Source organism: Amblyomma mixtum, chromosome 2 (assembly GCF_055824585.1).
Source record: "Amblyomma mixtum isolate Tamu chromosome 2, ASM5582458v1, whole genome shotgun sequence".
Taxonomy (NCBI): domain Eukaryota; kingdom Metazoa; phylum Arthropoda; class Arachnida; order Ixodida; family Ixodidae; genus Amblyomma; species Amblyomma mixtum.
The window spans coordinates 39,776,794-40,901,947 of NC_143013.1; the positions used below are offsets into that span (position 1 = coordinate 39,776,794).

General features: G+C 47.1%; 40 protein-coding genes, 1 non-coding gene and 3 pseudogenes across 88 annotated transcripts; 22 read left to right on the forward strand and 22 right to left on the reverse strand.

Annotated features, from left to right (window-relative positions):
• Positions 1-3,838: 3,838 nt before the first annotated feature.
• On the reverse strand, positions 3,839-12,785 carry LOC149359056 (protein Wnt-16-like). The gene is made up of 5 exons (XM_089567608.1): positions 12,688-12,785; positions 10,638-10,855; positions 8,827-9,005; positions 5,544-5,689; positions 3,839-4,214 (listed from the first exon to the last, which is right to left on the reverse strand). The coding sequence occupies exons 1-5, from the start codon at positions 12,783-12,785 to the stop codon at positions 3,839-3,841; spliced, it is 1,017 nt and encodes a 338-aa protein (XP_089423734.1).
• Positions 12,786-14,813: 2,028 nt separating this feature from the next.
• On the forward strand, positions 14,814-96,216 carry LOC149359057 (uncharacterized). Of its 3 annotated transcripts, none has more exons than XM_089571241.1 (4): positions 14,814-15,071; positions 51,337-51,453; positions 52,259-52,371; positions 95,999-96,216. In XM_089571241.1, exons 2-4 carry the CDS (start codon positions 51,366-51,368, stop codon positions 96,077-96,079), a joined length of 282 nt encoding a protein of 93 aa, XP_089427367.1. In that variant the 5' UTR covers positions 14,814-15,071; positions 51,337-51,365; the 3' UTR covers positions 96,080-96,216. The 3 variants fall into 3 exon arrangements, 2 of the variants coding, with proteins under 2 accessions (XP_089427367.1, XP_089427366.1); XM_089571240.1 differs by lacking the exon at positions 14,814-15,071 and adding an exon at positions 21,461-22,142; XR_016288753.1 differs by lacking the exons at positions 51,337-51,453; positions 52,259-52,371; positions 95,999-96,216 and adding an exon at positions 17,691-18,138.
• Positions 74,790-120,271, reverse strand: LOC149359058 (uncharacterized). 2 transcript variants are annotated; one of them, XM_089571238.1, is made up of 4 exons: positions 119,757-120,271; positions 90,654-90,762; positions 89,435-89,545; positions 74,790-75,436 (listed from the first exon to the last, which is right to left on the reverse strand). In XM_089571238.1, exons 2-4 carry the CDS (start codon positions 90,749-90,751, stop codon positions 75,199-75,201), a joined length of 447 nt encoding a protein of 148 aa, XP_089427364.1. In that variant the 5' UTR covers positions 90,752-90,762; positions 119,757-120,271; the 3' UTR covers positions 74,790-75,198. The 2 variants fall into 2 exon arrangements, with proteins under 2 accessions (XP_089427364.1, XP_089427365.1); XM_089571239.1 differs by lacking the exon at positions 119,757-120,271 and having other exon boundaries at positions 90,654-91,022.
• On the forward strand, positions 101,415-122,620 carry LOC149359059 (uncharacterized; annotated as a pseudogene).
• Positions 122,621-143,746: 21,126 nt separating this feature from the next.
• nito (RNA-binding protein spenito) lies at positions 143,747-146,942 on the forward strand. 2 transcript variants are annotated; one of them, XM_089571262.1, is made up of 2 exons: positions 143,747-144,307; positions 144,899-146,942. In XM_089571262.1, exon 2 carries the CDS (start codon positions 144,968-144,970, stop codon positions 146,849-146,851), a length of 1,884 nt encoding a protein of 627 aa, XP_089427388.1. In that variant the 5' UTR covers positions 143,747-144,307; positions 144,899-144,967; the 3' UTR covers positions 146,852-146,942. The 2 variants fall into 2 exon arrangements, with proteins under 2 accessions (XP_089427388.1, XP_089427389.1); XM_089571263.1 differs by having other exon boundaries at positions 143,747-144,304.
• Positions 146,943-147,318: 376 nt separating this feature from the next.
• LOC149359061 (protein DENND6B) lies at positions 147,319-175,513 on the reverse strand. 3 transcript variants are annotated; one of them, XM_089571265.1, is made up of 17 exons: positions 175,380-175,513; positions 174,916-175,094; positions 174,686-174,724; positions 171,601-171,837; positions 171,363-171,468; positions 169,583-169,772; positions 167,525-167,585; positions 164,106-164,263; positions 162,208-162,302; positions 160,527-160,583; positions 158,628-158,692; positions 156,725-156,814; positions 154,577-154,630; positions 154,000-154,109; positions 153,372-153,474; positions 152,070-152,144; positions 147,319-147,484 (listed from the first exon to the last, which is right to left on the reverse strand). In XM_089571265.1, the coding sequence occupies exons 2-17, from the start codon at positions 175,087-175,089 to the stop codon at positions 147,359-147,361; spliced, it is 1,740 nt and encodes a 579-aa protein (XP_089427391.1). In that variant the 5' UTR covers positions 175,090-175,094; positions 175,380-175,513; the 3' UTR covers positions 147,319-147,358. The 3 variants fall into 3 exon arrangements, with proteins under 3 accessions (XP_089427391.1, XP_089427390.1, XP_089427392.1); XM_089571264.1 differs by lacking the exon at positions 175,380-175,513 and adding an exon at positions 175,169-175,355; XM_089571266.1 differs by lacking the exon at positions 174,916-175,094 and having other exon boundaries at positions 175,380-175,497.
• TRNAT-AGU (transfer RNA threonine (anticodon AGU)) lies at positions 152,573-152,646 on the forward strand. Its single transcript has one exon. It is a non-coding gene; the product is annotated as a tRNA-Thr (tRNA).
• Positions 175,514-175,529: 16 nt separating the features above from the next.
• On the reverse strand, positions 175,530-194,622 carry LOC149359063 (splicing factor, proline- and glutamine-rich-like). Of its 8 annotated transcripts, none has more exons than XM_089571271.1 (7): positions 194,128-194,622; positions 191,683-191,984; positions 189,516-189,811; positions 188,481-188,535; positions 186,831-186,946; positions 182,550-182,605; positions 175,530-176,051 (listed from the first exon to the last, which is right to left on the reverse strand). In XM_089571271.1, the coding sequence occupies exons 1-7, from the start codon at positions 194,491-194,493 to the stop codon at positions 175,857-175,859; spliced, it is 1,386 nt and encodes a 461-aa protein (XP_089427397.1). In that variant the 5' UTR covers positions 194,494-194,622; the 3' UTR covers positions 175,530-175,856. The 8 variants fall into 8 exon arrangements, with proteins under 8 accessions (XP_089427397.1, XP_089427396.1, XP_089427394.1 ...); XM_089571270.1 differs by having other exon boundaries at positions 175,530-176,054; XM_089571268.1 differs by having other exon boundaries at positions 175,530-176,054; positions 186,786-186,946; positions 194,128-194,621.
• A 138-nt stretch (positions 194,623-194,760) lies between these two features.
• LOC149359064 (uncharacterized) lies at positions 194,761-211,193 on the reverse strand. The gene is made up of 6 exons (XM_089571287.1): positions 207,937-211,193; positions 206,813-206,906; positions 205,150-205,288; positions 204,615-204,793; positions 203,514-203,602; positions 194,761-201,849 (listed from the first exon to the last, which is right to left on the reverse strand). Exons 1-6 carry the CDS (start codon positions 208,226-208,228, stop codon positions 200,516-200,518), a joined length of 2,127 nt encoding a protein of 708 aa, XP_089427413.1. The 5' UTR covers positions 208,229-211,193; the 3' UTR covers positions 194,761-200,515.
• Positions 211,194-211,269: 76 nt separating this feature from the next.
• Positions 211,270-212,522, reverse strand: LOC149359065 (nuclear receptor 2C2-associated protein). Its single transcript, XM_089571285.1, has 4 exons — positions 212,361-212,522; positions 211,809-211,899; positions 211,556-211,730; positions 211,270-211,485 (listed from the first exon to the last, which is right to left on the reverse strand). The coding sequence occupies exons 1-4, from the start codon at positions 212,393-212,395 to the stop codon at positions 211,373-211,375; spliced, it is 414 nt and encodes a 137-aa protein (XP_089427411.1). The 5' UTR covers positions 212,396-212,522; the 3' UTR covers positions 211,270-211,372.
• Positions 212,523-212,637: 115 nt separating this feature from the next.
• Positions 212,638-218,453, forward strand: Noc3 (Nucleolar complex protein 3). The gene is made up of 2 exons (XM_089571260.1): positions 212,638-213,774; positions 216,098-218,453. Exons 1-2 carry the CDS (start codon positions 212,806-212,808, stop codon positions 217,142-217,144), a joined length of 2,016 nt encoding a protein of 671 aa, XP_089427386.1. The 5' UTR covers positions 212,638-212,805; the 3' UTR covers positions 217,145-218,453.
• Ocrl (Oculocerebrorenal syndrome of Lowe) lies at positions 217,146-246,260 on the reverse strand. Of its 2 annotated transcripts, XM_089571255.1 has the most exons (21): positions 244,993-246,260; positions 244,812-244,906; positions 244,643-244,725; positions 244,420-244,529; positions 242,003-242,023; positions 240,737-240,850; positions 240,436-240,652; positions 238,101-238,327; positions 237,006-237,312; positions 232,412-232,523; positions 230,659-230,814; positions 229,324-229,524; positions 227,648-227,716; positions 227,469-227,565; positions 225,966-226,090; positions 224,771-224,881; positions 224,103-224,204; positions 222,915-222,999; positions 221,926-222,053; positions 220,104-220,218; positions 217,146-217,314 (listed from the first exon to the last, which is right to left on the reverse strand). In XM_089571255.1, the coding sequence occupies exons 2-21, from the start codon at positions 244,872-244,874 to the stop codon at positions 217,166-217,168; spliced, it is 2,592 nt and encodes an 863-aa protein (XP_089427381.1). In that variant the 5' UTR covers positions 244,875-244,906; positions 244,993-246,260; the 3' UTR covers positions 217,146-217,165. The 2 variants fall into 2 exon arrangements, with proteins under 2 accessions (XP_089427381.1, XP_089427382.1); XM_089571256.1 differs by lacking the exons at positions 217,146-217,314; positions 220,104-220,218; positions 221,926-222,053 and having other exon boundaries at positions 224,090-224,204; positions 244,993-246,259.
• Positions 245,645-266,272, forward strand: BckdhB (Branched chain keto acid dehydrogenase E1 subunit beta). Its single transcript, XM_089571277.1, has 7 exons — positions 245,645-245,919; positions 246,022-246,168; positions 246,577-246,893; positions 261,255-261,434; positions 263,243-263,353; positions 264,776-264,862; positions 265,676-266,272. Exons 1-7 carry the CDS (start codon positions 245,760-245,762, stop codon positions 265,814-265,816), a joined length of 1,143 nt encoding a protein of 380 aa, XP_089427403.1. The 5' UTR covers positions 245,645-245,759; the 3' UTR covers positions 265,817-266,272.
• Positions 266,273-267,188: 916 nt separating this feature from the next.
• LOC149359069 (terminal nucleotidyltransferase 5B-like) lies at positions 267,189-268,978 on the reverse strand. The gene is made up of 2 exons (XM_089571278.1): positions 268,787-268,978; positions 267,189-268,709 (listed from the first exon to the last, which is right to left on the reverse strand). Exons 1-2 carry the CDS (start codon positions 268,789-268,791, stop codon positions 267,578-267,580), a joined length of 1,137 nt encoding a protein of 378 aa, XP_089427404.1. The 5' UTR covers positions 268,792-268,978; the 3' UTR covers positions 267,189-267,577.
• A 906-nt stretch (positions 268,979-269,884) lies between these two features.
• LOC149359070 (protein GDAP2 homolog) lies at positions 269,885-284,523 on the reverse strand. The gene is made up of 9 exons (XM_089571267.1): positions 283,925-284,523; positions 283,663-283,805; positions 282,780-283,022; positions 281,483-281,713; positions 279,971-280,130; positions 275,894-276,041; positions 274,960-275,148; positions 271,548-271,691; positions 269,885-270,572 (listed from the first exon to the last, which is right to left on the reverse strand). The coding sequence occupies exons 1-9, from the start codon at positions 284,101-284,103 to the stop codon at positions 270,528-270,530; spliced, it is 1,482 nt and encodes a 493-aa protein (XP_089427393.1). The 5' UTR covers positions 284,104-284,523; the 3' UTR covers positions 269,885-270,527.
• Positions 284,524-284,994: 471 nt separating this feature from the next.
• On the forward strand, positions 284,995-286,540 carry LOC149359071 (putative splicing factor, arginine/serine-rich 7). Its single transcript, XM_089571276.1, has one exon. The coding sequence runs from the start codon at positions 285,105-285,107 to the stop codon at positions 286,512-286,514; it is 1,410 nt and encodes a 469-aa protein (XP_089427402.1). The 5' UTR covers positions 284,995-285,104; the 3' UTR covers positions 286,515-286,540.
• On the reverse strand, positions 286,511-305,533 carry Nup43 (nucleoporin 43). 3 transcript variants are annotated; one of them, XM_089571281.1, is made up of 7 exons: positions 304,644-305,057; positions 304,409-304,522; positions 303,771-303,845; positions 303,242-303,392; positions 296,303-296,438; positions 293,883-294,112; positions 286,511-286,698 (listed from the first exon to the last, which is right to left on the reverse strand). In XM_089571281.1, the coding sequence occupies exons 1-7, from the start codon at positions 304,764-304,766 to the stop codon at positions 286,562-286,564; spliced, it is 966 nt and encodes a 321-aa protein (XP_089427407.1). In that variant the 5' UTR covers positions 304,767-305,057; the 3' UTR covers positions 286,511-286,561. The 3 variants fall into 3 exon arrangements, with proteins under 3 accessions (XP_089427407.1, XP_089427408.1, XP_089427409.1); XM_089571282.1 differs by lacking the exon at positions 304,409-304,522 and having other exon boundaries at positions 304,644-305,342; XM_089571283.1 differs by lacking the exons at positions 303,771-303,845; positions 304,409-304,522 and having other exon boundaries at positions 304,644-305,533.
• Ubc7 (ubiquitin conjugating enzyme 7) lies at positions 305,080-305,945 on the forward strand. Its single transcript, XM_089571284.1, has one exon. It carries the CDS (start codon positions 305,391-305,393, stop codon positions 305,895-305,897), a length of 507 nt encoding a protein of 168 aa, XP_089427410.1. The 5' UTR covers positions 305,080-305,390; the 3' UTR covers positions 305,898-305,945.
• A 1-nt stretch (position 305,946) lies between these two features.
• Ist1 (increased sodium tolerance 1-like protein) lies at positions 305,947-307,300 on the reverse strand. Its single transcript, XM_089571279.1, has one exon. The coding sequence runs from the start codon at positions 307,055-307,057 to the stop codon at positions 306,026-306,028; it is 1,032 nt and encodes a 343-aa protein (XP_089427405.1). The 5' UTR covers positions 307,058-307,300; the 3' UTR covers positions 305,947-306,025.
• Positions 306,088-309,394, forward strand: LOC149359075 (DNA polymerase beta-like). The gene has a single exon (XM_089571280.1). The coding sequence runs from the start codon at positions 307,538-307,540 to the stop codon at positions 308,543-308,545; it is 1,008 nt and encodes a 335-aa protein (XP_089427406.1). The 5' UTR covers positions 306,088-307,537; the 3' UTR covers positions 308,546-309,394.
• On the reverse strand, positions 308,559-456,496 carry LOC149359076 (midasin). Of its 5 annotated transcripts, none has more exons than XM_089571243.1 (75): positions 456,242-456,496; positions 451,257-451,696; positions 449,768-449,875; positions 448,174-448,351; positions 446,227-446,493; positions 443,794-444,018; positions 442,599-442,708; positions 441,680-441,860; positions 440,918-441,188; positions 440,662-440,837; positions 438,386-438,467; positions 435,148-435,263; positions 433,336-433,466; positions 431,921-432,025; positions 427,713-427,968; positions 425,953-426,327; positions 424,946-425,095; positions 424,188-424,304; positions 423,148-423,436; positions 418,519-418,759; positions 416,626-416,989; positions 415,188-415,497; positions 414,487-414,684; positions 411,827-412,038; positions 408,932-409,054; positions 407,674-407,973; positions 405,755-405,931; positions 403,443-403,634; positions 403,205-403,375; positions 389,228-389,456; positions 388,428-388,581; positions 387,943-388,059; positions 387,229-387,313; positions 386,941-387,061; positions 385,226-385,374; positions 381,717-381,904; positions 379,035-379,283; positions 376,713-376,960; positions 374,842-374,956; positions 374,592-374,760; positions 372,861-373,225; positions 369,810-369,949; positions 368,094-368,350; positions 366,834-366,947; positions 365,921-366,084; positions 364,600-364,775; positions 363,052-363,194; positions 362,498-362,677; positions 361,627-361,854; positions 359,408-359,467; positions 359,117-359,326; positions 356,252-356,428; positions 355,653-355,875; positions 352,001-352,266; positions 351,409-351,504; positions 347,098-347,192; positions 346,167-346,266; positions 342,995-343,246; positions 341,507-341,611; positions 340,814-340,942; positions 339,326-339,478; positions 337,610-337,736; positions 336,543-336,748; positions 330,146-330,261; positions 329,019-329,091; positions 328,406-328,592; positions 326,663-327,089; positions 321,364-321,499; positions 317,178-317,369; positions 316,561-316,728; positions 314,956-315,180; positions 313,291-313,525; positions 312,625-312,735; positions 311,223-312,424; positions 308,559-308,797 (listed from the first exon to the last, which is right to left on the reverse strand). In XM_089571243.1, exons 1-75 carry the CDS (start codon positions 456,368-456,370, stop codon positions 308,621-308,623), a joined length of 15,033 nt encoding a protein of 5,010 aa, XP_089427369.1. In that variant the 5' UTR covers positions 456,371-456,496; the 3' UTR covers positions 308,559-308,620. The 5 variants fall into 5 exon arrangements, with proteins under 5 accessions (XP_089427369.1, XP_089427368.1, XP_089427372.1 ...); XM_089571242.1 differs by having other exon boundaries at positions 340,808-340,942; XM_089571246.1 differs by lacking the exon at positions 456,242-456,496 and adding an exon at positions 455,036-455,229 and having other exon boundaries at positions 340,808-340,942.
• On the forward strand, positions 390,423-403,417 carry LOC149359077 (uncharacterized). The gene is made up of 4 exons (XM_089575280.1): positions 390,423-390,471; positions 394,895-395,700; positions 396,529-396,794; positions 403,108-403,417. Exons 1-4 carry the CDS (start codon positions 390,423-390,425, stop codon positions 403,121-403,123), a joined length of 1,137 nt encoding a protein of 378 aa, XP_089431406.1. The 3' UTR covers positions 403,124-403,417.
• CPT2 (Carnitine palmitoyltransferase 2) lies at positions 455,674-476,557 on the forward strand. 3 transcript variants are annotated; one of them, XM_089571258.1, is made up of 12 exons: positions 455,674-455,831; positions 456,903-457,095; positions 457,355-457,566; positions 459,148-459,207; positions 462,275-462,378; positions 463,346-463,479; positions 465,005-465,210; positions 465,865-466,138; positions 467,078-467,271; positions 471,316-471,485; positions 471,712-471,931; positions 475,511-476,557. In XM_089571258.1, exons 2-12 carry the CDS (start codon positions 456,917-456,919, stop codon positions 475,831-475,833), a joined length of 2,076 nt encoding a protein of 691 aa, XP_089427384.1. In that variant the 5' UTR covers positions 455,674-455,831; positions 456,903-456,916; the 3' UTR covers positions 475,834-476,557. The 3 variants fall into 3 exon arrangements, with proteins under 3 accessions (XP_089427384.1, XP_089427385.1, XP_089427383.1); XM_089571259.1 differs by lacking the exon at positions 455,674-455,831 and adding an exon at positions 455,863-456,128; XM_089571257.1 differs by lacking the exon at positions 455,674-455,831 and having other exon boundaries at positions 456,169-457,095.
• On the reverse strand, positions 476,257-554,516 carry Itpr (Inositol 1,4,5,-trisphosphate receptor). Of its 7 annotated transcripts, XM_089571253.1 has the most exons (49): positions 553,936-554,516; positions 553,781-553,851; positions 553,562-553,677; positions 552,501-552,746; positions 550,413-550,511; positions 549,499-549,582; positions 548,548-548,775; positions 547,435-547,812; positions 545,206-545,430; positions 542,374-542,807; positions 540,497-540,664; positions 538,610-538,705; positions 537,223-537,378; positions 535,593-535,743; positions 533,859-533,979; positions 533,762-533,782; positions 531,825-531,991; positions 529,717-529,831; positions 529,013-529,064; positions 527,832-527,955; positions 526,261-526,485; positions 524,555-524,632; positions 522,811-522,951; positions 519,475-519,600; positions 518,543-518,743; positions 518,005-518,225; positions 516,588-516,744; positions 515,939-516,067; positions 515,051-515,171; positions 513,697-513,854; positions 511,193-511,495; positions 507,902-507,949; positions 505,081-505,413; positions 503,049-503,250; positions 499,624-499,749; positions 497,918-498,051; positions 496,787-496,987; positions 494,863-494,973; positions 494,024-494,389; positions 491,319-491,444; positions 491,190-491,256; positions 490,956-491,075; positions 490,134-490,317; positions 487,689-488,038; positions 484,929-485,143; positions 484,210-484,375; positions 482,578-482,738; positions 480,901-481,062; positions 476,257-478,230 (listed from the first exon to the last, which is right to left on the reverse strand). In XM_089571253.1, exons 1-49 carry the CDS (start codon positions 554,031-554,033, stop codon positions 478,138-478,140), a joined length of 8,175 nt encoding a protein of 2,724 aa, XP_089427379.1. In that variant the 5' UTR covers positions 554,034-554,516; the 3' UTR covers positions 476,257-478,137. The 7 variants fall into 7 exon arrangements, with proteins under 7 accessions (XP_089427379.1, XP_089427380.1, XP_089427378.1 ...); XM_089571254.1 differs by lacking the exon at positions 533,762-533,782; XM_089571252.1 differs by lacking the exon at positions 507,902-507,949 and having other exon boundaries at positions 487,689-487,987.
• A 246-nt stretch (positions 554,517-554,762) lies between these two features.
• PQBP1 (poly-glutamine tract binding protein 1) lies at positions 554,763-560,518 on the forward strand. The gene is made up of 7 exons (XM_089571289.1): positions 554,763-554,951; positions 555,879-556,140; positions 557,489-557,589; positions 557,674-557,717; positions 558,720-558,828; positions 559,377-559,440; positions 560,306-560,518. Exons 1-7 carry the CDS (start codon positions 554,873-554,875, stop codon positions 560,472-560,474), a joined length of 828 nt encoding a protein of 275 aa, XP_089427415.1. The 5' UTR covers positions 554,763-554,872; the 3' UTR covers positions 560,475-560,518.
• Positions 560,519-561,063: 545 nt separating this feature from the next.
• LOC149359081 (serine protease 33-like) lies at positions 561,064-562,492 on the forward strand. The gene has a single exon (XM_089571288.1). It carries the CDS (start codon positions 561,437-561,439, stop codon positions 562,433-562,435), a length of 999 nt encoding a protein of 332 aa, XP_089427414.1. The 5' UTR covers positions 561,064-561,436; the 3' UTR covers positions 562,436-562,492.
• Positions 562,493-564,290: 1,798 nt separating this feature from the next.
• On the forward strand, positions 564,291-567,874 carry LOC149359082 (uncharacterized). The gene has a single exon (XM_089571290.1). The coding sequence runs from the start codon at positions 565,065-565,067 to the stop codon at positions 565,833-565,835; it is 771 nt and encodes a 256-aa protein (XP_089427416.1). The 5' UTR covers positions 564,291-565,064; the 3' UTR covers positions 565,836-567,874.
• Positions 567,875-570,627: 2,753 nt separating this feature from the next.
• On the reverse strand, positions 570,628-585,284 carry LOC149359083 (uncharacterized). 2 transcript variants are annotated; one of them, XM_089571311.1, is made up of 2 exons: positions 575,020-585,284; positions 570,628-571,539 (listed from the first exon to the last, which is right to left on the reverse strand). In XM_089571311.1, exons 1-2 carry the CDS (start codon positions 575,116-575,118, stop codon positions 571,108-571,110), a joined length of 531 nt encoding a protein of 176 aa, XP_089427437.1. In that variant the 5' UTR covers positions 575,119-585,284; the 3' UTR covers positions 570,628-571,107. The 2 variants fall into 2 exon arrangements, with proteins under 2 accessions (XP_089427437.1, XP_089427439.1); XM_089571313.1 differs by having other exon boundaries at positions 574,779-576,454.
• On the forward strand, positions 574,719-587,070 carry shop (sulfite oxidase). Of its 2 annotated transcripts, XM_089571297.1 has the most exons (8): positions 574,723-575,530; positions 575,605-575,828; positions 576,730-576,920; positions 577,472-577,661; positions 578,872-579,081; positions 581,188-581,362; positions 582,021-582,298; positions 586,084-587,070. In XM_089571297.1, exons 1-8 carry the CDS (start codon positions 575,293-575,295, stop codon positions 586,252-586,254), a joined length of 1,677 nt encoding a protein of 558 aa, XP_089427423.1. In that variant the 5' UTR covers positions 574,723-575,292; the 3' UTR covers positions 586,255-587,070. The 2 variants fall into 2 exon arrangements, with proteins under 2 accessions (XP_089427425.1, XP_089427423.1); XM_089571299.1 differs by lacking the exon at positions 576,730-576,920 and having other exon boundaries at positions 574,719-575,530; positions 577,467-577,661.
• LOC149359085 (transmembrane protein 135-like) lies at positions 585,348-602,744 on the reverse strand. Of its 3 annotated transcripts, none has more exons than XM_089571305.1 (13): positions 602,128-602,744; positions 597,839-597,966; positions 597,697-597,789; positions 596,331-596,364; positions 596,194-596,259; positions 594,767-594,813; positions 594,461-594,502; positions 592,167-592,269; positions 590,562-590,714; positions 589,098-589,238; positions 588,002-588,100; positions 587,180-587,247; positions 585,349-586,424 (listed from the first exon to the last, which is right to left on the reverse strand). In XM_089571305.1, exons 1-13 carry the CDS (start codon positions 602,278-602,280, stop codon positions 586,289-586,291), a joined length of 1,263 nt encoding a protein of 420 aa, XP_089427431.1. In that variant the 5' UTR covers positions 602,281-602,744; the 3' UTR covers positions 585,349-586,288. The 3 variants fall into 3 exon arrangements, with proteins under 3 accessions (XP_089427432.1, XP_089427431.1, XP_089427433.1); XM_089571307.1 differs by having other exon boundaries at positions 585,350-586,424; positions 601,697-602,269; XM_089571306.1 differs by lacking the exon at positions 587,180-587,247 and having other exon boundaries at positions 585,348-586,424.
• A 151-nt stretch (positions 602,745-602,895) lies between these two features.
• On the reverse strand, positions 602,896-611,076 carry Syp (synaptotagmin binding cytoplasmic RNA interacting protein). 3 transcript variants are annotated; one of them, XM_089571294.1, is made up of 7 exons: positions 610,919-611,076; positions 609,779-610,447; positions 609,547-609,682; positions 604,621-605,122; positions 603,759-603,868; positions 603,520-603,668; positions 602,896-603,296 (listed from the first exon to the last, which is right to left on the reverse strand). In XM_089571294.1, the coding sequence occupies exons 2-7, from the start codon at positions 610,439-610,441 to the stop codon at positions 603,030-603,032; spliced, it is 1,827 nt and encodes a 608-aa protein (XP_089427420.1). In that variant the 5' UTR covers positions 610,442-610,447; positions 610,919-611,076; the 3' UTR covers positions 602,896-603,029. The 3 variants fall into 3 exon arrangements, with proteins under 3 accessions (XP_089427420.1, XP_089427421.1, XP_089427422.1); XM_089571295.1 differs by lacking the exon at positions 610,919-611,076 and adding an exon at positions 610,532-610,682; XM_089571296.1 differs by lacking the exon at positions 603,520-603,668.
• Positions 611,077-617,563: 6,487 nt separating this feature from the next.
• On the reverse strand, positions 617,564-641,990 carry siz (Brefeldin-resistant Arf-GEF family protein schizo). Of its 3 annotated transcripts, none has more exons than XM_089571292.1 (12): positions 641,617-641,990; positions 633,923-634,099; positions 632,328-632,739; positions 631,437-631,676; positions 630,530-630,784; positions 627,096-627,488; positions 623,945-624,070; positions 622,349-622,448; positions 622,104-622,225; positions 620,623-620,830; positions 619,621-619,676; positions 617,564-619,558 (listed from the first exon to the last, which is right to left on the reverse strand). In XM_089571292.1, the coding sequence occupies exons 1-12, from the start codon at positions 641,844-641,846 to the stop codon at positions 619,331-619,333; spliced, it is 2,547 nt and encodes an 848-aa protein (XP_089427418.1). In that variant the 5' UTR covers positions 641,847-641,990; the 3' UTR covers positions 617,564-619,330. The 3 variants fall into 3 exon arrangements, with proteins under 3 accessions (XP_089427418.1, XP_089427417.1, XP_089427419.1); XM_089571291.1 differs by having other exon boundaries at positions 617,564-619,573; XM_089571293.1 differs by lacking the exon at positions 641,617-641,990 and adding an exon at positions 639,831-640,078 and having other exon boundaries at positions 617,564-619,573.
• Positions 641,991-642,154: 164 nt separating this feature from the next.
• LOC149359088 (WASH complex subunit 1-like) lies at positions 642,155-679,285 on the forward strand. 5 transcript variants are annotated; one of them, XM_089571300.1, is made up of 7 exons: positions 642,155-642,268; positions 642,553-642,717; positions 652,553-652,845; positions 655,992-656,230; positions 657,485-657,752; positions 667,538-667,685; positions 678,511-679,285. In XM_089571300.1, exons 1-7 carry the CDS (start codon positions 642,170-642,172, stop codon positions 678,724-678,726), a joined length of 1,428 nt encoding a protein of 475 aa, XP_089427426.1. In that variant the 5' UTR covers positions 642,155-642,169; the 3' UTR covers positions 678,727-679,285. The 5 variants fall into 5 exon arrangements, with proteins under 5 accessions (XP_089427426.1, XP_089427427.1, XP_089427430.1 ...); XM_089571301.1 differs by having other exon boundaries at positions 656,013-656,230; XM_089571304.1 differs by lacking the exon at positions 642,553-642,717.
• Positions 642,767-647,135, forward strand: LOC149359089 (uncharacterized). The gene has a single exon (XM_089571310.1). It carries the CDS (start codon positions 646,263-646,265, stop codon positions 647,025-647,027), a length of 765 nt encoding a protein of 254 aa, XP_089427436.1. The 5' UTR covers positions 642,767-646,262; the 3' UTR covers positions 647,028-647,135.
• Positions 679,286-681,417: 2,132 nt separating the features above from the next.
• On the reverse strand, positions 681,418-685,394 carry LOC149359090 (uncharacterized). Of its 2 annotated transcripts, none has more exons than XM_089571308.1 (6): positions 685,116-685,394; positions 684,943-685,054; positions 684,329-684,430; positions 683,897-683,984; positions 683,646-683,825; positions 681,418-682,794 (listed from the first exon to the last, which is right to left on the reverse strand). In XM_089571308.1, exons 1-6 carry the CDS (start codon positions 685,160-685,162, stop codon positions 682,073-682,075), a joined length of 1,251 nt encoding a protein of 416 aa, XP_089427434.1. In that variant the 5' UTR covers positions 685,163-685,394; the 3' UTR covers positions 681,418-682,072. The 2 variants fall into 2 exon arrangements, with proteins under 2 accessions (XP_089427434.1, XP_089427435.1); XM_089571309.1 differs by having other exon boundaries at positions 684,805-685,054; positions 685,116-685,154.
• Positions 685,395-701,609: 16,215 nt separating this feature from the next.
• LOC149359091 (uncharacterized) lies at positions 701,610-704,197 on the forward strand (the record flags this gene model as incomplete). Its single annotated transcript, XM_089571314.1, has 8 exons — positions 701,610-701,618; positions 701,704-701,826; positions 701,887-702,006; positions 702,070-702,265; positions 702,441-702,539; positions 703,147-703,224; positions 703,315-703,401; positions 703,601-704,197. Coding segments are annotated over 8 exons (1,254 nt in total), but the record flags the coding sequence as incomplete, so codon positions are not given.
• A 10,778-nt stretch (positions 704,198-714,975) lies between these two features.
• Positions 714,976-737,728, reverse strand: Mettl3 (methyltransferase like 3). The gene is given in 9 exon segments (XM_089571315.1): positions 714,976-715,192; positions 717,673-717,932; positions 720,128-720,341; positions 728,232-728,485; positions 731,628-731,810; positions 734,728-734,874; positions 734,876-734,926; positions 736,294-736,545; positions 737,164-737,728. Coding segments are annotated over 9 exon segments (1,821 nt in total). The 5' UTR covers positions 737,431-737,728; the 3' UTR covers positions 714,976-714,999.
• Positions 737,729-757,675: 19,947 nt separating this feature from the next.
• how (protein held out wings) lies at positions 757,676-776,639 on the reverse strand. 5 transcript variants are annotated; one of them, XM_089571317.1, is made up of 9 exons: positions 776,365-776,639; positions 773,829-773,962; positions 772,555-772,671; positions 769,947-770,090; positions 769,773-769,863; positions 766,130-766,180; positions 765,735-766,082; positions 763,298-763,386; positions 757,676-761,255 (listed from the first exon to the last, which is right to left on the reverse strand). In XM_089571317.1, exons 1-8 carry the CDS (start codon positions 776,489-776,491, stop codon positions 763,316-763,318), a joined length of 1,083 nt encoding a protein of 360 aa, XP_089427443.1. In that variant the 5' UTR covers positions 776,492-776,639; the 3' UTR covers positions 757,676-761,255; positions 763,298-763,315. The 5 variants fall into 5 exon arrangements, with proteins under 5 accessions (XP_089427443.1, XP_089427445.1, XP_089427442.1 ...); XM_089571319.1 differs by having other exon boundaries at positions 765,735-766,049; positions 776,365-776,636; XM_089571316.1 differs by lacking the exon at positions 776,365-776,639 and adding an exon at positions 775,870-776,267.
• A 212,268-nt stretch (positions 776,640-988,907) lies between these two features.
• On the reverse strand, positions 988,908-990,080 carry LOC149359094 (uncharacterized; annotated as a pseudogene).
• A 17,398-nt stretch (positions 990,081-1,007,478) lies between these two features.
• On the forward strand, positions 1,007,479-1,013,761 carry LOC149359095 (tetraspanin-33-like). The gene is made up of 4 exons (XM_089567609.1): positions 1,007,479-1,007,826; positions 1,009,235-1,009,559; positions 1,011,510-1,011,666; positions 1,013,416-1,013,761. Exons 1-4 carry the CDS (start codon positions 1,007,479-1,007,481, stop codon positions 1,013,759-1,013,761), a joined length of 1,176 nt encoding a protein of 391 aa, XP_089423735.1.
• A 405-nt stretch (positions 1,013,762-1,014,166) lies between these two features.
• LOC149359096 (tetraspanin-33-like) lies at positions 1,014,167-1,026,306 on the forward strand (annotated as a pseudogene). The gene is made up of 5 exons (XR_016288190.1): positions 1,014,167-1,014,179; positions 1,020,807-1,021,083; positions 1,023,859-1,024,183; positions 1,025,027-1,025,183; positions 1,025,900-1,026,306. The product of XR_016288190.1 is annotated as a tetraspanin-33-like (transcript).
• A 3,418-nt stretch (positions 1,026,307-1,029,724) lies between these two features.
• LOC149359097 (tetraspanin-33-like) lies at positions 1,029,725-1,044,404 on the forward strand. Its single transcript, XM_089568974.1, has 4 exons — positions 1,029,725-1,029,976; positions 1,032,160-1,032,484; positions 1,039,390-1,039,546; positions 1,044,038-1,044,404. The coding sequence occupies exons 1-4, from the start codon at positions 1,029,725-1,029,727 to the stop codon at positions 1,044,402-1,044,404; spliced, it is 1,101 nt and encodes a 366-aa protein (XP_089425100.1).
• Positions 1,044,405-1,080,729: 36,325 nt separating this feature from the next.
• On the reverse strand, positions 1,080,730-1,090,949 carry LOC149359098 (uncharacterized). Of its 2 annotated transcripts, XM_089568975.1 has the most exons (6): positions 1,090,640-1,090,948; positions 1,087,575-1,087,654; positions 1,086,822-1,086,905; positions 1,083,948-1,083,980; positions 1,082,882-1,082,935; positions 1,080,730-1,080,816 (listed from the first exon to the last, which is right to left on the reverse strand). In XM_089568975.1, exons 1-6 carry the CDS (start codon positions 1,090,788-1,090,790, stop codon positions 1,080,787-1,080,789), a joined length of 432 nt encoding a protein of 143 aa, XP_089425101.1. In that variant the 5' UTR covers positions 1,090,791-1,090,948; the 3' UTR covers positions 1,080,730-1,080,786. The 2 variants fall into 2 exon arrangements, with proteins under 2 accessions (XP_089425101.1, XP_089425103.1); XM_089568977.1 differs by lacking the exon at positions 1,086,822-1,086,905 and having other exon boundaries at positions 1,090,640-1,090,949.
• A 4,536-nt stretch (positions 1,090,950-1,095,485) lies between these two features.
• LOC149359099 (uncharacterized) lies at positions 1,095,486-1,105,764 on the forward strand. The gene is made up of 3 exons (XM_089567610.1): positions 1,095,486-1,095,507; positions 1,095,944-1,096,127; positions 1,105,404-1,105,764. The coding sequence occupies exons 1-3, from the start codon at positions 1,095,486-1,095,488 to the stop codon at positions 1,105,762-1,105,764; spliced, it is 567 nt and encodes a 188-aa protein (XP_089423736.1).
• Positions 1,105,765-1,125,154: the final 19,390 nt, after the last annotated feature.

Consider the following 1,125,154-nt stretch of genomic DNA (forward strand, 5'->3'; position numbering starts at 1 on the left):
CACTCGGTGGCGTTTGCGCCTGACACTTGGTCGACTTGACGCGTCGCCGCCCCGCTTCAGTCTGTGCGTGCGTGCATTCGAGGAGCGTCAACCCGGGGTTGCGCTCCATCCGAGCGTGTTCGCCGAGAAACGCGGATGGCTGCGCCCGCCGCATCGCCGCCACCGACGCCCGAAGAAGCCGCGGGGTGGCGGCAGCTGCGAACGCCACGGACCGACGCGCTTCGGCCCCGAGTCGAGCAGACGACAGCTTGCGGCGGCAGGCTCCAAACGTCGTACGTCTCCTCCCGCACGACTGAGACGGATGGCCGCCGGATAATAAGCGCTCTCTCTCTCTCTCGTCGCCCTCCTCTTGCATTACCTCTATTTCTTTTTTCCATCTCTCGACTCTTTGTTCCACCCTACGGCTACATGCCGCTCCTGTTGTGACGCGCGCGGCATCGTTTGGTAACGCAGACGGGAAAATTAGTTTCTCAGGTGTGTGTGTGCGTGTGTTGGGTAGGTGGCGGGGTGTGGCCCCCACCCTCTCTCTCCTCTTCCCTGCAGCTCCTTTTCCTTGTTGTTCCTGACGCGTAGAGTCTGCGCTTGACGCCCCGGGGCGGCAACGCCTCGAAGCGGATGCAACGAAGCGCACTCGAGAGATTAAAACAACGTGGAAGACTTGTTTCGGGCGGGGCGCGTCAGGTGCGGTGAAGACAGCGCGAGCCGGGAGACAAGTGAAGGAGAGGAAGAGAGGCAGGTTCTCCTTCGTTGGACGACTGTTCGTTCGGGGAATATGAACAGACACATATATATAAACCCGATGCGCTTCACGTCACTTGGACACCATCCTAAGATTGACACGAAGTCTGCCTGAATGTACTACTTGACACCATCTCATGTACTTCAGAGACAAAGCTGCGGCAGAAATTCGCTTCTGGTTTTTTTTTTTCAATTTCTAGCGCTCGTGTGAAAAAGGACGCAAAATCAGATAAAACGACGGTACGATGCTCCGCAGAGGTGGAAATGAAAGCCACGGGTACGATCTCAAATTCTTTTTCTCTCGTCTTTTACTGGGACAGCGGCAGTGGCAGAATATCAGTTACAGGTGTTTACACGATTTGGTGCTGTCGTATTCTTTGCATTGAGCGTAACACGTGGTATCCATGGCAGAGAAATGAACGTCAAAAGAGTGCACGCGCTTTATATGGCATTATCGTGATAGTTTTTGACAGGATTTCCTTCTTTCTTTCTTTCTTTCTTTCTTGAAAAATATGATATAGATATTGTCAAAGAAAGAAAGAAAGAAAGAAGGAAGGAAGGAAGGAAGAAGGAAGGAAGGAAGGAAGGAAAGAAAGAAAGAAAGAAAGAAAGAAAGAAAGAAAGAAAGAAAGAAAGAAAGAAAGAAAGAAAGAAAGAAAGAAAGAAAGAAAGAAAGAAAGAAAGAAAGAAAGAAAGAAAGAAAGAAAGAAAGAAAGAAAGAAAGAAAGGTTTGGTTTATGGGGCTTAACGTCCCAAAGCGACTAAGGCTATGAGAGACGCCGTAGTGGAGGGCTCCGGAAATTTCGCCCACCTGGGGTTCTTTTACGTGCACTGACATCGCACAGTAGAGGGCCCGTGTACTGTGCGATGTCAGTGCACGTAAAAGAACCCCAGGTGGGCGAAATTTCCGGAGCCCTCCACTACGGCGTCTCTCATAGCCTTAGTCGCTTTGGGACGTTAAGCCCCATAAACCAAACCTTTCTTTCTTTCTTTCTTTCTTTCTTTCTTTCTTTCTTTCTTTCTTTCTTTCTTTCTTTCTTTCTTTCTTTCTTTCTTTCTTTCTTTCTTTCTTTCTTTCTTTCTTTCTTTCTTTCTTTCTTTCTTTCTTTCTTTCTTTCTTTCTTTCTTTCTTTCTTTCTTTCTTTCTTTCTTTCTTTCTTTCTTTCTTTCTTTCTTTCTTTCTTTCTTTCTTTCTTTCTTTCTTTCTTTCTTTCTTTCTTTCTTTCTTTCTTTCCTTCCTTCCTTCCTTTCTTTCTTTTCTTCCTTTCTTTCTTTCTTTGACAATATCTATATCATATTTTTCCTTTGAATTTTGACGCCGTGTGTTTTGAAGCACTTTTTTTTCTCTGAGCTTGTATTCTTTATTCTTCATCTCCACTGCGCGGAGGGACAACGGGCTGCGAAGTGAATGAAAAACTCACTGCTACAGGTTATACAGCCATTAAACCAGTGGGCGCTTCTATGAATTTTGTCGCGAAGAAATTTCCTGTAAACAGGCGGCACAAACGCCGTTATAGCAAGCAGGGCAAGTGTGAAAGGCGGAAACTCCATGGGACACCCTGCATAAAATGCATCGCAGTAGTATGCGCATTCTTCTAGCTCGTAACCTCCCCGGGGCCTTTCTGACCACTAGCACGGGACACGCGGCAGAATATCCGTGAGGGGTTCGATCGCCACAACCGGTTATTCAGGAGAGGCTGTTCCATCATAATAAAGTTCAAGATATCAATCGGTATGGGCTGCGTTTCACTTTGCATCTCAATCTGCTCACTGAAAAGGAAAGGTGATGGATTTTAAAATAACACTCATTTACGATGCCATACATTGAATAAACGTCTGATCAAAGTTTCACGCTTCCTTGACTGAAAAGAAGGGTGTCGCTTCATATGTTATGCATGCTAGCCGTCAGGGAGACTGCCACCGTGATAGGAAACAGAAAAGGATATCCACCGTAGTAGACTTCGAGGGGTGCTTTAGGTAGAAGTTTTTAAATTCTTCTTTTAGGCCACGCGCTAAAACTCCTCGCGATGTCATCGTAATGTCAGCTGATATTCCTGATAACTCCAGGTGACTGTATTCACGTTAGCACTGACGAAAGCCAGAGCACGGAATAGCGAATGTTTCGCGAGGAATCTGTATAATGGCTCTTAGTTCGCAATGTTTCTCCAGTCGCACTCATAGCATTAAATGGCACCTGCAGATAGCACTCCGCTCGGCCGCCGAGGTGGCTCAGTGGCTATGGCACTCGGCTGCTAAACCGTACGACGCGGGTTCGATCATCACCGCGGCGGTGGAATTTCGATGGAGGAGAAATCCTGGAGGCCTGTCGATATTTCCGGAGTCCTTCACTACGGCGTCCTTCATAACCTGAGTCGCTTTGAGACCTTAAACCCCTACTACAACCCACGACCCACCCATTTCCGCTTCGTCCCTTATTCTTCAGGGTGCGTTTTTCCCCCCCCTTTTTTAACTTACTTGATTGGACCAATGGGTACAGGGTAACGAAAAAGAGTAATATCCGATTGAAGACATGACAGCGAGCTATGGGAACGCAAGTGATAGCAGAAACTTTGAGAGATAGAAAGTGAGAGAAAGCATCCATAAGTTTCGAGTGTCTTCAACTGGTTGCAAGAAAGGCTGGTAGGCAAAGGCTTTGCACCGGAGGACCAAACAGACCGGAATGATATTCACTCCCGTCACGTAAAAGGTCAATTCAAATCATATATCTATATCTGTGTTATCAGCCCTTTTCTTAAGCACCTAGCACCAAAATCGCGAGATCTCGATCAAATCAGCTGCGAAACTGTGACTTCGTAGTCTTATGGCAGCCTAATCGTAAACCAGCCCCGTGACTGATCCTCGTTCACTTTAGGTGCATCGGTGCTTACATTCGCCAACACCCTACAACGAAAAGCGAGCCTCAGGTAAGGATCGTGAGGCTAGGCTCAGCATCGATCGATCCGGTTTCAACCGCTGCGCGATTCACGTTTAAATGGCAACAGCGAAAGAAAAGAACTCTCTCAAAAGGAGGCATCCAAGCGGCACGTGACAGTAAATAACCCTGTGGCTTCCGCAAAGAGTGACGTCACTCGGCGCCTTTTCATCGGCAGGCGTGCAGCTGCACCCTGGTCTCGCAGGTGTCGCAGGTGACGTAGCAGCACCAGTGGAATCGGCAGCGGCAGCGCTGCAGGCGGCGCAGCGTGCGCGTCTCGAAGCCGCGGCCGCAGCAGAGCCGCCGACACGACGAAGGGTCGGCGCAGGGTCGCCCCTGGCTGCCCGGAACCCCGGGTTCGGGCCGGCAGAAGTCGGGCGAGGGTCGCACGTGCACCAGGTCCGACGGCCGAGGCCGCGGGTCGCCCGGACGCCGCAGCCGCACTGAGCGCCGGTAGCGGCCGCGCAGCAGCCGCCCCACGGATGCCAGCGGAGCAAGCGTGCGCCAGCACGAGCGCAGGCCGCAAGAGCCGGACACGCCGTGGCTGCACGCCGATCATCATCATCATCAGCCTCTCCCATGTCTTTCCAATTAACCCTGTCTTTTGCCAGCTGCAGCCACCGTATCTCGCAAACTTCTTAATCTCATCCGCCCACCTAACTTTTTGGCCCCCCCTGCTACGCTTGCCTTCTTTTGGAATCCACTCTGTTACCCTAAGGACCAGCGGTTATCCTGCATTCACATTACATGCCCTGCCCAAGCCCATCTCTTCCTCTTTATTTCAGCCAGACGTCATTAACCCGCGTTTGTTCCCTCACACACTGTGCCAACTTGCGGTCTCTTAACGTTAGACGTATCATTTTTCTTTCCATAGCTCACTGCGTTGTCCTTAAGCTGAATCTTTGTTAGCTACCACGTTTCTGCCCCGTAGGTGAGTACCGGTAAGATATACTTTTCTCTTGAGGGCATTTGGTAAACTACCATTCATGATCTGAGAGAGCCTGCCATATGCGCTCCACCCCATTCTTAATCTTGTAGTTATTTCCCTCTCATGATCGGGACCATTAGCCACTACCTGCTCTAAGTACACGTATTCCCTTACCACTTAGGGCAGGTAGTGGCTGCTGATTTGGATCATGCAGCGATGGCGATACAGCGATAGCGTACAGATAGATATTGGTAGAGCAGATCGATATTAAGAACCAAGCATGATTTTCCCTCCTCTTAAAATCTCGCCTTGAGAGCTCACGCGTTCCACACTTGGTTTTAGCGAAGTAAGATTTTCTACTAGTGGATGTAAAGAACGAATTTTCTCCGAAGTCAAACATGTAAATAACTGGCAAATGTGGCGCTGCGCGTTCGTGCTTAAAAGCTCTTCGGCAATTCTTTCACATGTATAACCTTGACCCTAAATATTATATCCGAAAAAGTCTAAGCTGCAACTTTTAAAGAGGCACGTGTTCACGATACGTTTACCGTTAATGCCGGATCGTTGGCGCTGTAACACACCAAGCCATATTGGTCATAATAGGGTGACGTCGTACATGACGCCATGACAACGTGCCAAAGTAATTGATCAGATTAGAGTAACGTCATGCTGACTGGTCAGAGAGGCATTCAGTGATTGGTCCGAACGTAATGACGACACTTGTGATGTCACGAGTTCCCCCTTCCTCTTTGCCCACCCCGCTCCTTCGTAGCGTACGTTAGGCCGGACACCCGCCTTATGGGTGGAGAGCAAAGGCGGGGGAGTAGTGGGCGAAGGCCTTCTCGAGTGCGGCGGCATCACAAAACGCCAGACGGACAGGTTTTTCGAAGATGGCAGTATTAATGCTCGCGCATTAAAAAAAAAAAAAAAGAGTGTCCCACTCACCAGCGGCAGCGCAGCCGCACCCTGGAGGAGAGCGCGATCCTCCCGGCGCGTAGGTTGTGCAGGTTGGCTGCCTGCCGCAGGGGCTCGGTGCTGCGCGATGAGCGCTCGGCGGCGCGGCCCAGCTGCCGGGACACTCTCAGGCCCGCCTGCGCAGCAAGGACACAGTAGTCACAGTCATGTAGTCGGTCTCACGCTTTCAACGTTCCGTAAATAATTGCTGCTGGGTGCGGACAGTACCCTGGAATGTCTGTTGCGACTACAGCTGCACTCCGACTTGGCATGGGTGGACACATGGAGAGGGAATTCACATGGGGAAATGAAATCAGTGTCTCAATGTTGGGCACCGTGATTAAAGGAATGAAGGAAGGAGTGAACGAATTTGTTCTAACGAGAGGGGCATGTGAAGAGGGCCTAGGCGAGCTGCGGAAGTCGGTCGCCACAAACCTGCGCAGATGTAGACCCGTCTACATGGTACGGTACGGTACGGTACGGTACGGTATGGCAGGGTATGGTATGGTATGGTATGGTATGGTATGGTATGGTATGGTATGGTATGGTATGGTATGGTATGGTATGGTATGGTATGGTATGGTATGGTATGGTCTCTCTTCACCACCTCCCTATTTCCTTTATCCCCCCATTAGGCAACAAAGAGGCAGCGTTCTGCCATAAACGGTTTTATCGGAATCACTCAATTTCCTATTTCTTGTTTGTGTTTCCTTTCGTATGTTTGGCGCCTTTAACAGCCTCCATGTCATGCCTGTAAAGCATTCTTTCTTACGTAGAGAAACATGCTGCGGTGACAAACGCTTTACAGGGTAACGTGCTCTGTAAAGAAAGCGCTCGGTGATGTCTTGTGAAAAGTCAGTTCGGTGACGCACATTGGAAGGGTAGACAAAGCGCAGTACCGACGCCGCGCTTCTTTTGTGCTCCCTTCCTTCCGCCCTGTGATTATTCTGCGCTTCCCTCCACCGAGATACCAAAGCGCACCTCGAAGGGCTTGTCCTGAGGGAGGATGCAGGTACGCCGCGACTAGGATTTGATTTGGATCAGAAGCCGAAAGCTAGAGCCACCGACCAACTTCGGTAGTTCCCGCATGTAAATCATCGCGTCTTGTACTACGCGTGAGCTATCGCCGTCCATCTTTTTTCGTCGCCCTGGCAAGTAGCATCTTTTCCTGGATTCATTTTTTTTTTTTTAGTGAGCTAGCACTTATAGTGGCCATTCCCCGCACTTAGCCATTGTGTGCGTGCTTGTCTGGAGCATGGTCTCGAGGCAGGTGAGAGCCTGCCCTCCGGGTGGAATATATGTGCTACCCAGGCCGGGTAGGATATGTGCGCTAGCACGTACATATACCTAAGTACTCAAATCGCTGCCATTTTTTTTGCTTTCAGCTACTCTTAAACATTTCGCACGCCTTTATATCACTTTTAATCAATGAATACCCGTCCTTTAATATTCCAGTATCATTGACTTCACTTGTATTATTAGCGTCAAATGAATAGAATGTCTGTAATATGAACTCAAGAACACAAAAATATTTGAAAGAAATCAAGCGCGCCAGTATTCAGTCTGCCTGAAATAAAACATTCTCATTTTGCTGTTCCCGATTAACTTATCTCCCTTTCTTATTATGCCTAATGGGAAACATCTCGAATAATAAAGATTGTCTTCCAGTATCACTGACTTCACTTGTGTTATCAGCGTCAAATGAAATGCGAATAGAATGACTGTAATACGAACTCAAGAACACAAAAATATTTGAAAGAAATCAAGCCCGCCAGTATTCAGTCTCCTTGAAATAAAACATTCTCATTTTGCTGTTCCCGATTCAATTGTCTTGCTCGCGTTTCATAGAATATCATCCTGAGGTGTTAGGGTTCCAACGAGGCGACACGAAGTGCTTGAGAAAGTGGCGACAAGCTGCTGCCTACGAAGGAAAGGAGCATCAATTTTGCGGACAGTTACCAAGTTCCAAGGTTTGAGCAAGCTCATCACAGAGCTCATGACCGACGAGTGCATGGTTTGGGCGTGTTCTTCGTTGGTCGTTCTAGAAGCCCAATCTGAGAAGCAGTTGCTCACTTTTCTTCTTCCGATCAGTAAACAAAAACAGAGGAATTAATTTTAAAAATCTGTGCGTTTACATTTAGCTTCCGGCGATTCAGCGATTCTGAGTATTACAAAAGTACAGGTAGCAACGCGCCCGCCACTGAAACCGACTGAGCACAATGCATGTGAGCTCATAAACAACGCTGCCCTGTCCATACGCCTTTCCCCTAAACCTCTGCCTAGCTGCAAATGCGCCCTCCTTTCTATAGCTGACGTAACTGTCATCAATTACTAAAAAGAACATTAATAAGAAACAAAGTATCAGTCTTTGGAAATTAGCTCCACGCAGATGCGAGGTCTAGTAACATGACATAACTTTCTGTTGCATGCGTTTTATGAAATATGTCCCGGGGTACGTAAGAAGAGTGGTACTGTGCTTGCTGCTTGCACATACGCACAGATTTTGTGTTCGTTGCTGCAAGACTGACTTTGACAATTGTGCTTGTATAGTTTCACCACGCCATAGTCACGGTGGCTGATTTCTAATGTGTCCCGATGGCCACACTCATGCCACTTGGGCGGGATAAGCCCGTAATCTGGGCTGGTCATGCTATGAGCTGGAGGCACTAAACAAAATATCTCGTCCATGCTTCTCCGATATTCGCCAAACACGTTTTGTATGCAGTTACGAGCTAACTCTTGCACTTCTTGTCAAAGCCAAGTGTTGCCTCTACAAAAACGCCCACTTATACCAGTGCCTCCTATGGACGTCGAACGGACCGCCTCTCCAAATCGCATGGACCGATCGTTCTTGTATAGATCAATTTTAAGGCATGCGCTCCGAGTGGGACATTTGCTTTATTTTTTAGCTCGTCTTATTGCTTTTGCTAGGACTGAGACAAATGCTTCCAGAAACCGCCACTCTTTAATGAATGAATGCATAAATTTATTCCAAAGACGACTAATGACCCTTCATTAAGGAAGAGTAAAATGATCTTCGCCTCCGTCTAACACGGCCGCACCACTCATGAACCTGCGGAGTTTTGCTCTAGAGTTCAAGCTCCACTTGAGTGACACAAGGCCTGCTGAGTAGGTTGCATGCTCAAGAACGATATTCCACAACACACTTCTGCCCTCTCACAAAAGACGCGGGATAGATAATGCTAGCTGCCGTTGATGGAAGCCTTTTCCGAGGCGTCAGTGAACACCCTCGGTACGGCAGTGCTGCACCGACCTGTACGTCGTCGGAGCAGCCACCCCAGCGCCACGCTCCGGGCGTGGCTGCCGCTGTGTGTCCCCCCGCGGCCGATCCGCAGGCGCACTCCTTGAGCTGGCCCGTGGCGCAGGCGCGGGCCACCGTGTGCGCCACGCCGGCGCTGTGCAGGGCGTACAGGAACGCCGTCTCGGGGCTGCCTGCGGGTGCGTATGGCGTGGCTTATTATTGCCATTGCATTGTGTGTAAGAATCGTGAAAAGCTTTACAGTGGGAGTAACCCAGATTTTAACCGTACTTCCCGACATTTTGCTGTTATCCCTATTCTCTTCATCTGACGCTATGCGCTGCTACACGAATGCTATGAACGCGGTATAATTTGATACGCTCCTTGATGGGATGAACTTGAGCATGCTCAGGGCGTCCAATGGTGAGCACAATACCTGAATTGCGGTGCTCACAGCTGCTTGTCCTGTGTTGCGTTACAACAGTCTCCTCTTATCCTTTAGACCCCGGTTTGGTGCTCACTGCTCTTTTAACGGTCCACTGCTCAGGCTGAAGCCGCTACTTCCAAATGATTGAATTTGCGCTTGAAGGACCATTCAGTAACAGCCGTTACAGAAAAATATAAGAACCTCTCACAAACTTCCCATCCCTACAAACCAAGGCCGCCAATTGATGAGGAATATGACTTTTTGAAAGAATAATAAACGTCATATTAAAAACAGGAAATTTTCATGGTTTTCGTTTTTTGCGTGCTGCAGTATTAAACGTCTCTGAGCTAGTGATTTACCTTTTCCGTTGGAAGGAGGGGGGTTTCACTGTGTTGACTTGCGAGAAAATGCATTTGTCTGTTAATTTACACGTGGAAATGCAACTGCCTATTAAGCTGAGGCTGAGAGGAAGGGATAAATGCTCGTTTCGAGCACCTATCACTTTCAATACCGAGGGCTTGGCAGGGGAGAGTTTGAGATCTTCATTTTGATAACTACTTAGCCTGGTAGGCTTAATGCGTGATTATTTTCTTACCATAAAAGAAAAAAGAAAGGGCGAGAATGATAAACTTGGATGCTTCTTGGTGTAGTGACTGATTAAACGGTTGACTGGAGAAGAAAGATATCTCTTAGTGAAACCTTATCTTAACGTTTTGGTAGCCCTGCAGCTGTGAACGACCGACAACCGTCTGCGCTGTCGAATCCACTGCTTGCTTCAGCAAAGCTTCCTTCTTGATTAAAGACAGCGAACTCACTGCTTCAGCAGTGAAGCGTGCAGTGAAGCGTGCAGCCCAAAGCAAATTATGTCGGCAGAAATTTGTTAGGCGGAGCAAGTTCATTGTTGTAAAGATTTCCCTCCCTCATTATTTGTTTTCACAGGGGAAGCCCAGAGGACTCTCGGACTGAGCAACCCTTCCGGGAAGGTTTCTCTCTTCATTACCGAAGAGAATTGATCCTCCTGTTCACAATTTTTTCCCCTGCTTTGCGGATTTTTGGGCTTACTAAATCGCTTGATGCTTTCAAGCATTAATCATTGCTTCGAGTTGACTGATGATTTTTCCTCGGGCTTCCAGATGCTGGTCTCCGACTGCCTAGCTGACGATTTGGTCATGGAATTAGCAACGTTTGATTTCGATGCGTCGCGGGCTAGTTTTATTTGATGCCGTCCGGCTACACCATACATGAGGCTGGAAAGCAGACTTTCTTTCTGTACATACGTGACACGTGCGCGTGCATGCCTAAACACAGACACAAAAATGTTCGCCGAAACAAAAATTGACCAAAATGGCAAAACAAGGCGCATTGCAAAGGGAAGGGAAGGGAAGAGGCGTGCGCGCACCCCTCCGCAGCGTGTGTCCGAAGCTGTGCTGCGAGCAGTTCCACGGCTCGTGTCGGAAGAGCCGCTGGCAGTGGGCGAGCGCCAGCCTCGCCCCCGCGGCCACGGCGGCCACGGTGCCCGGCTGCTGCCGACACAGCTGCCGCTGGCCCCGGCCCAGAAGGGGAGAGGAGGACTCGCACACCGTGTCCACCACGCGGCCGCCCAGGGTGCCCAGGTACCTGAAGAGACAGGACAGGACAGGACGAGGGAGGACCTCGGAGATTTCCTTCCGCTGGCTCAAGCATACAAGGTAGAACAAAGTCGTGAGCCACTATATGTTGTAGTTGTTATCCACGGGTTAAAAATCGCACCTGCCCACTCTGCAGAATTGGCTCAAGACAGGGGCGGTTATTTCCTGATGAACAAAAAATATATCGCAATTGAAATTTCCCTTTTAGGGAGATAGATGGCTGAACGCGGAAGGAGGGCTTCACGTGCAGGAAGTAGGAAGGTTAGAATAAAAAGGAATCGCGGGTATAAGCTGAAAAGGTAATAATTATAGAGAAGGCATTTAGCAAGGGAACCGTTTCGATGCTATAGAAGGAAGTCGTGTATGGCAGAGTGCACCTTACTGTTGCCTTGTCCAAGCATAGAAACTACAAGGCAAAGGACAAATGCACATAAAGTTGTTGAAGCGGGATTTCGAGCAAGCAGCGGCAGGACAGCTGAAAGGGATCACTAGTTTTGGGTTCAGCACCAAACTGGCGCAAGGGGGGGATCACCGGACCAGGCCTGGGAAGGCAGAAATTTAATTGCTGAATGCGACCGCGTGAAAGGAACCTGAAGCTTGCGAGGTCGTCTTTATTTACTGCTGCAGGAGAAAGGAAGATGCTGGTATAGTCAGAAGTCAGCGCTGATGTAGCAAGGTACTGCATTATCGCACGCTTGCTAAACTTCGCCGCAGTATGATATGCGCGGGGTGGCAGAACGGTTAATAAAATGCGCCCCGTGCCGCTTTCCTCATCGATCTCATCCTCGTATAGAGAGCTTGCTTCACAGAGCTGTCCACACTCGCGCTCTCTCTCCCGGTTCCGGTACTTCCCGCTGATGAATGTGCTTTTTGACGCCCAGGTACAAGACAAATTGTACGTTCGCTTTTAATACAGGGTGTTCAAATATAAACTTTAAAGATTTCTTAAAATTAGGCACTGCGTGGTACATAAAATCTACCTCTGCACATAAGTTATGCGGCCACGGGGACACAAAGTGAGATGATAATTGACGCCGTCAGGCACCTAATTAACTGAAAGCGATTAATGAACCTTTCAGTGACTACTGTAAGCGTGCACGTTTATATTGAAAACTAAGAGGCAGTGGTATTCCTACACAATTCCATTTCATCGAATTCTCCTAGCACGCGTATATTCCTAGCAATTTCATGACGATTTCACTAAGATAATAACATGGTGTGACCAATGGCAAATGTGCGTTAATTATGATAAAACAGTGTTCATGCGTATAACCCAGAAAAGAAGCCTCTTTTGTTTAACTATACTGCTAAAAACAAAGTTCTCTCTCAAGTGAATACTTACAAATACGTAGGTCTGCGGATCTGCAATAACCTCTGTTGGACAGAGCACGTTGACAACGTTACAGCTAATGCCCTACGCAAACTATTTTTTCTCCGACGTGCTCTGAAGCTCGCCCCCCCCCCCCCCCCCCCCCCCCCAGTGTACGTTCACTTTCGTATAACACTATTATTCGCCCCATGTTAGAATATGCCGTCATAATCTGGGATCCTTTCACTAAATCTAACATTGCTAAATTAGACAGAGTCCGAAAGAAAGCAGCACGGTTTATTTACAATTCATATAACCGCACATCTATCACTGCACTTCTTAATCAAAGTGGTTTGCTTCCAGTCTCTCACAGAAATCGCATCTGTCGTCTAAAATTTTTATTTCAGTTAATCAAAGGTCAGTTATTATATCAGTTATTATATCAGTCAGTTATTATTACACCCTGTAGATTTTACTGGGAGCGCTCCATCGAGCGACCCGGTGTGACTCACATCCAGTTGGCGGGCGCCGGACGGGGCAGGCTGAGCAGTAAGAGGCAAACCAGGGGCAGTGTCCTCGTCACAAGCAGTGGCTGGAGTGGCCGGCTCATGTCGTGTCGGTGCCACGAGGCTCCGGAGACACGGTGCGCGTGCACTGCCCGACTCTTCGCGGTCGGGAAATCTCGCTCTGGCCGCGCGGTTCAAGCCAGAGTCAGTTTCGCGGGCGGGACCAAGGGGGCGGTGTCGCCTTCCAAGGCGTGCCCTCATTGGCTGAGCGCGTCCGTGCCCACTCTTCGTTGCCGCTTTGTTTGTTCATCTCCAGCCTGTCATTCGCAGTGCGTGGAATAATATACGCACTCGGAGCAGATCGACTGTTGGCGATCAGTGGCGGGCAGATGACCGAGCAGGACGCGGGACACGGGATTGTTTTATTTATTTATTTTTTGTTCAGCAGGAGTCATGTCCACTTATGTTGAAACCCGACCGCGGCTGCCGCGTTTCGATGGGGGCGAAACGCAAAAGGCGCCCTTGTGCTGTCAGGTGTCAGTGCAGATTAAAGATCCCCAGGTGATCAAAATTATCTGGAGCCCGCCACTACGGCACCTCTTTCTCCCTTTTCTCTTTCACTCCCTACACCGCTGCGGTGGCTCAGTAGCTATGGAACTCGGTTGCTGACCCGAAAGACGCGGGTTCGATCCCAGCCGCGGCAGTCGAATTTCGATGGTGGCGAAATTCTAGAGGCCCGTGTACTGTGCGATGTCAGTGCACGTTAAAGAACCCCATCATCATCACCACCATCAGCCTGACTAGAGATGTGAAGGCCTGAAAAAAACACTGCAATTTTGAAAAAAAGAACCGTTTTTTTTTCGTTTTTTTCAGACGACAAAAAATGGAAAGAAACATCGAAAATTTCACAATGCAATTTCAAGGTTCTATGATTTCTTGCTTTCAGTCTAGGTTTTTGTTTTTGCTTTGAAAACCATAACAGTTTGCATAGTTGAACGATTGGAGAGCAGTCGTCATCGCCGGTGCCAGGTAGTGCTTTTAAAACGTTCGTGCTGCGAGTACGCGGGTTGGAGGCCAGGTGACATAAGATCCAGGCTTGACTTAAAAACACACTAATACTTGAACTCACGGCTGAAGTAGAACAAAGTGACTGCAAATTCTACAGCGCGACACACACGGCATAAATAACATAGGCTGCTGTGCACGTAAGCGGTTCTAGCCAAATGCAAGCCTAGCTTCTTGATCTCCAACGTAGCAGAGTACAGGACATCCGCAGGAATTTGATCCAGGACAGGGGTCTGGGACTCAGCGAAGCACGTGGCCACATCTGCCTGGTGGCAAGGCCTTCGCACCAACCAGCCGCTAACTCCTTTGGCTTGCCGACTGCTGCAGATACCATAATCAACCGCCAGCTGCGAACCAAACTGGTCACGTTTCGGAAACGTCCATGCAAGGATTCGCAAGAGGCTTTCAGGGGAACGCGTTCTAAAGCTCGTGTGGGTGGTCCTTTACGGTGAAGTGATAGCACTCGACACCCCGCACTTCCGTTTATATACTCGCACAGTCAGATGTTGTCACGAAGGCAAAAAATGCACAGGAACACCTAATTACATTGACTTTTAATTCGATAGCATTAGAAGCTGTTGAGGGCCGCCACGGTGGCTCAGCGGTTATGGTGCTCGGCTGCTGACCCAAGACGCTTGTTCGACTCCGGCCGCGGGGATTGAATTTCGATGGAGGCTAAATACCAGAGGCCCGTGTGCTGTGCGATGTCAGTGCACGTTAAAGAACCCCAGGTGGTCGAAATTTCCGGAGCCCTTCACTACGGCCTCCCTCATAGCCTGAGTTGCTTTGGGACGTTAAACCCCAATAAACCAATAAACCAAACCAAGCTGTTGATATATTTAGGGATGTGACGTCACTTCCGGTCTTGTGATGTCCCTGCCCTCCAGCCAATGGGAATTATCAGGTGTGGTGACGTCACCTTCCTTCAGCCAATGACCCGGTCTGGTCAGGTCTCTTACGACCAGCTAACGAGAATGACCAGGTCTGGTGACGTCATTTCCCCCAGCCAACGGGAATTATTCGCTCTGGTGACGTCGTTTTCCTGCGGCCAGTGGTATAATTTTATGACCGATGGCACAATTTTTTTTTCCCCGATGACACTTTTATTGCCATCGCAATAACACTCCAGGCTTACTCGTGGGGAGCCGGGTAAAATTATCCTTCATGGTGCCGTGAATGACGCAGGCGTGATCGGTGCCCTGGTGGCCACCGCGGTGGACCTGCTGGTGTTCTCGGCGAGCCCGCCCACCCTGCAGGTGTAGATTGAGATCCTCATGACGGTGCCCATCCTCTGGCTTCCTACATACATCGTCACCCGCGGACTGGTAAGCTCCATGTTCTCGATGCGCTGTTAGAGCCCCGCGGGAGTAGGTCAAGAGCAAATTCAAGCCCTCCTTAGAGCAGTGAGATCTTGATACTCGTTGGTGAACACCGGGCAGGGCCGGATTAAGAAAAGTGGGGGCCCTGGGCTAATGCGCATCTAGGCCCCCTCTCCCTTTTCCTCCACTGATCCCCGTGCCCCCTGCTGCACTACTCGAGCCGCCGCGGTGGCTCAGTGGTTATGGCGCGCGGCTGCTGCCCCGAAAGACGCCGGTTCGATCCCGGCCGCGGCGGTTGAATTTCTTTGTGGGAGAAATTCTAGAGACTCGTGTACTGTGCGATGTCAGTGCACGTTAAAGAACCCCGGTGGTCGAAATTTCCGGAGCCCTTCACTACGGCGTCTCTCATAGCCTGAGTCGCTTTGGGACGTTAAACCCCATAAACCAAACCACTACTGGAATGTATCCCATGTTTCATTGTAATTCCACCTAATTAAAATGAACGAAGTGCGATCAATGGGATTCGTGTAACAGTAACGCAGTAGCATTAGTTTTGCGCACAAAACACTACGGGACTCTTGGAACGCGCGACACGTGTCCGTCGGTGCCCGAGCGCCGAACGCCACGGAAGAGCCGCGTGAGCCGACCGACATCATGCGAGGCTGCATTGCAGCTAAATTGCAGCGCGCTGCGTGCGCCGCCTACTCTCCTTTTTCACTGACACCGTGCACAAGCCGACAGACAGGTTTTTGTTCGCAGCACTGTTTTAATCCTAACGCATTAAAGAAAAGCAGGCTGAGCTAGCTTCCTACAGTCGAGCTGGGTGCTTCGGCAGCGACTACGAAATAGAAACACTCGTTAATTAGTGCCCCGAGAGGGTAATATTAAAAGTTGTTAAAATTAATTTGACTACACGATGAACGTTTACTACTGCCCTCACGAGGCGCATTTGAATAGCAGAATTAAAGTCCTGGATGAGTGGTGAGCGTGCTCGGCGCTGAGCCGAGTATCCGGGTTCAAATCCAGCCGCACGGCGGCCGCGTTTTGATGGAGGCGAAATGCAAAAATGCGCCCATATGCTGTGCGATTTCAGAGCACGTTAAAGATCCCCAGGTGGTCGAAATTATTCCCGAGAGCTCCAAAACGGCACCTCTTTTTTTTTTTTTTTTTGCTGCCGCGGTGAATCAGTGGTCATGGCGCTCGGCTGCTGACCCGAAAGATGCGGATTCGATCCCGGCCACGGCGGTCGAATTTCGATGGAGGCGAAATTCTAGAGGCCCATGTACTGTGCAATGTCAGTGCACGTTAAAGAACCCCAGGTGGTCGAAATTTATTGGCAGTCTGCTATCATTTTCTTGTACTAATGAATTATTTTTTGGGGCAAAACGTAATGCTCTTGCTTCACTGTCGGCGACGTCCTTTGCAAATTTGTAGCTTGACACAGTAGAACGAAAGACTGTGCATCTATCAAGGCGTTACAAATGCAAACTGTGGGCTTTGCACCAGATCTCCTTATTTGTTATTCAAAGAAAAGTCGTGGGAAAGTACATAGTACTTGCCAATTAATGCTCCAAAGCTAGACAGAGGACATTGAAGGATGCCCTGCTGCGGGGTCCAGGTTACTTTTGACCACCGGCAGTTTTGTAATGTGTACTGGCATTCATGCATTTTAACAAAATATTGTTAAAATGCATAAATGCTGCTGTCAGTGTAGTCGGCATTAAGAGAAAAAATTCCGGTGGCCCTCCTGTCACTAAGTCACGTGACCTTGTGACGTTATCACAACCTGGATCTCAGAAACCCCACCAGTGGCTGTGTTTGAAACAGCCGCTGTTCCAAACATAGCCACCTTCTGTGGCAGTGGCACATCACTTAACCGCTCCTCCACTGTGCCAGGATCGGTAGGAGGACTTCCTCCGTTCAATAAATGTAAAGTAGGGAATGGCCAATATTGCATACTTGGGCATGTAGGTAGAACCTAGGCGACAGAGAAGGACTACTTGTGCGAGAGGTATCAGTAATGCTATTGCATTGTATCCTTAAGTGTGGGTTAAGCGTTACGTGATGGCGAAGTAATTCTTAAGTTTAGGTTAAGCGTTACATGATGGCGTAGGAATTCTTAAGTGTAGGTTAAGCTTTACATGATGGCGAAGGAACAATTAGTTTCCATGGCTGTGAAGTGATATGCCAAGAAAACCCTAGGCTACTGAAGGGACCATTTACGCTATCACATCATACCCTGAAGGCGGGGCTTAAATGCTCCATCAGGTTTTTGTCCCTAGCTAAATGCATATGAGCATTGAAACCGTGGTGTGGTGCTCGTCAGCTAAGTGCCTAAGCCACTGAGTTTTTGTGTAAACATTGGTTAGGGCGCTTAGCTTGTACTAGCTAAGTATAATAAGCCTCTTAGTAATCAACTTGCCTAACTTTGTTTTCTGGTGGCAAGATGCATTAGGCTGTTTCATTTCGACCAAGTTGTCTATCCACTGGAGAGAGAACTTAGAGCAGTCAGAATAATGAACACAACAGGAAGGGCACTTCTCACTGTACTTCCGGTGGTTGACCCTCTTGTCTGTCCTGGCTTCACTTGTTGCATCAAGTTGCTGATCGTATGGTTCTACACAGGGCGCGTGGCTATTGAATACTTGGATCCAAACCCCGAAGTGCAGAAGAAGTGCGCCTTCAAGTGTCACCGTGCCAAAGACAGCAATGGCATCGAGCTCATCTACCCTGTGAACGCAACTGTGAACGCATTCCACAACTTGTACAACACATTTGCGGCGGGAGACAGTGACGGCCACGTGAACATCTGGGACGGCTTCAAAAAGAAGCGTCTCTGTCAGTTCCACAAGTACCCATCGAGCATTGCATCCCTGGCCTTTAGCCATGATGGCTCGCTGTCGGCTATTCATTCCTCTGCGAACAGGGCGAGATTCATAAAAAACCGCACGACGCCATCTTTGTGCGTCGTGTCACTGATCAGGAGACAAAGCCGAAACAACTCCATTATCACTGACTTGTTTTTGTTTTATTTCTTTATTTTATTCAATAAACATGAATGTTTAACTCTGAACACCTGTACTGTCTCCACTTCAGCACCCCTTTTGAAGTGACCTTGTGAATTGTTCTTTTTCCGTTTTCATTTTGCTGGATGACTTTTGAGCTTATAAGCTTTTAAGCAACAGACATTAGCTGCATATGGAAAGTGTACAGCTTGGTTGATTTCAAGAAGCAAAATTGGTTGTTAGTAAGTGGAGCTCAATGCTCACAGTACTTTCATCCAATATTTTCCTTGTTTGCATTAGCTGAACTCAAATTAGAATATCGAAAATTCGAACTCGCCAGAATCGAGCTTTTGGTTCATTCGAACTGACGAATTGGCCGCGTCTGAATTACGTGTATCTCAGTAAGAAAAAATGCCCACTAATTTGAATGCACGAGCGAGTGCCACTGTTAATTCGCTCAGTCTGAGCTGAGATTTGCCATCGGGCATCCGCAGGCCAGAAGTTGAGTGGTCGCATGTCAGTAACCACGGCGAACGATTGCATAAGCTGCCACGCGCAGTCTGCTGCGCTGAAATTGGCCATGGTTTCTTTGCGGCAACCGAAAGCTCCCGAACATAAACGTAAGCCCAGCTGTGCTGCTGAGAAACGCAGCAAAACATTTTAAAATTCTATGTTTTGGGCATAGGAACGTTTCTTTCCGCTTGGTAAGCGGCTTTGGGCAGAGTTTCGTGAGAATAGTATGGCAACACTGGGATAGCAGACGGCGAGTACGTCTCACGAAACTCTGCCGCGGCTTTTGTGGAAACCCTCGCACATTGACTTACATTAGAGGAGTGAAGACTGTCACCAACGCTGAAATCACATACACAGCCAGTTTAAACCACTAGAGTGGTTTATCACTGAAACAATGTTATTTATTTCTGTCACCAATATCGGCAACTGTTATTTTGCTGGTCCTGGACTAGGGTGACTCGTATCCCCATCGAGGCGCCCAGTTGTGGACGTGATGTCACTGCCGTTGTTACCGTGGTGGCAGTCGTAACTTAAAAAAAATATATATCTAGAAAATCAGAGCTAAATATAACGATTTACTTGTAGTGGCAAACAAAAAAGTCAGTGGTGGGAATGCTGCGGCGATTGCGCAAACTTGCGCCTTTATATTAAATCTGATACATGCTGCTACAAAGTGCCGAGGGGCTGCACATGCGCGGGAAGGCTTAGCGCGGTTTACGTGTCCGCTGTTTGGAACGCCTTTGTCGGTGACTGCTTTGCACCCGCCGCGGTGACTCAATTGTTAGGCGCTCGGCTACTGTGCCGCAGTACCTGGGTGCGAACCCGACCCCGGCGGCCGCGTCTCAATGGAGGCGAAATGCGGAAGGCGCCCGTATTCTGCGATGTTAGTGCATGTTAAAAATCCTCAGGTGGTCGAAATTATTCCGGAGACCTCCAGTGCGGCACCGCGGGTGCACAGTACCATGTAGTAACTGAGCTGACGTCGCATGAACAGAGGCTTCGGACGACGTAGGCGGGACTCGTCTCAGGATATTAGGGACGGAAACTACCTCGACCGGGTAGTTTTGCCGGTAGAAATCCGTCAATGCATTAGAGTTGGAGCGCTCCCTACCCAATGGGCATTGGAAGACCCATGGACGTCCTGCGGATGTTTAGGATGTCTGCAGGACGTCCATGGGAGGTTCAGTGCCCATCGGGTAAGAATGTGCTGGTGGGTCGTCACGATGGACGGAGAGGGCCAAGGCGCAGCTCCTTAGAGAAAAATACTCGGGGGATGGAAGCACCGTGGAGTCTCCGCTGGGAGCATTTCCCGCAAGGTAGTAGCCTCGGCAGTTACGCGAGCAGATTTGGGATGGCTGAAGAGGATACTACAACGCTAGGAATTACTCAGGAAGGCGCCAGCACCATTTTTTGCGATTACAAGACGGTCCTCCGCAACATTGCGCGAGGGCGAATCTCCGCCACCGAGTACCACGATGCCAAAAGGCAGGAAAGTTATTGGCCTGGTTTGGGTCCCGGCTCATGAAGGGGCCGCTCACCAGTACGCTCGAGGTTTTGTCAGCCGTGCTGGTGAGGAAGACTCCGACGCGGGGACCTTGCGAAGTGAGACGCTGGACAGCTGCCAGGCCATTGCGAGTTATTGCAGAGATCTTAGGGGCGAGTCTGCCTCCCCCGAATACGTCGCTGAGCCGAGATCAAGCCACCACGGGGAGGCGACTGCAGACACGGTCGCTGCCAAATTCATGGATCAGTGCGAATATATTTCTGATCTAGTAAATCCTTACTGCCAGCGTTGCGGTGAACTAGCAACGCTGGATCACATAATTTGGGATTGCGCGGAGGATCTGTCTCCAGCAGGCCTGGTTATAGCTCCCTCAAAAGCATGGGAAGCGTACAGTCCAAGGCCGTGGCAAGAGTGCAAGAGGTAGCCAGAAATATTTTTCGAGGGTGTCATTCGCCGCCGGTAGAAAAGTAAAAGAAAGCCTGCGCCCAAACAGTATCGTAGTCCATAGAGTTAAAATACTTTTAATTGCTTTCATAAAGCCGAAGGGTCCGTCGTTTCGTTCACTCTAATCTCTACATAAAATACTTGTGCACACAGGATTGCGTGAACTTGATTCGCAGAGAACATACGTAAAAAACGAAAAGTCGCGGCAGTTTCAACTATTTTCATGTGATTTACAGCAACACAAGAGCTTCTGCTCAATAGCAAAGTCAGCAACTGCGAACGAATGGTATTTGTCAAAATTTATACTTCATGCATGTAAACCTGCGCCCGGCCGCAGAGGCGCTTAAAAAAAGCACTTTTTATTTTCGTAATAGTTTATGATCATTTGAGGACAACGCAAAGGATGAAAAAGTAGGCTGACGTGAAAAGGTATGTTTAATCGGGTGAACTGTGCCTACTGTTAAAAGGAGTGCCATACTTCGTGCGGTAGCGAAGAGGTGTGATTCTTCTCAGCAATAAGTTCCGCTTCCTATTCTAGAGCCACGACAACGTAGTACATACATCAATCTTTTCAGGAATAAACCGACACTCTTCTTATTTTTGTTTTTACATTTTAATATATCGATGCGGTGTGTAAATAGCATCGGCGAAATAAAAAGGCCGAAAGGTGTGAGAGAGAGAGGAGATGCGGCACTCAGAAAATTTCGGGGGGGGGGGGGGGGGAGGGGTGCTCTGGCACTGACCCCGCAATGTGCAATATTCGCAACATTCGCAACATTCGCAATATCCACAATATTCGCAATGTGCTTTCCTTCACTGTTTATGCTCTAGTGATATAATGGTAACGTTCCAAGGCGCCCGTTCAAGTGAGCGTGGTTTCATCGATAACCTGCCTTATTCCGTTGCCGTCTCTCCTATCGGGGTGAATAGGTGACGTTGCACTTGCATGAAGCAGCCTGAAAAAAGTCAGTCGAGCGCGGTAGGGCGAGAGCCTAAAACTTAGGTGAAACAATGCGATCGCCGCCTAAAAAAAAAAGAAACAAAGGTTTTTGCTGTAGCCTCAGATGGAACACGTGCGAAGTAAGGCAAAAGATAAGGTCACACCCGCTTGTTCTCGGCACGGCGGGCGAGAATTCGCGAGATTAGGCCTAAGTCTACCGGGCAGTAGCGATGCGGCGGCAGCATGGCCGCGCCCTTTCAGTGGTGCTCGGGTGTAATTATCTTAATTATTGGTGACGTTGTTGGAAACTGACCTTGACTGAGTGAACTAATGAAACCCTTCCTGCCTCGCTCGTCGAACTGTGATGTCTCCTGAAGCCCTGCATTAATTGGGGCCTTGAAACTATTGTCAAGTTAGAGTCGGACCAGAATTGAAGAACCCAGCTATTACCGCGGCGCCTGACAACGTCGTGTTTGTGCCACCTGTTCGCCTGTCCATCGCTAAACACGGCGGATAGCCTCTTCAATCACGAAACAACGAACTTCTGCAAAGGTGCCACTGCTGCCAGCCAGTCAACGAAGTGCGGTGTTTTCGGCGTCGCCCCTTCAAAGGGGGAACTCGGCTTGCATGGACGATGCCTTCCCAAAGCTTCATCCGCGGCAGCAAGAACGGTAAGTGCGATTACAATCGGTCCGTTCTGCTACTCGCACTGCTGGATTCGCGAGTTTTGCAATACTCGAGCTTCTGTTAGCGTAGAAAATGCGCTGAACGCACTTACGAAGATAGCGTAACAACTTTTATCCGGAGTGATTTCTGGCGCCAGTCGCAGAAGCACAGCTAGCTGTAAGCAGGGATAGGCAACATGCGATCATGTGTAGCTGAGGGGTGATCGCGTGTCTGTTGTTGGTCTAGAAGTTAGGGCACAGCTGCAAGCAACGATAGGCAGCACGCAGTGATGTGTAGCTGAGAGGTGATCGCTGATCTAGAAGTCAAAGGCACGCCCTGAGACGAGCGTCTCTTCTAGAAAGCTGGGAGGGAAGTAAGCACCGAAGTTGTCGCTCAGCGATTACTGCAGATTAAGGAATTAGAAGCACTGTTTTTCCCGGTACCGCAGGGATGGAACTTTCGTACCAGTGGGTTTAAGCATTCTCCTTTAGGAGAGAAAAGAAAATGTGGGGAGGTTAGCTGGAAGAGGACACCGGATCGATACCCTGCACTGGGGGAAATGGATGAGAGGATGTCAAGGTGCACGAGAAACGGTAAAGCGCTGTTCTCTAAAGAATGAAAGAGCCGTTCCACTTCGTAACACCTTAGAAGCCTTCATTTTTTAGGTGATAGAAAGGCACGAGATTGGCTAGCATCGGCCCGAATGCTCCGTCTTTTGCATCGATTGCACTGGCACGCATATATTGACGACGGGGCCCGAAGTTTCGCCGAGACTTCAGCCCACTCAAGTTGCGCTACTATGAACTATGTCGAGGGCATTTTGTTGGCACTGTGTGGAATGGGGTGGGCATTTTGCTGAACTGCGTGGAGGGCATTGTGCTGCCGGCTGCCTGCCTCAGCTTGATGTGCCGCCCTGCGTTCGCACAACAGAGTACGCGGCCCTGTAATTAGCCACAATGTGTACGCAGAAGCAGAAAACCTTCGCAACGTTGTCGCAAAAAAGCCCTTGGCGTGAAATTCCCAACTATTCGGCTCCGGCATACATGATCGTATCGCACAGATCTTCATTAACTCGTCGCGTTCTTTTATTTTTGATACCTTTTGATCGGCCACAACAAGAAGTGGGACCAGATTCATGCCAAGCTGTCGCAGACACGATGCGCTGCCAAGTTCCAATGCTATCGGGATTTGTTCGCCTATCTACGTAGCGGTTTGTTGCGATTATCTTTACAGTCACCATTCAGGTTCATCACCGCCGACGCGCGGCCTTAGCAATCGTCTTTCGCCAGGACTCGCGTATGCGCGCCAGACGTGATTAGAAGGCTGGCGAAATATCGCAGTTTTGAAGCGAAAAGCTTCACTACCCGCACTACAGCCGCGCTTAGCGTGAGCCGTCGGAGCCAAGATTTGGCGCAGCTGCGCATGCGCGAAACCGAGCGACGTCACGCGCGGCGCAGGTGGCCGCAGCCGCCGCCGCGCCGACTCCGCCGCCTGACCGTTCGGCGCAGCCGCGCGCTACTGCGCATGTGCGCCGCCTCCTCACCGCCGCTACTACTGCGCGCTCGCCTCCTCGACACCGTTTGACCTTTCGCTGCAGCCGCGTGCTTACCACAGTTACTACGTATGCGCAAGGAGGGCTATATAACGCGCTTGCCTACACCGTTATCGTGGTGCTCCCAGTGCATTGTGCGCGAACTGCGACAGCCATGACGTCAAGCAAAGCATAACTGCAGCTTTTCGCTTGTATATCCAGGCTTAACCAGAGCTAAGCCACTGCCATTTTTTTTTCACTTATGGTTTCGCAATGTTAGAAACTGTTCGCAGAGAAGTATGTATACGGGCTTTGCCAAAAACACCATATATGTTTCACCTAAGATGTTCAGCAATTTTTTAATATGGGCTTTTTCAGTTAGAAGAGTGCTTTTTACCTGCATAGCATTGTCAGCGGTATAGCTCATCAGAGTACTGCTAAAACATGCTAACTTGTAGGCTGGTTAACTAAACTTTGCAGTTGTTGCTCAGTTTTATTTAGTGAGATGCGTGAAATCCTTCGTGAGTAATATCCATGCCAGTTTTTAGAATTTCGAAAACGCATTTACTTTCACCCCGCCACGGTGGCTCAGTGGTTACGGCGCTCGGCTGCTGACCCGAAAGACGCGGGTTCGATCCCGGCCGCGGAGGCCGAATTTCGATGAAGGCGAAATTCTAGAGGACCGTGTGCTGTGCGATGTCAGTGCACGTTAAAGAACCCCAGGTGGTCGAAATTTCCGGAGCCCTTCACTAAGGCGTCCCTCATAGCCTAAGTTTCTTCGGGACGTTAAACCCCAATAAACCAATAAACCAAACCAAAAGCATTTACTTTCGGTGCTGTGAGCCAACAATTTTGCCTACGTCGCGTCAAAATACACGCGCTCTCGAAAAGCTTGCAGGCGAAGCAACCCCTGCAGTGCTCGTCCAAATAGCCAAAATATGTTTGGCCATAGCGCGGAGAGCAGCTGCGTTTCAATTCTAAAAATTGATATTCATATTATTTGCGCTGGGCCACATGCCTATCAGTAAATAAGGAGACTAACAGTAATAATTAAAAGTTCACTATTTTATATCAGTTACCATCCTACTAGTTAGTAGTTCTTAACTGTATTCTGATGCGCTACACTGCGGACAATGCTGTGCTGAAAAAGCGCTCGTGTAGCTCAAAAAGCCCATTTTCAAAACTCGCAGGTCTTCTTAGGTGAAAAACTCGGTATGTAGTACAGCCTACCTAGTTCGAAACCGGGCCATGCACCGTGGCTCGCTTTGGCGGTCCAAATCTGTCGGCTGTGAGGCGAACTGTTGCTCACCTGTCCGGGACTTCCCAGAGTGCTATAGACAGCCCCAGTACACGACATATAAACAAACTTTTTTTGGCTGTTTTCCTACAGCGGTTGCATAGTCCAGCGCAACATGAAGGTTCACTGTCGCTTAGGCCGAAAGGCACCAACAACTTTTTACTGGTGTAAGGTTCGTTTACTCGCCAGCCAATAATAAAAATGGCGGTTCAGTGTTGAGAAACCTAATGACTAGCTGTGCTGATGTGTGCTGTACTCAGCCTTCTTGAGGTATTGCACAGCGTTAGAGTACTTTATTTTAGGTGAATTAGGCCCGAAGTGATCGCCTGCAAATCGCCAGACTACGTATTATCGTGCTCAGCATGCAGTTCAGCGCCTGCATTCGACGTCGACCATGCAGCGGTATGCGCTACGCGGTCGCAAGGTTAGTTGGTGGAGCGTTGTCTAGGAAAAAGTAAATATAGCTGTAATTTAAACGTACACTGAATAGTAATCTGAACTCGTCTTTTTACCGCGGGAACTCGATCTACACGTTCTAGGAATTCTTAGAAATTTCGAATTATAGTCCTGTGCGACCGATTTCCTCAATTTAAATCGAATTAAACTTCCGTCTCCCGCCTTTTTTTGAACTCGCCGCAGACGGTAGGAGAAGTCAACCGATATTTCAACCAGTTCCGTGGCGGCTTGCCGCTCTGCCATCGGCGGAATGATACGTACCGGTCGGCGAAAGCAAAGAGTCCGCGCGTATTTTTATTTCTGTGGGCCTAATTTGCGGCTATGTAGCCTCTGGCTGGAGACATAGTGAGCGCCATGGTGTCCGTTCATGGCGTCTGTGGCAACAGTGTTCAGAGTTTCGCTTGAACAGCGTGGGATCCCCACGACTGTATGGTACACGAGTCACTGTCGCTGCTATGTCGACTTTCTTTCGATGATCCCAGGCAAAAGTTAATTCACCCAAGAAATGGTTTGCTTTGGAAGTCACATTTACAGACCTGCCTGCATTTTGTAACCGTTACGTAACTCTATGCTGAGCCACGTTGCAAACTTTACTACGTTTTCTGGCGTGCAGGGGCTTGTCAGTTCTGGTGAATGACCGTGACGTTTTCTCTTTACCGCAAAGTCAGTTTTTTTTAGTGCTTCGGCAGTAGACGGATCAGTACCGAGGCACTTGATCGTCATTACCTATGGCGTCTTAAAAACACCCTCAGTTCCCTCTGCCTGCCAGGTAGCACCGAAGCATTAGACCAATGTGACATTTTTCTTTTGGTCAAACGTTAAGTTTTCTTAATGACCTTTTTTAATAATTTCTTTACGTTACAGATGAACATCCTTGTAAACTTTTTCTAACATTAATTAAACATTATAACAACGTAAATGTAATATTGTCGAAAATAATGAAGCAACCCTGCACTAGTATGCAGGCCCACCATTGTGACAATTTAATCAACGCTTTGCAAGGACCAGCAACGAAGGCGACACTTCGTCTCCACAGTAGAGCACAACATGCGACTAGAATGTACTTACCTCCGAAAGCATGCAGTGGAGTCAAGCTTACACGCCCATTACTGAGAGGTGTCTCATGAGTGGTAGTAGCGAAAGGATAATAAGCAGTTTAACAAAATAATCTGCTTGAGCATGTTACCTATGGCGGGCACAATCTAAGAGATTTGGTTGCGCGAAGCACTGCTAGTTGAAAAACATGTTTACTGTAAAATTAGTGGAGAGTGTTCTGGGACTCGGTGCTAGAAATATATCTGCAGTGTTTTATAGTTATGATTCAAATATAATAATGTTTAATAAACAATAAGGAGACATTGCTGACTTGGAACGTTAAATATATGTTTATGCTGCAGCGTTTACCATCATTTGTTCATTTTTAACATTATAACAAGAGTTGAAAGCCAGGATTGGAATAATATTTATGTTCAGTGTTAAACTAATTTTTATGTGTAACATATAAACTTAAATATTAATTTCTAACAGTTAATGCAACGTTTCAATGTAACAATGTCACTGAACTTGCATAAATTTTTCATAAGATTGTTCTAATTTTCCTTGCTACCTGGGCGTGGCCAGCATATCGCCTTTGACACGTGTGGGGATGTGGGAGGGACAGCTTTATTTTAACAAAAAGGATCCTTTGTTCTTGACCAAGAGTCCAGGCGTCTGTGCTTCACTGAGAACTCTGTACACTTACCATGATTGGCTAGCTGGTTGAGCAACTAGCAGAATGTCATTCCATGAGGAGGCGGACCGGTTGGGTATGGGGGACCTGCCATCGGTTGGGGGCATTCCCACACCGTGTACTGTGCGATGTCAGTGCGCGTTAAAGAACCCCAGGTGGTCGACATTTCCGGAGCCCTTCACTACGGCGTCCCTCATAGCCTGAGGCGCTTTGGGACGTTAAACCCCCATAAAACGTCCCACAGGTTGTGTATGAGGGTGCCTTGGCCGCCCCACATGTTGAGCAGAGTAGGAAAGTCAAGGTGGGGTGGCGGCGATGAAGGAGGTGCGATGAATGTCTGCAGTTGCCGCCAGACTGCACTGTATTTTGAATTTCGTGTACGGTGAGGTGGTGGAAGGGTAAGCGCCTGTTTTTGTAATAAGTGGTTTTTCGATGGTATGTGAGAAGAGCCCGAGAGGATTCCTGCGTGGGTTTGGGTGTCCCATCTTCTTGGGGCCTGAAGGATAGTTCTCGAGTCAGCGTATGAACATGCTGGTTACCGGGGATCGAGACTTACCCAGGAACCCACGTGAGGGTTATCTCTTGGGTAAGCGTATGTCCTGATGCGAGAATGCGTCGGGCGATTGACGTGATAATGCTTTGCTGAGTGACGGTACACAGCTTTGGAGACGGTGGAGATATCCGTGATGTTGGGATCTTGTGCATAGTGTATAAGCACCAAGCCCATGGCCGCGCCTTCAGCCTCCGTGGGGAAGGTGGCTGCGGCCCCGATGGTGCCATCCTCGATAGTAGGCGGGGACAGCGGCATAATAGCCCGGTAGGGTGCGTTGTGCCGCGTTTACATACATGTCGGGTCTGCCTCTGTAGTGCTTGTTGTAATACTAGGCTCGTGCCTGGCGTCTGGCCCCGTGTAGCTCGGGGCTCATATTTCTGGGTAGAGGTTTGATGCGCATTGGACCCTGGATGTCAGGTGCAATGATTTGATAGTTGGGGGCAGGTGAGCAGGTAGATTGGAGCCTGGCGAAGATGCCGTAAGAGATGTTGGCCGGTTTCTGTGCGGGTTAGTTGAAGTATCTGGTTGTCTCGTTTGGCTTCGTGGAGTTCCGAGATAGTTTTGTAGGTGCCCGTTGAGAGTAGTGATTTGTGCTAAGCGAGTGTGGTAGGCGGAGCGTTGAGATTATTGCCTTTCTAATAAAAGCATCAGCTTTGTCTTGTGAGAAAGCGGTAAGGAACGTGAAAAGTCGTGTCTGGTGATGAGGGCGTCTGTCATATTAAAGGTTTCCCTCTCCGACAGTCCATGGTTGCATGTGGCTACACTGCGGACAAGACCCTCGATTTGTTTGGTTCACTTCTCTAGGAGTTGTACAGTGAAGGTTGCATCCAAAGCGTCCTGTATGTGCAATCCAAGGACCTATGGAGTCAAGGACGTTGGAGTCCAAGGAGTCTATTGACCAACTCCAGGGGACCAGCGGTACGTGGTCGTCGTACATTCGGAGGTGCATGCGTGGATCCCGGGGAAGTGGTCTGATCATCAGCAGTTCCGATTTGAGCGGGGAGCACATAAGGCCCATATTGGTCAGGTTCGAGGTGATGATATCAACTGCCAATTGTAAGGTGTCTTGCGCCCCTCCTGTGGAGCCTTCAGTCGTTGATGTCGGCGTATATTGCCGAGTGGAGGTCAGGTATGTCGGTCAGTTGTTTGGCCAGCGGGGCTAGAGTTACATTAAATAAGAGGGGGGAGAGAAGAGCTCCTTGTGGAGTGCCCCGGTTGGGGAGGGAGAACGGAGGTGACGGTATAGTGCCGAGTTGGATCTGGGCCGTTGATTGTGTCTTATTAAGAAGGCTTGGATGTAGCGCCACATTTGCGAAGGTTATGTTCGTGGCTAGTATTGTTTCTGGCTACTTTAACTATCTTATCCATATTTTTATTTATTTTATTTACATGATACTGGAGACCTTTTTGGTCCAAGCAGGGAGGCAAAAGCAAATTGTACAAGAAATTGTTACAGAGCATTGAACAAATGCAGCTTACGTACATACGTATGTTTAAAATTCATGCATGCAGCTATAAAAGCACTCCGAGATACATCTTCGTCAGATCTAAAATAGTCACAAATGCAAGTTTCAGAAGGGCATTTTGAGTGGTTAAAAGATATATATTGCTAATGATATTTCCCTCTTTGTCTCTTAGCGCATACATCTAGTATCTACCTATGAGTAGTTTTTTCTTCACTGCTTTTAGGCTACCTCGGTTCCACTCCTACCTTTATCCCTTCCTTTGCGGCGCTTTTCGGGTTGTCCACCGAGATGTGTGATGCAGTTACTGCATCATTTCCTTTCCTTACAACCAATTCTCAAACTAATTTTGTTTTCTTCAGGGCTCGGCTTAAAACCTCGGAAGTCCGTCTCAAATACAGGAAGCATCCAATAGCAGCCGGCCTCAACACGATTGATTCCTTGTTGCGTGCTGCCCCTTTCCATGTTGATCGTATTATTAACTCTTCCTCAAAACACATTAAAAAAAGTAATCAAATCAGTTCCAAAATACGATGCACAGAGCGATCTCCACAAAAGCGATTGGCTCTCCGAAGCGCGCGTCCCGCCCTACAACTTTGATAGGGCACACTACACTCTCTCTTAAAATTAAAAAGAAAACAAACTAAACTGACCCCGGAGTTGAGTTCTACACGGGTCTATCCGGCGCCTTCCTAGAACACATTCAATTATGACCTCCCGAGCGTTTCCCACGCTTAAGACGTTGCCGTAAACCGGAAGGGTCACTGTCGTGCGATCTCCCGTTCGGAGTGGGGGGGGGGGGGGGGGGGGGGGGCGATTTGTAGTTGGCCGTTTGCGATCTGCTGTCGCTTGCCGTTCTGATCTTCTTTCTTAGAACTCTCCTATCTCCTTCTCTCTTCTTGGTTTTTCCTTTTTTCCTGGCGGCGAGGGCTAACATTGTGTGGCTGACGACCCTGTTTCGCGCCATATTAGGTTACAGTGGTGGTGCGCAGTTGGCGTGCGTAGGGCTTTTTAAGGGCTCCTGTCCAGTCCCCATGTTGGGCTCCGCGGTGGGCGGCTGGCGCCTTTGTTGAACACCAAAACTTTTTTATGGCTTCTCATTTTTTAACGCCGATCTCCGCTGCAAAAGAGGGCGCACCGAGACAGCAAAATTCTTCCCAAATAACCAAAACAGCTTAGAACGGTTCCACGAAGTGCACTCTGAACACGCAGAGAAGAACGGCTAGATGCATTACACCATTTCTTGTCACCAGAACTTTCACAGATAGCATAGGCCAGGGCTATAAGATAAAAAACCAGCAAACGGTGACCTCCTACTAGTAATCCTGTACAACCACCAGCACGAAAAGTAAGCAGAAGTCACCTCTTTTGGAGACACACCTGTGACACTCAACCCACCCCGATCCTTGAACACAGTGCGAGGAGTTAACGCAGACGACGGGCTTAGGCATGTAACAGAAGTACTTCTTGAAGGACTAGAGGAACAAAACGTGACTAACGTGTAGATAATAAAAATGAAGAGAGGCGACCAAGAAATAGCCACAAAACACATCATCCTGACTTTCGCATCAAGCATATACTCCCAGAATCCGTAGAAATCGGCTGTATGAAACTTCACTTCGGGCAGTACATACCAAACCCACGACGTTGCTTTCAGTGCCAACGGTATGGCGACAGCTCTCAGAGCTGCCGAAGCCAACTGACTTGCGCGAAGCATGCTTCAAACGAACATGATTCTGATAACTGTACACTTAAACCACATCTGTGCGTAAATCGTGAGGGCAGCCATCCGGCGTACTCATGTGCATGCCTAATAGCGATATGCGAAATACGCAGCGCCAACTCTCGCCGCTCCGAGAACCAAGTCCTCCGTGTTGGTTCCGTACAGAAAACGAAACCGCGGCCCAGCGTTTCGTTAAAACGGCTGCGCTTCGTTTGAAAAGTGAAATGCCGATGGGCTTTTACGCTACGGTGTCCACTATACAAAGAAACTACGATGCGTGCCAGAACCTGGTGTGTTCTAGCTTGTCGCTTTTCTATTTCTTTTACTCTGTCCCCACGTTCTCCAAATGTCATGCGATCGAGGTACAAACTTAGGCTCTAAGCACGAAAACATTCTAAAAAAAAACTAATATCTTCCGCCGCAACCGAGAGCAGGTTAGCAGACGTTCGGATGGCGTTCCCATCATCGTTAAAAATGGAGATGCATTTCGCGAACACAAGCTTAAAACTAGATTAGAAACTGTGGCAGCCATCCTACAAACATTTAAAACATTTACGGTATGCTGCGTGTACCTGGAGCGACATGTTAATCTAAGCAATCATGAATTAGAAGACCTTTTGGAGCAGCACCCAGAGCCATATCTAATATCTGGAGATTTTAACGCGCACTCCAGCTTTCAGGGTACTGACAAAACTGACACTAGAGGACAATTCATTGAGGATGTTATACTGTGTAATGACCTTTATCTATTAAACACTGGAAAACCAACCTGTTGTTCTCCTAGCTCAGGACAAATGAGCTGTATAGATTTATCTTTTAGTTCGCCATCTACTTTTAGATACAAAATGGGATGACCTAGATAACCCACATGGAAGTGATCATCTGCCTATACTAATCAACATCTTCACTAGAAGTCACTCCATCAAAATCATGACGTTGGAAGCTGCATCTCGTCTACAGGGCACTGTTCCGAGAAAAGGCCAGCCTAGAAAAAAATAGTTACCGACAACCTCAGTTTTAGACAACCTTAACGAACTTTTCACGACGTGTACTATTACCGCTGCGCGCCTAGTCATCCCTCAGTCCTCTGGAGTAGTAAAACAGAGTAAAAAAGTATTGCATACAAGAACGTAGGGAAGCTAAAAAGATAGAAAAGAATGCTTGGGGATTTTCCCGTAGGTATGCAACGCAGGATAATTGAACAAACTTTGGTTTGGTTTGGTTTATGGGGTTTAACGTCCCAAAGCGACTGAGGCTATGAGAGACGCCGTAGTGGAGGGCTCCGGAAATTGGGACCACCTGGGGTTCTTTAACGTGCACTGACATCGCACAGTACACGGGTCTGTTAAGAAGGCGAGAGCGAAAGACCGATGTATCCGTCACAGTGCCGCAAAAACTTCTCGGCAAAATTATGTGTCGTCATAAACAGCTCAACAACATTAAAACACATATGGGAGAAAGCTCTAAAGATAAATGGCAGCTATTACCCATTCACAGTTCGCCTTCTGACAGCCCCTGCTGTACAGACAGATATAGAACAGGAAAGCATTTCTGGTGAATACTTTTCTGCAGTTTCCAGTTCGTCACAGTACACAGAAACAGTCCTAAAATACAAAAACACAGCTGAAAAACACACTGACAACAAGTGGCAGCACAAATGAACCTTGAAATAGTTCAATCACGCTTCAAGAAATCCATGAACTAATTTCCACTGATAAAAAGGCTGCACCCGACCCATATGAAGTACTGTCTTTGTCAAAAGTAACCAGGCTGGATGGTTTGCTTCTAGCTCGTGCAGTGGAGCCCTTACGGCTTCCCTGAAGCTGTAATGGTCGTTAAAAGTAAGGACTGGGTGTCTTCTTAACTTATAACATCTTTTGATCTTTAGGAAAGCCCCATGGGCTCCACTATACAAGCTAGAAGCAAACCATGCAGCCTGGTTACTTTTGACAAAGACGGTACATTATCAAATGCTAGCCTATCTCTCCAGATATGTCGTAGATACACTTTGAAGACTTTTTTGTAACAAATTTTGGGCATTGGGTAAAGTACCCGAAGCCTGGAGAAAAACTATTATTGTGCAGTTTCTTAAACCAGGAAAGCCACCAACCTCTCCTAACAATTATAGACCCATAGCCCTTACCGGTTGCCTCTCAAAATACTTTGAAAGTGTCCTGAATATGAGATAAACTTTTGTCCTTCTATCCTCCGAACTTCTTGACATCCGTCAGTGTGGTTTTAAAAAGGGATGCTCCACTCCAGATCACCTAGTTCGTCTTGAAATGCTGTCCGGGAAGCTCTTGTACACAAACAACACTGCAGTCTCTTTTGATTTAGAGAAGGCATACGACACAACCTAGAGGTTCGGAATTATTCAAGACCTTGCCGAGCTTGGCATCCGACGCAGAATGTTGACCTGCCTAAAAGACTTCTTATCTAACCGTTCATTCCATGTACGCCTAGGCTCAACCCTTTCGAGGAATTTCGTTAAGTAAAATGGATTACCACAGGGGCGTATTTTAAGCGTAACACTTTTTGTTGTAAAGGAGAACTCTGTTATTAAAATAATTGCAAGGTGCATTATGTATTCACTCTATGTAGACGTTCTTCAGATGGGCTGCACATCGTCCAATGTGCCAACAAGTGAAATAAACTGACAACATGGACAGACAGAAATGGTTTCCGCTTTTCTTTAGAGAAAACAGTGCCCATTTTTTTTCTCTCTGAAACGAGGCTTAAAGGCAGATTCCACCCTACACCTGAACGAAACTGAGCTACCCGTAAAAGATCAACATAAATTTCTAGGCATAACGTATGACATAAAGCTCCCTTGCCAGCCTCTCATAAACGCGCTGAATAAGAAAGCCTTCCGATCCTTGAGCATACACCAAGTACCTTCACGAAAACACTGGGGGGCAGATAGGACATGTCTTTTAGCAATATACCACTCTGTGGAACGCTCTGTCCTGGTTTATGGAGGTATATTGCATGGTCAGCGAGACCATCGTGTCATAAACGAGTGGATCCATTACATAACTTTCCACTGGTGCCTACAGGTAGTTGCCCATAAATAGTCTTGATGTAGGAACTAACCAACCATCATTTACAGACAGAAGAACCATGCTTACGTGTTCATATATTCTAGAAATTCGTTCACAACCTAAACACGTCTGTCACCAAATAGTTACAATGTGCCCTTCTAGAATACTTTTTAACAATAAACCGCAAACTACCAGGCCACATGCTTTTGCGTTTTGAAGAGATGTGCCAAAACATCTTCGTAGAAGACACGTTACCTGGCATCAGGGTGTCGAACCGGAACTGAACCCGAACCCGAAACCGGAACCGAACCCGAATTTTCGCCCGGAACCGGAACCGAACCGAACCGATATTTTTTTCGCCATCTTGGAACTGAACCCGAACCGGAACGATTCAAAGGAACCGTTCCGAACCGGTTCGGGACCCGATTCAGCCCCACTTTTTTTGCATCCCGGCATACGTATTGTTTTCCGACAAAATGAGATGATCTATCGCATAGATTTACCCACTCGTAGCTGTCTGCGCTGGGAAGTGCGAAAATGGTACCCAGTATATGCGACAGCAAACTTACTGGAGGTCTGGTGCCTGGGAAGAAGCCTAATTGACGCTTCTGTAATGTACTGCCCCAATTCTAAACACTTGTACGTCAGGTTTATGTGAAGTCTTGAGTTATAACTCCTCCCTTTAACATATTTGCGCAAATCTTTCATCAAAATGTTAGGACTGTTCTAACTTAGTAAAGTACTTAGACACCAAACTTTTGCTTGCGTACGTGGTTTCTTCTTTCAAACAATGCGTTTGACGTAGGTGTACATGGACCACCACGTGGTATTCACCAACACATAATAAATAATTTATGTTTGAATTTCTTCTTGACCCCGTTTCGGTTTCACAAACATAACGATGGCTGTGACGTGTAGTGGAAATTAGGTCGCGTGAGGTGCTATAAAACGGCAATTTAACTGCTGATACCTCGTTCGTAGTAATTATAGGTCTTGAAGTTGGCTGATATAAGTGCTACAGTGAGTCGAAACAACGTATCAGCGTTTGTATTAGTTTTCCCGTGCCTCACGTGACCTAATGTTGAGCTCGCGTCAAAGCCATCATTCGGCTGATGAAGCCGAAACAGCATGGGAGAAAAAATTATTTTCTAAATTATTTAGTGGCAGTAGGCGAATACCACATGGTGATCCATGTATTCTAATATCTATGGCGTCATTTGAAAGGAGAAAACACCCAAAAAAAATTGGGTGTCTATAGTCATTTTAGTACCGATTGAGAATGCCTTCCTTTTCTTTGCGTCATTTCCCAAAAATAGACGAAATATTAGCGCGAGGACCCAACAATGTTGTGATGGTGGTTTTTGACGAGAGGAAATGGCGCAGCCTGTCTCACTTCTTGATGGACACCTGAACCGCGCCGTAAGAGAGGGAGGAAGGTGGGAGGGAAAGAAAAAAGAGAAACAGGCGCAGTAGGCATGGGCTCCGGAATAATTTCTACCAGCTGGGGATCTTTAAAGGGCAACTGCATAGGTTTTAGAAAACGACGAGCTTAAAAGGGTCGAATGTGTGAAACTTCCAGGTAAAGTATGCGAAGTCCTGTTGGCCTAGCATTTGAAACGGTGACGTAACCACCAATTAAAATTGCGACGGCCTTCAGCTTCTCCGCAGCGCACAACGCTAAGTAGGGGACGCATGATGACGTCAAAGGAAGTATCCGTACATTTCCAACGCATAAACGCGTGCTTTGAAGGAAAAAAACCAACGGAACCGAAGTCAAAGCCCGCCGAACGTTTTTTGGAACCGTCCAACGAGGCACGGCAGGGCGTGGCTGACGGCAGCAGTAATTTGAAATCATACCTTCCGGGACATCACACTGAACTTCCCCGCACTCCTTGTTTCTTTGAGGAGAAGTGTAAAATATAATCGTAGATTACGCCACTATTTTAAATGGTAGTGCAAAAAACTTAGCATGCTTTACGTACAGCCTATATAGATTTGAATCCTCGACTATCGCGAAATTCCCAAAAAGTGGCGCAGCTGCCCTTTAACGTGCACTGACATCGCGCAGCACACGGCGCCTTTTGCGTTTCGCCTCCATCGAAACGGGCCCTCCGGGGCCGAGTTAGAACCCGGGTACACCGAATAAGTAACCGAGCGCCCTAACCACTGAGCAACCGCAGTGGGCAGTCCAATATTTACTTTTATGGCGCTCTTTGTCTTAGACAGCAAGTTGTAAATAAAACCCCTCACGATGGGCCTGTCGGGCAATAAAAAAAATGGCTCAATGGCTGTGGAGCTCGGCTGCTGATTCCAAAAATACAGAAACCAGCGTGCTCTGTCGCACGTCGAAAATCCCCAGCTGGTCTCCGTTAATCTGGAGCCCTCCACTACACCGTCTGTCATATAGCCCCATGTCTACTCGACATTTAATCCTGAGATATTGCTACCAGTATTACCAAAAGAAGGATGTATAAATTGGTGCAGGTTCTTGTTTTTTTTTAGAATCCGCATATTCTTGTTAGCGCGCGACGGAAATAAGCAACGAAAGGCGGGTTCTCAACGGTGGAGATGTACTAATAAGGAAAAAATTAAATACCGATTACACAAAAGGGCAATGTGGAAATACATGTGCTCGCTGGCATGCGATAGTCATTACGCCCAAAAAGATGCTACTGCGATGCAATGTAACTACGATGAAGTGATATCGTTATGCCGATTCGCTGAAATCGTTCTCCTCCTACCCCGCCGCGGTGGCTCAGCGGTTACGGCGCTCGGCTGCTGACCCGAAAGACGCGGGTTCGATCCCGGCCGTGGCGGCCGAATTTCGATGGAGGCGAAATTCTAGAGGCCCGTGTGCTGTGCGATGTCAGTGCACGTTAAAGAACCCCAGGTGGTCAAAATTTCCGGAGCCCTTCACTACGGCGTCTCTCATAGCCTCAGTTGCTTTGGGACGTTAAACCCCAATAAACCAAACCAAACCGTTCTGCTCCTAAGAATTGCTGCCAGTCGCCAGCGCGCGGCTCCATCCGCTGTCCTCGCACTGCTCGATCTTGTATTCTCTGTCTGGCGACTTATATCTACTTTTCGCAGTCATATTTTCCGTTCTTAGTGTCTGACGCGACAGGCTAATGATTGTTAGTGTTTTTTTTTTCTTAGAACGCTTGGGCGATTGAATACGTTGAGCATTCACAACAATCTGCCTCGGCTATATCGGGTACAGGTGGGTGATTGGGGGGGGGGGGGGGTGAAAGTTTTTGAAGGAGCATTTTTACCAGTGAATGCCCTGATGTGCGCCCACCGGAGTGTGCATCAAGGACGGAGGCTGCACGCACGCAGCGCGGTTATTTTTGGGAAAGCATACTCTTTTACCTCTGACTCCGAGCGAGATTCGTACTAATGGCGGCGCAACAGAAAACTCTGTTTACAGATGCTTTAGGCTATTCGGCTATCTTGTAGGCTTCTTTTTATAGTTGTTGCATGGAATATTTGGAACCTCTCTGACCCTCCTCATGCCTTACTTGACCGCTTCGAATTCAGCGATCTCGGCATAAGACCTCATGCCACCATAACTCCCTGCCTCCGCCAGCACGTGAAAATTCCAGACGGTGCACACGCCATGAAAGGGGAACCAGTCAGGAGGTTGAACTTACGCAGCATATTCCTCCTGCGTTAATGTGCACTGTTGTCTGAACAGTGACCTCGTGGAACGCGGCGGTTCTGCGTCCTATGAACACGAAGAGTTCGCACGGAATTCCAGAGTTTTTCATCGCAGACATAAGTGTTATAATGAAATGTATGATGCCAATGGGTTTTTTAACAGACTGCTTAAGTATGTCCCAAAAGAATACAGCATCATGACAAAAATATCATTTTATTGCTGAAATTGTTTCTCGTTGCTCGCACAGGTAGAAATGAACTGACCACGGCACAAACGCCCCTTTGGCGCGAAGGTACGTCCTAACATGTAAGGTCTATGTCTGAAGGGTGAAAAAGGTTTTTGTGGCCGATTAAAACTAAGTCAAGCCCACTTATAGCGAACCTGACGGTCCCGCAGGTTCTATTCATTATATCTGGTGTTCGTTGCAAGTGAATTCTTCTTACAACAGCCAAAAATACTAAGGCCGCTAAAAGGTCCAGGAGATAGGGGAGTGCCGTGTACTATGGAATATAGTCTTCGAATTTCATTGAAAAAGATGTCATGACTCGACTGCGATGTGCATGCGTAGTATGTTTTTTTAGTTTTAATCTTTGTTCTTCTGTTTTTTGGATTGTTCACTGTGTCCTGCGCCTTCATATACTTTTCCGAGAATGTAATATAACCAGTTGTTAGTCAGCGTCTGTGTCGTCTCGAGACTTCCGTATGTCCTGTTTACAGCGCTGCCTAAGCAAGCGTTACCAACTAGCCCAGTTTTGTGTTCTCGTAAACAAATCTTTGCATTTTTTATTTTGTATAGCGATGTGCAAGAAAAGAGAAAACGCATATCACTGAAACCCATCTGCTTTCTATTTTTTTTTTTGTCCTGAACCCATTTGAACCCGTTTGAACCGGTTCGAGACTGTCCGAACCGGTTCGAACCGGAACGGAATGACCCTCTGGAGCCGAACCCGGAACTGAACCCGAAAGGCGTGAACCCGAACCCGAACCGAACCCGAAAAAATACCGGTTCGACACCCTGCCTGGCATTGATCGAAGACGAGATCCACTGCGGCCCTTGGTACAATTTTCCTGCAATCTGTGATTTCACTCTTGCAGAGTTCCGTAAAAAAACAAACCACAAAGCAACTTGTAATAGAACTTCTTGCGCTCGGGGAAAAGTACAGTACTTTCAGAGCTTTTTGTACAGATGGATCAGAAACAGATGTTTACGTTGGAAGCACAGTGGCACAAGGGAATTTGAATGAAATAGTAAGTCTTCCGCAATGTGCTTCCATCTTCACTGCCGAATGTTACGCCATCTGTGCAGCCACTGAAAGAATACTAAACAAGAACCTCACAAATACATTATTTACACAGACTACATTAGCAGGGGGACGTAATTACGGCAGCTTTTAATACATACAGCCGTTCATTTAACAAAAAAAAAAAGAACGAAAATGAAGAGAATCGCAGGTTTTCAGGTATAATCGGAGTGCTTCCCTTCGAGTCGTGAACAATATTTCCGTGTATTCTCGCTCCATACATATAAATAGTAAATATAAATATAATGAACTCTTATCTCCACCCGCATAACCTAGTAGTAGTAGTAGTAGTACAAGACCTGTATTCGGCCATAATTTACAGGCCGAGCATGTCGACCGCCTGGACGACCAGGAGTCGCTGTTCTGCCTCCCCTTCAGCGCCAAGCCAGTCGAGCCAGGTGGTGATGGATAAAGAAGGTGGGGGGTAGGAACCCGACTGCTGAGCAGCCGGGCAATAGAAGGGCAATGAGCCAGGTCCACATAGATACAGGGGCAGTTGGGACAGGAAGGGTCTGATCGATAGCGATAGAGAAAGAGGCGAGACGGGGTGATAGCTGCATTCATTTGGATGTGCCGAAGAAGGCCAGCCTCCGGCACCGTGAGCTATGGATGAGGGGCCTCTCCCTTGTTCTGGCTCGTAATTCCGGGAAGCTATCTCATGAGACTAAAGATCTGATTAAGAAACGGCAAAGCATGAGGACGTCTAACTCTATAGATAGAATAGAACTAATAGAGCTGTCGAAGTTAATAAATAAGCGCAAGGTAGCCGACATCAGGAAGTTTAACATGGAGAAAATCGAGCATGCTCTGAAGAGCGGAGGTAGCCTAAAAGCAGTGAAGAGAAATTCTAGGCATAGGTAAAAACCAGATTTATGCGATAAGAGACAAAGAGGGCAATGTCATTAGCAATAAGGATAAGATAGTTAAAGTAGCCAAACATTTCTTCACAAATCTATACAGTAGCGATTGCAATCAGAATGTTACTGAGAGAGGCAGTAGAGCACACCAATGGGACATCCCATCAGTAACAAAGGAGGAAGTAGAAAGCCTTAGGAGCAATGCCAAGAGGAAAAGCAGCTGGTGAGGATCAGATAACAACAAAGGATGGAGGAGAGATTGTGCTCGAAAAACTAGCCACCCAGTATACGCAATGCCTTGTGACTTCGAGCGTACCTAGAGCTTGGAAAAACGCTAACATTATCTTAATTAATAAGAAAGGAGACGTCAGGGACTTAAAGAATTACAGACCGATCTGCTTATTGTCGGTTGCCTGCAAGGTATTTACTAAGGTAATCGCTAATAGGGTCAGGACAACCTTAGTCTTCAATCAACAAAATGATCAGGCAGGCTTTCGTAAAGGATACTCGACAATAGACCATATTCACGCAATCAGTCAGGTGATAGATAAATGCGCAGAATATAATCAACCCTATATATAGCCTTCATTGATTAGGAGAAAGTATTCGAGTCAGTAGAAACCTCAGTAATCATGCAGGCATTGCAGAATCAGGGTGTAGAAAAGTGTTGTGTGAAAATATTGGAAGATATTTATAACGATTGCACACCTACCATAGTTCTGCATAAGGTCAGCAATGAAATTCTAATAAGGAAAGGTGTCAGGCAGGGAGATTCGATCTCGCCAATGCTCTTCACTGCCTGCTTACAGGAGGTATTTTTGGGACTGGAATGAGAACAGTTGGGGAGAAGAGTTAATGGAGAATACCTGAGTAATCTGCGCTTCACTGATGACATTGCCTTGCTAAGTCTCTCAAGAGATGGGCTGCAAAGCAGAACGGCAGGTCTTAAAATTAACATGCAGAAAACCAAAGTAATGTTCAACAGTCTGGCAAGGGAACAGCAGTTCGCAATTGGTAGCGAGGTGCTGGAAGTGGTAAGAGAATGGCTCTACTTAGGGCAGGTAGTGGCCGCTGATCCAGATCATGAGAGGGAAATAACTAGAAGAATAAGAATGGGGTGGAGCGCATATGGCACGTTCTCTCAGATCATGAATGGCAGTTTGCCGTTATCCCTCAAGAGAAATGTATATAACAGGTGTATCTTACCGGTACTCACCTATGGGGCAGAAACGTGGAGGCTAACAAAGAGAGTTCAGCTTAAGTTAAGGACAACGCAGCGAGCTAGGGAAAGAGAAATGATAGGTGTGACGTTAAGAGATTGGAAGCGGGCGGAGTGGGTGAAAGAAAAAACGGACGTTAATGATATCCTAGTTGCAATGAAGAGGAAGAAGTGGGCTTGGGAGGGCATGTAATGCGAAGGCAAGATAACCGCTGGTCCTTAAGGGTAACGGAGTGTATTCCAGGAGAAGACAAACGTAGCAGGGGGCGGCATAAAGTTAGGTGGGCGGGCATACGATGGCTGCAGCGGGCAAAGTACAGGGTTAATTGGAGAGACATGGGAGAGGCCTTTTCCCTGCAGTGGGCGCAGTCAGGCTGATGCTGATAGTGATGATAATGTCCCCGTGAATGTGTCCATAAAGTTGATTGTTCATAGAAACGAATATCCGGGAAAAACAAGCCAATTTATTACGAAAAGAAGTTGGTGACGAGAGTTTGCCTCTGTGCATACCGAGGAGAGCATTATTATTCAATGCAGACAAAGCTGAGCTACGTGAAGGGCGTTCTCTCGTTCACCATTGTCCCAACGATACTGAAGCGTTTTCTGTGGAGACCCAAGCCATGGCAGCACTCTTCGATGGCTAGATTTAATCCAAGTGTTTTTTGTTTTCTTCATAAGCGCACTAAATTCGCACGTGTACTCGCCACTCTTGCTCTTCATAGAAGCATTCAGTTCCATTCTTGATGATGACGATGAATTCTTATGGCGCAAGGCCATAAGAGGTCAAAGAGCGACACGGCACAAGGTTTTTTCGTTGCACAAGGTGGGGTCAAAGACCCATTTCCCAAGTATTTCACCCTAAAGAAGCCGAGCACCAGGCCAGGGGAATCTTGTGCCCATTGTATCGCCGGTGGGCATCCGGCGGCACTGGGGACATTCAGTTCCATTCTTCCGAACTTCATGCTGGCCATTGTAAGGCTTTCGACTGGCTTCGCATCGCCTTCACTAGACAGCTTCCAAAGAATTTTCTACATATTCATGAACAGCTTGCTTGGTTGAGATGTAGGATGTTCTGGCTGTTCAGAAAGAGTGGTAGCTAGTGTACTGACACCGTCGATGTGCATCAGTGGGTCGAAGTGCAACATCGCAAGATAAGCTCACAATATTGTAAATAAACAAAAAAAAACGAAGTTGTGCAGCTTGGTCTAGGCGAGTGGTTGCGTTCCTTTTTCCTCCGAGGAATGCCGCAGGTTGTTTTTAGCGTTGGTGGCGTCAGAGTTCACATCCCTGGACGAGTGTTCGCGCCCTGCTCGTTTCCGGTGTCCTCGTATACCTCCCTATACTAGATGTGACCGTGGCCGGGGCACAAACAGGTGCTGAGTTTACGTAGCCGCGAGCTCAGTGCCACGAGATCATCGCCGCGCGCATTCGTACCGCCTTGTTGACTTCAAAAGTGTGCCATCGGCATTCTCAGTTGACCCAAGTAACGAGCCCATCAGCCTGTATTCTGAGGTTTGTTCACCATTGCTGTAAATTTTCTGCGTGGACACGTCGACCTACGGAATGCGCTGTACGCCGCTTTAGCAGGCCACGAGACGACGTAACAGCTTGCTGCCTTTGAATACCCGCGCCTTGTGCATTCTTGCCTGCCCTCCGCTTGTTAGGGCGGTGACTGGAGAACAGAACAGTAGAGGGGCAACCCACAAGTAGGCGCTGAAGTTATCAGCAGATCAGCTCAGGTCTCCTTAACGAGCCGTTAAAGGTTTCAGAGCCGCGGCCGGGCTGCAGCGGGGTGCTTTGAGGGCTCCGGATCCGTGGACCATGCGAGTAACCCGAGAGACGCTTAGACAGCCATGCTGCTCTGTTGATACTTATGACTTGGAGGCAAGTGCTGTCTCGCTTTTCGAAGAAATTACTGAACGCTTCTCCCGAGTTCTGCATGTAGTAGAGGGCAAAGGCACGGTCGTAGTTTACTGCCTAGCCGAAGGCAAGGAAGCTGTAGGCGTTCATTCTCTCCCTTTTGCTTTTGGAAGAACCGCCGCACGGGAGACAGCAGCGAACGGATTGCTCATTTGGTCCAACCACGTGACAGCTATTGTTTTTTTTTCGAATATTTTATATTGGTTGTACGTAAACCTAAGTTCTTGGTCTCCAATACCGTTCTGCCTCTATCTAGCAAGCTCCCTCCCTGGTGAGGAAATTCATCGGCCACAAATCCCGTCAGCCTCCGGAAAATTAAGAGTAGGGGATCGAGAGAAAAAAAAATTTACTCGTGCGCTGCGACAAAGACTAGGTTACTGCTTTGCATTGGTCGAAATGCTTACTGAAACGCAGGAGAGAGAGAGAGAGAGAAACAACTTTATTGCCATAACTTGAGTGGATGCTTGTAGCGCGACAAAAACAGACAAGGGACAGAAGACGAACGGGACAAGCGCTCCCGTTCTTGTCCCGTTAGCGCTTGTCCCATTCGTCTTCTGTCTGGATCAAATCCCCTACTCATTGCCGGTGACTTCAACTGCGCACACGTGGACTGGGGCTATCGGCGCACAAACCACAGAGGCACAGTTCTCTGCAATGAAATGATGGTGCTCCACTTGTCCATCTTTAATGATTTCAGCCTGCCTACGCGGGTTGGTAACAGTGTTACTACAGATACCAGCCCAGATCTCACGCTTGGAAGAAATATGGCCCACCTGCAGTGGGAAAGAACCCAAACCACACTAGGCAGCGACCACCACCTAATTCGCATAACACTAAGCTATCGCCGCCCTCAGCGCAAATTTACCGTTAGACAAACTAATTGGGACCAGCTACGAAAATTTCGCCAGGAACATGTACAGTCAACACAGGTACCCTTCGACCTACACACCTGGACTACCCAGTTACAGGAGGACATTCGCCAACATACCCAAACGCTAGACACTACCCCAGACACCCCCGTAATTGACAGTAAGCTCGCGCACCTCCTTCAAGCTCAAGAACGCATAACAAACAGATGAAAAACTCAAAAACACAATAGGAAACTAAAACTCAAACTGGCACAGCTTCAGACCCAAATAGAACACCACAGTACCACTCTTTGCAAAGCTAACTGGAATCAGATTTGTGACAATCTCCGCGGCAATCTCTCCACAACCCGTGCCTGGCACCTCTTACGCCACATGCTAGACCCCACGAAATCTAAAACCCAGACACGCCTTAGCATTCGCCGCCTTACTCATAACCACAGGCAGGACACGAACGCCTTCCTCGCGCAGGTGAAATCAACATATACCACCCCAGGTCACCCTTGCAAGCACCCCGAGTACACGGGTCCACCTCAACCCCAGCTTGACGCCCCTATTACAGAGGCGGAATTTCGGACAGCCCTTTTAAAATTACGCAATACTGCACCCGGGGAAGATCAAATTACCAATGCTGCCATCCGAAACCTTGACGATGCCTCCATATCTCATCTAGTCACCCACTTTAACGAGTGCTGGAAGTCAGGTACACTCCCTGCCACCTGGAAGCATGGAAAAATCATATTTATTCCTAAACCCCACAAACCCATCAACATATAGAATATCCGACCAATTTCTCTGACATCTTGTCTCGGCAAGGCATTCGAACACATAATTCTTGCCCGACTAACCACGTACATGGAAGACAACCACCTTTTTCCGCACAGCATGGTGGGCTTTCGTGCGCATCTATCAGCACAGGATGCCCTACTACAAATTACACATGATGTGCTTGATGACACGATCCCCCACCTCACTAAAGCTATTCTGGCGGTTGACCTCACAAAGGCATTTGACAGGATTCGACACGATGCCATTTTGCGAGAACTACAGGCACTACAGGTAGGCTCAAATACCTACAACTACGTTCGCGCCTTTCTCTCGGGCCGCACTGCCTCCCTGCACATAGCTGAGCTGAGCACACCACCTTATACACTCGGCGAGCTTGGAACACCCCAAGGCGCGGTCCTCTCCCCCCTTCTATTTAATATTGCTCTCATCCCCCTAGCTCATAAACTCGCTCTCATCCCACACCTAAGGCATACCTTGTACGCTGATGACATTACGGCATGGACCACTCACGGATCTGATGGAGAAATTGAGGAAACTCTTCAATTAGCAGCTAACACCATCTCCGCTCATGCGTGATCTATTGGGCTCGAATGCTCCCCCTCTAAATCCGCGCTTCTCCTCATAAGACCGAAATCTGCAGCTAATTCGCCCATTCAAATCACTTTACAAGGCACCCCTATCCCCGTCACCCCCACCCTCCGTATCCTTGGCCTTTACTTGCAGGATTCCGGACGCAACGATCATACCCTTAAAACACTCAAGGCCTCCACGCAATCCGTGTTGCAACTTCTACGCCGCGTATCCTCCCTGCACAAAGGTTTAGACGAAGCGGATAGCATGAAAGTAGTGCATGCTTTTACACTTAGCCGCATTTTATACGCCACCCCATATCTTAAGCTGAACCGCATAGAAACAGAGCGAGTGAACGCCATGATTCGTCTAGCAACCAAGGCAGCCTTAAACCTACCCCGCAGCACTAGCACAGCCAAGCTTCTTGAATTAGGCATGCATAACACCATTCAGGAACTAGTAGACGCGCACCTTCAGACACAGTATCTAAGACTTGCCGCGAGCGCAACTGGCAGGCATATCCTCGCTTCCCTTCGCATCAACATTCCCGCTAATCAGACATCCCTTATAGCCATTCCTCGACACATTCATACCCCCCTCGTTGTGAAACCTTTTCCCCGGAACATTCATCCCCAGTACCACATCCCTCGCCGCATGGCTCGCGCTAAGGCCCTACACAAGTATTACGGACAAGCCCAGGACGCCATTTACGCCGCGTGCACAACTCATGAAGCTGCAGCTGTTGGTTACAATCCAGCCCTAGCACAGCCCCTTACACACCGCCTTCCCTCGGGCTGTACGCCTGAGGAGGCAGAGGAAACCGCCATCGCCCTAGCCCTTGTACATTCCAATGCAAACTACATCTTTAGCGACTCCAAAACGGCTCTGTTCAACTTCGCGAGAGGCAGGATTCACGCCCCTGCTTGGAAGTTGTTGAACACCCCCTCCAAAAACTTACCACGCAGGGTAGAGCTCCAGTGGGTGCCGGCTCACTCTGGGAATCCAGGAAACGAGGCTGCCGATAAATTGGCCCGAGGTTTGATTTGCCGGGCTCAGGACGGCCTCGGTTCAGGTTTCTCGAGAGAGCGGGCGCACACCTTTGCAGAGCTCACGCAAATGCCCCGCTTGGACCGTCGGACTTACCCTCCTCCACACCCCTCCCTTACCCATTCCCAACAGATCCTCTGGAGACGCCTCCAGACCCGCTCTCTCTCATCCCCTCAGCTGCTATCTCTCTTCTGTGGCACCTCCCCTGCATGCACCCTGTGCGGCGACCCTCACGCCACACTCTCCCACATCCTTTTCGGCTGCCCTGCTGATCCTCCCCCGCAGGGACAGCCCGCGTTATCAAGTTGGGAGGACTGGGAGGTCGTGCTCTCGTCTCCGGACCCGCCATCGCAGCTTGCTGCGGTGCTTCGGGGTGCCGACGTCATGGACAAACACCGCATGAATGTTACGACGTAGAGTGGGACCGTGCGGTGGTCCAGGGACCCAAGGGGGGTCTAAACACACTTGCCATGATAAAGTTTTTCTCTCTCTCTCTCGTCTTCTGTCCCTTGTCTGTTTTTGTCGCGCTACAAGCATCCACTCAAGCAAAATGAACCAACTCGCCCAGCAAAAAGTGTTATTGAACTTTATTGCCATAGAGTGGCGGGATTTAGGGCAGGTGGGCTTGGTGTGGCCCCCAGGTGGGGGCGACTTCCTGGGCCCACGAAATGAGTGCCAGTTGGATGCTCTTGTCTGGCCTTCTGAGGAGTTGGTTCCATCCTTCCTCGGAGGGAGCTGGCAGTAATGTTCTAGGGGGCGGATTTCGAGCGCAACCCCAGAGGATGTGCGCCTGGGTGGCGATTTCTCCCTGGTAACAATTTTGGCAGACGGGGTCGTATTCCCCGTCTGTGATGAGTGAAAGCCTAGAATGGCTAAGGATGGAGTGTGTCTGCAACCTGCGGAGCAAGGTGGCTTGCGCTCGATTCAAGTCGGGGTGTGGAGGCGGGAACTGGCGTCTCATCTCTCTGTGGAGGTTGGTAATTTCGGCAAAGGTCTGGGGAGCCTCGGCAAGAGCGTCTGGGTCCGTGGGGCCGGCCGCCCGGTTGGTTAGTCCTCGGGCTAGTCAGTCGATCCCTTCGTTTCCAGAGTTTCCCGCATGGGCGGGTGCCCAGACCAGGTTGGTCTTATGGTCGGGAGTGCAGCCGCGAAGGATGCGTGCAGCGGGGTGGCAGATAACACCTGCCGAGTAATTTTGTATTGCTCTTTTGGAGTCGCTGAGGACTGTGCGGGTACGTGGGTCAGCGATGGCCAGCGCGATGGCGGTTTCTTCTGCCGCTGTCGGAGAGTGAGCTACTACTGTGGCGGCGGTGACGAGAGAAGACTGTGGCGTGGTTGCACAAGCCACGTATGTGTTTGCACTTTGCCGTGCAGCATCTACGTATATTGCGTGTTCGTCGGCAAGGTATGTGGCATCTAGTGCTTGGGCTTTCAGCTGACGGCGCGTATCATGGCGGCCAGGTAGCATGTTTTTGGGGATTGGTTTTATAACTAGGCGGCTATAGACCCCTATCGGAATGTGCGTCGTGGGGTGGACGTCGCCTATGGGGTTGATGTTGAGACGGTCAAGTATGAGCCGCCCGTGTTTAGTGCGGGAGAGGCGGTGGATTTGGGCGGTCTTGTGTGCCTCTATGAGTGTGAGCGTGTTGTAGATGTCGAGTTGGAGGAGGTGCTGTGTGCTAGCGTACTGAGGTAGCCCCAGTGCCGCTTTGTACGCTGAACGTATAATGCTGTTCACAGCTTCCTCGTCCTTCCGGCGGAGGTGATAGTAGGGGTAGGAGTAGACTATCCTGCTAATGAGGAAAGCTTGCGTGAGCCGACAGAGGTCATCCTCCTTCATACCTCTGCGGCGGGTGCTGATGCGGCGGATAAGTACAGCGTTATGAACGCCGCTGTGAGGTTCTTAGCTTTGTTATTCCATTGCCCAAAGTTTGTTTTCATGCAAAGAAGACGTAAACACACTGAGAAAGTTAGGTCCTTGCGAAAATTCTCCACGTATACATAACGAAGTCCGTACTAGCGAGGTACGACTATATATAATTCCGAACCACGATGAGGGTGAAACGCCGTGCCATGTTTGATGAATACATAGTATAGCGTTGTGCTAAAATAGGCTAGTGGGAAAACAACTCAAATGAATAAAGAAGGAATGAAGGGACGGTCTAGCCAATACCATGCGACTGACATACACGTCGAATGCATAAGCTTTGACTGATTCGGTTGCTTCGTAAGCAGCGTCACTTTTTCTAGGACCATTTGCGTTGGGAACTATTATTTAGACGCTGAACAAATATATTCCAGATGCTACATCACGAATAGTTGACCTACCACGTGTTTTTTTCGCCACATTTTGCATTGGGCTGATCATGGTGAAAAATTCGTGGTCGGTGTCGCACAAATCTATTCACTCAATTTATTCTTTTCATTCACAGTTAGTGAATCGAATCGATTACAAAGAGGCGTTATGGAGTGCATAGGCGCACAGTTGTCCTCTCCTTTTTAATTTCTCCGGCACCAGTTGGCGAGCTGTTTTCGTAAGGATCGGCAGCACACTACACTTTTCTTCAGGCGTTTTGCAGGGGCTTCAGATGCCTTGCAGAGAAGCGAGAGGTTTCGCTCAGGTGGACTTTGACGGGCGAGCCGATGTAAAAAACGCGCATTTCAACCTATGCGCCGTTGTGGCCTACCTGTTTTGACGAGTGTAATTTAAAGAAAGTGGACATTTGTGATAAATAATAAAAAATAACAGCCAAATATACAACGAAGCCGCTTACAAATACATATAAATGAATACAACTTGGTTCTGTCGTGCCTTAATGAGCGTTATTCCTGTCGCGTGTGTCCTGCAAAATTTGTATGTTTGCTCATGATTGTGTTTTTTATCAAACCGGTAATATAACACGTATCATCAAATATCCCTCAAAAGCGACCTTAAAAAGCGGTATTAGTTGCTGTCGACATAGAAGCCATACATAAACGCTCCGAGCTCTCATGCCAGAATACCGGCTTTTCTTCTTGCGTATACTTTGGATAGTGTATGCAATGTCGGGTGCAAAAAGTGGTACGCAACATTAGAGGTTGTATGGCTTGCTGCTTTTGCGGCCATTTTCGGCATTTAGGCCAAGCTGGAGCGCCACTCATCGAAACGAGAAAAATGACTTGCCTCTGGATCAAAACAGTCTCCTTCGATCACAGTACACCACATATCTAAGGTGCCGTAACTAGTTGTTACCAAGCTTCTCACATGATTCTCGGTCGATAGATTTTTATTTGCCTACTCAAATTTGTTCTATTTATTTTTGATTTTTTTGAAGCCGGTATCCGACCTTGAGGTCGCTAATGGAAACCTCAACCTCAGATGCTTAGAAACACTTCTAGAAAAGCTACCAGAGCCATATCTGTTAGTCGGAGAACTCCTCTTTCTGGGGAAGTGGAGAAACTAATCCCAGAGGTCGCATTTTAGAAGATTTTATTCTGTGCAGTAATGTGTGCCTACTGAATTCAGGAAAGCCCATATACTGCTCCCTAAAAACTGCAAAAATTAGCAGTTTAGATTTATCGTTTAATTCACCATCACCTTTTAATGATGTTAAATGAGATCTTCTGGACAACCCACGCGGAATGGATCATTTTCCACCCATTATTATACCTGAAGAGATAACTGTACAGCAGCTGTATCCCACCAGTAGTCACATACGAGGCAGAAACGAGGAGGCTAACGAAAAGGGTTCTGCTTATATTAAGGACGACACAGCGAGCACTCAGGACCAATGCCACTCCGCTAGCCCCGATTACACTGTGGAGGTCGACAGGACCAACCCACCGAGGTATAGCCCGCAGGCAAATCGTTTATTTGGGGTGATTCCAAAATACGATAACCGCCCTCAGTAGCACAGGCAGCAGGAAACGGGCACGGGGAAAGCTCGATGTCACCTGTAAAAGCCGCGTTTGTCTCATGGCTCCGTCCATCCCGTCCATCCCGTCACGCGTTGTCTCATGGCTCCTTCAACTCTCTCCACGTGGTGGGCTGCCCGTGCGGCCACCGAATACACGAGGGGGAAAGGAGGGTCGCCCACGTGACGATGTGGATGCTGCTTCCCAGCTTTCTTCTCTGCCAACCCCGAGAGAGCCGGGAGGGTAAGGGTCGCTGTAGGCCACTTGAGAGAGTTCGGCAGGATATGCGCCGCCTAGGGCGGTCGAAGGGTAGACTGGATGCTCGCAACTGTTATCCCCAACCGTTCCCAATCTAGGTCTCCAAATACCTCCAGCAACTAGGCGGTGAATAGCATTGGAAATATAGTGCCTCCCTGTCTGACATCCTTCCGTACTGCAATTTTATTGCGGTGGTTATGGAGGACACCTGCGATCCTCTAGTCAAGTGCACCCTCGGAGGGCGAAGCCCTCCTCTAAAATAAGCAAATCACGGAACATGTGCTACTCTCGCTTGCACACACTTCCTTCTATCGACCTCATCCCCTCCGTTACTCGCATCCCCATCCCCCGCAAAATTAATTTGGGCCCACTGCTCTCTGGAGTCCCGTTGTAGTTTTTTCGGGCGCGTTCCGACTCGTCCTATAGAAACTGCCCCCTTCCATACGCCGACCTAGGACAATGCCAGTTCCATTGTCTTATCGCCCTCCCAATACCTATACTTCTCTCAAAATCCAACTAGCGTGCCTGGCTGGGATCGGCACAGCTGGCCGACTAAGTAGCCCTGGGCGCTCTCCCAAGGTCGTGCTGCTCTACCCTCCACCATGCTTTTCCATCCGCCACCATGATTTTCATTACAATAATTCAGCAATATGATGGCTTCCAATATTCCCTTCATAAGCTGTTCTAGTGTGAAGACGGTGGCATTCTTCGGCATTGAACCCCAGTCCTCCGGCTCAGTAGCCGAACACCCTTACCACAGGGCTAAGGCAAAATGCAACAGCAGCCATGGGCTGTGCACTGTCCGGGCGCGTTAAAACGTCGGGTGGTCCAGATTATTGTGAAGATCTTCACTGCGGTGTCTTTCATAGCTCATGAGCAGTTTGGGGACGTTAAACTGAACACAGCATGTAGCACTGTCACCTTATAAAAGCTGAAGCTGATCCAGGGGTTGCCTGGATCTTTTCTTATCTTGCCCTTAATTCCCTTACTCCCCCCCCCCCCCCCCCCCCCTGGTAACAAATTTGTGCAGGTCCGTGCTGTACCCGAGCGCGTGGCTGGATGACCGGAGGAACAGGAGAAGTTGTCCACGCCGCTGCGCCTGAAGCCTTGGGCGGCAGAGCTCCCCGTCTCCGAGAACCTGCACACGGTGAGCACATCGCGCAATTCAGCCAAAGCTAAAATGCTGCGGAACCATCTAAATGCATAGTCCGCAGGAGCAGGACTAAGGAAAGCGAACTTTTTTTGGATGTCTAGAGTATATGAACTCCCCTTACTGTCACAGTTGTATTGTGGCCATGATGTTCATGAATTATAAAAGATCAGTTGCGTTTGGTATATTTGAAGGACCGGTCATGCTTGCAGTCTTGCTTTACATGTTGTTTGGCACCTGTGCACTGCTGCAAGCGCGCTATAGTAGAAGATATACGCGCAGTGCAAAAGCAAGGAGGTGACACATCAGGGAAAAAAAAAAGGCGAGGATCCGTGTGCGAAACTACATATACATGAACTACGCGGACGACTGGGTGCTGTGTGAGTATTTGGAACTCCGGGGCCTGCTGAACTAGTTGCAAGTGAAATTAGTGATGACACATTGGAATGATGCGTGAGTCACGGATACGCTGCGAAAATGCTGAGTATGATTGAGTAATTGGGTGCGATGTCAGGCGTCACTGCAATTCAGCAGTGACGCCTTATGGCTGCTATTTAGTAATTACTTCCTTATTATAAATCTACTTCACCGTGGGGGATTTCCCTAAACATCGCACTACTCCTGTCTTCTAAGGTCCCTGTAGTGGCATGCTAATTGATCGCATGTATAAAAAGAGAAAAAATTCCAGAAACAGAAAAGAACAAAGAAAATACCTGAAGAGAACCGTAGCAGGCACCGGGCTAACCGCGACGAAAGTTGACAATGGGCTACAGTTTCAAACCCCCATAACGAATTTGCGCAGGTCACGACTGTAGGCAGACACGTGGTTGGATGACTGGAGGTGCAGGACACGTTTTCTACGTACACGAGAATCTTTGGACGGCAGAGCTCACTGTCTCCGAGGACCGGCACACGGTGAGCACGTCACTTATTGCATTCCGTGCGACAATGCCGCAGCGTCAACGAGATGGTCTGTAGAAGCAGCAGGATTGTGGAAATTGCAAACTTGACTTGGCTGCACAAAGTACCTGTGCTCCCCACACTCCCACAGTTGTGTTGTAGCCAGGGTGTTTATAATATATCTCAAGGCAATGATCACAAAATGAACAAGGGAGGGGAAAACCTCAGTTTGCTAGAGCCAACGTTTCGACAAGGGGACTTGTCTTCGTCTGGGCCCAGACGAAGACAAGTCCCCTTGTCGAAACGTTGGCTCTAGCAAACTGAGGTTTTCCCCTCCCTTGTTCATTTTGTGATCGCCAAGGACCATCTACCGCACCCTCTCTCTACCATAGACTCAAGGCAATGATGTTCGGTATATGAACGGACCAATCATGCTCGTCAGTGGGAATTTCGAACTACATTTTCTATGACTGCTCAACTGTGAGCATTATGGAGTAGTAGTATAAACTTCATTCCGCAAAATGGGACGGGGTTTAGGGGTTGGGGTCTTGAGCAGCAGGTGGTGTTCCTAGGTACAGGGTCCCATTGGTTCTTGCTGCCTCCTCGGCCCGCTCAACCAGCGCAAGCTGATCTTGCGGGTCGGAGCTGGACAGAAGCTCCTCCCGCTGCTCGACTGACGGGTTTGTAATTTTGGGCTCTATCGGACTCACCCGACAGCCCCATGTGGAGTGGTAGAGGGTGGCTATCTCTCCGCACCACACGCATTCTGGAGTGTATTGCGAAACACAAGGCGCCATGATGTGAGGAGAAAGAGGCCTAGCTTCTCTTTCGAGGGTGACAGCGCCCGAGCAGTTACTTTTGTGAGACAGGATGAACATCATAATCAGAGAGAGGGGGGGGGGGGGGGGAAGGAACGCGGATTTCGCGCTGACTGTTGACGACGCGCAGAGACATTGCAGAATCTTTTGGAGATAGCGACGGCCCCACGGAAACGTTTTCCCTTACAATCAGGCTCATCCTTGCATTGATTCCGCGGAAAAAGAATTCCTTGCTGCTGGAGGCTAAAAAAAAATAATGTGGCTTGTAACCGCTTATGAAGTGAATGAACGTAATGGCCTCATTATACGCGGAAAGCTTACAAGAAGGTTAGGCCCTAGCGTCCAATGGTGGCCATCAGGGTGGTTCCTGGTATCGTGTTCTCCCCGCCTTTTCGGTCGGGTTTTGCACGTTGTTCGGCGGCTGCCGGCATGGTTCACTGGAACAAATTATTCGCTTTGTCGCTTTGGGGACCGTAGACGAAGACACGTACAAACTGCGAAAACGAAGTGCCCACAGTAATGGTTAACTGGCTAGCGAAGCAGCACTTACCACCAATTCGTTCTGCACTGTTTAGTTCACACGCTTCTACTGCAAAATTACAAGACATCAACATGACGAAAGCCGGCGCTGTGGCCGCTGGGCCCAAAAGACGCTGGTTCGATCCCGCGGCGATCACGTTTCCACGGAGGCGACATGTTAGAGGCCCATGTGCTGTGCGATGTCAGTGCACGTTAAAGAACCTCAGGCGATTAAAACCTTCGGAGACATTAACTAAGGCATAGCCCATATCGTGAACATGAAGACAGGAGGGACTCCGACTTATAACTTTGTTTAATGAAGGTACAGTCGGGGACAAAAGTCTCCGCACCACGTGTTCCTCTAACGAAGCCGATAGCTTTGCTAATAGGCGGCGGCTGGGGACCACCCTTGTGGAGGCAAAAGTTAAATTTTTGTTCTTTCATCTCCACAAGTGCGGTCTCCAGCTGCTGTCTGATAGTAGAGCTATAAGCTTTGTTTGAGGAACACGTGGTCCGGAGACTTTTGTCCCCGACTGTACCTATATATTTCTATATCGATCGGCACACTGCTGTAGGTACCGAGGAAGGCCACAGCAAGGACACGTGGACAAGACATCCGAAAGATACCACGCACGCTTTTTTTTTTACTGGACGTTTTGTTTCATAAACGTTCATGAAACAAAACGTCCAGTATAAAAAAAAAAGTCTGTGTGGTTGCTGCGGGCTTCTGCGGTACCTGCAGCAGCGTGCACCCTCCTCTTGCGCTTCGCTTTTTTTTTACCCAAACAACTTATATGGTTCCAAAATTTCCTTGGCCCACCTTTAGCTGCGCGATCAGGGGATTACTTTATTTTACTCTGGACGAGGACCTATACAAGCAGTTTCTATCATCGATAAGATTCCCATTTTCGAGGAAGTGGTCAATCCTCGGCCGATGGGCTCCTCGTCTGTCTACCAGGCGGGGAGTCCCGGGACCTTCCTCTGTGTATAAGGGTGAATCAGAGGCGACAAAGTATCAGGAACCCTTAGTTTATACATGCCGTATGGAAAAATCTGCAAAAAAATCTGATCGACCCCCGAAAAGGGGTCGCACCGATGTGAAGAAACTGAGTCCACAGAAGCCAGAAACGTTTGCGAAGTTTTTTATGCTGCACTCAAACACTAATGTACCGGTAGCCAACCTATCTGCATTTGTCATCGCCAACACCCTAAAAAGTTGTGTAGGCAAAGACTACAAAGCAAAAAAGCAACGAACCGGAGACCTCCTTGTAGAAATAAACACAAAAGAACAGAGCACCAAACTGATGTCATTACAGAATCTTGGAGAAATGAGCATACAGGTACCCCCGTACCGCACCCTGAACCACTCAAAGGGCGTCATATCTGAATATGAACTCCTACAGAGTACCGATGCGGAAATGGAAGAACTAGCCGAACAGGGAGTAATAGCAGCCCGACGAATAACCATCCGGAGAAACAATGCTGAAATCAAGACCAAACATATTGTACTAACTTTCAATAGCACAACTCTGCCTGACTCCATCCATGCCGCATACCTCCATTGTAAAGTCCGCCCATACATACTGAATCCGAGACGATGTTTCAAGTGGCAGCGCTTTGGACACAGCATGTTGGCCTGCCGAGGCAAACCCACTTGTGTCACATGCGCAGAAGACCCACATACAGAAGAAAGATGCGAACGCACACCAAAGTGCATCAACTGCAATGGCGCACATGGCGCGTACTCCAGGTCGTGCCCAGTCGGGAAAACAGAAAAACAAATCATAACTTTGAAGACCACAGAAAACCTGTCCTACCTTGAAGCAAAAAAACGCGTCTCTTTCCAACAGAAAGGGACATACTCTGAAGCGGTGACGCGGGGACCGCCGCCGCCTTCAGTTTCTGTCGGCACACAGGTCGATCCGAAGGACCTGGGGACGACAGCCAAGTACCCACCACAGAAGTCGGTGACACAGTCCACAGGGCTGAAAATTTCGCGGGAAGACCACGCGATCCTCGCCGGAGGCCCTCAGGCCCCACTTTCAGCAGCGGCATCCTCGGCGACAGACACCCAGAACAGCTCTGCTGAACTGGACCTGTTGCCCCACCCCTCTAAGAAGGCAACTGCTGACCCAAGAGACTCTGCCCCTGGAGCAGAGCATGATTCACTATTGCCAACAAAAAAGACGAATGCGAAGGCCACGGGCCATCGCAAACAAGAAACATCCTCCACGTCCACCGTGGAGGAGATGGATGTCAGCGAAAGTCCGCTGACATCTAAAACACACGTATCCGCGGATTCTCCGCGGAAATCCGGCGCCACGAAAGTGGCGATGGATACAACTCCTGGTTCGCCACCGCTGCAGCGGCGGCGAGACTCCCTAGAGAAAAAAGGGAAACCACGAATCACTGCCCCTGAGAATAAGTAACTTTCCCCAATCCCCAACTTATCACAATGGCGTATCTAATACAATGAAACTGTAGAGGTCTACACAGAAACTACACAGACATAACCGATATGCTCAAAACAATGGCACCTACAGCTGTGTGCCTGCAAGAAACGAACCTTGGGCCACAGCACACAAACATCTTAAAAAAATATAATATTTTCCGGAAAGACCGAGTACAAGCTAGCCGACTCTCAGGAGGCGTCGCTATCATAACGCAAAGCGATGTCCCTGCAAGAGAGGTAGCATTAAAGACGAACTTAGAAGCGGTCGCAGTAAACATCATTAGCCATAAAACAATAACAATATGCTCTGTGTACATACCATCACACAACACAATAGCCATGCATGACCTAGAAGAACTTCTGGAACAGTTGCCAGAGCCATATGTAATAATAGGGGATTTTAACGCACACTCCTCATTCTGGGGAAGTGAACATACTGATTCCAGGGGTCAGCTCATCGAGGATATAATGCTTTCGAATAACATATGTTTAATGAATACGGGAAAAGCCACGTACTGTTGCCCCAGCTCTGGAAAAATGAGCTGCCTCGATTTAGCATTTGCATCACCATCTGTTTTTAATGATTTTATTTGGGATGTTTTAGATGACCCCCGGGGGAGTGATCACTTACCTACGGTTTTAAAACTAACATCAGCTACATTCATCCTCCCTACGAAGCCACGGCGATGGAAAATTCACCTCGCCGATTGGGCACTTTTCAGAACGAAGGCCACACTAGAAAAAGGATATGCCGAAACCCTTACTATAGAAGAACTAAATGAAAAATTTGTCACATGCTTAATATCTGCAGCAATAGAAGCCATCCCACAAACGTCTGAAATTTCACGAAAAACACATAAAGTTTGGTGGTCAAATGAATGCTCAATGGCTAAAAAGCAGCAAAACAAGGCTTGGGGCAACCTTCGCAGATATCCCACTGCAGGAAACTTGCTCATCTTCAAAAGGGCTAGAGCCAAAGCACGATACATTAGACGCAACGTAGAAAGGGCATCATGGCAAGAGTACATATCCTCCATAAACAGCTCAATATCATCAAAGAAAATGTGGGAGCAGGTGCGGAAATTCACAGGAAATTTTACTCCATTCACATTTCCAATGCTAACAACACCCGGTACTCAAAAAACATTAGAAGAGCAGGCCAACATATTGGGTGAGCATTTTTCCACAGTTTCAAGCGCATCCAACTACACACACACATTTCAAAAGCACAAAACAATAGTAGAAAAACAAAGCCTGCCCTTTGGAACATGCATACATGAAGACTACAATCAGCTTATTACCATGCAGGAACTAAACACAGTACTAACATCCGGTAAAATGACAGCACCAGGCCCAGACAATATACATTATGACATGCTTGCTCACCTCTCTGAGGCTGTCATAGAGGCTCTCCTAAAATTTTTCAATAAAATATGGATGAGTGGAGAAATCCCCCAAGCATGGAAAGAAGCAATCATAGTACCCTTTCTAAAACCTGGCAAACCACAAACTAGTCCCACCAGTTACAGGCCAATAGCACTAACTAGCTGTATAGCAAAATCATTCGAAAGCATTCTAAACATCAGACTAACCTTCATACTTCAGTCCCAGCAACTTTTAGATATACACCAGTGCGATTTTAAAAAGACATGTTCCACAACCGATCACCTTGTACGCTTTGAGAACACAGTCCGGGAAGCGTTCATCCACAGCCAACACTGTATCGGAGTCTTCTTTGATCTGGAGAAGGCTTACGATACCACGTGGAGGTTAGGTATCCTCCGTGACCTAGCGGACCTAGGTATCCGCGGCAGGATGCTGAGCTGTTTGAGCGACTTCCTGACCAATCGAACGTTCAGAGTCCGCCTAGGCGCAACCTTCTCCAAGACTTTTATCCAAGAAACTGGAGTGCCCCAAGGGTGCATCCTCAGCACGACCTTATTTGTCATCAAAATGAACTCCATAGGAAAAGTAATCCCAAAATCGATAACGTACTCAGTTTACGTAGACGACCTCCAAATAGCATGCACGTCTTCCAGCATACCTACCTGTGAGCGGCAAATACAAATAACAATAAATAAACTGGCTACCTGGGCAGATAGAAATGGATTTAGATTTTCCCCTCAGAAAACAGTAGCGGTTCTGTTCTCTTTGAGACGAGGCCTACAGGCCGACCCCACACTATATTTAAACCAAACCCCACTACCTGTCAAACAAGAGCATAAATTCCTAGGGATAAATTTCGATAAAAAGCTCACTTTCTTGCCACATATAAACAGCTTAAAGAAAAAAGCTTCCCTGGCCCTCAATGTGCTGAAAATACTATCAAGAAAACGCTGGGGGTCTGATAGAGCTTCCCTGTTACATATATATCGTTCTCTGGTTCGCTCTAAGTTAGACTATGGGTCCATAGTATATGGCTCAGCAAGACCGTCCTACATAAAACGACTGGATCCTGTCCACAATCTTGGTTTAAGGTTGTCTTCCGGTGCTTACAGAACCTCACCAATAGCAAGTCTGTATGTGGAAACTAATGAACCATCCTTAGAAGATCGAAGAACAGCACTAACTTGTACATACATCCTCAAAATCCTTTCTCAGCCCAAACATCTCTGTTACCCAATTGTCACGAAATGCCCATCCCGAATACTCTTCAACAACAAGCCCCATGCGATTAAGCCGTTGCTCTTGCGCTTCGAAGAAAAATGTCAAACTCTGAACATACTAAACGAAATCAAAAATATTGCCCCAAGACACGAAGCGCTACCACCGTGGTACACTCTCCCCATAGTGTGTGACGTCACACTAACACGCCTCAGGAAAACCTGTACACCACACGACCATATAATACAAGAATATCTAGCACTACAAGAAAAATACAGAAATTACACGTCATTTTATACTGACGGGTCAAAAACTCATGCTCATGTAGGAAGCGCAGTAATACAAGGAGAAAATAAAAATGCAGTACGACTGCCGTCTTGTGCTACAGTTTTCACCGCTGAGTGTTATGCCATTTGTGTTGCGGTACAGAAAATAACAAATGAAAACATCAAAAACAGCATCATTTATACAGATTCACTGAGGGTTCTTACAGCATTAAAATCCAAAAATGCCACGGAGCCACTGACAGGAAGCATCATACACAACATAGTAAAGATCACAACACAAAAACATGTTATAAAATTCTGCTGGGTTCCCAGTCACGTTGGCATTAGGGATAATGAGAGAGCCGACATGTGTGCTGCACAAGCCGGAACCATGGAAATAAAACATGTGAATTTGCCTCCTAGGGATTACATGAAGTTACTACGTAGCAAACTAAGAGCCAAATGGCAAGCCTCTTGGGAAAATGAAGGAAACAACAAGCTGCAAACTGTAAAGCCCATTTTAAAAGAATGGAAATCATGCCGCCATAAAGAGCGTTTTATCGAAGTAATTTTATGTCGTTTACGCATAGGTCACACACACATCACCCATAACTTCTTATTACAAAAAAAGACAGACCTCTGTGTGAAATGTGTGGTGAGGAGCTCACAGTAAATCACATTTTAATTTCTTGTTCGCATCTCGAAGTACTTAGAAAAAATTTTTTTACGGCATTTTACAATGAACACATTCCATTTCATCCCGCATTGCTTTTAGGCGAGCAAACACTTGTCGAGTTTTCACTTGTTTGTAAGTTTCTAAAAAAAGCCAATGTTTTAAATCTATTATAATGTAACCTCTGTACACTTGACATAACATCATCTAACCTTGTGTTTGGCGCATGATAGCCATAGTTGCTTATGCGCCATAAAACCCTATATAACGTAACGTAAGCTTAAAGGGCAGCTGCACCACTTTTTGAGAATTTCGCGATGTTCAAGGATTCAAATCTATATAGGCTGTAGGTAAAGCATGCCAAGTTTTTTTGCACTAGCATTTAAAATGGTCACGTAATCGACGATTGAATTTCGCGCTTCTCCTCAAAGCACCAAAGGAGTGCGGGGAAGTTCAGCGTGACGTCACAGAAGGTATGATTTCAAGTTACCGCTGCCGTCAGCCACACACTAGCGTTCCTTGTTGAATGCTGCCTAACAATGTTCGGAGGGCATTGCCTTTGGCGACGTTGGTTTTTTCCTTCAAATTGGGCGTGTATGCATTGAAAATGTACCGATACCTTCGATGACGTCATCATGCCCCCCCCCCCCCCCCTCCCTTGGCGTTGTGCTCTGCGGAGAAGCCCGAAGGCCGTCGCGATTTTAATCGGCGATTACTTCACCATTTCAAATGCTAGCCCAAAAGGACTACGCATGCTTTACCTGCAAGTTTCACACATCCGACCCATTTAAGCTCATCGATTTCTGAAACCAATGCAGTTGCCCTTTAACGACAACCGGTTATTTTGCTTTCGTATTACATGCCGTGCCGAAGGCCATTTTCTCCTCTTGATTTCGACTGGGATGTCCTTAACCAGCGTTTGTTCTTTCACCCACTCCGCCCGCTTCCGATCTCTTAACGTTACACCTATTATTTTTCTTTCCATAGCTCGATTCGTCGTCCTTAGCTTAAGCTGAACCCTTTTCGTTAGCCTCCATGTTTCTGCCTCATAGGTGAGTACCTGTAATATACATCCGTTGTATACTTTTCTCTTGAGGGATATTGGTAAACTACCATTCATGATATCTGAGAGAGCCTGTCATATGCGGTCCACCCCATTCTTATTCTTTCAGTTAATTCATTTCATTTATTGTTTTCTTAAACGCCTGAAGGCATTACATAAGGGGGACGTATTGTTGAAACGGCGTAAGGCGATGTGAACATGCATAACAAACAGGAAATCAAACGTGCACACTCACATGGCAAAGGCTCCAACCATGACAGGATTCGACAACAGGTGATACACCACTCTTGAAAGACAGATTAAACAATATTTGCTGCAAAGTGCGCTTATGCGACCAGGATCTGTATGAGATGAATTTTTATTTTCTCCCGGAATGTTTTGTGATCAGTGCATGAAACGATGTCGTTAGGCTGTGAATTCGAGTGTTCTCGCGTTGGCAAAGAATGGGTTGTTGTAAGCATTCGTGCGGGCACCCTATGCGTGCTATCGGGTTTCCGTGACTGAGCCGTAAGGACGTTCGTAGTGACGTGGTTAATAGAGTGTGTCGTGTTCTCGTGCTATGACAAATGTATTGAGTAATCATTGGCGGGAAACGACAGGGCGTGACTCGGAGGGACTGCTTGAGGGCGGTGACGCCGGTTTCTCTTGAGTAACATGAAGTAATGAACCGAGCTGCACGATTTTAGATCGATTCCAAATCGACGGTGAGATATGATTGCCATGGGTGCCAGATGGATGATGCACACTGTAATTTTGGCCGTACAAATGTTTCGTACGCCAGCTGTTTTATGTTAGGGGATGCAGATTTCAGATTACTTCTCTGGCAGCCAAGTGTGAGTGTAGTATCGGAGCAAATAGTTGTAATGTGGGTGACCCATGAAAATGATGGTGCGAGATGTACACCTAGGTGATTATAAGATATTGCAGCGGTGATCGGCACTGATGAGATACTGTTAGTGTGCACATGCGATATGGCGGGTTTGTGAGTGAAGGAAAATGATGTGCATTCAGATAGATGTAATGGCGCTCGCCATTTTTCGCACCATGATGCAATAACGTCAAGGTCCTGTTGCAAACCAAGGTTATCAGTCGGGATATTTATTGCATTATAAATGGCGAATCATGCGCGAAGACTCGTAATTTGCATTGAATGTTAGAGGGTAGGTCGTTAATGTATATTAAGAAAAGTAATGGTGATAGGCTGGCCCCTTGAGGGACACGTGATGTTACATCTCGTAAGGGTGACTACAGGTTTTCTTACTGAATTTGATCCTAGTGCCAGTGGAAATAATCTACGCGCTGACTGATATAATCTGCGTGCCATGAATTTAATCTGAGTGCAAAACATTTAATCCACGCGCCAGCGTATTTAATCCAAGCGCCAACTCAAACAATGCGAGCGCCAACCAATTTAATCCCAGTGCCAACGCAAATAATACGTGCGCCAGCTGTTTTAATCCAGGTGCCAACCAATTTATTCCACACTCGAAAAACGAATGCTGTAGAAGACTCCAAAGCATAGAACACGAATACCAGGAATAAAGATTAGATAATTTTTCAAACCATGCGATGCCTAAGCGAAGTGTCCACATATTGCATAGCTTTCATCAATATTATAACCAACACTAATTTGATACAAGTGTTTTAAAGAGCCGTTTAAAGCGCACAATATCAGCATTAAAAAGCTGCACAGGGGCTCAGTTCTATGGCTTACTGGCTCTTTATTACGACCATAGAACGGAGGAGGGCACAAATGCACACATTGTTTATAATGTAACATTGAATCCACTGTCTTCAATAAAAGATGCGATTATTTTGTCAGATAGTCAAAGAAAGTGTTAATAAACCGTACTTTAGATTAGCCCTACGTAGTTTCGTGTGAAAAAAAGGTACACAGCCAATGATGGAAAGTTCCAAAGCAAAAGGCAAGTTTTGCGCCTCCATTTCTTGTGGATTGTCGTCTGCTTTTGCAAAATATGCTAGGACAACAGAAAAAGACATAGATATGTGCACTCGTTATAGAAATCTGTGAACTTTCTTTTTCAAGAAATAAGATTTATTTCTCAGGCACGTAAAAAAGCATTGTTAAAAACACAGAAGAAAAGGAAGTTTCAAAGCAGACGGCTTTGTGTGTGCCGCATTGTGGCTGCATTTGCACAACGGAGTAGAGCCGGACGGTGGTGGTACGCACTCGTATACTATAAGCAGGTGATAGTGTACCACTTTTCTTACATCTCGCATGGACATTAACGCGCAGTATTTTCTTCCATGGAAGCCGATGAGCCGTGCTCTTAGGTCCTAATTGGACACCGAAAACGAGGACCGCCATTCAAGCTCCCAGATGCACCAAGAAGAAAGAACAGCAAAGTCTCTGAACATGACAGGGCCAGAATTCTCGATGTGTCAAGGCGTGGAGGAGATGTGAAAAAAAATGGCAGACACGCTGGGCATCAATTTAAAGACAGCAATATCAATTGCAGCTACCGATAGAGAGGTGTTGAAGAAAGGCGGAACGTCGAAGAAATTCGGAAATGAGGTTGTAGCGGCTCTCAAAATTATTGTGGACAACAACCCTGCTTTCACTCTAAAGCAAATAAAGCAGGCGGCGGAAGAAGAATTGCCCGGAATTGCCATCAGCACAAGTATACTATAGCATCGATCGCCTACTGGATGCGCACGGCTACTCTATGAAGTTGGTGACTCAGAGGCCGATCGACCGCAACAGAGATGACGTGAAACGCACCCGCAAAGCATATGCGCAGTGGCTGCAATGTGAAGGACCCCGCTTGTGCAGGTTTTACGTTGATGAGACCAACTATAACATATGGTGTTCAAGGAGCTTCGGCCGTGCGATTAAGGGGCAACCTGCGGTGCAGACGACGACTGGCACCAGAGGCGCAAACCTTAACATTATCGCCTGTATGTCAGCAAACGGTGTCATACATTGGACGGCTGTCGACAAGGTTCACTGGGTCGTGTTTAAGGAATTTTTGAGCGATATATCAGCCCGTGTCGAAAGTGAAGAGCCTGGTTCAGAAGCCGTTTTTATTTTTGATAATGCTCCCGCTCACAGCCAAGCGGAACAGGCAATCCTGGCCAGTCAGCTGCACTCAATCAAGAGGTTGCCTCCTTACAGCCCATTTTTTAACCCTATAGAGGAAGTGTTTTCGAAGTTCAAGTCTGAAGTCAAAGCTTTCCTCAGCGAGCGGAGAGACTTGGCGCTCACCACTCCGCCCGGACTGACTAAAAGGCAGCATCGGCGCAGTTTATTGCTCGACGCGGCTCCACACTGTATGCAGCAAGTACAGCGAGTAGAATGCGCTGCTTTCGACCGCCATAACTTTTCTTTTATACCAGCAGCTTTGCGTGAAGATGACATGTAAAATGTGAGATCACACTTTGCGCCACCTAATGTCCTACAGAAAATAAAACTGCATTTCAAAGACGGCCCCTTCTGTGCTTGTATAAACCTAGATTGTTAACACCGCTATAAGGCAGCCGCCAGTAGCTATTCTTGACCTAGGCTGTAAGCTCCGGTGTAGCTTCTCTCACTTTCCGTTCTAAAACTAAATAAACCTTGAAGTGAAGAACCGTTCCTCCGGTTCTGTGACTCGTCCCACCTAGAAGAACTCTGCATTACACTGCTACCTTTGTTTCTGCTAGTGGTGTTGAATCTTTATCACAGCCTCCCGAAAAAATTTTGAACCGGTTGCATGAAAACAGTATAAAGGCCGGAATTGTAACTAGCATGCAGATTCAGCGCATAAGACAACCCATAATCAGCAGTGCTTACCCGACTAATTAATACACGACAGTCACAAGCCTCAAGAGTTGCATAAAATACTGAGGTTTAACAGCTGCTAATGGCTCTTTGATGTTGCAAGGTATGCGAAGAAAACGAAATAGTGCATGAGAATGTGACTCACAGGCTTGCATGGTCTCAGAAATTATCTTAACTTCGCTTTATTTATTCTCTGTTCGCATTAATTCGCATGCGGATTAAATTGGTTGGCACCTGGATTAAAACAGCTGGCGCTTGTATTATTTGCGTTGGCACTGGGATTAAATTGGTTGGCGCTGGATTTGTTCGAGTTGGCGCTTGGATTAAATACGCTGGCGCTTAGATTAAGTGCATGACACTGATATTAAATTACATAGCAGGCAGATTATATCTGTCGGCGCTCAGATTATTTCTGCTGGCACTAGGATTAAATTCAGTGGGAAAACCTGTAGATGTCATTTGCGGATTTGAACTTCGAGCGCTCTTTTAAAAAAATGTTCAAGCCAGCATAATTAGATTGGTAGGAATCCCGAGGCACGAAAGTTTCGCAAACAGACGATGATGAGATACGCATTCGAATGCCTTTGAAAAAGTCTAAAAAGATTGCATCTGTCTGGAGGTTATGGTCCATGTCCTTAAGTATGTGTTGGGTGAACACGGCCAGCTGTGTTTCACGTGAAAGCGATTTCCTGAAGCTATACTGATGCGGATAAAAGAGGTTAATTGAATCTAGGTGGGACATTGAGTTTGATGCTATAATGTTCCCTAGAAGTTTAGAATTTATGCTAGTAGGGGATATTATATGATAGCTGGGCATGCGCAATCACCTGTTTTGAAGATGGGAGCAATTTGGGCTATCGTACGATCATCAGGAATACTTCCCGTGTGCAATGATGGGGTAGATATTAAACGTCTAATCTAATCTAATAAATCTAATCGAGCCGATTAGATTTATGTCTATAGGGTAGAGGATACACCAGAATTTGATGGGATTTGTTCTGAGAATAGATGTAACAAGCCAGGAGATAAACATTTGTCTTCCCTTTCATGATCCGAAATAGCGGTCACTACGTGACCTAGGTAGACGTATTGCCTTACCACATTTCTTCCCTCCTTACACATTTCTTCCCTCCTTTATTACTTCTATTTCGGCGAGGTTCGGGTGTCTATCGAGACGTCAGGAAGTTAGAGCGGCATTTCCGTTCCTCAAAAACGAATGTTTTTATGCTGCGGAAAAGGTAACACTGGAAACTAGGCAGTTTTTTCGTGTAAGCTGGCCCTTGAGTCCGTGAAGTGTGCTGGGAAATCCGCGAGCGGCAGAAGGCCGAGTGTGCACTTGAGCACAAATCCGCTAATGCCAATCAGCTTTCGCAGATTAATGCGCTAAGCCGGCAAGCTTAGCGCGAGGAACCTTTCAATCGAAAGCCTTACTACCTCAATTACGATAAAAACGGGCGGCGTATATTTTTTATTCAGTTCCGATACTCCCATGGCCCACAGGGCATTATTGATTGAGCGATACATAGAAACAAAAAATTCATTGGTTACAGGAGGGCATAACGCATACAGCAAAAAAAAAAAAAAACCACTACTGTGACACAATGAAAGATAATCAAGAGGAAGAAATGGGCTTGGGCAGGGCATGTAATGCGAAGGCAAGATAACCGCTGGTTCTTAAGGGTAACGGAGTGGATTCCAACAGAAAGCAAACGTAGCAGGGGACGGCAGGAAGTTAGGTGGGCGGATGAGATTAAGAAGTTTGCGGGGATACAGTGGCGCCAACTGACAAACGACAGGGTTAATTGGAGAGACATGGCAGAGGCCTTTGCCCTGCAGTGGGTGTAGTCAGGCTGATGATGAACTGGCGGAAATATGTCAGTCGATAAACCGAAGCACGAGAATGAATACATGTGCCAAGAGGAAAAAATTCACACAAGGAGGCAAATTGATATGAGAAATATAATAACGCCATTTGTGCAAATGTTGAACACTCAGATGGGCACGTTATAGAATGCTATAATGTAACAGAATGCATGGGTACAACCAAATGAAACGCAGAATAGAAAAATTCAAAAATGACTATGGTAAGCAATCATATACTGACATCTTCCTCTTGAACTCTTCAATCTCATTTCCGAGTACAACTTGTGGTGGAAGGTGGTTCCACGCCGACGACGCATTTGGAATGAAAGAATTAATGCATATTGTTGTACAGCACCGGGGAACGCCAACTTTGCATGATCGATCAATGTGGGATGAACCATATGTGCGTCGTCAGTGCATCTCGAAGAATTCAATTCATCCTGTAAATTTTGAAGAAACAGACACATGAGTGATACTGCCCTGCTAAGGAAAAGAGGGGTTAGGGACAATTATTTTTTTTATTTCATTGACCCTCGACAGCCCGTCATAGTTACGGGTGATAAGACGGGCAGCTCGGCTCTGTACTGCTTCCAGGTCATCAATAACATCATCAGCCTGACTACGGCCACTGCAGGGAAAAGGCCTCTCCCATGTTTCTCCAATTAATTCAAATAATCATAAATTACTTAGGTATTCTCCATTAACTCTTATCCCCAACTGCTCCCACTTCAGGCCCCAGAATACCTCCTGTAAACAGGCAGTGAATAGCATAGGCGAGATCATGTCTCCCTGCCGGACACCCTTCCGTATTGGAATTTTATTGCTGACTTTATGGAGGACTATGGTAGATATGCAATCGTTATAATTATCTTCCAATGTTTTCACATAAAACTCTTCTACACCCTTAATCCGCAATGCCTGAATGACAGCTGAGTTTTCTACCGAGTCGAATGCTTTCTCGTAATCGATGAACGCTATATATAGGGGCTGGTTATATTCTGCGCATTTCTCTATCACCTGATTGAGAGCGTGAATATGGTCTACCGCCCAGTATCCTTTACGAAAGCCTGCCTGATCATTTGGTTGATTGGCCCCGCCGCGGTGGCTCAGTGGTTACGGCGCTCGACTGCTGACCCGAAAGACGCGGGTTCGAATTTCGATGAAGGCGAAATTCTAGAGGCGCGTGTACCGTGCGATGTCACAGCACATTAAAGAACCCCAGGTGATCGAGATCTCCGGAGCCCTTCACTACGGCGTCCCTCATAGCCTGAGTCGCTTTGGGACGTCAAACCCCAATAAACCAAACCAACAATTTGGTTGATGTAAGTCTATGGTTGTCCTGACCCTATTAGCATAACAGAGTTAGCATATTCGAATTTAGCACGGACACGTGACTTGTACACAAGAAGCTTGACAGGTGCCGGTGCTAAATAAAAATTAAATTTCAGATGTCCAAGCATGCGGTTAGAATGACGCCGAGATGTTTGTAAGATGTTAGGGGTGTCAGAATAGAAAAAGAAATAAAATAGGAAACCTAGCATGAATTTCTGCGACGCAAATGTGCATTACATTACACATAGCCGCGTTAAGCGTCATTTGCCATTGCGAACACCAATTAGAGATAGGTATTAGCTTTGCCTGGAGTGATGGAACGTCATTAGTATTGTTTAATTCACTGTAGACCACACAGTCGTCTGCAAAGAGTCCTATTGAAGATGTTACATTTTTAGGGAAGTCGGTAATGTATAGAAATGCACTAGTGTGTGTGCAGTGGCACATGGTACGAAAACTCCCAACAATGGCAAGAAGAATAGGGTAGCGTCAAAACAGAAGCTTGAAAGAACGCGAACATTAATTCATAGAAAAGGAGACGTCAAGGACTTGAAAAATTACAGGCTGGTCATTTTACTGTCCGTTGCCTATAAGGTATTTACTGCAGTAATCGCTAATAGTAGGTATAATTTAGATTTCAGTCAACTGAATGATCAAGCAGGCTTTTGAAAAGAACACTTCACACAGACCATATTCATACTATTGATCAGGTGATAGAGAAATGAGCAGAATGTAACCAAACCCTATATATACCGGGTGTCCCAGCTAAATGTAACCAAACTTTTAAAAAAGGCGAAGTGTCATAGTCTAGTGAAACCAACTGAGAGTTGTTCATAAGTCGCGTGGCCTAGTCTTGAGTATTTCTTCGCCCTTCAAAGTTAATAATTAGATAAGTTTAATTAGCTAACTTTTTAATTATTGACTTCAGGAAGAAAGTGTCAATACAAAAGTTTTAGATCACCTCGAAAAACCGCTAGTAGTGCTGTTTCTGTCAAGTTACGATTTACGTAGATTCATTTATTGGCATTAAAAGAAAGTTGTCACGTGACCAGCTGCTCGCTCACTTCTCTGCCCCAATGTGCACCCAAAGTCTCATCGAGGAGAGGACTTCAGAAAAAATTGATTTTATTCTTTAAGGCGCGTCTTGGGACGTTGAAGTGGCACAGTTGTCATGTGGAAGCTTTTCCTTATTGTGCGGGTTATGGTTAAAGGCTGGTAAAAAAACTGCTTTACGTAAATATTACTTTGCTGCAAATGTCTCAGTAAGCTGTTTCTCAAAGCGATCTACAACTTCTCCATTGACACCGTGTTCCTCAAGTCAATAATTAAAAAGTTAGTTAATTAAGCTTAACTAATTCGTCAACCTTGAAGAACGAAAAAATACTGCAGACTAGGTCACGCGACTATAAACAACCCTCATTTGGTTTCAGACGGCTAGGCCACCGTGTGTTTTTTAAAAGCTTGGTTACATTTAGCTGGGACATCTGGTATATCGCGTTAATTGATTACGAGAAAGCGTTTGACTGAGTGGAAATCTCAGCTGTCGTGCATCAATTGTCGATTAAGGGTGTAGAAGAGTGTTATGTGAAAATATTGGAAGATATCTATAACAACTGCACAGCTACCGCATTCCTCTATAAGGTCAGCAATAAAATTCCAATAAGGAAGTGTGTGAGGCAGGAAGACACGATTCCGCAAATGCTATTCACCGCCTGTTTGCACGAGGTATTCCGATGCCTGATTTGGGAACAGTTGGGGATAAGACAGGGTTAATTTGAGGGACATGGCAGAGGCCTTTGCCTTGCAGTAGGCGTAGTCAGGTTGATGATGAGGATGTATGAGACCAAAAATGGCTCAGAATACGGTTCTGTGAGCAGGACGTTAAAATTCGAGAATCGTAAGTCATTAGCATACATAAATCAGGCGGTCATTCCAGGCGAACTCAGTGTCAAGTAAGGCATCCGAACATTTAAGAGATGAGCCATACGGAACCAGCGAGCGAGTGCAACAGTAGTGGAAGAGTTAAACTTTCTTCAAATGATTGTGGAAAGAGATAAGCTGTTTTAGAGACGTTTACACTAACTGCATTTTGCATTTGGGAGCTTGCGTCTGAGAAGCGGTAACCTTGAGACAAGACAATCGTATCGTCTGCGTAAAACCAAAGTAGTGTTGAACAGTCTAGCAAGCGAACAGCAGTTCACAATTTGTAGCGGTGTGCTGTAAGTGGTAATTGAGTACGTGCACTTAGGGCAGGTAGTAGCTGCTGATGAAAGGGAAAGGAAAATAACTCGAAGAATAAGAATGGGGTGGAGCGCATATGGCAGGTCCTCTGAGATCATCAACGGCAATTCACCATTTGATACCGCAACAAAAAACCGTTCAGCTTAAGTTAAGGACAACGCAGCGAGTCATGGAAAGAAAAATGATAGGTGTGAAGTTAAGACCCTTGAAGCAGGAAGAGTGGGTGAGGGAACAAATGCGGGTTAATAACATCCTAGTTGGAATCACAAGGAACAAATGGGCTTGAGGAGAGCATGTAATTCGAAGGCAGGATAACCGCTGGTCCTTAAGGGTAATAAAATGGATTTCAAGAGGAGGCAAGCGTAGCAGTGGGGGGTGGCCGCAACTGGCAAAGGACAGGGTTAATTGGAGCGACATGAGAAATGCATTTGCCCTGCAGGGGGCGCAGTCAGCCTGGTGATGATGATCAAGCGCCCTTACGACGCACACAGCAAGCCAAGCACCGCGCGTTGATACAATAATATATGTGTCGTAAAGACTGGAAGACGTCTATAGCAGCTGCACAGCTACCATAGTCCTCCATAAAGTCAGCAATAAAATTCTAATAAAGAAGGGCGTCAGGTAGGCAGCCATGATTTCGCCAATGCTATTCACGGCCTGTTTACAGGAGGTATTCCCAGACCTGGTTTGGGAACAGTTGGGGATAACTGTAAATGAAGTGTATGCAAGTAGTATCCGATCCACAGATGTCACTGCCTTCCTAAGTCACCCAGGAGATGAAGTGAAAAGCATGATCAATGAGTTAGACAGTCAGTGTAGAACGGGTCATGAGTGGATAACAACTAGAATAATAAGAATGGGGTGGAGCGCTTATGGCAGGTTTTCTCAGATTATGAATGGCGGTTTACGAATATCCCAATTGGTACAAGGCGCAAGGGTGGACAGGACGAACGAAGAACGAACACGGACAAGGGGGGGGGGGGGGGGATAAATGAAAAAAGAAAAAAACTTTATTGTAAGAGAAATTCGGGGCACGCCCCAGGGTCCCCGCACGACACGACTGCACTCAAGTGTTATGATCCTAAGGTCGATAACACTAGCAGCCCAGCCGGGTCTCCCAGTCCTCCCATGTCTTGAGTTCTCTAGGTCCCGCGGGGGAGGGTCCGCCGGGCAGAGGCGAAGGGAGAGAGTGTGTAGTATGTTATCTAGGGAGGGGGCAGAACTGGCGTGAGGCCCTGTAGGCCTACGTCAGCACGCTGAACGAGTGCATGCGCTTCTCCGATCCGAGACCACCTGAGCCCGGTCTAAATGGTTGGCGGCCTCGTATCCGGGATTCCCGGAGTACGCAGGCACCCATATCAGCTCCATTTGGCGGGGTGGGGATGCATCGGGCGAGTCCAGTATGCCAAAAGCAGGGACTTAGACTCGGTATCGAGCAAAATTTAGAATCGCAGTTTTAGAGTTACTTAAAATGTACCGGGCTTCCGTGCGGGTGATATCAAGCGCAGTGGCGGCTTCCTCTGCAGCCTATGGGGAGGTGTCTGGAGGGAGAGGTAGTGTGAGGAGGCCACCACACCCGCTGTCGCTTCATCATCCGTGCAGGCAGCGTCAACCCATACGGCGTCTGGCTCGGAGCCGTACGCTCGATGGAGTGCCATCGCACGTGTTCTGCGGCGCTGGTCATAGTGGGACGAGTGCATATTCCTCGGAGCTTCTTTCGCTGTTACTTGAGACAATGGGACGGTCGGGACGGTTTGGTTTGTGAATTTTCGAGAGGAGGTAGAACCGTGCGGGGACTGGTCTGGCCGGTGTCATTGCTTTAAACATATCCTGCCTGGGTTTCCTAAGTACTTTCGTTGTTCGAATTTCTTTTCCTTAATTATTTCTGTCGCCGTGAGATCCGGTTAGCGACGGGTATGCTCCAATTCGATTGTTTTTCGTTGACTGTGCCGTATAAGTAGGTCTGCAATGCATACTGAACGGTTGCGTAGAATACCTCTCCACTCAGGCTTCTCGTCGGCATTAAGAGCGGGGTTAGTTGCAACCGCAAACCGTTTGGTACGTTTCCCTCTCATCATCATCATCGCTCAATCTTGTCTTCGGAGGCGTGGCCGCCATTCTTGCAGATTGTGAATAAGGGTATTTCCCCTAAGACTCTGCACAGTTTTTAAGAATATGCTCTAAGCTAGAGGAGGGCTTCTACCCGACAGCACCTCGTGCCGGCAATAATTGGGGGTTGCATAAAAAAAAAGAAATCGTGTCATGCCAGCCGTTTGCCGCGGAATGTTCCGGATGGTGTCATAGGATTCAGCGCGTTGTGCAGCATAAACTCACTATTATTACTATTAGTATTGATCGATTAAGTAGTTGAAACCATTTAAATAAAATGCAAAATTTGTTCAAAGGTGCCAAACTGACCAGAATGGAAAGCCTAACCAACTATACCGGGTGTTTTTTTTAGAAGGCCCAAAATTTAAAAAAAAGGTAAATTGCTTTAGATTTATTTTAGCACTGGGGCTATACTGGAGGCTACGGCGGGCGCCAGGCAAGAGGAAAACTGCTTTAATTAGTTCGCTGATTAACTAAATATGTTAATTAACATTTCTAATTTTTGTTCTAGGGGCTATGTTGTATTCGCAGAATTGGAGATCGTCCTCTAAACAGTCCAACCGAGAAAAAACAATTTCAATTAAAAATTTTACACGCACGTTAAGAGGCGTGAAAAATTCAGCCTGGTAGGCATCTTCACACCGTAACGCAGCGGCGGGAGCGCCTCTGGCGTAGTTCACTGCGCCCTGCGCTATCGCTGCTTATCTCGCTTCGCTCCGCGGCCTCTCGGAATGCCGCGCTGGAACAAAAACGCAAAGTGCAGGGCGGAGCGAGCTACGTCACAGGCGCTGTGTTACAGTGTGAAGCTGCCTACCAGGGTGACTTTTTCTCGCTTCGTTACGCGCGCAAAAAATTTTTGCATGAAAATCTTTTTTCTTGGCTGGACTGTTTGGAAGACGATCTCCAATTCTGCTAATACAACATATCCCCTAAAATAAAAGTTAATTAGCGTATTCAGTTAATCAGCGAACTAAAGTAGCTTGCCTTTTACCTGCTGTCCGCCGTAGCCCTCGGTATAGCCCCAGGGTTAAAATAAATCTAAAGGAATTTACCTTTCTTTAAAAATTTTGAACTTCTAAAAAAAAACACCCGGTATGCTATCGCGCCACCTTCAAGGTGGAGCTCAAGTGTCCTCTGCAATATTTTATTCGGCATCGGAGTGTTAGCTTTCAGTATCAACCAGCATGCTGCTGCAGGTACCGTAGAAGTCCGCAATAGCAACCAAACACTGACAAGAAATCCGAAAGGCACCACGAACACTTTTTTTTTTATTGGACGTTTTGTTTATCATGAACGTTCATGGAACGAAACGTCCAGTAAAAAAAAAGAGCGTGTGTATTTGGTGTCTCTCGGACATCTCATCAGTGTGTGGTTGCTGTGGACTTCTGCGGTGCCTGCAGCAGCGTGCGCACTCCTCCCGCGAATGCGGAATGATGAGAGAAAAAAAAAAGAACCGTCCTCCCCCGAGGAAACCTCGGCAGGAGCAACGGGCATCCGCCCTCTGGATACCCGGGGGACAGCGAGAAGAAGAGCTGTGCTTTTAAGCACAGATCCTCCCCTTGTCCTCCACACACGGCGGCCGAGCTTTGACGCTGGTGGGACCACCAGACACCGTTTTTTTTCTACAGCGATCCGCTGTGCCGGCGCTGGGAATCGAACCAACGTCGGTGGGGATATTCGCCCAAGCATTGCCAACTGGCGCGCTAAGCACTCGGCTACCGTGCGGCTCTGGCTTTTGACGGCGTCGGCGAGTGCTGATAGAAGGGAAGCGAAGCAGGCCGAAACTGAGCATGCGCGGGGGATGCGGTTATCTCGAGATCGGGCGTGCCAGCAGAAACATGCTACGCGTCGAACGTGGAGCGGCCGCACTAGTGTGGAAGTGCGATACCGCGTGGGGCACCAGCCCCGTCATGGTATTTCGTCCGTGCAGATGAAAGAGAGTTGGGAATGTGAAAGCCGCAACCGGAAACTCGATTGGTGCCATGTAAGCGTTGATGCGTTGATGGGACCAACATGGCACGGAGTACATCGCTGTACACATTCAGCCAAAGCGTTGAAGCACTGTGTACTGTTTATTAAATATAATACAGATTTCTGGCCCTTGCAGCCGGACCGAAGAGGAAAAAATATCGCGAGCAATGAACGCTCACACGTAATCGTGTTGCACTAACCCAAAGAGGCAACAAAACAGGAAAACGGCAAATTGGTCGAAAGAGACCAGTTACACTGTCCAGTGTCTGAAATGGAAAGTGAACAGTGTGTACTAAATATATGGGACACATCACATCGTCTAGTGTCTGAAATGGAAAATGAACAGTGTATACTGAATACATGAAACCCATCCCACTGTCTAGTACCTGAAATGGAAAATGAACAGTCTATACCGAATACATGAAACCCATCACACTGTCTAGTACCGGAAATGGAAAATGAACAGTGTGTACCGAATACATGAAACCCATCACACTGTCTAGTACCGGAAATGGAAAATGAACAGTGTGTACCGAATACATGAAACCCATCACACTGTCTAGTACCGGAAATGGAAAATGAACAGTGTGTACCGAATACATGAAACCCATCCCACTGTCTAGTACCTGAAATGGAAACTGAACAGTGTGTACCGAATACATGAAACCCATCCCACTGTCTAGTACCTGAAATGGAAACTGAACAGTGTGTACCGAATACATGAAACCCATCCCACTGTCTAGTACCTGAAATGGAAACTGAACAGTGTGTACCGAATACATGAAACCCATCCCACTGTCTAGTACCTGAAATGCAAAATGAACAGTGTGTACCGAATACATGAAACCCATCCCACTGTCTAGTACCTGAAATGCAAAATGAACAGTGTGTACCGAATACATGAAACCCATCCCACTGTCTAGTACCTGAAATGGACAATGAACAGTGTATACTGAACGAAAGAGACTAGTTACACAGTCTAGTGTCTGAAATGCTAAATAAAGAGTGTATACCGAATACATGATATCCATTACACTGTCTAGTACCTGAAATGGAAAATGAAGAGTGCATACTGAGCGAAAGAGACCAGTTACACAGTCTAGGGTCTCAGATGGAAAGTGAACGGTGTATAATGACTAAATGAAACCCATCACACTCTGTCTAGCACCTGAAATCCTACGAACTCCTGCGAATTTGAAGTGGCCTCGCGCGATGGCACTGCCGTTGCAACCTTGTGTTTCTTGAGGTAACTTATATCCTGCTGTCCTTCGTGCAGGTGTGAAAGAGCACTCCACGCTGGGTAGTGGCCCCACCACGACCAATGTCCACGCACCTCCTTGTCCTCGGCCTGGGACTGAAATCTCCGCTCCTCCCATCCGTGCCACTGCCTGCGAGGGTGGAGATTACATATGGTCGTTACAACTCCGATGACGCGTTCCTCATTCAATGCACGTGACACTGCCATTATTAGTACGGCAGCATCTCTGTGCGGTAGGCCACGCACATGCCAGAAAATGTCTGCCATTCACGAATCATTAATTACCAGGAGGCTACATACGTTTCGCTCACAGAAACAACGCTCCTTTGCGCGCGCTAATTACCGACAGGTCCCTTCCCGACCTGTCAATCTCACCGATATGGGGCACCAGGAATCCCAAATGTAACCACCCTCCACGCTTTTGCGTGCTACTGTATACGTACGCTAAAGCATCCCACAAGTTTTTGGCTTGCGCTTCTACACCTACAACAAAGCCATTCCCGTTCAAGAGGCTCCCGCCCATCTTGCCTCGCCGCGCGGACACCTTCTTCACCGCCGAACAATCGCACCGATCGTGTTTCAAGTTGCGGCTTTGGCATTCCGACCTTTCTTTTATCTGCACGGACGAACCACCATGACGGGGCTGGTGCCCCACGCGCTGTCGCACTTCCGCCCTAGTGCGGCCGCTCCACGCCCGATGGCGAGATAACCGCATCCCCCGCGCATGCTCGCTTTCGCTCTTCTTCGCTTCCCTTCTATCAGCACTCGCGGACGCCGACAAGAACCAGAGCCGCACGGTAGCCGAGTGGTCAGCGCGCCAGTTGGCAATGCTTGGGCGAATATCCCCACCGACCTTGGTTCGATTCCCAGCGCAGGCACAGCGGATCGCTGTCGAAAAAACTGCGCCTGGTGATCCCACCAGCGTCACAACTCGGCCGCCGTGTGTGGAGGACAAGGGGAGGATCTGTGCTTTTTCGCACAGCTCTTCTTCTCGCTGTCCCCCGGGTATCCAGAGGGCGGATGCCCGTTGCTCCTGCGGAGGTTTCCCCGGGGGAGGAAGTTTCTTTTTTTCTTTCCCATCGTTCCGAATTCGAGGGAGGAGTGCGCACGCTGCTGCAGGCACCGCAGAAGTCCGCAGCAACCACACACTGACGAGACGTCCGAGAGACACCACGTACACACGCTCTTTTTTTTTTACTGGACGTTTTGTTCCATGAACGTTCATGAAAAACAAAACGTCCAGCAAACAAAAAAAGAAGGGTACGTGATGCCTTTCGGATGTCTGGCCGGTGTTTGGTTGCTATTGCGGACTTCTACGGTACCTGCAGCAGCATGTTGATACTGAAATGCATCCGAAAACGCTACGTACGGTTTTTTTTTTAGTGCACTCATATCCTGATGTTCCATAAAAAAAAGAGAAAAAGGGCGTGCGCAGTGTGTGCTTGCTGCGGTCTTTCAGGCACCTGCAGCAGCGTGCCCTTTCGTATCATAATATCTAGCACATTCATGAAAGTACGCACAATACAGCGGCTGCACTCCTCATTGTCTCTCTCTGCACTGTCAACATCTTCGTGTCTTGTATTGTTGCTGTATTAGCGCGCGCACTGCACAACGTAAAATTCACTAGCTCTAGTTATTGCTTTGCCAGCTGGTCCATATCGCCTTGCTACAACTGAGCAACGTAAGGTGCAGGCTGCTGACAGTCATTGGAATTTACTCTCTTTCTGCGAATGGCTCACCACTTCCAATTATCACAGTCCGTTGCAACTGCCGAATTGATGGCCACTTGCCACAAAAGTCTGCGAGAATCCGGTAAGTGGAACCGTTAACACTTAGCGAGTCTTCTCTAATTACTGGCCTCAGTCTTGAATGCGCTACGTAGTTCTACATTGTGCAGTTCACGCGGTGCTACAGCAATATTGCATGTCACAAACATGGGGAAAGTGCAGAGAGAGTCGATGAGGACCGCAGCCACTGTAAACAATTTCCTTTTATGATGATCATTTTATATCGTTATACTAATAGGCATGCCGCTGCAAATACCATAATAGACCGCAGCGAGCACACATCAGAAAGACACTAGGCAGACCTTTTTTTTTTCTTACGGGACATCAGGATATGAGAGGATGCTAAAACAATTATCCAGGAACAAAAAACCATACGCGTACGTCGCGTTTCCGGATGTCCGGTCGATGTACGCTCGCAGCTGTCCTCCAGCACCGTGCTAATCAACGTCCTGCGGTCGCAATCAGTAGTTCCTTGCTGAATTTACTCATGCAGCGCAGTCGTCTCGCGTACCCCGTATCTTTCGTTTGGCCCGTGGAAACTCGTTTTTCTCGCGCCGACATTCCGCCGCTTCGATTTTGCAGTTTCTGCATGTTTTACTCTCCATAGCAACTACTTCGCTCTAGAGAAGCCTGCAGGCAGTGGTGCGCAGCTGCCGGGAAACTAGCAAAACGCGACCGCGAAGGATGTATATAGTGAGTGTTCAACTTCAGACTTTACACATCTTTTTTTCTTCTAAACTAGGCTTTCTGTGTTCGAAAAGCACTTTTTTCGCACTGTCGGCGGTGTAGTACATCAGAATGCAGCTACTACGTGCTATCTAGCAAGACGATAAACCAATATTCAATAGCTATCTTCTAAACTGTTACTGTTACAAACCTTGATTATTAAAGGTGCAGTGAAGAAAAATCTGAACACGTTCCGAGCATTGTTAGAAACTGCGACTTATTGTCTTGTGTGGCCGATTTCTCTAATTCAATCGCATTAAAGTCCGGCTCACGCCATTATTTTTTGACTTCTCTCCCGTACGGTGGGCGTAGTCGACCAATGCGTGGAGTGCCTTCAGCCAGTCCCGTGGAAGCTTTGCTTTCGCTTTATTTTGTCTTTTTGGTTTCCGCGAATAAATACTTTCTTTCGCAGATAATATAGTCGCAAAATAGGCCCACAGAAATAAAAATACGCGCGGACTATTTGCTACTATACTCCGTCTCACTACATGTTTGCAGCACTACGAAAGGTACAGCTCTCTCGTCCAATCAGGATGGCGCGCACTACATTAGTGTGTTCCTACGCGCCTGTTGCTCGATCCACCTGGCTGGACATCAGGTGGCTCGTTCCATATAAAAGAAGGAGTACTGCTAATTAGCTTCTTTGTACATCTAGCAGGGGCGCTTGATGTCTGTTTATTTTTGTACAGGCAGACGCCCGTTCCAGACGCACTGGCCCCACTTTTTCTTTTTTTTCTGTCGCCACCTGTTTGTATCATTTCCTCTGTTGTCACGTCACAGTTATTTTCAATGTTCCTGCTATGTGTAAATGAATTTATTTATTCCAGCATGGCCACTACACTATTAAGCAAATGCAAGGGTCAAATGCAGGCCGGGGCAGCCGAATGTCGATGTTGGCGAAATGCAAAACCCCATGCGCTGCGTTGAAGTCAACGCACAAGCGGTCAAAATTAATCCGGAGCCGTCTGCTACGGTGTCTGCAATATCTCATGAGAGACGCTGCGAGGGTACTCCGACTTTCGCGCGTACGTTAGCACATTAATGGGGCTCATCACAACTCCACTCAACTCTGCTGGTTTGTGTCGTCGTCCAGGTTGACAACAATAGATGGTCCTTGGTCAACAGCATCGTCAATGACATGGTCCAGTTTCCTCATCCCATCTTCCTCACTAATAGCATGCTGCACGTAATTCTTCCATTTCTCAGTAGTCACTTGCATGATGCCTTGCCAAACCAGAGGCTCCACGTCTTAGAGCTTAAGCGTCTTGTTTTGACTGGCGACGAAGCCCTTGACATCGCTCCAAACAAACTCTATCGGGTTCGATTGGCAGTGGTAGGGTGGCCAGCAGCTTCGGCGCTGCAATTCACACGGTATCGGTCCCCACCTGCGTTCACGTTGTTGCCAAGCTTCATGAGCTCGGCCTTCACCATGTCGCTACTCCACGCGACCCGTTTTCCAGGCAGCCAAGTCTATGTCTTTTTTTGAGGCTAGTCCTCCGCCGCACTTTATCCTGCTTCACAGAATGATATGGCGCGTTGTCCATCGCTGTAACGCAGCCGGCTTCTTCAGGGACAACATTCGGCCCGCCTTCAACGTCTGCGTTGTCCACTGGTAAAGCGTTCGCTCGCTCACCTGAGTGAGTTTTGCCCTCCTCTTGGTGAGCGCATTCGTACTTGAACTGCCCCCGTTCTCGACACGAAGCACTTCAAGAAGCCAACTGCGATGGTCTGCTTAGAAAAACAGCGCACTGTCGGTGTAGGGCACACTGACGACACAACCGACTCGGCCGGCGCCATGTTGGAAAATGGCGATGCATCACTACCTCGCAGCAAGCCTCCGCAGAGCTGTGTTCGTACGGGCTTTGTCTGTTAATTTCACCAGTGATTGAAGCACTCTATACCACCTAAATCTACCAGTCCACATTATGGTTTGGTTTGGTTTATGGGGTTTAACGTCCCAAAGCGACTAAGGCTATGAGAGACGCCGTAGTGGAGGTTTCCGGAAATTTCGAAAACCTGGGGTTCTTTAACGTGCACTGACATCGCACAGTACACGGGCCTCGAATTTCTCCTCCAAAGAAATTCAGCCGCCGCGGCCGGGATCGAACCCACGTCTTTCGGGCCAGCAGCCGAGCACCATAGCCACTGAGCCACCGCGGCGGCTTAGTCCACATTATGCTTTCAATTGCTGTGCTCATTGTTTGATTAATAGTCCTACACTGCTCAAATATTCGAGGGACTATTTTTTGTGTTCCTGCAGCCCTGATTGGACGAGAGTGCTCTGCCTTCCGTAGTGCTGCAAACATCTTGTGAGACGAAGCATACGTATTACTCCGCCGATGGCACAGCGGCAAGCCGCCACGGCACTGGGTGGCGCGTTGGTCGACTCCGCCCACCGTACGGGGAGAATTCAAAACAAAAAAAAAGGTGGGAGCCGGACGTTAATTTGATTTAATTAGGGAAATCGACCACACAGGGCAATAAATCGCAGTTTCTAAGAATGCGAGAAACGTGTAGATTGAGTTCCCGCGGCAAAAAGACGAGTTCAGATTTCGCTTCACTGCACCTTTAAGAGGCCTGCAGCCCACAGTAGCATCCAAAGTTTTTACAATACTAACGGCTACCCTCAGCGCTGTGGCACAACAAACGTTGTCTGTTTCGACGTCTTACATGCACTAGGGAGTTTGCTGTGCCTCCAAGCTTCTTGAAAGAGCGTGCATTTTGCCTCGATGTAGCCACGTAACTCGTCGAATTAGCCAAGATTTGTTGGCCCACACCGTCGAGGGTAAGCGTATTTTCGAAATTATAAAAACTGATGTAGAAATTACGATAGGCTACAGGGGTCTCAATAACTAAGCAGCCTACTAGTAATAGTTAAAAAGACAGCTAATGAGTATTTGTTAATCAGCCTGCTATTTAGAATGTGTTAGCTGTGTTCTGATGTAATACTCAGCTGACAATTCTAAGCCGAAAAAAAGTGTTCTAACTCATTACTTTTATTTTTAAGAAATCCTGTACTGTCTTCGGGGACACACCCTGATGGCCTAGCCTTCTAAAACATTTTCTGCGTACGGTCGTCCACACACCTGCTGAGAGCACTTGCATCATTTAGCTCGGGCCTAGGACCGGAACCAGACCGGGGGAGGTTTCGCAATACATTCCGGCCTGTATGTCTCCGCAGCAGTCAATGCAAAAACTGTGCTCATTTCTTTTTCTTTTTTTATTACAATTATAACGTTCATCCTGCCTTCGACTTCTAATTGCTCACGCAAGGCATCCCTCGGAATATAACATCAGTCTCTCGTACTTTTCATAACACTCACTCTTCACCGAAAGCACACTTGTGCAGTTTTCGAGAATTCAGTTCGGAGCTGACACTTACACTCACCCGATTATTCGGGCCAGTTGCTATAGCATTTTCGAAATGTAAACGTTACCTTTGACAGAACGAGCACTCGGTTTCCATTACTTATTCTTCAGGCGGGAAAATCATTTGTAGCATGGTGTTAGTAACAACTTTACTTTCAAGCAAAAAATGAAGTGAAATCAGCTCTTTCCCGGTTGTTGGTTGGGTGGACGATTAGGTTTTCCGTGATTTGCTGAGGGTGTTGTCCAGAGGGGGGGGGGGGGGGGGGGGGGGGGGGGGCTTGGATGTATCTGCCTGTGTTTGTGCAGGATAGCCAGCAGTACAACGGGCTTCAGACAGTTCTTGTAGAGTGTTACGGACCCACATGCGGAGGAGCCTGTTGGTTGAAGTCCCTTGAGGCGGATTTAGGCCCGATTTGTCATCAGCATCAGCCTGACTACGCCCACTGCAGGACAAAGGCCGCTCCCATGTCTCTCCAATTTACCCTGTCCTTTCCCAGCTGCGGCCACCGTATTACTACACATTTCTTGATCTCATCCTCCCACTTAACTTTATGCAACCCCCTGCTGAGCTTGCCTTCTCTTAGAATCCACTCCGTTACCCATCAGGGCCAGCGGTTATCTTGCCTTCGCATTACATGCCCATTTCTGCCTCTTGATTTCGACTAGAATGTCATTAACCCGCGTTTGTTCCCTCGCCCGCTTCCGATTTGTTAACGTCACGCCTATTATTTTTCTTTGCATAGCTCGCTGCGTTGTCTTTAAGCTGAACCCTCTTTGTTAGCCGCCGCGGTGGCTCAGTGGCTATGGTGCTCAGCTGCTAGCCCGAAAGACGCGGGTTCGATCCCGGCCGCGGTGGTTCAATTTCTTTGGAGGAGAAATTCGAGGCCCGTGTACTGTGCGATGTCAGTGCACGTTAAAGAACCCCAGGTGGTCGAAATTTCCGGAGCCCTCCACTACGGCGTCTCTCATAGCCTTAGTCGCTTTGGGACGTTAAACACCATAAACCAAACCAAACCTCTTTGTTACCCTCCACGCTGCTGCCCCGTAGGTGAGTACCGGTAAGGGTTGTAGACTTCTCTCTTGACGGGTATTGGTAAACTGCCATATGCGCTTCACCTCATTCTTATTCTTCTAGTTAGTTCCCTCTCATGATCATGATCAGCTGTCACTACCTGCCCTAAACAGCCATATTTTCTTCCTAGACGGTTGAGTATAACTCATTGATCATACTTTGCAGTTCATACCCTGATCGACTTAGCAAGGCAATATCATCAGCGAATCGCAGATTACTAAGGTATTCTCCGCTAAATCTTATCCCCATCTGTTCACATTCCGGGCCCCGGAATACCTCCTGAAAACATGCGGTTAATAGCATAGGCGAGATCGTCTCTCCCTGTCTTATTAGCACGTTTACTCTTTCCTCTTCTATCTTTGTGAGGTGGAATATAGGGCAGTGAGTATACCATTCTGCTAATCACGAATGATTGTTTGGCATTTTTTTGATTAGCCTGATGCTTTGATGTGTCATGACCGTGTGTTTGGACAAACGTTCCCAGATGCGGAGTTTCTGTACCTCCGATACTGGGAGGCCGTCGACCGTCACTTGTATAGACGGTTTTCCCTTTTTGTGACGGCCCGCAGTCGGGTGGAGCAGCAGGATTCGGTCAGCGAGTGTGCAAGGCCTATACAGGCCACGCAGTCCGTACCGCTTCCGCTTGGAGGCTTTCCTCCATTTCGCCGGCATTTTGCCGTGGTCGTCTGCGTAGGAGTGGGATCCGCTCTAATTTTCGGCCCATGGGTATGGGAGTGGTGTCGAAGAGTAGTGGAGATAAAACTCAGCCTTGAGATGTGCCCCTGCTTTCTAGAGCTAACGAGGGGGATTGTGTGGACCCAAACCATATCTCCGCCGTCCTGTTACTCATAAAGGCGGTTAAATACGCGTGTGTTCTAGCCCCTACACCTCAGTAAGATAGTGCGTTTAGTTTGGTTTCCTGCGTCTGCCGTGTCTCAGGTGTAGAATTTCTTCTGAGTAGGGGTGTGCGAATATTCGAAATTTTCGAATATAATTCAAATATTATTTTTTTATTAATCGTGTTCGATTCGAAATCCACATATTCGTGTTGTTTCGATTATTCGACACGACGCGAATATTCGTGTCTAGCCGAATATTCTACTGCGAGCACCGGCGTTCATTTCGGTCCGGAAGTCCTATCGACAGAGACATAACAACATGGCGGCGCCCAGAGCAATGCGTAACGTTGGGTTCTAGGCACTACAGTTGGGCCATGCAGTAGCTGACTGCACTGGTGAACTTTTTTGTGGCTATACCTGCGAAGCTGGTATAGTCAGAGCAGTGCACGAAATACCTCGCAATACGAGCCAGTTCAGTGCCAATTGAGAGGGCATTTTCTGTAGCTGGAGAAGTTGTTTCAGCTAGAAGGAAACTACTTCTGCCTGACCAAGTAGAGCAGCCGACAACCTTTTATGTTCATCCCAGCAACGCGCTTTTGTGCATATGGCAAGCTAGCCTTGATCAATGCTGTGTCCTAGCCACCTTCTCTGATATTTTCACTCTTCTAAGAACAGTGCTCGAGACTGATACTTTTTGTGCAGCCACACGCACCTTTCGTGCTCATTTCATCACTGATAGTTGAACTGTGATGTTCTTGGGTGCTCAAATAAATGTTTTGTAGTGGTTAAATGTGTCTGTCCTTGATTATTCGTATTCGATTCGTATTCGAAAAATTTGATATTCGCACACCTCTACTTCTGAGATTTGAAGCATCACGTCCTGCGTCGTGTACAGTTTGCTTCTAAATCCCAGCCTCGCATGGGGGAAGAGGCGTGTTTTTGCATGTGGGTTTGGAAACGGCCGAGGATAGCGTGTTCGTACAGTTTTCCTAGGCACGAGGTGACCGACATGGAACGGAGGCTTGCCAATTGAACTGGTTTACCTGGTTTTAGAATAAAGGTGACCTTAGCGTAGGTCCATTCCGGGAGGGGGTGCCCCTCTCCAGTGTTCATCGAAAAGCTTGGTTACGGCTTGAACCAAATTTTCGTCCAGGTTTAGTAATGTTTTGTTGGTGATTTTATCCGCGCCCGGCGCCGACATGGTGCGCAGCTTGTGCATACCTACTCTCACTTCCCTTGTCGATATGTCTTCGTCAAACACGGGGTTCAGAGGGCTTCAGTATTTGAGGGGTAGGCTTCTAGCTGTGGTTGTGAGATACCCGTCTTTTAAGTTTTGGATCAAAGCGCTGTCTTCCACATTTAATTTCTTGGCGCTGCGATTTACGTTACGTTGTTGGGAGTCTTTAGTGTTTTATGCTTCTAAGAGGCAACGTAGAAGCTTCCACGTGTTTTTCAGTCCCAGATTTGCAACCGCATGAAAGCAAATCCAGATTTGCTTCCATGCAGTTGCAAATCTGGTCCCACTGTTGACGGGTTAGGTGTACTGCGTGTGCCTCAATCTTTTTCCTAAGGCTGCTATCCTTAGTTTAAGAGGCCGTGTTTGTTTTTCAGCCATCTTTTTTGCATACTGGAGTGTGTTTCCCACATGTGGACAAGTCTGCTGTCCACGATTTTCGTTTCCCGATTACTCGGGATGTGGCACTTCCGACGTCCTATGTGAGTGCATTCACCCAGTTTGCAAGGTTCTCTATCTCAGTAGTGGATTTCTTCCGGAGATTCCTGAATTTATCCCAGTCTCTGATTTTTAGTGTCTCTTTTACAGAGGGAGAGATTGACTTCAGTGCGGAAGTTGTTTGAATGTTGTAGTCGTCGCTGCCTAGGGAGGTCTGCGTGTTGGTTCACAAACACTGTGCGATGTTTTTGGTGATCGTGGGATTGGGTTGGTGTTTAGCTGCGCGCTGTTGTGTGTCGTTAACGGGTTAGGGCCTCATTTTGCATTAATGTCCAGTGTTGCGATTCTTTTCTGCACTTTTGCTTGTAACCCCAGCTTACGTTTCTTGCGTTAAAATCTCCTCGGGTTCTTCGCGCGGTTGTTTAGCACTTTTGTAATAACCGCAAGCGGAGGGGGCGAAGGGGGGGGGACTCCGCTGCTTTTTGGCGCGCTGTACGTGTTGAGGATGAACAAGCTGGGGCTTCTTCTGCTTTGGGACGGAGGGGGAGATGCAACGGTTTGTCTGATGTTGCCATCAGACCTCGGGATGCATCGGGCGGTTGGTGTGTGTGTGTAGTGTTTTATGGCGCACAGGCAACTAAGGCCATCATGCGCCAAGCATATGGTGTTACGAAAATTTTTCCGCTGAATTTTATAGAAAAGTGAAGAATCATCGGTGGTGTAGGGGGCCTAAAACGTTAGTGCGACCTAGTGATCACATAGGAAAGAATTTCTAGAAATGGCTAATAGTAAAACCTTTAAAGGGGGTTGGAAACCTCAGCAGCTATCCTTGTTGTCTTGTTTTGTTAGCAGGAATTGGTCCGTAAGGTGTGTGTGGCCTATTCGGAGATGACAGAGAACCACTTGCTTGAAACGTTCCTGCTGCACACATGACTTCCATTCACCCTAAAGCTATCTTTACCAAGCGCAGTTTGCTATTTACTTCGTTTTTCCAAGGCGAATGCCCTTTTTTTTTCTTAATTTACGTTGTACTAAATTCGTGCAATCATTAAATGGTATACATTGTTTATTTTGTCTTCCCACAAGCTTCAGCAGCGCACAAATCTGCTCTGTCGTTGCCTTTCATTCTGACATGACTGGGGACCCAGCATAATTTTGTCTTTTGCCATGTTGTGAATGGTGTCATCCAGTGACGGAGTGATTGCACTTCTAGAGTGAAGAGATGTCAGTACCATTAGGGGGCCTGTGTAATTAATACTGTTCGTGAGATTCTCGTTTACTATTTTTCCTGCAGCTGCACAAATGTCAGGACAGCGCCCGTCCTGTGTTTTTCGTGTACCTTCTGTCCTTGTTCCGTAGCGCTGTTGTGAATCTATTTGTCAGGTAATGTGTCCTGTATATTGAGATTCTGGCATATCTCTTCGAATCGCAATACCAGTGGCCAGCTAGCTTGCGTTTGTGGGTAAATAATATTCAACAACGACATTTCGCCACAACTGGATAGTATATATGTTTTGGTAGCGATTCTTCTGTATTCAAGGGAGGTTTCATTTATTTCTGCACAGAGGTTGACTATGGGAGTTGTTCTGTATGCGCCACATGAGAGCGCTAGGCCTCAGTTTTGTACTCGATCCAATTTTTACGGCATGACAGACCTGCCCAACCGTACAGTGAACCCATAATCTAATAAGGAACGTACCAAACTGACAGTTGCAGGCGGAGTGCTCAGGCGGTCGCATTTATGATAAGGACATCAGCTTTATCTTGTTTTGTTTTGATGAGCAAGTGGTAGGAAAGGTGATAACTCAATCGGCTGGTGATTCGGGCGTCTGTCATGTTAAGGGTTCCCCTCTTCGACAGGCCGTGATTGCATATAGCAAATCTGCGAATTAAGCCTGCCGTTAATTTCGGTTTCCTTGTCTAGGAGTTCTATATGAGGGTGGCACCCAAAGTGTCTTGTATATATAGAGGCCAAGGATTCCGAGTCTGTTGGCCAGGGGTGTGTCGCAGTGTATGCGTAGAACCCGAGGAAGTTGTCTGATCACGTGGAGTGATCATTTGAATGGAAAACACTTAAGTCCCATAAAGGTCAGTTTCGAAGTGATAATATCAATTGCATATTGTAAAGTATTTTATGCCTCTCCTATGGAGCCTTTTGTCGTCCATGAAGTGGTGTCGTAGGTGTATAGTGCCGCGCGGAGGTCAGGTATGATAGTGGGCTAACGCTATTTTCAGTAGGAGGGAGCAGAGAACTGCACCTTGTGGAGTGTCACCTTTATTAACCCTCCCAATCCAGAACACTCCACAAGGTGCAGTTCCTGGCTAAACAACTCACCAACATACCTGACCTGGATGGGGACGGATGGTATAGTGCTGGCTGGAAAACATGTTCAAACAGTTTTTTCACGCAACTGATGAGGAAGACAGGGCAAAGGTTTCGTAGGATGACTGCCTTGCTGGGTTTGGGAATAAAAGTGATGTGTGCATGTTTCCAGGTGGAGGGCAGCGCTCCATCAGTTCCTAAAGTGAGGTGTCGTCAAGGTTGCGGAGGACCCTGTGTGTCATGTGGTCTGGTCCGGGGGTTGTTGGGCGGCGTATGGTAATCAGTGATCGTTCGACTTCATCGAGGGTGTTGTCCTTGTCGAGGTTCGGATTAGGCCGAGGGGGCCCAGGACAAGTGATTCCGTCCCAATCGATAGAATTGTTTTCGCAGTGCATATGTCTTGTAGAGTTCGGTTGATGTCAGCGCCCTTTTTGTAGATCAAGGCAGCGAGACGGTTCTCGCAATCACAAAGAGAACAAGGAAGAGGAAAGCCTCAGGGTGCTTGCCAGCGTTTCGGCAAGAAGACTTCGTATGGCCCAGGTGAACAGAAGCCCCCTTCCCCTTCCTTGTTCACTTTGTGTCTTTTGTAGATCAAATTGAATAATCTTATTGACTCGTTTGCTGGGGGTGTGTAAAGTTTGCTCAATCCTACTCGCCCAGGGAGCTGGTTCTGGCGCAAGATGAGAGCCAAATTTGTCTCGCTCTCAGAGGAGTTGAGTGCTTTGGGTTATTGGAGTTTAACGTGCCAAAGCGACTCAGGCTATGAGGGACGCCGTAGTGAAGGGCTCCGGAAATTTCGACCACCTGGGGTTCTTTAATGTGCACTGACATATCACGGAAGAGAAGAGTGGGGAAGAAATAGTTTGGTTTTGAATGTATGGGTAGTGATAAAGATGGGGAGGTTGCTGCTGAGATAATCTGCTAAGACACCCTGTGGCTTAACCAAGACGTGCGGGCTTGCATATGTAAGCAAGGTCACCGAGGGCCCGCATGTAACACGTGCCGATTCTTGCGGGTGTGTTTAGGTTTGTGTCGGTGTACTATTGATAACTGGTAAGGTTTAAGGAGTGAGGATGGCTGTGTGATGAGTGGGTGCTGTCACCGAATAACATTTAAATGGGTTATGACTGCGTTTTTCAGACTCATTTTGTTCGCTATGACTCTCGGAACAACTGGGCATGAGGTCATTTGGTGCAACGAGTAATTTGTAATTGAATTTTTAAAACTTGTGCTGTACCGTGTGGTAGTCAGGTGAGACTAACGCGCTCGCGATTCATGACGCCGTGAACCAATGCTCACGTGCTTTCTCTCAACTGAACGAGTGAACTGCGCACTCCTCGTAACGAGCGTAGGGGAGTGGGTGGCTCGCTGTTCGGGATAGGAGTGCTGAGGGTAAAGGGGGGGAGTGACGGCAGGGGGACAAAGGCAACAGAGGTCCGTGTCCTTCCCTTTTCTGTCTACTGCCGATCTCGGCGGCTTAACTGTAATGTGTCAAGGTGATTTTGCATCGGTTTTCCACCAGACGGCGGCGCTGTCGGGGGAGGGGCTTAGAGTCAACTTCAAATTGCACTTTTTAGCTAAAATGCCCACGTAGAGCCCTGCTTCTTTTTTAAGTATGCATAACAACGGTCGTGGCTAGAACGCCACGATTTGTTGGGAGATCATAAATGACCCCTTTAATGTACAGGTTGCTTGTTCCTGCTTAACTGCGTTTGGTGTGGAATTCTTCTGTCTGAATGTATTGTTCGACTCCTTGGTGAGTGGTATATGGTGTACGTGACGGTGGAGATGAGCCTGTTGGTTGTGAATGGCCTCTTGGGGGGGGGGGGGGGGGGGGGGGGGTACGCTTTCTGGACGACGTATACCTTCGTGCGTGTCCTACTGACATGCACTGACGGATGACTATGTGAGCAGCCTATCCGTCAAGCTCACCAAGACAGCACAAGCATAACTGTGTGTGCCCACCCTCCGCCATTCCTAGAAAAGCTTTTCCCGGCAAAAAAATAAAACGGTTGAAAGTAATCGCTCGTTCTGTTTGTCGTCTCTCTGCTTCAGGCCTTCCTGTCAAGGTTATCGCTTCACTTGAAGAATCACACACAAGCATGATTGCTCTCTCAGTATACCAAAAACAGGTTTCCTTGTGATACTGCATAAATATCACGGCTGCAACACCGCTGTCGCTGTATGCATGAGGAGCACATACTATAGACATATAGAAAAACTGCGCTTTCCGCAGTCCTGTTGCTACTCGCCCCACTGTCAGAGTTTGTGCTTCGTCTACAGACCGTTCAGTAAACTGTGCTGCATTCTTGCGCGGCCTGAAATGAATGATGTGCTCACCGTGTGCTTGTCTTCGGTGAGCTCTGCCATCCGAAGCTGCACTTGGAGCTACGTGGAGAACACGTCCAGCACCTCCAGGCATCCAACGCCGCGCTCGTAAACAGTCGTGTCCTGCGCAAATTCGTTACGGGGGCTTCAAACAGCAGCCCTGATGTCACACTTTTCCAGAGCACATGGTTAGCGCGGTGCGAGCAACGGCGAGCCCCTACTGCAGCTGCGTCGGCGCGTCTTTCCAGTAATGCAAGTTTGGATAGCTTCGTGGCTTGTATACTATAAGTAGCACTTGAGAGAAAACGCTCGTTCTGTCGTCGTCTCTCTGCCCCAGGTAGTTTTGTGAAAATTAGTCATTCCATTGCAAAAATCACACTGAAGAGCATGATTGGTCCATCATTAATACACCAAAAATGGTTGCCTTGTGAAAGTTCATAAACATATGGTTACAACACAAGTGTGACAGTACGGGGAGCGCATACTAAACGCATCCAAGAAAAGATGTCAGGGTTTTAACTTGGTTAAACCTACTAGTGCGAAAGCTCTAGTTTTTGCCTATACCAAGTATTCTTTGGTCCCAATAGGCTAAGGTCAAATTTCGGGTGTGACCCGGGTCATACTTTGGAAATGCCTCAATTCAAATTTGGAGGTCGCCATCGTGTTTGGCTTGGTCAATTATGGTTGGACATAGATTTTGGTACAAAGTTGAGTGAAACCGTGGGTAGGGTGTGTGCCTCATGTAGGGCATTTTTGGTCAAAAAGAAATACGCTCTGTTTAGCGTTTGACCTTTCGCCACATCCGTGCGCAGTGCGCATTTGAAAGGAGGGGTACATAAGGCGCGCTTCCCCATAGAACAGGCGCAGACACTCGCCATAGAAGGAGAAGAAAAAGCAACAGTCGGACGGCGCAGAAACACCCTGGCCAATCCCCCGCCATGGGTATGTGCCATTAAGCCTGAGGACATCGTCATCATCATCAACACCGATCCAGAAGTGGTAGCTTGGGAGTTGGCTGAAAAGCAGCGAGAGCTTTTCGCTTTGAGATATCCAGGCTTAACCTTAGCTAAGCCACAGCCAAATTTTTTAGTCGGTGTTTCGCACTAAAATTTCACTCTACGCTGTCCTGCTTTTACTCGTCCGACTGCTGTGCGTGCTCGTGCTTCGTCTACAGACCGTATAGCTGTGGGTGCGGCATTCTCGCGCGGGCTGAAATGAGTGAGCTGCTCACCGTGTGCCTGTCCTCGGCGACGGTGAGCTCTGTGCCGTCCGAAGCCGCACTTGGAGAACGCGTCCAGCACCTTCAGTCATCCAACGCCGCTTTTGCATACAGTCGTGACCTGCGCAAGTTCATTAGGGGGGCTTGACACAGCAGCCTCTTGGCAGCCATGACGTCACACTTTTTCACAGCACGCGGTTAGCCCGGTGTCACCTACGGCGCGCCCCTGCTGCAGCTGCATCGATGCGTCCTTCAAGTAGCGGAAGCACGGATAGCACAGTCACCTGGTGTACTATATGGTAGCTGGCCACTTCAATCTGCTGCATTGCAATATGTAGTTTTGTGACCGGCGAAACAGGACGCAGGGGGTATTTGCTCGGATAAAAATTGTTGCAAAAGTTAATTAGAGTGTGCCTCCACCGTGTAGCACATCGTGTGTGGCGCTGACGAGCTGTGATACCCTTTCGAAAGGATAGCAATCTCTAGAGGGCATGGGTCAGTGCGGCACAGCTATCTCGATCGACATAAGACACTTTCCGAAAACGACTTTCTTTGCTCGGACCATTTCGTTAACGTCGGCTGCAGGACAAGTCTCACACTGTTGAGGACCCTCGGAAAACATCATTGAAACGAGAGCACTTCAAACCTGATGCTGGGCCTTCCAATTTCTCAAGAATATTCGACTAGTTGTACGCTTCGGAAGAACAGAAGTGCATGCTATTTCATCCATTAGTGGGGCACAAGCGAAAGCCCCGTGAACCAGCGTTGATTCCTCTCCCGCAGGGGACACTGCAGTGGCCGATGATTTATCATTGGACACGTCTCGGAATCCTCTCAATGTCCATCACACTTGGCTAGCAGCCTACTTCCTTGATAGGAAATGGTTTGCATACCATGCTAATGAAACTAAATAGGACGACCATTGGTCAGATGACTTCGCAACTCTTTGGCCACCGTGCACGATCACATATGTTCCATTCGCTAAATACGCAACATACCCCGGCTAAATATACATGTATGCTGTGAGGGCCTACTTTTGCGACAGTAATTTTGCGTTGGATGCAGTGCTTTAAATGCCCACAACGTGCTTTCGACGATTGACGCCTCTCGCGGCGATTGTTTTTAGCAGGGTCACCACCTCGAAAAAGCGTTGGCGTATTCTGCTCGAGCTGAGAAAGGTAAATCCCAAATTTTTCTCCGTGTAAGCATGCCATGTGCAAATTCTATTTATTTTAAGCTGGAAGACAGGTTTGGAAGCGGCACCCGGCTTATTTCTCCTGGGCTGGCGGGGTTTGTAATCGCCTCTATGCAGGTGGCGGGAATGAATCGCCATTCGATGTTGCAAGCGTTCTTGAAAGGAAAAAAAAATCACAAGGCGCAAAATCACAAATCAATCTAGCGCTTGCGGGTCGATGGGCATGTCATTATGTATTGAAAAAAAAAAAACAACAGATAGCCCTAGAAAAAATTACTGGCTGTGCTCCAGGAAGAAGGGTGGCAAAGCGCTGAGGGGAAGTCGTGTTAGTTAACTCCTGCGATGCTTGCTCAAAACGAGGCTCAACAAGCGTTGAAAATCAGTGAAGGCGTCAAGGGTACGCGACGGGCAGCGGCAAAAATAGTCACGCAAGCACCATGCCTACGTAAAAATTAATTCTCCGCTCCTCCCCAGTAAAAAAATTTCTGCCCGCGTTCCCAGTTAAGTATTATTAAGGAGAATATTTTTTACCTATTTGAGGACTTAAAAGCGTCGCAGTCCTGCTATCACGGAAATAGTTAGATAACGTGATCACATCAACGGAGCAGGACGCTGCTGATTGGTTTATGATTTGGTTTTATGGGGTTCAACGTCCCAAAGCGACTCAGGCTATGAGGGATGCCGTAGTGAAGGGCTCCGAAAATTGCGACCACCTGGGGTTCTTTAGCGTGCACTGACATCGCACAGCACACAGGCCTCTAGAATTTCGCCTCCATCGAAATTCAGCCGCCGCGGCCGGGATCGAACCCGCGTCATTCGGGCCAGCAGCTGAGCGCCGTAACCACTGAGCCACCGCGGCGGGGCAGGACGCTGCTGAGTACGCTCAGCATTTTGTGTGCAGTAAAATTTGTTCAAAGTGCTTACATTATACTGGTACGATAATTTGGAGAACACTATTGAGTACGCGCTGTATTTGGTCTGCATAGTAATATTTGTTCATTGTGTCTAGAATACATTGCCACTATAATTTGGCTACTACACTCTAATCCCAGTAACCCATAAAGCTACCTATAGGAGTTACACACAATAAATGCGTCTAAAATAAGCGTTACAGGTCGAGTGTTCTTGATGTTTTGATTATTCTTGACCGATGCATAGGTTACAACGACTCAAGAGGTGCGTTTTATAAGTTACTGCTGAAGGAGCTGCCTTGTAACCCATAGAAAAAAATGCCCAAAACCAGTTTTTTTTTTTTTGGTTTTGTAACCGATAAAACGCACCTCTCAGATTACGGTAACCTATAATCGGCGCGGCGATCCCGTTGAAACGAAAAAAAAAAATTGTTTCTTTTTCAAGGCCACTGCGTGCTTTTCCCGCCATGCGACGCCTCCCGACAAGACGGAAGGCGGGGAAGCCGGATCGGCTGTTTTCTCGCTGCCGCCATCTTTTACCACTTGCATTTGCATTGCGGAGCCCGCGAAACGAGTATTCTTTTGTGCGCACCGCTGCAAAGCAAAAAGCGTGTTAGCATGTGCATCGTATATGCGGAATGAAGTAGAAGCTTATCCTGCGCGTCGTGTTATGGCACGTTTTAAATGATAATTCCAGCGACATAAGCTCGGTGCATGATTTTTAGCAAGGAAGCATAAAGTAGTTGTGTTATTCTAAGGTTAAATATCGTCCAATTAGGCCCTTTAACAAGGATTGGAAATGTTGGATTGGACTTCTTGCATGTTACGTCCATAGAATGCGGAGAGGATTGGATCTCAGCTTCTTAAAGAAAGGCCCGAGGTAGCGAAAAGATGCCAGCGGCACGGATGACATCAATTTCGACACCATGCGGGCATCGGAGCTGTCAAGCGCGGGGCTATACCGAGCAGGCACGCGCGCACTCAAGAGTCCACGTGACGGCGCAAGAGTTCGTTCTCACTTCTGTGCGTAGCCTCTTCGTGGGAGCTTCGCTACTCTGTCCGCCTTTCGCTTGCGGCAGCACGGTTGGCGCGGGCCGCGTGCGCAGCTCTCAGAGAGAGGAGGAGAATAACTGCGAAGGCGCTCGCCAAAGATGCGTCATCTCGTTTCACGAGTGGACGGTGGGATAGAAGTCAAGATGGCGGCCAGCAGCACGGACGTGTTTGGCGTCTTGCGGTGCAGTGAAGATAACTGCGAGTGCCCGCAGTGCATGGTTTTGCCGGAATCGAAACTCAAGTGCGAGTACTGCGGACACTGCCCGGCAGCGCACGGGAAGATGAACGAGATCGGTGAGTACCTTTACGTGGATTTTTACCTGGTGGTTATTTATGTTGTTGTAGCAAGCATGTTTGCACATGAACAAAGGGGGAAATTGAGCGCCTTAGTAGAACTGTGTGTAGCGCATCTCTTGCTTTGCTTGCGTGCATTATTGTGCGCTAAGTGCGACTTCGTGAGTAATCCTTTCGGATGAAAGGGAGCTCAGCAGCTCGACAGGGAACGCACGTGCAGGATTCATGTTGTTCTATTTTCACACTTGGCATAGTGACTGCGCCGCCTTTGACTGCGAGTATCGTGTATGTTACGAATGGCGCAATGCTGCCAGCCTCATGTTTCGGTAGCAGAACCTTCTTCTGCAGGTGTCTTTATGATAGGCTGCACTATGGAGCACTAATTTGTGTTGGAGGAACAGTCGGTGAAGGAATATCCGATCCCGTAGGCAATGTAATGTCGGGCGAACACATGGCGCGAGGCGCCGTTACTATGCATTACTTGGTCCAGCGCTTTCCATTCATCATGCCGGCCGGCGTACAATGCGTGTTTCCCGTGTCTGTTCGCTGGTTCGAAGTCGCCGCCGTGATTTCCATTGCCTCAAGGCGTGAGGGTGCGTCAACAGCCTTGCTAAAGTTTAGATTGCTGAATGAGATTTAAAGAAGAATTGTGCAATTGATGTGCACCTTGTGCTTCCAGTCTCCTTTAAAAATCTGCATAACAGCAGAGATGAAGCAGTGAAACGAGTGTACGATAAATCTTTCTCGCCTGTATGCCGCAACCATGACTCTTAGAGCACTATTAAACTGCTTCGTATGGGAGCCGGTAACTCTCTTCTGTGTTAAGTACCTCTTCCTTTTTTTTGTAGGCGGCACTGCCGGCAGGTGAAGTACAAGTGACGGCGCCTCACCTCTACACTTGCATGGACGGAACGTTTGTTTTTGCTGGCAGCCTAAACGAAGTCATCAGAGTCTGCTCAGGTGGCCTGCAGCGTGCATTAATTATTTGTCTTCTCATCTATTACGTGAAGAACTTGGAGTATCCCTCTTCTTTTTCACAAATTCATTTTCTGGTGCAAAAAATAGTGCTGCCGGGGGAAATTATTCCTAGGGGCCTTGTTTCAGCGCTCCTGAGGAAGTTCCTGACTGTTTTGAATAAGATATTGTAAAGCTGTGGAGCTTGCCGCGAAGGTTTGTTAGTAATCTTTACAGAGCCAATGTCTGGCCCGTTCTCACTATGTATATTATTTTCAAGCAGTGTGGTTCAATAAAACAAATTGTGCCTCATACCATTTGTTCCTTTTTACATGTGCACAACAGCGGCTTAACATTGAAGCGCCCATTTTACTACTGCGCCGTACAGTTATCTTCAACTTGGACGGGTCGAAGACTTATTTGTTGAAACATTAACCCGCCATAGTGGTTCGAACCTCCATGGGACCTCGGCTACTGAGCCAGAGGTCTTATGTTCGAACCGAGCCGCGTTTCGGAGGAGAAACGCAAGGGCGGCAGTGTGCATGAATGCATAAATTGAAAGAAGAAAATGAGAGTTGACATGTAACCTGTGAAGTACTAAGACAGGATGAAGGTTGCGACGTAACTTGCAAATATTCACAGCTGACGGTAAGATTGAGGGTTACCGCTTAACCTTTAAATTTCTCAAAAATGAGAGCAACGCTGAGGGTTACAGCGTAACCTGCATCCAGTTCATGGCCGACACCAAATTCAAAGGCACAGTGTAACTGGTAAAACGTATGCGGTACGCTGTAACTCTGAAAATTATCGGTGCACAAATTTGTGAAAGTGTGCACCTATATTAAGGGTTACCGGGATTAGAGTGTAAGATGTGTTGCCACAAAGGCTGCGACAGCAGTTCCAAGAATGTGGAGCTCTCGATCTAGAGTCGGCATATTTACTCTACGCAGGAGTACACTGGCTTCAGGACCCCTACCCCGTCTGCTGCCTCGATCCCGGACAACACGACTGCTGACTATGATCCTCAGTGATGATGATGATGATGTCCTCGGGCTGAATGGCACATACCCACGGCGGGGGATTGGCCAGGGTGCATAGCGGATACAAACGCACTCATGTACAGGGAATGGAGTATAATTAAATCTAAAATTTGGGACACAGAGCTAGAATTTGTGCAATACAAAAAATACGGAGAAAGAAAAGTTGTGAATTCACATTCTAGCAGAGGAATCTACCGGATGAAATTATATAATTGTGAATAGAATCGAACACTGGTTTCAGGGCATATCCCTTGGCGCTTGCCCCGAAGGATAAGAGAATCGGAATAGATAGAGGAAGCCCAAGCCGAGCGAGGGGGATCTCCAAGCAAATTCTACGGAGAGCAGCGAGCCGCCGGCAGGAGAGGAAAAAATGTTCTATAGACTCAATTTCGCCACAAGACTCACAAAGGTTGGATATCGAAAGCCCCGATCGGCATAAATAAAGATTTAGCCGCGGTATCCTGCAGCGCAAAAGGGTCATGGACACCTCACATTGCCTCGAACTGCACATCCGCACACTCCAAGGAAATGCCAGGTGTTGAAAATCCGCTGCAGCGAGGAGAGGCTCATGGCTCAAGGTGTGGAAACGCTGGAATCGCTGAAAGCGTGCTAGAGTCAAGTAAATAGTATTTGGGACGAAAGGGTCAATAGGACCATCAAGGGCAGACTTTGCTAAAAAATCAGCCCTCTCATTAGAAACAATGCCACAGTGCCCAGGGACCCAGTGAAAGCGAACTTCTGAAACATGTGGAGGAATAAAAAATTGAAGGGAACGGCTCATAGGAGTATCACTCGAGGTTTCGAGCGCTGCCAAAACAGAAAGGTTGTCTGAGAGTATAATAACCCGAGTGATACTGCAGGGTATCATTAATAAGGCCAACTCAATGGCCAGAAACTCAGCTACAAAAATAGGGGTATAGTCAGGGGCCCGAAATGAGTAGCTCCAATAAAGAGCCCTTGAGTAAATACCAATAGCGGCCTTTTCATCTTGCTGGGAGGCATCTGTATAGACGGCAATATCGTTAGGAAAATTGTCTAGGTACTCCTCTATGAGCCCATTTAACATATTGGCGGGCAGGTTCTTAGCATTCCTTGGGAGGGTGTTGTCAAAGAAGACCGCCGTGTCAGCCCGCCTGTGGTTGACCAGTACTAAAGATCTCACTGATACAGAAATATTTGACAGCAGGGAGTTAGTGAACACCACCTGAGGGAGCTTATACCGAGGCCAGGGAGTACCAAAGAAGAGAGTTGGGTTCGTTGTAAATATAGGGTTAGCCAATCCAGGAACAGGCTCCAAAGACCTTAAAAATGTCCGCACAGTGATAAGCTCAAACCGGGAATTGAGATCAGGTATCCGCGCCTCCAAGTACAACACAGCATTAGCTACTGATTTAGGCAGACCTAAGCAAAGGCGCAGAGCGCGTCGCTCCATAACAAACAGGGGTTCACGCTTGTACTTTGGGCACCCAGAAAAGAGAACGGAGCCGAATTCAAGGATTGGCCGTACATAGGTCTTATAAAGAAGTAGTAGAGTGTCTCGTCGCATACCGAATTTTTTGTTGCCGATCCTCACCAACCGGCCGAGGGCACGCTCACCCTTAAGCGCAATGCTTCTAATGTGTGGCCGCCAGTCTAAATGCGGGTCATATATTATACCCAAGTATTTTGTTGAATCAACTTGCGGGATGAGGATAGAGTGATACGACAGAGAGATGTAAAGAGGGGTTGCTTGTGGGAAAACAAGGACGGCACAATTGTTCACATTTAAAGTTAACTTTATGCTGTCTAGCCAAACTTCCAGAGCATTTAAATAATCTTGCAGTAATTGGTACAGGATATGAATGTCTTTGGCAGAAGCGAAAAAAGCAATATCATCCGCATACACAAACTTTGACGGCAGGGTGAATAGGGATATCACGCATTAGTATGTTAAACAATAACGGTGAAAGAACGGAGCCTTGTGGGACACCTCTAGACTGGGCGTATGTTGTAGAAGTTAACGTACCCTTAGAACAAAAGAACTCTCCTATCCACGCAAATAGGTACAAAGGAGGTTGTACATTAGCCAGTTTATGAAGCAAAATGCTGTGTTCAACGCTGTCGTAAGCCTTTGCAATATCTAAAGTAACCAGAGCTGATACCTCATTTTGCCTCATAGCAACCTTAATACGGCTCTCCAAGTCTATGTGCGCGGTCCAAATCGAACACCCCCGGCGAAAGCCAATCTGAGCCTCGCTAAAACCTTGAAGACTCAGAATATGGCTCGCGAGGCGGCTGAAGACTACCCGCTCTACAAGCTTAACCAAATTTGATGTGAGAGCAATCGGCCGAATATTGTCGAGATCAAAACCCTTCCCCTGCTCTTTCAGCAGTAAAATAATTTTCGGTTTTCCAATTTTGTGGAATCCAGGCTTTTTCCAAAGACCAGTTCACAATCTGCAAGAGGTACGGGGCAAAATCTTGCATTAGGATTTTAAGCATGCCAACTGTTACTCCGTCAATCCCAGGGGCAGCAGATTGCAGGCAATTAACTACGGACGCTAAATCCGATACAGATACCTTAGTGAAGTCTCCACCCAAATGAAACGGAGTTGATGGAAAGGTAGTGCGAGCTCGAAAACGCACAGCAAGGCCTTGAGCTATGGACTCTAGTATATCTTTTTCGTCCCGAGGGGGCAATACTGTGGACTGAGAGATGTGAGAAGAAGGCAGCACATGAGTACGTTCCATGAATCTATAAAGAGACTTCCGGTTGACAGGATTAGACAGATAGGTGTTCAGGCTGGCATTGTACTCATCCTTAGCCTGAGATATTGTTCTTTTAAAATAGGCTGCAAAGAATTTGTAATTTATCCAGTTCTTTGGGCACTGGTTGTGCGTTAGACTCTTCCATGCAGCTTTCCTTCGACGATAGGCTTTTTCGCAGTCGTCATTCCACCAACTGGAAGGAGTCTTATTTACAACGCCTGACCGGACTGTAAAGACTGCTCGCCGAGAGGCGTCTAACACTGAATTTAATACCAGAGGGCCCCCGTCAGATTTATCGGAGGGGGAAACAGACGAGAGGGCCTCACCTAGGAGGTTCTTGAACAGTGTAGTATTTATAAATTTTTGTGGCGAACCAGTCGCCCTGACTGGACTGCACGCAATAGTGAAAGTGATTGGGGCGTGGTCACTGGACGTACCGCAGTCAACTGTACACCACGAAGATACCGCTGTACCATTAACTGCTAGCGTTAAATCAATAGCTGATCGAGAATTAGCCCTCATGTAAGTTATGGCGCGACTATTGTAACAGCACACGCTGTTTGCTGACATCCAAGACCAAAGTAATTTCCCGCTAAAGTCTGATCTGAAACCCCAAATTACATGATGAGAATTGAAGTCCCCAGCTAGAACTACTCGTCTGCTGATGCGCAGTAACGCATCGAGCTCATCCGTCCTACGGACTCCTGCGGGGAAGTAGATATTTGCCACCGTAACAGGGGCGCACTGCGGAATAATGATTTCAACGGCAAGTATCTCACAATCAGGTCTCATAATTTTGTGAGACACTTTAGCACGATGATACAGTTTCGTTGAAATCAATGTTAGTAAGCCCCCACCCCTGCCGTTTGGGCGATCATTTCTAAAAACGGAGAAATTTTTAATTGCGAATGGGCGATTAGAATTGAGCCACGACTCCTGTATTAAAATAATGTCTGGACTATGTTTTAGTATAAGCTGCTGTAAATCGGGGAAAGAAGATGATATAGAGCGACAATTCCACTGTAGAACCGATATTCCCGCCATGATTATTGCTTTAAAAACGTAGCCGCAACAGCCTCTTTCAACACATCTGTTTTCTTTGAAATTCCAGGCGAACTTTTCTTAGTCTTACCATGATGATGGTCAGATTTCGATGGAGAAGAGGAAGCACGACGCTTCTGAGATGGAGTAGTCATTTCAACATCTGACTCACAAGCGTTAGAGAGGGGGACTTGGTCAAAGTCATTTACATCCACGGACGTGGAGGCAGAAGGGGTGGTGGGCTGAATAGCAGCAGTGGCAGAGGAGGGAGGACAGGTAGACGAGTTGAGGTTACTTAAAGCCGATGAAGCAGCCTGCGCGGAAATGAACTGGGACAAGGCGTCACTGAACGTACTGATCATGCGGTCAAGTACGCCAGCAACAGCCTTCTCCACCGCAGCAACAACGGACTTAGTTAAGGCTGCCTCCACATCAGCAGTGGACGTGCGGGCAATACTTGCGTATGAGCACTGCCGTCTGTCAAGGCGGGCGTATGCATCAGCGCGCGAGCACCTGTCACGCTGAATAATGTCCAAGACGTTCTGCTCATCGGCACGCTTGGGGCAGGTGGGGTCGTCAGCTGTGTGATCAGAGTGGCAAAGACAGCAGCTAAGCGACTCAGAAGTGCAAATATCGTGTGCATGATCACCGCCACAAACGCGACAGCGCGTTGCGGACTTGCAAGATTTGGCACTGTGACCGAACCGCCAGCAATTCTTACACTGTAAAGGACGGGGCTGCAGTGGGTCTACACGGTACACAATAGGCCAAACTTTGATCTCGGACGGACAAGAGTACCCTGCAAATGTTGCAATAACCGACTCCGTTGGTGTTCGAAAGCCTCCAGCCTCTCTGCTGCAGCGGTAAACTGAAAGGATGCCAACACCGGCGTCATGAAAGTCTGCAAGAATTTCCCCTGGTGTAGCGGAAGGATCCACACCGCGTATAATTCCTTTTACGCAGGCTAGCTGCTCTGGAATGAATACCTTCACCGGTAGTGAGGCGAAAGAGGTGCACTGCAGCAAATCAGCAACGCAATCCAAGTGAGCCGATTTGCATAGAATTCCTCTCTTGCCAAATGGTCGCACCTCCGAAATCTCAAGATAGTGGCTGGTGGCTGCCTTCAGCTGCTCCTGGATCAATCGAGAGTTTTTTATTTTAATTACTCCATCTCCTACAGGGACCAGCGCCACAGGGATTAGCTTTACACCGTTTTGACTAAAAGATGGTAACGGCAGATTTTCAGCCGGTAAACTGGCGAACCAGGTTACCGGACCTGAGCCCGGGGAAGACATGTCCATGGCGGAAAACCTACAAATCCTTCGAACCTACATCCAAAGGGGGAAAGACCTGGCCAAATCCCCCACTCGCGGAACGGCCTCACCAAAATTTGAAGACGGCCAGAAGACGCAGAGGCAGTCCGTGGTAGAAGCAGCTCCAACGGGGAGGAGAGGGAACAGCAGGAACAGGCAGTTATGGCGCCCGCGACCCGAGCTGCAGCTAGCAAAGCAGAGCGAAGAACGATCCTCAGTGGAACATGGTTGACGAAGAGAAAGTGGAAAACCTGCTGGAGCATCTGGCGCTGCTGGTCTGAAAGCCCTCGTGGCTGGACGGTTCCGGAGGATATTCCCTACATCGCGGAAATTCCAAGCTGCACAGCATGCGTCAAAGAACTCACTGCACAGCTAACTGACAGGGAAGGTTTGTTTATGTTTACTGAGGACTACCTAACAAATGTCATGGGTATGAACTTAGGGATGGCTCTCAAGGTATGCAATGTGGTGAGGTCACTGATAGAAAACCCGGCATAGGTTTCGCGACTAGTTTAACATCATCTGCATGAAGACATGACCACCGACCTTATGGAGCAGGACATCAGCAATACTTCATTTGTGACCCATGGAGACTGGGATGCAGCAGGACATCAGCATGCCTTCATGTCTAATCTCGGAGATTGGAGGGCTACAAAATTCTCACCATTTGCACTGTGTCAGCGTTGCGCCTTGAGTGAATGTGTCTCATGCAGCGTGTCAGCTCTCGCTCCACCATTTTCGCCAAAATGAACAGGTTTGTTTTGCATTTGTCTCCTTTCTGGCACTGCTCGTCGATATTGGCTAGAATACCCATTCCCAGAGCAACTGGAACTCAGTCACCAGCTGCCATATCTGATAACGAAGCAGTGTTGGGAATAACGCAGGGTTACTGGCAATGGGTGCTTGGTACTAGGTCGCTGGATACTGGGAGGTAAGTGCAGCATTTATGAAACATCGAGGTCTGTGCTCATTAAAGAGACTGTATATGGAAGCAATCATGTATTTGATATGGGGGGGCGGGAACCAGTCAAGCTTTCCAGCTTTTTTCCCCTAACCTCCCCCATCATGTTGATGGAAATAAAGGCTATTATTATTATTATTATTATTATTAAACACGTGTCATGAGATTATATTCGAAAAAAAAGTACCATGATGTAAGAGTGGAGCAGTGCCATATCGGAGGAAACAAAAATATATAATTTTAATTTGGCATTGAAAAACGCCTAAGAGCGATGAAGCCTTTCCATTATTGGTGTACCCACCACGTGACCGTATCTCCGAGATGTGCACTGTTTGGAGCGGTAACCACGGTCTTCTAGAACGTCAGTGTCCACACGACGGACCGGAGCACGGGAGAAAAGGTCACGTGAGTGATGTGCCGAGTGCGACAACACACCGAGGGAAGGAAAATTCTAGGAACTGCTGTCCTCTTCGCTCATCTCGCGCTGCCCTCTATTCGCGAGCAAACTCAGCGTAAGGGGGCACTGTGATGTCTGGCGGCTCACAACAACGTGACAGCCCGTTGAAAAGGGGTGTGAACGTGGACGCGATCATCGTCATCATAAATATATTGCTACACTGGGCAAGATGATGTATTTGCAAAGGTCCGTACGTGGTCTGTGGGTGTGTCCATGCATATAACTGGTCGCTTTGAAAATGTATTGCTGTTCCTGACTTGCGATGAAATTCGCGTTGGTTTGTGGAAAGCGGTCACGTTTTTGACGGTGAGCGCTTAATTCTGACGTGCTCTAGAATCCCCATGGGCACTGAAGCCGAAGTTGTGACATTATTTGCGTGACAGATCCGCATATGAGATAGCGGTCTGACTGAGAGATGCATTTACGGAGTCAAGAGTAGAGTAACCAAGGTGCTCCAGCTGTGTCCCCAAGAGATGGAAGTACGTCAGGACGGTGTTCATTCATTCCCACAGATAAGGACCTCGGTGATTTTGCCATCAATGAGCATGAAAGCCAAGGCGCCGCGCTCGCCAGATGTTCTTTCACTCTTCGCGCTCTCTTATGTGCCGCGTTGTTGACGCTAAATTTTTCGTTGCAATTAGCAGTAGAAAAAATTCTTCGAGTCGAATGCTAATTATGCTCTCAGTAGCGAATATGAAGCTACCTTTGGCGAAAAGGGCAGCAAATAATTCAGGGGCACTTTGACTGTCTAAAGCATAGTGTCGAACCGGAACCGAACCTGAACCCGAAACAGGAACAGAACCCGAATTTTCACCCGAAACCGTAGCTGAACCGAACCCAAAGCCTTGCCATTACTGGTGTACCCACCACGTGATCGTATCTCCATGAAGGTGGGTCCAGACGTGCGGACCGAATCGCGGATGGTACGCGCGCGTCAGCGCGGTTATCGTGACACGTGCATCCGGGAGTCGGTCTGAACGTCGGGCATTCACACGAACGCAGCGGACAATCCGCGCATACTCTCGCCCACAGCGGGCTTGCGCTGTTAGCGTGGCTTCGAAAACTCAGCTGCCGAGAGTTTAAACATGAACGCCGAACGAAAACGTCGTCTCGCCGCACTGGTTGTCGCCATTAAAGCGTCTGAGGGCGAGAAGGAAGCTTTCGCGTCTAAAACGGTTATGTTGGACAAAGTCAAGGTTGGAAAAACAATGTTTGGCCATGCAGGACCTGCTGTACGAGGACCTACTTGAATGCGACCCGGAGAGTACAAACGCTTGCTGCGGCTTAGTCCAGAGCAGTTTTACCAGATACTGGCTCACAGAGCTCCTTCTCTCCATATTCACTCAAATAAGCAGAAACAACAAAGCTAAGCGGGTATTTACGCACAAGCTCAAATACACAGTACGACGCAGTGAGAGAAATACGAAAAGGAGGACACACAATGCTGCACTCGAGCTGCAAATGCGGCGAAAAGCGCGCCAAAACGAAAGGCGCCAGCACGGAGCAAAGCCGACTTCATTCAGGATAGCTAGCCAGACGAGCGCACCTAGAAGCAAAAACAATCCCGGTCCGCCGACAAGCCCTCGGACTGAAAAAGGCGCTGGCCTTTTTCATTCGGTCCGCGGTCCGGGCCCAGAAAAGTGCACGCCGCCGGCTCAAGGTCGCTCAGAGCAGGGACGTTCACGTTACGTGGCACGCGGACAGCGCTGACGCGCCCGGACCATCCGCGATCCGGTCCGCTCGTGTGCGGATGCTGCGGATGCAGATGGAGTTGGAACTGGTCCAGAACGTCAGGGCGATGCAGGAGCAATACGTCTACGCCGATCCCGGAGCTTCGAATGCGGAGCCAGTGGAAAGGATTGTCCGACAGAGCCACCCCACGTTTGCTCTCTATCTGCGGAAGAAGTCACTGCGGCGACTTGAACGAGCTAGCTGTGGCAGCGCGTCGGGTAGAAGCCGAAATCTCGGCAGCCTGCGCCGCCGCTCTACGCGCTCTATCACACCAAAAGAGTCCTAGATTTTTCGTGCAGGACTAACGCATTTAAAAATTCCTTTCCTTTCGCACTATTTGCGATTGGAATTGTTATCCGCCGATACGGTCAACTGTACAACGGTTTCGTGATTCCTCTGCGCCCTTGTGCCTCCCCCCATCAAAATGCATTCATGTTGTAAACAGTATCTTGTGTCTTTGTTCTGATTTATCATTCAACGTCCTGTATCTTATTGTTTGCTGTTTCTGAATTTTTACCAGCACTTCTGACAGATACTCTCGTCTTGTATGCTGACACGCGAGTTTACGGCTACTTTTTCGGTTTGTCAAGCAAGAGAAGCGGTATTTTCCGTAAAATAATATTTATATTGCATTTGAACGACATTTCCGAGATAACTCATTAGCAGTGTTTATACTCGGGTAAGATTTTTGAATGCCTTGGTAGCGTTACCGTCATCGTGGCTTTTGTGAAATTAAGTGATTTAACTAAGTGATCTAACAGTCCTTGAATTTACGGTGCCTCACCATAATTGAAATGTGCTGTAAATGCGAAGCAAAAAAAAAAAGACATGCGTGTAGCCTTTGACAAATTTACAAATATGTGTAATTCTTTAGGTGCTTGGCTCAAATAGTACTTTGCACCTTTCTTTACAGAAGTCTTTTTGCAGCAATGCTGTCAGCTGCTTACTGCTGCATTTCACACCATCCGGTCATGTGGTGATATTGGTGTTTTTTGAGACTGAGATCTTCTAGAAGGGATTGTATATATTAGAGGTGTTTGGCACGTGGTGGCCCCAAAATTAATGTGTACAGTTAATAAATCTCACAGAAGGGTCCAGGGAGCTAAGCAGCTGCAGTTAGTGAAAAAAATGGTTCTAGGAAAAAGCTAAAATACTAATTGACCAAGATGATTGGCCTACAATCAAAGAAACTGCTTGGATTTAACGTGGTGTTAGAGTGAAGGCCTTATGATGGTCAAGGCATTTCCAATTGTTGCTCATGCTTGGCCTTCCTTAGAATGGCCAATGGTTGGCCTGTCACCACATCTAAACACAAACTTTGATTGGTGTCCAGCATTTCGCCAATTATGGAAGCGTTGGCCACTGATGATTTGCCCTGCTGAAAAAAGTTGTACGATGCAATAAACTCATAGAGTTCGTCACACAAATATAGAATTATCATACAAATCATAGAAAATTATCATACAAATGTCATACATTTCTGTAAAGTCGTGCAATCATCAAAAAGATGTCACAGAATATTATACGAATTGTGTAATATTTTATGAGGAAGCCTCTATGAGGTTATTGCATCATAGATTTTTTTCAGCAGGGTGAAACCGCAGTTTCCAGCGCGGTGCACACAGCTACCGTTGCAACATTCCGAGCTGCTTTTCTTCTCTTTTGTCGATTTTCTGACGGGGATCCTGTCTGAGGCAAAGTGTTCGAAGGACTGAAGGGGCAATAAATGAAACGTGCTTTGTCTTGCTGCAACCTATACTTTCATTTCAGTGTCAGAGTTAGGTTTGGGGTTTGGAATAACGGAATAAAGTTTTTTCTTTACAAATTAGGACTTTTTCAAATGTTTATAGTTTCCCTCTTTGCGCGCAATCTGGCGGTCCATTCTTTTTGGTATGCAAGCCCTCGAGCAGCTGCTGGAAGACCCTATGAACCCAGCAACGGAAGAAGCAACAGTGCCTGCATTCGTGTAATAGTGTTTCCCTCTTGGCATGTGCACAAATAAATAAAAGTATGCGCTGCATATTGTCGTTGTCTTGATTAGTATACCAAAGCATTTCCCGCTGCCCAAGGCTGCAGGGCAGTAATACGTCAACTGTAAGTATTCAAGTTCTACTATTTCCCGATTCAGACAGTACAGCTGTAACGGAGGGTGCTTTGTTAAGCACGCATAGCTCGTAGTGACGCTTTGTACTTTCAGTTACTCTTTGTAGCAGGCAACGTCTTTTTCTGCGAGAATGTCTCCGAACCTAGCACCACACTGACACCTGATGATGAAATAAAACTCATTGGTTAATAGACTGCAAACAACAGAAATTGAAAAATGAGAAAAGAACTTCCTACTGCTGGCTGGAGACTGAGAAAGAAACTTCAGTAGCGTTTGTAATTTACTAAGACGACCATGTTCAGGAAATTAATAGAAAATGCCATTCATAGAATTCCTCATCAACGCATGTTGCGCTTACCAATAACAGAGCTCCTGTTGCGCATAAAACGTAGCATATTTTGCATTACGTCCGTGGACATCAGCTGGCTAGTTTCTGACTCCGTGCACTAGTATACGTTGTTTGTGCTTTCTACGTGACGTAGGGTGCCTATTTATATTCCTTTTCGTCGCGATTTAAACATCCACGGTTGTTCTCTGTGCGAACGGAGCGACCAACGAATGCCATGACGCCAATGCCGGAACTTGCTTTCAATTTCCCAATACAAGTTTTAGCGCTCGGTAAGTCCTTTTAATGCGTTATGCTCGCTTTAGCAGTTTTGGTCCAGCACGTCTACGTTGACGCACCTGTAGGGCATCTAGGGTTTTTTTTTTTCAGAAACTCATAGCGCCAAAGGCATTATAGTGGGGCTACAGGAAACAAAAAAAAAGAGTGCAGCTTCACAAGAGTGACAAGAAAGCATTATTTCATGTAACCCACAACACATCTTGAACGCACCTCTGCCATACAAGTTTCTATGCTTTCTGTAACATTGAAAGCCATCTGACTGTACTTAATCAGCAACTTCACTACCTAACCATTATCCCGTGACCAGATTAACGGACGGCCTAACCATATCAACGAATACACCAATTTCATAAACCTTTTTTTTTAATGCATCGGAAATTAATTTTGAGAAAAGAAATCACCGCTGACTTTCACATGACCGGTGCGACCTGGCTTTTATTACCGTGGTACACGTATTTCTTGCCGTTTATGAAGCATCGTGCGTGAGATTGACTTCTTCGACACTGATTTTCGCGAAACTCCCTACACTTTATTTTTCCTTGCGTACCCCTTCCCAAAAATCCTCTTAAATGCTAACTTTGCTTTCTTTTTGTTAATTAGCAATCCTTAAAATCTGCTTTTCAGCGTAGGAAGCGAAAATATTAATCGAAGGACGATCTCTGCAAGATCTGGACTTGTCCAACCTACGAGCACTTTCATTTTTACCGATTCAACACACCTTTGATTTACACGTATAACTGCGACAGATATAACGAACGCTCGGCTATTAAGGCGAAAGCCTTTAATGCCCCATACTGTTGTTAGCAGACGCGTCGGCAGCCGTGTCGACAGACGCGTCGGCAGGAATGTCGACAGACGCGTCGGCAGATTCGTCCGCCTTTCGGCGTCACTGCTTAATAGGCTCAAGGTTCCAGCATTAATAAAGGCGCATCTAGTGAATGCATGGGCTTTATAAATAAAATAAAAGGAGTAAAGTCAAGAAAAGGAAAATAAAAACTAAAAATAAGATTTGAAAATAAAAATAAAAAACAATAAAATTAAGAATAGGAGCAAAAAATAAATAAAAAACAAGATATGAAAAATAAAAAAGTAAATAAAAACAAACAGTGGCCAGGAAACGCTTTCGCCTTGCAGCACTTTAGTGAGCCAAAGTGCCCCCTGATTTTTTCTGCATAATGCACTGAGCTAGAAGTGTTTGCCTAGTGCATCTGCTTGGTGCCGAAATGTACCGCCAGCAGTGATAACAAGAGGTAATGTACGTGCACTATGCCCTCGAAGTGCTTTTAGTGTACAGTACACTTTATGCGTATCTGCGTAAGAATTTACACAGGAGAGAAACGACTGCTAACTTTCCCGCTTGGATACATCGAGTACGCTTGCATTTGCTTTAGCTCGCTTAAAGTTCAAGTTGCCAACCGTAGAATTATAGCGAAACTTTTACAACGAATTATTTTCGTTCTCACGAGCTCTTCTGCAGTGTGCATCCTGCCCTGCTCTACGTTTGCTTTGTATTTCAACTGGTGTCTTTGAGATGGATTTCTGTGCAGCGCCTATAATACGCAGTGCGACCAAGAATTGAAATTCATCTATACCTAGTTATGAAATTGATGAAGATGACAATGGAGCATCTTTCGATCAGCAATCCGTTCTTTAAACTTACTAGGATTATTTACCTTCGGGTTTATATTTTATGTGCATTTTAGAGATATGGGAAAGAGGTCACTTCTATAGAGATTATCTACAACAGCCCTCACAGTAGCTGCCAATAGCAAGGTCTATCGCAGCGCGTTAGCTGTGTGCTGCATTAAAGCATGTTGGTTCTCTTCTGTAGAATATGCATGACCCAGATAACAATATGAATTTTCGACTAGCGCAACTCGAGAATCGGTTCTAATACTTCCCCACAATGGGTGGTGTGCGTGAATATCGCCGACCAACAGGAACGGCTCCGGAAGCTGGTAAATGAGTTTTTCAAGTTAGTCAATGGAAAGTTGATGATGTGGTGGTATGTATAGGCAACATACGGTTTTAGTGCTCGTATTGCCACTGCCTCTAAATCTGAGAGGCAATTGAATTCTGAAAAACAACAGCAACGACACCTGATGAGGAGGTACTTCCTTGCCAGTCCTTCCGGTACACTACATATTTTTCCAGAAAGGCAAACTATGTTTGGTTGATACTGCGCGAGTATTTCGATGCCAACCAGCTTCTTTGTAGCCCTCGGCAGTTCCAGTGCATAATGCTTTCGACAGCCATAGTTGTAAGCGAGGACGCGAATACTAGCCGGAGTTATTCACATATAGCCGCATTTATTATCCTGCTAAATTGACAGATGTCTTCGGTTTGAGACGGTCTTGGAAAATCCGCCTCTATTTGGGGCACTCCTTCAGCGTCTCCGACGCTGAGAAGCCTGGTATTACCTCCACTGGAGACGCGGAAGCAGATGTGGATTCGTCAAGAGGGAGAGACTCTCTCTCGCGTGCCTGTATTTTCTCAGAGCTCTGTGAAAAGTTGACCTCTGGGACAGGGAATGTTGGCGATGGTGTATTGCGTGCCCAGACGGCGCCCGCCCCTGCACGCTGCGTCAGCGTAGGATCTTCCGGAGAGAAGCTAGAGCTTCGTCCGGGCTTCAGAAAACATTCTTTTCTGTAACCTTTATCTGGATTACTTTTTTTTCTCTTTCTGGAACGCCTGACGTGTTCGTGAATGCGCAGCGTGTGTCCTGTGACAGTTGGGACATTCTGCTTGACCGGCACTGCAGTTATCAGTCAGGCGCTCATGGGCACCGCTCTTCGCATTGATGAGATTTCCACGGCATGTTTTGGATCCGTGTCCGTACTCTTCGTAGTTGAAAAATCTTCTCGGGTTTGGGATATAGGGACAGATTTTATAGTGGATGATTCCGATTTCACAGTATCTGGTAGACGGCACCGTTCAAATGTTAAGGCGATATCGGATGCCTCTTCCTCGCTTCGCCTCATAGTGATGCGGCGAAGGGCAATCGCACCTTGATCTCGGAAGCATTTCAGGAGATCAGACCCTGTTTCGCGGGGCAGATGGCATTCTGATATACCACCTTGTACAGTGTTTAGATTCCGTTTGAGGGGTGACTGTCACCAGAAGGTGAGCAAACTGCTTTTGCTTGAGAGGATGTCAGAGTGATCTTCCTGCGAAACTTCAACCAGAAGGTCATCGGATGAAAGTGTTTTTGCTTTGTAATTTTTTCCTATCATTCTCTCAAGGGTTCTAGCAATAACAAAAACAGACACTGCAGGAACTTTGTCGTTATCTACTAGGGAGTGAGAATAACCGCATTTACAATGATTGCACCGGTATTGATAAAAACACTTATCTAAAGCAGCCGTATTACATTTCGGAGAGACTAGACAACACGAAAAAGATGAAGAGTTATCAATGCCGCATTAATGTATTTAAGTATTCGTTTTTCCTACCACAATTCTGGACTGGAATAAGCTTCCGATTGATGTGGTTTGTGCACCTGGTTTCCAAAGTGCTGTTGAAATGATAACCTGATGTATTTCTTCCAAGTCTCGTGCGTTTACCAGCGCTTTGCCGATGTGTTACCATTCATACTACTTGTGAACTCCTTTAGTCTTCTCTTAGTATGCTGTGTTATCCTTGCTGACATGTTTCCCAATATCTTCAGTGCATGTGTTATTGTATGTAGTAATATCCCCCCATAATGCCTCATGGGCGCTGTAGGTACTTGCAATAAATAATTAAAAAATATCAGGAAACGAGGAAAGGAGTCACAGTGCGGTCGATTTCTAGTGGAGCCTTCTACGGTGCAGTTCCTTTTCAGGAATTCATCAGGCTTTTTGGAGGAAGAGGTACTCATGCGATATAGGTATGCTGACGGCTCCTGAAATGTCGCCTGTGTTGCCCATTCTTCTTTACAGAAAGGTCCCGGAGCCCCTGACTCGTAAACAGACGGGGAGCCCGTCGGCGGGAACTTGACCATGGCTCCGACCGCCGCCGTTCATGGTTTCTAACATTCACCTTAAAAACTATCGCCACGGTGCGGATGACAGCTTTCGTATAAGGGGGCTAAGGGTCCGTGGTGGCACCAAGCACCATCACCTTGAGACTCAAGGTGCCGTTGCGGTGATGGGAGCGAGATGCTAAAGCCCCGTGCACGTTAAAGAACAACAAACAAACAAAATAATGTGTGAATGAGGCAAGATGAACAACTAGATGGAAACTTTCACTCGTAAAAGCGATTGGAAGCGGCAGCATAAAATACCGAGGAAGTAATTTGTGAGGGTAATGAAACAGAACGAAGTTACTCAAATTTAACTTGATTATGACCAAATGTTTCGGAGAATCCCCCAAGGTGGAGTAGATTTGTAATAAGGGAGTAGTTACTCATTGAGGTCCAAGCTTGCCGTCCTGGTTAGCTCAATTGGTAGAGCGACTGCTCCGGTGTAGCGGTGGTCCTGGGTTCGTACCCCGGACCAGGACGAATTTTTCTTTAACTACGAAGTTTCTGAGAAAGCTGTATAGCTTTCCTTTGTAGCCGTACGGCTGCGCTCGGGTGGACGTCAATGAGTAATTACTCCCTTTTTAACTTGATTATGTTAGCTTATGTCGATTATATAAGCTGGATGATTGTCCTCTGCCGTTGGCGCATCTTCCTGACTGCCTTCAGGCTCGCCTAGCTCATTTCTGTCTCAAAACCTGCTTTGTACGAACTATTCAAAGCTATCCTCAACTTCCGATTGGGAAGATATAGATTTGGGCACCTCTGTTTTTTTTCCACATCCAGGCCGGTATCCCGAATTGGGTCTAAAAATTACAACGAGAAAACCAAAGGAATGTTCAACACTCTAGCAAGGGAACAGCGGTTTGAAATTGGTGGCGAGGTGCTGGAAGTAGTAAGGGAATACGTCTACTTAGGGCAGGTAGTAACCGCAGATCGGGATCGTGAGAGGGAAATAACTAGAAGAATTAGAATGGGACAGAGCGCATATGGCAGGTTCTCTGTGGTCATGAATGGCAGTTTACAAATATCCCTCAAAAGAAAAGTATACAACACTTGTATCTTACCGGCACTCACCTACGGGGCAGAAACGCGGAGGCTAGCGAAAAGGGTTCAGTTCAAGTTAATGACAACGCAGTGAGCTACGGAAAGAATAATTATAGTGTAACGTTAAGAGGCCGGAAGTGGGCAGAGAGGGTGAGGGGATAAATGCGGGTTGATAACATCCTAGTCGAAATCGAGAGGAAGAAATGGGCTTGGGCAGGGCATGTTACGCAAATGGAAGATAATCGCTGGTCCTTAAAGGTCACGGAGCGGATTCTAAGAGACGGCAAGCGTAGCAGTGGACGCAGTAAGTTAGGTGGGCGGATCAGATAAATAAGTTAGCGGGGATACGGTGGCCGCAGCTGGCAAAGGACAGGGTTAACTGTAGAGACATAGCAGAGGCATTTGTCCTGAAGTGGGCGTAGTCAGGCTGATGATGATGATGATGCCGGTTGCACGCCTGAACGATATTCTTTCTCGTGACGTCTCACTTATCTAACTCGGCCACTCTGAAAACCCAGTGCTTTCTCCTCTGCCTGCACTGCCCCGGAGATCATAGAGCCAACGATCCATAAAAACCATAAGCAGACTGAATGAATCTATATGCAACGCATCAAAATGCGCAACCAGCACCAGACTCCACTTTATTGCAGCACACCCAGCAACGCAACGCCACCCGATTACCATCTAGAATAGCCATCGCAAACAGCGAAGACGCCGCCGTCTCAGAAGCACAGGACAAGCAGCCTAACGCACCACTGTCATAGCCAATGGCATCGGCAAATGCTGCTGACATCCTGCAACGATGTGCCTCGAGTAAAGGCCCTGTGCGCAGCCTAGAAAAACTGACACAGCTACGCCGACTGGTAAGCCAAGCACTCCTTCTTCCATGCTACAACCACACACTACTACTACCATTTACGCAGCTCCACAATATCAACAACATATCCAACACATACCGTCAATGCTAGAATCTGATATGAACAAAACAGAGATCCCGTTAACGTGCTTTGAAAAGACTGAACAGACTTCACCGCCTGACTGACACTGCAAAGAAACTTGACTCAGCCAACGAACGCGACGAAACACGCCAGAGCATGCTTGAACGCCTTCTCCCAAATGAAAACTTTAGCTGCGAAAACATGGCGTACATTTCTCAGTCGCCAAAGAGGCAAGGAGAACACCTAGGAAACACGAAACATTTTCCGCACAAGCTCATACCGCTGTAATGCTGGCACGCAGGACGTATTTCTCATACTACAAAACACGCTTCTGCAGCCAAAGACAGCACAGACACAGGCACTTTTCGCAACAGACATAAATAAGACCCTCTATAATGTTACACATGATCTCATACTCAAGTCCGTTCAAGACACACGATGCGGCCCCAACATGTACAATTACATACGCAGTTTTCTCAAAGGTAGGGTAGCCATTTTCAAGGCAGCGCCGTCTCTCTCTCCTCCCCAGTCAACATTACCCGTGGACCACCTCAAGGATCCATTATATCTCCAACGCTCATTAATATATGCCTGAGAGCTCTATCCACGATCTGAAACCGTCATCCCACATTCTACGCCGTTACCTTGTGGAACGAATCCGGATGTCCAGGGGACGTTGAAACGACCCTCCAGGAAAGCATACACACCATAGTGGATCACTTCCACGTAACCGGATTCAAACCGTCAGCAGAATAGTCGGAATTCCTCCTGATGAATCGAATGCAATACCAAAACAAAACCACCGCCCTGTTACAACTCACCCTACTCGGCAGACAGGTACCAAAGGTGGCAGCGTGTAGAATACTCGGACTCCTAATACACGATTACGACAATACAAACTGCAACCTTGTACAATTTCAAAAAAGTTTTCCTATTCGTACCGCACAGTGCGTGAGCCACATGACTGAAGGAGCACGAAACATTAACAACAACGGTTTATGGGGTTTGAGGTCCCAAAGCGACGAAGGCTATGAGAGACGCCGTAGTGGAGGGCTCCGAAAATTTCGACCACCTGGGGTCACAGAAAACAAACCATACGGTGCGGTTGATGCAGCGCCCAAACGCACTTCTTCGAACTACTTCTTATGAAACGATACTCGAGCAATGAACTTCACAGGATGAGAACGCAAGACATTTGAAGCCAGGGCTACTGCGCTGCGAACGGAAATTCAGTGACCGAGAGTGGCATCATGCCTATGCAGCTCCAGGCTAATGACTGGTTATCAGGAAGTGAAAGCCGCGGTCATTGTCTCACGCCTCGATGGACACCTCAACCACGCCGTAGGGGAAGGTGGGAGTGAAAAAAGTAAATTAGCTGTGGTTTAACTACTGCTCAACCTAGTTAGAGAGTGAAAGCTCTAGTGTATCGAGTAACTAGAAGCGGCTTGGCGTCAGTAACGCTGAGAACGTTCCGGACAACTACCAGCACGCGAGCTCGTCGAAAAGGCTGCGTCTTCGTTCCCGTCCACGTCAGCGCCGTCTGCGGCGAGATCAGTCCCGGTAGGCACCTTTTCAACGCGCAGAGTGACGTTATGCTAGGTCACGTGACTTGCACTCTGTTATAGGGTATATGACGTCATCCATTCACCCATTGTTATTCTTACATTTTGCTAAATTTTTCAGTCAAGCAGAAGGTCACATCGTGTTTAGCACTTGTAGTTATCCACTGCTATAGAAACATATCAACTCATTAATTGTTGCAATTAAATTGTATAATTAATGTTAATTAGGCAAAACTTCATCTTTACAATGATGCATTACATGTGGACATTGTTTACTCCAATGTATTGTCATTACTATACTATGACGTCATCATGGTCAACCACAGTAACTAGTACACGCCTAGATGCAATAAGACTAGCGATCCTGCGGCGCTACTCCGCGGCCAAGCGCGGAGCTCGGCGCTGCGACCACCTGTTTCCAGACGCATATCCGTTGTCTAGGCACGCCGTTGCTAACCGCCTGCTACTCCTCTCGAGGCTCCGGCGCCGTTAAGCTTTTGTTATAAAAGACTGCCGAGATCTCACACACCTTATCCGACGGATCCTTAGCAAGAAAGTGTACGACGCCATAGCGTAGTGTGTTAGGCTTTCCACTCTGAGCAGTTTGACACGTTTAAACGCAGGGCAGTCTCCCATGCCTCTCAGGTGGGTGTGGGGGAAGGTGAGGATTCTGAGCACATGGCCACACCATGTCAAAGCTATCGTATATCTCCCCACAGTGCGGGCAGCGCCCATCTATGTACGGATCAAAGTGTTTGGCGATGGCAGAACAGAGAAGAGTTCCTGTCTGCACTGCAGGTCCCGTGGAGTTCGCTCCTCCGCTTTGCTCAGCCCCTTGGCAGGTGTTGGGTAGAGACGGTGGCTGTCGCAGTAATGAATTAAGATTTCGCGGGACCGCAGAAGCGGTTTATGAGCTACTCAGCCAGGATAGCTAGAATGAGGAGCCCGGTGTGTGATCGCTCGGGCGGCCGCATCAGCGGCCTCAATGCCTCGTAGACCATGGTGGCCAGGAGCCCAGATTACATTTGAACGAGTTGGATCGGCGAGAGCCCGTCTTACAATTTGAGAGGCAAGAGGTGATATTTCCACTGCAAGATAGCGTTCACAGGCCCGGCGAATGTCTGTGCTAACCGTTCTCGATTTTGGATCGGTGGCAGCGAGAGCTACTGCTATTTCCTCCGCTCGCGTTGAATTCGGGGCCCTAAACGATAGGCCATCGACATTCACTCCCCGGGGGACTACGACAGCCGTGCAGAATCCCGCGGCCGACGGCCCTGTGATGTCTGCGTAGTAGACGCCCTGTTTAGATCCATATTGCCTCTCAAGCGTGCGAACCCGGGCTTGTAGTCTGCCTTTATGTGAAGTCATGTCCATGTTACGCGGGAGCGGAGCGACACAGAGCATACGGCGCCACAGCATCGGCCTCCTTTGATGACGTCGACAATGCTGTATCATGCCCGTTAGTGCCAACTTCAATGTGCACACTGTCGAGGCACAAGTGGATACTGTCCTCATTAGGGTCCACGGTAACGTGAAAGTTATCACCCTTAACATTAACCGCTAAGTCGGAATCGCGTAAAGGCCACGGCCACGAGATGCGAGGTGATGAACGCATCCCTGTTAGCGAGGTAATGGACGTTAAATTTTTCCTTTCCGTTCTTTTGAAAAACAAAAAAGTGTATAAAAGTAGACGAGCCATGTGAATGAGCCCGGAATGCAAAAATGAGAAGGTAATGAAATAGCGCTCCGATGATCTGTGCTGCAGCGGCTACGTGGATGTTCACGGCCGCTAGAAATCATTACAGCGCCGGGCAGCATCGCCCTGGCCAGAGCCGAAGGGAATATACGGCTCTGGCCCTGGCCACTGTGTTCACTCGCGCAAAGCGCCGTAGCGCAGCGGCCGCAAGACATGGACGCAGCGGGCAAAGCGAACGCCGCACTAGGTGTTCACCAGTGTTGTAGGCGTTACCAAAAAAAAGTAACTAAATACGTTACTCGTTACACTAACAAAAAAAGAACGCGTTACCGCCCTACGTTACCTACAAAAAAAGGCAACGCATTTCCGTTACCGTTACTGAAAAAAAGTATCGCACGTTACTTTGCCGTTACTCCATGGCCATAAATTTTAATCAGTGGTTCCTTGCTGTAAGAACTCAAGATAACAATTTTATAAAGCTCATACTTCATATAATTCCAACTTCACAAAGAAAACATAGCTGAACTGAACAAATTTACAGTAATTCTGGTGTGCTTCTGCTTACGAAATTACGCGGAAATTGTGTAGCAATAACGAAATGCTTAAATGTCATAGTTCAGAAAAATATATTTGCGCACATAAACAATTTTTTTTTACTTGAACCTGCATAATTATTGCAAAAATGCTTAGTGTTTGCGTCAAGGTGTTCAAGGTCAGCTTCGCTCGCAAAACTTAGCCGCAGTTGCAGATAGAAACAACTGGTTGACTGCAATCCCCTTTTCTGTGCTGTATCATTGTACTCTTTCTATGGCTCTCTTGGGGCCAACTTGAAGTGAACTGGCGACATTCATGAGTTTGCTCACAAGAGGGAACTGCTTCCACCAAGAATGCGAGAGTGTCGCCTGAGAACGATACATTTTGGTTGAAAAACAAGCTTACGCAGAAACTCACTTAAATATTTCTCCAAATGGTTCATTGGTGGCTTGGCATGCGTCCACTCTTTAGAGAGCTGTGTGTGTGGGTGGTTTGGGGGTGAATACAAGTGGGTGACTGCATGTTCGTGCTTTCTTTTTTAGTTGAGTGCGTCGTCAAGGGCAGGTGTTTTCTGGCATGCATGCGAGCCGCAACAAGGGTCGTCGAAAGCACCGGTAGATTTTGTTTATTTGCACCATCATTTTCGACGTTTTTTTTTTTTTAAAAAGAGGCGGAGGGGAAGAATTAAAATAAAAAGTAACTAGTAACGTGACACGTCACGTTACCGAAAAATGTTAACGTAAGTACGTTGCCCGTTACAGGTCCGAAATGGTAACGAGTACGTTACTAAGTTACCGAAAAAAAGTAACGCGTTACCGGTAACGCCGTTACTTGTAACGCGTTACCGTCAACACTGGTGTTCACTGGTTACCGCTGACCACCCGAGGGCGAGCGGCATCGATTTCTCGTCCTCTATCCTCGGCGCAAGCGAGCGGCAGTATCCGCCGGAGCTGCTTGTGGCCCATTCAGAGCGGCCTGAAGCATCCTTAAGTCCGTTCACTTGGACTGCATACGACCCGCATACCTTACGGCACGGTTCGGGTGTCCACCGAGATGTGAGAAAAGCACTGCGCCATTTCCTTTCCCGAAAAGCGAACCAACCAAGCGCATGCCACTGCATGGTCGCGACGCCGAATGCACGCGCCGAACACAATGTTGTACACAGTCCGAAGATGATTGCTCGAGGCCTAATCTAAAGTACTCTAACGCGGTTCAATATCGCAGGAAGACTGACCAATACGCGGGAGCTTAGCTAGACGCTGGACCATCACCCCACGGTCCGCACTATGCTGCAGCGCCATTTTTACTGAAGAGCTTAAGTGAACATGAAAGCAGAAAAAAATTGGTGCAGTTTGGCCTAAACGACAGCGAACGCTATGTTTCGTTATACTGTACAGCCGACGCCGATGAATATCCAGCAGGAAAGGTGCGCTTCTAAGCCGAGTAGTGGACCCCCTGGCATTCCAGGAAAACCAGAAATTCGGGTAGACGAAGGCGAGATTCCTCCTTGCCCAAGAAAGATTTGGATTGCACGAGCGATCCATACTGCGTGGCAAGGAAGCAAACCCGTTGGGGTGTGCATTTTTGACAAAGGCTCTGCACCTTCGCGAACAGTCCCAAGAAAAGCGTAACCACCTGCGAAGAACGGCGACACCTTGCCAGCCTCCTGGTTTCTTCTGGCGGGTGCATGAAAGGCGTGGCAGAATGACAACGCAAAGGCCGCACGTTGGCAGCGATGAATAGGAATGCCGAGGGTGAAGATAAACGCCACTAAGCTTCTCTGTAATCTTATGATTCCCAACAGCGTTGGCAGTCCATCGCATCTACGATAACATGCATGAATGCAGTTCTGCTTCTTGAGGAGACCGAACTCAAAAGGAATAAAAAAAAAATACGAGTCCAAAAATCTTTTCTAACGCGACGATTCAATGCCGCCTTGCGCGACATAGGATACGGTCATGTGTGCAATCGCCAAACTCTTGGAAATTTCACGACAAGGACTTCACTGGGACAATGTCGCGAAGGCTCTCTGCGTGCGCATACTAATTATTGGATGATAATTGCGATGCGTGCTCAGTGGCGTGCACTTAGAATGAAACATCAGATTTAGGCAGGTAGTCAGCAGTAACATCAGTACGCTCAAGTCTCGGCGAAACAAAGACCCTGCTTCTCAACATATGCGCGCTATTGCGAGCGATATGCAAGAGTGAGTAACAGAACGCATGCAGATGCGACTCAAGCGAGCGCCGGTGGTTGAACTTAAAATTGAAGGCTTCTTCGATGTGGATGAAAATGGCTTTCGAAAACACAATCTTTTCTCCCTCAGTACCGGATAACAAAATGACTTCTTCACACAGTTAAAGCCTGTTTCACATGCATGCAAGCGAAAACGCTTGCGATTTCTGTCCCCGAAGCAGAAAAACGTGTTTCGAGCGGCCGCGACAGCTACAGGGGCCAATGTGACGATGTTCCGAGAAGTACGAAAGTTTTCGCGGCGTCGCGCCACTCATTCGCTTGAAACATCCTTAACCTTCCCGGTGTTAACACCGGCAAGAACAGTGCTTCTAAATTGAAAACCTGCAGTACTCGCTGAGTGAAGAACTACGGCGCTTACTTCCATCCGTGCTTTCTAGAAGAGGCGAGCCGTGATCGCGTCAAGGCCTGAGTTTCACTTCTACATCGGCCACAGCCACGCGACCACCATCAGCGGTATATGACTGTATCTGTCACTTTCTTTCACCAGTGCTTCTGCGATTTGGGCAACAAATCTCACGGAGTAAATATAGGTCGTTACGGGTCCTTCGCGTGAGCACTAAAAGCACTTTCTACGCTAATAAAATTCTCGATCGTTGCAAGACTCGCGTATTCAGCAATGCCAATTACAGAACTGACCAGATGCCATCGCACTTACCGCTCTTGCTGCTGAGGTTGAAGCTTTGGGGAAGGCTTAGTTCACGCAAACCGATCGTGTTCACACATTGAAGATATCACGCCAACAACACCGCACTTCGAAGACAAGCCGGCACTGGCACGTTGGCAAGAGTTCTTTCTTCCGCCGCAGAACAGAATATCCACCGTGAATGGCGACGGTCAGGCGAACAGCTCACACGAACACGACGTTGTCAGGCACCGGTGGTAGCTGGAGCTTCAGAATTTTTCAAGCCATAACTTGACAGAAATGACAAACAGGGGCTGGGGTCACATTACGACGAGATGCATAAAGGGCGCATTAGTCCAATAATTAATGCCAGTTTCGAACTACGTCACAAGTAATTAACGAAATGACATCCGAACACCGCTGTAACGGCGAACCGCCGCCTTGTCTCGGCCAGGTAGGCTTAGGCCTAGTCTCGCTAATTCTCGTCCGCCGGGCGGGAACAAGCGGGAGGCCTGATAGCAGAGTTGATAGCGCGTGCTGCAGCTGAGGCCGCAGCGACTCTTTTGTTTTTGTGTTTTTTAGTTTTCAGACTGCACTGTTTTATCTCGGTTTGAAGCTCACGTTCAGTCGCGCTCGACTGCTTTGCTTTTTAGCAGACGGGAGCACACCAGTGCCACGTAACCTTTCCGCCGCGATTGGAAAGACGGCAACAGAGCATGCTTGGCTGTCGCCGAAACTGCTAGTCCGCTTGACTGGGGATTCCGTAGCGTTACCATACTATCACGAGAACAGTGGCAGGAAGGTTGAAAAACATCCATTTCGACCTTTGGCAGACCTCTAGCGGTCGAACTACTATTTTCTAGAGTGAAGATCACTTTCCTTAAACAGTGCAACGAAGGTTAGGGGCCAGCTATGCTCACATATTTTTCCGCTCTTCTTGCGGAAATGAATTGCGGCAGAGCATTTGAATATGTTAACCCCCCCCCCCCCCCCCAAAAAAAAAAAAAAGAGAAAGAACATTACTGCCAGCAGCACCAAACCTTGAGTAAAGCGTGTGTAGACACGTGCGTGGAGGCCGCACTTTTTTTTCGGGATTTTGACGGGGTGCTGTTCTTGCAAGATACCCGCAGGGAGGCGTCTGCAGCATGCAGACGTTGGTGAGTGGCGACACCACGGGGTTAACCCGAGCATCCGCAGGGACATCCCCGCAGGGGGATGATGGTGAACAATGCGTCACCACGGACCCGAGCATCCGCGCTTAGCCGTGCGTGGCATCGCCGTGTCCGGGGAAAAGGGGATCCTGGTGGTTGAGCCGATGCCGAGCGTTTGGACCCTTAAGGCCCCTCGGCGGAGGCAACACACCACTTTGGCCCCAGCTTCCTGTAGACGGCACCTCCGGCCTGACCCGACCGGGGGAAATCGGCAGTCGCCTTTTCCTGTCCTCCCCTCTATCTTTGACTTTCCTATTTCCTTTCTTACAACTTTCCTGTATCCTCCTCTCTTCTTAGTTTTTTCCCTTTTTTCCTGGCGGCGAGGGTTAACCTTGTGTGGCCAACTAACCTGAGTTGCGTCATATTGGGTTATAGTTGAGGTGTACAGCTGGCGTGGGCAGGACTTGCTCGCAAGTTCCTGTCCCGTCCCCTCGTTGGGCTCCATGATGGGTGGCTGGCACCACGGCCGAACAACACAAATTTTTCATGGCTCCCCCCTTTCCCAAACCAGATCGCCCTCATAAAAGAGGGCGGAACGAGGCAACTGCAGAGTTTTTCGAAAAACCGAAACCATTTCCAAAATTTCACGTTCTTCATAGCGAAGAAACTGAAAAAACCGCAAGAACCATGTTCCCATTCTTAGTTGCAAAAAGTCTAACTGAGGCCTTGGGTCCCGGGTACAAACTGTCTAAAATTCCAAGTGGTGACCTGCTCCTTGAACTCAGAGACACTGCCCAATACTCAAAACTTTCCAGCCTAGTGTCCATCGGGAAAATCCCTGTATCAGTTACAGCACACCGATCTCTGAACACCGTCCGTGGTGTGATATCCGAAGCAGATTTCATTCACCTCACCGAGGAAGAGATGCTTGAAGGCCTCAAAGAACAGAATGTTATAAGTGTGTATCGTATCAAAATAAGAAAAGACAACAAAGAGATACCTACAAAGCACCTAGTACTGACTTTCAACTCAAGCACACTCCCCGAATCACTAGAAGCTGGCTACCTCAAAATAAATGTCAGACATTACATCCCAAACCCACGCAGGTGCTTCAAATGTCAAAGGTACGGTCATGGGTCTCAAAGCTGCCGTGGCCGCGAAACTTGCGCTAAATGTGCATCAAAAGAACATGCTTCCGACAACTGTGAAGGAGCAGCACCTCGCTGCGCAAACTGTGAAGGCGATCATCCCGCCTATTCGAGGTCATGTCCATCGTGGAAAAATGAAAAAGAAATTGTTACAATCAAAACAAAACAGAATATCACATTTAAGGAAGCGCGACGACTGTTTTACGCAAAGAACAGCTTCAACTTTTCCACAAAAACAAACTTTGCTGATGTGGTGCGCAGGGGCGGTGCACCACATAGCACTCCGGCATCTGCCCAGGCCACTTCCACCGAGCCTATGGCAGAGCCATCCGCGCCCCAGGCAGGGACAGCGAACGCTGCTCTGCCATCTCCAAAGCAGGGAGCGCCGGCTCACGGGTCGGCACCCCGCAGGACTTCACCCCGTCGGGGGAGGCCCCACACCAACACATCCGCGGCTTCGCGGTCCTCCAGCACCTCTGGTGAGGTGATGGATACAACTCCCACTCCGCCCGCTTTGCAGCGGCGGACCGGCTCTCTCGAGCGACGAAAAGATAGAACCCCGGTAACGGGCCCAGAACAGTAAACTTCTTCCGTTCCATTCCCACCCAAAAAAACAAACATGACATTCGTGGTTCAATGGAACTGTAGAGGAATGTTGAGAAACTACAGTGATATAACACATATTCTAGGATCAGTGATGCCTCTAGCTCTATGTCTCCAGGAGACCAATCTTGGTCCACAACATTCAAATATCTTAAAACATTATACAACTTTTAGGCGTGATCGCGAAAATGCAAATAGACTCTCGGGAGGCGTCGCAATCGTCATCCAAAGCGGCGTCCCGGCTCAAGAAATCAAACTGAAAACAAAACTTGAGGCGGTTGCGGTTAGCGTCATCAGCTACAAAACCATATCAATATGTTCGGTATATCTTCCCCCACACATCACATTAACATGCCAAGATCTAGAAGGCCTGATCGATGAACTGCCGGAGCCATTTCTGGTAGTTGGCGATTTTAACCCTCACTCTCCGTTTTGGGGAAGCGAACGCTGTGACTCTAGAGGCCAAACGATCGAAGATTTTATACTTTCGAATAATGTCTGTCTTTTAAATACGGGAAAAGCCACATATTGCTGCCCAAGCTCAGCAAAAATGAGCTCTCTCGATTTAGCTTTCGCATCACCATTCCTTTTTAACGATTTTAAATGGGATGTTTTAAATGACCCCATGGGCAGCGATCACTTACCTACTGTCATCAGCCTCTCATCGTCTACTCCAATCATCCCCACAAGACCACGGCGCTGGAAAATTCACCTCGCCGACTGGTCACTTTTTACAAAAAGTGCCACACTAGAAAATGAATTTTGTGACCACCTCAGCACAGATGAAATTAATGAGAAGTTTACTGAATGCATAATATCGGCCGCAACACTAGCTATACCACAAACAACAGGACTTGCACAAAAGAAACACAAAGTGTGGTGGACAAAAGAATGCACATTAGCAAAAAAAACAACAAAACAAAGCCTGGAGCGCTCTGCGTCGATATCCCACTGCAGAGAACTTACTTACCTTTAAGAAGGCAAAAGCCAGAGCGCGGTATGTGTGAAGAAATGCTGAGAAAACCTCTTGGCAGAAATATGTCTCCTCAATAAACAGCTCAACAACATCAAAGAAAATGTGGGAAAAACTTCGTAAATTTACTGGTGACCATACCCCTTTTACACTTCCTCTCTTGACAGCACCCGGGACACAAACATCTTTAGAAGAACAGGCCAACATTTTGGGCGAGCATTTTGCTGAGATCTCAAGCTCATCCAACTACACAAACACATTTCAGAAACACAAAGCAATAGCTGAGAAACAAAGATTCCCATCCGGAGCAGGTATACATGAGGATTACAACCAGCCTCTCACACTACAGGAATTAAATAAGGTATTATCTTCTGGAAAAAAGACAGCACCAGGACCAGACAACGTGCATTACGCTATGCTTGCACATCTCTCTGAGGCTGCTGTACAGGCACTGTTAAAATTCTTTAATAAAATCTGGATAACTGGACATATACCTGACGAGTGGAAAAAAGCAGTCATAATACCTTTTCTCAAACCCGGAAAACCACCAACAAGTCCTAGCAGTTACAGACCAATAGCCCTCACCAGCTGCATTGCTAAATCTTTCGAAAGTGTAATAAACATTAGATTAACCTTCATACTTGAATCTCGGCAACTATTAGATACACACCAGTGTGGGTTTAAGAAAGCATGCTCGACCACAGATCACCTTGTCCGCCTAGAAAACACCATCCGGGAAGCATTCATCCACAAGCAGCACTGTATTGGTGTCTTCTTCGACTTCGAGAAGGCCTACGATACCACGTGGAAGTTCGGCATCCTCCGTGACCTAGCAGAGCTAGGTATCCGCGGCAGGATGTTGAACTGCTTGACTGACTTCCTGGCTAACCGCACATTCCGAGTCCGCCTAGGAGCAACTCTCTCCATGACTTTCACCCAAGAGAACGGCGTACCCCAGGGGTGCATTCTAAGCACGACACTCTTCATTGTAAAAATGAATTCTTTAGCTAAAGAAATACCCAAGTCCATAATGTATTCAGTTTATGTAGATGACCTACAAATAGCATGCACATCCTCCAGCATATCAACCTGTGAGAGACAGATACAAATCACACTAAATAAACTAGGTGCTTGGGCAGACAGAAATGGATTTAAATTTTCTCCTCAAAAAACAGTAGCTGTTCTTTTTTCATTGCGACGAGGCCTACAGGTCGATCCCAATCTATACCTGAATCACACTGCGCTACCAATTGAACAAGAACACAAATTTTAAGGCGGAAGCCTTTAATGCCTCATCGTTGTAAGCAGGAGTTGTCGACAGAAAATGTCACGCTTTTCAATTGGTCGAAATGCTCGTGACGTCACAGTGCGCGAATTTCAAATGGGGCCAATTGTACTTTGGCTAGTAACCACGCAACCAATCAAAGGGGTCGTATAGTGATGCTCCAACTAAGTTGTACTGAGTTTAGTTAATTGCTTAATTAATCAATTACCCTAATTAATATAGAGGAGAATGAAGAGGTCAGAAGAAAAGACGCGCGCCGCAGCGACAACAGCGTCCGCGGAAGGAGACGCTGCTGAAAAAAACAGATAAGCACGAAGCCGCGTTCGCTCCACCACCACGCACTTCCCCACTCGGTTCGACGTTGCTCGTTTCATATACGGTGTGTCGAACATCCTAGACAGTTCCAACAATTGACAGGTTAATGACAGAACACGATGGATAGAAATACAATAATATAAATATGAAATAGCCTAATTAACCTTTCTAGTTAGACCGCATAAATCAATAAAACCGAGAACGAAATTGGTCGAGTTGGGGAATCGAACCAGGGTCTCCGGAGTGCGATACGAGCACGCTAGCCACTCCGTAATGCCAGCTGAATGGTTTGGAATGAACAAAGGCGCGTCTAGCTAATACGGCGTCTTCGTTCACTCCCATCTTCCCCCTTTCCCTTACGGCGAGGTGCAGGTGTCCACCCAGATATGCGAGAGAGATACATTTCCTTTCCTCCAAAAATAAATTTACCGTCCAGCAAGGCGTACAGCCGAATTGGCGATGGCGTTCTGTGGACTCCCTGGCAGCGTTGCAAGACGCTGTCGCGTTCCACTCTTACAGGCGAAGCTTAACATGTTAACCACACATCAGTAACACACGCAGACAGCCAATGGACCCCTCATTCGCTGGCAGCACTTGATTCATCATTCACAACCACATTCGTGACAGAATGCTGTACTAAGGCTTTCGCCTTGCACCACTTTAGTCGCCAAAGTGACTCCTAATTTTTTAGGCCTAACTTTCGACAAGAAACTCACATTTCTACCACACATTAACAACCTTAAAAAGAAAGCTTCTCAAGCCCTCAATGTCTTAAAAGTGCTCTCACGGAAACGGTGGGGGTCCGACAGAGCAAGCCTTTTACAAATATATCGCTCTCTGGTGCGCTCCAAGCTGAACTACGGGTGCATAGTATATGGTTCGGCAAGAGCATCCTACTTAAAAAGATTAGACCCCATTCATAATCTTGGCCTGCGCCTATCATCTGGAGCATACAGAACATCACCAGTAGTTAGCCTTTACGTTGAAACTAATGAAGCCGCTCTTGAGGATCGAAGAATCGCCCTTACATGCACATATGTCCTAAAAATCCGTTCTCTTCCGAGACATCTCTGCCATCCAATTGTCACCAAGTGCGCATCTAAAAGATTATTCATCAACAAACCACATTCTATCAGGCCATTACTATTGCGCTTTGAAGATAAATGCGAAGAGCTAGCAGTGCTGGATGCCCTACCGAATATTGCACAAAGGAATGAATATTTGCCACCATGGTACAGCCTGCCTTCAGTATGTGACTTCACAATGACACATTTAGACAAAAAGCAAACGCCAAACGAGTACATATTACAGGAATTATTTGCACTACAAGAAAAGTATGACACCTACATTGAATTTTATACCGATGGCTCAAAAACAGAAAGTCATGTTGGAAGTGCAGCAATCCAAGGAAAAAATAAACAGATAATGCGACTACCAGAATGCGCATCAGTTTTTACTGCTGAGTGTTATGCCATCTTCATAGCTGTAGAAAAAATAGTAAGAGAGAACATCAAAAATAGCATCATTTACACCGATTCCCTCAGTATGCTCAAATCACTGCACTCCAGGAATGCGACTGAACCCATAATAGGAAACATCATACATAACATAGTTAAAATCAGAAAACAAAAGCACAACATTAAATTCTGCTGGGTTCCTAGCCATGTTGGAATTGTAGGTAATGAGAAAGCAGATATATGCGCTGCACAAGCCCGGAATGGCCAAATAAAGCAAGTGAACATACCGCACAGGGATTGCTTGAAATTTATCTACAGTAAACTCAGAAATAAGTGGCAGGTAGCATGGGAAGAGCACGCAAACAACAAATTACATTCTGTTAAGCCCATTTTAGGGGAATGGCAATCGTGTAGGCATCAAGAACGTTTTACCGAAGTCATTTTATGTCGGCTCCGCATTGGACACACCCAACTCACGCACAACTTTCTGCTAACCAAACAAAACAAACCTTTCTGTGACATGTGTGGTGCTGAACTCACAGTGAACCACATTTTAATTTCATGTATAAAGCTAGAACAACTAAGAAAGAAATATTTTACAATATTTTACAGGGAAAGCATCCCATTACACCCCATGTTACTTTTAGGTGATCGAGCACTGGTTGACATCTCATGTATTTTTAGGTTTCTCAAGGAAGCAAGCATTTTAAACAAACTCTAAGTATAGAAAGCTTCACCTTTAACAAAAACTCTAACCTTGTGTTTGGCGCATCATAGCCTCAGTTGCTTTTGCGCCATTAAAATCAATATAACTAACTAACTGTTCTTGCAAGAAAGCGTAATTTTTCTACTCATTTTTAGCGATTACAGTGTAGGCGAGATTATGCATGTGTATACTGTTTGTGCGGCCACCCTCGTTTTAAAACGATTCAGCGTGGGTCTGGGGGACCCTTTACGGAGAGAGCCCATTAAAATTATGGATTATGTGCGACGTCCAGCAAGAACTGCTTCCAATAAATTTACCAGACTGGTAGATCCCTTTATTGCCGAAGGTCGCGTCACCTCAAGTTGTTCTCACTTAGATTAAAGCGAAGGCATATGCGTATAGTGGTGGGATTTGTCGTTGGGCCATAATCACGGTTTGGCTGACGGTTCGAATCGGTGCTTCGCTCGTGGGACCCACGGCCGTAGGTGAGAGGAGGCTCTCATCTGGCCCTGTTTTCCGCTCGCTGACTATGGACTATGGACTATGGCAACTATGGAACGGAAAATGTGCATTCTGATGCAGCTGTGAAGTAGAAATATATTTATTAATACTGCAATCCCAGGAAGGGATTTTCGCAGGGTGAGCATACAGAAAATAGGTAAGTACAAATATTAAGAAAAAAAAAAGTACAAAGGCCACAAATTAATAATAAGCAACAAAAACACAACAACAAAAATGAAAGGCTCAATGACGTAACACAGCAAAAAAGTACAATAAGGTTTGGGGCATATAAATACACTACTATCAAGTCATCAGTGAACATGGTCAACAGGGAATTAATTAAATGAAGAAAGAGCACCAAAACGATCACAATATTAAAGTCAGGTCATAAAAAATTGGAAACGGGAATGCATGACAGAGGACATTATTGTGTACTGAGGTTGCCGATAAATGATGTTACAGATAGCTGTAGGACTTCGTCGTTAGTAAGTTGAAATATCGCCATTTTGTTGCAGTAATACCAGTATTGTGGAGCTCCAACACAAAAAATATTTATTAAAACAACCCCTCACGCTGAGAAGTACTGGTGTGGTTGAAAGTTTTGTTGCTTCTCAACCAACTATCCCATTTACCTCATCCTTCACAGTTTAGATACCTTCCCGACCATGTTGTTAATGGTAGCAACTGTCAGGCTTTTAGGGCTCCGCTCTCTGATTATCGCAGCAAAGTCTTGTCCCGTTGTCTCGAAAAAGTTCTGTGCCGCTTATGGGACGTTTAGTCATGTCTTATGTGATGTGTATACTTGCAGTAATTTTTGACAAATCATCGCTCGAAGTCGCACGAAGAAGGCACAGAGCCCTGTTAGCCGCGACCCGACTTTTCCTTTTCTTGCACGCCAACAAAGGGAGCACGGAGGGCAGCCGCACAGTCAGCCCGCCTTGAACACGCTGGGTGAGAAAAGAAAAAATAAACGCAATACGGCTGGTTTCTTGACACACAGGCTGAGGACACGTGGTTTCCGAAGCTTCCACCAATTACGTGGCCGCAGAAAGGTCTTGCTCCACATGGCAGTGGAACAACAGCGACCTGATGCGATCAAAGTTTTTTTTTTTTTTTTTTTTTACCCGGTGGTGAGGCTTCTTAGTGTGCGCCTAGGTCCGTCTGTATGTCTGGAGTTTTCTTGACCTTAAATAAAATTAACTAAACGAGAGTACCTTACGGACCGAGTGGGTTGCGAATCCGGACGGCGCGATTAGATTAGTTTTGCTGGCCACTGCATCAGACCACTACATCACTGCCTTTTGTTCTATGTACATGAACCGTGTTCAAACCATATGGAAAACAGTAGCAGATCGACATGACACGTAATACGACACACCTCAGCAGCACAGCACTCGCTCTTACATCACCGCAGCCGAACATCCCGTGTCCTAAACTACCCGTCTCTCGCGCTGTGCTTTGGGTATCTTCTTCATCAACTTGCAGCCGTGATCAGTGGATTCGAATATCGAAACCGCAGTGCTAACACACCTAATTCGCATTTGCCGTGGCCACGACAAATGGACCAAAATTTGTTTTTGTGCCACTCTTTGTGCCTTGCACTGCTCTCTTCACAAAGCTGGTGGCAGTCCTGCGTAACCAGGACGTCAGAGAATGCAACTGATTCTCTCCAAAAACTCTGATGGGATTTTTGGGAAATGTTTGACCGCTTCAGTCAGGAGTGGCACATTAGCAGCTGTAAGGGTTTTTTTTTTTTTTTTTTTTTTTACGTGAGCCGGCAAGCATGCGTTCATGCATGAGGCCTTTCAGGACCGGTTTGGCAGACGCGCCAGCTTTGTCGTTCTTCAACGTCGGAAGTAAAAAAAAACAGCGCACTTTAGAAGAAAGCTCGGCCTGCGCTCCACGGCTCAAGGAAAAGTAAAAGGGGAAAAAGAGAAAGGCGCACACAAAGGTACAGCAGGAGACAGCACCCTCTCCCTACTGCCCTTTGCTCTCTCCTCCCCCTCACCCCCGCAACCGGTCACCTACGTACCTCTTGAAAATAACGCCCATTTCTGCCTGTGTTCGTCATCCATTTAATTCTGCAAATCTTGTGTCGCGTTGTCATAGCCTTTCTGAGAGGAACATATTGTCAAAGAGTTGTGTCGGAAGGGTAGCGTGAAATTCAAGCAAGTTTAGGTTGAAAGCGATTCCCAATTCTTCCTTATTTATTTTAAAATCAGCGATAGCAGTGCTTTTAGCATGCGGTTCGCGGGCGGTTCGGTTGTTCGATTCCCAGTGCCCCCCGGGTACCTATCGCTTTCCAATGCATACAAATTTTTTCGTGGTTTCTCTGAGGTGAATTGACTCGAAATATGTCTTTCACCTAACCTTATGTAGAAGAAAACACTGTTCCACGGCGGTCTTTGGTGCAAGGCGGCCCTTGCACCATTAAAACTTGTCAACAAAAGAAAACATCCTTATGGGAAAAAACGCAACGAAAACAATTCTACGCGTAGGCTAAGTACACGCCAGGAGCAAAAACGCGTATGCAATCTGTACGTAAAAGGCGTCAACAAAACCTTGGCCAGCATTCGCGGAAAGGAAGCGGTGGAAACTGGGTACCAGCCGGACATCATTAAAAGGCGCCTCCTCCCCTGTCCCGAAGACCCGTCGTCCTACTGAAAAGATGCAAGGCGTGGTACGCAAAAACCCTGCTCGAGTGCATGGTGTCTAGAGCGGCGTTTACTTGAAGGGGTTTAGTTGAGGAATTCAGTTGAAACCCGGTTACTGGTTTCATGTAAACACCGCACAGTCGGTTCCGGGAGTCGAGGAGGTGAGTCCAGTCAACTACGCTGCAGGGGGGGGGGGGGGGGGGGGGGGTTGACTCTCGCTCAATCCCAACGGAAGATAGCACGTAAACCGGATAGAGACGAAGAGTCGGGTTAGTGGGAGTGGAGAGCATAAATTACGATCCTGTTTTTACGCTTGCGCCATCGCGCCTGCGAGACAGCGGTGCCGTGCCGCAATCTTGGAGGCTGCCACTGCCCTCACCCGCTGCTCGACGCTTGGTGTCGCTGCAGTTGAACCGGTCTCGACTCGCTAAAATCTAGTTCATGTAAACACGCAATCGTCGAGTCGGGCTGAACTTACACAACTTGACCCCCCGATTCGATCTACCGCAGTCCGGTTCATGTAAACGAGGCTTAGGCTGGGGACACCAACAATATGACGGAAAGAGTGAAGCAGCACAAAGCTTATGTCAAGTAAATGAACAGAAGCGCAGTGGCCGTACTTCCCAGCCATGCCACCACAGGGGTGACTTTGACGGCACTATTGTGGTGGAAACCGAACCAAACTGCGCAGAAGCCTTCTACCTGAGTCATGACGGAGGAGAATGTTGAATGTTTTCTGGGAACCACTCCCTTTTCCTACATCCACGGTTTAAGCTCCGTGACCCTGCGGTCGACCTTATGTGGGCTTAAAAAAGGCTCCGCAACGCGCCCGCAGTCGCACCTTCAAGAAGTAGTAGTAATCGTTTACTGACAAAAAAATACAAAAAGGAAGCACGAGAGCTGCAGCCGGTGGAATTCACTGAATTCAGAGCCGGCGGAAGTCACAGGAAGAGGATAGCGAGGAAAAGTACGGAGGAAAGCGACCGGCAGAAAAGACGGGGAAGCTTTGTACACAATTCACAAAATACAAAAAAGTATCAAGTTCGCGCCGCTCGCAAGCTAGTGCCTAAGCATTGTTGTACACATTTACAACGCGCGTAAATTAACTGCATATTCTAGGCCGCGTGCACGTAGCGTCCTGTCGCTAATGGACAGCGCGAGCGGCGCATTGCGCAAGTGGCCCGGATGGAGCGCCCAGCTGCCGCCTTAAAGCAGAAACAGAGCCGGCTTTGAAACGTCGTGTTATCCTACAAGAACTTATTTGGCTGGCGTTTACTTCTCAAATAAATGCAAATTATAGTCATAGAATTTTAATTGGATTTGCCTCTGGGTTGCAGCTTTGGGAAAAGGCGTAGCTTCCTGCACAGCAAATGGCAGATTTGTCAGAATAGCTCACAACATGCCGTTCTATGAACTCTTCGTTATCGCTTAATAGTTTGCACACACTTTTGACATGAATGCGGAAATTAGCAGCGATTACGGCAATGGAAAAGCCCTTAGCTACGGCGAATGATCGAATAACTGGAGGCACTTTAACAACCTAGAAGAAATGCTGTGAATTACCACACTACGAATTGTTACACTGGACAAATTGCCTAATGAGGTAGTGAAACAGGCACGAAACGGAGCACCAGGTTTCTTGCATAGAATCCTGCAGTACTTGCAACGTACAAGCTTATGGGCGTCTATATATGTACAGATGACAGGAGTACAGCAAGAAGCCAAACGAATTCGGCTTGATTGGGCTTGTACCCTTACAGAAATAGCTTTATATTCAATAAAGAGACTACAGAGGTACATTGATTTCAACGCATCCCTGCTGCATTTTGACCGCATCGCCTAAACTTTCGAAGAGCTGAACGCTATTGAGCTTTAAGATGTAGCGATTAATGGGCTAATACCTAAGTTTCGTGGCTTTGTATAGTTAATGCGCACGCATTTCCACTATCACTCATCCTCAAGTAGCCACTGTATGCGTATGCAATAGTAAATATGTCTGTAAAGCTCCGGAGTTTGCTTATAATCCTCTATAATACCCATACATGGCGAGCACTTTCTTGTAGCGGCCCATGTTTGTGTGCCTACATCCGATGGGGACACTTTTAATAAAAGCGCGCATTCACAAGGCGTGACTTGATCTCCTTAAAGCAAGCAAAAAAAGCGTAGACGTGCGCCTAGCCAAACGCACCAAGAGAGGGCGCCACACGTTTCTTGCCGATGCTGAGGATGCATGATGAATAGAAAAATAGCCAGGGAAAAATTCTGCCTCTTTCAAATGTAAAACACTTTACATCTATTAAAAGACGGGACATTCCGCTACCTAAAGCTCCTAGAGCAATCCGATATATTGTAAATCATGGCAGCGGTGAGTGATCAAGTGAGGACAAGTGGGGTTTTTTTCGCGACCTCGTCATAGGCATCATGCGACCATATCTCATCGCGTAGGGTAAACACAATATTTAAGCCACAGTGATGAAACTTTATTAAAAGAAACTTTATGAGATACTTAACCCCTCAGGGTCATAGCTCGCTTGTAACTGTTATGCGTGACGAGATATTGATTTTTTATTTTTCATCGCCATTCAGTTACGCGCCGCCGCGCCGCCGGCTGTCGCGAGATGGCGCGACCGGTTTTCCGAGGCGCATGGGCCGGAATCCTGGGGATGTGCAGTCGAACCTAGCTGTGGACACAACTTCAATCCATGCCGCTGCGCGTAGTGCCGCATCCAGCGGCAGTGAATCTGAATCCGATACGGAGTGACTTATAGATCAGTTTTCATGTTCCCTTTGTCGGTGCAATAGAACAACAAGTTCGTTCCACAAATACGATATATATATCTCCATATTCGCCTGGAGTGCAAATCAATATTTATCTTCTCGGTGCAATAGAACAAGAAGTTCGTCTCACAATATGACATCTATAACTGCATATTCGACTGAACTTCGGAGCATTATTATTGATCGTTGTGCTGTTGCAAATAAATCTTTTTTTAACACGTTTTGCAAAATTTCCAATTTTTCGTAAAAAAAAACCCGAAAAGAATGGTTTTTTTCATGCCATTCAAAATTTCTTGAAATTTTTGACTACACCCACTGCAGGGCAAAGGCCTCTCCCATGTCTCTCCAATTAACCCTGTCCTTCGCCAGCCGTGGCCACCATATTCCCGCAAATTTCTTAATCTCATCCGCCCACCTAATTTTCTGCCGTTCCCTGCTACGTTTGCCTTCTCTTGGAATCCACTCCGTTACCCTTAAGGACCAGCGGTTATCTTGCCTTTGCATTACATGCTCTGCTTAAGCCCACTTCTTTTTCTTGATTTCAACTAGGAAATCATTAACGCGTGTTTGTTCTCTCACCCACTCCGCCCGCTTCCGATCTCTTAACGTTACACCTATCATTTTCCTTTCCATAGCTCGCTGCGTTGTCCTTAACTTAAGCTGAACCCTCTTTGTTAGCCTGCACGTTTCTGCCCCATAGGTGAGAACCGGTAAGATACACCTGTTGCATACTTTTCTCTTGAGGGATATTGGTAAACTGCCATTCATGACCTGAGATAACCTGCCATATGCGCTTCACCCCATTCTTATTCTTCTAGTTATTTCCCGCTCATGATCTGGATCAGCTGTCACTACCTGCCCTAAATAGACATATTCTCCTACTACTTCGAGCACCTGGCTACCAACTGCGAACTGCTGCTCCCTTGCTAGGCTGATGAACATTACTTTGGTTTTATGCATGTTAATTTTTAGCCCCACCGTTCTGCTCTGCCTGTCCAATTCATTGATCATGCTTTGCAGTTCATGTCCTGAATGACTTAGCAAGGCAATGTCATCAGTGAATCGCAAATTACTTAGGTATTCTCCATTAACTCTTATCCCCAACTGTTCCAATTTCAGGCCCCGGAATACCTCCTGCAAACAGGCAGTGAATAGCATAGGCGAGATCGTGTCTCCCTGCCTGACAGGTGGTAGAAATTTCTGGAGCCCTTCACTATGGCGTCCCTCATAGCTTCAGTCGCTAGCTTCAGTGCCTTCTTCGTGCCCCCTTCAGCCGGCCTACCACGGAATACTGCACGGACGCCAACTTTGGTTCCTGCCCGAGTACGGCGCATGCTCCAGTCTACCCGCCCACCCTCCTCCCAACGATAACCAGCATGACTACGTCACCAGAGCGTGCAAGCTACTTAAGGACTGCATCACCGCCCGCGCCGCTTAATGGGCTCGGCAGCACTGCAACGATGCCAACGTACACTCACCTACATCGCCTCTTTGTCGTGCAGATAAGGTATGATCAATCGCTATTTGCGCGGCGTACGCGTTATGCGGCCTTGCTAGTGCTGCCGAGCCCACAGTGTTGTGTCGCAATTACCTTTGAATGTGTTGGCGTCATACGTCAACTGCTGATCTTGTCGGGTGACGTTGAGGTTAACCCGGGTCCCAACACCCGCGGCGCTGCTCCGCAAGATAACTCTGACATAATGGAGGCTTTGCAAGAACTGCGATCTGGCCAAGCATCTTTGTTGTCAGAAATGAAAACAATTCGTTGCACGTTAACTGAAAACGACAAAGCGCTGGGGGAAATAAAAACCTGACTAGCAAAGATTGAAGATGATTGCGCAACATTTGCCGCAATAAAAACCGATATCAGCGATGTTCGGGAACTTGCGGAGCACAATGCCGGTGAAATATCAAACATTATGTCTAAGCTGGTGGATTACGAAGACAGGGCGCGCCGCTCGAATTTATTATTTTTTGGATTAAAAGACACTAACCCTGAAACATGGGCTGAATCTGAAAACTTGATCACGACGGTATGCAAAGAAAAACTAGATATAACAATCAGCCTCACAGACATTGAAAGATGTCACAGATTAGGAAAATTTGATGCCAACAAAAACAGACCAATCATTGTTAACTTTGCTCACTACAAAACAAAAGAGAAAATTCTTTCCTCTGCTAGCAAACTAAAGAACAGTTCCTACAGTATTTCGGAAGATTACTCGAAAACTACCCTCTTTGCCAGGAAACAGCTACTTGCATTTGGTAAATCACAAAGTGAAAAATACAAACTCCGCTACAATAAGTTAATCATCGGCAGCACTACCTACATTTATGACCATATTTCAAACGAAGTTGTTCCCCGCACCCCATAGCTACTACGTAATCCTCCGGAAAAGCCTAAGCTCCGCCCTTTGTCCATTCTTTACACTAATATTCGCAGCCTTGTACCGAAGTTAGATTCCCTCTCAAGTCATACACACTACGGAGATCAACATAATTGTACTAACCGAAACATGGCTAAATTCAACAGTAGCGGACTCCGAAGTAACTTCCATGTTTCCTGATTTCAATATCTTTAGACGGGACAGAATTAATAGGCGAGGAGGAGGTGTACTAATAGGTGTTCATCATTCTTATCCATGTTCCGAGATTAAACTTGATTCGCCTCTCGAACTCCTTTTCATTAAGTGTCATGCCTCGTTCCCTCCTGTTATCATTGGTGTTTGCTATCGGCCCCCTGATCTAACTGATTCCTTTGTTGCCCACTTACACGAAGCACTCCGCGTGATAACTACGTCCTATCAGCACATACCCATTCTTTTTTATGGTGACTTCAATTTTCCTGACATTACCTGGTCCGATCTTCCCACCATTACATCAAAAAATAACATTGTAAGTGACTTTGTTAACACGTGCCTAACCTTTGGCTTGTCTCAAGTCGTATCTGAACCTACTAGGCAAACTGATCATTCCTCCAACATTCTCGATCTCATTCTCACTTCCCACCCTGATAAAGTTTCTACGCCACTTCATTTACCCGGACTTAGCGACCACTCCATTATACTAAGCACATTTTCATTCCAAGTCCCAAGTTTGAAGAAAACCAAAAAAACACTTACATTATACGACAAAGGTAACTACGCTGCCATGAACACAGAACTAACCGATTTTGGGGCGTGGTTCGTCCATGACTTTTCAAGCCGGTCAGTAGAAACTAACTGGTCCCTTTTCATACACAAAATGCATCAACTAATAGATAAGCACATCCCTACTATCACGATCACAGAAAAATCATCGTCACCGTGGTTTAACAACGATCTGAAGCGCCTTAATAACAAGAAGAAACGGCTTTTCCGTACAGCCAGACGTGTGAACACTGACTGCTCATGGAAAAAGTACCATTGTGCTGAAAAAACATTCCAATCTCTGGTAAACCAAACTAAACGTTCCTTTTTTTCATCAGTATTACCTTCTATGCTTCTCACTAATCCTAACAAGTTTTGGAAATCCATTAATCCTTCACGCAACACACCTATTACTTTACATGATGAGGACCATAATCTCATTCCGGAACATGATGTCTGTCGCGTTCTAAATTCTTTTTTCTGTTCAGTTTTTACTAACGAACCGGACGGCGAATTACCGCACTTCCCTGTCTTCGATCATCCAGCTATGCCAGACATTTTGTTCGATAGCAATGGTATTAGGAAACTAATTGAATCATTGAAAGTGTCATCGTCATCTGGCATTGATGGCTTGAACTCTAAAGTGCTAAAAAATACTAAAAACGTGGTTAGTGTCATTTTGTGCCATCTTTTTCAACAGTCATTATCATCAGGCGTGCTTCCGCAAGACTGGAAAATCGGTAAGATCGTTCCAGTCCCCAAGAAAGGTTTATCGTTTTCATGTAAAAACTACCGCCCTATTTCTCTTACGAGCATCTGTTCAAAACTAATGGAACATATTATTTATTCTCACATCGTTAAATTTTTAGTTTCGCTCAAGTTTTTTCATCCTAACCAACACGGCTTTCTAAAAGGACTTTCCTGTGACACCCAACTAGCCCTTTTTGTTAATGATCTTAGCTCTCATCTTGACCTAAACATTCCCGTCGACACGCTCTTCCTTGACTTTGAAAAAGCTTTTGATAAGGACCCCCACAAAATATTACTACTAAAACTTTCACGTCTTAACCTTACCCCCTTGGTGTTAAAATGGCTACAAAATTTTTTGACCAACAGAGAGCAATTTGTCTACGCCAACAAATCATCGTCACATCTTTCCCCCGTTACTTCAGGTGTACCACAAGGCACAGTGCTTGGACCCTTGCTTTTTCTAATCTACATTAACGATCTTCCCTCTAACGTCAACTCGAACATCCGATTATTTGCCGACGACTGTGTAATCTACCGCCCTATTACCAGCAGACCTGACTCTGACACCCTCCAAACTGATCTAACCCAAATCGAAACTTGGTGCAAGCATTGGCTAATGTCCCTTAATATTACTAAAACATGCATGCTTTCCTTTCATCGCAGGCAATCCCATATTCCCTCAAAATATGTTCTTTTCGGTTCTGAAGTATCATCTGTTCTTTCCTGTAAGTATCTTGGCAACACCTTAACTCATACCCTAACATGGTCTTCGCATATCACGAACATCGCTAATGACGCTAACCGCACCCTTGGCTTCCTACGTCGAAATCTTCGTTTTACTACCCCTTCTATCAAATTATTAGCTTATAAAACATTCGTCCGACCTAAACTAGAATTCGCGTCAGCAGTATGGGATCCTCATCAATCTAACCTTTCTATAATCCTTGAAAAAGTTCAAAACCGCGCTATCCGTTTTATTTATTGTGACTACTCTTACTATACTAGCGTGTCCTCTTTAAAATCCAGAGCATCCTTGCCTAACCTTGAAACTAGAAGAAAAATATCTCGACTATGCCTATTCCACAAGTTCTATCATTCACCTTTAGGATCATCTATCATATCAACAGTTCATCGTCCTTCGAGCCGCAACAACCACATCAAAACCGTATACCCACCCGCTGCAAGAACAACATCTCATTTCCGTTCTTTTTTTGTCATATCATCTCGGGACTGGAACGATCTGCCGCCGGAAGCCGTACTCATCGTCAACAGCATCAACTTCAAGAAAAAGATTGAGGCCATCCTTATGTAATCAGTAATCTTTATGTATCCTGTAATCTTTATGTATCCTGATCTTTATGTACTCTGTAATCTTTATATAATCTGCATGTAATCCGCCCATCCCTCATGTAATGCCCCACAACCGGGGCCTTTGAGGTAATAAATAAATAAAATAAATATACTTCTGCAGCTCCACCGCGACATCTTAGATCCTGTCGAATGTCTCCACAACTACAAGGTGGTCCTGGCCTTGGATCTTAAAGGCGCATTCGACAACGTCAAACACGAAGTAATCCTGGACCACTTCAGTCACACAAACTGTGGCCACAAAACATTCCATTTCATAAGACAATTTCTTACAGACAGTAAAACCTATATACGCATACAAGATCCGGAACACGGGCCATACACCATCGGCTCGAGGGGAACACCTCAAGGCGCGGTCCTGTCTCTCCTCCTCTTCAATTTGGCAATGCTTCATCTTCCCTCCAAATTGCCTTCTCTGACCGGGATACATCACGCTCTTTATGCGGATGACATTACAATCTGGGCCATGCAAGGTAATCGGGGCCACATGGAATCCATGCCTGCAAACAGCGGCGACCCTAGTCGACGACTGCGCTGCCTACTGTGGACTCCAGTGCGCCCCAGCTAAATCGGAATTTGTGCACGTACGTCCCTCCCCATGGGACATAACTCCGCTTCGCATCAGTCTCCCCTCGGGACCGATCCGGGAGGCCACGGAGATCCGCGTCCTTGGCCTCTTCATACACCACCAAAGCAGGGCCGACACCACTCTGGGCAAACTTCGCACGATGGGAAACCAGGTGGGCCGCATGGTTCGCCGGGTCTCCAACAAGCGGGGCGGATTACGAAGAAAGGATGCACTGCGGCTTGCCCGTGCTTTCGTAACGAGTAGATTCCTCTACTCAACCCCCTACTTGCACCTGCGCAAACACGATGCTGACCAACTGAAGGTCATCCACCGGAAAGTCATCAAGCGGGCTCTCGGCCTCCCGGTCGCCACGCCCAACAAGATACTTCTGGCCTTGGGCGTGGTGAACACATTCCGGGAGCTTCGAGAAACCCACTTAGTCAACCAATACACCCGTTTTGCACAGACCATGTCCGGTCGCCGCCTCTTGGACCGGCTACGCATCAAACACGACTACCACAATGAGGACAGGGAGAGAGTGCCAGAACCCTGGAACGCGATGCGAAGATCCAACTCCACGTAACCTGACTTGGGCCCTCGGTCGCCAGGGACTCCAGGGAAACGAACAGGCCGATGAGGCCGCCCGCGCACTCTCTCCCCGGGCTATCTCCCTGCCCTTGGAAGCCTACTCCCAATAAGATACAGGGAAGGATTGCGGAAAGCGTGAAGAACGATAGAAGCGAAAGGGCCCGATGTAAAAGAAATGAAACTCAGAAGAGTGGAGAGTTGGGCTTGTTGGTTTACGATCATGTCGCGAACAGCGTTAACACAGTACGGAGCGAGAACACAACACAGGCGCTGACTAGCAACTGGCGTTTATTTCAGAAATACAGGTATATATACCGCAATCCCGCCATGAAGATACACGGAAGGCTTGCGGAGAGCGTGAAAAATGATAAAAGCGAAAGGGCCCGATATGTAGAAGAAATGGGAATAGCTGGGTTGGAGGGGCAGGCCCACACCATGTGATAGGTGTCCGAAGACACCGCTCTACAGTGCGGGCAGCTGCCGCTAAAGGAGGGGTCAAAATGTTTTAGTGCTGCCGGGCACAGCAATGTATTGAAGGCGGACATGGAGCCGCTCATCCGCCTTCTTGAGGCCTTCACATGGACGGGGGTAATGACAATGGCTATCTTGATAATAGGTTGTAATATCTTTGAACGTATAGACCGGATTAAAATCGGGTTCCTGATCGGGTGGGGAGGAGAAAACAGCCCGGTGAGAGAGCGCGCGGGCGGCTGCGTCTGCTGCCTCGTTTCCTGCCAACCCCTGATCAGCAGGGGCCCATATATGGTAACGGTGTTCGGGGTCCGTATCCCGTATGCAATTTTGGTAGATTCGATAGGCTTGGAAGGGAGTGCAGCCTTTTTCGACGTTCCGACAGGCCGCTCGCGAGTCGACGATTATGTAATTTGAATCAGAATGTGACGGGTCCTCTAGCTTACCACGGAAATTTCCACGCGTTCATCGGATTGAACTGAAGGCGATGGACAAAAAAAGGTTTAAGGCGGACAAAGGCGAGATAGAGGGGGAAAAAAGCAGGAAATGTTGCAGGATAAAGATCAGTGGCATGGGTAGACTGCACCATATGCTCAATCATGCAATACACTCACTCAAGCCAGAAGAAAAGAACGGCATAATGTTAATGTTAATGTGTTAAGGTTAACCCCCCCCCCCCCCCTGCATTGATAATGGCATAGCCATACCCATCGCAACAAATGAGCACTTGAATGAAAATTGGTTTTGAGAAAGAGAAAAGGCTCAGTAACTGTCTCAGTTCTCGGTGAACGCCTGAACCGCGCCTTGAGGGAAGAGATGATGGAGAGAGTGAGGGCTGCCTTGAACGTTTTGTCAGTTTCCTTGAGTTTGATGCAGCGCTGTGACCCATGGGACTCCTTTAATTTACTTTATATTTACGCAGTACATGCCAGTCAGTCAGTCATAAAAATCTAATATCGGTACTGGCAGTGATGGGTTCTGTCGACCCCACCAGATGGCCCTCAGTCGGTGCTAAAGGTCACCTCTCGGGCTCTTGCTGTGACCCGGACTTGTACTTCCGGATCAGCAAGGTCTCCCACTTTTGCGAGCCTATGCTTGTGGAGTTTTTCGGGCGGTGGGTCCACGGGGCAGTCCCAAGAGATGGGTTCCATCGTGGCTCTCTGGTCACAATTCGAGCAATCGGGTTCAAATTCATCTAGGTTGATGGGGTGCATTCTTATCGGGTCTGGAAGAGTTCTCTCCATCTATCCTGATGATGATGATGATGGATTTTTATGGCGCAAGGGCCTGTGGCCAAAGAGCACCATGACAAAAGGCATTTTCTTCTCCTCAAGGTGAGGTCAAAGACTCATTTTTCAAGCATTTCACCATAAATAAGCCGAGCACCAGACCAGGGGAAAGCTTGTACCCATTGTATCACAGGTGGCATGTGTTTTTTTTTTCTGCTTTTATTATTCTCCCATTGATCAAAACCACAAATTAAAAAAAGACATCAGCTATGCACCTTGGTTTCGGCGACTGTTGGCTTCCGTCATTATGTTATGTCACTTAACGAACCCTCATAATCTTTTCATCCTGCTCCCACTTCCTGGATTATGGACCTCTGCTGCATCTGGCCCCGGTCTATTCTCACGGTTGCTGGCGCCATGGATTGGTCGTTGTGTGCCGCCGTGTTAGTAGTGCCACCTCTCGAAGTGCTCTCACGCAGGGAACGACTGGGCCAGAAGCCTGAAGCGACTATCAACCAGGCAGAACCACATCCACCACAGCAACGAACACCGACTGCGTTCGCAGAACTTTTCGCGGGGGGGGGGGGGGGGGGGGGGGGCACCCGATGGCCGGGTATGGGGGAGGCGGTAGGTTAGCACCAAAAAGGCACTATTTGTTGTCTAAACTACCAGAATGAAACAAAAATTAGAAACCGCAAATTAGTGCTAGGCTTGGAGAACATACATTGGATTTTATTAATGAACAAATAATTAAACTTAATAAGCAAATTGCAAAAAGTTACCATCACCTGAGCGTGCTAATCAAGCTGTGTAGTTTTTTTCTGCTAGTGTATAAAAAATATCCGAAATTCCAGGGGGGGGGGGGGGGGGGAATTAAGTACTCGTAAGAAAATCGAACAGCCAGAAACCCACTAGACGCACAAACTTCCTGCATAAAGCCCAGTAAAGAGAGGAGCTCAGTAAAATTTGAAGAAACTCAGTTTAGAAACAGGGCCATGAAATTGAAATTAATCTGCAAGAATATGCTCTAATAATTGGATGGGAACAATGACGAAAAAGAAGAAACGGGCAACTAAATGTCTCACATACAGGTGAACTAAGCCGAATCCTCCTGCACAAATAGGCTTGAAAAGATTATCACGTCGCATCGGCTCGAAATTGGATGCCCAAATAAAAGTCCGCAAATATTCGATTAAAACGCTGGATATTAATGCCTAGCGCAGTGCAAGGCCTGGAGTACTCCATAAATTTTTGTTGCCAGAAATGCGTTGCAGGCCAGAGCAGGACCGAAAATTTAAATTTGATGTGAGAGAAAATTCAAAGCACAACGCTCGACGGCCGGAGCCCGCTCCTTCCAATAATGTGCACTAAATGCATGAAGTAGAACGCATTAAGATATTTAGGCGGCACACGCGACCATTCTGTTACGGCATAACGGAGCAGTATGTGTTGATCCCCATGAACCGAACAACAGGCCAGAACTTTCGGAGCGATTCATCTGAGCGCCAGAAACGATGCCAAATAGATCTATTGCCGATACAACTTTGTCAATGCTGTGCTTGTCAATGCAGAAAAAAAGCAAGATCGTCAACACATGCAAGCACTTTGACTTCATTACCCAAAACTGAGAAGCCATTCTTATTATACTGTTACACAGAATACTCACATAAAGCCGTGCCGTCTCTGGCGTTGCTTACATGCACAGGAATTATTCATTTTTAGCCATTAGTTGACACTCAGTCACTTGCAGGATGTAGGATGTGTTGAAGTATTTCAAACCGAAACTAGCTGAAGTTTCCTGCCTCTGACGATGCATCAAAGACTGGAATAACAATGTGTTTCAGTTCTTTCTCTCTTTCCTTACTACATTTCCTGAGGCGTTGCAAAGTGCCTGCCCTATGTTGAAAGGGATTACGACCTCTTACTTAATTACACTTATTTGCACAGAAACCATCCGCGGCAGGCAGCCTGCAGCGGCATTCGCTTCGCTACGGTCCCTCTCACCAACGTCTTGCTCACACGAGATTTTTTCTTGGAGCGTTTTGATAAACTATGGCCCCTAGAAATAATCGACACCTCTACCTTTTTGCGAGCGAAACGTCTTGGTTTTGGTTTCTGAGGAAAGGAAATAGTCTACGTCTGGTTCAAAATATGAAAACATAATGTTTTGTTTCCGGCAAATTCATACCTCCGTATTATTTAACTTTATTTACAAGACACAAAGATATATTTCTTATACACCTAAATAAAATAAGTATATTTATATGTTTGCAAGAAAAAGCCGAAATTATATTTTTCTTGCAGCGTTTTTTTATGATTTTGTCAGCGCCACCTTTCGTAACAGTAAGAACTGTGCTGTTAGGTGGGGGCTAACCGATTCCCACCGTAGCTTGGCTTGTTTCGTTGTGCCAGCGAGCGAGCGAGCTCGTACTGGCCTCGATTTCTCACGTGTAACATCGGTGCGACGTTTTGTATGCGGAAAGGTGTATGAAATTAACTGCTGTGAGTGTCCGTCGTATCCCAGGCATGTAATCTGTGGCTCCTGCCGCCGCCCTGCAATCGACGCGTTCGTCAGCACCTAGGGAAAATTCGGCACAGCGCCAGGGAAATAATATCGAGGGAGCTCTCCAGCAGAGAGCACCAGTCACTGCTGCGCCGCCATTCTGACCTCCACCGTTGCCCCGACGTTTCTCTTGCAGGTTTTGGCGCCCTTAAGCCTAACCGGTGCCATTTAGCTGGTTAGATCGCCTCGACGTTGCGAGCTTTCGTGGAGCCGTCGGCAAGAACAGCGGAGCAAAAATCGAAGGCACCGCACCAACGTGTGCGTCTAGACTGCACGGCGAGCAGCGGCGCAACAGCGGGACGGATCGGCGACAGCGCGCCGACTGAACGACCGGGAAGCTCAGTGGTAGTGTGTATCGTGCTGTTTGTTTCTACTTTGTCTAGTGAGATGCATTTTACATTTTTGTCCTCAGTGCGTTCAGTGATCACTGCTGCTTGTTCTCGTTAAGAATGGTTTTGTGTGTGCGCGCGTGTGGTATGCTTGGGAATTGTGCCTCGCCCTTGGGAAAAAATTGAGGCCGTGGCCGGCATTGTGTGCGCGCGGCTGGAGTGCTTGCGCCAGGGATGACGCACTGGCGACCTTTAATCGTTCGCGATGTGTTGCTCACATGCCGTAATTGGTGAACGTACTGCGCACCGCACAGCCTGTCCCACGATCGTGCAGTTCCGATTCAATGCAGTGATCGTCGCCCCGCATATCAACTGTACTGCTAGGCCTACGAGTCGTCGGCGGCCCCTAAGGCCGTGTCTTCCTCCCGGCATGTGCACGTTACTCGGGATGTGCCGCAGTACTACTAACAGTGCTTCGTGTCCTAGGGCCCGGTGTACCCGGTCTGTGCCGCTGGGTCTTTGGAGTTTTGGTGATGTGGGCCGCAGTGCTCGCCCTATTGAGTCGGTCAACCAAGATGGCGGTGTTTTGTTGTGTGTTGATTTTGTGCAGTGTCTTGCCGCTCCTGCTGAGACTCGGGGGTGAAGTGATCGCTGCGGCCGTGGTGTGTGTGCGTGAGGGATGAAAAAACAAGACAGGGACTCGCCGGGCAGAAGCAGCAAGCGGTCCATGGCTCGCTACGACGACAGCCCTCGGGGGACGCCCGATCGGCGGGACCGGCGCGGCTCCAACAAGTCTCCGCCCGAGCATCGGCGCCGGGGCCGCGACGCCTCGGCGGACCGGATCCCCTCGTTCGACGACTACCGGCTCAAGGTGGACCGGAGCCCGCCCTACAGCGGCTACAAGGTGCTCTGCGCCACCAACCTGAGCCACAAGGTCAACGACCCGGTGATGCGCGACACGCTGCAGGACTTGTTCCGGCGCTACGGCGACGTCTCGGTCAAGGTGTGCCACGAGGGCGGCGAGCGCGTGGCCTACATCTACTTCCAGTCGTACGAGGACGCCAAGGACGCGCGCCACACCAAGCAGCGGGCCGTGGTCTTCGACAAGGCCATCCAGCTGGAGCCCGTGATGCGGGTCCGCCAGCGCAGCCAGAGCCCGCCGCCGGACTACCACCACCACCACCACCACCCGCCGTCGTCACCTGTGCCGCGGCGGATGCGGCTCGAGCACCACCGCTTGCAGCCGCCGCCACCTCCGCCGCCGCCCCCTCCGCCTCCGCCGCCGCCCGCCATGGACATGCGGCCCATCGAGCGGCCTTTCCCACCGCGCTTCCGCCGCGACGAGACCAAGAAGGAAAAGTTCCCCAACTACCTGCACCATGTGCCGCCCGAGGACGACGACAAGGCGACGCGCACGCTCTTCGTGGGCAACCTCGAGGTGCCCATCACCGAGACGGACCTGCGGCGCATCTTCACGCGCTACGGGGTCGTCGAGGACATCGACATCAAGCGCCCGCCGCCGGGTCAGGGCAACGCGTACGCCTTCATCAAGTTTGTGAACCTGGACATGGCACACCGCGCCAAGGTCGAGATGTCGGGGCAGTACATCGGCAAGTTCCAGTGCAAGATTGGCTATGGCAAGGCCACGCCGTCCACACGCATCTGGGTGGGCGGCCTGGGTGGGTGGACCTCCATGTCGATGCTCGAAAGAGAGTTTGACCGGTTCGGCGTCATCCGCAAGATCGAATTCGTTAAGGGCGATTCGCACGCTTACATTCAGTATGACAGTATTGATGCTGCACAGGCAGCGTGTCAGCAAATGCGTGGTGCCCCGCTGGGGGGACCCGACAAGAGGTTGCGGGTAGACTTTGCCCACCCTGACCCCGCGAGTCTGTACACAGCATACCCAGGCACCTCCGAGCCGTTCCGGCCGCCGGCAGAGTTTACAGACCCCAACTGGCCAGGTAGGTACGACGACAGGCGCTGGGAAGCATCGTACGTGTCCATGCCTCCGGCACCCGGGGGACCTGGCTGGCGGCCCCGCAGCCCGCCGAGTCCCTCGAGTTCGGCGTCCGCAAAACGCGAAAACGGGACAGCCCGGGGTGCGACGAGCCTGCAAGAGTTGGGACGTGGATGCACGGTTTGGCAAGGACTGCTGGTACTCAAGAGCAACGCCTTTCCCGCGCGTATGGTTCTTTGCGCCAAGGAGCCTGCTGAAGGCATGCTGGTTGAACAGACTCTCCGGATAACTCAGCGGCTGCGACTAGATGCCACCAAGCTGACAGAGGTCGAGCGGCGGCTGTCGCAAGGCGTGTGCTCCATCCTGGTGGCTCTGGGTCGCGAGACAGGAAGCCAGGAGGCCAGCCACCCCGTGCTCCAGAACCTGGTCAGTTACCTCAAGCAGAAGAAGGCGGCTGGCGTCATATCTGTTCCAGGAGGCATAGTATATGCTTTTCCTCCATGCGACTTTGCCCTGCGGGTATTGCACAGAGCCTGCCCCAACATCCAGAGCTTGGACGAGGACCACATTGTGGTGGTGGTGGCCCCGAACCCAGATAAATAGCTCTCTTCTCACCCCCTTCCTCTCTCCCTCCCGGTCACCTCACCCTGCTTTCTCTGCTGAGTATATAAAATAAACGCTCCCCTCTGGTGAATGTGTGTCCCCTGTTGTCTGTGGTGCGGCCAGTGCACTTGGCCCAGCTGGCTCTTGGGTGTGTGGTGCCTGCCCTGCCACCGCTGAAGATGCTTCGTTCACCACTGCTTCTGTTGTGGCCATGTTTGGTTGCACAATGCCTGCTGCCTTCTGAGCACCCTGCTTGCCCCGAGGTCGTGTGCACTAGTGCAGATAATTCGCCCCGTCATCGACAGACCTGGGGCTCTGCATGTGGTGAGCCCGTGTTAGCAGCGCACGTGGCAATAGTGTGTTCTGTGATGCTCGTGAGACACGTAAGTAGTTCCACCGCTTGGTGCGCAACAGACGACACAGTGGCTGTGAAGAGGTCAGTGCTAGTTTTGTTCTGTGTCAGTTTTTTTTCTTTTCTTTTCTTTTCTTTTTTTTACAAGGATGATGTCACCGGCTTGATGCAAGCACCTGCTGCAAGTCTTCGGGAAGCCCAGAGACGATGGCTTGTACATGCCTTCGTAGCTTGGCCATGGTTTGTGGTGTTACTGGCAAGCTGCCCTTCTCACCAGACACCTGTGAAAAAAAAGCTTGTTTTCAGATTTTTGCAGGTTTGCTCGCGTAAGGGAAGGTGAGGACACGTGCAAAAGAATGCCTCTTGCAAACAAACTTTTTTAAAATTGAGAATTTTGTTAGATATGAAAAAAGAATTAAATAAATGCAGCTACTTGCAAGAGTTGAAATATGATTATGCAAGATCTTAGCTCTGCAATACTGTAACATGAAAGCAAGGAGCAGTCACTGTGTGCGTAACTACAGAAGTATCAGCATAGGAACCTTAGCCACACCAGTTCTTGCCATGCAAGTATAATCACCATCACCATGCTGCCTTTAGCATCATGGCAGTTTGCACTATATACAATGTTCTGTGCTTGGAACATTTTGCTTAGTACTTGTGTGCCATTTTCTTTAACCCATGCTCAGCTTTGGTAGCAGAGAGTAATAACTATGGCTAGTCAGTGGTGAAGCATTCTACTAGGCGTGAAGTGGAGGCAACGTGACTTTGTGTGCTTTCTCTGACTGCCTGCCAATTCCATATTGCCTTACTCATGAATGTTAAAGGCTAGAGAGGACAATCATTGCTGACAAACTGCTGAAAAACTGCATGCCCGGGAAGTTTTTCCCTTCTCATGCAGGACACTGTGTAGCTACTTCTGCACAGCTTCCCTGCTCCAGTACTTTGTGCTCTGCCACCTAGATGCCTCGCGGATCCATGTGGCCAGGGAAGTTGTGAAACTTCCGCATTTTTTTACGCCCGAGGCAGCTGCAGTGTTTTAATACCACCAGGGAAGGTAGTACCAGGTTCATTTGAAAAGTGTTACTGATCATAAGCAGGAAACTTGTACACAGGATGTACACATGTGACATCCCTAGCGGATTCCCACAACTGCTAATGGCAACACAATTGGTTTGTCACTTTTTCATGCCAAGCTATTTCACTGTCATGGGCAAGCACTGGTGAAATACAAGAAAAGCAAAACCAAGAATGAGAAGTCTCGCATGAAACACACAACAAAGAAAGACGCAAACATGAGCGCCACGTCTTTTGCCTCGCATTCTGTGTACTCTGGCCGTGTGTAGCTGTTGTACGCAGCAAGTTCAGAACCGCAAGCTTTCAACAGCATTCAGGCTTGGAACTGGCGGTCTGGCCAGAAAGTTCCAGCAAACATGCATCGCGTAAATTACATAACCTCCTCTGGTTGGGGGCCTGTGAATGCGGGAGGATATGGGGTATTTCATTCACAATTTTCTAAGCAATGCAGCCACCTTTCCACACAGGAAAGACGGTGTATTCCTGAGGAATGATATATTCATCTGCACGTTAAAAGAACCCCAGGTGGTCGAAATTTCCGGAGCCCTCCACTACGGCGTCTCTCATAGCCTTGGTCGCTTTGGGATGTTAAACCCCATAAACTAAACCAATCATCTAGCCTAGTACCTTGCTTGGTTTGATGCATCTTTGTACTGTCCCTGTAAGGAACCGCAAGTAGTGGAAATTAATTCAGAGACCTGCAATACTCTGGCTCTTGTAGCCGATATGCAGCTTAAGGGCTAAGACTCCGTGAACTTCTAAGACAGAAGTTCGGCACTTTATAGTGCTTTAGCACGACTCGTATTGAATGGTGCCGTGGTGCGGTCACACTAAGCGGTGTACAAGGCGCTCTTTCTCCCTCCCCGTAATGTTGCAGGAAAGGATCGAAAGGACCTGGTGGTATCAAAACTGTTTGTGTGGCTTGCTGTTAGTGGACCAAGAAGGAAACTTGTACATAAAAGGGCTTCTATGATGCCCACTGGTAACTGTTGTTAATGGCCTCATTCAGGACTCCCCTACCTCGCAAAGAATCGCATACTCAGGAAGCAGACTTTTTATTACGGCTATGAAACCCGTAATTAATGTGCATAACGAATATGAAATTACAAAGTGCTTTATGAGGTGGAGTGGTGCTTGCAACAGCATGTAATCAGTAACTGTTTTTCATGTCGTGCGCATTAATGCTCAAGCATGTAACTAACAGCACCTTCAAGTCTGTGGGCCACACTATTTTATTTAGTTTATGGGGGTAAAAGCGACTCGGGCTATGAGGAACGTCTTAGTGAAGGGCTCCGGAAATTTTGACCACCTGGGGTTCTTTAACGTGCACTGACATCGCACAATACATGGGCCTCTGGAATTTCGCCTCCATCGAAATTCAACCGCCGCGGCCGGGATCGAACCCGCGCCTTTCGGGTCAGCAGCCAAGCACCATAACCCCTGAGCCACTGCGGCGGCCCCCACACTTTATGGTCTGAAAGTTATGTGGTGAAAACTGCGCATGGAAAATGCCAAAACAGAAGTACCAGGTATACTCCATGACGGCACCAAACTAAAGCAGCGATACAACTGTATGATGATAGGAGCAAGAAAATGGCAAATGGACCAGCCGTTCAAGTGGTCGCTATTGTACAGCAGTAACTTCACAGTAAGATAGTTTTTGTCTGCACATTTTGAGAAAGGCTGTACACACCCCTAATTATGCCACAATGACGTACAAGAACCTATATATGCTCTGCAAATGAGAGAATCTTAAACTGCTTGTTGATCCCTACATTGAAGCTAATACTAAACAACGGCACTGATGCAAAACTGCCAATGCCAGTTGCAAGGACAAAATCAACCACAGTATAAAAAGATAGAAGACTAGACGGATGGCAGTGCTGCATGTGTTGCTCGGAATGGAAGGGAACAGATCCAAAAGAGAACACTGAATGACTGGTGTGAATGCATGGCACCTCCTCTCCTTTATTATAGTAAACGGAACGCTCACTCCCAACGTCCCCGATGAGTGTAGTTGGTGGGGGGCGGTGTTATCTGTGCTTCCTGCACAGGCCAACTCCCTGCACCTTTCATAGAATAGTGCAAGTCTGACGTTCAAACTTTTCTGGCTGTGCTGTAATTCATTTCAAATCCCCCTGCTCTCATGATGTACACAATTCATTTCTTGGCTCCTCTGAACAACGCGCCACGGACCGAAAATCTTAATATGGTTCGTAAGCTTTAAACCTTGGTGTTTGATAAAAGCATGGGGATTCAATCCCTCTTACAAAAGGCTAATTGTTCAAATAGCTCCATACGCTTGCAAGCCTACTCTGCAATTTCCCCCTTACCGTGCAATGTGGCAGGCTGGAGGAATGTGCCTCGGGATGATCTGATAATCTAAGCTATCCATTCCTGTGACTTGTACTGCATGCAGCTGAAGATAATTACTTTATCTTGGCTTGAAAGGCAGTTCAAAATTCTTGCAGCATGACAAATGGGTTCCAGTGGAATGGTCAGCTATAATAACAGGAGCCAGGAACCGGAGCATGCCACAGCATGCCTAATCCACTTTGGCAACACGAGTTGTTCGTCCCAACATAGCATTTTCTTCAGTGGCACTTGCCCTGGAAGACTACCAACCCTACTTGCACACAAAAAATCCTCACAAGTTGCCGAAGGATGCATGTGTGCTAGCATTGCGCAACATGGCACAGAACAAATTGAACAGCTACCAAGTAGTCAAACCACAGCCATCTGCAGACCACACTGATACTTCTCAGAATCCTGCCACAAATGGTGCCAACGGAATAGTTCCCTTCTATGGGTGGTGCCTAAACAGGGCAGTTATGCCTCCACATTTTAGTGGAATTTACCCACACTGTGAGTCTTGCCCTGAATTTTCAAGGAGGAAGCAAAGAGCCAAAGTGCCACCTTTCAAAATTATTGCCTGACACAAACATTTTCTAGTCTCAGAACCACAATTCTCAGCACAAGGGACCAATTGCAGAAAGCCAGACTCAAAAGCTTGCCACGCAACTGGTGCTTTCGCATCTGATGGCACGTTTCGACTCCTTTCATTTCTGTTCCAAATGATGCTGTTAGTAAACTTTGTTACTTTACAGCCTCATAATACTCTCTGAAAGACAAAGCAAACACCACCATTTCTGCTCTACTTTTACACCTGGAAGCTTCACTCACTACACAGCTTGGGTTTCTGCAGCTCTATTCAGAGGTCAGAAGCCACCTTTCAGAATCAACACAATAGTGCAGATGTTTAAGCAGGTCAACAGCCATTGCACATGCCATCAACTTGCCCAACACAGTCAATATTCTGACATATAATAATATCTGATTGTGCAACAAAGTACAGAACTGCACCAGTAAAACACTGACATGATTCAAAATAAGCGAGAGGAAGCGTGCCACGATTTTCTATAAAAAGATTCCAAACCTTTCTGCCCAGAGACGAGTGAACACTGCATCAATTTCTTTCCGTTACAACACTCAACTGGACACTGCACATTTTGTTGTGCAATTAGTTTTGCGCTCAGTTATAGTGGCAATTTCTAGCAGTGTAGGAAGCACACGTCTCATCAGCATATTCTATTTTTGTAAATCTTTTATTATTTCTTCTTTTTGTTGAAACTTGTCTTCATTTAAATTGCACCCCGTATAAATGAGAGGGTGTTGATGCGAAAAACTATTTGTTCTGATGGCACCAGCAGAACTGATGCTCACCCGTGCTTCATGATTTATTACACGGTGATGGCCCAGACAGAAGATATTGTTATGGCATGCACTTACCAGTTTGTCCTTTAGCCTGAGGACCAGGTCAACAACTTCAACCTCCTCCTTATCCCTTGTCCAGAGTAGCAAATCCTGTGCAGAAAAATGTGGGACCTTCTGTGTCTGCATTACAAAAATTTCATACAGCCATTTCAGAGTTCTTAGAACCCGGCATGCTTTTACATATCTGGCCTGCAGATTAATCAAGTCAGTTACCAAGACAGCTAGCTACAGCAGCTTTTGACATGCCCCCTGAAGTAGTCCCGTCTAATTGGCACACTAGCCATATCGGTGCTCTCGACAGGCAGTGGGTGTCTTGCAACACTTGCCCGGCAACCGGAACAAAGGATCAGCTAACAGACCCTATCACGCACAAAAGGCAAGGAACCTTTCTTGCATGGGTCACAGCACACAAACATTGTCCCAATATGCTTACCCCTCAAGCTAGAGTCAATATTTGAAAGGGAACATCCACCTAAGCACAGCTGTATGGATACAGAGGGAAGCTATGCAGCTGAGCATCCTGGTTAGCTCAGTTGGCAGAGCTACTGCCCTAGTATGGCAGTGGTCCCGGGTTCGAGTCCCGGACCAGGACACGTTGACATTCAACCGAGAAGATTCGAGTCGAAAAACTGCACAGCTTGGCTTTGTAGCCTCAATGGCGTGCTCGGGTGGGTGTCGATGTCCCTTATGCAAATTTTATGACCATGAGAGAGAAGTGCTCTGCACATGTTATTGTGGACCATGCTTTTCATCATCTATCAGCTCCAAAAACTGTAATTTGTACAATGGGTTTTTACTGTTCGTACTAAAAAAAATATAGTTCAACAGAATGGAAAGCTGGGCTAGTTGTAGGTTGTTCATGATGAAAATTTGTGGGCGCGAACAAACAAAAGACAGAGAAGAAACCAGAAGGCGCTTGTCCTGTGGTTTCTTCTCTGTCTTTTGTTTGTTCGCGCCCACAAATTTTCATCATAAAAAAATATGTTGCCTCTTATGCATAATTCAAAATCTTTAAAGTCATTTATGCGGCTTAACTTTTTAGCTCTGTAGCTGTTAATGATTACTCTCACAAATGAAATGTCGGCTAGAGTACCTCACTTACAGCAACATACATTTCTAGCGACAGAGTCTGGAGCTCATGCAGTTACAGTTACCGAAATATTAATGATTATGTATGGAAAAGAAAAGCAATGCCACAGGTTGGGAAAGGCATCTACCATGTACAAGGCTACTTCTCACTGTACGCAATACAGCTTTGCTTGCATCTATACAGTGCTAACGTTCATGAGCACAATCAAAGTGATCTGAATCACTTACGGCATCTGAAATGGCTTCGGCGTGCAAAGCTTGCAGTTTCTGAGAGGCTTCTTTCCGCCGTCCCTGGTACCATCCAATGAAGTTGCTGCTCTTGAAAAACCTCCTGCGCAATAACATTAAAACATACTTGTGATCACGAGACCTGTTGCCTATTAGCATGTCAACAGTGGCAAGGAAATAGAATTCGGGATCAAATCTGAAAAACTCTAGAAACGAATGTTGTGTACCTGCTGTGTCGGCTCACACGAAAATGAGTTTCATCTTCAGACAACTGCAGTTGCAAACTAGATTCAGCGACCAGTGGGGCATTCACAGTTCTTTAAACCGAATGCTTCCACTTTGTCCTGTGAACATCTCTATGTGAACATCAACTTTATGATCCTCTCCACTAACAATCTAATAAAGGTCCAATTTCACAGCTTAATAGCTGCATAATGCCACTTTACATTTTGAAGACAGTAGCAACAGTTTCTTCATATGGTCCCCTCTGTCTAACACCAATGATGCTACTGATGTGGTGCAAGTAGATTGCATTATAATGTAAGATAACTAAATGATACTTCTGGGGGAGATGTATGATGTCAGTCATCAAATAGCACTTCAAAAATAAAGTGCACGAGGTTCTTGCCTGTAGAGTGCTGCCCAGTCGCCTTTGATGCCTGTGGTCAACTGGGGACCAGCTGTGTCTAAGCTTCGGAGGAAGTCGTCTTGGTTGAATGGTTTCAATGAAGGTGTGCCCTGGAGACACGGAGGCAGACAAAACTTTTAAATGATCCGCTAGTCTTGGCTCTGCATCTCACAATCGGTGGGGATGAGCACACCACAGTGGGCTTCATGGGTGTACCATGTACGGAAATGAGCATCCGCAGGGCAATCACTGGCTAAAAGACATGACATGGCCCAGACGGAGACAGGTCCTCTTGTCGAAATGTTCGCAAGCACCCCGAGATTTTCCCTCCCTTGTTCACTTTGTGATTATAAAGAACCATCTGAACAACCTCTCTTCACCATGGCTTAAACCATTTAGGTGAAGGGCAATCCACCAATTACCCTGCCTTGGCAATGACCCAACTCAACGATTCCCCCTGTACGCTGAGCAAGAATCGCAAGTGTCAGGTAGTTTCAGTCCTAAATCTTTGCTGCTCTCGTTCAACCACAAAGCCAACTTGTAGGACAATGGGATCACAAAATGCACAATTCTGTACCTTGTATGGAGAGATGTTCCTCTGAAGAGGCATGAGACTGGCCATGTAACGTTCCTGCAGGAGATGAATTTAATTTGCGATCTGTCAGTGTATCATGGCTAACAAGGCACGAAAAAAAAAAAAACAAGAAAACAAGGGCGAAGGGGATGAACAAGAAGGTCAGCACAGCCACGGACTACCAATCGATATATTGCAGCAATGCACCACCCTCTCAGTATGCGACCGTGGTGTCATCAGGCAAGACAAAAAAAGAAAAGGACCATGGCAATGCAAAATAGCGATGTATACAGAGTAAAATAGACTGCACAAAAAGAAAGAAGGGTACAAACATAGCACCAGAAAAAGGAAACGTGGCCATTCAGTGCGCTGCTAAATCTACAAGTGTCCTCCTAACAAACCCAGTAACTTGCCACCAAGTCCTATAGACAATGTACCCATGCAAACTGTACCCAGCTTTCTTTGTGTACTAGGTCTCAATAAATTCCCTTTCCAATCTTTCTGTACCTTTACTGATAAACATGGTTCTTTCTAAGCTGCGTATACAATGAGAATCACATGCCTTGCAATGGTCTGGCAGGTGACCTTTTGAGTTATTCTCCAAGGAGTGCTTGCACCTGTGTGCACTCTCATTAAGACATCGACCAGATTGGCCAAAGTAGACACATCCACATGTAAGAGGGGTGTCATATATCACATCAGATTGGCAGTCGGCAAACCACTTTTCATAATTTGCTCTGCATTTTTGTGGTCACATCATCATCATGGAGCAAATCTCTGCAAGTTTCCATGGCACTGAAAAGATAGCAGTCACACCACAGTGACTGCCAACTTTCTTTATAGTGTGCACCAACATGTGCATGCACAGGATAACTGCAACAGGCCCCGTGTCTTTTTGCTGGCTAGGTACCTCCTCGCTGCAAGTATGTTTCAGCTTCTGAAGCAGGGATTCGTTAACAAAAGTTATCAGGAGGCAAGAATAGCCAGCGCTTGTCAAACACTGCACTTGTTTATCAAAGCTGACCTGCTCACGGTGTTTGCAAGGTTTTGGGAGAGCAGCATGAACTCATCACAGAATGCTCTGCGTGGCTAATTCAGAAAATAGGCATTGCTGAATGGCATGACAATTTTCTTACATCAAGGGTTGGAACCCAACAACCATGTCTGTTATTCGAAAAAACAAACTAAATATCAAGGAATGGGAATTTGCCCACTTGAAGCAAAATCTGCAAGACCTTCTGCAAAATCTGCGTAACCAGGCGAGACCTTCAGAACTGCTTCCAAAAACACTAAGAGCATTAGCCACTGCTTCATTAAAGTTAAAAGCGGTGGTTCTATTAAAAACAACAAAATAATCATAGACAAAAAGGAACACCCTCTTCACAGGACTGTCAGTCAGCTGAGCACTCATGCATTTGTTGATATGGGATAAAAAGATATCAGGTAAAATGGGGGCAACAGAAGAACCAATGTAAATGGCAGCTCTTAAAAGATAAAATTGGTACCTAAAATTAATGGTGGCAGAATGAAGGTAATTTACAGCAGGGATAGAAAATAATTGTTTATTGCAATGATGTTTTGAAATCCTCAATTAGATAAATTCAAAATCCGCTTAATTCAAACCTGTCTAAATTGAACAAATTTTCAGCTCTCTCTGAGTTCGAATTATCCAGAGTCGACTGTATTATTGTGCTGAGTGGCACACCAGAACAGAAATGGCTACCAAAAGTAGCAATTAATAAAGAAACATAGCACCCAGACTGATCTCGTAAGTCTGTACATCAATTATCGCTACCATCACAATGTACAAACCGAGAAAAAATGCACCACGCTCATTATTTTATAAATTAATTTAAAGTGCAGCCAAAGCTAAGACCACTGCCAGCTGTTGCAGCCATTCTTAAAAACAAAAAGAGGTGCACATAGAATTCAAGAAATCAAGCAACAAAACACTTCTCACTCAGCCCTCTGGCATTCCAAACTGAAACAATTCTACAACTGCAAAAAATATCCCTCGTTGCAAAATCAGACCCAACAGCATCAGAGTAGCATAACCAGCTGTTCCTCCAAGCTCGGAACCGACTATGATGAGAGCTGCTACAGCCATAATGTCAGTGCACACAAAGAAAATCTAAAGAAAAGAGCACTAACCAGGGGAATCATGAAGCTCTGAGTGAGTTCCAAGAGGTACCGCTTGAGCAGGGCACTCTGCACTTCACTAGGCCTCCTGGTCTGCACCCCCTGCGGTGGAGCGGGAATCAGCCGCGGTTAATTGCGAAGCCAGCCAGCCCTGGTTTGCACCGATGTTGTGAAGTGGCGAGGAAGGCAAAAACAAGTAGAGTGAAGGAGGGCACATACTCTTGAATTAACTTTCAACGACGAAGAAGGCAAAAAGGATTGTGCCAGCAGCACGACACTTGTCTTTCCAGGCAGCAGAATGACTGATAGTGGACACTTCTCTATTAACATGGAATTACTTTGACTTTCAGTATTTTATTTTGTGCATCCAATGGGAGAAAAGGTGGTTCTCTCTAAGCTGTAGACTAATACTTGGTCTTGTATGCCACCACAGGAATACCCACAGGCGATGGAGTGCGCAAATATCCGTATGCAGCCTTTATATATGTATGTCTATCATAAACGGGCAAAGGCTTAGTCAGAATCAGCTACTCCTCAAACTCTTCCACTTAGAGACAGCAACTCTGGAACAAAGAATGCATTGAGAAGGGGCAGCATTAAATATTCAAGACCAAGGGCTCAGAGTCTGTTTGGCAGCAAGATGGAACCACACCTGGCAAGAATCGCCCACCATCGCTCATAAAAGCTGCCGCAGCAAATAAGAGTGCCATGAGAAGGAACACCACCTTCAAGCAAAAATAGACAGAAAAAGCATCAAATGCCAGTAGAAAGAGTTTTCAGCTGCAATAGCCACGAGTACACTATGAGCCATTCTCCTGCCTTCTTCAGACAAATAGTGAAGACAGCACCGGAAATTCATCTCAATGATATTGAATTAACTTTTTCGATGGATAGTTTGAGGCTGCAGAGGATAGAGGAATGAATGATGACCTCGTCTCTCTCTCCACTGTTATATTACTCTTTTCCAGGTATCATAACCTGCCTTTTCCCAAAGCTCTCATTCTCAAGTTACGACCTTCACTTGCACTGGCATCATTTTTAATCCCCTATGACATTACAGAATTGCCACTACTACATTAATTATGCAGAGATGACAAAAATGTTTGTTTCAGGAGAGCATGCTGCCAAGAATATTTGGTAAAACTCTTGCTTGAGCTAGTTGGTTCAAGATTGCAGATGTAATCAAAACGCACGATGAACAAGGACAAAAGTAGAACACAGAGGCGCTGGTCCTGTCCCGTGTGTTTTACTTTTGTCCTTGTTCGTCACGCAGTTTTCATTACATCTTCAATCGAATAGTTGGTACTGCATGCCGTGAACATGTCAGCAAGAAAACTAGAAGAGGGACAGAACAAAGAAAGAACAGAGAGGGACAGTGCTCGAGAATGCCTTCTCTGTCCCTCTTCTAGTTTTCACGTTGACTTCTTCACAACTTCACAACATGCATGTTCCGAGCCCCTTTTCACAATAACTCATCTATCATTCTGGGTGACAAGAGATTTCTGGCAGCTTGGCAAGAATGAAATGTGGTCACACGTAGAAAGAACCTGACTAAAAAGGAAAATGCACGTTTTAAAAGAGAGCTCAAGCAAGGAACAATTCTTAAATGCAGCAGACAGATTCAGCAGGAGTGAGTCTAATTGTAAATTTTTCCACTGACAAAAGATGAAAACAAGAGGACAGTGGGGATGACACCGGCACTGTCTTTACAGAAAAGGTGTATTGAAGACCTGTCCTTGTGGTTTAGCACTGGAAAAATAAAAATGCATACTAACCTGCTCTGCTGTCAGCTCTTTGGCAGGCATTTTGTCTCTCTCGCTATGACTACTACTTAGCATTTCTAAACGGACAGACTCACGCAAGCACTGTTTTGAGGCCATTTGCACACACTACTTTAGCAACCATGCTAGCCCACCTTTGAAAGTTTCTTGAGGAGCACTTTGTCCTTTTGCAGGAATGGTTTGTACTGGGTGTAGAGGCCTGCGGAGACCACACAAAAGTTCTCTGCAATTTTTTTTCTCTGTACAGTTACTTAACGGAAAAAAAGAAAGAAATCACAGGGACTGACACTAAAAGGGTGCCCACAAGCACAGATGGAATTTCTTTTATTCCCTTTTCCCCTCTTTCCACTCTCTTCCTTCACCCTCATCAAAGTAGCATGCCAGGTTAATTACCAGGCACACCTCTCCTGTATTCATTAAAATCTCTCTCTCTCTTGTGCATTGGCTGAACTAGAAAATATGGCATACAGTGAATGACTGCTGTCCCAGTTAGCTCAATTGGTAGAGCGACTGCTCTGGTGAAGCGGTGGTCCCAGGTTCGAACCCCGGATCAGGACGAATTTTTCTTTAACTGCGAAGTTTCTGAGAAAGCTGTATAGCTCTACTTTGTAGCCGTATGGCTGCGCTCGTGTGGACGTCAATGAGTAATTACTCCCTTATTACAAATCTACTCCACCTTGGGGGATTCCCCTAAAAATTTGGCCAACAGTGAATGATTACGCATGAACTGAAATATGAGAACTGTTCCTGTGCCCCACATGAATTATTATACTATTATGAGAACTATATTCCTTAGTAAAAGCCCCTAACGAAATCTCAAGCACCCTTCACAGATACCAGAACAGTGATTAGCCAATGATTAGGAAAGCAACTTCGGCAGCCAATGCAGTATAAAAAGCCAATGAAAACATTTGCTACAAGAAAAAAAAAAAAAGTTCAAGACTAATAAGGACAGAAGAGCAAGGTTCCGAGCTAGTTGGTAATGCATGTGTGAGTCGTTTGTTCGTGTGTCTGTGTTTCTTTGTGCTGTTTCTTCCTTTTAAACTAATAGGGAACACACAACATGCCAGTAATTCAACACACATTGCTTCTCTTCCCCATCTGTTTCTCACCATGACCTTGGCACCTGTGGAATCTTTTACCAGCAAAGCATCTATTGCATCCCTTGTTTTCCCATTTCATGTTCTCATATGGCCTTCCGCACACTTCAAAGCCTAACGTGTGCAACAAAAGTACTCTACATGGCAATCAAAGTTCTCAAATCATAATCATTTCAAAAACTCCGATCATTATGATGTGCAGATGATATGCGCTGTTATAAAGCCTCCATATACAAAGCCATCTGTTGGAAATGATGCCTAGACAGGTGATCCAGGCAACCTTTTGCCATATTTGCCTAGACCGAATGGTATAAGAATGTTACAAGACAGAATGGTATGTTAAGTTTTACATTCTTTGAGCGGTATGCACTGCGAGCAAGCAGTGAGCAGTGGCGTGTGGCTTGTGCATCGTCAATGTCGTGATCACTAATCATGCGGTATGCACTGTGAGCAGTGAGCAATGGTGCAAGGCCAAAAAAAAACATCAGCCATGAACATATCTGCATGAATGCATGTTTCTGAACATATATTCCGCTCGTGTTTGGATGACACAAATTATTCTTAACCACCCTGTGAGATTTATATTAGGCACACTACTGCATTCTGCTATTCAAATGGGCTGTTTGTACTTTTCCACCTGAAAGCAAAATAATAACAAACATAATAACTAAGAATACAAGGCATTTGGAGTGACCAGTTGCCGGAGGTTACCACATAGAAAAGTGCTGCCCACAGCCTCAGTGGCAGCATTCTGTCAATTTTTAGCAGTCCTCAGCCGTTTATTTTACTATATTACAGGTCATGCAAAGATCAGCAAACCAGCAAAACCCTAAACTAAGCAATGTGCCATTTTTCAAAACATGAGCCCTACAGAGGTTTTACAACTGGCACGATTACTGGAAAAGTCCGCACAACCACAGCAGGGGACCATACCTGGCTTGCTGTCTAAAGTGCGCAGCTGGCCTGCCTTCTTGAGCTTCTGTGGGGAATCTGCAGAAAATTTTGGCTGTTTTCGAAATGCCACCACAAACTTCAAGAAGCTGGTTTAGAACACAATACTTGCATTGTTTTTGTTTTGTTTTGTTTTTTTTTGCATTATTTTTCCAGAGAGGGTGACATACCTGCCGCGCAGGAGGACAAAATGTACTTTACAAATTTTGCATTTACAGACGGTACAAATGTGTATTTACAAAATGTACAAATAGGCTGAGAACCATGCATGAATTCCAACGAACACCATCTCAAAAGAGCCACTTCTTGGCAGATTCTGCATTTCTGTAGCATTAAAATATGATTTCTATTAAATATTGTTTGCTACAGCTCTGAATGCCATGACTGAACACGCCAGTTATATTCATGGATAAATTTTTTGACAACTTCAAATGGAGCCAGTGGTCTCCTGAAGATCCTTAAAAACCAATCACAACAGCATACTAGCAACAGGAGACAAATCAAGAACAAACCAGCATAAAAGCAATAAATGTTCTTGGAATAACAAACAAGCATTCACCAAAAGAATAATTTACAAACGCTGCTCTTATTTACACTAGGTGTCAAAGGATTTAACATTCAAATTGTTTTAGCAGCTTTCAGCTGCACATTACACAAATGTAAAAACAAATGAAAAAATACAGGCGGTGCTAAATATCTCTTCCCGATGGTGGCTAAATATCTCTTTATAAGTTAGGTTTGTCCCAATGTACCTTCAAAGTAAAAAAATGCTAAATCTGCACCAAACATAGAACAGGTAGTATATGTCATCATAGAAGTCAAGCATAGAGATAACCAGGACAGATTACAAATGGCTGCAAGGAATTTTAATGTTACCAAATGCAAGGAGAAGAAAGAAGGCCTGTGTACCACACAGCTTTGTGTCTTGAACATGTTTAAATTTCTGCCTGCAGCTGGCTCTCGTTACTAGCACAGTAAATTCCCAGTTAGACAACACACTACTTGAAGTACACGCTAGTGTTTCACCTTGCCTTCATGTTTGCAACAGTTTGTGCATCAAAACTGCACCACAACGAAAAAACAATCAACTCTACTAAATGTAGGGGTGTGCGAATAGTGTTTTTTTTTGTTCGAAGCAAATAGTAATTTTTTTCTAAAAATTTCAAAGCAAATACTTCGAATACTTCTTGCACACAAAAAAGGGTTGAAAGAGACAATAAGCATTTTCAAAATCAAGCATTTTTCTAACACACAAAGCATGCGCTGATGCGAGACGAAGTCTCGCAATCAAAACTGAAATCCAACCATTCCATGTGGTTGCCTCACTTACCACTACTGCTATAAAAAAAAAAAAAAAAAGACAGCACAAGAACTGACAACAGTGCTCAGTGTAGCCTTTTGCCTGTCAGGTTCAAAACGTAAGTCATATGTGACCAATGGCACACTAAGAAAAGAGATAAGAAGCTGTTGTACAGCTGGGATTAAATGCTGAACCTGAAGTTGATTTGTTCATGCCAAAATATTAAAAGCAATACACTCTGCCACTGCATTTTGAGAAGATTACAGGGTGCACTTTTCGTAGCGCTCTACACTACATGACAGCCACAGGTGTCAGTATATGTTAGATGCCTGGTGATACAAATGAAAAAAAAAAAGAACGCACCAGGCAGGGGGTCATCGCCAAGTCTCAACACATGAGGCCAGTGCTGGAGAGTCTTGGCAAAAAACGGGTTGGTCACGCCCAAAATCACAGCGGGCCTGCACACACGTGTTCACAACTGTCACAAATGTTGACACTGCAAATACCCATGCATACTGCACATTATAAAAAAGTTGAAGGAGACAAAGGAACTCAGTTTAGAGCACGGTATGTAGCGTGTTCCTAGAGACCAGGTTGCTCCTGAAGGCGAACAAATTTCACTGGGGCTAATTCGTCGGCTAGTCAACACGCATGCACTAAGCATAGACAAGGACGTAAGTGAAGAAAATTACAGGGCACGGCAGTTTACTCCGTTATGCACCTTTTTTTCTTTGTCGTCAACATCAGTGCCATGTGGCGTTCATATGCCCACTAGGAAAGTTGCAAGTTTTCTTACTATACCCGGGTAATTCATCGCTAAGGGGCATATTACACTTATCTTCAGTATCAGGTTGACCAACATTGTTCTCATCTTGTGAGTTTCAAACAATGAGCCACATTGGGAACAATGAAGTCATCAGTCACCTCCTGACATAAAGACACAAGAGTCCCCTGAAAGCTCTGTATTTAGAACAAAAGGAGTGTCTTCAAATCAACTTGCTGTACCCTTCAGCAAGGCAAAGGGCAAGCTGTGCCTAAGCACTCCACTACCAAACAGAACAGAATGCTCAAGTTTCACAGACTGAACGGCAGCCATGATCCCTTAAAAGCACCACTGGGCAGAAGAGGAGGAAGCTGGCGTGCCAAGGCAGGATCTGATTGTGGGATTGCTTCAACACTCGGCAAGATGGTGACAAACGTATATTTAAAGTCAACTTTTTTTTGGCCAGCGAGGGGCGCGTGTTGCGGGGTCGACTTACAAGCAGCAATATACCGTATACATTCCGTGTTATGACTTTTATAGAGCTTTTTAGGTCATGTTTGCAAAATTTCCACATAATCTGTGCACCCCTTTTAGAAGCCTTAATGTTAGGAAAGTAAAGAGTGCAAATTACGTGAGTAAATATGGTATTTTACCCAGGTTTCATGCAGTGAGGGTGTAGTGCTCTTTGATATATGCCTATGAGTATGATACATAAGAATGAGGGCTAGGCCAAGCTGCTGCCTGCCAAGTCTACTAGCAAAGCACTGCAATAAGCCCAAGAATATCTTTTTTTCTTTTACAATAACAACTATTAGCACTAGCGCCACTAGAGTCTTTGCGGCCCACAATTACATTTTTAACCCTGACGCTTACAATCTTACTGGAACTGACAGATTGCCATTTTGGTATATCATGAGTAGGCCAAGGGCTGGCTTTTGAGTCCCTTTGAGGAGCACGAGCATGAGTGACAACAGGCCCTCAGATGCAAGTGATGACAGTGAAAAGATATTGCACACAAGCGTGCTAAAGGATGGCAAATAAATACAAATGCTCTACCTTTGTGCCACATATAAGAAGGCTTTTACTTCACTGTACTTCAGAATCAGCGGTCACAAAGCACTGAGCACAATGGCAATGATACAATGGCAAGACTGCAAGATTAATTTTTTTTTTTTCCATGACACCATCAAGCTTTAGTGCAGCGAAACACTGATGCACTGAAGTAAACAGACGATTCCACTAAACACGCTAAGAATATATAACGAACCATATAAAACAGCAGAGGATTTTGTCAGCACATCAAAAGCCATAAACAACCCTGATTATGTTCAAAGCAAAGGCACTTTTTACAATTCCACGTGCTTTGTCTGCAAAGCCTTCATGCATTGCGCTTGCTTCCATCGGCTGCATAGTTGTCAGTCAAAAAGGTTCGTGCGTGGCAAGCAGCAACAGGTAGCAGGAAAAGAGTGCTTGCCAGCAACACCAGCACGTCACTTACAGGCAGGGGGATCCCGTGGTGTACTCCTTGAACTCGCTATCATGAATTGTGAAGAAAGGCCGGTAGTCGGCGCAGTACCGCAGGGGCCACACCAGACCAACCAAGGCGAGGACAGTCTCTGAGCACACGGCAGGCGAGGGTGCCATCACAACTATGGGCTGCAAGAGAACAGCACGTTTCAGCAAAGGCTGAAGATGCAGCACTTCGCTGTGGCACCAAAAATGTGATGCAAAATATCCATCACAAGCCTGGGTGCCATACAAATCAATTCTCACAAAGCTCAACACATGCTAGCCTTCATTACCCAGATGCAGTGATGTCACTGACAGAAGTTATTTTGGAGCAGCATTTGAAGCAGCCGAAAAGTGCGTTTTATTTATTTATTTATTTACAGAATACCTGCGTCGCCTCGAAGGCATTATCGCAGGGGAGACAGTTTCAAAACAACGTGTTCATTTTCACACAAAAAGCAACAAGAACATTAAGTAAAGTTAACATCAAAGTAAAACAAAACAATAAGTGAACATTATTAAAGGTAACAGAAATCTTGAACAATAGTAGGAAAGGATTAGATTGTCAGGAATATAGTCGACAGTAAAAATCGCGATTATCAAAGACTGAAACACACTCTTCCGGCAGCCAGTTCCAGTCTTTCACAGTTTGTGGAAAGAATGATTTAGAAAAACTGTTTGTGTTCGTATTGTATTCGTGCACCTTCTTGGAGTGGTCGTGCCGAGTCGAGACGTAAGTTGGTTCTAAAAGGTAGTTACGGCTATCAATTCCTGTTTGATTATAGAAGATGCGGTGGAAGAATTTAAGTCTCAAATTTTTTTTTCTGATGTTTAACGGTTCCCAGCCCAGCAGTGATTTAATCTCAGTGATACTTTGGAAGGGGTTATAATTATTGGATACGAAGCGTGCAGCCTGATTTTGGAGTTTTTCTATTGCTTCAATCAAGTATGCCTGATATGGGTCCCAAATAATGGAGGCATAATCGAGGATAGATCTGACGTGCAAGAAATAAAGTGTTTCTTTAACATCTTTTGATGCTGATTTGAAATTTCTACGAATAAAGTACAACATTTTACTTGCCTTAGATATTGACTGCTGTATGTGTGTGCTCCATTTAAGAGTCTGCATAAAATAAACACCAAGGTACTTGCACTCTGAGACGCTTTTTATGGTTATGTTTTCAACAATGTACTGTGTAGGAAGTTAGAACTTTTTATTTGAAAAATGGACGTGATTACATTTTCTAATATTCAGATTGCAGAAAAGTGAGCGCAGAAAAGTGAGTGTTTGGTGCAGAGCATAGATATATGAAACCAAAGAAAGCATAAACGTATATATTTTTTTATCACTGATCACTGCAATATTACTAGTTGTAATTACTTTTTTAAAGTGAAAGATAGTTTAACACAAAGTAGCATAAAAGGCAATCAACAACCGCATGCCGTTAGAAAGATCCCAACCCATGACCTTACATCATGCATAACGTGCTCTGCCAAATGAGCTATGACGGCTGCTGCTTCCCCGCATCCCCCCATCTTCCCCCAAACCATATATCTAAAACAACAGGTGTTTCTTTAGCCAAGACACGTTTAAAAAAAAAAAGGAAAAAAAGCTATGAAAGGTGCGTCAGAGTAGGTGGTCTGCACAGGTAGATTGTATAGCAAGATGTGCATTCTGCCTGTGATAGAGTGCAATTAAAAAGAAATTAGATAAAAAGAATTAATCAACATTTTAATTTTTGTCTCACGGTGCGAGATTATATTGCAAAAGTGATGGCCGTCAACACTAAAGGCTAGCCCAGTATCGTGGTTCCATTTATTGAATCTCAAACACACCCTTCTGAAAATTCCTTTAAGTTGGCTTTCCCAAGTTGGTCGTGTGCACACCACATAGGCCCGCCTCTTTTTGACAGGACAAAGAAGCAAACCCCAAATCTAATGCCCACTGGAACTTTGTGGTATTATGCCTCTCCCCAGCTTCGGCTGAGCAAGAATGAGAAAGTCAATGCTGGATCCATTTGTGAATATTTGTGACATGAGCGAATCCGGCGTACGCTCGATCCACATGACACGATGACCAGAGTATATACCTGTGTGCTGCAGGCCTGTTTCGCTTCTCTGTTTTCATTACGTGGGCTGACAACTGGCCTGGTCAGCATGGACCTGCATACCGACCTGCACACCGCCTGCATACCGCCTGCATACCGACCGACTAAAGGATTCTCAGAAAAATTAGGCTTTGCACTTCTGCCACCTAACGCAAACGTAAGATTGCACGTGGCGCCTGAGAATCTTTTTCTTGAGGATATATGGACTTGTGGCGCAGGGCTTAGTGCAGAGTGCTCGTATTTTGCCATTATGTAGCAGCATGTTGCAGGCTTTGTCGTTTGGCGTGGTTTGGCACAATAGGCACAGCAATCACATCACTGTAGATGTAGCTATCAGTGAAATCCCTTTGAACAAACTGAAATATCAGGGCTTTATGTGAATTAGAGAAAGCTATGGCATACGGAATTATGAATGGTCTGCCTAGAAAACTGCCCCCATAAAAAAAAAAGAACAGAAGACAGCAACTACTGTGAAAAATTGCCCAAAAAAGATATTTAAGCTCCCATACACAAAGCTTGTTATAACTTAGACCTGTTGCAAAAAAAAATAAGCGAACAAACCTTCCAAATATAATATTAGGAAGATCAATCAATCGATCAATCAGTCAGTCAATCAATCTTATTTTCGCATACAAAGTGCAGAGAAAATGGGTGTCTGATTTCCGCTTCATTGTGGCTTGACTGGAATCAATTCAAAATCATGTTTGACTGTCACCTTTTAGTTTACCATTAGTGAAGAATAAATCTTGCAATGAACAACACAAACTAGCACAAAAATTAAGAGGTAACTAAAGTTTCTATGCATCCAGTAAGAAAGCTCCATTATTTTTAAGGGTGCCCAGTAAGACGCTCTGCTAAAGGACAGTACCCAGGCTGTTATCAAATGGACTGGCACAGTGAAGTAATCATAAATAAAATTGTCCAAAACCATCACCATGGTGCTCCACAGTGAGCGCACAGCAAATCTCCCCAACAAGGTGCAAGTGTACGTGAATTAAAATACAGAACACTGAACACCGAGCCTCTGTCTGTCACCTCAACACTTTCAGTAGCCTAGTGACACCCTAAGAATAGCTACACCAAACAAATGAGTAATAGCCCTATCACATGGGCAGTTCAATGGACATCGAACTCAATGGAGATCAGCCAGTACCACACGGTGGTTCTCAGTGACCACTGAACTCGATGGGCATTGACTCAATGGGGGGGTTTGCAAGTGGCAGTTGGAATCTCAGGGGCCACTGCAAAAAGCCTCACACTCATTACGCGTACAACGCCCAATGAAGCAGGCAAAACTCACCTCTGACACCAGTACCAGTTCCCACAGGAGTTGCACATGAGACAGCAGGGGCATCAGGCACCTGCACTGACAGAGGGGTCGTTTAACCCTTTGAGGGTCGAATTATTTTGAAGAAGACTTTCCCAGGTGGTCAAATTACTTTATTGCGGATCTTGAATCTACAAAATGTATATAATCGAGAATAAATAGTAAAAAAAAATTAGGAACAGTACTTTGGTGACAGCATCACTCGCAACTGGAAAATGTTCAATAGAATAGAATAGCAACGGTGATAAGCAAGCTAAGAGCAGCACCAATAAAGATAGAAATCAACTTTCGCCGCCTCTGCAAAACAGTGCCCACAAAGAGAAAACACATTTCGCGCGACTCCGTTGCGATCCCGCGGCGGAATCGAAACCGCGTAGGCGCGTTGCCACAGAGGGCAAGAATACCTCGCGAGCAACGGTGATAAGCAAGCTAAGAGCAGCGCCAATCAACTTCGGCAGCCTCTGCAAGATAGTGCTGACAAAAAGAAAACTCAAATTTTGCGCGACTCCGTTGCGATCACGCGGCGAAACCAAAACTACAAAAGGGGTGTTGCCGCAGTCTGTGCCGCCGCGCTAAAGCTAGACATAAGTTCTGCTTATCTCCGTAAGAAGGCAGCACAAAATTCAAACACTTCTTGTAAGTCCTAAGAGGTGGCAGCACCCCCCAGTGAGCACGCATTGTTCTTTTGGCGCAAAATTTCAAACGGAAGATCGAAACCGTATCCGTACGGCAAAGACCTTGCGGGACAGAAAACCGCCGCCGTACATATACGGCAAAAACCTTCAAAGGGTTAATCCTACAGTTTCCTTTGATGACTGACTGCAAATCTTTCAAAGCAGTAGAAAAAACTGGGATGCACAGAGTTGAGTTGCGTTATTTTTTGCTGCATGTATGAAAGTAAATGGCACGTCTTGAACACACTCAGTCTGAAGTGAATGGCATTGGTTTTCTTTATATCTCTGCTTCTCTCGAGTTCTTGGTCTTACTGTTGTTCCAGACCGCAGCTCATAAGAGACCACCAGCTTAGGCAAATGCAAAACAGAAAGCCTAGCCAGCTGGCACTGGTGCATGGGCTTAAATGCAGTTTGACATAACCGATATGGAAATATGGAACATGCAGACAGCACCGACTCACAACTAAAAATTTTTCTCAACCAAATGAACTTCTGCATGTGTGAACTATGCACACAGAAAAAGAGGAAACATACAGAAAGAAAAACTAGAATAACAAAAAAAAAACAAGCCTGCATCGAAGTTTCATATGTGAGCACTAGAAGAGGGTAACAGCGACACAGGCCCCATCCTAACCTGGCCGTTCATGTGCCTCTCTGACAGAACAGAATCATACAGTAACACACTATCTAGCATTCGTAAGCAAGAAGAGCCCAGAAAGCAAACGCAGGTATTACTCCCACTGGTCGCATCCAAAAGCAAGCTGCAATGATGCAAGAGCTTTCCGTTTTGTTTGTATGCAGATCTCTGAGGCTAGGCCGCACTGACAGTCACTCCCAGTCACTGATCACAGAGTCCTTTTGAGTATTCACGTCGTGAATTTGAATCCGCCTTTTTCACAAGATGTGACGCCCTCTGGGGAGTGGGTGAAAACTGGTTGAAAACAAACGAACTCGGCAGAAGCATGCGCAATCCAGTTCCGCGAGGCACGTACTGCCACTGAGAAATGGCTAGTGTGTGCTTGACATCTTGACAGCTGTTGTGATTTACTGCCTGCGCCTGTCGGTACTACAAACTGCGCAAGCCCAGTAGGAGCTGGTGGCTTGCATCAAACCAGTGGAGTTGGAGGAGGAGAGACAGCCGTGTGAAAAACGTGGATTGAAGGGTGCAGGAAAAATGTTCCATTTCGAAATCCAATTTTCTCAGCAGTAAATGTGTTTTTTGCTACTAAATGAACGTTGACATGGCCACAAAGAGTCAACCAATCTGTTTTTACTAGGAACGAGAATTAGGTGGAGCTTTCCTCAGTGTCCCTTTAAAACCAGTGACACATGCAACAAGTGGGTGTGGTGCACCCACCGAAAGAGGTCCAGCTCGTGTACAGAGGGCACGGGGTCCAGGCCCGGCTGGTAGCTAACTGCGGGCATGCCTAGGGTCCGGCCCAGGCCTTGCTGGTGTGGGATTCGAGCCTCCAGAGACACCCCGTGCAGGGGTAGGCTGAGAACACGGCCCGGCACAGGAGCGGGCCAACTCTCCAGGTTCCGCACAGCTGCACAACCATGGCCAGAGCCGACGAGCAAATGAGGCACTGATGAGATGCGAAAATGGGGACGCCTACCATGTGGCAGGAAGGGCACCAATGTTCTAAAGGCATATGTCTTTTCAACAGAACCTGCCCGGAGCACAAAGTGCAATAAAAAAAAAGATACGAAAGAACACACCATAGGTACTGACAGCCAACTGCTTATTCCTGTGAAAGCAAAGTCAATATATGCTGATCACTCCGTTTACTGACTGATAAACAGCTAATAGATACAAATGCAGGAGAAAAGAAATGAACAACAAAGACTAATAATGAAGAAAAGAAAAACTTTTTTGCATGTTTTTTGTCACTAACGGCTACTTTACTATTTGTTTCCTTGTTCGCACATAAAATTTTGCTTGCTGGTCACAATATTTTCTGGATGCTTTGGAATAAATAATTAGTTTAAGTGCAGAGCTTGTGATGTCTCCTTTCTTCACCCTTTCAGGTGCTGCTTGTGATTTCAATAACAAAGCTCCTTCCACATAAATAGTTTATCCAGGCACAAAGAAAGCCTATTCATTAGTTTTACAGCACAAAAAACAAAGCCAATTTCTTACAGGTGTGCAGAAAATTTCTTAGGAAGTGTCTCAGTGGCAAGGCACTCGTCTGCTGAGTGGAGTAATGCTGTGTGTCAGTGCATGTTAAAGGTCCCCAGGTGGTCAATTATTCTCCAGCACCTCTTTCCCTCTTTCTTCTTTCACTCTCACCTCCCTGAGGACCTTCCCTTACAGCCAGATTCAGATGTCCACCAAGGTATATGAGAGAGATACTGCACCATTTCCTTTCCTCAAAAACCAATTTTTTTCACACAATGGTCAGAAATAAACACCAAAGAGATCTTGAACAACTTCCTGTGTCACATATAAACACATCATTAAAATTTCAAAAAAAAAAAAAAATGACGCCATCATTGGTGACAAAATATGTCTGCATGAAAATGGCGGGGAAAGTGGTACCAAGCTCACTGTTCTAAGCTATTAAGATTTGTTTAAATTGAAATGATCCAATATTTGACTAAATATGTTCGAATCAGTCAGCTTCTTCTCTACAGAAAGGCAGGGGTGCCTGCTTGAACCACTTAAAGCAGTCAGATTAAAACTAGAGAAATTTACCAATGTCAATTTAATGAAAGTCACCTCTACGCTCAATGCTTATTAAGTGCTTATCCTTGCACAAAAGGAATAGATAAACATGTGGCCTAGTGGTCTCAGCATCTGGGGTTTGATTTCCAGTGCCACTACACCCATGACACAATGCAAAAGGCACAGTTTCCTGTAACAAACAGGATTAATCAAATGGTTTTGGCATACAATACTGGTGCATGTATAGTTCTCCTGTGAGCATAAGTGACTAAATATTGAAAAGAACACTGAAAGAACCAATGAGCTAGAGTAGTTTATATTGGTGCCAAATCTATGGGTTGCATGCTACTCGTATAGGCAGGACTTGTGGCAGAGTAAATTATTTTTACTTCCACTGCACAGCTGTTGAACACCATGAGAAAGTGCACCAAAAAAGAGGATCACAGAGAACTACCAAAAGAGAAATACACACCAGCCTCAAGGCTAGGCTGACCCGTGCGGAAATACTCCTGTGCTATGAGTGAGAGAACACGGCTGAAGAGGCCCACCAGGGGTAGCCGTGTGAGCACCACGAGGGACTGCACAGCATGAAAGCCCAAGCAAGGTCAGTCACAGTTCAAGCCTCATTCGATCATCAGGGCTAGCCACATGGCACTGAGAGAGAGGTAAAGGTTTGCTTGCAAAGGCCATACTGCAGGTAAACAACTTGCCTTTTGGAAATAACCCCTGCGCACATTAGGGTCTTTGACCTGACGGAAATACACACAGCCATGGAAATAGACAGGGTCGGCCTGCAATGCCGGGGCCACGGCCGCATTGTAGGCCACCAGGGCTGGGCAGAGCGGCCTCTGAGGGAGGGCGCACTGCCGGATACGGAAGTGAAACTGGGTGTCTCCCATGCAGCCCGAGTTGGAGTCCGGGAAGGCCAGGTAGCAGATGCTGCTTTTCTGCAATGATCAAGGCAGCGGGTGGGGCATTCTCTTACTGTCTGCACCACACGTCTTTATACTTCTTTTTACCTCAAGCAAACGAACCCAACAATGTCATTTGTGCGATCAGGAGAAATGAAAAAAAAAGAAGAAGAAAAAAAAGAAACAGTAGCCCCGTGGCTATGACAGCTCACTAATGAACATAAACTTGCTGGTTCAATGTCTGGCCACAGCAGCTGCATTGCCGTGAAACTCAAAATGCAAAGATGCCTGTGTACCGAGATTATGGTGAACAAAACCATACTTACTTTTACTCACATAATGGACATATACACATAATGCAGACAACCTCTACATTAATCATTTAATTAGGAAAAAATTTAAATGACCACAGTGTTTACCCAGCAAAATACATGAACCTCCCAAACCAATCATTTTTTTTTCAGCAAAAAAAAAATGTATTCATTATGAGATTGAATATGGTTACCTAATATGAAAAGTTAATTTGGAGTCCACAATACTCGCCGCAGTGGCTCAGTGGTTAAGGCGCTCGTCTACTGAGCCGGAGTACCCAGGTTCGAACCTGACCTCGGCGGCCACGATTCGGTGCAGGCGAAAAGCAAAAGGCGCCCGTATGCTGTGCGATATCAGTGCACCGATATCAGTGCACGTTAAAGATTTCCAGGTGGTTGAAATTATTCCGCAAACCTGCAATACGCCATCTCTTTCTTCCTTTCTTCTTTCACTCCCACCTTTCTCCCTTCCCTTACAGCCTGCCTCTGGTGTCCACCGCGATATGTGAGCCAGACACTGCATCATTTCCATTCCTCAAAAACCAATTTTCATTTTTTCCACAATGCCAGAAAGTCATGTTAACAAGGTAAATTGAGGGGCAGTTGGTCACACATATTAGTGCCTGTCCTATTCTTGCCACTACTACACATTGTTTTTTAAAGCGACATTTTTCGTTAAAAGAAAGTTATGTCACTGGCATGTCTGAATAGCTGCCAAAAATAATGCCATGTAGCAGGACACAAAGGCTCAATGCCAAGTGGGGCCTAGTCCTACAACGTGCAATCTCTCAAGCATACAACAAGATCAAAATGGAAAAAAAAAAGATAAAAATATTTGGGAAAAACCGAAAAAATTCGAAGAGAAAAGCATGGCTACCAGACAACACCTGTGTGGCATGGCAGCAATACCATTCTACAAAGCATTTCTTTTATTTTTCTCACTAATAATAATGGCGGTGCTAATCTGTTCGGAGGTGAAGGTTCTCGGCTCTACCATAACCTAGATATTGCCTCCAAGGCGGTTTTGCACCCATCCATACTGAGAGATGGAGCAGCTGCTTTTGCTAGCGGATGTCATTTTTTTTAGAGTGGCTTTTTCAGTTAGTGGTGTTCAGTTAGTGATGATCTTAAACCTGCTTTGATGCTCGTTATCCATGGCACAGTTTTATACATAGACATGTTCGAGAAGTATGTCTCAGAAGCAAGCCAGAACACTGGCACGGATGGGATGTTTACTGGCATCATTGTATCGAGCTTTACCCATCAATGTCCTGTTCCAAGGCTGCTGGGCATTTCAAATAGCCACTGAGATGTTGAATATTTTTGCAATGCACAAAGGTTGACAGGTCTAGCAAAGAGGTGTAAGTGATATGCACGAAGATCATAATATATGCGACGGAATAGTTGTAATGACAAAGCAACAAATACTTTACGTGGACAGCACTTTTGCAGACAAGTTGCCATTTCTAGGCAGTTCATGAAAGAAATGGGCTGAAAAATAGACAACGTTATGTCCCAAACAACAATGTGCACTAGCTAGCATTCACTCATTCCTGCTTAAAAAAAAAAAAAAATCAGAATTAAGAAAGTCTTCGTTGAATAGCCCGATTTCTAGCTGAATTTATTAAAAAAGAAAAAAAATACCGCTCGATTATGATCCGCGAGTTCCTAAAAATATAAAACCCGAATACGACAGCCACTCGCAATCGTAACTTCGAAATTGGTACAAATGATTTGATTACATAATCACAATGACTAAAGTAGCAGCCTAGTATATTATCTGTTCACAATAGCGAGGCTGACGCTCGCAAACGTTACGACTGCTAACGACGAATGCGTCACGCCTCCGCGCGATATTATTAGTGTCGTTTCCATCCCTCCCCTCAACAAAACTAGCAGACAAACCAAGATACGGATGAGACATATAATTCGTTCACAATTTCATGTCGCTTTGCATGTGCAACAGACCGAGACTGGAGCACTATGTGAAGGTGAGAATTGTCGGGAATTCAGCTCGATTTATTTACACTACCTCACATTATGTACGCAGTCGCTGGACACCGTAGCCATTAAGAATTTTGATTATGACAGGAGAACCGAGAAACTCACGAGGGATCGTTTCGTATAAATTCGAAATCGGTGTTCGCATCGCAGTAATGGTCAATTAGGTGGGCATGAGCCGTGCATTGTAATCAAGGTCACTTCGAAACCAAATCAAGCAGACAAGCGCAATGCCGATTACAGGAAAATAACATGAAATGCTTCCGCGACTCAACAGTGGTGCCTCGTAGGTCTATGCTCCTGCTTATCTGCATTACAAAATTGGAACAAGGCGTCAGTAACGGTCAGCCCAAGAACAATAGGCGCACAGACAGTAATGACACTTGTTACGCGCAAGACATCCGAAACGAACTACGATTCAATACACTGTTTACCGTATCATTCATAAAGTAATTTGAACATCCACTCTCATGAGATACAGAACATACGCAACAGGTAACTGAAACTGTCTTCAGATTTACCAGCGTGTCCTTTGTTTCGATCGAGTTTAATTGAGATTCCGACTTCCTTACCTCTTTCTCGGAAAGCTGCGCGTCACTCGGTAGCACCATCTGAAATCAAGCACACATCACCACGATCACCACCAGCACCGTCGCACTGAATATGGAGACTGGCAAACGGCTCTGCGTTTTCGTGACTCTCATGCCAAGCAGACAAAAAAGCCTTCCGAAAGCAGGCGCAAGCGCGGCCGTTCCGGTAATCCGGAGCAAGCCGCGAGTCGCAAGCCACGGACAGACGCTACCTCCATCGCCTGGCCCAACTCCAGGTCGAAAGCGACAACACATAAGCAGTGGATCCAGTTCGAGAGATTCTCGCACGCTGCAAGTCGCGGAAGCACCGAACTGTCATCTTGGCTTGACGAGCAGCTCGGAGCTGCTCCCGCTTCCTCAACGTCTTCCGCCATCTTCCCCACCATGGCAACTGCATCAGAGTTGACCGACGCGCCATCAGAGATTGCGCCGAGCTGGTCAAGCTCGATCGCGATAGGTCCTTACCGCTTCTAAAGTTGCCGTACCGTTAGACAGCCTCGACTAATTCAAGCTCATTTGTTTTCATATCCACTACTTTGAACGACGAAAGTAATGTTTGCTAGCATGCCCCGTTCCTTCAGAAAGCAAGATGTAATCACAGAATAAGGAACGTTCTAAAACCAGCACCACTAGTGCCTTGCGGGACTAATGACCAAAGATAACGAGCATGTTTTACCACTTTGCCTTTGAAGCAATCTGCAAAAGGAAAAAAATTAACAGGATAGGAACGACACGCTTAGCTATGGCCACTGATTTGCTCCAGCGGTGCCCTCGACGACATCGAGTGCTTTCATCGCCGAAACACGAAGAAATGAGGACACACAACTGCGCACCCAGTACTATCATTTTATTACATGACCAAAATTATGAGATTACAAAGTGAAATGGATCATGGCAAAATAGTGTGACACAGTTAAGCTCTATTTATTTGGGACACAAATTGACGACTTTTCCTGCTTTCATGTTTACGCGAATAAATGTGTGGATGTTGCGCGGAGGTTGGCGGAGCCTTCATGCTTCGCGCGTCGACGACTCCCATGTGACTGCTCAGACAGCCATGCACCCTGCCTTGTTCACGTAATGCGCGCCACACTGTCCGTGCAGCAGCAACCAGAGCAGGCCAGCGGAGCGTAGACGTGCTGACACCGAGGCTCTAGTACCGGCGTGCGCGCTTGGCCTCCATGTCGTAATCGGCGCGGTCCAAAACGTCCCGGCGCATCATCATGTCTCGCAGGCCTCCCGGGGCGTTGCGGCCGCCGTTCATGACGCCCGTGCCCAGAGACTGCTGCGAAGGCTGCTGGCCAGGGCTTCCTTGGCCACCGATGCCTTGCTCGAACCGGGACTGCCGCTGCTTGACAAACAGAAGCCCAGCGTACTGTTCAGTGCACGCTACTGGCACACTCGCAATCGGGGCTGGTCTGGCCGCGTTCACTCTACACCAGATCCGTGCGCTAACGCACCCCTCGACTTCAGATCTGCGAACAGTACTCGTGCACTGTATTTGCATGCCACGTCTGTGTCGTGCATTTCACAACCACCCAGTATCATCATCATCATCACTACCACCGCCATTATCAAGTCAAGGTTGATATCATTTTAGTAGCAGGATTTATTACCAAATAAATGCTGTGCATTTATCCCCTTCCACCATCCCATGCCCAAGAAAAAATTACCTTGCCCATGAAAAATACAAAAAAATAGACTCAGTCGTAGCTTTAATAGCCTTTGCTGCAGAAAACCTATAGAAGATTTAGCCAGTCAGACCATGAATACAAGCTGCAATTACTTTTTCAAAGAGACAGTGCACAAAGCAGTGCTCTGTAAAGCCACAACTGACTGTTTCCTTCCTCCATTCAGTACTGGGGAACACAGAAAAATGGGCAACTCAAAAAAAGTCAACGCTTATCCGGGAAAGACTATTCTTGAGTATGTTCACTATCCATACCATTATTCAAGCATGCTCTTCTGACAGCACTACACGTGAACACTTTTTGATGTATACATGGCACACTTCCCACAAGGGTCTTCCATGTTACACATTTTGGTTTGTTATGACAGCACTCACAGTTACGTAGGGGATGGACTGGCATTCCAGACAAATTGTGGGAAGGAGGGAGCTACCAGATTACTACAATGAAGCTGTCGTGTGTATATACTACTCTCCCACTCCAAGAGACAAGATGCTTGCAAACTGACAGCAAGGTCCAATGGCTACAAGACCAACGACAACAATGCACGTGCCCAATTAAATGACGGTTTCTACAGTACAAAGCTAAACACATGCTTGCATGATTGTGTAATGGAGACGCCAACAGTAAAACGTGCCCCATCCCGTGGCTATCCTCCGTGGGGAAACAAAAAAGCCCTGCTGCACAATACAATTATAACTGCATGTGTCTCCTCAATATTCTATCTTCAATTAATCTGCCATTACATCTGTGACTTATATGAGTCCCCACTTACTATATCTAAAAAAAATAAATATATATAATAAATGTGTACAACAAACAAAAATATAGAACAAACAATACTGCATTGGATGCTCACAAATGTGCATTCACCTGTGGGGGTTAGGCACTTGAAGGGACTACCTAGCAGCTTTTAACGCAGTGAAAGAACTCCTTATAAAAATAAGGGGTTCCAATCTATCTAGCACTACATGAATAGGTTGTAAAAATGTTAATGCATGATTTCTGACAACATTTGATGCTGCGTACAAAGCCTGCACAACTGCAGCATATACCTTTCCATAATCACACAATACTGCAGCATTTCCCAGTCATGTTGGCGTCTAATTTAAATGTGTTTATATATATATATATCCTTGGCCTTCCCCTCAATGGAGTATAGACCCCACATTTTTGCTTGCGCATTTTCTTTATTCATATGATGTGACAGACATTAGTACATATGGAGCACCCCATAGTATTCGCCTACGACCGCTACTTAAGTTATAAATTTCTTCTTTATGCTGATTCGGTTTCATCAACCGAATGATAGCACAATGCGTAGTTGGTATCTGCGTCACAACGGCGTCTCTCATAGCCTTAGTCGCTTTGGGACGTTAAACCCCATAAACCAACCAACCAACCAACCAAGGCAAGAAAAAAATTGCAGTACAACTGCTGATATGCCGTTTATCATTCCAGCTCTAGTTGTAGGCTGGTCTAAGCGTTGCCTCAAGTGACATGAGCGCCAACTACATGTCACAGCCATTGTTCGGTTGATGAAACCGAAACAGTATCAAGAAGAAATTCATAATGAATTATTTAGCGGTTGTAGGTGAATAACACACGGTGATCGATGTATTCTAATGTCTAACGCATCATTTGAGAGGAGAAAACACGCAACTAAAATTTTATGTCTAGTGTTTAGTGAAGTGAATAAAAATGTTTTTTCTTCCTTGTTGAATTACTTGGCTTGCTAATTCACTGCATTTTCACGGAGCAGTTATCTGGGTGAACATGCAGCACAAGAACCAGCTTACGAATAAGCTAGACAGTCAGTTGCCAAGATCAGCAGTGTCCACAATAATTTTCATATCGGGGAATGAAACCTGCTGTAAATGACAAGGTCCGCTGATGGCTAAAAAAAGAACTCTCTCCTCTGCTATGTTCCAGACAAAAAGAAATACTGTCCATAAATACGATTCGTCTGAAGTTTCTGACTGCATGTAAAATCCGTATTACTTGTACCATATAGAATGGCATGATACATGGCATCTGGTTCATGGTACGTTTTTAAGAATTATAGTTTCAACCTTTCAGCAGTTTCTCTGTTGCAATTACTCTGGCTTGATTTGGCAGTACATCCACGTATTCAGTCAGCTGCAGTGCTGTACATTATTCATAATTCGTGTAACCTTAGAGGTTCCACAGTATCCGGTGACACTGCATCCCAAGGGATCAATATCCACGATTAACGAGCTGAAAAAAAGGCTGCTTTAAATATCTGTTGAATGGCAGTGTGCTAAGCTAAAAAGCAGCTGCTGCCATTTGATAGGAAAAAAGAGTAATTTAACATAGTCAGGCCAGAATGAAACTAGAAAACACATATGCCGTACTTTTATAATTTGCTGAGAGATATTCCTTTACAACCAGACTATGAATAAGTACTTTGGTTAACCTTTTACCAAGAAAACTGAATGAGGTTAGGTGTACACTGCAGCTGCAAGTAGACATAAAATATTTTGTCTTGCTGACATGTACTGTTCACGTTTCTTCAGGCCTGACTGTACAATTGCTATTTTTCGAACTGCACAGTTCAGAACAGCAAGCTTATCCATATATGACTGTGGCCCTCAGTCAAGTGCACACTGCAATGTGGTTTTTTACATGACATCACGAAGTTGAACAATAAAAGGCTGCACCCCTCCCCCTCAATATTATGAAAATTAAGAGGAAAAAAAAAAAAGGTGTGGCTATTGTAGGAATGCAAATAATTACTCTCTGGAACATAAACCACTGTAAGTAACATCAACATACCTTATGAATTTGTCTACATGTGTATTCTGGTTCCTGGAGATGTCAATACTTACACATTGAGATCAAAAGAAAACTTGTGGGCTGCATTGTCCATTTATCATGCTATCATTACAATTAATGACACTATGAAAATGCTCACTATCCTTCTCTTGCTATTTTGATGGCCAAGAAAATAAAGACCAAACAGCCTGTCACACTTTGCACATACTGCTTGGCACAATTGGAGATTATTTTGAAATGATTAGCCACTTGATCCTCAGAATGGAGAAGGAAAAAAACAAAACAGAACAGGATAAATCACATCGCCATTATTTTCATGAAACGAAAGTAAAGTGAATGAAAGTGAATAAGCAATATCTCTGAGCAAATTTCCCTAGAGCAATATTTCTGTACAAAGCCAGATAAATGTGTAGCAAAGCTGTTCTCAGGATTCTTTACGCTGGCAACAACTGGATGCACGCAAGAAAGATTGAAACTCACAAACGCTTTCCGCTTAACAAAAGCGCTTATACAGAAAAAGAAAGAAAAAAAAGGAGGGGAAACTATTTGCACTCTGAGGAGCTTACTACTTGCAATATCAAGCCCAAAGTACCCAAGGGATTAAAATCCACACCCATGTGGCCAGGCGAAGTACTAGACTACAGCCAAACAGCCTACACTGCATCACTTCCCAGAGCTATGAATAGCGTAGTGCTTGCAATTCACATCCAAAATTTGTTTACTGTGAATTTGTCTCTCAGTTTTGCAAGCATATTTTTCCAAGTAAATAAGCCACCAATCCATATTTTTTAATCTTCAGCTGCATTTCATCCCTGCATCACTTTGTGTTGGCACTTTGTTACAAAATCCTTTGTGCAGAAAAACTATTTCCCGCCCCCACCTGCTACGGGATATGCAACTCACACCACAGCTTGCCAACATCCTTGGTCTGCACTATCAGCAATAAATGAAACACGAACAAAACAACAGAAACAGGAATGGCGAAATGATAAGATCATACCCAGGGGAAGCTCAATACTAGCGCAGGGATCTCACATCAAAGACATGAAGGCTGAACTTTAGAAGTGTTAATCAGCTTTTTATGTCCCCTCCAGGAGCTAATACATTTTTAGGGGGATTTTAAGTTCTCTAGTTCGAGTTATATTTCTTGCTGATACATAGTACATCACGGACCAAAACATCAAATGCTACCCTAATTCAAGCTGAAGATGAAGTCAGGAAATGTGACCACAATCCCAGTTCTACAAGGTTCAAAATCCAAGATGAGTAAATGAAAGTGATGGTTCGCTTGCCATGCTGAACACATGCCAATCCACTAAAAGCGATGAGCAATGTAAAATACCAGCAGCATGCCACAATGGGCAAGTGCACATAAGCCAAGAGTGCATCATGCTACACAAGCCAGCAATACAACATGCTACTGTCCCGCTTCATAAGCACTTCCTAAATGCTCCCCTAGATTCCATACAAAAACCCATACAAGAAGTTTAGCAAAGCATTGCGAAGGATCAGACACTTACAATGAGAAAATGCTTAAGTAATAAGTTTTATTTGGCTGCTCAAAGCGTTGTAATGGTCTGGAAAGGGTGCGTTTTCAAAAGCATTCCTTGTCATGTTGCAGTCTTCGTTAGCGCTTTGTACCAAGCCTCAAGATACAGACTGTAGTTAGCACCGTCCGTATTAGTCTGTAAAAGCGAAGCTCTTTTTAGTGCAAATGCAAGTAAAGGTGCGAATCTATTAACCTGAAGCAAAAGACTGTACGCAACTTCACAACATCACAGTTACTACGACATCTGACTGAACATGTCAAAAACTGCATCCCAAACTTTTACAAAACCTTAAGAGTAGCGTGTATTTCTAGGTCACTACCTATAACTGTATTTCCTCTATGCTGATATAAACTCTACAAGTAAAGGCTTGTTCCTCTTGTACTACCTTTCAGTGTACCAGTTTCAGTGACAGTACAAGTGTCCTAAAATGCATACAAATATTAACCCTTCTGTAGTGTTAATTTCTGATCACACTATATTCACTTCTGTTTAGAAGATACAGGAATACAAAAAGGCGCAAAAATATAACTACTACTCAAAGCTAATTTATTTCACAGCTTTGGCACACAAATTCACGGTTGAACTTTTTGGTTTACACCAGGGAACAGCTATAAAAATATGGTAAATTAAATTTTCTAAATTATTCCGGTACTATTAACAGAAAAGGGGCATGGTGAGGCAGTATCAGTGTTGGATTAAATTTCACAGCTGTGCATTTTCAGGCACTACTCTGGTACCTTCCCCGCCTCTGCAGAACCGGAGACAGCGCTTTTCACCAGACGTTGTCTTCTTGCAAGCACAGCTACTAGGTTAGGTACATTTCTGCACTGCGTGCATAAGCGTCACGCATAAGCGTTAAGAAAAAGTGTCGCATTCTGCCTGCCACAGAAATCAGCGCAGACCATACGATCCCCATCCTCTCACTCAACCCTGCCCAAAAACTCTCTGACAACACAACCCGATTTTTAGAAATACACTTCAATCTGCATTTTTGTCGGTCGATTACTGCATTTAACATCGACTGCTTCTTCAAATGGCAATATAGTTTCTTTCAACAAGCTCGGCTGCATGTACAATTACTTTAAATTACTGTAAATTGACTTGTCGTGCTGAGAAAATGGCCACACAGGAATACATTATATCAATGGAGAAAAAAAAAGAGATAATTCATCTGTAGGCAATGATATTTGCCAAAAAACAGAAAGCTCTGTGTCATGAAATAAACACTGAAGAAAGACTGCCGAATCAAAGGTAAAGGCCAAAAAGTCCAACCTCTAACAGTACTGATGATCATTGGCTGACTTCACTATCTGTGGCCCCAAAATTCAATCAAGCATTTGAGAAATAAAATGTGCAACCAATAAGGATAAAAGACTTCACAAGCATCAGTGTACAGTCATAATTCTGCAATGCACACAATAATTGCCAGGTGTAAGAGTCACCTAAGGACCAATGTATTTCTGCCTGCCCTCAGCAAAAAAAGATAACTGACCTAGCACTACAATTTTGTATCAGTGTACAGTAGTGTTACATCCTCTTCAGCTAGCTGCAGCTTTCAGTTTTCTGTGTTCCTTCACAAGAGAAATAGTTAAGCTCAGCTAAATTAGCATGCAGCAAATATCTATGCAGTAAAAATAATGATACATAATAACAACGATGTATGTTCCATGAGACATGAGCAGGGTGGTCAATTCATGCAATCATGCTTGCAGACAATTCCATGGCATGAGAGGAGAGCATTAGACGGAAAGCATGAGCCCGAGGATTACTGACAAAGCAAAGCACGAGTAAAAAAAAGAAAGAAAAGCTCACCGCCGCTCCAGCACCTCCAGGTGGTGCCCCATCACGGTAGCCACTTTCATAGGCAGCTGAAATGGAGCAGAGAGATACACCGCATTCTCACTCTCTCCTACAACAGGAAACGCTATCCAAGTGCAGTGTGACCATGACTGAAATGCAAGCTTCACTTGTGCCAGGGTGGAAGAAGTAAAAATGATTTGATTATATCGGGGGGGGGGGGGGGGGGGGGCGACTTTTCCCTTCTATTATGAGATAAAACAAGGAGGATCACACTGGAATAATGCAGTACAGAAAAGCTTCACACACCAGGCAACATTAAGAATATGTAATGATTAAAAAATTGGTATCTGGGGTTTAATGGGGGACACTGGTCTCTTTGAGACCAAAAAAATGACCAAAAAATCGATTTTCAGAAAATGACATTTGTGGAATCAACAGCTATTGTTTTCCAACTGTACCAATTTTTTTTCTTCAAGAAATCAATATTTTGACTGTAATATTAAATTCACATCATCGTGTGGGCTGAATTTATGCAGGAGCAGACAATTTAATGGCATGAAAATTTTGGACATCTGGCTGTCTTAGTATGTCGATATCTGAACATCTAGGACAGATAGAGATGTCCTATTGTTTGCTAAGAGAAGCTGAAGGCACAGTGTGTGCAATAATCGAAGCAGATTTGTTCAATCGCACTTCAAAAAATTATAATTTTGCAAAGTTTATCGATGCATTACATTCACACCTTGAACATTGATATTCCAAGTGCTGTAAAATTAGTAACGAGGGTAAAATGGAAAAATGGTTTTGACTATTGCACTCTTTACTCACCACACTATATAGCCATGGATTAAAAATGAGTTTTTATTGAGCAATTTTTTTTTTTTGCACAGGGATACTAATGAATGACTAATTAAAATTATCTTCGGAACAGACTGATTTATGGGAAAGGTAATTTCATTGCTGAAATCAGTATAAAAAACTGAGCAAGGTGGTACAGTTTCATTAGGATTGGATAGAAATAAGGTAAGCAGGTCTAAGACCAGTGTCCCCCCTTAAGGACCTGAAACCACACAAGGGCTATGAAGGTGCTGTAGTGGAGGGCTCTACAACAACTTCAACCATGTGGGGCTCTTCAACCAGCACACTGTTTTTTCACTAGGCCCCCACCAAAATCCAGAGACCCTGGGATCAGCAGCCAAATGCCAGCAGCAAGATAAGCCACCACGTCAGGTGTGGCTTATCTGCCTAATTAAGGAGAGCCCTAATTGAACAGAATGCCACACTGCAGAATGATGGCCACTTTGCAGAGAAACAATGCTAGAAATTCTTTAACTTCACACAGCTTTTCTGGCTTCCTGTATGGTCATTTAAGTCACATGGTCACGAGAGCACACACTATCAATATGATCGACTAGGCTTTGACGTGAAACCGGCATGTTCGGAACCCTTTAAGGGGGGGACGCGGCTTTCAATACCAACACTTATTTTCTTATAGGTTTTGTTTTGATTTATTGGGGTTTAACGTCGCAAAGCAACTCAGGCTATGAGGGACGCCGTAGTGAACGGCTCCGGAAATTTCGACCACCTGGGGTTCTTTAATGTGCACTGACATCGCACAGTACACGGGCCTCTAGAATTTCACCTCCATCGAAATAGATTTTGATGAATTTCTATGAAATGTTTTTCGCATGTTAGTAATGCTTTCAAACCTAAGCAAACAAAATTACAGCATTATATTCTAAGAACCTTTTTTTTTACACAAATTCTTACTCTTCTACACCTTGTGGAAAACCTGCGCACTGGAAAAAATGTGGTACCACTTTCCGAATGCATGCGACACGTGACGACAATCAAGATCTTAATATTTTTTTTCCTGCGCACTGGAAAAAATGTGGTACCACTTTCCGAATGTACGCGACACGTGATGACAATCAAGATCTTAATTTTTTTTTTCACCATAAAAAATTTTTGTTTTATATGAAGGAGTTGGCACAGACATGCCCAAGCTGCAAAAAATATGCAACGCCAAAAATCTACAATCTATCAAAACAAAAAACCCAAAATTGTAATTGCATACAGTGGAGTCCTGTGGGTGCAAAAAAACTAACGGGGCAATACAGACAGAACCGTTGTAAAGAAATTTAGTCCACAAGGTGAGCATCTAGTCAGATAACCGCAGGAAAACGTCGATTTTTCGAGAGCTTTCCCAATATGCAGTGCCACTGTGATTCATGCAACAATTCTTTTAGAGTACTTCCTGGTGGATTTTTAACAATGAAACTCATCAACAGAAAGGAAAACAAGGCATATAAGCGGATATAATGATCAAAAAAAAGAAATGTCTTTTTTGGCCACTTTTAACAATTCGAAAGCTGCGTCTCCCCTTAAAGGTATATAAACACCAAATTTTGCTAGCATGGTTCTTTTTCAATGCTGTGTAAGACATTCCTACGCATGGGACACGATGCAGAATTTTCCTATGACCGCTAAATAGCTCACAATTGGATTTCTTCTTTCACCTGTTCTAATTTTGATTTCAACAGCTAAACAATGGATATGACGTCAAAAGTCAGTAAAGGTCATGTGAGGCATGCATAAAAAAACTGCAATATAATCAATACTTCTTCATTCACTGCGATTCCAGCTTACGAAGCAAGTTGGGTTTAGGGTCGCCGTGAATTAAAACGATGAAGCAGCGATTATATTGCACCTTTTTTTCATGCCTCGCATGACCCATGCTTACCTCTGACATTATAGCCACCACTCAGCTGTTGAAACTGAAATCAAAACAGGTAAAGAGAAAAAATTCAATTGCAAATAACCTAGCAGTCGTAGGTGAATATAATGTTGTGATCCATGTCCAGTAATCCCTCGTTATAACGAAATCACTTTACTCGAAATATCGCTTTATTCGAAATTTCTTCCAGTCCCGACCCTAACGCATGCATTTCAAGCCGCATTACTCGAAGCGCACGAAGAGCTTGACCCGCTTAGAGCGAAGTGGCGAGCTGAGGCATCGCCACCGCCGAGCGTAGGCATCGCCGCCGTGGCGGCGAGCGACCCTTTGAGCATGTAGTGCCAAATTAATACCGCCGACGAATTAGACTCATGCAGGCATAGAACAGGCCACAAAAGTACCAAACCCACGATCGATGACCTGCCTAGTAACGGGCACCAAGAGAGTGTAGAGTGTCTTCTGCTAAGCGGGGCCAAATTCCATGGTGCAGCACGCCCGAACAGTTAAATCTCGGTCGAAAGCGCATTCCTGGTGTTCCCCGTGACAGAATCTACACGAAAATAAAGTTTTCCTCGCGCTTTGCGATGCCAGAAAAAAGCGGTGTCTTGCTTGCGGAAAAGTGGCCAGTTATGCTCGATTCGACTAGACAAACGGTCTAAATGCATGGTAGGGTCAGTGAATTTTGTTGTTACGGCGGGGACACATGTGCGAAAAGAGAGCGCGATTCACCGCGGCATCGATGCGAAACCAGCTAGGCTTAGCGGCAACCAGGGCAGTCAGAGAGCAGCGTGCAGTTTGTCATCCGGCATTCCTGCAGGCGGCGTCGTTGCCGAAAGCTCCACTCTTCACAGGCATGCTGTCGTTGCTCGAATCTAGAAGGCAGACTTTATGGTAGCATGGCTGCTTTGTATTTTCCTAGTGCGAACGTGAAGTAAGCCGAAACTGCCGGCCTGCGCCTGGATCCCGTCTGGATCACAAAAATGAGCTAAAGCTTGTTCTTGATATAGATAATAAACTCTGGTATAAGAAATTTGAAAACTGTATCACCTTTGAGGATCGCTGACCAATACTGAGTTGCTGGTAGAAGTAAGAAATGTGATACGAGAAAATTTTGTAGCGAAAACTACATTGGCCACGAACTTGCGATTTCGCTGTGGCAGTGCTCCGAGGAGGCACAGAGACCGACCTTGAGCCGTTGCCTAGCAACCGCCGCAGCTGGCGGACGCCGCGCGGCGTCATCCGCCAGCTTCCTCGCAGTTGTGGCGCAATTAAACCTCGACTGTTGTAGCTTTTTTTTGAGCGGTCGCTTATATCGAATTAACGCTTATAACGAATTTTTTCGCCGTCCCGCTGACTTCGCTATAACAAGGGATTACTGTATACTAATGTCTTACGCACCATTACAAAGAAGGAAAACGTGCAAACGAAAATTTGGTGTCTATACTCCTTTGGCACCTGGCCCTGTTCCTATAAAAGCAGGGGGAGGACTAGGGCCAGGCCATGCCGCTCACCCATGGCCAATAGTCCAGGGGGCGGTGGCGGCGGTGGCACACCACCTCGGAACTCTTCCTCCCGTCGTCGGGAGCGCATCTCTTCCTCTTGCCGCTGCTGCTGGAAGAGCGCCTCCTCACGCCTCCTCCTCTCCTCTTCGCGTCTTCGCTCTTCCTCCCGTCTGCAAGGAGCCACACACACACACACACTGCTTTGCCTCGTTCATTCCTGATCAAGCGCACCATTTGCCCTCCCCAGGAAATTTTAATGGGAGAATGTGCACCACTTATACGCCAGGTTTAACATACTGGATAATTTCTCCTTGAGAACAGAGGGCACCACGACACCATGGTAGAATGCAATGCATCACAGACGGCAAGGCTTTTTCTCACGTACATGACCGCCTATTTGAACTGAGGTAAACATGTGTCCAAGTGAGCCATAAACCTCATTGATATGTAAAAAAAAAAAATGCATTATATAAAAATGCAATAAAAAATAGTATTATCTGGGAGAATGTATGATCCAATTGGCATAAATTTCGCGAACAGAACTGCTGAACGGTGCACAAAGACATTTATTAATAATTTATTGATAACTGCCATTGATACTGGCAGTTCAATACTAACGAACAGCATTAGTACAGTTAAAAATAGAACAATTCAAGCGTAGAATCTTTTTTTTCCCAGTAAGTTGTATCTAGTTTATAAAAGGAAGGCGCATTTTAGCAGATCTTTTCGTTATTTCCTAACAAGAGAAGCTACGCAAATGCATTCTGCCTCAAGTCACACTTGATTTAAACAGTGAATATTTTAAAGTGCAAATTCAAAAAAAAAAATTAGCTTTTGGTCAACTTTGCCTGCCCTCCCCCGCTTAGATCAGGCGGGTTGGGCAACAAGTTTCCCAGATAATACGGTTTTCCCTCGAATTAATAAAAAAAACGTTACCAACACTGTTTGACTCTATTCTCATATATTGACACCCGGGGAAGATGGGAAGAAAGCAAATTAGCAAATGCTCTTCAAAAGGCTTTAGTAAAGCAAAACGAAATGCACATCAACAATGGCAGAACTCAGAACTGCATCACTGCACAGGAGCTTAGAAGAGCAGAAGAAGAGCATGCTTTTCACAATGTAACCTTGTGACCTCAGCGAAAGTATGCTGCAGGAAATGTTTCACATATGCATCAAAATGTCTGTGTTTGGGTGGAGTTGTAATGCTCTCTATTTTAAATTTAATGCTGACTGCTAGCAGCATGCTGACACATGGCGTATGCCCACCTGCATTCACTAACAAAACAAAATCCATAGGCACTAGTGAACTTCTACATGCTCTCACCTACAACAAAATCTGCTCTCAGCTTGGAACAAAGTCACTGTTGCTTTCTGCTTAAATCCGTGTGCTCTTCATTCTTCACTAACGGGACACCACAACCAAATGGGCAGAAATCCATTTCTTTCAAGCACACCCCAACATGGTCCCTTTTTAGTTGAACCAATCTATTGTTCCTCACATATCGCATGCACTACCTGCAAGACAATAGTACACTCAAACACAGTGGTGATGAATCCATATTGTGGAGCAGCAAAGGCGGCCACAGGTAATCTGTGCTTTCAATCTGTGCGCCCACTTTTGGATTTCGGAAATGGAACATGGAACAACTCCCAAGGAACACCGCGTGACATTTTAGCTTGCTCATGCACAACAATACTGACCTCATCTCTCGCTCCCGTGCTATAAGGCTGCTCTGTTCCTCCATTCTTCGGAGCTCTAGAAATAGACAGCACCATAATTTGTCAGTCACAAGTCAAAAAAGAACAGTCATGCCAGCCTGCTTAAGCCCTGCTTAAGCACTGCTTAAGCCCTAAGCCAACAAGTGGGTGACTTAGGGCTGGTGGCAACATGTGACACTTGACGTGCATGATAGTAAGGTCAGGTATCTCAGTGCCGCACACAGGCAGCAGTGAAGGTGCCCTGCTTTTTTCACATCAGCAAGAAAGCTTCTTCACGAAGACATACATTCCTGCAAGACGGCTTTTGGGGTGCGCTTTCTTGCGTGGAAATGTTTGTATGTTTTTCTTTTTGCACGACAGTGCCACGCAGACACCCTGTGAGTGCCACTGAGTAGGGTTGTCGGGGTTCGCGACCGCTGTAAAAGTTCCTGAATTAAGTGTATGGGAAACAGTTTGTCTTAAGCGGATTTTTCTTGCACTGAATCCTTAAGAAACCAACCAAATGGTCTTGCATTGTTTACCTTGTCAGATAATTCCTCTTAACCGAATTTGTCTAAACGGAAGTCTATTGTATATAGCAAGAGACACAGGACTATTGCGAGAAGAGGGGTCACAAACCAATGGGGGGCAAAATGCTGCAGCCAGCTGCAATGTCACAAAAGCAAGCAAAAAAATGGTGAATGCTGTGCTAATGGCCTCTGCAAATGATGTCTAGTGAATCCCTACAATAGGACTGTACCTTTATGTGATTACCTCTAAACCATGTCCCTATGACCAATATTCCTCAACTCCATGCATGCTCCCAATTCAGCAGGATGCGTTGTTGGGCAAGTTGGTTCATACTGCATTAGAAAGATGGGATGGGCACAAGGAAAAATCACAAGAATCACAAGAACAATCACTTGTGATTGTTCCTTGTGCTCATCCCATCTTTCTCCCAATCCCAATCCAGGTACCCTGGCCCACTTTCTTTCATGCACGCACAAACAACCGATCAGTTTTGGAGACAATGCTTACTCTCGCGCAGCATGTTCGCCTCGTGCTCGTAGAGCAGAGCCTCCACCTGGTCCTCAAGGGAGCGGCGGCACGAGAGGATGTCCTGCTCAAGTTGGTCACGGCGTGCCCGCTCGTCCTCGTACAGCTTCTTCCAGCGCATGGCAAACTCATATTCAAACGAGCCCATCTCAGCCAGCCGGGGCCCAGCCTCACGCTCCTTCTGGTACTGCTTATTGTTCGGCTGGAAGTTCATCTCTGGCAGGCCATCATCCTCGTCACGCTGCTCCAGTGGCTCCACAACAACTGGCCGAGGGGTGCTGGCCCCAGAGGGAGAGGGAACACAGGCATTACACATGGAATGCAAAGGGGGCAAACAAGCACAGTATGAACAGCACATGCTGGGGACGTGGAACTTGCACAATCTTTGACTCGAAAGTACTGAGGGGGGCATGGGGCTAACGTGGAGCACACATCGTTAACAGGGGACAATAAATACCAAGGCAGATCCGCCAAAGTCTCCAGCAAAGCGACCAACAGACTCCAGGCAAAAGGGGTTATCGTTCAGAGATCCAGCACACACGTGACAGCCTAAGATGGAAAATGCTGAAGACACACAAGTTTCACAAAGCTGGCAAATCAGAACTTGTCCAGCCAAGAAAAATAGCAGCATAATGAGCTCCTAGTGCTTGATTCAGTAACAGACTTTTGTAGCCTACCTATACAATGCAGCATAAAGGGGACACCAGTGAGCGATATCACGTGAACACTACTGCTTAAGTGTGTAAATGAAAATGCCCCTCTGTGGATAATGCCAAATCCTAATTTAATTAGCAAGGAAATTTGTAAAACTGCTTCTCCTTGATTCTGTAGTAGCTTATTCGCAACAGTACACTACGTTAAAAATAAATTTAGCAGTGAAGACAACACAGACGAAAGCAACTACTCTGCAACTAAAGAAGTTAGCCGTGGTCACATATCAAAGCAGCTTTCAAGGCGTTACATATTCATACAGCAGTAACTCAAGCTGCATGCAGTTTTGAAAGCACCAGAAAGCTTTTCTTGAAGGCAGCTTTATGGAGCGTCCCCGATGATCAAAAACTGAAGACAGCCAGTTCACGCCATTTCCTGCTAAGTATCATACAGTTGTGTGTCTTGCCATCAAAAAGTTAAAAAAAAAAAAGCAGCTTGTTATGAATTTTCACCAAGAGGACAAGAAAGAGAGCACAGAAACTAGTTTTTTTTTTTAAACTGCTGGCTGAAAGTGAAGTTTTATGAAAACCTGCAAGAGGAGAAGCCCCCAACCCAGCCAGAAGATCAGTGGGAAAATATGAAGTCATGGCCATGAAATACTAAACAGCTTCTGCACATATGCACACATCCTTCCTCTCCTCACAACTACCTCCTTTCAAGGCTAAGTGAACCAAGCTCGAGCGCTATCATGCTTTTTCTCTACTTATAACCCTACACTACATTGCTCAATTTGCACTTTGAATTTTTGCTTAGATCAAATAAGATGTCATAGCATTTAACAATACAGCACTAGGCAAACCCCAATCAAAGCCCCAGAGCTGCCACCTGTTTAGCATAAGCCAAACTAGCCAATTAACAGCCCTGCCCAAAAGATGGCATGGTGCACCTTTCTGCAATGTGCAGACAGTGCACAAATGCCCCTTACTATACTTGATCCTCAACTACTTAGCATTGGGGGCCCAATCAGGAGCACACCGATCGCATGCTTGGTTCCTACTGCCGCACGCTATTCATCATTTTACGCGTGTTCTAAGATATCAGTGCTTCGACAGAAATCCACCAGCATGACTGTCGTAGAGCTCTGCTACTGTAGACGTTAAACACACTCCTGCACTGAAAAACTGAATGTCTTTTTGCCATGTCCTAAAGATGTTCTAAATGTGTTTCATTCAAAGGGCATCCATAAACTGGACCTGTGAGGGAAACCGAATATGACAGAGTATTATGGTTTCCTCCCGGAGTGCTATTCTTTGCCACTCGTAGCATGAAGGCTTGTGCACACTAAAGCACGCGACACGGACCCCACTGTAATCGTTTCACATGATACTGCTGCTCTCCCAGGTGACCAAGAAAGTGCTAGGGGTTTGGCCTATAAATGGTAAGCATTTAAAAATAAGAGAAAAGGTCCATTCTTGCCACATAATTAATGCCAACTGACCTTGTCAAGATGAAGCACTCCTCGGAGCATCGCTTCAGTGCTTGCTGGGCAGCCTGCTTGCGGGAAAACTCGACAATGCCTTCACCAACCGAGCGGCCTCGATCATCAACAATGACCACGGCTCTCTCCACATCTCCAAAGACGGAGAAGGCAAGCTCGAGCAGCTCATTGGTCACCCACTGGCTGAAGTTCTTCACCTTGAGGGCTGCGGTGTGGGTGGCAAAGCGCACACGCAGCGGTTTTTGCTGCATTGGCATGAAGTCTAAGGCAGCTTTGGCTGCTTCAGCATTTTGTCGGGTGTCCTGCACAAAGCACAAGTAAATGTGAATGGATTTTGAACACAAACAACCATGCTCTAAAGACCTGGCACTCTAAATGACTTCAGATTAATCACTGTCACAATGGTACTCTCCCATATGCCCATTCTCAACCCAAGACTGCTTTCATTTAGGCCCCACGTAAAAGTAGAGTACACAACAAATGAGCTTATGATGCATTATCTGTAAGCGCACAAGGGATAAATACAAATGTTTTCAGTGAAAACGTGAAAGCACTTATTCTAAGCATTCCCAGTCAGAAACAACTATTTTCTTCATGGGAATATGGTGCTTGTCGCACTGACCAAAGCAAGCTAAGCCCATATGTCCAAGCCTACGAAAGTGAACAAAGCCACTCATGATGACGTGATGGGAATCAATTGACTGAAATTTTGAATAGAATGTTTAGCAGTCCAAGTGACACTGTGGGCTGTGAGGTGGCCCAGAGTTGAGGACCTCTGATTAATTTCTACCATTTTGGGTTCTTTAATGCATATTAAAACCTTACCAAACAGACATTTTCGTATTTTGACTTCAATGAATTGCGGGTGCTACAACTGGGATAGAACCAATGACCTGGGCTCAGCTGCTAAACTTTATAGCCATTAGGTCGACTCAGTCGACAATGATCAGAAACGCGACAGGCTGGTCGCAGAGGAATGACAAATCAAAAAAGTTAACCCAAATATGAAATGCAGTGGTGTCGGGTAAACATGCAGTACAACTTCATTAAACACGTGAACAGTGGAAGGCAAGGAGCCTAATCAAGTGGGTTGTCAAGCCTGCCATAACTTGCTGCTTCAAAGTTGAAGGCTTTAGCAGGCTCATTCATTTTTATTAGCGCGAAAGCATTATTCTGATAGGTGAACCCCCAAGCATGATCTTGCCTTCAACTGTTTGTCAGTTTGTGCCAAGTATCTTGCGATGTTTGTACCAAAAGAAGTAAATAAATAAAAACAACACAAATAAAGATTAGTGCGACAGAGTAGAACCCATGGTGGCGTGAACAGATCAGCTTCGCTAGCCAGTACTCAAGAGCACAAGGCTATCACCGCAGCCAAGCACACCTCGTGTTAAACTGCAACGCTCTTGCACTGTACATTGCACATCGTCATCTTCATCAACTTCTACCTGCGGCGCTGCGGCGAAGACAGAGAATTCTCTGCCTTCGCCGTTACCGTTCATGCAATTCTGCTTTCACATGTTTACAGAATTTAGGCAAAAATTCTGTCATTTTTATTTTTTAAGTAAAAAATTTTCTTAAGAGGGCCTTCTTGCATAACCACTAAAATAAATGAAATGAACTTGAAAAAAAAAAGTCGCCAATTAAGCTGTGGGTAGACACTGTAATTCAGTGCGAAGCTATTATAGGATTTATGGATGTTGGTATGGGTGCCTTGATATCGGCTTTGCCTGTTGGGTTTTTGCGTTAGACAAGCAATGAGCACAATGATAGTAAATACAAGCGGCTTCTCCTCATAAAGGAACTGATTACACTGACTGACTGTTAGCCCAGGTGACGTCCCTTACACATCTTGGTGTAAAACGCATGCTCTCAGAGCAGACATATTGTCGAAGAACAAATTTGAGCGTGCAAGTTAAATAATGTGTATTCTGAACAGCACAACAGTGACCGTAAGGAATCTCACAGCCCATTCTTGTTCACCCCAGTGTGTTGCACATGCACGCTGCAAAATGAGGAACACAACTTTCAAAGGTGAAAGGCACTCAGTGCCTTATTTTTGAGCATTTTGATCAGTGATGATTTATCTAACGAGCGCTTGAGAAATGCATGCCTTCAAACCACACAGGCGACCACAACCACTGTTTTAGCTCTCAGCTACTTTTCTTTTGCGGCCCGCGGCAGCCCGCGCCATTTGAACGCATGTCACCACCCACGACTGTCCTGTCAGTTTCACGCCAAGGCGGTCGGCTTTGCCGCACATCACCCTTCGGTCACACCGATCGGATAGGGCGGATGCATCACATATAAGAATTTCACGGCGCTCAGTGGAACCGGCCTCGTAACTGTAGTTTGCGCACGAATCCGATCAACGCGCACTAAAATCAAGGCCACTCCTGCCGGCACCGAGTCAACCACGCCGCCGGACGCCATTTTTAAACGTACCAGCTTGACGAAGCCGAAGCCCTTGGATGTGTTGAGGAAGATCTCGGCCACTTCGCCGTAGTTTTCAAACAGCTTGCGGAACTGTTCCTCGGTGAAGTTGCTGGGCAGGTTTCCCACGAACAGGCGGCACCGACCGGTGAACTTCTTAGGCTCCACGGTGCGAGTTTCCAGACCGGTCGTCGGGCCGCGCAAGTACGAGAGCTGCTCCAGCACCGAGTCCGCCGCGGCCATCGGTCCGCGTGGACGCTCCCAACGGCCCTTGGGCGGCTGCGGACTATCGCGGGCGGGCAGGCCCCTGGACTCGGCGGCGCCCCAACGATCACCCATCGCCGACTGTGCCGGCGCCATATTCATCCTGTCGTTCATGGAGCGCTGAACCTTCCGCACAAAGGGCGCGATGCGAAGCCTGCTTGCCTCCTTCTGCTCGAGTCAAACCGGCACGGGGGCCAGTGCTGCCAAAGGGTGCTGCTGCGCCGCACGACGCCGGCAACGCAGGCCGAGCATGATTCGACTGCGCCGAGTCACGTGGTCGGCACGCGGCATATCGCGCCTTCCGCGATGCCAAAGAAACTTCCACGAAGACGCATGGGGAAACGTTCTGGGATCGAAGTGTGTGTTCACGACGTACGACAAGCCTGAGCTGTTCATTTTACGCGTCGGTCCGCGGTGCAATTTGCGCGCCGCTCTTTCAAAAAGTTCAGAAAGTTTGAAAATCAGCTCACGGAGTGCAGAGGTTGCGGCTGCCTGCATTAAGTTTTTTTCTTTCTTCCCTTCAGTTATTACCGCACTTTTACAGGTTATTAGTACTGAATCTTAATATGTAAGGAATACAGTAAGGCCGTGAGCTCCATATAAAATAGGCGCGCAAGTTCAAATGGCTACCGTTAATACTGGTTAATGCAGTGTATCGCTAAGGTTGGTTACATGCTAGACACGCGTTCCGTAACAAAGTAACAGCATTTAAAAAAAAAAACGGTATTGAGCTTATTCACAAGAAAGGTTTTCTATCAGCTTCATATAAAATAATTCGTGACGCTGTCACCCTTCTGCGATTTGGAGTTGCGCAGTGTTTAAAAAGATTAGCAGTTTCGAGTGGCGTGGTATAAAGAAAACCCGCGCTCCGACCGCTATGACTGCAGTGGTAGAATTGGACGATTTCGTTCACAGTTGTCGGGAGACAGATTTGCTGAGTACTCAGTGCCTTGGATGCATTACAACTGGCATGTTGCAAAACTGCTGAGCACAGTGATTGTTCAACCAGAGTGGTGTTATCCCTTTTAATGATGACAGCATGAAGGAGACTTCCAGTGGATCGCTGTAAAACACACCTACAGTGATGCCCAAGGCGAATCTTTCAACACAAAAGGCTCTTCCGAGTAGCGATAAAGGCCACCATTTTTTTTTTTTTTGTAACTATTCTAGTTCCACTCGTTCGCCAGCACTCATCAGGGAGGCCGGTTGCATGTTATTCAAGTGTCGCAATCCTCTAGTCTGAGGCAAAGCTGGTCATCCAAAGACACACACATGCAAAGAATCAAGTATGGTTGGTACGTGAATGATGTCGGTTGAGGCGTTAACTTCAATATATTTTAAGGGGCCTACATGAGGACCACCTTTTTGTTTTTGTGATAATATATTACCAACAAAAAACAAGCTTTGTGCAAATTAGCAAAACAGTGAAATATTTTTCTTTTTTGAAAGCCATCGCAGTGGCTCAGTGGTTATGATGCTCGGCTGCTGACCAGAAACACGTGGGTTCGATCCTGGCCACGGATATAGAGGCCTGTGCACTGTGCAGTGTCAGTGCAAAAGAACCCCAGGTGGGTGAAATTATCCGCAGCCCTCCACAGCGGCGTCCCTTGCAGCCCGAGTCGCTCTGGAACGTTAAACCTCATAAAACAATAAACCTTTTTAACATTTTGCACAAGCCATGAAGGCTTATGCAAAATGACAAATTGACAACAGGCATGCGCTCACCCTTTTCCTGCTTCTCATCCAGTCAAGAACATATCTCCGGCAAGGATTTAATTTTAGACTTGGTGTTAAGATGTTTTCAATGCATACGAAATCAGCCTGCATGGTGTTTCTGACCATCTATGAATGTAATCTATGCAACAGCACAGGCACTGTGTGCCATCCTATCACTTGTGTTCTGATGATGATGATGAATTTTCATCACGCAAGGGCATGGGTTGCCAAAGAGCGCCATGGCACAAGGTTTTTTTTTACTCATGGTGGAGTCAAAGACCCATTTCCCAAGCATTTCACTGCAAAGGAGCCGAGCATTAAGCAATGGAATGCTTGTACCCATTGTACCACTGGTGGGTATCCGGCGGCACTGGGGATCGAACCCGCACCTCCCGCATACGAGACGGATGCTCAAATGACTAGGCCACCACTGCGGTCTATGTGCGTGTTTTGACTTGTGTTCTGAGAATGGTTTCAGCAACAGTATCACTGCAAGCAGAAGTGAATCATAAATGTGGAGCAGAACTTTCCAAATGTGCACAATTCCACACAAATGAAAAGTGCAGTGATAGTCACTGTTGCTGGGACACCCTTTCTTGCTACAGTGGCATAGGGTGTATTCATGTGATGTAGCACTCATCTTTTGTATTCCAGGGTGTAAATTCAGCAGTGCAGGTGGAGCAGGAGACAATAATCCCATCAGACACACGTGCAGCCTTTCGTAGTGCTCTACAGACAACAAAATAGCAGCTACAGCGACGTCTGTGAATACTAGATTTTTAGTTCGATAATGTTAATGCACGCATACATGACAGTGCAAAAATAAATAAATTATGCCACAACCACTCTTCAGAGAGAGAATAACTTTGTGATGGGAAAAGCGGAGAGGTAGGATTGATGAAGACTGCCCCAGATTCTATGTTGTAGCTGGAAGGGGTAAAAAAAAAGTTACATGCAGAGAGGATAAACAGAGGGCTTTTTCATTCAACTTTTTATGCAGCATAGGACTTGAATGCTGCTTATGAATAGGCCATTCTATGAGGTGGCACGGAACGCAATGCTGGCTACCAGTCAGTCTTTCATAGGCATGCAGGAAAGCCGATGTCACATGATGGATTGCAATTGTGTTCGGAAAGCCAGGTTTCGGAGACAGCAAAACTTGATAATATCAAAGCAAAATGGTGCCATCTGTTATTGCAGCCCTTCGCTCTTGTTAGGAGCCTTGTCTTCAATAACTGTGCTTCTCAACCAAATGTATTACAAGAAAATAACTTGAAGCATTGTCAAAGTAAGTAAAGGAAAGGCACTGGATGAAAAATACTAAAAATATTGGAGGAATTAAGTATAAAATGACAGTAAGTTATTTGAACCAGCCTTCATCAATTACTAGTACCACTCCGGTGTGCTTGACAGCACATGCTGAATGCTAGTGTGAAGTTTCTCAGTGCCCTTTGTCTAAATCAAGCAGCCAGTTTATGAAACCACCAGCAGAAAAACATCTATATTCTGCCTAGGTACAGCGTTGACTTATTCAATCCACGGATTCCTGAATGCAGAGCGCCTTAAATCCCTAGGCCATGATATAGGTGCCTATTTTTCTGTGATTCTGCGAATAATCGTGGATTTTAGCATTTTTGCACGGAATTGTGGATGCTCGTAGGAACAGTAGAATGATTGGGGACCTGATGAATCCATTCGTCTGAATTCTCTTGAAGGTAGCATCTGGTAATGAAGTTCTGCTGATGCTTTGTCGTGCTTGCTCTGGCCCCCATTCACTTTAGCAGGCAAAAGCGTTGAGTGTATGTGACTCTAGAAGCAACATACAGGGTCTGTTTTGAAAGTAGTAGGACTGGTTTTTTCCTGGGCGAACGGGCGGACAAGAGGTGGTCTGCGCGTGCAGGATCGTTGCAGGGGGATATTGGGAATGCTGGGGAAAATCGGCAGTCGGCTCTCGGCCGTTGAAGAGAGGAGGTCGCTTGTACTGTGAACCCCTGTCGAAACGTCTCGTCACGCAGAATCGTCGAGCGTTTACTGGATCAGCGATATGCGATCAAATTTTGAGTAAATCTTGGTAAAACGGGCAAAGAGGCTCACAACATGATTAAAGAGGCCTACGGTGACGCTTCCATGGGTAGATCAGGTGTTTTTGAGTGGCACAAGCTTTTCCGAGAAGGTAAGGAAAGAGTGGAGGAAGACGACCACTTCAGGCACCCTTCGACCAGCAAGACCAACGAAAATGTGTAGCGAGGGAAATATTTACTTTACAGTGATCGTAGAATAAGTATCAGAATGATTGCTGATGACTTGAGCATTCCTCAAACCCAAGTTTTTGGGATCGGGACAGAAAACTTATCCATGAGGAAAGCGTGCGCGAAGTTGGTGCCGGGAGTGTTGTCAGAGGAGGAAAAGGCCAACCGGTAGGATCTTCTTCATCATCTGAATGAGGACCCCGATTTTTTATCCACACAAGGTGGCAATGCTGCCTCAGCCCCCCTACAGCCTCGACTTGGCCCCGCCAGACTTTTTTCTATTCCCGAGAATAAAATCGACGCTCGAGGGGAAATATCACGGATCGGTAGAGGTGGTTCAACAGGCCGTGACGAGGGAGCTAAACAGCATTCCGGTCTAGGCGTTCCTGGAGGCGTACGAAAACTGTAAAACTCATTGGCAGCAGCGTGTAGGTGCGGAAGGGTGCTACCTTGAAAAATTGTAATCGTTTGTACTATTCTCTTGAATAAATTTTGTTTAAAAAAATGAGTCCTACTACTTTCAGAACAGACCATGTACTTATATGGGATTAGTCACGATGCCGGCATCTGTCAAAAGCGATATTACAATATTTACACGAATATAATGCCAGTTTGTTTTTCGAACCATCTGTTTAAGAAAGAATCTCGCATTATATTTCGAGCCAGTTGCTATGAATACAGGCCGAATTTTTTTCTTGTTCTTAAAGACAACCACAGCGAGCTCGTCCACCAGTCCTGTGAGCTATCAGGAAAAGCCAACTTCTCTAAAACCACAAGTCATCGAGGCAAAGCGCACAGCACGCATTGACGAGAAAAAGTCGCTACAAACATGGAAAGAAGATGGCACAAGTCGTTGACAAAGAAGAGAAGGCAGTGAAATAGTCGTTAGGTATACAGTAAGAGAAAAAGGACGAACGGACACATAACTATGGCCCCTAGAAGCACTTTCTAGGGGCCATGTATAACAACTGTGCAGCAAACAACACAAGGCAGTGAGGCCGCAGCAGCATGGTGGCCGCTGCCACGTGAAAAGCACCCAGCATTAACGCACGGGAGGCTTTCCATGGAGCGTTGCAGGCTCTTTGTTCACAATTCGCGCAATTTTAAATTTTCTGCAGCAGAAAATTGAGGGCTTTAGTCAATGCAGTCTCTCTCATCGTTAAAGAAATCAGTGACCATTTTAATGTGTGCTTTTCTGGTATAAATACTAATATGAAAGGGAATAATTTCCATTTGTGCACTCGGATAAAATGCTGCCTGTGGCAATTTTCTGCCACAACACACTATTAAAAGCAGTACATTAAATTTCACTGGCTGAGCTCACTGAAGTATTGCCTGAAAAAATATTTAAGTGCTCAAAATAGCAATAGAAGAAGAAAGTATGTGCTTGAGAAATATGCCGATTATTAGAAGAGATGCACAAAGAGCATGAACAAGAACACTGCTTTGTAATTATTCTTGCACTTGGATTTGAGCAAACTGTTTTCACTACACTTCTAGTTCAAATGAATAAATAACTTCAAAAACAATTTTATGAAGCATTCAGCAAAGTACATAGTTTTGTGCAGCTCTTAAATGCCACAAATTTGTACTTCACAAAAGAAAAAAACAAACAAACTTAAGCTTGCAATAAATTGAGCAGGCCACCTGCACATTTTTGTGCCAGCATTAATCTCAACTAGTGTTTTAAATTTTGCATACATCAAAAATATGTACATACTAACCGAGTAAACTTATTAATCTCTTCCAAATTTGAGGGTAGCAAATTTTGCTTCAGTTTAAACAGGACTGAAGGTAAGGACAGCAAAATGTAAGCTTAAACATATGCAGAAAGGTGCAGTAGACTCAATAGTAGGCATAGTTGCAGTAGTACGAGGAATAAAGGTATGAGTACTAGGCACAGACTCAATTAAGCTGAGTGTTTGAACTTTGCCTTCAGTCCAACACAGTGGCGGACAAAACCATGGGCACCATTATGTAGCTAATCTAGCATTGTTTACAAGTGCTAATTGTAAGTCATGGCTCACATATTGTGTGTAGGGACTAGCTGTTGGAACTTGCTGCAGGTCGCTGCTGCTGTCAAATTTTACACCAAACAATGGGCTGCGATAACTTGAAATTTGTCACGAATGAGGCTTCTTGTTTTGCTCTTCCCTGGTCCCTGCACTCTCCTAACCAGCCGGCTTTTTCTTATCTTCTGCCTTGTCTTCTCCAGTTGCCTTCTTTCCTTCTTCCTTACTCGAGCTGGGTTTTGCATCCTTGTGCTGCCCAGCTTTGCCGCCAGCACTGTCATGGTCTCCTGCCTTCGCCTTTGCGGCTGGTCTGGGGTCATCTATGAACGAGTCGCCGTCTGTTTCATCAGGGGTCAGCAACTTCTTGATGCCCAGCGGCTTTTGCTTCGGCATGGCTCCATTGTAGAACAGCATGCGTGCCCTGTTATAGCCCAGAGGATGCCGTGGGTAAAATGGTCCCGCATGATAGCTAGGGTAGCTCGGCCCAAACGCGTATGGGCCTGCTGGAGGTTGCCCGGGGAATGGAGCATTGTTAGCAGACCCATAGGTTGAGCTGTAGGGAGAGCTGTGCAAACTGAACAGCGGCTGCACTACTGGTTGGATTATTGGGATGCTGCTGCTTTTGTTAGCCAAGAACGAAGACACTGAGGCTCTGCGCTCCTCGTCGTGAAGCGGCCTTCGTCCACCGTCCTCGTCTCGCTTCGAGAATACGCTGATGTCGTTCCATGAACTCATGCCTGCACCCCTCTCGCTCTTTGCGCCTTGTGAGCCTCTCTTGGAGCTCAGGTGGCTTTCATACGTCCCTTCGTTCTCATCTGGTGTGCCAGTCTTACCATTAATAATACTGTCACTGGCGGATTTGATGGGAGCGTGGGAAGATGGCTCATTCAGCATTGGGACAGCCTGTGCAGTTGTTTCTGAGGGCTGCAACTCATCTTTGGAAGTGGAAGGCAAAGGCTTGCTGACTGGTGTGGCTGTCTTCTTACTGGTGACAGATGCGGAAGACTTTGCTTTACTCGGTGTACCAGTCACTCCTGGCTTTTTGTCTTTTTCTGGGGATGGCGCGGACTGTGCTGTGCTCGGTGGACTTGTCACTCCATGCTTTTTGTCTTTTTCTGGGGAGAAGGAGGACTCTGCTCTGCTCGGTGAACTAATTGCTCCAAGTGCTTTGTCTGACTGTGCTTTGCTCGGTGAACTTACTGCTCCTGGTTTTTTGTCTGACTGTGCTTTGCTCGGTGAACTTACTGCTCCTGGTTTTGTGTCTTTTTCTGGGGATGAGGTGGACTGTGCTATGCTTGGAGAAGTTACTGCTCCTCGCTTTTTGTCTTTTTCTAGGGTGGCATCTCCTGTGACTTTGCCCTTGCCTTTGCTGTCACTGGCAGGAGTTGCTTGACCTTTCTTGGGTGCCATCTTGTCTTTAATTTGCTTCTCAGTCCCAGCTTGGCCTAATGGGATGGCTGAGGTACTCATGGATGTCTTGGCTTTGCTGTCCCCTGAAGAAACAAGCCATTCCTGTCATGCGTCAGGTAAATATTTTGAAAAGCTACAAGAGAAACTTCATGGCTGCTTTCCCATTCGTCAGATTCAATAACGAAAATGAACGTCACTCAGCTAAAGCATTTATTACACTCAACTTCAAGGCAAGCTTTAAATCAGCACCACTCCTCTCTTAGAGCTATAAAATGATGTCATTTTTTGGCACACACTGGACTGGTCAGTGCACAAGCTTTTGAAGAGACACAGAGAACTCACCTAATGCATGTGCAGCCACTTTACAGCAAACTATGCTAACTAAAATATAATTGAAAATAAATAACTACAACAACACTTATTGAATGCCAGCAAGCACACTGTCGCAATAAAAGAAAAAACCCTTAAAAACTGTGTATAAACTGCAATGCACTCCTTTCATATTTCAAAAAAAAAGAAAGAAATATGCACATAAAGTTTTCTAAAGCTGCAAAACACACACTCCAACATTTTTTTATGTCCAAGCACAAACTTGATAAGGCAGAGGTAGTTCTCTGATATGACCACTGACTCAATAATCACTAACTGCTGTTACAAGAAGCTGACAGCATGACAGGCTACTGATTATGGTAACTGTGGAAATGCGTAAGAGAGCAGTGGATTACTCCTTGAACTGTACATTTCACCTTGTGATTAATTTTATTTTTTCGTTACCATTACATTATAGGAAATGGAAAATGCAAAACTATCATGAACACAAGAGAAAGAAATTTGTTGGGTGAAACATTCACTAAACTTCAAACGTTTATTATTAAAATGTCACAATGAAAACATTAAGAAATGAAATCACTACCAATTATGCATTTGCAAGAATATTTCATTTCACACAAAGCAATCTCATGTTCTTACGAAACCTTTTTCACATGATAAGTGTGAAAAAGTCTACACTGTGTAATTTAGTGAAGAACAAATTAATGCTTTCTAATTAAAGAAATCAGAGTGCAAATAAACAGAATCAAGTTCTTTGGTTGATGATTGAGAAAAAAAATGCTTTTTATTTACCTGAAGAATTTACTAGATTATTTACTGGATTTCACTTTATACCTAAGCAGCCGCGGTGGCTCAGTGGTTATGGCACTCGGCTGCTGACCCGAAAGACGCAGGTTCGATTCCGGCTGCGACGGTCGAATTTCGATGGAGGCAAATTCTAGAGCCCATGTACTGTGCGATGTCAGTGTACATTGAAGAACCCCAGGTGGTCGAAATTTCCGGAGCCCTACACTACGGCATTTCTCATAGCCTGAGTAGCTTTGGGGCGTTAAACCCCATAAACCAACCTAAACCATCTTTATACCTACTACAGTGGCTCAGTGGTTAGGGCGCTCGGCTATTCAGCCAGAAGACCCGGGTTCAATCCCGCCCAGCGGCCATGTTTCGAGGGAAGCAATAGAAGCCACAATTCAAGAACCCCAGGTGGTCTAAATTAATCCATAGCCCTCCACTACAGTGCCCCTGAGTTAATGAATTACTTTGGGATGTTAAAACCCCACAATTCACAAATCCTACAATTTGCTCTAAGGGGTCAAGCACATAGAGTGAAGGAGAAGCACCGCCATTAATAATTGTCAACCACAAATAGTAGGGAAAAGTGGGGATAGGTGCCCTGTGTGTGCTGCCAGTTGCTCACCAGCAGGTTTCTTATCAGCAGGTGGTTCTTCGGATGGAGGCCCTGTGCCTTTCCCAGCTTCCCGTCGCTGCTCCTCATCAGACCCCGGCCTACATTGCAAAGACAAGTCCGTCCAGGCATTTGCATCCTTGTTCCGTCTGTTTACCCAGTGTCATTCACTCACTAGCATAGAACTGTAAGTTAACGGGGGATGAAAACAAGACTGCTTTGGACAGTTATTATTCCCTGATCTCATCCATTTCCTGACTGACAAGCTTAGTAGCATGGCAGTTCGGACACATCAGTGACGATATCCACGTGCTATCCCTGACACGCCTGATAAATCTGTCCAGGGCACATGAATAATGAGGGCTCTCTGTACATGCTGGCAGAGTAGCAGGCCCATTAATTATTATACTAATTTACTTCGGTGTACTGCATGGCTATTTTCAAGATCCAGCACAGTAGGGTCTAGATTAAATGCAACATGTATTATATCACATGGCGTGAGTTGTGAACAAGGTAGATTGCACATGAGCAAAAGGTCACTGATAACATGCACATAATTACATTAGTGGCTCTACAACACTAATTCAATGCCATAAACTTAGTTGACAACTGAAAATCATAAGGAGCTTTGACTGAAACAGAAATGGTGCCAAGCTGTAATAATGCCAAAATGGTGGAGTTTGCTTTGTGTTGTCAGTTTGCAGTGTAAGAAGAGACTAAACATTGCAACCATTTTTCTGCCACTGACACATCCCTGTACTAAGGAGTGATGCGTGTACACAAAACAGAGCTCGATTCTTGCCAACATTTGTGAGCAATATATGTCGTGCAACTATCAGGTATGCAGAGCAGAACACAACCGCTCACTGATGTGTGAAGATGCACATGCGATTTTTCACTACTATAAACATGATATGCACATGGTGTGCATTGCAGGAAAATCTGCATGACACAAATAAGAACTACTTGTGACCCAGCCAACGCATGTATTTATGTTTGAAATATTGAAGTCCTGTATACAAACCCCCAATCAGCTTGGGACAAGCAATTTTTTTATCCTACACTGCTTATTTCAAAGCCAGCCAAATAGGTGCACACACACAGCAAACTCACGGTGCCCAAGGGTAGCAGCGTTGCCAAATCCGGTTACAGAGCTCTTGGCCATCTCCAAAATTGGGGACCATTGTGCAGGGGTCGTTTACGCCAAGGAACAATGGATACAGCAGGTGAAAGTAGATGGTGGTGACTCCATTGGTGTTGGTCGGTGCCAAACACCATGTCAGGAACAGCAGCTGCAGGGTTTACCACATTTATTTGATCCGAGTTGATGTCACCTCTCAACAAACAGCAGAAAAAAAATAACAAAATAATAAAACAAGGAAACAGCTAGGAGAAAGAATGGTGCTACAACAAAAACTATTTGTTGTAAACAATAAAAAGACAAACCACAATCTTGTCTAATTAACCAATCAATGAAAGCACTGCACATGCTGACCTGGGCATACCTGTTGAGCTATAAGGGTAGTGGTAATGCCAAAACAAGAACAATAGACTAAAAGGCAAACAAAACGCACCTTTTGGCAAAAGGTTTAGAACTAACTTCACATAGCAGTAGACGCTGCGAAATAATGAAACCCTTTATGCTTGCCTTGAACAGCCAAAACAGTGGGAAGTGCTCCCGAATCTGGTCATTGAAGTGGTCCATCACGCCAAACAAGCCAAAGATGACCCAGAAGACAATCCACCGGCTGTCATCGTTCTTGGTGGAATTTTCTATGTTGTGGAAGCTGTGAACAATAAAATAGAAAGGCTCCATGTACTCTGCAAACAAGAAAGCTTGGATAAGTAGCACAGATGTGCATGTGTGAGCTGCATGACAGTATTGCATGATGATGAGCAAATAACTCCTTGACAGAGTGGTTACTGAACATTTAGTGCCTCGTGGCACTTGTAACAGACTCACATACCACAGACATACTTGAATATTTTGAGCATCAAACATAAAAACAGCATAACCAATGCACATCGTCTCTGCTGATTGCCAATTTCGTCATGCATTACGTACATCACTAATGCATGCGGTATGCATAAAAAAGTGGCTGCCTGAAAATTTTCACCGTAAAAACTTTAATAGGACACCTTTTGAAAATTATTCCACCTGAATTCCAGACTTCAGAAAATATCTGAGTGCTCAATTCACACGTTGACAAGATGAATGTGGATTTACTCATGGCTTCCTGAAATAGTACCCAGCCGGAGGTAACAATACGGCCCTTCTATCATGATTTATTAAAGAAAATGTTTCCTTCAATAGGCCACATAATTGGCTAACTATTCTAAATTCGGCAAAAACTTTCATGCCGTCACTTGATTAATTTTTATGTGGTTTTGGGTGACGCAAACGTTCGTAGCAGTTCAGCACCCGTCTCTTTTGACAGCTGCAGTCATTTCACTTTCTCTGGTGCCCTCAAGTTGCTCTTTATTGAAATAATGAATGTTCTAGCTTTTTTCATAGTTCAAAAACTTCCACTTGATTACATTATCTTGCACAGGAGTGATCAGCCTCATAAACAAAAAAAAAAAAAGATGCCACTAGGACATCACAAAGACCCGGCCACTTTAAGCCACGTTTTCTCTGTCAAAAAGTGTGATGAATCTGTCAATTCATTATTACAAATGTTCTTTTTCTGTAAATATAAACTACTCACTAAGAAAATCAGTGATGCAAAAGCTGGCGATTGGTATTCATCCACAAATAAGTAAAGTGAAAGAAAAAGCCAAAGGGGAAGAAAAAAAACAGGACTATTGCATTGTGTAAAACAGTAGATTTTGTTGACCAGTGGGTGGTAAAATGAGTGTAACAGAAAACTGAAAACCTTTCTAAAAATTAAAAAGGCAAATAGAAATTTTTTTCTGCTGCAAGGGCTTGGTTTCTTCTTCAGTGCTCATGCTAAAATTAGAGCTTACTAGGAGGCCAGCACAACAGCACAATGTCAATATAGCAAGTTGAATGACTAGAAAAAGTTTACAGCCAAAAATTTGAAAGGAACAGTTTGTACGCAAGGTTTAGCCCCCTGAACCTGCTATGAGGGACATAGAAATGGAGGGCTCCAGATTTACTCAGGAGAAATCAGCAAGGTAGTTTAGTATCACCTCATAAAAACTGGCTGCACCTCAGCGGTTTCTATTTGACATTCAAATCTGTAGTATCCTGCCATGACTTTTCAATTCAGCTATATGCTGTCTTGGTGCTACGGCTCAGCAGTTTAGGAATGTACGGCTGAGAGGAGAACAATGAAATTGGGGCTTACGAAGAGTAGGCAGCGATGACATAAACGACGAGGTTGCAGACAAACGGCGCATTCTGGCCCGTGACCATGTAGACGCAGAGCAGTGTGACCATGACTGGTGGTGGTGGCCACAGCGAAAGGTGGAAGACAATGTTTGTCTTCAGGAGGGTACCAGAACAGACAGAAGCTTTAGCTGCCTCCGACTCGCGTAACGAGGCTTCTGGATGCTACACTGAGCAATCCTTACACAACCACCAACCAAGCCTTGACTAGTCAGAATATTAGAATATCGATACACAAAAAAATTCTATCTTCCTGAATCAGCAGATAGGTTGTGAGAAGCAGTGGAGTAGAGAGCTCTGATTTTATTTTTCCATCTGGACGTATTCAGTGAACAGACATTCAAAATTCAGTTTGCAACTTTTGTACCGTTACACAATTAGCTGTCACTGAATCATACATGCCATCAAGCTTGGTTTGAGGATACCTTGACAATTTCAGTAATGGTAACTGCACTGAGATTGGGATGCAAGATTTCAGCAAATGACTGTTGCTAATGGAGGTCCTATTCGCAGGAAAAGTTTATTGGATGCCTGTTCTCGACCTCGTGACCTACTCATCTGGTACTGTTAGGGATGGGGAATGGACGTTGCTTCATACCATCAATCATTTCAGATGACTGGCTTATGTGATGATGCCAAAATAACTTTTTATCGCACACTCGCATTCTGTAAACTTTAATGGTGACAGTACAGCGATTAGCCTCAAAAAACTGATCAACTAGACCAATGTCTAGTGTGCCAAAGGTGCCAAGTGTTGCTAATATTCAATTTTCTACAATTAACCTGCTGTTATACTCACATGTGGATTAGTTTTATCATTTCATAATGCCAAAGAGCAAAACCAATAAAATGTTTGCATCAGTTTTTTTCTGAGGCATTTTCTTGTTAACTGGCTTCAATGAACGCATCATGCCACACATTCTCTGCACAAGTAGTTAGCTTTATGTTTGCTATATTACATAAAGTTTACTAACTAGCCCGATGCCTAGTGTAGCAGCGTAGCTCCAGTGGCAAGCAAAACTGAGAGACTTATAAAAAGGGCAATAATAGTCAAATCCATGTCCGGTTTCTGTAGTTACTCACTGATGAAGAGGGTGGACCTCCTCTGCCCCGTCTGCCACTCGAGCATGCCGAAGATGCTCTGCAGCCGTGGCCCCACCTCATGCAAACCTTGCTCCAGGGCAGCCAGAAGCGAGGCCACATCCTCACTCACGACTGGCCGCTGCATCCTCCTCAGCCTGGGGACCCAGATGGTGCGTGGCTTGTTCATCCGGCCCCTCTCAGGTGACCCAGTCAGCCTCCTCAGGCTGCGCAGGGGCTCGGAGAGCCATGTCCCCTCCGCGCCGCTCTTCATCTTCTTCTTCGTCCACCACATTGAGGCCCCTCTTGGCAATTGCACTTCCTTCTCTTCCTCTGTCACTCAACACAGATTCGATATTTTGCACTTGAAGCTTTTGCCAGATGTCCAACAATGCAAAACGATTTCCGACTGCCTTCCACAATTCGTTCTCTAAATTTCTGCATTCACTGGTGTGGCTGCTTCTTTTCACCTCCCTCCACAAGTATTTCCTACCATTAACAACTGCTTCTAACAGATCCCCAACAGTTTCTAAATTTATTGAGAGCTATCACTACTCATTACGGCATGAGCAATGGGACTGCTATTTACGAACACATCGAGGCTTTTGTAAGGCTAGGCTGTTATGAGTACAACCAATACCGCATTCTTTTTATATAATTTTAAAATTCTTGATACATCCGTTCTGTTTTTCTCCTTTCTTGATTTTGCAGTACTGTACCTTTGTTCCTCTCTTCTCCTTGCTTCTTAAGTGGCCTAATTTCCCTCCCCGAGATCCACAACCTTAGTAGGCATATGCCATTTCTTTGAATGTACAACACCGACAGACCCAGTTGCACCTGCCTTGAGTGCATAAGTCCTATGCTGCAGAACAAAGACTGCATCATTCCACCATAGGCGTTGGATTCTGCAGACAGTACTTATGTAAATGCAGCCACACGAATATAGGGGCCACACATAGACTTAAGAGTCATACCACAAACTGTGCAGCTACTGTCAGATTTAAAGGGACACTGAGGAGAAATTGAAGTTGGCTTGTATCGACAGAATACCAGCTCCTGATTACAAAAACGCCACTCATACTGACAACAAAGCTCTTGTAACGTAGAAAAGAGCAAGAACCAAAATACAGGTATCGCCGCCACAGGCCAAACTCGCAAGTACGAGCGTGATGACGTCATAGGACAAAGCAGTGTTGCTAGAACCAATGGTTCTAGCAACTCTAGGACCCAAGAAACCACAAATCCCTGAGGCGCAGCCAATGCATGCGCAAATGTCCTTGACGTCGCCAGATGGCGCCACGTGCCCGGCAGCTACGCGCGTTCCTGAAGCATCGGGACCAATCAGCGCCTGTTTTTCGGCGGTAGGCGGGCTCCCGGTATTCCGCTAGCGGTAACAAGGTACACGGTATGCTAAAGGTGTCTATTTGCGAGAACTTCATTGACGACTTCGAGAACGAGATCCATCGTAACGCTGGCAAAACGCCAGTGCAAACGTAATCGAAGCGACTGTAGCGACGGCCGCAATAGCCTATAGATGCCTTCAACGTGCGGCCGGCGGTAGCTTTCTTTTCGGCTGCTGCTAGGCCGCACTGCTGGCCGCCAGAAATCACGGAGTCTGCGTTACTTCATGTCACGTCATGTTTCTCGTCACTTAGTCCTGTGTCGTCATAAGAGAATCCGAAGTTTGAATCAGAGCGGCGGGAAAAACGTTTTCAACTTCGAATCCAAATTTCTTAGAAATAAATGCATCTTTCGCTGCCAGCCAAGTGGCAACAAAGCCATGACATGCCGAACTATCGGATTTTACTATAAAAAAAATATTAATAGTGCTCTCCTCAGTGTCCCTTTAAATACTTTTGTTAACATGAAAATTATCCATGCGGCATAACCACAAGGCGAACAGGTTAGGCTAGGTGAGGGTCATAAGAATGTCTTATCAAAGAATGGAAGGATTGTCTCATAGTGGCAGCTCTTGACAGGTAATATTGGGCTTGTAGATCCAAACTGTGCGTATTTACTGCTAAGTTTTATTTGTGGAATGTACTACCCCAATACACCGATAATTATACCAGTGATCAACGGATGATCACAGTGGGGGTCTGGATCAGGCCTAAAAATAGAATTGCACAAAAAGCTGATGAGTTGTTCATCTCTGTTTTGTGCTCGTGCAAGCCAGCTCCACCACAAAAGTCCAAGGCGTTGTTTGGTTCTTTCTACTGCTCTACCAGCATCACTGTGATCATTCGTGGCCAAATGTTGCCAAGAACGAAGAGTTCAGACTTTCTATAAAACCTTGTGTGCATTTATTTCCTATCGCAGCCTTTGCTTTGAGAGGTCAAGAACCATTACCTGAAAATCTTCAAGATACATTGAGAAAAAGCAGTTTAGGGTAGTAAATGCTGATAGCAACACAAATTCAGTGCAACACCACACACATGGTTTGAATCATGTAAGCCAGATACCCCACTATTATCCATTCATGAAATAGTGCTTTGTTTATACAAGTAGTTATTTCATGCTTCTTGCCTTTAGTCGTAATAATGGTAATCCTGAATGTTAATGTACTACACTGCTGATCACCATAAGCTGCAATGGCAATGGCTTCTTGTCTTTAGTCATAATAAGTGCGTGTAATGACTAGAGTGAAATGGTAAAATGCACACTGCGCTACAAGAAGTACAAAATTAATGCACTCAACCTTAAATAATTTGATTCTGTAAGAAATGGGTCTAAAAATTTGCTTTAATAAAGTTTGCAAGTGGCCTGTGAGGGATGTCGTAATGGAAGGATTAATTAAAACTGTCTTGGATTTTTTTAATACGCACCTACAATCAGCAGTACACAGATGTTTTTGCATTTAATGTGGCAACTCTGACAGAGATTCAAAACCGAAACCTCCAGCTCAGCAGGCAAACATAAAAGCCACTCAGCCACTGCAGTCGATAGCACACGATTGCGTATGGCATAACACAGCTACAGCTAACAGCTATAAATACAGTTACAGCTAAAGGCTATAAATCCCTTGGTTTGCATGAAAAGATACATCATACATCAGACTGAATTAGGTCTTTACTCGCCTATATGTTTTTTATAAAAGTTTCTTGAGGATAAATTGTTAGGCAACAGCAACAAAAATGACAAGTTTGCTTCCCAGTGCATACAGCTAATCACAAGTTCAGGTGACTCTTCTGCTGTTGCTAGCATAAATCTTGGGGGCAGTTACTTGAAACAAATAAATTAGTTAATAATGGCAACACACATCATCAGAAGATTATGCTATGTACACTGATTTGTGTACATAAATACCAATCTTTAAGACACCAGGCAAAGAACAGGTCATCCTTACTATACTTTATTAAAACAGATTTTTCAGAATCGGCAAAAAGTACCGACGTGAAGCTTCGATGGCACAAAAAATTCGGTAAAGTGCCACTGTCAATTACTTTCCGATTACAGCAAGATGATACAGCACAATCCGGCCAAACATATCTGTGCTTGTGCGAAATACTATCCGCAGTCTCTTGATAGGTGTGTTGAGCTGCAATGGAAAAGTTTACTCTCGTCAAGGAAGACATTTCAGAAAAGAGGGAAAATATCTGGTGCTTTCTATATAAAAAGGATATTTGCAATGCATTGTTGTCTTCAGGAAAAATGTCAGCACACGTAGTGGTGTCGGAACTGGCATCTACTGCTTCGATTTGCACTTCTTTTCCAGCGAATCCGCCTTGGAACTGAAGGTGCACCTCGGAAGGCGTGACAGGATGAGTGAAATCCAAGGAGACCCACTGAGGCGTTCCCTGCAATAACTTGCGTCAGAAGTGCCCACAACTCAGCAAAGGTTTTGAAATGCCAAGCATGAGGACCCTTATTTGTACCTGGTCCGAGTTCCAGCAAGTACCGCTGTTTCCATCAGTAAGGTACTTTTTTCCAAAGTTTGAAGCATCTCTGTTGAGCACCGAGCTGACCCTGTAATAAAGCATTTTAATGTGTAATGGATCTAAATATCGGCATTTCATGCTGCTCGTGGCTCAATGGGTATTAAAATATTAGTTGCATATGGAAGTAGAAAGGGCTTGCGCAGCATTCCTCCTCCGTAGTTATGAGGGGTGACGAAGTGGAAGGCTTCGGATCAATCTCGACCACCTGGGATACGTGAACTGACATCGCGCGGCACGTGGGCGTTTTCGCATCTCGCGGCCGCCGCAGCCGGGCTGCCGGGATTCGATCCTGCGACCTTAGGCTCAGCAGTCAACTAACCACCGCGCTGCGTCTTTGTTTGAGTTCATTTGCGCTTGTCTTAGATCGATTGTGCATGCGTCACTTCGTAGAATGAGCAGTACGAGATGCCGCTGTCAACATCAACGCGGTAAATATGGGGACATCACTCAGCACGCGCGAACGACAGCACGGTGTCAACGGTGTCTTACCGAATCTTTGTATCTTCAGTAATCAATTTCGCCATACCCACTTATTCACTGCTAGTAAAAGGGAATACAAGCCAACGTTTTTAGATCTTTTTGATACAAGCTACAAGTGCTACAAGTGCTACAGGTACTACTTGTCCGGCGAAACTGCTTCACAAGTTGAGGAGCGCTTGCCGAAGTCTGCTATAAAATACATAAAATTAAGGAACTTTGCGTTGTATAATTTATATCGAAAAAATATCGTATAAAATTATAAAATCGTGAGGTAGGTTCTCGGAAAACCTGCTGCGGTTAAGTGGGTTTTTTTCCTAGAGGTAATTTGCCTTTTTGAGCCAAGCCACGCACCTGACAGATCCAAATCCAGATGCAAGAAACGTGCTCATAGATGCATCTGTGATGGAACTCTGACATACGAGTTTTCTTCAAAACATTCAAATAGTGGTTAACCATGGATGTGCTGCGTAGAAAGCCGTGGCACAAAGGACATCTAGGCAAACGTCGACGAGCTAAGGACAGTGATGAGCAGGCTTATGAGAAAGTTCCCCGCCGGAGCACGGCCGAAGATCACACAAGCGTGCGTATGCTCCTTCCAGTAAAAACGAAGCATGGCATCGTGCAGAAGACCCAAGTCTTCACCAGAAAAGACGACCCTGCCTCAGACGAAGAACAGCAGGACCGATCTGATTCTGAAGGTCTTGAAGATGAGCGGGCAGAGTCGCTGCACGGCGCGAAAACACTACCTGAGGTAAAAGTCCCGCGCACGCCCGTGAAATCGTTGTCCGAGAAATACCGGCAGCTCCAGGATGTCAAGCAGAAGATTGGGTCCCTAGCAAGCGCCATCGTGGAAGATCCGCAGGACAAGGTTGGACATCTCAAAGAGTTGGTAGCTTTACTTCGCGACGGATCTCCCGGCATTTCGCACATCGTGCAGCGACTGGCGGCGCTCACGCTGCTTGAAGTGTTCAAAGACGTCGTTCCAGGTTATGCGATCACGACGCCCACTGCCCAGGGTAGCGGACCCAAGCAGCGCCTCAAAAAGGAGACACGAGCCCTGGTAGGATACGAGGAAGCGTTACTACGTTACTACGGCCAGTACGTGGGATGTCTCCGGAAAATACTGGCACGACATCTGCGGCGTCTCAAGGCCCCGCAAAATGCGCTGCGTCTGCGGCTTTCCACGGCGCTGGCGCAGGTGGCAGCTCGCTGTGTGTGCGGCCTGCTCCTGGCGCACCCCCACTTTAACCTGCACGGCCAGCTGATCGAGCTGGCCGTCCACTGCCTGGGCAGTCCCGATGACAAAATGTCGCTGACAGCGTGCCAGGCGCTGCGCCACCTGTACCGCCAGGACAGGCTGGGAGAGAGCACACTGGAGGCAGTCAAGAGGACCAAGGCCCTTCTGAAGGCCAGGGGGCTGCAGGCAAGTGTGCAGTGCCACTTCGGTCACAGTTCAGTACTGCTGTGTAGTCCCCAAGGTGGAGTAAATAAAGCAGTGATTGCTCATTAACATCCACCTAATCGCAGCCTTACAGCTACAAAGGATAGCTGTACAGATTTGTAGCTTTGTACCTTTAAGGCTGTGATCTAGTGAATGTTAAAGAGTAATCACTCCTTTTTTTTTAACTGCTAGGCAACACCGGCATGTGAAATTTTGCTGTATAAGGCTCTTGAAAACGTGGCTTCAAGAACGAGGCCTGCTGTGCCAGCATCCCCGCTCATCATGAACAGAAACATACCAAGGAAGGTTGTAAGAATTAACTTTTTAGGCCCTTTACACCGCTGTTCATTTAGACTTTTGTGTGACATCCTACATAAAACAATTTTCTATACCCCGAGTTTGGCGCATGATAGCCTTAGTCGCTTATGCGCCATTAAACCCAACACAACACATTTCCATTTCAGTGCCACCAGATATCGCTTTTACAGTTTGCTAGCCAAGGCCAACTTAAGTGAACTTTGGTTTCAGAGAAGGGGCAATCTTTTGACATCATAGTACAGCTACTCACACTCCTGTAAGCAATGCTCATTCACTTGAGTTCTTCCGCGATGCTTGACTGAAACTTCTCGAAATCTGAAAAGCTTAGCTGAATGTACCAGGATCAGGGTAGTTTTCTTTGGCTGCTCGTAACTTGGCTAAAGTATGCACAATCAACAAGTGCCTGAAAAATCATAATTGTACCAAGAAATGATGTGATGGGCACATTTCTCTGTACTAGAACACATGCATGCAACTCATGCCACTTCCCGGAAATTTGTTGCAGCAACGCTTCTGACTTTGCAAGCTTGGGGCCTTAGTGCACAAGCTATCCTCATTTTCTATACAATACATAACTGACATTTCTAAATGCAGTTACAGTGTGTTCAGAATAAGCAACATCAAATTTGATATTTTAAAACATGCAATTTAGGTGCTGCTTATCATGAGTAGGTGTTCACGGACGTCTCTGTTTGAAACTCTTTTGTCTATAATAGTCATCTCCACAGTGATGCATCATTCTTCTGTGGTCAGCATTCTGCGATTGGTTTCAGAAGTAATAACGCTACATGCCGCTTCTTCACAGTGAAAACATTGATGCCATTTTGATTAAGTACATCATGCGTTCTGCTGACCAGCATCAATAATATCTCCTGGGATGCACCTTTTCTTCTCAGCCGTTTCTTATTTATGGGATGTTTGCTTTGTGAAATGCAAATGATTTGCTGTAGCTTCCTCGGACATCCCTATATATTTTATACTTTGTATGCTTGCTTTGCATAAACATATGTGCAGCAAGAATGAGAGAAGGTCTTCATTGGGCGAATAACCAGCATCTTCAAAGCCACGAAAAGTATTCTTTGGCTCTAGATATTGCTGGTTTCTTTAGGATGCATTGCAATTTCCCTGCTAAAATATTGCTAAGAGTTGGCATTTGTTTTGTTTAGTACTGACAATCCTAATTTCTATTTAGCTGTGAGAAGTCTTAAATGGGTGTTGCCTCCTGGGCTGCAAATATTTCATCAAGAAATGTAACTGGAAAATGTTAATTCAAGTGAAATTATGAAGTGTCCTCTTTCCCATGAGTAAATTACTATTTGGTATACCGTATTTACTTGACTCTAGGCTGGCCACGATTCTAAGCCGACACCCTAAAGTCGAAGGCCAAAAAAAAAAAAATTCAAACGCAAGCCAGCCAGAAAACAGTGTTTTGTGTCTATGACAAAGGCACTAATTAATGGATTGTGCTGTTGATATCAGCAGCCACACTTATTCTTAACACATGCAGAGGCTAGTGTGTAACTATATCGAAGAGTGCTGTGCTCCTGGGAAATATGACATTCCAGACTTTCACATGAATGCAGCATCTTTCAGTTCCTCCAGTTATAGCTAAGGAAGCAAAACTTATTGAATACCTCTCATAGCAAACACACACACAAAAAAAAACTTCCATGTCAGCATAGAAGTTGTAAGTTAATGCTGAATAGATACGCAATATCTTAGTTATTATTTGAATCATCATGGGAATACTACTGCAGAATTAAAGCACAGTGCCATCACTCTCTGCCCAGGCATGAACATATTGTCCACTGCACCCAGCACCATTTTTCATACAGGAACCTTAACTTTGCTGTTGGCAAGATGCTGGATATAATTGCCCCAACTTTTTTTGTGCCTGTGACTCCCAAGTGTGTGTTTTAAGATCTCACAGATAAGCAGATCTTTATATAGCTTAGTGCAACTGCCAATAAGGTTGTTTCCATTGCAGGTGGAGCCCCGTGTCCTCGAACCATTTCTGTCCCTACGCCTGCGGGAGTCTAAGGCGGCAGGCCAAGGCCGCATTGACCTCAAGAAAGTGCGCGAGGGGCTGCAGAAAATGTCCCGGAAAGAGCATCGGCAACACAAGCGCATGCGCCGTCTGGAGGCGCAGCTCAGAGAGACAGAGGCAGAGGAGAGTGACATTCGTAAGGACCGCCTCCAAGGGCAGATATTGCAACAGCTGCTGTGGACATATGCCCATGTTCTCAAACAGGTGCCCAAGAGGCCAGAGTTGAAGCCTCTGCTTCGTCCAGTGTTCAAGGGCCTGGCACAGTATGCGCACTTGGTCAATCTCGACTTCTTGGAGGACATTCTAGACGCGCTCGGCACACTGCTCAACCTGCTAGGTTCCAGGGACGCTCCCTGCTGCTTGCAGGCTGCATTTGCACTTCTGTCAGGCCAGGGTCAAGCCCTGACCGTCGACCCTCAGCGTTTCTACGTGGCACTGTTCCGGTGCCTACTCGAGAGTCCCCCCGCCAGTGCGCGGTCGCTGCTGCTTTGCTGGCGGCTGATGGTGGTGAACCGTTGTAGGAGCTTATCTGTAGCCCGCCTCAGGGCCCTGTGCAAGCGATTTGCCACAACATGCATAAGTCATGCCAATTCGCTTGGCTTGACCCTCTCGCTTGGCGCGCTGCTAAGGAGTGAACCCAAGCTGCAGGGACTGCTCGAGGTGGCCGACTCGCAAACCATCTTCCGTCCCTTTGTGGGAGACCCTGATCATGCAGGCTGTGCTCCCCTCTGGGAACTGCACATGCTGAGGAAGCACTATGACCCGTCAGTGGCCGCTATTGCCAAGGCAGTTGCCTCCGCCAATCGCATTCCACCTGCACTGGCCAGCCTCGACCCTGTTCGCGTGGCGGGCAAGCGCACTGATCCACTCGCAGCACTGCCATCTCGTGGGTCTGAGGCAAAGATGCAGCACGTGGCTGCGAAGGACAAGGCGAGTAAACGTGGGTCTCATAAAGGTGGCTGGCACCGTAAGAAGAAAGGCAAATAAATGCGTGTTTTCTATATATATTTAATCCGTGTAGTCATTCATGAGAAAGTGGTAAATAAATGCGGCACTCTTCCGTTCATCAGTGTCTCGCCGAGCGTCCCATGATGATGTGCCCAGCTCCGCTGAAGGCTGGCCTTTGGGCCTCAGAAGAACAGGGCCAAACACATTCGCTGCAAAAGTTTCACACCACCAGTAAGGTTATGGGCACACAAACTTTTGGGCTTCTGTAGTACACAAGTCATTCCAGGCAATGCCGTATTAGTCCACCATCTACGATGTCTGCTATTTAACTAGATGACATTATATAGATGCGTGGTGGTATTACACTACAGAGATGCATTATATCCAGCAATTTGGCAGCCATGACAAGCAGCTAAAGAATGTCACTGGCAAAGGAAAATTACTTCTGAAATTGCAACCGACAGCACTGCAGCAAAGCAGAAACAAAAGTAACCCATCTTCCATTCAGGTACAGGCTGCTCATAATAGAAGCTATTTGTCCCTTTTTGTGATCTTCCTTTACTTATCAACTACCCTCTAGGGTAGTTAGGCACCCCTTTTGTGATCTTCCTTTACTTATTACAGGTGCCCTCTAGGGTAGTTAGGCACCAATCCTGACAATTACGGTTAGTTTCAGGCATTACAGATAAAAATAGAGAGGGTAGTAGTGGAAGCTAGAAATTTCACAGTGCTATGCTTGCCACTGCCTTTACTCGCACATGTGGACCAGTTTCCATTTGCCATGCTAGCACCTGTGCGTGGCAGTCTGGCAGGTGTACTACATGCAGCTGCTTGCAGTGTTTCAATGTACAAAAATGAGAATTGGGTTTGCTTTGCAAGCAAGAGCGCACACACAAAAAATAAGTTTTCCAAAAAACTCCTGCCTCACTGGCATGCTTTTGGGGGACCTGACAAAGTGATTAAAATGTATCGGTTGGGTCAGCAGGAGCAGCTAGTGAGAGTGGGCAACCAAAGGTGAATGAAGGAGCTTGCGCAGTGTGGCAAATGGCACCACACACTATTTTATAGTGTCACCTATTGCTGCCACACACCGAAAATTTTGTGACCACTGAAAGGGGGAGAGGCTGCAATGCAATGCAGTTTATGAAGCGTGTCAATGGGTTCCCTTTATCCCGTGCATTTTTAAGTGCTTGTAAGTACAGAACTATCTTGCCAAATGGTTGGAAAATGCAGAGCAGAGCACAGGAGATGCCACGTTTACAAATCAGTGGAGAGGCTGTGCTGCACCATTTTCTGCATCGTTTTCATGATGCAAACACAAATAAAGGACCTATTATTTGCACTGCTCGCCAAGGCTCCTTAAAACTGCACTTTAGAGTGCCTTTCAAGCTGCCCCAAAGTTGGGGCAGATGCTCTTCACATTGTGGGTGCCGCATTCCCAGACAAATGGTGCCACAGTGTGCCCATAAACAGAAGCAATCGACACTGCAATGGTGCTAAGGTATGGATGATTTTGGTAGTATTTTGCAGCATGCATTGGAAAAAAAAAAAATTATAAGTACTCTAGCTGCACTTTATTAACACTGAGCAATACTTGAGAAGCTGGCAACTTTTAAATTTCATAAAGTGAACCGTGGAATTTGTGTGATTTGGCATGCATTGTAGCAGTAGTATAAAGAAGGCTATGTAATAATGCAGCAAGCATCGCGTTAATGAAGGTGTCCCAGCTAACTTGGACCAAGATTTATAAAAAAAAATAAGCGTTCTTCAGAACTGAAATCGCGGTAATATTGTTAGGCTTTATCTAAAGTTACAGTACTATTTTTTCGGCACCCTTATTTGAATAATTAGTCGAGATAAAAAAATTAACTTTTTAAATATAGCTTGAAACGTTCAGGCACCAATAGGGAAGTTGTGGAGCTCCACAAATATTGTCCAACCCAGGCATTTCCAACGAGATAGATTTAGAGTGGCCGTTTACATTCGGGAAAAACGGAAACCTGCAGAGTTTAAAACACATGACAGCGTGCTCCGTGCGCCCGAATGCGCCGCGATTACAGCGCTCTCATCCGCGCTTTGTAAAAACCATCACTCACTTCGCGCCTTTCGTGCTGCCCAAGACAGAGCTTCGCGTTGCGATTGGTTCCAAGATAAGCGTCAGTGGGTACGGGCGGCAGTTGAAAGAAAGTACGGCTCCCGTTTCTGCTGCGATAATTGCGCTGTCACGTTAGCAGAATGCATGCGGAGGAACAATGACAATCTCATGAGTTTGAATTCGGGAGCAGGATCCCCACAAGCAAAGACACAAGCCTGATAACGTCGTCTGAATTACGGTGAAGAACAGGAGCCGCGCTTTCTTTCAATTGTAGCCCGAACCCACTGACACTTATCTTGGAGCCAAGCGCAACGTGAAGCCCTGTCTTGGGCAGCACAAAAGGCGCAAAGCGAGTGATGTTTTTTACAAAGCACGGGTGAGAGCGCTGTAATCGCGGCGCATTTGGGCGCACGAAGCGTGCTGTCACGTGGTATTTTTTAAACTCCGTGGGCTTCCGTTTTTCCCGAATAAAAACGGCCACGCTAAGTCTATCTCGTTGGAAGTGCCTGGGTTGGACAATATTTGTGGAGCTCCACAACTTTCCTATCGACGCCTGAACGTTTCAAGCTATATATAAAAAGTTATTTTTTTTATCTCGACTAATTATTCAAATAGGGGGACAGAAAAAATAAAACCCTAACACCCACGCAATTTCAGTTCTGAGGAATGCTTAGTTTTTTTATAAATCTTGGTCCAAGTTAGCTGGGACACCCTGTATATGAACCCAGCTGCACTATTCCCAGAGGGAGCATGCTGATGTTATCATTTTTGTCTTGAAAAACTGGCTGCCAACTTGTGAACTGCCACCCACCCTGTTCTTTCCTGTGTCAACTGCACTCTTAAAACCAGCAGAAAGGACACGTTCACAAGGAGGAGAAGTACACAGGATTGAGTTGTACCTACCCAGCAGCTTTGCGTCCAGCTTGTTTTCTGCAGTGTGTGCCAGAAGCTCTTTCAGAAAGCAGACCAGGTAGAGGAATGTGTGCCTGTGGACTTCCGGCACCATTTGGGAAACAACCTGCACAGAAAGGCATTCAAAGATTAGGTCTTGATGTCCTCGACAAGGTATAGACTCTCTATAAATTAAAACATACAAGACAAGGTAACAACTGTTGAATTGTTACCTGGCCATCCAGTTCAAGAACGAATTAGTAGCTTCTGCTTCGGAAATGTCAAACTTAGTAATTTGCTACAGTTTCCTTAAAAGGACAAGGCCATTTGCTAAATTCTGATTCCGCCAGTCACTCCAGTTCCAATCCTTGAAACGTCAAACGTTGAGGGGGGACAGCAATTAAAACTACTTTCATGATTTATGCATGAAATGTAACCAAATTTGGCAAGTATATGGAACTTATTATGCTGATTTCATAACTGCATTTTATTTTAAGCTAGCTGGCACAGTTGCTGGGTAATTACAATTAAAAACATCTTAAAGTTACCCATGGAGCAGTAAATAATCAGAGAAAGTGCACAAGTTTTTTACGTCAGCATGTTCCTAAAGCCATGGTCTATGCAATAAAGCTATTAGTTATTTTTTAGGACCCCGGTGCTCATGGAAATAAAAAGCTCCAGCATGCATATTTACATGCAAACGTTTCTTGCAAAAATATTTCAAAACCTCTTTTACATGCACTTGGAAAAAAAGAGCTTTATTGCACTGCTCAACGCATCAGGATTCATGTGTAAGAAACAATCATTCTATCATTCATTATGAAATGCCAAAAGGATGAGTGATAGCAACTGTGCATGACAAGTGAAAGGTGAGAAAATCAAAGTTCATTCCCTCGTTGCCTCGTTTATCGTGTGCTTTAACTTTTGGCCAGAGAAATTTGGCATTGTAACCAAAGAAGCTCTGATCTTTTCATCTTTCTTCTTCATGGTGATGCTAAGATGGTGGTGCTTCATCATGGGGAAACCAGCGGAATTCGTGAGGCGCCGAGACCATCAGAAATACGATTGCCTCACAATTTTCGACAATCAGACATAAAAAAAACATCATTTTCTAAATTTGTCCTTTCAAAATTTTTCGGCATGAGAGTTGGCGAAAAAGTTCATTGAGAAATAAAAAATTTTTGCTAAATTAGCCATTTCATTTGCTGCATCCCCCTTAAGTCACTCTCAGCACTTCTGCACTGCCATGCATTCACAAAGGGCTGAAAGAACTGAAGCCCAGTGAAAGTTAGGCACTGATCTACGACACTATATGCTACAATATCAATGGACACAAGTAATATAACCAATGAATTCTTTTATGAACTGCCCCGCCGCGGTGGCTCAGTGGTTACGGCGCTCGGCTACTGACCCAAAAGATGCGAGTTCGATACCGGACGCGGCGGCTGAATTTCGATGGAGGCGAAATTCTCAACGCCCGTGTACTTTGGGATGTCAGTGCACGTTAAAGAACCCCAGGTGGTCGAAATTCCCGGAGCCCTTCACTACGGCATCCCTCATAGCCTGAGTTGCTTTGGGACGTAAAACCCCAATAAACCAAACCAAACCAATCTTATATGAACTGCTGCTACAGCGATGTTTATTTAGCCTTTTTCTGAAAACCTACTCTCAATGCCCCCCAAAGAAAATAGAAGCTGTAAATTGTCCAAATAAATGACATACTATCTGTTAACAGTTTGGCAGCAGCTAACAAGAAACCTAAGTGCATTCCACGAAATAGTTCACACATGAAATTCACGGCCAAGTTCATGAAGAAGGAGAAAGTGCAACCTACTTGCTTAGAAAGAATGAAGTTGTTTGAGCAATCAAGGCAACGTTGGTAGCAGGCATAAGGAACCACAGGCTCAGGCAGGGAGTCCAAAAATAGTAGAAGTGCTTCAGCCATAGAATGTACACTGCCAGCTAGGGAATATATGCTGCTAAGGAATGAACATGTGAACAGTTCTGAGGCACTATTAGAGAAATACTGCATGGGAAATGAATACACTAAGCGAGGAAAACATTAGGAAATGCTTGGCACTTTAGATCTACACGCATGTGCTTGTACTGGGGGTCCCCAGACGACACCATACAAACAAGTCATACAATCAGCTAATGCATGCCAGCAGAGCTTTCCCGCCATTTTTAATATGCAGTGCAAAGCTGAGAAATTTCCCCAACCACAAACGTACTGAAAAGGATGTAGTGTCTTATATTTGATAACTAGTATACAAACCTTTCTGTGTGTGTAAGGCAAAAAAAAAAAGAAAGGTCTGTAGAAAAGTACTTCATTTTCATTAGCAATATACTCCACTACACAATCAATACGAACTGAAAAAGTTGTTCTTCAGACCTTGCTAACTTTATTAAGACTTGATCAAGTGGATAAAATTAGTGGTGAAGGACACAAGATTAATTTTTTTCCCCAATAACAATCAAAGGGTAGAAGAGACAGTTACAAAATATTGCTGCTAAAGCGTTGCACAATGTTTCTTATTTGTTGTCAATTCTGTGTCGACTGTATAATGTTATCTGGATCTAGAGTTGAGAATTTATGCGTTGGTACAATTACTCTTGTGCTATGCATCGGTCCTGCATGCTTTTCTTTTCGGTTCTCTATCCTGTGTAAGTTTTATAAAGCATGCAATTTTTCTACCTCAGGAGTCTGATGCACCAAATCACAGCCTACAAATCAGGCAGTATTACAAAGCAGCAGACGCAATGAAGCTAATTCGCTGATGTCCCTGTTCAATAAGATAAGAATACAAGACCACATAAGGATACGCAGGTGACCATCAAGACGTGCATCGAGGGCGTCTCTTATCAAGTGCAATTCCCAGCTCAGACCAGACTGCTGGAAAAGGTCATCCTGGGGACAAGGAAAGACATAAGCACAGTTAAGAGTATCACAAGTTTAGCTCCGAAAGCCTTCTGACAAAAGTGTACTGCTTGCTATAACAACATACTCAAGAGCATACCTATATAACCAATGCTGCTAGACTACTTCATATAATTTCACAAAGCATCTCTGAGAATTTGACGGCAGCCACAAGGTCACGCAGAAAGACAAGAACAAGCATTGCAACATGCTGTAGTACTTCCAAGATGTAAAACCTACAGCAGAATAGCCTAGCGCACCACATCACCAAAACTGTTGGTTTACGCTTTACTTTGTCCAGACACACAGTGTTATGCTTCTCCTCAGAATAAAACATACTGCATCAGATTTATCTTTCATATGTTGTGACACAGCATTTTAACGAAGAATTACAAGAGTCACCTGAGTGGGCCAGAATGCACTAGTGCAGAAATGGGGGCTAGTTAGGAGTGCGAGCATTCAGATCTAAAAACTGACAGCCATGCTTGACAGTTACATGACAACAAAGGATTTTGTTTTTGTGGGTACAAGCTCTTTAATCTCATCCATCACATATGATAGCGGTTTACACCCACATTCGCAAGGTCAGCCCGTCAACAGTTCGTTAACAAGCCTGCCATGCCTTGATTGCCCAAGAGCTGTCATCTACATGCAAGGCTTTTTTTTTTTGTTTTACAAAATTCTGAATGTTGCATTATGGGCTGTGTGAACGTATGTGCTACTGTCGCACCCCTGAGCAAAGCCATTCATGTTGAGTGAATTTCTTTTACACTGTGAATTTGGTTCAACCAAGTGCACTGTTCGGGATAATGACAGCTTGTGGCATTTCACACTTTTAAGCATGCAAGCCTCAAAAATGAGTCAGATACCTGAGAAAATTCCACCATTGTGATTCAAAATTCCAAGCCATCTGCAGAGCCCTAATTGCCATGCAGCTCTGAGCAACTGAGAGGTGGCTACTCCTGAACCTGGAGCCCAACTCAATCATCTGCAAATCCTAATACACAATTCCAGCGGATTGGACCACTGCCACTAAATGCAGGTGGACAACTCTTCATGCTTCCTCTGCACTTTCCCACACCTGTTCTGCCCACCTGGGTGAGTCCGTACTTGTAGAGGTGGTCAACAAGGAGCCACAGCTCCTTGGGTACTTCGAAAGGCACTGCCAGGAGGCCCTCCTCACAGGGGTTCCGTTCCTGCAATGGCCCCAGAGGCTCATTTCCAGTAACTGCACAGGCACGACACAAGCAGCAGGCATGGGAGAAGAATGGCCACAGTTCTCAGCACAGTATTTTCATGTAAGCTGTTTAACCTTAGATATGTAACCTGCCTGAACATTAATGAGGCCAATGAAGCACATCTACTGTAAAGTGTCCTTCTTTTTTCTCTCTCTCTCTCAGTTTAGCTTCGCTACTGGTACCTAACAGCATAGGAAAAAATCAGGAGAAACAAATAAACATCACTGCCCCAGTTGTTTTGACAACTCCTTGGGTGATGTGGACCACAGAAGTAAATGAAGCAACAGTAGCCTGGTGTGGGCCAGTTGGCAACAGTTCTTTGAAAACATAGTGCAAAAAGGACATTGACTACACAGAACTGTACGGGACAGGCGCTAACTTGCAACTTTACTGCAAGTTAGCGCCGTGCTTTTCAGTGGTGGCTTTTTGAAAATGAAGTTGCAAGTTAGCGCCTGTCCCATCCAGTTCTGTGTCGTACGTGTCCTTTTTGCGCTATGTTTTCGAAGAAGTAAATGACCACTTACGATTTTCAGCAACTGCTCTCGGCCAAGCTCTCGGACAGGGCACGGAATACGTGCCAAGGCTTCAAGGGAGCACCCATAGCAGCTGGGCTCATACTCTCCTGACACAGTCACGTGAGCCAGCAGTCAAGGAATTCACCCTGCTATTTTCGTCTGGCACACAGCTTACCATCAGGTGCAAGGAGGTCACTTGGAATAACAAACGTGGCAGTTATGACAACAAAGTTTCAACAAAATACATGACCCCCTCCAACATTCTTTGAAAAATGACAATAAGCTCTTCGCGAATTTTCAACTCCTTTTTTGATCAGCCTTCTAGCATGCTGATAGGAAACTTCAAAATGATTATATGTAGCTGAGAAAAGAACAGAAACTGTTATGAGCTCATTATATTAGGCAAGGTACCTTCACTGAAGAAAAAAAGAAGCAGCTAGAAACATTCATTATTAAAAACAGTCAAAATCAATCAATATGAAACAGTGCAGAGCATCCAGCTTGAACTTAAAGTAGTACAGACACCAAATTTTGGTTGCATCTTTTCCTCGTCGTAATGATGTGTAAGACATCACTATACATGGATCACCACATGGTATTCACCAACGACTGCTAAATAATTTATATAGAATTTTCCCTCTCACCTGCTTCGGTTTCAACAGCCAAGCGATGGCTATGACGTCAAAGGTCCGTATAGGCCACATGAAGCATGAAAAACACTGCGCTATAATAAGTACTTCTTCGTTTCAATTCACTCTAATGCTAAAGCCAGCCTGCCTCAAGAGCCGAAACACAATGAGCAATGGAGCAGCAATTATATTGCAGTTTTCCTCACGCGTTACTTGATCGATACGGGTCTTTGTCATAATCATCGCTTGGCTGTTGAAACTGAAACCGATACAGGTGAGGGGAAAAATCTGATTATAAATTTTTTAATGGTTGCAGATGAATACCACGTGGCGATCCATGTATACTAATGTCTTATGTATCATTATAAAAACAAAATGCAACGAAAAATTAGGTGTCCATACTTCGGTAGCGCTACAACAGACACAGTTACGAATCTCACTTCCACCCCTTCCTGCTCTCATTTTCAGTCTACCATCACTGTTCCTAGCACATTCTCAATGCCCCCTAACAAGAGAACAGAATTCTAGCAGAAATGAAAAGCACTACAAGGAGCGATGCGCAAGTTAAAGGATATGAAAATATCTTTTCCGCGTTCCAAGTGCAGCACCAGGATGTCTTCGAGAGTGTCTGAAGCACTGTTCAGCTGCCACGCTGTCCGTTTGTCCACACACAATTCTAAAGACACCTGGCATGTCTCACCTGACAAAAAGAAAGCAGGCACCTTCTTGAGCAGGATTCTTGAAAGACTGAGTACACCACAAGCAATTCCAAACAAAATATGAAGCACCTTATTGTTCTGGTGCCCAAAGGAACCACAAAGTACGTATTCTGTGAAACTTGTAAAAAAAAAAAAAAATCTCTTTCTGTATGCAACAAATTACAAAAAGAGGAACTTTGGTGTTTAAAGGCTGTTTTCTCTTTGCAGGAGCGTGAATTTGATATTGTCGCGTCGGCCCCGCCGCGGAATACTGAAAACAGACAATTCATGATGTCCATGAGTAAACACAAATGTCTCACCATTCATACACAAAAGGTAAGGGAGGTACATGAACAAACACTCTGCAGTGATATCAATCAGTATACCTGCAACATGGATTTAGTAATACTCATTGACAACTAATTATTACGGTTCAATGGACAGTAACTCCGTATCATTGCAATACCTAACCCTAGTGGAAATTTCCCAAATGAAGAAAAAACGTGAGAACAGACCAAAGATGCGGTTGAGCGCCCGTCATTTTGACAACCTTTATTCACTATCTAATCCCTAAATCTTTAGCTATTCAACAGGCACTTTCGATTATCTTAAATCTGCTTTACCATCAAACCTTGCCTTCTGTGTTCTTCATACACTGTGCGCAAATAAGGAACGTCACTCATGCACAGTGAAATATGGAACATGGGCAAAGCTAGAATGCAGGAACTTACTTTGCAAAGTTCATAAAAAAATACAACAAAAAATTTTAAAAATAAGCTTTATTAGTCCTCTTCCAGAAGCACTGACTTAATCTTTCACATTAATATATGCTTGCAGAGATACCAGTAATAAAGAAAACATTGCTACAGGCCACAGTGGCTTAGTGCCTATCGCGTTTGGCTGCTGTGCACCAGGTGCAAGATGGAATCCTGGCTGCAGCAGCCGCATAGCAATGAAGGTGAAATGCAAAAAATGCCCATGCACTGTCTGATATCAGCACATGTTAAAGAACCCCAAGCAGTCAAAATTAATCTTGAGCTTTCTACTACGATGTCTCCACGAAGCAGCTTTAAGATGTTAAGCCCCACATACCTACCAAAAAATCATTGATCTTGGCACCCTCTTTAAATCTTAGCAGTGGCACAGCACCGCATGCCTTGGCAAGTCTACCTGTCTCGGGCTTGATAATTCTCTTTCATACTAATCATCACATCACATCATTAGCAAGACTAATAGAGGTCACCAAGTTGCAACAAGTGGGCACATAGCAAGAAATAAACTTCACAGACAGACATCAAATGAGGTCCTGTGCCATGAATGACTTAAGTATGTGATGGAAAACATGGCAAGAATATTCTGCAGCTGCTGCGAAACCTGTACCTGGCTTGATGGCTCCTGATGCAGGGATGGCCCGCAGCCATTCTTTGCTGTATCTGCCAGTGTCCAGCTTTGGTCGGAAACAGAACTCCACTGGAACCTGCGCCAGACCAGATAGCATTCACGCATGCTTAGCAACTTTTCTAGATTTTGAGTTAGCCCGAAACCACAATGCAACTTACCTGCCCAGTGTTGGCAACTGTAAGAGTCTGCACTTGGCTTTCCATGAAATGCAGCTTTTCAAACTGGACCTGAGAAATAATTTCAACATAGCTTCAGAATGCTCTGATGCATGCAGAAGTGGCACAAAAGTCTTACGGTATGTCACATACAGATGGTGATGTTAGTCGAACTTTATTATAAAGAACAAGTAAAAAAATGTAAAATAATTCGATATAGCCAAAATTTTGATTACAAAATTTTGCCAAAAACATACGCAAGAGCAGTGCAGTTTAGTCAGTGAAGGGACAGCAACTCGGGCTATTGCTACTAGAGAAACAGGGCAACGTCTTTCGAAGTTTTAGCAATGTTTCGAAGACACTCACGGCAATTAAACCGAGTGCCAGTTAAGCTGGCTTCCCCGCACAGTATCGCCAGCACGCAACAGCGCAGGCTAAGTGCTAGCCAAGGTGGCTTTGCCGCAGTACAGCTGTGGCTTATGAAAAATGTACATCAGAGCTAAAGCTATCACTGTTTTCACCATACCCGTGATGGCCAACATGAGCACGGGACAGTCAGTACTAAGCTACAACCGTTCACGCCGCTGCTTACGGGGTGCTGTCGACGGGTGCGATAGGTGTGAACATGCGCTGACCACCTGGCTACCAACCCTCTATGCCACTGCGTCTTCCGTGGTGCTGTTGGCGAGTGTGATATAAGAACACTAATGTGAGAAGAAAGCGCCAAACTTGGCGTGGGCAGTTGCCACACCACCACTAGTGATTCGTGAAGTGTGCCAAAGCCTGCGGCCTGCCATCCGAGCGGGCGTTCGACATTCCGGGCGTTCCGGCCGGGCGGGCGTTCCGCATTCGACACAAAGTAAAAATTAGATGTGTTTGTCAAAAATATTTGGGGAGGGTTCGATAGGGCCTATCATTCATAACATCTGTGTTCGTTATATCGATGTTTCACTCTGTAGTAATGGACAAGTTTGTGGGATGCAGATTCATAGAAAAAAAAGAAATATTTTGAGCTGCCTCGCTATTTTCCCAGACGATGGAGCAGACAAGTGCCCTCATGCTTGTATGCTTTTTATTTGCTTGCTTTGCCTGACTGCAAAGAAATGCCTTTCTTTTTCTGCAGACCTATATCAAATAAACTTCTGTCTATGACTGTACAGCCTTTGTTAAAAGTAAAGAGTCCAAGGGGGTCTGCTTCCAAGCTTTGTATTGTAGCTCTTGTAGCATCCTTGGACATCCTAGCTCTTGAAGGTGGGAGGACAAGAGTTGTTCTCAGTTTCAGGAAATTTGGGACACTGGCGATGCATAACGAACCACACAGCACGGTCCAGAAGCCAGCCCTTCCAGGGCTCTGTACTTTTGACAAAAGCTGTACAATTAAGTTACATGTGTGAAAGGTGAGAAAGCAAAAACCAGCATCAATGGAAAATGCCCAAGGGCTCATGTCACATGGAAAAGAAGCCTTTTCTTTTTTCCAGGTTGGTGAAATGCCCTGGAAACTATTTCACCATGCTCCATGAACCTAAGTTAAATTAACGAAAGCAGACTCTCCACAAAATACAAGTTAAAACTCCCCAATTTCAAATACAGCTTTCCGGCCCTTTAACAACAACGTCATAAGTAAAAGGTGCAGACACCTAAAACTAGCAGGTGACCAGGGCCGGATAGGAGCCACTTGCCTCAAGCCGGTCCACGGCAACCTGAGGCAGGAACTCGTTTTCCAGCTTGTCCAGCTTCTTCATGATCTCCTCGTAGATGGTGCGGTAGCGAGCTGAGTCAATGACCTTGACGCCCACCTTGAAGAGGGCACTGACTGGTTTGTGATCACTGAGTGTGTACGATTCATGGGAGCTGTAGCGTAGCTGCTCCACATGGGGTCCCTGCAAGGGTCAACAAGGAACCCGTTTATGGTAGCCTTTATGGTAGCATGTATGCATGCTCATGGTTTTAGTCAGGAGTAACTAAAAATGTGCTGAACACTATGTCAAACTTCTACTATTCTTGTACATTTCTCTTTTATAATTATGAAAATGTTTGTAAGCTGTGTACTGCTTTCCTAGTTTGTTTTTTTTTGTACTGATAAATAAGCATTAATTGAGGTGTGCCCCCTACCATTGCCAAGTACCAGGGGCACAATCTCTGTCAAGCCACTAAGCAGCTTCTGGACTGTGCCCTCCAACATATATTTGTTTACTTATTCATTCATATTACCCCTAAAGGCCCTCACAGGAAGGGTGTTACATAGGGAGAAGGGAGACAAGGGATGACACAACCATATCGATAAACGCGATAGATTTTAGAATAGTTTTTTTTTCATCACTCGATGGTGATATTTATTTGAGACAGATAACATTTATTCAGAAAAGTTGGGAATGCATTAGATATTTTGCAAATTGTATAATCAATCCCAGCAGACTCCATCCACATTTCTCAATGTCAGATTGTGTCAGAGCACATCTAGTTCAGAGAGAAAGTTTCAGGCTCCTTTCACTTCTCTAAGTGTTTTACACACAAAAAAAACCTTAATGTTAAATTGAACACATTATATATGACACGAACCTCTTCAGTAGCTCTATTAATCTGCTGAACACAGACAACAAACAGCAAAGTTTAAATTATTCGGAGCTGCATTGAGCTGGATTCACAGAACTAATTAAGCTGAAACTGCTCCTCAAGCAACCACAGATGCGATGGGGACAACGAACTCGTCAAGGTATACGTTGTGCTCAGATACGTAAGCAGCTATTACACCAAAAATGAAATATATTAAAAAGCTTTGAAATCCTTTAAATTTGTGCCAAAAAGCGGCAGTGACAATGACGACAGGAGAAGAGACAGTAGAAGCGCAAAAGTGGTCGTCAAAAATAGACATTTTTTTTCGAGCTTTCTTGTAAACAAGAGATGCGTTGTTGTAGCCCACCAGCTGTTAACAGCGTGTCACACCACCAATAAAGCTTCCATCTGGCCAGTCCCTCCCAAATCAGAGGCTCAGGAGTGGTGCCCAGCTAACTCACCTTCCAGAGGATACGATCACACCAGGCTGGTGCCCGCTGCTTTTCGCTCATGTCCCACTGCTGGGTGCCAGGGGCGTACTTGTATGTCGGCCGAAAAGTGACTGGTCCCTCGATGTAGCCCCCGAAGACCTTGCCCTGCTGCTGTTGCTGCCGCAACTGCAGGCCCCAAACAGGGGAATCATGAGACTGATGCCCCACCAAGGAGACTGCACAGTGCACTGTATGCAGGACACAAACAACTCACACACACCAAGCTGTACGAAGAAACACCAAAATATGCAGCAGCCTAGAATGACAGGGGGACATTAGGAGGCTGCCTAGTGCCCGTAATTCTTTCCTAGCTGTTTCTAGACACCACCAGTCACATCAGTGACCAGAGCCTCTACAACTAACAACCATCTCATCTCATAACCCCCATTTTTTTTTTTCCGCATGTGAGGGGGGGATACTTTGAAAGTCATCAAAAAGAGACTTTTTTTGTGAATGACATTCACAACCAAAGAGGAGATTACAACATGCGTGGAGTGTTAGCCTTGTTGGTACATCAATGTTGAATGGTTTGCATCAGTTTTCTTGAGACAAGCCAGCTGATGCTATGTACTCCACAAGATAAAATATAAACCTGACCATGGACTTATTATATGAACCTTGATATAACGAACATGAATATTACGAATTACTAGCTATATCGAACCGTTCCTAAGTATTTTTAGTAAAAACACGTCATTTTCACTTGATGTACCAACTGCGTTTGGCCCTAAAACAGATATATCAAACCCAACAGCAACAAGCGGCACCCACTCAGATTTTATTTATTCATACTGTCAGCTTATGCCAAGACAGGATTTGCGAATGTTGAACAATATAAAACACAATACAAAGCTACAATGTACAATCAGACATGGGACAATTCACTGCATAGCATTTAGGCTAAGATGATGGCAGGTGGCAGGCTTTGCTGTACTACACAACTAACTGACTGTGGTGCCGCAAGCGTTCATGCCAAGATTCACGCTTTTATTTCATGCTAGTGTTCAGCTCTTGCACTCGCCAACAACGGCACAGAAGATACAGCAGCGTGGAAGGCCCTGCCGGTCAGCATGCGTTACGTGTCTCGCACTCGTCAACAGCAACCCAAAAGCAGCAGTGAGAATGGTTGTACCATTGCAGTAATCATCCTATGCTGATTTCGGCTGTCACAGAAATGGTGGAAATGCCGATAGCTTTTGATCTGACGTACCATTTTCAGTGCAACAGATTTGTGAAGCGGGGAACCAATCCTAACTGGCTCTTGACTTGCTGGCAGTGCTGTGTTGGGAAGACAACCTAAATGCTGCACAGCTTTCTGCGGCCTCTGGAATGGCTGTGAGCGTCTTAGAAAGTGCCGCTGAAACTAGGAAAAGGGCCTCTCAATTTTTTTAGTAAACATCGCCCGAGTTCTCTTGCGTGCTTTTGATGAAATTTCATATTGCGAATTTTGGCTGGCTATACTGAACTACACTTTAAGATTTTTGTGTGTTTGCTATAACGAGGTTTGACTGCATTTCCTGGATTACAGCCTCTTTTTGCAAAATTTATCAAACGCAAAGCCTTTTATATGTTATTTACATTTATATCAATTTTATATTTATTATATTTTATCATAGTACTAATTGGCTCAATAAAAAGCTTTTGCAATGCTCAGCAAAAAGAAAGTATGTGCAGTGCACTTGCTACAACCTGTAAACCTGCTGAGGTACAGCAAGCTGCGCACCTGGTCATGTTCCAAAAGCTTCTCCAGAAGGCCTTGCTCGACCATGCTTTTGACACGATCATGCTCAAGGTCACTCAGCCGGTAGTTGAGGTCACCCAGCCAGAAGATCTGCCTGCACGTCCAGTGTACAGTTCAGACAACCATACTGCCAGGCACATCTAGTTTTTCACTTGCCATAACCAGAATCTCTTCAAGGTCCAAGTAAAAAGCAGTACCTGATTACAGCAGAACGCCGCTCTTACATTCCCAGGTGCTGTGTTTTCCCAGCTGCTACATTTTCATGAGCCAGTCCCGTCCAAGCTTCCATAGAAACCCATGCAATAGAAACTCGGCTGTTACGTTGCCACTGCGGCAGCCTTCCCACATGCTACGTCGTGAATGTCACTTCGCGATTGTGGTTCACCCCGTGTCAGCACTCTGACAGCCAACATTCGACACGTGCGAGGAATGACGACGGAGCCAAAGCTAACTCTAGACTCCGTCGGTGATCAGCTGCCACCCTGCTCAACAGCTTGTGGCATGTGGTATCCACGCCAATGCTGAGCATACTTGCAGGCGGCGTGAATCTCGTTACGCCGTCCGGGCAGCGCTGTACGAGATGTAGTTGCACAAGTTGGCTCCAAGGTAAGTTTCTGTCATATGCGTTTTCCCTGTTGCCTGCAACCTAAAAATGCAATTTTTAGGTTTCAATAGACGAGGATTGTTGCTGCCTCCCTTTTACCAACAGCCGCTCAGGCAGATTCCTTCCCCATCGTCCCATGAAAAATGAAAAGGCGGGGTTCGACTTTATTTGAACTGCTGAATCATTTGTGAGCGGTTAAAACTAATTTGGGCATACTTTCCCCAAGCAACCTGACTCGCTAAGCACTAACTTTGAAAAACAATAAGAGTTTTCCGATCATCTGTAAGCACCATAACAGCTGGTTAGGCTGGCATGCACAAAAAGCCTGCCTGTTTATGCACACCATAAGTCACCTTCACTGCTGAAATTATGTGTAGCATACCGCATCTATTCATGATGACATTCAAGACCTCTCATACATTCCAAAATATGCGACTTGACAGTCCCTGCGCCTCAAAACCCTTCCTGCCTCTCTATAGTCACGTTTCCTAAGGCACAGTCACACAAGGTCTAGCCAGGAACATATGTGCAGCTGTAATGTAGCACATAACTGATTTTTAGTTCCTTATCACAAAGATACAGGGTACAGTAAAACCTCTTAATTTGGTCTTCAAAGGAGTGGAAAAGACATTCAAATTACTGAAGGGGCCCCCGAAACTGCCAAAAACTGCCGTGTGAAAGTAAAATTTATTTGCTGAAAACTTGGGCAACGGTCACACCTCATTTTAAGATGAAAACTGCTCGACAATGATGATTTTTTACAGTTCCGCCAGATGCTTCAAGTGCATGCTATCAGGAGTGTTGGGAGCAGAATTGCTCCAGAATGGCAAGGGTCTCCGCTGCTTCTTTCGGTGTGGGATGCGATAGCCCTGAAGCTTCTTCACACGTGGCATTGCACATAAGGAGGCTTCACCACACAAACGGCGAAAAGAACGCGACGAACCCAGAGTCTCGGCATGCTGGAAGAACAGAAATACCACGCGGATGGAGTGACAAGGTAGTCAATGTTCTAAACGGTGTGTGACTAGGCTGGCTGCCTAATATGCATGGCTGATAGCTGCCATCATCGCGGGCTGGCGATAAAGCTCTGAATGGTGTGATTAGTGCGAAACCTTTCTTCTAGATCAGGAAAGAGAGCTTTGAGCGATCACTTGTCGAGCAGGTCATACCTGGACATGACGCTACTTCGGGAGCCTGTTAAAATTAACCGATGGCAGCCCAAGGTCATGCGAAGAAATGAGCTTCTGACACTGTAGGCTTACATGGCCGTTTGGCGGGACCATGGCGGGACTCTGACGGCAGTCTGAATTAACAGGGGTCAAAGTAACGAGGTTTTACTAGTTATTATTTTGAAGGAATCTCTGACCAAGAACAGCAGTGATTACAAATTAAAAAATAAATAATTAAATTCGGTAGAGATGCACAAGGCACCTCATTTTTGAAAAAGCTCTCAAGGACACTTAGTTTCGAGTTTGTAACATAACTTAAGAGGTAATTAAGTTGTTCAAAAATGATTTATTTAGAAATACTTGAGGGAAAGAGCTTTGGTAACTAAAACAATAGCCTTAAAAATTATAAAATGCTATATTTTTGAAGTACACACTACATGGTCAAGAACCTGTGTTGGTGCAAAATGGATGAGCTCTGATATTTGGAGAAAAAGAAATGGAGTTACGGTTTAGTGAAGTTTCCAAGCCATGCACTCAGGAAATGGAAAATACTTGTAGGTAAACATAAAGTATGCAGTTGTTTTTATTGGTGTTCAATTCACACTCAGATCTGATATTTATGCATCTGCAATATGAATGCAACGGAAATAAAAGAACCCATTAATGAAACTTAGAACATACTATCAAGAAAAATAACTACAGTCACAAGGTTTTCTCAAATATACAGCACGAGACTGCATATAGGTACTTCGACTTTGGTTAACCTGAATTTTCATAAATTTGATAATCTGTGAAGATTGCAGCACCACTATGTTTTTTTCCCCCTCCCTTTTATTCAGTTATCAGTCATAAGGTTCACTATTCTCACGACACATCCTGAGACAATGCTTAGCTTAATGCCGATTTCAATAATGTACAAAATTAGGTGCAGCAAGCCTAATGACCAATGCCAACATCAGTGCTATAAGGGAGCACAGAGCAGAAAATTAAGGATTAAGACCACCATGCATTTTGTTAGCACTTACCAACATCAACTGGAAAATGTTTTTGAACTCTGCTTCCAATGAAACAACACCTCTCCAGCAGGAGCGTAACACAACCTGTGGCTTCGTAGCCAGCAGAATTAAATTTTAGACATTGTATCTAGAGTTGAAAGGTTAGATTCAGGGCTTAAACGAGCATGATGCAAAAAAAAAAAAAATGCATAGTAGCTCTCAATAATATTTTGTTCCTGCCTCACTAGACAGATCAATTTTGAATTCTGGACACAAAGCCTGTCATACATTTGAAGAGTACAGCAGCCATCAATTCTTGCTGACAATTCGGCAACATCACAAAATTTGAAAAACAGATCTTCATGCAGTGATTTTGTGCCTGTGCTTTTTGTCTTGATAAAGGTGCTTAGCAAATTAACTAGTAGTGTATTTTTGTGCCAAAGAAACATGCAGCCTATGAGGAATACAATGGTGAAAAGGCCTTAAGTTATGTTTGACGAACATATAGCTGAAAACCTGACTGCAGCAAGAAATATTGCAAGAGATGTAATGCACTGTCTTCTCAACTCCTAGGCTACGTTACAAGTTGCTACTTCACTCTGTGATCACAAATTCACCTTATACTAGATCATAATTGTGGGAAGAAAGAAAATGACACATGTTGACTCCTAGAATCTTACAAATGGTCGCCAAGCAAATGATAAGAAGCTGCTTGAAAAGACCATCCTAAGAAGCAGATAATATTCGACACACCACTAAGAAATATGAGTGAGTTTTGGCCTATTCTATGGAAAGGATGGCATAGTAAGGTAGAATGGGACATATTCCCACCTCTAAGGAATGCGAATGTGCTGGATATGTTCTACTATGCCACCCACCCTGTGTTAAAAAAGGAAGAACAAAGTCCCCACACTGCCTTCACCAGAAACTTTTGCTTACAGTGTGCCACTAGCGCTCTCTGGTAACAACTAGTATAAATTACATGCACACCACACTGCATTATTTCAATGAAGAGGTGAAATGAATATCAGGCGATGTGAGAATGTCACATCCTGAAGTCTGTTACAGAAATCTGTAAGCAGTCACAAAAATCATGCTAAACATTAATGACACCCAAGGACCAAAGTAAAGGATGTTGTCACGAGGGCCCCCATTTTGTATCAGCTCAGTGCCGCAGTCAATATAGCTAAAAGTTGGCCTTTTTATCTTGTGCTCAGCAGTGCAAGACCACAGCGTAAGATTGAAAACTATACAAAGATGTGACAGGCATGCCTAAACAACCATATTTTTGGCCACCAGATGTTACCAGAATGCAAATGGCTTTTGAGTCAGTGGAGGTATTCTCAGAGTAATTTTCTCTCCACACCACCACATTTGGAAGAAACATGGTTGCTGTTGCCTAATTTTCCCAGCATTAGGCATCTCTGAGGTGCCCTGTGTATCTGCCTTTGAATATTCCGTACTATAAGTGATGACTTAAAGCCCTGCTTAGCAAGCACTGCCAACTTTGATGATATCATGAACACCGCGAATGAACGGGGAAAAAAGAATTTTCGCAGCTGATTTTAGTGGTATGTAGTGCATCCATGCAGATCCTGGAGAACAGCCTACAGGCACTAGACAGGGGCTGCTCTTTGCAAATTCCCTGCAAAAGTTTGCTCTTTTGAGCAACACTGGGCTGCAGCACCACCATCACCGTACTATCCATGTCTGGTGGCACAAACGAAAAGCGTCAAGTCTGTGCCAATACTGGGCAACATTGAGACTGGTAGTGTCAGGCTGTTGGTTCGAGATGTAGACCGACTCACTCGTGGTCGGACAGTGTGCGGCCGCTGGGGCTGAAGGAGAGGCGTGAACAGATCTCGGCGAAGTCCTGGTTGCGACGCTGGCACTCCTCCTGATGGGCAGCCAGGTGGCAGCAGACGAAGCAGAGTGAGGAGGCGTACAGGCGCAGGCGGATGGCCACGGCCCCCTTGTTGCCCATCTTGCCCAGGATGCCTGTGCCCACCCAGTGGGCCTCCACGTCCTGGACGTGGGGGGCCAGCCGCTCGTCAACAAACAGCACAAGCATCATGCCCACCAGGCGGACCAGCTTCACGAGCCGGTAGCGACAATCTGCATCGGTGCAAGACAGCACGGTGAGGGCCTGCCCAGTATGACTACCCAGTCTCCACTTGGATGCCAGGCCACAGGGATGTTCCATTCAGGAAATGTTCCTTTTTTTTTATTAGGCAAAAAATTTTTATGCAGTTTCATAGAATTTTAGAAACTGAGATTGTCTCACTTTTTCCTTATTGAAGAAGTTTTCAAGCTCCCACAGAAAAAAAGGGCCTGAAAAAGGGATTCTTGAGCCTAATTGACAGGAACTTTTGGTTATGGCATGGAAGAACACTGCCACGCCATGCTATGAAGCCAGAGGTAGTGAAACTCGCATTTTCCGTCAGGTCATTGTTCACCAACTACAGCTGCTCCATACAAAGCAACATTATCATTGCCAAGACACACCAACAGGCATAAATGTAATTCATGCAACCAAGGGTAGTTAACTTTTATATGTCCATTGTGAGACATGCAATGCAGCAGCAACAATGTTCAATAGTTTTCGCTCACACTATCAGATCCTCACAGTATTGCACAAGCCACATTTCCCTAAACTTTGATTTATAAAAGTAAGGGCAATGTCACAGGGCATTACAAGGTTAACTTAGACATCCAGGCTTTCCTACAACGCATGGGTTGAAAAATTTGAACATCAAGCCAAAATCCGTCAACTTTTGAACACAAGAGGATAAGTCATGTGCTCATTCAGTAAGGCACATGTCTGTGATAACAGTGAATCCACAACAGGCCCAGCCATGCTTTCCTGCATTAAGGCTTGGAAATCCAGGACTCGAGCAACTTACTCTGGGGAAGGCCAAGGGCTACCGCTCTGAGCCACTCTTCTTCGCGGGGGCTGTCGGTGAACAGCAGGGCCTCCTTACTCAGGTCGAGTTCTTGGAAGCCCACGGCATAAAGCTGCGGAGGCTCAGCGCCACTTGTCAGCCATCCGGGCAGGTCACATGTCAGCCAGTCGCGCAAGTCCACGCCATCATTTGCCTGACCGTTGACGTTCCATGTGCCCAAGAAGAACCTCAATGACACAAAATGAAGCGTCACAATGTTAGCATCTAGAGTATGTGAAACACCTGCGTAATAAGGCAGGTAATGCACACTTAAAAAATGAGAACATGTGAAGGACATGAATACAGAAGTACAAACAACATGTTCGTTCTTTTTTCTTTTGTTCAAGGTTTGCAAGTTTAGGCACTTTATAATAAGTGAGGTTGATGGTGCCATGCACACATGCATACAAAAGAGACTGTTTTCGTAAGCAAAAATTTAATGTCTGTACCAAGAATACAGTGCACACGATTTTGGACACAGGCTATATATACTCTCATTGTCAGTGAAACTGCTGACTAGTCTGTGGCACCATTCCCCACAGACTGCCAGGGGCATGGAAGCAGAGGCACATATATAAAAGAGAATCATGACCTCATCACAACAGCATGTGAGTCCCATTATTTATCTCACCTGCAACACCACATCCACATAATAGCGAACTATTTTCCATTTTCTAGGTCAGAAATTGATTCACTGTCAGAAGTGACACCTCCAACATTGACACCTCACTGTATTGGCAAGAAGCAAAGTTTTTAAGACAATAATGCTCGCAGCCCACGGCTCAAAATGCCCTGTCCTGTCTGCATCTGCAAACCAAGCACTCTCAGTTTCCATTCACTTATCATTGTAATCAAAAGTGGACCTTGCAAGCCAATTAGCATGACCAGTCAAAATAAACAGGGCATAAGCAAGTAGGATAACCAAACTATATCCCTGCATGATGGCTTGCAAAGACAAGCAAGCTGGTGGTGTTAAGTACAAATGTTCTAAGCCGTCACTTTTTAATGTTGCAGCAGCTGGAGTACAATACCATCCCACAGATATGAGACTTATCATTCACTACCACTGAAGCAAAGTAGAGTTAAAAATGAATAGCATCCTAGAAATAAGGAAATTATAAAAACAGTTGCATGCTATTGGAGCTGCCTTTTAAGTGTTGTGACTGAAAGTAACTAAATTTTGCTACAAAAATGACATCTTTAGTATTTGTGAAACTACATGCCTAGGTGGCACGTATGCATATAATTACCCATCAAAAACTGAAGTGGCAAATAAACATGTTGCCATAGTTTGCAGCTCACCACATTCAGTGCCCACTAGGGTCAGACAAATCAATATTAAAAATCAATATTAAGAATCTATTAAGAACAGTAGAATCTCAATGATCCGAATCTCACGAGGTCACAAAAAATGTATCATCTGAAATATCATATCATCAAAACGAACAAAATCCATATGTAGAAGCATGGAAGATACATCCGTGCACATCCGTTTATCGCTGATGGGATTTATTCCCGGCCTTGCAATCACAACTCACTACTCACAGTGCACACAGTGCAACTGGTGGTGATATGTTGGCTTCTTTCATGGTGATTGCAAAGTCGGCAATGTGTGGGCCGCGTGCCGCTACTCATTACTTGCACTATGTACAGCGACTACGGTATCAGTGATGTATGGGCAGAAGTTAGCGCTCAAGGGTACCGTCATGATTCACGCATTCATATCATCTGTAGTGGCACGGGAGTGTGTTTGAACATTCTAAATTCTGCTCACTGTACGCAAGGCGCTCCTCTGGCCGGGAAACTTTATGAATTCGTATAAATTGTGTTTCTATCATCGAGAACCTACTGTAAATGCAAAATCATAGAAAAATATCATAATACATTTAGCTTGGCAGAAGATATGCAAGTTACAAAGACTACATTCCAAAGAAAATAACATATTTTAGGAAACACACTAAACTGCATAAATGTAAACACCTATCTCAAGTGCCACATCCTCCTACAATGGCTCGGTCAAATAAAGCTTGCTCTCTAGCCAAGGTGAAGGAAAATCAATAAAAAATATTTCTCTTCAGCATCAGCTGTATTTAACATGATTAAAAAACCTTATTTAAGCATCCTGTGGTAAGCACCACTTGCAAACTACTACTCAGAGTACAAGATTTATCAATCTTCCTAAGCAAAATTACGCATTTCAGTTCATAAGAACGGCTGCAAGGAACTAGACTGCGCTTCAGACATTCTATGGTCGGCTGTGGAACTACCACAGATGTGAACATGCCATGATGATCACCTGATCCCCTCAAGGTGTGTGTAGTCATCTTCACGCATAGCCAGTTGGAGGCGCACTACACTTTCTCGTGCAGCCAGCGGTGTTGCCCCTTCTGCAATGGTCTGCCGTGGTGGTTCACCAGGGCTGTTGAGCAGGCTGTCAGTGCTCAGCTCCTGGATGCCACCATACTGATTGAGCCACGTGAAGTCACTAGCCGAACCACGCAGCAAGGCATGCCCTGTGGAGGGAAAGAATGCGTTCCAGGAGGGACGCCCCAACACACTCCTGAATTTGGACAGCCAGAATCATCTGCTGCACTCACGTTCTACAGCCCTGCCCACCTGGGCCAGGAATGATCGGGCTGCATCTGTGGCTGGCAGCTCAAGCAGCAGCTTCCGGCGCTTGTGGGCAACCTTCACGTACATGTCCACACCAGCTGGGCAAAAGAAAGGCCATTACTGTCTTGTGCAGCCAGCTTAAGTGAAACAAGGGAGGTGGTTATTTAAAAGCTCCCAGACTACTCCATGTTCGACCAAGCAATTTCCAAGCCACATGTTGTAGGATGCTCCAGGCAGAGAGAAGGTCACTCCTTCTCAGCGTACAAGTCAATAGTCACATTTCGGCAAGCCACAGCGCTTGTGGGATGTTGCAAGTCAATAATGTGAGTGCCAGTTGATGGCTGATACGCACCTTGCAGACACTAAGCCCGAACTAACCACCTGTATATGCTTTTCCTAACATACCACTACCCATACTTTTCACTTCGGCGTTGTGTGTGAGCATTTGCTCGCTGCCTAGTAGCACACATCAAATTAATTAGCACCATGTCAATCCCACGCAACACAGGTTCAGGCTAGGTATGGAATCTATTCATTTCATGTGCACCTGACAGCAATGCACATCACTGGCCACACACCATCTTTTTCAGTTTATTCACCGTCAGCCATAGTGAGACTAAACTGCACCATAATACATGACAGGACGAAAATTATGGTACAGTGACTGGGGGTGCCAGTATACTTTGAATTCAAAAGCGAAAAGGCTGAAAGTGTATTGCATTTGTTCATTTGCAAAACAGTAGCCAGAACATTAGGACATTTCTGGTCAATTTAAATGTTCAGTTAACAGCAATAGGGTCACCCTAACATTCCGCTACATTTTACTCCTGAAGGCACCTCGTGTATGGATGAGCATAAAAAATGGCTCCCGACTCACACCGTCAAGCACCCAAGTATTCTTTTGTCTCAACACCTAAAAATACAACTTCTATCTCTTTAACTGCATGTGTAAGCATAGCTGGGATGTAGATGTGTAACTGTTACACAGCCAAAAGAGGCAATTGCTCTAGTGGCCTTCTTTTGCAAAGGCACCAGTGGAGGTAAACAGTGTAGTCTGTATGATGAAAAATGGCCATCAAACTAGCATTGCAAGCTTCCTCCTTTAATTCCCATTACTCAAAACAAATTTTCTTCAAACCATAGCAGAGCTTCCTGCCCTCACACTATTGTACTATTCAGCGTTCATGAATGAAGGCTGTCTGTATTTATCCAATAATAAAAAGTAAGAGTGCTGGCAAAGCCAAGCTTACCTTTTCCATGTGAAGAAGTATCTGTCATAAAAGACACAAAGCAAATGATAAGAAAACCAAATAGCACAGCACCAGATAAAAATGTAGAGAAAAAAATCTGGCAGCGAAATTGCCCTATTTACGCACTGAAAAAACTGCTGCAACAGAAATTTCTGCAGGCATCTTTCACATCTCTGATGCAGTATGCACACTGTGTTACTAATTAACGCTGTTAGTATAGTAAAATGGTCATGACACTTGTTTCATAATGCCATTCCACAATGCCACAAAGCATGTCCTATCTGCCTTTCCGTAGTTACTTACGCTTAAGTTATAGTCGTCACCTACAAACTAAGCTTCAAACGGGTTGCAGATACTAATCATACATAAGCACATAGCCACATGAACACATTAGCTGAAAATTAGGACTAGGACTATTTCGTCCAGATACATAAGTTTTGATGGTGCTGAAAACATCTTTTATTTTCCTCCCATTTATCATTTTCCTCTAGCTTTGTTTCCTTCTCAGTTAACAGCTTCACAGCCATTGTGGCACTCTAAGTTTCAGTCAGCAAGCATGCCTCTTCAAACGTAACCGAGAACGCTAATGCAACCTAGTTTAGTTATGAAGGCTGAGCAACGACAGCTGACACAAATGACAGCTTTCATCTATTGGCTGCAGACTGAGGCAGCCATCCTTGTGCAACAAACGTTCTGTAACAGTCACCATCTTTTGGATTCTCTTGGCCTACACAATATGTGCTGTTATTTTTTGCTACTGTTTTTGTATCTGCTGCATTATGATACACAGCCAGAAAAACTGCAGCAGGATCCCAATAACATGAAACTAACACTCTCCCTCCACTCAGGTTACGCTCGTGAAATTCCATATGCATTCCATGCCACAAATGAAAAAAATTCACAGACACCTAATTACATTGTGTGTTGGCAATGTGGTAGCGTCAGACGCTGTTGATGCCTTTACCAGAAATGGCGTCACTTCCCTCCAGATAATGGTAATTATTCGCTCCAGCCAATGTGAATCATCTGGTTTGTTGACATCGCTTATCACTTCCTTACAGCCAATGGTGACCTTTTATGACCGGCAGCAAAAATTTTTTCCCAATGAAGCTTTTAATGCTATCATTCTGTGAATGAGATTGGCATAAAGGATTAAAAGCTCTACGGTACAATGCTTTCCTAAAGCACCATTTTACATGCGCATGCGCACACATTTTGTTGAGCTGCACAGAACTTGGCGACTGCTCACATCAACTTGCAACTCTAAGAAACAGTGCCCCTGCGCCGCTCATCACAATCATCATCAGCAAAGTAATGTTCACTGCAGGACCAAGGTCTCTCTCAGTGACTTCTGGTCAACACTGCCTTGTACAAGTAATGGCAGCCCTTATCCTGGCAAGCTTCTCGACTTTATCTTTGCAACTGATTCTGTGCCATCCCCTCAACTGCATGTTTTCTCCCTACTATCCCTTCAGTCATTCTGACAGACTACTGGTTGCCCAACTCATGCCCATTTCTTCATCCCAAAACAACATCATCAGTCTTTGTTTTCCAAATCAGTGCTTCTCTTTCTCTCTTCAAGCTACACGAGTTATTTAATTTGCAGCTAGTAGTTTGGTTTGGGCTAGTCGGTTCATTGCTAGAGTTGATTCTAAGAATGGCACAAAAGAGATAGGGTCAAGGAACATACATGGCATCTGTCCTGTTGCTTTCATGAGGCTTCCTTGTCCCTGTCGCTTAGAATCAACTCTAGCTAATTTGCAGCACTTTCTATGCTACTCTTCGTCTCAATTCCAGCTTTTCATCAGCCTCGAAGTTTCAACCTCATAGGCTAATACTGGCAGAACGCATCGTTCCCATAATTTATTCCAGACAGATGTTGGTAAGATGCTGTTCAAATGGGAAGTTTTTAAAAATGCATCCCATCCAGACTTATATTCCACCTAGCTTCTCATCAGAGAGATGTGCCATGATAACTTGGCTCCGACAGACACACTGGGCAACAATTCCAGTGCCTCGCTACATGTCAAAGTATTCCTTTGCCTCACTGCCAAATGCCCCCATAGACTTCTACGCAACAAGTTTCAAGCCTATCGTAATCATTTGCCAGTTAAGGGCCTCAATCAATTTAAATTTGTTTCAACTGAATCACTCAGCAGTTACAATCTACGGTGCTTGTTATTCCAAAAAGAAAGCATGACGACAACATCAAGCAGGCCTACTCTACAATCATCCATTTTCTTGTGCAATGTGCTTGAAGCTAGATGACTGATGGCAGACACCTGTTTATAAGGGAAACATGACCTTCTTCTGTGAAGATTGTACAATGAGCTGAGGAAACTCAAAGCATGAAGCTTTATTTTTTCTCCTCCTCGTAACGACATGCAACTGCCCCATAGACACTGCACTCGACCCACCAATTTCACACTTGAAATCTTGGTCAATGGGGAAGGCATGCTCAGCCATGTAAGTCACATCAGGTGCCCGGCCCACTGTTGCCACGCCTACGCGTGGACACACGAGCAACCTGAAATGAGAATTGCAAGGGGAGATGCATGCTGGACGCCGGCCACCACTCTGCAAAGCGTGTCGGAGCGAGGCACGGCCTCTATTGCTCCGCAGACCGCGATAGCCACTCACCCGTACGCCGTGTCCGAGTGTTGCACAAGCAGCAACAGTCGACCCGTCTTCACCCATTCCTGGACAAGCCCAGCCTCCAACCACTAGCAGATCGGAGGTAGTCAAGCAATCAAACCACCGCATCAAAAGCGCCCCCCGAGAAGAGATCGAATTCTCAAGAAAAGGATACGGCTACGCAGGAGTCTCCCGGAGAGAGAATATCTTTCACGGCTGCTGGACACTGGCTGCTCATGGCTGTTCCTTCGTGCGTCAGTCAGGCAACGGCTGCGGAAAGATTGTCATGCACCGTCACGCAGAGGCGGCCCTTTATATTTTAATTTTCGAGAAATAAACAGGGAGAGGCCACCCACCTACAGACATACTCTATAAAGCGACATCGCATTCAGAAACCTCCTTCCTTCCATGCTCCAGTCTCAGCCGCCCTCTGTTCATTACGCCGGCATCGAGGGAGCTTGCAACTGGGAGACAAACGAACCCCACGTAGGCGACGCGCACCGCTGGTCGCACCTCGCAGGCTGTCAATTTGAGCTGAAAGCTCCACAGTCGACGTCCGTTAGCAGGGCGCTGCAAGATCCATGTCTGCGGAAGGCGAAGGTAGAGCGACCACGCTTCCAACAAATCCTACGACCGCATTCGAAGTGCAATTTCGCGTAGCAAAAGAGGTACGCAAAACGAATGCTGCTCTCAGAATAATGATATCTTTGGAAAAATGCCGGTGTGTTTCACAGAGGTAGAGCGTCCACTGCAGATCGGAGGAGGAGAATGAGAGAGTAAAAGAAAGAGAAGAGGGAGCATGTGAAAGAGATAGTTAATAAAGCCGCTCGTACTTCCTGTGTTGATGTGTACTTTCGTATTCGTAACTTTCTTTACTAAAGTTGGTATCTAAAACAATATGTAAAAGTTTCATGCGTCAACTTTGTCAATAATTGCTTTTGATATTTCAGTGCCATGAGTATGCTTGTTCTTTGCAAACAATCAATTGCGAAACACCGCCTACTGGCACAGTAACGGAACGCGAAACGGTGATGCGGCTGGAGCGATTGGCATGAGCCCGTCGGACGTATGGTGTGACCGTGCAGAACCGTCAAGAAGCGACCATACGTTGTAGGAGTTCATCATGAGTCTGACGGGTTTCCACTTTACGGTGCGTGCACTTCTGCGGAAAAAGGTTTCACCTCGAAGACCGCAGTGGGTGCAGCTGGCATCCGGCTGCGAGTTGCAGAAGCGATCGGCCGGCCACTTCACATTCGTACCAGACACACCGTCGTCATCCGATGGTGTGTGATCACGTTACATGCGTAATCAGATGCTATGCAATGTTTTGCTTTCATGAGAAAATAGAGGAAGCCTTATCTTTTTCTCTTGTTCTTTTCCTGAAGGCGAAACAGCGCGGTTGAACCTCTACCAGGCCATCACTAACGCGTTGGACATAACTCTCTCGAACGATCCTACTGCCGTGATCTTTGGCGAAGATGTGGCTTTCGGTGGTGTATTTCGCTGCACAGTCGGCCTACAAGAAAAGTACGGTGCGTATGCATGCTGTTACCTCTACCAAACTCCAGTAATGGGAAAGTTTCGCGCAAACGATGAATGGTTTCGCTCTGCGATATTTGCTTCCCGTATCTCCAGCGCTATCTCTTGCCCCCTTGTTTATCGGTTATCGCGAGAAAGTCGCAGGAGCGTGTATTTGTAGACATGCAAGAGCAAACTTTCTGCCTGTTGTGCGATGTAATCTTCCTTGCACAACTTGAAAAGCAAGAAATCATTGGCGAGCCATTGGCAGGGATATGGTGACTAGAAGCTCCACAGCAGGGAGTTTGTTTAATAGGAGGCAGTGATTTTAGTGCATCGAGCAGCTGCACATCACAGAAATGCTTGATCATATAGCCTCTGCTCTATCTACATTTTGTCGTGTCTCTACGTCTCGTACGCAGGCAAGCACCGCGTGTTCAACACGCCGCTGTGCGAGCAAGGAATCGCAGGTTTCGGCATCGGCATGGCCGTGGCCGGTGCCACGGCGGTTGCCGAAATGCAATTCGCGGATTACATCTTCCCTGCGTTCGACCAGCTGGTCAACGAGGCAGCTAAGTACCGATACCGATCCGGAGGACTTTTCAACTGTGGCGGTCTGACGGTGCGTGCTCCATGCGGTGCCGTCGGCCACGGCGCCCTGTACCACTCACAGAGCCCAGAGGCCTTCTTCGCCCATGTGCCCGGATTGAGGATTGTCATGCCCCGAGGCCCCATTCAGGTGCGTGCAATATGCGCCGCTGACCGTTTTTTGTGAAATTCTCACCATTTCGTGTGAATGTTTGGAAAGCTGGCTTTTGTATATTAGGTATTTCTGCTTCAAGTTTTGGATGCCTCGAGTTGTAAATTAATTCTTTCTCGCTCTGCAAACTTCTGGCGTATGTCATGGTCGCTGAGGCCAGGTATGTTTGTCACCACAGAACTGATACCAGCAAACCACAAAACGTTATATGGACGTCAGCGAGATATTTAGCCGGGACATTAGACACCTCCACCAGACATCCATTTTAGTACTGTTTACCAAAAATCTACGTACCTACAACACCAAAATTGGAGTCCAGTCCGAGGTATAGGAGGTATTCACATGACGTCATCCGCAAGGGGCGCTAGCGGCCGGCGCGGCATTCGCCATGTTGGTGGTCGCGCGCGCGTCCGCCGCAGCCTGCCGAAGCGTTTAAAAGCTGGTGATGTGTGAAATGTGAGTGTATTTCGCGTCTCGCCGCAGATAATTTCTGTTCGACACGTAACACCGCGTGACTGAGTGAATATTCCGTGAACTGCGCGAAGCAGAAAAGACCGGGCACGCTCAAAAGGTTCCACTTTGTGAAAACGTCGACCCCCCCGTAGAAATGTGGAGGCGCCGGCATGGTGAGCGACGCACAGGACTGCTGCCGCGCGTTGAATTCACCGGTATCGAGGCACACATTGTGCACGTCTTAAGTTTGCTGACAGGCCAAGGAATTAAAGCATAAAAACCTACGAGAGGGTGCAATTACGTGACAAGCGGGTGAGTCCAAGAGAGCCGTGCTTAGGGTGCCGACGGCCGAGATGCCGAAGGCCGAAGTGCCTTTTTTGGAGAGGTGAGTAATTCGAAGGGTCTGTTTGCTTAGCTGTAGCTTAACTTGTTACCTCATTCTGCTTAAAGTGACGTGTTACTACTGAATCTAGCGGAATGGCTGCACACTGCGTTGCTGCGAAATGACTAGACGTCTTGTGCATTCAAGCAGCGCTACGTAGCTGCAATCAAAACTGCAAAACATTCTCGCTAACTCTACCGTTCGTGCTGCGAGCGCGTGAAAGTATTTGTTTGACCGGTCTTGTCGTAAAAGTAAACAAGGCGGCTATGACGCTTTGCCTTTCTGCTGAAACACCGCCTGTGAGGCTTCAGCAGTTCGCGGACTACAGGCGCTTGAATTATCAATTTCTGCGGCGGCAGTTTTGGAATTTCGGTAATTAATCGTGCTGTTTATCCACGATGTGCCCTGCATGACTAGCTGACAGTTATCGACTGATATTAAAAGCTGCAAGTCGTTTACATTCTTGCGAGCAGTGCAACCAGCCAGTTTTGCTGCCGAGTTGAGGCAGCTCGGTTATATCACGGCGCAGAAGAATTCTGCTGCAAACTTCATGCACAATACGCGCTCCACAAAGATAAGTGGTCGCTGACGTATTCAACAACGTACAAATATGTTACGGATCACTAACAGTTCAGGCCGGGTACCTCACGGCGCACCGTGACGCTGCGCGAGCTGGCCTGAAACGACCGCAAACATGGCGCGCTTGCCGCGACGACGCTCGCGCCGTCTGGTAGCGCAGCCTCAGTGAATACCTCCTATAGTACGTAGTGCAGACATCCAGCTCGACATTTACCAGATATTTGTGCATAGTGTGTAAGTACGCCCAGTCTACGTAGTCTAGACATCTATATAAAGAAAACATGACTGTATATAGACCAATACCCAGGTGAAAATTTCTAACTGGTTCCAGTCCTATTGGTTTAAGGAACACATTTCCAGTTCCAACTGGAAATTTGTTCCTTAAACCAGTTGCGGATGGAACCAGTTGCAATACCAGATGCAGCTGTCACCTGTTGCAATTTCAGATGCAACGGGGACCTACTGCATCCCAGTCACAGACTTCCCTATGGAGGCGTCGGGACATCCAAGCACTCCAGCTAGCTCAAATAGAGTTGAGTAAGCGAGTACATGGCCATCAGGGGAGCCCAAAACACTGCATATGACTTTTGAGTGCGTCATTGTTTTATTGCGCCCGGCGCTTTCACTGAATCTTGAACATTCTCGCTGAGCATAATCGTCTGGTTTATAGCTGCGGTGGCATCAGTACTCTTCTGCCGAGCCCAATAGGTCAGGGTTGCTGCAAAACAAAGCATAATTGTTCACTTTTATAAATGACAAACAAGAGAATAGCACAGCAACCACTACAAACAAGCCCCGTAATTTACGCCATTTTTGCCGACGCAAGTCTATGAAGCGTCAAAGGATGCCTTTGCGGCACTAAAAAGCAGTTGTGCTGAGCGGAGTGTGCTTCCACATGCACTTCGGCACACCAACCGAACGCATGCCCACATTTCGGTTGTAGAGGTCAGTTGCCTATATCGCCAGCCTTTGTTTCAATGCACAGCGAGTTTGGCAAAACAGCCAAACGAGTGAGCGTAAAAATATAACGTGCCAATAAATGCGTTAGAATTTTCTCATTACGAACGCAAAAATAGCATAAAATACACTTCAGTGAGTGAACTGAGTACGCACCTGGAAAGGTGACGATTCCAGCTGATGAAAATGACTTGTAGTCCTAATTCGTACTGACAGGTCCACTTCGCCGAGTAGTAGAAGCAAGCAAACTGTCTTCCTTCAGCTCCATCAAGGGAAGAACTGTTGAACAATCTCGCCAGCAATAATAAGCGAATAATTAATTCAATGTTGAGGTGCTTCAAACACAACGTTCCCAGGAAACACGATGAGAAATCGCACATGCCAGGCGCTCAACCATTGCCGCCATGGCTGACCTAGCTCATGAGGTCATGAGGAGTGTGCGAAACTGACGCATGTTTTGTATCGTCTTTTGTATCGTCTGCTTGCCGTGGCATTAAAACTAAGTTAATAATTTATAAATTGTAACACATTACTTTTTTCACAGCTGTAATCGCCATGCACAGTTTGTGTTATTATTGATAAAATACGATACAAATGTCAATGCGATGGCAGCGTAGACAGTTTTACTGCGCTTTCCGCACCGCCACCGGTCCGCGGCAGTCACATCTAACGGCATGTCTCGGTAATCACGGTCTCAGCAATAGAAGTTTAGAAGTTCGTTTCGGTAGTTGGGCAATTATAAGTAAATAATTATAATGTTACCCTGCCCGAAATGCCGATGTCACAATGAGCTGGAGATAGAAAGAGAGCGGGCTTAATAAAAAGAAAAAGAGAAATTTCATTGCTAATAATGCGGGCACACGATATGTTCACCGCAGCGCGACCCATGCTAAACATGCAATGCAGAGTTTTGAGGAAAGTGGCGTTATTCGCCAGGAGAGCACCTACCGGTATTTTCGCATGCAGTGCACACAGTGCGATCGGGTTTGTGTTCGCTAAGCCAGCTTCAATCTAATTTCACAGTACGTTCATTTCTGTGTCTAATGACTGCTGAGCCACAGCAGCATTTATTTCCTTCTCGTCGTCGCTCCAAGCTGTAAAAAAACTTCCCATTTGGTTTTTACCCAAGACTAGTTCTTGCCGGTTGGCCCTCAATTGGGAATTTTTGCTTCCCACTTGACCCACAAACGGAACCACTTACTTCCCAGTTGGTGCCCAGTTCCTCCCATTTGGCTCTCAATTGGGAAACGATGTTTTCAAGTTGCTAGAAAACTGCAGCCATTTGCCTCCCCCTTGGCCCCCGATTGGGGCCAGTTGGATTCCAACTGAATCTCAAAGGGAACCAGATGGCTTCCAGCTGGAACCAGTTACTCCCAGTTCAATTTCCAGTTGAATATTTGTCTTAAATACTGCAATTGTAATAACTGAAAAATTTTGCATTGAAAAATTTTTGACACCCTCAGCCTTCCTTGGGTCATCTCTTGCCTACAAAGGCTTTTGCTTTAGCATGCTATGATAATGCTAACATAGTGAAAAAAGCATTATGTTCATAATGCCAGCGGACTCTCACGGGAAGAAATGCCCAAGGGACAGTGGGATGAACACCTTATATTTTTGTAATGCAGCATGTAATGCATGGGTGCTTGCAACCCATGCTATATGCAATTACGCATGCTTTACGAAAAAACACAATTGCGTTTTTTCCTTGACCCATGCCGGCTTTGTTATTTCAGCTAGGATGTTATTAACTTAAGTTAAAAACATCATAATTGAAATAACAGAACAGGCATATGGGCAGCTCATGTAACATGGAAGCAAGATAACCAATTATCATTAGGGTAATGTCCTGGATTCAGAGAGAAAGCAAGCACAGCAGAGAGGATCAGGTCAGGTGGGCAGATGAGGTTCGGAAGTTTGCTGGGATAAGGTGGCCGCCACTGGCACAGGACAGGATCAACTGGAGAAATTTTTGGCCAGCAGTGGACATTGGCTGGTGATGATAAAAAGTGGGGCTCAAGAAGCTTGCTCTCAAGAAAGATGAGGTCACACATTCAGCTACACAAATGCCAAAGTTTTCCTCAGTTCAACATTTGAGTAGTTAGTTATCATTGCTTGCGCGACTAGTAATTTTAACATATTTTTTAGAAAAATTAGGTCCTAAAAATTGAATTGAACCAATTTTTGTACTTTAATAGTTCGATAAATTGAATAAAACATGCTTAATCCGAAGAAAATGGTTATTATAGTCCTGGCTGCTGATTTTAAAAAAGTTTTTCAATGTGGCGCTTGCTTTGGCTGTAGTTCAAGGTGTAAATTGAAAGTAAGAACAGTAATGAAATAACAGTCGAATCCTGGCCACAGTGACTGGCATTTTAAACCAACTGCATCCAGTTGACTGAAAAACCTGATGGGTGTTCTTCAGATTTGTCTTCACTACTTCAAATATTTTTTTTCTTTTTAGGTAGGATAACGTTTCCATGAAGCGAGCGCGAACACACACCACGAAAATACAGGCAGCGCTGGTCATGTCTCCAATTTGTAGTCAGCAGCAATTTCCAACTTTAAATGCAGTAAGGCAACCTAAAATATCAAATGATCGAAAAATGTGGAGTTCTTAAATTATATCTCACTTGCATTCCCAGGACGTCACAAGCAATATCTATGAGGAGTCTAGGTTAAGGCAGATATAATGTTATGGGTACGTCTCCAGCTTTTTCACGAAAAAAGGTTCGTAAATAAGACGTCTCAGAGATTTTACTTCAGTACGCAGACGTCTAGACTTAATCCGTACATCTCTGGGAGGTTAGTGGTTTGCTGGGATATGTCAGGAGCTAGTGTAAGTTTATGGGGGTTTAACGTCCCAAACAACTGAGGCTGTGAGAGATGTCATAGTGAACTCCGGAAATTTCGACCACCTGGAATTCTTTAGCGTGCACTGACATCATATCTGCTCTGCCTGTCTAACTGATTGATCATGCTTTGCAGTTCTTGTCCTGAGTGGCTTAGCAAGGCAATGTCATCAGCGAATCGCAAATTACTCAGGTATTCTCCATTAACAATTAACATGCAGAAAACCAAAGTAATGTTCAACAGCCTAGCAAGGGAACAGCAGTTCGCAATTGGTAGCGAGGTGCTGGAAGTAGTAAGAGAATATGTCTACTTAGGGCAGGTAGTGACCGCAGATCCGGATCATGAGAGGGAAATAACTAGAAGAATACGAATGGGGTGGAGCGCATATGGTAGGTTCTCTCAGATCATGAATGGTAGCTTACCAATATCCCTGAAGAGAAAAGTATACAACAGCTGTATCCTACCGGTACTCACCTATGGGGCAGAAACGTGGAGGCTAACAAAGAGGGTTCAGCTTAAGTTAAGAACAACGCAGCGAGCTATGGAAAGGAAAATGATAGGTGTAACGTTAAGAGATCGGAAGAGGGCGGAGTGGGTGAGGGAACAAACGCGGGTTAATGACATCTTAGTTGAAATCAAGAGGAAGAAATGGGCTTGGGCAGGGCATGTAATGCGAAGACAAGATAACCGCTGGTCCTTAAGGGTAACGGAGTGGATTCCAAGAGAAAGCAAACGTAGCAGGGGACGGCAGAAAGTTAGGTGGGCGGATGAGATTAAGAAGTTTGCAGGGATACAGTGGCGGCAACTGACAAAGGACAGGGTTAATTGGAGAGACATGGGAGAGGCCTTTGCCCTGCAGTGGGTGTAGTCAGGCTGCTGCTGATGATGATGATGATGACATCATATAGTACACAGGCCTCTAGAATTTCGCCTCCATCAAAATTCGATTGCCGCGGCCAGGGTCGAACCCGCGTCTTTCGGGTCAGCAGCCAAGCGCCATAACCACTGAGCCACTGCGGCGGCTGGGAGCTGGTGTAAGGATTAGATTAATTAGTGAGGATGATGATTGTGTGACACGTATTGGTTGCTTAACAAGTTGTGATAATTTGAATTCGGATCAAACATTAACGAAATTACAAGCTTCAGCAGAGATAGAACAAGCGCAAAAATCAGACCTGTCAGTGCCCTGAAAGTTAAGTCTCCAAGCAAAAGTATAGGCGTACCTGGAAACTGCACATTTATTTGGTTCAGATAATTGCGGATACCATCGCAAAAGCCTCTGCTAGATCTGTGTGGATGGTGACAAGCACCAATGACATTTTTAAGTGCGATACTTGTACAGCACCAAACTATTTCTAAGTCACTGACAACATTTATGGGGAAACACTGAAAACGCTCTTGTTCTATTAACTCAACCACAGGGAAATGTAACAAACTGATTGTTACAATCAAACAATTCATTTGTTGATATTTTGTCACAAAGCGAAGTTTCCGTTGGAACAATTATATCTGCCTCAGAGTTATTAATCAGTGCATGAAAATTGTCCTTTTTATTGTAGAGGCTGTGAATGGTAGTGACAAAACTGAAACATTTGATACCGCGCATTCCTAACTTTTTGACGAATAAATGCAGCTGGAGCATGTGGCCTTGGAAGGTGGGGCATCGTTATCAAGTATTTGGTTAGTGGATGGCGTCTCGCAAATGGCGCTGTCACGCGGGTCAAAAACGTAGCATCTTCCGTCATTGTAGAGCAGTTTGTACTTAGTCTTGATGGATTTGATGTGCCTAAGCGGACTCTTTCGAGCCTGTCGAGTAGCTAGGCAAAAAGCCTTGCTCATGCTGTAATCACTATCATGAAGGCGAGACAGCTTGGCGAGTACAAATTCTTTGGTTTTGTACGCTGTGAATTTAACGATAAGTGGCCTGTCTGAATCGGCCAATTCGATGGGCACGTGCTGCCACATCTGTCGTCCAGGTGCATTGCAAAAGAAACTAGCATCACTTGTTTATGGCCTCACAGAATTTTTATGTTGATATCACAAACAAGATTGAGAAGACAGGTTTGCTGTTTGAATTTTAGACGCGGAAAGAGATAACATTTTAGGATTTCTTTCATGTACCAGTGTACCGGTGTACCATTTGGTGCTTATTGCTGCTCAATGGAAAAAAGATAGGTTGCCCTTCGGTTCCTTTTTACAGTTAAACGGCCATAAAAGTGAGTTACCTTCTTCCATCTGCAGGCTAACTAAATGATGTTGTGGGTATTTGTGGCATGTTGGCATGGACACGAAACGCTCCAAATACAGGGCCTTCTGGGGCAGAGAATGGGCACCCTGCTTGTGGAGGGAGCCATCTGCCCATATCAACACCATATGCAGTTTTATGCTGTCTGGTAAAAGCTACAGTATATTTCTACACACCTAGCAGTGAACTTGTGATGAGCATTTTTAGTAAATCAACAGCTGGAGTGTATAAGAAGGACTGGAGCACACAGAAATAGTCGTGCATGTAGGAAAAAACAGTGAATTTATACACCGCTATTTGCCATTGTTATCAAAAAGAAGAGAAGCCATTGCACACGATGATTTACATGATTGAAAAGGTGTGCTAAGTAGCAACAGGGCAGAAAGCTGAGCTAGTTGGTATATGTTCATTGTGAAAAATCCAGGCGCTAACAAAAAACGACACAAAGGGTACACAGCGCTTTGTCCCCTCTGTGTCGTTGTTTGTTAGCGCCTGGATTTTTTTTTTGTGCTAAGTAGGTTAGTGAGAATGCATACCAGTCCCTATTTCAATTAAAGAGCTGCAGCGAGTATATGATGATAAACATGAGCAAATAAAAACAGCGTTTAGTTATATTGTAGGAAGTTTAAATAAAGCCAAGGGAAAGTACTAAAGCTTGCAAAACAACTTTTTTGTGAGGTAATGTCTTTCGTATAATGGATCATTCCAATTCATGAATAAAAGAAAATGTATACTTAGACATTTTGGTGTTGTGTTTACATGTTACCAATCTGCCTGGCGTTCGTCTCTGGATCTGATTGTATCGTTGCCAGCTATGAGCTGCTATCAGCTCCCGAGCGCAGGAAGCATTGACAGCTCCAGCGGCAGTCTATGTGGCAGTTTGCCAGTGGTGGGAGTCACGCCCCCATCCCGCCTGTTGCAAATACAGCTCAAAGCAAGGTCGTTTGTTGGCCTACACGCACCTTTCTTTATTTATTTCTACCTGCTTTATTGTCTTTGTTTTGCAGCGCAGAAGTTGCCGCGACATTTGATATTGGAGCTGCTCAGCGCTTGCAGAATCTCTTCGTCATTTTTTAAATTTGTTTTTGTTGCATCTGCGGAGCTAGTATCTGAAATCATTTTTCTTAAGCATATGGTTGCAACAAGCTTTGAATTGCAAATGCAAAGGACTGTTTTTACTTCACTACTTAAGTGAAGGCGCTGGAAGCAAGCAGTGTTTATGGCTTTAGAACTTTATTAGCCGCGCTAATTGAGGCAGATATGAAGTCAGTTTCTTTTGCGTTGTGTGTGATGTGTAATGTGGTGCTGAAGCACATGGACCGATCCTGACAACAAACGCATACTGTCGTGGCTCTGCTGAATGCAAGAAAATATAGAAGGTGAAGGAAGTGCACCAGGAACGGCTTTATAAACCGGTTCGGATAAACGGTGCCGAAGACTAGGCATAAGGCACATTTCAGGATTTTGACTGCGCTACCAAAGTTTAAACAGCAATTTCTGAAAATTCAGTTTTTTTTGTATATAAGGAACATTTTCTTGCCAACCTTTTTAAAAAATCTAAACAAAATCCTAAGGGCTTTAAAATGTATGCCTGTTGAATAAGAAAAACCAGGATACCAATAAATGTGCTTTTTTTAAATATACCTATATTTATATCACTGAAGAAGGTGTGATAATGGAGTGTAAATATTTAAAATTTATTTTTCGTTAAGGATAAAAATGCGCATTTATTCTAGTCCAGTCAGTACTTTAAAAAACATTGATGTGAATTTTTGTGCTCCTGGTGGCAACAGTTATTTTGTAAATGTACCTTTCTGAAAGCGTAACAGCACGAATTTTGTTTATCTTTTAACTTCAAAGCGGCACAATGTTTTTTGATAATACTTGGATGTGCTTCACACAAAATTACAAATCAAGCATCGAGGCAAGTTTCAAGTTTCTTGTCGTGACAGCAGCTGAGAAACAAAAAAAATTCTTAGCCACATCTCGCTAGGTACCACCCCCCCTTAACTCTTTCTTTACCACGAAAATATGACCGTTTTTGAGTGTTTTAAAACAAAAATTATTTCTTCATCTGCTGTGCGTTGTAATATGTCAAACTGTACCTTATTGATTATCTTTCCGAACGAAAAAAAATGCAGAGTTGTGTGTGCAAAACTTTTTGAAAATTTATTCGTTAAATATGCTGGTAACATAACAGAAAAAAAGACTTTAAGCAAAACAAAAATAAGCCTCTGCACTGAGCCACAAATAGATTGCAAAAAAATTGAAATGTACAATATGTTGCAGATGTGCTTAGCTACCATTCTTGCAATTTTCAGCTACGTACGTGATACACTGCACTCTCCACGGCCTTTCGGCAATATGACAGCTGTGCCATTAGAAAAAGCAGTTGTGTGAGGACATGAAGCGGAGATAGATGTGGGATGTGCTGTACATTACAGTTGTTCTGCATTCTGTTAGTTTTTTTTTATATATATATACCAGAATTTGCAGTTTCTACTTTTTTCCTTTTTTTTCCGGTTAGTAGTGAATGGTTTCTGTGAGTGAAAAGGGGGCTTTCCTTGACATCGTAATTGAAAATCTGCTGACGCATTTGGTAAAAACATATCGTGGCAGTATGCTCCAAAGTTTGTAAAGCGCCAAATAAAGCCGCACTCATCATTTACAAATCAAGCGCACTACATCAAATACAACGTGAACAGTAAAACGAAACATGTGCGAGCACGTGCTGATGTCCCGGCCCTCTGAGATGAAGTCTCGCAATAGAAATTGAAATCTGACTATTCCACGTGGTTGTCTAGCTCACCACTGCTGCTTTAAAAGAAAGAGACAGCATAAGAACTGACAAAAGTGCTTAGTGCAGCCTTTCGCCTTTGAGGAGCATGCGGCGAAACAGATGCCATGATCGGCGGCTGGCAGACTACATCCAGTCAAATTTTTGTTTTTCACATCACCTCATCACGTTAAAATGAAAAAACAAAACTGGAGCCAAAGAAATGTTGTTATAGAAGCAAACTAGATGGCGGAGCTTGTCAAAGAGCATCATCGGTAATGGCCTATAGCACGTAAAGAAAGAGTTTAGATGTTTCATTGATTGTCGTAGTCATTAGGGTGGGATTAGTGGTTAGGCATCCACGTTGCATGCGGGACTTGCATGCGCAAAACAAGACAGGGACAAAGACGAGACGGTCGTCTCCATTTCCGCCCTTTTTTGCACTGCCTTATCTTCATCTGCCTACCTCTCTGTAACTTGTGAGTACTTGAAAGTTGGCGTTATAGGGACACTGTGGGCAAACTGAAGTTGGTCTGCATCAACAGGTTACCATGTTGTAATCACAAAAACGGAGCTTTGTTAAGCTAAAAAACATGACACAACAAAATACAGGTGTGATCATCACTGGCCGATTTCATAAGTAGACTGCAGTGCATCCACAGTTTTCTGGTCGTGGATCCTCGGGGCTAGGCTGCGCTGCCATTCACATTGAAATGATGGATCATGGCGTTCTTTTTGGTGTAGGCGGCGCAAGTTTGAATCGAGTGCTGGCAAAATTTTGATGTGTAATTTTCTCAGCAATAAATGCGTCTTTTTCTGCCAGGCGAACATAATGCAGCCAGAAAGAACCATAGAGTTGTTTTTTTATTAAAAACTGAAAATAACTGGAATGCTCCTCAGTGCCCCTTTAAGCTTATTTGAGAGCTTCGGTGTCTTGTACTGAACAGGGCACATACACATAAGAATCAAGACCTAGCTGACCAAACAAAGCTATGCTGTATTGCCCTACAACATGTAGTCAAGCTTGAGCTCAAATGGTGCTTCTCAGAGTGGATGATTTCCACAGCACTGCAGAAGATTAAAAAAACTCATTTAAGGCTGAAATGATGCTGAAGCCTTACTGCAACATTTGTATCATAAAGAGCACGTGCTGAAGCACTTTTGTTGACATTTGAAAATAGCTTTGCCATATGGGACTTGTTTACTTGCATGGAGCACTTGCCTGCCATGTCTTAGTCTTCTGACATTTGCACGGTTGTTCATTGTTCCGCAGTCATTTTTTCTCGTTTGTCTGAGCTGAGCATGACATGTATGTTTTTGCACGTGGAACCTTTAGAAGAAAGAAAGAAATTGGAGTTGGCATGCTGTTAGGCGTCAAAGCTGATTTCATGTGCTTGCTCTTATAGATGTCTGCTGTCATTCTTCTGTATACCCTCTACATCTTGAATACCCACTACATCTTTTCTGTTGTCTGCATATAGCATGAGAAGTGCATTAGAGACAATGTGAACTTCCACTTATCTAATTACATGTCCCAGCTTTTTGTTGTGGATGCTGATCTGTTTGCTTCATACTTGAGGGGCCCATATTTTAAATAGAAGAATCTACAAGATCAGGGTTATCCTTGTAGGCAAGAGATAAATATGTAGTGCAGTGCTTAAGTGGATCACAGTGGCTGAACACCTTACAATGGTTTAGGCTCGTTATTGCAGTAGTATGTGATTGTGCTTCCAGTTGTAGGTAGTGTGGGTTTTGTTTTTGATGCGTGCTACCCTTTGCCATAAAAGCATGCAGGGGTGATGTCAAGGATCTAAGATTTTACACTTGAATTTGATTTGTAGTGGAAGTCCCCTTCCGTTGAAAAATTAGAGCAAACCATTTTTTAAGCCTGTATTCAGAAGCCAGGTGTGCTTTTGGCATCTCTCCCTACCTTCACCTTTGTAGCTTTTAACGTGGATAAATGACCGAACTGGATTTTTTTTTGCCACTTGCACAGGAAAAAAAAGTAGAAACAATGAACAAGCTTTGCAATATTCGAATGTTGCTATCCCAAACGAGGCAAGTATCTAAACAGCAAAAAGCATTTTTTAGGTGCACACCCAAAAGCGTCAAAGTTCAGGGCTTCCAGCTGCAAGAGTAATGTAAAAACAGAACATCACTTAGACCTTCTGGCAGCTGACAGGCACAAGCAGGAAGCTCTTTTATGACGCATTGGGCTGACGTACATACTGAACTGCATTTATTATCCAAGCGAACAGGACGCATTTTAAGCCTGCCTAGCAGATGCCAGTGATACGTTTAAAAAGGTTGATTAAAGAATGAAAGAGAAAATAAGGGAGGGGAAACAGGAACGTGACAGATAGGCTTTCTGTTGAAAGCATATACAAAACAAAGAAATGTATTTTGCGAGTACTGCCTGCCTCAGATAAATCAGGGGCAGAGAAACACCAAAGCTGTCCGCCAGAAACGTATTAATGCCATGCACAGCCTCCGTAAAGAATGTGAACTCCATGGTCCACAGGTGCAGCTGCGTGACTCGGTATGCAAAGCCAGCAGCACAACTACTATTCACTAAGCTCTCAAACACTAAAAGCCTGAATTTACTTAGAGCTTGCAGAGAAAGCATTTGATGCATTGTTGCTAGTAATGCTAAAGGTGTGCACAATCATAATTGTGCCAAGAGAATGGCTTTTCTTTTATTTACAATTAAAAGTACTATGTGCAAAGCTATGGAAGGTTGTGTGCTTCAGTAGCACGGTATGTATTGGTGAATCACACTTTCACAAGACACAACCATCTAATTTCATAGTTAGCCCACTGCTTTGTGCTCTTGTTGGTTTTAATTTATTGAACCAATGGAAAGTGAGCTTTGTGTGATAGAAAGCTCTACATGGTCACAGCTGGTGACCTTAGTTTGTTACTAGACTAGTGAAAACTGTTCAGTGTGTAAAAGTGCAGTGTCATTTAGCCTTTATCCAACTACTAACTGAGCACTGCAGATTAAAACTTGTGACCAAAGGTGTGCCTGGGCGTAATAGAAATGGGGCCACTGCCCCAATACTCTAACATTGCTTGGAGTACCGGCCTTTGGCAGTCACGACCTGAAAGGATTGCTAGTATTTATTATAACCAGACTGGTATCACAGGTACGCATTGCTTTGTAACTTGAAGGCTGGTTTGTTCCATGGTTACCTGTGACTTTTCAGCTGCACTTGCCTACGAGTGCTTGGGGCCCTGTTTCTTGATATTTTGTTCCTGTCCTGTAAGGGAAACACTTGTCACTTGTAGGGCTTGACATAAAGGTGCACTACAGTCAGCTGATTGAGAACGCAAATGCCGGATTCTAAAAATGCACATGGCACAAGCAACCTGTTGGAAGCTAAATGCCAGATGGTGTTGTTAACACTGAAACAGCACATTAATTCACATTAAAAAGACATTTTTTCATACTAGCTTTTTCTTTGTAGCTGCACATCTCTCTCCCTCTCCGATGTCATCATCTTGTGTTAAACTTGTAATTGACTTGAGCTGCATGGAAGAGCAAGTTACCAGTATTTGTGACCCATCATAGAAGTATATACTTTTGTTGAAAATATTTTGTTTTTGCAGTGATTTCATTTAATGCTAATACTGAGTTAAAGAACAGGTAAGAGGCGGAACTCTTATCTACCTCATGCTATAGTTTACAGAAACTGTGTAGTAATGCCATTAGTAGTGCCATGTTCAGAACTTTTGTTACTGTCACCTTGTGAGCTGGCTACTGGCAAAGCACTTGCTGCAACTGTCATCCACTTAGATTTTGTTGAGATCTTTATTATCTTGCTAAAGAGTGATAACACTATTGAGCTTCTGGAAGGAAGTGATTCCTGATACAGATTCTGATCTTTGCTTCTCTCGTGCAAATGAGCAAATGGGGCTCGAGACCATGCCATGCTGTATTGAGAGGATCAGGATAGAGGCAAATTTCCACGGCTTATGCCCAGCGCATGTGCATGCAACTTTAGCGCTGATCTGAGCTGCTGGTGGTGCTGTCCACTGATGGTAAGCTGGGAGCACTAATCGCGTGCTTGCCCTTGCTATTTCTGTGTCCCTGTGCAGGCCAAGGGTCTTCTGCGGGCATGTGTCCAGGACCCAGACCCATGCATCTTCTTTGAGCCCAAGATCCTGTACCGTCTGGCTGTGGAGCAGGTGCCTCTCAAAGACTACGTCCTGCCACTTGGGAAGGCACAGGTCCTGCAGGAAGGGGACGACATCACCCTCGTTGGCTGGGGCACGCAGGTGGCATCTGGCAGACAATGGAAACTGCCCACTCTTCTTTCTGCTTGCAGACTGAGCTAATGCTGGAACCATGAGACAGAGTAGTGAGGAAGATAAAGGAGCCAGTGTGTTTCCTTCGCCTTATTTTCATGTCTCAGATTGAGTTTTCAATTTATTCTTGATGAAATGTGCCCAGGATTAGTCTGTCTTGTTGTCTGCATATTGTTTACTGGGGGAGGGCTGTCCAGTCATAAAGGTTATGGTGAAGCAAGGAAGTTGCCAACAACTGCAGCATTTTTTTTTTTTTACTGCCATTCATGTAGGTGCAGACATAATGAAAACATTCATATTCAAGGCAGGATGTACAGGGTTGGTCAGAAGCTCCAAATATCCATAGAGGGTAGAAGAAGTATCGTTCTAACCTCTGAGAACCTTGATAGCTTTATCGGCTTCTTAAGTGCGAGGATATACCGATGACAAGCATACCCTGTGGCCTGGAAACTTTTAACAAACCCTGTATCTTTACACGCCGTTGCATGTTGTACAAGGTTTTCAGGTGAGATTGGCTGCAACAGATATTTTATATTGTTGCTCATGCTGTGACCACTTTTGGTCGATATGAATGTGCACTTTTGAACTCAACTGAGCATGTTCAGTGATAATAAGCACTTGCATAAGTTGTGCTTAACTCTACTACTCTTGGCTGTTTGCAAGCATCGTGATCATGGCTTCTCTGTGGAAAAGGGAAATTTTCTTTTCAACTTTCATTCGGTGTTTTTATCGTGACTGTAGTTCAGCACTCAGCAGTCCTGTTAATGCAGCAATGCTCGTAACTAAGCAAGTTCACCATTTAACCATTAATCTAGTTTTAAACACTGCATATTGTACTCCATTAATTCAGCAGAAGTTCTGATGTGAACTATGTTTTTTTAGCAGAGGGGCATCATAATCGTAACAGCAAAAAAATGCTAGCGAGTGATGTAAGGGGTTTGTATGCAACACTTCAAAGTACAAAGCCTCATAATTGTGACAGAGCTTGACACTTGGTATGTAGTTACACGTCCCCATCCATCTTGATCTTTCTTGTGGGATCTTCTTGTCATATGGAGCTTTGTGTCCCAAGTAGAATTTTACTTCTGTCTTTTAATTGCTGACAGCAATATGTTTGCAGTCTCTGCTTAGCAAGCATCTCAATCATGATTTGGGCTTTTTCTTTACTTGTTGCCTTGTTAATGACACTTACTTTAGATTTTTGACCCTACTATGTTGTACTGTGTTAATTTTTTTGTTCTTCTGCCTGCACGTTTCAGCCAAACTTGAGTTAAAAAGTTCAGGCACAACAGTATCATGCTACTACATCAACTTTTAAGTCATTTCTTGGATTATTCTACCTTTCTGCCCATAAGCCCAGCCAGGCCCTATGACCTATAACAAGCAACCGATCGCCACAAAGTGAAGTAGAACAGTCTGTTTAAACTGTGATGTTGAATTAGTTCACAACCATAAATGCTTTTAACCTTTCTACTGACCAGTCAAAGATTAAAGCACTTGTTTGCAGAAAAAAAAAAAATTGTCATAAAAACAACACAAAAACTAAGCATGCTAGGAGTTATTTGTTACGTTTCGTAATGATCCTTTACCCTGCTACAGCAGCACAGCGCAGGTTGGAGAACAGCTGTGTTTATCCAAAAGTGCCCTTTCATGTGGAAGACACGTGTGGGAGTGCTGCATTTGTTGTTTTTAATGAAGAGCGCTGAAGCATGGGACAGCTTGAGTGCAATGGCCGTCACTCATGTTGAGCTGACGCAAATCTCTTTGTGTCATGCCAGGTGCACGTGTTGCGGGAAGTGGCACAGATGGTCCAGGACAAGCTGAATGCGTCATGCGAGCTCATTGACCTCTGCACACTGATGCCGTGGGACAAGGAGACCGTGGCTAACGTGGGTGGCAATGCCTTCATTCATGTGCTTATTGTGCTAACTTAGAGGTTGAGTCACTGCTTTGTAGTGATGGTGGCAATCGGCAGTAGTCAGACGATACAAAGCTTCCTGTGGTGCCAAGATTGAGAATCGGACAAAACAAACCCAGAACGTTTCAGCCAGGCCAAAGCACTCTTGCAATAGATTCTTGGCTAGTGACCTTTAATCTTATCCTAATGTTTCTATTGCAATGAAAGCAATGCTATGTGTTGTGAATAATGACCAGCTGGTTCCTGCATGGTTGTGTATCCCAGCACAGTATAAGGCTATCTAAATATTGTTTTACAATTAGTGTCAGTTCAAGATTAGCCTGACAGTGAACTTAACCTTGCAGCAAATGATGCAGCTTGCACTTCTGTGGTTATTTGGCAAGTTGAATGTAACAGTTGTATTACATCCTTTAGGTTTGTCCCATTACGATGCTAGCTGCAATGCTGTTCCATCAGTGTAGAACGTGCTGCTGCACGCCATTTCATGCCTTTCTTGCTGGAACGCTTATCAACAGTGGAATTCGCGTGGTAAAATTATCGATACATGTAAAAGCCGATGTTGTTCATGCCGATTACTCATTCCGCACGGCATCCATGCTTGTCGCGAGAATGTGTTTACTGCCCATGTCACAAAGGTGGATTCCGTTAGCCATCTTGCTTATATCACTTGTGAGGGCGGCGGGGCATGAGGCGCTTATCGGCGAGAACGGTCTGCACACCCTGCCGTGTCGTGTCGCAGGGGTCAGGTTTATCTTACGCCGAGCAGCTCACTAGAGAAGCTTTACGCAGTCGGCTGGGAGCGCTCACTTCAGCATACGGTACCGTGTGGGCTGAACCGCTTATGTCCATTCGGGCCCGAGATCGACTCGAGGAGCATTGCGGATGCTGCGCGCTAATCGTAAACTTTCGGCGCAGTCACATCTACGATGCGCTCGCGGTGCCGATTTCGTGTCGTGCAGCACATTTGTCGTTTTTTTTTTTTTTGCCATTTTCCAACGACCCGTTGTACTCAGCGGGCCTTGTCGCGACAGGCTCACGCGTGCCGTGAAGTGAGCGAGCGCAAGATGCGCGTCTGCAGACTACGCCGCCCGCGTGCGGGTCGGACTGGCACCGCCGTTATACGCGTTGCCGATTGGCTGAATCTCGCCGGCTCTAGCTGTGTGCGCAGTTAACGCTACGGGGTAACTCGACTTGTTTTCTCATGGTTACGCGTTGATTGGAATGCGGTGATCCCGACACAGGAACAAGATCCGGAGACTTCGTTCAAAAATCGCCATGGGTAGCCATGAGTCAAAGCAACAGGTCTATAGTCTTTTGAAGTAACTTTTATGTCAGTGTTCGTTTCATTACTTGATGGCAAAAAAAAAAAAATGGTTTCTTACCTTGATTACAGTCTGTACGGAAGACGGGCAGACTTTTGATAGCTCACGAGGCGCCTCTGACTGCGGGCCTGGGAGCGGAGATCGCTGCCGCAATTCAGGTTTGTTGCAAGATGCAGCGAATTTTCTTGTCCGCTTACGGTGTGGCTTGCGTCGCGTTAAAGCCGATTCACACGACGGTCCGTTCGCCCGCGGCCCGCGCATCACGTGTTCATGCGCCAGCACATTGAGAGGCGCGCTGACCAGGCTACCAGGCCACAGGCCGACAGCGCGCCTCTCAATGTGGTGACGCATGAATACGTAGTGCGCGGGCGAACGCACCGTCGTGTGAATCGGCCTTTAGATGGCACGGCTAGTTCGATACCGTTGAAGCGTAGTTGTTGTCGATGCCTTTATTGCTCTTCAATACAATGCAAACAAGGTTATGTTACCCAGTACATATATCCATATATTACCGCGTGCCGTGTATTACGTGCTACAATATTGAGACATCGTTTATAACGGCTGTTTGCATTCAGTACTTTTAGTGAACACGGCGCCCACAATACGTTCTACTAGGACGCGTTTCATTCCAGAGAGAAGGCAGTAATCCCATTGTCATGTCCATAATTTTCTATTGTGCTGTCAACAGAAAAATGCCCATGTACGAGTGATAGTAGTCTATAGTGTGTAGAGGTTCATAATTGAAGTACACACTGCTACAAATTTTAATGTTTTCAAACAGATAATTGCCCAATGTTGCCAAACGTGTATCTGCTAGGCTCCCCAGATTTGTAATCTTTAGTAAAAGAGTGCTTGGGAATACAAGTCAAATAACACCATTTTGAATGCAGTGGTTGATTTGTCAACTACTGCATGCATGCATGCATGCCGACATGCAAATTACAGTGCTTCCAAACTCTTGGCATGCGCAGGAGGAGTGTTTTCTGAGTCTTGAAGCACCGGTGCAGAGGGTTACTGGCTTTGACACCCCGTTTCCACACATCTTCGAGCCATTCTACCTGCCAGACAAGTGGCGCTGCTTCGATGCGATCAAGAAGATGATGAATTACTAGCCTGTATTAAATGCCACACACTTCCCATTGCTCAGTGCTTCAGGGTCTCCCTGAACAGAATTTTATGCACTGCTGGCAGTTGAGTTCTTACAGAAATAAACAAGAAACGGTGCAGGTAGCATTTGCACATGTTGGTTTCACAAAGTTGTAAATCTCTTCCATGGACTTGCCAGCTTGTGACCTCCACATTGAATGTGCTGGAGCTGCAAAAACATCTGGACAACCTTCCTATTGCCAACATAATTTTGTAAAATACGGTGTAACTCAAGCGTTAGGATTGTAGTAGTCTCTGTTGCTATTCTGATCTTTGTTGTTAATGTTACAGGCTATCTGCGTTGACTGGAAAACTGCTAGCCATGCACCAGTTTTATAGTGGCAATAGCAGGGCACTTGTAATAATATTCGAAAGAATTCTATGGTGGTCTCATAAATTAAAAGTAATATAAACAAGTTCAATTTATGTGCACTGACTCATTTCTCTACGATATGCCAGAAGCTAAGCTTGTGCTTGGAATTCCTCTGCAAGCACATTCCATAAATATACTGATCTGTGCCTCCAGCTTTAGTACGTCATTTTAACGACTAAAGAAAGGCACCACAACGGAATGTTCTAGAAACAGCGGAAAACAAACCCTTAAGCTACACTGCTGAACGAAGAATTTCCATTGGCATGTCGTGACCAGTTCGTGAGAGATGCTCCTTTGTGCATTGTATTAAACAACTGGGTGATTTGTGAATACGCCTGTTAAACCACAGCTGTAAACCAACCATGCAACCTGCACTCCAACAATGAATGAGCCGGCTGTGGAAAAAAAAAAACGAGAAAGGTGTTCGAAATGGTAGGGCTACACCTCTGCGTCGCATCTTAGGTATGCAATGCAAGGGCCGACATGCCGCGTCCGGCTGCAGTCGGGGACCCCGAATGAATGACCAAGAAAGGAATGCACACCGGCGCCTACTACGTAACATATTGCCGAACGCGAAGGCCTACCACCAGCCCTCAGTCAAGCGCGGCCTAACTGGCAAGCAGGCAACGCAAGGTCACAGCGCGGTTAACCGCATTAGCGAACAATCCGAACGTGCGGAAGGCCCGAATTCCGGTCGGGGCACAGGTGCGCCACGTCGGGAGGCGCCTGCGGCGGCGAACGAAAGCGACAACCCGTCGGCCGCGGCGCGACGGAAGGAAAACGCCGCCGCCAGCAGACGCCCCCGATAAGCGAGTGGCGGCGCACACCGGTGGCTTCCCGATAAGGCCGCTATCAGCGGTGAAATCCGTTGTGTAAGCCCGTCGCCGGGCGCGGAGAGAGCGCGACTGGGTGCCGCTCTCGGCGCGCGCACGAGCAACAGACGCGGCGCACGCACACACACACGGTTTTGAGCCGAACACACCGCATTGGTTTTATGCTTTGTTACAGAAAAAAAAAAGGGAGAAGGAGCTGCCGGTTGCAGCGGCAGCGGCCGTCGGCCTCGCGGTCCGGAGCGGCCGGCCTTGCCCTTATCTCCGGCTGCCGGGCGGCCTTGCCCAGGGAAACAGAGCGGCCCAGTTGGACATGGCAAAAAAACAGGGCGGCCTTGGGGCCCCGCTCAGCTGTTGCATTCCGGCGCGCGCGGCGCGCGCGTGAAGTCCGACTGACCACCGCAGAGTTCGTCACGTGACAGGGCCTCTGTGGAAGACCCGGGTCAGTCCGTCCTGGCCCAAGGCCGCCCTGTCCGGCGGTGCATATTACCGCTCACACACACAGGCACACCGCACCGGTCTCATCAGAGGGGTCCGGCCGCCAGGCCGGGGGAGCTGAGGCCCGGGCCCAGCGTGGGGCCCAGGCCGAGCAGCCAGCAAGGCTGCGCGAACCCGCAAAGCCGCGGCGGCTGTTGCTGCACCAGCAGAGCGCGGCACGCCAGCTCCTGTATGAGCTGCAGCGTCTGGCGCCGCTCGTGGCCCATCAGGCAGACGGTGGAGCCGTCGACAACGCGGTACAGGGTCGCCAGGAACGAGTAGCGCAACCGCTCGTGCGCCAGGTGATTGGCCAGGAAGCTGTGCAGCTTAGCGCGCTGCGCCCCAATCTCCGGGAAGTCGATGAAGAAGCGCGAGCACATGTAGCGCTCGAGGGCCCGCGTCGAGTCCGTGGCGTGGAAGCCGCGCGCCAGCAGATGGCAATACTTGAGCAGGCCCCCGCCGCGGATCTCCTCCGGGTTGCGCGTGGCGATGAGCCGCCGCCGAAGGTGCTCGAGCGCCTGGCCGAAGTTTCCGTACACGGACTCGGCCAGCACGCTTGGGAAGAAGTCCTGTGTGCAGCGGGGCAGCAGCGCCTCGGCCGAGCCGGCGGCGCACTGGTGCAGCAGCAGTAGCGGGTCGACCACGATCTGGAACGAGTCGACGCTGAACTCGAACTGGCGCCGCATGCGGTGCACGAACTTTAGCTCCACGTTGCGGCCCAGGCTGTTGGAGAGTGAGACGAGCGACCAGCGGTCCTCGTCGGTGGCCACCTTGACCAGCTTGTGTAGGTAGGCCTCCTTGAGGGCGCACGCGCTGATGCGCTTGACGCCGGCCGGCAGCAGCTCGGCGAGTGCGTCCAGCACGGCCGTTTTGACGCGCTCGAAGCCGCCGGCGCCGCTGCTACCCAGCTCGCAGCCGAAGATCACGTCCAGGTCGTTGTACTCGGCCGACGTGTCCGGCTCAAGTACGTACGACGCGGCGCCGCCGTTCAGCCGCACGTCCCGCACGGGCACGCCCTGGCGGCCCAGCTGCGACCGCACGCGCTGCACCAGGTCCCGCAGCCGAGTCTCGAGCGCCGGGAAGTTGCCGCGCCCCTGGACCGACACAGGCTCCTCGAGGAGCTCCTGCAGCCGCACCACCTGGTCGTAGCCCAGCACTGAGAACCGGGCCTCCTCGACACTGCGCCAGCGGAGAGGACGTGTCAAGAAGGCGGCCACTGACAGCCGGCCATATGTCGCAAACGAAACTGCACTTGCCTCATGATTCCGAACGCTGGTCGGGCTCGGGTTCACCGGTATCGTTCTGCTGCAGCTGGCCGACCGAGGACGACCACTTCCCAGGAGCGCGACTGCGGGCTGGCGGTTTCAGCGGCGGGCGGTCCGACGGCGGCACGACGGTCTCCTCGGCGGCTGCTCGTGTGGCCACTGCGGCCAACCGCCAGGCGGCGGGTCGCCTCGTTTCCCAGGAAACGCGCTGCGCATGCGTCCGCCCGCTGCCGTGACGCAAGTGCGCCGCACGTAATAGCAGCAGCAGCAGCGGCGCGCGTGCGGCGCTGGAGCCGACAACTGCGTCAACGACGCCGCGGCGGGCGCCACTGTTTTGTTTTTGTTTTTGGGCTGTCCCGAACGGACGCCTTGAGCGCTTCTTGCTCACCCGTTCGAGAGCCTGCGTCGCTCGGCTCGAGCGCGGACAGAGCCTGCGACAAACGGCGGCCGAAAATGACCGCCAAAGTGGCCGGAACGGGTAGTTTTCCAGATGTCGCACGGAACGGCTGCTAGTGCGCAGTTCCGATCGCTGCGTGGGCGTCGTGTTGACGCTGCAGCTGGAGCACCGATCGATGTGCGTGGTTCCTCCAGCGTACACGCGCGGACACCGGGCTGTGACGTCGGTTACAACCCCGCTGACGTGGGCGGCACTCTGCGCGCCGCAGCGCGTCCATTGAGGAATCCGCTACTATTTAGGGAATCGGGATCGTTGAGCCTCTGACGTCACACCCTTTGTCTCCGCGATTCGGTCAACCCAACTGCGCAACCGCTCGCTGGCACTGTGGCTGTAATACGGAACTCTGACCCGACTTTCGTTCCAGGCGTGGGAAAGAACACGCGACGGAAGTGCGATAAGACGAACATATGTTTCGCGGGTATCGATCTGTGCAGTCGCCCAACTCCCGACAAAATGGCAGTTTGCCGCAGGCGACGTGCAACGCATTTCAAGCCGCGAACGTACTGCTTCTTCCACGAGGAATGTTTACAAAAAATGCTCCATCCTTAATGCCTCGCACCGCTATCGGATATGGCCAGCTCAACAATAACAGTCGCGAGTTTATGACACCAGGAAGAAAACGGCAAGGCAGATGATGGTTCACCCACACTTCTTTATACATACAAAAACTTTACAGAGCAACTGCACACGTCTTGTAGAAAAAAAAAAGAAAAGACTTCAGGACTGGTAAGCTGCATATCAAGCAGATGCCAACAGAAAAATTCACTATAAAATATACCTATACAAAAATTAAAAGACATTTGGTCTGTCAGCTCATGTCACAAAGCTGAAAACAAAGACTAATGTGCCTTTCCCAAATATCTGGACACAGCGTATCAAAACCGCTGCTCGAAGCTGAAGCATTAGAGCCCTGGAGTGCACAAAATGTCCTCAATGGAACACTCCTTTCTTCTACTATCAGTCCCCTCTAATACGGTAACTTTATTGATAAAAATCCAGTTCAGAAGAGCGTGTTGTCGGGCTAGTTGGTTCTGCTAGTTCGTTCACTTATATCATTGATAAAAAGCATACCTAAAATCATGTTGAACTTAAACAATTTGTAGTCCACTCGATCCGGGGAAATACACCAGCCATAGAAGGGGCATATGTTCTTGTCTGCAAGGCATCTCGTAAGGCAACTTTACAGTATGACGGCAGGGCGAGTTATCTGTGTACAAAAACACGGCAGTAGAAGCTACACCAAGTGATGTAACATTATCCAGCGAAAGACTGCAGCTATTCCAGGTCAGGTGGAAGTTCCTGTCTTCGTGGGCCATTGAGCTGTTGGGAAAGAAAAAAAAAAAGAAAGGTTGTAAGGTGTGCGCAAAAACTGAGTAGTGACTTTGCACAGTGGCTGAGGCCTCAGAAAATGTTGAACAGAAGTGCCTACTTCACACTATAAGTTCATTTAAGAGTAAGCAGATGTCATCTAACTGGGGTATTACAGAAGTGCTGCTGCCGTTAGAGCACCTACTGCTGCCGATGCTGAAAGGACAAAGGTGAGGTGTAAGCAACATTTAAGTTGAACGTGCTTGGCTGATTGACATTTAATTCGGGCACATGGTGCATTATCAAACAACTGATGTGCTACATGTGAGCAGTGGTTAGTGGCTGTAGTCACTCACCCACTATTTTGTTTGTCAAAATGAAAAATTTCTACTAATGCATTATCCCATCTAATAAGTGCACCCCTCTCCCTCCTAAACATACAGAAATTTTTCTGATAAAGGAAGAGTGTTCATAATGCAAGCAAAGGTACCCCTGCATCAGGTTCAATGTGCAGCTGCAGAGAAGGTCGAGTCTGCTGCTGCCCTTGTTTGATTCTCAGGTTAGTCTGCCTATCAGCAACACACACACACTGGTAAACAGCGGAGATTAATAATAGCGCAAACTCTTGCTTTTGAATAGCCAGGCTTACTGCAACAGTTTTGGCAGGAAACATTGTTTCTGGAAAGAAATCAAATTGTCTGCGATAGTCTGATACAACACAAGAATGAAGCAGCAAATGCTCCTCAAAGGAGCTATTCATTCTCGTGAAGTTCTATAAAAAAGCACTGCTCTATGTATATCCCTTTTTACAATTCAATTGAACAATTCGAACCAGCACAAGCTTAAAAAAAATGTGAAGCTTGTTTTGACATCAAGATCCAAATACACACCACTAAAGGGGCATTTCATGAAAATATGGGGATCAAAACTGTTCGTGGCCGAACTATCAGATTACGGTCAGATCTCTCTGGTAGGAGCAGCACACACCATGAAATCGTGCTCAAGCACAAATCGTGGCAAGTCCAGCTGGTCAGGCGCAATCTCCTGGTACAGGTCATCGAGCTTGGACACAAGGCACAACCGGTGCCTCAAATCAGGGGCGCGAAATGTACAAAACCACCATGCTGCCACCTGAAAGCAGAAAAAAAAGAAGAAAAATTTATGAGTCCACACTGATTGTGAAAATCGATGCTCCTTGACGTCATAGAACATGAAAATTACAATGAATTACAGCATTTAATCAACTACAGCAGAGGAAGACATTCTTCTGGCTTTGCAGCCAGCCACTATTCTGCACTCTAATGCATTTTCTCCCAATACCAGGATCAAGGCATTCCTTATTTTTGTTTTTGTTACAGTGAAGAATAGACTTTTTAGATACAGACTCTGCGGCTGTAAATGAGAGAGATGCGCATTCATTGCAGTTGGAGGGAATTCCGCCACCTTACATGATTTCAAGCGCACCAGTGCACTATGAAGCCAACAGTGGCATGCTGTCCCATTGGGGACAAAATAAAGCAGCATGTGCCAACAAAATTGATAATTGCTGTTAAAAACAGTAATGCTGCCTTGCAGTTGGCAAGATGTAAGCACTACATGTTACACAATTGAGAGCATTCATCTCGCCAGCAGAATAGTAAATGAGCGTGCACGTCAAAAAAATTTTCAGAGTAGTGTATTCCTTTCCCTGGTACCACAACCATGTAAAGGCATATGGCTGCTTCAACCTAGTTCACTAAAATATTTGGTGCCAAGTGTCTCAGTCAATTTTAGTGGAAGAAGCTTTCTGAAAAATTGCACACTTGCACATGATGCTACCTGGTAGGAGGCAAGGGGGGAGTGAAGGATTCGAGGAAAGGAAACTGTTGCTATCACAGCAGACACCTGAACCATATACCTTGAGGGAAGCTATGACAGGGCTGGAAAAAAGTGAACAAGCACACGTGGGTTGGCAAAAAAAAACGAGTTGAGGATCCTTTTGCTGTTTTCTTGTGAACTCGCAGAATGGAGCTTTATTAATGTTAGTAATGGATTTGTGAATGCAAAAGAAGACCGCCAAGAATGTGTTCATTGCGCTAGGAATGTTGCAGCCACATGCATTCCTTCCAAATCAGGCGGCACGAAGAAAACGCGATACTCTAAAAATTTTTCGAGTGACTCGACCCATGAGACTACCTGCCGCGGGCGAAGACCGAAATGGCACAGAGAACGTGCGCACCACGACCCGACCGCGCGCCGCGCTCACTCGCCCCCAGCTGCTCCGAGAAAAAACGCGCGCGGCCGCGTCGCTGGCGCCCTCTCTTGATAGAGAACGGAACTAACAAAAAAAAATAAACGCTCATACAAGAAACGTCTGGAAACGCGAAAATGGCGCCGCTTGACCATTTTTTCGCTTTGCGCATTCTTAAAAAGGTTTGTAGTTTAACTTGATTCCTCCCCACAATTGTGCGCTCTTGAAAAAAAGGCTGTTTTAGAAGAGGGGCCGTCAAAATAATAAAGCTATCCAATGTCAGCTAGGCCAGGCTACTAATGATTTCACAAGCTTGCTGAAAATGAAGCTGCATTCGCAGCAGGTCACGTAAAGCAAAACCAAAATGACTGGGGGAGGGGGGGGGGGGGGGGGGGGGGGGGGGGGTTGACCGCAGAAGAGCACTATCTAGGGAGGCAAACAGGTACTGAAATATGAAAAAATTAAAATGGTACACAGGTGCTGTCACATAAATGTATTTTCTTTAAGGAAAAGTGGAAAAGTTTACAGAAGGGGTTCTCAAAATAATATCCCCGGAACACTTGGGCTCTGTGGAGTACTTCGTGTGTTTCCTGAGCACCTAACTTCGCAAGCGGCTCAATGCCCATCATTCTTTCTAATCCCACTTCATTCAGGAACTACTCATACTGTAATTGATCATAGTAAACTGTTTCACTATGCATAGTTACAAAAACGGGCTGCACGAATAATAACACATTTGCATAATGAACACAGTAAGCCACTTTTCCAGTTTTTAAATATCTTTTATGAACATAATATTGTGTACACAAAATAGTAAAATGTAATCGTCCTTTGAATGCCTATTTGTTTCATTCATCTTCTCGACCCACCAGAAACTTCACATTTGGCAACTTTAATCTCCCACCAAAAAATAACACCTATGGTAAATGGCTAGTACAATTTGCAGGAACCAATGTTTGGAACAGTTTACCACCAGAGATAGAACAATGACATGAAAACTTGTAAATATTAAAAATTTACTTTATGAAACTTATCTGACCAATGTGATGGTTGTTTTGTGTTCGTGTCGGCTGTGCTGTGTTGATAAGGTTGGATTTTGTTGAGTAAAATAACACGCACAATAATGTGCATGCCGATATTTTTGTACTTCTCATTCTCACACAAGAACTGTGTCTTTGCCTATATGTATTTTGTTTTTAACCCCACACTAGCCTCGGGCTATCAGTTCAAATAGTGTTCGGTTATTGGTATGGCACAAGCAGAAATAATCAAATCAAGCCAGTCATTATTATTTAAATTTGGCCAACTGGTAGCAGGAAGGGATGCAAGTCTAAACACATGGGGCTCCCTCAGCACCTTTTAAAAGTCATCAAGGCTCTGTTGCATGAGGAAGAGGGATAATGAGACTATGAGCCCCAAGCAAGCCTTCATCGGCCCTCACCAAAACCAACCCATGTCATGTGACATGGCGTTTTGACTTAAGGGGGGACACTGGTCTTGAAAAGAAAATTTTATTAATTTAGTCATAGTTATGAAATTTCCAGGGCACATGTATTTTTGTGCGCTGATTCTAGATATGTCATTTAATTTCATGTAAAACAATTCCTTGAGCACTTATGCACATTTTATGCAAGTATTTTGCGGAGAGTTTTGAAGAAAATTTGCTGCAGGAAACTCGCTGAAATGTATGCCATTGGGTTCTCTTGACACCAAGGAATACAATAAGGGTAAAATTATCATCCTGGCTCTCATAGAACTTGAGTAACAGGGTACTGAAGCTGCCACTTCAGAAACAGGAATACACACTTTCCTTCTCATTTCTGAAGCGACAACTTCAAAACTCTATAACATAAGTTCTATGACAGGCAGGAAGACAATTTCACCCTTATTGTATTCCTTGGTGTCAAGAGAACCCGATGGCATACATTTCAGCGAGTTTCCTGCAGCAAATTTTCTTCAAAACTCTCTGCAAAATACTAGCATAGAAAGTGCATAAGTGCTCAAGGAATTGTTTTACATGAAATTAAATGACATATTTAGAATCAGCACACAAAAATACATAATCCCTGAAGATTTCGTAACTGTGACTTCATTAATAAAAATTTTTTTTTCAAGACCAGTGTCCCCCCTTAACGCTGCACAAGGAAGCAGCAATGTTCTGGAACTCACCCGTGTCCACCAGCCGGGGTGCACGAGGTAGAGGCAGTACAGGTTCTGCCGGTGCTTGGGGCCCAACAGTTCGAGCACGTCTTTCAACAGCGCCTCACACTCTGGCGGTTCTTGGGCTACTGTGTGCAGGTACACAGCCACAAATGGCTGTGACACCGAGTCCAGGCTGAGCAGGATTTGTAGAAGCACCTGAGCAGAGAACATGCCACAATGGCCACACGCTCAGGGTGCACCGGGTGTGCATGCGTGTGTGTGTGTGTGCGAGCAACAACTTCAACTACTCCATGTACATAGGCAACTGCCAGCAGAGATCTTGGAAGAAACTATGATACACAATGTGGTATAGCTGTATGAAGTTAATTCTGAGGCAGTGTATGGGCTATGAGGGTCACAATTGAGGATGGCTCCGGATTAATTGCAATCACACGGGGTTCTTTCATGCGCACCGATATCGCACAGCACGCGGGCGTGTTAGCATGAAATGCAGCGTGCTGCAAGGCATAGAAACAGAAGTGTCTAGTGAGTGCCACAAGACTGTATAAAGAAGACTTGCAACAAGTATGCGAATGAAAACAAAATGCTGTACAGAATCAAAAGAAGGGAGAGAAATAATATAGGCTCACAATTGGGCCTTAACAAGCTATAGCACTGATAGAAATGTGTTAGAATATTGGTCTATGTATCTAAAGTCCAAATAAAGACTTTACAGTTGTAAATTACACTGGAGTACGCAGCGACTGTGTAATGCCACGGCAAGATGCCCTTCAGTTGCAAATAATAGAGACCAATGACATCAAAGGCTGTAAGATATGCTGCAAAGACTACCGCAGGCTAGCTGTGTGTTGCATTTGCTGAAAGGACCCCACTCTGCAGCATAGCGTTAGATGCCAGTCTTGTTATCAATGAATTCTACAACAGCAATGCAAGTGCTCACATGCTCTTGGTTCAAGCCTCGGAACCTGCGCCCCACAAAGACAAACACTGGGCGCCCCCTGCGGTCTCGCCCAGCCTCGTAGAAAAAGCGCGCCTCTCGCACTGCACGCAAATCCTCTTGGCGGGCCTTCCGCAGTAGCCGAGTGTATCTGCAAGTAAAGCAAGGACAGGCAAGAAGCTTCTGGCATCAGGTTGAAGATAGAAGGGGGGAGAAAAAAAAGAAGACAAAAGTGACAAAACTGGAGACAGAGAAACAGCTCTGCCTCTATTACACACCTCACGCACAACATTCCAGAAGCTGTTCCAGTCTATTTATTTATTAATTCACTTATTAAGTACTCCAAACCATGTACAGGTCCAAGCAGGGTGGGAAAAAGATAAACAAAACAAATATAAGCGAAGCTAAAAAAACATCAAAGTGTGGCAAAAGGCAATGAATAACTATTCCAGTTGGCTACAGTGCGAGGAAAAAAATTAAAACTTGAATAAATCGGTTTGTTTCATGCAAAATATGGTGTCAGCGAGTTAGGATGATTGCGACAAGTGCGCCTTGATGTTGAACGTGACAGAAAATGTGAAAGGGTAATTCCTAGATTTTTATTCCAAAGCAAGAAAAAAAATTTCAAACGTAAATTTTTCCTTCGGTGTTCGAAGCACTGACTGCCATTAGCGTGCATTAATTTCCAAGAGCAAGTGATAGAGAAAATTTTGAGTAAATAAACCTTGTAGCTTTCCCCTGTACCTTTTTCAGACAGGTAATGCAATGTTTAGTTACTGATTCCAAAAAATGCATGCATATTCAAGGTTTGATCTAATTAGTGAATTGTAAACAATTTCGTACTAGGGGGTGAAATTTTAAGCTTGTCAAAAAACAGTTTATGGAACGCGGAAGAGCAGATATTCCATGATAAAATGTTTAGTAAGAGTGACACCTAAGTACTTATATTTAGTCTCTTCTTGCAGTGAAGACGAACCTAGCCCATACATAAAGGAGAGCAGAGCGTTTTGGCTCGAGAAGCAAAGAAAGACTGTCTTGTCAGCGTACATGATGAAGTAAGTAATATTGGACAGTAATTTTGTAATAAAGCACGGTCACCTGTCTTGTGTATGGGTACAACTCTGGCTATCTTCCAGTCACTCGGTAATTTTCTTCAAAATAATGAAATATGGTATATTGGTATATATTATAATAAGAATGGATTCAGCATATCACTTCAGGAACACATTAGGAAGGTTGTCACGGCCATAAAATGATTTAGTTTCTAAATTTAGTAGCACAGAAACTATGCCAGGGTATGAAATAAGATTAACTTTGGGGGGGTGAAACACTGTCATTGGATGGACAAATATGAGTACTGGTAAACACACTGTAAAAGTAGTCACTGAAATGACACACAACATCACAGTGATCAGTAACCATACAGCCATCAACAGAAATTTGCCACAACGGTTTCTTTCTTTCACTGACATATTTCCAAAACTGTCTTGGTTCCTCAACAATGACCTTTGGCAGCACTGTATTAAAATAGTGTTTTTTTCAAAGAGCGTACTACACCTGCAAGGTTTTCTTTTCGTTCCTGAAACAAGCGCTGTTTCTTCACCTTTTTATTTTTCGCTTCCAACGGATTTATCCACGGTGTTAACTGTTTCATGCTTGCTCGCAAACCTATCTATATAGCAGTGGTTATGTCTCCAGAAAGGAGGCAAAGTTTGTTGACATTTACAAGAGTTGATGTATGTAAGGGCTAGTTGGTTGATCATGTTTATGAACAGCGCAAGGGATGAGGACATACAAGGAAGAGGACAGACACAGCGCTGACATCATTAAAATCAGGAAGACGTGTTTCCAAATGTTTAATAATGGGTTTAAACGTTTAACAATCGGCTGCACGTAACTAGTCTTTGAAAGAACACTTCACAGGGTACAATCGGCTGCACGTAACTAGTCTTTGAAAGAACACATCACAGGGTTATTCAATTGTATAAAAGTGACTATGGGTACGCAAGCACTGACAAGCAAATGATCAGAGATCCCCTTCTCAACTTAAACAGCATATTTAGGTAACACTCTAGGTTGTTGTTGTTCAGTTGTTAAGTCTCGTTCAACTCTTTGTGACTGTATGTACCACAGCACACCAGGCCTTCCACACCTCCACTGTCACTGCATTGGTGATGCCATCGAACTGCCTCTTTGTGCCCTCAGTCTTTCCCAGCATCAGGGTCTAGGTAAAAATACGAAATCCAGTAGAGATTTGCAAGTTCCCTGCACATGTATCAGTTTATGAACTAGTATTTGAATTAAGTCATGTGTTAGTATTATGCTAAGTATATTGTTTAAGTATTTGCTGCTATGCGAAAGTTATTCAAAGCGCTCGCAATTGGGACATGCACATTTTTACCACCTATCAGTAGCAGTTTGTGACTTTGGAATTGAGACACGTGCCCTTCTAGCTTGAGTAAATACTCAGGCGCCACATCAGGAGGTCTGTAAATGTCACACAGTACAAAGTTATGGCCCCAGCACGAGATATTTACGCATGAACATTTGAGGTGGGGAATGTCTTCCAACAGGACAGCCTCTATGCGCTCTTTAATAAGGGCCCACTCCACCTCCTCTGAAAAGTCGATCCTTACGAAAAACTTGATACTATGGGAAAACATTCCTGTCACCTATTTAAGTCTGTAGCCATGTCTCTGTTATGATAGCAATGTGTGGGTCGTGCTCTAGTAAGGCAATCTTAAATGGTTCTGTTTTGTTTATTAAGTTAAGAGAATCTAAATGGATTAAACGCAAGTGCTTGTGACATTTTTGGTAAGGGCGTCAGGTCTCAGGCAGCTGGATGCATTAGTTCACTATCTAGATGAGCATGTTTTTTGTCCAATCCCTGAAGACCAGATCCTTACCAATTATAAGTTTGTTTTGAACTAGGTACACTTTCTTACCCAGCAGTTCCTCGGGTTTCGTGCTTTCTCATTAAAGCTTCCGTTCACGCAGCATCGCTTGCGAGTAGTCATTTTGAAAATATATGCCTGATCCTTTAAGCTTGCTGAAGTTCAAATATCATTCCTTTTCGTTTAAGTTTTGCAAAGAGATGATGACCACATGTTTGCTGACTTGTCGGCCGAGTCTGTGAGCTTTGCCCTCGCAGTAGCATCATTACTGTGCTAATCATCACTCTATGCTTGACCTCTATGTGAAATATAACTCAAGTATGCGATTAGGAAGTGGGACAGAAAATACTACTGCAGTACGCTCCACCTGCTCATATTCATGTGGTCAGCTGCTTTGTCTATTCAGGACTATCTTAAGCTTTCTCCTATCAAAAGGTGACAAACTATGTTATTCGTGAGAATGTAAACAGCACATAGCTTGAACAGTGCTGAATGGCAGAATAAAATTGATTACACAGTCTAAGAAATAGGCATGCCACCGAATGCATCACTAAATCACAAAGTTCAGTAGCATTCCAAGAGCACCACTTCCAAAGAATCTAGGGTGTAAGAAGGACAGTGTTGAATTCATAAAGCTTTGCAACACCACATTTATATAGTAGCACAGTCGTGTCATCACATGCACATATATTGTCCATTTGTAATTCTGGTGTTTTGTACCTGCTTCTGGCGCACATTTCACCCTATTCGAGATGTAGTTTTCTTTTTTTCTTTTTTTTTTCCTGGGAAGCTGCAGTGCATGATTTGCTGCACCGGATGAAATCTACAACATGTATGCAAATAACAGCATGATGTGTATAAACTGCTTTGACATGTGCACTATGCGACATGATGTAACTAGCACGTTTCTGATAGTTTATACTATTGAGCAATGCTATTACCAAAGGGTATGCTTGGGATAAGCAAACAGACTGAAAAATAGCTGTAACACACCCTATCTTTCGCCCACTGAATGTACCAACCCCCATGCTTATTTGGAGCATGCGATCTGAGCTAGTACACCCTACGAGTGTCCACTGATGCACAGAAACCAGCGAACGTAATTCGACACACAAAAAGCAACCTGCTGGTGCAGAAATGGAAGGCATGTCCGCCACAAGAAAGCACACAAGCTGCTCTCACTGACCGGTGGGACCGCTGGATTTCCCGTGTCATGGGGTCTGAAATTGGGCGCCCAGCCTGGCGGTCAACATCACCCTGCATGCGGGCAAAGGCTGTCCGACCCACACACACAGAGCCCTCCATCAGGGGCCCTGGGTCTAGCTCCTTCTCATCACTGGCCTCATCTGCAATAGATAACAATTATCATGGCTACTAGGGCAAGAACCACTCCATTTTTCAGACACTACAGTGGATTGCATAGGTACAGTGCCGTCAACTAGAAGATGAAACACGCAAGCGCACTTGTCTCTCATACAACATGATACAGCATGACATGCCAAGGCACAGTTGCACTCTTAGCGAGTTGGCCGTGTTCCACCTGATACTACCTGCTATTGTGGCTAAGGACACAGGTGCCGCATTCAAGCACGTTCCCTCTCACAGCAGACTGCACTGAACAAAGAAAATAAAGAAATAGTAAAAAGGGACCTTTTCTATTCAGGGAAGCAAAGCAGGCAGAAACCACTGAGCTGGCAGAGGGTGAGAGAATAAGTCGTGTGGCGCACCCACCTATTTTACAGAAAATCTGAAGACCAATTACAACAAAAGCTATGGCGGTGTCACATTTTTTTAATAGCATACCTAGAAATTGGTGCTAAGACTAAAAACACTAATTCAAAATGCTCGCGCCAAAAATAACTTGTATGAGTTGGAGTCTTTATGTCGAAACTAGAGTAAAGCTACTGGTTTGGCTTATGAGGGTTTAATGTCCCAAAGTGACTCAGGCTTATAGCCTGGGTCACTTTGATGCGGGATGCTGCAGTGAAGGGCTCCGGAAATTTCAACCATCTGAAGTCCTTTAACATGCACTGACATCGGCACAATACACGGGCCTCTAGAATTTCGCCTCCATTGAAATTCGACTGCCATGGTCGGGATCGAACCCGCGTCTTTCGGGTCAGCAGCCAAGCGCCTTAACCACTGAGCCACCATGGGAGTAAAGCTACTGTTGACTTGAAATAGCCTGAATAGGCCAGGTGCCTCTGGCCATCATACGCACAAAATATCCACAGCGATGCACACACCTAATGTATTCAGCAGTTCAACTGCAAGAAACTGCATACTAAACTACAAAGGCAGTTCTACGCATCTACAATGTGGCTATGTAGACAATTTGTCTATACTGTGTTAAGGCAGAGACTTGGGCAAGTTGCTACATCATGTTTAGGAAGGAAAAGCAGCACAAAAACATGGGATGAGAAAAAACATGATGGCACTGGCCTGATTTCTTGCAGCATGCTGCCCAGCAAATAGCTCCAGTATGCTTACAACCTCAAGCAAATGAGTGGAAGATGTCGTGGGTGTTGCATCTTGCTAACAAGTCAGTGTTGACTCTCAATGGCATGACAAGTTTACACAAAGGTGATAGGTAAGAGGTGAACTTTCATACGTTTTTCCCCAAAAGAGTGTGCGACCTTAGTTCTGAAGCAAACAGACCTAAGCTTGCCATCAAGCTGCATGGCAGTGGCCTGCTCACCTCCGAAGGGATTGTCCACAATGCGGATGCCTCTTTCGGGCAGTAAGGGCTCGCCTCGAGGGCCACCTACGTCTTTGGGCAGCTGATGCTGCGCTTGAAGCTCCTCCAAGCTGGTGCGGGGGAAGTATAACGGCAGCAGCTGCTCATACGTGCCCACCTCAGTGCCTTCCACAGCAAGGACGATCAGGTCGACAGTGTCCCCATGTTTCTCAAGAAAGCGGCGAATGGTCCCTGCGGTACACAAGGTATGAAGCACCAAGACAAAAAAAAAAGAAAATACAAATAAAGCACGAGAAGGAAAGTTTACTGAGCAACATGCTTTGTCAGTTCTAACTCAAACCCAAGTGCTCAGCGCCAGCCACAGCACATAACATACTTTTGTTTACTCAGGCCCAATGGCATCGCTGCCTAGTGTGTCATTTGACTTTGCCCCTAGTTCATTCCAATTCCCAGCAATCCACTCCTTCCTATACTTTCAGCTGAGTTGCCTACAAGTTGATTGACTTCTGTGCCAAGGTAACACTATGCACTATGAGGCATGTTGTAGCAAATGGCTGCCTGCCTGCACCCCCCCCCTCCCCCCCCAATCATCGAACGAGGGCACTAAGTCTGCCCCATACTTTACTTTTACTCTGTCAGAACTAGTTAGTTTAGTTTATAGGGTTTAACGTCCCAAAGCGACTCAGGCTATGAGAGACGCCGTAGTGAAGGACTGTCCCATCATTGTTTATAGAGCTTATTTCCACTGTAATAACCTCTATGCTTCTATGGGGTTTAATGACCCAAAGTGACTCTGGCTATGAGGGATGCCGTAGTGAAGGGCTCTAGATACTTTTGACCATTTGGGGTTCTTTAATGTGCACAGACATCACACGGTACACGAGCCCCTAGCATTTTGGCTCTATAAAAATGCGACCGCCGCAGCCGGGATCGAACCAGAAGCGGCATCTTTCAGGACAGAAGCCGAGCACCATCACCCCTGAACCACCACAGCAGCCCCTTCATAATAAATGTTTTGAAAGTTGCAAAGACCATTTGTTGCAGGCTATGCCACAAATAAGTATCAACCTATGATAGATGACGAAAAAAGAAAAGCATGAGAATCACAAACTGAGTGAAGTTGAGCCTGCTCTCGCTGTGCCAGATGCCATGTGACGTCATCCTAGAGAGCATGCCACAACTATTGCAGTTGTGAAGCTCATGCCCCAATAGAACACATAGTTTATTACAAACTGCAGCTGTCTAAACCATAGCATGTTGAAGAGCTTTTTTTTTTTTTCAATTAAGATGCACTCACTAAGAGCTATGTGAGCTCCTTCCGCTGGTGGATAAGACCTGCGCATGGAGTGGATTGGGCACAGCCCAAGGGTGCGAAGCCCATGCTCCGGGAGCATCTGCAGCACTCGCCAGTAGCTTGAGTGAAGGGCAGTCTCTGCTGCTGTGTGAAACTTGGTGTTGTACTTGGGCCCCACCGTATGGATAACAAATCGTGCTGGGAGGTTGTAGCCCTTGCTCAGCTTGGCCTCTCCGGTGCGGCATGCTGCAGCAGAGATTCACAATCCCTTCGATCATTTGCATGCATGTGGAAATTGTGCAGGTCTACGAAATTTATGTAGGGTGTAATGCATGCAACCATGCACTGCATGACTCTGCAATATATGTACAGACGACAGAAGGTGTGCCTAGCACTGCAGCAGTGTGCTGCAAAACAAAGCATAATTTTGGCACAGCTCTGCTCTGTTAAGGACATGTGGCTAGTGCTTTTGTCGTTTGTATGGCTATGTGGCTGCACTTACGCGCCAGCACTGCAGGTGAAACCTTAGTATCTCGGTTAAAAATTAGTTTTCTTCGCTCCTAAGAGCGCCACAGGAGCACTCTAAAGACATGTGTGCTTAGTGTACTTTGCATATATTCAGTGCATGGAGAATTCCAACTGACAAATAGTTCAAATACACACACAACAAATCATCTGTGAATCAAACTGAACTGCTAAGAATGTAATTAAATGCAGCGTAAACTGTAGTTTTTTTTTTTTTTTTAGCTGACGCAGCAAAAACTTTTTTAAGCTGATGCAGACACCCTCGACGTGACGATAACGTTTATCACCCGAAATGCGTCTGATTACGCTAACTACATGAACCTGCTAAACTGATAGCAAGTTAAGGAGGAGGTATGCTCACACTGAATTTCGTTGAGCAAATCGCGCTTCATCTGCGACCCGGCTTTCGCCACAAGTCGCTGGCTGAGTGGGCTCTTGTCTGTGAGGTTCTCGTTCGTAGAGTTGACAATGGCGTGGGCATTCAGACACGTCATATCGCCGACCCTGAATGCATGGAGAAACGTTCGGCACAGCTGTCAAAAGTGCGTGCATAAACAAAGTGCGCAGGCGCGGACTAGTGCACAGGCATCGCGCTACGGCGCTCGGTCAGCAAAGAAGCTTACCACAGGGCAATTTTTCGGTTAAGCTCTTCGTTGATTGGGAATGGCGTTTTCTGGCGGATGCCGTCGCCGCTGGGGCTTTCTCCGTCGTCTCCGAGAACAGGCTCGCGAGGCGCTATTTGGTGCCATCGTTTGAGAATCGCAATGTCCACAGTGTCCAACGGCGAGTCCAGCGGGTCCATAACGGAGCCGACTATGGCAGCAGAATTAACGGTCTTAAGAAACGCGAAAGAAACGAGCACAGAAAAGGGGGCGTTCTGCGATGCCGACCAGAAAGAGCCACCAGACGTCTAGCTGACTGTACCACACACACACAGCACAACGCAGCTGAGCGGTCACGCACGTGACATCGCAACTGGCCGCTGTTGTTGCTTCGTGTTGACACCGTGCGAGTCTGGTCAGTCGCTCATTTTTGGTGAGAGAACGCCGCGGCAGGCACACGAACGTATTGCTGTTATCGCGAAGGGAGCTGTGGAAGCCGATAGAGTAGCAACGGTAGCAACTTTGCAGCAACCCAGCCGCAGCTAGCCAATCGCTCAGAATTGACGCCTCTCCCCATCCCTCGATCCATGCTATCAGATGCTATCACGAAAGCGAAACCATAACTACTACAATGATAGTGATAATGGTCTTTCGATTACAAAAATTATTAATAGAATTTAAAAATTAACGATGAAGGTCTATGACCAGTGAGAGCAGTAGTCAGGCCTTTTTAAATACGTTATAGGATAGCCCACAACGCCGTTCTTTACAAAAGCGAGTTTTCTTTTTAAACTAATATTTATTTCAGAATTTTTTTTTAAACGTCTGTGTTTATTCGATGGAGAATAATAAATTTGTGTTTAAACAAAATAAAGCATAATTATCTCTGGCAAGATGACCAGTGCTTGAAAAAATAAAAATAAACAAATTTTGAAGCAAGGCTTTTCCTTGTCAAATAAAAAAAAAAGCGCCTACTTTTTGCAAGCTTCCCAGCTAGTTAGTAACGCTGCTACTATATAATCTTGGAGGAAGGAAAATTTAGTATATATAATAAATTTGTGCTACTAGTCTTGCACAAGAATAGTGAATAGCCAATCCAGAATCCAGTAGCATCAACGCCGTTCAGAGACGCCAGCCTGCGCGTGCACGTCGTTTGTATTCTCTTACGGATGACAATAACAGCCAGGTAAGCAAGAAAGCAATGGATACCTGCGTGATTCAGGTGACAAATGTCGCGCCAACAGCCAGCGTGGAGCAAATGTCCACGTTATTCGGATTTTTGGGCAAAATCCTAGAGCTGAAGATGTATCCGTCGGATGAATTCTTGGTGCACCCCGTCGCCAAGGTATGCTACATCCGCTTCGAAGAGTCCTGGAGCGTTGGTGTGGCTCAGCATCTGACGAACACAGTCTTCGTGGACAGAGCTCTCATTGTTGTGCCCGTGGCCGATGGCAAACTTCCCGACGAAAGCAAAGCGATGGCGCTAACTGCCTCGGTGACGCCACCCGTAGAAGAACCGCGCGTCAGCACTGGCTTGATCAATCAGCTTGCCATGGGAGCTGGCGGCATTCAGGTCATCACAACACAAGACCCTACACTGGCCGCTCTGGGCTTGCCTCCGTACCCGCCTCTGCCAGCAACGATGGACCCCGCCAAAGTGGAAGAGATCCGGCGCACCGTCTACGTCGGCAACTTGGACTCGTCAGCTACCACTGAGCAGCTGCTCAAGTTCTTCAGTCAGATGGGCGAAGTGAAATACGTGCGCATGGCCGGTGGCGAGAGCCAGCCGACGCGGTTCGCCTTCGTCGAGTTTACCGAGCAAAGCAGCGTGGGCCGTGCTTTGCAGTTCAATGGCATCGAGTTCTGCGGCCGCTCGCTAAAGATAAACCACTCCAACAATGCGATTGTCAAACCCCAGGCAAAGAGCTCGGAGGCGGCGCACAAGGAAATCGAAGAGGCCATGCGGCGGGTGCGCGAAGCCCAATCCCTCATCACAGCCGCCATCGAGCCCGAGATGGTCAAGCAGCCCACGGCCGGCTCCCCGCTACAGCTCGGAGCGGCGGTGGTGACCAAGCGCAGGAGCCGCTCCAAGAGCCACTCGAGGCGCCGCAGCAGCCGCTCCAGGAGCCACAGCAGCCGCCGCCGCAGCCGGTCCAGCAGTCGCCGGCGCTCCATCAGCCGACACCGAAGATCCCACCGGCGCTCGCGGAGCAGGCACCGTTCGCCCCGGCGCCGGCGGCGCTCCTCCAGCAGCCGGCGGTCGTCCCGGTCCCGACGCTACTCCAGGTCCAGGTCCCCCGGCAGGAGGATGAGGTTCAAGGACCCCGACAGGCGTCGCGAGTCACGGGAAAGGCGCCGCCGTAAACGGTCGCACACGCCTCGTAAATCCAGACGAGGGTCGTCGCCCTTGACGCCGCCGCGCCGAAGCGGAAAGAAGCGACACAAGTCGCGCAGTCCGAAACGCTCCAAGAGTCGCAAATCTGCCAATGAGGACCCCAAGGCCCCCGTGGCCAGGGACTATGATGAAGAAGAGAAAGGCTACGAGCCTGCACGCGAGACCAGCCCAGCCAGCTCTCCCCCGTCAGGGGACATGGATCTCGCCAGTGATTGAACCAATAAAGAACATTCACTTTATTCCCCCACGTCTCTGCCTCTTTGCTATCGTTGCGACAGGAGAAGTAGCGTTTCACTGTCTGTTCCAGCTGCCACCAAGGGACCCTGGAGGTCAAGGCTGTTAAGTGGACTACCATGAGGGCGGACAAGGGCATCCATTTCCACTTCACCACGGGGAGGCCCTGCAAAAATAGTGCAGTTGGAGACATCCATGGGCAAAGCAACAATGAATGGAAGGCAATGTCCACAGCAGTGTTTAGGGGCTTTAAATCCCCCAAGGTGGAGTACATTTGTAATAGGAGAGTACATACTCGCTGACATCCACCTGTGCGCAGCTATACGGCTACAAAGGAAAGCTAAACAGCTTTCTCAGAAACTTTGTAGCTAAAGAAAAATTCGTCCTGGTCCAGGGTTAAAACCCGAAACCACCGCTTCAAAGGAGCAGTCGCTCTACCAATTGAGCCAACCGGGACGGCGAACTTATGGTGGGGTGAGAGCGAATTGATCAATAACTAGAAGTGGGAACCGTGTTGGTCAAATGTTTAGGGGAATCCCCCAAGGTGGAGTAGATATGTAATAAGGAAGTAATTACTCACTGACATCCACCCGAGCGCAGCCGAGCGTTTGGCTGTGCTTGGGTGGATGTCGATGAGTAATTACTCCCTTACTACAAATCTACTTCACCTTAGCATCACTTGCAGACAGGGTAGTTTTAAGGCGGAAGCCTTGAATGTCTCATCGTTGTAAGCAAGAGTTGTCAACAGAAATGTCACGCTTTTCAATTGGTTGAAATGGTCATGACGTCACAGTGTGCGAATTTCAAACTGGGCCAATAGTACTCTGACTAGTAACCATGCAACCAATTAAAGGGACGGTATAGTGACGCTGCAAGTTAGCCGGACTAAGTTTAGTCAATTGACCAATTAGCCTAATTAACCTAATTCTCTAGTCAGACCAGAATAATAAACAAAACCGAGTAAGAAATTGGTCGAGTTGGGGAATCGAACCAGGGTCTCCTGGGGAATGAACCTTTCCTCAAAAACAAATTTACCAAGGCGTAGAGCCGAACGGACGATGGCGTTCTGTGGACTGCCTGGCAGCTTTGCAAGACACCGTCGCGTTCCACTCTTAAGAGGCGAAGCTTAACATCTTAACCACACATCAGTGACTCAAGCAGCAACACCGCTCTTAAGGCTTTCGCCTCACCGCACTTTAGGTCAACAAAGTGCCCCCTGAATTTTTTTTACCAGCGAGGAATCTAGTGCTATCGAACTAAAAAAAAAAAAACTCCAAAAGTTCAAATATGTAGTGAAGTCTTGTGAGGAAGCTCCGTCGCACAAACAGCGAAAAACCCGTGACAAGCGCATAGTTTTGGCGTGCCAGAAGAACAATGTGGATGTAATCCAGGATGTCGGAACTGCAAGATTGCTTCTAAAAATAAAAGAGTCACACGGCGGTGGGAGGAGGAGCAGGTAAGGGTAAAGATTAGAGCGCACAAAGCGTGGCGGCCAGGGGAGGAGACGCGGGGAAGGGTAGAGCGGAGTGCAGCGCCCAGGGAGAGGAGGCGAAGGGCGCTGCGGCCATATTGATGCACCGATGCAGTGTCTACTTGGCGCACTCACTCAAACACACTTGATCAACATCCCTTGCCGCATTAGTCAGTCACGGCACACCACAGAGAGAAAACTAGGCCAGCCACGAGCGTGCTGGCACATGTCGAGGTCAGATAACATGCTGTAGAAAGCTAACGCCAGCACATATATGCCGCATGAATCTCACTGATTGTCTGAGGGTTTTTTTGGCTTAATGACAAGGCCTTTACGACTACTGTTACGCACACGTCAGAGGTGCACGGAGTGCAGTGCAGCATGCGGTAGGCGAGATTTTTACACGATTACCTTCCTCGCCGGTGACACCTAGACTCAGCCCTCTGTGGAGGCCCATGTTAAATTCCGCAAGTGGGAATTCCCACACATCATTGTTGACAAAAACGCGATTAGCGAACCTGCTGCGGTAGCTAAGTGGTTAAGGCGCTCGTCTACCAAGGTGGAGTAGTAGACCTGTGGAGTATCGGGTTCGAACCCGACCGCGGTGGCCCATGTTTCGATGGAGGCAAAATGTAAAAGGCACGCATGTGCTGTGTGAAGTCACTGCAGGTTAAAGATCTCCAGGTGGTAAAAATTACACTACTGCACCTTTCTCTCTTTCTTCTTTCACTCCCACCTTCCTCCCTTCCCTTACCCTGCAGTTTAGGTGTACACCAAGATATGTGAGACAGATACTGCCCCAGTTCCTTTCCTCAAAAACCAATTTACAATTCATATTTAGCTTATGTTGGTAGGGTTGTGAAGGCGACAGTACAAGTGTGATAGGTGTGGGCATTAAATATGCAACACACTATGAAAGGATCAAACAAAAATCCGCGGGCTTTTGAGTTGCGATTGTTCAAAGCAGCTTGGCCATCTTGCTCTCAGCACATGTGGTATGTGGGAAAAGCCCACTTGCACAATTTCACACGCAGTCGAGCCTATCAGCGTCCAAATGTAACCAGTCTATGCGACAAACACGCAGAAGGAAGCAATATCTTCATTAGCATCCTCTTAAATGGATTGGAAAGGCATACCTGGCCATGCTCACAATGCAAAAGATTTACAACTGCCATAATGACATAGACACAATCTATTTTTCCCAAAAATGGTGCCATCAGCTTTCTTGTCTTTCAAGGGAAGGTAAAGTCTTTCGTGTGCTCTAGACAGAACCACAGGGCGATTTTTATTTTTAACCTTGAAAACATTATAAAAAAATGATGCTCATGGTCAAGTGAATGCTACCTTCTATCTCTGTGTGCATTGGTCTCGCTGGACACAAAGTGACAACAGTCATGGTTGTGTGACTAACTACAGTAGGAGCTCATTAATTCGACTCCCATTCATTCGGAAGTGTAGATAATTTGAACTGCCAGCTCGGTCCCGCTCAACGCCCAGGTAAGTCTATGGCATCAGATGTTTGCTAATTCGGACACTACGGGTCTCACAGAGGTTAAGGGAAGATGCGGGTCTTGAAACGATAAAGAAATGCGAAAATTTCAATTTTGCAAAAATGGCATATTCGGGATCTATACACTCTAAAGTACCTGCCTAAAAAGTTTCAAAGCCGAATTCGACCTCCAATTACTAAAAAACTATACATTTCGCGCCTACGAAGAGTGGAAATGGTGATTTCGAAGCGAAATGCGGCAGAACTTCGCATTTCTCGCTTCCCATGACCCCGTCCCCGCTGGCTGCATCTTGGTTTTGTTTGAAAACTGGGCCCCTTCCCCCTCATCCTTTTTGTTACTCACTGCTGTAAAATATTTTTGGAACGTCCGCATTACGCTGTTTTTTCAGACCTCTACAAAGACCTCCAGATGGCTAATGTGTGCACTTCAAATGCGTTTTTCTCAGCTTCGTTTTTTTTTGCCAACATGACTAGCCTTAAGGACGTTTTTATTATGTTTTCATTGTAAAATTTCAATTAATCTTAAAACGTTGAATTCAGAAAGAACTAAAGTGTGCAGCTATGCTATTTTTTTTGGCTGAGTCGAAAATTACAAATTTTGTGAACCATGATGTCACCTAACTATATTTCATAAACGGTGCTTGGACATAACTAAATGCTTTTATATAATGATATATATAAATAACAATATAAATAACATAGCTCTGCACGGTAGGCCTTTGGTACAGCTTCTTTTAAGTCGAAACCAAGAAACATTGAAGTAAAGGGTCTTAAAATTACTCGTAAGAAATTACCTAATTAGGCTTGAGTTATTTTTCCATAACATGGGAACTAATAGAGATATACTGAAACTAAATATATCTTTGAAAACAGGAAGAATAAACATATTTGCATATCTAATTTCATTACAATATCTTTGATAATAAAAACTGTCATTTCAAGACCCGCATGAAGTCGAATGGGCTCTCAAAGCGAGGCAGCGTGCGCTCACACTCGTCACATACCATTCACCATTTGTACGATGAAGCCTCCACACATGCAACAGTGCCGCTTATGAGGGGTGTGATGCATTGGTTCTGGTGCTCCACGGCGCAGCACTGTGAAGCATGCGGGAGGCATTGCGATTTGGCAGCAGTGCTGCTTCAGTGCTCCCGACAGTATGAACGCAATAAAGCATTGATGGAAACAAAAAATAGTCCCTGTTGCGCTGCTCTTGTCCCAAAATAGGCAATCACTGCCCAGTCATTCACCGAATAAATTTACTGTAATGCAAGCAGTTCTTGACAGTTTTTTTAGGTGATTCGTTAGTTTGAACTTTCAGATAATTAGAACTTATTTTTCAGCGCCTTGAAGTTCAAATCAATAATGGTTTTACTGCATTAGCAAAAACTGGTTAATTACCTTATGAATTATTCACTTTATGCTGCAGGTTGCAATTACAATCTTGAAGATTGTATTAATTCTATACTAATCAAATATAAAAAGCATGCCAAAGTGCACTAGGTCTTAAGATATTGAGTAAATTCTTTATTTTTTTTTTACACCTCATTCTGAAACTAGGAGCTGAGAAACTAAGCACCTGGTGTCATAGTGCCAGCCTATTCACAGCCACTGAGATACCACTCCTTGCTTCTTAGCACATGGTGTACTGGATTCTTTTTTTAGAGCACATACTTGGACAAAAACAAAGGGCTGACACATAGTAGCAGTTTAACTCTTTCCTTACCACGGGAAAAACGACCATTTTTCACATGTCTCAGACAAAATTTTTTTTTAGAAAAAGTGTGATAGATAAAATTATATAAAATGCATAACAATAATTCAGATAGAATGCGCTTTATAATCAAATTTATTTGAACACATATTCTGCTTGAAATGCTGTGAAAAAAAAATCAGTAAACACAACAAAAAGTAAAAAAGAAGAAAAGTTTTGTGTTTATATGACAATAACTTTCCAAACACTTGTACTAAAAAAATTCTAGAAAATACAAAACAATTCAAATTCTTTCTAAAACATGGCATTAAAGTTTGAAAATTATAACTTGAATAGTTTTCGAGCTAGAATTTTTTTTCTTTATGCCTCTTGAAAAGGCTCGTTTGAGAGTGCCCTTTATATGATTTTTACAGTCCAACAAAAAAAAAATTGGAAGTGTAATGTTATGCGCCAAACGAAAGCTTGGTAAGCGTAGTTTAAAAAATACAAATCAAAACTTATTTAATTTACATCAAAAATTCAAAAAAAAAATATAAAACACAACAAGTATAGGTGTGATATTGCGATATATAGTATGCGATAAGTATAGCTGGGATGTAGCTGCAGAATCGAAATTCGACGTTACAACATCTTCGTCCGAGTCACTGCTGCTCGGAGGATCTTGAAAATCAGCTGCAGAGGCTGGAGAATCACGTGCAGCGGGACTCTTCCGAGCGCACGAAGCGCCCGACCTCGACGCGACGCCATCCTCACCGCGTATTATGTCGCAATAAGCCTATGCTCCAAGGGCACTTCAAAAATGCACGACTGGCGGGGAAATTACGAACTAGGCCGAAAATGGAACTAACCATGTGAACAACAAACCAGATGCGCCCGCACAAGCGGACAGGAAAAAGAAAGCGAAACTATCAGGCCAACGTTCCGGGATCGGTTTGCGCAGTTACATCGTCTGAACCAAAATCCGACAATGCAACATTGTCACCAGAGACTCTACTACTCGTAGCATAGATAATAATTGCAGTCAACGCAGTAGAATTGCGCGCAGCAAGGTTTTTCTGAGCGCGCGCCATCTGCGCGCCCGACGCCATGCACGGAGCGTCCGCGCCGTACCCTCCGCTTCAAGGGCGTTTCAAAAATTCGCGCGTCGTGGGAAAATTGCTCTCTACGCAGAAACCGAAACTGTAGTCTCTGGAGAACAACTTAGATGGCGCCACATCACCGTAACGGCTACAATGAGGAGCTTCGGTTCGCACAAACAGACCGGAACGAGGAATCTGAACGCACAGGCGAGCGTTCTGGGCTCTCGTTGCCCAGTTTGGGCTTCGAAACAATACCCGACGATACAGCATCGTCGTCAGGGTCCGTGCTAATCGATACATCAAAAATATGTGGTGCAAACACAGCGGAATTGAGTGGAACGGGGTTTTTTCGAGCGAGCGCCATTCCCGATGATGACGGCTTGTTCGGAGCGCCCGACGCCGCACACCCAACTTCAAGCGCGTCTCAAAAATTGCCGCTTTCTAGCAAAAATATAAACTAAACAGGAAGTTGAAGTTTAATGTGTGAACAACACAAACTGAATGACTCAGCAAGTCCGTAGCGGCCGCGGTCGCGCTGCCGTAGCGCTTCGAATTTTTCGATCACCGGTGATCGAAGCACAGTGGCGTGGTAACGAAAGAGTTAAATGAATTGTCATACACTCTCCAGGAGTTGTTGTATTATTGCTCATGAGACAAAGAGACCAATGATTATTTGAAGCATTGAAGGGCTTGAGCATGGTGATGCTTATTGGTTTATTGGGGTTTAACGTCCCAAAGCGACTCAGGCTGTAAGAGATGCTGTAGTGAAGGGCTACGAAAATTTCGACCACCTGGGGTTCTTTAATGTGCACTGACATTGCACAGCACACGGGCCTCTAGAATTTCGCCTCCATCGAAATTCAGCCGCGGCGGCTTGAACCCGAGTCTTTCGAGTCAGCAGCAGAGCGCCGTAACCAGTGAGCCATCACGGCAGGGAGAGCATGCTGATGCAACAGATGAAGATTAACCACGATTTATACCTACCTTGCACACTTCATCTGAGCATGCTGATGCAACAGATGAAGTGCGCAAGGTAGGTATAAATCGTGGTTAAATATAGTGGTACACTATGCTTTGCGGGACTGCACAATTTCAACAGGCGCCTGCGGGTGTCCTTCAGTGAAGGCACAACCTCCGCTGGTCAGGTCCTCTGACATAGCCAATCTTGCCCCTGTTCAGATCGAACATCAGTGTTGAGACACATCATGCAAAGCTGGGACCAAAAACTCACAAGAGAATGAAATAGATAATGAAAATAGTTGTTACTGCAGTATACAGCTTGCCCACACAGGTCTCCAAAAGGACTTCAATTCAGCCTCACAAGGCCCAAAATGTAAGCTGAAGCAACACCAGCAGTGAAGTAAAAATGAGCACCGTGGCGACAGTGTGGTGGTGAGCAATTTACTGCTTTCATAGGCCACTATTTCATCTTCGAATAAAATTCTGGACAAAGGGTTCTCCTTCAGTGCCTTTAGGTAGTTGACAAACGTTCTCGAGAAAATGGGTCTTAGGATCGCTACAGTGTCATTTCAGCCTTTTTGCTGAGGTTAGTTAAGGAAATGCGGAGATGACCCACCAGGTGTAGCCCACCGCAGCAGGGAGCCATCGTGGGCACAAAACAGCAGGCTGCCCTCGGGATGGAAGACCATATCAGCAAGGGCGCCCTGTGTGGGTGCCGCCAGGGTGACAGTGGCCAGGCGCGTCTGGCGCAAGTCCCACAGGGAAAGCTGTCCACTGGCTGCACCGCAGGCCACCAGGTGTCCCTGGGTCTGGTGCTGTGCCAGGCACGTCACCTGCTGGCCAGTCCTGCACGCACAACACCGTCATTCAGCAAAACCCAGCAAACTGGGGAAAATCAGTGCAGTTTCACAAGGCATGGACACAAGCAGCATATGTAATGGCAGAGCCACGTTGGCCAGCGTGAACAAGACATCAATTCAACCACCAGGGCGACGCCATTTGCAAGCTTTGTCTCTGTAAGGAGATAGCGCCACCCAGCGTCGTTTGTGAGGAGAAGAAGAAAAAAGCACGAGGAGCGCGTGCGGAGGGGAACGCCGGGACACGTAGAAGAGGATTACGGGGCAGAGAAGAGAACAGCGCGGTGGGCGACGGACGTGGACGAGTTCTGCTGGCTCCCCGAGTTCCGGGCTTTGGCCTCAGCCGCAGACGTCCGGGCCACCAGACCTGGACATCCATCGTCGAGAGCCTCAACCACCAGGCCCAGGCGCCACTCTTCTCCATCCATCCGTCAGCTGCTCCACACAGGCCGCCTCTGGCGCCTACGTGACCTTTCCGGGATACCAGACCTGGGAACCGTGCTGGGAGCCCACAGACGCTGACGCTGCGGTAGCGTTGCACCGACATTGGAACACCCAGAGACTCCCTGACTGCCCGACACCCAGCCAGTCCTCCCCGCTCGTTGCTCGAATAAGAGACAAGTAGTGTGACTTTCCTCTTTGACTTTCTTTTTCCTGTATTTTTCGTAAGCATTTTGTTCTGTTCCCCCCGTGTGTTTTTTCCGTGTGTGTTGCGTTGCTCTCTCGTTCCTTTCCTTTTTTCCCGCTCATACTGAAATTGGTTTCCTTTCCGATAAAAGCCGCCTCGTTTATTGTTTGTACTTTTGTGTTTGTGTAAAATACAACCTGCAATCTCACAGATCCTCACAGTCTCCTGTTCAGGTGTTCTTGAGGCCGCTCACTGGGTGCAAGGTGTTAAAGGGGCACCAAGGATGAATCTGGAACTTGGAACTCACCCATTTGTGTTCGAAATGCATAAATTAGTTTAAGCCTTAGCTTAGAGCACCCAATGTCTTGGTGCTCTGCCAAGTTCGCAGAGCACCCCCTCCCCCACTCTGGCAGGAGCTCTCCTCAAAAGATAAGCAAACAAGGGGTGATGTTATCAGGGGAAGGGGGTGGGGGGGCATCTTGGCGCACTGCCAAGGTCCGCAGAAGGTGCGAAACCTGAGGACCCTGCTACAAAAAGCTAAAGGCTAAAAAAAAAAGTGAATTCTGGATGACAAAAGTGGTGGGGGGTTCATGAAATCATTAGAAGTGAAATCATTAGAAGAATAAGAAGGGAATAAAGAACATTTTGCAGGCACTCTCAGATCATGAATGGCAGTTGACCAGTATTCCTCAAGTGAAAAGAACGAAACAACTGCAGCTTGCCAGTACTCACCTAAGGGGAATAAATGTGGAGGATAAAGAAAAGGGTTCGGTGTAACCATTGTGAGGTACGAAGTTACATTAAGTTTCACATGCATACAAATGGTAAAAATGTTCTGAGAATGACTTGAAATTAAGTGACGTTAAAGTCATCTCAACCACAGGGTTTAAAGAAGAAAGTGGTACAGGTACCGCTGTACTTTCGACGTAGTATAACAAAACTGCATTAAAACTGAAAAGTGCTTGCAAAAACTGTTATGAATTAAAGCATTAGACACACAACATACCATCTAGCTCTGGCACAAGAGGTTTACGCGGATCTGTTTTTGTGTGGATGAGCACCACCTATAGCATCTTGGCGCTGCAGATCGCTAAGGCCGCATGTCCTTAACGCATTCATTCATAGACTGATAGGCGGATGCTTCTGATGGGATGGTGCTTCAGAGAGTTCTCCGCAGCGCTCGTTCAATTCATCTACAAATGAACAGACTTTTTAAGCCTGTCACTGGCCTCCTAGCTTCACTATGATGCACCACTGTTTCCATAAAGAGCACAACTCAAGGCTCATATTTGATAGGCTGTGCGCTAAAAAGACGTTCACAGCCTATCAAATATGAATATGTACCAACTAGCCCGTCAGAAAGCCTTACTTAAACTCAAGGCTAGCACATACATACATACATACATACATACTGACAAGCTGAGATACCACATAGCCCTGCACTGACACGTTTATTTTTCTTTCTCAACATTTTTTGTGAGTGCACAAGCAAATGGCTGCAACATAGGGTCCTTTGTGAGACTGGTGCCACTACGAGGGCTAGCAGCCTACCAGGCAAGGTCTTGTGCTGGCCGTTTGTCAGGAGATGCCAAGTCCCAGAGCTGCAGGTGCCCAGCCAGGTTTCCCACGATCACATGCTCCTGCCGCACGTAGGACAGGCACGTTGGGCACCCACTGTTGGCACCATCTACAGAGCAACAAGGCCAGCCAACCATGAGCCACGGGTAGTAAACAAGTCAACACGCTATAGAAAGCAATCAAGGCAGCTTCACACATTTAGACAGTCAGATTTACAATTCTCAAGCCTGAGTCAGATGTATGCGCGATTGCCAGCACACTGCACCTGTTAACGGCAGTTAATGTGGAACAAAAACTTGGCCAAAACAGCAGTAACCAGTTAGAACGACTATCCTCGTGGTGTTTTGAACTGGAGATATTCTTTGCCAAAAGCAAGTCTTATGTTTCTTAAAGTTGTTTTACAACAGCTAACAACATTATAAGCTTAGGGGCCTCAAGTTATGTTACTGACTTGCAAAAAACTTGGGTACACTTAAGAGCCATTTCACACCAAACATCCGAGACGCTGCGTTCCACCATCTCCAATTTCTTCAAAAAAATTCATGGAAACTTTCTGCAACCTGTGTAATCTAATACTAAAAACATTTATGCCAGAAAAAACTTATTCGTGAGGTGACCTCAGTTTGAACATTTCGGAAAGACGTGAAACCAGGCACCGCTCAATAATCGACAAAAGATCCAAATTTTTAGAAAACACTCCACAAATTTGTTAATGAAATTTGAAGAGATTCTGTCTTTTGATACCATTCAGATTATGCATTTTTGGACGGTATAAATATTTTTTTACAATTAAAATAAAATGTAAAAATTATACTATTTTGACATTTCTCTTAAAAAGCATCAACTTCCTCGTGGAAATTAAGAAATGGCCATCTTGCTTCCCCAGATGTCTATTACCAATAAAAAATTTTACAGCTGATAAAACTGAATATGTCAAAGTGAAATAAAATATTGAAGTTGCAGAAAAGTGCATGTGAACCACAAACACTTGTTTATTTCACCCTGAGGTGGTCCATGTAAAAATACAAACGATAGCGGGCTTAGCACAACAGCTTATTGACTTTCATTTCAGAATTTTAATCAAGATGTTTTCTTTTTTTAAACTGAGAAAAAAAAAGTTGGAGGCTTATCAAGGTTAAGCCCAGTGGATGCGAAGCAGCCTTCGTTTTGCGTTCTTATTATTAACGTCCTTAGCGTTTGGAGGCATCTTGACCGCATACATGCCCGGCGCAAAGACGCTGGCGCGGTTGCGGGCACAGAGACTGACGCGACGGCGGGCGCGCGCCGCCTCATCCCTGGCGTGACGTCACATATCACGTGATGCAGCGATGGTGGCGCCGACGCGGCGCGAACCAAAGCGTGGAGGCCTCCGCCGGGCGACGTCCGACGGCGCGATATGAGGCCCCATCTGCAGCCGGTGTGACGTCATCACGTGACGTCACATCATGTGATCTCACTTCAAGGTCAATGGTGGCCACCGCCGGGCGTCGCGCGAAGGCCCGAAACCTACGTTAATATGCTTCGCATAATCATTTTTGAAGTTGAGAAAGTTGCCTCATCTCTTAACGTTTCTCACCACAGAGCACAGTGGCTGATATAACACATTTATGGCCATATAACCACTATAGTTTGTCCTCACTCGCAGTCATACATCTTAAGGCTGGAGCTAAAGCAGATATCACATGACATTCAAAGGGCGGTATGTAATAAACGAGACCGTTTTCACTTTCGAAGTTCGTATGGGCCCACTATGGCGCCAGGCAGCCAATAGGCCAAGAGCAGAAAAATGAGGGTATTCAATGTGCTGTCTCGTGTCGAGCACAAGGAAGGAACAACCAGTTGGCACGCCAACTGTAATGGCAGCCTTTATTTCTGCCCTTACCACGGCTTGCTTCAGGTAATGCGAGACACGCTGGCGGTAAGCGCTGTCCAATCACGCGGAGGTGTCTCCATCAAGAGTGACCAAACAAACCGTGACCACGCCACTGGCGCGTAACGTCGCTTCCTTCTCGTGTCCTCTACAAGTCAACTATGGCTCTGATAACAGTGACTGCATGTGGCACGAACAGACTAAATAACAATCTCACTGGTGCAAATGCCGCCCCGGCAGCACTGAGCAAGTCTTTTCCTTCAAATATCAGGTAATGTGAGACACGCTGGCGGTAAGCGCTGTCCAATCACGCGGAGGTGTCTCCATCAAGAGTGACCAAACAAACCGTGACCACGCCACTGGCGCGTAACGTCGCTTCCTTCTCGCGTCCTCTACAAGTCAACTATGGCTCTGATAACAGTGACTGCATGTGGCACGAACAGACTAAATAACAATCTCACTGGTGCAAATGCCGCCCCGGCAGCACTGAGCAAGTCTTTTCCTTCAAATATCTGTTCCACAACACAATGTTCTGATGTCTGCCTGCAGTGGAAACTTCACTTAGGAACGAGAACTGTATACTTCGCCTGGCCACAGTGTCGATAGTGCTGTGCAATGTGGTGAAGAGGTGCAAAGAGACGACACAACTGATGGCGCAGGTGCTGAACTCCAAAAATTATTTTTCTCGCTTTAAACAAAACTCACCTAAATTAAAACCTCAGAAATGAAAGGCAATAAACTGTTCTACGAAACCCGCCATCGTTTGTATTTTTATTTGGACCACCTCAGGGTGAAATAAACGAGTCTTTATGGTTCAAAACACACTCTTCTGCAATTTAAGTATTTTATTTCATTTCGATGTATACAGTTTCATCAGCTGTAACATTTTTTTATTGATAATAGACACTAGGGAAGCAAGATGACCATTTCTTAATTTCTGAGAGGAAGTTGATGTTTTTTTTTTTAAATGTCAAAATAGTACAATTTGTACATTTTATTTAAATTCTAAAAAAATATTTATACCGTCCAAAAACACATCATCTGAATCATATAGAGAGCCAGGATGTGTGCAAATGTCATTAAAAAAGTTGTGGAGAGTTTTCATTTATTGAGCAGTGCCCGGTTTCACGCCTTTTCGAAATGTTCAAACTGAGCTAACTCCACGAATATATTGTGTTTTGGCAAAAATGTTTTATGCTTAGATTACGCGTGTTGAGATAAGTTACCGCTAATTTTTTTGAACAAATTGGAGATGGCTAAATGCGTCATATGGGAAGTTTGGTATGGAATGACCAAACTTTGGTGTGGAATGACAGTAGAGGAGTGGAATGCAAGAACATTTGAGATCCTAATTGTTGCTACGTTGGCGTTTCTGTGTCATTTTTTATGCGCTTTGGGGTTGCTCGTGAGACACTTCTCAGAGCTCAACTGGTTCACTTGGATCACACAGCTGAATCAGCAGATGAGATTGGCTTAGCTTCGCTGGCCAAAGCCAAGAACCAACTGGATCTTCCCGCCATTTTTTCTTGCTTCTCTTTATTCTTTCTTCCATGTGCAGGTTGTGATGATGTCACAAGATGACAGGACCTTTCAATCCAGTGGGCTGGTTGCAACCCGCCGCGGTGGACAGGTTGTAATGACACGACAAGGTCACGATCGGCGAATTTCGTAACACACCGCCATCATTCTTGCGTAATGTGGACTCTCCTGTTATCTTTAAAAAGCTCAAATAAGTGCAGTGTTAAAATCATGGAAATATCTTTCTACACTAGCAGATGATGAGTGTTCCTGCAAGACTAATACAGGCTCAACCAATGCAACTTAAGACCACTTTGTGAAAGATATTGAGGAATTGAGCAGAATATCCTGAATATAAATTTTAGAATGGCAGGTTTGAAGCAGCTTGACAAGCCCTGAGCAGCCTGAAGAAAGGGGAAGCGATGGCGTAAAGGTAGAGCAGCCACCTCGTGTGCAAGAGGACCGGGGTTCGAATCCTGGTGCCGCGCAATTCTCCACCGGGTTAAAAAAAAATTTAGACTCCGCGTGTCGATGAAATTGCATAACCAGGCCTGGGGTGCAGCCTGATCTCGGTGACCAGAACAGACAACGCACTCTCTCACCAGAACAGGATTTGGCCACCCTGGTGTAGTACTTGGCGGCAACCTTGTATAAATAGTCTTGGGTAGGGCATGTAATGCGAAGGCAAGATGACCGCTGGTCCTTAAGGGTGACGGAGTGGATTCCAAGAGAAGGCAAACGTAACAGGGGGTTGTAGAAAGTTAGGTGGGCGGATGAGATTAAGAAGTTTGCGGGAATACGGTGGCCGCAACTGACGAAGGACAGGGTTAACTGGAGAGACATGGGAGAGGCCTTTGTCCTGCAGTGGGCGTCGTCAGGCTGATGATGACGATGATCCCGAATATCATGGGAACACGAAAGACGGCACTGTTTTATGCCCCTTTATTCAGGGAAATATTAGCAGCACAATCATTTGTAGATGCTATGAAAAATAAAAGTAAGCAATAGACTATACAGAAAGTTCAGTTTTAGGGGGATGTAAAAAGTAGAATAGCACAAAGTATGCTTCAACAGCTGAAGCCCATAGACATGGCATGGATATTTCATTCCATAATAAGCAAACACTACAGAAATACACCGCCCCTCCCTGGAGCTCCCATAGACCATGCCGTTACATTACTGATACAGTAAGTGAAGTCACATCAGTTATCTGCAGTGACATCACTAGGGGCTTTTTTTTTAATTTTGTCCTTTGCAGAGATGCCTCTTTCATTGGGTTCCGGGGCTATTACAAAATCTCATTACAAAATCTGCGAATTTGAAATGTAAGTTCTTGAAAAGTAACACTACGTACTGCGGTTCATAGCTCGTTAAACTAAATAAAGTGAATAGAGCTGATTGAATTCATAATTAAATCTACCAATATAAGCAAGCAAGGCTGTGGTTTTTAAACATTTTCCCAACAACAAGAAGCCTTTAAATGAGATTGAATAAAAGATACAGCAAATTTAATGAACACACTGATATAGTTACTAACAAACCTGCTAATTCTGCATGGTTACATTTAGTTAAAGAACCTCAGGTGGTAGAAATTTCTGGTGCCCATCGCTATGGCGTCCCTCCTAGCCTGAGTCACTTTGGGACGTTAAACCCCCGTAAACTAAACTAAACTAGTTTAGTTTATAACTAGTTTAGTTTATGGGGGTTTAACGTCCCAAAGTGACCCAGGCTAGGAGGTTTAGTTTAGTTTACGGGGGTTTAACGTCCCAAAGTGACTCAGGCCAGGAGGGACGCCGTAGCGACGGGCACCAGAAATTTCTACCACCTGAGGTTCTTTAACGCGCAATGACATCACACAGCACATGGGCCTCTAGAATTTCGCCTCCATCGAAATGTGACCACCACGGCCGGGATCGAACCCGCGTCTTTCGAGTCAGCAAGCGAGCGCCGTAACCACTGAGCCACCGTGGTGGCTCGCATGGTTACATTTACTTTTGCTGCAAAGCACGAAGTACAATTAAACTGATATCTTTTTTTATTATTATTATTTTTTCTACAGTTACTGCCATTTGGCTCGGCAAAATGCAACTGCATATAACGTCAGTAACCTTCCCTTGTTTCTCAAAAAAAGCGACGCATACCAAAAATAATTATTTCCTGCCGACACAGCTGCGGGCTTTTTTTCGACCTTAAATAAGATGACTTAGGGAAGGTAAGTGCGCAAAAAGGATGATTACGAAAGAGGAGACAGGACGAGACGAGCGTAAACTTAAACTGATGTTTATTAGAAATTGAGGCAGGCTTACATATTTATTTTTTCCCCTTTTTTTTCTTCATTACAGGCTCAAATCGGTATGCAAGCATGAATCGCAAAAAAGCAACAAAACACCCAAGGGGCAAATCATGGTAGGGTGCCTTTGAGAAAACGCTTTTCACTATCGTAAAGTTTGATTGATGTATCACTGATAGTGTGCACCTCTTTTATCAATGTAATACGCTTCTACAAGTTCTCGCGCTGTTTTACCTCTGCACTTGCGCAGGATCTTCGTTTCTTTCAGTAATGGCTTGAATTTGTGAGCAAGGCAATGTTTTGACAGGTGATGTTGATCTAGTTCCCTGACGAAGTATTAAAGGCAGTGATTAAAACGATGGTAAAGAAGTTAAAGGCACCCCCTGAACCAAAGACTGATACAGATAATATTTCAAACAGGCTAGTCGTAGTCCCCTATGCCCACAAGACTGCTCACAATTTGAAGAAATAGGGAATAAACACGGCGTCCGGCTAGATTTTTCAGCGCCCTGTAAGCTCAGCCGCCTATGTGCTCGAATCGACCAAACTTCCACCAAGAAGAAACGCAATGGCTGCAGTGTAAAACACAAAAACCCTTATGTGATCTGCCAGACGAGCGTGGTGTATCACATTCCCCTATCATGTGGTAAGATATACGTAGGGCAGACTGGCCGCTGCATCAACATTTGCTTGGCTGAACATAAAGGGTCAATTTGGGAACTAGATCAACGTCACCTGCCAAAACATTGCCTGGCCCACAAATGCAAGCCGTTACAGAAGGAAACGAAGATCCTGCACAAGTGCAGATATAAAACAGCACGAGAATTTGTAGAAGCCTATTACATTGATAAAAGAGGTGCAGAATGTATCAGTGATACATCAATGAAACTTTACGATAGTGAAAAGCGTTTTCTCAAAGGCACCCTGACATGATTTGCCCCTTGGGTGTTTTTTTGCTTTTTTGTGATTCATGTTTGCATACAGATTTGAGCCTGTAATGAAGAAAAAAAGGGGGAAAAAAAATAAATACGTAAGCCTGCCTCAATTTCCAATAAACATCAGTTGAAGTTTGCGCTCGTCTCGTCCTGTCTCCCCTCTCGTGATCATCCTTTTTGCGCACTTACCTTCCCCTTCGTCATGAACCAACTCAGCCAACAACGTATCCTGCTGAATAAGCTGACTTATTACTCATCAACGTGTGTTCGAAGCATAATAGCAGAGATGAAAGGCTTACCAATAACTCTCGCAGGCTCAGGGCGACCAGGTGTGAGCTGGCACAGTCTGCCATCCTCGCCAACACTGCACAGTTTGGCTGGACCACGGGCAGCAACAGCAGTGCACGGATATCCGGGATGCAGGTGACTCCATCGCTGCTGTTCCTGCAGCTGCGCAAGGGAAGAAAGGACATATGAACAAGTTAGTGCAAGCCCACTGCTTCAGAGCGCAACAAAGACATGGGCACAAAGAAGATACAAAACGATTCTCCTTGAGCTCACTCCGTAGGGCTGCGAAATGTTGCATAAGGGAACCTAGCCAGAAAATAATAGCAGACAGCAATTGAAGTTATAAGATCACAAAGGCATCTGAAACAGACCATTTGACCACACAAAGCCTTGGACGAAAATGTGACAACCATAAGTACTACACCGGGCACAACTGCAACTTTCTTTAAGCAGCTCATTTCATAAAATGACTCTAATGGAATAACTAAACTTTATGGTGGGCTCGCTTCCAAATAAACAAAATAAGAGTGGCACACACACCTCGTTGCTACTGCAGCGGTAGAGGCGTACTTCACCAGAGGAGAGTGCAGCTGCTAGAATGTCCCCACCTGCAAACTAATAAACACATTTACAAACTGCATAACAAAGATCATTTCTGTACTGTAATGAGCGTGGGCATATGTATGCACTATGCAGGTGAGCTCTGCTAATTTCATACTCCAGACTAATACTGCTGATGGTAATGCACAGCTGCAGCATGGAGTTCGCGCCAAATGCAGCCACTGCCAATGGTTACTACGGACACATACATTTTTACATCAAACTCTGCTAGGTACAGCCGACCACCACTTAACTCCATGGCCTGGCTCGCTAGAACTCATTTGAGGTGCCGCAGGCACAACCATCTGAAGATAGTTCACGACGCAATCCAGCTGTTACACTGCGAAGCATGCGTGTACACTGCCGATTAAGGTGGCAGCCCTCCAGCTCTGCGAAGTCGTTTTTCTTGATTCTTTTTATGCCATGAAGCTGACCGATCTCTTCCCCGCACATGCACTCCTAAACTTTGTGTCCCTCGCGTCAGTAAACCAAGCAAAATCAAACTGCGACGGCCAAGGAATGTGGGCCTGGTTCACTTCGTCGTAGTGATGACCGCAGTTTAATGGGTCGGCACTTACACAGAGGTAGCCTGTATCGGCAACCAGTTCGACCGTGTGAAGACGACGCATGCCGGCATCAGGAGAATCTTCGCTCGGTTTGGCAGAACACGCCCACAAGGACAGAGAGTTTGGCTGCAGGTATAGAAGTTGTGTGGTTTGAGTGCTACTCTCCCCCAGTTGTCAAAGAGCCGTGCACCGAAACAGGATTCAGAAATTGTGATTTTCCGCGGACGGTCAGAACAGGGGCATTTACCTTGTCATCCCAGCTGCTGGAGACTAAGAAATACTCTTGTTTGTTGAGAAAACTTGGGCTTTCAGGTCTAAAACGGACGCGACTGACCTTCTGGCCGACGTATTTAACATTTACTTGCACCATTTCGGCAACACACGCGGTTTAGTTGTCATGAAAAAAATGCGTCGGATAAAAGCGCGCGTTGTTTCCGTTCAATGTTGCCCTGCGAACGCGAGCAGGCCGCTGGTTGGTTAGTCAGAAAATAGAAACTAAAAAATAAAGTGCATACAGCTGATTGTAACTATCTTAAATAAATTAAAACATTTGTAAACAAACAGAGTGTATTTTTACTTTAGGTAGTTTACAAATTAAAGTATCTTATAACAATAACAAAATTTTAGTTAGTGCAGCCTGCCCTCTTGCGAACTTCTTTAGAAACATATGTATTTGACATTTCTGAAGCACTAAATGGTCCGATAACTGTGACAAGCTTCACGAGCGTGCGTGCGTCGTAGGCGTCATCGCAGAGTTGGTCGGTAAACGCAGCCCGGCCAAGTCCGGCCCGGAGCGAAGACAAGCAAAAGGCGGTTGACACCACCACCGAGCAAGGGGCAGCAGCGACGACCGACCAGCTCGCCCGTCCTCAAGGTTGACGGTGCGAAACGGGACCTCCGCCACTCAGCGGGTAGACGCCACCTGGTAGGGCCCAACCCCTGCTACTTTCACCGTGGTCCTGGCTTCGTGAGGACAACCGCTACACGCCGAGAGATGGCCGGGTCGGCGTTGCGCAGGCTGATGGCCGAGTACAAGCAGCTTACGCTGAACCCACCCGAAGGCATCATAGCGGGGCCTGTGAGTGAGGAGAACTTCTTCGAATGGGAAGCGCTGATCACGGGACCGGAGGGTACCTGTTTCGAAGGCGGTGTTTTCCCGGCCAAGCTCACCTTTCCACCAGACTACCCGCTGAGTCCGCCGAAGATGCAGTTTACGTGCGAGATGTATCACCCCAACATCTACGCAGACGGCCGTGTTTGCATCTCGATCCTGCACGCGCCAGGCGAGGACCCAATGGGCTACGAGTCGAGCGCCGAGCGCTGGAGCCCTGTTCAGAGTGTCGAGAAGATCCTGCTTTCAGTGGTGTCCATGCTGGCCGAGCCCAACGACGAGAGTGGCGCCAACGTGGACGCAGCCAAGATGTGGCGCGAGGACAGACAGCAGTTCAATCGCATAGCCGACCGTCTGGTGCGCAAGTCGCTCGGTATGCTCGCCTCCTGAAAACTGCTGGACCAATAAATTCAACCCCAACCCTGAGTGAAAAACCAAGTGCGCAACTATTCCTTTATTTTAGCACAAAGCAGATTGAACGAAAAAGAAAAGCAACACATGAGGGTTAAACCGGCGCACTACTTCCGCTTCTTGAGTTCCTCAAATCGGCGCGTCAAGTCGTCAAAGTCGAGGTCGTCTTCCTTGGATGGCGGCTTCGGCAGGCTGCCCGCGGGGACCGAAGGGAGGTCCGGCAGACCGCTCACTGCACTGTACGGCGGTAGGCCGTCGGCGAAACCGACAGTGTGCGGGTTGAGGGCAGGGTATGGGCTAGCGACGGGCGGCGCCAATGGAATAGGCGGGGGGCCAGGCATCTCCATCTTCTGCGGCGCCATCGGCGCAGCTCCAAAGTCGGGACCCTGAGGAGCCAGTGGCGGCGCCTTGTAGTCCGGTCCCATTGGTCCAGCACCTGGCGGCGGCGGCGGCGTGTAGTCCACACCCTGTGGGGCACTGCCAGGAACGAATTGCGGGTAAGGGTCTGCGACGAAACCGGGTGGCCTAGCTGTAGCGCCCAAGTCGATCAGGAGCGGTGGCGGCGATGCCTGATCACTCGGTTCCTCCATGACAGATTTGTCCGGCTCATAGGGCACGTCATGGCTTTTTGCAATCTCAATGAGGTACTGCTCAACCAGCAGCCGCGGTGGCGCCTGAACGCTCAACTTCTGCATTAACTTTTCACTCACCGTTGACAGCCCGTTATCGCGAGCAGCCTGAGCGTACGGTTTTCCGTACTTGATCGCCAGCTGATCGGCGACTGCTTTCAGTTCGGCAACGTCGGCCTGCAGCCGCGGTGCCACCCAAATCAGGCTGGACACGGCTTCCGAGAGACCTTCGTCCAGCGTCTTCATCTGCTGCAGGAGACCGAAACGTGCCAGCAGCAGGTCACAGTAGACTTCGACGAGTTCCATAGCTTCGACAAGGTAATCCTCTCGGATTATGTGCTCCACGCGTATCCGCGCCCTTTCGGTTTTCCCGTTCGCCAGGTGTTCTGCGATCTCCTTGCGCGCCTTCTGCGCTAGCTCGGTCTTCTTGCGCTCAAGGAGCTTTAAACGGTTGATCGTCAGCCTCAAGTTAGTCTTCAACTTGGCGTAGTTGGGACCCGCGGAAAACATGTCCGCGCAAGTGTCACGGACGCCTAGCGACCGACAGCGCACAGGTAACACAGGGTACTTCGAGCAATTCGACAACGCTTCCTACCTTCCAGACATGGACTAGATGACAGCTGTCAGCTTCCTGTATGCAGGCAAGCAAGCGCGCTTCTGAATGCTAGTAGAGAAAAGCAGAACCACAGCGGCAGCCTTCCCCGCCCCTAGCACAGCTATTGCGACATGGATGACTGGATAGATAACTGGATAGACGTGACCGTCGGTGACTCACATTCGACTTTGGATTGACTAGGCTTTCGACCGACTTCGGACTAGCTTGCAGCGCGTGATGTCCATAATTTCTGCGTGTGTGTGAGTAGCTGGTTCGTGCAGACGAACTGCCGTGAACATTTACGTGCAAATAGGTATCACTGCCAATGCATACGGTTGCACACTAGTTGTGGAGTGCGCACACGTCGAAAGAACTTATTCAGCACAACGCTCGGCATGGGAAAAAAGAAATGGAGCGAAACTGGCAAGCCCAATGGCGACATTTGCGAGTTTCTGAACGAGTTGGCAGACTACGAAAAGAACATTACGCGTAACATTTACAAGAGCAACGCGTACCGCAAAGCAGCCGTAACGCTTGAGAAGCTAGACAAGAGAGTGGCAAGTGCCGAGGAAGCTAAAGCGCTACCCGGTATCGGCGCGAAAATTTCTCAGAAGATAGGAGAGTTCCTCCGAACGGGAAAAGTTTCGAAGCTCGAGAAGGTCCGTAGCGACGAGAGCACAAGTGCGATCCAAGAGCTTACGCGGGTGTCGGGCATAGGACCGGCGCACGCGAAGTCCCTTTACGACAGAGGCATTCGCAGTATTGATGAGCTGCGTCAGAACCAGGACGCACTGACTGAACACCAGAAGATCGGGCTGCGTCACCTGGAAGATTTCGAGAAGCGTATTCCCCGGGAAGAAGTGGCCCTTCTGGAGGCCCGCATCATCGACGAGCTGAATCAGTTCGACGAGGACTACCAGGCAGTCGCATGCGGCAGCTATCGTAGGGGCCTCCCCACGAGCGGCGACATCGACGTGTTGGTGTGCCACAAGAGCTATCGGTCTACGGATAAGAGAACGCCGAAACTACTGGCGCGCCTTGTAGAGCACCTGCGTCAAGCGGGCCTCGTCACTGACGTTATGTCTTTGGGGGAAACAAAGTTTGCGGGCGTGTGCAAGCTCGATGCGTCAAGGCCTCATCGACGTATTGACATACGAGTGCTTCCGCAGGATCAGTTCTTCTGCGGCTTGCTCTACTTCACGGGCAGCGACTTGTTCAACCAAAGCATGCGCGCGCATGCCATCCAGCAAAACATGACGCTGAGCGAGTACGCGCTGCGCCCAATCGGTTGCACAGGTGTCCCGGGAGAGCCCCTGCCCATAAGCAGTGAGCGTGACGTGTTTGATTGGCTGGGCCTGCCTTACTGGGAGCCAGACAAGCGCAATGGACCCCTTAAACCATAAACACAGCGCAGGGTGAAGGTGGAATGGCACATTGGTAAAATTTATTCAATGAACTTGTACAACGAAGGCTTCTTACTAGGCTTGCAAGATGAGTTCCAGCCACTGACGCAATGCCTCTCCTAGGACTAGTGGCATTGACGCCAGATCCCGGAGGATGACGTAGAAGGGGAATGGGAAACGCTCCATGTAGCTGCGGAGTTTCACTTGCCCTGATGGTCCAAACTCTGGCTGCCGAATCTCGAGTATGGAATCCTGCCAAGCCAGTAGTAAGAGTGCAAAAAGCAAGAAATTTAAGCCTTAAGTACAAGCAGAAAAGCTCTAAGTTGACAAAAGTCTCATCACTAATAAAGCATCAGCATACATCATTTCGATAAAAGTAAAGGCAACTTGATAAGACAGTAAATAAACAATAAAAAAAGCCATTACCCCAGTGCGTAGGGTATTAACCAAAGATTGGTCTTTGTTGCCTTGCATATGACGACCTCTGAGAACTAGTCTTTTTTTAGAAAAACAATGCGTTAGTTGCAGTAACATTATCATTATATGTTTACTTAAAAAAAAAAAAAACAGCAGTACAATGCATGAATAATTAGGCCGCATGTGCCCGGTTGTGTAATGGTGTATTCCAATCGGCGATTGGCAGTAGCTCTGGATCCGCGAAGGAGCAAGATATCTGTCGTGAACTCAGGACCTCAATCCAAATTGCCATTGAAAGATGCTCTTCGGTATCGCGGAGCAAGAAAACTTCCTTCGCATCGCCGATCGAAATATTGCAAAAGTTTCTGCACATAACTTGTTCTATGTTTTGCAGTGTATGCTTATAACTGACATTAAAAACTAGGTGCAATATGTGGGTTAAAGCAACATTTTTTGCACATGCTCTTTCTCTTCCTCCTCTAAAGCAAAGAGCGGAATTTCAAAACGGGCCATGTTTGCAGTCCACACTACAGAAATTTCCCCTCAAGAAATCCTGTGTCCAGACTGGTCCACAACTTGGAGGTTAGTGGACAGCTAAGCCAACTGTGGCATTCAGATGAATTGCTCAACAGCTCACAGGAGCCAACTAGCAGCAGACTGTTCAACTCGCACACACTGCCACCATCTGCAATCCTCAAAAAACTGGTCATAAGAGAAGATTTTGGCTCAGTTTTTAAAACTTGGGACGATTACAGAACTCTGCTTGCAGCCTGTCCATGCAAAACAGCAGCACATGCACATCATTGTTCCAGTGATAGAAACCTTGATCATTTCACCATGTTGAACACATTGCCCACCATTTGTGAACCTACCCTACACAGTATGACAACTCCCCCCTTGTACATCTCGAAAGCAATTTCATGGCATATAGGATGAAGCTCAGTATACAGACCACCTTTACATATTTTTACGTTAAAAGAAAACGCAAAAGTGGTACAAGAACACATAGCTGCACATGAGCAGAAATGTGTACTCGTATATTAATGGTATCTACCAAGCGCTACTATAGGCTCCATCACCATGTGATCGCTTGGCATTGTTGACAAAAGCTGGCTGTGATCCAGCTATATCTTCATCTGGGTTATGCCGTGTTGCCATTGCTTGGAAACCCTCTGGCAATCTGAGTATACACATTGATAAAAATGTACTGTTGTGCAGTATCTTCCTTAAGTTGGTGGCAATTCATGCTTGAATTTCAAAGCACAACGAAAGGGATAGAAAAAATGGCACTTGTTTCATTGCCTCCTTTGTTTTCAGTTTTTGTTCTTCCATTTCATGTGCTACTTGTTTCCTTGCATATTGTTGTCATGCCAGTTTGAAGCTGTAGATATTGAGGACCAGCGTTGTACCTCTGTCTCTCTCGCCTGTTTAGTCTTTTCCTGTCTTTACTCTTTATTTCATTCTGTGTGTCTGCCAGCTCAATACAGGAAAAAGATCCTGCTGGCTCAGTTCAGAATCATTTGGCCAGGTCTTTAAGACAATCTTCTCCATTGTCGTCCCACTTTACAGTGTTGCCAATAACTTTTAGTTGGCTCCTTTAGTGTTAAAGCGCTACTTCACTAGCAAAGTTGAAAAACCCGAGGTATCTCCGAAGCCTCAATCCCTTGACTTGACGGGCCATCGGTGGAGGCCTTCAACGCACAGAGCCAGCCCCCCCCCCCCCCTCACCATCACGCACACACACTTCCCACACGCCGATAGCGTGACTGTAATAGCAGCAGCCACCACCTCTGCCATGGCTCACGCAACGCTGCTACGAGAGGTGGGCGGGGAGAGTGGGTGAGGCCCAAGTGCCACCAGTAGACTGGCCGCGGAGCTCCCTCCTCCCACATGTTCCCTCTCTCAGTCTGCCCACCTCCATGAAACGGTCTCTTCGCCTCGAGTTGTCGACACGCAAGAGCCATCGCACCGGAATCATACGAGCAACCGTGCCACGGTGATTGGCGCACGCTACTCATGCCGTGTGTTTTCATGCAGCTACCTCTGAGGCAGTGTTGGCTCAAGTGCTTTCGCACGTCCTACTTGGTTTAACTATGTTAAAAACTCTACCATTCTTCTTTGTATCACAGGAACCTAGCTACTTGTGCATAAACAGTAAATCAGGGTACGCAGGGCATAAAGAAAGACTTGCAATGGTTAGTCAAATAGGGTACCAATAAGCATACCAGAAAGCAAAGACAAAGAAAGAGAGCACACTTGCCTTGCCTCCCAGGCTATCCAGCACAACGAACACCATGAGCAGCCCTTGCGAATGAGCACTACGAACTGCACGGGCCACGTCCCCTTCACTGCAGATGCCTCTGCCATCCGAGATGATAAGCAGCAAACGTGCTGTGTCTGGACCTGGGGGTGACAAGTCCATAGCTGCCCTCAGAAGAGGAGCCACTCTGGTGCGTGTCTGCTGGAAGCTCAGTGACCCTGCCACTTTGGCACCGGACTCGCGTGTCCACGGCTGGCCCAGTGGGTGCAGTACCTGCACTTGTTCACCAAAGCTCACCACTCCCAACTCCCCAGCCTCCAACAGGCTCAATGCCTGGGCCAACAGCGCCATTGACTGCAGAGCCAGAGGCCCACAAGGCCCCATGCTGAGCGAGTCGTCGATGGCGAGCATCACTCGGTACTGCCTCTGCGAAGGCTGCACTCTACGCAGCCAAATCTTGTCCTTGCGCAGCTGGCTCGCCAGGTATGCTATCACACGTCGCATGCAGAGCCGCTTGCCAGACCTGAAGTCACCTCGTAGCCGTGATGCCTTGGTCGGTTCCAGCACAAGCCGTAACTGCTCACAGAGTTCCAGCACTAGAGGAGCCACTTCGCGCTCCGCTTTTTCCCAGGCTGCCCATGCCTCAGACTTCAGCTCCACAGTGGCCACTTCCCACTCTGCTGGCAAGTGTTCCGCCTCATCTGCTTCCGCTCCTGCCACAAGATCAGCTTGCGTGTGAAAAGTGGCATCAGGCCCTCGTTCCACGTATGCTGTCTCCACAATGGTGCCCGGCTTTTGCTTCGTTTCCGCCTCTTCTGGGGCGGCTACATTACTGCGTGTAGCTGGTGGTCTCTCTGAAGGATCTGGCACATCCTCTGTTGCTTCTTCTTCGTCTTCCCCCATCAGCTGGTCTGGCATCCTTTCCTCAGCCGGGTTCTCCACTGCAGCCTGCGCTTGTTCCATGGTGGCTGTGTCAAGTGCGACTTCATCGTGTGCCTCTTCGCTGGTTACATGCTGGAAGAGTTCAGTCTTCTCCTTTTCCTTTGGCTGTGAGCCTTGCTCTGTGGTGTGCAGCCTGTGTGGCTTGGCACCTTCTGGCTCTGCTGTGGTGCGGTTCTCAGACGTTTTGAAGGGCAGTGGCTCGTCTTCAGTGTGGCTCTCCTGGCTAGGGCCTGATCCAGAAAGGCCCTTTGTCTGTCCACCTATGAGTAAACAAACAACATGAAGTGCCTTTGGCTTTGTTACACAAAAACATTAGCTGTGCTCAACCGAGATTAACTGTGAACAGCCACATGGCATCAACACACAAAAATAACAAAGCATCATGGTTCCAGTGAGATGCACAGAAGGAACAAGTACACATGTTGCAGAAAGCCCAATAGAAGAAAAAGGCTTTGCTTACCGTGACCTGCGGTTGCTTCCTCCTGTTCAGTTTCTTCAAGTGACGAGCCCTGTTCTGCATTACTGGCATTTAACCCAGTGCCTTTATTTTCAGCTTCGGTAGATGCATCACCTGAACGAAAAATAAGGCACACTGCTGTGATGTGTGTAAATAAGGGATCCAGTGTACAACAAGGAACAAGAATATACAGTGACTGAAGTTAACCTAGCTATTTACGTGAACCACGGTAGCCCACAAACTTGCCACTACATACAACTTCTTCTAGCAATGCAAGCGCACACTTTTCATGGGACTTTAACTGCCTTCATTCCATTCACTCCTCATGAATTTGTGAGAATGAAACACACAAAATTACTCACTAAAATATTAAATATGATAACTACACGAATGTAAGATGTCAGCACAGAAACGTGCAATGCATGCTTGACATGCAGCAGTTCAACTCGGAGCTTCATTCAATTGTACTGTACATATTCCCAGACGCACAAGAGCCCATGCACCTTTGTCCAAACTACACTACAACACCCTCGGGCACCAGGAATGCTGCTTACTGTTTCTGCCTCCATAGTGGAAAGTGGCGCTACTAGCCACTATGCACAATACATCACAACAAGGATAACGAGAGAAGCCATGCTCAATGAGCTCAAATAGAATCACGGCAATAACCTGCTACACTGTCATCCTGCATGTCCAGCGGAGGAGCGGCCTGCTCTTCAGGCGTTCCTTCCTCTGGGCCACCGGCTTCTTCTTGATCTGCGTCACCAGCAGCCTCCTCACTGTCAGAGACAGCAGCCTCTTCCTCGTTAGGTAGCTCGGATTGTTCCTCTTCATTCTCATTGGCACCATCTTCTGCATCAGATCCCAGGTCCATCCCTTCAGGAAGCTCCATGGGTTCCGGTTCCTGGACAAGATAAGCAACCAAGGCTGCTATTGCACAGACTCTGTGCCACTGTTTGTAGTGTTTTAAACGACCACTATACTTCTAGATATGGAGAAAGGCAATGCTTCTGTAAAATATACCTGCAGCAATGAACCAGAGTCTCTCCAATTAAACACTGTTACACCTTGCATTCTTTTATTGATCACATTACTGTTGAAATCAACGATAGATAATTTTACGTGCAGAGGACCAGTTAATCTGCTCCGATATTGTGGTTTTGTTGAGGTTGGATTTATGAAAGTCTGCACACTATTCAATCACTGTTATATATTCTAAAATTCTTAAATGATGATGATGATCAATTTTTATGGCGTAAGAACCTCTCGGCCAAAGAGTGCCATGGCACAAAGTGTTTTCTTCTGCTCAAGGTGGGATCCAAGACCCATTTCTCAAGCATTTCACCCTAAAGAAGCCGAGCACCAGACCAGGGGAAAGCTTGTACCCATTGTATCACTGATGGGTACCCGGTGGCACCGGGGATCAAACCCCGCACCTCTCGCATGCAAGGCAAATGCTCAAACCACAAGGCCACTGCTGCGGTGCTTGAATACTAATTTCTTGAACTGAATATGAACCGAATAACAAGTGTAATTGATTCATAATAGAAATTTAAACTATTCACAACTCTGGTTTTAAATTTTTTGCCGAGTTTCTCAGCACCACAGCCCGATATTCGCTTCTTTGGGCAAATGGCTTACAATTGCCGCAAAAAAGAAATTGTCAATAAAAGTCAGTAGATTGTCCCTTTATATAGGACACACTGACAAAGCAATGCACTAATAAAATTTCATGTTTCCAGAGTAGTGTTGTCACACTGTTGCACTACACTGCAGAATGTAAAACTGCAGCCAGTTCCATCTGTATTCCTCCTGTACGGTCATGCCGTGGTCTGCAAAGAGTACCGTAGACTGCATGGCTGCACATCGAGTGCATACACACGATACAGTGCCAGTCCATTTCAGGAAAAGAATCCTGCCAGACTGGCGCCAACATCCCCCCATCCACAGCCGCGCATACCGCCAGTGCGTTAGCAGAGCACACAACAGTCAGCATGCCAGCACACACTTGCCTGTCACTGCAGGTGCTGTATCATGCCTATTACTCTTTTGCAGTCACTGCTATATTAACCCACTATATTGCATCAATACAGCACCTGTACCAAATGACTCTGCCAGTATCACTGGAAAATGCATTTTCCAGTGATACAGCACATACTCATAATCGGATGTGTCACGTGGTGCAGAAAGCTGATAACAGCTTCGCACACACAAGAGCCGATGCACAGAATTCCATGAATGCAAACCGGTACACAAAAAATGCAGCGATTCTGCCATAAAAGGCACACCTTCCTTTAAAAAAATAGAGAAGTGCAGTACATGTAGGGCTTGTACCTCTGGGTTCATGAAGTCTGTGTCAGGTGGGGGCTGTTCAGGGTTATCACATGGGCCGTCATCGTCGGCACTTGCAGGTGGTGGCTGCTCATTCTGCGGTGCAGCCGACTCGTCTCGTGCAGCCAGTTCGGGCTGCTGCTTGCAGGCCTCACCACTGGCCCCCTCCTCCTCTTCCTTCTCGTCACCTGCCTCCTCAGGTTCATCGCCCTCCTCCTTGTCCCAGAGCTGCCACCGGAAAGAGGGCACGTATAATCTTCAAATGGTGGCAACTAAGCAGTACCTTCATCATTTCATGGCTTTCAACAAATCAAGCGGCAACAAAGTTTCCTAGATGTGGGACAGGCAGAAAGCGCATGCACCCACTCAAGAGATGATGCATGGGTTACAATGCACCATTCAATAGGCATGATTTTTACATGACCGCCTGCCATGTTGTGGCACCTCGACTCACCTCTCCTGGAGCCTCATGCAAAATTCTGCAAGTGGGCTTTCCCGCATATCATAGTTGACCAAAACAAGATGGCAGAGCTCACACTAGGAGAGTTATGAAGGTGAGAGGATGAATACCATGGGTGCAGGAGATAAGTATGTAACACATTATGGAAACACAATATCAGAGAAAACAGTGCGCTTTCCTGTAGCGAATGTTCAAAGCGGGTGATTGGCCATCCTGTTCTCATCAGGTGCCATGTGGGAAAGCCCACTTGTGGAATTTTGCATGAAGTCAAGGTCAGCATCCAAATGCAATCGTTTCATGTGATAAACACCGGAGAAGAAAGCGAAGAGGACCTATGTATTTTTTCTCAATAGTCAGATTAATGTGCCCTGGTATTATGGGTTTGCCATGGTTGAATTTCTGAAAGCTGGCGTGGTGTACAACTGCTGGTTGCTGATAAGTATTCGGGAGTTTTCGAATATTTGTAAATTCTCGATTATAGATTTCTAAGAAAATTAACCAAATATCAAACATATTGAATTCACATTTTAAATGTCAAATCTTCACACAGCCCTAATTAAAACATTTCAATTGAGTCAGTTATCTGAACTTGGTTCACCATGCTGGTTCACAAAATGGGTTCAGTCTTCCTTAACTCAGTAATGAGCCGACTCATGTTCGACAAATACGGATAAACCTAAAAGCACATTTTAAAAAATCTACGACAAGAAATGTATTGCAATATATGTTTTTGCTTTCTGCTACAATAAAATTTGAATATTTTCTCCATTTCACTAGCTACAAAGCAAAGACAGATTTGTTCTCCGGGTTACAAATACCTTAGTGGCAATGAGAATTTTTATCATGGAAGCTACAGCCTCCACCCACCCCCATTCACAAGAAAAAAGTCCACAATTTCCCTAGATAAAAAAAAAAACTATTCCACCCCTCAGTTTTCATGTCACTTCAGATACTAAGTAAAAATAATCGGTACTAAGTAAAAATGACACAGTCAGGTCAATTGGTTTCAGGTGGATTACAGGTGCCTCAGTTCCCTTTGTTGGCTCCCTTGCTTTCTAGTCACGCCTCTTGCAGAGGATCATGCAGAGGTTAAAACTGTAGTAGAGCACAAACAGAGCACAATACAGCATGAATAGTAAACAAGAGACCTCTTGGTCAAGTTCCTGGTTGGCCTGTACATCCCCCATCTGGTCTTCAAGTTCCTCTTCGTCATCCTTGTCATCATCATCACTCTTTTCCTCGTTGCCTTCATGATCCTCAGGATCCTGAGCAACAGCATCGAAGTCGTCGGACATCTCCACTCCGTTCTCTTCCTCCTGCACTCACACACCAGAGCATGCAAGCACTTTCATTAGACAATATAGTTCCCGTTAAAAAAGGAATATGACTGTCAAATGATTTTTTAACCTCAAAGTGAAGTCTGAAAAATTGCAACCATAAAAAAATAAAAATAAATGCAGCTGAATAAATTGGTTGTTGTTGTTGTTGTTGTGATTGAGAGAAGGATGGAAAAGAAATTGCATGGGCCTGCCTACTGGCTCGAGCCAAGCCACCACCGCTGCCACGTGCAGATAGAGGAGAGTTAAAAGATTAGAGGAAAGAGAAAAAGGAAAGAAAAGACGCGCGAATAAATTGGTTCACTGCTATCAGTAGGCTAATCACACTACAGAAGATTGAAGAGATTAACTGCAAAGACACGAAGAGCAATAAGTGCAGCGGAAAGCCTGGGTTCCTTGTTTGTGAACGATCCACCAAAAGGTCTCACCTTGGGTTGGTTCTCATTGTCCTGTTTCTCCTGTTCATTCTGGAGGCCTTCTAGCTGATCTTCGGACTCAATGCGGTCGCTGACATCTTTGGCGCCCTGTCCTTCCCCTAGTCCGCCATCCTCCAGTTCCTGGAACTCTGGCGCTCCTTCTCTCTCGATCTCCTCCCGCCACTCTTCAGGAATGCACAGGCCCTGGTGTGATGCAGAGAAGCAAGCTTTCAATACTTTTGATCTGTTCCAAGATATTTGCCATAGGACAAGGCAAGAATGAACAGGAATACCAGGAGGTACCTGTTTACCTGTGAATACGAATAGTACTTGCTAAGAGTAAAGCTGGCCATCTAGCCAAATGATGTCAACCAAGTTTGTGCTGAGCTGCTACAATTAATTAATGTCACAATCACTGATGGCAGGGGTTCTCAAACTTTTTCACCGTGATGAACTCCAAAAGCCCTCAAAATGTGCCAAGGAACACCCCGTCACAACCAGGTGCCACAATCAGTCGGTATTGCTTGTGAATGGACCCTTCCCGCTGTTTCGTTCACTTTTGTAAGTGAAGTTTCATTCACTTTTATTTTTTGCTTTCAGAAATCAGTTTTTGATTCTATGCCAATCACTAACTCATGCTCACACCAACCTCTAACCCTAAGACAAGAATGTAGAAAACTAGTCACAGGACAAATGTTCCCCCGCATTCACGCTGTGCTGTGCACAGAATCACATGACACCTCATCTGGCTTTCACTGGCTATCTGCTGCTTCCGGCATTAGTGCAGCGTCGGCACTTTTTGTTCTAATCCGACTTTTTCACAAGGCCGCTCTGCAGATGCGTGCCTCTTCTCCTCCAGTTCAACTGGTTGCAAATATAACTGCCCACTCCTACTGTGCATGCACAGTTCATGTTAATGACAGGCGCATGAGATTAGTGGCGACAGCTGGACAGCACACACACGCACACTTGCCACTTCCCAGGCGCAGCTAGCTCTTTGCGGAACCAGATCGTGTCTACATTTCCCATGTGCATTTGTTTTCAATCAGTAGCAGACAAATTTTTGCCACTCCCCAGAGAGTGCCACATCTTGCGAAAAAGCCGAATTATGATAGCAAATATGCTCGCCGCAGGCAAAGATTTGCTCCAACGCTGCTGACACTATTGAATCGCCTAAAACAACGCCTGACGAGACGTGCACGTTTTTTTTTTTTTCTTGTCTGGGCTCGGCTAGCTCGGCGGTGTAGCCTGCACTTTCGGTTGCGACGTGCACAAGTGCGTGTAACACGTGCTGCCTTGAGCGTCACGCCCCTTTCCACATCATCTTGCTGGCATTCTAAGCATATGCGCAGTGGGGCAGCTGGGTGCAGTAGTGGCTTGGAATGCTGCCACTAGCGCCGGCGCCCCTGTCAAAATATAAACAAATGGCGCCATTACTGGCATGCTGCATCTTAGCGTGCTGCCAAACTCTGTGCTGCGTAAGGCACCAACACTGATATGAGGGCCAGCGTCAGTGGCGCCATCAGGTGTCACAGTTGGGCACTGTGGGACAGACAGACGGTGCGGACAAAGGCGGTGCGGGAGCACAAGGATCAGCAGGAAGACATGTGCGTGGTGTGTGGTGGTTGGTGTGAGTAGGGGGGGACTGTCACGGCGGATATATATCAGTGCGGCATGAGCACGATTGGAGCGTGAACTGCAGCACGGGAAAGTGTGTGAATGGGGTGACTTCGGTCTAGTAAATAAACCTCGAAACCTAACAAGAGGGGGCTCGTCCTACAGAACTGACATGGTGAACACCGGAATGTCCGTGCCCGAGGTAAGCCCGGTGCAAGAACTCCTGGCGGCGACGACCGGCACACCCTTGGAACGTTAGCAACTGTCAGCGCAAGTGCCCAAGATTCTGAAATTGAGGAACGAGCTCAGAAGAAACAATGCTCTGAAATGAGTTTCAACAAACCAGGTACTGCGTGCTTCACACAGGCCCACCTGAAGTGTACTGGGAAGTGGGGACAGGCCAATATGGATGCTCGCAGAACACACAAAAGCAGACAGCAGAAATAGGTTTGAGAACCCCTGACTTATGGCATGAAGTTTTTTGCCTTGGTACAATGAAAGCTGAGACAGTTGGAATGGCAATGATATACCGTATTTACTCGCATAATGATCGCACTTTTTTTTTTTTTAAATTAACGCAAATTTAGGGGTGCGATCATTACGCGGGGTAAATTTTTTGCAAAATATTTTTGAGCACCGAAAACGCGAACAAGTCGCAAGCAGACAACCCTTATCACACAGGTGTGCTACCCGCGATTACGCCGCTAAACGCGGTTATCGCGAAGCGATCTCGGCTTACGTCGTTAACTGAGAAGGTAGAGCGCGAAAAGCGCAAGAGCTGGCCCACTTCAAGAACGTACTTTCTTTGCACTAAATCACGTTCAAAGAGCAACGCATCAAAATAGGCAGTGTGTATAGTGCTGCGCGATGGCGCTTTTATGCGACCTTTGATCTCATCCGATAGTGCGGCAACAGCGTACAACAGCAACGTCCCGCGGCGCTCAAGCTACGCATTTTACCGCCGTTACGCCGAAAAATGTTCGTTCCCTGCCGCATTGTTGGTGTACTTAGGTGACACGTTCGCAACGCTCGGAGCACTGGATTGCGCGCGCTTACCGCAATGGTGCCGCCCGCGAGCGCGGCGGACGACGGCGCTCTGTACTCCCTAGTCGTCGCTAGGCCTAACTTGTTTCGTATCGAAGCCACAGTGGACGGCGCTTTTGAATTGACCAACGCTATAATGAATGTTCTACTTATGGCGCTGCCTTACTGACAACCTCATTGTTTCATATTAAAAGAAATATACACGATCGGTTTCAGCGACGCCTTCGCAGCGGAGCTGGCCAAGCAGATCGGGTCACTCGTGCTGCAACGGCGGCAGCTGCGACGCGGCTGCGAACGTAAAACTAGCTTGTATCGCAGTTATTACTCCTACCAACAACTCGATACAGGACCGCGATCCTCAAGGAGAATTCTTTTTTTACGTTCCCGTATCCCAGGGCTTATTATTTACGAGAACAATAAAGTTTAGCCGGATCACCGCGTCACTTCGTTCGTTGCACTGCAACCCAGAACGGTGGCGAGACTTGCGACAACGGCGAACCGTTATACGAGATAACCGCAGTTAAGTTTGGTATCCGCAGTTAAGCATAACCACATTCAGACTGCCCGTGTGACCGCAGGTCAACCAACAGGCGGCTGCCGCTGCAATGCTGACCGAGCAAGATGGCAATCTCCACGTGCCATCTGTCAGACAGATAGCAAGTACAATCATCGTCGGCTAGACTCGACATCGTCGACAAATTGCCGCGGCAAGTGCGGGGTGCGATCATAACGCGGGGAATAAAAAAAACTGAATTTTGCCAACCAAATTCGGGGGTGCGATCATTACGCGAGAGCGATCATTATGCGAGTAAATACGGTACACGACAACCTATCAGTAAATACATTCTTCTATGCGACAAAAGCTGCTTTGACCACATCAAATGCTCACAAGCTCCTGCACGCAAAGAATGTCACTAACATGCAGAAGAATGGCTGTTTGGGCTAGTTGGTGTTTCTTCACTATTATGCAACAGTGAAACAGGATGAATACAAGAACAAGAAGGGACAAACAGACTGTGCTCTTCTATGCAGTTTGTTTGTCCCTTCTTGTTCTGTCCTGTAGTACTGTTGCATAATACTGAAAGTCACTAACATGTTTGCAACTAGCGGGATAATCCTGCAATAAACACCAGCTTCATATGTGGTTGCTGAGTCCCCGATTCCCTGACTCTCAACCCTACTAATTCATGATACCAAGCATACAAGAATACAAGCATGCATGAATGAGAATGAGTCTAACAGAAACTGGCAGCTTATTTTGTCATTTACTCAAAATATTTGATTTTTATGGCAGCTCATGCATTTTAAAGCACAGGTGACGGCAGGAGTTCTCTGAACATGGTAGACTGAAGGGTGTGCTCACCACTCTCTCTGCAAACTGCACAGTGCACCTTTCAATATCGGGTCACACCTCCAGGCGCAATAATTCAGCATTTTTGTGCATTCCATGTTCCTAAAACTGCTCCAGGCACCTATACACTCTCCTCAGAAAAATGTAAAATAAAAACAAATAAAACAAAAAGCACGCAATAATTGCCTTTTGGGCGAGGCTGATGAACACGGACGCAAGTACGTGCAGCAGCTTGAGCTCCGTCCTGTGGTAGGCAAGCTGCAGGTTCACCAGGTACTGAGCCATCCCCAAGTACTGCCGCAGCAGTGGCATAAGTCGTGCACTGGGGAGGAACATGGGAAATCACGAGATGAAACCTCGAACCATACAGTTTTTCTACAAGCGAACGTACCCATATTATAGCACTTTGCTTCCAGTAAAACCAAACAAACTTAATGGCTGGAAGACACACCTCAGGTTTCTTAAAAACAACTATAGATGGTTTGAACTCATCCGAAGGCTAGCTTTAATTGTTTGGGCTATAAACAAAACTAGAAAAAAAAAAAACAGGAAATACTATACCAGTCATAACAACAGGATATAACAACAAAAATAAAACAATAAAAAAGTTTTCAACACTGCTGTAACAAATATACTTGTTATTGTCTGCTCATAGATGCTTTTGTGGTAATGAATTTTACAAGACAGTTCTCACACGCACGTGCAGCTACAAATGCTCACCACGTACACAAATGATAAAAACTAAACACCTTTTCCACCTTGCAAAACAACCCCTAAGCTGATTTGTATTGGATACTGCCATGTTGTTGAAGGAAGGAGACGTAGGTGCAATACAGCAGTTGTTAGTCTGCGCTCGTCCATCCCGTGTGCTTCTCTCTCTCGTACCGTCCTTTTTTTTTTTTTGTGCAGTTCTTGCTTTTGTAATGTTGAACCAACTAGCCCCTCATCACATTCTTCTAAACCCCACATTCTAACCACATTCTTCTAAACCCCAGGTGGTCGAAATTTCCAGAGCCCTCCACTGTAGCATCCTTCATTGCCAATGTCACTGTCACAAAAGTGGTACGCATTTGTATATTCTCAATTTCGGGTAATTAAGCATCTGTAAGTTCTAGAGTTTGTTGATATCACATGTCAATGTATCCTGTATGTCTGTGCCTTGGTCGATCGTCGCAAAAGCGCGAGTACGTGCGCGTCGTCTTCGCGTGTTAGTTTCCGTCCAGTTAGGCAGACCCCCCCGCAGTGCGCGAGCGGGGAAGCACACCCGGCTTGTTGTGTATATGTGTTAGGTTTTCGAGCTCAAAGTCACCCCTAACAGGCCCAAAGCTTTGGGCTTCCTTTTCAACTTTTTAACTTTCCTCGCCTGCAAGGTGCCCCCTTGCAGGACAGAAGATGTTGGCGTACGTGACCATTCTTTTGGTTGTCCTACTTTTTTTTTTCACCCTCAAAATGGCGGCCATGCATAGTGGAAGGAGCGGAGCCTACGTGCTCCGTCCTTTGTGTATCGACTGCATGGTGCGCTTATGGGTATTTGTTTTATGGGGGCTGTCCCTTAGAGTGAATTATTGGATGGGAGGGAGTGTCTTGTGCGTTGACAACCGACGGCTGGACAAGAACCCGAGTCGGACACAACAGTAGTGCGCCTCTCGCCTCCGAGCACTCCGGACTCCCCGAGCCGCCGCCGCATCGCACTCCGAAGAACGCCACAGGACTCCGGAAGGACCGTCACCTTCGAGAGCTCCCCTTCTGCGTCGTCTTTGTGAGTGGACTGCCGCCGCGCTCGCTGGACCGTTTCCTAATTGACTGTGAACTTTCCCTTCACTCCTATTCTGTAATTTTCGATATCTGTGTGCAACCTGCATGTAACCTGTTAGTTAAAATTTGACTTGTATTGATAATTACTAGTTTTCTTGTCCGTTACTTATTGTGCTTTGTTATTTTCACTTTTTTTTGTAAATGCTTGCGTCCGAGTCTCCTGCGGTTGATACTGAGAATACATCTTATTTTCGGAGACTGACTTCGTGGTTCTGTACTCATTCACGGCGCTGAACATAAACCGGCTACCGCTGGGCGTCAAAGCTCCAACCCCTTTGCCTTGGTTCGGGAAGGTGCCTCGCGCTCCTTTCGGAGCCGTGACAGTCACTTTAAAACGTTAGACACCTTAAACCAAAACACACCATCACGGCCGATCCCGTGAAGTGTGGACACAGTCAATGGTTGGTAAATTGCATCCGGCATGTGTGCACACACGGTCAATGTCACAGTGCACAAAGCAAGCCAAACCAGCTGTGCTATTTTGCGGGGACTTCCTGCTTGCACGTCCAATTCCCATCAGCCCGCGAGAGCATGTGATGGGCTGCAGGGGCTGCTTGATGCCATTAATAGACTTCCGCAGCGCCGCTTGGTTTTGTATTCGGTGAAAGTGGCCGCTTTGTGGCAGTCACTGCAGCAATGCACGAAGCTCATGATATTTATTCAGTGGCGGCATTTACCTCCGGCTATCAGTCAAGACTTCGAGATATCCGCAATTCGTTGAGAAAATACTTCGAGGTAAAGGGTAATATAAATGCACGGTGCCGTGGGGAGCAGCTCGACTCCACAGAAAATTTCAACTAAACCGATATTTTGAGATATGCAATTCTGAAGTAACGAAGCTTTACTGAACTCATCTCGCCGCTCAATTTCCTTGGCGCTTCTCCTAAAATTGTTTGCAATATCTTCTCAAATGCACGCGGGGAAAATATAGTGGAACGGGAACGTGTGATATCATTTGCGGCACTGAAAGACAAACACCTCAAAGCAATGAAGTTCGCGACATAACGAAGCTTTTTCTGAAAAGTACTACTTCATTATATAGAGGTTCAACTGTATCTGCGTTCATTACAACAAGGTTTGACTGTACTGCTTGTGGCCTAATTCAGAAATTTTTACAGTTGCCTCTTGCATAACACTGAAGATGCTAGGAGCAACACTCCCCTTCCATTTTCAAGCTACTCTATCTTTTTCACAATTCCACACTCAGAATTTAACTGCAGTCAAACAATAAAGTAAAATTTCATCTCACTGTCACCTCCGAGCACAGTCACCCCATGAATGCGGCAACTAAGGCATCACCTACAAGACTCGGGAGCAGCCCTGACATAGTCACCTCAAGGTTAGGTTACTTGTAAACACAAATACCCCCGAAAAGCAGAATTGACAGCCGTCGCCGTAGCTCAGAGGTAGAGCACCGGACGCGTAATTCGGAGGTCGTGGGTTCGGATCCCACCGGCGGCAGGTGGTTGTTTTTTCTTCTGCTTTTCTAATCGGTTATCTTTAAATGATAACATATTCAGTAATATTCTAAATTGATCAACACCACAAAATAAACAACTTAAAAAAAAAAATCCCCTGTGCCCCTTGGTTTCTGTGGCTGTTGGCTTCTGTCATATTTATAACGAGCCCCTCATCCCCTTCCCTTGTTTGCTTAAAGGGACCATGAAAAGAATTAAAAGCCGCTTGTAAATGTTAGAAGTGATGCTCAGAAGCATTGACACCAAGTATGAGTCTTCGGAACTCAGCCGGCAATTTCTTATGAATTTTTAAAAACCGTGTTTTTCAAAATTCGCGGGCCGCTTGGTGTCTTCGTAGGGAGCAATTCTGAAACCAAAACCGGGAAGATAGACGTCACTAGTCCCATGACGTCGGCAGGCCACCACACGCTGTCATTCGCTAGAGCCGCGGCAGCTTCGACGTCACGGGCACACTTCCGGTAGCGGTGAAAATCGTCTGCTCGAGCTGCCGCGCGACCCCCTGGGGCAAGCGCGAGCGAGGGCATTGCCTTCGCGCATATGGTTTTAATTTACCTCTGCCGCCTCTTTCTGTCGCGAGTTCGGGAGCCACTAGCAGTGCCTTTTTCGACCGCCCAAGATGAATACGCCTTGCTGTGTCGTCGGCTGCAAACCCAGTGACTGGCGAGGTGTTGAACTCAGGCATGTTACTCCTAGAGACGTGCGTGAGCGAGCAGCCTGGATGGAGCGCATCGGACTGCCAGCGTCGCACGCACGCCGAAGACTCCGCGTTTGCGGTCGACACTTCGCACCTGACGCTTACTACTATAATCCAGCGCTCGTTCGATAGTCAGGCATGAATGTCAAGCACCTGAAGCTTCGACCGAAGTCGCTGCCGACACTGTTTCTTCCCGCCGGGAAGGTGAGTTTCCAGTTTACAGCGATCGGTATGGACGTTTACACGATATGATCTGCGATGGAAGACAATTTTATCTACGAGAACTTAAAAAAAGGTGCCGCATTTACTTAGGGCACAGGACGAATTCGAAGCGTTAGCTGTCGCGGAGGGCCTTGGCCTGACGGCTACGTACTGCTGCTGTTCACATTCGGCTGCTGCTTCGACATGCAGACTCGGTCCCGACCTTCTTTGACTCTCCCGTCCGTTTTACGACCGTAATACCGTATGTTCCTTGTGTTCTAAGTCAGGCGGCGCGATTTTGCGATCCCGCAGCCGGGTGTCCAACATCATTCGAGAGCTAGGCTCAGTATATGCACGGTGTTTCACACCAAGACTTGGCAGCATCGGTGTGACGGCCGAACCAGCGCACAAAAAAATAAAACATTGTGTGAGCCGGGAACAGGTCCGGGTCCATTCTGCCAACTAGCAAAGAAACCCGACGCGCGCCGCAATCCAAGAAAGCGCCGAGACCGGAGAGATGCTGCCGACGCACGCTGCTCCTCGCGAGTGCGACAACCGGAAGTTGTAAACCGAACGTCAGCGAATGACGTTTTCATGGGCGGAGCCCAGTCCCGGAGCTGTTTTCTTTATTTTTTTATGGTGCCCCGCGCGTACGAGTTGAGGGGGGAGAGGAGGAGGGTGATTTTTAATCGCCTATAACTTCGTTGTTATTGATGCTAGCTCAAAAATTCTTGCGCTGGAGTGACGAGTGATGGATTGCCTATCTTTACATAATATCAATAAATTTGTTTCATGGTCCCTTTAATTGCTTAGCGAGGGCCTCGATTCTGGCAGCCTTGACGCCTTAGGAAGCATAAGAGGGTTCTCACGCAGCTTCCACCCTCTCCGTTCGATGACGTTCTACGTCACACCTGCGGTAACTCAGGACGTTCTACGTCCGCCGCTTATGAACGTGGGTGGCGCTGATGAACACTCTCAAGGTTAGGTTACTTGTAAACACAAATACCCCCGAAAAGCAGAATTGACAGCCGTCGCCGTAGCTCAGAGGTAGAGCACCGGACGCGTAATTCGGAGGTCGTGGGTTCGGATCCCACCGGCGGCAGGTGGTTGTTTTTTCTTCTGCTTTTCTAATCAGTTATCTTTAAACGATAACATATTCAGTAATATTCTAAATTGATCAACACCACAAAATAAACAACTTAAAAAAAAAAATCCCCTGTGCCCCTTGGTTTCTGTGGCTGTTGGCTTCTGTCCTATTTGGGAAGGAAGATAGAAGGCTGAATGCTGCTGCACTTGCCTCAACCTGCTGGCATTGGTGCTTGTGCCATTCTGTGCAAGTTCTCGAACCAGACGGCTTGCAGCACGCCCTACCCGCTCCAGGCCAAGTTTGTCGAAGGCCTGCCACAGGCTTTCCCTTAGGTGCTGAAGCGACTGCTCTGGAGGAGATTTCTGAGGTGCACCAAGCATTGCATGCAGGGCTTGTACTGCAAGCAGGAGCCTTTGAATCAGTACATCCCCGGCAGAACTGTCAAGCTGCTCAGGTTCTGGAACCTCCGCTTCACACCACTCCTCACACAATGCCACTAGGGGCTCAGCAAGCTCCTGCAGGCTCTTGGTTAGTGGCAGGTGCAAGGTCTGGCCAATCTGCCGAGCATCCTGACCGAGAACAGCCAGTTGGTCCACAATTCCTCCAAGCAGCTCTGTGCTCGGGTGGCCGAGGACATCTGCACATCAAGACAGTGACATAATGATGAATACTAGCTCCTTTTCAATGATGAACACAAAGTTTTGCACATTCCCTTTCACAAAACTCCCTAACGACTTCATTACCTTTTCCTTGAAAGGAAAAGAGTGAAAAAAAAATTTATACTGAATTAAGTGCAGCTTTCAAGTGTTACAAACTAAAGCGAAATACCAGAGCACCATTACCCCTTGCAAGTGCTAACATTTCAAAGGACGCCCCACTGAAAATGATAACCTCAGATGTGCCTTTGGAACGATCAACTCACAGTCATACACTGTATGTACCAGGTGCTTCAGCGAAAATTTGGAAATTTTTAAAATATAGGGTGGTCAAAAAAGAAGATTAGTTTGGTTTGGTTTATTGGGGTTCAACGTCTCAAAGCAATTCAGGCTATGAGGGACACCGTAGTGAAGGGCTCCGGAAATTTCGACCACCTGGGGTTCTTTAATGTGCACAGATATTGCACAGCACACGGGCCTCTAGAATTTTGCCTTCGAAGAGAATCTTCTTAAAAACAAAGGCAGATACGATGAACACCAGCAATTATGGGACCATGCTAATTATCCCACTAATTACCTAAAATTTACTAATAAGCACCTTGCCACATTTGGTCGAATGTAACGCGAGTTTTTTAACTGATAGTAGCGGTCGGAAGTCACCCCTCACATTATAATCATGCCAAAATTATTGAACAATCGAATGCTTTCTTCCTGTTCCGCAGTAGCTGCAGAGAAGATGTCATATTAGTTCTTGAAAAAAAAGTCATTCCCTAAAGCCTAAAGTATGAGAAAATTTGGGACCTTTTTCCTGCACAGAGCACGACATCCACAGGAAGTTCAGTGCAAACACAACATCCACTAGTGACCAATTACAATATGTACGTAGCCCAATTTGTGCTATTTTACTCTGGGATGCACTTTCATTTGCTTCATTGTTCTAAAATATGATGACCAGGTTGCTGACAGGTTGATGAGCATGGCCATACAGTAACAGTTACTGCAATGCCATTGATACAAACAGTACTTGCACGATGCAGACAGACATTCGGACTACCAGCTACCAGCAAACTACTACAATCTATACCAGAGAAAGTATAGCTATGCTGCAGCTTGACCCTGCTTGCCTTCAGAGCATATTGAAGTGGGAAGATGGATTATCACACAAACATGATTAAAACATTAAAAAATTTTTCTTATGCCATGTTCTTGTAGGCTCAAAGATGCCAGGGCAGCCCAGGCAGCAGCTATTACTATGCATATTATCATGTTTGTTTGAGCTTCAGGTGTCCAGCCTAACCTTTGAAGGCCGGGTGTGCCAGCTGCTGCCCGCATCTTTGCAGCAATGCCAGGTGTGGCTGCAGCTTGGTAACAGCCTCTCCGACCAAGTCCTCAGCAGGCTCGGATCGCTGAGGCCAGGCCCTGAGCAGCGTCAGTGTCTGCTCCAGCCGGCAGCTGCTCTGGAAGATGGCTGAGGACAGCTTACCCTGCCAGCCAAAGATTCAAGAAGGTTAATGTGAGAAGGAAAAGGCAGTGAAACATACCTAAATTTAAAGGAACTAGTACAAATAAAATCAAACATCATGAACACAAAAGCAAATATTTTTAACTTGAAAGTAACTGTAGCTTTTATCACACTAAGTAAAAGCACCGCTACACTGAGCAGCCACTTGGACTGCCAGTCATACCAATGGTATACAATTGCAGCCAAGTTTGCTTTAGTTGCTGCCTGCCACACAGTCTCAGTAGTAGCTCTCTTTAGGAAGTAGGCCTAAAATTGTCCTCCAGCATGCACCATAAATTTTGGAGATGCGGTAGTTCCTTATGCTTGACATGAGACTAAACTCAAGGTGGAAAGGTGGGCATAAAGCTAGGACACAGACATAGAGTAAAATTGCTCATCACACACTCACCTTCCAGCGATCCAGGAAACTTTGTTGTGGGAGCACACTTCTTGAAGATTCTTCCAGAGAAGCGGCTAAGTGCCTAAACACATATGAAAGAACATAGCGAGGAAAAATTGAATGATGATTACAGTATACTTCTTAATGCGAAATTTGAGCACAATTTGATTTTGCAACATATTGAGACAGAAAACGTGGACGACACTGAAGCTACCCTGAGAGTACAATGCAAAGCACTGCCACTTTGTAGCACAAGGCCTCTGAACTATCGCACTGAATGGATGCTCCTCAGTGGTGTAGAGCAGTGTAGTGCAACCCTTGCCCGACTGCAGCATCCTCTCCCACGTTTCTTGCTCCCTCGAATAGTGCTTTGCAATGTACTTGTCTCACTGCTTCAAGGAGGAGCACTGAAGCCACAAAGGATGCGTCCTCTTTTGGAGTGGGCCACTGTTGATGGCTCGACTGTTGATTTATGGCTGGCTCAAGCTGCAACTAGCAGCTTTGTGATAGATCTTATGCTGATTTGAACATAAACAGAAAAGCACCTTCGCGACAATTAAAGGGCTCAAAATCTTTGCATACGGAACCGCCTCACTTGGACAAGGCAATGTGTCGTTTTTCATAAACCTTCCAATGTATGCTGGCTAAGATAGAAGAGTTGCTGGACCATCTGCCTGCTACAGCATCCACTGCAGTAGCTTTTTGCACAGGTCCTTGCGGTGCACGCAAGCACGGCAACTATCAGTAAACGTATTTGAGAAGTCATCATGCAACAGCCGGTGCAAACTGAGAGCGACTCCTCTTGCCTGCCCCTGCCATACCCTCCTCACTTTCCACGTTACGCTTCTGCCTGGTCAAAATTTCCGGAGCCCTTCATTACAGTGTCCCTCATAGCCTGAGTCACTTTGGTACATTAAACCCCCAAAAACTATAAACTATCTCTTGTACTACTACCACCCCATCGCCACCTTTCCATTCTTGCTGTCCCTTCATTATCACCCTACTTTCATCCTTTGCCATGCTCTTCACTTTTCTACCGATCTGCCGGTGACAACAACGATGACAAGCAAGCCAGGAACGGGCACCTAAGAGCCGCATTCTGAAAAGTGGTGGCCATTTTGATCTGATCTACTCACTGGAGCTTTTCCAGATTGCAGACGGCCTTGTGAGAACGGTTGCGGTCTTCCACAGCTAGAGTAGCCAGGTGACCAACGAAGCCACAGCACCTTTCCATCACTTGTGGGTCAAATTCCTGGTGAAGAAAATGGGCAAGGGACTTCCTGTTACACTGGCACACATCTTGGGATGCACTCTACAAGACTGTTTCTTGAAAGCTAAGAAAAACAAAAACGAATCTGCTCATACAAATCCATGACTATAAAGAATAAGAGCAGGAAAAAAATAATAAAAAAACCTTCACAGCAGTCATGCTAGCAGCTACTAGGGGGCCTCGATGGGCCAGCCCCGCTTCCAGGATGCAGACACTGCTCTTGTCAACGCCATGACTCTCCCATTTGGCTTAGCAGAGAACAGTGCTGCGATGGACAGCTTGGAAGAGATATTTGCTATTACTGGAATTCTGTGCATTTGTACTCTAACATGACAAAGTGGTTCCAGAGAATTTTGAAATAGTTAATTTGAATTAGTTGTGCAAAATAAGTTAATATTTTTCAGCTCACCTTCTGTGAAACTCAGACACTTGTGATGGAACAAAAAGCACATCACAGTTTTCCACCATTTTGATGATGACTTTTTTATGGCACACGGGCATGTGTGGCCACAGACCGCCGTGGCTCAAAGTAGTGATGCAAACTGGGGTCAAGGACCAATTTCCTAAGCATTTCACCCTGAATAAGCCGAGCAGCAGGCCAGGGGAAGCTAGTACCCATTGTATCATGGAGGGTACCCGGCGGCACTGGAGACTGGGCCCCTCCACCTCCCGCATGCGAGGCGGATGCTCAAACTGCTAGGCCAATGCTGCGGTAGTTTTCCACAATTCTCTGACCCAGATACTCTAAACAACTAATAGTTTCACAAAAATCAGGATGACTATATCAAGCTGCAGCAATGCCACATAACCCCTCCCCATCCGTGGAACAAAAATAAACGATGGAAAGTGGGAAACAAGAGCTTCTTTCATTGACAGTACATAACCAAGGCACAAATATCCTTGCACATTTTTGTGCCAACAGGCCCAAGAGATTTTTTCTTTTTTTCTGCCTTTTGCTGACAGCAGCAGGGATGAGAGATTTTGTTGCTGCGTCTGATGATTTTCAAGGCTTAGATGGCAAGACAGCATCTCTGGACGACCCGAGCATATGGTTCCCCGCAAGGAAGGAAGGTGGCCTTTGTGCCTCCGACTGATGATTTTGCTTCACGATTTGAACACACCGAACCGATTTTTGCATCTCTTAGCATTACCCCCCTCCCACAAGTTTTTGAAAGTATACTGTTAAGGCGGTATAAAACAAGTATTAGACAAAACAATCCATTTATGATGAACCTGTCGAACTTAAAATGTAAAGAACAGAAGTACACCACCCTTACTGGTTTCACATGGTTTCGTACCAAAAACTCAAACGAATCACGGTCGCCAAATGCTTTGCTATACCCTTCCGTGCTCATTAAATAAGGCATCTAAATTGCTGTAACCTTAGGTACCGTCGGCACTTCGTGTTACGGAGATTATTACTCATGATTTGTACTTTTTTTTTTTCCCTGTGTGCTCACTTGCCGTGGACTGTAAAACATTCTGGTGCTGCTGTCAAGTTATTGTAGGGTGCGTCGACCTCTGTCAAGCCTTCTCTCTGGCTTTTTGTCGGCGCACCCAACATCCTCAAGGTTTTGAATAAAATTGAATTGAATTGAAATTGAATTGACTCCTCTTTGATACTTTAGTCCAGCGTGTTAACAAGCCCTCCACAAGTGCAGCAATAAGCTGCCCAGGGCTCTAGGGTGCTACTAGGATTACGCTGCCAGAGGGGAGGGGGCACTCGGTTCAAGGATGCCCCCGGTCGCATGTCCTTCAAGGGCCCACCCTATTTCACATTCGAACATTTCCATGCTTGCCGTAGGAACGCGTGGCTGTTTGTCCGAGAGCTATTGTGGTGGTCTTTACTGTTCACATTCAAGACATTGCTGTAAATTAGTTATTTTCGCGAGGACCTAATTTCCCCATTTTTCACAAATCATACACAGCTTGTGAAAAAACTGGCCCCACAAATAAATTATGCAAAATGTCGACTAACAATAATAAGAGGTAGAGGTGTGTCAACAGTATTTTTCCAAACCGAATTGAATATGAATATAGCAGCCTTTCCACTGAACCAAATACAAATCAATCAGTGAGAGAACCAAATCGAACACAAATGGAATATTTTTACAAATATTCAATACTTACGCGAATATTCAACATGCAAATGTGCAAAACAGCGAAGCGCTAGCAGCTGGGCTGCGGTAAGGCGCTATTACTTATGCAGTTACAGCTATAGCTGTTGAAAAGACACACCAGTGATCACCATTACGGGGTAGGAAACACAAAAGTTAGTATTAACTCCATCATCGTCAAGTTATACGCACAGGGAAAGTACCTTTTGCAGTTGATGACGTTTATATAATTTGATGATGATGGCTGATGATAACTTATTACTTTTGAGGACGCATTTTCTTTTCCATGGTCACTAATTGGCCGAGTTCTAATCCATGAGATCAAAGTCAGCTAATTGGTCATTGACCACCCTGAAGGTGGGAACACTAGGATTGGGTGAGGTGGTTATCAGGGTCTGATTCCTTTTATGATGTCTGTTCATCAACTAGCTGAAACTAAAGTCCTGCTACAAACATGCACTTCCTCTTTCCAGTTATATCATAATATTTCAGTTGCCACACCACCACATGGTGACCACAGCATGTGCATAAGAATGCAGTGCACGGCCAGTGACGGCTGAACCAACATAGCCGGAGGATGCGGGCACTGAGGCACCCTAGCAGCTATGGCTTGGTGCTACCACTTATGATCATCCCTGGTAACTTCGACAGCGTGAGAACTAGTGAAACCAGTTCCGCAGTCATAATATGTCTGTGAAAAAGACACAAGGCAGCCTCAGTACCTAGGTCTACCAGTGTCATTACAACTAATACAGAATCTGAACTCAACCTGCTTTGTGCTCCAAAAGAAAAACGTGTCCTCCTAACATGATTTGCTGCTTTTGAGGGACATCGATGCAATCCCACATGCACTTCAGACATGGTAACCCTTATCTCATAGTTCACAGCCACCTACAGCTTGAACAATGACCGTCTAGGCACAATAACCAGGTGACGATACCTGATAACATCGATTTATTTGGTAAATTCTCATCAGGCAAGATGAGCTAAAGAGTCAAATAAATTCCTGACTAGTTTACCTCTAGTGACTGAACAAGACTGACAAACCCGCTCTCAAAGCGCAGCATCTGTCACTAAGAGCCCTGCAACAAATTATTTGGTGCGAAAATGTATTTCTGCCTCGCCAACACATATTTTACGTACAGCGGCAACTTCTACCAACAGACCTTTGGCACAGCAATGGGGGCAGCCATCTCGGTCACAGCGGCTAACATCGCTATGGAAGCCATCGAAAGCAAAGCTTTGGTCACCTTCCAGCCGCGACCAAAAGTATTTCTTAGGTATGTGGACGACTGCTTCTGCGTCATAGACCGAAAGCACACGTGCATTTTCCTCGATCACCTCAACGCCATTCAGCCCTCAATCAACTTTACTGTTGAGGAAGAGACCGACGGCTGCCTTCCGTTCCTCGACGCTGTGGTAACACGTACTCCGACTGGTCTTAGTTTTAACGTTTACCGGAAACCGACGCATTCAGGAAGATACCTAAATTTCAATTCAGCGCACCCAGTCAGTCACAAGCGGTCAGTGGTTGCATCTCTAATCAACCGCGCCAGGGAAGTCTGCAGTGAAGACGCAGCCCTAAAACACGAAATGAAGACCGTGGAAAATGACTTAAAAAGAAACGGCTACCCGCTTTCCTTCATTCGGAACACGAAAAGAAGATTGGTGCCATCGAAGAAGCCTACTGCCAGGGAAGACGAAAGTGCCGACGCACCGAAACCAAAGTGAGCCCCTATCCCGTATATATCAGGGATCAGCGAGGCGCTGGCGCGGATGTTCCGCAAGCACGGCGTCCATGTTGCACATGTACCAACGAGCAAGATAAGAAATGAGCTGGTAAACGTGAAAGATCAGCTCCCTCGTGCAAAGTTTCCTGGCGTAGTTTACAAAACCGCCAGCGCCGACTGTTCATCAGTTTACATAGGCGAAACAAAAGATCTCACGAGACGCCTGAAAGAACATCAGTACGACATACGAAGAGGAAAAGCGACAACGAACGCAATTGCGGAGCATGCGCAAGAGACTGGCCATGAAATTAACTGGGACGAAGCAGATATAGTGACAACAGAAAAGAATGTATCAGCCCGCCGAAATCTCGAGTCACTAATAATCCAGACTACGCCTAACACAATAAATAAGAATGATGGCACATTGCACCCTATCTACGCTAAATGTCTGAAAACGATACTAACCGCTACAAAAAGCCCGGGACGACGAGCCGGTTGCTCATTGTGAACAAGGGAGCCGTAGCGCTCCCGAAACGTCATTTTTGTTTTTGTTTGACCATGGTCAGTGACCAGTGAATCTCATCAAGCCATGATTCCTGACCAGACGGTATGCCGTCGAACCCTTGACTACATCACTTTGCGAAAATGTAACCACAGAACCATCTGCTCATAAGAACATGCGGTTGCCTAGAGTTCTTATGGGGAGAAAATTAAATCAGCATTAGCCCAGTTTCCTTATACAGCCCTCTTCCCATATTACTAATATGATTTCAAAGTGAAAATGTGCCAGGGAACAACAATGACAAGTTGCAGAATGCACTGGAACATTCAGATGCCTTTGGCTGCACACAGTGTCTCGATGCCATTGGTGCAACCTTTGACTGCCTCTTCCTGCCTTGTTTACCATGAAAAGGAATACAGTAAAAGCTGGTTAATAAAAACTGTATGGGGACGCCAATTCAGTTCAAATTAACTGAAGTTCAAACTAATGAAAGTGAACAGAAATGGCAGTACACGGCAAATGGGAGGTAGTCAGGTAGGGAAATTGCCCTACTTTATTGTTTAAACAGCCCTTATCACGTTCTGCATTTTTTTTTTTTTTTTGCAACGGTCAACACAATTCTGCTCTAAAGCTCGAATATGATGGAGAGCTTTCAATTTGTCTTCAGAACTCTAGACCAAGCTGTTCAGGGTGTACTCGTGCAGTGCAGGGCACCGGAGTCGTGAACAACGTGTGGCCAACTGTGACTTTCAATCAAGCAGCGGGTCAAGAGTGCCATGGTTCATACTAACAAGCGCAAGCTATGGGTCGCTTTCTGACTTCCGTTCCTTTCCGAGGTGCCGCTGATTGGCTCAGAGCTAATTGGTGCTGACGACTTTCTACATCTCAGCACTGTGGTACATCACACAGGCAACCTCTGTACATGGGGCAACTGCTGCAGCCAACCGCACAGAATCATGGCACAGAGAGCAAAGAAAACTGAAAGTCATGACAGATGCGTAGCAAACATTAGCTCCTACCTGAAACTCCTCCTATCTACTCCTATCCTATCTTCCTAACAGCTCCTATCTGTGCTGGTTGTACCATTCATTGCCATGGTTGGAGGTGATGCAGCTGATGACACAGCCGTCTGGACTGGACGCGCAACCACCTGAAGATGACAAATGTAGCACAAGGCAAGGGTGGCCACGTGACCATGAAAAGAATTTCACGCCGGTGTTGTGGAACATCACAGATACACCTCTTGCTGCAAAAAAGGTTCGAAGCGCGGGTCCCGTCCAGGCTGCTCTGCTAGTTGCTGCCACTGAGCTCGGTAAAGAGACCCCATTCTTGTACACAGCTTTTGCCTTACCATGTCTCCTCCAAAGAGATGGTGCAGCCTTGCAAATCCACTGCTCTCAAGGCTGTGTTGACTGTGCGCCTAAGCACAGAGCGTGCAGTTTGAACGATGGATATCAAAAAGTGGGTGAGGGAACAAACGCAGGTTAATGACATCCCAGTTGAAATCAAGAGGAAGAAATGGGCTTGGGCAGGGCATGTAATGCGAAGGCAAGATAACCGCTGGTCCTTGAGGGTAACGGCGTGGATTCCAAGAGAAGGCAAGCATAGCAGGGGATGACAGAAAGTTAGGTGGGCGGATGAGATTAAGAAGTCTGCGGGGATACCGTGGCCGCAACTGGCAAAGGACAGGGTTAACTGGGGAGACATGGGAGAGGCCTTTGCCCTGCAGTGGGCATAGTCAGGCTGATGAAGATGATGAATCAACGGGCTGCTTTTGCATAGACTTCAATGGAGCATGGATGGTCCAAGCCATAAAGTTTGAATTATCCGAAAATTAGAAATAAGGAGCTTTCACTGTATACAAAAAGAGCACTACCAGTGCCAGAAACTGCCATAAGTACAAACTGAACACACCTTGCTGGGGAAACTGGCAGCTAGTGTAGCAACACTGGCGACGCAGCGATAGTAGTACCGGTGGCACCCTGTCCAGTTCTGGCTCATGGCATCAAGAGCGACTGAAGGCAAGCTTCGTTTCACTGCTGGCGGAAGCTCGAGTGCTGGTGCTTCAAGCATGCTATGTGCTGTTGGTCCAAACAGCTGGCCCTTGCGGTGGGACAGACCTGCACAGGCAGCAGTGCACATTGCGGAAATTCAAAGACAAAGGGTCCAATCAGGAAATAAGACACTCAAATGAGGAAGTACACACAATGCTTTCCCATATGTAAGAGCGGTCACAAAAAATCTCTGCTTCTCCCGTAACCGAGAGTAGAGTAAGCATGAAATGTTTACGGGCATAACATATTGGTTGTAGATGGTACTAGTCAAAATCTTGAAATGGGTCTAGTGTTCAACACACCACACCACATCACACCACACATACTGCGCACTGGTCCATGTGGACGCAATCGTTTCCTGTGAGTATCTGGGGAATCTCTTCCGCCCTGCCTCGTCAGCTGTATCTGGTTTCTGTCAGGCTCCATTGCTCGGCTTAAGCAGCTGTGACGGTGGCGGCATTGAAATGCAGGACGATACAGAAGTGTACACGGACACGACGAGATGCAGGCCTGACAAGAATGTATATGCAGCACGTTTGAATACTCCACGAGCGTGTATACATCTGCCTGCCAAAGGGGCTGAAGGCGCAGCGGCCGGTCTTTTACATGCGTGAGTGTGGGACCGCAGCGCCATCTTTGGGGACGGCGCGGAAGCAGTTTTTCCGCGCAAAGCCCTTCTCGCCCTAGATCTCCCCTCTTGCTCTAAGCAGCCCTCTCTCTTAGAGAGTCTCGTTAAATCTCATATGGTGCCCGGATGAGTGGAATTCAGTGCCCCGAATGTTGGCTCTAAGTCTCGGCGTGACGTCACCACACTGCCGACAACGGGAGCTAAAAGCATTTCATGCTTAATAAAAGGACTGTCTCCAGCACACTGTGTGCATAACATGGTTACTGGCTCCATCAACTCTCTTCCATGCTTGAACTCACCCATTTGGGCCAGGGTCTTCAGCAGGTCAGCCAAAGCCTTGCGTTTGCGCTGCTGGGCCAGGCGCACTTGCTTCTTGCGCTTCTCACGCTCTGCTTCTGGCTCCGACTGGCCGCCCCCTGCCTTGGCCTGCACAGGCAAGCAGAGTGATTTGCTCAGACATTCAATGGCTTCGAAAGGAAGGCTATATAATCAGCGACGTCAGTTGGGAACTTGCGTTCATTTCTAAAACACAGAGGCAGTTCCTTGTGGCTCTAGAAATCTTGCACGCACAACAAATGTTCGTAGGTGCGAACCTTTATATGAGGTTTGGTTTACTGGGGTTTAATGTCCCAAAGCGACTCAAGACTATGAGGGACACCCTTTATATGAGGAACATGCACATACGAAAAAGAGGTGGCCCCGGGACAACTCTTGACATAAGGAAAAAAAAGCAGGAACAATACGAGCAGAAAACAGATGCATCAAAGCACTCTCCATTTCAGAGTTAGAAAAAGCAAGTGACCTTTTCTATATATCTGCCTTTGATGTGTGTACCTTTGTACAATGGGTAGTGAAAACGCAACCAAAAAGGTTTTAAAAGTTTTCGAAAAAAGCACTAGTACGAAAATTTTCCAGGAGGTGCCTCTGCTGCCAACTAGTGACTGCCGTGTTAGTCAGTTCACTGCCTGCAGCTGAGGAAGCTATTGTGTATTGGACGTCCAACATGAAGGCTCAAAACAAGTGCTTCACTGGAGTGGAATGACTCAAGCATTCAGAGACCACTGATGGATTTTTTGTGATTTACACACAGAACTATGTGCGGCTATTCCATAATTGTGGTCAAGTGAAAGGATTCGTTTTGCAGGCACCTTTCCCCAGAGGTGAAGATGAAGCCGGAGAACACAAAAACCCACCTTGTTGCTATTCCTGGGAGGATGTCTTATGTGCTGCTGCCACGGTGCCTATATAAACCACCGAGACAACCACCAAGAATAAAGAAACCAGGACATTTGTCTAAATAAACCATTTAAGAACGCGATGCGAAAGCTGTACATTGCTAGGAACCAGGAGGATCATGGACCGACGCCCTCGGGAAGAATCCAGCGACCATGCTCACCGCAGATCGCTGAGTGGGTGCCTGCTACTTAGTACAGGCTCCCTCATGACATGGCCGTTAGGTCATTCAAGAAATGCTTCATATCGAATGACCTCAACAGCACTAAGGGTGACATCGTCTGAGAGCATGACAGAGGAAAGGACTCGGTTTCCGAGAACTCGGCCTCTGAAGACGAGAAACAGTGAAAGTTTTTGAAAAAAAAAAAAAAAAGGGCAAATGTTGGCCACAATATCCACTAAAGGTAGATATTTTTTTGGCATCTGTTAGTCTCGTGTTACATTCGTGTAATGTTACATTCGAGTAAATATGGTAACTACTATATTTACTCGAATGCAAGCTGATGGTTTAACAAGAAATTGCAGCCCACCTTGTTGATAGTAGGTGCAAGCATGAAATGCACTGCAGGAAAAACTTGGCACATTCTATAGGACTCCACATAATTGGTGGTATCCAAATTGCAAATGCATCGAAATTACTGACCAGTGTGAGCCCAGCTTCAGTTGAATAAACGAGCGTAAACGAGAATAAACGAGTTCAATTTGTGTAGATTTCTGAACTAACAAGGCTTGAATTAATGAGTTTCTACTGTTGATTGTGGCTGCGGATAATGTTTACTCACCAGGATGGCATCCTCTTGCTCAAATGCCTGCACACTGGCTGCCACTTCAGCGGCCAGGTCATCCAGCTCTTGTGTCAAGCCGACCAACTCCATGTTGCGCATCACTCGGTTCAGCAGCTGCCGCATCCTCCAAGCATAGCGGTGCTGCTCGTCCTGAAAGGAAGGACAAAAAGGATGGGCATTTGTGACATCGTTAATCTTCAAAACACCTTTTGTGACAAGGCACATGCTGACAGTAAAATTTCAAACTAAATAAAGTTCCTCTGGATGGAATAGAATAACGACTAAGTGCAACCAAGTTTTAAATCTGATATTAAGAACTGCATTTGGAATGAAACAAGAAATAGAAGCTTATACTGTAAGAAATGCCTATCAGTTTCCTTTTTATGGACACACTCATTTTATTAAACACTGCAGTCAGTGAACAAATGTCAAAATCATTAACAGCATAAAATGTGTTAGGCACAAAACAAAATTTGAAAAAAAAAGTGTGGCACAAATGTTGCTAGCACTTCTTGTGCATTGTAGAAAAGTAAAACAAAAGCAAACTATGTGCTTGCCAAGAATGACAGGCTGACCGTGCAAGCCAACCTACCAGCTGCATTTCATGCAAGCATTTAACAAGTCACAAGGCACTCTGCAGCCAGCCTTTTAAAGCCTAGCAGTGTTATATGCAACTGAAAAGCACTCTAAAACGTGGCACAGATAACAGCTAGCCACCACATTTCTACAAAAACAAGCTAATCTCATGTCCGTAGCACATATTTGGGAGACTGTCTTCATACCTAGCAATAGCCAGCAGTGCGCCAACTACAAAGTATAATACATCACCTTCTTAATCTCAACCGCCCACCTAACCTTCTGCCGCTTTCTGCTGTGCTTGAATTCTCTTGAAATCCACTCCGTTACCCTTACGGACCAGCGGTTATCCTGCCTTCGCATTACATGCCCTGCCCGAGCCCATTTCTTCCTCTTGATTTCGATAACAATGTCATTAACCCATGTTTGTTCACTCACCCATTCTGCCTGCTTCCCGTCTCTTAACATTACACCCATCATTTTTCTTTCCATAGCTTGCTGCATTGTCATTAACTTAAGCTGAACCCTTTTCGTTAGCCTCCACGTTCGTGCCCCATAGGTTAGTACTGATAGGATACAACTGATAAATAAATTGACATTCTTGGTCTGAAAGAACCTGCCATATGAGCGCCACCTTTTTTATTCTTCTACTCATTTCCCTCTCATGATTCAGACCCAATCCGTTTCGTGGGCCCTTTAAAATGCGGCAAAACTTCAGTGTAACACAATAGGCTCCTAATTTTACTGAACTCGTTATATTAAGATTTATTTATATTTATCATCAATTAGACACCTTGGAAACATAAAGAAGGGAAAGTGAGACAAAAGCAAAGCAGAAATATTGGTTGCAAGTGACCCTGATGGCAACACTGGTAAGGAAAAATAAAAAAAAAGCAACTGCACATGTACCCGACGTTCAGGCACGGGGCCCAGTAACTGGCTGGGCCTGACTTTAAGGCACAGGGAGCCGGGCTGTTCAGGTTCTGTCTCCTTGGCTGGTTTGCCAAATGCACAGTTAGCATCCTGCTCAAGCACCCGCTGCATCAAAAGAAAAAGAAAAAAAAAAGATAAGAATCATTACTGCCATGTTCAACAGCTCAAGGACTGCGGTACACCACTCAATGTTGCTTAAAAAAATGAGGAGAAATAGAAAAGCCTGGAACAACAGTTTGCAGAAATGAGGAACCTCTCTAACATGAGGAACGAGCTTAGAGTCTTAAAATAAAAATGAGGAGCGAGAATATTCAGTAGGAAGTCCTGAGAAAGCGCCATCTCTAGTTTAATGCAAGTTTCACAATGGGTTCCTTAAAAAGGAACTAACCATAAAAGCAAAGAAAGAAGACATGAGAAACTATCTCAAGGACAAAAAAATATAAAGTTAGTTCACTTTGTGAGATAAAAATTTAGATGCACATGTACATACAAATAATAAAACAGCCAAATAAAACTTCTCAGTGCTTCTTTTACGGAGAAATGTGCATCTGCAAACGGCCTAAAATGTATTTGACTATACACTTGCTGTACACTTGAACTCTATACCCAAAATGAAACGAATACGCTACTAGCAAAGAAAATAGTAGTGCAGTTCATCTTACAACCCACCTGGAAATCTCGAACATGAGAGGCGAGCACTCTGTGGGATTTCTCTATAGCTTGCTTGATGGCCAAGAAGCTGATGTCCTTCCAACGAATGATCTTCACAAATTCCTGTGCAGAAGAATGGAACAGAGTGAAATGCACGCTTACACCAGCACCCAAGAGCAACAATGAGCAAATGAATGCCTGCGTTTCTCACTAGACCTCGCGAGTGGCTTGCGAGTGCAGTGCCTTGTGCAACAGTGGCCAAAGAAAGAAAGAAAGAAAAGAGAAAAGCCAATGCAGCCACTATGTTCGGGAGGCATATGACTCCCCGCTCAGTTGAGTGACTGGGAGAAGTTTCGTTTTTACAATGAGGCAGCTAAAGCGCAAGCTAGACGCAATGGTGGTGCAGTAAGACTCATTATTTATCTTCGTATCAGTCTTATCCGATAATCTATAGTGTGGCTCTCTCGAAACAGAAAGAGCATGCAAAAGCCATTTGTTGTACTTCTGATTGTAAACTTCTTCTTATCTTTTCCTATGCTGCGGCATTGTTCCTCTCATTAAATTCCTGTTTTTTCTTTTTATATTTTTCCTTTAAGTGCCTACAAATTTGACCCTCATGTTACTATCATCACAGATTACTGTATGTACTCATGTAAGGGCTGTGCTCCCAACTTGGCTGCCAATAATTTGGGATGCAAAAAAATGTGAACCAAAGGAGCTCTTTCATCTGTGCATAATTTTGCCCATGTGGTACGGTCCACTGAGAGCTAATAAACGATGATAACTGTCTGTGGCACTAGGTATGACCACGGATGCATCGTCCTGTGCACCGGACTTTCCTGGAACCGTGAGCACACACGGTGCTTCAGTGCTGCTAACTCGTCTTGTGTGCTCGGTGTTCGCACCAGAAAGAATGCAATGTTATTCTGAGCAGAAGCCAGAATGGGATGTTCCCACTTGTGGAAACACGCCACCACCTGCCATGCTCGAGCACCAGTGGAATGCGCGCCGCAGTAAAGCAGGCCAGGCAAAGGCCGCCGCGGGACGCACGCGTGGAACATCGCTCCAAATCATCGGCCAAGATTACTCACTACCCTACAGTTAAACGATTAGTAACCTGTCTTACTCTGGGTGGTTAATTTGCACTGGTTGTCGGGCGCATGTTGCATAATCCATACTTTCAATGCATTATGTATTTAAAGGAATCGTTGAGGCTGCGCTAAATCGTCATAAAATTGTGTGTCACTGCATTACACGGGGACGTATAATCGGGCCTTCAGAGTAGTCTGCAAAAAATGTATGGAAAAATACTGGTAAGAGCTGCATCTCATAAAAGCTGCAAAAAAAAAAAAGAAGTGTGGCCTTTACACAAGTATGTACGGTAGTTCAGGCTGAACAGGTATAGTCACGCTACAGCTAAAAAAAATGGGCAGCTTCCGGAAAGAATGACCTAACGTCAGGGCCCCGTCTTGCAGTGATGAGGCTTAGAAATTCCTGTAAACCCACCTTGAGCTTCTTCTCGATAGGCTCCCTATCTGCCTGAATGCGAGCATGGACAGAAGGCAGGTACTGGCCATAGAAGTGCCACAGGTTAAACAGCAGACCAGCCAGGGGTGAGCCTGCTTGCTGGGCCTCGTGCAGGAAAGGCCGCAGCAGCAGCAGCCGGAACTCAAACTCTCCAAGTTGGCTCTTGTCCAGGAAGTGCACCAGCTGGTCCCTGACCTGTTGCTGCGTGTCCCCACTCAGCTGGCCTTTTTCCTGCAGCATGACAACACACAGAGTATGCACATGGGTGAGCTTTGTGGGAACTTGCCAGGTGCTTGTCCCCTGCAGTCAAGCTCCCCCACACAACCCCCTAGCAACACCCTCAACCTTCTTGCTTAGCTACGCTAGTTAGCAATGGAGGGTGCCAGTGCCTGCATAGTGAGTGCCGCTTACTACAAAAGCGCCACGCCGGCATGGGAAAAAGCTGATCTGGAGCCTTTGGCTTGGGTAACTGGAAGCACTCGGACGGCCGCTTGCAGCACCACTTTTTGTTGGCGGAATGCAGCCTCGCAGGAACAATTCTTGTGAGCATCGGTGTCACCCAGCCCTGACCCGTGCAAACATTCGCCCGTAATTACCTAGACTGGTGAGTCGAACATCCTTGGCTCTCTATATGTAGCCTTCCGAGGATCCTCTCGTTTCTCGCTAGCCGGAGGTTATTGTTTCTGTAGCAATAAATGCCACTTGTGTCAGCACTTTGTCGTAATCCTTAGTTCTCAAGGGCACAGCCCGCCGTGGTTGGCTTGCATGCTGCGGTGCTAGTGATCATGGGGTGAGGTGTGGCCTCCCTGTCAGGTACGTACGGGCAGAGCATATACATATATATTCCTCCCTACAATTTTAAAACCTCATAACTTAAGGCTTTAAAATTGTAGAGAGGAATATATATGTAACCTCATATAGAGAGAGAGAGAGAGAAAAGGACGGAAAGGCAGGGAGGTTAACCAGGCGATGCCCAGTTGGCTACCCTAGACTTGGGGAGGGGAACAAAGGGGAAAAAAGGAAAAAGAGCGGCAAAGAAATGAGTCTGTCAAGTGTCCATCGACCACTATGTCACAGGGACAGAGGGCGCGCACTGAAAACATAAAGATTATAGGCGGGAATGCAACCCCGAGTCCCTTAGGAAATTCAGGAGCGCTTTCACCGCTTTCCGTTGTCTGGAAGGTTGTGTCCAAGGCCCCAGAACGTTAGACTCTGTTAAAGGACGCGAGTCCAAGCGGAGCAGAGAAGCAACTAGGCAACCGCGCTCTCGCTCAAAACGAGGGCAGTCACAGAGGAGGTGGCTGATCGTCTCGTCACAACCACACAGGCCACACGCAGGAGAGTCAGCCATTGAGATGAGATGGGAATAGGCGTTTGTGAACGCCACTCCCAGCCACAGGCGGCACAACAGCGTAGTATCACTGCGGGGGAGGCCGAATGGTATGTGATGTTGGAGCAAGAGGTTGAAGTGATGCGAGCGGGGTGTCCAACCTCCAGGGGCAGACCACGACGTTACAGTCAGGTTTCGGGCGAGCAGTTGAAGGTGCGATTTCGTGTCGATGCCCATTTCGAGATCAGACGCAGCGGGCAGGCTTCGCACACTTCTGCGGGACATCACGCTTGCCACGTGGAATTCCGGCCAATTTTGCAATTCACGTTTAAAATCCTTGGACCCAGATCTGATGCTCCGGCTTCATCCGGCCTACCACGACGTGAAGACACTTTGCTGTGTTGCCTGTGGCTTGGTGTAGCTTTCACCAACCAATACTCTTTCTTGATTGGCATGGCTGATAGCACTGCATGTGCCATCTGCGGGTATGACGAGACTATATCCCACATTCTTTGTGACTGCCCTGCCTACAGCTCCGAAAGGCAGTCACTCTGCCGTGCGCTGGAGTGCCTAGATCCATGCCCACTGACGGAAATGAAGATTCTCGGCCACTGGCCGCGGCGATTGTCAGCGGTGAAGGCCTCCAAGGCACTGCTTCGCTTCTTACGAACTTCTGGCCTGCACAACAGGCTGCGACTTCAACGAACACTGACTTATTAGAGTGACTTCAATTTTCTGCTGCTCTCTTTTCTCTTTCATTTTTTATCCCCTCACTCCTTTCCCCCCGTGTAGGGTAGCAAACCGATTATTCTTCTGGTTAACCTCCCTGCTTTTTCTCTTCTACCTCCTCCTCCTCCTCATAACTTAAGGAGAGCTGTGCCAACCAAGCCACTGGATTTGTTCTTTGAAAAGAAATGCCTTGGATATCTTACAATGATGCCCCCAACAGGCAACAGTCTGTGGGCGATAAACGATCCTATTTACTAGTACTAATGACAACGGATGGCTGGATACCTTTAGCAAAGTATGCTACACAAATAGGTTTCAGAAAGTGGAAATGAGGACACAAAACAAAGCAGCACATGAGCAAAACACACAAAAGAAGACACTAACAAAGAATAAAAAGAGCATGCAGGTGGGTATATGCCATGTAAAGCATATTTACAAAACATATAAAGCACTGTCTCCGAGTTTGTATGCTAGAGCCAAAGCATGGCTTGTCTCGTGCCTCTGCAGAAAGGGTGCTTTCTGTAAAGATGGTGCTCATTCGCTGGTGAACAGCCGTTTTCCTTCGTGGTAGCATTCACTCACCAAAGAAGACAACAGAAAAGCAGGAGGAGTGAAAAATAAGAAGAGAAAATTCCTAAACATGACAGTATGCTGATAATGAACAGACTGGGGAAGGACAATGCTGGCTGATATAAGAAATGATACATCAAGGAACTAATTTTGGGGCTGCAATCTTCCTCTCAGTGCTCAGTGGCACTTGTGATAACAGCTCGATGTGATAGTAAAGGCAATGCTAACTGCCACCCTGCTTTCAGCAGTAAAAGGTTATTGAACAATGTAGAAACAGTGTAGGCCTGTTCTTCCCTGCCTGCGTTCCTAAACTAGTCCGAACATTTGTCCATATGATGTGCTATCACTATACGACTCAGAGAATAAAGTTCTCACAGCCATCAGTACACAACCAGGCCACTTCATTCTTTCCGTAAGCCTCTAACACATTTCAAAATTTTCCGGCTACTTCTACAACAACAGATTAGCAGACATTCCAATGGATCTTGTGAATGCAGCTCGTGAACAGCCCATGAACTGTACCTGCACAAGGGCAGCCAGAAGCTGGTAGAGGAAGAACCACCACCGAGCACTGGTTTCCTGCACTTTTTTATGGACTGCATCTAGGCACTGGGGCCAGTTGCTGAAAAGTACAGGAAACATGGGAGCAAGTCAGAGAATCAATATGTGGGCACATTTATTTAAGAAAATGGTAAAAAACACATTTAAACCCATTGTACAAGCCCAAAGTTTTTCACAGTGAAATCTGTTAAAGCTTTGGTTTAGCCACATTACCCTCCATTCTACTGTGGAATATATAGAGTAAGCTGCAAGACCTTACTTACTTAGTTGATTATTTCATTTAATTATATTAATTAAGTTAATTCAATTGCCACCTGCCAAATCAACTGAATTCATGACCTGCTAGCACAACCATGGCAGGTGGTGAAAGTAAAACAAGGAAAAATACCCTCTCCACTTTTAGGGGAGAGGTAAAGTGCAAGAAATGAGAGAGAGAGAGAGAGAGAGGGTGGGGGAGAGGGTTTAGCTCAATGGCTAAACTAAAGCTATAACAGATGGCATCGGCGAATAGCAGTTTTTTAGTTCGAAGTGAATAGCAATTTTCTTCGCATAATTTCGAAGCGAATATTTCGAATACCTCTGGCCCACGCCTCAAACTCCATCTCTCCTTCGCCCCCTTTAATTTGGGACTAATCAGAGTGTTTCACTATAGAGACAGTTATTATTAATTGAATGCGGGTTGTTTTTAGCCACCTGGAGTATGACATCTGCTGACATAGTGCAGCACATGGACATGTCTGCTCTTTGCCTACACTTAACTGCTACCACCACACCTGGAATTCTACTTTGCAACCTTGGGCTCAGCAGCCGAATGTCAAAACCACTTGGCCACCAGAGTGGGTCACAAGGCACCCTACGGTAGCCTTCGACTAGCAACATTTGAAGCACTTACTGGAGCTCCATTTTTCGCCACCGTAGTACCAGGTGCGTGACAGCGTTCAGCTCAGGGGCAATGGAGATTTTCCTGTGAGCTCCACTTTCCCACTCCTGCAACGAGACATACAATGAGCGCTAGCAGGCTACTGACTGCTTAAACAAATAAAATACAAATCGAGTCTTAGAGTTAAGGCATCTGAACCAAAAGGTACAGAAAAAGAAGAGAAAAACCATGCACCCTGCCGGTAAACCAGTGGGTAAGACAACTTCTACTATGACCATGCGCAGCTGTACTCAGCATGTCATAACTGCACAGTCAAAACATGTGTACCGAAAATTAGGGCACTTCACTCTTGGAGGGACAGGAATGTGAGAGAATTGCTCTTTTTTAAGCTTTTAATCCATAATACAAACAATCATAGCTATATACCTTCAGTTAAGAGTGGATATTTCTTGTTGAGTTTTCCATCAATGACAACAAGAATTACAATAATAATCATAATAATTAATACAGCAGAATCCCAATGACATCGTCATGGCAGATATGAGTTATTAAAATTGCCTGGCCAAAGTGCACTATGTACAGTCAGGCCAGCGCACAGCGCAAATAGCATGATTCGTATTTCTGAGCAAATGGTTTACCAAAGCACATAACGCACTTACTACCATAATGAACCCCCCCTCCCCCAACCACTTTGTCAATTAGAATTTACTTTTTTTTTTACCATTTTACAGTGTTCCTCACTTTCACACCCTCCATAGCATGGGCCTTGGCAGCATGCCAAGATGCTGTGTTATCTTTTGATGAGATCTCCTGCGGGGGGGGTGCGCTTGGTGGTGGTGTCAAGGGTGGCTTGCTTGGCGCGTGCTGTGCGCCCGGCTGTGCCAGTGTATGCATGCTTAGAAAGCCGATGAACACTCGACCGAAGAAGAGTAGCGCAGCAGTTTAAACCAGAACGCTGTAAAACATCATCTTCACTGAAATGCTGAGGGAAGCAGGACCTTCAATGCCCAAGCGATTTGGCGAGCTCGAGATCGGGAGACCAAATTCTAAACACATCTCTTACACCACAGCTAACACTTAAATATGCACATAACATACTCGTAACCGTCCCGAGAGTTTTGCTAACCTCGCGCAAAAAATGTTCACCTCATCTTCAGTGGCAGTGTTCAGCATGTTCACTTTACTTCAGCATGACTAGCCGGCACAATAGACTACAGTGGAATCCAATTAAATCTAACTCAGTTAGGTCGAATTATCTTTCATATCGAATAATTTCTGACCACCGTAAAGCTGCAATGTGAATATAGAGGGAAATGTACAGTAATATCGTATAAAAATTAGCCACCACACCTGATAGGCCAAACATCCGGGCAACACCGGGAGACTCAAGAAGCTGGCTTTCCCCCAGCACATCTCCGGAAGTTAAGTTTTCCCACATGGAACTGCCGGGTCGCTATTGGTGCTATTGTGCTACGCAACGTGCGCAGAACAATGAAGACGTGGATGACGTCGATAGCGGGCGCATACCCAGCCAACGAGAATGTGCTTCTAGAGTGCTGCGCCAGTTGTGGCCGTGTTGCCATGAAGTTCACATGTATTGTGTGTCATGCTGCCACCAGCAATTTCGTATGGTTTTCGTTGTCTCTGCGTGTGCGCGATGGCAGCCGCGAAATGGTAGACCCTCCCATTTTCCATGAAACTGGAAATTATCAAGTGAGTTGTACAAAGTGAAAAGATATCCAAAGTCGGCACAGAGTACAAGATTCCGAGCAGCATGTTGAGCACCATTTTGAAGGACAAGGCCGACGTTTAGGCTAAAGCGGGAAAGAGATCCAAAGGAAAAATCAAGTCTACGCGACGCTTGCAGAATGTGCTTTCAGTTCTGGTGACTTAGAGGTCCAACCAAAGAGCGTGGATGACCTGCAAACATTTTGCGAAGTGGCTGTGGTCTTCAAACGGTGACCTTGTAGGCCAACATCACAACGTCTGCCTCAGCATAGACAACAGCTATGCCCACCGCTGCAGCACTAGTTTCAGTAACATGACACAGCTTCAGCACAAGTTTCAGCAAAATTGAATGCTATGTCAGTGCTTCAAACCTTGGACCAGGGAATAATCCGTGCAGTGAAGGTTAGATGTAGGAAAAGTCCGAAAAACAAAACTATACAGAATTACTTCCTACATCCTGGTCTCTGCTTTCCCGGAAAAGATGGAGTAAATTTTTTGTCACGTAAGCTTGATGAAACCTTCGCGGGTCTTGATAATATGTAGAAACAGTTGCTTCGAGTTTCCTAGTGCTATTTGCGATGGGGCAGCCGTAGAGGACATTGTCTCCGTGGATGACTGCAGGAGAACTCACAGACGAAGACATCATTGCTGATGTCATAGAGAACCAGGGCACCACTCGTGCGAATTGTGATGAGGCCTTGAGAGAACCTATGCCCATGCGCTTTGATGTGCTCCGTGTGCGTCACATGGTTCGTTGCTATCGCACGTTGATAAAAGGCTGCGGTCTCAGCTGTTTGGGGTCAATCGACAATACCGTATTTACTCGCGTAATAGGCGCACTCGCATAATAGGCGCACCCCTAGTTAGGGCGCGAAAAATCAGATTTTTTTATTTCCGCGCATAATAGGCGCACCCCAAACTTGGCACTGTGATCAATACTGTATTTACACGATTGCAAGCCGACGCCTCGCCACCCCCCGCTTCCCAATCTTTATTTTAACAAAGTTTTTGCTGAACTGACTGCTAGTCCCTACTAGTGCTGCTGCCGTCGCAGCTGCTGCGGACCCACAGCACGTACAACGACATCGCGTAGAACAGCCGCACACAGTTTTCAGGGATGCTCACTTTAAACGTCTGTTTGGAAAGCTTCATCTCCAGCCGGAAACGTTCCAGACTTAGGCCCGCGAAAACCTCGGCGCTTGGAGTCGCGTACGAAAATTTAGGGACGACGCAGTCGCAACTGCCGCACTTCTCGGCCACGTCGTATTTTCCGACCTGCCGCACGCTTGCCGCGTTCGAGAGCAAACTCCCAGCCGTGTAGCTGTTAAGGTGCTTGCCCGTCGAGCTAAAACATCAACGCTCCGCGGCAAAGCCATAAACCACGATAACTATCGCGCTACCGCAAATCCCGGCTCTTGACAGCAACAACAACAACAAAAAACGAGCTGGAGATGCTGATGGCGATATAGATAGCGAAAGCTCGCGGCCATGGAGAAAGGAAAGAACTCGCGGCGGAGGAAAACGATGATGATGAGCTTGGCCTTGGGTGGCGTCTGGAAGCTCCTGTGCGCGTGTGGCCTCCGCGATCAAGCGCCCGTTGCGTGCAGCCGGAGCCGATCGCGGAGGCCTCGGCGCGTGCATTCCGAAAGTTTCAGTGTGGCCCTTACACGGACCTTTTTTTTTTAACATTTTCTTCGTGAAAACAGGGTGCGGCCCATACACGAGTGCGTTTACGTGGTGTGTTCAATTTTGCCAGTCGAAAAATTTCCGGAAATTTTACCCCGCGTAATAGGCGCACCCCGAACTTTGAGCCGGATTTTCTGGAAAAAAAGTGCGCCTATTATGCGAGTAAATACGGTACTAAAAAATGTATTCTCTCGAGGGCAATGAAGATGAAGAAACAAAATATTCATGGCTCACTCAGTAATCTGTGCATAGTAAGTGGCTATCACAGAAATAAATTTTTTTTCTATCTTAATATGTTTGTATGTAATTAAATTTTCTGCTACTTTTATATTGATTTACATGTTATATCGAACTCTTAGGCTTTTTTTTTTGTGAGTTCAATATATGTCGGTTCAACTGCATCACAAAATAACGCCATGATACAGAAAACACCTTTCAAAGCGAACAATGCTAAACACCGGTGACACAGAAGTGGCTGACCGCATGCCTCTGTTGACGACAGATGGACACAAGGACAGACGAGCAGGTCAGCTGGCGACTTATAAAATTTTGACTTTCGCAAAAAAATCTGCCAAAACCTTTTTCCTTTAATGACCCCCCCCCCCCCCCCCCTTCCCATACTGATGTCAAATTTTCTAGGAAAAAAAAAAAGGGGGAGATTCATTATGTGAGCAAATATGGTATTCATCAGTTGGTTACAAAGGAGTATCTCACTGCAAAGAAGATAAGTACGACATATACGCATTCGTATTTCATTCCCGGCAGCGTGTAGATGTGCAAAAATTCGAGTTTTCCAAACACTCTCCAATCTATCTGTGCCTGGGCTATGCATGATATGCCTCCTCCAAGTTGAAAAACTCGCACTAGAGATTATATACTAATTCTCATGACTGAGCTTTAAAGCCATACCTCTCCCAAAGCCAGAACTATTTCCAGTCCCTGAAGCACTTTCATCACTGGTGATGACACAGGAAGGCCCAGCACACGGTTGCACACTTGTTTCAACTGTAAAAACAAGGGATTTGAAAAAGAGTAAATGCACAAAGTATTTTTCCCCCCAAAGATTTAAGAGTGCCACAAAGACTATTGCAATAAAGTAATGCAAGCAGATACCGAAGTGCACAAATCAGAGATAAATGAAGAAGACCAGAATGCATGCAAAGCTACTCAGTTGGGCGGCTTAAGATGTTTGAAAAATAGAAAAAAAGAAAAGAAAACAGACACTGGACTTAGAAATAGGAGGGAGGAAGGGGGGACTGTGTTCATGCTGAGTGTTTTATGTTCATGCAGTCTGCCTTACTACACAATGCATAAGTGTGACACAAAGGAGGATGGCACAAAGGCATCTGTCAAGTGTTGCTCACAATTGACTTCACTGTGTGGACACCAAACGTCCTCCGTTCAAGGCTGCTGCAAGTTCAGTACTCACAGCAGACATTAAATGCAGATTTCCAGGGGCAACACAGGAAGAGCCATGACTGCTGCAAGCATGTGTGCATACCTTGGCAAGTCCTGGGTGTCCAGGGAATTCCTTTAGGAGATCCTGAATTCGTGTCAGCAGGTACCTCAACGGGCCCTCGCACAAGGATGTCTCTTGCAGATAAGCATCATGGTACAGGTCAATTCGGTTGTTAACATGCACATCTTTCTTTGCTGCCATGCCATTCATCAGGGGTTCTGGTTGCTCTGAGGCAGTGCCCAAGCCAGCTTCCAGAGACCGGCAAGAGACAAGATGGTAGCCTTGCAGGGTCACATCCAGTGTTGCATCTGCATAAAGGTTTATTCATCTATTTGCAGTCAAGAAATATCTGACATGTGGTTCTTGAATAAAATGGGTGTAGTTAGTATTTCCTTAGGCACCAGTTCGAGCAAACTAATCTTCAAAAACTGTTTGTAGCTTGCAACTGACTTTTACCCACATGCACAGCATAACTGTATCTCACAACCTTTTAGTGCACAGCCATTTAAGGGAAAATGAAATGTAAACAAATGGCAGAAAATTCCATTCTTCAAAACTGACATTTTCAGGTTCAATATACTCTAAAGCACCTGCCTACAAAGTTTCAAGGTCTAATCTGACCTCCAACTACTAAAAAGTCTCTATATTTGAAAGCTTCGAAGCATCACAATGGCAATTTCAGATTAAAATGCATCCTTGTTAGCCACCATCATGAGCTTGTTTGAAGGCTGGCGCTCTTTGCTAAATCCTGGTAATACTTACTGTTGCGAAATCCTCTTAGAATGTCCGCATTTCACTGTTTTGTGAGACCTCCACAATGACCTCCGAATGGCTGGCACATGCACTTCAAATACAATTTTTCGTTACTTGACATAAGCTTTCATTACTTTTCATGAGACAATTTCAATTAACCTTATACCGCTAAATTCGAAGAAGACCTAAACTATGGAGCCATGCTATTTTTTACGGCTTAATCAAACATATCAAATTTTGTCAACAATAATGTCACCCAACTATATTTCATAATCATGACGCTCTAACATAACTGAACATTTTTATACAAAAAATGATGATGCACCTCAATAACAATATCAACAGCATGGCTCCACACGGCAGGTCTTTGGCTACGGCTTCGTTTCAATTGGAACCAATAAATATTCAGGGAAAGTGTCTTAACAACCCATAAGAAATTACCTAATTGGATTTCAGTTCCCCAAAATACTGACACTAACTGAAACTAATTATATTTTTGAAAACAGGAGGAAGAAACACAGATACACACAATCATTGTGATATTACCAATAATAAAATTCCATTTTGAGGCCTGTGTCTCTCCTTAAAATTGCAGCTTCTCCAAAAAGAAAGAGAAAATTCATTTCCTGCAAAAAAATTCTAGGTGTGTGACGCAATTTTTTTTAACTAAAATGCAAATATTCATAATGGTGGACACAGTGTCTGATGAGTGAGAAAGAATGTGCTTCTCATGTGTACTTCTGAGGTGCACTTTTTAGCCATGATGAAATATAACTATTTGAACATTAGGTGTCATAACTACAGTTCTGTGACCTCCAACTTTTATAACTTTTATTACTCAAATAAACACTGACTGAGGACCACAGGAAAAGAAGGTAAAAAAGAAAATGAGTGCATGAGGTGACAAAAGAAGAGCACATTAACCAAAGATGAAGAAAAGAAAAAAAAAAAAGGTCCAGACATATGAACACCAAACTCCAAAGATATGTAGAAATAGAACAGCCAGCCAGCACAGTTGACACGCTGCTAAACAATTTCAGTGGAAGAAGGTGAAGGCAAAGGCAATAAGATATGGTATGGCTTACACTGGAAGACAATGTCTGAAGCAATGAAACAATTTCACTCTCTGAGCTGTGAATGCTCGTCTAAGATGAACATGTGAAAATTGCATATTGCACCTGCATAATTTCGTGTGGTGTGCACGTGCACTGGAAGTTATATTGCTGAGAGTCCTGCTTGCAAATGAACTGTTGTAGTGCATGTATCCATTCTCCTCCTGGTCTTGACTTATTCCTGCTCAGTATGCTGCCATGCTAAGCTAGCAGGGATCTCCCCACGGCAGACAGCAGTGGTTTTAACGCCCAACAGTCCTCCTGGCCGCCCAGGTCCAAGATCCCCACCCATCACTCAATTAGGTCATTGCAGGTAGGAACTGCTGCAACATCATTGCCACCGAAGTGCTGCCTGCAGGGCATGCAGCAAATGTTTCAGTGCGGCCGTTGTATTGCTCATGCCCCGCCCTCGTAATGAGAAAGCTGCTCGCGCAGGCACTGCTGTATATGATGCTATGGTGTGATTTGACTGAGGCTACTGCTTCCTTTATCCTTTTTCCTTCTAATTTTCTTGTCCCCTGTGGCTCAGATGAGTATCCCGGTTCTGATAGACGGGAAGTGCGCTAGATTAAAGCAGTCACCGCAACAACAGTGCAGGAGTGCACATGTGTCGCAGCTTCACTCGCTCCTCGCTGCTGACTTTCTATGGAAAGCTGCTCCAGCAGATGCAGAGCTATCACTTGACATTCAGGACGCTTGTCTCAAGCAAAACTATGGCGACCGACAACCACGGGAGCCAAAAATTTTTGAGAACTGTGTTGCCGCTGGCAGAAAATAGTGACACAAGCAGGCGGCACTAATGTGCGATTTTTTTCATATGATTTTTTCAGCTTCACTTTTCAGTGTGTTTGGCTACTATGTTTTTCAGCTCGTATGTACTATCTTCCCCCACCTCCCTGGGTATCGTGAAGAAAGTAATGGCAAGGTTCTGCTCTATTATCATTGTTAATAATAAGAAATTGCATTCATCGCATATAACTTTGCCTAGCTTTCCAGACCAAACTTAACGATAAACCCTATACCCACCTCACCCTCAATTCAACAAATGCGTGCCTGTCAAGCATTTGTGGGGAGAACCCTGTAGGCTAAACCATCCATCCCAGAAACAAGTCCGTCGAGCTCTGCACAAGTGTTGCCTTTAGTGCACTCCATCTACTCCTCTCAACCGGTCGGAACATTACTGAGTTGTTTCCCAGAGAACAGCATTTTGTAGCACAGTATGTTGGTAGCAGGCTGGTGAACGAAGCCAGTGAATATGTGAGCTCTTGCTGCGAGGTATTTCTGCTAGATGCACCTTCTGTGTTTCACAAATGTGAAAAAGCTAGATATGATTTAAATATGCCGACTACCTCATTCATCACAGATTCCAAGTCAATTTGCGTCAAACCCCCAATGTCACAAACAAGATTGTTTAGCTTGTGTTTGGGAGGAGAGATCCTAGTCATGACAGCCGGGACTGTATACCTTGTTTGTAGGAGAGCTTATAGTTACGATAGCTTCCTCAGTGCAAAAGTGCTGACATATTACCCTCAAACATGGAAGTGCTCAGTGATGACACAATAGCAATTTAACATGAGCTGCAGTTGTCATTAAATGTGAAAAGAGACAAATGAGAATGTTTAAAAAGTAAAAATAACGTTGGAAGTCAGGGGCTTTTGCGTGCTAGTTGGAATCCAAGTATCAACTCACGTAAACAGAAACTCACGAGGATTAAAAATATGCTGTATGAGACCTGTACGCATAAGATGTGGTGGGTTTTAGTTTCTGCCCAGACTTACATGCATCACACAAAATCAGCTGCGTCATTCATTCAGTAATGTGCCACTCACCCAGGTGATGGCCATGTTGCTGCAAAGTGCTGCGCAGTGCTTCATGACGCATCATCAAAGCACGCAGGCAGTCAACCTTCTCGGCTGACACACTTGGATCAGCAAGCAGGCAATGAGCCTGCCACACCTCCAGTGCTTCACTGCCACTGAACGCAAAAGCTTGTGCATTCACAGGTTCAACATTCTCAGGCTGCCTGGCTCCATCTTCACTCTCTTCAAACTCCTATAAGGAGGCAAAAAATTCCACCACTTAACAACCAAGAGCAATTTCATACGCGCAGCCCCCATAAACACAGTTGCAAACTCTGCATGACTTCCTCCACACAAACAGTAAATGCAAGAGTGGCCTGGGATGGGATGCTCAAGACTGCACTCATTCCTGCTTAACCAATGAGTGGTACAGCCAACTGCTTCTGTTTTACCTCTCTGTATGCCCCCAAAGCACTACTTTTAGGGGTGCTCCCAGGTACCACTGTTTGCTGACTAGAACCCGTCAAGACATTGGCCCCAGCCCTGCCTCCTTCAATATTGCACTCTCTGCAAGACCTTTCGCTGAGCGAGGCTTGTCACACACACAGTGGCCTGGACCACCAGCTCACCTGGGCATAGCTGGGGAACAGAGCCTGGCGCTGCCGCTCGTCCAGCACCTCCTGACTTTCCTCGCCCGCGTGGGTGCGGTACTGGAAAAGGCTCTGCTCTCGTTCCTTTTTCTCACGCTCTTCTTCTTCGTTGAGCTGCCATGAAGCCAGCAGTTGGCACAACACAGGGCGGGCGGCCTGCAGGAAATGAAAACTCTTCCTCTCAAGACACTGCTGAGCAGTTGTGGTGCACTGGTAATAGCTTCTGAGTGCAGTGACCCCATGTCAGAGCTATTAACAGAGGCCACCCACGCACGCACTCAAACAGCGAGATTCTCACTACTCCAAAGCCAGTTTTAATGCAGTAGCATTAGAAGGGCCATAAAGGCCAAAATTGTCCAGCGGCGTCGGCGTCTATATGAAGTCTCCCCTTGCTAGGGGGTGTTTTGGGGAGATTTGCCTTTCTCTATCTGTCACCTGTCAACTGTTCCCCTGAACTTTTGCCCCTCTCCCCTTCTCCACGTGTAGGGGAGAAGAAGGAGATGCCGCACAAAGGATGACTCAGCAAAAATGAAAATGACTAAAAAGAAAATGACTTAGACAACGGCAGGCCTGTGTGCAGAATAGACAGCCTCCTGAAGAACTACAGCTGTGTAAAAACATAGCTTGCGGAAACAAATCCTCCAAGCACTGCTCGAGGAGAGCAACCTGTGTCTCACAAGCCCCACCGGCGATCGTGTTTGAAACAGCCACCTGCCGGTGCAGCAGCGCATCGCTTAACCGCTGCGCCACAGCGCTGGTAGCGGTATGAAGACTTGCCGCAATTTATGAGTGTGACACATTTTGCCTAGTTACGTAGCCGAAATATATTAGTGAAAGGCAATGAAATCAGAAATGGAATAGAATCATAACTGGAACTGACTGCAGTGTGAAAGAAGCATGCCATCTTATTTCCTCCGTATCACTCAAATTGATCATCTCTAATTTTTTACAGTATATTTGAGAAGCTCTTGCAAGTAATAGCAGAGGCGTAACAAACAGAAATACGTAAAAAGTGATATAAAGCTAACTGTTCATTTTCCTGTTTGAAATTTCCTGAACAAAGCTTTCACATTTTCATTTGTGCCAATGGCTGTATTTTTTTGGAGTGTAAGCCTACAAGACACAGAAAATCAACCCAAACAACAAATGGTAACACTCAGAAATCACAGCACAGCCTTCTTAACCCCATGAAAACAGTATGGTTGACTTTTAGTTTCACACACACGTGAACGCACATAAAAAGAAAGAATGAAAGGGGGGGGGACAGGCAGTGGGATGTATAACGTGATTTTTTTCCAAAACAAATAGAGAAGTGCTAACAACGCTGCACCAACTTGCCAAAATATGTGTGTTTTTCAGATAATGTAAGTACTATATTAATATTTCATATTTCCGAGTTATAGCGTATCAAAGGATAAGGGACGGTGAACAAGAACTGCTGTGGGTGTCAAATCTTGTTCATTGTCCCTCAATCACTGATGAGCTGCAACTCGGGAAATTTTTGAGATACTACTCTACATTTTGCAAAAAGTGCGAAAAAGACCTCCTGTCATAAGTACGTTATAACCTTGCCACAAGGGCATTTCTAAGGCCTTCGAGCAGACAGTCCACCAACACACAGGCCAACTCAAAGCTACTACATTAAGGAACTTTATTAAGAATTCAGAGGCCTCTGAGCAGCGGCACCGTGCACTCTTGAATGCGGAGTGCTTACATCAATACACTTGGAAATCAGAGCAGCATAATCACATAAAAATTATGGAACTTCGAAATATACAAATTATTTTACAAAAAAAAACAAAAAAAAACAGGCCAGGCCATAAAACACTGCCGAAAACACAATACCATTGCTTACAGTAATAATAAAAAAAACTGTCACCAGCCTGCTCAAAAGTGCACGAGTGCTGCTGTATACTTTTTTTGTGTTTATGGCATATTTGACAAACAAATGTGTAAGTACTTTAGCACACGACTCTGCTGTTTGTTTCATTCAGAAGTGCAACTAATCAGCTACAATTCCATGTATTGCAATATGAGCTCGGTTTGTTACTTCTTGTGAAGAAAAATTTTCTTTCAGTACACTCCAAATCGCCCATTTTTCCGCAGTAGAGAAAGAGTTAAACTAATCACTGGTCATGTGAGGTTGCTTGGGAAGAGCAACATGATCCCATAGGTCCCACCGGTGGCAGCACCTGCCATCCCAGGCCGGTGACTCCTCTCTTAACCACTGCACCACTGCGCCAAGAGTGGTATGAGGAATCCCAGGGATCTATGAATGTTCAGTAGAGAAAGACCAATTCTGCGTATATTGAAATTAAGTTGCATCACACCCTTAAGGCGGAGCAGACGGCTGTGGTACGGCGGCGGACTGCCTTCACTAAGTTAGTGCGCAGATCAGAAGAGGTGCAGTGGCGGCTACGTAGAGCCATGCAGAAGTAGAATTGCAAGCTGCGTGGCAATGGGTTACATCACACTGTAATGCACGGCGAATGCATTCACAAAGTGAGTGGGCGGACTTATGCCTTTTCACACATACACTGTCTTAAGTGTCTCTGCATCTCTGCTGACTTTTTTTCGCGCACTACAAAGAACGCATCACTTTTTGATCACAGATATAGGCAGTGTAAACAACAGCGCACTGCCTGTGACAGCACTGCATCTGGTGTAAGAAACAGAGTATAGGTCTGTTGTAGCAAACGCCTCTATCATGACGCACTCCTAACACCACAATGGCTGTCATGTGACCAGCAGTTACAAGTGGCCCAATGCCACATGCAATATACATTTAGCCTTACGCCATCACTGGGCTGCAGTGGTGCAACCAGGTCCATTAGCACAACACACCTTACGCCAGTCCACCGCACCACCATGGTCCCAGTGCCGTGCAGTGACCAGCTCGCAGAGTGCAGACCGAAGCAGGAGGAACTGCTCGCTTTTGCCTCTGAGAATGGCCAGCAGCTGCTGGTTTGAAAGCAGCTCAGAGAGGCGATCAGGTGGCAGGGCAGCTGGGAAAGCCAGTGCCTGCTCCAGCAGATGCAGACCCTGTGTAGGACCCTGAAAGCAGAGTGCATCGTTAGCAATGTGTGTGCTAAATGAGCCAATGAGTGAAAAGGTACACACAACACCCATACTCACGCTCGAAGCCTGGCACTTGGAGGCTGACAGCACAGCAAGCATCCGAACGCCATGTATCAGCTGAAAGTAGGCAAATGGTAGCATTTAAGGGCGCAACTATTGAGAGTCCTGAGCATCCAGGCTATGCAGCAGCAGTTGGGGTTGCTACTAAGGTCTTGATTTTTTACATCAAGGTGCCGGCCTGCCAAGTATGTGACTGGTTCAAATTTAATGGCAGTAATTCTCCAAGGCAGGGCCTATTAGCTCGAGCACCGCCCTCACCTCACAACAATCAGACCTGTACCAACTGATCCAAAAAAAAAAAAAACATGGGGCGAAAAATGACACAACATGCAGCATTTGTTAGCTTCTAACTTCTTCTTTTGACACACATTTGTAAGATTGAATGCTTTCATGCTCTTGAAGAGATTTTACAGTTTTGCACAATTCCACAAAAGCACAACATGCTCACAGGGAACACAGCTTCATGTGCATTCAAACAAAAACCCACATCTCACTACTCACTGCTAACATGTAAGAGTTAGCATAATGACAAGAACTCACCCACAACATTTCACTGCCCTTGCATACCTTCCTACAGGTCACTTTGGTGAAGTACAAACGTTCAAATAATAAAATTTGAGCTCAAATTTAATTGAAACTGGCTCAAGTCCAACAGTGGTAAGAAATGCAAATTTGAATAAAACAATGAGCATTTGAAGGCTGTGCATAATTATGTGGATAACTATAATTTGACTGAAATACAGTGAAACATTCTTAAGGCACACCTTACAGGACCAGGAAAAAACTACATGCAAAGTGACAGTAAGCCCTAACCAAGAAACGCTGGTAAAAGTTGACACCCGAGATATTCCATGTAAGAAGGCACACATGGAATCTTTCATTCACATAGGACCACAGACCATGTCAAGATAATCTGCACAGATATTGTGGTTTTGCCATGGCCGAATTTATGAAAGTTGACATGGTATACAACTGCTGGCGAATGTCAGAAAATTTTTAGATAATCAGAAATTCTCAATTATCAGCTTCTCTAACATGAATATGAGTCAAGTATCAAACATATTCATTCGATTTACCGTATTTACCCAATTCCAACGTGCACCTTTTTTCGGGGAAAATAAGTCTCAAAATCGCATGCGCGTTGGATTCAAGTACAAACCGAAACCGCCCCATAGCTGCCCATCACAATCGCCATTATACGATGTGGGAGCTCACTAATTGCTGGCAACCATGGAAGCACGTTTGCTCCTCGTTTTGTGCGTCGCAGGAGCAGTTTTCGACCGGTGTGGTGCTTATCATTTCTGTCAGCAAGCGTGGCACACAAGAATTCACGGGACGAACCACCTCGCCTCACTTTTGCCGAGTTTACGACGTCAGTAGCAAGCTATAGTGTCGTCCGTAGCGCAACGGTGGTGTACTTCAGCGGGCTCTCCGTGCGATATCGTTTTTGAGAATGGATGCAGCGGCCACGAAGGGACATCGTGTCGGCCACGAGAATAGCTTTAAGCGCAAAGTTATTCTGCACGCAGAACAGAGCGGCAATAGGCATGCTTCCCGTCATTTTTGTGTGCCAGAGACTTGTGTTCGCGACTGGCGAAGACTGAAAAAGTCAATCTCTGAGTGCAAAATGTCAAGCAAAGGCCACCACGGTCTGCGAGCGGGGAGGTTTCCCGACCTTGAAGATGAGCTGGCTGACTTCACGCGGCAGCTTCGTGTGGATCACACGCCGTCTCCACCGAGGTGCTTTCAAGAAATGCGGAATTTCTAATGCCATGGACGGCACTGAAGACGAGATGTTGTGGTCGGAGAGTGAGAAGGAGCTATCCGAGAGTGACAGTGAATGAAGTTCGGGTGGATAAACGGCCTGCTCTCACCTGAAAATATAAAAACGGCCGCAAATTATTTTCGTTCGCGGAAATCACATGCACGTTTGAAGCGGGGCTTGTAGCTTTTTTGTCGTCACCGATATTAGGCGCGTGTTAGAATCGGGGCTTGATTTTTTTTTGGTGCCGTAAATTGGGTGCGCGTTGGAACTGAGTAAATACGGTATATTCAAAACTTCTAACATTCGCACACCCCTACTTCTTGGTTTTGTGGCAGGAGTAAGCCACCCTTTAAATACAGCATTTTGCATTTAGGCTTCTGTGCCTGATCCCGTCCTCTACCAGCATTTGTTGTAAGGAGGATCGACTGCAGAAAGCTCAGTTTGGCCAGACCTGCACTAGACCAGAGAGAAATGGGTAGCAGAGGTCTCGGAAGGAGGAGTGCTCCTGGCGCAGCTGACTACACAGGGAACCCAGTGTTTTCAGCCAGGGCCAGACGTCAGCAGGTGTGTCCCGTGCGTCCCTCCAGGCAGAGCAGAGGCCCTCCAGCACAGACTTCACCCTCTCGGCACTTGCCAGAGTGCGAGCACACTGGCGCATTTGCCGGGCAACATCTTCATACTGTGTTGAGAAAGGCAATGCAGCAGCATCAAGCGCAGAACTAATGATTGCATCAGGAGTAAGGGGACACTTAAGGGGGGGGGGGGGGGGGGGGGAGTAAGGGGGGATAATGAAACACAAAAATATTAAAGCTGTACAGGTACAGCGCATCACAATTCTTTTCTTTTTCATTCGTGGGAAGATCACCCACACCAGAACAGGCCATGCCAACTGAGTGAATTGCTGTTACCAGCATGCGAACTACTAGAATAAAGCATATATATGGCCTCAACAGCAATCTCATATGCAGTTTACTGCACTGTCTTTTAAGTCCGCCAACTTGGTTCATAGAGGGGCCATACGAGCCACCACCTTACAGCTGTAAAGCAGAAACCTAAGGTAACTGAAAAAAAATCCTCTCTGATAAGAAAGCTATTTAAAGACAGGATTGGCTGAAAACAGTCCAAGTCATTCAAATTAATGAAAGCCCACTGTGTGGCTGGCATGGCAGAGACTATGAGAGAGCAATGAGCTCATGAAATTCTCAATTACAGCATGGGTGCAGTTTGCCAAGGGCACGGTTAGTTGAACATGGTGAAAGAGGCCTGCAAGCCACTTAACTCGGCTGACTGTGACGACAGACAGTGGTCCACCAAGAACTTACTCTCGAGTTTGGGGCCCTGTGGGCTTTCCTAGAGGCAAGTTGCTCCATTTGTGCCTCAAGCTGCTGCTGGCGGCATCTCTCTAGCATCAGTGCAGGATGCGTTTCCTGCTCTCGATGCTTCCCCAGGCGTGCCGCATGGGTCCAGTTTCTTAGGTGACACTCTGCTTTTATGTGCGACAGCTGTAAATAACAATGAGAGAAAAAGTACAGATACTAAGCATCTGGCATGCAGCACTGCAACTTCAGACATAAATCAGATGTAGGGTTAGTCTGTAAACAATCTTGTGTTGAGGTTAATTGGATTTGAAATTTCTAATAAACTATTGCGATGCAACCAAAACAGACCATTTATGCTCAGAATCTAGAATCCCTATCACTACTATCAAAATAAACAAAAGCAAATAAGTTAAAACCTTATGCACCTTTCCTTTCACGACATAGCCTTCCCACCAGCATTTGCCAAAGCAAAGCTAAACCACTAAGAGGTACACCTAGTGTGCTACTCGGAAACAAAACCAAAAAAGCCTTATGCAAGATGAAGCTTATTCACTGACCTCTTGCTCAGCATGTGCCAGCTTCAGAGCTGCCTTGTACACTGGGTCAACAGGGTCCCACGGAACAAGCAGTTGCAGTACACACAGACCCACCCGAGCTGCAGCCAGTCCAAGGGACCACAGCCAGTCTTTGCCACAGGAGTCTGAGAGCAAAGGCAACGATTCCAAAGAATAAAATGAAAAGTAAGAAAAAAAAAGCAGGAAAAAAAATTGAGGGGACACACAAGCTCCAGATTAAGAGTATGACGCGATAGCATTAGTGAGTTAATGCTCATATCTGTGAAATTTGTCGTTCTCAAGTTTACATTCATATGTCTCTGGGAGTCTACATACCACTTCTTGCGCAATCGTACAGCGATTAAATGTGCCACTAAACCGTGATGGCAGGTGCTCCCACTGGTGGGCCTTATGTTGCCCAGGTTGCTCTCCCTGAGCAACCTCTTGTGATATATCATTAATTAAGGGTGGTTAGTTTGCTCACAATCCAGTGGGAAGTTTGTGATGACACCAAAAGGTCACATGACCTAGGTAGCCCACCTAGGTTGCTTCTTCAAGGGTGGCCACCTGGGCCACCCTATTTATTTTTCACAATGCCACTGCCGAAGCTGGATTTTCTGCACAACAGGAGCCTTAACTGCACAACAGGAGCCTTAACGCTGTCGCGTTAGAAAACACACTTTGTGCACAGAAAACACACTTTGTGCATGGCAGGTTTTAAGCCTGAAAACTGTGGCTTGGGACCACCTCCTTTGCAGTGAAGAGCACTCAAGACCTAAAGCCCCAGCATGTCAGGGGAAGTGCACCATATAGCATGCCAGTTTGGTATGGAATATTGTTACGAAGAAGACAACGAAGCGGGCATGGCACAGGACAAAGCGCTCACACTAGGCCCGCAGCCATTAAAATCATACGTCATCTGTCATCATGTTGTCCTGTTCCTTGGCTTGCCATTTTGCAACATTGGTGTTTTGGTGTGATGTGCGAGGTTACATCATCATCCTGGTCTCTGAGCACTGATGCCTTCAGCTTGCCTCAGCCGTCAGCCGAAGGCACCCGGACTCTGCCGCCTGGCTCAACCCCAGCTCAACTTAATCAGAACCGGCCAGCTGCTTTCCCCTCGCCCCATCCCAAGCCCCAACCACAAGACATGATGACCAGGAGTAGATGCGCTATGACCAGATGCTTATGACCAGGCGCTATGACCAGACGGCACCCCCACCCAAGCTGTCCGGCGCGTCTACAAACCTTGGCCTTTGGCACTGAAGAAATGAATTCTTCACGGCATGAATTCTTCATGGTAAGTTATCACGTGCTAGAATTTCGTGTGAGCTACTTCAGTGCTCCTGCCAACGCCAAAAAGGGCCAGAACAAGTACTAACCAGCAAATGCTAAATGTGAGTGCAAAACTGAGATCAGTCAAGCAAGCCTAAACTACAGCAGCTTCACAATAACCCGAAATTAATGTAATGGTGCCTTTTATTCTTGCTCTTGTTGAACTTAAAAGCGGGTAATAATGGCAAAGCTTCCACAACACATACAATAACTCACCATCTTTCAAGTTCAGCTGCTGCAGTTGCAAAGCAGCATCCTTAACGAGCGACCTCACTTCTTCAGGAAGTTCAAGGGCATCCCACCAGTCCATACTGGCCAATCTCACTGGGAAGGCAGGTAATGCAGAAGCCAGCATGGAAAACCACTTGGCCAAGGCATCAGAGTAATTCAACCTGGAGGGAAATCATTACAGACATTCACAAATTTGGTCTGTATATATAGGTCTGATGAGACTGCCGTATGTAATTAGCACATAAAAATCAGCAAATAAAAATGTGTACCACAAGCGACCTATACTTCATTTCACAAGTCGTTTGCAGCACTGCGAAAGGTAGAGCTCTCTTGTTCAATCAGGGCCAAGGAAGACAACAAACAATTCATAAATACCTGAGCAGTGCTGTGACTATTTTTTAAACAATTAGTATTACAGCAACTGTTCAGGATGGTGTTTAGCAAGTACAGTGAGAGTTTCATTTACTGGTTAAATTAGGAGAGAAAGCCTGCATAAACAACACATTGGAGGCCTGCTGCGAAGTGATGCACCACCATTTGTTAACATGGGGGCCATTGAGTTGGCAGCCTCCCGTGCAAAGCAGCTGGACAATAGTGCTCTTTCCTTCCCACTGATGAAGCCACCATTCATGAGGCGAGAAGCAAGGAGGAACACGTTTTGAAGTGTATGCTGTTCGTGATTCCTGCAGCCTTCACAGCGCTGCAAATGACTTGTGAGACAGAGTATAGCTCTCAGAGAACCGCAAAGCACACGTTTCTAGGTCATTTCAAAGCAAGAATGGAGAACTTGACTTATACCTTACACAATACAGTGGAAAGCACTGAAAAATATGAGTGTCACTTTGAAGTGGCAAACAAGAAGCATATAAAAGGATTCATTCAACAATATCTGCCTCATGATAATGCCTGAAACGAGGAGTAACAATGGACAGACACGAAAAGAAAACCAACTGCACAGTGCTGCATATAGACAAAACGAGAACTACACAGCTCTATTTCATTCCAGCGCTTTTCATAACACTATATTCATGAGTAATATGCACTTTGTCTATGTGTCTTCTATTCCACAGCATTGTGTAATCGGCTAAGCTCTCAATGTGCACTCACCAGACTTGTTCAATAAAGCAATCTGCCTGCAGAGAACACTAGCTAACATGTCAATTCGTTCAAACTCATAATTCAAAACATCAATTCCTATAATGAAATTTGAAGCTATTTGTGAGCAAGAGCTTTGGTGCATCAACCAAGCATTAGTTCCCTTGGAATATGTCATGATATGTTTTCTTCACTATCCCATGATGCTTACCAGAATGATGTGGGTCCAGTCAGCTGGCTCAGCAGAACTGTTAGCAACTGCAGCTCAGAGCACTTGTCTTTGCGAGCGCCTAAAGCAAGCTGGGATGTTGTGGCTGTCTCAGCTATCAGACAGCATGCAGATGTTACAATAGGGCTCAGGTACACCTCATGACCCTGGATGAAAATACAAGAACAAGGTTCAGTGTGCTGGAATTCAGGATTCCAAGCATAAAATCTCACAGCTCATTTTCTTACTAATAGAACTAATAGATGTGACTGCATGTGCGAGATCAATAGGCAATGAACTGAAGTAGCAGAGATACCAAGCTTCAGGTTCAATTCAACAACTTTCCATGACACGTTACACACCTGTTTGCCATGACCGTCAGCAACCACTGATACTGTGTGACATATGCTATGACAAATAAGTGCCCCATGTTGGCTAGGTCTCACATTCCTGATTTGAAAATATTTGTATGCTGCTATCACGGCAGCGAGCTTGTGCCCCCCACAACATAACTCTCATACCGTTTTGCTGCAGCATTGTACTTATCACAGCTAAGCTGAGCAGCTGAGCTATAGACACATATCTACATCACATGAAAGGTGCCCACATTAGGTCATCTTTCCTAAACTAATGACCCTCTGTTGACATAGCTATGACACTAGGCCAGCCTGCATTGTGGTTCCAGTAGCTAGACATGCTTGCTGGTTTCTGTGATCGTTGCCTTCTAAACTGTCCTTTGCCAAATGATGGATGGGGAGGAAGGGAGAGGAGACAAAACACCAACAGAATAACATTCCTGAATCATTAAGTTCACACTCTATTACAGCCGCATCACTGCCTCACTCTTCTGCCCACTGGCAACCTTTCTGAGCTGCCTTAATTTTTCAATCAATGAAAGAAAGGCATAATAGCTTGCCTGCAGGCATCCTGCGCTGCTGCCTTGTACACCGTGCATCAGTGTCTGCTCGAGCACACGTGGTGCATCCCACAGGGAACACAGATGCTCTGTCCACCAGGCCGCCACCTCACCCTGCACACCACAATGGCCACGCTTGTTTCTCACACACTCCATCTTCAGCAACTAGAGATTTGAGGAAGGAAGTTCTCTATGTACTCAGGTCCCCGCTAACAGCACACCTTTCACTTGAGAGACTTGTCACGTGTGCACAACAGCCGCCAATACATCACAAAAGCTAAAATGGGATATATCTCAATTAGTCGTACTCACTGGAGAGCACAGGCCTTTATAGTTGCTGATAAACATCAATAATCAAACAGACTATGTTACAGGTATTGCATGCAGCATTGAAAATTACCTTTTGGCCAACTCATCATGCTGAGATCTAACAATTCTTACTATTCCTACCCCACCATACTCTTTCCTTTTCCTGTGTGCACATAACTGCACTGGTACAAAATAGAATCATTGTATTGTAAAGGACTGCCTATAATCTAATGAGCAAAAATACAACTGTGCTAGAAAAAAAAAATATCATTCTTTCATGAAATACTACAGCCTTTCAATTCATATGAGCCTAAACATAGCATGGTCCTTGTTGTATGCAACTGCTTTGTTCCCTTACAAAGAAACACATTGCAAGAGTCCAACACCATCAGAGAAGAACACATTGAATCAGGCACACCCACAAACACAAAAAAAGAACACATTGAATCAGGCACACCCACAAACACAAAAGAACTGACAGCAGCTAATAAGTACAGTCACATGCATACAGATATACATGCTTGTCAGAATTTGAGAAAGCTAAAAACAATGGTTTGTTACCATACCTACTAGCTACTCACAAACAAAAAGTTGACTGTGATATCACAGCATACGGGATGCTCACATGCATTATTAAGTTTCGAACACATGACTCAAATAAGTGTCTTCATGCACCTGTCTTATGGCAGCTGATGCATCAGTTACATAGTCTATCTAAGTTTCATAAACATCGGCACATGTTTTTTAATGTTTTCAGTTTTTGATAAAATTTTTCTAGTAGTATCCAAGTAACAAAAAAAAAGAAACAGATCTGACCATGAGGTAATGTTTACTGCAAGTTACACTTACAAGCGTTATGCTGTGCTCATAAACAGCTTCTCATCAGCTGGCCGAAAGAGCTACATCTTTAATAAAAATGTTCACACAGATCCAAAGCTTCAAAGCAGGCACCTGGGAGTGATCCTTGAGAGACAGTGCCACGGCGACAGCATGCAGCGGGTGTCGAAGTGTTCGTGATGTAGGGACAGCAGTGCTTTCGCAGCCACCCAAGCAAGCTCCAAGTTCTCTGCCCTCATCAACTAACTCTAAGAGACACCTGAGAGCAGGAACTGGAGCCAGCACATTAACTGGCTTATCTGGTGCGTCCTCTTCAGAGTCTTCTTGCTTTGGGGCAAGAGCAGATTCCAGGCAGTCTAAACCACTCAGCCCTGGAAAGGAAATAAAAAGAAGGGGCCCTTTAAGCATCTTTTATGCCCACCCTAGTCCCATGCATCCTCAGGCTTCCAGCATTTTTTCATTTCACCAAAAATTACCTCAACGAAACATGCCGAGCTCAAACAGCACTCTGGTGAACCCCTCAACTCCCTTGAATGCCTTTATGGGTTTCCAAAGCCCCCAGTTCATGTATTCTCCATGCCGTTTCCCCACCCCTCTGCCTACACTTCCAACCCTTCCAACATGAAAAATGACTAAACAAAAATTAAGCTTGAAAGCACGAACTGTTGGGCAACCTGGTTTGGCATAATGGACGTGGAGCAGCACAACGGCACATGGCTAAAGAAGAGAGCTGAGGGAAGAGTACAAACAGACATAACTCAGTGCTGTGTTGTGTTCATTTCTACTTATCTCTGCTAATTTGACATAGCGCAATCATCTTCTGTGCGCCGCCAGTGTGTGTGCGTTGATTAGTCCCGATGGGGCAGGCTTGCAAACAGCTAGCCGGCACCTGGCACCTTGTGGCATTCTGAGGGCAACCTGAGCATGCGCAGTGCATTGGCTTCCAGCAGAAGCGGATTACACTACGGTAAATCTCTCTAACTGGAGGATGCGTGCGTGGCTCCCTTCTTGACTTCTGCGGAATGAGTCTTAACTGACTACAGCTTCCGCAGCCTCTCTTCTCCATGTGAAATTCCCTAAAGAGGCACGACGGCGCGAGCATGAAGGGGAGCTAGCATGAGACACATGGAGAAGGGTGTCCCTTTCCGACGCCTGACACGGGATGGCGATGGGAGGCCAGTCTGCATGTATTAGCAGGTGCCATGTGGTCACCACTTAAAAGCAACAGCTGAGCAATGACGCAGTAAAAGCAGCCTACATACACGTCTCACACCCCACAGACATGTTGGCACTGCAAGTAGGTCGGCTCCCCTAATTTCCAGAGGCCAATTTTGTAGAAAGTTGACACAGCTTCTTCAATGCACTCTTAGTTTTTCTCATTCTCATGTAATGGCCTTGTGTGTTAGAAAAACACACAATCTTAAAACCGCCTATTGTACCATTCAACTTTTTTTTCTGCGCCAGAAGTATTTGAAATATTTGCTTCAAAATTATTCGAAGAAATTACTGTTCAATCGAATTCACCTCGAACCAAAAAAAAAAAAAAACACTATTCGCACATGCCTAATAAAAAATTCAGAACACAAGATGTGACAGGAGCCGTAAAAAGTAGCACTGAATTCCTTATTCAAACATACATTCCTACTGGACACAATGCTGTCCTATGTGGCTGATAGCTCAGCTAAAACACCACTGCATCCCAAAGCATTGCCTTCCATTCCTTGAGGAACACACCTAAATATACACTGCGAAATGGAAGAAGTAGAAGTAGGCAAAACATCACTACTATTTAAATTCCACCTGAAATATTCCATTACACAAGAAACAAACCTTTCTCAAGTTGCCCATAATGGAGATCCAACATGGACGTCTCCAGCACTTCAAGAATGTGCAGCCCCTTGTGAAGGGGCACAGGTGTCCTACTGATTGTTTCATTCCCACACAGGGTGTCCCAGGCAGAACGAGCGAGCCTGTAATGAAAGAATGCACACTTTTAGAGTACAGCCAATAGGGCAGAACTCCTCTATAGCCACTCGAGCCAGCAAATATCTTTACTATATCAATGTAGTATTTACTATGCCAATTTTTAATGATGGCATGGCTCTGAGAACGCTGTCTGGTAATTAACTCTTTCCTTACCACAGGAAAAATGACCATTTTTCACATGTCTCAGACAAAATTTTTTTTTAGAAAAGGTGTGATAGATAAAATTATATAAAATGCATAACAATAATTCAGATAGAATGCGCTTTATAATGAAATTTATTTGAACACATATTCTGCTTGAAATGCTGTGAAAAAAATCAGTAAACACAACAAAAATTAAAAAAGAAAAGTTTTGTGTTTATATGACAATAACTTTCCAAACACTTGTACTAAAAAAATTCTAGAAACTACAAAACAATTCAAATTCTTTCTAAAACATGGCATTAAAGTTTGAAAATTATAACTTGAATAGTTTTTGAGCTAGAATTTTTTTCTTCATGCCTCTTGAAAAGGCTCGTTTGAGAGTGCCCTTTATATGATTTTTACAGTCCAACAAAAAAAAAAATTGGAAGTGTAATGTTATGCGCCAAACGAAAGCTTGGTAAGCGTGGTTTAAAAAATACAAATCAAAACTTATTTAATTTACGTCAAAAATTAAAAAAAAAATATGAAACACAACAAGTATAGGTGTGATATTGCGATATATAGTATGCGATAAGTATAGCTGCGATGTAGCTGCAGAATCGAAATCCGACGTTACAACATCTTCGTCCGAGTCACTGCTGCTCGGAGGATCTTGAAAATCAGCTGCAGAGGCTGGAGAATCACGTGCAGCGGGACTCTTCCGAGCGCGCGAAGCGCCCGACCTCGACGCGACGCCATCCTCACCGCGTATTATGTCGCAATAAGCCTATGCTCCAAGGGCACTTCAAAAATGCACGACTGGCGGGGAAATTACGAACTAGGCCGAAAATGGAACTAACCGTCTGAACAACAAACCAGATGCGCCCGCACAAGCGGACAGGAAAAAGAAAACGAAACTATCAGGCCAACGTTCCGGGATCAGTTTGCGCAGTTACAGCGTCTGAACCAAAATCTGACAATGCAACATCGTCACCAGAGACTCTACTACTCGTAGCATAGATAATAATTGCAGTCAACGCAGTAGAATTGCGCGCAGCAAGGTTTTTCTGAGCGCGCGCCGTCTGCGCACCCGACGCCATGCACGGAGCGTCCGCGCCGTACCCTCCGCTTCAAGGGCGTTTCAAAAATTCGCGCGTCGTGGGAAAATTGCTCTCTACGCAGAAACCGAAACTGTAGTCTCTGGAGAACAACTTAGATGGCGCCACATCACCGTAACGGCTACAATGAGGAGCTTCGGTTCGCACAAACAGACCGGAACGAGGAATCTGAACGCACAGGCGAGCGTACTGGGCTCTCGTTGCCCAGTTTGGGCTTCGAAACAATACCTGACGATACAGCATCGTCGTCAGGGTCCGTGCTAATCGATACATCAAAAATATGTGGTGCAAACGCAGCGGAATTGAGTGGAACGGGGTTTTTTCGAGCGAGCGCCATTCCCGATGATGATGGCTTGTTCAGAGCGCCCGACGCCGCACAACCAACTTCAAGCGCGTCTCAAAAATTGCCGCTTTTTGGCAAAAATATAAACTAAACAGGAAGTTGAAGTTTAATGTGTGAACAACAAACCGAATGACTCAGCAAGTCCGTAGCGGCCGCGGTCGCGCTGCTGTAGCGCTTCGAATTTTTCGATCACCGGTGATCGAAGCACAGTGGCGTGGTAACGAAAGAGTTAACTGGCTACTTATTAAACACATGGTGCTGGTGTATAAAAAGACATTCAGAAGTACTTTCCACCCTGCTCTTATCATCTCTTTATGCGATAATTATTTACTTTCAGATACCACATTTTATGTTACCACATTTCCAATTTTGGCCCGTGTACTGTGCGATGTCAGTGCACGTTAAAGAACCCCAGGTGGTCGAAATTCCCGGAGCCCTCCACTACGGCGTCTCTCACAGCCTTAGTTGCTTTGGGACGTTAAACCCCATAAAACCAAACCAAACCAAACCAATTTTGTTTACGTATTGTAGAAGTGCCGCATTTTCAGGATTACAACACAGCTATGAATATAATGCAAGTTTGATTTGATGTAAAAATCAAAGGTGTTCGTGAACATACCGCCGTCGCCCGAGACTTCAGAGACATTTAAGAGGCAATACAGCAGCTGACCGATTTTCGAACTTGTGCGATATCTCAGACTTCACTGAGGAACCGTCGTGCACCTCATAGGAACGTGTACATTTTCACAACAGAGATATTTCGGACTTTGTGAAGCCAAAAGTTAGATTTTTCGGGCTAAAACAGATGTCAACAATATTCTGGAGATTGTTTTGAACCGGAACTTTGTTATTTCGGCCTAATATATACACGAGCAAGCATTGCTGTTATAACTAGCCCATTCTCCACTGCACTGAAAGGCGCCATTTTGGATTAAAATGGAATTAGTAGGTGCTGACAGAGTGAATCGGACGGACTGGCTTGGGCAGGCCTGGCTATTAGGTATTCTTCATTGCTGCCATTCGAGACAATGGCATGGTCTCTGTTGCGATCGAGATGGACTACAACGAGTTTGTGATCATGTTGAAAACGGGACAACGGGACACCTGCAGTGTTTGACGCGGCTTGGACAATGCCACCCGCGGTGCGGGGCAAAAGATGCAGGAGGCGGGGGAGAAGGGCGGGGGGGCAACTGGAGGCGCTTGCTTTCACTGTAGCCTTCTGGTAGGTTACTTCGCGGTTTTTGGTGAGCGTCGCTATGCATGAAAACTGACTGTTGCTAAAAGTTAGTGGACAGGCCATCCAGTGCTCACCTTGAAGCCCTCTCGTGCGCACTGGCGGCCACTTCACTGTCCAGTGTGCGAGGCTGGCCAAGCCGCTTCACCACGTGCTTCCTGACCTTGTGCAAAGGTGGCAGCTCAGTGATGAGTGCATGATTCATGCTGGCCACAACACAGCAGAGCTCTTGGCAACAGCGGGTTATTGTCTCCCTGACTTGCTCCCTTCCGCACAGGTCTGCCTGGCCCTTCTCGAAAGAGAGAAGACGCAAGAGGTGCTTGCAGAGCCAGCTCCAATGTTGTGCAACCACTGAAGTTCGTGAGGCGCGGCTGCCAGGAGAAGTGTCTGTGTTTGTGCTAGACAGCCAGAAGTGTTCAAGGTGCTGCTGCACCAGCCGAGCCTGAAAAATAAGAAATGCAAAGGTCTACATCCCCCACTCACTGAAACAGACAGGTTGTCGCCTGTCTGATGCCAATGACAAAGAATAATGATGGTCATGCTAGTAATGCCCCCTTCTCTTTTTCATACAAACTGCTACCCATGTTTGGCACTTGTGAGTTATCACGAGCTTCATCCGTGAAGAAGTTGTTCGGCAGCTCTCACTTCTTTAACGTCATCAAGTGCCATCACCACATATATCTCCGAACCTGCAGCACGTCATTCAAGAATAGGTCGCTGAGGCTCTCCCGGAAGCCCCTCAGCCAAATTTCTTCACTTAATCTTCTGCAGCCATTCAGTTGTGATGTGCGGCACACTGCTTGGAGCACTAGTATTTCTACTTGAACACCCAGATCCTGCCAAATGTGTTCCAATTTCTTTTGTTTTGCGTGTTTCCGTTAAGGGGGGATGTGCGGATCAGATCGCAAAAATGTCAGAAAAAGTCCATTTTTGAAAAGTACACTTTTTGGCATCTCCAACACTGTTTCTATGTCGTACTGAAATATTTCACCCAAAAATAAACTTTAAGCGCTCCAAATAAATATATTTGTCAGCATCTTCACATGCACTAGCTTAGAACTTCTAGTACAAGCTCGAAACTTTGTTTTGAGCTTAATACCTTGTTAGTGGAAAGCGTAGCACAGCAATGGGTGCATGGATTTTTACTCCGTTCATTTTGTTGTGATCTCTGAAATGTGGTCTGCATCAAGACAATCTCAGATTTACCATTTAGGTTCACATGTTTTTATTACATGGTAATTAGAGCATGATACATTCTAAACATAAAGAAAAGGTGCATATTGTCTTCTTTAAAAAAAAAGAGCAGAGAAATTAAAAAACAAATTTAAGAGAGTCTTGATTTACAAGAAACTTCTTAGTAAATATTAAAAGAATTTACAGACCTTTAGCCTGTTTTTTTGACATGCTAGGCTTTCCACAAGCAAGCAACATGGGACAACATATAAACAATGATAAAAGAGAACCTACTAAAGCTGTCATTGTGAAACTTTATATCTGATTATTTGATGCTGTTTTAAGCCAGACTGCCAAATTTCATCACTCTAAGTTGAAAAATTGAAAAGTCACCTTTGATCCCCTCATCCCCCTTAACTATTTTCCATTATGCTGAACAGTTAATTTCGAGAAAAATGAATGAAAACAAATCTCTGCGCAGTACCTCAGTGTAACCAAATACATGGTTCAACCAAAGTGCTACTCAAAGTACGCTCATAGCCTATGAGCCTATGCTGCAAATGAAACAATGAAAGTAATGTACATTAAAAGCCACCTCAGGGCTTAGGACATAAAATGATTTATTAATCACCTACCTCCTTGTAAAAGCTGATGAAGCTGCAAGAAGAGTGCAGTAGGTAAGCCCTCAGAGAGCACAGCATCTGCTCGAGCAGAGAGCCCAGCCGCAGAGATTTGAGCGTGTCGCTCTCTGTAAGGCAGGGAAGCCGTGCCTCCAGGCAGCCATGCCGCAAAGACAACTGGACCCTGAGGAGTTCGGAAGAAACAGAGCAGGTGTAGACAATGAACGGTGTATTTCAAGAGACATGTCTTCAAGAAAGCACCAACCTTAAAGCAGTGCCTTCGACCAGTGATGACTGTTCCGGCTGAAGTGCAATCCGTGACAGCAGGCCAGGAAACTGGTGCATGTCTAGAGGCACATCCTCGGGCAGCAGCAGTGCACCTAAATTGGAGGAAATTTTGTTTTTATATTATGCAACGCTATTACATCAGACAAGCTTCTCATGATCAGTGTGCATTGCGTAGATACATTTCTTTCTAAATTCTTGAAGTCTTTACAATTATAAAAGGGAATAAACACTGGCCTTCTTGTCAGAACACACAAATTACAACAAGCCTCAATCTCTTGAGAACATAATAAGAAAACACAGCATTGGCACGGGACACAAGAGGAGGTGACACAATAAAGGGAGCTCCCGTGTCAACGTGCTGTATTCTAATCATGTCTCCATGTCTGCACCAACTAGCCTAACTACGTACTGTTAATACTCCTGAAGTAAAACAAGCAAGGTCTGAACAAACTCGTCCAAAATTAATTGTGTCACAATGCATCACAAAAGCACTGCTGTAAAGTTTTACTGATCACACTGTTTTCAGTAACCTATTGACCTCTGAAAGTATCGCTGGATGGCAGGTTCCCTTGACTCTGCTGCGCTGCCTGCAACAGTTCACAAAGGTCTGGGCACATGCTAAGTTTGCCTGAAATGACATCGTTGCTTTGTGATGAAACCATGCACCAGTGAGCAGCACAGCATAAACCAAGACAAAATGTGCCAACAGGAAGAGCAGAACTTAAGGACAGCTCACTGCCCTTGCTCTGCAAAGCCAAAATGACATCCCAGAAAGCAACTGTTGCGACCTTCCGGCGCGACGGTCAAGGACGGGCTCACTCTACCGCCCATTAGTGTTTTTTTTTGTGCCATCTCCCACTTGTCGCTTTCCGCCACATGTCCTTCTGGCCCGGGGAGCGCCTGGGGGGGCGTTTGGAGGCTTGCGCTCTGGTCTTCCAAAGAAATCAGTTAGGAGTCGTGCCGGCTCACCCAAAGCGGAAGCTCTTTGTGTGAGCGCGGGCGCCGATGTCCCCCCAAAGGTGCCGTGGTTGGAAGGGGCTTAGGACAGAGTGGGGAGAACGAGTTGTACTCCGGACGCCGACCGACGAGCAGCTAGCTTCGCTGACTGCTCGAGCGTTCCGAGAGATGTGAAGTTGCTTGCTATTGATTCTTTGTATTTAACATGTAAATAAATTCAACGAGTTAAGTTTTAATCGACTGGATCAAGTCTGATCATTCATAATTAGGCCAACGAATAGCGGCAGCTACGCATAGTTACAACCGCAACCAATCAGAAACATGGGCCCAGCGCTCATACCGTAACACATGAAACAACATGCTGTGCACAAGCCCTTAGAGTGAATACTTCAATTCGAACTTTCAGATAGTACAAACTAACCGCTAAGGCCGTACCACAGCTCTACTTGTTAATTCACAACCAAATCGGTTCCACTATGAATTCAAACTGCATATCACAACAATCTCTCTTCAAGCAAGATGCTACAAAATCATAGCTCTTAACTTCTAGCAGCACTGAGCAATTACAATGCCTTCGGCAACAATGCAATAATCCAGTAATGTGTGCTACGTGCACAACACAGGTGCAAAAAGTACAGCTTGGGTTGTTGCGGCCATTCTTCTATTGAATGGTCCATGTTTGACTGCAAGTCAGAAAATCACATCGTTATTCATTAAAAATCTGTTCGATTGCTCTAGCGAATCAGTCCCAACAGTACCGGTCACAGCCTTTTTGTTTTAAAATCCAATCTATAAAGACAGTATGTAAACATTCACCCAACAATTATTAAGAATCCTTTCTCTCCACAAATGAACCACCCAAAGGTAACTTAATCAGAGTGACTGTATGACCTGAAGCAATATGGCCAGACAGGCCAGTGGGTTCCTTGAGTGCTGCCAGGGCTTGCAGCATGGGCTCCACATGCTGTTTGACAATGCCAAGCTGCTGCTGAGATCCAAGCACATCACCCAGGTGCCTAAGCCAGTGCAGTCGCTGGCACCAGTCTCCATAGCTGGCTCGCTCCAGAAACAGCAGGCATGCGACATCCACCATGTGCTCAGGCTCCACTTGCAGCTGCAGCGGCGAGGGCAGTGGTCCCCTGTGGAGAGCAGAAGCCGAGTTCCTCTTCAACTAACATATCCTGCCATGCAGATGTGCAGTCGTGGTCAGTATGACATGCAACATGCACAATGTCACCAGAGCTTTCATCACGAAGTAGTGGAAGCATGTGGTAGTGAAAAGATGGGTAGTGGAAAGATGGGTAAACAAATAACAGGGTTGTGCGAATATTGCAATGTTTCGAACATCGAAGCGAATAATGTGATACTCGATTCAGGCTTCGAAGCGAATAGCAATATTTCGAGAGAATTCGGGAAAATCAGCTGCTGGATGAAGCAGTCAGTGGTCTTGCGTACACTCCGACACATCTGCATGATCACACCGCTCTGGATGTCGGCTAGCGTTGTGCACACGGCGTGGCAGCCATGTCCACAAACTCGACCTTCAATGGCTGCATGGTTTGGCACGTCCCCAACAAGCACACGTGATGGGATATAGTCCAGGCAGCCCAGATGCGAAAGCGAACACGCCGCAGCAGGAACTGCGCTGTGCCAACCGCACAGGCAGCCTGAAAGATGAAAATGACGAAAAAGATATGAATACAGAAATACACGCCTCTAGCATTTCGCCTCCATCGAAGTGCAACTGCCACGACCGGATCGAACCTGCATCTTTCAGGTCAGCAGCCGAGCACCATAACCACTGGGCCACCATGGCAGCGGCATTGGCTTTTGTAGTTGCAGTGTCGCTGGAAACCAACATCGAAGCAGGCAATACCTCACAGTTTAAACCTTTCGACAATTGAAATTAAAGAGAAAGAGATGAAGCGCCAGTTATTTTTAGGTGCAGCAATGAGAAAGCTGGCGCTGCAATATTCTTGTGCTCACAATCTTGGAGTAGGGGTATGCCTCCCCCGTGCTTCTCTGCTGCTTTGTTGCGTCTTTAGAATAAAGCACTCGCCTCAAAAAGATTCCACTAGAACCTGCTCACCAAGGATAGGCGCATCCTGCACCTCTAAGCAGTGCACGAAGTGGTGCAAGAGGGTGTGCTCACATCTCCCCATGCCTTGTGCTGGCCTATGCCGACGACACACCACTGTATGGAGCAGCACAATGCACAATGTTGCGAGGTTGGCCTACGCAAGGACCCATCACAGAAATCCAGGGTATCGCATCCTCTGATTTCTATACAGCGATGCCACGTGCCACTTCCAGTGCGTGCATAGTATGTTCACTGATATCTTTCAACTTTCGAAAAATAGATCACTTAGTCGACAGGGTCCTCCAGCAGTGGTACAAACGTGCGATCACATGTGCGCAGTGTAGTCACGTGACCTAATGTCACACGAATGAGGCCAGCAAAATTGCAGCATCAGATGTGATGCACCCGAAAAATCTCTTCACGACATTTATTTAAGATCAGCAGCATGTAAAGCGTCGCATGGTAAAGATTTTAGACTAAGACGTTGAGTGCACTTTGGCTTGCTGCTGATTGAACTTGCCTAATGCAAGTTGGAAAGCATTTATTTTTATTTTGTTCCATTTTTTATTTCAGTCTCCTTAGTTAACTCTACAAATCACATCTTTTGGTGTGTTCTAATGAGCTCTCATGAATTTCCTTTTTTTTTTTTTTTGCTACAACACTTCAGTTCGGAAACTATTTGCTTTGATTCGAAAATATCCACTTCAGCTTCGAAACTATTTAGAAAAATTAACTACTTGCTTCGTATTCGCTTCGAACTGAAAATTCAGTATTCGCACATACCTAATAATGCTTAAGAAATGATTAATAACAATTAATAATAATGATTAAGAAAGGTCGCTGGTGAGACGGAACTCAAGAGAGGAAGAGGGCGTCGACGAGACAGCTGACACAAGGAGACATGGAAAATGCACATGGACAACAAGCATAGGGGCCACACCCTGATGGCAAAGATAATGTCATCGCACTTGTAAATACTTTTAAATATATTTGGCACTGTAATCCACAAGTGTCCACGTGGTCTGGCTCATTTTGGGTAAGAAGAAGAAGAGAAGGAGGAGGAAAGAATATGCTGCCTGACTGGTGTTGTCAACATCATCTCCCTATGGGAAGTGGACAGGTATGGGACTCACCAAGAAGACAACAAAGGACCCCGGGCTGAGGAAGCATCTCGGGCACTGGCCAGCAGGTCAAGACATCTAGAGCAGATTGCTGTCTTGAAGTGCCTTCCACAGGTCAGTATGAGAGTTGAGGGGCATAGTGTGTGTAGCCGCCGCGGGGGGGAAGGTAACCGACGAGTAGACGATATGGAACTGGTTGCGAAAGCTGACGTAGCACGCATCAGCGCAGGGTTGGGGTTGTCCTTCACCGATGAGATGGTGCTGTCAAAATTGAGACTAAAAGTTGCAGACGAAATTGCAGAGACAAGAGAGAGGTTAGCTCAAAATTGGTCCGGGTAGGCAAGGAGCTGCAGTCAATATTGTAATGAGCATCAAGTAAAGCCCAGCAGGAGGTAGTATGACAGGAAACGCACGATTGCATCAACCACCAGAGCAGGACACAGGTAATCCGCACGCTGTGTCTCCACTGCCTCCACAGTGGCAGTGGAGGTGTCGTACTCACAGTTACACCATCCCCAAGCGAGAGCAAATCAAGTGCTGTGTGTGCACGTGTGTGTGTGTGCTTGAGCAGCTTAACCAGCAGTGGACGCTACATGCTGTACAGCTGTTAGGACTGGTGAGAGGGTTGCGAAAAGGCACTGGAAAGTCAGCCAGAAAAAAGAGCGAACTGCTAGGCGGTGCAAAGCATGCCACCCTCGCAAGAACATATGATCCTTCGGCCGTCCCCAAACAGGGCCCGCAGGCTGTGGAGTGAGAGAACTGGGGCAACAGTCACATGTTTCCAAGAACTCATCGAGCCCACTGACTTCCTAGTGCGAAGAAGGCGTCGACGGGAGCGACAATAACCGAAAAAGGCCACTCAGTGAGAAGGAACTCCGAGGGAAAGAGGGTCTTGATGAAAGGCAGTTGACGCAAGGAGACGCGGAAAATGTACTTGGACATCGAGCAGAGAGGCCACACCCTCTTGCAAATAAATTCGGCACTGAGTAATCTGCAAGCTTCGATTGGGTCCGGGTGACTAAGGAGAGAAGAATAGGAGGAAAGAACCTGCCTGACACGCATCATTCATCATCAGTGAGTGAGTGCATTCTGCTTTATAACAGCTTTTCATGCATGCAGCAGAACCTTGATATGATTCCAGTTGATATGAATGTCAGGATGATAGGAATTCGTAAAATTCCCTTGCCAGAGTGCATTGCGTGCAGTGAGAAGAAATTTGGATGCTACAAGCAACCCTCCGTCCGACTGCGGATGATACAGACGCACGAGCTGACCTCGGGCACCAAGTACCTGCTGCCTGTATATCGCCAATGCCAATTTGGTTGCTTTTTGGACGATGCGAATATATTTCTGTGTCCCCGTGAGATTCCTATGACAGAGATTCATTGCATGTACCTGCATTTTTTTTATATATATAAAATAGCACCCAATAGATCAGATTTTGAAACTGCCCAGATCCCGGAAGAGCTCAGTTGAACTTGAGAAGAAAAAAAATAGAATAGAAGACACTGCCATTGTATACCTCACACACAAAGCTCAACAATTCTAGGAAGGAGAAAACTAACATCACTTATGGTGATGGGTTCAGTGAATTTCACAATAGGATCGAGTTCATTCCTGTTAGCTATAACCAATTCCAGTACGCTGTTCTTGGACATTTTCAAAATCATGTACTTTTAGAATGTGTGTTCTAAAAGTACATGATTTTGAAAAAAAAAAAAGGGAAAGTGCATTGAAGCTTTGTCAAACAACTCATTGAAGCTGTGTCGGCTTTCTGCAAAAATTGCCATCAAAAGTTTGGGAAGCCGACCTACATGCGGTGCCCATATATTTGTGGCTTGTGAGATCTCTATGTGGGGCCTCCGACTGATGCTCCTAAGGGGAACCTGAAATGATTTTGATGGTCATATTCTAAAGCAACTAATCTGTATAAGTGGTCTTTGTGATTATGCAAGTTAAATTTAAAAGCTTCGCATGGACCCTATTTTATAAATAATTTTAAGAAATTGCTGCTTGCAACCAATTAGGGTGAGACCTCACCGCATATTCTTAGCCACTCCTAACCCGATGACATAGAGTGGGCAACCTTACCAAGCCTTCACATTGGGCATGCCCAAGTGATGTGGGGGGGGCTCCACTGTTTTTTCTTTCTTTTCTTTTTTTTTCTGGTGTGTAGGCGTGTACCAGTTGAATGGGGAGAGGAGAAGCATCGTTTTTAATCGCCTATAAATAGCATAGGAATTTTTTCTGTGCAGTGATGAGTGCACCAATCATTCCTGTGCTTTTCCTGACCTTTCATGGTTCCTTTCTTTTCGATTACGTCACTGCACAGTTTTTGCGTGTAAGCAGTGGCTCCATAACACCTGCTAGGCACAGCGCGCTCTGCGGCACCCTGCATCAGGCGTCGGAAAGGTGTACCCATCTTGTCTCGTGCTAGCTCCCCTTCGTGCTCGCACCATCACGCCTGACTAGCTGATTTCACGCGGAGAAGAGTGGCTGTGGCAGCAGCTGCAGACAGCTCAGGCTCGTCCCGCAGAAGTGCGAGTGCTTGCACGTACAGATCGGCAAGTACAGATTACCGGGCATCGTGCTTGCGCCTGCGTGCGCCTGTTCGCGTCTGCTGCTGCGTGCATGTGCAGACCAACTCAAGCATACGTGCAGGTGCGCAGGCATGGGCATGTGCAAATGCAGTACCTTGAAGCATCAGATGTCAATGCTAGCAGGGCACACAGGGGCAGGCTGTCGCTCCAAATACGAGCAACTGTGCTGTGTTTTTCAAGGCACCACAATGGCTGTGAGGCCACCAAGGACACAAGCAGTTGCTGTTCCACAGGAAACTGGCAGTTCTCCCAGGGCAGACTCAGAAGTGACTTGCAGGCTTCCTGCAAGGTAAGCGTGCACCACTAGTTTCAGATGTAAGGCAAAAGCTTCCTTTCATTCCCTTTCCTTGTAGCCAATTAAACTAAATGACACAGCTGTCTCATTGCTCAGCATTCTAACTCCTCTTCCCACATATTGTGACAGCAGACCCAAGCTTTATTAAGGTCTCAAGGCAGAAACCAAGTACTTGCATCCATGCACTCGCTGCCATCAGAACTTACTTCACAGAGAACTTTGTAGTGCACCCATCAACACACTCTCTCCAGCGTGCGCTTGGGACTAGGTCTTGGACCCATCAAGCTGACTGAACGCAAAAAGCACTATTAAATATGGTATACGCGAAGCTCAACACCTCGATTCATCAAACACCTCAACCTTCTATGCCAGAGCACATGAGAAAGTCCAGCTTAAAATAAGAAGTGAGATGCTTTCCACAAAATTTCTTCTCAATTTAGGACAGTTACTCTCCCCATAATACTTGCGATATGCTGTCACTGCACACACCACAGTCATGAAAGCCTGAGGTTCAGATGTAAATATAATACAGTATGAGGTGCTGAGGGTTACAAGGGTAGTGATGCGGAGTTGCGATGCCTGTATTAGGTCAGTGCCTAAGTGCACCAGACCAGAAAAAACAAAACAAAAAAACATCACAATGCTTGCCTGCGGCGCAAAAGCGAGACTCGAGTGCACCCTAGCCAGCGTAAGGAATCATTGCGCACCGCTTGCTCGGTGTTGCTAGGCCTAACGCCCAACTCGGAATAAGCGCTTTGAAACTAGCCACCACTTATCATAAAACGTTTAACATTTTCACCGGTTTCTGCCTCGATAGCTTCACATTGAAATGAATGCTGCAGAACTGGTTTGCATAAACATTTGTCAGCGAAGTGAGCGAAAAAGTTAAAAGCCGCCTTGCACCAATGACTGCGGTTTGCAAGCGCAGAGCCCGAGCCGTCACAAAAACCACTGCGAGCAGCTGTGTGCCGCGTCACATCTTTATGTGCACGTGACTGCGCATTCAATTCCAACTGCCCAAAGAATGTCAGCTGCGCTACTGATAGTTCACTGTCTTCGGCAGCCGTTTTTGGTTGAACCTTACGGGATATGGGTACGCTCGTATGCGCAAATAAAAAGAAAAGAAAATCGGCCGCTTACACAGAAAAATTTTGTTGAAGTGGAACCTCACTCCGACAATTGTTCCTTGTGGGGGGAAAAAACTGCGTTGCCTTGTATGGTTTGTTGACGGGGAATTGGAAATACTTCGTTGTGGCAAAAATTTTGCTGTCACGGTGTTTGTTGTAGTGGGGTTTGACAGTACTTCTGATAAAACAAACTTCTGACAAGAACAACAAATTTTCGTGTTCCGTTCAGGTTCGTTTCAAAGGAAGTCTACAGTACATTCAGGCCAGAATAAAATTCAAACAGTGTCTGTGAACAAAATAAAATATTTTATCCACATACTTTCAGCTGCAGTGTAGAACTAGACTGATTCATGTTTCATGATAAAAGGTCAACCAAAGTTCATATACATAAACCAGCTGTGAAGGAATCATTTCATTCCAGCCTGACTGTATATGTACTCAGTTCCACTGCTCACAACTGAGCTGCTCCAGCTCCAACCACTTCCTTGGCCACTTGCACAACGTCTAGATATACCTAAACCCTGAAACTATAAAATTTTGCTTAAGTAAGGCCAGCTTCAAGGTAAGCTGATAACTAGGGGTGTGTGAATATTCGAAATTTTGAATACGAATTGAATATGTTGGATATTTGATTCGTATTCATATTCGAGAAATTGATAAAGATTTTCCAAATATACGAAAATTCCCTAATCCTCGCCAGCGATCATATACCACGCCCATTTTCACAAATTCAACCTACGCAAAACCACAATATCTGGGCAAATTATTCGATGGTCAAGTTTAAAGTTTAACAGAGTACACAGAGATTAACAGAGATTATTTATGACCAACTGGCCCCACGCCAGTTGGTCATAAATAATCTGAACGAAAAAACGTAGCGTTGAAACAGGACACAGAAAGATGAGGACAGGACGGGGCTACAGATTAAGATTAAGATTAAGGGCGACAGATTAAGATCGTTCAGATTAAGTTTAAAGTTCCAGAAAAACAATACTAAGGTCCAGTTCTCTACCTTCTCCATCGTTTATCGCATGGACCAATTGCATTCTGACAACGCTAGGCTCAACCTCATGCAAAATTCCGCAAGTGGGCTTTTCTAGATATCACATGAACTGCGAACAAGATGGCCGATGTCCCGTTTCAAATAATCGCAACGCGAAATCACATTTTTTTTAGATCCTTCCATAATACCCCCTAACATCCCTGATGTTGAAATAAAGGTATTTGTATTTGTATTTGTATACGTTACATATTTAATGCTCACGCCCATAGCATACCTCCTGTCGCTTTCATAAATCTCCGAGAGTGACCTCCGCCATCTCGTTTTGGTCAACTACGGTATGCGGGAGTGTCTGCTAGCATAATTTCGCATGAGGCTCCCGAAAAAGCAAGTCGAGATGCCGCAACAGGGCAAGCGATCCTGTCAAAATCCCGCCTATAGCGTGGTACATTGTAACCCGCGCACCTCATTAGTGGGCGTAGGCGTGACAACGCTCAGAGGACTCCTGTCGCTAGGCCAAAAAATAGCCTGGCCGCGTAGTTTCAGTTTCTGAGCTTCACCGCTCGCCTGTGGCAACTGCAGCTTTTGGCATCCGCATTCACCAGTAGTCCAATCCCAGCTTTGCGCCACATTCAGACGCCGACCAGAACACTGCTGGTCATTTCTTTTTCCTTTTTTTAAGCAGCCTTACCGTTCAGATGCCAGTGTGCCTTTCCCCCTCGCTTGCATTCACCTTGTTCTTCCAGCATGGCAAAATTGGGCACTCATCACGGGCTTACAGGTGTTTTCGCGATAAAGCTGCCTCATAAGGCTTGTACCGCATTTTCATATTTTCAGCAGGCTTTTTTTTAGGGGGGGGGGGGGGGGGAAGAGATATTCAAATTGATGTTCGAAGCCATTTTTTTCTTCATATTTGTATTCAATTCGTATTCGAAAATTTCACAATTTGCACATCCCTACTGAAATCGTAAACACAAACCTGACAATAAACACCACCACTAAGTGTCAAATGGGTTCAATACAGAATGAGTCATCTTAAATATCTACAAGTAACAGAGTGAAAAGGAATTGAAAGACAAAAATCAACCAGCACAGTGCAGACCCCCTTTTTCTAAAAGACAGAGCTAACAGCACTTGGTGGCCCAGATGTCAACGCCCCTTCCCTGGATCCCAAAGCGAACCTGAGCCTCCTCCGAGTCCCAGGTGGTCTGGTATGTCTGTGCCAGGCTGGACAGCACAGCATCCTCAGGGAGCAAGCCATTCTCCAGCCGCTGTACACAGAGAGCAGCTGCTTTCCGCAGGGTTGACAGACAGGCCTTGGCACTGTGCACTGCGGGAGATGTCAGGCGTGAAAGAAGGCCACCAGAGAAGACATCCCTAATTTATTGCCCAGGTTTTTAAAAAGGAACTTTGGTCGCATATTTACGCTCCTTACAGTGCCAGACCGCCAGCATGCACATATGTGAGCACAGTGGAGCACAAGGGAAGGGAAGCACAAGGGCTTGGAAGAGCGGCGGTGCGTCTATGAAAGGTGGGAGTGGTGAGGGGACGCCACTCTCATGAAGATGACACTGCCAAGGCCCAGAAAAAACAGTCATACCTGACGGGTGTAGGGGACTAGAATTTTTTTTTTTTCTTTTACTGAGTGCAAGACTAAGGCGCCAGAACCAGTGCATTTTAATCACCTTAACAATCCTTTTTTTTTTTTAACTTGGGGGGGGGGGGGGCAACTTACAATCGAAACCAAAGCAAGGCACCATAAATAAAGGTAAGCCAAATGAGACATCAGGGATGCTACAGCAAGGTTGCAATTTTATGTTTGCTCTGTGGCTCTACCCAGTAGCATTCGTTTATTCTGCGCACTTGTTCAAAAGGAGTTTTTTTTTACTTCTAACTGCACACTAGGCGCTCATGGGAGTGTCGATAGTTGATGGAAGGGCTGGTGTTCCAATTGGAGTGGCAGCTAATGAAAGAGTCGACGTCGCACACGCATAGGTAGTTTCTCTTTGGCTCTGTCTGACGCATTTGACTTCACTGCCTGCCACACCAGTTTTTAATGCAGTGCTTTGCCAACCATCATTTGTGCTCCGGGGCCGGTAAGCGTTCGGCGCTCGTTCACGGCTGCATTCAAGATGGCTGTCATTCTTTATGAAAAAGAAATTAACTGCGCGCCCGGCCGCAAGTTCCGACGTTTCGGGCATGCAGACAGAATTTTCGTCCGTTCCACATGATGCTGTGGTGCGACTGTTTGCGAAGTGCAGGATTCCATGGGATGACTGCGTGCCGTGGTTGTTTGCGAAGTGGGGGATTTCGCTGGACGACGATGTTAAAATGATGTGCTGTGGGATCACAGCAGTGATGACGATGGCAGCACTAGTGAGGACGATAGTGCATGTGTGGACAAGTAGACCAGTGATTAATACATTTTCATTTTGGAGCGTGACCTTGAGCATGCCCTTCTTTTGTTTTTTTTTCCTGACATGCGATATGAGGAGGTCAACTTACAATCATGTAAATACAGTATACGCAGTGCCAGCCTAATGTGGAGCTGCGGGTAGTGGTGCCCCGTGCCGATGCCCATTTCCAGCAGGATACATGTAGCTTCATTTGTAAATTGGCTCCAGTAAAAAAAAAAAAAAATGCATTGTGCGCGGTTTACCTGGCTCGATCGCACTGGCGGCCACTTTCCTCACAAGAGTTTCTCAATATTATGAAAGTCTATGGCTTTCCAGTTCGAACAGCTAAGAGATGAAACTTCCAGTAATCTCCGGCACATGCCAGAATCCAGAATTACCAAATCACCACGTGAGGGGAGCAAATTAAACCTGCACAAAGATGCCTTATAACATAACAAGGACCACAAAGGTTTTTCTGGATTTGCTGTTCACCCCTTTACCTGATGCCTTGCCCAGTGCTATATGGGACTCGATAAATGGCCCACTGGCTTGAGGAAGTGCGAGACCTGCTGATGCCAAAAGGCTGTGGCCATCCCAGGCGTCAATGCAGCCGCCATCATCCTGAAAACGCGGCAAGAAATGAGCATGCCTTCATTGTACAGTATAAGCACACTTCCAGTAAAATTTGTTTCTAACAAAGGCACAAAGCTCCAAATATTAAAAAAAAAATAAAACCTCCATAAATCCCCCACTGCATTTAGCAAAAGTGCGCTTGACAGCTACTTTACCTCTCCAGGGAGGAAGATCTCCACAACACGATTCCTCATGGCCCTTGAGATCTCTCCATTCTTGGGATCCATGGTCATAATAAGTCTAAGGGAACAGAGAGACAAAAAAGATTGGTACCCAATTCACAAGCATAAGCAGTCTTCGTTTGCCAGCATCGTTCAGCAAAGCATGCACAAACATGGCATGCAGAGTGTGGAAGTCAGAATACAACAGCGCTAAAATTTACACAAGGCATTCAAGGGGCACTGAGGGAAACTCTATCCCAATTTTTATTCTTTGTAAAAGTTAATTCTATGCCTCTTTCTGCGTATGCTGGCATTTTTCCATTAGTAAAAGACACAATCATTGCTCAGAAAATTGCACTTAAAGATTTTCCAGCTACATGATTCAAACTCGTGATGTCTACACCAAAAATGACTCGGTGATCACCATTTTGAACTGAATGAAAGTGTTGCCTAACTTCTTGGATCTCTGCCCATAAAAGTGTTGATGCGTCACAGTCTACTTGCGAGATCGGCCAGTGATGGCAACACCTGCATTTTATTTTCTGGCCCTCTCTAGCATATATAATCTCTATATTCAGTGAAGGTAGCTTGTCTTTGTCGCTAGATTGTGGTAATCCATCGATGCACGTCAATCACAATTTGTCCTCAGTGCCCCTTCAGGGTGCAGGAAGAATTCGCAATAAAGACACAGCGGGATACAAAACCTACCTGAAGTCTGGGTGAGGCCTGATGATGCGCAGAGCTTCACCAACCACGCCCTGCTCCGTCAGGGGAAGCACACCACCCGGTTCCAGCAAACCGTTCAGTCGATCGAGCACAGATGCCCTGTAGTAATTTGGTTGCAGAAATTTAAGTACTGCTTCCACATACAATTAAACCGCTGCAGCCTCATCAAACGGAGAACACAACAAAACAATGCAGTAGGTGCCAGTTGCTACAGCATGTTGTGCCCCATTATAAGGGCAACACGGAAAAGTTAAAAATGTATACTAGAGGGAGATGCAATGGCTTACCTGTAAGTGCATTGCCCTTACACCAAATTACGTAAAACAAATGATGCCAAGGCTAAAAAAAAGATGTGAAAACTAACAAAAAGACAGGTAACGAGTTTCAGATGTCTGAACTTGAAACGATAAAACTATACCATCCACAACACTGCTACGATTCAATCCCACCACCCAAGCCATACTCACGTGCACAGGTTGACGTTCTTCAACATGAGCCAGTGGCCTTGCAACAGGCTGGCCACTAGTACACTGTCCTGCCATTCAAAGCTCCCGTTGACCGTCCCAGGAAGCCTGGCATCTTTTTCAAGTTGTGTGAGCTCTTTCAGTATTGGCTCCCATCCTGCAATTATGCAATGCACTTGCGTATTCATATCCAGCATAAAGAGTTCACCACACGAGGTAAAACAGTGCAAAGACAGGACAGAGTAGAAGACACTCACAGAGCAGAACTCTTGTACAAAAATTTTCCGCCTTTTCCTTTATTTTCGTGCTGCTTTGACATCTGTTTTCCGTTTATACTGCTACCTCATTGCAGTTTTATGGTATCCTATGCAAATGTATTGTCTAACAAAAAAATAAATAGTAAAGCTTGAAAAATGGCTCTAATCTGACAGTAAAGCTTGCAGAATGGCTGTAACTTGAAATCTGACCAGGTTTACAAAATAAAAGCCATTTCTTCAGAAGCACAAGAACACATAGTATGTGTTTTCTCCATTCTTATTAATCAGGATGCCATTCACTTACCTTAAGTGTAGCAAAATATCCTCCTTTTTAACATAACACTAAGATTCCTACACAACTTTCGTGCATGCAAATAGATGCGCACGCAAGGAGACCATACGGTAGAGCATGTGTTTCTTACCTATTTACTCAATCCTAACTGCACTATGGAAGAGGGTTTGTAAGAGCTGGTCCTACACCCTTACAAACGCAAAGAACTATGTTTTTTGCATTTTAAGTGCAGTGAGGTAGCAAAGCACACCCACCTTTGCAGTCAAGAATGTTGCCGAGCACTTTACGAAGATGCCCCGTGCCTCTGAGCACATCGTCAGGCTGTGCTACATCCATTGGTGCAGTCTGACACAGCTGGTAACGCAGCTTCAGTAGCTCCTCCATGTCATGGCTGAATGAACTCTCAGTGGCTTGCTTCAGGAGGCTGTCCAGCTGCCTGTCCACTGATGCAAGCAAGTGCTTGAACTTCTTCACTATGTCCACCTGCAAAACGAGAATGTGCAGATCAGACAGGCCAAACCCTAAACATGCATTAGATGAAGGCTACGCAACAAGCATGTTCAACAACAGGCATCGAAAACACAAACACAAACTCGCACTGTCAATGTGGCTAAGCAGTAAAAAGTTAAGAAACATTTGAATGGAAGTGGCATTGAGTGATGTGCACTCAAATATTTGCTACAGCACAGATAACTTGCTTTGTCCACCCCAACTCATTCCGATTCACTCGTGTCCCTGGGCACCATGGTGCCCTCTCTCAATATTCCCCATAACCAGAGCTGCTGCTACCCCCTCATCGTCTATATATCTCAGCACCCTTGCACTATTTTCAACTACCTTGCACCTAATGCACACCGGCTCTGTGTGATGCTCACTCCCTACAGAAGAAAATGTTGAGGCGCATAAAGGTCCAGAATCAACTGCATCAACGTGCTGGCAAGCACAGTTTGTGAAGTAACAAGGAAGACTTGCAATGCCCTAAAAGTAAAACAAAATGCACTACAAAATTTTTTCAGATGGGTAGAGTGCTCAAGGACAATGCGAATAAAACACAACTGCAGACACACCACAACGTTTCTCATTCATTTTTTTTCTTTCCTTCTGCTTCTGTTCTTTGCAAGTCAAGTGCACACACCTCAAAAATGGTTGAACAGTTAACAACCAGCTCAAACAGCTTCAGCTCTAAAAGCTAAGCAACACGAGCAAGTACACACTGCACCCAAGTACTGACCGAGCCCATCTGGTGGAAGCAAAGGCAAATGGGTGCAGTGGATGGATGGAAGCTGTTTCCATCTATCCACTGTGCCCATTTGCCTTTGCTTCCACCAGATGTGATGAGTGGAAGGTCATCTGCAGCAGCAAGTGATGCAGCCAGCAAGTGATGCAGCATGTGATGTGATGCAGCATGTGATGCAGCAAGTGATGCAAGAAGGCCTGTGAGATCTGGCCATGCCAGGCAATATCTCTGTGCTTGCACCACCTGCCGCACTCAGCTCGGGCAAGCACGAAGGCACATGAATCGCCTTCTCATAGAGCTGGGACTTAACAGGACAAAGCTGGTGTGAAATCCTACAAACATACACATGACAGAAGCCAACAGCCACAGAAACCAAGGGGCATAGGGGATTTTTTAAAATTTATTTATTTAATTTGTGGTGTTGATCAATTTAGATTATTACTGAATATGTTATCACTTAATGCTAATTGACTAGAAAAGCAGAAGAAAAAACAACCACATGCCGCCGGTGGGATCCGAACCCACGACCTCCGAATTACGCGTCCGGTGCTCTACCTCTGAGCTACGGCGACGGCTGTCAAATCTTCTGCTTTCGGGGGTATTTATGTTTACAAGTAACCTAACCTTGAGAGTGTTCATCAGCGCCACCCATGTTCATAAGCGGCGGACGTGGAACGTCCTGAGTTACCACAGGTGTGACGTAGAACGTCATCGAACGAAGAGGGTGGAAGCTGCGTGAGAACCCTCTTGGTTGAGACATTTACACATGGTTGAGACATTTAGTAGGGTGGCAGTACTTGTGTGGTCGGTGAGCACAAGGCAAGAAGTGAGTGTAAACACGTGCTACTGTTCCCTTCCCCATTTCAGCTCATGAGCCAATGCTTGCTCTCATCTGGAAATCCTGCGTCACAAAATCCTGTGTCACAAGAATAATAATTACACATTTTCTTACAGTTTTGAAATTGTGTCACCAGGTGTCCTCTCAACCTTCTATTTTACAAGCACAGCCTGCAAATAATGGTCTGCAAATAGCAGGCACTCAATTTACACCAATGAAAGCGACAATATACAACCAGGTGCAATAAATGTCTCCAGGCTTCTTTGTCTATGTCTTCAGGCGTCGCGTGGGAAAGTGGAAGGGATGGTCCTGCTTGCATTTTAGCTACTGGTTGCTGCTCTTGTGTCCATTTCGCCGGCCGTCTCATTGCGTTTTGCCAGCAGTGCCCTGCGCCTTGTCCCTCAGATAACTCCTCAAGTAAGGAGACATCTGGCTTCCACAACAGCAATCAGTAAGCTCCTTTGTCATGTTATGCATTAAGTTAAACAGTATTACCTTTTTCTCACTGAATGCAATTGTTATCCAACGAAATTTAAGCAGTGTATTAGACTACACAATAAAGTTTATTACAGTTACTAAATATGATTCCTCCTCCCTTATTTAATGCCTCGTAGGCCTCACAGGTATAATAAATTAAAATGACAGACCAAAATTTGTGTGCAGGTGGTTTGGTTTGGTTTGGTTTATGGGGTTTAACGTCCCAAAGCGACTAAGGCTATGAGAGACGCCGTAGTGGAGGGCTCCGGAAATTTCGACCACCTGGGGTTCTTTAACGTGCATTGACAACGCACAGTACACGGGCCTCTAGAATTTCTCCTCCAAAGAAATTCAACCGCCGCGGCCGGGATCGAACCCGCGTCTTTCGGGTCAGCAGCCGAGCACCATAACCACTGAGCCACCGCGGCGGCTAAAATTTGTGTGCAATATCTGTTTCTTTGCATAGCTGCGTTTTGTAGAAAAATGCTTGTCGTTAGTTCGACTATTTTCATAGACATTCGAAGTTCAAAAATATTCGATTCGCAACCAATTTTCGGCATTCACATTCGCTTCGCGACCTAAATTGATATTTTCACCTTTGCCATTAACAAACCTGCGCAATGCTATGTATGAATTAACCTATCGACCTCAAAGAGTGGTTCACATACTTTTTTCTTTCCTTCATTAAACTTGAAACAGAAACCAACAGCAATAAAAAAAAACACTGATAGTACACAGTAAAATCACAAAATGTAAATTATAAAAAAATATAACAGGCCAATCATGGCACATAATAGCTAATCAGCCCTCGAGAGCAGAGCCTACAGATTAATGTTACAAGGGAAGAATGTGTTCAGTCCACCAGAAACATATTCAGATATAAAAAAATTAATGTGCTGATGATTCCTTACATACAGGCTTGACTTAAAAATCCCCCAAAAAAGCAGCTGACTGCTTTGCACAAATTAAATTATAGACCTTAAACTGATGACAATGATGATTTCAATGGCGCATGGCCAGCTTGGCTAAAGAGTACTATGAGTCAATTACACACTTCTAAATTATATGCAAAAAACCTAAATTACTTATGCACTCACACAAATCCACACTTTTGCAGCGAAGTACTTTCCATTACATTTTAGTCGGCTACCATGTTTGAACAAAGATTAACATGTTTCAAAGCTGACTTTAAAACATAAGCTTGACTGCCATGCTAAACAGTCCAATTTCAACGAGTGTGAGGCACAAAGATTGTTTAAGGGGACAGGGTAAGCCCCATCTTTCCCATGTATTTTGGGGCATATTGTGGTACACTTTTCTCAGCAACTAATAAAGATAGCAGCAAGATATTTATGTCATTTTGTTCAGAATTGCATCGTCTAGCCGCTGTACCAAAATTATTTTAGTATACGAGAAATGAAATTATTAGCAATTTTTTTACTTCCTACACCCTAACTTTTACCAAATTTTGTATATATTTTTATTTTAGAACAAACAATATTATTTGCACGCTGATAATTTTGGTACAGTAAATTGCCACATATATGTACTGTATACACAGAAAAAATCAGCTTGATATCTATTGTCATTTAGAAAATAATGGTACCGACGTAACAAAAAATCTTGTTTTGAGAAAACTGAGTTTAAAGTAAACAAAACCTTCAATCCCAAGATTTCGACTTAGCCAACTCATTTTGACCAATTTATTCAGTAGGCACCAGCTGGATAGTTATCATCTAGGTCATCTTGGTGCTTCTTTTCCTGCCGTTTAGCTTCTCGTGCCTGTTTTGTAACTTGCTGCGTAGCTCGATCAGCAAAGTAAACTCGACGTCGATCGACTTGCTTCAGCCAGCGGACAGTGTTGCTGCCCGGACTTAGTCCACATGCCTCAAGAACTTTAGTTCTTGCGATAGCGCCATCATTGAAGGTCAGAACAGCATCTAATGTAGCAATCTTCATTGTCTGTAGGCCCGCAAAGACATTTTTTGAGCACACTCCCATACGACGTTGTTGAAGGACTCGTTTGGGTTCTGGATGGTTGCCAGAGAGCTTGAATGGTAGCCAGAGAGCTTGGATGGTTGCCAGAGAGCTTTCGCTTTCAGCTAAGTTCCGTAACATTTCGAGTTTTTTTTAGTTTTTAGTAAAAACGGAAAAAAACACATCGCTGGTAAAGGGGCGTGTCGCTGACCGCTTTGCTTTCAGATAGCTTTTTCAGGTTGATATAAAATGCACAGGATGAAGTGTAATACATCAAACGATGCAGAAAAGAATGTAATTTCATATTTAGCAAAAAACTAAAAATTGATATTTTTCAGATTTTTGCTTACCCTGTCCCCTTAATTTAATTTCTGCCAACACCAGAAAGGCATCATGTGGGCTATTATAAACTTCCAGCCTATAACCACAGCTCCTTCAATGTCCAACTGTTGTACCCAAACGCGAAGACCCAACACACGCATTCAGAACACTCCACCGCAGAACACGGAGCTATGTGGGGAAGCAAACTTTTTTATTTCTGCAAAATGCAAGGCGCCCGCGCACTGTGCTATGTCAATGTATGCCAAAGAACTACAGATAATGAAAATTTATCTCGAGCCATCCGTTATGACTCCACTTTGTTTCTTCTTTCAGCCCTCTTTCCACCCTCCCACTCAAGGAAAAGTTGAGGTGCCCACCAAGAAGCGAGACAGTTACCATGTTTTTAAACGATTTTTTTCCTCAACAACAGGGGTAAAATTACGTCCTGTGAACGAATCTGGGAAAGCTTCACGCGCAGAAACGGAAGCAATTAATTCCCACAGCACTGCTTTTTCATGCTTCAGGTTCTGTTGCAAAGCACGTGTGCCAAGCAGAGGAACAAGCTTTACAGGACGAGTAGCTGGGCCTGCACGTTGTTCTCTGCCCATTATAGGTGTTCACGGGCTCATAAGACTGAGCCTATTTATTTCACTACAGAACATAATCTTCGGGGTTGAACGGGGATGCTAATCCCATCCACAAACGCGAAGCTCCTAAACTCGCGCTCTGGCGCACGATGGAAGTGGCCAAGGCGCGTCGACCCCAGAATGCCAGCGCTCAGCTTTCTCGTTCAATCGCCGCAGATCGGCATCCAAACGGTTATTTCACAAATCGAGCGCTGAGCTTGCGCTTACGCCACGCTGTACGAAAATCGGAACTGTGAGGATAGAGAAAACGCGCCGGCTATGCCGCTTTTTCGTAAGAAGTGGGCACCGCGCTAGCATTGCTCCGCCTCCGCCGAAAAATGAAGCCATCACTTTTTTTTTTTTCGATCGGAACACGTTTCCCGATAACGCTTCCCACAACCAACCACCATCGCCGCCAGGGGGCGCCTATTGGCCGTGTCTCCAGAGCCTCCCGACATCCCTCCGGACATCCCTCAACGCCCTCGCCTTCCCGCACCGCGACTCCCCACCATCGCGCGCTCCTCCACAGGGAGAGTCGCTCATGGCGGCGGCGGCGGCGCCAGCGAGGGGACGACGGTAGCGGACCGCGGCGTGAGCGTGGCGCCCGGCAACGGAAGTTCGGCGTGCTCGGGCCCGTGGGCCGGGCCCTGGGCCGGAGGCGCGGCGGCCGAAGCAGCGCTGCTGCTGGCGCTCGCTGCGCTCGGCATGGGTACCAACTGCCTGCTCATGGGCCAGGTAGCTGCCCGCCGCCGGGGCTGGGCGCAAGGGCTGCTCTTCCACCAGGGACTGGTCGACTGCACGCGAGCCGGTCTGCTGCTGCCGTTAGGCCTAGCGCTGCTCCTATGCCAGCGCGCCCCGCCACGCTGCCCCGTCCTCGAGTCGGCCTTCCTGCTGCTGGTCACCGTCTCCACGGTGAACCTGCTCACGTGGGTGCTCAGCGACGGCGGCCCGGACTCGCCGCAGTGCCTCGCGCTCGCGCTCTTCCTCGTCTGGTTTGCGTCGGTCACCGTCCAGCTGGGACCGACGTTCCTGGCGGGCGCCCGCGCCGCGCACCTCTGCCCCGTGCAGCCGGGCCCCCACTACGTGCTCGGCTTGCTCTGGGTGAGCGTTAACGCGCTCTGCGTGCTCCTCACGGCCATGCACCTGCGACGGCTGCACCGGGACCTGTGCCGCTCCAAGGTAGAGGCGGCTCGTGTCGCGTCGCTCGTCACCGCGATGATGGTGTCGGCGCCCGGTGATCGGACCATGCAGGTGCGTGCTCCCGCGACTCGATCGCTATGCGTCCCAGTGGTGCGCGGCGCTGGCTTACATAATTAAAAAGCAACTTGCCCCCCCCCCCTCCCCCCCCCCCCAACTTGACCAACGATCGACAATGACCCGCCTCCTCCTCTCACATTCCTTTTCCTCGCGTATTAAGATAAGCTGGAAACGGTAAGGTGATATGCAACCTTTCCAGGTCCTTTCCTTCTCTATCTAGCACACCTCCCAGCAGTTGCTGCATCAGGTAAGGCACCCTGTGGCCAGCAATGCACTGGGAAATTTATTTAAATCAGTGGTGAATAGCCGCATGTTGTACTATGAGAAAGACAGCGTGATTAACTTTCTGGTGATGGAATAGAAAGATAAGGCCACCACAACAAGCATTCATCTGCTTTTCCCATTAACCCTTGCAGTCTTGCCATTTCCAAGATTAATAGGCCCTGAAGCGCTCTTTTCTTGATGTATTCCTCCACCTTTCTCAACTGCCTGCAATCCTCCCTAGCTTAGGCTGTACTAGAATAGCTTACTATGTGTCAGTTAAAATGCCACTATCATGCAGCAGCTCTCTTGTACAATAGCAGGGAAGAGCACGTACATAACTGTATTTTTGTTGCTTCAGCTTTCTTTTCAGGAAGGCAAAAGCAGTAGGCACATTGATGGTCTCCTATCTTCTAGCCTGCTGGCACAATGCCAAAAGACAAAGAAAGGCTCAGATCAAGAAAAAATTGTGCTGCCAAGATTTTCTTTTTCTTTAGTCCTTTTTAGTGTGCCCCTTCAGCTTGACAGCCTCGCAACCAAACAAAATGCCTCTCTCCACAGGACTATGTGGAACGCCAGGAGCGGTGGGGCCTGCGGAGACTGCGAGCCTTTGGCCTGCTGCTCGCTGCCTATATGCTCTTCTGGGGACCCTTGTTTGTGGTGACACTGGTGCAGCCCAAAGCGCCCCTGCCACACCAGGTTGCCATGCACGTCGCCTTTGTGCATGCCACAGTCAACCCAGCACTGCTCCTCGTGCTGGACACTGACCCACGGGGATCACCCAGTGCATCACCCTTGCAGCTGCCCGTTGACCAGCTGATGCCTTTGTGAGTGTGCTGTGTGTGCCTGGCACCAACAACCTTAACCCTCGAGCACCGGCAGAGGCTCGTTAAAAAGGCCTCAGCTGCCCTTTCCCGGTCTCTCTCTCGCATATATTTCAATCCCTCACTACTGCGTGTGGCATTTAGCTTGCAACTCACACTGGTATGGAAATGGAGCATCACCACTGGCCAGCTTCCTTGCATGAGAGCAAAACATGTTCACAAGCATGCAGCCACATAAGGACACTATTGCGTCATCAGATTTGCTACACATTTAGAAAAATGCAGCACTGCTACACAAGGTGTACGCCTGTCACCTCCAGCACAACAGCAATACCTTAAAGAAAAAGCTGCAGGCAGGAAGCAGCAGCAGCTACAACGAGAGACGCTTTAGAAGTCCTTCAGTACCAACTATGCAGCTACCCTGACAACCCAACCACCAAGGAGCCTTTCTGCACACTAGATTTGTGCAAAGAAGCCATCATAGCACAAATCAAACTTGGTTATGAAGGACAGCACTACTTTTGATCTTTGTTGATACTATACAGATTATTAGCTGTAATGCAGTCCTGATGTGCTATTTCACTCTCCATTATTTTTACCCTCAATGATGCTCCTATCATAAGTTAAATCCTATGAGTCACAAGATCAATTTGCAGGTGACAGCATCAGCACTTATCCTGTACCTTTCTTTGTACAGTCCCATAATATTTACCACTGTTCTTTTTACAATGAACCAGTATCAACTTGCCCAATTCTCCATATTGCTACTCCATCTTATCAGCACTCTGCTAGTGTGGACCGGCAGATGGCAGCTCGAATGAAAATTTATGCAGGCACAACTCATCTTGAAATTAATGGCATACTACTTCTACCAAAAAAAATCGTGTTTGCTGCTGTGAGAGGGTAATATGCTATTTGACAATGTTCAAGTTGTCTGCATAAAGTGTTCAACCCTCACCACTGCATAAAGAAAGCGGAAACTGTCAAGAAGCACAGGACTCCAATGATAACACAACCTCTGCTTTTCATCTGTTCAGTGTTTTTACACATGACTGGCATGATATTTTTGCTGCATTATGCTCATCTATCTACAATCGCACTTTCATTTTCCGTTTGCCTTCTCATTGGTGTGCAACAGCCCGCCTGATATGAAATGACAGTTACGCACCTATGGCAGTATGCACCTAATTTTGCTGTTTTTATACTCAATATTTTATTACCTTTAATAACAGGCTATGTATTTAGCACTGTGAAAGATGCATGAATGTTATTAGCCTTGTGCATAAAATTTTGACAAAACAGACTTCTTAAAACAGACTTAAATCTGACACAAATTTTCTTCTGGTAATAAAGTAGCCAACCGATTTTTCTGACTCCAATAATTCCGGCTTCGCTGGGGAACCGACAGGCACTTCATAGGAACATGTACATTTTCACAACCGATATTTCAGACTCTGTGGAGTCCGAAAGTTCGATCTTTCAGACTAAAATAGATGCCAGCAATACTGTGGAGATTGTTTTTCAATCAAAAGTTTGTTTTTTGTTTCACCCTAATAGAGACATGAACAGGCACTGTTGTCACAACCAACCAGTTCTCCGGCGCTCTGAAAGGTGCCATCTTGGATCTAAATGAATTCAATCAATCAGACGGACTGGCTTAGGCAAGCTTGGCTATTTGTTTGTCATCGTTGCCACTTTAAGAAATGGCACGCTCTTCAGTGCCATCGAGAAGGACTAGAGCATGCGTCCGCCTCTACCAACAACCATGGCATAGATGAAGCCACTCGTGGTGCGAAACAGACATAAAGTAGGGCTGCGCAATGCGTGCATTCGTTCACAGCATGACCTATGGCCGTGTAACAGTGGTATCATGACGTGAGGTGGTGTGGATGTGACGAAAGCATGACTGTGGCACAGATACAGTCTAATATTATTGCTTGCAGGCGGAATGTAGGGAGCGATGACGTTTGTGATCTTGAAGCACCGCGGTGGATCAGTGGTTGGGGCGCTCAGCTACTGAGCGGGAGTTCCCGGGTTCGAACCTGCCCGCGATGACTGCGTTTTGATAGAGGCCAAGCACAAAAGGCACCCGCGTGCTGTTGCTGTGTGATGTCAGTGCACATTGAAGATCTCCAGGTGGTCAAAATTATTCTAGAGCCGTCCACTATGGCACCTTTTTCTTCCCTCGCTCCCTCCTTTATCCCTTTTCTTAAGGCATCATTCAGGTGTCCAAGAGGTGTGAGATAGATACTGCAAGATGTGAGATAGATAGTGCGCCATTTCCTTTACTGCCATTTCCTTTTTTTACGCAGAAAAGGTATTTTTTTGAAGTTTATGAATTTTTCCGAATGTTCAATTATTTGGACCATTTTGCGGGTGCCACCGAGTCCGAAAATTCGGATGGCAATTTTATTCCTAGTAGTTCACTGAAATAAAACCTACAACTGAATTGTCTGCATGTACGCGCAACAAACAAAAGATACAAATTCTCGTCTTCACACTGCGGAGTGAGGATCCAAAATAGGCACACATTATGTTCACTGTTACGATGTATTGTGTTCAGTGACTACTGTTGTTGCACATATTGCTCACATTTTGGTCAATTTATACAAGCTGAAAATGATGAGCTCATTGAGAAGGGGGCCCATAGCCAGAGGCAACATTAGAAGATTTGGCTATTCTGACTGCAGAGAGATACTTGGGTTAAATTCATGTGCAAGAACAATCAAAAGCTATTGCAATCTTCCGAGACAGATTTTGTACAATGTGCCAGTGTCACAGCCACTATCGCTGAATCTAGCAATAAAAGAAAGGTGCACCATAGACCCAATACTCACGCAACTTGATTGAGCATCTCGCAGGATAAGATAAGGACAAGTCAACTACTAATAAGCAGCATGCCAGCCACTGTGCATGACAATCTGGTGAATCGAAAGCCCCGCTTTAAGCAAGCCATAAGAATGTGCCTGCGTAGCGGTAGCCTGTTTGATATGCAGCCCAAGGGTCAGAAGTTCGATCCCTGTGTAGGCTACATAGGTGCGGCTACTAGGAACACAGCGATGACATTGCTGCATAGCAGCTTGAGAAGTGACACTTGTAATGTGAATCGTCATCTGCTTCATGTTTATATGAGGTTGAGGAGGAAGACGGCGGCTGACGGTCCGTGCACTCTGAATTTTTCCGAATTTTGCCGTCACGGCTTTTCTGCAACACGAAGCCCTTATGCTGTCATGTAAAGTATAATTCTGTGATTTAAATTCGCTAATGTCACGAGGACAGAAAATCTAGGAGTGCAGCATGTAGGCACATGAATGTGGCATTGAAATGCTCACAAATTTGCACATGATGCCTGCTATGCTACTACCCAAGTTTAAACATCAAGGCCTTTTAATTTGAGAACTGTATTCCTCTCACTTCTAGTAATTATCATAACAATCATCTCCAAATGAGGCACTAACCAAAGGGACCTGCCAGATGGCTGAGCAGTTTTGAGCAATATTTATACCTGCGTACAGTAGTGAACAACACTGGATAGAATGTCCACAATTAAGCCTAAACAAAAATAACAGCAACGACCGTTCGCTGACCTGGAAAAAAAAATCTCCAATTTTCATTTAGGTTACTCACCAAAATTGGTGGCAATAAGTTCACTATGAAGTGCTGGAAAGCAGCCTACCAACTAAAGTAGAACTCCAGCATTTCATTAAAGCCATGGAGGAAGAAAAGCCTAGGAGAGGACCTCGCTATCTGAGCTGCACACCAAAAAAATGTGCCGGGAGAAACATGATTTCGCAAGGACTGCTGGGGGGTCTTTGGCTGTAATGCAGCAAATTGTAACATTGGGTGCAACGGAATCGTCTACTGCATTGCCTGCTGCAGATGTTCAAGTGCTCCGAGGCTGCGGCCAACCAGCAAAAGGGAGCCCTCATGTCTGGTTTCAAAAAATGTGATGGAATGGCCCCTCCTAAATTCCTTCCTTCCTCCATGATTAAAACTTGACCATTAAGGAGTATAACCGCAAAATTTTTGGTTGCATGTTGTTTTCCTTGTGATGACGCGGATGACATCAACATACATTGATCACCACTAGGTATTTTCCTAGCCAATAAATAATTAAATTTCTTTTCTTATGCTGCTTCGGTTTCAATACCCAAATGATGGCTATGACGTGACAGTACAGTATAGCTTTCGTGAAACGTGAAAAAGAGTGCAATATAATTGCTGTTTTGTTGTTTTGATTACCTAAAACGTTAAAGCCAGCCTACCTCAAGAGCCAAACCAACACAAAAAAAAGATGGTGATTACCATATATACCGTATATACTCGTGTAAGGGCCGCCCCCGTGTAAGGGCCGCACCCCCAACTCGGCCGCTGGCAATTCAAAAAAAAAAAAAAAGTGAGCCAAAAACTGTTTCATGCGCGCATAATTTTCGCTGCGTAAAAATCGCTACGACCACGAACGTGTTATCCCGTGCGCCATGCTCGGCCTGGAACCCCGCACACGCGGTCCATCATCGACGCTAGCTCGCTCAATGTTCGCACCAGAAAGGATTGACAAAACTTTATGCTGTGCAAAAGCCAGGATTGGGTGCAGGCGTGTTGGGTGTGCCTCACCGTGCAAGAAAACGCGAGTGGCGCATTTTTTGGTGCTGACGCGCTGCTCCAAGCCGTCACAAGCGCCGCACCTTATGTGGATCTTAACACCTGGAACCACGAATACACAGCACTGCTAACTTGTCTAGTGCGCTCAGTGTTTGCACTGGAAAGGATAAAATGTTATGCTGCGCAAAAGCTAGGATGGGGTGCACCCACGATAGCGCCGTGTTTCCTTTGTGTTTGGGCGCAAAGAGAATACGTGCCGTGGTAACGTGCTGCGCTATTTGCCCAATGTCGTTACCTTTCGCATCGAAGCATCGAAAGGTGCTTTGAATCCAGCTACAGTTTACCATAAAAGGACTAACCTTTTTACCAATTTACCATCACAAAATAACTCACATTAAAATGAACATACAATTGATTACCGCCAGGGCTTCGACAGCGGAGTGCAAAGGTTGCATGTGGCTGTGGGTTGCACGAGTGAAGCCGCTCCTACCCGCTGGCCAAAGCATCATTACTGTCTGTCGAGAGCCAGATCTTATGAGGATCTTAATAACTTAGAATCACATTTCCCATTGTACTCCACCTTGGTGGATTCCCCTAAACATTTGACCAACACTGTTCCCACTTCTGAGTTACTGATCAATTCGCTCTCGCCTTATCAAGCTTGCCGTCCCGGTTAGCTCACTTGGGGAAGCATGTCATGAGAATCTACTTCTTGAAAGAACTACCGCGGCGCATTCCAGGCTCTCCAGTGTGGTCAAGTCCTCCTCGTCGAGATTCTTGCTGCTGAATATCTGATTTAGGGACAGGATATCAGTAATCGCAGTTCCAAGCGCCATCAGCAGCTGGTGGCAGGTCGAGCACATTAATCAGATTTCTAGTGGCTGGGGAGTGACTTTGCGTACAACGGCTCCGTCGCAGCCGGGCTCAGCGATTTTATCTCCGCACTAACGTAGGCATCCTAGGCAACATCCAGCCAGCTATATGAATCTATGACACGTTGTCACAAATCTACATGCATATGATTGCGCGTGTTTTTGACAGTGTTATCCACCATTTCTGGGCACATGCAGCAATGAAAGCGGAGCGCATGTGTGCACAGAAGCAGCTGTATTGTTAGAAATCTTGCTATCTGGCACTGCCTGTATGTACACGGTAGCAGCAGTAGCAGTACAAAAGAAGGAGCCGACAGGGCTGGCAGCGCATACTACAATGTGGCCAGCAAGGCATTCAAACTTCTCAAACCGCTGCCATATGTTACTCAATCCACAACCATGCGCAGCAGTTTCTGCTTCTACTTCGGATGCTTTGAACAGCCACTGCACATGTAGGCAATGAGTGACTGAGCGTGCTTGGCCGGCGGTTAGTCTACAGTGTCAATGCTGCATTTTAGTTTCAATTCGGGGTGGTGTCGCGGGCACTGAAAGACACTGCTCAATCTCCGCGCTTGCTGGAAGCACGAGTTTTTCAAGCTCGGGGCCGAGTTCACGATGTCCCCTCGTTTGGTATAAACAGAGTTGTGCACCCATACTTGTTCTTTGTATTTGAGATGAATTGCTATTGCACTAATGCATATTTTGACGGCAGCACAGCAAACATTCGTAATAAGCGAGTGTTCGTTATATCTGCAGCTGTTATAAGTAGGCTCGACTATATTTTCATGCGAGCAAATGTGACATGAGCAACAATTTTTTTTTTTCTTATGTTCCCTTTACAGGGAGACCACACTGTGATGGCCTACAGGTGTACCTGCCAAACGCTACATGACAATCCTCCAGAGACAAAGAAGAGCTTGCAGCGTGCACCTAGCTCACCTGCTCGAAGCTGCCGAGAAGTTCCAGAGCATCAGTCGACGTGCCAATAGGCAGGATAGCCAGGGGATGACCGGTCAGCCTGGCCAGGCTACGCACTACTGTTGTCTTCCCGCTTCCTGATGAACCAACAAGCAATGCCGCCAAGCCGTTCTCCAGACACTTTGCTAGGCCCTGGGCACAACAGAGAGGCGGTAAAGTTCACTGTGCACTGGTGCTGATTCGTCTGTGGCTGACTCACCTCCATTGCGGATGCCTGAACGTGAAGAAGCCGCAAGTCTTCGCTGGCCCCAGAACCTGACACAGGGTCCTGCCTGGCAGCTCTCCGAGGCAATACAGCACTGCCCACGCTCAACCAGTGAGGGGTCACATGTACCTGAGGTGCCTGCTCTGGGGCTGCCTCGCCAAACACTTCTTTGTAGATGTCCAACACCTGTTTGGGCCGAAGAGAGATAGTGAGGGGTCACGGATGGGGATCAATTTGGTCTCACCCTATCATAAGCTAGTCACACGCATCAACTCAAGTGGCAGGGGACTGCCCTAGTTTCACAATCTGAACCGCAACGGCAATGATTTGAGAACACCCCATACAGCTATCCTTCATAACGGCACAGCTATGCTTGGAGTGGATGTTAACTTTAACTATTTCTTTGCTTGTAGCCTGCTTCATTTTTGCAGGATTCATCTCCAAAAAACCTGAATTAGGCTATCTAAAGTGAGCCAGACGACCACAGCAGACAGCTTTTACTGTGCAATGTAATCATTTGCTTGACCCCAATGCAGTCAGCAAATTTTGTGAAGCCTCTGTTTAAGACCTCCGTCAATAAGTGAAGAGCCTGCAAACATTTCCACTGCAGTCATATGGACAAATGAAGTATATTGATGAACAGCAGCATGTTTGTTTAGTAAATTTGCCAAGTCATACTTTATATGCCTTCCAAACAGCCTTCTAAACAGCGATCTTCTTGAAAGGAACACATAGCCCATAAAAATGTCAGCTCCCATTACCGTCATAGTGTAAGGGCAGACAGTTAGCAGAGATAGCAGTAGTGCGGGAAAATGAGCAGGTCGTGGTGTGAAATGCTTAATTAACCAAAGTCAGTCAAACTTTGATATAAGAACACGAATATTACAAATTATCGGCTATATGGAAGCATTTCTAAATATTTTTAACAAACATATGCATTTGTTACTTTATATATCGAGCGCAGTTTGCCAAGGCACAAATATATCCGACAGCCGAGCGTCAAGCTATGCCTACTGGGATGGCAAGTGGTATGCTTTGCCTCACTACATGGGTGACTGGTGGTGGTGCGACGAGTGTTCGCGTCACAGTTCATGCTTTATTTAACATTTGCCAACAGTACCACAAATGATATAGTGCCGTGAACAGTTGGTAGCCAAGCAGTCAGCACCTGTTTGCGCCTCTCGCAAACATCGCTAGTGCCCAGAACCAGCAACATGGTTGGCTGTAGCTTTCCAGAAGCTATCCTGTGCTCCTGTTGGCTGTCACGGAGCACAGGTGGTGAAAATAGCTTTCGTTCTGGCATACTATTTTTTCGCAAGACACCACTGTAATGAGGGGAGGACACTCCAGCTGGTGTTTGACCTTTCGTCGCAGTGTGCTGTAGTGCTGTGTAGGGAAGCCTGCCCAACTGGTGTTTAGTGCTAAGTTTTTCCGGCCTCTGCAATCATCCCAAGGGGCTTCGAAACAGGGCTAGAAGTTTAAAACAGATATCTCTCAGTCGCTATTCATTGTCTGTCCGAATCGCACTTCTCCAGAGCTAGTTTTCAGCAAAATTTTATATTACAAATTTCGGCTATATCAAACTGCTTTACAATTTTTTACCTGTTCGCTACAACAAGGTCTCACTGTATATAGCAGCAAAAATCAAGGCCATCATCAGTGAAACAACACTATTACAATACAACAAAAATAAATAAAAAGATCAAAAGCGCAGCACCTGTCAAAATCTTCCATCATAGCATGGCCCCACTTTAAGCTCTCGAAGTAATTTTTCATGTGCAAACAAGTTCCACACGCTTTGGCATTACTGTGTGGCACTCACATAATTGAAGTGAAAACAAAAAAAAATAATCCTTTTATTTCATCTTATTTAGTTACCCGAATTGGCCAGATGACATCAGCTCTAGCCCCTGCAGAACGCATGACTATGGCAAATGGTTGTTTCCATGAAAAGAAAGCTGCATATGCAAGCTATGCAGTGTCTGTCAACAAGCCTCCGAGATTTTTAATATCAAGATCAGATGTCAGGGTTTTCGGAAAAATCCACATTCTATGTTACCAGAGTAGAGTGAACACAAAGGCATGCCATGCTATTCATCGCTGATAAATGCAAGAGATCAGAAGGAAAACATTGAACAATTCTGCTCGATGACAATGGCTGTCGTTCCAAGCCAGAATGCCAGAAAACCATGCCAGCATTCTACAGTCATCCAACCCCGGGCATTAACATGAGACTGTTATCTTTGCATCGACACTGTTTTAAAGCACAGTACTCATCATAATGGCACAAAATTCTTGGCACTGACCCTGCTGCGATCTTCAGGGGTCCGCATGCGTGCAGCATAGACAAGTCCAACATGGGCTCCCGGCTCTGGCGGGCCTCGTTCCATTAGGCAGGCCCAGCGGGAAATGTCACGCAGGTTGAACTCCCAGGGGCTTCCAGAAACAGCCCAAAGCCTCTGGTGCTGCACCTGGTCAGCCAACTAGAAGGGCGGGGGGGGGGGTTCAAAGTAATTATCGGCATACAATGCACTGCCACAAGCAATTCTGATCGAACTCGATGCAGATTTGCGTTGTTACATGGCCAATTTCAACTAAGACTGAGCTCAACAAGTTGGCCCCTGAAGTGCAATCAAGATTTTTGATCTGAGTTACGGACCTCCTGCTGCTGCTGCTACCCTTGTGCTCAAGATAAAAGCTTGTTAATTCGAACTCCAAGGGGACGCTGCCGCAGTTTGAATAAACTGAACTTCGAACAGACGAAAAATATGCGGTACTCTGCGATCAGGAGAAGCAGTGAGAATGTGAAAATCATCCTAAAATTTTCCGTCATCACCTGCTGTTTTCCCGGAAGGCAGCGGCCAACATCTTTTGTTAAGCCTGAACTTATTGGAAGGCCTCTTAAAGCGTTTTGTCAGACGGACGACATTTCTAAATCACTACACCAGGGCACACCGCGTAAGTTGACCGTTATGGCTGCCTTTAAACGCACGGAATGCGACATAAGGGCACTGCAAAACGAAGACAAAGACTCACAGCAAACATCAGCAAGAACTCCAAATCGCTCGTATCGCGGAATTCGCAGTTTCCTGCACGACTACATGGTTTCGTAATCGGAGTGCTCAAGATCCTGCGAAGAGTCTGATTTCCATCTTCACCCATTTAACTGGTATCGAGCCTCGCAAGTGACCTTGCATGCCATTTTGTCCCTCTCCTCATCTCCTCCAAAGAGGCAGCACAGTCTCCCAGGAGCATTCCTTGGTTCATCACGTGTGCAGGCCGCCCACCCAGGCACAGTAGCTTGTAGTTCGAATTATCGGTAGCGCAACCCATTCAGGTTTGAATTAAAGGGCTATGTTTTAGAAAGACTCCTATGGAGCCTGAACGGACCAAGTTGTACAGTTCAAATTATCCTGAAATTCAAATTAATGAGGTTCGAATTGACAAGCTTTCACTGTACATACTGCAGGTGCACACACCATCACTTGGCACATGGAAGCCAACTCATCGATCAGAATAGAGCGACAAAATCCAGTAGCATTGCACATGGAACTTGTTAACAATTCGATTTAGGATCCAAAATGTTCATGTAACAGCAATATGAGAAAGCTTTGACGCTATAGTTATGCTTTCTAGCTGCATGAGACATTTATTTAGAAGCACCGCAGGTAATGCCAACAAAAGGAACTAAATAATAGGTTTTATTAAAGAACCTTCAGATCTGCTGCTGACCACAGTATCTGCACTGCATGCAGTATTATTTTTTAACAGAGGCAAAATTTGTGATGAGACCACACTCGATCAATCGCAGCCAAAAATTCACTTGGCTAACAGCAACGCATGCATATAGCACAAATACACACCATGGACATCAGCTTTATGGGAGCGTGGTGTTTCCAATTCCACTTGGATACACTAACAAGTGCCACATGATGGCCAGGTTCACTAAAGTGGGCCCATCTGCAAGGCCTTTATTTAGGTGATGGCACAAAATTAGAAAACAGTGCCTACAGTGGCAACTGCAGAGGTGTCTGCAACGACTTTAGCTTCTCTGCGTAAAACTCACTATAGCACATATCAGAAAGTGCCCACAGATATTGAAATTAGCATGCTTGGTGCCTTTTCTGTTTTCCACATGTCCTGTAACTAATTCCAGTACCATCATATTATGAGTGTATGCAGCAGCTCCCAGAGGCCGTCAGGAAAGCCCACAGCAGGCGCTCACCTTTTCGTTGAAAAGCACCATGCACCTGAGTGTGTCTTCAGGCAGTGCAGGATGCAGGTATCGCGCCAGAGTCAGCAGATCATCCCTGTTCAGGGGTTCGAGGCCCAGCTGGACAAAGCGGTTGAGGAACGAGCGGGGCAAGCCACGCCGTGCTCCACCTTGCCGGTGTGGGTTCTGGCAGCCGAAGAACCGTGAGCGGCCAACCGTGAAGCTGCGGTTCAGCTCGGGCACAAACACTTCCCCCCGGTGGTCAAGGCAGGCATTGAGCCCTTCAAGGACGCTCTGGGAGGCCAGGTTGAGCTGCAACCAATGCAATGGATTAGGTGAAGAAAACAATTTCCAATATGGTAAAATCTGCAGTTCAAGGAAGTATCAGGATGACTTTGGTACCGCTGGTCTAAGTGTGCCGGCCAATGGCTGTGAAGGTTAAATGAGAACCTTTCATCCTTTGATTTTTTTATTTTTTTTTATTTAGAGAAATTGGGACTACACTGTGTGCTAAATGCAAATCTTCCCTTACAGCAAGTGCAGGTGCCCCTCAATGAATTGATCAAGACTACCAGAGTTTTGACAAGCTTTGTAACAAACTGATGCATAGTGAAAGATATGGCAGGTGCTGAAAGGGATAACATTGGAAGACAACTTTAGTTTGATGTGCCTCAAGGACCAAGGTGAAGTTTGCATACGTGACATGTGCTGAAGGAATGAAACTGACTCAGGAAAAACATCATCAGTTTTCAGTCAGTGCCTGAAATGCGCGTGTTGCACAAAATGCAGAGGTTCAGGATGGAATGTCACAGCAAAAAAAACTGTGCATGTACACCAAAACATTTTTTGCCATTCCAGTGCCACTACATCAATTGCTGCCACCAAATTTAGCAGCCTGCCACTGTAAAGTTGCTTTTTACAACATGCAAAAGATCCATGTTAGGGCTTGTGCATTGAAATGTCCACAGCTGTCTTGACAAAATATGATATTCGAGCAAAATGAGTTCAGGGATGTGTTATGTTCTCCCAAAACAAGAGTGTCCGTGCACTGCCCTGCAAGCAAGCTTTACGTGCACGAGCTTGCTTCTTGCCGTTCAAACGTTCTTCAACGAAAACTCAATTCACCACATTATGAAAGTTTTCACCCACTAAGAAAGTGTCCCTGCAGACTATGATTCCGATTTGTGGAGGAATACTGACAAACAGCAAAAAATAGTGTAAAAGATCACTTCAATGGCCAGTATGTGTTTTGCATGAAGAGTAGACTCACTTCATCCAGCAAGATCCAGTGACCCTCTCGGAGGGCTCGCAGCAGTGGTCCATCTCTCCAGGCAAACTGCCCCACAGCTTGGCCTTCCACAGGCAGGTCAGCTCCAAACAGGTCAGAAATGTCCTGCATTTATAAACAGTCCGAATTCAGATTAAACTGTTGTCACGCCTAATTAATACAGATTCCCCTAAAATCTGTCAACTCTGTTACTGTGTAGTGCCATTCAATGACGCAAACATAACTGCAGTGCCGCCACTAATTGTTCTAGCAGCATCAATGACATGAGAGTTGACATCACGGCACAGTTGTGTACGTTTTGTAGAGCAGGTAGCACTGAAGAGCGACAAGTTGTGCTTAACAAATTTTTAGCACTGCGCAAAATGTTCATGAGCTGTGAGAGCTACAACTTGGTATGTTGACATTCCCTCCCTAGATGACTGTTGCATGGTGTTTAGATGATGGTGTTGTAAAAGGCAAAGAATGTTAATCTTTTCATTACTGTATTCCTGCTACATGTTGTGAACTAATGAAAAGGTGTGGAAAGTGTTACAGGTGTCCTGCTTTATACAATAAGCTGGCTCATCTCCCATTGTAAAAGGGACTTCTCAGCATCCTGGCAGAGTTGCGAAACTGTTTTGAAACATTTTGCGGGCAATGGGTGTATCTGTGTAACTGGCAGTGTAAAGAAAGAATGTTCTGTGCCAAACAAAAGCTAGTTTATATTGTTCCTTACATGAATGTTCATTGAAATGTTTGTATTGTGCAACATATTTCACGTTTAATGTTTTTTCTGTACCAGAAATGCCGTGTTTCTCAACAATAAATTTGTTCCCACATTGAACATGCAACCTCATTTCACATACTGGCTTACAGTATGGAATTACTGGGAATTACAGTAAACTCTAATTAATTGAAACTTCAAGGAAACAGATTTTGGTTTGAATTATCAGAAGTGCAAAGACCAAACATAATTTAATTAGCCTTATATCAGTATCTATGCACACAAAGAGTACTTTGGAACTATTTCGCTATACTAACGAAGCGAAAAGCTTAAGGAACAACATAGAATATGGGTAAAAGACACTGATATATTTACTCAACCAGATGTCTTAAGCAGGTTGCGCAGTTTCCTACACTGGTTTCCCAACAGAGTAAAACCGCATTAACTGGGATCTCGAGAGACCGGAAAAAAAACGTCCGAATTATTTGAAGGTCGAACCATCGAATAGCTGAAAAAAAAAAAAAGTTTTTAAAAAAGAAAAATTCCGCACATAGCAAATTTAATTGATACAAAAAAATCAGCAATGGTCGCCTGCTCCCGAGGAAAAACTATGCAGAAATAACGATATTTTGCAATTCCATCAAGCTTCGCTGCATGCAAACTGTCGGGAATATCAAAGCAAAACTACTCGATATAGTTGGGCCTTTCGCGGTAGGTGTGATGCGGTGGTGGTAGAGCATCCTCGCACGCTCGCAGCTCGTGATCAGTGCGCATTTTTGGTGCGCAGGAGGAACCACCTTGACAGAAGCGAGGGGAATGCACATCTGCGCCCTAACAGCCTTCTAAAAACAAAGGAAGACCAGCATCGCGATGCCAATCAACGTCCAAAACAGCGCACAGCTAGGCTTGGCTTGCTTATCCCTTCAGTAGCAACTCTAGCCGTGGGCTGGTAACTGAACAGCAAATGGATCGGCAGTTTTCGGATTCGGGTGCATGCGAAACTGTTTATCTGAGAAAGCGACCGCTAGCGCGAGCGAGCCGGGTAAACAGTGCGCAATTCATGCCCTTGCTACTCGCACTTTTCACAACCTCACACGGCGCTGCAGCCACGTCGATCTTCCCAAGCCTGCTTTGCACACACCGACACACATGCTGGTTGTCTGGTGCAGCAGAGAGCGGTAAATATGCGAGTAAAAGTTCTTTGTTTTCAAAAATCGGAGTGAAAAGTTGGGGATGCACAAATTACATGAGTAAGTACAGTAGTATGCTATTTTTACCCCCTTATCTTTTTCAAAATTTTGTTTCAAACTCCAGATATTCAATATTTGATGCTCTTTTTTTTCCAATTCATATTCGAAATTTTCAGTATTCGCACATGTTTACTTAATGGGGGGCACTCATCTTTGGGACCAAGAACTGACCAGAAAAATCGATTTTCTAAAAGGGACATATCTGGAATCAACGGCTATTATTCTCGAACTCTGCCGCTTTTTTCCTCCCAGAACTCAGTATTTTGAATATAATATAAAATTTAAATCCTCATTTTGGCTGATTTTACGCAGGAAAAGCTGATTTAATGGCATAAAAATTTTAGCCACCAGGCTCTTAGTATGTTGATATCGCGGCATCTAGGTATCATTTTTATCTGCTAAGGGAGGCTGGATGCACACTGCTTGCAACAGTCAAAGCACAACAGTTCAACCAAACTTCAGAAATTTATGATTTTGCAAAGTTTAGCAGTGCATGATAGGCACACCTTCAATGTTGCCATTCCAAGTGCTTTGGTTATTGCACTCTTCACTCGTTACACTATGTAGCCATGCATCAAAAATAATTTTTTACTGAGCCATTTCTTTTTGCACCAAGGTACTAATCAATGATTAATCACAATCAATCATCTCAGGAACTATATAGGTAATTCATAGAAAAGCAATTTCAAATTTGAAATCAGCACAAAAAACTGAGCAAGGTGAAAGTGTCATTAGGATTAAACTAAAAATAAGGAAAATAGGTCTAAGACCAGCGTTCCCCCTTGATACACAATTTTAAGGAAAGTGAGAGATACAGTGTAAATAAACCAGGACTGGTGGCTGCAGAGCATCAGTTCCAATTTACCTTCCCTCAACCCAATGTAGGTGACAGTGGGCTAGAAACAGCCAGACAAGGGCACCTACCGTCTGTTCAGAGAGGTTGATGCGGGTGAGTTGGTTCCCTGTGGCCCGGGCCAATGCAGTCACCAGGCTGGTCTTGCCCACGCCAGGTGGGCCTTCCAACAGAACTGGTTTCTCCAGCTGCAGGGCTCGCACCAACCGCAGTGCATTGGCACGAGGCGTGCGGGCCTGTAGGCTGTAGTGGGCCTGAGCCAGGGGGCACGATCCCAGGGGGCCTGCACACAAGCTCAGGTGTGGGGCACTTTCCACAGAGCAGCACAACAGGCATAGGCAGTGGGAGAAAACCTAAACAAGTTCAAAAGCAGACAACCAAGAAGCAAGCGCAAGTGGTCACCAAGGTCTTGTCACTAGACATGATAAAGCCACTACTAAGGCCCCAACTTTCTGCAGTGGAAAACACCAAATGCTGCGGACGTGAAACAAAGAATCCGCGAAACAGCTTTTTTTTTTTTTGTCTGCGCCAATACTGCACGCTATTTTCTGAAACGCCAAACTGGTTCTGAGCGGCCATGCTGCCGTTCACTTCAGCAAAATTTATTACTTGCCTTGAAAGCCGCTGTAAACCGCCGCTGTGTGCCGCTATTCACTACTAACAAGGAATTGAGCACGAGGTCAGTCGAAACAGCGCACACGAACACAAACACACCAGCAAATGAAAAAAAAAAAAGGAAGCAATTAGTGCAAGAAAAGTAAGCAATCAGTGTAAAATATCCTTTATCATTCATTTGTTTCCCCATTGCGAGAATACTCAAATTTCCACTGTGTTGTCAGTAATGCTGCGGACTCCAGATGATCAAAATTAAAATCCATTTGTGCAGCTCAGCTGTCCAGTTCGAACAGCACTGATATGCTCTCGGAATCCTCTAAGTTCTTTTCCGGTACTCCTGTCACCACACTCAGGGCAGCGCGATCCATAGCTGGCTTTCTCTTTGCTGCAATGCATTTCAGCTTTGTAGTATGTGCTGGCAATGAAGGAAACAGCCTCGAGATAGCACCTGGCATCAACGTCCATTTCCTTCTCTCCTAAAGTGATTGATTTATGAGTTGTGGCAGTTTAACATCCCAAGCGACTCCAGCTATAATGGGCGCCATAGTGAAGGGCTCCGGAAATTTCAACCACCTGCGGTTCTTTAACATGCACTAACATCGCACAGTACATGGGCCTCTAAAATTTCGCCTCCATCAAAATTCAACCACCGAGGCTGGGATCGAATCCACGTCTTTTGCATCAGCATTCAAGCGCCATAATCACTGAGACACCGCGGCGGCACTTCTCTCCAAAAATACTTCCTTACCTTGAACTACATGATGATAGTGCTTTAGCAGATCTTCTCAGGAATGCAGATCATAAACTTTTGCATATCAAAGTCAGTTTTTGATCTTTTCTGCGAAGAGCATGCTCCCATCTTTTAAACTCCATGGGGTCTTTCGGTGGCCCAAAAAAATGATGACCCTCCGTCATCGTTGTGATATCTGCTACCGCACCCCGATGCAGAGCAGGTCAGATGGAGAGGCCCAATGTCACAAAACATACACACAAAAAAAATTAAACTGAGAAGCAGAGACCCACAGCGGTAGTTGCGAGAGCACGTTTAACCAAAGCATAGCAGTGGCCAGCAAGAGGCGGCGAGGGAGCAAGACCTGACCGCAGAGCCACTCGTATGCGTGACCGCCCCCGGGGACACCTCTCTGGGTGGAGCTGTGCAACCGAGTTTTTTCTAGTAACGTCCCATGAATTGCAATTTCTCACACACCCAAGATGCTCGAAGTCACCCCTGTCCCCACTGTTGCACAGTGCTGACTGGCAACTAGAACAAAACTTCAGAAACCCGCAGCGCTCACTGGCTATGACCAAAGGATACAAGAGGCATGAGAACAGTGAGCAGGAAAAATAGGTCAGATTCTGCTTTCAGCCACAACAGACAATAGGCATCCATGGAAATAGAGTTGACCAGCTCTCCTGTACTCCCCATCTTGCACACAAGCTTTCACATCTGAGAAGACTATATAAAGAGAAATGCTTTCTTCACTAATGTAGGGTCTGATATGTTCTTAGGCAATGAAGAAGAAAAGTCACTGCATAGTCAACGCATCTCGAGTCTTCTCTTGGTGCCTGATGACTGGGACTGCCAAACTCATGACTCGTGTTGTTCGTATCTTCTTGTGTCCTGTCCTACTCTGCGCTACATTATCTCGCTTTGATCATGCACCAACAAGCCCAAAAAGCTACGCTTTTGAACTTCATGTCTATGAATTTCTCTATTCCACTGGTTAAAACGAAAACCTTTATATTCATCTGTGCCCACATGTTTTAGAGTTAGAAGAAACACAGTACCGCTCAAAACAATTTGACATTAACAAAGGTGCAAATAATGTTTTGCCCCAAATTTTGCATGCTCCTTGTTTCACTGAACCCTGTGGCACTGCTGAATTTTCGAAGAAACGCAGGAAATAGCCCCAGAAGCAGCATTTTATCCCCAAGTGTGCTCACAGCATGACATTTTGAATCCCTCAAGACAAGAAAGGTAACAGCCTGTTCTTACAATAGCATGCTATCTTCTCCTTCAGCACCTAATAACTTCGTCCTGCAGCAAATAGCAACAAAGATGTCAACACTGACTACTCAGTAATTCAGTGTTTCAGGCTGAAGAGAGGCATCATACCTGATGGCAGAAGGAATGGACCCAGGCGCAATCCAGCAGCATCTTGAACCACAGCCACATCGGCTTCCTGGAGGGCTTCCCGAGCGTCACCTGGGATTCCACTGTCTGCCAGCTGACACCTCAGCTGATTGGCCAGCATCTCAAGAGCCCGCTTTCGTAAGGCAGCTACTGCACTGCTCTCTTCAGTGCTTGTAGTGCCTGATAAAAAAGATAAACACTTAGGATCAGCCATCAAGGCTTTTGGGACTGCTGGTTACATGCAGTTGCTCACTGAAAAGACAAATAAAATTTTAGAGTGTTTACGAGTTTGTAAGATGAATGATCTAGCGTTAGCTGAATTCTGATAGTGCAGGAACGGAGAAATATTAGAGTTACTATATTAAGTGATGCTCAACAATTAGGCCACTGCAGAGGCGGACTAATGGTTAGATTACCCACCTCATATTTAAGAGGCGCTGGGCTCGTATGCCGGAGGTTCATTTTTATTGGTGTATGCCTAAAGGTACAGATTTACCAGTGGACTAAAAAGAGGCCACAAAGTGTCCGCCCCCATGTTACAAGAAATTACAGATGGTCCAGCGGTCTACTCAGCAAATATAGCCAGCTGAAACGCACCATCAAAAATAAACACCTGTCCACAAGCAACGGCCGCAAAGCCTTCACAATCAGTGGGTCCAAAAGAGTGCCAGCCAGTGGCCTACCTGTTCCCAGGCCATCCAGAAAGGTCATCACAGCTCCGTGGATGTAGGCAGCTGCCGGGCTCAGCAATCCCATGGTGCGCTTGATAAGTTCTGTCCAAGCCAAGATGTCCCGCGCTGTGGCTACACAGCGCCGACCGAGGTCATCCGAGCGCAGCCAGTCCAAGAACGCTGCCATGGCAGTACCCAGGGTGAGGGAGCCAAGGCGCACCGTGGTGGCCAGGTTGTGGTCTGCAATGGCTGCAAGGTCAGCTGACAAAGCTGTCGCAGGGCACCAGATTTCTGTGAAACGGTTCCGCAAGGCTGGTGACAGCTGCAGGCAAAAGTAAAAAATTCAGTAAGTCACTACATGTTAACAAACACAGGCTCAACAAGTGATGCTGCAAAGCATGTTTATAAGCAAGAAAACACAAAGCCAGAAGTGCTACGTAAGGCAGGCATGTGCAAATATTCAACAATTTCGAAGACTCGCCAGCCAGCTGTTTGCACGCCTACCCCATTGGAACCAATCAGCGCATGGACACTAGTGGTGCGCAGAAGCGGATCGCGCTGTGCTAGATCTCTCTATTGATGCACGCCGCCATGCTGGTTACAGCACGTGCACACCACAAGTAGCATGGCTGCTGACATTTGGCAGATACAGATGTCACATGGTATACAGCAGTACTAGATTGCACTTATAGCTATTGGTCCAGTTATGCATGTGTGCCGAGCATCCTCTGCAAGATCCATGAAATGAAACTTCTTATATGATGGATTATTGTTTATGGGGGCTTAACATCCCAAAGCCCCAAAGCAACTCAGGCCATCAGGGACGCCGTAGTCAAGGGCTTCGGAAATTTTGACCACTTGGGGTTCTTTAACGTGCACAGACAGAGAAATGCCGCTCCTACACTTGGTGCAAGTTAAAGAAAGAAAAGAAATGATACTAGGAGAAACTCTGTGCTTTTGACAGCACAAAAGTGCCAGAGACGACTTGAGACCACTATCACACTGAGGTCAAATGGCAGCCAAAAGTCACCTTCATGCACATGTTACATCTTTCGTGGTGCCCTATTTTCAACCACCATGTATTCAAATTAATGCTCTTTAAAAGGAGAAAAGACACTTTAAACATGTTCAGTGAACTGTCTTGCGATCACTCCCAAAAAGAATGTAGCCTGAGACGGCTGCATTCCGTGCCATGAGGTGATTCTTGTGCACAGATTTTTACAAATAAGGAAGAAAAAAAAGTGGCAAAATGAATTCTAAGAAAAGTGAAGCCTTAGAAATTAACGGTTAGGTGACCATTATCACCACCTCGATACAATGCAGATGCTACCAATTTCCTACATGTCTATCTATCACCTCTTCTTTTTTCGTGCAACCTTATCTGCTGATCTGCTACCATTAATTAGATACAATTAATGCTTTCTTTATGTTTCTTGATGTGGGTTTTCACCTCTCGTTTGCCAAAGTCGCCTCCGGGGTTCATAGTTGCCAACAGACGAAACCCTGAGTGAGCAACCAGCTCGCGCCCACAGTCCGGCAGAAGCAGGGTCCGCTCAGGTTCCAGCAGGCTGTTGAGCCGCTCAAGCACAGCATCTTCAGCCAAGGAGATCTCGTCAATCAGGAAGGGCTCGCCGCCGAGCATTGCCTCCACCAGAGGACCGTCTACCCACTGGAACAGGGGACCTCCCGGCTCCCTGCCTGGGCGAAGGCTTCCAAGCAGGTCACCCGCCTCTGAGTGCAGGTGACAGCTCACGCTGCGAAGTTGCTGGTCTTCGAGCTTGGACAGTAGCTGGCACACTGTTGTCTTGCCGCACCTGCCAGCACGAGAAAGCAAAGCATACACACTGGCTTTAACTCGCAGGGGTTTAACACTCAACACTAGGAAAAGTTTTCCCGCAATAACAGAGCACACCCAAAAGAGCACGGGGTGATCACACGAGCATAAAGGCAGCGATTTTTCTAAACCAGTGGGGCAGTTCAATCAAACGGGTTGAAAATGTTGGCACCTTGGTATCAGAAGAGTGCACAAGACAGGACGCACGCAAGAAAGACAGAGTGCTGTAAACCACAATTTCAAGGTATGCACAACTTATGTTTTTTAGCCATGCCAAATAACAGCAAAAAGAAGCAAAAATGTGTTGAGAAAATTTACCCAGTGAGCACCAAATAACAAAGCTGCCCTTTTTTTTTTCCTTCTTTCCTCTGTACTAAGGAGCACACAACCCAAAAGCTGCACAAACCACGAACCAATGGCAACCGCATAAAAAATAATGCATAACACTGCTAATGACTCCAGCATCCTCTCTCTTCCTCTCTTCCTTTATATTTTTTATGTCCTGGTCCTCACTTGCATTCAATACATTAACGATAGCGAATTCCTCTATGTTATGAAGATCCTCAACTGCCCAAAGCCGCCCTGATTGAAGCACGTGTATTTGAGAACCCTATGTAACAAGCGTGTTCCGGTGGTTGGCGTTAATATAACGAACTCACTAAGTCGACTATGTGCAAACATGTACTGAGTTACGAAACCTGGCATAAAAGTTTCACGATGATAAAGCATGGACCGACATGAGAGGAACGCCTAGGATCGCAAAGAGTGACCACAGTTGACACAACACGCCGTGCTCCAGCGCCATCAGCGGATCTCTGCTGACTTTGTTTTTGGAATGTCACACCACGTGGCACCACAACTCTTTATACTCAAAAGCAGCTAAAAACAATAAAACAGCAAAAAAGACTTGGCATGAGCAGTGCACGACCATTGTTGCTGATAGACCAGTGGCGAGCGGACCAAGAAAGGGAACATGCGGGAAGAAGCAGGTGCATCTGCGGTACGTCTGCGACCGCACACAGCGACCCCACTCGCTCTCCCCTTGCTTGGCCGTGCAGAGTAAGTGGCATACCAATGGATTGATTACAAGCACTATCGGTACTGCTCTAGGTGCTAGAAGGAAAATACATCTATAAGATGTGCAACCATGCCATCAGATGCAGAACACTGGCACTCAGCATACTCCAAACATGCCACCTAACTTATACACAGAAAGCCAACAAAAATGTGCAGGAACAATGACCAACCATGGCAGACATAAACAAAGGCAACATTTTCACTGTCGGAATGATTTTCCTGCACAAAAACAATGCAGACTAGCATCCACGGTTGCCACTGATATCAGAAGATAGCAGACTGCTTACTTTCTGAAGTGAATTTGAACTGCAAAAGGGTTAAACTTGGTACACATTTTTAAATATCATTTAAATGAAGTTCAGGTAACCCAAACTTATTCACAGTCAAGACGAGAAATGAATGAATAATGGACACAGAGGATGAATAGCTCACCCAGTGTCTCCAACCAGTAGCACAGGCTCATCAAACTGCAGTGCCCTCTGCAAAAGATAGGCCATGCGCCGAGCATCTGCAGTCCACACAAGGTGCTCAAAGCCTGAAGGGAGTACTGCACAAGGTGGTTTGGAGAACAGCTGCTCAGGATCCACCTTCCGCCTGAACTTTTTGCTGAGCACTTCTGCCACTAGCTGCGCCTCTTGAGACCGGCGGACTCGTCCAGCCAGCAGGGCGTATCCTGTTGATGGGAAGCAATGTATCTCAGATAAACTCTTGCCGCCATGAAGATAAAGATGGGCAATGGAGTCAAATCAGTCGGTTTCAAGAGAGTAAGATCTCACAATGAGCTACCAAAGCAGATTATACTGCCACGTTCCTGACCCACACCACCTCCGCGCTGAGCCACAAGGACGACGAAGCGGACTTAGTCACGTGAGGAGCACTCAGGCTGTGCTATGGTTTTTTAAATTAAACTAAGCTGCTCTGAGGTCCCCCTTTACATCTCCGGCTGCCCTCCTCCTCATCTGTGATAATATTGTGAATGTTCTCTTGAAATGTCCCATATTTCAAAAATTTCACACCCTGATCTCTACCAAATGCTTTGGTGACACAGTGTAGTTTTATCTACTATTACACAGTTGAACATAATTAAAGTGAACAGGTAAAAAAATCATAAAATGATTCGATATAATCGAAATTCCTATTATAAAATTGCGTAACAAGTGCATGCAAGAGCAGCACACGTTAGTCAGTGAAGCGACGGCAAATTCAGGTGATCCTTATTAAAGGTGCACTGAAGAGGAATCTGAACTCGTCTTTTTGCCGCGGGAACTCAATCTACACGTTCTGAGCATTCTTAGAAACTTCGATTTATTGCCCTGTGTGGCCGATTTCCGCAATTAAATCAAATTAACGCTCGGCTCCCGCCTTTTTTTTTTAATTCTGCCTCGTACGGTGGGCGGAGTCGACCAACGCGGGGAGTGCCTTTCACCCAGTCCCGTGGCGGCATGCCGCTCTGCCATCGGCGGAGTAATACGTAGTAGTCCGTAGAAGCAAATAGTCCGCGTGTATTTTTATTTCTGCGGGCTTATTTTGCGTTTATATTATCTGCAAATGAAACTATTTATTCAAGGAAACCTAAAAAACAAAATGAAGCGAAAGCAAAGCCTCCACGGAGCTGGCTGAAAGGCACTCCCCGCATTGGTCGACTCCGCCCACTGTACGAGGCAGAATTAAAAAAAAAAGGTGGGAGCCAGGCGTTAATTCGATTTAATTAGGGAAATAGGCCACACAGGGCAATAAGTCGCAGTTTCTGAGAATGCTAGGAACGTGTAGATCAAGTTCCCGCGGCAAAAAGACGGGTTCAGATTCCTCTTCAGTGCACCTTTAAAGCAACAAGGAGACCTTTTCCGAAGATTTAGCGCTGTTCCAAAGGTGCTCGAGGCAACTCTGGAAACCGCAAAAAAAAAAAGGTGCGCCAATTACAATGGCTTCACTGCACAGTACTCCCTGCACGCAATAGTGGCAGGCCAAGCGCAAGCGTAGATGGCTTCCACGCATTACAGCTGCATCGTGTGAAAAACTCTGTGTCAGAGTGAAAGCCATCGCCATTTCACCATCTTCATGACAGCTGACACGAATGCAGGATGGTTACTGGTAGACTAGAGCCATCCATACCACTGCTTTTGGGGTGCTTTCGGCGGGTGCAAGGGGCATGTGCGCTGAGCACCTGGCTACCAATCAGCCACACCACGGTATCTTCCATGGTGCTACTGGAGAGTGCGAGATAAAACCGCAAACCTTGGTCGCACCACCACCAATCACTAGTGTGGTGCAGCGAAGCTTGCCACCTGCCATCAGAGCGGGCAACGTTTGCAGCATGTTTGTTAAAAATATTTAGGAAAAGTTCGAAATAGGCAACGTTCCTTACGACAAGGCTCGATTGTATAGAATTTATACTGCGTCACTTTTATTTTTATTTCTTTTACTGGGTGCACACAGTACATTTGAGGAAGTTGCAGTATTCCAGTGATATAAAGAGGAAAACATTGGATATGAGAATGTTAGAGATTCTGAGCATGAGCCTGAGCTGCATGAGCCAGAATCATAATATTCAATACAAACAAGTACCAAGCATTCATGTTACTATCATTGCAGCTAAGCTTTTTTTTTTTTTTTTTTTCAATCTTGTGGCTACAAGTTCACTCGATAACTCTTTGCTTCAAGGGCAGGCGCAAGTTTTAGAGATGAAATTCGTTGTTTTTTGCTGTAGAGCAATGAAATTTTAAATGCTTATTGGGAAATGCACTAAATAAACAAATAGAAATTTTCACTCATACATCTTCAGTAGTTTTGATATTACAGTAAAACCCCGCTATAGTAAACTCGGTTATAATATAAACTTGGATATAGTAAAGTGAAGCTGCAGTCCCATTTCACCTTCCATAGACGACTGCACATCTTTTATTATTTTTTTTTTTCGGTTATAGTAAAGATTTTTTCGAAGAAATGGCTATAGTAAAGAGCGTCTGGCCGTGGCGATGTACTTCCCGCGGAATGATGACATCACGGCACGTGCGAAGTCCAGGATCACGAAGCCAATAGATACCGAATGCGCTCTTTGAGGTGACTTCACCATCAAGCTTGATAGCCGTGAGGAGAAGCCAAGAGCCAAGAGAAGCCTTCGCTGTGAGGCAAAGTGCACGGCACGCACGGAAAAAGTAAAGCTGTCTGTGAACGTAGAAAGCAGGCGGCACAGGATGCTAAGAACGGAAGGCCAGCAAAAGTGCAGTAAGGAGTAGAAAAGGGAAGAACAGGGTGTGAGTTCATAGCATGGCAGCGTGAAGCACAGGGAAGCAGCAGCAAGAAGCGGAAGCACAGCATAATTGCATAGGCGGTTTTGGCGCACTGACTTCACTTTGTCGCGCGCGTTTCTTAAATACTACCTCTTAAATGATGCTCCACAAGACGAAAACATGATAACAAGCGATAATTGATAATAAATAATTATCAAATAAAGGGACAATAAGAGAAGGATGTAAGGTATTTCTGAGTGTTTGTTTTATAAACCAACACTTCGTGCTTAGTAAGCAGCCAGACAGCATGGTCAGAGCCATGCCATCGCCAACAATTGATATAGTAAAGACCCAGATATAGTAAAGATTTTTGCAGTTCTGAGCTACATTACTATGGAGGGGTTCTACTGTATAAACTTTTATGTGCTCCACTGCTATACCAAGCTTGCAGAAAGCCCAACGTGACAACAAAACAAAGTAGGCCCTAAAGTTGCTCTTAAGGGGGGATGAGGGGATCGAAGGCAACTTTTCTATTTTTGGACTTAGAGTGATGAAATTTGGCAGACTGGCTTAAAACAGCACCAGACAATCAGATGTAAAGTTTCACAATGACAGCTTTAGTAGTTTCCCTTTTATCATTGTTTACATGTTGTCCCCATGTTGCTTGCTTGTGGAAAGCCTAGCATGACAAAAAAAACAAGCTACAGGTCTGTAAATGCTTTTAATATTTGCTAAGAAGTGTGGTGTAAATCAAGACTCTCTTAATTTGTTTTTAAAATTTCTCTGCTCTTTTTTATAAAGGACACAATATCCACCTTGTCTGTATGTTTAGAATGTATCATGCTCTAATTATCATGTAATAAAAATATGCGAGCCTAAATGGTAAATCTGAGACTGTCTTGACGCAGACCACATTTCAGTGATCACAACAAAACAAGCGGGGTAAAAATCCATGCACCCATTGCTGTGCTATGCTTTCCACAACCAAGGTATTAAGCTCAAAACAAACTTTGGAGAAAACAAGCCTGAAAGTTCTAAGCTAACACACACTGTCTATGTGTAGATATCAACAAATATATTTATTTGGAGCGCTTAAAGTTTATTTTTGGGTGAAATATTTCAGAAGAGCATAGAAACTGTGTTGGAGATGCCAAAAAGTTTACTTTTCAAAAATCAACTTTTTTCGTGATTTTTGTGATCTGATCCCCACATCCCCCCTTAAATTTTAGCGAAAGGAATGGTGCATTCACTGACATTCTCCAAATATTTTTATCAACTGGGTCTTTTTTGCACGAAACATTATATCCATGAATGCACAATGCGCTCATTGCCTTCGTGTAAAATTAGTGACAGAGTGAAAAAATGAGAAAATAATTCAGAAATATAGGAATGTCATGGCAAAACAATTTATCAACCAACACAACGCACCAAATCACATGAGAATCCACGAAGCCATTGTCGTGCTATGCTTTCTGCAAGCAGGGTAATACTTCTGAGAAAAGTGGCATTTTCAAGGAGACCTCAGCCAGTTTTTTCCTATCAAAGGTCACAAAAAGCATTGTTCAAAGTGACTTCTGGGCTGCTTTTAGGAAAAATCTTTCAGGATATAATTAGGAAAACTTTACAGATATGAAATCGGGTTTCTAAAATTCTATTTTTTTTCGAGAGATTCATGATTTGAAGGCTGCGCACCCCTTAAATCCTTTGCCTGTCTGTCTGTCATCACTGTCATGCAAGGATTTCAATTTGCTTTAAAAATTTTAACAATTGCACAACATTAGATGAAAAAAGAAAGTATGTAGCAATGCTAGACATGCTTTAGCAATCACACCTTCATTGGCCAGGAATTGGTCCCAGTCGTAAAAGGTGCCAGGGTCAGGGGTTCGGCGGTATCGTTCAGCCCAACGAAACAGGTCCCGAAGGGTCATGTAACCATGGCGTCCAGCAAAAACGCCTGTCTCACGCCGACGCAGTTGAAGCTCCGTCATCACGGCCACCATCTTGACAGTGAGTGAGTGCGGCAAGGAGCAGCGCTTCTCAAGGATGTCCTCCAGTTCTTCTGGCGGCAGCTCCTCGAAGTGCAGCTCAAGGAACCGATTGCGAAAGGCACGCGACAGTACCTGCGGAACAGCAACGCAGTCAGCAAGAGCGCAACATTCGAGGTTTCTGTTCGTTTTCAACAGCAAATGATACCAAGGTGCATCTTACTTTCTTATTATGAAATTTCCAATGTTTAGCAGCGCCTGTATCTCCTTTTGCATGAAAGGTGAGCAAAAATAAATGAACAACAATTTGCTACATACCAAAGACATGTAGTCTGCACATACAACAAAAACTCAAAATTTCCCACACGCCCTGCCACATATGTGTGGAAAAAGAAAAAATACTTTTCTTTTTCCCACACGTATGTGTGGAAAATATGTGTTTCCACCTAAATACGAAAGATATATGCAAACAGAGTGATAAATCTGTGTGTGCAAATAAAGGTAATTTTTAAATAAGAATCGAATATGAATAAGGAGGGGAAAACGGCTTCAAATAACGACTCCAATACCAAATATGTGTTCAGTATGAAAAAATATTTCAGAAAAAGATGAACTCACAAAACATTGTTGCCCTCATTTCTTTAAAAGAGAGTGGTAAAACTTCCGAACTTGCTCAATTGAAAATTCCCGAAAACCAAAGCAGTTCAGGAATCTTATCTAAGCAAAGAGTTGAGGAGCTGGTCTTATCTTTTTGAAAGCCTACAAATACGTGAAGTCTGTCAACAATGCAGAAATTTAAATATAAATAATATTTCTTTCTCATCAGGCAAGTTCCACTCAGCGAGTTCACATGAGTTAACTCCAAAATTACAATTTCAGCACTCACCTTTCGACCCCCATAACGACCTGGAGGATTCTGGGTGGCAAAAAGCATGAAGTGTGGGTGAGCTCTGACTACTTCTTGTGTTTCAGGAACAAACAACTCCCTGTTGTCATCAAGCACCTGTAAATAAATCAAAGCACATCCATGCCATCAGCAATAATGCATGAACTCATACTGCCTTCTAGATAAGACAGCAGTCAGGCAAGCAGGCATGCATAAAAGCACTGAAAACTGAACTTTTATTAGACAAACTTCCGCCCAAGAAACAGAGCTCAGTAGTAGTGATAGCCACACTGACTCAGCACAAATTTCCCACAACACTGATGGTGATGGTGCCATATTCTAGAAGACAAACTAAGATTACTGTTTTTAAAAATGCAAAATATCACAGAATCACAAAAGAAAAGCTTAGAAGCATGATCACTCAAGTACGTCCACCTACCAGCAATGCATGCACAAAGCTTCAGTAGGCTAGCCGTTACTCAAACTACCAAGCCTACACTGGCAATACCGAGTTGGTTGTGCAGCTGCATATGATAACTTTCACACAATATGCAGTTGCAAGTGTAAGGTGCTTTTGCCCACTAAAACTGCAGCCCTTATTACACCACACGGTTTCCACTAATTATGATTTTTACACTCACTGCTCCTTAAAATGCAACTGCCTCGACTAGAGATCAAACTCATGCTACAACGCTCGATGACGCAGAGAGTTTTGAGCATCGTGGCACTGCAGCCGGTGAAGAGGATGTTGCACCTACCCGGTTCAAGGCCTCCAGAATCTCCGAGCATGCCAGGTTGAGCTCATCCAGGATGATCCAGTGGCCCTGGCGCATGGCTTGCACGAGGACACCCTCTCTGTAGACCAGCCGACCAGTGCCAGGCTCTGCTCCATAGCTTCCAAGGTACTCCTGCAAGGAGCAGCGACTTGTGCACCTTCCATCTAGACATTCTCTCTGGGCCATCTCGCCACATATTCACATGAGGCGTTTAGCAGGCTCTGAAGCTTGGCACAAAATCGAAGAATAAAATACTTTTTTTTTCATTTTCCCCCCAGTACCCATACACATTTTTGAAGTTCTGACACCACACTATATTCCAATCACCCAATTATTCACGAAAATTCTCTCTTGAAACCTCTCAAAATGCCGTTTAGCTGCAGCTTTCAGTTCTTCACCACGAACTTTTACTAGACTCTCATGGATGTTTCTTCACATGGAAAAAAACAGAAAAACCACTCAGAGCTCATGCAGATCGTGCTAGGAAGACTGAGCAGTGGCTTCCCTAACACAACTAGTAATTTCGAGTCATGCAGCATGCATCTGGGAACTGATATCATCCCAGTGTAACAGCGTTTATCATTTAGTCACTGTAACAAAGAGAGTTGGAGTTTCATGCCCCAGCAGCTAGCACCGACAAAGGCGAGGAAGAAGATAGGCGACGCCGACGAAGTTCGGGTTTTGCGCTTGCGAACGCTGGCCTGCTGAGTAGCACCGCTGGGACAAGGACTGTGGCCGTCCATGCCAACTGTGCAAGTTTCCACATTACATCACAAATAAATTTTGCGTAGGTGCAGTTCCTAAGCTTCAGTATGTGGATTTTGTTTGTTTACATTTTGGGTGAAATAAACATTTGTGTGATTTGAGTCATATAGATTTTACTGCATACTCACCTTCCTGACCAATGCAACAGGTCAACATGCAATGCTCGCAAGAGGGAAGCATAACCAAAACTTTGGCACTCATAATTCTTTTATACTATATCCCACCTCAAGGTCTGTGTGTTCGTGGTTGTTGACACGGACACAGACGTGCCCCGTGCGGGCTGCCAGCCAGCGCACGAGACTGGTCTTTCCCGCTGATGTCTCTCCCTGCAGCAGTACAGGATGACGGCCACAGGCAGCTGCCCGGGCCAAGTCACGCAGGTTGTTTCGCACTGTGGACGTCAGCACATAGCTTGGAGGATCCTGTGGCTCCAGTGGCCCCGTGGGCACCCAGAAGCCCTCAATCTGTACTACATGCACGCCAGATGGTGCCTGTGGCGCCCGAGGCACTTTGGAGCCCAGCAGAGCCTTGCGAATCATCGACTCTACAGCAGTGTGGGAGCTGCGGTCCAGGGACGTCAGAAAGCTGAGACAAAAACCCTGCACAGAAGTTAGAAAGAGGGGCTCAAACATAGAGGGGAAAAAGTACAGAGGACACTTGAGGCTACTTATGCGCTATGAATATGGAAGAAGGCATGTGGGATGTTCAGCTACAGCGATGGCGCGTACTATTCTAATGCAGTGGCCAGTGAAGCTGACCTTTTTGCACCGCCCAAATGGAAGTTAAGACGATACCCAAGCCCAGCGCATGATACTGGAAGCTTAGCACATGAGGTGTTGTGCTGCAGTGATGGCGCAGTGCTCTAATGAAGTGGCCAGCAAAGCCCACTTCACACTGTTTTCGCTGGCCTGGGTTCGAAACCCTCTTCGGGAAAAATTTTATTCAAGAAATTTTATTCTGCTTTTTTTCCTAATGATGTAGGCAATGACCATGACATCATGAGGTCACGTAGGTTTTCGGACCGTCTGCCATGAATAACAATGCTGGATTTTCTGCCTCATGAGCTGTAGAATTCTTTCACGTTATTAATTGCAGCTGCAGTTCATAAAATAAAAAGCCCGCCATGTTTGCTTCTAAGATATTTAATGGAGCCTCCAGCATTCTTAGAAGTCCTAAGCTAAAGAGGGGTGGAGGGAGATTCTTTTCAAGAGATCTGGGCTAATGATGCAAAGAAGCCACACTGCACAGACCAGAAAGAAATGCGGTGGGCTGCATATTTTGACAAAGGCTACACAACTAAGCATTTTATGATCGATGCTGTCACCAGGCATAAAGTTTGTGAGCAATAATTAATTAATTACTGAGAATGACAGACTCAGAACTACCCACCGATCGATTGTACATACCGAATGCCCCTAATAGGGACATTTCCTCCTGACTCTGCATTTGAGTTAAAGCCAACAACTGTCGAACATATCTGTTTAGCATGCAAATATACGAAATATTTAAAATGATTCTTCCTTTCACAGTTCCAAATTGGTGCACTTTCCTGCCATATCCCCTCGGCCTTCTACTGTAACTGTATTGCCATCTACTGGCAGCTTCCATACTAAGCTAAGTTAAGCTACAAGGGTTATCATGGCAAAGAATTAGATGTTGCCGAGATAATGTTGGCCAAAACTTAGATATCGGCAAGAAAATATATAGAGAGGTAAGGACAATAATAACAACTAAATTGTTTAATTTGCTGTGTCCCCAGAGTTCTAACCAAAGCAATGAGTTGAGCAATCAGCACACATTTTTCCACATGCCATCTATAGTCACATCACACCATACACAGCACATTACACAGCCACAAGGATTAAAGCTCCATATTTACTGCTTGTAATCGAGGTACCACCACAGCTGCCACCATAGACAACTGTTCGAAGACATTATAAAGCAGCAGATCAGGTACACCACTAATCTTTGGCAAAACACAGACCTGGTAGAGAGAGTGTGGCCAACTGCCACAGGGGTCGGAAGCTGCGTGGCGCAGTGCACGGCAAAGGGTTCGCAGGCTGTAGTGGGGACGGCTGCCCGTGCCGTCAGCCAGGCTCTCTTGTGCGGCTTTCCTCAGGCTGAGGTAGAGGGACACGCAGGATCGCAGCAGTGGCGCACCACAACCAGCCAGGTAGGCCCCCACCACCAGCTCCAGGTCCCTCTCTTCCAAGGGTTCCTCCAAGTAAACCTCTGTAAAACTGCCACGAGACACAGGGGGAAGGTGTAATTTCCTTATTTTTTTCTTCTCACATTCTGTCTCCACGCTAACTATGCCATCAGAACAAGTAAAGCAGTTATAGCCATATTCAGCCAGATAAAAAAGCAATACACTAAAGGTTACTACAGTCGAACGTTGATATATACCGTATAGTGCAGAATACAGGTCGAGGTTTTTTCCGAAAAATATTACCAAAAGGTCACCCCTCGACTTATATACCAGCCTTTGGCACAAACTGAATAGTCGTCTAGCAACATGTGCGAGCCGCGGACATTTTGGCATCCGCATCGTTATCGCTTCCATGTTGATGATCTTAGAGGAGTTGACCATTCTTTCCTTCCTCTTTGTTGACCGACGCGGCCAAACGTTGACGGCGGTAATCGTTCTTGGCATTGTAACATATTAATTTCGCGACAGCCCGCAAAATGAGTACCGGTACTCGACGTCAGTTCACTGCGGCGTTTAAAAAAAATGTTATCGAATTCGCCGAAGAGTATGGGAACATGTCCGCCCAGCGACACTTTGGCGTCTCGGAGAAGAGCATTCGGTACTGGCAAGCGCAGAAAATCGAGCTGTCTGCCTGAAACTCGCGGAAGGCATCCTTTCGCGGGCGCCGCGCGGTGCACCCTGAGCTCGAAGACAAGGTATGCGGGCATTCAAGAAATGTAGCATTAGAAACTCGTTGGACGGTACCGAGGACGACATGCTGTGGGACGCAGCCAGCGCAAAGCAGTCGTCTTCGGACGAGAGCTCAGACAGCTCGGACGAATGAAGAGGCAACGACTCTGGTGGCACCAGTGAATAAAACGAAGTTTTGTGCCTCATAATTTTTATGCTGACTTTTTTGCTTCAAGGTAAGGGGGTCGACCTATATTCCGCATTATACAGAAGTACACGGATAAAAAGAATTACTGTCTATTCCAAAATATCTTTAAGTAACACATGCAATTTTTACTCTGTGTACCAAACACGGTCGGAGTTCAAAGTTCAAACGGATATATCGAGCTCCTCAATACCAAGCAGTGCCTACTCCATTGGCAGGTGGCAAACTTCACCGCAGCGCACAAGTAACCAGCTAACTTTTCAAGCAAGGAACTTCGCGCCATGTCTCACACTTTTAGCTTGCTCTCGCTAATGGCTCCAAGAAAGATTAGCGGCATGGTGGGCTGTTTGCCAGGTGGTTCGGATGTGTTTGCACCTCTCACACCCGTCCAATGCCCCAGAAGCAGCTTCTTGCACTGTTGTTGCCTTGCAGTAACCATCCTGCAGTGTGGCTGTCCAACTAAAGTAGGCTGTCATAGCAGTACCTTTCATTCTGATGTATCATTTTCCATGTAAAGCCACACTAGCTGCAGTTCGACCCACCACTGCTGCATGCTGGCAGTGGTGAGTGGGGAGGCCAACCTAACTGGCGTTTGACACTCTGTTTTTTACAGCCTCCAAAATCATCAAGAGCACCTTCCCTGTGGCACTGAACATTGAAAAACGTCTTCCCGACTCTCTCACCCTCCAGCAACGGTTGCCCGAGCAGCCGCCCCTTCAATGACCAAATTGCACTGATCTTACGTGCATTTCAACTAAACTGTATAGTATGAATTTCAGCTGCATCGAACTATTTTACAATTCTTGACCTGTTTGCTATATCACCAAAACAAGATTTCACTGTACTGAGTCCCGACTGTGCATGCACAGATTTTCGATCCATACGTAAACCCACAAAAACTGCTTCAGAATAAATTCGATGTCCAATTTACTGCAAAAAAATGGGGGGGGGGGTTAAAAAGCTTGAAGAACTTTTGCCTCCTCCAACCAGATGGCCTTACAGTGGATGCGTTCCACATCTTTTTACATACAACATATCTTTCTATGTACAATGCACAAAATTGCATATATGGCTGGGAATAAAAACTGAAGCAAAACAAAAAAATATATATACATCATTACATTAATGTAAAAAAAAAAGCACAATGGATAACAAGCAAATTTAGTGGCCTTAGTTCTAGCATAACCTGAGAAGCACACAAAAAAAATGGGGGATATCACGTAACATATAAAGAGTAAAATGTGCTCGTAACTGTCACGTGACCACAGTAAGAAACACACTACACCTAACTGCACTAAATAATAGTCCAGTTAATGGCAACTTTTACAAGCAAACGTTGCATGTGACCATTTGCCATCATTTCAGCATGACAGGTACACTGAAAAGAGAAGCGTAAGCATTACAAATAGAAGTACAGTAAAAGCTCATTAATTCAAATTTCAGGGGACTGGAAAAAAAGCTCGAATCATCGCATGACCTCGAAAAAACTGAGAAGAACCATTTGCATCACGTCAAATTCATTTCCTAAAAGATCGGACTATAGTAATTTGCTTTTGAGATGATACCAGCGCGACAATAATTATTTTTCACATTTCCATTGACGCTTTATTGCCTGGACACTTTTGGGAATGCCGAAGCAGAACTGCTCCAAAATGGTAAAGGCTTCCCCGGCATCCTTCAGAGTGTGGGAGTGCGACACTGCATCAGTGGAGCCCCTTGTGAGGAGGCTTCACTTACGGCTGCCTGGATAAGACAGGTGATCATGCTTCATTGTACAAACAGCGAACTGCACGCGATGAGCACATAGTTTCGCTGCAATAAAAATACCATGTGAATGAAAATGAAGAAAACACACGGCAGCATCAATCATCGTCCAAAACAGCACAGCTGGGCTTGTTGGCTGGCTAGCCAGCCAACAAGCCCAGCTGTGCAATCTGATGAGCAGCGGACAGCCACTATTGCTGCAGGCTGGCACAAAGTTCCGCAAACCACAACTGAAACTACTACATGATCACGCAGTTATCGAGGAGACCAGACCATCCATTTTTTGTCATGCCTTCCATTGTGCACATCAGAGGTCCGCGGGTGACTCCACAGATGCAGTTCAAGTTTGAGTAAGGCTATTTTGATGACCGTTTGCCATGCTGTTCGTTTCTAGAAATGGCCTCCCTTAACCCTTTGAAGGTTTTTGCCGTATATGTACGGCGGCGGTTTTCTGTCCCGCAAGGTCTTTGTCGTACGGGTACGGTTTCGATCTTCCGTTTGAAATTTTGCGCCAAAAGAGCAATGCGTGCTCACTGGGGGGTGCTGCCACCTCTTAGGACTTACAAGAAGTGTTTGAATTTTGTGCTGCCTTCTTACGGAGATAAGCAGAACTTATGTCTAGCTTTAGTGCGGCGGCACAGACTGCGGTAACACCCCTTTTGTAGTTTTGGTTTCGCCGCGTGATCGCAACAGAGTCGCGCGAAATTTGAGTTTTCTTTTTGTCAGCACTATCTTGCAGGGGCTGCCGAAGTTGATTTCTATCTTTATTGGCGCTGCTCTTAGCTTGCTTATCACCGTTGCTCGCGAGGTATTCTCGCCCTCTCTGGCAACGCGCTACGCGGTTTCGATTCCGCCGCGGGATCGCAACGGAGTCGAGCGAAACGTGTTTTCTCTTTGTGGGCACTGTTTTGCAGAGGCGGCGAAAATTGATTTCTATCTTTATTGGTGCTGCTCTTAGCTTGCTTATCACCGTTGCTATTCTATTCTAGTGAACATTTTCCAGTTGTGAGTGATGCTGTCACCAAAGTACTGTTCCTAATTTTTTTTTTACTATTTATTCTCGATTATATACATTTTGTAGATTCAAGATCCGCAATAAAGTAATTTGACCACCTGGGAAAAGTTTTCTTCAAAATAATTCGACCCTCAAAGGGTTAAGGAGCCCGTTCAAATCAAGAGCTGCAGCATCAGTATTGGCAAGCGTCCAACACCATAGACATACATGGTCGCTGGCCGGGACCGTGCTGGCGGTTCGAATTGTTTGGATTTCTGAATTAACAGGGGTCGAATGAACGAGGTTTTCCTCTAATACCCAGAAAAAGAGTATTTTTTTTATTCCACTTACCGACTGCGAATGCCTGCAGGCAGATCTTTCTTGCCCACATCTGTGGCTGGGTTCATACAAGCAAACAGCCGAAATTCAGGATGCCTCTCAACCGGCTCTTGGTCACTGAAAAAGAAAAAAAAAAATGAAGCGTAGCATACAACCTCATTTAGAACGCGACTAACATGTAGTTCACTAAAATCCAGTCAAGTACCCAGCGTACCCCAACACTGACCTTGTAACGCCCAGAACATTAATGAATTAATTCACACAGTGTCGCAAATGCCACATAAAGAAATCGAGGTAGGTCAGATAACAGGAGTTGCAACAAGGGAGCAAAATTGAACCAAAACGGGAGTGCCTGAGTAAAGCCAACATTTGAGACCATTTATTTCAGACTTGTTACCATGTGTCCTTTTCTGACAGTAATGTTTACGGTTCACCACAGGGAGGGTGAGTGCCTCTGAACGCGCCCACCCTCCCTCCTCTACCGCGTTAACTGCCCCGCACCACGGGTGGCGTCGTCCAAATCGTAGCAGATGCTGCGCAGCTGTCCCGCTGTATCTGTGTCAATGTGTACGCGTGCTCCTTGTAGGCCATCTCGATGGCAACGGAAAATGCCCCATTATTTTGAATGGCAATGATGGAGAAAAAATAACCAAGCTTACCCAAGTCAGTGCATGCAATTCACTCCACCAACACCCACCGATTCCGTTTAAATCCAAGATGGTGCCTTTCACGACAGCACAGAACGGGTTGGTTGTGATAGCAATGCCCGCTCGTGTTTATATTCGGCCGAAATAACGAACTTTCGGTTGGAAAACTATCTCCACAGTATTGTTGACATCTACTTTAGTCAGTCGGCTACTGTACCTTCAAGGCTGCCCTAATAGCTTTGAGGCTGACTTGCAGCAGACGTAACGGATTTATGCGAAGCTTCTGCGTGTGCTTTCTTCCATAAAATACCTCAGGTATCATCTTTGACCAGGCCAGTGGATATATTTAGACTCTTTCCAATTGGAGCATACTGCCACTCTACGTGTAGTTTTTCAGTGGTTCTGTGAGGTATATGTCTCAACAAGCCTTCAATGTAAAATGGAAAGCTATGTAGCAGGTCAAGTTAAGATGAGATTTGAACAGACACTAGCCTTTGCCATGCCAGACACTCCGCCTCTGGACAGCTTGAAGATGAAAACTACCAAAATGAATAGAAGTGGCCTAAGGCTCACGGCAATGCTTATTGAATACTTTTGTAGGCCACAACTGACACATGAAAACTTAAATCACAGACTTCATCTCTAGAAGACACAACATCCACAAAGAAGTATACATTTACACACTGAATTTTCAACACCAATAAAAACACTTTCCACACCCTAGGTTTACGAACCAAAGACAAGTGAGAGGTGTCACATGAAAACTGTAGCACACTGTACCCTCTTTCAAACAGGATTGGTGAGCTTCCATCCAAAACGGGAGCCAAGCTCTCCAAGGCCTCCCCTTCAGCCAGGTTTATCTCATCCAAGAGGACCCAGAAGCCCTCCTTCAAAGCACGCACCATGGCACCCTGCACAAGAGGCACCAGAGCACTGTCCGAAAAAAACCAAGCACCCTGCTAAGCACCGTACTGCAATTTACCACATCAAATGTCACACAGTATCAACTCTATTGTAATTTTTAAGATCTCCAATAAACACACATATCCAACACAAGGCCGCCGAAAAATCTTTAGCCGCCCGAACCAGGCCCTTACAGCCAATGTCACGTGTGGCCTCAGATAGCAACACTCCAGCACTGCTATAGTCCATGCAAGTACGAACCCAAGTGGTATAAAGGGTATCTGTACTTTGTCCTTTGAAGACAACAAAATAAATGTATGACAATGAAAACTTTTTCACAGATGAAATACGGTAGACTCTCAATGACACGAATCTCATGAGGTCACAAAAAATCGCGTATAAACCTAAACGAACAAAACCCATGAACAGAAGAATGAGAAATGCATTCACACAAATTCATTTACGACTGACAGGAGTTATTTAGGGCCACGCGACCGCAGCTCACTATGTGTGGTGCATACAGCGCGACTGCCGATCGCAGTGTCAGCGTTGTGCGGGCCTCGCACCGCCACTCCCTGCGAGTACAGTGCAACTAGCAATCGCGTAGTCGGCGATCTGCAGGCAGTGCTTAGTGCTCGAGGGTGCGATTGTTGCTGATGCATTCGTATCATCCACAGTGGTGCAGAGGAGTGTTCAGAACATCAGAAATTCTTCACATTGTACACAAATAGGGGTGTGCGAATATTGAAATTCTCTACTCAATATATGAAGAAAAAAATGGCTTTCAATATCGAATACATATCTATTCAGTAAGAAGAAAAAACATTTTGAAAAAAGATACAGGCAAATATTGTTTCCCTCAGTTTTTTCCAAAATAGTGTCTGGTGTTTGCAATTGAAATAAATACTACAACCAATTCAGCACCATATAAACAACATGATGAGCACAGAAATGTATAATACTGGATTAGACAGCTAAACAGTATGCAACCTGTAATGTGATCTTGCAAAATGAAACCTATGAAATGACAAATGACTGGCAACTAAATATAACATGATGGCTAGCAAAATCTTATTAATTCAGATTTCAAGAGACCAGAAGAAATGGCCGATTATCTGAAGGTTGTTTTTTAAAATGCTCTACACGCCCCCCAAAAAAATGCCGAAAATACAAAAATGTGGTGAAGCTTAGTGAGGACGCTCCACCACACAAACACCGAAAAACCCGTGACGAGCACGCAGTTTCAGCATGCTGGAAGCACAACACGGACGTAAGCGAGGGGAATGCACACTGGCATCGGAACGGTTTTGCCGTTTTCTGTGGTTTTGCCAAAGTCGAATCTATGAAAGGCGGCATGATATACGATCACTGGCAAATCTGAAAATTCTCTAACACCAATTTCTCGAATACAAATATGGACCAAACATAGAACATACTCCACTCGTATTCAAATTTTCAAATATATTCACACTACCCTATACATGGTACAATCCTGCCGGGGAATTTTACGAATTTGCATCATCTCGAAATTCGTATCAACCATGTTCGAATCACACAGATTGTACTGCAGTCAGCGACTTCCATGCTTTGTGACAAATTTGGCCAAGGTGGTCATGAGACCTTATTTCAATGACTACAAAGCAGATTTTAGTCTCAGAGCATGCCTTGAAGGTTTAGAATGCACCTTACCTCAACAAAGGCAAATGCCAGCTTATTTTCAGCCTGGCGCACTTGAATCTCAGCTTTGTGCAGCTGCTCGCCGAAAGCTCGCCAGCGCTCCAGCTGATCCCCATTGCTGCCAGAGCCTGCCATACATGCAAAGCAGTAAGAAATCAGTTCACAAACCAATATAATTATAACCAAATTGTTTAATATCAATCCCCTGCAATGTGTTTTTTTAAAATCAGCATGAAGGAAACACTGGTTTATTAAGCATTTCACACGGGTATTAAGCATTTCTCACAACTTCATTGCTCCAGCGTGGACAGGGCAGAGAATGTCACATTGTACATGTGTCACAGAGTGCGGCGATTTGATTGATGTCGCTCTGCGCCCTCCCGCAAGCATGCAGTTTTTGAATGGCGCAAGAAATGGCCCAAATTAGTCGAGCCACAGAGGCAAGGGCAATCCAGTTTTCAAAATTCTAAAAACTGATATCTCTATTATTAATGGCTGAATACAAATCTTTGATTGCAATCAGGTGCCTATCGGTAGCAGTTAAAAGTCAACTATTAGAATTTAGTTAATCACTTTACTAGTTAACATGATTCGTCTGTTTATTGATGTCTGCAACCTGGTTTACTATGCCGCAAAAAGCTCCGCTTTACCTCAAACACCTTATTTTTAAACATTTTGGACCTTCTAAAAATACACCTGGCTCAGGGACACTTGTTCAATTTTCCTGAGTACAGTGAAAGCTCGTTAATTCGAACCTCGATAATTCGAATTTCGCATAATTCGAACTACACTGCTTGGTCCGGCCAAGCTCCATAGAGATCTGTGTATAAAAAAGCCCGTTAATTCGAAAGCGAGTCGGTTCCGCTACGGATAATTCGAACTACGCGCCGCCGCGCCTGCGCGGCTTGGCGCACAGCACGTGGCCAAAAAAAAAAAAAAAAGCATCTCCGCATAGTTAGAGGCTGCCCAAGTCCTAAACGGGGACAGAAGATGGAACCAGATAAAACCGTGAATGAGTGGTTAAAGCCTACATGGCGCCATCACCGGCGCGGCGGCCGGCAGCACCGGAGGATAGGGGTTGGCGGCGGCGGTGGCGGCTGCCTATCCTCTTTTCCGCGCAACCTCCGGAAATCGCAACTAAATACTCGTAAATTCGAGCCCTGTTAATTCGGAAATACGGAGAAGTGCTGTCGGCGATCATGACGCCGGCTTTTAGCATCGTTCGCTGCAAAAGGCGTTTGCTGCTGCTTTTGCGCGTTCCAATGATTGAGTGGCAGTAGACGGCGTCCGCCCCAATCGCCCATGGCACGATAGGCGAACGTACTGAAAACGAGGCTTGCACAACCGGACAAGGGTTGGCACTCTGCCAAGTTCGCTTCCCCCCTTGCTAGAGCTAACGCCAAAAGCAAACACACCGTGATGTTATCGCTGGGCAGCATCTTGGCGCGCCGCCAAGAAATGCGTTGTGGACCGTGACGGCGCGAAACGGAGGGACGCTTTTTTTTTTTCAAATTCTTTGGCAAAAATCAGGGTTGGGTGGGTTCATTATGCGAGTGGGTTCGTTGCGTGTACATATACTGTAATGCAAATGGTTCTTGCCGTTTTTTTCGCGGCCATTCGATAATTCGAACATCGGATAATTCGAACTTTTTTCCGGTCCCGTGAAGTTCGAATTAACGAGCTTTTACTGTATCAGAAAGAATGGGAAAAAATTATGGCAACACAGATGATTAAAGTCGAGCACATTAGTCAGCATGAACTTGCAACATCACATCGGCACATCAAAAGTATTTTTGGTTTGTGTCATTATATAAAGAAAGGCAATGCAACAAAACAGAAACAATTACATGACTGGCTTTGTATATGCAGACATTCTTTCACCCTGGCAAGCACAATGGCAACTGGCAAAAGACCGAAGCGAACATAAACACAATACACAAGGCATGTGTGCTTCTACACGACAGTAATCACAGAAATGCTAAAACCTACGGCAACTGAAAAGTTGACAAGAAGTGAAAAATGCAGTACAGGTTTTTCATTCAGAATGCTGAATAAATGTTCCCTCATGAATTCCTCCTCAATTATGCTTACTTGTTCCTGGTTTATTAATAACACTTATGTGTCCTCACACACTTGATATTTTTAACATTTCTCTCGAGCTGAAGTTGAATAGATTCACTAGGTCCTGTTTTGGTCATCTCACAGAACGTCCAGAGCATTAATCAAAAGATTACGGAATGAATCCACCCGGTTTTCAATTAAACCTTGCAATGCTAGTCTGGGTCATTTTAGCGCAAATAAAACTAGACCTACAGCATCTACTTTTCGAGCCTCAAATGCATTTTCATAATCCACAAACATTAAACTTGCAGTCATGCCCAGCAATGACAGGCAGGAGAACCAACATTTTTGTATCAGCCTAACTTTTTGTCACTTCAGTGTCAAAAAACGATTTGTGCTTTCTTTACTTCACAGGCAGAAGCAACTAAGAGCAAAACCTCGAAAATTCAACATCGGTTAATTTGAAATCCTGGATAATCCAGAGAATTTCTGTGGTCCTACAGTGTCTACTATATATTATACTGGATAATTTTTGCATACAGCTTGCACCAGCTCAGATATTTTGAAGACCTGCAGGGCTGTGCAAAAACGCCTGAGTTCAAAACAAACTCGGAAACACTCGACTTCGCTTTGGAAATGACTGATAGTACAGCCTGGCAACGCTTACAATAGGCACACAAGTTTATATTAAGTTGGGCAATGCTTAATTGGACTCTGCAGTTTTCCATGCACTATTGCGCAGACACTGCAACATGCATTTGAATGTTTCACATTTGCTTGTTTTTGTTTTGCCTTGGTTTGGAGAAGCCAAAAAAAAAAAAAACATTCATCTTGAACATTTTGCACGGTCCGATGGGCTTTGAAATAACAATGTTTTAAATGTACTGTAAATGAGCACCATCGCAAGGTCAAAAACTCAGCACAAAAGAAGGCCAAAGGAAAGAAAAGCCCGGACACAGAGACTGTTATCTACTCTGGTAGTCGGTGCTGGTAGTCAAGTACTGCTAGTCAAGTACTGGTAGTCAGTGCTGTGTCCATGCTTGTCATTCCCGCGTCATTGTCTTTTTCACTGCGTTCCTGGGCATGCAGTACTCACTAGCCCATCAGCTCAGTCTTGTAAACCATCACAAGGGTTCAAACAAACAGCAAGGCAGTTTAGTCAACAATGCAATTCAATAAGAATTCTTACCTGTAAGCTTGGAAACTGCAGCCTTTTGACTGTGAGACATCAGACTGAACAAGGCGTGCCACTGACGCCCAGCAAAACAAGTCTGAAAGAAAATCATAAAAAATCTTCATACAAAAAAAAAGAAGGTAGGCAATGTGTGGTGCATCGGGACATTTTATATCTCAGGGCTTGTGCACAAGCACTTGCTTGCAACACTCATAAAGTGCTTTCCAAAAAGTGAAAACAGTGACAAGCAATATGCGAAAGGTTTTCCTAGCAAAATGACATGTAGCCCCCACAGTGACGATGCTGTAAAGAAACTTGTTGAGCCATGCCCTTTTCTAGCAAAGCAGTAGCAGTTTCTGGAAGTACTCTAAATTATCTACCAGAGTGGTGCATGAAAGAGCTGTACTTGACACCATTAGCTTCTCTCTATGTAAACAGCATGTTACTGCAAAATGCTGTAACCAAAAGCTGCCGGTTTCATTTGCTGTCCGAAAGGAAGTGGGTACTCGGCAAGTGATTTTTTTTTTTTTTAGCACAAACTACAGTCCAGCCCATTTGCAATGGCTGCAGATATAACAGACGCTCACTTATCACGAACGAGTGCGGTGCTACCATCAAAATACACATTAGGATGTGGCAATTCTTCTCAGATTCAATGAACGACTGTGGCCGCAAAACCCGGTTGTAGCAAACGAAGACGCGCCGTAAACTCGCCTCTGAAGTTGGAAAACTCGTGCTTCCAGCAAGTGTGGAGACCGACGAGTGTCTACCAGCCCCCGCAATACCACCCAATAATGAATTGAATTGAATTGACTGCTGGCCAAATGCACTCCAATGGCCTATAAAGTCAATCATTGCCTCCATGTGCACCAGCTGGGCGAACCCTCCCAAATGTAAGCAGTAGCGCAGTGGGCGCAAGGCTGTGGCAGTATCGAAAGCGACGCTACTACGCATAGTTGTGGATCAAATAACGGCAGTGATTCGAGAAGTTTGAATGCCTTGCTGACCACGCTGGGCACGTGGTATGCACCCCCTGCTCAGTCGGCTCCACCATTTGAGCTGCTACCATGTGCAGGCAATGCCGACAGCAGACATACAGCTGACACGTTCTGTGCGCACATGCGCTGCGCAACTTTCTTCACTGCATGGGTCCAGAAACAACAGGTGACGCTGTCAAAAAGACACGTGATCAGACACGCATAGATTTGTGGCAATGCATCGTTCATGCATAGCTGGCCGAATGCTGCCTCGGATGACTACGTTCATGCAGACAACACCACAGAGCCGTGCTCTGACAAAGCCATTGTCAGAGCACCCCTTTCCACACCATCTTGCCAGCGTTCTTTCTAAAGATGCGTGCACTGGCGCAGCTGGGCGCAGCAGTGTCTTGACGCGCTGCCAAGTTCGCCAGGCAAGCGACCGCCATTAGCGCTTCTGTCAAAGCGTAAACACGCGGCGCCGTTACTGGCGTGCAGCATCCTGACGTGCTGCCAAGGTCTGTGCTGCAGACGGCACCAACGTCGACAGCACAAAACTGAGGAACGAGGTAAGAGAGGCTCTGAAATGAGTTTTAACAAATCAGGTACTGTGTCTTCCTTCAGCCCACCAGACGTGTACTGGAAAGGGGGAGAGGCCAGTGTGGGTTGGTCACGGAACCTACCGCATAAACGCGTGTAAGGGCCGCATTTTTTTTTCTAGATTCGAGGGCCAATTTTCGGGGTGCGGCACATACACGCAATTTGTGAAAAAAAAAACTTACACGGATTTATTTTTTTTTTAACATTTCCTTCAGGCAAACGGAGTGCAGCCCATACATGGGTGCGGCCCTTACACGCATTTATACGGTAGTTTGAGAACTCCTCCTGGCTGAACAAACTCCTGGCTGAATGCCCTTTTCTTTTGAGATTTCAACAGCCAGATTTCAATATAACTGAGTTTTACCGCAAAAACGTTTTTGAGAGAAGCAGTCATGAATACATGGTGCCTGCTGCGTGCCATGAAATATTTCAGCTTGATTTATATTTTGAGATATGCGAGTCCGGATTAACAAGGGTTTACTGTAACTCACAAATGTATTCACTATATGTAACATACTTATATATACTAATCAGCCACCTATGGCTTGATTATGCAATAAAAGGATGGAAATGGACTTTGTGCATAGTGCTGTGAAAATACTACCTGCCTTTCAGGTTGATGAACTCTTTTACACTTCAACAGTAGTTGAAACAGCTAACGAAGCAGGAGTGCAAGAAAACAAAGTTCAAAGTAGAAGTAGAATGACAACTCACAGTGATATGGCAGAGAAACTTTGCATTCTGAGCTTGAGAAAATGTGGCACAAAAGAGCGCTTCAAACTCTTCCCGAAGAGGAGCTAAGAGCAGTTTGATGTCGATAGGCTTGAAGCCCCCCAGCAGGTCACTGCTGTCACTCTGCTGACTCATGTTGAGCACCACTAAAGGGTGACCTGCAACACAAACACACACCACCAGATAGGTTCGCATTATCAACATGAATGTCTGAACAAAATGCACAAGGTGCACTGACCTGTCAGAAGAGCAAGATGCTGCACAGTTGCTGTCTTTCCAACACCTGTCTCACCAACAAGCAGCACCGGTTCCTCATTGGCCACTGCAGCTGCCAACTGTTCAACCAAGACCAAGGCATGCCGAGTCCCGGCAAAGGTGCTGGCATTTGCAGTTGCTGATGACGACCCTTTAGCTTTAACTTTCCGGCGAGGCAAGACAACACGGCCCACTTTCACAGATGACGCTGCCTCCTTGATCTCCGGTTTGTTCATGGTGCAAAGAAAGAGAGCCTGCAAGGATGCCATTTGGTGTTGTTAGCCACTTACAAAACATATACAAAAAATTTCTCAAGACAGAGTAGATGCTACCACGACATAAATATAGTGTCACAAGAACAGTAGCGGCCTTCACAAAAGAACTATTTCATTCGCAAATGGAGCCATTCAGGTATCTTTAAACCAATCAAGTTCTCATAGGCTTCAAAGTTGATATGAACACTAACTTTTTATCCATTTCATCAATTTGAGGTACAGATCTTCATGTTCCTAGCTCAGATACAGACCAAATACTTTTAATTTCAGCAAAAAAGGAAAAAATACAGTATTTCCATGATGTTAGTGCTCCCACATTTTTCAAAGAAGCAAACAAAGCAATGCTCTCAATAGACTGTCTAAAAGTGGTGCTGCTCATCATTGTGAAAATTTGTTAAACCTCTCAAGATGATCCCAAGCATGCACGAAACATAAAAGCTCCCCAGGAAGGCTGAGAGAGAGTATCAAACCTGTGACTTGGTAAGCCCTAGCAGTGCTCCACACTGCTGAGCCAAAGCCTGCCTCTTGGCCGAATCACGGACATTCTGGCAGAAGCAGTCCATTGTGTCCTGGAACACAGCTTCGGCAGCATGCGTGCCTTCCAGGGAGAAGCCACGCAGCACCAACCGCTGACACAGCTTCAGCAAGTCCCTGAATCCCGGAACCATTGCATCAATACCCAATGCCACAAGGAAACAAGACATGATGCAAAGTACCCGCTGTTTTATGGTTACAGTCACTGACCGATTTTTGGACTTGGCAGAATCCAAAAAATGGTCCAAGTAATCAAACATCCATGAGCTTAAAAAATAAATCACCTTGCTGCGAAAAACCAGCCTAAAAAATTGTGAACTTCGCCACTCCAACATTTCCGGGACATGCTGTGAACACGCTGCAGTGCAATGCAGCGTGTTCACCCCCCCCCCCCCCCCCCACACCCACCCCCCCATCTGCCCCGCACCATGAACGGCGGCGTCAAATCCACTGCTCTCTTCTTTTCAATGTGACTGCACACTTTTCAGTTGCGCAAGATTTGCGATTATATGACGCCCGGATTATGGGACAGTCTCGTGCGATCTACTGAAAGTCGTACAATCGAGGTTCTATTGTAATGCTTTCACATTTAGTCATCATAAGAATTGCTCAGGTGCCCCTATAATTTTTTGCCATACTGAACAGATACTCAAAATTTGATTCAAAATATCTGAAGCCACTTTTTCATCATATTGGTATTTGATTTCTATTCGAAAATTTCAATACTCGTACACCCCTAATAAATGTGCATTAAGGGTGGTCACCATCAGTGCCACTGCACTTTTCACACTTCACACATGCTTTCTTTAAACAAGAACAGACCACTGACATCAGTAATTATCTCGAATTCCCCACCTTTGCGAGACGGCACGTCGCACTGGTGAGCTGGGTCCACGAAGGCACCAATACAAGTCAAGTAGACGCCCTGCCATTGGCTCCAGCTGGGGCCAGTAATGGACAATCATCTGCATGAGAACATGGGTAGTATGCCTTGAAGCGGGGAAGTACAAGACAATATATAGGAGAAACTGCTCCTATAGTACCTTCTTCCTTTTGTCTCTATTGGCAATTTTCATGAAATTGACGCCACACTGCAGAAGACCACTACAGTAGGATACAACTTAAAAAAACAGCAGTTAGTACAACACTGGGCCATGGTCCACATCATTCTGCATTACTCCGCCAGCCTATCACAAGAGTGAATAAAATTATCTTTTTAATCAAACAAGCCAGAGGCAGCAAATATCTTGACCTTTTTCGTCTCATGATAAGCTTCTTATTTAGTAACAAGAAAAGCTTTAATAACGATGAATTTTTTGTAGAGGTGTGCGAATAATCAAAATCCCGAAAACAAATCGAATATGTTTCATATTTGGTTCACATATGTATCTGAGAAATAGACATTCGAGGAACTGATATTCGAGAGTTTTCTAATATTTCTAACACCTATTAGATGCACTTAATGGCAGGCATGACGATAGGAGGGCCCCTGTTGCCAGGCCAAAAAATAGCCTGGTCGGTTTCTGAGGTTCGCCGCTAACCCACAGTGAGGGCAGCTGTCGGCCTCAGCATGTGCACTCCGTCCGAATCCAGCTCCGTGCCGGTTTCGTAAGCCAACTGGTACATTTCCCTCGCTTACTTCCACATTGTTCTTCCAGGACCCTAAAACTACGCGCTCATCACAGACTTTTAGCTGCTTGTACCACAGAGTTTGTACCACATAAGGCTTCACTGCATTTTTGCATTTTCCGCACTTTTTTTTTTTCTCGCGGGCAACGAGCATTTTATATACTGTCCTTCAAATAAACCGGCTTCACTGCTGGTACCTTAAAATTCGAATTAACGAGACCAGTCGTTAATTTAATTGCCACAACCCGATGGGCAGATTGTGATGATGTCACAAGGTCATGCGACCTAAGTGGCGTACCCAGGTTGCTTCAAGGCAAAGATCGGCGAAATCGTGAAGTGCAGGCTTAAATGCTAAAGCACAAAAATGAAGCTTAAACCTGCTAACTGAAAGGAGATGATGAACAGACACAAGATAACTCACCTGGCGCAGCTCCCGTAGAGTGGGGTGTTCCAGGTAGACATGCGCCCACAAAGCTTCGGTGGCCAGGGCAGCTGGGTGGCCCACCTCCCGGTAAGTAGCCACCAGCTGGAAGCCAGGTGCCCTGGGAGGAAGCCCCGACACCGTGCCCGACTGCAGCACTGTTAGAAGCAGGCTGGACACATCCGGGGACGCTCGTTCCAGGTCTTCCAGGAGGAGCCAGCAACCCTGCAAGAATTGAAGGATGCAAGCATAGGCAAGTTAGGATCCATTATGATGCGCCACGATAAACACAACCTGGACACAAGGAAATGGAAGACAAACCCAGCACAGCAGTCGTCTGGCCAGTGACTCAGGGCATCAGCTGTTGAATACCCTATGTGCACCACTGCACTTGACCCATAGCTGCTTCTTGCAGCAGCTGCACCCCTATGTGTTGCCTTACCTTACACCCAATCCAGCTTTCCCTGTAGCTATCCCTGCCATTTCATCAAAGTTCTGGATTTTTACTGCAACAGCAGTACAAGTAAAACTTAGCAAAACTTTCATTCCACTTGGCAAAAATTGGGGGTCGGGGGTGAGGGTGGGGGGCAGCAGTCCCCTAGACAGGGGGGGGGGGGGGTTGACGTGGAGAGGTGGCTGGTGGGAAGTGCTTTTGAAGGGCAGCTGGCTTTCTCGCTGCATCTTTGAATTCAATTTCGCCATTGCTTTTTTGTTCCACTGCTACGTGGGCTTCCACTGCTACGTGGATAGAGTCTGGTGGTTGGGTGGCGAATGGCACTTCTGGAGGGTGGAAATAGGTGGATGGGTGGACAACCCTGTAGCTAAGAGGATGCAGTGGGGAGGTGGCTGGTGGGTGGTGCTTCTGGAGGGTCAGGACTTCGCAGTGCAAGACGGCAGCATTTTCACACTGTGACACTAGCACTGTTTTCACAGTAAAAACAATGGCAAAATTGAATTCAAAGACATAGTGGAAAAGCCAGCTGCCCTCCAGAAGTACCACCCACCATCCACCTCTCCACTTCACCCCCACCTAGTGGGCAATGCCCACTACCAACATGCGTACTCGGTTACACGCCGCGTGGCATGAGAGTTGAACTTCACTCCGAGGCGCACGCTCTTCATGGACCAATAAAAAACTTGCACCTCAGTCGTCCCTTTCTCAAAGGCCATGCGAGACAAAGCATACAGTGTACTGTCATATTTAAGTCTACTTTTCCTTTTTTCTTGCCCTGAAAGTGACCAACCAGATTTGGTAGCATGGAGGATTTACCTATGAAGACGACCTATTTGTACTGCTGCAGGTCAAAAAATGATTCCGATGTGCCTGTAGGTAGCAGCACACCCAGTGCGTGCAGCCCCACCAGGATGTATAGAGCTCTATACACAAAAGACTCTCACCAACTCACATGCATATGGGTTCCATAGCCATTGTTTCAAACTCAACCGTAGCCAACCGGAAACCTTTCTGGTTAACATCCCTGCCTTTCCCCCTCTCTTTATCTCTCTCTCTCTCTCTCTCTCAACCGTCATAGACATCTGACACGGTCACTCTGGTGGTCATTTTCCTGAATGAACAATAGGCAGCAAGAGCGCAAACTTGGTCATCGCCATCATCACCTTCTGGAGCATGCGGTGTGCGTTGCAAGCACTGCACCAGAATCCAAAAACATAGGACTGCTCACAGCAATAACAGTTCATCGGTTCACTTTGCTGCTTACCATATTAATCAGTCAAAGGAGAATGTGCAAATGTGGAAGGTACACTATTTTATCATCCCTGATCTCCGTTAGCCTCCAGCAGATGGCATTGTGATTGCATCGCCTCTTTCGTTGCCGTTACTTAGACATGTCGTGCAACCTGTGCATGTGGCACTTTGTCAACAACCTGCAGGAAGTATCATATTTACTCGCACAATTTGCACACTTTTTTTTTTAATAATGCTTCACTAAGGGGGATGCACAAATTACATGGAGATTTCGCAAACACGTCCTAGAAAACTCTACGAAGGTCATAACATGCAATATGCACCGTATATGCCACCTATACATCGACCTCTTAACTCCCATCCTTCGCTACCCAAATGAAAGTAGACTCCAAATATAAGCTGACGCATACCCTCCTCCCTACTTCCTGCTGTGCCCCACATTAGAGAGCTTTAGAACAGGGGGCCCCCTGGCTTGGTGTCCCCAAAGAAATAGAGGGCCCTAATGATCCAAGAGACATCCCACACCACTACACAGAGTCACCAAATACTACTCCTACTGGCATCAATATTTCACTCCCACAATGAAATCATATTACCGCAAAATAAACATCTTTTTTTTTTCACTAAGTAAAAAAATGGACAAAAAAGCGTAAGAAAGAAGATGAACACAGCCACATGCATTTGTCCGCTTTGTGTTCAGCCTCTCCCAAGGGAAAACCAGAACCTACCTGGCGCATAGCTCGAGCCAGGGGTCCCTCCCTCCAGGAGAACTGGCCAGCCACCTCCGAGCAAATGTAGCCGCCCACTAGGGTGTGCACATCCGCCTGGTCCCCCAGCTGCACGCTCACCAGGGGCTGGCCCAGCCGGGAGGCCAACAGCCGCACAAGACTCGTTTTGCCTGACCCCACAGGCCCACGCACCAGGCAAGGCTGGCCACAAGCCACACACTCGGCCAGAGAGCGGAGGGCCCGTTCGGCTGATGGCACTAGCCAGTCCTGCAAATGATCCGCCAGCATAAACACCAGTTCATGCTTAAGCCTCTTTAGAGCGTGATGCTCTCTGCAGTCAGAGCCAAGCAAGTGAAATACTATGTACCACTTGAACTACCATACAAACTCATTTAAGGGCCACACTTCTTTTGAAACATTTGGGTGCAAAGTTTGAAGGTGTGGCCCATACACAAATTGAAAAAAAAAAAACCGTACAAATGCATTTTTCTCACTTATTAGTCCAAAACAGGGAGTGTGCCCATACATGGGCACGGTCCTTTCATGAAATAATACAGTAAATCAGGAGATCTTAGAGAGACACTGAGGACGTATAAAAGTTGGCCTGTATTGATATATTACCATGTTCTAATGACAAAGACACTACTTTCACTAAAAACAAACATTTTATAAATTTGAAAAGACAAATAAATTAAATATATGTACGCTGCTACTAGTTATTTTCAGAAGCAAACTGCAGTGAAATCAAGACAGTATAGTGAAACCTCGTTGTAGCGAACTGGTAAAAAATTGTAAGTAAAAAACTGTAGGATAGTTCGATACAACCAAAATTCGTAAGATAAAATTTTGCCAAAAACTGATGCTAGAGAAGAAAAATTTTGCCAGAGTAAAGTGTGAAGCTCTTCCTCTTGAAGAACTCTAGTTTGGGCTAGTTGGTTCATGATTCAACAGGAAAATGGCGCAAAAGACGTGGACAAAAGAGACAAACACGACAGGACCAGCGCTGGTCCTGTCGTGTTTGTTTCTTTTGTCCACGTCTTTTGCGCCATTTTCCTGTTGACTCTTCCTCTTCTGTGGGTGTTAGTTTCTGTACCGTTTATGAAGTTTTATAAAAGTCAAGTTACTCTGTTCGTCCATGTACCATCGTCCGACTGTCTGCTACGAGTCCAACGCCAAATAAACAAGCACCTCGTGGAAGTGAGGTGAAGAACAAGAATCTGAGATCTTTACTCATTCATTGAGTTGTTCTTGCAGAGTTGCTGTTTTCTTTTGCAGCACGCAGAACTGGCGAAACAGTTTCAAACTACAAAGGGTTAAAGGGACACTAAAGGGAAATATTAAACTAGGCAAGGCGGATAGATTATTCTTCGGGAACACTACCAACATTTTTCCTATGTGGAAAGGTGGCTGCGTTGCTGAGAAAAGCACAAATGAAAGTCCCGACACCCTTCCAGATTCAAAGCACCTGCAAAAAATGAACTGCCACGACATAATTTCTACGACATCTTTGCCACAAACCAATCTGAGGCACCACTTCCAAAGACCAGAAACGTGGCCGGAAACCAAAAGCCAAAAGTCAACAGATCAAAGGCTACGGTGGCAAGGTGCAAGTGCAGGCCACGTCCATGCCCCACTATTACGATTAATGCTAACGGGCCGAAATTTTGCTCAGATCTGATGAGGGTGCCGCATAAACTCGAGTAAGGGCTGCACTTTTTTTTTTTTTAAATATCGGGTATGAATTTTGAAGGTGCAACCCATACACGAATGAAAAGAAAATGTATAACCATACGTTTTTTCTCAATTATCTAGTCCGAAACCGCGGGTGCAACCGATACACGAGTGCCACCCTAATCGAGGATGTACAGTATATCACTGGAAAAACCTGGAGCAGCTGTGATGTGCAATCAAAGAGAGCCAATGTCGCTTGTACATGAAAAGCCATACGTGATGGATTGCTGGAGTTGCAGGCTTCTCTGAGGCTGTCCGTTGCTGCAGAAGCAGGCCTGAGACACACACCACACCTGGGCTAAGATCCGAACTAGTCAGTGGCCATCCAGGGTTTTTGGACGATGGAGGCCATGTAGGAGGTCGAAGGGCTCCAAGAGCAGCCTCTGTGGACAGCCTACAGACAACAACGAAGGCTTAATGAATGAAAATAGCATTGCGGCCTCCAGTTAAATGAAAGAACCATAAATAAAGAACATATAACTAATCACTCTCGCAAGAACACCCATACTGTGAGAGCTCTTCCCAAAGCACTATTAAGCTCGCTGTCATCTTTTAATAAACGCAACATGGCCTCAGGCACTGATTTACTAAAAGTGGTTCAATTTCAAACTATCAAGTTCAGTTCCCATTAGCTGGCAGCAATAAATTCAAGATAAAATTAGTCACTCAGGAAGTACAAATGTAAATGAAAAATAAAGCTGCTCAACGTAAGTGGCACAAAAAAGCTGCACACCAGGCCCTTCATTTTCCTTTAATAAAACACCTGTATCACCTCAACAGCTACATTCAATGACCAAACCGATCACAAGAAGCCAGTCACTTAAAAATTGCTTGCATCTGCCAGGATAAAACACAATTAACATTTCTGGTACTCATGACATGTTCACATGAAACCTTAGTACAGAATATTGCTTTTCCGAACTACAGAAAACTTTAAAGGGGTACGAACACAATTTTCTGAGTCAGTCTTTTTGCACTGAAAAACTTCAACAAGCACATTAATCATTAAAATATAATAAACTCAGAAAGCAAGATGTCAATGCAAATGATTAATTACAAGTGATTTTTAGCATCAGTTTTGGCTCTGCTCAGCGCAAGGTCATATTTCCTGTGTGACGTCACATTCAACCAGATACAGTGTCAGAGATAGTGTGTGCTTGGAAATCTGATGTAATAAGTTTGACTGCTCGTGCCTCTACCAGATTCTCTGCCACCATTTTCAGAGTCAGACACGGAGAAGCCACGATCTGTTCTCCTCGGATTACAGACCACTTGATGTCGATTCCTATGCGTAGGCCAATATTGCTGCTCATAAGTCAATACTGAAAATCATATGAAATGAAACTGCACTCACAGCCCGCAAATAAAACTTGATGAGTGGCATCCCTACTGTGGAAACAAATGATCTTTTAGTGGTCTTTGAAACCGCGTGTCCGTACTCGTTTAGTTTCTTTAAATAGTTTAAATACATATGTACATTACCGGGTCCACTTTAACGAAACACAGCCTCACACCTGTTTTGTTATTATTATTGGGGTTTAATGTCCCAAAGCGACTCAGGCTATGAGAGACACTGTAGTGAAGGGCTCCAGAAATTCCAACCGCCTGACGTTCTTTAACGTGCATTGGCATTGTATAGTACACCGGTGTCTAGCATTTCGCCTCCAATCGAAATGCGACCGCCGCGGCCAGGACCAAACCTGCATCTTTTTGGTCAGCGACCGAGCGTTTTAACCACCGAGCGACGGTGGCTCACACCTGTTTCAATCCCCTTAGCAGATGTAAGGTGACCGCAATGCAGTGCGCTCACCGTAGGTCTGTCTGCATCATTTCATCTCCTGGGAGCAGCTGCTGAAGCAGTTGTTGTTGTTTAGCCTCACTCAGGGATAAAAGCAGTGTCATGCACTGCACTGCATGCCTGGAAAAACGAAAAATAGGTCCTGATAAAGTGACATGCGCTTCATTTTTACTTGTGTTCTCCATTCCAGCTGTGAAATGAGAAGAACAGTAATTACAGTAATTATGAAACAAAAAGAAAAGTCTTGCACAAAACCATCTGCAACCTTGCAGCAATAACTGTTCACCTAACAAATAGTTTTTCTAGTTCCATGATCAAGGTAAAAAATTCCAAGTGGATATGCTGGGCTGTAAAATAAGTTCATTTCGATAAGTTACGAAAAAACTAATTATTCCACAAGTTTGATTCTATTCCAAGCATCATAATAAATATCAATAAGTTTTAATGCATCACAATCACACAGCGAGGAATGCTGTATAAAAGGGCTCCAGGTAGATGACCATACGAGTTTCTTAAACGTGCACCAGTACTAAGGCATTTTAAGTTGGCCGAACCAAGTCATTTTTTTTTTTTTACCATTCTTTTTTGTTTCACAGAAATGCTGCCATCCCAACAGCGATGCCTGTTCAAAACAACCCTTTAACTCAATGGCTTCTAAAAGCTATTGATATGATGACTTGTGATTTTCAACAGTTTTAATGCCCTCCCAGGATGACACACTACGACAGACAGCAGGATAGATATTTTGCAAATAGGTAGCAGCAGGAGTTCCAATTTTTCAAAGTAATTTTCTTTGCATTTCTTGACATTTCAGGTGACTGTTTTCTGGCATGCAAGCTTACAGTCACAACAGGGAGAAAACATGGTCCTTCTATTTCAGAAATAATGGATATTCCCCATGGAGGGTAATAATGTTGAGTGCAGCAATGAAAGTGACTTTTTAGTGCATCCTTCTTCTGGTGACAAAAGTGACACCTGCCATGAGGATCAGGCACTGATGTAGAGGTGCCAAAAAGAAAAAAAACCGTCAAGATGCAATGCATATACAGTACTAATGCAGCCTTTATAAAGCATGTGGATATTGTCTTCTGAGAGTAAACAGACATCTTGTTTCAGTCTTTTTCAATTATTTCTATCTTAAACGTCTACTTTTTCAATCAGATGCATTCAGTGAGTCCCATGCACTGGGTTAAAAATGAATGTGTGTGGAAGGCTCCACAGTAATTGAAAAAAAATCAGCGGTAAATGGTCTAATCAACAGCCTGGTACCATTGTATGTAATTCTAATACTCTCAATCTTCATTTTTCTACGAGTGCCCTGCTTGAAAGTTATCTACCAACTCACCTCATTTTTATATTCATTCGGACCATCCACAACCGCTAAGCATAAACAAAGCGCACACACTGACCTGTCATACACATGGTTCAACCAATGCAGAAAATCATGCTGCTCTCATCAAAATTAATCGATTAAAGACAAATGAACAACAAGAGCACTTACCAGCGAACATCGACTGATGAATGCTTCAGGAAAGGCAGCAGAGGACTCCAGTCCCAGCGATGGGAAAGTTGGCCAGGCTGCTGACGCAGCAGTTGCCAGCAGCAACGCACAACATTCAAAGGTACCGATGCGATGCGAGGCCTCTTGGCTGGCGGGGCACCATCCCCTGTGCCAACCTGGGACTTCTGCAAGAGCTCTGGCAGGTCGCAGCTGTGTTTAAGATAGGCGTCCACAAACAGCATGGCTGCTGGATACCTTGAAACAAGCCGCCCCAAAGCAACACACATGTGCTCTTTGTCGTGAGAGCGCAGAACCGAACGTGTCAGAAGCTCTGTCAACAAAGGGAGACACAACTGGGCAACTAAATCTGTGCAGCTGCGCTGATGGAGCAGTGAGGCCAGGCGATCCAGGAGCGATGCCCTGGATGAAGGGCTCCAGTCCTGCAAAGAAAAAAAGATGTCCCTTGCTACCACAGTTTAGTGTCAGCAGATCTGCACACTATATAGACAGTGTTCTTGCTTCTAAGCAGCAGCAGCAGTTCCAAGCATGCTTAATTAGCTCAAGGTACCATATCACCGACCTCAATAAGCATACTTGGTACCTATGGTACCTAAAGCAGCACACCAGCTGTTTGCTAGTGTGCTGCACGAAAATAAAAATACGCATGGACTCCTTGCTTTTGCCGATCTTACATATCACTCCGCCGATGGTAGAGTGGCAAGCCGCCACCCGGCTGGCTGAAAGGGCCTCCACGCATTGGCCGGCTCCTCCTCTTTTCGGAGGCGAGTTAAAAAAAAGAAAAGGCGGGAAATGGGACGCTAATTCAATTCAATAGGGAAATCCGCCGTACAGGAAGATAATTTGAAGTTTCTAAGAATGCTCGGTGCATGCAGATCGAGTTCCTGCGGTAAAAAGACGAGCTCAGAATCCTGTTTAGTGCACCTTTAAGAGTCGATTGCGACAGCATCAGATTTCATACTAGTTGCAGCTTCTCTTGCGACTTCTGTCGGTGTTGCCGTCGGTTTCTTTGCAGTTCTCAGTCTATAGATCGCCACATTCGGACCGCTAGCTGCAGTAGCGGTACCCGCTATGCTGTGATGGTTCCAACATTTGCATATATCACATTTCTTTTCTGAGTTTTGATTTTGGTTCTTACCTAGGTTGCTATCTAGAATTCTACTAGGTTGTTCACAACTCATTGGGAAGGTTGGTATGATGTAACAAGGTTGCATGATCTCTCTCCACCAGCCATTTATTTGCCAACTACCACAGTGCGTAGGTTGTGATGATGCCACAAGGTTAGGTGACATCTCTCGACCAATCAGTGAATTTTTTTTCTCAGACCTCAGCAGGGTTTTGGTGTGATGAAATGATCACCAGAATCGCAAACAACAGATGAAGGTTCAGGGAAGAAGACACACAGAGGCTGGTACCAACCGTGGTTGTCAGCAGAACCATGAACAGTCTGCCGTATAAGAACTTCAATAACTCAGAATCTGAGCAGGTAGAGGCCCTGCTTCGCAAAGCCTATTTGCAATATTCATAGACCACATCGCCATCTGGCGGCCAGAGAGAGAACCGCCAGGAAGAGGGTACTGGGAGCGACCAGACGGCAGCATAAGTGCATTTCTCGCTTGGCCAGCAACGTACACTCGTCCTCCTTTTTTCTTAAAGGCATGGAGTCACAAAGCGAAGTCAGACGAATGCATTGGTGCCTCAGTGTGTAGATCAAGTCGTCTACAACCGAAAATTCTCCCATTATTAGCCGACAGACACTCATCAGAAGTAAGGGTGGGTGGTGAAGCTGCGGGCTGGTATATAAGCGTGTCGTCGCCACTAAAAATCTGCAGTGCATTGTCAGGGACGTATTCTCGAGTACCACAGCTACTATAAACACAGCTTCTTGTCCTGCACAGAAAAAAGGCGAATCATTTCGCTACGAGGTGTTTGCACCACCGGAAATTGTCCGCCTTGCAGAAGAAGTGCCCCAGAATTACAGAAGGCGACTGGTGAATGATAAAATAGTGATGTTTCTTTGTAACACTGTTACTTTGAAACCTGACTGTTTCAAACGCAATGAGTGACATGGTGGCTGTATTACAGGAGCCTACATGATTGTATAATATGATCCTGTGTGGTGTTATATTCACCTCGCCCTCGGTGACGCTTGCATGATGCAGAGGTGAAGAATGACACGGGTAACCACATTTGGCTGCTACATGCTGCCAACATCACTCTGGTCAAAATCCGCTTCCTAACTCAGCCGACCCTCTGCGTGGTAAGACCCGTTTTTTGAAGCGAAAAGCTTAACTACGAGGGTCGGAGCCGAGCTTCGCGTATGCCAGGTATGCTGCAAAAGCCATATTCTGCGCATGCGCGAAACCCAGTGAAGTCACGCGCAGCAGGGCAGGTTGCAGCAGGGCAGGATGAAATAAAGGCGTCCTACATTGCCCTCGAAATTTCATGGCACATGCACCTCGAACTGCATCAAGCCAGGAGGGAAGCAAGAGCCAAGAGTCTCGAAAAACAATTGGCGGGTAGAGTGCACATGGTCTACGTGGATGCTGCTTGCTAGGCTGGAAGACCAGCAGCTGCTGCTACGGCAGTGAACTCTGCGTACAGAGAAATCACCAGTGTCACCATCAGAGCCTGCAAACCTACTGAAGCTGGAGAGGTCACTAGCAGTGGCCATTAGCGCCATTAGCTGTGGCCATTGGCAACACGCGGGGAGAGTCTCCTGCCAGCAGGAGTTACCTCAACAGAACACTAGGCACAACAGCCATGCAACTCACTTATCAACATGGAGGCACATCCCTGGAATCAAACATTATGGGCTCCAGGGCACTCAGGCACTTAAAAACTAGGCGGCTGATGCCATCACTTCATTAACTCAGAATCTGAGCAGGTGGAGGTAGAGCGGAGGCTGAAGAGTGGTTACAGGAGCCTGTACCCCAATGGTACGCCATAACATTGAAGCACATAAGGGGTAGTAGGCGATGATACCCACCGCCTCCCCCTAAGCTCAGCAAAGAGGGGGGCAGCCCATTGGCGCCAGCTTCAGACAGGCACCTTTCCGTGCTAGCTAGTACATACTGAGCAAAATTTATTCCACCGCGTATGAGTACAGATGTCCACATTTTGAGAATAGGGCACTATTCCACACCACACGGGCCTGCCAATGGAACCGGGCAGTGGGACTTTGTGGAACGTGGGACTTTGGAGCAATGGGAGGAGGCCTTTGACCAACACGGTCCTGGAGGTCCAGCTCACCTTTATAGATCGAGCCTGAACGGCGGCTGTCTCCGAGGGGGCACTGGACTAAGAGCCCGGACCAACCACACTGTTCCCATAGTAAAGCCTTTCAGAATAAAGTTTATTCTTCTTCTGGTGTGAGGACAACTCTGATGTTATTGCATTAAAAAATCCATTAATCATAATACCGGAACTACCTGCCAGTGGTGCCAAACCTGACACCCAAGCCTGGTTGATATGTTGTGCATATAAGCCTCTTAACTATGCGTTCAAGTAATTTTCAGCGCGAAATAAATTTTCGTTCACTTCGTCGGGCAAAGCACAGTTTCACAATCTTGTATTTTCTCTCCAAAATTTAATGGTAATTTGTCTTTATTCCCAAAGGGAACGCCAGTGGCGCCAAACTTGGCATTTTGACAGTCACCCAAAAGCGGACCCAGAGTGCTGTCGCCGCGCGCCGCGACGCTATGCTACCCGCGAGACATGCTGGGAGACGCTATGCGAGGGAGCTGGAGGAAGACGCTTACTGTTGTAGTTATTGTTGCGACTGAAAGGAGGATGAAAAGGAAAGTGCATAGGCCTGCCCACTGGCTCGAGCTGAGCCACTACCGCTGCCACGTGCAGACAGTGAGGAGTTGAAAGATATGAGAGGAAAGAGTGAAAGAACAGACGCGCGTCGCAACAACCAACGTTTGCAACAACCGTGTCGCGTCCGCCGAAGCGAGACGCCGGCTGCAACAGATACCCAGTCGCCTCTACGTTTATTGTTGTTATTGCGACTGAGAGAAGGATGAAAAGGAAAGTGCACGGGCCTGCCGACAGGCTCGAATCGAGCCACCACCGCTGCCACGTGCAGATAGAGGATAAGAGGAAAAAGTAAAAGAAGAGACGCGCGTCGCAACAACCGCGTCGAGTCCGCCGAAGCGAGACGCTGGCTGCAACAGATACCCAGTCGCCTCTACGTTTATTGTTGTTGTTGCGACTGAGAGAAGGATGAAAAGGAAAGTGCGCGGGCCTGCTGCCACGGCCAGATAGAGGATAAGAGGAAAGAGCATGAAAGAGTAAAAGAAGAGACGCGCGTCTCAACAAACGCGTCCGCCGAAGCGAAGACGCTGGCTGCAACAACAGATACCCCCCCTACGTTTATTGGAACCGGCCAGCGCTTTTAAACGGTAGCCGAAGGAGAGAAAGAGGTGCACGCGCTGTCATGCGCACGTGCCGAGCCGACGAAGCCGATGCACGATGATCTGGCGTGACAACGATACAGCAGACAGCAAGCAAATACACTGCCAACACGTGACCTCGTGGAGCGAGAAGCAGCAGGTGCGATGATTGACGGCGGTTGACAATGAGAAAGTGCACGATGATGCAATACCAAAAAATGTGATCTGAAAACGAAACTCTCAGCTCGTCAAAGGACCTCGTAGCTTTTAACGCGTCGTGATGGCAGGCCCGACCTCAACAGAGCATTTCTAAACGCGTCCTTACGAGACCAACTTTGGCTCAGGCAACGCTAATACGATACCATCGCTTCGCGTTTCATAGGTAGTTTACTAAGGATCACGTTAAGAAGCCGCTCATTTCGACACGAGCATCAACGATGACAAAGACGAGAACCAGGTCCGTCGCAGCCCATTCTGAATACCTTTTAAGGGTCGGGAGTTTTTTTGTTTTTTTTTCCTTGATGATCCATGCAATATTAAGAGCGCGAGTTCATTTCCACTTCAGCTTACCTCCTTGCATAGCCATTGATGTAAGCCGCGGCATGGTTTCCCTATGCGTTCACATAGAAGCGACACAGCACTGGCGAGGTCATAATTAGAAAGCACGCATTCACTCATGTCGTTGAACCTGTTGGCCATGTCACTGATCAGCCGGTTATGACATGATATTCTTCACTTGTCTCACCGTCGTAGCGACACTGTCACATTGAATTAAACACGTGCGTTCGTGCTGCACGACCACGGCAAAAGAAACAATGCTTGGCTTGGATTGATACGATCATGTCTTCAACCTCCAGAACTGAGCCGATCGTTGAAGCGAAACTAGCCATGCTGCTAGCCGCGGGAAGAGAACAAGCAAGAATCTGGGTTTGAGCTAGGCCCCCTCAGTTGGACTGGTTGGACCATTCGTTCAGTGCATTTCTGTCACAAATAGACTCTTTCACATTCATGTTATCAAAAGTGCGCGTGTTTGGCGCTCTTATGCTTGAACGCGACGCATGTGATCACGTGTAGCTGCTTGGTGGCTTCTCAGCTGTCCAACGTTCAACCTTCACGGCTTGGACCGGGAAACTTCCGTTAGAAAGTTGCTCGGGCGTGTTGTAAGCTCTGTAGCAGTTAATCATTCGTCTGTACAGGGCGTGCAAACCTTTTAGGCGCGCTTTCGTTACAGTGAATGACAAAAACATGGCAGCAACGCTAAGAGCTTGTCAGTTTCGAGGAGCATCAGATGTTTACAGCCGCACATTCCAAGTCCGAAACTTGACATTGTGCAAGAGGGTTGTGCCGCCAGCCTCTGTGTGCTTGCAAGAGAAAATACATCGGTCACCGATATGCCAACGCTCAGCATCTGGCACTGCATCTGGGTGGGTACACAATTCTTGTTTATCGTAATTAATCGCGAAACGGTTGCGTACGGGTGGCGATTTGGTCACTTGTATCGTTGGATTTGTGTTGTCATTGGTTTAGTTGTTGCGTGACTACGGTAGTGCGGCACCTCTTAACACAGGCACGCCACACGTGCTAAATGTTCTGTTCATGCTGTTTTTGATATATGCCAACTTATATATATATATCGAACTTAATTGCGGCATTCATATTTATACGTGTTTGGCGCGGTTTCAGGTCAGTGGACCACTCATCTGATGACTACCAGTTTCTGGAACGCAGCGTTTTGCCCACCATGCATTTCCAGAAAAGCCTTCCACGACTGCCAATTCCAAAATTGGAAAAGACTTGTGAGCGGTACCTGCGGGCACTGGAACCTCTGGTTTCTGGGAAAGAACTGGAGAAAACTAACGTCCTTGTCAATGCTTTCAAAAATAAGGAAGGTTCAGGTCAGCATGGATTTGCAATGTTATAGGCGTGCATGTTCTCATTTGTGTACGTTTATCTTAATTCAATAATATGAAATGTATATACCTTATCATACATTCGTTACCCATGAAAGCAAATTAGTGAACGATCGGTTCACTTCAGGATCGATTTCTTGCTGGAAGTGAGCGTGACCTGGCCCATGACGGTTAACTGTGAACACCACAAATGCTGGATACCAGGAATTACTTTTAAAATTCCCAGTCACTTTGCATCGCAGATGAAAATGGTGACTAAGCAGACTTAGTCAGGGGTACCCATTCCAGCTAGAGAAGCACTCAAGTTGAATTTCCTGCTGGTGTGACATTTTCCAGTGGAGCCAACTGGAAATGTAAATTTTCCAACTGGACGCAGGAACTGCTCCAGCTGGAATCGAAGGTATCCAGCTGGGAAAGTATGGGTACCAGTTCAATAATCCAGCTGAATATGTGAGCTTCTTTTCACCTGGAGTACGACTGGAACACTTCCTGAGCCTGGATAAAAGCTGCTGTTGCTTCTCTTGAAAAAAAAAAGTAGAGGTTGTCCTCACAGTGTAAAGTACTTGGTGTACCGCGAGCTGAGCTGGGGCACCATTGCATGATTTATAGACTGTGCTCTTCGCGTGTGAAGTGACTAGGAAACATTTGAAAAGTGCTTCACGGACCTATTCCATTAATCACATTCTGACCAGAGCTAGTGAGCAGCATGAAAAAGAATGTTGAATGTGCACATAGTGCACATAGTGCATCACTTCTTACACCTTGTGTTTGAAGTGATGGGTCTTGCCATGACTGAAGTGAAATTGTATTGTCTAGGCTGGGGGCCACACATCTGCACACATTCATTTTGATGTTGTCCCAGTAAGCAAGGCATTCACTGCTGTAAACTGGTTGATGCCGGAAGCCATTGGGTGCTTTATGTAGCACATTGCTTCATACTGTAACAGCTACCTTTAGTATATTGTATTGTGTATATGCATCAATGTTTGTGTGTGATAGCACTTGCCAAAGCTATGTTGACAGGGAAAATTTTGTCTTGCTTGAAGCCTTTAGCTTTGTCCTCATTTTTTTCCACTTAGGACTACAGGCAGTATAGAAAACCAAATTAAATCATCACCAAAGGATCATGTGTTTTTGAGCTAAACTTTTTACAAAAGTTAGATTTCTTTCTCTCCAATCTTTCGCTTCCTCTCCAAAGCTGAAACTGTTTTCAGCATGGTTTTCTTGTGCAGCTTTTAAAGCTCTAAGATCCGTAGAACCTACTGCTGAACTAGTTTATTCGTAAATATGCAACAGAAAAGGAACCGCAAAAGAAAGTGACCTCAAGGCGAGCTGAATGGAACAAGTAGTTATCTTGCTTCATCTGTCGTGTGGTCATCTTCCTTTGCACGTACTCGCCTCCAGCATCTGGCAGATGTGATGCCTTGTTCATTGCTTTTGGCTCCCACTTCCTTTTAGTTGTTTGCTTTGTTCTTGCTACTACTAGTGGATTTTAATAGTCTCTGCTGTCTGTGAAGTTTCTAAATTGTGTGCCGTCATGTCAAGTGCTGTATTCACTTTTGTCAGAACTGGACCAGCTGCTGAGAAAAAAGGACAAGGCAAACAAGCACACCAGCTACATTTCAGGTCTGTGAATGGCCCATGCTCTCAGCATCACTAAATTATGGTTATAAATATGAAAATGCCTCATTTTCATAATCCATTGTTGTTGTGCAGTGCATTATCCTGTTGTTAAATGCACATGATTTTAATTTTTCAGTTAATTACTTGCATTCAAGATTGCAGTTTATTGCATACTTGATTCCCTTAAAAATGCATTTGTAGAAGGCCTGGCTTGTCTGCTTTCTGTGAGTTCATTGTTAAATGTGGGCTCTGCAACTTAATTCGAGGTCGCATGTAACGATCCCATCTACGTCATATGATCTGTTAGTATAGATCACTTTATGACAATCATACCTTGCATGCAGCAATGTAAGCATGTTTAAAATGGAATGAGCCTTTGCAGAGTCACAAACCCGTTGAAGTGCAGGAATTATTGAATGAAATTGTGTTCCCTGATTTATGAGGTGCACCTGGCAAATGAAGGGGTCTGGTTCTTTCTTCTTCTCATGTGCAGGCAATCAGGTAGTTTCTTTGCCGAGAGAATTTCTATTTTTTGTTTCAATTCATCAAAAATTTTCACTGTAAGGTGACCATGGGACTCTATGCTGATTGCAAATCCAGACAGTGGGCTAACATGCATAGGTTAAAGTGTGGCTCCATCAAAAAGGGGTCTCCAGTGATTAGAGCTCAGGTAGAGAGGGAAAACTTTTTATTTTTCTCCTTCTCTGGTTTTAGAAAACCTGTTTACAATTCTTACTAAAAATTGCAATGAAATTTCTGAAACAATAGAGAAGAAATGTTCTGCACACCAATAAAGAGGAATAAAAATAAAGAAAAATAAAAAAATGGCTGGTGGTTTAGCATTGCTAAGCACATATTATTGGGGAAAAGCACAGTTGTTTGCAGGTGGACACCACTGCCAGGTATCTCAAAGCACGACTGAGCAGGGAGGAAGTTATGTGCCTATCCTTTCCTCAACATCAGCAGTCTACAACGCTGTCAGTGCCAATGCTAATGAACCCAATGAACATTGGCAGCCTATTGCTCCAGTGCCGCATTTTGTGCCTTAACGTTGTCAATGCCAACACATGCAGCGTACAGCTCTGTCAATACCGCCACATAGCTCAAAGCTCGATTGAGGTGTCTACTGACCCAGAGAGGCAGTTATGCGCTTTTCCTTTCCTGTCTATCTCAGAGGCTTCATGTCCACATGCAGGTTTTGCGGAGTAGGAGGCTAATAGTGCTTTCGCACTGGTTGCCTGCTTCAGATTTATGCACTTTCTACATTCTAGCACGGGGGGGGGGGGGTCTCAAATTCCTTGTCAATACTAGGTGGAAGCCCGAGACCCTTTGATACCTTCTGACTTTAAGCATCGCAAATATGTAAGAATTGACATGACCTGCTAGGTGCTAGAAGGAAACTGAGTGACAAGGAAATGCAGGGACCATAGGTGCATGCTTATTTCTTCAGGTGACAATGTTTGCTTTTCAGCCATGTAGTGGACCACTTATGGCACCCCTCAGGCTCAAAATTTCTGAGATGAGATAAACCCTTGGGCTCACATATCGAAACCTTTTGGCCTTTATGGGTACTGTAAGTGTTCCACTACAAGGCTCGGAAGGAAACCATCTGGCCGAACACTTTTGGCCAGGGCCGTGCCTCTGTTCTGCCCTTATTTTCCATTCACTCTGGTCACTGTCTTGCTCCCTCAGATGCTTCATTCAAGCCAAACAGCCAGAGTTACCAATAGCATTAGAACCAGTGGTACTGCTTCTCAGTGAGCCCCTTGTTCTATGCAGAGTCACCCTTTCTGTATCATCTTGTTTTCTTGTCTAAATGCTGTTACGATATGGAAGATCTACGACACACGGTGACTACACGAGCTAATATGCATGTATACACGGCCTATGCCTTGTCGGAGGTTCACAGGCCAAGGAGAACCGACTCATCAGCATGAATGCACAAACTCATTACTTGCTGGGTAGGGATATTCACCTCCATGTGAGCTTGTTTTCCTCTTTAGTCCTTTATTGATTTCAATGAAGGCGAAATTCTATAGGCTCGTTGTACTGTACGATGTCAGTGCACGTTAAAAGAACCCCAGGTGGTCGAAATTTCCGGAGCCCTTCACTGCGATATCCCTCGTAGCCCGAGTTGCTTCGGGACGTTAAACCCCAATAAACCAATAGACCATTACTGATTTCACGATAAGTGCAATGTTTCATCTGTTTTTTTTTTTTTTTGACTCTTGAAATACTAAATGCACATAGTTTGGCACATACATTTGAATGTATGAAGCTTGTAGGCTAAGCATGCTAGGTTCTTATGCATCAACATTAAGTGATGATGTAATCTCCAATTGAAACCGCAACAGTCTTCAGGCTTCTCTTCAAAGCATCAGAGGAGTGCAGAAAAACTAGACGGTGACTGTCATTGTTTGTGACATTTAAGATTTCCTCTGCCTTCACCCACATACTGTTTTGTGTCGTTTGATGCTGCCAAATAATGCTTCACGGTCTTAATCTTCGGCAGCATTGTTTTTTTTTCTCCGAGCATGCATTTCTGCATAGGAAATGTACCGCTGCTGTCGATGACTTTATCACCGGCCTCCCTACCTGCCACTGTGTACTGCAGATAGCCGGAACGCCGCTGCAACTTTATCAAGCAAATACATAGTCATTTTAAACGCTAGCGCAAAAACACGTGGTATGCTTTATCTGCAACTTTCACACATTTCACTCCTTTAAGCTCGTGAAATTCTAATACCGCTTCAGTTTCCCTTCAAGCACATGCGTGAAGCAATTGGTCTGCAGTAGAACCGTCACCAGTGATCACTTGCCTGCTTTGAACAGGCTAGAAACCGCAGTTATCAAGTATGTGCCTTGCATAAAGAAAACCTTGTACTATTATTTTTCTTTCAACATTTATTTTTGTTATATTGTTCACCTCTTTCTTGGAAACAGTGAATGCATCAATCATTACTACCATCTTCATTACAGGTGTGCTGTACTGTATTGACTGATCATGCATTTGTAGTCTTAAATCTGAGTAGTGGTGCATTGTCTAAGCTTGTCTATTTTTCTTCCTCAGGCCCTTGGTTTGACATGTATCTAACTTCTCGTAAACCATTGCCACTCAATTTCAACCCATTTTTGTCGTGGAAGGATGACAAGCGGCCAGCATATATGGATCAGGTGACAACATTTAGTCTCTCTTTGTGAGAATCCCATGCTTTCTTGCATGGTTCTTCTACTCCCCTTTTCTAAAGCATTAGCTTTCATCCTTTTTTTTTTTAATTAACAGCGTGCTTAATTACCAGCAGAATGCACATTACATTTCCAGAAGTTAGGTGATCTGCCATTTAATATTTCAGAACATAGTTGGAAGACAAAGTTGTTGAGAAGGAAGCTCTTTGTTATCTGTACTGTAGTATAGCTGCTAGCATTATTTTTTTTGTCAATTTTTAGCAAATATCAAGCAATTGGCGGTCTGGATTTAAGAGGATTTTGTTTTTATCCGACAACGATGATGTGGTGGATTACAGGTGTACCTGCAGCCCACTGATAATATCTTGAAATCAGAACATTTGCTTTGTAGAAGCTTGAGTTTCTGCTATAATTTGCAGTGCTAGTAACTACTAACCGTGCGTCTGAGTTGTTCTAGAAGGTTACCATGATGCTGATAATGGTCATAGCTTTGGTTGATTTCCTTATGGCTGTTGACAGCTCATTATAACTTATCACTCAGTGCCATTAAAGCTGAGATGCATAAGCATTACAGTGAGACCCACTTGGTGTCCAGCAGCAATTTCGTCTTCGCTATTCGATCAAATGCACTCTTATTGCAGCATTAGTAGGATAGGTAGCAGCTCCAGAGTAGCTGTACTGTGAGAAGAATAAGTCGGTTCTTTTTGTAAATCTATGCTGTTTTGTATAATTCAGTTGGAGCTGAATTTTATTGCTCAAATATTTCTTGCAAAAAGTTATCCATTATCATACGCTAACTTTAGTTTTTTTAACACATGAATTTCGTTTCGTCTTCAAATTATTCAAAGGTACTATACTTATTCAAATGAATGGCGCATTAATGTAATCTTTACCATCTTATTATCATCATGGCATTTTCACCAGTGTAGACACCGTGCTATGTGTTTCTACACAGCTTGTCCGTGCCAGCAACATGGTGATATCATCGCTGCGTTTCTTCCGGTCCCTGCAAAGCAGCCAGTTGGAGCCCATGGTGTACCACCTGGACCCCAAGAAAAGCGATACAGCGGCATACAGGCGCACCATCAAGTACAATGCTTTCCTCAGTCGGGAGAAGGGTATCAACGGAAAAGCAGCACAACAGGCCAGGACTAAGGGGCGGACGACACAGGTTCTCACTACTGCCTCACTGAATCTGTTTATTAGTGACTGCAATATATACCGACGAGAGGAAGAAAAAGAGCTCACTTGGCAGTGCTTGTGTTGTCTGTTCCTTTGTCCTCTGTTGCGCTGCCCTTCCGTTGATGCAAATGAACCAACTAGCCCAGGTTGCCGCTAGCTATGCAATATAAACCACCAGAAATGGGGCTCATTGGCAGACAGAGCAAGTGGCTCAGGGTGACAGGAGTGCTTCCGGTGTACCTTTATAATCTGAGCATTTTTTTGTCATTGTTCCAGCTACCCTGGTGGATGGCTAAGTAAGTTGGAACAGAGATGGGCTGATCTTAAGTTGCATTCCACTTCTTGCAGACAGCAAAAGAGACAGCTGGAGGAGAGACTGTGCATTATCTGCTTTAATGCTGGTTTCATAGTCTGTCAGCACCACCTTTATACCGGTTAATATTTAAAAATAGTTGTTTCCACAGCTGGATGCTGATTTCGAATAAAGGTGCTCCAAACCACTTACCAGAGCCTTTTTGAACATGACCCGCTGTGGTGAAAATTAACATGCAGAAAACCAAAGTAATGTTCAGCAGTCTAGCAAGGGAACAGCAGTTCGCAATCGGTAGCAAGGTGCTGGAAGTAGTAAGAGAATATGTCTACTTAGGGCAGGTAGTGACCGCTGATCCGAATTATGAGAGGGAAATAACTAGAAGAATAAGATTGGGGGGAGTGCATATGGCAGGCTCTCTCAGATCATGAATTGCAGTTTGCCAATATCCCTCATGAGGAAAGTCTACAACATCTGTATCTTACCGGTACTCACCTATGGGGCAGAAACATGGAGGCTAACAAAGAGGGTTCATCTCAAGTTAAGGCCAACACAGCGAGCTATGGAAAGAAAAATGATAGGTGCAACGGTAAGAGATCGGAAGTGGGCAGAGTGGGTAAGGGAACAAATGTGGGTTAATGACATCCTAGTCGAAATGAAGAGGAAGAAATGGGTTTTGGCAGGGCATGTAATGCGAAGGCAAGGTGGTCCTTAAGGGTAACGGAGCAGATTCCAAGAGAAGGCAAACGTAGCAGGGGGTGGCAGAAAGTTAGGTGGGTGGATGAGATTAAGAAGTTTGCGGGGATACGGTGGCCGCAACTAGCAAAGGACAGGGTTAATTGGAGAGACATGGGAGAGGCTTTTTCCTGCAGTGGGCGTAGTCAGGCTGATGATGATGATGACGAAGAAGAAGAACAATAAATAAGGCAGAAATTGAAAATGCCACAGCTACTGAAAAAGACTGCAAAAAAACCTTGCAGCACGAAGTGTTGAAGGGGTTTGCTAATGGTTTGTCTATGTTTTACCCAAAGACTGAAGTCTTTGGGTAAAGGTAAGCATAGTATAAAAGACAAACATTCAGTTGAAAGCTTATCATTCATTGAATGACTTGCACGCTTGCAGAATGTTACCAGAAGCCCTTGCATGGTATGTGAGTGCCTTGGTCTGGAAGGCTTATCCCCTCGACATGAGCCAATTTCGCAACCTCTTCGCAAGCACACGCATACCACAGATTGGGCGTGACAAACTTCAAGTTTTTCCAGACTCCAAGCACATAGTGGTGATCCGCAATGGCCATTTCTACAGTGTGCAAGTTTTAGATGACAAGGGTGAGTGCAGCACATTGTGCAGATGTGTTCTTCCTAAAAGAGACCACAGTCCTGCTGCAGTAGTGTATACCAGTATTCTGGTGTAGCCATACACCGGCCACCAACAAACACTAAACAGTGATAAGATAGATATTTTTGCAGCAACATCATCACATGTTGTCATGCTGTCAGTACTTTGCAAAGTAATTGGTAATGTTTCTGCTCTCATCACTTCTCATGACTGGAGCATAGTTATCATTGGGTAAAGACCTCTGCAAGTGATGTATGCAATGATCTCTGCACCAGTTATAACACTCAATACAGGCAATTTTAAAACTGCAGTGTACAGTAGTAATGTACAAATTCTAGAGTCTCCTAGCATGTCTTACTGAATGCATCACATATTTATTAAGGATTTCTTGTTAATGCTCCAGATCCATTCCATATCTAATGGAGTGTCTCTTGCCACAGCTTTTGCCTCGCAGCAAATCGTTTCTCTCGCCTATCGTCAATGTTTCATTCAGAGGCATATTAGCTCGTAGTCGCCTTCAAGCAAGAAGGAATGCTGCCCTTTTGTTCACTGCTCTATTCTTTTTCCGCCGGCAAGGAACAGTAATAATCGCAAGTTTGCTCGTCTCCCTTACAGCCCAAGTTACAAGTTGCCATTTGTTCCAGGCAACCTGTTTACGCCCGAGCATTATCAAGCATGCCTGTGCCGCATCATGACTGACACACGGCCCCCACCTGCTGTTCCCGTGTCAGCGCTGACAGCGGGGCCTCGGGACGACTGGGCTCGCGCTCGTGATGACCTTCTGGCTGCTAACAACGAAAGCACCCTGCGGAGCATAGACAGTGCCTTGTTTGTTCTCGTGTTGGATAGTGAAGAGTTCCAGGGCACGGAACAGGAAAAGATAGCGCATCACTTTCTTCATGGCCCCATTCACAACAGGTGGGTCCTTCACGAGAGCTTGACCATTCCATGAGAATTGAAAATTTATTAATCATACTGCTTGCAGCTAAGTCCATTTTATGGTATGTTCAGTGAGTGCATTGCAACATTCCAGACTGAGATTGGTTCTGAATGTATTTTTCCAACTTCTCATACCTTCCTGAGGCTGAGCGAGATCACCACATGTGCTTGCTAGCATTTCATATTAGCATTGCACTCGTACAGCCTTTGTACCTGCACAATCATAGTTTTCTTGAAAAAACATAAATATTGCCAGTATTGCTAACAGTGTTCATATTTGTATTTCTTGGAAACAAATGTACAAAAACTTTAATAGACGGTTGTGTTAATAGACAGTTGCGTGCAGTGGAAAGTTACCCTTGGTACACATCTGTAGCATGACTTATTCACTAGCACTTGACATGTGCTGGAGATGCTTTTGGTGTCTGCAGCACGACCTGTTAAAAAGCTAAGCCGGGCGTTTTTGGTGCTGATTTGGTGCAAAGATCCAGAAGGAACAGTGAGATCTGAATGTGATGCATTTATTACCTGTTGGTGAACAGCTCTTCAAAGCTGTACTAAACCTCCCTTGCTGATGGACTTGCATTTTACCGTTCCTTCTGTGAACCTAAGGGACGAGTTTGCTGTATCAGCAGAACCCTTTTAAATATAGTGTGAATGAGTTGCCAGCTGACTTTACACTTGAATAACTCCTTACCCTCGAGAACTTATTGCATATTGTGTCTAGGTAAAACTTAACAGGAGTTATAGAAGTGGAAGCAACAGTGTAGAGAACTTAGTGAGTTAGACTTAAAATATTTTACAGTATGAAAGAGGAGTATGTCTGCTCAATTCAGCTTTTTTTTCCTCTTTCACACTTGGAAAACTAAACTGAAAGCCAGCCAAGACATTATAGCAGTTTGCCTTGCATCATTTCAGGTGGTTTGACAAGTCCTTTTCGCTGCTTCTGACAGCCGAGGGACATGCGGCTCTTAATTTTGAGCACTCTTGGGGTGATGGCGTTGCTGTCCTGCGTTATTTCAATGAAGTCTACACGGACAGCACTGAACGGCCTTGTGTTCACCCAGGCCAATCTGCAAATATCAATCCTGAGCCTTACGTTCAGCGGCTTGGTAAGTTAGCCCATCTTGTGTTGTATTGCGCAAGCGCCTGTATATTTAGTCTAATGCGCGTATCTATGGTGCACACTGAGATGTCACTTTTATTAGCACTTTCAAGTGACACAGTCTTCAACTGTATCAAAAATTGAGGCACAAAAGAATGCAAAGTGATGCAGAGAAGTAGCACCGAGACCAAGAGCAGTAAAGGTATTTCAGTAATGCCACCTTGGGGCACAGCATTGTTGAAATACAAACGTCTGGCATGTAGCAGTTGATAGGAGCAGAGTTAGGAAATGGCTTTGCTCGGTTTGGTTCCATGCACAGCTGCATCAGCCCCGGGGATTCCAGGGATTCTTTCGCATTGCAGAACTGTTGCATTCACATGCGGCTGTCTATCTGAAAGCTTGTCTATGTGAACTCTTCGTGTCTAGTCAAACGCCAACACACATGGAATGCGAAACAAGCCGTATGGTCAGTGATGATGATGGCAATATGGCCGCACCTTTTTTGAATGGACGATTATACCACCTCAATGTGGACAGCCATAACGCACATCCACCAAACTTGTGAATTTTCCAAGAATTTTTCAAACGTCAAGTAGAAGTATACATGCTGACAAAATAAACAATAATCTATTTTCCACGAGTTTTGCCGGCTTTTTTTTTTACTGTAATTCGTGACTTCCATCTTTGAATAACAGTTTTCAAGGACTTTCAAGGGTTAAGAAAAAAAAATCTATTACTTTCAAGGACCTGTGCGCACCCTAGTTAGAATTGAAAATTGCAGCAAGAAGTATTACGAGGGACTTGACTGATGGAAAATGCTGAGAAACGCCAACAGTTTTTCAATTTTTTTTTTTTTTTTCCACTGAAATCTGTCTCGTTGAACTTATGGGGTTTTAATAGAGGAGAGATAAATACGTTCTCCCCGTTTAAGCGCGGCTGACCCACTTCAACACCGCCGGACCCCACCCCGTGATCGTGCACGCCGACCACGGTGGGCCTTGCTCTGTGGGAACAAAGGAATGACACTCTGGCTGACACAAACATGGCATTTATTGCTACAACAACAATAATGCCAGCTCACAACAAAATACGCTGAGGAATCGAGGATGTCCAACTCACCAGCACGGTTACGAGCAAACATACGCCCACACTAGGGCAGGGGAAAACTCGGGAGGCCGGATGGGACGAGCTGTGGGAAAATGTCCCCCCCCCCCCCCCCCCCCCATTAGGCTTCGCCATTCATCCCGCCGCCGAAGAGCGGAGTGTCGCGCGTAAACGGCAGCGAGCGCGCGCTCAGCAAACACGCCATCTTTGGCGCTCGTAGAGCCACCCAGTGGAGCCACCCGCTTGCTGTCCTGTGCACATCATCTTGCTGCTGCCTGCTGCAACGGAACTGCTTGTATCCTGTTTGGCATTTCCATCCGAGGCAGCCGTTGCGATACCAGTCAGCAGTCACCTCCGGCTGCTGTTACCCTGGCGACTACTGCAGAATCCTGGCCTGCACTTTTCAACCAGCCTTCTCTTCGCAGGACTGTGGACACGTAGTCCACGGGCCATGCGAGTCACCTCAGGGAAGACCTTCAAGCCACCTTCGGAATACCGCGGAAGACTGCGTGGACGCTGTCAGCGTGACCTCCGCTGCAAGACCTGCCTTAAGTGCATGAATACCAGGAGACTCCTCCATAGCATGTACTTGCAGGCGCGTGGGTCTATTTAAGGTTGGGGAGATGTGGGGATGCGCTTTACTCGTCCCCTGTGGTTCGCTTCCCCACAGTGCACCCTCCTTAGCCGTGTTAGTTACTTTAACTAACAAGGGAGGGCGCTGGCATCGCAGCGACACGAGCTAACAAGGGAGGGCGCTGGCATCGCAGCGACACGAGCGCCACGGATGGCTTGTTTGCTGCACGTGCATGGAGGGGTTGACGGCCCTTTTTGGCTCGCGATTGCACTGTGTACGGACGCACTGATGCGAGCTCCGCTCTTCGCCAGTGGGCGCGAGGCCTCATGGTGGGAACATGCTCCTGCCAGCTCGTCCGGCCTTGGGAGTTTCCCCTTGCCCTAACGTGGGCGAACATTCACTCATGACCGTGCTGGTGAGTCGGACATCCTCGATTCCTCAGCGTATTTTGTTGCTAGCTGGCGTTATTGTTGTTGCAGCAATAAATGCCTTGTTTGTGTCAGCCAGTGTGTCGCTCCTTAGTTCCCTCAGAGCAAGGCGCGCCGTGGTCGGCATGCACTCGGTAGCGCTCGCGACCACGGGGTGGGGTCGAGCGGTTTGAAATGTGTCAGCCACGGTTAATTGGAGGAGAACGTATTTATTTCCCCAGTTAAAACCCCGCAAGACTAAGGAGGAAGTTGAGAGGAGCAGGTGGAGGTACGGAAGAACTCCTAGTGCAGACCCCACTGCATCAGTCGGAATGATCACCTGTAAATTTTTCATTGGAAAAATTCATGCTCAGGTACATCCAGTGTTTGTGACACAGAAGTTAATCACAGTTGCCCAAAAACGCTATTTAATTTTCATGGAACGCCATTGACGGCATGCCGACATAGTTATCAGCCCTTTCAAACATAAAAAAATGTCAGGAACACTGAATGTATTGAAGTGTTGAATTTTCCAATAAAAGTGAGTTGAAAGTGCAGCCAAGTATGTTCCTCGTCGGGTATGTTCCTTCAGTTTTGTCTTCATTTTTTTTCGATCTGCTGTTATTCTACATCTGTGCACTGCTACATTATTTCATATGCATATGCGACAACACATGACCGTGGAAAAGAAACTGTAGTTGAATTTTGATGGCTCAGACTTAAAGGGGGTATGAAATTTGTTTTAATCATGCAGAGTTCAAACTGGAAGAGTCCAGTCAGGCTCCCTTAATACATGTGATGTTGACAGAAAAGAAGGATCAGTTTAAATAAAGCAGAAGTCTGAAATAAGCAAGTCCAATTTTACGAGATTTTTCTGTGCCACTGTGCAGCCAATGGAGTCCTTGCAGTGGAGTAGCTGAGGTGGCGTACCTCAGAGCATTTTCCTTTGCCAAATGCTCTTGCACACTGTGCACTGTGTCTTAGCACTTTTCCTGGAATTGCTTTTTCTGTAGTACACATCCGACTGTCTGCCTATGCGTAAACTTGTCTTTCAGTTTGCTTTCCGAGTAGTGATTGCAGGTCCACGCAAATGTTTTCCTCGGGTCATTTACACCCTTAATGGCTAGTGATGAGCTGGGAGGCTCAGTTCATCGCCAGTTATACCTTCTCAGTGGCTGACGGCAGGCGCTACTGGTCATTCGTGTCGAGGGTTGTGTGCATGTTTTGTGGCAAAAAGCACATCTCAGTCTTTTTCTTTGTTTACAAGAACATGGTCTGCCGTGCTGGTGCCACACTGCACGTAGGATTACAGCATGGGGCAGCAGTCATGCATGGAAGCCACTGAAAAGGAAGACTGCAGATTAACACTGTCATCTTACCATGCTGTATCTCATTTTTCTTCTTAAAACGTCACATGTGTTGGTGGTACACCAGCAATCTGTGAGCCAACATGATTGCAAGCTATTTTTATGTGGCGTACCAATGATGTCATAGCAAACTTGGTGCCTTTCAAAATCAGTATAGAATTTGCTGCTGGGTGTACTAAACAACAATGGATTGTTTGTCATACACTGGAGCAGATGGGGTTCCGCACCATGATTTCTGAATCAGCAGCTACTCTGTGAAATCAGAAACTTACATTTCATGTCAGTTGTGCATAAACGTTGTGCCCTATGCTCATTGAAAGCTGGGGGTGTTGGCAGTGGCGAAGAGCATTGCAACAGGTGTAGGAGTTGGACTGGCATCCAAAATTAAGCCACAGGAAAGATCAATGCTCGGTTCTTTCACAGCATGCACTCAATGCCACGGCACATGACATGAAACAGTGCTGCTTTCGTATTGTTTTTGAGCTAAAAAATGTCCTTTCCTTACGTATATTAGCACCATTTACATTAGTCGTACTCATTGAAGCTTTGCTGAAAACTGCTGCAGTGATTTCTTGCTGCCTTTCCCTTGTCACACGCAGATTTCCTCTTGAGCGACAGCGTGAAAGAAGCAGCGCAGAAGGCCCAACAAAACTATGAAGAGCAAACAGGCAGCCTTCAGCTGGCCGCTATGGTGCACAGTGGCCTCAGCAGGGACCTCATTAAGAAGAGCAAGCTGAGCCCAGATTCAGTCATGCAGCTTTCTTTTCAGGTACTCATCACTAGGAGCAGTTGAGCTCTTTCTAAATTGAGCCAGATCTGGCAAGCATCCTATAACTTGTAATTTTTTTTAACATTCTTGAGCATCTGGTAGGGACTTGAAACCAGTTCTGATGTTTGTGAGCATAGATGACATTATTTAATGACAGTTATGCTTGAGAAATACTTTCTGGCAAATACTTGTGGTGCACATCTTGATGTCTCAAAAATTCATGTAGTTGGCCTACTTCCTGGCACATGGAGGCACGGCACCCACATACGAATCCTGCAGCACATCTGCTTTTAAGCATGGACGAACAGAAACGGTGAGACCTGCGACAATGGCAACAAAGCGTTGTGTGGAGCTGCTCAGCTCGAACAAAAACCTGAGTCTTGCTCGGCCACTTCTGGAGGAATGCTCTCGAGTTCACGGCCTGCTTACAAAGGAGGCTGCCATGGGTAAGGCCCAACTGCTTCTCTAATCGTCTAGTCAATGAAAAACGGCGCGGTTATGGGCTCCAGGAAGGTGCGTTTGCATGCTCCTGTGAGTAGATTGGAGAACTAAGTACGAGAAGAGGCTTGTTTCCGCTTTTTCAGTTCCTTAAATCTTAATGACACATGTTAGCAGGCTGTCTGGTAATGATATATTCTTAGAAGAAAATGTTTATCAGAATTCTTGCAACAAGGCACAAAGGGAAGTTTTTTAGATAGCTGAAACTTTGCCTTCCTAAGTGATCAGGGCACCATAGTTCACCTGTTGGTTATTAACATGGAAGAAATGTATTCCTGTGTGAAATTTTTAATACAAACAAAGGTTGTATTGAGCACCTCCTTTGTACCAAAATTGTGACACAACTGTGTCGTAAGAATTCTGGTTCCACATAGCTTACATATGCTAGTCAAGTTGGACGCTAGCTTGTGACAGTTACTGCATCATTTCCTTTCCTCAAAAATCAATTTTCATATCAAAATTGTGATGCACCCATTCCTTGTTTGGTTTTGGTTTGGTTTTATGGGGTTTAACGTCCCAAAGCGACTGAGGCTATGAGAGACGCCGTAGTGAAGGGCTCCGGAAATTTCGACCACCTGGGGTTCTTTAACGTGCACTGACATCGCACAGTACACGGGCCTCTAGAATTTCTCCTCCAAAGAAATTCCAGCCGCCGCGGCCGGGATCGAACCCGCGATTGTAGGGGTGTTTGTGTGTGGGGGGGGTCCGTGGTCGCACTCTCTCTGTCCACATGTGTGGGTGTTTGAGAGAGAGAGTGTGTGTGTCAGTGCACCCAGGGACGTAATGCTTTTGCATTCTCACACCTAAGCAGTCTTAAGTGTCTCTGCAAAATTTTTTTTTGTCAGTGACGAAGGTCATTCGTAAATTGTCAGTGTTGCATGATTCTCTTTCAAATGTTCATCTCTCTGCACATGCAGCTTGTTTAAAGGGACAAGGAAATGATATTTACCAAGGTTATGTAAATAAGACCGATAGGGATTCCATCACTTGTCACCCGACTGCAAGAATTTTGGAGCTAGCAGCAGTAGCACCGAAGATATTGGCAATTAAAAATGACACTCCTCCTCTTAAACTTTTGCATGTCGGCATACCCAAAAAAATTACAAAACCAGGTTGGCACTGCACCCCGCCCATTGAATACATCACACATTGCCACCCGGTACAGTGGCTGCATCCGCTTGCATACGTTTCACCGCTGTCATTGCGAGAAGCCACAACGTCTAGAGGTATGCCCTGCGCAGAAACCGGCACTGAAGGCAGCAATGACAGCAACAACTTGTCGCCGACACACGTGCCAGCTGCATTCTAAAGAGGAAGGAGTAACAAGGGAGTAGGCTGTCCTCTAAGCGCACTCGCTTTTATAAAAGGGTGTGTGCTAGAGAACACCTTACTCCCTTATTGGCGTATTCATGTTTAGGATGTACAGGCAGCAGTGCAGGGGCATCGTTCCCCTTCCTTTTCAGTCCAATCACGCCTGGCGGCCATGGAGACGGTACAAAACAAACAACAGTCCTCCTACAGGAAGTATAGTCGGAATGTCATGCTAGCTATGAATGGCAGCGTTGGGCCCTCTAGAAGTGGCATATACCGTCGCTATGCGAACATCGATTGGCCCACGAATTTTAAAAAACACTGCTTTTAAAAATTAATTGCCAGGTCCATTCCAAGAACTCATACTTAATGTGAATGCTGCGAAGCATTTATTCTACACTTTGAACAGTGCTAGCTTATTGCTGCACTTTTCCGGCATTGCTGTCCTTTGTGTTTCACGTATCAATGAAGTTTAATGTCCTTAACGTCAGTAGAAACGTGGAGCGTAAATACTTATAATCAGGTAGCCACATTTAGCTGATTACGTGTACTCTAGCTCACATTGAGTTCCAGCCATTGATTTAACATAAGTTTCATGTTTGTGGTGCATAAATGGTGCATTCAATGCACATATTTCAGTAATGCTCTTCTAAGCTCTCTACAACTGTTAGTTATTAAGACTATCACTAAAAAAAAAAAAAAGAGGCAAGGTTCAAGCAGGAATGGCTGAATTAGTGGTCTTCAATCCAATTTGCTATACAGTGGAACCTCGATTATACGACGTTCAGGGGACCGCGCGAAACCGTCGTATAATCCGGGTGTCGTATAATCGAAAATCAAAGAATGCGGCCAGTGGCGCTCGGCCTTGCGCCGAAAACTGTTGACCGGCTTCAAGCCCGCGGCAAGTACGCCAATCAGATTAAAAAAGACAAAACCCAGCATTTGTTTGAAACAAATTTGCAAAAAAATCGGTAATTTTTTTTTTTTTTGCACCTTTGCCCAACCTCGGCACATCAACTTTCTTTCAAGGGCTGCCACGTCTGGCAGTAGGTCGCCAACATCGTCGCGCGCGCAAGCAAAGCGCCGGATGTTGTCGACGCTCTGCAACACCTCCGCATAACTAGGAATGGGAGCGCAAACCTCTGCATCGTTGTCCACTTCGGAAGTTTTATCGTGGGGCACAAGCATCCATTACTTCCATTACAAAAAGCGCCGTGGACGCCGCTGTCCTCGCTTGGGCGAGCGCGGCCTCGCCCGCTTATCTGTTTTTTCATCAGCGTCGGCTCCTGCAGACGCATCTGTTGCTGGGACGCGCGTCTTATCTTTTCTCTTTATCTTTCCTCTGATCTTTTAACTCTCCTCGGCAGCGGTGGTGGCTTGGCTCATGCCAGTAGGCGGGCCCGTGTGCTTTCCTTTTCATCCTTCTCTCATCGCAACGACAACACGCAGGCCGCGCCTCCTTGGGACTCCGACTGCACAGGCTCGACGAAAAAGAGAGCAAGTGCACTTGGCGTCCTCGGCAACGCTCTCTTCCGCGCAAAAACGGGGGTGCTTAGATTCGCATGCAGTTTTTTTTTTTTTTTCAGAAATTTTTTTCCGAAAATAGGGGGGGTGCTTAGAATCGCGAAAATATGGTACATCCCGGCCTGCGTTTGCTGACGGCCTTTTTTGACGGACGGTACGAGCCAGCCGTCGTACGAAGCGGGGTCCTTCTAAAATTTGCGTCGTATAACCGAGGTTTTTAATGCATTGTCTCTATGGGGGTTTTGCCGGGACCGCACAAATTCGTCGTAAAATGCGGGTCGTCGCATGACCGGGGGACGTATAATCGAGGTTCCACTGTATGTAGGCAGGCTGTAAACTGTAATGCCCTGTCCAAGTCTTGTGTGCACTTGAACTGAAATTGATATTATAAACTTAATATTTCGTCACACAAATCAGATTCAAAACAAGGAAAAAAGTGACGGCTCAAATATATGCCAATGTACTTCCTTGCTGGGTGTGTACCAGAGAGGTTCCACAATGTGCTCTGCAGGGTGTTGCACCTGGTGTGTGTAGGCTATAGAATGGTGGACCACCAGGTTGAAGCTGTTTTTTACAGCAGTCAGTGCAGCAGCTGCTGAGAAGCAAGCATTCTTGCGTATTTACTGTTCAATTATATGTGGGCTTTTTTTTTTCGTGCAATGTGACCAAGATGTGCCTGTGTTTGTATGCAGGTCAGGGCTTTGACCGTCACTTGTTTGCCCTGAAAGTCTTGGCTGAAGAGAAAGGCTGGACCCTGCCCGAAATGTATGCAGACCCATGCTTTGAAAAGGCCAATCAGTTCATTCTGTCAACATCAACATTGTATGGAGTGGCTTTCAGTGGCGGCGGCTTTGCTCCTGTTGTGCCCGACGGCTACGGCATTGGCTACGGCATGGTGGATGACCAGCTGGGAGCCCTGGTCAGCGCTTACAGCCCACACAAGGATGCCAGACAATTCTCTGGATGCTTGTCCGAGGCTCTAGATCGTATCTGTGTTGCCATGAAGGGATCCTAGGACATCAAGGAAGTGCTGGTAAAGGGAACAACCAAGACTAGCATGCTACGTGTGTTGCAGTTTTTCTTTACTGGCCTTCAGCTGCTTGATACTAAGTGAGTGCAAGACTCAAGATCATTCCTTATGAGAGATGATTTTGCTATGGTGGTACGGTATGAATTCTACTCTTTTTACTCATTTCTTGATGTACTGCCAGGCACACTAGCTGTAAGTCTTGACTGGACTGTGAATTGTTACGGAACTTTTCATATCCTCAAGGCAGTGATTGAGATTACACTCAGGTATGCAACAACACAGCAGAGGCAAACTGTACAGTTGAGCCGACTGAACTTCCCCTGCTTAATAGCTGCAGGGGCAGATGGTTTCAGTTGCCTGCATTACAGTGGGCATATATGATGAGGAAGCAAGGAACATGCAAGAAGACAGATTTACATACATGTATATATTGATACTTTGTACACTTGTAAAAGACAATAAGAAAGTATTTTCTTGATCGGTGTGCTGCAATAAATACCAATCTCTCTCATTTTCACTGACTAGTGGGAGAAAGAACGTTTTACAAAGTAGAGCACTTCTTTCAGATGCATGCACCGTGAAATAAACTCGTTCACAGAGAAGGAGAAATTCTGGCTTCAAATGACCGGCACACAGTGCTTTCAGCATCAGATGTAGTTCTATGACACATCGTTACCAAAAAATAAAACGACTTTTGTCTATAAACACACATGTTGCAATTCTTTGCAAAATTTAGACTACTGACATTGGTGGCACAGGTTTTGCATGTTCACAGTGCTAAGTGCTTAAAAACGCAACCAAGCCTGTAAGTGGCAACAAAGCACCATAAATGGCATCAGATCAGGCAATGGTTAAAATTAAGAAACTTGCAAGAGCCAGTGGTGCCATTAAAGGCATTCACTTTCTGCAAGCACTTGCTCCGTAAGAAAAAAACAATGCGACAGTTGATGAGCTGCCGTCATGGATATCTCTTGCCAATACTTGGGTAGCACCTTCTAGACAGTAATGTCATTTCTAGCACTCAGTCATTGCAGTATCGCATGAGAAGTCATTGCTAATGTGCAAGATTTTTCTTCATGACAAAAACTTGTGCGTGCATTTGTTAAGAAGTCTGTGCACGAGTGTGCATCAAAAAGCACCTACCGACAAAATAAAACAGAATGATGTAACAGTCTTAAAACATGCACTAAAAAACAGGCTAAAAACAGAACTATGCAACAGATCAACAGAAAAAATAAACACCTACATGTAGAGATTGTAGGAAGAGAGTAGCAAACAGCCTGCAGTAAGCCTTCCTCAGATTTTCAGAGGAAGAGAAGGAAAAAAAAAAAAAAAAGCTAAGCCATGCAAACAAAACTGGACCCCAAGTAGTTGTTCTCTTCTGCTTTGCTTAGTGCAGCATGTGACACAAGGTTTAAATTATATTGCGGCTGCACTTTGCTGAGTGAGGGATTCCTATTGCAAGGTGATGAACATGCTGTGAAGTAAGCAAACTTCACTGGGTGCACCTTAGGCCACCACCAGGGGCACTGTGCAGAAAAGAGGCCTGTTCAATACCATCACTGCCCTGCCCTTCACACCCACACAATACAATTTGCCACAGTCACAGACAGTGAAAATACTGAATTATGCAATAATGGCAGCAAGACCCACAGTTCGTACCGATACATGTGTTGTGTGCAACATATTCTACCACTATTTTGACAGCACGCAGTAAGTCTGCAGCTAAGTAAAACAATAAAAACAAGAATTAAAAATTTGTCCGCAGACCAGAGGGGGCAAGATGTTCGCACACGTCGAAGTCAGAAATTGTTACTTGCTCCAGGAGAGAAAATTTCTTCCTTTCACCAAGATTGTTGGAAAAAATCCCGCATTAGACGAGTGGAAACTGGATCATTCCATACTTCACTGCAGGTACCAGTGTTGACATGAGATGAGGGAGCCACAATTTCTGCAGGGATGGCGATGAGAAGAGATTTGAAATGACAGCTGAAAGACAGAGAGAGCCCATGTGTCTTGTGTGCACGGAAGAGGGCATGAGAGAAAGACAAGTGGCCCCTTCCTTCACAGACGCTCTGTGCAAGTGCGAGTAGAGCAGCTCTTGTGGCCCTTGCAAAACGCCACTACCACGCCAGTGGAAGACGCATGGTCCGTTTCGCTCTGCCAGTCCCACTATCACCACCGGGGCAGTGACATAGCAAGCATGCCTTGTGTAGTAAGCCAAGTCAGGCTCACTCAGTGGTGACCTTCTGTGTGCTGAGTTGCACTTTCACATGAACCACGCGAAAGTCAGTGCATGCTCAGGCTGGCGGCAGCCAGGGGCACTGAGTTGGGGTGAGCCAGGAGTCCCAAGCGCTGCTTGTGCTTTCGCTGCTCTGTCATCTGCATCACACACAACAGATATGGTTGGGAAGTGCCTTCAAAGTCTCATGCTTATGCCCAGAAAAGCAAATGAGGCCGCGGCGGTCGGGTTCGAACCGGGGTACTCCAACTCGTCTACCGAGCCAGATTACCCGGGAGTACCCGACTGCGGCGGCAGCGTTTCAATAAAGGTGGAACACAAAAGGCACCTGTGTGCTGTGGGATGTCAGTGCACGTTAAGATTCCTAGGTGGTCGAAATTATTCTGCAGGTAACTACGGCACCTCTTTTTCTTCTTTCACTCCCACTTTCCTCCCTTCCCTTACAGTGGTTCAGGTGTTCACTGAGATACAGAGACAGATACTGAGCCATTTCCTTTCCTCAAAAACAAATTTGCCAATTTTGTAGTCAACTGAATTGATATTAAGATCAGTATGATGAGAGGAAAAGGCATCAATCATTAATCAGCGGTTCAAAGCAAGGCCTAATGGTTGCGTGGATGAATAAATACGAGTCAGACAAGCAGTCAGACAGGCACTACGCTTAAACAGAGAACAAGGAAAAAGTGAACAAGCATAGCACATTGATGACAGGACGCACTATTAAAGATGTATTTTCAATGCTTGCTTGTCTTCTGTGAGGTGGAAGTGTGTACGTGGTCGAGTGTTGCGCAGTGTTGTGCATAGCTGAACAGCAGCTACAGTGTGGGAAATTGCATGTGGACACTATGCCGCACTGTAGTTGCATGAACTGATGCTGCCAATGAAATAAGCATGTCCCAAAAACATCTCTGATGATGCCCAGTGCACTATTCCACATCTTCTGTAGTGACCATGCCCGCAAGTGGGACACAGCCCTATAGAGGATTGGCACTTATCTGTTGCTCGCTTTTGTTTTTGGACCACCCAATACTGCATCAAGAATGGGTTCTGGGTGTTATCTGAAACTAAGAATTCTTTTACTATTATGTTATGATTTCCACAACAACAAAAATTCTGCAACAGCCAAGCAATGCTATGCTACCGCTTAACACAAAATTTCCAGCGAAAAGCTGCAATGCTGCCAGTCTCAGCATGTCATTACTTTCATTTCTTTTGCAGCGTATTATCACCTGTTGTCCCTTGGCTTTGACATAGCTGCGTTTAGCTCCGACGTGATGCCAACAGTGGCTGGAGACTGCTTACTAAAGGCCATCATGGATGAGCTCCCTATAACCAAAAAAGTGTATGTGCAGCCTTTAATTATGCTGGACTCAAGATGTTACGACCCACTGTTAACCAAGTAGAATAGTGCAACGTTAGAACCTAACCAACCTCTAGCTGTGCTGGGGACTGCTTATCGGAAGGCCATCACAGATGAGCCCCCATAGCAGCTTTTCGTTGAAAAAACAATGTGTGAGCGAACAGAATTTTACAAAAGATGCTCAAATCTGCTATTTTTTATGTAGTTGAGCCTGCTTAAGCCAAAGCTATGGCTTGTAGTATGCACAAATAACTAAATAGTGGAAAGCTAGAGGCCCCACTTCACTTGTAAAACCAATTTTTGTTTTTGTTCAATCGTGACGAAGGCATTTTTAGAAGTGCGTGTATGTGATATGATGTGTGTTCCTCCACTTTGTCTTTGTCCTGTGCATAAACGTAGCACTGATCTGACTGAGATTTAAGCATCTAGGCAACTTTTCCTACCATTAATACAGTCATATTTCTGGCTGCAGCGTTTCAGTCTTTCTTCAAACCAAATGTTATACAAAAAACGGCCTTCTCTTAAGCTAACAATAAGCCTTGTGAGTGCAAGTCTGAGATTAAAGATGCAATTATGCGACATACAACACCCCTCTCTGGCAGGTGGCCTACCTGCCACAGTGGGCAGGTTGCCAGCCAGAAATGGCCTCACACCACTCCTGGTGCAGTTCTGCAACTGTTAAGCGATGCACCACTGCCCTGCAATAGCAGGTGCTGCCACCACTGGGGCTTGCAAGGCCTAGGTTGCCCTTCCTGAGCAACCTCAAGGTCACGGGGAGAGGCTTCAAACATCAGCGAAATCTGAGATCGGTGGTATTAGTGTTTGCGCAATAAAAATGAGGCAACATTGATGTGTACAAGGGTGACAATACTACAAAGGGTGTGACATTTCACTCTGGGTCAGGATGCACACACAGCATCAAGCTACCCACTACTGTTGCCAACATGACATGTCAGTGGTCACAGATGCTGAAGCAGCAGCCAGACTTCCTCAAATTTGGCACCATAAAAGAAAGCAGAGAGGTTAAATGGGGTCCTAATCATATCAAATCCATTGCAAGAAGACTGCTACATGTCACTGTACTGAGTTTTTACTTTAGTTATATTAGTGTTACGAATGGCATTATTGCTGCTGAGACACCACTGCTAGGCACACGGCCACATGCTTTTCAATTTTTCTGCATCCATCCCATGCTTGCCTGCCACAAAGGGCATGAAAACATGCAAGCGGATGACAAAAACAGCACCAGCTACTTCCTTCTCCTTTTCAAGCCAAACAGCTGAACCTGGTCTACAACTCCATCAACCTATTCCTATAAGCTGCAACAACCTGAGAAAAAGCCTACTTAAAACATCTTACGCAGCAAAACAACAAACAATGCAGTTTTCCCTCAAGGTGAACAAGTGCGAAGATGGCATCGGCAGCTGAACGAAACAAGCAGGCACGTTACCTGGTCCCTGAGTTCGGCAAGCTGCCGAGAGAGAGTGGACACCAAGCGCTGGGTGTCCTCCAGCTGGTTCTGCAATGTGCGCATCTCATTTTGTTCTCCGTCCGCTTCATCCGCCGCCAGTGACATGGCACGCATGCGTGGGAACCACTCCAGGTTCTTCTCCTGCAGTGCCAAAAGCGTGCTCACACTCCACAAACAGTGACTACCAGTTGAGGTGAGATTAGTGGTGAAAGACATGATACATTCATCTTGACTTCCACTGTCATCAGCACAAAGCAAAGGGAGAGTGATTAAGGAGTTTCACCAGTGTCACTTGCAATGCATGATAATTACATTTAAACAAGGTCAGGGGACAAAACCTTCATTGCACTAAAATTTCACTAAACAGTGTGAACCAGGAGTACAGAAAGACATGATAAAAACTATTAACTAGTAATAAAGTGCCTCCCTAGAAACCGCTGAAACTATCTTTCAATGTCTCATGCATTTGCGATGCCATGCCCAAAGAAATGCTTTCACAAAAAAAACGGCCACCAAGAGATAGTGCCTGGCTGTGTTAAAGGGACAGTGAGGAGAGCTCTATTAATATTTTTTGTTATAGCAAAATCTGATAGTTGGGCATTTCATGGCTTTGTTGCCACTTGGCCGGCAGCGAAAGATGCATTTATTTCTAAGAAATTTGCATTCGAAGTTGAAAAAGTTTTTCCCGCCGCTCTGATTCAAACTTGAAATTCTCTTATGACGACACAAGACTAAGTGACGTAAAACATGACGTGCACATGACGTAACGCAGACTCTGTGATTTCTGGCGGCCAGCAGTGCGGCCTAGCAGCAGCCGAAAAGAAAGCTACCGCCGGCTGCACGTCGAAGGCATCCATCGGCTATTACGGCCGGCGCTACCGCCGCTTCGTTTACGTTTGCACCGGCGTTTTGCCAGTGTTACGATGGATCCCGTTCTCGAAGTAGTCAACGAAGTTCTTGCAAATAGGCACCTTTAGCATACCGTGTACCTTGTTACCGTTAGCGGAATACCGGGAACCCGCCTACCGCCAGTGAGCAGGCGCTCATTGGTCCCGATAGTGTAGGCGCGCGTGTAGCTGCCGGGGACGTGGCGCCATCTGGCAACGTCAAGGAGATTCGCGCATGCATTGGCTGCGCCTCAGTGATTCGTAGATGTCGTGTCCTAGTGTTGCTATAACCATTCGTTCTAGCAACACTGTTTTGTCCTATGACGTCATCATGCTTGTACTTGCGAGTTTGGCCTGTGGCGGCGATAACTGTATTTTGGTTCTTGCTCTTTTCTACGTTGCAAGAGCTTTGTTGTCAGTATGAGTGGCGTTTTTGTAATCAGCAGCTGGTATTCTGTCGATATAAGCCAACTTCAATTTCTCCTCAGTGTCCCTTTAAGGGTTTTCAAGCCGTCATGGAACTGTGAACTGTGCTATGGGATGTGCTCCCTGTCAAAAACCTTCGAATCAAAATACTGCACACTCGAACTCTAAGCAAGATTTTCACTGCTTCGCAATATTTTGCATTTAAGAATTTTACTGCAAACCACAGTCACTGCAGCCAGAGGACACAGCAGCAAATTTCAGCATGGAACACTCTCACTACCCACCTGCATTCGCTGTTTCAACTGGTCAGAAATACAGCAATGACAGCAGAAGTCTGGCTCACCTTGATCATGGAGTCCACATAGCTTTCGGGGCCGGTGAATTCTGTCGGATCCTTAACTCGCACCAAGACAATGAAGTAGAGGTAGTGCCACAGATTGTGCTCACACCGGATGTGTTCTTCAAATGACACACTCTTGTTGTCAAAAGCCGATCTGTCCAAACCTGGTTACATGAAAAACATGTTTGCAGCTGGGTGAGTCATGAGATGCAACACTCCTTCCTGAACATAAGACGATTAGAACATAAGACTATTAGACCATTTCTTAACAAATACGTGCAAGTACTGCAACTATGCATCGAAGTGCACGGCAATCTGGAAGACATTCCTAGCTTTATGCACAATGACTCCTTTATCTTATTCCTCTTTTATAAAATAATATCTCCAAAATCACTGCAAGTGTAAATACAAAACATTTCGATAAAAGATATTACAAGACAAAACACACTACTTCTGCTACAGCATTGATTACATCGAGACATATAATTTCTCTTTTCTGCTGAATTTGCATTAGCAGACCTGCAAAATTCCATAAAGAAGTGTTGTGATGTGCTGGGTTTTATAGCAAGCAGCTAAGGCTATCATGTGCTAAAGGTGTATTTTGTATTCAAGGGACTATAATTATCAAGTCTATAGTTTTGTTTTAAGACATTTGCTTTTCTTTAAAATCTAAAAATACAAGACAAACCAACAAAGCCATTTTCACCTATGAGTGACACTAGAAGCAAAGGGATGTGTTCTTAGTAAAACAGTTGCCTTTAATTCCAACATGACTCTGGACCCAGCAGAATTTTACGTTATGTCTTTGAGCTGTGACTGTTGTTATATTGTGTACAATTTCCCCAAGTAGCGGTGTGATTGCATTTCTGGAGTGAAAAACTGAGTGCGCTCAGGGAGCCTACACAATACTGTTTGTGATGTTCTCATTCACTATTTTTTTCTATGGTGACAGAGGTGACATAACATTCAACAGTGAAGATGGATGCACATTTGAAGACTTATTGTCTCCTCCCAATTCCCTTGTACTATTGTGCTTCTAATGTAAACAGCCGCTTTCGAAACATCAGTATAAAAGTCCACGAAGCCGTCATATCTTTCCTCAAGAGCAGGGAATTCTTGTATGATGTTGTTGTGGAGTTTTTTTTTTTTTTACGGAGCTGTGTAGGAGTGAGATTGCACTTGCTGTAAAATTGTATCAAGGAGATAGTCAGTCACGTCCTTGGGCAATGCCAGGTAATGTGTCCAATAGGCCAAACTTCTGGCACATCTCGTCAAATCGCAAGAGCAGTGGCCTGGTAGCTTGAGGTTTGCTGCTGAATATTATACTAGAAGGACACTTTGTTACAACTATAGATAGTAGATGTGTACAGGCACAGAGCTCACCCTAAGAATATGTGCCCAAATAAGTGCAGTTCTTCTCATTTCTTGGTCGGGTTTATTTGTTCCTACATTTGTTTCTATTTGTTTCTGCTGGCTATCGGAGATGTTCTGTATTTGACGCATGAAAGGTGCAGGCCTGAGTTATGCACTGGATCTAGTTTTTTTTTTTTTTTGATGGAAAAGGTGACCTAGAAGTTATTATCATCCTGCAAAGAAAAAACTTGGAAGCATATCACTGGTTTCAGTGCCACTAACCGCAGATGAAGCAGGTGTTGCGAAGGGTCTCTTCCTTCTGCTGCTTCTCACTTCTCAGATCAGCAAAGGTGTCAATGATAACACCAAAGATGAGGTTCAGCACAATAATAATAACCACAAAGAAGAACAGGAGGTCGTACACCACTCGGGCAAAGTAGAGCGGCTCCTGCAGAAATATTCGCATGATGTGAGCTCCAAACAGCCAGATGCACCAAAACAGCATGTGCCATGGAATGGCAGCACACACATGCACAACACAACAAAGCCACTGAACAGCAACTTAAGTGCAGCAAAAAGCATGGGGTACAATCACAGAGCACACTGAAATGCATGATGAAAAATTGGCATGGACAAGTGTCTGTGTGGCGCATGCATATATTTATAAACATTATGCATTTTTACACTAACTTTTGGCTCAAGTAGCACCAGTAGCCAGGAAAATAAAAAGACATGGACACAACTTTGTCGTCGTTACAAATCTCCCGATTACGCACTTCAATCACCTTTCTTTACCCTAAAGAACAGTTACACACTGGTGATGACTTTCAAATGAACTACCTGCGACCTTTGGGCTATGAACAAGAGCAGCGAACAAGAATGCTCGTGTTAAGCAATCATGTTCATCCCAATTTCTTCTTAGTACCCAGTCTTGCTGTGCACTGTACTGCGTGATAAACCATAGCCATACGTTCCGTGCTAATGAATACGAGAGCACATACCTTTGCACTAGGTGGCCGTAGAATGTCTCCAATGCCTCCACCATTGCGCAAGCCATGATTCATGGTGGTGATTATGCACATTATGAGTGAGTCGCAAGCTCGCTCAGTCGTTGTGTCATCATCTGACCCACTGTCATCTTTTTCGCTGCTGTTGGGTCGCTCTGATGCATCACAAAAGCCTTCAAGGCAGGGTGGGTCACCTTCTGGGCCTGCGACTTACATTTCCCGTAAAGATGCATTAAAGGCATGAGACAGAACTGCACTATTTTGTGTTCACAAGTGGTTAAGGGGGACACTGGTCTTTGAGACCAAAAAATGACCAAAGAACCATTTCCTGAAAATGGCATTTTTGAAATCCATGGCTGTTAACCACCCAAGTCTACCTATTTTTCTTTTCAAATCAGTATTTTTACCACAATATTAAATTAAGATCAATATGCGAGCTAAATTTCTGTAGGGACAGACAATAAAATGGCATGTAAATTTTTTAGACCTGCTTATTTTGGATATGCCAACACCTCTGCATCTAGGACAGATGGAGACAATCTTTTTGGTAAGGGAAGCTGAAGGTGCAGTGTTTGTTCAACCTTGCTTCAAAATTTTGGATTTTACAAAGGATGGTTGACCAGTACACCTTGAACGTTGATATTCCAAGTGACGTAAAATTGCTCATAAGGGCAAATGGAAAAACTTTGAACAATGCACCCTCACTCGTTAGCCTATGTAGCCATTTTTCTGCACTGAGGTACTAATAACTGACTAATTGAAATTAATAACCTTGGAAGGCCATTAATATAAAAGTTGTTGCATATTTGAAATCAAATCGTAAATTGTGGGGCTTAGTGTCATGAAGTGACATTTGGGCTATGAAAGTCTCCTTAGTGGAGGGCTCCGGATTAAATTCGACTACCTGGGGTTGCTTTTAGTATTTCGCGTCTATCTAAACACGGCCGTCGCAGCCGAGATCAAGCATATTTGAAATCAGCATAAGAAGCTGAGCAAGACTGTTCAGTTTGATTAGGATTGGCCACAAAAAATAATGAAAATAGCTATAAGACCAGTGTGCCCACTTAACATGAAACAGTTTTGAGAGCAGCGATAAAATGCACACATTGCATAAAGTAAAGGTTATTGAGCATTCACATCACATACAAGTCCCCAAAAGCAAACCAGTAATTTACAAACAATTTTTTAAAATTCCCATTCCCGAGCCTCACAGCAGCAACCTGTGCCAGTCTCACATACCAATTCCACCTTTCAAAATCATAAGGCACACGTGACATCAGCAGTACTATGTTAGCAGATGCAGCAGATGGAGGCACGTGTCTCCCTTCCACTCTCTTATCTACTGTCCAGCCACAGTGAGGAAGGGAGCAGCGAAAAAAGAAGGAGTAAACAGCGAAGCCGGGTTGGCTGGGTGAAGGTTTTACGAGCGAAGTGCGCAAGTGGTCTGTGATTTATTTTCTCTCATTCGCTCTAGTGCACAAGTTTGCAGGGAAAATGCGGAGGCAGTTTTTTGAATCGGCGATATCTCTGGGGCTACATATGCCAGATCGAAAATTATTGCAGGAGTATGATATAGGTGATCCAATACCTACCAGTCAGACTTTCATATTGTCAGTGAATGCCATTGCAGTTCCCTTTTAAGTAAAAATTGCCACAGCGCTCTAAATGAAATGTAGTATACAAGGGAGTGCACAAACAATGTACTATGCAATGAAGTTCTGCAGTGGCAAGGAAGATGACTCATCTACAATAGTATCATGAGCCTGCAAATTCTGCGGCACCCATGCAGAGTTAATTAGGCACTACGAACCATAAGCAAGAAGTAAGGTGGATTCATTATTATAGCCCAGGCAGTGATCTCTCGGCGTTTGTAGGGTAGAGGCGTCATTGAAAGGCTGTGGTAGAGGTGTGCAAAGATGTCTGCTCACATAATTATCTCCCACACACAAGCTGTCTGGAAGTTTGGCATCTCGAAACTTGGAAAAAAACACCTTGGCGCAAATTCAGCAGCACAGGAAGCTGTCTATTTGGGCAATAAACTCTGAATTCAATGAACAAACTCGCACTACTTCAGCCAAATCTGTGATGTCAAGTGTTGAGAATGCCATAACTGGGCTTGCCACATGTAATGGCACCTCTTCAGCCTTACTTTTCATCCCCTTCATGCATTTTTAGCTTTTCATTCTATTATCCATGAAAAGGTCAAAATAAAGAGCTCCGAGCCACACAGTATCATGTCCACAGTGCAGGTATTGTTATTCCTGTCAAAAAGAGTCAATGAAGGTGCTCATCATAAAATCATCATCACTAGTCATGCAAAGATGAGTGTGGTGAGATGCAATTGGTACTTCAAATCTGCACCAGTTTTTATCTTAACAAAACCCATGAAAGGGCACCAAAAAGGAAAGCTGCAGAGGGATGAGACAAACATGACACACACCCTTTTTCGACCAAATTCACCCAACAGTATGTGTTAAGCCCCGAGCCGCACAGTATCATGTCTACAGTGCAGTTTTAAGCCTGCTGTAACTGGTTTTAAGTAAGCATACAAACATATCAGTGACATGACAACTGGTGACAAAGCTTCAGCCGCACATAAGGACCTAGTGCCAACTAACATCAAGAAATGCAGCTATTACTTCACAAGCAGCCGATTCCAAATATGAAAAATCGGTCGCACAGGATCACACCAGGGTCGCACATCTGACGGCAATGTGACCCCCATGCACAGAATATGTGGTGCAGCTCCCTCACCTTGTGGCACGTTCTGGATCGCTCGGCTGTCAACTTCGATGAGGAAGTCATCGCGGAAGAACAGAAATGCAACGATGGAGAACAGGTACACCAAGATTAGCGCAAGCACCGCTGTGAGAATGATGGAGCGGCCGTTGCGCGTCACCGACTTGATGACGTTAAGCAGCGTCTCCTCCTGGTACAGGACGTCCAACAGGAGCACACTGTAGAAGAGCGGGTGCCCCACAAGGCCCAGAGCACAGACTGCCAAGAGGCAGACGTGGTAGAGCAGCTCCATGTCCGACAGCATGTGGCCAAGACTGCGTGCAAATGTCCCATGGTTGCCTACTATGCTGACGAGGTGCACCGTACTGTAAAAGCAGACAACAGGTGCCGTGCACATTAATGCGTAAGGCATTAGGGATCCATTAAGGGTAGGGATCACGTGTGGTGGGTGATAACAGCGATTCCCCTGCGTTGTACAGTTGACAGAAAGCCTGAGCTCAGGTCACAACTCTAGCTTTTTCATTCAGACACATGGGAAATGCAGACATGCTTCAATTTGGATCCAATTTGGATGTAATTTACTGCATTTGAAAGGAAAAGTCAATATATGGTGACTGATAAAGGCAGGATTTCAATCCACGCCACAAATTTTTTTATTAAAGGATTCTGAAAACCACTCTGAAAAGACATGTAAACTTAAATTTTACAACTGTATATATATGGCAGGAAATAGTGCCACTGCATATGTTGCAACTTCTACCGTATTTTCCGGTATATAAGACGCGGCTTTTTTTCAAAAATCTTGCTGGTGCGTCCTATACAAGGGTGCGCCTTATATGCGACTTTTTCTGTTTTTTTTGCGAGTTCAGAAATTACTCAGGTCCATGTTCAAGCTTTTTTCACCAAAAAAACATCACTACCAATAACGCGGTTTTAACACGGTTAATACTTCAATACGGGGATCACCGAGAGCAACTTTATTAGGTGAACTTTATTATTAAACGGTGGGGATGACGACTTCCGGAATCATAAACCCGTGGCTGTTTCGCAGGCCCCAAGCAAAAGTAATGTGAAATGCCAAAAGATGGCGACAATCGCGTTTCTCGCCATTGTCAAGACAAGCCGGCGTTTCTTTCAGTCACCCTTTGCAACTTTGTTTGCTCCGTGTACGTAGTGCGAAGAGAATGTTTCAGCTGGGTCGCCTCCAGAAATGGGCGTGCTTTTTGATAGCGCATCTTAAGATGAAGACTTCGAAGGTTTTAAGTTAATATAAAATGTTCTTGTGGACATAAGGAGAGTTCCTTCGTTCTTTTTTTCTTTTTTTGCTAAAACATGGGCGGGTATGGCGTGAGTGTTGCCTTTTTCGATCACTTAGCGGTGCTTAAGAACTTCTCACAGGTAAGGTGCATTTTGCAATGGTCGCACAAGCATGTTTAATTAAGCCTCACTAGCCTAAATGGGTAAATTGGGATGCGTCTTATACACGGGTGCGTCTTATATACCAACTTTTTCAATGACAGCCTGCATATATGGGGGGGTGCGTCTTATACAAGGGTGCGTCTTATACACCGGAAAATACGGTACTTCCCTCATAACCTCTGAGCTTACTCGAAAGAATAACTTATGGCTCTGTATCTATGCGATAGAAGCTGATATAAAAATTCTGTAAACCACACCTGTTAGCCTTGATGCCTCCAATGTTATTCTCTGCAGAGTGATCATTTTCATACTCTGCCAAGTCAATATGTTCTGCCCAATTCTTTCATAAAGCTCGTGCAGCTAACGTAGCAATTTCAAGTTCCATGTAATCTTGGATATTGCCTTCATTCACTTCTTTGTGCTTTTAGATAACCAGAGTGGGCTTGGGCTAAGGCACTTGCCAACGCGCTCTAAGCTCAAGAACCAAGCTTAACACATGAGTGGAATTTCCTGAGAACGGTTCTCCCACTTTCCTAAAAAAGTTAAAAAAATATTTACACATGCTGTGCCTCATGCAAGTTGGGTTGTGCAAATGCAGATTAAAATGAGAAATTGTCAGCAGCATGATAGGAAAGCAATAAATGGGCAACATATTGGCAGAAAAATAGTTGCAATCTGCCAAAAGCCACTACACAAAAAGAGCTATGACACTGATATATTTGCATACACACATTTATATGCATTAAAAGAGTACAATCTATGCTCCATACTGCAAACGACTTTATTTTGGTGAATCACGGAGACCTTGTGAAAAACTGGTCCCAATAATAATTTGGGCAAAGGGGCCTATCACTTCTGTTTCATGAAATTTAGTATACTTCGAAACATCCTGAAATTACAACTTTACCTGAATTTAAAGAAATACTGAACTCGCGAAAAATAAGTCATTTATAGTTATCTGAAAGCAGACAGAAGGGCAACGCAGCATTACAGAAGAGGAACACCAATGAGAGAAACTTCCTGCAGGAAATGACTGCTGACCTGATGGCCACATTGACTGTGCCCAGTAGCCACAACGTCGGCTGTAAGCCAAGCCAGGACATGAGACGTAGAATGCAGGCACAAGACAGTGCTCGCATAGATGATGGTCGCGGTGCTAGCACCACTGCTGCTAGAGACACCAGCATCAGTGCCCAGCTCAGGCCACTCAGCCGTGGGTCCAGTTCTGCACAAGCCAATCACATTAAGAAAAAAACGGGCACTACTCAGAAGACAGCTGTTTCCTGCTAGAAACAGAGCAGGTGCCTTTATAGACCATGCATCTGCTTTCACAGGGAGCTAGACAGTAGTCACGTATCTAATGAGCAAACAGCACTATGAATTCTGTTTTCTACACAGCTAAGAGGATCTCCATGAAGACTGCAGACTTTATGAGGCACGTACAGTAGTTTACAAGCACTACTTATGCAAATACAAAACAAAGCGGCAGATGGCATTGTATAAATCCTTTAAAGATAGCAACATTTTCTTAGAGCAGTTTTAGTAAGCCTACAAAAATAGGTTCCGCCATGCCATCGTCTCACATGCGACAAAATGGTATAGGTCATGGGGTTTAACATCCTGAAGCTGCATGCGAGCTATGAGGGGCGCGGCTGGATGCCGTAGTGGTGGACTCCAAATAAACTTTGACCACCGATATCACATAGCAAATATATATTTTTGGATTTTGCCTCCATCAAAGCATAGATGCCATGATTGGGATTTAAACCTACAACCTTGCGATCAACACAAAGTTCATCTGCTGTCTAGCTCAATAAAAAAACAGGGACAACACGCAGCATTGGAAGTATAAAATGCATGTACCTTTGGCTCCTTCAAATGGGTAGAAGCTTGCCACAATGACATTGATCAACACAGCCAGGTTGAAGGCCACTGTGCTCCATGTTGACATGTGCCGGCTCACCCAGTACAGAACCGGCTGACCTGCAGTCATGGTTTATTCTGAATAACTACAGCATCACAGACACAACACCTTTCCACTTATTACACCACAGAACCTGGCGGCAAATAAATATGAGAAAAAACACAGCAGCTTACCTCGCAGTTTCTTTTGCCATTTCATTTCATTGAACAAGTCCTCTGTCCTTTCAAAAAAGTCTGACACCTGAAAGTCACGGAGCCAGTGTTTGCACAAGTCTGGTGGAAGGAAGAAATAGTGGCACTCACCTTACTGCCTTGTTCATCCCGTTCTGTTGTGTTGTACACTTTTACCTTGGTCTCCCGTGTTAGAAATTCGCAGATCTGAGGCACAGGGAAGACTATCTGCTCCATCGTACGGTCATGCCGGACAATCTAAATGAAAAAGACCCCAGTCAGTAACTACATGAGCTGTGAGGTAGTCTCCTGTTATAGCAATATAGAAAAACTGATATGCAGGAAAACCGAATGCTATTCATAAAGGTGCACTCATCACGTCACACTGTGATTGTCGATCCCGTAGCAAAAAAGAATGGTAAAATAATGAGCGGAACACAATCCTTGTGTGAACATGAGAGCATTCAAAAATAGCCATGGTATGTCTTACTTTTCATTAACCCTTTCCAGTCACCTGTCAGGCAATCGGAAAAGTGTGCGTCCGGTCACTTGTAGGGCACGGCCTGACACAATGTTTTGCCTGCTATTTCTGTGGGAAAAATAGCGCACCATTTGGTTGGAATTGTTCTAGCCTGAAAATTGGTTATGTGGCTTTCCTCCCAAGGAATGGAAGCATTATACTTATGCAAAAATATTTTTTCATCACGAGATTTTGAGGCCCTGAATTTGAGCTGGCAAAAAACTGAGGCATGACTTCCATTCTGGCAGACGTGTTCTGTAGAAAGTTGTCTAACGACTTTGTAGAAATTGAAGATGACTTTAATGACAAAGACAACTATTTGCCTCCTTCGACAAGGACTGCGCTGTCTGCAGTGACAGAATGACAAAAGGCAGCAGAAAGGAGATGGTAATTTTTTAAAAGGAATGTGACAGGAAGCCTGGCCTCCACCCAGGAGAGTGTTTTGAAAGTTACCACACTCTAAAGAAGTTCCGCTAAAGTCGTAGCGAAGCAGAAAAAAATTCTTTAAATAAATCTTTCTAACCAAATCCTGACGTGGCACTCCCTTCCTCAGCAGGGGGCTAAAGGCCCAAAGGATGCTGACCGGTGCAGTTATCACTGGTGAATGTACACCTGACCGGAAAGGGTTAGAATGGTTCACGAAGAAAATATGCCGTAAACACTGGAGAATAAATAATGACTGGTCTCCTGCTGTAACATCAACATAGGTCTTAAGCCAAATATGAAAATTAATGCAAATTTGGTAATGAAACAAAAGGCACAAATACTACTGCATTTCATGAGCACATAAAAATACTGCACAACCCTGCGACGGCATAATGTGCAAATGTGTCGCAGCTTTTCATCAATAATTTTCATTTGTTTCAGCAAAAACCCAAGGTGTAATCATGATGTACCATCACAAACAAAAGTCTACAGAATGTGGACTTGTGAAAAAAGAAAAACTGCTTTCCTTATTACCTCACTACCTAGCCAGCTGGCATTAGTTTTATCAAACGAAAAATGCACGCCCCTTCACAATTCCAGCTTTTTCACTGAACTGGGTTGGCTCACTGCACAGAATTACATTTTTTTCCCAAACCTGCAACCCACACACTGCTGTCTGTGATTGTACATGTTGTGAACAGCTAGGAAATAAGCCTGTTCAAATATGGTATTCTTGATTTGCTGTCCCAAATTGCTTATAACTGCTCGAAACCCTCACTCTCCATTTGATTTGCCAGGGTAGCTCCACCCATGAGACTGACTGTTCCAAAACAGTCTTTTTGACCAACGGATAGTTCCTGGGGAATCTGGGGGTTCTCCTCAGCTGCTCCTGCATTTTCGATTGGGCTGGATTGGACAGGAAGCAGACAGCGCGATATGCACTACTTGTGGCCATAGTAAGAGTAAGTTGCAGTTTAAATGCTCCTTGTTGCATTGTACTGTTTACCAAAAAAAGTCCGACTGCAATGTTGCGTGAGTAAAGAAACGTTTACATTGTTCAATGCTACTTAAGGCGTACAATGCACTGTTGCAGGCGCTTCATGAACACTTGGTTTCCATTTAGTTTCTGGTCGTCCTGGTGCAATGTTGAGTGGAAAAGGTCCGCGATGAATAGCGATGCAGCAATGGGAGTTTCCTGCCCACTGATGAAAAAAAAAAGGTATGTGTTCTTGACGAAGGAAGGCAGGTTGATGTCATGAAATGCACCTGTGTATCACAAAGCAAGTGACAATTTTCATTGTAAATACCAAGCATACAAAGCATGCACCAAACATGTCGGATCCAGGATTCCCCTGGGCAGTACGGAGCTGCCTGTATGTGTAATTTGTAATTCTGCTTCCCGTTCGGCAGATAGCATGAGCTTGGCAAATCAAGGAGGCCAACAGCCGCTAGGCTTCAAGCCCTCTGTGTACAACAATGGCAAGCCTACAAAACGTGCTCCAGTGTTCCCTAGGTCTGACGCCCTCTGTGTACAGCAATGGTAAGCCGAGAAACATGCTCATGTGTTCCCTGTAAGTTGTGGAATGGACAGCTAGGCATCTCTTTGGACCCCAGCGACGTATGAGACCTGCGGCATAAACCACCCCACTGTGCGAGTGCCAGACAGAGTGGTTAAGAGCATAAGTGATTCATGAGTGGATTGGTCAGTGAAGGAGTGGGTGAGTGAATGCGTAGGAGGGTGGGTCTGTGAGTGAGCGAGTGAGAAAGTAAGTGACAATGAGTGAAACTGTGGCTATGAATTGTTCGCATGTCACATTCTGCGCTGCAGTCTGAACGCAGCTTCACAAGTGGGAAACGGTTAGAAGAAGAAAGAACGTCTCCAGCACCACACCTCAATCTGTGCAGTGTGTGAGGCGTAGTACTGCAGGGCCTGTGCTGTCTTGCAGTCCGAGCTCTCATGCGGCTTCAGCAGTCCAGCCAGGTCCCGGTTGTGCTGGGCCAGCTGGTGGCACAAAATGTAGATGTTGTGGCCCACCTCCTTGGGGGATACTCCCACACCTTCACCACTTCCGCCCCGACTGTCTCCGGCACCATCATCATCGTCATCATCATCCTCATCTTCATCTTCGTCCTGGTGGTAGGCATTGCACGCCACCTCGACCAGCTGGCGGGGGCTCATGTTGAAGAGAATGCGCTCAGCATTTTCACTGTCCCCACGGCTCTCCATGATGGCCAGAAGCAGCTTGCTTGCATTGTTCTGTAGTGGGGCAGGGGCAATGGACATATTATTATCTGAAAAACTTAGCTAATGGGCAAACGTGCTTTATGCAGTACGATGTACTGACAAGCAAAAAAGAAATTTTTTTATGTTTTTATGTGAGCAACCTAATGTATTTTCCAATTACAATGACAATTTCCTAGGTCTTTCAAAACATGCAGCTGCTTCAAGGAGCAAGGCATCACATATACATGTATGCAGCTCTCTTAGAGCTGCACATTAATGTGTAACCAAAACAAATCAGGTGCCGATGGCATCTGCACTTTGCAGGCTGCTCACAACAGAACACTATTCCATTAACAGTGCCAAGTCATACACTAACCAAGGCACGGCTGAAAAAGGTGGTGGAGTGGTATGCATATACGGAATGAGGACCGACTCTTGAAAAGAACAGATTATGAATTTACAGAAGGATAAGTGATGGACAGAGTCATGAGGTAGCGTATGCCTACCTTCAATTCTAGTACAAGGTCCATTCGCTTTTTTCCCAGGGGGTTGATGTCATTTAGAACCAGTGCAATGATGATGTCAATTCCATTGCTTTCGTGCATAGCTATGCAGTTCTGAAAAAGATTAAGGAAAACAAAACCCCATAATTTGTATTCACTGCCATGCATCAGCGCACAAAATTCAGGAAAGCAAGGCATCAATTAGGAACAAAAGCAGCTGATACAAGTTTCTCAGATTTCTACAAAGCTATTTAATGCAGCACTAAGAGACAGCTAATTTTTTGGAATAACTTGCATATTTTAATTTGCACTGAAAAGATAGTTCTTAGTTGTTAACTGTCCAATCCAATACAGTCAGTGTACATGAAAGCATTTAAAACAATGTGATGTTGCAGGTGCAATTTCCTTTTCATCCTTCTCTCAGTCACAACAACAACAACAACCTGTCCTCAATATTCTGAAAACTGGTTAGACACAATTTATATTTTGTTAAATCTCCATTTTAATAAGAAATTAATCAACACTATCTCATCTCTAGAAAAGTGATGCATATGGCCTTTTAAAAACCATAGGCTGTACACGTTACAAATGTGCATGAACCCACAGCACAAAAAGCACTAGACAAATTTGAAATCTGCACTGGCAAGCCTTGAAAGTCTATGTCTAAGCTTACTTTTCTAGTAAAAAAAAATCCTGCTAGTTTACCAATGATGTCAAAACAGTGAATCACTTCAATCTTGTGGGCTTTTATTTCTAGTGAAATCCAACTTAATTTTTTCACATCTCTGGCAGGATTGAACAATCAAGAGCAATGCCTTAGATACTAATGGAAAAGCTTTTAATGGCTCATTCTCCTGTCTGTCCTGCATTACATCCAGCCCCTGGGGTGAGTCATCCACAAAAGGTGACTTTAGCTGCCAAAAGGTGACATCATCTATGAGGGTGTCCACCAAGATATGTGAGACAGTTACTGCCTCATTTCCTTTCCTCAAATACAATTTTCATTTTCTTCATTAGGGCACCTCTTTCTCTTTTTCTTTCACCCCCACTTCCTCCCTTCCTCTATTCTGCTATTGGGGTGTCCACCCAGATGACAGAGAATTATTGTGCCATTTCCTTTCCTCAAAAATGCTTGGGTTCAAAGGTGTCTCCAACAGTGTGTGGACTCCCTGGCAGCATTGCAGCATGGGGTTCCACTCCTAAAGGCAAAGCTTCATTAATTAGTAATTAGTCATTAATTGGTAATCAGTCATTACTTAGTAATTAGTTAGTAATCAGGTGTAACATCATCCAGTGGTGACATCACCAGTGCCACAGAGGCAGTCAAAGTGGTGTGGAAAACACTTTCCCCTCTATGCACTTTAGACAGTCAAAATGCCCCCTGAATTTTTTCATCTTCCCTTATAAAATATTCACAGAGTTTAATCCTGTAAAATTCATACATACACACAAACATTCCTTCCAGAAAACAACTCCTATTAATCGTACGAGTCCTGCCCATCTACCTAGCCACAAAATGCAGTTCCCTAACACAGTGGTACAGTTGTCCGCACACCTGTCTAGAGCGCTCAGGCGATGTGCTCTGTGCATTTATGACAGTTGCAGCTGCCTGTTGGGCTTGATATATCCTTAAGACATGAGAAGTGAAACACAATCAACGGGAATGTGCATGGGGGATAAGGTGTTGTTTCACGCCCTAGACCGCTCGTAAATGACGCAAGTGTATTCCACAGAGCACCATTTGAACGCTTTAGACAAGTGCATGGATGACTGTACACGGCAGCATTAAGACAGCGGCACATGAAAACAAGAAAATGTAAAACATCAGATTGAGAGATACATGTTATGCATATTACAGAAAGGCATAACAACATGCACCTTTCGGAAATTAATTTTGGCCCTGCAAGTTCAGTGTTGCATGAGTCACCTGGTTTTCATGGCAGGGGCCCTGGCAGTACTCTGTCAGGGTCTCGAGGGTCTGATTGACGAGATCCACATTGTGTTCGTTGATGTAAAGGCCGAGCAAGCCCAAGCCACCCGTGGTGCTGCCACAGATGCAGTCCAGAAACAGCAGCGTCTCTGACACCAAGTTGTAGTTGTTCTTGTTGCACTGGTTTCGCAAGAAATCCTGCAGAGAGGCCAGGGAGCCAGCATTGCGCAGTGTAAAGCAAATGGAGAATCCAACAGCCATTTCAAAACGTCCCCAATAAATCAACGTGACCAGAATACAGAAGTGAGGCAACATTTTTCAGTTAAAAAAAATAAAAATTGATGACATGTCACGTGTGCTAATAGTACCATTTTCCTCAGGGCAAGCTACTTATCTAGAGCCTTTTCTTTCTGCACACTGATATTCTCTATACGTAACTTCTCGTGTCTTCAAGAAATTACATGTTCCATAACTTCTCAGTGTGATTAAACCTGAAATCAAAAAAGATTTCTGGGGAAAAAAAACTAACTCTGGTTTATTCACAACCAGCGGCATGAAAGCATGGTGATGATTTCGAGTGCACTTATTTTCAAATTTAACATGCAGTGCTATAAGAGCTGAATGAGCATTTCATTTATAAATACATATCACTAAACACATCACTCCAACTCTGTCTGGCCAACACGAGGCATATTTCAAGAGCGTGATAAAGTACAAAAGTAACAGTACTGCAATACTATTTGACATGTACTGAGAACATTGTTACACCACTAAACAGTTGCAATGTGGTACTCCGCAATGTTTTCATTGTTTCCCTATGAACACAGGGAAAACTACTGCATGCACATAAAAGTTGCTCAGCTAGGGCAAACAAGACACAAATTTTGGCAGTATTGCATACTTCAGTAAGGACTGTCGCAGTTAGCAAATAAATTTCCACGAAATCTGCTAAAGTTCCTACAGATTTTTACATAACAAACGGAATGAACACGACATGAAGTACCCACGTATGCGTCGTCACACACTGCTCAACCACTGAGCTGGTTCCAGCTGTACTCGCAAATGTTCAAAAGCTGACGCCCCACACCAACCAATCGATGCTGCATCTGATCGTATTGAGAAACCTGCCTGCAGGCTCCGGTTGTGGTTTTCACACAGCAGCTGCAGGAAGCGCAAAACTGGCTGCATGACCAACACCTCGGGCGCCAGGCGCGGCTCCTGGGGCCGTTCATTCTCCTCGCTTGGAGACAAAGGGCTGCCACCTGGCAAGACAAGAACACACGTCAGAGTGTGTCGCATCGTAGTGTGCCGTATCATAAAAGCAGCTAAGACTTCCATGCACCAAATACACCGTAAATGCATCTGTCTATTGGTGTAGAGGAACTAAAGAACCAACATGCTACACTTGTTTAAAATGTTAGCTTCTAATAGGAATTTAAAGATTGCATTTTCACCTAGAAGCAAGCCGAAGTGGAAAGGAATGTGTTCTTCATAAAATCATTTGAAATGCTTTCCCTTTAGCTTCTCGAGTTTTGTGCACGAAAATAAAATTGGTTTACTTTCATGTTGTCTCCACATAATTTGCATATAGGTTATTTCTGTTCTGCGAGTATGAAGCTTTGCGTGAGATGTGTATGTCTAATGCAGAGACAGCAGTAAAACAGGATGCCATATTTTAAAAAAGAAAGGTATCGTAGTAAAAGCCTGCAGCTACTACTATGCCACATAAAACACTTGACTTAAAAAAACTGAAAGCAGCTTCACAAGCCTTCGTCTTCAAGCTCTCGGCATAATTAAAACCAGAGTTAAAATTGCACAAACAGCACTCTGCATCTCTCGAAATGGTGTTCAGCAATCATAAACATTTACTACAAAATCTTGTTACAGAGAACCGGTAAAAATCGAAAAATAGTTCGATATAGCCAAAATTCGTAACATAAAATTCTGCCGAAAACTTAAACCGGAGAAGCGAAATTTAGCAGCGAAAGATTGCCAACTGGGAAAGACTTTTCTATAGTTTTAGCATCGTTTTTAAGCCGCTTGCGGCGATTGCGGAGGCTGCAAAAAACCAAGCAGCAAACGTCACATAAGTTATCTTCTCCACATAACACTACAGCACGCAGCAGCGGCAGGTCAAACGCCAGCTAGAGTGGCTTTTTCACATTACAGCAGTGTTGCGTCAAAAAATCTGATGACAGGGCGAAAGCAGTCACCGTTTTCACCATCTTCGCTCCGAGCAGAGGATGGCTACTAGAAAGTTACAGCAACTGACTGTCGCTTGTTCTGGGGCACTATCAAGGGGTGCTAGAACCGCACACAGGTGTCGGTTCCCTTACTACGAGCTGTTATATCTGTTATATCGCTGCTATATCTTTTGTGGCGCTGTTGGCAAATGCGAGATAAAGTGTGAACCGTGGCATGAATGCTTGCCGCATCACCACCAGTCACCCGTGTAGTGAGGCAAAGCCTGCCACCTGCCATCAGACAGGACACAGCTTGGCACTCAGCAGTTCGATATATCCATTTTATGGCAAACTGCGTTCGATATATGAAGTAAGAAATGGATGTGTTTATTAAAAATAGGTAGAAACAGTTTGATATCGCCAATAATTTGTAATATCTGTGTGCGTCATAAAGACATTTGACTGTAGATGCCAGGAACACACTGCACAGAAATTCACCATAACTTCCAAATGGATGCTAGCAATGTTTTGTTGGAGCAAGCGAAACAAGTCATGCATATAGCAATGCAATGCATATAGCACCCTGAAAAACTGCTGCAACTCCAGTTTATTCCACTAGGCTCAAGCTTTAAAACAGAACAGCATGCTCACCACCGGAGTCAGTATTGAGGCCGCCCACAGTGGAGCGCACATGGGCATATGCCTTTCCTGTGACCTGAGCAGCGTCCTCCAGTTGGGCCCGCAGCTCCTCGGACACCACCAGGCTGCCCTTGGCACCTGGATCGTCATGAGGGGCACCAGGAAAAAAACCACAGCAGTCATTTGAGGCAACTAGCATTCTTCACTTATTCACACCTCAGTGCATTCAATGAAGGGAGAAAATATTTACCCATTAGCATATACCCAAGTGCAGCACCATACAACAACAAAGGAAAGCTTTCTCAGGAATATCACAGTTGAAGAAAAATTTGTCCCAGTCCAGGGCTCAAACCTAGGACCACCACCTTCCCAGGGCAGTCACTCTAGTAAATCAGCTTCTCGAGCTTTGTGCATGAAAATAAAATTGGTTTACTTTCATGTTGTCTCCACATAATTTACATATAGGTTATTTCTGTTCCGCGAGTATGAAGCTTTGCGTGAGATGTGTATGTCTAATGCAAAGACAGCAGTAAAACAGTATGTTCAAATAAATAAATAATAATAATAAATAACTAGGAGTGTCAGCAGATAGCAGGGCAAGGTTGAATTCATCAACAATTTGAGCTTGGGAGATTCCCCTGAACACACTAGACAAACACTTGAGCGCTACCCCCCCATGAGGATTCAGTCATTTCACAGTCACAAAATGCACCCACCATGACTAAGGCCCTTAGTTTCCCATGATTCTGTGAAAAATGCTAAAGTCCACGACTGTCTGCAAAATTGTGTGTTAGCAGCCACATTCTCATTTTCTGATCATATTGTATTTGTGGACATCAGTAGGAATGATAGAATGATGGGAATGTGGGTAATTTAATCATCTGAGTTCTCTTAAAGCGTACATTCTGGTAACACATGATGTTCTGCTGATGCCTTGACATGCTTGCTCCCCCATCCACTCTAGCAAGCCAGTGCATCAAGCACTACAGCTCTAGCACCAACACGCACGCATGCTTTGATACTATCACTGGTCAGAAGCAACATTACCGTATTTGCAGAAATATAACGCATTTTTTCCTTGAATCACCTGCTTCAGAAAGCACCCTACATTACATATGGAACCAAATTAGGACAATGAAAATTTTTGTCCCTATTCTCTGAGATCCTGATAGCAAGTTCACACATCAGGTTTGCGAGATGCGAGAAAAATCCAACTTCTCAAAGACCCCAGCCATCAAGGCAAAGCACGCGGCAGCTGCAGCGCGAAAGGCCGCATGTGTTAACGCATGGGAGGTTTTCTGCAAAATGCACTTAAAATTTTCTGCCGCAAAAAACTAGGGGTCTTAAGCCCATGATAGAGATTAGAATTGCAAGCTTGCTCCGACTGCTAGAATATCTCAGCCACTGTGGCACTGCAGAAGGTTAAGATTCATGAACAAGGACTCAATGTGAATATTTCTATAATCATTATATAGTACATCTTTTACAGTCAACACTTTACACGCAATAAATTTTCTCATAACAGTAGCAAAGCCTGTTTCCATAACACGCCACACTTTCCTCGCTATGCAAGATACAAAGAAACATGATATGCAAAGTGGAGAAAATGTAAATAAAATTCACAGCAACAGCGGCCAAGTATATCACTAACTACTGTCACCATTCGGACTGGAATGACATGTAAGCAGCTGTAACAGGCTAGAGCAATGTGTCAGCCATTTCCTTTCATCTAGTTAGAAACAACTACAGGTAAAAAAAAATTATATTAGATTTAAAAATGATGCACACTGCGACCGTAATTGTCACATGCTGACCATGCCCCACCTTTGGTTTCAACATACAGGGTGTTCCATATTTATCTGTCCACATTGTAGAAAATTATTCTGCACAAATCACTGGTCTATTTCAGCCCAAGCACAGACCACAGAGTAGCTTACGATAGTCTGCATTTTTCGATAAGAATATAAACATTGGAACTTGCCTGAATTGTCCGGAATCGAAAAAAAAACTGCAGTCGTCTGCACGGAGAATTTTCACCTGGGCGAGCGGAGCAGCAGCATTGAAAGGCTGCGCCATCTGAGGCACTGCAAGACCTACCCCAGTTCCAAGCAGGAATATTGGTTGCTTCGCAGTTCACCAGATGGCGCAGCCTCCCAGATTGGCTATCCCACTCGCCTTGATCAAAATTCTGCGGGCAAATGACTCCAGTTTTTCACTGACTCTGGGCAGCCCGGGCAAGTTCCGATGTTAAATTATTTATCGAAAAGACGCAAACTATCATAGGCTACCCTGTGGTCTGTGCTTGACCAGAAATAGACCTGTGATTTGCGCAAGAGAATTTTTTTCAACCCAGACAGATAAGTACGAAACACCCTGTATATCACATCATTTTTCCATGTTTTTAAACTGTGCTTTCTTCCACATTTACAGCGCAAAAAAAATGCATATAACTGGTGAATTTAGTTAGAATTACCACATATAAAAGCACAACACCCCCTCTATACAGTTCTCATAGTGGTTAAATAAAATAATTGGCCATAGTAGTTACAAATCTCATTAATTCCTCATAACACACCACAATGATAGAGGCCAGTTTCCGGATCACCAAATGCTCTATAAAGCAAAAGCATTCCATGATCCTCGGTCATACCCTAAAAACTAGGAGGCCTGGTTATAAGCCTGGCATATGCACAATTCATGAGCGTCATGCTTCAAAGGTTGCTCCAGAAGGTAGTGCATACCTGTGTGCAGACTCTGTTTTGTCGACGGGTGCAAGCAAATTCTAAATTCATATTCCTCAGCTTATTCAGCAAGACTTATTCGGCAAGCAAGACTGTACAAGTTCACTGCCCTCTCCTGGGAGAGCTTAACCTCAACTCGCAACCTACCAGTCCCCCATGTCCTTCGTCCTTCTCATCCACCACCTCTAATACACCAGCCAGTCTCCCACCTCCACCACACAGCATCACTTTCCGCACTGTCACTTGATTACTATAAGTCACGGGACGACCTCAGTAGCAGACAGCATTCAAAGCACACAAAGAACACAAAGCATCCAGTGTCACCTGTCAAGATCAAAAATTTTTTGCCAGTTGGTAGGTTAAAGAATGAAATCATATATGACACATGTACATATCCAACTCTGCAGTCATAGCTACTTCCCATATCCTAAGTAATTAAACATGCATCATGTAAAAGAAACAGATCATTCCTTATACTAAAGCCAATCTTGATTTTTGATAATTAAAGTATGCCTTAACCCCAACTGCTACTTCACAATGATCAAAACCAACACTAGTGGCTCTACAGCATTATCTTGCAATAAAATTTACCCACACAATTTATAAACATACCATTATTCAGGCTTGCGCAATTCGACTGAGACAGCTGGTTTAGGCTCTTATTTTGAGTGAACAACAGTGCAGCTCGACACAAACCTCGAGGACGGCTTCTGGATTCCCGGAGGTTGTCCTTGCGCAGCAAGTCTTTCTCCTCTGACGTGGCTCGGGCGGCCATGTCAGACGTGCTGACAGTGACAGTGGACTTTATCTCCTGCTGGGCTGCCTTCATCTTGTCAAAAAACACCTTGAAGAACTTCTCCGCATTGTTGCCCGAAGTCAGCTTCGTGTGCATCGACCTCTGAGTGGCAACATAAGACAGTGGTAGAGGCCATTAAGGGGGGACACTGGTCTTGAAAAGAAAATTTTATTAATTTAGTCATAGTTATGAAATTCTCAGGGCACATGTATTTTTGTGCGCTGGTTCTAGATATGTCATTTAATTTCATGTAAAACAATTCCTTGAGCACTTGTGCACTTTTTAAGCAAGTAGTTTGCGGAGAGGTTTGAAGAAAATTTGCTGCAGGAAACTCGCTGAAATGTATGCCATTGGGTTCTCTTGACACCAAGGAATACAATAAGGGTAAAATTATCATCCTGGCTCTCATAGAACTTGAGTAATAGGGTACTGAAGCTGCCACTTCACACACAGGAATACACATTTTCCTTCTCATTTCTCAAGCGACAACTTCAAAACTCTATAACTTAAGTTCTATGATAGGCAGGAAGACAATTTCACCCTTATTGTATTCCTTGGTGTCAAGAGAACCCAATCGCATACATTTCAGCGAGTTTCCCGCAGCAAATTTTCTTCAAAACTCTCCGCAAAATACTAGCATAAAAAGTGCATAAGTGCTCAAGGAATTGTTTTACATGAAATTAAATGACATATCTAGAATCAGCACACAAAAATACAGAAGCCCTGGAGATTTCGTAACTATGACTTCATTAATAAAAATTTTTTTTTCAAGACCAGTGTCCCCCCTTAAAACATGCAAAGCCTCACTTCCTACATGCAGTCTGTCAAAGACCAAACAAAAAACAGGTACCAGAAATTACAAGTTGTCTTCTATACTGAAGTCTCATTAATGGAATCTCCCAAAATTTTACAACTCTGATACAGTTAGAACTTATTCCGAAAATTCACAAGCATATCCTCAACCAAGCCTAACAAGCATAATACCATTCCTTATTGGTGGCTCTGATGGCATTCCCGCGGTTATATTAAGACCAAATTCCACAGCAGTTGTCACACTTCTAACCACTACAATCAGCAAGCGTCTTCAAGTTTAGCACCAAGCTGACATCATTCCACTTTTACTTGTGCAGCATCTATGCTGGTTGAATTAGCCCTGCAGTGCTTCCATGCCACATTAACGATGTGCTTATTCCTTGTTCATGTGACTTCATTTGTGTTGGAGTATAACAACAAATCAAGCAGTACCACAAACTTAGGAAGGTGAAGATATTGTCAGGAACATAATATTGCCTAAGAAAGTTTTGTTGTGTTGGGATGAGGCTTTACTGGTTGTCAACTGAAACATCTGTGAGCCAATGCTTGCTATGCCTCTGCAAAAGGTCACCATGTTTTGTTTGTGAAGCAACTGGTGACCTGAAACTGAATGCACTTCACAGCTCCGGTCTGGGCCGTTTTTAAACTTTTACTTGAAAATTTTCATTTTGTATTTTTACTTCTTTCTTTACAAAGATGCTATGAAATGATACAAGGAAACTTGCAGCATTTCTGCTGTACACTGCTCCAGATCAACATGTGTCAACACCCCCCACCCTTCCCCTTTCCATCTCTAGCGCAGCATAAGTCACTTAATTCCGAATGCAAAAGTTGTCTTCAGTATTGTTTTTTTTTTCTTACAAAAATAATGATGTTACAGTGATATTTATAAAACACTTTTAGCATGTCAAGCAGGTTGCTTGCCAAGATCTGCCCACGAAAGGCAAGCTTGGCATGTTCTGTAGTCAAGGAGTGAGATGGACCAAATTAGTGTTACAAAGGAGAATGGAATGAATCAGCATGAGACAGGGTGCACAAGCACCTGAAACAGCTGGCAGCCGGACAAGGAAACCTTGTCCTCAACTCAATAATTAACAACTCTGGCCCAGCAGTGCCCACCTGTATGACGGGGTTTCCACCACGCAAAAGTGCAATCCCAAGCTCAACACTCTCAAGGAAGATGGCCAAGCTCGGGCTCATCATGATCAGCTCCACCACAAGGTCCGAGGCTCCCTCACGGTCCAGCTGGCACTGGACTTCAGCCAGCGGGCTGTGCGGACGACCCAGGGGCACCTGCGGTTGTTGCTGTTGCTGCTGCTGCTGCTGCTGCTGCTGCTGCTGTTGTTGCTGCTGCTGCGGTTGCGAGCCCTCCGCTGAGCCACGCTTGGGCTGTGGCTGCTTGGGTGGCGTGCCGAGGTAACGCACAAGGAGGCTCTGTCGCAGTGCTTCCCCCTGCATGTCACAGCTCAGTTAATACATTAAGTTCTATTCAGTGAGCTGCAGGAGCTACACAAGTGCATGGCCAAAATGAAAGAAGGCCAAATGCACACGCTGACCCCAATTCCTTTCTCATGTGGAAACTTTCAGAGCAGACCTCATCTCTCCTACTTTAGAAAACTCACAGCAGTAGTCTCTGCACTCTGCCTTTCAGTGTGTTATGTGAGTGAAAAATATGACAGAGAAGTAGGTGTGCCCCTGGGCACAGACTCCTCAAGCTGCACAAAGGACATCTGTGGCTGGTACCAACAGCCAACCTCATGGAATGCAAAACATCTCTTCACAACAAAAGTCTACATTTTGTTGCTAGTGCCACTATCATGCACGTCGATTTTGGCACTTCTCATTAATGCCACACAATGCAGCAACCATACTTATGGCGAATGCAAGTCATTGCTATGCATTAAGCCTGCACTGACCTACATGGCAAGGAAGTTTAAACGTGTTAAAAGAATATCTAAAATGTTAGAAGCACCAGCAGTGCACTGACTGATCTTATTCTACAAAGCATACTGGAAGGGCCTCCAGCAGACTGAAGTGGCCCACCAGTTTGGACAGAACAGCATTTTGGTTTCTTGAAATACAAGCAAAGCTACCATTGGTCACAGAATATCACTGCTGTATTTTAATGCTTTTAGCATACAGGTCAAGGTTAGTGGGCACCATTTTTTCAATTGACACAATTGGAGAAATAGTCTACAGATATAAATATTGAAGTGTACTACTACAGCATGTCACATAAAAGTAGAACTAAAGCTGAACAAAGGAAACCTCCCCTCCCTCTATACCCTCCTTCGATGAAAAATCTATCCGTGAGAGACCAAAATCCATCTGGTGCGGTCAAGCCAATGGCAGTAAATCCTTGCATGGCCTCCACATGCAAAGTGGAGTCAAAGACCCATTTTCCAAGCATTTCATCCTAGATAAGCAAAGCACCAATCCAGGGGAAAGCTTTTACCTACTAGTATATCACCGCTGGGCACTCAGTAGCACTGGGGACTGAACCCAGCATCTCCTGCGTGCGAGGTGGATGCTCAAACCACTAGGCCAAAACAGATGATTAAACAGATGATAACTGCTTTCGTGCAAACAATAGGTAGCCACAAACGAAGGAAAAGCATTAGCTTTAGTTTTGGACTTGTGGCATAGTATACTCTGTTTTGTAGTCACTAATCAGATGATTACTGCCTGTGTGCAGGTAGCTACAAAGGCCAAGTGTTAGCGATAGTAGTTATGGACCTGTGGCATATCCAACACTTTGTTACAGTTTCATCACTAAACAGATGATTACTCCTACTACTACACAGGCGCAAAACGCTTTCTAGCAATCATTCCTTGTATAACTCAATGGTATCTTGGTATGGTGTCTTTGGCAAGTGAAGTATGCCAGACGAAAGCCGCCACTCGGCTTCAGATTTAGGTTTGCTTCACTGCATGACAGCGGTGCAGCATGGAAGAGATAGAAGGCCACCCTCAAGCACACCCTGCGTTCACCATATGACATGGTTTCACAGCGCCAGCAGGTGCTCCAAGGCCCGGCAGCTGACCGTCTGAGACCCACGCACGAGAAGTAATCATCAGGAGAAGCTCTACTTGCAGGGGCACTGCGCGCTGTTCAATACATCGAATGGTCAGAGAAAAAGTAGTTCGATATACTGTGAGACTTTCCTATACTTTTATCTGTGTGTTTGATATAGCCAATGATTCGAAACAGCTGGGTTTGAAATATCTGGGCTAGATCGTATTTTTTGCAGATGGAATGAACTACACAGTTTGAAAGGAACTATAATAAGACCCGACTTAAGCTCACTGTCCCCCAGACGACAAGCTGAGGGACGAGTCATGATGTTGTCTCCAGCAGTACAGTAAAAGCCAAACAGCCATACATCTAAAGCACATATCATGGTTCCCTGCACTACTTGGAGCACCAAACATATGGTGCCTCTACACTTTTAAAAATATTTTAATTTTTATCTCATTCACTGCCAGATGCAAGATCTCAACTGCATAAAGTTTTGTGCGGCTTTCTTCCATATTTAGCCCTGGGCATTCCAGTGATGAAGTATGAAGCCTGCGGTCATAACCTGTGATTACTCGGGCTTAAGGATTGTTTCTCAGACAGTACATATTAAATCATGCTGACAAGCAGTCTCAAACACAAGGACGTACAAAGTCGGCATTACGCATTGTGTTTCTTGGTGAAACAAAGCAGAAAGTGAGGCCACTGACAGCAGTAGCATCAAGTGAGGTTCCTCTTCTAGAACAAACGAGCCTCCACTCTCACCAATAAAAAAGTGAGCATAAGAAAGAAACATCACAGAGGCACAATTAATACAAAATGCTTGGCAGAATCCTGGCAATGCCAACAGTGACAATGCCAGCACGTGAGCACATGCTCACCAAAGGAAAGCAGCAGAGGCGGAAGACAACAAAAGATCCTCACCCGTGCGAGGTCAGAGATTTCTCTCTGAGTGAGCAGGTTGGCATCAACCTGGTGGCAGTCCACAGGTGGCAGCAGCAGCACAGGAAGACAGAGAGCTGAGGCGGTTAGTGCAGCATGAGCACGGGGAGGAAGTTACTCCCAGCAAGGGGAGACAGCATCCCCCCTCTCACAGGGACCCACCAAAGAGGGAGGAGGCAGTGACAAGCCAAGCAACAGCAACCACCAACACCGACAGAGCTCAGCAAGAAGAAAAGACAGTGCCGTCTGAGGAATTGAACCTCCTGGTCATATGACATTCATGTAAGGTGCTGCATAACCAGCCTGGCATCCCTCAAAAATTACTTAAACTGCTGGCTGATATGTTGATCGTGCCTTTGTGTCTATTTTGTTTGCTGTCACAAATGACAAAAGATTTGCCTACATTGTCCAGAATAAAAAGAAAGCTACTGCCCTCTGAAGCAAGTCTTGATCAGACATCACATAATAGCAGAAATAACACCATCAGCTGAGGAGAGTACAAAACATGCAGCCGCCAAGCAGCCCCTGTTCCCTCATTTTGCAGTTTATCTCCTTTTCAGCACAAAACTATGATGCACCAAAGAGGCCCTGATCTGTATCAGCTGCCAAAGAACATGACAACGGATACGCAAGGCTGCAGGTAAGATAAACTAGTGCTACCATCACCTATGGTGTTAAAGAGAAAAGACACCACCAAACAAAACAAATGTGTAAGATGTGAGAAAGAATTAACCAGCATCTTGAGTGCATCTATCTGCACGCCATGACAGTTATGTGATACTGTACGTATAAGGAAGGGATAGTAGTCCATTTAGTGGCTGAAGATGAAATGAATGCAGCTGCGCAGAGAAGGAAATAAAAGCACAACCGCGCGCAATTTGAAAACTGGAAAAGAGTGTAGCGTGTAGGGTGCAACATGGATCAAAGATAAGTACCAAAGGCATATTAAGCAAGAAACATTTTAGGCTATTCATTATTACGGACTACTACTGCAAGAGCATTGTTGATGAGCAAAGGGTGCAGGGTGTAACATGGATAAAAGAGAAGGGCCAAAGGAATATTAAGCAAGAAACATCTTAGGCTATTCATTATTCACGACTATTGCTGCAAGAGCAACCCCTGCCTGCTGCTCCTAAACTAAGTGGTCCAAATCTAAACTTCATCCAAGAGACAGGTTGAAGGCCACATTCTTAGGTGGCAAGTCAGCAGTGTAAGAGCCAATAAAAAGACCTCTTATTTTGAACGTTTTGTGCTGCACAGCTGACCTAAGGAAGAGTAAAATATATTTCCTACAAAAAATTTGCAAATGGCTCCCTTAGCAAAGTCAACAGCTAAAAGGTTGTAAGTTAACATCAGGAGTTTCAATTTTAAGTAAAATGGTCAAGCACAGTGAAAAAAATGGAACAGCAACTACTCCATTAGGCTCTAAACATTGTAAAGTACTTTAGCAGCACAGACTGCGTAACAGTATTTATCACCATGATGTCGTGCTATTATAAATTATGTGTACTTCAAATTAAATTGAATGCACTGAATTTCAGTTTTTAGCTTGAAAATTGCACTGCAGCACTTTTCTTTAAATTATTAGGGGTAAAACTAATGAGACAAAAAAACATGTTACTACCATACAACAAAAGCCAACACAGCTTACCAATATCTAGAAAATACCAGCACTAAGACAACACACCAGCAATGAAAAAGTTTACATAACTGTCAGAAAGACTACCACACAAATAGGACATTCCATAATATCAACACACAAACACACCAATTTTACTCATTTAACTTTGTGTATGCACAGGCAAAACGTAAATGCTACGGCAACAAATCAACACTTGCAGCAAAACTTGACTATTTGTATTTCACCCAAAGCAACATACAAATGATCTAGCTTCTAAGTGTAAATCCACAACACGAGCTACCTCAGCAGCTAATAATTTAACCTTTAAGATATGGGGACTCAAAGCCATGGCTGCCAAACTTCCGGCTGGGCCTCTATTCTCAGCCCCACCCTTCTACAGGGCGAAAGTTTGGCAACTATAACAAGTCCAGAGGACATGGCTCTAGGGGCAGCAGTGCAGCATAAAAATATAAAAATCATCTAGTAATATCATGATTATACACAATACTGTACACAATGTACACAATGCCGTACGCACTAAATAAGTGCACTACAAACAAAATTGGCAATTCATTGCCAATTCACTGAAAGCGAAATATGCACAGCTCTCAACATTAAATACGTTTGGATTAATGATTCACATACTAATAAGGCCAGTTTATCCTGAGAGGATAACTTGTTAGAGAAGGAGCCATACCTAAGCAGGGATTCAACGATGGATAAAGACAAAAAGAAAAAGAAAGAAAGGTACGCAAGATGAGCTGACTCTTTCGCCCGCTTCTCACAACTGCTCCCCTTTTGCAATCTAGCCCCGTTCACATGGAGTGCCTCACCACTGTGATAGCGTTCTTATTCATGACTGCCACTCAGACAGTAAACGGGTTGAGTGAATGGTATATGTCAGCCCATTAAGACAGGACCAGCCGTGTTTGAAACTCAAACACGTTGAAGGCTGGAGGTCACAGCTCCGAGTGGTACTTCTAGCGTCTGGCTGACATGGAGGTAACAGACGGCGACTGCCACCACAAGCCTATTGTACTCTACCATAATACAGAACTCCATCCAATTGTCTACAGCACTCAGACACCGTCTGAGTGCACAACACTATCACAACATCATCAGTGCACAACATCATCGACCGCAGCCAAGCCTCCAACATGGTAACGCATGCAGTCTTCCATACAGCAGCAGTCACTGTCATCGCTGTACCACCGCTACTACAAGTTTCGCGCTGCCCAGTCCTGCCCCGTTTACCCTTCTTTCCATTCCCTGTTCCACTCCACTCTTTCAGTGACTACTCTTTTTCAACGTCCCGCACTGGCTTCTTTCCATGTTCATAGCCACCCTCTACTTTTCAACTTTTAGGGTCATCCAAAAGTTGGCTTCTCCTAGCAGCTTACGAGTCTGGTGGTGAAGGACACTGACGCTCTCTTGAGGAGTAGTGAGAAAAGAAGTTTGTGTTATATTCGTATCGTGGTCCTGAATATAACTTAAGATGCGTTCTGAAGCTGACAAGTCAGGGAAGAAGCTCACGTTGTGTTAGTGTAAATACGGCATACCCCCATGAATACAATGTGCACTCTGTGAGCAGAGGCAGGTAGGCACAAGAAGAACTGCAGCACAAGGAGAAACACGACGCCAGAAGCGCATACCTTCTCTCCGTGCTCGGTGTCGGCCATCATCTGGCGCAGCGTCTGGAGGACACGCACACAGAGCCCTTCCTCCCGCTCCTGCAGCAGGCGCTGGGTGTGCTGCACCAGCTTGGAGACAAAGGAGGCGCACCGGGCCTGCGCCTGAGGCCGTGCGGGGAACAGTCGCTGTGGCTCATGCAGCACGTCCACCAGCACGGACAGCTCGCTCTGCACCAGCGGCCGCAGCTGCTCCTCCAGCACCAGCACCAGCTCCTGGAGCACCTCGATCACCGTCCGGTCACCCGGATGGCTGCGGGACAACTCCTGCAAGCCAACACCGAGGAAAAGTGTACAGCAGACTCACCTCATCACAGATGGCATACACCAAGTCTCCTGAGGGCCGCTGGTTTTGGTTCGGTGTCATTACAGACAATAGCCAACTTGAATTCATGTTGGAGAAAACAAGCTGCTACCATTAGAAGATGTTGCAGAATACAAGATTGACCAAACTCTATGTGACGATCAAGATCAAGGTGGAAGTTTAGCCTAGACGGTTACCAAGGCTTTATGATGCGCTGTTACGTGCTGTTTAAGTTGCTCTGTACAAATAAGGAAATACAGTGTTCCTATTACATGTAAAACGCTTCATACTCACAGGCTCTATCAACAAAAATTTTCTCAGGCATCACCACTGGTTTCTTTGAATGCTTACCTTTATTATACCTACAAAAAGGTCTCGGAAATCTTTGCCCGAAAGTTACACAGCTGAGCCATTGTACAGTGGAACCTCGATTATACGACGTTCAGGGGACCGCGCGAAACCGTCGTATAATCCGGGTGTCGTATAATCGAAAATCAAAGAATGCGGCCAGTGGCGCTCGGCCTTGCGCCGAAAACTGTTGACCGGCTTCAAGCCCGCGGCAAGTACGCCAATCAGATTAAAAAAGACAAAACCCAGCATTTGTTTGAAACAGACTTGCAAAAAAATCTTTATTACCGTTTAAAAAAAATCGGTAATTTTTTTTTTTTTTGCACCTTTGCCCAACCTCGGCGCATCAACTTTCTTTCAAGGGCTGCCACGTCCGGCAGTAGGTCGCCAACATCGTCGCGCGCGCAAGCAAAGCGCCGGATGTTGTCGACGCTCTGCAACACGTCCGCGTAACTAGGAATGGGAGCGCAAACCTCTGCATCGTTGTCCACTTCCTCTTCGTCGGAAGTTTTATCGTGGGGCACAAGCATCCATTACTTCCATTACAAAAAGCGCCGTGGACGCCGCTGTCCTCGCTTGGGCGAGCGCGGCCTCGCCCGCTTATCTGTTTTTTCATCAGCGTCGGCTCCTGCGGACGCATCTGTTGCTGCGACCAACGCGCGTCTTATCTTTTCTCTTTATCTTTCCTCTGATCTTTTAACTCTCCTCGGCAGCGGTGGTGGCTTGGCTCACGCCAGTAGGCGGGCCCGTGCGCTTTCCTTTTCATCCTTCTCTCAGTCGCAACAACAACAGGCAGGCCGCGCCTCCTTGGGACTCCGACTGCACAGGCTCGACGAAAAAGAGAGCAAGTGCACTTGGCGGCCTCGGCAACGCTCTCTTCCGCGCAAAAACGGGGGTGCTTAGATTCGCATGCAAAGTTGTTTTTTTTTTTTTTTTAGAAAATAGGGGGGGGGGGGGGGTGCTTAGAATCGCGAAAATACGGCACATCCCGGCCTGCGTTTGCTGACGACCTTTTTTTGACGGAGGGTACGAGCCAGCCGTCGTACGAAGCGGGGTCCTTCTAAAATTTTCGTCGTATAACCGAGGTTTTTAATGCATTGTCTCTATGGGGGTTTTGCCGGGACCGCACAAATTCGTTGTAAAATGCGGGTCGTCGCATGACCGGGGGACGTATAATCGAGGTTCCTAATTTTTTTCAACATAAGAAATAGAGAATGTAGGCCAAGAAAATGGCACTGCCAACAAGGCGTAGTATTTCGCAGGCCAGCGTGAAAGGCTCGAAACATAGAAGACAAATACTATAACAAAAAATAATTTATCCTCAGTAGTATTTAACATCACAAGCTGCACTTACCACTCATTGTGTGCCATATTGGCTGTTATATGAAGACACTTCCACAACAAGCCTTAATGCACATTCTGCATGTTATGGCCAATACCGTCCAGTTACGGTACATGTCCAGCTCCACTACTGAATATTACAGCCATAAATTAGACCTGATAACAAAGTGCCCACAAGATGTCCAACAGTGTTACTTGAATTTTTGACCAAAACGAAACACAATGCTAGACAAAAAAATGTCTTGAGAGACCGGATGTAGTTTGACAATGCCAATAGTTTAGGTAAGCAAGCTGCTAAACATTCTTCTCGTAGGTTAGCAAAACCCAGAACAGCAGCACAAATGCAATGAAGGAAGCCTGGACAAGTACACCAATGTGTTTGCGGAAACTGTGCCATTCGAGCTGACAGCTGCAAACTGACTAGCCCAGCATCATGCAGTTTCAGAGCAGTGCAACTAGGACAAATGGGACGCACGTTAGGCCTTGGTGAAGACTGGTCCACGGGCTCGCGCTTGGGTGCCCTGGCAGATGACAGCCAGGCACGAGTGTGCTTGCTGATAAGGGCACTCTTGTCAAACATGGCCGCCACTTGGGACTCCAGGTCGACAGGAATGGCAATGCCACGGCTTTTGGCTGCAGGCGACACAACGTCGTACTAAGTGATGTACCATAATGCAAGCCATAAACTGCAATTCAGTCAGGGGCATCAATATACAGAGAGTGCGAAACTACACTCAACAACCCATGCTTGCTGGAATAAACTGTTAGTACGAATAGAATAAATAGGAAAAATAGCAAATTTTTTTAACATTTTACCTAACGATAAGAAGGAAATAAACGAGTCTAACTGGTACAGCATTTCTATAAATGAAAACTTGTTTCACAGGAACTTTACCATAGGTGGAGGAAAATGCTGATAGAACAGTTTCTTCTTCTGCACTTCATTCATTTGTTATGTTCTAGCGAAACATAGTGCATTCGAGAAAGTGCATTTGAAATGCAATGTTTCATGATAGTTGTTTATGTGACCTCAGCTATGCTGTCTAGTCAATGCACCAAAATCAATCACGCAGGATTGGAGCCTGTGCAAACCTTACCAAATTATAGGAGAGTAAAATAAGTGTTCATACCTTACTTGAAAGTTTATCTCTCAGCTACCCTGATCAGCCAAAGTACCAGGAAATTATTTCCAATACAGAAGACTTCTTACATTGTTTACCAGCTAACAATTTCAATTTTGTGTAGTTGTAACCTCCGATGAGTTTTCTAGTTACCGCCACTTCCACTCTGCCACCTCATGTATACTCCTTTTAAAATAACACTTGCAAAAAATGTCAGCAAGACATGTTTAATTAGCAATAAAATGCACTAAGATAACTGTCATCAAAGTCAGTTTTGTATTATAAGTCTTTCTTTTCTCTAATTACTTTAAACTCTCTCTTTTATTTAATTTTCCTTCCTTCATTTTATTGCTTCCAAAGCATTCACTCTTGTTTCACATTATATCTGCAATGTTTGTCAGCTATTGCTGTATCGACAGTACACTCAAACTTGATCGCACTATATTTGTCAGTATATAGACACACGCTAACCCTACAAATGCAGAGACAAGAAATCGAAGAAGTTCCCCATGCATTTATCCATAGTTCCTATTATTCTATTGCAGTAACTAAGCTCTTAAGAACAGACTTAAGATTAACAAAATAGAAAGAGTTGAAAGAGGAAACAAAATATGAAACTTATTTCACCAACATTAAACTGTTGCATGATAAAATAAAAACAACTGCAGCGAGGGGCTACAAAGGCGAAAAAAAAATAAAAGTGCAAACCTATCTCAGCCAGGGTACGTATGCAACCCTCAACGTTCATTCGCTGTTGAAGTGAAAGCCACGTGCAGGTAGACAACCGAAAAGCTGCTTGAAGAAGCCGCACAAACACGGGCTGGTGGGTCTGCAAAAAAGAGCACGATGTTTCCCTCACAAGGCACAACCACAGAGGCAGGCGTCAGCCACTAATCATGCCAGCAAAGCCACTTACCTGACCCTGGTTATAAGGGCAGCATGTTGAAAGAAACGCAAAGAAACACAGTACAAGGAATAAGCTCACTCACAATAAGATAGAAAACATGCGTGCAAGTCCGCAGCCATGCTGTCATGCTGTGAGCTTCATGAGAGTGCTGACTAGGACTGGACGTCCAAAGATTTTTGAAGAGCAATAAAATATATATGATGGGGCTAAAAAGTGAACCAGTAAAAAACTATACGCTGCTTAAGCACATGTGCTTGCATCAAGTTGTTCTGTCCCAAATCGGTTTCCCTCTTCTACATAACCTTCAACCTTCAAAGCACCTCTCCTGCGCTCATGCACCAAAAGGCACATTATTTTGGTGCAGACTACTGGAAGGAGGTGCCTTGTAAGAAAAGCACCACCTCACAATTATCAGCTCGACTGTGTCTGCATACGCCGTCGATCACACCAACTTTGCGTTTCAAGAAAAAAAGAACTGAAAGCATACTTAACGGGAACAAGCTGTCAAAACAAAGAAAGACACAAAATTAACCACTAACTTTAAATACAACACATAGGTTGTGGACCATGCAGAAAAATTCTCCTTGCAATGTACAAAAAAAAGAAAAGAAAGTGAGATTCCAACCTTCCAGGAACTTTGAAGTCTTTCTTCCTGTGCCTCATTGGATTGATACATACGGAAGTCTCACCTGTACAGTGGCACTCTGTTCTGAAAAAGGTGAGTTGAAGAAGGTGGTGATGATGTTCATGACTGAGTTGGTGACGTAGTTCTCTAACTGCTGGTCAGCATGACGCCGGTCGTGTGTAGCATTGCAGACCTGTTGAACGTAAGATTTAATATTTTAGCATAAGCATTTGCATGCTGAGTAGGCAGAGCAAGATGGCAACAAAAATGCGAGGAAGTGACAAATGTTGAGGAAAAAAAAAAGAATTTCCTCATCTGAAAGTGCACAATCACATAAAAAAATTTGTCTCATTTGTATGACCTACAAACAGGGTTCAGGATTATAAATGTAGCCTAGCGAAGACTAGCACCTATTCAGATCTGCTATAAAGACAAAAACTTGGAGATTCAAGGAAAGAAAGAGGCACCTCAAACTGCCCTCACACTCTCTGGGCACACCTGAATCCTACAAAATAGTTATAGCCATGTAGTCAAACTGTTATGCCATACAACACGGTCACCGCACTAACAAATGTTTGCATTCTTTTTGCTATCAACTGCAAAAACACAATGCAACACAGCAAACCAAAAGTAGGTCATTCCGCACGTTATGCGAGCATAAATTCCATAAGTGAGATTATCATATGTGGAACGGTATTAACAATAATACATGCCATGGCCACGTCGACAAGGAAGTTGTCAAAAAGTGTCCATATGTGATGGGATGCATAGATCTCCTTCATTTCCACTTCCGTATCAATGAAACAGTGTGAGAGGAAGTTGATGTAGGCATCTTTGACTTCAGGAAGACAGTCAGGATGGGATACAACCCTGCACAAAAGTCATGCACAGTAGCTGAGGGCAAACAAACAGCATGGTGTTAAACTACACGTGCAACTTTCGGTGTTAAGTATTTAGATGGTTAATAGCACCCTAGATGAGTACCAATGTTATATAAATGAGCACGCTATTCAAATCAAACAAACCTGTATCACCTTTCTGTAAATGTAAGGAAACCAGTTAAGCTTTTTTATCAAAAACATGCAAAACCATGGACTGCCTCAATAGGGTTTCTTCTGAAGGCAGTTTTAGCAGGAGGGCAGTTGAAAAGTTCTCCCTTGGCTTGTAGACCTGAAAGGCTCTAACTAATTCAGATGATGTTGGAAAAAAATAAAAATGGTCCAATCTTTTCAACATAGTCCAGTGTTTGATATTTTCAGAAAGCCTTCTATGAAAACAACTAAGGTTACAGTGATTAAATTTACTGGTTTGGTTTATTGGGGTTTAACGTCCCAAAGCGACTGAGGCTATGAGAGACGCCGTAGTGGAGGGCTCCGGAAATTTCGACCACCTGGGGTTCTTTAACGTGCACTGACATCGCACAGTACACGGGCCTCGAATTTCTCCTCCAAAGAAATTCAGCCGCCGCAGCCGGGATCGAACCCGCGTCTTTCGGGACAGCAGCCGAGCACCATAGCCACTGAGCCACCGCGGCGGCTAAATTTACTGGTGTCAGAAACAAGTTACTATTGTCGAAGTGAGAGTCATCAGAGTCAGTTTTATTGCTTGGCCTGAACTAGAAAAAAAAATCCACATTTTCACATTTTTTTCGCGGCCCCATCCAGCTTCTCATGTCAGTGAAATATGAACACACAAAGCACATGAAGTGAAGCACACGCACACAAGATGTCACTTCCCTTTGCTGTTAAGGTCTAGATGAGCATTTTAAAGTGATTTAGACAGCCCACCCAACCATTGACCGGTAAAATTTCAATTGAGAGAAACTAATTTTTGGCTCACCAGAACTGCCGTCTTTCATCAGACACCACAATGTGACCTCCTCAGTAACTCTCACTGAGCTCCTCCGCTCAACTCCTTTTATTGAACTCATTACCAAACCTCTTTAAGTAATCTTGACTCTATAGTAGCGACGGCAGAGCCTTTGCTAAATGCAGATGCTCCTATGCTCTCAGGAATATGGGCACCAATGCACCAATTCTTGTGCGCAGCTTGCAGGGTGACCACAAGAAAACCGTACATCTGGCACCATTCCCCGAAGGCAGCCAGGCAAACAAAAGAGGCTGAGCGTACCTGCAGATGTCGTCGAGGGAGAGCAGAGAGTGGCACTTTATCTCAGTGAAGACATTTTTCCCCTCGGTGCAACTGGCGAGGAGCCGGACCAGATCAATGTGGTAGCGTAGAGGTCCGCCAGGGTCAAGCCGCTGCCTCTCGGAGCGCATAAGCTCCACCAGCTGCTCCGAGGAGCCTTTGTCGTTGTAGAGTACCAGGGCCTCTTCGCCTGCACCCACCAGCTGCACAAGCGTGCAGGGGTACCAATCTTATATGAGCTGGCAACCACTTGGCACAGCGGTGGCCAAGTAGAATATCATCAGTGCACGTGTTCCTGGTCCGATGGGCAAAACATGCGCTCATGTACTTTTCCACTACTCCCGTGTTCTCCATGGTTCTACGACATACTTCGAAAAGTGTGCCAAATACAACGCGCAGATGCACAGCTGCACTTCTTTTATCAGCAAAAGACGTGCTTTCATTCAACCTGCTCTGACTTTTGTGTCTATCAGAGCCTTTTCTCCACATGTCAGGATCACAGGACAATGTGTGTACAGACCTCCTGCATGACCATGTCTTGGCACTTGCGGACGTACTGCCCCTCGGCCTTGACAACCGTCTGGAGGAACTGCAAGTACTGGACATGACGGCCATGGGTCTCAATGCAGTGCACAAAGTGCTGCACCACTCGCTCGGTCACCTCGCTGCACAGTGCTACGTTGTCCTTGAAAACACTGCACAGTGTTTGGGCCTCCAGTAACTGCACACAAGAAAATGAGCGCCACTGCAGCATCACACAGGACACGGCCACACTGCAATCCTCTAAAAGTACGCAGTCAAAGAAACCCAAGCAAAAGTGGACAAAAGGTACTGGCACAGCATTCAGTCAGGATCTGTTCTCTGGAGGCCAAGTTCACCGTTAACTCAGCATTGCATTTTAAGTCTCCTGGAACAAGCAAACGTGCAATTTTTCCCTTCATTGCTTGTTGTTGCCTCCATGATGCTTAAGCATTGGCTTGGCTTTGTTTTCAAGACAGCCTAGCAGCTTTAAGTGATGCCAAGCTTAAATACCACAAAGCCCGCATCGTCGAGGAAACACTGAAATAAGCCAGAAAGCAGGCTAGCAATTTCGTGACTTTTAACTGTGACGAAAGTTTTCTACGATAGACATGAGCCATGGGACCAACTCTCACTGATGCACAAACTTTTAAATTAGATGCTTCCATTTCAACACAGTATTTCATTCTTGGCTTGAGATGCCAAAAATTGTACCAATTAATGATGACCTCTTTAGTTCAACTACAAGAACAAAGCCCCTCATTTACCCAGCTGATCTTGTTCAGGCACCTTTGCCCAGCTTCTAAAATACCAACTGCAATTTTCTGCTTCGCATCCACTCCTGACACAGTAAAGCAACATGCCAAAAGGTGACCACCATGCATCCATCCAGACGAAGGCAGACAGCCCCAACAAACTTATTTTTCTACTCACACCTGGAGTGAGGAAAAGGTCAATGTGCTTGTGCAGCAGCCCCTGGTTCTGGTGATTTCCTAGGCAGAAGTGCTGCAGGAAGTCGTGCGCCAACCGCATCACCTCGCTCATGCGTACATCTTCTTTCTGCAAGGCAAAAGAAAATGGCCCAGCATGGTTTGGGATGCACCACAACCTAGATGCCAAGTGCTAAATGTATGGCTTTATAGATGCCACATATTTGCAGTCTCTGAATGCCACCTTGTAAATGACTCCAGCAAATGAATATTCTTTATTCAAACAACCCGCCTTACATTTTTTTTATCTCTGAAGCATATTTTTATCAGCTTCTCTGCTTTCTGGACAACTTCACAAAATAGTTTGAATGACTACTATGACAGCATATAATTTGATAAAAAGATTTCAGAATTCCATTCTTTTGTGCCTTCTTGCGTGTTTTATCTTAAAAAAAAAATAAAACAGTCAGTTAAATTTATGGCATATGAAAGCGCAGTGTCTTTTATTTATATGAAAGTTTCATAGTCACATGTAAAAAAAGTTTTTTATTGTTTTTTTTTTAACACCAGGTTTCGCTACACTTGCAAACTTAAAATAACGGCCACGATGTGAAAAAATTTTTTAGGCAAAAACAAGTATATACGGTAATGTTTGCTATAGTAATGCAATAGCCAATGAATTTAAAAAAAAAAAGAAAATGGCTGAGCAAGAAAGCCTGGGTCAGTTGGTGTGGAATGACCCATGAGTACTTGCCTTGTACTTTTTGTTTTGTGCTTTTTTGTATTGTGTTTATTGTGCCCCTCCTGCCAGGGCCCTTCACTGGGCCTGCAGTATGTCCTAAATAAATAAATAAATAAAATAATAAATGACCCATCTGGCTCTAGTAAATTCTCAACACAGGAAACTTTTTATAGGCTTCTTGCCTTTATTTACTTATGGTTGTAAAATAGATTACAGATGCTCATTTCATAGTTGTGGCATTCATTCGTAGTCTTTCTACAGCAGTTTTTTTTGTTTTTCTGTCACACTCTAGTTGCTTTGGGACTGTGCTAATATCCCACAGCAACAGTGATTAGATTACTTTTGCTCCCCATGCTTGAAACTGAATTCGCTGCTCTGTGCTTTCTTCATGTGATGGCCAAGCATTTAGGCCCTTGGCTATGTGAACAAACAATGCGAGTTTTTCTGTAAAATTTACGAACAGAAATGTGGTCCAGACACTACACAAGTTCCTTCTATTTTTCTTTTCTTGCCTCCCAATTGAGCAGGCTCAACTACTAAGGGCCCTACCTAGTAAGTGGGGAAGTAGCCCTATATCTTTTCTGAACATAAGATGCCCTACAGACATGAGATGCTTTCTGAACCTTCTGAGTATTTCTGGCCGACCTCTTTGCCTTCGTTTCATTAAATTTATCTATCTATCTATCTATGAGATGCTGGTATAAGTAGAAGAGCTCATGCTCCGCAAAATGGTCAGTTAACAGGCATAACAAAGCACCACATGACACTTTTACCCACAGCATGGCCACTTTGTCTATAGCACTGTCTGGAATCAGAATTTTATCATATCACTTGATGCTTGAACAGCAGAAGAATGGTAGTAATCTAAACGTTTGCCTAGAACGTTCAAATGACGCGTTTTTTATGCATTTATGTGAACCAATGCTGCCTGGCAGGCATGATATAGCTTTTAAAGAAATGAGAAGTTAAACGCAATCCATGGGAATGTGCAAGCATGATAAAGCCAGGTTTCTAGCCCTAGGCCACCCGTAATTGACAGAAGTGCACAGATGATTGTGCATGCATGATAAGTTGCTTGGTTGCATGGGATTGAATGGAAGCAAAGGAAAGTGCAGTGCTGTGTAAGTGCGATGCACTGTGTTGCATGTCACGGTGATAGTAAAAGAGACCAAAAGAGGCCAAAAATAAAAGAGCAAAGAAGGCAGAAAACAAAGCACATGCAAACTTCAGCATAAAAGAAGCTTGGCTGCAGCTGCACTAATGCAAGCAATAACACCAAGTGATCATGTAGTGCCTTTATGAGAAAATGATTTCAGAGGAGAAAAGTAAATGGTGTGCGGTGGTCAAGGCAGTCATCTGATTTTAACCCACTAGACTGTCCTCAGATGAAAAACAATGATGCGACCAGCAGTAGCCTAAAGCTTCGCTGCCTATAGCAGGAATGGGTAAATGTAGACCAGGCAGTCCTATCGATTCTGCTGCAGCATGTGCCTCATCAATGTCAAGCAGTCATCAATGCAAAGAGCACTCCCTGCTTTGGTCCTTTTCCTTTAGTTCCTTTCTTTTAGTCACCGAGAGCTCCTTATTCTACTATCACATACATCACCGAAAGTCACTGGCAACATTATGAAAAGCTAACTGCATTTTAAAAATGCATCCGTTCTCCATATCTTCACCAATGTTAAGAGTACGTCAATTAAGCATGTTGCCTTGCAAATCCACCTGTTTTTAGATTTTAAAAATCCTTAACATCAAAATGCCAAATGTCTCATAGTTCAATCTTCACTGTACCTCAATGCATGCATTTCTGCTTACCTTTCCATCATTAAACATCTGCAAAGCATATAATAAGCTATTATCAATACATTTTGTTAATTCACACATGTGTCACCACAATAAGCAAAGTTATATTTTACTCGGGTACTACACACAACACTGCTTCTTGGTGGCAATACAAAAAAAAAAAAAAGACTACCTTTCAAAAGAAATAGCCATTCAGACTTCTGTGATCTAACAAAAGGCTGCAAGATCAGGTGCACTACAAATTTAAAATAATGACACAGGTTCGTTCTTTTGAAGTAAAAGAGAGATAAAAAAACGATAGAGATAAAAAGCAAATAAACCATAAAACTTAAGAGTAGCTAAGTCTCTCTCTGGCTTCCCTTCACATTTTGTTGACAGCAGTCAATCTTTATTCAAACTAAAGAAAGCTCCTCAGTCAGAAACCTTTGGCATGAAACATTTAACTAACCTAACTCCCTTAAGCAAGGATGCACATTTTGCAGTAGGTTTCTCATACAGTGTTTTTGTTTTCAAAGCATTCAATAAACAGGAGACAAACAAAAAGCACAGAAGCCAGACAGCTGCAAACGAACAATGAAAACAGAAGTATTTAACTCTCCTTTTTCTATTCCTTTGTTTCGTTATGACAACTGACCAGCTGTGCAATGAGCTGCAGGCAAGCAAAGGCAGTGAATGAAGCAAAGTGCGAGGGACAGAGACAAACACGCAGCATCGCCATTTAAGGAAGACAAAAAAACTCAGCTGCAGTTCAGCGCATGCATTCCACAAGACCTGGGAAAGTCTGTCCTTCTTTACCTTGTCGTAAGGAATTTGCAGCAGCTGGAGAACAACAGCGTGTGCTCCCATGTTGCGGAGCAACCGCTGCTCGTGCTTGCGAGGCCGCTTGGTTCCGCCTGGCCCCATCTGGTAGCACAGCTTCGTGAAGCGCTCCAGTATCTGAAAAACCACACGCACCCTTACATTTGGGCAGCATCACAGTACATTTTCCTTTAGTCCAGTTATTTGTCAAAAGAAGTGCTCACACTTTGTAAGAATATGTTTCCAAAAGTCCATTCTGAAGTTTCAAATAGTACTGATGCGTGCAACCTCAGAAAAAAAAAGACCACTGCAAAGTTCCCTGACGTATGGACACCCACTCGATAGTATTTTTATTTTACTGGTAAAAATTCACCACCAGAAGCTTCAATTTTTATCAATAACCTACACAGCAGGCGAAGCAAAAAAAAACATAGATTAATCATTTACTTTATTTATCAATATACCATAAATTAAAGTCAGGTTGATTCTGCCAGAAATGAGAGAAAACGTTTGATTGCACAAAGTCCAGTGAGCAGCAATCTGCTGTTAGTTATTCAGCTAACTGATGAGCTACCAAAGAATGAATTCATGGCTGCAAGGTGATGCAATCCATTCTGCCCAGACTGCAGGCTGATAATGCAGCTGCTGATGCACCATCATCAGAAGATGATGATGCATCAAAAGAGAACATACGTTTACTCATGAAAAAAACAGGATGCCCCTGAAACAGAATTCGCGCCAGTTGCGATTTTCCCCAGCAGTGGTTGGGCCCGGCGGCGGGGACTCCGTCCTAAGCATCCCGACGCGCACCCCCCCCCCACCCCCCCTCCTCACGCACGCACTTCTCGCTGTCTGGTCTCCGACGATGAGAAAGCAGTTGTCTGGCCAGTGACCTCCTGTACGCGGAATTACGGCTCGAGCGTCTGCGGGGCCAGCCGGGGCTCGGCGCGGGACGTTTCGGCGCGACAGTTTACGTTTCGTCACCGCCTCTGATTCGCCGGTCCCGGGCCCCGGGCTGTCTGGGGATGGTGAGGGAGAGAGGGGCACACCACGGGGGGGACTGTGGAATGCGGCGGAGAGCAGTCGAGGTGGAGATCTTAGATGTGGCGGTGTGCTGACTAACCGCGCGTGTGTGTGAAGTGTCAGCCGAGAGGTGGTCGGCTCATCGCGAAGTGTCTGGGCAACAAGTAGCGACTTCGGGGACCCGACATCGACAGCCCAACGCCTATCTCGGACCGGACCTCAACCACCCGGACAGCTAAGCCCCCGCCACTCCCACATTTAAGAACTATAGCCTAAATTCTTTCCTTTAAAAGTGCCTTGTATTTGTATTTCCTCTCGCCTGTCAGATTTGATACTGGGCGTCAAAGCTAAAATTTGTTCCGTCTGTCCTGTGTTTGCGCTGTGCTGTTCTTGATGAATTGGTGAAAGTGTTGTTCTCTTTGTTAATTAAATTATATTCACTCTCATTCCCGACTCCTGTGTCGTGCCTCCGGTCAGTGGCTGGTCAGGCGTGGACCTATCGCCGGTTAGCCACTCGGTCCTGCTTAAGATCTGGCACCTGGGTGGAGGTGTTTGTCTCTCCTCCCCTAGAATTGGTAACAGAGAGTGTGGAGCCCATTGGTGGCGTGCTCCCACTTCGTGACAGCCCCCTGCCGCAAAAAATATGCAGAGTGATATGATTACACTGGGCACAACACCAGTGGACAAGCAATGCTCAGCATAATAAAGCATAGCCCACCTGACGGATGGTTGAATAGTTGTCTGTTGCTGCTGGCGTGCCTTCAAGTTCCCCAGCCTCCTTAGCTGGAACAAGTTCCTGGGCAAAAAGACAAACGTACCTGTGATGCTGATTTCACAAACTGTGAAACAGAATAACCTCAACCGCATAAACAGAGATGCTTGGAGTATGCTACACTGTAGTTTGCTAACAGCTAGTCCTAACTGCTACAAATTGCAAACTGCACTGTGCTTCAGAAACCAAAACTGTACTTGCCAGAAGAGGCTGAGGACAGTTCAACCTAAGGCCCTTCAGATTTCAAATATTGGCAACTTTAATAAACAATCGCACCATGACGCAAAGTATTTCATGCTTAACTCCCCTTGGCTCCCATTTATGTTTACAGCAGGAGTAAAGGATGCTGAAACTGTCTAATGCTGTTTACTAATCAATACAATACATATAAATACATAAACGAAGAAACCAAGACAAGTGTGTTGAATATAGACAACAGTTTCATACACCTGCTTTTACTCATAATAAGAACAATGCTGATGTTTACAAGCAACACTTGTGTGATTGTGTATACAGTCGAGCGCACTTACAACAGCTGCAGTTATATCAAACACTCGCTTATTACAAACGAGGGTAGTGCTAGCATCAAGATATGTATTCGAGTAATAGCACTGCGTCTCAGACACAATGAACAACTCTGACAGCACAACTAGGTTAGAGCGAACAAGGAGGCGCCGCAAATTCGCCTCCACCCTTAAAAAACACACGCTTACCCCTAGACCAAAAAGCGTTTCCTGGCTACCATGACATCCACTACCCCCTTTTAACACAACCAGGTGACATCAAGAAAGCAATAAAAAGTCTGCATTGAAACCACCAACCAAGCGCGCACTGACAGGCTGCAGTGTCAGTCCGTGCATACACTTGTGCCGGTTGGTATATGGAGAGTAGAAGGATGGCGCGTGCGAAACAAGAGCAGCACTGAAAGCACAGAACAACTGCACACAGCCGGTGATCAAGTAATGGCAGCTATCTGAGATCTTGACTGTCAGTCACACAGTATGCCTTCTGGCCCAGCCAGTTCTCTGACTTTTGAGCTGCTGCCAGGCAGAAGCAGCGCACATACAACAGGCAGTGTAATTGATACATTCTGTGTGCACTTGCCTTACGCAGCTTCGTTGCTGCATTTGTACAAATTTGTTGAGGGTCAAAGATGGAGAGGCCAACCTACGACAAGTTGCCATGAACGCTCACATCGCAATAAGTGATACTGCATCCCTTAAGCAGCTCGGTGGCAGAAATTATTTCATCAAGAAGTACGTGACTACTTCGCAGTGCTTGGAAAGCGGTGTTATACAGCCTGCATGAAAAAGAAGCCCTGCATAACACGCCTTTTCATGAAAGATATGCAAATTTTGCCTGACTTAACCTTTTTCGCAATAATAGGGTAAGTCCACTTACTACGAACCTCAACTACAACGAAGGTGGTCCCCATGACCGTTGAGTTTGTTAAAAGTGGGCTCGGCTGTATATACGCGAAGATATCATCAAGCGGTGAATGGGGGTGAAACGATAAAAAGTAAAAACTGCAGCAGTATAAAGAAATATTAATATGAATATCATCGTGAATATAAACTTGAGCAGCAATATGCAAACAGCGGGGACATAAAACAAGTTTAAGAATGTGAATGTGTGATCAGGTCAAGCCTCACAGGACGCAGTGAGTCGCCCTGTAAGACGAGCCTCTTGTCAAGCTCCTGGTCATGGTCTGGGTCCTCGTCGCGTGCCTTGAAGACCCACAGCTCAGACTTCTCCACCAGATTGCGCAACTTATCCAGATCAGCCTTGATCTGCTTGTAGTTGTCCACATCACTAGCAGACACAAGCAGCTGCACCTGCTTGAATGCCTGCAGCACCTCCTGGCGCTGAGTGAAGTGCTGCACGAGGAAAACATCACAAGTTCTTTCAGTCAGGGCTAGAAGATTTCCTTTGAGTGAAAAAAAAGGACAGCTCTAAATCAGCAGTTTTTTTTTTTTTTTTTTACAGCAGCAAATAAGACGGAATCAGGATTGTGCAGCTTGGGTGAAGCTGTCCCAGTCTATTTCAAGTAGGCTATTCTTCAGAAATCTAACGCCCAGAAAGATATGGTTACAAATTAGACAGGGCTATTAGGACACAGTTTTGACACTACCTAAATATCCTATGCATGAAGTAAAATTTCAAAGTAGAATCTTCAGTAAAGTGCCAGACCTTTCAATAAAATTCATACGCAATAAACTCACATGCGCTGCACTAGGAAAGACTTTTGTGTACCTCAGTACCTCAGTACCACTTTTCACATCAAGGTTCTGTTGCTTTTAATACCTTCGACATTACAAGAACAAAAAAAAAAAGACTGCACCAAAATTACTGTAACTTCTAGGCTTACAAAGCGCAGTAACTTCAAGCTGCTGTACAAATGAACAGGAGGGCCCATCAAAACATGAAAAGCACTGTGGAAAAGACAAGTTGCACCTCCTAGTGACAACAGCTGTGTTAGCAAACTGCCACAAAAACTGCAGATCACCACTTGCTCACTATGAGATGCATATAAAATCAAAGACTTTGAAATAAGTGCAGTAAACTGGTGTGACAGATGATTAGCTTAAAGGTGCACTGAAGAGGAATCTGAACTTGTCTTTTTGCCGCGGGAACTCGATCTACACGTTCCGAGCTTTCTTAGAAACTTCGATTTAATGCCCTGTGTGGCCGATTTTCCTAATTAAATCGAATTAACGTCCGGCTCCCGCCTTTTTTTTTTAATTCTCTCTCGTACGATGGGCGGAGTCGACCAACGCGTGGAGCGCCTTTCACCCAGTCCCGTGGCGGCTTGCCGCTCTGCCATCAGCGGAGTAATACGTAGTAGTCCGTAGTAGGAAATAGTCCGCGCCGATTTTTATTTCTGCGGGCTTATTTTGCGGCTATATTATCTGCGCATGAAACTATTTATTCATGGAAACCTAAAAAAGAAAATAAAGCGAAAGCAAAGCCTCCACGGAGCTGGCTGAAAGGCACTTCACGCGTTGGTCGACTCCGCCCACCGTACGAGGCAGAATTAAAAAAATAAAGGCGGGAGCCGGACGTTAATTCGATTTAATTAGGAAAATCGGCCACACAGGGCAATAAGTCGCAGTTTCTAAGAAAGCTCGGAACGTGTAGATCGAGTTCTCGCGGTAAAAAGACAAGTTCAGAATCCTCTTCAGTGCACCTTTAATGCATGACTGCCAGAGAAAGCTGTGCACACCTTGAAGAGCAGATGCAGAGCCCCCGATACCAGTGGAGGGTAGTCGTGCATGGTCAGGTGCAACAGCACGCGTAGAAACGTGCGCCCACCCTCACCATCCAGGTCCACGTCCCCCAGGTCTTCCCTGCACACCGGCAGAAATGGTGGTGGGCACTTGTGAAGGCAGGACTTCAAAGAACGCAACTTCTCATTGCCAAAAAGTGAACACACATTACAAAACAACACCACATGCAGGCCCAGTTGCGTGACGCAGTACTCGGCGATGTAAGTAGCTACAGAGTGCTGAACGGCATGTTTTTTTCTCTGTTCTGAAGTGATAGCTGTATTGGGGAGGCTTTGCAGCATTTTGAGCACTAATGGTGAGTGCAGTTGAAACCGCTCGTGGCGTCCCAACATTATGACATCACATATGACACAGCTCATCAAGATCACCAATCGTATGTGTATACATGGCATCGCGCACATAAAACAGCACTTGGCACTCATTGGCGTAGCAGCCGCCATTGCCTGCTGTAGGGCTAGTCAGAGTGTGGTGAGAGCATATAAACATAGTCCTCACTGCATAAATATGATAAGGGTATTGCTGTCAATTCTCTGTACAACGGGGCAGAAAGGTAAGGATTTTAAGTCTCACTATCTGCTAGAGGCTCTTCTGAGGCACAATGGAAGTGCCGAATAGCATGTTTTTCTTCTGTTTTGAAGTGATAGCTGCATTGCAAAGACTCTGCAGCATTTTGAGCACTAGTGGCGAGTGCAGTTGAAATCACTTGTGGTCAGAAGAAAAATATGCCATACAGCACTTCAAGTGCTGAATGCAGTTTGCATTACAGTGGAAACTCAGCCAAGATGTTTTTACCCAGACGAAAAATGCAACCCTTCAGGAGGTAGAGAATGAAGCAAAAATACACTTTGGCACAGCACACTAACATTACATGCCCACATACCATGTGGGCATCAGGCATACGTTTTTTTTCCATGCGCACACAGAGCTTTTTTTTTTTTTTTTTTTACTGAATGCAATGGTGGCTTGGCAGTTAGGCGCTCTGCTGCTGAGCACAATATTGCAGGTTTAATTTCCTTTACAAGCAGCTGCATGTCAGTGGAGCCAAAATGGAGGAATATTTCGCACGCCGAGGTTTCATTGCAAATGCAGAGGTGCAGAGCAGTCAACTGCCACTCACGTGCCCCCGAAGATGGCCTCTGCTTCCCTGCCAATGCGCTCCATATCCACACCTGCAGCAGCAGAGGATAGATCAGCAGGTTACAATACACAAGACAGGCACTAAGTAACACACTACCACAGAGCTCTGAATCCTGCTGGGGGTGGTTTTGTTAGAAGTAACATCCAGTAAGCAAGCAATTTCACACATTCACACATAACAGACGTCGCAAAAAAAGAAAACTGACGTCAGGTCAGTCAGTTCAAAGAAAAAAAATCAAATAAAGAAAAACAATTATACAATTTGTATATAATGCTTATATACATATTGTACCCACATATAACCTGCACATAAATATATACAAAATTTGTCATCCAAAAATAAATGAGGAAAGAATGGCAGCAGTCCATATGTTGCATCAAAGGTTCCTCAGCCCGAACCCACATGAAAAAAAAACAGAGCACTAGCTGTCTTTTTCACTCTGTCCAATGTATCAGATGGAAAGAAGCAAAATCGAGAACTTGAGCCATATATGACACGACAAAAGCCCTGTGTAAACAAGGCAAGTTGCCTGGAGTTGCATGTTTATAGTTGTCTGTGTTTTTGTAACAGGCTAAATGAAACTAACTTTCAGCAGCCACTTTATGCACCTCATCCTACTGAGATGCATGTGTGTTGGAAATAAGAACCTAGGTAAATAAGCTCTCCTCTCCACGATTACACACCTTTGTCGCCCACGACAATGGTCTCATCAGCTTTTTCATGGCTCTCCTGGAACTCCCGCTTGAAGATGGTCAGCAGCCCCGTGATGCGGTAGTCCAGCCTCACGTTCAGAATGAACTGAACATGAGGAAGAATTCACAAATGTCAACAAAAAACAATAAAAAATTGAGTTCTTGTGCATCAAGACAGCTCTAATGAACACTGAATCAAACAGTGAAGATCACACATGGCCTTAGAGCGTAACGAGCATGTTACATAGAAACAGAAACGTGTGTCATCCACCATCTTTTTTTTTTCTTTTTGCACTGTGTTAATCAAGCTGGAGTACCATCTAGCATGTTTTTTAAGTTTGTTGCCCTTAGAGCAACGATAACACAGCTGAACTGAAGAGACAATACAAAAACAATATGACAAGGAAATGAAATGGAATGGCATGTTTGGTTTAGTTTATGGGGGTTTAACATCCCAAAGCGAAGCAGGCTATGAGGGACGCTGTAGTAAAGGGCTCCAGAAATTTCGACCACCAGGGGTTCTTTAATGTGCACTGACAGCGCACAGTACACAGGCCTCTAAAATTTCGCCACCACCGAAATTCGACCACCACGGCCAGGATTGAACCTGCGTCTTTCGAGTCAGCAGCCAAGCGACATAACCACTGAGCCACCGTGGCAGCCTGGAATGGAATGTAGACATTCCATGTGTTCAGTGATGAGCTAAAAGAACAACAACCTGCACTAGGATGTTACAGATAAGTTTGCACAGTACAAGTGCCAAGCACAGAAGTGTCAAAGCCCTTTTTGCAATTGACAGACTGCCATTCCTTTTAAGTCAAAAGCATTGTGGCAGACAAAGGAGGAAATTCATATATACAGTGAAAGCTCGTTAATTTGACCCCCGTTAATTCGGAAAATCGGATAATTCGACGCGCACGCGAGGTCCCTACAATTATACATAGGAGTCTATGGGGCGAAACTCTCGTTAATTCGAACCAATTTTGCCGTGCGTCGGTTAATTCGACTTCACTCCGCAGCCCGCCAAGCCGGTGTGCCGAGAGCAAAAAGAAAAAACACTGCCACGAGCGGGGCTACTGTACGGCTGATAGGCCACCTGTATGGTCATCCCAGTCAGCAGCGTGAGCGAGGGCGAGGGAAGCGAGGTTAGCGGCGGCCACGGCGGCGGCCGAAGCGGCTGGCGTCTTTTTTTTTTTGTGCTTCGCAGCAGTCGTGTTGGTGTCGTCCACTTAACGCTATCGACAGCAAGTCTCCTTTTGGCGTGTGTCGTCGTTTCCACGTGTTCTTGCTGCTACGATCGCGGTTATTTAAGCATAAGGCGGCGCCTTTTTTGGTAATTGTGCGCTTTGTCAGCGTGTTTATTGGGCTGCTTGCTGTTGCTGTTTCGTTGCAACTGAGAGAAGGGTGAACGGAAATTGCACGGGCCTGCCTACTGGCTCAGCCGAGCAACTACCGCTGCCTAGTGCAGATAAAGGAGAGTTAGAAGATCAGAGGAAAGATAAAGAGAAAAGATAAGACGCGCCTCGCAGCAGCTGCGAAGCGGACGCTGGCTGAAAGAACAGATAAGCGGCCAAAGACGGGCTCGCTTCACCTCCTCCCCACGCTGCTTTCGTGTGGGTAGCGTGCAGTGCCTGCGCGCCTCACCTTTGTGTCCTGTCAGCTGACCGAGGATGTAATAATATAAGTGACAGGCGCTGACAACGACGATTCGTGATTCCTCGGAAGGTTACAATTGTGAGCAGTTGCCCCAAATGCCAAAGTGCACGGTGAAAGAAGCCGCAGAAGCCTTGTCCGTGCGGGAGGACTTCTGTGAAAAAAATCCCTGACGGTGCGTGTGCCGCGCAGCACCTGGCACTGTTAGAGCTATCGTAGTCGCTCAAATTCGCTCGAAAAAGCAGGCAACGATAACAGATTTATTTGCCAAATAAAGGTTGCGGCAAACATTGTTTTTTTGTTGTACATTCGATAATTCGACATTCGGATAATTCGACAATTTTTCGCGGTCCCGTCAGTGTCGAATTAACGAGCTTTTACTGTAGTAACAGCTGCACGCTGCGTCCTTAAGTATAATACCAGCATTATGCAAGGGTCACACTTGCCTGCAAGATCTCAATAATCTTTAGCTTGGTGTCCATGACAAGGGTGTCCTCTGCAGCACTTTTTCGGGGTGCCGGCGTGGGTGTCTTAGCCATGGAGTTGGACCCAAGCACCATGTTGGTAACAACTGTGCCGACATCTCCCAGGGACTTAAGCACGCTACCCTGGGCTGCAAATGCAAACACAAAGTTTCCATCCCACAGCCATCACGAGTGTCAGTCAGCTTACATTTACAGACTGCTAACTGCCCAAAATAAACCAAAACAAAAGATAAAAGCCCATGCAACCAATACGAGGGAAGGTTTCACACTTCTCACGTGCTTCACATGCAGTTCATTTCTTCTCCAGGTTGGATAATAACAAGCCCAAAGAAGCTTTAGCTGCCTGCACGGTTTTCAGGAAAGGAACAACACTCATGCACCCAAATGCACCATATTTTCTGGTGTGTAAGTCACGGTTTCTTTCTGAATTTTTCACCAGTGCTTCTATATAATGATGGGACTTAAATCCAGCAAAAAATAATGCGCCACCATGCACTACCTTTTGCCGGGACCTATGTCTCAAAAGAAACTCTATGTGTAAAAGAGAAGAAACTCGCGTTATAGTTAAAATGCTAATACATGAATAGAATCACATAATCGGGCCTCAATCAGACTGAATGCGGAGGCGGCAGCGCTCAGCCAGTCCATCCATATTCGCAAAGCTTTCAATTTTGCATCACATCCGTTTGGCCTCGCGCATGTCTTGCATCGCTGCTGCTCATCATGATGCCAGTGATACTGCCTGTGAGGCGAAGGAGCTATGATGCAAAATTAAAGTTGTATGCCATTGGATACCAACTGGAGAATGGGAACAGAGCAGAAAGACAGTTCAGTGTGAGGGAAAAAATTGTCTAGAACTAGTGGAAACCAGCAAGACCGCTCCAGTTGACGAACCCAGCAAAAAAATACAACCGCGGGAAAGAGGCACGCTGGACAGAGGTCGAAATCGTCTGCGCACCAAAGATCGTCTGTGGACAATCTGGGGTTCTTTAAAGTGCGCCAACATCGCACAGCAAAGAGGTGTTTTGTGTTTCACCTCAATCTAAATGCGACCGCCACAGTCGGGTTTCGACGTCGTCGTCGCCATCAATTTGCATTCGAATGTTGGCCTCGCGATTACGCCTTTACTGGTCTGTTACTCTGAGATGACCTAGACTGCTCATGTGCCACGACGTAAGTATTTCAAGGGAAGTACATCGCCATTGTGAAATGCTCTTTATAAAAGATGAGTTTACTATAAATGAAAAAAAAAATGTACAGTGACCTATGGAAGGCAAAATGAGACTGCAGTTTCACTTTACTGTGCACATGCTCATACTATATGCGAGTTTACTATAGAGGTGTTGTGCTAACAGCCGAGGTTTCAGAAAGCACAACAGAACAAAAAGAAAACAGCTTCATTCTAATGCCATGTGCTAAGGAGTGCAAATTATGCTGATTGTGGTTGAATGAATATATATGTATTTGTGTGCTTGTGTGCGTATATGGCAATAGATAGTGTCAGCTGTAGTTTTCAAAATATTCACGTTTTGCGTATGTTGAAAAATTACTGACAACAATGTCTATTTCAAGACTATATGGACTTTACGACAAACGGTATAATGGAAGTAACAAAATGCAACTTATTTTTACTTACTAAATATGACAGAATAGAATTTCAAGCATCAGCTCTAGTAAAATACAAGCCATCCACAGGTAACAGTAAGAAACATCAAACATTCGTGCTTTTGATTAGGGCACTGACTCTAAAACAAGCTCCTATGTCACATTCACATTAAAAGCACAGACAAGTAGCCCCCTGGGAGCTCCATGGCCAAGTGTATAACCAAGCAAAATAACCCACGCCAAACTCATGCATCAAGACAGAAGAACAGATACAGATTAGCCATTCTACTCACACTGCGGGTCCTTTTCAGAGGCTAGTTTATATATATAAAAAAAAAAACGGGACAAACATTAGCAAAGTCAGACTATTGGCTATGGCCATATTCTCACCATTGGCAATGGCAGCTTCAGGTACACAGTCAAGAATGTTGAGCAGAGTCTTGGTGAGGCGAAGAAGGTCACTAAAACTGTAGAAGCCAAAGTAGATGAGCTCTCGTGCAAGTTTAACGACCTAGAAGATAAAGAATAACAACAAGAATGGGATACACAACGGACTTCCAAAACTCCAAAGTGAACACAGAGCCAAGAATTGCGAGCCTCCAATTAGCAAACCAACGCTTCACACTGAGTTCCAAAGAAGGTGGGAAAAGTACAGTAACCGTTCACAGCTGGTCAGCTGCAGTGGGTGGTTAAACCTCGATATAACGAACATTGATATTATGAACTGCTGGCAATATCAAACTGTTACTAAATATTTTAAACACAGATAATTCTTACTTTTCATATCGAATGTGATTTGCCATAAAACGGATATACAGAACTGCCCAGCGTCAGGCTGTGCCTGCTCAGATGACAGGCAGCAGGGTTTGCCTCACTGCATAGGCAAGCGTTTGCACAACAGTTCACGTTTCATCTGGTGCTTCCAACAGCCCCACAGAAGATATGGTGGTAGCCAGGTGGTCGGCACCCGTTTACACCTGTCGCACCCGTTGATAGGACCCCGGAAACAGTGACAAGGTCGGTTAAAGGCTTCCAGTAGCCATCCTGTGCTCACATCGGCTACCATGGAAGTGGTGAAGACGACAGTAGCTTTCGTTCTGGTGCCCCACTTTTCATGTAACACCACTGTTGTGCTTGGAGCCACCCTACCTGATGTATGACCTGCCATCACCGTGTGCTTCAGTGCTGTGCAACGAATCCGACCTAACTGGCGTTTAACAATCGTTTTTTTGCGGCTTCTGCAATCGTAGCGAGAGGCTTCAAAACAGCGCTAAAACTTTGGAAAAGGTCTCTCGCAGTTTCCATCCAAATGATTAAATTGTGCTTCTCCTGCATGAAGTTTTGGCGAAACTTCACATTACAAATTTAGGCTACATCAAATTATTTTATGATTTTTTTACTTGTTCGCTATAATGAGGTTTGACTGTACTTAACTGCTGAGCGTGCAGCTTTTCAGCTCAGAGCTTGTGCTGCACTTGAGTCAGGGCTACAATTTGTGGATTGTGGGGTTAAAGGTCCCAAAGCTACTCAGGCTAGGACACAAAAGTGAAGGACTCTGAGTTAATTTCGACAGCCTGGTGTTCTTTAATGTGCGCACAGTGCTTAAGAAACTGAGACCAAGGCAGCCAATGCAAGCACTGTCATAACTTAGGTAACCTAAGTGAGCAAATTTGCTTAGCTCAACACAGAGAAGCACTTTAAGACTGACTCTATAGATGTAGGAATATGTCATTACTACTACAACTACAAGACAGAATTTTATGCTTCCAATGCCCTCTAAAAAAAAAAGACGTTCCTAAAAAAAATGACAACATTAATCTAATGTGTTTTTCAATTCTCGATTCCAAGAAACTGATTTCCCCTCAAGCATGGTGAAGTCACCAAAAATTCAAAACAACTACATTTCAGTCAAGTCAATGTGAAACACTTGTAGTGAAGCATCACTTCGCAGTAAGCAACCTTACACAGCTTTTGATATGAAGCAAAAAATCACAACATAGTTTAATTGCGTGAGCAAAGCTTGTCCACCTTCTCATGGCTGTTCAGAGACCACATGAGTGCCTGACTGCCTTTGAAACTAAAACTCTCGTGTGCATGGTGGGGGGGGGGGTGGGCAGGACAAACCTCAAAAGTGAGCTTGTTCTGCTCCCGGTCTGCGAAAGACCAGACGTGTCCGACTACATTGCAGAGGTAGTCCTCGACAAAGGTGATGGTTGGCTTGAACTTCCGCTGCACTGCCTCCTTGCCCAAGTCAGGATGGCGATTCGCATCATAGCTGCGAGACAGCCACTCTGATAAGACCGCTCGCTCGCAACCATTCTCAAGAGAAGTGCACGATGAACAAAGGCAGTTGTCAACAGTATCAAGCATAAAAGTGAGCAAAAAAGGAAAGGTGTACATCTCAGCCAGGCAGCATTCAGAACACGAGCACAGCAGTACAATTTCGTGGCACTATCAAACCAGGTATGACAAAAATTACGAAGACAATATTTTGTTGCTTCAAAAAATTATTTGCATTAATGATGAAACGTTTGAAATCACATTCCTGAATCCACTTTTAGAGGTTCCTAAGAATTCCGGTGCCAAGCTTTTAAAAAAAAAATAAAATAATATGCTCCCTTCGAATAATCTTTGTATTCGATCCCAGGATTAATAAAATTGGATGTACAAATTGAAGCGCTATATGCTAGAAATAAGCATGAAACTAAGAAGCAATACTGTTTTCACCTGACTCCTTTGAGGCTTAGCCTTTACTCTCCTTCTTCACTGAAATCTGTATTCAATCAAGACCTTTATCGAAAACAAGAACCCAGCCACTGCCTTCCCGTCAGGCAAATATTGAATAATAAAAAAAACTCTGAAGAGACACATTGCTAATTAACAACAAAAAGAAAAATACTTTATCACATGAATAATTGGTTCATATTTGCAGTCAACAAGTAAAATGTGCAAAATAAAATGAACTACAATTTTCTTTCATTCATATTTAATACTAAGTTTCACCACTGGCAATATGGGGTGGTTTTCTGGGGACAGCAAATCACCAAAGAAACTAGATTTTAAAAATGGTACACTGCAAATATTACTTACTGTGTACCCTATCTGGTGACTCATTATTTCATTTGTAATATAAAATATTCACGATTACAAATGCTTGCCAGGGTGGACAATGTGCAATATATGGGCACCTTATTTCACCCACAAGCCTCAACAGGTATGCAAGGACCATAAAAAGGTCCTTGCATGACCAGAAGGAGCAAGGGAAAGAAAGCTTATCATGGACCATGCCTCTCTCTACCAGCTTCCTAAAGGCTGAGCTCCATGTACAAGAAATTTTGCACAAAGGCCAAAGCAATAGCAGCAAGCAACAAGTAGAGTCATTGCGCAGATCCTTTTGCCCATATTGCGTGCCTCGCTGCTTGGTTCTGCATCCACAGAAAATTTCGCTTGTTGTCCAGAAGTGCACGCATGATTAGCCCCTCACACCCCGCAGTACATGCATCTGGGCTTCCGGTTTATATGCCGCTCCTCGTCTTTGTATTGGCAAAGCATACCGGCATCGTCACTGCCGCTGCCCCAGCACCACCGCCATAGAAAAATATTCCATTTGACGTGGCTGTGAGGCAGAGCAGCAAAATCTTTTTAAAAGTACAATCTGCTTGTTGGCAACGGAGGGCTAACAACAATTAGTTCCCTAGGGCCAGACATTAGAGATGCAAGACCAAGATGCTAACGTTGGCATAGCATGACTCACTCTTGAATGGAAAGTTGCTCAGGGATGTCCGACCAGAGACGCGCATACTTGACCGGTGTGATCAGCTCCTGAGGATCCCTGTCCACGTGCATGTGCAGCATAAGGCGGCAAAATGCTGCCCTCAGCTCATACGGCAGGTTCTCGTCTGCCATGCACCTGCAAGAATCATCAGCAACGTTAACATGAACCAAAGCAGCACAAGAAGCAGAGAGTAACAAGGGAGAAAGACAACAGTGTCACACACTATCGCAAGACACAATACCTACACTGTGCTAAGCTCGTTCCTTCCGTTATTTAGCTGTTTTCGCAACATAAAGTGAGCATTACTGCAAAAGTGGACTTTGTTCAGGCTATATACACTGACCGTAGAACTCTGGACACACTTTGACAGCTGTCAGTCAGTGGCAGGAGTGGGTAAAGGCAAGCGGGAGTTGCAAGCGGGAGATGAAGCAGCCGCACATGAAGCCACACTTCACACCAGGAAGTAGCCTTGAAAGCTTTGCATCTTTCATCAATCTCTGCCTAGCTGCATGACACATAAAAGGGAAACATGCCACACCACTGCATGTGCCCCTCATTTACACGGCACAATATGTACCATATTTAAGAGAACATAACGTGGGTTTTTTCCTCAGATCAACTTAAGTTACGATTATATCACGCTATATTCGTACCAAGGTACGAATAGAGCATGAAATTTTTTTCCCACAGCTCTTTGAGAAACCTACACCAAAATTTACTACCAGGCTCGCGAGATGCTAAAAGAAGCCAAATTGCAATGACCATGGGGCAAAGGATGGAGTGAGAACGAGATGGCCTTTCTAAGAGGTCGGTGGAGCTGGGAAAGAAAAGAACAGTGAACGGGCGCAGGACCGTGCACGATGAAGCACATGCAGCGATGGCACAGCAGTGACGGCGGCCGTCGCTCCATGATCAACGCGTTGCAGGCCTTGCTGCACTCGATAGTGTCACGTGCGTTTCTGAAGTGTTGCCTCTCAAAAAATATCAATGTTTTCATTGCTTCTGAGCTTTTGTGTGCCATTTCCAGATTTTTTTAGCCCTCAGCTATGGTTGGCCTGAACAGTATGAGATTGCGCTATTAGAGTAATATCTTTGTTTTTCATTTTCGTGAGTTCTCAAACTCCTTCCTCGCATTATATTCGTGGTCGCCTTATATATGTGTATATATGCTTCAGTGCAGTAATTATTAGTGTAATTAAACAAGGGGAGGGGGGAATATACCCAGTCAGGCCCACTCGAAACCAGCACAGAAATGCTACAAAAAAAGAACTAGCGCATGAATCAATTAAACGGGCTGCTCATTTTCACCAGAGTGCAACTCTGCTTCTGCAACTGAAACAAATGGTCACTACACAAGCATCCTCACTTGTGGATCAGCTCAATGTCCAGGTGAGGCGACAGGCTGTTTATGGCCAGGTACTGCCTGTCCAAGCACATGCCCGAGAAGAGGTCAAGTTGGTGTCTGCAGAAAAAAAGAGACAATGATATTATCCGTTAGCTGCACCAGAAGTTCAAGGAAAACGTTCAAAAGCTGTACGCACAATGAATGGCCAAAAACCAACATGCTCTGACACCAGGCGGCAAAATCAAGTAACCGTCTGTGGAGCTACTGTGCAACTGTATATCGGAGGCATGGGGCGTGATTGCTGCACACATGATCATGAGAAGCTTCAAGAAAATAGGAATTTCTAATGCCCAGGACATGACTGAGGACCACTTCGTGTGGGACGAGGATGAAGCATCAGAAGAAGCAAAGGAAGCTGAAGGAGCCAATGAAGCAGCGACCATAGACGGCAATGCCAACACGGACTCTGAGTAGAACTGTACAGACTACTGTCTATCCTGATGCTATACCACCAAACACGAGAAGTAGTGATGGTGAATTTGCGGGTGGCTAGCCTCGGCAAATAAAGTGCTTTTGCAGTTCTTACTTATGTCGGAACTGTACTTTTATTACAAATGCAAGTCCTGCTATAAAGTAATGTTTTGGTTATATTTAAAATAGCTGGCTTGAGAATCCCGATTCACAGCCTATTTAATTTGCTTTTAGCACTCCAAGACATTTGCTCAAAAATTCTCCCCACGGAATTATCGCACCCCCTAACTTCACATCAATTTTTCGCGAAAAAGAGCGCGAGCATTATGTAAGTAAATACGGCATTAACTGCTGTTACAGCAGCCAACACATATCTTAATACTCTCTTTTTTATTTATGAATAATTTCTATGAAAACCTCAACAAAAGGAAATATAGCATTCAGTAATGCAGTCCCTGCACACAATCCAATTTCACAATTGCACTTCATTCTGCGCAGCTGAGAATCCTCTTTGTCTTCCAATTATACATCCCAGAAATGCCCCATACGCAGGAAGGTCATGCGTAACCTGCCTAGCCTACCTGACCTAGGCATCTTCACATCAACACCGCTCTTTATCAGTACGTTACTTGTCTCAACCATGGCAGTCATTGATTCAATAATTTATTCTCCTCATTCTGTGCAACACGCTGTTGCTTTCATCATCATAGACACACATAAGAGACATGTTGTTTTATCTATGATGATAAAATGCATATGCTTTGTTTTGTGCTTTGCGCTTGTACACTGTTCTGTGCTGTGTGCTCATTGCATTTTACTGAGTTCCATTTGTCTCTAGTGAAGTATGCCAAAAGGATTCAACTGACAGAGGAGGCTAACAAAGAGGGTTCAGCTTAAGTTAAGAACAACGCAGCGAGCTATGGAAAGGAAAATGATAGGTGTAATGTTAAGAGATCGAAAGCGGGCGGAGTGGGTGAGAGAACAAATGCGGGTTAATGACATCTTAGTTGAAATCAAGAGGAAGAAGTGGGCTTGGGCAGGGCATGTAATGCGAAGGCAAGATAACCGCTGGTCCTTAAGGGTAACGGAGTGGATTCCAAGAGAAAGCAAACGTAGCAGGGGACGGCAGAAAGTTAGGTGGGCGGATGAGATTAAGAAGTTTGCGGGGATAGAGTGGCGGCAACTGACAAAGGACAGGGTTAATTGGAGAGACATGGGAGAGGCCTTTGCCCTGCAGTGAGTGTAGTCAGGCTGATGATGATGATGATGGTGATGACAGAGGTCACTAATACAAACAAGCAAGAAGAGAAAACACTTTGGCAGCCATGCTGCCAGGCACCCTGGTGAGTCGCACTAAGGTGTGTTTTTGGCTGAGGCAAGGCTGACATGACCGGTCAGCAGAGTCGCAGCAGCAGCAGCTGGGACACACTGCCTCACCGGTAGTAGTCCAGGGTGGCCCGTGCAGTGGGGCACTCAGTGTCCTGTGCCAGCTCCACAATGCTGCGTGCCTGCCGGCCACCGTCCCACAGAAGGAGCACCTGTTCCTCCACAGCCACCGTGGGTGGGCCCCCTTCCATCTCCAGTTCCACCTGGCTGCGGACCACTCTGCAACAGCAGGGCACAACAACATTTCGGCATGCCAGCACAATTTTCACTTCATGCAGAGTTCTGCACTGTGCCCACGCCGGACATGTTCAAGGCTCCTGAGGTAAAGTATTCCTTGAAAGAGCCACATAACAGCAAACAAAGAACTTCTGAAAAGTGGGAAATACTGGGCCTTACTGGCACTCAGAGGTGGATTTATGGGATGGGTGGTGGGAGAGTCACCCACCTCCACGTGAGAAATTTTTCTTCATAAAACCACCCTGAACACAATTTTTTCTATGCAAAAAGCCAAAGAAATAAATGGCGCATTTGGGACCGTTCTCGGCTACAACCCCTCATTCCAAGAGTGACCCATAAATCCACCCCTGCTGGCAATGGATCGTAGTTCCAAGAAGAGAGCTCGTGCACAAGGCCAAGAATACACAAGCAAAGCAGACAAAAAGGTAGAAAGGTGTACATCCACAGACTCACTTTTAGCCCAAGACACAAGACAAAATTTTCACACTACACAGTTCTTCTTTATGCATTTCTCACGATGAAGGCCTCTAGTTTCTCACAATTCCACAGAAAATTGCGGATTTCAGCATTTTTTTGCGAAACTGGGTTACCAACCAGACTTGTTCTTGTTTCGAAGATACTGTGTTTGTAGATGTCAGTAGAAATAACAGAATGATGAGAACATAACTTTAATTCTCTAAACTCTCTTCAAACATGGAATCTGATAACAAATGAAGTTCTGCTGGTGCCCTGACATGCTTTTTCCCCCATCTGCTCAAGCAAGCTAGTGCATCAAGCGCTGTGTTTCTCGCAGCAAGACGTCTGCACTCTTCTGTGCGATGTCATGATACTGGCGCCTGTCATAAACAGTACTACCATATTTTCATAAATATAACTGGAGTTTTTTTTTTTTTGAGTCACTGTTTCCAAAAGCACCTTGCAGTATATATGGAAACTATGAATATTGCGCAAATTTGTTTTACGCTATTTTTTTAGACAGCACAGTGAGCTCTAGCACTAGGCCCGTGAGTTGCGAAAAAAATCAAACTTCTCAACGACCTCGTGCCATCGAGGCAAAGAGCGCATGCGCAAAAGGCCACACACATTAATGCAGGATGCTCCCCGCGAAATTCTTTTTTCTCATTTCCAGAATTTAAAAATTCTCACCGCAGAAAAGTAGGGGGCTTACCCACGATAACTTAGATTATACTAAACACAATGGCAGAAACTGCACCCACTTCAGCAACACCAGAATTACTGCTGACCTTAGCGCATTCTTACTTCCTTTATGCCTTTTCTTCTTTGCTAGCTGTACACGATGTCGATATTAAATTGTCACGTTACAATCAATACAGCTAAAAATAGAGCTGACAAAAAAAAACAGAGCTGTTGGGCCAGCCTATGCAACCATTTTGCAAAGAGCTGAAGCCTTGATTATTGTAAACTATTGTAAAAAGAAAAAATGTTTAAAAGATCCCTTGCCTAAGCTCCGTCCAGGTTTGCTCCTGTTTTTTTTTTCAAAATTAAGAGCAAGCCTTACGTCAAGAAAATGAAGAAAAAAAAAGGGGGGTCACTTAGTATTATAAGAGCTCCAACAGTCATTTAAAATTTTCTCGCAATTCAGGTCCCAATGATAAATATTTCACTTTGGCAAAATGTGGAAGCAAAGCTTCTAGACTTCAACAGAAAGGTTGCCTTCTAGTGGGCTTCACCTGGTTTCTATTAGGATGTCAGCATTGTGCGGAGACAGCACAGCCTTGCAGATGAGCTCCTGAGTGACGGGGATCGCCATCTTGTTGGAGATGCACAGGTCCGAGAGGTAGTCGAGGAAGCGGCTCTCCCGGTTCTGCCGCACCAGACTGACAAAGGTCTCGATTTCGGCTGCAGTGATGTGCTTCTCAAGGAGTTTGCGATTGCTGTGCAACAGTGCCGTGATGGTGTCCTCAGCCAGCACGTCGTAGCCAATCTGCTTCTGCATGAACCCAAACCACTTGGCGATGTACTCCTGGTTCTTGCGATAGTCCTGCTGGGAAAGCCGCAAGATCCGATAGGAGAGGCGGCACATGTGCTTGTAAGGCGCATAGCGCGGATCTGAAAGATCCTCCATGCGCAGCAACGGACCCTGGCCATTGTCGGTAAAGGGTGCCTGCAAACAAATCAAGACAAGAAATCTTTTTTAGCCACTGCAATACTACACATGACTACCAAAGCGCTATGCTTCTAAGGAAGAGTCAGCACACAACTGTTCTTGCATTCTACTAAGAACAAAACTGCAATTACTGTAGTTGGAATGAAAAAGAAAGCTCGTTTTAACTCTTTCGTTACCACAGGAAAAATGACTTTTTGATAGGTACGAGATAATTTCTCTTCCAAATATGTGAACTGTAAAAAGCTAAATTTGCATGAAAATAATCACAACAGAATGCCCTTTCTGTAGACATTTATTTCCACACAACCACTTGATGTGAATAAAAAATTGAAAATTAAGAAAAAAACTTACTGACAACACAAGAAAAATAATAAAAACATTCTGGAGCATATAAAATGTTTCCAATTTGTAGGCAAAGTAGCCATCAAAAGTATGAATTTATAACTCAAAAATTTTTCTAGGTAGAAATTTTTTTCAGACACCACATGAAAAAAGGCTGCTTTCAAGGTGTCCTTGATATAAATTTTTCACACCGAGCAAAAAATTTTCAAGGTAAAATGTAATGTATCAAAATATGGCTTTTGCCGAAAAAAATATCAAAAATGAAAAGTATATCCGTCATACCATTTGTGATGATCTACTCACGTGAAAATTATAAATGGTAAACAGTGAAACCTCATTATAGCAAACAGGTAAAAAACTGTAAAATGGTTTGGTACAGCCAAAATTTGTACCATAAAATTCCTCCAAAACCTCAAGCTGGAGAAGCAAAACCTAATCAGCTAAGAACAAAAAATGGAAGAGACCTTTTCTGTAGTTTCAACACCATTTTAAAGCAGCTTGCAAGGACTGCAGAGGCCGCAAAAAGACGAGCAGCAAACATCAGTTAGGTTGGCTTCCTCGTAAAGCATTGAAGCACGCGACAGTGGCAGGCCAAACGCCAGCTAGGGTGGCTTCCTCACATTACAACTGTGCTGTGTAGAAAATCGGACGCCAGGACAAAAGCTATCATCGTTGCCTTCACCTCCGCTCCATGACAGTCAATGTGAGCAGAGGCCGGCTGCTGTAAAGCTATAACTACCGACCATGTCGCTGGCTCCAAGGCACTGTCTACGGGTGCAAGATGCGCAAACGGGTGCTCATCGCCTGGCTACCAGGTGTTGCCGCCGCTGTATCTTCTGTAGCGTTGCTGGCAAAACGCACGATAAAGCGTGAACCGTGGCACTAACACTTGCCACACGACCAATAGACACTAGTGTAGTGAGGTCTGCGACTGACGCCATCTTGCGAGCGCACTGCACCGAAACCTAAACTTTAAGGGCGCTTCAAAAATTGTTGCCTTGTGGGAAAAATACAAACTAGCAAGAAACGAAAGTAGAGTGTCTAAACAAAAAACTAGATAGCGCAACAAATCCTCAGCAGCCCCGGTAGCACTGAAATCGCACTTCGAATCCGTCGATCACCGGTGATCAATGCAAAATGACACGGTAACATAAGAGTTAAGGAGAAAAAAATGTAATCCCCTCATCACTACTGACATACAGAGAGAATCAGAAAGCCATAGAAAATGTGCAGATGACTAACACTGTTAAACTTAAGCCATCTCTTTCCTTTTCCTACAGCCTTCATCACCCTACTGGCAGAACAAATGTATCTGCTTTTACCCTAAACATCTTCTGAATATAGAGAACAAAGTAGGTCAAGGCACTTGTAACTTAGCATTTCAGAGTGGATGCACACTAAGAACACTTATGGCCAGACTGATCTGGGTTACAAACCTAAGCTGGTCTCACTGGGCAGCACCAAAATTTGAAAATGCACCGATCTTGGCGGCCAGAACGTGGTCACATGATCCTGAAGTGGTGATGTCATTGAGTGTGTCATTACAAGAGGCATGCTATGACTACCATGACAAAATGTCAGATCGTGAACTCTGCAAAGCCTACCTATGCTATAGTGAAATTGCAAGAAACGGTCTGTACTGTGATTAATTACTACCAGAAAGCAGCAAAGCCAATTCAGTTGTAAAGATGGCAATCCCGCTTTCACAGATTAACTTATGCCATGTAGCCCAATGGTGAGGCTTTCATCAATGGACATGTTTAAAGGTCTAGGCAAAGAGACAACCTTTCCAGGTAACCTCCAGCCTGCAAAGCTATGTCCCCTCTGGACTCGAGACTTCCTAGTGCACCATTCCTGTGAGCTTGCAGAAATCCCAGAGGTGCACACAAATGATGCTGTGAGGACAGAACAAGCTTCTGTGTAACTCCTCAGCCAAATCTTTGAACGCACAGGCATGAAGTCAAGCAGAATACACGGTGAGATAAAGACTCCTGCAGATGGAACCAGCTTATAAAAGGAGTCCCAAGCAGTGGGAAGCTATGTGAGGTTATACCTGAAGAATATGAAACAGCTGTCGAAGCACGTTCTGCTCCCGCAGAAGCTTCTGTCGTTCCCTATTGGGTTTGGTCACCACCAGCTCGAGAGGGTCCGACTTGTTGGGGTCGCCCTCACGGCTGGCCGTGAAGTAGATCACCTCCTGGAGCAGCTGCAGCAGCAGGCGACGCTCCGTGACGCCTGCTCTGCCACTTTCCAAAGCACCTACCAGCAGCTGCAGCACCTGGAAGCAACATGGCAGGAAGAGCTACGGAGACAGGACCAGTAATGACATGCAGTGGCAATAAGAATGTAGCACAAGGAGATTGTTCGAGCCTCAGTTGAAACCAGACCTCTGATGCACTGCAAAGAGCAGTGATTCATGTGTCGCACCTACCGATGCATGGCATTAAGAATAAGTTCAGTGAAGTGAACCCTCGAACTTCTTTAAGTCTTTCACTATAGCGAAAAAAAATGACCAATTCTGAGTGTTTTAAAATTAAAATTATTTCTTCGAGATGTGCTAAATGCACAGCACATTTTAACATATCAAATTGTATCTTATTGGTTATACTTCTGAACGAAAGAAACGCCAGAATTGTGTGTGCAAAAGTTTTCTAGACTTATTGGTTAAACATGCTGGTAACACAAGAGAGAATACAAGCAAAACAAAATGATGCTGCTGCACTGAGCCAGAAGTTGATCACAAGAAAATTGAAATATAAAAACATTGCACTTGCTCTCAGCTACCCTTCTTGTGATTTTCAGCTGCATACATAATACACTGCACTTTCCGTGGCCTTTCAAGTTAGGGAATATAACTGCTGTGCCACTAGATAAAGCAGTTCTGTGAGGACATGAAGTGGGGATAGATATAGGATGTGCTGCACATTAATATTGTTCCGAGTTCTGTCCTTGCTTTTTGTAGCAGAACTCGCAGTTCCTCCTTTTCTCCATTTTTTTTTGTGTGTGTGTGTGTGCATAGTGAATGGGTTCTGCGGGTGAACAAGGAGCACGGCCTTCCTTGAGATCATCATAATCAAAAATCTGCTGGCGCATTCAGTGAAATATCTTGGCAGTATGTTGCGAACATCCAAAAGCACCAAATAAAACCACTGTTATCATTTACAAACCAAGTGCACTGAACGATAAAACAAAGCATGTGCAAGCATACGCTGATGTCTTAGGACCCTGAGATGAAGTCTCTCAATCGGAACTGAAATCCAACCATTCCACATGGTTGTCTAACTCACCACTGCAGTTCTAACAAAAAAAAAAGATTTATACATCATCGATGGCCTATGATGCGGTAGCGAAAGAGTTAAGAGTAACCGTGCAGGTATAAAGCAACTTGCAGGTGAGATTTAACGCTCGTGAAAAAATTATAGACAATCAAAACAATTACTTTAATCATTACTGCATCCTACACCACATTTTCTCCCATTGATGCCCTGAGGCAATACATCTCATTAAAAAAAAATCAATACGATTGATGCAGAAGCATATGCATTAGCATTGTGATCCCCTAACGGAGCAATTGCTGCCACTGACATGTTCAGACTGCATGAGCGGGTGGTGTGATCCAGTGCATTAATCGCCTGTGTGTCACACCGTGCTCCCTCTCCCCCACCCACCACCTCCCAACCTCTCCACCTTCCCTCTCCCCCTCATCTGAAAGGAGAGAGGGGATTTCCTTCTCCACTTAGCCACCTGCCAACTGAGGATGAATGGACAACTTTTTCCAACATGGGGGTTCTAATGCTAACACATTAAAACTTGTTCATCATAAGTACTGAATGTGGAGCCTCTCACGTTTTATTGCTGCGGTTCACCCAAAGGAGCACAGCAGAGATTTGCCAAATGTCCACAAAACTATCAACTAAGAGCTTTGCTTAGAAGGGTGCCACCACAACGAAAACAGCGCAAACTTCACGAAGGAAGCAGAAAGGGAAGACGAACTTCCTTCGTGAATGAGAATTTGAAAGGAAGAATTCAGCTTACAGAAGTGACAAAAGAAGTGTACAAAAGTATGGCCTATAGAATAACATAATCTCCTCCAGGGCTGAACACAAAAGCACACAGCCTAAGTGGTAAATATGTTGTCATGCATTGGCAGAGGTGAACACACTGATGAGCACATGTGGTTCTAATAGGCACATATCGATTTTTCTTTTCATAATGAAGCGAATGGAATCAATAACTTAAAGCCGCAACACCCTGCCCCCTAAAAAGCACACACCATACACACCTGGCAGGCATCATTGGCAAAGTCAAGGTCCCGCACTTCTGATGCCGACACTGGTACAACTGCAAAGGCCTCACGATCCTCCTTGGCTGGTGCACATCCTAGGCGCCACATCACTGGCCGCTCCTCCTCTCGGTCGATGGGGATGGCAGTACTGTGGACCCAAGTGTTGGTGCAAAGGTGGCGCAAGCGTACATACGAAGACTGGGGCACCAAGTCGTCAGCACGTGAGAGTGTGGTTGCATCCAGCTCGAAGATGGAGGCAATGTCACTACTCTGTGGCACAGCCACCAAGCAGTACACGGGGCTTCCTGGCGGGCCCCGCAGCTTAGCCCGGGTCGGGTCAGGAGTCGGGTCCTCATCCACCTCTGCAGCTAGGTACTGCAAAAAGAAAGTGCCATGCGTGCACGAATCTAGACGCACGATTTGTGAACAAGATTTACGGCCAGCACAGTTATTTTGCTGCCTTCCTGCCCAAGTGAATATGCATCCTGAAAGTAGTGCTGCAATTCTTGAATATTTATTTGCTTCTTGTAAACAAAATGTTGATCACATTTGACTGATTTACACAAATGTGGCTGTCACTTTATCAATTGTGGCTGTCACTTTATCAATTCATAGGCCAGGTGCAAGCAAACAATAGCATGACAATCCATGTGAGCAGAAGCTGTCATGAATGGTCACGTGTGCCTTGCTTTTAGGGAAAGACTGTAGCAAAAATACATAGTGATCAGCTAAAATGAAAAATTTTAAAGACAGAGGTGACTACAAAAACAATCAAGTCATATATTATTTTGCGCTAGATCTCTCTGTCAAGTAAGAAGCTGGCACTCCTATCAGCCACACACGAGTAGGCACCACACTAGCAGTAACGAAGTTTTTTTGTCATGTTCTTTGTTATTTATTGCACCTGTGACCCCGCGTACACTCATTCTGAGTAAAAGTCAGTCAGAAATAGCAGCCTGTGTGTGTAAAAGTTATTTTCTTTCTGTGCTTCCTTACAATTTCCACTCATTGTTGGGTGTCAACCACCTATGCTTGTACTGGCCTCTCTGGCAGATGTTACCCTTTCTTGAAAACCTAGCATGCGTAGGCCTCGAAAGATACTTCACAAACCTGGCCAGTGGCAAGGTGCTTGAGTCGAAAGAGGCTGTTCCAGTGCCCAGCGCCACCCCTGCAAGGGTCATGTTGCACCACTTCCACTTCCCAAAGGGCCTTGGAGCTGGTGGCCGCTGTCGCAGTGGTGCGTCCCGTCGACCGCAAGAACACATACTGCTTTTTGCGGTACTCATCCATTGTCAGGAACTTTTCCTGCTCCGCATGGAACAGTCGCACCACGTCTCCCTGCGTGTGCCACCAGAGGGAGGACAGGGCTTTCTCTCCTCTTGACACACTTCTAAACAGTTGCTTGCAGACACTGCTTCTTGCACAGTGCATCGTACTTTGAGGTACTTCAAAAAATTATTTCTTGCTTTATGAGTCTGTCCACATTAGGTCTTACCAACAGTGATCATTATAAGGTGTGACACCATGTTCAAGAATCAATCTCAGTTAATTATCCAACATATTGATAATTATTTAGTGCAGCACCAAACACAAAAAAGTAGTGTGATGTAAACATGCACCGAACTGTTGTAGCATTATGATCTAATCATCAAGTTAAATGAGTGTTGTCCTCAAATTCACAAATAAAATATTTGAACTACCCACAATATCCTTAAACGTTGGTCTATAAAGCATCAATTCCTGCATAAGACTACTCATGAAGAGCCCACATAATCATAGCTAAAAATGCACATTAGCTCCCATAAGCAGCTTGATCAGACGTTAGTGTTTTATCCATATTGCATGCAAAGTATGCTGAAGCTACAACTACACAACGCTTAGGCAAAGATCAGACAATGAACACGTTCACTATTCCCATGGCACAGCTAATTAACACTTGTAATGAATAAAAATAAGGTTCTTTTGCACTATTCACACAGCATACAAAACATGCACCCATGAGGTAACATGCAAGGTTCAGAAGGCTCGAGTAGAGCAATAAAGATATAAGTGCTCACATACCCCTTTGAGTACATCATCCACATTCTCCTTGTGTTCCATGAAGAGCGATATCTTCCAGCTCGTGTTTGAGTTAACAGCATTTACCTGCAGGGTAATGTAATGTGCATTAGTTACAACGTTGGCCCTTGACTCTTTCCCTCCCTCAGCAAGTGTTCAATTTTCATTTTGCTGTGTAGAGCTTTCTGCTTGATAAATATGGTGTGTTTGGATCCAAAGCCCATAACATAAAATAATATACCTAAACCTGATGCAGAATACCCCTACAGGTATTCTACGGAATGCATAAAATGTAGCACATCATAAGAGAGGAACAACTGGTCAAGATTGCTTTAAACAATAAAAGAAACTGAGCAATTAAACTGCAGAAATGCAACACATACCAGCTAAGCAAGTCACTTACAATCGTTTGTAAGATATTAAGGAAGATACTAGAAATGTACACTTGAAGCCAAGTTGATTCTCCCTATTAAAAAACTTACTCTGTATCCTTTATTATGTTCAACACCGTTATCAGCGAGAAAAACACAGCATGATCACCCTAGTTCTCTGACCTTCATATTTATTAAAGCAAACGTTTCCATCTTTCCACAAACAATAACAGTGGAATTAAACAGCCGTACCACTGTCTCATGAGGACTAGCCAATATTTATTAGTGTTTTTTTTTGCAATTATTATTTCTTTATGCTTTTGCTAACTTTCTTGGACTTAAGTATCTGTGGCATGTCATTAATAAATAAATAAAATTGGCCCCCAACTAAAATTCTGCACAAAAATATTTCTTCTTGTCAGACCTTCATTGCAGTGTGCAGGACAAACAATGATTCAGGGGTCACTGAGGCTACATGACTGCTACAAGAGATTGATCCTTCCATGAAAGCACAGGCAAAAATGAACAGGTGTCCCCCTCTCTTGCCTCTTTGCAGCCTGGATTGTCAGGTAGCTCCTGGTTACTGGCATGGAGTGGTTGGCCTGCATTCACCGGGGTCAGCACCACTTTGTCACCAACCACCACCTGCACACAAATAGGGGTCACCAGATGAGAATGTTAGGAGAAGGTAAGTGACGCCAACCAAGTAAAATACAGGAAAAACACGACGTTTCGGGACCGGCTCGGCCCCTTCTTCACGGTGTGACTACGGGCGAGCGCAGCTTGGCTTTTTAAGCCCCTGTGTGGAGGACCTGCGGGTCAATGGCCGGGTCAGGTCCTCCACACAGGGGCTTAAAAAGCCAAGCTGCGCTCGCCCGTAGTCACACCGTGAAGAAGGGGCCGAGCCGGTCCCGAAACGTCGTGTTTTTCCTGTATTTTACTTGGTTGGCGTCACTTACCTTCTCCTAACATTAAATTTCCCAACCAGACAGACTTCTGTCGAATGTTTTCTTTTGAGACCAGATGAGAATGCACGCCTGACACACACCCCATGCTTCCACATCCATCTTCCATTCAGCTGGCTTTACACAAGCAATCAAAACAAAGACAGATAAGACTGAACATTTTAAACAGTGTGCACTTCACACACGTCAACAGTAAAAAAAAAAAAATTACAAGACTGATATGATGGTTCAAGGAAACGAAAACTAGCAATGCTGCTTCTAAAAATGGTCATCTATTAATAGAAATTATTCACACTGACAAGTCTGATTCTAAACAGAATGTATGTTTGAAACAACACACTAAATGAGAGAAAAAAGAAAAATGCTCCAGCATAATTTTACTTTCTTTGTCACACATGGCAAATGCCCAAGAAAGCTACATGCAATCAACGAAAAAAGATTTTGCTGTTATGCAACAATGTACATAGCGCATTACATCAGTTACAGCAAAGAAAAATGCACTCATGTATTGAAGTTTGACCAACGCATTAGCACTTAATGCAGTAGAAACACACTGCAATTTTTGTTCATCAAAGAGTTGCTTCTGATAACCACATATTTGGAACACATCTCACATTTTCTAAGCACCATGAAATTCCTTCTTGAAACATACTTTTCCATAAATAACCTGAGTTTAGCCCAATAAACACTCATCCCCCTTTAAAGCCTCTCAGGCTAATACGTAAAAGGTATAATACTGTATTTAAATCACAGTAGCTGCACACAGTACTAAAGATGTACACTTCAAATGCACGCTGCAGTGAAATTTAGCAGTACTTAAAATGTGATCAGCAAACAGCATACTTTAATGTCTTTGGCAGACTTCGCTAAGAACGAGCCAAAAACATAGAACATTATGTTAACAACGTTTGTTTATACAGCTATCTTAGGGCTCATTTGCTCTTCGTCCTGCAAGCAAAAAAAAGCAGTAGAGCCCCCCAGCAGAGCTTTAAAAAGACAAATAAACAACTGCAACAGAAAAGACCTGTGCAGGAAGTTTGAAAATGTAGAAGGAACTATATACACTGCTTGGTAAGAAAGCAGCACACAGGCCGCAGTTTACAAGATTATTTCCAACCAAAAAATTATAAACATTAACTAAAAAATAGGTTAGGCTGAAACTAAAAACCCTACAGTATGCAGGCCAACCATTTGTCATTCACTGACATTCAAATATAATAACAGTAATAACAGCAGATGTTTATTGCTCTGCTTCTGAAAAGAAAAGTGCATATACATTTCATGTCTCTTCAATAACCCAGACAATCCCACTGCACCCCTCTGTTTTGTCTAGGGAAATGTTTGGGGAAGTAGAACCACAGAACCATTACAAACAGCATCCACAATGAGTAATCCTTTTTATGTGAGCATTACTGGATGGCTCCTACCCAGCAAGAATGGAACAAGGGTTGAGGAACAGGTATTGGTAGCAGTTATTCCACCATCCTTGACACCACTGATGCCAAAAAACAATAAAAAATTATTTTTTACATATCTCAATGGAATCATTACTTTTATCTTTCGGAGCAATGCATCATCCAATTTAGGAATACCCCACTTGCATATCCCAAGCCTTCCTACTTATCTTCTGCAGCAAGCCACAGCGTGGCAAGTTATTGAAACCACTTACACTGTCACCGGTTGAACGCAGCTTGTAGAAGGGGACAACGTAGAACCAGGAGCCCTCGTTGCCGTTCGCATCAAGCGAGACACGCATGGCATTCTTTTCAAGCAGTGCGGGCAGCCGCTTGTTGACGGTCAGGTACTTGTTGCTCTTAACATGCAGCAGCTGCACCACCCCACCATACTGCACCACCTCTCCGACAAGCTTGCGCTTTTCACTCTCGTTCTGCTTCTTCTCCAGCTCGGCAGCATGCTGTGGTCATACCCATCACCAAATGAGTTACCACAGTTTCACAAAACTGTCAGAACACCAATGCCCAGGTAGGCACATACAATGCTCACAGTTTTTAGAGAACAAATATGGCTGGCTGAATTCATTTCTCTATTTCACCTAAAACTTTACTGCGTTTCTGAATGAACATAATGCAGTCAGAAAGTAATCTGATATTCCTTGAACTTCTGAGATCTACAAAAGAGGAGAGTATTTCCCACCTTCCATCTATCTCATTCAAACGCTATGTATGCCTTCTCTTTCTTCATCCACCTACGTAGCAAAAAATACCAGTGCTCCATGACACTTGTGACCTGCTGTTATAGTCACGTACTCTTCTAATTTCTAGTTCAATGGCAGCTTTCTTTATCACAATATTATTCATAGCAGCACTCATGTTACGTCTGCACTAGTTGCATGCAGCATAAGAACACCAATGAACTGTGCACCCCTTAAAAGTGAAACATCACTTTCTCCTAACACTCACCCAGCTAATTAATTATGTTGCGAGCAAAATGGTTCATCTACAGGTGATGCCATGAAGCATGTCAAATGGGGGACAGCATGGCTTATAAAAAAGTACGCTTTTATCACTCTCCGATCGAGAGAGACCACGCAAATTATTAATTCTGCGTGCGAAAAAAGTAAAGAAAATATATAAAAATCACAGCTTGTAAAATGTCGAAAAGCGACCATGAAAACATGCAGAGAAAATGAAGATTCTACACCATTAAACGTTAGCGGCTTATTCTCCACGCCAATATTTGGAACCTATCAGATGAGAAAGCACAGCTCACATGCAGTTTTTTCAGCAGCACGGCATCTGTTGCGCTGGAAGCACTCTGCTTGGCTGCCTTCCAGAACTGCTTCTGGGCCGAATACCGGTTCATAGGACACATCTTGAAGAGGCAATCTGAAAGGACCGAAAAATGTTGCTTCCAACACTACTAAACAAAATGCGCGATAGACTTGTTTATTTTCGTTTTATGAACAAATCTATTAATTTCCCATCTAACCTCGAAACTTTTTTGGCGGGTTGGCGAGATCCCCAGCCTCCGGTTGCACGACGCAACGGTCATCGACCAGACTGCGAGCAAAAAGGACAGAGTTTGCTAGTAAATCAAGCCACTCTCATTTGTTGCGGAACCGCATACGAGGCACAAAAACTCACCCTAGCGTGCACAGGAAACCGGAGACGGTGCCCTCGGCGTAGAGGGAAACAATGTCTCCGATGTGCAGTAGGCTCGACGTGCCGATCATGTCGCACATTTTCGGTGTGTTTGCCCGTACGCTGCACAAGTGAATAAGCAGTTGATTCAAGCCTGGGCGGCTTGGTCTGCTTTTTCCGCTGGACGGGCTACATCAAGGCCAACAGCTAGCGGGCGTTGCCGAACTTCTACGACGTCTCGAAGAGGGCCTTCGCTTCCACTGCCGTTCTCAGCGAATTATCCAGCGTTAAGAGTCAGCAAGCAGTACGCTCCGGAGAACCAGAGCCACACCTCCCATCGAAACTTCGCACGGCTGGCGAGCAAGTGTGCACAGGATCGGAAGGAAGAGCGAGCAGGCTGTGCACAGGAATGCAAGTCAGAGCCACGGCATATCTACGACACCCGCAATCCAGCTGGACACTCGGTTTGGTTTTTGTGGGAGGCTAACACTCTTTTTTGACGTCTCACTGATGGAGATGCCAGGCCGACACCGGGCCCGTAAATCTTCCGCAGCTGAACTCGAGCTCAAATACGCTTGGCTTGATTTGGCTACTTTAGGCTGCTTTTGACTGCACTAAATCTCACCGCTATATGATTGTTTTTGTTTTGGTTAGATTGCTAATTAAACCGAAATAGTTTTATTTACGGAAGTAATATACCGTAATATTGTAAATACTGGCTCGCGCTAAGGTCGAGAGTGACGAAGTTTATAGCTGTGCTGCAACGCTCTACGCCTGTGACCAAGAAGGTTTGCCTGCAACCATCCCCGACCATAGCAGCGACAGCGGTACTTTCTAGTTTCATGCCGCGCGATCACTGTGCCGGTGGGTGCAAACTGCTGGGCGCTTGTAGTACCTGCGCCGCTTTCTGGTGTGTGTTTTTTGGTAGAGGTTGTGCGCAATGCCTCTTCCGCCAGCTCTTCTAGCCAGGTTGAAAAAGCGGGGAATTGTTAAAGTCGCCGATGCTGAACCATCAGCAGGTGAGTGCCCAGCACGTTTCGACTTGCTTCAGCTGTTGTGCAGAGCATTCACCTGCTCCAAATTTCACAACAAACAAAATCGGTTTTTCTTTCAGATGTCATGAAAACTGAGTAGCATGATAGTGCGACAGCGAACCTCATTTGAGACGAGCTGACGTTGAAATAGGTTTGCGTGATGTGCGGCGTTTTCCGCGAAGTAGTGAACAAAATCTTTTCAATTTTTTATAGTCTCTTGTTGCGTAGTTAATTTTTCCAGTTTCACCTATAATACCGTTGTTTCTAATGGCAAGTGCAATAGAAAACCGTAGGCCCAACTTCACATCTGCCGAGAGAAAAGTGTCCGATTATTGCAAATGACACCGGCACCTTCTGTCATCACATTCAATACAGTAGTTGAGTGTTTGCTTTAGGTTCTAAAAACTAAAGTTGAAGTAAAGCTGTAGCGATCTGAAAAAGCCCTCCGCGGCGCTTCCTAAACGGATGTCTCTTCTGTAATCATTTTGTATTATGTATTGTTTTGATATTTTTAGTTGCAGCATTATTTTTACTCTTGCAGAAATATTTTCTTGGCCCCTCGTTTCACTAAAACCTTATATCATATAACCTGCCTAACTTGACCATGATTGGGGAGTTACACGTCCTGTAAACATTTGTCTCTTGGCATGTTTTTTGTGGCACTTGACAGATCTTGCTACCGACATAGCCTGCGACAGTTGATGTTTCACTGTATTGCGAGAATTGCTCCTTTAGGCACACGCACACTGCTAAGCACATTGTCATGTGTTTGTTTCTCACTGTTGTGTATCATCTAGTGTTTTCTTGCAGCATAATGGCAACGTGACTAATTGTAGATAATTAGCTTAGTAACACCTTCTTGTCCACTTATCATGCTACCATGAAAAATGTTTGGTTTGGCTGTCTACATAGCTGACCAGCCTGAGGAAGAGGTCATTGCTGAGGACTATGATGACGTCAGCCGGCCAGCGGGTGGTGGCGAGTTGCAAGTGGGTGGACCTGTTCCTGGGTGTCCAAACAAGTGGAACCTATACCATGAGTGCGGCCCGTTCTGCCGTCAGCACTGGGGAGCTGGCAAGCTGAAAGAATCACCCCGCACAGAGCGCAAGCGTTTGCACATGCTGCGCAAGTATCCCCTGCCAGAGGGCTGGAGTGAACTCTACGATCCTGGGACGTATGTACCAGCCAGCCTATAACTGTTCTGAACTTGGGTATGTTTGTAAAGTTTGTTGCTGCTGCTACGCACCGGAGAACTTGTCTGCAGTCTTATGCACCTCTAGAATAATCATTTTTCACCATATCTATCTTTTACCTTGTCATCAATTAATTGTCTCAAAAAAGAAGAATTCATCGAACATGTGACAAAAACTAGATGTACTCACTAGACACTGACAGAATTTCATGTCTGCCTCACTCTGTTGTCCACAACTCTCTGGCAGTTTTCCACCAAGCATTAATTACACTAAACATAAGGGCAAGTTTACGTGTTATCTAGCTTTGAACTGCTGTCTGAGAGCCTCCTGTTTTGGTTTGGTGAGTAAATTAATTATGCATTTTCGAGCTGAGTTACATGCAGTTTTTTTTTATTATTTTTTGACATGCACTATCATTTCTAGTACAGTAGGGTGGGGTAAGGAAGTATGAGGAGGAGACAGTGGCAGTCCCAGAGTTTGGTTCAGGGGGGAACTTCTATATATATATATATAGAGAGAGAGAGAGAGACATTGATTTTTATTTACATTTTATTTTTACAACAATTTTTGTGCGCTTTGACGCTTTGTTATTGAAAAATAAATGGGGAAGAGTATAGATGTTATACCATAACTCATGCTTTGAATGTTAACAGTTACGTGAGCAATATTCATTTCGATACCAGGGGAAAACATGGCGTCGGCTGAGATATCCCGCCACGATGTGTCTGGGAAGGTCAAAGCACCTGCCCAGGCATTTCATGAGCGGGGTTAGTGGCTTATTACTCAGTTCAGGGAAGGGGCTTAGTTCCGCCCTCGGTCCCCTCCAACAAGGCGGCTCATCGGCGCTCCTTGTCAAGCCAACAGAAAAGATGATCCCCTCGCTGGCGTCGCTGTGTCCCATGGTGGGATAAAGACGTGAATGGGTGGCTCCTTGCCGCCCCGACGAGGTTGCTGGCCACTGCAACCGCAGGTGAATGGCGTGGGGAGGGGGGATTCTGCTGGTATTACTACCAACCTGTAGACATAGAATTGTGTGATATAAGACAGCCACTAACACGGTGAACATACAAAGTATGGGACTGCTTGATGCATCACAGACGAAAAAGCTTTCCATTTCTACGTCAAATATCACATCTCTCCCTATGGAGAAGGGTGAGCTTGGTGTATGAGGCACACAAACTCTGACCCCCCCTCCCCCCTTCCCCAGTATAAGTGCGTGAGCTGTGGGAAACCTCTCATCACTGGAACACTGCCAGATAGTGCATGGATACAAGCATAGGATGATCTCAGTGTTGAAATCTTCTGTGCGACTGTTGGACACATGTGCAGTGGAAGGCACTATTACTGGAGGCAAGGCAGTGAGGATGTCTCATGGATGCCACCCCGGCACCCCAGGGCAAAGATTTCGTTGCCTGCTGAGAAGCTCCGAGGTATGCTTTTTCTTTGTAGAAGCTGGCAGCTTCTGTGAGCACAGATACTGGATTTTGTGTTGTTTTTGCTGCGGCTTTTTACAGAGCTTATATCTGACGCTGATGATGGTCAAGAATTGGACAGTGCTGTGAGTAACCATTGTGTCTTTACATCCTTTTAGAAAGTTACTAAATGTAAAGTAACGTTGTAATGTTAAACAGTTTGTCAAAAAGGTAATAGTCTACAATAGATAGTGAGTTACTGGAAGCTTTGATGGGGTACACCTGTCTGGGCCAAGTAGTGACTACGGATCTGAATCATCAGAAGAAAATTGCTGTTAGAGTAAGAATATATTAAAAGGATGGATTGGAATAAGATGAGTTGGCAGGCAGTCTCACAGGCCATGAACAGTGCCTTACCAATGACTCTCGAGCCTCAAGGTGGAGAGGCTCTCAGTTGATGTATGCTACCAGTAATCACCCTGTGGGGTCAGGCAGATGAAAATGCAAAATATTTGTCTAGTGAGCTATCGGAAGGAAAATGATAGGGCTTACATTATGCGGCAGATAGAGAGTAGCATAAATGGGGGAATAAATGTGAGTTCATGATATTCTAGTTCAAATTAAAAGGGAATGGACATGTTTAAAGTCTGTTTAAAGGTAGTTGTGAAAGACCTTGCTGGCCTTGACCTTGAGAAGCTTGCTCATGATCCTGTAAATGTAGGGGGCGTTTGCTACAGTGGTCCTAGGACGTGAGTATAATGAGACGAAATCTCGCAGCTACTGAAAACAAGCAGGTGTAGGGTTATGATGTGGGCTAGCCTAAACTTGGCAGGTTGCTGCTCATGAAATAGTGATAAAAGTTATTGAACATCAGGGAGTTCACTTGTTTAAGGTTTTGCATATGATAAATGGAAAATTTTGACAAAGCCTTTGGATATTTTAAAAGTTTTCAGTTTGTGGAAGCAGACACATGAAATATAGTTTAACGCTTGCGACATACAAAAATTTAAACAAATTTCAACATACAAATGTTGAAATTTTAGTGTAGTTCCTGTGGTATAGCATGCTGTCCTAGAGGGCAGCTGTTTTTGGCTGTGGTTACATGGCTCCTTTCAGATGAGGCATACTGCACTCTGCCTTTTTAATAGGGCTCCGAAGAAGATATGCTAGACGATGACGATGTCCCGCTCCCACCCCGGCGCTCTCGTGAATCTGCAAGCTCTAAAGGGTCATCCCATGGCAACTCGGACCGTCGCGGTGAGTGGTGGAAGCACTGTTAGAGCGAAAGCTCTAATTCACGACCAAAGCTGCAAAATCCGGGCAGTCGCTGAAGCCTTGACCTTTACCTTGAAAGAATGAGTGAACAAATAAATAAATAACTGAATAAACATTGCCGCGACTGGGATTCAAACCCAGGCGGCATGAACAGATCAGCTTCACTGGCCACTGCACGAGGGCGCCATGCTATTGCCGCAGCTGATCACGCCCCGTGTTAAACTGCAACACACTGTTGCACATCGTTGTCGTCATCAATTTCCATCTGCAGCGCGAACAAATCAGATCAGCTTAACCTCGATCAGAGCTTAACCTGAGTCTGATATCATCGCCAGACATGCTGACGACCCAGCAAAGCAAAACCATGAGCCAATCAGGCTAAATGCATGCTTTCACACATCTGCTCAGTCTAACTACATTAAAACCTTGCCATTTTTATAGATGCTTTATCTGTCTTCGCTGGAGGAAGCGCCTGAAGTAATTTTATGGCTAGTTTGCATGTGCACATATATATGGCTTTATGTTTCTAGGAGACCGTACGCGGAGCAACGACCTGGACCCAATGGATCCGGCTGCATACTCGGATGTTCCTCGGTATGAGATCAACCATCAGTTCTTTCCACATTTCTCTTTGATGGAGCTGGGTCACCATGGATTCAGCTGCAGTAATTTATGCTTTTATCTTAAAGCTCCACCGGGCATTACTTAAGGGAGTTGTGAAACACAGGAGGGGAGCACAAAAATGTCATACAAGGTAGTTTGTTGAGATTGTGCCCTCTGGTGTAAAGTGATCTAGGTAGGCTTGCAAGTAGGTGCCCTCTGGGAGACATGCAGTATGCCTATCACTGTGGCTGCCTCACCCAAGGTGGATGGCAGAACATGAGAACTATGTGACCAAGGTACTATAATGGGATACAACTTAAGTCTGCAGTGAAGCTCCGCCCACATTCAGCCTTCGTGCACAGAACTCCTCCACGACGAAAAAGTAGTTCACTGCTTAAACACTTCTTGTTACGTAAACAAGAAGCCTATCACAAGAAAAAAATTATGAGCTCTAGAATTTTGATACATCGATTGTTTGATACAGTCAAACATTAAAAAGCTGGTTTCGTTTACAGTTGCAATTGGCCAGTGGAGTAATACAGGACGCCGCGGCCCAGTGTTAGCAACTGCTGTTTTTTTAAGTTGTATCCTACTATAGCAGTAGAACAAACACAAATGGGAACGTGTGGGTCTGGGCAGAGTGCATGGCTACACACTCTTGTGGGCTGAAATTGACCTATCATGGACATATCAGAGACTTGTCCCAGAGATGTTTGTAGTAATTCTTTCCTGCATGCAAAAGGCCTCTTTTCTGTTTTGGTTTGTGCAGGAAAATAACACACACACATACTCTTTTGTCATTGGCCTGGATAACTAAATGTAACTAAAAGTGTGCCTTTTGTGCATGTTCATTCAGTGGCAAGTGGTCTACAGGCCTGGAGAAGAGCAATGAAGCCAAGACAGGTGCCGACACGACTGCGAGTGGGCCACTCTACCAGATGCGCCCATACCCTAGTCCTGGAGCTGTCCTTCGCCTTAATGCTGGCAACCGTCGGCAGCAGTCTGATGATGAAGATGATGATTAACTGGCAGATTGATGAACATTGTGCTTTTCTTTTTAATCACCTTAGCCACTGCGTCGTTTCTTTGTCAAAAAAGCCAAGTCCATTACATTTGTATCTTTTCATTAACTCCAGATTCAGTTTATGTTTTCTTTGCCTCTGAGATAGAATAATTCTGTGTTAGGGTCTTTGCAGTCTGTGTAGTTTGCCTAATTTCACAAGGGCACTGATAATCATTAATATGACCAGCTGCAAAGCATTGAATTTGTGGTTAGTACTTATTGACAGCCATGGATTCGTAAAAGATAACACGAAAGAATGTTGAAAGGTCATCCTGTCAAAGAGGCAGTGTGAAAAGTTGGCATGTTGGTAGAGGTTCATGTCTGGTTTGTTTTGTGCTACTTTACCCGACATGTCAAAGAGGATCCCCTTCGAACTCTAATAAAAGCTGTCAGAATAAGCTGGTGTTGCGGATGAAGAAATGATCGAGCCAAATGGCTCAACCAGACAAAAAGGACTAATTAAGTGGGAGGATCATTCTTTGTTGGCTGTTATTTAGCAGTGCATTTTCCATGATGGTAAATAACTCTTGAAAACGCAGATAAACTTCATTTAGACTTGTTCGACCGTAGTCGTTTGCAAGCATTCAGACTGGACTCAGAAGTACTGCATCTTACAACAGAAGAGAGAGAAACAGTTTGCACTCTCGACCAAACACCCATGGCAGAACGGGAGCACGTTCGAACGCGCACGCCGGAGCGCGACGAGGACCGCACGCGGCGTCCAAGTTCTGCCTTATCACCGCGTTGTAGAGTGGGCATCGCCGCTGCGTCCCGACTCTGCAGGCGCCGCGCTCGCATAAAAATGCACCGCGGCGCACATCCGCTGGAGGTCGTCGTTAAAAACGTGTGTTCGACCGAAGCAAAGCTGCTTTTGCGATCGAGGTCAACCAGCGGCGGGCGTGACGAGTCTTGCGGGCGGTCGTCATGCTCGCCGTGCTTCTCGCCGCCCTGCTGGGGGCCGCAGCGTCGCCCGCGGAGCTGCCCTGGTCGCGGGTGGGGCCCGGCGTCTCCGCAGAGGGCTGCGACCCGGCGCCCGGCTCGGCCGACCGCTTCTACTGGCTGCGCGACGGCCGGCGTTTGACGTCGCCAGTGCCCGACCGGTTCTGGGAGCCCGGCGCCTACGTGTGCGTGCGCGAGGGCAACCGGACGGTCAGCCTGCAGCGGGCCTTGCTCGTCGCCGAGGAGGTCGGAGTGTGCTTCGCGAGCGACCGGGCTGCGCCGAGCCGTCGCCGCCGCGTGGCGGACGGCGTCCGCGCACGGGACGCACCCTGGGTGGCACAGCTCTTGGTGGCGGGGCGCTTTCTGTGCGGCAGCAGCCTGGTAGGCCAGCGCTGGGCCCTCACGGCTGCCCACTGTCTGCCCGAGGGCAACGACACCGCCCTGGCTCTGGCGCTTGGGGCGACGCGGCAGAACGGGCCGCGGGTCGGCGTGCTGCGCGCGCTGCCGCACCCGGGCTACGTGCGTGGCTCCCCGTCGCGCGAGCACGACGTCGCCCTGCTGCTGCTGGAGCGACCCCGGCGGCGGCAGCTCTCCGTGGCCTGCCTCCCGCCAGCCGAGGGTTACTTGGAGAGCTTCTCGCAGGGCGTGCTCTTCGGCTGGGGCCGCGTCGGGCCCCGGGGTGGCCCCGCGCTCCGGCTGCAGGAGGCCTCGCTGCCCATCGTCGCGAGTCGCGAGCGCTGCGAGGCGGCCGTGGAGAACGTGGCGCCGACGGCCTTCTGCGCGGGATTCGGCGAGGCATACCGCGCGGACGCCTGCGAGGGGGACAGCGGGGGCCCGCTCGTCGGCTTCGTGGACGAGCGCCCTGTCCTGCTGGGCGTCGTCAGCTGGGGCCACGCGTGCGCCCGGCCCTTCACTTTCGGCGTGTACACGCGCGTGGACAGTTACCTGGACTGGATTCGCGGGCACGTACTGAGCGCGGTCTGACCGCTGCCGCCTATGTTTCACCCTTCAGAGCAAATAAAAGTGCACGTGTAGGAAGAATTGGTCCGATCGAGTGGCGCGCCGCGCGAGAGTGGCCGGGGCCGTTGTGAGGACGTGCTCTTGCAGGCGAGCGAATTCTTTCCTTCTGCAGCCGGTTGATCTTTGTGTGGGCCCCGCGAATGTGTGCGGCCCACGTTGTTGTTATTGTGACTGAGAGAAGGACGAAAAGGAAATTGCACGGGCCTGCCTACTGGCTTGAGCCAAGCCACCACCGCTGCCACGTGCAGATAGAGAGGAAAGAGAAAAAGGAAAGAAAAGACGCGCGTCGCAGCAACAACTGCGTCCGCCGGAGCGGACGCTGCTGAAAACGCAGATAAGTGGCCGAAGCCGCGCTCGCCGAAGCGAGAACAGATACGCCACGCGCGACACAAGAATGAAAGACGCTGTAGTGTTTGCGGTTACTTGGAGGAACATTGTTAAAAAACTGTGCGAAAGAACGTGGACAAGAGGGAACACAGGAGACGGGACGGGTGCTCCACATATTTCGCGCTGTGTTTTCCGTAAATTGGCAATTATGCATTAATTCCCAAAAAATCAAATCATTAATTAGTGCAAATAAAAATCCTGACGATTTAGGCTTAGGTTTTGGAGCCGCGTGTATTAGAAAAGCGCAGAAGAAACCGCGAACTGCGGTATTTTGGTGTCAAAAATTGAAAATTGGTCTTTGAGGAAAAGAAATGACGCAGTTCCGACGTTTTCTTTCCTGCTGTGCAGCTATGGCGTGATAGTCTTTAATGGACACCATATGGCGGTCTCTCTCTCTCCTACTATCTGATTTGGTTTGTGCTGCACGCTACGATCGAAGCGCGCCACAAACATTCGCGACAGTGGGCATTTCACCCTATAACGTTCACTTGTTTGGTTAAAAACTTTCATACTTGTCTGCTGGTTGAAAAATGTTTGAACGTGTCATCTTCATGGTTACTTTTAACTGACGCGAGGGGGCGAACCTCTCCTCCGCAGCCTTAGATGAAAACATTTGGTTAAGTATTAAATAATGCCCTGCGTCCACTTGAAACTATTCATTGGCCATCTGGAAATGGCTAATCCGTCTGGAGGTTCATGAACGCCCAGTGGTTCGCACAGGTGGGTATTTCGCATTGTCGTGGACGTCCTCAAGACATCCGTGTTTATTTTTGCTCGTGGTTACATCTCTTTATTCATTTCGCACCTTTTTGTTCGTGCTTGATTCCGCCAGAGGCATATCTGTCAAGCAGATCACAGCCTGCATTTTTTTTTTTTTTTTTGCCAGAAGAAAAAATTTTTTTTTTAAATGCTTTTGGAGGAATTCGTGCAAACATCATGCCTTTTTAAGGCTTCTGGTTTTTGGTGTTGTCCCGATTAAACGTACGAGCTTAAAAAAAAACTGCCTAAACCGGCATAAATCCGTTTGTTGCAGTGGTTTGTTAAATTCACAGTGCCAACAAATACATTCACTAAAGAAAAGGATAAAGATGTGCATGAGGGACTGTTTTCAACCAACTTGAATGCTAATCTGTTCATCAGTTAGCAGAGTGTCAAATGTTTGGTCAGCTAGATGGTTTGGAAACGTATAAGGCCTGTGGGGGTTTGACAGAGCTTAGGAGTTGCTTTTGAGTTTCGCGCTTGTTGATTCTTCCACTATCATCGAGATGGCGCCAGTCTTTTTTATCATCATCGTCATCGAATGTAGTGGTTGGAATGTACACGCAAAAAAAGAAAAAACTTTGAAAATTATAGACAACAAAACAAATTAAAAATAGTTGTTTTTCAATTGCCTACTATATACAGCTTTGACGCAGTTGGTACAGCTTGTGGGCGACTGTTCTTGACGCCTATAAATTGCGATGGTCCGCTCACCGTTACGCAATAGCTGCTGCTCAAAATTCATTCACCCGTAGATGGTATACCGAGTTTATCATGCGAAGTTTGCATGAGCGGGAGGTCTCGTGCAAAGTTGAAAGAAGGCATGGAAATTTTTACGGTGTGGATAAATTGGTTGAACCGTGGGTGGAACCAGTGGAACTGACAGCCAAAGCGGCAAAGGATTGAGGGAGGGGAATGAACGAAGGTGAAAGAGCCAATGAAAGGGTGACGGGAAAGCCAGCCGCGCTTTTGGCAGAAGAAAGATAGGCCTAATGGTTAGGAACTGTAACTATGGTTCGCTGGTTGACAGCTGAATGGGACGATGGTTGCCTGGGACGGTGTGAAGTGAATATGTGCCCTGCCTAGCGGTTACCCGCGGCCTCACTGTGCTCATACGGCTGTGCGTCGTTACCCTCGGCGCTCTGCGTGAAATGTTGGGCGAAAGTAGCTCATGTTTTCGGCTGGCGTTCGGCTCCTGACATCCGTGGCGTCCACTGACCCTGCTAACCCCTTTGCGCTGGTTTACGGAATATTTCTACGACATGAGTCGGACAATCGAAGGAAAATGCCCGGGCGCTGGTCAGTGACCGCGGCATTTTCGGGAAACGTACGTCATCTTCGGCATGGCCAAGATATAGCCATAGCGTAGGTCGTCCCCTGGCCAATAGGTGGATCTGCTCCTGGAAGGACGTTCGGGTTTCCGGAGGCGCTGAGGAATCAATGAATCATGTTTCGGGTTGTCGAGGGGCAGCAGGGAGTAACTCATATCTACCGATCATCGACCAGCGAGCTGGTATGCATCGTCAAGGAGAAATGGTCGGAGAGAGCTTCCAAGACGTCAGCGTTGCCCGCCCCGTGTCGCTCCCGCAACCTTCGGCGATCCGCTCTTGGCGCCAACAACTGCAAGCAGCCGGAGCTGAGCAAGGAGCGCTTCTTGTCGCTTCTCGAGCTACAGCCAACCAACGGTGTGTGCGCTCCGCGGGCCGTGGTGGAGCGGCTTCCCGCCGACTGCGACGACGGTGGCGAGTGGCCCGGAGCGCAGGCCGCCGTGGCGAACTACGGCAAGTACTGTGCCTCGCGAGGTCGTCTGCTGTCGCCCTGTGTGCCGTGTCCGTACCCCATCGTGTACCGTGCTGCTAGGCATCATAGGTACCTAGGTCACAGGTACAGTTTCAATAAGCGCGAGCGATGGAAGCGTGTGCGTGAACTCCGCACCGGCCTTGGCCCGCGTGCTCTGGACCTGTTGGACAGGTGCAAGGACCTGCGCATCAAGTTGCGTCGGCTGACGCCTTCCGAGGTGGCCTTGTGGACTAAAGGCCACACGCGTTTGGGCAGGACTCCCCTGCGGGAGCTACCCAGCTTCCAGCGGCCTGTGCGCTGCGTGCTTACCAACGTGAAGACGGTCGCCAAGATGGTCATGTGTAATTGTGTCGTCCGCGATCTCCGTACTCGGGACGGTGCTCGCGCGGTACCACCTTCCTCGCCGCCGTTGTTCTGAAGGCTGCACTACTTGTTGCTCACTTTTCTTCGACATTTGTGACATGTTGTCTGCCAAAGGATCACTCCGACTGTGTGGGCGAAGCGCTTTCCTGGCAGGCACCACTGGTGTTGTACCGTGTTCGTGTACTTACAAATGCTGTGTCACATCTACCATACTTCATTGCTAAGAGAAGCGTATTGTTTCAGATTAGCATGCTCACTATGCTGCCGTGATGACGGCAAAGCAGTGGCAGTGCACTTTTTGCCCGTAAGATTCCCCTTTTTTAGTTTTCACTCCATTGGCTATGCATATCCTTGCTGTTCCAATGCTTGCCACTGCCCATACCTGATTAAGGCTGGAATTCAAACTAATTGGTTGTGCATGGTGGATTGACAACAGCATCTTGACTTGTGCATTGCGTTAATCCATTGCACCCACACCTATTGTATGTGATGAACCTTTGCCATTCATGTGATGTATGCTAATGGTTAAATCAGAGAAATTGAGAACTTGGGGTTTGCTCACTGCAACCATTTCTGGCGCCAGATTTTAGAGCAAATAAAGCTATCCGTGCTAAGTTCTCGAGGGTGGGCAGAGCCTTTTGCAGGCTGACACACATTGGTGCCATATCAAGCCACCAGTCATTGTTTTGGCCGTGTGGCACTCCTCCTCATTCTGTGTACAAGCATCTTAATTCTGGTGGGAAAACATGCTTATGTTGTGGCACTCTTACTTTTCAGTAACTTTTGGCAACGAGGGAACGGCTCTGTGCCTTTTGTATGGTTAAATATTTATATTGTTCAATTTTCCTGGCATGCGAACGTATGTCAAGCTGTGACAGTGTTTTATGTTGACCTTCATTTCTGCAGGAAGCCATCATCCCTCTCAAAAGTATATTGCGCAGCATATTATGGCACGCTCAGCGGTGTTCATTGATAAGGAATTATGCGTCAGATAATGACGTCAAATGTCTGTCACTGAAGGTTCACATATGTAGGCTTCGTTGAGAAACATGCAGCCCACTTTGCAATTGGCCTGAAACATTTTTGAGGCATGCTTGGGGTCCCTGTGATTTTTTGTACATTCTGAAACTTATGTAATGCGGAAAAGTGTGTTGCAGTGTCATAGCAGCAACAACATTGCAGAAGTCTTACCAACAGATCTTGGGGAGGTACAAAGTGGACTGTATAGCTTTGACAAAGACTGTACCTAGCATATTGTTTCCCACATGTTTCTTCACAATATCTGCCGACTGTCGTTTGCTTTTGTACAGACTTTAATTTTTTAATGGCTGCTCTTAATAGTTTGAGCTGTGTTGACCTTAGACATGCACTGTTTGCATGGCGAGTCAGAAATTTCAGAGATGGTCCTTTCGTAATAAACTTTTTATGAAAAACAGTCCTTTTTTTTTAATCGGAAGAACTGCACAAGATGTCTAAACAAATAGGATTTGTTCCGTATAGTAAGTTTGTTTCACTTCATATTATATACTAAGCAGCTGTTTTAAGGTAACGTGTGAACAAGCCAAAGATATTGCTTGGACTTGAGGATTTTTTCTTTTTTCTTGAACTTTGTTGGTTATAAGAGAGGTAAAAAGACAATCACCACCTCTGTTACGTGTCCATTTTGGTTAATGTGCGTCTTGTGTGACTCTTCTCGGTGCTTCAATTCATTAGTCACAAGTGAACAGAGCTGCTCCTTATTGATCTGTCTTGGCCAGTTTGAGAATGTACACCCCACCTATGATGTTTGTTAGGTTTATGTGATGCTGTAGAATGGTGGCATCATGTAACTCACGTTTGCTATATGCGGCTGGTGTACAGCGTGTGTGTGCCAGTAGCAGCACTATTCATCATTCCTTTAACAAGCCTGCAATTGGTCCTATGTTGAAGAAATATCACAGAGAATGTCGACCTGCAGCGTACGTGTGAGAACTGCCGAGTTTACTACAAGTTTTACCCTAAGCCACTGGAACTGGAAATGTGCGTTGTTGAAAGTATAACTCCTGCAAAAGGGAGCAAAGTAAAGTATTTGCTGAAAATAAAACTTGACATTTACTTCTGTTGCCTAATGTATGATGCTTTTGTAGAGTAATCTCTATGCATGAACAGAATGTTTCATAAGGACATTATAGAGTCATCCAAATATGTGGTGCACAACAGATATCTCCTTAACTAGGATGAAAAGGAAGAGTAACGGTACACAAACTGCAAGATGCAGTGGAAAGTTGCAGTTCAGGCTATGCACGTGTCTACTGTGACCCTCAATGCATATTTTTTGTCTTTGCATTTTAATGGCACATCCAGTATTTCTGCACTGTTTCCATGTTTACAGCACCATTTACAACACAGAGGTGTCAGTTCGTACTCATTCGAGAGGTAATCCAATATTAGGCGGTTTGGATCATACGTTTGCCTGGATAATAAGTTTCCTTCACATTTTTATTTAAAAACGTTTCAAAGCGGTTTTACTATATAAGAGCAGTTATACACTGCAACTGAAAACTCCCACACTCACCTGCTGGTCAAAGGGAAAGTACGACTCATGGTCGGTTTGATGGAAATTTGTCCAGTCAAAAGCCTTGAGAGAAACATAGGTCACTGACAAAGTTAATGGGCTGAGGACATGGTCTGCTATTATGGAACAATTCTTCTACACAGGACTCTTGGCGAGGTTGGTTGGTTGGTTCATGGGGTTTAACGTCCCAAAGCGACTAAGGCTATGAGAGACGCCGTAGTGGAGGGCTCCGGAAATTTCGACCACCTGGGCTTCTTTAACGTGCACTGACATCACACAGTACATGGGCCTCTAGAATTTCTCCTCCAAAGAAATTCCAGCCGCCGCGGCCGGGATCGAACCCGCGTCTTTTGGGTCAGCAGCCGAGCACCATAACCACTGAGCCACCGCGGCAGCTCTTGGCAAGGATTGTGAGCATGAAGCGTTAACTGTCAAACTATTTAACCATTCCTTTGGCTTGGTCAATGATTGCTATCACACTGCCATTTATGGTTTCTGATCCTGGTCCATGCCATCTGTGGTCATGTGTGTCATAATAGAAAACTCAATGACATCGGCACTCAGGGCAACATGCAATCACCATCGTGTGATGCAGGATATATGCAATGGCTTTTGAAGCCATTGGTGCACAACAGTTGGTTTTGAACTAAACCGTTTCCCATAGGTAAAGTGAATGCGGCACCAAATCACTGTGCCATAGCAGTTATTTGTTTTGGCGAGTGCCAACATGCCGGTAGAGTTCCTGGCAGCACAAGGATTAAAAATCATACCTTTCGTGTACAAGGTGGAATCAATATAACTAGACCATTGCAGTTAAATTACTTCGTAGCAAACATAACAATGAAAACACTGTGCCCTCTTCATGTGAAGACCATGCAATTATTGTCACTCCTTTCCATATATGGGGAAGAAAGGCATGAAATATTTGTTAAACCTAATATCTTTACGTCAGAAAGGATACTAATTATTCTGCAGTTGTCAAAAGAACTAACCATTGAGAAAGCCCTCCTCAGAAGCCTGGGGCAATGTGGCTACAAAAAGGAAAAATGCATTCAGTGAACATTGGCATAACAGAAAACAAAAGGCATTGTGTTAAGCTAATTCCGTGGTGCTTGACTGTCCATACACAAACTACGATGCAAGGATTTCTGCTTAGTGCAGGTCATTTCTGGAAGCCATGCTGTACAAATTGATCATTTAGATGAGGCTGTAGGTCTAATACATGGCCACAGCTGCTGCATTGAAAAGCAGCAATTAATGTGCGAGATTTAAAGATACAAGAAAAAAAAACAAGCGGCTGAGATGAATCCAAGACCTCCATCATCATCTGCACCTAGTGACCCTGTGTTTACTCATTTTGCAGCTTGCAGGTGGTGAATTTTGCCTGCTTGCAGCTCTTAGCTTTTAGTGGAAGCTCTCAGCTTGTCAACTCTTGTTGCAACCAATTTAAGAGGCAGTGAAAAAAGAATCCTGCCCCAGTTTTACCGCAACAGTTCCTGAGGGATTTTCTCCGTGGTACCAATTATTGCCGATGTCAACTGTTGGAATAGGACGTTGTAACCTCAAATTCATAAAAATGCATAACTTTCAATATGTGCGCCCATCAGAATGACCCACGCGTGTCTAGACAGGAATCTATTCTGGGCGCCAGCAGGGTGCAGTAAAACTGCTGTTATCAGGAAGCATCTCTGCAGCACATGGTTAAACAGCTTCTTCATTCTTTTCTGGAGCGGATCAATAGATCAACAGGCCCGGTCAAAAAAAGTTGCTTTTTGCCAGTCATGCCCCTGCAACTGATGCATGGGCTCTTTTGACAGCTTCAAGGCTTTCAGTGCCATAGAACAACGTAAGCTGTTGACACCAGCCCATGTTGAAACCAGCCCATGAAAAACATGGGTTTCCCATGCTTTTCATGTGCGTCACTTAAGGAGTGCAGGGTACAGCATGTGCACATATAAACTATTTTTAAATCAAGTTGCTTTGGCACAATTTAAAATGGCTCAACCCCCTGCTTCGCTTCTTGGAAGACTTCTTCAGTTGTCGAGTGCAGGCAGTGAATAGACAATATGGACTAGGCTGTTGTCTTTGGTCAAAGCATAATCCAGAAATGAAAACTTATTCTAAATTTTTCTCACCTGTAAAAGCTTAGAAATTATAAGACAATAGCAGGTTTGGCTGACTTACACTGGAAATTAAAAACTTCGGGTTACACACACTTGACTGCAGTTTTAGTGGTGCAAAAAAAGTTTCTGGTCTTTTGACTAAAGAGTTAGTACTCACAAACAAGAACAAATTCCAAATATCAGCATTTATTATGTTTCACATGTGCTGTGCATTCTTGCCTTTTCCCACTTTGCCTGGTGTACAAAATTACAAGCTAAACAAGGCAAGAATGCACGGCACAACAGATCAGTAATTTTTCCCGAAGAAAGCCACACACTGCCTAACAAGATGAACACCACTACCAAAGCTCGTCCAGGCTTTGAGGACGTACAATGCAATCAGCCAAATAAATGGCTCCACAAACAGAAATACTGATTATAAAGGCCATAGGCCAATGCTAAAATGAACTTCTGTAGGCACCGTACAGTCTGTGCGATAACCACACCACATCCAAAGCTGCACAGCCCCGTGTCAGAAACATGGTCTCGCAGGTCTGCTGAGTGAAGTGCTATAAAAGGCAACCCAGACCATCACAGACAGCAGAGCTTAGGCATCTGCACTGTAGGTCTCACTAAACTACCAAAAACAGTCCAGTCATGTGCACCCTGCTCTAGAGTCGCACAGTAGGCATTGTAGTGTAGAATCTAGCTCCATGAGCAGTGGCCAGTTCTTGAAGGCGCGCCATTTGCAAGCTTCCCTGAGGGCTGTGCCAGCGGTGCATGGGGGCTGCATACACAACGAGCAATGCGATGGGCACAACACTGAGCAGCAGAGTCTCGAGCGTACAGAACAGGGCTTCTGGGCAAGGGCAGTGCACCAACTGGAGACGTGACAGACTGTCCACTAGGTCAGGCTCGCCGACCTGCTGTGCCAGGGCAAGAACGTCAAACCGTCTGGCGAGGTCAACCACAATGACACAAGATTCAAGGCCACCGTTCTTGCATGGCTTGATGTAGTGGGCCACAAGGTCCACCGCAGGGTCCGATGTTTTTGAAGGTGGATTAGCTGGTGCTGCGGCTACCAGATGAAGTACACTGTTGTGCTGCAGAAAAAGTTGAATGGATATTGGACAACTTGTCAGGCCATTATGAATACGACACATGTGAACCTGAGGGCTTTGATTACATAAAAGAGACTCTGCTACCGTCTCGGAGAAAGGTATGAATGCACCTTCAGCTTAAACTACTAGCCCATTTGGTCTGAAGTTCCACACAGAAGTGACTTTTGACCAATATGACACCTTATCAAAAGTAGCTGGCTCAGTCGAAATAGACATGTTAACATCTGCAGTACAGCCTTATCAGAGGCATGAAATGCTGTAGTTATGCTAGCTGTCTGGATGGAAACAAAATGTGTGCCCACGCAAAGGCCGAGCTGCTAGGGGAACGATCTAATCCGGCTGTATGTGGATAGCTCAGCGGTGCTTGTTCAGTCTCAAGAAAGAACTGTCACCAAACGTGGCATCGGACAATATCCTGTAATTGTAAAAATACCTCTGCTTTTTAAAATTTCTGTGCAGATGAAATTGGAAAAGCAGACTCGTCCGCGCTTCTTTTGAGCGCGCGAGCAGTGTGCTCCGGATCAAATTAAGTGAAATCTTATTGCAGCTGCATCGCAAGGGGTAAAACGCTTGTGCTCATGTGCTTCTTGTGTCATTTCGCCTGCACCTGAGTACAAGCATTATCAATGAAAGCCAACACCTGCTTTAAAATTTCGCTTATTTCCTCTGCACAGCGCCACTTGAGTGCTCTAGGGAGGTGCAATAGAGTCTGCGCTTTAGGAAGAAAGCAATTTATCTCACATCAAAAAAGTTTAAAGCACAACACAAAAAAAAAAAGAATTTTTCTACACAATTTATACCTATCTCTGCACTTCGGTTAAACACAAGGTATTATCAACAGTAAATACTCCCATTCACTGGCAAAGGAAAGTGCTGGTGAAATAAGGCTTGCTAATGAATGATGCGCATTGGTTGAACAACTCGACTTATTTTGATACGGTATAGGACCTCGCTGATGCTATGAGACTTCATATATATACTGAGATAATACAAATTTTTAAAAGTGGTAGTCAGCTTTATGTTTTGTTGCCTTTTGCGATGGTGGCCTGATAGTTGGTGCATAAACCGGAGCAAGCACCATGGGTAGTGAGCCAGCTATGATAGTGCGCAGGTACAATGTGTGCCATGTCCATGTCACAGAACCACATAATCTAAGCTGCCTCTGCAAAAGTGGATTTTCAAGTCCCTAGAGGCAAAGACTCCAGAAAAACCATAGTTGATGAAAACTCGGCAGAACTTGGGGCAGAAGCATTGATGCGCTACTAAGTTGCCGAAGCGAGACTACTATGAAGTGGACCACTGCCAAAGTAAGGGCAATGAAGAAATGTGACAGTGGAAAAACAGAGATGGAGCTGCAATGTTGCGCTTCCAAGGCACTCTGTGACATGCCATGAGCTCCGGACAAGTGCCATGAGCACTGGTGTTTTAGCAGCACAAAGCAGTTTAAAACATTTCCAAAGTGTACCAAAATTGAGTGACAGGTCCAGATGCGAATTCTCCACCCCTTTGTCAGACGTCAAAAGAAACAAAAAAGTTGCAGGTACACATGCCAAATACTTGGCATAGCTACTGCAGAAATTATTGTTGTCCTCGGGGAATAAATGGCACATAGCCACTGTGAGGCTTGGCCAACACTTGGTTTTGTTTCTAGAAGAAAATTTTGAATGGCGAAGTGCACATTCCTGTTTCTATGCCTGAGCGTAGAAGCTCCAAGGGAAAGAACAGCCCCATTAGACAAACTCAGACCGAGCTGTTGAAACGGGAGGCCCCTCCGTAACGAGGAGAAGCGGTGCCAGGCCAACAAAAGGCAACCAATTGCTTCAGGTTCAGCGCAGAATGGGCACAACGGGGAGACTGCCATACCAGATCTATAGAGGTAGAAGTTTAATTGAGGTATGCGACAGTGTAGTCACACGAAAGAAACCTCAACCTTGAAGGATTTCCATTCTTTACTGCTCCAGGGAAATAGAAGATGCTGGTAGTTGCTAGAGGAAGTAAGAGCACAGGCTGTAAATTCTAGCAATAGCATATACCTGCTGCAATAGCATATACCTGCTGCAATAGCATAGTCGACGTAATATATGCACAGGTCAGCAGGAGAATAATAACTGAGCCTTGAATAGATGCCTTCGCCAACGTATCTGCAACCTCATTTTAATGGACTCCTCTGTCCTAGGCATTCAAACTAACTGTACTAAGTACACATGTGGCGGTACCAAGAACTTGGGTGTGCACAGTGTCTCGTAGGAACGATTAGAAAACACAAAGAAATTTCGTAAAGCCAAGACCACTGCTAGAAATTTTGGCCAAGTAAATGGGGGTGAAGTTTGGAAGGCGAAGCTAGAATATTGAGGGCCACAGAGAAAATATCGACACCTTTTTTTTTTTTTTGACAATATGAGGCATCCATCGCAATGACAGCAAGAGAATGAAGGGACATCAGGAAATCTTGTAAAACTGCTGAGCATATGGAAGGTGTGAAGTTTTACGTTGTTGGGAAATATGTCGCCAAAGACAATCTGAACAGATGTAGAGTATTGGCGCGCACAATTTTCGAACTATGGTTCAGTGTGCCAAGGAAAGATTGAACAAAACAAATCTGCGGAGTATGCAAATGAGGCCAACTGTCAACGAAAAATACACCAGGCTGATCAAGGAACATCAAACTGGTGACATTTCCATCAAAATAGCTGGTTACATCTTTTAACACTTCATCCGATGCAGCCATTCTGTTCTGCTGCTGACCTAACAGATGGCACAAACTCACTCTCCGTCTAAGTTCACCTGAACAACATAAATATCCTACCCTCGATTAACACGTACACAGTGTAGTATGTGATATGTGGCCATTTGCATGTTCTTAAAGGCAGGCGAGCTTGCTCTTTTATTCAGTCGCTACATTGCGGGCGCAAAAGCGCGAAGTGCGGTTGCATTTCTGCATTCACATTTAAAAAAAAAAAAAAAAAAAACATGCCCTTCCTTGCAGTGTTCGCGTTTTGATTTATTTCGGCTCGTACAGTTTTCGGGTAATTACATTGATAAATCAAACGAACTGATCGCCACCACGAGCCGCGCGCCATTTGCTACAATGAAATTAACCAAGGTTTTGTGTCGTGGTTTTGTCCAAGATGACATTTAGCAGTAAGCCGTCGCACCATGCACCACTCGCGCTGAGCTTTTTTTTCTTGGCATGAGGGCAGCTAAACCGGCTAATTTCTTACCATTTCTGCGTAAGAGGCAGAGCATCCAAGTGCAGAGAATATCTTCTTGGAGTAGGCACTAGAGCCGCCGGCATTCATGAGAGTCAAAACGTGCAGAAAAGATAACAAGATCTGTTCGTACTTGTACTGCTCGTACGAGTGATGTCTGATGAGGCCAGTGCCACAAGTGGCCACAAGCACAAGCCCTTCTGAGTGTATCGTTAAGTTCTCAGCTGATAACTGATAAAGAGAGATAACCTACTCCAACCAGGACGTCGTGAGGGGCCCTCGAACCACAGCACTCTCGCGCTTCTCGCGCCTCTCGCGCCTCCAGCGACTCTTTCCTCTGCCGTCTTTTCATCGCGGGTGCGCAGCTTATTCGCGCCGCGCTGCGAGTCTGGCAACAAAATCAAAGCGAACTGCTCAGATAGCGCCGATTCAACAGCTGGTTTGAATAATATGTTTTGTAACGCAAGGTCTCTAGCGTTCCTAAGAAGCAAATTGTCGTGACACGTCGCAGCGCACTGGTGGAAGCATGGTGGTCTGTCTCCGCTTTTCCCCTCTGGCGCGCGTCCTCGCGAAGAGTAGTGCATGGCAGAGTGCGCTGTACCGCGCGCCTCTTCGACGGGCCCTGGCCTGCAGGACTGCTTCACAGGACAAGACGAACAACGATGAATATCGGCGAAGTGGACACGCATGGGCTGTCCTTGGCGGCGGCATCTCCTTGTGGCTTCTCTTCGGTTGGGGGACGTCCCGGGTTCACGCCAAGCAGGGTAAAGACCCGCTTTCTACGTCATTATTCTTTTCTTTCGATTGCACCGGCTTAGCCTACCCTGTTGACTTGCAGAAACGAAAGCGGACGAAGCTGTTGACGGTTTGCCCGTGTACAGCGCCGCAGAGGTCGCGAAGCATGACAGGAAAGAAACCAGAATATGGATTTCGTTCAGGTGTGGGGTTTACGACGTTACCGACTTCGTGGACGAGCACCCGGGAGGAGACAAAATTTTGCTTGGCGCCGGCGGTGGTATAGACCCATTCTGGAATATTTACGCAGTCCACAAAAGCCCCGAGGTAGGTATACCTATCCGTGCACGTTCCGCGCTTGACGGTGTTGTGTGCGTGAGCTTAAATTAGCAGCGTTGATGTAAAAAACTCTGCAGTGTTCTGTACAGTTTCTTTTAGTGCTGAATGGTCTTGGAAAGCGCCTGTGTCTGCAGGCTTGCTTCCGAAAGTGCACTGTGTTTCATGCGCTCCCTTTCGTCTTTCAGTGACAAGAATGTGTTTCTCAGAAAAGCAGCTGCTGCTTGCAGAGAAGATGTTCTCGTGGTGGCGTCCTTAGTCAGTTGTAACAAAAGCTCCATCTGCCAGTAGGCAGTAAGGGCTATCAAAGGGCAGTTTCTTTAATATTGCTTTTCATCATGTAACACAATGATGCATTACGGTTGATGATGTAACTGTGGTCAAGTGCACACTGAAACTTGGCTTAAAAGAATGTAAATGGATGGAACAGTTTAGGCAACATTAGTTTTCTTTATACGTATGATATGGTTAGCATAAGTGCCTCATTTTCTCTGTTCCAGACTTTGATGCGAAAACTGGGGGTCACAAAACCTGGACATCAACATATATTCTCAACTTATTTAATGCAGTCAAGCAATGGAATCATTGTGGTATACTAGTTATGCATGCAGTGTTGGCTTGGTGAGGTCCTCAAGGGTTTGCTTAATTCTATTATTTTTTAAAGTTTCTAAATCATGGCAGCCATACTTTTATGTTTAAGAACTTAGTGAAAGATGTCCCCTGCCTAAGTGCCCACGGTAGAGCTTCCCCTCAGACGAGGACAAGCAGTGCAGTCACTGCAGCTCTGCTTGCAACTCCAGGGGCTGGCACTGACGAGGGGAACAGCAACGGCTGCAGCTCTCGTTGCTTGACAACCAAAATGCAATCAGCACTACTTCTGGATGCTTTGCAGATCCTGGCTTTGCTGGAGTCATTTCGCATTGGCAACTTGGCACCAGAGGACGTGGGTGCTGCATTAGAAGGCATAGAGGACCCTTACCTGCTGGATCCCAAGAGGCACCCTTCACTTAAGCCAGCATCTATCAAGCCTTTCAATGCCGAGCCTCCCCTCAGCACCCTTGCCGACAACTACAAGACGCCTAAGTGCGAAACCAAGTTTACCTTTCTGTGTTCATTTTTAGCGGCAAGCGTGCTTTCGTGCCAAATGTGCAAAGCACTTTCACGAATGTGCTGGGACAGCTGCATCAGGAAGGCATAATGTGCATTGTGCAAAGCATGAAGGGGAGCTGACTGTATTAAATATTGCAGGGGCTTTTACTCACTTCAATTCTTATGGTTATCGAATTAGCCTATGCTCCTTGCAACTAACAAAATTTTTAAAACGCAAAGGGCACGTGATGAAAGAAGTGCGCATGCTTGATAGCAGCATTTGTGTTTCTCAAAATTACTTCAGCCTCCAGGAAAGCCACAAGGCACAGTGTTTAACGATTCTGTAATTGGCAGAATAAGACAAAAATCAGAGGATGGGGCTAAGAACTGTTCATCAGTAATCCGTGATTCGGGAAAAGCCAGACAGGGGTTCTTCCTTACCATAATGCTTTGTTTGTGAACACTTGGCTGCTGTGGCATCTGGTGTGCATCAGTGCATTAATGCGTGCAGGGATTGAGCTTGGTGTTTGTCTTTGCCAGCACAGTGAGTTGTTCTACGTGCGGAACCACATGCCTGTGCCTGACGTGGATCCCAATGACTATGTCTTGGAGATAGAGGACCCGGACGGGAAGTGTCACTACCTCACCTTGGATGAGATCAAGACCAAGTTCCCCAAGGTTTCAGTCACTTCAGTTATCCAGTGTGCTGGCAGTCGTCGCTCTGAGCAGAACAAGGCAAGTTGGCAAAATGGGCTTGCCCGAGTATAAGCTCCGCTTTTGATCAAACCGGCTTCAAAAATATTTTTATACCCAAAATACTTTGCAACATGTTTGATATGTTCCCCGTCTTCTCCTTATACCAAATCTGGTTATATTTAAAGGGATGCTGAGGACAAATAGAAGTTGGTTTGTATCGATGAGATACTGCATTGTAATCATAGAGACCACTCTCGCCGAAAACTGAACTGTTACAAGCTAGGAAAGACCAAAAAACGAAATGCAGGTGTTGTCATCACTGGTTGAATTTGCAAGTGGCCCTCACGCTAAGTGGCTACTGCTTCGCTTTTGCGCAGATCTCTGAGGCTATGCTAATTCACTTGATAACAGTGGCAACTTGTTCTTTTCGGTAAGGTCATGAGCTTGAACTGACTGGTGGGGGGAGAATTGCAAGTCCAATTTTCATGGCAATAAATGTGTCTTTTGCTGCCGAACAAATGCCAACACCTGAGAACTAATTTGTACTATACTATGCACAATAATAAAATGGAGTTGTCCTCAGTGACCTTTTAATGCCACCTTGGCCTTTTTTATTTTCCCCACCACCACCAGCACCATAAAGCATGGATTGTTTTGCACTTGCTAGGCATTTGTTGGTGAAAGAACAGTTTCATTAGCCAGAAGAATGGTCATTCCTCTACTAAATTTGGGAGGGAGGCTTACTGTATTGGATGTCTGTAACCACGAGCACAGTGCAGGCAGGCAAGCGTAGTGATTTCTAATCTGGGCAGGGAGTCAGTGAAAAACCGTGGTAAAATAGAGCATTATATGATGAAAGCAGCTCATTGTTCTTTTGCCAGGTTAGCCTTTATACATTTGTGTGCTTAATGCACCTGTACATTCAGCTGCAGCCAAATTTAGAAGGCAGATGTTAATTGGAAATGCTGTTGAAGGCTTTCTCATGTTAAATTGGAAAAAAAAAACACAATGGAAAACAAAAAAACTGTGACAATGCTCTAATTGCAGTTCATCTTTCAACTAAATAAATTTTGTAAAGATTGTCCGAAACGTGTATAGCTTTCTAGATTCTGTGAAAGGTCTTCGTAGAGTCCCTTGTTTTTCATGTTGTGAAGGAGCATTGCAGTTTCTAATTTCAGAAAATGTAATCACTACTGGCCAAGTGAAAGAAAGCACCGAATTTAAAACGCAGCCCCTACTGCTTTTGCAGATCAAGAAAGTGAAAGGCCTTGACTGGGGTCCCTGTGCGATTGGCAATGCCACCTGGTCCGGTGCAAGACTGGTTGATGTGCTGCGTCACTTTGGTGTCGACCTCTCTGATGAACGCATCCAGCACGTAGTGATGGAGGGCTTGGACACAGACCCCACTGGGATGCCCTATGGCTCCTCGTTCCCAGCACACAAGTTACTCGACCCGAAGGTGGGTACATCACCTCTCTCCATGAATTCAGGAAACATGAGCACTTGAAAGCCGAGGAGCAATATGGCAACCAAAAGTAATACTTAGTCATTTAAGCGTGCATTATTTGCGCTCGCACGTAATTAGTGCACCCACAGCTTTTTACTCGTATTTTTGAGAAAAAAAAAATTTTTACTCGCATTTTGCGCTCCCTGGTGTGCAAGCACACAAGCTTGCATGCGGATGTGCGCAGGGCAGGCTCGGGAAGGTCGACGGAGCCGCAAAAGGAGAGAGGTGCCAAAAAAAATTCGGTGATTAGTTTGTAAATTGCTTCCGGTAAAGAATAGTTAATTGCGCGCCGTTTACCTGGCTCGCTCGCGCCGGCGATCACTCTCCTGTACGTACGAACGGCGGCGAGACCAAACTTCCAGTAACCTTTGGAGCATGTGTCGCACCAGAATCCGAAACTACCAAATCGTTGGCTATTCTGTGTGCCACTACTGAGCCGGGCTGCATGAGTGCGTGCCGTTTTATCGCCTTGTATCTCCATTTGCCTCTGAATGCTGGCTTCGTGATGGTATCTTTTCGTGTTTATTGCTTCAAGCTGCGCAAGCATAGTCATGCGATCACGTGGGAAACTACATAACGTGGGCCTCAGACGGGGGTGGGTGCAGGTAGAGGGGATGCATAGACTTATGTTTGAAGTCGTCGCCACAATGGCTCAGTGGTTATGGTGCTAGGCTGCTGACTCGAAAGACGCGGGTTCGACCCCGGCCGTGGCAGTCGAATTTCGATAGAGGCGAAATTCTAGAGGCCCGTGCACTGTGCGATGTCTGTGCATGTTGAAGAACCCCAGGTGGTCGAAATTATCCGGAGCCCTCCACTACGCAGTCCCTTCATAGCCCGAGTCGCTTTGGGATGCTACCATAAACCATGAACCTTATATTTGGAGTCTTTTTTTTTTTTTTTCACCAGTGAGGGGTGCGAGTGTGGGGTTGACTCGCACATGGCCATACACCGTATACGTTGCGCGCTGTGATCTTTGTAATGTTTTTTTTAGGGCATGTTCACAAAATTTCCACGTAATCTGTGCACCCTCTTTTTGAAGCCTTAATTTTAGGAGAAAAAAGTGCACAAATTACAAGAGTAAATACGGTAACTTACATTTTAAACAAGAGGGTAGCTAATATGGCGATAATTAAACGAAGAAAGTTTCATTATAATTTCGTTTTAAAATTTGCAATGAAAAAAAAAAAAAGCACGATAGTAGACTCTGAATTTGAGGCCGTAAAATATGTCAATCGCAGAAAGTTATTGTGCAATTTCACCACCTTCCTGTGACAGCTGCTGAAAACACACCGCCTGAGAAGAGGATCATCAGCGGTGCTGCACTTCTAGAGTGGCGGACTGGAGAGCAGAGCTAGGCGAAAAATGACTATATGTAGAAAAATATATAGACCACCCTAGAGCTATTCAAATGTGCGGTCACTCTCATATTCTCTACCAAAACATATTATAACGTACAAATACCTTAACAGCTATCGCTGAAATCTTGCGTTAACCAGTGGTAACTGTCCTGTCAATTTTTTTTTTCAGTGAAATGATGCAGCCATTCCTTATGAAGTGCATTATTGTAACGTTCAATCACTTTTTCTGCTTTGATGCCTCATAAGGGTGGTAGGAACTAAAACGATAGAAGTGCTGTGATTTTGCACAACAGCTGAAACAGAACTGAATGTAGTGTGTCCAGTATGCTGCTTTTTTATGCACACTAAGCAGTGGCCTTCCAGCTTGTTTCGTTAGCCTAAACAGGCCAAGAAACAACATGGCATCCTTCTTGTGTTCTGGACTGAACTGAATACTGACTTGATGCCTATGTGCAGTGTCTCATTTGTCTACCTGTGAAATTTTCGTGGTGCAGAACCGAAAAAATGCTCATGGGGGTTTGTCAGTGAAGGGGTTTTTTTTTGCTTGACTGCTTCTAGTACTGTATTGTAGTTGTCACACAATTGGATTTCATGCCGAGGGCAGGTTGGAAGTCTGTCTTCGTGCTTTTTGTCTAACTTAACAGGGTTGTGTTGGAAGTGCTTCCAAATTTGATTGAATTCTGCGATGTTGCACATGCAGGGTGACGTGCTGCTTGCATACGAGATGAATGGCGAGACACTGCCTCGTGACCATGGCTTTCCTGTGCGTGCCATTGCACCAGGAATTGTAGGTGCTCGCAATGTAAAGTGGCTATCACGCATCCAGCTGAGTCCCACGGAGAGCGACTCCCACTGGCAGCAGAATGATTACAAGGGTAAGTGCGTGCAGGTTCAGTGGGGTGCTGAATGGCCAGTTTTGTGCAGTTTCAACTGCTCTTTCAGTGGTACCAGAATACTTTCACAGTTAAAGCTGGTGTCCAAAAGCAACTGTCGTTTTTCATGTTCTTTTTCCAGTGTTTCCCTTATTTCTTCAGGGTCGTTGTTATGTATAAAAGATGACACACCGGGTGACATTCATCATCATCATCAGCCTGACTACACCCACTGCAGGGCAAAGGCCTCTCCCATGTCTCTCCAATTAACCCTGTCCTTTGTCAGTTGCCGCCACTGTATCCCCGCAAACTTCTTAATCTCATCCGCCCACCTAACTTTCTGCCGTCCCCTGCTACGTTTGCTTTCTCTTGGAATCCACTCCTACTTCACAAAACTGCCAATCTAATGTGAATATTACGTGCCAGAGAACAGTTGTCGAGTTGTGAAGGTGTCGGCATATTATCAGTTTTAAGGACTGTAGTCAGCTGCAACTTTAATTGCTGACCAACTGTACTAGCTTTTATAATGCTAGTTGTAGTTGACATTGTAAGCTAACTTATTTTACATGTGTGCCATTAATCTTTACGCTTTCATTCCCCTTTGACTTGTCGCCCACAAAGAGCCTGCTAGGTTGCCAACACCTGCTTCCAAACGCTGCAGGCTTCTGCCCATCAACTGACTGGGATACGGTGGACTTCAAGAGTGCGCCTGCCATCCAGGAGCTCCCCATCACCTCAGTGGTGTGCAGGCCAGGCGAGGGTGATGTGGTGACTCCCACTGATGGCAAGATACACGTCAAGGGCTACGCATGGAGTGGAGGTGGCCGCAAGGTGGTGCGCGTGGACGTGAGTGCAGACGGAGGCCAGAACTGGACGCCTTCCGAGCTGTACAGTGAGGACACCTCACTGTACAGGGCGTGGGGCTGGACCCTGTGGAAGGTACACCTTTTTTTCCTCATGCCACACATGTGAGAAACAAGGAACAATCTTAAGCATGAAATGCTTTTAGCTCCCATTGTCAGAGTGCTGCGGGCGGCCTTGGCGCCAGGAAAAAGAGGGAGAGCACGGAGGTGAAACTTTCATTCACTCCCAGGTGCCTACATGATGCACTGCCACCGCAGCAGCGCATGCATCATCAACAGCATCTCCACGGTCCCATGATGGAAAAAGCTAGCACGCTGTCTGAGCGGGCTTAAGTTCTGCCCTGCAACCCAAGAGGAGTACACGCGCAGTCCTGATGGTACTTGATAAGCGAGGCGACAGCGCTACATGAGTTGCCATCATTACGTAATATGACACGAACCCAGTAGTACAAATCCCGTGGCGCCATTTATCAGCCTTGCCAGTAACCAGCTCTAATTTGTTGTTGTTGGCGTGGTGTTTGGCAGAAGTGGCGTCTGGCCGAGGCAGAGATCTCTTGTGTTCTGTGTAGCTCATATTGGCACCATCCTTTCTTCTACTACGGCACGTGGCGCATGCTGGTCATGAAGGCCACCATACATAAAGCCGCAAAGAAAGCAGGTCACGCTGCCGCTCACGGAGGTAAGCTAAGAAAGCCGGCTGATGACAGATGCTCCCAAGACTCATGTGCAGCTATCAGCATCTTAAGAGCTGTCCTGGAATTTGGTACACCTTTCCTGCAATGCATTTCATGCCTCCATCTACACTTGACAAGATAGCTTTTTTTCTCTTGGATAAGTGGGGTTCTTATGATTTTACGGATATTGTGGAAACGTGGGTATTACAGTAAAACCTCGTTGGTATGTTTCCGGTTCGTAACACTCAAAATCACAGGCAAAAAAAAAATGTTCCAAGGAGTTTTCACACGTCACTCGTGCAATCTTTGGGTACTATGGCTAGGTTCCACAGCGTACATGAGAACCGGTTAGCGATAAGTGGATTAAGAAAATGCTTAGGCTTTCTCTACGCTTTCCAGACCAAAAGATGGCGGTCGCTATGACGTGGGTGAAAACTGTTTAAACAGATTTCCTGGCTACTGCATCAAGATTTTTTACAAATCCTGGTCGTATAATATTGTCACGTTGTAGTGACTGCAGTCCAGCGGTCAGGAAGACACCAACCAGTCTTGCAAATGAAGCTCTTTATTTAGGCTGACTTGCGCCCACAAAAGAACTGAATCACTCGGCGGCGGCGTAAGCAACAAACGTGCTCGTCACTCGTCGAACTACGAATGCCCGCTGCTTGCGGCATCGTTCAATTTAAAGCCGGCAAGGAAACTTCGAGATAACAGGTCGAGATCATCTAGAGTAATCTGGAAACATGTAGATGTAGCTCTTCATGGCTGTGATCAATCGAGATTACTCCGGTCGCTTCTCGCATCATGAATAAAAATAACACCCCTTTCCTGCGGCCTTGCGCGAACGAATGGACACTACAATGATACGTGGCAATATGTTTAGCTACAAACTGCACGTGTGCAAACATACAAGTGGTCCAAGCCTGGGGGCATGTGGTATGGAAGAGCTGAAATGCAGCGGCAGCCACCAGCCAAGGTGGCTTTTCCGCTGTTCCTTGGTGCAAAGGGGTGAAGCATAGAAAAATAGGGCTTTTACATACGAGCGGGCCGTTCTCGCAAGGACGTGACTTCCAGAGGAGAGACGCAGTGTCCCCTTCATAGTGCCTTAGGGCAAGCGGGTGGTGCATTAGAGAGCTAAATGGATGCACTTGCATACAATCTGGGTGGATCTAAGGAACGCTGCGACAATCAGCCGCTTGGTGGCTTCCCCACAGTGCATTCATGCAAGGGGGCAAAGCATTTGTAAACGAAGAAGATGCCGCTAACTTTGCCATTGACATAAATGGACTGGATGTGTTGCAAGGTTTCTTCCCTGCCGAGAACAACTCAAATGCGGACTGAATTCTGTAAGCATTGGTAAGGAGCTGCTCAGACCTTGTGCGTAGGAATGCTAACCAAGGTTTTTATGAAGTGAAAATGTCAATAAATGCCTTTTGTACCTCATTCAAGTTACATTTTTCAAAATTGGGCAGTTTGGACCATACATGTTACCCGATATTACTTCTTTTGGCATTTAAAAAAAAATGTATCAAGGTTTTACTGCGCTATAAGGACTTGAATACAGTAAAGAAATTATTTCACGACAGTGAACAGAAAAAAAAAAAAAATATGTTTAGCTTGCATAGAAGGTAATCAAGAATGCTGAAATGACCATGCTTCTTAATGCACCACGCCGCGGTGGCTCAGTGGTTGTGGTGCTCGGCTGCTGACCCGAAAGACATGGGTTCGATCCCGGCCCCGGCGCTCAAATTTCGATGGAGGCAAAATTCTACAAGCTTGTGTACTGTGCGATATCAGTGCACGTTAAAGAACCCCAGGTGGTAGAAATTTCCGGAGCCCTTCATTACGGCGTCTCTCATAGCCCAAGTCACATTGGGACACTAAATTCTTATAAACTGATTTTACTTCTTGATGCTGACAAAAGCAATAGTTGAGGCCTGGCAGAGTGTACAGTGTACAGGGACATTCTAGTAGTGATTGCTTAACAGCAAAGCTCTCACGGTAGTGTGGTAGTTCATCTGGAGTGCTTACACTGCAACACACAAAGCTAGAAATGCAATAATGATGGCAGTCATTATGATATCACCTTAATAAGAAAGTGAAAGTGTTTGGAACAACTTTGAATGCATTGTTGAAAATTTGTTGCATCCTCATATGCTGGCTGGTTTTTATGAAGACTTTTGTTTTTGCTTGAATGACTACCATTGGAAAGTCTCATCCTTTCTGCAAGTTTATTTGATGCCTATAAATTGTCTTGGCTTAGAAAATCACCAGATACTACTTCTGACACAGCGTTAGAGTATTTATTTGTCAACGGCTACATTATTTGTTTGTAGCTTCTTAAACCACCTCTGCACATGAATGGTCAGCCAGGACAGCAGATTGGGCATGTTGATGGAACAGCGCAAAACACCGGGACAAGAGACAAGCGCTGAGTTACAAGAGTTACAGCGCTTGTCTCTTGTCCCGGTGTTTTGCGCTGTTCCATCACACATGAATGGTGGGCTCTTAGAACTTGACTTGTTATGCCTCGCATTTGGTGCATTTAGCCTCAATTTCTGCTGCAACATGAATCCTCAGTTTGCTTTTGCACTCTCTCTTCAGAGCCCCTTTATGAACAGCAGCACAAAATGTGGGCCTCCTGCATTGCAGTTCACAATGTGTTACATAGGCATAGTAGAGCCTTGGGCAGAGAGGTCACGCATCACATCAAATGGCCGCCGTTAGTGCAATTCTGAGAGTGTTCTTGAACAAAGCTGCTTTAATTTTAGTTTCAGAAAGCTTGCTAACCTCTATTTCATGTTCTCATATGTACTCACACTAGATCATAAAGGCCTGTCATCATTTGTGTCAGTGATATGTTCTAAATGCTGCATTAACTTGCACTGGCACTTTATTTTTATGTTGAAAAATATTCCGTATTCTAATATGGTACGCATTTATGAATTTACTTTTTATTTGTTGCTGAATGCTGTAACGACAACCTGTGTCAACAACCACCATTTTAATGTTGCCTTATTCAAGTTTTTTTTTTTTTTTTGCGGTGCAAACTGTTAAGATGAGCAGGATTGGTTGCTTACCATTCCAGAGCCGTCACAGAGTGAGAAATGTGCTTTGCTAGACCAGAGCCTGTTGTTGGTTATTTGACAGTTTAGGTGGCTAGCATACTAATGTATTTTCTTTACAGTTGGACCTTCCTGTGCCCCCCAACGCAACTGAGCTGGAAATTGTGTGCAAAGCCGTAGACTCTTCGTACAATTCTCAACCCGAAGGCGTTGCCGGTGTCTGGAACCTCCGTGGTGTCCTCAACAATGCGTGGTATCGCGTCCACGTCAAAGTGAAGCAGCCAGAGAAGTAGAATGTCGGCAAGAGACTACAGCCGTTGCCTTGGGTCAGCTCCAAACAAGCACGCGCTCCACGAAATGCCGGGACACGTAGCGCTGGTCAAGCTGCGGAAAGTAGTCTGGATACACGGAAGAGCAGTGGAAGCCAAACACTTCCAGCGGATGGCGATTCACCCGACGCAACCTGCATTTAGCACAGTCTCAGTGGCGCACACTGTCCTCTCTACAAGGAACATTAGAGCCAAACAAGACTTATGGGTGTTTCACAAAATGCTAATCATCATGCTAGTGAGAAACACAACTGCCTCCTCTAGTTGCAATTGAGTACTGGAATTTATATACTTATACATGAAGTGCCTTGTTTGCACAGCACAATAGTAGCATGTTCAAGACTCACTGTTGCCTTCATGCTAATGCTTATCATGCTAGTTGAATCATGCTAGTTGAATTCATTTATTTATTATTATACACATACAGCTGAAAGATGATTATTTATTTTTCTAAAAGTCGAACTATGAAGTTCCCATATAATTATTTTGCGACTTATAAGTTCAGTACTGTGTTTACACGTTATTTGCAGTAACTTTGACAAGCACGAAGAGGAACATGTTGCAACAGACAAGCAATATGGGAACTAATGAGAGCTTTGGCACAGAATGGTTGCTGTGGCAATACCCCATTGTGCAAGCTCATACTTAGTTTCAAAATAATATATTTTGCTATAGTAAAGTATTGCGTTACAGCTGTGGGGGCATCCAATTAGTCATGGTTGCAGTTAAGCGAGCACTGCAGTGTTTTTTGAAAGACATTAAATGACAACCGGCTATTGATAGCCTTTTTTGTCTTTTGTTGAAGTGCTGATGCAGAGTGTGCAGCTTAACAGCTTACAACTCTTGCACATGTGTTAACAAACAGTTTGCACTGCCACACTTCACTTACCGATCACCCGTCATATCATTGAGGAATTTCGCATATGATGGGCGCATATTATGTGGTTCCACCACAGCCTGAAATACAGAACAGAAGCTGCCTTAGGAAAATTTAGATATTTCATAATTGAGCACATCATGCTGCTAGTGAAAGTATGAACCTCCTCATTAAAAGGGAAGCAGTAACTAATACAATGCCATTATGCTTTAGCCAGTGCTTGGGTTCAAGCTCTAAATGTGCAAACATATTCCTTTGCAGGTTATGTACGCTAAGAGTGACTGAGACCATTCAAGAACACTGTTTCGGCAGTTTTGCCTTCATTGCATTCCGTAATATTAACTAATGTGAAATGTAGTCTCACGGTGCAAGATTGCACAGAGTGTATTATTATGAATATTTCAGCTTTGCTACGCAATGCCAGCACTGGCTAATTAATGCAGCTTGAAAATGAACTGCACACTTACTGTCTGGCCCACAAATGGTGTATGCAGTTGTGCGGAATTTAAGCGCCTGATTAAAGGTAGCCTTGCAAATTATACATGCACACAAACTGCAAACAAAGTTACTAGTGACTGTGAAGCCTAAATATCCAGAGTGGTTTACTTGTAGCAGTACACACTTTTGTAATGCTTAGGGTCACCAGCACTGCCCATAAATAATTGAGCAGTATAACTACTGATGAAATATGCCTACATGGCAGTGATTACTGAACCTTGAATTGTCAGCAGCATCATGTGCACTGTATAACCACACAAGGCAAATTTCGGGGTGGCATTTGGATTGTCACATTGACACATGCGAGATAGCCGAGACAGAAAAGCTTCCACTCACACAGAACATCATAACTCCGCACCCAAAAGCGAACAGAATTTCGGGACCCCATGCTAATGTCGGCACATAGCCTTTTCTTGCTGCTTGGCAGTACAGTACCTGGAAAGAGCAGGTTTATACAATGTTCAGTATGCAATGTCTGTACACTCGCCGTCAAAAGTAAATGGAAGGTGCCTTTGTCAAAAAATTTTAATTTCCTTAAATCTAAAGCATAATGGTCCATGTCTATTGGTGCACAGTGCAATTCGCACAATTACAATTCGGCTGCACATGTGTATTCAAGGATGCATGGATTGGGGGGGCAATGATTAAATTTTTTCATTAATATTGCCTTCCATTTACTTCTGACGGCACCTGTACAATGTTTTTACCATGGCTGTCTAAGAAATACTAGCATCAACATTTGTAATAGGCATGACATTCCTTCATGTGGAAAGCCACCATGGTGGCTCAATGGTTACGGTGCTTGGCTGCTAACCCTGAAGACGCAGGTTCGATCCCGGCCGCAGCCCTCCACTATGGCATCCTTCATGGCCTGAGTCATTTTGGAGCATTAGACCCCATAAAACCAAACCATCTTCTTTGTATGGAGTCTTGGACAAGTCAGTTTTCCATCTGCACTGGTCTGCCTAGCACAATTGCTGTAGAATATGCAATAGGATGATGGCGTTCATTTGCTAGCTATGAGATGCTGCATTGTGAAGCACATTCAGGAGGAGTCTCGTAAGCTCGATACAAAACACCCATTGTAATCATTTTGGTACCCAGAAAATTCTTTTCACACAGTGGAACTTCCCTGAAAGCCACATTTATTCCAAACTCGCTGTCAGTGGACTACCAACTCAGCCATTGTTTCAGTAACATACATGCAAAGGCATACTGCAGCACTTGGTCAACTGCAACATGGAAAATACAAAGACACAAACCTATTGTCAAGAAAGTCTGCCCACTTTGTTTCTTTCTTCACTGGCTTCCTTAGTCGTGCCATAACATATAATGGCAAATGTACTGCAGTTTTGTCAACCCAGTAGTATAACACAGTGGCAGAATGCAAGCATACCAAGTTCAGAAGCCATGCCCTCTACTCTACACTGACCTCGATTAGCTTCCATGCGAGGTAGAGGGCGAGGGTTGTGTTGGGGCTGACAGCCATGCTGAGCCCAGCAACCAGACCGCTGGCAAACACCTGCCAGGGGCTCTCGTAGCCACAGCAGTGGCGCAGGAGGCAGCGACAGCCCTGCAGGGAACAAGCACGATTTCAGGAAGCACTCAATTATGCCTGATCCAGTTCGGAGTAACTAAGCAAAACATGGTGCTTGCCAGCAACATGGCTGCAGAAGGGAATAGTGTCGGAGAGAGGCATGGGGTATTAAGCACTTCTCCGAGAGTTCACCCTCCCACTCAGTGGCGATAACTGTATGTGCAAACGTGCAAATAAATCTTATCTTTTCTGACACAGAAAATGGTGTACAAAACAAAATGGGGAAGGGAGCAGCAAATGAATGTGAAGATTTAACAGGCAAAAAAATATTCAGCATACTTGGTTCTGCCTGCTTCTGCCTTCAACATGACAGTTCCAGAATACTGCATCTTTTTGGCAAAGCAGTCATTAATGTGAAAGCATTAGATGGCTCATCGACATGAAAACCCGGCGTCGTCCAAAAAGTGGTGGCATTACAGAACTCTCGATTGGTCGAAACAGTGCAACGTCATCAGAGGCTGGAAAATATGGAATGTTAACCAGAAAATAGACAGTACTAGTACTTACAACTGCACCAACTACAAAGCAATAGAACAGAATTTATTCCTATGTGTGATTAATGCTTTCATATTATTCACACATGTTCCTTAATTGCCCTCCCCCCCCCCCCCCCCCCCTTCCCCCCAATTTTTGCTCATTCGATTTATATTGAGATAAATGTACTTACCAGAAGGGATTCCTGAGCAGCATGAAATGAAAAAGATATAAAAATGGCACTACATATGAAGCTACAATTCAAGAATCTTGTCTTTATCAGACACCTTTAAAGCTGGAACACTCCCGAGTTATGCTTGTGTACATGCACCCTGAGCCTCACTCGTAATTGCTACTAATCGGACATGACATCCTGCAAGCCCTTTTGGTCATAATGGCCTCCCAGTGACTCCACGAAAAAAATGCGGATTTAAGAGCTATTCCCAGAAACGTGCATCACCAGAACCTTTTTTTTTTTGTGCTATAAATGTTACAGACATCAGTAGGAACGGCAGTACCGTAGAAAAACTACTAGTTGCCTTATTTACAAGAATCTAACACAGGGAGGAGACCTGAGAATTCTGTGCAATTTAAAAAAAAATGTTATTACGATTGTAATGCAAGCTCAAACTGCTCAGAACAACCCTAGCCAAGGCCCCTTAGCCTTCATTACACTTTGATGAAAACTCTGGTGCCAGACTGAAAGATCACTGCCCCTGCTCACTGTTACTCCTTGTTAAACTTGGAATTAAGCATTTTCACAACAGCTGATTCACTACACTGAAGAGGCAGAGCATGATGCTAGAGAGTGCTGACGTTACCAACCCGGAATAGTCCCACTGCACTGGCAAGAAATGTGCCCTGTGCCAGAGGTGCCCACTGGGTGAATATCTGCCACGGTTTGCGGCGAACACGAGAGGACGCTAGTGACAGCAAGGCTTGCAGGCCGTAGCCAATCAGGAATGGCGTAGGCATACCCTATGCAGACAAAAGAAAAGACAAAAATTGCAGTTTAAAAATAACCAAAGCAGCTTTCGTGCTGTGTCCCAAGGTCTTCATTAACAGAGCAGCGATTTCACACAATGAATGCCCAATGCTGTTGCACATGAAGCAAGACCCTTTGCACAATAATGTGATGCTTGGCTACAACCCTTAAATGATGGCGGTGTTTTCAAGTTAAATTTTTTGACAGCACTTGTAAAAGTTCTATTTGTAGTGAAATATGCGGCACATGATTATAGTTGCATTTCTTTTAACTGTAATCAGGACACGTCATTGGTTTTGTTGTTGCCACTGCTCAGTCTGGCCTGTCAGCAACTTGTCATCCTCAGTGCTGTATGCAAAGTTGAAAATTCCCCTAAGCTTAAAGGGGCTCTGAAACACCTCCTGAAGAAAGTACATAAACTTGCTCAATGGCTACATTCTCTCGTCACGAACACCTAAGCCAAATAATACACTTCACGCACTGCAGAGAACCCACAGTCACGCAAGAAAGTTGGAGAGTCCTTTCTGGCAACTTTTTGCATGCTTTGAGCATGCAAAAAGCGACGAGAGGGGAGGGAAAAGTGCACAGACGCTGGAATTCAAATTTTGACTACAGATAACTTGGCTTCTTCAAAATTAATGAATGAAGGAATAAATAAAACCTTATTGGGTTTCGGGAATTGCGTGGATGGTTGTCCTCAGTAAAGGATCCCAACGACTCGGGCTGCCTGTCGGGCTCTGGTGAGCAGCTTGTGCTGCTCAGAGAGATCCACGTGAGCCAGCTCCGCCTCGCACTCCGTTTAGCTGAATGCTCTAGTATTATGCTTCTCTAATTGTTCTCTGCAGTCCCATATGATACGAATAATGTCAGAGACGGTGCATGTGTTAGCTCTGTACTTTTTGCACCAGATGTTGTGGTAATTTTTTGTGGTACTTGGCTCGGTTTGAGAAGGCCCTAGCCTGTATATTCCTCCACCCTCATTAAAAAAATTCTTGCTGGAGGATATTATTGAAGCGGCGTGGCATTGTTTCACATCAAGAATGCCGCACCTTTTTTGACAGCCCCTTTCGGAGCCCATTTAATGCAAATACATAGCACACAGCACCACGCACAAGAAGCCACAAGGCAGTTACTATAGTTGCCATGCAGAGAAGGCTTAAATACATGAAACCCTATTGCTTGTTTGATGGGTCCTATGTATAGAATTGGTTTTTACTAAGAACAAAAACTGGATGCAGTTGTCCTCATTGTCACTTTAGCTGCAGCGTTGCAAAACCGCACTCATGTCTCGGGGCTGAAAGAGGCACTTAGAAAAAGGACATATAAAAAGCTCCATGCACTGCCTTCCCACTGTCTCTGCTTCGTGAGCTTCATGTGAGAATGAAACATGGCACCAGCGCTTCTTTTTATGAGTAAAAGGCATGCTCTTCTTCCCACATGCTGACCTCAACAGCATGCTGCCAGCAGCTTCGTGAATGCCAGCACAGCTGTCCTGTGTCCACCGCTGACGTTGCAGGGGCCAAGAACTCCTCAGCGCCCATGAGGCGCCTGCATCATGAATGATGCACTTTGTGATGCGGCTTGCTGCCAGAGCAGTTCTAAGAACCTGCGGACAGATCCTTTCAAAAGGCTCCAATGGCAGAGATAGTAGCATGAGAAAACAAGCTACGGTTATCAATTACAAACTACCTCAATGGCATTAGGTATGCGTAGATATTTGGAAACAGTGGCAGTACTCTGACACATGCAGAGGCATGTCACACGAGATTACTTGCCGTCCCATGTCACATTTTTTTTTTTTTGTCTAGGTACCAGAGGTTTTTGTAACGATGTACACAAACTTAAAACACACTTAAAATGTGCTGCAGTTCAAGCTGAAATACGATGTGCAACTATGAGGGAACATCAAAAAATAAAAACAACGGCTGCCGAAATGAGAAGCAACTTTTTGTTCACAACATATCCAGGCTCTGTTCTCAGAGGTAGTAGAAAATGTAGTGCAGCACTCTGGATGAACTGCTAGCCATTTTATGGTAATGCGCATCAAAATCTTTTTACACGGATCTCTTCACCTCCTACACATTTCACATTCAATGAAATGAGCTGACCCTCATAACAGAAGAGTGACTTGTGAAGGTGACACCATCTTTGGTGCATTATTGACTGCTCCAATGGGCTGGGTGGACGAAAAATGCAAGGGAGCACAATTTGCCTGCACTCACCCGTTGTATCTTACCAGTACTCACTTATGGGCCAAAAATGTGGAGGCTAACAAAAAGTGTTCAGCTTAAGTTGAGGACAACGCAGCGAGCTATGGAAAGAAAATGAGAGGTGTAACGTTAAGAGACCACAAGCGGGCGGAGAGGGTAAGGAAACAAATGCAGATTAATGACATCCTAGTTGAAATCAAGAAGAAGAAATGGGCTTGGGCAGGGCATGTAATGCGAAGGCAAGATAACCGCTGGTCCTTAAAGGTAAAGGAGTGGATTTCAAGAAAAGGCAAGCATTGCAGTGGGCGGCAGAAAGTTAGGTGGGCGGATGATATTAAGAAGTTTGCGGGGATACGGTGGCCACAGCTCACAAAGGACAACGTTAATTGGAGAGACATGGGAGAGGACTTTGCCCTGCAATGGGCGTAGTCAGGCTGATGATGATGAGCCATTGGAGGGCAGCAAGAAAAGCAGAGCATACACTAATCCATTAAATCACTACATACAGGGAGTCACAGAGGCACTGACAAGATTCTGAGCACCTACAGGGCAGCAAGCCAGACGCGCATCAAAGCAGAGGAGCTTGCAAAATGTGCAGGATGCCTTATATGGCACAAAAATTGTGCTGCATTTTGCATTAGCAAGACTGGGAAAGTAACAAAAAAAAATCCTAAGTGACACCAGAATGATGTTGCCAGAGTCAACATGCATTTTTTTTCCCCTTGTTTCTCCCCTAGCTAAAAAGTCCATTTCAATCATCCCTGTGAGAATTCTTTGTGAGGCATGTTTTCGTCAACACCCAAAGGTCAAGCGAAAGGTCGAGAGAGCGCTAGCAAATCCTCACAAGATACATGTAAAAGCCACCGTACTCAAAAGTGCACCTGCATGTGAAAATATAGCACTCGGCATCTTGGCAAATGTCAATTGCTTAAAATCCTCACTAAATCTGAGGTAAAGTTCCCTTAATATAAATAGTTTTTGCTTCAAGTACATGCAAAATGTTACCATGGCATAAGACTAGCAATTGTCAGATTTGCAACATGTTGCTTGAATACAACAGCTTCAAATTTCTAAAGCCCGCAAACCAGTCACATGCATAGCTATGTTTGGTTTGGTTCATGATCTTTCGGCGAAACAAAGCAACATGGGGCTGCCGTGGTGGATCAGTGGTTATGGCACTTGGCTGCTGACCTGAAAGACGAGGGTTCGATCCCGGCTCCAGCGGTCTAATTTTGATGGAGGAGAAATTCTAGAGGCCCATATACTGCATGATGTCAGTGCACATTAAACAACCCCAGGTAGTCGAAATTTCCAGAGCCCTTCACTACGACGTCCCTCATAGCCCGAGTCGCTTTGGGACGTTAAACTACGATAAACCAAACCAAAGCAACACGGAATAATACCAGTAAACATGCCAGTTTTATTTTCATGATCTATAATGGCATGCACGGAGCATGCAAAGCAAAAATGACCATGTGTAGTGCCTATAATGACACATGAGCTTGCAAATGCATATACTCTGTACAAACCTTAATGCTTTGCACACAGGATCCTTCAGCCTGTCATTGCTCCTGCGTGAGAAAATTGCATAAAAACTAGATGCCACATACACCAAAGCCACAGTGCCCCCAAGAAAGTTTCAGCAATGCAACCCACAAAATTAGAACCTATTCAGGCACTAGTAGTACAGAATGGTGTCTGTTTTGTCTTCCTTTACGTCATCCTCGTTTTTCTGTGCTACATTGTGTTGTCTGACTGAGCTCTGCCAATATAATGCGTGAAATGCAACAAGGGCTGCTATATAAAGCATGCTTTACCTTGCACAAAATGCTTACCGAATGTAATACAGGAAGCCTGCCAAGCTGATAGCAAACATGAGCACCTGAAAACATCAAGTTACGAAAATGTAACGTACACTGTGCATGCAGCAACTGCCACACGGAGATAGCAACGCACAGATAGGTGAAGCACAAGGTAGAAAAAAAGAAAAAAAATATCAATTGGACAAGCTTGTTCCTATAAAAGAAATAAGCTCACTGGCAGTGCCAGTGATATGCATCGTCGACAGTCACTGACCTAACAGCTGTGAAATATGGTCATTTGCTATTTAAATTCAGTACTGCACATTTTATCTTACTTTGCATTTATAAGGATAGCGCAGGAAAAGATTACATGCATTCAGATTACACTGTGTCTCGCACCACAGCAAATGCATTATAAAAAGGCCCTATGTCAAATAATAAATGGGTACAAAGCATACGCCAACTGTTCAACTTCCACAAAAGACAGACACGAGCAGTGCACACTCCATCCTATACATTAGTCACCCTTAACATGCATCAAATTAAAAGAACAGCTGACATCTTGTCAGCTACAAAAAGTTCCCAGAGACAGGAGAGAAAGCAAAAAAAAAATGACAGAAAAAGAAGAAGAAGAAAATAAGGACAAACTTCATGGAAGAGTTTCAAGCACACTACACTGTTCTGCATTGCACATCACAAAACCGGGACAGCCATCAATGCAGAGATGCCACAGTGAACAAACTGACATGAATGGCTTTTGACAACACAGAAAAAGAAAACAGCAAGCCATAGGACTTACAACTCATTATAAAAGCAAATCAATTAAAATACTTCATAAGTAATGAGTCCTGATATGCATTAATTAATGACAAAGAATGCACCAAGCTCACAGAACAGTTTTAGTAGAATGTGAAATGTGCGCAATACGCTGCACCACTACTAGGTAGCTACAGTTATTCTACACATGATGTTGACAGCACTATATGCAGGCTGCCAACAACCTTTGTTTTCATGAAAACAAGACTGCAAAAAGCAAAAGAGTGAGAACAAGAACCTACGGCTTGCTAAAAAATACTAGTTGCAAGAACGGTCCCCCCCCCCCCTCCATGTTCCTTTTGTCCTAGTTATTTCTTCACTAGTGTGCTCTGCAGTGGCTCAGTGGCTATGGTGCTCGGCTGCTGTCCCGAAAGACGCGGGTTCGATCCCGGCCGCGGTGGTTGAATTTCTTTGGAGGAGAAATTCGAGGCCCGTGTACTGTGCGATGTCAGTGCACGTTAAAGAACCCCAGGTGGTCGAAATTTCCGGAGCCCTCCACTACGGCGTCTCTTATAGCCTTAGTCGCTTTGGGATGTTAAACCCCATAAACCAACCAACTAGTGTGCTCTATAAATAATGAACCAGCAAAACTGCAGTCTTGGACACTGCAATTAAAAAAAAAGCATAAAAAAGCAAAGACGCACCTCTCCATGAGGAACTTCGTGTACAATCTGCCGGCTATGCAGGATGTTGAAAATGATCTCCGAGCACTGGAGAGAGATAAACACGCTGCAGTTTAACACACTGGCATTGACAGAAGCCTCTACCACCTCCACCTCACCTGATTGAGCATGTACACGGACAGCACTCGACGCCTGCAAGTACAGTTGAAAAGAAAAACATGACTCGCACAATAACCATAGCATAGCAGAAGAGATGAAAACACACACAGGCTCAAAGTATAACATGCAAGCATAAAAAGAGAAGCAGCTTGTAGCCTTCCATTCACAGCATCTCTGGACTTCTGTATATCTGGAGTTCTGAAACTTTAGATGCAGTTTGACTTATTTTTTGCCATAGATCACACAAAATGGCTAGATTTTGTAGCTGTTCAAAGCTACTAATCACTGTTCGTGACAGAAAAAATGGGATCTGAAAAGTGCATTGTTGAAAATGGCGCTCACTAAGACAGCCGACCTGAACTAACGACAAATCGAATAAAGGACAAAGGCACTTATGCACTGCACGGCACAAATCAGTCCTGCCCTCCTTCATTCCAGCTGTACGTGTGGCTGAGATAACCATAAATTCTGTCAGTGGGCCACCGAGTAATGATGACCTCAGAAGAACTTATGATGCAAGCCTAGCTACACACATTTTTGACATGGCTTTCACAAATAAGCCTTGAGAAAGGAAATTTCGCACGCAGAACCTGATCTCCCACTTTACTTCACTGTATTAAATGCAGAGAAAATAAATATCACTGAAGTCTTTCCCCACACCTTTTTCTAGCGAAAGAGAGAGATAGGGAAAGAAGAAAGTAAGTGGCTAACCAGTTGAGGGCTTTTTAAAAGTAATGGAGAAGGACATCAGCAAGGACCATCATGCAGAACTGTCACACTGGATATGCAAGTATACACTGCTCTCATTTTTTTCTTCTGTGTATACAACAATCAAGCAGCAAACGCCCCACTAGCTCCAGAAAGCAACCTGAAGTTGCTCATCCCAGACAATGAAAAGTGCAATAGAGCATCGCACGAAAGCGCTATCGATCTGTTAATTACATCTTATTTTGCCACTTTCAAATAGATGCAATGGCCATGCATTTTTACTGCTCACAGCACAGCTAATGAGCGCATAGTAGCTGCAAGTAAAAAGTAATAACTTCAGCCATGCACGAGTGTTGGAAATGTCTATCATTTTTTTCCTCTTTTGTTCTGTCTTCAGTAGTGTCACAGGTCACCTTATGCTGAGGTTTGTACACTTATAATCATTGCTCATAGAATGGAAAATAAAAGCGTAAGATATGGTTTGTGTGCAACACTAAACTTGCAAGCACACACAGAGTTCATGCAGAGCACTGAGATGTTTAAGCAGAAACAAAGCAGAGGGCACTCCATATCTGGCATTAGCTGATGACACACTGTCCGTAACAGTGGAAGACACCTGGGGGCACAAGAGGACCACGGAGAGCTGCCATCAATCACCTGCTGGGGTGCTCGACGAAAATGGCGAGAAGGCCCGAGGCAAGGCCGGCCACAAAGGTAGAGTTCTGCAGATAGAGGCGACCAAAGCCCCACCTGAGGGAAGAGGGCAGTGTGCACCACTGCCCCCACTCTTGTCACTTACCTCAGGGCGCAGATGAAGAACATGAACAGCATCACATTGTAGCTGAGGAAGGACGCTGACCGGATGCTGCTCAGCACAGTTTCCAGAAATGCCTTCCCAGATGTTTTGCGGCTAACAAGCTGTGCCACCTGCATAGAGTTTCTAGCTGACACATGGCCTGCCCAGCTCTGGACACCACTTTTTACGAGTAGTTTGGTGGTTCGATACAGAGAAGCGGTGGGATGCTTGTGTGCTTAGATTTTGGGGAATAACACCACTTAAGGCACAAAAGAGATGCCAAGTGCATGCAATGCATATGCATGAGCATGGTTTGACCAGAACACACGACTGCAACCACTTTTGTGAAACAAAGAAAAAAGAAAGGATGAAGAAGAAAAGGTAGGTCAGCATGTGGGAAAAAATTTGCAAATGAGCTCCCCCTTATCTTTTGATCCCCATTCTTAGGGGAGGTAGTGAACTTATGACAATGCAAATTTGTAATATCTTCCCAGCATGTCCTCGAGTGCAGGCCATGGATTATCATTAAGCTACAGCTTGAACTAAGAGACATAATGGAAATTTTTGCAATAAAAAACCAGAATAATCAGTACAGCTGGCTAAACAGATCAAGAACAGTGGCAGTGAGACAAGAAAAGAAGGACAATTGCCAGCTGGGCGACCATAAATGAGTCTCTTCCAAGAGGCGTGTTTCCATGACAGTTTATTTCACGAAGATGAAGACACTAGTCTATGTGCGCATCCAAACCCTCAGCACCTTTATGTCCTTTTTTCACTTCCCTTGCTCACCAGTGTCCTTGTTTCTCAAGCAGGCATAACCAGCATTCTTCTCCGTTGATGATGAAAATCGCTGATTGATTATAGTTATCATTTGGCTGTGCTGTATACCTTTACACAGAGCACCAATAAGAGTGAAACTCCTAACTGGTGCAACTGGTTTATGAAGCAAAATTCTAGTTCATTTAAACTGCACAAGGCAAGAACAGGCTAGATATCAACTGGTTTTAGTAGGAATCAACTGCAAATTTATTCCACAAACCAATTGGACCAGTTATGATTTTTCACCTGGAATACACTGTCAGGCATAAACTCCTCTTAGTAATATAATAAGTGCCAAAGAAAATTTTATTCCTGAAGAGCGAACGATTTGGTGAGGAGAAAAACAGTTTAAGGCATCATACATACATACATACAGGAATTTTATTGCAAGATATATATACACAGTACATAGCGGTGCCCGCAGAAGCGCAAGCGCTTGTGGGCGGGCCACGGCAGTCACAACAGCATGCGGTGAATACAAAACGCTGAAAGTGCACACTTTACAATCCATAAAGAAAAAGAAGAAGAAGAAAGAAGAAAAAAAAGCAATAACACAAAGTCGAAATATTACATATAGTTCAGTCAACAAATTTAGCGATTGAGAATTATGTAAAGCAAAGAAAATCTGCAGTTAATAAATGGAACACAAATTTAAAAACAAGATAGAAATTACAAAGCAAATCAGTATTTCCTTTCTTTGAAACTTTCAAACCACGCTTGCAGTCCAGATTTCACAGCCGTCAACGAATCACAACCAAACATCTGAGCAGGTAGTTTATTAAAATGGTAGGGTATATAGAACTGTCGTGTCCTTTTACCATAATGTGTGTAAACCCTGGGAACTTTATAACGCGCTATATGCCTAAGTGACTCTGGTTTTTTATCTGGCTGTTTAAACTGTGCTGAAAAGTAATTTCTCAGAACTACCACCTGTAAGTACAAGTCATGCAGAGGAATAACTCCTGCTTTAACCATTCTGGTGTTATGGTCGGACTTCTCGTGAGCAGTGCCATACAATAAATTAGTGGAGATTCTGCACAGGAAACTATCTACCTTCTTAATCTTACAAGGTGCACAAGAACCATACACTGAAACGCCGTATCTAAGGATAGATTCTCCTAAAGATCTATACACAGTCTGACGCAAGTTTATAGGTGTAGTGTATTTTATACGATAAAGCTGGACAGAAAGAGCACGGAGTCGTTTTAATAAATAGTCAATTTGGGAAGACCAACACATGTTGGAATCAAGATATAGGCCAAGATATTTAACACTGCTCGAGTAGGGTAGTGGCGAACATTCGCAATTGGCACAGTTGCTACCATGCAGTAGAACCGACTGGGTAAGATCAACATTCTTGTGCGGATTTCTGAAACATATTAACACAGTTTTGTTTATGTTGATGTATATTTGATTTCCAGATAGCCAGTCTACTATTTTATTGATATCGTACTGAAGTAATTTCAGTGCGAGTGGGCTAGATTCATGGGATATCACTAAAGCTGTATCATCAGCATACTGAAATAATTTTGCATTTAATGTAAGGTTAACCATATCATTTACATAAATATTAAACAAAAAGGGTCCCAAAACAGAACCTTGTGGAACGCCGTAATGAATATCAGAAAAAGCACTAAATGATTCTTTAATTTTCACTACTTGCTTACGCTGTGACAAATAACTTGCAAAAAATTGTTGGTATGGACCACGGAATCCAATACTTTCCAACTTACTTAACAAAACAGAGTGCTCCACGGTATCGAATGCTTTCGATAAATCCAAAAACAATCCAAAAACACATTGATTAACATCCAAGTTACTATTGATAAAATCACAGCAATCTTCGAGAAGCTCAACCGCACCAATATTACGACGGAAACCATACTGTGTAGTACTCAAACAAGAATACTTGTCACAAAAACATGTCATATATTGGTGCACAATTTTTTCCATCAGGATGCTAATGACTGGTAGTATGGCAATTGGTCTGTAATTTGTTTGATCTGTCTTTTTTCCCGACTTGTAGATGGGTCGTAGTAATGAGATCTTCAGACCTGATGGTATTTCTCCCGTCTTGAAACACCCATTAAGTATATGTAAAAGTACATCTTTAAGTTTGGAGTAATTGTTTTGCAAATCACGGAGTCTAATCTTATCGTAGCCTGGTGGTTTGCTGTCTGGTAGCGTCCTAATAAGGTTCCACAACTCATCTTGATCAACAGGAGGAAAAGCAGCAGAATGCCTCCAGTTACATCTTTTCTTCAGGTATGCCCAACACATAATGCTGTTTTCTGAGATCTTATTTTGTTTCCAGCCTCTCTTTTCAGGTGAAAAGCATCAAGGACATTCTCTAGAATGTCCAACACAGAAGCTTTGACTTCGTACCCCAGAATACTCTACCACATAGACAGATCCCATTTGCTGCTATCACAGCAAATGCATCGTCCCAACTATGCTGCAAATCTGAATCCAAGTGGGCTTGCTTGTAAATAAAGGCTGCTAACCTAAACAAATATTTTACTTGGAAATCAATGTAGTCAAAGCCAAGTAGCTAAACTGTCAGCTACGCATGCGTACGGTTTGGCACTGCGACAGTTTTAATGAAATAGCTGATTAACAATCCACGCAATTTAAAACTTGAAGATGTTACTGGAATGACCATTACATTTGCGCTTTCACTTAATACATGCATGCGCAGAACGCGACACGCTTCTCGCGCGTCCCAAACACCGGGGAGAATGAATAATCCCCCGAGGGCGAACTGAAGTTTCAAGAACAAAAATGCAGTTCGCAGCTATAGCGTATGCAAAAAAAGTGCTTTATTCAATTTGCAGTGCACCAAACTCGCCTGCCTTCACTCCGCACAGCTCCGAAACTCAAGCAGAGCTTGACACACGCCACCAACACCCGCTCGGGCGCTCCAGTCGGGCTTCACAGCTAAATTCAAACACTGAGGCGCCTAAAGCTCCAAATGCCCTAAAGCAGGAAAGGGTAGCAGCCGCAGCATGCAGAGGCTGCAATGAAAAGCACTCTCTCCATCACCTCTACTTCCCACGCAGTTCAGCAGATATCGATCTCGTCCAACTTCGCCTTGTCGATGAGCTCTTATTGCAAGACTCGGTCAAATTGTCGATCTAAAGCAAGCTGTCGGTGATATCTTGCAGAGCTGCAGCTCCACGTGTGACCGTGTACGCGGCACGCATTCACGCGTCTGTTCGGGCGCGTAATATGCGGACGCGTGGTCAGCTGATCGCTGATCCGTACCACAGCAACGACGTACTACAGGAGGAAAAAGCGAAGCGGTAAGATTCGCCGATTGCACAGCGCATTATCGCGGCCGCAGCATTGAACAAGTCCCACTTGTCGACCCGACACGACCTCCACCAGCTGTTTGTTACGAAGCATTCGTTGATACTTCTACTTTCGCTGCGAGCATTCGGTAGGCCACGTAGGTAATACAAAAGTCCACTTACCAGGTAAAGTACACTGTAGAGCTTGACGGAGTTGTTGAACGTGTCGAAGAACATCGCCACCCAGCTCGCAGTGCACGAAGGTTCCCATGGATGCGCGATTTCGTAGCAGCGGAACGGCAGGCTAGTTTCCAACAACTTGCTGAGTACCGCCATTGCGAGCGGCGGCTATCCGCTCAATGGACACGGCACGAAAACAAGGAAAACTTTCGCTCGAAGTACTTTCACCTCTCCTCCCGGTTCAAAAAAAAAAAAAAAACGCGTCCATTTGCGCCACCTATATTTCTCCAGCTCCACACCAGTGTTCGGCCGCTTCGTAACAGTTGATTTCCATTATTTCGCTGGGAATTACTGCAGTTCCTTTACTCGTCGGCTATGTATGGAAAAAGCCCAAAGCTTTTAAAAAGCTAAAGCGCACGCACTTTTTAGTTTCCAGTATAAAGCTAAGGCAACAGCTCCGCAGCCCATAAATTTAACGCACGCACCGTTAAAGAACCCCAGGTGGTCGAAATTTCCGGAGCCCTTCACTACGGCGTCTCTCATAGCCTCAGTCGCTTTGGGACATTAAACCCCATAAACCAAACCAAAACCCTTCGACCAACCCGTTTCCAGTAGCTATTGAAGGACACCGACTAACAGCCGTTACACACCATCGTCGTATGCACTCAAACCTGCAGTCCGTACAGCGCGCACAGCATTCTCCGGGTGGCCCACGCCAGCTGGAAAAGAGGGGAGGCGCCCATGGCCGCAATTGAGGAAGAGGGGAGGGCGCGAGGTTTTTAAAACGGCCACTTTTATTTCCACACAATTGTCAGGTTACACGTCGCCTGTCCATCACAGTCCGGCCCCCCCGCGAGAAGGAGGAGTGCTTGGCGGCGGGAAGACACACACACGAGCAGCGGCGGTCAGCCCCAGGTCTCCTTGAAGGAGTCCTGGTACCACTGCTGTCCGTCGTCCTGCTGCTGGCTGCTGCTGTTGTGGAAGCGGCGCTTCGAGTCGCCCTGGTTCTGGTGGCCCCCGTCGAACTTGCGCTTACCGGCCAGGCTTCCCCGGGGGGGGGCGCCCCCACGGCCCCCACGGCTGGCAGGGCCCGCCCCCCGGCCAGCGCGAGCGCGGGGGGCCCGCCCACGGCCGCGCCCCCCACGCGTCACCCCACGCTGGCCACCACGAGCCTGCACACAAGGAGGAGGGCGCCGCGAGGGGACGGGGGTCAGGACCCGCTGGCTGCCGCTGCTCGTCGATGCCCCGGCCACGGGCGGCGGGTGCGCGCCGGGCTACCATATCCGAGAGCGAGCACCTCAACCACCGCGGGGGCGCCCGCTTTCCCGGCCGCTCGGATATGCTAACCGTCGGCATAGAGGAGGAGGAGAAGGAAGGAAAAGAGGAACCACCCACCCGCTCTGGAGCAGGCCGGCCACGGGGGGGTGCCGCAGCTGGGTAGCCGTAGTCATAATAGTCATCATAGCGGCCGTAATAGTCCTCATAGTACGGATCCGCATAGCCGCCCCGGTAGTCGCTATACCCATAGTAGTCATAGTCGTAATCTACGGAGCAGCACAGAGACCAACAAGGATCAGGGTTGAGCCAGCCGGGAAAACGCACACCCCCGTGCCCCCTGGTGCCCCCGCACTCACCGTAGCTCCTGGGACCCACGGGGGGGCCCCGGCCGCCCCCGCCGCCCCGGGGCCCCCGAAGGGGCGGCGGCGGGGGCATGCAGCCCATCATGCGGTAGTCCGACACGTCCCTGCAAAGAGAGGAGCAACACCGGACCCCGTCAGCAACCCCACCACCCAGCAAATGGGTCACACCCCAAGCCCCCACTGGTGTAACGCCCAAGGTGTACTCGGGATACCCTGTGAATGCTGTCCACTCTAGCCGACAACTGAAACACTGTCTGGGGTTTAATTCCAGAACAGCAAAAGATGGGTCTTGTGTGTCTGTTACATATGGTGTGCAGTCGTCTTGATAAATGGGCCATTCGTGCACCTATAACTGCAAGTTACCTATTCTGTGCCAGTTCCAAAGTTGTTTTTGTTCTCATCACCTGCACCTACGACATAAATTTCACACAACATGACATAGTAGTGGAAATGAAACCTGCACACCAGGCCTGGTGAATCACAACAAAACTACTTTCTAAAAGGCTGGGGAGTATCACTAAAGTCTGATACAACTCAAGAACAAAGCGGCAAATGCCCCTCCAAGGGAGCCCTCTAGCCAATGGCATTGACCGATGACAGCATGGGCAATCCCCTTATACCTGCTAGCATGACATCGCAGGGTGCGCAGATGAAAGGGGATTCATCAATGGATATTGGTAGTTGTCACTGGCTGGAGGGCCTCCTTTGAGGGGGCATATGACACTTCATTCATGACTTGTGTGACTATAGTAAGCACATCATAGAGGACAAAAAAAAAATCAATAGAGGCCATCTTTGCGGGCACTCAGCACAGGTGCAGACATGCTCGCCCAGGAAAGCAAGCAAGGGCGCTCACACTATGCGTTGCTGCATCATCTGCATCATGCGGCGCTCCCGGTTCCGCAGCACCTCCTCCTTCTTCTTCTTGTCCGACGGGGGCTTGGCCAGCGACACCTCCATGGGGGCCCCGCACAAGTCCTTGCCCTGAAGTTGCTCCATGGCACGCACAGCGTGATCCCGCTCCTCAAAGTGCACAAATGCGTAGTCCTTGATCTTCTTGACCCGCTCCACCCGGCCATGTGCTTCAAATAGCTCCTTCAGCTTCTCCTCCGTCACGTCGGTCGTCAGGTTGCGTACGTACAGTACCTTCACCTTGGCCATTGTCTCCTCATCAGGCTCCTCCTGTGGGTCAGCCCAGTCCACAATAATGTCACAGCTCCACACCTTGATGCGGCCTGTGCTCAAGCGCCGCTTGGCCAACGAGGCGGCCTTGTGCGACTCGTACTCCAGGAAGCAGAAGCCCCGGTTCTTCTTCTTGTCGTCAGGTGAACTGTAGATGATCACCTCTGTCAGGCCCGCTGCAGCATGTAAAAAAAAAACAACGAAGCAAGTGACTGCTAGGAAAATGGCACCATGGACCTGAAAAACAGCTGTACGACAGTAAGATGCAGTCGGTTGTAAACCTTAGCACAACAATCAAACTTCAGAGACAACAAATACTGCCTTCAGTATAATTTATGCACAGTGACGCTAGCTGCAGAAAGCGCTTGGGTTAAAGAACATGCTTCACTCAGCTCAAACCCGTCCAGGGACATAGTCTCAATACAGATGTCAAAAATTTAAAATAAGATGCACCTGGAAATGAGAGCGGTGTTTCATACCAAGTGTTATTAAATTTTGCAGCTGAGAAGCAGTTTTTAAAGCTCACAATAAGTGTGCCTAGTACATACAACGTATTTATCTTGGTGGGCCTGTCTCCATTCAAAATTCTTTACCACGCCATTTCGGTTATATAAAACGTTTTTCCTACCAAACAGTTACTGCAAGAGCCATTTAGTAGTAATCATAAAAAGAATTGAAAACTTGCACAGTGCTGTTAAAATTTGACAGTATATTAATTTTGCTGATTTGCATGACTAGCGTTTATGGGGGTTTAACACTCGGAAGCGACTCGGGCTATGAGGGACGCCGTAGTGAAGGGCTCCGGAAATTTTGACCACCTCGGGTCCTTTAATGAACCCTGACATCACACAGTACACAAGCCTATAGAATTTCACCTCCATCAAAACTCAACCGCCTGATTCGCACGACATGAATTCTAAGTGAAACTTTCCTTCTGTGAGTAGCACAGCGCTGCTGAAGTAGCACTTCATGCTGAAAGCCTAATTTGCCCATCTGCTGCAAGTACAATTCATGCAGCAGACCAGCCTGCAGTCTTCTGGCCAGTAAGCAAGAACAGCTAGACTGCAGACTGCTGTGCGTATGTGCTCAAAATCTTCCCTCGGCCTGCACTTCTGTTTGCACCATAAGTATTACTTCCAAACAAATGCAAAATGTTATCCACCCACAAAATGCAAAACCCACAGCTCAAATATGGACCCTTTACAATACTCCGCAAGTCAGCTTTCCTGCACGAGGAAGAAGCTGGGTGCTTATTCCACACCTTCTGCATAAGGTGTGGAATAAGTACTTACGAACAGTACTTTGACACAGCTGCCTTTCACCCTTCCTTTGTGACTGCAGCGGGGTGCACCCTGAAAGCAATGGCTTGGGAGCTTAATTGCTTTGCACAACAGCAACAAAGGGCAGAAGCATGCAGGAAAGGGGCGCGGCTTGAGTCTGGCAATAGATGTCTCCAGCAGCAGCCGCCAGACTACGTCCACTGCAGGAAAAAGGCCTCTCCTATGTCTCTTCAATTAGCCCTGTCCTTTGCCAGCTGCCGCCTCCTGCTCTGCACCTTATTTTGCCTCAAAAACCAGTTTGGCTGCCATGGTGAAGGGGTTCATGCTATAGAGAGAGGCAGACTTCCAAAGTGTTACGAAGGGTCCATAGGTGCACTTCGAGCAATTTTTCAAATACGGATATCAATCACCACCTCTTGGGAATACCTTACTCACCCATTCTGCTACTCGTAGTCAGCACACTGATGCAGCCTTAGATAAGTCAATATATATATATAGCCTAGACTGCAACAGAAGCCATTCAAAAGCACAAAGGCTTCCTACAAACATGGCAGAGCGAACAAAAGTTCAAACAGTTGCTCATTAAGCAATAGGGCAATGCTACATGCACCAGCCACAAAACACAGCTAGTTCCAGTTTTCATGCGCTAATTGTGCATGTACTGCTCATAACATGCTAAACAAATTAAGTTTTTTGTGCTAGCATTACTGTGCGACAGTGTTTGCAGCTGCCAAGCGCTTTTTTTTTTTTTTGCTATGTCTGCTGCAACTTGCCATCACACTTGAACCCTGTATCCACACACTTCGCCACAGCTTGTGGTGAGGTTTTAACATTTCCCAATTTGTGTGAGCAGTAGACTCCTTTCACGGTCATGACATGATATCCACTGCACGTCGAAGTTTGCAATTCTCTCCGCTGGTGCTCAGCACACATTTGACTGGCAAGCAGCCTGCCGGTGGCCAGCGAGAGCTACACAATCATCTAGAAACGCTGCCAGCGAAGCAATGAGATAGTTTACATATATGTCGTATGCAAACATCAACTGAGGGCGCTTCTAGCCCACCAGCAGAGTGGAATTTAACAGACTATTAATAATATTTTTATGATCATTTTTCGCGGCATGACATCAATTTGCATGTTATACGAATGCACAGCACCAAGTTACATTACAGTCCTGAGAAGTAACCTTAGAGCATAACTTGCAGAGCTACGTTTGTAACCACCCGCCGCGGTCTCAGTAGCTTTGGCTTTCGGCTACTGATGCCAAGGTCATGGGTTCGATCCCACCGGCAGCAAATGTATTTCGATGGAGCCGAAGTACAAAGAGGCCAGTGCGTTGTGCGATGTCAGTGCACACTAAAGGACTCCAGGCAGTCTATAAATTAATCCGGAGCCCTTCATTACAGTGTCCCAGAGTCCATGTGTGTCACTTGATGGTGATAATGGCTGGTACACCTCGTGACGGGTCGTCGCAACCTTTCGATGACTCTAAACCCCAATGTTTGTAGCCATACAAAGCCACCACAGTGTCTCAAAGAAAGAAAAAAAAAATAAGAACTGCCACAACATGTAATGACATTGCACAGCACATGACCCTTTTTGCCTTTCACCTGTCTAAATGTGGCAGCACAGCCAGTATTAGCTCTGTTATCCTTGGGCTCAGCAGTCAAAGGTTGTACTCACTAAGCCAACGACTGTCAGAGAAAAAAATAAAAACAGCCTGAGGTAAGGAAAGTCAGCCTTATCATACCAATGGCTGTGATACTTGAATGCTTCAACAATCAGAGTTTTACAACTGCCAGCCTTAACATACTCAGGCAGGAAAACCGCGTCGGACCTTCTGCATAGCCCACTTCCAGTGGAGTGCATGATCTCTGTGCCATGGAGTTTTCAGGGCAACATCTAGGCATAATACATGGTTACCACATACTGGCACAGCACACATCAACATCAATAGCCCTCACTGCCGAGCTAAACAATATTCACAACATGCTGTCCACAAAGCATTTCCCACATCGGCACATTTCACCTGGCTTCTCTCAAAAAAAACACGCACACAAGGCTACTAGCCTGCCTGACAAAGCTCAGCCAGCAGCAAACGATATACTCATATACGCCAGCCCCCCCCCCCCCCCCCCCCCCCAATTACTCCTGTCAATACAAGCCAGAAAAGGAGTTTCTCCTAGTGATCAAGAGCACTGCAATACCCCAAGTACAACAGTGCTGGACTCTTGAAACTTCGGAATAAAGTATCCAACTGTAACCCACATCTACTTTGTGATTACACATGTATTCTTTAAAGCCTCCGGAGAGTGAAGTGCAGACTCAGTAAGTGCAAGTGTGTCCCCAACTGCACACTGCAACCTGCACACTGGCAAATTTTGACTAAAGATACGAAGAACAAGGTGACAGAAGAGCTGTTGACTGCCAAGAGTGTATCTGCATGCCGATTTTTGTTACTGTGCTGCGTTTGTTGACTGCAAGTGCAAGGGAAGACTATACGCTATCGTGGGATACAACTCATGCACAACGCAACAAGGATCCCTCAAAAGGCCATCCAGCCAATGACCTGGGCCGATTCTCAAGTTGTCATGGTTAATACCTTTGCAAACATCGCAGGAGGCATGGGGATTATCCAGATTAACCACTATGTCCTGACAACTGGTCCAGGCTATCAGCTGCAAGGCTTCCGTTGAGACATCTTCCACTTATTTTTAGTTGTATCCAACTATACTTTAATGTGGAAATTTCCTTGCTGCAACATAAAGGCTCGAGATCTGTCAGTGACATGCAAGTTTTGCCCCAATATAATCTGACCTCATGGAGTATCACAATTTCGCCAATGACCATTTATTTACTGGTCATGTGGGTGACTTGGCATAATGGCACCAAGCAGTGCAAAATTTGCACAGAATGAATAAATGGTACTGTGCTAGTAATGAACCAATGTAACAGCGGGACCGTACCAAAAGAAACCAGTGTGAAGTGCACGACACAAGAAAGGAGAACGCATGACCACTGCTACCAGAGCTCACGTCGTCCTTACTTGTGTCCTGCCATTCAGTTTCTTCTGGTACACAGTACCAACTTGACCATTATTTTGATCAGTTAGTGGCACTGCAAATGCTCTGAAAGATAGCCAATGGAGTCTTTTGTAGCCCTGTAAATGCACAGCCCCAAGCAAGCCGTCCTTTGTTTCAATGTTCATAGACCAATGCCCTTATCGCCTTTGTCCAAAACTGGTGGCGAAAGGTGCTTCTGCCCATGCAGCAGTCAAGAATCGTGGCAGAACAACGAGCAGAGGAATTTTGCCCACTCACGTGCATGTTTGGAGAACTCTTCAAACAGCTCCTCCTTGCCCCTGTTCTTTGGGATGTTGCCCACGAAAAGCCGATGATTGTTGATTGAGATGGTGACCCCAATGTATTTGCCCTTACGGATTTCGTGGTTGTCCAGCTGCACGGCAAGCAAAGAGCACGGTGAGTGAGCGCGTGGACTGACAGGGGGGCGGCGGGCCGAGGCGGAGGTCAGGGAAAGAGGCGGGAAACTCACCTCGCGTACAGAGTTGAGGGCGCCCTCGCGGTTGCAGAATGTGATGAATGCGTAGCCCCGGTTGAGGCCCGACAGCGGGTCCATCATGAGCCGGAGGTCCCAGATCTTGCCACACTTTTCGAACAAGGGAATGAGCTCGTCTTCGAACATGTCTTTGGGGATCTTTCCGACAAACACCTCGCAGCCGCTGCTCGGCTGCGGTCCCGTCCAACCGGGCGGGGGCCCGCCGTACTTGCGTTGGCCGGTCGTTACGTCCAGCGAGTAGCCCGTGCGTTCGAGAATGGCGCGGATTTTGTCTTCGTCCGGGCCCTTGTTGGATCCCGAGCCCGATGCTCCCGGCAGTTTGCTCTTTTGCCGGTACGTCTTCATCACGCCGCAAAGGTAGGCGGACTTGTTGGACACGTGCTCCAGGCTGCTGTCTAAAAACTGCTTCAGCACGGCCAGGGCGCCGTCCGCCGGGAACTCTTTAAGCGCGTCGAGCGCGCGCTCGTCTAGGTCGGCATAAGCCAACTTGCCCGTCTGGAAGATGGCGTCCAGTTGAGCGGCCACTTTCTCCTGGAGTCCGTGTCCCACCAGCTTGGCGTAGTCGGCGCTGTGTTCCGCCGTCGCGCTCGACTCGTCCATGGGCTCCACCGTTGCCGCGTCCCCGTTACCCTCGGCCATCGTTTTCTGCGTCACGAAATGGAAACGTTGCCGGTGACACGGCGTCCCCGAATCGCGAGCGGATCGCGAACCAAGCTCCTAAGGACCCACCCGCCGGGCACTCCACTGGACGCACGCTAACGAACTGCACCGGCGTCTATCCCGCCATGGCGCTAGTCAAAAAGGCGAACTGCCAAATTAGGCCTCGCGCGCCGCGCACGTTAGCTACTGTTGCCACTGCGTCTGCGCTCAGCTCCGCTGCGTACTGCCGCTACTCCTCTAGCTCGGCTTGGCTGCGAGAGCGCGGATCCCTCAACAGCTTTGTCGTTCACATTCAGTGCAACGAGCGCAAGGGCAGGCAAAACAAAGGGCCGGCGTAGGACTAGACCGGCGGCACGGCTCGGTAGGCGCCCGTCTCGACAGCACGGTTAGCGTTTCAAGCAGCCAGCAACCTATAAAGTGGCGCGAAGAACGGGCAGAAAGGTTTCTCGTACTCACTTTGGAAGCCGATCACTGCTGCGAGAAAAAATTAGATGCCGATAAGAGGGGACAAAATTTGTCCCAGTCCCAACCTAATGGGAATGGGTAACAACGTGAGTGACACATGCACGGGGCGGCCGATGTAATCCAAAGGGCCACGCCGTCCTTCGACTCGCAAGTTAAAGCGCCCCGTTATGTGTTTTATTTACCGTGTCAAGTGCTTTGTGGAACTTTGATTAAATAAGCGATTACGATTGTGAGATATCTGTTTTCCGGTCAACGAAAAAGAGTCATCGTTTGAGGCACTACTTTTCGTTGCGCAAAGGGGCGCTCCCTCAGAAAAGGCGCCATCCTTGTTTTGATTGGCGATTTTGAGGGGAGCGGGCAAGCTAGCCGTAGCGAGAGACGCTACCAGTGCTACCATGCTTCACCGGCATATCGCTATCACCGGCTTTCTTTGTTCCTGCCGGCGTGTGTGCCTGCGGTTCAGCTATATCGTCCGGATGCCGAACTGGCGCCCCTACCCACGCGGTTTTTAAAAGCATGTTGCTCTTAGCGTAACCGTCACATCACTTCCGATGTTGCCCCGCTACTATGGGAGCGACGACGCTACTTTCGCCGTCGAAGGAATCCCAGTTTCGTTGTATTGCGCTGCCTGGACTGCTCGTTTTAGCATATCATTATCCTCAGTGTTTGGCCAACAGCCAAAACTGTGCTGCGGGCTGCCGTTTGGTAGAGACAACGTTGAAAAGAATTTCACAGCGCAATTTTAACTATCACATGGGGTGGCAGAGGGACAGTTGATCTTTTAAAAATGTATGCCAACACCTCTCAAAACACCAGAAAAGTCGATGCTGAGAATACGCGAGGTGCTGCTTGAGTATCTGTGCTGACAACTGCACTCCTGGTAAGACAGATAATGCTCGATCCCGGCCGCGGCGGCTGAATTTCTTGAAGGCGAAATTCTAGAGGCCCGTGTGCTGTGCGATGTCAGTGCACGTTAAAGAACCCCAGGTGGTCGAAATTTCCGGAGCCCTTCACTACGGCGTCTCTCATAGCCTCAGTTGCTTTGGGACGTTAAACCCCAATAAACCAAACCAAACAGATAATGCTGTTCATGTTCACACAAAGATGAAACAACGGCATGTGAAATGCGTACGCCGTAGCCAGCGCGCAACACGTGATGCAACCAATATGATTCTAATGAATAGAGCAAGCATGTGCAGTTTTTGAGGGACAAAATGTCTCCGAAAACTTGAATGACAGAAGGCTGACGAGTTACAGGATGTCCCACATTGAACTCAACGCATAGATTAGTGAATTACAGTTACTAGAAGAAAGTTAACAGAAGGAAGTAAAGGAAAAAATATGTGTGCAATAAGATTACAAAACGCTACAGGTAAATCTCGTATATAAGCCGCAGCACCTGCGGCTTATATAGCAGTCATATGTTAAGGTTACAATTCTTAAATTTTTTTAATACTTTTAAACAAATGAACAATCAAATTTACATCAAACTGAGCACAACCACACCGCTACAAAGGAGAGTTACAGATATTTCGTAAGTCAAATCAATCGAAGGAAAAAAAACTGCCAAAAAAAAAAACAGAAAATGTTGTGGCCCAGAACTCTAAACAAATTAGATTTCCTCAAACTTTCAAACTTTACGGGTGTGATTTTTATTGTTTTCGCAATGCGTGCTGTGGTATGCAAATTTCTGATGCGAATAACATAGGCCTAATAATACAGGAATAATATAGGAGGTCTACGCTCTGCACTGGCTGAATTGGTTTTTTCATTGTCGTGGTTAGATCCCAACTGGAAAGCGTCCTGTATTCAATTATCTCAATTTGCGTCCATTTAATAATGAGGCGATTAAATAGCCGAGTGTCATGATTTCATTAAACTGAAGATGAGCAGTATTGGAATAAACAGCGAAGTTTCCTTTTCCCCTCCATTCGCCATGCACATAGCGCACATTCTTTCGTTATAAAAGTTGCAACATCTTTTGTGCACATCTGTGCCATTAAACTCTAGAAACATTTATTAAACAGAAACAGCGGAATTTAATGAGCCCAAATATCAACCACACGCTACACATGTCATAACTGTTTGCCAGGAGTATTATTATGGCTTATTGAAACACAGATGCGTTCTTTAAACAGACAAAAAAATTTTGTTTGCGTATTTTGCTCTTTGAAATTATGTATTAGACATTATCATACATGAATCACCGGTATATACATTAATATTTAATTTCTTCTTTCATGCTGTTTCGGTTTCGGCTTCACCAGTCGAACGATCACTGTGTGATGTCAAAGAAATGTCTAATGAAACCAAAACAGCAATACATTCGCTGTAGTTTTAATTCACCAGGTACAACGCTTAAGCCACCCCGCTTCAAAACCTAGAATAACAGCAAACGAAGTATCAACGGTTACATAGAAGTTTTTTTTTTTTTTTGTTTTTTTTTCGCGCCCCACATGACCTAGTAGTAGTAGTAGAACTTTATTTTCCATCGATGTAGAAGGCCCCCTACTCCCCGCCCCTGGCGCGCAGGCTCAAGCACAGAGGGGCTCAAATGGGCGGGGGCTTCCGCGACTAGACAGGCGAAGGTAGGGTGTGTAGCGAAGGTATCGAAGGTACAGCATTTCTACAGTGCCTTCCGTCGCCAGGCGGATCACATGACCTAAACTCACCTTTGACGTCACACCACCGTTCGGATGAAACCGAAAAAAAAAGAAAACGAGATGAAATTCAACAATTAATTATTTAGCGGCCGTTGGCGAATTCTACTTGGTGATAAATGTAACGTCTTACGCATTATTAGATGAAAACATATAAAATTAAAATCAACGAAATAAAGAAAAATCAGTTCATATGCGCGACAAAGAGCGATTGTATCAGGGGTCCGAATATTAAAAAAAAATGATGCATAACTATGTCGCTGTCAGCCTATAACCTATTATTTCTTTTTACCTCGAAACGCTTCTGTGCCTTGGCCCCTTCTATGCCATTGAAGCCAACGTTACTAGATTATTGAAGAGAGAGAGAGAGAGAGGAAACTTTTATTTAATATGAGGAAGGTTGCTCGAGCAACTTGGGTGGCACCCCTAGTCCAAGGCGCCACTGGCTTTCGCTGACTGACGGACTTGCTGAACCAACTTAAGTTGCTGAAGCCAAACCAACTCTATGGTTTGGTTTGGTTTTTGGTTGCATCATGTCGTTGGTCAAACGTGGAGCGATTAGGCAAAGATAAATGGGTAGATAGGTAAACTGGTTTTTGAGGAAAGGAAATGGCGCAGTATCTGTTTTACATATCTCGGTGGACACCTGAACCGCGCCGTAAGGCAAGGGAGGAAAGTGAGAGTGAAATAAGAGAGAAAGAGGTGCCGCAGTGGAGGTCTCCGGAATAATCTCGACCACCTGGGGATCTTTAACTGCACTGGCATCGCACAGCACACGGGCGCCTCTTGCGCCGCCGCGGTCGGGTTCGAACCCGGGTACTCCGGCTCGCTGTGGAGGTCTTTTGCGGAGGTTTGAAGACACTTCAGCAACTGCTTTATCAATGATCACAAAAAGCTTAGTTTGATCAAAACTGCACTGTTTGAATACTTTCGTGATACAGAATCTTTAAACCTAACGTACAACATTCCCCCGCCTCCTCCGCTGAATCTCCACGGCCGAGAAACGAGTTGGCGCTACCGATGCAATCGCCGAGAAAGAGGCCATTTTCGCTTCGTCGTCGCCGCAGGCTATGCGAATATCCGACTTTTTCTTATCGATTCAGGCAAGTACCCCAAACAAATCTGATATAAACAATTCTGCCGTCCAAATGCCATTTCTGTGCAAAACTTGCTTGAACAATTCACTTGTTTAGCTGAGATGAATCTACGGCGTGCGTTTAATTGCAGAACACGCTTTTGACCCAATCAAGCTCATAATAGAAAAGCCAAAAAAATTCGGTGGAGACCATGGAACAGAGGTATATCTCTAATTATCTTAAAACTACTTCAACTGTGACATCACGGTCACTGTAATATAACTATTGGCTATCAGAAAGGAAATGAGAAGGGAGTGAGACACCCCAGTGAAGGTCCACCTGGGGCTCTTCAGAAATTTTTCATTGTGCTTCCTTCTTCGCAGTGATGCGCAAGACATTAATACACATGGATCACCACTCTGGTCATATGCTAGCATCACCTACTGCCTCTAAATGATTTATAAGAGAATTTCTTTCAACTGTTTCAGTATCAACAATGTCTACTGCAATCAATCACTGCTTCTTCACTTGTTGCGCTCTGGCTCTTGAGGAAGGCAGAGTTTATCGTTGCAGTGAATAAAAACGGTGAAGCAGCGATTATTTCGCAATTTCTCATGTTTCATGTGACCTATATTGACATCTGATGTCATTGCTATCGCTCGGCTGTCGATACAAACTGGGGAGAGAAAAAATTTGATTATAAATGGTTTAGCGAGCCTAGGTGACTGCCACGTGGTGATCCATGCAATCTCCTATGCATCACCACAATGAACAGAAGACTGGAATGCAGACATACCACATAAGGTTTTTTTTTTTTTTCGTTTCATCCTCCAAACGAGCTTGGTTGATGGAAGATGGAAACTGCAACTACACGCCAGAGAAAAAATTCAACTGCACAACTGCCTACAAGGCATAGGCAGATTCCATGTGCAGTGGGCGATCCATACGACTACAAACAAAAAAGTGGTGTCCACAGGCCCTGGATTCCGTACACAAATGCAAAGTTGTTGACGCTGGCCTCCCACGCTCGACGAATTCAGTTAGTGCAATCTAGTTAAACCAGCATCTTCGAACCGCCACTCGGGACTTGTCTAACGCGTACTAACTCAACATTTCTAATAAATTTTCTGCCCCTTCAGAAGTTCAATTATCGAGGACCACCTTTCTTGGTTTCACCTTGGGAGAAGGTCCGTACTTATGGATGTTCGAAACCCGCATTTTGTTGCAGAGGATAACTGATGGTGCTGCCTGCTTTTGCGCGTTTCCAGCAGGCTTGAACACGCTGCGGTGGCCAATGAGCGTGTGCGAACTGCCGGTTGCTTCTTCGCATGTCTTAATTGACATGAATTCCTTCTTACCAATAATAAATAACGTGCGCGGAAGGCTATGTGCACAAGCAGGTGCGATGAGGACACGTCAGCGGACCCTTGCACCATATAAATATACTTCAGTAGCAGAGTGACTGCCACTTAGCAGCGTGCCTGAATAAAAATTAATGACCTGCCATTACGGCCCAGTGGGATTACGCACCAGTATGAACGACGGAAGGTTCTATATTTCGCATCTGTTTTCAGCGGTGCCATATGCTTCTCTATCCCCATACTATCAGCGACAACGCCAGTGCATTTAGCTTTTGGTGCTGAAACGTGCATACACCACCTTTCTGATGCAGCGCACGTGCACATAATTTCGACCATCAAAATATAGTGACGGGCAAAAGGCCGAGATTATTATTTTGTCAACCCTTCCATACATTGACACTGACGATGGTCACGCAATTTTCGAATTTTTGACGACCAAATTGGGGCCAGCGACAGAAATGCATTCTGGTGAAGCCATTTTGCTAACACATGCAAACGTGGTGTCGAAGAATTTGCTAACTGCACAATGATCTGCCGGGTGGGACCACTACAATTTCATACAGGCCAGAGGGGCTGCATGCCAGCTTGGACTAGATTCCATTCCATACTACTGAGAAAATTTCGCTGATGCAAAGGGGGGCGGAGGCGTCACCGCCTGCTGCCGCATGTGTTCACAACACTATAAACAACACGGTCAGATTCAGTAATGCGCTAACTCGCGTTGAACACCCGCAGCAGTGCCACTATGGTGATGCAGTAGCGGATCATGACAGCAGAACGCGCACTACGCAGAAACTTTCTACAACAAAGTTTTAGCACAGTGCAATGTGCTACTAATTCCGCTTCCCCAAGGCCCCGTCTGCGCATGCGCGGTTCCGAAAGTTTTTAAAATGTGCACGTTAATTGGTTTGGTTTATGGGGTTTAAGGGTTTTAAGTCCCAAAGCGACTCAGGCTATGAGGGACATTGTAGTGGAGGGCTCTGGAAAATTTCCACCACCTCGGGTTCTTCAATGTGCATAGACATTGCACAGTGAATTGGTGTACGTTAGTTCGTTCTTGTGTAAGTGCCATTGTAAAAGTCAATGCTATTGTTGCACTTCATAAATCTGCACATATATTGTGTAATACATATGCTGCTGCTCCAGTCATCACGATGAGAAGGAATGCACAGCTGAGCTGCTTATGTTGCGGCGTACTGAAACATGTACAAACATCTTGCACAAGCACGCACAGTGAGCAAATGTTGCAAACTCTTCACAACATGCACAATGTGAGCAATGTAGCGTGCCATTAAGTCGGGAAGTGTGGTTGTATCTAAACTCCTTGCACTCATGACCTTTAACCACCGCAATCAAGATGAACTCTGGCATGTTTGCCAAATACTAAACAAAGTGACAGGTACCAGCATGAAGCCTTCTACTGATGCCAGTACAGTCAGCGACAGGAGCATCATTGCTGCTTATTTTTCACTCTTTCATGCGCAAGAATAACTTGCAGTGATAAAATAATCAGTGCCACAACAGAGCAGAAAAGCAACATAGTTTGGGCCCGAAGGCTGTTTTAATATCAGATAGTTACTTCCCAAGAAACTTCTTCATCAGTGATTGACATGTATATTTTCTTCTCTGTTCGTTTCAGCAAAATATACATACTTGCACCCTTCACAATGAATGTGTTAGCTTTGAGGGCCTGATCACCTACCAGTCAGCCAAATTGGCCTGTTTACGTTGGCAAGCACGCTAAACCAGCTGGGGCTGTCCCTAGCACCTTACTGGCATTTTCAAAAAGCCACGAAAGCTTGTGAACTTATGCAGAAAGGGGCATGATTTCAGGGCAGCTCTGGGGGTTTTTAAGAAGTCACCATATTCTAAAGAAATTTATACTGTTAGTTTTTCTCTCGCTCCAAATTACTTTTACAAAGTTTTGCAGCCATGCAACATTTCTTCTGCCCAAATTTTATAGTTTGCAGTTTCTGAGGCCTCAGTTCAAACGATTTCTATGGGCAACACTACATTCTCGATGTCACAAATGTTCCCCACAAGTTAAAAGTGGCTCCCAGTTTCCCTAACAAAACTTGAGGCAGTACTATTAGTTTGCCCTAGGCATTCTATAAAAGAAATCATTCTTTTCAGTCTTTGCCTCAGCCATCCACCGTGCATGTTTTTTCAGCAATGTTTGACATTGCACTGCGAGGCGAAGTGCTATTCCTGGCCACAGACAGTTTCGATTTGCTGCTTTCACTGTTTTAAAATGGTTCCACTTAGTATTTTGAAAAATAGTTTGATGTGGTGGAGTGAGGGGGCTCTAAGAAATGTGATGAAACTATCAACTCAAAATGTTTGAAAAACCCCCGGATTGTCCTTCAACATCTGCTAGGGGCATTATTTCGTGGCACAACCTTATTGACCTCAACCAATCTGATGTGCTCCTTTAGATAGCAGTCCAATAAGGCTTGTCAAGTGTAAAAGCACAAAAGGGTACCTTGAGATCGGTTCATTCCACTACGAAATGCACATGGGTTTCAACACACTGTTCATGAGCAAGAGGGCATCCAGTTTCACTGGGAACCTCTGCAAGAGTAGCGTATGCGTATTAGTAGGTTCAAATGCATGATTAGCATCAGATTTGTGCCGTCCCTATTTGCAAATGGTGGTGGTATCCTGCTGTACACAAGCCCCTAAAAGCTCGTGCCATGTAGTTCACCTAATATTTATCTCACTGCTGCAGCAAATGTGTGAAATCTGAAACAGTCTGTACTGTTAAACATGCATTAACGCCACTGCAGTATTTGCATAGTAATTGCTTCTCTTTACTTTACACATGCACAGTTACAGCGCTGCCATTCTCTTCCTCCTTGAACAGACAGAACAGTGCAGCAACAGCACGGCATGAAGATGCAAGAAGGAAATGTTCATCTGCAGAGGCCAGGTAAGTGTGGCTCACAGCTGCCCAATAACTGTGGCCTTGGGCCATGACTGCAATGCTCAGAGTGGGCCAGAACTGCATCACACTCGTGCTGAGTGAGCAAGAGGGGTGGGGCCTTTATTCGGAGTGCAGGGCTTGAAAGGGACTGGGACGGGGGGTGGGACGGTAGGGAGCAGAGAGGCTTTCATACAAAACGGCAAGGAAAAATGCGTCACAGAAGGACAGGTGATATATATTAAAATGCGCATCTGTTTTGCTGTACATTTAGGGGTAGACAGAGTCAATTTGCAAATAAAATGGCCTATCGCGTATGTACACTGGGAAGGGGGATGGGAGAGGGGGGTTTGGGCAGAGGAAGGTGGGGAGGACAGGCGGACAGCCTATCCTGGCGGCTCTGTCACTGCCGGCGCCTCTGTTGGTGTTGCAGCGGCGGCTGCCGCGATGGCGGAGCTGGTCACCACTGTGTGTCGTCCACGCTTGCCAAAGAGGTTCCCCAGGAAGCCGTGCCTGGTCCCGTCACCCGCGGTAGCTGCCGTGCCGTCCACATGCTGCTGCTGCTGGACCGTGTGGGGCGACGACTCCCGGCTCACCGAGCTGGCCGCCGAGGACTGGAAGGAGACTGACTGGAGGCGGGGCCTGTTGCCAGCCGCTCTGTCTGCTGCCAGCTCACCATGCCACTGTCCAGAGAACCCGCGCTGCCTCGACGAACAGGCCGCGCCGCCGTCTCTGCAAGGGCACCACCACTTGAGACAAAACAACTGCTGGGCACACGAATGCAACAGCACACAACAACACAGCATGAGAAGCCGTAAACCAGCTGTAAAGGCAGCTGGTTAAAATAATGACACCACAATGATTCTTGGTCATCGCAAGATGCAACAGATCCTGGTCATAGCCTCAGATACTGCCAATCTTCCTGCACACTCCTGTGTAATGAATACATTTAGTGAATTTGATTTCGTTAGTTTTGCAAGCCCAGGTTAAAGTGTGAAAATGCACAATATCTCAAACTGAGGATGGCCAGTTCCATTTTCACTGTGTATAATCATGGAACCTAGGCTGATTAAAGATCACACTGTATGTTAAATAAAAAAATGGACATTTGTAGCAGGTCATATTAACAATGTCACAAATGACTACTACAGTGATGTCACTGTAAATATTTCGTCACGAAGGCTACAAAAGAAGAGAGTAGTATCTGTTCATTACATTTGTGATTAAAATACTTTATACACTTCAGAAACAAAAAAAGAAAAGAATACAAGACAATGTACAGAATGAAGTGCAAACTGCTGTGTAGTGCTTTGGTTTTCTTTTTTTCTTTAAAAGTGGAGGAACATAGCAAAATGCTGTTGCTGAATCTGGAGTGCCTTATCCATCTGGAAGGACATGCAGTGCTTCCTGTGTATTTTTTGCATCGCTGCAAACTCCAAGTGCATACTTTGTTGAAATGACGCACTTCTGCAGTTCTGACCCATTACCTTTTTGTTACAGCAAGTGGCTCGTGAATGCTATCTGCAGAGTGCATTCGTTCATGCCAAAACATGTCTTTCCAGCCCACAAGAGTACACAAAAACATGTTTAGCGATAAGAATCACTGCTGCCAACGCTACACTGACACGGATGGTTTCTGGAACAGAACAGGACACATCACAGAGGGCCAGCCACTCACGCTGGTCGTGCAGGTCCAGCAGCGAGTTGGAGAGGGCCGACCGCTTCAGGCAGGGGCTCTGGGCCAGCAGGGTGCTGCCACCGACGCCTGCCCCCTCCCCCGTGGCCTCCATGTCGGCCAGTCCAGAGTCCCGTTGGTCCCACGGGCTGCGCAGCGCCTGCTGCTTCTCCAGCTCACCTTCAATGCGCAGGCTCTCCATTTCGTCCATCTGCACATGCACAATCTCGTTTCCAGTCTGGCATTCACAGCAGCGCCTTCCAGGTTTCCTATCCCGGCTTTTTGTCGACTCCTCAGCCTTTCACCACCACTTTTATCAGACTGTATAAGTTATTGGCCTTGTTAAGCGAGCACAAAAGCTTTCAAAACCTAGGACAATCAAACTGATTTTGGCCGTACTTCCCTCCAGACTTTGTGAAAATTTGAACAGCCTGAACATGTTTCTGCTGCAGGTAGCATCTGTGCTGGCGCATTTTATTCCACAGATCGTTAGCAACTTCTTAGTCTGGGCAGGAGGTGAGCACGAATACATTTGTACTACACACACACACACGCACACGCACACACACACACACACAAAATGCTTATTTCAGTTTGCAATTCCGAATAATCTTTTTATCGGTGTAAATATTTTTCTCAACATCAACTTTTGAGGATACTAGGCATTTTCGATACCTGTTACATGTGGTAAAGCTTCAACTATATGACAGACTATAAATTGTTGCCCGCATGTAGCCAACGAACAATCGCGAGTCGCGCAGTATGCACAATGAGCAGTGAGCGGTGGCATGCGGCTGTAAATAAATCCTGCAGGGCACAAAGAACCTGCGTGAATGCATTTCCCATGCCTCTTCATAGTGATCTTGTCCGTTTTGGATGATACAAATATAATTTTTTTTTTTCAAGAAGGTGAAGTGACATAGAATCCACAGATCACAAGCCTTCCTTGTTTTCTACCCTATGGCCTGAAACTTGCCCTCCCTTATCTATACAAGTTTACTCTCGTACTGCCACAGCTGGCTTCAGTGAGTTCTTGAGGTCATGCGAAACTGAGCTGATTTCCAAATTCTGCCCCTTCTCTCTCTTTTTTTTTTTTTTGCCATGCGTAAAAATGCCTTTCCTGATTCATCTGCACCTGGCAGCATGACTGGCTACACCAGCACTGCACCAACCCTGACCTAGCACTGCTGCTGAAGGGCTATCTTTCATTTTAATCTGCAGATTAACTGTTGTAGAAAGGGGTTGACATGACCAAGGGTGTATTCTTTCCATACAGTGCACATACGAGTTGCTTCTGAACCTGTTTCAGCGGCCCCTTTAGGGTAGTTTATGGAGTTCACAGAATGGTGGCATATAGCCACAGTTAAGTCTCACCTCGATTATGCGCAGCCACGGGTGCCGCTGGGCAGCGAACCTACAAACCTGACATCAAGAGGCCTCTCCATAAGCTTTGTGTGAAACCGCTGTATCTGAAGCCTGCTTGCCTCAAGGATGGACTCCCTCAGGTCATCAACAAACTTGCAGCGGTCATGCTCGTTCCGAGCGTTCAGGGTCATCAGGGCTCTGTCGTCCACACGCTGTGTCAGGCTGATCCCATGCGGGTAGTCTGCAGGCAAAGAGGTCCACCACAGCTAACCACACGCTGATGTCCTTTGTGACCGGCACTAAGGCACGGTATTAAGAGTCCGTGGTGGCCCCTGCGCTCAGTTATGCTTGAAGATATACTCACAGGGTGCCTCGAATAGTGCTACATTCATTCCGCACAACGGCAGTGACTGTCGGAAGGCATACTGGACGCTGTTTTTCTTCTTGCTGAATATTTTTGTCACCTGCATGAAGTGAACAACTCTTCAAACTTCCCCAGAAAAGCGATAAAATAGCAAGCTTTACTTGATTACACATGCATGTATGTACATATACATATACAGGGTGTCGCAGCTAACTTGGACCAAGGTTTATAAAAAAACTAAGCGTTCTTCAGAACTGAAATCGCGTGGATGTTGTTGAGGTTTATCTAAAGTTACAGTACCATTTTTTCGGTTCTCCTATTTGAATGATTAGTCGAGATAAATAAATTAACTTTTTAAATATAGCTTGAAACGTTCAGGCGCCAATAGGAAAGTTGTGGAGCTCCACAAATATTGTCCAAACCAGGCACTTCCAACGAGATAGACTTAGCGTGGCCGTTTTTATTCGGGAAAAACGAAAGCCCGCGGAGTTTAAAAAATACCACGTGACAGAGCGCTCTGTGCACCCGGATGCGCCGCGATTACAGCGCTCTCATCCGTGCTTTGTAAGAAACATCAGCCGCTTCGGCCCTTTCGTGCTGCCCAAGACAGGGCTTCGTGATGTGCTTGGTTCCAAGATAAGCGCCAGTGGGTTTGGGTGGGAGTAGAAAGAAAGCGCGGCTCCCGTTTCTGAGGGCAATAACTGCACACTCACGTTAGCAGAATGCATGCGGAAGAACGATGACAATCTCATGAGTTTGAATTTGGGAGCAAGATCCCAACAAGCAAAGACGCATATAACAAGCCTGATAACGTCGTGTGAATTACGCTGAAAAACAGGAGCCGCGCTTTCTTTCCATTGCCGCCCGTACCCACTGGCGCTTATCTTGGAACCAAGCACATCGCGAAGCCCTGTCTTGGGCAGCACGAAAGGGCCGAAGCGGCTCATGTTTCTTACAAAGCACGATGAGAGCGCTGTAATCGCGGCGCATCCGGGCGCACGGAGCACTCTGTCACGTGTCACTCCGCAGGCTTTCGTTTTTCCCGAATAAAAACGGCCACGCTAAGTCTATCTCATTGGAAGTGCCTGGGTTGGACGATATTTGTGGAGCTCCACAACTTTCCTATTGACGCCTGAACGTTTCAAGCTACATTTAAAAAGTTAATTTATTTATCTCGACTAATTATTCAAATAGGAGAACCGAAAAAATGGTACTGTAACTTTAGACAAACCTCAACAACATCCACGCGATTTCAGTTCTGAAGAATGCTTAGTTTTTTTATAAACCTTGGTCCAAGTTAGCTGGGACACCCTAACATTAACTGTTGTTGCTTCACACAACAAAAGCAAGCCTGAACATGTTTATGCAGCTACTTCTTGCGTGGAGACGGAGCTGGATCTCACCGTATTACAGCTGCAACAGTATCAGAGGCTACGCCTACTAGAGTGTGATGCCACTACAATTGCAATGCAGTGCACGTCCCAAGATGGAAGTGGAAGGTTGATGACAACACATAATCGCTGCGTGTTACTCTGCCCAAGTGCTGCTTTAAACAGGGTAAGTAGAGAAAGGAACAGCGTGATGTGTGCCACTCACCAGGAGAAGGTCATTGAAAAGAAACACTTCACGCTGGTGCACACCGGGACGCTCTTTTTTATGCACATCATAGACCTCGTAGAGGCGGCAGTAGCACACTAGACGACGGTGGGCCAGAGCCAGGTTCTGCGAAGATAGCCGCATAGCACACGTCAGTCATGATCGAGATAGGACCGAGTCTCTGAAAAATTCCACGAAAGCTTCTTTCATAGTAGGGCATGGCACAAGCACAGCATGACAGGGCTGCACAGATGCTGCCACTTAGGCTGCAAACAAGATCAGACATTTAGAGGCTTACCCGGGAGACTTTCCTTTCATCAAATGCCTTTACCAGCATTAGAGATGTGGAAGCCATCACAACAAACTAAAAGTGAATTAAAAAAAGGTGCTCCTCAGATTCGAAAGATTTTCATTACTCATTGCACTCAGTGCTTCTGCACAGTACAGGAAAGGTGGTATGTGTCCCAAAGCAGCATTGTGGGCTACCAGGGATGTGGTAGCAGAGGGCCCCGGATTAATTTTGACCACATGGGGATCTTACTTATGCAGTGACATCGCACAGTGCACAGGTACCCTTTGCACGTCACCTCCATTAAAATGTGGCCACCGTGGCTGGGATTTCATTCTGAAACCTTGCGATCAGCAGCCAGACGCCACAGCCACTAAGCTACCGCCGTGAGTATCCCAGAACAGAAAAATGAGATAGCGGTTCTCATTTCATTTATGTTCCCTAAGGGCCCTTTCGGGCATTACATAGGGGGAAGGTCTATAAAATTCGCGCCCCATGCGTAAGGAAGCTGGGCTTGCTATGCAGAAGCCTTCTTTGTGTCAAGGGCTCAGATGCTACTTGGAAACAATTGGTAAGCGTAAAATACGCAACATAATTGTGCATTCATGCCCAATTAACTTTTCCTTAGTGTATTCAATGACAATCCAGACAAACTTTCTGTAAACTACACAGAAATGTAAAATATGCACATTTGTGAAACACCAATACATCTTCGATGCCATTAAAACTCACTTCTAAACCTATGAAAAGAAATGAAATACACATAAATTTCCTTGGAAGTTCTATGCTCACATCAAACAAACAAACAGCGTTTCAGACGACATATGTGAATTGTTTTTTTGTAAACTCAAACTAAGTACAGGTAAACACCTGGACATACCGAAACAGAAACGTCCAGGATTTTTCGTTACATGCAGTTTTCACGAGCAGACTTGAAAGGACAGTGCAGAACGGAAACCAAAATAAGAAATAAATGGAAAAATCACCTCAAAAGGTTTACAGAAAACTCCATTCCGCGAAGACATAAACGCAGAGAAACGTATGGTAATCGCACTGATAGCATGACTGCGAAAGCAGCTACCATCACTGCCGCTAAGGCTTGCTCAATGCTGCTACAAGTGGGGTGGGAACGAGTGTGGGGATGGTGGGGGCACCACTGACAAGCTAGACCGGCCACGGACGCACATGCTTCTTCCCCACATGTTCTCTCTCTCCGTCTGCCCGCCGCTGTTGCCCCAAACAACGGACTTTCCGCCTTGCGTCCCCGCTGCTCTCCGCCGCCCCAGTTCCTGACACATCAGAGCTATTCGCGCAGGCATCATGCGAAGCACCACACAGCAGCGATGGGTGTGCCCTGCTCGTGCCGTTTCTTTTTCTGCCACGCCCTGTCATTTTTCGCTGCTTCCGAGCATGAACTACAGTAGTGCCACATGGTACGACGTTCCAAAAGTAAAAGCAGTGGAGATGCACTGACGGCGCTGCAGCACGGCGCTTTGTGTGTCAACTGCGGTCACCCGTTGCAACTATAGATGTTCCTCTCATGTCAGTTCGTACTTTTTCTAAGAAATTTCGTAACACAGCACAAGCTACCAAATAACCGCCACAAAGAATTTGTTATACCAAGGTCAAACGCCGCAACACCTTCATTACTTGAAGGTCTCAGATGGACTCGATTCAATGGGGGCGGCACTGGGGAATTGAGAAACTTTGTAATATAAAGGCATTCGCTATATGGAGGTTTGTTATCCAGGTTTAACTGTATAGTAGTATTTAAGTCACAGCCCGGCACAACATTATGGCTCTCTTAATAACTGCCTACCAACCATAGTGAAATTTCACCAATCAAGTTGTAAAACGAACAATCACCTGCTAAACATCTAAGAAGAACCTATGCATATAAGCCTTCTTCGGGTACCAAATTAACATCCTGTGTGTGTATCTGATATTGACAACATTAGCCGTTTACACCAGGTTATGATTTGCAGTCACAGCGCTTTGAATGTGTGTTTCTAGTGCATATGATTTATTATCTACTAATAGTGAAAATTGGAAGAAATGCCTTTCTCATATGCTATATGCTGAAAAGGCGCAAAGCATTTCCTGTACTCTGTTGGCACTAGCCGCTCAGCTCTCATGTTTGGTCGCCCTGAAGGAAAAAAAGGGTTCCTTGAGGAACAGCAATCCGAAAGAGGCCATGACAGCATTAACCGCAAAGAAGAGTCAGCCTTTCAGGAGTTTCCTGCAGTGTCTAACGACTGAAGCTCTGAGGGTGCAAAGCCAAGGAAACGAGGTGCTTGTGGTAAAAGTTCAAAGACATAGGTGTCAATTACTTGCAGGAAATAGTATGTGCAATGACTAGGGGTGTGCAAATAACGCTTTTTCCAAACTGAATCAAATATGAATAATGCAGCTTCTAATAATCGAATAGAAGTATATTTGATTCGCTGTTCGAAACTTTAGAATATTCGCACACCCCTAGCAATGACTTGATGCGCAGTCTTCATGAAAAGCGTGCCACTATAACTGACATTCATGCTTGCTGATTGTGCACGCTTTCTCACAAACAGATCAAGCTTCATAGGTGATTTAAAGAAGGGCTGTCTCTTTGAAGGGAAGGAAAGGAAAAAAAAATTAAATTCCACCACTACATCCCTTTCTGTTGGGGAATAACATTTATCCAATCAAAACAACTATAGAAAAGCTTTGCTGTAACAGCAGATCTACAAATGTCACTGCATGTATATTATCAGCCTGCACCCCGATTAATTACCTCATGTTGAGTTAGGTCTAAAAAGGTGTGTGTGTGTGCGTGCATACAATTTTGAGCCACACTACTCTGAAAGGAAAGAGAGCACGACTTACGGGTCGCTTCCCAACGATGGACTGCTGCACCTTGAGCACCTGGCTGACATGGTCTGAACCGGGACGAAACGGGTGCGCCTTGATGCGTTCGTAGATACCCGCGAGCATGTCCCGGTCAAGGTCACGACCCTCGTCCACACCACGCAGGTTGCGAACATAGTCCTCCAGCTTCATGCGCTTGTCGGCTTTCACAGAGGGCGTATGCAAGTCCGTGTTGAGCAGCACCACAGAGAAGGCGAGCACAAACAGCGTGTCGGGACTGGCCAGTTTGGCCACCACGTCCGGGTTGCAGCGCGCGTACCTCTGGCTGAACACCTCGACTAGCCGCTCTATCTTTTGGGCCTCCCCTGGCAACAGGAAGTGGCTCTGGAAGCGCCGCAGGGCCAGGTCCACCTGCAAGCAGGGCAACGATCCTCCATCACACCCCAATTTGTGGAGAAGCCCTGCTCTATCTCAGTCAGCAGACAACCCCGCAACAAGCGATGACGACGATGATGCATTTAATGGCATACGGGCAGAGCCAAAGAGCGCCAAGGACAAGGTGGGCACAGGTGTTTAAGTGAGCTGCGTAGGTGAACGAGTCTAAAATGAAATAATAATGGGTGGGTGTACAGGGTTGAGCATGATTTGTAACAGAGTCCTTAATAGCGCTTTATGGTCACAAAACTCCACCGTAATTCTATGGGACAGCTTGATGCACTGACTAAAGCAGCCGCACGGGGGTGCTGGCGTCAAATGAGGGGCATGTTATGGCGAGTGGTGGAGCGGGAGGCTGCCTACCTGCGTAGAAAGTGACGCTTAACGGTGTCTTGTATTCTTGTTAAGGCACTCTATTAGGCCCAGTGTCAGAGCATTTGAATGCATGAGCTCTTGTCAACTATCAAGTGCTGTCTGTGAATGATGCCTTTACCTTGGCTGTGTGACCAGCGGCCGTTCTGGCTACAGGAGCAATGGCAACAAAGTGATTCCCATCTGAAGCCGAATTGAGAGAGACGTTGAGACGCATCACCTCCTCCCAAAAAAGTTGGTAGCCTCTCTTTCAGTTCACCAAACATGCGTGTTTGTGAGAATCAATCCTACAGACATCTTTCAACATGATGAGTCTGTAGTAAAATACTTGAAATAGCTTGAAATACTAAAAAACAGCACTAGCTGGAATAACACCTTTCCTTTCCTTTTTTTAATTTTATTTTCAGGTGCTGTAGAAAGTACACATTCCTGTTTGGATTTAGCCAATCAAAATGTAAAGCCGTTGCACAATCCCAAGCTGCGCACAGACCTAAATCATAGCTTCGTGACAGTGCGTGCAAAGTTCCCAGCCTGTGGAGGCACACAGTCGAGCCACTAAGAGCTGTTATGCTGACGCTTTTTTTTTTTGCTCTTTAAAGCATATGTAAATAAATTGTCCACTCTGTACACGACGTTTACTTCTTCATTTAGTGCATGCACACCGGCAATAACGGCAACGGATAATCCACGGAAATATTTTATATTGGTACTTTAAAGAAGACCACGGTACAGTGCTGTAATGTGTACCTGGGCATGCTGCAATTCAGAACGGTGTTATTTAATCGGGATCAGGGCAGTAAGTGGCACCTTGCCATAGCACTGGCACTTTACAAATAGTAGCACCACACTGGCAGAATAGCAGAGCTACGCTCAACAAAATGAACCACTCATAAGCTCAAAAGATGGACAACTGAAAGTACCCTTAGCTGCGCAAGCATCACGAGCGCAACTGAATGCACCGTGCTTCCAAAGCTGAATGCCGTGGTGCCGCACACAGCAACAGACAGCTCGACGTTCTGGCGCATTTGTCAGCTAAAGCTGCAGAGGCTTAGCCATGCATTAAACCCTCCAATAAAATTGCATGCAGGATAGTGATAAACACACAGCAGTATACGCAATGTACTGTTAAACCTGCAGCCACTGTCACTAGCCAGGCAAGCAACACAAGTGCAGCACAAATCCAATGAGTGCTGACTGCTTATGTGGCCTTTGATTTACCATGCACTGGGTTGCAGTCACGTGTATATCATAGGTTAATAAGCACACTGCACATTTAAGCAATGTTTCGATATCCCATTAAGCACAACAAGCCTCCATGCGGCAGCCAGATGATTGCAGGTAAAGAACAAGCAGTGGCACTGCCGGCAGCGCTGTTTCTCCATAAAAGCATCGAACAGGTGAGGATTACTGAACTGTAGTAGATATAGGACCTCCGCTTCAACTTTGCATACAATATTAAAAGATGAAATCATAACCCGGGCGAGGAAGCAAGTCTTTCTGGCGCAGCCGTGTGGGTAAGCGCAGTCTGCCGTTCGCAGCTCCTCGATCTGTGATGGCGCCCCTAGTGGCTGCTTCTGCCCGCAAACCAAACTTCGGCGGGAGTTTCATGACCATTGGGGGGATTGCAGGACTGTTCTGAGAGGGTGGACAGTTTGATACAATTTAAAAACTGAAGTGGTGTATAGGGCCTAAAAAGGGCCCATGAAAGAAATGAATGTGAGAGAGGGCAGACGAAACACAAAATTTATCTGGTCCTATGACAGAAAGTTCAGTGATTGGCCAGTTATATACAATGGCAACTTGTGAACCTTCAGCTAAACTTGGTTTGGTTTGGTTTATGGGGTTTAACGTCCCAAAGCGACTAAGGCTATGAGAGACGCCGTAGTGGAGGGCTCTGGAAATTTCGACCACCTGGGGTTCTTTAACGTGCACTGACATCGCACAGTACACGGGCCTCTAGAATTTCTCCTCCAAAGAAATTCTAGCCGCCGCGGCCGGGATCGAACCCGTGTCTTTTGGGTCAGCAGCCGAGCACCATAACTGCTGAGCCACCGCGGCGGCCCTTCAGCTAAACTCTTCACCCTTCTCTCAATACGAAAGCAGCATTTAAAAGCTAGAGCGCAACACATAATGTAATCACCACCACCACCATCTTGATGACATCATGTCTCATGCAGTCTTGCACAGACCAGTGGCTAACAAAACAGGACTCGAGTGCTCTGGCCGTAGAAGCAGTCCAATATTGGTGCCCAGCATCCGAGTGGTGCAGCGCATGCAAGTAAGGACCCTGTTCAGCCACTCCATTGGCACCACATAAAGCTTCCCCGCTCTTCCACCACTCTACCCTCCTGCTCATCTTTTCGTCATTTCCTCCTTCAGCTTCTGGTACTGACTAGAGGTGGCGTTGGTCGCAGCATGCTTTTCCCTGATGTTTGCGGCTACAATGCGGAACTTATTCACCTTGGAAGAATGAAACACGGAAGCAAAAACTACACAGAGTGAAAAAATCAGGAAAGAGTGGCACCCCACCCAAGGAAGGGTGCTCAACCAAGGAAATTAATGTGCCACACCGGTGCATGAATGAAACGGCCAGCCCATTACATTCAGCTGCTGGCTCACTAACAGTGACAGCGGGTGGCACTCACCTGCATGCCGGCAAAGTCTAGCTCCTCGACGAAGCACTCGAGTACGCGGGCATTGAAGGCCCCCTGCAGGTCACCCAGGTACTCGCCGATGCGCATTTTGCTCAGGCCCTTGCGCGAGATAAGGAATCGGGCCACAGCCCGTGGGCAGGGGTCCAGGAAGCCCCGCTCGACAAGGTAGCGAATGCCCTTCTCCGGCCGCTTGTTGAACAGGTTCAGCCCCACACGGTACTGGCGCTTGCGCTGTGCCTCGCTCCCCTGCGGGAGGAGCAAAGGATGCAGACACTCGCACAAACAGATGTTTTTAAGCATGTCAGTACAGACGAGAAACAACAGTTTAGAATTCCAAAGATTTGGCTGGATACAGGGGCCTAAGCATCAGGCCTGAAATCCCACACACAGCACATGGGTCTAGGGAGCAAGCAGTGAGCACCCTCAAAGGTACACGAGAAGGCTGCCTACACCTATTCGACCCGAACCATACATTTATCAGCAGAAGCACAAAAAAATGCATGCAAGGCTGTTTAATTCTGAGCAGGATTCTAGAGGCAGAACTGTGAGAACCAAAATTACAAGACTGTAACACACTTCAAGTATACATCATTTGTGGCATTATAAAAAAGACCAAGTTGTCATGTGCTTTAATTTACAGCTTTTTTGTAATTCAGAATGTTTCACGTAGCAAAGCTTCTCTGGTTGAAAACAAGATTGGCAACACAAGAAAAACTAAAGAGCACCATGACAAGCTCATGCACTGACTCCCCCTCCTCCTTTTCTCATGGGGGGGGGGGGGGGGGGAAGCTACACTCTGTGCCAAATCCATGTAACAGGCAAACAGCCACTGCACTGTCAGCTTTAGTGTTTACAAAGGCAAAAAAATGCACCAAAGATCCAATTCCCCACCACTGACCTTGGTTCCCAGGGAGTCCTTGGGACTGCCGGGCCCCTGGTGTGGGTAGAGCAGGAGAACATCAGAGGCTGGTGGCGAGCATGAGTAGGCGGGACAGTCCACGCTGTCCTCACTGTTCTCCGAGATGTTGCTGAGCCGCTTGTCCTCTGGCCGGGCCGAGGGCAGTGCAGGCTGGCCACTACCATTGGCTGGGGCTGCTGCTGCTGCCGAGGACACCTGGCCACCACTAGATGCAGGTACCTGTTGCACACAACATGGAAGAGCAACTAGTTATGGCGAAACAACTATCTCTCGGATGAATGGTCACTCCATAAACCATCCTTCCAGACTTGACTTGCTGCTTCTGTCTCAGGCATCGCCAGAATGCAGCCTTCCTCGATGACTGTTTTTGGCATCATTTAGATGACTTGACCATTTAATCGACATGCAGAGCCGTCTATAAGTGTTGTGGCAGCCAACCTACTGCTGCTGTTCCTAGATTTTGCACAGTAAAAAGGATAAGCCTTCCTGTGATGCTAAACTTTGCCACCTTCCATAGAGAAACCTAAGCTCTTTGGTTCTTAACCCCTAGCAGACTCGACGAGCCAGGCTTGTCATAAGCTCCTGACGAGTCCAACCTGACTTTCCTGGCACTCTGTGTCCGGTTTAAGGAGTAGGGTTCGTCAAAAGCAGTTTTTTGATTTGCCGACAGATGCCAGCATAGGAACTAAATGACCATTTTGGCAACATTTTTTTTTTGTGAAGAATGTGTCTGTTAGGGGTTTAACTACGTACATCCACTTCTGGTAATCACTTCAGGACTTATCAAGTGCCATCAAAGCAGAAAAACTCCACTCACTGTTAGGGTTCTAAACTGCTTTAAAGTGAGTAACCAATGAGTAAGATACTCACGGCACTGTGCTTCCAGCTCCCAGGGCTCTCCTTGCTGGCCGGCGTAGGGGTGGTGGTACCGGGAATGGAGGAGGACCGTCGAGGCACCTGGGGTGGAGCCCGCCTGCTGGCTGCGGCGGCCGCGGCTGCGGCTTCGGCCAGGGCCCCCTTGGTGGGTGTGCGGTGGTGGTGGGCGGGCCAGGGCGCCTCCGATGGCGGGCTGGATGGAGCTAGCAGGTCTAGTGCGTGGATGCGTCGCGACAGTCTTCGTTCGCCCTTGGATGCACTGGCCAGGTCCAGGAAGCGCTTCTGCATGCAGTGGCTGCGGAAGGCCCGCTGGATGGTCAGCGCTGCTGTGCGCGCCCGCACACCCCCGTACTTGCGCTCCAGCATCTCCACCTGCTTGTCCAGCAGGTCCTGGGACAGTTCATACCTGCATGCAGGGAAGCAGAGATGCAGTGCAGTCAAGTCTGGAACCACGGCAGCAAGGCCAAAACTCGGACAAGTCCCCCAGCGAAAACAGCACCAGCTGAGGCACCACCAGCAATACCTCTCATTAGATCTTTTGAAACCCAGCGTTTGATGGAAACCTGTCTGGTTGGGAATGTTCATGGCGGGAAAGTATAGAGCACCGACCAATCTTGTCAAAACAAAAGACGTTTTGGCCCTGCTACGGGCGCCTTGTTCACAGTTACTCAAGCTTTGTGCACGAAAAAAGGATGCCGATCATATTGTAGCGATAAATATGAATTAGTTTGCAGGTGTGCATTGTGCATGCAAACTGCAGCATTCATTTGAAACTTGTCACTCTTGCTGCTGCTAACTTTCTTAATTATGTGGGGACAAGTTTACCCAAATAGATAGTCTCGTCCTCATGCCACAACCCTTGGCATTTCATCATCAAAGAACATGATCTTCTGCTCCATGAGAAAGATCCTTTTGCCGCATTTGCTACCAAAGTCAATTCTGAAGGCAGGAGCCAAAGGATGCTTATCTCAGCTAAGCCACTAGCATTTTTGTGCTCAACTTGCAAACAGAGGTGGCATTCGGCAGTAACTTTTGTTGTGTACTACATTCAGGCCTGGCATTTGTGGACCCCAATTAATTCGGACTGAACCAGGCACTGTATGCAGCAATGCCAGACTGAAAAAGACGCTTTCACAACAGCTGTACTGGCATCACCATCACCCCCAAAGAGTTGTGGAGCATTCCTTGTTTTGTGTCTCACATTTGTCTATTTCAGTCATTCTTCCATCAACAAGAGTTAATGCTGCCAGTACAGCTTTAGTGAAAGTGTTCTTTTTTCAGTGAGGCATCGCAACATGAGATGCAGATTTCCAATTAATTCCGAACAAATCAGGCAGGTACCCAACATAAATGTAGCATAAAACAAAAATTACCGCTGAATGTCACCTCTGTGAAAAATATGAGTGTAAAAAAGCAGCAGCTTAGTTGAAAGAAGCTTTCTTTGGTTCTCTCCGAGTGACACAACAATCTGTGAAAGACAGCAGCTGCTGGCGAGGATAACTGCCCATAATGTCTCCTCATGCATATGAGCTCTATTTGCGAAACCAGTTCCAACAACCCCCCAAAAGATGCCAAAGAGCCCTCCTAACTGGTTCGAGTGGAGACGGGACCGCTTGAGCGCTTCGTCATCAAGGCGTCGCAGCGGGGGTGCCTTGCGGGGAGGTGTGTTGCTGCGGGTAGGAAGGCCCGCCTGGTCAGCACAGTCTGCCCCATCCTCAGGCCGTGCCTGTTTCTGGGGGGGACCCGGCCGCAGCTCAGGTGGTTGGCTGCAATGTGGGAAAAAAAGAGCACCACTTGGTACGCAGGGTAAAACTCTGGGTAAACCAACACAATTATTTACAGAGAAACATGAAAAAGTACAGCAATTTTTTTTCTGCCTCTGCTACTAGCAAGGCAGAGGATGGACCACACTGTTCCCAAGTGATCCAAACCCAAGATTCCAAAGCATCGGACTGGGAAATAGCTCTCATTTAATATCTTACCAGAGAGAAATTTTGTGACGCAAAAAGCAACTGACTCAATTTTTGTGACCAAAAAGTTCAAGAAATGCACTGCACTGTCATCCCCACCAACCATGCCCTCCAAGATCTCCTCATACATCCACCCCTGAGCTAGGTAAACAAAAATCAATACCGAGAGTTGTTATTCTCATTACTTCCAGGATAACCACCGCTTCCACCGCTTTTATCAAAATAATGACTTCCAAAAGAAACATAAATATTAGGAAGATGCGCAAGCCTGTTATCAGTTCATAGCGGAAGCTTTTAAGGGCACGTTTCCCAATTCTGCAATGTTGGCGTAACTCTGTGTTGCACTGATTGGTCTGCATGCAGTGGCATTATGCATGTCACTGCAATGTGCCATGACAACACGCCAAGCTGAGTGGCATGAACACAGTGACGTCACAAGTGAAAGCATAGTGGCGTCATGCACACTTTGCCAGAGAAGAAAAATAACAAATAAACAATATTATATTCCCCATTGCAAGTAGCTGTAACTGAATCTTATGTTATGCAGTGGTAACCATGTTATGTTTTTTTCCATACTACAAAAGCTATGATGTAATTTGATGTCCTGTTCATGTTTATGAAAAGCATACAAATGCAAGAACCTGAGGGGCCACAGAGGAGCAGACTAAGTAAGGCTTGTGAGCTGCCATAAGAAAGAGTAAAACCCGTCATAGTGAAACACAAAAAACTGATTTCAAGCCGCCAACTGCGTTTACTTTTACAGTAAGTTTTAGGAGTACAACTCAAGGTCTTGCACAAGGGACATTTATGAAGTGACAGTAAATTAAACATCAAGCATGAGATTTGGTTCATTTGTGCACTTTCATCAGCTTAAACTTCATGAGAAAAAAGAACTTATGGACGGTCAAATAAAAACCCTAGAGATTCTCTTCTGCTACACTCTATGAACTCTCATTGTGTTCTGTAATACTGACTGCACAATGAAACCACCCAACGCCTGTGGCAGCAAACAGCACATGGAAAGCTAGCAAGCGTGGAATCATTCGGAAGTAACTCAAATTGAATGGCAACCGTCATCTTTCCTGATAGCTGATACCTGCCACAACACTGATTCCACAAAATATACTGCACCGCCTTTTGATGGCTTTATCATGCGCCGTTGAGTTACGTTGGTATGCTAACACTGATGAACACGAATATTTGTTTAAAAGTAAGCTTCAAGGCAAAAAAGACATATCGTTGAGACAAACCAATATGAGAAGAGTAGGGAGAGGACAAGTTATCTGCATTCACTGAAAATATCTAGCATTCAGTAGCCAAGGTAACAGATGCCTTAAAGGAAGCATAATGACTGCATGTTGTATCTGAGCGTTATGATCTGGACCAGTGTTACAATTCCTGAATGAGAATGCAGTAACTATGTAATTTCTCTGCTGAGCTGGAGCTCTCCGGCAGTGCAGATAAGTACTGACACCAGATGTGCTGCTTCAGAACCTGTAACTGCAGCTTATCTGGCCATCACGGTGTGCCCAGGCATGCAGCTTAATATGACACCATCACAGTACTCTTTCAACAGATCATGCTATGAGAGAGAAAAAAAAAAAGCACTGAAACCAAACTATACAAATGTCACACTTCATTGTTTCAAGAGATGGGATTCGGCAAAAATAAGCGAGTAAATGACTGTGGCAGCATTAAAATTGTGCAGTTCCATTCCGATCCATACTGTGACCTACTAACTTGAATTAATGTATACACTGAATACATGCATTACACATACTAGGCCATGCATAACAAGTACCTACATCTATTTCACTCTAAGGAGGCACTTTGGGCTAGGTGGTGTGACATAACGAAGAGATGCACTGAGGGAAAGAGAGGACACAGTAAGAGACATGGACAAGCACTTGTCCGTGTCTCTCACTGTACCCTGTCTCTCCCGTGCAGTATCACCTCGTTATTTCTCCCCTATTTTACCCTCTTCAACCTTTTCCATATGCATGGTTCAGCTGTCGAATCAGAGTGCGATATTTTTTTTTTTCTTCTCACAAACCCTGCTACCACAACTGCCAAGAAGGGCATGTGGAGAAACCCAACATAGTTGCGATCAAAGACACTGTCAAAGATGCCAGGTAAAAGAGAAAGGTTTCGGTAATTCAATGTCTTCACAATATTTCACACTTCAGGAGGACTAGCAAGAGAACTAATGCAGACATGGGTTTCGTGGCACACATTACGTTGGTTAGCTTAATGGTGCAAATATTTGAACATGATGAAGGATGAGGAAAAATGAGGCTGTACAAAAACTCGCAGATGCTAGTCCCACACAGTGAGGAAGTCTTATTTTATCCTGCTTCCCTGCAAAGCAGTTTATATCAGTCAAACAGGCAGATGCATAAAAAAGGTTAAAAGAACACCTGTGTAACATACTAATAGAAGTTTTTGGACACCTCTGCACTCACTGCCATGCCCACGATAGAGTTCCCCAGTTGACAGAAACAGACATTCCTCAAACTCGAGGTACGACAGAAAAAGAAGACAGCTAACTCAAGCGCTCGAGATTAATCTGCATAAACATGAATGAGCCTGCCACTTGTCGTGATGTTAATAAAAATACTTATTTCTTATCCTATGGAAGCAACCAGATTCAAAAAGGCAAGTTTTCCACTATTAAACAACACAACTTTGTTTTCTTTCACTCTCTTAATAATAAAGATCAGATGCTAGTTCTGCACTTTGCGGTGTCCCACTCCTAGCTACACTTATCTTATTAGCTTTTTTAGATATAAAAGAACGTCAAGGTCAAAATGTCACAATCCCGTGCTTTTAAAGGAGTATAGGCACCTAAATTTTGGGTGCGCATTTCCTTCTTTGTAATGAGGCGCCAAGCATTCTTATACATGGATTACCACGTGGTATCCTCTTGAGACCGCTAAATAATTTATAATCGATTTCTTTCTCATGCTGTTTTGGTTTCAACAGCTGAGCGATGAGTGTGACATCAAAGAGGGGTTATAGGTCGTCACATGAGTTATGAAAAACTGCAATATAATCGGTGCTTCTACAATCATTGTCATTCTGGCTTTTGAGAAAGGCTGGCTTCAGCATTGTAGTGAATTAAAACGATGAAGCAGCAATTAAATAGCAATTTTTTTCATACCTCACGTGACCTATAACCTCTCTTTGACGTCACAGCCATCGTTCAGCTGTTGAAACCGAAACTGGATGAGAAACAAATTCGATTAGAAATTATTTAGCAATCGTAGGCGAATATCACATGGTGATTCATGCGTACAGTATCTTCCGCATCATTACAGAGAAGGAAACATTCTACCAAAATTAGATGTCTATACTCATTCAAGATGCGCACGAAAACTACGAAAAGGTGGCAGTAAAAACACCAACAATGCATGTGAACAAGACAAAACAAAAGTGGGGCAAAGAAATGCTGTGTGTGGCCAATATGGAAAGGAAATGAGCGAGTTAGATATAGCACTGCCCACTAGAATACTGCCTAGTTTGGCCTTGCAAAGGGAGGGCACAGGTGTTCTATGAATCTGTTCTGACAGCTTAATAAATGCTTGAGCTCGGCTTGTAAACAAATAAATCTTGCTACCTTTGGCACAGCTCACTACGACCCCGAAAAAATCTGCGTGCACAGTGTTCAGGTACGATGCACTGCTATAATTAGAGAAGCAAGCCACACATGTGCCTAACAGGGGCCAAGCCTTATTACAACACTGAAACAGCGAACAACAACATTTCATTCCAGTCTTGCGCTGGGGAGCCTGAATGAGTGAGTACACTCTCCTGCTGTCAAGAAACAGAATGGCATGGAGCCTGCCAATCAGACCGAAGAATGACTACCTCCTCATTTCGTAAAACCGGGACACGGTGAACACGAAAGCTACATCCTCAAGAGGCAGAACACATAGATGATGACCACGAGAAACAAGGGGTAGTGGAATGTCTCCCGGTACTCTCCCACCTCAATGAACCAAACATTGATGAAAGTAGTATAAAGACCCCCAAATATCGAAGAGCATCTAGAAGGTGGAAGCACATGATGAGCAGCAATTTTGGCCTTCAAGGATAACTTGCATTGCTCTCTTTCTCATGCATTATCAAGCTGCACTCCACTTCAGATATTTTACAAGTCCAGATCAAGCCTAGACACTACGCCTCCACTACCCCACAATTTGAGTCTCGGTATATTTTACCACCTTGTGTAACTCAACAGAAACACAAAAGAAAAATGGTTCCTAAAAGGTAAGGTAGTGTCCAACAAGCCCACTGCAACCATCACATGGTGATGTGATGGAGAAGGAGCATTTAGCCTGATGAAAATCATGCCACCAATTACGCAACAAATTATTCAAGTAGCCTTAACACAGCTTCAGACTACAACTGCTCTCTGGACTAGGGACGAAGTGCTGCATGGTCCTTTGGTAAAAGAAGAATATATAACACAACCTGCACAGATAAAATTTGAAATGACAAAACCTATATAAATTAAAGCTGGCAGAATTAACGAGCTCCACGAGTGTCCACAATTGTATGTGCTGCCAGGTAACTCCCTCAATGCTCAAAACATGTTTTCATCATGTCCCATTTCTTAAAAGTAGTCAGTTATTATGCAGAGGCGGTAATCAATACAAACAGCAATGTATACGGCACTTTCCTAAAAGAAACTATAGCATTTGGAACCACCCAATCTTCAATGAATATGCAGCTTGTAATACCAATGTTTACAGCTGATCACGGATAGGAAAGAATGTGTGCAACCTTGACATCACATTACAGTAATTTCTAATGGATGCTTATTGCCCAGGTAATAAAAATGAATACTTTCCAGCTACTGCGAGTGTGCCACACAAAAAGCTCCATTAGGGCGCAATATTATGCTTAAACGCCTACAGTAAACAAGACAGCAATTAAATCAGTGCCGCTCTTGCACAAGATAGACCACAAAGGGGCCAGATTTTAACTTCGAATGCCTCAGCACAAAGAAGAAACGTGCAATCACGTTCCTGGTGTCATGTTTCACTCCATAACGCGGTTTCGAACACAGACTTCAAATGTTACGCGCAGAACAGAAGGGACGCGAACGGGGGCACTTGAAATGCATCAATGAGCACAGAGTAGAAGGCAGCCAAGCATGCAGGGAAGCCAACACTTCACGGAGCCCCAAGCGAACCTAAATGAACCGTATACGAAACCGCAAATTAGGAACTTATCAACTGTGCAGCACAAACACGGATAGAGCGAAACCGAAGGCGCTTTGCGAGCACCAGGAAGCCACAAGCTCTTTTTTTTTCTTCTTCTTTCCTACCGCGCTGGCACACGCACCGTCGCGTTGGCCGAGATCGGTGGCGATCGGCAGTTTCGTTTTTATCTCGGACCGGTTGTCCGTTAATACGCGACGCGTTCCCTTTTCCAATGCACGTCTGGCACCGCGCCCGGCCGACAGCGCGGGCCACGGGCGCAGACCGTGGCGGCCGCGTCCGAGCCTCGCTCGGAGGCTCACCGGTCGACTACGGGATAGCGGCGAAAAGACGGGCGCTCCCGGCAGACCCGCAGCGCCGGGCCGGGCCCCGCCAGGCCAGCCTGAAGGGCCAGGCAGCGCCACAGCAACAGCAGCTCGTCGCAGCGGCTCGCGGGGGGCATCCACATTGCCAGGGCGGCCACATGGCGCGCAGGGCCCGCGCACCCCGCCACGCGCCACACCACCACCACCACCGCCACCAAAGCCCGTTTCCTCCCGACGAGCAGCGCGCAATGGCGACCGCGATCTGGGTCAGGCGGCCAGCAGCAGCCTACCTGTGCTGGGTGACGCGCAGCACGGCGCGGCCGTACGGGCTGAACGGGTGCAGGAACGCCCGCGGACCGCGGTCCCGGGTGAACACCGCCTCCTGACAGACGAGCGGGGGCTCGCCGACGCCGAACATGACACGGCCGCCCACCGCTGCTGCCAGCCGTCGCTGCCCGAGATCCGCTCGCCGCCGCGTCCTCGGCGGTGGCCCCGCAGCGCCCTCTGCGCTCCGCGACGCCCCGAGGCCGTGCGCCCGCGGCTACGCCTGGCAGCTCCCGGCTACGGACAACCCATGGCCACCGGAGGGCCCGTCCGGCGAGGCAAAGCACAGACAACTCTTCGTGCGGGGGGCCTCCATACGAATCGCCGTCCAGCACACACGACGACGGGCCATACGCGCGCGCACACGACCGTTATTCGCCGAGCCGTTATCGCCTCGCTTTGACGTCTTGTTCGGAGCGACGGCGATCCTTTGAGGAAAACCGCGCGCGCGGGCAGTCGCTAAATGAAAGCGCTCCCCTTCCCCTCCTCCCCCTCCCCGGGTCAAGCCTTGAAGCGCGCCGCCGCGGGAGCTGTCGCGTGCCGGCCAGTTTCTCCTTCTCGCCACCGCTACGCGCACCTGCTCCTGGACAGCTGCACAGCTGCGTGCCGTCAACGGCGATCTCCTTGGCAGCGCGTCACGCCACCCACCACCCTCTCAAATACGCCCAGCGGGCAGGCGATCGAAATGTCCCCCAGGTAGCCACACGGGATTTAGGGGGCCTGCAGGCAGACACGGGCCCCGGCATATTTCGTGAGACATCGTCAAAATGATGCCCGCATCAGGCCAGCGACGCGAAATGTCGGGCTTCTACTCCTCCCACTCCGCGTGTATCAGATGACACTCGCTCCAGGCAGCTGCTGCGCCGTCGTGCATCGCATTCCTTTCCACTGCTGGCCGGAGCTCATGGATATGGTATTCGGCTCGGTCTGCCTGTTGTTAAGGCATGCAATCTTCCCGCAGAATTGCACTCGTTCGCACCGTAACCATTTGCAGCCATACAATGTGCTCGTGCCTTGCCGCTGAACAATGCAACGCTGTAATGCGATTAAAACACATGGCTTCCAGCACTTGTACAGATACTGCACGTACTCTTGTTCTAGATTCAATTAGATGAAACTCTTTCGCGCACGACAAGTATCGAAGTGCCTGTGGGCTACGTATGACACCACAGAAGCTCCCGAGACAGAAGTGTTTTTGGGAGTATTTAAGCACTTTCGAAGCCTACGGAGACATTAACGTAGTACTAAACTGTTAGGCCTATGATACCTTGATTAAACTGGGTAAAAAGACGACCTGGCGCAACTACGCTTTGCCATATCACAGGTACGCATCTCAAGCTTCGTTTACACGGCCACATGTAGTAAACGCCGGAGCAGAAGCCGGGCCAGGTAGAAATGAACACGACGGAATTTCGCGAGAACACAGTTCAGTACAAGAAAGCGACGTGAGATGCGTCACCTTTCATCCTCAAGAGTCTCCAGGTCGGGGTATCCAAGTTGTGCACAAATGTCCTTTATGTCGCATAACACCGCTGCTTTTTCCTGCTGAAGAAGTCGCACTCTGCTCTGCAGCTCCTGTATCCTGACACAGTCGGCTTGAATGAGCCTCTCTTTTTCCGCTGCGCTATCTTGGAGCTCGCGCAGACGTTCAACAAGGTCTGCTTGAGGACAGCTCGCGCCTTCGCTCATAGTGATGCACAAAGAGAGGCCCCATCACTTTCTCGGTCGAGTCATGATGCGCTCATTGCACAGCACAAAAACAGCGGCGCGCGACCGCTCCGCCGAGTTCACAAGTCAAATGAACTCGCGCACGGCGATCCGATCACAAACTACTTTCGCGTGATCACGGTCGCCGCCAGTCTCAGTTTCGCACCCGAAAGCAAAGTGCTCGCGCTCTTCCCGATAAAGCAAAAATCTTATTGTGCATTGCCCATACCGTATATATAAGCGAATGCAATAAGAAAACGATATTTGAAAGTTTTGATCGCGGTGCAAAGAAGTCACGTGGTCATATGATTAAGAGGGCGGGGAGGTTTGGGAGTTTCGTGGTTTCGTCGGACGTGGTGGTGAGGTATGGGGCTGCTGTGCGTGGTACCAAGGCTGGTTGGCATGTGAGCATCTCGTGCACCCTTTGCCAGGCTGAAAGAACCTGGAAGTAGTCTGGCTGGCTGGTCCCAGACACACGTCAATGGTCCGCTTGCAAAGTAGAAAACGTGCGCAGCGCCTGTGTGTGTAACTGGGGGGTGTAATTTATATCCGTGTGGGAGTATAAGCTGTTAAATTTCCAAGCATCGTCGCTTTGTGTGTCACTATCGCGTTTAAAAGCATGAAGTTTCAGCCGTACGAAGCACATTTGATACCGTCGGACCTTCGTCACGATGAGTGCATCCTACAGGTGGCGGACAGCCTCGATCATCTCGGCAAAGTCGCCAACGCCATTCTGGACGGCTTGCAAGGACGATTGAATGAGTATAAGGGCCGCCTCCAAAGCATTCAGGCTCGCGCCGACTTGGCAAGGGCCAAAATCTCGGCCATACGTGGCAGCAGCAAAGCAACTAAGGTGAGCGTCGTGCAGGCGTTAACAAGGTCAAAACGCATTGGACGGTCGGTTACAAGGACCGACCGGTCTCGTTTCCGATCGGTTATGCTCATTCGTCTGTGTATCACCTCGTATAATTTATGTGGGCAGGAGGCAGCTGCAAGAACAACAAAATGTGTTTTAAATGCTTTGGAGCACTCCTCCATGGGGCAATCTACAAACTGAAAACAAATCCCTTCTTTAATTGTACATGCGCCAGTGCTAGACTTATTGGAACCTACTCGTACATATGCAGGTAGTAAATTGTAGCATAGTACGTGTACACTGTTAAGCCATTGTGGAGGTTCACAGCAAAAAAAGGAAATTCAGTGCTTGTGGTCAGTATACCCACAGTGCGTTGTCTTCAGGGTCACCTAAACACTAAAGGGGAGGAATGGCGCAGCATCAAGTTATGAATACAGCAGGAGAGCACATACACATACAAGCGCCAACTTTCAACTTTATTGTTTGGCTGCCACTACGCCGAATTTATGCAAGGCAACACACTCCGCAAAGTAAAAAAAAACAATGATGCACGTGGACGTGATGTGCGAAGCAGCAAATCATGAAAACACCCATGGGAAACAACATGACGACCACACTAAGCTGTACCGCAGGACGTGCAACGCCCTGTTGCGAGGGACAAACTAGACAAAACATGAGATAAAAGATGGGAAGAAACAGGCTACAGTGTAAACGAATCACGAACATACCCTCAAAAGAACATGACGGAAGGCCGCATCGCAAAACAACAAGCGAATGATGAAGGACTAAAAGCGCTAAAAAACATGAAACCTAATACGTCAGCAGAACACGGCTAAAGAAACCTAAAAACTCACTGAATAATAAGCATAAAAAAAAACTACAAAGCCAACAATATCATGGCTAAAATTTGATGACAGGTAAATGAAAAGAAACTTGGCACAAAGCATGCTGAAACGAGCTGGGGCATCAGCATGAAAAAACAACAAAAACAGAAGCACCCCTTATTTAGGTCTCGTTAATGCTTAGTTGTCTTTGTTACTTGATGCTGCGCCATTTTCCCTTTAGCACGTCTGTCCAACGTGCCCAATCCTATACTTCTTAATCACCTAAATGCATCCTCCAGTTTTAATGCTACGTACATCAACTGCATGTAAACATGGATAAAAAATAAGAGAGCTGTAACCTTTACTGTTTTTAAGTAACACTGAAATTGTGGGATGATCATGCAAGCCTACAGAATAATGCTCATGTGGACATATTTGTAACTCTGGGAACAAACATATAAGTAGGGGTTGGTATAAACTGAAAAAAAAAAAAAAAGAATGATAAAAATATGCTGAACTCAGTTTTAGACAGACAAGTGTCCCCATTGTGGTGCTGCGCCCGACCAGTGTGATGAAAAACACTTGCTGTGGACTTGCCTGGCTACAGCTTCTGTGAGACGACGTTTCCTAAGAAAGGTTGGCCTGCGATGGGACGTTGCAGATGACTATAGCAAGTGGACTCAAGATAATCGCTTTATCGCAAACTTTTGCCGCTTTTTAAGCGAGGCTTGTTTGCACTCCTTTTTATAACTTTCTTTACTTTCTCATTATGCCTAATGGCAAACAGCCGCCGCGGTGGCTTAGTGGCTATGGTGCTCGGCTGTTGGCCCAAAAGACGCGGGTTCGATCCCGGCCGCGGCGGCTAGAATTTCTTTGGAGGAGAAATTCTAGAGGCCCGTGTGCTGTGCGATGTCAGTGCACGTTAAAGAACCCCAGGTGGTCGAAATTTCCGGAGCCCTTCACTACGGCGTCTCTCATAGCCTTAGTCGCTTTGGGACGTTAAACCCCACAAAACCAAAACCAAACCTAATGGCAAACAGCTCGAATAAAAAAAAAAAGAAATTCGGTTTTAACCGGAAAAGGTCAGTATTCTTGGTATGCAAGGCACAGATAGCTGGCTGTTGAATGCGAGTTGCACTGAGTAAGCTGTAAGCCAGGGGCATGATGCGATGATGGTGTTGTTGGATAAGCAGCGCAACTGTACTATTTGAGGTATTTCTCCACAACTCTGATGACCGAGAAGCACCACCTCCATGCCGCCTGCTAGCTAAGCATTCTACGTTCGCTGTCATCGCCTGCTTAGAGCAGTTAGTCTGTTAAGTAGGTTTATCAACTGCATACAGGATGCTAACATGAACTGGTGCATGGTCATCACAAGAAAGCATGTTCTGGCTACTGCAAAAACTGGGCGGCAGTTCCATCACTGCCATCAACATGCAGACCACGTGATTTTCCGCCCTCATGCTCAAGCCAGAGTGACAACCCTCTTCGTTGTTGAGTTGTATCCAACTATATACTTATCTCACACATCATTCGCAGCACTGTGAAAGGTAGAGTGCTCTTGTCCAATCAGTGCCAAGGAAGACAATAGTAGTTTCTAAAAAATTTCAGCAGTGTTGTGGCTATTTTTTAAACAATTATTGCAGTAATTGAAGAGGTATTTCAAGGTGCTGTTTTGAGAGTACAGCAAGAGGTTCATTCAGTGGTTTAATTTGCAGAGGAAGTCCGCACGAACTCAGCTCTGGGGAGGCCTAGTGGGCAGTGGTGCAATGCTATTCATAAACGTGGCATCCACTGGGTCTTCCACAAGTCTTGCAGCAGCTGGACTCTGGTGCTCTTTCTTTCCCAGTACGGAGCAATCCAGGCAGCCTTCGCAACCAGGCAGAGGCTAACCGCCTTCTTTGTTCATTGCAGAAATGCACGTTTGAGGAGCGGAATCCGAAGCTGCTACCGTCACCGCTGGTGGAACCTACACGTGTCCACGGATCGTCCCCCTCCCTCCGTTCTCTACTGGCAAGCCGCACCTGCGCACTACTGTCCGATATCAACGGCGTCCCCTATATAACCGCAGCACGACGGTCCCCACATCATTCACGGAGCAATCCAGGCAGCCTTCGCAACCAGGCAGAGGCTAACCGCCTTCTTCGTTCATTGCAGAAATGCGCGTTTGAGGAGCGGAATCCGAAGCTGCTACCGTCACCGCTGGTGGAACCTACACGTGTCCACGGATCGTCCCCCTCCCTCCGTTCTCTACTGTCAAGCCGCACCTGCGCACTACTGTCCGATATCAACGGCGTCCCCTATATAACCGCAGCACGACGGTCCCCACATCATTCACGGAGCAATCCAGGCAGCCTTCGCAACCAGGCAGAGGCTAACCGCCTTCTTCGTTCATTGCAGAAATGCGCGTTTGAGGAGCGGAATCCGAAGCTGCTACCGTCACCGCTGGTGGAACCTACACGTGTCCACGGATCGTCCCCCTCCCTCCGTTCTCTACTGTCAAGCCGCACCTGCGCACTACTGTCCGATATCAACGGCGTCCCCTATATAACCGCAGCACGACGGTCCCCACATCATTCACGGAGCAATCCAGGCAGCCTTCGCAACCAGGCAGAGGCTAACCGCCTTCTTCGTTCATTGCAGGCGTGTATCCTGTATCTTTGATTACAAACATCGATCTTAGGCTACTGGATTGCTCCGTTCGTGTTTGTGTCCAGCATGGGCGATAAGCCTCCTTCAACCATAAAAGAACTTGTAAAGGCTATGACTGACTTGAGTGCACAGTTTGACTCTAAGCAAAGTGAACTAAAGCAAGATTTAAAGCATGTTATTGAATCTGAAATGGAATCTGTCATAACTTCAATGGGCTTTATCAATGAAAAGTTCGAAGAATTTAGAACAGAGATCTCTGAGCTCAAAAAGACCCTGTCTGACGTGAAAAACGTAAACCAGGAAATGAAAAAAGAAAACAACCGACTCACAAATGAAGTGAAAACTCTCAGGCACGAATTAACTGAACTGCAGCAGTACAGTAGAAGAAATAACCTTGAAATCAAAGGCATCCCTCCAGCACCCAGTGAAAATCTGATTTCAGTGATAACATCGATCTGTCATCTCTTGAGCACCAAGTTCGATGAATCCGATGTTGAAGCTATCCATCGTGTGCCCTCAAAAAACAAGGATGAACCCAACATCATTGTTAAGTTTGCCTCCAGGAAAGTGAGAGACAGCATTCTGAAAACAGCGAAAAAGCAACGGCTGAACACTACACTTTTGAGCTTTGACGATCACGAGAATCCCGTGTTCATCAACGAACATTTGTGCCCGGCAAACAAAATTTTGCTAGGTAAAGCACGGAAAGCCAAAAAGGAAAAACAGTGGAAACACACATGGGTATCAGATGGCAAGATCCTGATGCGCAAGACAGATACCTCGCATGTTCTACATATAACCTGTGACGATGATCTTGCTCAGGTAGTCTAGAATCATGGCCTTTTCCGTTGAGGAAATCAGTGCTAAGTGGCACGAGAGCGAAAACCTTTCCATTTTTCATTGCAATGTCCGCAGCATAAATAAAAATCTAGACCAACTCACTGTACAGGTATCGCAACATTCTTTCCAGTATGATCTTATTGCTGTAACTGAAACCTGGCTTAAGAAAGGAGAAATACCGTACATACCGGGTTACACAACGCTATCTTTACCAAGAGATAGCACCGCACGAGGGGGTGGCGTTGCTCTTTTTATAAAAAACGGCATAGATTATCAACAGCTCTCGGATTCCTCTCTGAGCTCTAAAACCACGGAAGCACTTTTTATTCGCCTTAAGACAGACGTCGTAATAGGCGTGGTGTATCGTCCGCCAAACACGTGCACAAGTCAGTTCATATCTGATATGGAGTCCATTCTGGTTCCTCTGATGTCTTTTAATAATCAGTTAGCAATAGTTGGTGATTTCAATATTGACTTATCAAAGGATGACTGTCCAGATTATATTTTCTTACTGGAATCGTTCAACCTCAAGAACGTTATCAATGTGCCCACTAGAATTACACGTCAGTCTGCAACAATTATTGATCACATCTTATGTAACAGTGATATGGATGCCTGTGCTGGTGTTTGTAACCAAAACATTGCTGATCACTGTTCAACTTTTCTGTTCCTGCCACGGTCGGGTATCGATTGTACTTGCCCTACCCATACCAATGTATTTTCACGGGTGGACTACGCGCATGTCAGGCGTTTGCTCGAAGCTATTCATTTCGAAAATCTGTGTCACAGTGACGTTCACACAGAATTTGCTAACTTCGTATCTGCTGTTTCCGATGCAATTACTAAGTCAACGCTGAAGTTTTCTCGGCGCAACTATAAACATGCCATATGTCCTTGGATTACTGAGGAAATACTCACAGTATTGAAAAAAAAGGATTCATACTACAATAAGCTCAAAAACAACAGAACAAATGCTTATTACTTGAAACAGTTTAAGTATTACAGAAGCAAATCTGTGGCGCTGATGAGAAAATCAAAGAAATTGTATTATACTAATTTGGTTAATCGTCAAGGAAATCACACTAAGCAAGTATGGAAGATTGTAGGAGAAGTTACGGGAACAGTTAAAAGAAAACAGATTGTTCCTGACAACTTGTCAATAGAGACTGCAGACCAGTTTAATCAGTTCTTCACAACCTACGGTCAAAACAGTGCGCAACCTACTTCGTTAGCTTCAGTGACATCCGGCATACCTCGATGTATTAATAATGAATTCAGTTTCTTGAACATTACTTGCGATGAAGTTGCAAGTGTTGTGGCGAACATGCCCACGAATAAAGCGGCCGGGCCAGACGGCATAATGGCTAAGGTAATCAAGGACAACATTGATTTGTTTTGTGTTCCTTTGTGCAGAATATTCAATCACGCGATACACTCTAGCTTATACCCCGATACTTTAAAAGTTGCAAAAGTTGTTCCGATATTTAAAACTGGTGACCCTAACAACCCGTCTAGTTACAGGCCAATATCTGTACTGAGTGTCGTCAATACCATTTTTGAAAAATTAATTGCTTTCCAACTGAAAACCTTTCTTGATGCTAATCATATTATTTGTCCTCAGCAACACGGATTTGTTTCTAGCAGGTCCACGTCCACGGCTGTAGTTACTCTATCACAGCTTATCCTATCTGCTCTTCATAACCATAATGTTGCTGTAAGCGTATTTATAGACATCAAAAAAGCTTTCGACACAGTCTCACACTCCATTCTTTTAATGAAACTGGAAGCATATGGTGTGCGTAGCGGGGCACTTGAATTCTTAAAAAGTTATCTTTCTTCACGACACCAGCAAGTTGTCCTCAAACAGTTCAAGTCTGCGTACCAAACTGTTATGTGTGGTGTACCCCAGGGGTCAGTTCTGGGACCGCTTTTATTTTCACTCTTTATTAATGACCTCCCTAATGCAATACAGTGTTCTCAAATTTTGATGTATGCGGATGACACTGCACTTATCTTTACTGGCAACTCACTTGAGTCAATAGAAAATCCTATTAACCATGAACTCCAACGTATCTCGACTTGGTTTCGTAATAATCGTCTAACTTTAAACACTGAAAAAACTAAATATGTTATTTTTCGTTCAGAACAAAAGTGTATTGAATCAAGTGATTTTTCTATATTTGTTGACAACAATGTTATTGATAGTGTGTCTTCTTTTAAATATTTAGGGGTCATGTTTGACTGCCACTTGTCTTGGAAGGAACAGGTGCACAGTGTGTGTAAAAAGGTTGCGTACGGTTGTTTTACCTTGGCAAAGGCACGGCGGCACTTTCCACCTGCTATTCTTAGATCACTGTATTTTTCATTATGTCACAGTCATCTCAGTTATTGCAGTGGATCATGGGGAATCACATACAAAACGTATTTATCACCATTGCTAAGACTACAAAAACGTGCCTTGAAAACCATGGGATTACCTTCTTCAAATAGTTCTACCAATAACATTTTGACGCAATGCAAATCATGTCATTCACAACCTTACGCGATTACAAAATAGCTCTTATGGTTAATAATATTGTAAATACCAACTACCCCTTACCTCTTGGTGCATTCAGTATTCCCGTCCGCAACACTAGACAAGCCAGCAATGGCAATTTTAATCTTCCTATTTGCCATAATGCATACGGAGAAAGACTAATAGAATTTACAGGAGCGAAAATTTGGAACTCGTTACCAATTGAAATAAAGCAAGCTAGGAATTTCAAACTGACATGCAAGAAACATTTTTTGGGAATGGAAGCAAGGCTACAGAGTTAGTTTTTCTTCAATGTGTTTGTGATTGCTGTTTTATATGTTATTTTGTATTGGACCGCTGACTAGCCTCATTGGCTATCGGTCCAAATACCTGTGTATACATTTTGTTTGTGTTACTCAATAAAGACTTCTTGATTCTTGAATGTAGCCACCAGTCACGGGGTGAGGGGCACGGAGGAACACGTTTTGCAATGCACTACATTCTGCCGCCGCGGTGGCTCAGCGGTTATGGTGCTCGGCTACTGACCCGAAAGACGCGGGTTCGATCCCGACCGCGGCGGTTGAATTTCTTTGGAGGAGAAATTCTAGAGGCCCTTGTACTGTGTGATGTCAGTGCACGTTAAAGAACCCCAGGTGGTCGAAATTTCCGGAGCCCTCCACTACGTCGTCTCTCATAGCCTTAGTTGCTTTGGGACGTTAAACCCTATAAAACCAAACCAAACCAAGCACTACATTCTAGCTGGCTCAGATGGCTGCAGCCTTTACAGTGCTGCAAACAACTTGTGAGATGGAGTATAATAGTCTATATGAAAGTTGGTGAGGGGTCGGAAAACTTCAATGTGCATTCCGGGTCTAGGTCGGTCGTTTAAGCGAGATGCAGCAATTAAAACTATTTTCGTTATTTATGGATTAAATGTAACCAAATATGGCACAAGGGAAAAGAGTGGCTTGTTATGTCACACAGGACAGAAGCCAGCAGTCACCGAAACCAAGGAGCATAGGAGGTGTTTTTCTTATTTTTTTTAATTTGTGGTTTTCATCAGTGGGATATTGATAGGGTAATTATTTTAAAGATAACTGATTAAGAAGCAGAAGAAAAAACAACCACATGCCGCCGCCGAGGTCCGAACCCACAACTTCCGAATTTCGCGTTTTGCAACTTTTTACGCTGAGCTGCATTTTATTTCCTCGCACATTTTATTTCGCACTGGCCTGTGGGCTGTGTGAAATCGGTGCATGCTTGAAGAACCCCAGGTAGTCAAAATTATCCGGAGCCCTCCACTACAGCATCCCCTGTAGACTGAGTTGCTTTGGGACGTTAAACCCTCTAAACTGAACCAAACCAAAGTTTATCCCTGTGTTTGCCTCGTTTATCACCTTGTAAGGTTTTGCTTGTGTTCAGAGAAACGCAGCATTGCAACCAATGGAAGCCCTGATTTTGTGATCTCTCCCCTTGATGGTGATATTAAGATGGATTGTGCTCTGTGGTCACAGACCCGTGGAATTCGTGATGCTCTGGGACTATCGGAAGCACTATTCGCTCACAGTCTTAGACAACCATGCATTAAAAAAGACCTTAATTTGTACTGCATATTTTGCCATATTTTGTCACAATACAGATGAAAGCCTGAGGGTTGCAAAAAAAATTGAGGAATAGAAAATTTTGTCCAAATTGGCACTTTATTTGCCGCGTGCCCCCTTAGGTTGGTAGGTTGAGGCTGAAGTTCGGTGCTCTGTGCGAATTATAAAATTCTTCACAAATTCTCTGACATATGTTAGAAAGGACTTAAAGAAATAAAAATAAAAGTGCCCTGGCCGGGATGCCAGGTGGCACAACGGGCTAAATTCTCTCAGAGTGAAAATTAATGAAGTTTTTATTAGAAACTAATTAAGCAGTTAGTGGGTTGTGACTTCTCCCTTAAATTATTAGATTTTTATGTGCCAAATGCTGTAAAGCAAACTGTAGTGGAGGACTCCAGATTAATTCCAGCTTGCACTCTAAGGTTCATGCGTTGAAATCTTGTGCCGTGAACATTTTTGCATTGGACCGTCATCGAAATACTGCTGCAGCTGGGAATTGAGCCTGTTAACTTGGTTGCTGTTAAGTGATTTCAGCAATTTGGACCTTTTTTACAAAGTTGTTACTGTGAAGGCAATGTATCTTGAAACTCGCATAGATTTGCAGCATGGTAGGGCTGCATCTTTTCATTATTTTTTTGATCTCCCGCTTTGCATTCTGCCATATTCATTTGTCACCTTTCCAAGTGGTCGATACCCACCGGAGTTGTGCAATGGCTAAGTTGTTCTGGTGTTAAGCACGAAGCTGTGGGAACAAGTGGGACAACATACACATTTTGCTGTCTAGAGCGCAGGTGTGAGCAGGACTGCACCACACTCCTTTCTGAACCTAGAATAGGTTTAGTCTAATTTGCATGGCAATCATAAGCTTTTTATTATGTAACTTGTGTCCCTTTGTCATCGTCTTCATCTGCTGGTACAGTCGACAACTGTGCCAATACTGCGCTGACGGCGGGGATGTGCCACTGCTACAGATGGGGCCGAAAACGCAAGAATGCTTGTGCTGTGTAATGACAGCACACATAATAGAACTTCAGCTGATTTAAATCACTCTGAAGCCCTCCACTACAGTGTCATTTGTAGGCCACATGATGCTTTGAGTCATCGAACTCCACACATCACCACCACTCGGGTGTTTGAAAGTAAACCAGAGTGCACAACTGCCTCACAATGCATCGTGTTTGTGTGGCACCTAAAAACTAACCTAACCTAACCTGAGCTACCTATAGCAGTTTCTCAGTATACTCTGTCTTATCACTTTAAGTAAACTTTTTTGAGTAAATGCCCTATTTTATTTACCTTCTTTATGGTCTAGTTTACGTTTGCAAGTACTATTGGGAAGTTCATTGTCCTTGAGCTGTCCACGTATTGCTGTATAAGATTTGTGTCTGTTGCTCTGGCAGGTTTTTTCAAGTTACAAGTTCCCCGCGGGTGATCCAGATGCTGCCCGAGAACTTGCTGTGTCTTTGCCACCCGTGCCTCTCGAGCTAAGCCGCATCCGCATTCGAAGCCAGCACTTGGCCCCTGATGAGCGGATGCTCAAGGAGAAGCTGCAGTTCTTCAACGTCCGTCCACCTGCAAGGGCAAACCTGTCGGCCACCAAACCTGCCTGGCAAAATGAGGAAGGCCTTGGCAGGCTGCCAGATAGCACAGAGAGCGTTGGAAGCCTACTCTTGTTCAACACTGGCGAGAACCCGTAAGAAAAACGATGTGTGACAGTTTGTTTGAGCATTGTTTTGCATGGAGTCAACCTGAACAGTCTGGTTGCTCCTGTTTACTCATTGGGAATGATGAACATAACTAGATAGATTTGTGCTGCGAAGTTACCAACAATGAATGCAGTCACATAGTATGCTGCACTTGTTAGTCATTGCTCCAGCATCACATGTAGTATGCAGTTCTGCATTAATGCGTAGTGTTGCACTAGATGGTTCATTGCACGATTTTTCAGTGGAGCCAGCGTCCAGCTCTTAAGTGTCGCATTCTTACAGCCTTGTTCTGCTAGACTTATACAACCCAAATAATGTGGGTGACTTGGCTGGTTTGCAGGCAGTGTGAAAATGCTAAAGAAACATATTTTTATCAGCAGAGGTGACTGGGCATGATGTGGAGAACTGCAGTCAGCCTGTATTATAACTGTGGTGAAACATGTTTTGGTTATATAGTGTGTGCATGTTAGGAATTATTTCTTTATACATTTGTGAAACAATGGGACACATACTTCCCGTTTTGTTTCCCATACTAAAGGGTTCATAAGAGGTAGTAAGACGCAGCAGTCCCACTTATACTGTGCTCCCACCTATCTTAAGGTTTCAATGATGTGTTTAAAAATGGTTTCAGCTGCGTCTGCTAGATGAGGTAGTGGGTCAAGACCTTGAAACTTCGTTTTTTTTTTCCGTCCTGTTGCAAGTTTTTGACTATATTTGATCTGGCAAAAAAACGATAAATAGCCCAGTGAGTGATTTCATTTTGCTGCATAGAGAGGAACAACTCTGAATCACAACAAGCACTTGTTCCAAAGATTTGAGATGACAAGTAATAAGAGGAAAGCACTTTTTCTTTACCATGCTGAAAATAGTTGGACATTTATTGACTGAATATTGAGTGATAATTCTCAGATATCGTATGTAGAGTTCGTTCTTGGGCACCAAATCATCGATAGCCGAATATTCAGAACCGTCAGCAGCAAGACGCCCTTCCGAATGAACATGGAAGGTAAAAAAAATCGCCAAATGTAGTTGGCGTCTCGGGTGAAGTTCGGCTCATCGGCCAAGTACACAACCCTGTGAAATTCGAACAAAGGCATAGACGCTGTTGGTGTTCCATGATGGGAGAAGTAGTGCGAATTATACATTGCAGGCAATGTGTCTGTGTGTTCGAGTTTTTCTGCTCTTCCTAACTTATTTGACTGATATTTAAATATTTAACGGCGCAAAAAAAGACGAAACACATAGGTACGAAGGTACACGACAAGACGAAGTGCCAACTTCCAACTGGTTTTATTACATACACGGAACGTACGTATATACCTTTATCGCCACATGCGCAGACAGGTCAACGACATATCAAGAACAACGTGATGAGGCATGCTCCAGGAATTTCTTTTCAGCTTTACACAGTGAAATTGATGTATCGCTTATGCACAAGTTTCCTTTCTTTTTGATAAAAAATGCTTCTATCAACTCCGTAGCTTTAGTGTCTTTGCTTTTGCCTAGAATGCGTACGTCAGTGAAGCATGACTCACAGTTGCAGGACGGGCACCCTTTTACGTGCCTAGGTAGATGTGTGCCTTCCTTCATCTTCCTTCATCTGTTATCCCTGCCTTTCCCTCTCTCTCTCTCCTTCATCTGTTCCACATTTCGCTCATGTTCCCTCGTTCGCTCATTCATGCACCGGCCAGTCTGACCTATATAGGAGTGGCTGCAAGACAGGGGGATTTCATAAACCCCTTCGGCACATTTCTCAAAAGGTCTTCTGTGCTTTGTTCCGGTGCCTCGTTCCATGTTGTTCTCTTTTTCAGTATGAGAGCAAAGGCCTCCGAGCTTTCTCTGTGCAGAGTAAACGAGCCGTACTCCGTGGCTGCTCGCAACTTTTTTCAAATTGTGAGCAACTCAATGCATATATGGCACCACCACTGGTCTTACCTCTTCTTGAGGGACCTCTGGCCTAGCTCAATCAGTACCATTCTTTGTCTTCTTTAGGAGGCTTTCGGCCACCGCTGTCACGAGCGAACGGACGCAAAAATCCTCCGGTTTTGCGGCCACTCCTATATAGGTCAGACTGGCCAGTGCGTGAATGAGCGAATGAGGGAACATTAGCGAAATGTGGAACAGATGAAAGAAGGCACACATCTACCTAGGCACATAAAAGAGTGCCCGTCCTGCAATTGTGAGCCATGCTTCACTGACGTACGCATTCTGGGCAAAAGCAAGGGCACTAAAGCTAGGGAGTTGATAGAAGCATTTTTTATCAAAAAGAAAGGAAACTTGTGCATAAGCGATACATCAAGTTCTCTGTATAAAGCTGAAAAGAAATTCCTGGAGCGTGCCTTATCACGTCGTTCTCTATATGTTAGTGACCTGTCTGCACATGTGATGATAAATGCTATATAAGTATGTTTCGTGTATTTAATAAAACCAGTTGGAAGTTGGCGCTTCATCTTGTAGTGTACCTTCATACCTATGTGTTTCATCTTTTTTTTTTTTTTTTTTTGCGCTGTTAACTTTAAATATGAGCCAGAACCAACTAGCCCAACAGCAAGTTCTTATTTGGCTGGTTCATCAAAGGTCAGGCTCATGTGAGAACAATTACTAGTGCTAATATTTGGGAGTTGATGTACAAACGCAAATGCGAAACTAATCTTTTCTGTCATATTCTTATTTAAATGAGATGAACTGGGGCATACTTCAAATGACCACTGCCTAGTGCAAGTGGAACTCTTGCTGAGCTATAGTGCGGGGATATGGATCCCCTACTGATGAGATTCATTTTAATTTTTTTTCAGCATGTGTGATGAATGCTTGCAGCTCCAGTATGCTCGTGGTGCTGTTTCTCGGTGCGGGCCTTTGTTGCAAGACTTCATTAGGGTACAAATAAAGGAATGAGCATTAGATACAGCTCTCAGAATTGGTGGAAAGAATAGAAAGGTCACCGTGTATTCACAACTGAAATCTTCTGGACAGTTTTAGTTGTGGTATATGAACTTCCCTTAAAAGCTTCACTCATTAGCAGTGTCTCCTGTGTCTCCATTGTAATTTGCTGCAATCCAGCAACATGAATGTATACCAGTTATCCAACTGCTGAGTTCTCCTGTAGCTGATTCCTCTGCTTCGTCACTCATAGGTGCCTCATCCATGCTTGCAGGTACACGAGATACGTGCAGCGTGACCCACTGGTTGGGGCCAAGCGGACGGCACCTCGTGCGGAAGAGGCTTCAACGGGGCCCAACCTTCTGGGTGCAGCTCCGGCCTCCATGAGTGGCACTGGGCAGCGTGGTACTTCCCAAGAAGGCTTCCTGTACAGCCCTGGTATGGGGCAGGTGCCGCAGATGGATGTGCCCGCTGCCCTTCCCGACTTGCCAGGTGAGCATGTCTGGGCTTCCCACGCTGAGCCAGCTATCCGCACTGGCAATATTAAGAGAGAGAAAACATCATTACTTAGAGGGTGAACAAGTTTTGATATTGCAGTTTAAAATAGGGACAAAGTGGTTATAATTACGAGAAATCAGTTCAGGAATGAAAAAAATAAAAAGGGCAGACAAGCTACTGATACAAACCACAGATTAGGTTAGTGGGAGCAAAGTGCCTAATGTGGAAGCCGCAAACATCTGAACCATGGTCACATGGGCTGCTTGGTATCTGATCTTGATCATGAAAAGATAGCATGAGGGTAGCACGAAAGAAGACATTTGAAAGGTGTTGAAGCGAGCCTTCTGCCTGCCATCTGTTGCTTGCGCTGGTACCCTGTCTGTGCGTTTCCTCAGTGTTGCCCTTGCACAGTTTTCTCATAGTCAAGGTTATGTGCCAGCCAGCCCGCATTGCCAGAGAGGAGGACTTTGGCTGGACAAGCTATGTGTGGAGAAGATAAGTGGTGGTTGAAGGCAGAGTGGCGGAGCCAGGTGGTTGAGCGACGGATTGGATACCAGGGAACCAAGTAGGGTGATGAGGCTAGGAGTATTGGATAGCCGTGACTTGCAAAGGACAGCGGGAATCTGACACCAGTAGGAGAGGCAATTTGGGTTGTTAATGATCCCACACCTCTTAGCTAGACAGCTGGTAGTGTGGCCAGTGAAATGGCAGATTGGGCTTATACCGAGTGTTGTAAGTATGCAGACATGCCTACAATGTAGAAAGAACATACTGGTATTGACTTTGAGGGACTATGTGTACCCATCAGGTAGGATGGTGCAGTTAGGTATGTGCCTTCATGTCCTATGAACTTTTGCTGTGAGCACATCGTGCACCGTGAAGCACAGGTCTTTAGTGGGCATGTTCTTGTGGACCAAAGGTTGTCTTTTAGCCTTGGGAAACCACTACGGTTTTCAAAAGATGCTGGCATGTCTCGGCTTCCGTCCCTTCCTGCCAAAGCGTTTGCAGGAAAGAGGATGCAGGCAGACAGTCCCTCAGAAAAGTGGCCAAATTCAGAGCCTGTCTAGAGCGAATTGGTTTGCTATAAGCAGTTATAGTATGAATATAGTCCCAAGATTGAGTAGGTTAAAGAAGTGGGCTTGAGGCCTACATGGGTTCGGTTGCTTAGGAAACCGAAAAAGAACTCCAAGGATCTCAAGGGTTCCTCAGAACCCAGTTTGGGAACCCCTGTTGTGGATGTCTTTGCAGGCGTAGCCGATGACCTGTCCTACTCTGAAGACTTAGGGCCATCCATTGCACCTTCTTGGCTTCCTGAGCTGCCTGAGGTGTCTGCTGACTCCTCAGTTCCACCATCCCTCCCCGAGGTGGGCGCTGCTGACTTGCCACCTCTAGACCCAACTCCTGAGCTGGCCGTCGAGTGTCCACCTCCCCTGGAGATAGACGAAGTGGAAATGGCGCCGTCCCAAGAGGCTGTGTCAGCTCATGACACAGCGGAAGTCTTTGAGGCAAGCACACGGTAAGTGGCAGTGAAGGCAAACCTCAGCCCTCTAGGTCGTGTCTTCTCGTGGCATGCAATGAGCTTCAGACTTTTGAAGTGATAACAGTGTAACAGTGCTTTGACCATACCTCTCATGCGCAGAGCGGTCGAGCTTGGCAGACTGATATTGTGTAAAAGTAGTAAGCTGTTATAAAATGATTTTCCTTTACCGTTTTTGTTATCGTGATAGGTACTGATTTTATTATTACTTTTCCCATTACTTCAATAACTCGCCCTGTTGTAACTTTCAAAGACAAAAAAAAAGAACTTGAATAAGGTTGAGTTGCACGACCATGCAAGCCTAAACGTGAACTTGAGAAGAACGCAGATTTTAGTCGAGCATTTTAGTGGCCCTAGTGTAACGAAGATATATTTTAGTGTGTAGGAGGGGGTCAAACGTGCCCATCGGAAATAAACAACCAAAGCCTGGTGATGTAGCTATTTGTGGACGAAGTATAGTCCTGGCCTGTAGTCTCATTTTTCTGGCTCACTCCAGTTTATCAAGAGAGAGAAAAGGCAGAGGTTCTTTTTAAATTGTCAGATGCTGCATAGAAAATTTTTGTGGGAGGATGATGGGTAATCCAGTATCGCAAGTTTTTTCACTTTTCTTACCATCAGTACAAACAGTTTCAGGGGCCCTTTAATACAATACACTGCCACTGATTTAAATCCAGGTAACTCAATTTTTCACTCATTTCAATCCCACCCAGAGGCAGCTGATGGCCATCTTTTGTTGTTCTGGTCTACTAATTGACTTTTTTTTTGAAAATTTGAGCTCAGTCTATCAACATGCACACACCCTGTGCCACCTTTGACACTGGTAAAGTTTCATCAAGGCACTGGCAATAAAAAAATCTAGTATTATCATGCAATATATTATATGCGAAGGCAAGATAACCGCTGGTCCTTAAGGGTAACGGAGTGGATTCCAAGAGAAGGCAAGCGTAGCAGGGGGCGGCAGAAAGTGAAGTGGGCGGATGAGATTAAGAAGTTTATGGGGATACGGTGGCCGCAACTGGCAAAGGACAGGGTCAATTGGAGAGGCATGGGAGAGGCCTTTGCCCTGCAGTGGGCGTCATCAGGCTACTGCTGCTGCTGATGATGATGGGAGAGGCCTTTGTCCTGCAGTGGGCGTAGTCAGGCTGATGATGATGATGACGATGAAGTCGCACCGGTAAGCGCTATAAAATGTGCTGAGGATCGCTTCATTAGAGTGTGCAACAAAAGTGCACGCTTGAGCGGCTCCAATGCTTTTCACGGCTTGCCTTTTTTTGTTGGCTTCATCGACCAAAGTGCTCTGGAAGCTTTGCGCCAGTCCCAGATAATTCTTTTTGCTCGTGTTGAACTGCCTCCCTGCTGCCTGGTTTCCATTCTTCGGCGCATATTCACCTGCATGCAGTTCAGTTTTGCATCGTTGCTCCTTCACCTCACAGGCGTCATGTTGGGCAAGAACAACACATGATGTGCGCGAAGCTAAACATATTGTAACATACTTGTTGACGACGGAGGCTTTAATAATAAGTGCGAAGACAGACAAGGCCACGGCGACAGATTCCACACGGCGCGAGCCCTACTTCTTTGTCGTCAGCAGCTATGCGCCACCTGGCATTGCTAGGTGGCATTATTCCCCCCTTATGGAAAAAAAGAGCGCTGTCGACGTAACAAAAAATAAACAAAACACGAGCAAAGTTCAGCAACTGAAGCGTTCTAAGACATCAACACGTCTGCGTCACCGAGTATAGTACGGTTTAAGCCGGACAACGTGCACAATGTCAGAGCTGGGCTGTCGGCGTCGGGGTTGGGCAACACCGTCCGGAACCACTTCATAGTTTACGTCACTCACACGCCGGATCACTCTGTAAGGGCCAAAATAGCGGCAGAGCAGTTCCTCACACAAGCCTTGGCGACGGACAGGAGTCCATACCCAGACTTGGTCACCAGGTTTGTAGTCAACCTGTTGGTGGCGAAGGTTGTAATGGCGCGCATCGGTGCTCTGCTGTTGCCCGATGTGCACGCGGGCCAGCTGACGGGCTTCTTCAGCACGTTGGGCAAATTGTTGAGCGTCTGGGTCAAGTTGGTCGTCCTCTGGGCACGGGAGCATGGCATCAAGCATGCTCTGAACTTCACGTCTGTACACAAGGCGGAACGGTGTAAAGCGCGTAGCTTCCTGCAGGGCGGTGTTATAGGCGAAGGTGACATACGGCAGGACCTCATCCCAAGTCTTGTGCTGGACATCTACGTACATGGACAACATGTCCGAAAGTGTCCTATTCAATCGTTCGGTCAAGCCATTGCTCTGCGGATGGTAAGCCGTGGTCTTGCGGTGCGTTGTGCAGCTCAGCCGAAAGATGTGGTCGATTAGCTGCGCTGTAAACGCCGTCCCTCTGTCTGTAATGACGTGCGATGGGGCGCCGTGTCGCAAGACGATGTTGTGCATGAAAAACTCCGCGACTTCGGAAGCTGTGCCACGAGGGATCGCCTTGGTCTCGGCGTAGCGAGTCAAATAGTCAGTAGCAACTATGATCCACTTATTGCCGGCCTGCGATAAAGGGAAAGGGCCGAGGAGGTCCATGCCGATCTGGTCGAACGGAGCGCGAGGGGCTGTAACGGGCTTGAGAAAACCCGCCGGCTTAAGTGGTGGCGTTTTCCGGCGCTGGCATTCTCGGCAGCTCTTAACGTAGCGTTTGACATCAGCAGGAAGTCCAGGCCAGTAGTACATGTTCCGCACTCTGGCGAGCGTACGTGAAAAGCCCAAGTGGCCAGATGTGGGCTCATCGTGGCAGGCGAAAAGAACGTCAGCTCGGAGATCAGCTGGAATGACCAGAAGGTAAAGTCTATCGTTGCCTCTCGAGTTCTTTTTGTACAAGAGGCCTTGCCGCAAACAGAAGGAGCCAAGACGTCGAGAGAAGTGGCGAGGTATAGCCGTATCGCTACCTTCAAGGGCGTCAATGAGAGGGCGAAGTTCTGAGTCCGCCCTCTGCCGGGTCAGTAGGTCAGAGGCGGTGAGCGTACCAAGGAAGCCGCTGTCGTCATCGGGCGCTGCGTCGCCAGTATCAACTGGTGCACGCGACAGTGTGTCAGCGTCTTCGTGTCTGCGGCCGGACTTGTACACAATAGTGATGTCAAATTCCTGGAGCTGTAAGCTCCAGCGTGCCAGGCGTCCAGATGGGTCTCGCAAATTTGCCAGCCAGCATAGGCAGTGGTGATCGGTGACCACTTTGAATGGGCGGCCGTATAGATAAGGGCGAAACTTCACGGTGGCCCACACGACCGCAAGACATTCTTTTTCAGACGTGGAGTAATTGCTCTCGGCGCGGGAGAGAGTACGGCTAGCATAGGCGATAACCCTCTCAAGGCCCTCTTGGTATCGAACAAGGACAGCGCCAAGACCGATGTTACTGGCGTCGGTGTGGACCTTGGTATCGGCATCTTCGTCGAAGTGCGCAAGAACGGGAGGCGTTTGAAGCCGCTGGCGGAGCGTAGAGAAAGCGGTCTGTTGCTCAGAGGTCCAGACAAAGGAGGTGGTATTCCTGGTGAGGCGCGTCAACGGCTCGGCAATCGTGGAAAAGTCCGCAATAAAGCGCCGATAGTACGCACAGAGACCCAGGAAGCGCTGGACAGCTTTCTTGTCGGTTGGAACGGGAGGGAAACCGCACGACGGCGGCAGTCTTTTCGGGGTCCGGCCGCACTCCCTCAGCGCTCACAACGTGGCCCAGAAATTTGAGCTCTTCGTAACCGAAATGACACTTCTGGGGCTTCAGGGTAAGGTCAGCCGAGCGGAGAGCGTCGAGGACAGCCCGCAGGCGCTGGAGATGTTGATCAAACGTTTCCGAAAAAACGACGACGTCGTCCAAGTAGACAAGACAGCTTTGCCACTTGAGGCCTGTGAGGACGGTGTCCATCATCCTTTGAAACGTAGCCGGGGCGGAGCACAAACCGAAAGGAAGCACTTTGAATTCATAGAGGCCATCCGGAGTCACAAAAGCGGTTTTTTCGCGGTCCCGTTCATCTACTTCAATTTGCCAATAGCCGCTCTTCAAGTCAATAGATGAGAAGTACTTAGCGCGCCGTAATCTATCCAGCGAATCGTCAATGCGCGGCAACGGGTAGACGTCCTTTTTGGTAACACTGTTCAGTTTGCGATAGTCGACACAAAACCGGAGAGTGCCGTCCTTCTTCCTAACGAGGACGACAGGCGAAGACCACGGGCTTTGGGAAGGTTGAACAACGCCATCATCAAGCATTTCCTGAACCTGGGTTTGAATAACTGCCCGTTCTTTGGCAGAAACACGGTAAGGCTGCTGTCGTATAGGGCGAGCGTCGTCATAGGTGATGATGCGGTGCTGCGTGATGGGTGTTTGACGAACCTTCGAGCAAGAAGCGAAGCACGGCTTGTATTCCTTCAGCAGCTGCTCCAAAGCCAGTCATTGTTCCCGAGGCAGGTGGCAGTTTATGTCGACGTTTTCAAGGGAGGGCTCGTCAGTGCCGGCTGCCGCGGACGCAAAACAAACAGGAGTATCGATAACAGATTCGGCAGAAGCAATAGCGGTTCCTTGAAAAAGGTGTCGGTATTCATTACAAAAATTAGTGACCAGGACCGCAGACCGGCCACCACGAAGCGTCAGTAGACTGCGAGCGGCACAGATGCCTTGAGTAAGCAGGAGTGAACAGTTAGCCTCGGCGACTGCTTCTGCGTCATGCAAGTCGTTGCAGGTGACTTCAACCAAAACACTGCTCCGTGGCGGCAACGTGACACTGTCAGCAGAAACACGAAGGGCGGCAATGCAGTGGCAAGAGTCGGCGAGGTGGGTGGCTTGACTGGTCGAAAAGGTAATGATTCGTTGCCAGAGGTCGATAACAGCACCATACTCCCGCAGAAAGTCAATGCCGATAATGAGATCGCGGGAGCAATTGCACAGAACTACACAACTGATGACGAACGTAGATCCGTGAATCTGAACGCGAGCCGTGCAAATGCCCTTTGGGGTAACGAGATGACCACCGGCTGTACGAAGATGCACCACAGAACATGGAGTAAGCACTTCTTTCAGAAGAGTTGCCAATTTATCACTCATAATTGAATAGTCGGCCCCGGTGTCCACTAATGCACTGACTCTGTGACCGTCGAGAAGAACAGGTATGTCCAAAGAAACGGGGCTGTCTAGGGCGGATGACAGTGCCATCTGTTCATGGTCGGAACATAGCGGCGGCGACGGGAGGTCTTCAGCGCAGCGACTCCCAGCGACCTCGCCCCCGAAGGTCGCTGGTCTCAGTTTTCCTGGCGAGGGCTGGGCGAGCGACCCTGTGCTGCTCGCGGGGGGCTGTGGGGGTTCGGGGAAGAGCGCCTCGGAGACGATGAGCGCGGCTGATGCGGCGTGCGGGCTGAAATTCGCTGTTCCGCTAGGAAGTCTTCAATGGCAGGGGGCCGATGGCCAAACCGGGGTCTGGGCGAATCGGCTCGAAAGCCCTGCAGACCGAGGCGCCGATAAGAGCAGTTACGGTAGAGATGTCCTGGTTCTCCGCAGTGAAAGCAGAGTGGCCGGTTATCAGGTGTGCGCCAGACATCGGCCTTCCGCAAGGGCGCTCGGCGATCGTCGAAATACTGCACTGGTGGAACTGAGGACCGCGGCTCAGGAGGCGTTACCGGAAATGGTGGCGGCGAAACCGCAGCCGGGCGCCTCGCAATTTCAGCATAGGTGGGGCGGTGGCAGTCTCCTGGTAGAGGAGGTGTTTCGACAGCAGGAGCCCTGAACGCCTGTTGCACCTCCTCGCGAACAAGAGCAGAAATCGAACCTAGCGCTGGCTGCGAAGGGCTGCAAAATTTCAGGACCTCTTCACGCACGATGGTGCGAATCAGTTCACGCAGATCGTCAGGGTGGCTCCCGGAGGTAGCAAACGATGCGGTGACAGCAGCAGCATGCACGGGCCGGTCGTAGGTCGCAGAACGTTGTTGCAGCACCTTTTCCATCGTTGTGGCCTCTGTAAGGAATGCAGTAACGGTCGATGATGGGCTGCGCACGAGGCCTGCGAAAAGCTGCTCTTTGACGCCACGCATCAAATGCCGGAGTTTCTTTTCTTCCGGCATGGCCGGGTCAGCTCTTCTGAAGAGGCGCGTCATGTCCTCGACGTACATCTGGACACTTTCGTTCGGCAGCTGGATGCGAGATTGTATGGCACGCTCAGCTCGTTCACGACGATCCACGCTTGTGTAGGCCTCCAGCACCCGACGACGGAACTCATGCCACGTGATTAAAACGTCCTCTCGGTTTTCAAACCAGGTGCGAGCGCCATCCACGAGGCTGAAGTAAACGTTCCGGAGCTTGGCTGCGTCGTCCCATTGGTTAAACGCAGCTACGCGCTCAAAATGAAGGAGCCAGTCCTCCACATCCTCAAAAAGTTCCCCACGGAACGTCTTGGGAATCCGCGGAGTCTGCAAGGTGTAGTGGGATGGCGCGGCAGCGGCAGTTTGCAGAGGAGGAGTAGTGGTTGTCTCCATGGCGCCGCTCTCGACTAGTCCTACCTCCGAAGGCAGTCCCTGGATCCTCCGACTGAAGCGATGTACCGGGGTGTCAAGTGGTACAGGGCTGGCGCGACGGCTTCCTGGAGGGGTCCCTTGCATGGGCTCACGGGTACCCCGCACCTCCACCAGACTGTAACGTACTTGTTGACGACGGAGGCTTTAATAATAAGTGCGAAGACAGACAAGGCCACGGCGACAGATTCCACACGGCGCGAGCCCTACTTCTTCGTCGTCAGCAGCTATGCGCCACCTGGCATTGCTAGGTGGCAATATGTAACACCAAAATTGAAACATTAAAAAAAACGACAGTATGACTTGTGCTGCAGCCAGTCCAGTCGTAGTGAGGCTATGTTATTCTACCCATAAAGTAACATCTTGAAAGTAGTAACTCACATTTTCCCACTTTATAGTTTTTTATGGGGTTTATCGTCTCAAAGCAACTCAAGCTATGAGGAATGCCATAATGGAGGGCTCTGGATAATTTCGACCTCCTGGGGTTCTTTTTGACGTGCACTGGCATCGCATAGTACACGAGTCTCTAGCATTTTGTCTCCATCGAAATGTGACTACCGCAGCCGGGATCGAACCTGCATTTTTCAGGTCAGCAGCCGAGCACCATGATCACTGATTTTCTTTTGTAACACTGTTACTGGGCAGGGCAAGACAATTGCACTCTGTGGCTTGTCATTTTTTGCGAAATATAAGTTGTGCCATTTTATAAGACACATTGGAAAAAATTTAGAAAAAGAAAACATGAAATGTACACTGAAAAATACAATATTCTAGTTTTGTCTAGAAACCTCTTTAAGGGGGGACACTGGTCTTAGACCTATTTTGCTTATTTTTGGTCCAATCTTACTAAAACTGTATCACCTTATTCAGTTTTGATAATGATTTCAAATCTGAAATTACCTTTTCCATAAATTAGTTCCTAAAATAATTAATTTTAATTAGTCATTCAGTAGTACATCGATGCAAAAAAAATGGCTCAATAAAAAATAATTTTTAACCCATAGCTACATAGTATGGCCAGTAAAGAGCTCAATAATCAAAGCAGCTTTTTCATTTTGCCGTCATTAGTAATTTTACAGCACTTGGAATAGCAGCATTCAAGGTGTGAATATCATGCATTGATACACTTTGCAAAATTATAGATATTTGAAGTGTAATTGAACAGTTGTGCTTCGATTATTGCACACACAGTGCCTTCAGCTGCCCTTAGCAAATAATATGACATGTCTGTCTGACCTAGACATTGTAATATCGACATACTAAGACAGCCAGCTGTCAAAAATTTTCGTGCTGTTAAATGATCTGCTCCTGCACAAATTCAGCCCACACTATGATCTGAATTTAATATTATGATCAAAGTACTGATTTTCTGGAGGCAAAAATTGCTCGAGTTGGAGAATAATAGCTATAGACTCCAGAAATGTCATTTTTAGAAAACTGTTTTTTGGGTCATCAGACTAGCACAGGAAGGGCATCAGAACAAGTTAAAATTCTTATGTTGCAGCAGTCATTAGCACTTTGGCATAGAGTCTAGGAAACTGCTAAGCTTACAAAATTTAGTTTAAGACAGCCTTCACTCAACTGCTGGCCGACTGCTCTTTTTGTAAAGCCAGCTTACGAGCACTCATGGTGCTGGTGTTGCCTGCCAGATTGTGCTGTGATTGCAAACTATAACTTGCGCTCAAGTTATTCTCGAATCTCAATGCAAAGCTACTCAATCTTAAGTTAAAAACTTGAAGCCTGAAAAGGACTGCAGGTAGGCATGCTAGTCAATTAGTTAAAGCCCGGTCGAACAATGTCTGCAGGGACCGAGTATTGCTTTACTAAACAGGGGTCTTTGTAGCAAAAACTTTGTTAGGGTATTTGTTGTGGGGTGGTGCAGAGGGGATGATGGGATGTGATAAGCGAAATTTTTTTGCTGCCACACGATATCTTTGTGGCATTACTCCTCATAAATATCACTGAGAGCTTCACACATTCGCTTACCAGCCATAATTAAATGCAGGAATGTAGATGTTTAATGCACTTGTTGCCAAATCAAAACACCTCGTCAGGGACTGAAAAAGCGCCCGGCAGATAATGGGGGTGGCACCCACTGTGCCTCGCCTCCATCTTGGTGCATCACTGCTTTGTTGAATGAGGAGCTCAAGAAGCTCGTGAAAATGGCAGATTTGTTGTGGAACAAAAATGATAGCTGATCTTTGCTTGCATGGGTTTTAACAACAGTTGTATACATGCATCTTATTACTCATGAGCTTGTTTAGTGCATCTTTAGTTTCCCTGTGGCTCTAGCAAATCACCTCACAAAGTAGGTGGCATTCAGTGGTGGGCGGTTTTCATTCGAAGGTATGATTACAATGAACATTCACTTGAGTGCATCTGTGCCGATACAAAGAAAAATTGTATAGCTTTCTCAATCTTTGTAACTCTACAAAAGTTTGCTTGGTCTGGGACCGAAAACTGGGGCCTCTCATTGAAGAAGTTGCTACATTAGCTGAGCTAATCAAGACAGCTAGTGGATGGCATGGTGAGGCCAAATTGATCAGCGCTGTGGGCCAAATTGATTAGCACTGTGGGCCAAATTGATTAGCACTGTGGGCCAAATTGATTAGCACTGTGGGCCAAATTGATCAGCACTGTATGCCAAATTGATCAGCACTGTGCACATTCTTGCTATCGCATCATAACCCATAATTAGGACCTCTGTCAAGAGAACCAAATCATGCTGAATGTGCTGAAGACAGGGGCTAGGCTCGGATTTGAGTCACGGAAATAAAACTCAATTCTTCCTCTTCACGAGTAGAAATGAGGTTTCTTCAGTTCTCCTTCGCAGCTGTACAGCAGTGGTCAGGCGGGTGGTAATTGTAATTATTCTCTTGCATGAAACCTGCTCCACCTTGCATCTATTTCTCAGACATATTAGCAGGTCTTTGTAGAGACGAAACATGTTGCCACAGTGTGCACTGCCACACATGCCAGCAACGACTTTGATGGCATTGTGAAGAACACTGCTTTGCAGTGAACCCTGTGTCTTTTTTTGCCAGTTTTGTTCAAGAAAACCATAGGTGAATCGAAACTGGAACTTTGTTTATTTCATCCTTCAGGATACCAAAACCATTCAGCCCTGTGAACATCTCTGGCGAAGTAGTAAATTTTTTTTTTCTGGCAGATTTTTAGTTTCATGAAACCGCAGTTCAACTGAATGTTTGCCTGACCACTGCATAACCTGCAGGTCGAGTGACCAAGAGCCACATGAAGAGTTGTTGTTGCCCGTGACGGAGGATGGCAGTGCCCGCGCCAGCCTGCTGGAGTCCATCCGGCAGGCCGGCGGCAAGGCAGGCCTCAAGAGCGTGCGCCGGCCACAGCAGCAGCGCAAGCAGGTGGGGCACCCTCCCTTGTGCTCTGTTAATTATGCATGCCTGTGAGTTAAGAGAAATCCTGGCTTGATTTGCTGCCAAAAGTTGAACCAGGCATTAACTAATTTGAATGCACGAAACCATTACCATCAGTGTGCATCATATTGCCGCGTATCATTGTAGTGCCCGTTCGTTCGCGCAAGGCAGCAGGAAAGGAGTGTTATCATTTTTGTTCGTGACGTGAGAAGCGACCGGACTTATCTCGATTGATCACAGCCATGAAGAGCTGCATCTACGTTTTTCCAGATTAGTCTAGATGATTTCGACCTGTTATCTCGAAGTTTCCTTGCTGGCTTTAAATTGGACGATGCCACGAGCAGCGGGCATTCGTAGTTCGACGACTGACGAGCACGTTTGTTGCTTACGCCGCCGCCGAGTGATTCAGTTCTTTTGCGGGCGCAAGTCAGCCGAAATAAAGAGGTTCGTTTGCAAGCCTTGTTGCTGTATTACTGACCGCTGGACTGCCGTCACTACAACGTGACATCTGGTGGAGGTGCTGGGTAGCCTTTCATGTTCCGGACACCCCCTACAAGTCGTGACGCCAGCCCTCTGAGTCATCTACCGCAGGACCTGAGTCCAGTCCACCGCGCAAGCCGACGCATGCAAGGGGACGCACCAGAGTTCGGGATTCTGCCGGACCCTACCTGGAAGCGGAAGCCAGCAGCAACGTCCACCATGAGCTTGCCCCAGACAATGACTCCAGTCATTCTTCAGCAGCCCCGGGTGCCACCAACCTTCGACGCTTCGCCTGGCGCCGACCCCGAAGAATGGCTGGAACAGTTCGAACGGGTGGCTGTCTTTAACAACTGGGACGACGGCATGAAAATTAGGTACATATTCTTCGCCTTGGAGGAACCAGCAAGAATCTGGTTTGAGAATGAGGAAGCTAGCCTTACGGATTGGGAAACCTTCAAGGAGCAGCTTCTCAAGACCTTCACAAACGTCGTGAGAAAGGAGAGAGCCCAGCAGCTGCTACAGTCTCGCATACAACACCCAAACGAGACTGTTGCAGTATACACTGAGGAGATGAAGCGTCTCTTCCGGCATGCCGACTCGAGCATGAAGGAAGAAGAAAAGGTCAAGCTGCTTATGGGAGGAGTTAAGGAGCAACTCTTTGCGGGCCTCGTACAGAACCCACCGAAAACCGTCGCAGAATTCGTAGCAGAGGCATCCACTATGGAAAAAACTCTTGATGCCTGAGCCCGCCAGTATGACCGCCAGCAGCGCACTTTCTCAGCAAACTGCCTGGACACCGCTAACAACGATAACCTGCGGGAGGTTATCCGTCAAGTTGTGCGAGAGGAGCTCCGCCGATTGCTGCCAACGGGAACGCAGCCGCAGCTTTCATCGCTCACAGACGCCATCCGGGATGAAGTTCAACAGGCCTTGGGTGTGACGCCAATTACCACGCAGCCTATGACAATGGCAGCCTATGGAGCCCCCAGCCATGACTTACGCCGCAGCTGGGCGCCGTCCTGCACCTCGACGACGGGACTCAAGCCCCTATCGCCCTCAGCCAGCTGCATTGGACCGCCGCCCTCTCGCCCCAACCCGCCCGTCCTACGAGCATCGCACACAGCCGAGGAAATGCGACGAGTGGAGAACTCCCGACCAGTGCCGCCCACTATGCTTCCACTGCGGCGAAGCCGGTCACGTCCTCCGGCACTTGCCCATACAGAAGACTGGGCATCCGAGGGTTCTCTTACGACGCTCCACGACCCGGCCAGCGACCAGCCGAAATCGAGGAGTTTTTGCGTCTGGAAGAATACTCATCGCCGAGCCGCCTATCACGTTCCCCGCCGATATCGTCCCCGCGCTTTGTATCTCCTAGCAGAGGTTACGCCGTTCGTGGACGCTCCCCCAGCCCCCGAAGGTCAAACTAAATAAAGCAGCCTCTGGAGGTGAGGTTGCTTCTAAGCGCAGTGACAAAGATCCTCCATCGACGAGTACTCAAGACCATGCCTCAACTACGACAACAACACCGACGACGACGCAGCCAGACTTGAAGCTTTTACCGCTGCCCAGTGAAGTAACGTCGAAGTACGCCCACCGCAGCCTCACTACTCGACGTAGCCGAGATCGGACACCGAAGACAACGTACAATACGAGAACGCGAACAAGCGATCTTGAAGTTACTGCCTTGGTCGACACGGGAGCTGACTACACTGTCATGAGCGGGCCGCTCGCTGTCCGACTCAGGAAGGTAACAACAACTTGGGATGGCCCGCTGATCCGCACCGCAGGTGGCAACCTGATTACGCCAACAATTTAGATAAAGGCAATGACCAATCTTATCTTGTTACCCACTGTAAGGGGTGCGCATTGATGAAAAGCAAGAAGAAAAAGTGCACTGCTTTGTTAAGCCAAGCAAAGGTGTTGTATTTTCACAGAGATCAAACCACGCGGGAAGTAGCAGAAGCATACTTCATCGCAACGGAGCAACGGGGCTGCGTTAGCAAACCTTCGGTTGCTTTAAGTGATAACGAGATCACGTTTCTTGGCAGATTGTGGGCTTCGGGCGCACACTAGTTTTATCATTGTCATAGTTTTGTTTGTTCAATTTTGTTTTCATGATTATGCCTTCCTTATATACCCAGGTTTTCGCAATAAAGCCTTAGTTGTGAGTAATCAGCGCTTGTCCTGTCGTCGCCTTTACTCTTGTGTCTAGTCTTTTGTGCGCTGTTTTTCAACCTGATTACGCCGTCAGGACGCTGCACCGCGAGAGTTACTGTAAACGGGAGAACCTATGCGACAACCTTCCTGATCCTACAGCAGTGCTCGCGAGACATGATTTTGGGAATGGACTTCCTGAATGAACATCGGGCGATCATCGACCTTAGATCCAAGTCGATCAAGCTTTCCACGGACAAAGCCATATCTGCCGCGACGACAGCGACTCATCACATTGCCTTAAACGTCCTCGACGAAGCATTGAGCGTGCCGCCCCGATCAAGTGTCGCCTGCATAGGTGCTGGAGACATCGAAACTGTCGAAGGCGTCGTCGAGGGAACACCCAGTTACTCCTTGATCGAGGACTGGGCATCGCAAGGGGAGTCGCCCAAATCAGAAATGGCCAAGCCCAGGTGCTGCTAACCAACTTCACCGAAGAATACCAGCATCTAAACAAAGGTACGACGATCGCTTTCCTCGACGAGCTGGCAGACATCGGAGACATATTTGCCCTACCTGACTAACCCGTAGAACCAACTGACCAAGGCCATCAAACCACATTTGATATCAACCCAGCATTAACCTGGAGCAGACAAGACCAAATACGCAGCCTTCTTCAAAAGTACAGCGACTGCTTCTCATCAGCATCGAATGTGCGACGAACCAGCCTTGCCAAGCACCGCATTGTCACAGACGAACACGCCCGACCACTGCGGCAGAGCCCCTACTGCGTATCGCCGCTAGAACGCCAAGCTATCCGCAAGCAAGTTGAGGAAATGCTTCGTGACGACGTCATCCAACCATCGAGGAGCCCCTGGGCAGCACCAGTCGTCCTAGTGAAAAAGAAAGACGGCACCCTTCGCTTTTGCGTCGATTACCGCCGCCTGAACAGCATTACGAAGAAGGATGTCTACCCCCTCCCCCGCATCGACGACACATTGGATCGGCTATGCAATGCTAAGTACTTCTCATCGATGGACCTGAAGAGCGGCTACTGGCAAATTGAAGTCGACGAAAGAGATCGCGAGAAAACTGCGTTCATCACACCAGACGGACTCTTCGAGTTCAAGGTGATGCCATTCGGCCTTTGCTCTGCCCCAGCGAGTAATGGATACGGTGCTCGCAGGCTTGAAGTGGCAAATTTGCCTAGTCTACTTAGATGACGTTGTTGTCTTCTCCTCAAGCTTTGAAGACCACCTCAGAAGGCTTCGGATAGTGCTGGAAACAATCAAGTCTTCAGGCCTAACACTGAAACCAGAGAAGTGCCACTTTGCCTACGAAGAGCTGCTGTTCCTTGGTCACGTCGTAAGCAAGGATGGAGTTCGCCCAGACCCTCAGAAGACGGCTGCGATCGCAGAGTTTCCACAGCCTAATGACAAGAAAGCTATACGCAGATTCCTTGGATTGTGCGCTTATTACCGGCGATTCGTCAAGAACTTTTCGCACATCGCTGAACCTTTGACCCAACTTACCAAGGCTGACGTGTCCTTTAAATGGGAAAGGCCGCAAGAGGAAGCTTTCAAAGAGCTGAAGCGCCGCTTACAGTCCCCTCCTGTGCTCGGGCACTTTGATGAAAACGCCGAAACCGAAATCCATACCGATGCAAGCAGTGTGGGCTTAGGAGCGGTCCTTGTTCAGAAAAATGGAAGACAGGAGAAAGTTATCGCGTATGCTAGCTGTTCACTGTCGAATGCCGAGGTCAACTATTCGACCACCGAGAAAGAATGTCTTGCCATTATTTGGGCCACGCCGAAATTTCGCCCCTACCTGTACGGATGACCATTCAAGGTTGTGAGCGATCACCATGCTCTGTGCTGGCTAGCCAATTTGAAAGATCCCTCCGGCTGCCTTGCTCGTTGGAGCCTGCGCCTTCAAGAATTCGACATAACTGTAGTCTACAAATCTGGCCGCAAGCATTCCGATGCAGACTGCTTGTCACGAGCCCCTGTGGACGCAGCACCCGAAGAGGAAGACGACGACGCTTTCTTAGGACCGGTAAGCGCCAGCAGTTTCGCGCAGCAGCAGCACTCGGATTCTGACTTGCAAAGCCTAGTTGATTATCTGAAAGTCAAGACCGCATCGCCTCCCCGAGGGTTCAAGCGGCAACTGTCGTCCTTCGTCCTTCACAATAATGTCCTCCTGAAGAAGAACTTCGCGCCGAACAGGACAGTGTATCTTCTTGTCGTGCCCAAAAATCTCAGGCAAGAAATTATGCAGGCATGTCATGATGAGCCGACTGCAGGGCATCTCGGGATTGCTCGCACGTTGCACCGCATCCAGGAGAAGTACTATTGGCCGCGGCTAGCTACCAACGTTTCCCATTACGTGAAAACGTGCCGTGACTGTCAGCGACACAAAACGCCTCCGACTAGACCAGCTGGACTCCTGAACCCCATACCACCGCCAACTAAGCCCTTTCAGCAAATAGGGATGGACCTCCTCGGCCCCTTCCCGACCTCTTCATCAGGAAACAAGTGGATCATCGTGGCCACCGACTACATGACCCGCTACGCTGAAGCAAAAGCGTTGCCTATTGGTACCACAACAGAAGTCGCAAAATTTTTTGTCGAACAAATTCTCCTGCTACACTGCGCCCCGGAAGTGCTCATCACAGACACAGGAATGGCATTTACAGCGGAGCTGACGCAAGCCATTTTAAACTACAGCCAGACAAGCCATCGGGGGACAACTGCCTATCATCCGCAAACCAACGGACTCACAGAGCGTCTGAACAAGACCATCGCAGACATGCTCTCCATGTACATCGACGCCGAACACAAGACGTGGGACTCCATTCTGCCCTACGTGATCTTCGCCTATAATACTGCCGTCCAGGAGACAACCAGGTTTACCCCATTCCAGCTGGTATACGGCAGGAAGCCCACAACAACACTCGACGCAATGCTCCCGCACGTTTCCGACGAAGACAACCTCGACGTCGCCGCCTACCTTCATCGTGCCGAGGAAGCCCGCAGACTTGCGCGGCTTCTCATTCAAGACCAGCAGCACACCGACGCCCGACGCTACAATCTGCGCCGATGAGACACGCATTACGAGCCAGGTGATCATGTTTGGATATGGACGCCAGTTCGCCGCCGTGGATTGAGTGAAAAGTTACTGCGATGCTACTTTGGCCCGTACAGGGTTCTCCGTCGCATCGGTGACCTCGACTATGAAGTCATCCCCGACGGCACGACAGCATCTCAGTGACGCCGCACACGCCCGGAAGTCGTACATGTCGTACGCCTGAAGCCATACTATGAACGCTAAAGGACTCGAAGTTTGCATTCTCCATGTTTTTTTTAATTTTAAAGCATCGAGACGATGCTTCTTTGGGAGGGGGGTAATGCCGCGTATCATTGTAATGCCCGTTCGTTCGCGCAAGGCAGCAGGAAAGGGGTGTTATCATTTTTGTTCGTGACGCGAGAAGCGACCGGACTTATCTCGATCGATCACAGCCATGAAGAGCTGCATCTACGTTTTTCCAGATTAGTCTAGATGATCTCGACCTGTTATCTCGAAGTTTCCTTGCCGGCTTTAAATTGAACGATGCCGCGAGCAGCGGGCATTTGTAGTTCGACAACTGGCGAGCACATTTGTTGCTTACGCCGCCACCGAGTGATTCAGTTCTTTTGCGGGCGCAAGTCAGCCCAAATAAAGAGCTTCGTTTGCAAGCCTTGTTGCTGTATTACTGACTGCTGGACTGCCGTCACTACAACGTGACATCTGGTCATGTCTTGTCATGTAGTCATGTTTTCACTGTGAAGGTTTGGAATCTTCTTCCTTCTACATGTGCCATGTACAGCCGGCCAAATCTTTAGCTGGCGTGCTCGAAGGCCGCTTTTTCTCCGCTCCTGTGCTTTACGACGAAGCAAACTTGCGGAAAGCTCAATATTTAGCACACGCTTAGTGAGCCTGTGCTTAGATTTGATATTTTCGCAAGTTTGCTCCGTCATAAGCTGCAGGAGCGTGGAAAACGTGGCTGTCACGCAAGCCAGCTAAAGATTTGGTCGGCTGTACTCTGTACAGCAGAAACAGGTTTTGTGAACAGGCTGATACTGATGCATTCATGGCACATATAGTGGTTTGATGGCTCGAAATTGAGACATTACACCGCTGCAATTCCCAGCCCAACCAGTGGTGCTTGGTTTTCTCCGCTTTATCGCCCAATGACTGTTGGTGGACATGATGGATGACACTCTTCGTGTAATTTTTGTGAGACTGTGACTGACAGCATTTGAGCGAGACTTCAAAAGCTCTCTCGCGACTCCAGGGGCTAGCCGAATTTGAGAGATTGAGCTAGAAATTAAAAAGCCTGTGAGAACTTACCTTATCCATTAAAAAGCTTGTCGATAGACATTTTGTGCGAAGCAACCATTTGCTGTTCTTTTACCAGCTTCGGTTAAATTCTGCACATTGATGTTACTTTGCTGCTGTTGATGTTGCTGATAGCACCCTTGTAGCTTCAAAGGTATGAAAAGGTTCAGGAGAGGTCTTCAAAAATTTGGAACTGCAAGAGCTGTGAGTGTTCCATTACATGGCTCAGCAAATAACTCTGCAGCTTGGGAACGTTTGACTAAGGTTGTACAAATGTGGCCTGCTTTGCATTGTGGTTTGGGCATTGTTGCCACTGTAGTGCACATACGACAAGCAGATGTGCATGACCAGGCTGAACCAATTCTGGGTTCTTCACCAGTTCTAACTAGCAATGACCTCTGGAAATGGTTCAATTCAGAACTCCTACGTATACGAACAAACTTTCGCCACTCAAAGTTGAACTAACATACATAAAGGAAAATGGCTTCGCTCCTTCAGGCGACTGCGCATGCTCGATAAAATTTTTCATCTTGAGAGGTGTGGCTGTGTTTGACTGCAAGAATTTTTTTGTACTACGCCATGAAACAGTGATGGCATGATTGTATTCCTGCTGCACCATCATAATTCTGACGAAGCAAAGTGCTCGCACTCATCCCTCAATCATCGCCGAGTCCGGTGGCGTGTTTTTTCATTGCGGATTTCGGTAACTGAGTTGCTTGAACACATTTGAAGGTACCAGCTTCAGAGCATGGCAGTACATAGTCGCATAACTATTTTAAGATGTCACAGGCTTTATTTGAAGTTTAAAAAAGGTTACTTTGAAGGCAAGAACTGAATTCTGCATTTCTCAACATTCTCTACAGCTTTTCCATGTTAGATTATGCATTAAAGTTATCGATGCTAAGGTTAGGTAATTTATCCTTGTTAAACAATTAGCAAATTACAGTCGGCGATCGATAAGTTGGACTCCCCATTTTTTGGACATGTTTGATTATTCTGACTTTTTCGTGGCACCGCGGCATGGCCCATAGAGCCAATGTAATGGCTGTTGCGTCAATCAGAGAAAATCAGAAAAAAATTATCTCGGCTTAACCGTCCACTTCCACAGTCGCAGTTCGCAGGACTCATGTATCCTGAGTCTTTCATCCCGAATACGAGAAGAAGTAGCAGCAAAACGTGTGGGCTTCGCTGCTACCTCTTCCTACATTACATGCGGATGTATTCCATTACATCTGCATGTAATGGAATAGTTCGATAAAGCAAGCTGTTGGACGAGTTGGTGGCGATCTTCCATAGTTACAGTGGGAAAGACAGGACAAGAGAGGATGACAGAACACAGCGCTGACTCTAAACTGAAGCCTTTATTGGCAGACCAGTCAGTGTAAATACCGCACTGGTGGTCAGAATTGGAAACGAGAAGATACTGCTCATGCATATGAAACATCGACCTTCAAAAAGCAACTGGCATGTGTCAGCATTCACATTGAAGATAGGCTCTTTCTTTCTTTCTTTGACAAAGCTATCGAAGGCGCTCTAATGCATTCCTCGTGAAGCCGTGTTATCATCAGTGCTTCGATGATTTCTCTTGCCAAAGCATCACAGTTTAGTGCAGTCCTGATGTAGGAGCTCGCGGTGATTATTTTTATCATCACTTTTGTCTTTCTTGCAGTCTCTGCAGTGCTTTGCCACGTGCCCTGTGGTGGCAACACGTGAGACGTGTATTCGCGTTCTTTTAATCTTTCATTAGGGCACCGGCCAGTTTGGCCAATGTACTTCTTCCCACAGGACACTGGCAAGGAATAAATCACTCCTTCCTGACAAGAGACGAAACGTTTAGCGCACCCCTTAGAGCAGCCTTGAGGTTCTCTGTTCGGGGAATTCACTTTCTGGACTAGACTAGACTGTCGCTTAGGCGCCGAAAAAACAACGTGCACTCCCACACGCTTTCCAATTCTTTTTAGGTTCTGTGAAGCCCGGTGCAGATATGGCACAACAGCAACCTTTCATTTCTTTTTGTCATTATTAACTTTTCCATTTATTGCTGTCCTCAACTTTTTCTGCAGTTTTTCTGTCACGGAAACCATAACTTCCACCATAACTGTCACGGAAACCATAACCAGCCTGCATTAGGCGACCTACTTGGTTTTAGAAGCTTTGCTCCAGCTTGTGCTCACGTCTTTTGCACTGTGTTGTTAAAAACAGAATGAACAATTGCTCTTTTCAAGAGCTTCGAATGGGCTGATGAAATATGGCATAATGGGTTTTTGACCACGGGGCTCAAAAGCCCAGCACACATGGGATGATGTGAAATGAAGCAAGAGATCAAAAAACCTGGCAAAATCTTCAACTGGGATTTTGTGTGTTAAAACCATTAGATTGAGGCATGCGGAGAACTTAGAAATAACATTGTGAACCTGCTGCTCAAAATCGAGGTTGTCACAACCTAAAAGCACGAAGTAGTCATCCACAAATCTAAAAACTGCACAAACACTGGACCCTTCAGGACACTCTTTTGAACGTCTGTCGCGTGAGACAAGAAATATCACTAAATATTGGGACTAAGCATGATCTAATAAGGAGCATGTCACTAAGTATTGGCGCTAAGCATGATCCAATAAGGAACATGTCATTAAGTATAGGGGCTAAGCATGATCCAAAAGGAACATGTCACTAAGTATTAGGGCTAAGCATTATCTAATAAGAAATATGTCACTAAGTATTGGGGCTAAGCTAAGTGCCGCCGCGGTGGCTCAGCGGTTATGGTGCTCGGCTGCTGACCCGAAAGACGCGGGTTCGATCCCGGCCGCGGCGGCTGGAATTTCTTTGGAGGAGAAATTCTAGAGGCCCGTGTACTGTGCGATGTCAGTGCACGTTAAAGAACCCCAGGTGGTCGAAATTTCCGGAGCCCTCCACTACGGCGTCTCTCATAGCCTTAGTCGCTTTGGGACGTTAAACCCCATAAACCTAAACCTAACCTATTGGGGCTAAGCATGATGCAGTAAGGAACATGTCACTAAGTATTAGGGCTAAGCATGATCCAATGATGGTATCTGCAGTGGATCATGCTTAGCCCCAATACTTAGTGACATGTTCCTTGCCTCACACTACAGACGTTTGAAGGAGTGTCTTGAAGGGTCCAGTGTTTGTTGATAAAGGCTTCAGTTGCGAGTCAGTGCTGTGTTCTGTCGTCCTGCGCGCTTTAACTATGGAGTAATGGCACAGTAAAATTACTGACAGTGGATGCAGATAATTGTAGCTCAAGCAAAGGGCTTCCTTAGGTAGAATGCTTGATTTTAGCCAACCTAGGCTCTTGGCTTAATATTTGGTTACACTCCAACAGTGACTCATACTGCTGCTGTGCAGAACAAAGATTCTTTTGGTAAGACTAGGCAACACTTTTTCCTAACCTCTGTAGGAGTGGCGTGGCTTGTCGCTTAATAAGGGAGAGCCACACTTCGTGGAGGCCTGAGACTATGGTTACGCAATACAAGTTGGATGCCGAGAAGAAACATTGAGAGCAGAGTTGTGCCAGGCCTCGCTGCAGGCGGGCCAGTACAAGCCCTGCTTACCACTGTAAGCCTGCAACAAGCAGCTTGCAACAGCTGCCGTGGATGAATGGAAGTCGGTGGCTATTTTATGTTATGAAACTGGGACTGATAATTGCTCGTCTCTTCCAGCATATCTGGTGATCTCTTCAGGCCGTGGTGTAAACGGTTTATTGAAGTAGAATGCATATCATCGTGCATCTGTTGTTTTTGCATATTCCTTGTTCATGATGACGATGATGAAACCTTGTCCGCAGGTGGCACCTCCTGGTGGTGACCTGATGTCTGACCTGAAGAGCAAGCTGCAGTTGCGGCGCAAGGGCATCTCTGGTGAGGCAGACCGTGCCAGTCGGTCTGCACCACCCGCTGAGGTCACATCGCCTTTGGACAGGGTGCTTGAGATGATCCCACCACCCAAGGTGGAGTCCGAAGAAGCCAGCACCACAGACACGGAGTGGAATGACTCGGACTAAGTGGCGCTTTGCTTGTTGCAGCTGCCATCCAACTTGCCGACAGGCTTTTTGAAATGTCACACAAAACTCTTTTCTTTCTCTTGGGGTTGGGAACAGAAACTATGCATTACTTGGTATTGCTTCAGTAGCGTAGTGCACAACAATTTGCATTGTCACATGGAAGCACTTCAAGTGTCTGATGGGCTTTTTGCATGATGGGATTTTTAGCTGCAAGCACTATGTATACCATGAAAAAAAAAAAAAAAGTACTCTGTACTCTAGGAGCCAATCTTTTTGCTTCTGTTGCATCACTCATCAACTCCCAGTTATTGTGGAGTATGTCTGAAGCGTTTGTTAGACCTCACAGTCCTGAATGTGCAAGGCATTGCGTATTTACTAGTACCAATTACTGCTACAATAAAAGAAATGTTGAATGTAGGGAAAAAACCAGATATTGGGCCTGGCTTTATTCACTAAGTGGCCTCGTTGGGTTTTTTGAACTGTGGTTTTAGAGGCCTGTCTTTTTGTATTGATTCATGCCGTCAAATGGCTAATTATAAAATTGTTTGTTACTATTGTCTTTTGTTCTTGCTGAACCATCGCATGCCCATCACAAAAATCTGCCTTTTCTACTTATGGCAGATATCAGACTGGGACAGACGTTGACACCCACCTGGAGTGTAATTTCCCGAGAATCAAATCTGATTGGCACAAGTATGTAATCCAAATTAACGGAACAAAATTTAGTTGATACCTAGGCTGGCCGATTGCTTTGCTGGCACCCTTTTCACGGAGAATTGCATGGTTTTCAATATGCAGTAAATAACAATCGAGCATACTCGTTACCTCCTTTATCGAGAGCTGAAGTATTGCTACAAATAAAAGTTCAGTATGTCATACTGTTCAAGTGATGAGAAAATTTAGACACAGTACCATTTTGGTGGAGTGATTCAAAGGAATTGAACCTTGCAACAATTTTTTTTTTCAGCACACCTTCCATTTACTCCAGCCCGTACGATATAAATAATGCAATAAATAACACATTTTCTCACTCATTATTAACCTCGAACAGACTCAAGACACCTCTAGTCTTTTTTTACTTCAGACAGCAGGAAAGCCGAGCTTGATTGAAAAAATAAATAGAAAATCTGCAAAGCGCGCATGGTGTAATTTTCATCATCAGCCTGACTACGCTCACTGCAGGGCAAAGACCTCTCCCATGTGTCTCCAATTGACCCTGTCCTTTTCCAGCTGTGGCCACGGTGTCCCCACAAACTTCATAATTTCATCCGCCCATTTAACTCTCTACCGTCCCCTGCTACGCTTGCCTTTCCTTGGAATCCACTCCGTTACCCTTAAGGACCAGCAGTTACCTTACCTTCACATTACATTCTGTGCCTAAGTCCATTTCTTCCTCTTGATTTCGACTAGGATGTCATCAACCCGCGTTTGTTCCCTCACCCACTCCGTCTGCTTCCGATCTCTTAACGTCACACCTATCATTTTTCTTTCCGTACCTCGCTGCGTTGTCCTTAACTTAAGCTGAGCCTTCTTTGTTAGCCTCTACGTTTCTGCTCAGTGGGTGAGTACCGGTAAGATGCCGCTATTGTATACTTTTCTCTTGAGAGATATTGGTAAACTGCCATTTATTATCTGAGAGACCCTGCTATATGCGCTCCACCCCCCTCTTATTCTTCTATCTGTTATTGGCAACTATTTTATCAAACGTGTACATTTATTACCATGTTCAAAGCTATTCGTGTTGCCTTTGAGATGTTCTCTTGTGAGCCCCTTCATCATATGTAAAATGACAGTTTCATCTGCACTGAACAGGACACCAAGGATACTTCCACCCAATTTTTGTTCTCGGTAAAAATCTACTATATGGCTCTTTCTAGGTAAGCTAATGTTTGCCCGGCAGCAAAACTGACATTTGTTGCCGAGAAAATTGCATTTAAAAAAATTCCCACCACTCAATTCCAAGTCGTGACGTCTACATTGAAGAGGACTCCGTGATCACCGTCTTGAAGTGAATGTCATGTAGCCCAACCTCAGAGATCCGTGCAAAAAAACTGCCAATCACCACAGCCTACTTGCAAAATCTGCTGGTGATGGCGACACCCGTTATTAAAACAGTTTTCAGTGAAAGCAGCTTCTTTGTCATAGGAATGGATTGGTACAGACCAACTTCAATTTTGTTCTCAGCGTCCCTTTATAACAATGTCCAGTGAATACGCACCTCCAGTCTTAAATCAACGTACCTTTTTGCATTTCCTGTGCATAGCTTAGTTCGTTTAAATACTTTGCATTTCATTGGATGTGAACCACAAAACACGTTCATATTTCAAGAGAAGCTGCCCAAGATTTTTGAAATTGCTTAACCAAACTTTGGAGGAAATGGTGCAAACTGCATGTGTGAATTCACAGAATGTCTACAATTTTACGAAAAATAAAAATGAGGAAATCTGAGGGCAAGTATTTTAGCGGCAAATTGGAGATCATGGTTATATGTCACTCACCACACCAGCTTTGGTTTCCGAGAGGCTTTGTTTTATCTGCACAGAACAGGTAGCCAAGCTTTCATTTGCAATCAAATGCTGGTCTTCAGATGATGCAAACCTTCGCATTTGTCATTCTAGTGCCTGTAATTTTTACGCTGATACTTCTCATCGCTAGTGACACTGGTTTACAAAGCAGAGACTGGAACAGATCCAACAGGGGGCTGCCTTTATTTGTGGACACGCACTTGCAAACAATAAACTTGGCAAACTCAACAATGGCATAAATAGGGAGCAATAAGTTAAACTGGTTGCCTGTCCAAAGACGAAAAAATAAAATGTGGGAACGGGAAGGCACAGGGCTAATGAACTGGACTAGCTTCTGCATTTTGTACAGAGTGCGAGGACAGCCTGCCTCACAGTGCTGATCAAGGCAGCAAGGAATGCTCGGAAGCGCACTCCTTGTGATGAGCTTCAAAAGCACACTGCCATATTGAACACGTGAGGAGCTGAAAGTGACTGACAGTTTTCCTGCCCTCCCAAGATATTAATAGCGTAGTTGCCTGGCACTGCAATGACCTTGTGCCCTAGGGTGAAGGGAAAAAAAAAAAATAAAGCTGTACAACCAACACTGCAGAGTGCACGTCTGAATGCAAATGCAGCAGAAGTGTGAAGCCTAGGGCTAGACTGAAACAATGGTGGAGCACAATGCACCAGAATGACACATCACGGTATGCAAACTAGAAAGTACCTTCTTTTTGTAAGGCAACTTTTCAGAAAACATACTGAGGATGCTCCTTTTCAGTAGGCCGAACCAGGCTAGTGCACTCTGTACGCAACGCATCGCCTAAGTGTGAGAGAGCTGTCCGTCAAGCGTAGCCGTTGGGCTCGCCAGAGCGAAGGCGCCAAGGGCACTGCGACCACGGCGGCGGACCAAGCACACGTTGTCGGCCAAAGTGCACTGAGATACTGACGGGATGCAGGGGACTGGGGCTGTCACCCATGCACGCAAAAGCGGGTCCGACGAGAGCAGGGTCAAGGGTCACAGGAATGTAATAAGCGCCTCGAGGATGCAGCGCAAATGCAGCAACACCAGGAGGTGCTGGGCTGTTGGGTGGCTCAGGTGGAACTTCGGGAGGCGGCGCTGAGACGCTCAGTCTGGTCGGACTTGGGGGGGCGGGGGCAAGTGGTCCCTGGGTATGGGAGTGACGCCGCTGTTCTTCAGCCGGGCTGGCATTGCGCTCAACGGCTGTACCCCACTGGGCATCCTTATGGAAGCGGTCTTTGATGTCGTTCTTGAATTTGTATGTCTCCTCACTAGGGGCTGGAGTCACAGGCGTGGGCTTTGTAAGAAGGTAGTCTGAGCGCCGCATGACCTCTTGTACGCTAAGGCCTGGGTTCTGCAGCATTTCCCTCAGTTGGCTAACAGAGGAGCAAGACGATGAGGATGAACATGAGTTGTCTGGGTGTGGGGCGGTTGGTTCTTGCTTGGGTTGACGGTCTGGGTTGTTTCTTAGCCTTTCCAGGAGGGGCTCTGGCTCTGTGTGTGTGTCCTCGTCAGAAAGCATCAGGCCTGACTGGAAGCACGGCCCTGCATGGAGTCCAGTGAGTCGGTTACCACATATTTCACAATGAAATTGTTCAAATGAAGCTGCACTCTACGTCGGAACCAACAGCATTTTGGGTGCACACAGTTTTTAAATAATACACCGAACAAAAGTCGGCAGAGATACTTAAGACTGCTTACGTGCGAGAGGGCGTAGGCCCACCCACTCACTTTGCGACTGCAGTTGCCATTGGCTGCGCCGTGATGTCACCCGATGCCATGCAGCTGGCAATTCTACATCTGCATGGCTCTACGTAGTTGCCGCACTCCTGATCTGTGTGCTAACTTCACGAAGGCAGTCGCCGCCGTACAGCGTCCTGCGCCTCGCCTTAAGGGCATAACAACAGCTAATGGGTTAATTCCCATATATGCAGAGTTGGTCTTTTCTCTACTTAACATTCATAGATCCCTGGGAGTCATACCACTCCTGGTGCAGTGGTGCAGAGGCGTGCCACTGCCCTGGAATGGTAGGTGCTGCCACTGGTAGGACTTGTGCGATCCAGATTGCTCCCCCCGCACACACACACACAGGTTTTCGCTCAATGGGGCAAGTATGGCGTACTCCTTAAAATGTTTTTTGTAAGTCACTGCCTACAGCTCTATGCTGGTTATGACATGCACGTTGGTTTCTCCACAAATGCAGGTAACAGGGTCCTTTGCCAGAGAACTATGAACGCATAATTCAATCTCAGTTTTCCTAAATATCTGGAGTTGTGCAGCAACAGGCACTTGTAGCAGTTATTTTACTGCTTGGTACAACTCCGTCTTTTCTATTCCTTTTGGAAGTTCACTGGGTGCCACAGGAAACAGCATTGTCTTTTGGACTGGATGCTCACCAGCTCCAGAGATCTTGTCAAAGTGCTTCTGCAGGTGGGCGATGAGCCGCAGGCACATGTCGTCCCCTGCACCGTCCCGGTCCACAAGGAAGCGCGCGGTCTCGGAGAGGCACTCCTGGAAGCCCAGCCGGTACTGGAGCCTGTGGTCAGTGTCAACCCTCTGGACGACCTCGCAGGTGGCTGCGATGAGGGGGGAAAGCCGGCGCTGCAGAAGGGAGAAGGGTTGGGCACAGCCACACGAGCGCACTTACTGGGGTCCTTGCAGGAGTGCGCCTGCAGGTGCCTCAGGTGTTTGATGGCCATCTCTATGATCTCTGTCTTCTCAATGCGTCCTCTGCCCTGCAAACGGGGACAGCAGCGCGGGTGAAGGCATGACGGCGGCTAGGGACGGCCCACATGCTGCGCTCTCTCGGTGCTTTGGCGGGCAGCTGTTTTCCGGACAAAAGGTTATAGAGACGAGACGGACATTTACGTTTGGCGGCGATCTACGGGGAGCGCTGCAAGAAGGGCTGCTCCTCTCCCGCCGCACCTGTTTCACACGCATACTGTGACAGCACACAGCTGCCGGACTGCACTGAGCGAGACACACACGAAGCGACAAGCGGCGGCCAATGCGCGAGGGGGCGCTCCATGTGGGCCTGTGGCGGGGTAGCCCGTGGGTGCGCGAGAGCGGCAGGCTCTACCTTCTTGAGGTAGACGGCTGGAATGAGGCGGCTCAGGTCGGCCAGGCAGTTGTTCATGCGGTCGCGGCGGCGCTTTTCGATGATCCGGTGAGACATGGGGTCCTGCGTAGAGCAGCCGCGGCGTTAGCAGTGGCCGCCCGGCACGCACGTGCGACCCGGAATAGAGGTGCGGCCCCCCTATTTTCGGGGCGCGCCCATTCCGAGCCGCGGTGTCGGGTTTCGGCCACGTGAGCGGCAGCGCGCGACCTTGGGCGGTCCGCGCAGGATCGATTCGTCTGACCGTCCCGGAAGAAGCGCCAAGGAGAGCCGGTCGCGGGCGCCGATGGCTCTCGCGCGAGCCGCCACGTGACGGCGGCCGAGTCACGTGCGACGGCCTTCGGCGCGACGTCCTTGGCGCGACCGGGCGGTAAACAAGTGGAGGAAGTGATAAAAGAGAATGCCCAGCAGCAGGGCGCGGCTGTGGTCGCAGCACTCACTCTGCCGAAGCGGTGGTGCCCTCAATCCCAGTCCAAGCGGCGGGCTCCTGGGCGGGGGCGTCCGCAGCTTGGACTGCAATCCCGGGCACCACGTCTCCCGCAGAGGCTCGTCCAGGCCCTCCTGCTGGGCACACTCACCCGGGCGGCCTTCTTGCGGCCCAGCTCCTCGGCGTCCTCGAGCAGGTCGCCCGGCGCCGCCGCCGCCACCGGGGGCCCCCTTCGCCGCTCCAGGGCGCAGAAGTTGAGGCTCCTGCGCGATCGCCGTCGCTCAGATAGGCCGCCGGCGACACAAGCCGTAGCGCGAGCCTCACCGCTGTTCCATTTTGAGCCGCAGCGCTTGCTCCCAGCCGGCGTCCATAGCTGCTGCGCTGCTCGCGCCGTGTGCCACGATAGCCAACCTGCGCTCTGCCGAGGTCTGCTGCGGCGCCGGTCACGCGGCGCGTCACGCCGCCGCTCACGTGCCAGCGCTGACGTCAACGCCTCACGCGACCCGCTGCGTGCGCCGGCGAGCGGAAACAGCGGCGCAGCTAGCGCAGCCAGCGCAGCCGCCCTCTCCCTCTCCGCGACGGCAGAAGTGCGGTCGCGTGCACCTGCCTCGGCGGCCTGCGTGCGTGCGTGCGCGCGCGCCCGCCCGTCCGCCCTTCACTCGCACTGCGGCGACAGGTGGAGCCACTGCTGCAGCCGACGGCTGCTGCCGCTGCGCGCCGCGGCGGTGTCACCGTTAGCTCAACCGTTAGTTCGCGCGCGGCTCGTTCCAAGCCGTGGGTGCGTTCCTTCAACTGGCAGCCTCCTCCTTGCACGTACTGCGGTGCGATGGGCGGAGCTCGGAGCGACCGGGTAGCAGCATATGTTGTAGCAAAAACAACGCGGGTATATACTACCTTGTCCGACGTTTTCTGAAGCGAGCTGTCGCGGGGCTGCAACGCGAAGTGCGTATTCACAGCTGCCGCCCCAATAATGGATCGCGCTCTGTGTATACGCGTTTGCAGTCATTCATGAGCGGAGGTCGCGGGCAGAGCCCTATTTGGACAGGGCAGCCAGGCGCGCGCGCCGGCTAGATTAGACGGGACCTCTCTTTTGGCGCTTTATTTTTTTCTCTGAAGGAGAGGCACTTGACGGCGATAACGGCGCGTCAGAATGTATTCCAGCAGAAAACCAGACGTTCTGACATGCCCATTGTCGAGAGGGCAATCCCCCAAGCACGTGCGCTACTGTACTTTTTTCCCTTTTGTTTTCTTTGCTGGCAGCTGATACGTAGTTGTTGCGCATTTGCAGAGGAGATATGGCCAGCTGCTATAAAAGTAACACACGGGTGGACCGGAAAAAACGTTGTCAAGAGCACCGCGTTCTTTCATGCAGACGACAGAAGAAAGTGCGCCTTTGCAGCGCCAATTCAGCCGCTTAGCGAAAACACGCTCCATGCAATGGACGTTTTCCTATTACGCCTGTACTTAAAAACAGCTTGTGATGAACAGGACAGCCTGATGAACTAAAGGTGACGCCCTGGGCGAATAATAAAACGAGAGCTTGAATATGAGTTCATTTCACGCCGACAGCAACGGTATAACGCCAGGTGCGAAAATGGCGGCCGGCGAATACAGCATCCCCATAGTGTGCAGGGATCCAGGTCATTCGCTTGCTTGAACCCCTCTCCACTTAAAGGGCTTCGAGTACACCACGGGGACAGTTTACGCTATGGAAAAAGCGTACTCAGCGCCTAGCGCGCAACAATTTTTTGCTATGCATATTGTTTCATCTTCAAGAGCTGCACTGGGGATGTTTTCCGGAGTTCGCCGTATGGTCGTAATCACTGCGTCTGCAATCGCGGTAGTAGCATATATCTCTAGCGTAACCTAAAACTTAATGACGTCACACTTAGCAATAAATGCGGTATGTACCACGGTCTCCCGCCAGAAAGCTATTAAAAATAAGCCACATGTGACCATGCGAGCACAGGACGACAGTGTTCTTGGGGAAGGAGGGCTGCTCGATCCACCGCCCCAACACACCCGCGCACATCTTCAACATCTAGCGCCATTCACCCGCCTGCTTGCCCACCCATTTAACTCTACCCTATAGACGCGCCACCCTCAACCAACCACATACCACCCACTACTGAAAGGACATTAAAACTCCTATGGACGTACTGCGGACATTTAGGACGTCCGCAGGACGTCCGAGAGAGTTCCAGAGCTCATTGGGCTATAGACGCTCACGCAGCAACGGAACGAAAAAGCGACGGCGAAATCGAATCCAAAGACGAAGTGCGAAAGCCAGCTGCACTCCGGAAGCCCCACCCCCTATAGGGGGCTGCCCACCTACCACCGTCACTCTCCTGAAGAATTATGTCGGGTGTGAAGCCTCGGATAGAGTAAAACCATCAAAGTATTATCGACGGCGAATCCAACTGCTTTCGCAGAATTGTCGCATCATCCCGCAATTTTCTTTTACGTTTTTTTTTTCTCATGGCGGCCAGTGCTGTAGCACGACGCTGCCATATACGGATTACAACTTACCCGATTCGGAAAACATGCGCCATCCTGCCTTTAACTACACGCAGCAGGTTCCACACAAGAATTTGTTCACAAGGGTTCTTAAATGGAATTGCATTAATCGACAGCCAGAGACAAGTTTGCGCCGGTTTCATTATTTATTTACAATAGCTACAACGCCCGGACGGGCATTATTGTAGGGGGAGAGTGATATCCATAAAAATATGAATCAGCAAGAGTTATAATTCGTACATACATAAAATATGTTTGCAGACGCCGCGGACACTGAAAGGTTAACAATTTTTTTCAGGCAGCTCAAGAAAAAAGAAGACATACCACTGCGCACATTTAATACGCAAGCTCAGTAGGACATTAGAGAACACATCAAAACTAAGAAAAAGACCAAACTACACCAAGCGCCTTGGTGACAGAACAATGCATCAGAGGCCGGACATGCGACGTTGCAGGTGACAGGGAGAAGCGGTGACAATATGTTCTGGTAAACCATTGTATTAAGCCTGAGGACATCATCATCATCAAATCATTCCAGTCATGGATTGTTGTTGGGAAGGAAGTGAGTGATCAGTTCGAGCAGACAAAGGTTTGTGGCTTAATATTTATGTCCTTATCAGTGCCTTTTCTGCCATGAGATATTTTCTCCTATTTTCTAGTAGTGGCCAACTCAGCTCATTTCGCATCATTGTAGAACTTTTTCTGAGGTCATAGTTACTATATGCAAACCAGTCTGCACGTCCCCGGACACGCTCAAACTCGTTTGTTTTGCTTCGTGTCGAGGTCGCATTCAGAACAACCATATACCAATATTGGGTGGACATTAGTCACGTATATTTCCTTGAGTTCAACAGGGGCTTGCCAGAAATTTCTTCGGATAAAGTTAAGTGCGCGGCTAGCTTTTGATAAGCAGTGAACATGGGTTCTCCATGACAGGTCACTAGCAAACTAAACTCCCCGGTACATTTAATCTGAAATTGTTCTGAAATTTTGTCTGAAATTGCTTTATTTCCACTTTTCTGTATGGTAACTACATTTTCTCATTTGCAGTTAAGTGGTAGTTCACCCAGTTCAAGGGACTTTGTGAATAAAGTTATCGACTAAGGGGAAACAGAAAAAGCAGTTTTTAAAGCGAAAGCTTTACTAGCCTAGCGGCGCCGATTTCGCTGTCTGCACGAATGACCTTGAACAGGAGTAGCGGAGCTGCATAAGTAGCCACGTGACGTACCACGTGACTTATGACGGGAACCACGTGGTCACTTATGCCGGGAACAGTGATAGCCGAAAATATGATTAAGATCATTCGAGAAAAGTAGATCTAATTAGGGAAAGGTAGTGCACAGGACAGATGTGCAAAACGTCGGCTGTAAGACATTGTACTGTATGTTCAGGAGACTGCAATCCCAACAGAGGAGGAGGAGGTGTGTTGCGTCTAAGCCGAGTAGGATATTATTCATATCAAATATATGTTCAGCATTGGTTACTCCAGACGGTCTGTAAAACGAGCCAACAGCCACAGAAGAATCTTTCTGCTGTGCATCTTTGCATCAAACTGTGGCAAGTACAAGCTTTTGAGGCTGCAGGTCATGAACCGGAACAAACACGCCCCTGCCCCGCCGCGGTGGCTCAGTGGTTACGGTGCTCGGCTGCTGACCCGAAAGACGCGGGTTCGATACCGGCTGCGGTGGCTGAATTTCGATGAAGGCGAAATTCTAGAGGCCCGTGTACTGTGCGATGTCAGTGCACGTTAAAGAACCCCAGGTGGTCGAAATTTCCGGAGCCCTTCACTACGGCGTCTCTCATAGCCTGAGTTGCTTCGGGACGTTAAAACTCAATAAACCAAACCAAACACGCCCCTGTCATGCGTGTTGCGATCCCCACGATACACATTGCACTGAGGGGGAAAAGTTTCACAATCGCTTATCGAACTGTCTAACCAGGATTCCGTTCAGATTACAACGCGCGCCGAGGAAAGCATTTATCTTTTGTTCCGACTCGGACCAAGTCTCGTTCTGCGCACCTGGGAGACCATAAAAGATCAAGTTATTTCTACGACACGTATTATCAAGGTCGTGGTGCAATGCCTGCAGCGTCGTACACATGGACGCAAGTTTATCGCCGCCGGCGATGTTTTTTTTTACCTCTTTTTTTTTTTTTAGTCGGTGTGCAGACGCCACACTATCTTCAACGGACTTGACCTTTGTCAATCGTTAGCTCAGTTTGCTCAAGCGTCAGTCGAATAGAGTAAATTTCATCGTGAAGATTAGACTGTTTTTGCTGAATAGCGGGCATACAGTCATAATAATCTCGAACATTGCTTTACTTGCTCTGGCGTAAGAGGCTCCGGGTTTTGCTCGACGTCACCGGCCAGCAACAACAGTTTCCAGGCAAAGTACTTTTGTTTTAAATCCTTCACAATCATGCAAAACGTTCAGTACAATCGCGAAACAGGAGAGGTGGGATCTGGTGCCGAATTTTTGAATGATTTTCCGTTAACAAAGCGGTACGGCAAACCAACCTGACGAAAAGACTGCGTAAATTTTTAGCAGCCGTGTCGGCGCCTTATCCCAGGAGAGAGCCTAGTCTTCTACCCTCTAGGGTTGTCCAAGGTTACACAAGAGACCCGATCGAAGCGATTTTCAAAAATTCCCTTTATACGTCAATACAGAGACTTGTCACGCCTGTACTTCAAGCTGCTTTACAGCATACTTTATCCGAAAGCGTGTGCATCGATTAGTAAGGCAGACGGTCGGCACGGCGAGGGGCTCGACAAGTCTGATCGGGAGGGCACTGCCACCTCGATATAGTTTTGAAAATTCTTTTCCGATGGCAAAATGGTCTATTCACATACCAACACCAAACCTATAACTGGCTGACCCTCAAGCTCGGGTACATGCCGCTTCAACTGAGGTCAACAGAAAGCGATGACGATTGCTTCAGATTGGCAGTGACGTGATTTGCAGAGACCTAGTCAGGTCTTCTGCGACGTCAAATCGCGGTTCAGGGATAGCCTTCGTGGACGTCTTTGCGGATACTTGTGAACTCGAGGCACGGTCGACCGAAAACTTGAAAAGCCTGGAAGAAGCAATGACGAGCAGCGAAAACGGTATGCATATTTACATGACTGAGACGGTGAACGGACGTTGAGCTTGCATTCATACAATCTCTCGAAGCGATCGTGACGACACGTTGCGGGAACATTTGCTCCGGCACGTCGGCGGCGGGCACAGGCCCCTGACGTTGAGTTGCCAGCTTAGCCGAGCTGGAGTACACGTCTAAGGTGGGAGGGAACCTTTCTTCCCCCTCGTCACGGGAGACGGCGGCCTTGACTAGCTAGAACTGGACGACGCGACTCGCCGGCTCAGCGAAGATTAGGCGCCCGCGTTGACGGTGCCGTTGAGCTGGCTCTGCTGCACAAGCACGCCTGGTGGCGAGTTGTAACACTGCGCATATGCCATGTTGATCAGACATAGCGCCCCTATCGGGGAAAGAAAGCGCTTGGCTTCATTCTTCTGGCTACCCCTCCAGGGTACTCAAGGCCACTCCTCTCAGTCACTGTAGGGATACTCTACCTATACGGCGAGAAATAGAGGAGGCATCAAAACCTTAATTACACTGTTTTTTCGTCGGGACCTCGTTTAGACATCACCGAAAAAGATGCGTCAAATTTCCGCCGAACTGCGCAAGGAACGGCGCAATATCATGCTGCTTTGAACTTCGAATTGTGCAAACGGTCGTTTGAACGTCGGGTCTCTCGATGATATTTGAACTAAATTACAAAACCATGTAGGCAGCTCGCGCACTCGAAGGCACACGTGGCCGCTTGAGAATGCCAATGAGACTACTACTACTACTCCCCCCACCCCCGGTTAAATAAATTCCCCCCTTATCTTCATGTCCAATCCCGTTTTCGACACGCAGCTGCTGAGCTCCAGCAAAAACGTTTATAGGGACTGAACAGGAAAATAAATAAAGGGAGAAAAAGATAACAGAATGACCGAGGCTTACAGTGGTCAGAAGTATATATTTTCTCCTCAGAAACTCTGGACTTGAGAGACAGGCACACGAAAAAAAGAAGAAAGTAATTTCTTGATGTCAGCAGCGCTTCACCAAAGCCCAAGCCAGGGAGAACATACACAGAGTTTCTTGTCAAGGTACCGCCGATATTCCTCGGAACTAACAAAAAAAAGAAACGATGCAGAAGCTATTTTTTAATCATGCGGCGGAGGGAACGAGGCGTCGTAGTGGAGGGCTCCGGATAAATAACTGTATATCTTAAAAATACGATGCAGTGCAATTCACTGCACCTGCGACCACCTAGTTAATATGTTCGCCGCAGGAAGTTACACCGGAATGGAATATTAAACAAGTAGACCTGTGCGATACGAAAAGGGAAATGAACTTGCTTCGTAGTTGAATTTTTCACTGCAGACTATCCAAGGCCGCCGTTGCCTAATGAATCACAGTTATCAGGAAATATGCATGTGGAGGGAACTCATTTGCATGAAATAAGGTTTAACTGGTGCTCGGCTAAAAGGCATGCGCTGGCTACAGTGAATTAATGTCCCGAAATATTGGCGGCCCTTGATTCCCAGCATCTCTCAACATAAAACCCCAGCATAAAACTCCCAGGATAAAACTCCCAGCATAAAACTATACACCTTTCGAACCGCACACCATGGAACCACACAACTGCGCAGTTGTGTACGCGGATCCCCAACAGCACCGCGACAGACCTGCGCGTTCCCGACGCACCAACAGGAACCGGGCGCCAAGCAACGAGCCTTGGGCGCGTGCCGTTATCACCGCAGACAATGGACAGAGCCGAGATATCGTCCGCGTCGCCCTCCCAGCAATGCGCGAAGCGGGTCACCCGACGGGACAGCAGAAGATACACAAACCCCGGCGTGCAGTGACATAACGATAATGCGTCCACGGAACAACCGCTGAAGCGCTTCGGCTTCGCGACAAACACTGGAAGGGCCGAGCTGCTCGCACGTGTCTGCTCGGCAGGCGCACGCGAGTGGCCTGCGTGAGAGCACCCATATCTCGAACGCACATTGTGGATCTCGCGAACCGATCGACTCGAGTTAAATAAAGGGCAGAAACAAAGAAGACACCGATCGAGCACACGAGGATTTTACTTCAGTAAGATTATACTCGGACTGGAATGCGGTAAGGCGTTCATACTACGCGGAAACAGACTCGCACGGAGGACAGACATGCGAAACAGACAGGTGCAGACCCAAAGCGACCGGAAAAAAGCACAAAAAAACAAGTACTTGAAGATAAAAAGCACGAACTTCCGCTTCGGACGGAGTGACGGAAAGATGGACCATAGTTGCGACCGCGGTGGTTGCTGCGTTTTGCCTTGTCCGACCATGCTTGTTCAGGAAATACGTGTGTTAGCGAGGCTTCTTGGACTAGATGGTTCATTGCTGCAAGAAAAAGTGCTCTCGAGCTCACTTCTTGTCAATTTGCCTGAAGAGACGGTAGTTATTACCTTTTTAGGTGCCTGTTCTCTTCCGTTACGTTGGTCTACCCAATCGCTGGCGCATTCACTATGCGCGGCATCAATGCAGAAGCAGATTCAAACCCCGAAGAAGGCCCTTTCGTTCGGCGAACAGCTCACGAAAGGTGCAGGTTGGAGAGGTAGAAAGTAAGTTTATTGCACAACACAGGCGTGATACTGATAAGACACCGAGTCAAGGGTAGATACAGTCTTGGCGTAGTTCCATTACTTGTTGTATGGTTATATGGCTTACTGGTTAGCTTTTACAGCTAGAATAAGTGTACCCAAAGTCTGCCCGAAAGGGCAGGAAGGATTTGCTACTTAGACAACATTTGTACGGAATATATGTGACTAGCAAAGCAGCTCTCAAGGGACCCATATCAGAGGATAGCGTAGACGTGCATGTGTGCGCGCTGATGCATTTGGCCAGAAAAAAAAAATCGCTGCCTCACGCAAAGAGCAGGGTGTCCAAAAGAGAGATAAGCCACAGTAAACGCCGTCAGGGCCACGAATGAAGGTGGCCGCTTCAGTAGAGTCAGCCGAAGGAATGAAAGGCCTCCAGGGAACGCGCAACACACGAGCGAAGTCTGTCTTTAGGATGTGGGAATCCTGGCTTTCCGCCGTTGCCTTTGCGCGGCTGTGCCGGCTTCCCGCGTTGTTTCTCCTCTTTCCCTTGCTCCCGCCTCAGGCGGTGGAGAGGCGGCTAGGTGACTAATCACTGTCATTTGGCCACGGCTCCGCCCCGGCTCCCAAATGGCCTTTGCCATTGGTGCCTTTTGGCGGGATTTCGGGACCCGCTTTGGCGGCCGCGGTCCGCGCGACCGTCCGAGCGGGGCCCAGAGAGAGAGATCCCTCCGAGACAGCGTAAGGTGCGTACGCTACTGTTTGTCCCTGCCGGCCTTTGCCGCTCGGACCAGTGCATATACTCGAGCTCGCCCGCACGTGTCCTCTGACCTGCAGCGGCTCGAGCCTGTCCAGCGGGGTCCAGCGACCTCCGACAGGCGTACCTTGCGTTTATTGCCCACTCTCTCTCGCAACCGGCCCAACGGTCGACACGAGAGAGAGATCACAGCACTGCCGCGGGGACATTCTCCTGCAGCGGCGTGCTAGCGGCGCGCATTGCTCGAGTCGCTTCGTGCGCGCAGCGGAGCCTTGCTCCTCGCGCGCCCCCGGGACGGGGTGACTATTGAGTGTGTGTGTATCAGCTGGAGGACGACGTGAATAAACGTCTCCTTGGTGAACTTGGAGGCCTATTTCTTTGCGGCGAATCGCTCTCCTCCCAGCGGAGGTTGAGTGCACCGCGTAGGTGTCCCAGTGTGTGTGTGGTGACGGCTGATCGGGGCCTTTGGCTCGCGCGAAGCTCGAACCCGCGGTGGTTGGTGGCCTGTGTCCACGTAGAAACCCACAAGGAGGAGGTCATAGGTTGCAGTGCGAGGTTTAAGAACAAGAGACCTCGCTCGTACAACTATAGTAGCATGGGTGAGGAGGAAGCTAATTGTAAAATAATCTCTTAGGCGATCCTTGGTGGATTGTTTGAATGCGCTAGTAGCCGAATGTTCATTGTATCCGAAGTTGACACACTAAAGTTCGTTATATCTGAGGTGGTATACTTAAGTTCGTTTTATTCGAGGTCAACACAAGGAAGTCCGTTATATCCGAGGTGGCACACACAGGTTCGGTATATCCGAAGTTAACGCATTAAGGTTCGTTATATCCAAGGTAGTATACTAAGTTCGCAGCCCGGTGGGCAGGTTGTCACCTGCCACTGGCTCCTAACAGACGGCGGTCACCATTTCTGCTAGCACAGACCCTTCTAATGCTAATGCATTAACAAAAGAATATGGCGTACTGCCGAAAAGGAATATATGGAAAAAAAATACATAAAAAAAAATCTCTGCCTCTCCCGTAAACGAGAGTAGAGTAAGCATGAAATGTTTACGGGCCTAATGTCATCTCGGTGGACACCCGAAGCGCACCGTACAGGAAGGGAGGAACGCCACCACCCGTTCAGCGCGATGCCTTGCCATTTGAACGCAAGGTTTTTTGAGGAAAGGAAATGGCGCAGTAATTCTCTGCCATCTCGGTGGACACCCGAACCGCACCGTAAAGGAAGGGAGGAACGCCACCACCCGTTCGGCGCGATGCCTTGCCCTTTGAACGCAGCGCTTCTCCCCCGGATCACGTATGACAACGAAGTGTAACGTGGCATTTATGTGCTTTTTGCACACCTTATTAGAAATCGGAAATTATAATTCCGTGCATTATCAAACCCACAGCTCCACTGATATCTTGATAAACATTGAGAAGGCACTGACAGCAGTTATTTTTTGTCTCGTTTGGAGACCAACCGGTGCTTGCATGCCGGTCGCGTAGGAGGGCTTAGAGAGTCTCGTTAAATCTCGTTGTCTCGTACGGTGCCCGGATGTTCTCGTTTCAGAACCCGGATGACGGGAATTCAGTGCCCGGATGATGGCTCTAGGTCTCGGCGTGACGTCACCACACTGCCGACAACGGGGGCTAAAAGCATTTCATGCTTAAAAAGCTGGAAAGAGGTACGGTGAGGACGAGTTAGAGAAAATGTAAGAACACGATCTACCACCAGCGGCAGCCCCACTAAACGGAACGGCCCGGTCCTCAGGGGATTCTACTGATATCTGATTTTTTCCCCCTCTTCTCCTTCTTGCTTCGTTCTTCATTTGGAGACTACGATGCTTGAGTCACAGTCGAGTGGAAAGAAAAAGTCTAAATCATGCGCACTCTCGGAGGTTTCGCCGCAGGCCAATTCGTTTTAGCTGGCGGTTATACTCCGCGGCATAGCCAAACACGTTTTTCACGATGCGAATATATAGACGAGAGAGAGAGAGAGAGAGAGAGAGAGAGACGATTTACGAGCGTGATATCAGCTACTCCGTTGTTATGACAAAGACCACGGTTCAATAGAGTATATACAAACACTGCTGCTGAAGGGGCATCCGAAAAAGGGGGCGGATATTAAAAACTTCGAGTGTATGAACCCAAGCAGTCTGCACTGAATTCATTCATAACTACAAATTCATATTAATGTTTCTTATTTGCAATTCCTGCTGCGGCATGAAAACTGACGAAAAGCTACCTTGGAACTAAAACCATGCCCCCCCCCCCCCCCCTTCCCCTTTCTGGCATACTTCTGCGCCCGCGAAGCTACGCAGCAGGCAGGCTGTTTCGATTCACGAAACGAACCGCCCTGGTTAGCGTTACTTGCACCTGCTCCTCACCCTTTCCGAGAAAGCGTAAATAAAACTATGGGGGGGGGGGGGGGGGGGGGGGAAGGCAGGTGTTAAAAAGGGGTATTTAACTAACACGTGATTTCTTTGTAGTAGTACTTACGTGTTCGCACACTGTAAATTAGCTCATCACACCTGTTCTAATGACAAAGACGTTCATTCTTCAGAAAATGGAGCTTTTATAGGTTATGAAAAACATTGGAGGGTACGCTTAAGCTCCGCCATAACGGTATGGCACGATAGCATAATTCGATAGCGTAGCGTAGTGAAAGACTCGCTTCTAGTCTGCAGAAGTCTTGGACAGCCTTCTTGGGGTAATTTGTGGGCGAATTTTTCGTAGGAGCATTTATTGGGTTAGAACCAAATAAACTATGCAATGATATGCGTACGGCGCCCCGATCAGTTCGGAACGTCCTGGCTAGAGAAGGATGCTTTCAAGCATTCTGGTTCAAGAAGTATATTCATTAATAAATGCGGGCATCGTACATATGAAAAGTACATCAAGAACTGATCAAACACTACAGGAACAGCATCAGTGTTGAAAGCGTAATGGCAGAATATGCTTGAAACATTTCAACACAGTGCGCATCTGTGAAAACATGACAAATTTGTTTTGCCCCTTCAGTGCGCTAGTACGGACGTCATACGGGCGTCTAGCGCTGCGCGAAACAACAAAATAACAATAGCAGCATAAATCGAACAAATTTTAGGAGATATTCTTGCAATGTAATACGCTCCACGCCTTTCTAAAACCGACAAACGTCGAGAATAGAACGTCGCTCATGAACTCTATAAGCCACCATAAAGTGCCGAATTTTGTAGCCACATAACCGCGCGCAGTTATTTTCGGCAGCTAAGGTCAGTGATGCTCTGACGCTGTTTTTTATAAGCGCGTCAACGACAGCTAAATTGCATGCCGCGGCAATCTGCGGAAAGCGCATAAACGAGAAGCACTTGTTCTGGCTATTTTTTTTGTCGCTGAGCCCCGAGCCTACACAATAAAACCATTCCAGAATACCATCCCGACGCTACATGGACGCTCACGGGAGTTGCTTTTTAGCACCTACGTGACGAACACTCATCGCATGACCTGCGACAATTTTTGGATTTCCAGCGGATATCCGCTGCATCCCAAACAGAAGGGGCAGCGTACTATCGGGGAAGCAACAGAAAGCTTTCTACAAATACGCCAGGGCTGCCAATCCGGTAAAAAAAAAAAATATCAAAACAAAACACTCACAATTAGAAGGTTTGAGAATATTAGTACATCTTGGGGCCAAAAGGAAAAGCAGCACAGTTCAAAGTAAATATCCGTCTGGCTTCAGTTGTGTTCCTGAAGCTTACACAGGCTTATTTTTTGCCCTAAACTGGAAGCACAATCAAACAAGCTTTTCCCCTCAATTGCCAGCTCCCATGTATCTGACATCTCGCTTCTATGAAGTAAAGTACTCCAACAAAGGGATATACCGAACCGTAAAAAAAAAAAAAAAAACTGGCAGAGGCTTAGCTTGGTTAAGCCCGGAAGGTTGCGAAAGCAAATTACGAGCAAGTTTAGCGACTACAGTAGTGAAAGGCGAAAGCCTGAGTCACAGAGTTGGTAAGGCGCCTTTCCTTTCCTCCAAATCAACGCAGTCTACAACGCTGTCTATGTCAGAGCGCATCAATGAACGCCCCAACAGAGGTCAAGCTAAAGGTCAAACATGGATACGCCGAGACGACGCTGAAGGCTCGAACCCTAGAGCAGTATTGCTTTCGCAATAAAACAAAATTCAGGGGGGCCGTTGGCCGCTTATCTGTTTTTTGAGTAGCGTCCGCTCCGGCGGACGCAGTTGTTGGTGCGACGCGCGTCTTTTCTTTCCCTTTTTTCTTTCCTCTGATCTTTTACTCTCCTCCATCTTCACGTGGCAGCGGTGGTGGCTCGGCTGGAGCCAGTAGGCAGGCCCGTGCAATTTCCTTTTCATCCTTCTCTCAGACACAACAACAACAACAATGTGTCACTGATGTGTTAAGCTTCGCCTCTATAAGTGGAACGCGAAAGCGTCTTTCAACGCTGCCAGGGAGTCCACAGAAACGTTGGTCCACAGAACGTCATCGACCGTTCGGTTCTACGCCTTGCTCGTCGGTAAATTGGTTTTTGAGGAAAGGAAGTGTATGTCTCGCATACCTCGGTGGACACCTGAACCTCGCCGTAACGGGAAGGGAGGAAGATGGGAGTGAACGAAGACTCCGTATTCACTAGACGCGCCTTTGTTCATTCCAAACCATCGAGCTGGCAAGACAAAAAAAAAAAAAAAAACTGGCCTGGCGGAGTGGTTAGCATGCTCGTCTCGCACTCCGGAGACCGGGGTTCAATTCTCGAACTCGACCAATTTCCTACTCGGTTTTATTTATTTATCTGGCCTGATTCGAAAGGTTAATTCGGCTAATTAGATGATTGAGTAATTAACTAAACTCATTCCCATTTACTTGGAGCATCACTATACGATCCCTTTAATTGGTTGCATGGTTACTACAATTGGCCCTGTTTGAAATTCGCGCACTGTGACGTCACGACCGTTTCGACCAATTGAAAAGCGCGACACTGCCTTTTCGCTTTGAGTATCTCGATTCGTGCACTTCCGTATCCATTCGATACGGCAAATTGAAATGACCGCACATAACCCGCTCTGTCGCGAGTTTTGTAGACGATTTCATCGGTGCAGGCGCAACGAGGTTTTGACGCCTGCGCGCCACTATCCGCTGCGCCTTGAGGGTTGGCAAGATCACTCCCTGCTGTCCGCTGCTAGCGCGCCTCAGTGCCGTGTACAGTTCAGTTTGGTCGCGTGGTTTGATCTTTTTGTAGTGTCATGGCTATCATGATGATGCGTTATGCGGGGAAGCAAACCAAAGCGGGCAATCGCGACGGAATCCCCGCAACGCGACATTTTTCACCGCGGTGCGCATCGGCTTCAGCGCCCAGGAAACGGCCGGGGCTAAATCTGGATATCTCCCGCCCTGTCATCTATGGCATTATTCCTACAAGACTCGTTGTCTAGGCGTCGCGAAAAACAAACAAATGAACAAACAAACAAAATACATGCACGCGTTTGGCGAGGCTGACACTCGGTTGGCGTACATATACAGCCGCGTTGAGGGTGTTCGGCGTGCGTGTGGAAGGCTCCCTCAACCAACACCACCTAAGTCAAGGTGGTGTTGCCTCAACGCATATTGGCCGCAGACTAAATGCCAGCTATGTTATCCTCGTTCTGCTCGGTGACAGGAAGTTCGTTGACATGGAACAGTTGTGGATAAGGTCACCTATGGCTGTACCCAGGTGAAAATTCAAAGTGGTATTGCAAGTGGTACCACTTGCAACAAAGTGGTTCCACTTGGGAACCACTTTAATTTAAGTGGTACCAGTTGGCCTATTAAGTGGTTCCACTTAGGAACCACTTCAGTACAAGTGGTCACATCTGGTCTTCAAAGTGGTTTCACTTGAAAACCACTTTGGAGTGAGTGGTGCACAAGTGGTTCTAACTGCCCCTCAAGTGGTCAGTAGGAAACCACTTGGCAATTCCACTTGCAGCCCCTTAAGTGGTCCTAGTCAGAAAACCACTTTGGGCCAAGTCAAGCTTTCTTGAGTAATATTGCACATACAGACTCATGTTGAGCTCACGCGACAACTTGACTGAGGCAGACCCACTGTTCTTAACAAAAAAACAAGGGCATGGGGGATTGGTGGTTGAATGGGTAAGTGCAAGAAGCACCTGAAGCAAAAGCATTGCTCTGGTGATCCTCCAGACTTGTAATTAAAATCACCACTCCTGCATACTTCTATTTCAATTTGGATGAGCGTTGTACAAGCTGTACCTGTGTTGTCACAACCAGTAATGCATGCCACACTAGAAGTTAGTGGTGGCTCTGCACTGGCTAAATTGCACATCTTAAGGGACCCATTTTTTGACTTCTGATGGCAATGATTATGAATTTTTATGGTGCAAGGGCATCTATGGCCAAAAAGCGCCATGACACAAGGTATTTTCGACTACTCAAGGTGGAGCGACTCCTGTTACCAGCAAAGAAAAAGTGTGCCCCTTTTCAGATCTAGAGGCTAGTTTATTTCCTGTGGTCAGAAAACTGGCGTGTGGTCCTGTCCGATTTCGATTTCCTTGTATTGCTGTGTGAATTAAGGTTTTCCAAGGATTCTGCCAACTTTACCCGCACAGTTTCATCCGCGAGAACTGAGGCTAACTGAGTCGTCAGCGGCAGACCAACGAAATAGCTGCCTTCTGACGTTAAATGCCTTCGAGAATATTGTTCTCCACACACAGAACACGCCGGCGAGATACCCTGTCTTGCTTGCAGGTTGCCTGTTGTAGTTTCGAGCAGTGTTTGACATGTTGGGCAATGGAAATGGAAAGCAATGTAATCGGGAAAAGCGCCTGCGAATTTCCGGAAAAGATATTTGCTGTCTGGAAGACTGCTTGTTCCCAAAAGCTTGTTTTGTAGTCTCAGCAATTTTTCTATGCTTGTCCACGATAGGCCTTCTTCAATAGCATAATCCATTATTAAAACGAGAGAGTCTCCGACGGTGAGCGAAGTTCCGTTCCCTAGCGGGGTTGCAAATTCAATGAACTGTCTGCCAGAACCTGTTTGCAAACGGCCGGATCCAGAATTTCCAGTGTTATGGTGCTCGTCATGTGCACAGTCTAGAACTTCATCTGTATAGTCCACAGAATCCTCCGGTTCACTGAAGAGATCATGGTACGAATCGGCAGTATCACGAGTACCAGAAGCCGAAGCCTGCGTGCTCGAGGCTGTCGCACTGGTGCACTCTTCCGTCATAATCCTATGCGCCGTCGACCTCGGAATGGCCTCGTAATCCGCGGCGTTAGGCTCTAGGTACCGCTTCCGAGCCTTGTGTTTTTTTGCACGGATCATTCTAAATAGCCTTCACAAAACCACGAGACAACAACAAAAGAAACTCCGAAGACAAATTTAGGCCCCAAAATACCCAAAATGCCACAAAAAGACAAGTTCAACAGAAGTCTGGATTGGATTGGATTGATGTAGCCTGATGAAAGATTGTAGTAGTTCGAGACTGATACGAGTATTTATTTTTTTCAATTAAATCACTTTAGATTTTGTTTTTAAAACATAGTAAGTTACATTATGTGATCACATTTTAAAATATGAACAACAAAATCAAGCATTTGGTATTTTGAGTTAAATTGGCTGAATATCTGAAACGGCAGCCAAGACAAGACAAGCATTTGTTGTGAACACGCTTTTCTGTGCCCGCAGCGGCGTGCTCGCAGTTATATTGCAGCCTTGCTGTGCTTGCAGCCTTTCAATCGTTGTTGGAAATGTATGCCCTGGTGCGTTTTTTAAATTATCATGACGGTAAGGTGCACCGTGTCCCCGTCATTGACATCAAGGAGTTCGAGCCAGCGGATGACGCGGACTTCGATCCGAAGTTCGTCTATTCAGCCTATTGGCATGACCCAGAAAAAGAAAACTCCGGCCACTATCTGGCACAAGTTTTGATGTTGGCAGGTTAGTGGATTTGTTTCCGTAAAATCGTTTCTGCTTATTTTACCACCTGAAGGTCGACACCAACTGCGGCATCGATTTTTTGCAGACTGAAGAAGGACTGCAGAAAAAGCAGCAATCAAAACGAGTTCGAAAAGCAAGAATTCCAGTATCGGAGTACGAAGTGGACAGTGACAGCGATCACGCGCCCCACTTGCGGAAGGAGAAGCGGGTATGTTTTAAACGCAATTTAGATAGCGGAGATATCTAATAGGGATTCACCGTGCTTCAGGAACAAAAGAATCAGAAAGAGTTGCAGCAGGCTGCTAAGAGCCAGGCCTATGCACACATTCTAAAGGAACAGCTTCAAAATGCGAAAAGGAAAAATAATGAAGCATCCAGCTGTCCTGCCGTAAGTACACCCGGCTACAAATGTCTTATGTTCTGTTCATAACAGCTTTTTTTTTTTTTTCAGGCTCGAAAGAAACGCCGAGAATCGACATCCGGCAGCGATAGTGATGAATGTGTTGTGGCGGAGTCAGAGCTTGTGCTTGCTAAGCAGGATGCAAGGCACTGGCGCCAGCGCTACAAGGATAAATGCGAAGAGAATGCGAAGCTCCACAGCATAATTAGGTCGCTGAAAGAATGCATTGATGGAAAGCTTCATGCAAGTAGGTTGGCATTAACTTGCTCACTTAACTGTGTTAGATTGCTCTGAAGTGGCTTCTGGTTTTGTTTCTGTGGTGATAACCTGTGTGTGCACTTCAGTAGTGGAAGTTTATTCAGGCTTTTTTGGGGGGGATTCATCTTTCAATAAGTGTTTAGTTAAGCTGACTTATGTTTTAGTGCACAAGCTACTTGAGGAGCAAGTGCTGGGCAAGAAGCAATTGTGTGAGACTCCGGCAGTGAGTGTCCTGCCGTCGACCGGGGCTCGTTTCGACAGTGGTAAGTTGGTTCATCGATTTAGTTGCAAAATAAATATTAAACTAGTGGTACATATTTTATTAAAGCCTTGTTACTAACATGACCACCATGAAGGTACCTTTAACATCGCTGCTCTCCTTAAATGGTGACTTTTGCTCTTGCTACACCAGCAAGTTGTTAAAGAACTCCAGGAGGTCGAAATTTGCGGAGCCCTTCACTACGGCGTTCCTCATAGCCCGAGTCACTTTGGGATCATTAAAACCCCCATAAACCATAAAGCTCTTCGCTTAATTCAAGTTAAATAATGTTTGCAAACTTCTGCTAAAGAAAAGGCTAAATAATTGTGCTAGGAGGAATGACGAGGCATTTGCTTCAGGAAGCTCAGTTGTATTAAAGTAATATAAGGGACAAAAACTGCTTAGCTACCCTGGACAGATATATTATGGCAGCTTAGGTATAGGTAGCCAGCCCCAATTCATTGAGTCCTTCCTTATCACAGTGATGGAGTTAGTTTAAAATCAAAACATGCAAAGGCTTAGTAAATTTGCACATGATTTAAGAGCAAGCAACAGCAGTCAGCTAAAAGATACTGGTTCTGATTTGGAGCTAACAGTGCATTACATTTCAGATGTCATATCTGATTACGACAATGAGCGTGATTCGCCAGGAGGCTCAGATGTTGCCCAGAATGTTGGACCACTGCCCAGTGAGACAAAGCTCTTTCAAGAATGACTGTGCAGATTTAGTTTACTTTGTTTTTCCATGTGATGTTTAATATATATGTTGACATATGCAGGCGCTTCAAACGAAGTGCCAAGGGTTGCCCAGACTCCAGTGGCCAGAGACAACACGCTGTCGCAACAACAGCAGCCTCATGCTCTTGGTAAGCGTAATACTTTGTTGGAGATAAAGGTTGAAGTGCTGCATGAAACTTGTTGCTTGTTCCTCTAGATTTTAAATAGCCTTTCATTACGTTCAAACACTTTGAGAGAAACTTGTTGTGCCAGTTTGTTCTTAGATGTAGCACAGGGTACTAAATCAAAGAAAACCTTGTACTAGAAATTACTTTCCCATGTTTGCAGTGTGCAGTCCTGAAAGGCCAGTTTTTACTGAGTGTGGCAACGGAAGGGTAAGTGTACATTTTACTCTGCTTTACATTTTTTGGGGCAGTGGTGGAGTTTCGCTATTTTTGCAGTTTCACCTGAAGAGGGGAGTCACCATAAGTGAGGCCCAAGGGAAGAAGATCTCCCAATCAAAAAACTTGAAGCCAAAGCTTGTTGTTAAGGACACGGCTCAGGCACTATGGGGCTCTGAAGGGCTGGCCTGTCGCACATATAGTGGCAGGGTGGCCCCCAAGGACAGAAAGGACCTTGGTGTTCAGCCCCGAAAGGAACTGACTCCAGAAAAAGTCAGCCTTGTGGTTGGTAAGTCGAGTTCAGGCCATGTCAGCCACAGTGCTGCTGGAGTTCTAATTCAGCAATTACTGCTTTTCAGAAACACTCACCCATGGGGAAGGCAGAAACAAATTGATGTGGCAAGCACCATTGCAAATCTCTCAACAGTGCTGTCGGAGAAAATACAAGACACTCGACAGAGCATGAAGCGAAGGGCCGTGGAGGTTTAAGCCTAAGCCAATAAATCATGAATGTGGCCAGCATTCTTATTGTTTACATTTCAAAGACCTGAAGTCTTATTTTTCCATTCAATTGACAAAATAAATCAAACCATTTGCAAGTGGTTTATGTAGCAAGTGGAACCAGTTGCAAGTGGAACCAGTGCAAGTGGGACCACTTGCAAGTGGGACCACTTCAAAGTGGTTTATGGAACAGGTACCATTTACAAGTGGAACCACTTACAAGTGGTTCCACTTGTAAATGGTACCTGTTCCATAAACCACTTTGAAGTGGGCCCACTTTGAATTTTCACCTGGGTAACGAAGAAATCGCGGGACCGATTCGACTTTGTTACAACTGTAATACCATGCTGTATGTTAGATGTTTCTTTTTTTTGTCTGATCTTTGAGCTATTTTCACCCCGTGTAGGGAGTCAAACATGGCCTAATTGAGTGAAGTGCGGCACCTAGCTACCCTCAAGTGAGCTGTAATACATACCCCTACGCACACAGCTCTTGCGTATCCCCATTTTTTACAGGCCGAATCTAGTGCACAAATGTTGCGCAAGGCTGCCACCAGTACACTGCTGACGCCCACGATGCTTTAAACATGTGCCGAGAAACAGTGTGTGTTTACGGTGATGGAGGATGTGCCGCTGGAATGCCACAGGTGCGCTAGTAAATGGGCACATTCTGTTCAACAGCAAAACACTGGGACCTCGCTGCATTGCTGTGCATTGGGCAGGTTTGCCTTTTCTGCTCCTCTTCAGACGAAAGGGCCTCAGCCAAGGAAGTTGCTTAAAGTAAAGTAATGGTGCCAGACCTCCAGCTTATATATAATAATAATAATAATAATAATAATAATAATAATAATAATAATAATAATAATAATAATAATAATAATAACTCAAGATGACTTCACTGTTGCAAGATTTTGTAGGCATGTGTGTTTTAAACCAGCAAGTACCCATAATTTTCCCTGCCTGTGCGCCTCTAGTTGAAACTTGCAGCTGTTCGAGTGTGCAGTTATAAGAGGACTTGTCTAGGACACTCGATTGGTATTATCCTGAGCAAAGGTAGCAAAATATTAAGGCAAATACTGGAAGCGGCACAGACACGAGAATCATGCTTCCTACAGAGCAGCTGTGCTAGGATTTAGATTTATCTGGTGCTGCACAATCCAGTTTCAGTGTACTATGCAAGCCTGCTCACAAGTGAACAAGGGTCTTCATACACTGCACACACAAAAGTTTTAAAAGCAGATGACATGCTTTTGCTCCTCGCACTAGCAATCATGTGATGCACGGCTCATCAAAGAGTGAGATGTGTCACCCACAATGCTGCAGGTGCCACAGTGCAGTGACTTTCCTTGCACAATATGTTGGGGTGAGAGATGATGCTTTCCCGGTAGCTACTAAGGGGGATGGGAAGTGGAGGGGGTGGGTTTGGTGAAGGGGAAGGCTCCTGGTTATGCAGGCTTATGTGGAAAGAACTTCTATACAGTGAGATGTGCCTACATCACTTATTTTAACGTTGACTTTCTAGGACCCCAGTGCCTTGAAAAGTATGATGGTGTGTGCTATTTGTTTGAATTCTCTGAAAACAGCTATGAAAGCCATGCTGGAGAAACTGAAAAGTACTTCTTACATCTGGATGCTACAAACACAACTCAGGACAATGAACACTGACATTGTCACTATGAGTCAGACTATGTCCACCACAGGAAAAAGGCCTCTGACGATGGATTCCAATTAGCTCTGTACTGCACCAGCTACAGCCACCCTTCTTTGTCTCCTCTCTTGACCTACCTCTGGGGCCCTAAGCTACGTTTTTATTTCCCCGTTACCTGTATGTTATCTTGTTACCTCTGTTATTCCAACAGACTGCTGATTACCTGTTCTCCACATTCCGCGTCCTGCAAAGTTCATTTTCTCCTCAAGGCAAACCTGAATTGGCCTTGAGGCCTGAACGAGGGAGCTTTGATTCCTAAACTTGTCATAGTCGGTCCAATGCAATGTAATTCTTTATTACACCCATCTCTTTGCACTGTAATGAGTCTGATAACAAACAATGGCAGGTGGCTGACCATGATCATGAGACCTTATTGACTTCAAACAAATAACTGCATACATGCAATGAGCAAAACATAAAGCTGGACAAGAAAGTGTTGCGAGGAAGAAACAATTTAGACCCTAAACCACACCTGTCACGTTTTAGGCACATCTAGATGCATTTTCTTTATAACAAAATACACCTTGGTATTTCCCATGCTATAACATGACTTCTGATGCCATTTATGATCCATGAAAATTTCGCATGGTAGTACTGCAACAGAGGCCATCTTCTCAGCTCGGCTTGGTGACAATGGCTCGCCTAATGGCCTCAGCACAACATGACCAAATAGTTCATGTCAATGCCAATAAAGTTTGCCAGAGGATCGCCCTCTTTTCATGTTTTACACACAGATGAATGCCCCAAGGCATGGATGAAAGGTCTCAGACTGTCTTACATAGCTCTCACCACAATCTCAGAACAATGCACCCAAATAATTAGCTTCCATGCTGCCAAGCACAACATTTCTTTGATTTGACTGTCTGGCTTTGCTGTTACAACTTACTTTTGCAAATATCATTTTTAATACTCACACACCTAAATTTGTACATCCCTTTGCATTACAAGAATGTCAGGAAGAATCAAGGGTCTCTAGTCAGAAAATAAACGTGTGTAGCAGAGCACGAAATTACAGATGTAATATGTGTATTCTGGTTCAGTTTGTTCTGGGTGTACTGTCTCTCCTAACAGTAACCAGGGCGATCGGATTTGTCTCTTTTACCCGTGCCACATGGACAAACTTAATGCCAATAAGTGCTTACTGCGTTAAAGGGACACTGAGGAGAAATTGAAGTTGACTTGCATCGACAGAATACCAGCTCCTGATTACAAAAACGCCATTCATACTGACAACAAAGCTCCTGTAACGTAGAAAAGAGCAAGAACCAAAATACAGGTATCGCCGCCACAGGCCAAACTCGCAAGTACAAGCTTCATGGCGTCATAGGACAAAACAGTGTTGCTAGAACCAATAGTTCTAGCAACACTAGGACACGAGAAGCTACGAATCACTGAGGCGCAGCAAATGCATGCGCAAATCTCCTTGACGTCGCCAGATGGCGCCACGTACCCGATAGCTACGCGCGCTCCTGCAGCGCCGGGACCAATCAGCGCTTGCTCTCAGCGGTATGGGGGCTCCCGGTATTCCGCTAACGGTAACAAGGTACACGGTATGCTAAAGGCGTCTGTCTATTTGCGAGAACTTCGTTGACGACTTCGAGAACGGGATCCATTGTAACGCTGGCAAAACGCCAGTGCAAACGTAAACGAAGCGACGGCCGCAATAGCCGATAGATGCCTTCAACGTGCGGCCGGCGGTAGCTTTCTTTTCGGCTGCTGCTGGGCCGCACTGCTGGCCGCCAGAAATCACGGAGTCTGCGTTACGTCATGTGAATGTCATGTTTCACGTCACTTAGTTCTGTGTCGTCATAGCAGAATCCCAAGTTTGAATCAGAGCCGCAGGAAAAACTATTTCAACTTCGAATCCAAATTTCTTAGAAATAAATGCATCTTTCGCTGCCGGCCAAGTGGCAACAAAGCCATGAAATGCCGAACTATCGGATTTTGCTATAAAAAAAATACTAATAGAGCTCTCCTCAGTGTCCCTTTAAGTTTTAATGCCATTCGAGTGGTGTCACACAATCAAACTTGATGGCATTAGTCTTACTGCCATTCACAACCAACTGAGTTTGCCACAACTCATTCACCCTAGCATTGCGTACTCCTGTCCCCATTCCATATGCAGAAAAGCATGCAATTTTTTATTAATAATTTCCTATCCAGTAGCAAATGGTCTACTCATAATTTCCAGTCAGATCAGACACCTCTACCGTATTTTCGATGTGAAGGGCACTTTAGAAGTGGTGTCACTTCATACAGGAAAGCTTGCGAGTTTTTCGTACTTCTTCCTCTTAGTTTTTCCTACGCCGACTTTTTTTACTTGTCAAGCGAGAACAGAGGCGTTTTCTGCGAATTAATTTTTATACTACATTTGAATAACATTCCCGAGATATTGTGCTCATTACCATTGTTTATATTTAGATGAAATTTATGGCCTTGTAGGCATTCACATCATCGAGACTCTGGTATAATGACATTAAATCTGGACAGTAGGACCAATTGCAAAAGCAGGGACATTAACATAATTAAGGCCTTAAAGGTGCACTGAAGAGGAATCTGAACTCGTCTTTCTGCCGCGGGAACTCAATCTACACGTTCCGAGCATTCTTAGAAACTTCGATTTATTACCCTGTGTGGCCGATTTCCCTAATTAAATCGAATTAACATCCGGCTCCCGCCTTTTTTTTTTTTTTAATTCTCCCTCGTACAGTGGGCGGAGTCGACCAACGCGGGGAGTGCCTTTCACCCAGTCCCGTGGCGGCTTGCCGCTCTGCCATCGGTGGAGTAATATGTAGTAGTCCGTAGAAGCAAATAGTCCACGCGTATTTTTATTTCTGCGGGCTTATTTTGTGGTTATATTGTTACGCGGCGGCCAGCCGAAGAATGAGACGTGGTGAACGATGGCTATGAGATGATTTAATGGCCGCTGGCCTAGCGCGGGCGCTCCGTCCCGCGCCACTGCCAGCTTCATCTTCGTCACACTACCCGGGGCCTCCGAGCGATCGTCCCGATCGGTGACGAACAGACGGCGAAATGACGATGGTCTTGAGTGAAGGATCGAACAATATGTAGAAGATGATGCAGTGCTGGCAGCCACGATGAGAAAGATGAGAGAATGAGTCCTGGTCCACGAAGCATCCGGGCCGTAGGGTGCCAGGAGCTGACGGCCGAGGTCTCTGGACGCACCGAACGGCAGAGGCAGGGGGACGGTGTCTTCACGTTTGGGTCAGTGGGGTCTTGGGTCGGTTGGGTCTTGGGCCGTCGGGTCTTGGGTCCGTCGGGTCTTGGGTCGTCGTGTAGTGTGGTCCGGGCGGGGGACGGGGCTGGGGTGAGCGTCGAGGTCGGTTCAGGTCGGGCGGGCTGGGGCACGGCCGTGCGGCGCTGACCAGGTACTCACGGCCGACGTCCACGGCAGGCCCAGGACGCCGAAGCTCCGTGACCAGGATGGCGATGAAGGGACCCCAGCACCTCCACCAAATGTTACGCGGCGGCCAGCCGAAGAATGAGACGTGGTGAACGATGGCTATGAGATGATTTAATGGCCGCTGGCCTAGCGCGGGCGCTCCGTCCCGCGCCACTGCCAGCTTCGTCTTCGTCACAATATTATCTGCAAATGAAACTATTTATTCACGGAAACCTAAAAAACAAAATGAAGCGAAAGCAAAACCTCCACGGAGCTGGCTGAAGGGCACTCCACGCGTTGGTCGACTCCGCCCACCGTACGAGGGAGAATTAAAAAATAAAAGGCGGTGGGAATTAAAAAATAAAAGTGTTGTACAGGTGCGAATAGTCAAAATTTCAAACACAAATCAATTTTGTCCGATATTCAGTTAACATTAGACTCCAGAAATTGATATTCGAGAATTTTTGAATGCTCGGAAATTTCTGAATATTTTCCAGTGATTGAACACCGGGCCGACTTTGATAAATTCCATCGTGGTGAAACGGCAATAGCTGAGCAAATTATCCTAAGATCGAGAATAAAGGGCCAGGAAAACAGGAGGCCTGGACCTCGATCATGCAAACTTCCACAAGTGGGCGTTCCCTGAAAACACGAATTGAAAACAAGATGGCTGGCCAGCCACTTCGAACAATCACAATGCGAAAACGATTTTTTTTTATCATTCTGTAATGTGTTACATACCTAAAGCCCAAACAATGCCACTCATTTCACTGCCTTCACAACTCTACTAGCGTGAGCTCCGCCACCTTGTTTTGTTCAACTATGATGTGCAGGAGAGCCCACTTGCAAATTTTTTCATGAGACTTCCGAAGGGGCGAGTCCCGGTGTCACAACAGGGCAAGCAATGGTGTAATAATCCCGCCTATTGCATGGCGAATTTTAACCCACGCACCTGTTAAGTGTGCGTGACGACGATCAGAGGACCCCTGTCGTTAGGCCAGAAAATAGCCTGGCCATGTAATTTACGTTTTCGAGCTTCGCTGGTAGCCTGCCGCGACGACAGCTGTCGGTCCTTGCATTCACCGGTCGTCCGAACTGCGCTGTGCACCGCTTTTTGATGCCCACTGCTGCCTCGCTGGTCATTTCTTTTTTTTCTTCTTTTATGAAGCAGTCTCCCCATTCCGCAACTCTAATGTGTGTTCCCTTCACTTACGTTCGCATTGTTCTTCCAGCATGTCGACACTGCGCGCTCGTCGCCGACTTTGGTTACGTGAATGAAGACCCTGAGTCCGGCGGTTGTCGCACACAGCGTGGAGAGGTAAGCAGAAAAAAGAACACCATACTTATGGCCTTGAACGGGACTCGAACACGCAGCGGTGCAAACAGATCAGCTTCACTTGCTGCTGCTTTATTAGACCACTAGGCCATCACCGCAACCTTTCTCCCCGCGTATTAAACTACCGGCCTCTCGCGCCGTGCTTTGGAAATCGTTGTCCTCATCTACACCCATCTCGATACAGTCCAAACTAAACTGCATGCGGCCACTTGCACGTGCCAGCCCAAATTTGAATGCATGCCTGGTTAGAAGCCTCCACTTGATGGCACTTGATTAAACACTTGAGCCAATTTGACAACTCACTTGAACAAATTGGACAATACCCCAAATGATTTCAAAGAGCTGGAAAACATGACAAGCAGCCTTCTACCTCGCTGTTAAGATCAGTGAACATGGACCTAGGACGGATTCCTACAAGATACGAGTCATCAAGAAGAAAAGATGTGGTGCGGACTGGCAGCAACGGCGGAAGCAGCGGCGACAGCGTCGTCATCAAATGGCGTCGTTGGACGTGGGCGAAATATCCACAAAAAATCCACAGAGCAGCAACTTAGGAGGGGCGGGTGGACCACACAAGTCACATGACCTTGTGATATCATCACAACCTGCCCACTGGAGTGTGAGCAAGCTGCCCACCATGGCAGGTGGCAGCTAAATTAAGTGGTCACGAGAGCTTGCTCGGGAAGAGCAGCCCGGGTCTCACAAGCCCCACCAGTGGCTGTGTTTGAAACAGCCACCTGCCAGGGCAGCAGCGCATCGCTTAACCGCTGCACCAGAAGTGGCACAAGGATTCCCAGCAATTTCTGAATATAAAGTAAACAATGACCAATTCCGCATTAATGCTATTTAACCCATTAATGCTATTGCATCATACCCTCAAGACAGAGCTTAATAGACGATATGCGAAAGGCGCAGCGCCATCTCTCGGCGCTCCGAGAACTAAGTCCTCCATGTTGGCATGGTACAGAAAACGAAACCGCTGCCCAGCGTTGGGTTAAAACGACTGCGCTTCGTTTGAAAAGTAAAATGCCGATGCAGTGTTGCGCTACCCTCTCCACTGTGAAAAGACACTACGATGCGTGCCAGAACTAGGTGCGTTCAAGCTTTTCACTTTTCTATTTTTTTACTCCGTCCCAACGTTTTAGTAACACAAAACGCCATGCGAGGTATCATGTAGCACGCGGATCAGTGCGCAGCTTTCGCTTTCTGCGCTGATTTTTGACAAATCTCTCGAGGTGATTTGCGTTTAAATTAAGATAAGGACCACAGCCTTTGTTGTCTCTGATCAAAATTAGAAGCCGATTTCGTGCATATATCAAGCTCTCCGGTCGGGCGCGAATATATATAGACGCATACTTGAACAACGTAATAGAGAAGGTAATATTTTTGAGCGGGCCAATCGCTTGTGCCGTGGCGAAATAAGTTCACTCGAAGAACCATATGCCGATTACTGCTTAGTTTGCTACGTGTTCAGTTAAGTTTTTCCCGTGTTCAATTAGTTTTAGAAGGGCGAGCAAACTCTCTGGACCATATACGCATATGTTATACGCGTTAAGGAGTCTTTGTGAAGCAATACACCCTACGTATAAAAACTGAGGTGCGAATGGTTTATTTCTTGAGGATTCCTATACCTTCGATATCTGCGGCGACGAAAATCTAAAAAAAAAAGAAGCGAATAATATAGCTACTTTATTATGAAGGAGGGACGCATGTCTAAGCTAGAAAGTACGTGCAACAGTGTTCTGAAAACGCTTCAGGCCATCAGATTTTATTATCGTTGTGGCAAGCTCCAACAGCTTGCTTCGCAACAAAGCCATTTGTCCAAGTTTGGGAGTAAGCTAATTAAGTTTCGGAAGCAACCGAACATGCTAATTTCGCCCCTGCACACACAGCTTGACCAGCGTATCGAGTCCGTGCATGCACCTACAGCTGTAACATCTTTCTCTAATCAAGCCGCCACGGTGGCTCTGAAAAAAAAAAAAAGCTGCGTCTTTGCTTACAATATTTTGAATTATATGTGCATGCTTACTTTCCTCTTGTTAATGTCGACTGACTGCGTCTTAAGCAGGACGCGGTTTCAACGAATTGTGGCGAAAATCAACCGACGCCGGCCTCTGAAACGGTGACGTTGAAAACCGCGGATGCGCATTGCACATTGCAGTAAAGGAATCGAATTACGCAGCTGGTCGAGGGTCTTGTGTGATTATACTGCAATGCACGAAGCTCCTGGCGTCGGCGCGAACGAAAGTTCGCACTGTCACAGAAGTTTGTCAACACACGTGCGCACTCACCGCAAAATAACCGCTCGCTACCCTACCAGATGAATTCGCGTCCACCTGGGAATAAAATAGCCATGATAATGCGTGATGCTTGAAGTGGTGCTTTAATGCGAGCATTAAAACGACAGCAGCACACGGTCACGGTTCGACTTTCCAACCCATTTTCGAGTGCGGATTATTGCGATCATCAGCGCCAGACTTCAAGCAAAGCTGAGGATGCGGTAGGAGTAAGCTGGCGCTTATTGAAAGCACCTACATTTGGTCGAAGATCAGCTGTGAAAACAACGCAGCAGCTGAAGCTTGCCTGTTGAAATTCCACTCGCAAGAAGAAAGTACGCATAGCAAACGATGCACCAGCTCGACGAGCTCGACCGCGCCAAGATGGAAACCGGAAGTTGTGGGCGCGGTGTTGCCAGACCGCCAAGCAATTTCGCATATCGTCTATTGTCCCTTGCAATTTTTTTTAGTTGCCAGTTATGCGTCAAACCATAGATTTCATATTGTTACTCATTTTGAATGACCACATAGCAGGTTGCACACTGTTATGCTGTCTATTCAAGTACTACACATTTCTGTGATTATGTTTGAGTCGGTTGTTTTGTTTATTTCGGCTGCAAAGACCATACACTATTTTGGAAAAAAAAAAAAAAGATAAATGCAGCAACATTTGCCAGATCGTTGTCTGAAATTTTTTTTTCATAATTAACAGATATTTGATACTCGAAGCACTTTTTCCTGCATATTCACATTCGATTCGTATTAGAAAATTTCAATATTCACACAGCCCTGTTGAAATAATACTAGTTGCCACTGTAATGAAAAAATCCTGGTATATTTCAGTGCAGTCATCAAATTCATGGCAACTGAGATACAGGAATCAGGTAATGGTATGCGGGCTCACTAACACACAATTGCACAAGCAAATCCCAGTTTTGCACGGCTGCACCACAGCGACCTGTCAATGAAGAGCAGCAGTCATTCCTTTTAAAATTAATGCGGATGAGTTGACCATAACTGGGTTGAAGCATCACGCCTGCGTGAATATGTTTCAATAAGCTGTCTATTTGCTTTTACTGCATAGCACTGAGCCAAAACGCTGCAGTAAATAAATAACACAAACAGTTTTTCTAAATCATTCTTTCCACAAACTGTGAAAGACTGGAACTTGCTGCCGGAAGAGTGTGTTTCAGTCTCTGATAATCGCGATTTTTATTGTCGACTGTATTCCTGACAATTTAATCCTTTCCTACTATTGTTCAAGATTTCTGTTACCTTTAATAATGTTCACTTATTGTTTTGTTTTACTTTGCTGTTAACTTCGCTTAATGTTCTTGTTGCTTTTTGTGTGAAATTGAATACGTTGTTTTGAAACTGTCTCCCCTGCGATAATGCCTTCGAGGCGACGCAGGTATTCTGTAAATAAATAAATAAATAAATAAATATCATCTCAGTGGAGAACTATTTAATTAATGGAAGCCCTTTCATTCACTCAGCTCAGCAGATGACACACGATATTGAGACGGACCGTAAAATGATACAGATGGTAATACCCCGAGCAGACAAGTGATGCATAAATAGAACGCAGTGATTCTTAGCATGCAAGGGCCAATCACACAGTGAAATTCAATGCCTATGGCACTTACTCAACTTAAATGTGAATGCTGCATGTAGTGATCGCATACAGTAGAAAGGCAAATTTGATGCTTACTTGCCTTGTTTATATTACTGCTGAAGTGGTGCTGGATTGACTTTGACTAAGCACATTGCCATTGTATCAGATGGCAAAACATCAGACAGGCTGCTACACCCGATATTGCTGCTACGTGACTGAGGAACAAGTGCCAGCAAAACTTCTGCAATCCGCCAGCTAACAGTTTACGGTAGCATTAACAGGACACAGGGAACAAAGATGAAAGTAAAGAATGCAGGACAGTGCTGCTAATACCATCATAACCAGTTAGCATCTTGCCGAGCTGTTTATTCTGCGGATAAGAGTCACCTCTGTGTGACATACCTGCAGCTACAAAGGCAAAAACACAAGGAGCTACTAGTACACCAGCCAAAGAAACTCACTCGTTTTGATGGAGGGGCCTGTCCAGCATACCTAATAGAAGCAGCTTTTATTGGCGAGGTATGGGCGTCACTACAGGTGGTGGAGGGTAATGATGGTATGCACTAGTAGGAATTCCTTCGTACATGATGCCGGGCTCAGGCACACCCATGGGCTCTCCATACCCAACCATACTGTCCATCATTGGCCGGTTTATGTGAGGATCAGCTGTCCACGCATTCACTCCCATGGCAGGTGGGGCTCTGGAAAATACAAACAGCCAACAACTAGGTCACTACAAACAGCACGCCAAAATGTAACTATTTGAGCAACGCCTCACGAGAGAGGTAATGATTAGGGCCCGGAACTTTAGGCATTTGCCTAAACATGCCTATAAATGCCTAAACAAGGGATTTTTGCACTTGCCAGCCTTTTCGTCATTTTTTAGGAAATACTACCTATTTAACCGTAGTTTTTGCCTATAAATGCCTAAATCCGGCATTTCGGTCCTCGGTGCCGTTTTTCAATTTTGAGACATCTGTCTAAGTATGATGAAAGGCGTGCGCCAATGCACTCACAAAAGGGGCGGGTCTCGCCAAAAGTTTTTCTCGAAGAGTACCTTGAACGTAGTGGAACGAAGTGTTTTTCTCGAAGTGTAGAAAGAGGCGAGTTTGGAAAGAGACCTGACATACACTAGTGCATACTTCTCAACATTGACGGAAAGGATCACAAAATTGGAAAATGCTGGACTCTGAATAGATGAATCATTGAATGTAGTGGCAGAAGTGCCAGCAGCACTTCGGGGACTGGAAGGAAAGGGCGCTACTGCTTCTACGAAGATGCAACAATTGGTAGAAAAAATAGATGCCTAGAAACACAATTTCCCAAATCAGTGACCTTCTACGCAGAGACGATACGGCCACATCACCTGAAGGCCTGGACCCTTATCAACTCTCATGTTTTAGGTTTGCGCCACTAAGTTCATGTGAAGTCGAAAGAAGCCTTTCAAAGTACGAAGCTATGCTTAGCGAAAACCGAAGGGGCTTCTAGTTTGAAAACCTGAGAATGCGCTTTATTGTTTCAGTTGAGGACTGCGTACACTCCGTGCTTGACTGGAAAATCTTGTACTTATTAATAAAGAGTATTATTCAAAGCGCCTATTTCTGCTTTACAGCGCCTATTTCAGCATTTTTTAGAGCCTAGATGCCTGCCTATTTCGGGGTTCTTTAGTGCCTAAATTTCCGGGCCCTAGTAATGATAAAATGTTTCAGAGTTCCTGTGAAACATTTAACTTGTGCACTTTTATGCTTAATTGCCCCCATTATAAAAGAATTAAAAAGAAATTACTATTTCTACATTGTGCAAGCTAATGTACCTACATTCAAAAGCACTGCTAACATGTTAGAAATTGGTACATTGCCCATTAGCAACAATTAGCATTTGGTCCATTTTGTGCACCTAGTCCATGTTGTGTGAAAGAGCAATGCAAAAGCGAGTTTTTTTTCCAACTAATGCCTTCCTATTTCAAGCACAAAAGTTGTAAGAAAATTACAAACCAGGAATTGCTGGACGCTGGCCAGAAGTCCCACATTCGTGCCCCCTTTTTCTTTACACCACTTACTCACACATACCAAACATTCTGATCGCAAAGTGCTGGCTACTGAGAAGATGTTGACATAAAACTTTGTATGCCAGCTGCAGGAAGTAATGAGTACTTGGCGTGCTAACCTTATGTCATGACTTCTTCACAGTGGGGAATTAAGAGAAGTCACTGCTTTTCTTCAACCTGTCTTAATTCTTCAACCTTTCAGAACGTATAGCTTTAAATAAAAAAGCAGTGAATAGAATGCTTAGGAACAGGCATGCTTAAGGATAGCCACCAACAAGTGGTGTCAAACGTGTGTTGCCACCAGATATTTTGGCAAAATGCATTATTGTGCAGAGTCTCTTTGACATTTCAAACTACGTCTACAGCTTAACCACAAGAATCAATTACACACAACTAAGTCCCCTAATTTTCTGCAGCGGAAAATTTCAAGTTCCGCAACCTGAGAGCAAAGAATCTGTGAAATTCTGCGGGAGACATCAAATAATAGTCCAGAATTCACCAGAACATTCGGAACCAAGGTATGAATACAGAGTAAATCCTCCAACAATATTTGCAACAACATTTGCTTGTTTATCATTTTCTGAAATCTGTTCTTTTGGTACTGAACAGATATTTCATATTCGACTCAATATTCGAAGGCATTTTTTCTTCATATTCGTATTCGATTCGTATTCAAAAATTTCAATATTCACATGCCCCTACTGAAAAGCCCTCCTGTTGCAAAATGACATTCACTGAAGAGTCAATATCTTAAGAGATTTTATATACATCTGTTAACAACTTTTGTATCAGCAGTTAAGGCTAAGTCTAGCGTAAACATTTAGTGCTCAAATAATGAAACAGGGTCTACTGCAGTAAGTGTAGATTGCAAAATATTATGCACAGAGTCACATGTCAGCTCACCGTGAGTAAGCTAAATCAAGAGAACCTGTGCACAGATGGAGTTGTTATAAGGTCTCAGAGTTATGACTGTAGCCAGTAACTTCTTTCAGTGCGGTGCCTGCTTTTCTAGTGCTAGGCAGTTGTTAAAAGCTCTAGGTAACGCTATGCGCTGCAGATGCATTGTCCACAATATGCACAGAGGTAAGCTGACACTCATGCCACAAAAACTTGAAGCGTGAAAGACAGTCTCACTGAGGCTTCTTCATGCAGTCACCATCTGGATAAAGCTTGCGGAACTCGTTGATGAGTATAGGGTCTGTCAGCCGAACACCTTCCACCTGGTTGCCCAAGGTGATCCAGTTGGGCTGGACATTATGTGGTCGTCCAAAGAGTTCAATCTTGCGTGTGCCTGGAGACAGACGCTCTATGATGCCGTAGATTTCGTCAGGTTTGTGGCTCGTTGCACGCACCTCGGCCACTATCACGTCACAGTCCAGGCCCCGGTTTATCTCCTGCAATTGCACCCAACCAACAGCTTTTCTGCCTCCAGCAATCCAAGTGGTGTAAAATGGAGCTTCCCAGTTTGGGATTCTTTATTTAGCGTTTACTCTGTTTTTGTAAATTGGTATCTTTCGGCCAGTTGTACGGCGCGAACTTTAAAAGCATTGATTACAGGTGAAAAAAAAAGCTTGGTTTAGAAAAGGGGGAAAAGACGTAAAGAGTAGAAATTTTAACACATTCCTACACATGCTGTGCAGATATTGGTTGCAGTATGAGGCTTGCTCACCTTGTTGACCAGATTGTGTTAGCATGTTTTGTTGACAGCACCCAACTTTGAAAGCGCTTGTTCAACATTAGTACTGGAGATGTTAAAAAGTGGTCAGGACAAAACGGGGTAGCCACATGCACAAAGTTTCGAAAACAAAAGAGCAAGGAGCACAGCACTGTCCCTATAGAGTCGCAAGTTTTGCCTCCGGCCAAAGGTTCTTCAGGCTGGAGTTGTCCTGCACTACGAGTTGTCTGAAGGTCTGTTCATAGAGCGCAAAATCCTATTGCAGCTCAGTTTTTCACAATGGCCAACAATTTGTACGTATATCTATGGGTCTCTGTGAACTGTAAGTCACAGTGGTGGTTTCTCTGGATGTTCTTAATTAAGCAACTGGTCTGAGCATCTAGAAGATTGATCTATAGAAGCCGTCACCTAAACTCTAGGTGCTCATCTACTGTATTCAATTGTCTGTCCATGCTTCAGTGGCCTTCAGCAGGTTCCCGATTCCATTTCTTTAGCAAGGAGACAAGCTTCACACCAAAGAGAAGACATATCTCTTATCGGAGGTTCTTGGTCCGACTGAAGGGTCATAACCTCGAGTAGTAAGGGAGATGCCTCGTATAGAAAGTCCATTCTCAGAAGTTTCACCGACTATTCTAGTTTATACTAGCTAGCACTCTGGGCTTCCGGCTCCTCTCTGACGGCGTCGTTGCTGTTCAAAAACAGTGAAATTTGGCATTAATGCTGCGCAACATCAGCGACAGGCTTTTTTCTGTAATTCGAGACCTAATATATGATAACGCCACACCTTCTGGCAGCTTTTTGTTAAGAGCCGTGACCTAGTACTCTCCGCCGCGACGGCTACTGCTTTTGCTTATGAGCTGGGGCGAATCCGAGGTGTCTTCGCCGTAGATTAAAAAAAAATGGTGCCACGAATCAACTGGTAAAATCTGCACCAATGACAAAAACTTTGCTTGAATCAAGTGTGCTGCCTGCGCTTAGGTGCTCAGTTGAGCCCAGTGTACTCTTCGAGAGGAAACAAAGCATTGCAGCCCTGTTCTAGTTGACAAGGATTTAAAATATCAGGGGTACAGTTCTGAGTGGCTCCGCAGTGTTTTTGCTTTTTGAAAGGCAAAGGGGGACGATTGTTTAAAAAGATGGTGAAGCATACTTTGTCACACAATTTTTCAAAGCACCAGCCAACTGTTAACTAATGGCCACATCCATGGAGGCTCTGTGAAATGAGAAATATAATTTGGCAAGCTTTGCTTACATGTGTTTCTATAGATTGCACAACCACCTCGTACCTCCAGCAGCGGGTGACTCCCATGCTCAGGTTTTGCAGCGTTTTAAAAATACATCGCCTTCGAAATGATGCTTCATACTTTCAGAATCTGTTATAGGATGAACATGGTTGTTCTTCACGAAGAGATGACATCATAGGTGCACTGCGAAGTCAGAAAACTGCTTTGAAAGCTTTTGCTTCCATCTATTTCTATCAGTGCTAAGCCTACTTTTCAACCCAGGTGAGTCAGGCTGCTGCGAACTCCCCTTTGCATAGACGCACATAGACGCATAGACGCATATTCCACAAAATATAGCACGCTGTACTGACTGCACCTTGTTCCATCTGAATAGTGCTTTACATGTGCTTAAAACTGCATGCACTATCAGAGACAAAAAGTATCCATGATATGTGACCAGTGACTGAAGCCGACAACTCCTTTATTAGCCAGTGGTTTGAGACCACACTTGCAGAGGTGAAAGTCTGGCTCATGTGATGTAATGCGTGACAATGAAATCGGGTGATTGTTGGTTGACACACCACCTATGCGTCTAGATCGCTTTTACCATGACCTGGGGACTTTCGTCCTCGACAGTACACGCAAATAAGCAAACCGAGATAAACCCTTTGCCTGCAGCGAGGCAGGAATGTACCTTGGGGTTCCCTTTGACTCCAACCAGACAGTGCTCCTTGCCATGGTTGAGCCAGTGCCCCGTGCGACCCGTCCGGATAATACGCTGCAGCTGGTTGGTCTTGACCCAGATGAGTTCATCGCACCGCTCGTATCCCCAAAGCTTCAGGCACTCCCGGCCAAGCTCCATGGCCCTCCCCGTCACCCACAGGAAGATGAGCCCATCGTCCGTCAGGCTGCACACAGCACACACATTCGAACCAAGCATTCACTCGCAACCTAACACAAAGCAAAGGGCCCCAAGTACATGATCTGCAGCAACATAATCGAACATTGAGGACACCTCCATCCAGTTTTTGCTCGCAGTAAATTTGATTGTTTGGCCTTTTGCGGCTCTGTTGATGTTTGTTCAGAGGCAAAAGAAATACTTGTGGCTGAGAAATTTCCAATTGAAACAAACTTGTGACGCCGCTGATTATGTTGATAGAGTTAAAGGGAGACTGAAGCACTTTTTCTGAAAATCGGGCTGGCAGCGGCGTGCTATAGTTTTTCATGCTGTATACTGGAATATCACATCCAAATACGGCAAAAACAAGCGCGAATTGCCTTTTTTAGCCGAAATATGCGGCCTGTGCCGCGGGGCACGCCGCACGGCGCGCCGCCGCCCGTCATTGGTCAAGAGAGATCGTGACGTCACTTTGAGGACTGGAGAAGCTGCCGACGCGGGTCCGGCGCTGCGTTGAGTGCAGATCGCAGCTTTCCGTGTCGTTGTAAAAGCGAATACGGCGACTGTTTTTTTTTACTGACCACCGAAGAAAAGGATACTACAGTTTGCTCATTCCACGTATCGCCTGAAACCAAAAAAGACACAAACAAAAAATTCTATGCCTAGCACAAGCATACCCCAGCGTCAAAGACGCGATGCAGACCATGCGTAAAAGGTGCCAGCACAACCTCGGCTCGTATTCTCGGAAAGGAAGGGGTGCGAACAATACTCAAGTCAATTACCACCACCGGACGCCTCCTGGCTCGCCCGGAAGAGTGTCATCCTAAAGAAAAGGCCCAAAGCACTGTGTACAAGAAATCATATTCTCAGTACCCGGCGTTGCAGGTTGGGGCAAGAAAGAATTTTAAGGAAACGATGAAGGAGCACAAAGTTGGTGTCAAAATTAGCGACGCAATCATGGTGCGCTGGAAACTAAGCCAAATACGCGCACAAGGCTGCTGCTTCACTCCTGGCGCGTTCAGCAGATGCCAGAAAATATTAATCGCTGCCTCGGAAACGTTCGCCCTTCCTAGATTTGCAGTTTAGGTTCAGTGAAGTAGTTGCCAACTCTATGTGTGTTTAAAAGCCAACCTAGCTCCAACTCGCCCGCTGCCACAACTTGATGAAGAAACCGAGTAAGGCTGCGGTGTTTTTTTGCAAAAACTCGGTTGGCATTCATTTCTCTCATAAATTTGCATCCCAAATCAACGTCAAACGCTTTCACTTTAATTGCTTAGCTAGGATTAAACGAGATGCCGCATATGAAGAGCTTCGATGCTTGCTTGCTTTGCTTTATTGTGCTTTGCTCTGCTTGCTTGCTTGCTTGGACACGTCGAACCGAGTATAAAATCACTAACCGAGCCTTGCTGAGCACGTCTCAGGTGGTCTGGCCGCACCTAAGCTGAGGAGAGCGACACATGCTTAAGCCTCTATAAGGTTTCTTCAGGGGCTAAGTGAGCATGTTTCTATTTTTAAAAGAGGCGCTTCTTCGGAATGGTGACACGCCTCTCATGCGCGAGGAAATCGATGGAACTGTGTCATGGTTCAGCCGCGCCTTTTCGGCAGAAATCTCCAGAGATCACACTAGGACAAGCTCTGCCTGTAGCAGCTCTTACGAAAGTGTTTCGAGCAGAGTAAGCTTGCTTTAGTCGGCATGAATTCTTCCTCACAGCAGCGAGCGGTTGCGCTGCGAGCTTGTGATAGTGCGGAAAACAGTGGAAGACGACACAGTCGCGGCCGTAGTTGTTCGTGGACACGAACGCAGAGCAGTACCTGTTGAATCTGATTCTCAAGGTCGGCTGACAAGCTTTGTACGTCACAACGCACGCAGTACGAGGAACAACGCATGCAGCACAAGAAACAACGCACGCTGAAAGCGCGCTCGGGTGCGCCGAAGCATCCCCGGCTCCTCAACATGACGTCACGCTGGCCGACATGGACGAGGTTTCCCTCTCCGCTGTTCCCCTCTCCTGCGCTCGCGCGGGGCGCGGGAAATTTAAACATCGCATTTTTAGCTGGTGATTGCGCCACTGTTTTAGCCAAAATCGAAAAAATAATTTCACAGACGTGATCAGCAATGACACTACTTCAAAACCCTAGAAGGTTAGCTGATTCGAAAACCGCCTCAGTATCCCTTTAAGGACTTCATGGTCACAGGCTAGGAGTGGATGGCACTGTGGTCTAGCCTCAGAGACCTGTAAACGAAAAAGTACTTGACGTCATTGCAGCTTGATTGTGAGAACGGCCCATGGCGCTGATACTGGCCATTAATTTTTACAATATTTTCTAGCCTATAAAAGCCTCATATTTCAGAACGTGATGATCAACTGATATAGGCACAGCTGAAATTTGTCTTCAGTGTGCCTTTAATGGGTAACTTGCATACTGCTCATAAGGCTATGCACCACTTCTCAGTTCTGGTCCCCGTAGAGAGCCACAAACAGAGAGGAGGTGGAGGCAGCATTAGTTAAGACCATGTCAAAATACAGCACCTGTGTGACCTCAGTACCATACTGTGACCAGTTCCATTGCTCAGGCAGTTAACAACAGGAAAGACGGGCAGCTTGATAGTGTCATTTACCACTTGGACAATTCACTGGAACTTTTAATAGAGTCTGAGCTTGCGAGGATGCAAGTGAAGCTTTTGTGACAAATGTGGACGACAAGAAGTTTTTTAACTTCTGGCTGCAAAAATTTTCCAGTACAGAATGCATTTCATGTTTGAATGCAGCAAAGACAATGCAACACCACGAAAGCCCCTACAGTCAAACCTCGATGATTTGAACTTGGAAGGAAAAAAATAGGAGGGGACGATTAAGCTCTGCCTTAAAGGGACACTGAGGAGAAATTGAAGTTGACTTGCATCGACAGAATACCAGCTCCTGATTACAAAAATGCCATTCATACTGACAACAAAGCTCTTGTAACATAGAAAAGAGCAAGAACCAAAATACAGGTATCGCCGCCACAGGCCAAACTCACAAGTACAAGCTTCATGACGTCATAGGACAAAACAGTGTTGCTAGAACCAATAGTTCTAGCAACACTAGGACACGAGAAGCCACGAATCACTGAGGCGCAGCAAATGCATGCGCAAATCTCCTTACGTCGCCAGATGGCGCCACGTACCCGACAGCTACGTGCGCTCCTGCAGCGCCGGGACCAATCAGCACCTGCTCACAGCGGTATGGGGGCTCCCGGTATTCCGCTAATGGTAACAAGGTACACGGTATGCTAAAGGTGTCTATTTGCGAGAACTTCGTTGACGACTTCGAGAACGGGATCCATCGTAACGCTGGCAAAACGCCGGTGCAAACGTAAACGAAGCGACGGCCGCAATAGCCGATAGATGCCTTCAACGTGCGGCTGGCGGTAGCTTTCTTTTCGCTGCTGCTGGGCCGCACTGCTGGCCGCCAGAAATCACGGAGTCTGCATTACGTCATGTGCACGTCATGTTCACGTCACTTAGTCCTGTGTCGTCATAGGAGAATCCCAAGTTTGAATCAGAGCGGCGAGAAAAACTTTTTCAACTTCGAATCCAAATTTCTTAGAAATAAATGCATCTTTCGCTGCCGGCCAAGTGGCAACAAAGCCATGAAATGCCGAACTATCGGATTTTGCTATAAAAAAAATATTAATAGAGCTCTCCTCAGTGTCCCTTTAAGGTGGGTTCAGACGAGCGGACCGGATCACGGATGGTCTGCGTGCGTCAGCGCGGTTATCGTGACGCGTGACCAAGCTCCGGGAGACGGTCCTGACGTCGAGCATTCACACGAACGCAGCGGGCAATCCACGCGTCCTCTCGCCCACGGCGTGCTTGCGCTGTTTGCGTGGCTTCGAAAACTCAGCTGCCGAGAGTTTCAACATGAACGCCGAGGGAAAACGTCGTCTCGCCGCACTGGCTGTAGCCACTGAAGCGTCTGAGGACGAGGAGGAAGCTTTCGTGGCTAAAAACTGTTATGTTGGGCAAAGTCATGGTTGGAAAAAAAGTGCTTGGGCATGCAGGACCTGCTGTACGAAGACCTACTTGAATGCGACCCGGAGCGTACAAATGCTTGCTGCGGCTGAGTCCAGAGCAGTTTTACCAGATACTGGCTCACTGAGCGCCTTCTTTCCAAATTCACTCAAATTAGAAGAAACAATAAAGCAAAGCGGGCATTTACGCACACGCTCAAATACACAGTACGTCGCAGTGCAGCATACGTGGAGTGAACAGCGCAGCGAGTGAAACACGAAAAGCAGGACACAATGCCGCACTCGAGCTGCAAATCCGGCAAAAAGCGCGCCAAAACGAAAGGCGCCAGCACGAAGCAAAGCCGACTTCATTCAGGATAGCTAGCCAGACGTGCGCACCTAGAAGCAAAAAAGAGCAAAAACAATCCCGGTCCACGGCGGAGGCTCGGTCTGCGTGGACTGAAAAAGGCGCTCGCCTTTTTCACTCGGTCCGCGATCCGGGCCCGGAAAAGTCTGCGCCGCCCGCTCAAGGTCGCTCAGAGCCGTGACGTTCCTGTCACGTGGCGCGCGGAGAGCGCCGACGCGCCCGGACCATCCGCGATCCGGTCCGATCGTCTGAACCCATCTTTAAGAGTATGATGCAATAGCATTAAGGGGGGATGTGGAGATCAGATCGCAAAAATCACGAAAAAAGTTGATTTTTGAAAAGTACACTTTTTGGCATCTCCAACACTGTTTCTATGTTGTACTGAAATATTTCACCCAAAAATAAACTTTAAGCGCTCCAAATAAATATATTTGTCGGCATCTACACAAAGACAGTGTGTGCTAGCTTAGAACTTTCAGGCTTGTTTTCTCGAAAGTTTGTTTTGAGCTTAATACCTTGTTCGTGGAAAGCGTAGCACAGCAATGGGTGCATGGATTTTTACCCTCTTTGTTTTGTTGTGATCACTGAAATGTGTTCTGTGTCAAGACAGTCTCAGATTTACCATTTAGGCTCGCATGTTTTTATTACATGGTAATTAGAGCGTGATACATTCTAAACATAAAAGAAGGTGCACATTGTGTCCTTTATGAAAAGGAGCAGAGGAATCTTAAAAAAAAATATTAAGAGAGTCTTGATTTACACCACACTTCTTAGTAAATATTAAAAGCATTTACAGACCTGTAGCTTGTTTTTTTGTCATGCTAGGCTTTCTACAAGCAAGCAACCTGAGGACAACATATAAATATTGATAAAAGGGAAACTACTGAAGATGTCATGGTGAAACTTTATACCTGATTGTTTAATGCTGTTTTAAGCCAGACTGCCAAATTTCATCACTCCAAGTCGAAAAATATAAAAGTTGCCTTCGATCCCCTCATACCACTCCTGGTGCAGCGGTCAAGTGATGCGCTTCTGCCTTGCGATGGCAGGGTTCGTGCGACCCAGGCTGCTCTTCCTGAGCAGCCTCTTGCGACCAATAATTAATTTAAATGCCACCTGCCATAATGCGCAGTTTGCTCATAATCTGGTGGGCAGGTCGCGATGACGCCACAAGGTAACATAACCTAGGTGGCCCACCTACCTCCTAGGTTGCTTCCCTGGAAATTGTTCATCGATTTTTTGCCCGCGGTCAACGACGCTGGATTTTCTGCGACACGAGCTCCTTAATGCTATTGTCTTAAAGAGACACTAAGGAGAGCTCTATTAATATTTTTTTTTATAGCAAAATCCGATAGTTCGGCATTTCATGGCTTTGTTGCCACTTGGCCGGCAGCGAACAATGCATTTATTTCTAAGAAATTTGGATTCGAAGTTGAAAAAGTTTTTCCCGCCGCTCTGATTCAAACTTGGGATTCTCCTATGACGACACAGGACTAAGTGACGTGAAACATGACGTGCACATGACGTAACGCAGACTCCGTGATTTCTGGCGGCCAGCAGTGCGGCCCAGCAGCAGCCGAAAAGAAAGCTACTGCCGGCCGCACGTTGAAGGCATCTATCGGCTATTGCGGCCGTCGCTTCGTTTACGTTTGCACCGGCGTTTTGCCAGCGTTACAATGAATCCCGTTCTCAAAGTCGTCAACGAAGTTCTTGCAAATAGACACCTTTAGCATACCGTGTACCTTGTTACCGCTAGCGGAATACCGGGAGCCCGCCTACCGCCGGAAAACAGGCGCTGATTGGTCCCGGCGCTGCAGGAGCACGTGTAGCTGTGGGGTACGTGGTGCCATCTGGCGACGTCAAGGAGATTTGTGAATGTATTTGCTGCGCCTCAGTGATTCATGGCTTCTCGTGACCTAGTGTTGCTAGAACTATTGGTTCTAGCAACACTGTTTTGTCCTATGACGTCATGAAGCTTGTACTTGCGAGTTTGGCCTGTGGCGGCGATACCTGTATTTTGGTTCTTGCTCTTTTCAACGTTGCAAGAGCTTTGTTGTCAGTATGAATGGTGTTTTTGTAATCAGGAGCTGGTATTCTGTCGATGCAAGTCAACTTCAATTTCTCCTCAGTGTCCCTTTAATGCGATTACTTGAAAGTATGCAGAATCAAAACTAAAGAAAGCCCAATTTAAACATGAGGCCAACGCACTGCATTGCATGGGAAACCACATTATAGATGCGACTGAGGCACCGCCACTGGAGCAGATGCCCAGGACAAGAATGAAGTGGGGGAACAGAGAAAGGAACTGAGCAACCAACATCATGACAGATGCCCCAGAAAGGGCACAATGATAACAAGGCAACATGCATGGTGGATGCTAGAGATGCAAGAACACAGCTGGTGGCGTGCGCTGACGAGAGGTGGTCACAAGCGACAGTGGTAGGCCACGCACGCATATGTCACCAGTAGCACTACAACGTACACGGGTTGAAGGCAGTTATATGATCGGTTGCCATAATTACTTGCGTCCAGTCGCTTGCTGCTATGCTGCTGAGCTTCGCTGCCTGCATGGTCTATTCAAATGAACCACTTGAAACACTTATGCATACACTCAAGAATTACTAAGAGTTTATGCCCTCAGAAATGCATGTGACGGGAACGAAATTCTGTTTAAATAAACTGGAAGTTCAAAGTGAGTGAGCTTGACTTAATGAGAATTCGCCAGACCTGTGGAAGAAAAGCTGTCTAAGTATTCGCTCATCTCTAAAGATTAGCTCTTGAACCTAAGGTTACTACTCTGAAATATTATCCTTGTAGTCCATAAAGCCTTCACATGTTCTTTGCTTTGTCAGCAGGAAGGAAGGTATCACGGGTGATGAAGAAGATCTAATTAAAAATAAAAGAAAGGGCCATAGTGCCAAGAAAATAAACCAATTTTGATAACGATTAAAGGAGAAAAAGGTTCAGGAGATGAAAGCAGGAAAAGAGTAAAGTTAGGCTTTTCACTATGTGAGCGTCCAATGAAGTGTAGCGCCATCTCTGATCAAGCGGCGGCCACAACCAGCACTCCTTGCAATGCACTCATTGCATACATTATAGATGACGTCATCGGTGTGCAGACAACGGTGCGCTACTCTTGCACCGCTGGTCATCACCACGCAATCTGCCTTTATGCTACCGCCAAACCCTCCTCTTTCGCTTTCCTCCTCATGCTCTTTTCACTACCCCCCTCATTCATCCTCCACTGAGCTCGGTGCCTGGTTCTGCACTGATGGCGAGGCACGCTACTCAACCCAGGAACGGGCGCCTAAGCTGCACTCCAAAAGGATTTCAGATTATGCCATTGGCTTACAGGCAGTTTACAAATACTGTACTCCATGAGCCCTACCATCCTTCCCCTGTGCTCTTCAGAGCTTCAATTATGACGCTCAATGAGAAGAACGGCACTTCCACTGTACACCAACGGCACAAATGAGGAGGTAGCCCCAACGAAGAGGAGGAGAAGCTGGTGGTACGACCCTAAAAATATGCAGAGCTCACCTGGGCACATTTAACTGTCGCATCTCGTCATCAGACATGGTGCCGTAGGGGAGCTCCATGTGGATGTCCCAGGGCGGGTCAGCCATAACCACGGAGAACTTTCCCAGGATGCTCATGTCAAAGTAGCGCAGGTCACACTGGATCCACTGTGGAGGGTGCAGCACGGTTGGTCCTGTGCCCCGGAGCAGTGCCGGAGGAGAAGAGCCTCCGGCGGGGGTTTGTGGCGGCCGGCTCACTGGCACTGAGCTGTCCACCTGGGAGGCAGACACAACAATGTGTGTTACTGCTGTCCCTTCAGTCTTAAAAGGGACACTGAGGACAAGCTGAAGCTCACCTGTATCGATTTATTACCGTATTCTAATGACAAAAAGGCTATTTGCACTGAAAACGGAGCTTTTATATGCAGGCTGTCTAATATGCCATGGACATTCTAACAAAACACGCCACTTTCTTTCACTCAAATCACGAGTGCCATAGTTAGGGATACGCGACTTGTTGTAAAGGACAGAGTTACTAAATGCTGCACTCAGACGCGGTAAGTAGTGAAGCTTTTTCAACTGACGAGATGGTAGGTGTGTATCCCATGATTTCAGATATGCGCTAATTAAATGAGAGAAAAAAGGGAGGTAAAAAAGGCAAAAAAAGAGAGGGGGAGGCAAGGTCAGTACCTAGAGGTGATCACTTTCAACAAAACCTTATTTCTTTGCGATTGTTGTTGCACTGTATTTAGGAAAAAAATTTCCGGAAATTTCACTACAGAAGACCTCTTTGGGGTGCTTCATCCTCATTTTTGATCATCAAAAACAGCAAACTATTTTAGAATCCACTGGTATTCTATGCAACAGCCAGCCATGCTGGCCAAGTGGTTTAGGTACCTAATATCTCAGGCCATGGGTTGGTGACCAGAAACTCTGATCATATTACAGAGAATTCGCAGAGCCTCATTGCAGTCCATGAATACAGCCCATTGTCTTGCTGGCTGAAGAAGAACACACAGAAATGTTTTTTTTTTCATCTTGCATACAGCTGCCAATGAACATCAGTTACTATGAAAGCTAGGCAAGGAAAAAATGCACAGAGTCTTCCGAGAATCTAGTATGTCGAGAGGAAGGAAAACACAAAGGTACAAGCCGCAGTGTCCAACACGGAACAAAAGTAGCCGGGCTTTCAATGCCTAGGCTGTAGGTGGGGTTGCTGAAAGCTATGTCAATATGGCTCAAAAAGCACATTTTTGCTTGAAGTACACACCAAAACAAATGCACAGTGTCTCGCAAGAAATTACCACTTCGGTACATTGCCAACTCAAAGGCTTGGATGTCGCGTGCCATTTTCGCTGCATGGCGCAAGGAATTTGACAGCGACATGTGTCACCAGAAAAGGAAAGTGTGCCTGTTACTAGATAACTACATGGCCCACTACGTGGCAGAGGTCGAGCTGACCAGCGTGGAGCTTCGCTACTTCCCCTCAAACGCAACGTCCGTGGTTCAGCCCTTAGATCAAGGAATAATTAATAGCGTTAAGTGCACATACAAGCGTCATCGACAGAGATCTCCTCAACCTGGAGCTGAAGCGCGAGACGAAAATGGATATTTTTATGGCAGTTGAGATGGTGGCGGCAGCTTGGAGAGCATTGAGGCCGTCGATAATTGTCAACTGCTCAGGACTGCCGGTTTCAGTACACTAGGCCCTGAAACTGCCGAAGCTGGTCTCGACTGCGCGAGCGCCGTGCACGAGGATGAAGATGCCTGGGACCACCTTCGCTCAGTGGATAAGTGCCCATAGGCATAAGTTTCTCCGACTAAGTGAACGCCGGCGCAAACGCAGTCACAACGAAAGTTTTGACTGATGCCGATATGTTGCGGCTTGTAGGAAGCGTGGAGGCAGTGATGGCTGAAGATGCTGACGACGACCCTGCAGGTACCGAAGCTCCCATGCCGACACCAGGTCAGGTGATGGATGCTCTCGATCTGTTGTGGCATTTTGCTGGAGCACACGAGGGGACGGAAGACGCGCTGGACGCACTTCAGACCTACGAGAAATCGGGGCGGCCGTTGCTCACAAAGCACACGCAGACAAAGATCACCGACTACATTGATGGAAAATAGATTTGTAGTCCCCTCGGGCCTTTCTTGTTGAGTAACAATTTTTGTTGTTTCTTTTCATACGCACTAGAAGCGCCAGTCGTTCCCGCGGTCCGCAGTTTCATTTTGGGAGCATTTTCGCTTCACAAATATGATGCCTGCGGTAGCTTTCTGGATGCCGCCATACCATATAATCGAATGTACCGAATTATGTGCCCAAGAAATACCTCACTCAGTTTAACGAAGTTCCCAATTTAACGAAATAATTCACGGCTCACCTCAACTTCGTTAAATCGAGTTTTAACTATAGTGCCAATGCATCTTCAGTAAGGGCTCCCACTGCAGTCCAGCTATGGCTTTGAAAATACATGTGCAGCAAGTGCAAATGCAGCAAACATTTTTCCATAAAATTCCCGCTTAAGTGTCCAACATAGGTTTCTGTCAATCACACAAGAAATTTGTGCATTTGTGCATATGAAGGGTGCAACCACTGAGCAACAGTGGATGTTTAACCATGTGCTTCCTTGCATGAGCCACTGCGACACTTTTTATTCTAGGAACAAATGAAATGGTAGGTAAGACCTTACTTCTGTATTTGTATTTACCCACATAATTTGCGCTTGCATATAATTTGCACACTCTCAACATTTTACTCGCATATTTTGCGCTCTTTGCTACGCCAGACTGCCAGCACGTACACGGTGCAAGGCAGGCTTGGGAAGATTGACGCAGTTGCAAAAGCTGCAAGTGGCGAGGTCACGCAATGTGTGCGTGCCATTTACCTGGCTTGCTGGCTCGATGGGGTCTGCGAAACTGCTGAAGCTGGAGGGTTTTGTAGATGCAAAATCCACTAGCATTTCATTTTATGTATGTCCCTCATCAGATGGATACACAGCCAATTTACATTAATCTTGAGTTCATATGATTTTGCATCATAATCATAAAATAAATTTTTTGCATTTTTAAAATTTTGCATACCAATATCACACAAAAAGTAAACAGCACTACGAAGTTGGACAAAAACAAATCTACATTCAGAATTCTTTTTTTTGTTCCTGAGCCCGTTTGAACCGGTTCGAGCCAGAATGGATTGGCACTCCGGAACCGAACCTGGAACTTAACTCGAACTGTGCGAACCAAAGCCAGAACAAAACCAAAAAAAATTCCGGTTCGACACCCTATCCACAGGAGAGTAGGCGAATTCAATGCGGCAATTTATGCCTGCTAATATCCTGCACACCGTTATAAGGAAAGAACACACAACCAACATTTGATGCCTGTGCCCTTTTTAAGTAGACGCTGCCGGAACACCTACCTCATAGTGCACATATTTACAGCTGTCCATGTGGAAGCAAGTGTTGAGGAAGGAACAATCGCCCAGGGACTCGTCTGTGTGCTTCTGGATGATCTTGTTGAAGTGTAGCTTGCCGCAGGCCACACCTGTGCTGGAACTGCGGCTACACTCCTGTTTGGTCCCATGCGGGCAGAACTCTTGAACCTGTTGCAGAAAGGCAAAGAGCCCACTACCACGTTCAACACTATCACGGTCAACATATTTTGTAAAACTGTTACCAAAAACTGCTATGAGAGCCAGAATGAAGCCATGCACAAATTTTGGCCAGCCAAAAGCAGCTGCCATTAGATCAATGACCAGCCACATTACCAAGCGTCTTTCTCGTTATCAGCACAAGTATGCCAAACAAATAGCTCACCTCATGTGCCTCAACTGTTTGTACAGGTGCCGTCAAAAGTAAATGGAAGGCAATATTCAGGAAAAAATTTAATCATTGGCCCCCCCAATTCATGCAACCTTGAATACATATGCTCAGCCCAATTGTTTGGTTTGGTTTATTGGGGTTTAACGTCCCGAAGTAACTCAGGCTATGAGGGACGCCGTAGTGAAGGGCTCCGGAAATTTCGACCCCCTAGGGTTCTTTAACGTGCACTGACATCGCACAGCACACGGGCCTCTAGAATTTCGCCTTCACCGAAATTCAGCCGCCGTGGCCGGGATCGAACCCGCGTCTTTCGGGTCAGCAGCTGAGCGCCGTAACCACTGAGCCACCGCGGCGGGGCACAGCCCAATTGCGATTGTGCGAATTGCACTGTGCACCAACAAGCATGGACCATTATGCTTTAGATTTAAAGAAATTAAATTTTTTTGACAAAATCGCCTTCCATTTACTTTTGACGGCGAGTGTATGTCATCGCATTATAGACAATGTGTAGAATTAGTAAATGCTTCCATCAAAGGAATTAAGAGCAATAGTATGCAGCATGCAATTCCTATAATAGCAGCTGAGCAGTTTGTCACATATCTCATTGTTGGTAAATTAAAGGAAGAAAAAAATTATCCTGTCACCAATTGATGTTGGATTAGTGATCCTGAACAGTTTAGTTTGACCTACATTAGTTGAAGATTTTGTTTGATGTATAGCCTCAGTCAAAAGTCTCTGGGCCACTTGACCTGCTTTTGAGCCTTATAGTGGAGCCCCTATGGCTTCCTGTAAAGAACAAAAGGTCTTCAAAGATGAGGATGAGGTTTTCCTCACTCTAAAAAGATTCAGAGCTTCAGGGCAGCCATAAGTAAGGCTCCTAATTTTCTGTGTTGAAAATTTAAAATTGTGCAATTCAGAACAAAGAATCAAATATTCCAGGTGAAGCATAAGACGTAAAACAAACCCACAAGTTTATCTGTGAAATATGCTTCACAGTCACCTTCATTAAAATTGAAAGTGACTGTTGCAATTCCGTGTTGGAAAGTGCTTTAACTTGAACAATAATGTATGTTTGACACAGTGCCCCTAAAGGGACTTGGTGACCTCTCTAATTATGTCCACTGCACAATCCCGCACCTGCTGCGGTGACTATGCCCTTCAAGGGCAACGAAGTGGTTTTAGAATTCGACAACCTTAAAAGCGCCAATTTGTGGAACTTGGAGGAAAAGAATGCGAAGTCTTTTTGGGCTATCATTATAACTGCTGGCGTAATCGCCAATCAAAACCGCAGCAGTGTTCAGGCTTCTCCACACTACACAGTACACAGTGCCGGGGGGGGGGGGGGGGGGGGGGGGGGGGGGTGACGACTTCATCTATGGTGCCGTTACAATTACAGCTCAGAAACACTTTTTTTTGGCGGAAGAACACTAACGCCATTGAAGGTAGAGCCCATGGAACAATGTCTGGCTGCATCCAATGATGCAGGCTAGTTGTGGGCAGAGGCAGTGGAAATTTGAAATCTCCTCGACCATGACATCATCACCGAGCTTCTCTACCCTCTTTCAATGTAGCGCGGAGAAGCCTGAGATTTAATCGTCGATTATGTCATGGTTTCAAATGATACCGCAAAAACACTTGGCCTGTTTTACCTGCAGCCTATGTAGATTTTAATCCTTGAATACCGTGGAATTCTCAGAAAGTGACGCAGCCCTGCAAAAGTCTGGTGACCGCCTGCTTCTCCCTTTCGTTCCTGGACGGCATGATATCACAGCTAGCGGAAGCTCCAAGAATGAACTATGGGCATTACTTTAAATTAAAAATGTTTTTGTCACTACCATTAATGTCTCTTTCGAAAGACACCAGTACCGTGGCTCTTCCTGCAGAAGCATGTGAGTGCACTGTCACCAGAGCTGCCAACGTTTTATGCGCTAACTTGCTGGAGTGAATGAGGGAGGAAGCACATCAAGGCATTAGCAGAGCTTCATCCTTTACCAGATCCTAGCTTTCTTGAAAAATCAGATCGATTCAGTTAACCAATCACATTCACACTGTTCTGCTGTTCCTACTGATGCCTGGAAAAAAAATCAAAAGCCATTGCACGAAATAAGCTCAAATCCGTGATTTTTCGCAGAATAACAGAATACTGAATAGCCAGGAGCCCTTGCCATAAGCTCGCAACTAGACGACCGATAAGCAACTTATGTGGCCTGCAGATTATTGACAAAGGGTGTACATGAGACTATGAGTGCTGATGGTTTATGTACTGGTCAAAATATTTTTACTAAAACTGGGGATATAGCAATTTTGTAGCGAATCATAACCACATACATATAATGAAATACTGCTGTGTTATAATCAATCGCCAAGTCTTTCATTAAGGTTGCACTGATAGCCTGACACCAGCCTTGAAACATAAAACATTCACACATAAACTTTTGTAGCTTTGAAAGAGCTACAAACATAAGCTCAAACATAAGACATGGCATGCATTTCATTTGGAGAAATGCATTTTTGAGGAAATGCCTTTCATGCATTTCTCCATTTGACCAAGCATTTTTCCAGACTTTGCTATAACACTTTACTGGCCATGTCTAAGTTTATGTCACTGTTTGCCAAAGTGCAAATAACACACAACCTCGAGCAATAAATTTTACTTCGAGCAATAAATGAACAGAATGGGAAATCTCTAAAGCTGACCTGTGCACCCCCTTGGGAACGAAAGCGCTCTACAAGTGAGCGCTCCTTGGCTGTGGGTTTGCTCAGCAACTCGAGGATCTCTTCACCCAGCTGCTTGGTTTCTTTCTCCCGTGCAGATGGAAGCGACAGTAGCGACTCAATTGGGTCCCGGTGCAGTACGCTTCTGTCCCCGCTTCTCACGCATTTCACTGCCTTCGCACTGCCAGAATCAAGACAAGAAGAAGCAAGAGCAATTAAACTGGTACAGCCAAACAATGGAATTGGGCTTCTCCCTCTGAGATAGACCCTTCCAAATAAGGAAGTGCTTTATCTAAACCCATGGAGCCAATCGCCTTTGGTGAAGGAGCCAAATTCAGTTCTGACACACCAGAAAAATCTTTGCCACAGCTGGCTGAAGTTTTGCTGCATCCTGCTGGGGCTTCTTCCCAGCTAGACACATTTTTTTCATAGTTGTCAACGCTCAAAGAATGAAACAAGCATGAAGAGTAACCCCAAATGCATTATAACTTCATTCTAGGCCACAGTTCCATACAATGCCAGTGAGAACCCCTTTGAGCATTAGGTCATAGACAGTTCCATATAAAGCTGGATTTAACCTTCAATAATGAACGTCCAGGTATGTGCTATCAGGGACAGAAGTCTCCAGGATGCACGAGCTGCAACCAAAAACTATGACTTTCTAATTAATTGGCTGCGCTAGAGCATGCTTGCAGGGGTTAAAATAGGGCTCCCGAGCATTAGTGTGTGTCAGTGAAAGCTGACACCTGTGCTTTAAAATACCTTTTCTCAAGTCCTAGATCCACCATGGGCAAAATACAAAATGCACTGCATCAACTAGGTTTTATTTGTTGTTCATGGCAACTTTGGCCAAAGATTCTCCTGCTCATGGTTATCTATCCACTTGCAGCGAAAATAAGTACTGAAATCAGAAAGCAAATATGCAAATCAAGAGTGCTGCCTGGGCAGGCAGGGTCGTGCACTAAGCACTCAAAGAACGAGCTGTCATGGCTCCAGTGTAATGGCTCACTTTCATCACTGCTGAGTTCAGTTTAGAACAATCCAAACCAAAGCATGCACAAAGGACCTCGGAACAGAAGCATTTATATAAACTCCCGTGTCTGAATGCAATGTCATTTTGAATAGTATGAAACAGCTGATATACAGCTATGGCCAGATGACAAAGCCTTAATAAAATATGGTGTCAAATGCAAATTTCAACAAAAAATTCACTGGTGGAAGTACCAGTGAATAAATACAGGAGGTATTCTTCAATTTATTACTACCTAATTGCCATAACGTCAGCTCACCCACACATCTGCCTTATGATAAGCAAAGTGCAGTCATCTCAGTCATACGATAAATGAACAGTATGAAGAGTGCAGAATGCAAGAACAGTTGGTGATAAGCCAGCATAGTGGTGAAAGACAATGCCTAATAACGCAGTGGCCGTGGCACAGGACAACTGAAAGATGGTCTTGTGCTTGCTTCGAGTTCCAAAGCATGACACAGGTGAGGCACAGCGGCGAAGCTTGTCAACAGTTAGTGCTCCTGTGGAAGACCGCTCACCTGTGCATCCACAAAGGCTTGCAGACGGGTGTGCTCAGCTGAAGTCACCTGTAGACAGGGGTTCCCCTCAGCGGTACTGTCTTCCTGCAGTGTGATGAGTTCCTGTGCTGCCAGCTTGTGCAACAAGTCCTCGAGGGCATTGTGGTCGACATCCCGACCTAATGAACGACTCACAATTGCCTGCAATCGACGGGAGTCTGCTGGCAAATCTAATGCAACATCTAGCAGGCAGCGCAGTAGACGACGCTCGACCTGTATTTATGCAGCAGATGGGAAGAGAAAAAAAAAGGGGGGGGGGGGGGGGGGGGAAGAAAAGGCTCAGGAAAATCAAAAACATTGTAGAGCCTCACTGCTGGTGAGTTGGGAAGAGTCAATGAGCACATTTAACCATATCCACAAAACGTTTACACATCTAAAATACCACACCATCCTTTATGAAACCATCATTACATGTTATATCCTATTCCAAAAGGGCGGATATTGACTTCGACGACAATCAAGGGATGTTAATGAGGGCACATCTAGGCTAGTTAATGAATGCACTATACTACTGTAGGCTATCGCGCGCACTCTAGATAGAGCGGTTTAATCCGCGGGCTGTTGAACAAAGAACTTGCGCACTCTGAACCAAGTGGTCGTTCTCCGAACTTGTGAAGAATCCTTGATCCCTAGTTAGCAACACATGCGACATTTGCACGCGATCGAGTTATTTTGAAACTGCAGACATTGCGAGCCATTCATGCTAAGCAGGACACCGTACTTTCTTTGGGTGCAGGTGCTACAACAACGTGAACATGTGATGCAGACTTGGCTGCTGAAAGCGGCATAATCATTAGCGGGTCGCTGAAAGGCAGCAACTAGTTTGCCTACCTCGTCAACATCAGTGGGTGCAGTTGCGGCGGTATCGGTGCTGGCGCCTTGTGTCCCGCTTGACTGGTGGCCTGCTTGCGGAGACCCCAAAGGTTGGTTTATCATAGAGCTCACCGGTCCGCTACTGTCTTCGCCGGCGCTCGTGACAGGTTCTATTGAGATGCCTTGAACGATCTCTTGGCGTTCTTTCTTACGACGCTGAAGACGTTCACGCAGGCTTGACTGCCGCGACTTGAACTCTTGCATGTCTTTCCAAGCGTCCGACATGGTGCTATTTGTAAAGCCCAAACTTGACGAACTTTATTACGGTTCACAACTCACGCGCCACTGACAGAGTGCCGGCAACGAAATCACGAGCGCTCGTTCAAAACTTTGCTAGGTATGAGGTAGCCTTCATCAAACACTTAGTACAATTGCAGTCACCCAACTACAATGTTTGGACGAAAGGCTTATTTCTTGTCTATAAACAGCCGCCGAAATCAAGAACCAACCCATTTGACAACATAAACCTCGGCATCAACAAATAATCGATGGACACCGCCATGTTGATGGATGGATGGATGGATGTTAATGGCTTTACCCTTTGTACCGGGCGGTAGCTTTCGCCACCTAGCCTACTTCCCCCATTGTTAATATATGGCGTCTTCGATAAACTCGCACCAGAATTGCCCCAAAACTATACCCAACTATACCCAAAACCCATAGAGCTAATATACCATGGAGGTAAAAAAAACTAGGAGAGAGTGCGCTCAGCCTCTGCAAGCCATCCTCCTCTGACGCCGCTGCCAAGGCCCCTTTGCGCACTGACTCATGGGAAATAGGCCCTCCTCCACAGTTACCAGACTGCCAACCAGCGGTGCTTTTTAGTGAACGTCCGTGCTCCGATGTAGCGCAGAAGCGCAGCGCCTGTGTTGCAGCTTTGGCGGAATGCGTACCGAGCTCGAGGTTGTCTGAAGGCTCCACGTCTCAACACTTCTGTTGATTACACTCTTGAGTTTTTGGGTGCACTGTAGAAAACTGCAGGTAAACTTTTCATCAAAGGGGGCGGCCGCGACCTCGCCACTGTTCAACTGTGGTTCATAAAGAGAATGGAGAGGAATTCCTTTCGTCGTTATACACACATACGGAGCCTTTATTTCAGCGCATGCTATAAGCGGAGAACTCAAAAGTAGGCGAAGAAACGAGCCTCTAAAAAAGGGCGCAGCGGCTTCCAGAGCACTCACGACGGACGGACGTGTTTAACGAGCGCTCCGGCGCGCTGCGCAAGATTCTGTTTCTCAGGCGGACTTCGGCCCGCCCATGGGCCCGGCACAAGTCGTGCCGAATACGCTCGCGCACATACGCGGTTCCGACGTGAAATGCAGCAGTGAAGTATTTCTCTCTCTCTCGCTGTCAAGAGAGAGTGCCGGCGGCTTTACGTCAGCCCCTGCGCGGGGTCTCCCGGCCACTGCGCACAATCACTTACAAAAAGAAGTAAACAGTATAGCCGCGCGCTCGTAGCCTCCTGTCTCGGACTAATCGCGCGCGCGGCACACTGCACTAGCGGCCGAGGTGGGGCGCCCGGCCGCGTACACCGTCCCAGGTAGCACCCACGTAGCGTTCGTGTCACGGGTGCACTACCTGGCGAAGAGTGAGCGGGAAGTCAAGCCCGCCTGCTCGATGAACGCACAGAGGTTCACCATCGTTCTGTCACGGGTGCGCGCACTGCCGCGCGGCCACAGGAGCGCTTCAAGACTGTCCGGGATAGTTCCCAGCACCCTGCAGGCCGCGAGAATCTCGCGACGCGGCACTGCAGAAGCGGCACAGCGAAGGAGCATGTGCTCCAATGCCTCCACTGCGCCGCAGTCAGCGCACGCGTCGCTCGGGGACGGTGGCCGCTGCGGCGAGCGAGCAGTTTGCGCTCACCACGGAGCCGTCAGTGAACACAAGCAGATGGTCGCGCAGTTGCTCGTACAGCGAGAGAGCGAAACTGAAACCGAAATCCGGCTAAGAGCTACCACTGCCTTGTCACGTGAGGGCCTATTTCCCAAGATTCTTTCCATTATATTTTTTATGACTAGGCTTCAAGATTGTGACGTCATGCTCCCTCCTAGTTTTTCTTCCTCCATGGTAAGACGATATCAACGCCGCTGCCCGTTCCGAGACAAGCGTTTGCGGGAAGGCAGACTGGAAACGCTGATTGGTCAAAAAATGTGACGTCATACGCGTGACGTCATAGGTCACGTAATATTTAATGACGTCATATCCGGTTGGGGACAGGCAGTTTTTCTTAGATTTTTCCCCGCCACCGCTCGTCAGCGGACGGGGCTGCTCGCGAGGAGCCGAGAGGCGAGGAGGCAGCGTGCACTGCAGCGTTGCCTGCTCGGCGTGTCCCCGTCATGTCTTTCGACCCGCCGCGGTGGCTCAGTGGCTATGGCGCTCGGCCGCTGATCCGAAAGACGCGGGTTCGATCCCGGTCGGGGTGGTCGAATTTCGATGGAGGCTAAATTCTAGAGGCCCGTGTACTGTGCGATGTCAGTGCACGTTAAAGAACCCCAGGTGGTCGAAATTTCCGAACCCCTTTCACTACGGCGTCCCTCATAGCCTGAGTCGTTTTGCGACGTTAAAACCCCAATAAACCATAAACCCATGTTCTTCAGAGCGCGCGCGAGATTAAAAAGCGCACCTGTCGCGCTGCGCTGTCACACTGCATGCCTGCTTCTGTGCATTTCTTGCGGACTCCTTTCAGTCATACTTAGCTTTACTATTGACCAAAAGGCTTTCTTAAACAGTTATTTCAAGTTTTATTGCTATGTATAAAGAATATGTTTGTAGCAGGTGCGTGAGCCCGAACAAAAGAAAACTGTTTTTATTCCCCTTCAGTATTCCTGCTTATCGAGACTTCAGCATTTATATGTTGCAGTACAACTTTTTTCAGGCATCACAACTGATGTTTCGATGTGTTTGGTACATATTCATCTTTAGACATTTCATGTCTGTTGGGTAAAAAAAATATACGAAATAATACTTGACTGCATCAATTGTGACTGAGGTATAGCATCACGTATAGCATGCTCTTGAAATTCCTCTAGCTGCTGCACAGAAGTCTGTAATTGACTTCATTGTTGCTTCATACTTGCACCATTTAAACTCTGCACATAGCTCTTTTTTCACAAAAGGAAATGTGATTAGGTTTCTGAATAGAGCTGTGCACGTGCCGCAATTTCGAACCCGCGCCCGGCCCGGGACCTATAGTGAACTACCGGGACCTAACCTACCGACAGGAAGCCCGGCCCGACACTGAAGGACCCTGAGCACGCTCGTGCTCGGCCCGACCTGCAAAGCGGCGACGACACAAAAAGAGAATTTCAGGAAAGGAGTTTATTTCAATGGCATTCAAATTTTGACCTCGCATTCCAGATCACAGTTTGGGATTATACACAAAACACAATGCATAAAGGTATAGATTTATCACTCTAAATATGCAAGTTGTTCATTGATGATGGCTTGATCGAAACAAGAGCGGCGCTCTTTCATTACGAATCCTGCGGCGCTGAAATTTTTCTCGCTGCTTGAATTGGTGGCCGCAACGGCTAATACTTTCATAGCAAGAATAGAAACGCTTGAAGTACAAAGGAGAATGACAGACGTGGTGTCGTAAGCCATGGATGGCGTGCCACGACAGGAAGACTTTTTGACTTGTCAGAGGATAAGCGAGCAAATAAGCGACAGGGCGGCGCTATCCTGCGAATGCCGATGTGGCCGCGACATCCCTGCTTCTACTATTCACGGGAAGGCACGGTGCTGTGTTCACTTCACTGACAAGCAATTACGGCGAAACGCAGCAACCAGTACGAGCTGAGCCGTAGTGGAGCTTAAGTGGAGGCGCCAGTGACATTCTTCTAATGCCATTCATGTTGAGGGGGCCACCCCTTCGCTCTCGCCCGCGACTATTGTCCGTCTCCCCGGCCGGAACGGGAGAGAGTAGCTCCTGCCGGGTAGGCGGACAAGAGAGAAGGCTGCCGGCTCTGCGGTACGCTGCGAGTGGCGAGTGGAAGAATTTAACCTTTTCCCGATGTGCTGCTGCAAGATAGACATCTCGCGCGACTCCGTGACCCCGCGACCTCGCGTGCGCCGTACGCAGCCCTGCCTCCGCTTCCCAGAACCTTCCTTTCTTCTTACAAGGCGCCCAAAACTGGTTGCTTTTCCCCAAGGTTGGTACTTGCTAGAACCAAAAATGCGTTTCCAGCCCCAGCTAGCTTTTTTTTTTTAGCGTTTGTACTACCCTCCCGTCCTTGTACATTCCCTCCTGGATGGTCTAGACACAAATCACTTCCTGCTGTGCATGCAAGACGCCCAGCGCACCACAGCCATATTCGCATTTCCACATATATGATACATGCTTTGCCCAACTTAGAGCCCTGGGCGTTTGGTTGTAACACCGTATGACGCGTAATGCATTACCATCAGGCAGAATTAAAATATGAGAAAATTCATCGCAAGATATATTTCCTTGTATTCTCCAAGTAAATTACTTCTATACTAACTCCTCCCTTCTGAAGTGACCAAAAGATAAAACAACTCAGCGTGTAAAAAGGTGAATGCAAAAATACACTACTTTTGTGCAAAATTCACAGGAAGTGCACTTAAATTGCCACAAGTGCATGGCCAATTAAGGAAAAAAAAACAAGGGCAAAGGACGGAGACGCACAACAGGAACACAGGACGACGCTGTGTTCTGTGTTCCTGTATTCTGTGTTCCCAGTTCTGTGTTCCCAGTTCTGTGTTCCCAGTTCTGTGTCCCCGTCTTTTGCGCTGCTTTTCTTTCTACAATCGTGAACCAATTAACTCGTCCAGCTCTCCACTCTACTGGACCAATAAGGCATCAAGCTTCACAGTGCATTAGTGTTATATCTTACGCTACATATTTTCGAATTGTTTTTGCTGCAGAACAGGTATAAGAGGTCGGCATACACGTCTTTCATTTGCTTAGGAAGAAAGCAGCGCAGTCAAGAAAGTTACTCCCTCCTGCCAGTGAAAATTTTAAAAATGCGGTTTTTTCAGCGCCAGTATAATATCTTTGCATGCTGACGGCATGTTGAAATTTTCGTTGATGCACCGTAATAATTATCTCATGAAGCCCCAGCTCTTGTGGCCCAGGACGAAGAGTACGATGATTTTTTTTTTGTTTATTTCATCCTTCGGGCAACATACATATATTGCCCACGAGGCAAGACAAAAGGAGGTGCTGAACCTCCTGACTGGGTCTTGTCCTCGCCTGGGTACAGCAGCAGGAGCGGTATTGGATTATACAACAAAAAAAGGCTGTCTTTGCCATCACTTGCACAACAGACGCATCATAAACAGTTCTTGTAAATATATACAGATAATAAAATAATAATACACACTAAAGCATATACAAAAATGGTACAGAAATACAATACATTAGGGTTGTTCGAACCGACATAGCATTCCCTGCTGAAAAAAAGCTCCACGACGCAACAACCCCACAGACCATCCACCACAGAACACCACACAATCTGCACGACACACCGCATAATCCGTATGACATATCATACGAATTGTATGACATATCACACAGACTGCACGATATGCCACACAGACCGCACGACATCCCACGATGAACGATCTATGAGTCCATTGCATCATAGAACTCCCCCCCAGCAGGGTTACATCAAACGGAACCAGAAGTAAGCATTTTGTCGTCTAGGGCACAACGTTAGACAAAAAGAAAGACGAACAGATGCGTTCAAAACCCCTGCGCGTGGAACTATTTTTAGCTGCATCTATTACAAACGGATGAGAATTACACATCAACATGATTTGGTGCTCAATTGATTGTGTTCCGTAGTTGGTGCGAGACCTATTTACCACAACAGAAGTCTGACGCAAGCTGTAACCAGTGGATCTATTTAGGTACGTGTTAAAAAATTAATGTAATTTGTTTTTATTTCGTTATAAATAAACACACATATTTTGAGTTCATACATGGCAATATTTGAAGTGCATTTATGAACCAAGTTCTTATTGCTCTAACGTTCTCCTAAGCAAATAAAACTGAAAATTGTGATAATTTTGAAATGCTTTATGGAGCTAACACTACCACGACGTGGTAAATAAACAAAAAATAAATTATTTGATAAAGGCCTGTACGCTGCACTTGTGCTGCTCATTTATTTCATGCTGTCCATTTTCTCAGTGCAGTGTCTTCTTTGATAGGCATATTTCTGGCTCATTACATACTTTGCTTCGGTTCACAATTCTTCTTTTAGCTATATTTCATCCACTTTCCTGCCATGATCTCTATTCAAACGTAATTTGTGTAATTTTGCTTTGTCCGGGCTCCTGCAATGTTCTAGTACATATGAATGATGTGAAGACCTGTTTCAAGCTGTTGCACTATAATTCACTCTAACCTCCTCGATCACGATCACCTAAGCCTTTCCTTATCTGTTGCCATACTTTTTTATGGAAACACTTCAAAACAAAGCATCATGATCTATTTCAATATTGTTTTATTTGCCGATCTAATTTTTTCGAAGATAACATGGAATACCAAATCCCCTTTAATGTCCCCGTTCTCGTCTCGAAGTCGCGAATTTTTAGATGTGCGCTCAGTATTCTAGTTAGTGCATTTGTGCTCACAAGGGACTAGAACAGCCAACGCGGCTAATACGCTAGATTTAATCATGACAAATCGATCTGACATAGTCTCACCTATTACATACCTGCCAGGCATCAGCGACCACTTGCTAACGCACTCTGACATTAATCTAGCCACTCCGAACACTAACAAAAAGAAAAAAATAATAATAATACGAGACTACAACGGAGCAAATTTTCAGGCGATAAATAATGAACTTTTTTTTTTTTATCGATGCTTTCCCATAGCTTTGGTGTCCGCAGCATTCAAACCAACTGGAGCATGTTCACAGCTATAATCACCCAACTCACAGAACAATACACTCCTGAACGCACTGCTACCACCCACTCAATAGCTCCCTAGTGTAATAATCACATTAAACGTTTATCTAACAAAAAGAAAGCCTCTACCGCATCGCAAAGTTCTCGCCAACTAGTGAGCGATCGGACTTCGTATTCAGCGGCTTCCAACATGTATGTTCAGGCGCTCAAAAGCGCTAAAAGCACTTCCACTCACATGTAACCACCAATGTCAAAAATTCTGGCGGGTCATTAATCCTTCCACCGACGATAGTTTTGCGTTATCTGACCCGTTAGGCGACCTCATCCCTTCCGACGTTCGCGTCACGATTCTTAACCGCGTAATCACTGACAACTTTACACCCATATCTGATGTATACATATGCCTACAACTCACCACTTCAACTATGTTTTCATGCCACCTATAACTGTTGCTCCTACTGGTGTGAATAAGCTTATTGATGGACTCAGTGTTCATTCCGCTCCGGGTTATGACTGCGTTACTTAAAAAGCACTGCAGCTTATTCGCCCATTATACTAACCAAACTTTTCCAGCATTGACCAGTCAACGCTGCTACTGAGCGGAAGATCGGAAAGGTGGTTACAGTCTACAAATCCGGCAGCAAAGCATCCCCTATTAATTATCGTCCCATATCCCTTACCAATACTTGACCCAAAATGTTCAAACATATAATATTCACCAACCTTGTTAACTTCCTTTCATTGAACAACTTTTTATGTCAGCGCAACATTGTTTTCGAAAACTTTACTCTTGCGAAACACAGTTAATATAGTTTACACATGCATTGCACTGTATTCTAGACCTATCATCACTAACTGGCTGTATATTTCTGAATTTTTCAAAGGCTTTCGACGATGTATGTCACAACCTTTTGGCTCACAAACTAAAACATCTTAATATTGACTGTAACTTATTGAAATGGATTGAATGTCTACTTAATCGCTCACAATTAGTTATTGCTTACGGTTATAACACCTGTTTTACAGAGGTGTCTTCCGGAGTTCCACAAGGTTCAGTTCTTGGACCCTAGCTACTGTTCCTGATCTAACATTAATGATCCCCGCTCTCTTATTGATTCTCATATTCACCTATTCGCTGATGTTTGCGTCATTTTTAGAGAAATAACCAACACTAACAACCTTACATTACTTCAGTCAGTGGCGGTCACAGAGAGTGGTTTTAGGGGGAGCGGACAGACTGCTGTATATAAAAAAAGAAAAAATAGAAACAACGATTTTTCATTTTATTTGCACAAAAATTTTTTTGCGCTTTGTTATTGAAAAATAAATGGCGAAAGGTATAGACGTTATACCATTACTCAATCTTTGAATGTTAACGTTTACGCGAGCAATATTCATTTCGATACCAGGGGAAACGAGTCGACGTCTGAGATAATTGCCACGACATGTCCACTAAGGTCAAAGCACCTGCCCGGACATTTCACCAGTGGGGTTAGCGGCCTTCATTTATCAGTTCTGGGAAGTGGCTTAATTTGTTCTGCCCTCAGTCCCCAAGGCGGCTGGTCGGCGCTCCTTGTCAAGCCAGAAAGGGATGGTCCCCTCGCTGGCGTCGCTGTGTCCCTGGTGGGATAAAGACATGAATGGGTGGCTCCCCCCCCCCCCCCCCCCCCCCCTCCCGCCGACGAGGTTGTTGGCCACCGCAACCGCAGGTAAATGGCACCGCCGTCGCCGCCGCGCCGGCGGCATGGCAAGACAACGGTGGCGGGAACTTGATTACTTTTGTATTTTGTAAATAGTGTACAAAGCTCTCCCCTGTCCTTTCTTGCTGTCGCTCCCCTCTATACTTCTCCTTACTATCCTCTCCCTTTCCCTGTCGTTTCCGCCGGCTGCAGCTCGGGTGCTTAAGATATTAGATAGCAATTGCCGCAGCCGGCAACACTCTTTTGCTTCCTTTTTTTTTTTTAATAAACTACTACCACCAAGGCAGGAACACGATACCTATCAACGTGTAGAACGTGGAATTGTGTGAAATAAGACAGCCGCTAACAAGGTGAACGTACAAAGCAGGGGACTACTTGACGAGACCGCCACTGACTTCAGTGCGAAGAATGGTGAATGCAGCTATATATGAACAAATGCAAAGTCATGCGTGTATCTAGAAAAACTTCCGTCCCACCTCACTACTACATAGATAACATTTCGTTGGAATCAGCCTCATCATATAAGTGCATCGGCGTCCACATTACTTATTATCTTAACTGGTCTCTTCATACCGAGAACATAATTGAAAATGCTAATCGCATGCTTTGCTACTTACGTCGCAACTTCTTTAACGTTCCTTCCAATTTGAAACTACTGCTTTATCAAACACTAATACGATAAAAACTCGAGCATGCAACACGTGTATGGCACCCTGCTCATGACTTCATTAATGATCTTGAGCTGGTGCAAAATAACTCTGTGCGTTTAATCCTTGTTAACTACAACCGCACAGCTATGAAGTCTAATATCTGCCTCCCATAACTGACATCGCGTAGAAAAGTGTTTCGTATCACCCTGTTCCACAAGCTGTACCATCATCCCGCTCTTCGTGATCACCTCATCCCCCGTACAATTTCTGTATCCCGCCGCATTGATCATGATCACAAAGTTGGAAGTATGTCATGCAACAGAAAATGCTGCTCGCAGTCATTCCTGCCGCGAACCTCATGCGACTGGAACCACCTTACCGCAGAAGTTGCCGGCACTGAAAATTACGAGCAGTTCCGCGTAGCACTAGCTAACATTGTATATTCAGGCGCTGTTTAATGTTCATGTAATCAACTGTATTTTTCTCTCAGTTTTCGTATATTTACCATTCCCCCTGTGTAATGCCACTAGCCCGTTGTGCTCTAAGCGGTGCGGGCCGGGCTCTATTATTTTACTTTCCTTTTAGACAAGCCCACCCTAACATCTGTGTAATGCCACTGGCCTTGAGGGGTAAATAAATAAATAAACAAACAGAGTAATATGCAAGCCTCTCACACAACATTCACTAATATTTCTTTCTTTCTGTAATAACAATTTGTAGACAGCCTAAAGGCTCATATTTCACTGACGTGAAGGTTCATTTTTCTGTCACAGTTCCATACTGTAGAGCGCAGGATAGCGCTTGTGCTGCATAGTTATTCTTCTGTGTGTGTCATTGTAGGCGCTATTGTTTGTTTTCTCAAGTACTATGCACCGTGTATCCCAAACTGAAGTTCTTCTAAATCTTCTTTGATATTAGCAGTTGCAAATTCAAGCCTTCTGCAGGATTTGAAGGAGGCCCAAGGAGACGAGGACTAATTTTATGCATATGCAAATGTAAACAGCTAATCTATCTGTACTATTGTAACTTGCATTCTCTTTTTTGCTTTATGTGCTGTTCTTATATTTCGTGCCATAATGCTGAATGTCGTGATTTTTGTATGTATTATAGTGTAAATTGATACTGTATGTCTGCTGTCAAAGTGTTTTCTTTTTCTTTACTGTAATGCGCGATTGTAATGTTTATCTCTTATATTGTTTGGTGTACTTTCCATGTTCTTTTAAAGTACCAACTTGTTTTTCCTACGTTCAAAACTGTCATCTAATGGTCCCCTGGGCACAGCACAGCTTTTAGCCCAGGGTGACCAGCCAGATTTTTCTGGTAAATAAAGTGCATTGACTGATTTATTAATTCATTGATATGCAACTTACAAATGATTGGAAATGAGGGGAACATGTGCACAGGGCGGAAAGCGCGTGGTCTGCCAGGAAACACTGGTGGCCCCGAGAAGGGCCTTTAGTAAGGACGACATCCGTTTTGTGCCTCTTCACTAAGCAGCGACGACACGGCGTGCGCAGTCCTCGTTTTGCACGAGCTGTCGAAGCAATCCTTGGTAAAAAAAACACGAGGGAACAAAGTCGTGCTGTGTATGCAGATGCGATCGCCTCGTGGTTCCATTCACGGCGAACAACCATCCGGCAAGCCTGGCTCTTTCGACGGATTCAGGAAACGACTGAAAAGAACAAAAGTAAGGAGCGAAGAAAGGTGCACTGCTTACAGGTTAGAACACAAAAACAAAGCTAGGCGCTGCACTCGGTTAACCCATTCAACGAGGCGTGGCGTGAGCTTTAAATCCGATTTCGACAAGGCGTGAGAAGTCGCTAAAGAAGCAAAGGCACACTGCACTGAATGAATGATATAGATAGACTAAGCGCAAGTCATAACTTCTCTAAAGCCACACTGCACTCGTTTAACCCTGCAACGAGGCCTAGCGCGGGTTCTGATGTCTGGCGCCGATTTCGACAAAGAGAGGGAACACGGCCGCGAGATTGATGCCCGCAATCTTCCAGGAAGCAATGAAGCGGCCCTGAAAAGGGCCGTTTGGAGCAGCTCTTCAACGTCAACCTACAGCGGCGTGGCGGCGAGCAGTAGGCCCAGCGTCCGCGGCGAACAATGACATCGGCTTCCGAGAAGCATATCCAGGGAACGACGCTGCAAAAAAAAAAAAAAAAAAGTTTCGTTACAAGCACCGCAATTTGGTGAGTCCTCAATGCCCGAGAAAACTTGCGACAATGTAGTTCAGTCCTTACCTCAGGGTTCAGAATGCGCACCCCCGACAAGCGCGTCAGCGTAGCTGTCAAACGGCGGTCCTCAAAGCGCGCCTGATGCGGATCCTTGTAGTGCCGCGGCAAAAACTTTAAATACGAGCACGACACTAGCCACGTGCTCCTGGGGAAACGGCGAAAGCCGCAAGCAAAAACTGCACAGAAATTTCAGCTGGCTGTCGCCGCCGAGCGCACCACGCACGAACGCCATAGCTGCACCCGCCTCGAAACGAGCGCGCCGAGGATCACGAAACGAATGCGGCATGCCCGCTCACCACGCACGCGCGGCGCGGCGGGTGCACCTAGCGATTCCCCAGGGGCTCTAGGGAGAGGTCGAGAAAGGCGCGCTGACGCCACGTCCGGTTGAGAACAAGGGCGAAGTCAAAAAACGTCACGGAGAAGCGCATCCCATCGACCAATCAGCGTTTCCAGCCTGCCGTCCCGCAAACGCTTCTGTTCCGAGCGCCGCCTTGCGTGCGTAGGTGGCGTTGGCTCGGAATTGCGAATACCGTCGTCTGCTTTCTTGGCGCTTTTGCATGCAGCGACAGCCCGAGGCAACTTTTTCTTCTGAAATGTCAGCGGTAACCGTTGATATCGCTATGGACGGCAAGGCGCGCCGTCTTACCATGTCAAATGAGCTTATGGCTGGTGAGTAGCTTTTGGTCCAAGAAAATCGCAGTACGCCCTAGGTCGGCACGCTCGTATTGCGGTTCGAGCTACGCAATATGTGGTCGCAAGACAACTGAAATCTACTATCCAGCATATGAATTCAAGTGTACCCAGATTTCATGATGTTAGGGAAATGATATAGATTGCACATGGCAACACCATATAATGCTTTAACGCGCTGCAGCAACTGCAAGCCGCGCGTCTCGAGCGTATATGTGCTTTACTTGCCGCGGACCGATATTCCAATAGACAGCGGTCGCAACTGCATGCCTAGTCGTACAAGTTTGAAATGAGGTTTTGCACCATAATTTTATTTGTCCATAAAGTTCGCAAAGTTCGGCCGTTCATTGCCTTCATTTTCTTTTTATCAATGCCAGTATTTCCTCGTCTTCGCTGTCAGAAGTGCTTGAAAGGAAATCATAAACGATCGCGGCAAGCAGATCAGGCCTTTCCCGTGCGGACGCATTTGTCGTCTGCTTGTCTGCTACAACGCCTGCTGGGATTGCTCCCATGCGCACCGCCCATGGCACCGCCGATTTTGTCGGCGCGCCTTGGGGCAACAAAAAAGTGCCCCCAGACGGTGCGCACCATTTATCGAAGATGTCTGGTGCGCACCGATGCAATTTATCGAACATAATAGGGCCATTTCTTTAACCTACACCAGCTACACCAGTGTAGCAAATGTCCAATACCTCCAATGAAGCTTCGCTACACCAGTGTAGCCAGTGTAGGTAAAAAAAATGACCCTAATATTTAGCACCGGTGCGCACCAGTGCTGTTTATCGAATATGCTATTAATTTTCTTTTCCCTTTCTTTCCCTTTCGCTCTTACAATATCTAATCTGTCTATCCTTTTCCCCTCGAAATTCACGCCTCCCTTGATTTTCGCCACCAATCCTCCAACCTCCCCTTCGTCAATGTCACGCTTTTCCCATCCACTCGCCCGTCCTCCCCAGTAAATCCCAGCGCTATCTCTATGGTCGTTGCTGTCCCCTCTGGGAGGGCTGGGCGGAGTTCTGCGCACCTTAGAACCAAGTGTTCTATGGTCTCCGTTTCCGTTTTACAAGCAGAGCACAAAATATCCACTTCTTCAAATTTGGACCTATACGTTTTTGTTCTCAGAGTCCCTGTCCTAGCCTCAAAAAGAAGTGAACTGCCCCGCGAATTATCGAATAATAGCTCTTTTTTGATGTCCTGTTTTCGTGTCCTATATATGCCTAGCGCCGATTTTTCCTGCATTCTTTCTTTCCACATCTTTCTTTCCGTCTCCATTACCTCCGCTTTCACGTTAGTCTTTTGTTGCGTCCCATCCCTCACCCGTAAATACTTCGTTCTTAGCTTTCGGGTTCTATTAGTCCATTTTGTGTTAATACTTTTCATGTACAGATACTTGTACACCTTTTTTGCCCACCTTAATTGTTTCCTCCATTTGAGTTAGTCTCTGATCATATTTCAGTTTGCTGATGGCCTCCCGAACCTCGAACGACGCCCAACCCATGTCTCCCTGCACTCCCTCATTCGAAGTGTTCCCATGGGCTCCCAAGGCTAGCCTTCCTGCACCTCTCTGTCTGACCTCTAGCCCTGACTGTACTTCTGATTTCATACACAGGACTGCATTTCCAAATGTGAGGCCCGGTACCATGATTCCCTTCCATACCCCTCTAACCACCTCATACCTATTATAGTTCCATAGTGCTCTTAATGTCTGAATTCCTTTTTCCTTTATCCTTCAGAATCCTCTCATGCTCTTCCAGATATTTTTTCCCTTCACTTAGCCATACACCTAGATACTTATACGTTCTCACATGGTCTATCATAGTGTCTTGTATTTCTAGTGGGTCTCCCTTCTCATCATTATAGACCATTATCCCTGACTTCTCTCTACTGAACTGGAGTCCTAGCTTGTTGCCCTCCCAGCGCCATCTTGAATTCTCAAGGCCTGCGTGCTTTCCTTTTCCCCCGCTCTGATGTCAGCCACTTTGACCGCTGACCCCTCCGCATTCCTCTGACACTGAGACGTCTCCTTTCTTCCCTCAACCAGTTTTGCACCCTTCTGTAGTCGTGTAGCCGGACATGTCAGCGTGCGCTGCTGCATTTTATTGCTGTTGCGTTCGTGAGTGCTGGATATGAAATTGCTTGTCGTCGTGATATCTAAATCTCTGCGTGTCATGCATCTGCTGTTGAAGCAATGGGTCGCTGCTGCGTGCCCAACTGCAGAGGAAACTATGAGAACGGGCCGAAAGTGCGTGTTTTCGTTCCCAAAAGACTCCCGTAGGATTACGTGGGAGCGTGCTGTTCACCACGTCGACGTCGACATACGGACTGTGCGAGATTCTGAGGTACGTTGTGTCTGCGCATCGAAGCAATCAAAGTCTAATAATTTATCACGGTGCTAAAATATGGACAAGGTGCGGTTCTAAAATTCATGGGACGCGATGTTTGACCTAGACTGCTGGTATCAGTAAATATATCTTTTTCTCTTATGTACCAGGCAGTGTTCTTGTGTGGTTGAAAGATACAAATTTTCAAGTTCAGGGCGGGCATTCATGTCAAGGTTAAATAAATATGCCTATGAATATCGTTGAATATTGCAGAGAGCACATATACACTAACGAGATATATTCTTGCATCTTGATTCAACGTTTCGACTATTTAGTGTGCGTAGTGTTTTGGCTAAAGAATGCTCAGTACATTTAGGTAATTGAAGCTATTCTATGCATTTGCGCAATGAATAAAGGCATCTATGACATGGGTGCGCAGTGTAGCATACAAGTAGCTGCACTGAACTTGGTTCAAACTTGAAATAAAAAAGTCAACAGAAAGGGCAATATTTTGGTCCCTGAAGGACGTTTTCCTGCGCTGCTTTCAGGCATGCGCTCGAGCTACATTTCAAACCTTAAAATGGAATATTTAAAATACCTCAAAATAGAATCGTGTGGGCAGGCGCACGAACGGAAAAAGCTTTGCCATTTGTAAATATCTATATAATTAGTAAATAAGCGAATTAAGTCTTGTGACAACATTTCCTTACGATCCCTGGCGTTTCTTTTACGGAAGTTTCAAATCTAGGTATGCTACGTGAAACATATACCGCAAAAATATTCCAGCAATCCCTTTATTCGGTACGATGAAAACACATCCATCCAAAACCTTAAAATAGAATCATATGGGCTGGCGCACTCACGGAAAAAGCTTTGCCATTTGTCAATGTGCATATAATTTGTAAATACGTGAATAAAGCCGCCGCGGTGGCTCAGCGGTTATGGTGCTCGGCTGCTGACCCAAAAGACGCGGGTTCGATCCCGGCCGCGGCGGCTAGAATTTCTTTGGAGGAGAAATTCTTGAGGCCCGTGTACTGTGCGATGTCAGTGCACGTTAAAGAACCCCAGGTGGTCGAAATTTCCGGAGCCCTCCACTACGGCGTCTCTCATAGCCTTAGTCGCTTTGGGACGTTAAACCCCATAAACCAAACCAAACCAAATACGTGAATAAAGTCTTGTGGCCACTGTTCCTTTCGATCTCTGGCATTTCTTTTAAGGAAGTTTCAAATCTAGATATGCTACGCAATATATATACCGCATAAAGTTTCCAGCAATCCCTTTATTAATGCGATGAAAACCCATCCATTCAACGCTTACCTTCATTTTAGCCCCAATGCAATTTAATAGCAGGCGCCAAAATTTTACCCCGCATCAGTACCGCCCGCACTCCACGCGTGCACCTGCACGGGAGGAGACGCAGGCAGTGGCGGCTGGGTCAAGTTGGGTGACGTCACGGAGGGAGCGCGCAGGCCTTAAGTGTCTAGGTGGCTTTGGCCCTCCTCACCACAGATTTTAGCTAGTTCCTGCAGCCTATCTCGCTTGTCTGCTAGTAGAACAATATCATCCGCATACATTAGTCCAGCCAACACTTGGTTTACCTTCTGACCATCCTGCATATAACTCACGTCAACTCATACCCTACACTCTTCCAACCTCTTTTCCATTTGGCTCACATATACCATAAAAAGTAGAGGTGATAGTGGACAGCCCTGCCTTAGTCCTCTCTTAATTTTAGCTGGTTTTGTAGTTTCTCCCTCCCAGGTTACTACGAGCTCATTGTCTGAATATATACGTTGTAGGTATTCAACCAGATTTCTATCAGCGCCATATCCCTTCAATTGGTCCCAAAGTTTTTCCTGATTCACATTGTCATATGCCCCCTTAATGTCTAAAAATGCCATCCATAGAGGCCTCCGACTTGCCTCAGCTATCTCTATACACTGCATTATGACAAATAGATTGTCCTCCAACCGTCTGTCCTTTCGGAAACCTTTCTGCAACTCTCCCAAGATCTCCTCACGCTCTGCCATCCATTCTTCCATTCTCATTCCACCGGATGGATGGATGGATGGATAGATGGATGGATGATAATGGCTTTACCCTTTGTACCGGGCGGTAGCTTTCGCCACCTAGCCTATACTTCCCCCATTGTTGATTTATTTTTCCTTTCCCTTTCGCTCTTACCATGGCTCTTACAATGCCTAATCTGTCTATCCTTTCCCGGAAGTTGTGGACGGGGTGTTGTGGACGCGCTGGCAGCTCGTCCATGGCGACCCCTCGAGACCACTTCAGCCACCATGCGCACTCAAAGCATGGAGGAAAAAAAAAACGATGTCAACTTACGCGGTGAATAGGGCGATGCATGCAATCATTTGAGCAATTTGGAATCGGAAGTAGCTAGCAGACGATTTTCCCATGACTCTGCGTTGACGGCGGAAACGCACCTCACCTATTGCATCGGCGCGCAGTGCAAACGCCGCTGTGCAGCTTGTGTACGAATGATAAGTGACTCTTAACAACCCGGCTGTGATACGGATGTCATGCGTATTGTTGTTTTTTCTTGAATTAATATCTAGAGCTAATACCCCTGCGGTGCAGTGATGGAATAGACGCGCTTGTCACATAAAGGAAACCGCGACACAATTGCCGCCGTTTTTGGAGGAGCTGTCTAGCGAGTTCATGTTGCTTTCAAGCAGAACAGAACGTTAATGTGTTGTTCCACGAAAAAAAAAAAACATATCACAAACGCCGCGCGCCAGTTTATTTCAGCGCCAGCAGTGGCAGCGGGAATGGCAGAACGAGCGTACATGCCCGTCACCTTTTTAACCTTCGACAAACACTGATCCAATGCATCGAATGATCGTTGCTTTTTTAGACCTTTGCAATAAGTGCTTCCATGGCGTCGGCACAGCGCTCTCTAAACTATCGTGCTTAACGCTAGCACAGTGGAAGCGGCAACGGAGCTGTTGCAGAAAAGGAGGTGCTTCGACAAGCAATTTTGTCGCCCAGTGCAAAGCTCTACAGAAGTGCACTAATGCATGGGACAGCGGTGAAATTTATCATGACAGGTGTACATTTCCGCTTATTCCGGCATGGCCATCTGCGGGGGTTGAACTCTGGTATAGTTTTCAGTTTTACTTAGCAAGAGAGCATGGTCGAAAGTCGCCGAGCTTCCGAATGGGTCCTTGAAGAACATCGATCCTCTTTCTTTGGAAGTCGGAATGCTAACGGAGGATAAAGTAAATATCTGGACAATCGGCCGGCGACCACACGCACGCAGATGTTTGGTTGTAAGTTGCGTGCACAGTGCTCAGCAAACGTTCTTGATAGCTGTGCACATATTCCTCCATTCGGCAAAAATATCGAGCTCTAAAAAGCAAGTTTTCAGGCATTGGCCCGCTTTTAATCTGCAGTTCAACAAGTTATGCAGTCCACCAAAGGTGAATTGAATGAATAAATATGAACGTGCAGGTAGGACCGCGGTCTGTTGACACATTCGAGCCCATGCGTGCAGTCTGAAGGAGACGAGTAAGCGAGCTGGTTGAAGCAAACATTTTTAAGCACCAACACGTTCTGTGCGGACTCACACGAAGATTTTGTGCCGTCCGGCAGCTCGTTATCCACAGCGAGAGCCAGAGAAGCGTCTTGCAGCCGGGCACCAGTGCACCAGCAGCCGAGAAGGCTCGTGATGGCAGAATGGTCATGTGACCAAATATGGCGGCGCCCATGCTCCCGCGCTGTAAAGCGTCTATATTTGTTATATTAACTCTACGATACAAGTGGTCACTGCTTAGAAATGTTGCCTTCATGGGTGGTTCAGATTTAACCTCAGTCGAGAACACTTTATCATAGATCTTCCGATGCGAACCTCGATTATGCTCCTCCCCCAAAAAAGGAGTGCTCAAAAACGACGATGATGAAGAAACACAGCAGCGGGGGCGCTCTGGCTGTCATTTGTCTTGTCGTCCCAGTTTTATCCCACTGCTTTGATTAAGACTCAGTGAGAACTAGTTATGGTTAGTTTTTATTTTTGAAGACCTCCAAAGCCAGCAAAGAAACTTCCTGCAAGCCAGGTTTTGGAAACGTTTAGAAAAGCTTGAAATTAAGAAAATTGGATGCACTGTATGGTAATTAATAAAACCCTTCCCAATGTTTCACGCACGTCCTTGTAAATGTTTCTAGTTATGAGCGAAGTTGCCAAAAACAGCAATGTGCATGATAAAGTATTCTTTCTGGATATAATACTGTATTTACGCCAGCAGCATTACGCAACATGCTTCAATGCTTCTAAATATTCAGCGTACAATAATTGGACAGATTATATATCAGTGAAATTCACATTAGTCAGTATTCATGCAGAATGCAGCATTTGGCCTCCAAACTTTCCAAAAATCTGTCCATATGTCAGTTTGTGGAATTTTGAATTATATTTAGTAACTGTCGAAAATAACTTTGCACACTCTGCGGCAGTCATAGATTTGCGAACATATCTCCAGGCCTCACCCCACAGCATATTTCATCATTAACAAGCCCTTCTGCGACCCAAGAATTTTTTGTGGTTTGAAATATTTAGGCAAAAATATTTGCAGATACTTTCTTTTCAACAGACAGCTAGGCAACAACATAAAAAATTCATTAAAGGGAAACTGCATAGGCTTTAGAAGTCAACGAGTTTAAGAGGGTCGAATGTGTGAAACTTGCAGATAAAGCATGCGCAGTATTTTTGGGCTAGCACTTGAAATAGTGAAGTAATCGCTGACTACAATCGGGTCGCCCTTGAAGCTTCTCCGCAGCGCACAACGCCAAGTGGGGGGGGGGGGGGGGCGCATGATGACGTCATCGAAGGTATCGGTACATTTCCAACGCACAAACGCCTGCTTTGAAGGGAAAAAACCAGCGCCACCGAAGGGAAACCCTGCAGAGAGTTGTTTGACATCGTCTAACGAGTCAGGGCAGGGTGTGGCTGACGACAGCGGTAATTTGAAATAATACCTTCCATGACGTCACGTTGTTTCCCCGCACTCCTCCGGTGCGCTGAGAAGCGCAGAATTCAATCGTCGATTACGTCACTATTTTAAATTCTAGTGCAAAAACACTTGGCATGCTTTACCTACCTACAGCCTACATAGATTTTAATCCTTGAATATCGCGAAATTCTCAAAAAAGTGCTGCAGTTCCCCTTTAAGATGTAATCCAAGATGTAGGCCAGATGTCCATTGCATGATCTGAAATCACCTACCTGTGTTCCAGGCTTTGGTCAAGACTGGGGTCCAACAGCTAGTCCTTGAAAGAATTGGACAGCACTGCTTAAAATTTTTCGAGTTCACAAAAACTACTCCACTGTGATTGTACCTCGATCACAGTCTGATACAAGTCTGCAGTGAAGCTCCATCCACATTCAGAACCGCAGAATTCCTCTATGACAAAAAAGTAGTCAATTAAAATTTTTATATTCCCTAAACAAGCTAGCCACAAGAATTAAGTATAAGCTCAAGAATTTTAATGGCTCTGGCTTGTTTAACACAGTCGAACATTAAAAAAATTCCGTTCACTGTTGAGATCAGTAAGCAGAGTAACGCAGTATGACGCAGACCACAGCCTATTGTTAGCAACTGTCACTTTTAAAAAATTGTATCCTACTATAGTACAGCTTCTCTGTCTGATGGCATGAGGCAATGTTCCAAGTCTGGTTCCCAACCATTCTGCAGATGTGGTGTTCATGCGTCACCCATTTACTGACTGCAGTTCAAAGGCACACAACATGCTTACCGAACAACAGCCTATTCTGTACTGCAAATTCTGGCTTACCGTGCTGCTCATCCTTTAGGCCTTCCCTTCGAACAAAACTATCATTCTTTCCAATTTTGCCAAGCCCATAATCAACTCCACAGCACAGAAATTATTGAGACAAGCAGCCTAATATACAACCTTCCAGACACAGATGTCTTGGAGACAAAGTTTTGCCAATTACGAGACGCAAGAAAGAAGGGGAAAATGAGAATTCTTGCTTTATTGCTATGAGACAATGTAATTAAGTACACGGTAATGAAAAATACAAAAACGTTTGGGTAGGCGTTCATTCTCAAAACTGTTGTGCTCAAAGCCACTAGAAAGTGGAGCTAAATGGTGTGGAGAGTGCAAATCTAAGCACAAAGGTTGCAGTAGTTTCCAGTCTGCAGGCACTCTTGAGGTGTCATGTATACGTCTTTATTAAGTACTCAGTAATGACAAAAAGCAAAAAAAAAATGCTTAGTACTCATTCAGGTGGCAAACTGCCATTTTGTGAACGCAGGACGAACCGAATGTCTGGTGGCACCACCGAACATACAAATGTGAAACATAGTACGATGGCTGCTTTGGCACTTGCAGTAATTTTGCATGTGCAAACTAAGTGCACTGTCAGGTGGTCCACTTCCGAAACTTGGCACACTTTACGCTTGTGCACATGTAAAGAAAATAAGCTGCCCAGGCTAGTCTGAAAACGAGATTCATTCCTCGCAGCAGTACTAAGTCATAAGGAAGCCATTGCACAGCACATGTTCAGGAGAGAAAGAAGTCTACACAGACAAAAACGCAACAAGAATGAAAAATAACTGCAATCTCAAAAATGTCTGGACAATGCCCATGCCACCAAAAAGAACGAAATAAACATGGACAATTAAGTAGTCTTGCTAGTTATGAACAAAAGAGCCATGAATGCACATTGCAAAAAGGCACCAATGCAAGGAAGCACTGCTTACCAAAAGAGGAGGGGGGCTTTCTTGACCTGCACACAAATATGCAGAGATCTGTGCCATGCATGAATGATAAAAGAATGGCTACAAGAGCCCCTTTCACTGGCGTCGCAAGTGTACTCGATGCCCTTTCTAAGTGAAACTGCAGCAGGATTGATGGGAACCCTAGCGCTGCACCAAAGGCCACTCCTTATGTAGTATGAACATGAGGGAACATGTAAAAGTATTCCCAAGCTGGTTTGAGAGGTAGAATTTTTCGTTCTTACAAGCAGCACAATGAAAATAACACGACAGGTGTGCAAATTTCTGTTTCATCAAGAGCTGCCGGTAGAAACCTGAAGAGCCATAGCTGCAAGGGACGCAAGTGGAACGAAAGCTTAGCTGCCACGCCGTGGGGAGGCACTTTCCGCGGAAAGCAAACAACTCGCAGCACTCCACATCCTGGTCACAACCTCAGAGTCACAGCTGTTCAGATGAACTTGCCTTTTTGCACTTTGCACCACTGTCTCAGATATGAGAACAGCTGCCAAAAAAAGTACAAGGAAGGAGAAGTGTTGAACAACAACGAAAAAAAGTTAACGAAAATCAAAATTAAAATGGGCACATTATTTACAGAAATAACTTAAGTAGCATGGTGAAAATGCATGGGCACGCATGGCAAGCCACCATGTGCCGAGAGAAGAATATTGAGGGGCTGGACCTCACCCGCAGAGTAATAAAAAAAAAGCAACAAAACCGTTGAGTAGACTGTGCCCCCTGACAAACATCAAGAGTGAAATGATATGCAATGAAGCTCAAACACACACGCATACACGGAACTACTGGAAATATAACAGACATGATAGCTGTGCCACAAACTTGCTCCCAGCTTGTCAGCCAGCAGTAGCACACTAAATAGTCCGAACCTTGCTACAGAGACGATCTTCTCACCAACCTCAAGAAAAATTAGCAGCTACACAGGAGCACCAAACAAACAAAAAATGTGAATCATTAAGGCACTGAGATTCTTCACTAACAATAAAACGAGCTATTGCACAAACGTTTGACAGATTCTCCTAAAGGTAGAGGCTGCCAGCTCATCTACATGTGATCACGCTCCAGTTGCAGATTAATGGACAGTAAAAAGCAAAAACAAAGAAGGCACTACAGCTATGTCCTTCTGCATTCAATCCCGTCTCAACAGAGCTCCTTTAGCTGCTGTCTTGGCTCTACAAGGTATTGTGCAAACGAATGCCCCTGCGTTCCTTTTCCAGTCCATCTTGAATAGTGCCCTTATGCAACACCCTTTCACAAAAGGAAGCCGCTCAGGGAAACTAGAATTTTTTTTACCTTCATACATTTTACTCGAATGCTCACTTGAGGTTATCCAGAGTCTTCCAATCCTTTGTGCCAAATTTTGCAGCCAGGTGGAATCTTGTTTTAGTGAGAATTCATTTAAAATTTTCTCTTTGTGGCTTCAATTAGGGAAATTTCTATGGGCAAACATGAGTGTGCCGTCACGAGCTAACCTGCCAATCAAGTTGAGCCAATCAATGCGCACATGAATGGTTTTGTAACAGTATCCACAATGTGACACTGTTCAATAATGATGTCATCCTTTGCTCTTCCTGGTTTTTGCTGTTTGATAATTTTCATCATTTTGAAAAAACTTCACTGGAGCTTGGGCCAGGAGGTCCATGAAAATGCATGAGTCCAAGTGTTCAGAAATCCTCCGGAGTTGCCCTTCAAGGAAATAAAACTGAACCGCAGTCATCCAAGCCTAATGAGTGATGCTGCTCAACATATTCAAGCCTGAACTGCAAACGAACAACCGTGAAAGGCACAGTGTGTGAAAGTTTGAACTCGTGAAAATCTGTTTGCAGGCCCCGGTATGGCGCCAAAAAACAATGTGGCCTCCGCCACTTTTCATCACATAAAACAGACCAAAGAGTATTGTGGTGTGTAGGCCAGCTACCCGGACCAAAAATGACAGTTTGTGACTGTGTCTTGATTTGAGTGTGCTTGGGGGGGAAAAAAAAAAAATGAATGCCTAGCGTTAGAGGCAAGACCTTGGTGAACATAAACCTGACCACAGCCCGCCCCCACCACTAAACACTGGATCTGCACTTCACAGCAGTCAAAATATCAGTTCCGTGCCCTCTTTTCGAGCACAGGGGGAAGACGAAGAATTGTGCACAGAGTAGCAAGAAGCTCGCGCATGTCCTGGCAGTTACCTTACTGCCAGTAAGTAGCTGCAGCTCGCCTGAAAAAAGCAGCGTGCACAGTGTGTTCTACACAAGGTAACTGAGAAATTGCCGCTTCAAAAAAGATTTGGGCACTACTGTAGCTGCACAGCATGTTACACAGTTGTAGCCATGCCAGCATCACTTCACATTGATTACAACTACACAGTAAGCAAAACTACAGTGTTGCAATTTGTGGCTAAATCTTGCTGGCCTAGCAGAAGTGATAAGCATTAAGTCACCTGTCAGAAGCTGCCTATGCATTTGTGTGCGCTCATTCAAACATGTGCAGCAATAAGGGGTCACAAGACAAGTCAGCGCTCTGTACTTGAGTGCAAGCCCTCTGCAGCACAGTCGCATCTAAAGGACCAGTTCCACCACAAGTCACAAACTGGCAAGAACAGAGCCAACAATCTGGTAGAAGGGACTAAAAATAAAAACAACAGAAACAACGTGCCAAGAAGCGGTCATCAACAGAAGGTAGTCGGACGTCGGTTTACCACCGCAGCCGCCGTTAGTCCGAGCACAGCCGAGCTTTTCCAAGGGTGTCAGTGGGTGGGGGGTTAGTGGTCTTCGTTTGGCGGACGGAAGATTGTGGTGGATGGAGTCTGGGTTAACAGAAAAAAAAAAAAAAGCAGAGAAAGAGGAAGGAAAAAAAAAAGGAAAGAAAAGACTGTTAGTAGTAGTTCTCGTACAGCACATATTAAATAATGTTGAAGAAACAAACCACACACGCACACAGGTTCATCGGTTCTCGAGTAGGCAGACAGGAACTCTAGCTACAAAGCTTCCTCTCCTGGCAAATTTGAGGAACCCTAGCGCTCTGTTGTCTAGCGTCGCTTTACATTGCTTTATCAGGAACCCTTACCCCAAGTGATGATGCATTGCAAACTCCACCCCTATCGCAGATTTTAATGCTCAAGTGCCTAACTAGTATGCAGAAGAAATATGATCAGTAGCATGAAAACTGCGGAGTAGTTCACAAGCGTTTCTATTACAAGCTCCTAAGCAAAGTGGTGAAATGCTATTCTTTTCAAGCATCAAAAACTTTCTTTGCCCATTTTCTAGCAGCAGTCCACTAACTTGTCAATACGAAGCGCCAAGATTTGGCTCGGATCCAAGATAATACAAATGCCCAAGAAGCATAGAGTTCGGAGCCCCAATAGATTTCAATCTTCAAAGAGGACCAGCAGCCCCATTCCAACCACGCTGCAGGTAGACATTATGCAAGTCACTAGCGGGCTCATTTAAAAGTAACCAAAGGAAATATTTTCGCCGCACTGAAAGCATTATCTACAGAGAGGAGCCTGATGCAAGTGCCTAATGCTGAATACTAACAGAAAAAATATTCAGTCACTAAGGGATGCTCAATACTGTCGCCAAGTACACTCGCACAATAGTGGGGCATGCTACTGTCTGCAACGGAGGTAGCTCTTCCAGCAGGAGACCCCACAATTTTAGGCACAAATAAGCGAGAGTGGGTGAAAGGATTAAAAACAATGAAGTACTACAAGTGAGGCAGAGAGGGCTTCCACTGAGAGAACAGGATTATAACGCAAAGAGTGGTTCTAGTGCATTAGTGCTTATTGCAACAAGCCAGACTGAGAGTTGAGAGAATATGATGCGACAGTACAAGTTAGTGACCAATCTAATTGTACAGCAGAAGCACAGCTGCACAAAAAGAAATGCCTTAGGTGCGTAGAAGTGAAATGCATTCACCGGCTCCTTGGCAGGTGGAAGCCGGGAGAGTCAGTAAAAAGCAGTGCACACAAACTACATATGCAAAGTGAAAAGTTATCACGTGTCTGATGGAAACTGCAATTTCATGGGTGGGACACAGAAAAAAAAAGTCACAGAAGCTTACTTTGCAGCCTTTGAAGTCTATTTTATTCATTTTTCAAATATATAATATGTATAATATAATATAAATAATATCTTAACGAACCATATGTACAAATCTTCAATCAAAACGAAAAAAAAAAAAGGACACACTGCTCAATGCTAGTTTGGAAACAAAGTTCACAGGGCGCCTTGAGCAAGTACATGTCAAGAGCAGCAGCAAGTTGAGCAATGTGCACTACTAGCGTGTCCGTTTCAAACCAAAAGGAAAGGGGGCCGAGGACAGGACTACATATACATATGTATAAAAAACAAAAACGGACATACAAAAGAGTCAAATTCACCATCGCCATCCAACATCCTAAAATGGCACTTCAACTTTGAGGCCCACTCCTTTAAGACAGCCATAATCACTACGTACAAAATTGCAAGAGTACGAAGATCAAAAAGCATAGAAGGTTGGCAGCCGAAATGAGTCAGGCCACGAAGAAATAGTCAACAATGGCCTGACAAGAACTCTGAGATGTGCTGCAGATGAAGTCTGTGCTCAAGTGGCTCGTCCACACAAAGCTAGAGAGCAGTTAAGTTGCAACTGAGAGGCCAGGTAAAGCACCAGCCTAGCCTTGCGCTGTCGACCAAGTTGTCCAAATGCTGGCCTAGATGACAGCACATCAAGGTTCACATAAATGCCGAACAAATTGCGGCATTAGTTCGGCTTTAAGGAAAAAAAAGAAGAGAAACGGTGGGGCAGGGCACAAACACGATGGGAGAAGACAGGGCACGTGAGTACAACGATAGCAATGTCACCAACCTTGGGGTTAGGCCCTCATTATAGAGACCCAATCCGCTGGTAGGGGTGTTCGCGAATCGCCAAATGACGGCGCTGTTTCGCTGCAGCACCTAAGGAGTGGCAGTCAGGAAATCAGGCAGGGTTAAAAACAGACATGCTGACGTGGCACCAAGCAATTCACAGGGCACATCTGGTGGAGCGCCACCTCAGGAGCAGTTTTAAGGGTGTAATATATATGTATATAAAGAGAAAAGCGCAACTAGATAGCCCCAGGCACCCACATCTTTCATTCAACGCTCAGTCTACCATAACGTTCACCAATAATGAAGCTGACATCAAATCTCACCACATATACAAAGGTCAAACCTGCATGTGAAATCTATACCTGTGCTTAAAAAGCTACCCACAAGCACTCTACAGAAAACTGAGCAGTTGCTTGTAGCAGAGCTCAGCTTAGAGAGCTCACGCATGCCCCTTGCTCGCCTCGGCACTGCCTACAGTGCAACAAAGCTGTCCCCACAGCACTGAGAAAAAGAAGCCTGGCAGTCCCCCCTGGGTATGCTCACACGGGTTTTCTAACTTGACTAGAACAACTGCTCACGCCAGAACGACGCAAAGGTTGAGGCCGAACAACCCTGCTGACGCAGCTGAGACCCTCCCCTCCCGACTGGCTGATTTACGAAAGCTCCTGAGGGACACGCCACTTGCACTGTGCGCACAGGAGAGCTAACTCCACAAGTTGCCCAAAGATGGCGGGCCTCTGTCCAGTGCCTGTACTTTACAACGTAGCTTTGCAACAGGCCTGAGGTATATTGGAACGACATGGATTGAACCTTGCTAAGAAACCATGGCATGTGAAGACTTGCGCAGACGTCGGGAAAAAACAACAGCAAATGCGACGCTCACAGGTATCTAGACAGAGGCACTGCACTGCAAATCAATGAGAAGCAAAGCTAAAAAAAAAAATGCTTTGAATAAATTAAGAGAATGACAGCAACAACAAAAATATGACAAACCCCCTGAGCACATGCACGTGTATGTACATCAATGCTTGTCTATTGCAACAAAAACAGGATTCTCATTGTATGTACACTGACAACACACGCACATATGTATAGTATCTACAAGTCTGCGTGTGCACAGGAAAATTGTGTGCCCCGCTAGGCAGGGGTGGCGAATGCTGCTCTCAGCGAAAGAAAAATCCTAGCAGAACACAGGGCTACTCGTATACAAAGCGAATAAAAAAAAAGGGGGAGGAAAGGCAATGCATTCATCTGCGGTGGAAAATAAAGCACACTTTTCCTGGTCCCTGCACCACACGAACTCCAAAATATGTACATGCTTCCCAGAGACACACTGACAAAGTAGCCTGAACAACTGACGCTGGTGTGAAGCTGGATGCAAGGGACTGGCTGATACAAGCATAACTGAGAAATGCCCCCGCGCGTGTATTGTAACTGACCAAAAGAAAGAAAAAGGGTACAGTGGAATGTCCATCCCTGATATTTCTATGCACCAAGCAAAAGCTAAACTTCCTATGCTCTCGAACACCTGACAAGCCTTCGCTAGGCGAAGAAAATGGAATGATTTTTCCTGGAAGTCTCAATGCTCTGCCGATTTCCACATTGCATTTTAGAGTGGCAGCTGCCACTTTTGACTTGAGGCTCAAGAGGGCCAAAAGCGGACTACAACGCCTCCAGTTAGAAAATGCATGTTGTCTGCAGCCCTACCAGTCATACAGTGGGCATAACAGCAATAAAGCTGGGCATGACTGACGCACTAGTAGCAGCCTTTTACAAGGGCCAAAGAAGCCATGCGCTGCAGGCTCGCCGGATGTGCATCGAAATCACTACATGTGAAGGGTGCCAGTCAGTGCACTGTTCAGGAAAAACTGACCAGCCAATATATCAGCAAGTGCCAAAGGTAATCTGGGAGGCATGCTCCAGCCAGCAAGCAGTGTAGTACCACAATTTAACTTGCGACAAAGCTCCATCCCTTCAGAGGAGTTTCACATAACAGTAGACAAAGAAGGATTCTGACAGTCCACTCTGCCAATTTAATCTAAAAGTGCTTTTGAATTCAGCATGCTTTCGGCCTTCCACTTCTGGAAATTCGAACCTGCTCAAGTGAGTAGAAAAATAAAGCAAAAGGCAAAGCAAGAAACAAGAAAAAGACTAACCCAATGAAGCTAAACTAACCGCATGGACAACCCTTGGCACATAGCCCTTCAATGCACACACCGGCCGTTCGAACAGCAACGCCACTAGGAATGAGGGTGTGCTGCCATTGGAGAAGAGCAAAGCTGGACCCCAGCACAAACAAGGAAGCAAAGTGGGACCAGGCAGACAGGGTGGTCTTGATGGGCTCAACCCACGAGATGGACCAAAAAGAGCAAGGCACTGCAGGCTAGAGGGGGAGGAGGAAATGCTGGCGCACACTCATCGTCCAAACAACCCACCGGCTGGGGAGTGGTCGGGGGCATACTCGGCGAGCAGAGGAGACGTGAGAGCAGCATATTGGTGATAGTCAGGGTACGCTGCATAGAGCAGGCCCGCCTCTGTTGGGGCAATGAGGGGCGGTGGAGGACCCGAGCCGTTCAGCAGGGCACTGGGGGGTCCCACGGGGAGGCCACGCGGAGACAAGATCAGGGGTGCTCCGAGTGGCGTTGAAGGGGCTCGTAACGGAGAGGCCAGAGCCACAGGTGGTGGAGGGGCAGCCGCCATCAACCGTTGAGCGTCGGCAGCCGAAAGTGCAAGTCCCATGGCTGTGGGTGCTGCGTGCATCATGGGAAAAGAAAGGTGGCCCACTGTCAAATACAAAATGCATGAGCTGCAAGGGTTGGTGGGCGTTTACCTGCAAGACTGAATGCGGCCTTAGCAAAGGGGCTGTTCTCAAAAGCGAGACCTGGGTGAGAGAGGCACCACACGCCCTTCCTTGGTACATAGGCACTGGCATAGGGTCTACTATAGCACAAGAACAACAGGCGCATGCAACCACCAAGGGGGAATGCCAGCTGTCAGGCACCGAGAAGGCAATGAGAGGAAATAAAGGGCAAGGGCACACTACACTTCAGCAATGCACTTCAAGCAAAGCACATACCACACAATACACACTCAAGCATAAGTCCTATTTCAATTTTACATGCAAACCCCTCCCACCCCTCAGACTTGCCTATACTCCTGCACTTTTAAAGGAATACTGAAGCAAAATCTTAAAATTGAACAAAAACGCTGAATATATTATCAGAATGTGATTGCACCGAAATCTAGCCATCACTGCGCATATTTTTCAGCGGATGTTTTTTTTTTTTTTCAGGTGTTTTATGAGCGCGCGCCAAGCCCTCCCGGCCGGCGCGAGGTGAAGAGCACGATGTCATGACACCCATGTCCAACAGGCAATAGGACGGCGATTACGAAGTTGCATTCCTGCGGCGACAAATGTGGCGGCTCCCTTCGATGCACGACGCCTCGCTTCGGACCGCATTCGTCGTCGTTACTGCCTTCAGCGTGTTGAATAGCCATAAATGAGCCACCGGTCTTTTGCTTCTCCTGTCGCCCATAAGAAAACGTAAGAGTAATAAATTTGGTTTACTTTTTATTTAGAGTGACGATTCTGCCCCTTTAGTCTTAAGAGGGGCGTCGGTTTGTTGACAACCATGATTCCCCTCCTAACCACCAGATGGCGCCACTAGTCTAAACATTGTCGCGCATCTGTTTTAAAAGTGAGAATGTTAGAAATGGCATTTAGTGTATGTAAGCGTGCATACGGTTATGGTATGTAGGCAGCATCGATTAACATCTTGACATATCTGTGTACGTCGGGAGCAGACGACAGACAGACGACGAGCGGACGACAAAAAACTAAAAACTGGAAAAGCCGCGAGTAGCGATGGCAATCGTGCTCCTGCGGGAACGGTGGGCGCGTGGGTGTTATGACGTCCAGTCACAGCTTCCACAGGCGGCCGCCAGGTGCAACGATCCGGCAATAAATCGCGAAAAAAAAAAGTGCTATCCACCTTTTTCGCTAAAATGCTTGTCTCATTTATCAGTTTTAGCAGTCAAGCTCTTGTTTACATGTAAAAGAGCAGCTCCAAAAGTTTGGTTCAGTATCCCTTTAATGCCATAGCATTAAGGGTCCCATGTCGCAGAAAAGCTGGCACACTGGCCACCTAGGTCACGTGACCTCGTGGCGTCATCACAACCTGCCAACCAGATTGTGAGCAAACTGCCCTCTGTGGCAGGCAGCAGTTAAATTACCTAATGATTGGTCACAAGAGGTTGCCCTAGAAGAGCAACCTGGGCCTCACAAGCCCCACTAATGGCATTACCTGCCATCGCAGGGCAGTGGTGCATCGCTTAACTGCTACACCGCTGTGCCAGGGGTGGCATGAGAACTTCCAAGATCTACGAACGTAATGTAGAGAATGCATTAACCCATTAAGGCTATGGCATCCTACCGTTAACACTGAGCTTATGTGTCCCCTCAAGTTGTTTGGGTGGCAATGGAGCCAGAACTACAAAGCTGAATACCGTCCCAAGTACCAGTTAACATTTCTTCAGAAGACAGTGCCCTAGTGACATTCGTTTCTACCGCAACTGCACATTTTAAACTTTAGGGAGTCTTGCCAAAAACATTTTGATTACAAATTTTCGGAGTATGTAGTTACACAACGCTTTTATAGATGGTGCCAGTTACATCATATGAGCGAAGCAACCAAGAAGCGAGCAACACGCCTGGCAACAGCCCGGTGGCTGGGCTATCGGCAAGGTGACAGTCACAGATGCTTCACCCTGTATTTCTCTTCATTCACAAAAAAGCTGTTGCAGAGTAAAAGGAAATGCAGACGTCTATCAATGCAATTTGCCGTGTCTTGATTTTGTGGTCTATGGTGGGGTTACTGAAAATATTCATGACACAGGACTGAAATGTTGTGTGCTACTGCCGTTATACTTCGCCACTCACAGTGCCATGAAGTGCCCTCGAGAAAGAAAAACCTATCAACAGCAAAAAGAAAAATCTGGTGTATGAAAACAGTATCATTAGACACTTTTAGTTGCTGCGTACGTAGCGACATTGCGTACGCAACGCTCACTACGTTCCGTACGCTGTAAAGGACACCCCCGTCACACTTATAGTTGGCCGTACCACCGCAGAGCAGTCGCGCAGCGCGTTGTGTCGCCATCTAGTGACAAACACTGCTGAACATTTTTCAGTTTGACAATATGAATAGTATATTACTGTTTTTAATGGAAGAAAAAATGTATAATGTTTAATGAAGTGCAAAAGTAGGCACGACAAAAAAATTATTCGACAGGTGCGGTTGCTATGACGATAAACGTACACAACGTTAGTTAGGCTTAAAAGGTCAAAAATCGCCTCATTATCTAAAAAACAAGGGGCATTTTTCCCTAATATTTTGGCGTGTGGGTGAGAGTAGACAAAATAAAAGCTAACGGCACAGTTTAGAGCGAGCCATCGCGTTGAAGAAAGCAGCGGCGAAGTGAAATCGGTCCGAAGCGGGCGAGATGGTCGCCGCCATGTTCTCTATGCAGTACGTAGCGTCCCACATTACGTACGCTACGCTATGCTTTATAGCGGGTGGGCGTCCGCAACGCGTGGCTAGGTACGTCGCGTTCTGCGCATGCGCATTCGTTACCCGCGGTGTCGTTGCGTACGCAAGCTCACTGCGTACGTCCAACTAAAAGTGTCTATTACCAAGGTTCTGACGTGCAGTGAGCACCCCACAGACGCTACTAGGTCAAGTAAAGGGACACTGAAGCCCATGCCTTAAAAGCAATACAGAATATGGCAGCCACTCAAAAGCCCCTAGGCATGTCCAGAAACTATTGTGGCATTTTGGACTGGCCATTCACATGCACGGAAACTGACTGCAGCTGTGCTGCCTTGATGCAAATGCATGCCATCGTTTGCCTAGGAGGGCCGTGCCAGGATGTTTGTGTTACAAGGATTGTGTGCTTTCTCATCCTGTCTGCACTCCTGTCAAGAGTATGATCAACCCCGATCTTGCTTTGAGATGTGCAGCATTACGGCTTACATATGACTGTTGCCTGCCTGGTGTTCGAATAAGTGCAGCACAACAAAAACCAAACAGGCACAACAAGATTTTACACTTGAAAGCAGAATAAAAAAAAAAAAAAGCAACGCATGCATTCAAGTTAGCGTAGCGCCACCATAATGACAGCTATTACAAGAAGGCGACCAAAGCGATTAAACAGTGCAAACAAGGATTACACTACACATTGCCACGCAATCTGAAAAAAGCAACTGCAGCAATCTCGATGCCTCCCAAAGAAGCCATTCTAATTCTGGAAAGCCAGCAAAAGGATAAGGCACAACTGCACTTCCAGTCAACGATGCACTGTGCAGCCAGAAACATGGGTAAGTATTCTAGCCTACAGATGTGCAGCCAAGCTCATGTCCATTAAAATCTTTTTTTCACTTTTAGTTGACGCTGCTGCGTGAAGGCTCCACTCACCCGCTCCCTTGGTGCTGCTGTCCCTGTAGGTGCCATTTATGATGGCAAGTTCCATGAGCTGCCTCTTCTTCAACTCGTCCTCACCCTCGGTCTGCCAAAAGGGCCAACGCCAAACACTCAACATCTGCCTCGACAAGGATGCTTGCTCCCACCAAAATAAACGCAAAAACTCACAACTGGCACAAGCAGCTTGCGGACTTCATCCACTGCCTTCTGCAGCTTGACCTCTGCTCTGTTGCTCGAGTCCTCAACAGTGATAAGCACGTGAAGGTCATCGTTAAGGTGTTCCCAGTTTGGCTTTCCCCTGTTCATGTCCTCCTACAAGTGCAACAAAAGGTGTCAACAAATCCCCCTATTCCCCCCTCGCTCATGCTTAACCCCCTTGCAGACTTGGGCGAGCTAGGCTCGTCGTAACAAGACTCATTTCTCTCTCATGAAGAGTCCAAGGTACAATGCCTGGATTAAGGAGAGTAGGGCTCATCCAAAGATTTTTTCCGGTTTGCTGACAGATGGCAGCACAGGTACCATATGGCCATTTTGGTATAATTTTAGCAAAAGAAATGAGTCCATTACATAGTTCACTGTCCACCTTGGCGCAGCTTTGGGTAACTGCTCCACAATGTGATAGGCCACTGGAAGCTCTATAGAAAAATGAGCAACTGAGAGACTAGCATTTGCACTCTGCTACGTCCAGGAAAGCAGTTTCAAGCTGGCTACCACCCTCCCCCAATCCCACACATAAAAAAAAAATGCAAGCAACCACACACACCAATGAGTATGCAATCCTCCATGCTTTAGTACACACCTTACAACAAAGATAACATGCATGAAACAGTGTCACAAGGGCACTTTCACTGCAACTGAATAAGTATTCTCAACCAAGAAGTAGCAAGCTGCACAATTTGATTCAATTTTAATCAAGAATTATTCAAAACAGCACTGCAAGACATCGACAGAAGGACGAGACAAATAGTGTAGTGTGTATGTGCGTCTCATCCTTCTGTCCGTATCTTTCAGTGCTGTTTTGGATAATGCAGAACTAACTAGACCAACAAGCCACTTTGTTGATCAAGAAGTTCTCTGTTAATGCACTGGCTCTTTAGGTTGCCCGCAATTTCCACAGCTGGGCTCCGGGAATCCCCAGGGTCAGCTCACTGCTGAGGCATTTATATACAAGCCTGACTTGAAGCACCACTACAGGCAGATTGGGATGATCTCTCCCATCTTCTGGAGCTGAATACCCCCCTCTCCGTCACCAAATCGCACGCCTTATGGAAAGTGGAAACAGATGTCCTCACTGCCTCTGGCACATCTCTACCTCTACCACTTCCATCTAGATCAGTCTTGTCCCAACTGTCCCTCCCTTTATGCTAACCTGGAACACTGCCTTTTCCTTTGTCCCGTTGCCATCCAGCCAACCCATCAGCCCAACTCTCCCCCCTTGGCGTGCCTCACTGGACTCCCCCACACTGGAGGATCAACCGGCCCTGGTCTGACAAGGCGCCGACCTCCCTGGCATTTAATTTCGCATCTACTACTAGTTCACAGTAAGAGGATGAAGCTTGTGCTTCTTCAATAACAAACAGCAAGGAATTGCATGCGATATCTATTTAATCAAAATGTCGGCCAAGCTGAGCTGTAATGGGTCTACATCAAGAAAGTGTGCTGCTAGCCAGTGCCAACCTGCATTTAATGGAGCTTTAACGATTAAATTTGTAAGCTCTAATGCTGTATTCTCCTTTCAATTTGTGCTTTACCATGAAGTTAAGACAGTGGGGAGCAAGGTTTCCGATCCTCTAAAGTCCAAATTGGAATTCGGCAGATGTCATCAATGTGAGCAGCATTAGTTTGACTTGATTTGGATGTCGTGATGTAGAACCATGTTAGTACTGGGTTTCATGACAACTGGCTTAATGAGCATTGAAAGTAGCAGCACGTGACAGTGATGTACACATGTGAAGTTGTTCACAATTATCACCACTGTGCAATAGGAGAATTCGGCGAGGCCACTGTGGTGAATGCACAGAACAGTAAACAAAGGCACTGCACACACAACTGTGTTAATAACAACACATGCAGCAAAGCTGGGACGCCTCAAGGCACATGCACAGTTCAAAAATGCATCTGTTGGTTGGGGTACCAGAGTTAGCCATCGATGCAACACGACTTATTGCCTTTCTATGCAAGAAAATGCAATGTTACCCAGCCCTCTGGGCTTTGCAGGATGTGCCATGCAAAGTAGTATGCAACCACAGGCAGTTCCGTTAGTAAGTGATAGTGTGAAAGGTTCCTAGAGTAGGACGAATACCGAATACTCACTTCAACCCTGTACGTGAAAGCATGAAAGAAGACCACACAAGGAGTTAGCTTGCAGGGGCAATGACTACTTAGATGATGTTCAATAGCAAAGCGGCACATTCGAGCATCATTAGCAATAAGCAGACAGCAGACACTGGCAAGTTAAAACAAGGCTCAAGCAAGAAGTATTCAGTAAAGTACAAGGCATAGAAAGCTATTTATTTTTGGCTACAGCCCTCTTGGGGACAAAAGACGTGTTCACAAGGCTCCTCATAAATGGACATCACTAAGAAATGGTTCGCAATATAGACGTTACTATGCAATTTAATGAGAAAGCATAAAAAAGACTAATGAGCCGTTATGATGCACGGTTTCACCCTTGTGGGCTCTATGCACAATTTCTTTTATATGAGGAGCTGAACTTGAATGTTTACAGAAAACTGCACATGCAAAACCAACTGTGTGTGAACAAAAATGACACTACCTTTTTCTTGTCCCTCATAGAGCCCTTGCCCCGAACCATAATCTTGCAGCCAGTCTCTTGCTCAAGCTGCTTTGCTGTCATACCCCGAGGACCCAAGATTCTTCCAACAAAGTTGTACTGTAAAACAAACAGGTATTAAGATATAAGGGCACACGTTGATAACTAATGGAAAAAAAAATATCAAACCAGGAAGACCCACCTACTAAAGGCAAGGGCACTGAGATGAAAAATGCTTCCTACTGCACTCAGTGCACCAACATATTGACTCAGCCATCTCTTCAAATAGCCAGTGCTTAGCAAGCTGCCTATCTGTTGAATTAGGTCCCAACATTGAATGCATGCTTTGAGCCTGTGTACTTTGTATTTAAGCTTTTATACTTTCAACTGTTTGTATTTTGTACTGCTTAAGCTATTACTTGCCTGAAATTGCATGTTTAGTTTGTACATTCCAATATTACTTTCCTCTCTACATGTGTATTCTGCCACCCCTCAAAAATCCCGAAACTGGGATTGCAGAACCAAATACAATACACCAATACAACTGAACACACTGAAGGTCATTACGGCAGTAGCCTGAGATAGCAAGACAATGGAGCACTCCAGATATAAAAATAGGAAACCAGCAGGTGATAAATGTGTCAGCATTGCCTTGACAGTGACCTCGCAATCCCGAGTTGCTTCCACTTGTGTTCTAGTAAGCCCCACTTCACAAGGCACTCAACGGTATCTTATCGACAACAGTGCGCCACACTTCCGCCAACACCAAACTCCTCGACACAGGTTTGCACACTTGTAGAGGAAACAGATTACACTTCTTACAATGAATCTGGCACAAACTGCCAACATTTTTTGCGGCAGTCTTTGTATTTCCCTTTTGTACAACACCAGCAGAAATCCCCATGTAAGAGACTACGAAGCTACGCACACTACCACTAGCCCCCCACAAAAAGAAAACGTTAACAGCATCAGCCCTTGCAAATAGACTGGAATATGCAGCCTAATCTCCGAGCGTAAATTACACAGCCCATTATATTTTGTCTTGTATGCAACAATGAAACAAAATGAAAGTTCTTTCCACAAAGTCGCATTCCACAAACTTATGACAATCTACATACAATTTCAATATGTGTTATAGGCATGGAGCTGACAACAAATGTGAAAAAAAAAAAGCTCGCAGCCACTTGCACATCACTATCAACACAGGTAAACACAAACCCCAGCAGAAGTATCAGGAAAAAATAAGACTGAAATGACAGATAGAACTGATGACTCACATCTGGGTGCTCCTTGACGGGTACATAGACTTTTTCAGACCGGCTTACAGGCGGTCCTATGCCGTCAGGAAGAACCAAGGGCTCTTTTTTCATGCCATTGATTTGGAACAAAGATGACCGGACCTTGCTGATCTCTGTATTGAACACAAAATAAACCCTCGTCAACAAGAAAGTTAACAAGTGGGCAAAACGCAATCAGAACTATCTACCAGGGGCACAGGGAACAAAATGCTGCAAGTCCAAAGTGTTTGCACTTAAGGAAACTACCGAACAAAGCATGGCAGATGTATACAGGCGATGACAGACACTTCCTTAGCTCGGTATGCCGCATTTTAAAATAAAACTGTTCCTCAAACATGAACAATTCATCACAAAGAGAACAAGGGAGAGAAAACTTCGGGGTGACTTCAAGTCCTCTTGTCGAAACGTTCGCAGGCACCCCGAGGTTTCCCCTCCCTTGTTCAACTTTGCGGTTATCTAGAACCTACTGATCAACCTCTCTACCATGAACAATTCATTATCACATCCGTCATTGCAAGAAACTAATGCGTTAAAGCACAGCACACATCAGTGAATGTTGAGCAAACTGATTAAAAATATGTACAGTAGCCGTGGTTTACATGGCGTGAGCATTCGAAAGACTGCTGCAGCCAGTGCGAATGAATTGCAAGGTGCAATCAGCGTGTGGCAAGATCCGCCCAATTCTGCAGCGTCTACGCTGTTACCGCAGAAACTAGATTGGCTTGGTTGAATCCACTTCTGGCCGAGTGGGCGTGGAACACTCGGCACAGCTAGGCGACGTTAGAGACGAGTTCCACGGTTGAGCACAACAGAAACTAACGCGCTAAGGAAACGTGGTGCCCACAAAATCGGCGAAGAAGGAAAGACGCGCAAGAACGACCTGTGCGTGAGCCATCTACAACACATCCCCCCTCGTCAATGAAAGAACTGAAGCGATTTCGTGCGATAGAGTCAAACGGAAGCTGCCACGGATGTGCTTCCGATATTCTCTGAGGCTATCTACAGTAACGGAAGCGGGATGTGCAACAAACAGAGGAGGAACAGCTGATAGCCAAGGCGATTGCGAGAACGCCATTACGTCAGGCAAAACAAAAGCGAGAGCGTAATATTTCGCAAGTGTAAGCAGGACCCCGCATATGGAAGGACTAGAACAACCTCGCCCCCACCCACTCCGTCGTCCCGTTCCCGTCGTCAGGAAACAAATTGGTCCAATCGCCGACGAATGACGGCGGATCAATCTCAATCGCAGCGAACATGCTCCTGTAACAGGCTATGCGTTCCAAAGACAAGACTATGGTTTACCAGTCGGGAAGCAACGAATCTGTTTCGCAAGCTACGTGCGTAAGAGAAAACCACTTCCATAGTCGGAAGTACAGCATTCCACGGCGCGGGACTCGGGAGCAAGCATCCGTGGCTGAACCTGCAGTGTAACCTGCGGAACAGCTGCTGGTCATGCCTGAAAAGACAGGCGTGCGCACCTGTCAGCACTACACCCGAGAGCGTGTGGGCCGACCTTGGAGTGCACATGGCTCCGAAACTTGGGCAGTGCAAAATTACTGTTCACTCCGGGAATGCGTGGATTTAAGTGCTGATGCTTGGGCCACGCAAAACGCACAGCGGTTGATATCGAAAGGTCACGAAGAAAATGCACGGCAGCCTCAAAGAAACGACCAACCTCCAACTGAGCGACCTTCAAACTTTGACAACCAAGAAAGCAATGCACGATTTCGGTGCGACAACCTCAATCACATCGACGAGGTATCGCGGGCGCACCAAGGAATAACAAATACGCTACCCACTAAGTTTCACAGCGCATGAGGTTCGATGGTAAGCGCGAGAGTGGCATTGCTCCAGAGCGAAATGGGCCCTTTCTGAACAGGTGCATCTTGGATGACAATCAAAATCAACCATTCACCTGCCCTGCATAAAGCAAGTGGCTTCTGGTACCAATGAACGAAGGCGTTTCCGTAAAGCCACGACGAAGTTGAAGGCAGGCAGTGCACTCGAAGTTCTCTCTTACCTCCCAAAGGAAAGGCAGAAATCCACATAGGCATCCGAAAAATTCCGGGATGCACCCGGCGGGCACACTGCGATGCGGGAGCAAAATCCAACATGGCGTCACTTGTCAGTAGGCTTACAGACGTCGGAATGCGTTTCATTTCGCTGCCGACGCAACGTTCACCGGCTTCGCTCAACCAGAACTAACCACACATGGCCGCGACTATGGGTCGCCTCCACGAAGACCACGAAGCAGCACTGAGGCAACGGTGACTAAAAGCACTGCTTCGAAGCTGACAAGGGGCGGAACGGCTTTCACCACACACATAAGCTGAGACATCTTCACACGACATCCGAGAATCTTCACTTGTCCAGCGGCTTCTTCGGGCCCCTCCAGTGGCCGCAAAGAAGGGGCAGGTGGGAACTCCGACGTTTCTGCCGAGCTCGTCGCTTAGGCCTAAGACGGGCCCGCACACCTCAAGACCACGGCCGCCCGGTGCCAGCGGCCCAAACTCACCTTCGTCCAAGAGCCTCTCCAAGTGGATGAACACATTGGGAAACGCTGCCAGTTGCTTCTTGTCCTTCAGCAGCTGCGCGAGGTAGTCGGCGATGCTCTGCGTGTTGTTGTTGGAGTTTTCACCCATCGCGCTCTGCGGCCGCTCGAAGACTGCGAAAGAAGCGGGATCCAGCGCCGACGAGCCTCCAGCCTTCCTGCCCTGTGCTTAATCTACTAGCCAAACTCGTCGATTGACCTTCCAAGGAACTCAGCGCGCAGGCGCGCTTGGGACGGTCCATTTTCGCGCACGAGGGGAGGCACCCCTGGAGAGGAGGAAGGCACGGCCCACCCCCTCTTTCCCACTCCCTCTTTTCGGCCCTGGCGGTGGCGGCACGGCACGCATGACTCGTCGTCGGCGGCTCTTTCTTTCCTCGGTGTGGTGCGTGCAATGTGCGGCGCATGCGTCGAAAATAACGCTCGCCGACGGCTGCGTCATGCGACAAGAAGACCCAGCGCGGTCAGGTCTTCGATTAGCGAGTAATGAACGACACCCTGTTGACGAAAGGCTCGCAGGGCCGTGGCTGGCCTAGTGTTCCTGTATCAGCTCATATACAGGAACTCAATGCTGACCCTGCTCAGGTGTCCTCAAGCGGCAGGTTGCTCCTAAAGTCCCACTTTAGTTGCTCTTTGTGCTACCCCACCGCCAGACGCGCGCCGTTCACGGCCGTAGTGACGAGTTTCGTTCACGGGGGCGAGGAGGCACGGCACCGATTCTGGCGCTTTAGCTTCGGTTCAGCTCTAAACTTGATTAGCAACAAACAAGTTCGTCTACAGTATCCGCCGAAGTGCGTACCGCCGCTGCCATATCGGCGCGAACGGCAGTCGGTCGAAACGCCAGAGAAAGCGCTTTTCGTGTATGACAAACACTGCACGACGCTCTGCCACTCGAGGCGCTTGGTGTTTACACGGATTCTTTGATTCTATTTTTTTTTATTTGCTACGATCAGTACCGTCGTGCGTACTACGTGAGCGAGAGGCACCTGTTCCAGCCTGCGGGCGTTGTGACATCGGGCCGCAGTCGAGATCATGTTTCCACGTCCGGGACCTTCGCCTCGGATCGCTGACGGGCGATAGGGCTCAGCCACATAAAACCTGCATAATCGCTCTCGCGGGGAGCTTTCGCAGGGGAAAAAAGAAAGTGGCTTTTTCTTCGGAAACATATTACATTGACGATAAATTCGCGGCTTCGGGCTGGTTAGTACGCTGCCCCGCACGGAAACACCCGTCACACCCTCTAGACTTCCGGAGTGACGGAGTTCACGCATCGCGGAAAGGGTCAATCTAAATATTTCTCTCGCGGCGCGTGTGCAGAAGGATTTGATCTTGATGGTCGCGGCTGTCCTCCACACTGCTAATCCGTTTATAGCATTCGCACTGCTCTAGTTGAGTTGCTTTTAAATGCATCAAGTCATGGCCTGCTCGCTGTTAATGAAAACTGCGCTTAAATGATGCAGCGAACGAACACATACTGTGAATACTGGCATAAATGTTTTATTGTACAGCTCCCTTCGTTAGCGAAGTACATTGCCTTGTTGCGTAACTATTCAATGCAGACTGGGGAACAAAAGTTTCTAGGGTGTTGCTAAGTTGGATCTCCCCGAGGCCTGCGCGTTGAAGCCTGTCGGATTCACGTATGCTTAATGCATGCGTGAACACGACAGGAGCAAGTCGTGCCGGGCGTCGCTTCAAGCAAGGTCATCCCGACTTGACATACGCGGGTTTAAGTTGGTTCGATAAGCGGGAGTCACGACCGCAGCAGCGCCCAGCGTCGTGCAGGGCAGGCTTCGAGTCACGTCAGCGCGTGGACAGAACCGTTTCTTGCTTGGTTTCTCACCTTCTACTTCCGAACTCGACGTTGCGTTGCGATGCACTTTGCCCAGTAGGCCGGGATGAGCCAACACGCTCCGTGCAGACGGTTGACTCAAATCGACCCGATGCTCTGTCATCCTTATCTGTTAGCGTTTAACACGACCCAGCCGATTTCAGCGCTGCAAACCGATGTCATCCGCTTTCGACAGGTTCATGTGAACGGCCTGGTTCAAACTCTACTTCAGGAGCTTGGTTCTGCGAAGAGTCAACACGATTCAGGCGGTGCGATTCTAACTGAAGACGAAACCATGCATGGTATTGTCTTCTTGTTCTCTCTCTCTCTCTTTCTTTTTTTTTTACACATACGTGATTCAGACGTTTGGCCTGTTGGTGACGTCATAAGTGCACCCAAAAAGTGCACAAGCTAAGCGAGCATTACTCGCTGCAGTAAATGGAACGACCCACCCGAACACCCTGCACAGCGGCATGAAGATAAGGATTTGGCAGTAGCGCTAAGCGTAGCGCCTGGCTGAAAGCAACTGCGCCTCTTTCTGCGACGCGCGCAGATGACTCGTTAAATGGCTGCTTTTACCCTGCACGATTACCGAGGAGGGGTGGGGGCGAAGATAGAGAACAGAAATTACCACCTCCTCCCTCACGAGTGTAGATAAGCGACGGCTGTCCTTCACTTTGTCGCTGGTCCGTTACGAAATGGAAGAGGAACCGGCCCGTTGTCCGCGAGTGGCCGTCGCTGCTGTGATGAAGTCATTAGGACTCGCGTCCTTCCTGGTCGCCCGCCCCCTAGAACGGATTGCGCCACGCCGGGGCGAGAATTTTCGGGGCGGCCAAATGGACGCTGTCCGCCTCTCCGTCTGCTGCAGGTCAGTGACAGCGATCCGCAGCATTGAGCGCCAATTTCTCGCGAGAAGACGCGGAAGCCTGAATGCATTACTGATGGGTCTGTGTGTGTGTGTGGGGGGGGGGGGGGGGGGGGGGGGTATAAATGGTATAAATAAATGAAAGTGCCCTGCAAGTTAATAGAACAGCAAGGCGCATCTGGAATCACTGCAGATGCGCACCCCTTGAACATGCGGCCTTCTGCTTACCCGCCAAAAGACGGCAGCAGTTAAGCACAATGGGAATTAAGCTAGAAGAACGGGGGGGTCTATCGGTGACGAGGGTGCAAAACTACACGTTTATTGTGGAGGTACTGATAAGGCGCTCGTTCCTAAACTTTTTTTTTCATGCAATCTTTTCCGTGCGTCAGCACTAAATGTTCCATTCCACCACTTAGCCGTTTTCTGTGAGGTCCCTCCGCCCACCAGGTCAGTTGTGCACACAGCAGACACCACCAAGCCGCTTTCTAAGCTTTCCAACGCAGTCAGGTGCTCTTGGCAGAGACCTTCGCTGCGGACACCGATAGTGTTTGCGACATTCACTGCAACTTGGAATCCTCGTCTAAGGATGCAGCGCCGAGGCTACTGCAGCTCATGTGCGCGCAGAACTTACGTATACCGCCTGCGCGCTGGCTGCAAGCGGAAGCAGCGCAAAAGGCGGACATCAGGCGACGCACTCCACGTGGCTGGGTGGACTAGCAAAGCGTACCTCGTGACAGGTATTCACACTCATGGAGGAACGAAAGATGTTCAGAATTATCAAATCGCTGTCACTGGATGGTCACTGGCCGTATGCAAGAGTTTCGCTTTCAAAGCTGCTCCTTTCTCGCATGCATATTGAACTTGTATCCTGTCGGGCGTGCTTGGCCGGCGACGAACTGCAGTTTGAATGCTGCCGGTGCCATTGTTTCTTTTTTTCGGGGTGGGGGGTCGGCACTTTCCTTGGTGGGGTGGACACGGCAGCTGGGAGACGCTTTAGCTCTAGCGCTCCTCTCGTTCTCATGCTCCTGACGCATGTTCTTAAGCACAGGTGTCACCTGTAGCTGTTTATGTATGCGATTTCGAAAGGTTCGATAGAATTGATGTCTGTTCTGGTACCCTATGTTGGCTTTTTATAACACAATTCTACCTGTCGTTGGTCATAGTATTTCGTAATAGGAGTGTAAATGAGCTTCTATCAGCTATTAAGTCGCGCTGTGGATTCTTAGCTGGAGAAGTTTTTCTGTGCTAGTTTCCTGTAAGAGGTTTAATGCCACTTTACGGATTGTCGTGTTTATGTCCTCTACTTATTTGGTTTTGAGTGTCAGGTAAGGTGTCGAGTATATGATTCCGCTTAACACGAATGCTTGTATGAGTCTTCTAGTGCTATGCTCTTCCATTCCCGTTTTTCGATTTGATATTTTTCTGAGTAGGAGTGGTACCTGATTTACGGTGGATGTGAGGTTACAGGGAAGCTTCAGTTCGGCGCTGTAGTGTCTCTTTACACGTATAGATGATTGAAAGAAAGAATGCACGGAAGTTAAACAGGAGAGAAAAAGGGGCCGCATTGTGGGCGCATGCACGCAAGAGCACGGCGGCTTATTAGCGGAGATGTATACGAACTACCGGGGCCTTAACTACCGGATACTTGCTGAGCCGCGCAGCGGCAGGGGCCCACATCGCCTGGCTGGTCCAGTGAGCGTGCACAGCAGGCGCGCTATACGACTAGGTGAATACGTCTCCGCTATCAAAGCAAGGCCCTTATTATTGTATCAGCCACCTATGATAGATATTCAAACTGAATTAAAACTTGATCTGAATGCTTTCTCGATAATTGTCGTAGGTCATCTCATCCCAGAAAACAGCTTTATTGCAGAAGACCGTATACCCCCATGTGCAGTATGAAAGGGAACAATCAGCTCGCACCCTAAGTGCGAATTTTCTCCTTATCTCTATGCTCAAGCTGAGAATAACTTTTCTATATTACACGCCAAGAGAGAAACTAGCTAGAAGATCTTGGGGGCCGTTTAAACCACATTCGTAAAGAAGAAAATGCGAGAGCATTTCAGTTTCCTGCTGGGTGTCTACAAATTACGTCTAATGTTGTGCTTGCGATCTTCCCGCCAAAACTCCGCTCGGAAACAGTTCCATTGCTCTTATGTGGGATGCATGAGCCATCACCTTCTAGAATGCTCCGGTATCCTTCCACTTGATTACCATATGGAATTGTAACAGCTCGACTCAGAAATCCACCTCATGGGCCCAATAACCCCCCCCCCCCTTCCCCCCACCCCCCCTCCGCCCAATCCAACCTGGGCTATGCCTACTTCGAAAAATTGGGGGTCGTTTGGAATTTTTTGGGTTTGGTCAAGTTCCCAGTTATGGGGGTCCTTAGACGATTGGTCCAGCGGTAGTCACGTTGTATTTATGCGACCACGACCCTCTCAATCTCATTCATAGTTTGCGAAGCGTCTTTGTATCACTACTGGCGCAGTGGTCAGCGGTTAAGATGGTTTAGGGTTTATGGGGTTTTAACGTCCCAAAGCGACTCAGGCTATGAGAGACACCGTAGTGAAGGGCTCCGGAAATTTCGACCATCTGGGGTTAAACTGACATCGCACAGCACACGAGCCTCTAGAATTTCGCCTCCATCGAACTTCGACCACCGCGGCTGGGATCGATCCCTTCTCTTTTGGGTCAGCAGCCGAAGCTGTCAAGAGATGCACCACTGCACCGGCAGGATGCTGTTTCAAACACAGCGGTGTAGCTTGTGAGACCCAGGTTACTCTTCCCAAGCTCCCTCCCCCCTTTAAGCTCATGCTCAGCGCCACGGTGGGCAGGTGGCAAATGCATTGCATTAGGCAACGGTGGGTAGTTTGCTCACAATCTGGTGGCAGGTTGTGATTATGTCCCAAGGTCACATGACCTCTCTCGATCAATCAGCGAATTTCGTGGCAGAGAAGCCGGATTTTTATTTGCGAGATGGCAACTTATGTGCTATCGCATCAAAAAATCTGCGTTTCTCACACGCATTTATGGAGTAATCAATAACTGAATGCCCATACTTTTTTTCCCATTTATATTGCACACTGGGGTACGCCCCAATTTACCTCAAGATTCGCTGCTCGCGGTCCTTCCGTTTTCATTTATAATGACTTGTAACCATTGACCATTCTGCGTTTCTCCTCGAAACCACCTATACTTGCGGAGATAGAGGACCATAAAAGGTATCGCAATTCCTTTGCGTGTTTACCGTTCGCCTAACATTGCCGACCGTTTCCCCGTGCGCCTCTCGGAGGGAGGGAGCGAGCAGCGCACTCGCGCGGCCACCGAGGCCGGGTCCCGCTGCGGGGTCAGCCCCCGGGGCCCCCTGGACGTCGTCGTCCGCACGGAGCCCCGAGCAAGGAATGCGTCGTCGCGGAAGGAATGCGTTCCGCGGCCCAGGAAAAGGGACCCCCGCGAGAGAAGAAGAATGTTAGGCGATCAAACATGACCTTTGGGAGGGGAACCGGTCGCCGCCACACTCTCCGCGGCGGAAGCAGAATCACGGCCAAGGGCTTGCCGCCGCCGCCGCGGTGCCCCGAGGGGGCTGCGCGGCGCACCTTCTTCGCATCGCTCCGCTGGACTCTGGGCCGTCGTGCTTCCACAGCTTCACACCACTTCGGCAGTGCCACTTGCAGCCTCACTAGAGCTGGTGCGATGGGTATGCCTCTGTGCGGGCTGTTGACAGTTCTTGAAGGTCTTGCCGTCGACATTAGAGCCACGGAAGAGCCCTGCCTCCATTATAAGACTGCCGAAATATCATCGCAACGACAGCTGCGTCAGGCGGACCTAACAGATGACCCATTGACGTTACCTCTTTGGAATCACGTGATTGTGTTGTGACCCAGCAGAATAGAGCATGCATCTGTGTAGGATGGAGCACGATGTTACATCACCCGTATGATCTGGGCCCTCCAGTTGCGGAACGAAAGGGGGGCGCCATTGGCGCCGCCGCCACTTACACGCCCCGAGAGGGTCCGTTAAGTCCGAGCTTCTTCGCAGGTTGCATGCATAAATCTGTCAAAAAGGATATAGCAGTTCAATTAAATTGAATCCATAACCCTTTCTGCCATTCTTGTTGCGTTATGTTGCGCCAGGGCAGTGTGCTGCGTCGCTGAAATCGCCGCCACTTGCTGATCTCCTCGAAGACTGAGGATAGCGCCCTTGCGGCCATAACGTCCACAGTGGGACAGTTGTGCCGCGTCCCATCACGCCGTCAGTGTGTCACCGGAATCAGTTGATGATATAGGCCGCTAAACCCTGGGCGGTCCTCGAGCTGCAGGCGTGACAGTCTCTTGTGCGCTTGTGGACGAGACAGATGTTAGCGAGTTCGAATTCAGCATCGAATGTGTTTATTTGTTACCTGCCCTCGTTCACGAACGAAGGCGTTTGTTTTTGGACCCTCTGCTCAGACCACGCAGAAGCGATCTCTCCAGTTCACGCAGCTCGCAGTAATCTTTCAGTCAGTGGATATGAATGCTAGCTAACTACAATAGCGAACTAGATAACAGCCGTATCGAGGTGCCCTATGATAAAGGCGGCAGCGAATTATTAACCGTACAAAGTAAAATGAACTTTAGTAAAATCTGCCACCACTAACGGGGTGGCGTCCGGTCTACGTTTATATTGATGCGAGCTGTGGTGCGCGCTGTGGATCAGTTAACTAGAATAATTTAGCACCCAGTACCTGGATTAAAGCGCGCAGTATAATGACGTCGCTGACATCGTGTAACGTGGCGCCGCCGGACGCCCAAGAGTTGTTAGTAATAGGAGCTACAGGTCTCGGCCTTGGCGCGCTCAGTGGGGCGTAGCGTTGATGCTGTTGTTGCGGGCATATCTTCCCACCACCGATCCGCGCGCGAAACGCCCGCGCGACCACGAAGGAGTCGCGAATCGCGTCGCATGCAGCAGAGCCCGGCGCGTCCTCTTCGGCAGCGGCGCGGCCGTGACATCGCAGCGGGGCGGACGGGGAGGGTGGCGCGCTGTGAAGTATTTTTAAATGTAAGCTTCGCGGGAGAGACGCGCCTCTCAAGAGCGTATTACGGCTCATGCAGGTGTGTGCGTGTGTGTGTGTGCGTGTATGGACGTGGTACTCTCCGCACGTGTGGTGTACACGGGCTACGGCTGCATATTCATGACGGCGTCCTCTCGGCGGCTGCCTTGTCCCTGACGTCAGGACCCGGAATTCCGCGCGGCGTGTCTCTGGCACTCCTCTACCCTCTCCTCCTCTTTCGCCTCCCCGCCGCTACGCACTTTGTTTGGCGCACCACTATGCGGTAGCAGTTGGTGTGACGGCGGTCGAACCTCTTTCCATCCACAGCTTTCGCAGCTGGAGGCGGTCATTCTGTTCTAGGGCATGCAGATAAATGACACCACCTATACCCCCGCCAGATGGGTAGTTCTGTGTGGAAAAATGACTATTAGGTCAACGGCATCCCTGAATTCGTCTTCAGATGTTCTTGCTTCCCGTGCTCACATAGTGCAGTGAAACTTGTGTGATGTTTGCACTTAAAAAAGAAAGAAAAGAATGAGAGCGAATGAACAAAAGAACGAACGAAATAGAGGAATGGAAAAAGAGAAAGTTAGGAAGGAACGACAAGTGTAGTCCTGTTAGTTCGCGGGAATGGAAGTGTTGCCAGGGCAACTGGAACAAAATGAAGTGTCGATGTCGTCTGCGTGCACTGCGCAGGACAAGCCGTCCTACTAGAACTTTTTTGCGACTCTTTCTCGGATTCCGTGCGAGCAGCTGCACGCAGCATTGCTTTCTCTGGTACCCGCTAAACTGGAAAACGGCTTCAACGGTGCGCAGACCGCAGTGCGATACGCAACCTTTCATCGCGGCCTGCAGACCCGAAGCTTGCTTCACTTCGCCATCATCCGTCATCACGTCAGTCCCCTAGCCTCCACTCACTCTATCCTGGCAGATTAACGCAAGCTGTTCCACAGCTCACCGGTTCAGAAGCCACGTCAGCGCCATCTCCATGTATCATCGCAAGCCAGACGAAGTGAACGATGACGTAAATGACTGCTAGACGACCAGGATGGCGACATCGCGCTCAAGGCTGCGGCTTTGCAAGGCAGAAATAGGTAGCACAGTACCGTCCTTCGCATATCGCGCCTACACAACTTGTAGGCACACGCCCAACCAGCACACCGCCGCCAACATCGTCGTACTCAAACATTTTATTTTACAGCGGTAGATGTTAAAGGCCAGTTCGTTGGGCTCAGCGTAATTGCAGCCAGAAGTAGTGATCGGCCTAATCGGAGGATATTTGTCACATGAGCCATCCGCAGGGTGTATACCGTGGAAGCTGGATGAGGAGGGTAGTACTGACGTCACTGGAACTCGCCATGGCAACGAACCACGCTGAGCGGTTCGAACCCAGTGACGTCACGTGTGAAATCACACACTATAAACAAAAAGGAGTAAAGAGGGAGTAAAGTTGTACGCTAGCGTACACCCTTTCTTTCCTCCCTTTTTACTCCCGTATTGGTGTATTCGTGTTTAGAGTGCAGTTGTAACCTCGTAACTCCTCCCTCCGCTGTGACATGCACAGGCTTCGTCGTTCAGAATCAGACATTGCTCTAACACATCGAACACATCTCCTGCCACTTTTCAGATCACAAGGCTTCCTTCACGACTATCAAGGCCTGGGACAGAAGTGCTAGTCGAAGACCGAGTATGTGTGGAAAATTAAAAAAAAAAGTAGTCTGTAATTATGCAAATATGCACGTTGCTCTCAAATTCTTTACCTCAACATAGCCGCCGCGGTGGCTCATTTGTTATTGTGCTTGGGTGCTGACCCGAAAGACGCGGGTTCGGTTCCTGCTGCAGCGGTCGCATTTCGATGGAGGCGATATTAGAGGTCCGTGTGCTGTGCGATGTCAGTGGACGTTAAAGAACCCCAGGTGGTCGAAATTACCTGGAGTCCTTCACTACGGCGTCCCTCATAGCCCGAGTCGCTTTGGGACGCTAAAACTCTACAAAACATAAAAATACCTTTACCTCAATATATCGCGAAAAGAAAATACCTCAACAGCTGTCGCTAGATGCTGCGTTACGCATCCTGTGCATCTTGCGTAATCGTCCTATGAGCTGTTAAATACTTTTTGGTCGTCCCACCATAGGATTTATCGCCACGGTTGCTCCGATACCAGCCCCGCAGGCTGCAGGCGACGATCATGGTTGGCCTCGTAGATGCAACAGTAGCGCTTGTCCTTGTCTACTCTTTGTGAGTTGTCTCGTGTTAGCGCTCACCTTTCACCTTAAGTACACCATGCACCAACTAGCCCGAACAGAGGTTGTACTGGCGTCCCTCATGGGCTAAGTCGATTTGGGACGTTAAACCTAATAAAACGAAACGAATCGAAGTTATGCTGAAGAAACACAAAGAGGTCAAATCTAACCAATCTTTTTCTCACGAAATCGACGCGTCGGTGATCGGCCACAAGCGGCTGGAACCTGACGGGCGAACCAGCGAAGCATCCAGGCCAAGTCGCGGTTGCTACCCTCCTGTAGTGGTATGCGGTTGAACCTTGAGGTATGAAACAAAGCAAGAGAAAAATATCCTAATCTCATGTTCAAAGGATATAATTATTGCGGGGTTACATGATGACGGCGTACCACTGTTACAATAAAGGCGAGCTAAATACGGTTCTGCTGTGGATATGCTAATACCTGCGGCTAAATGTTGAGTAGTACGTCACAGTACATACGTTCGCGTTTTTTTTTTTTTTTTTGGAATTCGAATTTTGCTGCTCACACAGCTTGATCCTGATAGGGCCGGTAGTATGTCTAATGTATAAATAAATGACGTGAAGGATGACGTCGTCGGAGCACAATAAAGATGGCCGCGTCCTTGGAAAGGTGCACAGTTTACAGTTATCAGTTTTACTTTAGTTTGCGAGTGTGAAATATATTAATTGATGCAACGAAGGAACAGCATCGAGACGCGTAGTTTTCTGACGCTTCAGCAGGTTTAATATCTGCACAGCAGGTTCAAAAGTGGCATTGCATCATTGGCTGACGAAGTTCAGCACGGACAAAGAGGTGAAAGCAGCGGTCCACAGGTGCCTGCAGGGGAAATACAAATAATTTTTTAAAACGATACATTTTTCCTCGTTATGTGCTTGTTTAACACTAAAAAAAAAAGAGAAATATTAAGGTCCACGGCCCCTTTTACGTTTAGTGTAGTGTAGGCAAACGTATGCAAACTGAAGGGCCAACGAGAGAGGTCAAATGTAGTTAACGTTCACCAGGGACGCAGAAAACGTTTCGCTCTTGCAGGATTCCGCTACTGCGGGACCGACTGCATCCAACGCCTCTTACCGCCGACGCGGCGGGCACCGAAACCATGCAGGCGAAGTGCGGCAGGAAGATCCGGCTTTCGCACTTGTTTGCACTGTTGAGTAACTTGAGAAGGAAAAGAAAAGCCAGAAAGCGCGGCTACTACTTCTCGTAACCTGTTCCCGACCAGTTCCCGCAATCTCGAGCGAAACATTTTTGGTCAAACTCACAAATCCTCCGTTTTCTGCCGCGTAGGCCTGCAGCAGTGTCAGGAGGCCATCCGCTTTGCTGGCTACACGCTTTTTCCTGCCCCCCCCCCCCCCCCCCCCCCCCCCCCCCCCCCCCCTACCCCTTCAACTCGCCCCCAGCAGATGGAAAGGCTCGAGTGCTTGTCTTTTATTTCATTATTTTTTTGTTTCTTTGAGGGAAATATTAAAGCGGTAGGGGTGCCTGCGGACTTCAGGGAAGTGGCACTGAGTCTTGAGTGCGACGCATTGGCAGAAGTAGGTGGTTCAGCCACGAGCTCCTGCATGCCCGAAGCCGCAACGCCCGCGACGCTTCGCAAGAAAGCAGGCGCTCCTCCCTTACCGGTCCACTGAGCCCGCAGAGAGGCGGCTGCTCTTAGAAGTTCAGATGTGACCGCGAAAGGGACTTCGCGTCTGGCCACATTGGGGGCCCTTAAAAAAATAAGAATTTGCGCATACGCATGCGAAATGCTGCAGGTCCAACTGGTGCAGAAATGCCTTCCTACCGATCGCCCACAGAGTTGTTGTTGTTGCCCTCAAGAAGATCCAACTTTGCTGTGTGCATGTTTTTACGCCTTCTGTACGATGTGTCCGCGAGCTGTTCAGGATACATAGGTTTGTTTAAAAGAAAGCTTTTGCTTGCGGGAGACGTAGAGCAAAACCCTGGGCCTCTGTCTGCTGAGCAGGAAAAGCAGATGTTCGATACTATCATGACAATACCAGTGATACAACAGCAACAGACCGAAATATTGGACGAACTACGTTCCATTCGGCTTGAGCAAAAGAATCTCGAAGAAAAACTAACAAAACTCGCAGAAAAAGTCAAGAGCGTTGAAGATAATGTGTCACTGGTACTCCCGCTAAAGCCTGAAGTAGAAAGATTATCTCAAAGTTCCCAGAAACTTGCTGTTGCGTGCACGGCCCTCCAGTCATCGCACGATGACCTGGAGAACCAATCACGAAGAAATAACTTAATATTCTACGGCATCCATGACAAAGAAACCGAATCGTGGGAACAGTCTGAGACTAAAATTATCTCTTTTTGCGCTGAAAAGTTAGAGCTTTCCGTTGACGCCGCTGCTATTGAAAGAGCGCACAGACTAGGAAGATATGCGCCTGACAAGCACAGACCCCTGATCGTTAAATTCTTGTCCTTTAAAGAGAAGAATCGTGTTCTTTCAAATGCTGCCAAACTAAAAGATACTGACTGGGCGATAAGCGAAGACTATTCGGCCAAAGTACGGCAACAAAGAAAAAAGCTCATGCAGTTTGCTAAGGCACGCGGCGGAAAGTTGAAACTGCGGTTTAATAAGCTAAACCTGGACAACAAAACCTATATGTACAACATTGAAACAGACGATATCACTTGCGTAAACCAATAGCCATCACCGAGGCTTTTAGCTTGCCCACAGACTGCTATTAAAAATGAACTTGTCTGTATTGTTGTTAATTGTCGCAGTCTAAAAAACAAAACTGACCAATTCTCCTCACTCTTACAAATGACAAACGCACATGTGGTGATTGGAACCGAGTCATGGCTGGACAGCAACATAAGCGATGGTGAAATATTTCCTCCATCCTATACCACGTATAGGAAGGATCGCAATGTACGCGGTGGTGGTGTGTTCATCCTCGTTCATAGCAGTTTGAAAAGCGTGTCTGTTAACCTAGAAAACGATTCCTGTGAAGCTGTCTGGTGCAAGGTACAGCTGGGCGATGGTACTTATTTCGCAATTGGCTCTTTTTATAGGACGCCCGGTTCAACCTGCGCACAGCCATTTTTTGAACTTAGCAACACATTATTAGCCTTAGATGCAACACATATTATCCTTGCCGGTGATTTTAATATGCCCTGCGTAGAATGGTCTTCTTTTAAACCAGTAATTCGCACTGCATCGCTCTTGTATACCGCTTTCCGTGAAGTAATTGGTGCTCACTCATTATTCCAGCTTGTTCAAACCCCTACCAGACTCGGCCTTACCAGTGCTAATGTATTAGACTTGTTTTTCTGCAATGACCCTAGCCTAGTCTCGTCTGTCATAACGCTGCCAGGCATAAGCGACCACGATGTAGTTTTAGCAAAAGTATCCTGTAATGCTATGAAGACCCACTACACCCAACCACGCAAAGTGTATTTTTATGAAAAAGGGGATTATGCTTCGCTATCACGGGATCTCGACGCATTTTTTCCTGAGTTTCTTTCACATCGGCCATCTCTGGATATCGATTCCTTCTGGAACTTGTTTAAAACTAAAATTTTGTCACTGACGCAGACTTTCATCCCATCCCGCTTGATTTCAGCCAAGCGTCGTGACGATATGCATTGGATGAATAGACAGTTGCGGGCAATGATCAACCGGCGGAAACGGCTGTTTCGCAGATATTGTGATACGCCCGCACTAACTTTGTACTCCGAGATGAAAAAGCAAACTAACAACTTATCGAAAGAAATCCGTAAAGCAAAAAGGGCATACTTCAGCACACTAGGCCAACAACTCAAGACAAACCCGAAGGCAGTCTGGAAATATGTTAAAAATAAGAGAAACAGCAGGGTCTCTGCGCCTGATATACTAGACGAAACTGATTTTGGAAGGGATTCAAAAGGTAAAGCGAGAAGTTTCAATCTTTATTTCCAATCGGTGTTTTCCGATCCCATTAATATACATACTGATTTTCAATCTTCCAGCACCCTGACCAGAATGAATGACGTAGAAATTTCTGAACGAGGGATCATGCTTTTATTACAGAAAATTAAAGTTACATCAGCACCAGGGCCTGACAACATTTCCAATTACGTTTTGAAAAATTGTGCGGCTTCGGTTGCCCCGTATCTAGTTGCATTATTTCAGAAATCGTTAGAGAATTCTTCTTTACCCCTTGACTGGAGAAGTGCCAATGTCGTTCCGATTCATAAGGGTGGTGACAAAACTAAAACATGTAACTATAGGCCCATATCGCTGACGAGCGTGTCGTGCAAAACACTGGAACATGTCATTTATACTCAGTTAATTAGCCATCTACAAAACAATAGTTTTTTCTGTTTGACACAACATGGATTTAGGTCCGGCTTCTCATGTGAAACACAGCTCGTGGAATTCACACATGACATTTCTGTTTGCTTAAACTCTGCCGGTCAGGTAGATTGTATATTTTTAGATTTTCGAAAAGCGTTCGATTTAGTTGCTCACAACCTATTGCTACAGAAACTTTCAGAATTAAATATTCCTACCTCACTCTTATCCTGGATTGAAGCGTATCTTGCGGAAAGGAAACAGTGCGTGGTTATCGACGGTGTCAGCACGGAAAGTGTGGGTGTAACTTCAGGTGTTCCGCAGGGGTCGGTTTTGGGCCCTCTTCTTTTTCTCATTTTTATAAATGACCTCACTAGTAACATTTCAAGTATAATCAGACTTTATGCTGATGACTGTTGTATCTACCGCAACATTTCTTCTGAAGCAGATGCAATTTCACTACAGCATGACCTCAACTCTGTATTCTCTTGGTGCAACAACTGGAATATGGCGCTAAATATCTCCAAATGCAATCTGGTCCGGTTTACAAAAAAGAAACAATTCTTCCAAACAGACTATTTCCTTGGTAGCACTGAATTATCCACAGTTTCAACTTATAAGTACTTGGGAGTCTTTTTTTCTACTGACCTATCATGGAATACACACGTAAATTACATATCTGCTAAAGCCAGCCGCACATTAAACTTTCTCAGACGTAACTTTAAGGACGCTCCCCTTACGCTGAAGGAGACATTATACATGTCTACTGTACGTCCGATACTTGAGTATGCTTGCGCGGTTTGGGACCCGCATACAAAACTGAATATTGAGGAGCTGGAGCGCGTCCAGAAACGGGCTGCTAGGTTTGTGTCTGCCGATTACAATTTCCAAAAAAGTTCTTCTGGTTTGCGCGAGAAGTTGGGATGGCCGTTACTTGAAAACAGGCGCAAATATTTGAGACTCTCTTTCTTTTATAATGTGCTTAATAATAAAACTGGAATTCCAAAAGAGAAATACATTAATGAACCCAGCTACATTTCCGCCCGCACTGACCACCCACTTAAGGTGCGCGAGTACAATAGCCGTATAAACGTATTCAAATATAGTTTTTTCCCACGAACAGTGCATGACTGGAACTGTCTCCCTTCTCGGGTCGCTACCGCTCCTCCTACATCGTTTCTGGCCGATTTGCAAAGCCACCTGTCAATATAAGTGCAATAATTCTTGTCCGAGTGTATCATGCTGCTTTTTTTGAAATTTTTACAAAGTTGATTATTCCTAAAGCTTTATTCTTTAAGCAGTGCTGTATTTTAAAATGTATCTTTTTTTTGTGTGTGTGTGTGTGATTACGGTATGTTTGCCTTTCTACAATGGTTTTCTGTATTTTCTCTGTAGACCGCATCATTTGCCTAATTTATTGTGTTCTAGATGTTTGTTCTTATTTATGATGTTTCCCCCCTACAATAATGCCCCAGTGAGGGCGCTGTAGGTACTGTGTATAAATATAAATATAAATAAATAAAATAATGGAGCGCACCCACTGCCGGGGATTGGCCAAGACAGAGGCGGCGACTGAGAGATGCTCAAAACGTTAAAAAAAGAAAATAATAACAAAAATGTCACAAACTGCATTCTACCAAAGAGATCTCCTTCTTCCTCCTATACTTTTTCTTTCTCGATTTTTCCCATCGCACTTGGTTAACATGGATAGTTACCCTCTTAATTAGGCAGCTAGGCATTCGGTGCACACTTTTCGTGGCCGTGCATAGAGGGCACGCTTAGGTGGATGGAAAATCTGGCTTGCAAGTCCTGCATTTCATTTCTACCTTAAAATTCCTACGTGCATTTTTCGCCCTTGTCGTTACGAGTGTGGCGGAGAGACAAGGATGTAGAAAGGAGGCTTCACGTCTCCTTTCGAAGTTCCTCCAGGACTCGGATTTGGACTGCAGATGGCGACAGCAGGAGTTGACTATTGAGTGTTTTATGTGATTGTGTTTAGAGCTATGTAGATCAGTCAGGCCTCAGGCATGTGCCTGATTTGTGGACCTCATTTAGCATTTAAGTGTCGCTACGGTGGAGCAATTGCCGGCAGAATCCGCAAGGCTGACCCCACCAGTAGCCTGCAACAACCTCAACCTCTCTCAACCTCAAAGATGTGCAAGGTGGAGCAAACTTCACCCTCTGCCCACTACGAGTGCACTTGCCTTGTGTGTTGGGCATACGACCTACGATGCTCTCAAAATACAGATTAAACTCAGCACTTCATCATCATCATCATCATCATCATAATCAGCCTGACTACGCCCGCTGCAGGACAAAGGCCTCTTCTTAATCTCATCCTGAAACTTCTTACTCTCACCCGCACGCCTAACTTTCTGCCGCCCCTCTGCTATGCTTGCCTTCTCTTGGAATCCACTTACCATCGATTATCTTTCAACAGAATGGAAAGCTGGGCTAGTTGTAGGTTCTTTATGATGAAAATTTGTGGGCGCGAACAAAACAAGAGGCAGCGAAGAAACCACAGGACAAGGCACAGGACAAGGCGCTTGTCCTGTGGTTTCTTCGCTGCCTCTTGTTTGTTCGCGCCCACAAATTTTCATCGATTATCTAGCCTTCGCATTACATGCCCTGCCCAAGCCGATTTCTTCATCTCGATTTCGACTACGATGTCATTAACGCGCATTTGTTCCCCGGTCCACTCCGCTAGTACTCCCCGGTACTAGTAAGATCCCCGGTACTAGTAAGATACAGCTGTTGTATACTTTTCTCTTGAGGGATCCCTTACAAAAAAAGTTTTAGACAGTCTATAGAGTGTCTATAGAATTCTGTCTGTAAAGTCTATAGACTGTCTATAGACAAATCCTGGAGAAGTTTATAGGCAATACAAATGCCATAGACAGTCTATAGACAATCTATAGATTTATGGCCATACACCTTTAGTAGACTTTTGCCTATAGACAGTCTATAGACTGATTAGACAAAAAGCAAAATCTATAGGAAGTCTATAGACCATTTTTATAAGGAATATTGGTAAACTGCCATTTATGACCCGAGAGAATCTGCCGGATGCGCTCCTCCCCATTCTTATTCTTCTAGTTACTTCAATCTCGTGATCCGGATTTGCAGACACTACCTGTCCTAAGTAGACGTATCCCACCACTTCCCGCACCTCGCTACCAATTATAAAGTGCTGTTTCCTTCCGGGGCTGTTGATTATTACTTTGGGTTTCTGCATATTCACGCATTTTTAGACCTCCAGTACTGCTCTTCCTGTCTAAGTTTTGATCATGCCTCGCAGTTTATCCCATGAGTGACTTAGCAAAGCAACGTCATCAGCTAATCGCAGATTACTAAGGTATTCTGCATTTACTCTTATCCCCAGCTATTCCAAATCCAGGCCTCTGAATACCTCCGGTAAACAGGAGGTGAATAACATTGGCGAGATCGTGTCTCCCTGCCCGACATTCTTTCGTATTGGAGTTCACTGTCTAATGTCTCTTGATGTCCAGCAATACTGTTTCTTAGCATGGGCTAGCGGTAGTATTCTAGTATTCTTCACACTAGCAGACGTGTTCGAGCAGTCCATAGTACCCTCCACATTTCGCGTTGTTCTCAAAAATTGCCCCCTGCAAAGATTTCAGTGTGCACCTGTAAATGCTGTCAAGGAATGGCCGAGAGCTGCAAGGAGGTCTCGGAAAGCCAAACCGGTTCCTTGTTCACAATGAAAATTTTCCTTCTTCGCGTTGTTTCGGCCCAATCTTGCCGCCGCAATGGCTCTGTGGTTATGGTGCTTGGCTGCTGACCCGAAAGCTGCGGGTACGATCTCGGCTGCGGTGATCGCATTTCGATGGAGGCGAAATGTCAGAGGCCTGTTTGCTGTGTGATGTCTTTGCACATTGGAGAACTTCAGGTGGTCGAAATTATCCAGAGTCCTTCACTACGGCTTTCCTCATAGCCTGAGTCGCTTAAGGACGTTAAACATCATAAACCGACACGGATCATCCCCTCCATCATGGGAGTCGGGGACATCGTGTCGGCATCCAAAGTGGCCGTCGAACTCGGACATAGAACTAACGCCCTTAGAACACGTAATTAAGCATGAGCGAGCATGAATGCAGCAACACGCCCTCTCACGACTGACAGCGACGGCACGGCACGTGTTCTCCCTGTACTGTTCGTTTACTTCTCATTCGAGCGGGTCCGAAAACAACAAGGCAGGGCTTCTCTTTCAAACAGTACAGAGCGGGCAATGGAGCTTCTCTCTCTCTCTCTCTCTCTAGTTCCTTCGGGACGACCATGCATGTCTGGCGTTGGGCGCAGGGCGACGAACACCGAGGAGAGAAAAAGCGCAGGGCGCAAGAGAGGGGGAGTGCCCGGAAGACGTCATTACACCGCGCTGCGCTGCTTAGAAGACGAAGCCTCAGCTGCTGCTGCGCGTTGAAAGAGAAGCGGTGCAAGGGGTGGATGGAAGAGGATGTGGATGTCGTGAGCTTGAGCACCATTTCTTGGCGCTCATCGTCGTTTTGCTCGCATCTCATGCCGTTCGTTCGCCCCTCCGGGAGACGTCGCAGATAGGCGAGATTAGGGAAAGAAAAAAAAAGAAAAGACCGAGACTGCTTTTTTCTTAGCCGCTACGCGCATCCTTTGAGGTAACGGACGGACCGTATAGCACACACGGTATGCACACAGCACGCCCTCTATCGTTCCGCGGTGTCCAGGCCCACTCCTCACGCGCTGGAGCGTCGCTTTACACAGCCGCTTTTGGTACAGACGCCGCTATGCGTGTGTATGTGCGTGTATGTGCCGTACCTTGCTCCATCTCTCGCGAACAGATCAGGGTCGGGGCAGGTAAGCGGGGCAAGATAAAAAAAAATAGAAAGAACTGGCGTGTTTACCCGCATTGACGAGCACCCCCGCCACATTCTTACCGCATCGTCGTGTGCACGAAAGGCGTGACTGAAGATCGAGATACTGAATGCGTGTGCCGTACGCCGCCGCCTGCGGTGTATATATGATGACTGGCTGGGTGCCTTACGTTTTTTGGACGTTTTCTTCTATATTCGGGGTTTGCCTGCAGCCGCCATTCGTGGCTTTTTTCTACTCCTCGTCCGTATATCATCCCGCACTTCCCTTCGTCATGCTTCTCTCTTGTTGCTTGCTTAGCAGCCACCGCCGCCGTCCAAAGCGCAGATGTGTGCGCGTGCATTCTTCCGGTCTGCAATGCGTGACTAAAATGCGTACAGCGTTCGGAAAGGCCACAGATGATGCCGTCGCTTAAATGATCATCGATCGATTCCTGGGAGCGTCTTATCTACGTCGAGATAAGCAGACCGCCCCTGTGTAGCCCTGTCAAGATAATCGGAGCTGTGAGAAATTTTAGGATCGGAGGGTGATACGACCCCCACAATTCCCGCTCTACAGCTTCGTCAAGGCTGCACAGTTTTTACTATGACACTGCAGCGAACGGAGTGCGATTCGGGGATCGCCTTGCGAGGAGGTTCCCCCTCCCTCTCTCTTCGTTCTGCCGACCGCGCTCGCAAACAGACCGTGGAATTCTATGCGCCGCTCAGAACAGCTCTCCGTTAACTTCAACATACGTACGGAGCCTCGTAAAAGGAGATAAAAAAATCATAAAGACATGAGCCAGGTGGCTCATGCGAGCCAAAGTGTGCAGCGTGTGTGTGTGTGTGTGTGTGTGTGTGTGTGTACACGGGGCAAGAAATGTGGCTTGATGGAAGGTTAAGGATCTCTCCGGAGCCTGAAAAAAGAGAAATAAGCGGGCGTGCTCTCGCGCACCTTACGCGGACAAGCTTTTTTTTTTTTCCCGCGCCATACCCTGTACCGTATAGGATTCGAGAGGCGCCCCCGCGCTTATGCCGCCGACCTGATGCTTCGCGACCTCAAATAATTCTTCTTCTTCGTTCTCTCCTGCCTAGTTTTTTACCTTTTCGTTTCTTCCAAGCAAGGAGGGCTTCTCTGTACAAAGCAATGGGGACATATCGTGTGGCTTCTCTGTTGAAGACGCGAATGCGAACATCTCTCAAAGCGGACATTCGCTGCCCGCGGCTCTTTCTCAGTTCTGTGTGTCTGCATTTCATGTTTACACACAAAATAATGACATTAATAATCATACTTGTCGGCCGCCTTCTGCTTGAGGATGAAAAGAGGTACTCATGGTGGAACGAGCGGTCGTTTGGAGAGACGGCAGAGCATACATTCTAGCATTTTCGGGGAAGCCCTCCGTGCCGCCATGTATTTAGTTAGGGCTGGCCCCGTGTAAACGAACGAGACAGTGCAATCCTGGCCACGCGTCCACATGTTCCGGGTCAGAGAGGGGAGAACGAGCAACTACGGAGGAGGAGGGTCGAGCGAGCGGCGCCGTGACATTGACGTTGCAGCCTACAACGAAGGTCTTTCGAGGCTGCGTGTCGCGTGTTTCATGCAACTGGCAGAAACTCTTGAGAGATGGAAAACAGTTGCATGGCATGACATGCTATGGTATGGTATGGCGTGGTATGGCATGGCATGGCATGGTATGGTATGGCATGACATGGCATTGTATATTATATGCGATGGTATGGTGTGGTGTGGTGTGGTGTGGTGTGGTGTGGTGTAGTGTAGTGTGGTATGGTATGGTATGGTAGGCATGGTATATTATGCTATGATATGGTATGGTATGGTATATTATGCTATGATATGGCATGGTTTGGTATGGTATGGTATGGTATGGTATGGTATGGTATGGTATGGTATGGTATGGTATGGTATGGTATGGTATGGTGCGGTACAGTAGGTATGGAATGGTATGCGTGGTGTTGACGTCCCGAGGCTGCACATGAGCTATGTATGATGGGCGACATAGCGGAGCGCTGCGGATTAATTTAGACCACTTAGAGTTGTGCAGTGATTTATGAACTCTGCATAAAGGCGTGTCTTTCTACATCTTCCTGAATGCGGCCACCGCTGCCGATATCTGATGCCGTGACGTTGGCATCAGCGGCCGAATACCATATAGCCACTGTGTCATCGCGGCGGGTGGATGGAAAGTAGTGAAAAACCCATAATATGCTATGAAATCACCTTTTTTAGCGACAAAAGCTCTTTCTGACATCCGCCACAGACTGAGTTAATATTGATAATTTCACTAAGAAAATCAGCCTCAAAACATTTGCCCTCAGGGGAGACTAAAAACTGTAAAAGCTAAAGTAGAGGTTCTAGAAGGGGTTTGGTTCAGGAATGCTGTCACCTGCGATGAAGTAACCCACGAAAAACCGATAATATGCTATGAAATCACCTTTTTTTAGCGACAAAAGCTCTTTCTGACATCCGCCACAGACTGAGTTAATATTGATAATTTCACTAAGAAAATGAGCCTCATAACATTTGCCCTCAGGGGAGACTAAAAACTGTAAAAGCTAACGTAGAGGTTCTAGAAGGGGTTTGGTTCAGGAATGCTGTCACCTGCGATGAAGTAACCCACGCTAGTAGGTTGTGCTCTGTCGCGGCCGGTCTCGAGGGGGGCGCGCGCTCCTCTCGTAAACTAAACTCCTATGTAAACTATTAAACGTAAACTATACTGGCTCCAACTTTTCCTCCTTGGATACTCTCACCTCTTGAAATCAAACAGTTCATACCGGGTGTCACTGCGAAGAACGGCATGCCGCAGGCTGCGCTGCTACAAGCTGCTCTAAACTACTTAGCTGAGCAGTATTCACAAGACACATATCTTCACTGATGGCTCATCTTCTCACGACTCCTCATCATGCGGCCTTTATGTGCCCTCATCAGGCCGAATGCTTTCATGGCGACTAGAGCGTGGGACATCCTCCATCACAGCAGAACTATACGGAATAAAAGAAGCTGTCTCCTATATCCTGCGCCATAACCCAGGACGCCGCGTAATCTTCACGGACTCGTAAGTAGCTCTACAAACCTTCTCCAACCTACTGAAGAGGACAAATCACCAGCCAATTTCTCATGACACCTGCACCACTTGGCTGTTACTGAACGCCACTGTATAATTTTTCAACGGATTCCAGCTCACTGTGTCATCTTGGCCAACGATAGAGCATGACGAAGCGGCCCGCAAAGGTCTGCAGCGTCGTAAATATATACGCGTGTCTTCTTCGCAAAATGAGATGCGTTCCAACTTGCAGAACAATATTCCCGGGATGAAAAGAACCGCCTCTGGAACTTGCCAAAACATAATTACCTCTTTCTCCATTCCATCAACCCACAGCTCAAATCAAGACTACCACTCAGGCTTCCGCGTCATATAGAAACAATTTATAATCGCCTTCGTCTTAATGGTGCATTCACGAACAGTCTACGATACCGCTTCAAGCAAGCAGTCAGTCCGTATTGTGACAACTGTGGCTGAATTGAGACTGTGCTTCATATTATCTTCGCATGTCCAGCGTACGCCGACGAACGTGCGCACTATGAATGATGCATGCAGTCCGTAACCCAAGTGCCACTCACAGTGGACTCTATATTAGGTCCTTTAGGCTGCTACAGACAGCAGCGACGTGCAATGATATTTTTATTTGCCTATTTAGACGCTATTGGTGTTTTAGACAAACTCTAAATTGCCCGAACGCTTGATGACCTCGCTGTAGATGCAGAGAACTTGACTTCGGGCTCATCCAAGGAAGCCATCATGCAGAAAACTATTGCGTTGCAACCCTCTCAATGACCGCACTCTTTTCTACCACCCTTCTTCCATCTTTACTTCCCTATTCCCTCCCCTACGCAGTGTAGCATGTCATCGAACATACACGCCGGCTAAAATCTCTGCTTTGCATTAAAGAGCGCTCTCTGTCTCTTTTCTGCATGTAAAATCATGCGAGTAACTGCCAGCACACCTTCGGCTAACGTATGCGCAATTTTTCTGGAAAAGCAAGACGCGACAAGGCTCGCCTAAGCTGTAGTTGCAGGAAAAGCACACAAACTAGTTGCTCGCCTCTTGCACCACGGTAGCGGAACCGCTTTATCGCAGAAATTGTCGACATCAATGACAAGCAGCATTTCCGAACCGCAATAGCTAACAAAGTATATCAGGAGGATGATAATATTTTGTTTCGCAACATTCACTGCATTTATTTATGTATTTCTTAATAGTGTATAACCGCTCTCAACTTCCATGTATTCACCGCTGAGGATTCAACAAATAAAATAAAAATAAACAGTGGTGCTTTACTATACAGACGACCAAAGGCACTCCACTTGGACAAACTATATTGCCCACGTAATTGTAATTTACAGAACAAAATCTCTTACAACTACCGCTGGACTATTTGTGCCCGTACAGCTTAGTGAAACCCATCAAAGTGAACTTAAGCCCCGCCGCGGTGGCTCAGGGCTTACGGCGCTCGGCTGCTGTCCCGAAAGACGCGGGTTCGATCCCGGCCGCGGCGGCTGAATTTCGATGAAGGCGAAAATCTAGAGGCCCGTGTACTGTGCGATGTCAGTGCACGTTAAAGAACCCCAGTTGGTCGAAATTTCCGGAACCCTTCACAACGGCGTCCCTCATAGCCTGAGCTGCTTTGGGACGTTAACCCCAATAAACCAAACCAAACCAAACCAAAGTACACTTAAGCAATTTTAACAAAATGAACGAGACGCGTGAGTGTGCGAACAAACGTTTATTGATCAAAAATAAAGATAATCTGTTTGGTTGGAGCCTTTACTCCGGGGCCTCAGCGGGGCCTCAGAGCTGGCTAGGCACTAAAGAGTTGGTCAGCCGCTTCTCCTAAGGGACATGAGCTGTGCAAATGATGTGAAGAGTCCGGAGAAGGCAGGGAGGCAGACGCTATCCCCGCCACCTTTCCTATCTGCCTTCACGTACTTACCTGCTCACAGTTAAGAGTGTAAAGCTTCCTACGACCTGTCCAATTTCCTACCTGGTGCAATTTTCGGTCGAACCTGATTTGGAAAACACTGACTAGCTCTACCAACGCAAAGTACTCTCCTCTTCATTCAGCCAACATTCCCTCTGAACCATCCAATCAAATATTACTGAGACCATTCAATTCCGGACGCCACGTACAGCTCCGCGGTGCGCCGTGCATGAGCAGCACTACATTGTACACCCGCGTTGCTAGGCAACTGTCCTGGGCGCAGCTGACGCGTCCATCAAGAGGTCGTTGCACGCCGTTCATTGCCGTACTCCCAGTGGTCGGTCCGGGAGCCCTGTGTGGGTGCTGTACAACATGCACACGGAGTTGTTACGCTTCTCAGTCATGCCTACATTCTCGGCAATGACGCTCAGTCGCGTGCGGTAACACAGTCACTCGTGCCCTTGGAAAAATAAAAGCGACGTAAAGGTCCCGCGTCCGACGACTCCGGCGCAGGGCGCATCATAGCGTACCTTTTCAGCATAATTGCCTCGACAGCCCGGGACCAACGCGGGGCTAAACCCAATTATACGCCCAGTATGCGGCCGGTGACCATGCGCCGCTTGTTTCTTTCGCCTCCCGCGGTCTTCGACGCCATAAGCGTCTGTCTTCGCCGCGTGTTCAGGATATCGCCTGCTGCGCCTTGCATACCATACGCGAAGCCACGTCTGATCTTTGCAAGTAATAGAGAAGATAAGAGAACGGAGGGGGGGGGGGGGGGGGGGGAGAGAAACAACTGCTCGGCCACATTCGAGGAGATGCTCGAAGTGGCCTCCGTTCGCCGCCGCCGAAAAGAAGCAAGAATGCCGACGCTATCGGCGCCCTGTTCTTCGGAGCGAGTGCAAATGCGATCGGACCACACGTGCTCCCTAATCGCACGCCATCGCCGATGCCTGATTGCCGAATGCGGCGGCCGTCAGCGCCAATTCGGCTAAACCGCCTCCACCGAAAGGAACGACAGCTCTGCCGACGGAACGTTCTTCGCGTTAAGAGAAAAATTGATACGAGGCAGCAACACTCGCGTGTATTGGAGTTGAGGGCAGCGGGTGAGAAGAAATTGAGGTGCTAGGTTGCAGCACCGGAGGAGCTCCTTGTTCGGTGAGTCTTCTCGAGGGACGTGCAGACTAGCATAATCTCATCTGTAATTCGGTTATTTCGAACTGCCGGCTTATTCGAACTGTCGCCTTGGTCCCATCAAGACCACTTGCGTTGAAAAGGCTACCCGCGATTTAAATACAGTGTAATTCGAGAAAACGTTTGGTCCCCTTCGAGTTAGAATCATCGAAGGTCTGCTACTACAGCCGGATACATATGAACCGGAGGTCCTCCTTTCAAGGGCAGCGTTTTTTTTAAATATATTTAAAAACGTTGTCAGGGGCATCTGCCGCTTCATTCTACGGTGTTATCCGACTGTAGCGCAGGACACGCGTATGGGGAACCACACTATATACACGAACCCTGTTAGCAGGCACATGTGCAGACGTTCGTCCCTTTTTCTTTCGGGGCGGATCGGATTCCCACTCTACTTACTGCGCCTTTCCTTTCCCCACAAAGACAAAATCACAGCGCGTGTCATAAGGGGCTTTACGCAGACTAGTGGGGAGGCTAAACGTGCGGCACTGTGTATCGTAATGCCGGGAAAACGCTGGCATCTAGTCTCAACGCCCACGTCTGATCTTCCTCCTGCGACTGAGTCTTACGAATCCCCTACGACAGATCCGAACCATGGGCGCGTGAAGGCTGCAGGAGCCTGGCAGATAATTTCAAGATAGGAGGAAGAAGGTGCGCAGCGTCCCGCATGCGTGTTTGACAGGCATGCGCTTCCAAGACCTTCCATTTTCCCCCGCAGTCAGAGCCCGCGGAGTCTGCACGAGTCCAGGCTTGTCTCTAGAACGTTCAAGTTTCTTTCCAGAACGAATTTTCTAAATGAACCAGCCGAAGTCGTGACGTGGAAGCGCTTAAAACAACAAGAGTGCACGAATCAAGTTTCGTAAAGTCGTTTGGGTTCTACAAACCTGTGGCTCTGGCCCTTAGTCTGAAGGGAGCCAAAGGCGGGCCTTAACAGCGCCATGCTGTGCACTTGCCGTGGAAGCGTGTGCAACCTGCTTAGAGAGACAGTATACTAACGAAATTCTATTCATTGCATGGGTGAGCTTTTCTGGCAGCTTAATTTTGATATCAGTGGATTTTACTCTTGATCCTGATATAAACTGCGATTGTAATGATCGAACGTTTGGCTGCACTGCACTCAAAGGAGACGGAACCTTAAAGTAGAGAAGTGGCCATTTGTGCATCGTTAGTCAAGCTTACGAAATAACTCTTACCTGAAATAAAAATGACAATAATTTCTCACAGGTGAGTTATTTGATTTCATAAAGGGAAACAACGTGCATATAGCTGGCAAGGCAAACATAATTTGCAGGCATGGAACATTGAGGGAAGGTTTTGTTCGCTGACCAACGCTTCGATATTGGGGAAACTATTATTCCTCTGGTCGATGCGTCAGTCAGCTGACTGAGGCTTCCTTCCTTCCCCTTTCTCATGTACTGCCGCCGCAGTGGCTCAGTGGTTATGGCGCTTGGCTGCCGATCCGAAAGACGCGGGTTCGATCCCGGCCGCGGCGGTCGCATTTCGATGCAGGCGAAATACTGGAGACCCGTGTATACTGTAGGATATAAGGGCACGTCAAAGAACCCCAGGTGGTCGAAATCATCTGTAGCTCTCCACTACAGCGTCCCTCATAGCCTGAGTCGCTTTGGGACGTTAAGCCCCACAAAATAAACAGAACCTTCCACAAGCTAGTGTTTCTAACAACCTTGTTCCCCCCCATCCTTTCTACCATGCATGCGTGCAAATTTATGCTCTTTGACGTTTAGTATTGCTGCAATCAGCGTATTACGTCTAACGAAGCATCACGATGAATACGACCACCTCTGTACTCGTCGCTGCCGTGAGGAGCCACTTAGCTGGTCAGTCGAGTCAAAGATACCGATCTGCTCGACCTGGCTATTCACCCGAGTGCGTTCTTTTGATAAAACGTTCGGCTACATCCTTTGTAGAGCTTGCGCAAGTCCGTTTCTTGCGTTCGTGCTTGTATATGGTTCTGTATGTGTCACCAGTTGCGATCGCCGCGTGTCGTCTGTTAAGAGATTCATGTCGACGGGCCAGACGGACGAGTCAGAGCGATCGAGCTAGCGTGCACGAAAGCCCCGGTGGACGAGACGGAGCGGGCGAGATGGTATGGACTAGCTTCTTGTTACGGAAAAGTGGCGCCGGAACGCCACGTACTACCGGGGCGTCGTCCCCCCTCTCCTCTAGCGCGAAATAATCGCCGAGGCGGCAGCAACGAGCGAGCACGAGCTCTTTTACACGCGCACGCAGGGCACGTCTGTCGGCGCCGCACTTCTCGCGTACGTAATGACACGGCGGCGCTGGCCGCGATAAGCCATCGTCGATAAGCGCGGCTCTATCATTACGCTGGCCGCCTCCGCGTCCCGCGGAGGCCCCGACGGGTGAGGGCCAGGCGAAGCATGTCGGCTCGCACTGCAGTTGGTCCGATCACGAGTTACGGTCAGTCGCGACGAGGGCTTTCCATGTTCTCGGATTCCAGCGAATTTGGAGATCGAAGCCTGACAGGAGGGGAAAAGGGGAAAATGCTAGCTATTCTCTCTTTCGGGTCGATACTGTGTGGTTGCAGGCGGCACCTTCTTAAGATTGGCTCAGCGCTATCTACATGACGTATGCCACAATAAAGCGCACCACTACGGGCGCACAAAAAATAAACAAATGTTATATTGTTCGGGCTGGGAAAAAGAACTGCAAATAAAATGCTCCGGCCCTGTCCCGAGGTATAAAGGGCTTAAACCAATCGGAAGAAAAATATTGAGGGATTTTTCCGAATTAAAATTTTGGAAGGGAAAAAGAAAAAAAAAACGTCACCACCCAACTTTCCCGCCGCAAGGCGATTTCGATAGACGCTCAGCGGATTATTGGGTTTTGGGAATGGATGGAAGTAGTGCATTGCATGAAGGTGTAAGTTAATTTGAGGTTGACTGAGGTTCGGCTTTCGTGAGTCTGTTGGTCCGTCCAATATCTCGTGGGTCTTGTGCATGCAGTGGTCCGCAGGGAGGTTATTCCGGCTCGTATTTTGAGAGAGAGGGTTGCCTCTGCCGGGCCTGCGGTCTGGCTTATCTGAAAAATCTAGAATAGTTTGATTCGCCCCCCCCCCCTTTTTTTCTCATGTAGATGACAATTGCTTGAAAAATATTTTTTTTATACGTAATGTAACCTCGGCGTGAATACGTTGATAACATTGGGGGGGGGGGGGGGGGGGGAGGCTTAAGCCTTGATGGCGGTTATGGACGCGGTACTTTGGTGATTCGATGTAGAGGGGTGGTGCTGACCTGTCCAGTTTTTATATAGAGTTTACAGTAAACGATAGAAAAGGTTGAAAAGGGAATGCACGTGAATGTGCATTTCTGAAACGAAGGTTGCAGATGAGTATTGATGAGTATGAGTATTCAAATGCTGTAAATGGTGGTAATTAGCTGGATGATAACTGATAGAGGGGAGATAAAAAAAATTGCTAAACTACGCAAAGACACAGTTAAACAACCGGTGTGAGCCGACGGCGGCTGCTGAGCGCGGAAGCTTTCTACGGTCTAGCTACAGCACGGCTGTCCTAACACGAAGCTCGTTCGAGGCTGCGGTTACGGAACTTGAAGGTTCTACTTCTGCGGGCTGTCGCAGGAGCCGCTAGCTGCTGCGGGGTCTTTGTCGCCAACCGTTTCTCGGTCTGGACACGCCGCCGATCGTTTTCACACTCGGAGGCGACCACAACTGGGCCGTGTCGACGGCGAGCCTCGCGAGCTCGAGCGCGACGAGTGTCCTTTCCATTTAATTTGTATTGGCTTTAAACACTGCAGAGCCTGCTTGTCCGAACTCCCTCTCTATTTAATTTATATATTTTTATCTTTCTCTTGCGAGGACCAACTGTATAGGGTAATAAAAGGGCAGTTGCTGCGCCACCTGCGCGTGCTGGTTTTTTGGTTTCTCATTTTGTTTCTCCAGCCGCCCGAAGAGGAAATCTTGGCTGAGCTCCCTCCAACCGAGCACTTCCCTTCTGAACTGCAGAGCTCGGGGGTAGAGAGAAACACAGAACTGATTAGGCCGGCTCACATGACCGATGACCTCCGCGGTTCGGACAGCAAGCGGCGGTCGGCATCGGTGCGTTTCTCTTTTCTTTCAACCTCTGCGTCGGCAACAGCGTCTCTCTGTTTTCTTCCGCTGCATATTCCCTTCTTTCACTATCGCCGTACCTCCATTCACTATCTAATCTTTCTCTCTTCGCCGCTTCCATCGGTGACTTTGGACGGGCTTCACCCACGCGATGGCTCGGGGTGGGCTCTGTGAAACAGACCACACTGTAAAAGTATGTGAATGTTGTGATAGCGCGAAGATGTGACGTCGTCACGGTCTTGGAAGAACCGTGATTCTGTGCTGTGTTATCACGTCGATTGGGCCTTTATATAGTCTTGTGTGCTTTTCAATAAACTGCCTTCGCTTGTCGTCCACTTCTGGCGTCAGTTGTATCAAATGTGTACGTGCAGCGACTGAAGGAGAGGGAGTAAAAAAAAATGACGTAATTATTGGTTGAATTATTATATAGAGTAGTCTGCTCGGAACAGAGGGATTGAGTCGGCTGAAGAAGGAGTGGTGGGGTGGGGCGAGATAAAAGTGGAAGGGGGGGGGGGGGGGGGTTGCATAGGAGGAGGTTTGAAGGCTCTACCAAGCTCGGAGTTCAACGCGGATTCTTCTATGTGTAGTGGATGATGTTTTGAGGGCTTGTTCTGAGCCCGATGTTGATGCTGGTTGCCTTGAAGTTCTGGGAGAAACCTGTGAGTGGTAGGAGAATCCTCTGCCCAGGGGTCGCCTGACCTGTACAGTCGGCTGCAAAAGTCTGCGGGGCACAGGCTTTCTTGCGAACTTGACTCGTGGCTTGTAAGAGAACCGTGCTCTTCGCATAATTCGCACAGACGAGCACATGCTGCTCCTTTTGATTCTCAGCTGCGGTGAGAAATTAAGTTCATGACTTTTTTTTCTTTCGCCAGTGCCGTACGGCAAATTCTTTTTCTGCTGTCTATGCATCTTTCCTTCCTGCCCATGAAAAGGAAGATCGGAATCACTGCAAGAGCACTTTAGGAGTAGCTGTAGCTCACAACCAAACCTGCAGCTGTTTGAAGGTCACGTCTGTTACGGTGTCAGTGCATGAAATTCATGCAGTGGATGAATTTCGATGCGCATGCTGATGCGCATCGGCTCCTCAGTGTAGCGACAGTGTCGCAAAACCTCTGAAAAATACATAAACGCGACAATGAAACAATATTCTATACCTATACGTTTCTCACGAAAAGGAGACATGAAGGATGTCTGTGGAAAAGAGGTGGAAACGAGGAACCAAGGCTCCAAGATTTCGGTCAAAGGATGAGTCTGCTTATAGACCATGATGCACTTTGGGGATATTTAAAGCGAAACTTGTCGCGCTTAGTGAACCGAGAGTACAATACCCTGTCAGGGTCCATGATATAACCTTTGCATCACTGAGAATACGTGCACATCTCTTCGGATTTCTTTTTTCGCGCCTTGAGCGGCCAGCTCGTAGCGCAGGCGATTGAAAAAATTTTCTGATAAGGGGGGAGGGGCCATTGAAAAATAAATCTTAACTCACCTCAGGCTGCATCCCACGATTGAAAGACGCACTGGGTTAGTGCAGCACATAAATGGAGAGCACATGGTTCGAATGAAATTCAGATCCGATGCATTATCGAGAAGCACAGCAGGGTAAGAAGCACGGCAATAGTTCCGAAGTTCAAAGGCAGATGAGGCGGGCGAATGCTTTATTACTGCACTCATGTGTAGGCTGGGTTGGTGTCTGTGTTTTACCGCTGCTTCGAAAGAGTATCTCATAATGGCCTTCGTCCACCTGCATGCAGCGCGCCGTACTCAAGTTTGGCGCTTATGATCCGGGGTAAGCTAGAGCGATGCCGTGCCGGTGCATGCCGGCTCCATGCTTGCTTGCGCTTGTGCCGTCACGTTAATCTCCTTTCCGCGCAGCCCCACCCCTTTTCCGCTCGAGTGGACCGCGCTATCCTGGCACGCTGCGCTATAGACCAACTCTGCCAAAGTTGATCCGGGTCGCTAGCACAATTATTCCGTCCAAAATGATTCCGCCTCCGTCACCAAAGCAAGCAAGAGCCCGCGGCGCAGCCCCCCGCTGCAGTGACGGACTCACATCTGCGAATGAGCGTCACCAACGCGCGGCGGACAGACCGCGCTGTGAGACACCCACCCTTTCCCTTCTTCTATTGAGAGTGAGAGGTGAGCATCCGGCGCATCCCCCGAATCCTTCCTCGCGCGATGTGCGTGCGCGCACCACGCAAACCCCACGCTGCTACTCGGGGTCTTATACACAGGCACGCCAGGCACCCACGTGCTTTAGAGACGCGCCAGAGGCCGCACGGTGCCGGCGGAAGAAGAACGAAATGGCGAGTCGCCTTTCTCCCCCCTTCGCTCGTACAACGGAGCCTCTGTGTACGCCGGCGCGGCTTCGAAACGGCCCACGTCGGCGAGGGACGCGCGCGCACGCGTGCCGCCACGGGGGCGACCGAGAGCCGCGCGGCGTCGTCGTCCTTGGCGCTGGCACCGCCCCCGTACTCCTTCCCCCACGTTGGGCACCAAACTCGTGCTCCGTACCCCACGTTGGGCACCAAAAAGTGGGCGCTCGCGGCAGCAGCAGCAGCAGGTGGGACGCGAGCAGTTCGCGTCGCGCTCGGCGTGGTTGCCTCCGGCAGCCGCTGCTGCCCTGTGTCATCTGCAGCCGCCGTTTCAACGGCGGAAGTCGTTATACGTGGTGGGTTTTAAGGGAGAAAGTGATTTACGACAGCAGTTGCGTAAAAGCTTGGAGAAGCAAGCAAAGGCGTCGTTCCACCCCGATTATAAAGAAAATGCCGTCTTATTTGTTAGGCTCCACGCAACAGCCGTTGTGCTAATTCTGGAGAAATTCGCTCCGCAAATTGTGTCCAAGGTACCGCCAAACCTTTTTATTGCAAAAGCAATACTAGTTGCACTTTCAGCCCGTCGCGTAGTGAGGCCGGTAGCTACCATATTAGCATATTGGATTGGATTGGATTGTATAACCGATGCATCACCACAAGTCTAACCACAAGCACCACCACCAGCTACACTACCAACTGAACCATGGCGTAGCTACGGATATTGCTTTCGCAATTACCGGGCTTAACCAAGCTAAGCCAAAGCCATTTTTTTACACCAGATTTTACAGGCGGCAGTTTGCATATGACCTTTCGCTGAAAAGCGCACGGTGGCTTGTGCGTGACAATGCAGTCTTACACGTGTAACCGAGCACCTGTTGCTGCGTGTGTAGCGTGGCGTAGTTAAGTCCTTTTATATTTTGTCTCAGATTGCACAGGGATTACGCGTGCATGAACTGAGGTTATTGTTGCGCAAGCCCGACTGCATCAGAGGAAGCTTTTTTTAGTCTGTGAAGTACTGACAAGCAGTAGCAAGAGTTTTTTTGTGAAAAAAGAAAAAGAAGGAAGCACTGCTTGCCACCGCCCCAACTGGGACCGGCGGGAATAGAAACTTAGGAAGGAAAGAATAAAGAGATAGAAAGAAAGAGAGACTATAGGAGATAAATAATGGTCATTTACTTAGTGTATACATAGATAAATTTTCACGCAAACACACTCACGCAAGGAAGCCTGTACAAGGCGACTCGAGGAATGATTGCTGTCAAAGTCCAAATAGGATAGTTCAGAGCAGAAGTATATAAATAAGTGCATAAGCACAAGTAACTCTTCAGTGATGTTCTTTCGCACTTTGCAAATGGTCGCTCACTGTCGCTTGAAGAAAACACAAAGGACAAAACAGAACACACACACACAGGACCGGCGCCAGGCTTCTATTGGTCACACTGTCGGAGCAGGGATGGGATGCCTGGTTGCACTGTTACCCGTAGGGTAGCACAGTGAATGAAGACAATGTCATCTTTGGGCAACATACTCCTTGCAAATGCGTCGGTATGGACTTCATCAGCGTTTGCTGTCTCTAATTGGCAAGGGGTGCGATTCTTTGTTTATCTGGTCGTTGCTGCTTCCTTTTCACAACAGGAAGACACAGGAAGCTGATAAATCCACTGACATGATGCATCGAGAGACTCAAAGCAGAATGGGATCTCCCAAGGAAGCTTACCAAGGGAGGGTTGCAACAACTGTGAAGAATAAAAATTGGAGGGGGCACTTAAGCTCCGCCTTATGGATATGACGCGATAGCGCAATGGGCTAATTTCCATATATGCAGAAGTTCATTCTCTACTTTACATTCGTAGTTCCGTGAGGGTCCTCAAACCTCTCTTGGCGCAGTTGTGCAGCGGTTAAGCGACGCACCACTATAGACCCTGCGACGGCAGGTGCCGCCAGCGGTGTGGCTTGTGCGGTCCAGGTTGCTCTTCTCGAGCGACCAGTAATTAACTGCCACCGGCCACGGAGGGCAGTTTGCGACTAATTCGGTGGGCAGGTTGTGATAACGCCTCAATTTCACGTGATCTGGGTGACCCACCTGACTCCTAGGTCGCTCTCTGGGCACCACTTGCCAGAGTGACGCTCGTGATTTTTCGCTCACAACGCCGACACCGGATTTCCTCGGTAACGGGGCCTTTAACGCTATCGCGTAAAAAATCTGCATTGCGACGCCATGAACTATTTTCGATGAAGTACTGACAATAAAGTTCAATTTATTGTTCGGTTTGATGTGCTTTGTAGCAAGTACCGATAGCATGCTTAACTTGGAACCTTTTATGGATTTTCAGACGGTGCAAATTATCGACCCGAAGGGGCAACGTCTAGTGCCTATGCCTATGACGTGGGTGTGATGCCGCAGCACGCCTTGGGTGCCGGCGAACGTTAGATGCTTTCCGTTATGTTTTGGTAGGGCCGCAGAGTTTAAAGAATCGATACTTTACCCTGCTTTTTCTTTTCTTTGCGTTCCCTTGCGATCTTGAGGCGCTCGAAAACCGTGTCAACAACAGCTGCGCTTACTTAATAAGGACTTTAGGTCTAAGCGAAAGCGGTGAACAGGGTTAGCGATAACCGAAACATCGCACAAGTGGTGATAGAGTGAATACACTTAGCGAGTCGGAGCTATTCAGGTTTTGTGCGACACGTACTTTGAACGAGAGACGATGAAGAAGAAATACAAAACACACAAGACGTTGTTTCTTAAGGAGTGGCTGCTTGCGCCGACACCTCTGACACGCCGCTAATGGGCCGGCGAGGCTTGGCTTCTGGCACGCTGGCTTAAATCCCGACAGGTGTGCCCACAGCTGTCAGGAGCAGTCACCGCCTTCCGAAGGCGCGGTCTTCGAGATTCAATGGCAGTAAGCCACGAAAAGAACCGAACCAAACAAAGAGATCTGCGATCAGAGGAGCCGAGGAGAACGTCAAAGATTGCACTTTCTTGTGATTCAACTCGGAATGAATGTGTCACTTTTTGGCTACCTCGAAAACCAGCCGGCGTGAAGAAAACTCAAGCCCCAGGTTATCGCACTGCCTTGATCTCGCTATAAATTCAACCACTCGCTCTTTGGTAACAACAGGAGTTGTCTCCCTTCCCTCTCTCTCTGGCAGAGGCGATGTTTATTGTCTCGGTTACCCGACGCGTTTACGCGACTAGAACACAATGCCTCCATTTGAGCGACCCGCACTTCTTCCAGGCTCTCGGAGCACGCAAGGAGGAGGAGGTTCGCCAGGGAAGTCATCCATTCTTTCCCGATTTGCGCCGGTTCCAACGGGCGTGACGCGTCGAGAACAAAGACCTCCCCACTTGGCACTGCAAACAAACAGCGCGAAGAGGCGGCGGGTTCGTCTAGAACGAGGATCCCTGCCTGCAGGTTGTACCGCGCCGCCCACTAAAGAAGAGGCGCCAGGCTTTCTCTGAGAGAACTGCGGCAGAAACAGCGGCCGGTCGACCGGGCCAAACCAAGCCAAACCAAGAGGGGGCGTTTTGCTCGAAAGAGAGCCTGGAGTCGGACAGCGTTTGTGCCACCGTCGTTCGCTCTTTCAGCCCCTCAGCTAGTGCATGGCGCAGCGACCGCCAAACGGAGAACGCAGCGCTGCTGTTCGCCGGGTCCAATTAAGATCGGCCACAACCACTGGCGGCGGCAGCAGCAAGAGCGGCAAGGAGCGGCCTCCCGTTCCGCGCTGCCCCTGGAAAGGTGCCTCCGAGAGCGAGCGGGCAGGAGAGACGGCGCCGCCGCATTCCATAGCTGACAACACAGCCTCGCCCAGCGGCACCATCCTGCTGGCTTCTCTCTCCCGCGTTTCTTCTCGCGAAGAGGGCACCGTGCCACACGCAAGCTCTTGCGGCTGCGTTTATGCGTCGACGGCGGAGACACAGAGGCGCGCCTTTGTCTCTCTCGCCGCGAAGCGTTGTGTCCGCGGAGAAGACGTGTGCGCGCGCTCCGAGGGGCTGTACGCCCCCCTTGTTCTCTTCCTGCCGCTGGCAGCAGTGGTGGGTTTCAGAAATACGCGTAACTGTATCGCTGCCTCCCCCCCCACCTACCCTGCCGCCAAGCTTTCTTTCTCGTCTCCCTTTCTGAACGGCGTCCAAGAACGCCGGGCTGGGGACCACAGGGCCGCGCTCGTCGGCGGGACACTATTCTTGATGGGGGAAGGGGGCGGCGCCTCCCCACCTTCACCCCATCTTCGCATGTGCCCACAGGCAGTCCCGTGCCGGTGGTTCACCTTCCCCCACCTTGTCGCTGTTCTCTGCGAGCATCGCCATCGCAGCTGTCGCGCTCTGCCACGCGGAGCTGTCACGCCGGGAGCAGCTGCTTCGCCGTCGTCGCCGCCCGCGACCCCATCTCGGACGTGTCCCCCCGCGCGCGCAGGACAGGTCGCGGGGGGACGCGCGAGTGGATCGTCCGCATCGAGGGCATGCTCCAGAGAAGTACGCTAGGGCACCACGATGCCGTCTGTTTATGGCACTGAGACTCTCTGTGCAGTCTGCACCTAATGAGAGGTGCAAGGAGTACCTCTTCCGCCTCCACCTTAAGGTTCTTTGTGGTTTCATCGGGGGCGTAGCTAGCAGGTGGAGTACCTAAACGGGGCTAAAGACACCACGCCTCAAAATTTGGTCAGCCTTATGTAACCGGTCCGGTTAACTGCTGCAGAAAACATTTCTCTCGTGGGCCAAGCACCTGTGATGCCCTGCCGAAAGTAGCTTTCGGCTAATACAATGAGTGGGTCGCACGAGTAACCTGCGCAGCTGCCCACAAACCTGAGTACAGGGACGGAAGTGCTGTGTTATAGGATAAGGGTTTGTTAGCCTTTTCGCTTTCTGTTTTTGCAAATACGGTGGTCTTTTTTCAGTGCTTATTGAAAATGCAGTTTTAGTTTTTTTTTCTTCAGCGAATATTATTTTCTACGGATGAAGTACCGTGTCTTTTTTTCGGGTATTTAATGTGGTATCCCTGAGTGGCCAGAAGTCAGAGTAAATCTTGGCCCCTTTGTTAGAAGAAGTCAATTCACCAGTGATTAACTCACCAATCGTCGTACAGTAATGGACAAAAGTATGCGGGATGCGGATTCGCTAAAAAAAAAAAAAATATCTGCGTTGTCTCGCTATCCAGTCAGCTGATATTCCTTCCCGCGGATGGAGCACGCATTTCCCCTCCTATTTGCATGGTTCGCATTGACCTCCAACGCCTGAGAATGCACAAAATTTTATTTTCTTGAACCAGCATCCCCTTAACATTTTTTTCCGTGACTGTGCATACTGCTGTGCTTTGCAGAAGGAAACGTCACAAAAAAGAAAGTATGGAATTTCGATAATCGAACAGTCAGATTAAACGCAAATGCAACTTTACTTCCTAAAACTGGGTGGTATTATGGTTGGGTAGTTGCGTCTGGTCGAGCGAGAGGGCGAGGCAGCACACGGTCTAAGTGTCGACTGCAGCGACTGAACTGCTGATGAACCGCTACGGTAGCCAGAACAGGGCGCTCTTTCGTGACGTTTATGCATGGTTTCGAGTCAGTGTTGTTATATGCTGTGGAGAAACCTTCTTAACCAAATAACTGCCCTAAGCGACCGTGTGTGAATCGACAGCGCTGTGTTAGCAGACGACGGTTGGAGAGGAGATGGAGCCTCTGCACACGTGAGCAAGGTTGTGGCGCAAGGCCTCAAAAGGCACAACTGCGCTGCTTAATCCAGCGATACCACCTTCCCAACCCACACCTGGCTTCCGTACATGGTCAATTTCCTCCTTTCGCTGAGTGCAACTCCTTCTCGCTAGCCAGCTACCTGTGGCACGAATGTCAAAGACAGTGACCTTTTTCGCTTAAAGCCGAATTTCGAGAATTGAATTCGGGGTGCTTTCATCGTTTTTTTTTTCTCACGGGATCATCCAACTCACCCTCCTTCTTTTGGGGTACAGATGCAAGAGTGACTAATTAGATTCAGACAAAAAAAAAAAAAGACGGAAGGTTGACCCGAGCAACTATATAAAACGTCACACCCCAGAAGAGGGTGTCATCAGGTGACGCTTGAGGTTAAATATCATGGCCTGGCATGTAGGGCACCGTAAGCATACGGCTGCAACAAAATAATCGATAGAACGACGAAGTACCCAGCCTTGCACCCTTTCAATAAAAAACTGTGCCCCGACGAAAACGCTGCCCTGCCTGGCCGCCGCCCACGCTCAAGATGGAAAGAGGAGCCGTCTAACCTGCGTCCCCGTTACACAACGACACACGTGCCAGAGAGCGCGTGTGTCCGACTCTGCGGGAGAGTCGTCACTCGGCACCTCGTTATTTTTGAAGAGGCTGGCTGCCCCCCCCCCCCCCCCCCCCCCCTATTCCCCACACCCCCGGCCGTCCTTACCCTTCGACTCCCCTGGCGCGCGTGTGTTTGGCGCGTCTGCGGCAGCCCCGTGTGTGCATGCCCCAGTGGTGGTGCCGAATCCGGAGCCATCGACGGGGATCGGTCTTCGTCAGCTCTGTCGGGTCGGCGCCTGCTCTCGCGCCTCTCGTGGCAGCCGGCGGGCTTTCTTCCCACACCTTGCGGAGAAGAATGGAACGGAGTTCGCCGACGGGCTCCTTGTGTTCGCTGCTCCCGGCGTTGCCCGCCGCGCGCCGCCATATTAGGCCGCAGCGGGAACTGCTATCGCATGCATTGGAAAAGGGCTGCAGCGTCAACTTGCAGCTGCCGCGGCGGCGGCCCATTCGCAACAACTGCACACGGGTGCGTCCTAGAGCTTACAAACACACAGGCGCAAAAAAAAAAGAGAGAGAAAAGGCAACGGCAGAAGAACAAACAAGGCGCCACGGTGCGTTGTCTTCTCAAATAACTTCTCAGTGGTTATGGCGCCCGGCTGCTGACCCGAAAGACGCGGGCTCGATCCCGATCGCGGCGGTCTAATTTCGATAGAGACGAAATTCTAGAGACCCGTGTAGTGTGCGATGTCAGTACACGTTAAAGAACCCCAAGTGGTTGAAATTTCCGGAGCCCTTCACTACGGCGTCCCTCATAGCCTGAGTTGATGCGGGACGTTAAACCCCCATAATTGGATTGGATTGGAAAGCATTTATTCCGTCAAAAATGCAGATGCAGACGGTCCGCGCTATATGGCCACCAAACCATGGCTGGCGGCGACCTGAGCGGCCCACTCGGTGGCCAAGGCTTGAATGCCCGGGTCCGAGCTGACCAGCACGGCCTCCCATCGCTCAACCGAAGGAATTCGTACTAGATCCTCCGGTGGAGGTTCTTCTTTACAATGCCATAGTATGTGGTCATACATGGCTGTTTCGCCACAGAACCCCCATAAACCATTAGCTAGCCGTCTCATCCACCGAACCATTCCTTTCCTTTTGTTCTGTCCTGGAAGCACACGGACGTTATTCGATTACTTACTTTCCTCACTCGATTAATCTTGCAACTTATTGTTCCAATATCTTTAATTTTCCATTTTATGCCCACAGAACTCCTCTTTGGGCGTGTTGTCGTCAGCTCCAGATTCGCGGTCTATCGCCCTCAGTAGCTATGAACCATTTTGCTCTGGTGGAACAACATTAACAAAACACGTCAGCTGCCCACCGGCCACTTCTACCAGTAGCAAAGCAGACATTTGGGCTAGTTGGTGTGAATTCATGGTGGAAAAAACAGCGCAAACTTAGACAGAAAACACACGCAAGAGGCGCCCGTGTACTGTGCGATGTCAGTGCACGTTAAAGATCCCCAGGTGGTCGAAATTATTCCGGAGACCTCCACTACGGCACCTCTTTCTCTCTTTCTTCTTTCACTCCCACCTTCCTCTCTTCCCTTACGGCGCGGTTCAGGTGTCCGCCGAGATATGCGAGACAGATACTGCGCCATTTCCTTTCCTCAAAACCAATTTAACACAGAAAAGAGGGGAGACACTACAAGCGCTGACTCGCAACTATATAAGGTTTATTAGAAAGACCAGAACACAATATATACAAAAATATATACCTTCCCGCACACTGCCGGGTTTGCAAATGCACACCCCTTTTCCCGAAAACTGACGTGCTTTTTTTCCACCAAGATAAGGTGACCCGGGAGCTGATGGAAGCGTTCTTTATCCGAAAAACCGGCAAACGGTGAGTGAGTAATCCTTCAGTGGCCTTGTCAGAATTCGAATTTAGGTACTTAAATAACCGGGTGCACACGCGCGATGCTTCTGTTTAGATTATCTTGCACGCTTGCACGTAATCTGTTATGACGTACGCAGTCGTGGGTGGTTTTTTGTATATATTGTGTTCTGGTCTTTCTAATAAACCTTAGTTGCGAGTCAGCGCTTGTAGTGTCTCCCCTCTTTTCTGTGTTTTCTGTCTAAGTTTGCGCTGTTTTTTCCACCACTTCTACCAGCTTCCGTTAGCCTTTTGGAAGGCAAAAGCTGAAATCATGCGTCGACGGCCCAGATGCACGAGAGGACCATCGCCTGTGTGCAATGCGTCAGATAAGGCACTGAATTTAAATAGTGCGCGCTGGGCGACTGGAAACAAACCGGACACTTCATTTCAGTCCAGTCGCAATGACAGTCAACTTCGAGCCTAGTTTGGCCGTATCCCAGAGCAACTCTATAAACAAGGGTGCAGGCTACGGTCAAATCTAGTTCCATCTTACCCCAATCTTACGTCGACAGTTTTCATTTCTTTCTTTCTTTCTTTCTTTCTTTCTTTCTTTCTTTCTTTCTTTCTTTCTTTCTTTCTTTCTTTCTTTCTTTCTTTCTTTCTTTCTTTCTTTCTTTCTTTCTTTCTTTCTTTCTTTCTCTCCTTCTTTCTTTCTCTCCTTCTTTCTTTCTCTCCTTCTTTCTCTCCTTCTTTCTCTCCTTCTTTCTCTCCTCCTTTCTTTCTTTCTTTCTTTCTTTCTTTCTCTCCTTCTTTCTTTCCTTCTTTCTTTCTTTCTTTCTCTCCTTTTTTCTTTCTCTCCTTCTTTCTTTCTTTCTTTCTTTCTCTCCTTCTTTCTTTCCTTCTTTCTTCCTTTCTTTCTCTTCTTTCTTTCTTTCTTTCTTTCTCTTCTTTCTTTCTTTCTTTCTTTCTCTCCTTTTTTTTCTTTCTTTCTCTCCTTCTTTCTTTCTTTCTTTCTTTCTTTCTTTCTTTCTTTCTTTCTTTCTTTCTTTCTTTCTTTCTTTCCTTCTTTCTTTCTTTCCTTCTTTCTTTCCTTCTTTCTTCCTTTCTTTCCTTCTTTCTTTCCTTCTTCCTTTCTTCCTTTCTTTCCTTCTTTCTTTCCTTCTTTCTTTCCTTCTTTCTTTCTTCCTTTCCTTCTTTCTTTCTTCAGCGGAGTGGACTACGTGCGCTGTTCATCTCACATAGCAGTCAGCAAGGTTAGACTAACAAAATCCGACTTCTGATCTAAAAACAGAAAACAAAGGCGACTGCTTCCTTGTGAAAAATGATTTGGAACATGAAACAGCCTCAGACACGGACGTGGTTCAGCGAGCGTCGTCAAGCACGCGATTCTCCCCTTCTTGCGGGGGGTGTGTTATACACTGTAACCAAATCGCTGCGCGGACGCCACACCCGCTCGCCCTTTGAGTCGTCCTTCCCGCTTAACCGTTTTTCACGCTTCCGAGTCAGTGCAAGAAAAAGAACCAAGCCTTTATCTGTGCTCAAATCTGGGGCTCCTCATCAAAACTTTTCTTTTTTTTTTCTGCCTGTTTGTCCTCCCCCTCTTGTCTAAAGAAGAGAAAGGCGCAGCAAAAGGAAGAGCTTAAATGTGCCAACTCCTGGAATAATTCACGGAGTCTCCGTGGAGTCTTGAGAAACACGGTTATTCTCTGCCGTGTTGTGACCGACACGCCCACGGGCGAGCTCTCTGACTTGACTGTTTTGTCTCTCGGGTCGCCATTCCGCTCCGGCCCTGTGACCGCTGCGTCGGACCGAGCGTCCCGCGTCCTCTCTTCGCATGTATTTCGGCCTTCACTCAATGCTAGCAGCCTCGGTGCCAACTGCGGCCGTGGTCTCCTCCTGACGCGCAGGCGGCAGCAAAACAGTTGAGGGGACCCCCCCTACCTCTGGGCTTTATATAGCGTTCGGATCTTCGCTGGGCCGGAAAAGACGGGCTTGTGGGGCCGCGAGGGTAGGGAGGGGGGCGTAAATTTCAAAAGAAAGCACAGGCAGTCTCGCCGCCCGACAGTCAGCCGCGGCACGCGCCACACGCACTGCTTTCTCGCGGGCATTTGCATATTTACGCGACCGCCGACAGTTGGGTTGGTGCCCCTGCTTCCCTCCGTGCTGCTCCACCCTCCTCTTCCTCTGCTGCTCCCTGCTCTCGCGCTTATTATCCCCCCCCCACCCACCCTTGTTTTTTGTTTTAGCTCCTCTACCTTTCCTCGTGCGGTGGTCCCAGCTAAGCCTCTGCAGCGTTGGCGCCTTAACCAGGCTTATCTCCCGACCGGCGGCTTCTTGGCACTCACGGCGCAAGCGTGAATCAGTTAGCTTCGGTTAAAAATACTCGCGCTTTGTGCGGTTCTCTGTCATAGCTTTTGGGATGCTGGAAGCGTCCACACGAAAGAAAGGGTTAGTGTGCGAGAGAAAGAGGAAGAGAGAGAGACAGCACCCTCCCAATAGGTGTACAGAGAAGGTCCGGGTATAGGTTGGAAAACAATAGGGCTACGTTCGCACGCGGACAGAACTGACTGCGCTGAACGAACGCGAATGGGGAGAGTGCCGCAGGCAGGCGCACGAGGTGAAGACACGGCAAAGCCGGTTGCAGCTGTAATCAGCACAGTACTTTAGCGTGGGCATGGTCCTCGTTACAGTAAGAGAGGCTACGCCTGGGTATACATTACTATGACGATACGCGCTAAGTTTCTTTTTTTTAATTGAGGTGTTTCTGCTATCTTTCAGAGCTACATGGAGTTCTCGGACATACGGCGCGCTCTCTAGCCCACAGTAGAGCCTCTTTGGCGCTTAAATATGAATTCATTAAATTAAATAAAAAACACTTCGAAGCTGAGGCAGGTGAAGCCTATATAAAAGCATTTCACGTCCTCTGCCCTTCGAACAGGCAGTCGTATGCAGGCGAGGTGTTTTTCAGCGAGTGGGTAGTGGCTCCCGCCGCTTTTGTCGGGTGAGCTCAGAATCAGCTCACGTGCCAAGCCTCTGGCCGCGCTCACCGTGTCCATTTCGATACAGGGAGGCAAAGTATTCCGTAACATTCCAGATAAGCGATCGAGACACATTCGGAACGTAGTTCGGTATACCGCATTCGCGCATTGGTCGTTTCCTTTTTTTTTTAGCAGTACTCGAGTGAAACATCTACACCTAGCCCGCCCATGACGGTTTCTTAAAGCGAAAATTGCTAGTTCCTCTTCTGAGATCGTGATATCGTCGTCGTCGGCGTCCGCAGTGCGTGGCACCGAAAAAAGAAGTCCCAAACAAAAAGCATGGAGAGAGAGAGGGAGATGAATTGATTGACAAAAAGGTTGGCTCGAGGCCTAATGAGGGTAAGGAAGGTAGGGCGGGGCTAAGTGTGACTCACCGTGGAAAACGAAAAAAAACCAGTCACACAAGACGAGGGACAAGAGGAGTGTACACGCCACAACGACTGGACTAACAACTGAAGTTTATTAGAAAGTGCATACTCCCGGCAGCGTGTTCGCCAAATGCAGCCGGTACAGCCAGCGATGACAGCGCCGCCCACCGGCAGGTAGCAGCCACATTAAGGCTGGTTATAAATATTCATTCAGAACGAGTGGTTGACATCGCCGCTATGGCGCATCGGCAGCCTTATCTGGGGTCTTTGGACATCAGTGTTCTAAAGCGTGTTAGGCGGATGTGCATTCAGGCAGCCGCTAAAACGTTCTTTTTCAAACTACACACAGCGACGCTGCCTGTCAAGACATTTCTTAATGACAAGGGGATGTTTGTACCTTGGAATGTGAATTGCCGTCTGTGTAACGTGCCTGAGACAATTGATCATTGTTTTATCCTGTGCCGTGATGCCATGTTTTTTTGGAACATACTACAACGAACTCTCAAGAAGGACATTGAAATTACACCGTACACTATTAGATTTCTGCCTGTTGACAAAAACTCTGTTGTGCCTTATGATCTGTTTATGTTGATGGGACTATTCAGTCTTTGGAAAAGCCGTATGATGGACAGACATGCCGAGCCACCAAGATCGTCCAAATCTGTGTTTCGTGAACAGTGTGCTTTGGTGAGGAGTGTATATGCTGCACGCGAAGAACCTCCAAGCTGGCTGCCGTGCCTAGATGCATGTGTGTGCCTCCCTGGATTTTGATGTTTTGATGGGGATGCAGTGTTGAGTTAGGGCAATGGCGGGCTCCTATTAAGCAGCCCGGCAAATTGAGACGCGATCCAGTCTGATTGAAGTTTTCCTCCTTTCTACGGATGTTCTTCCATGCAATAAAGAAAAAAAAAGCCGCTATGGCGCAGTGAATTAGAGGCACGTGTTGCGTATGGAAGGTCGGCCGTTCGACTCCGCTCTCTGTACTGTAATTTTATTGTTTTTTTAATTTCATTTTTTTCAATTTTTTCCCTTTTAGGTCGCAAATCGTGATGCTTAGTGGCATATAACGCCGTTTAAGAGGATTTATTATCCCTTTTAGGTAAGCCTTTGTGACAATCTTCAGTCACCGTGATCAATTCACCGTGGTTTCAAGCCATGTGGCTGTACAGGCTGCAGTTGGCGAATACGCGTCCCGGCAAGGCCAGCAGAGCATACGCAACAGCATCATCACAAATCACTGAGTGGAAGCCTCACAAGCGAAGTTCTACAGTCAGTTAAGTGTTTCGGGACAACCCGGGAAAGTTCGGGACAACCCGTTCGGCTGCAGTTCCTCTTTGAGAGGTCCCCCATGCTTCCACCACAAGCTCACAACATCCCCATCGGCTTGCCTCTCTATGATGCAAGAAGGCGTTCCAGCTTCCTGCAATCTATGCGTGCATTCACTGTCGCTGAATCTCGCTTCCCGGCGCCGTAACTGGGGCATCAGTTTTTATACCTAGTGCTGGGCGCGGGACTCTTTCAAGAGAAAACAGAGTAGGATTCGTGTCTTGTAAGAAATGTAAAGTTTGTAGATTTACTTAGAAAAATATTGATGCTTCCTGAACAAAATTAGAAAATGTTACCTTCTGAACATTTAAGAGCGATAAAACTGAGCACAGATGACCTGGCACGAACAGTAAATCAACAGCAATTTCAAAAGTATTCCATCGCTTGCTGATGTCGCAGCAGGCCCAATGAAATTTCAGGTAGGCCTTTTGCCATCAAGGTTAGCTTTTTCATTGTGTACGATATTCCTGCATCCCTTTTGTATCCGTTAACACCCTTGATTTAGCTTCACAAATATGCTGAAAAATACGGCTTGTGCAGTACAGTGAAGGTCTGCATACTCTTAGCAGAATAAACAAAATACAGCCCCAAAATACGTGCACTTAAGCTTTCATGTGAACTTTCTCAGTGTTCTTACATGCAATGCAAAAACTTCTAAACGAAGTAGACTCTGATAATGTGATGAAGGCGCTACGCTAGAAGACGAAGCTCGACAAGGGAGTGGAGCGGTCTGCAGCCAACGTTTGTCTCAAGTAGTGGAGCAATGCCTCAAAACGCACAACTGCACTGCTTAAACCAACGAACGCGTTGACTCACCCCTTTCCTTGCTGCAGCACCTTCTCAATCCTCTCTGGTGATCGATTGTCACTCGTGCTCGACAGACAGCAGGACATGGCGTATACGTTGGGGTGATACTGACCGCTTTCGGCTGCAACCGAATTTGAAAAAAGAAAAAAAAAATCGGCGCACGTTTATCGTATTATTTTTCCCCGTTATCTATACGTGGTTTACAGGCAGGCCGACCTGCCTACCGGCACCTTATAGATGTAAGCCCACTGAAAGTGTAAGGTCATAAGACGGTGGCCTTGCGAGAATCTGCATAGAGTCTATCAGCAATCTACCTGAAGGCATTTTCCTACGGATAATAGAAATGGCATTAGTGCATGGAATGCCTACAGATGCTCTGCAGGATTTGTATGTAGAGTATAGACACTGTTAAATCTGTTAACTTGAGCATATAGAGCTGAGTACAGATGATGCATGGACTCTGTTTTCTCGGGCGAAGGGGGGGGGGGGGGGGGGGAGGGCATGCTGCTGTCAGCGTCTATAGACACCACCGCTCTGCTGTGAGTTATCACCCACGGACGGAAACGCAGGCCTTGATTCTAAAAAAAAAACTATCATTGCAAGGCCTGAAAGGTAACCCCTTCACCTCCTCTCCTAGACGAACGAACTTTGTGCAGTTTTACGCTGGAGTGGAGAGCAATTACAGCACAGCAGAATAGCCCTTGGGCAACTGCACGACACTGCTTTCGGCGTCCAACGTATCTCACCCTGGAGATCTCCAGCGACAGAGTCGTTCACGGGCTTTCTTTTTTTTCGGGTGGAGGGGGAGGGCACAGGAAGTCAGGTGCTATGTTGAGGATGCCAGAGACGTCCCATTCTGCATGGCCCCCTATCTGGGACCGCATTGGGATGCTCATATAAACTAAATGGTTGCTTCCATTAAACTTTCAGGGGTCGAGAAGGAGTTGCCTCACTCGAAGTACGGCCGACCGGCTGCTGTTAGTGAGATGCGCATGAGATGTTTAAAGTCGGTTCATTCGCCAAAATGAACTTATGAAGATGCGGTATGTTCCTTGATTATGGCGATCGCGTTAATGCACGATTTTTATAGCGTGGTCTAAGTCTTGCTCGTGTAACTTTAATATGGTCCAGTAACACGTTCTGCTGGGCGAGTTGGTTCATCTTGGTAATGTAAAAAGCTTTTAGCGCAAAACGACTAAGAAAGGACGGGGACAGCGCTCCTTTGTGTCTGTGTTCTATCCCCGGCCTTTCTTAGTCGTTTTGCGCTAAAAGCTTTTTGATATGGTCACTTCGAAGGGAGATAATTTTTTGGGGAGGGGAAGTTATGGTATTCTTTTGTAACCACTACCACGATCATGCTAGCAGAAATTTCTTTGCTCTTTGAGTTTTCGCTGTCTTTCGTTTCCGTGGTTGACCGACCTCGTATTGTTGATCTCCGCGAGACATCTTTAGTCAGCCACAGAAGCTTGACTTAGCCTCCAGGGCTGAATTAAGCTTCTTTTGAAGTGCAGTATTGGCTTAAGTGCAACAAAAGGCCAAGGAAAACCGGAGCAGAGTGAAAGGTGCAACCGACGATGACTGTTGATTGGCAGGTTTCCGGGGAAGCAATGGCTGCGAGACAGCGCTTGTAGTCTTACACTCTTCCTCTGTCCCTTGTCCATGTGCGCTGAATTTTGCTTTCAGGAAAAGCTTAACATTTAATATGAAACTTTTCCACTGACCTGCTGCCGAAATTCCACGCGAAAAAAAGATTCGCGCATGCTTCACAAATGGCGCGGGCCCACTCAGAGCGGGCTTGCGCGCCGACGCCTGCCCGTGATTGGCTCATTCGCTGTCTCTCTCGCACTCGCGCCCCTCTGCCGTCCCTCTGGCGTGATTCCCCCGGGAAACCGAAGGGCGCCCCCCACACTGCGCGAGCATGTGATAGGCTCGCGGAGTTGGCGCGATCATCATCAATCGTCCCGGCGCACAGGTCCGATTCGATCTAATTGCAATGCCGCGCGGCGTGTCTTTCCGCCATCTGCGCGGCCGCCTCTAATCGTGGCCGCGTTGATAAGGAGAATGCATCTAATTGCGGCTCGGAAGTTTGCCACCGTCCGATCAATTGCGGCCGTCGACGAGCTTGCGAAGCGTCCCACGTTCTCAGGTCACGTGGACAGGGAGGAGAATGCAGCGCCCTCGCATCATCCATCGAGCATCGCGGTTCTTCTGCTGGGACCTGCACCAAACACTGTGGACTTGATGGCCGTATCTGGCGGGGAACCTACTTCGAGAAATCAAGCAAAGATAATATGGCCTTTAGGTTTGAAGGAGCGCCTTGTGCTGTTTCAAGAGAAGATAGTCTTTTGGATTGAGCTGTTCGAGAAAAAATTGTGAGACGCTTGTATGATATCGCGCGATGCGTGTGACAATGACAGCGAACAACTGCAACAGCTATCGACGCGAAGTTCTCGCTCCAGAATAATCGTGAAGTCAGTGCCAGCCAAAGGGGTGGCACGAACGTTATATCGCCTCTCGACCCGCTGCGCAGCTTACAAACAGGCGGCGCCCTACAGACAGGCTAAGATAGCTGTGAGCCACAGCCAATGCTAAAGTTATTGAAACGACTGTGGTGGGCATCTCTGCGCATGTAGAATTTATGTTCGTCGCCTCTTTCTCTCATGGCAGCGACCGATACGACGTTGAGGGTCAGGTACACAGTGCGATGACCTTTTGCGGCCCGACAGCATCCGATGCTTGAGCTGTCTGGTCACTTTTTAAGTGTGACTGCGCATCTCTCAAAAATATTTGCGCTTACGTGACGTCCGCAGAGGATAAGACACACAGAAGAGGACCCATACTCAACAATTCTGTACAGAAGCATTCTTGAACGGGAATGAACTTTTGAGCGCAGTTTTTTTATGTATTGTAAGTTTTCACTATAACAAATATATCCTCAGATCTCCCGTCGGCAGGCTTGCATTTTTTTTTTTTACTAATAACGTTTTCGTGATAGTCATAAGCGTTCCGCATTGGTTTGGTATGGCAGTCTTAACTGCTGGATGCGCGCAATGGAAACACTATAAAAGAAAGATTTTGCTACATACCGGAAGTATCGAATATTACCTTCAATATTTTCATATAAGTACCTTACAACTTTCCAATACTATAATTTTTTCTCCAAGAATGTTGGACATGGAGCGCTCCTGTCCTGTCGTTTGTGCGCTTTTTCTATTTTTCGGGTCTTGCCTTTCTTCTAGTGGCTTTTCGAGTTCGATGCAGATATCAAAATACGTTTTACTCTTCAGTCAAGTGTCCCATTTACGCTGCTCATACGAATACGACCACCGTGCAGGCCCACCATGCCACTAAGACTTACGGACTGAAACGAATGAGTAGCGTGCTGGCCATAGGTGTGCGAAAGGGGGGGGGGGGGGAGGGGGGAGGCAAGGAGGGAAGTGCCTCTCCCCTCCCCGCCCACCAATCGACATGAGGGACGGGATCGCAAATTTCGTCCTGCTGCCCAGATGTTTTGTAGAGGCGCTACCATGAACGTCAGGACCGGGCCCCCTCTCCCCTATGCAGAGACCTCTCTCCTGGTGATGAAGCGGCGCTTTCGTCTCAAAATTCACAGTGCAGGACTCTAGAGGAAATATACAGCAGCATTACCGCTTGCTTACTCCATATCGTCGCAGAACAAGCCAGAATTAAGTACCGCTAGTACGTTCGAATTAACCGCGTGAGCTCCCTGAACCTGCTTGCATCAGTCAAAACACTGTAGCGGATGGGAAGGTTTGTATGGATGGATGGATGGAAACAACTTTATTACACCAAAACAAATCTTCCAGGGTTTTCCCCTACTGGTCCAGGAGTCCACGGGCTAGTGCTTCGCGTAAAGCCCGATCCACCAGCCATTTCTGGCCGGCGGGCTGAGCGGTCCGTAAAGCAGCATCCCAGGAAGAATGAGTGGGATTGGGGAAGGCCATTCCCAAAGGTAGTGGAAAAGTGTGGATCTGAGAGAAGTTGGCCGCTTCTTGAGTCACCACATTCGGTGTCTGCACACTTACGAGCGAGATACACGGGTGCAGAGCAGGCACTTATTGACCTTTGCGCAGGTGCACCTGTTTGGACGGATGGACGAAAATGAGCCGACAAGGCACACCGTACATCGGAAATTGAAAATGTACTGCATACAACGCATTTCACGCATTGCTACTTGCAGACTTGTCTAACGGCTCGCTTCTTCACACCGTATACCGGAGCAAGCGCTGGGTCAACCAGAGAAGGCGAGCCTTCTCGTGTTTGCGGCGAGTTGTGGTCAGCTCTTCACGGCTCCCCGACTCCGCTCTGCTTTGTTGCCGCAGTACTGGAGAGGGTGCAGTGCGCCTCTCGAGTGGCACCCCTCTCCGCTGCTCGGCGACTCCGAGACCGGACGGCGTAACAGTGCCCGTCCGGTCTCCTTCGGTCGCTGTGCAGCGGCGCGCGTAGAGACGGCGAAAGTGTGACGAGGCCCAGATCACCCGGCGAGCCACGCATCTCGGCACAGGTCAAGGGCGCTGCTCCTCGCGACCGACACGGCGGAATGCGCCCGGTGGTCGCTTGACTTGGCTTGACTCTTGTCTATGCTGACCGTGGATCGAGATTAGCCGTCTAGGGCATACAGAGACTGCTGCGAATGTCAATCATTCGACGGTGGGGTCGAAGCTTATTGGATGCTAACGAAGGGGCTCAATATAGTAGCAAGGACAACATGGTGTGGGGTATGGAAAGGAGAAGTATAGTAGAGGTATAACATAAAGAAACTAGCGCGAGCATGTAGTTGCAGCATTGGTAGTAACTTTATTTTATAAAGAAAACAAGAGGAAGGAAAAAAAGACTGCCGGCTGCGGAAACTGTCATATAATACTCATACACCTTATCTGCAGCTGGCAGAAATCAAATGTATCGGGATAGATAAGGGAGGTGAAACAAAGATAAGAGGAGTAATGAGAAGGGATAGCGGAAACGGTTGCAACTCTTTCCATTTGTTATCTCTTCCCATTTTCCATTTTAGCCGCCGCGGTGGCTCAGTGGCTATGGTGCTCGGCTGCTGACCCGAAAGACGCAGGTTCGATCCCGGCCGCGGCGGCTGAATTTCTTCGGAGGAGAAATTCGAGGCCCGTGTACTGTGCGATGTCAGTGCACGTTAAAGAACCCCAGGTGGTCGAAATTTCCGGAGCCCTTCACTACGGCGTCTCTCATAGCCTTAGTCGCTTTGGGACGTTAAACCCCATAAACCAACCAACCAACCAACCAACCAACCATTTTCCATTTTATAATTTGAACACTACAGTGTTTTGTTGAAAAATATTTTTATATGCAAAAATGTCTGTATATACCGCCCACTCGTTTCATTTGCATTTTCTTCTTTTCTCGTTTTTTTTTTTCCGTAGTGTTGTGTAATTTTTTTGTTTTGTGACCCTCCCTGTTTGTTATTTTTTGGTGCTTTTCCTGTTTTCATGAGCCCATTTATATGCTGTTGACACTTGTGTCGTACGCAGTGATTTGCTATTGCCAATTTGGGGGCTTGAGGCTTTGTCGAGCTGCCATCAGGCAGCTTCTAGTCCAGGCCCACGCCACCATATAAATTTGATGGCGAATAAAGTGATGCTACTGAATATACAAAATAATCGCGTGCTCAACCCATTCATACAACAAGAGAAGGTGAAAACTGCTCGGGAGCAATAGAACTAACTAGAGTGAATCATATCCTCGCTGAGATAAAGCGGACCAATTGGACGCGGGCGTGAAGGGGAGCTATATACAGCCATTGGTGATCGAAAGCCAAGCGGAAAGATGAGGTTAGAAAAGCTTTTGGAATAGGGTGACAGCAGCTGACGCAGGGCAGGCTCATGACAGGGAAGGACCTTGTCCTGCAGTGGACATAGCCTGGATGATGATGACGATGACGATGATGACTTCATACCATCCAATTTTCCCCAGACACCGTGAGTGTTACCGAGCTGCGTCGTACCTTTGTTGTGGGATGAGTCAGACGCTACGGTTAACAATTAGCGTACACGCCTCTTTCTTTCGCAGAAATAGTAGAAGGGAAGACATCTGTCACAAAGGAACCTCGTTAGGTTAACGCACCGCGAGTGACACGCGGAGGTCATAGGCCTAATCCTCAGTGGTAGCTTAGAAGTGTTCTTCTGCTTCATCAGTATTGACACAAAGCCTGAAAGAAAGCAAAATACCTGAAACACTTTTAGACTGAAGATAATATCAATAAAAAAAGGTGAGAAATATCTGGCCTTTCATAAGTTAGGCTTGCCTTTCAAATACTGTCGGTCTCTCTGTAAATCCACTTAGCGAGCCCTTAGCCTCGCCTATTCTTGTCAGCCCATTAGCAACGCGTATTATTTACGCCTGAGAAGTCGATCAGTCATCTTTGACGAGCAGACAACGTGGACCTACTTTGATGGCCGCCGCTCAGCTATATCGGATGGGAACCGGCGCGTCCACTGCCTCTCGGGCTCGGGTATTCACTCTCGCACGAGAGACAGGAAGGGAGTTCCGAAGCCCGACAAGGCGCTGCACTGCACCGCGGTCTTGTTGGGACGGCTAATTGTCAAAATTGCGCACCAGCTTTCAAGTTCAGGAAGTGAACGCCCCACGGCCTGTTATCGGTCACCTCGGCGCTGCTCCCTTTGTTCTTTTATCGGTCACTGCAGCCGTCGCGGGGCGGCGCTTCTGGCGAGGGGCCACTTTTCTTAGTGCTACTCATTTCGCACGCAACACAATCGCGAATTCGCGGACGAGGCTGGTTTCGCTGCACTCGGTTAATGGATCCGGCATTTTTTTTAGCGGATGCGCGTCTCATAGATATCCTTAAATTGTGTTTCTTTTTGTTTCCTTTTGGCGGGCATGCGGGACATGTCTGTCTCTCGTAATGTAGTGAGAATCCTACTTTCAGAAAACAGACAACACAGGTAAAAAACACATCGATACACACAACGTGGTACACGGGAAAGGGTAAAGATACGACACTAAATCCCACAATTGATGAATTGATATAGCTACTTGTAAAACCTTCTTCCACGCAGCAGAACACACGCAAGAAAACTGTGCATGAATAATGCGTTCAGTCCATAAACGCAATTTTCGAGCATGATTGCGTGGATTTTGAGCCTTGCTGGCACTGTTTGCTTCTCGACAAAATTGTGAATGACCAACGCCGCTTGTTGTCTAACAAAATTTTAGAACTGCGCCTCGCGGTTGGCTCAGAAGCTGTTGTACATGGCTGCTGTCCCCGAGGTCGAAAGTTCGATTCCAGAAGTGGAGGCGGCATTTCGATGGAGGCTAAGGCGAAAACGGCCGTTTTGCACAATCTCAGAGCACGTTCAAAAACCCAAGGGGTCAAAAATGTTCGACACAATGATGTACCTAAATAAATAAGTAAATAAATAAATAAATAAATAAATAAAATAAATAAATAAATAAATAAATAAATAAATAAATAAATAAATAAATAAATAAATAAATAAATAAATAAATAAATAAATAAATAAATAAATAAATAAATCGACGAACTTCTGGATGAGAATTCCAATGAGTGTTGTTTGACGGAACTCGCGGACAAGCGTAGACGTTGCAGGACCTACAGCTGCATGTCAAAAAGCCTTTGAGGCCCACATTGCCTCTTCCTTCTCTGCATACGCGTTCCAGGCCTGGAGTGGCTACTTTGTTATCGTTTGCAATCGCATAATCCTGGTCCGCAGTAGGTTGTGAGCCGAGGAGAAGCAAGCGACATGCATTACGGGACATGTCATAACAGCATGCCCACCTCATTAAATGGCTTGAAAACGTTTGACAGCAATCATAATGTCAAAGAAGATGAACACTGCACAGTCATAAAAAAAAAATGTCATTGAACAATACCCCAACAGCTGCACATATACAAAAGAGCAGAACATGTGTTTTCGTATTGGAGGGGACCTAAGCGTTGACTCGTCAAACGTCATCCGACAGGAGCCTTAATGGCAGAAAGTGGTGGCGGCGTAGGCGATGCGTATCGCAGGAGACGTCGCACTCTTCTGATTGCGCACAGACCATTTCGTGGCGCACGCGGGGGAGACTCACGTAGCTGTGCCTGCATGCGAGGGCTGCCTGGACTCGGCTTCCGCCGTCCTCTGTCTCGTGATGTGCATGGTACACCCCACCCGGGAAATGCGTCGCACAGCAGCACGCTATAAGTGTACTATGACAGTTGCTGGCTGCTGCTCTTGATCACCGAGCTCCTCACATAATCGCTTCACTATAAGCTTGGTTCGCTTCGAAAACGTCATTACGTTTGCTACATTTTCTCTACGGATATTTCTGCTTTGGCTGGTGGGCTTGGGAACACCTCCTACATTACAGAAAGAATACAGGAATGTCAGCAGGCGAAGAGGAAGTAGTGGTGCGTCACTGCTGCCTTGGCGGTGTGATCCGTCCGGGATCCTGAAATTGCGTCCTCTATCCAAGTGAGGGGATGAGCCTTTTCTGTAACAATGACTGTCCGCGGCATTCCCCGCGGTTTGTACAGAACGGTCCTTTATTCTCCAAGTACGGGGCACCGACTTCTGCTATGGAGGCCATGAATATCACGGCTGGAAAGCAACCGCGGGCCTTTGTTTGAGTCCTGCACTCACCGTAGCACAAGCGTCGTAAAAAGCGGCTTGAAGTCGGTTACCCATGGTGAGCCTTTCGATGCCTCGAGGCTGCGCCTCGTTAGTAGCCGTATAGATAAAAAAAAACGTGAACCGTGCCCTGGAATAGGGACTGCTTACTTTGCCATTGTGTCGCGAGGTCGCCATTGAGTGAAATTCTTAAACAGGTTTGGTTTGGTTTTATAGTATTTAACGTCTCAAAGCGACTCAGGCTATGAGGGACGCCGTAGTGAAGGACTCCGGAAATTTCGACCACCTGGGGTTATTTAACGTGCACTGACATCGCACAGTACACGGGCCTCTAGAATTTCGCCTTCATCGAAATTCGGCCGCCGCGGCCGGGATCGTACACGGATCGTACAACAGTACACGGACCTCTAGCATTTCGCCTCCAGCAGTCGAGCGCCATAACCACTGAGCCACAAATTCTTAAACAGAAGTGCGTACCTCGGTCTTGCTACTCGAACTGTCCGCGTTGGTGCAGACCTGAACCCAGAAAATTGAATTCACCAACTCCATCTGAGCTTGAACTTGCAACTGAGCTCCGGGACAGTAACTATTGAACTCAACAAGTGGCCTCAACAGCTGAAGCCACGAAAACTGGCAAATGCAATAGGCCGATTGTTCAAGGGTGGCACAGTGCCTTCGTCGTCTTGCACGACGACAAGAATGGAGCCGGTTTTGGAGAACTATCTTTCAAATGCGGCTGGCTGCAAAAAAAGAAAAGAAAAACGTCGAGCTCGGTGCAAAGCGGCACTCCGCAAATCACGTCGAGAACTGTGCAACAATGTACACCACTGACGCATGTTTTCCTCGTGAATACAGTTTGTTGCAGGCACCGTTGTAAGCCACGTCGCCGTGGGAGACGTAAAGCGCCGTTTGCTCTCGCAACAGAAAGAGCATGTTTCAAGTTTAACGAAATTCTCATGCACTTGTGCGCAAAATCGGCGCACAACTCCTCTTGTGATGCAGCAGCTGCTTATGGCGTTTCGGTCGCTAACGGCGTAGAACGACAGGGGAGCTGATGTCGGTTCCACTTCCATTTTCAGCTAATGAATAAAAAAAAGACAACAGCTGCGTCTCACAAGCGAGAAGTTTAGCGCTATCGCCTCGGCCTTGCATGCGTGATTTCGCGGATTGAATTGTAAATTTGCCGGCGAATGTCTCGGAACACTGCCGTTCTGGTAGAATTCTTCCAAATGGAATGATGTCGGTATACCACCAGATCTAATTTTTTAATGCAAAGATGCTCTCTAACTGCAATGATTGAAAAGTTTGTGAATTCTAGACCATTGGGAGACTGACAAAAAATTATCCAGACACTTTGTGTATGCCTGGTTGACCAAGGTAGCTGCAAAAGCAGCGTTTGTGTTCTGCCCATCGTTTGTTCTTGAAAAAAAAAAAAATCCTGAGAGTAATTTTGAAAACCCTGTCCGCAGCTCTCTCTAAGACTTAAAGAAAAGCCAATACATCGCAGTGATAATCAATGTCAAAAACGAATGTAGCTGCTCTAGGTACATTGACTTCGCTAATCATGAGAAACAGGTCAAGGGCGTCTGACTAACATTATCGACGACGTCCATGGGAACCGCCGCATGCCCCGCCCTCTGTTTTTGCGGTCACCGTAGCATTTATACGAGTCATGAACTGCGCCACGGGTTTGCAACGACGCTGCGCCACTTTGTAACCGTACTCTGCGTAGTGGCTTTGTAAGTAGTTTTACCACATGGCCTTCAGGGCGTTGCTCTGTGCTATCGCCAGCTACACTCACTTGGACCTCTGCAAAGCCCAGTCGCAGCCTTTTCCTTTCCCAACAACGTCCCATGCGGACTTAAGGAAACGGCGTCACTGCGTTTCCACAGCGACGCGCTCCGCTCTGGGGACGACGACGTCGTGAACTACGCATAATCGACCCACCTTGCCCGAGGCTTCTAGGCTGCCCGCATAAGGAGCTTCGCGTTTCTGTTCTCGCATTCGAATCGAGCGGTGTCGCTCGACAATTAGGGTCGCAGAAACGGGCCCGCATTGTGGGCGACTGTTGCCTACCCTTCTTCACTCTGCGTGTGGGCCCGCCGGAGCCGATGTCGAAAGGAACGAAGCGGAAGCACAGGGCACGAGCCAAACGCATGCTCACTTTCCCTCCTCGTGCCCGTGGTGTCGTCGTGCGTCGGCATACCACGGCGGCAAACAGCTGCTCATTAAGAAGTGGGCAGCTACAATTACGACATCGCCTGCGCGAGCACGTCGACAAGGGTTATGCCTTTTACGCCGAGAGGGCGGACCCTCCTCCCCGTGTGTACGCAATAATAATGGCGCACACCGAGGCAGCGTGCCAGCGGCGATCGTGGGTGGCGCTTCACCTTGGCGCGGGCCGCTTCCTACGGACCCCGCGCCGCGGCTGCGCCTCTGCGCGTGGGGTGGAGGGAGGACACAACCACTATATGCCGCGGAGAATTCCGGCAGCTGCGGCGCGACGACTTGAGTGCCCGGGGTAACCGGCTAGCAAATCGAAGTTACGCAGTTCCAACTCGGAACGCGATATTATACTGCTCTCCGACATAAAGGGTGACATCCTCACTCTCGGGCGAGACAAGTGTCGAAACGCCTGCTTTCTGTACTGTCGCAAACCGGTGCGCACAACTGTCCAGCGAGCAATATGGCGGCGCCAAAGGTTTATGTAAGGAACCGACCTGAGACTCGCTTGAGGTTTTTTTCGTACTTCTGGCCAGTTTCCTTGGCCGCGTGTTGGACGATAGCATTGCAGACTCATCTGCTGTGCTGGACGAAGTCTGCAGCAGCTTTGCGTTTAAAGGCTTGGAGGGTGCTTGGTGGCTGCTTCGTCGTACCCTCCACACTCATTCAGTGCACCGTGAATGCTACCTACCACGACTCTATCACCGGTGCGCAGGTTCCAGATAAAATGTGCCGGTAACTCCACGCAGGGCATATCTGTCTCATTACAGATACCAAAATCCATCTCTGCTTTGTCCGCAGTTTTGTGCGTTAAAAACAGCCCATATAACTCGAGCGAGCCCCGATGCTATCCAAACCTTGCGACACCGCCGACGTAGCACCTTCCTGCAACAATCTACACCCGTCTCCAACCTTTCACTGTGTACTCCGTTCTCGAGGAGTTCCTTACGGAATGTTCTTCTGCTACAGTCATACGGGCACTGGTACAAACCCGGACGTGGGCCCAGTTGGACGTCACTGACTCGTCCCTTCAGTCCGTTTCCTTCTACAGCTTTGGAAAGGGATGTGCGCGCCACCTACACCACGGCGGGCGTGTGCGCGCCCGGGGCGTGCAGATGTGGCGACGAACGTGCTATGTAGCTAGGACGAAGGACAGTGCATTTAGTATGCAACGCAATGTTTAGTAACGTTATAGCAATGCAGAGTGTGGCATTTTCACCGCACGCTATGCTCCGAGAAAACACTCTGCTCACCTTTCTACCTGAAGCGCTTGGATGCTGTTAGGGGGATGCTAGCCGCTACTCTCACTTCGTTGGAAGGATAAAGCGGCCGCACACCTCGGCCGTTTACTGCAAGGACTGTCAAATTATGCACCGTCACCGCGAATGTGTAGGCAACGGAGGCAGGTGTACTCAAGAGAGGAGACATTTTTAACTGTATGAACGTGACAAAGCTATGCGTTGTTGTTGTTGTTGCCTTAGTGACATGACACACCTACGACGGGGGATTGACCGGGCTTCAGTGAGGAGAGCCAAAAGAAGAGGGTAAACGGGTGCCATGATAACGGTTTTGCAGACCACTATACCGCTCTGGGAAGAGAAAGATTGGAATGAGCTTTCTGATTACTGATTTGATTTGAGTCCTCATTTCAACTGTTAGTCCTTTATCTGCTTTATACAAAGTTGCCCTCACCTTGAACATGTACCTCCGCCTAATTAGGCGGAGGTATTTGGGTTGCTCCGAAATACGTCAGCCATTAAGCCGAGCTCTGTGACAACAACGAAGTATTCTGGAATACAAATCTGCTCATTTTTAATCCCAGTATTCAAGTCGTCGGTCAGCACGCTCCCGTCCTTAATATTTCCCGACGGGAAGGCTTAAGCATAAGGCTTCCGCTTCCCACCGCGCTCCCTTGGTTGTGAATGTACTCCAGTGGAGGGGTCAAATTAAAAAAAAATAACATTTCCTCCATTCCAGGCTCTATTTAACATTCAACCTCTCCGTCGAAGTTATCGTGCTTTGCCGGATGCAATCATACGAAGATATGTGCCAGTCACTGCGGTTCCGACGTTCTGAAGTGGTTCGCATGGTGTCCATCGCGGGGCCATGCAGAGAGAAAGTCCGCGACTTGGGTTGTGTTGCTCATCCAATCTGGTTTTCGTCCCCATTAACTTTTTGATGCGATCAATCCTTTACGTATTCTGTTGCAGTCTGCCATCTTATCTCCTTGCTGCTCTCTTTTTTTTTTTTTTCGGCTGCGGAATAATTTCGGCCTAGGCTTTTTAAAACTAATGTAGCTGTAGGAGGTTCCGAGTTCCGGCGCCCCCCTTTTTCAACTGGGTAGTTGGTCTCTTCCGAAACGGCACTTGCCCTCGAGCGGGAACTGGCCAGGATTTGGTGATGAGTGCCAAGGAAAATTATGGTAGCAAGGAGGTTATTATTGTTGGCCGCCGTTGAAATGGCGCATACCCACGGTGGTGGTTTTGTCAGGGTTTTGCGCAGACCCAAGGAAGAGGTGGAATACCTGGGGTTCGTTACGCCCAGCGGTCACTGGATATATGGCTGAGGAAGATGATAAGGTTTGTTGTAATGTTTGTAAGATATTTTAAATTGTAATAATCTTGTAAGAGATTGTAAAGTGGTATGAATTAGAACTGAAAAAAAAAATGAGAAATTTGAAGTTAACAAGAACGTCTCTCGGTTGAAGTGACATGACTACGTAGGAGAAACTCGCACTCTGGTTTCAGGCTTGTCCAGCGCAAGGCAATCACTGTGTCGGCGGCCACTCTTCTTGCGTCTCATTCCCATCAGTCAACCACTTCAGAAGTGACCCGTTCGGGTGCATTGTGAGGTATGAGTCCTTCTCGGCCAACTGTCCGTAACCACGCACGTTCGCATGCGCTCTGTGTCCTCCACCCTTCCTTTTCTCAGCTGACGGCACAGAATCCGAGGCAGCAATAGGGAGGCAGGTGATTGATACGCAAGGCTTCCTTCGCCGCCTGCTCGTGAGCGAACCCTTTCGCGCTGCGCGCCACGCCGAGCTCAGATCGTGGCGCGGCCGTTCCAGTCGTGCTCCGCGTGGCTCGGCGGCGATCGGTGGAAAAGCTGCGCCCAACGAGCGGCGCAGCCACCGCCGCCTCTGCAAGCAACGTGGCAGCCATCTTTGTTTCTTCTTTCCTTTTTTATTTCTTCTATTCTGTTTTTCCTTTTCGCGCGGCTTGCCTACGCCAAGACCTCGTGCAGCAGCACGCTGGCCGGAGACGCCTCCGCTCTCCTGCGGCAATGGGCGAAGGGCGAGCGCAGCGCACGCGCGCGAAAGCGAAAGCGGCCGCGCTCTCACGCTGCCGCGCTCGTCGGTGCGACCATCTGGACCGCGTTCGGCTGCAAACGAATCGCGCTGACGTCATCTCATGCGCCATCTTGCGCCCCTTGTTAGCGAACCTGTAGGGCTAGAGCTCTAACTGGGAGGGAGGTGTTGCGACAGCCTGGATCCAGCGGTTTCGAGCCTCAGTGCACCGCGCTGTTACCTCTTGGCCTTGTGACTGTCTGAAGTGACCACTGGAGTCAGGCATGTATTCGGGGGGCAACACAATACTTCCGCATGCATCCTGAGTCCGCCAGAGTTAATGCGATGAGCAGATCCCGCTGATAATTCATTCGCCAACACCCTTTAAGACCGCGAAGGACTTCCGATGCTTAGAGAAGGGTATACTTTTTATTCAGGGTCCAGGTGTTCACAACCGAATACAATTGCATTTGAAGGCAATGTGTCACAAGGACGTAATCGTGTGTTTGCTGCAGGAGAGATTGAAAGAGGTCGACGTTAAATGAGGGAGGGGTATTGGTCAGCTTGGGTCGCTACGGAAGCGAGAATTTGTGTCGCGAATGACTGTATCTACAGCTTCCTGTGTGTTATGACGCTTGTCCATCCGTACACATCCTGCTCAAGGCCCGCGTTCTCCACATGGCCGTAAGCTCAGTAGGCAAGACCCGGGTGAAATCGTAGTCGTGCAATGTTCGCTATTTTTTCCAGACGCATATTGTAATCCACGGAGCGAAGAAAGCACCCAGATGTCGTTGCTCGTGTTTGCGGACTTGCCATCCCCGGCGTCTCTGTTAGCCTGCAGTCATGATGGAAGCGCGACGCGTGCGGTTGTTTTGTGGCTTTCAGCGGCAGCACGAGGGTGTCGCGGCCAACATCGAGCCGGCAGAGCCAAGCCAAGCTTCTAGAGGTGGCATTGTCGCCAGCGGCCTCCTTTAGGTTCCCAGTGCTTCGAGGCACCCGCCGGCTTTTCAATGGGTGCAAGCTTTCCCCTGGTCTGCTGCTCGCCTTCTGTGAGAAAGAAAGAAAGAAAGAAAGAAAGGAAAAAAGGGAAAAAGAAAAAAAGAGAAAAAGAGGAGAAGAGAAAAAGAGAAAGAGAAAAAGAGGAAAAGAGAAAAAGAAAGAAAGAAAGAAAGAAAGAAAGAAAGAAAGAAGAAAGGAAGAAAAGAGAAGAAGAAAGGAAAAGAGAAATAGAAGAAAAGAAAGAAAAGAAAAGAAGAAAAGAAAGAAAGAAAGAAACCCAACCTTGCTCAGATGAAAAACAAGTTAGCCGCTTCGCATCTCGCATCATCTCTTCTCCTGCGCCGCCCCACAAAAACGTAATGCTCTGCCAGTTCAAATGTGTCGTCGACTTTCATAGTACAATCAAACTTTCAATAGCCTCCCGTCCCCGTTTTGTGATCAGAATTCTGCCGCCAAGCATCGAAAGCCAAACCGCAGCGCGGCAACATCCGTTTGGAAGTGTGGAAAGTCTTCTGCCGTCTCTGCACAGCTCATGAGCACTGCTATGCATGCCTCGAGGCTATCGATCTGCATGGCTCACTAGCACGCAGGGTGCGCGTGCTTGCTCACCGGGTCACGTGTCCGAAAATGCGCCTGCCCCAGTGGCGAGATCGAGTCTCGATGCGGGGGCGAGCGCTTGCCCGCGCGCGTCCCGCTCGCAACCCGCGCGAGCGTCGGCTGAGTCACCAGCGCGACGTGTAGCGGCGCAGTGCGCACTTGGCGGTGGCGGCCAGGTGAAGGGGAGGCCGCCCCCTCGGCTTTCTCGAGCAAAGCCACGAAACTCATCCGCCTCGCGCTCTCCGGCAGATCGCCCACGCCAGACGCACGCCCTCACGTCGACGTCAGACAATCGCGAGCGCCTATCATCCCGCGCAGGTTGGCATACGCAAGCGTGCGGCGGCCATTCCTTAGCCTTAGCGCCGGTGTACTTTCGCGCCCTCAGCTTACGCTGCTGCCAGTATTCGGCTGAGGCGCGGAACGAAGGCGTGCTCCTCACCGGCTTGCGTGGAATCTCACTGGGCAGTGGCAGAGGTGTGGAAACAGAAAGGGTGGTTGTGGATGTACGCTGGATGTCTGGGTTTTCGAGGGGCCTCAGGGCGGGGCTGGTTGGCGATGGCAGAAATGTCCAATTCATTGTTGTAACTTTGCTGCCTATGCTTTCTTCCTTGTCCTTGTATTTAATTCTATTTGTAGCCACAGCTGTACGTGGTACTTGACCCGGGGCAATCGTCATTGTCATAGTAGCATATCTTGTGACCGAAAGCTAGCTTTACGTCTGCCACTGTGAAGTGGGCACACTCAAGTTTACAGGGGGGGGGTATGAATGGGAAGGGGATGACTTCTTGAGCCAGGAAGGAGGGCAAGAAGTGAAAGACTGACGTTTACTTCTTTTTTTATTTTATATGTTATTGAACGTAAGATATGTGCCTTCCGTTCGAGGCGCTTTCTTTTCTATTTTTTTTTCTGCGTTACGAAAGCACCCCAACCTCCCCCCTCCTCCCCCCACATGCGGACACGCACACGCACGCACACGCACACACCAAAATAAAGTAAGCTTGGCTGTGGTAGCATGCCTTGCGGACCTACTCACCGCTATTACGAGCCAAGTTCTGTCTTCGCGTCAGCGCTTGTGAGGGGAATGACGTATGACGCGTTCGGTTCAGCCGAGCGCTTTAAAAACTGCACTGTCCGCCCTTCAGTCGTGCAGCCGCAGAACTGTCTTCTCGTGTGCCAAGCACGTGACTAACTAAGCGGAGTTGGCAACTGTCCCTACTGTAGCTCGCCTTGAACCCAAAGTGAAGACAGGCTGGCATCGCGCTCTGCGGGCATCAATGTACGGACCGACCATGTTTGCAACATTGCTGTCGCACAAGACATCACCCGACGCAAGCTGGAACGCGAAGCTCCACCAGAAGATGGCGCGGTGGGTTCCACTACACCTGAAAGAAGAAAAAAGAAACAAAGAAAAGTATACATTCCAAGCATCGGCGTTACTCTCCCCCAAGAAGAACGATGTTGGAAACCCACAGCTTAGCCAGTCGGTTGAAGAGCCCGGATCTTCCAGCGAGTTGTGCTCTATGTCAGCACGCCGTACGCTCGCATGAGGTGCGCAGTGCGGCTTAGATGCGCTGGAAGATTTTGACGCTGTCTTCCGAGATGTCATGCAGCAGGTGTCAGGACGCGACGAAGCTGTGTAGCTCAAAGAACAGATATCTGCCGAGAGAACCTCTTGTGTCTTGCTTAGCCCTCGTTTCTTCGCGCTCTTCAAAACGCTGAACTTTCACCAACTCTCCAAGTTTTCGGTTATTCTTCACTGTTTGATGTCTTCCTATGTGTGGAAAACAAGCGCGCGTTGAACTCAGGACATGTCATGCGCGAGTGCGTTCTTTTGCCTTTCATTTTCTCTTTTTTTCGTCGCATACAGCCCCGGGTGAGCTCGCTATCGGTGGGATTCAGAGTCGGCGAGTTCGAGATGTTCAGTTTGAATTGACTTCCTCTCTAGACCTTCGCCCCGTCTTCACGGTCTCGTGCCCATCTGTGGCTGTTGCGATACGTCACGCCCACCCGGTCCCACTTTCCCGACATCGACCGACGGTGTCTCCTTGGGAAACTTGCCAATCAAGCCCCGACCTAGGCACTCTCCTCCATATAGGCGCGAGCAGCGCGCCATGCGTCCGACGACCTTCTACGCTGAGATGTTTTCTCCAATCTTGCGGACCCCGACCGCGCACCTTGTAAGGGCCACACACTAATGCGCACCAGAAAGCACTGCTTCTCATGTACACTTCGTTACGTGGCGTCGAGCGCAATGCCCTCCACCCTCCCTGGTCTTAGGTAAAGAGAGGTGAAAGGGCCCGTTGTGCAACTCGAGCTCGGGCGCTCCGCGCGCACGACGCAGAGGCGTCGTCGCCAGCGCTCTCGAGACAGAGGGAAATGCGGGGCCTCCCATTAGAGAGATGACATATGGATTCGGGCGCGATGCGCCTTTCCGCAAGGTGCGTCGCCCGCGACTGCTCGTGGCTTGGTGTTCTGTACACCGCCGCCGAAGCCATGATGCGACTCGATTCTGTGGAGGCGGCACAACCTGCACTCAGGATGGCCTGCGTGAGCGCCAACTTTGGCTGTACGTGTATGTTGTATGTGTGTGTGCGTGCACACGTAGGCGCACAACCGCGGTGCTGTTGCTTCTGCTGCCGCCGCGAGGGGGCGTGAGGGCTCGCCGGGGCTTCGCTGCGCGCACGTTCAATTTGCGCACTCGTGAGCGCGCACGACGGCGCTGGTGGAAGGCGGCGTTCATTTAGTGGTGCCGTGTGTGTGCGTGCATACGTGGCATGAGGGTGCACACACGCACCGGCGCGTATGCACGGCGGAGAGAAGAAAGGGCAGCGTGCGGCCCGTATGTATCCTACACGGCCGCCGGGCGGGGAAATCCGATTCATCTTGAGGAAGCCCCCGCCTGATTCGAAGCTCACGCGCGCCACTTCGTTTCGCTGAGCGCACAAAGCTCCGCGTGCGAGACGCGTTCTCCGTCAACCTGCCGCGCCGCCTCGCGGAGGTCGACCTCGTCTGGAGAAGAAGAGGGCGCGACCACCACTACCGCGGAACACTATTCCCCCTCATCTTTTTCTCCTCTTTCTCTCTCTCTCTCTTCGTTTGGTCACTCATCCCTGTCCTCGACCATGCGTAGTTTCGTTGTGAACATATCCAGCAGAAGGTCCAGGAAGAGGTGGTCATAGCCTTAGATTCATTCTCGCGGTTTTTGCGCTAGAGAGAAAGGGACGAAGAAAGGAAATGCCGAAGGGCGTTACCCATGCATATCCCAATTGGCTAGATGAATCTCACGGTTCTTGTTTTAGGCATAGAGAGATGAATGAAGGGAAGGTCAAAGGGCGTTGCCTATGCAGACTGCCGGTTGGCTCGGGGATAGCTTTCTGGGGTGGTGGTGGTAAAATCCCTATTATGGTAAAAAACTTTATTACGCTTTCTGTGACTATGCAGAGAAAGCTGCGAGCGCGCGCCGCCAGCTCACAGGCCTGTGTCTCAGGCTCGTGAGCGCATGCGAACAGCACGCTTGTGGAAGCCGGAGTCTCGAGCTCGTAGCTTCCACTTCGTAGCTACAGAAAGCTGTACCTAAGTTACAGCTCAAATAAGAGAACTGCGGGCCATGTGCAGCGAGGGGTAGGGCTGGAGGAACATCAAACTCGTCATGTATATATATTACAGGCTGCCACTCAAGAGTATTGCCATCAGGTATCGTTGGCACGCTGCTATATACTTTTGGACCAGGGAAAGACTAAGGTGCCAAAGCGGGGGCAATCTCAAAAAGTGGCTTCTTCACATCCGGAGTGGTCACATCAACTGGCGGATGAAGAGAGCAGCCCTTGGTCACTGCTCGGCCGTGAGCAGGTCCACGAAGTGAGAAAGGGGATTATCGTAAGCTGAAAAGAGGAAAACACGATGTTCACTCCGGTGTTCGTTCCGTGATGAGCCGGCTTCATAACAGGATACAGGCGGGGTTTGGCGACGCAGAACTGATCACGGGATGGGGCGTGACAGCATCAATGAGTTATTCGTACAGCAGGCGTAACCGCAGCTGGCGTAGACCTGTATCAGGCGAGAACGCTTAACACTCTGCCAATCGACAGCAGAGGTGACCATGGGAGACTGCGGGTAAGTTACTTGACAATGCCGTTCAATATCGGAAACACCTCCTCTGTACAGCTGTTACTATAGGAAATAAACAAATAGTGTGCAAAATATCAAACAGCGTGCAAAATGTCACGACTGTCGCAGTAAATGTCGTCAGTTACGTCTGAAGCGACGCGAACATTGCACTAGTCTAATCTTTCTACCTAGCAGGATAAAATCGCTACATCTGGGGATTATTTTTCTTTTCTGCGGAAAACAGGGAGAAACGACACCATATACGATACACAGTCTTAGCCACCGCACCGCCGTATAACAACATAAGGCGGAACGTATCTGCGTATCCTGCTCCAAACGCTCAGCTGATCATATCGTGTCGGCCTGTGCCGTAACCACTGACGCCGCCGTTCTTGATCTCTGTCTCAACGCAGCCGAAAGAAGAACTGAAATCGGCGCTCTTTCCGACTGCACAGGCGTATACGCTCAACACGTAGTACGCCGCAGCAGTCGCGGCCAGGCCGTGCCGTAATAAACTCGGCTCGGAGTCCGCGCCGATGAGTGCAGGATGCGCGCCCGAGGCTTCTCGTGTGCGTGCGTGCTGTGGCAGAGATAGCGCGCTCGCCATTAGGCAGCCGGACGCGGAAGAAGGGGGCCTCCGTCGTTGTCGCGTCTTCGTCGTCGGCTCCTCTTCGGGTGCGCCTGGAATGCCGGGAATCTCTTCTGCCAGCCTCGGGCGAAGCGGGAGCAGGAAGGAAAACACAGCCGCGCGCCGATAAAAAATTATGTGAAGAAGGAGAGAGAGGCGCGGCGAAGGCGGTCTCGGCAAACTGTTTGACAGGTTGCGCGTACGTGTGTGTGTGCGAGCGGTTCCGCAAGTGCATGCAAACGGCGACGCAAAGTCTACGTCTTCGCGAGTGGGTATAAGTTTATTAATTGCCCTGTAGGTTTTATGAGGACAACCCCTGGCACTGTGGGGCGTTTTTCCTCGATAGTAGTGCCCACATTAGTTGTGGGAGGTTTCGCATGCTGTCGTGTATGTCTTTTGCTTAGGTGCACCGCATGGTGAACGTGTTTTCTGACGCATGCGTAAGATAGGCAGCCAGTGCTATTTCAGCAAGTCGTGTATGAACGGTTGTAGTAAGGCTTTCTGCAAGGCCTTTTCAAGAAACTGTCCTAAGCTGCTCAGCACCCGCAGAGAAACGAGTGGCGCCGGGATAGACGACCGGGACAAAACAGTCGCCGAATCTCTTATGGAGGTCGCTAATCTCTTATTGCAGTCGCCTAATCTCGGTGTAGCGCAAGTTTATCAGGACCTAAGACGAGTCCCGAATGAAAACTTGGCTAGGGTCCGTTGGTTTTCCGTCGAGTCCGAACGAAGCCAAGCACGCCAAGAGAAAGGAAATAGGGGGCGGCAGTGAAAATGTTACTTGCGTATAGAATGCGTTCTGTATCTGCCCCGGTTTACGGACATTTTAAGCAGGGAGCTATTTCAGGCCATCCGAAGTGGTAGAGCATTAGAGCTGTGAGAAGAGCATTAAGCTGAACTTTTCGGGTGTGTGCTGTTACGGGTTGAGTGACGAATGCGGTTGAGACAAGATTTTGCGGTCATGTTCTTGTGGTTTTCAGCTAATTGCATTTGCACTGAATCCTCGTACTCCGCGGGATGTCGTATATGGTATCGGCTTGCCTGGTATAGGCTGAGCTGTGTCAAGACTTGGGTTTTCTTCCGTTACCGGAGGAACATCTGCGCGGTTGATCATATCTACCACTCTCTTTAATCTACGCGTGCTAGCCGCGCCATCCACAACCCATAATCCAAGCGATCCACAATACCCAGCCTTCATTGCATCATCTGCGCTGACGACACTGCCTGATAATGCTAAGCAAGATCTCTAGCGGCAGCTCAAAACTCAAAGGAAGGCATCTCAAAGGAAGGCGTAGACCTCACAGTGGACAACTACACATAGCAGGACTAGACATAGCAGCACACAGATAGCAGCACACTACATAAAGCAGCACGCAAAAAAAAGGAAAAAAATTGAGCTCCACCGAATGGTTCTCAGTAGTTCAGCAGTTATGCAGGATTTATGTAATCGGGGTGTAGATTAGCCTTATGTAAAAATACTGCAAGATATCTACAACGGCTGCACAGCCACCGCGGCCCTCCACAAAGTAAGCAATAAAATTTCACTAAGGAAGGGTGTCGGGCAGGGAGACACTATCTCGCCAATGCTGTTCACCGCCTGTTTACAGGAGGCATTCAGAGGCCTGCATTGAGAGCAGTTTGGGATAAAAGGTGTGGTTTGGTTTATGGGGGTTTAACGTACCGAAGCAACTAAGGCTATGAGGGACGCCGTAGTGAAGGGCTGCGGAAATTTCGACCACCTGGGGTTCTTTAACGTGCACTGACATCGCACAGCACACGGGCCTCTAGAAGTTCGCCTTCATCGAAATTCGGCCGTCGCGGCCGGGATCGAACCCGCGTCTTTCGGGTCAGCAGCCGAGCACCGTAACCACTGAGCCACCGCGGCGGGGGAGTTTGGGATAAAAGTTGATGGAGAATACTTAAATAATCTGCGATCCGCTGATGGCATTTTCTTGCTAAGTCACTCAGCGGAGGAACAGCAAAGCCTGATCAATGTCTTAGACAGGCAGGACAGAACGGCTGGTCTAAAAATTAGCATTCAGAAATCTAAAGTAACGTTCAACAGTTCCTCGAGTGAACTGCAGTTTAAAATTGGTAGCGAGGTGCTGGAAGTGGTTAGGGTATACGTCTACTTAGGGCAGGCAGTGGCCGCTGATCCGGATCACGAGAGTGAAATAACTAGAAAAGTAAGAGTGGGGTAAAGACAACTTGGCAGGTTATCAGATCATGAATAGCAGTTAACCAGTATCTCTCGAGAGGAAATTATATGAACGTTATATCTTACCGGTACTCACCTACGGGGCAGAAACCTGGAGGCTAACGAAAAGGGTTCAGCTTAGTTAGGGACAACGCAGCCGGCTATGGAAAGAAAAGTAATAGGTGTAACGTTAAGAGACCGGATGCGGGCAGAGTGGGCGAGGGAACAAACGCGAGTTAGAAACGTTAAGGGTAACGTAGCGGATTTCAAGAGAGTTCAAGCGTCGCAGTGGCGTGAGAGCCAGGTGCTGAGAAGGGATTAGGAAGTTTGCGGGGATAAGGTGGCCGCAGCTGGCACAGGACAGGGTTGATAGGAGGGATATTGGAGAGGCCATTGTCCTGCAGCAGATCTAGTTAGGTCGAAGAAAATGATGATGTACTGGCGACATCCTGTCCAACGTGATTTGTACGTACAGTCTTTGCCGAAAGTAATCGGGCTGCATGGTTCGCTTCTCATTCGTATAGTAGAACCCTTAGGGCTTCCCTAACGATCAAACAGTTCTTTGAAGGTGAGGACAGGGGTTCTCCTTACCATACAGAGATTTAGATCTTCAGGGCTGGCATAATAGCTTTAATACACATTTGAGAAGCAAACCGTGCGGCCTAGTTACTTTTGGCAAAGACTGTACGTGCACGTGTACCCGAAAGACGTGCTCACGACTGGGCACGTGCACCTGACTCGGCTGTCGGAAGGAATAGCAGTGGGCAAACTGTCGCTTGTGCGACGCGGAACGCGCGTTCGTTCAGAGTGAGTGGGTGGCGGCAGGGCTCGCTCCCCGCGCTGGCGGGAATTCCGTCCTCGGAATATCTCTACGCGAAGAGCCAGGAATACGTCGCCGCGCGCTCGCTTTTCAACGGCGGTCCGTCGCACAACGGCCGTCCACTGTGTCGCCTGTACGCGACAGCCGCTTATAAACGTGTCTGCCAGTCGCCCGCGAGGCCTTCCCCTCCAATTAGCCAAGCTCCAACGATTCTTATTTAGCGGGCTACACGCATCCAGAGAGACGCCTCCGACAGCACACAACACGCTTAATTCTCCGGGCAAAGTCTAGACATAAGAATGAAAAAGGGCGGACTCAAAACTGATAAAAACAAGGGAGCGACCAAGGCGACCCTCGCATCACCACCAGGCCGGAGCAGTAGTAGCAGAGCTGAGAGCGCGCGCATCTCTCATTTGGACACGTCCCAACAAGATGGCCGCATCAAACGGAGCTCCAGCGCTGTTTTCGTTCTCAGTATAACACGCTTCGTGCACGTGGGAAGCGGAACGGCGTTCCCCTCTGCTAAAACAAGCTGGCGATCTCGCCGTGTTTGCGGGAGGGACGAGAGAGCCGCCCGTCGGGAGACGAGCGGTTGCTGCTTTTGCAGAAAATTGGGCCCTCAGCGGTTCTCTTCTAACGGCCTCTGTGACGACGTGCAGTGTAGCGCTCTGAAAGCGCGCTAACTAAGCTCGTTTGAGTTTCGGGATGGACGCGAGCGAGGAGTGAAGCCCGGCGTAGCAGGCCGATTACATTCGAAGTCGATGTCCGTATCCGAAGACCGTATTCGGCCGACCATATTAGCCGCACTATTTATTCATTTTGCGTATCCTTCGTCTGCTTTGGAACGGCGTAGACGCATAGCTTCGCAATGAACAAGTTACCTTACGAAAAAAAAAAAAATGGATAAGTTCTTAAGAGTGTGGTGGTGGGTGCGAATCTCAGTATTGCGAATTAAATTCTACTCGTTGCGTTCACATTGGGCCAAGACGTCTCTGAGTAACAGTATCGACACTGGCACAGTGCTTTTATCATTATTTGTTACTTAGCGTGAATGCGTACACAGACGTCAGAAAATGGAAAACGATAATAAGTGCGCAAAAACACGCGAATCTCTCGCATTCTGTTCGCGATGTCATTCATTTTCAGTTGACTGAGCTCTGCTGAAGCGTGATTTTTTCTTTGTTTTAATTTAGTAGCATGAATCAATCGCCCATGGAAAAACAGACTGCACCCCTCCCATTTTTTTTAGCTATGCATAGTGTGCAGTCATGCTGGCTGGCTGACGACCATGCAGCCAGGGAGCTTCCTGACTTTCCGAAGCTCCGGTTCTCAGCGTGCAGAGAGAACAGGTGGGGGCTGAAAATCAAGCAAAGAATAAAATCAGTCGTCGTGTTCTTGCAACACCAGTGACCGCGTAGGCATTCGTACAATGGTGGCTATTGCAGCAGCACAGGTAACGAGACAAGCACAGCTGCTCATAAAAATAAAGAATAATTGTTTTCGTGCAATTAGAACTCAGTTCCGCGTTTCCTGAACTTAAAACAGGGGAGCTACAAAAAGACCGTGTTCTATTTTGATTCCGCACACGGAAGGACTCCTCCCAAGGTCTCGCGTTTGCGCGTTCTGGCTCGCACAAAGCGGCCGCCATAACCCTGGGATAGTACGCCGCGGTTACCGCTTAGCGGGAGTGGAGTAACGCAGACTAGCGTCTACGGTTGTCGCAAGCTCCGGGGCCAAAACCACTTTATTAGTGTCGCGTGTTTCACTGTTTGGCAGGATGACACCATTTTCGGCCTCGCAGTATGGTTGCACAGCCTGGAGGTATAAAAGAGAAGTTTCTGAATATATATACCCGTAAGAATGGTTGGATACCAGTCAAAAATGCGCAGCGGCATGTGTGCGCACTAAAGCTTTAAATATTTTTAGCTTTCCTTCTGGCTGCGAAGTGAGAGTGATAGCTATGCCGTTATTCCCTACCCAGAAACTCGGGCAAGAGCCCACTCGAAGGATGTCCCTGGTAACGTGACCATACAGCCGCATTTTCGAAAGCACCGCCTTTCCAACCCACCATTAAATTCGCATTATAAGCGAGTGAACTCAATACTCCATACGGCTACGACATACAGTACAACGATGATGCCTGTGTTTTTTGCCCTATATAAGAAAGTGCCCATGCGACGACAACCGTAAATACGACTTATCGCCACCTTTGGCAGAAGCGGCAGAGCTGACATCTGGAGATACTCTCGTTAAAAAGACTCCCGAGGGGCTTCGCAGTCATCCAGTCGGGTTAATTCGATGTCGCAATGCTGCCACTTCCGCCAAGGCGCTGTCATCGAGGTACCCTAGTCAAGACACCTTAGATGGATGTCTGCCGAAGGGCTAGTGCGACCTTGCTCGAAAAAGAGCAATAGGTGCCTCACCTCTTCAGCAACCATGCAGGTACCACCGAAAAAACTTGATGGTGCACTTAAGCTCCGCGATGACGTTAATGGGTGCCTTCAGTGTCCTGGGGTCCTCTTTGCGTATCACTTCGCAGACGCGGACACTGTTCTTTCTTTCACCATAACATAACGCTTAACCTACCCTTAACAGTGCTCTGCGATAGCATTATAGCTCTCTCTCCCGAACAAATACTGCCTCTCTGTCGCCTAGCTTCTGCCTATATGCGGCATTGGTCATTGCGTGGAGTCCTCATATCACCCCTGGCGCAGTGGTGCAGAAGTTGAGCGATGTGCCACTGCCTCCCCACACCCATACAAATATTTAGACAGTCTATGGACTGCCCACAGACTTTTGTCAATAGAGTCTTTAGACTATGCAAATCCTATGGACTTGTCGAAAGGCAGTACAAACCCTAGAGGCAGTCCGTAGAAAATATATAGATTTATGGCCATACACTTTCAGTAGATTTTTGTCTATAAACAATCAATAAACAATAGTACATATCTATCGGAAGGCAATAGAGTCTATAAGAAGTCTATAGACAGTCTGTAGACCATTTTTATAAGGACTGGCAGGAGGCGGGGCCGTTTATTAATTTAATTGATATCATTGATTTAACTGCCACCTGCCATGGTGAGTAGTTTCTGGTGGGAAGGTTGATGACGTCACAAGATGGCGTGAGCTCGATGGCAGGTGGGCCACCTGCTAACCTCAACCTACCGCAGCGGTGGCCTTAGTGGTTGAGCATCCGCCTTGCATGCGGGAGGTGCGGAGTTCGATCCCCAGCGCTGCCTGGTACCCACCGGTGATACACTGGGTACAAGCTTCCCCTGCCTGGTGCTCGGCTTCTTTCGGTTGAAATGCTTGGGAAACGGGTCTCTGACCCCACCTTGAGTAAACGAAAATACCTTGTGCCATGGCGCTCTTTGGATGCAGATGCCCTTGCGCCATAAAAATTCACTGTCATCATCACCATCATAATCATCATCACCTCTAAAACTAACGACGCCGCATTTTGTGCAGAACAGGAGCCTAAGGCTATCTGTCACGTTAATACTGCTAGGCAGCTCGACTAGGCGTATCTAAGCTGACTCCTATGGCCCGAGAGTGCTCTGGTTACCGAAGGGTATAAGTTGCTTTTTTTGAAAAAAGGATAGAGTGTCTGAGTATTCTCTGGCCCCTTCGACCATCCAGAGTGCAAAAAAAAAAAAAAAAGGCGGCGAAACTAGACTACAGCTCAGTTCAAGCATTCGACGAGAACTGTGAAGTTCCTCCATTTTCTTCCCTTTTTCATTACGTTTCTTCTTTTCGTTCCTTACTTATTCTGTACTATTTCTTGGCTTGGCTTCTGTGGTACTATTGGCTTCTGTCTTCTTCCTCTCCTCCTCTTTCATTATCTTATCTTTCGCTTCTTCATTCTCATCTTCCTCTTCTTCTTCTCCATCATCTTCCTCTTCTTCTCCTTCATCATAATCTTCCTCTTGTTTCTTCTGCTCCTCCTTCATTCTCACCTTCTATTTCCTCATCTTTCCTCTTCTCCTCCTCTTTCGTTCTTCTTATCTACTTCTTCATCTTGTGTTCTTCTTTCTTCCTCTTCATGCTCATCTTCCACGTCTTCGGGTCTTTTTTCTTCTTCTCTCTCTTGGCCTGGCTTGACTCTTGGCTTGGTTCGCCTTGGCTCACAGATTTTTGCGACAATTACTTCAACAACATGCTCCAGTTACGCTACCGCTCGGGGTGCGGTCCCAGTAACGGCTCTCGCCGTAAAAGCACACCGACCGACCGACAGCCTTGGTGGTTCCCAGAGCGCGCTCTCTCCTCCCAGACGCCGACTCCGTCGCTGTGGCAATTTTCGCTGCCTAGTCAGCAGGAAAAAAAAAGGCTCGCTCTTGTGTCTTAGTCTGCTTCCATTAGGGCGTCTAGGAGGAAGCACGCTGCACCGCGGGGCCGGACGGTCGTATTTACCGCGCGCTTCCGGCGACTGCCGTGGAGGGAGGCTTTTCTTAGCGGGAGGCGCGGACTAATGGCAACTGCGAGGAGCCCCGAGCACAGCTGTGCCGCTTCTGCTGAGCCACGGCTGAAGCCCACGGCGCGTGTCGCCCTGCTTGAGGGCCCACCGTCCGGATATGGTGGTGCTGAGCGGCGGCGGAGGGACCCTTAAGCAGCGTCGGGTTAGCGCTGCATTTGTTGCGTTCCAGCTCGGTCAGCGCTCAAAAAGAGGCATTTATTTCGGCAGTAATATGCGGAGCTTCGAAACGGGGGCCCCCTGCGGTACTGCTTGCTATCGCCGACAAAGGTAGCTGGGTCGGCTGCAACATTTTCTCCAGCTACATGCAACAACACCACGACGAAAACTGCGTGAGCGGCGTGTCTGCCTTTGCACAAGGCTGAACACCTGTGACGCACGTTGCCAACCGAAAACATCATTCGCGCCATAGATGCGGAGAGCACTGATTTGCAGTGCCCGCCGGAAGCTTTTTTCTCCAAAAAGCGCTGACACTATTTATGCGCCTTCGAATGTTCAGTGAACTATATACTTTTTTTTTGTCACGTAACATGCGTTATGGTAGGGAATCGATTGTTAATCTCGGTTACAGACGACCAGTGTGCCCTCGCGTCGAAGCACGCCCTCGACTTGACGAAAGCAAGTCAGGTTGAGCGTCTATGAAACACGAAACCGAACTTGGGGGTTCTGAAGTCGGCTTGATGTTTGAAGTCGACTTACCGTAGTCGAGTCCAAGCGCAATACAAGTTAGATTTCTGCGTTCGGGGGTAAGTGTCCTGCACTTGTTCCTAGAAGTGCAAAGAGCGCGTATTCTTACTCTTCGTCAGGAACAATAACCCAATATTTCTCAATGGTGCGATCTTGTTGAAATAGAATTTTGTTTCACTGAACCGGGCATAACATAGCTTGCTTTGCGTGGGGGTCATGAACGTGAGAGTCGTGAAAGAAATTAAAACTTTCTTTTTGAATATTTATAGATTAACGCGTATCTTCGTAGGGCAACGCGCTCAGTAGTGCTTTATTCTAAAATAAAAACGAAAGAAATAGATGGGTGCCCGCAGCGGCAGCTGCAATCTACTATCGTAAGCACTTGAGCTGCAGCTCGCGTGAGCGGTCAGTTGTTATGCTGTACACACATATGTGCGCTGTATTTACGAGCGCATGTGGCAACCTGCCCACTGGGTTGTGAGCGACCTGCACCCTTGGCACGCGGTAATAAAATTAATAAAAATAAATTTAGTGCAATGCCACTTGCCCACCGTGGCGGTGCGCATGAACCTTACGGGAACTCGGGAAGAGTAACCTGGGTCTCACAAGCCCCACCATTGGCTGTATTTGAATGCTGTGGCAGGGGCGTATCGCTTACCGGTGCACCACTGAAAGCGATTTAGAGGGTCGTGTCGTCATCAACACCACGCATGACCCCCAGTGGACCAATCATAGCGCACCGCCTAATTTCAAAATCTAGGACCCTTTAAAATTTGGAAGTTGGCACACCGTACAAAATTCCAAAGGAACCCCAAAATTTTGCGAGTAGGCTCACCCCAGAAAATGGGTTAAGGTGTATAGTGGGGATCAGTGGGTAGATTTAGATGTATGAGGAGGTTGGATGAATATAATATCTTATCTTAACCCGACAGAAGGTACTCGAACCTTCTAGAAAGTGATGACTCATGCATACATTATATATACATTGGAACCGGTCCGAAACGGAGTTTTGGCGGGAAAATGGCAAGAAGTACGTTGGGCACTCATAGTAGACACCATAGAAGGCAACCTGAGTGCTGCTGCATTTTTTTTCTTTAAGAATGTAGTTAAGTAGTAGTATAAAACTTTATTCCGCAAAATGGGACGGGGTTTAGGGGTTGGGGTCTTGAGCATCAGGTAGGGACGCCGTAAAAGAATGTAGTTAAGAAGGCCCCAACTTCTTGGACGATGGCCCTCTTTACTTGCTTTGTATGGGCCCAAGAAATGGTAGGACATGCTTGTTGCGTCTTGGTTCACAGGCCCAGCAAATGTAATCCGAGCCTACTGCTACAGTACTTTGTCCAAGAACCTCTTGTGAGCCGTCGACAGGGCCCTTGCAAGTTGCTTTCAGACTTTCCTCAGAGTTCCAGGCTTTCCGCATCGCTTCGCGGCGAAGAGATGACAATAGCAGATGCGAGGCACCAGCGGAATAATATTAACAGCACCAGTAGTGAGCCCTCTTGAACACAAAACGATGAAGTCACCACCCCAGGATGATGTGATCACCTTCTGGCCAATAGGAATGGAGCATTTGTGGCGAAGTGGTGAAGATCAACGGTGGGCGCTACTGGAACTCGGCCCGTCTAAAGGGATCTTGTGAGGCGGGCTATGCGGCTAGTCGTAGTAATGAACCCTTTGTGTAGACAACTGTTGGCTACTTCATGCATGACAGCAGAGAGGTCGCCATAGTGAGCATTTGTTTACGGCCTCACTACTCCTCTACTACGGAAGCTGCGGAACAGGGACTTCCTGAAGATCTCTCTGAGACAGCTATCTTCCGTGGAAAGCGCATCGTACAGGATCGTCGCGGTTCACGCGACTACCTGCGCAGGGTTGAGTGTGTGTGTGTCCGCGGGGCTCTCTCCCAGCGGGGCTTGTTCCCCGTGGCGCTGGTAAGGGGCTCTGCCGCCGCCGTGGTCGGCGAGTCCCTCTTCCGGTCGCGGTCGGTCAGTGGCCTTCCTCCCCGCGCACCACGGGACGCGGCTCGCACCGCGAGCTTCGCCTCCCGCGGGGAGCCCCTCCGGCCACCGCACCGCTGATCATCCCGCAGTTCGTTTTTACTTCCTCGTCCGTTCTTTGCGCCGGCGGCGTTTCGCCTGGTGGATTGCGCTTAGCGGCCACCGGACCGTGCAGCGGCGGGGCACAGTGACGGCTCGGGCCGCTCTTTTTGCGCGCGGAGGACGCTTTTGTCTCGCTTTCGCGCTTCCACGCGGATGGAAAAGGCCCGCCGGGCTCACAACGAGTGTTTTTGTTGGGGCGCCGACCATTAACCTTAAAACGCGGGCCCGCCGTAGCCAGTGAGCGCGGACACCTCAACGCCGCGCGCGCAGGGCACGACCGAAGTCTGTGCGCACAACATTCGCTGTTTCACAGATCATGCGCGTTCCGGAATTGGCAATACAAGAGAAAACCGCGTGGTCATCGACGCTTTTGAGAGACGAAGGACGGCTGCACAGGGCAGACACCGTTCTTACAACAAAAGAATAGCGGTATTGAATCGATGCACTCCACCGAGCCCAAGTTTTCATCCATTTGTAACATGATTCCAAGAGGTTTGCAACTTTATGAACGACATTTATTTCTTCGCCAGGTATTCGTAGCGGGAAATGTTTTGTAATGACCTTGACAATTCGGACCGAGTTTGAGTACCGTGTCCGATTGTACACTCTTAGAAAAAAGGGGCTAACAGGGGGCGAGAGGTTAGTCTCTTTGGGGACTAACTGACCTGCCACTGGACTAACTGCAAAGGGACTACTTTCGGGACTACTTTTGGTACCCTTGGAAAGGGTGCACCAGTTAGTCCCCGGGAGCAGACATTTAATGAAAAAATGCAAACGACGCGTGATTTCCAGCGTAATTTTTGGAGCGGGATAGTTTCCGTCAGAACTTCACGCATACAACGATAAAGGAAACAAATAACCATACAAGAAAATAGCAGGATTCGAACCGACAACCTTTGGATTATTAGCCGAGCGCGGATATGACTAGGCCACCACAGCGGACGGTCCAGGGCAGAAAATAAAAGCCTTGTATGCGAAACACACACATTGTCTGTCTGTAGCGCTCAAATTGTTATCAAACATACTGCTGTTTAGAGCACAGTGCGGTGATTTTGGTGTCATATGCTTTTGAAACAACCTGTGGTAAGCTTTAATGCGCACGTACAACGGTCTAAATCGCGTTTTGGCCAAAAAAAGAAGTGCTGAACTGTGTATACATTACGGCCGGAACTTCACAACCACAACAGTTGTTTTCTTTTTGTTTCCTTTTTTTTGCGGATAAGGTGGTCTTAATCCTTGCAATTGGCAGCTGCACATTACAGCCTGTTGAAAACAAATGTAGAAGGTGATGGTTCACTTTGTTTTTTGTTACCGGTGGACAGCGGTGACAGGGAATTGACTGCTTCTACTCACCGATTCGCTAAGTGTCGCCGGTAGTTACACAGCATCACATAAGCTCGTAAACAACGGCAGCGGTATGAAACTACGTGTACTTGCTCAACCCTAACCTTTACAGCTCACCCCGCCGCGGTGGCTCAGTGGTTACGGCGCTCGGCTGCTGACACGAAAGACGCGGGTTCGATCCCGGCCGCGGCGGCCGAATTTCGATGAAGGCGAAATTCTAGAGGCCCGTGTGCTGTGCGATGTCAGTGCACGTTAAGGAACTCCAGGTGGTCGAAGTTTCCGGAGCCCTTCACAGCGGCGTCCCTCATAGCCTGAGTTGCTTCGGGACGTTAAACCCCAATAAAACCAAAACCAAACCTTTACAACTGACGTTTGACACGTATTGAAGCTCATAGTAATTGTTTGTGCACTTGTACAGCTGCCAGCTGTTTCGGTGGCACGAAGCCTTTTTCTCACGCAAAAGGGTATCCGCTTCGTCACAGGCAGCGGCAGTGCTCTCACTGGCCTTACACCTCGCATTGCGGTTCAAAAATCGAGTACTATTGCAGTCAGGGTCTTCTCGCGCGATTTTCGCGTGCCGCTATGCTGCGATTCGCCCCCCGTTAGTCTCTTTCTCGGCAGTTAGTCCGTTGAGTTTGCGCACGGCACGCATTTTTGGCAAGGAGTGTGTCGTGTGCAAATTTAGGGAATAAAGAGCCCTTTTTAGGACTAAAGTTGTCTTTACACCCCTCTGGGCCGGTTTTTTTCTTAGAGTGTACGGAGCTCATTAGTAGTTTACATCAAATCGTTTCGGATTCTTCACCGATTTCACATGTGGGCTGTCGTATGTACGTATGCTGGATTTAACGGTCACGAACTGCACACTGGCTATGAGAGAAGCCGTAGGGGGGCGAATTTATTTCGACCACCTGGGATATTTTAAGTTGCACTCACATCGCACAGCACAAGGGTGTTTCTGCATCTTCACCTCCATCGAATTGCGGCCGCCACAGCCGGGATTCGATCGCGCGGATCAGTAGCCGAAAGCCAAAATCTACTATAGTATCCTATGCGGCGTGTGCTTTCACCCGTTTGCGGATGATTGCGCTAACGGCCAGATGCAGCCAACCACGTTGGCAAGTTGGTCTCTGTGAAAGCTAAGCAGACGCGAGTACAGAGACGGGCGGAAAAGCGACCCCAGTCAGCGGCGGAAAATGAGCGTGGTTGGCCTGGCCGCGCACACACACGGCACGCTCCGGCTTTGCCTGTTTGTCTGTGGCTGTGTCGTAACGCGTGTGACGCGTATTGGTGTGGAGTCCGCTTTAAACGGTGTCTCGTGTCCTTAACCTCACCTAACTGAAAAGGAAACTGATAGACCAAAGTTAACGCGGCGCGAAAAGACACGGACGAAGGAAGGAACGAAGAGGACAAGACGGGGGGCTGACTACAGACTGATGTAGTGTAGCATCACGCCATCTTTATACATACATCTTTTTTGCGCTGAAATATATTTTTTTTTTGGTCATGAAAATCCTCTTGCTGTCTACTGCAGCGGATAGTTCACGATATAGGCCTCTAAAACGCCCCGCACATATAGAGTCTGTTGGTACCATCCCTATTTTCAGATGCACTGTACTCCGTTTCATGCATAGTAGGCAACACTGCGGAGGTTGCTGAAGTAATGCGTCCGCGAAACCGTATTACTCCGCCCCGTATCATTCGTTCTTCTCAAAACACCGGCCATTGTTTGGACGAATACAAAGAGCGATACAAAAAGTTGGGGTAGCATTGAAAATCGCGGTCGCAGCTGTGAGGCGCTCAGTGTTCGGGCTCCCTGGCCATAATTTTCATGGAGTGTGATCTATTTTTTTGGGCGCAGATTGAGTAGGAGCGACTCGCCCTACCAACCGCGTATCATACCACCACGTGCACTTTTTGCTTCTCCAAGTCTCGATGAGTCACAGATAAAAATGTGGCAAGAGGTAAGGCGAAGTCCAGGAGGTGCCAGTCACGGCACTTAAGATTTGTCGCAAAGAAATACGCTTGCGTTCGCTTTGGTTGTATGGCGAACTACTCTTTGCGCACGGACTTAGCCTGCGCGAGCAGGCGCGCTAGCTTTGGCAGCGTTGCCTGCTATGTATGAAACGAAGTATAGCTTTTTCCAAAAGCTTTGAACACGACAAAGGCTGAGACACCTCGCAATTTTAAGAAGCTGAGATACCTGGGCAGTATGGCCGCACCAATCTGTGGCGTACAAAGCCATTCGATCGCTGCAAGCAGAAGGTACTAAACAAATTGTGAACATGCTAGAGGGCTCGTTTGTAAACTTCATGAATCGTATGTCTTTATGTGCGTCTGCGGTATCTGTGGTCTTATTTCCCCGATATCCTGCTTATCTGTTCGTGATTTGATGCCCTTTACTTCAGTACAGGGTTTCCAACCCAACTTGTCTTTTTAACCACCCTGCCTACCCTTCAGTGTCAGTGGTCCCGGCATTCTGCTCTTCCCTTCATTTTCACCTCTTTGCTTAGTTTGATTAAACATTTTCATGTAAGCGCCAAACCCAGCCTCTCTGCCTTAGAACAGTTTAAATCGTAGATGTTTGCAGCACAAGTTTGGTAATATTAATTTTTGCATTTCGATTATTGGTGATGCAATGCCGAACTGAGTTTCAGCGGAAATAGCGTCATAGGATATACGTGCTAGCCGTCGTCATGCACCGTCACTTCCGCACTTGGGTTTCCAATCAATCAGCGTGGACTGAAGTGGACGTGCCCACTTTGGACTGAAGTGGACGTGCCCACTTAGTGGACACTTAGCACAGAACAGTTATGGGAGATGCCTCCATCTTGCAGCAAGGAGTCAGGCTGTGGAATACTGTCCCCGGATGATGTCATCACACAGGGCATCCTCTCAAGAACGTCCCCACTCGCCGGCCGTTGGAAGAGGAGGGGGAGAGCTTTGGTGTATGAAACGATGTGGTGCCGGCGGCAACACTACTTGTCTCTGTGCAAGCACCATGTACACTGCTACAGCTGTGAAGACGAACGTTTAATGCCCCCTCAGGGCAGGGGGTAAATTGGATAAATAAATAAATAAAACTGTGGTAACACCTTTTCACGAAGTGTGTATACGCGTGCGCGCACGCACACACACACCTTGCTTCGCGCATTTCAAGGCCCGAGAGCTGCCCACACTACTTTATGTACGCCTCCTGAATGGTGATTGCTGACATATTTTGAGGCATTCCTCCGACTAAGGCGCCTGTAAAACACTGTCCCCACCGTCCTGTCCTCCCAGGGAGCCCAAAAAAATTTACTAGTCTCAACTGGCGGAGCAGAGGAAGAAAGCGTGAGCCGGTTGTTGTTCCTAGTTTAGCGCCACACGAAGCGCTCACTTAGCCACGCAGTCAGCCATGGTCGCGCCCGCCGCCAGGAGAGCACACAGTTCGCTATCCTCACCGGGGCAGAGAATTCTGTCACGCCACTCGGAGGCTTCGGTCCAGTGGCCATCAACGAGACGCGGCGGCGGCGGCGGATGGGCGAAGGAGGAGGAGGGACGCAGCTCTTCCGCTTCTCCCAGCGCCGGGGTCACCAGACGAGGCAAGAACCTGCGCGGACCGCACAGGAAGAGTGGACGACGACGAGCATATACCTGAGGCCGCTTAGCGCGCGCGCTTCCTCTGGAAGGGAACGCGGACCGCTCCCCGCCAGTCCATATTCCCCTTCCAGGTGCGCCCCTCGCTTCCCTCCGAAATTAAATCAGCAGGGAGAAGACGCACGCAGAGAGGATCGCTCAGGGCGCTCGCGCGGTCTCGAGCCGAACTCGGCGGCCGATGGCCACCCGATAACCGCATGTAGCTGGGCCGGCGCGCGGGTGGCGCCAGGAGGATTGAGAGGGAGCGCGCGAGAGTGATTCGGTTACGGCGCAAATTAATTGTCGGGCGCCGCCTCCACCGACACGCCTGATCGCCGACGCCTGATCGCGCACGGCTGGTCGAGGACGCGCTCGGCGTCGCTGAAAGCTTGAACCTGCGCGCGGAAGAGACGGATTGCGCGCGAAGACGCACCTGCGCAATGTACAATCGAACCCGGCAGCCGACACCTCGAGCGATCCGCGGCGCGGCGGTCGTGTGTTTGAATTCCGTGCTTGTTGTGCCCTCGCCGCGCCGTCGGATTAGCTGGCTCAGTGCGGAAGCGAATACATCGATTTTTTGCTATGTATCTCTCATCTTGACACGAGCTAACAGCTGAAGACGCACAGGCTCATGCGAGCATAGTATGAGCTACGAGCCTAGAATTTAACTTCGAGTTTCAGGTTCCTCAAGAAACCTCCGGCTGGACATTTCTTTTCAGGGTCCGGTTTTCAGAAGTAATCTTAGAACGCCGGCCAGTTCCGAGGCGCCGACAGAAACTCCCTGCTGGCAAATGTGTTTCTTGCTCTATGCTTGCGAAGTTATCGCAGGCGTGGATTTAGGGGGGGTTCAGAGGGCGTGGTCGGCCCTTTAAGAGAGAAATTTTACATAGGAAAACCGTGCCGCACCCCATTTTTTTTAGATTAAACAAGTGCAATAAATAAATGGTTCAGATTTCAATTTCGAATGCGCCCCCTCCCTAACCGCCCCATCCACGATTAACCTATAAATCCTCACTTACGCCGATTTGCTTACTTCCGAAGCCTTCGCCTGTCTTCCTGCATGCTTGCGAACACCGCCATATGAAAATTTTCTTCAGAGTAGTTCGATGATGAAGGCCAAAGGGCGTCATAGCAGCAGGTGTTTCTCCTCTACTCAAGGTAGGTTCAAAGACCATTTCCCGAGCATTTCATCCCAAATAAGTCTAGTACCAGGCCAGGGTAAGCTTGTACCCATTGCATCACGGATGGGCACCCGCCGACACATACGACACCCGCCGCTGCGGTTCACTGTAAATTGATGGTATCAAAAGCCGAGTGCACGTCCAACTGTAGAGCGCTCCTCCGGCCGCGGATTACTGAGTCTGAGTCACGCATTCTAGTTGGGGCAGTGGAAGGTCAGGGCTGAAACAGCGATGCATCGGCCGGATACAGATGCAGACACGACTGCATTTGTGAAACAGCAAATCTCTAGCCAATGCTTTCTTCGACAAGCGCCCAATGAAGCCAGCCGGAGTGTTGGAAACGCAGTGCAGGAAATACAGCTGCCGGCAAAAACTCGCTGCAGCTCGCGCGTGGTGATGAGGTCGGCCTGTTCGTCAGGTTGGTCCTTTAAAGTACTGTAGACGCCTCATTTCAGTTGCATATTTTCTTCTCTAAAATGATGCATAAGAAATTAGAATACATTCATTCCGTGGCACTCCGCCTTCGGTCGGTAAATAATTTATGCCTGAAATTCTTCTCTCATATACTGTTCTGGTTTCATAAACGGAATGATGGCTATGACGTGTGAGCAGTGCTTAGGCCATGTGAGGCATGAAAAAAAAAAAAAAGACTGCAGTATAGCAGCTGATACGTCGTTTGTTGTCATTCGAGTTCTTCAATCAGGACAGCTTAAGCGCTGCATTGAACTGAAACTGCGTAGCAACAATTCTACTGAAACTTTTCCATGCACCACGTGACCTAAATACACACGTCCTAGCCATCGTTCGGTCTTTGAAACTGAAACTAAAACTGCGTCAAGAAGAAATTCAATCGTAAATGATTTAGTGGCAGTAGGGGAATATACCTCAGGTTGATCCATGTATATTACTGTCTAACGACTCATTTGAAAGAAGAAAACACGCAAGCAAATATTTTGCGCCTATACTCAAAACCGAGAACAACACGTATTAAGGCGAGTGCAAAGTAAAGGGGCGAAAACACAGCCCTGCGTTACAATATGAGGAAACGTCGAACGGCGCCTCGAGTCAAGTTGATCCAGCACCCGGCATCTGGCACGGTATCCCGAGTGACATCCGGCATCTACATTTTGAGCAAGAAAAAATAAACGCGCATATCGGGTAGAACAGCACCAAGCTATCGGCTCTGCACACATGCAGTGATGGATAAAGTGATCGCACGTGCTCCTTTAGGGGCACAGTTTGTGGCCGACCGAGCTTCTCATCTCATTTCTATTCGCGTCCTGCGCTCCGAACGACATCGGTGCGCGTGCTCTGAATGTGAATGCGCGAGCCGGATGGCTTCGGAGGTGCTCAGAAACGACGCGGCCCATAGAAACGCGCTGTGTAACTATCTTTCTTGCCTCTCCGCAGATAAGGCAGTAAACGCCGATGGGATGGCAGATCTGAAACAGGAACCAAAATACGGTTGCTCCACAACTCGCTACAGAAGATACGTGTATGCAGTCAGCGCTAACCAAATGGGGGTGCATGCAGAATTCTGATTGCGCGTCGAGAGTTCTTCAGAATCGATGCAGCCTGCTTGGTGGGCCGCACCGCTCACGTAGTAAAGCGAAGCGGAAGCGTTGGCAGCGTCCTCAGGCGCGCTGTGCTCCCTCAGTGACGGTGCGGTAAACAGTGTTTAACGTTCCAAAGCGACACGAGCTGTGAGAGACGCCGTAATGGAGAGCTAGAGATTAACTTAGACCACCTGGGGTTTCTTTAACGCACACTGACATTGCACAGTACACGGCGCCTTGCGTTTCGGTTCTGCGGAAGCGGGGCCACCGCTGCCCGGATCGAACCCGTGACCTCGGGCTGGACATTCGAACGCCCTAACAACTGAGGTACCGTGGAGGGGGACGTCAATGCACTTGAAGTTGCACGATTCTATCCGTGTCTTTCTGCTCCTCTGACCTGTAACTTTTTATTGTTTACTGGTCCAACCAAGTGAGAGCATTGTGCTGTGTTGCATGTAGCTCTTTCAGTGTCATCATCACGGCACAAGTGTTCCATACCAATTTATTTGCTAGCATCATCACCACCCCCACCACATCGACAACATCATAGTCATCACCGCTAGCAATCCTCCGTATGTGTGCGTCCATTCGGTTTTCACAGCGGGGTTTCTTTTCGGACAATCGCTCTGTGTTGCTTCGGTACGCACTTACAGATCTTGGTGTTTTAGGGCACCCCTCGTAGCCTGAAGGGCAATATCTACATGCGGTCGTCATGGACGAATCGCATAAACCCGGGATAGGAATCCATGTCTAATGAATAGTGACTGGAGATAAGTGTGGATGGTTTCGCGACATATATTTCGCGACGCAAATTTGCAAATTGTCGGCAATATATCTTTATTTAGAGATATAAAACACAAATACTGCTCAATTATTTACTACCGTCTTGTTATCAAGCTCATAAAACATAAAAATCTCAGCGAATAGGAACCCAGTCAAATTGAAACAATTTAAAGCTTCAAAATGGCGTATTTTGTCCCACCTCGCGAGACAAACTGAGACTCTAGACAATTTTTTCGAGTCTATTCGAATGACATACAATGTACCCATAAAAAACCGGACTCTGTTTTCTTCCATGGCCCACTGCAGTCAGTTCTGCCGCCGGACTCTGCGTGTAGACTGGATACGCGATGTTTTTCGAATTTCTTGCCTTCATCTTAAATTTTTCTGTTATAGATTCACACTGTTGCACTTCCACCGAGTAGTTTTGAAGGGACCTATGATTTGGTTATGATTTGGTTCGGTTCATAAAACGTGAACACGAGGTTTCGAATGTGATTATATATAGGCCAGACCGAACAGATGCTGCTCTATTGTCAGAATTGGTTGTGCAACAAGTTCTTGCCTGCCGGACGCAGTGCGACGCTAAGGTTCAAGGTTTTTTAATACTGTTCCTGCCTTTCATATTCTCTCAATTTACCGTTCTGTGGTGGGCGCTTTTGGGAACACCAGAACGGTTGACGGCAACGGCACTGCTTGTGTCTCCAGAGGTTTTTTTTTCATTTAATCATAAAGTTAGCCGGCATTTATTTCTTTCCTACTGCGCATTCAAACCATCCCATAGGGCGGTAAAACAAGGGTACAGCTTAAGGGTAAGCAACAGAACTATTACTTTTAGTTTATTCTACCAAGAACATCACAATGTCGTGTTTTGCCGCACGTGCAGCCTGCTGCTAAAATAATTCTGTCTGACGAATACGATGGGCAAATATTCCTAAGCTTCATATGAGAAAAGATCAACAACAAATTGTAGTAACTGAACACCTGCGTTAATTTAATTAAGGCGCCAGGTTGACTGAGCTGCACAGTTTCAAATACGTTAGGAGAAGGTAAGTGACGCCAACCAAGTAAAATACAGGAAAAACACGACGTTTCGGGACCGGCTCGCCCGTAGTCACACCGTGAAGAAGGGGCCGAGCCGGTCCCGAAACGTCGTGTTTTTCCTGTATTTTACTTGGTTGGCGTCACTTACCTTCTCCTAACATTAAATTTCCCAACCAGACAGACTTCTGTCGAATGTTTTCTTTTGAGTTTCAAATACGTTCCGTGCAGAAATTTGCGCCTTTCTTAAGGCTTTCTCGTTCACTAATGCTCACTTTGCAATTTTTTTTCTCCGCGTGTAAGTCGCCTATCTAGTCAAACTTAATTTTTTTTTTGTAGTAAGCATGTGGCGGGTTGTACCAGCTAAATTCCAAGTTAATACGCTAGCGCAAATAAAAGTTATGGGCGACTAAGTAACAAAATGGGCTTTTGGTCCTGGCGTTTAATTTTTTTCCGGAATTACGGGCACAAGAACACAGCGATGTCTTTTGAAATGAAAATCGGTTACAATTAGGGTTGTTTTGCAAAAATTCCTGTTTTCGTGTTTTTTCCTGTCCTTTTCGGCAGGAAAAGAGTTTACTGGAAGCGCTCGTTCTTGTGAGGGGCATAAAATGCCGTTCTTTTTGCTTGTTATTTCGTGAACAACACCAAAAAGGCAGGCTACACTCAAAGAAAAAAAACAACTTAACCGAATCAAATTTTCCTCTGCATCTATTACAACTATTTCTCTCAGAACATCACCAATATCTTACATAGAGCTTCCGCATCTGTGCGAGACCTCACCGCCTTGTATACTATCGCACTCAATATAAGCTGCAACACAGGAGCAGGGGCCGGAGGTCAGTTTTTGAACCAATGCCAGCCCAGCGCTGCAGTAAATTTATGCACTTAACCCTTGATGCAAACAGGAATGCGCACTCAATGATTATGAAAATTGGGAGCACTGTATAAGGGAGAATTATTTGACTACAAAGCGGAATCGGCAGCGGGTTCACTTCGGAGGCGTTTCAACTTGCATCGAGAGCGATGATACACTGCGAAAACATTCAGTCAGTAGCAAAGCAGCTGGGTTAACGTTTTACACTATGATGCCAATATGACTCCTGGTTAGTGCCTGTGTTTCGGCCTCTCGCTTCTAAAACATACTTTTCTAACTTATCTACTGATTAAATTATCTACAGAAAGCAAGCCATGGATGAGAAACGATAAAAGGGCTTTATGATCACCAGTTCCCCGAAAATATCTCTCCTGAATAAGCGCAGTATATTCGCTAATTTTCATACGCCGTCTTCAGCATTGTGCAGGACGACGTACAGGGTTTGTCGAAAGCTTGGAGCACAGGGGAGTTTTCTTCGGAAGAGAAAGTCGTAGTAGTGAGCGACAAGGTAACTAGGCATGCGCACAGCCTTTCTGCGTGCGCCAGCCGGGCGCAAACCTCGCGGAGCGGAAGTAGCACGTGACGTCACGTTTGATCTGCGGGCCTGCAAGGTCTTTCGTGCGAATCCACCTTACGTAGGGCAGCCAACCAGGCCTTATGGCTGGCTAACCTCTCTGTCCTTCCTTGATTAATGCCATGAAATTAGAGGTCCCGTTCACGATAAAAGCCGGCGTCCGCCCGTCCGGTTCATGGAAAAGAAGGCGGCTCACATTCCACGGGGGCAAGGTTGGCAGAGAAATTCTGGCACGCGTACGTACAGTCTTTGCCAAAAGTAAATAGGCTGCACGGTTTGCTGCTCAGTCGTGTATTAAAGCTATAATGTCAGCCCCCTCAAGCTCTGAATCTCTGTATGGCAAGGAGAACCCCTGTCCTCACCTTTAATGAACTTCTTGATCTTTAGAGAAGCCATGAGGGCTCTACTATACGAATGAGAAGCAAACGATGCAGCCTGGTTACTTTTGGCAAATACTGTACGTGTCTTAAGCCTGCTTTGTGGCAGGCCGCCCACCTGCCCTCCGGGTTGTGGGCAACTTGCCAGGAGCATGCGTGCCAGGTGCACACCTGACAGGCCTTCACCTGGGTGAAAGCGTTGGTGAAGGGTACACCTGCACTTAGGCCTTCAAGGTAAATGCCTCCAGGGTAAAGACCTTTAGGTCAGTGGCCTTCGGGGTAAAAACCTTCAGGGAGAAGGCCTTTATGTCAAACGCCTTTAGCATGTAAGGAGCTTAAGTGCCCAGCGTAACTAGTGCTACTGCACGATAATCCGCGCTTAGCCATGCTAAACCGTCTGATATTTTTTCTAGCTCTCTTCGAGGCATGCGTGTGCAAATCTCCGCCTGCGGGAGTTCCCTTAAAACACTCATCAGGGAACAGAAAACTTAGATTTACATCAATACGGTGGATGCAGTTTACGATTGATAACCCCTCTACCCTGCATGCCGGGGAAACCAGTACGGTCACCTGCCACGACCTCTTCCTGAGTTCAGTGCGCGCACTCTCGGCGCCGACACGGGACGCCCTGCGACTCAAGCGGCCCTCGCACTGGCTGCACCTCGCGTGCTTTTCCGCAGCTGTCTTAACCCTTACGTCACCGGGCCGCGTTCAACAATGCCGCACTACGCTTCTCCCGGGTTCCCTGCCGTCATTTCTCATTATCGGCTGGGCCGCTTTCTCCCCGCTTCCAGCCGGGTGGCCTGATCGCTGATCGAACAGGCGCCAGTGCATAAATTACCGGCCTGTACAGAACCGGGTCGAGTGCGTCTACGAAGGCGTCCGACGTTAAGTGCAAAAGACGAAAGAGCAGAAAAAAAAAGTGCTTGTGTGAGGGGGGGAAACCAGAAGCCAATCACTTTTTGCCGCAGCTCGGTTCGATGTTATTTCGCCGTCGAGTGCAGATAGGCAAGAGGGCAGGTGGCGGCGAGAAGAAGCCATTATTGCTGCCTGCCTGTCGCGCTGTTATTTCCCCCTCTCACTTTTCTCTATTTTTGTCCTTTTTTTGTTTTCTCAGCTGTTTGGCGTCGTCACCGTACTCTCACGTCGTCTCGGAATCTGGGACGACGTGTGGGCGTCACGGCCCTCGCCCAACTCTTTTGCGGGCGGCGCGCGAGCTTGTTGTCGGCGTTCCGGCGAGCGCGCTATCAATTTTCGCGGCGCGCTGTGTACACCCTCCTTTATTCGTCTCACCTTCGTTTCTTCTTTTTTAACTTGTCTTTCTCTTTCTTCATCGCTCGGGCAGAATAAGACTGCGTAAGAGGAAAAGTAATAAAAGCCAGCTCGACCCGTTGACGTGCGCTCCTCGTAACTCAGCACCACCCGCGCAGTTTCACTTTCTCTCGCCTTTATTACATCCTGTATTTAATTTTTTTTTCAGCCCTCGCATTTCAATCTCTCTTCCGCCTCTTTGTATAGGGGAGCGCGCGGAATGGGAAATGAGTGAGCGAGTGCGTGTTTGTTTTGCCGGCAAGTATAAAGGCTCCGATATGAGAGGTCTTCTTTATTGTCTTTAGCGGAAAATAATCGCCGTCTCTGTGGTTAGACGTCGCTGCGAGCAAAACTGCGAACAAAATAAGAAAAAACATGGCGAGTCCTATCATTATTTCACTCCACCTCAGCAGTGAATGGCTTGTTTGAGTATCCTCCTCGTATGCGGAAAGAACGGTGTTCGATACCCCAGAGCTGGCGAGTTATTCAATGGGCTCCAGGGTTGGCAGCTGCTCGGATCCTGCGGGGTTTACATGCTTGAATGAATGAGTTTTCGACCGCACTTCGCGCAGGCTAAACACTTTTGACATGACACTCTTTGGCCAGCTTTCCTTTGCGGCATTAAAATCCAATTCATCCTCATTGTTGCACTCTCTCCTGGCCGGGACGAAGATGCGACGGCGATAATTCCAACCGAGCAGCTGAGACTGATCGAGGATATTGTAGTAACTGCTATTATTCTTGCCATGACATTTATGCGTTATATAAATATTTGTAAACGATATCCCCTGTTGGTTTCTCTTTTTTTTTCTTGGTCGCATATCATGTGATGCTTAATTCCAGTTGATTCCTATTCTTTCACAGCCTATATGCATGTAAAAGTGTACAAATTTCATACCTATTTGTTGCTGGAACCTGGGTACGTTATTTTGGGCACTCACTGCATGGACCCAAACTATAGCAACTTGCTAAGGGCTCAAATGCTTTTTGTATCTACATGTTCCAAAGTAAATAAACTGAACTAGATTGTAAAAAAAATATCCATTCGGGTGCCGAATTCAGAGGCAGATATTCTATGCTCACCGAAGACCGTACTGAATAGAAAAGAGAAACCTGAACGTGCAAATTGAAGATGCACTAAACTTAACGTATTGCGCTAAACAATAAATGGGCATGCATGATTGCCCGTTGTTTGTGCAGCTAAGTAACGGTTTGCAGTCAACTAAATTATTAGCAAAATAAAATTACTACTCACACTCGCGTACACTTTATTAGTGATCCGCCGTCACCGCTTTCACAGAAAAAAAAAAATGCTTGTTCTGTTACTCTACGGACAAATGGCCCTCAAATAAAACGGCACAGAAGATGTAGCCGGAGTTCGACGACATAGGGCTTGCGTTCCTTACAGCTTTTCTCTGGACGCTGGAAGACCTTTTCACTGCTCCCTATAGCGCACTGCAGTGCTCTAGCTTAATGTGTACAGGCCGCGTTGTTAAACAAAATAATGTCAGTACACTTCTCTTCGTTGAGTATTTATTAGGCTTCGAAAAGCATTGTTACGCACACACAAACACACGCCCACCCGCAAGCTTTGAGTGTTGGAGCATTGACGCGAAAATTCGACTTATATTAACTATTATTTTTTCTTTTGTTTATGAGACCTCTCGGGAACAGCGCAGCTCTCTCAGTGGGCATGTCTTCTAGCTGACGGGTGGCGTGTCAGTTCTCACGAACCACACCGGAGTCCCGTGTATCTCCTAAAAACTATAGCGCCAGAAAGCGGCACCTTTACGGGGGGGGGGGGGGGGGGGGGGGGCTGAGCGAGTAAGGCACCGTCGACGCGTGTTTCCCTGACAGGTGATATACGCACACACAGGCACGCTCGGGAAACGGGACCAGGTCACTATAAGAGCTGCAGCTACACAGCTTTCTCTCGGGCATGGACAAACAGGCACGCCCCGGCATGCCACCGCGGCTGGCGTCTCCCATGGTGAGTCTTCAGCGCGACTTATTTATGAACGTGATTGCGTTAAGCGTCCCGTGTCGCAGAGAATCCGACGCTTTCGTCGCCGTCGTTGTTCGCTATCGAGAAATCACCGAAAAATTTCCAGAGAAGCAACCTAAGAGGCAGGTGGCCCACCTAGGTCCCGTGACCTTGCGGTGTCATCGCAACCTGCCCACCGGATTGTGAGCAAACTGTCCACCATGGAAGGTGGCTCCTAAATTAATAGTTGGCCACGAGAGCGTGCCCGCGAAGAGTAACGAGTAATGTGGGTCGCACAAGCCCCACCGGTGGCAGCACCTGCCATCCCAGTGCAGTGTCGCATCGATTAACCGCTGCACCATTGTGCCTGGAGTGGTATGAGGACTCCCAGGGCATAGAGTTTCTTACTACTACCTAGAGGGAAAGCTGGCGGCGCTGCACTTCAGCCAACATGGACGCTCAAAGCATCATGGGGCGGTGAGCTACTTGTTGCGGCACAGTCGTAGTTTTTCGGGAACACAGAGTGGCAGTACTAAGGCGTTTCATTTCGAAAACGTAGTTCGTGTGTGCGCAGACGACTTTCACGCGAACGCAGTGTGCAAAAGCCATAGTAGTGAAGACGCGACGACACACGACGCCAATAAAAGGTTTTATTCTTCCGAAATGCCATTAAAAAACCTCTTAAAGTATCTAAACAACAACATTTTTTTTTTAAACATATTTACTTTTAAAAGTGCGCCTGTTAATTACGAAATATTAGTTTTTTTAGTGTTCATCACTTGGCCAATAGGAAAGCTAGTCATGTCTTATTTTAGGCAAACTTTGCACTTAAATGCTTTTCTGCTCGTTTGTTGCAATCATTAGACAAGATATTGAATGTTAGGATGTTTGTAGCTATCAAACAGCTTTATTTTTCTGTTATTTTTTGGCCAAAAGTTGCAGTTCCGCAACAAGTAGCTCACCGCCCCATGATGCTTTGAGCGCCCATGGTGGCTGAGGTGGTCACGTGGGGTCTCCATGCAAACTCCCATGGACGGGCTGCCAGCTTTCCCTCTAGGTAATAGTAAGAAACTCTATGTCCCAGGGATCTATGAATGTGAAGTAGAGAATGACAAATCCGCATATATAGGCATTAATCTATTAACTCTACCACGCCATACCTTTGTTCAGTGCAATTTGTTTAGTGCAACAAAACAACGAAGGAGCGTGAAACAGAACAAAACAATGCATGCGCGAAATACGAACACAAATTTGTCGTTGCCGAAATTAAAAGAACCGATCAATGACCAGTGATTGTGAGTTCAAGCACAAACTAACAAAAAAAATTGGTGAGCACATGTAAGCTGCGCGTTAAGGATATGACATGATAGCGTTAATGGGGCAACGCCCATATATGCAGAATTGGCCATTCTCTATACTTAACAGTCATAGATCCCTGGGAGTCCTTGTACCACTCCTGGCGCAGTGGTGCAGCGGTTAGGCGATGGCCCTGCGATGGCAGGTGCTGCCATCGGTGGGGCTTGTGAGACCAGGTAGCTCCTCCTGGGCAACTTCTCGCAACCAATCATTAATTTAACTGCCACCTGCCAATGGGATAAGTTTGCTCACAATATGGTGGGCAGGTTGTGATGACGCCACAAGGTCACTTGGCCTACTTTGCCCACCTATAGGTTACTTCTCCGGTGATTTTTCGTTCACAACGCCGACATCGACGCCCGATTTTCAGGAGAAAGGGAGCCTTAACGCTGCCGCGTTAATAACTGTAACGAGTAGCTATGTAATGCGCAACCATGTTGTTACACGGTTGTTTGCTGCCAGAAACCTCTCACATACCAGCTTGCCCCCTGACCATTCCCTTAAATTCCCACCCTCTGAAGCACGCAGCAAGCATTTCGTGCTCGAACTCACTCACTCACTCACTCACTCACTCACTCACTCACTCACTCACTCACTCACTCACTCACTCACTCACTCACTCACTCACTCACTCACTCACTCACTCACTCACTCACTCACTCACTCACTCACTCACTCACTCACTCACTCACTCACTCACTCACTCACTCACTCACTCACTCACTCACTCACTCACTCACTCACTCACTCACTCACTCACTCACTCACTCACTCACTCACTCACTCACTCACTCACTCACTCACTCACTCACTCACTCACTCACTCACTCACTCACTCACTCACTCACTCACTCACTCACTCACTCACTCATGCGGTGGAGTAGAGGTTTGAATATCCACCTCGCATGCAGAAGGTGAAGGTACTGATCCCCAGTGCTACCGGTACCCACCGGTAACACCATGGGTAGAAGCTTTCTCATTGGCCTGGTACTAGTATTCTCTGGTATGAAATGCTTAGGGAATGGGTCTGGGACCCCCACCTTAAATTGTCGAAAATACCTTGTGTCACAGCGCTCTTTGGCCAAAGCTTTCCTTGCGTGTTAAAATTCATCATCATTATCACCACCACTCACTCACGCGCTAAGCTAATGATTTGTTCTTTCACATATTTTCTCTGACTCTCACTCAGTAGCTCAACGAGAGCTCATTTTCCCACTCGTTCGCATACTTGCAAGTTCGCCTGCTTTCTCACTTATTCACCGTGCCCCTAACTCAGTCACCAACTCAAACGATTGTTCTTACATAATGTGTGTGCTCAAGCTGTTACATTTCGCTCGTTCAAGAACCATTACTCAATAATTCCAAGTGCTCAGTCGGATAGAGAGCGAGGCGGGTTTGTTGTATACGCCGTGATAAGGCAGCACAGAAGACGGGGAATGCCAGAGCCACTGTACAGAGCCAATATCTGGAGGGAGGCGAAGAAGGTAGACATCCCGGGTGAAACTTTTGCACCTTACCATGGAGCTCAAGGAAGCACAAACCATAAAGACTGTCTTCAATTAACGGAAAGAGTGAAACAACTGCACCCAGCACAGAGCGCGCGCTTGTAAGTTGGGGCAAGGTTGGCGAAAATAGGAGGGGATGTGCGCGCGATCTTACAAACTTGGAGCTTGTTTACAAGTATCATTTGTCACCGTGAACGCTTATCTCGGAGTCTGAAGCGTGTAACGAGTCGTGAGGAGTGGAACAACTTCCCGTGTTCCCCGCGAATCCTATGCTAGCATCTGCCGCTGCCATATCACGCGTGAGCAGCCGTCCTGCTGGATGTTTGCTGAGAGCGCCATTAAACGGCGCATCCGCCCAGGATACCATCAAGAGCAATTTCTGCGCGCTGCTTTTTCGCGTTTACATCCCGCTGCTCACGTCTTCTCTGTACCCGCGATTTCTTGTTATTCCCTTTTTTTTTCTCTCGCTAGGGCTTGTTCTTGAAGACTTTAGCCGCAGAACAGGCACCCAACGCCGCCTGCAGCAGCCTTCTTAGGTAACGGGGGAAAGACGAACGCGGAAGTGACATCAACTTGGCTCATATACAACCTCGTCCTCCGTTTGCTATATCTTGCTTTACGATTCCTTTCGGCGTGGAAACGTCGCTACAGAGTATAGGACGAAAGAGTAATACCGAACGGGCAACTTCTTTTGCGCTGCAGTTGTCTTGCACCGAATGCGTGTGGCTATTCTGCGGGAACCAAAGGCGATGCACCACTGCATTGGCAGGTGGCTGTTTCACATACAGCCACCGGTGAAGCTTGTGAGACGCAGGTTACTCTTCCTGAGCAATACTAGGAGTAGCCCCGCAAGCTTCATTTTTGCACAGCTGTAGTTCTTCGGGAGGCTGTTTGCTTTGCTCGTAGGCCTGCTGTTGTCCGAGTCATTTTCTTCATAGTCATTTTCATTTTTGCTGAGTCATTCTTTGTGCGGCGTCTCCCTTTACTCCCCTACAGGTGGAGAGCGGTAAGGGGCCAGGGTCAAGAGCTCCGGGAGAAGTCGACAGTTGAGAAGTGGAGAAAGGCAAATCTCCCGAAACACCACCTAGCAAGGGGAGTCTTCACACAGACGCTGACGCCACCGGACAGTTTTGTCCTTTATGGCCCTCCTAATGCTCCGTCACCAATTTTCAGGTCAGTTGTTCATCTTTGAAGCTTTGCGGTAGTTCACCCTGAAAAATTCAGTAATCGACAGCAATGCACCGTTAAGAGAAGTAGCCGTAGGGATTGAACCGTGCAACACTCGATCGCGAGACCACCGCAAAAATGGCAAATACATGAGCCCATTATTTCTAGCATGCATTAGAAAGAGTGGGGACGTATTCTGTGGTGTATCGTTTGGCCTTCCATCTCCGTGTTTCGCTGGCATTGGTCAGCACCACCCTCGATACCGAAGCGGGGCGACTGACGTTGCTTATTGTTTAGCTGAAGTCATGATTCATTAATCACGTCACAGGTCGCAACGGCCAATGGTGCTGGTAAAAAGGCTTGAAATCATGACGTCACAAGTCGCGACTACGAATGGTACAGGAGCAAAAGGCGCAAGTCATCACGTTAGAAGTCGTAAGTACCTATGAAATAGGGGCCCAAGCTGCACATTATGATGCCACAAGTCGAACTGCCAATAGAGTAAGGACAAAAGCATAAGTAAGAAAAAAGTTTTGCTCGTCTTCCTGCAGAGAGTGAAAGAAACAGCAACTGGGAAAAATAATTCTGATGGCATCGTGTGCGATGCTGTCGGTCGAGGAAGAAAACTTCCAGCTGTCGCACCGTGCAAAGACTACGACGGTGGCGACAGGACGGAATGCACGATCCCCCTATAGAAGGATATGGCACTCGTATCTAGCGTCCAAGCAACAGGCATTGATAGTGGCAAGAGGTCGTGCTAACGAAAAGCGCGTGGCAGTTATTTCCAGCGGTTTTACAGCCTCGTGAAATGTGGGGCCGGAAGAAGGAAACACGAAGCAGGCCGGCTATCATCGTGCCGACAGACTTCAATCTCATACACTTATCTTGAGACTCTAATTGTTTATTGTCATCGCGTTTCTGGCCACTACTTGCCTTAGTTATAATTCTGACTTTCGAATAAACTGTAACTCTCTCTGTTTCTTTGTTTCCGCGTGCAACTCCCAGCAAAAACAACTACCTTAAGCAGTGAAATGCCATTCCATCGCTGCAAGCGCCACCACCAGAGAGCACCATAGTCGCTGCCCGAGCTTCGTTCAGAAACAAACCGACCCTCGCTCAAGAATGGGGGAACGGGCGAGCCAAGAGGATCGAATAAAGGGAAACAGGAATCGCTTCACTAAAGAACAGAGATATAAGCGCTCAAAATGTCCATGGCTTGGAGGGCCAATGCCATCTGGGCCCTCCTCGTTGAGCCGACGCTAGCCAGGCGCATTAGAAGTGAGGAGTTGCGAAGAACGCTTTCAGACTTCGTACTGAACACAGAACGCGACGCACAACGCGATCATCACCCGCATTACTAATTCACTACTTTTTGTTTCGTTTTAGTTTGCACGGCCCGGTCGTCCTTCCATCGTCGACCGTCTGCGGCTGGTTCCCGGCGTACGCAGCCAACGCCCACGTACACACAACGCGTCCGCTTGTCACGTCGTCGCGTCGACGCCGCTGTGCTCGCTCGCGATCATGCAAATTACGCCGGGTCCGCACCCCTGGCCTCGGCGGAGATCATCACGCCCCCGCCGTCTGGTATGGACGTGCCACAACCGAGCCCGGGCCGAGAAGAACGGCCAAGTCTCGACCGCTGTATTGCAGGCAGGCGGGCCTGCTTTTTCCGAGCACGTACCTGCGTACATGTCCCGAGGTGATTAATATGGAGACTGCCTGACTTGATGCCCGGCTGATACAGCAGGCCACGCCCGGACAAGGTCGTGTTATGCTGATGCACGACACGTCCGTTGCACGAGCAGCGACGGCTGCGTGCAGGCGCTGTATCTCTTCGAGTCGGCAGGGGGAGACGGCGGCAAGAACGATTTCCTCAGCTTTCACTGTGTCGACCGCGCGCTCAACCAGTAGGAGAAAACGGAGACACCTACGTATTGATGTGAATGCAGGTTTCAATAATCGCCATGTAATGCGAGCATGATTCACGGTTATCCCATGTTTTTAGAGAGTTGCGTGCGGAGACACGCTAAAATGGAACCATCACGAAGGCGGTGGTTCGACTTGAAAATGGCGCAAAGCGAACACGAACAAGAAGGCATATTTAAAGGGCCTTGAAACTGCCTTCTTTGGTGGTTCGATTTCTTTGTTCCCGGAGGTGTCAGCAACTGGCTGCTCTGTGACGACACCGAGCTGGACAACCACCTTCTGGTTGCTGGTCCCTCACTTGGATGCGACGTGTGCACCGTGACGTCACGACATCGCGCGACCACTTGCAGACCAATGCTGAACGACTTTGTACAACGTACTTTGTTCAGCGTACACGCTTAGATTTTACTTATTTGAAAAATATAGCAGCCCCATTCAGGGGCTACAGCAGGAGTCGGTTACTTGAAGATACAGTAGGAAATTTCGCGCACTGAGAGCACATGATGAGTCACAAAATATAAGCACAAAAGAAATGACAGAGTAAATCAGCATGTGAAAACAACGCAATTGCAGACAAAAAGCCTGAAAGTGATACTGAACGATTTTGACAGTACGGGAAGGAAGCTCTATTTGAAAGCGTTAGTACGTGCGAAAATGGGTTCAATGGTAACATTATGGTGGCTCCTAGTTGCCGATGGTGTAAATAATGAGGTGTGGTTACCTTACGAAAGAGAACAAACAGAATGCACTGTACAGTCGAGGAGCTTCAAGGATTCAGTTTTCCAGACTTATAAGAGCGCACATGAGTTTAGGCAGGATAGGGCAGATGAGTGTTTAAAATCGTAACCATCTTATTAATTTCACAGTGCTCATTAGGAGGATAGACATTTGCAGCATAATAGAACAATCGCATGCACATTGAATAATCGCATACACAGAAACGGTGGATCTCGGATGATACAATGCTCGGCAGACGTGCTACAGCTGTTTTTCCACAGCGGACGAGAAGCCGAATTTTTTTTTCGTCAACCCATCCTAACCCTTCTGTTCGTTTCATTCAGAGCCAGGAAGCGGATGCCTCTTGACGAGCGACGTCACACCAGCAGAGAAAGGCCGGCATACTCCCGCCTATTTTTCGTTGCTTTTCCCTACGTCTTTTCGCGTAGCGAAGGCGTTGAGATCTGCCGGACATCCCGCCCGCACGCCTCTGCCGCGACGCGCGAAAAGCGCGTTTCGCGGCCCGTACTCCTGAGTACCACGCATCGGAGGAGTCATCGCGCCGTCGCCTGCTGCGGTGTTGTTTGATCCAGCCCCGTAGAGGACTCCAGCGTGCGTACCGTGCAAGACGCGTGTGCGTACGGTTCATGGCCGTGAAGGGAGCCCTGTCATCGCCCTGACGAAATAGAAAGGGAGTGGCCGCCGCTTCTGCACGCGATCACAGTAATTTGGCGCCAGCCGGCGTACACAATCGTTGTCTTATGTGCGCCCCCTCTCGAGCGCGGAGGGATCTGATAGCTTTCATTACATGTACGTAAGCGCATCTCCTCGTTCACAGCCGACTCGAGTCGGGATGACGTCTTGCAGTGTTCGCCTAAGTGCACCGGTCTCCGCCCCTTCCACTGATCCTCTTTCTCCACCTTATCCTCTCTGCCTACAATGTGCGCTCTCTTCGGCATCTCTTAATCAGCGGAGGCCGATGTCAGCCACCGTTCTTCGCTGCCTCAGCGTTTCCCTCCCTGAACGCAGTAGCGCAGTTGTGGGAGGCGGAACCCTTGCGAAGGCAGCTCCCTTCTGCATAGCTTTTCACCTCGGCATATGACCTCGCGCTCAGACAGCGGGCGGCTGTCGACAGATCTCTTCTCTCCCCGCAACTCGGCCCCTCGCGTGTCTTGCAGCAGCTGATCTGAGTTCACTCAAAGCCGTTTTTCCGCAGAAAGACGTGTCAGACGAAGGGGGATAATTAAAGGGCAAAAAAGAGAGTGCGTAAATTGGACAAGGTGGTGGCAGCGACGAAAGAGAGCGGAGTTCACCCTCAAAAATGACAGTGGATTTGCGCAGTCAGGCCAAATCCGATTTAGGTATGTTAGCATTTCGGTTTTCACTTCAGTTCCAGTGTTCAGGTGCAGTGTTCACGGAAGAAGTTGTTCCGATAGCGATAATGGGTCAGTGCCCATATATGCGGAATTGGTCATTCTCTACTCGCGGACTCCTGGGAGTCCTTGTACCACTCCTGGTGCAGTGGTACAGCGTTTAAGCGATGCGCCACTGCCCTGTTATAGCAGGTGCTGCCACCGGTGGGGCTTGGGTTCCTTGGGTTGGATTGAGATCCAGGTTGCTCCACCCAAGCAACCCGTTGTGATTAATTGAACCGCCATCTGCCACGGTGGCAAAGTTGCTACACAACGGCTAAATGCAAGGAATACCCCCTCTAAGTACTAACGTACTGCATGAAACATGCACTCGTGACTAGATTCTGACAAAAAAAAGTCACAAGTTATGATTTCAAGAGGGCTGGTTTGTGAGCAAGACACTCCCATTTATTCCAGTTCCTCATTCAAAAGGTGAACCAATGGAAAGCTCATGCACTCTATCACCTTTCATGATTACGTTGCGAACTTAGCAGACCGCATGGTTTGCGGACCATCTGAAAAAATCCCATGTGTGTTCGTGAGTGTGTGGAAATTTTGTGGGCATGTGTTTCGTTTTACTCTTTTTCACTCACATCAGGAGTCAGGCATGCACAAAAAAAGGGGCCTGAAGGACACGTCCCCCCCCCCCCCCCCCTTCCCCCCCCGAAGGCGCTCAGCAGTGCTTTTTAGGGGTGTGCGAATATCAAATTTTTCGAATACGAATCGAATACGAATATCGAATAATCAAGGACAGACGCATTTAACCACTACAAAACATTTATTTGAGCACCCAAGAATATCACAGTTCAACTATCAATGACTAAATGAACACAAAAGGTGTGTGTGGCTGCACAAAAAGTATCAGTCTCGAAAATTATTATTAGAAGAGTTGAAATATCAGAGAAAATGGCTAGTACACAGCATTGATCAAGACTAGCTTGCCATAAGCACAAAAGCGCGTTGCTGGGATGAACATAAAAGGTTGTTGTGAAAGAAAACCAGCTGCTCCACATGGTCAGGCAGAAGTAGTTCCCTTCTAGCTGAAACGACTTCTCCAGCCACAGAAAATGCCCTCTCACTTGGCACTGAACTGGCACGTATTGCGAGGTACTTCGTGTACAGCTCTGACTATACCAGCTTCACAGGTATAGCCACAAAGAAGCTCACCAGCGCAGTCAGCTACGGCATAGCCCAACGTTACGCATTGCTCTGGGCGCCGCCGTGTTGTTATGTCATTGTCGATATGACTTGCGGACCGAAATGAACGCCGGTGCTCGCAATAGAATATTCGGCTATATTCGAATATTCGCTCCTGATCGAACATTCGAGACGACACGAATACTTGGATTTCGAATCGAATACGAATACTAAACATATAATATTCGAATTATATTCTAAACTTTCGAATATTCATACACCCCTAGTGCTTTTGTTGGGTTTCGACCGTCAATCCCCAACCCCTCTCCTCATCCCACTCCTAGATACAAGAAACTACCTTGGGCCTTTCCCGAAAAAAAAACAAAAAAACTTCCACGTAAACTACGAGGCAAACACCTCCACTAATCACTACAGCCTGAGCCGCCGCGGTGGCTCAGGGGTTATGATCGGCTGTTGACCCGAAAGACGCAGGTTCGATCCCGGCTGCGGCGGTCGCATTTCGGTGGAGGCGATATGCTGAAGGCCCGCGTACTGTGCGATGTCAATGTACGTTAAAGGACCCCAGGTGGTAGGGTTTATCCGGAGCCCTCCACTAAGGCGTCCCCCATAGCCTGAGCCATTTTGGGACGTAAATCACATAAACCAGAGCCAAATCATTCGAGCTTGTCTCCTTGTCCTCCAAATTCTCATCGGTCTCTTCCTGACAGTTTGTTTGGGTGCGTGCAGCCGCATTCCTCGCAATGAATTGCCAAGTGGGCTCTGCGCATCTTTTTAACTGAATCTCAGAGGTCTGCCAGTTTGGACGCCGCACGAATTCCCGCAGGAGAGAGGGATGCCATGGATGCAATAGAGGGATGCCAGTATTATGACGAAGGTTGACGCAGTCCCCCTTGCTACAACCGTGGTAGGACCTATAAGGCTCTGCCTGCGCCTTATAGAGTCATCTGTCGCGTCGCCTCCACCGACCGTCCCGAAGACGACGACAACGCGATGCTACCGCCCCCGGCGGCAGGCGTCCGTGACGCTCAGCATGACAGCGCCGCTGCCGACGAGCAAGATGTAACGGCGGCGTTATTATTGCAGCGCGCCCTCTCGGCGTCTCGGCGGCGGCAGTTCCGGGTGCTGCTCTTCGCGCTTTGCGCGCGCACAATGATGCGCCGAGGAAGAGCCTCTCTCTCCCCCGGCAGCGCCGCTGCAAACGCGTGAGATGATGCCCTTTATGCGACGAGCCTCCCCCGCCTCTCTTCCCCTTCTTCACTTGCGTGCAGGCAACAAAGGCTTCTCCTTATGGCTCCTGCTTTGGCGCAGAGTTAAACCTCTGTTTCGAGTGACTCTGCGGCGTCAAAAGCGGGCTGTGCTGCTGCTGGTTGCCTGGTTTCGAAAAAAGGAGTGGTAGAAAAAAAAAATTAAGAGTGCGACGCTTTTTTGAAGCGGTGTCGACGGTTAACGGAAGTATGTACGTGGCCTCCTTGTTAAATCCGCTACTCGTCCGCTGCCGCCAGTGCACTCCGAGTTTTATTTGTTGTTTTCTTCGGACTATTTTTGCGTCGTCTCCGGAGTGAGCGGAGGAGCCGAGCTTTTAGAAGAAGAGTGCGTGCGTTGTAGACGCCCTGCCAGGGAAGTCTGCGGACCGCGGCAGTCACGGAAGGAAATTTAATTTTCTCGCGACCTGGCTCCGGGTATACCGAAAATGACGGCGCCCTGCGGCGTTCTGATATCGCGATGCTAGCAGGAGGTTTGCATTCGGCTTGCGACTGTCGTACTTCACCTGCTTAAGTACAATAGCGCGTACACAAACGACCACGTGAGGACGGGAAAAGCGAACACAACGCACAATGCTTGTAGTGTAGCGTTGTTGCGCGAAGTTCTCTCCGCGCACCAAGTAGGCTCCGACCGAGCGTTGTTCCGGGCGACCCGTATTCTCTACCACGGCAGCGAGCGACTGAGTGACAGGGTGCTTACGAGCCACGTTCCACTGATCTCGACGTCATGAAAGCACGCGGCTTCGGACGACGAAGCCACCACACGCTCCACTAACACCTAGCGCTGTGAAAGGATGGAATAAAAACTGCGCCACCAAAATTTATTGCGCATTTTATTCGTCTGGTACATTCCAAGAGAAATTACAAATGCATACTAGCAACCGGATTTTTTTTCTTACATAACGTGTCTACATTTCTCAACACAACACTGCGCCATATTATTGAACGCGTTACTCATAATCGCGCTGTTAAAAACTTCAGATATTTTTATGCACTAGCAGAAAACAATTACATAGCTTGATTAGCACGCTTAGGTGATTGTAACTTTACGCATTTTGCTTATTAAGTTTAATTCTTTGATCGTTAATACAATCCAATGTACGACTCCAAGCCTAGCACTAATTTGCTGCTTCTAAGTCTTGTTTCATGTGCGTAGTTTCGACCACAAATAGTGCCTTTTTGGCGCTAACCTTCCGCTTACACCATCGCCAGCCTTTGGGTACACCCCCCCCCCCCCCCAAAAAAAAAAAAAAAAAAAAAATTCTGCGGACGCCTTTGCTTCTTCGTCAGCTATACAGGGACCAACCTGGACATTGCAGACGACACTACGGGTCTCGGTCCCCCTCATTCCCGTACAAAACGATCCGGGCCGCCCCTGACTCCTGAGACTATAGCGCAGATCTCTCGATCAGTGCGTGCACAGCTAGTCTCGCGGCAGCGCGGTGGCACTGGCGCACTGGAGGGAGCAGATCACAGCTGCTCTGGCGACGCGTGCCGTACCAGCACTGACCCAGAAGAAGCGGCGGCTGGGGCGATCGCAGCAGCGGCATCTCGCTCACGTTCTGCCCCGGCGCGTGCATAGTCGGCGCGGCCCATTGTGGGAGGTCACGTGGACGTCCCCCTGAGCCGCGCGGCGAAACGCTGGGCGCGTAGATGCAGCCCAGGAAGCCCCGGCACCTTTGGAGCTCGTGCCGGGAGCGCCGATAGGTGATAAACCTGCACGCTTGTCGCACGTGCTTTTTGGCAGTGCGCTGATCGGCTTTATTTTCCTTGTTTTTAAAACCTGCAGCTACTCTCGGCTGTCTCAGTGGGGTTATCGCGACACGTGCGAAAGAAGGCAGAGAGGAGGAGGCAGGGAGAGAGAAACAAGGGCTTTTTCATGTAAGTGTGATCGATGAAGATCTCTTTAAGATTCAGCAGAAAATATGGGTTGAATACCAGCCCGGGCTTGGAAAATCAGGTTTGATTGGTGGATTTTGTGTTAACAAACTCTGCAAGATTTAACGAGAAAAGTTTTCTTGGTTCTCACTATTTGTCAAGACGAACTTGTGGGCACCGTTAAAGCACAGGTCCTTTAAAGCGTCCTCCCTTGGCGGGGACAACTGCTGTATAACTTCCACAGCAACAGGTCCATTACCTATAGGCCACAGCCGGGATTGGCTCTTTGTCCGTGGTTATCATGGGGTTCTAGGACGACTTGACTTCGCCGTTATTACTCACGAGTGAAATAAACGCCTGTTATGTTTGCTTATATAAAAAAATGAATAAAAGGGGACAACGGCTGTATCACTCCCACAGCAACAGGTCCATTACCTGAGCCAGAGCCGGGATTGGCTCTTTGTCCGTGGTTATCATGGGGTTCTAGGACGACTTGACTTCGCCGTTATTACTCACGAGGGAACTAAACGCCTGTTATGATTGCTTATATAAAAAATGAATAAAAGGGGACAACGGCTGTATCACTCCCACAGCAAGAGGTCCATTACCTGAGCCAGAGCCGGGATTGGCTCTTTGTCCGTGGTTATCATAGGGTTCTAGGACGACTTGACTTCGCCGTTATTACTCACGAGGGAACTAAACGCCTGTTATGATTGCTTATATAAAAAATGAATAAAAGGGACAACGGCTGTATCACTCCCACAGCAAGAGGTCCATTACCTGAGCCAGAGCCGGTTGACTCTTGGTCCATGGCTATCGAGGGACTTTAGGACGACTTGACTTCGCCGTTATTACTCACTAGTGAAATAAACGCCTGATATGTTTGCTTATATAAAAAATGAATAAAAGGGGACAACGGCTGTATCACTCCCACAGCAAGAGGTCCATTACCTGAGCCAGAGCCGGTTGACTCTTGGTCCATGGCTATCGAGGGACTTTAGGACGACTTGACTTCGCCGTTATTACTCACTAGTGAAATAAACGCCTGATATGTTTGCTTATATAAAAAATGAATAAAAGGGGACAACGGCTGTATCACTCCCACAGCAAGAGGTCCATTACCTGAGCCAGAGCCGGTTGACTCTTGGTCCATGGCTATCGAGGGACTTTAGGACGACTTGACTTCGCCGTTATTACTCACTAGTGAAATAAACGCCTGATATGTTTGCTTATATAAAAAATGAATAAAAGGGGACAACGGCTGTATCACTCCCACAGCAAGAGGTCCATTACCTGAGCCAGAGCCGGTTGACTCTTGGTCCATGGCTATCGAGGGACTTTAGGACGACTTGACTTCGCCGTTATTACTCACTAGTGAAATAAACGCCTGATATGTTTGCTTATATAAAAAATGAATAAAAGGGGACAACGGCTGTATCACTCCCACAGCAAGAGGTCCATTACCTGAGCCAGAGCCGGTTGACTCTTGGTCCGTGGCTATCGAGGGACTTTAGGACGACTTGACTTCGCCGGTATTACTCACTAGTGAAATAAACGCCTGTTATGTTTGCTTATATAAAAAATGAATAAAAGGGGACAACGGCTGTATCACTCTCACAGCAACAAGTCCATTACTTGAGCCAGAGCCGGTTGACTCTTTGTCCGTGGCTATCGTGGGACTTTAGGACGACTTGACTTCGGCGTTATTACTCACGATTGAAATAAACGCCTGTTATGTTTGCTTATATAAAAAAATGAATAAAAGTAACTCCGGCAGATGATCCAGGTCTTTCTTCATTTCCGAAGAGCCCTGGAGAGAACCCTTTGCTGACGCCGCAGTTTCTTTGTACAGAGATGGGCCATAGCCCTCCTCTTGGCCTTGCTGCCTGCTACAGCGACAGATCCCGTGGCGCATGGGAAGGGCAAGAAGAGATTGGCCAATCAATCAAGCGTCGACGTGCTACGTTTGCTTGATTGTCTCTTTTTAATTTACCCTCGGTGATGTATTCGCCTATTCTTCCGTGCAAACCATAGGGCCTTGGTGACATTTTACTTTTAGCGACGGAAGATAAACCACGAAGGATGGCCACCGTTTCGTAGATTAATATATTTGCGAGAAAAATATTTCGAGACTCTCCTAAGAGATTAGCAACGAAATACAAAAGCAAATTTACTTAACGAGGAAACGAAAAGAGAAGATTCATGGCGGTCATAACAGTAGAACCCGGATATTGGCTATATCCAACATACAGATTATCGTCTTGAAAATCCTGTGTAAAAGTATTAGAAAGTCGCGCTGTATATCGAACTGCAATTTTGCTGGTTGTTCGATATATCGAACTGCGCAGCACACCCATGCAATTGGCGCTTCGCGATAACGTTGCGCTTGCAGAGACAGGTCGGCTGTGCAGTCATGGGCACCTGTTGGCAGTGCTAGAGCGCTGGAACAACGTCACTAGTTAAACGTGAGGTGTGCTTAAGGGTGGTCTTCGGTCCCCTGCACTCATTTTCCACGCCATGTAGCTGTCATGCGGTGAAACTAACCACCTAAAGCCTTGCGGCGGCAGCGTTCTTCGCTGCCGAAGGTGTCGCCGAAATCAACTGTGCCTAAATTTTAATGAGCGATTACTATATTTATAGGCAGTGTACTGGTAACAGGGTTAGACATCTTACGATTGGCAGTAGCTAGTTCCAAGAACCGTCCTCTGCGTCTTCGTTGTGAAGCAGGTTAGGCCTAGCACAGGAAGCGGTGCACTACCACACGCCAGCGGGCGGCACCTCGCGGCCAAAAGCGTGTCACAGCGTAGATGGTATGCATTTTCGCTTTTACGTTGCAGATAAGCTTACCTATTGCCATTTTGTAGCGAAAGCTACATTGGCCACGAACTTGCGATTTCGCTGTGGCGATGCTTTGAGGAGGCCCAGAGACCGACCTTGAGCCGTTGCCTAGCAACCGCCGCAGCTGGCGGAAGCCACGCTCTCGACGCGCCATCTGGCATGACGTCACACCGCGCGCCTCGCCGCGGAGCCACCACCGCCGTTTGGTATGACGTCATACCGCTTGCCTCGTCGTTGCGCTGTACCAGTTGTTTGCACGTTTCGCCGTCATGGTTCCATCTACGGTACACCCTATTTGATAGGTTACTAGGCTGACAAATATGTACGTTATCTGTTTTACACCGTGTTAAAACGAGTTTAAGTTCCTTCCATTTAAAGCAGCATTTGACCTCCCCCTTTTATCCATTATTTTTTTACTACCCTATTTCTCAGAAAATTAAATCTAGCTTCTACGAGCACTTGAGCTCTCGGTATTTCACCGCAATTAGGAAAAAGAAAGAAACGCTACTCAAGTTCCCTTTACTTGAATGCATCAACACTAGCTCCTTTCCACAGCGCAAAAACACGTGCATCATACTGAGAAGGGGCCTAGAGCAGGAGGAGTTTTCCGCACAGCGCGGTCTTTCCATGCCGACTGCGAGTTTTTTGTGCGGTGGAAACAAGCTCATATCACTATTCCCAAATCCTCTAACCTGACCCAACTAGCCCCAGCGCAGACCTGTTTTAAAGTTCCCGCGTTAATACGGTGATTTCGCAAAGCCGGCAAAGGGTGTGCATTTTAATAAGGACGCTAGCTTATGAAGCCTCCCTTACCTTCTTTTTTTTTTCACCACTCTAGCGCACGCACACAATGCGCTATTCAAAGAACGAAGGACAGAGGACAGAAAAGGAAGAATAAAAAAGGGCGTGCACGCGGAACTAAGGAAACCGGGGCGCGAAGACAGCCGGGGCCAGCGGCCGCGATGTGGTCCCCGCGAGAATGGCTTCTCCCGTTTGTTTACGGCTGGCGCGCACGCGAGATGAAAGACAACAGGCCCCCGGCCACCCGGGGAAACAATTTCGGATGCCAGTCGAGGCGGCATGGGAAACGGCGATGCGGCGTCGGGTCGCAGCAGCCGACGTCGCGCGCATGCGCTCTTCCTCGCCGCGTAGTTGGACGCAGCGCTTGCGAAGCTGGGACGCAGTCTACAGTCTACACAGGCTACATGCATCAGCTGCGTCTTTGCGGGGCACATCAGTAAAGATACGCACGGTGCTACGAAGCTCTACTTAGTACGTTCAGCGTATATGGCGTATACATTCCGTCAAGTACAGCCTTTGTCAAAAGTTTGGAGTCCAGGGTGTTTGCTTCGGAAGCACACTGTCTGGTTTGTAATGCATCTCCAGCGCTCAAAATTTGCTGAAGGTAAGAAGATTTCTGGTCCTGCCTCCTCCAATGAGTAGGACTACCACGAATGCTACAGGAGTCCCACTGCTAAGTTTAGAAGCAAACCCCCCTGGGCTCTAAACTTTTGACAAAGACTGTGCATTCAGGGGAGTGCACTCTGCACATGTTGAATATCCTTCGCGTGGAATATCTCTGCATGGAACACATGGAATTTACACAGCGTAGATGCCGAATGCGCCTCATGGATCGAGTTCCGCTTGGCGGCCGGGAATAACGCTCGTATACTCTCTGTATATTTCACAGAGCACAATCAGGGGAGTGCATTTTATCGATGGAGCATATCTTCGTATGCAGCACCTAAGCTTGGAGTCCATGGAGTGTATTTCAGGCATTCAGTACGTACTGCTTGCCTAGAATAACGATCGTGCGCCTTGAATAGACCCGATAGTGTATTGCAAAGGAGTACAGTCGAACCTCGTCATAACGAAACGATTTATAACAAAACAGTGGATATAACGAAAGAATGACGATTTCCCTTGTAAGCTTGGTCAACACGGGCTACTATGAAGCTACGGCTATAACGAAGTAGTCGCCGGACCCCTTCAGCTTCGTTATAACTTAGTTCGTTATAACTGTATGTCGTCTATGCGTATCGAGTATATGGAGCGTATGCGCCGCATATACTCAATTGATTAAGTAGTCCCCAAGCGCCTGGCTGGTATAACGCTCCACCAAGAAACTGAAGGTATGCGTGGAAAGCTGTTCTGCCTATACACTTCGAATAGATGTGACACACCGCTTAGCGAATAATGTTTCGCTTACTAACTGGAGCCTATGTTGATGTAGGCTAATTGTGTACAGTCGTCCGCAGACCTGTATAGAGCGCTCGAACTCAGTGCCGTCTGCGCTCTGCAGAGCGCAGAGCGACGTCTAGCGGCAGCTCGAACCAGGCGCTGCCGCTAGGTGATACCGTGCTCCGTTTACGTCGGCCGCGACTCGTATAGTGTTGACGGCTGCCTCGAGAAACGCGTAGAAAAAGAAGGGGCGTACTATCGCGATAAAATGTTTATTTGACGCATGTTCTCCGAAAAAAGTTTGGTGCAACTCTGCAGCGATTCGGTCCCATGATTTTGTTAACAGCGAATACAGCATGCACTTCCCCTCATATCCTGACACATTTAAGCAATCTGGAATGCTGGACAGGGCCGATTTTTTTTTTTTCCCGTACTCTCGCGTCCCGTAAACTTTTTTATCGCGATGGTACATGTCACGAAACCACCTGATGACGAATGAGGTCAGAGATATATAGGCTATAGGTGCTGCGAAAGAATTCAAGTTTAGTTTGGCAACTTAGGTACAAGTCTGTATGCGACTAAGTGTCCCAGGAGATCAACAAAGGACCCGATGTGGTGAACACATTGTATAGAAAACACCCGGGCTCTTTATCACCCGGGGTCATCTGTTTATTTTGCAGCGCTGCCGGGGACTACATCTAAACACTGCGGACTGCGTCGTTTATTCTCCTGATGTCTTGCGTGCTCGATGCGAGGCTGAGTTGCGTGCCTCAGCTCGTAATGCCGCGCAGCGACCCGCTGGACTTCTACCTCGCCCGTCCGCACCCGTGGCTCCTCGGAGACCTTCCCCTACGCTCCGGAGCACTGCCCGCATGGACGGAGGGGTCTGAAGGCGGCGGTGGCTGTCCAAAATCTTTATTATCTCGCGGTTTGGGACAGAAACCTTGCAGAAACACACGCGGGCAGCCGCGACGCACGAAGAAGTCTTCACGGAGCCCCTGCAGCCGCCCCGGCTGACGCGGTCTCGGTCATTGCCGCCAAGTGCGCGTATTCGACGACGACGGCGCGGTCATGTCTTTGCGTCTCCGCGCGCCGGGTTGGGCAACCTTGCACGCGAAAGAGGGGAACGCGCAGGGTGCACATGTGCACCGAGCGGTGGCCGGAAATTCTCGTCGACGACCGTGCTTGCTTTCCCCAGAGAATTCCGACGCTGTGCGCTCTTGTGGTCTTTCGCCTGCCTTGACCTTTGCTGTTCTTTGTTTTCGTTCTCCTCTCAGAGGTGCCCGGGGAGACGGAAACGCTGAGAGCATTCTGGAGCCCTTGACGGTCTTCGCGAATCTGTCAGGCTTCGCTGTTCTTCCACGGACGTGGGGCGCGTCGTGGAGGACGGAACTTGCTGTGCGTGTCCGAGAAATGCGCGCAATAATCGGGCATGATGAAATGTTTCGTATGCTTTTTTGTTTTTACCCTAGCTTAGACGTGATGCCTCTGAGACCAGCTCTGGGATGCTTGCACAAGACGTCTCTTTCGCTGTGTAACCGGAAGAGTCGTTGTGAAGTCTCGCAATGGCATGCTGTTTGCAGATACTGCAAGCAGCGCGCCCACACGGATAGATGCTGCATCACCCGGAAGTCACCAGTAGCTGGTTACAATGCACTGTCAAAAGCGGTTGTATATAGCGCGAACCACCTAGTCCCCAGCCGACCTCAGTGTCTTCTCTGGTTGCAACAACGCACGCGACAATCACTTGGAGGCCGGTACCTTGATCGATTTGTGATTGAGCACTGTGAACAACCCTCCTATTAGCCTATTAGCCCTGAAAAACTTGCTTCAGAGCTCTTTTTGTCAAAAGGGACCATGAGGCTTTCCTGGCATACACGAAAACTTGCAATACGGAACTATGGTGCAGCTAAAGATATGAGGACGAAGTTTATCGGCGATTTTACTATCGCGTTCCGTTGCTTTAGTTGGAGTGTTCGGAATCCTCGAGTGTTCGCACATATGGGCGAACTGCGCACACTTCTTTTCATGCCTGAAAACTAGTGCTCTGGGCATTAGCGTTTGCTGAGCAATTAAGTGCCCCGCTGTGGCTTGATGTCTCCTGCAGTGAAGGCAGATCCCGTCGAGCACGTGGTAAAACTTCGACTTCGCAAATTTCACCTGTATCCTGGCGGTTCTGACAACCGGTCAGGCGTAGCCGACTGGTCGATCTTTAGGTCTGTTTATATGGAGCGACTTGTCCGGGCTGCTGACGTTTTAAGCTGGCTGCTTTCCCCCTCCCCCCTTTTTCTTTACTTGAAATCTTCCCTGTCGTACGGCCAACTTCTGATTCAGACAGGGGAGGTTGACAGGAGAGCTGCTCATCTGATAAACAAAGAACAACTGCCCGAGTCTGAGAAAAAAAAAAAACCCTTCACGTCGCCTGTTGATTAGCTACTCTGCTCTTACGTATCTAGAGATAGTTGGCACATGCCCCATCGCTCTTTTTTTTGCCAACGACATCCGACTCGCTACAGTTAGATCTGGCGCTCTATAAATTGATCGGTGAGAAGAATCAAGCGAGTTACTGAGCAATGTGGCGATAGCAACAGATAACAGCAGTGTGTTTGCTTGGCGTACCATGATCGATCATTGTTACAAGACGGGTGCGTGCAGGGTTTTTCTTGCACTTTTATCGGGATTAAATTATCAACCAGTTCTCGCATGGACTGGAGGAAAAATTTGACTTAGCTTCGTTATCTCTCCTTTAGAGCGTGCACACGTAATCAGCCACCACTTAGAAACGCGTCTTTTTTTTTTTTTTTTTGTAGCGACTCTTTTTCGATTCTTCTGCTTCTTTCCCATTGGTCGTGCCGCCGGTGCAAAGCCGGAAATACACATTGCGCTCAAGATCGCTACAAAATATTGCTCCAGTTATGGTTCTTCTTCTTGAACTCATTGCACGCTTCAGCAGAGAAGACAATGCTCAGTGCCCTGAACCTATCTAAGGTCCTCTGAAGCTGAGCAGAGCCGCTTGCAGAATCGATGAAGCCTGCCATTTCAGACAACCATGCAAAGTTTGTTTGTATATATACCCCCCCTCCAATCTCCCTATGGCTGATCTCAATGTGGCCTTGTTTTCCCGACTACAATCGTACCAAAATTGTGAGCAACCTTTTGTTGTAAGCGTTCCAGGTGACGTAATAAGATTTCTCGTTGCATACAGCTTACATGGGCTAGCCAAGTTGAAGGCTAGCTTGCGACAGGGATTCGTACCGACGACATATGCACCTTCAGCTGTATATCTTCTCGGACTCTCTACCTCTTCCCTTAAGGCGCGGATGACGTGCCCATCGAGATGTGAGAGAGTTACTGCGCCGTTTCTTTTCCTCAAAAACCAATTTTCGTATTAAAATTGTGACGCGACTGTTCGTCGTACACAGTGTCGGGTGGTGTCATACAATTTCTCGTTGCATATAGCATACGTCTCTTAGTCAGGTTGAAGGCTAGCTCGAGAAAGGCATTCTAACCGAGTGTCCGAGTGTTACACTCGGACCTTTGTGGATCCAGCATTTACGGAACCAGCGTTCAGAGGCGCATATTCGTTTCATTTCTCAGTGCGCAACCTGCGTCGAAGTCAAAAGTTCACGATAACATATTAATGCTACAGCTTGCTACAGTTGGCGCCATATTTCAAAAGCAGAGCATTAGTGAGCCCTTGATATGTAAGCCGGCAAACTGTCTCATAATCAGTTGCTTCTGATCAACTCAAATACTCATGACTGGCTAAACGTTTAAGGCCGCCTCTAATACCAGATCCCACGGGTTTATGCGAAGCACTGTATGCCATAATAAAATGCACGGCACAGCTTGAAGAGCAACCAAGAAAATTGCGGGACGTCAACTGAATAGCAAGTCGATGCCAATATGCTGCCCTACCTGCTGTCCTTGTGTGCTCCGTTTTCCACGCTGGGACGGGTTGTCATAAAACGAATCACTAGCTAGCCTATCTTCTTGCTTCAAGTGAGCTCTGGACTCTAGAAATTCCACTTCCATCTTGTGATCTGCGGAAGTTGGCCGCAGGAGATGGCCATGTCCTGGCTTTCGTAGCTATGGTTTATTGTCCTGTCAGTACTCACTAGTGGGGCGGGAACATGGAGGCTAACGGACAGGCTCAAAATCAGCCTAAGGACAACATAGGTCTTGCAATGGAAAGGAAAATGACAGGGTAACCTAGAGAGACAAGAACGGAGAAACGAGGATTAAAGAACGAACAAACCAGTTAACATTATTCAAAAAAAAAAATAGTGAATAACTAGGGGAAAAAATTATCTTGGGTGGGGATGGAATGCGGTGAACAGCTAATCAATTATCTGTTATGGTAACCGAATGGATACCAAGAGTGTTGATGGCAGAGAACAGCCACGTGGATACTTTAGTAGAACAATAATTAAACCGAAAAGTTCCGTTCAAGGAATTTTTCGTTCTGTGCTCTTGCTTTCCAAGGGGCCAGAAAACTTCCTTAAAGAAATTTTTTATCCCTTGGAGAGCAAAAAAAAAAAAAAAACCCTGTAAACTCCCCTCAGCAAGAAGTTTTGTCGTTCTGCAGTAAACGCCACCTGGATGATGATGATGATCAGGGCGAGAAGGGAAAAGATGATGATGATGATGATGATTTGCTGAAAGAATGAGTTTCACGTATAAACAACATTAGCGCTAGTCCTGTGTGGTCATCTCTTGTGTTCGTCTTGGTTGCGCTACTGTTCTTTTCTTACAACATCCGCGAGCCTCGCTTTTCTTTCGGCCTCTCGAAAGCATGTCACCGTACAGCTCAGAAGAGAGCTCGTCGCGGCACTGAGGTGCGTCCCAGCACGAACGCGGACCTGCGTGCCCTCTTCCCTGCCCGACACCAGTGACGTCCCTTATCTCGTGGCGTTCCTCGGCCGCATTGGCACCGCCAGCACGTCCTTGCGGCGCGCGCGGTGGCGGCCTCTCGATGACGGGAAGAAGACCTCGGCGTGGCCGTGACCCTCATGCCTAAGTGCCGCTGCCCTCGTCGTCGTCTTTTCGCGGGGTGAGTGTGTGTTACACCGCCGACCGACCGAGAGACTGCGCACGAGTTTCGCTGCAGGTCACACGCGACCAGATCCGTTAACTGTGTGGTCGATGCCCCTGTCCTACTGCTCGCCCGTCGGCGACGAACTCTATACGGCCTATAACCGACACGCGCATCCACAGCACACCTGCTTGATCTCCTTCACTGCTCTGCATACGAGCAGCAGCTGTGCGTGCATACGTGAGAGAGAGACTGTAATCGAGCGACTGATGTGCACACGAGCTGCGCGACCATCCTGCTGTTGCTGCTGTGGACGCGAAGTAGGGAGACGTCGCTTTGTGACGAGAGCGATGGCGACGCCGTTTGCAAGTTTCTTTTGTGGGAAAGAGGTACGCGAAAGCACTCTCCGGTTTAATCTATGTGGACTTGCTTGGGAGTGCCCTAACCCGAAGCGGCCTGAAGGATAATGCGGGCCCCCGAAGGCGGTTGCGTTGAACGGCCGTTAACTAGTTCCCAGGATGATGCCCAAGAGAACTGTCGATATGCACGAACCGACCCCGCGCCCTCGCAGGGCATGCCGTTCTGCAGAAGTGTCTTTGTTCGCAGCAGGTTTCCTTTGGCGCCCAAGTTAAACCGGGCCCTCTGTAACTGTCACACTTATCTATAGATGGTCGCAGCGCTAAGCCCATGGGAGTAGTTGTGCACTTATTGCCAAGAGCGCATACATTTGGATAGATAAGCACAACCCAGATGCGTGTATCTAGAGACGACTCTTGGTCGTCTGCTCCCACGAGCTTTTGAGAATAGAAGATGCGCAGGGGTATCTTGTAAGGTAAAGACAACGGGTTCGCAACGCTTAGAGTCCTGGCACGATTCCCTTCATTCAAATCAGGCTTGGTTTTCCGCGCGCGTTGCCTAATTAGCGGAGACGGGCTCGAAAAGCTGCCGTGCTTGAGTCGGTGGATGGGGGCCAAATTTAGCACGGAGAGTGCACTTCACGCTTCTAAAATAACGTTTGGTGACCCGCCTAATTAATGTGTTACTCAATGTGTTACTCCCATTGGTCAAGCTGCACTCTATATGTCTTAGGGGGGCAGAATTGATGTTACTGCAATAATGTACAACAAAAAATGACCTTTTTTAGCAGTCACTACTGTAATTAATTAACTTCCCATTGGGCTAGAAGTTTGCTATTGCAACTGATTACGTTATTTTTTTCTTTTTTATCCCCTTAAACTACTTATTATCCTCGACTGCGCTTAGCACAAGTATACACAATACAATTTTCTTTTCAAGTTTCAGGAGAGGGACTGCTAACTGTACGGTGCGCCAGCATCTCACGAATGAGACTGAGAGTGAAGTGACTGCAGGTTAACGAAATTTTTCTTCACAAAGACGGGAAATGCGCAGCAGTCATGCACCAATCTTTAAAGCGTAGATATATCAAATGTTCGACCACTTTCTTTTTTCTGCTGTGGAGTAAAGCCTATGCAGTCACTGCTCCTAAAGCAGCGCGAAACACAGTACGTAGTGGAAGTATAACTAGAGATAACTCGGGGAATGTGTGGCAACAGGGTGATAGCAGGTGCTTGTCATGTGCTAAGATTGCTGAATGGCTTTGTTGAGATGAGGCGTTTAGCGTTCCACTGCATGCGCGTACGGTTTTTTTTAGGGGCTATCGCGATGTGTCTGTGTTTTATCGTTGTGTTTGGTGCTTATATATCAAACCCTTCTAGGAATAAAATTTAGTTGTTAGATTGCGCTCGTGTCGTCTCTTGTTTCTTCCACTACGTCCTGTGTTTCGCGCTGCTTTAAGATGACTCTGTTCTAACTTGCTCAGTTTTCTGCTCTCGTTAACTGCTCCTAACTTGGAGTGCGGATTATACCAGCGAGCTGCGCTTAAATAATAGAAAAAAAATTGAGTGCACACTTAAGCTCCGTCTTAAGGGCATGGTGCGATAGCGCAATGGATTAATGCCCATATATGCAGAATTGGTCATTCTCTACATTCATAGATCCCTGGGAGTCCTCGTACCCCTCTCGGCGCAGTGGTGCAGCGGTTAGGCGATGCGCCGTAACCCTGCGATGCGATGGCAGGTGTTCCCACCGGTGGGCCTTGTGCGCCCTAGGTTGCTCTTCAGGATAGACCAATCAATCATTTAATTGCCGCCTGCCAAGGTGGGCAGTTTGCTCACTACCCGGTGGGCAGGTTGTGACATAGAGTTTCTTTCTATTACCTAGAGGGAAAGCTGGCGACCCCTCTATGGGAGTTTGCATGGAGACCCCTCGAGGCCACTTCAGCCACCATGGGCGCTCAAAGCATCATGGGGCGGTGAGCTACCTACTGCAGAACTACAACTTTTGGCCAAAAAATAATAGAAAAATAAAGCTGTTAGATAACTACGAATGTCCTAACATTCAATATCTTGTCTAATGATTGCAACAAACGAGCAGAAAAGCATTTAAGTGCAAAGTTTTCTCAAAATAAGATATGACTAGCTTTCCTATTGGCCAAGTGATGAACACTAAAAAACTAATATTGCGTAATTAACAGGCGCACTTTTAAAAGTAAATATGTTTTAAAAAAAAATGTTGTTGCTTAGATACTTTAAGAGGTTTTTTAATGGCATTTCGGAAGAGTAAAACCTTTTATTGGCGTCGTGTGTCGTCGCGTTTTCACTACTATAACTTTTGCACACTGCATTCGCGCGAAAGTCGTCTGCGCACACACGGACAGCGTTTTTGGAATGAAACATCTTAGTAATGACACTCCGTGTTCCTGAAAAACTACGACTGTTCCGCAACAAGTAGCTCACCGCCCCATGATGCCTTGGGCGTCCATGGTGGCTGAAGTGCAGCGCCGCCAGCTTTCCCTCTAGGTAATAGTAAGAAACTCTATGGGTTGTGATGACCCCGCAAGGTCACGTGACCTAGGTTGCTCCGTGGGCACCACCTGCCAGAGTCATGCCGGTGATTTTTCGCTCACAACGCTTACAGCGTCGTCGCCGGATTTTATGGGTAACGGGGCCATTAAAGCTATGCGTTAAAATAATCCAGTTTTCAGACACCACATCACGCGTTGTTACCCACAGAGCGATTCCCAAAATGCAAGTTCTTCAATGAAATACCTGCTCTCCATTGTTCAATGGAATTGTCCAGAGCTTTAAAAAATGTATTATCAAAGGCAGATACAGTAAATCCGCAGCACACTGAAAGCCGAATTAAATCTCCGACATGCACGCTCAGCTTGGCGAATGTGCTCGGGCCTTGAGGTGACACGGCTTCGGCGTTGCTTGGTACGAAAGCCATCGGAAAATTTCATAAAAACCCGGATCTTACAAGCGGCTTCTGATAATCCCGTCTGTGTATGTATGCGCGTGACAGTTTTGCGTCAGTGTGTTTCTGTTCACCATGATAGCCCTCATCTGGAGTAGCCTGCCAGGTGTATCACCAGGCTAACCTCACAGGTGATCATTAAAACGTCCTTACTGCTACTCCCTCTTAGTCGCAACTATAAAACACCTGTTTACCTTCCTCGATCACATGAACAAGCCTGCACTGAACCCTACAGGACAGCCAGACTGATTTCATTGCTTTTGCCCTGTCTTGTTTAAGGAACCTACCTAAAGCGACTTTGTTTGTGGAGATTTCGGGACTTCGATACACCAAAACCAGCGGAAATACATGAGCGCAAGTGGAACGAGGACACAGTAATGCGCTGCATCTGTCAAATAATGTTTTACAGAAGAGGACCCTGCCCATGTAGCTGGTCGATGCATGCGCGTCAGACACAGATAACGAAAAAAAGGGAAAACAAAGAAGGTAACGCGTGATGGTCACAAAAAAATTATTTCCTACCCTGCCGTGACGCTGTATTTCACACAAAGAAATTCTTTGTCTGTTGACGTGGTTGACAGCACACTGATTTAAATATAATTTTCCACGAGCCTAATGTGGTATGCCTCTGTAGCGTGTCGTAGTGGTCCGGTGGAAGAAGACGGAACAGAATAGGCTTGGGCACTATAGGCTTGGGCAATAGGCTTGGAATAGGAATAGGCTTGGGCAAGTTGGTAATTCATTGTCACACAGTAATCATAGCGCGGGAAGAACGCAGGACAAAGACGACACGGGACAAGCGCTAACTTTCAACACAGCGAATTTATTGCAGATCTGGAGCATATATACACGACTGATACAGCAGATAGAAGAAGAAGAAACATAACAAAATGTCACATGCCGTCATGCCATGAAATCGAGCTCTTTCTTCGGTAATGCGGCAGACGATCTGCTGATGCATTGATCGCCTGCCCGTGCTATCTCACACACTTCCTTGATTTCTCTAGTCAAGTCGTTATGGTGCCGATACAAAATGACTGTCTTATCGACAACGTGGGGGAAGAAGATGATTACACTCCCCAGCACGTATGCCAAGCGCGAGCAGATAAGATTCCATGGCCGGCGACGCACTGTCCTGCTCCCGCCTGGCTGAGCAGGTCCTGTCAGATATTTGTGGAGACCTGGGAACGACTTGTGTCTGGGGATTCTTCCCCACATCTCCGATATTTCCCGCAAATCTCTGCATCTTCATTTCCCAGTGATCGAATAGACTTCTGTCAAAAGCTGCAATGAACCCACACTGACAATGGTGGCGCTGCAGACACGTCTAATCAGCCAAATTTCGAAAAAGAATGTGATGATCACGTGATCGGTCGTTGATGCATCTGCCAGTCTGCCAAGATAGGGTGGTCTTGTATTACAGTACATAAGTGGAATGCCTCACTAAACGGATTAGCATGTTTTACTGAATAAACATTCCTTATTTGTTGCTCTCCCAAGTTCCCAAGTTCTCGGGGGAAAAAATTACGTGCTTACTACTTGCTGCTTACGTGCTTTGAAAGCAACAACATTGTTTCTCCTTTTACATTTTTTACTTATTATTGTTATTTTTATTTTTCCTTCCTTTCTAATGACACACCTACTCATTAGCATACCGTCGGAAGGCAACGGGTATGCTAGGTTCACCTTTGCTCGCCCAGAAGCAACGCGGTTTTTTGGCTTGCAGGGTGCGTGGTAGACTCGCGATCTGGAAGTCTTGGGTTCAATTCCGTGCACCTTCCAAAAAAAGTTTGCCGTTCTCTGCCGCTTCACCAGATTTTAGGACGCCACTTTTTCTGGACACTGGGTTCCGTTGCCGATGAGCCACATAATGCTCTCCAATTAATAATCTGGTTATCTTGCACGGCTTCAAGAAACGGCCTTTTTCATTGGGCTCCGTGCCATGGCAGCGCCTTACACGCCAAAGATAACCTCACGCGCACTGCCGTGCTCGTAATTGCGTACTTGTTAAAGTCGGGCAGGATGACAACGCGGGAAATTAACAACATCAAAAACAAGGACCCCACGATGAGGTGCAAGCGCAACTGCGAACAGGGTGCCTCAACCCCCCACGTCGCCGTCTGGAGTGAAAGGCCTCTACGCCATTGTGGGGCCGAGCATTCAATGTTCCACCGCCGCAGTATCATTCCGGAACGCACAGCTTATCGGCTTTCTGTGCTACGAAATTGTTCAGTACTGCTGCCATGCACCAAAGCCTTGTTTCAGGTAGAATGCAGAGGGGGGATATGGCAGGGGCTGTGAGAGGCCTCGAATATTGAAGGGCTCGGAGTTAATTTCGACACCCTGGGGATCTTTGAGGCGCACAGACATTGCACAGCACAGGGCTGTGCGTATATTTCGCCTTCTTCACCGACAAGCGGCCGACATGGTCGTGGTTAGGTTCCACGACCTTTGGCTCACCAGCTGAACTCCATGCCCAACCACTGAACCACAGCAGCGGGTGTTGAAATAAACATTTATATGCTTCATGACCACCGCGGAGGCCTGCGCAGTCTTCGTCACGCTTTCGTAATGACCCTCGCAAGACCTTCAAGGGTGAATGAATGGTCATGGTGACAATGACGGTGAAAATAACGCCTCTCTATCGACCAATACATGGGAGCACCCTATATGGCGAAGTTATAGGTATTGAGGAAGGCTGACTGGGAGGCTATTGCACCGCCTGCATTTTTTTTTCTTAAAGAAGACATTGGGAAGGGGGGGGGGGGGGGGCACCCACGGCGCACATTTAAAGGTAAAAATTATGCAAAACTAAAATAAAAGGGTGTACCGCCCTGTAGCCACGCCAGGAGCGCTGCTGCTCGGCTAGTCGCGAATTCCTCGCCGGATCCAGCGCGCGCTCCCGCTCGTCCTGAAGCGTGCTCACGCCGTGACCCGCGACGGAGACCCCGACGCGTCATTTTTTTTTTTCCTCTGCCAGCTTGTTTGTCTCCCCCACAAACTGGCGTCGCGCAGCGGCCTCTTTTACTTCATTTTAATTTTGTTTTACTATTATTTAAACTTGGGCGGTTCCTCGTGCGAGAAGTCGCGCAAATTTAGCATTGCGCTAGGTTTTAGTCTTGCATCGCCGATTTGTTTCTTTCTTCTCTCATCTTCCTCTCGTACTGCATCTTATTCTAATGCACTCAGCAGACGCCGCGTAAGGAGGAGCTAACAAGGCGGCAAAAAACGAGGGGCGACGGGACGCGGTATGTTCGCAAACATTCAACCGCCGCGCCTCTAATTCTATGTGTTTTACCTGCTTCCTTTTTAAGCCCTGTGAGCATCGAGGCTTTTCCTCGACGGAGTGCAGCGGGTAGCGGGAATTGTTGTTTTGCCTGCAGTTGCCAAAAGATGCATGACGCACAAGGATTCCAAGAGCAGCGACACGTTAGCAGGCAAGCAAGCACAGCTGCTTGCAAACCACGATGTGCTCTCATGCGTTTACATGTGTACCGACTAGTATGATACGATGTAGTGTACGCTCGAGAGAAACCAATCCTGCTTTCTTTCCTTTGTTATTTAACCCGCCGCGGTGGCTCAGTGGTAAGGCGCTCGTCTACCGAGCCGGAGTACCCGGGTTCGAACCCGACCGCGGCGGCCGCGTTTCGATGGAGGCGAAACGCAAGAGGCGCCCGTGTGCTGTGCGATGTCAGTGCACGTTAAAGATCCCCAGGTGGTCGAAATTATTCCGGAGACCTCCACTACGGCACCTCTTTCTCTCTTTCTTCTTTCACTCCCACCTTCCTCCCTTCCCTTACGGCGCGGTTCAGGTGTCCGCCGAGATATGTGAGACAGTTACTGCGCCATTTCCTTTCCTCAAAAAACCAATTTACCAATTTACCAATTCCTTTGTTATTTTCTTTATTTCACTCCGGTCACCTTGGAGTTACCCGCATTTGCGAAGAAGCTTAGCTGTTTATTAGGTTTTGGTAGCGGCAGGCACCGGTGAGCGAGCTACCTTTACGAAAGTGGTCTGTAGACTTCGTATAACCTGCATTGCCTTCCTTCAGATATTTCCTACTATTTTTTTTATTTCGTTTTCTTGCTCCCACACTAATGTCTATTGCTGGTCGACAGACTGCCTCGTGACAGAAGTCGGTAGAAACTCTACTGTCTCTTTAGAGACTATCAACTGTATACGAAAGTCAATATGGAATATCTTTTGCTCTTGTCTATTCAGAGTTTACAGGCTATCCATAGACAGTCTGGAGACCTTGTTGACAGAATTCTACAGACAATCTATGCACTGTCCGTAGAAATTTTTGTAAGGGTAAGCCGGTCTGCCCGGAAAAAGTCCATGTTGGTGCATGCTACCGGCGTCAACAAGGTGTCGATGGCTGAGTTCTGCTAACCCGTCAGACCATCTTATGATGTGAGGTTGCAAGGACGAACGTCCAATCGAATCTCTAATGGATTCGTATCGGATTTTATTTTCGTTTTTCTTGGACGCATGGGTAAAAAATTACCTTTCAGTGAACTGACAGCTTGGTCGATCGGTAGCCTGGTTCGGGCTGTTTGTCTACGCTCATTTTAACCTTGCGGCGCAAAAAAGAAAGTAAAAGGAGCAGACCATGGTGTTTTCTTTTCTTTATTAGACATTGACGAAGTGCAGACAATGAATTTGCTGTAATAATGCCAACGACAGTTGTACAGAAAGCTGAACCGTGAGCCAGCACAAATATTTCCCGTTTAAGCTCTCGCCAAAAGCCATATCCTCAATAAATTGTGCCGATTTCACATTCTTGAACTATAATTCATCGGTATGGGGCCATATTTCGTATGTCTTTTCCAGATCAATTCTTACAATTTTCACTCTTGAGCTCCGCCTTCGATACCACATCCGGCAACAGACGCCGTATAGCACTATACGCCGTTTAGCCCTCACTCATGACTTCGCATATTTCAACTACCAATGGATGGGGTTAAAAGAGTGATTCTGGAAAAGAGTAGTTACAGAATACTTTTTAAGCGAGGCTGGTTTACACTCCTTCTTTTAACTTTCTCTCGCTTTTTTATTATGCCTAAAGGCAAACACCTCGAATAACAAAAAATAATCCCCCTGGACTCACTTTATGTTTGAACTGGCCCTAAGCTTGTAGGAATATTCCTGGAGGACGCACCAGCGTGAATAAATTACGCGAATGACGTCACTGCGTCTAGCTCCTTCCTCGCCCCCCCCCCCCCCCCCCCCCCTCCCGGCTTGCTCACGTCCTCTGGTGGCGATTCTCGCAGGCGTCGCCGAGCGAAAATTTGCTACTTTCCTGCGGGGCTGCTCCATAATGAGCAGACCCACCTATCGAGCCCACCGTAATTGGCCTCTCATTCCAGGGCCATTAAAGCGTGCCCCTTTGTCGCGCAATAGTGGGCCGCCGTTGACCCCCGATGGGGATAGCGTTATCGCTTCAGGACTCACTCATCTAGCCAAAGCAAGACAAGCCCATCTGAGGAAAGCGGCACGTGGCCGCGAGAGAAAGAAGGAAGTGACTGTCGGCGAGTATGCCCAAGACGTATGAACAAAAAAAAAGGGGGTGGGGGGTGGGGGGCCAGGAACGGTATGCCGATACGCCGCGGGCGCCGAGAGCTGCCAGACTTCCGCGCGCATGCGCATAGTGTCGCTCGTGCAAGCTGCGGTCACATGAAAGGGGTTCCTGCCCTTTGGCGACGGCGGCAATGAAGGCGAAGATTCGGGGGTCACGTTAACGACAGCCCCTCGCGCTTCCCAAACGCTGTCACCAGGCACTAACGAGCTCCACTCGTTTATACGCATTGCGGGAAAGACACACCCTCGGGAACGCGTATACACGCTGTGAAGGCCCAGGCGGCGCGGTTATGGTCGCATTCCAAGACGGTTGCACTCGGAGGCAGCCTAGGGCGCGCGCTGTTCGCTTTCCTTTATTTTTTTTTACATTATTGACCTGAGCGGTGGAGCAGAGGAGTCGCGGACGGGGCAGCACCTGATCGCAGCAATGCGTCGCGACACGCGCTCCGCCACTCAACAGCGACCGATGCGGGTGCAATGCATTCGCTAATGACTGGTCATTATGCGCACGGAAAAGGTCCGGGGCAAGTTGTGCTGCGCGAAGTCAACTTCACGGAGACGTCGTGCGTGTCATTTTCGACCGGCAAGGAAAGGAAGGGCGAGGAGGACCGGCATGGCTCTCTTCTCTCCCGGGACTTCTACCTATCCGAACACGCTCTCTCGTGAGGCCAGGAATTCCTGGCTGACGAACCTCCTCGTCTTTTGCTCTTCGGCTTCTTTGGTTTTGTTTCGGCGTCATCTACGAACGCGGCGGGGTTTGCGCGTAATGCGAGGAATCCTTATTAACGGGTTCCGCATTACCGGCGACACGGGCGGCCCCCCCCTCGCTCCGAGATGCCTGGTGCACGCTTTCGTGGCCCAGCAACGCATCCCCGGCGGCGGAGTGGAAGGGGCGAAGTGTTCGGTGTGTACACGGAAGGCAGCCTCCGCGAAGAGCTGGCCAGGTCGAACGCATCGCCGCGATTAGGGCGCAAATTACGGAAGCCGACGCCTCGGGTATGGCTGGTGCTCCGCGCGGGCAGAGCTCCCAGGAGAAGAACGAGAGAGAGAGAGAGAGAGAGAGAGAGAGAGAGAGAGAGAGAGAGAGAGAGAGAGAGAGCGATTCTACGGCGGGGTCGACTTGAGTGAGTAGCCGAGCCGCTGTCCGCGCGCCCGACAACCCCTCCAGGGCTGGATGATGCCTAGCAAGAGATGTCGGCGTTCTTTCGCTTTCCGGCGTTTCTGCGGGGACTGCATGCTTTCTCGCGACGGTGCGGCGGAAAAAGCTGTCTTGCCCTAGATATCTGCTTTTCTTGTTCGTGACACTAAGCGTTAACAAAGGTGGCGAGGAAGTCGTATCACTGGTGTGACGGTCCTTTTTATTGTCGCTCTTCTGCTCGTTTCGTAAGTTGCCTTAAGGGTAATGGGCAGGATTTCAAGAGAAGGTAAGCGTAGCTGGGGGCGGCGAAAAGTTAGATGGGCAGATGAGTTTAAGAGGTTTGCGGAGATACAGTGGCCAAAGCTGGCACAGGACAGAGTTAATTGGAGAGGTATGAAAGAGGCCTTTGTCCTGCAGGGGGAACAGTCAGGCTGATGATGAGGATGACGCTAGCATTAGGGATCCCTCCCGTGCAAGGGTTCTAGGTTCTGCCTAAACGTCCGTATGGGCGGAATTGATCGTTCCTCTCACAGTCACCCAAGATCTACAAATCCTTGGCAGTAAAGTTTCTCTCGCTCTATCTCATCATTCTGTACTTTAAATTCATTTACAGTGGGGAGTCCTCATACCACTCTTGGCGCAGTGGTGCAGCGGTTAAGCGACGCGCCACTGCCCCGGAAGGTGGCTGCTTCGTACACAGCCACCGGTGGGGCTTGTGAGACCCAGGTTGCTTTTCCCGAGCAACCGCTCACGACTGGTCACTGAATTACCTGCCACCTGCCTCGGTGAGCAGGATGTGATGACGTCACAAGGCCGCTTGACCTAGGTGGCAGGAGGGCCACCTGCTTTTCGCTCACAACGTCGCCGCTGCCGCCGACGATGCCAGGTTTCCTGCCGAACGGGAGGTTTAGCGCTACCGCATTGAAAACCGCGTTGGCGCAACTTATAGACTGGTATCGTCTGGCGTGCTCTCCGGCGGTTCAGACGCCACTCATCATCCTGTTATCTTTCTCCTCGGGTTTTTGGATGGGTACTCCTACGCCTGTCACGGAGCTCTTTACTCTCACACTAAGCGGTTCGTTTCTCTTGCCCAGCATGAGCGCAGCCAACTTTTGAAAAGGGTGTTGCACCTGGAATACGCGGTTCCCCCCACCCACAGAGAATACCCAAGAATCCCATAGAGGAGTCTGGGTAGAGAGCAGGTGTACAAATCTTCATTTAGTGCTCGTGTTTCGCCTCGGCGCCATATATCGTGCATCAAGAGGTGAAAGAAATACGAATGAAGTGCTTGCTCAAACTGCTGAACAGGAGAGGCCTCAGTGATCTGCTATCCTTAACTTTTTCTTTTCCATTCACTAGTTCCGCTTTCGTGGATGCGTCGGCAGCCGCCAGGGTGGATGCGCGGCGCACGTGGACCTTAACGTGGACGAGATGGGGAGTCCCCGCATGCGCGCGCACGATCTTAACTAATCGCTGGCTGTCGGGGCGACACTCAGCGGTGCCCGTACAGCGCGCGACGCCGGTTTTTACGGGCTCTGTTTGTATCCTTCTTATCGTTTTATTTCTTCGCGGCATCACGGCGTTTTTGCTCGTTGCCCGGCCGGCTGGAGGAACGGCGGAGAACAGGTCCCGCGGCCTCTGCATATTTGCCGGCTGCAGCGCCGCCTGTGGAGGAATGTATCAATTGAGCTCGGAGGCAGCGATGCTATCGGGGTGGACGCGAAACAGAGCGGAGCCGCCGGAGGCAGGCACGCGGCATTCCTGGACGACCCTGCGGGCGGGATTAAAGTGCAAGCGCGGATCAAGTGGCTCTAACCGTGTACGCTGGACTCCCGCGCCATCTCCACATCCCCATTTATGAGGCTGCAGTCAGACGGCGTGGTATTTGCACGTGTAGCTGCTTAAACATGGTTCGCGAAAAAGAAACTGTACCTGTTAATCTCGCTCTCATCGAAATTTCAAGAAGGTGATGCTGGTAGCACTTGGTTCACACACCGCACATCCTCATCTACTGGAAGACCTTCCAGGCACCGTACACAACGCCTCCGCAGAGTTTCTAGAAGTTACGGGATTTAAAAACAGCCGACGTGCCGCCAATTTTCAGGAAGTGGGAGTAAGGGAGACATATGATTGACTGAAAAAAAAAAAGACAAACAAACCAGCGCGGTTAACCCAAATGCGAATTGGATGCGCTGGGACTTCGGTTTTCATTCCGGTTTCAATTTCTAGCCTCGGCTTAAGAGAGCAATAGGATAGCTGTGTGTTCTGAATCCATTGCGCATGGATGGAAGTTGATGAAGCCGTCGACATACATAGCACAGCGCGGGAGACTGGCAGTTAAACACTCGGGTTGTTCGGCTACGGCGACGATGTAGTGGTCTAACGCAGTGGCCGGCGACGCTGATCTGTTCACGCCGCGCGGGTTTGAAACGCACTCGCGGCCAAGAGTGTTTGTCATAAAGTGTTTTGCATAGTTTGTCATAAAGCCTGCTGACAGCTTGCCCACCTGCCCACCACGGTAGGTGGGCCACCTTCCCGAGGCTTCAGACAGACAAACACTGGCGAAATCTGAGCGTGTGGGCTTTAGTGCTAGCGCACTATAACTTGAGGAAAGCTCTGCCTTTGGGGTGTGACGTGATAGCTGTAATGGTTCATTTCAACTGCCTGGGGTCCTCTTTGCGTATCACTTCGCCTATTTTCTTCCTGCATGCCCATATATGCGCAATTGGTCACTCTCTACTTTACATTCGTAGATTCCTGGGAGTCCTCATACGTCTACGGCGCAGTGGTGCAGCGGTTAGGCGATGCGCGGCAGGGGGCTGTATCAAACACAGCCCCTGGTGGGGCTTGTGAGACCCAGGTTTGCCATTCCCGAGCAGCCTCTCGCGACCAATCACTGATTTAAATGCGACCTGCCATGGTGGACCGTTTGCTCACAATTCGGTGGTCACATTTCCACACGCCACAGTGGGCAGGTTGTGATGACGTCACAAGGTCACGTGACCTAAGTCTCAGGCGTAAAACCTGCTTTTTCCCTCATAATGCCATCGCGTACGAACGCAGGATTTCGAGCAGCGATGATAGCAGCCATGGTAATATATTGCGCTCGGTCATTTAGGTCACAAAGTGATGGGCGGGAGCTAAGTGCCTTAGTATCGAAACCAAGAAGGGATAATTTTTGATCGTTTCGGCACATTTTTTCTGAGCAATATTCCCAGAGCTGGGGTACCTCGGATTCCGCTTTTATTACTTGGGTGTTTGCGTCTGTGTGGGACGTGCCTCCAAAGTACAGAGCAATTATAAGAGACGTGCATGCGTTCAATGCTTATGATTGCGCTTATAATTTAGTCTCTCGGCCACCCGAGCGAAGGTACACGGCTGCAAAGGAAAGCTTTTCTTCTTCGCTGTATGGGTGCGTTCATGTGGATGTTAAGCGTAACCGCTCCCTCGTTGGAAGCCTGTATGCACTGCAGGGAATTCCCCTGAACACACCGGGCCTAACGTGGTCATAAGTCGTATCTTATGTACGACCTACAATAACTAACGTGGCTGCAAGTCGTAAGTGGACTGCTCCGTGTGCGCGTCCCTTGTCTATAGGTAATGCCTTCCGGCTCCGAGAGTCGGCGACTGCCCTGCCATAGCGTTTTGTTGTCTGCTTGACCCGCATCTCGGCGCTGCCGCAATTGCGTCGGGTCCCCGTGGCAGACCGGATCTTCTGAACTGACGCTGTATACGACCGTACACATTCACCGTGTGTGGTCTGCTGGCATGTATCGCTGCAGTGGTGTGTGCGTGTGTACTCACACGCGCCGGTAGGTGCTTGTGAGCGCGTTCTTTCGAGTCATTCGAGAGCACAGCTATGTATACACCTCTTAGGACTCTTTGCTTTTACGCAGCCAGCTTGCATAGCCAGATACCCCTCCCTCCCATCGAAGTTTCGTGGTTACCGTCCCCAAGAAAGAACGTCACCACATTACCCAACGTTGATGTCGCTGTTGGGTCACGTGGATCATCTGACCGAGGAGAGTGAGCCATGTCACGGATTGATTAATCCGACTCGTAACTGGTTTAATAGGTATCAGTGTTAAACTCACAACCGAATCAACGAGCACATAAACCGTTAAATACAGTATCGTCCTTGCCAAAAGTAACCGGACTGCAATGTAGTGACGAAGAAGGTCTTGAAAGCTGAGGACGGTGATTCTCCTTTCCGCAGAGGAGATTTAGCTGTTGAGGTATGCCTTAAGTGCTCTAATGCGCGAATGTCAGGCAAACCATGCAGGGGCGTACGTGTCTCCGCCACGCTGTAGATGGCGCGACCATCGGCTGGACGTAGCCAAAGAGCAGTGAATGCAGCCTGGTTACTTTTCGCAAAGGCTGTACCTGCCTTCTTTCGGCCGCAGCTTTTCTGATTGAGTTGATGCACCAGGACAAATAATGAACCCTTCACTGAAAGAAATGTGCATGCACATGCATTCTTCTTTTTTCTGTGCTTGCAGAAGGGATGGCGATCTCTATTTTGAAGGAGCTGGATGACGGCCGCGCCTTGGAATCCTGATCCGCTCTGCTGTCATGCTGTGCGATTTGTACTTTCCGTGGCTGCTTTTTTTTATTTTAGCTTGCAGCTCGTGATTTTTGAAGTGGCTAAAATGGCCCTAGCGAGCATTGCTTGATATATCGCTGCGTAGGTGGACGTCTACGGCAAGCTCCTTCGGACAACCGGACTACACCAACTCCCTGGCAGAGCTGTAGACGAGAGAGCAACCGCGTATTTCGCTGCGCTCAGTCGCAGAGGGGGCGACACTCAGGAGCGGAGATGGCGAGCGCGAACCCGTTCTTCCATTGCCCGCCGTAGATACACAGCGGTTCACCCAGCGCTGCTGCCTCCTTCAGGCGCGCTGTCAGCGATGATCGATTGATGGCCGATCGGATGGCAGCCCACGCTTACGGTACCGCGTCTGAAACAGAGGCGGCGCTCTTGACAGGCGCGCACTGCGGGCGCTCCGATGGGCGTCCCACACGGTACGCGCTGCGTCACAGTGGGCGCTCTCTGCATTCGGGAGCGCGTCGGCGAGGAAAAAGAATCGACTCCACGGCAATATGATACAACGCTTGCGTCGGCAAGAAGAAGAAACGCTATGTCGCTGGAACTTTGCGGAGGGACTGCACAACCTATATTTCTTGTTAAGACCGGAATAAAAAGAAACACAACTAGGACCCGAATCGGCGTGCACAGTCACTTCATTCGTTTACATGTCATATGAGATCCAGCGCCACCTGTACAGCCAAGTTTGCCGAACCACATGGGGCCGGCGCTACATAGAGTGTCTTCTCAAAGGTTCGGGTTGATATATTAACCGTAACGCGGCAAACGGCGCAAACTATCGAGGAAGTTATCGACAAGCTCAGTCTCGAGGTCTGTTACTCCGGCTCTTCAGATGTAACAGCATCTGCCACTGGTGGGTCCACATTTGAGGATGCTGGCTCGTGGTGGCTTTTTGACCTGACCTCTCATGATCTCCGTGTCTTCACTCTCCTGCTCCGTGCAGGCTTGCCGCACTACCTCTGCAGTGTTTGGGATCTAGTAGTACGCGCAGAAGACGCATTTGGACCAATACAGCTCTTTGTGCGCAGTTGGCTGACCGGATGCTCTTTGTGTCAGCCTTTCGTATGTGTACAGGAGCCAGAATGTTTTGTTCAAGTCAACCAGGAGCCGTTTCCTGAGGCTCGGGTCCTGAGAGCGTCTGCTGGCTCTTATCTTTTGATCTGCGCAGCCGTGAACTATAGCTTTGTCAGGACGTGGCGCTTCAGTACTTCTGCAATACCGGTTCAAGGTCATTACATCCTTTGATGCACGTTAAAGAACCCCAGGTGGTCGAAATTTCCGGAGCCCTTCCCTACGGCGTCCCTCATAGCCTGAGTTGCTTTGGGACGTTATACCCCAGCAAACGAAACCAAACCAAACATCCTTTGATGAAATACTGGCAGAATTCATATCTGTGTGGATGATGACCTACTGCCAGTTGCGTCGAGTTCGAAAGCGCAATGGAAACTCGCCTACACTTGGTATGGCGAAATATTTTGTTAATATTCCATCGTAGATGAAGAGTCAGACGTAAAGCATAAAAATACACGCATTATTGGACTGCTCCTCTACAGTACCTATTAGGACGATTATTATCACTTTTGCTGAAATATATCAGAAATTTTATCGACGTTAATATTCGCGAGAGGGGGGCCATAAGCATACGTGGGGGTTGGCAACTGCAAAATTTCTGGAGGTGTGCCGACTCCCAGATTCTGGGGCGGACAAAGTCCAAATTTTGTAGGTGGGCTAACTGCCAAATTTTGTGGGTGAGCCAACGTGCGGCCTCCCTATCCATGAGCTCCTGGCAGACGGACGCTCGGCGCATCACCGCCGCACAATGCCATCGTTTTCAGCCAACAACCGCTTGAAACCAGATTTCCCCGCCATTTTCACGTCACGGGAAGGATGGATGATAGTGGGCTAGGGTAAGGGGTGAGGGAAGAGAGTGTGTCTGTAGTCTGCGCCAGAGCGTTGCGTGTTTGTTATCTAGGGAGGGGTGGGGCGCGGGGTAGAGCTGGCGTGAGGCTCTGTAGGCCTGCGTCAGCTCGCTGAATGAGTGCATGCGCTCCTTCGTGAATCCCCGATCCGAGGACCGCTCCACCAACCTCTCTGCAGCCCACCCTCTGCAGCCCAACCTCTCTGCAGCCCACATCCGACGCATCCAAGGGACACGTGGCCCCACTCCGCCACCGCCGATAAATAACGCCCACCAAACGGGCAGATAAGAAGGCTCGGACTTGAGCTGAAAAATAAAAGTTATCTCTCTCTCTCTCTCCGAGGGCACCTGAGCCCGGTTTAAAGAACCTCGGGCTAAAAGGTTGGCGGCCTCGTTTCCGGGATTCCCGGAGTGCGCGGGCACCCATATCAGCTCCACTTGGCGGGGCGGGGGTGCATCGGGCGAGTCTAGTATCCCACTATCATCCATCCTTCCCCACTCCAGCATGCGCCCTATGCCCAGAACCCTTCGCCTCTTCCCTCCACAGCCTTTCCCCAGAAGCAACTACACAAAGCCATGCACTCATTCCAAGGAAATACAACGCAGTTGGCACAGGCGCTCCGGGATCGCTACCTGTGCACAACTCAGGACGCCCGCAGATCGGCCTACTCCTACGCTGGCAGAGAAAACTCGGAGTTGGATAAGCCTTTCCAGCTTCACGATCTGCGGGCGGGTCTGGCCAAAATGAAGAGGGGCACCACGCCGGGCCGGGACAAGGTCACCGTCAAACTTTTGGCGAACCTTCCTGATTCAGCATACCAGTGCCTTCTAGAACACATCAATGCGATATGGACGGGGGAAACCCCGCTCCCCATTGACTGGAAAACGGCCTTGTCACCTTCATCCCGAAGGCCGGAAAACCGATCGACACGGACAACCTCCGCCCCATCTCTCTCACCTCGTGTGTGGGCAAATTGATGGAGACGATAGTGCGGGATCGGCTGTCCGAGTACCTCGAACAACACAACACCTTCGCGGACACTATGTTCGGATTTCGCCCACATAGATCCGCACAGGATGTCCTGCTCCAACTCGACCGCGAAATCTTGAACCCCATTACACACCCCCAAAACGACAAAATAGTCCTTGCGCTCGACCTGAAAGGAGCGTTCGATAACGTAACTCACGAGATCATACTCACACATTTGAGTCAAACTCACTGCGGCACCAATACCTTCAATTACGTTAAACAATTTCTCACGGACAGACTATCCTACATCAGAATACAGGACGAAGAGCACGGACCTTTCCTGCTCGGCACGAGGGGGACTCCACAAGGCGCGGTGCTGTCCCCTCTGCTATTCAACATTGCCATCATGCGCCTACCCGCCCTACTGGGTGCGGTCGAAGGGGTCCAGCACGCGCTGTACGCCGACGACATCACCATCTGGGCTACGCAAGGGCGCCTGGGGGATATGGAGACCAGCCTGCAAACGGCCGCCAGCATAGTGGACCGCTATGCTCGAGACTGTGGTCTGCAATGCTCCCCGCAGAAATCGGAATTCGTGCATTTGCGTCCCTCGCGCGCATGCTCGACCAAAATCAATCTCTCGCTGCAAAGCGGTCCCATTCGCGAATCCAAGGAAATCAGAGTCCTCGGACTTTTCATACACAACCAGCGACGCTGCGACACAACACTCGCCAAGCTGAGGATGCCCTCGAGGTCATCCTCCGCAAAATCATGAAACGAGCGCTGGACCTCCCGGTCTCTACCTCTACCAGCCGCCTTTTGGCACTGGGAATGGTTAACGCTTTTAGGGAGCTTCGGGAGGCCCACCTCAACAACCAATACACTCGTCTCACAAAGACAGGGTCGGGTCGCCGCCTTTTAGCCCGACTTCACATCCAGCACACTCAATTCATAGAGGAGAGATGCCGCCTTCCCGTACACTGGAGACGCGCCCTCCACGTGCGGCCTCTCCCCACCAATATGTCCAAAGAGGATCATAATGGCAGGCGCCTGGCGCGGGCGGAAGCCTTGGACCGCCATTTTCGGAGCAAACCAGGAGTCTTCTACGTGGACGCGTCCGGCCCGGAGCCCAGGGGATGGTACACGGCCGCGGTTGTCCACGAGGGTAAAACAGTAGACGCCCTTACTTTCAAGGCCCAGTCAGCAATTCACGCAGAAGAGGTTGCCATCGCTTTGGCAGCCTCTCACACCTCCTCCAAATACATAATCACCGACTCGCGAGGGGCTTGCCGTAACGTCACGCAAGGGTGGGTTACTCCCCTAGCTTATCGCATTTACCAAAATTGTAGCCGAGACTCGGATCCCGCGCACCGATCTCTCGTTTGGGCTCCAGGTCACCAAGGCGTCCACGGAAATGAGGCAGCCGACGCCGCCGCCCGCGCGCTCTCTCTCCGGGCATTTCCCACGGGACCCGACGCCGACCAGGACACTGATTTCAATCCGATTTATACTTTTAAAGAAATATGCGAGTATTACAAATCCATGCACCAAACTCTTCCCACCCCGTGCAAAGGGCTGGGGAAGGTCAACGAGCGGGTACTCCTGCACCTGCTCACCAACACGATGTTGTGCCCGGCAACTCTGCAACATTTCGATCCTCAATTCGACGGGCGGTGCTCACACTGTGGGGAGGTGTCTGACACTTACCACATGGTGTGGGCCTGCCAGCAGAACCCATCCCTACCCCCTATCCCAAACCCCACCCGAGAGGACTGGGAGGCGACCCTGTCCGGTTGCTGCACCCTCGAGGCCCAAAGGGCCTTAACGCAGCGCGCCCGGGCTGCGGCAAACGCCAATGGGGTACCTGTCTAGGCATCCCACCTAGTGGTTGTAAGGGCGTGACCCTTCAGGTCACGACCCCCAACACCTCTCCCTATGATTTAATAAATGTTTTCACCACCACCACCTCTGCCCGGCGGACCCTCCCCCGCGGGACCTAGAGAACTTCAAGACCTGGGAGGACTGGGAGACGCTGCTGCGCTCGGAGGATCCGGCCGTGCAGACCATCGCAACCGGCCGGGCTGCCAGTGTTATGGACCTTAGGAACATAAACACTTGAGTGCAGTGGGGTCGTGCGGGGACCCTGAGGCGTGCCCCGAATTCCTTGTACAATAAAGTTTTTTCTCTCTCTCTTCACGTCACGCCACCTTTTCCCTCCAAAATCGCTTGAAACCAGATTTTCTCGGGCTTTTCAGGAGACGCTACCTTTCCGCGCCAAAACTCCATATCCACCCGCTATGACAGCTTAACCCATGTCAAGTTAGCGGACTGATAAACTTTGAGGGTGGGCCAACCACCAAATTTTGAGGGTGGGCCAAGTGACAAATTTTGGTGTGGGCAACCTTGGGAGTACTTCGAATTCCAAATTTGGCGATGCTCTCTGATTGGCTTCTGTGGGTTTATGTGACCCTGACGACTTCATCTCCCAACTGACAATCAGGGAATTTTCTTACAGAGAAACCGAGTAGTTTTTGCAAGAGGAGACCATAACTTCTTCGCATTAAAGGAACTCGTGCAAGAGGGATGTCATTGTGGCATGCCCAGTAGTACAAACTATAAAGCACGGCGTTATTGGGCAGCGGCACAGCTGTAGCACTCCGTCAGCTGCATCGGCGTCGACGATGAGCGCGTTCACTGTTTCATGTGCAACGAACACTGCACACTGCGAACGCTTAGAAGGAACGTCCGAGGTTATAGCACCCCGTATATAACTCGCTATCACACGGTACCGCTAGCACAGCTTTGTTATCGTTAGCATTTCTACAGTTATCATTTAGGTATTTAAATTAAAGAAATGCCCGTTCAGGACTGCGACCGGGAGTGGATGAGAGTCTGTGCGCGCAATGCTTCAAGAGATTAGTGCCGCAAAAACTCGGAGCAGGCGGAAACAGTTCTCGACTCGGTGAGCGGCTTTAACCTCGGGCCTTGTATCCTCTTCGGTCAGGTCAACTTCTGTTTTCTTTTCCGTTGCGTTCTGCCCCCTCCCCGAACGAGGATCAGCGATGGCTCGCATACCTCGCACGTAATCCCGTAAGGCTTCCGCGCCGCGCGCTCATCCCTCGTCGGTCAGCGCAGCGCGACCAGTCGAGTGCATGAGCCGCCCGTGGATTACGCACCCGCGACCTTCGCCGCCCAGAGCGGTGCTCCCGGAAAATTGGGGTTGGTTCGAACTACTACCTCAACCACTCCCCACACTTCGTCCGGATGCCATCCCACGCTCTTTTTCTCCGGAACGCGCTAGCGCAGGGATCACCTTCCAGCCCGTTGCATTCGGTGTCAAGAACGCACCCAGCGTTCTTGACGTCCTCGACTCGAGTAGTGGTGCTCTCCGGCCTGCAGCGTTGTAAAGTCTTTGCGTTTCCAGAGGCCGAAGCAGCGCCGTAATCGAAAGGCAAGGCTGAACTCCGCCTCTGTTTGCTTACGCCGCAAAGTGGACGGTTGTAGAGCCGGAGAGGCTGACGTCGAGGACGCTCGTTGCGCTGGCGCGCGAAACGTCGATGGAGGACGGCGGTTCGCGGTGCCACTCGAAAATGTGCGTCAACACTTGCGTGGTGCTGGCGCACAGTCGATGGGGGTAGGGTAATGACAAGGAATGGGGCAAACATTTAGGTGGGCGGTCTTGCGAAGACAAGGATAACGAGACCGGAAGTATACGCGCTGACAGCGTGCAAACCATGGCCGTGGTTGGTGATTAAATAGAGTTGTGTTGGCCAATCAACACTCACTGCTGTACTAGGCACGCTGTAACGAAGGCGGTCTCAGTAGATTTCGGTTATGTAAACGTTTGAGGGTGGTTGAAACTGAAACCTTAAAAAAGCCATGAAAATCATGTCGCGCTTTACTCTCAAATTTGGCAACAGCATTGCTTCTGATTAGCGAGTAGCGAAAATTTGGCGGCTCTACTAGGAACAGGCACCCAGAAGAAATAAAGGCCTGTAATTCCAATCTCGGAAACTGAAGAGAATAAAACATGTGACTGTTGAGAGCAAGGTGACGCAGTACGGTGATTCTTGTTTGTGACTGTAGGATCGAGTGGGAAGTTTGAAAGAGGCGCAGCCACTGATTTTCCTACGCTCACCCTAGCGGGTTGTACACACCCACTCGTAGATATTCTTTTTTTTTTTGCGCACGATGGAGCATTTTTTGTTTAAAAGCGCCGGACGAAGGGCGTGTACGCGATGGGACACATCGTCCATATCTGGCTACGGTGAAAGAAAACACGACTTCCATACGAAAGAAAGTACGACGAATACGATGACAGGGTGCATGCTCTTAAATGCAACTCTCATCTTTTTTACACCCACTGCACAGGTCACTTGCTCTAGTTTACCCTAGTGCGTGCTGCAGAGTCGTCGGAGGAAATCAGAAGTGCTATTAACCTAGTCTCGTCACTCTACTATTTCTTCAGTAAGAGCCCCAAACGTATAAGTGTCGTCGAAAAAATCGAAGGCGCTGTAGAGTTGAAGCTGTAACCGGATAAAACATTAGACATTTGGACGATATGAGTTCTGTTAGCGAGGTAATTACGTAGTACAGTTAGAGGGGGTCCACTAATTCCGGTGATTCCAGTCTTAAAAGGAGTATGGGATGATTGATTGTATCAAATTCTTTTATAAAATCAATGAATACGGCTGCAGCCCAAAATCCGTTATCAGTTAAGTGTTTGATTGTGGTCAGTAAATTCTATCAGAGCGAGATCAGTGGGATAGATTGGGCGAAGTCCGAACTGTTGAAGTATCAGAAGGCTGAATGAAGGTAGCTCATTAGACGGTTAACGCTTAGTTTTTTCGATTACATTACTGAAAAATGGAAGAACAATTATAGGACGATAATTAGCCAAACTGTGCTTGTCACCCCGCTGGTATATAGGAATAACTCTGCGGTTATTAAGTTGATCTCGAAAGTCACCGGACTTAAATATTTTATTGATAATATTAGCAAGAATGGGTTACGGTTCACGTACAAGAAGTTTAGACTAGATGCAAGGATGGAATCTGAGCCACACTCTCGGTATTTTTCAAGCTGGTTATTACGCTGATGACTTCTTCCGGTGATGTTGAACGCAAACAAAAGAAGATTAAGGACAATTAGCAAGGCGCGCAAATTCAGCGCTCAGAGTTATTTCAAACTTGAAAAAAAATTGAGTCAAATTCATTCGCTATATCTCCAGGGTGAGTTAAACTTCGCGTAACATAGTTAATTTGAGTAATACTGGAACACCTTCGGCTGTTCAGGAAAGGCGTTTCCGTAGCTGCCTACAGTCACGACAGCGTCCAGCTAGTCATCGTTAGTGTAAGTAGCCCTAACATCACCTCTAGATTGAGTGAAGTTTTCCTTTGTTTTGCAGAAACGCAACTTGCTGGCCTCAGAGAAGTGAGTACATATTAATAAGCGTAGAAGGAGCAACAAAATTAAGACAACCAAGGGGTCCTCCTGTTTTAGCGTAACTTGTTGGAAACAGAAATAAGGACGGGCAGCTGGCACCTTCATTTAACAACGTTGAAATTCGGGCTTGTTGGTTCATACTTCGGAGAAATAGCGCAAACAGGACAAGGGACCAAGAAGCGCTGTGTGCGTCTACTCGTTCTTGGTCCCTTGTCCTGTTTGCGCTATTGCTCCGAAGTATGGCACCTTCACAGTGCCACATGATTTCGAAGAAGCACAGGAAACGAATATGACGAACAAGTAGCTAAATGAAAAGAGCGTGCAACATCTATGGGTGACCTACAGGGCACCAACCTATGGGCGCGTAAAATGAGGTAGAGGAATAGTACGAATACATTATCGTGATTCTGAAAGCGTAGTGCGCGAAGAGTGTCCTACGCTTGCTAATTACGATGAAGTATTCATGTCCTGCATCCACATCCCCTGTGTTAACTTGCGCCTAATGGGACACTAGTAAAATATCATCAGTGGTTATGGTGCTCGGCTGCTGACTCGAAAGACGCGGTTTCGATCCCGACCGCGGCGGTCGAATTTCGATGGAGGCGAAATTCTAGAGGTCCGTGTACTGTGCGATGTCAGTGCACGTTAAAGAACCCCAAGTGGCCGAAATTTCCGGAGCCCTTCACTACGGCGTCCCTCATAGCCTGAGTCGCTTTGGGACGTTAAACCTCAATAAACCAACAAACCAAACAATATGCGCAGTCATAGAAATATATTACCAATTACCGAAAGCATCTTTCCCGCAAGCGCTTCACTCACGCAATACTTCAGCACGATCCCGCAACATCGAGTGGCCGTTTAATGAGGTCACACTTCGAAGCATAAAAAGACGGAGAAACAAAAACAGAGATTCGGCGCCATCATCAGGTGTGAACATTACACCGCGCTCATTCCGGGACGAGCGTCAAGCCTGCAGCGCTATTCTTCGCATGCAGCGCGCGCATACTCGACCAGTGGCGGCCAACCGGTTCCAGTGCCTGCGTGCGTCACGCGTTAATCGCCGGCAAGCGCACCCGCGTACGCCACACTGCAAGCGCGCACACAAGGGAGCGGCCCCGGATTCTTCGCCCTGCACGGGGCGCTTCCTTCTCCGTGTATGCAGAGAGTTACAGTGTGCGCACCGCAGCCCGTGGGAGGCGACGGTGCGTAACCGTTGGCGGCGTCCTAATCGATTGACCTTGATGGAAGCGTGGGATAGTCCTGCGCTGCGGTCGACGTCGTCGTCACCCCCGTCGTCCCTCCATTGATAAAGACCCTCGAAGAGTGGACGGCGAGGAGCTGTCCCGGTGTGGTGCACTGTGTTTACAAGGAGGATCCAGGGTCTTCGCAGAGTGCTATTAGTGCCAAATGAAGCGCGGCAGAGCAGCTGAAACGCAAACACAAAAACACAAGGAAATGCGGATGGCGTTCTTTAACACTTCCAAACAGGTGTCGCAGAGCTTTCCAAGGCAAAATAGACAGCGCTTGTTTACGTAGTGCAGCCTTATTTTGGTGTTCGTGTCTCATTGGACACGAGGTGTATATGTGGATGGATTGTTAAAGCATCCATTTTGGAGCACGGCTTTCTTTTTTAACGATATTGAAGCATTTTGTGGTGGACGCTACAAGGCGCAGTGTTACTTATGTTTAATGTGTTTAGGGAAATCCCTCACGGGGAGTAGATTTGGAATAAGAGAGTAATTACTTTTCCCCATCCACCCAAGCACAGCTGTAAAGCTGCAAATGAGGGTTAGGCAGCTTTCACACAAACATCGTAGTTAAAATAAAAAAAGAAAATTCTTCCTGCTCCGGACAAATTTCTTTTTCTTTTTTAAAGCGATCTTTATTGCTCTAGTGTAGAAAAGGGGGATGGTTGAATGAATGCAAAAACATTTGTAGCTTTTCTTCAAGCACAAAGTTTCTGTGAAAGCTTTACAGCGCTCATTTGCAGCCGTACGACTGTGCTTGCGTGGATGCTAATGAGCAATTGCTGATCTATTTCTCAGTATTTTTCTTTCCCGGATTTTTAAAAGACATGTACAGGCTGCTGACGCGTTTGCGACGCCTCCGCTGGCTCGTACCGAAGCGATGAAGATGTGGGCAGCTCTTGACGGGAGAACTTATGCGGGCTCTGCTCCTTGAGTTCACTATTTGAACGCGATAGCGTTCAAATCATAATTACCCACAAAATCCCTCGTCGCCGTTGTGAGCGAAAAAAATTACGAGGAACTTTAGCGGCTAAAGTGCTGAAAGGCGAAAGCCTGAGTGCTGCATTCTGCTACGCGATTGTTCACTTCACATTTTGTTGGTGCATTAACTGCCAATTAATGACGCTTAAGCTTCGCCTTTAGGAGTGGAACGCGACAGCGTGTTGTAGCGCTGCCATTGAGACCATTGAACGCCACCACCCGTTCGGCGCGACGCCTTGCCCTTTGAACGCAACGCTTTTTAAGGAAAGTAAATGGCGCAGTAATTCTCTGTCGTCTCGGTGACACCTGAGCCGCACTGTACAGGAAGGGAGGAAGTGGAGTGAAAGAACAAAGAGGGGCCGTAGTGAAGAAAATGAAAATTGTATTTGAGGAAAGGAAATTACGCATTAACTGTCTCGCATATCTCAGTAGACACTAGTCGAAAATTGTATTTGACGAAAGAAAGTTGCGCAGTAACTGTCTCACATATTTCGGTGGACACCCGTCAAAATTCGCGCGTGGTGACATCACGACAATTTGGACCAATCTGAAACGCGGACAAATACGCCTTGCTCGTCAGTAAATTGGTTTTTGAGGAAAGGAAATGTATCTGTCTCGCATATCTCGGTGCACTCCTGAACCTCGCCGTAACGGGAAGGGAGGAAGATGGGAATCAACGAAGACACCGTATTCACTAGACGCACGTTTGTTCATTCCAAACCATCGAGCTGGCATGGCCGAGTGGTAGCGTGCTCGACTCGCACTCCGGAGACCGGGGTTCGATTCCCAAGCTCGGCCAATTTCTTACTCGGTTTTATTTATTTATCTGGTCTGACTAGAAATGTTAATTGGACTAATTGGTGAGGTAAGCAATTAACTAAACTCAAACTTACTTGGAGCATCACTATACGATCCCTTTAATTGGTTGCATGGTTAGTAGCCAAAGTATAATTGGCCCCGTTTGAAATTCGCGCACTGTGACGTTATGACCGTTTCGACCAACTGAAAAGCGTGACATTTCTTGTCGACAGCTCCTGCTTACAACGATGAGGCATTAAAGGCTTCCGCCTTAAAATCGCTAGCATGACTCTGGCAGTTGGTGCCCAGAAGCAAGACCTACTGAACTACAGACCTGCACATTTGGCGGGGTCCTATGGAGCAGCGTGCGCCAACTTTCGTTAGCTTATTGGCCGTTGAGGGCGCTCGGTTGACCTGTTCGTCTGCTGTCATCATCATCATCGTTTGCCAATTTGAGCAAGATATTTAATACATTTGTTTCGTCTTCTTCTGCTGTCTTACCATCAACGATAAAAATATCCACAATAACAACTTTTTTCGCTCTGGATGAGTATAAAAAACGTCTTTCTTTTTATCTGCTTTCTTTCCGTCAGCACCACCGTGCCTAGCATAGATAAATGAATGTAATGATTACGTGGACAAACAACGAAACTGCCTTATTTGAAATAAAATGATGAAGGAGGCCATCTTGTTCAACAGGTATAATGTAGAGCCACGCTTCCCGTAGGTGCCTTTTCCTAGCGGCAAAAGGCATGAACTAGAACATGCGCGCTGGAGCAGTGCCAAATGTGCAGGTCTGTAGTTCAGTAGGTCTTCCCAGAAGCAACCTAGGAGGCAGGCGGGCTACGTAGGTCATGTGACCTTGTGGCGTCATCACAACCTACCCACAGAGGCGGATGTCAGTTAAATTAATCATTGCTCGCTCGGGAACGGCAACCTGGGCCGCAAAAGGCCCACCGCTGGGAGCACCTGCCATCCCAGGGCAGTGCTTATCGCTTAATCTCTGCACCACTGCGCCACAAGTGGTACGAGGGCTCCCATGGATCTATGAATGTAAGGTATAGAGAATGACCACTCCTACATATATGGGAAATAATCCATTACGCTATTGCGTCACAGCGTTAAGGCAGAGCTTAAGTGTCCATAACAATTTTTTCTCATTCGATTGATGAAAATAAAGAGTATGAGCGGGATGCAATTTCCTCCTGAGAGCGTTCATTGCCATATTGCATTTCATGAGGTGAACTTTTTTTGCGAGGTGCTCCCTGCAGAGAGAAAAAAATAGGGGGGGGAGATGAAGGAAAGGCGAGGATATCGAGCAGAGTTACTCATTGGATTAGTCATTGCTTCTCTGAGAGCTTTCACGGGAGACTACATTGTTGCATACGAATCTGACAGCGGCGCCTGTCGTGTGAAGGCGCACTCGGGTAGCAATGAGCTTAATCTGAACGAAAAAACGTAGCGTTGAAACAGGACACAGAAAGATGAGGACATGACGGGGCTACAACTTACAACTGAATGAACTCGATAAACGAAAGACACATCCCTTCTCGAGCAAAGACACTCATGCGCAAACTTGAAAGAATGGCAAAACTGTGATAATCTAGAAAAATCCGGTAAAAGAAAAAGGGAGGAATAGCCACCGCTCATGCAGAATGTTGTACAAACATTAAGTGCGTATTAGAAACTTTCTTTTTCCATTAGGTAAATAGATGGTTTGCTAATGCACGTGTCACTACCGCGTTGTGATACTACATGAGCTTCCAAGATTTCCGTCGCCAATTGATCTTTACCCCTTCCTAAGATCTTCGTGCGGTTCAAAGAGGGAAAGCAACCTGTGCAACTCTTGCAATGCTTTGGCAAGTGCTTATCAGTTTGTTGACGAAGCGAAGATGCATGTTCACTCAGCCTCACGTTTAGGCATCTGCCCGTCTGCCCAATGTACACAGCAGCGGAGAGGGATCTGATAAACAATATCTGTGGCGCATGAGACGTACGGCTTCTTGTGTTTTGTGCTACACCCTGAATTCTTGACGCTCTCGCATAACTTCAAATTTCCTTTTCTGTTGTCCCGGTACATTTATCTTAGAGGGAAATTGGCGAGGGAAATCTTGGAAGCTCATGTAATATCACAACGCGGTAGTGACACGTGCATTAGCACACCATCTATTTACCTAATGGAAAAAGAAAGAAAGTTTCTAAGACGCACTTAATGTTTGTACAACAGTCTGCATGAGCGGTGGCTATTCCTCCCCTTTTCGTCTCTTTTTCTTTTACCGGATTTTTCTAGATTATCGCAGTTTTGCCATTCTTTCAAGTTTGCGCATGAGTGTCTTTGCTCGAGAAGGGATGTGTCTTTCGTTTATCGATTTCATTCAGTTGTAAGTTGTAGCCCCGTCCTGTCCTCATCTTTCTGTGTCCTGTTTCAACGCTACGTTTTTTCTTTCAGATTATGTATGACCAACTGCCCCACAGTGTACTCTGTTAAGCAATGAGCTTGTCACGGATTGCCGCCCAGTCCTGCCTTGTTGAAGTCAGGTCCCGCAAGCACTGTGTCTCCTGGGAAAAAGATGGAGACACTGCCACCGAAACAGATTGGAGATGTGGGTCCTTCAGATAGAGTGCTTATCGCACTTAAACAAGGAGTTTGAACAAACGGAGCATCAGCGCTGCGAAGAGGACAAAGGCAAGGGAGTCAGAACGCGTCATTGAGGAGTAGTGAGCGCAAGCAGAGCAGCCGACCTGACGTCGATACGAGATATTGGCGTGGCATATCGACTGTCATGCGTGAACAAGCGCGAGATGACGGATGACTCTGTGTTGTCGGCCTCCGACCAGCAGGCTCTACTTCTGAGCTACCACCTACTAATCGTTGGAAGTGTTCAGCTTGTCGGCGGGAACCGGCTTGGGCCCATCTATACGCCACGGGCAAGTTGCACATTGGTCTGGGGCCCGAGATAGGACGAGCAAAGCTCATATGTACAAAAAAAAAAGAAAGGCGCAACCAACAAAGCGAATACAAAGCGGAGGACGAGAACTGCAGTGGAAATTGCGCTTCCTTATATCGAGAGGCGAAAAAAAATACGTAAATTACAGCAATATAAAAGTCCATCAGAGGGTACATCTAAACGACACTAAAAGAAAGTAGCACTGAAAAAAGAGCAAAAAAGTCTAAGAAAGGGTAGAGTGAAGTGAAAAAAGGAGTAGCAGCATGGCACAGTAAGTCAAAAGTACAGCGGACACAAGTCTCCTTACGCGCTGTGAATGCGAAAACATTGCACACTACTGCTGTTTCCGTTTTCGAGTGCTTTCAATGAAGCACTCGATGATGGCTGTTCCGTCTTAGGAAAATGGCTCTCCATGCAGCGTCCGTTCTCGACTGATGCGGCACTCTTCTCCTCTTCTCTATGTTTGTTATATCGCACTTGGCGTCTCTTCTTCTGTGCAGAATTGGTCATTCTCTATTTAACATTCATAGATGGTGCCGAGTCCTCATACCACTACGAGTGCAGTGGAGCAGCGGTTCCCGTCACAGCCACCAGTAGGTACTGTGCGAGCCATGTCGTTCTTCCCGAGCTCTTCCCGAGCAACATCTCGCGCAGCTTACCCGAGCTTCCTCCCATTGGCTGCAGCTTGCGCGGCACTCCTTCGAACTTACTCGAGCTTACCCGAGTTACTACCCGAGTTTACCCGAGTTACTACCCGAGTTTACCCGAGTTACTACCCGAGTTTACCCGAGTTACTACCCGAGCTTACCCGAGCTTCCACCCATTGGCTGCACCTTGCGCGGCGCTCCTCCCCGAGTTTACCCGAGTTATTTTGTGGAGAGAAAGTGTGGACACTTTCTGTACACTCCGCGCATAAGGTAAGTAACGCATACACATTAAAAAGGCAGTCGCGTTGCGGTTGCGTTTCGATGGAGGCGAAACGCCCAAGGCGCGCGTGTGCCGTGATATGTCATTTCACGCTAAATATACACAGGTTGTCGAAATTATTCCGGAGCCCTACACTATACCACCCCTTTCTATTTTTATTCTTTCACTCCCAATATAGCTTCCCTCACGGCGTGGTTGAGGTGTCCACCGAGAAGTGAGACAGTTACTGCGCCACTTTCTCTCCTCAAGAAACCACCAATCGAATAAGTTGAGTGCTTGCAAGCCAGGGATTTGAAAGGCCGTTTTTATTTCACTCTTTTCCTTGAGTTCATCTTTATTTTTTTTACTCGCGGAAGGCAGCATGATCAGGCATAGTAATGGACAACAGTGCGCAAAGAGACCTCTTTGTACACCGACTGCTACGTTAGCCTTTAGAGTTGGCACGCAGCAAGGACAACTAGAGACGCCGGCTCGAGCTTCTAACCGCGGAGCGCGATCTCGGCTCTGATGCAGCGCTCGAGTTTGTGTGTGGGTGCGAGTGTTCCTTGTAGAAGGTGGAGGGAAGAGCCAAGCAGTGGAGCGCAGCCAAGACGCGGCTCACCGGGCCAAGGGAGCCATCGGTTGAATAATGGTCGCGAAGGCACTGTGGCCCGACCACAAGCGCGTTCCTCAGTCTTCACGGAAGTCACTGAGTGGATAATTTCTAGACGGGCTGGTTGCCGCGTGATTTAGAACGTGCGAGGACACCCGCGACGGATCGCACCGCTCACTTCATTTGATCCGGTCAGTCACGGCGAGAACACAAAGTGTCAAGCAAGATGTATGGGGTTACGTGTGAAGAGGGCAGGAGAGTTTTGCTACCCGGATAAGTTCAGAAAAAAAAAAAAAACTCGCGGCTTTCGCTCTTAGTGCAAGAATGGTTGTCAGGAAGGAAGGAAGGGAAAAAACTTTATTGTACTCTAGAACCTTTTTCTGCGGTTTTGGGGCATCTTCAGAGACGTTCTCTTCTTGGTTATACCCCAGGAGTCTTCTCTGTCGAAGTCGTCTCCCTCAAATCAATGGTCGGTTGCCCTCTGTCCAGGGCTTCGCTGGCCACTGCCACCCGTTGAGCTCGCTGTACCAGAGCTTGTTGGTTTTCACATCGGTCGCTGGACAGCAGAGTCACCCATTGCTCCGCGCTCGGGTTTTGTATTTTGGGGCCCACGTCTATGTCTTGGCAGGCCCATGTGATGTGATATAGAAATGAAAGGTGCGGTACCTGTCTCACTTCTCGGTGGAGAACTCAACCGCTCCGTAAGGGAAGAGAGCAATGTGGGAGTGAAAGAAAAAGGAGAAAAAGAGGTGCCGTATAGTGGAGGGCTCCGGAATACATTCGAATACCTGGGGATCTTTAACGTGCACTAACATCGCACAACACACAGGCGCCTTTATATGCGTTTCGCCTTCTCGAAACGCGGCCGCTGCGGCCGAGCTCTAACCAGGGAAAATAATATGGGCCACCTGGGGATTTCGAGGAAACACGCTTAGTGCAAGATAGAGACTAGCGGAAGCAAAAAAATACAGAGAGGGACCAGTAGGATAGGATAGGAGGTTAACCAGCTCTGGTAACCCAGCACTGGGAAAAAGGGATGGAAAGGCTGCTCGCGAAGGTAAAAATTCCGGGACGCTAACGATCGTCAAGTCTGAAGGCTTGCCAGGTACCGTTCCGCTTCCTGAGGGCATTGCGGCAGCGCAGTAAGTTATGAGAATGGCGCGAACACGTCCTAGACTGTCGTCCTTCTTCCTTAAATCGTCCCTCTCTAACGGGAGTCAAAAGCACGCTCTTGTGAAAGGTGTCGAGCCTAGAGATGTTGCAGTCATTGGTTACAGAAATGCCCTTTTTGTAGCGAAAGCTACACTGAGATACCTAACACTTCGCGGGCTTAGCCACCGACCTTGAATGACCTTGGTTGAGCTATGGCTGGTGTTGCTATGCGCTTACGCCTTGCCAGATGCGGTCCACTTAATGGACCACCTTTGACCTTAGAGTGAGTGTGGAGGTGTGGAAGAAGTCACGTGACCTTCGCGTGATACCATGTGAGAGTGGCGTGATGGAGTGTGGGTGCGACGTCAGCGTCGAGAGTTGTGCATAACCGAGGGCTTCGCGCCGCAGCTTTCGCTACGGTTAACTCGGGTCGGCCAAGTCGAATCGCAGCCTAATTTTTTTAAAACCAGATATAGGTGGCTATTATCGTGCCTTCGACGGATCGTTCACATGAGCCTGTGCATTGTGTTTACGCATTTGTGGCAAGGATAACTTACCAGCTATGCGTGACTGAAACGAGTCGTTGGCACAGCAAGTGGTACCGGATCGCCATGGAGTTCTTTCCGCTGTTTAACGCGGCAGCGTTAACTGTCCCGTTCAGTGGCAGTCCCCGCGTCGGTGGTGTAGTACGCGAAAAAGCAAGTGGCTCACTGACGGCATAGGTCACGTGGCATAGTGACGTCTTCACAACCCTCCCACCGTGGGAGGTGGCAGTTAAATTAGTAACTGGTCGCGAAGGGTTGCTCGGAAGAGTAGCCTGGGTCTCACAAGCCCTCTCAGTGGTTGTGTTTGAAGCAGCCAGCTGGCGGGGTAGTGGCGCATCGTTTAACCAGTGCCCCACTGCCACATGAGTGGTGTGAAGACTCTTGGCGATGTATTAATGTAACGTAGGGAATGGCCAGTTACGCATGCATGGGCATGTAGGCAGAAAATAGGTTAAGGTGGGGTACTTGCGCGGGAAGTATCTCTAATGCTGTCGCATTGTACTCATTAAGGGTAGGTTAAGCTTTATATATATATATATATATATATATATATATATATATATATATATATATATATATATATATATAACGATGAAAGAAAGAACAGTGTCCGTGTCTGCGAAGGGACCCATTATGGCTATCACGTAATATCCTTAAGACGGAGGGCTAGTGTCCCCTCAAAGTTTTATTCTTTTGTCCCACATTAGACCCCCTATCCGTGCCCGTAGTGCAGGATGGCCAACTAGGGGCCGAATTACGGAGAGAGCGCAATGTCAAAACAGGCACGAAACGTTCAAGAAACCCCTGTTGGTCGGTAGGGACTGGCAGCCATATCGACCAATAGTAGCCGGGCTAATTGATGCGTTTGTGATAGGTCTATGATTTGATCATTCCGTATTTCAGCCCCTGGAGACTATTTCCTCGCACAATCCGGCTCTTGCCGATGCGGCAGCAACCCAAGCGCTCTACATGGCGGGTCTAAATGTACGAGAGGCCTCTCTTCCTCGCTCCATATATTCGGGTTTAACGGCTAGAACGTCGAGTCACACCAAACCAAACACCGAACAATTGCTCCAAACCTACCATTCCAAGGCATCTCGTCAACCCAGTGATAGGACTAGATGGGCTGCACACGGCAGGGTCTCAGCCGCTCTGCTTCATAGATTACGGCAGCACAGAGTAGTCGTAGTTTACAGTCTCTTTTCCTCTCTAATATGATGGAACTCGGGACCTTCACTGGACAGCAAAGGAAAACCGAGCCATCCTTTTCCCACAGCGGGGCGCTATTTCTATTCCATCCGCAGCTAGGCGACACTACGGGTTCGACAGGGTCAGCAGAGAGGCGCGACCAATGGTTCCTTCCGGCATTCCCAGGAAGCGAGAAAGGCGTCAGTGTTTATGCCGGTTCGCTCCCGAACATAGAAGCGTTGCAGCCCGGTTGTCTTTTCGGGGAACATTTCGCTTCGCGGTCCTTGTTATCTTTTTTTAGCGCCCGCCGGGAGCGCTTCTGAGGGCGTTCACCTTAGGCTGCCGGGGGCAAAGATTCGTGGTGGCGGGGGAGTTCGAACGCTGCAGCCTCGGACGGAAATAGCTGCTTCCTAGACACGCCCTCCGTTACATCTCCCATATTTCTTTCATTCGCTTTTACTGTTTTCGTCACTGCTTTGCTTCGCTTTTAGTTCGACTCACCCATCGTATTCGCTGCTCCCTTCGACACCGTAAAACTTGGTTGGCTGCATCTTCCGCGACGAGAGACACATGTTCATGGCGCAAGAACCTTAATTTGTACCGCTGTCATGTTCCCTTAATGTCTCTTGTTCGACCAAGACTGCGGGTTCACAGCCAACTGAACCATTGAAGACCTCTGGCATTGATGAGTGAGAATAGTGAGAACAAAAGGAGGAATGAGGAATGGGAGGTAAAATAGAAAAAAATATTGAAACATAGCAGCAAAAACAAAGTAAACAGGAAGAAAAACATTTTTTACTGCCTGAAGGGGTTGATGATTTGATGTTAATGGCACAACAGCAACTTCGCCAAAGACAGCCATGTCCAACGTGTTTTTAGACCGCTCTAAGTGGGCCAGAAACCTACTTTCCCAAGCATTTCAACCCAGACGAGCCGGACACCAGGCCAGAGGAAAGCTTGTACCCATTGGAAACCGTTGCGTACGCGGCGGTACCGGAAATCTAGTTCCTCACCTCCCGCATACGAAGGGCATGGGGTGGAGAACTTTTTTACGTTTTCATTTCGATACATTCCGCTGCAATCCATGCCACGGCCGTTCAGGCATGCGTCTAGACAGTCGTGAATCTAGGATGGAGCCTCTAGCCTGCGTAGATATACCTGCAGCTAGCGGCATTTCAAGAGGGCGCCAGTCCGGTTCGGTCTTCGTGCGTGCGGACTCCGCCATCAAGAGAAACTGGAGTATAATCTGATATGACTAGACGCATTCGCTTCACCCCTCTTCCCCTCCCGCAGCACCATGACCTATCGCTCACTCGAGGGCATTCGTTGGAGCAACCGCACATTACCTCTTCTGGCCTCAGGGTACCAGGACCTACGCTGGTTGCTACGATTATTGCTCTTTACGCTGACTCCTCTTCTCGCGCATAATGTGTTCCCCTGTCGCATCATTCGGGTGCAATTTCGCGCGCCACCGTCTCCGGAGGAGGGCGCCACCGCCGCTGTGAAGAATTGATGGACGAAGGTCACGCAACGTCAGCGCAACGCACAGCACGCATCGCGGCTGCCATATTCGTCCTCACCCTTTGCGCTGCACTGCGTGCACGGAGCCCGCACACGGCAGCCGCGAGAGCTGTCAGCGGTCCGGACCGTTAGGCCGATCCTCAGCGTGCGATAGGGCGGGGGACGCAGCGACGGGGTCACGACGCCATTTCTTTCCCATGTGGCTCGGCGCACACACCCCATTTCCATCGCGTTCATCGATTCACGCCACGTTCGCTACGGACCGCAACAACGGTCCGCGAGTGTGCCACCCGCGGTGTAGAAAGGCTTCCTTTTAGGAGCTTATAGCGGAGGCTCGCGATCCTATGGCTTTGGTTTTGTTTTCGCTTAGTGGCTGGGTAAGGTTAACGTGGTACGGGAAGTATATGGCCATTCAATGTCATCGAAGATGGCGTCGCACCGCGGGCACCCTGCATGAGCTGGATCCATCGCAGTGAGAACAGGGACACGAGAAACGCCCTGCGGTATTTCAGGACGTCGCTGGAGGCGCGTGTTACAGCGAATACGCTCCCAGTACGTGCTACCGGCATGCACAAAGGCGCGCGGGTGGTCTGTAGCAAACTCCTGGCTAAGAAACCAGTTTCGAGTTTGGCAGACGGGATGTGGGCACAGAGGTTAGTTGTTAGCGCTTGTGTTGTGTCGTTGTGTTCCGGTATGCGTCCCGTCCCTCTTCATGTGTGCCTTGACCTCGTCATTTAAAATGACCTGTCCACGACCCCTGCCGCTAGGTTCTTGGCACTTCTTCTTGTGCTGCCTAATTTGTAGTTGTGCCGCATTGTGACTGCCTGATCAGCATATTACCCGCGCAGACTTGACAGAAAGATAGGAATAGCGCACCGAGCGATGGAAAGAATCATGGTGGTGACGTTAACGCTGATAGAAAGAACACGGAACGCATTCCAGACAATGATTCCCTGTTGGAAATTTCAGTATGAGGAAGCGGATTTAAGTGGGACACGCGGTGAGGCGATGAGATAAAGGATGGAACCTTATAGGGTAAGGTAAACATAGCCGACGACAAAATGCCTGATGGAGAGATGAGGTAGAGAAATTTGGCGAAGACGGTGGCCTCAGCTGTGCAAATCAAAGCTAGTTAAATATCGCTCGGTGAGGCATCTGCCCAACAGTAGACTTAAGTCGCTATTGCATGAATGCGGCAACAGAAGCTTTCTGGCGCGTCGAACTCTTGTAAAGTGGGATAATGCACTGCTAACATTGTATAAGTTTATTCTTTTGGTTTCCGTGTGCTGCTAATATTGAATAACTTTATTCTTTTGGTTATGTGACATTGTATATTCACTCCTGCTTGGGCCAAGCAGTGGCCTGCAGTATTATGAAATAAAAAGGACAGCGCATAGCCCTGATCCTTCAGGCTGGGGTAGTTAGATGGGCAAGTCGATTTTCGCGGAGCCTGTAAGCTGGTTACGCTCAGCTAATCTGATTGTGGGGCAGCCGACCTGCCTGCCACCTGCAAAGGCCGTAATGCCTTAGCTGCAGGATAGCAGCCCATTTTCATGGCCTTGCTGAGACACTGCTACCCAAACGTCTCACCGAAAAGCTAACCGTGCACTCGAGAAGTGAGGAAGAGGCTGCAGAGCTCGCACCGGCGTGTTCAATGCCGCCAGTGCATGCTAGCTGACAGCGGCTGGCTGCGAGCTGGACATATACTGGTTGGCCGCTGTCAGTTGTCCGGTTTTGCCTTCGTCTCGCGCTCATTCCCAGTGGCGACGATATCTCAGCTCTTTGCTGAAACAAAAGCAGGCACGGAATGCCGCCTTCGGCACTCGGCAGCCACCTGACGGATGGGGACGGCACCGGCGGAGCCATTTGTGGCGCGCAGTCGCAGCCAGCCAGAGACGTCTTCACCCTGAGGCCGCGCCGCTCCCCTCCCGCCCAGGACTTTCGCAATCAATCGCCATTCTCCCCTCATTTGGCGAGGCCCGCGACGGCGGCCGAGCGAGCCGCTAGCGGACGCGTATTACACGCCTCGTCGCCCTACGCTTCCCTCCTCCTTCGCCGACGCTGTCCGTTCCTCCTTTTACCTCGGCTAATACCAAGTTATAGAAGCAATTGACGCAAACACGTATGTATACATACACTACTACCGCTCGCTTTCGAGAATGACGAAGAGAAGAAAAAACGAAACTAAGAAGTTCTGAACCCTAAGAATGCCGAACTCCGCGGCGGCTGGTGCTGATGGTAGCCAGCGCGACGTGCCAGCGTCGCCGGCAGGGCGCGCCATCTCCTTGCGACAGCTGCCACGGCAAGCTGCCACGGCTGCCGCCGTTGCAGAGGCGGCGGGCTTTTTTCTTCGTGATGGGCGCGCTTAATCTCCCGTCGCGGGCCGGCTTCGGTCGTTTGTCAGCGAACCCCACGCGCCGGCTGCGAGCGCGGCGCCAATTAACGGGGACGAGATCAACATCGCGCAGGTCCGCTGCGGCGTCCAGCTGCGGACGAAGCGACGATGGCAACGACGGGCGCTGCTGTACGGAGTAAGCCGGCTGCGGGCTTGTCGACGCCATTTCTAAGTCGGTCTCATCGCCGGGAGTGTTCATTACTGCATTTTAATCAAAGAGGTGGGATATGTTGCGTCTCGTAGCTGAGCCGCGCCTCCTCTGTGTCGCCATTAAGCAATAAAATACCATGGAGGTAAACGCAGACTCAGACGAGGCATGCTGACTCCAACGCGGTGCTAGTGGCTGTCCCACTGATATTTGTCTATAATGACTCCAAACGACCGCATGCATTCACCATCGTCAGACTGTCGTTGAATCACGGCAATGGTACGCACTTACATGCATAATCATCGTACTCCAGCAATCTTCGATCATAACATTTGCGTGACTCCCGGCAGCGTGCATAAGTTTAAATCCGGCACTGTCCAAAACTAGGACGCTACCTGGTTGCCGCACCACTTGTCATTAGGGCATTCAAAAAAGGAAAATGGCCACAGCTGTTCAATACGTGTTCGTGCTGAAGGATGAAATGTTGCAAAATGCCACCAAATACTGACAGCCGATCTCATAGGCGGCGCAGCCATATGCCAGGCTGCGGAAACTGCAGATGCAGACAGTGCGCAGTTTTCATCCCTTTCGTAAGGGACTACATAAGAATGTTCATTACAATGGTTTCGTCCGGCGAGGCAGTTAGGTATGCTTACTTTAAATACCAGCTGGCGAGCTGTGAATGTGCTATTGCTGTGAATGCCTAACACCAGGAAAGCGGGGGATAGAGTGTGGAGCAGATTACATCATAAGGCTGCTGACCCGAAAGACGCGGGTTTTATCCCGGCCGCGGCGGCCGAATTTCGATGAAGGCGAAATTCTAGAGGCCCGTGTACTGTGCGATGTCAGTGCACGTTAAAGAACCCCAGGTGGTCGAAATTTCCGGAACCCTTCACTACGGCGTCTCTCATAGCCACAGTTGCTTTGGGACGTTAAACCCCAAGGGTAAGGGTAAAAGGGTGTAAACTTCCCCTCTACCCAACCAACTCTGGCACGTGCATCGGCGCTGAAGATCCACGTTGCGAAAGGGAAACAAATGAACCTTGACCTTGGGACGCCGGGAGCTGAATTCCGGACAACGCGACCGCTCGGGCCAGTGCCGCGGACGGAGAGCGAGCAACGGCGAGAACGCTGCTCGACTGGCGGCCCGGATGTGAAAAATTCACCGCCGCCACTCATCGCTGCTAACGGCGGCGGGCGCTGCGCGACCGCGACGACCCGTTTTGCCGCTCGGCGGTGCTCTGATCGGTCTGTTGATATATGGAGCGTCATCATTAGCGCGCCGCCTAATGCCGCCCGGCCACCGAGTGGCGTTGGGCCGCCCGGCTTCCAGACAGTCGGCCCGTTTCGCGGGATATTCTGAACGGCGCTGATGTGCTCCCGTTAACGATAGCTCGCATACGCACTGAACGGCGGGCAAGCGGTTGCGCACCCTCCCATCGGAGGCGCTACATCGGACGCGGCACAGAGAGCGTGCACAGAAAGTCTCTCATATCCACCCTTTACGCAAGTGGCCGGTGGCGCAGCATTAAACGCATCACAGAGAGTTAACAGCCAGTCTTGCGTACTCTGCCGTTACAGAAGTGGTCGAAGGCCCATTATCAAACGCAGCTCAGAGAGTACGCGGAGAAATTGTTGCTACTGCTCGAAAATGCGCACTTGCGTAAACATGGTTTATTTTTTTATTGGGGTTTGACGTCCCAAAGCGACTCAGGCTATGAGGGACGCCGTAGTGGAGGGCTCCGGAAATTTCGACCACCTGGGGTTCTTTAACGTGCACTGACATCGCACAGTACATGGGCCTCTAGAATTTCGCCGCCATAGAAATTCAACCGTCGCGGCTCACTTGCGCAAATTGTTCACTTGCGTAAACAATCCACGCAGAAGGAGGATGAGGAGCAAGGAGAGGAAAGGCAGGGTGGTTAGCCAGAAGAAAGGCAGAATTGAACTTCTGCACGATTATTAAGACGAAAGCCTTTAATGGCTCATAGTGTCGTTCATTAACAAAGTGTGTCACACGCGTTTAACTCGGGAACTAAAAAAGATAGAAGGAAACCAATGGTTGCTTCATATAGAGGAGGAAAAAATGAACCTAGAAGCTGTATCGGTGACCGCTAAAACTGTACGGTGCACGCCAGCCAGTCTGGCAACGTGCTCGGGCACTTCCGGTGAGCGGGCAATAAACGTGAGTTGTTTCATGGCTACCGCACGTGTCGGTCTCTTGTATACATGGTGTCAGAAGTGACCAGTTCCCGCGCCAAAAAATGACGGAGCTTCCGCCTCCAGAGCCATTACGTTTCGCGGATAATGTGGCGGACAACTGGACTCGATTCAAGCAACGGGTAGAGCTCTATTTCATCGCCACTGAGTCAACAGAACCAGGCAGACAACGCAGCAACGCCCAGAAAGCCGCCATTTTGCTTCACCTCGCCGGTCAAGAGGCAATAGATGTTTACAACACCTTCGATCTTACCGCTGAAGACAAGAAGGACTACGACAAGCTAGTGCAAGCTTTTGAAGCCTACTGCCTACCGCAGAGCAATGAGACGTTCGAGCGCTACGTGTTCCGGAACCGCACGCAAGCCGAAGGTGAGCCGTTCGAGCACTTCTATCGAGACTTGCAACTGAAATCGAAGACCTGCAATTTTGACACCCTTCGGGAATCTATGCTGCGTGACCAAATAGTGTACGGCACATCTAGTAGGACGCTGAGGGAAAAGCTTCTAGCCAAAAAGGACTTGACACTCACCGCAGCCGTCGAGTGGGCAAAGGCTGAGGAAATCGCTGCCGCACAAAGCAAAGTGTGGAGTGAAGACAAAAGCGTCGACGCAGTGGGTGAGGAGAAAAACAAGCATCAGCAGCACAGGAACGACGCGCTGGGTTACGGCAAAGAGAGACACCAAGAAAAGAAATGCGGCTACTGCAACCGCTCGCATAGGCCTCGCGAGTGTCCAGCATATGGGAAAAAATGTGCTAGGTGCGGAAAGCAGAATCATTTCGCAGTTTGCTGCAGAGCAAGAGCAGCGGATGTTAACGAGGTTGCCGAGCGGCCGGACGACGACGACGGCTTTACCGTGCTGCACGTATCTACAGCATGCAAGAAAGCGAGCGCTGCTGATGCGCGCGACTGGGAGGTAGCGACTCGTATTTCGGGACGGGAAGTGCGGCTGAAAGTCGACACCGGCGCGCAGGCCAACCTGCTGCCGCGCGGCTTGTTTGCAGCCCTGGGAACCAAGCAGCAGCCAGAGCCAGCCAGGGCCGTACTACGCAGCTACGGCGGGAATGAAATCGTGCACATGGGAAAGGTATGCCTCCCGGTTCGGATTGGCGCCGACACTCGACTAGTGGAATTCTTTGTTGTGAAGAAGGGCCGTCAGGCGATCTTGGGACTGCAGGCTTGTGAGCAGTTTGGTCTTATCAACAGAATCAGAGCAGTAAAAAAAGATGAGGCTTTGTCCGAGTGCGTTCGCCGGCAGTATCCCAAGTTGTTCACGGGCATCGGAAAACTGAAGCGGGAATACAGCATGACTCTTCAAGATGGCGCCCGTCCAGTCGCCGAGCCAGCGCGGCGGGTACCTCACGCAATTCGATCGCGGCTGAAAGAGGAGCTTGATCGCCTGGAGGCTGCAGGCATCATTGCTAAGGTGCGAGAGCCATCTGACTGGGTAAGCCCACTTGTTATTGCTCGAAAGAAGAACGGCCAACTTCGCGTTTGCATGGACCCCAAAAAAGTGAACGAGGCTTTGAAGAGGGAACACTTTCAGCTTCCGCGCAGGGAAGAGATAGAAAGTGAACTGGCAGGAGCGAAATATTTCAGCACGCTTGACGCCAATAGTGGATTCCACCAAATCCCGCTTGATGACATGTCCTCGAGAATTTGCACATTTAGCAGTCCATTTGGTCGTTACCGGTTCCTAAGGCTGCCTTTTGGTATTTCATCGGCTCCAGAGATATTTCAAAGGACAATGACAGAGATTTTCGACGGACTACCAGGGGTACGCATCTACATCGATGACATTTTGGTTTGGGGTGCCTCATGGGAAGAGCACCAGGAAAGACTGTACAGAGCCTTGGAAACGGCCAGTGCTGCTGGCCTAACTCTTAATTGGGACAAATGTAGGTTCGGAGTGAAACAGATCGACTTCCTTGGAGACAGAATAAGTGAACAAGGCATCAAACCAAACCCAGAACTGATAGAGTGTCTAGCCCATTGCCAGAAGCCAGCTACGAAAAAGGAAGTCCAGAGGCTACTTGGAGCAGTCAACTATTTCAGCAAGTACTTGCCGAACTTAGCAAGTCAGACAGAATCACTTCGTGGTCTGTTGCGGGAGGACTCTGTCTTTGAATGGACTAAAGCGCACGACATCGAGTGGGCCCGTCTAAACGAAATGCTCACGCAGCCTCCTGTACTTGCTATATTTGATCCATCTTTACCTACAAAGCTGTCCACTGACGCATCCGCCTTTGCATTGGGTGCAGCCCTTTCCCAGCAGCATGGTAGTGACTGGCGGCCTGTGGGCTATGCGTCAAGGGTCCTGACAGAGACTGAGCGCAGATACGCGCAGATTGAAAAGGAAGCCCTTGGAATAGTGTTTGGCTGTGAGAAGTTTAATGAGTTTGTCTTGGGCCGAAGAATCACTATAGAGACCGATCACAGTCCATTGATATCTATCTCGAAGAAAGGACTCGGAGACATCCCGCCTCGACTTCAAAGGCTCTTCCTGCGACTGCTGAAATACGACTACCTGTTGCAGTTTGTTCCTGGGAAGAAACTGGTTATTGCTGACACTCTTTCCAGGATGCAAGGGAAACGCTTGTCAGATAACTTCTCAGATGACTTGGAAGTACACGCCATAAGTGTCTTGGAGGACCGGGTGAGCAAGAGAACAATGGACAAATTGAAAGATGCCACGGCTAGGGACCCGGAGCTGCAGCAAATCATGGCAAAATTGCAGGCGTCACAGTCTTTGAACGGGGAGTGGAAAACGCACACCAGTGAACTGTCAGTGGTGGAAGGTGTGTTGTTGAAAGGTACCAAAGTTGTCATTCCTTCCGAGCTTCGAAAGGAAATGCTTTGTCGGTTGCATCGAGGGCATCTGGGCATAGCGAAATGCACATCACGAGCACGCAGCCTCATGTACTGGCCCAGGATGGCAGCTGAAATAAGAGAAATGGCCGAGCGGTGTCCGACTTGTCAGACACATGCTTACAAACAGCCTGCTGAACCTCTGCTGTTACGGGATACGCCCAGTCGCCCCTGGTACAGGGTAGGAGCTGACTTGTGTGAGCATGCTGGGAAGCATTACCTTGTTGTGTACGATGCCTACTCTAACTATCCGGAGGTGGAGGAGTTGAACGGCACCACAACTACTGAGGTCATAAACAAACTATCTCGGATATTTGCACGTTATGGCATCCCCCACGAAGTCTGCACTGATGGAGGTCCCCAATTCACAGCCAAGGAATTTAAAGACTTTGCAGTGATGTTTGACTTTGAACACATCATTTCCAGCCCTTATTATTCGAAATCGAATGGACTCGCGGAGAAAGGCGTACAAATAATCAAGAGGCTACTCAAGAAGGCAGGATCATCAAAGGAGGAGTTTTGGCTTGGCCTCCTCAACTATCGTGCGTCTCCGCTGGAAGACGGTGTCTCACCATCCAAGTATCTCATGGGTCGCGACAGCAGAACGCCGCTCCCGGACCCCTGCTCGGATTCAGCTCAGCTGCTCTCAAAACCTCGAAAACATAAGCAGGATACGAACAAAGGACAACAGCTCCCGCCATTACAGCCTGGAGACAGCGTTCGGATTAGGTCTGGAAGCAAGTGGGGCACAAAAGCTATAGTTTTAGATCTTGTGGCCCCCCGATCATACAGAGTAATAACAGAGGATGGAAGCGAATTTAGAAGGAACCGTCAAGACTTGCGAAAAACGAGAGAGGTTTGCAACCCAACATCACAACAGCTTCATCCTACAGGACGCAACGCTGGAGACGTAGAAAGTCGCCCAGTGTTGCAGAGAGCGACAAGACCCCAACAGGCCCTCATGCGTGTTGACACTCCGTTATCGAATGCAAGATCAACAGCCCCAGCAAGGGAGCAGTGTACACCACCTAGACTACTAAGACCGCCTACAGCATCCTCGCCAGCAGCAGGAGAAAGGGGTTCCGCAGAGTTTGCTCCTCTCACACCCCCTAGGCCAGCTGGAGTGCTGGGTGCAACCGAACCAAGCGTGTCGCCCAAGCAACAAACACGGGAGCAGCCAGCGGTGCAACCTCGAGGGGGAGCAGCAGAGACTGCGACAGAACAAACTACATCCTCTGGACCGACTAGAGTGGTTGGTGCAGAACTAAGACGGTCGTCAAGACTCAGAAGGCCTCCCCGCCGGTTGGCCTACCAGAATTAAGGCGCCCCGTCCTGCATATCACCCGTTCCCTATTGTGAAGGACTTACTCTATAGTCACCTTCTCAATGTTTAAACAAAGGAGGATGTATCGGTGACCGCTAAAACTGTACGGTGCACGCCAGCCAGTCTGGCAACGTGCTCGGGCACTTCCGGTGAGCGGGCAATAAACGTGAGTTGTTTCATGGCTACCGCACGTGTCGGTCTCTTGTATACAGAAGCCAAGTTTCTTGACTGTAGATTAATTAGTTATTAATTATAGGCAAAAATGTCGAAATCGCGGCGAAATAGCGCGGACGGCGATAGAGCCACAGCAACGGTGTGACGTCACATCCCCCGGAAGTCGTCACGGCATAGTGAAAATTGTCACAGAATGGCCGAAAAAACGTCGGATTTATGTTAAATTAGATGAAAAAATCTGTAATTAAGCGTAATTAACACTTGAGATCCCCGAAAGGTGTTTAATTTGGGTATCAGTATAGCCACGGGAATGGTGTGACATCATATCCACATGCGTGTTTTGTGGAAAATTAAGTTTTTTAATATCATGCTGTGATTAATAGGCAGTTTGAACATAACGGCGACGTACCAGAGTAGGATAATTCCGGAACATCCGGATGCCTTCAGCTGGTAAGACCAGCCCAACCCCTACCGCCCCGGCCACTGCGCATGAGCAGCGTGAATCGGAGTTGTGCCCTATCTACGTCTACGATGGCGCGTCTTCGCTGCGCTTAACTCTCCAAACAACGTTTGATGCGCCTCTCACGTCGTGCACTGTAAGCCAAAAATAAGATGAATGCGACTAATTGCAACGCGAGGAACTTAGTCTAGGGCAGACTAACTACGGCTGGCACTCCCTTCGCAGTTTGTCTCTGAGTGAGTGACGCTTACTGTTCGAGGACCAACAACTGCCAACGCAGTTAGTCCCAGAAGGACTGACCCCGGCTTTTGGTCCCCTCCGGCTTAGAGTGGGTGGTAGTATGTAGCAAAAGCTGCTCTTTTTCATGGTCCAAAAGAACTGCCGACGCCATTGAAACCGAGTCACAGAACTCACAACACCAGAACGCGTCCGTGCCCGGAAATACGGGTGCAGCGTGACACGGCGGAGGAGAGACCGCGTAAACACGACCTCTGCCAGCGGCGGCGTCGGCGGCTGCTTGGCCGATTAGCAGCCACGGCGCTCCGAGAAGGGATGGCCGTCGGAATTTCGCTGCCGGCTCAGCAGCTCGCCTCGACCGGCGCGCGAGAGGAGGCTCCAGGAAGGGAATTCCTGGCCGGCGACCGAAGCAGCGCTGCCGATGGCCACCTCCTCATCGGCTTAGCGGTAGCAGCAGCTCCCCACCTCCTTCTCTTTCTCCTTTCGGCCTCGGCTCTCGAAATGGCAAAACACCCTCGATTAATCGGCGCTCGATGGCCGCCACGGCAGACAGAGCGCCGCCTCTTGTGGCCTCGGGGCCCGGCGGTGGCTTCGGCATCCGCATCACGCACCGCGAGAAGCAGAAGCAGCACGCCGGGGGGGAGGGGGGGGGGGGGGGGGATGGGGAAGAGGGAGGGCAGAGAGCTCCACGGCACCCGCCGTATGTGGACGACCGCGCAGCCACCGCCGCTTGCAGCAGGTGGGCTCGCGGCGGGTGAGGCGCCCTCCGTTCGACAATAAACAAAACAAACAAAAGGAAAACAGAAACACAGTAGATATAATGAAAGAAGGAAATAACGAAATAAACCAAGGAGAGAAAGAAACGAAAGAAATAACAAAAAAAGGAAGAACGAAGGTATATAAAACAATTACGTTATTCACAAACTCTCAAACGCTCGGGCTACTGGGCCTCGAAGGAATCGAAGAAAGAAGGGATAGAGGGAAGAGCAGACGGCATGAAAGAAGGAAAGAAACGAAAAAAAGAACAGTGGTGATTTTTTCACTTCCTTGTTGAATTTTGTCTTGCTCCGCTCCTATCATTCTGCTCTCTTTTCTAAGGCCAGCTGGAGACGTGATCTGGGGCGCTTGGAACTTGCTCAGAGTGTTCACTACACTATATACCCCCGTTTCGCCAGAGCTTATGAAGACCGAAGAACAGGGGCCATACACGATTGAGGAGCGCTCATTAATCACTATGGGCTATAGGAATTTCGAGAAACGAGTGAGCCACCGACTAGCTCAGCGCTTAATATTCCGTAGGAAAATGAAGTGATTTATTCTCTCTGTCTTTCTGACTGACAGAGTAAAAGAAAGCATAGAAGGCTGTATGGCCCCTGGGCACTCTGTTCATCAGTTTGCCAATAGATCGACTGCATGTTTTATCGCTTCTACTTTTTTTTTTTCGCGTCTTAGGCACACAGCGTGATAGACGAGACCGTCGGCACATTTCGCCATTAGAAAAAATTAATATTCAGTATACGGACTGTCAGTAGACTATCTGCCGATTGTGTAGAGGTACTTTTGTAACAGCGGACTGGGGCTCCGAGGGAACTGAGACTATATACCTCTTAAGTGGTTGCTGCCATGTGGTGCGTGTTGATTCGAAGCTGCAAGACCACTCCAACACGATGTCGCCTGCCACATAGAGCAGTAGCCTGTTACGTGGCGGAGCATGCACCTAAGTGCGATCAACGGATCGAATTTAAAATGCAATCCGCATACTTTCACTCAACAATATCTCTCCAGGCAGCACAATTATGATTTCCGCCACACAATATACCAAAAAGAAATAGTGCCCACGAACTATGGTTCCCAGAAACTAACCAACCAAATTGCAGATCTCTTAAATCACCATCCCATAATTATATCTATTATAAATGAAAGCAAGTCTGTAGGTACATTCAAAAGGAGTCTTCACAAGTATGCATTGTCACCGAATGAAACATCTTGTAATGTCCCAAGTGCTTGTATTTAAAAGTTTTGCCGGCAATTCATAAGTTTACGGTAAGGTAAACTGTACTTCCTTTATGTAGCGAATATGTATGCTACATTGTATTCTTTGTATTCAATGACTGCCCTTCTTGCCATGCTGTGTATGATGTGTCACACGTTGCAGGAGGTTGACGCCTAGTCAGGCATGCTGTTGCCTTTTTGTCAGCTTCCTTGACAACTGTATCGTTGCCAAAATAAACTTCAAACTTCAAACAACGTGAACCTGAGGGCAAAAGTAAACTCCCCATGCAAGCAGTAAAATAACCTGAACTCCCTTTCCAGTTAAAAGGCATGCAGCTTGCCGTTATTGGACCTCGCATGGGAAACAGCGTCTTGCATCTGTTAACCTCGGGTACTACAATGCAGCAGTCTGAGGAGGAACGAAAGAGGGGGAGAGTGTGGAGAAGGAAAGACGGCGGAGGTCAACCAGTGCCGATGTGCTACTCTGCACTAGGGAGGGGGAAGAGGGGCTATAAAGGGGAAGGAAAACAAAGAGCTGAGCAAAAAAAAGGAAGGGCTTAGCCTGTGAATAAGGACTCTGCGTATGGCAAATATTCAGCCTTTCCCACACGCACAACGCCTTAAAAAACGGAACGGTGAGTGGAAATTTGAAGTTCGTAAATGCTAGTGTGACCTCCCCTTTTCATTTCGCGGGGACGAAAAGAATTCCGGAAACACTGTGGTTATCTCGTGGCTACGCTTGTCGGTGACTTAGTTAAATATATGGTTTAGGACGCACACTACCACGAATAGTGTACGTCTGGATGACACTAGGATAAAGGTCAGAGACCAGCTGGCAAACACGAAGGCTTTGTTAAAGTTCCCGAACCATATCCGATGCGGCTAAGTCTGTCGAAAAGAATTCGGAGCTGCCAACTGCTCACGAGTGTCCCCACTGTAGAGTTTGAAAGCGCATCAGTGATGTACGACGCTTGTGTGGACGCATCCAACGTGTCTGTACGCATACGCTTACCCGGACAGGCGGTTCTACAGTGGGACCGCGCGTATCCCTATAGCAAGTATACGCATTAGACAACCGTTAAATACTCGCTTTGCGCGTTTGTTCTTCAACTTGGACAACACTCTATGTCATACTTTCTCATTCCTTTTCATAAACCTAATCCAAATGGTACATATTTATAGAGTGATAAAATCAGCGGCACGGGACTAATGGAATAAATATTCGTGTGTCAGGGTGAGCGTTCGAGCGTGCGTGCATGCGAGAGAGCGAGCAAGCAAGCAAGCAAGCAAGCGAGCAAGCGAGCAAGCACGCACGCACGCACGCACGCACGCACGCACGCACGCACGCACGCACGCACGCACGCACGCACGCACGCACGCACGCACGCACGCACGCACGCACGCACGCACGCTCACGTGTACACAAAGTTATTCGCATGCATCGCCACGGTGTAAACACGTGGGGGGGTAGGTCACGTACATCATTTCCTTAACCCTGAAAAATTCAGCCCTTGTTATACTGCCGCAACAACTCTCTGCGCATGCAATGAAAATCTCACGAAATTATGAACCTCTCTGTGTGTCAAGTAAGACGAAAAAATCCCCGAGTCTTTCCGAGACACGTTCGAGGAGTGGCGACTAAGCATCGTCAGCCCGCCTGGGACCGTTCCCCCGTGTGCAACAAGAACCAACCGCCGGACGGAACAGAGCCGGAATATGGAGGTTGCCCCCACCGGGGTGGAAACGAGCCGGGATTGCGCAAGCGCCGATGCGAGGATTCATTCAGGTTCACCGGCGCCCCGCCCTCCAACGCTCGCAGTTCCGTCCGGCCGAAACCGGTGCGCGGCGATCTTCTTCTTCCACGCAGGCGGGAAGGGCTCTGTGCCCTGTAATGAAGTCGCCGACGCCGCATACCGGGGGAAATCCTCGCGAGGAGGAGGATGAGCTGCGGGGGAGAGCGAATATGGTAATTTAATCACGCGGCGTGCGCGAGGAAGGAAACCGAGGTTTCAAGCTGCGCTGCGCCGAGCGCCCATACATGTTGCTGCAAATGAGGGGAGGTAGCGGAGGAACGAGACGCGTTCGTTGGCGGCGCTTCATGTGGAGCGGCACGCGGTTGAATGGCTTCGTTCCCGCGCCTTTGCACCCTCTCCCGCGGTCGCCGGAGCCGCCGCGCACCCTTCTGTTAACGCGGCTGTTAATCCCCGCAGCCGCCGCCGCGACCCCCTTGCGAATGCAGCGACGACGCGGCAAGCCGCCACCGACGCGGCAAGCCGCCCCTTTAAACCCTGACCGCTGGCGGAACGTGGACCGCTTTCTCTGGTCGGCCGAGAAGAGGGGATTCCCCGACCCCGCGAGAGAGCTGCTCGGAGCCAGGAAGAACGGAGGTGCGGCTTTTGTTACGGCGGTCGCCATCGGCTGCCCCCGGGGCCGCCCGCACCAAGAGCATTCCTTGACGCACCCCTTCCGCACGACTCTATATGTAGTACCTTCACATCGAGTACACGCAGGTGTCATGACGTCAGCATCTACCCGATGGAATGGTCCATTGAGTTTTAAGGGGGAGTCTCTCGCCGATTCGCGCGGCTGTTTTTCTGCGAATGTGCGCTAACCTATAATGCAACTTATTCCCAATTCCCCCAAATCCCTTAAATAGGCATTCGTGCCAGCCCAATGTTAGTAAAGGCCATTTGTTAAAGGACCTCAGTACCACCTTTTCCTGGTTGCGCAACCTCAATGCCCCGATTATTTGCCTCATTTATTGGCGTTGATACCCGCGTCGCATTGTTAACGCAAGCAATCGTCGACCAGTCAGTCGCCTTCAGTGGCTCTGTTATGTTTGTCATTGTTTTGGTGATCGTGCGCATGTGAACGCCGTGAACGTGCGTTTTCTTTTCCCTCGTCTAGGGAAGCCGACTAATGGTGGAATTACATTTTCAGTGCTGCCTCTAGACGCGACGTAAACCAGACCGATGGTGCTGGGTTGCAGGAAACGTGCATAAGGGACTACGACTCCTCGAGCACAGTGAGTGAACGGCGGCCACGAGAACAGCCGTTCTTACGCTTCAGGTACGGCCACTTCAGTGCTTTGAAAATACTGACAAAATATCGAAAGATCCTGGTCACGTGAAGGCCGCCAGCCCTACCTTGTTGGCGCTGCGATCGCTAGGCCTGTTCAACCGAAACCTGCTTGCAATAAACGCTTGGGTCGCGACAAGAGAAAATAAATCACTGTATCTTGAAGCGGCAGATTTAGCGCTCAGAATATCCTGGATATTAGCACTATAGGGCACTACCAGTCGCATACTACCAGCGGATAGAAGAGAGCAAGGGAGTTTGCAAGGCTTCTCGGCGTTGAAAGAGGAAGGCAGTTGGGAAGCCGATGGAGTGACACCGCAGGCATGAAGGTGCAAGCGGCCGGAGGAGATGCAGGTGTTGCTGCGGAGCTTAAGGATGACGTGAGTCTGCGTGACGCTGTTACGCTGTCGTGGGCAGTGTGCCTCGATAATACATTTGTGACGTATAGTTTAGTCACAAGTAGCCAGAGCAACGAAATTCTATGTTGCGAGGCCGTTGCGGCCGCCGCCGTGCAGTAGAGGAGGCCAGGTGTGAGAATGAACTGTGCGCGGAGCGGCAAGCGAAGAGCGAGCCTATCAGACCAGCGCTCATGCCGCCGAGTGTCGACATAACTCCATGACAACTATCAAAAAGAGGTTGTGAGTAGTGTTCCTCCTTCTTCACACACACACACGCACACACACGACAAGCTGCATGCACGCGCACAAACACGAGCTCGCAGACTCCGAAATGGCGATGTCTGCGACGTCTTTTTTCCTTCTCTATCACAGCGCCGGAAAAGGAGGTACGATAAAAAGGCATAACAAGCGGAAGGACGTCGCCGTCAACGATGCATCTAAAATTTGAAAGAGCTCTCGTTTCCGCACATGGTCGCTGCTGTATCTCTTTTCCGCATCAGTATTTTCTTCTTTTTTTTTTCTTTGATATTGCCGTTGCTCATCTTTCGGGCACGTCTAGGCAGCGCCGTCTGCAGCGTCCGTGCGAAAAAGCGTCCCGCTCGTCTCCTTCTTCATTTTCTCTCCTCGCGTCCATATCCGATGCAGCGACGACACGCCCTTCCAGGTTCTTCTCTCGGCGACAAAAGTCCGCGAGTATAGCATGGCCATCCGGAAGTGCGCGGAAACAGTCGCGCGTGTATGGGCGCCGCCGCTTCGAAGGCGGATAACTTTTCCGCCTGGCTGAACAGGCACCAACGACTTGGCGATCTCGGTGCCAGCGCTCCCCCCCCCCCCCCCCATCTTCTTCTCGCCCTCCCGTCACGGCCGCGTGCCCCCGAGCGGCGGCGCTGTGCTGGTACGAACCGTAACTATAATGACAAAACCAGCGCCGAACACGAGGCACACACACAAGTGAATGAAGTGAACGGAACGAGCTCCGAACAGAAACACTTGCAACATATGTAACGGTAGACTGACGTTGTCTCGTATACAGTTTTTTTTCCCCTCTCAGGGCGACAGCTGTCCAGAGACTTCCTCCGCAGCAGACGGCTTCGGATTTGTAGTGCGTCGTGATCAAAAAAATTGGCTGTGGCTTAGCTAAGGTTAAGCCTGGATAAGCGAAAAGCTCTCGCTGCTTTTCAGCCAACTCCCAAGCTACCACTTCTGGATCGGTGTTTCTGCACCGTCCGATTGTTGCTTCTTCTCCTTCCATGGCGAGTGTCTGCGCCTGTTATATGGGCAAGCGCGCCTTATATAACCCTCCTTTCAAATGTGCACTGCGCACGGCTGCGGCGAAAGGTCAAACGGTGGCGAGGATGGCCGCCTCTTCTATGGCCGCCGCCGCCGCTCACGCGCGCACGAAACGCCTTGCGAAAGAACCTTCTCCTCTAGGGACGGCGGCGGCGACCGCGCGGCAGCGGCGAAAAACGGTGGCGAGGAGGAGAAGTGGCGACGCTCAGACGACGTAGTCAGCGCGCGGCGGCGACAACGGCTGCGGCAGCAGCGGCCACCTGCGCTCCGCGTGACGTCGCTCGGTTTCGCGCATGCGCAGGTGTGGCTAAAATTGATCACGGCGCTCGCCAGACCCGGTGTTGACGAGCTCAGTGAATCTTTTCGCTTCAAAAGTCCTGCATTCCCCTGAAAATGTTGTATCCAGTTGGGTCTGGGTCACAGTCACCTACAGGGGCATTGGACGGTGGATGGCGCATAGGGAACCTCGATACCACAGTTCTCGATACTATAGTGCTATCGATATGATGAAGACTACGCCATTTTGTTTCTCGGGCTGTGTGTTTTACGGCGCCGCAGTAATATTTCGAAAGGCCGCATCTTTGTCTGCATGGGCCACGAGATCGTTCAGTGCACCTGCCAGCTACAGAAGTCTTTTTTCAGGGAGATATTTGGTAGCATCGTACCCATGCTAGCATACGCAATCCTTAAGAAACAAAATGGCGTCTCTCAACCGAACAACGGTTTTCATTACCCCGTACCCAACAATCCTGGACAAAAACATTTTTCAACTGGAAAGAGCTTATAAGTGAAATTTTTTTTCATATATTGTAATATTTCTCTATAGAAATCAATATATCCGCAGATCTCCCGTCCACAGATTTGCACTTTTTTTGCTATTAACGTTATTGCGATCGTCAAAAGCGTTCCCCATTCGTTTTCTATGGTAGTCTTAACTGCTCCATGCGAGCGATGGAAAAACTTTGAGAATGTTTCTACTACACATCATTACCTCCAATGATTCCATGCATTTTTGCAATATTCAAAATTTTTGTCTAAGAATGCTGGACATGAATAAAAGTGGGCGTTCTCAACGACGCGTCATCTGTGGTCAAGTGATCCCAGTTGGCTTGGAAGTGTGCGTTTACTGCGAGATGCGATTCAGCTGTTGCTATCTCCTCTAGCATGGACGGCGAAAAGTCGAGTTGTTTAGTACGAAACGCTAATTATATCCTCGTTAGGCGAGCCCACTCCCTCACTGCCTCATGGCGTTGGCTAAATACATTACGTTACCAGTCTCCAGTGGTGAAGCAAGCCAAGCAACAACTGGTCGAGGTGGGGATCGAACTTTGCGCCTCTTCGCGACTCGTGGGACCGATTTAGCCGTCACTCGATGAATATGAGCATCCCTTGGACGGAGTGAGTGTTGGCTGATGGAGCACTGGAGAACTGAAAGATATTGTGGTTTCAAATGTCAACGAAAGGATCCATACTCACAATGCGAGGGGGAGAACAGCGGCAATGACGATGAGCAACGGAAACTTAAGAACTGCCTATACCCGGTTGGTGTCTGCGCACTTGTGATACTGGTTTTGTCAGGATAACTGGCCAGAAGTTATTAATGCATCGTTATGTCCCGCATGTTCCGCGTGATAAAGTGATAGATTCTTGCTTCAAGCTGTCTGTCCGCCAAGTTGCAAGACAACACGTGCCTACAGGCTCCCCAAGGCTTCCCTAGTTGCATATAAAATAGCAGTCGTATAGGGACCAATAGATTTGGGACATCCCATCATTATTCCTCACATTTCTGTGTTCTGTGTGGTAATTGTGCTTTCATTCTACTGCGCCTTTAATTTTCTCCCTCTTCATGTGGTCAGTAGGAAGAATAGGCCAGGTTAACCTCATTCTGACTCACGTGAAATAAAGGCATACACAGAAAACGGGAGACAAATTTTATCTGACAACGATACGCGAGGTCTTCGGCAGGGGCAAAAATACTAAGTTTGACGCAGCCCCACATTCGTTTATATGCACACTTGAATCGAGTAAAAATTACTGATGTAATGAGTAGTGATCGGGAAGCTAAATGGGTATAATGGCGACGTATAACGTAAGACCACACTATAAAGTCCCCCCCCCCCCCCCACCCCCCACACACACACACGCACGCGCACGGCGTTTCAGTTTATTCCTTGCAGAGTGTTGAAAAAGTTAGTTGAATCAGGTTAGATAATTAATAAATCAGTACTACAAAAAGGCTGTCCCGCTCCTGTCTGCGAGGCAGACACTACACCTGCCTTTCTTTGCACTCCATCTGGCAGAAACACCTCTTCTTGGACCGCCCCCAGATCGACAGCCAGATGCAGAAGACTGGGTATTTGGGCCGCATTGCCGTATCTTGCTGTAATTCCTTCTGAAATCCGGCGTGTATCACAGTGTGTAAATAATATTTTATGCCAGAAGGCACGCTGTCGCAAATAAAAAAAAATATACCGTCCTCTCTAGGTAACCCCACCTCCAAAGCGTCACTCCATAGCGATCACAGCATTTGTATAAAAAGTCTGTGTTGAATAAAGTGGGATGCTGATGACAAAGAAAAACGACGTACTGACACATGAAAGACAGCTTGATGGAGCAAGCACAAGTTTTTTCTTTGTGTACATTCACAGTACTTTCTGAGCATACTCTAAATGGCTGCGTTTCTAAAACACAGCAATTCTGCGGTGTTTAAATTGCTAATTCACTATGCAACATTTGACTAGCGAGGGATATACAGGTACGTATAAGCTCTATACTATATCCTTGGCCGCACGGTCTCTTGAGACCTCCGGGTGTGCCATTCGTATAATCTACCACCCACGAATGACGCGTCGTGTGGGGTTGGTCTGCTCTGTAGTACCAGCGCGACAGGCTACCCAGCTTTACGCAGTGGGGACCTCCTCGCAAAAACACGCTTGGCGCGCCGAACGAGGTCGTGCCGGTTGTAAAGAGTACGTCCTCAACCCCCGCTGAGAAAGCACGATTCGACGGGCTATCCGGAGAACGAAGGCAGCGCGCCGAAGGCAGGCGCGAAGAAACGCGCTCGAGAGGATATACTGGAGCAGCTCCCTGCAGTGAAGGCGACGTCGACTACTGCGCGAAAGCTGGCGAAGACACGTACGATACACTGCTGCAGTCACCTTGATCCCGTGTCGTAATCGCTTGCACTGCACACGTTCTAGCTTGCTCGCGTGTTTGACCTGGCCTGCGGATAGAAGCCGATTATTCGCAAAGGCTCCAGCATTAACGTCTTTTGATATGTCTCCGATTTAGAAAACGAAACCCGCGACGTGATCGTAATTAATGAGGTGGACATGCACAAGAAATATATATAGTTCCGGGCTATACAGGCAGCTTTGACGACCACACGCGGCAGATCCACGAATCTGGTCACTCTGACTGTACAGAACAACAACATGGTTGGTCGTCTGGCAACTGTGTGGTTATAATTAATAAACGCGTGCCAAAGCCGAAGGAGTGGCCATGAGGCGTGATGTTGCGAAAAGCACCCGATTAATTTTAACCATCTGCATTTCTTCAATACTGAGGACAAGTTGAATTTGGCCTGTGTCGATAGTAAACGGCATTCTAATGACAGAGAGGCCACTCTCGCAGTGAACGGAGCTTTTGTAATGTAGAAAAGAGAAAAAAAAAACTAAATACAGATGGCGACATCAACAGCTCACTTCGCAGGTATAAACTCTATGCGTCAACACCGAGTTTTGTGCACAGATCGAAGAGGCTCACTACGACGCCATTCACTTCAAAACAGCGGCATCCACTCCTTGGTGTAGACGTCACAAGTTTGAATCGTAAATCGGTAGTGTTCTTGAATACAATTTTCTCAACCATAATTTTTTTTCCCAGACTAACGTTAACATATACCCAGAAAGAGCCATCAAATCGATTTTTACTGGGGACAATAAATGCATATGTAGTACAGTTTTCTTCAGTGTAACTTTAGCCTTCAGTGTAACTTTAGCTTTTCAGTGTAACTTTAACTGTGGTGTAGGGCTCAATGGCACTCTCACACATCGGAGGAAAACTCGGCGGGCCGCGGTGACTGCTAATATTTCTTCGTGGGCTTTTAACCATTTCGTGCTTTGTGCTACTTCCTGACAGGACATAAATGAATAAATGAATTAACTGATGGAACAATTTCGCTGCTTTATAAAAAGAAGCGGCTGAAGAATTGCTTTCTATGTGCTCTCCAGCTTAACCTCCGGTCCTGCCGTCCGTCCTGCCGTCCGTCCTGCCGTCCGTCAGTCAATCAATCAATCAATCAATCAATCAATCAATCAATCAATCAATCAATCAATCAATCAATCAATCAATCAATCAATCAATCAATCAATCAATCAATCAATCAATCAATCAATCAATCAATAATTTATTATTGAGTTTGCTTCATTCGCGCAAATAGCTTAATCATCGTTCATAATTGTAACTAGCGATATCGTTTCGCCGCTGCTAAAGGTCACCTTAGGAAGCTGCGCACAGGACCAGCGATCTTGCAGAACTGCTCGTGGTGGGCCTAAAGGGTCATCGAATATCCAACGAAGGAGGTCGAAACAGAGGTGGAGGGAGGGCAGCATTCTTGCGCCTTCTCTTGGCTATTTGCTGCTTGCATAATGTTGTCCTGGTTGACGGTGCATTCATGGAAATCAGCGCGTTTGAGGAAAAAGTTCCACGTTCTCCGTGGCTGGTGCAGGAGCGCCACAGGCGCAGCATCCTCACGGTCCAGCGTTGGCGCCGGTCGTACGCGTGCTAACCTGCATATGAGGAGAAGATTTTTGCAAGTGCATATCGTTTGAAACAGGTGATCTACTCTATACAATGTTCGCAGAGGTTGTGCATATACGACAACAATGGACGAACTGGGCGGCCGTCGGTGATAAGATTCATCAAAACCAAGCAAGGTAACAGACAGTGCAAACTATAACTCTTGACATCTGGAGAAAAGTTGCTATTTTTGTTTAGTGTCTCGGCGCAGCGCACATTGTCTTTGCTGTTGTTTACTGCGTTGGTTTGTCCACTTTCGGTAGTCTGAGCATGTCTGAGAGACAAGAAAAAGAATTTTAACTATGGTGGAAGTCTCGAAAACAGCTGCCGTAGATTTCAGTTGCAAGAAGGTGAAGTTAAACTTGTTGCCTTTCTTTCTCTATTTTTTGTTTACCGCTCAGCGTTGTTGCGCCACTGTTACCGTAGCTCGCTAAAGCATAATGCACCCACTGCGCGTTTGCTTTTCCTGTCTGTCGCACTGACTGCCGTCCTGGTAGCCAAATGCCCCTTTCGGCTTGAGAAGCGTAGCAAAGCAATGATCGGGAAATGTGGCCGGTGCGTCTTTCTCTCCGCAGGCATCGTTTGTGGTTGATGGCTCGGATGCATCTGAAGTGAAGGAAGGGGAGGGGCTCCGAGATTGGGGGCGACCCTCGGGTGCGCCACCAGCGCCGCCGTCATCGCCGCGGGGGCAGCGAGGGGGGCTACCCCAGCCCCACTTCTGCCGCTGTAGTCCTCTGGCTGTACCGCGGCATTCCAGCCAGTTCAGTGACATCGCAGAGAGTGCAGCCTTCGCCGTAGACCTAGCATGCCCCCTCTCTACCCCTCCCCCCCCGCTGATATCCCCCCCCCCCCAGCCTCCCCGGTGTATCCGTGCGCCCCCATCGTAGCCCGGAGCCATCCCTGATCCGCTTCTTCTTGGGGGATGCTCTTCGCAGCACCCCCTCTGGTGCCGAGTAGAGATGCTCCTCTTCTCTGAGCCGCGCGCCGTTCGACCGCCACTGCGCTCCTCGCCCTCTTCCTATTGGGAAAGTTGCGCGGAAAGACTCACGATGACGAACGACCGCTGCGTGTCCGAAGGTCCACGGCTCGTCCAGGTGGGAGGAGTGTTTGGGAGGAGAAATTCAAGGCGGAACCCCCTGACGCCCGAGATTACCGAGGCCTCGGGGTATTTCGAGGTGTTTAAGCCTGGGAGGCACTGGGGAAAGAGGAGAAAATGAACTTGCCTTGGGGCCTGGTGACGCAGATTTATCTGCGAACGAGACCGGACCCCAAATTAATGAGGGGGGGGGGGGGGGTGAGGCTTAATCTTTAAAGTCTACGAAGGCAAATGTGAGATTCGGGACCACAAGAGCAACAGAGCGATCAAGCTTCTGTCATATATCACGAATACTTCCGGCGAAGTTCTGAACGGCAGGTGGAAAGAAGAGATTAGCATTGGATACGAGTGGTTGAAATTTAGTCCTGCGAAATCTAAGGCAATATTCTCCTCAAGACAAATGAAGACGGCTAGAGAAACTCAGAAACCTTCCTAAAGATTTTTTATTGCTTTGGAGAAAGCTATGACACAGTGCAATGGCAAGACGCCGGCAGTGTAGCAATGTAGTGCAGCAATGTTTAGAGCTCATCTGTGAAAAATCGAGCGCAGTGAAGCGAGGCTTCACCGAGGTCTGACACTAATCCTGTTAAATATAGAACTTGTTCATGTGCCGATGTTTTTCGATTATGTTGTAAGGTTGCAAGTGAGATGCAGAGATCTCTTATATACGAGGTCTGTTAGAAAAGTATCCGACCTTTGGCCGTAGAAAAAAACTTGCAAAACTGGAGCGTTGCAAACCTAGTCACCTTCAAAGTATAGTCTACTTGGGACTCCACACACTTCTCCCAGCGGTGGTGCCATTGTGGGAAGTATTTCGAAAAGGCCCCTTTCGGAATGGAGTTTAGCTCAGTTGTCGTTGCAGCCATAATGTTCTTCCTTCTCTGAAATCGCGCTCCTTTCAATGGCCTCTTGATTTTGGGAACCAGCCAGAAATCGCAGGGGCCATATCAGGAGAGTAAGGAGTCTGTTGAACTACAGGAGTCTGGTTTTTCGCCAAAAAAGTCTGAATCTGAAAAGTCTGAAGTCTGAAAAGTGCGAGGAATGTGCAGGATCATTGTCGTGATGGATGCGCCACTTTCATGTTGACCTCAACTCCGGTTTCTTGCGCCGCACAGCATCACGTAGGCAACAGAAGTCATCCCTGTAGTACTCTTTGGTCATTGTTTGACCCTGTGGAGTGCGTACTCGTGGTCTGCCACGCAGAGGGAGTCAAAGAAAGCAGTCAGCATCACTTTCACATTGCTGCGCACTTGGCGGGCCTTCTTTGGTCTTGGTGGCATGGAATGCTTCTACTGTGACGACTGGGATCTGGCTTCCGGGTCGTACCCGTACACCCAAGACTCGTCACCAGTGATTATGATGTTGATGAAGTCGGGGTCACTGTTTTTGGAATCCAGCATGCCCTGTGAGACTTCAACACGAAGCTGCTTTTGCTCCACCGTGGGCAGCTTCGGCACGAATTTCGCCGCAACTCTCTCAAGGGCCAAATCTTCGGTTATAATGTAATCTGCGGAAAAATTGCTGATGTCCACCTCTTCCTCGATTTCTCGGATAGTCACGCGACGGTCCCGCATCACCACAGCGTTCAGTTCGGCAATGACCTGGTCATTTCGGCATGTTGATGGCCAATTGGATCGTGGCTCACTCTCCACCGATGTGCAGCCATCTTTAAATCAATTGTACCACTGCTTAATCTGTGTGCTGCTCATAGCATCGTCACCGAAAGCCGTCTGAATATTCCGAATTCTGAATTTCCACTCGGCTGTCGCCCAGTTTATAGCAAAATTTGATGCAGTAGCGCTCCTCCTGTCACTCCGCCATTTTCCTTCCAATAAAAAACCGACGGGAGCACTGCGCACTGCCTCACTCAAATGCTGCGTCCCAGCGACTGACGCCATAGGCAGGCAGGAAAAAATTCGTGCATGCGCACGAAGGTTCAAGGTCACCTCATGCAAGCGCGTTTGTTTCATATCCATCAGGTGTTCGCAAAAAAAATAAAAATAAAGTCGGATACTTTTCTAACACACCTCGTATACGCCCTGCATTCTTTCACACAGTAAAGTTGTTAGTCAGTGTATATGTGCATCTTTGCCACTTCGCCGTACGTATCTCGTTCGCGCAGTTCTTTCTTCGCATCGAAACATAGAGATTGATATTTTCACACAAGTCTTAGTAGACAACCTTCGAGACGACGTCGTCATCTGTGCAACGTTGCAGCAAAGAACAGAGGCAATGTTATAACAGCTCCGGAGGCGATATTTGGAACTAAGAGGCTTGAGAATCGGCAGATGCGAAACCAAGTGTATGCATTGCAATGCGGGAAAGTCACACATGCGTGGGCTTTTAACTTGGCAAAAGGACTGTTATAGGGTAAGCCTCAAATCAAAGAGCACCAGTAGCTTGGCTCAACCGTGCGTATGTGGAAGGGAGCATGGTAAGGGGTAAAGTGCTATCGTATCACGAAATGGGATGAAATAATGGATGCTTGCAGAGCCTTTGTGCGAGAAGGTAGAATCAGCCCGGATGAAAAGCCAAGTCCACAGAGATACACAGATACATGTGAGGTGGCGCATGGGTAGATTGCTCTCACCTTGACTGCGTTCATAAAGCGTTAAAGGCGGCATGTATTGCAATGAAGGTTAAAGAGTAATTGCTGATTCGGTTTAGTTGCGAAAAGAACCGGGGAAAGCATGATCGCCAAGAAGCGAATGGCGATTAGCGTCGAAGCGAGAATGAAATGAGGTCAACGATATTAAAAGGGGTAATGCGTCATGGAGGGTTATGTTGCAAATAATTGTACACACACAAGACAGGGCATGAAGAGGGACACACACATGTATGTGTGTGTCCCTTTTAATGTCCTGTTTTGTGTGTGCTCAATTATTTCCAAAATGTATGCAGTACGAACTCGCCCAAAATGCAACGCTTGTGATGATATTGCAGCCAGAAGCTTAAATAGGAAATGGAAATGTGACAAAACAGAGCGGAGAGAAACTAATACAAACAATCAACCCGTAAAATTATGGTACACAGTTGATAGATCGAAACACTCATTAGTTTGGCGGTTGTAAAGAAATAAACATAATACAGCCCTGTCTGCAACTCCGGCGGGATTGTGATGATTGCGTCACGCTAATGTCGGGACGTGTGAGACCGTGTGACGGAGGTCTTGCTCGCCCTCTGGCCTCCTGTGCAAACATGAAGCATCTCTAGGATGAAAATGTCCACTTATCTCATTGCAGCTTGAGTAAATTAAGGTGAACCGTCGATGTTTTCGATAATATATGACTCAGGTCCCTTCAGTTCTAGAAAGTACGAGATGCAGACACTGCAGCCGAGAATTATTCTTCCCTGAAGCATGCAGCTATAGCTTCATTGTTCGGCGCAGAGCATCGTAGAACGGACGCTTCTTGAGTCAACAGGGAGAGCAGCCCTGCACCCGATATCTCAACCTTCACTATTGCTTCCTGGAGCAGGGAACACGCGGAGTAGGCTGGTGCATAATGCGAGCAAAAGGAAAAATTGCTCGCCCGGAAATGAAACTCATTTAACTACGTGGGAAAAACGAGCGGAAACGCGATATGCAAGCATATGTCTAACGAAATCTCCACGCATGATGATACCCCTTACGACGCAAAACGACTTCCGCCCTGTAGGAGCCTCCCTGGCATCTGCTGTTCGTGCATTTTCGTTATCACTCGCATATTTTTTTTTATATTTATCCCTTTGTTGAGAAAATATGGTACCTTTCGTCAAGCCTGCTATACATCTCTCATTATGCATAGTCAAGTCACAATGCATGACAAATTCCGGCATCTAAATGGCTTGGCGACGACTCCGGAAGTAATACAACTTTTGTCTTGTCCTTTTGCTGATATAATGTTTGCAAGCCCGAAATGTCTACGCATAAAAGAAGAAACGAAATCCATGGCAAATTTTAAAAATAAAGACGAAAATTCCAGTGATGTGAAAGGCCGCCTTGAACGTCGCCGTAACCAAAAACAGCAATACTGCTTTCAACGGGACCATAGTCACCGAAAGCTGTTTTCGTGACTACTCGGTGACAAGCGGTCAGCGTCTATTTGCTCCAGCAGCTGTTCGCTTGTTTTATTTACTGCTCAAGAACGAAAAGGCGACACTTTTGCGGCGCGATACTTCTTTTTCGATTCCTCTCGTTCGTTCAACTTGGACAGCATGGCGGGGCCGCCGACAAAAAGCCAGTGGAAAGGCTTGACAGAAATCTGCACACCGTACAGACACTTAAAACTGGTTGGTTTATTGGTTTATTGAAGTTTAACGTCCCAAAGCGACTCAGGCTATGAGGGACGCCGTAGTGAAGGACTCCGGAAATTTCGACCTCTTGGGGTTCTTTAATGTGCACTGACATCGCACAGTACACGGGACTCCAGAATTTCGCCTCCGTCGAAATTCGGCCGCCGCGGCCGGGATCGAACCCGCATCTTTCGGGTCAGCAGCCGAGCGCCGTAACCACTGAGCCACCGCGGCGGGGAGACACTTAAAACTGTTATCGACATTATTCACATACATGAATATGTGAGCAAACGGTAATTGCACGAAAACACTTCCAGGCAAAAAGGCGAGCACAAATCACAATGAAAAAATAACAATGAAATTGTGTGCAACTAGACAATTATAATGGTCTAGTTGCACACAATTTAGGATACATGAGCCAACAAAAGATTTCGCAATATTTTCCCACTGGACTTTGGTACGGCTCGTCCGGACCTCAACACGCGGACTTTGTTTAAAGATGTTCTGCTTTGACATTCATCTTAATTCTCGCACTGAAAGCGTGGTGATGCCTGTAGAGAGGCGACAGAGTTAGTTCAGTGTCACGGAATGTTTTTTTTTTTACTTTTTTTTTGCCAGGGGAGGGAGAGGACTGCGGTGTCGCGACCCTCCTTCAGTCCGAGACCTCCGGCCGCTCCGGCTGTGGGGCTCAGGAGGGCCTCCTCACGTCCCCCCACAAACTGGGCCCGCAGCGAACCGGCCCGACTGGTTCCCCCGATATGCTTTTACATGAGGCAATCCCCCCCTCCACAACTTCTCGTTTTTGGTCCGGATGCCGCCCCCGAGGTGCTCTCGAATCCCTCAATGGTGGCCGCGTAGGTCTACCGGCGGATTTATGGCTGCGGCTCACGATGGGAGGGGCGATGCTTTTCTCGCATGGCTGCCTGTGGCCCCAGGGGCGAGCAGTTTCCGTCCTCTCGGCTCTTCGGGGTTGCCTGCGCTGCTGTCTGATTCCTGAAACGATCCTCGTTTTCTTGTTTCGAAGGGTATCGACGCGTAATTTGCAAGCACGGCATCTATAGGCGAGACTAAGGGAGAAGAATACCGAGGTACCAGGAGAATGAATTCGCATATTCTGTACCACGACTATCGGGACCAAAGGTTGTTCATTACGCAACAGATATTTTGTAAACAATACACCGTCGCAGTGTTTTTTGAAGGCTGTATTTGGACATCCATAAAGATTGGCTTTAATTTATTTATATATTTTTTGGATGCCTCAGAAGTTGTAATGAGAGAACAGTGGACCTGGTACAGGCGTCACCAGCTCATCAACAAGCCGTGTGCGTCCCCGACACTCTTTTAATTTGCGAACGAAAAACACATCATGAGCATCATGTTTTCATGTTACCGCAGTGCTTCGGCTTTGATGGCTCGGAAGCTTAGTCTTAGCTATGTGATGCCGTCAGACACGCAAAAACAGCACCCTTGTTCTTCTTTTCTTGTCTCCTTTTTTTTGGCATTCAGACGCAGCACTGTCATCAAGCTTAAGTGTTCACATATAAAGTTACCACGCACACTCATTTACAAAAAAGTCTTGTGCAACAGAACGCGTGTTCAGAGCCTGGAAGATAGAGAGAACTCAAAACTTCATAAAATTTCCCAGGTCTAGGTTGCTGGATAACTTGAAAGGAAAGAGAATATGCATCAGCAAGGCCAATGATTATCTTCTAGATCACCGTGATGTCCGCGGTATCCGCGGCCCACCCGTTTGAAAGGGCTTAGCCGTCATCAACACCAGAACCGCGAAGACAGTTACAGGGATGGGCAGGCACTGAATCGCCCTCGTTCCGTCATGTGAGCCGGCTGCGTGCGCTCGCAGCTTTCCTAGTCGACCCAGCATCCAGCCGCCCCGCACCAATGTCCTCAGCCGGCGCGGGGCGCTTTCCTCTTGGGCTGGCGGCGACTCCTCCAGGGCGTCTTGCGTAATCCGCCGAGCGGCGCAGCGCACCGTCAAGAGGAAAAGAGTCGCGTTCCTGGTTAGCAGCGCGAACAACACGACCGAAACGACCTCGCGCCAGGTCACGGTCAAACGGAGCAATCCGCCGCAGCCGCTGCGCGCGCGCTCTCGATCCTGCATCCGCGGCCAGCTAAGAGCCACACCGCAGTGAAACGCGGCACAGGTCGCCAACTGGGGGCGACACTTAATACACCATGTCACATTCATCCATTTATTGACATTAACCCTAACGAAAAAACTTTCTCACTCTGCTTGCCTCCTTTTCCTAGTGTCCGTTTGTACAACACTGAAGGAGCCAGGTTCTGATCGAGTTTAATAAGCAGCTTCCAAAACTTTCGCCCCTTCCGCCACCCAGGTGAAGGGAAGGGTGTACGTAGCAAAGCTACAGCAATAGCTGTATTGTATGGGGATGATGATGATCGTGACATTATCGCTTCAAACGTGGTGAACGGTGACCATGTTGAGAGCTAATAATATCTGTCCCGATGTACACTCATTCCGTGTCTGACCATTCGGTGTCGCTTAAACGACACAGCAAGTCCACGCTTCCTGCTATACGTGTCCTTCCGTTCACAATTCGGTGCAGTGTGCGTTTTGTCTGAGGTAAATTAGATACAGTTGTCTCCAAACCGTTGTAGATTTACTTTGTCCGGTTGTGTGCGGTTGTGTGCAGAACTTCTATGAAGAACTTAGAAGAACGAAAGAAATGGGACACCGACCTCAGCTACGATTGGCGCTAACTTAACGTGTATGAGGACAGGGAGAAAGGTTCTTTTTAATACTGCCGGAGGTGTTACTCCAGCTATGCGTCTTTCATAATACTGCAAACAATGGTGAGCAATGTCAATACATCACGCCAACATCGTACCGACAACGGTCTAATGCTGGCGAAATTGGCGTCTACGTCCATCGGTCCTTTATTAGAATTTGCTTGAAGAACTGGTTTGGTTTGGTTTAGGGGGTTTACTAACTATCAAATAGTTAGACTGCTTAGCATACACGAATCTTATGTTGACTTCAGCCAACCATTCAGAGCCTTCAAACGAAATTATCGAGCATTCCTATTTTCCTCAAATACAATTTTAGAACCATAAACGCATTACAAATACAGTAAACATCTTCTACATGGTTATCATGCATTTGCAACTATTATTCTAATTTTGTTCTTTTGTTTCCCTTTCGTACTGCTCTTTGTTAGACTGTGATATACGCTAATACTCACTTCTGTTCAATTGTGTACGCAACGTACGCAAGTTATGGCTTAGTTTCTTTTCATGTGTACATTGATGCCTATGTACCGTCATTCCTGCTCAAAACTTTTGAACTGCACTTTAGTTATATTGCTGCATTGTACTGTGTATTTCTCGTATTCATTGTGTTGTAATTGAAAAGCGTGAACATGTTATCCTATTGAAACCGCGTACATGCTTAAATTCAGAAAATGTGTGTCTGCTGCTGCAGGCTGTAACTGATGTGAGGGGGCTAAGGCCTCGTCAGGCTTCCAAGCCTTTCGCCTTACGCCACCCGCAGGGATTCATCTGTATTGTTTCTTGCAAATAAAAAGCCAATTCAATTAAAAAAATTCAAAAACGTCCCGAAGCGACTAAAGCTATGATCTAAGAGGATTCTGGTGTGGTCTAGTTGGTTCATGCTTAACAGATTCACAACAGCGCTACGGAACGAGGACAGAAGGAACACGAAAAACACAGGACGGGCGCTGACTACCAACTCTTTATTGCGTGAAAAATCAGCACATATTTATACTATTTCCTGGACCACGTGATGCACTGTCAGCCACGGGACACAGCGAAGGAACGCCTCACACGTTTGGGGAGTCATCACACAGCTCGACAGAACTCATAAAACGTGCATGCACTATCAAAATATAGCATTACCAAGCTAATGATAAAGGGACTAACAGATACAAAAATGAGTACTTCAAAGCAAAGCGGAATCTTTGGGCTACGTAAAAACATTCAAGAGAGCGAGAAGGCGTAAAAGCATGAGAAAAGCATGAGCAAAATGGCGATGAAAAAAGGGGCATGAAAAAATAAAAGTTGCTAGGCAATAGGCACAGTCAGCATCTGTGCCTATCTGTGCCTATTGCGTGGCCCATCCTGGGGCCACGCACGACGCGTCGGCAAGGTGCTGAAGTCTGAGTACTGGCGACAAGTTAGGTTGTACCAGGACTGCCTCAGATGTGTCATCCAGGACGAGTGTGGGAGCCGCGGCGAAGCCAGGAAATTGCAGGAATACAAGAGGCTCGCAGCCCAAAGCACAGAGTTTCTGTGGCAGCGAGCACGCCTCAGCCTCCCTGCTCGGCGCAAAGAGAAGATCGTCCAACCAAACCAAGTCACCGTTCTCGGAGACGCCAGACTTCCAGAGGACATCAGGAGTATACTACAGAAAGGGCCTAAGTACTCCTATGAACCTACTGCTACTCCTTCCCGGTTGTTGGCAATGGTCAGGGAGGTGGCAGACCGAACGCACACCCAGGACAAGGAACGGCTCATCGGAGACGGTGTGGATTGCGTCATCAAAAACGTGAGTCACGGCCGGAAGCTACGTCCGCCCGTCTTGAAACTCACGAAATTTATGGAAGACAACAACCTAAATGTGATGCAGTCAGACAAAGAAGGGGGATTTGTTGTAATGCCGAGTGGTGTTTTTAATGAGAAGGCACTGGCTGCCATAGCAAAGAATTTTAAGACCGTAAAGTCTCGAGAGGCAAGGAAGAAATCAGCTGCGATCCGTCTTTTAAAAGAATGTCATTTGGAAACAGTAGCGAACAAAGTGGAAAAAGCAAAAAGTGGGTGCCTTGAAATGTTCTTCTCAGGCAAGACTCACAAGCCTGATTGTCCGCTACGAAGTATAGTTTCGGAAAAAGGCACCTGGCAGGAACACCTTGGACATTTCCTTCGTGACAGCTTGAACCGTTTGACTGGAGCTGACCCGTTTCAAGTACGCAGCTCTTTGGAAGTTGTCGAGGACCTACGCCAAGGAATGCAAGATGCTGCTACGGCCTTTTCAATAGACGTAGAAGACCTTTTTTACTCCATTCCCCATGAAGGACTTTTCACAGCTGTTATCCAAAGGATAGACGAGATCGGAGCCGTCAGCTTTCAGAATGCAACCGGAATAGGTCAAGACAGGTTCATCACCCTACTTCAGTTTTACCTGCAATCCACAGTAGTGTCGTACAAAGACCAGCTCCTGATACAAAAATCGGGAATCTGTATTGGTTCCTCCGTTGCCCCGGTGCTCTCGGATATTTTCTTGTCCACCATGGACCGGGCAGTTCAAGAACGTTTACATGACAAGCACATCGTCAAGATCTATCGTTACGTGGACGATTTCCTCATCGTGTTAGACAGTGTTGCTGCTATTGACATGCCACAAGCCGTCAAGGACATCGTCGGAGTGTTCAAGGACTATTCTGGTGGAATGAACTTCACGTGGGAAATGCCAAAAGAGAACAGAATCCAGTTTTTAGATCTGTTGCTGGTTTTTAGTGGTGAGCGAGTGTGTTGGTCGTACAACGTTAGATCGAAGAAAGGTTTACTCCCCTTCGACAGTGCGCATTCCAAACTTGTCAAGCGGGCAGTCGCAACTAGCGCACTTCATGCGTCACTAACAACCACCAACTAGCCCGACAGATGGTGTTATTCAACTAACAAAAAGTTGCGAGCACATGGCTGATTACAGCCTTGATAACCAGGTTGAACGCCTTCTTTTAGCTGGCTACTCACCTTTCCTCATAGCAGGCCTGTGCGAAGCCTTACTACAGAAAATGAAGCTAGGAGAGGGAAGGAGAGTGCCCAGGGAAAGGAAACGTGTTGCCGTAATTCCTTATATCCATAAGCTATCGCACAATGTTAAAAAGGTTGCAGCCAGGTACGATGTGAACGTTGTGTTTTCTGCCCCATGTAAGTTGGCAAGAGTGTGTCCGATGGTAAACCGGAAGAAGCGGGCGACCTGCTCAGTAAAACATTCCCGTCAGTACACCGAATGTCGATCCGCAGTTGTCTACCAGATTCCCCTCACTTGTGGAAAAGTATACATCGGCCAGACCGGACGCTGCTTCAATGACAGAGCAAGCGAACACTTCCTCAACGTAAAAAACAAGTCCGGGAGCCACATGGCAATACACTGTAACCAACCCCGTCACGATTGTCGACCTATGTTTTCAGACACCAAGTTTCTGGCGACCGCAAGGAGTAGAATAGAAAGGGAGATAGATTATTGAAGGTTTTTTGATTGAAAAGGCTGGGGACGAGTGCATCAGCAGCTCATCTGTCTGTTTACAGGAGAAAGAAAGGTCCTTTCTTGAACGGACGCGATTTTTGCGTTTTAACTGCTAGACATCCTGACAAACGGTTTTTTCCCGCATCTCACCTTATAGTGTTTTATTTTGCGTTGTTTTGTTTTGTTGACCTTATGCGGAACTTTGCTCCTCTGTCTTTTAAAGACTTTTAGTGGTTTTACCGTCTTCATTGCTTGGCCGGTGGTGGTTCATGTTTTTCTTCTTTCTTTTAGTTTCTCTTTTTAACAATTGTTACTTTTACCGTGTTATTTGTTGGTTTCGGTTCCTTGTTTTCGCTTTTAAGCCCCACCTCGATGGACACTTCCCAGGCGTACACGCGAAGCGCCTGCGCGCCCAGCACGCGCCGCGACGGGCGTCGAAAAGTGGCATTCACCTCCATGCTCCTGGTGCTGGATCGCTCCCCCTCCCGAGCCGACTGAAAGAATGTCAAGCCGTGAACAAAAGATGGTTGGGGGGCGCTGAAAGGACGAATTAAACCGCGAAGAAAAGTTCGGGGAACACGAAGCTATGAAGAAAAGAGTCCTCGAGAGCCCCGCGGTCCTCCGATTGTTGTCAACCGGACCCCGCTTCCGACGCGCGGGCTAGCGCCCGTACGCAGGCGCCGATATCTGACATGCACAGATATATATAGAGTGTCAAAACAAGAAGTTGTTTGCCCTACAGCAGCGGCAGAAGAAACAGCCTGACCCCCATAACTCTGGCTTTGTAAAGAACCTCTCCTCCCGTCGCTTAACACCGCCCGAATCCTCTGTTCTCGCAAAAGGACATGGATTCAACATATCATCTGGTCCCGCCCTCCCAAAACTAGTCGCGGCTGTTGAAGATGCGATCCAGCACCTGGAGCCGCACGTCAGGGAAGAGGTCCGCCTGAAAGCGATTGGTGTCATCGCCAAGGTACCCCCCAAATTTCCGAGCAATCTGTCTCAACTGGAACGAAAAGCCCTACGCGGTCTCAGGGACGACACCGACATCGTCATACTCCCGGCAGACAAGGGCAACTCTACAGTGGTGATGGACCGACGCGACTACGAGGAGAAGGCGTCAGCCCTTTTAAGCAGTGGGGCGTATGAGAAGGTTCGCAAGGATCCGACTTCAAACACTCAGGCAACACTCAACAAAACCCTGGCAGAGATGTTCAAGCGGCATCCTGATTTCAAATGGCTTTACCTCCGCCTCATCTCCAGAAACGGCTCAGCTCCAGGTTTTTACGGGCTTCCTAAAACTCACAAACCTGGCGTCCCCCTTCGGCCAATTGTAGACTTCACCCTGTCTCCTCTGCGACGTCTCTCTGACTACCTGCACAAGGTACTGGCGCCGCTCGCCGGCAGAACACCCACGCATGTACAGAATTCGCGGCATTTCGTCCAACTTGTCTCGAACCTTACCGTGGAGGAAGACGAAAGCCTAGTCTCGTTTGACGTGGTGTCGCTATTTACCTGCGTACCGGTTACCCTTGCTGTGTCCGTTGCTCGCCGCGCACTCGAAAACGACCAAACGCTGCACGAGAGAACTCCACTAAACGTCGATGAGGTATGTCGCCTTCTCGACCTCTGTCTGCGCAGTACCTTTTTCACCTACAACGGAGAATTTTTCAAGCAAACAACCGGAACTGCTATGGGGGCATCAATTTCAGTCACAGTGGCTAACCTAACCATGGAAGACGTCGAAAGCCGGGCCCTCTCCTCCTTTAATCCCAAGCCAAAGTTATTCCTCCGTTATGTAGACGACTGCTTTTGTGTGGTGAAAACCTCAGAGATAGAAAACCTCCAGAGTCATCTAAATTCAGTTGAACCGGCCATACAATTTACTGTTGAACATGAACAGCAGGGCAGCCTGCCTTTTCTGGATGTCCTACTTACAAGGCACGACAAAGGCCTGCAGTCCTCGGTGCACAGGAAGCCAACCCACACAGGACGGTACCTACATTTCGATTCGAACCATCCCATCCCGCACAAAGCATCTGTCGTGACGTCATTACTGAAGAGAGCCGACTCCATATGTTCCTCAAGTGAAGATAAAAGGAAGGAGAAGAACCGAGTCATTTCTGACCTCCAAAAGAACGGCTACCCAAGCTCATTCATCCGGCGCATTATCAGGAAACAAAAAAGGCAAAACAAAATCCGGTCTATTATTTCCTCAGACGCATGCCAGAAGCTGAAACGTGTTTGCATCCCCTACGTGAGAGGCGTGAGCGAGACGCTCGGTCGCATTCTCCGAAAAGAAGGGGTGCTGACAACGCACAAACCGACCAGCACTATCGGTCGCCTTCTCCCCCGCCCAAAAAACCGGCAGCCCAGAGAAAAGGCCCAGGGCGTCGTGTACAAAATTCCGTGTTCCGTCTGCCCGGCGTCGTACATAGGGGAAACGAAGAACTTCGCGGAAAGGATGAACCAACACAAAGCGGACGTCCGTCACATGAATCGTCAACGCAGCGCCGTGGCCGAACACTGTGAAGGGTGTGACCACCCAATTGACTTCGACAGCACCATTGTATTGGAAACGGAAGCTAACCCACGCAGGAGGCTTCTACTCGAGTCGTGGCACATACAGCAAACACGAGAGAATGTTAATCGTTCCCTGGGGATTCTCCCCTCATCCTACGTCCATGGGCTGCGGCCATTGACCCGCAGGCCCTCCACACAGGGGCTTAAAAAGCCAAGCTGCGCTCGCCCGTAGTCACACCGTGAAGAAGGGGCCGAGCCGGTCCCGAAACGTCGTGTTTTTCCTGTATTTTACTTGGTTGGCGTCACTTACCTTCTCCTAACAGATATCTGCGCTCCGCTCGCGCCTGCTCGCGCGTCGCGCCTCGCGCATGCGCAGACAGGCTCCAGCGTACGCCCGTGCACGTAGGCGCTCCGCCCGTACGCCTCGGAAGTGTCCATCGAGGTGGGGCTTTAGCCTACTGACTGTGCCTATTGCCTAGCAACTTTTATTTTTTCATGCCCCTTTTTTCATCGCCATTTTGCTCATGCTTTTCTCATGCTTTTACGCCTTCTCGCTCTCTTGAATGTTTTTACGTAGCCCAAAGATTCCGCTTTGCTTTGAAGTACTCATTTTTGTATCTGTTAGTCCCTTTATCATTAGCTTGGTAATGCTATATTTTGATAGTGCATGCACGTTTTATGAGTTCTGTCGAGCTGTGTGATGACTCCCCAAACGTGTGAGACGTTCCTTCGCTGTGTCCCGTGGCTGACAGTGCATCACGTGGTCCAGGAAATAGTATAAATATGTGCTGGTTTTTTCGCGCAATAAAGAGATGGTAGTCAGCGCCCGTCCTGTGTTTTTCGTGTTCCTTCTGTCCTCGTTCCGTAGCGCTGTTGTGAATCTGTTTATAAAGCTATGAGAGATGCCGTAGTGGAGGGCTCCGGAAATGTCGACCACCTGGGGTTCTTTAACGTGCACTGACATCGCACAGTACACGGGCCTCTAGAATTTCTCCTCCAAAGTAATTCAACCGCCGCGGCCGGGATCGAACCCGCGTCTTTCGGGTCAGCAGCCGAGCACCATAACCACTTAGCCACCGTGGCGGCACTTGAAGAACTAGAACATTTGTACAGCGTAAACGACAACGTGGACCAGTATTGGAAAGACCGGATACGTCTGAGAGTTGCTGGCTACATTTAAAATTGGGATAGCTAATTTTGGGAATACATTGATGAAAGTGTGTTTTTGGAGCAGTTGGTGCGAGAACATACTGAGACAGAGCGCGTCTCGAGATAGGGATCAAGAAGAGGAGACACAATTCACAGTTGTGACTCCCTTATCTGTTGACTGTTTTTTCATTATGCTGATTGCCAACGGTGGGCGTTCACTGGCGCTGATTTTAACAGACAAGCTGATTTTAACAGACATCATTCTAGTGTTTAACGCCACAAGTCAGGGTGGTGCGCAGGCAGGAATCAAGGCATGCAGCCGTGTCTACACCTAACGCACTGCGACCTTTTTTAGTGTTATGTGGATTGTCAGCAATGTGCGATTCCCTCCGCGCACACAGATGCCCAGACATAAGAATACGAGACGGAGCAGATGGAGCGAAATATTTTAGAGCTGTGACCTCTTGTTGCATTTTTTTCAAGCCACGGAGCACGCGGCGTCTCGACTCGCGACCTCGAACAGAATGAGTTCCGCAGAATGTAAATAGGCGCGATGCTCGAAGAACGCCACGTCAGCCGCCGCCACGGAAGCCAGCGTGAAACGCGCCGCCCACAGGGGGCGGCGAACTGCGCGTCGCACGTGAGAACGTCGCGTGTATGCAAGTATGGCTTGTAGCGCTCGCGCGAGTGTTTATGTAGCGGCAAACGATCACCCGCCTGCGTGGCGGAAACTATTACACCGCGTTATATACGCAGGCGGCCCGACTTCCGGTCTTGAGACGAGAATTAACGAGGTACCGCAAAACCTCGCGCATACTAAGGAGGATTCGCTTCGAGAGATAAGGACCAAAATATTGGGTAACTCATATATTGCGTAATGAGGATCCGAATAATTCTTGATACAGCGCAGGTTCACCTCCGACCTTCCGAGGGGTACACTTTAAGCAGAAAAAGTGAGTTCAGGTGCTACATGTGGTAGTTATTTCAGGAATAACTGCGTTGCAGTGATTACAACCATTAGTCCTTCAAGTAGTAACCGTTACCCCTCACAGGCTAACTGCAAAGATGCATCGGCCACAGTCAGTTCCCCATAGACTAACCATTCGTCGGTAGGACAAAGTTGACAGGTAGTCCCATTTTGCTCATTTCTGGCTTAAAGCGTACGGAACAGACTACGGTTCAATTAATAGAGAGCGGAACGAACGATAATCAATAAGCTTAGCGCATGAAGGAAGTAAGCGCCCCACTAACGCCTTTGATTGCATATGAAATGCGATTGGAAACTTTTTTTCGTTCGCCTTCAGTGTCCATATCGCCACTCCTATTATACCATGGTTGGCCTAAGAGGCGGGCATATGCGGTATCCAGGTGCCCCTCGAAGGTAGCGCGCGGGCCCCCGTGACGGCGCAATGTGGGAGAGAGGCGTTAGAGCGCGCTAACTAACGGTCTAGAGGGCGTCCCCGACGGGTGCACCCGAGCGCCGCCGATCGCGCGGCGTCGTTAGTCAGCAGCGCCGCGCCTCGTCTCTGTCCTCGCTACATAGTCTCCGTCCCTTTTCTTTTTTCGAGTCCTCACTTCGCGTTGCGGCGGCAGCGGCAGCTCGCTCGCTGGCAGAAACACGGCGGTCGCCCGCCAAAACTGTACAGGGCACTGAGGGCTAATTAAAATTGTCGTTTATCGATTCATTACCGCGCATGTTCTGACAAAGAAATTACTTTCGCTGAAAACGAAGCTTTTATAGCTAAGAAAGCCCCCCGTAAAGAAAAAAAAGTGGTGTGGTTTAGCTCTGGTTAAACCTGGTTAGTTGCGAAAGCAATACAGTGCAGAAGCAGTAGAGTAACCAGATTCAGATATAGACTCTTCGTCGGTGACTTCCATGGCGAGACTCCTCGAGGAGCGCGGCTAGATCGGCTGCTCCTGGCTGCGGTGGAGAGAGCAAGCTGACGTCACGCGCCGTAGCAACGGAGAGGCTGACGTCACACCATCTGTTAGGCGCGGCGGCGGCTCCTCGAGGAGTAGGGGGGTCCACGGACCACGCGACGAGCGGTGAGACCTAGCGTAGTATTGCTTTCGCAATAACTACAGGCAACCCCACCGCTGGCCATTGTCACAAGCAGTCCGCGATTACATCAACACGAATTTTTGCGGGGATCTCTGAGGGCCTGCCATACCACTATTCCCATCTTGTCAGCGATCACGGAGTCCATAACAGCCTCGACGTCATCATCAATGTTACGAGTCTGGTGGCAGAAAAATATATTATTTCAGTTCCAATTTTTTCAGCAATAAATCCGTGTTTTGCTGCCCAGCGAACATCAAACGGGCTTCAAAAAGCCAAAAAGCCGAATTTTACTAAGAAGGATAATTGGATAGAATTATCCTCAGTGTTTCTTTAATCCTGCTCCCCAATGAATACATTTTTCAAGCAAAAGAGAAAAGCAAAGTTGAGGTGTGCCGGGTTTAAGGGATACCGGGATCAAATTGAAGTTTGCTTATAAGATAGGCTACAGCATTCTAACGGCAATGGGACCGCTCTCACCGAAAACGAAGCTTTTATATCTGTAGCTAAAAAAGACAAAAAAAAAAACTAAATACAGGTGTCGTCACTATCCGCCTACTTCGCGAGTACAATACATGCATACGTCGACACCCATTTTCTGGCCCGGATCACGGATGCTACGCTACACCGCGGTTCACTTCAAAACGGCGGCAACCAGTCCTTTTCGGTGAGGACGTCACGAGATTGAATCGACTGGCGGGAAAATTTCAAATTTTTTCGTCCATAAATTCTTGTTTTTTTGCTGCTGCACAAACGCGAACTTAAGCAGAACGATCCAGAGAATCGGTTTTTACTAAGAACAATAATTCGATTAGAATGGCCAGGACATTTAATGCAGCAAAAGTGACGGCCAGTAACCCATTAGAATGCCAGAGTGGAGACCCATTAGAATGCCAGAGTGGAGACCGAGAGAAGAAAGTCTTAACCGCGGCCTGCGCGAAGCAGGAATTTGTGTCCATTGGAAAATATACGCAACTCAGTATGAAGAATGACAAGTTGAGCAAATCGCTGCAAATTAGTCTTTGCGAGGTGTCACTAGATTTCAGTGCAGCCTTTAAACTCTGCACATATGATATGCATCTTATGTGCATCGTGTGCCAAAAGGCGCACAAGTCGCGCCTTTTAGAGAAGGTCGTCTGATAAACCTCGCCTACCTGCAGAATATTTCACTGGAAGCTTAGTACAAGAGAATTTTTTTGTCAAAGAAAGCCACGAAGCACCCATGTGGGGCCACAGGAGAAATCAACTGGATTCCGCTCCGCGTTTTTCTGCGAAAACTAATTTCCTAAGCGGCCATTTCCTTCCTTACTTTATTTTGGCCGTTCGCTGCAATCAAGTCATGCTCAGCGCGGCCTGGAATCGAGCTTGCGGCCCAGCCACTGTGCGGGATACCCAGGCTTTCGATACACCCCGTGGGAAGGCAGCGACAGCGGACGACGGCACAGATTCCTGGGCTGCTTCGCGGTGCTGGTGGTGGTGCGGGGCGGGAGATAAATGAAGCTGTCGCTCAGCTAGCGGTCTTCCTTCTTGCTCCCCGTCGCTGCGCGCTCCTTCTGGCGCTAATCCGACGCTAACGATTCCGTGGCTGCTGCTGGAAACTACTACTGCTCCCCCTTTCCCTCTTTCTCCTCCCTTCCTCTGTCTCTCTCTTTTTTGTTTTGCGGTCTGTGGAACACTTCTTGCCCTTTGCGCTGTTCTCTGGCGAAGCCCCGTGACCCCTAACCGCCAGCCCCCAGAGTTGCGTCACAAGAAAGAGGACAGGCCCACCTTGAACGTGCCTCCCTCGGTGACCGCATACTATTTAAACAGGGGTAGCACAAGGAATGGGGTGGTTGGTTGCATAGAAATGCTGACTTCTAGCAAGATAAGAGGAAAACAATGTGAACGTAAGGCCTTGGTATGTCCGTCTTTAACCCATATTCTTGTCCTCTTTTGACCTTTAGTTCGTTGTAAAGAACGTAAGCAGGGCACAGAAGCTTGCGTGGTTATACATGCTGGGCACCTATATATGATGCACCTATATATGAGTTGCAGCACGGCGTTTTGTGAAGGTATCCATGACTGTCTTAACCAAATCACTGTACAGTTTCCTGGTGCACCTATTTTTTTGCTTGGGGATTTTAACTTCCCAAGCATTGACTGGTCCAATCTTCGCGCTAGTTCTACTACCGCTGAAGCTTCTAACTTTGTCACTGTTTGTTCTGACTTCAGTTTATCTCAGCTTGTCAATCTACCAACACGTGTAACACCATCGTCATCTTCTTTGATTGATCTAATACTTACATCAGCTCCTGACATCAGTTCTGCAGTGTTACACGTACCAGGCTTCAGCGACCATGACATATTACACTTCTCGTTTTCAGTGCCATCTACGCGAGCAAAGCGACAAAAAAAACGTATCCGAGATTACAACAAAGCCAACTTTGACGCTATTAATATGGAGCTCTCCTCATTTCTCGATGACATTTTACTAATCCACTCGAGGCTTGCGGTTTCCGAACTCTGGTCATCTTTTAAAAGTAAACTTCTCCATCTCAGTGACAAGTATATTCCACTAAGAACGATCCATCACTCATCCAGTGCCCCCTGGTATAACACCTATCTAAAACGCTTATCCAATAAGAAAAAAAGGCTCTTTCGCCAAGCAAAAATGAGATGTAGCCCTAACCGATGGTCAATATACAATCAGGCAGCACAAAACTACACAAACGCTCTGAAAACAGCTAAATTCAATTTCTTTAACACCACACTTCCTTCCTTAATAAGTACGAATCCGAAACAATTTTGGAACGTTGTAAAGAGCTCCAACGATCGAACAATCACCCTGGTTGACGAGGCTGGCAAACAGGTCCCTGAAAATTTATGTGCTGCCTTATTGAATAACACCTTTTCTCTCTCGTTCACTAGCCCCTCAGCCACTCAATGCCCGCTTTTCCCTCATGCTCATTTTTCTCCAATGGACCCCATTGTTTTTGATCCCGTCGGAATCAGAACCATCATTAGTAAACTGAAACGATCATCGTCTTGTGGTGTCGATGGAATCACATCAAAACTCCTTCAGAACACTACTGAATACTGCTCTATTTTATTAAGCTTTATTTTTACCAAATCACTTAACGAGAGCTGTCTACCCAAAGACTGGAAAACAGGGAAAGTTGTTCCTACTTACAAATCTGGCCATTCACACAAACCGTCTAACTATCGCCCCATTTCCTTGACATCAGTACCCTGCAAAGTACTTGAGCACATCATCTTCACCAACCTCGTCAACTTTCTCGAATCAAACCAGTTTTTTCATCCCTCCCAGCATGGATTCCGCAAATTATACTCATGCGAAACACAGTTACTTATGTTCACCAATGATCTACATTCATTTTTAGACTCGGGGTTCATTACTGATTGTGCGTTTCTAGATTTTTCCAAGGCCTTTGATAAGATTAATCATCAACTTCTTATACTAAAACTCAGTCACCTTAACATCGATCCTGTAGTACTTGACTGGATAATTGCATTTCTTTCAAACCGCACCCAGTATGTCACAGCTAACGAGACTGACTCCCTTGAGGTACCCGTCCAATCAGGAGTGCCTCAGGGATCTGTCTTGGCTCCATTGCTTTTTCTTATTTATATTAATGACTTACCCAACTGCGTATCTAGCTCTATTTGTCTTTTCGCTGATGACTGTGTAATTTACCGTAAAATAACTAACGCTTCTGATGTGACTTTACTCCAGACTGACTTAAATAACATCGCTTCTTGGTGCTCCCTTTGGCAGATGAAACTGAATGCTGCAAAATGCAAAACAATGCGAATTTCCCGCAGTCAATCATCCTGTCCAAGCTACTGTATTAATGATTCTCCACTCGACTCCGTTTCAACTTATAAGTACCTTGGAGTACACATTGCGAATAACCTTTCCTGGAAGTTTCATATTAACTACACAACAGCCAAAGCCAATCGCATGCTTGGGTATTTGAAACGTAACTTTTCACTAGCTCCGTCTTCACTTAAAAAACAGCTATATACTACCTATGTACGACCCAATCTCGAGTACGCTTCGTCCATATGGGACCCTGGCCATGTATCACTGAATAAAACCTTGGAGAGCGTACAAAATCGCTCTGCTCGTTTTATTCTCAATAATTACCACCGCGCAGCAAGCGTCACTAACATGAAACTAAGTCTAAATTTGCCCCATCTCACTGTCCGTCGTAAGATTTCTCGTATTTGCCTCTTCCATAAAATTTATCATCATAACCATCAACTCAGGACGCGCCTGATCACAGATGCTGCGCATGTTTCTGCCCGTGTAGATCACTGCTACAAAGTCGCCATACCTCGCCACAACACCATGACATATGCACATTCATTTCTACCAAAAACATCCCGTGACTGGAACTATCTACCTGCTGACCTGGTCGCTATCACCGACAACCACCGATTTCGTACTTGCCTTACTAACATACTTTGAAGCCCTTTTTTATTTTCTTTTTAAAACTTGCACTGGCGCTTATCATGATCTGTATGACTGTTCCTTCATTTTATAATTTTTTTTTTTTTACGTTGATGCTGTACTCTGCTGCATTCTGTTCAACCAAACTATTGCACATTTGTAACCGACCCATGTGCTTTGAATACGTGCCGTTTTTGTTCTTTTTTCATCGTTGTTGTTGTTGCCTTTATATTTTTTTGTTTCCTTTTATTAACCAAATTGCATAGTGTCCCTTGTATTTCTGCCCCTCCCCTCTACAATGCTTTTGTAAGCCCTGAGGGTAAAATAAATAAATAAATAAATAAACAAATGAACAAGGCCTATTCCATCAGACTCTAGAGGAAGAAAAAAGTTGTCATGACGCATTGACTCCCAGTTGCGAATATACTGTTCATTACCCGCACCTTCGTCTTCGCACAATCAAGAACTTTTCAGGACGCAGGCAAGCTGTGCAAACGAGACGTTACAGACTTCTGACCGAACAAACACAGAGTTCCCGCCCCTCCAAACCTGTATTTGTCGCCTCACAGCCATGATTTGTGAATCCCAGTTGGCCCCACTTTGGAATATGGTGCAGAGGAACCCCTAGATACTGAAGGGCGCCACAATCCCAACCTGTCCCACCAGAATGACTTGGCCTCGTACCCCAATAACTCAACCAAAATGCTTTGGATGCATCTAAATCAAGAGCCGCACCTGATACCTCGCAAAACTGTTTAGTCAAATGGAAAGCCGCAACTGCAAAAGAGAACAATGCCGCCATCAGCATAGCCTAGAATCTTAATTACAAATTGAGTCAGAAAGAAACCATGGATAGCTAAGCTCATATGCAACCGTTGTCAGACAGAAAGTTTCAATATTGGAGAATTTCAACGTACTGCAATGAAAATAATGAAAGTAACGGTCCATTCTTCCGATGTGTAGCAAAATCTTTGTTTTGAAGTTTTTCTATTGTTCGCATCGAGCAGTTAAGACTGTCATAGAAGACCAATGCGGAATGCTTATGACGGCAGTAAAAACATTAATAGCAAAAAAAAAAAGCGAAGCTGCCGACGGGACATCTGCGGATATATTGATTGTTATAGTGAAATCTTGCAATATATGAAAAAAAAAAATGCCGTTCATGGACTCTTTTTGTTCAAAAATGTGTTTGTCCAGAATTGTTGGGCATGTGCAGGCGCAAGGCAAGGCGAAAATGGTTTTGTAAAACTCGCCAGTAATACCATCCGGTCCGGGTTATTTCTGACCCTGTAGGTCAGGAATGGCAGATTGAATTTCGTTTGAACTGATAGGTCCCTCCGCTACAGCACACTGGTAATCGCCAAGTTGAGGAAAGGTTTCGATAAGCAACTCTAATCTAGTCGCCCATTTTGGCCCTCGCAACCCTCAAAGGACTTCCGATAGTAGTCAAATAAAGCATCAAGAGTGCCAGGTGCATCTCTGTACGTGCAACCTCCATATTAAATTTCCGATATTTGCTTCGCAAGAGCAGTCTGCCTTTCATCACCTCGGCCCGACGAGATAATTGCTCATCTTGAAACCTGCGGGATATAGACCTTATCAAGGCTTCTAATACCTTTCGGTTGCAGACTGCTGAAGCTTTGCTTTTATCTTATTGTTTTCGTCTACATAGGCACCCGGAGACTAATCTTCTTTAGCACACGTAGCTTATTTTCACTACGCCAGTGCTTACGAAGGTGAGCCCCTTCAGAAATTCGATTTTTGCTGTGACCTTAATAGCCAATGTTTTTGCCTCCTGTTTAAATAGACACCAATTTTGAAAACTTCAGAGATCACCACGTGACCGTGTGTCTTTTAAGCAAGTACGTACAGCTCGTTGAAAGATTTAATCTCAGAGTAGACAGTAATTTAACTTACACAGCTCCCATTGAGGGTGGAGTATGCGCCGACTGTACCTCCCTATTGTAGACACACCATGCAGACATCACTAAAACGTATGGGCTGCCCACAGTAACCAAATACACTGGCTAATGAGTCTGATGAAACGTAAACTCTGTGAAGCCGAGCATTAGATTATCACTGAAAAAGGAGTAAAATGGACACCCTCGCTCTTTTCTTGTCCAACCATACAAGGCTGTGTTCACAGGCCAAATCGGTAAGTTAAGCAGAATTAGAGCTTTAACGCTTACGTTACACTGCTTGGTCGTGATCCCTACAAAGAGAATTAAAATCTTTCAAAAGTATAACTCTGCGCTCCGTGGACAAATACGCTTAAATACGGTGCAGGCGCCCACAGACTTTGTCTAGAGCGATCGAACGGCGTACTATGAGATACACAGCACAGGCGCCATTAAATAGTGGTATGGAGTTGGCGACAACACCTTATTGCGCACGCACATTTGCATATATGGTCATTCACATCTAATGCCTCAACAAGATCTATCGAGCTCGGCAGACAGCGACGAATGCCGCAAATGCACGTCAGGGCGCTCCGTTCGAGTGCTCTACACAAGTGTGTGGATGTCTGTGCACTCAGGCTTCCCAAATACTTGCCCCAGACTTGGGGCATGAGTTTAATAAAGTTTTTTCTTCTTCTTGTTCCCCTCTAGGGTACTGCACATCGGAACAGCCCAGCAATATTAAACTTCTACGTCATCTGGTCGATATCGACGATCCCCATCTGGGTGTACCAAAGATGTGGCACAGTCTAGAGGAGGCAGAATGGTCACAACACCGTCTCATCGGGGGTTGATACGACTCCCGGCGAGCTAGGAGTCCTTGACGCAGCCTTTCGCGGTGCTTCTAAAGCCAGGGTTCCGGCACGTGAGACAGTAATGAAGCATGACATACGTGCTGCCCCTACGCGAGTCCCGCGCTTCGGTTACAGCAGCCCGGGTCTCCCTTGTTCTCCTTTCCACCAGCCGGATCAGGAAGTGCCGCGGAGAAACAAAGTGGCCCGACTTAGCGCGTGGCGCGGCCGTATGCAAAGCGCGTTGGCCCCAAGCGCCGCCCCCAAACGCGGCCACTAATTAATGGGCGCCCACGGGCGACGCGGTCCTTCATTGTTCTAGCGCGAGGCGCGCCAGGAATGCCGCGTTGCCACGTGCTCTCGCGTGCACTAGCGCTCCAGAGCTCCTAGGAGGGAGGGAACATGCGCCTGGGAAAGGAAGAGAATGGAGGCTATACGCCACAGCGCCGCTATATCGGGACTATGTATGCGGGAGTACGTGCTCGCACTGTGTGCATGAGAACTTGTTGCGGGGAACAAGGTATATTACAGAATCCCGTTGATGTATGTTTCCGGTTGTTGCGCTTTCTGGGCTGCGACATCGCGTTTCCTGTTTCTTACACTTTGTTGGCTCATGTTATGTTCCTTCTCGGAGGCCCTCTGGAAAACTTCCGCGACTTCTCGGCCGTACTCTTGAACCATGCCGCCTCGTTCGTGAGTCGGGTGTTCCGGGCCATAATATGAAGAAGATTTGCTAAGAAGGTGGGTGTAATAGTTGCTTTTTGTGGTCGCTTACACGTTGGGAAGCTTGTGCAACGACTAACGATGTGAGCCAAGAGATGCGGCGCGCAGATTGGAGGAGAATGTGAAAAGCAGTAGTTGTGCTAGTTTGTTGACCATAGAATACCAGCGCCGTTTACTCCGTCCCGCTGTCCTGTAACAATTTTTTTTTTTACTTGAAAACATAACGGTTGCATCAACGACGAGCAGCGCGAAGCGGCCAATACACTGAAAGGCTCACTGAGCAGCCATTTAGCTGGTCGTTAAATGCAAAATACAAACGCCCGCCAATTATTGAAGAATGCTTCATTCTTCATTCTTGCTACCGGGACAAGGAGGCTCCTAAAATCCGCTAAGTACATTAAATACAAAAAAAAAAGATAGCGAAAGTTGTATCAGTACCGTGTCTGTTTCCCGGCATACTAACGAAAGTGTGTATTTCCCTGCCACCTGATCTTTATCGCCCCTTGGCGCACGCCTTCACGTGGTAGTTTATGACGCGTTTCTTGGCCGAGCATTGTGTACGTGTGCTGCTTCTCAAGCCACACCGCCTGAGCGCTTTCCTAGAGCGGCTCAAAGCACTCAGTTACGGGATTTTCATTGTTGTATCATCATCGCTCGTAAAACTCAAGAACGATTTTCTTTTACGTTAGGTGTTACATGGTTTGATATAAAGAGGGAAAGATCACGAAGAAAAAGGTTGCGCAACATTTTCATCGTGAACGGAGCAAAGCAAGATAAACATGCTGCTGATGAGTGGACAATAAAACTATCATTCCTGGCTTCTTCAGCATTGGATGAACCATGAAGCATACCGAAAAAAAAATCCTAAACTAGTTTGCCTTAGGTGGCAATTTTGTTTTTACCATAGGCATTGGGATGAGAACCATCCTGCCCATATTCTGCACGCTGTATATACTTAATATATACCATGTATACAATACGTATATAATATAACTTCATACCATGTCTTCTGCATACTGCAAACGATATATAATAAAGGACAAATAAAAATGAACGAAAGAGAAATAGAAAAATGAAGTCCTTGTATGCGTTAAAAAAGTGATGTTTATTTTAGGTCGACCTTTTGCCTTTACATCTTAAATTTTAATTCTCAAATATGCACATTATATGATCTTCAGTTTCCCTTGCACGCAGTGACAAAGTCTCCAGAAAACCTCGGCTGGCATGCGGCTTTCAATAAATAGCGCATGTTGCCACTTTTATAGGGACAGAAATGTAGCAAATAAATTGCAAGCTGTATACGATTAAAGCCGTGTGTTTGCACGGCTGACCTAACCGCGGTTAGAAGCAACCATAATTAGGTGGAGTTAACCGTGCGTGGTTGTCGCGAACCGCAGTTTGGCGGTGTTGAGCTAGAACGGGGAGCAGCTGTTGTACGCGACTCCAGCCTTCAAATCACGCTCTGCTGTTCAGATATGACGCATTTCTTACTATACACTTAAATAACAGGCGCTCATATGTTTTATAGTAAAACAGATTCCATGCCAGTTACTGTATCATCATCATCATAACCAACAGAATCATTGCCTTCCTTGCAGGGCAAAGGCCTTTTCCGTAGCTACTGCATGCCTTGAAACAATGCAGCGCATCGAGTTTATGTGATGTCACTGCTAGCTTGTAATTGCAGTTGTGTTTCGCGCATCTGGTGTGCAATTTCTGCACAGTAAAGGTTCAGCTTGAACTCTTAACCCTTTGAAGGTTTTTGCCGTATATGTACGGCGGCGGTTTCCTGTCCCGCAAGGTCTTTGCCGTACGGGTACGGTTTCGATCTTCCGTTTGAAATTTTGCGCCAAAAGAACAATGCGTGCTCACTGGGGGTGCTGCCACCTCTTAGGACTTACAAGAAGTGTTTGAATTTTGTGCTGCCTTCTTACGGAGATAAGCAGAATTTATATCTAGCTTTAGCGCGGCAGCACAGACTGCGGCAACACCCCTTTTGTAGTTTTGGTTTCGCCGCGTGATCGCAACGGAGTCGCGCGAAATTTGAGTTTTCTTTTTGTCAGCACTATCTTGCAGGGGCTGCCGAAGTTGATTTATATCTTTATTGGCGCTGCTCTTAGCTTGCTTATCACCGTTGCTCGCGAGGTATTCTCGCCCTCTGTGGCAACGCGCCTACGCGGTTTCGATTCCGCCGCGGGATCGCAACGGAGTCGCGCGAAACGTGTTTTCTCTTTGTGGGCACTGTTTTGCAGAGGCGGCGAAAGTTGATTTCTATCTTTATTGGTGCTGCTCTTAGCTTGCTTATCACCGTTGCTATTCTATTCTATTGAACATTTTCCAGTTGTGAGTGATGCTGTCATCAAAGTACTGTTCCTAATTTTTTTTTACTATTTATTCTCGATTATATGCATTTTGTAGATTCAAGATCCGCAATAAAGTAATTTGACCACCTGGGAAAGTTTTCTTCAAAATAATTCGACCCTCAAAGGGTTAATGGTGCGCCCCGAGTGCAACTCACCCCTATCTTCACTCGGCTTCGCCCCGCCACATGCAAGAGCAATACTCAGCCAAGCTGCCACTGACACTGATGCCACAGCTTGTTCGAGGGACCAAGAGAGAGCCCCTTTTGCTGTGGGCCACTTCAGGTTGCCCGGGGAGGGAGCCAGGAGCAGTGGGTCCCTTCAAAGATCAGGTCGCGGTGTGGGGATGGTGGCAAAACTCAGGATGCAGTGGTCGCGGCGCTGCTTCTGGGGACGGTCGCCGGAGTCCCGTCACCGAAAATACTCGCCGTCAAGGTAATTACCCGGCGGAGACGGCCGACAAAGTAATAGCCCACGAGCTGGCTCGACAACGAGCTAAAATTAACGGACAGCTCTGGCTCCGCGCCCCCGCTTTGCGCACTGACGAGCGCTTTCTCTGGGACTGCGTGCATAACGGTCGGTAAGCGCGCAAGGTTGTCATGAAGCAGAGAGGCCGCCTGGAACGGTCCAGCAGTGATCTCACTGCGCCAGTGAATTTGGTGGTAATGTGTAGAATAGCGTAGTACGTGTATTTTTGCTTCCTGAAACTACTAATTAAATACCAAACAAAGGTGATAACGACAGAGATGAAAACCTTCATATAAAAGAAAATCGGCACCAAGTCCGGAACCTAAGGCTCGTCTAAACTGAGCGTTCTGCGCTTTCCTCACCAGGTATACCACGCGTACCAGATGTAGCCAAAAGATCAGGTGTGTGTGGTGTCATGGGAAGGCTGTCGGGTCAGTGAGCAATTTAACGTGCCGAAGTTTACAGCTTGTTTAGAAGACGCGCATAGTAGCGGAAGGCTCCGGATTAGTTTCGATCTCATGCGGCCTTTCAACGTGCACTATAGTTGACACCTGATTGCAGCGATGTAATTTTTTTTTAAATTCAGTTTCTGCCCAACAAAATGCGAACCTCGGGTCCGGAAATGGAACCTAAGAACTCGCGCTCAACAAGCAAACAGCATCACAGCCGCTAAGGCGTTGAGGCTGTTGACGACATTTCGCAGCGCGCTTTAGACCAGAAACTTGCTAACAATACATCACTGAGCACGAGCATTGCGCATATGTTTACCTGCGGCCTCCATGGAAGACATGCGGCCGCCTCTGTGATCTTCTGTGGCTCGGGACGGATCCTTGCATAAAGTAATTAGGGGCGACAAGCGAGGTTGATTATCTATGTTGCACTGTGCAGTGGAGTGGTCTAATGAGCATGCATGAAGGGAGAGAGCTCGCGGATGATATCTGCTCCTGGATTCCACCTGGTCTGCCACGACTCGCGGTGGCCTTGTTCCTCGGACTCAAACGAGCGACTTTGTTCCTTGATGGCCCCTGTGGGAACACGGGGACAACGGGACAGCCTTATGCCACCGCGCAGGTTCTCGTACCTGGAACGCGGAAAGGGGAACGCAGGACGCGGTGAATTAAACGTTTCCACGCCGTTCATTTATGATCTGAACGTCGCTTCTTCAGGGTTTATTTTCACCCTTGGAGCAACTCCAAAGCGACTCCCGGAGCGACGATTCTGGACTAGGTTTTCAAGATGCTTTGCTCTCTGCTTCTGCTTGGTGGTTGCACTTGTGGTTGGCTGGGATCGGATTACTTGAATGCATACCAAACACGTCCCACGGGTAAAAACATGCAAAAGATTTCATTCTTTGTGTACTAACTATGGATGAGAATGAGGCCTTCGATACTGGTCTCATGCTCTCTTGATAAACGCTCGAATAATTTGTGCGGGTGCCCAGTTATAGTCGGATATCGCTGATCGTAACGTCTGCATGCTCTGTCACGTTACGCGTATTTCGATAGCTTTTACTGTTTAAGTATTTGTTTAGCATTAGCGCTAGAGGCATTACAGAGGGAGTGTTAGAAGGTAAAATGAAGTGAATATGCTTGCAATGAAACTATGACAATAACTGGGGATAATAACGCACTAGCCGGAGGGTCGACGATTGTTAGGGTAGCCATAGCGAGCTGTAGCTTGCCTGCGCATTTATCGGTCCTTAATCCCATTGCAGCAAGAGGAGTGCAAATACTGCATAGAGGACACCCATGCGACCCGCCGAGTAGAGCATTCCCTGTGCCGCTGACGCAGTGAACGTTTTTTTTTTTTTTTTGAAACCAGGCTTGTTACACATTACGAATAAGTTGTGCACACTGAGCGGCTGTCAGGGCTCAGAAGTGGTTCGAAAAATGCCACACACATAGTAATACCGCATTCAGTACAGCGAGCCTTGACCCTCCTGTAAAGTGCCAGTTTGTGTGTCGCTCGCTAGTGGAGACCGCCCTTAGGATAACAGCTTCGAGAACACTCACGCCAAGTGCACGGCTGCGTATGGAAAGAAACCGGTGCGACAGTCGATCGTATCGCGGGGTCACAGCAGTTGTAGCCGATTGGAGGCCGGAAAATGATTCGTATCTAAGTGCACGGAGTAAGCTGCAAGAAAAAACCTGTTCACAACCAAATGCTGTTGCTACAGGTACAGATACGAAGAGTTCTGGTGTGTCTGATGTGTCCCGAACACCTGTTAGGCTGCTTTCATCGTTGTAGCTGAAATTTGGCATTGAGGGCCCTTTTTTTGAGACAAGCCAAAATTGACGAATTGATGCTTATCAAACCGAAGTGCCACAATAGGGGATATTCAAAATGCTAAGTGGTCTGGCAACACTGGTAGCGACCGCCATGTTGTCAGGGGCGCGATCAGATTTTTGCGGTTCGGTGCTGTGTGTGGGAGGTTGAGCAGGTCCCGCCTTGGAAGATCTTTTAGCTCTCCACCATGTCACATACGCCTTCAGCGTCAGTTCTGAAATGGTCACCAGACCTCAGTGTGCTTCCGAAGCTCACCGATGCATCCCTGGTGGCATTTTGCACGCACAGTGATGCGTCCGGCAAGCAACAGCGGAAGGCATACAGCTTCGCCGTTGAGGCGTACGCCGAGCCTTCTTCTGTGTCAACGTGCACGCCAGAGCTGAGGTAAGCACTTGAAAATCATTACCTCCACTTATAGATTGCTGGCTATGAAAAGCAGACGCGTAGTACTTGCTGCTCGACTTCAGTTTCAGAGTTGTGCTGCTGTGAAGCTCCCCGCTGACAGCGGCATGGAAGTCAACTTTATAACTTAACAAGGCACGCAAGGCTTTGCTCTCACGAGCAGCGCTTTATCCTCGGTGGTACAACTGGTTCTTTGAGAAAGGTTTCAGGACGTGTTTTTCCAGCCGTCCCGTCGTTCGCTCGTAGTTTCTGTAAAGCAAAAACGTCCATAGAGCAAGGCTGTGTGAAACTTGAAGATCTGGTTAGCTTCAGATAAATTTGAACTGTTCTGTAATGAAGACTGAAACTTCGGGGATGATACTCGGCTTTTCAGGGGACCCCAACTCGTTATCTTGGATAACTTTGGTACGCTGATTCGGCGTACACGCTCTCACATTTTCCGAATGATGCCGCGTCCTCCGTTTTTCTGCTTACTCGCCTGCTGCGGACTGGTGCAATGCTGGCTGGTAACTGGACAGGCAAACACTGTGCTTTTAGTATCGATGCCCCGCTACCTGTATTGTGTTGCTGACGGCATCATATACTCTGCGCGTTCGTTAAATTCACTTGTGAAGGTCTTTTTTTTCGTTTTCGCCATTCTACAAGTTTTGCTACGGAGTTGCAAAGATGGCATGTAATGTTTGAGAGAACCCTTGCTCTGTTTTGGTGGTTGGTTGATGTACAGCTGAGCACTTGTGATAATATTCCAAGAGAACTGTACTGCATGCATGATCTGTAAATTGCTTGCGTCGTCCACTTTCTACTGCAGCCCCGATGTTGTCCTTGCCCGTGGCATCTGCTACAGGAACCAGAAGAAGACTGGAGCACCCTACCCTGTGACAGTCACACTAAAGAGACAGACAGATGAAGTAACTGCCAGCACTTGTGAGTGTCCGGCTGGAAATGGAGTCTGCAGCCATGTGCTAGCTCTTCTGCAGCTCATCACCTTCCTTCAAAAAGGTGGCTGCAAAGAGGCGCCTCCTGCACTATCCTGCACCGAGCTACCCCAGCAGTGGAGACGCCCTCGGCAAACAGGACTCAAACCAGCCAGTGTGCAGACTATTGACTGGCGACGGGTGCATGATGGTGGATGCAGTGTGCCCAAGCGACTGAAAATTTCGGCTCCTAAATGCCAGAGTGATGACAGTCGCCAAGTTGTTGACTCAGTGAAAGAGCTTGGAGAAACTCTAGGACTGCTGGGAAAAACCTCATTTGCTTCCATTCTTCTGAGCAGTACAGGACCGTTAGTGCCGACAAAGTCTGGCTTGGCACCACCCGGCTCACCTGCGACATACCACCAGTCTCGCCTGCCGTCTGGTTATGCAACTCTGCTGGGCAACCTGCTGCCTGGAACAGAGCAGATATGCACTTTACCCAGCATCGAGCTTTTTGTTGATTCTGAAGAGCATGTCTTTGAAGGACGATGCTCGAGTGCAGAAAAGGCTATATTTGATGTAAGTATCTCAGTACCATGACTAAAAAGTTCTGCTAGTTTGCAAATTGAAAGGGTGTTGTTTAGAGCATTTTGACTGCATCGTGACTTAGGTCACTGAAGAAGACATTGTCACAAAGCTTTTTCCAGTAGTTTTCATGCACCCTTGTCAGATATGTGAAAAAAACCAGGACTGTGTGCCAAAATTTGATACTATAGATGATATCAAGATGGCACTGCTGAAGGATGCGAGACATAAATGCCTAAAACACAGTTTCCAGCTGTGAAAAGTTTGTATGCAGTGGTACATAGACAGTGTAGGATTGCATGTCGAAGGTGTCAATAGTTACGAGGCTGAGCACAAAATGAGTTGTGATACCAGTCCATCATTTATTTGCTACATCTTGAATTACTTAGACAAAAAGTTAAGGAGCTCTGCACACTACAAGATGCAGAGCTGTTGTGCAGCATCAGTTGTTTCATGCGAGCGCACGCTACACAACATCCCGGTTGTGGCAGCCACTTTTTCATGGACGCGAAAAGCAAGGCACCTGCATACTGTGTGCTGTCAATGCACATTAAAGAACCCCTGTTGGTCGAAACATCTGGAACTTTCCACTATGCCGTACCTCAGTGAATCGTTTTTAGAACATTAATACCTTATGAGCCATCCAAGATGCTGCACAAATTACCACTAGTGCCTGACAAGGTCTTTGTCTGCATCATCCCATAGCTTAAAGGGGTGGAGACACCAAATTTATGGTTCGCGCGTTCTTAGTTGCAAACGTTTCTTATGGCTCCAGGAAGCATGATACACACTCAAAGATTCATATATTCACAGTGAATAATTTATTATAGCATTTTTAGGTGAACGATTTTCGGTTTCGGTTTCGGAACGCCGAGTTGTACAGTGACGTCACAGAGGGGGAAGATCAACTGCTTCGCTTGGTCACGTGGGCCCACAAAAGTTGTGACGCACCTACTGCTGCATCGTCTGCTTTCCCACACACGTGCTGACCAGCGCATATGAAAACAAACAACTGCACGTCTAGTCCCAGCAGCTCGGATTCTGACAGATCTGATTCCAACGAGTGAGGACATCGACTTTTTTTTTTGTTCGCACGCTAATATCGCCTTCGCGGGTTCGCGTGAGGATGCGAAACACTTTGCAAAATGCCAGTAAGCATCGCTGCGCCGCTCTACCCAAGCTGCGCCCACAACCGGTGTCACACTTCGCTGCCGTGCAGCAGTACCTGAGCGCTGCTTGGGATGGTGTACAAATATCACAAGAAAAGACAAGATCGCCTTGTTATCAGAACTGCCAGCTATACTCGAGCAGCGACAAAGCATGTCTGCTTATGTTGGGAGCTTTCGGCAACGGCACCGCTCGCGGGCGCTCCGGGCGACGAGCTCTGCTGCTGCCTGGCTGCCGTGGTCGTCGCTAGGCCTATAGCCTGTTTAGCAAGCGGCCGGCGCTTCGGAAGTCGCCTGCGCTATAATAAAAGGCCTACTTTTCACATATAGCTGTAGTGTTAACAGAATCATCTCACAATAAAATAATAGTATGGTCAATCTCCTCGACGCCTTCGGCAGCGGAGCTAGCGGGCGCCAGGCGAGCCGGACCCCGACGTCGCGCCAGCGGCAGCTGCTATGCGCGGTTGTGAGAAATTTGCTCATATCACAGTTGTTACCTCTACTAGCAGCTCAGTATTGGTCAGCGATCCTCAAAAATGACACTTTTTTCACATTTCTTGTCCAATGGTTTATTATTTACGTCAAGAACACTCTTTAGCTCGCTTTTATGACGTCGGCAGACGGTATCCAGGCTGACCTACCGGCCGGCAGACTCGGCGTACTTCACGTCCGCACAAGAAAATACAAAACAGCCATGCCACCAGAAAGGATGCTTTCTAGATTCGAGATAGGACAGCATGCATCTGTGCTAAAAGTGGATCTTTCGGCAGCGACACTGCCTGCGGCAACGCCGGCCGACGACCTGCGCGCTGGTCCACTGCCCTAGTCGTCGCTAGGCCTAGCTGCTTTCGATATCGACTCCGCAGCTGAGGGAGCTTCGGGACTGGCCAGCGCTCAGAAACGTGCTCCGCTCGGCACCCCTTTACTGTGAACTCGTCCCATAATAAATGATATGCTCGATTTCCACGACGTCTTCAGCAACAGAGCTAGCAGACGGCAGGCGAACCGCACCAGGTAGCAGCAGCACAAAACCGGCTATGGGATGAAATTTGCTTGCATCGCAGTCATCACTTCTACCAGGAACTCGGTATTTGCCAACCATCGTCACAAACGATGCATTTTTGATATTCATATATCCCAGGGTTTGCTATGAACGTGAACAAACAATACTATCGCGTTCTTCAGATGCCGGCGTTCGGCACGAAGACTGGCGCAGGCCGCCCGGCTCCAAGGAGTGCGCCCTATGTCATCATGACGCTGCCGCTCTCCGCGCTCGCATTGGCTGCCGCTTCCCGTCGTTGTTGCCGCGAGCGGCCCGCCGTTGACATCTAGCAGGCCGGACGCAGGCAACGAGCTGCAATCGGACGTTGCGACGCTGTTCGCAACGGCGCGCCGCAAACCGAGCGAGTGGCGGTTAGCAGCAAACGCGGCTCGCTGGTGCGTCGACTGCGCTCACGCGGCTGTGCCCCGCTCATCGTACGTCACTGTATTTTGGTATGACGTCACTAAAACTTTATTTTTCTACACCCCTTGTGACGTCATGGTTGATGGCGCTAGCGAATGGGTCTAGGTCGTGAGAGTGAGCATTTAGGTAATCTTTGGAACCGAATTAAAATATTTTTTAAACGTTTGTTGCGTCCAACACCTGGCAGTGACTGCCCTTGCATACATAGGAATCCCATAGCAGGCTTTTTATAGCTTCAAAATTTTGTGTCTCCACCCCTTTAAACAGTACTATTTTCTTAGCACTTATTTCCTTACTTTTAATGCTACAGCTTCCCATACAATAATTATGGTAGCTGACGGGAACTAGGTACTTGCTAAGCAAAGGGGTACTACTCCTACAGCCGTACCCAATTGTGTACTTGTATAATCTTTGTCTTGGTTTGTATACTATGCCATTTGCTGTACAGCTACCATCTCTAATAATGGACATTCAAAGAAATGACCCATTTGCTTATGGGATTCTTTGTTTTTCTTTGCAGATACTAATCAATGAGCACAACTCTCCTTGTCCGAATTGTAGCCTGGAGGTATCTGGCTGCTTATACAGAGATGACATGCCGTAATTGAATCCAAACAGTGCTTTTGTTTTGTGCCTTATAGTATAGCTTGTAGGGTCTGCTCGCGGGCAAGTCAAATCCCGCGCCGCTCACCGCGGGTAGTCTCGGACCCCTTCTTCCCGAGTGGTGGGGCGGGGGGAGAGAGGCGAGGAGAAAGCCTTTATAAGGCGAGACCGGAGAGGCTCGCGGTCTCTTGCTCTTGGACCAGCCCTGCCGAAAGGACCACCTGACCCAGCTGCCACGACGACGACCGGCCCCCCTGATGTGAGAATAAACCCTTTGTACAAAGTCCTGCCTCGAGTGACTGCCTGTGCGTCCCCGCGCAGAGGAATCGCCCACAAATAATGGCGCCCAACGTGGGGCTTTAATTAACACCTTGTGGACGATTTCTCTGCCGATTTAGGGACGTGCAGCCAGACTCGTGGCAGGCACTCTTTGTTCAGGGCACGCCGGACCGATAGGGTTAAGGAGCGGGTCAGGCGGAATGTTCGCGGGGTAGCGTCTTGTAAATTTGTTAGGGGTTTTGTGTTATTTATGTAGTTTTCGGGCGTTTTGTGTTGTGTATTTCCGCGTGTTTGTAGATAGATTGTTGTGTATGTGAATATTCTTGTTGCCATGAGCAGTTAGCCGGTGCGGCCGGACAGTTAGCGCGAACTATGCCTCCCAGAAAGGATGTTTCAGCCACGGCTTTGGATGGCGGGGCAGCCGGTAGTGAGACGGCCGACGCGGCGGCCGTAATGGGGCAGGTGACTGAGATGTTTGCCGCATGGGCCCGTCAGCTCGGTTCGGTGGCTGGCGCCAACCAGGCCGCAGCATCGGTAGCATCGGCGACAGCATCGCGCCCGCGGATAAATATGGAGGTCCCCTCCTTTTCCGGGTACACGGACGCGAAATCAGTCCACGAGTTTTTGCAACAACTCGAGGACTACCAGACGGCTCTGGGCGCCCCAGATGACGTAATGCTAGGGCAGGTCCTGCCTGTAGCACTCGTCGAGAGCGCGGCGCGATGGAGGCGCTGCCAGCCGACTTTCCAGTCGATGGCGGACTTCAAAGATCGTTTCCGCGCCGAGTTCTTGCCGCCTGATTATGAGCGCCGGATGCTGGATGAGCTCGCGTTGCGCACCCAACACCCAGAGGAAAGCCTCCTCGAGTACGTACGCGCAATGCAAGAGCTGTACAAGAGGGCAGACCCGACGGCAACCGACCGAGATCAGGTTGCGCGTGTGATCAGGCAGTGCCATCCACGCTTCAAGCCGTATCTGCGGGGCCGCAGTTTTACAAACCTCGAGGCCCTAGCGCAGGAGGCCAAGACCGTGCAGGCGGATTTACTCGCCGAACTGCGCTACCAGCCGCCCCCCAGGCCGGCCGAATCGCTAGAACCGGGATGCGCATGGGATGGAGGCCGAGAATGCGCGATGAGGGCTCGGCGCGCCGAGGTAATGGCCGCGGAAAATCAGGCGGAACCCCCTGTTGTCCCTCGCGCGCTTGACCCGTACGCATTCGAGCAGCGGCGTCGTGCCGGCCTCACAGGCCACGCGCCGAGCGAGCGTCAGGAATGCGCGGAGAAAGGGGAGAGCCGTCCCCAACCGCTTCGTGGAACGAGGGGTCCTCCGTCCACGCGGCGGGTGAATGACCGGCTTTGCTGGAATTGCAACCAGCCCGGCCACGTGGCACGCGAATGCCAAGCTAGGCGTATGCAGGGAAACGCCAGGCGCTGGCGGTGATGTCTGGTGGCACCGACCTTTCACCGTCAGCGGGAGAATTTCATGGTTGTCAAGGCGCTAGTCAGGAAAAGAACTCCCGCGCCGGCGACGGGGAGGCCTTTGTCCCGCTCGCCTGTAGAACTCAGGGAGTCGTTCCGCGCTCAAGCCCTTTTATGCTAGTGCAGTTAGCGGGTCGATGCTACTCTGCACTCGTAGACACGGGCTCAACGCTGTCACTGGTCGGTGACGAGGTGTACGAGGCCTGCCGGATAGGTAACATCCGTGTCAGACCGGCCGAAACCCCGTTAAGCTTAGCAGCTGGGGCGGCAAGGGCAAAGGGAGCAGTGCGTCTTACGATGCGTTTTGACGGCAGAAAGCGGAGACATCGCTTCGTCTATCTGCCTGGCTTGTCAATACCAGTAATTCTGGGAAGGGATTTTCTCTCGAGCGAAGGCATTGTGCTCGACATGGGGGAGAATGGCTATCGTTACAGCCAGCTCGCCCCCCTCATTCCCTTCGAAAGCGCATCCTTGCCCGGCTGTCCTGCACAAAAGGTGGTTGTCCACACCTGTGCGACAGAAAGGCAGGTGAGCTCCCTCGAGACGCTGAGAGACGGTGGCCCGTTAGAAGCGATTATTGCGTCTTTCTCAGGACCCAGTAGTCAGCGCCGAAGGCTCGCGGAAACTTTACTCCCGTTTTCGGATTGCTTCACGGAGAAACCGGGCAGAACCGACCTGCTTCAGCACGAGATTCAGACGGGTGATACGCGCCCTTTCAGGTGTAACCCGAGGCCGTTAAGTGCGCATAAGAGGCAGCTTCTCGACTGTGCCCTTGACGAGATGATTGACACCGGTGCGGTGAGACCCTCACAAAGTCCCTGGGCGTCACCAGTGGTTCTAGCACCGAAGAAAGATGGATCGGTCAGGCTGTGTGTTGATTATCGTAAGCTCAACTCACTGACGCCTACGGTTGCGTACCCTTTTCAGTCGATCGAGGCTGTGATGTACGCGTTAGGGAACGCGAGGTTCTTCACAGTCCTAGATGCAAGCAGAGGGTACCTGCAGATTGAGGTGGCCGAAGGTGACATTGAGAAAACCGCATTCACCTGCCACCGCGGGCTCTTCGAATTTACTCGACTCCCGTTTGGTTTGTCTAACGCCCCGAGCACGTTCATGCGACTGATGGACATCGTGCTGGGCGATGCAAGGTTCAACTACGCCATGGCGTACCTCGACGACGTTGTGATATTCTCACAGTCGTTCGAGGAGCACCTCATTCACCTGAATTCCGTTCTCGATAGAATGAGACGTGCCGGTCTAACCATTAATCCAAAGAAAGTGCAGTTGGCATCGAAGAGAGTGAACCTCTTGGGCTTTGTCGTGGATGATGGCACACTGAGACCGAATGATGACAAACTGCAGGCAATTCTGAACTACCCCTGCCCCATGGATGTGAAAAGCTTGCAGAGGTTTTTGGGGATGGTTGCGTTCTACAGGCAATTCATCCCGCGCTGTTCGGAGCTTGCAAGGCCGCTGAACCTGCTGTTGCGTAAAGGCTCGAAGTGGGTCTGGGGCAAGGAACAGAGTGACGCATTTGTTGCCTTGGCTCGCGCGATAGCGAATACCGCTAGTCTGCGCCTCCCCGACCTGAACAAGCAGTTTGTCTTGCAGACAGACGCTAGTGACTACGGTGTTGGAGCTGTTTTGTTGCAGGAACACGAGGGCAAACTGCGCCCTGTCGCGTTCGCTAGTCGCACGCTCACATCGGCGGAGCGGAATTACTCCGTGACCGAAAAGGAATGCCTGGCGATCATGTTCGCATTGTCCAAGTTCGACATGTACCTAGACGGAGCGGTCTTCACCGTGCAGACAGATCATCAGGCATTGTCTTGGTTAAAGAGGCTCAAGAACCCCGCAGGCAGACTCGCGAGATGGGCGCTGACGTTGCAACGTTACGCGTACGCCATCGAGTACCGCCGGGGCAGCTTGAACAAGGTGGCCGATGCTTTATCGCGCGCACCATGGAATGCTGGCGGAAGCGCTTCAGAGGCGCAGCCCAGCTTTGTAAAAAGCGGCGTCACCGCTGTTGGAGAGGAAGAGAGGGCGGACGGGAGTGTCGCGCCCTGTTTGGAGAGAGAGGAGACGGACAAAGGTCCCGCACGGTGCTGTGACGGAAGGGAAACACAGCAGCTCGTGGCGGCGACCGCTCGCCTGCCTAGGAGCGAGGCAGAAAGAAATCTGTCTTGGGGAGTAGCGGTCAGTAGAGAAGAGCTGATCGAGGCCCAGAAAGCAGACGGTCTTTGCCAGCGGGTGCTGAAAGAGCTTGCGAGCAGCGCAGCTTGCACCGGGAACGCTGAGGGCAAGTACGACGCGTATCTGCTGGGCGATGATGGCTTGCTGCTCCGCTATATTCCCCAACTTGACGAGGAAGCGGCGATAGCATCCCCTTTCCGAGTCGTGGTCCCGAGAAGGTTGCGGAAACGGTTCCTGCAGTACTTCCATGACTCAGCGCTGGCAGGCCATGGCAGCGGCAGTAAGACTTACGACAAGTTATGCCGTGTCGCGACCTGGCCAGGCATGAGAAAGGATGTGCTGGGATACGCCCGTACCTGCCCGGTATGCCAGGTAGCCAAGCCGCGGGCGGGCAAGCCCGCTGGCATGATGAAGGCGGTAGTTAGCAACTACCCGTGGCAAGTGGTCGCGTGCGATATCATGGGACCCCTCCCTCGGTCCGCGCGCGGAAACCAATTCATCCTGGTAATAACGGACCACTATTCCAAGTGGGTTGAGGTTTTCCCCCTTAGGAAGCTTGTGTCGGAACGAATTTGGGAAAAACTGTTGGAGACTTTCACTCGTTTCGGTTTCCCTTCCGACCTGATTACAGACAATGCTTCGTATTTCACAAGCAAAGTCTTTGTAGACTCCTGTCGGGCGCTTCAAATCCGCCACAGGAGAACGAGTCCCTACCACGCTCAGAGCAACATAACCGAGCGGGTGAATCGAAATCTGAAGAGCATGCTGGTCGCGACGACCGAGCAGCACAGAGATTGGGACGCGCGGCTGTCCGAACTGGCGTTCGCTACAAGGACAACCGTGAACAGGTCAGTGGGTATTACACCCGCTTACTTGAATTTTGGGAGAGAGATCGCTTTTCCGCTAGAGAATGCCCTACTCGACGCGGCGGGGCCTGCGCCCCCTCCGCTTTCGCAGTACGCGGCAAGGCTCCGGGAGCGCCTGGAGGCAGCGCAGCGAGCAGCCCGCGAAAACCTCGATGTGGCGCGCATGGAGCAGGCGGATCAGTACAACAAAGGTCGCCGTCACGTCGTTTTCAACACGGGCGACCTAGTACTCAAGAGAACGCACCCACTTAGTAACGCAGCGCGCGGTTTCGCCGCGTCGCTAGCGCACAAGTGGGCTGGGCCGTACGAAGTTACGGCACGGACTACGCCGCTCACCTACCAGTTGCGGTTGTTGACAAACGGCGAAACCGCCGGTCCGGTGCATGTCGCTGATTTGAAGGCTTTCCACCTTCGCAAGGACGATGGCTGCGAAGCGGTGGAAAATCAGCGCGATGCGGCGATCTCACCCCCGGGAGGACGAGCAGGTAGCGGTGCGGTTCGCAACCGACGCTACAACCTGAGGACCAGGTAGCACCCGTGTCTCTCGATCAATTATCACTCGCAGTGCTCTCGCCCTCTCAGTATGTCTTCTAGGAAGCTCCAGCGGACCGACGCCCGTGGCTCGGACTCCAGAAGGCAAGGCAGACCACCGTCGAACGGTGGCCGCCATCAAGGCGCGCCACCCGGCTGGCGGCAGGAGCCGCGCGAGTGGCGCAGGTTCCACGGCCGCGGTGGCCCCCACCGCCCGCCAAACCACATGCCTAACCACTGGAGAGCACCTCCCAGTGGTGCAGGCCAACGCAAGAGGGCCAGTGACGACCAGGCGCAGGGCCCCCCTCAGCACCCAGCCGGCGCTTCGGCCGCCGAGCAGCCGCAACCCAAGCGGCCCAGGGTCCTGCGGCACGTGGCCACCTGGACCACGGTCGCCAACGGAGCGGCCATCTCTTACTGCGCGCGGTCCAGGTGGCGGGACCAGGCGCAGCCCCTTCGCGGCGGAAAAGCGCTTGGCGGCTGCAGCGCCTTCCCCCGCTGCGCCACTGCAGAGGGGCGCCAGGAGGAGGCGGCCCTCCGCATCCTCCAGTCCAGCCGCCCAGACCTGCTGTCCCCGGCGGCCGAGGAGCTTTGGAGGGCGCTGCCGGCAGGGCCTCCAGCGGAGCCAGGCGCCTCGCTCCCCCAGGCGGCTCGTGAGGAGCCCGTCCAGCCAGCGGTGAGCGGCCCCCCGGCGAGCACCCCTCCCCCCTGCGACGACTCTATGGACCCGGACCCGGAGGTCGTCGAACGCCTACTGGCGGACCCCGGGACGGACGTTTGAGGGGGGGGGGGGAGATGTAGGGTCTGCTCGCGGGCAAGTCAAATCCCGCGCCGCTCACCGCGGGTAGTCTCGGACCCCTTCTTCCCGAGTGGTGGGGCGGGGGGAGAGAGGCGAGGAGAAAGCCTTTATAAGGCGAGACCGGAGAGGCTCGCGGTCTCTTGCTCTTGGACCAGCCCTGCCGAAAGGACCACCTGACCCAGCTGCCACGACGACGACCGGCCCCCCTGATGTGAGAATAAACCCTTTGTACAAAGTCCTGCCTCGAGTGACTGCCTGTGCGTCCCCGCGCAGAGGAATCGCCCACAAGCTTTAAATCTGCTTACTTATTTGCAGGAAATATCCATATCGGCTGAAGACGCCCGTGAGCTAGAGAAGAACACGCGGCAACAAGCACAGAGCCAGTCTTGGATTGACGCTCGCAGACACAGGCTGACTGCTTCAGCCTTTGGCAAGGTGGTCATGAGAAAGGAGTGGACACAGAAAGGCCTGCGCAACCTGCTCGATCCCAAAGACCTTTCCAGAGTGCGAGCCATTCAGCACGGCAGAAAAAATGAGGCTGTTGCTGTTGAGCGCTATGTGGAAGTGCTGAGAAAGTTGGGGCATAATGTAACAGTAGAACACTGCGGCATTGTTGTTTCTCCTTCGTGTCCGTGGTTGGGGGCATCACCTGACAGGTTGGTGTTTTACCCCGAGGAGGGAACATTTGGAGTCCTTGAAGTTAAATGTCCATACTCGCTGAAGGATTCCGATGTGGAATCAATGAAGGCTTCTGACTTCTATGTTCAGTTTCTTGACAATGGTGAGCCTAGGTTATCACAGGATCACGAGTACTACTGCCAGATAACCGGACAGATGGCCTTGAGCTCCTGCGAGTGGGGGACTTTGTTGTTTTCTCTCAGGACTGGATAATCATCGAGAGGGTGCGCTTTGATTATGCCCAGTGGGGAGCAATGAAATCTCGCCTAGATTATTTTTTCTTTAATGATATGCTGCAGTAATTCTGCCGTGAAGACTAGATCTCGAGTGTATTTATGGGTGTGTAGCTGTTTTTCTTTTTTTATCTTCCATTCAAGAATCATAAAGACATTATTTTCTGAGCTGTAATCTCATATTTTGTGGCAGGTCTAGGAAAGCAGCTGGGTGCATAAGTGGCACAGGACAGGTGTACGGGAGAAGTCTTTGTGCTGCAGTGGAGAAAGTGAGGGTGATAATGGTTGGTTTGGTTTTTGGGGTTTAACGTCAAAGCAACTCAGACTATGAGAGACACCGTAGTGGAGGGCTGTGGAATTTTCGACCTCCTGGGGTTCTTTAACGTGCACTGACATCGCACAGCACAAGGATGCCTTGCTTTTCGCCTCCATGGAAAGAGGATGCCCTCATACTCGGCTTAGAATGCTGCACTAATAGAATCATGCTTGGAGATGAGGTCTGACTGGAAATTAGTCAGTATGGCAACCACAGTCCATATCTGATTAATTAATGGTGCCAGGGTGAGAGGAACAGGACGGTCAAAAATGTGGAAGGACTTGATTCGCTGTATCCTTCTCTCAACATGAATCCTGAGAGATGCAATTTCTTGTGTTTCTTTCACTTCTGCTGCCGAAAACTTCCTGTTATGCAAAAATGGAGGAATGTTCAGGCCCACACCTTTCTTCTATAGAAGATCTCCAACCTTGAAGCCTTTATCAGCCATAACGGCATCTCCTGTGTCAAACGGAAGGTTTAGAAAACCACTCTGAATGACTAATTCTCTGTCAGATATTGAACCTGTGAACAGTTCTGAAACAAAGGACAGGAGGCCATTTGGCATTATGCCAACAAGTCCTTTGAACGTGTTTGCAGACTTGTACGAAGAATATGTGCATGACTGAAGTGCTAGTGAGCTGGGCACTGCACACTTGACTTCAGTTGCATCCAGAATCACTCTAGTTGCTGGATACTTTTCCACGAACACAGCAGGCATAGTTGCATCCACAGTCTCTCGTGATGCCCACAGAGGCAAGTTCTTCAGCTTAGTGTAGAGCAGACTGATCCATGTTGTGCATATCCTGGAGACGGTTGCTTGCGAGATGTTGAACCTGTGAGCCAAATCCTGCTCAAATAGGCCAAGTCTTAGTCTGACCAGAACCAGAAAGAGCTCGTCGTCCTTGGCCAGCTTTTTTTTTCTTCCCTGACTATACAGGTTCTTTGGTTTTCTGCAATGCAAGTTGGTGTTGTCGTCTGGGTGGATATACTTCAGCAGTCCGACAAAGTGCTCGTGATCGGGGAGCCCAGTGTAAAACATAAAATCCTCATCCGATTCTTTAATACGGTCCAAGCAGAAGGCAGCAGTCTTTGACTTTTCTGCTTCAAGCTGAAGCCGCAAAACATTGTTGTCGCCTTCTAACTTGTAAACAGCCGCTTTTGCTTGTGCCAGTTCGTTCCTTACAAAACTACACTGTAGCTTCAGTCGCTGGATTTCCTTGGCCTGTGTCACTATCAATGCCTGCGCTTCAGCAAGGGAACTTTGCTCTGTTTGGGTTGGCAGCTGCTCGTCTGCAGCGCAGACTTCACTTTCCATTTCTTCCTGTGGTGTTGAGCTCTGTTGTTCTTGCGGCTTTGTCTTTCTTGAAGGCAAAGGTGTGCGTGCTTTCGGAGCCTTTCTTTCTTTTTTTGCGCGCGCGAACACGAAAACGGTGGGAACCACTTCATCTCTAAGGATTCTTTTGCCACTTGCCACTCCTGGTACAAAGTCATCTCTTTTGAAGTGCTTTGAGCATACCTGTGTATGCATTGTGACTTGAAATAAAGGGCCTTCATCCCGTTTTATCGCAATAATCCATCTTCTGCGGAGAACAGGATCTCGCGGAAATCCGTGGTAGGAAACCTGAACAGTAAGCACAAGAGGGTTTAGCAACGATGAACAGGCACATTAGTGACTCGGTTCTAATATTGCGCTGCTCTGACGGCGAGAACAATACCCTGAAACTGTAAGCGCGAACTTAGCACGGACGAAGCAAGCTAAAATACAACTGAACGAGCACGAGCTGCGGCAGAAATCGCCACAGTTTTCGCTTGCATAACGTTTGTCTCGCGGGAGAACAACATCATTATAAACACGATATACACGAATGCAGTTCACTTACAAATAAAATGCTGCTGACTTCGCTCATCCTCTCTCAAGTTTAACTCATAGGAATACCTATTTTCAGAAACGCGGCGAAGCGCTACGCAAGCGCTGGTGGTGCCATTCAAGCGTGTCCACGCGGGCATGCAATGTCGCGCATAAGAAGCAGCTTGTGTCGAACAAAAACAAGTACACGTAAACTAGGAAGGCACAGCGTATACATGACACGGTGACGCACGACGGCAATAACAGAAATCGAGGTTGACACGACGCCAAACAACTGGCAAACAGCGTTGCACAGACGGGCGGCAGGTTTGGTTTGTTTTTTTTAAGTGGCGCGTGAAATCACCGGTAAAAAAGAATTCCTACCTTGTTCCCCGACAGATCCTTGTACCCTCGCTGCGTACACAAGGGGACACAGCAGTGGGACGGCATCGTTCGCGGGAGGGTGAGCTGCGACCGCACCACTGAAGAAGCATAGAGTCAGTGGAGCCGCAAACGACGCCCCTGACAAAATGGCGCGCAGTAGTTCGCGTTTTTCCTCCCAGATGGCGCGCCTTTTTGAATATCCCCTATTACCTTTCTTTAAGCCCTGTGTTCTAAAATAATAGATAAGTTTAGACAGTTAAGGACGAAACTTTCTCCGCTTCCCTTAACGTTGGTCGATGAATAAGGCTGGTGACGACCTCCTTGTGATTCATTAAAATGTGTGTTGTGTTGTGTGTGTGCGTGTGTGCGTGTGTGCGTGCGTGCGTGTGTGTGTGTGTGTGTGTGTGTGCGTGCGTGCGCGTGCTACCTATTAAAGCAAATGTGTGTGTGTGTGTGTGTGTGTGTGTGTGCGTGTGTGTGCGTGCGTGTGTGTGTGTGTGTGTGTGTGTGTGTGTGCGTGTGCGTGTGCGTGTGCGTGTGTGTGTGTGTGTGTGTGTGTGCGCGCGCGCGCGCGTGTGTGTGTGTGTGTGTGTGTGTGTGTGTGTGCGTGCGTGCGCGTGCTACCTATTAAAGCAAATGAAGTGCAGTGAACGGGTTGTGAAGAGACGGATGCCAGCCGGGCAGGTGCCGCTGACAACTGTGATGTTTGCTTAGAAACAGGTTACAGCATAAAAAATCTCGCCATCGCAGCTGCTCACCAGTGGTGTAAACCTAAGTACGAAAACGGTAGTCGCAGCTCTGGACATTAAGCTTGTAAAGCAAGATAAGAAGGATAGAGCAGATTGTACTTTAATGCATCTCCTGTACGATGTTCGAAAACCTGTATACAATAAAGCCCGCCGCCGTATTATTCACCCTCACGATAGTCGCAAAGAGTGCAATCGGGCACGAAATTATGTGGACCACGCGTCCCTCAAACGAAGCTGATGGGTCTATTGTTAGCCGGCGGATGGAGACCACCTTGGGAAAGTGAAAGTCAAACTTTTATTCTTTCATTTCCACAAGTGTGGACTCCAGCCACCGGCTAACAATAGAGCCATCAGCTTCGTTTGAGGGACGCGTGGTCCACAGACTTTTGTCCCCGACTGTACGGGCCTCCTTATCTAATCTGCAGCAGAGGTAACGCTTCTGCAAAGGTCGGGCCCTGTAACGCAAACGCCTGCGGCTGCCGGGATTTCTGCTTCGAGTTTACATGTTCCTGGGCCAATGGTTTTAAAATCTGTAAACTCGAGACAACTACCGTAATTCTCGAGGCAATTTCCTCACTGGCGTCCCAGAACCCTCCTCGCAGCGCCGCCCCTCCTCCTCCGCTCCCCTCCTGTTTTTCTCCGTTCTCCTCTTTTTTTCTTTCACGGCTGTTGCGCTCTTTGGTCTATTCCTCCAGCGAGTCTGCCTCCGCGCACCGCCGCCGCGAATCTGCGCGTTTTCTGGACTACGCGGTCTGTGTTCTTTAATATTTTTCATGTTTTATAGTTTAATTTCTTTATCATTTTGTTTCTTTTCATATTTGCATTTTTTATGTTTTCTAGCATTCCCTGCTCACGACAGTATGAGGCATTAAAGGCTTTCGCCTTAATAAAGCGATTCTGCTCGTATTTTCTTTCACAGCTGTTCTGCTCCTGGCGAGCTTCTAGGGCGGCCGGCTCGCGATTTTCGCGTTGCCCTTCGAGCCATTTGTGTGGCCGGCACGTTCCTCGCGCAAAGAAGGCAACTGCGCACGTACTTGAAATGGCGTTAAAGGGCGATTCAAACGACGGTCCGTTCGCCCGCGGCCCGCGCACTACCTGGTCTCCTTCCGTGATATTCTCTCGTATTACCGAGACAAACGAAGGGAATACGCACCCCCCGCTCCGTCCCTCAGCGTAGCGCAGGCTGCACATTGGCGACAACTACAAACCCGGACTGCTCATGCCCGATACCCAGACCAATTCTTGTCATCATGCAAACTTTTGCGGCAAACCAGGCGCCCCTACGATTTACATCATTGGCAATAAACGTTTCCACCACCACCTACGTGTTCATGCGTCAGCACATTGAGAGGCGCGCTGACCAGGCCGCGGTCCAGAAGACGCGCAGATTCGCGGCGGCGGCTGGCGGCGGTGCGCGGAGGCAGACTCGCCGGAGGAATACACCGAAGAGCGCAACAGCCGTGAAAGAAAAAAAGAGGAGAAGGAAGAAAAACAGGAGGGGAGCGGAGGAGGAGGGGCGGCGCTGCAAGGAGGGTTCTGGGACGCCAGTGAGGAAATTGCCATTCTCGAAATGCTGAGCAAGACCAGCACTATGCATGATCTGTCGGGAAATCTAATCAACCCTAAAAACGACTGTAACGTTTTTTTTGTAGCACCGCTTAACACTGCAGTTGGGAAATAACAAGCGTGATAAACGGTATGTGCCATGATCAGTTTCTACCGACAGATTAAACCCTTACTGCTACACCAGGTTTCAAGCAGTACGATTTTAAACCCGCTTCGGCTGTCCACTTACCTGTCCTGCTGATCGTATTTTCACGTTTGCTCATACATGAACCCATTCGTAAGCCACTAAACCGACACGTTTACAACGTTGTGATTACTTGCACAGCCCGAAGACCCGAGCTGAATGCCTCGTTTACTTACGACTTAGCGCATATTGTACTGCCGATTACAAGGCTCTCTGCTTTTCTCTCAGTCGCCTCGTCGGCTCTCCCATCTTCACGTATCTTCCGTTACGCTTTTATGGCTTTAATACGCTTTACCACTCCCAAGTGCAAGCTATGCAAACGTTAAGCGAGTGGATTTTGCTGGTGTCCTCAATCAGCGCGAGTGACAAAAACAGAGAAACAAAAGCTGGCTAGTGCAGACACCCGGGTCCGCGCACACTTTCGCCTGGAAGACGGCAAAGAACCGTTTATGTATTGCAAAACGCGTTCTTCACCCGCGCACGCACCACAAGCCGGGCTGTCAGCGGCAGTCGACTGTTCTCACTTGCCTCCCAGCGATTGCCCGTCTTCGTCCCTCTCGACCAGACACCGGAAGGGCGCCAACAGCGGGCACGCCCGGCTTCTGACGCCGAACGTGTCAACATCTGCAGAAGGGGCGAGACAGACAGCGCGGCGTGTAGCCTGCGTGCGCGGGGCGGGTGAAACGCGCGGCCTCGGGACGCCTCGTCAACCCTAACGCGCCAACCACGGCGTCGCCATGGCCGGCGCCCCGCAGAAGAGAGAGGCAAGCGGCGCGGCGCTTCTACTGAGTTGTTGCACGCGCGAGCCTCTCCGGCGGGAAGCAGAAAGGTTGCCGGAGTATTCATCGCTCTTGGTCGCTCACACCGCCGCATCTCGGTGCCGCGTGTTGACGCTCAGCGCAGCAAGCGGTTCTACAAACCGTGACCTCTTCGGATGATGTGTGGGAAATTGGTCCCGAGGGAGAGTGCCTGCAGGCGCATGCACCACCGTCAAACATCCCCCTTCCTTCGAAATGCAGATGAAGAGGACAGCGAGCCGTCCCTTCTTGGGCTCCGGAGACGACGTATCGCCAGACTCGCTTTCGTATTCAAATAGCCCGGGGGACGACGCCGGCCAGCGTCGGCGGCGGCGCCAGCGTCGACACGTCCGGACATGAGCCGGACCACTGCCTTTTGTCTTGCACGAGAGGGGAGCGCCTGAATGGCAGCGGAGGCCGACCCCGCAATCAGCATCCATCAATGGGATATAGTGCCTAGAATACTGGCTAGTGTCACGAGCGGAGGGGTCTCCGCATGGGAGGAGGTGGCAGCGCCAGCGCTGCCTTCCAATTTTCGCCGCCAGAGGGCGCTTCCTGTCGCAAAGGTGCTGGATTGCTGCAGTTGCCCAGCCAAGCCTTGTGTTGCGCACTGTGTTTAGCTTGCGTCTGCGCGTTTCTTTGGTTTTGTTTGCGCTGTGGTTTGAGCAAATGAACTGAAAGTTGCAGCGACTAATCGTGCTTAAGTTGCTTCAGTTCAGTTGCCTTGCCAAAACTTGGTTGCCCCGAACACGAGGCAGCAACCAGGCTGTGGATTGTTGTTTTATGTTTTGCTAAGAATTACGTTTTATGTTAAAGGGCTAAACAAAGACAGAGAGGCACAAAGGCAACGAAAAAAATTCTTGAAGTTCAGACACTGCAACTAGTTTGCTAATATCAATACAGTGTTTTCCTTTCTGTATATGTATAGTGCCTTGCTTAAATGGTATGGCTGTGTACTGTTTCTAGGCGCTTCTCTTTATAACTGTTGATGGACGGTCTCTCCAGCGACCAACTTCAGATATTTTGTTCAGTTAATAAATAATTCAGGGCCTTGCTTACTTTGTACAAACTTTTAGCAGTGACCAGTTATTTTTACCTGTTTATTATGGTTTGGTTTATGGGGTTTAACGTCCCAAAGCGACTAAGGCTATGAGAGACGCCGTAGTGGAGGGCTCCGGAAATTTCGACCATCTGGGGTTCTTTAACGTGCACTGACATCGCACAGTACACGGGCCTCTAGAATTTCTCCTCCAAAGAAATTCTAGCCGCCGCGGCCGGGATCGAACCCGCGTCTTTTTGGGTCAGCAGCCGAGCACCATAACCGCTGAGCCACCGCTGCGGCTCCCCTGTTTATTATGGCTGTAGTTTTTTTTTTTTTTTTACAGTTTGCAGTATATTGTAGCCCTTTGTAGAAGAGAATCACTGATAGGATCACTTTTTTGTTTTCGTTCTTGCCTTTTCTTCTTCCCTTAAAAGATAGAACGAAAATCCGCAGACACCTGCATAAAAACTACTTCTGTATAAAGCGAGTTCTGACTTCCAAATGAAATGCAACGAGTCCTCTTCAGGCTGCATGTGTTCATTACATACGATCATCGCAAACAGATGCAATGTTGGGAACGAGCCCCTGCGCTTTTTTTGCACATACACGACGCTATTAAATATTGTCTGACTGATATATCAAAATTCCAGTACGAGCGGTTGAACTGCAAAAAAAAAAAACCGGCATAACATGTCCAGAAGTGTAGCACTGGACTGTAGAACTGAAATCCCTTGGGTCATAACCTTTGCAAAAGCTATGGATGCTATTTCCTAATACCAGTGTCACACGGGCGCTTCCGATCGCTATCGATCCGTTTGGGGTGAAAATGTTTTTAGCGCGATTTAAGAATGGTCGCCGCTGCGAGGTCCAGCCACCTGGATACTGCTGGTTGAGCATGGCAGTGCGCGCAACAGCCTACGGTCGCGGTTGAGATGCGCGGATCGCAGTCTACTGAATTCGGATCGAGTAAAATCGTGATCGAAAGTTCCCATGTATCAGCAACGAATCCGGATCGGAGAGTTTTCGGGGATACTGTGGCCGCAGCTGTCAGCCTTCGGTGTTTGTTTCAAGTTGGTAAGCTGGGCCTCTCGCTGGAAATTCGGCATTTAATTTACCTTTCATTTTCACTTCAGGGGTTCTGTACAGTGACCCTGTACAGTGTACAGCATGTTCAGTGTACAGTGGAAACAATAAAAATTGTACGGATTGGATCTGATAGTAAATCGGTACAACCACAGTACTTGTACAACGCATCGTCGGTCTCGCGGCGCTATCTCGGTTGATGATTTTCTACGGACAGTGTTAGGCCGTTGAGTTTATCTTCCGTTGAGAAAGGTTTTGAACAAAAGTGCTCTCAAAGCACGGAGAAAGATGGGCTGCGTAGCGAAAAGCGCAGCGCATGGTTAGTTTCCAACGCCGGGCCAAGGCCGCGAACGCTGCGCGGTGGCACCTTAGCGACTGGCAGCGCCACCCTGCGGTGGCTTCGGGAAGGCATCACCACGGCGGCCACGCGAGCGCGCGCCCTCGGCACACTAGCCAGTATATTCTAGGCACCATAAATGGGACATGGCCGTCCGCCGGGAGGTGCGCGGTGCGGAACGACGCCTTGCCTGCACCGAGCTTTCGTTGATGGGCTAATCAAGCGTGCGAGACGGTTCGCGCCTCACCATCTCTTTTCGGCTGTGCGCCCCCAGTTGGCTTCGGCTTGCCTTTGCACACTCGTATAGCGTGTACAGCTCGGCGCGGTCCGTTCTGTACACCGGTAATAGGCATGGGGGCAATGGCTAGTGTAGCGTGTCCCGCAAGATGCCGCTCAGCGCGGGCAGCGGAGCATTTCCAGCCAAACAGAGCAGATGCAGCAGCGAGAGCAGCTATGCCATGCACTGCCATATAACGATTTTTAGACGACGTCAATAGAGAGTGACTGCTTAACCGTACGCTCTCTCCGTGCTGATAAATAACCAGAGAATACGGGAAAACTACTGTATTTCGGTCGCATACCAAACGTCCAAAAAGCCCACAGCTTGGCGCACCATAGAGGGTTTGTTTGCAACTCCAAGCACTGCATCAACTTTTGCCCCCTCGTCATCAAATCCCAGAGAATCAAGCCTTCTTGCGCAGCCCACACCGTCGAGTTAGCTGTTAACTACGTGATGTTGAAGGCAGAATGACACGCGACCGCATAAACATCAGTGATTAACGTCGAGCCGAAACAGCAAAACTAAAGGCGCACGCCAGAACAGGCGTTGTGACGCATGTGGAACTGTAGATTGTAGGATGCAGAACTGTGCGCACTTATGAAGCGCGCATCAAGAAACATGGACAGCATCGTACAGAATAACTCAATGAAATGTTAGAAGAGGCGAGGCAACCTTTTGCTAGAACATACTAGAACGTTTTTGCACTCTAGTTGGTGCATGCTCCTCAGGCGTGAAGGAAGTTGACTACGTTTCTTTCGTCCGCGTATTCTTGAGCTGTCACACGTGACAGACTACAGCCACCCTGTACGACAGTAGGACACATGTTGGATTTTTGTTAGCAAATGGGCTGTTTCTTGGCATGTCTTAAGCGTTAAATTAATTTCCGACCTTTTCAAGCTCTATATTGCGCTTTTTTTCTTTCTTCCTTGATGGTGAAATTTTGCGTTTTTTCCCCCTGTACTGTCCACTTGTCTCTGTAGACGTTGAGATCAAGTGGCGCCAGTTCTGGGACATTGGCACAACTTTTTACCTCCATTTGTAGCTGATAACGGAGGTCATCAGAAACAAGTCCCCACAATTCTACCCCTGGTGCAAGGTCACCTCACCATGCCGGGACGATGCGTTCCTCTGTTTCTCGTCCCCGATGCCGTTCTGGACCTGTCTAGCGCAACAAATGCGCGAAAGATCTAACCTGAACTGCGCCAAACAATGGTTGCATCGATCTATAGTAGCTGAGAACCACGGGGTAATAGATTGAGCAGGCTTATTATTTCTGAGCGGACAACTGGGTCGGGCGAGTACGAAGAAGACGAAGGCGTCGAGGCGTGCCGCAAAGCAACGTCCGTACGCGCGCCTTCGTCAGACACGAGCTCCGGATCACGTTTTTCACCGTGCGAGACGTCCAAAAAAGAGAATTGGAGCGCAGGGAATTCATCGAGTCCGAGCACGTTCCTTGACCTTCGGCCAAAGAACAAAGGCAAGGCGCAGCCACCGGCGCACGGCTGCGTTGGAGAGCGGCCGACCGAACACGGCCCCGCACCGACCGGCGGTCGAACCCACGATCCATCGAAGTGTGGCGAGCATAGCAGAGCGTTAAACACTGCGCCGCGCGATACACAGACCGGAGCATGATGCTCCGGCGTTCCGGTCGACCGAGCTCTGGCCCCATCGCTCCAATACCGAAGAAGGCGCGAGAGAACAAGAGCATCTCCGATAAGCTTCCGCGTGCTTTTCGCGTCTGGCCAGGTTCGTGTTTTCTTTTTATTTTCTTGCTCCTTGTTCATTTTTCAGCTTGCCTTTTTGAAATTGCCCTTTGTGCGTTCGCTAGAGCGGCAGGAAACAGAAGCGGCCACCAAAACCGACCATTTGCTTGCGGTCCCGAAGCCGATGCAGCCTCCGTCAGGTGTGTCCTGTCTAGGGGCATCGCTCTCTAGTCGCGTATAGTCAAGCACTCACGGCCGTCTTGAGGTTCCAAAGCCCCGGAAGGGAAATCAAGAGTTGGTCCTCATCCTCCGGAGACATGGAGCTTAGCTCCCGACTGAAGAGGCCAACAGCAAACACTGTGACCTGGGAATTTTTCACCAAGACTGTAATTTGGCGCCTTCGAATATAAATGGCCGCTCGGACAGGACCTTCGTGCTACTCCTCTGGTAGGAAGACCGGCTGGGTCACCATGCGTGACCGTGGGACCGAACCCATCTTGAAGCGGGCTTGAACAGAACTTTTGTACGTGCTGCGCTGAGAGTAAAGGCAAAAGGAATCATGCGGACCCTTGTGTGACCCGTGCCGTAGGATTCGCTTGGTTCGCTCGCAGATAATCTCGGCTGGACGGGCCCACTTCCGCCAGCCGCTAAATAGCAATCGGTGTCAATTGTAAGCAAACTATCACATGGAATTATTTTTTTCCCGCCAGAATTTGTCTCGTGACACTGAGTATGGATCTTTATTTTCAAGATATCAGCTAAATGCAAACTTGTGGACGACCGACAGAGCGCGACGTATGGCACGCAGAACAGAACAGAAGCAGGCACACAGCAATACAGTCGTGCCTCGTTAAAATGGACTCTTCGGTCCGTAAAGCGAGTCCTCTATAATAATGAATGCTAAAAAAAAAAAAAAAACGAAGTAAACACAGCTTGTAACTAAGTTCTGCTCCTGTGCATAGTGGTAGTGAGTGAAGCGTAACTTTGATGCAGCCTTGGGAATTCGAAGTGTGTTATTCTGGTCATCATTATATTTTAAATATTGCGGCCGAGTTTTAAGCCGCTAATGACACATCATTTACGTGATGACGTCACATTACGCAATGACGCTACTTCCACTACGACTGTTCGCAATCCCATGAACTGCTAGTACACATCTTTACTTAGTCGTTGGCAGTTGTTGAAAGCGGCTTTACGTTCTTCTAATCAATTCATGAAATGCAGCAAACAGTAAGGAACGTCGTGGGCACCTCGGCACTGTAAAACATCACAGTATGTTAACGGGACACTACTGTAAACGCAATTGTGGTCCGTTAAACGAATCTGATTACTGGTTTCCGCGATCAGCTGAAACTGGAAGATAAATGCAGGGCGTTTTCGTGCAGGGGAGCTGTATGGCAGATCATTTTTAGAGCCTATTCGACCAATACATGCCTTCCACAATCTACACTAAGCAGGTTGGAAACAACACCAGTTTTAGTGTGCTTTCATCATCAAACGCACGGGCTCGTTCAGCTACACAGCGGCCGACATTGTACTTGCTGCCGAATCAACATGCTTTATACGCGAAGGGAGCAGCGCATCCCGCGCACGAATAAATAAACAAACAGGTGGTAGTGCTCGCCACCTTTATGAGACAGCGTTGTGACCTTTAAACCCCAGCAAAATGGGGATCCTTACGGGAATCTGCCGTTTAGCGTAGCTAATGTGCCGAGGTCATTTGAATTGATTTGAATTGAATTGAATCCAAACTTTATCTCACAAATGTGCACATTCTTTAGAATGAGCCACAGGCCAAAAGCTAAAGAAAATAGCTTGAAAATGCCTGTGGCTCATCTAAGAGCCATTACAAAATAATAAATAAGATAAACACATACATACAACGGTGGCAGGTCGCATACGAGCACACTGTAGAAAGAATTTATAATATTTACGATTGAAAGGATTGCTACACAGAGATGTAGTTTGAAACTAGAAAAAACAATTAAAACTGAACAAATGGATTTGAAAGTTATACTCACTGCTGGGTTGATGACAAATGGGAAAAGGACACCGATACATACACAAACTACAATACATGAAAAGAAGTTATGGAATATTATTTACAAAGTAAACTTTTAAATCATGTGGTCGAAGATTATACATGCTAAGCTGGTTAGATTCGTAGCTGTTTAGAACATTAGGTATAAGAAAATTAAGTGCTTGTTTACCATAATTAGTTCTAGCGCGTACTCAAAAGTGTACTCAAATGGTACACTTACTTAGCTGAAAATTGTTTTCTTGGTCGTGTCTTTTTTCAATGCTGTTTTCTATAGAACCCTCACTCGCAAGCAAACACGAGGAAAGTGAAGCGACCTCAACCGTTTCATGCCTCGGGTGCAACCGTTAGTCGCTGCTGAGTTCCGCCTGCAGTAGTTGATACATTGGCCAGTGTTAGGCACTGAATGGGGGATATTACCTGTCAAAACGCACAGCGTGGGCGCAGTCGATCTTTCCAAACCTGCAGATAAAAGTTGACATTTGTTTCGTCCCATTTACTTTGTCACCGTATTTTTTTCGCTCCAAAAAACGTCCAGATTCAAACTTGCCGAGTTCTCGAGTCTTCTGACGCATTGTTGCGCAGGCATAATGTCGCATTTGCATAAAGCAGTGTCGTCGAACACGAACAGTGAGCAGAGTTATACTTAGTGGTGACTATAGTCAGAATCTCAAATCCCCCAGCGTCGACGATGAGTCTCTCTGGCGTGCGAAACGTCGCGGTAGGTCCGCTGGCGGTTAAACATCTATACGTCGGCCACTGTAGCGACCAGGATCTGCACACGCTCGTATCACAGCGCAAGAAGCAGCTGTACGTAGAGAATAACAATGCAATGGGTCCCCCCCCCCCCCCCCTCCGTTCCGTAATCTCCGAGCGAGCACCGAAGCCGTCGCATCTCAGTGCAACATAAATGGCAAAACGCTCTGCGCGCCCGGCCCCATCGTCCCCGCGGGCATGGCTGCTATTCGGGTGCGGTGGAAATCACTGGCATCAGAGTGGGCGTCGCCAGACGGCGCTAGTCGCAAGCGTTTGCGCGAGGCTCCTCGAAAGTTGAGATCGGGTGGTACGTGGCGCCGCCAACGGCAGGGTTTTCATATCAACGCAGGCTGGTCACGCCTTGGCGCACGCCCTTTGCAAACGGATTGCGGGGGACCGCGGGAGAAATTCGCAGTGAACTTCTATCGAGCGCATAAGCTCGCGTTGCTTTGCGATCGCCCGGATCTTTTCTCGTCGGCTGGTCTCATGATTGAACTGTGGACAACGACGAGAACCAGCGGAGCGACTTGGTCGATCCTGTTACATAACCATGTGGTACACTTCATGTCTTTAAGCACAAACTTTACCAGGAGCATCTCCATGCTGTGGACGAGCAAAAGTCACGCGCCCCGCCACGAAAGTTGACGTCACTGGCGTCCCCATTTCTGCATTATTTCGTACGTAGGCGTCGTTTAGGGTAACGAACTATATTCAATCTGAGGCGCAGGTGCATTAGTTTCACAACAGCCCGATTTCATTGTAAAGGCAGCTGTTAGCCAGGCCACCGTTAAATCTGCTATCTTAAAGTCTTATTCAAGGCATATAAATTTGTAAACATCATGTCCGCACACACTGGTTGTACGGTTGTATACGCGGTCAATATTTGTGCCCCTTTGTAGAGCCTCCAGAAGAGCGTTCTTTTTTTTCGACAATGAATAGTGCCGTCATCGTTCCGCACCTTAGCGTACCCCTGTCCAACACCAGCGGCGCCACCAACGGCGCACCCTCGGAAGCTAACACGACGACTCACTCGTGCTGCTTGCCGGCGAGCAAATGAGCGTCAACATTGCACGGAAAGACTCACACAAAACAGGGAGGAGACGCTCACACCGTCCCGAACGGCGCAAACACGGTAAGAACAGAGGCAAACATACGCCAAGTGTATCTGGGCGGGTCCTTGAGAAGCAGTTCCGTCCCCGACGCGCCGTGCGATCCTAGACCGGATGTTCATGCCCAGCGACGACCCGGCCACGGCGTCATCCAGTATGCAGGCAGGCAGGCAGGCGCGCCGAACTTCCGCCAGTATTTTTTTCTTTCTCGCCAACTCCGCGAAGAGACTGCTGCCTCGTTGCTGTCGTATCGAGCGTGTCGCGCTGCAGTGCAGTGACTCTTCCCTCGGAGATGTATGCACACACGTGCACAAATCGTGAAATTCAATGAAGCAGGAAAAGCGGCGAGCGTCGTACATACGCGAAATGCGTCGGGTACGAAATGTTAATATGCGCGGAAACCGGCTCGGGACCGAGGGCTCCGTGATCGGGCGCGTGATCTGTTGACCTTCCCACATAGCGCTCCTCGAGTACTTCCTATAGACCCTTCACCCTCAGCGAGATTGCACGAACTGCGCTCATGGCGTTTTACTTACTGATGGGCCTTCCTTTTTTCTGCATCCCAAGCCATTGTCGCTATAGTTCTGCTAGCTACAGAGTTATAATCCCTTCTAGCCGTTGGGACGAAAAGAAAGAAGCCCGCGCCTTCACGCTTCTCACAAGCTCAGCGGAGCTCTGACGTCGACAGGTAGTTCAGTATGCAAAACTTTGCAAATGCTGGTTTCCATCTGTTCTCCCTTCACTGCACACTTCAGCGCTACGTAATGGTGCACACGGCGTTTCAGATGACGTGAGCCGGCCATTCACGACATAAACAATGTTGGGTGACGTCATTTGTTTGCATGTCTGCATTAGTGGCATATAGTGTAAACTGCACTATATAAGGCAAGTTACATTTGGTAACTCAGTAATAAATTTATAGACGAGGTATTCGCTAATAGCAGAAGTCGATAAAACGGAAAAGCAAGTTGTTGTTCTGCGTCCGTATAGTGCAGTGTCTTTCCGCCAAATCTTCACACGTTACAAAAGTAGCCCTTAGTATCTTAAGGAAAGCGCCTAATGTATATGGCCATATGCCACGCACGGTAGGGCGTGGCAGTGTTTTACTTACACGTGCTCGAGTCCTTGGCGTCGCTGAACACTGCAGGCGTTATTGTAGGAAACTATGCATGGCTAAATTAGCTCCCCATCGTGACCTGGTGATTAATCACGCTTGAAGGCTACCTTGGCGCCGACACTTGTACTCACGGCTGGCGTCATGGTCTACGTCAGCGAAGCAGATCTTAACTCAGACAAGAGGCCGCTGTGCGCTCCGTTCATTCCAAATAAAGTCGTATACGTCTCCCTACCACTTGGTACGAAAGTGTTCGGAGCGAGGAACTAGGAGAATAACAAATTTCTTTGAGAGTTGATATAACTTGCCTGATTATTTATTTATTCATAAATTCTGTTGCCCTCACTTGGGGGCCGTTACAGGAGAGAAATGGTCAAAGTATTTTCAGGCGCTTAGGAAACAGCACCAGAAAGCACTGCCAAAACACGAATACAACAGCTGCAATAACAGCAAGAAGCACGATCATCACTCAACTTTCTATTGGCCGGTAATGCTGCTCGAAAATTAGAGATCACTGCTGCAACCCGCAATGGGAGAATGCGAAATCATTGACGTCTCCTTGGCACTCGTCGCCTCTCTTTGCATCTATCATTTTATTTTTGTTTGTTAATTTAACTACTGAATTAGCGTAATTATTTCATGTTTTAATTAAATATCGATTTATTTACTGTGATTATACCTTCTTTTATCTCAGTCAACCATTTTGGTTTTTCAAATTTGGCGCCATCATTACTTTCCCGTCCACTTACTACATCCCCGTCCAGCCTATTCAACCGTCCAATGGTTTTTGCTGATAATTTATTAATTAATCTATGTCAATGAAACTTTTTGTTCGATTAATTATCACTCATTAAATACATTTCATTTCATACTTTATTTTGACTCATTTGCCTATTTCTGCGCTATTTTGCCGTCCACGGTTGTTTTTTCATCCTCTCACTAAAACGACCTTGGTGGAGCAGCGCAAAGGGCGGGACACAAGAAACAAGGAAGGACGTACACAGGCGCTGACGATCAACTGAATTTTTATTTCGAAATACAGAGAACATATAGCAATCATTAGGGGGTGGAACACAGATAAAAGGGCTGCTCAGCCACCGGGAATCCAGAAGACAGTCACGTCAGTAGATAAAACATATTGGTAAATGTAGTGGCGGTGAAAGACGATAGGAGAAGCAGATGGTGTAAAGGGCCATGGCGCGAAATAACGGATGATGAATTTTTAAAGAGGCAAAAAAAAGGGGGGGGGGGGGGGGCTAAAGGCACGAAACAACTAAAAGGAGTAGAGGCCTGCGACGAATAAAAGCTAACCTTATGTTCGTCGCAGGCCTTTACTAAAAGCTAACCTTATGTCAGCCGCCGCGGTGGCTCAGCGGTTATGGTGCTCGGCTGCTGACCCGAAAGACGCGGGTTCGATCCCGGCAGCGGCGGCTAGAATTTCTTTGGAGGAGAAATTCTAGAGGCCCGTGTACTGTGCGATGTCAGTGCACGTTAAAGAACCCCAGGTGGTCGAAATTTCCGGAGCCCTCCACTACGGCGTCTCTCATAGCCTTAGTCGCTTTGGGACGTTAAACCCCATAAACCAAACCAAACTAACCTTGTGTCACAATTAAAAGACTAAAAATCCGGAATAAACAATAAAAACAGGATGGGATCAAACAACGCAAAGAGTCACAACGCATGCCCTGCTGTTCTCAGAAAAGCCAATTCTTTGTGAGATAAACTAATGGATGGTGTACTGACACAGTGGTCTTTCGCACGACGGATGTTGCAAGCCTCAATTATTTATCAATTATACTGACGTGACTGTCTTCTGGATTCCGGTGACTGAGCAGCCCTTTTATCTATGTTCCGCCCCCTTATGATTGCTATATATTCTCTGTATTTCGAAATAAAAATTCAGTTGATAGTCAGCGCCTGTGTACGTCCTTCCTTGTTTCTTGTGTCCCGTCCTTTGCGCTGCTCCACCAAGATGCAACAGTACCAACTAGCCCAGCAACTTGCTCTTCTGAACTATAACGACGTCCGCGCGGTTTCGACATTTTTTAAACACTTTTGGCTCTAATTAATAAACTAATCATCCTATCGACATAATTTTTTTTGCACAGCATCCTCACATCATCATCTTTCAACTACAACCACTCTTCTGAGAACGTCACAACTGCTGCGGACGCGATTTGCGGACACGTTTTGGTGACACCACCCCGCCGACATAGCCTAGAAATACTTTCGCATTAAAAACGTTCAAACTGTTCGACATTTAGTACTGCGGCAGCGCTGCCCGGAAGGCCATTCCACGGACGAAAACTAGGAAAGAAATTCTTTTGGAAAACATCTAGGCGCATTTTATAACGCTGTATTTGGGCACTATGGTTAAAGCGTGCACTGCGCTTTAGAGAGCAATGAATATTTGTTTACGTTTTCTTTTTTGTTTTGTTTTTAATTATCTGGAAAAATCAATTTCAATGGTGATTTTTCTCTAGTTCGGGATCACAGAATTTAAACGCATCAATTACGGAATCGGTTCTCCGATGACGCCAAGAAGCAAAACGCACTGCGGTTCCCTGGAATTTTTTGAGCATATATCTTGCAAGTGCACTTGGTAAGGACTCTAAATGGAGGCATAAACCGGGTGAATAAATAAAAAAAAATCATGACTCTGAGGAAATAAAAGGTTTCGTGTCCACACCTAGATTGATAACTAATGTTTGTGATCTCCTTCATACAGGTGTAGACCTGTGTCATAATGAGTACGGTAAGCAAGATCGCTTGGTGGAAGACCTGTGGATCTCAGAAGGTGGCATCGTTTAGTTCCAGGGCCGCAATGGCGGTTACGACCTTTAATGATTGACTTATAACCACAATAGCAGAAGGCAGACATTCGCCACGGCAAACTTTTTTCTTTAAATTTTTTCTTTCTGCTGTCACATTACTGTGCTGTGAGTCGTTTTTACTTTCTTTTTTTTCTGCTCAAATACTTCGTGCGCGGAGAGCAAGTCGCATAGCTGTACTTGGCATGGGGCAGACGTGGCATGTGCCGCGATGCACGACTGACCAGGGTTTGATTTAAACTCTAAAATAATGAGAGCTAAAAGTTACTACTCGAGGGAAGATAATTAATTGGTTGGCAAAAAAAAAAGAATTTCTAAACAAAGTTGGAATAGTTTTGCAAGATGATAGAAAGAACGCTGAACAAGTTTCATTGAATACTAACCGAATTTTGTTTCGATTAATTTTGAATGAATAAAGAATGCAATCACTGGCGGCATCATTACAGCTGTGGATGCCATTACATATTCTCTGCGTCCTCCGCTGTCGTTCTTGTAACATAGTTTGTGGGAAAGAACTGCAGGCGCTTCTTGCGAGAGAAGCAGTGGTTACTGCCACAGAAATTGTACACAAACTGTACCCCGCACTCTAACCTAACACGTGTCCACGCTGTACTAAACAGCCTTCTCTATAGCATACCACATGCCAACTGGCCGTGCCAACTGAACCACATGATCCCACCTACTTGATATGCCCAATGGGAAGCCGCCCTGTCCAGCGCGGACCTGAATAACTAGCGTGAGCTGGTGGGCTGGGCCAGGCTTACGGCAGCCGGTTCAGTAGCCCTGGGCTGAGGGTGCCTCCCGGACCGAGCAAACTTCTTTTTGGACCCAGTAAATTATTTACATCATCATCATCATCATCGTCATGATCATCCACGCTGGGGGCTGCTAGGCATGTGCGAACATCCTCTGAGGTGTAAGAAGAAGAAGAAGAAGAAGAAGAAGAAGAAGCGACCTTCCATCGTAGTGCATACGAGATCCGAGGGCAAGAAAACAACAGCACAGAAACAGCGTGCACTGCCAGCCTTCCGAGGAGGTGGTTACGCATTTTCTAGAATTGTGCGGACGACGAAGTGCATTACAAGGGATCCGTGGACCAGGAGGATGTTGGACGAGACCCACGATGAATCGGCCGCTTTCCAAGACGGAGGCCACGTGATCCGCGGCCGCCTCGTTCTGACGACGATCTCCGAGGACAGCGAGGACAGCGAGGACCTGCCGCTGATCGATGTAAACCCCTTGGTGAGGAGCATCAGTAACGCTTAAATATAATCAGTGCACTCTGTCTGTCAAAGCATGCGAGGATTCTTCGCATAAATTTTCGGGGGCTCCGTATACCGTGTGTCGTTCTTTAACGAGCATTGGAATCTGTGCGCACTAGTGTTTTAGAAGGGTACCTATGTAAGCGCCGAATATTTTGTAAGGCAGATTATAAATTTGACGTTGTCCTGTAGCGTCGTAGTGCTGTATGTTAAAGGTGCATTGAAGAGGAATCTGAACTCGTATTTTTGCCGCGGGAGCTCGATCTACACGTTCCGAGCATTCTTAGAAACTGCGACTTATTGCCCTGTGTGGCCGATTTCTCTAATTAAATCGGATTAATGTCCGGCTCCCGCCTTGTTTTTTTTTTTTTTTATTCTCCGCGTACGGTGGGCGGAGTCAACCAACGCGTGGAGTGCCTTTCAGCCAGCTCCGTGGAGGCTTTGCTTTCGCTTTATCTTGTTTTTTAGGTTTCCGTGAATAGTTTCACTCGCAGATAATATAGCCGCAAAATAAGTCCACCGAAATAAACATACGCGCGGACTATTTGCTACTACTGATTACTACGTATTACTCCGCCGATGGCAGAGCAGCAAGCCTCCACGGAGCTGGCTGAAAGGCACTCCACGCGTTGGTCGACTCCGCCCACCATGCGCGGAGAATTAAAAAAATAAAGGCAGGAGCCGGACTTTAACCCGATTTAATTAGGGAAATCGGCCACACAAGGCAATAAATCGAAGTTTCTAAGAATGCTCAGAACGTGTAGATCAAGTTCCCGCAGCAAAAATACGAGTTCAGATTCCTCTTCACTGCACCTTTAACGGACCAGTAGCTGGCGTATCCTTGTGAACCTGCCTTGTAGGCGCCCGCAAGTATGTGCCTCTATATCACACGGTGGCTCTTGTTCGAACGAGAAGCCAGCAGAGGAGAACCCCAGGTGGTCGAAATTTCCGGAGCCCTCCACTACGGCGTCTCTCATAGCCTATAGTTGCTTTGGGACGTTAAACCCCATAAACCAAACCAAACCAGATTTAAACAGAAAAGACACACAGGACGGTACTCAAGTAAATCTTTTTGCTGGGGCTAGGCGGTGCATCATTCGTTGTTGACAGCGCGTTGTCCTGCCTGTCTCACTCGTGAACGCTCTTATGTCGCGGTAAGTTTGCAGTACGGTGAAGGCTTTAGTGCCGTCCTTTTAGGTCTCTTCTATGTATACTGCGCCTTTTTTTTCTTTCTTCTGGCTTTTCCCTTTGAACAAACTGCAGAACGGTGTTCAGTTTCTGTCGATCAGACGATCACTAAGTTATCGTTCTCATCCTTGCATGGCTCGAGTGTAGCGCCATCCCTCCTGCCTAGGTACAACACATGAGGAGCATCCCTTTGGTCGCAGGTTCGCTTCCCGCTGCTGCTGCTCAACCTGGTGGTGTGGCTTGTCGGTGTGGCGCTGAGCGTTCTCTCGACACTGCTGCTGCTTCGCTCGCTGGAGGCGCATGAGGACGCGGAGGCGCTGCGTCGCGGCGAGCTGGGCGCGCTGCTTATGTCGCACCTGGAGGTGGCGCTGCTGGCCGCTGGGCTGCTCCTGAGCGCCGTCTCCTGCTGCGGCTGCATGGGGGCGCTGCGCGAGAACACCTGCCTGCTGCGCACCTACTCGTTCGCCCTGTTGGCGCTCATCGTGGCTTCCTCACTGCTGGGCACCCTCGTGCTTTTCATGCCAGGTAATGGCTGCGAATGGACGGAGTTCGGAATGGTTTCAAGCTCTAGTTTGAAGAAAGAAAAGGCTGCCTCACTTTGGCTGGCGCCTGTATTAAGAGGGTATGAATGAGACGGAGGGAAGGAGGGGAAAAATAAGTGCACGTACACACATTATGTGCGTCCCTCGTGAGCAGTGGATGAAGGGAGTGAAAAAGAGGAGAGATTAAGAAAGGCAGGTACAGCCTTTCTAAAAAATATGCAAACCACTGCCCTTGCTTCTGTGCCAAGGAGCTTCAATATAGTCACGCATCGCCAGTGTCCCAATCTCTCAGACTCTCTTGGCGGAGTCGGGAACTCTAGTACTTGCCCCTTCTCAGGTGAAGCCGCACGGAACCGAACCCCTTTGATTGTAGGTGCTACAGTGAAGGTTGCTAAGGCTACGTTTCCCGTTTATGCAATGCCATTGTCATTGGTGGTGTAACACATGGCGTCATGACAACACGCCACGCTGATTGGCCAGAATGTAGAGGCGTCGAGCATAACGTCACGACAATGCGCCACGTTTATTGGCAAGAATTCCACTCACTGGTTAGTCCGAACGCAACGACGACACTCGTGACTCCACAAGTTCTCTCTCTCTCCTTCCAACACTCCTCCTTCTTTCGTCGTCGTAGACGTCTGTCCAACACCCTCTGGAGAAATGTCTGTCACACCGGACGCCCGACTTATAAGGATGGATAGGGTTAGACAGATAAGCAACCTTGTGTGACACGCAGTCGCACGCGTGACTCCAGCTTCCCTGCGCCCCTACCCGACACACGACACATCCCTACCCACCCCCACCTACACAACCCATGAGAGATTACTACACCCGGCTGCTCATATAATATCAGAGAGAGGCACTACTACCCAGAATCAATAAACTGGCATGGGGATTTCGTATTACCCCAGCTGTCGTGGGAACTCGCATTACCATTAATGTAAACGACTGGTCAATTTTTCGACAAAAGCCTTAAAGGTGCAGTGTAGAGGAATCTGAACTCGTCTTATTGCCGCGGGAACTCAATCTGACGTTCCGAGCCTTCTTAGAAACTTCGATTTACTGCCCTGTGTGGCCAATTTCCCTAATTAAATCGGATTAACGCCCGGCTGCCGCCTTTTTTTTTTTTTAACTCTCTCCGTACGGTGGGCGGAGTCGACCAACGCGTGGAGTGCCTTTCAGCCAGCTTCGTGGAGGCCTTGACGCTCTGCCATCGGCGGAGTAATACGTGGTAATCCGTAGTAGCAAATAGTCTGCGCGTATTTTTATTTCTGCAGGCATATTTTGCGGCTATATTATCTGCGAATGAAGCTATTTATTCACGGAAACCTAGAAAACAGAATAAAGCGAAAGCAAGGCCTCCACGGAGCTGGCTGAAAGGCATTCCACGCGTTGGTCGACTCCGCCCACCGTACGGGGAGAATTCAAAAAAAAAAAAAAAAAGGCGGGAGCCGGACGTTAATTTGATTTAATGATGGAAATCGGCTACGCAGGGCAATAAGTCGAAGTTTCTAAGAATGCTCGGAACGTGTAGACTGAGTTCCCGCGGCAAAAAGACGAGTTCAGATTCCTCTTCAGTGCACCTTTAATGCTAGGCTGCGTGAATGCAACCTGAATGAGAAAATTCTCTGCCCGCATCGCAACTCTGCGGCAGCTGGGTCTACGATATCGCAATATAGGGCTGCGTAAAGGAGAATAGGAGGTGCCTTTTGGTCAGCTTCTGGAGCACCCTAGGAGATGGTGCTAAGCCACACATGGCCTGGGAGTCTTGTGAGCTTAATCCACAAGTCATCGGGCACGTGATGCCAAACGCCTGAGAGCTGCTGACATCCCTGCGAGTGATACGTTGGAGTGCGGGCTCGAATTGACATTCTGCGCATGCGTGCTACGCCAGGGAGACCAGTATACACATGGAGAGCTTTGTGCGTCGCAGCTGGCGCCAAGGGCGCCATCCAGCGGACCCTCTCGGCCGCCCTGGTGGTGCACTACCGCGACTCCCCGGACGCGCAGCAGTTGGTCGACGCGGTGCAGCGCCACCTGGGGTGCTGCGGAATGACAAGCAAGAACTTTCGAGACTGGAACGACAACATGTACGCTTTACGTTTCTTTGCTGTCTGACTTCCGTGAAATGGCGGGAACCGAGTGGAAGAGTAGTCATAGACAGATTGATACTGATTCAACGATCATCATTGCGCCCCCCCCCCCAAAAAAAAAAAAGAAAAAAGAATTGATCCAGCTTACGTAGCGTCAGAGAAACGAGAGATTTAATACTAACGTGTTCCTTTTTCTTCTCAATGTCTAGTCATACACCGGAGCGGGCAACGAAAAAAAAAAAATACAGCCCGAGACTACACTCCGCTCCCTTGGCTAGGCTGTACTGATTTAGTGCGAAAGCGTTTATTAAGATGGTCCCAACCAAGAGTTTTTTTTGAAACCTCAGAGTAACTCGGATATGCTCGGGTAAGTTCGGAGGATCGCCACGCCAGCTGTAGGCAATGAAAGGGAGACCTTGGCCAAACCTAGCATAGCAACAGCCCTTGCAGAAATAAAATAAATATTGCCGCGAATGGGTTCCGAAACCGCGGCGGCCCGAGCAGATAATCGTCGCTGGCCACTGCAAGACAGCACTAAGCTATTGGCACAGCCGATCACGCCCCGTGTTAAACTGCAACACACTCTCGTGCTGTGCATTGCACATCGTCGTCTTCATCAACTTCCACCTGCGGCGCGAACCGATCAGATCAGCTTAACCTCGACCAGAGCTTAACCTGAGTATTATAGTCGACAGGCGTGCCGACGACGATATTTTTGGGCGAGAAATATAGCTTGAGGGCCTGGTGCTTCTTGTATTCTACCATTTGTGAAAGGAAGGCAGAAAAAATTCGCCACTGTAGCTGAAGAGAGCTTCCTAAGCGGGAGAAAATGGCTACAATTGATAGAGAAAACAAGGGGTCCAGAGCGTATTTTCAGTAGTCGTTCTGTCTTTAGCTGAGCTGCAAACCCTTGAAATTGTTTCCAGCCCCTCTGGATCCCTAAGAAAGAATCATAGCTTACTTTTCGCAGAACGCTACCATATCTATGCCACATCTATGCCTATATATCTCGAATTATTTATCGTTTCCTTTACTTAGCTCCCTCTCTTACCTCCTTTTACTACACCATAAAGGACACCAGGCGCATCGCTTTCTGCCACCCTCCGCTCTGAAAGTTTAGTCCCTGTAAGCTGCGACAGATGTGTCCACTAGCTTGCGACGACAGACTTGGATCGTCCTAGTTAATCTAATTCTTCTGTCTGGCTAATCACAGTAATAAACGCTAGCGAACACCGAGACTGCCATCACAACACAGCAGATTTCCTAATCTGATCTCCCTACCACGTTGGTGTTCTCTTGGAACCCACACTCTTACCCAGCAGTTCATCGATTATCTGTTACCCATACTACCTGGCCCATCAAATTTCAGTACAATCTACTGGAGCGAACGAGTAAAAGTTCGCGAAGAGAACGGGATGGAAGGCACACACAAGCGCAGACAAGCCTATCGTGCCTTCCGTCCAGTTTTCTTTGCGCCGTTTTACTCGTTCGTTTCAAATGAATCAACTAGACCGCCAGAGCGTCCTACTTCATTCTGCTTATTTCTGCTAGGACTTCGTTAAGATGAGTTTGTTCAATGATCACCACTTCTCTCTGTCTTCATGTTAACCAGGTCACTTTCCTTTTCCGCCGAGTGCAAACGATCACAGAACGCTTTGGATATGAGTATTTTCCTGTCCATGCTGTATATAATGGCTGGAGTCTGCCCATCTTCGCAGTCTCTCATCTCGTTCGCCCCACGCGCAGCTACTTCAACTGCAGCGCCGACAACCCGAGCCACGAGCGATGCTCGGTGCCGCACTCGTGCTGCAAGCGCAACGCCAGCCTGCTCGCGGCGCGGCCGCCCATCGGCAGCGTGCACTGCGGCCGGGGCGTGCTCAACATGACCGACTACGAGGCCTGGTTCCACATCAACTGGAACAACTGCGCCGACACGGCACTGCACTCGCTGCGCAAGCACGCGCTGGCCGTATGCGGCGGATGCCTGGCGCTCTCGCTCAGCCTGGCTTTCCTCGACGCGCTCGCGCACACCACGCGCATCGAGATCGGCCTGATACGCGCCTACTACGCGCGCCACGGACTGGCCGCCTAGCGCGACACCCGCGCCATGAGCGCCCCGGGAATGTGCGAGCTCTGCGGGTCTCTTTCGGCGGCTTTTCAAAAAGGGTCGGGTGTGTCCTCCGCCTGTTGAAGACTCCAGCGCGGGCTAAATCTTTATACGCGGCGTAAACTGGCGTACGTTATCTCACCTCCCTTTTGTTTCCGCGCTGAATAAGAAGGCACAACGTGCCGCTTTTTAAAATGAGTGGAATATTTTATTACCGGAGCCACCCCGGGCTGTAAAGATGTAGAGGTGGACTGCATATTATGCTCGGAGGGCGCAGTGGCAGTTATGGCTGAGAGTTCTAAGGTGGACTACGGAAACAAACCCGAAGAATTATTTCGGTGGTGTCAGATAAAATCTAAGCACTGTTTTAGTGGCAGTCCGTGAAGGACCATGAAAGGCTTTGGTAAGACTTAACAGCGTCCCTAGCTCTGCCAGCAGGAGGCCATAGTTGACAAAGCTGGAGTTGGCCTGCGCTCACTGCATCTATTGCAGCCTGGCAATTGTACTCCTGTGGTGTGTGCTGAAGATAGGTCCTAGCTATCCACCTGCTTGGAATGGAGGGCGTCGATCGCTTCAGTTCAGGTAACTTATTTACTACTTGCAAACAGATGTCACTCAGCAGCCTAGCCGGCTGTGTTTTTCTGGACTTGTTTTTCTAAGCACATGCTATCTGTTAGATGACAAAGAACAATGCGCTATGTACGAACGTAATCATATTAATTTGGTTTAATGTGTCGTCACCCCTGCCCCTCTCGCCTACAAGTAGAGAGAGGAGGGGTGACAACTATTGTTTGCTTCGCTTTGGAGACGGCTTTGTTTCGCAAGCGTCGCGTAGAACTGTCTGGACGTGACGCTTTTGAATTTATACCTGCGATAATGAGATATGTGCGTAGCAGCTGTATCGGACAACCTCGTGGCCGAGGCAGCCGAAAATGGGGCATTTAAGAACATTGTCGCCGCAGCGAAACCCAGCTTGTGACTCAAAACGATATAGTTGTCATCACCCTCATCGTGGACTACAAACTTCGAGTCACTCTAAGCATGGCGCTTTGCACCGGCATCCGCGCGCAGGAGGGATGTTTCTCCGCCGCCAGCCGCAGCAGAGTGTCTTGCGCAACCGGCGGCCTTAGCGGTAGCGTACACACGACGCGAAGAACACGAAAACCGAGGGACCGGCCGAGAAACGGCGTCGTCTACGGAGGAGTTGCGGCGGCCCGCGGTTCTGAAGGCCTCTTCGGCGCAAGACAATGCGACGAGGGCAGCTGCGTGACGGCTGCGCTTCGTGTCCGAGCAGTTGGCCAAGCTTCCTATCTCTTTTTTTTATATAGCCTCTCCTCTCGGGACCGTTGCACGGCATAGTCCGCAGTCGAAGGAAAAACGGAGGAAGGGGGGAGGGCGCCCACGCAACGACGCTGCGTCGCTCCGTGTCTCGTCTCGTGGGAAGCGCGTGCGACGGAGGTTGCGTCACGTTAACCTTGGGCAGGCGAAACGACATTGTTCGAAACGGGGACCCGTCCCCGCCTGTTTTCTTCCGCAGAAGCCCAGGATTGAAGGAATAAATAATGCCTATAGGCTGCGCCGGCCGATTTCCATTCGCGCTCGAGCTTGGAGTAGATGGGGCGTCTAATGAGCTTAGCGTCGGAATAGATCATTGACGAGAGGCACCACGAAGCGGAAAGCAGAGCGGAAATCCAGGGTAACACGTTGACGTAAGGGGCCGAACGGCAAGAGAACGGGCAGACAGCGACAGCGATCACTCTTTGTAGCAGAAATTTTCCGTTCGTTGCCGTCAGAAGCGGGGCGTAGGAACCGTTATCCTTTTGTCGCAGGGAGCATTCGGGGTTGTAAGTTTCAGGCGCTATTACTTTTACTGGTGAAAGAGGGATCCGTACGTTAAAAAATACAGCTTTAGTTGGCCGTGTGAATGCGATCAGTGTCTCGTCTCTTGACACCAAAACTAGCACCACAACTATCGCTTTCTGGTATCCTTCCTTTCTCTCCCCCCTGTCTCTGTTTCCCTTTGCTGTCCCTCTACTCTGTCCTTTCCATTCCCGCCGGCTGCAGAACAGGTGCATGATGAATGAGCGGCCGTTTCTGCTGCCGGCACTCGTCGTGTTCTTCCATTTTGTTATCTTTGTCAATAAACCCCTCAACAACAACAACCACAACAACAACAGCAACAATAACAACTACTACTACTACTACTACTACTACTACTACTACTACTACTACTACGACTACTACTACTATTACTACTACTACTAGTAGTAGTAGTAGAACTACTACTACTACTAGTAGTAGTAGTAATAGTAGTAGTGCTGCTACTACTGCGACGACTGCTGCAGCCGCTTATACTGTCAATACTACTACTACTACTACTACTACTACTACTACTACTACTACTACTACCACTACTACTACTACTACTACTACGCAGTAGTAGCAGCACTACTACTATAGTAGTAGTGCTGCTACTACTGCGACGACTGCTGCAGCCGCTTATACTGTCAATACTACTACTACTACTACTACTACTACTACTACTACTACTACTACTACTCCTACTACTGCTACTACTTCTACTACTACTACTACTACTACTACTTCTACTACTCCTACTACTGCTACTACTTCTACTACTACTACTACTACTACTACTTCTACTAGTACTACTACTACTACTACTTATACTACTACTACTACTACTACTACTTCTACTAGTACTACTACTACTACTACTACTACTACTACTACTACTACTACTACTACTACTACTACTACTACTACTACTACTACATAGTATCAGCAGTAGTCATCAAAACGACACGCGTCAGAACTGGACAAAGGAAACGGCGCAATAAGAGGACCCAGCGATTATTAGACACGACACGAAAAATAGTACGCCGGGAACGGAGTACAGTGAGGGAAAACTACGGGGGAAAAAATAACTGGCAGTTCTAGAAGAGCTAAGGGGCACAACAGTATGTGGCCGTTTTTTTTGCAACCGAGATATATTCAGAAATGTATTTCATGCACGCAAACCGCTTTCAGTGACTAACTGTCCTTGACTAACTCTCCTTGACCCTTGCCTCTCTCGTGCTTTCTTTGCCTGGCTCTCGGGGTGCTTGTATCTGTCAAGAAACAGGCCCTCATAACCATGGAGGAAAAAAGCTAAGGAGGGAGCGTGACGTCACGCGGCCAGCGTTCGCAAGCCGAGTGTTTACGAAGCCGTTTTCTCCCTCAGTTTTTCGCTCTCCGAGTGTGTCCTTTATGTTTTGATTCTGGTATGTTTTAGTGCGCGCGTATGTGCGACCCGCGGAGCGGGCGTCTACAGCAAGGAGGTTGGTCTACAGTCAGTCTGCCGCGCTAATGTGCGCATGCGCGCGCGCAGCGGGGCTAGATTTTACCGCACGCTATCACGTGGTGTGATCACGAGGGGGGGGGGGGGGGACACACTCTTTCTTTTACTATATCTTTACTTGTTAAGACTAGGCTTCAAGGTTGTCGCCGGCCGCTCCCTCCTCAGTTTTTTTTTCCTCCATGCTCATAAAGAAGAGTACCGACTCAATAAACGCATAATGCGGGAACGCTCCCGGCCGATATTATTTCTGCATTATATACTTGCAAGCATACACCATCTTTTCCGAATCCGCAACCTCAGCTCTCTTGAAATCCGTTTCGCCCAACAACTACAAAAAAAAAAAAAAGAAAATGGCCCACTCCTGCTTTTAGCCCAACACCCGTATTCCCGGGAAATAATCGAGTGGTGGACTGCTGTTGGTACGACGAAATGGGCCTTTTCAATGGGAAAATATTAATGCGAAAGCATGACCAGTCCCATTACGAGAAAAGCCAGCAGCGTGTGTTAGTGTTTCGCATATGGTACAGAAAATTCCAGCGATGGGACGGAAAATAGGGTGATGTCATCAAGTGGCACACAACGAGCCGAGCACCCCCACTTCCGACAATCAGATGCACGCTGTTCGTCTAATTTATCAGCCACTTGCTGACCTCCATGTGGCGTCATTCATGGGGTCACACTCGTATCAAAATTGTGACGCAACCGTACGTCGTATAGCGTTCCGAGTGGTGTCATACGATTTCTCGTTGCATACAGCTTACATGTAGTGGCCGAGGCTACCTTGCGAGAGGGATTCGAACTGTCGACGTATGCACCTTTAACTGCATGCCTTTCCAGACTGTCGTATCAAAACTGTGACACTAGGAGGCGCAACGGTGTGGTTGAGGTGTCCACCAAGAAATGAGACAGTTACTGCACAGATTTCCTTTCCTGAAAAGACCCTAGTTCTTTCGTCGTACAGCGTTCCGGGTGTTGTCATTCGCACGCGCGTGTGTGTGGATGGTGTCGTACTTCAAAAAAAAAAAAAAAAAGGACTGATCGCCTGAAATAAAAGTTCGCAAACCGTAACCAAACCTTTACGTCTTGCGTCCATTACATACTCTCGCATTCCCACACATAGGTAGTTTGCTTCTACCTTTATTCTAAGCATTGCTGGTCGTATAGGGTATTTTCAAGATTAAAAATTTTCACTCTTACTATCCCTGCTCTCATCACCAAGGCTTGCTTTTCCGCATGATTACTCGCCGCTACTGTCTGTCTGAAAAACTTTATTCCACGCACATGACAGGGAGGACGTATGAGGTGGCCCGGAAGGGGTCACCTCTCGCAATCACTAGGTGGGCTCCTCACTACAGGAGCCGATTGGCGACAGCCGCGGCTAGGGCTAGGTCGACCAGGCCCCTCTGGCTCACGAGGTCGGAGCAGCCGAGCAAAGGTGCCTCCCAGTTCTCCCAGGTGGTGCGCAGCAAAGCAACATGACGGGGAAAACAACTTACGCAATCTGTGGAATCGCGTGTTGCTAGCGCCATCTCCTGTGTATGATTGAAAACATATTCGCGAAATTGCTAGCGCGCTACATTTAAAGCAAAGCGCACGCACGGGTGTGTTCAGTAGCACACCCGCCGAAGCTGACGAGAGTACAGGAACGAAAGCAATATTGGGTTCAGTCCTTATTAAAGCTTTCGACAACGTCACCCACAAAGCCAATGTGACAAACTTGTCAGAAATCAACCCTGGAGAAAGGACGTACAACTACATACTTCCTCACTAACAGAACAGCTGTGATAATGGTCGGAACAATAGAGTCTCCCCAATTACACCAGGAACCAAAGGAACACCACAGGGCTCCGTCCCGTCCTTCTTCCTTTTTAACCTCATCCTCATCAAAATCCCCCAAATTAGCACAAATACCAGACCTACATCACACGTTCTATGCAGATGACATCACACTTTGGGTCACCAAAGGATGCGAAGGCTACACAGAAGACACACTCCAAGACGCAGTGGACATCACTGAGGCATGCGCATGGGAATCCGGCCTCACTTGTTCCGAGTGAAAATCTGAACTCTTCGTGATGAGACATAAACAAAGAGGTAGGAGAATTCCGACTTCTGCTCCCCGCAAATAAACGTCTATGTCAATGGACGATCCGTCAAAGAGGTACAAACCATGAGAATACTGGGGTTGTATTTGCAAACAAATTGAAAAAAATAATGACACGCTCGCTAGGCTAAAGGGCACGGTCGAAGCGACGGCGCGATTAATCCGCCGCATATCTAATTGAAGACAAGGGGTGAGGGAGAGAGATTTATGCCGACTAGTGCAGGCTTTTGCGCTAAGCAGGATACTCTATGTCACCTCTTATTTCAAATTTGCGCCAGCAGAAAAGGACAAATTGGATAGCATGATACGGCAGGCCTACAAAGCCACCTTAGGACTCCCACTAGATGCCCCATCCGAAAGGCTTATGCAGTTAGGTAGACACAACACTTACAATGAACTGAAAGAAGCCCATTTAATGGCGCAAACAGCGAGATTAGCCAGTTCCCGAAATGGCAAGAGTATTCTGACTAGGCTTGGTATTAACTTTCTGCCTACGAAGTAGACTTGCCCCGCGACTACAGGGCAGCCCTACTAATCAAACCACTTCCCAAAAACATAGACCGCATACGCCATGAGGGTAGAAGACAAGCACGAGCCAAAGCCTTACATTATAAATACGGACAGTACCCTGGAACAATAGATGCGGCTGAATGCAAACATACGGAAAGGTGGAACAAGCCAAACAGACGCAGGACAAGAACAAGGAGACACGCACACAACAACGCTGGTACACACAAAACAACACTCCTTGTTCTTGTCCTGCGTATTTCGCTGGTTCCACCTTTGCGCGTTACGAACCAACTGATCCAGCAATTTACTCTATTGAATAAACATACGCATGCCTTTGCAATTGTGGCTGCGAACAAGGTGGCCACATCTTCTCGGCAAAAATCAAAACGAAATCCTCTGAAACGGCAGAAAAGGCAGCTGTAGCCCTCGCCCTAGCGCATACCCAAGAGAGCATCATTCTCAGCGACTCCAAAATGGCTATCAATATTTTCGCAAAACGCCTTAATTAGAATCCTTAACGCCACCAAATTCTCACCAAATTATTCCGAACTGATATGGGTGATTCAACGCCTTATATTTCCGAAAAAAACTCAGGTTCGCAGCAAAACAAACAAACAAAATTCCAACTGTGCCATGGCATCGCGTACTTGAGCGCAAATTAAACAAGTTTCCTATTTCTATAAATGATGGGCCCAATCAAGCCTAGTACGTACCTTGAGTGGCTGAGGAAGACGCAGAAGTTTCGCGGATGCAGTTGCACTGAAAACCTTTCCGAATTCCATGTTCTGGCTACTCATGTTCAAAATTCACTTGTAATAAAAAATATCCAAATCAGTGCGCGTATAACACCGTTCCCATTTTCAGCCGCCAGTCTCCCAGTTTCTGATTTGTTCTTAATTTAAATAGCTGAATCTCCATTTCTTCATTTATTTTTTCTTATCTAAAAAAACGTTTTGAGCATCCGTTAGTCGCCGCCTGTGTCTTGGCCAATCCCAAGCAGTGGGCACGGGCCATTAACTTATTGAGGACAACAATATCATGCACTATTAATTCAGAAAGGGAGAAGAAGGCGTCCTGTACAAACACGCGAACAAGGCGACGTCGGGGTTCACTCGAAAGTGCGTAGTATTTCCATTTCTTCCCAGTGTTTAATACTCTTTGGTCTTTCAGGTACATGTGGCGGTCCCGTGCGGAGAACGTGTCAGAGGGCACGAGCTCCAAGCTGCCCAGAAGACAAGAAAGAAGAATCATCAGAGGAAACGGTGCGGCAGCGACATGGAAGACCCCGTCAGGGTATGGGAGCAAGACGTCGAACTCGACGTCGATCCCATGGTACGTGAGGCCTCATGCAGCTGTAGGGGTGCTATCACAGCAATCGCGCGGTTGATTTTAAGATTAGGCATGACGCTGCTGTGACTGAACGCTCGCTTACTGTACCTGTTCGTCTTCTGTGCATGAGGCACGTCCTTCCGAGGTGCAGACATGCTTGCAGGGCACTCAGGAATCTAGTTTACGTGGGAAACCTTTGATGCGATGATGGGCTTGTCCCGTTGTCTGGCGTCAGGAGCCGCAGCAATTTATAATGGCGAGCAGGCTTGTTTAGAGAGCTCGAGTAATCTGCTCTATAGCAACTAAGCGGAATCTTAGAGCATCTGCTTTGTTAGAATATATGCCGATGCCGCTTGTCAACGGTGCGGCTGGATGGATGGATGGATGGATGGATAGGAGCGCCCCCTTTGAAACGGGGTGGTGGCAATTGCCACCATGCTCAGCTTTTCTTCTTTATTTCTTTTTTGTTTACTGTGTTGGCAATTCTCATTAAGAATGGCCACCATCTTTACCTACGGTTTCCTACAATTCTAACCCTATGCCACATCTCTGCTTTTCAGCCACCAATCCTCCAATCGCTTTTTGCTGACTTCCACTGCAGATTTATTTACATGACCATTGTTATCTTTAAACCCTAGGGACTCAGGAAGAGTGACTGCGCCTGCATCGACATCCGGATGGATACCGTCACATTTGATTATGAGGTGTTCAATTGTTTCCACAGATCTACCACACATTGCGCATGCGTCATCTTCTTCGTTAAATTTCTTTTTGTAGCTGCGCGTTCTAAGACACCCTGACCTAGCTTCAAAAAGTAGGGCAACAAACTCAGGCGTACAACGGCGTACAAACTCAGCCGCGCCACCTAGTGGAATATGGAGTATTTCTGAGAAAGGGTGAGCGCACAATTAGCACCGCAGACCATCGTTGGTTCTGTGGCCCAATGGGTTAGAGCACTGGTTTAGACCGCGCAAGGCAGCAGTTCATGTCCTAGCTCATTTTATTTTAGTTTTTTTTTTTTACGGTATTCACACCACTCAAGCCCTTTGTCATTTCCCCATAGGGGTGTGTTGTTTATTTAGGTTGCATCCTGAGATCGCTGTTTAATCGCTGTTCCACTCAATACAAACCAATTTTACTCGTATTTTTCTTTGTTTCAACACGGAATTACCGTACCCCGCAAATAAATTAGTATTTTTCGTCGGGCTGTGTTTTACCTTGTATACAGGTTCCATTATGAGGCGCTTTGGAGCAAAAATCGCCATTTAAAAACATTTCAGAACATCCAGGAGACTAGACCCGGAGCTGGTGAGCTGTATCGTATGACAGAATGGAAATACGCGCTTGTATATCGGGGCTATACTGCGCCAGAGAGCAAGCATTTTCTATGAAACCCAGCATCTGCCTAAACACTTAGCGACACTTGCTTCATAGAATGCTCGAAACAGCCTTGTTTGGGGATGTACAGTCTTTGTCAAAAGTAAGCAGGCTGCATGGTTTGCTTCTACCTTCTGTAGTGGAGCCCTTGTGACTTTCCTAAAGGCCAAAAGTGGCTGGAAGGTAAGAAGACCCCCAGTCCTTACCTTTAACGACCATTTCAGCTTCAGGGAAGCTGTAAGGACTTCACTGTACGAGCTAGAAGCAATTTCCACAGGCAAATACTGCGTATGTGTGTATGTATGCGCCGCTCTGGAATGGCAGTGTTGTTTCAGAAACAGAACGAAGCTGCCATACCGTTTCTTGAATGAGCGGGCAGTACTCCTGTCACGCCTTTCGCTTGGCAACATATTCTGCAGGCGTCGCTCCTTTGCAGGCGCTTTTCTTATCAGAACCATCTGCTCGCTTTTCAGTTATGTGCGCGAGAGTGCGAATATTCGAAATTGTTGAATAGCGAATTGAATATGCTTTTATTAAATTCGCTGAACGAAGCAAGCATAGTACAGGTTCAAGATTATACGCCGGAATCGAAGCCGTTCTCAAGTTTTCGAATAGTTTTCCAATAATTACCGCGAAGTTCCAATCGGGCAACCGTGTATAGTTTACTTCGATGGGCATTTCAAAAAACACTGTCCACTGCGACACCGCAAATCATGCTCCTGCGATCTGACTGTGCGGGGGAAAGAGATCAGCGCCGCAACACAATCTGTTCGGTTGGCGGCGTTCATAATGCTCATACTATGGCTTTCAAGATTCGACGGCGCGACAGGGTTCATCCAGGCATTGCAAACTTTGCCTTCGTGTCCGATACTGCTGACAGCTTTAATTCCATGACTTATAGCGTAGCCACTAGCGCTTCGCTCTTTAGCGAGAATATTACGTTTGTGCGAATATTCGCACAGGTAGCAAATAATCGTTCAAATATTCGACCAGTATTTGATTCGATTCGGTTTCGAAAAAGTACTATTCGCACACCCCTTACTTAATTGCGTTCAACATTCTGCACGCGTCCTCCCCCCACCCCCTCGCTCGGCTTGCCCACAAGGCTATGAAAAGGTCCGCCTCTGTCAATCAATCAATCAATCAATCAATCAATCAATCAATCAATCAATCAATCAATCAATCAATCAATCAATCAATCAATCAATCAATCAATCAATCAATCAATCGAGCGAGCGAGCGATCAATCAATCAATCAATCAATCAATCAATCAATCAATCAATCAATCAATCAATCAATGAATGAATGAATGAATGAATGAATTAATCAATCAATCAATCAATCAATCAATCAATCAATCAATCAATCAATCAATCAATCAATCAATCAATCAATCGCAGGTTCGCTACCCGCTGCTGCTGTTCAACCTGGCGCTGTGGCTCATCGGGCTGCTGCTCATGTCCGTGGCCACCATGCTGCTGGTCAACTCGGAGTCGAACGCGGCCGACGCGGCGGCGCTCGCCAAGCTCGACCTGTCGGCGCTCGTCGTCACCCACGTCGAGGTGGCCGTGTTCGCCGTCGGCCTGGCGCTCTTCATCGTCACCTTCTTCGGATGCGTGGGCGCGCTGCGCGAGAACACCGTCCTCCTGCGCATGTACTCGTACGTGCTCGGCGTGCTCATCGTGGCCAGCGTGTTCGGCGGAATCGTCGTCTTCTTCATGCCCGGTCAGGATCCTGTGCGGTCATCCCCGCGTTGCGATGGGGGAAAGAAAACTTTCACGGCGAGCGAGCGCTTTCAGGGAGTAGCTGAGAGAAGCCGGAGATGAGCACGGTCGCATTTTACATTAATTTCGAAATTAGTGGGCTAGAACATACTAAACCAATTCCAGAGAGCACTAAGAAAACACCTAGATGCCATCAGCACCCACAAAATTTGCTTAGGCGTACTATCGGGGTCAAAGGTAACTGACTCCCCGCCTACGCCACACGGTACACGGCTGTCAGGTGGCGCCCGCATGCAGTGCAGCATGGTGCAGCACGGTTTGGAACATTGAGAATGGGGGTCAGTTGCTTTTGCCCCCGATAGTACAGACATTCAGTAGGTACCAAAACGGTGGGGGCATGGCACAAAGTGCAGTGAGTGGTAAGCTCGGCTTGTCGGTACGGATACTTCTTTGAAGAAACTACAGCTTACACGACAGAACGAAGCAGGGAGAAGCGACACATAGCGCTGTGCGGTTCTTTTCAGAACCCATGTAAGTCCTCAGTCAGGGAAGAGTGAGGGTGATAGTTCCTTTCACCTTCGACGTGTTAGGAACACTGACGATGCAAAAAGAGCTCTACTGCACGACCCAGGAGTAAGCCCGATGAGCTGCATACCTTTGAGAAAGACTGTGCTTACCAGTATGCTGCGAAGCGAGCGCCATGTTTTTGTTCAACTGACTACTGCTGTCCTTTAAGCTTGTCTCTGCAGCGTCCGGGAATCCGTGAAACGATCCCTCATGCCACGAGAACTCTGCAGCGCAATAATGATTGTACCGTTGAACATAGGTGTGCTGTTCTTTTCAGGAGAAGTGCGGAGGGTCATCACGCAGACCATGACTCTGTCCCTGGTCATGGCCTACCGCGAAACCTCAGAGTCTGAGCAGATCGTGGACGCCCTGCAGAGGCAGCTACAGTGCTGCGGAATGACCGAGCTCAGGTTCAGGGACTGGAACGCCAACGTGTGGGTGTTCACTCTGCAACATATCTCACGAGGGCGTCTATTTCTATTTCTTCAAAGGCAGGCTACTTGTTTCATGTGGCATGATGTGCAAAACTTGAGAAATCGCTTGAGCGGGAGTTTGTGCATGCCCAGAAATTCTCGACAAGCGCATTTTTCAAATGGAAGTTGTTTATGAACGCACCTTTTGTCGTATATCGGAAGATTCCACTATAGCAATGAATATACCCGCATATGTCTCCTCGGTAGGCTCGCATTTTTTTGTCATTAACGTTTTTGCTTTTGTCAGAAACGTTCCCCATTGGTTTTCTATGGCAGTCTTAACTGCTCGATACTAGCGATAGACAAAGTGAAGAGTTTAGTATGTGTTATGCTGTCTCGCTCTGACCACCAGCTATAGGAAGCTGGTGGCCAGGAAAGGAAGGGCAGCCAGTCCTACCACGATGCTCTAGTTGAGTGTTGGACGCACAGATGGGATGAATACTCGCAAAAATACGTAGACCATGTGTTCGGAGAGTGGCGGGGCATGCGCAGGAGCTACAGTTTGGGTCTAGGGGGGCGGGGGAGGGCATGTCGAATTTTAGGCGCGGGGAACGTATTTGTCTGTAGCTGCTACCGATGCAGGACAACTTCATCTCTCTAGAACGTGCGGTGGGGTCTTCATGCACCTAGACGCGATCTCGACGTTCGCTCACCCGTGCCATTCCTCGCGCTCGCAGCTACTTCAGCTGCAGCGCCGACAACCCGAGCCACGACCGCTGCTCGGTGCCGCACTCGTGCTGCAAGACGAACGCGACCAGCGTCGGCCTGCAGAGCCTCCACTGCGGCCGCGGCGTGCTCAACATGTCCGACAACCAGGCCTGGCACGTGGTCCACCTGCAGAGCTGCCCGGACGCCGCGCACCGCTACCTGAGGGAGAACGTGACCATCATCGGCGGCTGCTGCCTCATCGCGGCCATCATCCTCTCCTTCGTGGACATGATGGCCAGCTCGGTGATCGGCGAGATCGAGACCATCCACAAGATCTACGGCCGCATGCGGGCCGCCAGCTTTCAGCGCGCCTAGCGGTGCGCGGAGGACTACGCACTTCGCGCTGACCGCGTCAGGCTCGAAGATGCGCGACGACGAGACAGTGCTAATTTTTCCGCCTAACTTCTTCCGCTGAGCTACCACTCGTTCTTCTCGTGCTTACACTTAACGAATCTAACAACCCGGCGCGTACGTTTCGGCTGCCTGTGTTTACTCGCTGCTCCGTGCTTGTGTATCATTTTCCTGCGCGGGAATCGTGAACGATGCGCTACTCTTATTACCATTAATATGCAGCAGTCCTTTGTGTTGTGCCTTTATGTCCACCCCCGGCAGGCGTCGTTGCCATTGCCATCGGTGGACGTCGACACGTCAGCGTATTATCTGTAGTTGAGCGATAAGAATGTTGTCCAGAGCTATTGGAGACTGGGTCCCAAGGTGCATTGCGTGGCCATTCATGTGGACGTGGCCCATGCGAACTTCGCTATGCGCGCTCTTATCATCGACCCTGAAGAGGGCGGAAAGGGGGATCTTCGTTTTATTCAATCTTAGCAGTGCGGAGCACTTTTCCAAAGGATTGCATAATGCCTTACCAGGCCTTAATAGTCCTTTTGAGTGCTACTAGCGGTGACCTCGTGTATGTGTGTTTTCTTTCGTCTTTGTCTCTTAGCGCTCAATTCTATGAAGCGACCGTGTCAGCTAAACCCCGAGTCCTTAAGGGACGCTGGCGACAAACTGAAGTTGGCTACATCGATAAATAATCGTATTCTAGGGATAAAGACGCTGATTTCACTGAAAACAGGTTTCATAAACTATAAAAAGCAAAGAAATCATAAAAAGGTATGTGTAGCCGATTTATCGCAAGTCAGCTGCGATGCATCGCCACAGTTCATTCTTTTTTTTTTTTTTCGGTGGGGGGTTGAGGGGGAGGTGTGGATCTTTGAGGCTACAATAAACCGTAGTTCACATTAAAATGATGACCAAGGAGTGCTTTTAAGTGTAGATGTCACGGGCTTGAATTGAGTGGCGGAAAAATTGTAAAATATGCCTTCAGTAATAAATGAGTGTTTAGTTGCCGGAAAAAGATAAGATAGGCAGAGAGGGCCACAGAATCGTCTATAGTAACAACAGCAATTGGATGTTTTTCTCTGATGTGTCCGTTCAAACTAAAACGATGCCGGAGGCTGAAGCACGTGCGTCTTGTCACGAGTTTCACACAAATGGCATCATCAAACAGCCCTAGTGCATACCAAATAGCTTATGTTTGAACATATTTAAATAACACATTCTGGGCTGAACATTCTCCTGAACTGCCGGAAATGCAAAAAATGACGGGCTGACTTCATGGCCGCAAATTATATGCAAGATTTTTAATAAAAGCCTCCGAGCTGCACGCTTCTATTTTGAGTGCTTCGATGCCAGAGTGGTGTTGATATGCAAGCAGTCTTGTATCTGAACACTCCAGAGGACATCGAAAGAAAGCTGCGTACTTAAAAGTCCTAGAGAATCGCTTTCCGTTTTGAGCGTCTGATTGGGAATTTGTAATACTGAAAAAGGCTTTGAACACTATACTGCATGCTGCCGCCTGTGAGGCGGAGACACGATGTGCACGTCTGGATAAAACAAAGTCCGACCCGTAAAACGCCAGGAATAGCAGCGACCAGTTAAACGGCGGGGTTAAAAACAGCCGAGGTGCGGTTAATTTACAGATAGCAGAAACAAGCTAGCGAAGGCGTTTTTACTAGTCATAACATGGCACAGCACCAGCACTCCTATTAGCCTATAGGCGTTTGCGATTGTGTGTGCATGAAACACATTTAATGGACAGAATAAATCGAGGTTATTTGGGTTGACCGTCATTCCAGGAGCCCATTGGCTTGTGCAGCTGCTCTTACCCGGTTCACCAGACAAAGCTGGTCTTCCGTTTGTGGACTGGACAGCGCCACCTCCCAGTACTCAGTTGTTGCGTCATGGATTCCCTCAGTATCTGGATGGTTCTGGCATGCCAATGCCATGTGGTATAAGTTAGCTGCTTCGCCGCAGAAGGCGCAGTGCGGATCGTACGAATTTGAGAACACATAACTGTGTTGATTGAAGTGTTTGATTGCAATCCTAGACGGGTGGACACGACTATGTGTGCACTGCTTCTCCGACGACATAGGCGGCGCGGTTGCATATGGCTGCGTGTTGAACGCGAGGTCAAAAAATTCGCTGTGGCTTAGCTTGGTTAAGCCCGGTAATTGCGAAAGCAATATCCGTACCTATGCCATGGTTCAGCTGGTAGTGTAGCTGGTGGTGGTGCTTGTGGTTAGACTTGTGGCGATGCATCGGTTATACAATCCAATTCAATCCAATCCAATCCAATCCAATCCAATCCAATCCAATCCAGTCCAGTCCAGTCCAGTCCAGTCCAGTCCAGTCCAGTCCAGTCCAGTCAGGCCGCCGTTCATGTGCACCGCCGTCGCACACGGACGGCGCGAGATGGTCGCCCAGCTCTTCGGCGTGACATCACACAGAGGTTATGCGAAAGGTCATTTTATGTGCACCGCCGTCGCACCGCAAAGGCTTGAAAGTAAAAGTAGTATTGCTTTCGCAATAATAATTCCTTAAGAAACACGAGGTACCCTCACAGGAGGGCCCCTTTCAGTTGAAAACTACGGGACCTCCTTCTGCACATGAGTAGCCTCTACTCAGCAACTAAATGACTAATAAATTCTTATTCTGAGGCATATAGAAGGTGAAAGAGCCAGAATGTAGTTGACCGCCAAAAATATGCACAGGTATTTGCATCTAGTTGATTCTAGAAAAGAAATCTAGCACCTATTGGCAAGAAGACAAATGTTGTTGCCTGAGTGGCATGCCACATACCCACAACGGGGGACTAGGCCAGGGTTCCATGAGGAGAGCCAAAAGAGGGTAAAAACTGGAAGCCACTGAAAATCGCTAACATCATCATCAGGGTCAAACAATGCCTTAAGAAACAAGAGGTACCCTCACAGGAGGCCCCTTTTCAGTCGAAAACTATGGGATCTCCTTCTGCCCATAAGTCTCTACTCATCAACTAAATGACAAACAAATTCGGATTCTGAGGCATATAGTAGGTGAAAGGGCCAGAATGTAGTTGACCGCCAAAAATGTGCACAGAAAATTGCATGTATAGTTGCTTCCGGAAAAGAAATCTAGCACCTATTGGCAAGGAGACAAATGTTGTTGCCTGAGTGGCATGGCACATACCCACGACGTGGGACTAGGCCAGGATTTAGTGAGGAGAGCCGAAAGAAGAGGGTAAAAACTTGAGGCCGCTGAAAATCGCTGCTACAATTACCATCAGGGACGTATCAACGTTTTGCTTTGGCGCCGTCAAATCGGCTCATTGCCCAAATCCGATCCAGTCTTGCCGTGCCGGCCTCGTGGACGCGCGCCAAGCGCGAGCTGAGAAGAGCAGAGAAGAGCCGTCCGTCGCTATGCGTACCCCGCCGCACCCGTTTTTCAACCAGGAGCCGCCGAAGCCGAGGAGAATGCCGCCCATAGAGATCGTTGACGATTCGCCTCCGGTGCGCAGGCCGATGGTCCCCAGCGCCCATCAGTCATCCATGCAGCAGTCTGACACTGTCCAGTCGGTCAAGAGGAAGGCCCCTTCTCCTCCGCGGTCTTCGCCCAAGAAGAAGGTCAAGAAGGAAGGGGGCAGCGTCAAGCCCAAGAAGCCCCCCGCCGCCAAAGGGGGGCGGCAACCGGACGAGGAGGCGTCCCTGCTCGACGTCAATCCAATGGTAAAGATGGACACGTCCATTACAACAGTAACTCGCGGCATGGCACGAAGATCCAAATCTTGTCAACCAGTTCCGGACGCGTGGATGACCTAAGCGCGTCATCGCAGAATCGCAAATCTGGTCGCTTGATGCCCAATTTTAGTCATTTTAGGGAGCGTTTGTCTGTTCGAAATATCACTGAATGTACGGTGGCTGCAGGACGCCAAGAATTAAGTTAGAACCAGACAGAATAGTTCGGACGTTCTCGTACTGGAGGCATCGTGTAAAGCGAGCGGGCTCCGGACCGCCTTTTCACGTTTCAGTCGTTTGATGTGAATCTCCTGTTTTGTTAGAAGAATAGCTGCACGCAGGACCCTGTACGCGATAAACAGCGTCGCCTTCGTGTTTCGTTACTGAAAACTCCCTAAAGATTCTAAAACCCCCCAAAGATCCTAAATATCTAGTGTTCACCTCCTGCTTGCCAGTGAGGACCATTTGCGGTGTGCTTGCGTCTTCGACAATATCACATCTGAGATGGGTCTGTTCAGGGTGAGCTTGGCAATGGAAGCGCTGTAACTGTAACTTTTCTTCGCACGAAACAGAGTGGAGCCAAGCGAACAAAAGAAGACGTGTACACTCCGCGTCAACCATGTGTAGAGCGCTCAAGCACTGCAATTTCTGGCCAAAAAATCGACCCCTTGTCACAGCTTCCACGATTTAGAGGCAGCTTTTGCGCGTAATTAGAGCCCGACAGGCTTGCAATCAAGGTGATCACAAGGACGTTGCTCTGAAACCATGGGCGGCTTTCTAATTTTAGTTTTTACGGCGTGGAGTACACTGCTGGAGTGCTTTACAGAAGGGTGACTCAGACTATAGGCGCCCGTCTGAATTGGTGCCTTGTCTGCTTGTGTCGAACTGCCTGTATGCTAAAAATAACAGCTTCGTTCTAAAGCATTGTGCTCTCCTCCAAAATTATGCTTCGTCTTATCTCCGCAAAATGTTCACTCTTTACATTTACGCGGAACAACTCGGAAAATTCTGGACTCTTTTTTACTATGGTCCTTATACAAAATACGCAAGTTTTTCTCACATGTGGTGTTAAATGCCTAAATCCACAAATTTCTAACGTGCGTTACGCAGGGCTCTGAATTTACTGTTTGGGGTTTTCAGCCTACTTACTTATTTTTTATGGGGCGAGGTTATTTTCGAAAATGTCTCTCAGGCCGCTAACCGGGTCATCTTCGAAAAATGTACGGGAACTTAAAGAAAAAGAGAACACTGTGAAGTGTGAAATGTAGCATTTCAGCAAAATATCAGTCTGCTTCGTCTTGAAGAGCATTATCGATCCGCTTCTCTGTGACGCTCGCAGGAAATTTGCATCATCTTTCAAGCGACATCACCTGCTGTGTGAAACGTTTAGTTAGGTGCTTGCGGGCACCGCATACATTTCCAAGACTACTGCTTTAATTAATGGACGCACGTACTGGTTTCAGACATTGCAACGTTTGCTTCGAATGCTGCTGGGAATAGAAATTCGGTTAGGACATAAGCCCTCCACAGGTAGCGAAACGAAGCTCGTGGTACAGGTGTTTCGACTTTAGAAGGGCCGGTAGCAGCGTGGCTGGAATGATGGATCCGATCCAATTTCTGAGGGCGGTGGCTGTCTGAGAGAATTTTTCACTGAAAACGCCCGCATTCAAGTCTGGCACAAAGTCAGTGGTGTCTAAGGAGACATGAGCCGTGTAGGACAAGTTGAACTAAGGAGGAGCGACTGCTTTTGAGGATGCTGCAGCCCTACCAGTATGTGCCCGCGGACCTCTTGAGGCTGTTAGGATGTCATCTTTAGCTGCTTCAGGAGCGCTTGGACCAATGACCTTTGGACCAACCGCTTGGACCGCTTGGACCAATGACCTTTTTCGAGCCCGAAAAAGGTGTTTGGTCTTATTTATGGGAACTACTGTCCCTATCTTCCGCTTCTCTGATGGAAACGAGATGTTAGTAGAAGTGACACCAGATTCCCCGTCTTTTGATCCTTGAATGAGGATCGAACTGGCTTCTCATCCAAGGTACAGATCCTCGTCTAGAGGTGGGCTGGTAACTCGATCCTCGTCGCCGCTCAGGCTGGATGTTGCATCTTTTGGCAGGACCACATATAGCAATCTGTGTGTGTACTTCTTCGGTGATTACTCGAGCCGGCCCCGCAGGTGCGCTATCCGCTTCTGCTGCTCAACCTGGCGCTGTGGTTCTTGGGCATCCTGCTGATGGCAGTCGGCGGGGTGCTGTACATGAATGGCCTGGAGGCTGACGAAGAACCGGACGTGCTAAGCGACATCGACTCGTCCACATCCCTCATCATGCGCATTGAGGTCATCATATCCGTCGCGGGCGCCTCGCTTTTCACCGTCTCCTTTTGTGGCTGCGTGGGTGCATTGCGCGAGAACCGCTGCCTGCTGCAGCTGTACTCGCTCGCACTCACCGGCATGATCGCGGCCCACCTCGTCTTCGGCGTGGTCGTCTTCTACGTGCCCGGTGAGCGCCACGTCACCATAGGGGCTGCGCATACACGAGACGCGCTTCGGTCTCTCGACGCGTTTTTACGATGCGCTCGCACACGTGTCCTCCCTTCATCTCCGTGTAAACTTTGGCAGAGGTAAAGAGTGAGCCTTAAGCTTATTTGGAAGTTTCTCCACTCATGTGTGATGATACTGTTTACGTAGTCTTGTTTCGTTGAACCCGAAAGTAGTCAGGCGTCAGGCTAAACGATGTCTTCCCAATTCGGCGAAGCTCGTTTGCACCAACTCACTGCGAGCAAGACAAGTCCGCAGCGACATCTAGTGTCGAGCAAGACAATCAGAGAGCGCGAAGAGGCGCCCAAGGAGACCGGACGGTGCCGGTACAAGACTGGTTTCCATTTCTCCTCACCACTTTGGCTAACCCGCCTTTCGACTGGACAGCGTGTATTTACATGTACTCTGCCAAGCGGGTCGGGCTGCGAAGCCTACCCCGTGCAGTCGCGATGACTCAGCTCGGCATGAAGGTCACTCTACCCAACCGAAAGGTGTAATGGAGCCGCTGTGACTGCCGCGTGCAGGTGGAGCTGGAGAGTGAGAACGGAACGAAAGAAGAGTGAAAAAAAGGGAAGAAAATATTAGGCGCGTGACGAACGCTGGTAAACACCGGTCCACAGGGCAGTGGTGTGCTCAAATACTTGGACAGCTTTTTGGCGCTTGCTTATTATCAACTGTTAACAACTACCCCCCCCCTACTTATCTTGGCAAAAGCAGATGCCGCTAGCCGAAAGGTGTAATGGAGCCGCTGTGACTGCCGCGTGCAGGTAGGAGCTGGAAAGTAAGAACGGAACGAAAGAAGAGTGAAAGAAGGGAAGAAAATATTAGGCGCGTGACGAACGCTGGTAAACACCGGTCCACAGGACAGTGGTGTGCTCAAATACTTGGACAGCTTTTTGGCGCTTGCTTATTATCAACTGTTAACAACTACCCCCACTACCTATCTTGGCAAAAGCAGATGCCGCTAGCCGAAAGGTGTAATGGAGCCGCTGTGACTGCCGCGTGCAGGTAGGAGCTGGAAAGTAAGAACGGAACGAAAGAAGAGTGAAAGAAGGGAAGAAAATATTAGGCGCGTGACGAACGCTGGTAAACACCGGTCCACAGGACAGTGGTGTGCTCAAATACTTGGACAGCTTTTTGGCGCTTGCTTATTATCAACTGTTAACAACTACCCCCACTACCTATCTTGGCAAAAGCAGATGCCGCTAGCCGAAAGGTGTAATGGAGCCGCTGTGACTGCCGCGTGCAGGTAGGAGCTGGATAGTGAGAACGGAACGAAAGAAGAGTGAAAGAAGGGAAGAAAATATTAGGCGCGTGACGAACGCTGGTAAACACCGGTCCACAGGACAGTGGTGTGCTCAAATACTTGGACAGCTTTTTGGCGCTTGCTTATTATCAACTGTTAACAACTACCCCCACTACCTATCTTGGCAAAAGCAGATGCCGCTAGCCGAAAGGTGTAATGGAGCCGCTGTGACTGCCGCGTGCAGGTAGGAGCTGGATAGTGAGAACGGAACGAAAGAAGAGTGAAAGAAGGGAAGAAAATATTAGGCGCGTGACGAACGCTGGTAAACACCGGTCCACAGGACAGTGGTGTGCTCAAATACTTGGGCAGCTTTTTGGCGCTTGCTTATTATCAACTGTTAACAACTACCCCCACTACCTATCTTGACAAAAGCAGATGCCGCTAGCCGAAAGGTGTAATGGAGCCGCTGTGACTGCCGCGTGCAGGTAGGAGCTGGATAGTGAGAACGGAACGAAAGAAGAGTGAAAGAAGGGAAGAAAATATTAGGCGCGTGACGAACGCTGGTAAACACCGGTCCACAGGACAGTGGTGTGCTCAAATACTTGGACAGCTTTTTGGCGCTTGCTTATTATCAACTGTTAACAACTACCCCCACTACCTATCTTGGCAAAAGCAGATGCCGCTAGCCGAAAGGTGTAATGGAGCCGCTGTGACTGCCGCGTGCAGGTAGGAGCTGGATAGTGAGAACGGAACGAAAGAAGAGTGAAAGAAGGGAAGAAAATATTAGGCGCGTGACGAACGCTGGTAAACACCGGTTCACAGGACAGTGGTGTGCTCAAATACTTGGACAGCTTTTTGGCGCTTGCTTATTATCAACTGTTAACAACTACCCCCACTACCTATCTTGGCAAAAGCAGATGCCGCTAGCCGAAAGGTGTAATGGAGCCGCTGTGACTGCCGCGTGCAGGTAGGAGCTGGATAGTGAGAACGGAACGAAAGAAGAGTGAAAGAAGGGAAGAAAATATTAGGCGCGTGACGAACGCTGGTAAACACCGGTCCACAGGACAGTGGTGTGCTTAAATACTTGGACAGCTTTTTGGCACTTGCTTATTATCAACTGTTAACAACTACCCCCACTACCTATCTTGGCAAAAGCAGATGCCGCTAGCCGAAAGGTGTAATGGAGCCGCTGTGACTGCCGCGTGCAGGTAGGAGCTGGATAGTGAGAACGGAACGAAAGAAGAGTGAAAGAAGGGAAGAAAATATTAGGCGCGTGACGAACGCTGGTAAACACCGGTCCACAGGACAGTGGTGTGCTCAAATACTTGGACAGCTTTTTGGCGCTTGCTTATTATCAACTGTTAACAACTACCCCCACTACCTATCTTGGCAAAAGCAGATGCCGCTAGCCGAAAGGTGTAATGGAGCCGCTGTGACTGCCGCGTGGAGGTAGGAGCTGGATAGTGAGAACGGAACGAAAGAAGAGTGAAAGAAGGGAAGAAAATATTAGGCGCGTGACGAACGCTGGTAAACACCGGTCCACAGGACAGTGGTGTGCTCAAATACTTGGACAGCTTTTTGGCGCTTGCTTATTATCAACTGTTAACAACTACCCCCACTACCTATCTTGGCAAAAGCAGATGCCGCTAGCCGAAAGGTGTAATGGAGCCGCTGTGACTGCCGCGTGCAGGTAGGAGCTGGATAGTGAGAACGGAACGAAAGAAGAGTGAAAGAAGGGAAGAAAATATTAGGCGCGTGACGAACGCTGGTAAACACCGGTCCACAGGACAGTGGTGTGCTCAAATACTTGGACAGCTTTTTGGCGCTTGCTTATTATCAACTGTTAACAACTACCCCCACTACCTATCTTGGCAAAAGCAGATGCCGCTAGCCGAAAGGTGTAATGGAGCCGCTGTGACTGCCGCGTGCAGGTAGGAGCTGGATAGTGAGAACGGAACGAAAGAAGAGTGAAAGAAGGGAAGAAAATATTAGGCGCGTGACGAACGCTGGTAAACACCGGTCCACAGGACAGTGGTGTGCTCAAATACTTGGACAGCTTTTTGGCGCTTGCTTATTATCAACTGTTAACAACTACCCCCACTACCTATCTTGGCAAAAGCAGATGCCGCTAGCCGAAAGGTGTAATGGAGCCGCTGTGACTGCCGCGTGGAGGTAGGAGCTGGATAGTGAGAACGGAACGAAAGAAGAGTGAAAGAAGGGAAGAAAATATTAGGCGCGTGACGAACGCTGGTAAACACCGGTCCACAGGACAGTGGTGTGCTCAAATACTTGGACAGCTTTTTGGCGCTTGCTTATTATCAACTGTTAACAACTACCCCCACTACCTATCTTGGCAAAAGCAGATGCCGCTAGCCGAAAGGTGTAATGGAGCCGCTGTGACTGCCGCGTGCAGGTAGGAGCTGGAAAGTAAGAACGGAACGAAAGAAGAGTGAAAGAAGGGAAGAAAATATTAGGCGCGTGACGAACGCTGGTAAACACCGGTCCACAGGACAGTGGTGTGCTCAAATACTTGGACAGCTTTTTGGCGCTTGCTTATTATCAACTGTTAACAACTACCCCCACTACCTATCTTGGCAAAAGCAGATGCCGCTAGCCGAAAGGTGTAATGGAGCCGCTGTGACTGCCGCGTGGAGGTAGGAGCTGGATAGTGAGAACGGAACGAAAGAAGAGTGAAAGAAGGGAAGAAAATATTAGGCGCGTGACGAACGCTGGTAAACACCGGTCCACAGGACAGTGGTGTGCTCAAATACTTGGACAGCTTTTTGGCGCTTGCTTATTATCAACTGTTAACAACTACCCCCACTACCTATCTTGGCAAAAGCAGATGCCGCTAGCCGAAAGGTGTAATGGAGCCGCTGTGACTGCCGCGTGGAGGTAGGAGCTGGATAGTGAGAACGGAACGAAAGAAGAGTGAAAGAAGGGAAGAAAATATTAGGCGCGTGACGAACGCTGGTAAACACCGGTCCACAGGACAGTGGTGTGCTCAAATACTTGGACAGCTTTTTGGCGCTTGCTTATTATCAACTGTTAACAACTACCCCCACTACCTATCTTGGCAAAAGCAGATGCCGCTAGCCGAAAGGTGTAATGGAGCCGCTGTGACTGCCGCGTGCAGGTTGGAGCTGGAAAGTAAGAACGGAACGAAAGAAGAGTGAAAGAAGGGAAGAAAATATTAGGCGCGTGACGAACGCTGGTAAACACCGGTCCACAGGACAGTGGTGTGCTCAAATACTTGGACAGCTTTTTGGCGCTTGCTTATTATCAACTGTTAACAACTACCCCCACTACCTATCTTGGCAAAAGCAGATGCCGCTAGCCGAAAGGTGTAATGGAGCCGCTGTGACTGCCGCGTGGAGGTAGGAGCTGGAAAGTAAGAACGGAACGAAAGAAGAGTGAAAGAAGGGAAGAAAATATTAGGCGCGTGACGAACGCTGGTAAACACCGGTCCACAGGACAGTGGTGTGCTCAAATACTTGGACAGCTTTTTGGCGCTTGCTTATTATCAACTGTTAACAACTACCCCCACTACCTATCTTGGCAAAAGCAGATGCCGCTAGCCGAAAGGTGTAATGGAGCCGCTGTGACTGCCGCGTGCAGGTAGGAGCTGGATAGTGAGAACGGAACGAAAGAAGAGTGAAAGAAGGGAAGAAAATATTAGGCGCGTGACGAACGCTGGTAAACACCGGTCCACAGGACAGTGGTGTGCTCAAATACTTGGACAGCTTTTTGGCGCTTGCTTATTATCAACTGTTAACAACTACCCCCACTACCTATCTTGGCAAAAGCAGATGCCGCTAGCCGAAAGGTGTAATGGAGCCGCTGTGACTGCCGCGTGCAGGTAGGAGCTGGATAGTGAGAACGGAACGAAAGAATAGTGAAAGAAGGGAAGAAAATATTAGGCGCGTGACGAACGCTGGTAAACACCGGTCCACAGGACAGTGGTGTGCTCAAATACTTGGACAGCTTTTTGGCGCTTGCTTATTATCAACTGTTAACAACTACCCCCACTACCTATCTTGGCAAAAGCAGATGCCGCTAGCCGAAAGGTGTAATGGAGCCGCTGTGACTGCCGCGTGCAGGTAGGAGCTGGATAGTGAGAACGGAACGAAAGAAGAGTGAAAGAAGGGAAGAAAATATTAGGCGCGTGACGAACGCTGGTAAACACCGGTCCACAGGACAGTGGTGTGCTCAAATACTTGGACAGCTTTTTGGCGCTTGCTTATTATCAACTGTTAACAACTACCCCCACTACCTATCTTGGCAAAAGCAGATGCCGCTAGCCGAAAGGTGTAATGGAGCCGCTGTGACTGCCGCGTGCAGGTAGGAGCTGGATAGTGAGAACGGAACGAAAGAAGAGTGAAAGAAGGGAAGAAAATATTAGGCGCGTGACGAACGCTGGTAAACACCGGTCCACAGGACAGTGGTGTGCTCAAATACTTGGACAGCTTTTTGGCGCTTGCTTATTATCAACTGTTAACAACTACCCCCACTACCTATCTTGGCAAAAGCAGATGCCGCTAGCCGAAAGGTGTAATGGAGCCGCTGTGACTGCCGCGTGCAGGTAGGAGCTGGATAGTGAGAACGGAACGAAAGAAGAGTGAAAGAAGGGAAGAAAATATTAGGCGCGTGACGAACGCTGGTAAACACCGGTCCACAGGACAGTGGTGTGCTCAAATACTTGGACAGCTTTTTGGCGCTTGCTTATTATCAACTGTTAACAACTACCCCCACTACCTATCTTGGCAAAAGCAGATGCCGCTAGCCGAAAGGTGTAATGGAGCCGCTGTGACTGCCGCGTGCAGGTAGGAGCTGGAAAGTAAGAACGGAACGAAAGAAGAGTGAAAGAAGGGAAGAAAATATTAGGCGCGTGACGAGCGCTGGTAAACACCGGTCCACAGGACAGTGGTGTGCTCAAATACTTGGACAGCTTTTTGGCGCTTGCTTATTATCAACTGTTAACAACTACCCCCACTACCTATCTTGGCAAAAGCAGATGCCACTAGCTTACTCTTCGTTTTATGTGCAGGCAAACAGTCGTGGAACGAAGATGTCAGCAAAGATCAGGCTCTTTTCCTTCACCTCGCTACATCGAGCTGCGCGTTGTCTTGGCGTAGGGCGCTTAGCAGACAGTCTTGCAGAGGATGCACTGACGACCCACGGAGAATGAGGGAGCTGAACTTTAAAACAAACAAAAACACACAGAAGTACCGGAAGCTTCACACTCAGCTACCAAAGCTGCACTCACGTCTTCCCATAAGCCGGGGTTATCTGCTTCGCTGCTGGAAGCCTGACGAAAAACCTTTCCTTTTTTCTCGCTCCGCGGGTGCGATGCAAGCGCCCAGCGCTAACCATACACTTTAAACGCAGATACGCCTATGTGGGAGTTTTTAAAAGAGAATGAGCTTTTTTCTTGCGCACATCCTTTTATAAAAGGGAGCAGCCTAGAGGACAACTTACTGTCTCTTTACTCCTTCCTGTTTAGTGTGTAGCGGCCTTGCAATGTCTTAAGCGTCGCGACCGTTAAGGAAAGGCGTTAAAGGACTGAGTGATCTAGCCGCCTCTTCTTAGTTGACCTCTGTGTTTCCGTTCATTCTTCGCAGGTGGAATCAAGAAGGTGATAGATAAGACGATCACCACGTCGCTGATTGTCCACTACCGCGACACCACGGAATCTGAGAGACTTATAGACGCGGTACAGCGCAAGCTGAAATGCTGTGGCGTGACGGAGCGCAGCTTCAGGGACTGGGAGCTCAACATGTACGCAGCCTCCGCTGTCCCGTTTTGTTTAACGCTTTGCAGTTTTCTGGGATGCCTGGCATTGGCGTATGTGTAACCTAGATAGAGAGGCGCAGCAAAAAGGAACTGCCTCTGAGCGGGCAATCCAGCCTCAGAACTATCGGTTAGCATACGGAAGCATTAACGCCGGAACATGAAGTGAAAGAACATGCGCACGCTGCTGCTGCGCTGTAGCTGCATTTCAGACCACGCTGTCCTGCGCAGAGCCGTGTCGAGGACGGCAAGTAGAGGCAAGAGTAATATACGAGGTCTGTTAGAAAAGTATCCGACCTTTGGCCGAAAAAAAAAAAAAACTGGCATAACTGGAGCGTTAGAAACCTAATCACCTTCAAAGTAGTCTCCTTGGGACTCCATATACATCTCCCAGCGGTGCTGCCATTGTTGGAAGTATTCCGAAAAGGCCCTTTTCGGAATGGAATTTAGCTCTGCTGTCGTTGCAGCCATAATGTCCTTTCTTTTCTGAAATCGCGCTCCTTTCAATGGCCTCTTGATTTTAGGAAACAGCCAGAAGTCGTAGGGGGACATATCAGGAGAGTAAGGAGCCTGTTGAACTACAGGAGTCTGGTTTTTCGCCAGAAAAGTGAATCAAATTCGAGGAATGTGCAGGAGCAATGCCGCGACGGATGCGCCAATTTCTTGTTGACCTCAATTCCGGTCTCTTGCGCCCCACAGCACCACGTAGGCGATGGAGGACATCCCTGTAGTACTCTTTAGTCATTCTTTGATCCTGTGGGGTGCGTACTCGTGGTGTGCCACACAGAGGGAGTCAAAAAGCAGTCAGCATCACTTTGACATTGCTGCGCACTTGGCGGGCCTTCTTTGGTCTTGGTGACGTGGAATGCGTCCTCTGTGACGACTGGGATTTGGTTTCCGGGTCCTACCCGTACACCCAAGACCCGTCACTAGTGATTACGGCGTCGGTGAAGTCAGGGTAACTGTTTGTGGAATCCAGCATCTCCTGTGAGACTTCAAAATGAAGCTGCTTTTTCTCCACCGTCAGCAGCTTCGGCACGAATTTCGCCGCAACTCTCTCCATGGCCAAATCTTCGGTGATAATGGAATGTGCAGAAAAATTGCTGATGTCCACCTCTTCCGCAATTTCTCGGATAGTCATACAACAGTCCCGCATCACCACAGCGTTCACTTCGGCAATTACCTGGTCATTTCGGCATGCTGATGGCCGACCGGAGCGTGGCTCTCTCTCCACAGATGTGCGGCCGTCTTTAAACCAGTTGCACCATTGCTTAATCTGTGTGCTGCTCATAGCATCGTCACCGAAAGCCGTGTGAACATTTCTAATGGTTTCCACTTGGCTATCGCCAAGTTTCTGGCAAAATTTGAGGTAGTAGCGCTGCTCCTCTCGCTCCGCCATTTTCCTTGCAACAAAAAACCGACGAGAGCACTGCGCACTGCCTCACTCAAACGCTGCTTCCCAGCGACTGACGCTATCGGCAGGCGGGAAAAAATTCGTGCATGCGCACGAGGGTTCAAGGTCGGCTGCTGTAAGCGCGCTTGTTTCATATCCATCAGGTGTTCGCAAAAAAAAATAAAGTCGGATACTTTTCTAACAGACCTCGTACTCCCCTTGTGCCCACGGAATAGGGACGTTATGCAAAAAAAAAAAAAAAGATTGAGGCAATGGACTCCACTATCGTGACGATCATGACGGTGATGTCGGTGCTTTGTTTTTTTCTGCCCATCCCTCTTCCTGTTTCATGGCTTTTGTATAAAAATAGAATCAACATGAAGGTGATCGACTGCGCATCGGACGAACGAGTCTAATAAACCTTTTAGTTGCTTTCCAACTATACTGACACTAAAAATGCGGCAGCCAAGCGGCCAGCTATGCCAAAGTATTTGTTCAGTTTCTCGCTAGTGTATATGTAAACTGTGGTAGAGCAATTCAGTCGAAGTAGTTTCAGTTTCAGTTTATTCACTTTGAATGAAGGTTATACAAACAGGGTGATAAAAGCATCTGGGCCCTTAGCAAGCTGCTAGTTCGGGTCCATGCAATAAGTGCAAAAAATAGCGTACTCAGGCGTCAATATAAGAAAAAAATGTACATTTTATATGAATAGAAGATGTTACACAAAACTACAATTAAATGAAGCAAGCATATGCAACCAATGAATGAAAGAAAAGACAACAGAGGACGTTCGTTACAAGCATTGAATAATACATAAATACAGATTAAAGAGTATTAGCTCATTCTATACAAACCAAGTAATACACTTTTTAGTAGACTACATTTCTGCTAGAGATTGAAAGTTATTTTTATAGATAATGTCCTTTACCAAGCGAGATAAATTTGGACTTCTTTTAACCATTACTGGAAGAGCGTTCCAGATTTTTGTACCAGTATATGTTAACAATCGCCTACTGTATGTGTTGTAAACGGCGGGTAAGTTAAAATTATAATTATCCTCACTTCGTGTACCTTTTTGGGGGTATAAAGATGGTGGAGGGAAACGGGTTATTGCTTGACAGAATTTTGTGCACAGCACAAGCTGTTTTGTAATCCCGTGCGACTGTGAATGGCATAATCTGGAGTTCGGGAAATAGTGCTGCAGTGTGTTCTCTGTAAGATGAAAAGGTTAGAATGCGCAGAGCACGTTTCTGCAGAATGATGAGTGGCTCTAGATATGAAGGATAGGTATAGCCCCATGATTCAACGCAGTGTGTTAGATGAGAGTGAAAAATTGCGAAGTATATTGCTCTGAGCGTTTTTAGGGGAAAGTATTGTCAGGCTTGAAAAAGTACAAAACATGCATGGCTTAGTTTCTTGCAGACGTTACTGATGTGCTCCTTAAAATGCAATGACGAGTCCAGCGTGACACCTAGGTATCGGCATGATTCGACTTGATCAATGTCTTTCTGACCAATCCTTAAGTTAATAGAACCTTTGTTTTTGCTGCCTGAAGATGTAAAGATTGCGGGACGTAGCGTTAAAAGAAGTTTAACGCTACGTCGCGGAACCCATAGCAGGCTAATTTCATCAATAATAATTCATGATCAACCGTATCGAAAGCTTTCTTTAAGTCCAAAAATATGCCAATAACTGTTTCTCTGTTTTGTAAACTATTATATATACTATTTACAATGGCTGTAACGGCTGTGCTTGTTGATTTGTTTGCTGGGAATCCGTGCTGATTGGATACAATGAGATTGTATTTTAATAAAAAGTCTAACATTCGTTTTGTTATAAGTTTCTCAAATAATGTATTAATTGCAGATAGGACTGATACAGGCCGGTAGTTTTATAACAGATCTGGATTCCCACACTTGAACACAGGAGAGACCCTTGCCTTTTTAAGAATATCAGGGTACGTGCCGGAGTGAAAGGTGGAGTTAAATATAAGCCTAAAGGGATCACGTTTGAATGGGACAGTGCAGTGGTAACTGCTATTACAGTGAACACGCGAGCGCGTTTCTTTCGACGCTTATAGTATTATATACCGACGTTCAAGCGACGTTCGTTGGTGTCACAAAAAACAAACGGATCAGATGATGTTGTTCTACAGCAGATGACGCAGGAGAGAGAGAGAGAGGAAGGAAGGAAGGAAGGAAAGAAGGAAGGAAAGAAGGAAGGGACAACTTTATCTTACTCTAGTGCTTTTTTCTGCGCTTTTGGGGCACCCTCAGAGTCGTTCTCTCCTTGGTTGTATCCCCAGGAGTCTTCTCTGTCGAAGTCGTCCACCTCTAATCAATGGCCGGTTGCCCTCAGTCCAGGGCTCCGCTGGCCACTGCTGCCCGTTGAGCTCGCTGCACCAGACCTTGTTAGTCTTCACAGCGGTCGCTGGACAGCAGAGTCCCCCATTGCTCTGCACTGGGGTTTTGTATATTGGGGACCGCGTCTATGTTTCGGCAGGCCCAAGTGATGTGATATAGAGTGGGTTTTTCGTCGCACCACGGACATTTGTCCGCGTATATCGTAGGGTGCATTTTGTTTAGTATATGTAGGTTTCAGTAAGAGCCTGCCTATAATTGTCTCCAAGTGACAGCTTCCTCTTTGTTGAGAGAGAGAAAGTTTTGGGTTATGGTTTACGGGGTTTTAACGTCCCAAAGCGACTCAGGCTATGAGGGACACCGTAGTGAAGGGCTCCGCAAATTTCGGGCACCTGCGGTTCTTCAACGTGCACTGACATCGCACACTACACGGGCCTCTAGAATTTCGCTTCCATTGAAATTCGACGGCCGCGGCCGGGATCGAACCCGTCTTTCGGGTCAGCAGCCGAGCGCCATAACCACTGAGCCACCGTGGCGGCAAAGAGAAACTTCTATCATGAGCATAGGTTGGAGAGAGTCCCGAAAACGTGATGGACCCCAAAAACACGCGTACCCGCGTTCACGGTAACGATGACCACCACTATGGCTCAGATGTCGCCGTTGACCAAATCACTGCGAGACGCACTGTGGTTGAGCGCAGCGGCGCTGGGAAACTTGTGTCCGCAGGTACTTCAACTGCACGCTCCTGAACCCGAGCTACGAGCGCTGCTCGGTGCCCTACTCGTGCTGCAAGACGAACAAGAGCGAGGCGGAGAGGACGGGCGCCGACCTGACCGCCAGCCTGTACTGCGGCCGCGACGTGCTCAACCTGAGCGACCACGATGCCTGGTACCGGGTGCACATGGAGAGCTGCACGGACGCGGCCAACCGGTACATCAAGGAGAACGTGATGATTCTGGGCGGCGGCTGCCTGGTCGTGGTCATCGTGCTCAGTTTCATCGACATGATCACGAACACGGTCATCGACGAGATCGATGGCATCCGCAAGTTTTACGACAAAGTCGAGAAGGCCCTTCAAAAACGGAAGAAGTAGCGTCTTATGCCGCTCTCACGAAGTCCCGTGTCTTCGTGACGGAACCCAACAGTCACCGAAATCAAAAAGCGCAGGGGATGTTATTGTTTTGTATTCAATTTCTGGTGTTCATCAATCGGATATTAATATGGTATTCATTTAAGATAATAGATCATAAAGCAGGTGAAAAAAAAATTGGAGGGCATACTTAAACTCCGCCTTAAGGGTATGATGCGATAGCGTAATGGAATAATTCCTGTTACTTCATTAAGACAATTCTCTACTTTATATCCATAAATCCCGGCGAGGCCTCGTACCACTCCCGGCGCAGGGGTACAGCGGTTAAGGGATGGTCGTGCGATTGCAGGTGATCCCGGCGGTCACCCTCCCACTCAGAGTTTGAAGTCGGTTAGGAGTGACGTCGATGAAATTAAAGCAAGAAAGTAAAAGAAAAAGCCTAGCATGCTGGCAACGCTCCTCTCTTCGATCCATACATCCGTCCACGTGCAACCACTATAGCGTTATGAAGGGAAACTCTGCAGCACAAATCTCTCTGGGTATCCTGCTCATTCAAGCGGTGTATGTAGCCGGCTGCGATCGCTTTTCGATGCGCGGCTTGCGCGCTGTTTGCTGCGCTGAGAGGCACGAAAGGTTCCGCAGGACTTATCCAAGACGTGTGATATGTTTTTTTTTTCTGGATTTCTCGTGTCTTGTGAATCTTCGAACCACATAATGATTCCGGGATCCCTGTGGTGTTGATATCACAAATTCTTTGGTTTTGGCATTGCAGTTTCTAACTTTTTGACAAACTGGGAAGAAATTTTGTACGTGGTTGTAAAAAAATTGCCAGCTTTTACATTTTTTGCTTTGGAAAACCATCGAATTGGCTTTCTTGAGTCCCTAATATGTTTTTTAGGCCGAACAATATTTGTTGTGAACTGAAGTGATGAACGGCGCCTGAAAGGTATTTTCAGGTTCGATGTGGGGTGCCGGAAACTGCGTACAGTCTTCGATCCGCAAAAAGTGGAGCTGAGAAAAAGCCGATGCAGTATTCACGGTACACAGAGGACGATTTGAAGTTGGCTTCTATCTGTTACAGCAAGGCAAAGACAAAGGCACTAGTTTCACTTAAAAAAGGTGATTCTACAAACGAGAGAAAAAAAAAGAAAAGATGTCGCCCCCGCTTTCCGTTTTCGTGAGCTGAATAGGGTGCGTAAGAAAGAGATATGCACCACGGATACCTGAGTTCAGGCTACACCGCCATTTACCATTGAGCGCTGATCACGGAGTCCATTTTAGCATCGACATCACGAGTTTCAATGGAGGGGCGTGGTGAAATGTTCCACCTTTAAATAAAATTTTCACAGCTATGAATGCATCGTTTGGTGCATCAGCATAGCTAGAAACATTATGGATAGCCAGAAAGGTGGTATAATTTATTTTTGCTGCTAATAAATTAATGTCCATCCAAGGCATAGCTTCCATATATTTTCTCCGAACAGTGCGATGAGTACGATCGGTGGGTTCTTCGGGACACCTTAGAATTCGGTAGGCTTCGACGACCGACGGTCACGGGACCCTCGGGATGATATGTTGTTATGAACAACATGTAAAAAAAAAAAAAACGATAGTTAATTGCTATACGTGCTAAGATACTAGTGCCGGCATAAGAATTACGTGCAGGACAAAGCGCACAATCCTTTTATTGCTGCTAGACTACGTGTTGTAGTTTCTTGTCGCCTTCCGGAGCGTTGTCGAGGAAGCATTTCTGAAACGTAGAGACCATCAAACACTCAGTTTATTTTTTCCATAATCTTCAGATATTTGGGATCAGTGACCGCATACATAAAATGCACTTCACTGACCCGAAGCCGGCCGCGACGGCCGCGTTTCGATGGAGACGAAACGCAAAGGCACCCATGTGCTGTGCGATGTTAGGGCGCGCGTTAGATCCCCGGGTGGTCGAAATTATTCCGGAGCCCTTCACTACGGCGCCTTTTTCTCTCTTTCTTAATCCACTCCCACCTTCCTCCCTTCCTTACGGCGTTGTTCGGGTGTCCACCGAGATACCTGAGACAGTTACTGCGCAGCTTCCTTTCCACAAAAACCAATTTTTAATTTTATATGCACCAAGTTCCTCGGCTGAAATCGAAGGACGTCGCCCATCGTCAGCTTGCTCAGCCATCTTCGCCGACTGGTCGAAAGCTCTGGTGAAACCAAACGCGCTGAGCTCATATCGCTGGCTCATCCCAAGGCAGAATAGCTTGACGTCCTCTCTCGGCGATTAACGCAACACTCGTCGGTAACACACTTTCCGTGTCTGACTCTGCCAATTTCACGCGTTAACGTGGAGCCTTTGTTAAAAGTAAGGGCCAAAGGGAATTGTTTCTAAGAAGTTTAATGGCAGGTGCTCTTGAAGCTACCCTGGAAGCTCGAACTAACGAACAAGGGAGGACAACATTTTGGTTTGTGGGGGTTTAACGTCCCAAAGCGACACAGGCTATGAGGAATGCCATAGTGAGAGGCTCCGGGAATTTCGACCACCTGGGGTTCTTTATTCCGGGTTCGAAATCAGAGTACTGAGAATTTTAACTCATCAACGAATTCCTGATTTTTCATGTCTTCCATTAACTTTATTTTTGCCAACACAAAGAAGACATTAACAAAAAGATTCGCTCAGTGTGTAGAACCAGAAGGCAGAATATTGAGCTGCAAATACCGGTTTTTGTTTCTTTCTCATTTAAGTGGAGTGGTTCGTGTGGGTACTACGTAGCTACGGAAATTTCAAACTGAGTTCGCGTCCGCTAGCACGACCACTAACAGGGGGAAAAAAAAAAAACGCACATTCAAACTTCGTTCCTCCCTGCCTGATATTTTAGATCCGGAAGCAATTACCGCATAAGTGGAACTATACGAGCGGCAATGGTCAATGGCTAACATAAGGTGGCGCAGAAAGGGGAGAGGGGTAGTTTGTTGGAGTGAGGGGAGCGGTCAAGAGTGAGTGCGGAGGGTACACGTTGCTTAGGCTGAACTAAATCGACCAGCAAGCAAGGTGAAAGTGATGAGCAAGCTGCGTTTATGAACTGCGCTCAGAATTAAAGATGCGGTGATAATTCCACTGCGCTGAACAGTGCCCTAGAGGCCACCAATAAGGCACATGACAGCGTATTTCGGTTTAAAGTGTCTGAATTTCCTTTCGAGAAGCATTCAGTAGCAAATAATGTTCAGTGCAGTAGAGAGGAAAGAAGATGCAGAAAATAAACTTACGACAAGAGTCTTCACGTCATTCTCGTGTTGTCCAAGGTACTTCTGCAGAAGAAAGCAGGCGACTTACAAGGTAAGCGCTACACTAAAGAAACCTCATAAGAAAACAAACGTGAACGATTTCTAAGGTTGTCTGGAAGGCACTCACCATGACATCCGAACTGAGCATGCAGCTCATTGTCTGGACGGACGGGATAAAGAGAAAACGTGTGCACATTAGCTTGCAGCCGAGTAGGCTGAGAGCATACGCGCACAAATGAGCACTTTCGAATTGACATCCGGGCTAAAGTTAAGGCTAATCAATGTTCAGGTCACTTCTTCCATCCCGACATCACCGGAAGACCAAGCAACGGTCACATTTCACGCCCTGTGGGAACGCTATCAGTTCCATCTAAAACGACCAGCGTGATAGCAAACGAGGTGAAAGTGGTGAGTAAGTTGCATTTGCGAACTGCGCTGAAGCCTCGCCCACCAGAAGCCCATTCAGCACCGGAACGAAAAAGCAATGGTGAAATAAAATTCAAAGACATGACGGGAAGGTGATGAATCTAAAATCAAAATGTGAAACCAATGCTGCTAAAGCAGACTTGTGGCGTCACATCGCGAGCTCGGCTGCGCATTTCTCTCTCTCTCTCTCTCTCACAAGTGTGGGGCAAGGATAGCGTTACCACTTCCTTGCACTTGCGAACTTGTGTTTTACGCTGTGATATCTCTTCGCTTACTGTGACTCCACGCTTTTTGTCAAAAGATATGTTGTACAGAGCTTGCTATACAAGGAACGTCGGTAGGTTTCACGAAATTCGGCGTCCGCACAGGTGCAGATGCAGAGCAGGGGTGGATTGACTTTTGACCTTGGTCCACAGCTGATGCAATCTCCTGATCTAGCTCCGTGACAGCAGACCCTATAAGATCCCCAGTTTTACTTTGGTTCGTCGGTTTATCTGGTAGCAGCACTGTAGCGACTGGGCGTGGGACATCACACACCCGCCGATTACTGTGCCACGAAGGATGGGTGGCCCGAAGCGAACTTATGATAGCGCTGAAACTCGCAACATACGCCATGGCCTTCTGGAATTTTTTTTTTTTTTGCAATTTCATTTTCTTATGTGCGCAATAAATCTTTTATTGGCGTTTTATTCTTCTTTTGCATCAAACCAACAGTACTAAACGGCTGTTAGTACAGTCGTGATTACATGGGCGCCCTACCTACGCACAACAGAAACGAAGCCAAATGACTGAGTCTTGTAAACGATATCACAAGGAAGTGTGCTGCTCACCTGTCCAAACTCTCCATTCTTCCAGCAGTCCCAAGAGTTGCTGGGGAACCCATTGCTGAGCGCCCTGCTGACGCATTCGATACTCTGGGGCAGGAAAGAAAGGAGCAGTGTACAATGCGATGATATGATACGATGTTCGCGGCATATTAAAGGTGCAGTGAAGAGGAATCTGAACTCGTATTTTTGCCGCGGGATCTTGATCTACACATTCCAAGCATTCTTAGAAACGACGACTTATTGCCCTGTGGGGCCGATTTCCCTAATTAAATCGAATTAACGTCCGGCTCCCGCCTTTATTTTTTGAGTTCTCCCCGCAAACGGTGGGCGGAGTCGGCCAAAGCCTGGAGTGCCTTTCAGCCAGCTCCGTGAAAGCGCAAAGCAAAGCGAAAGCAAAGCTTTCGCTTTTTTTCTTTAGGTTTTCGTGAATAAATAGTTTCATTTGCAAATAATACAGCCGCAAATAAGCCCGCAGAAATAAAAATACGCGCGGACTATTTGCTACTACGGATTACTACGTATTACTCCGCCGATGGCAGAGCGGCAAGCCGCCACGAGACTGGGTGAAAGGCACTCCACGCGTTGGTCGACTCCGCCCACCGTACGGAGAGAATTAAAAAAATAAAAATAAAAAGCGGGAGCTGGACGTTAATTCGATTTAATTAGGAAAATCGACCACACAGGGCAATAAATCGAAGTTTCTATGAATGCTCGGAGCGTGTAGATAGAGTTCCCGCGGCAAAAAGACGAGTTCAGATTCCTCTTCACTGCACCTTTAAGCGCCACAGACGCATATTCAGATTGTCCAAGCATATCTGCCGTACAGAGCATGCAGCTTAGTTTGATGAAGATCTTGCAGAACTTGGTGCGGGATTCAGGTGGGGAATCTATGAAGATGACTGTATTGTGGCGTTACGAGTGCTGGAGGCGTATGCTTGGCAGCGTTAATGTGCGGACATCCTGCGGAAACGCCCTGAATACTATTCTGTGACACGGAGAAGCCATGGGTGAGAATATTTGCTGTGGTACCCGCTTCTCCTCCAGCAGCTGAATCCCGCACTCACGGAAGGAGTGCAGGGACTGTAAGGGGAAAAGAGAAGGTGTAGGCATATCCTTTGACAAAAGTCTCTATGTCAAAAGGGTGCCTTGATTTTGGCCGTGGAGTTGGGAAATAATAGGACCCCGTAAATTAAAATATCCGCAGAGGAAGGAAGTCTGTTTCCTTCTCACATACCCGGAGGTTTCGAGCTAAAAGGGGTTCGCAGGCAAGGAACTAAGCGGCTCAGCCCACTCCTACCAATTAGCGGCACTTTGCGCTGTCGCGCACTGGGCATAGCTCCATGTACTCGCGCTTAAAGAGGTCAGTACTTACAGTGAAGTTGAACCAGTTGTTCTGCAGGGACTCGAACATGGGTCCGATTGAATTCAGGTGCTGGGCACATTTCTCGAAGCCTGCCCGAAAGCAGTTCGCCATGCAAATCAAAGAAACGTAGACCAGAACGAGAAGTACTAAGATTCTTCATATATGGTATTGGCGCCATCATCACCACCTTGTGCTATTGTTCAGTTGCCGTTTAAGTGCCTGTTGGTGTGTTGTCATGTCTATTATCCGTTTTTGTAAACCTTGGTATCTTTCATTCAGGGAAATGTGGAGCGAAAACACATTTGCCGCCAGTTGTTCTGCCAAAATCGAACACGTAGATATGGCGGAGGACTCTTCAGGGCCCCTTCAGGGTGTACTGCCCACTACATAACCGAATTAGGAGGTCGTGGGTTCGGATCCCACCGGCGGCATGTGGTTGTTTTTCTTCTGCTTTTCTAATCAATTAGCATTAAGCGAATAACATATTCAGTAGTATTCTAAATTGATCAACACAAAAAATAAATAATTGAATTTAAAAGAAATCCCTTGTGCCCCTTGGTTTCTGTGGCTGTTGGCTTCTGTCATATTTATAACGAGCCCCTCATTCCCCTCCCCTTGTTTGCTTGATTGCTTAGCGAGGGCCTCGGTTCTGGCAGCCTTGACGCCATAGGAAGCATAAGAGGGTTCTCACACAGCTTCAACCCTCTTCGTTCGATGACGTTCTACGTCACACCTGCGGTAACTCAGGACGTTCCACGTCCGCCGCTTATGAACGTAGGTGGCGCTGATGAACACTCTCAAGGTTAGGTTACTTGTAAACATAAATACCCCCGAAAGCAGAAGATTTGACAGCCGTCGCCGTAGCTCAGAGGTAGAGCACCGGACGCGTAATTCGGAGGTCGTGGGTTCGGATCCCACCGGCGGCATGTGGTTGTTTTTTCTTCTGCTTTTCTAATCAATTAGCATTAAGCGAATAACATATTCAGTAGTATTCTAAATTGATCAACACAAAAAATAAATAATTGAATTTAAAAAAAAAATCCCTTGTGCCCCTTGGTTTCTGTGGCTGTTGGCTTCTGTCATATTTATAACGAGCCCCTCATTCCCCTCCCCTTGTTTGCTTAATTGCTTAGCGAGGGCCTCGGTTCTGGCAGCCTTGACGCCATAGGAAGCATAAGAGGGTTCTCACACAGCTTCAACCCTCTTCGTTCGATGACGTTCTACGTCACACCTGCGGTAACTCAGGACGTTCCACGTCCGCCGCTTATGAACGTAGGTGGCGCTGATGAACACTCTCAAGGTTAGGTTACTTGTAAACATAAATACCCCCGAAAGCAGAAGATTTGACAGCCGTCGCCGTAGCTCAGAGGTAGAGCACCGGACGCGTAATTCGGAGGTCGTGGGTTCGGATCCCACCGGCGGCATGTGGTTGTTTTTCTTCTGCTTTTCTAATCAATTAGCATTAAGCGAATAACATATTCAGTAGTATTCTAAATTGATCAACACAAAAATAAATAATTGAATTAAAAAAAAAATCCCTTGTGCCCCTTGGTTTCTGTGGCTGTTGGCTTCTGTCGAATTAGGTAAGGTTCTTCTGAATTGGCAGCTGTATTAATAATAATAATAATAATGCTTTATTTCCACCAAATCAAATACAATTTGATGGAGGAGGGGAGAAAAAAAAGCGGCTATCCGCTTGACGGAGTTCTCCTCTCCTGTTCAGACGGCAGTGACAGAAAACGAGGAACTAAATTGAACATCAAGTCATCAAGTCATTAAGAACATAAAACGAAGAACTAAATTGAACATCAAGTCATAGATGAACAAAAACATCAAGACGTTGTTATTCACGCCCGGGCCGAAAAGTTACAGTGACACTTGCACCGCTGTCTAAACCGCCTTTCCCATCAGTGAACCCTTGTCAGGTCAATCACCTGAACTATACCACCCCATGTGGCTTACCATGGTACACAGGCTCTGGTTAAGGCTGAGGATAAGGCTAAGCCTCAACCAAGGCTCAGAATCAGGCTCAAACTCTGTCGAAGGCTAAAGCTGAAGCTCAGGCTAAGCATCGTGCATCGTAGTTATGTCGTGAACAGTACAGGGTATCGCTTGTCTTTCTAGCGCCTGTTTGTGTATATATCAGCTAATATGTTGCCTGATTTCAGCATGCACTAATTCACCAAGTTCAAATCAGAGCTTTAGCCGCCGCGGTGGCTCAGTGGTTATGGTGCTCGGCTGCTGACCCGAAAGACGCGGGTTCGATCCCGGCCGCGGCGGTTGAATTTCTTTGGAGGAGAAATTCTAGAGGCCCGTGTACTGTGCGATGTCAGTGCACGTTAAAGAACCCCAGGTGGTCGAAATTTCCGGAGCCCTCCACTACGGCGCCTCTCATAGCCTTAGTCGCTTTGGAACGTTAAACCCCATAAACCAACCAACCAACCAACCAACCAACCAACCGACCGACCGACCGACCGACCGACCGACCGACCGACCGACCGACCGACCGACCGACCGACCGACCGACCGACCGACCGACCGACCGACCGACCGACCGACCGACCGACCGACCGACCGACCGACCGACCGACCGACCGACCGACCGACCGACCGACCGACCGACCGACCGACCGACCGACCGACCGACCGACCGACCGACCGACCGACCGACCGACCGACCGACCGACCGACCGACCGACCGACCGACCGACCGACCGACCGACCGACCGACCGACCGACCGACCGACCGACCGACCGACCGACCGACCGACCGACCGACCGACCGACCGACCGACCGACCGACCGACCGACCGACCGACCGACCGACCGACCGACCGACCGACCGACCGACCGACCGACCGACCGACCGACCGACCGACCGACCGACCGACCGACCGACCGACCGACCGACCGACCGACCGACCGACCGACCGACCGACCGACCGACCGACCGACCGACCGACCGACCGACCGACCGACCGACCGACCGACCGACCGACCGACCGACCGACCGACCGACCGACCGACCGACCGACCGACCGACCGACCGACCGACCGACCGACCGACCGACCGACCGACCGACCAAGCAACCAAATCAGAGCTTTAGGTAAGTACCTTGTGTACGTACTAGGTCAGTACAATTAGTATTCAAGAAAAGTTTGTTGTTGCCCATCCTTTATCATTTACAAACACTGGAGGATTGGAAGGCCTCAGCCAGGGTGTGGTGCTCCTACTTATGGATAGCGCGGCCCCAAGTCACGAGTTTCACATCGCTCGACTGTGTTAGTCACAGCAGTTAGTAGGTGTGCCAGTCTCCGTTCAGTGGTCGGACAATACAGTAAACAGGGTAGGGACAGCGCAGATGTTTATTAAAAGTGGAATCCCTGGGAAAGCACACAAGTATGCGTCACGTAGTCGTGTACGGCGCTCAATAGAGGATTCAACGGATCAGCAGCCTTGAACCTCGAGGCAATACGTAAAGTAGACTTGGAAATGCACTGCCGAAGATTCTGACATCGCCATGGCATCCTTGACATCGCCATGGCCATGACATCCTTGAGTCGGCTGGCAATCTGCGCCATGTCACAAATCTCGAAGGCCGTACTCGAGTGATTAAATTCTTTGGCTTCGATTAAAAAAGTAGACGAAATTTTATGATGACACGATAGCTGGAGGGCTACGTTTATTGTATTTGGAGAATAGTGCTAACGGGAGCAGAAAGGAGAGGATATGTGAGCGCGTTTATAGCCTGGAACACTTCGGTGTAACTTTTAAAAACTTCTTTCCTTTCCACGCGTTCATAAGCGGAAAATTAGGGGAAGAAGGATAATGTTTTAATGTGGCGGTGTCCTGACACTTATCGTGCATCAAAGTGATTACATCGCACTTTGCAAAGAGCAATTTTTCAACCCGAGCAGCCTCCTTCGAACCAATGGAAGGAGCATTGCGAGCTTAAGCCACCCGAATCGTCACGCTTACCTGGTTGGCACGTTGGCTTGAGATCTTCTAGACTGACAGCGAGTAGCATAGCCTGAATCTCGTCCACGTTCACTAGCGCGTTTTGCACGAGGGCGGGCAATGCGATGAGCACAAAGCTCGCACCCAGTTCCTTCATTTCGACCTTCAGCACCGCCTGGGCAGTGCGTTTACGCAACGATTTTGCCACTGCCCAGAGACGGCCGTCGCTGGCCTTGGGACTGCCACGCGCGGCTGAAGATCACGAGAAAGCTTATTATTTATGAGGCGAACTGCGCGTGCGCTGTATAACCCACACGGAAAGAATAGCGTCTGCGGGGCAACAAAGCCGGACAATGAATCTGGTACATCTTGAGAAAATTAAGCACAGCTGTCAGCACATATTAAGAGCTTTTGTTATTGGTTTTGTGTTTGGTATTTTACTAATTTGTTCCTAAGGTCGAAACATTGCAGAGGGAAACGGTCTGAGTAAGGAAAAAAAATCAGTACGCCAAAATAAAACGTTGAGCCACGGAAGTCCGTGACTTTAAAATATTAAGTGAGCAATTCTCGAAATGTTCTATTGGAACAATAACAGCGAACAATAATAATTGCACCCTTGCGATGCTCGTGGCAAAAAAAAAAAAAGGCTTGTACGCAGTCAGTTACAAGTAAACTACTACTACTAATCAATTACATTTTCTTCTAATTTTGTAAAGCATTAGTTACTTTTGTAAGGTGTAAGGTTCTAGTTTATAAAATTTATTTATTTATGAATACTGCGATCTTGTACACAAGATCATAGCAGGTGGGAAACAATGTATTAAGATACAAAAATACAGACACATACGAACAAAACAGAATTGCACATAGAATTGCACATAGAAAAATCAGGAAGAAAAATACCGCGGCAAGGTCATAAACAAACAATTATTTCAAATGTTCTTCAAACAAATGCAATGATCTCTGCCTGACAACATCATCCGTAAGGTTATTCCAATCAGTGATGGTCCTTGGAAAAAAAGAATATTTAAAACAATTAACTCGAGAATTTAAGGGCGTTATGGAAAGAGAATGGCGATTTCTAGTTTGGTACCCCGAGGAATAAGCAAGGATATTAGAGGTGTCTACTTTGAAATTATTATGAATTAATTGAAAGAAAAATTTCAAGCGACATATGCGATTTATGTTAGAAATAGATATTTATTTATGAATACTGCGATCTTGTACACAAGATCATAGCAGGGGGGAACAATGTATTAAGATACAAAAGTACAGATACAAAAATTTTTCCTCCAGTAACCGATTACTAGTAATATGTTACATTTTTTTTTCAGGAACAGGTTGAAACCAGTGGTACAGTTTCGAAAACATGAACTCAGTTGCAAACATTGGCGTAGCCCCAAATTCCCTCGGGTTAGAGTGAGAACGTTCCAGCTGAGGAGCGCACATGCGAGCCTGAACGGCCTGCATGCGCTAGCCGCCTCTTCTTCGTTGCGCATTTCGCATTCCACCACGACTGCACAAATGAATACCTTGCGTTTTGGGATCCCCGCAGAGCGCTAACAACAGCGAAGCGCGGCGGTTTGCGCAACTACGAGGAGGTGAGCAACTCACATTTATTAATGCGGAAGCATTTCCTGGCTCATCAGTGGCGTTCGTCCGACGAGACAGATCGATAGCCAATCCAACACTAGCCACATAACAATCCATACATTGGCTATACCTTCGATGTTCGCAAGGCCTTCGACGGTGTTTGCCACGACCATATCCTTTCCCAACTCGCCTCCCTAGACTGTGGCTCCCGCATGTATTGTTATATCCGCTCATTCCTCTCTAAACGTGTCGCTCGCATTCGACTCGACACCTATCTGTCCGACCCCCACAACCTCACCCGAGTCACTCCTCAAGGTGCTGTTCTCTCTCCTACCCTTTTCAATCTTGCTATGGCCCCTCTCGCCTCCCAGCTAGCTGAAATTCCCGACCTGCATCATATATTTTACGCCGATGACATCACTCTCTGGTGTTCGTCTGGCTCTCCCGGTCACGTACAGGACACCCTGCAACGTGGCCTAGATCTCATCGACTCCTTTCTCACCACTGCTGGCCTCTCTCCTGCTCCTGAAAAATCCGAGCTCCTTCTCCTCAACCATTCCTCATACCAGCGCTCACACAACCAATTCGTCTCTCTCCACCTTTCTGGCTCTCCCATTCCTGTCGTCACGCAGTGCAAAGTTCTTGGCTTTCCTTTGCATGCAGCCAAGAACGTGCAAGCCCTCCACCGTGCTGTCACCACCTGCCACTCCGTAACTCACCTCCTGCGGCGCGTGGTCACTCCGCGCTCAGGTCTCCACGAGGCTCATTCGTGCCGAGTTGCCCACGCGCTGGCCCTCAACAAGGTCTTGTACTTTGCACCCTACGTTTCCTTCAATCAGACTCAACTTAACGCTCTTGAGACTGCCCTTGTGGGCCTCTACAAGGCAGCTCTCAACCTCCCTATCACTACCTCTACTGCAAAGATCTTTGCAACAGGCCTCTTTCATCCTCTCCGTTCTCTGCTCACTCTCCATCATGACTCGCAGATTACCCGGCTTTCCCTTACCCGTCAGGGTCAGTGGTTACTGACTCAAGCGGGTATCTCGCCCATTCCCTGCGCCCCGTTTACCTCTCCTATTCCCACCCCGGCTCCCAATCTTCGGATCCTTCCCCTTCCGTCCAACATGTCCCCCGTTCTGCACGCCGGCCGTCGTCATGCGGCCGCACAGCACCATTCCCCTCTCTTTGATACCCAGGGTGTAGCTTACACGGATGCCTCCTTCGTGGCTCCTCGAGGTTCCTGCGGCTACGCCCTGTACCACCCCCACCTCCCCGCTCCTGAAACTCACACCAGCGGGCCGTTTCTACGCCCTCCGGATGCATTGTCCCTCGAGGTCCTCGCCATTGCGCATGCCCTCCAGTCATTTGCCCTCCTTCCCTCTCTTCAAGAGTACACAGTCTATTCAGACTCACAAGCCGCTATATACCACATACAGAAACGCACCCTAACCCCTTCTCTTCAACAGGAGGTCGAACGAGCGGTCTCCGCATTGCAGCCTTCCATCGTTTTCCTCCGCTGGGTCCCTGGGCATTCAGGGATTGACGGCAATGAGCTGGCTCATCAGCTCGCCCGTGACACACTTTTCCGGGCACCGTTGATCCCCTGGCCCAAGCCCTCGGAGGACGGTGGGAGACTCACCCTTCACCGCACCATAAAAGAGGTCTACCTCGAGCTCCGCCTCGACAAACGCCTTTACCCTCCCCCTCATCCATCACTCACAGTGCCGGAGGCTCGCCTTCTTCGGCACGTTCAAATGAATGCAATCATCACCCCGTCTCGCCTCTTTCTCTATCGCTATCGATCGGACCCTTCCTGTCCCAACTGCCCCTGTATCTATGCGGACCTTGCCCATTGCCTCTTCTATTGCCCGGCTGCTCAGCAGTCGTGTTCCTACCCCCCACCTTCTTTATCCATCACCACCTGGCTCGACTGGCTTGGCGCTGAAGGGGAGGAAGAACAGCGACTTCTGGTCGCCCAGGCGGTCGACATGCTCGGCCTGTAAATTTTGGCCGAATAAACGTCTTCTACTACTACTACTACTGGCTAAACAGTCCTTCCTTGGCAAAAGAGCTCAAATGAAGAACAAAAAACAAGAAAAAGAAAACAAAAAGTGAAACTAAGAAATAAAAAATAAAAAATCGGAAAACAAAACAACAACCAATAATAAAAATACAAACAGAAATAGCGACCAAAAAAATGAAAAATTGGAGGGAGACAGAGGCAGGGAAAGGCCTTCGTATTTCCGTTCTTAAGCACACGTAAGTGCAATCCTGCAATTCTGCTCCCTACGGCTCGTACATTGAGGTACTCATCAATGTCACCAATGATGTGTTCATAAGAAAATGTACAAAAAATGCCGAACAAAGCTTCGAAAAGTAAACGAAGGTGAAATAACAAACGTATGTATTGCAACACATTATACAGCAAGCCAGCCGCACCAGCTAGCTCTTGTTCGTGTATACTTAGGCTGTTTTAATGAAATATGGTTGGACAGTAACGCAATTGTAATCGAATACCTCTCTGTAACTGTTTAGACACTTTTCATGGACTCTAACTGATCACTGAAATCACATTTCAGATGAAATAATTGTAACAGTAATCAGTCGCCTGTTTTCTGTAACGTGAACAAGATTGGTAAAACACGACGAGAAAAGGATTTTGTACTACAGGGCAGTTTCAACTTTATAGTGGTAATCAGCGCTGTTGCACCAACGTTGAGGCTGAAGAGAAGGTTATATGCGAAGGAAAGAATAGGGTCCTGCAAAGATCCGTGTGGGACGCCTGGAGGGTACGCGAACGCTGCTATAGTTGGGGCCATTAGGTGGAATTAGTTGAGAACGAGTATCAATAGTGCTTTTATCCACGAGGAAAAATTTGGTCCAGATAAAGAACGGGGTCGTCGTTTTCACTAATGCTTATTTTTTCCTTCCGGAATGAGAAAAGAATATTCCGAGCCTTTCGTGTGGGAGGCTACGAGTTTTTATTGAGCGTTACGTAAGCGGTGTTAGTAGTCCCGATCCCGATGACTGCGCCAGGGGTTCGCATTCTGCTCCGGACGGTTGGGTCAGGTTGTGGCAAGGCTGTCCGGTTGCTCTTTTCGACGATTTCTCGTCAAGCGTTGTCAAAAAGGCATTTCTGTGACAGAAAGAAAAAGGAATAGCGCGTCAGTTTTCAGTATTCCGCACAGAGTTCGAAGAAAAGCGAGGACAGAGTAAAGTGGACCTGTGTCTCTATATTATCGCTCTCTGTTGACAAAGAAGGTTCTTACAAAGAGGTGGCTTTCTTTAAAAACGGATCTTTTACAGCATGCAAAAAAGGATAAGGAAATGAACCAAATCAATGGTGTCCTGTGTCGACATAGATATACACTTCCAGCAAAGATAAAGCATATTGTTGATAATGCATATTTACTCATTATTATCTACTGTACGACTCTATGGGGTACAACAACAAAACACAACAAACAGAAGTTACTAGTTGCGCAGAAACGTGCACTAAGATTTGTTACAAGCATACCAAGGTGTTCCCATGCGCTTCTGTACTTTAAGCAATGTGGTGCTTTATGTATGGATATTTTGCACCCTTTCAAAGTACTGTGTGCTTAAAAAAACGCAGTTAAAACACTTAATAAACTGACGCTGGCAGCCTTTAATCTTCATCAGTACACACCAGTGTACAATACACGATGTCACTTGCCCTGGCTTCTATACCTTTTTGCCCCATATGATACCTTATATAGTACCACATATGGCACCTCATATTGTGCCTCATATGGTAAACAGTCTTCATCTTTAACATTGCATTAACATTCTGGCAGAAAAAAAAGAATATGTATTGAAGAAATCTCACGCAATCAGTGACTGCCCGTTATGTGCATTTTCGAATCGTTTGTGGTGTCATTGCAGATAAATTTGGTCAGCTGTAATGTCTCGCATTGTAATCGCATAAGGTTGTTCGTAAACTTTGGTGCCCAACTGGATAACATTGCATTCTAGAAAATCCGGAGGGTTGGTCGAATGGATTTGAAAGGAAAATGCGTTAGGCGCTGTAGCGGCCATACTGTCAGGTGAGCACCTTTGCTCTCCCATGGACGAAAAATTAAAAAGGGACACATTGCGCTGAAATCGAAATGATGCAGGTAAATACGGCTGCAGGAATACGATGTCAGGGTTTGCAATACGACGCTCTGAGCCTATTCCCAATTAAGGACTACGACACGAACAGCATAATCTCGACGCTTACAAGAAATTAGAACGGTCAATGCGACCTGTGCGCGGCAGGGAGGAGGATGGACCGCAACCTTTTCGGCGGCGGCAGTGATAGGCGGCTAGTTAAGTTTGAACTGAAACCTGGACGACGAAGGAGAGAGAAAAATGTGCTTACCGTTGCCTTCTTCATCATCCGCGCTCTTCTGCCGAATAATTTCTGTTGGGGCGTCAGACAGCAGGCAATGAAGTAATTGAGTAGTGGACAGACATATCAGCTTTGCCTGCTCATGACACATTGCACAAAGACACTGTTTAGAGCTACCCTTGCTCTCCGCATGAGCGCCCTCTTGTAGAAGTGCGCGCGAACAGATATTTATTCGTACCACACCCTCATCATACTATTGCCTCTGCACTTACTACTTCCACTGCAAGACAAAGGCCTTTCCTCTATAAGGGTGTTCGAAACAGAATCGAATACTAATAGTACAGTGAAAAACCGAACCGAACACGAATCGAGTGCTTGTGCGAATATTCGAACAAAACGAAGGGTCACGCTGAACAGCAAAGTACCATAGGTCATGGCATTACAGCTGTACCTGTCCAAAGGCGCAACGTGATTTCTACTTGGGGACACGCAACGTGAAATCAGTATATTAACTTCATGACCGACATGCCATACGCATAGAAAAATACCTTTTACTATACTAATGACAGCGAGCAAACTAGACCTCAGTAGTTTATGAGAGGGACGGAAGTTTGAGCCGTAGCTTCCGATATCACGAACGCAAGGTTTGCTATACATGGATAAACCTGTTCGCGTTGTCAAACATATGAGCATTATGAACGCCGCCACATAAATTTACCGCGTCACGGTAGTGAACCCTGGTTCCTGCTCAGACAGATCGCGGCGGCATGCTGTGCGTTGTCGGAGTGAGCACTGTTTTTGAAATGCTCGTCAAAATAAACTACGGCTACCCTATTCAAACTTCGTGGTAAATATTCGAAAACTTGAGAACGAATTCGATTCCTTAGGAATAGCTTTGAACATGCAGTATTTTATTCCCAGAGCCGGAGCGAACGGCATTTGGGAAGATATTGGCAAATATGCTAAGATAATTGGCCTCTACAAAGCACTGTGAAGCGTGGCTAGACCACCCATGTCATCCTTTCATGTATCAATAGACCCCTACTTTTCCCTTCCTTAACAACCCAATGCCCCAACAAACGGCCTTCAGCCTCCCTTTCTACCTAAACAGCTCATTCATTCATTCATTCATTCATTCATTCATTCATTCATTCATTCATTCATTCATTCATTCATTCATTCATTCATTCATTCATTCATTCATTCATTCATTCATTCATTCATTCATTCATTCGTGCAGCGAATCGAATAAAAGGATATTCGATTCGCCAATCGAAAATTTCCCATATTCTCACACCCCTTATCTTCCATATCCCTCGTATTGGCTCTGTCATGGGACAAAACTGAAGCCGCCTAATTCCAGTAAACTTCCTAATCTCATTAACTCACCTTACCACGCTTGCCTTGTTTGGGGTGATCTCCGCTATTCAAAGGGACCGTCGATAGCCTCACTCATATGTTATTCGGTTATTTGAACCTAATCGCAGGTTACTCGAACTGCTCTTTGGGGCAGCGATAGCCACCCTCGATCTACTTCATCCCACCTTCACCTCAAGCTAAATTATGCCGCGTGTCTGAACCCTCGGCTTGATGTAAAATAGTTCATTGGAGTAAACGCTTCAAACTAATCATCGAGGGTAAATCCGTCTGCTTTCGCAGAATTGTCGCATCAGACACTTCATTGTCTCGTATTTTTTTGTTTCAATTTATAAATGCACAGCTTTTCGAATAAGATGTCGGTTGTTAGTGAAGCATCGCTTCATCCTTTATGGTCACCTCACTCCGTCTCATTGTTTTGTGTTAAGCCAAGCTTGCACTAACTAGCTCAGCGTTTCACTGGGTTGAAGGAACCGTGTTTCAATTTATAACAAATTGTTCATTGAGGAAATTTTTTTAAATATTATCATGCCGGATATCACTGCCCAAAAACAATCAAGGAGTTACTTACCGAGACGTCGTCAGACAGCATGCATTTGATTGGCTGAAACGCAAAATAGCGGATATTGTTAAGAAAAACAAATAAGGTAAGTAAAATATGAAACAAGGTAAGAGAAAGAATGACCACAGTGACTCGACTGATTGTGAAAATAATTTGATATCTGTGACAATTATTTTGTTGAAATTTTCCACGTGTCTTGTCCAGGCGAAAAAATGATGCAAATCAGGTGCTTGTAGGCAGTTGTATCTGATAAGCACCTCATGGCTCTTTTGGCTAATTTTACAGCAATGCCGGCATGAACCTGTTGGCATTGAGAAATAATTTGGCGTCTTTTCGCTCAGGAAGAAGTTGTCTTCATCTGAGTTGAAACTTTTGGAACAGCTTAAAGTGAGGTGAATCTAACAGCCCGTGGTCAGAACTTTGCACTAAATCAGCACTGAACCTCTGGGGCCCGTGGTGCGAGAAGATCAGTGCAGACTATGAACGGCGGTCTTCCAACCGCACAGTTACTGTGTTTGGAGCGAAGATGCGACGACGCTTACCTTTTCGTAGTTGCCACCCTGTGTGCAGTTCCAGTCGAAGTTGGGAAAGCCCTCGGCGAACACGGTTTTCACGCATGATGCATTCTGCATTGACGACATCGAGGAACGGTGGTGAGGGCCTCAAGGAAAGCACCGACTTTTGACACTAGATAATATTGGCCAGCATCGAGCTATGCATAACGCTGGAGGAGCTAATGCCGTGTGTACAATGGAAGCCTGCCACAAATTCTTAAAAATAGGCTTTTTGAGGTACAAGATCACTCCTGCGGAATAGTAATACCACTGCTGGCGGACATAAACAAACAGGTGCATCAGGTTAACTAACCAGCTGGTAGTTGTCTTCTAGTATTCTTTTCAACATTAGTTGTCTTCTTAACTATTAAACTCAGGCGCCTAGCTGCAATCAGGGATTTGAAGCTGGCCGTTAACAATAGCCATATTAATTTTACGGCGGGCGATTACGCCTGGCTTCGTCTACATAGGTTAGTTTCACGCTTCGCCAAAGGATGGCGCTGCGGCGCTCGCGACTAGGGTGCAAGCTTCCTGCAGCCGCCCGTTGCAAAGTACATACACTGCCATAGTTCATCGTCATCGGTCACGGTCGAAGGCGGAGCGCGGATCACGACACGGAGGGCGCTTGCCTCACTCCACCACGTTACCGCGACAGCACGTAGCAGGTGGGCGAGGAGGAACACAGCCAGCACTACGAGGGAGGAGGCGGAGAGTACCGCGGCGAAGACGAAGCACGGTCAGGTGGCGGCGGAGGCCAACTTTGAGCTGGCGATAGCTGCGGGGAATGGGACTGAATATATTCGGCGAGGAGGAGTGTGAAGCGCAGCACAGACTACGAGGGAAGGGTGATACCGCGTACTACATAGCTTCGCAGGCCGGAGCGCGACCTCGTACTCGTACGAGGTGAAGCGGTCGCGGTTGCAGCGCCACGATCGCACGCACACGTACTTGAGAAAGCCGAGTACCGCCGCAGATTCAAAGCACCGTTCATGCCAATGGACGAACTGTAGGTGCTCGTACCGTTCCCAGAAGCATCCGCCGTAGCAGAGTTTCGCGACTTATGCGGCACAGCGTAAACAATGCATAATGTTTCAGTTTCAAACATGTGATTACCACCAGAACAATAGCTTGGCAATTTTTGGCCATCTCATGCACCATTCCAAAACCGGGCTTCCTTGGCATGAGCGCACAAAGTGCTCCCAACATTCCTGGCATTTAGCCAACTAGCGTAATCTGTTGGTCCTCTGTAGCGAACACCACCTAAGTGAATGGGGATAATTATAATTTTGAGAAAATTAGAAAATCCCGAGAGATTCTGCGCGAACATTGTGGTTATCATTGTCAACCCTTTCCTGTCACCGGCCTAAAAAAAAAGAAGAAAACAATGAAATGTACCGAACATACGAAATTCTCCGGGTTACTTTCAGTGTTTAGCGCCACGCAGCACATGGTGACAGGAGTGCGAACTAGAAGCGTTTGTCCATATTTTCTGTGCGCATTATTCCCTGGAACACTTACTGTGTGATTTCTATTCCGCCCGGGCTGTTGTGATATGGTATTCGCCGTTGCCCTCTGCTCAAGAACGCATGCGACTAGTTGGCTAATGGGGTTTACCGTCCCAAATTGACTCAGGCTATGAGGGACGTCGTAGTAGAGGGCTTTGGATAATTTCGACCACCTGGGGTTCTTCAGCATGCACCAACGTCGCATAGCACATGGACCGCTAGCATTTCGACTTCACCGAAATGCGACCGCCGCGGCCGGGATCGAACCCACGTCTTTCGGGGCTGTAGCTCAGGAAGGGAATTGTCCCTGTGCACCAGCATATACAGGGTGTTTCATCTAAGACTTCCTGCAATTTTTAAAAATAAGCTATTTGAATTAGATGCGCGCTTTTTATGGCATAGCATTGTCAGTTGTGTAGTACATCATAATGCAGCTAAGACGTGCTAACTAGCAGGCTTGTTAACCAATATTTAATAGTTAACTTTTAAACTATTACCGTTGGGCTCCTTAATTATTGAGAGGCATGTAGCCCACCGTAAGTAATGTCCATATCCGTTTTTAGAATTTCGAGAACGCGATTATCGTCGGCGCTGTGGCCCAACAAATTTGGCTATTTCGACGAGTTAGGCTCACTGGAGAGGTTGCTTTGCCTGCAAGCTTCTCAAACCGCATGTATTTTGGCGCGATGTAGGCGTAATTTGTTGGGCCACAGCGCCGAGGATAATCGCGTTCTCGAAATTCTAAAAACGGATATGGACATTACTTTCGGTGGGCTGCATGCCTCTCAATAATTAAGGAGCCCAACGGTAATAGTTTAAAAGTTAACTATTAAATATTGATTAAAAAGCCTGCTAGTTAGCACGTCTTAGCTACATTATGATGTACTACACCACTGACAATGCTATGCCAGAAAAAGCGCGTTTTTAATTCAAATAGCTTATTTTTAAAAATTGCAGAAAGTCTTAGGTGAAACACCCTGTATAGGAACACTAGATAGGACTCTAGCGGATGAGTGAGTGAAGGACACATGAACGTGCAACATGGAGTGAAGTGTATGGTGGGCTTTGGAGCACGCGCAAAAAAAAAAAAAGCTGCAATTTTTTAAAAGCGCGCTGAGATAGCAAAATTTGTTCAGCCACAGCGGCGGGGGTATGCGTTTTCGAATTTCTAAAAACTGGCATGGCTATTAGTTCGAAAGTAACCAACGCCAACCACAAATTTTATTACCGTATGTACGATATTGTGCCGTTGCCTAGAAACTCGAACTATTACCCGAGCTTGTGCGACCCCTGCTCGTATAGTAACTGGTGTAAGTTCGGAGGAGCGCAGCGCTAGCTGCTTGAGGGCTTGCTCGGCAAGAACAACATGAGTCGCACGATAGAAACAGCCACCTGCCAGTGCAGTGGCGCATCTCTTAACCTCTGCGCCACTGCACTGGTAGTGGCATGAGGACTCGCCGCCATCAATGACTGTTAAGTAGAAAATGACCAATTCTGCATCTATAGGCATTAACCCACTAAGAATATCACGTCATACCCTTCAGACGGAGCTTGAGTGCCCTCTTCAATTGAAGAATGAACACCTGCTGTCGCACGTCTACTCGGTTTGATTACGTAAAAACCTCTACCAATTTTTTATTAACTGTCAACTACAGATCTGTAATTGGAGCCAGGAGTCTATGTATGTTAAAAAGTGAACTAGTAGGATTCACTTATTTGGCTGAATAGTTTAACTTGTTTCTTAATGTGCACAAACACCGACATTAATATGTCGCAGACGCCATCGTTACACCTCACGAAGTCTGTCCCTAAAAATTAGTGGCCGGCTAACCTGAAACACGCGGCATATTCATCGTACCCCACAAAGTGCCCCTATTAATAGCCTCATAGGGTGTGGAAAACTTCCACTTCTCTCCTGCACGACCAGCTTTCAGTAAACCTGTGTTACGACTGCGGTGGCTGGATGTAAATATTCAAATTTGCCCTCCACTTTGTTCAAATGTGAAGCAGCAGGGCAGCTTTCTACCTTCCGGCACGAACGACCTGCCACGGCAGCTGTTAAGAAACAGCACCGAGGAAGGCCTACCGCTAATGCCGCCTATTCAAATCTCTCAGGAATTAGGACAATACTTCGTTGTCGTCGAATCGAAGGCAGTGTGACGCGACATCGCCGCTGTCTTTTACGGAGGCGCTCTAGAGCTCTGGAACAAGCCTTTGTTCTATTGATGGTTTCTGGGCTACTGTTAGCAAGCGTTTACTTGGTGGAAGTGAAGTGGAAAAAACATGCCATTTCTGTGCTAGCAAAGCATCGGCGGGAGCATTCTACTCCGGTTTTCATAATTATTTCAGCGAACATGCAGGCCGCCACAAAAGTCAATTGCCCGCAACGCATACCTGCGCCATGCTTGGCCCTGCCCGAAGCTACAGTGAACATGAAGGCTTTTGAAGTGTATTCAGCCCACAATGGCCAAAGGCCAATGGCATGAGACAGCGGCTGGCATTCTGCAGACCCACCTGAAATTCATCCCAGTTCTCCCTTAGAGACCTAAGGAGAGGCCAGAGGACGAAGAGCCTTCCTGCGCACCTCCTGAAAACTGAAATAATTATTAGGAACTGATTTATGCTGACAATATCACATCTACTGAAAATATGAGGCGCTTCCCTCAAAAAGAAAAAAAAAAAACTACGGACACAGAAACGTTTGCTTTCTTGGCAGAAATTTCACGTCCTTACCTTTTGGGTACTGTTGCTTCGCGACATTCATTTCATCACTGAAAGAAAAATCACTCTTGTATCCAAAACGTGCAGCCGAGACTTTTTTTTTAAACCTATATTCGCTAGCCACTATTTTCGCTTTATTCGCTGGCCACAAAACCCAATTTCGCGCCATGGACGGCGAGGGACGCCGTCTTTTGGGCTAATGGGACACACAATGCTCTCGCAGTAATAACCACACCTCTGAACAGATATGTCAACTTTGAAATCATAATACCACAAATATGTTCTGCTTGTTTAACAAACAGGGCTGCCATTATTATGATATTAGTGCTTGTCCTTATCAGAAAGTCTTTTACCCTCGCAATTCTGCTCACGCAATTAGGTGATTGGTTGCGTTGTTGTTGTATTAATTTAGTTCATGTGGAATCAGAATTTGTTTAACAATTACTACATGCAGTGACACTCGTGGGCATACTACAATTACCGTTTTTATGTTTTGCGCTTTACGAGTGTTTGTTTTCAATAATTTGTTTGTGTTCATCTAAAATATGCCCTGTTCTTGTTAAAATGATAAATGCCTGCTACTTGCTCCTGTACACAAAATGTTCAGGGTAGTTGTACCAATCAGGCGCTTTCTGCGCATTTTTTCATGCCCTATGGTTTGTCTTTGTAAACTACTAGAAATGAACAGACTTAATGATCTAAATCTAGAATAATTAACATGTGCTATATTAGGCGAAAAAGTGACCCTCAGAGCGTGGCGCTCTGCGTGGAAGAGGATGTCAGATGCTGGCAGTGCCACTTCAACTAGTTTAGTTTCGAAGAAGTAGGCGCCCGCTGAGTGGAGGAAAAAGATTGGTCCTTGAAATAACGAAACAGCGCCACTAAAAATAAGAACCAGGGAAAGAAAGACAAGCACAAGCGCTGAAATGTGAAATTCGGCCAAGCCAGGACATGGTACAAGCTCTGCAGACGCTGATGGCGATGAGCGGAGTCAATACGGCGGGATTCATTTCTTGTACACAGAGCTCCTTTCTTTGTCGTAACCTTGACCTTTCTAATCGCGCCGTATTGACTCCGCTCATCTTCGTCTGCGTCTGTAGAGCCGGGACCACGTCCTAGTTTGGATATGGTCCAAATAAGGACACTTCGTCCTTCGTTTTGGTAGCTCTGTTCCGTTCTTTCAAGGTGCAGTCCCAACTCGCCCACTATGCTATGTTGCTACAACTATTAGTTATTAGGAAATGAAAGGCGCAGTATCTGTCCAATTTCCTCGTGGACACCTCAGCCACGCCGTGACCTAAGAAAGGAAGGTGGGAGTGAAATGAGAAAGATAGGAAGTGGAGGGCTTCGGAATAATTTCGACCACTGAGGATCTTTAACATATACTGACATTGCACAGCACACGGGCGACTTTAGCGTTTCGCCTCCACCGAGACGCGGCCGCCGGGGCCGGGTTCTAGCCAAAGTACTGCGGCTCAGTATTCTGGCTCAGAGTGCAAAAATTATAGCAGTGCTTTTTGAGGAGAGGAAATGGCGCAGTAAATGTCTCACTTCTCGCTGGACACCTGAACTGCGCCGTAAGGGAAGGAATAAAGGAGGGAGTGAGAGAAGAAAGGAAGAAAGAGGTGCCGTTGTGGAGGGCTCTGGAAAAACTTCGATCATCTGAGGATCTTTAAGGGCACTTAAGGGAAGGGGCTCCTTTTGCGTTTTGCTTCCATCGAAATGTGGAGTTCGTCGCTCGTAGGCGCCAAGGGGCGTTATGCATCACACACACGTAATGAAATTAAGCGTTCCCCCAATTTTTTGTTTAGGTTTTTCGATTCACCTCTCTAAACTCTCCTCCGTCTGCACGCAGCAGTGACTGTGGTCCAGCTGGAACCAGACGACCAGCCTCCACATTCTTCCTGCATTCGCCTCAACAACGACAATAAACAGGGCTTATGATAAGCACACCAGCGCCGCGAAGTTCATTTGCCTCCGTGTAGTAGCGCATCCATTATAACGTCATCAGATGAACTAGCTAAACCAGAAACCTCACTAGCAAAACTGGAAAATAATTATTCGCAACTTCCCCATTACCTTGAATGTGTAATCTATACAACTTTTTTATTTCTATGTGGGAGCTCAGGTTGCAAGGGAGTAGCTGCTTATCAGCGCCCACTCAGCGCAGCCATGTGGCTACAACGAAGTCGTATGGATAGTTATATTGAAATATATTGGCGATTTCTACGCAATCGACGCCATGTTGCGGCGGCACTGCGAGCTGGCCCAAGAAGGATCGGCGTGCCCGGAACCAACCATTTGCTGTGTTGCATGAGTGGTACGCTGGCACATTCAGATGCTGTTGTCAGAGTTCTGCTGTAAAAATATATCTTAGGAGCAGTTCATATGCGCACGCTAACGAAGTAAAAGAGCCGCTAAGTGTAACGCCTCTATTTCTTCTCCGATATGCGTATAATACGCTGTAGGTTCATGCTGACAAATCGCCAACTTGCCCGCTGTCAAAGTTATATTTGAGAAAATTGACATGATGTAGTCGCCTTATACAAAATGTAAAAACGCCAATATTATCTTGACACTTAACATGAAAAAGTTATGTTATAAAGATAACTTTTCTAATAATCTGCGCGACTCAACACATGTACGCTCTGGATGGCGTGTGATGTCAGTGCAAGTTAAAGAACCCCAGGTAGTCGACATTTCCGGAGCCCTTCACTGCGACGTCCCTCATAGCCTGAGTCGCTTTGGGACGTTATACCCCCATAAAACTATAAACTATACACAACAGCGCAAGAAAAGAAAAAAACGGGTCAAAAGAAAAGTGGCACAAGAATAGAACACACAGTGTTATAGAACTGTGTATTCTTGCCCTGTGTTCTTCACCGCATTATTTTCGCATTGTGGCTTCATCACGACCTTCACAAAAGCTCTTCGTCATGAGATCAAGTGGCACACAGCTCTCACTACGCAGCGGTACATTCACGAGAGGAGGCGCTTACTTTTTTTGCAACCAGGCGACAGATTCGCCCTTCGGAGCTCCTTAACCTCCTGTACGAACTTTTCGTAGGACTTCGCTTCAGTTATCGTCAAGAGGAGGACTGCGCACAGCACGACACTTGCGAGCAACACCACAGGACACTTCATTTTCTGAGCGCACTGCAAAATTTCGTCGACGAGGGGCGAAATTCGCTGCAGGGCGTCAGCGTGAAACGGACGGATTTATAGTGTGACGCATAGGTCATTGTGGTCACTGACGCACACGTGTGTGCTGTCGCTGCCACCTTACGTGATGGAAAACTTTACCTCAAGTCTCCGACTTTTAATCTTCGCGCGGTATACACGCAGGTGCGAGGAAGACAAGAGGGCAGCGTTAAAATTCAGCGAGGAAACTGCAATGGTTAAAGCACTGGCGTTAAAAAAAAGCAGAGAGCGCTAAAAGGTTCAAGAAGATGGCTTTATTATTTCGAAAATGAAGTAAAAAATCAACTCCGCTTTTGTGTGCCGTTCTGTATAAACAAACGGAAGAGGCGCGTCATAATAGGACTGATTCTATAGAAAAGGCAAAATAGACAGCCATCCAGGAAAGAGAGGGAACAATTGCTTGTGCAGTCCACCGCTCGCCTGTGCACAAGTCCGCATTTTTAGTAAACGTCTTGGTGCCGCCTATTCTGTTTCAGGCGCACGCTGACGAGTACTGAAGATATGACAGGGGACAAAATTTCACTGGGCCCTTGACGCTCTGCCGTCGACCATTTTGAACTTTTCAGCGCGCATGAACTTTTCTCAGGCAGACAGGCATTCCTTAGGGAACTTTCGCCCCATTCTGCTCCATCAAGCAGCTGTCTCTTCACCAAAAGGCAAAATTATGCTCAGGAGCTCCGGAACACGTGTATCTGGAACGACCAGGCGCACTGAATTACGTCATGTATTCTTCTGCTATTTAAACTACGGTGCAAAAAAAGTGGAACTGTCCTGGAGGTGATTATATGATTCCTGTGCCGTCGAGCACCATCAAGAACAGCATTCTGGATGCCTCAATCCCTTTATCCTTTTACTATCTTCGTTGTCAAAGAGAAGCTCTGAAGAAGAACACGGAAGCGCTATAGCTGATTGGCGGCTACAGACGAAATGTAAACCTGTGCCGGCCAATGGAAACCAGGTGTCAATTTAAGTGCTACCTTTTGTTAAAGAAATCACCAAGACTTGCAAAATTTCATTCTATGACTGCTATGATTGAACATCCGAGCACTGCCGTATAATGCCATCAAAATTGAATAATTTCACGTTTCCCTTATCTCAAAACAATTACAAGAAGTATACTGTGGCTTTGCACGAAATTTGAATGCACGTTACAAATCATTTGCGGCAGCCCACTGTGTAGACTTACAATGCAGCTTTCTTTACAATGCGGCATCCTCCGAATACGCAGTCAAGTTGATTTGTATGAGAAGTCAAAGCTTGGTATCTGTTTTCCCTGTGGACAGGGGATGCCGTAGACACGTGCACGTTATTTATACAGCGCCACAGAAACGCTCGGAATGGTGAAAAATTATGTTTCAAAAGTTTCAAAGGTCAGACATTGAAGCCCACAGCAAAGGCTTTACTCCGAGACCAAGCTCCTACCGACCGAGCTCCGAGACCAAAATGCGAATCAGGGAGGTAGTGCTAAGTCAGTGGCGTAATTAAGCACGTTCAATGCAGAATAGCGTCGCTTACCGGGTTAGATACTCAAATAAACCAGCGCGATAAACACCGACTTAGGGAGGAGAGGACAAACACGGCACTGTTTACTTTTATCTCCTTCCTTCTGTTCCCTTTTTGGTGTATTGTACACTCTAGCAGCCGCTCATTGACGCAATGGCGTGTCTGTCAGATATAGTAGCGACGACATGACAATGACACATTGCAAACGACTCCTACCCTACAGGGCACATAGCCTGTCCTGTGCCTCACACCACATTCGATGGGTCTTGCTTGAGGAACTGTTTCCATCCGTTGCTCCAGGAGGAGGCATATACTACCAAACTTTTTCGGTGCCGAGAAAACCCCACGTATTTCGTGGGGTTTCGTGGTATTTCGTGGCTCTTCTTTAGCAAGCCTTCGTATACAGTAGCAACGAGCCGTTGTGGATAACCGCCCGCGGCTGTCCTTTCGCACCGAAGAGCTAAGGCAGAACCAATCTGATGGTGGCAAGACCTTGTGAGCGCTGACCTCAAGCGTGAGACCATAATATCTGGCTTCGGGAGGTGGTGGATTCGACTCCCGCTGCTGGCCGTTTACCCACCGGACTTATCAAATGGTTACAAGCCGTGGCACGCCCTGGTACTGGGCTTCCCAGGGTTGCATGGCTTAAGAAAGGAACCTGCGCCTTCAAATTCCGTCACCATGGGTTTGAACAGGCACACCGAAAAAGGGCCACAATGAGCTTTTCCGCACGAGGGAGATCCCTGTCCCTCGCGGATGGAGGGTGAGGTGATCAAAGGCCGTTTTCAAAAGCATTTATTCCCAGAAGAGCCAAGCACCAGGCCGGGGGAAATCTTGTGCTCATTAGAAAACCGGCGAGTACCCGACGGCAATGGGAATCGAACCAAGCACCTCTTGCATACGAGGCGGATACCCTACTTCGGTGGCCTCGTGGCCTCCGAAGCCACAGCTCTGTGTTTGTCTTCTCCTCCCGAAGTCCGTGCTCGTCGTGGTGGTTTATTCCGGATGAATGAATGCCTGGTCTGTGTTTGCCCACTGTTGCATAACCTGGTTGAATATCTCCTTGGCGCTGCTGGTTTTCTTGTCCCTCAGACGACGCGTGAAGCCTATCCAAAGATGCTGAATTGAATTAATATCAGCAGACCGACTTGACCACACCATAAGGTCGTCGTTCTGTTTAAACTATCTCCAAAGCAAGATTTTTTTGCATGCCTAGGGAAGCATAATCTTTTCGGAAATTCCCTGATGAACCTTTTTGCTCATTGTGCTTAAAATTCGCTTAAGGAGACCAACTCTACACGTGGAGAATCGGCCCCGTGCCTTTCATTCGCGCCTTTCCGGTTTGACATGGGAAGTTGACTACAAGGTGCATATCAAGCATATCTCTGGAGACATATATAACGAATCCCGTCACTCGCACACAATAAAAACTTCGATTTGTCCAACGAAATCACTAATTTACATTGGGAACCTGCCCACAACAGGCATTAATTATTTTCCCTAGCTCATCCCGGCAGCCCAATTCTTTTCACTGATGTGCAGGTTTCGAGCTGGGCTCCTGGCTTTTGGCTCAGAATATTGCGCATGCTGTTTCACATTCCATGTAGCTATGGTAGAGCCTGATACCAAAGACAAACCTTTGGAAATGTCGATAAGAGACATTCGAGCGCTTTTACTGCTCGCGCGAGGAATGTCCTTGGTTGATTGATCTGGGGTATCCTGGCGGAGATCGAAAAACCAAACCTCCTTTGAATCTATATCTCTTCAAAATTTGCGAAGTCGCAGCCTGCGCTAGACTGAACTCCATGAAAAACTGGTGATAATTCATAATAGAGTTGTGTGCGCGGATAATTGCCATTTGAACGACCTTGGTGACGTTTAGGGGCCTCGAACTAAACCCATTGCTTGCAGAAAAGGTCTGGGGGCACTTGAGCACCGCCTTCAGGGTGTGATGCCATAGCGTTAGTGGGTTCCTTCAGCGGCCTGGGTCCTCTTTGCATATCATTTTTCAGACACGGACACTGTCGGACGAGACACACAAGGCCTCCCTGTAAGCAAGTTCAACGAACCTTTCTCGATGACCTATACGGGTAGCGTGTCACTTGGGATCCGAGGGGCACAGGCTCGCTTTTCATCTCATCCTAGTTTTATTTTCAGCGTATTTAACTTACTTTGCATTCTTACATGTCGTAATTACGTTTCAGTCGTGTTGCGACTCCATATTAACTATTTGTGTGATGTTTTAATCAGTTTTAAAACCCGCCGCTCCACGTTTTTCGTCGCTACCTTTTCGACCAATCCGCATTTTCTCGCACGCCATCGGCACCAGCGGGTTCTGCGCTGGACGGGAGCCTTAACGCTGGAGCCTTAACGCTGGAGCCTTAACGCTGGAGCCTTAACGCTGGAGCGTTAATATGGAGTAATACATGTAAGTGCAGATAAGTTCACTTGAAAATGGCAACAAGTTAACAAAGACGAACAAAGAGGCGAAAAAAAAAAATGCAATTGGAAGCGCCCATAAAAGGAAAAAATTGAAAAATGAACCGAAACCAAACAGCTACTCTCCCAAGAACTGTGGACGCAAGAAGGGGGCATTACTGCATCAAAATATGCCCAGAAGAGACACGTATTTCACATCCAGGATATTCTGAATTTGTACAAAAGAACTGAAAATATCTTTTCATTGACTACTGAATATTAAAGGTAGTCGCGTGGCCCTTGCCTTGATAATTATGTTAGTATTGAAGGCTTTAATTTTTAATACCTTAATGGAGTAGAAGGAAGAAGATTTTACCAATAAGTCCTAGTAAAGTACTCGGAGAAATATATTGCCACGCGCCTAACGCGCCGCGTGGCCTCCGCGCTGAGTCGAAGACGACGACGAAGCGGCAGTGGGCTCTCGTGGCGCGCTGTTCTGTTCTGTGTCGTGGAAGCTGGCTCCATAATTAAAAAAGGGCTCCCAGTCTTGGGTTCTTCTCGACGTCTACCTTCACGGCTCTTCTGGTCGTGACACTGGTGGAGGTGCCGGGGTATGCTCCCTACTACTGAGGACGACTCGACACGCCCGCCTCTTGTGACCACCCCTGTCCATCGTGCCAGCCGGAGGATCCGAGGCTTGTCCCCCGAGGCCCTCCCTTTTGTCGGTGAGCCCTCGACTACCCCTACGCTCATGGCGACGCCAATACCCGCCCTGCCTCCGACTGTTCCTGCAGCCAGCCCTACCTATCTCACTCTTCAGACCCCACGAACGCCTAAGCCCTTTCACGGTGACCTGTTTGAAGATGCAGAAGATTGGTTGGCGCACTACGAACGGGTTGCGACCTTCAACTGCTGGGACGCCGCTACAAAGCTGCGTAACGTGTACTTTAGCCTTGAGGACTCTGCACGTACCTGGTTCGAAAACCGTGAGGCTACTTTCTCGACGTGGCAGGACTTTCGACGTTAGCTCCTGAGTACGTACGCCAACAGCGACCGCCGGGAGAGCGCGGAGCGTACCCTTTCCTCTAGAATTCAGCTTCCCAATGAGGGTGTTGCCATGTACGTCGAGGATGTGACGCGTCTTTGCCATCGCGCCGATCCGGCCATGCCTGAAGAAAAAAAGCTGCGGCACCTCATGCGCGGCGTGAAAGACCAGCTCTTTTCCGGCCTCGTGCGGAACCCGCCCAACACCGTCGCGGAGTTTCTGGCCGAGGCCGTCCACATGGAGAAATTGCTGCAGCAGAGATCGCAACAGTACGCCCGGCAACTGCGTCCGTCGTCGACACTGTCAACGTTGGACCGATTCGACCATGATCCCAGGACGAATCCGGACTCCCTTCGCGAACTCATCCGTTCAGTGGTCCGCGAGGAGCTGCAGCACCTTCAAGGAACCTTTGCCCCTCGCGTCGATTCCGTCACCAGCGTCATCCGCGAGGAAGTCCGGCAGGCCCTCAGAGCACCAGACGCTGCAGTTGTGCCGGCGCCGCAACCGACTCCATACGATCCCGCGCCGTACCCGACTCCGGTCCAGCCAGTCACGTACGCGGACGTCGTGCGCCGCGCGGCCCCATCTCCTGGGCCTTTGCCTTACACCGCACCATTGGTCGCGGTGCACTCTGCTCAGCCTACTCCTTACTGGGCGGATCGGCGCCAGGCACCGCGGAAGACTGACCTCTGGCGCACTCCGGATCAACGCCCGCTCTGCTACCACTGTGGTGAGGCCGGCCATCTCTACCGGCGGTGCCCCTATCGCGCAATGGGACTACGCGGTTTTTCTGTCGACAGCCCCCGTCCACGCCCTGGAGAGCGCCCTCAAGACATCGCCGAGTATGTCACCCGCCAGCGTAGTTCACCATCTCCTCCGCGCCGCGAGTCGCGATCGCCCTCTCCACGCCGGTCTTCGCCCTCTGGGTCCCGTTTCGCCTCAGGACAACGTGGTTCCGCGAGCCCTCGTCGGGAAAACTAGCTCCGGCGGCCTTTGGAGGCGAGGCCGCCGAACGCCGTTCCGACGCAAAGCTTCCACCGCCGCAGCAACTTAATCGCCCCGACGTCGGATGCCGCAACGCTGCGCAGTTTTCCCCGACGCGCCTTTCGACTCGCCGCGATGCCCTAACCCCAATCGCCGACCCGCTTCCGCCGCCGCACGTACCCAATCGCCCCGACGCCGAACGCCGCATCGCCGAAGAGTTTCCCTCAACCCGCCGCTTGAATCGACCCGACGACGCAACCCCAGTCGCCGACCAGTTTTTGCCGCCGCACCGACTGAGTCATCCACAACAGCCATCGACGGGCCGCGCTGAAGGAAGGGTCTCTTTGGATATCCCTGTTCTCGTCGACACAAAGGAGGTTAGCGCGTTGGTCGATACGGGCGCAGATTACTCTATCCTTAGCGGACGGCTTGCGACGGCCCTGAAAAAAGTGACGACACCCTGGGACGGTCCCGACATACGCACGGCAGGCGGACATCTTGTCGCACCACTCGGCATGTGTGCGGCCCGGGTTACGGTTCGAGGCTGCACATTCGTTGCCACGTTTCTCGTTCTCCGCGAATGTTCTCGCGATGTCATCCTTGGCATCGACTTTCTTCGCGAGCACGGTGCGATCATAGACCTCCCGAACCGCTTGGTGACGTTTTCTACCGCAATGGCCACAGAAGAACCAGCGCACCAGGGTTCTCGGTCCGCCCTGCGAGTCGCCGACGATAACGTTACGGTGCCACCACGTGCCAGCATTCTCACGAGAGTTACCTGCGACGAGCCACATAGGGGACTCCGGGTTGTCGAGCCTAATGTCTCCCTCGTACTCACTAAGGGGGTTGCGGTGGCACGGGGCCTTGGATCCTTTCATGAAGGTTGTACAGAGGTCCTTGTCACCAACTTCTGCAATGAACATCGACATCTGTTCCGTGGCACAGCCATCGCTTACGTCGACCATGTTCAGGAAGTGGCCGAATGCTTTGCTTGTGCGGAGGATACACCTGAAGCTGACGCCGAAGCGGTCACCAGCGTAGACATAAATCCTGGCCTTCCACCCACTGAAAAGAGGCAACTCCAGGACCTCTTGCGGGAGTTTGGTGCCTGTTTCACGTCGTCGTCCAAAGTGCGCCAAACGTCGATCGTTAAACACCGCATTATCACGCATGAAGGAGCCCGACCCATCCATCAGCAGCCCTATCGTGTGTCCCCTCGTGAGCGAGATGCTATTCAAACACAGGTCGAAGAGATGCTCACAGACGGCGTCATCCAACCGTCAAGCAGTCCGTGGTCGTCTCCTGTCGTCCTCGTGAAAAAGAAAGACGGGACACTACGGTTCTGCGTCGACTACAGGAAGCTGAACAGTGTGACCAAGAAAGACGTGTAACCGCTACCGCGTATCGACGACTCACTCGACCGACTTCGTCAAGCCAAGTACTTCTCTTCGGTTGACCTCAGAAGTGGTTATTGGCAGATAGAAGTTGATGAGAGGGACCGTGAGAAAACCGCATTCATTACACCGGACGGGCTGTATGAATTTCGCGTCCTCCCATTCGGGCTCTGCTGTGCTCCTGCCACGTTCCAAAGAATGATGGACACCGTTCTCACCGGTTTGAAGTGGCAGACCTGTCTTGTTTATCTTGACGATGTCATCATTTTTTCCGCAACGTTCACGGAACATCTGCACCGCCTCAGGACTGTCCTCAAAGCCGTTCGATCCGCCAACCTCTCCCTCAAACCAGAAAAATGCCACTTTGGGTTCACCGAACTGAAGTTCCTCGGGCACGTCATTAGTGCTGACGGAATCCGCGCTGACCCAGAGAAGCTTGCTGCCGTTGCTGCCTTTCCGGTCCCCTCCCACAAAAAAGCAGTCCGACGTTTTCTGGGCCTGTGCTCCTATTATCGCCGCTTCATTAGAAACTTCGCCCAGCTCGCCAGCCCTCTGACTCTCCTAACCCGTGATGACACGTCATTTTCTTGGGGCAACGAACAACAGACTGCCTTCGACGAGTTACGACGCCTACTCCAATCACCGCCCATACCTCTATGGCAGACCGTTTCGTATCGTCACCGACCACCACTCGCTGTGCTGGCTGAAAAATTTAAAGGACCCTTGCGGCCGCCTAGCACGTTGGGCATTACGCCTGCAGGAATTCGATTTCACCGTCACCTACAAGTCAGGCCGGAAACACACCGACGCTGATACCTTGTCGAGCGCTCCCGTCGAACCTCCTCCGCAAGACACCACCGACGATGATAGCTTCCTTGGAGCGGTCAGCACATCTGAGCTCGTTTCCAGACAGCGTGCCGACGCCGAGCTCCGTCTGCTCATCGAACATCTCGAAGGTGGGTGCCCTGAGATACCACGAAACCTAGCTCGTGGACTATCGTCGTTCTGCCTGCGGAGAGGGGTGCTTTATAAAAAGAACTCTACTTCAAGTCCGACAACTTACCTGCTCGTCATACCGTCTGATCTGCGGGATGAAGTCCTCCTTGCCTGCCATGATGAACCGACTTCCGGCCACCTTGGAGTTACCCGCACCTTATCCCGAATCCGGCAGAACTATTACTGGCCCAACCTAACTTCAAGTGTCAAGCATTATGTCCGGACATGCCGGCAATGCCAGCGGCGAAAAAAACCCGCGCTCAAGCCTCCTGGACTGCTTCAGTGCATCGAGCCGCCACAAATACCATTCGCAAGAGTCGGCATGGACCTTCTGGGGCCATTTCCTCTCTCGTATTCCGGCCACAAGTGGATCGTAGTCGCCACAGACTACTTGACCCGCTACGCTGAAACGAAGGCCCTGGCGCGAGGTACTGCCGCCGAAGTTGCCCACTTCTTTATGCACGACATCGTGCTTAGACACGGCGCCCCATCGGCCGTCATTACTGACCGAGGCAAGGCGTTTACAGCCCGACTCCTACGTGACATCTTAGCGCTTAGCCATACTGCTCATCGACCGACAACAGCGTATCATCCCCAAACCAATGGTCTAACGGAACGGCTCAACAAAACATTGGCGGACATGATCTCGATGTACGTCGACGTTGAACACAAAGCCTGGGATGAGGTCTTGCCGTACGTCACCTTCGCATATAATACCGCGACGCAGGAAACCACCCAGTTCACCCCGTTCCGTCTCGTGTATGGCAGGGAGGTCCGCATGATGCTAGACGCCATGCTGCCGTACGGCGACGCAGAGCTTCCCCCTGAAGCTGGCCACTTCGTGGAGCAAGCAGAGCAGGCCCGTCAGCTGGCCCGCTTGCACAACAAGGACCAGCAATCCGCCGATGCCCGACACTATAACCTTCGGCACACGGACGTGCACTACGAGCCGGGCGACCACGTGTGGGTGTGGACACCAGTGCGCCGCAAGGGATTGTGCGAAAAGCTTTTAAATAGGTATTTTGGCCCGTACAGAGTCCTGCGCCGCCTGAACAGCGTCAACTACGAAGTTGTCCCCCATGGAACTGTGGTCGCCGGCCCTCAGCGTCAACGGCCTGAAATCGTGCATGTAGTGCGCTTAAAGCCGTACTTTTCGCGTGACTGAGCGCTGTGTTCACGCTGTTTCGTACCTTTTCCCCTTACCCCTCGTGTGAACTTGACTCTCCCTGCATGTCATCTAGAGCGCACTGTATAATTCACCTCACCCCCCGTCTTTTTTTTTTTGTTCCTCCTCCCCTCACTGTACATACCCCATTCCACATCGAGACGATGTTTGCTTTCGCGGGGGGGAATAATGCCACGCGCCTAACGCGCCGCGTGGCCTCCGCGCTGAGTCGAAGACGACGACGAAGCGGCAGTGGGCTCTCGTGGCGCGCTGTTCTGTTCTGTGTCGTGGAAGCTGGCTCCATAATTAAAAAAGGGCTCCCAGTCTTGGGTTCTTCTCGACGTCTACCTTCACGGCTCTTCTGGTCGTGACAATATATTCGGGAGAGCAGTAGCGTAGCTAGAATCAAAATTCAGGAATAAATACTTTCCCAAAGCTTTTTCGTTGTCGAGTACTACGGCTACACTGGTTGCGAATGAGATTTAAGGAGCAAAGTCAAGTAATATTCTTACGTCCTGATTCCTGGAAGTGCTTTCTGCTGACGCTCGCAACGTTCAATATTTCTTGTTCGAAACCATAAAAGCTGGAAATGAAATTTTATTTAAAAGGCGCACTTCAACTATGCTTTCAGTATGAACAGATGACGGTGTACGAGTTTATTCATATCTCGTTTCGTGAATCAAAGGCGTCGAATATGCAGGGCTGGGTGTGATTGTTCTGATGTGATCTGCACTTCCTTCGATTTGTAAACTGGAAAGGAAATTATTTTTCTTTCGTGCAGATCAATCTTCGTTACAGACACAGTGCGTGCGAGCCTTTATGCATAAACCGCAAAATTGAAGTACGTCTCCAGAACTTAATGGCTTCCAGACCATGTTAAGATAGAGTAATTTGAGGCGAATTTCTGTGGTCCTAATTATACGAGAAAATGAATGATTGCATCAGTAGCAAACATTTGCCAAAAGTAATCTTGCAGTCCCCCTGCAACTCTTATTACAACCAAGTATTCTCTAAGAATCCTTGAAAGATATTTCCTAATTTTCTGAGTTAATAACGCCATTTGGTTTGAATTTTCTTCTCCTACCATGCTACGCGCGGTGCTTGCAGGTCAGCACTATGCAGAAATCTCCTTTATTCATGAATTCTCCTCGTCTTCAAGCTGGGTCCTGAAGTCATTCCTTAGAATTTTCCATCGCGCATTGCTGCAAGGAGAAGAGAAAAACTATCCATCAGCCAGGTACCCTGAGAAGTAATAACTTGTAATCCTGTCGCACCAGTATTAAATTTGCAATCTGATATATTTACAACCCGTCCAGCTTAACAAAAGAATCATGAGAGTGTCCAGGAGCATAATATAATTTTTCTCAAAGCTCTGCAGAGAAAGCTAGCATAGGCTTTGCGAACTCGAGAGCCCACACATAGCGCTGCCGCTCATGTGATTCATACGAACTATGCGAACAATCACGCATTTAAGAAATTCACAAAATAATTTACGACTTCAGCACGCTTTCGCAACCTAACTGCTTAAATACATAAATGAATAAGCAAATAACTAGCTAAATAGGAATAAATAAAGATAGAGGTCGAAATTAAAATTATACTTTCATTCATGATGCTGAATACAGATATGCTAGACTCCTACAAACCGCCGCGGTGGCTCAGTGGTTACGGCGCTCGGCTGCTGACCCGAAAGACGCGGGTTCGATCCCGGCCGCGGCGGCTGAATTTCTTGAAGGCGAAATTCTAGAGGCCCGTGTGCTGTGCGATGTCAGTGCACGTTAAAGAACCCCAGGTGGTCGAAATTTCCGGAGCCCTTCACTACGGCGTCTCTCATAGCCTCAGTCGTTTTGGGACGTTAAACCCCAATAAACCAACCCTACAAACCGAAACTGGAGACCAGCACCGCAGAGACGAAGTAGCGCAGTTTTTGACGCCTATTTAGTTCCCTGTTCTGTAGGTCACGCTCAGTGAACAATAGCGAGGTAGACTCAGAAGATTTAGCAAGCGAAATGAGAAACAAAATAATTGATTATGTTATGAATGATATGCGAGGAGCTGGAACATTTACCTCGCATCTCAAGAGGACGTGCTTTCACTTTATGCGTTTCGATGGAGGCGAATCGCAAACGGCAGCCTTGTGCTGCGCGATATCACCGCACGTTAAAGACACCCAGGTGGTTGAAATTAATCCGAAGACCTCCACTACGGTACCTCTTCCTTCCAGTACTCTCCCAGTCCCTCCTTTATTCTTTCTCTTACGGCGTGGTTCAGGTGTCCACCGAGATGTGAGACATACTGCGCCATTTCCTTTCCCCAAAACCAATTTTTTTGATTGATGCGCAAAACATTCGGAAGTCTCAGTAGTGCAGTGCGCCGAGACAGCCGAGAAGTCATTGTAATACAAGTGATAGTTTGTAGTAGTAATACAAGTAGTATGGTTTAGGGGGGTTGAACTCCCAAAGCGACTAATAAAAGTAGTAGTATGAGGGGGAATAGTAGTGGTGGTAGTAGTAGCAGTGGCAGAAGTTATTAGAATAGGAGTTGGAGGAGAAATTCTAGAGGCTCGTGTGCTGTGCGCTGTCAGTGCACGTTAAAGAACCCCAGGTGGTCGAAATTTCCGGAGCCCTTCACTACGGCGTCTCTCATAGCCTGAGTCGCTTTGGGACGTTAAACGCCATAAACAAACAAACAAACAAACAAACAAACAAACAAACAAACAAACAAACAAACAAACAAACAAACAAACAAACAGAATAGGAGTGGTGGTAGTGATAGTAGTAGTAGTAGTAATACCAGTAGTTGTAGTAGTGGGGACAGTAGAGTAGTGGTGGTAGTAGCAGCAGTAGCAGAGTAATGAGGATAGTAGAGATTGTAGTAGCAGTATACTAATGGCAGTAGAAGTAATAGTAATGGTAGTAGTCTAGTGGTAGTAGCAGCAGAATTAGTAATAGTAGCAATGATGATAGTCGCCGTGTATGTATAGTAGCAGTAGTAGTGAAAACAATAGTGCTAGTAGTAGTAGCTGTAATAACAGTAACAGCAGTAATGGTAATAGTAGAGGCAGTAGTAGCAACATTAGTGATATCAGTGATGGTAATAGTCGTAGTGTCAGTAATCGCAACAGCAGTAGCCGTAGTGATAGTGGGAATAGTAGTGGTCGTAGTAGTAGAGTAGAAGTGGTAGTATGGATAGTAGTAGGGATGGTAGTAGCAGTAATAACCACACTATCTGGCACTAATCCTAGGCAAGCGCAGCAAATGTGCTTACTTGAGCGGCCGTTAGTACCGGCAAGTGTTCGCTATTTTCTTTTCCCAGGGATTCCTAGAACACAAGAGGACAGATTTAGCAAAGCCCCCTGCAAGCGCTCATAATTCCGAACACGTACAGCAGAAAGCAAGGCACCGAATGCGTTTACGTGAAGAGCAATAAATCCTGAGTGCAGGCTAACATAAGCATAGAAAACATCTAGTTATCTGAGAAAGCACACGTGTGCTTGACGTCAAGAACCTGATGATCGCATCATTTAGCTCCATAGCATGTTACATATCAAACGCTGTTATTTAAAAAAAAAATGGCATGGTAAATACTTGGAAGTTTAACTCGAGAGCAGATAAGCACAGCGCCACAAAAGTAGATTAAGGTGTTTGCACCGTTAGATACCCGAACAACAGGATCTCCTCATGAAGCTGCAGTACCCACTGAGACAGTGTGTATAAGGTGTTTCAGGAAGGACATAAGTTATTTTAAAACTTATGAGGTCTTTTTGAAATAAAAATATGGTTTTTGCGGCATGGTATCACCAGTGCTGGCGGGCACCAAGAGACCGGTAAATCGTTTTCACTAGTAAGATTGTTAACTAATTTCTAATAATTAAGTTCTAACTATTAGAGTTTGACGCATGGAAGCAATTAGATATTTGTAGCCGACCGTAAGTATTAGCCATATTGGATTTTACAATTTCGAAAACACGATTACCTCCGGCACTGTGACCCGAAAAAAATTAGTCCACATCGTGCCAAATAAGTGCGCATGTAGTAGTCATGTAGCGCTGGCAGGACAGAGAAGGTCACGTGGCACCGGTGCCGCTGAGTGACGTGATTTGATAGACGTCGTCTTGTGCGCGCTGCAGGTTTTAAAATATACGTAACGGGCTTCCCTGAAACGCCCGAAATTTAGCATGTGGGAGTGCATGTAGTGCATATGAGGTTGAAACATTTATGACTGTGTTCTGTTTTATGATTCTATGCGGCGTCGTAATCTTTTTGTTGAGTGCGTCAGGACAGCTCGCAAGCTGAAAGTGCAGTAAGCAAATATGCGCACAAATTTGTCTCACCAAAGTCGCAGGATCTGCCAAGCAGGTCCAGGCCTGGAGTGGTAAGAAAGAAAAAAAAGAACAGAGCGTCAGGAGTGCATCTCTTTTGAGCTGTGAATACCGGGATCAATTACTAGGCCAAAATTTTTTAGGGGTGATCAATTGGATTGATGCGGAGAACCTCGCCAATCTATTGCAGGTCTGATTCTGTTCCATGTCCGAGCACTACTGCAATGAGTCAATCCCGAACGAGAACTTGGGATGTTTGTATGTTTGCGGCGTTTGTTGATTTCTGCTTAATGAAAGTAATGAATAAAAAGAAATCAAATAAATATATACTAATGGGACCCAAACAAACCCACAGCGGTGCGAATAAACTAGCTTCGTAGTCCGCTGCACGAGAGCACTAAGACGTCGCTTTTTTTTTTAAATGGCATTTATTACAGTGGTGCAGCGTTCTATATACATGAACTATGTACAAACCATAAAGAAAAACAATCACAAATCAACACAATGCATAATACGACGCACCTAAACAGCCAAGCACGTGATAAGACGCAGCGCAGGGCATATCACTATTACAACATAATGCGATGCACCCGAGCAACACACCCTCGCGGTGTGCACTGCACATCTTCATATAATAATACTGCTATGAAACTCATATTCGCGCTTTGAACTATGAGGCAGTAGTGACAGGGAAATGTGTGCTGCATGTGTTGGCGTTGGCAACATTGCTGCACAAACGTGGCACTGAGCGTAGGCCGCCGGCGTACATTAGGTAAATTGGCACTGACGATGAAAAAGTTGAAGACGCGCATAACTGGCTCCCTGGGTCAGTGGGAACCTCAATCGAGCTTTTAGGTACGTGGCGGTGGTGTACACCTGGAAAAAAATCATAGCTTTCGCAGATTATTTTGTGCTTAGCAGTTCTAAACCGCAAACAGTTTTTTTCCAATTCCGACTACGCAACTATGCAAAATGTGTTACATTGTTAGGTTGCAGCGAGTCCTTATGTCACGGTTAACCGCTCCAGCAAGCCTAATTTTTGCATCTATATAACGAGTGTCCCAAAAATGACTGATGAATTTTGAAAATCAATAAAAAAGATAGACGGAATGAGATAGAATTATATTGTTTGCGGCCTTGCGCTTAGAAATCAGGAAATTTTATCCCTTCAAAATTCAAATTTAGTTTACATTTTCACCAACAGGTGGCGGGTATTTTCTTTGGAAACTGCGGCTCGTTTCAACAAAACTATGTTCCAGGCGGTGGAACTCTAACAGAATAAACACCCGCCGTTCTACGGAATAAACCATTTTGGTACAGCGGAATTGCGATCTCAATAGCACACGCTATCAGCTTGACGGCGAACTACGGAATGACGAGCTCAAATATGCCCCGTTTTAGCTATACCCGTTCTAGATCTATTGCGATTGAAATTCCGCTGTACCAAAATGGTTTATTTCGTTGAACAGCGGTTGTTTATTGTGTTAGAGTTCCACCGCATGGAACACAGTTTTGTTGAAACGAGGCGCAGTTTCTAAAGAAAATACCCGCCACCTGTTGGTGGAGATGTAAACTAAATTTGAATTTTCAAGGGATAAAATTTTATTATTTTCTAAGCGTAACGCCGCAAACAATACAATTCTATCTCATTCCGTCTTTTTTTAATTCATTTTCAAAATCCATCAGTCATTTTGGGACACCCTATCTTGCACGTAGGCCTGCTGTTGTCCGAGCGATTTTTCTTTGTCAGTTTCGTTTTTGCTTAGTCCTTCTTTCCCAGGTGTTTCCTCCTCTCCCTAGGTGGAGAGAGGAATTGGGGCAGAGGGAAAGGGGGAAAGTTGGCAGGTGAAGAGAGGCAAATGCCCCTAAATGCCACCTAGCAGGTGGACGCTTCCTACAAAGGCCTACGCCGACGCCGCCGGACAGTTTTCGTCTTCATGGCTCTCCTAATGCTACCGGATTAAAAACCTTTTTCCCCTCTGAGTGTGTTTTGCAATTGGTTGGCGGCTTTCTGGTTAGCCTATCGCGGTTGCTCTGTTGACTAGTCGGGTATCACTAACTAGCGTTTGTCTTTCGTGAGCCAATCAAGAAGCATTTTACAACGATTACTGTTAAGGACACGTTTCCTCCTTCTGCGGCATTGGCGTAACACCGCGCCGTGCTCATTGGTCAGCATGCAGTAACGTAATGCATGACGTCAGCGCAACGCGCCTCCCTGAGCGGTACGAACACATTGGCGTCGGGAACGACAGCACAGACACGCATCGTGCACTGTAGCAGAGAAGAAAAAAAAAAAAGTTGTTGAATTATCAGGATTATATTCTCCACAGTAAACAGTAATACTGTGTTGTCTTCTTGCTATTGTCCGTCATCTAGTTCACGCTGTTACACCCACAATGAATTACTACCAACTCGCCCAGCTGTCCATCCTTCTTCAATAATTGGAGGTCACTTTTATTCGCCTTTGTCCTGCAGTGGGCATAATCTTGATCATCATAACGTTTGTGGATTCACAGGAATAGCGTCCACATTTTTTTGTTAGTATAGAGAAATTAACTTTGTTATTGTTCTACAAACGACTGTCGTTCGCTTAGTTGCTACTAGCAGCCGCCGTGGGGGCTAAGTAACAATGGTTCTCGGCTCCGGGCCCGAAAAACGCGGGTTCAATCCCCGCTGCGGCGGTTCCATTTCGATTGAGGCAATATGCTAGAGGCCCGTGTGCTGTGCGATGTTTGTGCACGTTAAAGAATCCCATGTGGTCGACATTATCCGGAGTCCTCCACTACGGTGTCTCTGATAACCTTAGTCACTTTGGGACGTTAAACCATATAAAACCAAACCAAACCAAAGTTGTTTGCTAGCAGGACTCCTGTGCAGGTGGCTCACCTGTCCGAATTCACCGGACCTGGTGCAATCATGTGAGTAGTCTGGAAACGATCCCCCCAAGCGCTGCTTCACGCAGGGCACCTGCTGTAAGAAGAACGCATAAGTAAAGTTGTCGGTTAAATGCCCAATTCCTGTCGAAAAATACGACGCAGATTTTCTCTTCTCTTGGCGTGTTTCTCTTGTTTCGACAGTAATTTCTGGTGTTACAACAAGGTCTGATTCCAGAACTCTACACAAATAAGTGCAGTAACAACGGGAACAGCACACAGAAACGTCATTCCAGTTTAATCGTGAAAACGGACAGTGGCGGCCAAACCTTTATTTCCTATTTTTATCGTTTTAAGCTTAAAAATCTCCGTTTTAGTGAAAGTAGCAGCTTTGTTAATGAAACGCGGTAATCTACAGATTCAGGTCAACTTGAATTTATCTTCAGGGCTCCTTAAAAGTGCCAATAGCTGAGGCTGAAATTATGCTCGCTTTAACCACTCCATCGCGATCAACATCGGCTTGACATGACAGAACAGAAAACCTCCAACGCGAATTCCTCGCGCGCTATTATGTGGCCTCAGAAACAGACCAGTGTCATCGGATTACTTCCTGGTCAAAATAAATCTTACTCAGGTATGAACAGATCTAGTTTAACACACGGTATGTACACTGCACCATGTACGCTTCCGTCCACAGGCACAATTCCTGCTGAGTGCTGTGCACAGAGTGTATATAGTACACGTGCAGTAGCGGTTGGAAGCTTACCGAGAAGTCGTCCCAGTGTTGTTCAAGAATGTCCAAGTAACGGAGCAGGGCCATCATTTTTGAAACGCAATTCTTCATGACTAAGTGAAGAAAAAAGTGGTATCACATTACTTGCTTGCCGATTGACAAGCGCGACGGCAATGCAGAATAAAAATGCACAGGCGATCATACGACTGTGATGCGACAAATCTGCAATGGCAGTTATTTGTTGTACTACATTTCGCTTTTGCACTCATCTTCTTCCCACTGCGTCTATGGATGTGACATGCGCTTAAATTTTTTGTTCCACTTTCACAAAGGCAAATGCAATTGTCCGAATCCAGCCCTGTTCACGGTTGCCTTTAGAAGGTGCCCTATTGGCGCTAAGCTGAAGAGTTTAATATATGCTGGCCCTCTGTGGTCAGCATTGCACTGTACTATGTTTTATTTCTTCATAGTGAATATACACTCAATGTTTTAATACAAACACCAGAAACACTTTCCGGTATGTTGGACTCATCGGTCAATCAACGATTGTGGAAAAAAAAAAGCCCGAAGTGCAATTCTAATGCTCTTGCTCTTAAAGAAATGGCATCGCCTTTGACCGCTATACTGGAAGTATTACATACACGTTCATGCGGTACTTCATGCACCTGGTTGTGTTGTAAGTGTCCTGATTCAGATTTTGAAAGCGACGTTCAAGCTACGTTTCAGGCCGCTTCGTGAACAGCGCCCATAGGTACAGCAGTGTTGACGTCGCGCTTGCGTCAACACCAGCCACACCTGCTCGATCCAGTGCAGCGCTTTCGGTCGCCATAGCTGGAGTGCCCTGGGCGCTTGCGTACTTTTCGCCCATGCTGCCCTCGACAGCTTCGTGCTGATATACGCCAATTCGCCTTTCTGATGAGATGTGGCGCAGTTTCTGGGCTCGCTCCTTCGTGTGCTGGATCCTAAGCGCCCAAATTTGTACGGGTGGTGAAAGGATTGGGGGGTTAAAGACAAGAGGAGATTTGAAACAGCTACCTGGCTGAAACATTTGAAAGCATAGATATCTGGAAGAAAAAAAAAATGGCTGGTAAAAGAGGCAGGGTGTTTTAAAGGCAAGGGGAGATGGACACGCTTGGATGGAAAATGGATGGATTCTGGGGAAAGCTTGCAAAAGTCTGGGTGGAAGAAAATAAGAATGTGTGCCATTAAATACGAAACAGATCTGAGGATTGCGTCTAATACACGGGCGAAAAAAAAAGAAAGAAAAAAACATGTTCAGTGAACGGAGTAGGGGTTTTAGAAGCAAGTCGAGATTTTAAACGTAGCTCTGGGCCAGGCTTCCGGATGTATGGGCGAAAGGAAGATTATGTCTGATAAAAGGGTGACGGTTCTCGGGGGTAGTAGATATTTGAAACATAGCTCTTGGGGCAGGTGGGCTTTTAGATATCTGGTGTTAGAAAAGAAGAAATATTGGCGGAAAAGGGGCATAGGTTTTAGAGGCAAGCGTAGAATTGAAACATAGGAGGGGGGGAGGGGGGGCTTTCATATACCTAAGGGAAAGAAAAGAAACAAATCTACATCAAGATGAACTACCAACTCGCCCAAACGGAAGTCTTAAAGAAACAAATAAGGCGGGTGATAGGAACAGGAGCTTCTAAGTGTGAAAAAATATGCGAAACGACGTCTTGCCTTAAGGCGCGTTCACGCACCCGTCCGAGTTTTCAGTTACGGCCAAAAACGCGTGGATCACTGGCCCGTTTCTGTTAGCTGCTTTGGCGTTGCTTGAAACAGCTGCTTGCCTCGTCTTTAGCAGCGAAGATAAAAGATAAATAAACTTTTTAATAATGTGTCGGAAGAGAAGAGCATTAAAAATTATCAGTTGAATCAGACTATTTTACTCCATCATTATCCCCATCATCAGCCCCACTAAATCTACTGCAGGGCAAATTCCTCTCTCACGTCTCTTCAGTTAACCCTGTCCTTTGCCAGCTGCGGCCACCGAGTCCCCGCAAACTTAATCTCATCCGCCCAGCTAACTTTCTGTCGCCTCCTGCTACGCTTGTCTTCTCTTGGAATCCACTCCGTTACCCTTAAGGATCAGCGGTTATCTTACCTTCGCAATACATGCCCTGCCCAAGCCCATTTCTTCATCTTGATTTCGACTAGGATGTCATTAACCCGGGTTTGGACCTTCACCCATTCTGGCCGCTTCCGGTCTCTTAACGTTACACCTATCATTTTTCTTTCCATAGCTCGCTTCGTTGTCCTTAATTTAAGCTGAACCCTTTTCGTTAGCCTCCACGCTTATGCCCCGTGGGTGAGTACCGGTAAGATACAGCTTTTGTATACTTTTCTCTTGAGGGGATATTGGTAAACTGCCATTCATGACATGGGAGAACCGGCCAAATGTGCTCCATCTCATTCTTATTCTTCTAGTTATTTCCATCTCATTTACTTACGCGTTCCTCATAGCCATAGTCGCTTTGGGATGTTAAACCCATTCCAATTCCAATTCCAACTCTCATTCATTTACTTCATTATACTGCATTCAACGAATAGGATGCAGGGCACTAGCGGCTTGTTTGAATGTGGTCAAAAAATGTCTTTTTTTAGCACCTTTCAATGTGCAATTTGAAGTTAAAGTGATCAATTTCACGAAACTTACTCCACAGTCCAAGCAAGTTTGGCAAGAAAAGAAAGGGGGGCCGATATGACGCTCCAATGTGTCCCTTGTACCATCGTCAGTACGCTTAACACCGAACACTCGATTGGGCGTCATGCACTAATATTACAGCCCCTGAGCGCTGCGCGTTGGGTCCGAGACCATGCTGCACGGTGTGTTTGCGGCCATCGGAGACGGCTAGTGCCCTGCTTACACCCTAATATTGTTTCAGACTCAGAGACGCTAATGTCAGTGGAAGACATGCGCTGGAGCGTTCGTCGTGTTAAGCGTGCTGACTGCGGTACGTGTGTGTTTGAGTATATGCGCAATGCTAGCGCGCTGCGACTCCCCCCCCCCCCATTTTTTTTTTTCCGAGCGCGATTACGACAGATAGAGCCAGCGCGAGCACAGAGTCAGCCGCCGCGTGCCCGCATACCTTTCCGGCACTGAGGCGTCAACTTGGCGGGGTTGATGTTGGTGAGGCCCTTGCGGAAGTCGGCGAAGCTGACTATCGCATCGCCATCTGCGATGGAAAGAGCGCACAGCAGCGCTAACATCAGAGCGAGGCCTAACGTGGCAGCCCGCATCCCGAGCCTGCTAGAAGGTCTTGTAGTCTACTTAAATATGCGCCCGTGTCTTCAGCGATTCTGGCATTTACCACGGCGCTTCTGGCTCATCTCGCAGCGAGGGACCCCCATTCATACCGTTTTCAGGCGACCACGTGAACGCACAATGTGGACGGAATGACTGACTGCGCAGTTCCAACAGCGCAGTCGCCATACACGCCATGCACTTTTCCCTATGTACGCAGCTTGTAGTGTAGAGCGTGAAAGTGCTTGAAGACAGGCTGGCACATACGCTTCTCCTCACAAATTGCGAGGAAGCTTGATAATGGTAGTCGCGTGAAATATGCATACGACCGTTGGCTGCCGATTGTCGTTGGGCGCTTCTGGGTCCGTGTCGCAGAGATGGTACGTTGTTTGATTAAGAAGCAGCGGCCCTTAATTATGACGCTGCTTTTCGCTTGCTCAGTTCTCATCGCCGGCTGTGTGAACAGTTGGTCGCATGGAACGGGTGCAAAGCGTGAGCTGACGCTACGCTTCCATCTCTGAATGTGCGAGGATACATTCGGAGAGGGTGCATAAAAAAAAATCGAAATGACTTGCTCTGAGCGCGGCTGAGCTTGGGGATTCTTAAAGGCGGAAGCGGAGTTTTCAAGGCCTACATTGCCGTTACTCTGGCGAAATACGGGGTTTACGTCGGCGTGTCTTAAATCGCGGTCGAGGAGCCAGCAAGGCTCACACATTATGATCAGTCAGATTAGAATTCACTTGTTTGAGCGTGAATGACAGGGAGTCAATCCTAACCACAGTGTTAGGCATATTGTGTGTGTTAAAGCTTTTAATTTGCTTATTTGCACTAGATAGAGTCACGCAAAGCCGTGGTGACAAATTTTGCACTAATGGTTGGTTTATGGTTTATGGGGTTTAACGTCCCAAAGCGACTAAGGCTATGAGAGACGCCGTAATGAAGGGCTCCGGAAATTTCGACCACCCGGGGTTCTTTAACGTGCACCGACATCGCACAGTACACGGGCCTCTAGAATTTCTCCTCCAAAGAAATTCTAGCCGCCGCGGCCGGGATCGAACCCGCGTCTTTTGGGTCAGCAGCCGAGCACCATAACCGCTGAGCCACCGCGGCGGCAAATTTTGCACTAATACCCTGTTACTTACGGCCTTTGGGAGATTGTAAAAATAAATAACCATGGTAGTCTTCTACGTAGACTTGAAGGCGCAAAAAGCGACGTTCAGCAAAAGCAATCTGAGGTGTATGCCCTTCCAAACGAAAAGCCTGAAGCACAATGGTCCTTTGCTAAGATCATTCACTTAAATCTCAGGCTTAAAGTCAGGCTCAGTCTCAGCAAGAAAAAACCGCAAAGGTCGTCTTGGCAGTGCGAACTGGCGGGGAGGTACAAATGCTAAATCAGACAGGAGCTTCTAGTAGCGTTGCGGTCACACAAGGCATTTTGGCCGAGATGCACTAGGCTGAAACTACCAGGGGTGGGAAAACTGCACTGGGCATAATTTTTGAATGTGTTGAATGATGAACAGTCCTAATTTAATAGCGATAGCACCCAATTACGACGCGCTAACATTAATCCTGCTCAGTTTATTGACGGCTATTGGCCTCCAGGTCTTAAAGAAAGAAGTCTTCCCGATTTTGCTTCTCGAAGAAGGTAGTCGATCAAACAAACAATATAAACAAAGAAAAACTTGGGAACGGGCTTAGGTATCGAACATTACCTCTGCCATAAAACGTGAAACAGAATCATTCTGAATAATGCCAGATGAACGCTCAACTCTTGCATTGTTCTGAATGATCACAAAGTGAACAAGGCAGGGAAAACCTCAGTGTGCTTTCCAACGTTTCGACAAGAGAACTTGTTCTCGTCAGGACAAAGCGTTCATCATTGGCAGGGTTTAAACAGGGTCATCCCTCCGCGGAGGAGAGCCCGGTGTGGGTGAGGAGGGTGTGAAGTGGGAATGGCGTTAGAATGTTCACTCTCCCCGTCCATTCACTCTTGTCGAAACATTGGCTAGCACCCTGAGGTATTCCCTACCTTGTTCACTTCGTGATTATCAAGAACCACCTGACCAACATCCCTGAACCATTGTTTGGTTGGGAAGGTGAACATAATAAAACATCATATGAAACATGACTTTACTGCCTTGCCTTTGCTTTTTAATTTATACTCTCCATTAACTGAAAACCAAATATATCCCAGCAGTCAAATGCGAAAGTGCCTGAGTATTCGTACAGATGGCAGATTTCAACGCGATAGCCTTATGGCTCGCGTTCTGCAGAAAACCTGGCGTCGTCAGCCTCGGCGTTTTCTCTTTGAGCGAAAAATCCACGGAGAAGCAGGCTAGGTGGGCCACCTAGGCCACGTGACCCTGTGACGTCATTAAAACCTACCGATCGGATTGTGAGCTAACTGACCGCCTGGCAGGGGGTAGTTGAATCAATATTGATCGGTCTAGAATAGGAACCTGGGTCACACAAGCCCCACCGGTGGCAGCACCTGCCACCGCAGGGCAGGGGTGCATCCCTTAACTGCTCCACCCCTGCGGCAGGAGGGGTATGAGGACTGCCAGGGACCTATGAATGTAAATTCCAGAATGACCAATTTCGCATATACGGACATTAACCCAATAACGCTCTCGCCTCATACCCTTATGGCGGGGCTTAAGTGTCCACTCGAATTTCTTTTACCTTCGACAGGATATGCCCAGCTGACTCGGGGCTCTCGGTGAGGCATCTCGTTCCGTTGAGTTTACCGAGCTTTGCTCAGCTCTTCTGATCGCTCTGCGAGCTACCAAACATCCTCGAAGGTTTTGCCGGTCCCCACCTGAGAGGCAGAAAATGGAGCAATGTGCCTTCACATGGCAAAGTGGGGCAGGCATCCCGCCCTGAAAGACAGGGGACTTCCCCTTCCCTGCAGGATAGAGGTATAGAGTATTGAAAAAGCGCAGCTTGTTGGACCAGTCGGTGCATGGTAAGTAGAAAACCAACAGAAAGGACGCGTTCACAAGGAGGAGAAGTACACAGGACAACGTTGTCCTGTGTACTTCTACTCCTTGTGAACGCGTCCTTTCCGCTGGTTTTCTACTTACTAGGTATAGAGGAAACATCGGCCTCGAACTTAGATGTCCACCTCCGAATGGTAAGCGCAGTGCCGCGCGTGCTCGCGACTCGTTGGTCTGAGAAGCGCTGAACTCCTCCGAATTTCGCTGTTCAGGCGCATTGGAAATTCACTCCGTCTTCTTTTTCTCTTTTCTACAAATATGGCTTATCGTTTAGCTCGACTAAGGCCGACTGATTGAAGGCGAGTGGTCTGACGGTGGACCTCTTTGCTGCTTCAACACCAGAGAGCGTGGAGGAGGAAATCGCGTGCACGTACCGTTCGTGCATCGTTCATCGCCCCTTGCTGTTCGCGAAAGCAGGCTTGAATTTCTCTGCGAAAAGAAAATAATAGGCTATGCCAAAGGTGTCTGTACTGGATGTTGCTTCCGTTAGGGGGAAAAGCGGGCAAATGCTATTGGAATTAAGGGGTAATTACTCATTAGTATACAGCTTTCAGTGGAAGAAAATTCGTCCTTGTCCAGGATTTGAACCCTAGACCACTGCTTATTCGGAGAAGTTGTTCCACCAACTGAGCTAATCGGACAGATGGAAGGGTGAGACCGAGTTTATCAACAACTCGATAAACAAAACTTCAACAAATTTATCGATAAGCGACTGTCGCGGACAGGTGGTGGTGCCAGGTTCGATTCCCGGACAAGGACGAATTTTTTCATAACGAAGTCTCTGAAAAAGTTGTACGGCTCTCTTTTTTAGCCATATATCTACACTTCAATAGATACTAATGAATAATTACTCCTTTTTTAAACCTACTCCACCTTGACGGATTCCCTTTAACATTACAGTAAATAATATTGCATGCACACTCATTTACTGCAAGGAGACCGACCAATTTCCTTCGTATTTTTTTCCGCAGTAAGAGGCAGCCTGCTTACTCTGAGTCAGAAGTAGTAGAAGACAATCACCAAAGGCTTAGGAGGCAGTCTGGACCTGTCCTATTTTTCAGCGTCAGCTTTAGAGCTTTGAGCTAGAAATCCTTCGAGGAAAAAGATGACACCCGAGTAACAGGACCGTGGAAGGCAAAATGTAGTCTTCATTCTTTCTTTTAGCTTTTTATCTCATGCATTCCATTCCCCATTTCTGAACTTATGCTTTATGGCAAACTGATAAAAAAAATGCGGGAGGTGTGCAGAGGGACGGCATCCATGACGTGAACGAAAAAAAAAACGACAATTAAATAGTGAGGGAGAACAAGAAGAAGAAAAAAAAAACGAACTTGCTATACAGCTACGTCACAACGAATGCAGGAGGACTCTGCGGCTACAATCGCATCATGTCAAACAACCTTTAGGCGGTCGAAATGGATCTACTTCGTTTGACTTTGTTGAAGTCTGTGTATCTGAGTTATGTGCTGCTTCTGGACACTTGCGATCGTAGTCAATGAACTGCAGCCCGAAGGCTGCAGTTCATTGACTACGATCGCAGTTCAGCTGAGCCACAAGATCTGTATGTAGCGCGTCCAGTACTTGCAGAGCGTTGTGTGCTGCTGGCGTGCGCAGGCTGGAAAGCACAGCACACACGGCATTCATGAAGGACATGAGCATCGCAATCACTTGCAGATCTTGGCCATGGTACGGGCCATGGCTTTTGTCTGGAGCCTTCGTAGGCGTTGGACACTGCGCTTTCGGCAACGTTCCCGGCCCAGTAGGCGTACAAGGCATCGGTATAGTGGTGGCCAAGTAATATCAGAGACAGCTGGCCCGGCGTCACCTGACGAAGCAAGACGCTCAGGAACGAGATTCGATAACTTAATAGCGACTCCGTTCTCGTTCATTACCCAACCGCAGTGGACTCTTTAGTTCTGAATAAATTTATTCATTAATTAATTCAACTGCTTCCAAAGCTCATCGGGCAGGCGCGCGCGAGGGCGGCCTGTGAGGAGAAGAAAGAAGAAGATGGAAGCTGCCAGCCCGGTCGGGGCAGCCTCTCCTCCGGCTGTTTCCCCGCCGCGTCTTCGAGGAAGAAAAGCGTCCATGTTCGCAACTATCGCTGGCGGGCTGGGGGTCGCCGTCGTCAGCCTCGTCTGGATGGCCCTCAGGCAGCTTCCCAAAGCGGGCGGGAAAAACGCCACCGACGAGCCCTTCTGCTGCCCTCGCGAGGCGGCCCAGCTGTTCGCCGTCATCGACAACAGCGTTTCGCCCTGCCGAGACTTCTTCGCGTACGTCTGCAAGAACGCCATCGAGGGACGCTACGTGCAGCAAGGAGTCGCCAACGACATACTGGTGAGCCGCAGCGACATCTCAGAGCTAGCATAACGCTGACCCATCACACTGGTCAAGTTTTTAACGACATAGGGTTTTAAATTAAGTCGTTCAGTGGACACTTAATGCATCCCTGAAACAGTGGTATAGCCAGAAATAATTTTCAGGGGGTGTTATGCGCTGGTAAAAAGAATAAAAAGAAAGAGAATGTGTGCTGAAGCAATACCGTAGTCATTTTTCTGCTTTAATAGAGCCGAAGAGAAGTAAAGAAAGCCGTAGGAGCAATGCAGAAGGGGAAAGCAACTGGTGAGGATCAGATAACAGCAGATTTGTTGAAGGATGGAGGAGAGATTGTGCTCGAAAAACTAGCCACCCTGTATACGCAATGCCCTGTGACCTCGAGCGTACCTAGAGCTTGAAGAAACGCTAACGTTATCTTAATTCATAAGAAAGGAGACGTCAAGGACTTGAAGAATTACAGACCGATCAGCTTACTTTCTGTTGCCTACAAGGTATTTACTAAGGTAATCGCTAATAGGGTCAGGACAGCCTTAGACTTCAATCAACCATATGAACAGGCAGGCTTTTGTAAAGGATACCCGACAATAGACCATATTCACGCAATCAATCAGGTGATTGAGAAAGGCTCAGAATATAACCAGCCCCTATATATAGCGTTCATTTATTACGAAAAAGCATTCGGTTCAGTAGAAACTTCAGCAGTCATGCAGGCATTGCGGAATCAGGGTGTCGAAGAGCATTATTTGAAAATATTGGAAGATATTTATAACGATTGCACAGCTGCCATAGTTCTCCATAAAGTCATCAATAAAATTCCAATAATGAAAGGTGTCAGGCAGGGAGACAGGATCTCGGCTGTGCTATTCACTGCCTGTTTACAGGAGGTATTCCGGGGCCTGAAATGGGAACAGTTGGGGATAACAGTTAGTGGAGAATACCTAAGTAATTTGCGATTCGCTGATGACATTGCCTTGCTGAGTCACACAGGACATGAACTGCAAAGCATGATCAATGAATTAGACAGGCAGAGCAGAACGGTGGGGCTAAAAATTGGCATGCAGAAAACCAAAGTAATGTTCAACACCTTAGCAAGGGAACAGCGGTTCGCAATTGGTAGTCAGGTGCTGGAAGTAGTAAGAGAATATGTCTATTTAAGGCAGGTAGTGACAGGTGATCCGGATCATGAGAGGGAAATAACTAGAAGCATAAGTGTGGGGTGGAGCGCATATGGCAGGTTCTCTCAGATCATGAATGGCAGTATACCAATATCTCTCAATAGAGAAGTATACAACAGCTGTATCCTACCGGTACTCACCTAGGGGGCAGAAACGGGGTGGCTAACAAAGAGGGTTCAGCTTAAGTTAAGGACAACGCAGCGAGCTATGGAAAGAAAAATGATAGGTGTAACGTTAAGAGATCGGAAGCGGGCGGAGTGGGTGAGAGAACAAACGCGCGTTAATGATATCCTAGTTGAAATCAAGAGGAAGAAATGGGCTTTGGCAGGGCATGTAATGTGAAGGCAAGATAACCGCTGGTCCTTAAGGGTAACGGAGTGGATTCCAAGAGAAGGTAAACATAGCAGGGGGTGACAGAAAGTTAGGTGGGTGGATAAGATTAAGAAATTTGCGGGAATACGGTGGCCGCAACTGGCGAAGGACAGTGTTAATTGGAGAGACATGGGAGAGGATTTTGCCCTGCAGTGGGCGTGATCAGGCTGATGAGGATGATGATGGTGATGACACAGGACTCCGACGACTTCATTCGTAAAGAACATTTATTTTCTCACACACACAAAAAGCACTCGCACGAAAAATAGTGACTATTTACAGTATCACAATACTCCTAATTTGCCGATTTCTCGAGCCACTTGCCGACGTAAAGTCCGATATCGTTGACGGAAACATTGCTGTCGATCAAAAAGAATGACGAGGCTGGCCGATCTTAAGGTTCCGCTAACATTAATGCTGAAGACGCTTGTGCCACCTATGTTGGGGTCGCCGGTGCTGCACTTGTAGTGGGTGTCGAATTCTCTTTTTTTCTCGAAGAAATTGTCCACTGTCAGCTTGGGTGATGTCTTTGAGCTCATTTCTAAAGCGCTAAGTACGGGCCTACATACACACACACAGGATAAGCACGAAATTGAAAGTATACCTATTTAAAAGGTGCAATGAAACGGCACAGTAGAAGTGAAAATCAAAAATTTGGTAGAGAGTTCACTTCATCGTCTACAAATCTGTATATTCGATGGGACTGTGAAAGGTTCGCTAAGCGGTTGATTAGCGAACCCTGTTGCCTTAATACTTTCGACCAGTGGTGTACAGGAGTGGCGGCAAGTTCTTAGGCCACAGGCACATATTCTGAGTCTCGCAGCGAAGCATTTAAGGCAGACACGAAGCTCAAAATTGTTAGAAGTTGATGGGAAGTCTTACTTATATCCGCTAACGCTTCTGAAATCAGAGCAATATGTAACTGCTATAAAAATTACTGACCATTTAGCGTGGTTAGGGCTAATGCGAATCAGGTGCGCTCGCACTTAGGTTTAGGTTTCGGTTCGAGGCTGGGTTGAAGAGTACAGTGCGATAGCGGTGTGTTCTGTTGCACAAGTGGAAGTTGATGAAGACGACGAAGTCCAAAACACGGAGCGAGAGACTGGCTGTGAAACACGCGGGATGTTCGGCTGCGGCGACGACGTAGGGGTCTAATTGAGATGCCAGTGCAGCTGATCTATTCACACTGCTGTGGGTTCGAAGCCCACAAGCGGCAATTGGGTATTTGCCATAAGTTTTTTCATAGTCGGCTATAAGGCCTGCTGACACGCCTATGCTGACAGCAGGCTATAAAGCCTACTACCCACAACACAGTGAGAAGGTTGTGACCCCCGACACCGTAAAGCCTGCTTAAAGGTTGCCCGCAACCCCTTGGACAGGTTGACACGTGCCCAACTTGTTAGGTGGGCCCCGTGTCGGTCAAACAAACATCGGCGAAATATGTGATTGGGAGTGTAGCGATAGCAGACTATTACCTTCTTTATACTGAGTAGTCAAATCGTATTTAGGTCGTTTTTTCGCTTGCGTGGAGAAATTAACACACACGTACCAGTCTCGCTGCCATTAGGGTACCACGTGAATCAAACTAATAGCACTTACTGATTATTTTTATTTTTATTTTTGGAATTTGAACTCCATAAAATGGGCTTTCATGCGGCTTGCCTAGCGCTAAAGTTTGTGCCTTTCGCAAGAGTGATTAAAACATGGCGCAAATGCAGACAGTGTGCGTACCATATTTCACAAGCGCCATGATGGGGCGCTCTTAGCGAACACGTAATAAAATTGCAAGCAGTTTCCAAGACGGTTTCTGCTGGGTGTTTTAGTTACACTTGGGTTGTAGGAGAACCACCCGTCTAGGCTTCATTATTCCCGCCATTCTCGTTTTAAAACGTTAGCTCTTCGTAGTTGGCGTCCGCAGCGTGACCTGCCACTTGCCGCCTGCCTTGGTTGGCAGGTGGCAAAGTTGAGAGAGGGAAATCCTCCTCCCCACTTAAAGGAAGAGCAGAGGTAAAGGAAGAGGAAGAAAGAGTACGAGGCGACAGGTGGCAATGTAGACAGGGAAATCCCCTCTCGCCTTTTAAAGGAGGTGAGTAAGAAGGCAACGGTAATACAGTGAGAGGTGGCAGTTGGCCTAGTGTCTTGCGTTCGCCTCGGCTGCGGAGATGGTTAGTTAGAAACCCACCAAAACCCCCTGCTGTCCGGACTAGTCCGGGTTAGCCTCCTGCTGTTAGACTTTTTGAGAAAAAAGAGAATATATTTGTGAAAAATTCTTCGTTCTCACATCCCAGCTTGCGCTCAGGCATTCGCGTTACTCACTCGTAACAATCGTGTAACTTTTGTTGTTCAGAAGTTTCATGGTTATAGTGATTTCTTGTTTTGACTCGTAATGATGCGTTCAGTTCAGTTCTGTTCATGATTAAATACGTGATTTATTGTTTTCACATCACGAATAATATAAGAATTCGCAAATTGAAGGGTTTAACGACCCGAAGCACACTTGGCTCTGCGCTGTGAGGGACGCCGTAGCGGAGGGCTCCGTAGTAATTCGGACCATATGTAGTTCATTACCTTGCGTCTGCATCGCACAGGGTGCGGGCGTTTTTGTATTTCGCCTCCATCGAAATACAGCCGCCGCGCCGGGGACCAGACCAGCGACTTTGAGATAAGCAGCCGAACGTCAAGCCACTGCGCCACCACGGAAGGTTATCGCGCGTTGTGTCCGGCCCAATGTGCATTTCTGCGAATATTGAAGAAAGCTACAGAGCTTCAGCAATGTGAATCAGACGTTTCATGTGATCACAGATAAACGAGGTTGCATGTCAGTGGTGTGAGGATTTATCAGTGTTCTTTGCTCTTCATTTTCTTCCCTGCTAGAATACTATCAGCGGAAACATCATCCGAGGCACCGAAATTTACGACTCGCAGGCTGCTACCGCTCTTCACTGGCTTTACTCATCATGCCTGAGGGAGCTCTGGCGGCCAGAACTACGTGCCAGAGACGCCACCGAAGCTGTTTTAGCAATCGGCGACACCAGATACCCGATGAGCTCCGCCGACATGCTCCGCTTTGTCCTAAAAGCACAGTTTCGATACAAACTGCCTTTTTTCTTTATGTTTATTTTCGACCCGGGCGACCAACTCCTCCTTGAAAACCAGCACGTGCCAGTTAATGAACTCGTGACTAGTTGCGGGGGCGTTTGCTCAGCCATCGCTATGTCGCTCGTTAATGCACATCTCCGAACCAACTACACCATCGCGGAGATAATCGAGTGGGAGGCTCCGTTCCTGACACAATACACTTCCTACAATTATGATAGTGTTACTTTAACAGAGCTCGGAAGCTCATTTGGTGGCCTAAATAGTTCGCTGCTGAAAGCCGTTTTTCATGAGTGTGACATTGACTACGACGACGAGAAAATCTTGGTCGTTGCCAAGGAGACCTCTCTCTCGAGAATACAGCGCCAGTGGAACATCTCAAATCAGCCGCTGTCCGTGGGGTACATGCTGATGTACCTCGCGCTGTATACCAATATCGCTATGCAGCGAGGCAGCGTTCTCGAGTCTCCCACGACAGAGAGCTGGAGCATCTGCAATTCCCATGCGTACGGCTACCAAGAACTATGGCGCGCCACGTACGTGACTGCCCTCACAAGTTCGGCTAAGAACGCGCAACTCCGCACTGTCTTCGAGGCGACTCGACGAGCTCTGGTCAACTACGAACCACTGCGCCATCTCATGGCGGCCGGAGGCAGCACACGAGAGTTCGAGGCCTTCGTCGGCAACTTTTCGCTCCTGCTTCCTGTCGACCTCATCGTTCGCGACGTCAGTGTGCCCAGCCTATCCGCTCAGGGGTTTATCCGCAACCACTTTCGGGCTGCGAGCTTCGAGTTCGAAGTGGGTGTGGCAAAATGGCGGCGCGGCATGCCCCTTCTCCGAGACGACCTGGAAGAAGGAGCGAGGGATAACCTTCTCTTTGTGAACGAGACCAGCATCTACGTGCCTGCTCCCGCATTCGGCCTGCTCAGCAACAACACAACCGACCCGCTGCTCGCCGACGCCCCCGTCATCGCCACCCGCATGGCAACCTTGATGTCGTACAGCGTTGCTTATGGAAGAACATGGTCGGAGGAAACACAGAAGGCCATCTCAATTTACAGGTAATCTCTGGAACATTGTGGTATAGATGGCTCGCGCGTGGCGTCAGGAACGCCGTGACGGTGGAGCCCTCGTTGTTTGCACGTTAAAGTCAGTATAGGCGGCGACCAAGTTCTCGCTGTGCTCCTTATTCGCTAACATAGTGGCTGATTTGACGTCGGTGCAAGCCGTCTATGGGCGCCTCGTGCATCTAACTCCGGTGCGAGCGCCTGGTAGCGGCCACCCGCGAAACTCCGCCACAGCTGTCAGTGTGCATGCAGCTTCTTTTCTTTGATCGCTAAGAGTGCGTGCAAAAATAACGAGAACTACTTTGTTGTGGTGTGCAGCATAAGGTACAACTTTCAGACACGAATTTTTAAAATATTTTTTATTTAAGCCTTTCTCGCCACACAGGTATTTGTGTGTTCTTGCTAATAATTTAGCGATATTCTTCCACCACAGACTGTTGAAATATTTTTCTCGAAGTACGAAACACCTCACCACGACCTTTATATAAGTAAACCGGATGGACGAGCTAAATTAGTGTTATTTGTTCTTAGAGTGAGAAAAAAAGGTGACGTTCTTGAATAAACAATAACATGCGGAACGATTCAGGAGGAGGAACCTATCAGGAAATTTGTGAAATTTTAGACGGTTTCCACCTAGCTTCCAACGCGTCATGGCTAAAAAACTTTTCGCCTCTTTGCCATTAAAATAACAAGGGCCCCTGGACGGTAACTGAGGGCAGAAGAGGTGAGCTTGTTTGGCAAAAGGGTTTGTTTCCACACGAAGCGTGTAAGTGAAATGACATCTGATGTCCTCTAAACACCTCAACGCATGACCACATCAATCCTCTCCGCACGCACTGAAAATTAAAAAAAAAACATTAATGATCCTAAACACTGCCGAGCGGTTCTGCTTTCGAGCTAATGAGGCGCAAGTGACTGACCCGTTTTGTCGTCTTCCACTTTTCGCTGACGAACCTGCGTTACTTTAAATATACTTTGTGCCAAGAAGGAAGTGTCCGCGCTCGTGTTTGGTTTGTGCATGAGTTGTAGTCTCGAACGCACAAGGCAACAACCATGGTGTGACTGCGCTTTCCAGCCACGCCAGCGCGGCACTTGCAGCTCGCAGCACTGATTCTTCGGCTGTTGTGGAACCTAAACGGCAATGCAGTGCTAACAGAAATCTGTGTGGCATCTCGAAGAGCGCACTTAAGCAGCCCTGTCGCACACTCATGGGTGGTAACACACACGTGACGGGCAGCGTCATTCTTTTATAACGCTGTAAAGATGAAAACAGAATCATCCCGTCTATGAACACCTCACATGCTTTCGCCAGGCCGGTTTGCAATGTCCATGCTTGCTAGACGAGACTGCTTCAGGAACACACACACCTTTCCTTTACTCATAACCCTCTCCCCCTTCACGCAAATCAGTTGCCACCGAGCAAGATTTTCGATTCAGGTAAAATGACAGTAGACATCCGTGTGGTCTGCTATATCGGGGCACGCTAAAGAACATCAGCTAATCGAAATCAAACCCGGAGCCTTTCCTTAAACTACTGCACTTCTTTCTTTTACCCTCCTTTCATTTCTTCTTTCATTCCTTCTCTCGGGGTGACATTGAAGTGCCCACACATTTTAACAAACCAAATTTTCGTTTTAACGAATGTATGCAGTTTACGCCTTGTACGAACGATACGGTGCGTTTCCTGTGCTCGTATCGTTTCGGGAGTTTCGACTGAATCCGATGCACTGTTGGGAGACTTCGGATGACGATGACAACAAACTGTTATTTCACTCCTACCTAAGCTCATATTATTACGGGGGGTTAGCCCAGCAGCAGACGGCACAGGCCACAATCAGAAAGCACACCGAGCCAAATCACTCCAGCACAAAGTCCTCGTCGTCGTCAGCTGCCTAGCGGCCAAACAACGTCGTCTTCGCCTAGCAACTATGCACCGTAACACTACCCCCCCCCCCCCCCCCCCTCCTCCGCCGGGCGGAAGGAAGCACAGTCCCTGGGCATCCTAAGGTGGGGAGTTTGAATGGTAGGGCTTGAGACGGCCAACGTGTACGAGCTGTGTGGAGGGAGCCGCACGAGGAGTGTGGGGTTGCAGGGGCGCGATTTCGTACGTCACATTGCTCAGTTGCCTCAACACGCGGTAAGGACCCACGTAACGAGGCAGCAACTTCTCACACAGGACCACACGACGCGCAGGGAGCCAGAGGAGTACGAGGGAGCCGGGAGGGTAATGGGCGTCACGGTGATGAAGGTCGTACCGTCGTTTCTGAGCGAGTTGTGAGGCGTCGAGGCGATCTCGAGCGATTTGGCGGGCGGCGTCAGCACGGGCAATGGCGTCACAAGCGTAACTGCTGGTAGAAGGGTCGTGAGGCAGGAGGCTGTCAAAGGGTAGCAACGGGTCGCGGCCAAAGAGCAGGTAGAAGGGGGAGTAGCCGGTGGTATCATGGCGTGTGGAATTGTAGGCGAACAAGAGCGGCGGAGGGGAGCAGGAGCTGCCAAGCGTCCAAACAACGTCGTCTTCGCCTAGCAACTATGCACCGTAAGAATATGGATACTGGCTGTCGGCAGTAACACAATCAACCGGCAACAATTAAATCCCTCTTAACTGCACCACGAAAACCATATATTCACCATTAGCATCGATCCAAGCCCGCCCCCACGGCTTCAAAGGAAAACTATATAGTTTCCTCAGAAGCTTCGCAGAAGTTTCCCCGGAATCGCACACGGGACCACCTTGTGCTCGGGTAATAGCTTATACAAGGGCCAGTTGACTAATCATGACTGAAATGTACGCGGTAATATAAACGCACACCACAAGCGCAAGCTCACTTGCCCTTTTGTCCTATTATGTCTTGTCTCCTAAATAGCGCGCACATTTCAAATAAGCCGGTCTGGGTCAGTTGCTCTGCCAATTGAGCTAATGACTAGCATATGGTAGGCAGAGGCCGAATATATCAACTCGACGAAGGAGCGGTGTTTGGTCCAGTGTACTTGAGGGAAATCTCCAACGTGGAGGTGACGTCACTTAGGGAGTAATTACTTCTTAGCATCCATCTGAGTGCAGTCGTACGGCTACAAAGGGAAGTTTCTCAGAAGCTTCTCAGTTGAAACATTTTTTCACGTCCGTGAATCGAAGCCTGCAACACCGCCTTTCCGGGGCGGTCGTTCTACCATCTCAGCAATCAGGATGGCTAGCAGGTTGCAGGGCAAAGCTAATTAGATTCAACTTAAAGCTGCGCGAAACACAGGACGTAGTGGAAGAAACAAGAGACGACACGAGCGCTCCAAGTGCGGACGCTGTTTAGTCCAGACTGTTTATGGGGATGGTTGTATTGGGTCGCCGTGGTTACCGTAGTTTGACAAAATTTGTCAAAGGCTTTGATGTTGTCTAGATTTATACTGCGCCGGCAGCCGCTTGCCATTAAAATCTCTGAATCGGGGTTGGTGAAAAAATCGAAAGATTGCGAGAACTTAACAAATCTAACCGCTCCAAAGCATTATGATGCAGCTCACGCACGCAACGCTGGACTAACCCCTGTTTCGCCTTGTTCCGTGTCAATTATTTCCAGCAAGTGCATGCGGAACTCGACATCAGGACGACGGGGTGTGTTCGGCTCGGGAGGTGTGGTCGCGTCAGCGATGGGCCTGCACATCGCCGCGGCCACTGTGGGGGCGTCCACATTTTCTTCGGGCGCCGTGACGGCCGACTGGTTCCAACTGAAGCCTGCCTGGAGTCTGTACCGGATGTCCAAGGCACAGTTCTTTTACGCCCGCTACGCCTACTTCCGGTGCAGCGCCGATAAGAGTTCCAGGCAGCTGGTGAATGAGCCCCTGAACCTAAGCCCCGACTTCGGCCTTGCCTTCCATTGCGCGGCAGAGAAGCACGCCACCAGCAGCATCGCGGCGTGTGTGAATGATACGCAGCGCTGAATGGATGTTTGACGGTACACATTGTGCATTACTCCCACGTCGTCTTCCTCGGTGCCGACTTTAATTTCATCTGCAGCGCTTGCAGCGCTGAGTGCCTTTCGAACCTGATGTGATACTTTTTTTGCTTTTCCTACTAATCCTTTGGTATATTTTTCAGCGTCGATGGCTCTTGATATTATGCGTCAGGACTAAACTCCGTTTCCGTACTTTCAGTCCAATTTATACCATGATTAGACTTGTAAACTGTTTTCAATGGAGCGGCGGCCATAGTTCATTGCGTTCCCGAAGTGCTCCATTAGCGGCACTTTGCGATTCTCAATATTTGCTCAAGTGAATGTGACTCATGTGTGACATTTAGCAGACCGTGGTTCGTTAGCGCGCCGGGTCTGTTCTCTTCAGAGTTGTGCACCTATTTCGTATCACGCAGAAGTAAACAATGAAGTACTAGTCGCCGCTCTAGGTGATGTGCTGTGTGCCGAAAATTGCATGGCATAGTTATTACACTTGCCTATAATCTCTGCCAGTTTTGAAGTGCTGTAGTCGTGACCCTGGGAGCCACTTCCTTCTCAAATGTGAGTTTTCTCAGGCGACAGGTTTTTGAAGAATCGTTCGTAAGCGCATCTCGTGAGCAGCGTCAGCTGTATAGCGCGTCATTGACCTTGTAGTGGTCTTTGTAAATATACGGCCGAATGTCTTCTGGGAGATAGCATGAAAGCTATACCCCGGTTAGCTTGTTCAGCGCCACGTGTTTTCTGTGAACAGACCCGCCAGAACTGATTGAAAGCAGGTCGCGGTTGTGCTCTTATGTGACCGAGTCGTCGTCGGGAAAAGATCACCTGCTTTATCAAACCTGAGCTTGTTTTGAAGCGCTTTCATTCGCCATTTCGCAATTAACCGGCGGAAAGCTGATTTAATTGGGAGTAAACCTTATGGAGCTCGCGGGATGTTTTCTCAGTGCCTCTAAGAGCTGTAGATTCTTGTTGGTACTATTTCTAGACACGTCATTTGACGTCATGTTTCTTCACGGGCGCGCGAGATTCACTATTGTGTCACCATGCAAAATGCACCTGAGTATGAACTCTTACCTCCTTTCAGAAAATTTATCGCTTTTGAACGGGCTATCAGAAGTGTTTGGTCGGAATATTTCTGGATCTTATGTGATAGCCCTACAAACTTTCCAGACAAGTCGATGTTAAAATAATCACAATTTTTTTTCTCCAGACTACACTTTTTTTAACACTCCCGTTCTGCACAAAATTCTCCGATGTCGGCGTTGTGAGCGAGAAATTCTCGGAGAAGCGACCTAGGTGGGCCACCGAGGTCACGTGACCTAGTGACGTCATCAAAATGTGCCCACCGGATTGTGAGCAAACTCACAACCGTGACAGTTGGCAGTTAAAATAGTGATTTGTCGCGAGAGGTTGCTCGGTAAAAGCAACCTGGGTCGCAAAAGCCCTATAGATGGCAGCACCTGTCAACGCATGGCGGTGGAGCATCGCTTAACCGCTGCACCACTGTGCCAGGAGGAGTGGTATGAGGACTCCCAGGGACTCTCAAGTGGAGAACGACCCATTCCGCATATATGGCCTTAGCCGCTTACCGCTATCACGCTATACCCTTAAGGCGGAGGTCAAGCGTGTCCTCCAAGTTTTTTTTTTTTAATTTGTTGGCTTTGTTGCCGTTAGTGGGACACTAGTTGCGGAACAATAACGGACTCGAAAATCTGTTGTCCGTCGTGCGCATATAATTTAAATATAAGATTGCTATTTGTTCTCGCGAAACTCCTTGCACCTTCACAGTGTGGGACGCTGTGAAGCTCTCATATCAGTTGTTATGCACGCAGTTTGCACTTCTGATTGTTCGTTTCCCTTAAACAGAGGGTCCGATAACGAAAGCTGTGCGGAATAATACAACGTGAAATTATTTGCTTTAAACTAAGCAAAAAAGAAGCAATGTACGGCAAAGTAACGAGCGAATACTGCGGCACCTGTAGCTAGCCTTTAGCTAGCTAGGAACCTGTAGCTAGCCAGGCAAAGGAAAGGAAAAACGAAGCACGCAAGAAATTATTTTCTGCTTGCTGCCTTATTTCTCAACGAACCATTCAAACTAAAAGAAACATCTGAGCCTATAAAATTAAACATTCACTCCTTCCACGTTTGAATTGCTTTTATGGCGGTATACGAAGAAGAAGTGGGTTCGGATCCCACCGGCGGCATATGGTTGTTTTTTCTTCTGCTTTTCTAATCAATTTTCTTTCAGCGATAACATATTCAGTAATATTCTAAATTGATCAACACCACAAAATAAATAAATAATTAAAAAAATCCCCTGTGCCCCTTGGTTTCTGTGGCTGTTGGCTTCTGTCATATTTATAACGAGCCCCTCATTCCCCTTCCCTTGTTTGCTTAATTGCTTAGCGAGGGCCTCGGTTCTGGCAGCCTTGATGCCATAGGAGGCATAAGAGGGTTCTCACGCAGCTTCCACTCTCTCCGTTCGATGGCGTTCTACGTCACACTCTGCGGTAACTCAGGACGTTCTACGTCCGCCGCTTATGAACGTGGGTGGCGCTGATGAACACTCTCAAGGTTAGGTTACTTGTAAACATAAATACCCCCGAAAGCAGAAGATTTGACAGCCGTCGCCGTAGCTCAGAGGTAGAGCACCGGACGCGTAATTCGGAGGTCGTGGGTTCGGATCCCACCGGCGGCATATGGTTGTTTTTTCTTCTGCTTTTCTAATGAATTTTCTTTCAGCGATAACATATGCAGTAATATTCTAAATTGATCAACACCACAAAATAAATAAATAATTAAAAAAAATCCCCTGTGCCCCTTGGTTTCTGTGGCTGTTGGCTTCTGTCATATTTATAACGAGCCCCTCATTCCCCTTCCCTTGTTTGCTTAATTGCTTAGCGAGGGCCTCGGTTCTGGCAGCCTTGATGCCATAGGAGGCATAAGAGGGTTCTCACGCAGCTTCCACCCTCTCCGTTCGATGGCGTTCTACGTCACACTCTGCGGTAACTCGGGACGTTCTACGTCCGCCGCTTATGAACGTGGGTGGCGCTGATGAACACTCTCAAGGTTAGGTTACTTGTAAACATAAATACCCCCGAAAGCAGAAGATTTGACAGCCGTCGCCGTAGCTCAGAGGTAGAGCACCGGACGCGTAATTCGGAGGTCGTGGGTTCGGATTCCACCGGCGGCATATGGTTGTTTTTTCTTCTGCTTTTCTAATGAATTTTCTTTCAGCGATAACATATTCAGTAATATTCTAAATTGATCAACACCACAAAATAAATAAATAATTAAAAAAAATCCCCTGTGCCCCTTGGTTTCTGTGGCTGTTGGCTTCTGTCATATTTATAACGAGCCCCTCATTCCCCTTCCCTTGTTTGCTTAATTGCTTAGCGAGGGCCTCGGTTCTGGCAGCCTTGATGCCATAGGAGGCATAAGAGGGTTCTCACGCAGCTTCCACCCTCTCCGTTCGATGGCGTTCTACGTCACACTCTGCGGTAACTCAGGACGTTCTACGTCCGCCGCTTATGAACGTGGGTGGCGCTGATGAACACTCTCAAGGTTAGGTTACTTGTAAACATAAATACCCCCGAAAGCAGAAGATTTGACAGCCGTCGCCGTAGCTCAGAGGTAGAGCACCGGACGCGTAATTCGGAGGTCGTGGGTTCGGATCCCACCGGCGGCATATGGTTGTTTTTTCTTCTGCTTTTCTAATCAATTTTCTTTCAGCGATAACATATTCAGTAATATTCTAAATTGATCAACACCACAAAATAAATAAATAATTAAAAAAATCCCCTGTGCCCCTTGGTTTCTGTGGCTGTTGGCTTCTGTCATAACCTAATTTGAGTTTTGTTCAGGCAATGTATGATCTATGTGGCAATTTTAGAATTTTTCCTGAGTTTGGAACTTTACCGAAACGAATCCTGAGCTTTGCAGGCTTACATATGTTTGCTAGTTGAAGGAACAAGTACTAACCAGGGAAATAAAATCTGCGGAATAGCGCACTTGTAAAAAAGAAAACATAAAAAATTAGGTCCGCATACGCAATCCTGGGCTCGACTTTCACCCGCGAGCACTCGCACGCGCCGACCCATCTCCGCATGGTTGTCACGGCGACGGCTTGCACGCCTTGTATAACAGGTCACTCAAAGTTCTGGCCCATGGGTAGTGCAAATGGCTCCTCATCGTCGGGATACTTTCACCGGTGCTGTGACCACCTATGCCGCGCAGTTGACCCTATCATGCACGACTGCAGTGGCCCAGGCGTGGCCTACTAATCACGCCTGAGCCAGAAAGTGCGTCTCATAGAAGGTTCCTTATGGTCCCGAGATTCATTTCCCTATGGTTAGGGTCCTCAAACCTAACCTTCAGCCCTACGGTTTGGGTTGAGGACCAGGGGTGTGCACGGGTTAGCGCGAAGCCAGCCAACAAAAGATATACCCGCACTTAGCTACATGTGTCGGATGCCCGATTCCGCGGCCTAGGAAAGCAGCGCTCTTCGGACGCGCTTGTTATCCGGCGAGAAAAGAATCCACTTCTCGAATCTGGCCATCCTGTTCCTGTGTATCCGCCGTAGATCCGCGAACGTTGAGCACTACCAAAGCAAGTGCGTGACAACTGGTGTGACTGGTGTGTTCAAAGCAGGACGTTTAGTTTGTATCGAGCGCAAGCCAGCCACATTGCGAACCACCCAGATATTGTGAAAGATGGCTTTACCACGTGCTTTGTGGTATTGCTGCATAGCATACTTATTGCTGTATAGCCTACAAGGCAACGCGACACGGCCGAGTTTTATCGCACCACAAGGACATTATGATTGCTTTGTAGTTTGCATTTTGCTCATTTCACTGTTGTGCACTTTGAACACTGGATAAAAATGTTAACAACAAAAACCGCGTTCTAAGCTTCAGACCTCTATTTAGATACGCCTGTAAAGTTGGCTCACTTGCGCTATATTTGCTACTGCGGCACGGTACTCTTTACAGGCATAGAAATGATGCCTATGTTGGTTACGGCAGAACGAATTTTTCTTGGCAGTGGGGCGGAAGATGCAGATCCAGAACGCGCCTTCTCTTCCTATGTGGCAGAATATAATCTACGGCTTCAGTCCACAATTTTCTATAAGCATATTATGTAAGCAATGGTCGTTAATTGAGACATATTAAGCTGCACCTTCGTCAAAAGTGTAGCAAAGCGTGTAAAGAGCGACGCGCCAAAGCCGCTTGCATGCCAGGCGCACCGTCGTGCGGCCTATTTGGGAGAATGACACAGTTGCGGACACTGCTCCTCTCTCGCAATCTCTCGCCGAGTATACAAGCTCAACCACTAACTGAACACCTCAGCATCTTACTAAAGCGTCTATATCTCAGTGTTCTCAACCCTTATGGCTTAGGCGGCCGTGGCAACCCTCACTTTCTGACAGATGATGAAGGCGACAGCTTGCGCTTAGAGCGAATTGCACCGTATTCAATATCTAAGCATGCTCGGCCAAATGTGTGCTTGTTTCACGTGAGATGAGCTTGTCTTGTGACCTGGTAGCGTTAGTAGGGCACGTGACTGGGCAATATCCCGATGATATCAAATGGAGTCACGGACGGAACCCATTAACGTTGTCGCGTCACATCCTTAAAGGCGGAGCCTAAGTCTCTGCACCGCACCAGTGACGTTTCAGCTAGTAATGAATACGTTGTTGGCAGGCCTAAGGTGGCGAATTTGACTGGTATAATTATATGAAGTCGTTGTTTTCACCTCGAACTTTGAAGAACGCTGTGACGATTCGTGCGCGTACACCAGTGGCCGCACAAACAAGGTCAGTGACTCCCGGGAGGCGGCAGACCGCGCCATCCTGGCGGCGTGTCTCCACGGAGGGGCAAGGCCACATACCGCATAGGATGGCCGTCGACGACTCCTACGGTGGGGATTAAGCCTGTCACGAAGATTCCAGGGGAGAGCTGCGCGGAGTGGACCCGGTCAGCGACTTTCCCGGGAAGCGGCGGACTGGCGTCGCGTCGCCACGAAGGGGGGCTCGACGCTGTCACGAGGAGGGAGATCTGCGCGGAGGGAACAAAAGGAAGCGGCGAGCGGGCGGCGCCGCGGAGGCGGCGTGAAGCAGCCAGCGGCTACGGCGAAGGTGGAGGCTGCAGAAATAAAGAAGCAAAATGCTTAAAAAGGGGGAGCCGACGGGAGGAAAGGGCAGAGAGGGACGATTCGAACGAGCTGACGAGACGGAGGAAGGCAGAAGACCGGGGCCGCGCATCGACCAGGGAGCCCGGGGTCTAGCCTTCGCCCACGTTCGACCTCCGACAGCACCCTTCCACACCAGCAGCTCCTCCAACGCCTGGCCGAGAACGAGAGCTGCACAGCCGCGAAGAATCCCCAGCCCGGCCGCAGCAGACATCCAGCCATTCGTCGAGCCCGTGCCACAACAAGCTGACTGAGCCCCGACGTGGACGAGCCCTACTGCATTTCCCGTAAGCGGCATCAAGCCAGACCCATTAATTAAATCATATTCTAAAATCATTCTTGGAGTCTGTGTATCAATCTCCTCGTGCCCAGTGTGGACCCAGGGCCAATTTAAGAAACCGGTCCATCACAACGCCTAAAAATGCTTCGAACAGTGCTAAAGGCAATCAAGTCGTACGGCCTAACCTTGAAAGCAGAGAAGTGGGACTTTTCCTGTGAAGAGCTTTAGTTTCTAGGCCGCATCGTTAGCAAGGAGGGAGTACGCCCAGACCCGCAGAAAACAGCTGCTATCGCACTGTTTCTGTCGCCCGCCGATAAGGGGATTAACGGAGAACGAAAAGCTGTGCTTTTTTAATAGGCTCACTACATCGTTCCAGAAAGACAGGGACGAATTGCGTTCTACACTTGGCGTGCAACGGTACGAAAAGTGCACAAGAATAGTCTTCCCGCCAAACCGTATCAGTCTACCTTGTACTGCTGGCACTCCTGGAGGCCTTAGTAAGATCAATAAAACGATCTGCTGAGCCAGTTAGTTGATTCTTTAGGAAGGTTAAGTTCTTCAGCGCCGAAGTCATACGAGTGCACATAAACGTAATGGGAAGGACGGGCGGTGTAGTACAACTAGACCTTTCAATGCGAAAAAATCATGACTCATCGATAGGAAAACCTGGCGCCACCAAAAAAGTTGAGGCGTTGCGAAACTCGCAGTTGGTCGAAACGTTGCGACGATTTCGAAGGCGGGAAAATACGAAATGCTGACCAGTAACAGTCAGTACTAGTACTGTGAGCCCATTGGTCTGAGGGTGATAAGCTGAAGAGGTTTTGTGCACGGTTCTGGAGGCGTGAAGAACTTCGGCAAGGATGCTGGAGAGGAAGGACTTGCCGCGGTCACTAATAAGGACACGAGGAGCTCCATGGCGCAGAAGGATGGCGTTCAGGAAGAAGTGGGCGATCTCTGAAGCAGAGCCGGAAGGAACAGGGGCCGTTTCAGCGTATCTAGTTAAGTGGTCGATGGCAGTGACGATCCAACGGTTGCCCGTTGGTGTTAATGGTAAGGGACCGTAGAGGTCAATCCCAACGACTTCAAAAGGGGAGAAAGGACAGGGGAGAGGCTGTAGAAGGCCCGCAGGGGCAGCCGTGCTCCGTTTACGACGTTGGCAAGAGATGCAAGACGCAATATATTTTCCAACAGCGGTTGAGAGGCCAGGCCAAAAGAAACGGCGCTTGAGGCGGTCATAAGTTTTCTGAAAGCCTAAGTGGCCAGCCGGGGGATCATCATGAAAGGCCTGCAAAACTTCTCGGCGAAGAGAACGGGGTACGACAGGGACCCATGAGTCACCGAAGGGGCTGTAATTGTGCCAAAGAAGGATGTTGTCGACTAGCTTGAAAGAGTTAAGTTGGCGACGTAGGCGGGCATTCGGTGGCCGCGTAGCACCGCTCAGACGGTCGATAAGAGTCCGGCAGTAAGGGTCGGCCCGCTGCGCTGAGGCGAGATCGCCAAGACTGGGAGCTGGCATCAAGTCAATGGGTGCGGCGGTCAAGGTTGAAATAGCCGTCGAAGGGGTAGTTTGGCAGTTTGAGGATGCGGAGGACACGGGTTGCGGATGCGGAGGTTGGGTTTGGGCGAGGGGACAACGAGATAGCGCATCGGCGTCCTGGTGTTTCTTGCCCGATTTATAGGTGACGGTGAAGTCATATTCCTGGAGACGGAGAATCCAGCGGCCGAGGCGGCCGGACAAGTTTTTCTGCGAGGACAACCAGCACAGGGCATGATGGTCAGTGACAACTGTGAACTGGCGGCCGTACAAATAAGGGCGAAATTTCTGAATGGCCCAGACAACAGCGAGGCACTCTTGCTCAGTTATCGTGTAGTTCTGCTCCGCTGCAGTCAGTGTACGACTGGCGTAGGCGATGACTTGCTCGCACGAAGAGTGCTGCCGCTGCAGAAGAACTGCACCAATGCCGTGTCCACTGGCGTCCGTGTGTAAAATCGTTGGAGCATTGTCGTCGAAATGTGCTAGTATCGGATCAGATGTGAGAGCCATCTTTAAGGTAGTAAAAGCGACCTCACAGGCCTCAGACCAAACAAACGGCTGGTCAGCGCAGAGGAGCTTATGCAAAGGGGCCGCAATAGAGGCAAAGTTGCGTATGAAGCGCCGGAAGTATGACGCTAGCCCCAGAAAACTGCGCAGGTCTTTGACGCGCGATGGGCGAGGAAAATGCAAAACTGCAGCCACTTTATCGGGATCAGGCTGTACACCCTTCTGGCTAACGACGTGACCGAGTACCTTGATAGAAGTGGAAGCAAAGCAACATTTCTTGGTGTTTATCTGAAGGCCGGCCTCAGAAAGTGCGCTTAATACTTCATCGAGACGAACAAGGTGTTCAGAAAAAGTCGAAGAAAAAATGACTATGTCGTCGAGGTAGCATAGGCACGTTTTCCACTTCAGGCCTCGGAGAACGGTGTCGATCATGCGCTCGAACGTGGCCGGAGCATTGCATAGGCCGAACGGCATAACGTTGAATTCGTATAATCCGTCGGGAGTGGCGAAAGCAGTTTTTTCCTTGTCGGCCTCATGCATAGGTATTTGCCAGTATCCGGATCTTAGGTCGAGACTAGAGAAAAATTGTGCACCTTGGAGACAGTCGAGGGCGTCATCAATCCGAGGCAGCGGATAAACATCTTTTCTAGTGATCTTGTTAAGGGCGCGATAGTCAACACAAAAGCGTACTGAGCCATCCTTCTTTTGAACCAGCACGACAGGCGAAGACCAAGGACTCGAAGAAGGGCGTATGATGTGGCGCTTGAGCATGTCGGCTACGTTATCTTGAATAACCTTGCGCTCACTAGAAGACACACGATACGGGCGACGGCGAATGATGCCCGAACCATCTGTGTAGATGCGATGCTTAGCTGCGGTGGTTTGGCTCAAGGTTGTTGCCTGGGTATCGAAGGAAGCGGCATGCTTGGTCAAGACGGCAAGCAATTCATCTTTTTGAGTCGGGGTGAGACCGGGGCTAATAGCAGCTGAAATAGATGCAGAGGCAGAGGCAGGGGTCGAAAGAGCGAAGCTTGATGGGGCAGAGGAAAGAACGGCCACAGGTTGAGTGGTATCCACAGAAGCGATGGCTGTGCCTTGACGCAGAAGAATGGGTTCCGGCGTAGTGTTGAAGGCAGTCAGTAGTGAAGACCCATTGGTGAAGCGGAGCAGGGACGCGACGAGAAAGATGCCCCTTGAGAGAAGACGGGGGCTTGGTGTGACGAAAACATCCCCAGCGTTGACGTGGGCAGAAGCAACAGAGAGGACATCTTCGCAGCCGGGGTAAAGTACATGATCAGCGGTGGTAACCAGATGATGAGAAGGCAGGACAGAAACGGCAGAAAGGCCGGATTCAGAAGCCTGTAGAGTAGGGGGACAGCAGGTAATTACAGCTTGCGCAGAGTGGAGGAAGTCCCAGCCGAGGATGAGGGGATAAGCACAGGAGGGAAGCACAGCAAATACTATGTAGTGCAGAATGCCGTCGATAGTGACTCGTGCCGTACACAATCCGGAAGGACGCATTGATTCATCATTGGCAGCACGGAGAGAAGGACCACTGTAAGGGGTGCGCACCTTGCGAAGACGAGAACATAAATCAGAACTAATTACAGAAATGGCGGCGCCAGTATCGATCAATGCTTCTACTACAGTGCCTTCAATGTCAACGGTTAACATGTTCGATGGCTGTGCAGGAGGAATTGAGAGGGCGGCGTGTGGTGCAGTTTTACCTCCGGAAACTGCACAATTTAGTTTTCCGTGTGGCCAGTTGTCTGGGAGGATGGTGGACGTAGAGGCGACGACGAGCGGCGGAAAGGCGATGGGGAGCGGCGGCGCGACGGCCTGTCGGTCGAGGAGCGGTCCGGAGAGGTAGAGGGATAGGAGGGACGATAATTGGTATGGTCAGCAAACGGTGGGCGGTAAGCGTACGACGAGTGCGGAGCGTCTTGGGAGAAGACCAATGGGCTCACAGAGCGCTTTCATCGCACGCTGTCCGATATGCTAGCCACCTACATCCAGCCCGACCACACCAACTGGGACACCATGCTTCCCTTCGTTACCTTTGCATACAATAGTGCCGTGCAAAGAACCACCAACTTCTCCCCATTCTTCCTTGTGTATGGACGTCAACCTACCTTCACCCTCGAAGCGTCTTTCTTCTCCGCCCCCTCAACCTCTTCCAGACTCTCTCACGAACAGTTTACTTCTCGTCTTACCTACTGCCGTGCCATTGCCCGCCTGAATACCGACGCCTCCCAAGCCTCCCGGAAAAACACCTATGACCTCTCCCACCGTGCCATATTTTTTCACCCTGGTGATGAGGTACTGCTGTGGACTCCAGTGCGTACCCCGGGATTGTGTGAAAAATTTTTGAGCCGTTATATTGGTCCGTATACTGTACTCGAACAAACGTCCCCGGTGAACTATCGCGTTGCCCCTGTTCATCCTGTTAATGATCGTCGTTGCCGAGGTGCCGAGATTGTTCATGTTTCACGCCTCAAACCCTTTGCCCGTCGCCCTACTGTGCTCTAATCTGCGCCCGGGCCGGTCGCTTTCGTACGCGAGGGGAGAAAGTGTAAGCACAACATGCGACCTTCGTCTTCATCTGTACATATCCATCATCATCGATCATCTTCTTCTTCGAAGGGTTGGTCGCCATACTTGCGGGTGCCATTAAAGCTCGCTCCATCCTGCGCTCTGTCTCCTGTCTCACAGTACCTACAACTGCACCAGGTACAAAGGAATAAAATAGAAATGAAATTTAACAGCGATGATTTCGCATTATTCGCACGCAAGTTCCTTAAGTGCCCCTGTTTCTTCTTTCGTGAAAGAGCAAAAGGCACTTCCCGCACATGCGCCAAACGTTAGATGACGGAAAACCTCTCAATCACTTTTGCGCAAACGATATTTGTGGTTTGTCTACAGGCCCTATCTAGTCGAACTCTGCAGACACTTCTGCATGAGAAGAGGGACTGAGGCGTTACTGATGCAAGCCGAGTCCATTTTTTCGGTAAAAAAGAACGCATCCATCAATTCACGTGCGAATGTGTCCTTACTTCTGCTTAGAATTCTCGTTAGTGCTAGTCTTGGCCCACAGTTTGGTTTTGATATCACACGATTAATAGTGGGTGGGAAGATGCGTATTCTGATTGTTTTCAAGAGAACACTCGTGTTTTCTGGCCCGGTGATTCACATATCGACGAGTTTCGACAATGAAGTCTTTCCACGTGTTCAGGGAATTAATCTGTAACCACGGTGGCACATCTGACATACGGATTCGAGTGCCTCTCGGAGCAGCCTCTGGGATATTTCTTCTCTCGTCCGTCACTTGAGCGCACATGTTAGTCAATTTATGGGGGGCGGTAAGAGCTATTCTGACTCCATATTTATTAGAAACTTTGTAAAATGATGCGTCACCTTGTGAATGTAAGGTGCGACTGCGGGTCTGGTGGTGGTCCCATCCCCCTCAGCGACTCCTTGGCTTGCGGATCGGTCCGTTCATACTTTCTAGCACGGCCTCTGTCACAGCCACGACCATCTGATAAGAATAGCCTGCCGATCGGAGCCTCATCATCTAGTTGCTAAACCTGCCCTGTATAATGCGGCAGCAGGATCTCTGCAGGACCAACTCAAACACCTTCTTCGCGATTGTTCTCTTGGTTATCTTAGAATGGGGCCGAATCATGAGGAAGCAACTCCTTACAAACTTTGGACTGATAGCACCAGCGACACATGGGTCTTTGTAGTTGAGAATAATTAAGATCTAAAAACCATGCATACCTAAAATTCACTGCAAAAATTGATGTAGGACGCTAAACACCACATACCATGATGACGCGTATGTGAGGCGGGGCCGAGGACCGAGAAAGGCACAGGCGAAAATGAATGATTAATAATTTAATGACGCATGGAGCATGCATTCGGCAGGTAAGGAAACGCACAGAATATTGCGGGAGCGAGCCTGCCAGCGGGCCCCGCACGGTAAAAAAGAGTGAAGCGCGCATACACAAAAGTGAGGCAACGTCGCGGCATGGACCTCTGACGAGTATTGTGTATCACGCTCAGTCGGTGCGAGGAAGTTGGCGCTCCCACGGCAAACGCACACTTTGTACACATGCAATGTTTGTCGTTAAGACAGTAGACGCAGGAATAAATGATATGGGCTAAGCTATGCGGTGTATAGTACACCTCGCACCATAGCTAAGCAACTCACGTGTTACTACTAGATGCCCAGTTGTCGTCACCTCTCTCCTGGTTTTAAAAAGAGCAATGCCTTTCGTTGACAGAAGAAAACCAGAATCCCCGCCGTGTGAAGTGCTCAACAGCTGTGAGGGTACTGAATGTCCTTTCTGTTCGAACTCAAAGCACAACGCGAGAAAAATTTGCCCACCAGGAAAGCTACGCGTAGCCGCAATGCACACATGTCGCCAGCAAATTCTTTGGAATCACGGCCTTGTTGTCGATATCCATGATCGCGCAACTCCCCGGGAAGACGCACCGCAATACTGCCGCACTCCGTTTCAAGACTTTCAGTAATGACCAACGCATTCTGTAGGTTACGCGCGCGCTAACACAAGTGTAGACAAAACTAGCACAGATCTACACCACAGCATCCAGTCATAGACACTATACGACTGGCATTATCACTTCCAGTCAACCTATAGCCGTTGCTGAAAGTCGCAATCGCACAAAGGAAACGCGTAAATTTCCATTGAATTTTTCCCGCCGCCTTGACGGAAAGCGGTCATTTCTCGCCTGGGTCTCCTTCCGCGACTATGGCGGTGCAGTATGCTAAGCAGCGGTTGCGGCGCTTATACTTCTTTCGCTTTGGACCCGTGGCAGTTGAAGCAACACAGGAGAGCACAGAGGCCAGTCAAGATGAGGCATATAAATACAGTTCGATGCAAATTTCTAAGCAAAACGGTGGCAGTGATTAATGTCCCGAGCCTTACTTGGCCGAGTCAGCGCTGGTACTCTTTGCCAGTAGGTGGCGACATGGTTAATGGCACTTTGCACTGCATAGTGAAACGTGTGGGGTTTAAATGGGGGGGGGGGGGGGATAAATGCGTATTCCCCTTTTAAGCGCGGCTGACACAGTTCAAAACCGCGCAGACCCCACCCCGTGGTCGCGTACGCTACTGAGCGCACGCCGACCACGGCGGGCCGTGCTCTGCGGGAACAAAGGAACGACACACTGGCTGACACAAACAAGGCATTTATTGCTATAACAACAATAACGCCAGCTAGCAACAAAATACACTGAGGAATCTAGGATGTCCGACTCACCAGCACGGCTACGAGCGAACGTCCGCCCACGGTAGGGCAAAGGGATAAACTCCGAGGTCGAGCGGAACGGGCTCGGCGGGAGTAAGTTCCGACCAAGAGGCGCCCGTCGACGAAGAGCGAAGCTTTGCGCGTGAACGTCCACACGCTATCCTGTCCCAGGGAGAAGAGAGCTAGCCTTCCCCTGCGCGCGAGCGACCAAACACGCCATCCGTGGCGCTGCTGTCGCTGCGACGCGAGCGCCCTCCCCTGTTAGCTAGAGTAACCAAACTAAAGGGAGTGCTTTTCGGGGGCAGCTAACAACAGTGGGGTGCAGTGCGGGAAAGTGAACGCAGGGGACGAAGGCGTCCCCACAAACGTGACAGATTTTCTGTGGCCTAGAACACTTTCGCCTCCCCTTGGAGCCGCCACTGCCGTCAAAGCGCCGGTTCCTTCAGCGGGCGGAAAGGAACGTTCGCTTTAGGTTCTAAAGCTTTAGGTTCTGTGTTCCGTACGCTTGGGTGCATACGCGGTTTTCTCGAGTTTGCCGAGAACGGGAGCTACAAGCATTGAATGCTTAAAGCGCACCTGTGCTGTTCGATGCCAGTGCACGTAAACAGCCCCGAATGGATCAAATTATTAATGAACCCTCCACTACGGCGTTTACTACAGTTTGTGTAGCTTTGGGAGGTCAAAGTTTCAAAAATACCACACTAAATACATTCTTGCAATGAATCGAAACATTTAACGGTTACCTTCTGCCACTAGTTCAGATTCGACAACCTAGAGCCAGTGCAAAATAAAATTGTTATGTTTCCCAATTTTGCACTTTATTTTATCAAGCTCTTCTAAGGACATAAATTCAGGTCTAGCTCTCGCCAGATCTCTTTCTTTCAGACTGAACAATGGTTGTTTCAAGAAATAGCTGATATTCCCGTATTTCATGCCCTTATTTTTCTTGCTTAAAACTGAATGTTTTGGGCGTAGAAGTCATAAGATTGCCCGGTCTGTTTGTCGGAGCTAAATTTACTCTGACTGAAATATACTGTTGCAAGACTTCAACGTAGCAATTTTGTTACACATTCCAGCAGTGAAGTTGCTCGTACATGATTTATCTTTACGTGGATTCAGTGCAGGGCACGTAATTATTAAAAAGATACATGAGAGCTCACATACACGGTATTGCTATTATTCCTAAAATTCTTTACTATCATTTTCAACAGAATGGAAAACCCGCAATTTTCTTTTCTTCAGCTATAATTGAACCAAAACTCTTCTGTCCGTCGCATGTATGTTTTGGGCTGCGGTGCTTTTAAAACGCACCTAAATGGGCAATCCTCAAGAGCGCATACCATCGGCGCTAGGAGAGCCATTGTACTGCTGTCCTAATTGGCTAAGTTGGGGTTGCCTTGTGATATGTTGCCCCCATGATCGCGTCGATGGCCATCAGTAAAACGGGGATAAAGTGCTGGACATGCATGGTTCCGCTTCACATGTGCACGTGATGTCAGGGGATCTACGCTAACATATTTCGTTCCCTAAAACACACGAGCTAGGGCTATATATTGTTTCTTTTTTAATTTTCTGTTCCCCAATTAGTCCAGCATCCAGCACTGAGGTGAAGCCAGCTTTAAATTTTTGAAAAGGACAACCGTGATGGATATTTAGGCCATATAAACCAGCCTCCCTGTAATTTAAAGCCCTGGGGTGCATGACAAGTACATGAAGAATAGGCACTCCTATTTTGTCGAGTGCAAGAATGAATCAATCACTGTGTTCTCCTTTAAGGGGTGAAATTTTTTACTATAATTGGCGATTGCTTGAGTTAAAACCACAAGTACAGTGTTTTTCTTCATAAGAGAACATCTTTCCCTTTCGTTTTTTTTTTATGGAAGTTAGTAACTGTAACACATTTAGAAGGTGCAGCCGGTGGCTGAAAGTAGGCAATGTGTGCGAGGCACCTGACATAAATGTTTACGGATTGCTTGCTTTCACCCAGCCGGCACCTGCAATGCATCAAGCATTGATAATGTCCGGATATTAAAAAGGAATCTTTTTGCTCCGATAATTTTAACTTTCACTAACACTTATTTTCTTCAGTAAATGGCACTGGTTTAACGACGAGCAATACCAGACACGTCTTTTAATACGAAAGAGCAGCTGACACAAGCACCCCATTGCACCAATGAAAGACGAAGAAAGGCACCGACATTTCGGCCGGATCGCTACGTCTCTTCTGGTGGCAACAACTGTGGAAATCTTACATTACAGAAACTTCGCCGACGTCCTGATAGACTTATGGCGGAAGAACGTCTAGTAGAAGCATCCCAGAACGTCAGTAAGACAGTGCCCGGTCAGCAGGTAGTGGGGTTCAATGCGGTCGCCGCGTTCGGAGCCATGGTGGTCATCGTGGCGCTGCTTTCTGTTTACGAGAGGCAACTGCCGCTGCGCATCAGGTCTGCGTCCTTCTGTTGTCCGGATGTCCTTGACGACATCTTCAGGTCAGCGAATTCGACCGTCGATCCTTGCCGCGACATCTTCGGCCACACCTGCTACGCCTTGGTGACTACGAGGGGCGACCACCCACAACCGGCCAATCTCAACACACACCCTGTCGATGGCTTTCCGAAAACCGAAGCTGGTAGGGCAATAGCTGCCTACTACCGCGCCTGCATGTTGTCCCTGGACAACTCCGCGTCTGCTGGAAGAGCGGCTGCAGCGGTCATCGGTAGCGTTGTCAACCCGCCCACGAGTGCGCCCATCTCTTCTTATGGCCTTCTGGCTCTGATCATTGATCTTTCGCTCAAGTATGGATTGCCTTCCGTAATAGAGTTCAGTGACGGCGCCGCGCCAGATTTTGAACCCTATCTCAAGATTTTGCCATCTCCGCTCGCTTCTCCCACAGAATCTCTTTCCTCCAGTCTTCTGCCAATATTGATGAATGATGCGCTTCAAACGGTGTACGAATATTTGCCGTTCCACGTAGATAGGGAGAAGGTCGATGGAATGCTTGGAGACCTGATGACTTGGAAATTAGAGCCAACTGAAAATTACGCACTTGATTCAATTGGTGAATTGGTTTCCGATGTCTCGCCAGCGGAGTGGAAAGATCTCCTGGGCAAGTACAACGTTTCTGACCGTCACACAATTTTCAGTATTGAGTGGCAAACGCTAACCAGCCTATTCCATACCTACTTCAGTCCCGAGAGACGACAGATTGCTGTCATTACTGTACTCGTGGCAGCATCAGTAAAACTCGCTTCAGTCGTGCTTATAAACGCCGACAGTAGGGACGCGGAGATACAGGCGTGTCGCAGCAGATCTCAAGAATTAATGCCGCTTTGGATTTTGGACCGGATTCGGGGCCTGCCGACTCAGCCACAAGATACTGCTATTAAGAGAGCGTACGATATCGCCGCAGCGACTGTGCTCCGAATCGTGCGCAGCGGTATGGAGGCCAGTGATTGGCAGGAGCTGGAGGGGCTATTCACTGAAATGCGATTGCTGTTGCCATCTGAGGTGGTCCCCGCTGGACTGGCCATTCCAATAATGACGTCGGTGTACGCCCACGCACAACTAGTCACTCGCGCATACATGGTGCAGGCCCGGAGGCATCAGGCGCTCAGCTCGACAATCTCGGACAGTTCCCTGAAAGACTTTGAAAAAAACCACGTGACCATTGCGAGAACAGTGATGACGATTCCTACTTCAATCTACAGCCTCATCCCTCTCAGCGAGGACTCGGAGACTATGCTGCTTATGTCGACGGTCGGCGTCTACATCGCTGACTCCCTGTGGCAGTTCGTGTTCGCAATGAACTGGAGCGCCGCAACTAATGCTGCGTTGCAAGCCTACCGCGGCTGCTTACTGAAGAACAGCCGGTCAATAATCGAGTGGCCTTCCAGATTTCTGTGGCTGAGCGTACAGACCAGCGTCGAGGCTAGCATGGACCCCGAGTGGGACTCAGTTGTCAACACAGGTGCGGCTTGGAATGCAACCCGCGGCCAACTATTTTACATGATGTTCATGCGATATCTGCTGTGCCCGGCACCGCACAGCCTGTACCCGACCTTCAGTCAAGACGTGAACGTCTTCATGTCTGGCTTCAAGGATTTCTACCGCACGTTTCGGTGCAACGTCACTGCATCCAAAATAACAGGAGCCGTTTGCTCGCTGTGACTGTCACCAGCGCGAGGACACCTGTCTCCTTTGTCACATGTTAATTAATTCGAACCTTCTGTGCAATTTACGCAGAAAAGTGTGCAGGCGCATAAAACATATTTTGTTTCTTTTGCAACAGCCGACTAAAGACTGCGTGCAACGCCACGAAGCCGTAATCACAAAGACAGTAGGTACGAAGATTACGATATTTTATCATTATCTGTTTATCATTGTAAAGTAACGCGCATAGGAAAATTACCTTTTGCTGTTGATAACGGAAGATAATAAACTACCGCCACATCTAAGTGCATGGGAACGACGAAAGCTTGGTATGAAGCATAACCTCCGAGATCAGGCATAAGGTCCGGGTTTGCTGAACCTTTCTGGGCTCTGCCGCGTCGTCCAATCTCTGAGGCCATGCATCAGGATTATGAACACCGCCACGCGAATGGGCCGCACCGCGGAGCTGAACCCTCCAACCCGCGCATGCCGATTGCTGTAGAACGGTATGCGGCGTGTACAATCCTTGTTTTTGTGGTCCCTGCTAATAGTAGTGAAAGAAAAATACCGCAGGCCTTATTCGAGCTCCGCGCCAATTATTCGAAGCGTATTGAATAACTTGCGGACATATTCCATTGGTTTCTAATAATCTTGAACATATCCTATTAGAATTGTACGAATAATCGAATAGGAGAATATCTGATGCGGTATTAGAAACTTACGAATAATCGCACACCCGTGTTCACCTGCATGATATAAGCAATCTATCCTCGTACTAATATAATCATGTATACTGGAAGGGTATAAGTGAATGGTTATGCGCAGAGTGCACGTTATGAAGATATGGGACCTTTTCGCTCTTACCTAAGAAACCTTGGACCTGTATTTCTACTCACTTGAACTATATCTGTATCCAGGTGGTCTCTGGACATGCAAAAACCTATATTTAGAAGCCATTAGCGCGGAAAATTAAAACATTTGCGTGGTTTTCTGAGTATGAGTTACCAACATGCCCAAGCTTTTTCTTTTCCAAAGGTTCACGTTGTCTAGGTGCGTTTTGGTTTGGCTTAGTTTATTGGGTTTAACGTCCCAAAGCGACTCCGGCTATGAGAGACGCCGTAGTGAAGGGCTCCGGAAATTTCGAGCACCTGGTGTTCTTTAACGTGTACTGACATCGCGCAGTACACGGGCCTCTAGAATTTCTCCTCCAAAGAAATTCAACCGCCGCGGCCGGGATCGAACCCGCGTCTTTCGGGTCAGTAGCCGAGCACCATAACCACTGAGCCACCGCGGCATTTAGAACAAAAAGAAAGAGAAGAAAGAAGTAGCAGAAGAATAGGAAGAAGCTAGCTTATGAGCATTAATGGCTTATAATGGGACCTTCTGCAGGAGAAGTGCAAAGAAAAGAGTTAAAATATAGCGTTTCGCATCGACAAATTCTCTTCTGTA

Excerpts from the sequence above, each read along its gene's own strand:
- LOC149359056 (XM_089567608.1), bottom strand. The coding sequence starts at position 12,785 with ATGAGCCGGCCACTCCAGCCACTGCTTGTGACGAGGACACTGCCCCTG. Across the intron at positions 10,856-12,687 it reads CCGGCGCCCGCCAACTGGAT|GTACCTGGGCACCCTGGGCG; the intron begins GTGAGTCACACC and ends CTGTCTCTTCAG. Across the intron at positions 5,690-8,826 it reads GCTGCTCCGACGACGTACAG|GCGGGCCTGAGAGTGTCCCG; the intron begins GTCGGTGCAGCA and ends CTTGCTGCGCAG.
- LOC149359057 (XM_089571240.1), top strand. The coding sequence starts at position 22,106 with ATGCCTTCCCAAAGCTTCATCCGCGGCAGCAAGAACG. Across the intron at positions 22,143-51,336 it reads CATCCGCGGCAGCAAGAACG|GTCCGTGCTGTACCCGAGCG; the intron begins GTAAGTGCGATT and ends AAATTTGTGCAG. Across the intron at positions 52,372-95,998 it reads TCTCCGAGGACCGGCACACG|GAGTACACTGGCTTCAGGAC; the intron begins GTGAGCACGTCA and ends TACTCTACGCAG.
- LOC149359058 (XM_089571238.1), bottom strand. The coding sequence starts at position 90,751 with ATGCAAAAGCGGCGTTGGATGACTGAAGGTGCTGGACGCGTTCTCCAA. Across the intron at positions 89,546-90,653 it reads TCGCCGAGGACAGGCACACG|GACACGACTGTTTACGAGCG; the intron begins GTGAGCAGCTCA and ends GAATTTGCGCAG. Across the intron at positions 75,437-89,434 it reads TCACCGAAGACAAGCACACG|GCAGTGGCACGGATGGGAGG; the intron begins GTGAGCACATCA and ends CCACCCTCGCAG.
- nito (XM_089571262.1), top strand. The coding sequence starts at position 144,968 with ATGAAAAAACAAGACAGGGACTCGCCGGGCAGAAGCAGCAAGCGGTCC.
- LOC149359061 (XM_089571265.1), bottom strand. The coding sequence starts at position 175,089 with ATGGTGGGGAAGATGGCGGAAGACGTTGAGGAAGCGGGAGCAGCTCCG. Across the intron at positions 171,838-174,685 it reads CGCAGCTTTCCGAGAAAGAG|AAAAGCAGCATCTGCTACCT; the intron begins GTAAGGAAGTCG and ends TGATCATTGCAG. Across the intron at positions 152,145-153,371 it reads CCGAAGCCATTTCAGATGCC|GATTTGCTACTCTGGACAAG; the intron begins GTAAGTGATTCA and ends TTTTCTGCACAG.
- LOC149359063 (XM_089571268.1), bottom strand. The coding sequence starts at position 194,493 with ATGAACGACAGGATGAATATGGCGCCGGCACAGTCGGCGATGGGTGAT. Across the intron at positions 188,536-189,515 it reads GGCGAACATGCTGCGCGAGA|AGCTCCGAAGAATGGAGGAA; the intron begins GTAAGCATTGTC and ends GTCTATTTCTAG. Across the intron at positions 186,947-188,480 it reads GCACGGGAGCGAGAGATGAG|ACGGGAGGAAGAGCGAAGAC; the intron begins GTCAGTATTGTT and ends GGCTCCTTGCAG.
- LOC149359064 (XM_089571287.1), bottom strand. The coding sequence starts at position 208,228 with ATGTGGTGGACGAAGAAGAAGATGAAGAGCGGCGCGGAGGGGACATGG. Across the intron at positions 205,289-206,812 it reads GTCATCGCTGCCTACTCTTC|CTTCCACAACATAGAAAATT; the intron begins GTAAGCCCCAAT and ends TATTGTTCACAG. Across the intron at positions 203,603-204,614 it reads CGCTGCTACCCTTGGGCACC|GCCGGGGTCTGATGAGGAGC; the intron begins GTGAGTTTGCTG and ends TTTGCAATGTAG.
- LOC149359065 (XM_089571285.1), bottom strand. The coding sequence starts at position 212,395 with ATGGCGAAATTGATTACTGAAGATACAAAGATTCG. Across the intron at positions 211,900-212,360 it reads ACTGAAGATACAAAGATTCG|GGTCAGCTCGGTGCTCAACA; the intron begins GTAAGACACCGT and ends GCTTTATTACAG. Across the intron at positions 211,731-211,808 it reads CTTGCTGGAACTCGGACCAG|GGAACGCCTCAGTGGGTCTC; the intron begins GTACAAATAAGG and ends AAGTTATTGCAG.
- Noc3 (XM_089571260.1), top strand. The coding sequence starts at position 212,806 with ATGGATGTGCTGCGTAGAAAGCCGTGGCACAAAGGACATCTAGGCAAA. Across the intron at positions 213,775-216,097 it reads TGAAGGCCAGGGGGCTGCAG|GTGGAGCCCCGTGTCCTCGA; the intron begins GCAAGTGTGCAG and ends TTTCCATTGCAG.
- Ocrl (XM_089571255.1), bottom strand. The coding sequence starts at position 244,874 with ATGAGCAGCCAGTGTCCAGCAGCCGTGAAAGATATTCTCTCTCCGGGA. Across the intron at positions 242,024-244,419 it reads AGATTTCAAGTGTGAAATTG|ATACTTCTTCACATGGAAAA; the intron begins GTGGGTCGAGTG and ends CTTTTATGACAG. Across the intron at positions 220,219-221,925 it reads ACTTCATTCTTTCTAAGCAA|GTTGTTTCCCAAATGGTGCC; the intron begins GTAGGTTGCACT and ends CTTTCTGTGCAG.
- BckdhB (XM_089571277.1), top strand. The coding sequence starts at position 245,760 with ATGAGTCTGACGGGTTTCCACTTTACGGTGCGTGCACTTCTGCGGAAA. Across the intron at positions 245,920-246,021 it reads CACACCGTCGTCATCCGATG|GCGAAACAGCGCGGTTGAAC; the intron begins GTGTGTGATCAC and ends CTTTTCCTGAAG. Across the intron at positions 264,863-265,675 it reads AGATCGCTGCCGCAATTCAG|GAGGAGTGTTTTCTGAGTCT; the intron begins GTTTGTTGCAAG and ends TGGCATGCGCAG.
- LOC149359070 (XM_089571267.1), bottom strand. The coding sequence starts at position 284,103 with ATGGACCCGCTGGACTCGCCGTTGGACACTGTGGACATTGCGATTCTC. Across the intron at positions 281,714-282,779 it reads AGGAGCTCACATAGCTCTTA|GGACCATTCGCCGCTTTCTT; the intron begins GTGAGTGCATCT and ends TGTGTACCGCAG. Across the intron at positions 270,573-271,547 it reads TGCTTGAGCACGATTTCATG|CTCAATGGCCCACGAAGACA; the intron begins GTGTGTGCTGCT and ends CTTTCCCAACAG.
- LOC149359071 (XM_089571276.1), top strand. The coding sequence starts at position 285,105 with ATGGATACCTGCGTGATTCAGGTGACAAATGTCGCGCCAACAGCCAGC.
- Nup43 (XM_089571281.1), bottom strand. The coding sequence starts at position 304,766 with ATGGTGCAAGTAAATGTTAAATACGTCGGCCAGAAGGTCAGTCGCGTC. Across the intron at positions 296,439-303,241 it reads TGAGCCTGCGAGAGTTATTG|ATGGTGCCAACAGTGGGTGC; the intron begins GTAAGCCTTTCA and ends GTTGCTCTGTAG. Across the intron at positions 286,699-293,882 it reads GCTGCGGTGGGCTACACCTG|GGCCTCCCCGTGGTGAAGTG; the intron begins GTGGGTCATCTC and ends CTATTTTTGCAG.
- Ubc7 (XM_089571284.1), top strand. The coding sequence starts at position 305,391 with ATGGCCGGGTCGGCGTTGCGCAGGCTGATGGCCGAGTACAAGCAGCTT.
- Ist1 (XM_089571279.1), bottom strand. The coding sequence starts at position 307,057 with ATGTTTTCCGCGGGTCCCAACTACGCCAAGTTGAAGACTAACTTGAGG.
- LOC149359075 (XM_089571280.1), top strand. The coding sequence starts at position 307,538 with ATGGGAAAAAAGAAATGGAGCGAAACTGGCAAGCCCAATGGCGACATT.
- LOC149359077 (XM_089575280.1), top strand. The coding sequence starts at position 390,423 with ATGCCAGGCAATATCTCTGTGCTTGCACCACCTGCCGCACTCAGCTCG. Across the intron at positions 390,472-394,894 it reads ACCTGCCGCACTCAGCTCGG|AGCCTCCCGACATCCCTCCG; the intron begins GCAAGCACGAAG and ends CCGTGTCTCCAG. Across the intron at positions 395,701-396,528 it reads CCGGTGATCGGACCATGCAG|GACTATGTGGAACGCCAGGA; the intron begins GTGCGTGCTCCC and ends CTCTCTCCACAG.
- LOC149359076 (XM_089571242.1), bottom strand. The coding sequence starts at position 456,370 with ATGGCCAACAGGTTCAACGACATGAGTGAATGCGTGCTTTCTAATTAT. Across the intron at positions 441,861-442,598 it reads CGACGTGCCGTCTCGCAAAG|GGACTTGCTGAAGCTGTGTC; the intron begins GTGGGGAATTCG and ends TCCGGGATTCAG. Across the intron at positions 312,736-313,290 it reads GCAGGATGACAGTGTAGCAG|GTGATGCATCTACCGAAGCT; the intron begins GTTATTGCCGTG and ends TTTTTCGTTCAG.
- CPT2 (XM_089571258.1), top strand. The coding sequence starts at position 456,917 with ATGGCAGCAACGCTAAGAGCTTGTCAGTTTCGAGGAGCATCAGATGTT. Across the intron at positions 457,096-457,354 it reads GCATCTGGCACTGCATCTGG|GTCAGTGGACCACTCATCTG; the intron begins GTGGGTACACAA and ends GCGCGGTTTCAG. Across the intron at positions 467,272-471,315 it reads GCCTTACGTTCAGCGGCTTG|ATTTCCTCTTGAGCGACAGC; the intron begins GTAAGTTAGCCC and ends TGTCACACGCAG.
- Itpr (XM_089571253.1), bottom strand. The coding sequence starts at position 554,033 with ATGTGCGACATGATCGGCACGTCGAGCCTACTGCACATCGGAGACATT. Across the intron at positions 518,744-519,474 it reads ACCTTTTCCTCACTCCAGGT|TTACTGGAGGCCCAAACACT; the intron begins GTGAGTAGAAAA and ends TCTTGTGTGCAG. Across the intron at positions 498,052-499,623 it reads CCTCAATACTGACTCCGGTG|GTGGCAGCCCTTTGTCTCCA; the intron begins GTGAGCATGCTG and ends TTGTCTTGCCAG.
- PQBP1 (XM_089571289.1), top strand. The coding sequence starts at position 554,873 with ATGCCTCTTCCGCCAGCTCTTCTAGCCAGGTTGAAAAAGCGGGGAATT. Across the intron at positions 557,718-558,719 it reads GTCAAGAATTGGACAGTGCT|GGCTCCGAAGAAGATATGCT; the intron begins GTGAGTAACCAT and ends CCTTTTTAATAG. Across the intron at positions 559,441-560,305 it reads GCATACTCGGATGTTCCTCG|TGGCAAGTGGTCTACAGGCC; the intron begins GTATGAGATCAA and ends ATGTTCATTCAG.
- LOC149359081 (XM_089571288.1), top strand. The coding sequence starts at position 561,437 with ATGCTCGCCGTGCTTCTCGCCGCCCTGCTGGGGGCCGCAGCGTCGCCC.
- LOC149359082 (XM_089571290.1), top strand. The coding sequence starts at position 565,065 with ATGTTTCGGGTTGTCGAGGGGCAGCAGGGAGTAACTCATATCTACCGA.
- LOC149359083 (XM_089571311.1), bottom strand. The coding sequence starts at position 575,118 with ATGAAAAGACGGCAGAGGAAAGAGTCGCTGGAGGCGCGAGAGGCGCGA. Across the intron at positions 571,540-575,019 it reads CTCACGACGTCCTGGTTGGA|CACAACAGTGTACTTCATCT; the intron begins GTAGGTTATCTC and ends CTTTTTCTGCAG.
- shop (XM_089571297.1), top strand. The coding sequence starts at position 575,293 with ATGGTGGTCTGTCTCCGCTTTTCCCCTCTGGCGCGCGTCCTCGCGAAG. Across the intron at positions 577,662-578,871 it reads GTCGCTCTGAGCAGAACAAG|ATCAAGAAAGTGAAAGGCCT; the intron begins GCAAGTTGGCAA and ends CTGCTTTTGCAG. Across the intron at positions 582,299-586,083 it reads GGGGCTGGACCCTGTGGAAG|TTGGACCTTCCTGTGCCCCC; the intron begins GTACACCTTTTT and ends TTTTCTTTACAG.
- LOC149359085 (XM_089571305.1), bottom strand. The coding sequence starts at position 602,280 with ATGGCGGTACTCAGCAAGTTGTTGGAAACTAGCCTGCCGTTCCGCTGC. Across the intron at positions 597,967-602,127 it reads TCTACAGTGTACTTTACCTG|GTGGCACAGCTTGTTAGCCG; the intron begins GTAAGTGGACTT and ends AACTCTATGCAG. Across the intron at positions 589,239-590,561 it reads GTGCAGTGGGACTATTCCGG|GGCTGTCGCTGCCTCCTGCG; the intron begins GTTGGTAACGTC and ends TGTTCCCTGCAG.
- Syp (XM_089571294.1), bottom strand. The coding sequence starts at position 610,441 with ATGGCCGAGGGTAACGGGGACGCGGCAACGGTGGAGCCCATGGACGAG. Across the intron at positions 609,683-609,778 it reads CCCTCAACTCTGTACGCGAG|CTGGACAACCACGAAATCCG; the intron begins GTGAGTTTCCCG and ends CTTGCCGTGCAG. Across the intron at positions 603,869-604,620 it reads ATGATGCAGCAACGCATAGT|GGACGTGTCGGACTACCGCA; the intron begins GTGAGCGCCCTT and ends CTCTCTTTGCAG.
- siz (XM_089571291.1), bottom strand. The coding sequence starts at position 641,846 with ATGAGCGAAGGCGCGAGCTGTCCTCAAGCAGACCTTGTTGAACGTCTG. Across the intron at positions 634,100-641,616 it reads GAGACTCTTGAGGATGAAAG|CCAACCACCTGAGCTGCGGC; the intron begins GTGACGCATCTC and ends CCCACATTGCAG. Across the intron at positions 622,449-623,944 it reads TTTTCAATGACCTTCTCCTG|GTGACAAAAATATTCAGCAA; the intron begins GTGAGTGGCACA and ends CACTTCATGCAG.
- LOC149359088 (XM_089571300.1), top strand. The coding sequence starts at position 642,170 with ATGATTAAGAGGGCGGGGAGGTTTGGGAGTTTCGTGGTTTCGTCGGAC. Across the intron at positions 642,269-642,552 it reads GTACCAAGGCTGGTTGGCAT|GTGGCGGACAGCCTCGATCA; the intron begins GTGAGCATCTCG and ends TGCATCCTACAG. Across the intron at positions 667,686-678,510 it reads CACAGCAGCAGCGCAAGCAG|GTGGCACCTCCTGGTGGTGA; the intron begins GTGGGGCACCCT and ends CCTTGTCCGCAG.
- LOC149359089 (XM_089571310.1), top strand. The coding sequence starts at position 646,263 with ATGGGCGATAAGCCTCCTTCAACCATAAAAGAACTTGTAAAGGCTATG.
- LOC149359090 (XM_089571308.1), bottom strand. The coding sequence starts at position 685,162 with ATGGACGCCGGCTGGGAGCAAGCGCTGCGGCTCAAAATGGAACAGCG. Across the intron at positions 684,431-684,942 it reads GCCGCAAGAAGGCCGCCCGG|GACCCCATGTCTCACCGGAT; the intron begins GTGAGTGTGCCC and ends TGCTCTACGCAG. Across the intron at positions 682,795-683,645 it reads TGACAAGATCTCTGGAGCTG|GGCCGTGCTTCCAGTCAGGC; the intron begins GTGAGCATCCAG and ends GACTCCATGCAG.
- how (XM_089571316.1), bottom strand. The coding sequence starts at position 776,008 with ATGAAACGCATTCCGACGTCTGTAAGCCTACTGACAAGTGACGCCATG. Across the intron at positions 770,091-772,554 it reads CTATGAGGGACAAGAAAAAG|GAGGACATGAACAGGGGAAA; the intron begins GTAGTGTCATTT and ends TTGCACTTGTAG. Across the intron at positions 766,181-769,772 it reads CAGCAGCACCAAGGGAGCGG|GTCTCGCTTTTGAGAACAGC; the intron begins GTGAGTGGAGCC and ends TCTCTCACCCAG.
- LOC149359095 (XM_089567609.1), top strand. The coding sequence starts at position 1,007,479 with ATGTGCGAACATCCTCTGAGGTGTAAGAAGAAGAAGAAGAAGAAGAAG. Across the intron at positions 1,009,560-1,011,509 it reads CCTCGTGCTTTTCATGCCAG|CTGGCGCCAAGGGCGCCATC; the intron begins GTAATGGCTGCG and ends TGTGCGTCGCAG. Across the intron at positions 1,011,667-1,013,415 it reads CGAGACTGGAACGACAACAT|CTACTTCAACTGCAGCGCCG; the intron begins GTACGCTTTACG and ends CCCCACGCGCAG.
- LOC149359097 (XM_089568974.1), top strand. The coding sequence starts at position 1,029,725 with ATGCCGCCCATAGAGATCGTTGACGATTCGCCTCCGGTGCGCAGGCCG. Across the intron at positions 1,029,977-1,032,159 it reads TGCTCGACGTCAATCCAATG|GTGCGCTATCCGCTTCTGCT; the intron begins GTAAAGATGGAC and ends CCGGCCCCGCAG. Across the intron at positions 1,039,547-1,044,037 it reads AGGGACTGGGAGCTCAACAT|GTACTTCAACTGCACGCTCC; the intron begins GTACGCAGCCTC and ends TTGTGTCCGCAG.
- LOC149359098 (XM_089568975.1), bottom strand. The coding sequence starts at position 1,090,790 with ATGCGGGCTGCCACGTTAGGCCTCGCTCTGATGTTAGCGCTGCTGTGC. Across the intron at positions 1,086,906-1,087,574 it reads AACACTGGGACGACTTCTCG|CAGGTGCCCTGCGTGAAGCA; the intron begins GTAAGCTTCCAA and ends TTCTTCTTACAG. Across the intron at positions 1,082,936-1,083,947 it reads TGGCAGATCCTGCGACTTTG|GAATCCCTGGGAAAAGAAAA; the intron begins GTGAGACAAATT and ends CTTGTGTTCTAG.
- LOC149359099 (XM_089567610.1), top strand. The coding sequence starts at position 1,095,486 with ATGGCTTTTGTCTGGAGCCTTC. Across the intron at positions 1,095,508-1,095,943 it reads GGCTTTTGTCTGGAGCCTTC|GCAGCTTCCCAAAGCGGGCG; the intron begins GTAGGCGTTGGA and ends GATGGCCCTCAG. Across the intron at positions 1,096,128-1,105,403 it reads GAGTCGCCAACGACATACTG|CAAGTGCATGCGGAACTCGA; the intron begins GTGAGCCGCAGC and ends AATTATTTCCAG.